The 1,054,462-nt window shown below is 40.0% G+C and overlaps 5 protein-coding genes, 1 long non-coding RNA gene and 2 pseudogenes across 10 annotated transcripts; 5 read left to right on the top strand and 3 right to left on the bottom strand.

Moving 5' to 3' along the window:
• Positions 1–81,313: 81,313 nt before the first annotated feature.
• Positions 81,314–87,328, top strand: Yae1 (YAE1 maturation factor of ABCE1). Its single transcript, XM_042695062.1, has 3 exons — positions 81,314–81,466; positions 84,818–84,939; positions 86,639–87,328. Exons 1-3 carry the CDS (start codon positions 81,338–81,340, stop codon positions 87,066–87,068), a joined length of 681 nt encoding a protein of 226 aa, XP_042550996.1. The 5' UTR covers positions 81,314–81,337; the 3' UTR covers positions 87,069–87,328.
• Positions 87,329–94,114: 6,786 nt separating this feature from the next.
• LOC122120808 lies at positions 94,115–101,475 on the top strand (annotated as a pseudogene).
• A 19,128-nt stretch (positions 101,476–120,603) lies between these two features.
• Positions 120,604–177,253, top strand: Rala (RAS like proto-oncogene A). Its single transcript, XM_042695102.1, has 5 exons — positions 120,604–120,864; positions 161,231–161,381; positions 163,358–163,566; positions 173,805–173,979; positions 176,650–177,253. Exons 2-5 carry the CDS (start codon positions 161,268–161,270, stop codon positions 176,770–176,772), a joined length of 621 nt encoding a protein of 206 aa, XP_042551036.1. The 5' UTR covers positions 120,604–120,864; positions 161,231–161,267; the 3' UTR covers positions 176,773–177,253.
• Positions 149,792–150,299, bottom strand: LOC122120864 (annotated as a pseudogene).
• A 41,933-nt stretch (positions 177,254–219,186) lies between the features above and the next one.
• Cdk13 (cyclin dependent kinase 13) lies at positions 219,187–327,554 on the top strand. Of its 4 annotated transcripts, none has more exons than XM_042694971.1 (15): positions 219,187–220,496; positions 239,729–240,379; positions 253,348–253,518; positions 254,531–254,670; positions 256,916–257,086; positions 273,393–273,419; positions 284,008–284,197; positions 285,667–285,723; positions 300,934–301,035; positions 301,131–301,208; positions 312,753–312,869; positions 314,023–314,154; positions 320,141–320,346; positions 323,476–323,745; positions 324,597–327,554. In XM_042694971.1, the coding sequence occupies exons 1-15, from the start codon at positions 219,274–219,276 to the stop codon at positions 325,484–325,486; spliced, it is 4,425 nt and encodes a 1,474-aa protein (XP_042550905.1). In that variant the 5' UTR covers positions 219,187–219,273; the 3' UTR covers positions 325,487–327,554. The 4 variants fall into 4 exon arrangements, with proteins under 4 accessions (XP_042550905.1, XP_042550903.1, XP_042550906.1 ...); XM_042694969.1 differs by having other exon boundaries at positions 323,296–323,745; XM_042694972.1 differs by lacking the exon at positions 273,393–273,419.
• Positions 327,555–339,231: 11,677 nt separating this feature from the next.
• Positions 339,232–341,120, bottom strand: LOC122120835 (M-phase specific PLK1 interacting protein). Its single transcript, XM_042695056.1, has 2 exons — positions 340,697–341,120; positions 339,232–339,734 (listed from the first exon to the last, which is right to left on the bottom strand). Exons 1-2 carry the CDS (start codon positions 341,033–341,035, stop codon positions 339,534–339,536), a joined length of 540 nt encoding a protein of 179 aa, XP_042550990.1. The 5' UTR covers positions 341,036–341,120; the 3' UTR covers positions 339,232–339,533.
• Positions 341,121–341,556: 436 nt separating this feature from the next.
• Positions 341,557–945,753, top strand: Sugct (succinyl-CoA:glutarate-CoA transferase). Of its 2 annotated transcripts, XM_042695070.1 has the most exons (14): positions 341,557–341,724; positions 361,480–361,531; positions 362,922–362,995; positions 365,651–365,736; positions 366,211–366,261; positions 367,760–367,880; positions 416,428–416,519; positions 441,417–441,560; positions 469,866–469,961; positions 557,688–557,759; positions 579,292–579,389; positions 626,385–626,487; positions 860,016–860,079; positions 944,108–945,753. In XM_042695070.1, the coding sequence occupies exons 1-14, from the start codon at positions 341,625–341,627 to the stop codon at positions 944,269–944,271; spliced, it is 1,317 nt and encodes a 438-aa protein (XP_042551004.1). In that variant the 5' UTR covers positions 341,557–341,624; the 3' UTR covers positions 944,272–945,753. The 2 variants fall into 2 exon arrangements, with proteins under 2 accessions (XP_042551004.1, XP_042551005.1); XM_042695071.1 differs by lacking the exon at positions 441,417–441,560.
• LOC122120846 lies at positions 538,234–557,759 on the bottom strand. The gene is made up of 3 exons (XR_006149799.1): positions 557,668–557,759; positions 543,637–543,639; positions 538,234–538,243 (listed from the first exon to the last, which is right to left on the bottom strand). It is a non-coding gene; the product is annotated as an uncharacterized LOC122120846 (long non-coding RNA).
• Positions 945,754–1,054,462: the final 108,709 nt, after the last annotated feature.

Genomic DNA, 1,054,462 nt, shown 5'->3' with positions numbered 1-1,054,462 from the left:
GCCAATTGGACCACAACTATCAATGCCAAAAATATCATTTTTTCCACCACAAAACCTGTATAAAACCAATACCCCAGGACCCCCCAAACTTTATTGATCAAACTTAATCAATGTTATTGATCAAACCCCCAAACTTTATTTGTATTCTCCTAGGACCTGCTCCAAATTCTATCAAGAAAAGCACCCCTAAGAAGAGAAATTAACAAGATAACATATGATGGATGCTAAATGATTAACTATGTACCAGCAGTGGTCACAAAAGGCCTGTTCAGCTCTGAGGTCTATATTTGGGAGGTGAAAATGTGAAATAAAAGCAGACATCCCAAGTAGAACGAAAAAATGTATTCATCCCGCAGTCATGAAACCATTCATGTGCAGTGATTTTTTTTATAGTTTTCTAATTTTGTATTGTTTTATAAATTATTTATAAAGTGTTGTAATGCTTCTTATATTAATTTTTTACAGATAAAATTTTTTGCTACAAGGCCTAAAAAGGTGCCTAAACAGATTCTTAGGAATATAAATTATACAGTATAATACATAAGTCTTTGAGCCCACACCTATTGCTGAATTTTATTATGAATTTTTCTCATTTCCTCTTGTAAACAACTTTCCTATGCCAATAACATTTATGCGTCCTTTACGTTTCCATGAACTGAAGGTTTAGGTTGCCACCAACAACAAAAATTAATAATAATAATAAAAGCCACTTTGGCCATATGTGATTGTATTTCAAGCTTTAAAATCTCATACATTATTTTCATCTTCATTTCCCTCAGTATTTGATGAGAAAAATGACAATGGATACTGTGTTTCACATTGTGGGGTTTTGTTTTTATTTTCTCTCAACCAAAAAGAAATATTTTGAACAGTTCAAGATTTCACTTGCATTTGCAAGTTTGGGTTTCTTTATGTTGTAATCACATGGTTACACACTCAGACACACACACACACACACACACACACACAATGCACCACAAAGAAAGAACAAAAAAAAAGTAAAAGGAGCTAGGGGAAAAAATACAAAAAAAAACAAAAACAAAACAAAAAAACAATACAAGTAGAGGTGTATCAAAGAACTCAAGCTATAACCAAAAAGAAATCATAAATTGCCTTTGCTCGTCTTCTTTATGCTGGACCAAAGCTCAGTATTTGTAGGTATATGCACATTGTGTAGGTATGGCTAAATGTTGCTGACAATCTTGCAATACTAAACTGTTCCTATTTTAAGAAAGAAAATTAACAGAAATACAAACTGTTCATCAATGTTTTTACCTCAACACTCTACTTGTACCCAGTTAATGACCAAGCTTAAAAAAAAATGGAGGAAAAAAAGGAAATTGATTTTCATTTCCATGTTTGACTGTAAAATCTGTTTGGATAACATTTTGTAATGAGCTTTTTGTCGTGTGACTTGCTTATCTTCAACTTGAAATTATGTGAGGCACATTTGTTCATTTGTTGTTAAGAAAGTGATCCTTTTTTAAATTTTTTGATTATTTTAATATTTTACTTGTTTGTCCTTTGAGCTGTGATCTAAATTGGTCACCAGGATCACTGAGCAGCCTGCTCCTCCATGCCCCGAGCAGGCAGTTGGAGGGGGGGAGGGGCAGGAACACAGACTGGGTTGTTCTGGAAAAATCATCATGATGAGACATTGACACGAGAGACTCGTGACCAAAAAGCCAAACTGGATATTTAAAAGCTCCTTACTTGCTCTGACATTGAAACCAAAGCTGATTTATCTGCACAGGTTGCTTAATGTTTAAAAAAAAAAAAAAAACTGTACTTAATCTAGAGCAATATCTGTATGGTCGGTAAAGCTGCACTTTGTGTATTTCTTAACAGCTTCAGATCTGTCACTTTTAATTTGTACCATAAAAAAATAAAGAATTGTTTGACATGAGCTTCTAGGCGAAATGTTGCTTGCACTGAGATGTCACTTTCATTGTAAGCGTTTGTATGAGCACTGACAACCCCAAATATGAAGAAATGGAAAGGGTTCAAGAAAAACTGATGAATCCCATGACTAATTCTGCAAATGAAATGCCATATTCATTAGGACTCCCTTGGTTACAGGTGATAGAAATCCAGCTCATACTGGCCTAAATGCCAAGATGCTGTATTGTGGGACCTACTGGGAAGGCTCTCTTGAACACTAAGCACAGCTGCAGGCACAGCTGCAGGCAGTGGCTTCAGGAATGTCACCAACCTGTCCCCCTGGGCTGCCTTCACAGACAGACTCTAACCATTGACCCAGAGCTTTGAGCCACGCACCGGTGGTCTAGACTAAGCAGAGAGAACACTCCCATCCACTCTTGCATGTCAGAGGCATTCCTGTCTGTGATCTGGACATTGGGTTTTGTGGTGACACCACCAGAATAAAAGAGAACTCTCCCAAACAGCCAGAAAACAGACGGGGCATGGAAGATGAGGGGATAGATGGAGCCCAGAAAGGCCATAACCTGCTACTCACAGAACTCTATGTGCCTGGTGTTGCCAAGAGCTCTTCCAGGAAACAATGCCATGCTCCTTCTAAGCAGTGTCTATACTTCTATGTTCTGCAGATTCTAGAGTAGGCTCCTGCTTGAAGTTTAATACAGGTATAAGCAATGTACCAGCTGTTAAGTAAGTCACTAATTAATTTGTTAATTTAAAAGGAAGGTAGGAAAGGCTGGGCGCTGGTAGCTCATGCCTGTAATCCTAGCTACTCAGGAGGCTGAGATCTGAGGACCATGGTTCAAAGCCAGCCTGGACAGAAAAGTCCATGAGACTCTTATTTCCAATAAACCACTAGAAAAACCGCAAGTAGCGCTTGGCTCAAGCGGCAGAGCACTCGCCTTGAGCTGAAGAGTGCAGGGACAGTACCCAAGCCCACAGTTCAAGCCCCACAATCAAAAAAAAAGTTATAATATTCAGAAACACAATCTCCATACTTTCAGTAATGTTCAGTCAACCATTTCTTACCCTACATGGAGTTATATGGATCAGCTTCATCTTCTGACTGACAGTAAGTGTTTTGGGGCAGGCAACAGAACAAAAAATCTGAGTGCTATGTATTAGAGATGGGCAAACAAATTAGCCAAGAAGGTGCAAAACTAATCAGACTAACTTTAAGAAAAACAAAAATATATCAATGCCTCCACACCCAGTGGTGGGGGAACAAACTAAAGAAAGCCTTTTGGGTGTGTGTGTGTGTGTGTGTGTGTGTGTGTGTGTGTGTGTGTGTGTGTGTGTGTTGATACTGGGGTTTGAACTCAGGGCTTAGGCACTATCTCTGGACAATTTTTGTTCAAGGCTAATATACTACTACTGGAGCCACAGCTTTACTTCCTGCTTTTTGTGTTTAATTGGAGACAATAGTCTCTCAGACTTTTCCTGTCCAGGCTGGCTTCAAACTGTGATCCTTAGATCTTAGCTTCCTGTGTAAGTAGGATTACAGGCATGAGCAGTGCTTGGCAAGAAATACATTTTTTAACTTTTTTTTTTGCTTGTCCTGGGGCTTGAACTCAGGACCTGGGAACTGTTTCTGAGCTTCTAAGCTTCTTTTTCCTCAAGGCTAGCACTCTACCACTTGAGCCACAGTACCACTTCCAGTTTTTTTCTGAGTAGTTTATTGAAGATGAGAGTCTCACAGACCTTCCTGCCCAGGCTGACTTCAAACCACAATCCTCAGATCTCAGTCACCTGAATAGCGAGGATTACAGGCTGAGACAACTATTTGGGACAAAAATATTACCTATGATGATTATTATTAAATACTTTTGATGTAGGAAACTTTACGCTATCTTCATGAAAAAGACAGGCATCATTAAATTCAATATTTCCATGTTTCATGAAGATCTTCCAAACAATTCTAATGGGTGAATTCAGAAATAAGAGTTTCTTCATCTCCAAGAAACTCATCCTCCTTCTGCAAAAACCAATCACATATCTCCAAAGCTTAGAACTTTTCCTGACTAATATATTTGTCCTCCAGCACTTCAGAAATAAAAATGAATTTCTAAATTAAAATGGCGAAAATCAGTTCTATTCTTCCAAAACAGGAAAGGAATGTCATGAGTCAGAACAACCCTGGCCACCTGTATCTGATTTAAATGATGCCAAAGTCTGTTTAATACTAACTTTCTACTAAACTCACCATCCTCACAATGTATTCCATGGCAAGTATAGCTGCTCAGTGATTGATGACTTTGGTGAGAAGTCTTTGGCTGGAAAGAGTAGAATTATATGTCACAACCCATAGATAAAACCAACTCTTCCCTAGCAAACACAGGCCTGGCTGCCTTCTCTTTTGCCCTAGACATTGAGCTGAGACCAGCCTACTAGTACCCCATGGCTCCTCTGCTCTATGTTGAGAAAAAGCCATGGGCAAGGGGACAAGATGACACCCAAGTGGTTCTCAGCCCATTGGATGAAAATCTCCCTACAATAGATTACAAGTGTAATTTGCTCTTTTGGTGGACTTTATTCTTCCGTTTCCTTTATCCTTATTAATGAGTAGACAACACAATTCTAGAAGCTGGGTGCTGGTGGCTCATGCCCGCAAACCTAGCTACTCAGGAGGCTGAAATCTGAGGAATGTGGTTTGATTTGTTTTTGTTTTTGTTTTTGTTTTTTGGGTCCGGTCTTGGGGCCTGAACTCTGGGCCTGGACGCTATCCTTCAGCTCTTCAGCTCAAGGCTAGCGCTCTACCACTTGAGCCACAGCACCACTTCTGGCTGGAGCTACAGCACCACTTCTGGCTTTTTTCTTTTTGCTTATGTGGTGCTGAGGAATCGAACCCAGGGCCTCAGGCATGCAAGGCAAGCGCTCTATCACTGAGCCACCTTCCCAGCCCCAGGAATGTGGCTTGAAATCAGCCCAGGGAAGAAAATCTATGAGATTGTTACCTACGATTAACCACCAAAAAGCCAGAAGTGGAGCCGTGGATCAAGTGGTAGAACACTAGACTTGAACAAAAAGAAAATGAAGGACAAAGCCCAGGCCCTCAGTTCAAGTCCCAGAATGGACACACACACACACACACAAAAAAAAAAAAAAACCCACGGAATCTTAGGATTCATATGTACACACACATCCACAGACATCCAAATACACAAAATACACATACCAAGTCAATGGAAGTCCCGGCAATTCTGCTTCATGAATCCATTTAGAATCTGTCTCAGGACTTCTGTCTCCTACTGCTAATATAGTTCACAACCACCTGCCTCTCCCCTGGGCCATCAGGACTTCCTCCTGGTCTCCCTACCCATCACCTGCTTGCCACCACAGTAGCCATTCTAAAACACTGCAGATTTCACTTCTGTTGAAATCTTTCCAATGCTGACCATAGTTTTTAGAATAAACAACAGACTGCAGCACAGAACACAATGCCTTTTGTGACCTGGTCTCGGTTTATTCTTTCACCAAATCTCTCATCAGTTCCTGGCATATACAGCCGTGTCACAGCCTTGACTAGCTTCCTAAAATCTTTCCAATGCCCACAGCACTGTTGGTGCTGTGCCTTCTCCACAGAGCATCACTCCAATTCTGTTGGCCTATCTGATGTCTACTCGTTCTTTAAGACTAGATTCTGTTTAATTCTACAAGCGGTGGATTCCTACTGTGTGTCAAACATCTTTATTCATTGTCACTTATATTATAAATCACTGCCACAGATATCTGAATGACCTGTGGACATGGATTGCCAAAAAATGTCATATTTTGGCAACAAATATATATACTTAACCCCTCACTAGTTGGACTTTTTGTTTTTCCTGAAAGGCTTTTCTACAAATCATTTCCACTCAGATTTTCGTCTCTACACAAGCTGTCCTCAATCACTATGTTAGAATGTTGCAGAAATTCCTTGCCTCCATTGAGTGTTTATGACTCTGGACCTACTTCTTTTCCTTTTTCTTTTCTTTTCTTTCTTTCTTTCTTTCTTTTTTTCCTTCTTTCCTTCTTTTTTTTTTGTCCAAGACCCTGACTCAAACTCAATACCTGATGCTTTCAATCATTGGCTGGCACTCTACCAACTGAGCCATGCCTCCAACACCAAGGTTTAGTTTTTTCTTTTTTTTTCTTCCTGAACCAACTTCTTTAGATACATCCTTAGAGATGCAGAGATGCAGAAAAGATCCAAAACCCAGTTTACCATTGAGGCTCAAACTTACATGGACGAGCCGGGCGCCAGTGGCTCACACCTGTAATCCTAGCTACTCAGGAGGCTGAGATTTGAGGATTGTGGTTCAAAGCCAGCCCAGGCAGGAAAGGCCGTGAGACTCCTATCTCCAATAAACCACTAGAAAACCAGAAGTGGCGCTGTGGCTCAAGTGGTAGAGCGCTTGCCTTGAGCTGAAGAGCTGAGGGACAGTGCTCAGGCCCAGAGTTCAAGCCCCATGACCGACAAAAAAAAAAAAACTTACATGAAAGATCTTAGGAACTCTGGTTCCCTTTGGGAAAGAGGGCAAGAGGGAAAGAGAAAGGATCTTTGGAGGATCCATCAGGAAGGATCAGCGGAGTCCCAGGCAGTACTGAGGGAGATCCTCTGTGAACCAGGAAAGGAAGAAGCAAAAGGAAACCATGGCACTATGTACAAAGGCAATATGACCAACCAGATGTTCTTAAACATTTTTTAAGCTAGAATACTTAGATTTTTATTTTATAATGGAATGCAATATTACAATGACCACAGTTCAAATTTTACATTGCTTCTTGCAAAATATTTTGATACTCAAATGTACAACACAGTCCATTTCAACCTAGTAGTTGGATATATATATATATATATATATATATATATATGTATGTATACAATATTTAGTATAGCTGAGATTGAATCGCTATTTATTATTTCTTATGGTAATTTAAAAATTAACACTAACCAAATAGTTATCTGTATTTTAAATGCAATATCAAACCTTAGTCAAGTTCTATGGTAGATTTAATTGATATATTAGTATTTAAACTTGAGGAATCTTAAATGTAATATTATCAAAAGAAAATAATTTTCAATTTTAGCCAGGTAAATGAAACACATATTGGATTTTTTTTGGGGGGGATCCGGTCGTGGGACCTGAACTCTGGGCCTGGGCACTGTCCCTCAGCTTTTCAGCTCAAGGGTAGTGCTCTACCACTTGAGCCACAGCGCCACTTCTGGCTTTTTTCTTTTTGCTTATGTGGTGCTGAGGAATCGAACCCATGGCCTCATGAGTGCAAGGCAAGCACTCTACCACTGAGCCACCTTCCCAGCCCTTGGATTTTTTTTAATGGAAGACCTAAATCAATTTATATTTAATAAATCCAACAAATCTGTGATGTTTATGTTTTCCCTTAGAATATCATTCACAGTTTATTAGTTCATAACTTATATTTTTTTTCTGTAGTCATGGGGCTTGAACTTGGGGCCTGGATGCTGTCCCTGACCACTTTCTGCTCAAGGCTATTCCTTTACCACTTTGAGCCATAGTGTCACTTCTGGTTTTCTGGTGGTTAATTGGAGATAAGAGTCTCTTGGACGGGGCTGGGAAGGTGGCTAGAGCCAGTGGTAGAGCGCTTGCCTTGCATGCATGAGGTCCTAGGTTCGATTCCTCAACACCACATAAGCAAAAAGAAAAAAAGCCAGAAGTTGCGCTGTGACTCAAGTGGTAGAGCGCTAGCTTTGAGCTGAAGAGCTGAGGGACAGCGCCCAGGCCCAGAGTTCAGGCCCCGTGACTGGACTCAAAAAAAAAAAAAGAGTCTCATGGACTTTCCTGCCCGGGCTGGCTTTGAACTGCAATCCTCAGATCTCAGCTTCCTGAGTAGATAGGATTATAAGCCACCAACACCCAGTTCTATTATACTTATAACTATAATCAACAACTTGTCCCTTTCCTTCTGTAATTCCTCCCTATTTTTACATGCATTTGTCATTTCATTCCTTCAAAATATGCAGACTCAATTTCTCAATTCTGGCTATTTTTCAAAAGGCATGATTTAGGAACAAATGAGAAGAGAGATCTAAGGGTTATGCTCTGCATATCTCCAGTGTATCAATGCCTCTTCAATCATGAGAAAGGCCAAGCTGAATGGCATCTAGCTCCCTAAACATGTACATCAGCCAACCCTCCCTACACATTGATTACTTGATTGATTTTTAAGATTTATAGAAATGTTCTCACTGCCAAGGTCTCTGGGTAACTCTATGACAGTAACATTAAGCAATAGAAGGAAGAGAATGTTCCCTGCACCAAGGCTTCCTATTGCTACTCAGGAGTTTATTGTTGGGTTTTTTAATGCACATTAATGGTAGAACTTATGTCGTGCACTGAAGGTCATCCAAGCAAGGTTTGCTCAGAGACCAAAAGGAAAATGTATTCAGTGCCATAATCTACCTTCATAAAAACTCTTCTCTCCAGTCTCCTGAAATTTAGTCATCATGACCCTGGAAAAGAACTTAAATCCATCAATAGATACTGGTGGCTCACACATGTAATCCTGGTTATTCAGGAGGCTGATGAGGATCATCGTTCAAAGCCAACCCAGGCAGAAAGGTCCATTAGACTTTTATCTCCAATTAACCACTAGAAAATGAAGTGGTGCTGTGCCTCAGTGGTAGAGCAAAAAGGTTCAAGAACAGACCCAGGCCCTGAGTTCAAGCCTCATACTGACAAAAGAAAGAAATGAAGTTAGAAAATAAACACCAGGTACCAGTGGCTCATGCCTATAATCCTAGTTACTCAGATGACTGAGATCTGAGGATAATGGTTCAAAGCTAGACCAGGAAGGAAAATCTGAGAGACTCTTATCTGCAGTTAATCACCAAAGATTCAGGAGTAGAGTTGTAACTCAAGTGGTAGAATGCTAGGCACAGCACTCAAGCTCTGGGTTCAAGCCCAGCACCAGCACCCACAAAAAGGAAAGTCAGTCTTCCCAGGGGCCAGTGTCTCCTATCTGTAATTCTAGCTACTCTAAATCTAAATCAATTTAAAGAATTAATCAGTATTCTGAAATTATTTCCTTCCTAATTTTTGGCATTAAAATGTACCTTATTTTGTAAAATGATGGTGCAAACAGTTGGTAACTATAGCTAATACTTTCACTTGACAGCAAAAGCTTAGCAAGCCACCATATTCTCTTTGAAATTGTATTGGGGGCTGGGAAGGTGGCTTAGTGGTAGAGTGCTTGCTTTGTATGCATGAGGCCCTAGGTTCGATTCCTCAGCACCACATAAGCAGAAAAAGCCGGAAGTGGCACTGTGGCTCAAGTGGTAGAGTGCTATCCTTGAAGAGTGAAGAGCTGAGGGACAGCATCCAGGCCCAGAGTTCAAACCCCACAACCGACAAAAAAAAAAAATGAAAAGCAGGCAGGCAGGCAGGAAGGAAGGAAGGAGAAAGAAAAGAAAGAAAACTGAACATCAAAGCCAGGTGACCCAGAAGGGCCCAGCCTGTGAAACATTGTGGGTGAGCCTCTAACCTCCTTCCTCCACAACTCTGTGCTGCCTGTTTTCAACTTCCAAGGTTCTGAGTAGATGGCTCAGTCCTCAGTAGTGACTATCTTTTCTTGATACTTCCATTTAAAATTCTTTCTCCTCTTCAGATTGCTGCTTAGGTTCAAAAACTCCTATTTGCTCTCCCCACCCCCCAGACAACTCAGTGGTCCCACAAGGGATCTCAATGCCTGAAAAAATATCTCAGGTACAGAGACTAGCAGAGATCTGGATGGCAGAGCTGAGAGCCAGCAACAGAGATATGAAGAAACACTGACTGCTGAGAGATCACCTAAGCCAGAACCTTCCGCAAAGAGGCCTGGGCTGCACCTTGAACTTCCCAACCCTCTGGGCTTGTTTGTTGTTTGTTTGCTTATTTATTTGTTTTGTACCAGTCTTGGGGCTTTAACTTAGAGCTTAGCCACTGTTTTTGAGCATTTTTGCTCAAGGTGAGCACTTGAGATACACTGTATCACTTGAGATACAGCTCCACTTGGCTGCCTTTTTGTGATTAACTGGAGATGAATCTCAAAACTTAACTCCCCTGACTAGCTTCACACCATGATCCTCAAACCTCAGCCTCCTGACTAGCTAAAATTACAGATATGAGACAGTGGTGCCTGGGGCCTACCTTTATTTTAAGCCTGGTTCTGCATCCATACCACTGAAACTGTGAGTTAATTGAGATTCTGCCAATAAATTCCTGTTTCAATTAGCCAGAGTAGGTTTCTGCTTTTTGCATCCAACAGCCCTAAACTCGAACTCCTCCCAAACCAGTACTAACCAGCATTTGGATATTTTGAAGGAACTAGAGTGAAGGACTCAATATTTTATTTCCCCAGTCCTTCCTGCACAACTTTGGATCAACTCTTTTTATACAATTGTCAGATTTAGAAACAAAGATTCAGAAAGCCCAGTTAAATTCCAATTTCAGATAATCAATGATTCATGGCTTGTGTAGTAGCATTAAGAAACAGTATTAGCTGGAACCAGTGATCCTGGCTACCACTAGCAGTAGCTAGTTAATTAAACAAAACACTTAACATGTGCAACAGCCACAATAATATTTTAAAGATATACCCTAAGCTGGGCACCATCCTAACTATTCAAGAGGCTGAGATATGAGAATTGCTGCTCAAAGTCAGTCTGGGTAGGAAAGTCTCTGAGACTCTTATCTCCAATTAACCACCAAAAAGACAGAAGTGGAGCTATGGCTCAAGTAGCAGAGTGCTAGCCTTGAGAGAGAGAGAAAAAAAAAGTACCGTGCCAAGGCCTTGAGTTCAAGCCCCAGGACTGGCACAAAAGAAAAGAAACAGTACTATTTTTATCTGAAATTAAAGTTAACTGGGTTTCCTGCATTGAACCTGATAACCCAGATCACTGGCCAATATGTAGTCTCAGTATATTGTGCAAGTCTGACAATACCTGGACTAATATAGACTTCTTTAAAAGAGATAAATAATAAATATTCCTCGGTTTTATTTCTAAAGATTCTGGTTTAATAGCTTCAGAGTGGGATCATAACATGTATTACTATTTCCCATACAATTTTTACATAGACTAGGATTGAGAACCACTAGGCTAATAGGTTTTACTTAAGCCCATTATAAACATGCAACAATGATCAAGACATCTTTAATCTAGCTTCAGAGGCTGGACCTTCTTAACTTCAGACATGATAGAGCAAGTATAGCCAAGGTTCCTAGGGTTGCCTATAGCTGAATGTGGCCTGAGGCAAAAAGCTCCCTCACTAGAACCATTTCAAATCACTAACTAGCAAAGTTATTGATGACTGAAGGCCAGGTATCAGTAAATGAAGTATCATAGCTAATCTAATCACCAAATTAGCAATTCCGTGGTGGAAATAGAGTCTGGGTAGCCTGCCACCACCAGAAATGGTGTGACCTTAGTATAAAATAAAAGAGAGGTCAGGCATCAGTGTCTCATCCTGTAACCCTAACTACTCAGGGGGCTGAGATCTGAGGATAACAATTCAAAGCCAGCCCAGGCAGGAAAGTCCCTGAGACTCTTATTTCTAATTAAACTACCAAAAAAATATGAAAGTAGAGCTGTGGCTCAATCAATAGAGTGCCAGCAAAAGACACTCAAGGAGGTGACATTTCCAAAAGGAAATGTATATTTGCCAGGTGCCAATGGCTCACACCTGTAATCCTAGCTATTCAGGAGAGCTCAGACCTGAGGATCACAGTTCAAAACCAGCCAGAGCATAATATCTTCAATTAACCACAAGAAAACTGGAAGTGGTGCTCTGGCTTGAAGTGGTAGAGAGCTAGCCTTGAGCAAAAAAGTTCAGGGACAGCACCCAGGCCCTGAGTTCAACTCCCACAACCAACAAAAAAAGGAAGGAAAGAAGAAATGGACACTTTACCTGACTTATGTTATTGTAACCCCTTTGTACATCATTTTTGTAACAATAATTTTAAAAAATAAAAAATAAGTATTTTTTTAAAAAGAAGCTCAAGAGGACAGTGCCAGGAATTCAAGCCCTAGGACCAGCAAGAAAAATACATACATACATACACACATTCATACATACATACATACATGCATGCATGCATACATACATACATACATATATACATACATAAATGAGTGAAATAGGAGGGAGAGTTTTGTGGTCTGTCCATTGGGAAAGTATAACACCACTGGCCGGGAAGATGACTATGATGATAAAGGCAGAAAATGACTTCCAGTGAGAGAACCAGGAGCTGGAGCAATAATATAAGATCCCTACAGGAAAAGATAGTGCCTGCTATAAAGCCTGCAAAATGTGGTGAGTAGGACAAAGCATCTGGCAGAGAGATTTCCCCAGGATCCATCAGATTACCAATGCCCACTAGAGGCCTAAGACTGCCTGGCCAATTATGGAAGCACGTAGGGACACAACAAGCCAATGAGTCTTTACCTGGTCTCTCAAGCAGGCAACTCAATAATTGCAGAGGGGCTGGGAATGTGGCTTAGTGGTACAGTGCTTGCCTAGCATGCATGAAGCCCTCGGTTCGATTCCTCAATACTACATAAACAGAAAAGGCTGGAAGTGGCACTGTGGTTCAAGTGGTAGAGTGTAAGCGTTGAGCACAGACTCAAGGACAGCGCCCAGGCCCTGAGTTCAAGCCCCAGGACTGGCAATAATAATAATAATAATAATATTAAAGCCAAGCACTGGTGGCTCACGCCTGTATTCCTAGCTACTGAGGAGGCTCAGATCTGAGGATCACGGTTCAAAGCCAGCCCAGGCAGAAAAGTCTGTGAGACTCTTATCTCCAATGAGCCACCAGAAAACCAGAAGTGGTACTGTGGCTCAAGCAGTAGAGCACTTGCCTTAAGCTGGAGAGTGCAGGGATAGCGCCCAAGCCCTATGACCCACCAATAATAATAATAATATAATGATTGCGGACAATTTTGCCACCTTCATTGGACTTTCTGAACAAGCAGTTGTGAAAGGAATATTGGAACAAGGATGGTAAATTGACTCCACCACTAAGATGGTACTGCACACTGGATGGCTTCTTTAACAGGATTCTTGTCTTATCAGAGTCTGCCCTGGTCCCACCCAGCAGCAGGCAGCCAGGCCGACTGGTTACGTGGCTTTCCTTGAAAACTGACTTCTTATTTTTTTATTGTCAATGTACCAGATAGAATAAGCACCTCTGCATTCCTGAGTATGTGATAAAACACATATACAAGTATATTATACGAAATACACATCTATTGTATGTATATTGTATATATCATAAAATACACATTTAAATATATTGTATAGATTATTATGTATAGTATATATACTTATATATAACTATATTATATATTACAAATACATATATAAGTATATACACATATTATTCTAAAATATACGTGTAAGTATTATGACATTGATTTTTGTCCTTAAACATTATGCTGAATAGTTGCTGAGGCGCTCACACTTCGTACCGCGTAGGTTTGGTGGGAGCCCAAGAGGATTACGCTGCTCGCGTACATTTCTTGTGCAATCAGCCCCTTGCTTCATTCACATGGACAGGTGGCCAGCCATCTCCCTGCCCAGTACACATCACTCCAGCCACGTCTGGTGCGTGCTCTCGGGGTTGGCAGAGGACTGGCCCCAGGGGCCGTAGCTGAGGAGTTCAGATTCACTCCCCCCCCCCAATTGGGCAATAAATAGTCCCTCTTTCCTCTCACCTCCAGAGAAACACTAATGTGGAATATAGAAATAGAGCTAAGAAAGCAACAGACTTCCTGAGTAAGCCAGCCTGTGAACATTCAATTTTTTTCCCAACATTGCTGACAGTGGAGGGCTTTCTCTAAAGATGGCATGTAAGAGGCTCTTGGAAAATCTTGAGTTCTAATGCATTTTTCAGAAGAAGGGCAAGTTAAGTGTGGGGGGGGTGAAGCTGTGAAGATGGGGTCTGTACCATTCCACTCCCCTGCAGCCCACTGGCTGCTTGTGTGTGTCTCGGTATAAGTTCTACCTTTCGAAGAAACATAGAACAAACCTTTCATTCTTTGTGTGGCAATCTTCTGAATAGTTGAAGTTTGTTTATTGTATCTTAAGGTTCTTAGTACCTACGTTCAGTAATTCTGCATGTGTTCAATAATTATTTAGTTGGGGAAACAAGAGGGAGACTGGAGATAGGGAATCTAGGGAAACCATTCATTTCATTCATAGAAATCATTACTGTCTTCTTACTATAATCCACACAGTATTCAATTTGCAATGAATATAGCACTGCATAAGAAAAATCAGTTCCTGGGGGCTGGGAAGGTGGCTCAGTGGTAGAGCGCTTGCCTTGCATGCATGAGGCCCTGGGTTCAATTCCTCAGCACCATATAAGCAAAAAGATAAAAAGCCGGAAGTGGCGCTGTGGCTCAAGCGGTAGAGCGCTAGCCTTGAGCTGAAGAGCTGAGGGACAGCGCCCAGGCCCAGAGTTCAGACCCCACGACTGGACCCCCCCCCCAAAAAAAAGAAAAGTAAAAAGAAAAATTAGTTTCTTGGGTTGGAGGTGTGTCTCAGGTAGTAGAGTACCAGCCAATGAGCAAAAGCAAGTGTCAGATAGTGGGTTCTAATCCTGATCTCAAATAATTTTTTTAAGTGGTCTAAAGATAATCAGTAAACACGAGTCATCTCAGATATCTATATCATAATAAGATTTTGTTTACATAAGTTAAGTATTGGCCCACAGACCAAATCTAATCTGATCTCAGCGGTACAAAAAAATGCCTAGTAAGTTTTGAAGACACTTGTTTAGCCCCAGACACTACATCAAAGTAGACATAAACTATGAAACAACTCTGTTCCATTAGAACACAGCTCTGCTCCTTGGAGTCCTGTCCTAAGCCTTCTCTTCTTGTTCTATATTCTCTCCCTAGTGAGCAGAGCACAAATACTGTTGACTTTAACAAATAGAACCCATGTGAGCTAGACTGAGTGAACGAAGGAGGAATTACTTACAAGTAGACAGAAAAATGCCCCCCAGACAACCACAAATATAAAAGGAGTCAGGCTGGGTGCTGGTGGCTCATGCCTGTACTCCTAACTACTCAGGAGGCTGAGATTTGAGAATTGTAGTTGGAAGCCAGCAGGAAAGTCCATGAGAATTTTATCTTGAATTAATCACAGAAAAAGCCAGAATTGGACTGGGAAGATGGCTCAGTGGTAGAGCACTTGCCTTGCATGCATGAGGCGCTGGGTTTGATTCCTCAGCACCACATAAGCAGAAAAAGCTGGAGGTGGCACTGTGGCTCAAGTGGTAGGGCTCTAGCCTTGAGCTGAAGAGCTGATGGACAGCACCCAGGCCCAGAGTTCAGGCACCAGAACCAACACAAAAGGCAATTCTTTTCATTTAAAATATTATTTTAAAAAGAAAGAAAAAGCCAGAATTGGTGCTATAACTCAAGTGGTAGAGTGCTAGCTTTGAGCAAAAGGAGTCTAAGAACAGCACCCAGGCCCAGAGTTTAAGGCTCAGGACTGGCAATAATAATAAATTATAAACGGAGTGAAGCTCTTGGTGACCATTGTTCTCTCTCTTCTTCCTCCCACCCCTCTCTTCTCTGCACATTCTGATTTAGTTCAACCCTATATTAACCCACTTGATCCTTACATCTTATTTGCTATGCCTGGTACACCACAGCCACAACACAAACTTGCATTTTGCCATTCATGGAAAGCAGTTTAGTAGCAGTCAGAGGCTGGCCTGGATAGGTAAATTTGAAAGTCCTTTAGGAGACCCTCTGGTCCTTCCTGACATGGCCTCCACCTTCCCAGCCCTCCTTGCCTTCCCTGATCTTCCACAGTCTTCTGTGGAAGTCTGTGGAAGTCTCTCTTCTCTCTCAGCTGTCACAAACGGTCTGGAAACACATTTTGTGTTCCCTAACTACTTCTTGTCTTTCATGTTGGTAAAATTTCCTCTAACCCAATCTTCCAAGGCAAAGTTAGATGCTTATTTATCCCTTCTCCTCCTCCAGCCCCCTGGATTCTCCATCATAGAAGTAAGTTACCCTGAAGTGTTATGGATTCGACTACCTCTAAAACTAGCATCTAAGTTTCTCAAAGACAGTTTCCCCAGCTAGTGTGCATGCTTGGCAATTGTCAGAGATCAATAAACACTTGCTATACAAATGACTCTCTCAACTTCTCAGACTCCCCTTCTTCCTTCTCTGCTCCACCCAGCTGAGCTTCCAGATCGATCCTCTCAACAACGGTTTTACAAACTTTCTCAATCCTTTCACATTCTCTATTACTATGCCCCACCAGCCCTGCTCTCCTCAACCCTGATTCAATTCAAATCTCCCTTTTCTTCCTGGGCTGCCCAGACCTGCTGGACAAATTGCATATGGATGCTGGACAGTACCATCTCGATCGAAGGTCTTCAGTCTCTGTGGAGCAATGAGTGGAGTTCAGCAATTTTGTTAAGTTCCTCTAGTCTGGTCCATTTTCTCTATTCCCTGGGTAGTTGTAAAGACTTTCTTGGCATGGAATTTAATTTATTTAGTTTGCTGCTCTCGTGTTCTGGTGTGTCTGGATATGTCAAGGGAAATATTAAGGAAGGGTCCTCTGAAGTCTGCTTGTAAGGGGTATAGGGTGTGTCTTTAGCTAAGGTTTAGACTATGTAGAGGGGAAAGGATGGAATCTACAGAGCCTTTCAAAGCAGAATTCTCGTAGGGCTCAGTGATGAGCTAGTTACAGAGCCTCAGTCATTGGAGCATTATAGGGATTTTGAGAACAAGATGGCTACTATTCAAGTGTATGTGCCTGCCTGTATATAGAGGGAAAGAAGGCTGGGAGTAAAAACTGGTGGAGCTGTTTTACTATCTATTGAAGCTCATCAGAGCCAGGGTAACACCCCTTTGGAGCATGCCAACAAAAAGCTCTTGAAAGAGCTAGTACCAGGAAATCTCCAGGTCCAAAGGGGCAGTGGGCAGATTAGAGCCCAGAGGAACTGCATAGGGTCAAAGAAAAACAAGATCTTTGTACTGGGTCATCCCAGTGGCAGTTGTACACTGGTAATGGGAGGAACCCTGTGATCTGGGAACATTGTGGAAACCTGGGAGGGGGGGGACACAGGGTTGGGTGTCCCCCTGAGAATGTACTCCAGAAAGACAAATGGAGGAGCTCCTGAGAGGAAGTAGGAAGGCTGAGCTGGAGAGACCTGGGCTCCACTTTTCTACTTTTCCTCTTCTTGAAAGAGTCTGTCTATGTAGCCAAGGCCCTCCAACTCACAATCCTCGTGCCTCTGGCTCCCAAGTGCTGGGATTACAGGATGCTCCACCACACCCAGCATTATGCTGCCCCCAAAACTGACTTAAGCAAGAATGACCAGAAGGCTATCACAAATGGGACTAGCTTACAAAACAAGGCAACGCAGTGTTTGCCCTGTTTTGCTCTTTCACCTTTCACTATATAAAGATGTTGAACAAGGCACCATCTCAGAAGCAAAGGGCAACCTCCCATTAGACCTCAAGTCTACTAGAGCCTTGAATTTAGATTCCAACTCTCTAAAATTATGAGAAATAAATGTCCGCCCTTTATAAATTGCCCAACCTCAGGTATTTTGTTACAGAAGCCCAAATAACCTGCCATAACAGCTAAAATAATAATAACCTAGAAACTTCATTTAGATCCAAGATCACAAGAGATGCAGCCTGTCTTCAGCACAGACCCTTGGATTCTGGGGGGAAAGGAGCAATTCACACAATCCTGGACTGTGTCTACCTCCATGTCTCGCGATAATTTTTAATCACAGGACCCACTGAGGAAAGCCTTACCTGTTCCAGTTCTCCAACATGAGGGTCACGGACTGAGAGAGAGAGGCCTGCCAATAGGAAGAGGGGCTGGAGAGGCCTGCCAATAGGAAGAGGGGCTGGAGAGGCCTGCCAATAGGAAGCGGGCAGACAGATGCCTGCCAATAGGAAGCAGAGCTGGGCTTTGAAAGACTATTACAAAACCGGAGAAGTCAAGAGAAGCAAGGGAGCTCCACAAACACAAAATCAAGCCCCGATGGAAGCTTCGGTTAGAAGAAAAGCTGACAGATCACCTGAGCTGAGGTCTAACTGAGGAAGAGAGAGGGACGTGCCCTGGGGGTCTTACCTGAGTCCTTTACAAAGAGAACTGTCAGACCAAAATGCCTCTCCAGAGAAAGTCATTCCTGGGCTTGTAGGTGAAATAAACTGGAGTTCCACTTAGGTTAAAAAGCACCGATAAATATGGAAAGACAATCAACTTAAAAGCAGTAAGTACATTCTTTTCAATCCCCCCTCTCAAGATTGACATTTGTCAATAAATATCCATTTTTACCTGGCTTAGACATGTAATACTTAGTCATATGTGTGCAGCAAAAAAGTTCACTGACCAAAAAGATAATAAAATAAAATAATCATTTAAATTAAATATTTTCTTTTATTAGATTTCATTTTCCAGCTGTTTTAACTTAATAGAATTTTTTTCCTTAATTTCAAACTATATAATGCTTTCTGGCTGAACAATGATTATCTTTCCAGCTCAAAGGCCTTTTTTCTGTCAATGACAATTAAATCCACAAAGATGATTTCTAACATTTGAGATTCTTGTTTTTCTTCCCCACTCACTGCACACAGACCTTTTGCTCAAGTCAAACAAAATTGTGTTCAGGTTTTTTATTTGATAAGAAGGATCCAAAGACACCCACCACCAATTAAAATGCAGACATCTTAGAGATATACCAAGTATGAATGCTTTATTGTATCATTACTATGGAGCTTTGTATATGTTGATTGATAAGCTGAAAACCATATTTGTTTCTTTCTCATTTCTGTTTTTGTTTGCTTTAAGCCTATTTTGTAGATTCCTATCTCTCCTTGTTCTGATACAAACCTCTGCAGAAAAAAAGGGGGAGGGGTATGTTACTTACTACTGTATAGCTGAATACTTTCATATAGGATTGAAAACCTCATTATTTTATTTTTTTATTGTGAAAATACTGTACAGAGGGGTTACAATTACATGGGCAAGGTAATGAGTACATTTCTTATCAAGCATTGTTGCCTCCTCCTTTGTTTCCCCTTCCCATCCCTTACCATCTCCCCATCCCCCCCCAAAAAAAAACCTCATTATTTTAAATGACCATTGTCAACTCCTTAGGAGCACAGAGAACAATGGACCAAACAAACCTTGAACCTAGAAAACAAAAACCCAACATTTTAACTGGTAACTTTCAAACATAAATAAATAAATAAACAGCCTAATCAGAATAAAACATAAAGATTTAGTTCTGCCTTTTCTCCCTTCCCCTGAATTGTGAAAATCAAGTTCTATGTGTTCATGTGCTTTATGGGCCTTTTCCAGCATTATACCTCAAACTAGAGCCCTCAACACACAATCTGACTGGTCCTAAGCTTCCATCCATAATGTCATCTGGTCTACCTGTGTTGTTGTTTTTTTTTTTTTAATTCAGCAATCTAAATACAATTAGATTCTACCAATAGACCAATAAAAAGTATTTGATGTAGATGTTCAGAAAGAAAAGATACTGCAAGTTCTCTATTCTGGAGTCAGGTCTCTGTTCTAAGCACCCAGCTAGAAATGAATGATGAGCCAGCCCACACTCTACGAGACCCACAGAAGGGATGAAGAGGCCCAGACAAAAGGGATGAAGTGTTACTTGTCTCCATTTTGCTTTCACTGAAGACTAAATCACAATCATTTTTTTGTTTGGATTTTTGTATTTTATCTGAGTAGTCATCCAGGTGCCACTTTCTCCCTTAGATAAGGAGTTATGTAGTATTTCCATATGACCCATGTGCTTCTTCCTGTGTGCTTTAAATTGTCTCCAGGCCACTTCTAATGCAATGGGAATGCTATGCAAACAGTTGTAGTACTGTACCATCAGGAGATAGAGACAAGAAAAAAATCTGTATATATTCAATACAAACACTACTCTTTTTTCCAAATCCTTTTGAACCACATAGTTGATTGGATTCACAAATATGCAGTCTGTGGAGATGGAATGTCAGCTGTGTGATGCTCCTGTCTCCAGTCACCTAGAAGTTTGGGCAAAGCTAGTTAGCTGTAGTAAGAATAATAACATGGATGACATTGTCCAAAAAGAAATGTAGTCATTACCTTATGTAACTTATGTAACTGCAACCTCTTTGTACAACACCTTTATAGTAACAAATTTTTAAAATTTGTTTTAAGAGCATTTAATAATGCTTTTATTTCCTAAATGCTTCCTTCCAGGACCTGAATAACAGACTTCACAAAAATTGTGTGTAGGGCTGGGAAGTTGGCTCAGTGGTAGAGCACTTGCCTTGCATGCATGAGGCCCTGGGTTCAATCCCTCAGCACCACATAAGCAAAAAGAAAAAAGCTGGAAGTGCCGCTATGGCTCAAGTGGTAGAGCGCTAGCCTTGAGCTGAAGAGCTGAGGGACAGCGCCCAGGCCCAGAGTTCAGGCCCCATGACCGGACCCAAAAAAAAAATTGTGTGCATATGTATGTACAAGTAAATTTGTATGTATCTGATTCGCATGAAGCTCCATGAAGGTCTCATTGTCTCCGCCACAAAGATGAAAATAGCCAAAGCTTAGAAAGCTTAAGTAATTGTTACAGTTCAGATCTTTTTTTTTTTTTTTGGGTCCGGTCGTGGGGCCTGAGCTCTGGGCCTGAGCGCTGTCCCTCAGCTCTTCAGCTCAAGGCTAGCACTCTACCACTTGAGCCACAGTGCCACTTCTGGCTTTTTATCTTTTTGCTTATGTGGTGCTGAGGAATCGAACCCAGGGCCTCATGCATGCAAGGCAAGCGCTCTACCACTGAGCCACCTTCCCAGCCCCATACAGTTCAGATCTTACAAAGACCATGTGTTGAAGTATCAGTTCCCAGCTGACCATGGACAGTGGAGGACACAACAAAGAGAGGAGATGATTGAGAAGTCAGTCTCTAGTGAGATACCCTTGAGGGATCATTTGAAACGGCTCCTCCCCCACGCTTCTCCCTGTCCACCATGAGGTGAGCAGCTTTCCTCCACCACAAGCTGCGCACCATGATGTGCTGCCTATTCATGGGCCCAAGTGACCACAGACCAAAGTCTCTTAAATCATGAGTAGAAATAAACCTCTCTTCCCTTAGGTGGATTTCTCAAGTATTTTATCATACTGAGAGAAAGCTAATGAATACAACAACATTGCCAGGCGAATATCAAAGATAGAAATTAAACCCAAGCCCATTTGACTAAAATCCCATGTTCTACCTAGGCACAATAGTACTTGCTTATAATCCCAGCTTCTCAGGAAACTGGAGCAGGAGCAATGTGTAAGGCTAAGAGTTTGAGTCTAGCCTAGGCAACACAGCAAAACCCTGTTACAGCCCAGGCTCTGGACTAAAGGTCCATATTTCATTTATTGTACATCATTTTACTTGTTTCTCACCCAACAACCCAGGACTTGAATCATCAGTGTCCTCCTACTTAAAACTCAAGGCAAAATTTGCCCATGTTTTGAGTTTTCAGAAGCCTCTAGAATTTCCCAAAGTACAGAGTCGGCGTAAACACTGGACATGTCAAATGTTGTCTCTGATGATCATTCTTACCTGCAAGTCAGAGAAAAAGAAATAAAATGATAGTTACCAGTGGTTAGCTTTTTGCCCACTTCTCCCACTTTACACATAGAAATAAAAATAATTGGCTCTTCTAGCTGTTTTGAGGACTGGCTCCAAAAATGCAAGAAAGGATCCAGGCACCAGTGGCTCACGCCTGTAGTCCTAGCTGCCAAGGAGGCTGAGATCTGAGGATCACAATCCAAAGCCAGCCCCAGCAGGAAAGTCCATGAGACCCTTTGCTCCAATTAACCAACAGAAATCCAGAAGCGGAGCTGTGGTTTAAATAGTAGAGTGCCAGTCTTTAGCCAAAAAGGCCAAAGGATTGTGCCTGGACCTTGAGTTCAAACGCTAGTACTACTACCAAAAATTAAAAAGCAGGAAAATGGTAGTCTTTTGAGATTCGGAAAGTGATTTCTCAAGCCTAAATATATGTCGGTACAGTAGAATCACTGATATGATTTTTTAAAGGAGAAAGTTTGAAATTGATTTTTTTAAAGTGCTACCTATGTACATCCATTGCACTTACATATAACAGCACTTTGTCACCATGCTAAGGCCATTCACTGGTTTCACCATGTGCTGACATATTTTGATGAAAAGGAAAAGGAAGAAAGAGGATGGCACTATTGCAACTGAGGTTTTTCTTTCATTTATAGGAAAAAGAAAAGGTTTCTTCTAAGACAGCATCTGTATAAAGCTTGTTGAAATGTGCTATTCCAATCACAACTTCAAAGGAATTTATACCACCACTGGTTAGAGCTTAGACTTTAACCTCTTCAAATCTTATTTACATTGTTTACTTGTTCAAATGACATTTGATCTATTTTTCTAATGGAACATGTTACCATTAAACTGAATTTTTTAAGAAAACAAACAAAGAAAATTAAGCATCATCGCAACTTTTCTCCAAAATGAAAAGGCTGGACAGCCTCTCAGTCTGAAGGCACACAAAGATAAGACAGTGGAGAAATCTGAGAAGGTTCAAATTAGTAATAGACGTATCTTTCCTATCTGTGAACATTTTAAATTAAAAAAAAAATTGTTAGCCAGGAACTGGTAGTTCATGCCTGTAATCTTAGCTACTCAGGAGGCTAAGATCTAAGGGTCAAGGTTTGAAGCAGCCCAGTCAGAAAAGTCCCTATGAGACTCTTACCTCTAATTAACTACTCAAAAACCAGAATTGGCATTGTAGCACAAAATGGTAGAGAGCTAGCCTTACGCAAAAGAGCTCAGGGACAGTGCCCAGGCCCTGAGTTCAAGTCAAGTGTTTTCTCTCACCAACAACAACAACAAAAAAAGTTGTTACACCTAAATTGGTATATTTATTGTGGAAAATAAGTATATTTGTGGAACACATGAAAAGGGGCCCTTTGCTCTGATGATAAAAATGTCAAAAATAGAGAGTAAATTCTTCAAAGTCATAAAAATTAGCAGTGACCTTGTCCACAACTGTTTGGAACTTTTAGATTTCCAGTAGGACAAATAAACCACCTAAATAGTTTAAACTACAGTCAGTTTTCATCCTTTATTGTCAACCAAAAGCACTTTCTTTATGAATATAAGTGTACTCTGATTAAAAAACAAAAACAAGCCAGGAACCAGTGGCTCACACCTGTAATTTTAGCTGACATTTGAGGATCACGGTTCAAAGCCAGCCCAGTAGGAGAGCTCATCGAGACTCTTATTTCCAATTAAGTACTTTTCAAAAAGCCAAAAGTGGGTCTGTGGCTCAATCAATACAGCACCAAAAGCTGGGAATGTAGCTTAGAAGCAGAGTGCTTGCAGAGCATACATGAAGCCCTGGGTCCAGTTCCTCAGTACTATATATACTGAAAAAGCCGGAAGGGGCATTGTGGCTGAAGGGGTAGAGTGCTAGCCTTAACCAAAAGTTCAGGGACAGTGCTCAAGCCCTGAGTTCAGCCCCAGGACTGGCAAAAAAATAAATAAATAAAGCACCAATTTTGAGCACAAAAGCTGAAGGACAACACCCAGGTCCTGAATGCAAGCCCCAGGACCAACCATAATAAGTAAGTAGACAGACAGACAGACAGACAGACAGACAGACAGACAGACAGAATAGATGATAGATAGACAGACAATATGTTGGTAATAATGTTAGCAATGATTAAGAATCTACCAAAGGCCAACACTATACTAATTACTACATGCAAATTATGTCATTTAATTTATTCCTTACTTTACATATGAAGATATCAGTGCTCACAAGGATTGCAGCACAGGCATTCTACACTTTTGGTTTGGTTAAGATGTGCGATAGGCCTGACGCAATCATTTTGTGACTATCATAGGTAGTAACAAATGCACAACCAATGGGATGGCCACTCTTCAAAATGATAGCCAATTGTCTGCCACGTTTCATGAGATCTTCAAGTCAGCAAAAAACAACTAGTATTGGGAAGCTATTAGGAGAGTTTCCACTCTTCTCCCACTAAGATCCAGTACTTCCTTTTGGGTTAGGACATACGGACTGCTGTCCATGAGTTCTGTCCATCAACAAGTCTGGCCATTAACTCAGCAAGACCAGAAGTCTAACGTCCTCTAAAACTCTCACTTCTTCCTGGACTCAACTCTCAGATTTCAGAAGCCTTCTCTGACCTGCTGTTGTGATGCCAGCCATTCCTCCCTTGCCTTCTTTCCTCCCTCCATCCAGTGCTTAAAATCTCTTCTCTCCAAGGGGAGTTAAATTCAGAGAATTAAATTCCACATCAGTTAAATTAATTCACTGAAGATCATTTTATTCTGATCTAGGTTGAAGATACTGAACACAGAGGATATAATTTCCAAACCACGCTAATCTATCAGGGTACCAACGACTCGAGGAATCGCATAAAGCTGCTTGATGCATTATTCAGCCAGCTTATTGATCCTCTTCACCATCAGTAATAAATGCATGTGTCCTCCTCCCAAACAATATCTCTGTGAGTATAAGATCATTCCATTTCACTTAAACCCCACCTCTGGTTTCTATGAACTACTTAAATACTTATTTTTATGAGTCCAGTGTTCTTGGGCTCAACAAAATTCTTGTCTGTGAATGAGCCTTTTTTTTTTTTATCACTCTGGATTTGAGTGTCATTTCTGATTAATCCTATTTATCTGTAGTGGCTTTTCTAATCTGTGCTGTGATATCAAATAAGGCCAGAATTTTTTTTTTGGAGACTAATTTTTTTTTTTGGAGACTAATTTTTATGTAACGTTAAAAGGGTTTATTTTGCTCAAAGTCTACGTTGGGCTTCCTTCATTCAGTTGCTATGGCATCAGAAGAGAGTGGATGGAAGAGAAAAAAAAAAAAACAAAACAAAACTAGCTGGGCTCCAGTAGCTCACTCCTGTAATCCTAGCTATCCAGGAGGCTGAGATCTGAGGATTATGGTTCAAAGCCAGCCCAGGCAGGGCTAGCCTTGAGCAAAAGAGCTCAGGGACAGCACCCAGGCCCAACACCCACTGACAAAAAAAAAAAACAAAAAACCTACAAGTGACTCCTGATCTCACAATCCATTGGCCAGAACTGGTCCCTTGGTCCAGTCCCACTTGCAATGGATGCTGGAAAGTGTGAGCCATCAGCACCTACGAATGATTGCTGATAATGCACTTTTTTGTCAGTCATGGGGCTCAAACTCTGGGCCTGGGCACTGTCCCTGAGCTCTTGAGTTCAAGGCTAGTGCTCTACCACTTGAGCTATAGCATCACTTCCAGTTTTCTGGTGTTTAATTTGAGATAAGAGTCTTATAGCCATTCCTGCCCAGGCTGGCTTTGAACCGTGATCCTTAGATATCAGTCTCCTGAGTAGCTAGGATTACAGGATGAGCCACCAGCACCCAGCTTGATACAGTACCCTTTGAGATCCAACATCTCCTCAATATTTTGTCCAATCTTTCCCCAGCAAATGTGGTCACAAGTTCATTCCACATTCTTGACTCTTCATTGGAATTGACTTGTCATTTTTACAGACACAAAATAATTAACTTGCCATTTTTACTGACACAAAATAATTGTGCATGTAGGGTACCATGTGACAGATTTTATCCATGTGTATAATATGTAATGAATATACCGCTTCCCTCTCCTTGCACACATTAGTTCTTTGTGTTGAGCACTTCAAACTCTTCCCTTCTCTTCTTTGTAGGATATAGAATACATCATTGTGAAACACAAGTGAATCAATTGACTGACTTACTATAGTGAGGAACATCAGAATCCACACCCGCTGTGGACCTGCATTGTGGTTCTTGTTCTCTGCCCTCCCTCTACCCTTCCTAACATCTAGGGACCTCTGTTCTCCCCCTGGTTTCTACATATGAGTGTATGGCATTCTTCTCTCCACACTTCCATCCATAATGCCACACATGACAGATTTCATTCTTTTTATGGCTGAATAACATCCAACTGGTTCTAGAGACCTGATTCCTTTATCTAGAACATACTTGTTTTGGTAAGGTTTTCTAATCCCAAGCTCTTTGAAGTAGGGAGACTATGTCTTGTTCAGTCCTTCAAGCCCTCCTGATAGCCCAGTCCAGCTCAAGAACATTGGTTGCATTCACAGGATTCTGACCGAGAACTAGGAAGGTAGGAATCCCAAAGAGCAGCCAATGCAATGGGAAAATAAAGAAAAGCAAAGGTGTCCTGCAATTCCGAGGTAAATACTTCTTTTTGGAAAATGCTACCAGTTTTCTCATGTTTGACAGGCAGAGCAAGGTAGCATCACTGGAAAACACTACCCATGGCGGAATGATATATTACAACTCTGTGGCATTGTCAGCCAAGCAGAGCTTTGCCTCCCAGAACTCCTTTAAAAGTTAGAAGACAGCTCTCCTTCCCAATTTCAAAGCACCAGAAGTAAAGCACCAAGAACTAAGTGCCCCCCAGTGACCCAGTGGGCTAGCAGGAGTGGATTTTATTCCTTCTACTTTGCAGAAAGAAAAGACAGTAAAAGTTCCTTCAGCGAGCTGCCAGGTGCTCCCAGGCCCCTGTGCAGACTCATTGTCAGGTTAAATTAGGGAGTACAGACTCCATGAGTGTAAAAAAATCAATACTTGATGGAAGATTGCTCCCCGGAAAATCTGTTTTGATTCCAGGATTAATTCGCGACCAAAGGCTTCAGCAAAATGACATGCCATTAGTCAGAAAATGAACACATTCTATCCTTGAAATTGGATGGAAATATGTCAGCTGATTGACCCATTCATTCTCTTCACTCTCTGGGCAGAAAGAGTGGGTGTGGTAGCTATGTGAATTAGTGCCCCAAACCTGGTCCATTTTCAAGTCAGGATAAAAAATGTTGGGTTTTTTTTTTTTTGAAAGTCCAATGTGAATTGGGAGTCGTCTCCAGGCCATTGTTGGAGAGCTATTGCAAATGTGTTTCAAGGCGAATGCATTTGTCTGGAAGGCCAACTCTCCTGAGTTTTCTAAGCCTTAGAATAAACCCTACTAAAAAATCTTAAAATAAAACAAGGATTCACCTCCTCCTCAAAGCAGTGACCTGCAATATTAATGACAATGTAACTTCTTTGTCATAGCTAAAGTAACATTCTTCACACTCTTTTCTAGGCTTCAACTCAAAACTTCGCCAAGTAAGTCCAGCTCTTCACTAGTATGGACATCAAGGGTGTTGGGCCTCTCCTGGCCTGTGTGGTTAGATCAGGAGTGAATCTGATTCCTTGTGTGTGTGTGTGTGTGTGTGTCTGTGTCTGTGTCTGTGTCTGTGTGTGTCTGTGTGTGTGTCTGTGTCTGTGTCTGTGTGTCTGTGTCTGTGTGTGTCTCTGTGCCTCCATCCTGAAGCTTGAACTCAGGGCCTGGGCTCTGTCCCTAGGCTTCTTTTTCTCAAGCCTAGCACTCCATCTCTTGAGCCACAGCTCCACTTCCAGCTTTTTTAGTAGGTTATGGAACATAAGAATCTTGTGGAGCCAGACACTAGTGGCTCACACCTGTAATCCTAGCTATTCAGGAGGTTGAGATCTGAGATTCATAATTCAAAGCCTGCCCAGACAGAACCATTTCTATGAGACTCTTATCTCCAATCAACCACTCAAAAACCAGAAGTGGAGCTATGGCTCAAAGTGGTAGAGTCCTAGCCTTGAGTATAAAAGAGCTCAGGGACAGCATCCAGGTCATGAATTCAAGCCCCACAATTGACAAAAGTAGAGCAAAGCATTTAAAAATAGAATTTCATCCAGGTACCAGTGGCTCATGCCTGTAATCCTAACTACTCAGGAGGATGGGATCTGAGGATCATGGTTAAAGGTAACCCAGGCAGGAAAGTTCATGAAACTCCAATTAACCACCAAATATTCTTAAGTGGAGCTGTACCTCAAGTGGTAGAATGCTAGCCTTGATACAAAAAGCTCAGGGACAGCATCCAGGCCCTGAGTTCAAGCCCCAGAACTGGCACAAAAAACAAACAAAGAAATATTTCGGTGTAATGAGAAACACAGTGGGGGGGGGGGAGAGGGGAAGAGAGAGACGGAGGGGGGGAGAGGGGGAGAGAGAGAGGGAAAAAGAGAGAGAGAGAGAGAGAGAGTACTCAGGCTTGAGCTCAGGGCCTTGAACTCCAGTTTAGCATCTCCACTCAAAGTTGGTGCTCTACTACTTGAGCTATATCTTCATTTGTGGCTTTTTGCTGGTTAATTGGAGATAAAGACTTTCTCAATTTGTCTACCAAAAAGAAAAAGGAAAGCACCTACACAGCAATCTTGAAGCTTTGCTTTTTCTTTTTTTCTTTCTTTCTTTCCTCCCCTTCTTTTCTTTGTTTCTTTTTTCTTCCTCTCTCTCCTTCTCTTTCTTCTTTCTCCTTCCTTCTTCCCTTGCATCATTTCTTTTCTTCTTGTCTTTCTCCTTTCTTTCTCTCTCTTTCCCTCTTTCTTTTTTCTCCTTTCTTCCTTCTTTTCTTCTATACTTTCTTTTCTTCCCTTCTTTCCCTTCTCTATTTTTTCTTCCTTCCTTCCTTTCTTTCTTTTGTGCCAAAGCTTTGGTTTGGACTCAGGGCCTAGGTGCTATCCCTGAGCTTTATGGCTCAAGGCTAATGCTCTACCACTTGAACCACACCTCTACTTCCAGCTTTTTTTGGTAGTTAATGGGAGAGAAGAATCTCACAGGTTTTCCTGGCTGGGTTGGCTTTAAATCTCAATCCTCACAGATATCAGCCCCCTGAGTAGCTAAGATTACAAGCATGAGCCACCAGTAGCCAGCCACCAAAATATTTAGGTGTTCATAATAATACCTTAAACACTAGGGCTTGATGGCTTAAAAATCACTTTTATTTCTTCTTATACAACATTGCCCTTCCATATTTAGCCTCACCACAACAAAATATAGGAAGAAGAACTCAGGATAAGGAATCCAGAAACTTTAACCAAGTTTTCCAGTAGGTCCAGAATTCTACAGTGCTCTGACAAAGTACTCTTCCAAAGCATAGATTATTAGGAAGGCCATGTTCTCCAGTCTCCTTATGTTTTCTTTCGCAGACATGTCAAAGGGGAGGTACTTCCATGCACATACGCCTGCTGATGGCATGCTGTTCACACACTCATGAAAAGTGCTTGTGGTAAGGCCTGTGGCCCCTCCAAATACGATTGTAGCTCTTTAAGAGTAACTGACTCCCCAAAACAATGATTAGGTCTGCTCTGATTTTTTTTTCATCAGTCATGGGGCTTGAACTCAGAGCCTGGGTACTGTCCCAGAGTATTTTTGCTCAAGGCTATGCTCTACCACTTTGAGCCACAGAGCCACTTCCAGTTCTCTAGTGGTTAATTGGAGATGAGTCTCATGGACTTTCCTGCCTAAGCTATGAAGCCATGATCCTCAGCTCTCAGCCTCCTATGTAGCTAGGATTACAGGTATGAACCAACAGCACTTGTTTACTCTGATTTTTTTAAGCTCAAACTCAACTTGGTGGTAGACTTTTCAATTGACTAATAAAGTATTTCCTGACCAAGTTTAAATAGCAGTACTTGTGCTCACCTTTAGTTTAGATTCACAACCTGAACCAAACCAGCCAGGAAGCCACGTTGGAAGGGAAAGAAGATAGTCATCTTTGGCCAACTCAAAATGAGTCTCCTTAAAAAGGAAAGAATTCTAGCCAGGCCCCAGTGGCTTATGCCTGTAATACTAGCTACTCAAGCAGCTGAGATCTGAATATTGTAGTTAAAAACCAGCCCCAGCAGAAAAGTCTGTGAGACTCTTATCTCCAATTAACCACCCCCAAAAAAGGCTGAATGTAGAGCTGTGGCTCAACTGGTAGAGCACTAGCCTTGAGCAAAGAAAACAGAAAAAAAGTTCAGGGACAGCAGCCAGGCCTTGAGTTCAAGCCCCAAAACCAGCACCAAACAGACACACACACACACACACACACACACACACACACACACACACACACACACACACGAATTCTATATTGTTCTTCCCAAATGGAAGTTTAAGTTTAACAGATGGAAAGATAGTTTCTAATAAAGACCTGGTTGTCCACTTGAGTCCTCTTGAAGTAAGGAGGTCAGTCTGGCCAGCACCATATTGGCTACATGGTGGATGGTAGGCCCTGCACCTTGTCTTCATACTAGGGGGAAGGAAACACCCCCCCACCCATCACCTGCCTCCCAGGTGATGGGCATTCCCTGATCTCTGAAGGCAGGGGTGGGCACTTGGCTGATAGGTTATTGAATCTGTCAGTCCAGTGCCTAGGGCTGGGAATTTCCTGTGGATCTGCCCCCTGCTCTGACTCTATTTAGGTCTGGACCAGCCCAGCTGCCAGGTCGCCATGCCACGTGTGTCTCCATGATTCTGTCCCGTGTTCTGTCTCCTGACTCATCTCCAGTCACCGTGGAGTCCCAATTCAGCTCTCCATTTAGAGCTGAATTGGATTGTTGGTATTGTTTTTGTTCTTTCTTTCCTCTTTCGCCTGTTTCCTAGCTCTGTAATGTGTATTTGGGGGCTGCAGGCCTTTGTAACAACAGGCAGCCTGCAGCCTGCTAACTGTATAATAAAGACTCCAATGTTCTATATTTCAAAATGTGGCTTCTGGGATGATTCACCGGACAACACTCTGAAAATCACTGAATCACATGATTCGAGTCACTTGTATGCCATCCTTTGAATGAACTTCTGCCTGAGTACCTGCTTAGCATCATAGCCATCACCACGGGGCAGATCTAGAACGTTCCATCTTTGGCATTGTTTTGTCGGGGTTGCAGAAGCGTTTGCCCAGAGAGTGAGCACTGGTAGAACAGTTGACAGCCTATAACTATAAGAAGAGCACTCTTCTACCTCTCAGCTTTTCTTGGTCATGGTTTCTTGACCACACTTATAGTCTGTGGTCTGGAGACCACTATAAAACTGTACAGGGGAATGTCACAGAGCTCACTGTGTATGCGTGTGTGTGCGCGTGTGCACACACACACACACACACACACACACACACACACACACACACATGCCTTAACCTTATAAACTGTTTCCCCAGCCATGTCCAGTACAGTCATGAGAACTAGATTCCAGGCTGCCCCTCCCCTACCTGGACTCCCCTACCTACTCCTGGACTCACACAGCTCTACCTTTGCCCATGGACTCCATTCTGTGTCCTTTCCTTTCTTCTTTCTCAGCCTCACACTCCAGACACACAGACACCTTTGTCTCCTGGACAATCATTTCCAGAGGTCTTCGCGCCTAAGTCAAAGAAGAAAGCCCTGAAGAGTGACTTTAGATTTGGGTCAAACTGAACTGAAATCAAGATCTGACCGGGAAATTTGCAGGGACATTATTTAAACATCCATAGTTTATCTTGCAGACCTATTCTCTCAGATAGCTATCTAAAAGAAGATGAACTTGACTACTGACTTGTGGAATCAGCATTCTACCTCCATCGTCAGGTGCCTACTCCTTGTTTTTCCAACCACAAGGCGAGCTCTATGAATGGGAGAATTGTTCCTCCTACAAGACACTTCTAAGGCAACTGATGTGGTAGAAAATTATTTCTAAATCCTTTTTTTTTTTCTTTAGGTCTGAGACTGGGACTCAAACTTGGTTCCTGCTATTTTCACTTATTGGCTAGCTCTCAACCACTGAGCCACACCTCCAACCCTATTTGTTAATCCTAACCACCTCTGTCCAGCAACTCCTCCCTTCCTATGAAAGCATGGACAGGTTATCTGGTCTCTAAGTGCCAACGGCCTCATCAATTAGAGTTGAAGTAACAATTGTCCCACAGGGCTGATATGACAACCAATGGCATAAGTACATAGCACCAAACCTTAGCATTTAGATGGTATTCCATAAGACAATTGTCTCTTTCCTAACAAAAGACCTCTCATCCCACTGTACCATAGTGAATTGTGAATCTGGATCACCCAGTACCAAATCAGTGCTGTGATTTTAAAAAAAAATTCTTCCAAATATTGTTATTTTGTTTTGTCAGTCCTGAGGCTTGAAATCAGGGCCCTGGGCTGTTTTGCTCAAGGTTAGCTCTCTACCACTTGAGCCACATCTCCACTTCTGGCTTTTTGGTGGTTCCTTGGAGATAAGAGTCTCACAGGCTGGGAAGGTGGCTCAGTGGTAGAGCACTTGCCCTGCGTGCCTGAGGCCCTGAGTTCAATTCCTCAGCACCTGTGGCTCTAGTGGTAGAGCGCTGACCTTGAGCTGAAGAGCTGAGGGACAGCGCCCAGGCCCAGAGTTCAGGCCCCACGACTGAACCCCCCCCCCAAAAAAGAGAGTCTCACAGACTTTCCTACCCAGTCTGACGTTTAACTCAGCCTGTTGAGTAGCTAGGATTACAGGTGTGAGCCACAAGTGCCTGGCTTATTGTTGTCTTCTTATTTGTTGATTACTGCACTTCCCTAATCCAAAAGATTAGGGAAGACTGGGGAGTCATACAACAACACAAACCAAATTATTAAAGAAATTTATGGAGTCAAAAGACATTTTCAGGGTTTATCTTTAATCCTAATTTCAATCTCTCTCTCTTCTCCCCAAAGTCTTCCCCATTAAAAAAGGCAGAAAGTCAAGCAGAAAAGGTCAGTTAAGTTGATGTTAGGGAAATGAACCCTAAGATATGTATTCAAATGTTTTTTTTTTCTTTCATGCCATTGTTTCTAACACATTTATAAGATGATTTCTTTGTTGTTTTGTATGTCCCTCCCCCAAGGTATAACCCCTGCTTTCACTGTATTTGATGTTGTTATAATTTGTGGAGGGGAAGGGAAAAAACAAATCATTTAAATAGGGATACAGGTGGACCCATTGCAACAATGAGATGTACAAGTCGTTATGTCAAAAACTAACTTTACAGCTTTGGTGGGAGGGAGGGAGAGTTGGGGGGGAGGATGGGATAGGAAGGGGAAACAAAGGAGGAGGCTACAATGCTTGATAAGAAATGTACTCATTATCTTGCCCATGTAATTGTAACCCCTCTGTACAGTATTTTCACAATAATAAAAAAAAAGGCAGAAACATTTCCCCATTTGTTAGGAAATGGAAAGGCTTGGAAAAAATTATATTAAGTGAAGTAAGCCAGGCCCAAAGAAACATAGGTCCCATGGTTTCCCTTATTTGCAATATCTAGTATAGGTATGAGTCAAGCAGAAAAAGTCAGATAATGTGATGTTAGGAAAACGAACCCTCAAATATGTATTTTAATGTTTTTGTTTCTTTCATGCATGTGTTTCTAACGCATTTATAAGATTATTTCTTTGTTGCTTTGTATGTCCCTCCCCCACAGTGTAACCCACGCTTTCACTATATTTGATGTCAGTATAACATGTGGAGGAGATGGGGAAAAACAAGTCGTTTAAGGATTCAGGTGGACCTGTTGCAACAATGAGAAGTACAAAATGTCATGTCAAAACCAGCTTTACAATGTCGGTGTGTGTGGGGGGGGAGAGGGGGTATGATTGGGTGGGGGGGAGGGGGGAGGCTGGGAAGGAAGGTGAAGGGTAAACAAAGGAGGAGGCTGCAATGCTTGGTACGAAATGTATGCATTATCCTGCCCATGTAATTGTAACCCCTCTGTACAGTATGTTCTCAAATAAAATAAAATTAAATTAAAAAAAAAAAAAAAAGCTCTGCAATATAAGCACACTAAAAAAAAAAAAAAGGCAGAAAGTCAACTTTAAAAAGCAAAATCATTCATTCAATGTTTTAGGTGTTTAAAGGAATATGGAGATGAACTTATATAATATCAAAAATACTAGCTTGATGATGAAATCACATAAAAGAAAACATGTATGAGATCTTACCCCCAAAACTAAATTTCACTGCAGAAGGTAGACAATGAGACTGCACAATAACCAGATTTCAGTTTTGAAGTTCATTTAGGTATTTCTTCAGAGAAGAAATATGTATTTTCCCACTTTGTTTTATGAAGGACAATGGACTTCATGTGTGTCTTTCCATCAGAGCTTGCAGATGTAGTTCACAGGAATTAATGACTTTTTTCTCTTCCATTTCACCTTGCAAGACAAATCTGAACTAGCCCAGAGTTTTCCTATAGCAGGGTGACTGGTCAATATCTTACAACTCACTTTGTCAATGCCATCAAAATATTGCTTAATAATTTAAGAGCAACCATGTAATTTTCTTCCCAAGCAAGAGCAAATTAGGCACTTACTAAATAATTGACCTAAAAAAACTTAATTCCAGGGATGTCTTGAGAATGTACTTTAAGTCAAGAGGAAATTAAAATAAAATTTTCCTTCAACTGTTCAGTAGACTGCTTTTATTTTTATATTGTGTTTATGCCTTGTCATGTTTTAAATATGATACCAGAGTTTGTCCCCCAAACTGTTATTTTCCTAACTCAAGAGTGGCCTACATGTGTCTATACAAGATGAATGTATTGTCAAGGTCTTAGTCAAGGTCACCAGAGGTAGCTGGGCACCAGTGGCTCACACCTGTAATTCCACTCAGGAGGCTAAGATCTGAGGATCATTGTTCAAAGGGAGCCCAGGAAGAAAAGTCCCTGTGAGACTTTTTTCTCCAATTAACCACCAGAAAAAAAAAAAAACAGAAGTAGTGCTTTGGCTCAGAGTAGAGTTCCAGCCTTGAGCAAAAGGAGTTCATGGACAGCACACAAGCCCAGAGTTCTAGCCCCAGGACTGGCAAAAAAAAAAAAAAAAGAGGTGATTCAGAGGAACCAGAAGTGAAAGTTTTGTGTGTGTGTGTGTATGTATGTATGTATGTGTGTATATATATATATATGTGTGTGTGTGTGTGTGTGTGTGTGTGTGTGTGTGTGCATGTATATATATATATATATATGTATGTATATATGTATCTAGGCATATGTATATAGGTATATACATCTATATGCCTAGATACATATATATGTGTGTATATATACCTATATACCTATATACACCTATATATGAGTATAGGTGTATATGTACATATGTGTGTATATAGTTATATGTATTTACCTATATATGTGTGTATAGGCATATATAGGTATATGTATATGCCTATATACATAAGTATATACACCTATATATGGAAATATATACTATTTATATATATATATATATTAAGTATATACTATTTATATATATTAAGTATATACCTATTTATATATGTGCATATGTATATGTATATAGGTGTATACATATACCTACCTACACACACACACACACACACACACACACACACACACACACACCTACCTGCAATCCCAGGACTTGGAAAGATCATAAATTCAAGATCAGCCCTATCGCAAGATCTCAAATGTAAAACAAAACAAAACCAAAAAGTAACTTAGAAAGAGAGGGCTAAGGCTTCAATGGCATCTGCTCTTCTTTATGCCTGTCTGCACCAGAAACATAAGTGGAGACACCAGGAAGTTCTGTTCCTCAGGATTTTGATTCAGATAGTGAGATGCTGCCATCAAGGACACTCAGCCTTTGAGTCCTCTGTCCTGGCCCTCTTCCAAGACAGACTCTCACTCATCATCAGCCTCTCAATCTCAGCTCTATTGGCTCTGTAACATGGCTCTTAAATTGCCTGTTTATCACCAGGACGGCATTTTACTTAACATTTAACTACTGGAATGTCTCAGGTGGATAGACAATTCAAAGGCTGGCACCAAAACCTGTGACTTCACAAGTTACAAAGATGGGAAAAGAGGAGTACATGCCTTTAGTCCCTATTCTGAAATGACTTTCTAGGGGCTGGGAAGGTGGCTCAGTGGTAGAGTGCTTGACGTGCATGCCTGAGGCCCCGAGTTTGATTCCTCAGCACCACATAAGCAGAAAAAGCCGGAAGTGGTGCTGACACTCAAGTGGTAGAGTGCTAGCCCTGAGCTGAAGAGCTGAGGGACAGTGCCCAGGCCCAGAGTTCAGGCCCCATGACCGATCAAAATAAAAAAAAAAAATGAAATGACTTTCTTCTCAGTGTCCTCTCTTAAAAGAGCAAGTCCAAGAATAATAGTTTAAATTATTGGAATACGAACCCCCCTAGGTTCTCTCCCCAGCCCTTCCCATTGATCTGCTAGGAAGGAGGTGAAGGAGAATTTTAGGCCACCTGTCCACCGCCATCTCCACACTCTCCCTGCCTAGAGCCCCTCCCCCAGGACTCTGCATTTCCTCGGCACCCAGCTTGTGCTAAATATCATTCTGGTGTCATTGGAAGCAGAGTAAAAGATTGTTCCAGAATCCTCAAACCCTGACCTATCGACAGAGACCCAAAAGTCACTGTGGGTTAGTCTGAAGAGAGATACTATGCATAGTACTACACAACGTGCTAAGGTGGCTTACAGTACAGACTGTGAACACCTGACTGTTTACATGAGTGTTTTGCTCAAGTACACATGCAATTGCAAGGATTGCTTCTCTAAATTGCTGCTTTTCCTTCTTAATTGTCACCCCCCCCACCCCCAACCTCCTTCTCTATTTCTGTGTCCCAGGTGTCCCTTGTCTATGCAGTCTTAAGTTTCTATTCCTTTCCCTTTTCTCTCCATCAGTCTATTCTTCACTATTGTAAAGCCTATAAGTTGGTGGAGGGCGGGGGAGTAATAACTATGAAGCTCACATTCTGGAGAAAGATCACAGGTAAAACTTCAATAAGGAATAAACCAAAATGATCACATAGAACATGTTTTCTTGGGGCTGGGAAGGTGGCTCAGTGATAGAGTGCTTGCCTTGCATGCCTGAGGCCCTGAGTTTGATTCCTCAGCACCACATAAGCAAAAAGAAAAAAGCCAGAAGTGGCGCTGTGGCTCAAGTGGTAGAGCACTAGCCTTGAGCTGAAGAGCTGAGGGACAGCGCCCAGGCCCAGAGTTCAGTTCCCACGACCGGATCTCCCCCCCCCAAAAAAAAAGAACATGTTTTCTTATAAACGTAAGTGTCATCAAGAAAGTATGAGAGCCAGGCATCCATGCCTCATGCCTGGACTCCTAGCTACTCAGGAAGTAAAAAATCTCAGGATCATGGTTTGAAGCTAGCCAGAGCAGGAAAGTCCATGTTATTCTTATCTCCAATTAACCACCAAAACGCTGGAAGTGGAGCTGTGGCTCAAGCGGTAGAGAGCCAGGCTTGAATAAAATGAACAAAATGAAGCTCAGGGACAGTGCCCAGGCCAAGTTCAAGTCCCAGGACCAGCACAAACAAAACAAACTAAAATCCAAAATTTTCTGACTAGCAGCAGTGGATGGCTTGTGGTTGTGATTCTAGAAACTCAGGAGGCTAAGATCTGGGGATCATAGTTCAAAGCCAGCCCAGGCAGAAAAGTCCATGAAACTCTTATTTCCAATTAACCACCAAAAAAGCTGGAAATGTCACTGTGGCTCAAAATGGTAGAATATTAGCCTTTAGCATAAAAAGTTTAAGAAAAGTGACCAGGCCCTGAGTTCAAGCCCTTGAGTTCAAGCCCCAGGCCTGACCCAGAGAGAGAGAGACAGAGACAGAGACAGAGACAGAGAGGAAGGGAGGAAGGGAGGGGGAAGGGAGGGAAGGAGGGAGGGGAGAGAAAGAGAAAGAAAGAAAGAAAGAAAGAAAGAAAGAAAGAAAGAAAGAAAGAAAAGCAGAGAGTCCACGTGTGTGGAGCAGGGTCACAGGAGATTTCTTTTACCTTCTCCTCTCAAAGACCAAAAGCCTGAACACAGCTGATGTGGGGCGCCCACAGGAGGGGCTGTAGGAGAACTTATTATTCTTTTTTTCTTTATTTATTTTTCTTTTTTTCTTTTTCTTTTTTTTTTTTTTTGTTGTTGTTGTTGTTGGTCATGGGGCTTGAACTCTGGACCTGAGTGCTGTCCCTCAGCTCTTCAGCTCAAGGCAAGAGCTCTATCACTTGAGCCATAACACCACTTCCAGTTTTCTGGTGATTAATTTGAGTCTCAAGGACTTTCCTGCCCAGGCTGGCTTTGAACCAGGAACCTCAGATCTCAGCCTCCTGAGTAGATGGGATTAGAAGCGTGAGCCACTAATGCCCAACTTGAACTTTTTCTTTGTTTTCTTTTGGTCTGTCATGGGGGCTGAACTGTGGGCCTGGGCGCTGTCCCTCAGCTCTTCAGCTCAGGGCTAGTGCTCTACCACTTGAGCCACAGTGCCACTTACGGCTTTTTCTGCTTATGTGGTGCTGAGGAATGGAACCCAGGGCCTCATGAATGCAAGGCAAGCTCTCTACCACTAAGCCACCTTCCCAGCCTTGAACTTATTATTCTTTACCATTGTACTTTGTCCCACCCTGCAGGGGACTAACGGACCCACCCATTGACCTCAGGTGCAGATATGTGACTTGTGTGGTCATGGATATACATTCCACTCCACTTTCAGGCAAATTGCCTTTCACTATGTCCTCTCTCATTCTCCTCTTGCCAGGTCACCAACAGTGCTCTAGAAAGCCCATTCTACCAGATCAGATCTCAAAATGAGAAGGCAAAGGTGCAGAACAAAGCCATCAGCCAACTCACCAAGACAGTAATATGAGCAAAGAAGAAACTTATATTGCTTTAATGACTGTCTTGGGGTTATTTGTTATTGTGGCATAATTTTACGACTCCTATCTGATCCAAAGTCCATGTGTAGTGCCTAAAATGCCCCCAGGGCTAAATAAAATATTTGTCTCAGAGTTCCCAAGAATATTACATAGGGCTCAGCTAAGAGTCCTACCATGAGTGAGTTCTCCCCTCCTCAACCTCTCTCAGACTCTCTCTCCTGCTCAGATAGCCCCGCTCTGTTTGAAGACTGACCGCTGACCACTGCATCTTCTAGAGGACACTCCCTCCCCAACCCCCCTCCCCCTCCACCCCCCCTCATCCTCCACCAGGCCCTGTGTATCAGCTGCTGCTCAGGGTTCTGAGACATAAATGGGAAGAATAGCTTTCTTACTCTTTTTGTGTTGAAATAAAACTAGTGCTGCTGTCTTTTTTAAATGTTAAATGAGAGCTGGGAAGGATGCTTGCCTTGCATGCATGAGGCCCTGGGTTCAATTCCTCAGCACCACATAAGCAGAAAAAGCTGGAAGTGGAGCTGTGGCTCAAGTGGTAGAGCGCTAGCCTTGAGCTGAAGAGCTGAGGGACAGCACCCAGGCCCAGAGTTCAGGCCCCACGGCTGACACACACACACACACACACACACACACACACACACACACACAAAAACTATTGGATGAACTGACTCTAGTTGATATTGCTTATGGCTCTCTGCTCTTCCTGGTCCCCTCCCTGGGTCTGCGCCAAGCACTGGGGAGGAGGCCTTACTCAGAACTACTCCCCATGACAAGTGTGTTTATGTGCGGCTCTCTGCCCTCTCCTCCTTTAGGACAAGTTCTCCTTCAAGAGGCTCTTCAGACACTCACACAAACCATATTCCAGCAAGCCTGTGAGCAGAGAACTCTCATGGATGAAAAAGGTTTAAGCAAAAATTGAGAGAGAGTGTATAGATTGAATATAGGAAGTAGACCTCAGCTGCTGTAGCCCATAATCCATCATAGCCTTTGCCAAAGTTATGCTTCTCATGGGCCTGCCCCAGTCAACAGCTCAGGACAGCAAGAATATTATGACAGACTCATTCCTGGAATAGAAATACCAGGTAGGCCTAGTCCTGGGAAACACAGGGCTCTGCTAACAAATGGCTTCAATCCAAATAGCTGTACTGATCTTCCCACAGGCTGCATGACAATCTCGGACACTTCCACATAACCTTCCTTCCTTCTCTTCACACAGGATCAGACATGCTTGTAGTCTGATGGATCATCTAGAATTATCTAGCACTTTCCCTGTTTTCTCTCACACTGCTGGTTGCCCCTGATACATATACATTTAGTCTTGTCTTAGCATCTGCTTCCCAAAAGGCCTTGGGCTAACACCATTAAATATTTAGTGACAAAAATAAGATATGTGTGAGTCAGGGGAAATAACACTACACTATGAATTTGAAAATTCTCAAATAGAGAAGATACTCCAAATAAGACTCACTGTGTCTAAAAGCAGACTATCAATAATAAGAAGTACAGATTAAAGCAATCATAAAATACCCTGAGCCAGGTGCTGGTGGCTCACGCCTCTAATCCTAGCTACTCAGGAGGCTGAGATCAGAGGATCACAGTTCAAAGCCAGCCTGGGCAGGAAAGTCCACGAGACTCTTATCTCCAATAAACCACTCAAAAACCCAGAAGTGGCGCTGTGGCTCAAGTGGTAGAGCACTAGCCTTGAGCTGAAGAGCTGAGGGATAGTGCCCAGGCCCAGAGTTCAAGCCCCATACACACAAAAAGATACCCTGTATTACTGTTTGGAAAGTGTCCCCCTGAAAGGCATCTGTGTTGGTCACTTGGACCCAAGACAGTAGTGCTATTTTGGGAGGTCAGTGCAACCCCAGGACATGGGGCTTCAATGAAAGAAGTCACTAGGACTGGGTCCTTGAGAGTATCTTGTCATGCTGGTCCCTTCCTGCTTTTCACTCTGCTTCCGGTCCACCATGATGTCAACAACTCCACCACACAATCTCACCACCATGACACTTTTCCTCTTCAAGGACCTAGACGCAATGGAACTGGTCATGAGAGACTGAATCCTCTGAAGCCAGAAGTCAAAATAAATCTTTCCTCCCATAAGTTGTTTGCATCAGGCATTTAGTCCAAGCCTGGAAAAAATAACTCAGAAAGTTGGTCCCTCTGCTGCAGCCTGGTCTCTGTGCCTGACCCTACCAAGGCCTAGCATGCCAAGGGGATGGAGAAGAGTCAGCACTGAGCCACAGACTCATGCTCTTCTGTCTTCCAGACCCACCTCACCTGAACAAATGAGTGGTGGCTTGACTCCAAGCAAAAACAGGACACATGCATCCAACTTTCCCTTGTCCCTGACAAATAATGATTGATATCAGGTAGCCATCTGATGCTGGGGTTGCAGTCATGCTGAATGAAATAAGATGTTAGTGGTCTTGCCCAGTCTCTCCCTGACACCTTATCCACCAGGAGCTGAAATCGCGATCTAGTTTCATGAAGTTACATCTCCTTTCCCACTGCAGAGACTTTTTCCTAGCTACCAATCTTTCTTTTTGCCTTTAGTTCCTAGGTGATTAACTCGGCCTTGATCACCACCACAACCTTGGACTTCCTGAACAGGCTTGGTCCTCTCTGTATCTTCCAATCACTCAATCCAAAGAAGTCCAGACATATTCTAGACAGTGCTTTTCTCTGGGCTGAACCATGGCCAAGCCCACAGCAGAAAAGCTCATAAAACTATTGTCCGATAAATGTCAGATCATTTAATACCAGCTGAAGGCTAAAACCAGAGACAAAATGAACCATTCACAAGACTAATGAACAATTACACTCTAGACCTCAGATCTGTTCTCCAAAGTCAACTCACAACTCAGATTTCCTATCAACCTTCTTCACCAGCACGTTATTTATTTGCAACAGTAACTTCCCAGCAAGTAAGGCTGACAAGAGACATTTTCAGAGAAGCTATTCCTACAGAGACTATGTCTCCATCTATAAGACAAGTTGGGCCAGTTCAAACCCCAAATCCCTACTAACCTTACCTGTGAGACTCCTTTTGCCTTCAAATCACCATGTTTAAACATGTAAATTTGTTAGAATACAATAATCTTCAATTATAGCATAGACTTTCTAGACAAAAAGAAGCCATTGGGGCAGCTAAAACCTGAAGATCAAGGTTCAAAGCCATCCCAGCTCATCATCTGTGAGACTTAACTAACAAAATCCAGAAATGAGCTTTAGTTCAACTGGTAGCTCTAAGTGAAAAGGCTAAGGTACTAAGTCCAGGACTTGAGTTCAAACTCTGGTACTAGCATAAAAGAATAAAAAAGAAAGCAGAAGCAGAGGAGGAGGAAGGAAGAGGAGGAGGGGAAAGAGGAAGAAGAGAAGGAGAAGGGGAAAGAGGAAAAGAGAAGAAGAAGGAGGGGGGAGAAGGGGAGGAAGGGAGGGAGAAGAGGAGGGGGAGGAAGTAGGAGGAAGGGGAGGGGGAGGAGGAAAGAGAAAGAGGGAAGGGGGAGGAGAAGGAAGAAGAAAGGAAGGAGGAGGGGGGAGGGGAAAGGGGAGGAAGAGGGAAAGAAAAAGCTGCCAGATACAAAGGTTCATACCTGTTATCATAGCTGCTTTGGAGTCTAAGATCAAAAGAATAACAGCTCCAAGCTGGTCCAAGCAAAAACTGTAAGACTCTATCTCAAGGGGGAAAAAAAGTGAAGCATGGTTATGCAACTCATCCCAGCTATGCAGGAAGCATAAATTGAAGGATTATGGTCCAGACTATCCTGGGCAAAATCTAAAACCTATCTAAAAAGTAACTAAAGCTAAAAAGGCTAGGAGTGTGACTCAAATAACAGAACATTTGTGTATAAAGCACAAAGCACAAAGCTCAAATCCCAATACTGCCCTTTTCCCAAAAAATTCAATAATTGCTCCAGATTAGAAATAGACTTGACTTTCTTTGTTTGTTTTGCAGTACTGGAGATTGAAGTCAGGCTCTGCACATGTTAGACAAGTGTTCTACAACTGAACTATATCCCCTGCCTTTAGAATTCAGATTTCTTTTTTCTTTTTTTTTTTTGTGCCAGTCCTGGGGCTTGAAACCAGGGCCTGGGAGCTGCCAACATCAGCACTCTACCACTTGAGCTACAGCTCCACTTTGGATTCTTGGTAGTTAATTGGAAATAAGATCTCAGCCTCCTGAGTAGGTAGGATTACATGCATAAGCCACCCACACCTAGCAAAAATCTCATTTCTTTCTTTTTTAAAATGTTTTATTGTTATTATAAAAGTGATATGCAGAGAGGTTACAGTTACATAAGTTAAATAAAGAGTACATTTCTTTAAGAATGGCCAACAGGCACATGAACATCTCTGGCCATAAAAGAAATACATTTTGTTATTCCCCTTCCCCTCCCCAAATTAGATAAGTGTATATACAATGCAGGGTACCAAAATCAAGTATAATGACTACAGGGGATATGCCATAGGGGGAAAAACATACAACAGAAACAAAAAAATCACATAGTACTTTAAAACCAACAACAACAAAGAAAGAAAGATCTCTTATGTCCATATCTTGGGGTTCATTTCATTTAGCATTATCTTATATGGTCATATGTACATAGCTTTTGAGCTCATCTGATCAAATTATCCTATATATATACTAATTATTGCAAATGCTGAAACAAGGACATAGTATGACCCACTGCAACAATGATACTCACAAGACACTATGTTAGAAATAAACTTTACAACTTCATGTGGGGGGGAGGAGGAATGAAGGAGACGGGGGAGGGAAGGGATAATAGGAGAAAAACAAAGGAGAGGGTAACAATGCTCAACAAGAAATGTACTCATTACCTTACTCATGTAATTGTAGCCCCTCTGTACAGCATTTTTACAATAAAATAAAATTTAAAAAAAGAAAAAGAAATGCAAATCAAAACAATGTTGAGATTCTACCTTACCCCAGTTAGAATGGCCATTATCAAGAAACTTAATTACAAAAGATGCTGGCTGGGTTGTGGCCAAAGGGAACACTACTTCACTGTTGGTGGGAGTGTAAACTTGTTCATCTATTCTGGAAAACAGTATAGAGTTCCCCTATGACCCAGAAATCCCACTCCTAGACATTTACCCAAATGATCACAAACAAGGCCATACTAAAGCTACCAGCACAACCATGTTCATTGCAGCATTATTTAACCATAACTAAGATATAGAACCAACCCAGATGCCCCTCAGCAGATGAATGGATCAAGATATGGTATATATACACAATGGAATTCTATGCCTCCATCAGAAAGAATGACATTGCCCCATTTGTAAGGAAATGGAAAGACCTGGGAAAGATATTAAGAGAAGTAAGCCAGGCCCAAAGAAAAGTAGGTTGCATGGCTTCCCCCATTTGTAATAACTAGCATATGTCTATGATATTCTTAGCAGGGGATCACAATAGCTCAATTGTTTTGTTTTGTTTTCTTTTCTTTTTGGGTCCGGTCGTGGGGCCTGAACTCTGGGCCTGGGCGCTGTCCCTCAGCTCTTCAGCTCAAGGCTAGCGCTCTACCACTTGAGCCACAGCGCCACTTCCGGCTTTTTTCTTTTTGCTTATGTGGTGCTGAGGAATCGAACCCAGCGCTCTACCACTGAGCCACCTTCCCAGCCCCAATAGCTCAATTGTTAAGTACACAAGACCATATATAATGAAGCATATCAAAATGAACTCCAAGAATTGGAAACAAGAGGCTCTTATTATGTCCGGTATGCAGTTGTTTCTATTTTTTTTCTGTTTTAGTTTTCTGTGCCCTTTGTTTTGTATATAAGTTGATCGGTGGAAAGGAAAGGGAATCACAGAAACAGCAGGACAAAGGCTGAACTAATGTAACAATGATACTCACTAGACACTACGTTGGAAGTGAACTTGGCAGCAAGTGATTAGGTAGGGGTGAACAGGAGAAAATGAGGTGGGAATAACAGTGTTTGAAAAGAAATGCATTTATTACCTTACTTATGTAACTGTAACACCTCTGTTCATCACCTTTACTATATATATATGTATAATATATACTTATATACATTATATATAATACATTTCTTTGGGGACAATGTCACTCTTTCGCTCACGCTCAGTTTTTCCCTCCCATCACCACCCACAAGTTTATAGTTCATTTTCCACATAGTGTCTAGTGAGTACCGCTGCTGCATTTGTTCACCCTTTGTCCCACCTTTCCTGTACCCTCCAGTGTTCTCCCAGAGACAAATAAGCTAACAAACAAAACAAAAGGAAAAGACAACAAAAACAGCAACAACAACAATAATTTCTTGTATCCATTTCTTGGAATTCATCTCATGAAATATTATTTTGCATACAAAAACCTCATTTCTTAATAAGACAGAATGGAACAGAAGGGGCCAAGATCCACAGACTTACCTTCTGGCTGATGGCTGAGCTGCAGAAGAATCATCATCTCTCAAAAACAACAGAGAAACATGGAGTTACCATTACAAGCAGGCGGGATACATATCTACCCAAATTAGCCTGCCTCTGTCTCTGAATGAAAGGATGTAATAGATATCCTAGAAATACAAGTAACTCCATGGTGCTGCTCAGGCCTTCTCTCAACACAGAGATTGCTATTTCCTCTGCCCCCAACTCTTCACCCACAAACTCTCACTCACTTCTACTTTCTGTTCCAATAGACTTGAGTTGGGGCTGTCATTAGACCAAGTAACATTCAAACTCCACTTTAATGTGTTTGACTCAACATGGCTATCAGAAATATATAGATGAAGAAGTGACTAGAGAGCCTGAGACTGACATATTTAGGAGACTGGCACAGTTTTAAATTGAAAACAACAAAAACAACAGAAGCCTATGTTAAACCCGGAGAGACTGAGGCTCGTAAAAGTAACGTGGGTCTGGATTAAGCAAGTTGGTTTTGCTGGATGGAAAAGTTCCTGGGGCTGAAATTCTTAACTTCAAAATGACTCAACAAAAATAAGTGAGGAGCATTGATCAAGATATATTGTAGGGGCTGGGAAGGTGGCTCAGTGGTAGAGCGCTTGCCTTGCATGCCTGAGGCCCTGGGTTCGATTCCTCAGCACCACATAAGCAGAAAAAGCCGGAAGTGGCGCTATGGCTCAAGTGGTAGAGCACTAGCCTTGAGCTGAAGAGCTGAGGGACAGCGCCCAGGCCCAGAGTTCAGGTCCCTACAACTGGCAAAAAAAAAAAAAAGATATATTGTAGGGGCTGGGAAGGTGGCTCAGTGGTAGAGCACTTGCCTTGCATGCCTGAGGCCCTGGGTTCGATTCCTCAGCACCACATAAGCAGAAAAAGCCGGAAGTGGCGCTGTGGCTCAAGTGGTAGAGCGCTAGCCTTGAGCTGAAGAGCTGAGGTCCAGAGTGCAGGCACCATGACTGAACACACACACAAAAAAAAGGTATATTGTATTCATGAACTGCTTTGTTAAATGGCAACGCCTTTGTATAACTACTTAAAGATAACTTAAAAATAAAAATAAATGAGAAGGTGAGTTCCAATGGCTCATGCCTATTTATCCTAGCTACGCAGAAGGCTGAGGTTTCAGGATCACAGAAAAGTCTATGAGACTCTTATCTCCAATTAATTGCCAAAAAAAAAAAAAAAAAAAAGCCAGAAGTGGAGCTATGGTTCAAGTAGAACACTAGACTTGATTGAGCAAAAGAAGCTCAGGGACAGTGCCCCAGCCTTGAGTTCAAGCCCCAGGACAGGCGCACACACACACACACACACACACACACACACACACACACACACAATGAACTAAGACAGGGACATTGAATCAGAGTCAGCAATGCCACACAAGTCCCCTCCATGCCTATCAGTGTACATGAAGAGATTTAATGAGATGGGAGCGTCTCAGAATTCTGTCAAGTGAACATTTACTTAGAGCGCCTAAAGTAAACTTCACATACACGTACACACACACACATACACACACAGCCAAAAAAAAAACTCTTTTACCTTGAATTTCACTGGCCCCTTCTGCTCTACGTGAAAAAACAGATTTTTATACACTGACAGTTGAAAGACCAGATCAATCAAGGGGTTAATTATACAGATCATTTTTCTGGCTCCCACGGGCGGGCAGAAAGGTTATAAACCACCACATATTTATGCAGCTGTTGTTAAAAATTCAACCGCAGCATTTATTTCAATGAACTCCTTTGACTGCGTGTTCAACAGATGCGCTGAGGGACTACATAAAACATTATCTCTATTAGTTCGAATTTTCTGACTCCTTAAAAGCTTCCAGTGACGGAAGGAAGAATGCATCTGTAATACGTCCCCTGCCATTACTGATACGCTCATTAAAATACAAGCAGCTTGACAGTAAGAGAGCATTATGTGTGTACATGCACACTCACACACACACAGCTTGAAGGGAGAAATTTTTACATAGCACCTTGTGTTGATTTAACACACCTGGAGAACACTCACACTTTCAAAGCATCACGTTTGAACAGTGCTTTAAGGCAGATGGGTCCCTTTGATATCTTAGACGTGGTCTAAGCACCTTTTAATTCCACAGGTGCAGCAGCACAGGGCACCAAAATAGGACTCCAAGTACTCAGAGGGAGGCGCAGGGCCCTGGAGTCTTTGGTTGGCTTTGCTCCATTTCCAGTCCCAGCTCTGCTTGTAGATGGATGGGGTTCTGTGGTGTGATATTAATTCACTCAGCTGTGTCACATCCTTAGTGGAATCCACTCAGGGAGAAGCCCCCAAAATGATGGAGACCTTTACAGGAAGCTGAGGGACCCGAAAGGAAGTTACCTTTGAAATGAAACTAAAGGAGCTGGTAGCTCACTCGTGTAATCCCAGCCACCTGGGAGGCTGAGATCTGAGGATCTGAGTTTGAACCAAAGCCAGCCCAAATAGACAGATCTGAGACACTCCTATCTCCAATTAAACGGGGGGAGGGGGGGGGGAGCTGGAAGTGGAGCTGTGACTCAAATGGTAGAGCACAAGCCTTGAACAAAAAAGCCAAAGGAGACCATGAAGCCCTGGGTTCAAGCTCCAGTACTACCACAAAATAAAGGAAAGGAGGCCATTCCTTTCAGTGCTGTTTGTGGTTGCTTGTGGGTGTGCGTGCACATGCGCGTGCACACGTGCACACACACACACCTCGGTCTGCACCATGCCTGTGTGGCCTATATCCACAGCCCTGGAGGAAATCTCTTTCATGATGATTTAGAAACACAGAGTTAGAGAAGCTGATCACAACTACCTCATCACCAACTACAGCAGGCTTTTCCTGCCCTGCCACCTCTCTCTAATGCCAAATATTGTCTCAATGAAAAACAATGCACAAACAGGGAAGGGTGGAATGCCAGGACTAACAGCCTGAGACAGAAAGCCCACCTGGAAGGCGGCAACTTCAGCTCTCCCAGAGCATGAGGGAAAGATGGCGATGGAGGAGGAACACTTGAGAATTCCCGAGAGGAGACCTGCGAGCTCCTGTCTGCAGGGCTGGAGCATCCCTGGCAACTCTGTGTGTGTGTGTGTGTGTGTGTGGTGTGTGTGTGGTGTGTGTGTGTGTGTGTGAGTGTGTGTGTGTGTGTGTATGCCAGCCCTGGGGCTTGAACTCAGTGCAGGGGCACTGTCTCTAAGATTTTTTTGTCAAAGCTAGTGCCCTATCACTTGAGCCACAGCTCCACTTTGGCTTTTGGGGTAGTTTATTGGAGATGAGTCTCACAGACAGACTTTCCTGCCTGGCTTGGCTTCAAACTGCATTCCCCAGATTTCAGTCTCCTGAGTAGCCAGGATCACAGGAGTGAGCCACCAGGCCTGGCACTTCTTGTTGGAGGAAGGTGGAGTGTTTGATGGGGGAGAGAAGGTCAGACAAAGCCATCTCCTGTTGAAGTAAGTCATTCCAATGGCCGTGAAAAGCCTCCCCTATTGCCTTAGAAGGGTTGGATTTGAGGCTGTTCAGAGAAGTAAGAGTAGAGCCCGAAGGGAGGAGATCCCTGTCTCCAGCCCTTGACCCCGGTCACTGAACTCCACTTGTTTTGCTAATGAGAAATGGACATCAGGAATGTGTGCCTGCTGCAAAGCAAGGTATACAGTGCTTAGCGCTGCAAATACTGTGTCTGTCCCCATGTGATTTTTCTCATCTTAAATATACTACATACTTCAGTTTCTATGAGCACTTTACAGAAACCGCAGAGGCCTTTAATGAAAGACAACCTCACAACATAGCCATATATGCTTTCCAGTACAATCACTGACTATCCAAGGAGAGAGATAATCATCTTAACCATATTTCTAACCTGAGATTCAAAAATATGTATGTATGAGTGTGTGTGCATGAAAGAGAGAGAGAGAGAGAAAGAGAGAGAGAAAGATGCAGGGCATTGAACTCAGGACCTGGCACATGCTAATCAAGTGCTTTACCAATGAGCTACAGTCCCCACTATTCTTACTTAATTTTTCTTTTGAGGCAAAGTCTTGCTGAGTTTCCCGGCTGGCCTCAAACTTGCAATCCTCCTGCATCAGCCTCCTAAGCACTGGATTGTAGATGTGAACTACTCAACTTTAGCTCCACTCTGAAAAAAGCCAATACTAGTCCTTCTTTGGTCCTACTGAAGTATAGGGCAAATGAGCTAATTGGCGACCAAATGCCCTAAACAGTGGTTTCCACACAGACTGTTGAAACGAATGGGGCAGAGAGTAAAGGCAGAAAAGTTACTCTCGTTGCCCAAGGAACCACCCATCCTCAGGTTATGTCAGCAAAATGACTAGCACTCAACCAAAGATAATGGCACAGTTGACCCTACCTACAACTTCTCCTCCTATGGCTCATATAGGATCTTAAAAGAAGGGAAAGAATTGGGTGGGGACAGAGGAATAGGGCATTTCATTCCAAGCTGGCAACCTGGTCACCCCATTCAGATGGTTCCTGAGAGTTCTATTAACAGGGATTTGCAGTGACTGCATGCAGATGGCTGAGTCCAACCAGGTTAATTGCTAGTATAAAATGAATTATTGAGCTCATAAGGTGTATCAAGGTGCCTATGGCTCGTGCCTGTAATTCTAGCTACTTGGGAAGCTTAGATCTCAAGGATCACGGTGCAAAGCTAGCTCAGACAAAAAAGGTTGCAAGACTCCATTTCCAATTAACCAGCAAAACAAAGCCAGGCCAGAGGCATGGCTCAAGTGGGAGAGCATCAGTTGTAGGCAAGCAAGCCAATCAATGTGAGATCCTAAATTCAAGCCCCAGGTTCAAAAGGGAAAAAAAAAAAGTCTTATTGAGGCTAAATATGAGAGCATACTCTATAATCTCAGTTACTTGGTGGGTATAGATTGTCCAGGACTAGCCCAGACAAAAGTCCACGAGACTCCTTCTCAACCAATAAGCAGAGCATGATGGTGTATTGCTGCCAGCTCCACTATGGTGGACACTAAAGGTAGGATTGCAGTCAATCCTGCCAAGCAAAAATGTGCAATCCTATCTGAAAATAGACTAAAGCAAAAAGGGCTGGGGCTATTCATCCAGTAGTAGAACACCTATCTAGCACAGATAAGGCCCTGGGTTCAAACTCCAGTACTGAAAAAAATAACATAATAATAATAATACATTTCCTTGAAAATGGCCCTCCATTACATTACGGGTTTGGTCATATCCATTTTGTAAGAGATCCATGTAAATCAAGTAATCAGATGCTATATCCTTCCTTCCCAGGACCCTGGGAGTCACTGGCTTCTGACAGATCCTCCTTCTCAGTGTTCCTCCTACACAGTGGAGCTGCCTCCTGTATACCCAGCCCCTTCCAGGAGTGTTTGCTAGTCTTTCATTTCATTGCCTCTTTTTCCAACTTCTGGGTTTACAACAGCTAATAGCAGAGATTTTTTTTTTTTACTTCTCCTCCTGCTCCTTCTCCTCTGTCGCTTTAGAAGGCCAATGAAAGCATTTCACTTTCATCATTAACTCTAGGGTATCCTTTTTGAGAGTTTATTCTGCTGGTAATGGTCCTAAAGACAATCTCTTCTGAGCATATAGCATATCTAGGAAAGGGAAGATGCACTAGTAAAATCCAGGCTGGGGGAAGGGTGGAGGCAGGGAGGAGGAGCAGTCATGTGGCTTGAACTCAGGGCATGGTCCCTGTTTCTGATCTTTTATGCTGAAGCCTAGCACTCTACCAGCAATACTTTCAGTTTTCTAGTGGTTTGTTGGAAATGTGTCTCAACAACTTCCCTGCCCAGGCTGGTTTCAAGCCACAATCCCCAGGTCTCAGTCTCCTGAGCAGCTAGGATTATAGGTGTGATTCACCAGGGTTGTTGCACCCTCTATCCCAGGGTGGAGGTGTTTCAAGATGTTTTCTTCTTGGGCTTCCTTTATCTGGTATGCATTTCTGCATCCCTGCCACAGTGAGAGCAAGACTGGATGCCTTCCCAAAAGCAATTTCAGATGTGATTTGCTTGCATTTTTCCTTTAGGTTAGAAGCACAAAAATCTGAAGAGAAAAGACTCCAGTAAGAGAGCCATAGCAGAGTTGGGGCCTTGCTCACCCTTCATTCCTTTAAGGCAGCCCTTAAAGCATAGGGCATAGCTAACCAGAGTATAGCTGGTCCAGCTCCAAGGTCAGTCCTCTAGCGCCACCTGGTGCTCACTCTTCTAATCACACTGTTAGTCCAATGGAGGCAGTAGATACTTCCTTTTTGGTTTGTTTTTGTTTTTCCAACTTCTAACGACACAGAAGTATAAAAAACATAGTGTTATGTTCAAGATTGAAGCACAATCGGGCGTGTGGTTCATTCAGTGAGTGAGAAGATCTTGGAACATGGCAAACGCTAGAAAACCAAGTGTTGTTATTGCCAGTTTCTGTTACTGAAAGAATTTAAGAGACGTAAATTTAGGAAAACTGATATCTAAGATCTAGTAGACTTTTTTTTTTTTTTTTTATTGTGAAAATACTGTACAGAGAGGTTACAATTACATGGGCAAGATAATGCGTACATTTCTTATCAAGCATTGCTGCCTCCTTTGTTTACCCTTCCCATCCCTTCCCATCCTTCCCCCTCCCCTTCCTCTAGTAGACTTTTGAACATATCAAAGAACTAGATTTTGCTAGGCATAAATAGTAGTTACTTGAAAATCTTATATGCTTTATTACTAAAGAGATGTGATCTCCAATAATTAAAAAGCCTAAGCCAGTGTCCAGTGGCCATGCCTGTAATCCTAGCTACTCAGGAAGCTGAGATCTGAGGACTGCAGTTGGAAACCAATCTGGCCAAGGAATTCAGTGAGACTCATATTTCCAATTAACTACTTTAAAAGGTGGCAGTGGAGCTGTGGCTCAAGTGGTGGAGCATTAGCTTGAGTGGAAAACCTCAGGGACATTGCTCAGGCCCCAGAACATACACACACACACACACACACACACACACACACACAGAGGTAAACCAGATAATGGATATGTGTCCAGCAAAAGCGAGTCTCAACTCTCCTCATTATCAGCAGTTGCTCTTATATCAATACTCCAGCCTTCATTTTCTCTTTCCCATGTTTCCTTTGTGTTACTCAGCTTTCTGTTGCTGTGACAGAATGCATGCTGTCACCAGTCTGTATGAAGGAAAGATTTGTTTGGGCCCTGTTACAGAAGTCTTAGTCCAGCCTTGGCACACAGCACATCAGGCAGGAGTGCACGGTGGAGGATGTGCGCCCGCTGCATGGTGAGGTGGGAGACAGGAAACGGTGGGAGGTCCTAATATCCCCATCGAGGCCACACCCCCAATGGCCGCACTTCCTCCCACAAGGCCCCACCTTCCAAAGGTTCCATTACCTCCCAGTTCCACCATAGGCTAAGGACCAAATCTTCCCCTTGTGGGTCTTTGGAGACTGTTAACAATGCAAATCTGCCTGGGGTAGAGATCAGAAGGATTGTGATTCAAGGCCAGCTTAAGCAAAAAGTTATCAAAACTCCATATACTAGCTATGAAGGCAACCTTAGTGAATGAAGAACTGCCCTTGAAGCAAAACATGAGCTCCTATCTAAGAAAATAACCTAAAGCAAAAAGGGCTAGAGGTGTGACTCCTCTGGTAGAATAACAAAAAACAAAAAAGCCATGACACTTCTCTTAGAACACAAACAACTGAGGAGGGGGTGCTGGGAAGGTGGTTCAGTGGTAGAGCACTTGCCTTGCATGCATGAGGCCCTGGGTTCGATTCCTCAGCACCACATAAGCAAAAAGAAAAAGGCCAGAAGTGGCACTGTGGCTCAAGTGGTAGAGCGCTAGCCTTGCGCTGAAGAGCTGAGGGACAACACTCAGACCCAGGGTTCAGGCCCCACTACCGAACCCCCCCTCCCAAAAACAAAAAAAAGCAACTGAGGCTTTTGGTGGTAATGTGGATTCATTCTGGACCTAGTAGAATGTTCTGGAAACTCAAGTTTTATTGACAGAAGCCTTTTTCAAGTCATCCCTTCCCCTATTTCTGCCAGGGATAAAACATTGTCACTTTTGTTTGGTGATACTAGGCATTGAACTCAAGACCATTACAATTGCTAGGCAAGCACCACCACAAGCAATATCCCCCAGCTCTTTTTTGCTTTTAGCTTATTTTGCAGGTAGGGTCTCACTTTTGTCTAGAGCTGACCTTGGACTTACCTAAGCTTTCCTCATAGCTGGGATTCTGCAATCATACACCACCACACCTGGTCTGTTGCTCAAGATATGGTCTTGCGCACTTTTTGCCCAGGCTGACCTTGAACAAAAATCCTCCCAAGGAGCTGAGATTACAGGCATGAGCCACTTCATCTCACCAAAGGCACTGTCTTTGGGCCTTTTTTTTTTTTTGGTATGCCCATCCTGGGGCTTGAACTCAAGGCCCGGGGAACTGTCCCTAAGCTCCTTTTTGCTCAAGGATAGCATTCTATCACTTGAGTCACAGCTCTACTTCTACCTTTTGGATGGTTAATTGGAGATAAGAGTCTGGCAGACAGCTGCCGGGGTTCGCTTCAAATCTTGATCCTCAGATCTCAGCTTTCTGACTAGTTGGGATTACAAGCTTTCTCAAAGCTGCTACCTACAACCCTGCAATAAACACTGTGCGGCATCCTCCATTGCCCTGTCTGTGGCGTTCCAGAAAGCCATTGTTTGAGGGTGAGAATGGAAAGTCCAGCTCCATGAAGCCAGTACTCATGATACTCTGCCATCTATAACAAAGAAGTCACCAAAGTTAAACAAAGCCTCCCTCAGGTTCTTAGTGTCTGCTCCATAGAGAATCTGAATCCTTGAGATGGCAAATGAGAGACAGCAGATTTACTTTATCTTTAGCAATTGAGTATATAGTAGCATGGATGCCCAAATATGTAACTCTTTTTAAACATGATTTTTTTTAATTTTTATTATTATCTTAAAGGAGTGTGTTTGTTTTTGTTTTGTCAGTTGTGGAGTTTGAACTCAGGGCCTGGGTGCTGTCCCTGAGCCCTTTTGTGCTGAAGGCTAGCACCACTTCTGGTTTTTGAGTGGTTCATTGGAGATAAGAGGCTCAGGGGGACTTTTCTTCCTGGGCTGGCTTCGAACCTCAATCCTCAGATCTCAGCCTCCTGAGTAGCTAGGATCAGAGGTGTGAGTCAGGGGTGTGTTGGTATTTACCTGAAGGAGTTTATATACAATGCATTTTGATCAATGTCACCCTTTTCAACATTCTCACCCCTCTTCCCCTGCCCACCCCTTCCCTCATTCATCTCAAACTTGTAGGATATACACTGGATTCTGGTCTAGCTTTCCCCCTCTTCTTCGTATATCCACCCCCTTAACTCCACCCCTTTGAAGATTTAGAAGGAATACACCCCTCAGATTTAAAGCAAACACTGGGGAAAGCAATGACATTTCTTTCTTTCTTTCTTTCTTTCTTTCTTTTTTTTGTCGGTCGTGGGGCCTGGGCCTGGGCACTGTCCCTCAGCTCTTTAGCTCAAGGCAAGTGCTCTACCACTTGAGCCACAGCGCCACTTCAGGCTTTTTCTGGTTATGTGGTGCTAAGGAATGGAACCCAGGGCCTTATGTCATGCACGGCAAGCACTCTACCACGGAGCCACCTTCCCAGCCCCAGCAATGACATTTCTATGCGCATGTGACCAGGGAGACTTTTGGACCTATGCAAACATTTCTTACAATCTGTCTCTGTAAACTATCGGAGTCCCCAAACTTCATATATGAGCCCCATCTGGGAGCACAGTTATGCAAGAAAACTACTGGCCAGCTGGCAGAGCTCCACTCCTCGAACTGGGGTCCAGGCTGCCGCCCCAAAAGGATATGTTGGGGACAAGACTCACAGCTCTTGAGGCACCTCGGGGGCCCGCATGTGGAGGATGGGATAGGCCCCAATAGCCCCAGCAAGGGGCACTGGTGCCTCTGAAGAGCTGAGCCCCTTCGGGCGTGGGGCCAAGCTAGGGGACTCTGGGTGTCAAGGTCTCAGGTCCGGAGTTCCTGGATACCAAAGCCTGAGACAGGCTCAGAAAAGTTCCCACTGCTTTCCTCCCACAGAGTGTGGACAAAGCCGACTTCTCCTAATAGGCAGGTCTTTTTCTGCTGTTGTGACCAATATCCTAGGAAGTCAGTTCCATGATCATAAACCATTACCATCACCTATCCGGGATCTGGTAGATTGCACAAAATCCATTAGGTGGCAATGTAGCGGGGAAGCAAGCCAGCTCAATACCAGGAGGCACATTTGCAAACTCAAGGCTTTCACTTGAAAAACTTAGAAACCTGGACTCCCACACCAGCCAACCCCTAATATCCAGGGGCAGTGATGCAGGGATCCACATCTTTTCTCTCTTGCCTTTCCTGGCTCTTCCCATATCACAAAAGATCTTTCCCAATCCAGCTCACCCAACAGAGCTCTGCCTATACCTCCCCCATGCCTGCCAAGCCCTAGTCATGAGCACACAGCAGGGGCCCTATCAGCCTCCAGACCGAATGATCGAATGACCAGAGGGAAGACTCAAGCAGACCAAGGAGGCTGAGAAGGGAGCTCCCAGCTCCCTGACTCCTGAAGCATGATGTAGATGGAGATGAGCAAACCGCTAGATCTCCTGAACTCCACATCCTGCAGGCCAGGTTCAGCAGGTGAAGATTGGGGGGGGGGGGCAGGGAGCATCTCCCTTTGCCTGGATCTAAGGGTGATAACCTTCAATACATAATTTCACTTTTCGCTTCTACTTCCTTAATCTCTCTCAGTCCACTTCCCAACTGCTCTTTTTTTTTTCTATGAATAAGAACTCTTGTTTGGTTTTTATTTTTTTTAACTGTATTTTTTTTTTTTGTCTTTTCTTTTTTGGTACTGGGAATCGAACCCAGGACGTTGCACTTGCTAGGCAAGCGCTTTGCCACTGAGCTACATCCCAGCCCTGAATAAGAACTCTTAATCCAGGTACCAGTGGCCACACCTATAATCCTAGCTACTCAGGAGGCTGAAATCTGAGAATCCAGATTTGAAGCCAACCCAAGCCCAAATAAACTACCCAAAAAACATCTCAGAATTGGGGACTGGGGGTTTAGCCCAGCGGAAGGGCGCCCGCCCGGCGTGCGCAAGGCCCTGGGTTTGGTCCTCAGCCCTGGAAAAAAACAAAAATCAGAATTGGAGATGTGACTTAAGTAGTAAAGTGCTAGCCTTGAGGACAAAAGCTCAGGGACAGCACTCAGGCCCTGAGTTCAAGCCCCACGACTGGTAATAAGCAGAAAAGAAAAAAAACAAAAACTCGTGGTTGCTATTTTTTGAGTCTGACCTTGAAGCTAGTATTATCCAAGAAATAAGATATTATATATCTTTAATAAAAAAAAAGTCTACGGAAACTGAATATTTATGGTGTGCCACATCAAGATGTCCTGGTAAAGAAATGTAATTCTTGTCACCTATGGCTACTGAAAAATGGCTTTCTGGACACAGTGGTGGCACTTTTTATCATTCATAGGCTGACAGATAATGGGATTGCAACTTAAAAACTCTAATCTCCCCATTTTATGAGGGCTTCTGGAAACAAAAATAAAAATGGAGTTAAGCTCTATAGAGGACTGGACAGGCAGGCAAATAAAATAGAACTCTACAGCAAGAAGCACTCTGACCTGTATGAGATCTGACATTCTTTATTCTCTTTCCTGGAGAATTGATGCTCCATTCATGGATTGCAAAACCCAGTGAAGAGGCAGAAAACTGGCTATGAGATTTGCCCCAGATGTCAAATCCAAAGCAGAAAGTGTCTAAATTCTTTAAAATTACATGATATTACAATGAGGTCTTCCAGAAAGGATGAGGTCTTTCTTTTCTTCTCAAAGCCATTTCCTTGTGGTGATTGTGTTCTTTTTTTTTTATTGTTATTGTAAAGGTGATGTATAGAGGGGTTACAGTTACATAAGTCAGGGTGAGAGTACATTTATTTTAGAACAATGTCACCCTTTCCCTCACTCACTCCTAGTTTTCCCCCCATCCCCACAGCTTGTATTTTCAGCATGGTGTCTAGTGAGCACCACTGCTGCGTTTGTTCACCCTTTGTCCCCCCATTTCTGTGCCTCCTAGTTATGTTATCTTAAGAAATAATAAATATTTGATCTCTTTCTGCATTGCTACTTCTCAGCTTTTTTCCATCTCAAGATTGAGTATTGTCTTACAGGTGTCAATGGTAGATCTGGTAGCTTCGAGAATGGAGCTGGTAATAGCTAGCCCTCATCCTAAATGTCCACCTTATTTCTAACTTGCTCTTTACTGTCTTCTCATTTCTCTGGATCTTTTTTGCTGCAGCCTAATCTTTGACATTGTCCCCAGGAATCAAAACACATCTGGAGCACCTCAACCTCTGGTGAGATTTTGGTACCATGATTTGGACCTACTAAAGGAGTGCATCCTCTTGTCATGCCCTCTGTTTGCTTGGAAATTGACTAGGAGTTTGGTACCTCAGCCCACATCCAACCTGGAGATTTAAGTTGATCACCAAAATTTTTACAGTAGTAAATGCACTGTATTAAGTATGTAAGGGCTTATCTACGTGGATTTGATTACAGAAACTAATATTCTTTAAATAATGAAAAAAAGTTGATAACCAAAGGACAATAATCATCCAGAGCTCCATAGTGGACCATCACACACAACCACATGTGTGTGCACATGCACACACACACACCATTAAATAATGAGGTTCAGGGAGTCTCCAGATAAATAAAGACATCCATGTGCAAAGAAAGGAGCATACACTAGCTACACCAGAAGGTAACTGCTGAACGCACACTTGGTATCAACCAAATCAAAGAACTGGTTGGCAGAATTCGAAAACGTCTAGAATAGGCATCTTGCGTTGCCTGTGTAATGATTTCTGGTTTAGTATGTTCTTGCCTATTAATTTTATATATACTGTACTAACAAGAAGTAAGTCATAGATATCCTATTTCTTAAAACTGACTCATAGGTGTCTTATATTTCTTATGACACTGAACACAGGGTCTAGCTCATAATAAAAGTAGAATCAATAGGTGCTGGTGGTTCACGCCTGTAATCCTAGCTACTCAAGAGGCTAAAATCTGAGGATCACAATTAGAAGTCAGTCCAAGTAGGAAAGTCTGTGAGACTCTTATCTTGACTTAACCAGCAAAACCAAGAAGTGGAGCTGTGGCTCAAGTGGTAGAGTGCTAGCCTTGAGCAAAAAAAGCTTAGGGACAGCACCCAGGCCCTGAGTTCAAGCTCTACAACTGACTACTCCACCACCACCACCACCATCAAAAGAAAGATGAATTAATAATATTGAAGAGATTCCAATTTTCCCTGTTCTGATGGCCCTTGGGCTTTGTTCTAGTTGTATATATACAGGAAGGCTCAGCAGGGCTATGCTTGCAGTCAGAGTGCATTTAAGGACCATGGAATGAGGTGTGGTGTCACATAGCTTTAATCCTGGCACTTGGGAGGCTGAGGCAGAAAGACTGACAGTTCAAGGATAGCCAGGATTCCATAGCAAGACCCTCCCTGCACAAAGGCTCTCCACCAAGCCATCTCACTCAGACCAGGGAAGGAAGAATGGAAAGGGAGAGGCTGGAAACAGGTGTCTGACAGGCCTAGGGTCAGACACCTAGGCACAACTCCCTTGAGACTGTGGCAGTTCAAATTCAGGCCTCCTCAAAATAATGCCCTTGATCTTGTAGAATGGAATTCCACTTCACATCTACGCCACCGATGGCTAAAATCTGCCCACAGCGGGGAGTTGCTACCCACCCTGATTACTGAGAAAGTATGGAATTAACTGGAATTAACTGAACCACTAGGGAGAAACTTCATCGGAACTGACTTTTCAGTCCTCTAGACTTGGCCCAGCCCTGGCCCCAGACCCCATTCTGTGGTTATTTTGGCAACTGGTCCTGGCTCCAGCTTCAGAGATTTCACCCACAATAAATTGTAGATCAATTTCAATTAGTAAGAAGACAAAGACTGTGCACCGGTGGCTCATGCCTATAATCCTAGCTGCTTAGGAGGCTGAGAACTGAGGATTGCGGTTTGAAGCTAGCCTGGGTAGGGAAGTCCATGACACTCTTATCTCCAATGAACCACCAGAAAACGAGAAGTGGCACTGTGGCTCAAAGTGGTAGAGTGCTAGCTTCAAGCAAAAAAAATCTCAGAGACAGCAGCCAGGCCCTGAGTTCAAGCCCAACAACCAACACAATAATAATGATGATGATGATGATAAAGAAGAAGAAAGAACGGCCCTCCTTCAATGTGTTTGCTCAAATTCCTAGAGCTGCTGAAAGTTTGGTATGTTTGGGAGAATTAAAATCATCCTCCCCCAAGTGAAGGGTGGCAAAGCCTGCCATGAAAAGGCTCAGGGACAGTGCCCAGGCCCTGAGCTCAGGCCCCAGGACTGGCATCAAAAACTAAACTAATTAGGGCTGGGAAAATGGCTTAGTGGTAGAGTACTTGTCTAGCACGCATAAAGCCCTGGGTTCCATTCCTCAGTACCACATACATAGAAAAGCTGGAAGTGATGCTGTGGCTAAGTGTTAGAGTGCTAGCATTGAGCAAAAGCAGCTCAGGGACAGTCCCTAGTCCCTGAGTTCAAGCCCCAGGACTGGCAAGATAATAATAATAATAATAAATTAAAATATATGTGTGTATCTCTTACTTAGAGGGAATTTTAGTTTAAACTATAGACTTTGGACAGTAACAGTGTGTCAATGTAGGTTCATTACTTATAAAAAATGTTCTACTCCAGTGTGAGATAGTTGCCGTAGAGGTGTGTGTGTGTGTGAGAGAGAGAGAGACAGACAGACAGACAGAGACAGAGACCAAGAGGCAGAAAATATAATGCAACCCCTCTGTACTTCTAATTTAACATTACTGTAAACCTAAAACTGCTCTTGAAAATCATCTCTTTGAAAAATAAAATAAGGGCTGGGAAGGTGGCTCAGTAGTAGAGTGCTTGTCTTGAAAAATAAAATAAATTAAAAGCTGCTTTCCACTGACATCAAATCATTACAATACTGTAACCCAGAGGCAGCCCAGGCCCCTGGTATGCCTCTGGAACCCCAGTGCAGGAGCAACATGAAACTCCTCATAGCTACTCTAGCCATGAAGGCCTTGCATGCTTGGGAAACTATCCACAAGCCATAGCATTTCCCAGGCCTTATGCTGACACTGGTGGGTTTAAATTCACATTCCTTGAATGCAAACCACAGTGGAGTAAGCAGCACACAGCAGGTGCTCCAACAGGCACAAGAGAGTGATATAGTTCATTCAGGAGATGGGAGGGAAGACAAGAGAGGAAAGTAGGAGGGAAGGAAGAGAGGAAGGAGGGAGGGAAGGAGGGAGGGAAGGAAGGAAGGAAGGAAGGAAGGAAGGAAGGAAGGAAGGAAAGGAAGGAAGGAAGGAAGGAAGGAAGGAAGGAAGGAAGGAAGGAAGGAAGGAAGGAAGGAAGTTTCATTCAGGGGATAGGATGGAAGATAAGAGAGGAAGGAAGGAAGGGAGAGAGGGGAGGAGAGAGGGAGGTAAAGCCAGAAACCACACCACACCAATGACATTCAGGCCCCCTCCCAGGCTTGTCCTCAAGCATGCTGACCTTGTGTTCACCTTGGGGAAATTTCTGATCATTGTAACAGAGAAGTCAATAAAGCGAGAGCCAACTAAACGCCCAGAATTAGGACCGTGAAAGACCATTTTGAAGTTGCTGTGGCTATTTTTGTTCATATCCCGGACCACAGGAACCTGACTTCCTGCAGGAACCTGACTTCCTGCAGGATAAGCTTCCGTCTGTCACCCCACCTCTGCTCAAGTAGTGGGCTTTTTCCCAGCTTCCCCTGGGAGGTTATTCTTGACATTGAACAGCCGGGGTATTGTTTTTTTTCCCTGATATTGAACATCTATCTTCTGTTTTCTTAGCTGCTTCCCTGTTATCTTGAAGAATACGCTCCTGCCTCCTGCAGGGTCTTTTTCCTCTTAGTGCTGACCAAGGCATTTCTGGGGTGTGCTCAGCTTCAGCCTCCACGCCCTTGGAGCCTTGGAGATCAAACAACAAGGAAGAAATACAGTGACAAGTAAAGGCTCTGCCGTCTGGCAGGCATAAACCTAGACGAGAGAGGAGCCCAAAATCTCAATAAAGAAAGGATCATCATCAATCCAGCCTCCTCACAGAGCTCTCGGACAACTGCACAATTGCTCGGCAATGAGTGATGCCCTGCCAGCAAGCCCCTGTTCTTGCTGTGATTCATTTTTTACAATCTAATGAGTTCTCCCTCCCCCCAAAATGATTTTATGAAACGCCAGATTTATTTTATCATAGGCACCTTTAATTTCGTCTCCCTCTACTTGGACTCTGTCTCTTCTGCTACAGTGCAGAAAACAGGTGCCTGGGGTATAAATTCTCATTCCACAAACTTTTGAGAGGGAAGAGCTTGCTGGTACTTGACTCTTGGATAGAGAGGTCAGACAGGGCTCTCAGAAAGGGCGCTGCCCTAGAGACCATTTGCGTTGTTTTTACACTGATGGATGGGAGAAATGGGGGAACACTTAGCTGTTTCTTTTAACATTTAGAACCTTTTTATCCAATGACCCAGAAAAATCTCCAACAATTCAATGTTGTTACTAAACCAACAAGCAAGTCTCACTTTACCTGCTGTCCACACCCCAGCTTTGCCACCCACACACCTGCCCTTCCCTCTCCCTTGTAATCTCTTACTATAACACTCATCAAAAATTGCCTCTCTTCTGCCCACTGAATTCATACCAGATATTTTCTTAATGGATATTTCTCACGAGAGAGAACTAGAGACCTAGAAGAAGAAAGAGAAAGTTGCATCTGGTTCTCAGTTCAGTATACATTTCTTGTTTGCATTCCTCCAAAAAATAGAGTCAATTAGGGTCCATGTCATTTGTTTGTATGGATGAGCATGGGACAATGAAACTTGTTGAGGTTGGTTTTTGTGTGCCAGTACTAGGGCTTGAACTCAGATCCTGGCTTCTTAGCTTTGTTCACTCAAGGCTGGCACTCTACCACTTGAACCACAACTACACCTCCATTGAGGTTGTTTTAAGGAGATGAAGTGGGATGAGGGAGAGAGAGGAAGGGGGTGAGTTCAATTAGGATACATTGTAGCATGTGTGCACATGTCACACTCCTTTGTACAACTAATATACACTGATTTTTAAAAAGTTAAGGTGGGGAGGGAGGTGGAGGGGGAGCTGGGAGGGGATGGGAAGGGGAAACAAAGGAGGAGGTGACAAAGCTTGATAAGAAATGTACTCATGGGCTGGGAAGGTAGCTCAGTAGTAGATCGCTTGCCTTGCAAGCATGAGGCCCTGGGTTCGATTCCTCAGCACCACATAAGCAAAAAGAAAAAAGCCAGAAGTGGCGCTGTGGCTCAAGTGGTAGAGCGCTAGCCTGGAGCTGAAGAGCTGAGGGACAGTGGCCAGGCCCAGAGTTAAGGCCCCACGACCGCACCCCCCCCCCCCAAAAAAAAGGAATGTACTCATTACCTTGCCCATGTAATTGTAACCCCTCTGTACAGTATTTTCACAATTAAAAAAAAAGTTAGATAAAGCCTGGTACTGGTGGTTCACACCTATAAATCTACCTACTCAGGAAGCTGAGATCTGAGGATCATGGTTCAAAGCCAGCCAGGGCAGGAAAGTCCATGAGACTTATCTCCAATAAACCACCAGAAAACTAGAAATGACACTGTAGCTCAGGTCAAGTGGTAGAGTGCTAGCCTTGAGCTGAAGAGCTGAGGGACAGCGCCCAGGCCCAGAGTTCAAGCCCCATAACTGAGTACCTAGGACTACAGGCATGAGCCACTGGTGCCCAGCACCCCTCATTCTTATACCTTGCCTTCTCTTGCATTTGGCTGTTTTTCAGTTGTAACTTCTGTAATAAACTCTCACTGTAAATAAAGCACTATTCCTGAATTTTGTGAGTCATCCTAGAAAATTCTTGTATCACCTTGGGCCAAACCAAGGAAATAGGGATCATAGGAATCCACAAATGTACACGTCTCTGGGCAGATGTGTTAGTCAGCTGGAGATGTCACTGGTGGCTGGTGGCTGAATAGGGGAGTCTCGTGGGACTGGGTTTAGGTAGATAGCAGCAGAATTCAATTGAATTTCCAGTTAGAGTCAGGGAATTGGTGTGGAGAAAATGACACCTATAGTGTCAGAAAACACCACACATCCCCGAACTCTCTACCCCTGCCTCATGCCAGCTATCTTCGTTGTGCTCCTTGGATCCCAGGGGTGGCGTACAAATCTTACAAATGCTCATTTCAAACAGGCCCTAGACTGCAAGATCACACCTTTCTCCTTCCTTTGCCTCCAGCCACTCCCAACTGGAAGAGGAGAAAGAAGGTGTGACATTTTCCAAGAAGAAATGAACTGACTCATTACCTGACTTACAAAACGATAAGCCCTTTGTACACCACCTTCATAATAACAATTTTAAGTGAACCTTAAAAAATAAGAAATAAATATGCACATTCCCTTGTCTGCTTTGACATGTCTCTTTAACCACTGGGAATGTATTTGCCTTCTTTTCCTCTAAGCTCAGTGCCTTTTCAAAATCTGTTTTTTGTTTGGTTTTGGATGCCTGTCCTGGGGCTTGAACTCAGGAGCTGGGTACTGTCCCTCAGCATTTTTATGCAAGGTTAGTACTCTACCACTTGAGCCACAGCTCCACTTCTGGCTTTTTTTTTTGGCAGTTAGTTGAAGGTAAGGGTCTCATGGACATCCCTGCCTGGATTGCCTTTAAACCATGCTCCTCAACTCTCATCCTCCTGAGTGGCTAGGATTACAGGCATGAGCCACTGGTGCCTGGCTCTCAAAGTTCCCTTTTGCTTGTCTCCACTAAATGCCATCTTTTCCAACATGGGACAAGTCAACTTCACCCCTCTTCATCTGAATACTCTCATGATACTTCACTTTCTGTCCACATTGTGATTTTCTGATGCTCATGATGTGTTCTTCTTACTAGTCTATAAATAAGTTCATCATTTGTAAGGAGCTCACACTTGGGGTAGAGGAATATATTTGAATTAGTTTAGTATTCAATATTCAATATTGAATGAATCAACCAATTTTGCCACAGCATGGGATGAAACCTACCAGCCTTAAGAGCAAAATTAATGAGTACTGAAAAAAATCTAAATGGTTAGAATGGCTCTGTCTTTCCACTAGATGACACAGAGAAAGCCAAACATACTGATGTAAGTCATTTAGCAAGACAAGTGAGTTAGGAGAAATGAGTCATTAGGCCATTTTGATACTGCATGAGAATCATAGAGCGTGTATATACACAAACCTAGAGTGCTACACACCTACACTGCAGAGTATAGCCTACTGCTCTTGAACTACAAATCTAAATAGCATGTCACTGTACTGAATTCTGTGATCCAATGGTATTTATGTATTTAAACAAAGAATGAGCGTGGTGTGGTTTTCAACTTTATTAAAGATCTTATCAGACCACAACCATCTATATGAAACAATCAAACCATCATCATGTGACATGTGACACTATTTGAATGTGCCTCCCACTGAATTTATTTTCCCTCCTATCATCCTGGTTTACAGAATCAGGAAACTTGGAATTTAAACCAATCCTGAAAGAATAAAAGCAATATTTGGCCTGATGCCAGTGGCTCACACCTATAATCCTAGCAACTCAGGAAGCTGAAATCTGAAGATGGCAGTTCAAAGCCAGCCTGGGAAGAAAAGTCCATGTGACTTTTTTTTGTTTTGTTTTGTTTTTGTTTGTTTGTTTTGGTCCGGTCGTGGGGCCTGAACTCTGGACCTGGGCGCTGTCCCTCAGCTCTTCAGCTCAAGGCTAGCGCTCTACCACTTGAGCCACAGCACCACTTCCGGCTTTTTTCTTTTTGCTTATGTGGTGCTGAGGAATCGAACCCAGGGCCTCATGCATGCAAGGCAAGCGCTCTACCACTGAGCCACATTCCCAGCCCCCCATGTAACTTTTATCTTCAATTAGCACCAAAAAGTTAGAAGTGGAGCTGTGACTCAAATGGTAGAACACCAGCCTTGAGAGAAAAAAGAAAAGAAAAAGTACAGAGACAGCAGCACCCCAGGCCTTAAGTTCAAGCCCCAGAACCAGCACAAAAAAAAAAAAAAAGCAATATACAGATTTTTGTCCCTAGGACAATAACTATTGTTCAATATTTCTTTCCTGTCATTTGTTCTCAAACCTCAAAATCAGTCATGGAGAGTTGTGAGAGCACTTAGGAAGAGCTTTTTCTTTGAGCCTGAAGACCACAAAACAACTTGTGTAGGCTTGACAAAACTGCCTTATCTGTTAGCTGATGATTTGGGAAGAAGTTAAAAATAAAAAATAAAAAAACTTTGCCTTGCCAATATTTGTGATTTATATTGTTCCAAAAGAAGTTGAAATGAGAAAACAAAAATGCAGTGGCTTTCAAACAATAAAATTCTTGGCCAGATTCCTTCACACCCATCATCCCTGAAGATTGAACACAGCCCTACCTCTCTCCACCTCTCTCAGAGCCCCGGGGAAGCGCTTTCCCCTAAACTCAACGCTCATGAGCAGCCCTGGCGAAGAAAAACAAGAAGGGAACCAAAAGGAACTGAGCCCTGATTGCCATTAAGCTGACTCAACTAAATAAATGGTGAGGCTCCACTGCTACTCTTCACAATGCCAGGGGACGCTTCCATTTTATTGCTATAGTAAATTCAGACCAGCGAGTGACAGATTATTGGCGTTTCAATCAAGGAGCTTCAGATAAGCATCTGGACACACACACACACAAGCACACACACACACATATTCAGGCAAGCCCATGCTCACATATACATCCTCTGGCAGGCCTCACTCAGTGCTCTATCTTGAAAGCTTTATGAAAGAAAGCTGAGGCGATGTCCAGAAATTACTGACAAGATTCCAAGGGAGGGAATTGGACAAATTCTTATTAAAAGAATTTCCTTGCCTATGGAAATGTGAAATATGTCCCTCTGCTCCTCTGGCTGTACAGAAGGGAAAAGTAATTCCCAAATAACTTGCTGAGAAGAGATGTGAGCATGAAGCTGAATGCTAACTGTCCTCTCTTCTCGTCTTTAGCTGTTCATGTATATCTACTTTTAATTTTTTAAACAATTTTTCTTGTTATTGTAAAGATGATGTACAGAGGAGTTACAATTACATAAGTCAGATAAAGAGTACATTTCTTTTTTGGACAGTGTCACCCTTCCCTTGCTCTCTCCCAAATTTTCCCTCCCAGCCCACCGACAACTTGTACAGTTCATTTTCAACATAGTGTCTAGTGAGTACTTTTGCTACATTTGTTCATCCATTTCCTTCCATTCTGTGCCTCCTCTTACTCTCTCGAACACAAGCAGAACAAACGAACAAAAAGAAATAAAAAACAGCAAAAGAAAAAGAAAAACACCTCTTGCTTCTATTTCCTGGAGTTAGTTTTGATAGATATTATTTTATATGATCAGATGCACACAGGCATTGCACCTTTGTGTTCCTGTCCTTTGAGAATCTCCTCCTTTAGTCTCACTATGTGTGAATGCCTAGAGGCCTCTATTCTTTAAGAAGGAAGGATCAGTTGCACAACTAGGGTTAACAACCATGCTACCTGGCACCTTCAATCATTAGACAAATTAGAAACCAGGGCTGTGTCACTGCAGTGACTGAAATAGACCAACACTGTGAAATAACAATGTGCCATGTATGCAAATAAGAAATGGGACAACATTTCAACTTGGGGAGTGAGGGCCACATGGCTGGCAAGTCACTCTGTGATACTTCCTCCAATACAGACACCACACAAGGGCAAACAGCTTCGTGCACCTCTGTAAAGGATTTCTATTTCATCAGCCTTGTTGCAAGTAGGAAAATTGTGAGGGTTCTTGGTACATAGGGTAGACAAGGTTGTGTGATGGAAGGCACAGTTTGTTTCTAAGCAAATTGTTAAATCACCAGCTCTTTCACGAACTGGGATTGTCTACACTGATCTTCTACAGAAGAGAAACTCTTTTTGTAGAAAATGATGGTCCGAGAATAGGAAGATTCATTGAACAACCTACTTCAGAAGATGGTAGAAGAAGAAGGAAACCCATATTTATTGAGCAAGGCAACAGATACTGAGCAGGCACTTACTGAGCAATTTCACTTAATCCTAATATCCACCCCACAAGAAGAGAACAATTACACAGAAACGGAGGGTCATGGGGTGAACATGCAGCTGTGAAACAATGAGTTACATATACAACTTGTGGTTGGGACAGGAGAGAAAAACTGGGAGAGAGCAAGGAAAGGGGTGACCTGAAAAAGAAATGTACCCCTTACCTGATTTACATAACTGTATCCCGGGCTGGGAAGGTGGCTCAGTGGTAGAGCGCTTGCCTTGCATTAATGAGGCCCTGGGTTCAATTCCTCAGCACCACATAAGCAAAAAGAAAAAAGCTGGAAGTGGCACTGTGGTTCAAGTGGTAGAGTGCTAGCCTTGAGCTGAAGAGCTGAGGGACAGCGCCCAGGCCCAGAGTTCAGGCCCCATGACCGGATCAAAAAAAAAAAACAACAACAGAAAGACTGTGAGGCATGCTACTGTAAAATCAAGCTGATGGAATAGAACTTTTTCTTTTTCTGCCGGTCCTAGGGCTTGAACTCAGGGACTAAGCACTGTCCCTGAGCTTCTTTTGCTCAAGGCTAGCACTCTACCACTTGAGCTACAGCACCACTTCCGGCTTTTTTTGTTTATGTGGTACTGAGGAATCAAACCCAGGGCTTCATGCATACTAGGCAAGCCACATTCCCAGCCCAAGGGAATAGAACCTTTTGATTCCATAAATATTAACTAGTACTTACTAATAGTATACATCAGGCTCTCTACAGTGGGCATTTTATGTATTTTCTTATTCTATCCTTTGAACAATGCCTGTAAGTATTGTGATCAGGCATACTTTTAAGCTTGCCTGGGATAGTCCTGATTATTCCACTTGTTCTTGTAATTTCTATGAAAGTTAGAGATAAAAATCTCACTATCTTTCCTGCCTGGATTGGCTTTGAATCATGATCCTCAGATCTCAGCCATCTGAGTAGGCCATTGAGTGCTTGGCAAAGATTTTTTTTTGTTTTGTTTTGTCTGCTGTGGGGCTTGAACTCAGTGCCTTGGTACTGTACCTGAGCTTTCCTGCTCAAGGCTAGCACTTTGTCACTTTGAGCTACAGCATCACTTCCGGTTTTCTGCTGGTTGATTGGAAGTAAGAGTCTTACAAGCAGGACACTAGCAGCTCATGCCTACAATCTTAGCTACTTAGGAGGGTGAGATCTGAGGATCTCAGTTCCAAGCCAGCCTGGTCAGGAAAGTCTGTTAGACTCTTATCTCCAATAGAATTACTCAGAAAAAGCCCAAAGTGGTGCTGTGGCTCAAGTGGTAGAGTGCTAGCCTTGAGAAAAAGAATCTCAGGTACAGTATACAAGCCCTAGTTCAAGTCCCAGAACATGTACACATGTACACACATGTACATATGCATATACATACATACACATACACACACACAAACACACACAAAGAATCTTTCACAGACTTTCCTGCCCGGGCTGGCTTCGAATCACAATCCTCAAATCTCAGCCTCTGAGTAGCTAGGATTATAGACATGAGCCATCGGCACCTGGCTAGTTTGACACCTTTGTACATTACCTTTGTAATAACAATTTTTAAAAGGAAAAAAAAAAAGAATAATTGGCTGGGAATGTGGCTTAGCAGTAGAGTGCTTGCCTTGTATGAATGAAGCCCTAGGTTACATTCCTCAGTACCACATACACAGAAAAAGCCAGGCGCCAGTGGCTCATGCCTGTAATCTTAGCCACTCAGGAGGCTGAGATCTGAGGATCATGGTTCAAAGCCAGCCAGTGCAGGAAAGTCCATAAGATTCTTTTTTTTTGGGGGGGGGGGGGGAAGGAGGGGTCCAGTCGTGAGTCTGAACTCTGGTCCTGGGCGCTGTTCCTCAGCTTTTCAGCTCAAGTCTAGCGCTCTACCACTTAAGCCACAGTGTCACTTCTGGCTTTTTTTTTTTTTCTGCTTATGTGGTACTGAGGAATTGAACCCAGGCCCTCATGCATGCAAGGCAAGTGCTCTACCACTGAACCACTTTCCCAGCCCTCCATGAGACTCTTATCTCCAATTAACCACCAGAAAACTGGAAGTGGTGCTGTAGCTCAAGTGGTAGAATGCTTGTCTTGAGCTGAAGAGCTGAGGGACAGAGCCCAGGCCCAGAGTTCCAAGACCCACGACCAACCAAAAAAAAAAAGGAAGGAAGGAAGACAGAAAAAAAAGAAAGAAAAGAAAGGAAGGAAGGAAGAAAGAAAGAAAGAAAGAACCAGAAGTGGCACTGTGGCTCTAGTGGTAGAGTGCAAGCCTTGAGCAAAAGCAGCTCAGGGATAGTGCCTAGGCCCTGAGTTCAAGCCCCAGAAGGAGGAGGAGGGGTGAGGAGAAGGGAGGGGGAGGGGAGAGGGAGAGGGATAAGGACAGGGAGAAAAAAGAAGGAGAAAGAGAAAAAGAAGAAGAGAATAATTTCTTTTAGATCATGAGAGCATTGGAAGAGGCTGGACCCCTTACTTAGCATCACTAAGAAGTGGCAGAAATTAGAAAGGCGTTAGCCCTGCTGGGACCAAGATTAATAGGCTTGGGGTTTCCATGAGCTCAGGGCCTCTTGGGTAAAATTTGATGCATCCCTCATTGACAAAAGCTAGAGCATACAGAAGACAGGGAGAGAAGGGAGAAACTTGGAAAATACCAAGAGAAAAACCAAGATGGGAGGAAGGAAAGCTAAACATTGTCCCAGAGCCTAGCTTGTGATTTAAACATTGTATCGAACGTATAATGAAGGGAAGAGAAACTGCTATTGACAATCAAAACTGGCTAGAGGCCAAGAACCTATAACTCATTATAAACCACCCAGGAGGCTAAGATCTGAAGAGTTCAGAAGTTCAAGGCCAGCCCGGAGTATTGGGGGGGGGGGGGGGGGGGGGGAGTCCATAACACTCTATCGCTAGAATAATCAGCAAAAAGCCAAAACCCAAGCATGGCTCAAGTGGTAAATAGTCAACCAAACAGACAAGCTAATCAAGCTTGAGACCCTCAGTTCAGGAAAGAAGGAAGGATGGAAGGAAGGAAGGAAGGGAGGGATGGAGGGAGGGAAGGAGGGAAAGAACAGGCTAGAATCCCTTCCAGTCTTTCCCTGAGGAATTTGTTTTATGTTGTATCAAAAAGTGTCAAGGGGAGCCGGGCGCTGGTGGCTCACGCCTGTAATCCTGCGCTGGTGGCTCACGCCTGTAATCCTAGCTACTCAGGAGGCTGAGATCTGAGGATCTCGGTTCAAAGCCAGCCCGGGGGGCTGGGAAGGTGGCTCAGTGGTAGAGCGCTTGCCTCTCATGCATGAGGCCCTGGGTTCGATTCCTCAGCACCATAGAAGCAGGAAAAAAAAAAGCCGGAAGTGGTGCTATGGCTCAAGTGGTAGCGTGCTAGCCTTGAGATGAAGAGCTGAGGGACAGCGCCCAGGCCCAGAGTTCAGGCCCCACGCCTGTAATCCTAGCTACTCAGGAGGCTGCGGTCTGAGGATCGCAGTTCAAAGCCAGCCAGGACAGAATCATCTGTGAGACTCTTACCTCCAATTAACCACCAGAAAACCGGACGTGGCACTGTGGTTCAAATAATAGAGCTCTAGCCTTGAGCTGAAGAGCTGAAGGACAGTGCCCAGGCCCAGAGTTCAAGACCCATGACTGACAAAAAAAAAAAAGTGTCAAGGGGGCTGAGAATGTGGCTCAATGGTAGAATGCTTGCCTAGCATGCATGAAGCCCTGGGTTAGATTCCTCAGTACCACAACACAGCAAAAGCTGGAAGTGGTGCTGTGACTCAAGTAGTAGAGTGCTAGACTTGAGCAAAAAGAAGCTCAGAGATAGAGTGCAGGCCCTGAGTTCAAGCATCAGGACCGGCAAAAAAAAAAAAAAAAGTGTCAAAGGGCCAGACTCTGGTGGCCTATACTTGTAATCCTAACTACTCAGGAGGCTGAGATCTGTGAATCACCTTCAAAGAAGTCAGCCCAGGCAGGAAAGTCCATGAGACTCTTGTCTCCAATTAACCACTAGAAAACCAAAGGTGGAGCTGTGGTACAAAGCGTTAGACCTCTGGCCTTGAGCAAATAAACTCAGGGTCACTGCCCAGGCCCTCAAGCTCCATGACCTACATCCCCCCCAAAAAAAAACAAGGAATATGTATTAGTCTCCACAGGAGTCAGATAGGAGTCCATTGAAACCAGAGGCCCTCAGCCACTACTGCCACCATCCTGCTGTCTTCTTAAAAGCAGAAGCTGTGAGTCCAGTGCTAGTAGCTCATACCCATAATCCTAGCTACTCAGGAGACCACAAGCTAAGGATCCTGGTACAAAGCCAGCCCAGGCAGAAAAGTTCCCATGAAACTCTTATCTCCAATTAACCACTCAAAAACAATAAGTGGTAATGTAGAGCACAAACAGGCTCAGGGACAGTGCCCAGGCCCTGAATTCAAACCCCATAACCAACAACAACAACAACAACAAAAAGTTCAGGGGCTGGGAAGGTGGTTCAGTGGTAAAAGTGCTTACCTCGCATGCATGAGTCCCTGGGTTCGATCCCTCAGCACCACATAAACAGAAAAAGCTGGAAGTGGCGCTGTGGCTCAAGAGGTAGAATGCTAGCCTTGAGCTGAAGAGCTGAAGGACAGTGCCCAGGCCCAGAGTTCAAGCCCCAGGACCGACAAAACAAAACAAAATCAGAAGCTTATGGAGGTTTAGAAGCATGTTTCAAATGGTAGAGCATTGGCCTAGCAAGCATGAGGCTCTGAATTCAAATCCCAGTAGTGACTAAATAAATGCTGAGGTCAGAGGCTGTTGGACAAGTTTGATCCTGTTGTGTGGAGGGACCTGCTCCCTGACTCCCTCAGCTCTTCTCCATATAGCTTCCTCCTTCTAATCTAACTCAGCCAAATTTTAACAAGTGTTTCTGGGTTAAATATCCCCATTAAAACAGTCTGAGGCGGGCTGGAAGGTGGCTCAGTGGTAGAGCGCTTGCCTTGCATGCTCGAGGCCCTGGGTTCGATTCCTCAGCACCACATAAACAAAAAGAAAAAAGCTGGAAGTGGCGCTGTGGCTCAAGTGGTAGAGCGCTAGCCTTGAGCTGAAGAGCTGAGGGACAGCACCCAGACCCAGAGTTCAGGCCCCACGACCGGACCCCAAAAAAAAAACAACATCCAACATATACAAGGAGCTCAAGAAACTAACCCCTCCCAAACATAATAAACTAATCATTAAGTGGGCAAAGAAACTAAGAAGAGATTTCTCAGAAGAAGAGGTAAGAATGGCATAGAAACACATGAGGAAATGTTCATCAATCCTGGCCATAAAGGACATGCAAATCAAAACAACTCTTGAGATTCCATCTCACCCCAACAACAAATGCTGGTGGGGATGTGGGGAGAAGGGAACCCTTCTGCACTGCTGGTGGGAATGTAAACTAGTACAACCAATATGGAAAGCAGCTTGGAAGTTCTTCAAAAATCTAAATATAGACCTTCCCCGTGACCGAGCCATACCAGTCCTAGGCATCTACCCTGAACATCATGAACCAGGATGTAATAAGGACATCTGCACATCCATGTTCATTGCTGCACTATTCACAATAGCCAAGATATAGAAACAGCTCAGATGCTCCACAATAGATGAGTGGGTCCAAAAAGATGTGGTACCTATCTACAATGGAATTTTACTTCTTTTTTTTTTTTTGAGGGGGGGGTCCAGTTGTGGGGCCTGAACTCTGGGCCTGGGCACTGTCCCTCAGCTCTTGAACTCAAGGCTAACGCTCTACCACTTGAGCCACAGTGCCACTTCCGGCTTTTTTTCTTTTTGCTTATGTGGTGCTGAGGGCCTCAGGCATGCAAGGCAAGCGCTCTACCACTGAGCCACCTTCCCAGCCCCTCACCAGAAAACTGGAAGTGGCGCTGTGGCTCAAGTGGTAGAGTGCTTGCCTTGAGCTGAAGAGCTGAAGGACAGCAGCACCCAGGCCCAGAGTTCAAGCCCCATGACTGACAAAAAAACATGTATTTCTAATGCTCAGCCATCTATTTGACCACTATTATCAATTTTCCTCTTCTAATACATATTACATGGCCTCAGAGAAAACCTGATGAAAGCAATTAAAAGACAAGACCAAAGTAATCCATTGCTGCTTGTACTAAGAACCGAACATGTGCAAGTTTCCAAGTGACAAGCAGGAAAACTGCTCACTTGGCATATGGAAATCACTTCTGCTGTCTGGCTACCAAAGACTAAATGATTGAAGCCAATGTGCTAAAAGAGGATTCTAGAAAAGGTCTGTGCCCTCTTTAAGGGTTTATTGTGTCAACTACAAAAGAGCAGGCTTGCAAAAGGCACACATAAAGTGTGTTAGACTGAGATAAAGAATGCAACTTAGCAGGAATTGGAAAATAGTAGGACATAAAAAAGAATTGTTGAAGCTTTGGGGGGGGCGGGGGAAGACAAGGATGAATGATAAGCAGATGAAGGAGGAGAAAATAATAGGGAATCCTAAAGGCTGACCCCATTATAAAGTATTGATATGAGAGACACTGAGCTGCAAGATAAGTTTACTAAAGGCTCTCGAGTTAAGTTCACATTGTGACACCAAAATTTATGCAGGGGGTGTCATCATTATTTACAGTTCACTTTTCTAAGAGGAGGGAATACTATTTTAGAAACAACAAGATCACCCACTTGAAAGGACCTTGAAAGATCATCTGGCTCCTGGAGTTTAGTTAGCAGTAAGCCTCTCTGAGTGTCCACAGAGTCAGCCATTGTTACCCTCTTCCAGAATATTTCCCAACCAATAATTAGTCCTGGCATGTGCATTGAAACCTGGCCATGTGTTCCAAAGGCAGGACTCCTATTCTCACACGTTGGCCAAGATGTAGCCACTTGAGGATCTCTCTGCCCAATCCCACAGCCTCTCCCTCACTATGACAGAAATCCAATTGGCATAGTTTTCAGAAACCTTGTCCTCATGCTGGGAAGGTGGCTCAGTGGTAGAGTGCTTGCCTTGCATGCATGAGGCCCTGGGTTTGATTCCTCAGCACCACATAAACAGAAAAAGCCAGAAGTGGCACTGTGGCTCAAGTGATAGAGTGCTAACCTTGAGTTCAAGCCCCACAACCAACAAAAAAAGAAAAAAGAAAGGTTGTCCTGCCAAATCCTGCTTCTTTCTCTTTGTGGACATCAGTAGCCTTGTGCTCCTCACTCCCTAATAATCTCACACATTCTTACCTGACCCTCCTGAAGGGTAATGCTATTTTCTTTTTTTTTTTTTTTTTTGAGGGGGAGGTTGGTCATGAGGTTTGAACTCTGGGCCTGGGCACTGTCCTTCAGCTCTTCAGTTCAAGGGGAGCACTCTACCACTTGAGCCACAGTGCCACTTCCAGTTTTCTGGTGGTTTTATTGGAGATAAGAATCTCATGGATGCGCCTGCCCAGGGTTGGCTTTGAACCACAATCCTTAGATCTCAGCCTCCTGAGTAGCTAGGATGACAAGCATGAGCCACTGGCACTCAGCCTCAAACAACCTTTTCAATCCATGTATCTGATGTAAATTTTACGTCTAGAAATTATATAGACTCTTTCAAATATACTAAGAAGACAATTCAACTTTTAATGGGCAGAGATTTCGTTTTAAATGATAAAGGAGCCAAGCAGTAGTGGCTCATACTTGTAATCTTTGCTACTCAAGAGGCTGACATCTGAGGATCAAGGTTAAAAGTCAGCTGGTGCAGGAAAATCCATGAGATCTCCAGTTAGCCACCAAAAAGACAGAAGTGGAGCTGTGATTCAAATGGTAGAGTACTAGTCTTGAACAAAATTAAAAGATCAGGGACAGCGCCCTGGTCCTGAGTTCAAACCCCAGGACAGGCACAAAAATAAATAGATAGATAGATAGATAGATAGATAAATAAAATAAATAACAAGCCGGGCGCCGGTGGCTCACGCCTGTAATTCTAGCTACTCGGGAGGCTGAGATCTGAGAATCGTGGTTCAAAGCCAGCCTGGGCAGGAAAGTCTGTGAGACTCTTATCTCCAATAAACCACTAGAAAACCGGAAGTGGCACTGTGGCTCAAGCGGTAGAGCGCTCGCCTTGAGCTGAAGAGCACAGGGACAGTACCCAAGCCCAGAGTTCAAGCCCCACGACCGACCAAAAAAAAAAAAAAAAGGGGGAATAACAAATAAGCACGTGAACATGTATTCAATGTTGGTGTTGTGGGGAAGACCACCAGGAGAGACCACAGACACAGAGTACAGCCAATAGAAAGTCTTTATTACTGGGCAGTCAGTACCCAAAAGTACAGTCCCAAGCCTGGTCTCATGGCCTCTTTTAAAGCAGAAAACTCACCTCTTTGTTTGCTCAGAGGTGGAAAGTGCCTAATGGTTCTTTCCTGCTGCAGGTGCAAGCCCAGGGGAAGCTACAGAAACATAATAGACAATGCTGTAAGCGGGCATTGAGCAAAGGCAGCATGACCTGTTTCTATGATTGTTACCGAGGAACATAAAACAGTGACTACAAATATCTTTGAATGTCTAACTATAAGGAACTAGTCTCACAGGTGGAGTGCAGTCCTTTCTTTAAGAGTCACAAAAGCAAAATGGAGTTACAGAGGCTGAGTAAACTCTAAGACAATGAGGCTTGATAAGCCCTATTGCATCATAAGTCATCTGGAAAATGAAAATTAAAACCATCCACCCATCAAAATAACAACATCTTAAAAAAATGTGGCAGGGCTGGGAATGTAGCTTAGTAGTAGAGTGCTTGCCTAGCATGCATGAAGCCCTGGGTTCAATTCTTCAGTACCATATAAACAAAAAAGGTTGGAAGTGGCACTGTGGCTCACATGGTAGTATGCTAGCCTTGAGCAAAAGAAGCTCAGGGACAGTCCCCAGATTCTGAGTTCAAACCTCAGGACTGGCAAAAAAAAAAAAGTGATAATTCCAAGTGAAAGAGAATAAGCGATATATAACTCAATTACACATTGCTGGTGGGAGTGTAAAGGGATAAAATCACTTTGGATAATACCACATCAGACTCTTAGGTCAAATTTGTATTTATCCTATGACCCAGAAATTCTACTTCTAGATATATACACCTGAAAAATGAGAATATGTGTATATAAAATAATATCTATACCAAATGCTGGTAGCTCTCACCTGTAATCCTAGCTACTCAGGAAGCTGAGATCTGAGGACTGTGGTTTGAAGCCAGCCCAAGCAGACAAACTCAATAAATTTTTTATTTTGTCTGTTGTGGGGCTTGAGCTCAGGGTCTAGTTGTTGTCTCTGAGCCTCTTTGTGTCCAAGGCTAGCACTCTACCAATTGAGCCACAGCACCACTTGTGATTTTTGAGTGGTTAATTGGAGATAAGAGTCTCATGGGGGCAAAGGACATAACTAGCAAGATCAATAGAAAGCCCACAGATTGGGAGAAGATCTTCACTAGCCATACAACAGACAAGGGTCTCATATCTAAAATATAACTGGAACTCAAAAAATTAAATCCCCCTACAACAAATCTTCAAAGAAACAACTGCCCAATAAATAAGTGGGCTAAAGACTTAAAGAGAAACTTCTCTGAAGAGGAAAGAAGGATGGCCAAATGCTCAACCTCTCTAGCCATAAAAGAAATGCAAATCAAAACAACATTGAGATACCACCTCACCCCAGTTAGAATGGCTATAATCAAGAACTCTAATAACAACAGATGCTGGAGGGGATGTGGACAGAAGGGAACCTTACTGCATTGTTGGTGGGAGTGTAAACTTGTTCAACCACTTTGGAAAGTAGTATGGAGGTTCCTCAAACGACTCCACATAGAGCTCCCCTATGACTCAGCAATCCCACTTTTGGGCATTTACCCAAATGTTTACAAACAAGACCATACTAAAGCTACCAGCACGACTATGTTTATTGCAGCCTTATTTACCATAGCTAAGATATGGAACCATCCCAGATGCCCCTCAGTAGAGGAATGGATCAAGAAAATGTGGTATATATACACAATGTAATTCTATGCCTCCATCAGAAAGAATGACATTGCCCCATTTGTTAGGAAATGGAAAGACTTGGAAAACATTATATTAAGTAAAATAAGCCAGGCCCAAAGAAACACAGGTCCCATGGTTTCCCTTATTTGCAATAACTAGTATATGTCTGAGTCAAGCAGAAAAGGTCAGTTAAGTTGATGTTAGGGAAATGAACCCTAAGATATGCATTAAATGTTTTTTTCTTTCATGCAATTGTTTCTAACACATTTATAAGATGATTTCTTTGTTGCTTTGTATGTCCCTCCCCCACGGTATAACCCCTGCTTTCACTGTATTTGATATTGTTATAATTTGTGGAGGGGAAGGGAAAAAACAAATCGTTTAAATAGGGTTACAGGTGGACCCACTGCAACAATGAGATGTACAAGTCGTTATGTCGGAAACGAACTTTACAACTTTGGTGGCGGGGGGAGAAGGCTGGGTGAGGGGGTGGGGGGAGGATGGGATGGGAAGGGGAAATAAAGGAGGAGGCTACAATGCTTGATAAGAAATTTACTCGTTATCTTGCCCATGTAATTGTAACTCCTCTGTACAGTATTTTCATACACAGAAAAAGAAATGTACTCATTATCTTACCCATGTAATTGTAACTCCTCTGTACAGTATTTTCACAATAAAAAATGTAAAAAGAAAGAGTCTCATGGGGACTTTTCTGCCTGTGCTGGCCTTGAACCAGGATCCTTGGATCACACCCTCCTAAGTAGCTAGGATTATAGGCATGTGCCACGGCACCCAGCCCCAAGAGATTCTTACCTCTGTTTAACAAAAAAAATTCCAGAAGTAAGCCAGACACTCGGCTCAAGCCTGTAAGCCTAGCTACTTTGAAGGCTGAGATCTGAGGACAGCGGTTCAAAGCCAGCCCAGGAAGTTAAATCCGTGAGACTCTTTTCTCCAATTAACCATGAGAAAACTAGAAGTGGCGCTGTGGCTCAAATGATACAGCACTTGCCTTGAGCTGAAGAGCTGAGGGAAGCACCCAGGCCCAGAGTTCAAGACCAATGACTGAAAAAATAAAAAAATTCCAGAAGTGGAAGTATAGCTCAAGTAACCAAGGACCAACCTTTAGTGAAAAAGCCAACTGAAGCTTAAGACTCTAAATTGAAGCCCCAGTAGAGGGGGGAAAAAAATGACATGTTCAAGAATGTCCAAGCCAGGTACCAATGACTCATGTCTGTAATCCTGGCTACTCCGGAGGCTGAGATCTGAGGATCACAGTTCAAAGCCAGCCCAGGGAAGAAAGTCCATGAGACTCTTATCTACAATAAACCACAGAAAACCAGACATGGCACTGTAGCTCAAGTGGTAGAGCACTAGCCTTGAGCTGAAGAGCTTAGGAACAGCACCCAGCCAAGTTCAAGCCCCAGGACTGACAAAAAAAAAAAAAAAAGAATGTCCATAACTGCTTAAGTTTGAAAACTTCCAATCTGGAAATAACCCAAACATGTAACATTGGGTGAATGAACAAATTATGACATATCTGTACAATGAAAGTAGTACCCTACTACTTACAACACTCCTTCAGCCCAGCTTTTTTCCTAAAGTTTTTGCCCAAGCTAACTTTGAACCATGATTGCTCTAGATCATTCTTTGAAGATTAAAAAGGACTTAAAGCTGGGCGCCAGTGGCTCACGCCTGTAATCCTAGCTACTCAGGAGGCTGAGATCTGAGGATAACAGTTCAAAGCCAGCTCAGGCAGGAAAGTCCGTGAGACTCTTATCTCCAACAAAGCACTAGAAAACCGGAAATGGCGCTGTGGCTCAAGCAGTAGAGTGCTCACCTTGAGCTGAAGAGCGCAGGGACAGCACCCAAGCCCCAGAGTTCAAGCCTCACAACCGAAGAAAAGAAAAAGAAAACAAAAAAAAAAGGATTTAAAGATTTAATTGTGTAATGATCAAGTTTTTATAGTTTTTGTTTGGTTGGATTTTAGTAGTTATGGGGCTCGCCCTTGGGGGCCTTGTGTTTGCTAAATAGGGGTCTCTACCTCTTGAACCATGCCCCTAGGCCTTTTGCCTTCATTATTTTTCTGAATAGGGTCTCCTGTGTCTGCCCAGGGCCAACAGACCACCACATGCCTATTTAGGCTTCTGTTCAGATAGAATTAACAAATATAGGCCATCATGCCCAGACACGAGTTGAGAAGGAGTCTTAAGAACTTTTCTTCCCGAATGGCCTCAAACTGTGATCCTCTCCATCTCTGCCTGCCAAGTAACATAAAATGTAAACTACCAGTGCCTGGCATCACGTTATTTTTTTAATGGTAGATATTAATCGTCTTTTTGTTTTTTGTTTTTGTTTTTTGGTGTCAGTCCTGGGGCCTGAATTCTAGCCCTGGGTGCTGTCCCTGTGCTCTTCAGCTCAAGGTGAGCGCTCTACCACTTGAGCCACAGCGCCACCTCCGGTTTTCTGGTGGTTAATTGGAGATGAGTCTCACGGACTTTTCCTGCTCAGGCTGGCTTTGAATCTTGATCCTCAGATCTCAGCCTCCTGTATAGCTAGGATTACAGATGTGCATCACCAGCGCTCAATTGATGGAAGCCGGTTTTCCCATGGAAGCACCTGCAGGTTGGGACATCTAGGACTAACCTGACTGGAAGCTGCCCCTAAGAGGTCTCCAAGTAATAAGAGTTTAAATCTTCAGCCTCTCCCTCGTTGGTAGGCTGCCTAGTGTCAAATGTGCATTATAAAAGGGGAAACTCAGGTCCTGGAGTGAAAAGCCACAGGGAAATCCCTAATCCCATTATGCTTTACTAAAAACTCAACCCAAGGAGCTGTGTGAGTACAACTGAATAGTTAACCCCACAGGCTCCACCTGCAATATCAGAGAACCACTACCAGAGAAATGACATTAGATGCAAAGATGAGAGAATTTCCCCGTTTTCCACATGTAATAACTTTCCGAACTGATGTTTATTGCTAAACATAGGAGTAGTTGAGATGGACAAATTATAAGTAAGCATTCTGTCAGAGGCCAAAGGAAAACAAAAGTTTTTGTCATAGCATACCAAATTGTTATTGCCAATAATCATTGACAAACGTACAATGGAAACTTTGCAATACAAATCCTCAAGCCAAAACACACACACACACAAATAATAATCAACAATACCTTAATTTTCTTCTGCATTAGTGGTTACCTCCCTTTTTTTTTTTTTTATTGTAAAGATACTATACAGAGGGTTACAGTTACATGAGTGAGGTAATGAGTACACTTCCTCTTGAACATTGTTACCCCCTCCATTGTTTTCCCCCTACCATCCCCTCCCTCCCTCGGTTACCTCCCTTCTAATTCCTATCCTATATAATTTTATTCCCTCTTATTTTTTTTACATCAAAGCCTTGCAGAATTATCCATCGGATTGGTGTTTCCAAATAACCAGCTTTAGTTATTCATGAAAGGTTTGGGGTTTTCTGATTTATTTATATCAATTACTGTATCTATGTCTTCCCTTACTACTATTTTGTTTCTGGTTAAAATGTTATCTCTGTATAGGGGATGCAAAATTCCCTCTGAAGACTGAGAATTCGAACCTAGGGGTTGGGGAGTGTACCTAAGTGGCAGAAGCCCGAGCAACATTCTGGGTTTCACGCCCTGGATTCAGTCTCTCGCGCTGAAATATAAACTAGCACAAAACTGTTGCCTGATTCCCCACACCCCATCACTACTCGGTGTATTTTTTCCACACCGCTGTTCGGGGGGTGAGGATGTTCCCTGAGGACCTGGGCGCTGTCCCTGAGTTGCTTCCAGGGCTCTACTTCTGGCTCTTTGCTGGCTGCTCGGAGGTCAGAGCTCCTGAGCTCCTCGGCCCGGGCTGGCTGGCGATCCGCAGGTCTCAGCCTGCTGAGTGGCTAGCACGCAGGCGTGCGCGTCAGCGCCGGGCCGGGCCCGCCCGCTCCATCCCTCCCCGTCACCCCCACCCCACTGCGAAGGCTTCGGGGTCCGCATCAGGCTTATCCGGCGGCTCCCTGCCTCCAACGCAGGGCGCAGGCGGGCTGACCGCGCCTCAGTTTCCCCTGCTTTCACGCAAAGCCACGGGGACACCGCAGCAGGAGTTTGCAATCTACAGCCGAATGAGAGGGAGGCTGAGTCACCGCAGCAGGCGGCGACTCCAAGACGGCGGGGCCCGAGAGCAGCGTGGACCCCGGCGGCCCCGGCGCGCGTGCGCACGCCAGCGGCCTGCCGAGGCCCCGCCCCGAACCGGAAGTGCACGCCGGCGGCGCTTCCGGCGGTCCCGGGGTGATGTCGTGGGTTCGAGTGCAGCCGGTGGCCTGCGGCCCCGGGGAGCCGGGGGACGTGTTCGACGAGGAAGCGGACGAGTCGGTGCTGCTGCAGCGGGAATGGAGGAACCACATGCAAAGACGAGTTCAAGTAAAGCCCGGTGCCGGCCCTGGGGAATGCGGGGTGCGGGAAGAGGGGGTGGGAGGGAGGGATTCAGGGAGCGGGAGAGGGGACAGGGTTACGAGGCGAGGGGGTCGGGTGCGGGGAGAGGCGATCGGGGGTGGGGAGAGGGCCAGGGAGAGAGGATCGGGGTGCAGGGAGAGGGGGCCGGGCTGCGGGGAGAGGGGATCGGGGGTGGGCAGAGGGAGCCGGGGTGTGAGGTGGAGCCTGCCGCCTGGCGGCCTCCGTGATCTCGCGAACCGGGGTACGCGGTGGAGGCCGCCTGGTCGGCCTGTGCACTGCGTTAGGAAAAAGGTGAGAACTGAAGAGCTGCAGGGCCACGCCAGGATCGAGGATCGAGGATCGCGGCGGGGGGGGGGGGGGGGGGGGAGCGGCGGGAGGTAGGTGAGACGCCAAGGACCCCGTCATGGCGATCTGGGGACCCATCTCCGGTGACATTAGTCGCGCTAAAATTGTAGGCGTGGAGACGGGGGGGGGGGGGGGGGGAATAACCTATTCAGCTTGGGTAGGGAAAGCTAGTATGAAACCCTGGGGACTCAGTAAGGACCTGTATGTTTCTGGGACTCGCTCATTACTCCTCACTATTCGTCCAGGCTAAGGTTAATGACCAGATGGAGCACTCAGAATTTAGTCCTGGGCGAAACTAAGTTGTGTGATCTGTGTCCAACCATTAAATTGCTCTTAAAGCTTCAGTTGCCGCTGAGGCCTTAGTAGAGTGCCTGCCTAATCAAGCACGAGGGCCTGTGTGCAAACCCCAATAAGACACACACACACATACATTCTACCATCGACACACACACACACACTATGCCATTACTCAGGCCTGTAATCCTAGCTCCTCTGGCGTCTGACACACACACACTATGCCATTACTCAGGCCTGTAATCCTAGCTCCTCTGGCGTCTGAGATCTGAGGATTGCAATTCCAAGCTAGCCTAGGGAGAAAAGTCCGCGAGACAGTCTCCAATTAACCAGCAAAAAGCTGGAGATAGAGCTGTGGCTCAAATGATAGAGCTTCTGCCTTAGTGAAAAAAAACTACAAAAGAGCTTGAGAGCCGGGGCCCCGGTGGCTCATGCCTGTAATCCTAGCTACTCAGGAGGCTGAGATCTGAGGGTCACGGTTCAAAGCCAGTCCAGGCGAGGAAAGTCCGTGAGACTCTGATCTCCAATAAAACCACTAGAAAACCAGAAGTGTTGCTGTGGCTCAAGCGGTAGAGCGCTTGCCTTGAGCTGAAGAGCTGAGGGATAAGTGCCCAGGCCCAGAGTTCAAGCCTTACAACCGACCAAAAAAAAAAGGAGAGAGAACTTGAGGACCTCAGTACAAGACCCAGTACTGGTGTACACACACACACACACACACCAGCTGCTCTTATTTAACATTTCAATAAAATAATATTTACTTACTCTAGTAACCATGTTGTCTCTTACAAAATGCTATATGGGAAACAGGTTAGACAAGTAAGTACTAAGCATCCTTTGGCTTTTTAAATTTATTTTGTCCCAAACCTGGAGCTTGAACTAGGTGCTAGCATACTGTTCCTGAGCTTTTTGATTCAAGGATAGGTCTTTGCCACTTGAGACACACCTTCACTTCCAACTTTTTGGTGGTTAATTGGAGATTAGAGTCTCATGGACTTGCCTGCACAGGCTGGCTTTGAACTGTGATCCTTAGAACTTTGAGGTTTTTGTTTGTTTTACTAATCATCTTTGAGTGCTTAAACACCATTGGGAGATGCAGACTTACCATCCTTCTTTTCCATCAGAATTTTCCTCTCTCCCTGCTTTGCCAGCCTCCTTACCAACCTACACCATCCTAATAAGCTCCCAAGGGACCAGACGTGTTTTTCTACCGCTCCTTTCTTTCTTTATTTTTTTTTTTCCGGTCATAGGGCTTGAACTCTGGGCTTGAGTGCTGTCCCTATGCTCTTCAGCTCAAGGCGAGCACTCTGTCACTTGAGCTAGAGCGCCACTTCCCGTTTTCTAATGGTTTATTGGAGATAAGTCTCACAGACTTTCCTGCCCAGGCTGGCTTTGAACCGTGATCCTCAGTTCTCAGCCTCCTGTGTAGCTAGGATTACAGGTGTGAGCCACCAGCGCCCAGCTTTTTTTTTTTTTTGTCCGTCGTGAGGCCTGAACTCTGGGCCTGGGCACAGTCCCTCAGCTCTTTAGCTCAAGGCGAACGCTCTACCACTTGAGCCATAGCTCTGCTTTATGTGGTGCTGAGGAATCAACCCAGGGCCTCATGCATGCAAGGCAAGCGCTCTACCACTGAGCCACCTTCCCAGCCCTTCTACCACTCCTTTCTGTGATGATATTTCTGACACAATTTTGTTGTTGGGGAAGGTTTTTTCTTTTTTGTTTGTTCAAGTTCCATCTTGCAACTTGAACTTAGGTCCTGCACACTGTCCCTGAGCTTTTTTTTTTTTTTTTTTTGCCAATCCTGGGGCTTAAACTCTGAGCCTCAGCACTGTCCTTGAGCTTCTTTTGCTCAAGGCTAACACTCTATTACTTGAGCCACAGTGCCACTTCCTGCCTTTGCTGTTTATGTAGTACTGAGGAATCAAACCCAGGGCTTCATGCATGCTAGCAAGCACTCTACCACTAAGCCACATTCTCAGTCCCTCCCTGAGCTTTTTGATTCAAGACTAGCACTTTACCACTTGAGACACAGCTTCATTTCTGGTTTTTTGGTAGTTAATTGGTGATAAGAATCTCACCTGCCCAGGCTGGCTTCGAACCACAATCCTTAGGTCTTAGCCTCCTGAGTAGCTAGGATTCCAGACATGAGCCACTGGTCCCCCACCCATTGTGTTATGAATGATGCTAATTAAAAAAATATTTTAAACCCCTCTGTATAGCACCTTAATAATAGTAATAAAATTCTTTTTTTTGTGGGGGGGGGGGGGGGTCTGGTCCTGGTGCCTGAACTCTGGACCTGGGCCGGGGCGCTGTCTCTCAGCTCTTCAGCTCAAAGCTAGCGCTCTACCACTTGAGCCACAGAGCCACTTCCGGCTTTTTGCTTATGTGGTACTGAGAAATTGAACCCAGGGCCTCATGCATGCAAGGCAAGCGCTCTACCACTGAGCCACCTTCCTAGCCCCAACAATAAAATTCTTTAAAGAAAAATAAAGCCTGTAAAGTAAGAGAAGGAAAGGTGAGTCAGCAATAAACTTTTAGGAGAAACATAATCAACCTTGGTTTTGTGTCTATGCATGTAAGTTTGCTAACACACTAAAAGGTTTCATCAGTCTCTGAATTGGCTCAGTGCCTTTCTAGTTCACATGGTGATCATTTCAGCTCTGGTTCTTCATTTTCTTCCAGGAAGGTTACAGAGATGGCGTAGATGCTGGCAAAGCAGTGGCTCTTCAGCAAGGTTTCAACCAAGGTTACAAGGAAGGTGCAGAAGTCATTGTAAACTATGGACAAATTAGAGGAACGCTGAGGTAACTAGAAAAACTGACTTGCTGAATCATCTTCATCTCAGTGTTACTGCTAAATGTTTATGAAAGTAATATGGAACAACAAAAGGGTTTTGGGGTTTTGCCAGTTCTGGGGCTTGAACTCAGGGCCTGAGCTTCTTTTGCTCAAGGCTAGCACACTACCACTTGAGCCACAGTGCCACTTGTGTGTACGTGGTACTGAGGTATTGAACCTAGGGCTTCATGCATACTAGGCAAGCACTCTACCCCTAAGGCTGAGATTGGAAGGTGGAAATTTAAAGCTAGCTTGAGCATAAAGTTCACAAGACTCCAACTCAGCCAAGAGGTGAGATGTGGTGGCAAGCACCTATCATCCCAGCTTGCCAGGAAGATCTCATTCCAAGCCAGCCCCAGCAGGAGAAAAACGTTAAAGAAAAGAAGAATTGTATTCATTACCTGACTTATAGTATTGTAACCTCTTTGTACAACACTTCAATATAACAATAAAATTACATTAATTTTTTTAAAAACCAAGAAACTCCAGCTGAACAGAAAATGCCAAATATGCTGGTACAATGCCTGTTACCCTAGCTACTGTTGAAGCTTAAAGAAGGAATCATGGTCCACTGTGGCCCCAGCAAAAAGCTCAACCCTATCTCAAAAGCAACTAGATCAAAAGAACTGGAAGAGTGGTTCAAGCACTAGAGCACCTGCCTACCAAGTGTGAAGCCCTGAGTTCAAACCCCAGAATTGCCAAAATAACAATGATAACAATAATGTTTTCCTAGTACTGAATTCTGTGTTTGAAAGCATAAGATAATACTGTCTTCAAAAAGTAAAAAGTCATGATCAGTTCACTCCCTTTAATATATAAGCCAGATATTTTCCTTTGCAAAGAAAGGTAAGACATTGTCCAAAAAAAAAAAATGTGCTCTTAGCTAGAATCCTAATAGCTAATAATAGCTAATCCTAATGATCCTATAGCTCATACCTATAATCTTAGCTGCTAAGGTAGGCTGAGATGTGAGGATTACAGTTCAAAGCCAACCAAAGAGTCAGAGACTCTTGTCCCCAATTAACCACCAGAAAACTGGAAGTGATACTGTGGATCAGAGTGGTAGTAGAGTGCAACCTTGAGCAAAAGAGCTCAGGGACAGTGCCCAGGCCCTGAATTCAAGCTCCACAACCAACTCAAAAAGAAGTATTCTTTTTTTTTTTGGTGTCCAGTTGTAGGGCCTGAACTCTGGGCCTGGGCGCTGTCCCTCAGCTCTTCAACTCAAGGCTAGCACTCTACCACTTGAGCCACAGCACCACTTCTGGCTTTTTTTCTTTTTGCTTATGTGATACTGAGGAATCGAACCCAGGGCCTCATGCATGCAAGGCAAGCACTCTACCACTGAGCCACCTTCCCAGCCCAAAAAGAAGTATTTTTTATCTGACTTATATAACTTTAACTTTCGTTACATCACCTTTATAATAACAATAAAAAAATTTTTTTAGAAGGTAGGAAAGTGAAAAACTGAACTACCAACTTCCTCTTATTTAAAGGTCTTTGGGTTTTGAATAAAATCTTGTAGGACCTGCACATGAGGCAGAGCCTAGTAAGTCAGCCCTTTAGACTAGAAGCACATTGTGCAGAAAGAAGTTCCTTAGCGCTCAGCATCAACCATTCTAAAACCCACAATTGTTTGCCTCCTTAATTCTCGCTTCTGCTTCCACTCAGTGCTTTGCTCTCCTGGTGCCACCTGCACACTCACAGTGTGATTTGGATCAATAAAATACATGCTCTTCTTGATGCACTTGGCCAGTGTGAAGAGTGTGTGCTGCAGCGTCTGAAAGCCATAGCCTCGGGGCCCCAGGTGGGAGACTTACTAGACTCCATTGAGGGAATGGATCTTGGTCACAACGTTCAAGCCAAGGAAAAGATTGCCGAAGTTACAGATGCAAGACTGTGTGAAAATGGTGCTGAGTGGAACCAAAATGGTGACAAGACTGTTGATGGGGTAGAGGGCTCACATTTGGAATGTCACAGGACACAAGAGCACCCACATCTGGAACCCCCAAGCCTCACATGGGTTTTGGAACAGACAGCCACTTTAGTGACACAGCTGGGAGTGCCAGTAGATATATTACAGCACCTCAAACAGCTGTAAACACCATCTTCCCTTTTCTAGTCAGAGAGTTTCCCAATGAGACAGCCATGAGCATTGAGCATTTCACCTGTAGTGACCCTACTGCAGGTTTAAAATGTCCTCCACAGGAACACGATGAAATTAACATAACCTTTTTTGTCACTGGTAATTTTTCATAGTGTACGATGTGCTCAGGACATTCTAGTTACTATCATTTTCAAATTTCTGATCAAGCACTAGCAATTTTAGATCATTAGCAAAAGAGAATTAAATATTTTATCTAGCCTAACACTACCTCTTGTTTGTGTCAACATCAAGTGGTCCAAAACCTCATTACCAGCTACTCAGACCAAAGTCACCAAAAACAACACAAATAGATATGAGCCAGACACTGTTGGCTATCACCTATAATCCTAGATAATCAGGATCTGAGGATAAAGATCAAAAACAGCTTAGGCAAGAAGTTCAGTAAGATTCTTATCTCCAATAAAATTACTCTGAAAGGGCCTGGAAAGGTGGCTCAGTGGTAAAGTGCTTGCCTCAGATGCATGAGGCACTGGGTTCAATTCCTCAGCACCACATAAACAGAAAAAGCCAGAAGTGGCACTGTGGCTCAAGTGGTAGAGCGCTAGCCTTGAGCTGCAGAGCTGAGGGACAGTGCCCAGGCCCAGAGTTCAAGCCCCAGTACCAAAAAGAAAAATCCATTCCCTTGTGAGTATAGACTTGAATTTCAGTTCTTGACCCCTGAAGCACTGACAGTCCTGTTTGCCATCATGCCTCCCTTGGCCCCATCATGTGTTCCATATCTCTTTGCAGGCAATAATGAATAAATAATACTACAGTGTAATGTTAAGACCTTAAAGACAAATGTTTCAGTACTGTTTGAAGTTAAAGTTTATAAAGAAACTACACAAAGGGAAAAATGGAGCTAGGCACTGGTGGCTCATGCCTGTTGTAAACCTAACTATTCAGGAGGCTGAGACCTGAGGATCATGATTCAGTCACAGCAGAAAAGTGAGAGTCTTAATCTCCAATTAACCACCAGAAAACCAGTAGTGCTGTGGCTCAAAGAGGTAGGAGTGCTAGTCTTGAGCAAAACAGCCTCAGGGACAATACCCAGGCCCTAAGTACAAGCCCCACAACCAACAAGAAAGAACGAAAACATGGAAACAGTTGAATAAGCAAATTACTAGTTCCTAGCAGGCTTTCTGGTGTGTGATCTTGATAACAATAAGAAAGCTGGTCACTGGAGGCTTGTGCCTCTACAGTAATCCTAGCTACACAGGAGTTTTAGATCTGAAGATCACAGTTCAAACCTAGCTCAAGCAGGAAAGTGTATGAGACTTTTATCTTCAACTAACCACCAACAAGGCAGAAGTGGAGCTGGTATGTAGAAGAGTGCTAGCCTTAAATAGAGAAGGGGGGAAAAAAAGGATAGAATTTAAGCCCTAGGACTAGCATACACAAAAAGAGACTGACCTAAATTCTTCTCAAACTCTTGAGACTTTCTGCCCTTCTCTTAGGAGGTTATTGTGCTGCTCTTTTTGTAGTGATGTGTATTGGTCCTTCACATATTACTATTCAACTCAAAAACTATTAGCTTTCCACTTAGTGCTTCAGATTTGTCAAAAAAAAAAACAAACAAAAAACACTGGAGTCGTCAGTATAGGAAATATCCTATTGTCTTGTCCTATCGATCATCTGATCCTTCTAGAAAGAGGGCCAGAAAAGTGAAAATCAGAACTACCTGCAGATTCCCTTTACACAAGTTGTATTGTGGTACATTCATCTGTTTATGAGGCACTCACCATTGGAGAGCCAGGCCTTACCCTGTTTGTGAGAAACAGTTGAGTTAGTTCAAATCCACTAGGTGGTGCTAGTGGACTCAATATGTCAGAACTGCATGAGCCTCATTCCTAGCTAGCTTCAGTGCCCTTTAGAATTCACTTGTCACAGTACAAGAAGCTACTAATGTCTAAAGGGATGCTACATTGAGTCGTATTATTAAGTTGGTGAGAGTTTTCTAGGTTTGTCAACAAACAAGAAATTAGAAGCCAACTGGGTGCCAGTGGCTCATGTCTATAACTCTAGGTACTCAAGAATTGAGATGTGAGGATCCCAGTTTAAGCCAGCCTGGGCAGAAAAATCTGTGAGACTCTTATTTCCAACTAGCCACAAAAGGGTAGAAGTGGAGTTGTGGTCTAAGTGGCAAAGTGTTAGCCTTCAGCAAAAAAAAGCTCAGAGACAGCACTGAGGCCCAGAATTCAAGCCCCAGGACCTGCCAAAAAAAAAAAAAGACCTAGATAATCCTGGCTGGAGGGTGGGTCACTCCTTTCAGCCGTACCTCTACCTTGCATGGTGGGGGCAGCAGTTAGGTTAAAAAAAAAACAACAACCTTCATTTCCTGCCTGAAAAAAAAGCAAGAAAAAAAGAAAAAAAAAAGCACTCTTATTCTTCAAAGCTCTGAAGCCTAAGTGGATTGAGGTTCAAAGATACCAGTGCAGAAAAGTCCCAGATTCTTTTTTTTTTTTTTTTGGGTCCGGTCATGGGGCCTGAACTCTGGGCCTGGGCGCTGTCCCTCAGCTCTTCAGCTCAAGGCTAGAGCTCTACCACTTGAGCCACAGTGCCACTTCCGGCTTTTTTCTTTTTGCTTATATGGTGCTGAGGAATCGAACCCAGGGCCTCAGGCATGCAAGGCAAGGGCTCTAACACTGAGCCACCTTCCCAGCCCAAGTCCCAGATTCTTATCTCCAATTAACTGGCAAAATGCTGGAAGTGGATCTGTGACTCAAGTTGTAGAGCCACTGGGAAATAAAGTTTAGGGACAACAGCAGGTTCTTAAAACTAATTATAGACTTTCCTTATGACCCCAGAAAACTATTGGGCATATATCCGAAGAAGAGTAAATCAATAAACAAGAAAGACACTTGCATACCTATGTTTAGCCAAAGTGCCCAACAACAGATGAATGGATAATTGAAACATATACAGACCATTTTATCCATCTATATTTGTGTGTATATATATATATATCTATATATATATATATATATGTGTGTATATATGCACAAACACATACATATATGGTAGAGAACATTAACATTCATTATTACACAGCCATAAAGAAAAATGGAGCCAGGCGCTGGTGGCTCACGCCTGTAATCCTAGCTACTCAGGAGGCTGATATCTGAGGATCGAGGTTCAAAGCCAGCCCGGGGAAGGAAAGTCCCTGAGACTCTTATCTCCTATAAACCACTAGAAAACTGCAAGTGGCACTGTGTCTCTAGCGGTAGAGTGCTCGCCTTGAGCTGAAGAGCGCAGGGACAGCTCCCATAGAGTTTAAACCCCACGACTGACCAAAAAAAAAGAAAAATGGAGTCATATTGTTTGCAGACAAATGGATAGAACTGGAAAAAACCATACTGAGACAAGCCAAGCTCAAAAAAACAAATTATGTTTTGGATCACAAATGAAAGCTAGACCTAAAAGATGCATATTCATGGGCATAGACATATATATATATATACCTGTATACATAGTTTTATATATATATATATGTTCTATATATATTATATATATATATATATATATGGAGAAACAGAACATGAGCTTAACTAAGGTACTACTTGGGAGAGGGGAAGATGAAAAGAAGGTGAATATTTTTGAGATACACTGAGACTATATATGAAATTAGCATAAAGAGCCTCAGTGAAAGCTTTTGATCAAGGAGTTGAAAAGAGAAATAGGCTCTGTTGTGGGGTGGGTACTAGCAGGAAAAAAATTGAGCTATGAAGGAGAGCTCAAGATTGTCCAAGTAGATTGCTTGCCTGTATGGAAATAGAGCAATAAAACTGTTTGGAATTGTTTTAGGAGTTGGGTCAGGGAGTAAGGGAGAGTGGGGGTTGGGGGTGGTACCAGGAATGTAGGATTCACTAGCAGGCTATCCCAGCAGATACCCGCCCATGCATAACTAATGAATGTTTTAAAAAAAAATAAAAGCAACCAATCAACCCAGGCTGGGAAGGTGGCTCAGTGGTAGTGTGCTTGCCTCGCATGCATGAGGACCTGGGTTCAATTCCTCAGCACCACATAAGCAGAAAAAGCCAGAAGTGGCGCTGTGGCTCAAGTGGTAGAGTGGTAGCCTTGAACTGAAGAGATGAGGGACAGCGCCTAGGCCCAGAGTTCAGGCCCCACAACCAAAAAAAAAAGTATGTTTCCCTAATTTCTTAAATGATTTTGCAAACCCACCATAATAATAGAGTAGTCTCACAGTAGTTCTTACAATCCTTACCAATGAGGCAAACCCCTGACAGAAGGGTATAATATGATAGTCTGAGCCGGGCGCTGGTGGCTCACGCCTGTAATCCTAGCTACTCAGGAGGCTGAGATCTGAGGATCACGGTTCAAAGCCAGCCCGGGCAGGAGAGACCGTGAGACTCTTATCTCCAATAAACCACCAGAAAACCGGAAGTGGCACTGTAGCTCAAGTGGTAGAGCGCTGGCCTTGAGCTGAAGAGCTGAGGGACAGCGCCCAGGCCCAGAGTTCAAGCCCCACGACCGACAAAAAAAAAAAATATAATAGTCTGAAAAGGAAACATCTCCCTTTTTCTTAACTGTATTTTTTTTGTCTTTTCTTTTTTGGTACTGGGGATCGAACCCAGGACGTTGCACTTGTTAGGCAAACGCTTTGCCACTGAGCTACATCCCAGCCCTACATCTCCCTTTTTCTTATTTGGAAACTGCTGAAACACTTTTCTCACGTAATCAGATCCTAAGGTAATCAAGGATTCTCTAATTTACAAGTTCTATTGTGAAACATCAAAAGCACTTGCTTATTACAAAACTAACCATAATCAGGTGGTGGTGGCTCATGCCCATAATCCTAGCTGCTCAAGAAGCTGAGATCTGAGGGTAACAGTTGGGCAGAAGCGTCCATGGAACTTTATTTTTACTTTTTATTTTTATTGTGAAAATACCATACAGAGGAGTTACAATTACATGGACAAGGTAATGAGTACATTTCTTATCAAGTATTGTTGCCTCCTCCTTTGTTTCCTCTTCCCACACCCTTCCCATCTCCCTCCCCTTAGCCCCCTCCCCCCCCCCCCCAGCCAAAGTTGTAAAGTTCGTTTTTGGACATACATCTTGTACATCTCATAGTTGCAATGGGTCCACCTGTATCCCTATTTAAACAATTAGTTTTTCCCCTTCCCCTCCACAAATTATATCAACATCAAATACAATGAAAACAGGAGTTATACTGTCGGGGAGGGACATACAAAGCAACAAAGAAATCATGTAATATGTTAGAAACAATCACAAGAAAGAAAAAACATTTGAATCCTTATCTTGGGGTTCATTTCACCTAACATCAACTTATCTGACTGTTTCTGCTTGTCTCAGACATATACTAGTAATTGCAAATAAGGGAAACCATGGAACCTATGTTTCTTTGGGCCTGGCTTACTTCACTTAATATAATGTTTTCCAAGTCTTTCCATTTCCTAACAAATGGGGCAATGTCATTCTTTCTGATGGAGGCATAGAATTACATTGTGTATACATACCACATTTTCTTGATCCATTCACCTACTGAGGGGCATCTGGGTTGGTTCCATATCTTAGCTATGGCAAATAATGCTGCAATAAACATAGTTATGCTGGTGGTTTTAGTATGGTCTTTATTTATTTATTTATTGTCGGCCGTGGGGCCTGAACTCTGGGCCTGGGCGCTGTCCCTCAGCTCTTCAGCTCAAGGCAAGCGCTCTACCACTTGAGCTACAGTGCCACTTCCGGTTTTCTGGTGGTTTATTGGAGATAGGAGTCTCAAGGTCTCTCCTGCCCGGGCTGGCTTTGAACCGTGATCCTCAGATCTCAGCCTCCTGAGTAGCTAGGATTACAGGCGTGAGCCACCAGCGCCCGGCTTTATTTATTTTTTGTCAGTCGTAGGCTTCGGTCCCTGAGCTCTTCTGCTCTTTTAGCACTACCACTTTGAGCCATAGCACCACTTCATTTTCTGGTGGTTAATTGGAGGTAAGAGTCTCCTGGACTTTCCTGCCTGAGCTGGCTTTGAACTACTATCCTCAGATCTCAACCTCCTGAGTAGCTAGCATGACAGGCATGAGCCAGCAGCACCCAGCCTCCAAGAGACTCTTCTCTCCAATAAACTACCACCACCACCACCCAAAAAAAAAAAGCCAGAAGTGGAGCTTTAGCTCAGATAGTAGAACACTAACCTTAAGCAAAAAACCTCAGGGACAGCTCCCAGACCCTAAGTTCAAGCCCCAGGACCAACATACAAATAAATAAAACTAAGCACAGAGTTTTAAGGAATCAGCTATACTAGACTTAACTGCTAAGGAATTGATGGTGAAAAGAAATTTTATTTAATGCTTTTAACCAATTTCAACCCCAAATGATACCAATTAAACATATTTTCACTTGAAACCACGTTGCTCTTCCATTCAGGATGCCAAATGATGTATTATTAACCTGTGATTTTAATCTTCCTGTAAGCAGCTATCAGGTTGACAGGATGTCTAGAATATGGCACAGTGCTCATCAGCGCCTGCTTCACTTGTCAGCCTAGAGAACAAAGGGGAAAAGTGGCAGTGGCTCTGAGGTCAGGCATGGGATCTATTTTCACTGGGCTGCTCCAAGGCCTGTGCCCCTTGTATGTGAACATAATACCTCTGACCTCATCTCAGACCACCCTTGTCCCCAAGGAAGGAACAAGGAACAAGGGGATAATTGGCTGATGGCAGATGGTGCTCAGTTGATGGAAGTAATGATTGGAGAAGCAGAAGAAAAAAAAATCAGGGTAGCTGCTTTGTCGTGGCAGGCTGTATACCAAATCAAAATGTTCATAATGCATACAGCTAGAAAGTTTTATGCTAGGAATTTGATAAAAAGAAATAGGCAATTTACATACTTTTTAAATTGTTAGATTGAAGCCAGGCATGGCGGATCACACCTGTAATCTGAGGTATTTGGAAGAGGAATATTGGAAGGATTGCAGTTCCTGACTAGCCAGAGACCCTACCCTATATTATCAGAAAAAGCTGGAGATGGTGGTGCAAGCCTGTTATCCCAATTACGGTGAGATATAAACAGGAAGATTACGATCCAGTCTGCCTGAGAAGAAAGAAAGATCCTCAAGCTGGGTGCTGGTGGCTCACACCTGTAAACCTAGCTACTCAGGAGGCTGAATTCTGAGGATCATGGTTGAAAGCCAGCCTGGGCGGGAAAGTCCGTGAGACTCTTATCTCTAAATAAACCACTAGAAAACTGGAAGAGGTACTGCGGTTGAGCTGAAGAGTGCAAGGACAGTGCCCAAGCCCAGAGTTCAAGCCCCAAGACCAACCAAAAAAAAGGAGGAGGAGGAGGAGCAAGAGGAGGGGGAGGAGGAGGAGGAGGAGAAGAAGACTCATAGAAATAAGGAAAATGATTATAGAAAGCATTTAAATAAAAGTCACTACTGTAAATTCCACTCTGGGAAGGCAGAGCAGACTCAACCCTCTTCTTGATTAAGTACCTATATCACCTAGATAACCGACACACTGGAAGGCAGTCACCTCCCTCCCTCCCTGAGGTCACATCCACATCCGGTGTGGCCACATCTACTTCCGCCCCTGGCCTTGAAAAGGCTGGTCTGTCCTTTTTTATTCTTGCTTCTTGGGCTTCCAACTTGACCTGAGGCAGCCTGCAAATAAATCTTTCCCTTGCCTGAATACCTTGTGCTGCTCTCTTTCCTTGGCTGCCAATTTAATTTACCTAACAACTACAACCTGGGCACGGTAGCTCACCCCTGTAATCCTAGGGACTCAGAAGTTTGAGGTCTGAAGATCACAGTTCAAAGCCAGCCCAAGCAGGAAAGTCCATGAGACTCTTCTCCAATTAGCCACCAGAAAACTGGAAGTGGAGCCGTGGCTCAAAGTGGCAGAGTACTAGTCTAGAGTACAAAAGCTCAAGGACAGTGCCCAGAACTCAGTGTCTTGACTTCAAGCCCCACAACTGACCAAAACCAAACAAAAACAAGGCACAGCCAGGCACTAGTGGCTCATGCCTGTAATCCTAACCACTCAGGAGGCTGAGATATAAGGATCATGGTTCAAAGATAGCCTGAAAGGGGGCTGGGAAGGTGGCTCAGTGGTAGAGCGCTTGCCTTGCATGCCTGAGGCCCTGGGTTCGATTCCTCAGCACCACATAAGCAAAAAAGAAAAAAAAAGCTGGAAGTGGTGCTGTGGCTCAAGTGGTAGAGCGCTAGCCTTGAGCTGAAGAGCTGAGGGACAGCGCCCAGGCCCAGAGTTCAGGCCCCACGACCAGACCCAAAAAAAAAAAAAAAAAGATAGCCTGAAAGGAAAGTGCATGAGACTCATCTCCAGTTAACACAAAAAAAGGCCAGAAGTGGTGCTGTAGTTTAAGTGGTAGAGTGTTAGCCTTAAGCAAGAAGGAGTTTAGTGCCCAGGCCCAGAGTTTAAGCCCTGTGACTGACAGGAAAGAAAAAAGTCACAGTGTAACTTTCCTATTGCACACCTAATGTATGCTAACAATAAAAATGAAAACAAAATTGTGTATAAAGATTTCCCTAGGTACTTTGTAGTTCACACCTGTAATCCTAGCTACTCAGGAGGCTGAGATCAGAGGATTGCAGTTTGAAGCCAGCCCAAGCAGGAAAGTACAGTATAGGAGATTCGTATCTCCAATTAACCATCAGAAAACAGGTAGTGAGGGCTGGGAAGGTGGCTCAGTGGCAGAGCATTTGCCTTGCATGCCTGAGGCCCTGGGTTCGATTCCCCAGCACCACATAAGCAAAAAAGAAGAAAAAAAGCCGGAAGTGATGCTTGTGGCTCAAGTGGTAGAGCTCTAGCCTTGAGGTGAAGAGCTGAGGGACAGCGCCCAGGCCCAGAGTTCAGGCACCACAACCGGACCCAAAAAAAAAAAAAAAGAAAACAGGTAGTGAAGCTGTGGCTCATAGTGGTGGAGTACCTATCTTGAGCAAAAGGAGTCAGGGACAGCACCCAAGCCCTGAGTTCAAGCCCCACGACCAACAAAAAAGGATTTCCCTTGATTCCCTTGTGGTTCACACTGTTAATCCTAGCTACTCAGGATGCTGAGATCTGAGAATCAAGGTTCAAAGCCAGCCTGGGCAGGAAAGTATATGGGACTCTTATCTCTAATTAACCACCCAAAATCTGGAAGTGGTGCTGTGACTCAAGTGGTAGAGCACTAGCCTTAAGAACAAAAGCTCAGGGACAGTACCCAAGCTGAGTTCAAGCCCCAGGATAAGCCAAAAAACATTTTAACTAAATTGAGTCTTTCACTCTATATATTCTAAGAATTGTTTCTTTTTTTCCTGTTAAGGTTGGACTTCTGTATTTAAATTTGTATTCCTAACTACTGCCAATAAAAGGGTAATCCATTTTGATCACTTATTGCCAAGTAAGCCTTTATGTTTTCCATAATTAAAGGTAATTTACTTAAGTACCTGATATCTCCATTACAAAATAGGTTCCTGTTTCCCAGGAGGCCCATCAGAGTAATTCCCAGGAATGGCAGTGGAGTCTTAGAGCAGCTGCCAGAGCCAGCATTTAGGGAACTGAGGTCTCATTTCAGAAAGCTCTGCTTTCCAGACAAGTCACTCACCACCCTCAAGACCAGGGCTATGACTCACCAGAAGTCCCTCTCTAAACCTCAGGACGGAGGAAAAAAATACCTGACATGTCACTAATAAAATGTGAGTGTGCTGGCTTTTATAGCCTATGGTTGGAGGAACAGAGGAATTCAGAGCACAGAGAAACATACAAGCCAGGAGTCAATGGCTCCTGCCTGTAATCCTAGCCACTCAGGAAACAGATCTGAGAATCCAGTTTGGAAGCCACCCAAGCAGGAAAATCTGAGACTCTTTTTTTTTTTCTTCTTTTTTTGCTGGTTGTGGGGCTTGAACTCTAGGCCTGGGTGCTGTTCCTCAGCTCTTCAGCTCAAGGCTAGCACTCTACCACAGAGCCACTTCCGGCTTTTTCTGCTTATGTGGTGCTGAGGAATCGAACCCAGGGCCTCATACATGCAAGGCACTGAGCTACCTTCCCAGCCCCCTGTGAGACTCTTATCCCCAATCAATCACCAAAAAGCCAAAGTGGAGCACTAGCTTTGGGCAGAAAAAGCTCAGGGACAGTGACCATGCCCTGAGTTTAAGCTCCAAGACTGACATGCATGACCCTCCCTGCCCCCCTCCCACACACAAAGTTATACAAAGGAATTTCAACATGTATAAGTACAATGTATTATTATTAGTGTTGTCCCTTCCATTAGTCTATATATACACAATGTTGGTTTTTCCCTTAAATTAAGAAAAATATGCCCAGATACACCTCATTAATAAGGACACATAGGTAATCTCATTAATAAGGACACATAGGTAGACTGAGAGCGCCTCCTCTAGGTGTCAATACTGTCTCAAAAACAACCAAAAACAAAGCAAAACAAAAGAAAAACTTGGGGCTGGGAATGTGGCTCAGTGGTAGAGTGCTAGCCTTGAGCAAAAAACTCAGGGACAGTGCCCAGGCCCTGAGTTCAAGCCCCAGAACTGGCAAAAAAAAAAAAAAAAAAGTAAAACTTCTCTAAATATTTTTATTTATTATTGTCTATACCCCCTGTAATGATTCCCATCAAAACAAGACTTTTTTCCTTTTAGAAACAAAATCTTTATTTACTTAGTGTATATAGGTACTGGGGTTTAAACTTAGGGCTCCCAAAGCTGGAACTCTGCCACTTAACCACACCTCAACTCCCAGCTTTTGGCTAGGTGATTGGAGATAAAAGTCTCACGGATATATCTGCTCCATCTGTCTTCTAAATATGATCTTCAGATCTCAGTCTCCTGAGTAGCTGGGATTACAGGCCTGAGCCCGACGAAGTTTTGCAGAGAGGATCCCATCACCCCCAGGTTGTTGGTGCTCCCACCCTTTCTTCACAATATCTATGCTAATAGGACTTTTTACTTTTCCTGACTTACCCTTCAATTCTAGTCCTGTGGATGACTGAGTGGAAATCTTTTTTTTGGGGGGGGGGAGGGGAAGGGGGTCCGATCATGGGGCCTGAACTCTGGGCCTGGGCACTGTCCCTCAGCTCTTCAGCTCAAGGCTAGCGCTCTACCACTTGAGCCACAGCGCCACTTCCAGCTTTTTCCTTTTTGCTTATGTGGTGCTGAGGAATCAAACCCAAGGTCTCATGCATGCAAGGCAAGCGCTCTACCACTGAGCCACCTTCCCAGCCCCTGAGTGGAAATCTTATAGACCAGATTGTTTTTGTTTTGTTTTTCTCAAGGCTGAGGACATTTCTGGGAATATTTCCCAGCATTCCAATTCAATCTGTGTGTGTGTGTGTGTGTGTGTGTGTGTGTGTCTGTGTGTGTGTGTGTGTGTGTGTGTGTGTGTGTTCATCCTGGGGCTTGAATTTAGGGCGTGGGCATGGTCCCTGAGCTCTTCTGGCTTTGGGGGTAGTTAATTGAGGAGTCTCACAGACTGTCCTGCCCAGGCTGGCTTCAACCCATGATCCTCAGATCTCAGTCTCCCTCAGTAGTGAGTGTTAGCCTAACCTCTTCCACCTTAGGAGCCATTCTGGTATCTGGCCCTGCCACAAAGCATGGCCTTTCCCCAAAGGACACAAGCCCTTCTGTGAAATTAACTGATTATCTTATTGGGTGACTCAGGCCTTTATAACCATAAATCTTAGCTCTGCCAAAACAAAATCTTCATAAACCTCATAAACACCACATCCCACACAAACCAGACTTCAGAGTATCCCCCAACCCTAGTAAAATTCTCCACCCTCAGCCCCCTTGGCATATAAACCCCCTTGCTCAAGGACAAGTGCTGCCCAAGAGGGTCAGCCTGTCAGCTGTACTTGACTTGATGTCCACGTATTCTTCTGGGCTGAGGCTTTCTAGTAAGGATTACAGGGGTGAGCCATGGACACACTGCTCAATAATTGATGGTGATTTTATAGTTTTGATGGTTTTCCCAAAAAGTCTCAGCATAAAGGGGATTTGAGTTCATATCCCATGGCATAACTAAAAGGAAAAAGGGTTATCCCCTGGGACATGTCCCAGGGAAATGGGGAAACAGTACAGAAGATCCCAACAAGGCCACACAGTCGATTTAACTCAAGAAACCTTTATGCAGCCAAGTACTGGTCTAGGAGAACAGACTTTGGAGTACACTATAAACGGCTTTTTAAAAGTGGCTTATGAAGCTATATACAGGTTGACTGTCCCTTTTCTGAAAATCTAAAATACCCCAAAAGTAAAAAAAAAAAAAAATTTTTTTTGGGTTCGGTTGTGGGACCTGAACTCTGGGCCTGGGCGCTGTCCCTCAGCTCTTCAGCTCAAGGTTAGCGCTCTACCACTTGAGCCACAGCGCCACTTCCGGCTTTTTTCTTTTTGCTTATATGGTGCTGAGGAATCAAACCCAGGGCCTCAGGCTTGCAAGGCTAGCGCTCTACCACTTGAGCCACAGCGCCACTTCTGGCTTTTTTCTTTTTTCTTATGTGGTGCTGAGGAATCGAACTCAGGGCCTCAGGCATGCAAGGCAAGCGCTCTACCACTGAGCCACCTTCCCAGCCCCCAAAAGTCAAAACTTTTTTAACATCACATATATAAGTGTCTATACCTGACCCTCACACAAGTTGCAGTTACAATTAAAGCACACATTGGGTGTTAGGGGCTCACACCATAATGCTAGCTACTCAGGAAGCTGAGATCTAAGGATGCTTTTTAAGTCAGCAAGGGCAGAAAAGACTTAAATTCTTATCTCCAATTAACCACCAAAAAGCAAGAAATAGAGATATGGCTCAAGTGGTAGAGTTCCAGATGTTAAAAAAAAAAAAAAAAAAAAAAAAGCTAAAGTCCTGAGTACCAGTACACAAAAAAGTTTGTAAATAAAGACCAAAGGTTTCATTCCTCAATTTCACTCAAGTCAGTGTTGTATAACTATCTTTAATGCTTTTTTTTTTTTTTTTTTGGCAGAGGGAGGGGGAGGAGGGGTGTCAATCATAGGCTTGAACTCAGAGTATGGGCACTGACCCTGAGCTTCTTTTGCTCAAGGCTATCACTCTACCACTTGAGCTACGACACACCACTTCCGGAATTTTCTGTTTATATGGTACTGAGGAATGGAACCCAGGGCTTCATGCATTCTTTACCACTGAGGCACATTCCCAGCCCACCTCAGCCATTCTTCCACTGGCCGGGATTACAGTGCACAGGTGGACACTGCAAAGGTTTCTTGAGACCAGATTGATTCCCTTCCCAGCCTGCATGCACCTCCTGAACAAAGTCTGCCCAAGAATCACCACCTGTGGCACGGGGGCTGAGGCTGTGTGGCCTCTTCTCAAAGGAGCTCAGCCTCACCCTGGAAGCAGGCTTTGCAGTTCTGGAAGCAAGTTTGTCAAAGGAAAGATAGATCCAGGCAAGTTTGATAAAGGTGACTCTTGCAAGAGCTGCCATAGCTATGGAAAGCAAGGCAAGAGGGCAAACTATGTACCTTTCCATTGCCTGAAGGTTTTCCTAACCAACCCACCAAGCCAAGGAGATCATCAACATCACTGGTGCCCATGTCCTCACTGTGACCCTGAGCTGCCGAAGCAGAAGTTGTAGTCATACAAGATTTCTTTTTTTTTTTTTTTTTTGGGGGGGGGGTTCCGGTCGTGGGGCCTAAACTCTGGGCCTGGGCGCTGTCCCTCAGCTCTTCAGCTCAAGGCTAGCACACTACCACTTGAGCCACAGCGCCACTTCCGGCTTTTTTTCCTTTTTGCTTATGTGATGCTGAGGAATCGAACCCAGGGCCTCGAGCATGCAAGGCAAGCACTCTACCACTGAGCCACCTTCCCAGCCCAATACAAGATTCCTCACACAGGTATAAGCGAGATTTTGGACTTAGTGAAGGGATCATATTACTATGTGGCCTGTCAGAAGTACTTCAAGATAATACATACTGTGGACAATGTGACTTTTCTTTTTTCTTTTTTTTGGGGGTCCGGTCGTGGGGCCTGAACTCTGGGCCTGTGCGCTGTCCCTCAGCTCTACAGCTCAAGGCTAGTGCTCTACCACTTGAGCCACAGCACCACTTCCGGCTTTTTTCTTTTTGCTTATGTGGTGCTGAGGAATTGAACTCAGGGCCTCAGGCATGCAAGGCAAGCGCTCTACCACTGAGCCACCTTCCCAGCCCCAATGTGGCTTTTCTTTGAATCATCCCAATCAGTTCTTTGAGAGTCAGCCAATGCTCACTGATGGTAAAGACCCTAAGAGGGAATCCAACCTGCTAAAAATCCTGCAGCCCAAGATGAGTGTCCAGAAAGCCATGGATGTGTCCTCTGCCCTAGCGTGTTGAACTCCTCCCTGGAGATGGATCTGGAGGGGCTAGAAGGTTAGTTCAGCCCGTGATTTGAGGCCACACTCCCCCACCTGCTCCTGTATCCTATTTTGTTTTGTTTTATTTTTCCTTTTTAACTTGTTTCTTGAACGTTTTCCTCCATCTCATTCCAATCCATGTGCAAACATTTATTCAGAAAACAGGCTTTCAGGTAAAAATAAAGACTTCCACTATATTTTGCTTTGCTAGAAGGAAAAAGGAACAGTTCCTACTAAAACTATTCAGTTGAATATTTTATTTGAGTCCCTGTTTTAGGAAATGACAACAGTAGCCTCTGGACTACTTAAAGTCCCCAAGAAACAATGCAACTAAAAACAGCTTTTACTTTAACTCTTAATACTTTGTCATTTGACCCAGTTCTTTCTGGACTGTATTTTTGCTAATTAATATCAAATGTATGCTAGGAGTCACTTAGGGGTGCTGCTTCCTGGTGGGGTGGACTTTGCCTCAGTATGTAAGATTAGAGCACCCAACATCATTTGCAATCACTAAGAGAAGGTTCTGTGGTACCCTGCTATGGCTATTGTAAATCAGCTAGGGTACAGGTGCTCCCTTATCCTATCAAACTCTATTGATCAAATTGTGACTTCAAAGTTTAAAAGAAACAGTCTGCATAGCTCTTTACAATCAGGAATGAACAGTAACCCTCATTATCTGCTATTAGCTTCCATTCACTTTGGGTTCTGTTCATAAAGAGGAGTTAAGCACTAAAGCAAGAAAGTTTAAGTGAAAGCGTTTCTTCCACCATCTACTTTCATACCTATTTTCATTAGCCTTATTGATAAATATTCTGATATTAGTATCCCCGCTCTCATGCAAGCAGGATGTCACAAACATGGATAGTGACCTGCACACAGGATTGGCTATGCTCTCCATGCCAGCTGTGGCAAGGTGAGGAAGGCAGGGCTGGGGACCTGTGACACTTCCTCTGTCTCAAAGCCCTGTTCTTCCCTAGGGTCTCTACTCACCCAGAGGTTCTGCGGGCTCTAAGGAGACTTAGTTTGCGATGTGACTCTCCACGTGTTACTTCGGGTTGTATGAACAATGTTAGTCTGTTTTCATCCACTTTTTTTTTTTTTTTTTATTGTAAAGCTACTATACAGAGGGTTACAGTTACATGAGTGAGGTTATGAGTACACTTCCTCTTGAACATTGTTACCCCCTCCATTGTTTTCCCCCTACCATCCCCTCCCTCCCTCCCTTCCCCGAGGTTCTTTTTTTTTTTTTGATTGTGATTAAATGATTACATAATTTCAAAGTCACAAGTTCATTCTAACTTCCCTGGAGCAAATTGTCTACCACAGTCTGTAATATATAACAGTGTTCACATGTTATATACCATATTTGTGATCAGCAGCATGAGGATATTTAGTAGTGGTTCAACCAGATGAGCGGGAGTTCTTTGTTTCTTAAGTCCTGTTAGTTTTGTCGTATCACCTAACCTTTTGGATTTAGCATCCACTTATGAGGGAGACCATGTACCGTTTGTCTCTTCGTTCTTGGCTTACCTCGCTCAACATGATTCCTTCTAGCTCCATCCATTTCCCTGCAAATGCCATTATTTTGTCATTTCTAATGGCTGCATAATATTCCATTGTGTATAGATACCACAATTTTTGGATCCATTCATCTGTGGTAGGACATCTGGGTTGTTTCCATATCCTAGCTATTGCGAACAGTGCTGCAATAAACATGGAGGTGCACGTGTCCTTGTATATTGGTTCCTGTTGTTCAGGGTAGATGCCTAGAAGTGGTATGACTGGGTCATAAGGGAGGTCAATCTTTAGCTTTCTAAGGACCCTCCAGACTGCTTTCCAAAGTGGTTGTATAAGCGTACATTCCCACCAGCAGTGTAATAGGGTTCCTCTTTCTCCACATCCCCTCCAGCATTTGTCGTTGGCTGATTTGTGGATGTGGGACATTCTGACTGGGGTAAGGTGGTATCTCAGGGTTGTCTTTATTTGCATTTCCTTCACCACCAGGGATGATGAACATTTCCTCATGTGTTTCTTTGCCATTTTTATTTCTTCATTTGAGAAGTCCCTCTTTAGTTCCCTTGCCCATTTAGTAATTGGTTTGTTAGGTTTGGGAGGGATTAGTTTCTTGAGTTCCCTGTATATACAGGATGTTAACCCCTTGTCTGATATATTGCTGGTAAATATTTTTTCCCAATTAGTTGGTTGTCTTTCTAGCTTAGTTGCGATAGATTTAGCTGTGCAGAAGCTTTTCATTTTAAGGTAGTCCCATTTGTCGAGTCTCTCTCCAACTTGTTGTGACCCTGGGACTCTGTTCAGGAAGTTCCTTCCTGTGCCTATTAGTTCAAGTGTCTCTCCTACTCTGTCCTGCAGTAGTTTCAGAGATTCAGGTTTAATGTTAAGGTCTTTAATCCATTTTGAGTTGATGTTTTCATCCACTCTTAATGAAAAGGAAGACTTTTCCTTTCTCCTACTAGTGAAATTGAAATGAAGTCACTGGATGGAGAACATCAAGCTGTCAGGAACACCACATTTTCCACCTTGTGATCACATCAATAAGAAAGTGATTCAAACAGGATCAAATCAGCAGAACCAAAAAGGTCAGTAGATAGGGTTTTTATTTCAGACTCCTGAATCAAAGATTTTTTGGAATTTTTTTTTTGCCAGTCCTGGGACTTGAACTTAGGACCTAAGCACCATCCCTGAGCTTCTTTTTGCTTAAGGCTACTTACTACTCTACCACTTGAGCTACAGTGCCACATCCAGTCATTTCTGTTTATGTGGTGCTGAGGAATCAAACCAAGGGCTTTGTGCACGCTTTGCAAGCACTCTACCACTAAGCCACCTTCCCAGCCCCACTTGGAATATTTTATAGCATAATTAACAATTCTTTTGTTGTTGCTGCTGCTGTTGTTGTCAGTCATGGGGCTTGAACTTAGGGCCTGGGCACTGTCCCAGAGCTCTTTTGCTCAAAACTAACACTCTACCACTTTGAGCTATAGCTCCACTTCCAGTTTTCTGATAGTTAATTGGGGAATAGTTAATTCTAACTTCCTTGAACTAAGGATCTCACAGGGACTTTTCAGCTGGAGCTGGCTTTGAACCACATTCCTCAGATCTCAGCCTTCTGAGATTTCAGGTGTGAACCACTGGCACCCAGATAACAAGTTTTTTTATGTACCATATGGGATATACTTGAAATTTTCATCCTATTCAGGAGCAAACTAGAGGGACTCAAAGAGACAATCAGTGAGAAAGGATACTAGAGACCTATAAGAGCATCTGGCTAGAGACACATTATTACTAAGTTGAAGCTATGGAGTATATCCTTGAAAGAATACTAATCTGCTGATGCAGAAAGATGGTATATGACAACCTATTCAATCAACAGACTGCAGTAGCAAAATCAGTAACACAGTTTGGCTTCTTTGATACGTCATTGATTTGCAATGTTAATTAGACCAAATACTTCTGAAGGTCTTCAAATTTCTTACCATGAATAGAAACGTGATGAAATGAGAGCTTTCTTGGTCGTAGAAACTGCATTAAAAAAAAACTGCAACAAGCCGGGCGCTGGTGGCTCACGCCTGTAATCCTAGCTACTCAGGAGGCTGAGATCTGAGGATCGCGGTTCAAAGCCAGCCCGGGCAGGAGAGACCGTGAGACTCCTATCTCCAATAAACCACCAGAAAACCGGAAGTGGCGCTGTAGCTCAAGTGGTAGAGCGCTTGCCTTGAGCTGAAGAGCTGAGGGACAGCGCCCAGGCCCAGAGTTCAAGCCCCACGCCCGACAAAAAAAAAAAAAAAAAAAACTGCAACAATTGTTTATACTAGTATTCTTGCATATCACAGGTTATATAAAACCTAAAATGATTATAGCTGCTTTTGTGTGTGTGTGCACGCACACACATTCGTGCATCTGTACTGGAACTTGAACTCAGGTCTCATACTCTTGATTAGCTTTTTCAATCAAGCTTGATGTCCTGCCATTGAGCCATACTTCCAATTCTGGCTTTTGACTGGTTCATTGAAGATAAGAGTCTGCTCTAGGCTGGCTTTGAACCTGGACCCTCAGATTTCAGTTTCCTGAGTCGCTAGGAATAAGGGTATGAGCCATTATACCTGCCTATAACTACTTCTTTAAGACAGAGTGACAAAATTCCTATTAGGAAAATATTCATTTTCCATACCTTCAAGTTTCACATTTGTAGATTCAGTCAACTTTGGTTTAAAAATATTTTGAAAAAAATGCATCGATATTGAACATGTACACCATTAAATAACATAACAATTTACAAGCAACATAACATTGTATTAATACAATCTAGAGATTGTATCTAGAGATACTAATATCAATCTATAGATTATTTAAAGTTCATAGGAGGATGTACATAGGTTATATGCCAGTACTATAACCATTCTACAAATAATGTGAGCATCAATAGATTTGGACATCTTGGAGCCAATCCCTTTCTTTCTTTCCTTTCTTCCTCTCTCCCTCCCTTCCTCTCTTTGTCTGAGACCAGGACTCTAACTTGGTACCTGGCACTTTTGCTCATGGGCTAGCACTCTACTGAATCACACCTCACCTATACCCCCTGGAACTAATCCCTTGTGGATATCAAAGAATGACTTTTCCCTGTGTCTCTTCCATTTACAAAGGCTTATAGAAGAGATTAAAACACAATGGTTCAACAATGGAATATTATGCAGCCATTAGAAATGACAAAATAATGGCATTTGCAAGAAACAAAGAACTAGCCAGGGGCTAGTGGCTCACGCCTGTAATCCTAGCTACTCAGGAGGCTGAGATCTGAGGATCGCGGTTCAAAGCCAGCCCGGGCAGGAGAGACTGTGAGACTCCTATCTCCAATAAACCACCAGAAAACCGGAAGTGGCACTGTAGCTCAAGTGGTAGAGTGCTTGCCTTGAGCTGAAGAGCTGAGGGACAGCGCCCAGACCCAGAGTTCAAGCCCCACGACCGACCAAAAAAAAAAAGAAACAAAGAACTCCCACTCATCTGGTCGAACCACTACTACTAAATATCCCCATGCTGCTGATCACATGTATGGTGTATATGTGTACACTGTTATATGTTATAGACTGTGATAGACAATTTACTCCAGGAAAGTTAGAATGAACTTGTGACTTTATTTTTTTTTTTATTGTAAGGATACTATACAGAGGGTTACAGTTACATGAGCAAGGTAATGAGTACACTTCCTATTGAGCATTGTTACCCCCTCCATTGTTTTCCCTCTACCATCCCTTCCCTCCCTACCTTCCCCGAGGTTCTTTTTTTTTTTTTTTGATTGTGATTAAGTGATTACATAAGTTCCCAAATTTCACAGTATTGTGGAATAATGATGCTCATTTAAAGTCACAAGTTCATTCTAACTTTCCTGGAGCAAATTGTCTATCACAGTCTATAACGGTGTATACATGTTAAACACCATAAATGTGATCAGCAGCATGGGGATATTTAGTAGTGGTTTGACCAGATGAGTGGAAGTTCTTTGTTTCTTAAGTCCTGTTAGTTTTATCGTATCACCTAACATTTTGGATTTAGCATCCACTTATCAAGGAGACCATGTACTGTTTGTCTCTTTGCTCTTGGCTTACATCACTCAACATGATTCCTTCTAGCTCCATCCATTTCCCTGCAAATGCCATTATTTTGTCATTTCTAATGGCTGCATATTCCATTGTGTATAGATACCACAATTTTTGGATCCATTCATCTGTGGTAGGACATCTGGGTTGTTTCCATATCCTAGCTATTGTAAACAGTGCTGCAATAAACATGGAGGTGCACATGTCCTTGTATATTGGTTCCTGTTGTTCAGGGTAGATGCCTAGAAGTGGTATGACTGGGTCATAAGGGAGGTCAATCTTTAGCTTTCTAAGGACCCTCCAGACTGCTTTCCAAGTGGTTGTATAAGTGTACATTCCCACCAGCAGTGTAATAGGGTACCTCTTTCTCCACATCCCCTCCAGCATTTGTCGTTGGCTGATTTGTGGATGTGGGACATTCTGACTGGGGTAAGGTGGTATCTCAGGGTTGTCTTTATTTGCATTTCCTTCACTACCAGGGATGATGAACATTTCCTCATGTGTTTCTTTGCCATTTTTATTTCTTCATTTGAGAAGTCCCTCTTTAGTTCCCTTGCCCATTTAGTAATTGGTTTGTTAGGTTTGGGAGGGATTAGTTTCTTGAGTTCCCTCTATATACAGGATGTTAACCCCTTGTCTGATATATTGCTGGTAAATATTTTTTCCCAATTAGTTGGTTGTCTTTCTAGCTTAGTTGCGATAGATTTAGCTGTGCAGAAGCTTTTTATTTTAAGGTAGTCCCATTTGTCGAGTCTCTCTCCAATTTGTTGTGACCCTGGGACTCTGTTCAGGAAGTTCCTTCCTGTGCCTATTAGTTCAAGTGTCTCTCCTACTCTGTCCTGCAGTAGTTTCAGAGATTCAGGTTTAATGTTAAGGTTTTTAATCCATTTTGAGTTGATGTTGGTGCATGGTGATAGGCTGGGGTCCACTTTTAGTTTTCTGCATGTGGCCGCCCAGTTTTCCCAGCACCAGTGGTTGAAGAGGCTGTGTTTCTTACATTGTATGTATTTGGCTCCTTTGTCTAATATCAGCTGGCTGTAGGCCTGTGGATTTATTTCTGGATCTTCTATTCTGTTCCATTGGTCTTCGGGTCTGTTTTTGTGCCAGTACCATGCTGTCTTTGTTATTATAGCTCTGTAGTAGAGTTTGAAGTTCGGCATGGATAGCCCTCCCATATTGTCTTTATCCCCTAGAATTGTTTTGGCTATTCTAGGTCTTTTGTTGCTCCATATGAATTTTTGGACTGTTTTCTGTATTTCGGTGATGTACGTCATTGGGATTTTAATAGGAATTGCATTGAATTTGTATATTAATTTTGGAAGTATTACCATCTTTACTATATTAAGTCAGCCTATCCAAGAGCATGGGAGGTCTTTCCATTTCCTAGTGTCTTCTGCAATTTCTTTCTTTAACTTTTTATAGTTTTCATTAAATAGTTCTTTTACATCTTTGGTTAGGTTAATTCCTAAATATTTTATTTTTTGGGAGGTTGTTGTGAATGGGGTTGCTCCTTTTATTTCCCTCTCTTCTGAACTTGTGACTTTAAATGAGCATCATTATTCCACAATACTGTGAAATTTGGGAAATTATGTAATCACTTAATCACAATTAAAAAAAAAAAAGAACCTCGGGGAAGGTAGGGAGGGAAGGGATGGTAGGGGGAAAACAAGGGAGGGGGTAACTGCTCAATAGGAAGTGTACTCATTACCTTGCTCATGTAACTGTAACCCTCTGTATAGTATCTTTACAATAAAAAATTAAAAATAAAACCACAATGGTTTTAAATTGTCTGTTTTTCCAAGACAAAAATTCAAGCAGATAATCTTCAATTTACCAGAGCATGAGATAATTGTTTTATATGTGCGGTGATACTCAGGCTTGAACTCAGGGCCTGGATGCTGTCCCTTAGCTTTTTTGCTCAAGACTAGTGCCCCATCACTTGAGACATGTCTCCACTTTCCATCTATTGGTGGTTAATTGAAGGTAAGAATCTCACAGACTTTACTGCCTTGGTTGGTTTCAAACTTTGAACCTCAGATCTCAGGCTCCTGAGTAATTAGGATTTTTTTTTCTTCTGGTCCTAAGGCTTGAACTCTGGGCCTGGGCATTGTCCCTGAGCTTGAGCCACCCCACCACTTCTGACTTTTTCTGAGCAGTTTATTAGATTTTTCCTGGTTGCCTTTGAACCATGATCCTTACATCTCAGCCTCCTGAGTAGCTAGGATTACAGGTGTGAGTGACTGGAACCCAACTAAGATGATAATTTTTGATTTGTAAAAGGAAAACAGAGTCCCTCTGTTAGTTTTTCACTGCTATGACAGAGCTCCTAACATAAAGCACTTAAAAAAGGAAGGATTCATTCTAGCTTATGATTTTAGAAGTTTCAGTTCCATTCATTCTGAGCAGGTCATAAAACAGAACATCATGGTGGCAGGAGAAAATGGCATATGTTGTTCACCACATGGCAGACAGAAAGTTGAGAGAGAATAAGGGACTAGGGGCCCTTCAAAAGTACTTCCCCATGAACTATTTCCAAAAAAATCCCAGACATGGAGCTGTGGTTCAGGTGGCAGAGCATTATCCTTGAGCAAAAAAGCCAAGCAAAAGCATGAGGTCCTAAGTTCAAGTCCCAGTACTGGCAAACATGCGCACACACATATACACACACAAGTATGTTTATGTTGAAATTTAAAAAGTAAAACATACTAAGACATGGATTATAAGAAAGTTGCCGGGGCTGAGAAGTTGGCTCCGTGGTAGAGCACTTGCCTTGCGTGCCTGAGTCCCTGGGTTCAATTCCTCAGCACCACATAAGCAAAAAGAAGAAAGCTGGAAATGGCACTGTGACTCAAGTGGTAGAGCGCTAGCCTTGAGCTGAAGAGCTGAGGGACAGCGCCCAGGCCCAGAGTTCAGGCCCCACAACTGGACCCCCCCCCCCCAAAAAAAAAGAAAGTTGCCATCTGCTGAGAAGACAAGAGTAGGCTGTATACAAATGTCTGTGTTTCCCTTTCCACATGCAAATAACATGTGATTTGCATTGTCAATGAATTATGAGTGGAAGTTTATCACCTCAAATTTCAGTGGTGCCAGGGTCTTAATTCTATAGAGGATCATAAGTTCTAAGCTAATCTGAACTACATAGTGAGAGCCTATATAAAAAACGAGGGCTGGGAATGTGGCTTAGTGGTAGAGTGCTTGCCTACTATGCATGAAGCCCTGGATTTGATTTCCACAGTATCACATAAACAGAAAAGGCTGGGGCGGGGAAGGTGGCTCAGTGATAGAGTGCTTGCCTTGCATGCATGAGGCCCTAGGTTTGATTCCTTAACACCACATAAGCAGAAAAAGCTGGAAGTGGTGCTGTAGCTCAAGTGGTAGGGCGCTGGCCTTGAGCTGAAGAGCTGAGGGACAGCGCCCAGGCCCAGAGTTCAGGTCCCAGGACCAGCAAAACCAAACAAAACAAACAAATAAACAAAAAAACACAAAAAGCTGGAAGTGGCGCTGTGGCTCAAGTGCTAACCTTGAGCAAAAGAAGCTCAGTGACCGTGCCCGGCCAGGCCCTGAGTACCAGCCCCAGGACTGGCAAAAAGGAAAAAAAAAAAAAGAGGTTAGTAATGAACTAACATAAAGGTAATAACAGTTCGCAAAAACAAACACCATTAGTTCTTTCTTTCTGGATAAGCAACTCCAGATTATCTTTAGATTAGTAGTAGGATGTAGAAGATCCTATTTGTATCCCAGATCCTGAAGGTTGCCCTACTAAAATGGGATTTTGAGGAGAAAAAGACTGAAGCCACTGGGTCTATTCTGTGTTAATAGTTATGAGGTAATAACAGCCAAGATAAAGGCACAGAAATGCAGTGGAATGGATGATTCTGAGATACAATGATGTTTCAGCAGAGTTTGGTAACTGAGTGGACACTGAAGTACAGGGAAAATGCAAGGATTTAGATTTTCTGGCTTTGGGCATGCAGATGTCATCAGTTCAGTTTAAATATGCCAAGTTTGAGCTGAGTGCCTTTAAAATACCCAAAAGATATTTATTAAGTAGGGAATTGAGTATATGAAATTCAAATTTAGGAGTTACTGACACATGGCTAGAGTTAGCTACATGTAGAAAGTTATAGGCTTTTTTACTTTTTACTTTCTTAGATGGGATCATCTAAAAATGTGTAGACTAAACTACAGTGATGAGACTTACAATCTCTTAGAACTTCAATATTTAAGTAAAAACAAATATTCATGTTAGTGGTTCACATCTGTAATCCTAGCTACTCAAGAGCCTGAGATATGAGGATCACAGTTCAAAGCCAGCCCAGGCAGGAAAGTCCATGAGCTTCTCATCTCCAATTAACCACCAAAAAAGCCAGTAGAACCATGGCTCAAGTAGTAGAGTGCTAGCCTTGTACAAGAAGATTGGAGACAACACCTAGCCCCTGAGTTCAAGCCCCAGGGAAGACACAAAAACAAAGAGCAAAAAAACACCAGGGCGGCTGGGAAGGTGGCTCAGTGGTAGAGCGCTTGCCTTGCATACTTGAGGCCCTGGGTTCCTTTCCTTAGCACCACATAAGAAAAAAGAAAAAAGCCGGAAGTGGCGCTGTGGCTCAAGTGGTAGAGTGCTAGCCTTGAGCTGAAGAGCTGAGGGACAGCGCCCAGGCCCAGAGTTCAGCCCCCACGACCGGACCAAAAACAAAACAAAACAAAAAAAACAGGATGGTCTGGGAAGGTGGCTCAGTGGTAGAGCGCTTGCTTTGCATGCCTGAGGCCCTGGGTTTGATTCCTCAGCACCACATAAGCAAAAAGAAAAAAAGCCAGAAGTGGCGCTGTGGCTCAAGTGGTAGAGCGCTAGCCTTGAGCTGAAGAGCTGAGGGACAGCGCCCAGGCCCAGAGTTCAGGGCCCATGACCAGACCTAAAAAAAAAAATTAAAAAAACAAATAAAACACCAGGAACATACAAAGAACAGGAAAATGAAATAAACAGTAAAGGAGCCTATCATAGACATCAAGCAGAGAGATTGACTCACAAAGAAGTAAACAGCTACTTCAAATGTTCAAACTTTGAGAAGGGAGGGGATGATGGTGGTGCTTTTACTTTATTATTATTATTTTTTTAATTTTTATTTCTTGGGTCCGGCCGTGGGGCCTGAACTCTAGGCCTGGGCGCCGTCCCTCAGCTCTTCAGCTCAAGGCTAGCGCTCCACCACTTGAGCCACAGCGCCACTTCCGGCTTTTTTCATTTTTCTTATATGGTGCTGAGGAATCGAACCCAGGGCCTCAAGTATGCAAGGCAAGCGCTCTACCACTGAGCCACCTTCTCAGCCCCTGGTGATGCTTTTACTAAGAGCAGTTTCACCATAGTGCTGAGGAGGAAAGGCTAGTTACACATAGTTGAAAAGTGGCTTAGAAACATTGATGATTCAAAGTTTTTCTCTGGTGACAAGAATGGATTTGAGCAAAAGCTACAGGGAAGATGGACAAGAAGATACTTTAACAAATGAGAGGGCGGGGAAGGTGGCTCAGTGGTAGAGCACTTGCCTTGCATGCATGAGGCCTTGGGTTCGATTCCTCAGCACCACATAAGCAAAAAGCTGGGGGGCTGGGAAGGTGGCTCATGGTAGAGCGCTTGCCTTGCATGCCTGAGGCCCTGGGTTCGATTCCTCAGCACCACGTAAGCAAAAAGAAAAAAGCTGGAAGTGGGGCTGTGGCTCAAGTGGTAGAGCGCTAGCCTTGAGCTGAAGAGCTGAGGGACAGTGCCCAGGCCCAGAGTTCAGGCCCCACGACCGGACCCAAAAAAAAAAAAAAAAGAAAAAAGCTGGAAGTGGCGCTGTGGCTTAAGTGGTAGAGCGCTAGCCTTGAGCTGAAGAGCAGAGGGACAGTGCCCAGGCCCAGAGTTCAGGCTCCACGACTGGACCCCCCCCAAAAAAACAAAAAAACAAATTAGAATGCTAGTGGTAATAAAGAGAGGTTGATGATGTAAAGAGAGTAATTGACAGCCAGGTTCTGAAGCAGACAGAAGTTGAAATTCAAAAGTACAGACTCAATAACAATGCTACTGTAAAGAATGAAAGAAGTTAAGATTGATTGTAAGTAATAACTAACATGCATCCTCATTTTTCATTGAATTCTCACAATAAACTATGTAGTAAATTATGGGCTGGGAAGGTGGCTCAGTGGTAGAGTGCTTGCTTTACATTTATGAGGCCCTGGGTTCAATTCCTCAACACCACATAGGCAGAAAAATCAGGAAGTGGTGCTGTGGTTCAAGTGGCAGAGCGCTAGCCTTGAGCTGAAGAGTGGAGGGACAGTGCTTAGGCCCAGAGTTCAGGCCCCATGACTGACAAAAAATATAAACAAGGGCTGGGAAGGTGGCTCAGTGGTAGAGTGCTTGCCTTGCATGCCTGAAGCCCTGGGTTCGATTCCTCAGCACCACATAAGCAGAAGAAAAAAAAAGCCAGAAGTGGCACTGTGGCTCAAGTGGTAGAGCGCTAGCCTTGAGCTGAAGAGCTGAGGGACAGTGCCCAGGCCCAGAATTCAGGCCCACGACCAAACCCCCCCAAAAAAACAGAAACAAAAAAACAACTATGTAGTAAATGCAGAGGAACACCCTAGCATTACTTACTAATACTTTTTCTCGTCTCTCAAGGCATAGACGATCTAGATTTTTTTTTTTTGTTGGCCATGGGGCTTGAACTCTGGACCTGGGCGCTGTCCCTCAGCTCTGCAGCTCAAGGCTAGCCTTCTACCACTTGAGCCACAGCACCACTTCCAGTTTTCTGGTGGTTTATTGGAGATAAGAGTTTCACGGGCTTTCCTGCCTAGGCTAGCTTCTTGAACCTCGATCCTCAGATCTCAGCCTCCTGAGTAGCTAGGATTACAGGCGTGAGCCACTGGCACCCGGCTACTATCTAGATTTTTTGAGACCTAGACAGATATTCCTTCTTTTGTAAGGTGCTTAATACAGTGTCTGAATCACAGTAAATATTCAGTAAGTGGTAACTTAATTCTCTCTCCTTTACTGTGGTCTTAGCTGCTTGATCACTTGGGGCATTTGATTTTCCTTCTCTCATCTATACTTGCTGGTCTAATTCAGACCATCTGCCAGATGTTCTGTTCTGCTCTACCCTACTTCTATAGTTTCCCAGGAAAAATCAATCCACTTACAATTGAATAATATATTTGAATAAAATTAAATGACTAAATTAGTATTCTGCATGAAGGTATGATGCTGTTTTCTGTAAACATGCCCTTGAATACAGGAGCCACTAGAAACTGATGCTAGGAGGGTGGTAATCCTTTTGAAAAATAATTAAATTTATAAAATTAAAAAAAAAAAGCTAAAATGTGGGCTGGGAAGGTGGCTCAGTGGTAGAGCGCTTGCCTTGCATACATGAGGCCCTGGGTTCGATTCCTTAGCACCACATAAGCAAAAAGAAAAAAGCCAGAAGTGGCGCTGTGGCTCAAGTGGTAGAACGCTAGCCTTGAGCTGAAGTGCTGAGGTACAGCGCCCAGGCCCAGAGTTCAGGCCCCAGGACCAGAACCCCCCAAAAATAATGAATAAAAAATAAATTAAAAAAACTAAAATGTGTGTCAATTTCTATGGTGACAAATGCTAACCAAAAGCAATTTATCACACTTTCTCCAAGTGTATCAAAGAATATTTAAAAATAGTACATTGGGCTCCTCAAATACATAATTTTATTTGTAATTAGTACTATTATTTATAAAAAGTAAGTATAAAACTTGTTCCAGATTTGAAGACTGAAGAAGCTTGTGGAGTAGGGAATAAAATCAAGCATATTTATTACTTCATGTAAGGAAAATAATTGACCTGAATGACCAATCCAAGTACACAATGATTTCTATATAATGAATGCTTAATTACATAACAATGAGTAAATCCCTGAGGAACTTGTTCTATGATATAATGCAAAATACCTTTGCTCATGTATTTTTACTATGTCTTAAATAAATTAAAATTATCCATCCAAAATTTAATTTTTCTCCCCATCACTCTAAATGTCTTCATAATACGTCCAGTAAAAAGAAAGCAAGTCCAATAAAATATAATACATATATATATATATATTTTTGTTGTTGTTGTTGTTGTTGTTGTTGTTGTTGGTCGTGGGGCTTGAACTCTGGGCTTGGGCACTGTCCCTCAGCTCTTCAGCTAAAGGCTAGTGCCCTATCACTTGAACCACAGTGTCACTTCTGGCTTTTCTCTGCTTATGCAGTGCTGAGGAATTGAACCCAAGGCCTCATGCATGTGAGGAAGCACTCTACCACTGAGCCAACTTCCCAGCCCTTTCCTTTTCAATTCTTGTCTTGTGTTTGAATGTCCTTGGAAAGATGTAGGGGCACAGAAACAGAGCAACAAAGGGTAAACAAATGAAGCAGTGGTACTCACCAGACACTGTTGAAAATGAACTATACAATTTATGGGTAAGGACAGGAGGGGAAAATCAGGGAGAGAGCAAGGGAAGGGGCGATAATGTCCATAAAGAAATGTACTCTTGCCAGGTCTAGTGGCTCACGCCTGTAATCCCACTCAGGAGGCTGAGATCTGCGAATCACAGTTCAAAGCCAGCCTAAGCAGGAAAGTCCACCAGACTTATTTCCAATTAACCACCAGGAAACCGGAAGTGGCACTGTAGCTTGAGTAGTAGAGTGCTAGCCTTGAGCTGAAGAGCTTAGGGACAGCACCCAGGCCCAGAGTTCAAGCCACATGATGGACAAAAAAACCCAAAAAACAAAAGTACTTTTTACGTGACTTATGTAAGAGTAACCTTTCTGCACATCACCTTTATAATAACAATTTTAGAAAAGAAAAAAGGCTTATTTTTGTTGTCTTTCTCTAGCTAATAGCTAGAATTATAGGCATGAGCAATTGCTAAAAGCTGCAAGCCTATTTTGAAATAGGATCTTTCATGTTACCCAGGCAGCAATTTCAGAAATTGCTTGAGTCCTACTAGATAGTCATGAGTTATACTATGTATTAGTGCTAATTATTAATGTACACTTATGATGCCCTTTCATCTAAATTCTTCAAAGAGCTCTTATAGCATTAGTTTATTTCTTATAATTACATCTGAGAAGCAAACTGGTAGAAAGTTATCTTTATTTTATAGTCAGAGAAACTAGGTCATAGAAAGGTTAACTGACTTTGCTAGGGTCACATGGCAACTAAGTAATAAAAAAGGAATTTAGGCTCATTGTTCTTAATTTCAGTTTAGTATATATTATACATTATATGGTTGTTTAATTTACTAAATGCATTTCTATTCTAGGGAGATTGAGGATTAATGTATTGAGAACTAAAGGTAAGTGAATAGGTTTCTCACTTTGTGTTCAAAAAGTTTTACAGGAATATAATAACAATCAGTATTTGGTTTGCTGCTGCAGTGGTTTTTTTTTTCCCCAAACCCGGGGCTTGAACTCTGCGCTGTCCCTGGGCCTCTTTGTGCTCAAGGTTAGTGCTCTACCACATGAGCCACAGTGTCACTTCCAGCTTTTTCTGAGTTTACTGGCGATAAAAGTCTCATGACTTTTCTGCTTGGACTGGCTTTCAACCACAATCATTAGATGTCAGCCTCCTGAGTAGCTAGGATTACAGGTGTGAGCCACTGGCAGTTGGCTTGCTGCTGTAGGTTTTGTGGGGGTTTTTGTTTTGTTTTTTGGTCCTGGGGCTTGAACGCAGGGCCTAGGCTCTATCCTGAGTCTCTCTGTGCTCAAGGCTAGTGCTCTACTACTTGAGCCACAGTACAACTTCAGCATTTTCTGTATATGTGGTACTGAGGAATTGAACCCTGGGCTTCAAGCATGCTAGGCAAGCACTCTACCACCATGAAGCCACATTTTCCCAGCCTTGCTGCTGCAGTTTTTATAGGATTTATTATCTGTACCTTTCTGAAGCTTTTGCTTAAAATGAACTGTTCTATTTTGATTACATTAGGTCAGGTTAGCATAATTGTGAACCACCAAGGAGCAGCTGAGATGGGGCAATAGATCTGAGCTGGTCCTTCTTGCTCCTATTGCTCACTCAACTCACCCTCCTAGCTTTACATTCAGCCATATCCATAGAGTCCATCATCCTCAACCAGTCTGTGGCTACTGCCAATGCTTAAAGTTTAAATGTTTAAATACATAGTGGATGGTCATGCATCACCAGCTGGTGAAGTTTGCTTTTTTTCTTTTTGCAATCATGGGACTTGAACTCTGGGCCTGGGCATGGTCCCTCAGCTCTTCTGCTCAAGGCTAGTGTGCACTACCACTTGAGCCACACCCCACTTCCGATTTTCTGGTGATTTATTAGAGATAAGAGTCTCACCGAAAGCCAGGTGATGGCTCATGCCTGTACCTCTAGCTACTCAGGAGGCAGAGATCTGAGGATCATGGGGTTCAAAGCCAGGGCAGGAACATCCATGAGACTCTTATCTCCAGTTAAGTACCAGAAAACTGGAAGTGGCGCTGTGGCTCAAAGAGGTAGAGCACTTGCGTTGAGCTGAAGAGCTCAGGGACAGTGCTCAGGCCCAGAGTTCCAGCTCCACAACCAATGGGGGAAAAAACAAATCTCATGGACTTTCCTGCCCAGGCTGGCTTTGACCAGTGATCCTCAGAGCTCAGCCTCCTCAGAAGCTACGATTACAGGTATGAGCCACTGGAACATGGCCTAGGTTTTTTTTTGTTTTTGGGTCCGGTCGTGGGGCCTGAACTCTGGGCCTAGGTGCTGCGCCTCAGCTCTTCAGCTCAAGGCTAGTGCTCTACCACTTGAGCTACAGCGCCACTTCCTGCTTTTTTCTTATGTGGTGCTGAGGAATTGAACCCAGGGCCTCAGGCATGCAAGGCAAGCGCTCTACCACTGAGCCAACTTCCCAGTCCCCCCCCCTTTTTTTTTTTTGGTCCGGTTGTGGGGCCTGAACTCTGGGCCTGGGCGCTGTCCCTCAGCTCTTCAGCTCAAGGCTAGCACTCTACCACTTGAGCCACAGCACCACTTCCGGCCTTTTCTGCTTATGTGGTGCTGAGGAATCGAACCCAGGGCCTCATGCATGCAAGGCAAGCTCTCTACCAGAGCCACCTTCCCAGCCCCCCTGGTTTGCTTTTTAAATGTAGTTATTTCAGAAATTTTCCCAAATAAAGGAGAAAGGAAAAATTTTTCCTTTCCCAGGAGAAAGGAAAAATAGTTCGGAAACTGCTTTGTGACTATAGTGAGTGAAATGCTTGGCTGTGGTAACAGGAGTGACCCTAGGGTATCTCTAACTTCAGTCCAACTCCTCGGAGCTCCGAATTCAAATAGCAACTACCATTAGACATCACTTTCACTTCATACTCAGTAAGTTTCCCTTCTACAACCCATCCATCCTAACTCTGGTAAAATACACCTTTATTCTGCCCCATTACCAAAGCAAACCAGCACATCATTGCCACTTCTTTTCTCTCACCCACCAGTAGCCCTCAACAATCAATTCTCAGTTGATCTGGTCTCAGTATTTAAGGAATCCATTGGATGCCGACTGCCACTCAAGGGTCTTTATCTTTTAGTGTTTGTGTGTGAGTGAGTGTGTGTGTGTAAGTCCTGAGGCTTTAACTCAGGGCCTAGGTGCTGTCCCTGAGCTTTTCTGCTTATGGCTTGTGCTCCACTGATGAGCCACAGACCCATACCTGGCTTTTTTTTTTGGGTTCGGTCATGGGGCCTGAACTCTGGGCGCTGTCCCTCAGCTCTTCAGCTCAAGGCTAGCGCTCTACCACTTGAGCCACAGCGCCACTTCTGGCTTTTTTTTCTTATTGCTTATGTGGTGCTGAGGAATCGAACCCAGGGCCTCAGGCATGCAAGGCAAGCGCTCTACCACTGAGCCACCTTCCCAGGTCACATACCTGGCTTTTTGATGATTAATTTGTTGTAAGCGTCTCATGGATTTTCCTGGTATAGGCTCCAACCTCTATCTCAGATTTCAGCCTCCTGAGTAGCTAGGATTACAGGTGTGCACCACCGGTACCGCTATTCTTCCCAGATTTCTCAGGGCTCCTTGTCTGCATGTCCTGGTCCCTCCTTCAAGAGAATCAGTCCTCTACCAAAAAAGAATACTGGGGCTGGGAAGGTGGCTCAGTGGTAGAGCGCTTGCCTGGCATGCATGAGGCCCTGGGTTCAATTCCTCAGCACCACATAAGCATTAAAAAAAAGCCGGAGCCCGGCGCTGGTGGCTCACGCCTGTAATCCTAGCTACTCAGGAGGCTGAGATCTGAGGATCGAGGTTCAAAGCCAGCCCGGGCAGGAGAGACCGTGAGACTCCTATCTCCAATAAACCACCAGAAAACCGGAAGTGGCACTGTAGCTCAAGTGGTAGAGCGCTGGCCTTGAGCTGAAGAGCTGAGGGACAGCGCCCAGGCCCAGAGTTCAGGCCCCATGACCGGCAAAAAAAAAAAAAAAAATAGTCCAAGGTTTGCCATTGCTTCTACTTCTGCGATAGAAAAACAAAAAGCCTAAAGTTGGAACTGGCTGGGAAGGTGGCTCAGTGGTACAGTGCTTGCCTAACATGCATGAAGCCCTGGGCTCGATTCCTCAGTACCACATAAACAGAAAAAGCTGGATGTGGCACTATGGCTCAAGTGGTAGAGTGCTAGCCTTGAGCCAAAGTGCCCAGGCCCTGAGTTCAAGCCCCAGGATTGGCAATAAAGTTTGAACCTAGCAGTCATCTGTTCTTTCCTCTGTACACCTTGACTTACCATACTTCCAAACACAATTACTTGCTTTTCTGTCTGCCTGTCCATTTGACTGGGGCAATTCTCCGAATGGGGGTAATGCCAAGCCAAGTAGATGGTGGTAAGTTTGGGGGCAGGGGCGGGGGTTGAGGACGAGTAAGTCACGGGAGCAGAATCCGACGCTGGGCAAACCATGCATTTCCAATCTGTGGGGAGAATTACATAAACCAATGCCATGAAACTCAAACCCCAAACCTGAGCCTTGGGGCCGCGGGTTGACCCCGGCACCTCTCCCAGCCCCCGCAGAGGGGCCCGAGAGCCCACGGACCCGGACTGCGGAGACTCGACGGAGGAGGGCAGGAGGAGGCCGGGGAGCCCCGGAGGCCGTCCAGCCGGAGTGGACAGGCAGTGACGCGCCTCCCCGAGGTCCGAGGCCACCGACCCCGCGCAGCCCCCGCGGCCCGGGCCGCGCCCCGACCCCTGCCGCGGAGGAAGGCGCGGCCCCGGGGCAAGATGGCGGCCCCGCGGCCTTCTCCCCTCCGAGCCCCTCCGGGGCTCCTCCACACAGACAAGAACGACGCCGAGATCCGGGAACCTCCGCGAGGCCCGCGGCCGCTCCCGGACTCCGGGGAGGGGACTCCGGCCACCGGGGCGCCGAGAGCCAGGGCGGGGTCGCTCCGAGGGCAGCAGGCCTGGGAGGAGCCCGCCGGCTAGCGCCCCTCGGTCTTTGTTCGCCCGGCGTTAGCCGGTCAGTGCCGTCGCGCCGCCGCAGGCCGGAAGCCGCTCCCTCCAGGTCCCGCCCCTCTCCCCAGCGACCCGGAAGTGACCCGGCGGCTGCTGCAGCGCGGCCCGGAGGAGGGTGGGTCTCCCCGGAGCGGAGCGCCGGAGTCCTCCTCCTCCTCCTCCTCCTCCTCTTCCTCCTCCGCGTCCTCCTCCTCCTCGTCCTCCTCCAGCCGCTCGGGCTCCCGCCACCCGCCGGACTCCTCCCCCTGCCGCGCCTCGCGCGCTCGGAGCCTCCCCGACGACCGTGCCGGGTGCCCCGCGGCCGGAGTCAGCACTGCGAGGGACCGGGAGCCCGCGGGGCGGCGGAGCGCTCGCGGTGCAGGTGAGCTCGGGCGGCCCGGGCGGGGCCCGCGGGCGGCGGCGGCGGCGGCGGGGGTGTGTCCCGGCCAGGCGGGCCGCCGAGATTGCACGGCCCGCGTCGTGCTCGCGGACGAGCCGCGGGACCAGCGCCGGCTGGATCCCAGCGCGGGAGGCGGCGGCCGGGGCCCCCCGCGCGCGGCCGCCCCTCGGAGCTGGGCTCCTCGGAAGGTCACCCCGCATCCCCGCATCCCCGCGGCCCCGAGCAGCCCCGCCCGGGCGGCGCCCGCGACCCGGGCCTGGCCGTCGCAGGCCCCGCCGGCGCCTGCCTGCCCCCTCCCTCTGCCTCCCTCCCCTTGCACCCCTTCCCGCCTACCTCCGCTTCTCCCTGCACTCTTCCTTTCTGCCGGTCTCCCCCCCGCACCCCTCGCTCCCCCCGCTCCCCCCCCACCCCGTCCCCTTTCCTCCTCCCCTTGCACCCGACACCCCTTTCCCTCCGTCCCCTCGCCCTTTCACTCCGCTCCCTGCCCGCACCCGAACTATGTCTTTGAAGGCATCTCTGCCGGGTTTTTGTGACACTTAGAGGAATGGCTTTTTCGTACTGAAATCTGCACCCGGTCCTCACTGGTTCACCCCTCTATCCGCAGCGAGGAAGAGAACGCGAAGTAGGTATTTTGAATGAAGAGTGTTCTCTTCCGAACGATTCGCAGAAGTGGAGGAGGAGGAGGTTGGTGCGAGGTGACATCCAGAATCGCCCAGGCACGGCCTGTGTGTGTGCAGGTGGGCGGGGGTCAGCACGCTGGGGTGGCCAGTGCTGTTCTAGGTTTAGGGGAAACGGGGGAGTTAACCGGGACCTTTGCTTGAAAACCTGAATGTCCAGATTCGTGCGAGCAAAACCCAGTGTCATTGAGGTAGTGTGAGATACTCCAGCGCCACACCCTACCTGTCAAAGCTGAAAAAAAAAAAAACAAAAAAAAACACCTAATTTATAAGTAGTCTGCCGTGAGTGTGTGTGGGAAGTGGAGGAGCTTTTAAAAACCAGTATTCGAATTTAATTCTTATGGAAATGAATTATAACTTCAATCATGTTCCAGAAATTGGATGACAGATTTTATTAGGATATTGAACAGTAGAAGGTGTTCTTAGCTTGTGTTAATTAATGAATTTGGATGTATCTTATTACCTTTAGTTTCTCTGGCTCTATTAATGCTGTGTTATTATAACAGGACTCTTGTGACTGTTAAGGCATTGTTATTAGACCCTGAATTTTTTCAGAGCAGGAATCATGCCTTGTTCATCACAGGGTGTCTGTACATTGTGCCTTAAACATAGAAGTGTTCACACATACTACCTCCCAGTAGTTATTTTTTAAAATTGAATTGTCAAGGTGATGTACAGGGGGGTTACAGTTGCATACATAGGTAATGAGTACATTTCTTGTGGAGGGCTCATTTTTCTTCCACTTTTCCTCCCCCACAGTAATTTGTTTTGTCTTGGGATGTAGCTCAGTGGTAGAATGCTTACCTAACAGGCTCAACACCCTGGGTTCAATCCCCAGCACCACACACACCAAAAAAAATAATTTTGTTGGACAAGAGATTTTTCAGTTTTGAACATCAATTAATTGTACCAAGGGGTTTCATTCTTTTTTTTTTTGTCAGTGCCTGGGAACTACCCTCAGTTCTTCAGCTCAAGGCTAGCGCTGTACCATTTGAGCCACAGTGCCATTTCCATCTTTTTCTGCTAATGTGGTGCTGAGGAATTGAACCCAGGGCCTCATGCATACAGGGCAAGCACTCTACCACTGAGCCACCTTCCCAGCCCTCAGTGGGTTTCATTCTATGTATATAATACTTCTAGATCAAAATCACCCCTCCACCATTCTTCCACCTCTCCCTTCCCCTTTCCCCTTTCCCAAACCAGTCTCATCAGGTTGCCTTATTTGGTTTTCACGCATATATATATCAAGTATTTTGTCTCACACCTATACTGTGCTTTAGTCATATATTTGTGTGTGGTATGTCATTAGTACATACATAGGATCATACACTTATGATACAGTGTGTGCGTGCATATATAATTGTATTTGTTGTTTTTGTTTTAAGTTCTTGGTACATTTTATCCTGTTCTTCAGCAGGGTCAAAGAATTCTTCTCCAAACTCTATCCTTCCTGTAAAGCTAAAATATTTAGGAGATTATGCCTGGGCAATATGATCATTTGTATTCCACGGTTAAGTGTTTACTATTTGAACTTATCCAGGGCTAGTAGGAAGAGATTTTTCTGGCTAAAGGTGGTATGTTTATTATTATTATTTTTTGTCTGTCTGGGGTTTGAACTCTGAGCCTGTGGGTTGTCCTTGAGCCTCTTTGTGTTCAAGGTTAGTGCTCTACCACTTGAGCCACAGCACCATTTCTGGCTTTTCCTGAGTAGTTTATTGGAGATAAGAGTCTCACAGACTTTCCTGCCAGGGCTAGCTTTGAACCTACAACCTCAGATCTCACTCTCCTGAGTACCTAGGATTACAGGGAGAGCCACCAGTGCCTGGCATGTTTATTATTTGAGTTAATAACTATACCCAATCTTTATTTAAAAAAGGAAACTGTGTTATTAATGTTTGGAAAATGTGGTACATCACAGAAGTACTTGAAGTGGTTCATTTTTTCCATGGATACATGAAAATCCTCTAACATCGGATGTGACCTTGACATGATTTACCGACAGGCATTTTTCACATTATTGTTCCAAGATCCAGATGCTCTCTAGTGTGTCTGCTTAGTGTGCAGTCATCGGGATCCTCTATTTTGAAGCAGTACTTCATTATTATACTTTTTCCAGGATTTTTTAAGGTGGTAGGGAGGCTAATTATAGGAATCTTGTCTTCTCTATGATGATTTGTGAAGGGAATATTTTTGTTGTAGATAATTGAATTGTTTTCACTTAGGGAGGTGGGAGGTCCTATTTAGAGCAAAAAGTGCTGATGTGGTCTTTCCCCTCCTTGGTGCCTAGTGGAGGGTCTGCACCGATTTTCCCAGCTCATTCTATAGGACATGTCTAAACATACCAGTATCACTTCTTGTACTTGGGTTTATCAATATAATATGTATTTATTTTTTGGTAGTTCAGTGGCAAGGACATTCACTTAAAATACTGTAAAAAGAAGCTTTAAATGTTAATGAGGAGAAGAAAGAACGCTTTGTTTTGTGTTTGTGCGCCAGTCCAGGGGTTGAACTGAGGGCCTGAGCGATGTCCCTGAGCTTCTTTTGCTCAATGCTAGTGCTCTCCCACTTGAGCCACTGTGCCACACCCAGCTTTTTTTGAGTAGTTTGTTGAAGATAAGAGTCTCATAGCCTTTCCTGCCTGGTCTGGCTTTGAATGGGGATCCATAGATCTGAGTAGTCTCCTGAGTAGTTAGGATTCTGGGCTTGAGCCGCCGGTGCCTGGCTGACAATAATGCTTTTGAATTGTTAGGAGAGAATTAATGATTTTCATTGTTTCATAAAATGCTTTAATTTTTAGACTAAGAACAAGCCTGTAATTTGTTATCTCAGCAACACCGCTACTATATGGAGACCAGATTTCCCTTCTTAAATTCAACAGTCCTCTGGGTAAAAACAGTTCTCATATATTGATTGCCTGCCAAATACTGTGATAAGAGCTTCACTTATTTTTAATCTCCACATTATCTGAGCAAGCTGGGTAGTTTTCCCCTTACTTTGCTAAGGCTATATGCAATTATTTGCCAGACTTAGCCCCTAGGTGGTGTGTATAGAGCCTGAGTAATGCAGTTAATCCTAAAGGCTGAGAAGGTGATTGAGATTGTGCTGAGCTTCAGCAAAATGCAGACACTGAGCTTAGCACTCATGGTCATCACGTTTGGCCTGGGGTCACTGGTGAGGCTGGCCAAGGAGCCTCAAGCAGCAGCTGCTCTCCTTTATCTGCTTCCAGTGTGCTTACAATACAGTGTTACTGTTATCAATAGTCTGTGTGTGCCATGGTGGAAGAAATACAGTTGGACAATGGTTGTTGTTTTTTTGCCAGTCCTGGGGCTTGAACCTTGGGCCAGCGCTATACCATTTGAGCCGCCACAGCTCTGTATCTTGCCTTTTTTCCTCTCTCTCTTTCTCATTTTGGTGGGGCATAGCAACCTAAGTGCTATCCCTGATCTTTTTTACTCAAGGCTAGTGCACTACCAATTTGAGCCATAGCGCCATTCCAGTTTTCTGGTGGTAAATTGGAGAAAAGAATCTCATGGATTTTCCTGTCCAGGCTGGCTTTGAACTGTGATCCTCAGATCTCAGCCTCCTAAGTCTCATATACTTTCCTGCTCCTGTTGGATTCTCAGATCTCAGCCCTCTGAGGAGCTAGGATTACAGGTATGAGTTATCAGCACCTGGCTTCTTTACCACTTACCACCTCATTGCATTCAGAAGTATTGATTACCATATAGGAATAATGAAATTAAAGCTCTGAGTATTTTTTGCCAATTGTGGGGCCTGAACTCTGGGCCTGGGCGCTGTCCCTCAGCTCTTCAGCTCAAGGCAAGTGCTCTACCACTTGAGCCACAGCGCCACTTCCGACTTTTTCTGCTTATGTGGTACTGAGGAATTGAACCCAGGGCCTCATGCATGCAAGGCAAGCACTCTACCACTGAGCCAGCTTCCTAGCCCCAAAGCTCTGAGTTTTTAAGAGCTAAGCAAATTTTAGGAGAGGATTTGCATCATTGATTTAATTTTACATGAAGGTGTAGATTTATTTCCTAGAAGTCAAAGAGAATATCTTGTATAAACTGAAAAAGATAAAAAGAAAAAAGCAAGCTTCCATAACACGTGATACATTGCTCAAAGACTTTCAGAGCTAGCATCCTGTAATGGAAAAAAAAATAATGGAAACACATAATTGCTGTGAAGTATCTGCACAGTTTAATTGTTGAACTCACTTTTAAGTGTCTGGGTTTGACAGTGTCATTTTCTTTTTTTGTTGTTGGTTGTGGGGCTTGAACTCTGGGCCTGAGCCCTGTCCCGGAGCTCTTCAGCTCAAGGCTAGCACTCGACCACTTGAACCACAGCGCTACTCCCAGTTATAAGAATCTCACAGACCTTCCTGCCTGTGATCCTTAGATCTCAGTTTCCTAAGTAGCTAGGGTTACAGGCATGAGCCACCGGCTCCCTGTTTGACAGTGTCATTTTGGACATTAAGATAGAACAAGATTATGAAATAATTTTGACTCCCAGATGCTTTGTGAAGGTGAAACAAAGGTCATGTTTCTACAAAAGGTCATCTAAGCCACAGGACCTCTGGTTTTGGGTTATTGCATGATCGATACCTAGTAGCTAGCATAGAAACCCCTTGAACATGGAGGTTACCATACTGGATTGCAAGTGCTTAAGTACAACCACTCTGTCTAGATTTTTTTCCCTAGATCTGCCACAATCTAGCCCATGGTTCATCTTCCTGTAATCTTTTTTCTCACCCTTTCCTGAAACAACCATGATTAGTCCTGTGGTTGAAATCCAGGTTCTTTACTGACCCTTAATCCAAACTCCTTCAACCAGGCATAGTAGTTTATGTTTATAATCCTAGCTACTCAACAAACTGAAAATAGGGGAATCATAGTTGGAGGCTAGGCTGGGTAAAAAATTCTCAGGACTACATCTCAAACAATAAAAAGCTTAGCCAAGCACTAGTTGACTCACGCAAATATCATAGCTACTCAGGAGACTGATATATGAGGATCAGGGTTTTAAGCCAGTCCAGGCAGGAAGTCCATGAGACTCTGATCGCCAGTTAACCATCAAAAAGCCAGAAGTAAAACTGTGATTCAAGTGGTAGAACACTAAACGAGCAAAGAAACTCAAGGACAGTGCCCAGGCCCTGAGTTCAAGCCCAAGGACTAGCTCATCACAGTGTCATCCCAGCTGTGCTGGGAGTATAAGTAGGAGGATTGTGGTCCAGACTGGGCACGAAATTAGACCCTGTTAAAAAAATGAGTCTAGCACCATGTGCATACACGCACACACACACACACACAAACACACATACACACACACACAAATGAATGCAAAAAAGGACTGGAGACATGCCTTAAAAGTGTTTAACCCAGTACCATAAAAAATTTCAGATTTTCTTTATTGTTATATATAAAAACTTTCCAATGTACTCTAAAAAATTTACTGTTATTATTAAGGTGATGTATGGAGAGGTTGCCATTTCATATGTCAGGTACGTTTTTTTGTTCGTTTGTTTGTTTTTTGGTCAGTCATGGGGTTGAACTCTGGGCCTGGGCACTGTCCCTGAGCACTTCAGCTCAATGTTAGTGCTCCACCACTTGAGCCATAACGCCCCTTCTGGTTTTTTGGTGGTTAATTGGAGATAAGAATCTCACAGACTTTTCTGTCCTGAGCTGGCTTTGAACCATGGTTCTGAGATCTCAGCCTCCTAAATAAGTAGGATTACAGGTGTGAGCCACTGGCACCAGGCTGCAGGTACACTTCTTTTTGGGTGATGTCAACCCTTCCCTCGTTCTCCCCCAGTTTCCAGTGTACTCTTTATATAATGCACTACCTCTCTCTTCAAGATAATTCAGTCCAGCAGTACTGTTTCGGAGTGCTAGTGTTTGCTCACTCTCCCATTTTCTCTTGCTGAATTCTAGTCACTCCTCCTCACTCTAATCTTGTATATTCCTGCTGCTCCTTCAGGCTGTGCCTTTCCAAAAATTATATATAGATTAGGTCCTTTCCCTGGAATCTATGTACAACAAACTTCTAGATTGGGCTGGATAGCCTGGTATTATTCCAGCACTCAGGAAGCTTGAGACCGAGGAGGAGGAGTTCAAGTCCAGCTTGGGCTATCTACACAAAGGAAAAAATAAACTGGACTAGTTGCTTCTCTTTTGTGCTGCCATAATATCTTTCCCAATACTTCCCACAATATGAATAATGCCTTCATTAGCTTATTGCCAATTTTGTTGACCTCTATACATTTTGTAACCTCACAACTACCCAAACTCACATATATACACACATCTGCCTCTTATCTCTCCTCTCCTAAAGACACTCACAGGCTTTTGTCAAAAGTTGATAAACTTTCTTGGTTTATAGTACTCTGAATTTATTAGTTCTTGATTGATTCCAGTCCTGGCACTTGAACTCCAGGCCTGAGTGCTGTCCCTGAGCTTTTGTCCAAAGCTAGCACTCTACCACTAGTGCCCCAGCGCCACTTCGGCTTTTTCTGAGTAGTTTATTGGAGATAACAACATGACACACTTTCCTGCCCAAGCTGACTTTGAACTGAGATCCTCAGATCTCAGCCTCCTGAGTAGCTAAGATTACAGGTACAAGCCACCAGCACCCAGCTTATCAGTAATTTTTTTAAAAAACAAAACTCCTAGGTTAAAAGGAAAATCTTAACAGTTGTATTAAGTAACTAGGTCCAAACAACTTAGTGTTTATCTCTAACGAATCTCAGTCACTTGAAAAACCAATACATATAAACTGAAGGAATTCATGTATTCTGTTGTATGTGGCATGATTTTTCAACCACTGTCTTACTTCGACATTTAATTTATAGTATTTTGCAGTAACAATGACATAGTAGAGAAGCTTTGCACAGATGTATTTTCGCATTTTTGAAAATATATCTTCAGGATATTGCATGTGTAGATTTGTCAGATATTGCCAAATTCCTCTCCTTATGGGCTTGTGCTCATCTCTTTCTACTAGCCTGGTGAATGCTGTTCCCTCTAGCCTCCTGAGAAGTGTATTGAAGTTTCCCAGTCCAAGGGGTAAAAAGGGAATCCTAGTGTCATTTCTTGGGCGTTTTATTGGTGTTACTGGTTTGGTCTTTTGTCTTCTCTTCCTCCTCAACTTCTTCCTCCCTTCCCTTCTGGCCTTGAACTTCTGCCTTAGCCATTAGAGATGTGCACAACCATACCTGGCTCTCCAGGTAGCTCATTTTGTTCATACCACTTTGATCGACAGTGCCACTCTCTTAGTAGCTAGGATTACAGGCGTAAGCAACCAGCGCCCAGCTTATTTTTCTTGTTATAAGTATCTAGTATTTTTAATGTGCTTAGGGTCCATTTTAATGTTTCTTTGTATTCATATTATTTCCCTACTTTTTTTTTTTTTTGGGTCCGGTCGTGGGGCCTGAACTCTGGGTCTGGGCGCTGTCCCTCAGCTCTTCAGCTCAAGGCTAGCACTCTACCACTTGAGCCACACCGCCACTTCTGGCTTTTTTTCCCTTTTTTTTTGCTTATGTGGTGCTGAGGAATCAAACTCAGGGCCTCATGCATGCAAGGCAAGTGCTCTACTACTGAGCCACCTTCCCAGTCCCTATTTCCCTACTTTCTATATAACTTTTTTTTTGTCTTTTTGTTCGTATTAGGACTTGAACTCTGGGCCTGGGTGCTGTTCCTTGAGCTTCTTCTGCTCAAGACTAGGGCTCTACCACTTGAGTCACAGACCACTTCCAGCTTTTTCCAAATACTTTGTTGAACTCATGGACTTTCTTGCCTGGGCTGCCTTTGAACCGCAATCCACTGGTGCCTGGCTCAGTATTCTTTGTATTTAAGAACATTTAAGACACACACACACACACACACACACACACACACACACACACACACACACACACACACACACACACACACACACACACACACACACACACACACACACACACACACACACACACACACACACACACACTGGAATTCTATGCTTCCATCAGAAAGAATGACATCGCCCCATTTGTTAGGACATGGAAAAACTTGGAAAAAATTATATTAAGTGAAGTAAGCGAGGTCCAAAGAAACATTAGGTTCCATGGTTTCCCTTAATTGCAATAACTAATATATGTCTGGGACAAGCAGGAAAGGTCAAAAGCTATGTACATATGACCAGATAAGATGATGTTAAGCAAAATGAACCCCAAGATAGGGACATAAATGGTTTTTTCTTTCTTACTATTGTTTCTAACGTATTTATAAGATACCACGTGATTTTTTTGTTGCTTTGTATGTTCCTCCCCCATGGTATCACCCCTATTTTCACTGTATTTGATGTCACTGCCCTGTGTCTTGTATATACACTTCTCTAATTTGAGGAGGGAAAGGGAAAAAACAAAATGCTTAAATAGGGATACAGGTTGACCCATTGTAACAATGAGATGTACAAGACAGTATGTTGAAAAATGAACTTTACAATTTAGGCCGGGTGGGAGATGGGAGGTGGGGGAGTGTAGTTGTGGAGGTGGGAGGGAAGGGATGGTAGGGGAAAAACAAAGGAGGAGTTAACAATGCTTGATAGGAAATGTACTCATGACCTTGTTCATATAACTGTAACCCCTCCATACAGTATTTTTACAAGAAAAAAGTTTTGTTTTTTTTTTTTAAAGAACATTAGTCATTTGCCAGGCACTGGTGGCTCATACCCACAATTCTAGCTACTCAGGAGGCTGAGTGATGATCATGGTTCAAAGCCAGTCCAGGCAGGAGAGTCTAAAAGGTTCTTATCTCCAATTAAAAACCAAAAAGTCTGAAGTGGAGCTGTGGCTTAAGTTGGTAGAGTGCTAGACTTGAGTGAAAAAAGCTCAGAGACTGTGCCCAGGGCATCAGGATCAACACACACACACACACACACACACACACACACACACACACACACACTAGTGATTTAAGTTGCATGGACTTTGATATTGCTTATGAAAGTTTGTTTTGCATGGTCCTATATATTATCCTTAAATTCAGTTTATCTGGAGTTTGTTTCATAAAGTCTTTCCCTGTGCTCAGATTGTATACATTCATTCTGGCAATGCTCACATAATTTCTATGTGAAGTATATTTCTGTGTATATTATATCATTTTCCAAGCCCAGTTATTCAAATGCTGTTTATATAAAAAAAAATCTTTGCTCCATTTGTGTCATCCTCTCTGTTCAGCTGGGTGTATTTCATTCTGCTGAGTTGTCTGACCCTTCATTACCAGTACTACCCTGTGTTAATTGTAGTGGCTCTGTAATTATTTTAACCACACAGAGGCGAGTGTCATGTTGTATTTATATGGTAGTGTGGTCCTTGTGATAGCATCTCCTCCTCAGTGTTGTCCTTCTTCATGAATAGTTTATTGGTCTATATGAAATTTAGCACCAATTGGTATAACCTACTGCCATTTTTATTGAGATTGCATTAATCTTATTTCACTTTGAGAGAATGGATAGTCTTGAGATGATAGTGTTGAGATAACTTTACCTAGAACAATCAGTGTCTTTATTTGTTTACTCTGTATCTTTGAAGAGTGGTTTATTGTTACCTTCATAGAAGATTTGGACATTTCTTGTTAGGTTTATGCCTATTTTGAGTTACTATATTAAAGCTATTAATATTGTATATGTATATGATGTGTATATGATTTCTGCCTATTTCCCTGTTACTTTGCCAAATTCTTGTTTTAATTTAATTTTTTATTGTTAGTAAGTTTACGTAAGTAATCTTTACATAAGTCTGATAAAGAGTACATTTCTTTTTGGACAGTATTACCCATTCCCTGGCTCTCTACCTACATTTCTCTTCCATTCCACCCACAAGTTGTATAGTTGGTTTTCAGCATAGTGTCTAGTGAGTATCACTGCTGCATTTGTTCACCCTTTGTCCTTCCATTTCTATGGCCCCCCCCTTACCTTCCCAAAGACAGATGAGTACACAAACAAGACAAAAAGAAAAACAACAACAAAGAAAAATCTTGTTTTGTTTTTGTGCATGTCTTGAGGCTTAAACTCTGAGCCTGGTCACAGTCCTTGATCTTTTTTGCTCAAAGCTAGTGCTCTGCCATCTGAGACACTGCTACACTTCTGGCTTTTTTTACTGATTAATTGGAGATAAGAGTCTCACCAACTTTCCCACAGGGTAGGGCTCTGAACTGTGATCCTCAGATCTCAGCTTCCTGAATAGCTAGGATTACAGTAGTTGCTAGAGTTCCAAATTCTTGTTGTTACTTTTAACAGTGTTTCTCAAAGACTTTCCAGATATACTATCATCCTATCTTCTGTAAATGGTGGCTTTCCTCTACTTTTTCTGTGTGTATGCTTCTGTTTAATCTTATCTAACTTCCCAGACTGATATCTCTGGAATGTTGTTAAGTGGTGTGGTGGTGTAGGTACTAAGTTCATAATCTTCTCTGGATAAGCAAATGGTTTGTTGGTGCTGCCTTTTGAAGGCTGCAATTTTGTACTGTCTGTAAGAAAGCTTTCAAAGAGATGCATGAGACGAAGCTGGCAAGGCTGACCTCCCTCGTGGGCCGTAACAGATACAGTGAGTGCAAAGTGAGGTAAGGATGGCTCTGAAGTTATCCTGTCCGAGGGCAGCCCTGAGTTTTCTCCACACTTATCTGGATTTTACTCTTCCCGCCAGTCATGGATGTCAAAGGTGACTTTCTTCACCTTTCTGGCTAATGCTGCTGGAGGTATACAGAAATTGAGGGGTTCTCTCCTAGACTGTCATAGAAAGTCTGTCTTATTTAAGTGTTTCCTGTGCTTTGCAGATTAGTTCAGCTTAGTTTGTATGGACATGCTTCTTTAAGAACTTGGTTGACTAGTTTATTTGGCAAGGCAAGTTTGTAATTAGATGAGGTAATCCTGGTGTTGGAGGACCCTTGAGTCTGCAGTGGTGGGTAGTTCTAGACAGCATGATCCAACAGTCTGGATAAGATGGCTTTGAGGCTGTTCGTTCTTCAGAATTGTTTATTCAGACCCAGTCATCTGCTAAAATGATGTGCTAGTAAGAAATGAGGTTTGAGGCTAGCCATGGTACCTCACATCTGTAATCCCAGCTACTTAGGAGACAGAGATGAGGAGAAATATTGTGGTTTGAGACAAGCCTGTGTACAAAGCTAGGGAGCCCTCATCTCAGCAGTCAAGCTAGGCATGGTGGCATGTGTCCATCATCCCAGCTATGAAAATGGTACAAATAGAACAGTGATCCAGGCTAGTCTAGGCAAAAATGTGAGACTTATTTGAGAAGTAACCAAAGCAAAAAGGGCTGGAGGCGTAGCTTAAGTGGTAGAGTACTTGTTTAGCAAGTGCAAGGCCCTGAGTTCAAATCCCAATTCTGATAAAAAGAAATCAAGTATTGGCCATTTATCCTGTGTGTTCTGTCCAAGAACACAGGAGCATTCAGTCTTCTATGTTCTGGAGTGTTTTTATTTCACTGTCACCTAACTCATTGAGAAAATTCAAGTAATATGTTCTAGAGCCATGAAACTTCAAGGTTAGATCCACATCCATGTCTGTTATCATTCCAGAGTGCCCCTCCCATGGGAGCTGGCTGGAAGGACTCTGCATTTATTTGCCCTTATGCCATGGAGCTTCCTATATTGTACAGACTATGGTCTGTTGTCTGTGTTGGCTGCTGGCAGGTGGAGTATTTAATGCCCTGAGGCAGTGAGTTCTTAGTCACCGGGTGACTTAGCTTGTCATCCCCATTTGGCCTATGATCCATACAGCCTTTTTCTCTGAGTCTTGCTGCCTCAGTGGCATGAAAGCTTACTTGAGGGAAACACTGGGGACTTGAGTACTTCTTGGAGATCCTCCAATCTTACCCTCTGTACAAGTTGTCACTAGATACACGGATTGGAGAGTGATCTTTTGTTTCCTCTTTTTGTCTTCCACTCCTCTGCCTTTTAGTCTGAAGGAAATCTGTCTCCCCTTTTATCTTTCTTCTTCCCTTCTTTCCTTTCTTTAAGCCCCTCCCTTCTCTCTCTTCTCTCTTTCTCTCATTCCCTTTTTTGTGCCAGTAATGAGGCTTGAACTCAGGAACTGGGCACTGTCTCTGAGCTTTTTTGCTCAAGGCTGATGCTCTACTACTTGTCACAGTTCTACTTTCAGCTTTTTGGTGGTTAATTGCAGATAAAAGTCTCACAGACATTCGTGCCCAAGCTGGCTTCAAACCTGGATCTTCAGATCTCAGCTTCCTGAGAGCTAGGATTATAGGTGTGAGCCACAGGTGCCTGGCCCTCCTTTCTCTTGTTATGAGAAAGGTCTTGCTATGTTGCCCACATTGGTCTCTAACTCCTGAGCTCAAGTAGCCCTCCCACCTTATTAGCCTGTCTACAGGTATAGGCCAACACAACTAACCCTTTCTAATTCTCTAGTCCTCTTCTCCACGCTCCACACTTTTATTCTACAGCGATTCCTTCTTTCATAGGGTCTCACTTTATGCTCCAGGCTGCCTTGGAACCCACTAAGAAGCATGCTCTGGCTTCAAAGTCATGTTCCGGCCTGGTAATGTGGCTTAGTGGTAGAGTGCTTGCCTAGCATGCATGAAGCCCTGGGTTCGATTCTTCTGTACCACATAAACAGAAAAGGCCAGAGGTACTGCTGTGGCTCAAGTGGTAGAGTGCTAGCCTTAAGCAAAAGAAGCTTAGGGACAGTGCCCAGGCCCTGAGTTCGAGCCCTAGGACTGGGGGGGAGGGGTCATGTTCCTCCTTTCTCATCATCCCAAGTGCTGAGATGACAGGTATGCACCAAACATCTGCTCCTGTTACCTTTTTTTTTTTTTTTTTCACTTAAATGCTGGTCCTGGGGCTTGATCTCAGGGCCTGGGTACTGTTCTTGAGCATTTTATGCTCAAAGCTAATGCTCTACCACTGGAGCAACAGCTCTACTTTTGGCCTTTTGGAGATAAGAGTTTTACGGGCTTCCCCCCTTCTCCCCCCCCCCCCCCCCCCCCCCCCCCCACGCCGCTCAGGACTGCTGCCATACCTCCACTTGGGCTTCTTGATGGTTAATTGGAGAGCTTGATGGTTAATTAGAGCTGGGCACTGGTAGCTCATGCCTGTAATCCTAGATGCTCAGGAGGCTGAGATCTGAGGATCACAGTTCAAAGCCAGCCCAGGCAAGGAAGTCTGTGACACTCTAATCTCCAATCAACCACCAGAAAAACAGAATTGATGCTGTGGCTCAAAGTGATAGAGTGCTAGCCTTGAGCAAAAATGCTCAGGGACAGTGTCCAGGCCCTGAATTCAAGCCCCATGACTGACAAAAAAGAAGTCTCATACACTTTTCGGCCTGGGCTGGCTTTGAATCATCATCCTCAAATCTCAGCCTTCTGAATAGCTAGGATTATAGATGTGAGCAACCAGCAACCCACTTAGGATGTGCTAGTTTTTGTACATCCATTAGTTGATGACATTTGGGGGCTATCAATGGACAGGTTTGTGTAGACATATATTTTCATTTCTTTCAGGTGTATACCTAGGTATCCAATTACAAGGTCATATGCTATTTCCCTCTTTTGTTTGTTTGGTGTTGCTGTTGTTGCTGTTTTCTTGTCTGTAGAGCCAGCATAGGACTTCCTGCATGCCAAGCACGTGCTCTAACACTGAGCTGCCTTCCCAATCCTATGTTGGACATGTTTGAGAATTGCTAAACTGTTTTCTCTTTTTTCTTCTTTTTTTTTTTGTCGTGTGGCTTGAACTCTGGGCCTGGGTGCTGTACCTCAGCTCTTCAACTCAAGGCTAGCAATCCACCAATTTGAGCCACAGTGCCACTTCCAGTTTTCTGGTGGCTTACTGGAGATAAGAGTCTCACAGACTTTTCTGCCCAGGCTGGCTTTGGACCATGATCCTCAGATCTCAGCCTCCTTAGTAGCTAAGATGCCAGGCGTGAGCCACCAGTACCCTGATTGCCAAACTTTTTGTTTTTTAATATATTTTTATTGTAAAGATACTGTACAAAGGGGTTACAGTTACATGAGTAAGGTAATGAGTACACTTCCTATCGAGCATTGTTACTCCCTCCTTTGTTTTTCCCCTACCATCCCTTCCCTCCCCACCTCCCCAACCCCCCCAAAAGCTGTAAAGTTTGTTTTAAACATAGTGTCTTGTACATCTCATTGTTACAATAGGTCAACTTGTACCCTTATTTCAGCATTTTGTTATTTCTCTTCCCCTCCCCAAATTAGAAAAATATATATACAAGATGCAGGGCACTGGAATCAAATACAGTGAAAATGGTTTATACCATGGGGGAAGAACATACAAAAGAAACAAAAAAAATCACACAGTACATTATAAGTACATTAAAAACAACAGCAACAAAGATGTGTGTCCCTGTCTTGGGGTTCGTTTTTCGCTTAGCATCATCTTATATGGTCATATGTACATAGCTTTTGACCTTTTCTGCTTGTCCTAGACTAGTTATTGCAAATAAGGGAAACCATAGGACCCTATGTTTCTTTGGGCCTGGTTTACTTCACTTACTATGATTTTTTCCAACTCTTTCCATTTCCTAACAAATGGGGCAGTGTTATTCTTTCTGATGGAGGCATAGAATTCCACTGTGTGTGTGTGTGTGTGTGTGTGTGTGTGTGTGTGTGTGTGTGTGTGTGTGTGTGTGTGTGTGTGTGTGTGTGTGTGTGTGTGTGTGTGTGTGTGTGTGTGTGTGTGTGTGTGTGTGTGTGGTGAATAATGCTGTGATAGTTGTTCTGGTAATTTAGTATGGCTTTGTGGCAAACTGTTTTCTAAGCCTGTCCTGTGTATGCCATAATCTATCCCTTAGCATATCATGTTGTCTTCTTTCATATCTTAGTGTGAGGTCCAGTGCTGGATTCTTTGTTCCAAAAACTGTAAGTGTGGTTCTGTTTGAAGATCTAGGTGAACTGTCCATTTTGCTTACTAACACATTCTCGTTAGTGAACTGTTAGCATAGTATTGAGTACAAAATTGAGGCACCTTGATTACAAGCAGAGTAACCAAAAAATACTAAATGTGTTCTGTAGGCCAAGATACACAGGAAAGCAAGCCTAGGCTACATAAGTAGCGTTGTGGCACAAGTGGTAGAGCTCTAGCCTTGAGCTGAAAAGCTAAGGAACAGCGCCCAGGCCCAGAGTACAAGACCCATGACTGACCAAAAAAAAAAATGAAGTTTTCAACATCAATTTATAACTATGTTGTTTTGACTTAGATAGTATTCCAAAAAGTGTGTAAATGAGAACATTTCAGAAAGCTTTTACTTGTTCAGTCTCTACACACTTGGTACCTTGAGGTCTCATTTGCTCCTGTTCTGTTAACAGTCATAGACCTGTGCTGACTGCATTTGGACATCACCTGTGTGCCCTTTATCACCTGCACAAACAACTGCATAGTTGCTCTCTTCCATGTTTACTGACAGTGTCACAAGGCAGAGCTGTCCTTGCTCTGAAGTCCACTCTGTGTTCCCACTCTCAGTCCTCCTATCTCAGCCTCCTCTGGCAGTGATTAACAGGCATGAACCCTGGTGTTTTTAATAGCTATTGTCTCCTCCTCTGTAGTCCATGATCTCCATTGTGTCTTCAGTTTCTTTTGTCTTTTAACATTTTTTATATTAGACAGTTGTACAAAGGGGGTTTCATTGTGACATTTCTGTATGCATACAATATACCCCATCAGTCAGTCTCCCTTATTCCCTCTCCCCTTTTAAAATTAATCACTACTTATTGTTCTGTTTTCATATATGCATATAAAGTATTACAACCATATTGGGAGGGTCATATTTGCCCTTTCCACTACCACTGATGCATGTCCTCCACTTTACTTTCCTATCATTCATCTCCCCAAACAGTTTTATACTTGTCTCTTTTTCCTTTTAATTAATTTTTGGTTTTAATTATTTTGAAGTTAGGGATTGAACCATCTACAAAATGGGATCTGGGCAATCTACCGCTGAGCTGTATCCCATTTCATGATAAGCACTGAGTCCTGTTGACAGTCACCAAAACCTGATTTTAAAACATTTTAACCCATGGGTTTCACACCTTGATAGTATTTCCTTGGTACAGACCTATTTCTACTTACCCTTCCACCATTAGAAAGCCATAAGTTCAAATTCTGCCTCAGGAGATTTGCCATTTCTGTACGTGCCTCTGACCCATGGCTAATTTTTGGGTTTTGGTGGGGTTTTTTTTTGGTCGATTGTGGGACTTGAACTCGGGGTCTGGGCACTGTCCTTGAGTTCTTCAGCTCAAGGCTAGCACTCTACCACTTGAGCCACAACAGCATTTCCAGTTTTCTGATGGTTTATTGGAGATGAGAGTCTCTTGGACTTTCCTGCCGGGGCTGTCTTTGAACTGTGATCCTCAGATCTCAGCCTCCTGAGTAGTTAGGATTACAAGCCTGAGCCACCTGCACTCGGCCCATGGATGTTGTATGTCATTTTTTTTCTCTGATTTTTTTTTTTTTTTTTGATGTTGTTGTTGTTCACAGTACCAGGAATTGAATCCAGGACCTTCTACTCTACCTCTTGAGCCACACCCCAGGCCATTTTATTTTGTTTTGAGCTAGGATCTCCTTAACTTTGTTTGAGTTGGCCTGGAACTCAGGGTCCTGCTACTCTCGCCTCCTGAATACCCGCCATTGTGTAGCTGGGGGAGAGGGAATAGAGTTCTTTCATTCCTGCAGATTGCCAAAATTGTGTGATTGAGAGAGAGACTGTATAGGGTACATGGTTAATTGGAGATAAAAGTCTCATGGACTTTCCTTCCCCAGGCTGGCTTTGAACCTCAAATCTCAGCCTCCTGAGTAGCTAGGATTACAGATGTGAGCCATTAGTACCTGGCTCTGAAATTTATTTTTTAGTAACTAGTTTGCTTCCCCTCCCTGCCACTTGCTTTTGGATTCTTAAGCTATTTTGTGTCCATATGTTGCATGACTCATCTTGTGAAGTGATCTGTTTTAAAAGTACGATACCTCCCAGTTTCTTTTCCTTTGGGTGTGTGGAGTGTATAGTGACGTGCTGATACTGTAAAATGAGTTGTGATTTTCCTTCTCAAGAAAGGAAATAATGTTTTCACCTGAAGTGCTTCTGTAACCCCTCAGTAGGTCTGTAGAACTAGTGTGTGTTCATATGGCTGAACAGATAGCATCGGACATTATATAGTGCCCTTCAGGATTTGTTTTCACCCTGAAAATTAAATGTAAAAATGAACATTTCTGGTTTCGGATTGTCTGTGCAAAGTGTATATTGTCTGTCAGTTGAAAATGACCTTAAAAGGTCATCTAGTGTATTTTTTCACCTGTGGGAGAGACTAAAGGTCACTTCTCCCCATCTTTGTTTTTAATTGGGATAGGTGCTCTAAGAAAACATAGATTAACGAATTTATCAGAGTCAGCAGCATACTTGCAGGAGAAACCCCAATGAAAGGTGAGTAAGAGCAGTGCTTGGAGCTCTGGCTTAGGTGGCATCTTCAATGTAGTACAGCTTATTTGTGGGGAAGTCACAGACAGGCTTTTAGGGCCTGGGACTGGAGAGAATGGGGTAAGATTTGACCACAAACTGTGGAAGTGGCCACCTCCATCTCCAGTCAGGGCAACAAAGGGGAGACTAGAGAAAGCTCTTCCGTGGTTTGCTATCACTCGAAATTTTATGCCAGTCTTATTTTGATGTGATATATTCTAGATTTTTCACATTCTTTCAAAAAGTCCCCTCATGTGAAAGCTGATGCGTTTTTGGTTTAAGGATCTCTCCTCATTTTGAACAGAAGCATATTATTGCTAATTTTTTTTGTGTTCCTTGCTTTGTTATCTGGAGTAGCACTAGATATACAAACATTTTGGAGCACTTAAACAGTACTTTTGATGACAGAATTGAGTAGTCACTTTCCATATACACCTTTATTCAAATAATGGGAGCTGGCAGCCATAAATTCTCCAACTAGTTTCACAAGTGGTCTGCCAGTCAGGCCTTGCTGATATCGTTACTGTACTTACTTTCTAACTTACATCCTGATCAGCAAGCTTCTAAAAATAGTAGAGGCTGGCAGTGTTGCTCAAGTGGTAGAGCAGTTGCCTACCAAGCACGGGGCCCTGAATTCACACCTCAATGCTGCCAGAAAAGAAAAGTAAAAAGTAATATAGTCACGCTCACTTATGTGAAGCTCAATCTCTATGGCTTAAATAAGAAACATTTGAGGAAGGAGGAAGTTAAGAAATCTGTAGATCTCTGTGGTGGGTCTTAACCTAGGCAACTTAAGATTTGTTGTCTCCTTTTAGTCATCTAACCACAACCCTGTGAACTAGATGGTAAGGAAACAGGACAATGTCATTAAGAATTTAGGAGTGGGTCTAGGGAGGTGGCTCAATGGTAGAGTGCTTGCCTCACATGCATGAGGCCCTGGGTTCGATTCCTCAGTACTGTATAAGCAGAAAAACCTGGAAGTGGCACTGTGGCTCAAGTGATAGAGCAGTAGCCTTAAGCTGAAGAGCTGAGGGACAGTGCCCAAGCCCAAAGTTCAAGCCCAGTGACACACACACACACACACACACACACACACACACACGAATTGAGTAAAGTAAGAAAAAGAAGGAGGGAGGGAAGAAAGGAGGAAAGGAAAGGGAAGGGGGTCCCTTCTGGGCATCCTAAGTAGATAGCCCAGATGCTTGTGCCACAGACTACTGACTTCCAGCCTAGGAGTGATATTCCCAGTGATTTTTAGGGGAGAAAGCACACAGGCAGTGCCTATGAGAAAGGTAAAGGCAGAAAGAATTCAGTTCTACATTCTAGAACTGTCAAACCCAAGAAAAACTACCTTGAGTTTATAATAGCCTGTAAAAATAGGATTAACTGATCATAATTACTTTTGATTACCTGGATTTATTTATTTGTTTGTTTGTTTTTATTGCCAGTCCTGGGGTTTGAAATCAGAGCCTGGGCACTGTCCCTAAGCTGCTTTTGCTCAAGGCTAGCACTCTACCACTTGAGCCACAGCACTAATTCTGGTTTTTCTGTGTATGTGGGTACTGAGGAATCGAACCCAGGGCTTTATGCATGCTAGGCAAGCACTCTAACACTAAGCCACACTCTCAGCTCTATTTATTAATTTTAATTTAATTTATTTTGCAGGTCATGGGGCTTGAACTCAGGGCCTGGGCACTGTTCCTGAGCCTCTGTGCTCAAGACTAGCTTCCAGCTTTTTCTGGATAGTTTATTGGAGATAAGAGTCCCACCGAGTCAGGTACCACTGTTGGTTCACGCCTGTGATCCTAGCTACTCAGGAGGCTGAGATCTGAGGTTCACAGTTCAAAGCTAGTCCAGACAGAAACACTAGCCTTTAGCTGAAGAGCTGAGGGACAGCACCCAGGTCCAGAGTTTAAGTTCCATGACTAACCAAAAAAAAAAAAAGGTCTCACTGACTTTTCTGTGAACCGTGATTCTCAGATCTCAGCCTCGCCTCCTGAGTAGCTAGAATTACAGGTATGAGCCACTGGTGCCCTGGTACTTTTTTCTTTTTTCTTTTTGGGTCCGGTCGTGAGGCTTGAACTCTGGGCCTGGGCGCTGTCCCTCAGCTCTTCAGCTCAAGGCTAGTGCTCTACCACTTGAGCCACAGCGCCACTTCCGGCTTTTTTCTTTTTGCTTATGTGGTGCTGAGGAATCGAACCCAGGGCCTCATGCATGCAAGGCAAGCGCTCTACCACTGAGCCACCTTCCCAGCCCCTGCCCTGGTACTTTTTAAAGAATTAATTAAGTTAAATTGAGGACTTGGTGAGGCAGATGAAATTCTGAACTTAAAATCTGTGCCTTAGCACAGGCTGGGAAGGTGGCTTCACAACCAGACACCCCCCCCAAAAAAAAAAATCTGTGCTAAGGAAGTAGAATTGTGGCTCAAATGGTTGAGCACAGAAGCTCAGAAACTGGTTTTAAAAAAAAAAAGCCCAATGACATCCTTTTGTACAATTAATATGCATTAATCAAAAGAAAATAATCAAACCAGAATAATGCTGCTGGTGGCTAAATTGTTTCTCATTGATTATAGTCTTACTGGAAAATTATCATGCTTATTGGCATTTTAGGATGTGTTTGTTAAGATAATTGGTAAACAATTCATTACTTATCAGTGATCATTTCTTAGAAGCATGGCTGAATTATTCAGGTTTTCCCATCTTCCCTGTATGAAGGCTCCTCTAGGTTGATGTCCCCTGTGTCACAGCACAGGCTGATCCTTCTTCCTGCTACTAGTTGTTTTAAGATGGTGCTTTTGATCAGTTGTAACGATTAGAACTAGAATTCTAACATTGACAAAAAATAACATAGCCAGTAAACTTCTGAAAGTCACGGTTGTCTTTACATGTCCCTTAATATTTTCTTCATGTTGTAACTCTAGAGTGTTAATAATGGTTAAAAATAATATATAGGCTGGGCAATAGTGGCTCACGCCTGTAATCCTAGCTTCTCAGGAGGCTGACATTTGAGGATTGCGGCTGAAAGCAAGTTTGGGCAGGAAAGTCCGTGAGACTCTCATCACCAGTAAACCACCAGAAAACTGGAAGTGGTGCTGTGGCTCGAGTGGTAGAGCACTAGCCTTGAGCTGAAGATCTGAGAGACAGTGCCCAGGCCTGGAGTTTGAGCCTCAAAATCACCACCACTAATAACAACAAATAATAATATATTGTCCAGGTGCTGGTGGCTCACACCTTTTAGCTAGCTAGGAAGCTGAGATCTGGGGATTGCAGTTTGAAGTCAGCCCAGGTATGAGTCCATGAGACAAGTCTTATCTCCAATTAACCAACAGAAAGGTCTGCAAGTAAAGCTGTGGCTCAAGTAGTAGAGTACTAGCCTTGGGCAAAAAAAAACAAAAAACATCCACAGGTACAGCACCTGAATCCTTAATTCAACCTCAGGACTGGCACGCAGACAACTAGACAGAAAAGACATCTGAACATAGTGTTGGAGAAATACCATTGTCATTGGAAATTCACTTCAAGACACTTCTGTCTATCTATGCTAGTCCTCACAGGGCCTGCCAGCCTTCCTAGGCACCATTGTTTAGCTGCCTACAAACCCACTGTGCTGGTTGTCATTTACCCAGAGTGTCCCCAAATTGTCCCCAAATATTTCATTACTAGATAGATATCGAAAAATGTGTCAGAATCAAAGTGAGAAGGGAAATGAGCAGTTAGATACACAGCATGTAATATAATTTTCAGAAATTGTGATTTTTTTTTTTTTGCCAGTCTTGGGGCTTGAACTTGGGCCTGGGCACTGTCCCTAAGCTTCTTTTGCTCAAGGCTAGCACTCTACCACTTGAGCCACAGTGCCACTTCTGGCTTTTCTGTGTATGTGAGTGCTGAGGAATCGAACCCAGGGCTTCATGCATGCTAGGCAAGGCACTCCACTACTAAGCCACATTCCCAGCACAGGAATTAGGATTTTTTTTGGGGGGGTGGGTCCGGTCATGGGGCTTGAACTCTGGGCCTGGGCGCTGTTTCTCAGCTCTTCAGCTCAAGGCTAGCGCTCTACCACATGAGCCACAGCGCCACTTCCGGCTTTTTTCTTTTTTGCTTATGTGGTGAGTAATCGAATCCAGAGCCTCAGGCGTGCAAGGCAAGCACTCTACCACTGAGCCACCTTCCCAGCCCCAGGAATTGGGATTTTTAACCTGTAATATTAGCTAGTCCTGGAATGTTAAATAAGCTATGTCAAACTAGTTTCACTTTTTCCTATGGTAGAGTATGCTTACATGGGAATGCAGGCAGTTCCACCAAGGACTTTGTCATCCCATTAGCTTTTCAGTTCTTTTTTACCATGTCAAAGTAAAGCCCTAGCCTGCTGCCATCCACTTGTTTACCCCAGGCACTGTTCATTATCATCACATCCAGTTGACTGAAATGGAACTAACAATTCAGTGTTCAGATTACCTCAGTTTTCCCATTTCTAAATGTTCTTTGGGCTTATGAAAATGACAACTATATATAGGCTTAAGAAATTATTCTACTGGAATTAAATAAATATAGGCCTCATCTGTTCAACGCTTGCAGTTTCTCAATTTGAAATCTTGTAAAATAGCATGTAAGAGCCTTAATCTTTTATTTTTCTTCCTTTCAAACCTTTAGAGTTGAGGCTCACTGATTTGGGATTCGTTATGTGAAAAAGGAGCCACTTTTTTGGGAGCTAGAATGTTTTGTTGATAAAGATCATCTACTGAAAAGAGTCTCTGTCTTCAGACAGCGTCTGTCACTATGCAGCCAGTACCATGTTTTGAGGTGTTGTTTTTTTTTTTTTTTTTGCCGGTCCTGAGGCCTGAATTCAGTGCCTGGGCACTGTCCCTGAACTTCTTTTGCTCAAGGCTATCACTTGAGCCACAGTGCCCCTTCCAGCTTTTTCTGTTTATGTGGTACTGAAGAATTGAACCCAGGGCTTCATGCAGGATACCACTAAGCCGCTTCAAGCACTCTATCACTAAGCCACATTTCCAGCCCCAGTACTATGTTTTTGAACATCTGGCATAACATGAAATTTACAGGTCACATGTGCCCAGTCCTGTGGAAAGCTAAACATAGGCAGGACTAGTTAAACTCAGCCCTCTAGTATGACAGGTTAGTGAACTGGAAATGACTGGTGTGAGTCTACTTACTAAGGAAAATAAATACATTCAGCCTATCCCCTGCATCTCCTAGACCATACCATAACAACTCTGTAGAAGTTTTTCCAAGTGACTTAACTCTTCTGTACCTCTTAGGAAGGACTTAGATTATTTTGCGTTTCCTTCTGTGGCTCTTCAGTTTCATTATATTTACTTTTTAAAACTTTTACCTACAGTAAAACTTGTAGGTAAAAATGAAAACAATTTAGCCTCATACGTGGTATACACCCAGCACTTAGGAGGCAGAGGCAAGAAGGATCAAGAGTTGGAAGTCAGCCTGGACTCTATAGTGGGACCCTGTTGCAATTGGTTCATGCTTCAAAGCCAGCTTAGGAGGAAAATCCATGAGACTCTTATCTCCAATTAACTATCAGTGAGCGGAAATGGAGCTCTGGCTCAAAAGGTAGAGCACTAAAGCTTGAGCACAAAAGCTCAGGGACAGCACCCTAGCCCTGAGTTCAAGACCCAGGACCAGCACCAAAAATAAAATAAATAAAAATTTAAAAAATGCATCTGTATTGAACAAGTACAGACTTCTTGTCATTAATCCCTAAACAATAAAAAAATAGCAACTATTTACACCGCATTTACATTGTGTTAATGTATTATAAGTAGTCTAGAAATAATCTAAAGCATGCCAAGAGGATGTACTTAAATTATATAAGGGACCTGAACATCCTTAGATTTTGATAGCCAATTTTTGCAGATACTAGGACACAACTGTAATACTACATGTTAGATTTCTTTATTCCCTGGCTACTTTTTTTCTAGATGGACTGTATGAAATTGCTATTTTTGTATGTAAAAACAAAACCCTTCCCATTGATGATTTCATATAGTTGAACTTTATTTATATACAGTGATGATATTTTGTATTTTATTCTGGTGCTAGGGGTACCCCAGGATCTTGTACCAAACTAAGCACATGCTTATTGAGTTCCACCCTTAGCCCTCAGGGATGGTTCTGAACTAAAGATGTGACTTGACATAATTAAGGCAGCTTTTTACAAGAGAACATGCCATCCTATCCCAGACTGAACTCAGCCAGTGAATGCAGATCTTCATAGTGAGTGCATTTGGACAACGGCTCCTCAGATGATAAAAAGAACTGTGAGAGAAGCTTTCCTTGAAGCTATTTCTTTTTTTGTGGGGGGGAGGGGTTCGGTCGTGGGGCCTGAACTCAGGGCCTGGGCGCTGTCCCTCAGCTCTTCAGCTCAAGGCTAGCACTCTACCACTTGAGCCACAGCGCAACTTCTGGCTTTTTTTTCTTTTTGCTTATGTGGTGCTGAGGAATCGAACCCAGGGCCTCATGCATGCAAGGCAAGTGCTCTACCACTGAGCCACCTTTCTAGCCCTGAAGTTATTTCTTTTAATTCTTGCTTCTTTCTCTTTCTTTCTTTCTTTTTTTCTTTTCTTTTGTGCCAGTCCTAAGGCTTGAACTGAAGGCCTAGATCCTGTCCTGTCCCTGAGCTCAAGGTTAGTGTTCTACCACTTGAACCAAAGCTCCATTTCCAGCTCTTTTTGGGTAGTTTATTGGAGAATAGATTCTCTTGGAGGCCAGGTACTATGGACTCACACCTATAATCCTACCTCTCAGGAGGCTGAGATCTGAAGGTCCAGGTTTGAAGCCAGCCTGGGCAGGAAAGTTTGTGAGACTCTTACCTCATTAACTACCAGAAAACTGAAGCTGTGGCTCAAAGTGGTAGAGCACTTCAGGGACAGTGCCCATGCCCCTGAGTTCAAGCTCCACAGCTTACTAAAAATAAATAAATAAGAGTTTCACCAGCTTTCCTGCCTTGATTGGCTTCAAACCCAGATCCTCACATCTCTGCCTATGGAGCAGCTAGTGTTACAGGCTTAAGCCACTGGTGCCTGGCACATTCTTTCTTTCTTTTTTTTTTTGTCGGTCGTGGGGCTTGAACTCTGGGCCTGGGCGCTGTCCCTCAGCTCTTCAGCTCAATGCGAGCGCTCTACCACTTGAGCTACAGCGCCACTTCCGGTTTTCTGGTGGTTTATTGGAGATAGGAGTCTCACGGTCTCTCCTGCCCGGGCTGGCTTTGAACCGCGATCCTCAGATCTCAGCCTCCTGAGTAGCTAGGATTACAGGCGTGAGCCACCAGCGCCTGGCGGCACATTATTTCTTTTCGCAGACAAGTGTTTTTTTGTATAGGCAGCTGTCCACTGGCAAACTGAAAAATTTTAAGCTGCTATCCTTTTAATCTTTAACATGATCAGATCACTAGTTTGTTTATTACTATTCTGTCTTACCAAGAAAGCTCTTGGTTCTATAAGATGTTTTCACGGAAATTCTGAGTCTCTTTGTTTGCCTGGTTTGTTACCTCACATTATTCTTTTGTACTACTTAAGTTTAGAATTTTGCACATTCCCAATATACTTTACCTTTTAAAAAAAAAAGGAATTAACAGTTTTAGCAATCTGCAGTTTGTGAAACTTAGTGACTCACCTTGGAGCTTACTATACATAGGAGAAAATGGAGGAAGTTTCTCTGAACAGCAGTTCTCTCTGTTCATTCACGGTCATTTGTGAAATATGTTCTTATTAGCCAGTGTTTTAGAATCTAGAAGAATGGGCTATAAAGAAGCCTAAATTACTAGCAGATTTTCTTTTTGTTCATTGACCACTTCAGAAAAGAGTGTTAAACATCCTCCTGCCCTTCTTCCCCACCAAAAAAGAGCTTTGGGAACTTGGTTCTACCTCACTATCATGTTTTGTGTAGTTTGTATTTCTTAAAATTGAGATGTGTTTACCTAGCTGACAAGTAGCTTTTTTAAATATCAAGTTTAATGTAGCTCCTGCTCAAATAGGCTCTCTCAGATTTGTGAAGCATTTCATTAGAAATGCATACATTCCTCTACTTACAAAATGTAGCCAGTAACTTTTAACTTGTAAAGGAGCATTAAATTTTGTCTAATGGCTTTTCTTTTTTCTTACATTGATTATATGGATTTTCATATTGGGCTTATTTGTATGTTGGTTTTTTTTTTTTTTTTTTTGGTCTGGTCGTGGGGCCTGAACTCTGGGCTTGGGCGCTGTCCCTCAGCTCTTCAGCTCAAGGCTAGTGTTTTACCACTTGAGCCACAGCGCCACTTCTGTTTTTTTTCTTTTTTGCTTATGTGGTGCTGAGGAATCGAACCCACAGCCTCATGCATGCAAGGCAAGCACTCTACCACTGAGCCACCCACCTTCCCAGCCCTGTATGTTGGTATTTTTATACTATTCTTAATACTAAGCATTTCTGGAATAAAATAGATAAAATTCAAGTGTTGTGTGTTTTATAAAATTTCTGTATTCACAAATGAGATAATCTTTTTTTTTGTATGATGGTTGCTATTTTTGTACCACTGATTTTATAAAATGACTAAGATAACTTTTTTGTGCTACCCATGAGAATTAGTGTGTGCATATGTGTGTGTGCACAAGTGTGCACTTGCACCAGTCCTAGAGTTTGAATTGGGGGACTGGGTGCTGTCCCTGAACTTTGCTCTACCTCTTGAGCCATAACTTCACTTCTGGCTTTTTTTGGTGTTTATTGGAGAAAAGATTCACAGACTTTCCTTTCTAGGCTGGCTTCAAACTTGGATCCTCAGATCTAAGCCTCCTGAGTAGCTAGGATTACAGGTATGAGCCAGAGGTGCTGGGTTGAGAATTATCTTCTTATGTTTAAAAGAAATTGCTTCACATGACCATTTAAATAACAATTTTTTTTTTTTTGTCGGCCGTGGGGCTTGAACTCTGGGCCTGGGCACTGTCCCTCAGCTCTTCAGCTCAAGGCGAGCGCTCTACCACTTGAGCCACAGCGCCACTTCCGGTTTTCTGGTGGTTTATTGGAGATAGGAGTCTCACGGTCTCTCCTGCCCGGGCTGGCTTTGAACAGTGATCCTCAGATCTCAGCCTCCTGAGTAGCTAGGATTACAGGCGTGAGCCACCAGCGCCTGGCTTAATTTTTTTTTTTTTTTTTTTTGATCAGTTGTAGAGCTTGAACTCTGGGTCTGGGTGCTGTGTGTCCCTGAGCTCTTCAGCTCAAGGTGAGCACTTTACCACGTGAGCCACAGCGCCACTTCAGGTTTTCTAGTGGTTAATTGGAGATAAGAGTCTCATAGACTTTTCCTGCCCTTGGCTGGCTTTGAACCATGATCCTTAGATCTCAGCCTTCTGAGTAGCTAGGATTACATGTATGAGCCATCGGTGCCCGGCGACAATAAAAAATTTTTTTAAAGAAATTGCTTCTAGGGGCTGGGAATGTGGCTCAGTGGTAGAGCGCTTGCCTTACATGCATGAAGCCCTGGGTTCGATTCCTCAGCACCACATAAGCAAAAAGAAAAAAGCCAGAAGTGGCGCTATGGCTCAAGTGGTAGAGCGCTAGCCTTGAGCTGAAGAGCTGAGGGATAGCGCCCAGGCCCAGAGTTCAGGCCCCACGACCGGACCCAAAAAAAAAAAAAAAAAGAAATTGCTTCTAAAACCTTTGGAGCCCCAAACTTATGGAAAATCAAGTTTAAATGGTAAACACTTAGAATCTGGGTTTTAATCCTAATCCTGGCTTCACATGAGTAATGTGACCTTGGATACATTACAAAAATTTATTGTTAGTATAAAGGTATTGTACAGAGGGATTACCATTTCATAAGTCAAGTAATGAGTACATTTCTTTTTGGGCTATGTCAGTCCCCCCACCCCTTTTTTTTGGGGGGGGGTCAGTCGTGGGGCTTGCACTCTGGGCCTGGGCGCTGTCCCTCAGCTCTTCAGCTCAAGGCCAACACTCTACCACTTGAGCCACAGCACCACTTCCAGCTTTTCTGCTTATGTGGTGCTGAGGAATCGAACCCAGAGCCTCATGGATATGAGGCAAGCGCTCTACCACTGAGCCACCTTCCCAGTCCCTATATTTAGATTTTTATTTTATTTTTTTTTTGGGTCCGGTCGTGGGGCCTGAACTCTGGGCCTGGGTGCTGTCCCTCAGCTCTTCAGCTCAAGGCTAGCGCTCTACCACTTGAGCTACAGTGCCACTTTTGGCTTTTTTCTTTTTGCTTATGTGGTGCTGAGGAATTGAACCCAGGGCCTCATGCATGCAAGGCAAGCGCTCTTCCACTGAACCACCTTCCCAGCCCCATATGTTTAGATTTTTGAAGAACTTCCATTCTGCTGTCCAGAGTGGTTGTTACTAGTTTACATTCCCACCAACAGTGCAATAGGGTTCCTTTTTCCCCACATCCCTGCCAACATTTGTTGTTCAAATTCATGATGTTGGCCAATCTAATTGGGATAAGATGGAATCTCAGAGTTGTTTTGATTTTAATTTCCTTTGTGGCTAGGGAAGTTGAGCATTTCCTCATGTGTTTCTTACCATTCTTACCTCTTCTGAGAAATCTCTCCTTAGCTTCTTTGCCCATTTGGTGATTGGTTTATTAGTTTGGGGTGGGGTTAATTTCTTGAGGTCCTTGAATATTTCGGATATTAGGCCTTTGTCAGATGTATTGCTGGTAAAGATCTTCCACTCTGTTGGCTGTCTTTCTACTTTAGTAACAGTGTTCTTTACTGTGCTGACTTTGTTTAACAGTTCTCCTGATCTAAAAAAAAAAAATTGTATCAAAAGAAAACATACATATAGGTACCACCCCCACAAACTCAGATAATCTACAGAAAAAGAAATGGCTGAGTTCCCTTTAACTGAGAAAATTATCTTCGTTTCTGGAAGATGTTTCCATGTCCCATTCCACGTCCTCTTCCTCTTGCAGCCACTTGGGCCTTCAGGATAGCAGCTTTTCCATGGCCAGCCCCTGAGCCTTGGTTTTTTTTTTTTTTTCATGCTCTTTAACATTGGTGCATTTTTTTTAGCATATCAGGCAAAATCATAAAGTGGATCTTGCTACCACGGATGTACACCTGCTCCAGCTCTGCCCCTTGGCCATCTCTGTATGTGACTGTGATGTTGGACATCTGGCAGTTCATGTTGTCTTCTGCTTCAGTGAGCTTTTCTCGATATACCTCACTGGTGTTTGTCTCACATGTAATGAGCCCTCAGCTTCATGCAGGACTTTAATTGGCACACCAACAGACATCTTGGCAGAGAGTTCAGCTGAGGCCTCCATTCCTTCTCTTCAATTCTGGGGCAAATGTTTTGATGGCGAAAGCATGAAGCAAGTGAATGGCGGGCCCCATGCTCCCAGGATCTGTGCTGAATTTTTTTAGTTTGATGTAATCCCATTTGTCAACTCTCTTTCCTATCTGCTGTGCCCCTGAGACTCTAAGTTCTACTATTTCTCCTACTCTCTTTTGTAGTAATCTCAAGGTTTCAGGTTTGATGTTGAGGTCTTGGATCCACTTTGAGTTTATAATACTACATGTTGACACACAGGGGTTGCCTTTTAGTTTTCTGCGTATGAATGCTGGGATGCAGTTTTTAAAGCACTGTCTAGCATTTGTTTACCCTTATCTATGAAATGTGATGAAATTGTTTTGAATGCTTTGTGAGATGATCACAAATAATACACACTTGATACGTGGAAAATATTTCCTTGGAGGATATTATCCTGTCCAAGTATTGTGATTTTTGTTGTTGTTGTTGTTGGTTGTGGGGCCTGAGCTCTGGGCCTGGGCGCTGTCGCTCAGCTCTTCAGCTTAAGGCTAGCATTCTACCACTTGAACCACAGTGCCACTTCTGATTTTTTCTGCTTATGTGGTGCTGAGGAATTGAACCTAGGGCCTCATGCATGCAAGCAAGCACTCTACCACTGAGCCACCTTCCCAGCCCTGATTTTTTTGACTTCTTTTTTTTTTTCTATTTCTATAGTTTTCTTACCAGCCTCCTGAAGCAATGATTGTCTGGATATACAAGATTATCCTAGAAGAGGTTAAAAAATTTTAAATATTATACTGGATAGTGAGGCCTCAGAGATAACATTTCCCTATTCTTTTTTAGTCTCCATGTTCTATATGATCAGCACATATTGTGAAAAATAGACATGTGCTCACTCGCCTATAATCCTAGTTATTCAGAAGACTGAGATCTGAAAGATTTGGCTTAATACCAGACCATGCAGAACAGCTCAAGAGACTACATTTACAAAACAACAAGAAGTAGAGCTGGAGGTAGAGGTGTAACTGAAGTGGTAGAGTTCCAGCTTAGCATGTCTGGAGACCTGAGTTTGAACCCCTCAAAAAACAAAACAGGTTGAGCATTGGTGGCTCATGCCTGTAATCCTAGCTACTCAGGAAGCTGAGTTCTGAGGATCATGGTTCAAAGCCAGTTCAGGTAGAAAAGTCTGTGAGACTCTTATCTGCAATAAAGTCAACCCCCAAAAGAGCTAACAGTGGGACTTTGGCTTAAATTGTTGGGCACTAACATTGAGCAAAAAGCTCTGGGACAATGCCCAGGCCCAGAATTCAAGCCCCTGCACGTGCGCGTGCGCATGCACTCATGCATGCATGCATGCAGAATTGGCTACTTTACCATAATCCAAGAGTGGCCATTCAGCAAGTGATATTTAAAAGGACTTTAGTAAAGGTTAATCTTCACAAAGGGAATTTTGTGATTGTAGAGTTTAATTTCATGGTAAGTTTCAGGTCTGTAGAAATAATTTGGTTGTTCCTTTCCCTTTCCTAGTTCAAATAAATGTATATACAATACCCAGGGTACTAAAATCCAGTGCAGGGCTGGGAAGGTGGCTCAGTGGTAGAGCGCTTGCCTTGCATGCCTAAAGCCCTGGGTTCGATTCCTCAGCACCACATAAGCAGAAAAAAAAAGCCGGAAGTGGCGATGTGGCTCAAGTGGTAGAGCGCTAGCCTTAAGCTGAAGAGCTGAGGGACAGCGTGCAGGCCCAGAGTTCAGGCCCCACAACCGGAAAAAAAATAAAATCCAGTGCAGTGACAACAGAGGATAAACCATAGGGGGAAAAAACACAAAAGAAAAAAGAAATCACATAGTACATTGAGAACTACAACAAAGAAAAACCTCTTGTGTCCATGTCTTGGAGTTCATTTCGCTTAAGATCATCTTATGTGGTCATATGTACATAGCTGTTGAGCTATTCTGCTATTATCCTAGATGAACCTATACAACAGCATTAAGACACAATATGTTGGAAATGATCTGTACAACTTGGGAGGGGGGATTGGAGCAGGAGGAAAAAAGGGAGAAAAATGAGGGAAGATGTAACAAGAAAGACAAATGTACTCACTACCTTATGTAACTGTAACCCCTCTGTACATCACCTTGACAATAAATTTTTTTTTTTAACTTGGAAGGTAAATTTCTTTTTTTCTTTTTGATGGTCCTGGGGTTTGAACTCAGAGTCTGGGCACTGTCCCTAAGCCTCCTTGTGCTCAAGGATAACACTCTACCACTTGAGCCACAGTACCATTTCCAGATTTTCTTGGGTAGTTTATTGGAGATAAGAGTCTCACAGACTTTCCTGTCCTCGCTGGCTTTGAATCATGATCCTTAGATCTCAGCCTCCTGAGTAGCTAGGATTACAGGTGAGCCCACTGGCGCCCAGCTTTAGAAGGTAGTTTTTGAGGCCTTGATTGATTGCTAAATCTTGAGTAATTGTATCAATACTATGAAGAAAACAATTATTGGGGGGAAAATCATTTGACACTTCTTTGTTGTTGCTGGTAGTATTGGGACTTGAACTCAAGGCCTTATGCTTGATTAGCCAATTACCATTTGTTCCAACCCAGCCCTTTTTGCTTTAGTCATTTTTTTTGGGGGGGGGAGTCCGGTCGTGGGGCCTAAACTCTGGGACTGGGCGCTGTCCCTCAGCTCTTCAGCTCAAGGCTAGTGCTCTACCACTTGAGCCACAGCGCCACTTCCGGCTTTTTTCTTTTTGCTTATGTGGCGCTGAGGAATCGAACCCAGGGCCTCTGGCATGCAAGGCAAGCGCTCTACCACTGAGCCACCTTACCAGCCCTGCTTTAGTCATTTTTCAGATAGGGTCTTATGTGTTTTGCTTGGAAGCAGCCATGTTTCTACCTATACCTCCCTTATAGCTGGGATAACAGGTTTGTACCACCATGCCCCGCCTTACTGTCATTCCCCCCCTCCTTTGTCCTTTATTCTCTTTTTCTGCCAGATAATACTTTTAAACTTTTGTTGTTCATCGTGGGGCTTGCACTCAGATCCTGGGCACTGTCCCTGAGCTCTTTTGCCCAAGGCTAGCACTCTACCACTTGAGCCACAGCGCTACTTCCAGCTTTTTGTGGTTAATTAAACATGAGTGCTAACGGACTTTTTAGCCCAGGCTGGCTTTGAACCCCAATCTTCAGATCTCAGCCTCCTGAGTAGCTAGGATTACAGGCCACCAGTGCCTGACCACTCTTAAAATTTGTTTTTATGTATGACCCTTGGTCATTCAAATCAGGAAACAGATATCCTCTTTTTTTTTTCCTCCTGCTGTTGCTATTTGATACCACTAGGGCTTGAACTCAGCCTCACACTTGCTAGGCTTGTGCTCTACCACTTGAAACTTCCATCCCTATTTTTTCCAAGGGTTTTTGTTGTTTTTTGGGTTTTTGATGCTGGTCCTGGAGCTTGAACCCTTAGCCTGGAAACTGTCCCTGAGTTTGTTTGGGGCTCAAGGCTAGTGCTCTACCAACTTGAGCCACAGCTCCATGTCTGGAGTTTTGGTAGTTAATTGGAGATAAGGGTCTCATGGGCTTTCCACCCAGACTGGTTTTGAATTGTGATCCTTAGATCTCAGCCTCCTGAGTAGCTAGGATTACAGATGGTGCCATAGGCTCCTAGCTTATGAGCTACTTTTAAGATAGGTTGTCAAGAGCTTTTTTTTGGATCCTTCCACTCTTAGCCTCCTAAGTAGCCATGGCACCAGACTTAATTTATTCTTAAATTTGAGGTCTTTGGGTGTTCCAAATCCAGTCAGGTTTTAATTCAGGTTTGCCATGAGAGCCAATAGACTTGAGAAATACAGGCATCTGTCTCTCACCCCAACTCCCTATGAAATCACAGAATTTACAGGCAGAAATTTGTAAATTTCTAACAGCACGTAGGGTGGGAACAGATGGAATGACCATCAGCAGAGCAGCCTTTGCAGGTTCTAGAAGACAGAACGCAGATGGCTTGGCTGAGGAGACCCGGTAGGGAAAGCCCAGTCAGCAGAGCATGAGTGAAGGCTGCAGGAAGGAAGGCTGCTTCCTTCCTCCTGGAGTCCCAGGAGACTGACAGACTGAGTCTGTAGGTGCTGGAGCTGGAAAGGTGTTAGGATGTGATGTTCATTAGAGTGAGAGGTCGATGTGCCCACCTACAACCCACACAGATTGTAGAGTTGGTCCCTGGGCTGATTTTGGAACTATACTTCCAAAAAGAGTGTTCTTCTTTTTTTGGTCAGTCATGGGGCCTACCTAAACTCTGGGCCTGGGTGCTGTCCCTCAGCTCTTTAGCTCAAGGCTGGTGCTCTACCCACTTGACCTACAGTGCCACTTCCGGTTTTCTGGTGGTTTATTGGAGATAAGAGTCTCACAGACTTTCCTGCCAAGGCTGGCTTTGTACCGTGATCTTCAGATCTCAGCCTCCTGAGTAACTAGGATTACAGGCGTGAGCTACTAGTGCCCAGCTAAGAGTGTTCATTTTGAATTTTCTGTGTGGGAAGACTTAGAGTTTTAGTGAAAGAATTAGCAAACCCAAATTAACCCTCCCGTTTTTGCTATCTGGAGAAAGATCCTGCTTTTCGAGTCTCTTCATTGCTCATGGCCTAAAGTGAAGTGTGTCAAATACCACACTGATGTGTAGTCTTTTCTTTGTCCATTGTGGGAAGCAGAGCTACACAACAGGAAATCAGCTACAGTGAACTAGGAAAGCAAGAGGGAAAAAAAAGACTAGCTAATTGTGATGAGAAATTATATGAAATGTGATGCCCACGATACTGTTGCCAGGTGACTCCCCAGTTGTCCCCACACCATTTTCTGGGTTTTTCTCCATCTTCCCCTTGCTCATGTGAGAGCCTCCTAGTTATACACTGTGCTAATGTATCTATTTCAGTTTACTTAGTCCCCCTGCTCTGTTTAGACAAGCTTGTTCTGAATTCTCACTTTCCCACTAACTTATCTGTGTGAATATATTTCATAGGAAGAAATACAATGCAGTTAACTAAAGAAATTGCCAGTCTATCTACAGCTTTCTATAGCCTGGTTCTTTACTTGTCTTTGTCTCCCATGACCAAGGAGGAGCTTTATCCCAGCATCTTTTGTGCCATGTGTCCTAACTCCTTTGGTCTAGTAATAGATACCACTCCTAGAATTACCCTTTTGTGCGTGTGCATGCCAGTCCTGGGCTTGAACTCAGGGCCTGGGTGCTGTCTCTGAGATTTTTTTTGCTTAATACTAGCACTCTGCTACTTGAGCCACAGCTCCAGAAAAGGCTTTTTGGTGGTTCATTGGAAATAAGTCTCATGGACTTTCCTGTCCACACTAGCTTCAAACTTTGATCCTCAGATCTCAGCTCCTTGAGTAACTTGGATTACAAGTATGAGCCACTGGTGTCAGGCTGGAATTACCCTTTCTTCTGCATCATTAATTTTGTCCCTTTCTGGATGGTTACCACATGGATACCCTTAAAAATACTAAAATCAACCAAAGAATAAATCCTGTTTTGTCTAACACCCAGCTGTTACTTCATTTCTTGGTTTTCCAAGTGAAGGTTGATTTCTGTGCCTACCCCCCAGCCTCCCCTCCCCATTGGTGGAATGATGCTTCCCAAGGTCACAGCAGCATTCATGTTGCTAAGCCCAGTGGTCACTTCTGTGTTGAGGATTTGAGTTTACTGGCTTTGGGACTGCAGGCACTTTGTTTCCTCCTGAAGCAGCCTGTCTTGGTATGTCAGCACTCTTTCTCTGTTGCTTCTCAACTCTGCTTCCATCTTACCCGAGAAAGCCTGTATACTGTAAACTGACTTTCAGTGTTGGTCTTACCAGGTGCTGGTGGCTCGTGCCTATAATCCTTATAACTCAGGAGGCTGAGATCTGAGGATCACAGTTCAAAGCCAGCCCAAGCAGGAAAGTCTGTGCAACTCTTATCTCCAGTTAACTACCAGAAAACTGGAAGTGGTGCTGTGGCTGAAAGTGGTAGATCACTAGCCTTGAGAAAAAAAGAAAAAAAAAGCTCAGGGACAGTGCCTAGGCCCTGAGTTCAAGCCCCCCACTATCATCATCAACAACAACAACAAATGGTGGTCTCCATCTCTGTTGTCATTCCTGACCTCCAGACTAGCCATCTGCTTTCTTACTGAAGGAAAGTTTAATTAGGGTCTGCCCTAGGTAGCAGTATCAGCTCATGTCCAGATACTTAGGCCAAAAACACTGAAGTTGTTTACTCTTTCCCTTCCTCCAATTCCTCCAGTCAAGTAGCATCCTGTCCCTTGTTTCTCCAAAATATCCTAGACAGCTCTGTGGTTAGGGGACAAGCTACCTCATTGCGGTTCTGTCCTGCCTGAGGCAACTCATGTCTGTCCCAGATTCCTCATCTGTTAAGTGAAGTTAAGACAGTGGCTAACCTACGAATGTACTCATCTGGGTGAGCATACCTACAGAGCATACACAGCGCCTGGCGCCTGGAACTAATATACCATTTCTGTCGCTGCCTGCTGCTGAAGCCCAGACCCCTGTCCTGCCTGCACTCCTGTGGGAGCCTCCCGCGAAAGCCCTCACACTCTGTCATCTACTCACATGCCAGCCTAGGCAATCTTTCAGCAACACAAATAAAATTGAGGCACTCTCCTGCTTAGATAGAAACACGCAGTGGTGTTCCAATGCAATTGTAAAAAAATCCAGGCACCTCCCGTGGCCTTCAAGGTCTTTTGTGATTTAGCCTTTGCCCTGCCTTTTAGTCTAACTTTGTGTTACTTGCCCATCACTCACCAGGCATCATCCTCTCCAGCCTGCTTCTAGATCCTTCATGAGATGCAGGTCTCAGCTTCTCATCTTCAGATGGGGCATCCTTGACCATCTGGTTAAAGTAACCCACTTCCCTATTCATTATCCCATTAGCACCCCATTAGCACCTTGAACCTAGCATAAATCGGTTTAGCTAGGTAGATGGGGGTGGGGGGGTGTTGGTCAACTAGGGCACTGAAAGAACATCTAGGCCAGTTGTTAACTATTTGGATTTTTGGGCTTAGTTTGGTTTCTGCTTCATTGGTTTTGTTTTGTTTTTTTTTCTAGTCATGGGCCTAGAACTCTGGGCTTGGGTGTTGTTCCTGAGCTCTTCAGCTCAAGGCTAGCACTCTACCATTTGAGCCACAGCACCACATCTGGCTTTTTCTGTTTATGTGGTACTGAGGAATTGAACCCAGGGCTTCATGCGTGCTAGACAAGCACTCTACAACTAAGATACATTCCCAGCCCGCTTTGTTGGTTTTGTTGTTGTTTAATTTTTCTGGTCTTGGGGTTTGAATCCTGGGCCTGGACTCTGTCTCTGAGTTTTTGTGCTCAAGGCTAGCACTCTATAACTTGAGCCAAACTCTTCTTCCAGTGTTTTAGTGGTTAATTGGAGATAAGAGTCTCATGGACTTCTTTGCCTAGGCTGGTTCAAACAGAGATCTTTAAATCTCAACTTCCAGAGTTGCTAGGATTACAAGTATGAGCCACCAGCACCCAGCTGGTTTCATTTTGGAGTCAGGGTCTTACTGCTAGGCCCAGTCTCACTGATGGGGCTCAAGGTCATGGTCCTGCCTTTGCCTGCCAAGATTTGTCACCACACCTCCCTTTTCTCAGATATTTTGTCACAGTGATAGCAAGTTAATTCCCCAGGGATAAGAAGCTAAGCTGCAAAAGGGCCAAGTTTCTTTAATGGGAGGTGAATAGTATTTCCTTGGTGGGTGCTTCTTTTCCTGAATAGCCTCTTGGGAGTCTGCAGTGTGCCACTCAGAGATATGGGGGAATGTCTGTACTTGGAAAAAATGTCCTCGAGCTCACCTTTTTCTATTTCTTTTTGTGTACAGTAACTCCCCTGTACATCACCTATATAATAACAATTTTTTAATTTCCCAAAATATTCATAATTTAATCATTATGAGGCTCTCTTTTTAATCAGTCATGGGGCTGGAACTTGGGGCCTGGGTGCTGCCCCTGAGCTTTTTCACTCAAGGCTAGTGCTCTACCACTTTAAGACATAGCTCCACTTCTAGTTTTCTGGTGGTTAATTGGAGATAGAGTCTCATGGACTTTCCTACCTGGACCAGCTTTGAACTGTGATCCTCAGATTCAGCTTCCTGAGTAGCTAGGATTACAGGTGTAAGCCACTGCCACCCAGCTTTTTTTCTATTTCTGAGTCAGATTAAATAAAGAAGTGGTACTGTGGCTCAAGTGGTTGAGTGCTCACCTAGAGCTAAAGCTCTCAGGGACAGTGCCAGGCCAAGAGTTTAAGCCCCACAACTGGCAACAAAATAAGTAAATGTAAAAAAAAAAATTTTTTTTAAGGGAGCTGAGAAGGTGGCTCAGTGGTAGAGCGCTTGCCTTGCATGCATGAGGCCCTGGGTTCAATTCCTCAGCACCACATAATCAGAAAAAGCGAGAAATGGCTCTGTGGCTCAAATGGTAAAGTACTAATCTTGAGCTGAAGAGCTGAGGGACAGCACCTAGGCCCAGAGTTCAGGCCCCATGACCGACAAAAAAAAAAAAAAAATTAGTTCAGGAGGAAAGGTATTTTAACCATTTGGTGTCATTGCTTTAAACACATACAGATTTAAGAGTATTAGTTGGCAGTGGGTGCTGGTGTCTCATGCCTATAAATACTAGCTATGCAGAAGCCTGAGAGCTAGGGCAGAAAAGACTGAGACCCTATTTCCAGTTAACCAGGAAAAAGCCCAAAGTACAGGTATGGCTCAAGAGGCAAAGCATCAGCCTTAAGTGAAAAAGCCAAGCAAGAATGTAAGGCACTGAGTTTGAGCTCCACTGCGTGCACCCACACGTTGGCGCGCACCCACACACACACACACACACACACTCACAAAGTATTAATTGATATGGTAATAACACTCAACCTCATGTGGTCCTTACTGTTTTAAAAATAAAACAGTAGTTACGTAGCCGTGAAATAACTGTAGCTACCTGCAAGGAAATCTAACAGTGAGAAGTCATTTCTTGATTCATTAGGAATCCAGACTTCCAGTCAGTCATCTGAAATATCCTATAATTTATCACTTTCTGAGTGGTAATGAGCACTCAGAATCTCGTGCTTATGTTCTCAATATTCAGGTAAAGAGGGCATTGGCTCCCTTGAATTAAACTCAGCGTACTAGTTTGTGTTTGCATTTATTCATTCATTGGCAGTGCTAGATTGAGGGCCACATCTTTTTTTTTTTTTTCTTTCCAGGGCTGAGGACTGAACCCAGAGTCTTGCGCGCGCCAGGCGGGCGCTCTTCCGCTGGGCTAAACCCTCAGCCCCAGGGCCACATCTTGTAGACAGGCATTATACCACCTGCGCTGTACCTCCAGCCCTTGCCATATGTACCCTTTATACTTCAAGCTGCTTCTGCTAAAATGTTGACAATAATAAGATGAGAACAGAACAAACAATGCATGTTTACACTCTCACTTGGGCTAACTACAGAGTAAAAACCATCTGCCTAAAAATGTTCAGCCTGTTCATATTAGTTGATTTGTTTATTTGAATACTCTGTAGACGTGGGCATGATTTCTGGGTGAGGCCTGGGGCAACCAGGATGCAAGGGGTAGCACAGGACCCCCACTTGGGATAGAATCTCAAGTAGCAGTAACTCTTTGTGCCCAAGCTTAAATCTGACTGTAAGCCTTTGTTTACTGGGCAGTGCAGCCCATGTGTACTCTGGGGCTCATTTCACCAGCCATGTTGGTTACATAGAGCAGACTTGGCCCCTGCACTCAGATTTCTAGACTAGAGAAGGCCTACACTGAATATCCACACACTGGAGCAATTTCAAATTGTGGTAAGAGTTACAAAGAGAATGTGTCAGGTGCAATTTGAGGATATAGGGCAAGGAAAATCCAACTTTATATTGAGAGTTTGAAGTAAGGCTAAAACCCAAAACTCTAGCTTCCAACAGGAATCTGTCAAACAAACTGCATAGCAAATATTGAGAGACAGAGGATTTGAAGAACAGGAAACCAGTTATGGTTTGTTGTACTTAAGCTGGGAGAAGGGGGCACAGACCGAGAACTGAGCAGGATATGGTGCTACAACTTAGGAAAACTGTGACCGAAACAACCAGAGAGATGCAGAGGAAGAAAGTGCAGCTCCACTCTTCCCCCAGGCTCCTGGGCTGGAGCATCCACACACACTTAGTGTTTGTGGTGACCCCAGAGCCCTTTATTCCTAAGGCCTGATACCATGGCCAAAGGTGCCTGGGTGCTGGTGGTGGTTGTCACCACTCAGCTTTTGCAGGAACCTGGTCTCTACTGAATTCCTGGATGTATTAACAAATACACGGGGAAAGTGAGATGTGCTTCATCCAAATATTCAAGTCCGCCCCAGGTAACACAGATGTTCTCATAAGATGGTGGTTGGCTATCATGTTGGATTCTTTGTCTTTCTATTACCAAATAGTTGGAATATGGTTGCTTCTTTTAGAATATGAAAAGCCCTTCAGTGAAGTCCTTACCATTAGGCATGGCAGGCTTTTTGGTGACCATTTGTTTCTTACTGAAATTAGAGGGAGCATCAGTGGGTACTCATAGGAAAGCCAAATGGTCCTCACCTGTTTTCATAATCTATGTGAATATTCCAGCTCCTCCAGTAGCCCATCACTATCAGGCTGCCCTGGGAAATTTTCACATTGGTCCGAACTCATTATAGAAACTAACAGTAACAAGAAAGGTGCCCTGAGGCACAATGCCATGGCATTCGCTGCTAGCGCTTCTCCTCCAAATGAGCATTCTGTTTTTGCCAGCTGTCTACAATCACTTCAGAATGAAAACCAGTATCTTGAACCTTAAGGACACTGGATCTCTTGCCTACACTGGAATTCTGAAGAATGTACTTAGTGTTACTGTTCCTTCGTTCTTAGATTCTTCATAATCCTCTGAAGAAAACTACAACACAAGATGGCTGCAAATAAGCCCAAGGGTCAGAATTCTTTGGCCTTACACAAAGTGATCATGGTGGGCAGTGGTGGTGTAGGCAAGTCTGCGCTGACTCTGCAGTTCATGTATGATGAGGTGAGTGCCGGCTTCATAGTAAGCTTCCAAGTTAGGCTTTAAAGAAAGTCTCTAGCTTAGTTTTATGCTGTTTTGGATGAATTCCTTGAATCTTTGAAAGCTGCTAATATTTGTTTCCAATTTAAAATTTAGAGCCAATATCTATCTATATATACCTTTATAAGGTGGGGTCACAGAAATGGAAGGACAAAGGGTACTCACTAGACACTATGTTGAAAACGAACTATACAACTTGTGGGTTGAGGATGTGAGGGAAAAATTGAGGGAGGAAAGAGGTAATATTCTCTAAAAAGAAGTGTATTCTTGGGCTGGGAATGCAGCTTAGTGGTAGAGTGCTCACCTAGCATGCATGAAGCCCTGGGTTTGATTCCTCAGTGCCATATAAACAGAGAACACTGGACGTAGTGCTGTGACTCAAGTGGTAGAGTGCTAGCCTTGAGTAAAAGAAGCTCAGGGACGATGCCCAGACCCTGAGTTCAAGCCCCAGGACTGCAAAACAAAAGGAAAGAAATGTACTTTTCACCTCATTTATGTAACTAACCCCTGTACATCACCTTTATAATAACAATAAAGAAAAATTTTAAATTTTCCCAAAATATTCTTCATGCATTAATCATCATGAGGCTCTGGGTTTTGTTGTTGTTTTGTTTTGTTTTGTTTTACTTTTTTGTCAGTTGTGGGGCTTGAACTCGGGACCTAAGCTTTTTCTCTCAAGGCTGGTGTTTTACAACTTTGCACCACAGCACCACTTCCAGATTTGGGTGGTTAATTGGAGATGAGTCTCATGGATTTCCTGCTCAGGCTGGCTTTGAACTGTGATCCTCAGATCTCAGCCTTCTGAGTAGCTAGGATTACAGGCGTGAGCCACCAGCACCTGGAATCATCATAAAGTTCTTACTGTCCCAACTTGTGCTTACTTCTTTGCTGTTATTAATTCTCTGTGTTCCCTAAGAAAATATAAATTTTCCAAAATAGTTACTGGGAAAGCTTCAAAAAGATAACTTTACAAGTAATACAACTTTCCATTTTTTATTTTTAGTATTGTAATGCACATTCTACCTTAAAGTAATAGAGCTGGTAGATACTAAATCTAATTGAGACTTAAGATTGACATATATAAATCATTAATAACCGTAGTCAGCAAGTTAGGTTTTATTGTGTAGTTGACATGGCATTACATTCACCACCAAACAGGTAAAGATAGTATCACTAAATTGGTAAAAATATATTTATATCAGATTTTATGTCCTTGAGTTGAAAGTCTCAGCATACGTTCATACTACAGTATATTCTTTCCTTAGAGGACTGTCAAATGTTAATGACTTAAAAGTTGCTAGTATCAGCTGGGTCTCAGTGGCTCATACCTATAATCCTAGCTACTCAGGAGTGCTGGATTTGAGAATCACATTTGAAGTCAGCCCAGGCAGGAAAGTTCAGAACATTCTTATCTCTAGTCACCAAAAAGCCAGAAATGGAGCTATGGCTCAGGTGATTCTTGAGCACAAAAGCTCAGGAACCATACCCAGACCAGAGTTCAAGCCCTAGGACCAGGGGAGAAAACCATCAAAAAAAGACTTTTTCAGTGGCTGCTTCAGTATTTACTTAAAAGTTATTTCCACAATTCTGGGACACACACATTAAGTATATTTAGAGTTATTTAGAAAGGCGATCTTGTAAAGTTGATACAAAATATGTGTGCGATGGTTTTTGCATGTATAGTGTCTTAAGAAAGAAAAGTCTGCTGTTGAAGCTGTGAACACCCAAGAAGTACTGTCAGCCCTCTTTCTTGCATATAAGGAGTCCAGCTAATGAATATGGAAATTAATAAAAATAGAAATGTATGTAGTTTTTACCACTGGGGGAAACTGGACCTCTGTACTATTTGAGCAACTTCATGCAAATCTGCAATGATTTCAGAATAAGTTTTGAAAAGTAAAAGAATTTTCAAGTGCATATATGTTCTTCACCCCTTCTAGTTTGTGGAGGACTATGAGCCTACCAAAGCTGACAGCTACAGGAAGAAGGTGGTGTTGGATGGGGAGGAAGTGCAGATCGATATTTTAGACACTGCGGGCCAGGAGGATTATGCCGCCATTAGAGACAACTACTTCCGAAGTGGGGAGGGCTTCCTCTGCGTCTTCTCTATTACAGAGATGGAATCCTTTGCAGCCACAGCTGACTTCAGGTATGTTTGTTTGAGGGTACCATTACTCACAGCCTACTGTGTACTCCTGGCTTTCTGTATACAGTTCTTCCCAACTGGAGCTTCTCACTTACTAACCTCTACTGCCTCTAAGCCTGTGACTGTTCAAGGGCTGCGCGTGTTCATAAATATTTTATATTTTACCTAATTTTACAGCTACTTTTTTTTTTTTTTTTTTTTTTGCCAGTCCTAGGGCTTCAACTCAGGGCCTGGATATTGTTTTGCTTCTTTTGCTCAAGGCTAGCACTCTATCACTTGAGCCACAGCGCCACTTCTAGCTTGTTCTGTTTATGTGGTACTGAAGAATTGAATCCAGGACTTCATGCATGCTAGGCAAGCACTGTATCACTAAGCCAGTTGCCCAGCCCTCTTACAGCTATCTTATGCCAGATGTATCAGACCTTGAGTTTGTGGCAGCTTGAGAGTACCCAGAGTCCCTTTATATTATATTACCAAAAGGTTTCTCTTTAGAATAAAGGATTACTACTGCCATTTGTATTTGGGTCACCTACAGAGCTCCCCTAGATGTTAAGTCTTTGTTAGTCATTGCTACCTCAGCACCTGTGTAATGCTTAGTAGGCAGTTTGCCTTGCTTCTCACGATGTGGGTACCCTGAGTTCCTAAAATAGAAGTTTCCATTCAGAAATGGACAGAATCTGTAACACACATGTAATCTCACTGTAGACCAGCACGCTAGGCTGGGTTTACAATATATTTCATTTACTCACATCTATTTGAACAATTTTGGTGAGTGGGCTATCGGTTTCTCTCTGCATATCTAAGAGAAATTTGGCACAATGAGGTTCTTGAGTTTTCTGACAAATATGCAATTAAGGAGGTTATTTCTGTGATTTTTATTTCTTTATTACTGATCTTCTTTGGTTGAGCGACACATGGAGAGTGTGTAATGCATCCTCTAATGAAGATTATACAACCTCATTGAATGTGCAAGACATGTAAGCAGGAGCAAGTTCGGGGCAGAAGAGGAGACATGGGCAGTGATCGTTATAGAGGAAAGGGGTGAAAAGCCTTCACGAACTAGGTGAGCTCAGAGAAGAAGACTCAGATGAGAGGTGTTTTCAGGTTGTAAGGAATAGATGAGCTTGGAGAAGAGGACTTTCAGGTGAGAGAAGGCAGCATTTCAAGTTGTTGAGCAAAAGAAAACACTGAACGAGGGCTGGCATTCTTTTTCTTCGTATACTTGAAACTCTCAAGAACTTAAAGGAGGGCTGGAAAAGTGGCTCAGTGGTAGAGTGCTTGCCTTGCATGCATGAGGTCCTAGGTTCAATTCCTCAGCACCACATAAGCAGAAAAAGCCGGAAGTGGTGCTCTGGCTCCAGTGGTGGATGCTAGCCTTGAGCTGAAGAGCTCAGGGACAGCATCCAGGCCCAGAGTTCAGGCCCCACGACTGACAAAAAAAAAAAAAGAACTTAAAGGATTCTAAATCTTTGCAAAAAAGACATGTTATTGAGACACCTCTTATTAATTTATTTGCAAAATGAAATTTGTTGACTTCAGAAAGAAAGGCATTTCATATACTGTATGTTAAAAGTACAAAGGACAGAAGTTCTTGAGAACTTGAAAGCCTTGGAAATGTGGAGGTTATATAAGTATTGGTAGTTATTCATTCGTTCAATGAATACATGAGTTTATTATGTATCAGGCCCTGTTCTAGGTGATGGAATAAATTTGTCTCCATAGTTACTAAGGCTAAGGTGGCCTCTCAAGGGAATAAGGTATTTTTATGCCATGAACGAGAATCTTGGACGATGACTATTAGAGAAAATAAGGCTGATTCATTATTCTTCTGTTGTGCCTGCAGTGCATTGCACTTCCCATATATAACACCAGCTGGTGACTCACCAGCAGTGGGGAAGGCATCTGAGGAGGTCTGAATGGTTACAGAGGCATTCCCTGTGCCCTAACCAAGTGCAGCACAACGCTTCTCCTCTCCTTAGCTTTCCTTTCCTGTCATCTGCAACACCACTGCTTTTAGCTATATGTGATCACTTGCCACATTTCCATATCATACTATACTCTTTTCATTCTTTTTTTTTTTTTTTTCCTGGTCCTGGGGCTTGAACTCTGGCATTCTCTTGGTATTGTCTCTGAGCTTTTGTGCTCAAGGCCAGCACTCTACCACTTGAGCCACACTTCTGCTTCTGGCTTTTTGTGGTTAATTGGAGATATGAGTGGCACAGACTTTTCTGTCGGGTTGGCTTTGAACCTGGATCCTCAGATCCCAGCCTCCCGAGTAGCTAGAATTACAGGTGTGGGACACCAGTGCCCGGCTACTCTTACATTCTTAAAACTAAAATGGTAGAAACTTCCTGCCTGCCTGTCTGCCTACCTGCTTACCTGCCTTTCTCTTTTTCTCTTTTTCTCTCCTTCCCTCCCTCCCTGCCTGCCTGCCTGGGGCTTGTCCCTGAGATTTTTTCAGCAAGACTCTTGGGGGAAGAAAGGGGTATAGTGGGAGAACAACAAAGGAGGGGGTAACAATGCTCAGCAAGAAATGTACTCATTACCTTACTCATGTAACTGTAACCCTCTGTACAGCATGTAAAATAAATACAATTAAATTTTAAAAAATAAAAATTTAATTTAACAAAAAAGACTAGCACTCTACCACTGAGCCAAACTCCACCTCTGGCTTTTTTGGGGAGGAGGGGGGTGGTTTATTAGAGATAAAAATGTCTCAGGGACTATTGTGCCTAGGCTAGCCTCAAACTGTGATCCTTAGATATCAGACTCCTGAGTAGCTAGGATTATAGCAACTAACACCTAGTTGGGTTTTTTTTTTTTTGTTTTTTGGTGCTAATTCTGTGGCTTGAACTCAGGGTCTGGGTGCTAGTCCTGGGCATTTTTTGCTCAAGACTAGAACTCTACACTTGAGTCACAGCTCCACTTCCTGCATTATGGGGGCAGTTAATTGGAGATAAATCTCACAGACTTTCCTGCCCGAGTTGGCTTCAAATCGTGATTCTCAGATCTGCCGGTCTTGGGAACCCTTCTTTAGGCATTTGCCTGCCCCTGATACAGTTACAGTCCCACAATGATATAGCACATTTTAATAAACATTTTATTTCACTTGAAAACTCTTCTTTTTTGGTGTTCATTTCCCCTATATCAGAAATGAAGAAGTTGAACCAGAGGGTTTTTTGGTTTTGTTTTCTTTTTTCTTTTAGTTGTGGGGCTTGAACTCTGAGCCTGGGCACTGTGCCTCAGCTCTTCAGCTCAAGACTAATGCTCTACCACTTGAGCCACAGCACCGCTTCCCGTTTTTTCGTGGTTAATTGGAGATAAGAGTCTCACAGACTTTCCTGCCCAGGCTGGCTTTGAACCTTGATCCTCAGATCTCAGCTTCCTGAGTAGCTAGGATTTCAGGTGTGAGCCACTGGCGCCTAGCAAAAGTGATTTTTTTTTTTTTTTTGCTAGTCCTGGGGTTTGAACTCAAGGCTTGAACACTGTCCTTGTTCTTGTTTGGCTCAAGACTAGTGCTCTACCACTTGAGTCACAGCGCCACTTCCGGCTTTTTCTGCTTATATGGTACTGCGGAACTCAGGGCTTCATGCATGGTAGGCAACCACTCTGCCACTAAGCCACATTCCCAGCCCTTTGAACCAGATTTTAAGAGGACTTTTTTATTCTAAAATCTGTGATAACTTCCAAACTGTATTTAAAGGAAACATAATTAAGCAAAATGTATATGAAGGTTATACCATAGCACTGCTTTCTCTGACATCCAGGGAAGAAGTAAGTTCCTAATACAACCAACCCATAATAATTCTACAGAGTATTATCCCCTCACCTCTGACCCAGCTATCCAGGATCAGCCCCATGTCATTTCGGTATTGCCTTCCTGCCAGTGCGCTAGTAGGTGTTTATTAACAAATAGATTCCTGAGTCTATACACTTACCACCACAAGTGGTACCCCACATGAATGCCTGCATCAGGTAGTGACAGTGCTGTCAGCAGGAATTGAAAATCACAGCAAATTTGTTGCTGCCAACTCTGAGAAAATACTGTGATTAGTAAAAATCCTTTTCACAAGTAATCATAAGTTTAATGGCAATACTGGCTAATACTGACATTTTTTGCAGGGCAACAAGATAAGTGGTAGGAAGCATCATAGCATCCTGGAACTATGCATGACATATGCAAATACCCAGAGAGCACACTTTGTGACTCTGGAGGGGGTTTTGAACTTGGGAGCTTTTTCTTTTTTTTGTTGGCTGTAGGGGCTGAACTCTGCATTTGGGCACTGTCCCTCAGCTCTTCAGCTCAAGGCTAGTTGCCCTACCACTTGAGCCACAGCACCACTTCCAGCTTTTTTCTGCTTATGTGGTGCTGAGGAATGGAACCCAGCGCCTCAGGCATGCAAGGCAAGCACTCTACCACTGAGCCACCTTCCCAGCCCTCAGGAGCATTTTTTAAAAGTCAGCACAAATCATGACAGATGACTTCTTGTGTGGTCCCTGGTCTTTACCTGGTAGAACAGACAGTCTAGGTCCAGGGAACTTGCTGCACATGGCCTGGTAGAAAGTGTACTCGTATTGCTAATCAGATAATGAAGTTACAGCCATGATAACACCTGGCCACCAGACTCCTAAGCAGTAATGTGACCCCACACAACCACCCATGAGGTAGATGCCACCACAATACATGCACTAAGATGTACATTTCCCAAATACACAGCTGTCCTGGAATCTTATACACTTGAAAGGTTTGGGTCATACAGAAGATAATGCCTACAGTTGATTTTTAGTTTAATTTGGTTTAGTTGTTTATTTGTAGCTTTTGTTATTTTGTGCCAGTTCTGGGGCTTGAACTCAGGACTTCATGCTCTCACTTGGATTTTTGCTCAAGACTTGTGCTCCACCATTTGAGCCACACATCCAGTTCTAGCTTTTTGCTGGCTAATTGAAGATAGTGTCTCAGAGTTTTCTGTTCGTCCTGGCTTCGAACTTCATCAGATTTCACCTTCTGTGTAGTTAATACTGGTATGAGCCACCAGTGCTCAGCAACTATGTTATGCTATGCTATGCAACAATGAGTAAATCCTTTTTTTTTTTTTTTTTTTTAATTTTTCAGTTGTGGGGTTTGAACTCTGGGCCTAGGCCTAGGCCTCGGCCTCAGCTCTTCACCTCAAGGCTAGCGCTGTACTACTTGAGCCACAGCCCACTTCCAGTTTTCTGGTGGTTAATTGAAAATAAGAGTCTCACGAAATTTCCTGCCCAGACTGGCTTTGAACCGTGATTCTCATATCTCAGATTCCTGAATAGCTAGGATTACAGGCATGAGCCACCAGAGCCCAGCTTAAATATTATTTTTTGAAAATATTTCTCAATTTTTAATGAAGAAACTGAAACATAGGGAGGTTAAGTGACTTGTTCAGGTCAACAGCACTGGCATACAGTGAAATCTGAGGACTTTCATATTTCTGAATTTAACAATGTTACAATACTGGCTCTCCTTTAAACCATTGACCATTCTATTAGGATAGTACAACACCACTATATAATCTCTGTGCAGGGAGGGACAGGAGGAGGAAACTGGGGTAAAGCAAAGGAAAGGTGACATAATTCAAAAAGAAAGGTATTCATTACTTGATTTATGAATGGCATCACCTTAATAATAATAAAAAGTAACAAAAATAAGCTACAAACGAGGCTGCACATGTGGTATGCACCTGGAAATCTCAGCCACCTGGTGGTAGAGGTAGGAAGATTGTCAGCTAGCACAAAAGGGCAAGATTCAAAAACAAACAAAAGCACAAAGAGCCGGGCATATGGCTCAAGTGATAGATCACCTGTCTAATATGTGCCACAGAAAACCTTGTGACATTGCACTAAGGTGTCACTCTTATTTTGTTAGTATTAATTCTAACCTTTAAACAGTTTAAAACATTTTGCTTGAGGACAGTGCCCAGGCCCAGTGTTCAAGCCCCACAACCGACAAAATAAATAAAAATAAATAATTAAAGCAACAGGAAACCGGAATGGTGCTGTGGCTCAAGTGGTCGAGCACTAGCCTTGTGCTGACGAGCTGAGGGACAGCACCCAGACCCAGAGTTCAAGCCCCATGACAGGTAAAAAAATGAATTACTTTGCTTATTTGGGGTTTGCTATGCCTCCATATGAATTTTTAGATTGATTTCTCTATTCCTGTGAAGAATGACATTGGGACTTTGATAAGGATTGTACTGAATCTGTAGATTGTGTTTTATCAGTATTGCCACTTTCATGATATTAATTCTGCCAATCCATGAGCATGGGAGATGTTGTATATTCTGATGCCTTCAATTTCTTTCTTCAAGGTTTAGTTTTCATTGTAGAGAGCTTTTACCTCTTACCACATCTTATTTTTGTTGTTTTGTATTTGTAAGGCAGATGCTGTACTACTTGAGCCATGCCTTGAGCAGCTTTTACTTCTTAGTTAAATTAATACATAGGTCTTTTGTTATTGGGTAGTGGGGAGCTATTGTAGAAGGTATTGTTTTCCTGATTTCTTTGTCATGCTGAGGGAACTAAGCCTTCTTTGATCAGGGTTTGTTCCCTTTGATATCTCATTAGGGGAACTCCAGTATTTCTAATTTAAAACTTGAGTGTATTCTCTGAAGATCAATTTTTCAGGTCCAAGTAACAAAGTAACATAGTTTCTGTGCGCCTCTGTTTCTTTCTCTGTAGGATAAGAAGAGTAATAATGCTAACTTAATAGGTTCGAGGTAGAGTATTTGCGATGGCATATACAAAACTCATAAAACAGTAGTGAGTATGGCCTCACATAGTAGAGCACCTGCCTAGCAAGCACGAGGCCTTGAGGTTAAACCACAATACCACAAAAAATAAATGAATTAATTTAAAAAACAAGGTTTAGCCCATGTTAAGTACTTAGTAAAACGTTATTGGTGGTGGATGGAGGTGGTGGTGGTGCCCAGGAAGGAAGCATTGCCTAAGAATAAAGCAAGCCAGTCAAAGATAAGCCACAATGATTTCCATTCTGTCTCTCTACTCTCCATCATTCCTCTCTATAAGATCTTGATAAGGGCTAGGAAGGTGGCTCAGTGGTAGAGCGCTTGCCTTGCATGCATGAGGCCCTGGGTTCGATTCCTCAGCACCACATAAGCAGAAAGAAAAAAGCCGGAAGTGGTGCTGTGGCGCAAGTGGTAGAGCGCTAGCCTTGAGCTGAAGAGCTGAGGGACAGTGCCCAGGCCCAGAGTTCAGGCCCCACGACCGGACCCCCAAAAAAAAGAAAAAGAAAAAAGAAAAGTCACATTGTCCACAGTATGTATTATCTTGAAGTACTTCTGACAGGCCACATAGTAATATGATCCCTTCACTAAGTCCAAAATCTCGCTTATACCTGTGTGAGAAATCTTGTATTGGGCTGGGAAGGTGGCTCAGTAGTAGAGCGCTTGCCTTGCCTGCCTGAGGCCCTGGGTTCAATTCCTTAGCACCACATAAGCAAAAAGAAAAAGCCGGAAGTGGCACTGTGGCTCAAGTGGTAGAGCGCTAGCCTTGAGCTGAAGAGCTGAGGGACAGTGCCCCAGAGTTCAGGCCCCATGACCGGACCAAAAAAAAAGATCTTGGTAAATTCAAGTTTTTTTTCCTTACCTGCCATTCACATTATCCATTGTTGTGGTTTTTTTTATAATTTTTTTAATGTTTTCTTTGTTATTATAAAGGTGATGTTCAGAGGGGTTACAGTTACATGTCAGATAAAGATTACATTTCTTTTTGGACAGTGTCAGCCTTCCCTCTCTCCCAGTTTTTCCCTCCTGTCCCCACCTATAAGTTGTATAGTTCATTTTCCACATAGTGTCCAGTGAGTACCACTGCTGCATTTGTTCCCCGTTGTCCCTCCATTTCTTTGCCCCTTATACACCTCCCAGAGACAAATATACAAGACAAAAAAGAGAAGAAAACAAAAGTAGCAACAAAAAGCACCTCTTTTTCATTCATTTTTTAAAAAAAAATATATGTTCCCATAGCTGGGCGTTGGTGGTTCAGGTTCGTAATTCTAGCTACTCAGGAAACTGAGGTCTAAGGATTCCGTTCAAAGCCAGCTCAGGTAGGAAAGATTGTGAGTCTCTTTATTTCCAATGAATCGCCAGAGTAGGTGGGAATAGAGTATGGCTCAAGTGATATAGCACTACCCTTGAGCAAAAAAGCTCAGGGACAGTGCTCAGGCCCTGAGTTCAAGCCCCAGGATCAGCACAAATAAAATATGTCCCTATAATTTCAGTGTGTGTGTGTGTGTGTGTGTGTACACACGTGTATGTACACGTATGTCTGTACTGGGGCTTGAACTCAGGGCCTTCTATTCTTACTTGTTATTTTCACTCAGTGCTGCTAGCGCTGTACTAGTTGAGCCATGCCTCCAGTTCTAGTTTTTTGCTGGCTAATTGGAGATGAGTCTTGAGTTTGTCTGCCTGGCCTGACTTCGAACCTCAATCCTTAGATCTCAGACTCCTGAGTGAGAGTAGTTCAGCATCTCTTAATAGTTCTAAAGGAAAAGCATATGTGAAATAACAAGATAGTAAATCTAACTTACATATTTTCTTTTGTTTGTTGATGTTAAAAGTAAATAAAGTCAGGCACAAAAGTATGCATATATAATTCCAGCTGCTGGGAAGGCTGAACATGCTAAGTTCAAGGCTGACCTAGCCAACTTCGTGAGACTTGGTCTCTAAAAAAGTATAGCGGAATGAAGGTATAGCTCGGTGGTAGAGCACTTGCTAGCATGTACTAGGCTCTGGGCTCAATCTTCAGTACTGCAATAAAAAGCAAAATAAGGGCTGGGAATGTGGTTTAGTAGTACTGTGCTTGCATAGCATGCATGAGGCCCTGGGTTCAATTCCTCAGTACCACATAAACAGAAAAAGCCGGAAGTGGCGCTGTGGCTCCAGTGGTAGAGTGTTAACCTTGAACAAAAAGGAACTCAGGGACAGTGCCCAGGCCCTGAGTTCAAGCTCCAGGACTGGCAAAGAAAATTTTTAAAAGGCAAAATAAGCATCTTCCTCTAGAAGGTAATCATAAGAACAGCTGACATTTGCTGAATATGTGCCATTTGGTTATAAGCAGTTACATGTAATACTTATAACAGTCATATAAAGAAAACATTGTTGGTCTGTTTTATAGAGGAGGCCTAGAAGTAGTTTGCTTATAGTCACATGACTAGGAAAAGCAGTTCCAGTGCTTTAACATTTTTGGCAGCTCACTGTATATAACTTACATCTAAGTGCAGAATAGGGGCTGGGAAGGTAGCTCAGTGGTAGAGCACTTGCCTTGCATGCATGAGGCCCTGGGTTTGATTCCTCAGCACCACATAAGCAAAAAAGAAAAAAGCCAGAAGTGGCGCTGTGGCTCAAGTGGTAGAGCGCTAGCCTTGAGCTGAAGAGCTGAAGGACAGCGCCCAGGCCCAGAGTTCAGGCCCTACGACCGGACCCAAAAAAAAAAAATTCTAAGTGCAGAATATGTGCTCAGACTATTCCTCGTCATTTTTGGCTGGTTTAAAAATATTTCAAGGGGCCCTTGATATGATTTGATGAGACACTTGATGTACAAGAGTAATACTCCCAGCCTCTGTGGACTTCCCCAGCCACCCAGAACTCCAGTTTGGTCCTGAGAAAGACATTACACAGATTCCCAATGGAGAGACATTCTATTCTGCAAACAACATAACAAGTACTTCACAACTGTCAGTTATTGAAGACTGGAAAAGTGTGGGTGGAGTCTTAGGAAACTAAGTCCTGTAGGGCTCTGGATCAGCTCCTGGAACACAAAAAGGATATTTTGTATAAACTAAGAATCTTGGGTGGGGACACATGGCCCAGTGGTAGAGTAATTGCCTAGCATGCATGGGCCCTGGGCTCCATCCCCCACTACTAACAAAATAATCATTATTGATATATCCAGTGTGCCACATTCTTATCACAGTGTGGGAGACTGGACTGTACTTGAACTGGAGAGACCATCTAGACAACTTTGCTGCCACCGCCACCACCCTATATCTATAAAAGAATACAATATTAAAAGTGAATGTGAAATAATTAATGATACAATAATGAAGAACTGTTTATTTTTTGCCACTTCATAGATGAGCTTGTTGCTGCATAGGCATATATAATTATCAATAAATTATGATTGCAGGTGGCTGAGCACTATTTTATTGTAACATGTCACAGTTTATGTTAATTTTTCTCATTTTCTGCTACTAGGGAGCAGATTTTAAGAGTAAAAGAAGATGAGAATGTTCCATTTCTACTGGTTGGCAACAAGTCGGATCTAGAAGATAAAAGGCAGGTTTCTGTAGAAGAGGCAAAAAACAGAGCGGACCAGTGGAATGTAAACTATGTGGAAACATCTGCTAAAACCCGAGCTAATGTTGACAAGGTACCACAGCTCCTCACCCCCTGCCTGTGTTCTGTTGTCTGTGAGATCCCAGTAGAGACTTACTAATATGTGTTGATTTTTACCGTTCTTGAGTGCTCAGATATGACAGGTTAGGATTTTCCAACTTCACGTGTTCTTAGCTTTCCGGTTTTTATGGTGGTTAATTGGAGACAAGAATCTCACTGACTTTCCTGCCCAGACTGGTTTTGAGCTGTGATCCTCATATCTTAGCCTCCTGTGTAGCTAGGATTACAGGCGTGAGTTACCAGTGCCTGGCAAAAACATGACTTCTGGGCTGGGAAGGTGGCTCAGTGGTAGAGCGCTTGCCTTGCATGCCTGAGGCCCTGGGTTCAATTCCTCAGCACCACATAAGCAAAAAGAAAAAAGCCGGAAGTGGCACTGTGGCTCAAGTGGTAGAGCTCTAGCCTTGAGCTGAAGAGCTGAGGGACAGCGCCCAGGCCCAGAGTTTAGGCCCTATGACAAGACCAAAAAAAAACATGACTTCTGTAGTACCAAATGCCAGCACTGAAGTGTTCTCCCCTAGAGCCTACCTGGCCCATTTTTGAAGTTCTCAAAAGAGACGGGCACTTCCCAGGATGGAGGAGCCCCAGATACATTACTATTGTTTTTCTTTTTTTTCTTTTTTTTGGGGGGGGGGTCCGGTCATGGGGCCTGAACTCTGGGCCTGGGCGCTGTCCCTCAGCTCTTCAGCTCAAGGCTAGCACTCTACCACTTGAGCCACAGCGCCACTTCCGGCTTTTTTCTTTTTGCTTATGTGATGCTGAGGAATCAAACCCAGGCCTTAGGCATGCAAGGCAAGCGCTCTACCACTGAGCCACCTTTTCAGCCCCACATTACTATTGTTTTACACACCAACTCCAGCCTGTTTCCCTCTGTGCAAAGGGGAATAATCTCTCTCTCTCTCTCCCCTCCCTCCCTGTGCAGAAGAGGCCTTTACTGGGACCAAGTGGAGCCCCAGCCCAGTTCCTAGCAGCCTCCCCAAATATTTAATCTACTGCTGGAAGCCCCTCAGGATTGAGGGAGCCAGCCTTTTGGCTGAGGCGGTCCAAAGCTTGGGGGACTTCCTCCCCAAAAGGGACACTTTGCAGAGGCGACTTTTAAGCTTTGTGTGCAGCTTAACAAGCACACATTGTTGGAATAAGACTCTCTCAAATTTGTCTGCCCAGTCTGGCTTTGAACCGGGGTACTAAGGTCTCAGCCTCCTGAATAGCTAGGATTACAGGCATGAGCCATTGGCATCTGGCCAGGACTATCCTTTTTTAGCTTGTCTCGTTGGACAGAAGTGAAAAGAGCCAGGTGCTGGTGATTCACACCTGTAATTCCAGTTACTCAGGAGACTGAGACCTTAGGATTGGGGTTCGAAGCCAGCCTGGGCAGAAAAGTCCATGAGACTCTTCCCCTCTCCCTCCCCTCCCCCTCCCCCCAGTCCTGGGGCTTGACCTTAGGGTCTGGGCACTGTCCCTGAGCTTCTTTTGCTCAAGGCTAACACTCTGCCACTTGAGCTACAGCACCACTTCCGGGCTTTTCTGTTTATGTGGTACTGAGGAATCAAACCTAGGGCTTCATGAATGCTAGGCAAGCACTCTACCACTAAGCTATATTCCTAATCCCTCCATGAGACTCTTATCTCCAATAAACCACTCAGAAAAAGCTAGAAGTAGCTGGGAATGTGGCTTAGAGGTAAGAGTGTTTGCCTAGAATGCATGAAGCCCTGGGTTTGATTCCTCACGACCACATACACAGAAAAAGCTGGAAGTGGAGCTGTGGCTCAAGTGGTAGAATGCTAGCCTTGAGCAAAAAAAGAAGCTTAGGAACAGCACCTAGGCCCTGAGCTCAAGCCCCAGAACTGGCAAAAAAAAAAAAGTGAGGGGGATAGTCCTCATACACTCTTGGCAAGAGTGTAGAAAAGCAGGAAGTGCTCACATGTTAGCAGAAAGGCAACACAGGGATCATCTGTCAACTTCTGATTCCACAATTCAATTTGGAAATTACTTTACAAAAAAAACCAACAAAACACATCCTTACAAATGTGTATTCAGTGGTAGTCACTGAACCAAATGGGGATCAAATGTCACCCCTTCGAGGGCTTTTCCATCACCAGCTGTGTGTAGTCACACCCACCAGTCATGCTGCCCCCAAACTGCCCCCGAGACTGGAGATTCCCATTGCTGCTCCTTGGGGTCTGGGAGGGACCCCCGCTGAACAATTTACCACCAAAAAGCTGGAAGTGGAACTGTGGCTCAAGTGTTAGAGTACCAGCCTTGAGCGGACGAAGCTAAGGACAGTGCCCAGGCCGTGAGATCAAGCCCCAAGACACACAGTACCTGTTTCCTTGGCTCTTTTTTCTAAAAGTTTTTTAATGAGTCTGGGGAAAACAAATGGCCAAACGCAATAGCTATTTAGTTCTCACAGCTGTTATTAAATAGGACTTAATGAAGTATACACTAGGAGCTCAGAGCTTACTTTCCTGCTTTCTGTTCCCTACTGCCCAACTAGAAGTCTTTGGGTGAGGCAGCGCGATGTTGCTCAATGCGCATTCCTGCCTGGTGTGTGAGGGCCTGAACCACTGAGCCCCCACAGTTTACTGCTGTGGTTTTCACTTCATTCTGTCTGCCTGCTGCATTTACCCAACTTTTAACTTCTTTCTAGGTATTTTTTGATTTAATGAGGGAAATTCGAGCCAGAAAGATGGAAGACAGCAAAGAAAAGAACGGAAAAAAGAAGAGGAAAAGTTTAGCCAAGAGAATCAGAGAAAGATGCTGCATTTTATAATCAAAGCCCAAACTTCTTTCTTATCTTGACCATACTAATAAATATAATTTATAAGCATTGCCATTGAAGGCTCAATTGACTGAAATTACTTTAACATTTTGGAAATTGTTATGTATCACTAAAAGCATGAATTGGAACTGCACTGAAAGTCAAATTCACTTAAAAAAGAAATTAATGTGGCTTCACCAAGAAGCAGAGTTCAACTCCTTTCATAATTGCCTCCATTTCTCACAGTCCTGAATGTAGCGTGAGCTTGTTTCTTGGCAGTCCTTCCGTCTTGAACTGTTAAATAAAGAGGTGAGATGGGGTGGGGGCCGGGAGGAAAGGCCAGTTGCTTGAGTGTTTATGATAAAGCCTAAATTTTATATCATTTAAAAATGTCTTGGTCTTCTGCTGCCTTGATAAATGACAATTGTGAATATGATAGTTGAACTGTCACTTTTTAAAACCATTGTTATGCAAAATATAGAGGAAAAAGTTACTGGCATGGTTATTGCATATTGTTAAACTGAGAGTTAATTCATCTGTGAGTCTGCATTAATTACCTGGTGATTAACTGAGAAAAAATGGTATGAACTTGTAAGCAAAGGTTTTTGAATATGCCTTAATTTAGAAACTGAAAACGACCCATTGCATCTGTGTGGGGGGGGGGGGGTGCCACTGCTTGCCTGGCTGCCCTGGTAAACAGAGTTTATCTTCTTGCCTAGATGGATTGCAGCTTCTATATGGTAGATTCTGGAGAAATTATTGTCAGCCAGGAGTCTGTCCAAACTGAAAAAGTGTGCCATACTCTGGATCTTGAAGACCCAAGTTTCAGAGCACCTGATTGCTTTTAGTAAGCTAGAAGGTAGTTTAAAATAAAGGGCCAGCAGGTGCTTGTAAGATAAACTTTGGCTACAAAAGTTTAGCCCTGTTCTGTTTGGTGAACTCGATTTTTCCTGGAAGTCACTTGTGCAGTGTTCAGGGTTACATCGCCAGCAGCTGGGCCCTGGAGGAAAGTCCTGCAGTGCTGATGCAGTGTGCACTAGGACCCTGGGGGTGCCTCCTGCTTGCCCTTGCTCCCATGGTTTGGTTCCTGAGACTTAGCAGGAGTGCGTAAATTCTGTTCATGTTCACAGTGAAGAACGCTGTAGCTAGTTTCCTAAGGTCAGCATAAGCAGTCAAACACAGGAATTAGTGTAGAAGGCATGTTCGGCTCACACAGACCGGACCTTAAGCCGTCACCATGGTGTATCCTTTCCCACTGGAAGAATTCCAGCACTTTATTTGGGAATATAATTTCACTGGGAGACAAACTACTATCCATTTTTTTAATTTCCTTTGGAATGGAGCTGAAATAGTCCATTCAACAGCCATTTTCTTTGTTGTTCAATCCTAATTCAACAGGTCAGAGGTGTGTCCAGGCATTCTGGGTAACAGATGTGTATGTAAAGTTGATCAAAAATAGGCTATTTAGGCTCTCAGCTGTAGGTACCCCATACAGCTTGTCATGTGAGATACTTGTTCTTAAAGGGTTTGAGCTGTGCATCTTTCGTGTCACCGTTCCATAGGCTGAGCCGTGTGCAGGAGCAGCTTTGCCAGTGTGCACAGCAGGCCTGCAGGCCCTGCAGCCTCCATTGTATGCATTGCAAACTGGAACCAGGGGTCCTAACCACTACCGTGTGTCTTTGCTTTGAGACCTTTCCTCTCCTGGGTACTGAGGTGCTATGAAGCCAACTGACAAAGATGCATCCTATGTCTTAGGCTGATGCCACTACCCAATTTCCTTCCTTTGCAACTTGAGCCATTTAAAGACCAATAAACAATGTCCTTTTTAAAAAAAGAATGTGTGTGTGTTGTTAATTGGCATTGACATTATGCAATTTTTTCCACCAGAGCATCTTTATGGGAGATTTAAGGACAACTCGTCTTCTAGAGACATTATTTGGGGAACGCTGGATTTACTTAATGATGGGTGCTGTTTAAATCAAGACTCAGAAATGGGAGGTTCCTTTGGGAGGCCCAGTGGTGTGGAGACCATGCTTTAGGCTGTCAGAAAATTCACAAGGGGCTGGGAAGGTGGCTCAGTGGTAGAGTGCTTGCCTTGCATGCATGAGGCCCTGGGTTCGATTCCTCAGCACCACATAAGCAGAAAAAGTCGGAAGTGGTGCTGTGGCTCAAGTGGTAGAGCGCTAGCCTTGAGCTGAAGAGCTGAGGGACAGCGTCCAGGCCCAGAGTTCAGGCCCCATGACCAGCAAGAAAAAAAAAAAATTCACGAACATGTGAATGTTGATCAAGGCTAGGAAGGATATGTGGCAGGTTTTATGTTCATCTTCTAATCAGTACTACAGCCAGATACAATTTAATTTTAGGTTGAGACCATGTTACCTTTTCACTGAGTCTTTCTCTTTCACAAGGAATGTCTGATAGGAAGTAATTAACTTGAATAAATAGCCTTGAGTTAGAAACAATCTGATGAAATATCAAGGCCAGTATTTTGAAGTTTAGTTCATATTACTACCTTAACCTGTAAGCAATACTAGAATTAGTACAGTTATAACTGGCATAATTCAGATGAGCTGAAGGAAGTAAGTACACATTGATGAAGGACAGGAATGGAGTTGACAGATCAGTGCAACTCTCAGGGCACACCCCTGTAATCTTGACCTACTAAGGAGGATGAGATCTGAGAATCATGATTGGAAAACAGCCCAGCAGGAAAAGTCCATGAGATTTATCCTCAGTTAACCAGCAAAAAGCCAGAAGTGGAGGTCTGACTAAAGTGGTTAAGCCCCAGTCTTGAGTGGAAAGTGAGAGCACCAAGGCCCAGAGTTCAAGCCATGTCCAGCACAAAAGATCAGAATCTCTAGTTTCCGCCCTAATAGTGGTAAACACATTTTACAGTTAACAATGTGTTTGTACATACTCAGTACTTAAGCCAGTAAGACAGGTGCCTGCATTAGTGCCTGCCAGTGTGCACATGATTAGCCTGAGCCCAGGCTTCAAAGTTGTCATAACTAACTGGGATGGGAGCTGGGAGCTAGGCAGCACCCCCCCCCCTCCCCACGCCTAACCCCTGTACTGTGAAGAGATGCTGAGTGGGGTTCAGACTAGTTAATCATTTAGCCTGCTCTGAGGTGGGAGATGGCCAAGACTTCCCACCCATTCAAGGAACCTCTTGTGAATGATTGTAAGTGTTGCTGCACAAACAGAAGGGCTGGGAGTGAGGGAAGCTCTGTGCAGAGCCAGCTGTGGAGTGAGGCCCTACTATGCCTTTGTCTGTAATGTCAGCAGAGAGGCAAGGCTGCTATTGGCAGCCCACAGCTCTCATGTCATGTTTATTTAACTGCAAAATAATTTCCAGTCTGGCTCCAGCTCTGCATGCAACTGTTGTTGAAGATGCAGGCAGAGGGCGGAACAGTTGTCTGCATTCTCTGTAACCCTCCACCAGTTCTAGAGCTGGAAATGGGGTGGGGAGCTTTTGATGTCTGCTTAAGATATTAAAGAGGCTATCCACCTGATAATTTGCGTGGTTAATCTGATAGAAGGGTGTGATTTCTTTTTTTTTTTTTAAATCAGAAGTAGTTAAGGGACTGGGAAGGTGGCTCAGTGGTAGAGTGCTTGCCTTGCATGCATGAGGCCCTGGGTTCGATTCCTCAGTACCACATAAGCAAAAAAGAAAAAAAGAAGTGGTGCTGTGGCTCAAGTGGTAGAGCGCTAGCCTTGAACTGAAGAGCTGAGGGACAGTGCACAGGCCCAGAGTTAAGGCCCCATGACCAGAAAAAAAAAGGGGGGGGGTGGGAGAATTAGTTAAGTACCTGCAAGCTCTTAGTAATTAGAAAATATTTTTTTTCTTCCCCCCTCCCGGCCATGGGGCTTGAACTCTGGGTCTGGGCGCTGTCCCTCAACTCCAGCTCAAGGCTAGTACTCTACCACTTGAGCCACAGCACCACTTCTGGTTTTTCTGGTAGTTAATTGGAGATAGTCTCACGGACTTTCCTGCCCAGGCTGGCTTTGAACTACAATCCTCAGATCTCAGTCTCCTGAGTAGGATTACAGGTGTGAGCCACCCAGCTACAAAAAACATTTTTAAAGAGCAATTGGAGGTTCCACCTGCTAGAGCTTGTAAGGATTAATCAGTGCAAGAGTTTGGATGTTAAATATTCCCACAAAGTTCATGTGGTAAAGGTTTGGTCCATTCACGGTGTTACAGGGAGGTGATGGAGCCCTTAGATGTGGCCTAGTAGGAGGAAGTTAGGTTATTGGAGGGGTGTCTTCCAGGGGGAACTTGGGACCCCAGCCCTTCCTCTTCCTCCTCTACTTCCTGGCTATGTAGTGAGTGAGCAGTTTTTCCAGGAATGGAAGCTCTTCTTTGTTCCTCTTTAGCAAACACCATTGGTTTCCTACCCAAATTTATTTCTTCCATCACCCGATCTTTTAGTCTGAGCCCAGCCTGTTTCAGGATTTCACTTTTTTCTCAATGAAGACAGGCCCAAGGCCAAATCCAGTTGGGGGAGTACATGCTATGGCTCATTGCTCTTGCCACTAATTGGATTCGATTTTGTGTATTTCAGCCACGGGATTGGAGGGGATGCCTGATTCATGACTTCAGCAAAGGTTTTCTAGAGAAAACTTTTTTTGTGTGTGGTTCTAAGAAAACTATGACCTTGATTATGTGAAGTAAGTGCTATATCACAGACCTACAAATCTTCAATCATGAGTTATTTTCCCCTTCCCTTCATTCCTTATTCCTTCCCTCCCTCCCTTCCTGCTTGCCTTCTTTCCTCCCTCCCTCCCTCCCTTCCCTCTTTCCTTCCTTCTGCCCTTTCTTCTTTCCTTCCTTCCCTCCTTCCTCTTTCTTGGCATATATTTAAATCTTTATATTGCCACTAAATTATATCGTATCAGTATACATTCTGGCTAGAAATAGAGACAGGGTTTTTTGTTGTTGTTGTGCTGGTCCTGAGGCTTGAACTCAGGGCCTAGATGCTGTCCCTGAAATTTTTTGCTCAATGGTAGTACTCTATCACTTGAGCCACAGCCTCTGGATTTTTTTTTTCTTGGTAGTTAATTGGAGATAAAGAGTCTCATAAAGCCAGTCTTAAGCTGGCTTTGAACTGTAGTTCTTAGATCTCAGTCTCTTGAGTAGCTAGGATTACAGGTATCAGCTACTGACACCCAACCACAAATAGTTTTTGAACACTAGATATGGGATTTTAGCCATTTAGAGCCTACCTGCTTGAGACCCCAGCCTTGTTACTAAGGAACATCACCCAGCTGATTCCTTTCCCTCTTTCTCCCCTTTGGGGAAGTCTCCCTCTGATTAAACCCGGTCCCAAATGCTGCCCAAGGGGCTGGGAAGGTGGCTCAGTGGTAGAGTGCTTGCCTTGCATGCCTGAGGCCCTGGGTTCGATTCCTCAGCACCACATAAGCAAAAAGAAAAAAGCCAGAAGTGGTGCTGTGGCTCAAGTGGTAGAGCGCTAGCCTTGAGCTGAAGAGCTGAGGGACAGTGCCCAGGCCCAGAGTTCAGGCCCCACGATTCGACCCCCCCCAAAAAAAAATGCTGCCCAAAAAGTGTGTGTGTGTGTGTATGTATGTGTGTGTGTGTGTGTGTGTGTGCAGGCCCCACGATTGGACCCAAAAAAAAAAAAAAAACAACAAATGCTGCCGAAAAAGAGTGTGTGTGTGTGTGTGTGTGTGTGTGTGTGTGTAGGGATACAAGCTCTCATCACCCTTACCTCTCTCTCATTCCTGCCCGAACCCCACTCTCTGCAAAATCAAATCCTTTCTGAGCAAAATCCTAACTCTGAGAGGGGATTACTTAGTGAAGCCCTCTCTGATGATGCGGGCTCACCAAGGACCATAGGCCTAGAATAACAGAAATGAGGTGCCAGGGTCCAAAGTGATTTCAGGAGGAGGGGCAGGTGAGGGGTGCATTTGGAGGCTCACTCTGGAGTCTGGATTTTCTCTTTTACCCTGCCCTGTTCTTCCCAACCCCTGGCCAAAGGCTCCAGATGTCTGGCTAAACTCTTAAGCCAACTCCTCAAAATTTGCCACACTACTGGTGACGTCACCGGAATCCTTCTCATTCATTGGTGACTATTTCCTACCGGCTCCGGGGAGGCAGGACAAAGGAAGAAAGGAGGGGAAGAGGTAGGGGGGGCGAGAGAGGCGAGAGCTGTGATCCCCGGAGACCGGAAGGGAAGTTTCCGTAACGATGGCGAGCAGACACTTGCTCCTCCCCCAAGGGCCTCCCCGGGCCCTGCTGCCCTAGAGCCCCCGAAAACCGGAAATTTGCATCCTGGATGCCGGCCCTCTCCACAGCACTGGAGAGCGCAGACCAGGCCAGGCCCCACCTGATCTCCATAGCAACGCCTAGGAGGCATGGCCAGGATCTTCGGATCTCCATGGCAACGCGAGGGTGGCGGCCTTGGAGCAGCCTCAGGCTGCTCTGGCCATCAGTTTTCCCGACGCAGAACCTGGGAACGATATCTGACCATGATCTCTGCAAACAACTCTAGCTTTAAATTTGGACCCTAGATTCCAGACTCACCCTTGCTAGGGTGCCAGTGTCCTTACCTGTCAAAATGGAAACGAAGTAGAGGGACCTCGGAGCCCCTGGAGGCCTATGGCTCTGGATCTGGCGTCTTTCAAAGACCAGATCTTTCAAAGATCAGGAGTTGGATGTGAGGTAACATGCCTCATTTCCCAGTTAGCAAGTGGCCATGTCAGAAATATCGGTCGTTTCCAGAGCTGCTGAGAAACAGCAAGACAGTGAGAGATGGCTCCCAGCCATCTATCTCCCCGCTCTTCATCAGTGAGTTGTTCTCAGAATTAGAGGAAACCACCGCAGACGGTGCCAAACACATAAATGTACTCAATAAATACATTTAATAAACATAAAATCACTTAATAAATCGTCATTGTGAGATCTTCAAGTGACTTTTTACAGAATAAGAACATCTTATTGAATTTATGTTATGTGTCAGGTCTCTGTGCTTATCTCTGTTTACTTTCTCCCTTGGTCTTTCTCTGCCCACACGCCCTGCCCCTCTTCTGTAATGCCTCAGGCCTCAGCTTGCTTCTCTTGCTGGTTACTTCGTCGTCTACAGGGAGATCTGCACCCCAGCTTTCTGTGCAATGAATTTTATCTCTTAGGCTCTCCCCCGTCCTCACTAGCCCCAAAGACACACAACTTTGCTAGAATTAAGGGATCTGAAGTTTCTCCTATGGAAACATGCGAGAGTACATGAGAAATAATGAACCGGAGGCAATCAGGGAGCTTAAGGAAATAACACCAAGATGCCATGTTTACTGTTCAGCTGGGCCCTGAAATGTCGGCAACCCTCTGGGCCTGGCCTAAGCTGGCTTCTCATCTGCAGATAGCTCCCGGATCCCTGCTACCAGCACGGACCCTTGTGCTTAGCAGTGTTCTGTGCATATCTTTCGTCTGTTGAAGAACATTGAGCTCTGCACTGCTCTGAGTAAAATCTCTGCAGGAATAAACCACATTGAGACAAGCTCCTACTACTGATCTAACAAGTACCAAGACCCAGCAGGAAGCAGCAGAATTCTACCAGCAAGGATGGGGGATGCTGTGCCAGAGAACGAAGCCCAGAGTAAAGCACACATTTCACTTGGTCTCAAACCTGCTAGAATGGGTGTTTTGTGTCTCTGAGAAGAACTGAAAGTACCCCCCCCACCCCATAGAAACCCCACAAAACAGGCAAAGGTTTGGTTCTAAGAGGGATCCTAGTCAGCCATTTTGTATTCATCTGCTTGTTATTAATAACATAGTCCTTGGATAGGGTAAACTGTAATAAGATGAGGTCATTTTGGCTCACTGTTCTGTCCAAGGCTGAATGCATCTCGTGATGCACTAGCAGAGTCCTGAGGAGGGGCAGGACACTACATGTGCAAAGACAGTGTGTGTGTGTGTGTGTGTGTGTGTGTGTGTGTGTGTGTGTGTTGGGGGAGGGGTTCTTACTATATAGTCCCAGGCTTGAACTCATGACACTCCTGCTTCAGGTTCCTGAGTTCTGGGATGGAGGTATGTGCTACCAGGCTCTGGTGGCTGTCCTAAAGTAAATGACATTACTTGCCTGTCTTTTTTTTTTTTTTTTTTTTGCCAGTTCTGCAGCTTGAACTCAAGGCCTGAGCACTGCCTCTGAACTTCTTTTGCTTAAGGCTAGCACTCTATCACTTGAGTCACAGAGCCACTTCTGGCTTTTTCTTTTTTCTTTTTTTTTTTTTCAGTCAGTCGTGGGGCTTGAACTCTGGGCTTGGGCGCTGTCCCTGTGCTCTTCAGCTCAAGGTGAGCGCTCTGCCGCTTGAGCCACAGCGCCACTTCTGGTTTTCTAATGGTTTATTGGAGATAAGAGTCTCATGGACTTTCCTGCCTGGGCTGGCTTTGAACCGCGATCCTCAGATTACAGCCTCCTGATTACAGGCATGAGCCACCGGCGCCGGGCACTTTCAGCTTTTTCTGTTTATGTGGTACTGAGGAATTGAACCGAGGGCTTCATGTGTGCTAGGCAAGCACTCTACCACTAAGCCACATTCCCAGCCTGGTATATGTGTTTAAAGCTGAAAAATAAAAACAATAAAATCATATATATATATTCATATATTAATACATATAAAACAAAAACTGAATCACAAAAATAGCATGATGGTGGTGATGGGTAGTGGTGAGCTCTGAGAAGCAAGAAAATGGAAAAATGTTAAGTCAAAGGGTGCAGATTGTGGGTACATAAGATAAAGCCGCAGGTCAAATTTATAGCACAAAGACAACGTAGTTAATGATATTAGATACCAGTAATATACCTAGACAATAGATTTGAGGTTTTTCTCCCATACCCCTACCCCATGCACACATACAAGGAAAGTGGGAAAGAGAAGGGAGGGAAAGAGAAGGAAGGAAAGAAGGTGACTATTATATAATGGCATGTTAATTTGCTTTTCTGTCCTTATTATCTCACATGGGGGGCAGGTCTGTCTGTCTGTCTGTATCAAGATAAATGTAGCCAAACATTGTGTTGGTCAGGTGCTGGTGGCTCACACCCTGTAATCCTAGCTATTCAGGAGGCTGAGATCTGAGGATGGTGGTTTGAAGGCAGGAAGGCTGTTAGACTTTTACTAATTAACTACAAAAAGGCTGGAAGTGGAGCTGTGTCTCAAAGTGGTAGACAGCTAGCCTTGAGCAAAAAAGCTCAGGGACAGTGCCCAGGCCCTGAGTTCAAGCCCTATAACTGACAAAATGAAAATAAAAAACAAAAAATAAATAAAATCAAAATGTTAATTCCATGTTATCAGGTATATAGTATAGTATATATTTATATTTATAGCATAGATTATATAGATGGTTTGATCAAACATCATCCCAAAAATGTACCTGTGAAAATACCACCCAGAATAAGAAGTAGAAAAAGTACACCATCCTCCTGCTTCCTCCCTACTTACGGCTCTACTTTTCTGGTTTTAATCACTCTTCTCACTTAACACAGCAGGGTAATTTTACTGTTTTTTAGCTTTAAAGAAATTTCATAATACAGTGCGTACTTGTTTTTGCCTGCCTGCCTGCCTGCCTGCCTGACTTCCTTCCTTCCTTCTTTCCTTCCTTCCTTCCTTCCTTCCTTCCTTCCTTCCTTCCTTCCTTCCTTCCTTCCTTCCTTCCTTCCTTCCTTCCTTCCTATCTCTGTGTGTGTCTGTCTCATTCTCTGTTTCTCTCTCTCTTTCTTTCTCTCTCTCCCTCTCTCTCTCTTTCTCTCTGTTTCTTTTTGGTGCCAGTCCTTGGGCTTGAACTCAGGGACCGGGTACTGTCCCTGAATTCTTTTGTTTAAGGCTGGCCCTCTACCCACTTGAGCCACAGCTCCACTTCCGGCTTTTTGTTGGTTAATTGGAGATAAAGAGTCTCATAGATTTTCCTGCTTGAGCTATACTTGAACCACCATCCTCAGATCTCAGCCTCCTGAGTAGCTAGGATTACAGGCATGGGCCACCAGCACCCAAAATGTCTGATTTCTTGCAATTAGTATCCTTTAACTTTAGGGTCTTATGTTGGCTAGACAAGAACCTGCCACTTGAGCCACAGCTCCACTTCTAACTTTTTGGTAGTTAATTGAGATAAAAGTTTCAGACTTTTCTGCCGGGGTTGGCTTTGAACCATGATCCTCAGATCTCAGCCTCCTGAGTAGCTAGGATTACAGGTGTGAGCCACCAGCATAGAGCTTGGTTATTTTTTGAAAGATGGTTTTGCTTTATACCTCAGCTGTGTGGTCTGGATCACCACCCTCCGTACTTATGCTTCCTTGCATTGCTGGTAACAAGCATTGCTCCCAGTCACTGGTTGAGATGGTCTCTTAAATGTTTTGCCCAGGCTGTCTTCCAACCTTGGGACTGCTCCTCTGGATCTCTGCTTCCCAAGTAGCCGGATTACAGGCTTGAGTACCCATGTGCACTCAGTATCATCTTATTTACTGTTCACATTGTTGAACATGTCATTAGATTACTCGTTTTCATGGCTGTATTTTTTTCCTAACGTTTGGATCATTTTTCAGTTGTTATTTACATGTAACCCTTCTCGAAGCCTCTTTTGTGACCCTATCAGTCACATTTTCCCCCTTAATAACCTCCTCTCTCATTTCTGTCACCCAAGATTTGTTTTGCCTGCTATATAGAAATGAATCACTCCAGAGGGATGTTTGCATGACTCATTATGTCTGATTCACCCAGGATTAAGGTTTGACAGGAATTCATTCTTTATTGTTGTATGACTATGCAACAAGTTATTCTGCATTTGGATTTGCTCTAAATTCTAGTAATGTTAAGTTCTAGTAATCAGTAATGCTACTATAAACATTTTTGTGATGTCTTAATGTTTACAGAAGAAAAACTCCATTATTTTCTTTGACAGAATGTTTGGGCTATCTTTATATGTAATTCCCCTCTACAAATATAGTCTAGATGGTAAAAAAGTTAACATTTTGACTTGCATTGCAGAAAACACAAATTACTTTTTACTTATTTTTATATTTTTGCTAGTCCTGGGGCTTGAACTCTGGGCCTAGGTGCTGTCCCTGAGCTTTTGTGCACAAGGCTAGTGCTCTACCACTTGAGCCAAAGCTCTACTTCTGTTTGTGTTTAAATGGAGACAGGAGTCTCATGGCTTTCCCTGCCTGAGCTGGCTTTGAATCATGATCCTCAAATCTCAGCCTCCTGAGTAGCTAGGATTACAGGCATGAGCCACCTGTGACTGGCTTTATTCAATATTTTTAATTCTGGGGGTTCTTGCTCTATTTAGTAAAATCTCTGTCTTGTGGGAAGATTTTTGAAGCTTCACGCCATTTATAAGTAGCTTATTTGTGTCTTTTGTTTGCTTTTATGAATAGAATCTTTTTCCAAGGAAGTAGTTATATGATACTTGCGGGGAGGGGAGGTATGTGTGTGTGTAGAGGGGGGGTATGCACACACCTACTAGCTCTGGAAGAACTGAGGGCCTGGGTGCGTGCTGTTCCTGAGCTTGTTTCTGAAGCTTTCTTTTTATGGTCTCAGAGAAAACTCAAACTCAAACTTGTTACCTTATGTTTCAAGTATTGATTAGCACTCTACCCACTGAGCCATGCCTCCAAGTCCCCATGTTTTTTTGTTTTTTTTTTTTGCCAGTCGTGGAGCCTGAACTCTGGCTCTGGGCGCTGTCCCTCAGCTCTTCAGCTCAAGGCTAGCGCTCTACCACTGGAGCCACAGCGCCACTTCCGGCTTTTTCTGTTTATGTGGTGCTGAGGAATCGAACCCAGAGCCTCATGCTTGCAAGGCAAGCGCTCTACCGCTGAGCTACCTTCCCAGCCCCAAGTCCCCATGTTTTTTGTGCCATACCACTTTGAGCCACAGCTCCACTTCCAGCGTTTTAGAAGTTAACTGGAGATAAGAGTTTCATGGATTTTCTGGCCCTGGCTGGCTTTGAACTGAGAGCCTCAGATCTCAGCCTCCTGAGTAGCTAGATAAGTAGTATATACCAATTTATGTAGTAGCTACAATATTATGTATTAATTCATGTAGTAGCTACAATAAGTGTGAAATCGTACTTACTATCAATTTTATTTGTAAACAACTATCAATAATGATTGATTGGCTTGTTTGTTTGATATGAGGTCTCACTGTGAGTTCAAACTCATGATCTGGGATTGGAGGCCTTGCTCAGGTGGTAGAGAGCTAGCCACTGAGGTCTCAGACAAAATAAACAAACACAATCTTTCTGCCTCCATGCTGGGATTAAAGGCGTGCACTACCGTGCCAGCTTCCCTTTTGGCTTTTAGTTTCAAGGTGAAATAAAGATAACATAGGGTTTTGGAGATATCCTACAATAGTATTAGAAAGCTCAGTTCAGGAGTCACTGTGGAGAATTTCTCCATGTAATGCTGGATCACTCTGCAAATAGTCATGTAGGAAATTCTACAAGATGTTAAAAAGAGTAAACCAGACAGCTCATCCCCCCAAAGCATACAGATAACTTGCAGCCAAGATTCAACAAGACATTGTGAACAAGAACTACATACGGAAGATCCAGAGATGGGCAAAGGATGTGGGGAGTTAGAGGACCTGTCTTTCTTGAACTTCCTAAGTTTGTAGCAAGGACAGACCTCCATGACAGACTAAGAAGAGAAAAGCCAGCTAATGTATTAAGCCATTGCACGCCTGCCCTTCTGGAGACTCCTCAGTTCAAAGGAAGTTCCCTGCAGTCCTGGTCGTATTACTGGTACTGACCTTTTCTCTTTCTGAAGAAGTACTCTTTTTAGGGTGTTTAGAGTCCTTATTGGGAGCCCTTTTCTTCTATTTTTCTCAACAGCAAATTAGGCAGTCTCCATTTGGAGAACAAGTGTCAAGGGACACTGCACTGGTTTCTAAAAGGTAAAAGGAGTGGAGAGTGCAGGGCTGGGCCTTGAGTATTCACCCACTAAGCCAAAGAGCCTAAATGACTCCTCAGCCTCTCCAGGTGACCTAAATCCAGACACAGAAAGTGTGGAACACAGAGCTCAGCCTGGGTTTGGGAGGAAATCAACACTGATTCTATGTAAGGAATAATTATCGATGCCCTACTTAGAGCCAGGAACAGATAGAGACCCACCCAGGGAATACTAGAAGAGTAAAATATAGAATTATAAAAACAGTGAGAGCCAGGCACCGGTGGCTCATGCCTGTAATCCTAGCTACTGAGGAGGCTGAGATCTGAGGTTCACGGTTCAAAGCCAGCCCAGGCAGGAAAGTCCGAGAAACTCTTATCTCCAATAAACCACTAGAAAACCGGAAGTTGAGCTGTGGCTCAACTGGTAGAGCGTCAAGCTCGCCTTGAGCTGAAGAGCGCAGGGACAGCACCCAAGCCCAGAGTTCAAGTACCACGATCTACCAAAATAATAATAATAATAAATAAATAAAAATAAAAAAAGCGAGGACTGGGAATGTTGCTTAGTGGTAGAGTGCTTATCTAGCATGCATGAAGTCCTGGGTTCAATTCCCCAGTGCCATATAAACAAAAAAGGGGGGCTGGGAAGGTGGCTCAGTGGTAGAGCGCTTGCCTTGCATGCCTGAGGCCCTGGGTTCGATTTCTTAGCACCACATAAGCAAAGAGAAAATACTCGGAAGTGGCGCTGTGGATCAAGTGGTAGAGCGCTAGCCTTGAGCTGAAGAGCTGAGGGACAGTGCCCAGGCCCAGAGTTCAGGCCTCATGACTGACAAAAAAAAGAAAAAAATAAACAAAAAAGGCTGGAATCGGTGCTGTGGCTTAAGTAGTAGAGTGCTAGCCTTGAGCAAAAAGAAGCTCTGGGACAGTGTCTAGGCCTTGAGTTCAAGTCCCAGGACTGGCAAAAACAAAACAACAACAGCAACAAAACAACAGCAAGGCAGCCGGTGCCGGTGGCTCCCACCTGTAATCCTAGCTTACTCAGGTGTCTGAGAGCTGAGGGTCACAGTTCAAAGCCAGCCCAAGCAGAAAAGTCAGTAAACCTCTGATCTCCAATTAACTACCAAAAAGCCTGAAATGGAGATGTAGCTCAAAGTGCTAGAGCACTCTCCTGGAGCATAAAAGCACAGGGACAGTGCCCCAGCAAGTCTAATTGGTCAATGAGCCTGGAGGAAGAGCTGGGTCACTTTTTCTGGAAAAGAGATGCAGAGAATTAGCAGAAAGTAGTTGAACCTGGCTCTGCAGACAAGAGGAACCTGTCAGGTAGGTCTCTCTGTGCTGAGGCAGGTAGCTTCAGCTCTGAGAACCAAACAGCTCCTGTAATCTTATCCAACCAGGAGGCTGAGATCTGGGGATGTGAGTTTGAAGCAAGGCCAAGCAGTCAAATCTAAGAGACTTTTATGCCGCAAAAAGAGCTGGAAGTAGACCTGTGGCTCAAGTAGAGAGATCCAGTGTTGAGCAAAAAGCTAAGTGGCAGGACCTAGTTCAAGCCCCAGTATCAACAAACAAAACAAAGAAAACCCAACAACAAAACACCAAACAGTCATGATTATTAGCAGGATGTGTTAGCTAGCAAGCAGTGAGGCCTAGGAAGAAGAGACTAGGGATCAAGCCTGTTCTTTTTTTTTTTTTTTTTTTTGTCGGTCGTGGGGCTTAAACTCTGGGCCTGGGCGCTGTCCCTCAGCTCTTCAGCTCAAGGCAAGCACTCCACCACTTGAGCTACAGCGCCACTTCTGGTTTTCTGGTGGTTTATTGGAGATAGGAGTCTCACGGTCTTTCCTGCCAGGGCTAGCTTTGAACCACAATCCTCAGATCTCAGCCTCCTGAGTAGCTAGGATTACAAGCGTGAGCCACTGGAGCCCGGCTTCAGGCCTGTTCTTTTAGGGCAGCTAGTACCAGGACCTAGGTTGGGCTGGGTGGAGGAACAACAGGATCCAGATGGTCAGCAGGAGGGAAAAGGAGGGACTGAGCCAGGGACAAGTTTATCTGATACCAGATAGACTTCCTGTGGAGAAGGGTGGAAATAGGGACAGGATGTGGCCAGAAGGAGGCTGGACAAATCCCTCAGGTCTGTGGGGACTGGTTTATGACTTAAGCATAGGAAAGGTTTAGACACTTCCTGAGCCCATCTCTCTACTTCTGCCTGCTAATTTCTTCTTTTGCTGGGGAATCTGGACTATCAAAACGGCCTAGGTTCCAGGGACTAGCTGGGAAAACCCTGTGCTTCCCAAGCTTCCTTCCATACTAGGCAGATTTGCTAAAATGCATGGATGAATGAACCCACACCCTAGTCTCTGAGTTTGTAGAGCTAAGGGGACCCTCCCTGCCCCAATTATGCCCGTGTGTGTGTGTGAGTGTGTGTGTGTGTGCGTGCGCGCGTGTGCACGTGTGTGTGTGTGTGTATGTGTGTGTGTGTGTGTGTGTGTGTGTGTACTGAGGCTTGAACTCAGAGCTGGCATTTTTCCACTTGAGCCACACTTCCACTTCTTGGTTTTTGGTGATCAACTGGACATTAGAGTTTCATAGTTTCTCTGCCTGGACTGGTCTTGAACCAAACCACAATCTTCAGATCTCAGCCTCTTGAGTAGCAAGGATTCCATGTGAGCCAGTGGTGCGAAACTCCAAATTATGCTTTAAAAAGTTCCCAGGTGATAATGGTCCAGGAACCATGTTCAAAAGGTCTGAAAAGTTTTGTCTGGTCTCCCTTTGACCTGAGAACCAGGGAAGACAGATTTGCCTGAGGGAAGGATACAGGATCTAGAAGCCAAAGGCACCTTCGTAGTGGGTTGGCTCTACTGATCAGTTCCCAGCTGTTCACAAAAGATAATTCTGCACCTCTGGAGCTTAGAGCTTTCCTTTTGCAAAATGGGAGGTGAGTCAGTATCAGTTATGATTGCATTTAAACCTTGAGTTAAAGAAATGTGGATTTCTAGCCAGGGGCTGGTGGCTCACGCCTGTAATTCTAGCTACTCAAGATCTGAGGATTGCACTTGAAGCCAGCCCTGGCACGAAAGCCTGTGAGACTCTTTTTTTTTTTTTTTTTTGGTCAGTCGTGGGGCTTGAACTCTGGGTCTGGGCACTGTCCCTGCGCTCTTCAGCTCAAGGCAAGCGCTCTACTGCTTGAGCCACAGTGCCACTTCTGGTTTTCAAGTGGTTTATTGGAGATAAGAGTCTCACGGACTTTCCTGCCTGGGCTGGCTTTAAACCGAGATCCTCAGATCTCAGCCTCCTGAGTAGCTAGGATTACAGGCGTGAGCCACTGGCGCCCGGTTTGTCTGTGAGACTCTTATCTCCAATTAACCACAAGAAACCCAGAAGTGGCACTGTAGCTAAAGTGGTAGAGTGCTAGCAAGAGCTGAGGGACAAAGCCCAAGCCCAGCGTTCAAGCCTCATGACCGAAAAATTAAATGTGGATTTCTCTGAAACCATGGTAATCTCATCATATGGACAGGAGAATGTGTGCCAAGACTCCCCGGTGAGCACCTGTCCCTAGGGGTGATCCCACACCCTAAATACACTGTGTTTTCCTTATACATATATTCACAAATCCAATGCCTTTTGCAAAGGTTTTCTTTTTCCCATCTTAATCACTTATCACATTCTGTGGTCCTAACTTTTGCAGTCTGAGGTGTGACTAAGAAACATGCACACTCTCTTTTTCCTTGTTTCGCAATTTCACAGTAGATGATTATTTCTTGTGCTTGACTTTGAAACCTGGGTGATTTAATTTCCTTCCTTGTTAAAAACTGATACTATCCAATTTTACTTAAAACATTTTATAGCTTCTTGTTGACATATCTGACCTGCCAGCTACCCTGTTCTTGCCCATTTTGGTGTCATTACTAAATAAACATAATCACTGTGACTTAGTTAAGTCTAGTAATCCAGAGAGCTACTAATGGGCAGGTAGCAGGTGCACCATGGATACACTAGAAAAGGGTTTATTACTTTCCAGCTGGACAGCAGCACCATGTGAGACATTATCACAAAACTGGGGGCAGTACACAGGTTAAAACAGGTTATGAGATGTGGGGCTGGGAAGGTGGTTCAGTGGTAGAGCGCTTGCCTTGCATGCATGAGGCCCTGGGTTCGATTCCTCAGCACCACATAAGCAAAAAGAAAAAAGCCGGAAGTGGCGCTGTGGCTCAAGTGGTAGAGCGCTAGCCTTTTTGAGCTGAAGAGCTGAGGGACAGTGCCCAGGCCCAGATTTCAAGCCCCATGACCAGACCCCCCCCCCCCAAAAAAAAAAAAAGAAAAAAAAACTTATGAGATGTTAGCCAGGCACCAGAGGCTCACGCCTGTAATCCTAGCTACTCAGGAGGCTGAGATCTGAGGATCACAATTCAAAGGCAGCTGGGGCAGGAAAGTCCAGGAGACTCTTATCTCCAATTAACCATCAGAAAACCAGAAGTGGTGCTGTGGCTCAAGTGGTAGAATGCTAGTCTTGAGCTCAAGTGCTGAGGGACAGCGCCCAGGCCCAGAGTTCAAGCCCCACAACTGACAAAAACAAACCAACAAACAAAAGCCCAATTTATGAGATGTTTATGTTCTGGAATTTTCAATTTACTACTTTCAGGTTTGGATAACTAAAACAGGGGAGAGCAAAAACAGAGATGAGGAGGGCTACAAATAACAGCCACATCATGATGCTTCTCGTTATAATGCAGAATTTTCTGACTGAAACTTCATTTTGCACCTATTGATACTGAAAAACTGAAACCCCTGTATCGAATCCTTTGTCTCTTTGGTGTCAAAGAATGAATCCATGGGCACAGAAGGAGAAGTAAAACGGCAAAGATTTACTGGAGAGAAAGAGAAGCAGAGCTACCCCTAGACTGGAGGGTCTTAAGGGCAGGCACTGCTGGGGTGCATTGGGCAGGGGGTAAATAAGGTGTCTAGAAGAGATCTATGTGACTCTGGAGATCATTGGACAGACTATGGGCCATAGCAGTCCCTAGATCCAATCAAGAGTCTACGCAGTCGTGTATCCTTAGACCCTCTGACCAGGTGCCTGTCCAGCTCAAGGTCCTGGTGGGGGATGCAGAAACTCTAGGGGAGCAGGCCTTTCCCTGATGGCTACTAAAATCTCCATCCCATCCCTGAAGTCCTGAAGGTCCCTTGGGAACATACCTTCTCTGAAGGCAAAATCTCAGCAGCTCCATTTTCCTAGGTTTATTCCTGGCAGGCTCATGTGTCTGGCGCCACCCCCTGGCGCTATGGTTTTACTTACTTTCTTCCTTTTTCTCTCCTGTTGCTTTAATCAAGTCCTCCCTCGGAAACTATTCACAAAAAGAATCTTGCTAATGTCAGAAGGAAATGTGATTCTCTAGCATCTGGAAGGTGTTAATACCTCTGTAAATGTCTCCTCTTGTGATTTTACAGGTCCAAGGCTTTGGAAAGAACTGTTCTTTGTAAAAGTGAAATGCAGGTTGGACAGTTTGTTTCCTAAGGAATAGGATGGCTTCTGTTCAACTGTCCCATCTCATATGGGAGTGTGGATCACAGCCCAGCACTAACCCTAGCTCTGGAAGGTACTGAAGGGGGGAGCCTGTGTGCAGCTGGACTCCTTTTGTGACTCAGTTCAGCATGCCAGCAAACCATGGGATTTGCAGTCACTCAGTCCAGTCAGGCATAAGCAAATACAAAACTTGAAGTCTCTTCATATATTTCCTTAATATGGCAACTACTTTTGAACAAACTCAAGTTGTTTTAACACAAAAGTGACGGAGTTGCTGTAAGACTCGAATACCACCATTAAGACTGTGCAGAGGCTGGGCACCCGTGGCTCATGCCTGTAATCCTAGCTACTCAGGAGGCTGAGATCTGAGGATCGCAGTTCTCGGGCAGGAAAATCCGTGAAACTCTTATCTCCCATAAACCACTAGAAAACCGGAAGTGGCGCTGTAGCTCAAGCAGTAGAGCACTTGCCTTGAGCTGAAGAGCGCAGGGACAGCACCCAAGCCGAGAGTTCAAGCCCCACGACCGGCCAAAAAAAAAAAAAAAATGTGCAGAGGGGCTGGGAAGGTGGCTCAGTGGTAGAGTGCTCACCTTGCAAGCATGAGGCCCTGGGTTCGATTCCTCAGCACCACATAAACAGAAAAAACAGGACATGGCACTGTGGCTTAAGTGGTAGGTAGAGTGCTAGCCTTGAGCAAAAGAAGCTCACGGACACTGCCCAGGCCCTGTGTTCAAGCCCCAGGACTGGCAAAAAAGCAAACAAACAAGCAAGAATATGCAGAGAGCAGGGCACCAGTGGCTCACACCTGTAATTCTATCCACCCAGGAGACTGATATCTGTGGATAGAGGTTAGAAGCCAGCCAGAGCAGGAAAGTCAATCAGACTCTTATTGCCAATTAACCATCAAAAAGCTGGAGGTGGAGCTGTGGTTCAAGTGGTAGAGAGCCAGTCTTGAACAAAATGAAGTTCAGGGACAGCTCCCAGACCTTGAGTTCAAGTCCCAGGACTTGCACTAAAAAACAAACAAACAAACAACAAAAACAAAACACCCAAAAATGTTGTGACTAGCAGGGGCTGGTAGCTTGTGCTCATAGTCCCAGGAGGCTGAGATCTGAGGACCACAGTTCAAAGCCAGCCTATGCAGCAAAGTCCATGAGAGTCTTATCTCTAATTAACCACCAAAAAGCCAGAAGGGGAGCTGTGGCTCAAGTAGTAAGTGTTATCCTTGAGTGAAAAAGCATTGTGCACTGGTGGCTTACAGCTGTAAACATAACTACTCAGGACGCTGAGATCTAAGGATTGAGGTCAAAGCAAGCCAGGGCAGGAAAGTCATGAGACTCTTATCTCCAATTAACCACCAGAAAACTGAACATGGCACTGGGGCTCAAAGTGGTAGAGTGCTAGCCTTGACCAAAGGAAGCTCAGGGACAGCACCTGGGCCCTTAGTTTAAGTCCCCAGTTCCAAAAAAATTCCCACAAAACAGTTTGTGCACTATTATAACAGGATACATTAGGTAACTCCAAATTGTAACATAAATGTCGTAAATATGTCATTGAAATTTTAAGCCTCAGTTCTTTTTCAGATGCCACCTGTCCACTTCCTCAGTTCCTTCTGCACTTAGGGTTATTTTGATGGAGTCTGTCAATTCTTTCCTTCCTTCCTTCCTTCCTTCCTTCCTTCCTTCCTTCCTTCCTTCCTTCCTTCCTTCCTTCTTCCCTCCCTCCCTCCCTCCCTCCCTCCCTTTCTTCTTTCCTTCCTTCCTCCCTCCCTCCCTCCCTCCTTTCCTTCCCACTACTCCTGAGCTTTTTTGCTCAAGGTTAGTGTTTTACCACTTGAACAGCTCCACTTCCAGCTTTTTGGGGGTAGGTTTTATAATTGAAGAGTTTCAGAGACTTTACTGCTAGGCTGGATTTGAACCATGATACTCAGATCTCAGCCTCCTGAGTAGCTAGTATTACAGGCATGGCTGTAGCACCAACTTGGGAGCAAGTTTTAATTGAAGCCTGATGTCACCCCCTCCCCCCCTTTGCCCCCAAATCTTCTGGAGGATGCTCTTGTGCCCTCTGGTGGCAAATTGAGAGTAAGGCACCACTCGCTCAATGTCAAGCATCCATTTCTGAACACTAAGTAATCCAGTTGTTTGGTCATGTCACCCCTCTTCCCTTTGTTTAACTCTGGTACTGGGGCTTTAACTCAGGGCTTGGGTGCTGTTCATGAGTTTTTTCCCTCAAGGTTGGTGTTATACCACTTGAAGTACATCTCCATTTTCAGCCTTTTGGTGGTTAATTGGAGATTAACCACTTTCCTGTCTGGGTTGGCTTGGAACTATGACCTGAATAGCTAAGATTACAAGTGTGAGCCACCAGTGCCTGGTAAGGATACTCATCTTTATAGGTAAATCTTTATGCACATGTGAGAAGAATGCCTTTGATAAATTCTTGCTCTTATAATTATGGGATTAAAGAGCACATTTCTTGTGTCACTGTTCTGCATTACACCAAAAACAGTGGATTTTTTTTTTTTTTTTATCATTTTAGAACTTCATCATTGTTATAAAATGATCTTTTTAGCCAAGTACTGGTAGTTCACACCTATAATTCTAGTTACTCAGGAGACTGAGATCTGAGGATCCTGCCAACCTTGGGCATGAAAATCTCTTCAATTAACCACCAAAAAGTTAGTGAGCTGGGTGCTAGTGCCTCTTGCCTGTAATCCTAGCTACTCAGGAGGCTGAGATCTGAGGATCATGGTTCAAAGCCAACCTGGGCAGGAAAGTCCATGAGGCTCTTTATCTCCAATTAATCACCAGAAAACCAGACGTGGTATTTTGGCTCAAGTGGTAGAGCATTCACCTTAAGCTGAAGAGCTCAGGGACAGTGCCTAGGCCTAGAGTTCAAGCCCCATAACAGACAAAAACAAAAACAAAAAAGCCACAAGTGGAGGTGTGGTTCAAATGGTAGAGTGCAGCCTTAAGCGAAAAGCTAATGGACTACACCCAGGCCCTGTGTTCAAGCTCCAGTGTGGGCACAAAAAATAATAAAACAATAGTTTTGTTATAATGATTTGAGGAAATTTAAAATGGTAAATTTGTTGTTTTCCTTTTGCATTAATGGTAGATATTTCAATGCTCTTTTTAGTTTGATTTTTGGTCATGGGGCCTGAACTCTGGGCCTGGGTGCTGTTCCTCAGCTCTTCAGCTCAAGGCTAGCACTCTACTACTTGAGCCACAGCACCACTTCTGGTTTTCTGGTGGTTAACTGGAGATAAGAGTGTCATAGAATAGCTGGGCGCTGGTGGCTCACGCCTGTAATCCTAGCTACTCAGGAGGCTGAGATCTGAGGATCGCGGTTCAAAGCCAGCCCGGGCAGGAGAGACCGTGAGACTCCTATCTCCAATAAACCACCAGAAAACCGGAAGTGGCGCTGTAGCTCAAGTGGTAGAGCGCTCGCATTGAGCTGAAGAGCTGAGGGACAGCGCCCAGGCCCAGAGTTCAAGCCCCACGACCGACAAAAAAAAAAGAGTGTCATAGACTTTCCTGCCCTGGCTAGCTTTGAACCGCAATCCTCAGATCTCAGCCTCCTGAGTAGCTAGGATTACAGATGTGAGCCACTGGCACTTTGCTCAGTGTTCTTAGTTTATAACTCAATAATCTTATTTCAAGCTCCATTTCTGATGACTAAGTAAGAAATTGAACTATATAGAATTTAATAAGACAGGATTCAGTTGCAGTTTCTTTTCTTTTTTTGGGGGGGGGGTCCGGTTGTGGGGCCTGAACTCAGGGTCTGGACGCTGCCCCTCAGCTCTTCAGCTCAAGGCTAGCACTCTACCACTTGAGCCACAGTGCCACTTCCAGCTTTTTTCTTTTTGCTTATGTGGTGCTGAGGAATTGAACCCAGGGCCTCCTGCATACAAGGCAAGCGCTCTACCACTGAGCCAAGTTCCCAGCCCCTCAGTTGCAGTTTCTAGGTACATGTGTCTCTTAGAGGTATCTTACATTTTCTGTACACAAATTTTCCTATGCTTTTTGTTGGTTGTAGGGCTTGAACTCAGGGGCTGGGCTCTGTCTCTGAGCATTTTTGCTCAAGGCTAGCTAGCACTCTATCACTGTGAGCCACAGCTCTACTCCTGGTTTTCTGATTGTTAATTGGAGATGAGTGTCATAGACTTTACTGCCTGTCTTGACTTTGAACTACGATTCTCAGATCTCAGCCTCCTGAGTAGCTAGAATTACAGGCATGATCCACAGGCACCTGGTTTATTACTCATTCTTGTTAACCATGTCTTTAAAAAAAATTAATGGGTTTTATTATTCTATTTTCATATTTATTCTATTTTATGAATTGAGTCAGGGTCTTACTATACAAATCTGAGCTGTAATACTCTTGTAACTCAGGCTAGCCTTGAACTTTGACTTCTGCTGAAGCCTTTCATCCTGGGATTATAGTCATGATCCAGCAAGTGATTATAGTCAAACTCCTTCATGCCTGGCTTTCTATCTTCCTTCCCTTTTTTTTTTTTAATTTCACATATTGGTTGCTTATATATTAGGTAGCTGTACAAGGGAGTTTCAATTCAACATGTTGATTTATGAGTACAGTGTATCTTGATCAATGTCATTCTGTTGTGATAAAGACATTTTAAAACTTCTCTTTTAGCTACTTTTTTTTGTTGTTGTTGGTCGTGGGCCACAGCACCACTTCTGATTTTCTAGTGGTTTACTGGAGGTAAGAGTCTCATGTAGGGCTAAGAAGTTGGCTCAGTGGTAGAGCGCTTGCCTTGCATGCCTGAGGCCCTGGGTTCGATTCCTCAGCACCACATAAGCAAAAAGCAAAAAAAGCTGGAAGTGGCGCAAGTGGTAGAGTGCTAGCCTTGAGCTGAAGAGCTGAGGGACAGCGCTCAGACCCAGAGTTCAGGCCCCACGACCAGACCCCCCCCCCCCCAAAAAAAAAAAGAGTCTCATGTACTTTCCTACACGGGCTGGCTTTGAACCGTGATCCTCAGATCTCAGCCACCTGGGAAAATAAATTCTTGTGATCATCACAAAGATGATAGGTAGCATTTGTTAAGAAGAGAAGAAAAAACAAGTCAATTCAGAATTTTTTTTTTTAGTGTGCTAGTCCTGGGGCTTAAATTCAGGACCTGTCCTTTAGTTTTTAGTTTTTTTTTTGGATCCCGTCGTGGGGCCTGAACTCTGGGCCTGGGCACTGTCCCTCAGCTCTTCAGCTCAAGGCCAGCGCTCTACCACTTGAGCCACAGCACCACTTCCGGCTTTTTTCTTTTTGCTTATGTGGTGCTAAGGAATCGAACCCAGGGCCTCAGGCATGCAAGGCAAGCGCTCTACTACTGAGCCACCTTCCCAGCCCTGTCCTTTAGTTTTGTGCTGTACCACTCTACCACTTGAGCCACAGCTCTACTTCGTAGACTTTCCTGCCTGAGCTGGCTTTGCATAATCCTCAGATCTCAGCCTTTTTTTTTTTTTTTTGTCAGTGGCGGGGCTTGAACTCTTGGCCTGGGTACTGTCCCTCAGCATTTCAGCTCAAGGCTAGCGCTCTACCACAAGAGCCACAGTGCGCTTCTGGTTTTCTGAGTGGCTTACTGGAGATAAGAGTCTCATAAATTTTTCTTACCCGGGCTGGCTTTGAACTGTGATCCTCAGAGCTCAGCATCTTGAGTAACTAGGATTACAGAGATCTGCCTGGCGCCAGTGGGTCACGCCTGTAATCCTAGCTACTTAGGATGCTGAGATCTGAGGATCAATGTTCAAAGCCAGCCCCAGTAAGAAAAATTTGTGAGACTCTTATCTCCAATAAACCACCAGAAAACCGGAAGTGGCACTGTACCTCAAGTGGTAGAGCGCTAGCCTTGAGCTGAAGAGTCGAGGGACAGCTCTCAGGCACAGAGTTCAAGCCCCACAACTGACAAAAAAAAAGAAAAAAGGAAAAAAAAAAGTACATGTCACCCAATATGGAAGAAATAGTTGTAATGTCAAAGGTTGTAGAATTCACAAACTTTATAGACCAAGATAATGACAATTGCCTTGTGAAGGTTAAAATGTGTTTGTGACTTTAACAAAGTATCACTGTCTTATAAATACTGTGAAATTTGTGAAATTTTATGTAATCATTTAATCTCAAGAAAAAATTATTTTTAAAAAAGTAGCTAAAGCTGGGGGTGGTGGCTCATGCCTGTAATCCTAGCTACTCAGGAGGCTGAGATCTGAGGATCACAGTTCAAAGCCAGCCTGGGCAGGAAAGTCTGTGATACTCTTACCTCCAATAAACCACTAGAAAACAGGAAGTAGTACTGTGACCCTTATCTTCATTTAATTAGCAAAAGGCAGGAAGTAGAGGTGTGGTTCAAATAGTACCCAGGCTCTAATTTCATGCTCCAGCACTGCACTACCACCAACAAAAATCCCACAATAAGAAACAAACAAACAAAAAAGAAATGGTAAGACTGAGGGATATAGGGTATAGGTTGAATGTTACTATTCCCAATGCTGTGTGGTTTCTTTGCTAGCCCACACCAGTACCTTTCTGAGGAGTTCCTATGGTCAGTGAATAGAGGAGAAAGCAAGGGCAGCCATGTTTGTTGATTGATCTGCCTGTTAGGCCATCACTAGATGGAAGCAGGTAGTTGCCACCCCATCACTCCACTGTGGTCAAAGCCCCAGGTGAAGGCTAGCCTTATGTACACAATTGTGCATGCTACATCTAGTATCCACTTCATGTGTAAGAAGAGGTGGTCTATGGTACAGAATTATGACAACATTTGGATGGTGACTCAATTAGTCCAAGAGTTGAAGGATTAAATTACTCTGGGCCTGGGTACTGTCCCTCAGCTCTTCAGCTCAAGGCTAGCACTCTACCACTTGAGCCACGGTGCCACTTCCAGCTTTTTCTGCTTATGTGGTGCTGAGGAATTGAACCCAAGGCAAGCACCCTACCACTGAGCCACCTTCCAAGTCCCTAAAGCAATGTATTGAGCCCATAGTCTGAGTCTAAAAGTCCAAGACTGAGTGATCTCATCAATACAGCCTAATGGTATGTAACATCATCACAGAGAGGGTACATGGGAGAGAAAGGGATACATAGGAAACCAAACAGACAGAGGAGCCAGACCTACTACTTCCATTAACAATTCTCTGGCAAGAAGGAACTGAGGGAAGCCTTGTGAAGTACGGAATTCCTCCCGTGCACCCTGGATGACCTCAGAACCTCCCACTTGGCCTCACTTCTGGACACCACCAAGCTTCCAACATTGGAAACTTTGAAGGACAAATCTCACCCAAACCATAGCAGCCACAAGGTATGGGAGTAACCTTAGCTGGTGGCTCATGCCTGTAATCTTACCTACTCAGGAGGCAGAGATTTGAGGATTGTGGTTTGAAGCCAGACCAGGCAGAAAAACTCATGTAACTCTTATCTCCAATTAACCAGCAAAAAGCTGTAAGCAGAGAAGAAAATGTGTGCATGTGTATATGTATGAATGTGCATATGTTTGAACGTATATATGCTATGCATATGTGTATGTGTGCACGTATTCATGTGTGCATGTGTTAGTAGGTAGGCCTGTGTATACTGTCTTTTACTTTGAGATAGGTCTTGCTGTGTAGACCAAACTGGCTTCAAATTTATTATCTCATGGCCTCTCCTGCCTGGGCTGGCTTGGAACTATGATCCTGAGACTTCTATCTCCTGAGTAGCTAGGATTACAGGCATGAATCACCGGTGCCCTGTGGAAATGAAATTTAATAACAAATTTCAAAATAAACCATAAAGTAAAGAAAGCCAGGCACCAGTAGCTCAGGCCTGTAATCTTAGGAGCCTGAGATTTTAGGATTGAGATTTGAAGCTAGCCTGGGGAAAGACAATCCACAAGACTCTTATCTCCAATTATTCAGCAAAAAGTCAGAAGTGGAGGTTTGGTTCAAGTGGTAGAGTGCCAGCCTTGAGCGAAATGCTAAGGGATAGCACTCAGGCCTTGATTTTAAGCCCCAGCACCAATACAAAAACAAAAACAACAAAAAGCAAAAAAGAAAGGAGGAGAAGCAAATTCAATGCTACACTGAGCATTAGGGGAGCCAAGCTGCCAGGCCTGACCCTTGCACTGGAGAGTCATAAGCTGAGCCATTAGAGACTCGCTGAGCACAAGGAGCAAGACGCCAAGGTCCTGGGGCTAGGGGCAGGTGTAGCTGAGTGAGCCTGGTGGGAGCAATACTCTGGCACACAGACTGTCAGTGACATTGTGCAAGGCACCTAAGCACTACAAGCGTTGGGTCCCTCTTGTTGGAGTGGGAATGGCAGTCATGTGCTGTATGACTATGCATGTATTTTATTCCACTTGTTACAAGCACTTTTGTCCTAGCTAGCCTTCTTCATTGCACAGAAACAGGCTAACTGCAAATAAAATACAAATGGCAAAGCCAGAGATCAGCTGACTCAGTTTCTCACTCCTTCTACCACCAGAGATTTTATCAAAGGACTCAACTTCCAGACTAAAGAGAAAGACTGGGCGCTGATGGCTCACACCTATCATCCTTGCTACTCAGGAGGCTGAGCTGAGATATGAGGATCATGGTTTGAAGCCAGCTCAGGCAGGAAAGTTTGTAAGACTCCTCATTTCCAATTAACCACCAGAAGACTTGAAATGGAGCTGTGTCTCAAAGTGGTATAGCACTAGTCTTCAACAAAAGGAGCTTGGAGACAGCACCCAGGACCTGAGTTCAAGCCCCATGACTGACAAAACAAAAACAAAAACAAAAAACAAGAAGCTAAGTGCTGCTGGCTCCAGGCTGAACTGTGAGAATCTCAGTTCCAACTCAGCCCAGGCAGGAAAGCCTGTGAGATTCGTATCTTCAACTAACCACCAAAAAACTGGATGTGGAAGTGTGGCTCAACTGGTAGAGTGCTGGCCTTCAGTGCAAAAGCTAAGGGAAAACACTGAGACCCTGAATTCATATTTTAGTACTGACATTAAGGACAAAACAAAAACAAAAAAACCTTAAAGATCTGTTGGGAGCCAAAAGTTAAGTCTCTCAAACATAATAGGCTTAACTATCTCACTGGAACAACCTGAGGCTGAGTTTACAGAATCCCACCTTTTCACCACGCCCTAAGTAAACACCCTGTAGCTACTAAAGACCACCTTTTCACCACGCCCTAAGTCCAAGCATATAAATACCCTTGTGTGAAAAAATAAAAATTGGCAGCTTGATCAGAATCCTTGTCTTGCTGTCCTTCTTCGTGTCTCTTGTCCCTTCATTCCTTCTCACTTAGGTTCATCACCCTCGTTGAAGTCCTGCGGGTAGGGACAAGATCAAGCGGAGGTCTGGAAACCTGGCTTAGTGGTAGAGTGCTTGCCTAGCATGCATGAAGCCCTGGGTTCCATTCCTCAGTACCACATAAACAGAAAGAGCCAGAAGTGGCACTGCACTGTGGCTCAAGTGGTAGAGTGCTAGCCTTAAGCAATAAAAGCTCAGGGACAGTTCCCCAGGTCCTGAGTTCAAGCCCCAGGATTGGAGAAAAAAAAAATCAAGCATAGTTAGGCACAAGTAGCAATGAAGTAGTCTTAGTCTGTGGCTAAGATTATGCTTGTAATACTAGCAGGAGCTGACATCTGAGGATCCTGGTTCAGAACCAGCCAGGGTAGAAAAGTCCCAGAGACTCTTTTCTCTAAGCAACCAGCAAAAGATACTGGCCTCAAGGCATGGCTCAAGTGGTAATGTACCAGCCAGGAGTAAGAAAGCCAAGTGAGACTGAGGGAGGCCCTGAGTTTATTTCCCAGTAACACACACACACACACACACACACACACACACACACACACACACACACACACACACACACACACACAAAACCAGCATAAAAGTGAATTAAAAGGATGTAGATATAAAGAGTAAAATGTGCTCAACAAGACTGAACCCTAAATTTCTTGATTTTTTAATATGCTCAAGAAGACTGAATCCTGAATATTTTTTGATTTCATAAAGTTGAAATGTACTTTGAAAGCAGTTGACTGGTTTTTAGAAGTACTGATAAGCATGTTTGTTTTGAATTCATGTATATTTGTTGAATCACAGCAAACTTTTTTTTTTTTTTTTTTGTCGGTCATGAGGCTTGTACTTGGGCCTGGGCTCTGTCCCTCAGCTCTTCAGCTCAAGGCAAGTGCTGTACCGCTTGAGCCAAAATGCCACTTCTGGTTTTCTAGTGGTTTTATTGGAGATAAGAGTGTCATGGACTTTTCTGCCCAGGCTGGCTTTGAACCTCGATCCTCAGATCTCAGCCTCCTGAGTAGTTAGGATTACAGGCGTGAGCCACCGGCACCCAGCACAGCAAACTTTTGAAGCTGAAAATCTAAGATCCAATCTCCTGAACTGTCTCAATGAAACTGATCTCAGTTTTTGGTGAACACAGTGGGAGATCTTGTAGTCTTGTAACCATCTATTCTAACTTTTCAAGAACCACCTGTGTGCTTTCCTCCTGCGAGGTCTCAGGCTCAGCTCTGGTAACCTTTAATCCCTTGCATCCTCTCAGACTGTTAGAACCTAATGGCATCCTGCCTAGGGACAGTCCACCTCTCTAGGATCTTCAGTCAAGGAAATCAGAGATGAAGAGTCACTCAGGAAAGGCTGAGAACGGGGCTGGGAAGGTAGCTCAGCGGTAGAGTGCATGCTTTGCAAGCATGAGGCCCTGGGTTCGATTCCTCAGCACCACATAAGAAAAAAGCCGGAAGTGGCGCTGTGGCTCAAGTGGTAGAGCGCTAGCCTTGAGCTGAAGAGCTGAGGTACAGCGCCCAGGCCCAGAGTTCAGGCCTCATGGCCGGCAAAAAAAAAAAGGAAAGGCTGAGACTGCCCTGAGTAGAAAGAATTCAGAAACTATTAATAGAATAATGAGCTATTAGGGACTGGGAAGGTGGCTCAGTGGTAGAGTGCTTGCCTTGCATGCATGAGGTCCTGGGTTTGATTCCTCAGCACCATGTAAGCAGGAAAAAAAAAAGCCAGAAGTGGCACTGTGGCTCAAGTGGTAGAGTGCTAGCATTGAGCTGAAGAGCTGAGGGACAGCGCCCAAGTCCAGATTTCAGGCCCAGGACCGGCCCCCCCAAAATAATTAAATACAGAATAATGAGCTATGAATTGTTAATTTTTACACTGAATGTTAAATACAGGGATAAATATTGTGTGTGTATGTATGTTTGTGTGTATGCATGTGTGCAATGATATTGCAGCTAGAACTCAGGGTCTCACCTTGATACTTGGATTCTAGCACTTGAGCCACAATTCCACTTCTGGCTCTTTGCTAGTTAACTGGAGATAAGAGTTTCATGGATATTTCTGCCATGGTTGGCTTTGAACCAAGATCCTTAGAGTTCAGCCTCCTGAGAAGATAGGATTACATGTATGAACTACCAGTAAGTACCTGGCTGGCTGGCTCATTTTAAGTTTTTGGTAGGCAAGGGCTCATTATATAGTCCAGGCTGGACTCAAACACACAGTCCTCTAGGTTTAGCCTCCCTAGTGCTGGGATTACAGTTATATACTACCACACTGGCCTGTCTCATGCCATCTTGAAGACAGTGGAGAACCACTGAAGGAATTTTTTGTTGTTGGTCCTAGGGCTTGAACTCAGGGCCTGGGTGCTCTACCACTTTGAGTCACAGCACCACTTTTTTTTTTTTTTTTCCTGGTGATTAATTGGAGATAAGTCTCACAGACTTTCCTGCTTGGGCTGGCTTTGAACAGTGATCCTCAGATCTCAGCCTTCTGAGTAGCGAGTAGGTAGGATTACAGGCATGAGCTACCAGTGCCCAGCTTTTTTATTTTTGTAGGTCATGGAGCTTGAACTCAGGTCTTGGACATTGTCCTTTAGCTTTTTTGAACAAGACTAGCATTCTATAATTTTGAGCCACAGGCTCCACTTCTGGTTTTTGAGTGGTTAATTAAAAATGAGTCTCATGGGGACTTTCTGCCTGAGCTGGCTTTAAACTTCCATTCTCAGCTATAAGCCTCCTGAGTAAATAGGATTACAGGCATGAGTCACCAGGCCAGTTCATTGAAAGATTTCAGTTAGGAGAAGGTTTTGAACTCATTTACCTAGTATAAAGAAAAGTATAAGGAAGATAGTTTGGGCACTGGTCCATAGTCTGTCCAGTTGTCCAGTTTTTCTATCTTAGAAGAAACATATGTTTCTCAAGTTTAATCAAATTTGTTTTCTCTTTTTTTTGTGGTGGTGGCATAGTATTTGAACTCAGGGTCTCAAGCTTGCTAAGCAAACACTCTTTTACTACTTAAACCACTCCCTTTCCTGTTCTTACTTTGTATTTTTCAGGTCTGGTCTTTTTTTTTTTTTTTTTGGTCCGGTCATGGAGCCTGAACTCTGGGCCTGGGCGCTGTCCCTCAGCTCTTCAGCTCAAGGCTAGCACTCTACCACTTGAGCCACAACACCACTTCCGGCTTTTTTCTTTTTGTTTATGTGGTGCTGAGGAATCGAACCCAGGGCCTCATGCATGCAAGGCAAGCAGCGTTCTACCACTGAGCCACCTTCCCTGCCCCCCCCTTTTTTTTTTTTTAATAATTTGAACCTTGCCTCCAGTCCTGCTTTTATTCAGGTCTGGTCTTGAATATGTGCCTTGGCCTAGATTGTGATTCTCCTACTTATTGCTTCCTGCATAGCTGGGAATATTAGCTTAAACCACCATATCTCACTAATATCTGGAGTAGCTTTGAATCATTGCCTTCTGAGTATGAGCTACTGCACTGGGCTCAATTTCTTAATTTCTCTCTGAAATCTCTTAGAGAGCTCTTGTGTTATCACCTATCTATATCAGTTCTACTAGCATACTTTATGTAAATCTGCTAATGTGTTGGTAGTTTTTTTTTTTTTTTCAGGCAGAAAATAGTTTATTGGGGGAAGAGCAAAACGCTGGCCAGCACAGGATGGAGGGGTGCAGAAAGAGAAGAGAAGAGAAAAAGAGGGAGAGGAAGAGAAGAGGGGGAGGAGAGGGGAGCGAAGAAGAAGGAAAGAGATGTGAGGTCCACAAGCACAGAGAAGAGATGAGAGACGTGTTGGTAGTTTTTATACAAACAAAAATTTCAAGATCATTCTGGGTCCTAGAGATGATTCTCATTTGTAATCTCTGGTTTCATGGCTTCAGATTTATCTTTTGAAATCAATCATGCCATACATCATCAACATCTGAATAGAGTATAGATACTGCCTTTTGACAAGTACAAGTAAGATTCATGAGACATAGATGACACTTCCAAGGTTTTTCACAGGTTATCTAAAGGTGAAATTGACAGAACATGCTATTTTGTTATTTTGGGTGGCATTATATTAGGATTTGAACTAATCTTTTTTATTTATTTTTATTGTGAACATACTGTACAGAGGGGTTACAATTACATGGGCAAGATAATGAGTTGAACTAATTTTTTATGCTTGTAAGACTGGTGCTCTATCTTTTATCATGTATCCAGACCTTTATGCTGATTTGTTTTTTCTGTGACAGTGTTTTTTTTTGGTCGGTCATGGGTCTTGAACTCTAGGCCTAGGCGCTGTCCCTCAGCTCAAGGCTAGCATTCTACCAATTCAGCCACAGTGCCACTTCTGGTTTTCTGATGGTTAATTGGAGATAGGAGTCTCATGGACTTTCCTGCCCGGGATGGCTTTGAACCTCATTCCTCAGATCTCAGCCTCTTGAATAGCTAGGATTACAGATGTGAACCACCAGCACCCTGCCAGTATTTTTTTGGTATGTGTGTGTGCCTATCCTGGGGTTTGAATTTAGGGCCTAGGCACTGTCCTTTAGTTTTTGTACTCAAAGCTAGCATCTACCACTTGAGCTTCAGCTCCACTTCTGGCTTTTTTGGTGCTTAATCGCAGGTAAGAATCATATGACAGAGGGGCTCCAATGGCTAGCTACTTAGGAGGCTGAGATCTGAGGATCGCAATTTCAAGCCAGCTGGGCAGGAAAGTCCTTGCGAATAAACTACTCAGAAAAAGCTGGAAGTGGCATTGTGGCTCAAGTGGTACAGTGCTAGCTAACCTTGAGCACAAAGAAGCTTAGGGATAACACAGAGGCCCTGAGTTCAAGCCCCAGGACTGGCAAAAAAAAAAAAAAAATCACACACACTTTCTTACCCTGGCTGTCTAACTGATTCTCAGGTCTCAGCTTCCTGAGTAGCTAGCTAAGTTTATAGGAATGAGCCACCAGCACCCTGTTCAGTTTCACTTTTTGTCTGAAGCAATGTTTTTTTTTTCTTTTTTTTTAAATTTAATTTAATTTTATTTGTGAACATATTGTACAGAGGGGTTACAATTACATGGGCAGGATAATGCGTACATTTCTTACCAAGCATTGCAGCCTCCTCCTTTGTTTACCCTTCACATCCCTTCCCAGCCCCCCCCTCCCCCCCCATCCCAATCCTTCTCCTCCCCCCCCCAACGTTGTAAAGCTCGTTTTGGACATGACAACTTGTACTTCTCATTGTTGCAACAGGTCCACCTGTATCCTTAAACGACTTGTTTTTCCCCATCTCCTCCACAAGTTATACTGACATCAAATATAGTGAAAGCAGGGGTTATACTGTGGGGGAGGGACATACAAAGCAACAAAGAAATCATCTTATAAATGCATTAGAAACACATGCATGAAAGAAAAAAACATTAAAATACATATCTAAGGGTTCATTTTCCTAACATCACATTATCTGACCTTTTCCGCTTGACTCATACATATACTAGATATTGCAAATAAGGGAAACCATGGGACCTATGTTTCTTTGGGCCTGGCTTACTTCACTTAATATAATTTTTTCCAAGTCTTTCCATTTCCTAACAAATGGGGCAATGTCATTCTTTCTGATGGAGGCATAGAATTCCATTGTATATATATACCACATTTTCTTGATCCATTCATCTACTGAGGGGCATCTGGGTTGGTTCCATATCTTAGCTATGGTAAATAATGCTGCAACAAACATAGTTGTGCTGGTAGGTTTAGTGTGGTCTTGTTTGTAACCATTTGGGTAAATGCCCAAAAGTGGGATTGCTGGGTCATAGGGGAGTTCTATGTGAAGTCTTTTGAGGTACCTCCATACTGCTTTCCAAAGTGGTTGAACAGGTTTACACTCCCACCAACAATGGAGTAAGGTTCCCTTCTGTCCACATCCCCTCCAGCATCTGTTGTTAGAGTTCTTGATTTTTGCCATTCTAACTGGAGTGAGGTGGTATCTCAATGTTGTTTTGATTTGCATTTCTTTCTTTTTTTTTTTTTTGGTCCAGTCGTGGGCCTGAACTCTGGGCCTGGGCGCTGTCCCTCAGCTCTTCAGCTCAAGGCTAGCGCTCTACCACTTGAGCCACAGCGCCACTTCCGGCTTTTTTCTTTTTGCTTATGTGGTGCTAAGAAATCGAACTTAGGGCCTCAGGCATGCAAGGCAAGCGCTCTACCACTGAGCCACCTTCCCAGCCCCTGATTTGCATTTCTTTTATGGCTAGGGATGTTGAGCATTTCTTCACGTGTCTATTGGCCATCCTTCTTTCTTCTTCAGAGAAGTTTCTCTTTAAGTCTTTCGCCTACTTATTTATTGGGCAGTTGTTTCTTTGAGGATTTGTTGTTGGGGGATTTAATATTTTGAGTTCCAAGTATATTTTAGATATGAGACCCTTGTCGGTTGTATGGCTAGTAAAGATCTTCTCCCAATCCGTGGGCTTTCTATTGATCTTGCTAGCTATGTCCTTTGCCATGCAGAAGCTCTGCAACTTTATGCAATCCCATTTGTCCAACCTTTCTTTGATTTGTTGTTATTTCCGGGTCTCTATTGTCTGAAGCAATTTGAACCATGCTCCAATTTATTCATCTTACCATAGTTGAGATGACAGGCACAGAGCACCACACCCAGCCTCTCTATTGAGATGGATCTCTCAAAAATTTTCTAATGGACTGGCGTGGAACCTATATCCTTCTGTTCCTGTTCTTGGTCTTTTTTTTTTTTTTTTGGTTGGTCGTGGGGGCTGAACTCTGGCCTGGGCGCTGTCCCTCAGCTCAAGGCTAGCATTCTACCACTTGAGCCACAGTGCCACTTCCTGCTTTTTTCTGCTTTTGTGGTGCTGAAGAATTGAACCCAGGGCGTCATGCATGCAAGGGAAGCACTGTACCACTGAGCCAGTTTCCTAGCTCTCTGTTCGTGGTCTTCCACATAGCTAGAATGACAAGTGTGTGTCAAGATTGGTTAAGATGAGTCAAACTTTTGCCCTCAAAGTGCCTACTTCCCAATCTTCCCTTCCCAAGTAGCTAGAATTACAGGCCTGTGCCACTTACACCCAGCCTGTAGAATATATTCCTAAAGTTTTAGCTTCTCGGTATTTAAACTTAAAAATTATTCAGTGATTTCATCTCCATAATTTAAAGCATAGATGGAATTAAAGACTCTAATTCACTTTATATATTCTGGAGCTCAGTGGTAGAGCACATGCCTAGAACATGCCTAGCACATGCAAGGGCCTGAATTTGATCCCCAGCATTAGTAACAAAATAAAGCCTGGCAGTAGTAGTAGCTCAGGCCTGTAACCCTAGCTACTCAGGAGGCTGAGATCTAAGGATCTTGGCTGGAAGCCAGCCCTGGCAGAAAGGTCTATGAAACTCTTATCTTCAATCAACCATCAAAAAGCTGGAAGTAGAGCTATAACTCAAATGGTAGAATGTCAGTCTTGAAGGAAAAAGCTAAGGGAAGGTGTCCAGTTCAAGCTCCCCCCTCCCCACCCCAGTACCAGCACAATAAAAATAAATAAATAAATGAGCACTGTTGGCTCACCCCTGAAATCCTAGCTACTCAAGAGGCTGAGATCTGAAGATCTCAGTTTGAAGCCAGTTGAGGGAAGGAAAGTCCATGAGACTCTTACCTCCAGACTATGGCTCAAAGTGGTAGAGCTCTAATCTTGAGCAAAAAAAGCTCAGGGACAGCACCCAGGTGCTGTCCATGTCCAACAAAACAAACAAAAAATTAAATAAAAATTAAAAAGAAAAAACAGAAGAGAAATTACAGAGCTGGGTACCAGTGGCTCATACCTGTAATCCTAGCTACTGAGGAGGCTGGGATCTGAGGATCATGGTTCAAAGCCACCCCAGTCAGGAAAGTCTGAGACTCATCTCCAATAAACTACTCAGAAAAAAACAACTCAAGTGGTAGAGTGCTAGCCTTGAACACGAAGAGGGTCAGGGACAGTACCCAGGCCCTGAGTTCAAGACCCAAGACTGGCAAAAAATAAAATAACTTACAGAGAAAAGAGCTAGTTACCTACATCTTCCCCATGACTTTTTCAGAAAGAGCTCTCTGAGTCATTTTATTTTTTTCTTTTTTTGCCAGTCCTGGGACTTGACCTCAGAGCCTGGGCTCTACTAATCCTGAGCTTCTTTTTGGTCAAGGCTAAAACTCTACCATTTGAGCCACAGTGGCACTTCTTGCTTTTTCAGTTTATGTGGTACTGAGGAATGAACCCAGTGCATTCTAGGTAAGCACTCTACCACTAAGCCACATTCCCAGACTTATTGCTATTTTTAAAACTATATATATATATATATATATATTTTTTTTTTTTTTTTGTCGGTCGTAGGCCTGAACTCTGGGCCTAGGCTCTGTCCCTCAGCTCTTCAGCTCAAGGCTAATGCTCTACCACTTGAGCCATAGTGCCACTTCTGGCTTTTTTCTGCTTATGTGGTGCTGAGGAATTGAACCCAGGGCCTCATGCATGCAAGGCAAGCGCTCTACCACTGAGCCACCTTCCCAGCCCCAGAAGGGCATATTTGAAATCCTAGCTCACATTGGGTAGTTCATTGGAATTAATAAGTTTCACAGACTTTCCTGCCTCGTCTAGCTTTGAATTGTGATCCTCAGATGGCAGCCTTCTTAGTAGCTAGGATTTATAGGCGTGAGCTACTGGCACCTGGCTCTCTTAGTTTTGCATACTGCTGGTGCTCTACAACTTGGCTTTTTGCTGGTTAGAGATGAGTCTCCTGGACTTGAACAATGATTCTTATATCTCAGCCTCCTGAATAACTAGGAATATATGTATGATCCTGACTTGAACCTCTCTTGTGCTAATAAAAGATAATATAACAGCTGGGTGCTGGTGGCTCATGCTTGCAATCCTAGCTACTCAAGAGGCTGAGATCTGAGGAGCATGGTTTAAGCTAGACCGGGCACCAAAGTCTGAGACTCTGATTTCCAATTAACCACCAGAAAACTGGAAGTGAGGCTGTGGCTCAAGTGGTAGAGCACTCGCCTTAGCTGAAGAGCTAAGGGACAGTGCCCAGGCTAGAGTTCAAGCCCCACGGCCAACCAAAAAAAAAAAAAAAAAAAAAAAAAAAAAAAAAAAAAATATATATATATATATATATATATGTATGCTAATAAATATAGTTAAGAAAATAATTGAGGAAGCAGGAGAGTAAAGAGAAAAAAAAGAAATGAGAGGAAAACATGAGTCTAGGCTTCTCTTTCAAGGTTGCCTGAGGACCTTAGACAGGACAGTAAGTTTTGTAACTTTCAATTTCTATCAGTAAAGTAAGTGTGGGACAATTGGGCTAAGTTTAAAGATTTCAGTAAGATTTAAAATTTTAAATTCTTTTTTTGTTGTTGCTTGTGGGGTCTGAACTCTGGGACTGGGCACTCTCCCTCAGCTCTTCAGCTTAAGGCTAGCACTCTACCACTTGAGCCATAGCTCTACTTCTGGCTTTTTCTGCTTATGTGGTACTGAGGAATTGAACCCAGGGCCACCTGCATGCAATGCAAGCGCTCTACCACTGAGCCACCTTCCCAGCCTAAAATTTTAAATTCTTGATATACAATTTCCAAAACTATGTTCAACAACTTTCACTTAGAATTTTTTTATTTTTGGTCGGTTGTGGGTCCTGAACTCTGGGCCTGGGCATTGCCCCTCAGCTCTTCAGCTCAAGGCTAATGCTCTACCACTTGAGTCACAGCGCCACTTCCGGCTTTTTCTGCTTACCTGGTGCTGAGGAATCGAACCAAGGGCCTCATGCATGCAAGGCAAGCACTCTACCACTGAGCCACCTTCCCAGCCACTCTCTTACAATTTACTGGCAGGAGCCAATGGCTACATTCCTCCACCTGCAAGGAATGCTGGGTTTTTAGCCAATCATTCACATTCTCAACCACCTTGGGAAAGTCAACTAGAAGTTTTCTGTATCATTCTTGCTCTATAGATAGGGTTTTTTCTTTAACTTTTTAATTATTTTAATATTTTAGTGGTATTGGGGTTAGAACTCAGGGTTTTGCTCTTACTAGGCAAGTACTCTTCCACTTGAGCCACACTCTCAGCCCTTTGTTTTATGCAGATGCTGGGCTTGAACTCAGGGCCTGATCTGTTTCGCTCAAGGCTGGGACTCTACCACTTAAAACACACCTCCATTTGGGTAAGGGCCTTCTTGTAGCATCATAACTTTGCAGCAAGCATCACATAACAGCAAGTGTGCCAGCTCCTGGTTCTCAGTTCTTATAAAGCCACTAATACCAACATGGGGTACTTACCCTAATTTTTTTTTTTTTTTGCTGGTTGTGGGTGGGCCTGGACACTGTCCCTCAGCTCTTTAGCTCAAGGCTAGTGCTTTACCACTTGAGCCACAATGCTACTTCCGGCTTTTTCTGCTTATGTGGTGCTTAGGAATCGAACCCAGGGCCTCATGTATGCAAGGCAAGCACTCTACCACTAAGCCAAATTCCCAGCCTAGAAGTATATTTCTTTTTGGAAAATGTCACCCTTTTCCTTGCTATCTCCCAGTTTTTCCCTCCCACTCTCACCCACAAGTTTTGTAGTATCTTAGTGACTACCAGTGCTGTGTTTGTTTACCCTTTGCACATCTGGCTGTTTTGGTAGTTAATTGGGCTCAAGCTGGCTTCGAACCTTGATCCTCAGATCTAAGCCTCCTGAGAAGTTAGCATTACAGGTATGAGCCACCAGCACCTGGAAGAAACAAGAATTTTAATTGTTTTCAAGATTGGGTAAAACTTTAAATCAATCAAAAGCTCAGGCATATCCAGGTCCTGGGTTCAAGCCCCAGGGTTAGCACATACACATACATAAACACACAAACACATATACACACATACACAGTATTGGGGCTGGGTGTAGTGGTTTGAATGCCTGTAACTTCAGCTCTCAAGAGACTGAGATAAGATTTCAAGTCCATCTTTGCCCAAGATAATCAAAACAAGCACCAGGCAGCCTGTCCTGCATTAAACAGAGACTTTGTCTCAACAAATATATGTTCATTTTTAAAAATAGCTGCATTATATATTATTACAACACTCTTAACTGAAAGTATACTTACAAAAGAAGTTGAGAGGTTTTATCTTTCTGCACTTTTTTTTTTTGTCAGTACTGGGGCTTGAACCCAGGGCTTAGGCGCTGTCTCTAAGCTTTTTTGCCAAAGGCTAGCACTCTACTACTTTAAGCCACAGCTCTACTTCTGGTTTTTGGGTGTAGCCATTCCAGATGTTTATACAATTCAGAAACATACTAATGTTCACAAGCATATACTCCACTCATTAGCCATCAGAATGATGTTAGGGTATGTCATGTTGCCTCTAGAAAAGTCCACTGTGACAGATGTGTAAAAAAGGTAAACTATTTCTCATTATTATAACAGGTTTTGACTGTGCAGATACACTGATTTTTTTTTTTTTTGTCAGTCATGGGGCTTGAACTCTGTCCCTGTGCTCTTCAGCTCAAGGCAAGTGCTCTACCACTTGATTCACAGAGCACTTCTGGTTTTCTAGTGGTTTATTGGAGAAAAGAGACTCATGGACTTTCCTGCCTGGGCTGGCTTTGAACCATGCTCCTCAGATCTCAGCCTCCTGAGTAGCTAGGATTACAGGCGTGAGCCACCCAGCACCCGGCTCACTGAAAGAATCTTAGTATTAGAGTACATTTTCAAAAATAGCTGATATGGTATGAAAATGATCAGACAGGCAACAAAAAACTTACCTTTATTTTTAAAACCAGTAGGCAAGCCAGGTGCTGGCTCATGCTTGTAACCTTAGCTACTCAAGAGAGGCTGAGATTGCAGTTCAAAGCCAACCTGGCCAGGAAAGTCCATGAAACTCTTATCTCCAATTAACCACCAGAAAACCTGAAGTGGCACTGTGGCTCAAGTGGTAGAGCGCTTGCCTTGAGCTGAAGAGCTGAGGGACAGAGCCCAGGCCCAGAGTTCAAGCCCCACAACAAACAAAAAACCTCCCAAAATAAAAACACCCCCCACCCAAAAAAAACCCCAGGAGGTAATAAGCACTCAACTACCCCACCACTGCACACAACAAACAGCGTAATTGAAAAGTGTACTTTAAAAGGCAATTTCAAATCTTCCTATACAGGTAATCATATATACTTACACAAAGTTTCCAATCTAAAAGTCATTTCTGTATTTTGTATCCTACTATTCAAAGCATGTGGAATATTCAAATATTTCAAAGCTTCCAAGGATATCCCACTCCTCATCACCCCAACAGAGAATGTTTGAAGAAATGTGGGTGGCTGAACCCCACTAAGGATATTTTAGTGTTTTCTGCTTGTGCCTTGGACTGAGGACCATCCATTTACTATATACATCAAGTTTGCTTGTTAGCATACGGTAGAGGATGACATTCTCAAGTGCAACTGGTTACAGATCAAAGGAACTCCTAGACAAACCTCATTTTGCTCTTTGTTCTGCTGTTCCAGTCTTTGAGAGATGGGGCAGGCTAATGCTGTTTTTCAGAAAACCTTCCCAGAAATACTTCTTTAGAAAACCTCAGAAACACTAAGAAGGAGCAGTGTGCTTAGGCACCCTACTTTTCAATCCAGCTCTCAAATGTCTTTAATACTTTTTTTCTGTCTGCACAGTAGATCCAACTGTGTGGCCTACCCAGCCCAGTGGTCCTGGGTAACACGGTGACTTATCTATTCTGTTAGTGAAATCTGACATGGTGACAAACTGATTAAAATTATTTACACTGAAGTATGATTAATGGATAGTAGTACCAAGTGATTAAGAACTAAGGGTGATGATTAAACTGATGGCTTGAACTCAGGGCTCTGTGCTCAAGGCTAGCGCTCTACCACTTGAGCCACCAGGCCACTTCCGGCTTTTTCTGAGCAGTTTATTGAAGAGTCTCAAGGACTTTCCTGCCCGAGCAGGTTTCGAACCGCGACACTCAGATTTCAGACTCCTGAGTAGTTAGGATTACAAGTGAGAGCCACCTGCGCCCGGCTAGCTGATGATCTTAATAAACTTGTGAAAGGGCGAAAGGACGGCTTAGCTTTTCTTTCCAAACACACTAAAGAGCGATAAGCCATTTAACTTTTAATCAAATTATACTGATCAGCCTATTAGTGAAGGGCAATCCCGCTAGGACAAAAATGCCGTGTGAAGTCTTGAAGTTACGTGTGGCGGCGCCACAGGTTTGGTGTCTGGTTCTCGGCAGTGCCGTGGCCATTCCATTCGTTCCCAGATTGAGGCGAGGCTTTCCCCCACTCCTAAGTCAACTTCAGAGTTAGCAAAACTCCAGGCTGTGTTTACCAAGTGCACTTGTGCGCTACGGTGGGTTCTCGCGAGCTCTCTTCTCCCGCGGTTCGGCCCCCGGGCCTGGCTGAGGGGGACGCGGCGGCGGCCCGGTCCAGTTCCCCGCAACCTTGCGGTCCCCAGACTCCCGTACCCGCTGTGGCCCTTCACTCAGCAGGGACACAGGGCGGCGGCCGCGGAGATTCAAGGCCTTAGCTAGCTACGCGTGCCACAGGCCCGAGGGACGACGGCCACGGGCCGCCACCCTCGAGAGCGTCCCAGGACACGGCGTGCGACAGCTGCCGGCGGCGTACGAGTCCTCCCCTTTCTTTAACCCTCCTTCGCACGCAGCCTCACCCTCCCCGGAAGTCCCTCTGACGCCACTTCCGGTGCGGACGGCCAGTCTCCCAGCGGGAGCGAGCACGCCAGTGCGCGGCAACTGTGTTCCCGCCTCTCCCCCCCCCTCCGCCACCACTCCCCTTCAGGTTTCTCGGAGCGTGACGTGCGCGCGCGCTCCCGACCTCGCGTCAGGGTTGAGGGGCGGGGCAGGGAGGGGGTGAGGCCAAGGGAGAGAAGCTGGGAGGGGTAGTGGAGATTCAGGGCCCAACCAGCGAGCGTTGTCGCCCGCCCGCCCGCCCTTCCTCCCAGGAGCGGAGAGGGAAGGGGAGGGGCGAGTTGGGGCCGGCCGCGCAAGCCCGGAGCCTCCTCGTGGAGGGAGGAGGGCCGCTCTGCCACCTCTGTTGGTGGCGGCTGAGGAAGAAAGTCCAGGCCTCAGCCGGCCGCCCCCGACTCCGAAACGCCCCCGCCCCCATCTCCTCGGAAACAGCCCCCCGCCCAGCCCCGCACACCCGCCGCCCGGGCCGGGAGCCGCGGCCCGGCCGCCCCCGCCTCGCCCCGCCCCGCCGCCTGTCCCCGTGGGCCGCAGAGTGCGCCAGGCCCTAGGCCGGGAGTTGTTGTCAGGCCCAGGCCGCTTCCTTCCGAGGCACCCGCGGGGTGTCGCCGCCGCCACCCCCGGAGGACGACGTCGACGCCGAGCAGCGGGCGGCGGAGGCGTGTTGTTGTCTCGCCCTCTCCCCTCCCTCCCTCGCTCGCCCCCGACGTCAGGGCGCCATGGAGTGAAGCGGCGGCCGCGGCGGCACTTCCGCGTTGCGCGGCCCGAGCCCCCGCGCGGCCGAGCCGCTCCCCCACCCCGGGGGCACTTGGAGGACTCCGGCCTTCCCGCGGGCCGGCGCCCGGCGCATCTGGTGGTTGTTTTTTTTTCTTTTTTTTTCCTCTCTTTTTGCTGCCGACAGTGGGACAACGAGTGCGATCGCCGCCGGCTCCTCGGCTCGGATTCCTGCTTCCCTCGGGCCCGGAGGCCGCTGCGTACCCTACCGCGACCTGGAACCCGGGGACCCGAGTCCCGACCCGGATTATCGTGGCGCGCCTCTCCGCCGCGGCTCCGTGTCCCTCCGCCGTCCCCACCGCTCCCGTTTCCGGCGGGGGACGATGGCCGGGATCTGACCCCGAGGAGGCCGCACCCGCGCCGCGCTGTGCGGCGGGCTCCTGGCGATGCCGAGCAGCTCGGACACGGCGCTGGGGGGAGGCGGGGGCCTGAGCTGGGCGGAGAAGAAGTTGGAGGAACGCCGCAAGCGGAGGCGATTCCTGTCCCCTCAGCAGCCGCCGCTGCTGTTGCCGCTCCTGCAGCCGCAGCTCCTGCAACCGCCGCCGCCCCCGCCGCCTCTGCTCTTCCTGGCTGCCCCCGGCACGGCCGCCGCCGCAGCCGCCGCCGCCGCGGCCTCCTCCTCCTGCTTCAGCCCCGGCCCCCCTCTGGAGGTCAAGCGGCTGGCGAGAGGCAAGAGGCGCGCAGGAGGGCGGCAGAAGCGGCGCCGCGGGCCCCGCGCCGGGCAGGAGGCGGAGAAGCGCCGGGTCTTCTCGCTGCCCCAGCCGCAGCAGGACGGCGGTGGCGGCGCCGGCGCCGGGAGCGGCGGGGGTGTGACCCCGCCGGCGGAGTACGAGGATGTGAGCTCCCAGTCCGAGCAGGGGCTGCTGCTGGGGGCGGCCAGCGCGGCAACGGCGGCGACGGCTGCCGGGGGAACGGGCGGCAGCGGCGGGAGTCCGGCCTCCTCCTCCGGCACCCAGCGGCGCGGGGAGGGCTCGGAGCGCAGGCCCCGCCGGGACCGCCGCGGCAGCAGCGGCCGCAGCAAGGAGCGCCACCGCGAGCACCGGCGGCGGGACGGCCAGCGCGGCGGCAGCGACGTCTCCAAGTCCCGCGGCCGCCACGGCCACGGCGGCGAGGAGCGGGCCGAGGCCGCCAAGAGCGGCAGCAGTAGCAGCGGCGGCGGCCGGCGCAAGAGCGCGTCGGCGACGTCCAGCAGCGGCAGCGGCAGCCGCAAGGACCGGGACCCCAAGGGTCACCGCAGCCGGACCAAGTCGGCCAAGGAGCCGCCCTCGGCCTATAAGGAGCCGCCCAAGGCCTACCGCGAGGACAAGGCCGAGCCCAAGGCCTACCGGCGGCGGCAGCGCTCCCTGAGCCCGCTGGGAGGCCGGGACGACAGCCCAGTGTCTCACCGAGCGTCGCAGAGCCTGAGGAGCCGTAAGTCCCCGAGCCCGGCCGGAGGGGGCGGCAGTCCCTACTCGCGGCGGCCACCGCGCTCGCCGAGTCCCTACAGCCGCCGCCGCTCGCCCAGCTACAGCCGCCACAGCTCGTACGAGCGGGGCGGCGACGTGTCCCCCAGCCCCTACAGCAGCAGCAGCTGGCGCCGCTCGCGCAGCCCCTACAGCCCGGTGCTCAGGTGAGTCCCCCGCCCGGCCCGGTCCCCGGCCGCCTCCCCGGGGGCAGGGAAGGTGGGGCCGGGCTCCTCAGGGCCCCGGAGAGGGAGGCCCGCGCAACTGCTGGGAGCGGGAGGCCGGCCGCGCGCCGGGAGCCGTTTAGGGGCGTCGGGGGGGGGCGGGGGTGGATCCTCGAGCGGGCGGACCTCGGGAGTTCCGAATTTCAGACTTGTTGCGCCAACAGCCCTTACAGCCCCTCGGCATTGCCTTTGCTTTGCCCGCACCGGCCGTGGGGCTCAGCCCCCGGGGCGGGGCCTTACTCCCGCCTGGGAGCTCTGTGGGAGGAGAGGTGTTCTTAGGCCCAGGGTTTTGGGGGGACCTAGGTAGAGGGGGCCAGTCAGAATCTGGTGCTTGCACGGGAATTAGACTTGGTTAGTACGGGGACGGTGAAAGGAGCCTCTGAAAAGTTTCCCACGTGGAACTTGGTAGTAATAAAATTTGAACACCAAGAGGATTATTTTGCGATATTCTTGTGTGGAAGAGCCTTTTGGCTGAGTTCTCAGAAGTATAATTAAAAAAAAAGTAGAAAACAAGTGACAAGATTGTAATGTCTCTGATGGTTTGTGATCCTACTCAACGGAACCAGTAGCATGGGTGGCGTGTCCCAGGGTAACAAGTGACTTTCGTGCCATGAAAGCCGGAAACTTCTGTGGGGTTAGCTAGACCTTTAAATATTAGGATCTTCCGTTCAGACATTTTAACCAAGTGACATTGTAGTAAATTCTTTGTGGCTGTGTCCAGTTATACAGTAGTTTACTACAAAAGTGCATACATTGGTACATCCTTTTCCATGACACGGAGTGAATCAAAGTTTTTGAATATTTTGTTATCTTGTAGGTTCTTATATTTTTGAAGATGAATGGAACCTAATAGGCCGTACGGTAGGGTATTGCTCTTTTTTTTTTTTTTGCCAGTCCTAGGGCTTGAACTCTAGGCCTGGATGCTGTCCCTGAGCTGCTTTTGCTCAAGGTTAGCTAGCACTCTACCACTTGACCCACAGCGCCACTTCGGGCTTTTTCTGTGATTCCCTGGAGGTAAGAGTCTATGGACTTTTCTTCCCAGGCTGCCTTTGAGCAAGCCGCTATCCTCAGATCTCAGCCTCCTAAGTAGTGGGAATTACAGGTGTTAACTACCGGTGCCTGGCTGTATTGCTCTATTTTACTGGTTCTAGTTTTTAGTAGCTAAGTGGATGTTGAGTATATGACCCCTAAGTTTGGGTTATGTCATACCTCAGAACCGGAAATGCATTTGTAAAATTGGCTGATCTCTTTCAGGTGCAACTGTGGAGACGTGAATAGAAACAAGTTGGGTCTTTAAACCAAAACATCTGTATAGATTTCTTCATCTATACTTACTGCCTATTACAACTCTTTTGCCAAATATAGCTAATAGACCTATTTCCTCTTAGTTACATTTTATTGTTTGTTTGTTTATTTTTGGGTCTAGTTGTGGGGCCTGAGCCCAGGGCCTGGGCGCTGTCCCTCAGCTCTTCAGCTCAAGGCTAGCGCTCTATCACTTGAGCCACACCGCCACTCCCGGTTTTTTACTTTTTGCTTATGTGGTGCTGAGGAATCGAACCCAGGGCCTCATGCATGCAAGGCAAGCGCTCTACCACTGAGCCACCTTCCCAGCCCCAAGTTACATTTTAGATTTGCTGAATGATTTACACTTTTTGAAATTGAATTTATATTGTAAACTTTATTAGGTTTCAGGACTATACCAATTTTAAGTGTGTGATGAAACTTAAGACTGGGTTTATGCCATTAGGCTTTAGTTTCTACACATTAGTAAGGTCCTTTATTATACAGTAACAGTATGTTTTATATAAAATATGGTAGGGTCTGTATGATTAGGAGTATCTGTGTAAAATACTCACTGAGCATTTATTATTACATGCTCCTTAGTAAAGCTGTTTTAGTGACTGGAATTTAGTAGGAAAGAAAGGTAAGTCCTTGTCCTCAGGAACTTTGCATTCTAGAGGATCATCAATAATTCAGCCTTTTCCTGGTGTATGGACCACTAGGATTTCTTTCTTTCTTTTTTTTTGTTGGTCCTGGGGCTTGAACTCTGGGCCCAGGGCGCTGTCCTTGTGCTCTTCAGCTCAAGGCAAGTGCCACAGCGCCACTTCTGGTTTTCTGGTGGTTTATTGGAGATAAGAGGCTCATGGACTTTTCTGCCCTGGCTGGCTTTGAACCTTGATCCTCAGATCTCATCCTCCTGAGTAGCTAGGATTACAGGCGTGAGCCACCAACGCCCGGCAACCACCAGTATTTCTAAAGGAATTTCTTTAGAAGTTTTTTGAATGTCTTAGCCAACATTCCTCACAGGTAGCCTTTTGGTATGTGCTGAATATGTGCAGTAATAGGAAGCATATTATTTTGAGGTATCCAGCTCCATTAGATTTTGGACTTGAGTTCTGATATTGGTTTACCTAGTTTGCTTTCTTCTTCTCCCTTTGCCTCTGCCTCTTCTTGCTTCCTCCCATCCCTTACGCCCCTTTTCCTTTCCATTTTCCCTTCGCTCTTCCCTTTTCCCTTTCCCTTTTCCAAGGTTGAACCTGAGACTAGCCCAGGTATCTATCTATCTATCTATCTATCTATCTATCTATCTATCTATCTATCTATCTATCTATCTATCTATCTATCTATCTATCTATCTATCTATCTATCTATCTATCTATCTATCTATCTATCTATCTATCTATCTATCTATCTATCTATCTATCTATCTATCTATCTATCTATCTATCTATCTATCTATCTATCTATCTATCTATCTATCTATCTATCTATCTATCTATCTATCTATCTATCTATCTATCTATCTATCTATCTATCTATCTATCTATCTATCTATCTATCTATCTATCTATCTATCTATCTATCTAGTGAAAATACCTTACAGAGGGGTTACAATTACATGGGCAAGGTAATGAGTGCATTTCTTATCAAGCATTGTTGCCTCCTCCTTTGTTATCCCTTCCCATCTCCTACCCCCCCACATCCTCCCCACCCCCCCACCCCCCTAGCCCAGTTTTTTAGCAAGACTATTGAAATAGACTTTTCCTAAACTATAAGTAAGTGAAAAATTTGACTTTTGTAATGTATTCATCTTTACAGATATCTAAAATGCCTGAATTGTTGAATAGTTTGACTATTCAACTATTAACTGCTATATTTAACTCTTTGGAATGGTACTAAGCAACCTTGTATGGTAGGTTAATGGTGAGGACAGTTTGTCATGTCTTTGAGGTCTTTTTGTTTAGACCAAAGTCTCTTTTACCTAAGGAATGGTTTACAGATTTTTCTTTTTGGCATCATGTTAATTATTGTTTATCATATGTTCTGCTTAAACATGGGGACTAGAACTAACAGCTAAAATAGCTGACAGAAAAACTTTAAGTTTTATGGATTGGGAGAGTGGCTTAAGGGTAGAGTGCTTGCCTAGCATTCATGAAGCACTGGGTTCCATTCCTCAGTGCCACAAAAACAGAAAAAGCTGGAAGTGGCTCAAGTGGTAGAGTGCTAGCCTTAAGCAAAAAGAAGTTCAGGAACAGTTTCCAAGCCCTGAGTTCAAGCCCTACGACTGGCCAAAAAATAAAGAAAAACTTAAGTTTTGGGTTGGAGGTATGGCTTAAGTGGTAAAAGTCTTGCTTAACTTTACCCAAGTGTTGTCAAAAAACAAAAACAATCTAAAAGCATAAAGCAAAATTTCGGAGTTTAAAGATAAATATGTCATTACTGTTTTGGACAGTTAATTGAATTCACTTGTAGTATTATGTAAAAAATTGAATTCTCTTTAGCTTTATATAAAAAGCTCTATTTAAGCCAGGTTCTGGTGACTTATTCTTGTAATCCTAGCTACCCAGGAGGCTTGAGACCTGAGTTCAAGCACCACAACAACCCTCTACCCCCCAAATAAAATCTTCTTTATTTGGAGTTTTGTAATTGTGGTAGGTGACTCAAGTTCTTTAATGAACAGATGATTGGAAATGTAAGCTTCATGAAGGCAACTGGCTTATCTTTCAGCATTCTACTCAGTACCTTGCACACTTAATAATTGTTGAATAGGTAAGTTTTACTGAACAAACTGTTCATGCTGTAGATACTTTAAGTATGTATTGTAGAGCATGTGTTATGCTGTAAGAAATAGCAATGTGATCTTTTCCTAGCTCATGGTTTACCCATTAATGAACTATCAGTGTAGATATTTTTAAGAAAGTGCATATGCATTCAAAATAGCATGTTGTCATATCCTAGAGTAAATCCCTCTATTCAAGTGATTTCTGCTCCACAACCTACTTTTGTCTTCATTTGAATCTCTAGTCTTCAGCTCATGCATTTCTTGTAATTATTTTCATATCTTTTAAACTTGTTTAGCTTTATCAGGTTTTCTTTCTTTTTTTTTAAATCTGTCATGGGGCTTGAACTCCAGGCCCAGGTGCTATCCCTGAGCTCTTTTTCTCAACTAGCGCTCTACCACTTTGAGCCACAGTGCCACTTCTTGATTTCTGGTGGTTAATTGGAGATGAGTCTCATGGACTTTCCAGCTCTGCTGGCTTTTGAACCATGATCCATCCCAACCTCCTGAGAAGCTAGAATTACTGTACAGGCCAGGTGTGGAGCCACCAGCACCCAGCTACTATTTGACTTTTGAGATGTTCAGAGCCACATAATCCTCCTGATTGGCCCTGTAATAAATGTGAATTGTAATGAGAAGGAAAAGAAGAGAGTGGTATTGATTGTAGTGTTCTGTAGAGTGTCACGGCATTGATAAATGCCTAATGGGACATTGACTCCCAAACCTTTGTGATAGAAACTTTCAACCATTGATGGATTGGGAAACTCAAGCTCCAAAAATTTAAGTTATTTGCTCCAAGGTCAGCTTGGATTCACACTTGGGGGTTGAAAGTACATGCTTAAATAGTGTGTTGAACTAAACTGTATTTGATATTCAGGGGTGCTGACCATCTTACGTACTGACCTATTTGGTAAAATTCGAGATTAGCCTGAGTTACATATATAGCCAGGTTTTGTCTTCAAAACTAAACAAAACAAAATCACAAAAAAATTTTCAAATTTTTATTCTGTTCTTCTTTTTTTTTTTTTTGGTTGGTTGGTTGTGGGCCTTGAACTCTGGACCTGGGTGCTGTCCCTGAGCTCTTCAGCTAAGGCTAGTTAGTACTTTACCACTTGAGCCACAGTGCTACTTCTGGTTTTCTGGTGGTTTATTGGAGATGAAAGTCTCACAGACTTTCCTGCTCAGGCTGGCTTTGAACCGTGATCCTCAGATGTCAGCCTCCTGAGTAGCTAGGATTACAGGCTTGAGCCACTGGTTTCTGGCTTCAGCTCATTTGTTTTTGAAGGTTATTTATTTATTTTGGTGCAAAGAGTCTCTCCCCTACTAGACAAGATATCCATTGCTATATTCACCACTGAGCTATATCTCTACCCCTAATCTAGTGTTTATGGACAATGAGGATGCTTAAATTTTCTAGATTTTTTTTCTATTTTGTTCGAAAATTTTCCGAAGGTACTTAAAAAAGATTTCATTACATTTTGAAAAATTATGATTGCTTTCCTGTAGGATGTGTTGATGTAAAGTTACTGAAGTCAGTTTGGTTACAATCAGTACAATAAATTATTATGTATAATTGGTCTTCCCCTACATCAGTGACATTCCACTGTACCAGGAAACAGCAGAAAACTTGATTATATACATCCTGAGAATATGAAAGAGATGGTGGGCTCCAGAGATAAATAAATGAGATCATTGGTAGGCTGTCATATTGAATACTTCTGTCAGGAGTGTTTTATCCTGAAAATTCAAAAAATACTCAAATCCAAGTGAATATTTCAGAATTTTCAGAGTGCCTGTTAGTTACTCATAGATTTAATATATACTTGATGGAAAGAAATAGAGAATACAAGAATAAGTGCAGGTTGGGAAGGTAGCTTAGTGGTAGATTGCTTGCCTAGCATGCATGAAGCCCTGGGTTCGATTTCTTAGTACTACATAAACAGAAAACAGAAGTGGTGCTGTGGCTCGGTGATAAAGTATTAGCCTTGAGCAAAAGAAGCTCATCATGGATAGTGCCCAGGCTCTGGGTTCCAGCCCCAGGACTGAGGAGGGGGGAAAAAAGTGCAGTTGTGATCATTCTGCCAATTTTTCCACTTTCTCTGATACTAACATCTGTTCAGTTCTCAGCTGCATTTCTTTCCTAAACACTAAAGCATTCCCTCCTTTCCATTTCTAGCTTTAGTTCATTCATTCATTCAGTCATTGTATTGAGGCTTGAACTCAGGGTTTTACTATTTATAAGCTCTCCAGCTACCCTTTAGCCACACTCTCAGCCTTTGTTTATACTTCCTGTTAACATTACATCCCTTGTTTTTTGGAAGGACTTTCATAAAATCTGGTGAAATCATGTCCTTCCCATTTTGTAGAATTTAAACTTTGTTGGAAGGGTGACTAGCTCCAATAATTCTAGCTACTGGAGAGGCAGAAACTAGGAGATTAGCTAGCCTGGGCAGATGTTCATCTGCTATCTTAGCTGCCTTTTTTTTTTTTTTTGCCCTCCCGGGGCTTGAACTCAAGGCCTGGGCACTGTCCCTGAGCTTCTTTTGCTCAAGGCTAGCACTCTACTACTCGAGCCACAGGGCTACTACCTCCAGCTTTTTCTTTTTGTGTAGTACTAAGGAATTGAACTCAGGGCTTCATGTATGCTAGACAAGCACTCTACTACTAAGCCACATTCCCAGCCCCTATTTTAGCTTCTGAGGAAGGCGTAAATACAAAGAATCGAAGTTCAGGGTATCCTGGGCATGAGCACAAGACCCCATTCAGAAAAATTACTAAAGCAAAAAGGCCTGGGGACACACCTGAAAGGGGGCAGATTGCATTTGCCTAGCAAGCAGAAGACCCTGTGTTAGATAGAACCCCAATGTTGCAAAACATCAACAACAACCATAACTGTATATAGCCTGGATGTGGTGGAACCTGCCTGTAATCTGAGCTACTCCCGGAAGCTTAGAGGATAACCTGGGTAAAGTCTGGAGAACAAAATAAAAGCAAAAGACTAGGGATGTGGCTCCAATTGTAGATAGCTTGCCTAGCAATTGTGAGGTCATGAGTTTAAGCCCCAGAACCTGAAAAGAAAAAATAAGGCTAAGTTTTCTAATACATTTTCAGTTAATGCCTTCAGTGATCTCATTCCCTTCTATCAAAACTTTTATCTTCAGAGGTATTTTTATTTCTCTGTGTGTTTACTTACTGTTAGGCTGGGAATGGAGACATGCCAAACCCTTTTCCTGTCTTCTCCACATCCTACTTTGAAATTTTATGTTTACTCATTTAGAAAAAGGTAATTTCTCTTCCTGTGTTACCATAGCACTTAGCATTATCTTTGTTACAGAGCTTTAGAAATCACATTTACTATTTCATTTAGTTGGCTGGCTACAGTGATGTTTCCCCCAACTAGATTGTAGGCTCCTTGAAGACACTTTCCAGTGCATTGTTTTACTACACAAATACCAGTTGCATCTCTAAACTTGGTTTACAGAATTGGGGAAGTAATTGCTTTAACTAAAAAGGAAGTAATTTAAGATTATCCCTCTTTTTGCTTCTGCTTTAATGGAATGAGTTACAAGTGCTGGTCATGTTAGCATGAGTAGAATTAAATCAGACCTATTTTTTATATTTATAGTTTTACTGATCAAAGTAATCTGTTTTTCTTGTGAATTTGAATTTATCTTTAAGGTAGAAATTTTCTGAACAGCTAGGCTTTAAATCCTAGCTACTCTGGAGGCTGGGATCTGAGGAGTGTGGTTCAGAGCTAGCTCGGTAAGAAAGTCCAAAAAAGACTGATCTCTAATTAATAAAGAGCAGAAAGTGGGGCTGTGGCTCAAACAGTAGAGTCCTAGCCTTGAGAAAGAAAAACCAAAAAACAACTGCTCACAGAGCACGAAGGTTCTGAGTTCAAGCCCCAGGGAAGGCACAAAAAAAAAAAAAAAAAGGAAAAAATTTCTGACTATACTATATCAGACTTTATTTTAAACTGTAGACATTGCTGAAAAATGTTAGTTGAAAATGAAGGTTGCTTATACTCACATGAATAATTCTGATCTTTTCCCTTCTGTACTTTTTCTTTTCTATTTTTTTGGGTACGGTCGTGGGGACTGAACTCTGGGCCTGGGTGCTGTCCCTCAGCTCTTCAGCTCAAGGCTAGCGCTCTACCACTTGAGCCACGGGTCACTTCTGGCTTTTTACTTTTTGCTTATGTGGTGCTGAGGAATCGAACCCAGGGCCTCAGGCATGCAAGGCAAGCGCTCTACCACTGAGCTAACTTCCCAGCTCCCCTACTGTACTTTTTCTATGGATCTCACTTTATTTTTTTGTGCTGGTTTTGGCTTTTGCTATTTTTGTTTTGGGTTGGCTTTGTTTCATACATAGAGATTTATAATCTTTTTTTTTTGGGTGGGGGAGATCCAGTTGTGGGGCCTGAACTCTGGGCCTGGGTGCTGTCCCTCAGCTCTTCAGCTCAAGGCTAGCGCTCTACTACTTGAGCCACAGTGCCACTTCCGGCTTTTTATCTTTTTGCTTATGTGGTGCTGAGGAATTGAACCCAGGGCCTCAGGCATGCAAGGCAAGCACTCTACCACTGAGCCACCTTCCCAGCCTGAAATTTATAATCTTTGAAGTAGGAATTGGTAGCAGAAAAATCTAAAAATAAAAAGCAAGTTAGACTCAGAAGTATAGGTGCCATCAGTGCTTTTTGTTCCTTTGTTTCTGTATGTAAATTGGCAAAGGGTTATTTTGTAACACATTTGGAAGGCAAAATGGATATTAGAGCACCAAATGTAGATGAAGATTGGAATATGCATAAAACAAAAATGAGAAGGGGAGCTAGAGGAACTGAAAGTGGTAGATAGGTTTATCAGTTTCCCTGATTTTCTGCATTTTAAGTTACATATGGGCCCTTTCACTAGGATATTTTTACACTAAATACATTTTGTCTAAGATTGTGTTAATAATTTTACCACTTGAATATATTTTTTTATATTCTTTATTATTTTTCATCTGTTAACAGATTTTCAGTTGGTATAGAGAAGTATGAGAGATTAAAAGTGACCTGGATCCAGTTACCTTGACATTTTGATGATGGTCTTTTAGATTGCTTACTTTTTTGGGGGGGGGCCGGGGGGGATCCGGTCATGGGGCCTGGGCGCTGTCCCTCAGCTCTTCAGCTCAAGGCTAGCACTCTACCACTTGAGCCACATCGCCACTTCCGGCTTTTTTTTTTCTGCTTATGTGGTGCTGAGGAATCGAACCCAGGGCCTCAAACTTGCAAGGCAAGAGCTCTACCACTGAGCCCCTACTTTTTAAAGTTAGCATATACTAATTATATAGATGGGTTTTACAGTGATATTTCTATATGTTTTCTAGATTTCTTTATGTACATGTGGGCAGGGAGAAGGTTGTGTCTACATGGAATCATGTACAGTGCTGTTTTGTACCTTCCACTATGTTCTCTTTGTTGGCTTTTAGTATTCTGTTGTATCAATAAATAGCATAGTTTGTTTGGCCAAATTCACTTGGATGAACTTTTGTTTTTCCTCTCTCCTGTGGTGCCAGTCCTGGGGGTTGAACTTTGGGCCTAGGCTCTGTACCTGAGCTTTTTTGCTCAGCTTTAGAAGGTTTTTACCACTTTGTATTACCTAATAGTGTGGAAGCACCTATTCTTTCCATTTTACCAACACTTGGAGTTTTCAGATATCTTTATTGTTTTTATTTACATTTCTATGATATCTAGTAAGGCTGAATACATTGTCATATGTTTGATTCTCTAATTTTTTGATTTTTTTTAATTTAGAGGAACTGTTTAGAGATACTTTGTGTTGTGTTAGGTATTTTCTTGAGTCTGTTTTGTGTCTTTTAACTCTTTGTAATGTCTTATTTTAGAAGGTTTTAGATTTGTGTGTGGGCATATGTGAATGTGTTTTGAGTGACAGTATTTCACAGTCATCCATTGTCAAAACTAAATATCTTCCCTCCCCAGTTCTCTCTCTCTGTATGTATGTATATGTATATGTATATATATATGTACGTATATGTATATGCCAGTGCTGAGCTTTGAACTCAGGGTCAGGGATCTGTCCCTTGTTTTTTTTTGGTCAGGCTGGTGCACTACCACTTCAGCCACAGCTCCACTTCAGGCTTTTTTGGTGGTTAAAGCCCTGCCTGGCATTTAAACTGTGATCCTCAGATCTCAGCCTCCTGAGTAGCTAGAATTATAGCTACCAGCCACCAGCACCCCTGCTTAGGTCTCCTTTCTTTTTCTTTTTTTACCGTTAAGGCTGAATCCTCTTTTAAAAAATTAGCTGATATTAGTTATTGGGGGGTGGATTTCATTGTTACACTTCCAGAAGTTCCAATTAATTCTACCCCCTCCACAACACCCTCCTGGCTTTTCCTGCTCCCCCAATGGAACATCCCCAACAGGTTTCTTTGTTTCATTTTCATAGTTACAAATAATCTATTTGGACTATATTCAATCTCCTTTATCCTCCCCACTAGCACTATCCCCCCCGTCAGGCCTCATACACCTACATGGTCTGTTTCTGTCCCCTCACCTCTTTTCTTGATTATAAACCTTTTTTTTTTTGACAGACTCTCACTAGCAGTCCAGGCTAGCCTGAAACTCACTATATATCCCAGCCTGTCCTCAAACTCAAGGGCTTTCTGCCTCAGCCTCCTGAGTACTTAGATTACAGTATTCTCCATCATGCCCAATCCCCAGTTTTTTGTTGTCTTTTTTTTTTTTAAGAGACAAGGTCTGTCTATGTAGACCAGACTGGCTTGAAACTCATCTTTCTCCCTCATCTTCCTGAGTGCCACCAAGCCAGGCCAAAATCTAGTCTTGAACCCATGGTCTGGGCAATGTCCCTTAGCTTTTTTTGCTCAAGGGTACCATGCTACCACTTGAGCTACACCTCCATTTCTATTGTTGTTGTTTTTGGTGGTTAACTGGTAATGAGTCTCATGGACTTCCCCAACCTGGCTGGCTTCAAACCTTGATCCTCAGCTCTCAGCCTCTAGACGTGAGCCACAGGTACCTGCTAAATCTAGTCTTTTTTAACAACTGTGTGTGTCTAACAGTGTGTCTGTCCTGGGGCTTGAACTCAGGCCCCTTATCAGATAATTTCTGTTAAATAGTAGTTCTTTATTGTTTATTTTGCTGTGCAGAAGGATTTTAGTTTGACTTATCCCTCCTCTCCCCCTTCTCATCTTCCCTCTCCCTCGTGTCCTCCCCCATACCTTTGGACTTCTTTTTCCTACTACATTTAAAGTTTCAGGCTCTTGTTTTAGTCTTTAATTCAGATTTTAGCTAGAGCTACTTAACGTCTAGGTATCATTCTTTTGTTTTTGTTTCTCTAGAGTGGATTAGTGGGATTGCTAAATTGTAAGTTGGATGTTGGACTTAGTAAAACGTAATATTCTTTTCCAAAATAGCTGTCCCATTTTAAATTTCAGTCAGCAGTCTACAAGCTATGTCCCATCTACATTAAAGTTTGCTTTTTGGTTATTCTTACTTGAGCCGTTACAGTGGAGATATAGTGGTATCTTGCAGTTTTATTTGAAGTTTCCAAATAATAATGAACTTCTTTCTATATACTTAACTTGTCCTTCATATCCCTTTCTTTGCCCTTCATATCTTTTAAGTGTTTCACTGTATTTTGTCCGTATTTTTAAAGGACAAGGTTGTCTCAAGAGTTCTGTATATATTGTGGATACAGATTTTTTTTTTTTTGTTGGTCATGGGGCTTGAACTCTGGGCTTGAACTTGAGCCACAGTGCCACTTCCGGTTTTCTGGTGGTTTATTGGAGATAAGAGTTTCACAGACTTTCTCCTGCCTGGGCTGGCTTTGAACTGTGATCCTCAGATCTCAGCCTCCTCAGTAGCTAGGATTACAGGCGTGAGCCACCAGCTCAGATAATATGTTTTACAAAATGCTTTCTTCCAGTCTGTTGCTGGCTTTCCTCAACAGTAATTCCTTTTTTTTTTTTTTTGGGTCCGGTAGTGGGGCCTGAACTCTGGGCCTGAGCGCTGTCCCTCAGCTCTTCAGCTCAAGGCTAGCGCTCTACCACTTGAGCCACAGCGCCACTTCCGGCTTTTTTCTTTTTGTTTATGTGGTGCTGAGGAATCGAACCCAGGGCCTCGAGCATGCAAGGCAAGTGCTCTACCACTGAGCCACCTTCCCAGCCCCTCAACAGTAATTTCTGAGAAGAAAAGTTTGAAATTTTTATAAATTACAACTTAGCCTGTTTTGTCTTTCTTCCTCCCTCCCTCCCTCCCTCCCTCCCTCCCTTCCTTCCTTCCTCTGGTCTTAGGGTTTGGACATTGCCGTTGAGCCTGTTTGTGCTCAAAACTAGCGTTCTACCACTTGAGCCACAGCAGCCACTCCCTGCCTTTTTAAAATAGTTTATGTAAATAAGAGCATCATAGGGACTTTTCTGCCTAGGCTGGCTTCATATTGTGATCCTTAGGTCTCTGCCTCTTAAGTAGCTAGAATTATAGGCATGAGACACTGGCTCTGGCAGCCATGCTTCTTTTTTTTTTTTCCTTTTTCTTTTTTTTTATTGTAAAGGTACTATACAGAGGGTTACAGTTACATGAGTGAGGTAATGAGTATACTTCCTCTTGAACATTGGCAGCCATGCTTCTTTAAAGTATGATTTATACTTTTGGTCCTGGGGTTTGAACTTGGAGCTTTAAGGTTGCTAGGCAAGCATTCATACCAATGAGCTATGTCTCCAACTCTGCTTTGGTGTAGTCAGATTATTCAGTGTCTTAATTTTTTTTTATTAGAAACACAGTAGTGGTATTAGGGACATTTCATTGTGATATTTCTACACATGCATACCAATGTATCCCAGTTTTATTCTCTCCAACTCTCTCCACTGCTTTTCCCTTGCCCTCTTCCTCACACAACCTCATCCAACTCTACTGTTCCATTTTTATACACTCAGACAGTTTGTTTACCCTTTTTGTTGTGTATTGATATATGTCCCTAACAGTGGTATGGCAGGTCATATAGGAGGTCTATTTTTAGTGTTTTGAGGATTCTTCATACTGATTTTCATAGTTGTTACCCTAGTTTATACTTCCTCCAATAGTGGATGAGTGCCCTTCACCCTTCCCCCCACCAAGTTTTTTTTTTTTTTTTTTTTTTCTGGTTGCTGGAGCTTAAACTCAGGGTCAGGGTGCTGTCCTTGTGCATTTTTGTTCAAGGCTAGTGTTCTGCTTTAGCCATAGCTCCACTTTAGCCATTACAGTGGAGATGTAGTGGTATCTTGCAGTTTTATTTGGTGGTTAGATATAAGAGTCTCACAGACTTCCTGCCTAGGCCTACTTTTCAAACCTCAGTCCTCAGATTTCAGCCTCCTGAGTAGTATTAGTCTTTTTCAGTACTTTGACATGTCCTACTTCTGAGTTCACACAGTTGGGTGAGAATTTACCTACCATTTTGTTTGCTTCAACCTTTTGATTTAGTCTCATGAGATTTCTTTTTTAAATCTTAGTGTATCGTAAATACGCAGCACAACACCTGATAGGTCATTTTTCTTGCTTTAAAAACAGATCTCAGGGCATAGTTCAATGAGGCATGCTTTTTTCTCAGTGGACTAGAACTTGTTTAAGCAAATCTATACAATATCAACCATGTGTTCTTTTTTTTTTCTTGTAATGTGGCATAGGAATATAAAGGAAGGGTACAGTTTTTAAAGACATACTTTCAGTTTTTTGAGTCCGGTTGTGGGGCCTGAACTCTGGGTCTGGGCGCTGTCCCTCAGCTCTTCAGCTCAAGGCTAGTGCTCTACCACTTGAGCCACAGTGCCACTTCCGGCTTTTTCCTTTTTGCTTATGTGGTACTGAGGAGTCGAACCCAGGGCCTTAGGCATGCAAGGCAAGCGCTCTACCACTGAGCTACCTTCCCAGCTCATACTTTCAGTTTTGTAATTTTTTTCTAGTGTATAAAATAATACCATTGAAATGCTAACAGTTAGTTTCTTTATTTTTTATTTTCATTGTAATTTTGTGGTGGTTGTTTTAGACAGGGTCTTACTAGATTGCACAGTCTGACTTCAAACACCTGGTGCCGGTATTCCATCTGCTTCAGTCTCCCAAGTAGGTGGGACTACATGCATGTACTACTGTGCCTGGCTACTAATTTACCTTTTTTTCTTTCTTCTTCTTAAAAAAAATTTTTTTTTTAAATTCTTGGTTGTGGGCCCTGAACTCTGGGCCTGGGCACTGTCCCTCAGCTCTTCAGCTCAAGGCTAGTGCTCTACCACTTCGAGCTAGAGCATCACTTTCGGTTTTCTGGTGGTTAATTGGAGATAAGAGTCTCATGGACTTTCCTGCCCGGGCATGCTTTTTGAACCTCGATCCTTGGATCTCAGCCTCCTGTGTAGCTAGAAGTACAGGTGTGAGCCACTGGCTCCCGGCTACTTTTTTTTTTTTGAGACAAGGTTTTACTGTGTAACTCAGTATGGCCTCAAATTTATAACCTTCCTGCCTTAGCTTTAAGCAGTGCTGAGATCCCATGCTCTCCTCTGGTTGTGTTCCTATTATTTAATCTTAAGAGTTTATACAATTAGATAAATAAGTTGCAAATAGTTTTTCATTATCTCAATTGTTAACACAAATGGAAAAAAATACAGCAGCGGGGCTGTCGGCTGCACTAGACATTGATGAAAATGAACTCAGCAACTCAAGGGCAGCAATAAGAGGGAGAGAATGAGGAAGAGGGAACAACTTACACTTAGCAAAAGGAAAGAAATGTACATGTCACCCGATTTGGAAGAAATAGCTGTAGTGTCAAATTTTGTACAGTCCATAAGCTTTATAGACCATGATAATGACAATGTGCCTCATGAATGTTAAAATGTGTGACTTTAACTGTCACTATCCCACAATACTGTGAAATGTGTGAAATTTATGTAATCACTTAATCTCAATAAAAAAATTTATTAAAAAAAGTTTGTATATGCCGGGTGCTGATGGCTCATGCCTATAATCCTAGCTACTCAGGAGGGTGAGATCTTTGGATCACAGTTCAAAGCCAGCCCGGGCAGGAAAGTTCATGAGACTCTTATCTCCAATTAACCACCAGAAAACTGGAAGTGGTGCTGTGGCTCAAATGGTAGAGCGCTCTCCTTGAGCTGAAAAGCTGAGGGACAGCGCCCAGGCCCAGAAAAAAAAATAGTGAGGGGGGGGGAGCATGCATGAGAGTGTGTGTGTGAGAGTTGTGGGGTTTGAACTATCCCTGAGCTATTTTGCTCAAGGCTAGCACTCTACTACTTTGAACCACATCTTCATTTTGGTTTTTAGTTGGTTAATTGGAGATAAGAGTCTTACGGACTTTCCTGCTGGGCTGCCTTTTGAACTGCAATCCTTACTTCTCAGCCTCTGGAGTAGCTGGAATTACAGATGTGAGGCATCAGCGTCTGGCTTATAGTTTTATTATTTTCTATTATTGTAGTGTTGGTATTCTTAGGAGGCTTTGCTGAATCCATGATTATAAAGACTCCTGTATTTTCTTCCAAAGGTTTTTATAGATTTAGCCCTACCTTATATTAGTGTTTGTGTATGGTGAGTAAAAAGGGCTGTGATTTTTTTTTTTCATATGTATATTCAGTTATCCTGTTCCTATTTATTGAAAAGACTCTTCCTTTTTTATTTTTTAGTTACTGAGTTCTAGGCATTTTTTTTATTTGTAATTGACTTAAGTCAGATTATGAATACAATCATTTTTTTGTGTGTGCCTATGTTAGGGCTAGAATTCAGGTCCTGTGCACTGTCCTTGAGCTTATTTTGCTCAAGGCTAGTGCTCTACCATTTCTGGCTTTATTTATTTATTTATTTTTGAGTAGTTTATTGTTGATAAGAATCTCAGCATTTTCCCTCCCAGGACTGGCTTTGAACTATGATCCTAAGATCTCAGCCCCCTGAGTAGCTAGGATTACAGGTGCCACTGATGCCCAGCTTCCTTAATTTTTCAATCCTAGTGCTCTACTACTTGAACCACAGCTCCACTTCTGGCTATTTGCTGGTTAATTGGAGATAAGACTCTTATGGACTTACCTGCTCATGCTAGTTTTGAACACGATTCTCAGATCTCAGCTAGGATTACAGGTGTGAGTTACTAGTGCCCAGCTAATGCATATTTTTGTTCATGATTATTATTGCTATTGTTAATATTATTCTTATATTTGGGGAGGGGTGCCAATCTTGGGGCTTGAACTCAGGGCCTGGGCTCTGTCACTGAGCTTTTGAGCTCAGGGCTAGCGCTTTAAAGTCACTTTGATCCACAGCTCCTTTGGCCTTTTGGAAACTAATTGGAGATCAGAGTTTCGTGGATATTAGGTAGTTGTACAAAGAGGTTTTAATGTAGAAAGTCAGGTTGTGAGTACAATGTATCTCCATTACTGTTATCCCTTCCATGTAATGACTGTATTGCTCACTCTTCTTTTTTCCATTTGTGTTCCCTCTTGCTGTTTCCCTTTCTCCGCCCAAAGACCCATGTTTTAGCTTCTTAGTAAATGCACTGTTCTTTATCCATGCTCAGGTGCCTGTAAGTATGCAGGTTTATTTATGGACTCTGTTTTGTTTAATTGATTTATGTCCATCCTTATGCCAAGACCTCACAGAGCTTCTGCCTGCCACTCCTACTTCTGCCAGAAATCATGTTTACTAGTCAGGCACATTTTTCAGGAGACATGGCCTCTTGCAGAGACTATGATGTATTTGAACGAATGGTATATCATGCTTCGTCTTCACAGGATTCTAACTAGCCTACTTAACAATGAGTGCTAGTCAATTGAGTTTGCAATTCTAGTTTTATTTTGACTTGTGTAAAAACTTCTTGAAGAAGTCTCTTAGAAACATAGAAAGGAGCCTGGCATGGGTGGCTCACGCCTGTAGTCCTAGCTACTCATTAGCCTGAGATCTGAGGATTGAGGTTTAAAGCCAGCCTGGGCAAGAAAGTCCATGAGACTCTTATCTCCAGTAAACCACTAGAAAACTGGAAGTGGCACTTTGGCTCACATGGTAGAGCGCTCTCCTTGAGCTAAGTAGTTTTCCTTCCTTTCTTCCCTCCCTCCTTCCTGCTCCCTCCCTCCTTTCTTTACTTTCTTTTTTCTTCTTTCTTTTTGTCTCTTATTTGCTGGTACTGGGGCTTGAACTCAGGTTCTTACTTAGTTTTTTAACTTGCAGCTGGCAATCTGCCACTTTAGCCACACCTTCATTTTCCAATATTTCATTTTTTTATGGTTTTTTAAAAATTTTATTTATTTATTTTTTTGGTCCGGTCGTGGGGCCTGAACTCTGGGCCTGGGCACTGTCCCTCAGCTCTTCAGCTCAAGGCTAGTGCTCTACCACTTGAGCCACAGCGCCACTTCTGGCTTTTTTCTTTTTGCTTATGTGGTGCTGAGGAATCGAACCCGGGGCCTTGAGCATGCAAGGCAAGCGCTCTACCACTGAGCCACCTTCCCAGCCCTTTTTTATGGTTTTTAAAAGCCAAGCGCCTAAACCCCAAGTTGTAGTTCAGACTATATAGTACTTGTGGCATATCTCTTTTGTGAGAATTATATTTACCTCTGTGCTTTTCCCTTCTGAGAAATTAGATAATAGTACTTAGTAAATTTTTATTCTGTTACAGTCAAATGAAGTAATATCAAGAACTTTCTTTCTTTCTTTCTTTTTTTTTTTTTTTTTTTTTGGTGCTAGTCTTGGGGCTTGAACTCAAAGCCTGTGCTGTCCTTGAGATTTTTTTTGCTCTAGGATAGCACCCTACTACTTGTGCCACGGCTCCATTTAAATTAACACTCCATTTAACAAGCAGGTACTTTCCTGTCTGGGCTGGCTTTGAACTGGGTAGCTAGGATTATAGGCATGAGCCATCAGTGCCAGCAAGAATTTTTTTAAGACTTAAATTTTTTGCTGTTTACTTTATTACTGCAAGTTAAGAATGGTCTTTTTTTTTTTTTTTTTAGTTTTAGTATATTTTCTGTTCGAAACTGTACATCCTGAGAATGTCTGATGTTTATGTGGGTACAGATATTATTATTCATGTGTTGACTGTGAATTTCTGTGTTTCTGAAATGAGATGGTTTCCTCAGAGATGGTTATTGTCTCATGGTAAGATGTTTCTCTCTCACTTTTTGTAAACAGCATTGCTTACTTGCTTCGTTTTGATTACAAGAGTTTTGAGGTGTAGAAACAGTAAATATGTAGGTCCGATTGCTACTGTTGTCAGTTGTATTTCCATATTGGATTTTTTTTTCTGAGCTGATCAAATGCCTTGTCAATGATTTTCCTCCCAGTTTTTTTTTTTTTTTTTTTATTTATTCTTACTGAAGCATATTTTCATTTAGCCCTGTCTTTGAGTGTTGGTTGGCCAGAGAAACAATAGTGGCAAAAACAAGGAGTTCAATAGAGAGGAAAAAAGAGTACACTATTAAGGAAAACTGTGCACGCTACATGGCTTAAGAGAAAGCCAGTCTATATATATTTGGATCCCGTCGTGGGGCCTGAACTCTGGGCCTGGGCACTGTCCCTCAGCTCTTCAGCTCAAGGCTAACGCTCTACCACTTGAGCCACAGCGCCACTTCTGGCTTTTTTCTTTTTGCTTATGTGGTGCTGAAAAATCGAACCCAGGGCCTCATGCATGCAAGGCAAGCGCTCTACCACTGAGCCACCTTCCCAGCCCTAGCCAGTCTATTTTTAAGAAAACTATTGCCACCAGATACTTTATAACATTTGTTTCTTTAAAGTAAAAAAAGGGCTATGTTATGATTTTGTTTGTTTTTTTGTTTTTTTTGGGTCCAGTCATGGGGCCTGAACTCTGGGCCTGGGCGCTGTCCCTCAGCTCTTCAGCTCAAGGCTAGCGCTCTACCACTTGAGCCACAGCGCCACTTCCGGCTTTTTTCTTTTTGCTTATATGGTGCTGAGGAATCGAATCCAGGGCCTCTGGCATGCAAGGCATGTGCTCTGTCATTGAGCCCAGCCCCCTTATGTTATGATTTTGAAATTAGATAAATTTCTATTTCATTTCAGAGACTCAAGTTGGTATTTTTTTTGTAAATTTCAGTCTGAACTTTTCTGATGACTAAACCTTAATTATTTTTTTACCAGACGGTCGGCCAAATCCCGAAGCAGAAGCCCATATTCATCTAGGCATTCAAGATCTCGTAGCAGGCACAGATTATCTAGATCCAGAAGTCGTCATTCTAGCATTTCTCCCAGTACATTGACTCTGAAGAGTAGCCTGGCAGCAGAATTGAACAAGAATAAAAAAGCAAGAGCTGCAGAGGCAGCAAGAGCTGCAGAGGCAGCAAAAGCTGCAGAAGCAGCGAAGGCTGCCGAGGCAGCTGCCAAGGCTGCCAAAGCTTCTACACCTACCAAGGGGAACGCAGAAACTGGTGCCAGCACATCACAAACCAACCATGTGAAGGATGTGAAGAAAGTTAAAGTTGAGCATGCACCTTCTCCCTCAAGTGGTGGAACTTTAAAAAATGACAAGGCAAAAACAAAACCACCTCTTCAGGTAACAAAGGTAGATAATAATTTGATTGTAGATAAAGCTACCAAGAAAACAGTTGTAGTTGGGAAGGAGAGTAAATCTGCTGCTACAAAGGAGGAACCAGTATCTCTTAAAGAGAAAACCAAACCACTTACACCAAGCATAGGAGCCAAGGAGAAGGAGCAACACGTGGCTTTAGTGACTTCTACATTACCACCATTACCTTTGCCTCCTATGCTGCCTGAAGATAAAGAAGCTGATAGGTAAGTGAAGACAAAATTGTTTCATTAACTACTTGAAGGGAAAATATCTGTTTGAAGTAAGAAATGATTTGATTTTTCCCTGCTTTGTTTTCCAAAAATTAGTAAAAAAATGCTTTAATTGAATGAATTTTCTTTGTTATACATATCTGAAGTAATTGTTTCTAACTGAGAAAATTACAGTTTATGCTGAGAAATGTAAGAAAAGTTTACTGTCATTGCCTTTGGATATGTATTTCATGATGAGTTGGTTGTAGAAATGCCAATATTCTCTTGCCATAGGTTTCCTTGGTGATACTTCAGCCAAGACATTTTATGAGAGTTTGCCCTAAGTGATAAAATTATTGCAAGCATATATTTATTTATGAGTTTTTTATATAATTTTATTGCTTTTAGTGGTTTTATTACCTAGTTACTTTTAGTCTTAACTCTTAACTTACTTTAGCTTATAACTAGGGAATACTTACATTATACAAGCCAATAAAAAGTATTTTTTTGATATGTTTAAATTTTTCTATTATGGGGCTGGGAAGGTGGCTCAGTGGTAGAGCGCTTGCCTTGCATGCCTGAGGCCCTGGGTTCGATTCCTCAGCACCACATAAGCAAAAAGAAAAAAACCGGGAGTGGTGCTGTGGCTCAAGTGGTAGAGCGCTAGCCTTGAGCTGAAGAGCTGAGGGATAGCGCCCAGGCCCAGAGTTCAGGCCCCACGACTGGACCCCCAAAAAAAAAATAAAAAATTTTTTTCTATTATGAATACTGGGGATGTAACTTTATTTTTTTAAAAAAGTTTTATGGTTAAGACGTTGTATGGAGGGGTTACAGTTACATGAGTAAGGCAATGAGTACATTACTTGTCGATCGTTGTTACCCTTTCCCTTCCTTGTTATTGTCCCACTATCCCTTCCCTCCCTCAGCTCCCACACTCCTATCCTTCCTTACCCCCCTTGCTGCCCGAAGTTCGATGTTCCTTTCCAATATACTGTCTAGTAGGTATCTTAGTTGCAATTGGTCATCCTGTGTCTTTGTTTCAGCGTTTTGTTATTTCTCTTCCTTGGGGATGTAACTTTATTTTGAAACATTTTTTTTTTCTTTATTTTTGTCCTCATGGGGCCTGAACTCTGGGCCTGAGCACTGTCCCTCGCTTTTCAGTTCAAGCCATAGTGCCACTTCTGGCTTTTTCTGCTTATGTGGTGCTGAGGAATTGAACCCAGGGCCTCATGCATGCAAGGCAAACACTCTACCACTGAGCCACCTTCCCAGCCTGAAACATTTTATTCTTAAAGGGACAAAGGTTATACTGTAAATTTACTGTAAAATGTATGCACCTAAATATTGACATGAACATAGGATTGACTATGGTATTGCATTATACCATTTAACCATTTTTATGAAAAAATTGGAGCTTTTTTCCTCCCTATTGTGGGCAATTTTCTAGGTTTTTTTTGGGAGGGGGGTCTTTGCCAATCTTGGGGGCTTGAACTCCTCAGAGCCCAGGAGCTCTCTTTCTGAGCTTTTTGTTCAAGGTTTGCTCTACCACTTGAGTCACACCTCCACTTCTGACTTTTTGGTGGCTGTTTGGAGGTTAGAGTCTCATGGATTTTCCTGACCAGGCTAGCTTATAACCATGATCCTCAGATTTCAGCCTCCTGAGTAGCTAGTAGGTATATTTAAAACATATATATGCTTAATTGACTTGTTTCATATCCACTGAGGTATTTTCTACAGTCAAAATGTTGGAAGAATCTGTCTAAAGTGATTGGGTGTTCCTAATTGAAATACTCCATGATGTTATCAGGATAAACTGTTCTCTAGGAGCATGAAGGTTCATAACAAAGTGAGTTGTAATTTTTGAGTAGTTCAGGAATAGGCTTTTTAGCAAGTAGAGGGCTTGCACTTAGTGAGCAGTAACGAGTTACTGGAAATCCAGATTCTGTGAGACAGGTGGTGGTTCTGAACTTTATTCTTTATATGTCCTTTAGGAATATGTTTTTCCTAGGAATGTTTTGGAGAATTAAGTGCATATCTTTGTGAATGCCTAAGGAGGACATTCTTTTTATATCTGTCGTTGTGTGTGTGTGTGTGCTGATTCTGGGCCTTGCACTCTTGCTTGGCTTTTTTTCTGCTCAAAGCTGGTGCTCTACCACTTGAGCCCACACCTCTACTTCTTGCTTCTGTCTTTATTTTTGTTTTAGGTGGTCTTGGGGCTTGAACCCAGAGCCTAGGGAGTGTTGCTGAGTGTTTTTTACTCAAGGCTAGCACTCTACCACTTAAGCCACAGCTCCAGTTCTGGCCTTTTGGTGGTTAATTGGATTAGTCTCATGGACTTTTCCTACCATCTGGCTTCCAACTGCTACCCTTAGATCTCAGCTTCCTGAATAGCTAGTATTACAGGTGTGAGCTATTGGCACCTAGTTAATTGGGGTGTTTTGTGTGACTTCTTGATTTTTGCAAATCTGTACTTCACTAGTTATTACTTGTTTATTTTATGATGTTAACCCCTTGTTTGATATATTTGTAAATGTTCAGTCATTTAGAAGAGTGGAAAGAATAAGAAAATCAATTCTGAACTCCATCTAGATTCAGCCAGTGTTTCTTTGTGTGAAAATGTTTGTGTACACTTTTGCTGAATACCATTTAGCCCTTGCAACATTAAATTTTTTTTTTCTTGCAGTTGTGGGGCTTGAACTCAGAGTCTAGGAGCTGTCTCTGAGGTCTTGTGCCCAATGCAGTACGTTTTATTCCACAGTGCCACTGTGGTTTTTAAATGTTTACTTGGAGATAATAGTCTCACGAAGACTTTTCTGCCCAGGCTGGCTTCGAACCACTATCTTCAGATCTCAGGGGCTGGGAAGGTGGCTCAGTGGTAGAGCGCTTGCCTTGCATGCATGAGGCCCTGGGTTCGATTCCTCAGCACCAAATAAGCAAAAAGAAAAAAGCCGGAAGTGGTGCTGTGGCTCAAGTGGTAGAGCGCTAGCCTTGAGCTGAAGAGCTGAGGGACAGCGCCCAGGCACAGAGTTCAGGCCCCAAGACCGGACCCAAAAAAAAAAAAAAAAAAAAATTTTTAAAAAAAATTGCAAAGCTTCAGATCTCAGCCTCCTGAGTACCTAGGACTACAAGGCTTGTGTCACCAGTGCCCGGAGACCCTTAACTTTTTTTTTTTGTCAGTTGTGGGACTTGAACTCTGGGCCTGGGCTATGTCCCTCAGCTCTTCAGCTCAAGGCTAGTGGTCTTATCACTAGAATCACAGTGCCACTTTCAGTTTTCAGATGGTTTATTGGAGATAAGAGTCTCATGGACTTTACTGCTTGGGTTATCTTTGAACTGAGATCTTCAGATATCAGCCTCTTGAGTAGCTAAGATTATAGGCGGGAGCGCTGAAATACTTAAATCATGTCAAAATAATAAGGTTAATTTTCCTTTTAATCCCAGTACTGTTAATGTATCTTAAGAAAATTAAGAAGAATTTACTAATATTTCTATTTGCAATTTTGTCCAGTCATTCCATGACTTTTTGAAGAATCCAGGTAAGTAGTCTTAGAGAATGCCTCACCTCTGAATTTGTCTGATTGTTTCTTCTTGGCGTTATTTAACTTGTTCTTTCTGACTTTTCCATTTTTCTCTGCAGCCTTAATCTATGGGGCTTTGGGTGGATTTAGAATTAAGTTGTTTTTTTTTTTTTTTGGTTGGTCGTGGGGCTTGAACTCTGGACCTGAGTGCTGTCCCTCAGCTCTTCAGCTCAAGGCTAGCGCTCTACCACTTGAGCTACAGTGCCACTTTTGGTTTTCTGGTGGTTTATTGGAGATGAGAGTCTCAAGGACTTTCCTGCCTGGGCTGGCTTTGAACAGTGATCCTCAGATCTCAGCCCCCTGAGTAGCTAGGATTATAGGCATGGGCCGCTGGCGCCCGGCTGGTTTTTGATAATATTTAGGAGTGATTTTTATTTGCCTTACACTGTCACTGCAAGAGGAAAAATAATGCCAGATCAATTAGTAGTTATGAAGTCATACCAGCCTTAAGATCTTTCCATATATAAAAGGTACTTTCTCATCAGGTTTTGGTTGCTCATGCCTATAATCTTAGTTACTGAGGAGGCTTGAGATCTGAGGATCATGGTTTGAAGCCAGTCTGGCAGGGGAAATTCATGAGATGCTTATCTCCAGTTAACCACCAAAAAGCCAGAAGTGGACTAAGGGCTATTCTTTTTTTTTTTTTTTTTTTTTGGGTCTGGTCGTGGGGCCTGAACTCTGGGTCTGGGCACTGTCCCTCAGCTCTTCAGCTCAAGGCTAGCACTCTACCACTTGAGCCACAGTGCCACTTCCAGCTTTTTTCTTTTTGCTTATGTGGTGCTGAGGAATCAAACCCAGGGCCTCATGCATGCAAGGCAAGCACTCTACCTCTGAGCCACCTTCCCAGCCCCTAAGGGCTATTCTTGGAAAAAAAAAAAAAAAAGAACAACAAAAAAACAAAACTCTGTGACTGTGCCCAGGCTCTAAGACTGGCACCAAAAAATAAAAATAAAAAAGGATACATTTTCTCCTTTGCAAGTAGAATAAGATGTGAGATAGTGTAGATTTGGAAGCTTTGAATTTTACCCCCAACAACATATCACCTAATGGTTTAGTACCCCTTAATGAGGCTTGTTTTAAGTTGGGGCAGCAAATGATGATTTTCTAATTTTGTGATTTTTCCAAACATTGGTAGTTAATAAAAGTAATGTAAATAAGATACTTTTCCCTGTTTAGTCATTCTAGTCTTTTGGATTTGTTTTTCTTTGTTACTATCAAATTATCAGAAATATTCAGTGAAGCTGATTAATTTGTCCTTTTCAGATGACCTCATTTGATTGTTAATGTTTCTTTGCTTCTCAACCAAATACCATATCTTAGGCTCACTTTGATTTCTCAGTTTATTTCTCCCCAAATTGTAATATATACTACGATCACACAATATATTTGTTGTCTTTTTAAGGGTCCTAATTGCATGCATAATGTTCCTTAATTTTTTTTTTCAATTAGTATGTTGTGCATCTTTATATCATGCTATTGACAGGCTCAAAATTCTTATCTATAGAAATGGATACATCATCCTTTCTACTATTAATAAATCCACAAATTTATAATTGTTTGTTGTAAACTATAATTTTTTTGTAGATGTAATTTTGAAGGTAGAGTACCTATAAAAGTGGGTGCATGTAAAATTTGATACAAAGTGCCAAATTGTATTGTAAGGCTATATTTAAGTTTATGTATATGAAATTATTTTTAATGGTCCTGGATTTTATTAATTTTGAGTTTTTGGCAACATCTAAAATATATAGTTGTTGAATTTGTATTTTTCTGATCATGCAGTACATTTGCTGATTGCTTTTTTCCAGTGATTTGCTTGTTGATTTTCTTGGCTGTTTTTTTTTCTTCTTGAGGTTGTTTCTCTTTATATTAATGTTTAATTCCTGTTATGTTAGAGACCTTAAGTTTTTTTTTTTTTCTTTTTTTTTTTTTTGGGTCCGGTCATGGGGCCTGAACTCTGGGCCTGGGCGCTGTCCCTCAGCTCTTCAGCTCAAGGCTAGCGCTCTACCACTTGAGCCACAATGCCACTTCCAGCTTTTTTCTTTTTGCTTATGTGGTGCTGAGGAATCGAACCCAGGGCCTCATGCATGCAAGGCAAGCACTCTACCACTGAGCCACCTTCCCAGCCCCAGAGACCTTAAGTTTTGTGTCTTAGAGTCCGTTGCTTTCTTCAACATTGCTTTATTTTTGCTGTATGCTTGGTTTCTTTTCTTTATATCTTTTTGGTTCTGGTACCAGGGCTTGAATTTAGGCCCTGGTGATGTCTCTTAATTTTTTTTGCTCAAGCCTGGTGCTATACCACTTGAACTACAACTCCACTTACACCTTTTTGCTGATTATGGACTTTACTTCCTGACCTGGCTTTGAACCTTGATCCTTAGATCTCACCTTCCTGAGTAGCTAGCATTTACAAGTATGAGTCACCAGAGCCCAGCCAGGATTTTTTTTTTCTTTTGTAGTCAAACCTATCATTCTTTTTCCTATAAAATCTCTAGGTTTATTTTATTTTTTTGTCAGTCATGTGGCTTGAACTCTGGGCCTGGGCACTGTCCCTCAGCATTTCAGCTCAAGGTTAGTGCTCTAACACTTTGAGCCACAGCACCACCTCTGGTTTTCTGATGGCTAATTGAAGATAAAAGTCCGGTGCACTTTCAAAAGTCTCATGCACTTTCCTACTTGGGCTGGCTTTGAAGTGGGATCCTCAGATCTCAGCCTTTTAAACAGCTAGGATTACAGGCATGAGCCACTTGGTGCCTGGCTCTCTAGGTTTTTATTTATTTATTTTTGTTTTTTGTTTTTTTTTTTTTGGGTCCGGTTGTGGGGCCTGAACTCTGGGCCTGGGTGCTGTCCCTCAGCTCCTCAGCTCAAGGCTAGCACTCTACCACTTGAGCCACAGCACCACTTCCGTTTTTTTTTTCTTTTTGCTTATGTGGTGCTGAGGAATCGAACCCAGGGCCTCAGGCATGCAAGGCAAGCGCTCTACCACTGAGCCACCTTCCCAGCCCCTCTCTAGGTTTTTAGAGCCTAAACACTTAAGATTTTTTTTTTCATAATTGTTTGTGCTTATGTGATACAAAGAGGAAGAGTGATCTACTGTGATCCCTCTCATACATTACTGTTTTTTTTTTTTTTTTGGGTCCGGTTGTGGGGCCTGAACTCTGGGCCTGGGCGCTGTCCCTCAGCCCTTCAGCTCAAGGCTAGCACTCTACCACTTGAGCCACAGTGCCACTTCCGGCTTTTTTCTTTTTGCTTATGCGGTGCTGAGGAATCGAACCCAGGGCCTCAGGCATGCAAGGCAAGTGCTCTACCACTGGGCCACCTTCCCAGCCCCTCTCTAGGTTTTTAGAGCCTAAACACTTAAGATTTTTTTTTTCACAATTGTTTGTGCTTATGTGATACAAAGAGGAAGAGTGATCTACTGTGATCCCCCTCTCATACATTACTGCTGTTTATTGAATTTCATTAATTTGAAATGCTATGTACATATGTGTAAATTCTCATATATACATCTGTGTGTCTGTATTTTCTCCTATAATGACATATTTTATTTCTTTACCAGTACTTTACTGTTTCAGTGCTGTTTTTTTTTTTTTTTTGGGTCAGTTGTAGGTATTGAACTCAGTGCCTGGGCACTGTCCCTGAGTTTTTTTTGCTCAAGGCTAGTGTGCTACCACTTTGAGCCATAGCTCTACTCCTGTGTTTTTGATGGTTCATTGGAGATAAGAGTCTCACAGACTTTTCTGCTGGGCTGGCTTTGAACCATGATCCTCAGATCTCCATGCCTAATGTTTTCTTAGATGTATGATATATTGAGTTTTGAATTCAAGTTTTTAAGAAAAGGGACAGGCAGATAATGTAGAAATGAAGAACTAGGAGTAAATTAATGATTGCTGGACAGCCCTGGTGTTGAGCTCAACTTTAATACTGCTATAGAAGAATTTAGAAGGCCTAGTTTTATGCAGCTTTTGCTCTTTTAAAAAAGAAGTCTTGGATTTGAATATTTATGCAAACGTCTAATTTAAAAATAATGACAATTGGGGCTGGGAGGGTGGCTCAGTGGTAGAGCGCTTGCCTTGCATGCATGAGGCCCTGGGTTGGATTCCTCAGCACCACATAAGCAAAAAGAAAAGAGCCGAAGTGGCGCTGTGGCTCAAGCGCTATCCTTGAGCTGAAGAGCTGAGGGACAGCACCCAGGCCCAGAGTTCAGGCCCCACAACCAGACCCCCTTCTCCTCCCCCCAAAAAAATGACAATTGTAGTGATTTTTACAAATCATTGGGTAGACTGAATAATAATGTATTCTTTCATTCTAACTCTGTGTGTGTGTGTGTGTGTGTGTGTGTGTGTGTGTGTGTGTGTGTGTGTGTGTGTGTGTGTGTGTACTGATACTTTAAAATATATTGAGCGTTTTACTTGACAAAGTAAATCATACTTTATTTCGAGGTTTCTTTGGTAAGTTGAAGTTAGGCTGTCATTGGGGCTTAAACTTGGCCTGTGTTTTCTAGGCAGATGATCTATCACCATGTATACTGGAGGCACACCTCCAGCAAAAATGTGTAGGTGTGTGTGTATGTGTATGTCTCCATGCCTCCATATCCTCTCCCTCCCTCTCCCCCTCCCCTTTCTCCCTTTCTCTCTTTCTCTCTTCCTCCCTCCCTCTCTCCCTTCCTCTCTTCCTCCTTTCCTCCTTTCCTTCTGTCTAGTCCTGGGGGTTTGAACTCAGTGTCTTGTATTTGGTAATCAGGAACTTTACCATTTGAATTACGTTCCTAGCCCTTCTTGGTAACTCTTTGCCATTATTTGTAGACAGATTTTATAATCAATCAGCTTTATCTATACTAAAAGAAATTTGAGTAGGTTTTGTTTGAGACTATTTTAAATGTAATAGAGTGGTTTGGAAACACAGTATTTTTAGTATTACAGTTTATCTCACAAAATTATGGTATTTTCCATTTGTTCAGATCTCAGTTGATGATTGTCAAATGTATTTGTTTTGTTGAGGCATTTTGTTATTTCTATAATGTATGGATACATTGAAGAACAGTGTTTTCTATTTGATTATTGCAGGTGTTCAATAAAAATGTAAATGTTTTTAGTTACATAATATTCTTGAAAAGTAATAGCTACAAATTCAAATGATACAGTTGAATAGAAGTAACCTTTTAAATTTCTACTCAGGAAGGCTAGTCTAAGGCAGAAAGTATCAAGATCTTGTCTCAAAAGCAAAATAGAAAACAACAGAGGGTGGGAGTAGAGTGTAACACACACACACACACACACACACACGACTTTAACACCAACAACCTCTTTCCTATTTAGTGCCAGTACTGGGGCTTGACCTCAGCGCCTTCTCATACTCATGTTTGGTGTTTTGCTCAATCAAGGCTGGCACACACACACACACACACGCACGCACGCACGCACGCACGCACGCACGCATGCTCACATGACTTTAAGACTAACAACCTCTTTCCTATTTAGTGCCAGTACTGGGGCTTGACCTCAGCGCCTCCTCATACTCATGTTTGGTGTTTTGCTCAATCAAGGCTGGCATGTTTTTTACCTGCCCTCCTTTCCCGATTTAGATTGAATCTTTAGACAAGACATTCGCACTAAAAACTTTTTTTTGTCAGTTGTGGGGCTTGAACTCTGGGCTTGGGTGCTGTCCCTGTGCTCTTCAGCTCAAGGCAAGCGCTCTACCTCTTGAGCCACAGCGCCACTTCTGGTTTTCGAGTGCTTTATTGGAGTTTAGAGTCTCATGGACTTTTCTGCCCGGGCTGGCTTTGAACCGAGATCCTCAGATCTCAGCCTCCTGAGTAGCTAGGATTACAGGCGTAAGCCACCGGGGGCTGTACTAAAAACTTTACACAAACTAGATACTACAAATTTCTCAGTAAGTTATTTAAACAGACACGTTTCCAAACAGTGTTCAAGTGGTAACAGTTCTAAAAATAAGGTTTTTATCCTTTTTCAAAGATAATTAAGCTAACTTTTATCTATCATGTTACTCTAAGAATCCATTTATATACTACTTTACCCTAATGCTTCTCTTAACTGACTTTGAAAACTGTAAACTACTCTCTGAAAGGAACTGTAGTATGTTTTTTGTTGTTAAATCTCTAGTATTTTATACAGTATCTAGCAAATAGAAGATCACAATATTCATTGAATAGGATAGTAAAACAGAAGTTTGATGCACTACCTTAAAAACAAAATTACAAGCCAGGCACTGGTGGCTCACGCCTGTAATCCCAGTTACTCAGGAGGCTGAGATCTGAGGATCTCGGTTCAAAGCCTGCCTGGGCAAGAAAGTCCTTGAGACTCTTATCTCCAATGAATGAGAAAACCAGAAGTGGTGCTGTGGCTCAAGCGGTAGAGTGCTCACTTTGAGCTGAAGAGCTCAGGGACAGCACCCAGGTCCAGAGTTCAAGCCCCATGACCAGCAAAAAACAAAAACAAAAACAAAAAAAAAACAACCGAACGAACAACCCAACAACAGGGCTGGGAATGTGGTTTAGTGCTATAGGTTGCTTGCTTAGCATGCAAGAAACCCTGGGTTCAATTTCTCAGTACCACATAAACAGAAAAAGCTGGAAACGGTGCTGAGGCTCAAGTGGTAGAGTGCTAGCCTTGAGTCCAGTGCCCAGGCCTTAGTTCATGCCCCAGGACTAGCAAACAAACAAACAACACCCCCCTCCGGTCCCTTTCCCCCCACAAAATTACACAGCTGGGTATCAGCTGCTTATGTCTGTAATCCTAGCTACTCAGGAGCCTGAGAACTGAGGATCATGTTTCCAAGCCAGCAGGGAAGTAAGAGAGACTTATCTTTATTTAACCACTCAAAAACCAGAACTGGAGTTGTGGCTCAAGTTGTAGGGCCCTAGCCTTGAGCAAAAGAGCTCTGGGACAGCACCCTATGCCCCACAAAAAGAAAAAAGAAAAGATTACAGTGCTTGGCATGATGGTTAATCCTGTAATCCTAGCTACTTGGAGGCAGAAATCAGTAGGATGGAGGTTTGACGCCAGTCTGGACACAAAGTTAGCAAGACCACGTCTTGCCAAATAAGCCAATGTGGTAGAGCACACCTGTAATCCTAATTTCTCTGGACACATAGGTAGGAGGATTATATTCCTAGGCTGGCTAGGGCATAAAAGCATCATACCATATTTGAAAACTACTGAAAGTACAAAACGCTAGGGCCATGAATCAAGTAGTAGAATTCCTGCCTAGAAAGTATATGGTGCTAAGTTCAAACACCAGTACTGTAAAACACCCCAGAACCAAAACAAAAATAACAGCAATAATAATACATTGAGAATTACAAATTAATTTTTCAAGTATGTTTTCCCTTTAACACACTTTCTAGTGAGTAACAAGTGTTATGAAGGAAATGCAGTTTTACTTTGACTGTTGGTAAGCAGTTTTTAATCATGTCATGTTATTAATAAAGGATCACTGTTTTACAGAATCATTCAGCAGGAACAGAGAAGTGGCAACTAAAATTTAATTGTTCATGTTGATAAATGCTTATTAATTACGTACCACAGTAGTGCATCTCTGTAAAATATCCATTATCAGACTTAGAACTACTGCAGATGGCTCAAAAGTCCACTCAGTAGATTTTATAGTACTGAGAAATTTTAAATAATCAATTATTTAGTTAAAATATAAGTTAAAAGTCAGAGATTTAGCTCAGTGGAAGAGTGCTTGCCTAGCAATTGCAAGACCCTGAGTTCAATCTTTAGCAACACACACACACACACACACACACACACACACACACACACACACACACACGTTAAACATCACTTTTTTTTTTTTTCTTGTTGGTTGTGGGCTTGAACTCAGGCCCTGAGCAGCTGTCCCTGAGCTTTATCCCTCAAGACTAGCACTCTGCCACTTTTTTTCTTTTATTTTTGGTTGGTTGTGGGGCCTGAACTCTGGGCCTGAGGGCTGTCCCTCAGCAATTCAGCTCAAGGCTAGCGCTCTACCACTTGAGCCTCAGTGCCACTTCTGGCTTTTTCTGCTTACGTGGTACTGAGGAATTGAACCCAGGACCTCATGCATGCAAGGCAAACACTTTACCACTGAGCCATTTTCCTAGCCCTCTAATTTTTTTTTAACATTCCAGCTGCTAGAATTACAGGTGAAGGTTTAGTTTGGTTAATTCCTTATTTTTCTGCATGTATAAAAAGATCAGAGAGAAAAACTGGGAGAGAGCGAGGTAATACTACCCAAAACAGTGTACTCTTTACTGACTTATATAAAACCTCTGTAGATCCCCTTTATAATCACAATTTTTAAGAAATTTAAAAATTAAAAATCCCACCAGAACATGATTGACAAAAAAGAACAATATAAGAAAAAAAAAAATCAGCAAGGCACTGGTGGCTCCTATCTATAATCCTAGATACTGGAGATTTGAAACCAGCCTGAGCAGGAACATCCCTGAGACTCATTTCCAATTAACTACTAAAAAACTTGAAGTGGAGCTGTGGCTTAAGTGGTAGAGGGCCAGCCTTCAGTGAAAAAGCTTAAGGAGAGTGCCCTGGCCAAAAGTTTAAATCCCAGGATTAGTATAATCACTGAATAATTTAGAAAAATTAACCCTGAAAAGAAGTTTGATGTTGAATTGTTTGATTATTTAAATGGGAAAGGTAAATAATATTTATAGCTCTGACTTGATTTTTACAGGAAAACATCTTTGGTCTCTCCACTAGAATCAGCATAAATGATATTATGAAAGTAATGAGTTTCCCTGCAAAGCATAGTTAGTTTTCAGTTTTAAAAGTTTTGAAGTTAAGGCTATTTATATATAATTTAAGCTAAACTAATTTTTAGATTTACAGGAAGGTTACAAAGATACTGTTGAGTGATTTACATTGTACCCACTTTCCTCATTATTGGTGTCTTTAGTATGTTACCTTTGTCAAAATTAACGAATCAATATTAGTATATTATTATTGATTAAACCTCATACTTTGCACAGATTTCCTTTATTTTTACCTAACTTGGTGTCATTTTCACCCTAAGCTTTGTATTTTGCAGTTGAACATTGTGTTTTAGCAAAAAATGTTAACTCAGATGTTTTGCAGTGTGAAATTCATGGCTGTTGACTGCCATGGCCACATTTTTATTTTTATTTTTTTCCTAAATTTTACTGTAAAGGTGCTGTACAGAGGGGTTACAGTTATATGAGTCAGGTAATGAGTACATTTCCTTTTGAACAGGGTTACTCCCTCCCTCGTTCTCTCCCAGTTTTTCCCCTCCCAACTTTCCTCCCCCCAAAGTTGTAGAGTTCATTTCCAAAATAGTGTCTAGTGGGTTTCACTGCTCACATTTTTATTTCTTAACCACATTTTTGTGTTTTATTTGTGTGACTTTTTGTTTTGTTTTCTTACTTAGCTTAAGAGGAAATATTTCAGTTAAAGCTGTTAAAAAAGAGGTAGAGAAGAAACTCCGATGTCTGCTTGCTGACTTACCACTGCCCCCTGAGCTACCAGGAGGAGATGATCTTTCCAAGAGTCCAGAGGAAAAGAAAACAGCAGCACAGTTGCACAGTAAAAGGAGGCCAAAGTATGTGCTTGCTTTCTACCTGCTCTTAAATTGGCCAGAAATGATTCCAGTCCATTTAAATTTATAAAATAAGACAATTAAGATGAAAAGTATTTCATATTTATCAATAAACTTAGAGTTTTGAAAAAAATCTTCATAATTGTGTACTTACAATGTCTAATAAAACCAGATTAAATTTTTTTTCAAGGTTTGCAATTATTAATTTCATGGGTACTTACATGTTAAATATAATTTCTTTAAGATAGCTAACACAGAAACACTGAAATTGAACAAGATGGGAGGTCAGAATTAGTGAGTGTGAATGAACTCAAAAATGGGCAAACTGCTTTGTCTTCCTTTACTTGTAGCTCCATTTTCCTCCTTAAGTTCATTCCCATTTTCCCACAGTCAGAATGGAGCAAGACTTGAAACTTGTAACTTAAATTAGTTTCAGATTAAGTGTCTAGAGAGAACTCTTTCCCTCATTAGTTAGTTTCCCTGTTCATTAGTTAAGGCAGTAAATTACTGATTCCCCCATCCTTTGTTTTGATGTTAGTACTGGGGCTCCAACTCAAGGATTTGTGCTTTTGCTTGGCTTTTTCTACCACTTGAGGCACAACTCCACTTCTGGCTCTTTCCTGGTTAATAGGAGGTAAGAGTCTCACAGATTTGTCTGCTCAGACTGGCTTTGAACTGTGATCCTCAGATCTTAGCCTCCTTAGTAGCCAGGATCACAGATGTGAGCCACTAGCATCTGGCTGTATTTTATTTCTAAAAGCCCTTCATAGAAGTCTTCCTGCTTCTCTCTGTTGATTCAATTTCTAGTCCACAGAAGAGTCAATATGTAGAAACTATAATTTGTTTTTCATGGTATCTTGTAGTATCAAGTTGCAGTGTAATTTGTCTTAGATCACAAATATGCAGGGTAAGTGAAATATAGAATAAAAATTGGGCAGAGGGTGGATATTGATTTTTAAACAGGTTGTACAACTTTCTTGATTGTATATAAGAACTTCAGAACTATATTTAATAGAATATGTGGGCCTCGCTATGGTGAAATCAAAGAAAAAGATATTGACTGGGGAAAACGCTGCGTGGATAAATTTGATATCATTGGAATTATTGGAGAAGGTACTTATGGACAAGTTTACAAGGCCAGGGATAAAGACACTGGTAAGTACTCCAAGTTTGAGGAATATTTGGGCTATGGAATGAACTTTATTTCTGTTTTTTTATCTAATGTATGACTGTGGGAAATTCCAAAGAAGTAAAATTCAGTTTTGTTCTGTTTTTTAAATCTTGTCTTAATCTTATTATGTGTATATATTTATGTAAATATGAGTCCCGTAGGTCAGTTATATATGCAAATACTATTTTAAATGTTTGGCATTTGTGATGTACGGTGTGTTAGGACTTGGGAATTTTTCCCCCTATTTTATGGTAATTGTTCAACTATTAGTAATGAAGGAGAAAATGACTTGAATTTGTCCTAAGTTGTAAAATATTTTTGTTTGTTTGCCAATCCTGGGTTTGAACTCAGTGCCTGGCACTGTCCCTGAGCTTCTTTTGCTCAAGGATAGTTCTCTACCACTTGAGCCACAGTGCTACTTCCGGCCTTTTCTGTTTATGTGGTACTGAGGAATGGAACCCAGGGCTTCGTGCATGCTAGGCAAGCACTCTACTACTTAGCCACCTTCCCAGCCCATGTAAAAATTTTTTTTCTGAAACGATACACTTCTGGACAATTCTTTTTCTCTTCATGGAAATTTATGAGACTAGAGTTAGCAGCATAATTTTTGAAACATAGCTTGGGTAAAGTTTTGAAAATTTAGGAAGAAGTAGCTGTGTTACAGTCTGTATACAGAAGCTGTGCATTTCCCTAAACAACACATAGAACTAGTATTTAATATTTAGTTATGATTCTTTTTTGCAATAACCAGTAGATTAAAATTACCAGGTATATTAGGTCATGCAATATAGTGGAAGAGACCTTATGATTAGAAAAGACTAAAGGCAGTATTAAAAAAAGAGATTAGCAGCTGGGTGCCGGTGGCTCATGCCTGTAATCCTAGCTACTCAGGAGGCTGAGATCTGAGGATCATGGTTCAAAGCCAGCCCAGGCAGGAAAGTCCATGAGACTCTTATCTCTAGTAAACAACCAGAAAACTGGAAGTGACACTGTTGTTCAATTGGTAGAGCCTTGAACTGAAGAGCTGAGAGACAGCACCCAGGCCCAGAGTTCAAGCCCCAAGATTGACACCTCCCCCCCACCAAAAAAAAAAGAGATGAGGTCATAATTACTAAAAACTGTTTAGTAAAGTATGGGAACATACTATATTATAGTGAGACTTCATAAAATGGGACAAGTTTTAAAGGTTGAAAAGATAAAATACCTTGAAAAGACAATTTGTCAACAATTTTTTCTCCACAATGAAAGTGGAATCAGCATACCTTATTGTAGTGAATTTTTTCTTACACTAATTGATGCTCAGCCCTCAAATCTAGAAACATCCAAAATTTGAAACACGTTCTCATCCAAAGCATTTTAGATAGGTACACTCAACGTGTAATAAGCTATGTGTACATTTTGTGTATTACTTAGATCTTGTCTGATATACTCAGTCATATCTAATTTTGTGGCATTTTAATGTAGGCAGGAAAAGCACAATCAGACTGTTGGATCAGTGGCTAGGATTGGAGTCGTAATATGAGTATGTTTTCTCTGTTGAGAGAGATTTGTGCATTTGTGATTTTAATGACTGTCTTTACCCTTCCATCCTTCACTAAAAAAATTTCCTTCTAGCTATTATCAATGGAAAACATAAAACAATGCATACTTAGTTATCCTTTCTAGCCAGTTGTACAGTATTATTGGTGGTATAAGTATTTCATAATTTGGTTGGGAGACTTAATTTCCTTTTTAGTTTTGGCAGTAGTGGAGTTTATTTCAGGGCCTCGTGCTTACAGGCATGCTACTTTTAGATAGGATTGTGGGATTTTTAAAAAATTTTTTTTATTTTTTTGCTAAGGGGCAGGCAGCCTTAGTCCACAGTCCTACCTAAGCCTCTTGCACAGCTGGGATTTCAGGTGGGTCTCACCATACCCAGCTTACTGAACTTGTTGGTTGAGATGGAATCTTGCCAACTTTCCCCCTGGGGTTGGTCTTTAACCTCATTCTTCCTAATCTCTACTTCCATGGTAGCTGAGTTTACAGGCAAGCAACCAGGCCTGCCCCAAGAAGACTTAGTTTCTTGAAATTCAAGTGTTATTTGATATGTTGACATCTAAAGTATTTAATTTGTGGGTTGTAATTTCAGGAGGTAGGAACAGAAATTATGAATTAAACTAATCTTAAACTTAAGAAAAGTGTTGTTTTCTTTTGTCAGCATGTAATCTTATTTTATTGATTTTCTAATAGGAGAAATGGTAGCTTTAAAAAAAGTACGTCTGGATAATGAAAAGGAAGGCTTTCCAATTACAGCAATTCGAGAAATTAAGATTCTCCGGCAGCTTACCCACCAGAGTATAATCAATATGAAGGAAATAGTGACTGATAAAGAAGATGCTTTGGATTTTAAGAAGGACAAAGGTATGCATGAAGATTTAAATAACCAGTTACTTGTGTTCTGATAGTTTAGATTTTGTCACTAATGCTGACTACATTACTGGGCTTTTAGTCAGTTAAGTAGGTCATATTTGCCAGTATGAACACTATGTGTTGTCATGTAGTCTTTATTTTTTAACGATTGAGAAAGCTATTTATAGTGGTGGTTAAGCATATTTATCCTATGTTTTTACATTAGGAAGTCCTTAACACTCAAGGAAACATTTTGTTAGACATATTTGTTATTAAAGTATGCAAGCAAAGGTCTTGCATTTAATGAACTATGTTTGTTGAAGCTGTCATGGAGTTAGCCTGTTTATGAATGTAGTTACTCACCATAGGGTGTATTAACACTGAAAGAAATGGTCTATTTCCGGTCAGTTTATTTTAGAGTTTTAAAACAAGATATTGAAACCAAAATTGACTTAGGTCATAATTTATTTCAAATAGCAATTGTCCTTTTTCCAAACTAATATAAAACAGATTTATGGATATGTTTAAGTTCATCATGGTCTGTTAACACACATAAAGTCTTAACTCTTCTAGAAAAGTTAGTTTAAAAATGATATACATACTATATGGTAATTACTTTACATCATTTAATTTCTGTTTGTAAATATTACACAATGTGGAGATTAGAATCATCTTAATTAATGTTTTATCTTTTGTTTTTTGTCCTGAGAGAGCCCTTATTTTTTAGCTTGATATATAACCTGATTTGTCCTTTTAATCTTATTTTTCATTGCTTCTTACTGTATGATAGAAAGTAATGTACTAGTTTGACTTTAGTTAAAAAGTCTGTGATTTAGTCAGGCTTTGGTGGCTCATGGCTATAATACTAAATACTCAGGAGGCTGAGATCTGAGGATCATGGTTCAGGGCTAGCCTGGGTGGGAATGTCTGTAACATTCTTATCTCCAATTAACTGCCAAAAAAAGCTCTTAAGTGGAGCTATGGTTCATGTGGTAGAACGCTACGCTTGAACAAAAAAAGCTCAGGGACAGGGCTGGGAAGGTGGCTCATTGGTAGAGTGCTTGCCTTGCATGCATGAGGCCCTGGGTTCTATTCCTCAGCCCCATATAAACAGAAAAAGCTGGAAGTGGAACTATGGCTCAAGTGGTAGAGTGCTAGCCTTTAGCTGAAGAGCTGAGGGACAGCGCTCAGGCCCAGAGTTCAGGCCCCATGACTGGCAAAAAACAAAACAAAAGAAAACAAAAGAACTTAGAGACAGTGGTTAGGCCCTGAATTCAAGATGCAGGACTGGCAAAATAAGAAGAAAAAAAAGTATTTTTTCTTTTTTGAGCCTCCTATTCCTTCATTCATAAAAAGGAAACATTATTTCTTACAATGCAATGAAACTTAATTTAAAACACTAAACACATGAAGGTGGTGTACAGGTGTTTGTTCTGCATTAACCTCTTGCTAAATTTAGTATATTTGCTTTTTCTCCAATGTACACTGTACCTTCTACTTTGATCTATACAATCATCTTCCTATCTGCTCTTTTTATTCCAATTTGCTCACTAAGCTTCATTCACATTAGTATTTAGGGTCCAGTAAATTTCTATGCTTAACGCTGTCTCATCTGAACATATATGCTATTGAAAAGCTGATTTTTCAACCCTGAGGTCTGGGCATTACTTCACCAGTATTTTTACTTTGTACCATATGTAGACATATAGTTTAAAATAACTTTCCAAGCTGAGCACTGGTGGCTCAAGTTTATAATCCTAGCTATTTAGGCTGAGATCTGAAGATTGTGGTTCAAAGCCAGCTGGGCAGGACAATTCATGAGACTTTTTAATCTCCTATAAACTCCCCCTGAAAAAAGCTGGAAGTGGATCTCTGGTGCAAGTAGTAGAGTGCTAGGCTTGAGCTCAGGGACCGGACTTAGGCCCTGAGTTTAAGTCCAACGACTGGCATAAAGCAACATAAAATAAAACAAAAAATTAAAATAACTTTTCCAAGTTAGTGAGGATATTACGTTGATTTTACTTGTTGCTTTCCTTACTAAGATGGAAACCATACTTGTGCTGAGGGGGGAAAACAACACTAACTGATATAATTGCAGGAACATAAGGGATTTTTAGTGACTAACAAATAAAGTAAGCTGTACTTAAATGATCTGTCTAAACTGTAAAACTAGCATACAGTAGTTTTACAGGGGAGTTTGTGACATTTTCACCCGTGTATGTAATGTATCCCAAATAATTTCACTCCCTCAATCACTCTCTTATCCATCTCCCTACTTCTTAAAATAATTTCTGTAGGTTTCAGTATTCTGTTTTTTAACCTGGTACTACACTGACCATTTCACTCTTATTTACCCTCTTCATTAGTCCATCCTACTCTTGTCAATGTGCCCTATTTCCCTTTTCCCTCTTTGTCCTTTTTCTTTTCCTTTTCTTGTAAGTATTATTTGCAATAAGGGGTTTTGTTATGGTATTCCTGACCTGTGTATAATGTTTTATTCAGAATAGCCCTCTTGCTTTACTTGTTGGTATTTTTGCTGGTCATGGGGCTTGAGCTCTGGGCTTGGGTGCTGTCCCTTAGCTCTTCAGCTCAAGGTTAGCACTCTACCACTTGAGCCACAGTACCACTTCTGGCTTTTTTTCCTTTTTGCTTATGTGGTGCTGAGGAATCGAACCCAGGGCCTCATGCATACGAGACAAGCACTCTACCACTGAGCCACCTTCCCAGCCCCATGGTACTGTGTTTTAAAATTTTTCACTTTTTTTTTTTTTGGTCATAGGGCTTGAACTCAGGACCTGGGCACTGTCCTTGACCTTTTTTTGCTTAAGGCTAGTGCTCTACCACTTTGAGCCACAGCACCACTTCTGGTTTTCTGGTGATTAATCGGAGAGAAGAGTCTCACAGACTTTAGCCTGGGCTGGCTTCAATCTGCTATCCTCAGATCTCAGCCTTCACTAAGTAGCTAGGATTATAGGCATGTGCCACCGGTGCCCAGCTACTTTTCATATTTCTTTTCCCTTTCCCACATCCTCCTACATAGTCCCATAGTTAAAATCATGTTATCTGTGTATATAAGTGCATGTGCACATACTTACATACCTTCTTGAATATAGGTATCTTTTAGGGCTAACCTCTACATATAAATGAAAATGTTAGATATTTGGCCTTTTGATGTTCTCTAGTTCCACTTATTTTTCTGCAAATACATGATTTCATTTTACTTGAGTACTACATAAGATTTCATGGTATGTGTTTTTATATATAGAGAAATACATTTTCTTAGTACAATAATTAATATTAAGCCAGATGCCAATGGCTCACTGTGATCCCAGATACTTAGGAGGCTGAGATCTGAGGATCATGGTACAAAGCCAGACTGCTCTGAAAAGTCCATGAGACTTCCATCTCCACTTAGTGACCAAAAAGCCAGAAATGAGGTATGGCTTAACTGGTGGAACAATAACCTTGAGCAAAAAACTGAGCGACAGTGTCCAGGCCCTGAATTTTATGCCAGGACTGGCATAAAAGTATTAAAATTTAGCATAATTTACAAATATCTAGATAAAAAAGTCTTTATGCAGTATGAAATAAAAACATTACTTACTAATCTTTGGCTCAAGATAAGTATCTCACTATTCAGATTAAAAAAGCAAATTACCAAAACAATATCACTGCCACTAGATCAAAAAACCAATATTATAATTGTGCACACATTCATTTAGCTCTGATGCTTTCATCAGTATCAATGTGTTTATACTAAGGAAGCTTGTGTACTTTGTAATTTGGTATTTTCCTGAAAATAGAAACAGAAGTGTTCCATCCTAAGTGCTGTGGCAATGTGTCACTATTTGGCCCATGTAATATGTCCTCATGTTATCTCCATTGTACTCTTTCGTTCCTACATGGAGGTATTAGTGCTCCACAGTAATTGCTTGGCAGATTACATAGGATTCTGGGAGTGGAGTCATAGCTTAGTGGTAGCTCAGCATGCTCAAGGCCACGATTATCAATCTCCATCATGAAGCAAAACCTTCTAAAAACTTATTTGGTAATGGTATTTGCTCTTGCTCTGGATCTCCCCTCCCTCCCTCCCTCCCTCCCTCCCTCCCTCCCTCCCTCCCTCCCTCCTTCTCTCTCCCCCTCTCTCCTTTCCCTCCCTCATTTTTCTCCCTCCCCTCCCCTCCCCTCCCCTCCCCTCCCCTCCCCTCCCTTGCTCTTCTCCTGCCCTCCCCTCCCTTCCCTTCCTTCCCTCCCCTCCCCTAACCTCCCCTTCCCTTTCTCTCTTTCCTTTCTTTCTTTCTTTCTTTCTTTTTTTCTTTCTTTCTTTCTTTCTTTTCTTTCTTTCTCTCTTTCTTTCTCTCTTTCTTTCTCTCTTTCTCTCTTTCTTTCTTTCTTCTTTCTTTTTCTTTCTTTCTTTCTTTCTTTCTTTCTTTCTTTCTTTCTTTCTTTCTTTCTTTCTTTCTTTCTTTCTTTCTTTCTTTCTTTTCTTTCTTTCTTTCTCTTTTTCTCTTTCTTTTCTTTCTCCCCCTTTTTCCCTTTCTCTTTCTCCCTTCCTTCCTTCCTTCCTTCCTTTCTTTCCTTCTTTCTTTCTTTTTCTCTTTCTCTTTCTCTTTATCTCCCTTCCCTTCCTCCCTTCCTCCCTCCCTCCCTCCCTCCCCCCTCCCTTCTTTCTCCCCCTTTCTTTTCCTCTCCCCTCCCTTCCCCTCTCCCATCCCCTCCCCCCCTTCTCTCTTTTCTTTTCTCTTCTCTTTTCTTCTCTTTCCTTTTCTTTTTTCTGCTGGTCTTGTGGCTTGTATTCAGGTTCTGGGCACTGGGCTTTACTACCTAGATCTTAGCCTCATAGGTAGCTAGGATTTTAGGTTTGAGCCATCTGCACTGTAACTTTTAACTTTCTAACTTTCTGCAAAGTAGTGAAAGATAGCATGTGTTCCCAAAAGACCTATCATGCTTTAGGACTTTCTGTCTTATCTCATTTTCTTAAAATTATCTTAACTCATAATGCCCTATAATACTAAGTTTGGGGAAAGGAGTATATTTTTGATGTGTTTATTCTTTGATTTTATAGTCATTCATTTGCCGGCTTCTAGTCCTGAGCTGGTTAGTACAGTAGCTATGTCACATGAATCTATTGAAAACAATTAAAATTAAATAAAAGTACAGTTCCTTAACTTAATGGCTTAAGTTCCATTAGCCATGTTTCTCATGCTTTGAAGGTACATGTGGTATCTGCCTGCATTTGTGTAGTGGAATTAGATAATAGTTTTTCTTTTTCAGATACTGGGATAGTGAAAAAAAAATTTGATCCATGATTCAACCTAGATTCTGGAAACCAAAAGTACCAGCACTACAGGTTCTAAATTATACTACTACATGAATGATAAAGCTATTCTTTTTTTTTTTTTATTGGTTCCGGTCATGGGGCCTGAACTCTGGGCCTGGGCGCTGTCCCTCAGCTCTTCAGCTCAAGGCTAGCGCTCTACCACTTGAGCCACAGCGCCACTTCCGGCTTTTTTTCCTTTTTGCTTATGTGATGCTGAGGAATCGAACCCAGGGCCTCATGCATGCAAGGCAAGCACTCTATCACTGAGCCACCTTTCCCAGCCCCATGATAAAGCTATTCTTGTGTAGAACTTTTTCTTTCTTATTCAGTTAATCTTCAGTTGTTAGAATTGTAGTAAATACAGGTGTTGAGTTTCAAAGGAAGGGGAAGAAGTTAAGCAATAAAGACTTGTGGAACCTACCAGATAAATAAGATCTTTGCTAATGGGTCTGTTGTAGATACTGTAAAGCATCTTGGTGTTTTTTTGTTTTTTATTTTTTTGTGCTAGTGCTAAGGATTGAATTCACAATCTCTTGCTCTTGCTCAGCTTTTTTTACTCGCAGCTGTACTCTACTATTTGCACCATACCTCTACTTAATTGGAGTTAGACTCCTGAGTAGGTAAGATTATTAGAATGGGGCTCTGAATTTGTCTTCCTGGTCTGGCTTTGAACTGAGATCTTAGAGCTGTTTTTTGAATGGCTAGGATTATAGGTGTAAGCCACCAGTGGCCAGCAGTGAATGAACTTACCTGTGATACTTCAACATAGATGTATCTTCTGGACATTATACTAAGGGAAACAGGGTAGGCTAATTTTATATGTATAGTCCTGCTAAAATACTTAGATGCAAAGAGTCAAAGTAGTATGATGATTACCAGGGGCTTAAAAGAGGGAAGGAGTTACTGGGTAATAAATAGATTCAGTGCTACAAGATGAACAACATTCTAGAGATAAATGGTGGTGATGTGATGTAAATCTTAGTGTAAATGAATTTAATGAGCGAAAAAGCTCAGGGACAGTGCCTAAGCCCTGAGTTTAAGCTCCACAAACAACTCCCCTACCCCTACCCCCCAAAAAATGAAGCCGGAACATGTAGTGCCAATACATTTTATTCAACAGTTTGATAAGCAAAAATAGGCTAAGATCCTCAGATCTTAGCCTCCTGAGTGCTAGTATTACAGGTGTGAGCCACCAGCATCCGGCTGCTACAATATTTTTTAAAGTTGTTTTTTGTTTTTGTTTGTTTCTTTGTTTTTCGGTGCTAGTCCTGGGGCTTAATCTCAGGGTCTGGACTCTGTCCCTGGACTTATTTTTTCTTAAAGCTGGCACTGCCACTTGAGCCATAGCTCTACTTTGGGCTCTTTGAGTAGTTAATTGGAGGTAAGAATCTCACATACTTTCTTGATTGGGCTGGCTTCAAACCATGACTCTCAGATTTTATGTCCCAAGAAGCAAGGACTGGAAGCATGAACCACTGGTACTTGTTTTTTCTTAATTTACTTTATTATTATACAGATGATGTACAGAAGGTTCCATTTACTTGAGTCAGGTAATGAATACATTTCTTTTCGTACAGTGCCATCTGTTTCTTCATTCTCTCCCAGTCCCTCTCTGTCTCCATCCATGAGTTGTGTAGTTCACTTACATCAATGTCCAGTGAGCTCTGCTGCTGAACTTTTTCACCCTTTTCCCCTGAGTTCTGTGCCTTCTCTACCCCACTCTCCTGAAGATATAGATGTGAACACTACATGAGGTAAAGAAGAAAGACTCATCAAAAACTAAAAGAAAAAAAAAGGCTTTTGTTTCCATATCTTAGAGTTTGTTTCAATATGTATATTATTTTATATAAATATGAAGAGATGCTTAGGCATTGTACCTTTGTGATTCTCTCCTGAGTATCCTCTTTTTGTATGTGAGTATCTAGAATCCTGTATAATTTGTCATTTCACTGGCATTTGTTTTGATTTGCTATGCATCTTAAACATTTTCTTGTACTTACAAGCCATTTATGTTTTTATATATTACCTGGTTATATATTTGATCCTTTTTATTAGAGTAATAGGAATTTAAAAAATTAGTTTCAAAAACATTTTTTATTTAGTATGAATGTTCATCATTTGAGTGTTACATCCCAAACTATCCCAGCTTCTAGTTTCCTTGTTCTACTTGTGTCTTTTTTTTGTTGTTGTTAGTGATAACAGTTTGTTGAATTGGATTGAGGAGAAATATTTAGAAAACAAATGATAGATTATCTTAGGATAGCCTAACATGATCAAGAATTCTGCATAGACAGTAGAAGATACAAGGAGTTTTAGTTATTTTATAAGATACACATCAAATAAAAGCAGTAAAGGGAAATAATTAAAACCTTAATTTGGAATGCCTTCCTTTGATTATAAGAAAATGTAACGTTGGCATCATTTTTAAAAAACATAAAGAGATAAGCATATGTAGGTGTCCATCAGGGGATGATTCATTGCAGAAGGTCTGTCAGGAATTTAAGAGAAAAATAATTCATAAAAAATAGGAAAGAGGGGCTAGGAAGGTGGCTCAGTGGTAGAGTGCTTGCCTTGCATGCATTGAGGCCCTAGGTTCGATTCCTCAGCACCACATAAGCAGAAAAAGCAGGAAGTAGAGCTGTGGCTCAAGTGGTAGAGTGCTAGGGTGCTGAGGGACGGACAGTACCCAGGCCCGGAGTTCAGGCTCCATGACCAGCCCAAAACAAACAAACAAAAAGTAGTAAAGAGTGGCCTGGTTTGGAAATACCATGATCCTCAGACCTAAGCCTACTAGTATCTAGGACTATGGTGCAAGCCACTGGTGCCCAGTTAGACCAAAACACTTCTGATCCCCAGTATTTTGTTTTATTTTTATTTTTTTTTTTGGGTCTGGTCGTGTACCAGAACTCTGGACCAGGGTGCTGTTCCTCAGCTCTTCAGCTTAAGGCTAGCACTCTACCACTTGAGCCACAGCACCACTTCTGGCTTTTTTTTTCTGCTTATGTGGTGCTGAGGAATTGAACCCAGGGCCTCATGCTTGCAAGGCAAGCGCTCTACCACTAAGCCACCTTCCCAGACCTGATCCCCAGTGTTTTGGATGAGATACTTAACCTGTGTATGCTTTTGGGACAGGTGTTAAAAAGTAGTGGTAATATATATACTACTTAAAAGCATAAATTTAAATCTTTGTTTCCCTATGCATTCCTTTTCTCATTGGAAAAAAGGAGTAATACTTAACTCACAAGTTTGTTGTTTTTTATTGTAATACATATGAAGCAAATTGCCTAGCATGTGACATGCGTATGGATAGATGCTTTGTTGATTGAGGGCAGAACTAGGTCACTAAAGAATAATCACTTTTTAAAAATTGAAATGGAGGTTTGGAAAAATGAAATTTTCAGTTTTAGTTCTGTAATATAATTTTCTAAAATAATTTTATTATATGGAGACTAGACATCTGGTATGGTTGTGTGTGTTGGTCCTAGGGTTTTAATTCAACTCAGGGTCTGGGTGCTATCCCTGAGGATGGTGCTGGTGGTGCTGGTGGTGGTTGGTGGTGGTGGTGGTGGTGGTGGTGGTGGTGTGGGTGTGTATTTCCCCAAGTCATAGGGCTTGTACTCAGGGCCTGGACACTATCCTGAGCTTTTCTGTTTAAGGCTAGAGTGCTACCACTTTGAAGCACATCTCTAACTTCTGGAATTTTGGTGGTTAATTGGGGATAAGAGTCTCACGGACTTTCTTGCCCGGGCTGGCTTTGATCTCAGCTTCCTGAGTAGCTAGGTATGAGCCACCGGCACCCTGCTCTGAGTGTTTCTTGCTTAAGGACAGCTCTGTACCACTTGAGCCAAAGCTCCACTTCTGACTTTTTGGTGGTTAATTGGAGATCTAAGTCTCATGGTCTTTCTTGCCTGGGCTGGTGTTGAACTGAGACCTTCAGATCTCAGCCTCCTAAGTAGCTAGGATTATAGCTGTGAGCCACCACCACCCAGCTTAGAATGATTCTTGATACAGAAGTTAGACTTTTTTTCTTTTTTGGATGTATTGTAAAAGTTTAAAAGCAACTCTTTTGAAAGTTGTCAAAAAATGCAAAGTTTCAGTTACTTCTTATAGACTGATTGATCTACTAGAAAGACAAAAGTGAGCCACTGGTTGCAACAGTTTCAGGCATGGATAAGAAAATCAAAATGCAGTAAGAAAGAGATGTCATCATGTGGATTAGAAACAGAGGAGAAATGAGAAGATCCGTGGACATTGAGAATACTATAAATTAAGACAGAATTGGTAGGTAAATTCTACATTGGGACAAATGTAGTGTCGTGAGGGATGGAAGCCACAGAACATTTCAGAATATGCAAACCAAAACATAACTATTCTGTTGCTCTGTAGTGTTTAAGTCCTTTTTAGGAAGCTAATCTCATCATGGTAAAAGTAGAGAAGTAGAGCAGTCAGGCTAGAGATTGTTTTTGTTTTTTGTTTGCCACTTAGGTGGTCTGTAATTTCTCTGAGCCTTGTGTGTTACAAAAAGGTAATTAAAATTTTATTTTTTTTTGAATAAGTACATGAAGTATTCCATTCTTTTTTTTGGGGGGGGGGAGGGGATCCGGTTGTGGAGCCTGAACTCTGGGCCTGGGCGCTGTCCCTCAGCTCTTTAGCTCAAGGATAGCGCTCTACCACTTGAGCCACAGCGCCACTTCCGGCTTTTTTCTTTTTGCTTATACGGTGCTGAGGAATCGAACCCAGAGCCTCAGGCTTGCAAGGCAAGCGCTCTACCACTGAGCCACCTTCCCAGCCCCAAGTATTCCATTCTTTGTGCTTAACACTAGAGTTAGCTTATACATGTGGATATCATTCTTAATATGACATGCTACAGGAGAGATTTTAATAGTTATTACATTATGCAGTCATATAAGACATTCAAGTTTCTTGTTGTTTTTTTTTTAGTTTGTGTTTAGAATCTTGTTGAAAGTCAGATGTTAGAGTTTGGGAGATTTTGTGCCAGCTGTCGTATCTTTACAAGATTAAAGAGAAACATGAACTGTAGCATAACTGTTCTTTTTAACAGACAGGTATAGTTCTCCTTTATAGGGTTAATAAGAGAGGTTATAAACAAGCAGTAAGAAAAATATATACTAGCGAAAGTTACCTCGCTGTAATAAATGAAACTAAATGGCATGTATTTTTTCCTTATTAAAAATTGACTGTGGTGCTGGGCATTGTGGAGTATGTCTGTAATACCGGCAACTCTGGTGCCAGAGATCAGGATATGGTGTGTCATAGGCTTAGAAAAACCTAATCTTTTAACTTTTTTCTATTTGTATTACAATGTTAAAATACATTTTCTTATTTAACCCTTTCTTCCCTCTGTCTCTTCCTCCTCTCTGAACTCAAGGCTTCACTCAGACATGCACATAATCATAATACCTAAACAATGATGTGTCATGTATACCTAAAACAGAGCCAGAGGTAATTTTATACAGTATTTTTTTTACAGCACCTGTGTTTTCACTATGGCAGGTCAGGTGAATTTTCCCTATGTGGTATAATGCTGGCACTAAAAAAATTTCAGAGTCAGGATTTCAGATTTTGGGGTTAGAAGTGCTCAACCTGTGTTTTTTTGTTGGTCATGGGGCTTGAACTCTGGGCCTAGGTGCTGTCCCAGAGCTCTTCAGCTCAAGGCTAGTATTGTACCACTTGAGCCACAGCGCCATTTCCAGCTTTTTCCATTTATGTGGTGCTGAAGAATTGAACCCAGGGTCTCATGTGTGTGAGGTAAGCACTCTTACCACTGAGTGACCTTCCCAGCCCCTTAAGAAATACTTTATTGAGAACATTGACCTGGTTTTGCTCAAACAAGCAGGCCCAATATTTTATACAATTAACCATCACAGCATAAGAGGTTGATTTTAGCAGAGTTACAGGAAATCCAGCAGCAGTGGATTATTTGCAGATAATTTTGCTGATGTCACTTTTAGTAGACTAATACTGTCCTTTAAATTATCTTACATAATTCTGATACAGAAACAGAGTTTTCATATAACTCAAATTTTAGTTTTGTCTACACATTTCATAATGTAAAAATACTTGGAATTATAATGAATGACTTTTAAGCCTCTTGCCAGGAAGCTCACACCTCTTGATGTCACACCTGACTCAACATTCAATCTTGGATTGGTCACTTTTCTTCTTTTTCTCTGTTTTTTTGTACCAGACCTGAGGCTTGAACTCAGGACCTGGGCACTGTCCTTGAACTTTTGTACTCAAGATTAGTGCTCTACCACTTAGAGCCACAGTGCCATTTTTGACTTTTTGGTAGTTAATTGCAGATGAGTCTTACAGATTCTCTTGCCTGGGTTGTCTTTGAACTGGGATCCTCATATCTCAGTCTCTTCAGTAGCTAGGATTACAGGCATGAGCCACCAGTGCCCGGCTTCTTTTGTTTTTTGTACTGTACCACCCTCCCAAGGTCTCTTCATCATGCTGGACTCTCCGCTATTCCACCAAACAAACACATTGTCTCTTACTAACATTCTCCTATTACATTAGTCCTCATGCTCCCATCTGCCTTCCCATTCTGCTAGACTGCTGTTCCTGTTTCCCCATCCCACTGTTTCTCCTTAGACTGACACTTCTTCCCTTTGTCCTCAACACTCCCTTTTCATTGACCCACTTTTCCTTGGAGCCACAACAGTGCCCAGCCCCTAGAAATCCTCACCCCTGTGTCCTCTTTTACATCTCTCCTTCAGTCACCACCTCATCACTGTGTAACACCCACCACCACTGCTTTCACCTTCATTCATCCCAACACATTGTCCATGTACTCAGACACTCAGGTCCAGGCCTTTCAGGACTCACTGCTTTTTAAAATGCTAAAGCTGCTGTTATAAAACAGCTATGTAGGTTATTCTCAGATTTTTGGTCCATAAAGCTGGGACTTCAGGGCTACCAGATCATCCTTTTTAAAAAATCAGCTCTGTCTTGCATTCTACCTAGGCAAAGATTGCTATTCAACTTCTTTTCTCTCTTTCTGCTTCATTTTCTGCAGAGAAAGTTACATATAACCAGGTGAGAATTTGACTCTGTCAACTTCTAATTTTCCTCCATTACTCCCTCCCCCCCTTTTTTTTTTCCTTGTCTGTCATGGGGCTTGAACTCTGGACCTGGATGCTGTCCCTCAGCTCTTCAGCTCAAGGCTAGTAATCCTCAGGTGTGAGCCACCAGCACCCGGCCCCATTTTTTCCTTTCTACTACTCTCTCTCCTAGCTTTTTCCTTCAGCACTGAATCTGCTTAGATCTCACCTATTATAAGACATCCTAGGGAGTCAGGAGGCTATCTGAGGATCAAGGTTTGAAGCCAGCCAGGACAGGAAAGGCCTTCATATTCTTATCTACAATTAATTAAGGGGTGGCCAGGAGAAACTGGAACTGAAGGTGTAGCTGAAGTGATAAAGCACTAGCCTTGAGCAGAAAAAGCCAAGCAAAAGGCCTTGAGTTCAAACAGGAATACCAGCATACAACACACAAGCAAGCTGGGTTGTTCAAGTTGAGTCTGCTTCTTCATTTCCATTTTTGTTAGTGAAGGAGTAGAGCCGTGCTTGCTGTCTGTACTTTCTATCAGGCACTGGTCTCAATTTTCTCACTACTTTATAAAGATAAGGACATGAATAATCTCTTGCCAAAATCAATGAAAAATTTTCAGGCTTTTTTTTTGGGGGGGGGGGCATTCCTGGGGCTTGAACTCAGGGCCTAGGTGGTGTCCCTGCTCAAGACTAGTGCTCTACCACTTGACCTCCAGAGCCACTTCTACCTTTTTCTGAGTAGTTTATTGGGGAGATAAGAATCTCATACTTTTCTGCTCAGGCTGGCTTCAAACTTCAATCCTCAGATATCAGCTTCCTGAGTAGTTAGGATTACAGGCATGAGTCACCAGTGCCCTACCTCAGGCTTTTTCTTTTTTTTTTTTGGGTCTGGTCGTGGGGCCTGAACTCTGGGCCTGGGCGCTGTCCCTCAGCTCTTCAGCTCAAGGCTAGCGCTCTACCACTTGAGCCACAGCACCACTTCCAGCTTTTTTCTTATGTGGTGCTGAGGAATCTAACCCAGAGCCTCATGCATGCAAGGCAAGCGCTCTACCACTGAGCCACCTTCCTAGCCTCAGGCTTTTTCTTATTTGACATAGCACTTAATATATTGATTGACTTTTCTTTTGTTTCTTTTTTTTTTTTTTTTTTGGGTCCGGTTGTGGGGCCTGAACTCTGGGCCTGGGCGCTGTCCCTCAGCTCTTCAGCTCAAGGCTAGCACTCTACCACTTGAGCCACCGCGCCACTTGTGGCTTTTTTCTTTTTGCTTATGTGGTACTGAGGAATCGAACCCAGGACCTCATGCATGCAAGGCAAGCGCTCTACCACTGAGTCACCTTCCCAGCCCGTGACTTTTCTTTCCTTTTTTTTTTTTTTTGGGTCCGGTCGTGGGGGCCTGAACTCTGGGCCTGAGCGCTGTTCCTCAACTCTTCAGCTCAAGGCTAGTGCTCTACCATTTGAGCTACAGCGCCACTTGCGGCTTTTTTCTTTTTGCTTATGTGGTGCTGAGGAATTGAACCAAGGGTCTCAGGCAGACAAGGCAAGCGCTCTACTACTGAGCCACCTTCCCCGCCCCCTTGATTGGCTTTTCTAAAAGAACTCTGCTTAGATTTGCTTTTTCTCTTTGGCTGTTGTTTCATAGCTTTTTTTTTTTTAAACAGTTTTTTTTCCTCATCTGTAAGTGCTGATGTTTCTGAGAGACATGAGTTTGGTGTTCTTCCTTTCTCCCATGTCCCTCAGTGGTGTTTATCATAATTGTCTCTATGCCACATGCCATTGCATGAAAGTTTTCCAGATTTGAGCTCCAGATAGCTCCAGCTATTCACTAGGTACCTCCAAGTTTACATTTAGGCACCTCAGACAGAGAATGTCCCCATCCCCACCAACCTGCTTAGTTTTGCTTTAGTCTCAGCTTACAGATCTTTTCCTATTTTCCTGATACTCCAGTCAATTTTTTGTCTTTGGAGATACCACTCCACTTTCAAACCAATTTGATTAAAGCATTTAATGTAGTTACTTCATTTATGCATGTCTGTATTGCTACATTATGAAGCTCCTCTTCATGCTTGTACTTGGGCTTGAACTCAGGACCTTGAATTTTCCTTTTTTTGCTTAAGGTTGGTGTTCTACCACTAGACTTCCAGTTATTGCTGGTTAATTGGAGCTAACAGTCTAATGGACTTTTCTCCATGGGCTGACTGTGAATCGTGATCTTGAGTACCTAGGACTACAGAAGTAAGCTACTGGCTGAGCTCAGGTGGTTCACGCCTGTAATCCTAGCTTCTTAGAAGGCTAAGATCAGAAGATTGGGATTTGAAGCCAGCCTGGCAGAAAATCTGTGATAAATAATAGATAAAATAATAGAATGTAAAGAGTTCAAAGTGAATACTTCAAAAATTAGATTTGCAAATACAAACTTTGAGCTTTCCATTTCTGTTCTTTTTTTTTTTTTTTTTTAATATCAGCCCTGTATCTTGAATCTACTTTCAGCTTTTGCAAATTTGCTAGTCTTGAACAAGCTGTACATATCTAGGCTAATATACTAGAGTGGCTAGTTAAGAGTTGATTGGTCTTTTTCTTTCTTTTCTTTTCTTTTTTTTGGGTTGGTCATGGGGCCTGAACTCTGGCCCTGGGCGCTGTACCTCAGCTCTTCAGCTCAAGGCTAGCACTCTACTGTTTTTTTTTTTTTTTTTTTTGTTAGCACTCTACTGTTTGAGCCACAGAGCCACTTCCGACCTTTTCTGCTTATGTGGTGCTGAGGAATTGAACCCAGGGCCTCATGCATGCCTGGCAAGCGCTCTACCACTGAGCCACCTTCCTAAGCCCCTGGTGTCTGTCTCCCTCTGTCTCTCCCTCCCTCCCTTCCTCCCTCCCTCCCTCCCTTCCTTCCTTCCTTTTTTTGTTGTCCTGGGCCTCAAACTGTGGTCCTGGATGCTGTCTCTAACCTCCTTATGCTCAAGGCTACAACTCTACCATTTGAGCTACAGCACCACTTCCAGCTTTATCTGTGATTAATTGGAGATTAGAATCTCACGGACTTTTCTGCCCAGTCTGGGTTGGAACCCTAATCCTCAGATTTCAGCCTCCTGAGTAGCTATGATTCAAGGCATGAGCCACTGGCACCCAGCATAATCTTTTTCTTGAAACAGGTGTTCTCCTATGGGAGAAAGTTCTTTCTGATAAATTTTAGGGCATATTTTTGTATATTATGCTAGCTATAATTTTATTTTCCTTTCATGTTTTTGTCATGTGTGCAATATTATTGTGAATCAATAATAAAAGAAATTTAATGGTTTTATCTTAAATCTCTGCTGTTGAATTTATTATTTTTTTAAAAAGAATATTGTTTTATTATCAAGGTGTTATATTGAAGGGTTACCATTTCTTAAGCCAGGTGACAAATATTATTTTTTTATGTAGCTTCCTCCTTCCCTTATATAAATACTTTTGAGAGTATAATCAATAGAACCAAAGGCTTTATTTTCAAAATTAGTTTTGTTAGCAGGTACTTTTCTATGTGAGACAGTATTTTCATTACTAGAATAAGCCAAGATTTAGATTCTTTTATCTGTAGTAGTGAAGAGGCCAGTCAGGGTTCACTTGGTGCTGTCATGCATTGTCCTCCCTCTCTTTTGTTCTATTTTTCTTAGTTGTAGTTAGCAGTCATAGAAGTGCTGGCTATCATCTCTTAAATACTAATAACCACATAGGGCAAGTTTTGCGGTCTTTCCTGGAGAACCAAAAGTACCCCTAACCAAAATTGAAAGTGAAAAGAAACTGTATGTAAAAATACTGTTTTAAAATAATTTTTTTTCATCCTTCCCTCCTAAACTCTTCAAGGACCTCATAAATGACCACAAACTTTCTACAGTTTGTCTACAAGGACACGTTGCTTAATTTCTTTTTTCTTTTTTGTGTGAAACAGCCAAACATGCTGTTGGAAGGGCAAAAGGTAGGTAAACTATATTAGAGAGAGAGAATGAGTGAGTGTGTGTGTGTTTTACTGGAGATTGAACATGGGGCCTCACACATGACAGCTCTTTACCACTTGAGCCATGTGCTTAACACCCCCCCCCCCCCTTTTTTTTTCCCCTGAGGTAGTGTCTCCATAACTGCCTTCATAGACTTCTCACTATCCTCTGCTTGCCCTCCTGAGTAGCTGGCATTTCAGGCATGCACCATATGTTTGGTGAGATTTCTTAGCCTTTTTGCTTTATTTCAGAGCTTGTCAAATCACTTTCCCCAGACAATAATAAAATTGAAATGATAAGCCATTCCAGTTCCAGTATAATAAAAATACTAAATGAAAATTGAGAAATAAATTGAGAAATAAAATACTATAGTACCTAAAGTGTAGGTGCTTCAAAATATTTTATTAAGTTAAAAAGCTGTATTTTAAGTTATATATGAACTAATCTGGCTTTGTTCCCATTGTTGACTATTTATGTGGTTCCATGTGTTTCTGACTCAAGAACAGTGTTGTTTAATAAATAAAAGATGTTGGCCATTGTCAACATTTAGTGCGTTGGGGTCCCTGGGTAAGGGTCACGAAATCACCAGGACACGGGATGCAGAGTGAAAACAGCAATTGCCACTGCATGCTGTGCTTTATTGTTAGTGGATATTTAAAGACAAGCAAGCATGATCTTTGCCAAGATTTGGTCAGGAGACATTTACACAAAAAATTTCAACAGATACAGTTTTACTTGACCTATGAGACAATGTCTTGGTATATTATTATCTAAACTATTTTAGAGCAAGCTCAAACCACTTCTCCAATCTCAGGAAAATGCTTGACCAGTTGTTCATCTATGTTTAAGCAAGCAGAAGAGCTACTTCCTCAGCTCCCAGGTGTCTGTGACATGTGTTTTGAGATAGGGAGAGAGAACATTTTCCCTCTCTAGCCCGGCATGCCAAGAGCTTTCCTAATACTCAAACACAGTCCTCAGATAATCCTGAGGCCGGAGCCTGCATCATTCTGCTCCTTCAACATAGACCCTGAGTCTTCACAGGCCATGTATGTCAATTCAGACATTTCTGGAAATACCATTAAAAAGTAAAAAACCCCAACAAAAGTAGTTTTAGTACAGTAATATATCTTATTTAATCCAAAATACAAAAGAATTATTGTAATTCTTGTACTAGTTGAAAACCTGTGTGTTATATATTTAACTAGATATAGCCACAGTTAAAATGCTCAGCTATATGTGTTATGACAAATGCCTTCTGAATACATGACATAACCTTAGATATTGGTCTACTTTAGGGTATGTATTTTATTAGATATGTTTGGGATCATCCCCTGTCCTTTTCCTTTACTTCCTGTTTATTGTACTTTCTATAACAGCCTTGGATTTTTGTTCTTGATATCCACTTTTAAATTTAAAAAAAAAATCTGTTGTTCATGTAGTTGCAGGCTTCCTCTACTCCTACATGTCTAGAGAGTAGAAATATCACAATAAACTCAGGTTGGCCGTTTCAGAGCTGTAAGGTTTTGCTCTCTGGGAGGCTGATCCCATGTGCATTGTGCCTTCTTTTAATCTATGAGTTGTGATCCTGAGAGCTATTCCTGCAACCATGTTGAGATAGTGCAGACGAATAATCATTGAAGAACAGAGAAAGAGATATAGACTTGAGGCATAGAATTTTAGACTTTTTAAAAATTGGGTAACTGAGTAGTAAATTACATTTTTTAAAATTATTTTTTAAAACTAATTTTATTTTTTGCTGATGTGGTACTGAGAAATTGATCCCAGTGTCTCATGCATGGTAGGCAAGCACTCTGCCATTAAGTCACATTTCTTGCCTTAAATTACATTTTTGTAAGTGGTAGTTGAAATCTGTGTTTGGATATTCAAATCAGTGCTTTGTTCTTTTTTTTTTTGGTCTGGTCGTGGGGCCTGAACTCTGGGCCTGGGTGCTGTCCCTCAGCTCTTCAGCTCAAGGCTAGCACTCTACCACTTGAGCCACAGTGCCACTTCCGGCTTTTTTTCTTTCTGCTTATGTGGTGCTGAGGAATCGAACCCAGGGCCTTGAGCATGCAAGGCAAGCGTTCTACCACTGAGCCACCTTCCCAACCCTTCAAATCAGTGCTTTGTTCTGCCATTTGGAATAGAAACAGTTTCAAGAGTACAAGAGATTTGGATTAGGGGAAGTTTATCTTGGAAAAAATAGCTTTATGATCTTAGAGTAGTGCCCCCCCAATCACAGAGGGTTGTTCTGAGATTGATGAGAGGATTTCATTAGTTAAAATTGAGGTCCACTGAAATACCTATGCCCTGAGATGCTTGAGTTTGACATACTAGGTTTTACTGCTTGTATACTCAGGGCTTGAGCACTGTCCTTGAGCTTTTTGGTTCCTGAACCATAGCTCTACTTTCAGTTTTTGTTGGGTGGTAAATTGGAGCTAAGAGTCTTAGGGACTTTCCTGCCAAGGCTAGCTTTGAACCTTGATTCTCACATCTCAGCCTCCTGAGGTTTTTTGCTTTTTTTTTTTCTGGTCCTAGGTTTGAACCCAGGACTGGGGCAATCTTGCTGAGCTTTTTGTGCTCAAATCTAGAACTCTACCATCTGAGCCACAGCTTTTCTTCTAGCCTTTTGTAGCTAACTGGAGATAAGAGTCTCATGGACTTTCCTGCCTGGGCTGGCTTTGAACTGCGACTCTCAGATTCCAGCAGGCAGGAGCCACTGATGCCTAGCAGTTTTTTTAAAGCATTTATTAGGGTGGGTTTGGGTGTTTATTGTGATATTTCACTTTCTAGACATACACAGATTCAGTCTAACTACAAGGAGTGATTATGACTAGTTGATCTTATTGAAGAGAATCAGTAATACAGTAAATTTTCCCTCTGGTAGTAGTCTTATTGCCTCTGCTTTGGCTGTGAATTTAGTTTATTGTGACACAGCTTTGACTGCATTTAAAATCTTTTGTATTTTAGGCACTTTAAACTATAAACTAGTGTTTTAAATTTATTAATTTTTTTAAAAGTAAAGTTTCTCAGAAATTTGAAAGTAGACTAGTAGATTGATTTTATTGTGACCATGAAGATAATGCACAAATGTCTAAAGAAAATATATTTCACTCTTTCTCAGGTCATTTTCTGCCCAATCCAGAATGAACAGCCTATTATATGAATTGAAAGCATTTTTGTATTTAAAAAATTAGAAATAATAGAAAAATACTTTAAGCTCATACATGTGGACTGAGAATGTCTGTCAGAGAGACAGTCTGTAGTCAATCAAGTAGAAACAGTTTGACAGAATCAAATGCATACAGAATTCTTTCCTGGCCTTAACTTTCCAAGTTCAATTCATTCATCCCACCTTTGCAACCTGTGGCAGTCAGTAATGTTTTGTTTTTGTTTTCTTATCTTAAATGTTATTTAGTTGTAATCATATTGTATATGACTTTTTCAGACTGACTTCTTTCTCTACTGGATAGAAGAGTTCTCCCACTTTAAATTCTAAATAATACTCTGTTACCTGAAAATACCATAGTTTGTTTACCCAGTCACCTATTGAAGAACATTGTAATTACTTCAGAACTTTGGTGATTGTCACAGAGCTATAAAAAAAATACTCCTGTGCAAGTTTTTGTATGGCTACAAATTTTCAACCCTTGGGTAATACTAAGGAGCATGATTGTTGGATCATGTGGTCAGATTATACTGAGGTATAAGTTGGCCTCAGCATGTACTTCTCTATAGCTAGCTGTACTGTTCAGCATCTCGTGGGTGACAAGTGAGAGTTTTTCTTGCTTCAAATTTTTCATTAGCATAACGTTAAATTTTTGGATTTTGTAATCCTAATAGATATGTAGTAGAATTTTAGTTTGCTATTCTCTCTTGAAATATCATGTCGAGTATCTTTTCATATGTCTTTGGTGAGTTTTCTGTTCAGACCTTTTGCTCATTTTTGAATTGGTCTTTTTTGTTTTTGTTTACTGGGAGTAATTCAGAGCCTCCCACGTGCTTGGTAAAATGCTTGGTAAAATGCCATCTTCCTGCCTTTTTACAATCTTATTTTGAGGCAAGGTCTTGCTCAGCTGTCATGCTGAGCTCCACCTTGCAGTTCTCCTTCCTCAGCATCCTGATTAGCTGAGTTTAAAGCAGCTTAACATACCCAGCTTTGTTGTAGAATTTTAAGAGTTCTTGGGTATATTGGATATGAATATTGCAAAGATTTCCTCTTAGCTTGTGATTTATTGTTTCATTCTCTAAGGATGTGCCCTTCAGAGAGAAATTTTAAATGTCTATCAATTTTATCAATTTCTTCACTTACATATTATGATTTTTAGCTTTGTAGCTCATAAAGTGTCTACATTTTCTTCTGAGCTATCTTCCAGTAGTTTAGTTTTGCATTTTATACTTGGTCTGTGATCCATTTTGAGTTAGTTTTTTAAACCAGCATAAGGTCTGTGTTGTTAATCATTTTTGTATGCATGTTGATGACTATTTGTTCTAACAGCATTTTCTGGAAAGACTTTATTCTCCATTGAGATGCCTGTATTCCTTTGTTGAAAATTACTGGGACTATTTTCGTGTGTGTCTGCAGGTCTCCTTCTAGGATATTTTTCTCTTGGGCTATCAGTCTGCTTGCCTGTCACCTCTTCCCTACTAATACACTGTATCAATTATTGTAGTTTTATGGTAAGTCTTTGGTGTTAGGTCTACAACCTTGTTCTCCTTCAATATTGTATTTACTGTGAGTATTCCTATCCATATAAACTTCACAATTAGTAGATATGCACAAAATACCGTGCTAGGATTATTATTATTTATTTATTATTTATTTATTTATTTTTTTTTTGTGTGTCGGTCGTGGGGCTTGAACTCTGGGCCTGGGTGCTGTCCCTCAGCTCTTCAGCTCAAGGCGAGCGCTCTACCACTTGAGCTACAGTGCCACTTCCGGTTTTCTGGTGGTTTTATTGGAGATAGGAGTCTCACGGTCTCTCCTGCCCCGGCTGGCTTTGAACCGCTATTCTCAGATCTCAGCTGCCTGAGTAGCTAGGATTACAGGCGTGAGCCACCAGCGCCCGGCTTATTTTTTTGATTATAAATACGTATATCAAGCTGGAAAGAGTTGTTTGGTAATTTTCCAGTGTGTTAAGAGTTATGTCTTACAGTTTCTGTAGAAAAGAATATGGGAGCATTTTGGATAGATAGTTTTTGGTTGGGATCTCTTACATGATTGCTGAGGTTATTGCAGTCATTGAAAGACTTGAATGGTTTGAATAGTCTCTTTATGGGAGAGGGCAGGAAAGTGCTGGTTATTGAATTCAGGGCCTTGTGCTTGCTAGACAGGTGCTCTACCACTTGAGCCATATCTTCACCCACATGGAGAGTCCACTTTCAAGGTGGTCCTTCCTCCCACTTAATGACTTGAAAGTTGTGGTTCCACTGTTGTGGAAAGTTATGATTCTACTTTCTTCTTATGTATTTTTCCACAAGATTCTTTTCCACAAGTTTGGTGGCTGCCTTTTGTTAGGGCAAATGAGCCAAGAAAGGTGGAAGCTTCTGTGTCTTTAACATAGACTAGATTGTTAAATGATCACTTCTGTTAATATTTTCTTGGTCAGTCAGACACACCATCCTTGAATCACTATAGAAGGGCATGGATACTTGGAAAGATCATTGGAGATCAGTTTGTGGGTGGAGGCTGGCTACCTTGATTACATATTAATTTCAGTTGAGTTCAGTTTTTATTTTTGGTGCTGGTCCTGGGGCTTGGACTTAGGGCCTGGGTGCTGTCCCTGGGATTTTGTGTACAAGGTTATCGGTCTTCTGCTTGAGCAACAACTCCACAACTCTACTTGGAGCCTTTTTTGGTCGTGAATTGAGAGTCTCATGGACTTGCCTACCTGGGCTGGTTTTGAACTGTGATCCTCAGCTCTTGGCTTCCAGAATAGCTAGGATTACAGGTTTGAGCCACCAGCGCCTAATTTAATTCAAATTTTAAGATGCAGGATTTGTACTTCTTTGATCTAATAGTTGTATTTATTTAGTTTTGTTTTTAAAGAACAACCTAAAAGTCCTAGTTCTAGCCAGTTATGCACAGGTGCTGATGGGTTACATCTATAATCCTGGTTACTCAGGAAGCTGAGGTCTGAGGATTGAAGCTTGCTGGAAGCTAGTGCAGGCAGACACATCTGCCAGACTCTATCCTCCCCAGGGGGAAAACAAACAACCTTGGTCCCTAGAGTTTAGAGTACATGCTTGTGTCATACTTTTGGATATTTGTCAGTTTTTGTGATGAGCAGGGTTAAGCAACTTTTTATTTGTTGGAAGGTGATATACTCTACTGTCTTTTTGGCACGGTATTTGTCTTTTTTTTTTCTCTCACAACTGGCACTCTACCACTTGAGCTATGGCTCCACTTTAGGTCCTCCCCCCCTCCCTTTCTTCTTCTTCTTTTTTTCTTTAAAGTAGCTCATTGGAGATAAGATTCTCACAGACTTTTTTACCTGGGCTGGCTTCAAACCATGATCATCATATCTCAGCCCTGAGTAGCTAGGATTACAGATATGAGTCACTGGTTGCTGGCTTAGAGTGTATTTTTAAAAGATTATTGTGGCTTTTGCACATGTTTACTATTTTGTTTAATTAATTAGCTGAAGCCAATGTTAATTACTAGTATATGTCATGCTGTATTGTTGTAAATTCTGTTATTGTGTTTAATAATTTTTCCAGAGACTAAATATCTTTAGATAAAGATTATTTTAATCTGTCCTATTCTGATTCTTTTACCTCTAATTTAGTGATATTTAATAGAAATAGAAAGTTAGCCATTTTAATTCAAAATAATTTGATAGCTTCTCTTAGAAAACATGAAATTAATTTATATATGTATGTATACATGAATATGAGTATACATACATATATATGTACATATATTGTGTGTATACTACACACACACACAGAGGGATTTTTTTTTTTTGGTGCAGGTCCTGGGGCTTCAACTCAGGGCCTGAGCTCTGTCCCTGAGCTTTTCTGCTCAAGGCTGGCACTTCTATCACTTGAGCCACAGCTCCACTTCTGGCCTTTTGGTGATTAATTGAAAATCAAAGTCTCAAGGATTTTCCTGGCTGGGTGGCTGAGATCTTGAGAGGCTCAGGTTTTATCAATACATTTTACTTAGCCCATATGCCTAATGGGTTACTTCACTTTGTAGTCAGTATAGCTTGTTAATTATTGTTGTTATTATTGTTATCTAGATTTGAGACAAGTTCTCAGTATAGTACCTCAGAGTTGTGTAATCCCGTTTGGTTTTGAACTCAGGATCCCTGTGTCTCAGTCTCCAAATGCTGGGACTATAAGCATTTGCTACCACATCTGGCTCAGTATACTTAGAAACAAGATGTTTTCTATTTGGAATTTATTTTTCAATGTATATTATGTTTCTTTGTTTCATCTGTTTCTAAGTGTGACAGGTTATGTTCATTTCTTGTGGGTAGGTGTTAATTTGCAACAATGTCTTAGATGAAGTTTATTTTTTCTATTGTGGGGTCATTAACCTCCCTCCCTCCCTCCCTCCCTCCCTCCCTCCCTCCCTCCCTTCCTCTTTGGCAGTACTAGTGTTGGAACTCAGGGCCTTGTGCTTGTGAGGCAGGTTGTTCTATCACTTGAGCCATACCCCCAGCCCTAAAAGTTATTTTTAATAAGTTGTTGCTGCAGTATGGTTTTGTGCCTATTGATTTTCTTTTCTTTTTTTTTTTTTGAGTCCAGGCATGGGACCTGAACTCTGGGCCTGGGCGCTGTCCCTCAGCTCTTCAGCTCAAGGCTAGTGCTCTGCCACTTGAGCCACAGCACCACTTCCGGCTTTTTTCTTTTTGCTTACATGGTGCTGAGGAATCGAGCCCAGGGCCTCAGGCATGCAAGGCAAGCGCTCTACCACTGAGCCACCTTCCCAGCCCTTGTTTTTCTTTTCTAACATAGTTTCTATACCTTCTGTATACCTTTGGATTTTCTGAGAATATAGTTATCTACCTATTTTATTTTTCTATATTTATATCTTGATTTTTGCTTACTAACTTCTGAATGGAGTAGTAAGATATTTTATTGTCTTGTACAATCCTTGGCATTTTCTTAATAAATATGACATTGGTTTTGGTTTTAGAGAAGTACTATCATAAACTTGAAAGAATGTTTCACCTAGGCACAGGGTCTCATGCCTATAAACCCAGCTACTTGGAAGGTAGAGATTGCTGTGTGGGAGATATATGTAAGAATAAATATCACAGTCTGAGGCCAGCCCAGGGCAAAGTGTGTATGTGAGACTCTGTCTGAAAAATAATGTAAAAATGGTCAGGGACCTGGCTAAAGTGATAGATTTCCTGCTTAGCAAGCATGAGACTCTGAATTTAAACTGCAGTACTGAAGAAGGGAACAAAAAAGAAATGGCTTGAATCTGCATTGGGAGCTCATGCCTATAATCCTAGTACTTAGGAGGCTGAGATCTGAGGATCACAGTTTAAAGCCAGCTCTGGAGGAAAGTCTGTGAGATTTTTGTCTCCAATAAACTACCAAAAAAAAAAAAAGCTGGAAATGGAGCTATGGCTAGAGACAGTGCCAGGTGCACTGATGGCTTGTGCCTGCAATGCCAGCTGGGCAGAAGATCCAAGAGACTCCATGTCCAAAATATAACCAGCAAAAATCAATAGAGGCATAAGTGTAATAAGATACTTGCTGAGCAAGTAAACAAGCAAGCTGAGTAAGGCAAAGCCCTAAATTCAAAACCTAGTACTGGCTCCCTTGAACCCTTTCAAATAACCACCTTTGTTTTACAAATTTAGTAAGAGTTCTTTGCTCATTTAATTAAAGACTGTTTATAAACTATGTCCAGATGCCTTGTTTGTCATGATAGTTTTTCCCTTTTCTAATATGGTGTAATAAGTTCTAAGTTCTACTAGCTTTTCCATTCTTGAATTGCAAGTAAGACTTTATTTGATTGTAATACTTTATTTTTTTTTTTTTTAAATTCAAGGCCTTGTGCTTGCTAGACAAGCGCTATATTACTTGAACCAAACTCCCAGCTCTTTTTGCTCTAGTTTTTTCAAATAGGATGTCAGGCTTTTTGCTCAAGCTTGTTCAGATCACAGTTCTTCTACCTCTACCTCTGCAAACTAGGATTGTAGGTATGTGGCACCAACTTGGCTTGTTTTTTGTTTTGGGATCTGGCTAACTTTTGTTTGCTTAAGCTAGCCTTGAACTATGTCTTACCTTCCTGAGTAGCTGGGATTACAGACATGTATCATTATTACCTACCCTGATGGTTAGGTCTCTTCTTAGAGCTTTGGGTTCAATTTGTACAAATTTTAGTTAAGATTTTTTTTAAAGTCTCATAAATACAGTTGCATAGTTATGTATACTGTATGCTTTTTTAAGTTAGCAGGCCTATAGTAGTTGTGAAAATAAAGTTATAATTTTATTCATTCAAGATTATCTGTAGTTATATATATGTAATTTCATATATACATATTTATGAAAATGAACAAACTGTTTAGAAGTGTGGAAATTTTAATACAAGTGTTTGTAGGTATATACTCTTTCATTAAAAGCAATAAAGCAGGAAGTGGTGTTGTGGCTCAAGCAGTAGAGCACTCGCCTTGAGCTGAAGAGCGTAGGGAAAGCGCCCAGGCCCAGAGTTCAAGCCCCATGACTGACAAAAAAAACCCCAAAACACACACACACACACACACACACACACACACACACACACACACACACACACACACACACACACACACACACACACACACACACACACAAAACAAATAAAGCAATTCTTTTTCTCTTTCTCTTGTTTTTGGTACTAGGGGTTGATATCAGAGCCTTATGCTTGGTTGGCTGGTGCTCTGTCATTTGAGCCATGCCTTCAGCATGACTTTTTGCTGGTTAATTGGAGATGGAATCTCCTAATATTAAATTTTCAGAAAAAGATGAATGTTTTTAAGGTGATAAAGTAGCAATTCTTTTCAAGGATCAGTACCACTACAGGTGTTTTTAAAAATAAAACCTAGATATTCAGTATACACTATTTGGAAAATAAGCCATGTAACTTGTGGGCAGGGATAGGAGGGGAAAATGGGGAAAACAAAGGAAGGGGTGATGTTGTCCAAAAGGGAAATGTACATATTACTTGAATTATGAAATTGTAACCCCTTTGTATATACCTTAATAATAACAATAACATTATATATTAAAAATAACAAACCTAGCTGGGTGTTGGTGGCTCATGCCTGTAATCCTAGCTGCTCAGGAGGCTGAGATCTGAGGATTGTGGTTCAAAGCCAGCCCGGGCAGGAAAGTCCATGAGACTCTTATCTCCTTTTAACCACCAGAAAACTGGAAGTGGTTCTGTGACTCCAAGTAGTAGAGTGCTCGCCTTGAGCTGAAGAGCTCTGGGACAGCACCCAGCCCCTGAGTTCAAGCCCCACAACTGACAAAAAGAAAAACAAAATAAGAAACAACCCCCAAAACAAACCCTAAACACACCCTAAATTTGTGAAAGTTTTTTAATGTGTTGATTATTCTTGCTTTTAGGTGCATTTTATCTGGTGTTTGAGTATATGGACCATGATCTAATGGGACTACTGGAATCAGGCTTGGTTCATTTTAATGAAAGTCACATCAAATCATTTATGAGACAGCTCATGGAAGGTTTGGATTATTGTCATAAGAAGAACTTTTTGCATAGAGATATTAAATGTTCAAATATCCTTCTAAATAATAGGTATGGATGTGAGCTTGATTTGTATGTTGAAACTGAGTACTATATAATGTGTACCTTGATTTGTTAAAATTTTGTTTATTGTTCCAGACTTAATCAACAGCCCTGAAACTTGGTTTCCCCATTGTGTTATAATTGTCTTTTAAATTAATTTCCAGTGACAGTTTTGTACTGTCATGTAATTGAAACAAATCAGTTGATTTTTTTTAACATAGCTAAACATAATTTCTGTAAAAACATTGAACTTTAAATATGATTGGAATAAACTTAAGGCATATAAAATAATACGTAATTGGGTTGGTTTGGTGGTTGTTTTTGGTTTACTATCATATCTAATAAGGTGGATGATTTTCTGTTTGTAATGTTATTTCAGCTAAGGTTATAAATGGGTTTTAAACTTTAAAAAATCAGTTTGACATGGTTTTTTTCCCTAAAGTGTGCATGATGCTTACGTTGAATATAAGTAACAACCCGAATCTGGTGAATTTTGTAATTGGTAGAGTTTTTTTGTTTTTGTTTTTGATTTTGTTTAAACGAAGCCTGCTTGCAGTCCTGGTTTGTTTGTTTGTTTATCATTGGTCATTGGGCTTAAACGTGGCACCTGGATGCTATCCCTGAGCTTTTTTGCTCATGGCTAGCATTTTACCTCTTTGAGCCACATAACCATTTCTGGTTTTTGGTGGTTAACTGGAGATTAAAGTCTCGTGGACTTTCCTGCCAGGGATGGCTTCGAAGTGCAATCCTCAGATCTCAACCTTCTGAGTAGGTAGGATTACAGGTGTGAGCGACCGGTGCTAGGCACAGCCCTGGTTTTAAACAGTAGGAAATAGTTGATGCACCTAACATCTCTAAAAGTTTTAAATTAAATAACATTTTTAAATGATTTGACTTCATTCTTGAGTACTGTTGACTTCAGTAATTAATGTTTCAAATTGGAAATGAATAATACTTGAAATAATACTATTTGAGTATTTTCTTTGAATCATTGGGGTTTGGTTCCAAGATTCCTCACCCCTTTTCCAGAATCTATAGATTCCAAGTTCCTTATATATAATGGATTAGTCACGTATTACTGTGTTACTGTACCCCATATTACAGATAATATGATGTAAATGATGTGTAAATAGTTGTTATATTGTGTAGGGAATACTAATATGGATAAAGAAGTCTGTATATGTTCAGTACAGACACATTTTGTTTTACAAATATTTTTTATCTATAACTGTGTGAAGATTCATTACCTGGAGGAACCAAATGGGCTAATATAATATTAATGGCAACTGAAACTGCAGAGCAGAGTAGTTGTTACCCTGTGAATTTATCTCCTACTTGACTTTCCCCGTAGGACCTTCGTCATATTGCGGTGTAATCAAAGTTAAAATTTATATGTAGGCTTCTGATGAGTATGAGGTGTACATTATCAATTCAGAGTAGACTAATACCTTTGGTTCATTTTGTCTTATTTCTACCAGAGGGCAGATTAAACTTGCAGATTTTGGACTTGCTCGATTGTATAGCTCAGAAGAAAGGTAAGAGTACTTTCAAATGACTACTATAGATATTATAGTCTAGTTTTAGTAGTTGTATTTAGGATACCTTATTGATAATTTAGTTTTTTGTTTTTTTTTTACTTTTTATGGCTAAATATACAAAATAAGAATTTTATACCATATTGGGTGGGTTATTTTAATTTTGTTATGTATTCATTTTAAATTAATTGATTTTTAACAGTGAATATAATTTCTGTAAAAATGTTTAGCTTTTACTATGAAAGGAATTGACTAAAAAATTCATTTGTAGATTTCTAATGCCATATAGCTGTTAAGATGCTCTGAATTTTGTGTTTTGTAAAAAACTTTAGTATGTTCTTTTAAAATTAAACACTTAAACTTATAAACTTCGTTTTCATTATTATTTTAGACCGTATTCTTTGTTTTGGTTTTACTTACACAGTTTTGTCTGTGTATGTGTTTCCCTTGCTCTCTCTTCCTTCCTCTTTTCCTGGAACGATTTAAACAACCTAGAGTGAGGAAGTTCAATGTATATAAGATAGAAAAGATAGACCTTTCCTGGCTAAAGCTGGGATGTGTTTCTAACATGGCTTCATTTGTGACTCGTTGTAAGACTTATTAGAACTAATAATTTCTAAATAGAGTATTTCAAAATACAGTATTTTGTGAATAAACCTTAGGATTAAATCTAATCAGTCTAGGCCATTTCTTTCTGATTATTTTCAGATTTATTTATTTATTTATTTTTAAATACGTTTTTTATTGTAAAAATACTGTATAGAGGGGTTACAGTTACATGAGCAAGGTTATGAGTACATTTCCTATCAAGCATTGTTACCTCCTCCTTTGTTTTTCCCTTATCAACCCTTCCACATCTACAGTCACCCCCCCACCCCAAGTTGTAAAGTTTGTTTTTCAGCACAGTGTCTTGTACATCTCATTGTTGCAGTGGGTCAGCCTGTATCTATCTTTAAGCATTTTGTTTTTTCCCTTCCCCTCCCCAAATTAGAGAAGTGTCTATACAAGATGCAGGGCACCGACATCAAATTATTTTCAGATTTATTTATAATATTTTTAATTTTAAAAATTGTGACTTTTCAATTATTTTTCAATATCATCTAATTTAACAAATTGAAACATTATTTCACTGAAAATTTTTTTTAGTGGATTCATGTATTGAATAAATTCAGTGAACAGATAGGCAATGATACAATAGGCAGATAAAACATTTTAAGTATTTTAGTATTTTTAAAAAGTAAATTCTTTTTCAATAAGAATGAAATACTGGCTGGGTATTGGTGGCTCATGCTTGTAATCCTTGTTACTCTGGAGGCTGAAATCTGAGGACAGTCTGTGAGACTCTTAAGGCCAATTAACCACAGAATGTTAGAAGTGGTGCTGTGGCTCAAAGTGCTTTGAGCAAACAACTAGTTCAGGGACAAAAATAGTTTTCCAAATTATAGAGCTGTATAAACAATAAAATAAGGCCCAATGCTTATTAAAGCAAAATTTACATAGAAGATCAGGTAATACAAGATTAGATAATATTTTGGTGGATTGGAGGGGATAGGAAGTATTCAAGGTAAAGAATTTGCCATTAAGGGCTGGGAAGGTGGCTCAGTGGTAGAGTGCTTGCCTTGCATGCTCGAGGCCCTGGGTTCGATTCCTCAGCACCACATAAGCAAAAAGAAAAAAGCTGGAAGTGGCGCTGTGGCTCAAGTGGTAGTGCGCTAGCCTTGAGCTGAAGAGCTGAGGGACAGCGCCCAGGCCCAGAGTTCAGGTCCTATGCCTGGACTCAAAAGAATTTGCCATTATAAGGTAATATTTAAATTTGATACAATAAACTATACCTTATCAAGAAAATACAACTTTATTCTTGAATTGTATTACTGAATTACTTCACTGGAATGTTTTGAGTGATTTCACTGATTCTCTGTTTTTGATTAATTGAAGAAATAGTGTTCAAAATTTTAAGAGTGGAAAACTTGCTTATTATTTTGTAGTGTTTATTCTGAAAATTGTTTTTTATTTATTGTTCTAGAGTTGAGATTTTTACCTCTCATGTGTTTAGGATCTTGGAGAGTTGCATTAAATACACATATGAATTGTGGCGTGGATAGAATTGTGATAGATAGGGCTCTATCCTGTACCACCATCTGAACTACTGCTTTTTAAAAAAATCACACATGTGCTTAATATATTAAGATAGGGTTATGTATATTTGTGTGTGTGTGTGTGTGTGTGTGTGTGTGTGTGTGTGTGTGTGTAAGAAATGTAAAATAGTCCAAGGGAATAAATTTGTATTCAAAAACATTAAGACCAGAGAAGATAGGGTAACTTTTTCTCTTTTTAAAATTAAATTTTTAGTTGGAATATAAAAGTTGTATATATTTGTTGTTCATATATGTTGGCTTAAAGTATATGTACATTGTGAAATGGTTAAGTGGAACTTATTATGCAACCTCACATTTTTTGTGGCAAGGATACTTAAAATCTACTTTGAGCAATTTCTAAGAGTATAGTGTGTTATCATTAACTTACTTACCCATGCTATATAATCAAATGTTGGATTTCTAGTAATTGAAATTTATCCCCATCTCCATTTTCTTAGGTAGTACCAGACCTTTGAAGTGACAAATGTTTGTTTTGAACTTATGTGCTCTTCCACTTAAGTCACGTTCTTAGCTAGTCCTTTTGGTTTTAGGTTATTTTTCAGATAGGGTCTGGTTATTTTGCTTGGGGAAACCTCAAACTTTGCTCCTTCTATTTCCATTTCCCACATAAATGGGATGATAGGCATGCAACATCATGCCTGACCTGAAATTTTATGCCCTTTGGCCAGCCCCCAAGTCCCACCCACAGAACCACCATTCTATCCTATACATTTTTTTAGATTGAGCATATGTTAATATTATGATCTTTTGAGTTCATCTATGTTGTAACAAATGTTAGGGCAGCATAGTATTCTTTTGTGTATACATACATATGTATTACATTCTTTTTACACTTTCGTCTGTAGATGGATACTTAATTGATTCCATGTCTTTAGGGTTGTGAAGTATTAAATAACTTTAAAAATAAATGGCTTTATATTGTAATGTACACCAACAAACCTCTATTTGGGTAGTGGCTGAGGCAGATGGTTGTAAATTTGAGGCAAAACTTGGCTATGTAAGGAGACCTATGTTTTCAAAAAAACATAAAAATTTGCCAGGTGCTGGTGGCTCATACCTGTAATCGTAGCTACTCAGGAAGCTGAATCTAAGGATCACGGTTCAAAGCCAGCCTGGGCAGGAAAGTCCGTGAGACTCATCTCCAGTAAACCACCAGAAAACTGGAAATGGCCCTGTGGCTCAAGTGGTAGAGTGCTCGCCTTGAGCTGAAGAGCTGAGGGACAGCGCCCAGGCCAAGTTCAAGCCCCATGACCGACCAACCAAAAAATAACCAAACCCATAAAAATTAAACCACAAATATGTTAAGTGTTGTTAGAGACAAGGATGTGTAGTTCAAGAGTTCAACTCTAGATTTAAAAAAGTTTTTACATCATATACACTAGTGCCTCTTGGTAACTTAGCTTGAGTGACTTACTATTAAATTACTGAATTTCTCTCGCTGTTCATTTTTGGGGAAATTCTGGTTAAGCAGACTATTTGTTAAATAGGAGGTTTCACTATCTGCTTTATCTGTAATATGAGTGTATCTGTCATATTTGAATATGAGTCCCTTATTTTCTTGTTAGGTTTCTGTGAAGATGTAAACACATAGTTTTCATTCCCATGTAATAAGTCTTATTATGGAGATATCCTGAATGAATTTGATTCCAGTAAAATTTATAGTATAGCAACATTCTATATTTCAGCATTCTTTCCCCACTGGTTTTCCATTTGAAATGTAATATCGGGTTCCAGTGGAAGGTGGGAGCTGGGGCACTTCACTTGCTCATGGTCTTGTTTGCTCATGTAGGGGTTTTTCAGTTTAGAGAAACAGGAAATTTAAAATTACATAATTGAGTGTTCAGGTAATATCTAGTACAATTTTCTGCTTCATCAATTTTGTAAGAGAAAAACTCCATATATCTTTAAGGGGATTTTATACTTTTTCTTTCTGTCGTTTTTAATATTAGAGTAGTTCTGTCTTTAAAGATCCATTTGTGAAATAGGTTTTGTATCATACAAAGCCTTTATATGTATGTGTGTGTGTGTATGTGTGTGTGTGTGTGTGTGTGTATGCTTTATCCTAGTGAATTTAAATATTTAAAATCTACCTTTAGCTGATTGATTGTATTTTCCTAAGTTTTCTGGAAATGCAGAGCTATTTCTTGCTTCTGTGTTGTTAGTACAATTAGAGAACAAGTGAAAGCTTTACCATAATACAGCAGTACAGATAATAAATTGTCTTCAAGTATTTCCTAACTAGTTAACTACTACAGTTAGAATAACTGGTGTTCAAGAATTTAGTTTTTTTTTTTTTGAGCGTTTGTTCCCCAAACAGCTTTTAGCTTATATCTCATTTGATTTTGTGCGCTTCATTTTTTTGATTGTGAGAAAAGCTGGGTAGAATTATACATAGTAGTTGGGCTGTCTTTATATGTGTGATTTCCATATGAAAATGTTTTCCACATAAATTGAAATTAACTTCATGTTTCTTAGCAAATGCAGTGTGTTTTAAATGCAAAGAACATAAAAATCTCTGGTCCTAACTCAGGAAACTGTATGTAGTTGTAATCTTTTTTCTAGTCCTATTTTAATCAGTTGTGGTGTCTTGGTCAGGTGGCTTAACAACCTATTTGAGCCTTACTATTTTCAGTGAGTGTATCATGAAAAAATTTAAAAATCCTCTAGAATCCTGGGATTTGAGATTAGTATGCATGAGGCCTTGGGTTTGATCTTAGCTGTACAAACAATCATCACCAACACAAAACAAAGTAAGAAGCAAAAATAAGACAAAATTTTGTTTCCAAAATTACTAAAAATATATGGTTTATGATTCTAAAAATTGATGGAATCAAAATAGAATAGTTTCTTAATGGATTATGAAAGTCTTTGTGTTTCTAGGTGATGATTCTATAAGGAGGAGTATTAGAGTAGTAATACTGGTTTTTTAACACCTCATGTATATACTATTTTGAAGGTGCTATCTCCACCCAGTGGCCTATCATAAGATTACAGTTAAAAACAAAATCAAATGAACAGTAGCACTATTTGTCTAGACTAGATAAATTAAAAAAAAAATAAATTGTTACTATAAAGTTGATGAACAGAGGTGTTACAGTTACGTAAGTCAGGTAAAGAGTACTTTTGTTTGGACAAGATGAAATTATTCATCATGAAAATTGCTTCATCCTCATCCTGTTCATCCTCTCATACTCTTGTCACTCTTTCAAATGCAGTCATTTAAAAGATGAGGGTCATGTTTTACACTGTTGTTTTATATGCTATAAAGGTCAGGTGTGTTCACAGTGTGAAACTTGATTTTTGTGCTAACACAGAGGATCTGTTTTTAAACGTTTTGTGCAAGTCCTGGCTCTTGAACTCAGGGCAAGATGAGAGTCATGTTTTACACAGTTGTTTTATATGCTGTAAAATGTCAAATGGATTCACAGTGTGAGACTTCAGTTTTGTGCTAATACAGAGGATCTGTTTTTAAGCTTTTTTGTGCGAGTCCTGGGCCTTGAACTCAGGGCTTAGATGCTGTCCCTGAGCTGAGCTTTCCTTTCCTATCCCATTCCCCTCTTCTCTCGCTCCCTCCCTCCCTTTTCATTTTTACTATAGTCTCACTTATTTTTAAGTAGTTGTAAAAAGCCAGATTATGAATACAATACTTGTGTGTGTGTGTGTGTGTGTGTGTGTGTGTGCGTGTGTGCCCGCGTGCACATGCATGCGTGTGTATTGGTGATCATGAACTCAGGGTTTGGGCACTGTCCCTGAGCTTCTTTTGCTTAAGGCTCTACCACTTGAGTCACTGCTGGCATTTTTGATAGTTTGTTGAAGAGTCTCAGAGACTTCACTATCTGGGCTGGCTTTGAACCACAATCCTCAGATCTCAGCATCCTGCGTAGCTAAGATTACAGGGGTGAGCCACCAGTACCTGCCTCAGAGGATTTTCTTGTAGGCCCAGGACAGGATTGGAGCCACACTATTAAAAAGATTACCACATGATAAATAATATGACTAGGCACACTTTACCAGTAGAAATCTACTTTGATCACTTACTTAAATGTATAATCAAAACTAAATTGTAGTTGCTTTAGTCTTGTAAGCAGTCTACCTTCTTTCATCTTAAAAAATGGGAAAGGAAGTATACTTTAAGAGGATAGCATTCTCTCTTGTTGGGGAAGTTTTAACTAATATCTGTGATGCTGAACACTTAATAATCTGAATTCAGTATTGCTCTTTCTTCTGACCTTCAAATTTGTGTGTTTACTAAACACCTCTACCTAGGTGACTAAGATGCCTTAAGTTAAACTTTGTTTAAAACCCTATCTGTCTCCTTCCTGGAAAAATTTAGGCTTCCTTTTCTTTCTTTTTCTTTTTTTTTAAAATTTGTTGTGGGGCTTGAACTCAAGGCCTGACCACGCTCTTCTGCTGAAGGCTAGCGCTCTACCACTTTGAGTCACAGTTCCATTTCTAGTTTTTGAGCAGTTAATTGGAGATAAGAGTCTCCTGGGGACTATTTTGCCTGGATTAGCTTAGATCCTCAGATCTCAGCCTCCTGAGTAGCTAGGTTTACAGGTGTCAGCCACCAATGCCTGGCTTTATTTTTCTTCTATTCCCTATTTTAGTTGAGGCTGTCCAGTTACTTTCACAGATGTATCTCATACAAATTCTTGTAAATAGAATTTTATTATTTTTTTTCTTCTGACACGTGTTCTCTCTTTGTTCTTCTCATGTTCCTTGTGCTCCTCCTCTTCCTTATCCTCCTTGTCCACCTCTTTGTCCTTGTTCTCTTCATCCTCATCCTTGTCCTTCATCCTTGTTTGTCATGAGGCTTGAACTCAGGACCAAGACGCTGTTCCTAAGCTTTTTTGCTCAAGGCTAGTCTTCTACCACTTGACTTGAGCCATAGCTCCACTTCTGTTTTTTTTTTTTTTTGCTTTTTGTTTTGTAGTTCTAGTGGAGATAAGAGTCTCACAGCTGGGTCGGCCCGATCCTCAGATCTCAGCCTCCTGAGTAGCTAGGATTAAGATGTGCGCCATTAGTACTCAGCTACTTACTTCCATTCTTATCCACTTTCATTCTCATTCCCTAGATAATAGCATGAATCATTCGAAGTTCCCTAAATATCTTCTGCTCTGAAATGCTTTTGGTATTCCACTTTTCTTTTGTCTGGAAAAGTTGGTATTTTTCCTCAAGTGTGTAATTCAGGTGTTTACCTCATTTGAAATCTGCCATGAATTCCACAGGCATCATTTTTTTTCATCTTATTTTATTTTCAGAGTATATTATTCTGTGTAGTAGTTTAGTACATTATTATAATTTATAACTATATTACTGCCAGACTTCGAAGGCTCCAAACAACTGCAACCCTGGTTTATTGATTAATAAGACATTAACATAAATGTTTAGCACAAGGCCTCGCTCTGTGTGTGTGTGTGTGTGTGTGTGTGTGTGTGTGTGTGTGTGTGTGTAGTTTTTAAAGAAAGGAGATGGAATAAACTAACAACACTTAAATATGGAAGTTTATTATATATAGCCCCCTTTCACGGGAATTACTGCAAAAAGTTTCCTGAGATGGTTGGTGTTGGTATCATTATTCTTATGCACATTATAGATAAACTTAAGTTTGGGAAATGTACTTACAAGGTCACAGTAACAGAACTTGGTGGAGCCAAGAATTAAACTGAGGTCTTTTTACAAAAGACAGTTTTCATTATGCGTAGTGATTCCTTGGTTGAGACCTTGGAGCCAACTTTGATCACATTCCAGATGTGGATTGCCAAAGAAACCTCATAGTCTGCTTCAGAAGGTATCATTTGCCTTGTGAACAATCTTTTTTTTTTATTTGGGGCTGGGGTGGTCTGGACTCTGGGCCTAGGCGCTGTCCCTCAGCTCTTCAGCTCAAGGCTAGCGCTCTACCACTTGAGCCACAGCGCCACTTCTGGCCTTTTCTATTTATGTGGTGCTGAGGAATCGAACTCAGGGCCTCATGCATGCAAGGCAAGCGCTCTGCCACTGAGCCACCTTCCCAGCCCCGTGAACAATGTTAAGAGTTCTTTTGTAGCAAAGGGTCTGCTGAATTTTACTTTGTCTTTTGCTAGAAATACACATTAGTTTTAGTCTTAACAGATAAGCTAATTGTGTGATGTTTGCATTTGAGTTTCTCTTAGATTGAATTTTGTTTTTTAAACATCTTTAAAGCTCCTTAAATATCTAATGATAAAATTGAAAAATGTTTTGCTAGCACAAAATATTTAAAATGACTTGACATTTCATAAGATTTTATTATTTAAAAGTCTGATGAATTACATTTTTATCTTAATGATATTGATGTAAAAAGTTTATTTAGTAGAAATTAAATATAGAATATTTAACTTCCAGATCATCGTCGTCATCATCATGATCATTATTATTTTTGTTGTTGGTCGTGGGGCTTGAACTTTGGGCCTGGGCACCGTCCCTCAGCTCTTCAGCTCAAGGCTAGTGCTCTGCCACTTGAGCCACAGTCCCACTTCTGGTTTTCTGATGGTTTATTGGAGATAAGAGTCTCTAAGACTTTCCTGCCACAGCTGGCTTTGAACCATGATCCTCAGATCTCAGCCTCTTGAGTAGCTAGGATTACAGGCGTGAGCCACCGATGCCTGGCTTAGATCATTATTTTTGAGACTACACAAGTTTTAAGTTTTTGCCTACAAATGGCACTTTTCTTGAACTTACTCTTTTGATTTTCTAATTAATTCAAATTTTCTAATCAAATGTATAAATCCTAAGGACCTGACTAAATGATTTTCAATGCTGTGTCTTCAGTAGGGTGTGTACAGACTTGGTTAGTGCCTCTTAAAAGAATATGTATTTTTGGGGGGGGAGGGGCTGGGAAGGTGGCTCAGTGGTAGAATGCTTGTCTTGCATGCATGAGGCCCTGGGTCCAATTCTTCAGTACTACATAAACAGATAAAAGCCAGAAGTGGTGCTGTGGTTCAAGTGGTAGAGCAGTCACCTTGAGCTGAAGAGCTGAGGGAGAGTGTTCAGACCCCATGACCCAACAAAAAAATTCTTAAAATGAAAAAAGTACCATTTATGTTAAATCAGTTTGCTTTTTAAACATTTTAATGTTTATTTTTTCTTTAGTTAATTTTATGTTTTGTTTATGTGGTTTTGAGGAATTGAACCTAGGGCATTATGCTGTGGTAGGGAAGCACTCTACGTCTAAGTGGTATTCCCTGAGCTGCTTATTCTTTTTTTTTCCCCTCCTGAGGCTTGAACTCAGGGCCTAAGCACTGTCCCTGAGCCTGAGCCTGTCTGTGCTCAAGGCTAGTGTTCTACAACTTGAGCCACAGTACCACTTCCAGCCTTTTCTGGGTATGTGGTACTGAGGAATGGAACCCAGAGCTTGATGCATGCTAGACAAGCACTCTGTCACTAAGCCACATTCTCAGCCCCCCTGCTTATTCTTTTGTTTGATAAATGAAATAATCTGTAGGATGCTGACAGTGGGCACCCAAACTTAGAAGACCAAATTTGAAATATTCATTTCTGAGGATTTAAGGACTTTCATTTATTCCCTGGCCTTTTACAATAATGCTTTTAATTTTCCTGGGATTTTAAATTTTCTGACTTCAAAACATAATCTCAGTTTGTTACTTTGGCTTTACTTTAAATCTGTTACTTTCAGCTTTGCATAAATATAATATCCTAATAAGACTATAGTATCAACTATTATTGAGTGATGTTAATCATGAAATTAGTCTTAAATTCTCTTCTAACCCTACTTACCTTGAAATTTACCTTTGTGATTAAACTCTTATTTACATACTTTCACAATGCTTGCCTTTTTGCCAATTAAGTGGTAGGTTCAAAATGAATTACTGTGCTGATTTTACAGGAAAAGTTTTTACTGCTATATTTTGTAGCAGAATCTTGCTCTGCCGAGGCTAACCTTAAACGCCTCGTGCTCTAGCCTCAGCTTCCCAAGTGCTGGGATAACAGGCGGCTTGTTTTGCAAAATGTTTGCATAAACCATCATGAGTTTAAAAACCAGCTTATTAAAAGCATTTAGCACATGAGTAAAGCACTATTAAGTTCTATGAAGTTGGTTTTTGTGTTTCCCCCCCCATTTCCATTCTCTACCCTTGCTTTTATCTCCTTGCTCTAGAAAATGTATTTTTTCAGCCCTGTCAGAGAACTAGAGATTCATTGTAGTTGGAATAAGAAACAAATTACATAATATAGTTTGCAGGCTTTGTGTGGTTAGTAACTTCAAAAAAGCTTTGTGTACTAAAGGTGTAACACATTGTCATTACAGTTTATACAATCATTTTGACTACTTTGAGAAGTGGATTGGCCTTTTAAGACTAAAGACCAAGGGCAGTCAGAAAGCTGTTGTAGTAAATTTAGAAAGAATGATTTTGGCTAGAACTGTACAACAGGCACAGCAGTTGAAAAGATAGGCAAATTATATCATAAGGATATAGTGGAGAATTGTTAGTGTTTGGTGATTGAATATACGTTGTGAACTATATCCTGATGCCTGCTCCTAGAACATTGCTGAATAAAGTGTTAGCAAAGGCTAAAACACTGGGACAAAGAAAAAGGGGGCTATGAAATTTAGTAATGGTTAAAAGAATGAGAGATTTCTGTATATTTCACTTGACTATTGAATGGTTGTTGCTTACCTTAGCGCACCATTAATATTTAACCATATCATCAGGTCAAGTGGTGACTGTTTCATACAGTCATCCAGGAATCCAGGTTGGAAGATCTGCCAAGTCTGTTGCCAGAAGTGAGCAAAGAGGGAGGAATGTTATGACACCAGGCCTAGTGATGACACTTAACCACATATACTCCTGTTCTGCTGGAGAGCATTGGTAATGTGGCCACACCTCACTGCAGTGAGGCTGGGAATGTAGGATAGCTGGGCAGCTGCCATAGAAGAAAGGAAGAACAGAGTTTAGAAAACAGCTATCAGTCTCTGCCACAAATGGTGATGCTGTTTGCTGAGACAGGCAACAGGAAGAGAGAAGCAGTTTGCAGCAAAAGGTAATTACTTTTGAATGTGTTATTTTTTAGGTGCTCATAAGATTTGTAAATTTGCATGTGTTATAAGAATAGACAGGTAAGATGATGACAGTATCAATTGGGAAATACTTTTTTTTTTGGTAGCAATGTCATGTTTCAGGAATTTAAAAGTCATTTCCTTAGATGATCAAAAAAGAGTAAAGAAAAAAAAAGTGAAAATGGGAAAAAGGGAATAGTTAACAACCTAAATCGAAAGTATTGATAAATGCTTACTCTGCCAGATCAGGCTGACCTAAGAAATACCTTATAGGTAGGTATTAGAGGTGGAGCTGTTACACACATTAGGTGGTAATGAGGAGAGTTAAAAGAAAGAATTTAAAATACTGTGTGGTACTACGGAGAGTTAGAGGAAAGAATTTAAAATACTAAGTACTACAAAGCAAGTAAGACAAATGGTTGCAAGGAAGCATATGGGTGGTGGTTACACTGGGGTAATTTTCACTAGAGCAATTAGATATCTTTCAGTACTTAAGTTGGAGCAAAGACCTCAGTGATGAGCAAGAAAATTTAATGACAATCTGGCCAAAGAACATCCTAAATAGAAAGTAAAAGGAAGTCAGCTGGTGGACAGCCTGGGAACTAACTTGGAAGAATAAAAGGTCAAGAAGTTTTCCTGGGCCACGTGACAGTGGCTCATACTTAAAGTCCAGGCTACTCTGGAGGCTCAGATTTAGATTTAGTTTGGAGCCACCTTAGGCAGAAATTCCATCTCCAAAATAACCAGCAAAAAGATGGGCTGGAGGCTTAGCTCAAGTGGTAGAGCACCAGCCAAGCAAGTGTGAGGTTGTGAGTTCAAACATTGGTACTTGCTGGAGAGGGGGAAAGGGGTTGTTGAGGGAGAAGGCTGTCAACACAGGGAGACAAATGAGATCCAACCTTTCAGGTTTATCAGCTGAGATGAGTTTAAATTTTGAGTTGCAGAGCAACTCATTGGACCATGTGAAAAGGAGGGTGATATGATATGGTTTAATACTCTAAAAATCACAATGAAGTTTAAAAAACGAAGTGAAAGGTAGGGAGAACCAGGGATTGAGGCATCAAAACCCTGAATACATTGTTTGAGTAGCATAAGTGAAAGTAGTGTCTCAGACTTGAGTTGTAGCTCTTAAAATCATAAAATGTGTGAGCTTTAGGATCTACTTTGTTGATAAGAATGTGGAGAGAAAAAAAAAGAATGTGGAGAGAGAGAAGAATCAAGAATTTCTGGCTAGGTGTGGTGGTACAATCATTACCTGTACATTCAGGCTAAGACACTTATGATCATGAATACAAGGTCAGCCTGGGCTATATAGAGAGACTGTGTCTCAGAAAAAAGAGGGAAAAGGGAGAGAGTAGATAAAAGAAACAAGGCTCTTGAATCCCCTCCCTCGATTGTAGAAGGTAGTAGGTATTAAAAGGAGGCCTGGGATATCTCTTGGGGTTATTACCTGAAGACTCCTTATTTGTCTGAAAAATATTATTTGTGTTATTAGAAAACTAAGCTTCTTAGAGCGTGTTAGGATGTTTTTTTTTGTTTGTTTTTTTGTTTTTTTGTTTTGTAATACTGACTTTGAACTCAGGGGTAAGCAGGTGCTCTACCACTGAGCCACACGTCTAGCAGGTTCTATATCGTTCTATTTTTATTTCTCAGAATGATTTTGTGTGAAGCCTTGTAGGGAAGACCACAACTTTTCTCATTTCCCCTGATCACTCTTCCTAATGACTGGAATAGAAGTAAAGTATTGGAATCTGTCATCAAACAAATACAAAGTCTATGACAAAAATTAATCTTTTGGAAATAATTGGGAAAAACCAGTAATTGGTATGCATTTTTTTGTGTGTGTGTGTGCTGGTCTTGGAGCTTGAACTCAGGGCCTATGTTCTGTTCCTGGGCTTCTTTCTCTTTCTTTCCTTCTTTTCATTTCTTTTCTTGAAGGCTAGTGTTCTACCACTTGAGCTACAATTTAACTTTTGGTGTTTCTGGAGATGAGAGTCTCTTGAGTTTTTCTGCCCTGGCTGGTTTGAACTGTGATCCTCACATCTAAGCCTCGTGAATATATTAAGATTGCAGGCATGAACCACCAGCATGGCTTATATATTTTTCTTTGGTACAATTAGAACTACATTTCATCAAGTTTTGTATTTTCATTTTTAGAATTTGATAAGGCAGTTAATCAGTAAAGCTAGTTTTAACTGCTCAGGATGACATATATTGCCTACAATTTGATTTATAAAATAATTTTATTAAAATATCCCTTTTAAATAAATTCATCTTGAATTTTTAGTTTGTCCATGTTATTTGTCACTTTTATTTTTTAAGTAAAATTATTTGCAGATTTATATTAAATATTTCTTTGAGTTGTTAGCTAGTTAGCTTTATTATGAGTATAAGGTTTGAATGCTGATAGACTCTTGAAATGTCTTGAAAACTCATAAATACATATGGATTTTGTTCTCCAACTAATTTGTATATATCACCTGATGCTTTAGTGCCATGTACAGATGCTGCCTGTGTGCTGTGTAGGGGTTCATATTGGTGGGAGTGGGGAAGCTGACATTCAGTGAAATACAAAATAGGAAATAATGTGAAAATAAACTTTTGAGACTAGAAATTAGTCTTTACCGAGATGGATCTTTCCTGTTTGTGGAAGGGTTACAGTATTTCAGTGAGGAAAAGTCAGGGAGGAATTTAAAAGGAGTTAAGGCACAAAAGATACCAACATTTTAAAAGAATGACTAAATCTACCTTAACTAAATTTGAGCTTAAACATTTTTCATTGTGTGAAGATAAGTGATACCAGTAAACAAAAATCATTAAGGCTACAGATAATGTAAATTTGCTATTAAAATAAACATCTTTTAATCTATCCTCTTTATTTTCTGTTTGTGCTAAAGAGAACATTTTTCTGTCTATGGAACATGTAATAATGCCCTGTTTGTGGTAATATTGTTCTGCTCAGGTTGATTGTTTGTGACTCTAATGCTTAAATTATTGGGAGATATTTGGACAGAGCAGATCAGACAGCTTCCCCTGTCTGGAACTTCAGATCTATAGTTGGTAAGAGGGAATTGTTGGTAAGAGGAAATCCTTTTCCTTTGTCCCCAAACTGATGTGGATCCAAGCTGATATCAAATAAATGGGTGGCAACACTGCTTTTCTGAAAGATTTCCTATGATATTTCTTTTGAGTTCTTGTGATTTAGAAGGCATTTAGAAAAAATGAGATTTAGAATTAGTTTGAAGATACCTGGTTACACTGAATTGAATTGTATACTTTTACCACAGGTCAGTTGCAGGACCTCCTCAGATTTCCTAGGACTCACTTAATTGGTATAAACCAGGTAGAATGTGGCCATTCTCTGAGATTTAAAAATATTTAGCTGGCAATTTTGTATTGTAATGGTTAAACTTGATTATATGACTTGGCTAGTATTTCTTCTATAGCAAATAAAGCAGTATGGACTCTTTTTAAAGGGACAAACAAGTTATCTGATAAAGTACTATGCCTATTCTAGTGGTTCTTTGGATAATAGACTTCGATAGACTGCATTTCTTTGCTTTCTATTTGTAAACCAGAATGCATCAAAATTAATGAAATGCTGCTAAATGATATGTTCTGTTAGAATTTTTGTTTCAAAGACATTTATTTATTTATTTATTTATTGTGCCAGTAGTAGAGCTTGAACTCAAGGCTTTGGCACTGTCCTTTAGCTTTTTCTCTCAAGGCTGGCACTCTGCTTCTTGCGGAATATCACTAGTTGTAGCTTTGTGTGGTGATTAATTGGAATTAAGACTCTCGCAGATTTACATTTTTTTTTATTGTTGTTATAAAGGTGATGTACAGAGGGGTTACAATTACATAAGTCAGGTAAAGAGTACATTTCTGTTTGGACAATGTCATCCCTTCCCTTGTATTCTCCCCCACAGACTTTTCTAAGACAGTTTCATATTTTCCAAGAGAATATCATTTTGCAACAAATGCTAACTCTCTAAAGAGAATGCTGTTTGTGTTTTTTAGCCGGCCATATACTAACAAAGTCATTACTCTATGGTACCGTCCACCTGAACTGCTCTTGGGAGAAGAACGATATACACCAGCTATTGATGTATGGAGCTGTGGGTAAGATAGGGTTACTGATGGTTTATTTCACTTAAAACTTTTGGTGGGGAGTTAAAATCAGGATATTGGTAATGATATATGTATTTTTTCATTAGATGTATCCTTGGTGAGCTCTTCACTAAAAAACCCATATTTCAAGCAAATCAGGAACTTGCACAACTAGAATTAATAAGGTAAGTTAATAATGATTGTGTTTGTAGGGCTGGGGTTTTCATAATCCATAGGAAGGTAAAAAATTTTCAAGCTTGTCTTTTCAGAAGAGCTGTTTCTCGGGGCTGGGAAGGTGGCTTAGTGGTAGAGCGCTTGCCTTGCATGCATGAGGCCCTGGGTTCGATTCCCCAGCACCACATAAGCAAAACAAAAAAAAAAAGCTGGAAGTGGCGCTGTGGCTCAAGTGGTAGAGCACTAGCCTTGAGCTGAAGAGCTGAGGGACAGCGCCCAGGCCCAGAGTTCAGGCCCATGACTGGACCCCCCCCCCCAAAAAAAAAAAAAAAAGAGCTATTTCTCTTGAAGTGTAATGATTTCTAAATGGAGGATGAATGAAAATTCAAACCCTTCCATACTTCTAGTAAAATTAAGTCTCTAGAATCCCACCCCCAGGAGATTAAATCGAAGTACTTAAGTCCCTAAATATAGGTATGAAAGAAAAGAGTAAATATGAAGCAGAAAATATGAATCGTTCTTTAAAGACATGACATAAAAGAAAAATTAGTCTTATGTGCATAAAACATGAATGCAATGTTAAATACACCACAGAGAATTAGTAACTCTCAACAATTATCATCTCCGTCTACTCATTTCTCAAAGTCAAAAGATTCAGGCAGCACAATCTGTGATGGTAGATTACCCTAGATGTCTCTGAAAGCTGATCTTGACAAGGACAGCCATTCAAAAATATGCTCAGTGTGCATTGTTGCAGAGTCCCTACTGTTAAAATACAGTGAGGCAGGAAAAGAGCTGGTGTAAGGACGTTGCAGAAGACACAAGCCAGTGATCTTTGGGATGTTAATGTGGCACTAGCACTGTTCATGTATGGCGGGTGTCATAGAACCTAGCAGTTACTCATATGTATTATTTGCTTATATGTTTCCAGTTTTTAAATAATAAAAAATTTTAAGGGGGTTTGGTATTAAAGACAACAGTGTAAATTTTCAGCTTATAAGATGAAAGTTTCAAAATAACAGTAAAGTTATTTAGGAAAGATGTTGGATAGGAAATACTTTCTTTTCTTTTTCTTTTTTTTTTTTTTTTGGTATTCAGGTAGGGGGTAGGTAGGTATTCAGTAGACCTGCTGGGACCAGGCAAGGTTGGCACTCCACGTGGCTGGGAAAGGCCTAGGAAAGAGAGAGAGCTGGGAAAGAGAGGAAAGAGCTAGAAAAGAGCAGAGAGAGCAGAGAGATAGAGAGCTAGAAAAGAGCAGCGAGAGAAAGCCTCTGGGCCTGGGCTAGGCCTTTACTTTCCTTTCTTTAATTGAACAAAATGAATGTAAAGCAACAAATAGTAAGAGAAGGATCCCCAATTTTTCATCTGATTAAATTTGAAAACTATAACTCAGAAACAGAAAACTTCAGTCAAAAAGAAGATCTCAGCCGGGCGCTGGTGGCTCACGCCTGTAATCCTAGCTACTCAGGAGGCTGAGATCTGAGGATCGCGGTTCAAAGCCAGCCCGGGAAGGAAAGACCGTGAAACTCTTATCTCCAATAAACCACTAGAAAACGGAAGTGGTGCTGAGGCTCAAGTGGTAGGGCGCTTGCCTTGAGCTGAAGAGCACAAGGACAGCGCTCAAGCCCAGAGTTCAAGCCCCACGACCGACCCAAAAAAAAAAAAAAAAAAGATCCCAATAAGAGAGAGATTGGTAGAAAATCTTCCTGCACCCCATTTTTATGTTTTGGGTAAGATTTGTTTTACTATAGGGTACAGCAGAGAAAGATAAGTTAGAGATTATTTCTTCTCTAGATATATCGTGGCTAGCCTGGTAATATTCAAGCTAGAAACTAGCATGATTTCTTGAACTGTGGTACCAGAGCATGGGCTCCCACTTACCTGGGGCTTCTTTTACACCAGTGCAGCTAGTTGCCTTACCTACAATTGAAGCATATGTCCCAGACATGGCTGAGGGGAGTTGAAACACAATATTTTAATAAAATGGCCAAGAGAGAAGTATCTCAGTTGCTTTAAAAAAAAAAAAATTTTTTTTTGTGGTACTATTTAGGATCTCTAGCTTGCTGGTCTGGTGCTCTACCTTTTGAGTAAAAACTGCAGACCTGCTTTTTGCTGGTTATTTTGGAGGTGGAGTCTAGCAAACTTTTCTGTTTAGGGTGGTCTTGAACTGTAATCCTCTATATCTCAGCCTTCTAAGTAGTAAGATTATAGGTGTGATCCATTGGTGCCTGGCCCAGTACTATTTTTTGGATGTTACTATCTGGATACCTCAGACTGGACAATCTGTAAAGAAGATAATATTCAGCTCATGGTTCTCTGAAGGCCAAAAGTTGCATCTGGTGGAGGCTTTTATTGATCAGGAGACTCGGAAGTCCTAATGTGCCACAGGAAGAGGAAGCCTAAGTTAGCCAAAGAGAACTGGCTCTTATAATAAAGCCCTCTCTTGATAATTCATCTGTCTATGAAGCCCTCGTGATCCTCCCACCTCCTAGAAGTCCCACCTCTCAAATATCATTAATATTTGACTCAGGATTAAAAATTTAGAGGATGCTTTCAAGCTAAGGTGCAGAGGAGGAGAGCTAACTGTAAATACTCGCAACTGTTATCTTTTGTTATTATGTGGCAGAGAAGTAATGAAGAATCAAGATGAACTGGGCAATCTAAGATAATAAGTGTACTTTTGAAAGTTAAATTGAACATTTACAAAAGGAAAATGAGAATAAACTCCAAAACAATGGAATAGTACAGCCTACGTCCTCTAAATAAAATAAAACTAGAATATAAAAATGGAAACTAGACTGAGAGGCAAGTGGCTCATGTCCATAATCCTAGCTGCTTAGTAGGCTGAGATGTAAGTATTGCAGTTCGACACCAGCCTGAGCAAGAAAGTGTGTGAGATGCATCTCCAGCTAACCACCAAAAAATCAGAAGTGGAGCTGTGGCTAAAAAAGTGGCAATGCCTTGTGCAAAAAAAGCTCAGGGACAGCTCCCAGGCATTGAGTTCAAGGTCTATGATCAGCACAAAACAAGGAACAGTCTCTTAAATATCAAAAAATTTAAAATGCATTAAAAAAGAGTAATAGCCAGGCACTGATGGCTCATGCCTGTAAATCATAGCTACTCAACAGGCTGAGATTTGAGCATCTTGTTCAGAGTCAGCCTGGGCAAGAAAGCCCGTGAGACTCTTATCTCCAATTAACCACCAGAAAGCCAGAAGTGGAGCTGTTGCCTAAGTGGTAGAGAGCTAGCCTTGAGCAAAAACCTCAGATAGTGTGCAGGTCCTGAGTTTAAGCCACAGGACTGGCACCAAAAAAGAGAAAAAAGAAAGGAGTAATAGATAAGTTCTGTTAGTTCATGGGTTAAACCTGTGCTTAGTTTTAAATATAGTAATGACATTTCAGTCATCTGTGCTCCACATTTTTGATGATGGATCATAAGATTATATTGGAGCTAAAGCATTTCTGTCATCTCGTGATGACATCATAGGTATGCTATAGTGCAAAGAGTATTCATGTTTGTAGTGTTCCCAAATGAGCCTACTGTGATGCCAGACACATATACATACAATTAGGTAAGTACATAATACTTGAGAATAATAGCTACTTGGCTGGTTTAAATACTTTTTATTATTTTACTGTGTATTACTTGTACTTACTAGAACAAAGTTAACTGTAAGGCAGTATACTGTGTTTCATGGGAAACTTTATTATATCTGTGTACTACCTCTTGGTTACATAGAGTCCACATTAGCTGATAACATCTAGGCTGTGCCATCTAGCTTTGTATAAATGAATTCTATGATAATTATACCAACAGAGTCAACTAATGGTGTAGGTCTCAGAACATATCCAAGTTTTAGTCTTTGGTTTACTTACATGAACAGTATAAATATAAATATAGTAGTTTAATGTGAAAGGACTATAAAGAAACAAAATAATACTGGAAGGGTGACTGATCAAGAAGCATTGGACAGATAAATAAAATTGTGACCTACCATCATTTGAAAATTAAAAAAAAAATGAAAATTAGATAGAAATAAACCTCAGCTATAAAGAAAGTAAAATTTGTGAGATCACGATTCCCCTAAATTGACCCTAGAACAGTTGGAAAACCCAAGCATATAGTGCTAAACCATCATTCAAAGAATAGGGTGTCAACATTTTCAGATAAATTCTTACAAATTGTGCAGAAATCAATAACTGTAACATTCTTTCAACTATTTCATAACAATGCAGTTAGAATGAAGCTTATCCAAATTTGAGTTGAATAGACTTTAATTAATGTTCTCCAGTTCCTCTGTAAGTAAAGGCTAGCTGATAAGACATATCTATTCTATTAGATTAAGAGTTTGATGACCTTTAAAAGAGGTAGATACTTTCCAGTTTTTTCCCAACTTGATTTAGATGCAGTTCTTTGCAAAAATCTTAAAATGTTGCTGTATAATTAAGGGTGAGTAAATAATGTATAAGAAGAAAGGAAAACAAAAACCTAGAGGAATTTAGTATACTGATTGCATAGAAAATGTTTTTAATTTCTGACTTTATTGAAAGAACTGAAACCAAAAGACTTTGATACTGTCTTATGGGTATGGCTTATGCAAAACCACTAATGCAGAATTCCACTCAGTGACTCTTCTGTTCAAGACAAAGCCACATGTCAGAAGATTAGAGAATGTACATTTATAAAATTTCCCTTAAAATAAAGTACTTAAATTATGTGTGTGTATTTATTTTTTTCTATTCTGTGTGGTCCATTTTTCTCTTAAGCTGTAATTGGCCCTTATACTGTTGCATATTAGAGCCTCTCTATCAGACATGGAGCTTATATACAAAGCAAGCTTTGTTCTAAGAGTTTCACCTTAAACTCCTAGGTTAAACTTCATAACAACCTAATGTCTTCTCTTTATACTTAAGAAAAACCAAATCTTACAGAGGTGAAGAATTTATGCAGGGTCATCCAACTAGCCAGTGGCAAAGTGGAGATGTGAGTCAAGTATTACTTTGTACTATTTAGGGAATAAAACTTCTTACAGTGAGTATGACAAAGACAGTGTAAAAATTTTGTATATTATGACATAATTTCTAAGGGAAATAGTACAATATTTAGCTTGGGATAAGAGTCCAAGAATACAAGGAGGTTTTAGGAAATCAGTTATTATATATAATCATTTCAGTAGAAGTGCTGAACAGGCATTTGCTAGGAATGTAAACTTTCTTTCTTTCTTTTTTTTTTATTGTGGAGCTTGAACTCAGGCCTTGGGTGCTGTCCCTGAGCTTTTTCACAGAGCCACTTGCGGTTTTTTGCTGGTTATTTGGAGATAAGAGTCTCATTGACTTTCCTGCCCTACTGTCTTCAAATCATGATCCTCAGATCTTAGCCTCTTGAGTAGCTAGGATTTACAGGAGTGAGCCTTTGTCTCCCAGTGGAATGTAAACTCTTAATGTTGAAAGTATAAAGTGAACCTCTTCAGTGTGATAAAAGTTTGCATTACAAGTAGGCAGCCAGAATAGTATTTAATTGTGAAATGTTAGAATATAAAGAGAACCAAGGAAAGGTTGTTTTCTAGTATTGTGCCTAAGGTTGTAAGTATTGACTGTTTACTTGGTAGAGTCAGGAAGGTGAATCAATAAAAGGTACTTAGAGTAGGAAGGCGAAGACAGGACTAGCATATTTCAATGTAGTAACATTGAATATATATGTACATAGAACATGCCAGAGAATGACTTAAAACACTCCAAAATAAAAGGTTTGGTGAAATAACAGGAGATATGTTAGAATACATCTATACTAAGAGCAACAACTTTTTTGGTACAGTCCTGGGGCTTGAACTTAGGGTCTGATTGCTATCCCTGAGCTTCATTGCTCAAGGATAGCATTCTACCACTGGAGCCATAGCTCCACTTACAGCTTTTTTGGTGCTTAATTGGAGATCAGAGTCTCCTGGAGTTTCCTGCCCAGGCTGACTTTGAACTGAGATACTCAGAGCTCAGTAGTCTCCTGAGTAGTTAGGATTATAGGTGAGAGCCACTAATGCAGTGGAGAGAAAGGTGCCTTTAATAAAGCCACTGCTGATTTTATTCCAGAAATATAAAAACTGTAATAGCACAGTTAAAATTTTAGAGTGATTTGAAAAAGAGTTGAAAGCCAGATGTTTTTGGCTAGGAGGCCACTGATTTTTTTTTTTTTTTTTGGTCTTTGTCAGTAGTAGGACTTGAACTTGGGGCCTGGGAAGTTGACCCTGACTTCTTTTGTTCAAGGCTACTGTTCTACCTCTTTGAGACACAGGACCACTTCCAATTGTCTGGTGGTTAATTGGAGATAAGAGTCTCATAGACTTTCCTGCCCAGGCTAGCTTTTCACCATGATCTTTAGATCTCAGCCTCCTCAGTAGCTAGGATTCTCACAAGTGTGAGCCATTAGCACCTGGCTAATTTTTTTTTAAGCTAGTGGTTTATCCCATACTAGCACACTCTCACAATTTCCAAAGATGTATTTGAAACTGGGGAATTGATTTTATGTTTGTTTGGGACATTCAGCATGAAAATATCTGGGGAAGGGAATGGGTGTTAAGAGCAGAAGAAAAATTTGTCTTGAGCCAGTCTCTCATGCCAATAATCCTAGCTACTCAGGAGGCTGAGCTCTGAGGATCTCTGTTTGAAGCCAGCCTGAGCAGGAAAAGTCCATGAAACTCTTATTTACCTCCAGTTAACCACCAGAAAACTAGAAATGGCACTGTGGCTCAAAGTGATAGAGTGTTAGTAGCTTTGATCGAAAAAGCTCAGGGACAGTGCCCAGGCCCTGAGTTCATACCCCAAAACTGGAGGAAAAAAAATAGTCCTGATTATAGTAACTAAATCCACTTTGGCACAGTATGTAGATGAATCAATAGAATTTCAAGAGAAAACTAGGAATAAATAAGTTATGACTCATAAGAGTATAACATTGAACATTGGTAAATCAAGTGGAAGGATGCACAGTATTGATCATTGATTTTGTACTACTTTCTAGGCACTGAGGATAACAGTGGAGATCAAGGCAGAGTGATCAAAAAATCCATTTTTTTTTTTGGGGGGGCCCAGTCGTAGGGCCTGAACTCTGGGCCTGGGTGCTGTCCCTCAGCTCTTCAGCTAGTGCTCTACCACTTGAGCCACAGTGCCACTTCCGGCTTTTTTCTTTTTGCTTATGTGGTGCTGAGGAATTGAACCCAGGGCCTCAGGCATGCAAGGCAAGCGTTCTACCACTGAGCCATCTTCCCAGCCCCCAAAAATCCATTATTTTTATTTCTGATTTCTGTTTGGGAAAGGGTACAGACAAAACACATAATGAATTATCAGGTTTTGAGAGTTGAGGAGTAGTATGTGTAAGGTCAGGGAAGGTGTCCCCCAAAACACTTGAGTAGATATGAATGAAGTTAAAAACAGCATAGTAAAGACCCTGTATTCTGTGGATATGTTTAAGTCCATCCACTTAGTAGTATACTGTATAGTTTACAGAAAGAACATGATGGGTTGGGAGATTCTGAATTGGTCAAGCTGTATTAATTTAGCTCTAATCCATTTAAGTTAAAAAAAAAAAAAGAGGAATGGGTTGTAGATTCCTACAGAGTTCAAATGCCAGCTCAACTACTTTAAACTCTGGTGACTTAGGATAAGTTCTATAATACTTCAAATTCATTTCTTCACAATTAAAACAGGACTAAATATGATACTCCTTGCCTTGTATGTACTCAGAAAGGACGATGGAGATTTGAGAATAGACTAGGCAAAATTAGTAAGATCTCATTACATTTTGTAAGCCAGTATGGTGGTACATGTGTAAATTTTACTACTCAAGAGGCATAGGGATGCAGATCAAAGCCAGTCTGGAAGAAAAACGTTTGAGTCCTGTCTGAAAACTTAAAAAGGCAAAAACATAGGGTGGGATGGGGGTGGTACATGGCTCAACTGGTAGAGCACTTGCCTAGCAAGTGCGATCCCCTGAGTTCAAAACACAGTAGTGCCAAAACAAAACATGGCTAGGGTTGTAAAATTTAAATAATATGTGAAGTAAAAGTTTCCTAGACAATACTTCTTGTGTATTGATCTTATTTTTAGTAATGATAAATTTGTTCCACTCATCTAAAGGATCAGCATTATATGAATATATGTAAAACTGACAATGTAAGTACTAATCAGAATCTTAGAGAATTTCACACAGCAGTGATTGTGCTATTTTATTTGTAATTTGCTTTTATCACAGGCAGATTATCAAAAGCTTTGTTATAGAAATAGTATGGGTTAAAAATGATGGGAAGAGTATAGAAAACAGGGACAAAATGGGATGAATGAGAGCACAAATGTTTTCTGTGAGCCATGGAATATACGTTACACAGAAGTCACACTTTTAATTCAGTCTTGTAGCAGCTAAAGAGCCTTTATATCCTACAGAATACATGCTTATGAAGTAACAAAGCTTAATTATGGACGAAAATAAAAGTAGATTAGAATTGAAAGTTATCTCTGACACCCCTCTCTCCTTCCCCACACACATACAAAGCCTCAGGCCTAGTAAAGGTCTTTAACTCTTAAAGGATTGACTTTAGTTGGTGGAGAATATAGGAAAAGAAACTTCTTATATTAAAAAAGATTCCTGTATTCTCAAGCTAGTAGATTAAAGTGTTAAAGCATTCTGTAGACTAGTATACTCAATCTTTGTAATGTAAGTTTTCTGTAGACTAGTGTGCTTAATCTTTTTAATTTTAGCATTCCTTACATAGTTGAAAATTATTGAAGAGCTCAAGTTTGTTCCCCCTTGCACATTGTGCGGGTCTTGAGGCTTTGAATTAAGGGCCTGGGTGCTATCCCTGAGCTTTATTGCTATGGCTTGTACTCTACTCCTTGATCCCACAGTGCCACTTCTGTTTTTTTAGTGCATAATTAGAGATAAGAGTCTCACAGACTTTCCTACCTGGTCAGGCTTCAGAGATCCTCAGATCTCAATCTCCTGAATGGCTACATTTACAGGTGTGAGGCACTGGCTCCCATCTTCAGGTGCTTTTTAGGTTGACTGTCATTTGATAATCACCCTATAAGAAATTAAAAATACCTGAATTTACATAAACACATGATAACATAATATTTTAATTTAAAAACAATATCCCCCCCCACCCCCCTCCACCAAATTGATGATTTGAATGCATGCATGTTTACAAATCTGATGTCTGGTTTAATAGAAGTTGCACTTGGATCCTATCTGTGAGGTGTTTCTCAGTATTTTTAGATAATTTTATGTATTTTGAAACTACACAAAAAGCAGGTAAGCAATAGTCTTTTACAGGTTATAATATGTAATCCAAACTTACCTGAAGAAATGTTTTCTACTACACCATATTGAAGCCCATTGGTTTCTCTTGTACTACATGAACACATGAACATGTGTGTGTGTGAGCGCGCGCGCCTGGGCACTGTCTCTGAGCATTTTTTACTCAAGGCTAGAGCTCTGCCACTTGAGCTGTAGCTCCACTTGGTCTTTTCAGTAGTAGAGATAAGAGTCTCTCTCTTTTTTTTTTTTTTTGGGTGTGGTCGTGGGATCTGAACTCTGGGCCTGGGCACTGTCCCTCGGCTCTTCAGCTTAAGGCTAGCGCTCTACCACTTGAGCCACAGCGCCACTTCTGGCTTTTTTCTTTTTTGCTTATGTGGTGCTGAGGAATCGAACCCAGGGGCTCAGCCATGCAAGGCAAGCGTTCTACCACTGAGCCACCTTCCCAGCCCCGAGATAAGAGTCTTATGCACTTTTATGCCCGGGTTGAATTTGAACTGAGGTCTTCGGGTCTCAGCCTCCTGAGTTGATAGGATTACAGGTTTAAGCCATCCTGGAAGGCTGAATCTTCTAATTGTGATGACTTTGTAACATGCATTTTTTTTTTTTTTTTTGGTGGAGGGAATATTTAAATAGCCACTGAATTGAGCAGATCTTCCAAATACAACATTGTATATTTGTTATCATCTCTAAACTTGTGAGAAGTATTATCATCATATCAAGCTCATTATGTTTTTCAGCATTATAATTTTCCTTTGGAAGTAGAATTTTCTAATTTATAATACTGTCAGGTTCCTTGAAATGAAAAGCTGTCTTGGTTCATATATGAGAAAGGACTTGATAGATAAGTAAAACTGTAACAATCAGTAGTTTGTTTCATTAGGTAAAAGTGGTGGTTCATATAAAAGGTAACCACTTCAGTCTGCAGTTCAAATAACTACACCAGATCTTCTCCTCCTGGTAGTAAATGCTTTTTTCTTTTTTTATACTTCCTTTTTACTTCCTTTTTTCTCCCACCTTTTTTTGGGGGGGGGGGTAGTACTGGGGTTGATCTTAAGAGCTTCATTCCTGCTCAGTTTGAGTGGCTTGCTTGTTCACAGCTAACACTCTATACCACTGGAGCTCTACCATAAGCCTGAATTTTTTGGGGCTGTTAACTAGATACGGAGTCTCACAGGCTACCTTCAAACTGAGATCTGTTTGGTCTTACCTTCCTAAATAGCTATCAGCATCTGGCTCTGAATTTGAGATTGCTTCATAAAGATTATTAGAATAATACATTTTCAGCAGGTACTTTTTTTTTTTTCTTCTTAAATGCCAGATTTGGGGCTTGAACCTAAGTAAGGGTCTGAATGTTATCCCTGAGTTTTTTTTTTACACCATGTTCATGCTTTACCTCTTGAGCCACAGATCCCTTTTGCCTATTTTTTTGGGGGGGGGGGGTGGGAATGGTGGTTAATCAGAGATAAGAAGTCTCACAAACTCTGCTGTGTAGGCTGGTTTTGAACCTTGATCCTCAGATCTCAGACTTCTGAGTAGCTAGGATTACAGATGTTAACCACCAGTACCAGGTGTCTGCTATTTAGTTATTTATTGCTATTATTGTTTTAATCTTGTTTTTGTTTTTTGGTGGCACTAGGGTTTGAACTCATGTCCTAGAATTTGGTAGGCAAGTGCTCTCCTTTTTTTTAGCCATGCCTCCAGCCCTCTTTCTATTCATGGGAAAAGTGAGGGTAAAAAAATTTAATTTCTTGGCATGATGTTTTTTGTGTGTGTGTTGGTTTTAAGATATAAGCCAGATGCTTCAAATGTCACAATATTTTAAGATTTTTACTTAGGAAAACTTTTAAAAACTGGAATGCTTGAATTGTTAGACATATGCTCTAAATGGATGGCCAAAATATTTTAGACCTCTTAGACTTATATCAAGGCTTCAACATTTGTATATTTAAAAATACGTTTAAAGGTCTGGGAAGTTGGCTCAGTGTTAGAGTGCTTGCCTTGCATGCATGAGGTCCTGGGTTCGATTCCTCCAGCACCACATAAGCAGAAAAAGCTGGAGGTGGGTCTGTGGTGCTCAAGTGCTAGCCTTGAGCTGAAGAGCCTGAGGGACAGTGCCCAGGTCCAGAGTTTAGGCCCTCACGATTGACAAAATAAATAAATAAAATTTTAAAATGAGTTGCTGTTTTGTATAATAGTCATATGTATTATTTCTATGTAGTGTTTAGTGATACTGTTCTTTTTTGTGTATTATTTAGCCGTATATGTGGGAGTCCATGTCCTGCAGTGTGGCCTGATGTGATCAAACTACCGTATTTCAACACCATGAAACCAAAGAAGCAGTATCGTCGAAAGTTAAGAGAAGAATTTGTTTTGTAAGAAGGGGATGATGCTTAAACATCTATATTGCATTGATTTTTTTAAAAAAAGTTATTATGAATTCATGGAATCAGGGATTGTGTGTTTACCTTGAAGAACTTTTTTCTATTTTTTTGCTGATCCATGGGGCTTGAACTCTAGGCCTGGGCACTGTCCCTGAGCTGCTTTTGCTCAAAGCAGGCACTCTACCACTTAAGCCACAATGCTACTTCCAGCTTTTTTTGAGTAATTTGTCCCTGAGTCTTTTTGCTCAAGACTAGTGCTCTGCCATTTTGAGCCACAGTGTTACTTCTGATTTCCTGGTGGTTATTTGGAAGTAAGAGTCTCATAGCTATTTCTGCCCGGGCTGGCCTCGAACTGTGATCCTCAGATCTCAGCCTCCTGAATAGCTAAGATAAAGGTATGAGCTACCAGTGCCCAACTTGAAGAAGAACTTTTAAATATTACTGTTTTTAAATTTATTGAGACAGCTTTCAAAGTATATGTTTAGGGCTTAATTTTGTTTAGGACATTATACTTTTCAGTTTTTAATTGATAACCAATTGTCTATACAGTAAATATGTGCTGTCATGCCAAATAGCTAAAAACTATGTAAACATAATGAAATATTTCATCAAAGGAAAATTTGATATTTGAGTAAACACAGAAAACATATAAAATGTTAGTATTTAAAATTTAATTTTTTTGCTGGGTGCTAATGCCTCATGCAGGTAATCTTATCTACTTAGGAGACTGAGATCTGGGGATCCCAATTTAAAACCAGCTCAGGCAGGAAAGTGTGTGAGATTCTTATCTTTAATACACCATCAAAAAACCAGAAGTGGAGATTTGGCTCAAGTGGATAGAGTGCCAGCCTTGAGCAGAAAGACCAGTTGAGAGCTCAAGACCTTGAGTTCAAGTCTCCCCTCCCCACCAAAAAAAAAGTAATAAAAAAAATTAATTAAAAGTAAGAGGCATGGTGGCACATGACTCTTTAAGTCTAGCACTTGGGAAGCAGAGGCAGGAGAATTGTAGATTAGAATACAGCTTGAGCTGTATAGTATAACCCTGTCTCAAATAGCAAAGAAATTTACTTTAAAATCAAGTCCAAAGAATCATCCAACTTGTGTTTGAAGAATACATGTGACTTTTATAATCCTCTCATGCTAGTATTCCTGCAGCTGCACTAGACTTATTTGATTACATGCTCGCCTTGGATCCTAGTAAGCGTTGCACCGCTGAGCAGGCTCTTCAGTGTGAGTTCCTACGAGATGTGGAACCTTCAAAAATGCCTCCGCCCGAGTAAGTGATCTTTCATTTGATTTGATTCTACAGAGGTAGAATCTGGAGAGTTAATAAAATCTATGTATGGTTATCTGAAAATATTCTATGCCTTGTTTAATTAAATGAACCCAAAAGGTATAGGTAAAATAGAAATCCACAGATATGTTACACTCAGAATGCAGATGTGTGCTTAATGTTCAGCTAACACAGGACTAGCTAAGGGAGGATTAATTGGCCTCAAGATTTTAATCTATTTCAATCCTTAAGAATCTACTGCTGATTTTTCTATCAGTCACTGTTTTACTGAAATTTTGAGTGCTAAGCTAAACATTTTTTTATGAAAAAGAATTCCTCCAAGGTAGGTATTACTATCATCGCCATTTCACAGAGGAAGAAGCAGGCTCAAGGAGGTTAAAAAACTTGCCCAAGAATACAAATATAGTAAAGAGTAGACCAGCCCTCAAACTAGTCAGTTTAATGTAAAAATGAAATTTTGGAAATATTTTCTGACATTTCACATAAAATAAAATCCATATCAAAAATAACTTTAGTGTCAGACGTGTATGTGGAATTATTCCATTAGTTCGATAATTTCTGCAGACTTATTTTGAAATTTGAGAAATTCAGTTTACATATTGTCTTTAGTTGTCATTTCTCTTCTGTCTTTAACCACTTTTTAGGGACTGCTTTTATAATGTTGACTCTTCTCTTTCCTTTTTCTTTCTTGTTGTTGGGGATGGAGCTGAGGTGAAGGTCATGCACAAGCTAAGCAAGTCCTCCACTACTAAGTTAAATCCCAGCCCTGGCATTTACATTTTAAGATTTTAAGATAACTATTTTGTAGATAGGTGAAAACTATGATCAGAATTAGGTTAGCAGTTTTCAGTGCAACAGTGTTGCCTGCATAATGACATTTGCTCCTCATTCCATCACAGAATACACTATCATGTCCCATGTGGTAAAACAATGAGCATATTTAGTTGTCTAAACTTTTCAAACTAGGGTTTAAGTAGTTGGAAAGTAGATTTTCGGTGAACTTTAAATGGTGATATTTTAAAGTAGAGCAGTTCTATAAGTCAAGTTGAACATACATTATACCTTTTCAGTGTCCAACTGAAGTCATTTAGAAAATGTAAAACAGGGGCTGGGAAGTTGGCTTAGTGGTAGAGCACTTGCCTCGCATGCTTGAGGCCCTGGGTTTGATTCCTCAGCACCACGTTCGCAGAAAAAAGCTGTAAGTGGTGCTAAGTGGTAGGGCCTTAGCCTTGAGCTGAAGAGCTGAGGAACAGTGCCTAGGCCCAGAGTTCAAACCCTATAACCAGAAAAAAAAAGAAAAAAGAAAAAAAATGTAAACACTTAATTTTTCTTCCCCTTGAACTTACATTATTCCTACAGGTTTTCTAATTCTAATGTAGAATATAGTTACGTTAAAGTAAATGTATTTATTTTTAATTTTTTGTTTGTCAGTTGTGGGACTTGAACTCAGGGCCTGGATACTTTCCTTGAACTATTTTGCTAGTGCTCTAAGGCTAGTACTCTACCACAATGCCACTTGTGGTTTCCTGGTGGTTAATTGGAGATAAGAGTCTCATAGACTTTCTTGCCCTGGCCAACTTTGAAATGGGGATTCTTACATCTCAGGTTCCTGAGTAGCTAGGATTATAGGTGTGAGCCTCCAACCCCTGACTCAAATAAATGTACTTATATGAATGGAAATATGACTTAAATACCTTTTTTTTCTGCTGATAATGTACCATATTTTTACTATATTAGTAGTGAATATTTGTTTTTAAAAATTAGTAAATTCATTTGGAAATGTAATTTAAGGAAGGTGATAGGCCCAAGGTATTTTTCCCCTAGTAGTTTGCATAGTAATGTGTACCCTTTTTTTGGTCGGTCGTGGGGCCTGAACACTGGGCCTGGGCACTGTCCCTCAACTCTTCAGCTCAAGGTGAGCTCTCTACCACTTGAGCCACAGCGCCACTTCCATTTTTGGTGGTTTATTGGAGATAAGAGTCTCATGGACTTTTCCTGCCTGGGCTGGCTTTGAACTGCAATCCTCAGATCTCAGTCTCCTAAGTAGGATTATAGGCATGAGCCATCAGCTGCCAGCTAGAATGTGTACCCTTTTAAGTTAGCATTTGAAAATGATAGAATTGCATCAGTTCACTGTGTTTGAACTGAAGTTTGTACTGAAAGCCTTGGTGTTTTTTTATTTATTTTTGATTTTTGATTAGTTGCCCGTTGTACACACCTATACATGCCTGTAGCTACTCAGGAGGCTGAGATCATGTAGGATCAAGTTTTGAAGCCAGTCCAGACAGAAAAGTCTTCTTTCAAAATTAACCAGCAAAAAGCAGTGCTGGATATGTGGCTCAAGTGGTAGAGTTCCACCCTAGCAAGAACAAAGCTCCAGTGTTTCCTATGTTCCTCAAGTCTTTTGTTTTCCTTTTAGTGGTACTGGGATTTGACTCATGGCTTTGTGTTTGCTAGGCAGGCACTCTACTGTATGATCCCTCAAGTCTTTTATCAAAACTTATTTTAATGTCAGTTTTTAGTTTACACATGCCTGTAATGACAGTGTTCAGGAGACTGGAGGTCTTGGGAGAATTCAAGGCCAGTGTTGGCTGCATGAGACATGGTCTCAAAGGAACAAATCTTAAAATTCTCTATTAATACTCATGATACTCTTAAAAGTGAAAACCATGAAGCCTCCCCCTATACCCACCAGTGGTGTTAGCAGTACAGTACTTGTTTTTTTTTGTCTGTTATGGGGCTTGAATGCAGGGCCTGGGCACTGTCCCTGAGCTATTTTGCTCAAGGCTAGCATTCTGCCACTTTGAGCCACAACTCTATTTCCAGTTTTTGAGGGGTTAATTGAAGATAAAAGTCTCATGGGGACTTTTCTGCCTGGGCTGGCTTTGAACCTCAGATCTCACCCTTCTTCAGCAGCTAGGACTATAGGTGTTAACCACTGGCACCTGGCTTTAACAGTACTTGCTAAATAACTTCTGAAACTTATAATTTTTTAGAAGCTTTATTGCCCAATAAATCATCTAAATAAGTTAATTTTTATCATTAACATATATAGTTACATCTTTCTATTTAAAATAAATGTGCTGCTAGCCTGGGTAGCACACACTTGTAATCATAACTACTTGCGACGCAGACAATCAGGAGGATCAAAGTTCTAGGCCAGCCTGAGAAATAAGTTAGACCCATTTCCCCCATCTGAAAAGGCAAGCTGAGTATATGAGTATAGTCTCTAATCCCAACTATACAATAAGTGGAGTTTAGAGAGATTATAGTCTTAAGAGTGCCCCAAGTAAGACCTTACCTGAAAAATAAAGCAAAAAAAAAAAAAAAGTGAGCTGAGATCATGAGGACATGAATTTAAGCCGCATAACCATAAATACTTATGTATATACATAATAAACATTTCAGGAACATTCTGTAAGTAATCTATTATGGGATTATAACATTGATTCAATACTTAAAAGTTGCATAAACATATAACATCTTACATTTTGTAATGTAAGAGTAGCTTAAAATATAAATTAAAGGTAAGAATTTTGAAGAAAGGTGTGATATTCTTTTGGAAATCAGGTATATCAAACTCAGTCAATGTTTTTAGCAATAATCAAATGGGAGTAAAATAGTAAATAAATTAGAAATAACTCTGTTGATCCTTTTCAATTCCCTGTCAAAATTTGCTGATGTATTTCAGGGAAAAAATACAACTAATTAAACTGGCAGCTACCCTACAGTATTGACTGACAGCAACATAAAAAGCCATAAGTAGTTTATATGGTGAAATATGACTTTCATAATACAAATTGATGAAAGTAGCTTGAAGTCATCTGAATGATAATGCATGATCTCAAACATGAGTATGTCCAGGTATGTAAGAGGCACTGTCCATGCTTACAGATGTTAAATCTGTTCGCTCAACCCCCACGAGGTATAAACTATTGTTAGTCTCACTTTTGAGCATAAAGACACTGAGGTGTAGAGGTCATGACTTACCTAACGAGACAGCAGATAATGGCTGAGCCAGCACTTGAGCCTTCAAGGAAGCTCAAGAGTTGGGTCACTTTGAGGAAACCTGGAGTGTCTTCTGAGCATCAGCATCACTCATCTACACTGTTCTATATACCTGGAGGGTTATGTTTACCTTTTGTAAAGATAAGTACTAAGGTATTTCATAATGAGTCACTTACCTTTAAATTGTGGGAGGAAATAGCCCTTTTTATTGATTTCTTTGCTCTTTTCTCATGAGGCCAAAATCACTTCATTTACGTCATTTGGCAGTGCTACAGTCTTAATTTAATTCAGAGTATCCTGAGACAAAGGCCTACACTATTTAATACACATACCCAGAAAGGAAAGTCTTTGGAGGGTTTGTGATACCTTAAAATTTCCCAGTATCAATATTTCAAATTGTCCCTTTGTTTGTTACTCCAGGAGGTTTTTACACGCTGAGGCAATGCACCATAGTAAGATGGCTGAGAGGTATGCCTTTGTTTTGTTTTCAGACCTCAGGTGCATAGACTTGGTTTAATCATAATCCTTGTGTCACTCATCTTTGGTCCATGCATGGCTCTTTTTTTTAATTTATTTTAGTTACTTTAAATAATGTTATTAAGCAGCCATGAACCTACCAAACAGAAGCTAGCACCTTGAAAATAACCTACTTTAATCATACCATAACCTCTTCCACCCATGTATACCCTTGCCTTCTTCTGAGGTAACCATCATTCCTGTTTTTTCCCTTGTATATACCTTTTTGTTGTTGTCTGTATGTACTCATAAAAAGATAAAATTTTTCCATTGCTTTTAATTTTATAGAAGGGTATCATGCTGTTTTTAATCTTTTGGAAATGACCGTTTTTACTAATACTTTTACTATATTGCTAAGATTCAATCATACTGCCGCATATGCTTTCATAACATGAGATGAAGTAGTTGTGCAAGAGGAGGTATGAAAGAAGAACTTTCTTGAATGTGCAGGCCCTTTTCAGAGCTCAACCTTAGAAAAGAGGAGATGTTGATAAGGCAGTTCCCTTAAAACAACCTCAGGGATTCCCTTGGAAAGTCTTCTCGTACCCCTTGAGGTAAAGAGGCACGTTGAGGACTGAAGGCACACATGAGTAGATAGAGTTGCTTAAAGAAATCTGTACATATTCTGGGCAAGTTTATTAACCTTTCCAAGCCTCAGTTTTCTCATCTATAAAATAGATACAATTAACAGTAAGTTTCCTCAGAATTTTTTTTTAGTATGGTAAAAAAACATTTATAATCAAATATTTATAGAAGTGTTTTTCTTTAAGCAAAGGTTCTATGAAATTGCATGAAGGTACACTTGTTTTGGAATTGTGGAAACTTTGGTAGTCCCAGCTGTTGAGACCCTCATAATGAGTAATGGAGTTTTCTATGCCTGGAATGCATTTATAGAATTACTGTACTAATTTGGTTATAGAAGCAAGAAAGGGGTTACTACAAAAAGTATACAGCTTCCATCGGAAAGTTTTTCACAAATGTTTATGTTCTTGCCTTAGTTCTTTTTTTTTTTTTTTTTTTTTTAATCCTGTATCTGGTTTCTGTATCTGGCAAATGGCATGTTCTGCCTCTTCCTTTCTGTCCTGTTCATTGTATTATGTACTGTGATAAAAATTGCCTTGAAAAGGTTGCGCCATGTATAATGGTAGCCAATTTTCTGAATATATGTTCTCAATTCATAATTTTGATATGTGACTTTTTATTGATTTCTCAGAAGCCAAAAGAAGTAGTCCATCTATAAAGTGTAAAGGTAAAACCATGAAGGAGATGGAGCATCTGGGATAATTTTAATTGGTGTTTAACAAATCTCTGTAGGAAGTCTAGATTTTGGGAGAATGGCTTTGGTGTGACATAATAGCTTTTTTGTTAAGAACTGCTTTGTTATATATCTAATAGTAAATAACAATGTACATCCCACAATTTTATGTCCTTGTATTTTTTTCAGTCTTCCTTTATGGCAAGATTGTCATGAGTTATGGAGTAAAAAGCGAAGAAGGCAGAAGCAGATGGGCATGACTGATGATGTTTCCACAATTAAAGCCCCTAGGAAGGAATTATCTCTGGGCTTGGATGACAGCAGAACTAACACACCCCAGGGTGTGCTGCCACCTACACAATTGAAATCTCAGGGCAACTCAAGTGTAGCACCTGGTCAGTAATGTGTCCATGGCTTGGTTCTCTTCGCTCCCTACTTAATGTTGATGGTGTTACTCTGCTTATGGCTGGAAGATAAAAGGGAAAAGGGAAGGTCTAGTGACTGAATTTGAGGTCGTCCAGAAGCTTCACTGCTCCTGGCATAGCAGTGTGAAGCACTCTCAGGGAAGATCATTTCTAAGGCAGAACGAAACTAATTATGATTGGTGATTGGTCAGATTTCTTTTTTTCCTTTGTCTCTAGTGCAGAAGTCAATGTATCTGGTTTTTTGGCACTGTCCCTGAGTCTTTTTGCTCAAGACTAGTGCTGTACCACTTTGAGCCACAGTGTCACTTCTGATTTCCTGGTGGTTATTTGGAAATAAGAGTCTCATGGACTTTTTCCAAACCATGATTCTCAGATCTCAGTCTCTTCAGTAGCTAGGACTGCAGGCATGAACCATTTAGCACCTGGCAAGTCAGTGTATCTTTAACTACCTCTCAACGCACACACTCATGTCTGTAAATGCTTGAGTAGGAAGAAGAATATATGAAAGACAGCCAAGAATCATCTTGGTGCTATTTAATAACATTTATAATGCCCATGGGTTGCTTAGTTATAGGTATTTCTCCTGATATATCATGGGTCTTCAAACATTTGTATCAGATACTATGCTAAAAAGAAAACATGATAATAAAGTATACTTTTATGAAGTTATCTGAAATCAAGAAAACTTAGGTTTCTTTCTGTGACTCAAACTTCATGAGAAGTACTCTTAAAATCATCTCAGTTAACTAGCACTTTTAAAAAATCCATTTTGCCAAATAATTGAGGAACATCCATCTTCAAATTGAGTCTTGTATCATGACAGATAACGATAAAAATGAGTTGTAAGTATCTTTCTGTGTGAAGGTAGTAGTTTATTACATATGGAAAAATAGATTAGCACTTACTGAGAGTTATGTCTTGATTCATTAGTTTTGACTCAAACAGATGTATGAATCAGATTGAGCATTTGATGGATTGAGCATAAACACAGAGTGATTAGCTGAGACAAGATGAAGAAGATTATCATTAATACTTGTTCCTGTAATCTACAAGCTTATCCTTGACCTTGGTTAGACTATGTACTAAAGTTCCTCAGATTTTAAAACTCAAAAGCAGTGGTTATTTTGGTTGTTCAGAGAGTGAATTTTCCTTTTACATGAAAATACTTTAGAGAACACATTTGTTTTTACAGTGAAGGCTGATCTGTATCATGTTTAATATTATTACCTCACCACATTAAAATTTTGAGAAAGGCAAAAGAGAATAGTAAATTTTCTTCATACCATCTGCTGTTAAAGGAGGATGGGGCAAACCTAGTGGAATATAAAGTGGTAGTTACTCTATTTTAGCTGATAAAAACAAATTGCTGCCAAGTACTGGGCAGCTCATCCCTGTAATCCTGGCTACTCAGGAGGTGGAGATTTGAGGACTGCAGTTCCAAGTCATGCCAGGCTGACAGATCTGAGATACTCTTATCTCCAGTTAACTATCAAAAAGCCAGAATGGGAGATGAATTCAAGCTTCAGCACTGGCACCAAACAACAATTCCAGAAACCGTACTGGCATTCTGTCATTGTTTAGCTCCTATTTCACAACTCCAATAAATGATGGAGATTTTCCCTACCCCCCCAAAACAGCTGTTACTATTAAGAAGTGAGGATTTGTCTTTTGAAATATGGTACTTGCTTCTCTACTCCATTTCCCGTGCGTCCCTCCACCCCCATCATCACAGTGTATCTTGAATAAGAAAACTGCCCATTCTTAAAAGTCATTTTAGTTCAGAATGTTTCCCTCGGCTCACATGGAAACTTTCAGCTAATATAGAAATAATGAGTAAAATGACTTCTTGAGTGTGGCAAGCAGACATTATTCTTTATAAATCCTTGTGAATTATAAGAGGAACTTGGAAAAATATGTTTGCATTAATCTAAAGGTAATATTAAGCAATAATAGAAAAAGTCTGAAAGAATGTGAAAAGATACAACATGAAAAAAATGGTATTACTCATTACTCTTTTCCATTAGTCTTTCATTGGTGGTTATGGGAATTGCTGTTGATACTGTCTTAACACTTGACAATATATAGTGGTATATGCATTTGAGCCTAGCTGTTAGGTGTGAATCTGTGTTAACCATGCCAAAGCTAAAACTGAATATTGGAAAAGAAAAGCAGTTGAATTTGGTTTTTGGGTAAGTGAATTAATGCTGTCATGTATCCGAATAATAAGCATATTTCTGTTAGCAGCCTGATATTTATAAAAAGTAATTTGAATTGAAACATGTTTTATTTTAGTCTGTAAAACCTAATTTCCATTTAATGCAAAGTGAAGATTAGGTTCTCACATAATAAATTTTATTAAGCATAATAAATGGTATAGTGGCTAAATGCACAGTTTCTGCAATCAGTTCTCATGAAATCCCTGCTACTGTGACTTTGGGTGAGTTACTCAGTTCCTTTTATTCCTTACCTTATAAGGTCAGGCCTATAATCCTAGCTACTCAGGAAACTAAGATCTGAGGATTATGGTTCAAAGCCAGCCCTGGCAGGAAAGTCTGTGAGACTTGTCTCCAATTAACCACCAGAAAACTGGAGTGGCACTGTGGCTCAAGTGGTAGAGTGCTGGCCTTGAGTTGAAGAGCTGAAGCACCCAGCACCAGGCCCAGAGTTCAAGCCCCATGGCTGACCAAAAAAACAAAACAAAACAAAAAACCCAGCGAACTGCAATTCTCTTTTTATCTTGACTTATGTTGCAAGTACATTCTGAATGCCATGTTAGTGAAGTAGACTGAGGTGCCCTTCACAGTTTTTCTGAAACGTTCTCCCCCAAATGTACATTTTAATATGGTGCATGGGACCATTTTGGGGATGGGATGAGCTATGAGTTATGGCAGTTCTAATTAATACAAATTTTGTCTTTAGTAATAACAGGCCCTGGACAGCCGTTAAACCACAGTGAATTGGCAATTCTACTTAACCTACTACAGTCTAAAACAAGTATTAATATGGCTGATTTTGTCCAAGTGTTGAACATTAAGGTAAACTCTGAGACTCAGCAGCAGCTAAATAAAATAAACCTTCCTGCTGGAATTTTGGCAACAGGTGATAAACAGACAGATCCATCAACACCACAGCAGGAGTCTTCGAAACCTTTGGGAGGAATTCAGCCTTCTCAGACCGTCCAACCTAAAGTGGAGGCAGATGCTGCCCAGGCGGCTGTGCAGAGTGCATTTGCAGTTCTGTTGACTCAATTAATAAAGGCTCAACAGTCGAAACAGAAAGATGTGCTATTAGAAGAGAGGGAAAATGGAGCGGGACATGAAGTGTCATTACAACTCAGGCCACCTCCAGAACCTAGTACGCCAGCATCAGGTGAGTGTGGGCTCACTAGACTACAAACATGTTGCACTTATGCTGACAATTGTCAGATCAATGGTGATGTTTACTCTAAGGGATGGATTCTATAACAAATTGTCCATAAGTGATACAGTTCCTTCTGAATACTGTAGATTTTTCTAACAAACCTATAGTAAATCTTTTTTTTTTGGGGGGGGGGGGGATGGTGGTGGGTCTGGTGCTTGAACTCAGCACCTGAACAACTTTTTTTTTTGGTTGTGGGTCCTTAACTCTGGCCCTGGGCACTGGCTGTCCTTCAGCTCTTTAGCTCAAGTCACTCTACTACTGAGCTACCTTCTCAGCCCATCCTTGAGTTTTTTAGATCAAGACTAGCACTCTACCACTTGAGCCACAGCTCCATTTCTGGCTTTTTGTTGATTAATTGGAGATAAAGAGTGCCTCAGACTTTCACGATGGGTCTAGCTTTGAACTGTGATCCTCAGATCTCAGCCTCCTGAGTCGCTGGAATTACAGGCCTGAGCCATACTGGTCCTGGTAGTAAATAACTTTTAATTGTAACTACTAAAGGATGCTTGACTAGAGAATAAACTTTATGTATATAGTAACTTTTGTTCCTCAAGCAATAAATAGGAATATATAAAGTACTTTTGAAAAGCTGATTACAGTTCATGTTAATACTTACCCTATACATAGTGACAGGCAACATTAGCACTTCGGAACTTTCTTCCTTTTCATCTAATGGTTTGCCAGAGATGGCATATATTTTGCTTAATCATCTTTAAGACCACACATTGGAAACAGGAACTATTTTGAATGTTTAGTTTCCTGTTGTGCCTTTGACTCCCATTTTGCTTCGTTTCACTTAGGGCAAGATGATCTTATCCAACACCAAGACAGGAGGATATTGGAGTTAACACCAGAACCAGACCGGCCCCGGATTCTGCCTCCTGATCAACGACCTCCTGAGCCACCTGAACCACCACCAGTAACTGAGGAGGATCTGGATTATCGGACAGAAAACCAGCATGTACCTACAACTAGTTCTTCATTAACTGACCCTCATGCCGGAGTGAAAGCAGCCCTTCTACAGCTGCTGACCCAGCACCAACCCCAGGATGACCCCAAGAGAGAAGGCAGTATGGATTACCCTGCAGGGGACACTTACGTGCCTACTTCAGACTATAAAGACAACTTTGGATCATCATCTTTTTCTTCTGCTCCTTATGTGAGCAGTGATGGTCTCGGAAGTAGTTCTGCTCCCCCGCTAGAACGACGCAGCTTCATTGGAAACTCAGATATTCAGACCTTGGATAACTACAGTACTGCTTCATCTCATTCTGGTGGTCCTCCTCCCCCACCTCCTCCTCCTCCCCCACCACCTCCTCCTCCTCAACCTTCTGCCTTTTCTGAGTCATTTCCCAGCTCAGTAGCTGGATATGGAGACATTTACCTCAATGCTGGCCCCATGTTGTTTAGTGGAGACAAAGACCATAGATTTGAATATAACCACGGTCCTATTGCAGTCCTGGCAAACAGCAGTGACCCCTCCACAGGGCCTGAGAGTACTCATCCTCTGCCAGCAAAGATGCACAACTACAACTATGGTGGTAATTTACAGGAAAATCCAGGTGGCCCCAGCCTCATGCATGGACAGACCTGGACTTCTCCTGCCCAAGGACCTGGCTATTCACAAGGATACAGGGGGCATATTAGCACATCAGCTGGCAGAGGTCGAGGCAGAGGGCTACCATACTGAGTATGTTTTTCCTCAGGCACATCATTTTTATCTGGAAAGACTTTTCTAGCTGCAGTTTAAGGCAGCAATCCAAGAGACTTGAATAATATTAATTCAACAACAGCTTTATTTTTATGTGGAAAGGGTCTTGCATACAATAGTGAAAAAAACAAAAAAACCTTGCTTAAATTCATGCTGTTCTTAAAATTAGATCTATTGATTGTACATCTTCACAAATTCTAGTTAAATTTTATTTTGTATTCTTGCAGTTTTAAGTGGATGCTAATCTTAGGGACATAAGCTTTTTATGGCCCTCTTGCAGATCTTCTGAACTATGCACATTTGTGCTTTTTTTTGTAAGTTTGGACCAACTTTTATGTAAAAACAATCCCTCCTCGCTCCCCTCCAGTTTTACAACAATCAGAAAGGGCACTGATTTATTTGGTATTTTTCTTTTTACAAAGCTACCTTTAGTCAAAGGTCACTGTCAAGTCTTTGCACCTGCTTTCAGTGTTATTGTGAAAGGTGTACTTTGTGCTCATTTCAGAAAATAAAACACAACCTTTCTCTTGATGCAAGTTTTATATAAAAAAATGGTCAATGTTATTTTTGTTTTGTTTTGCAGATAACCATAGCCTAGCAAAATGCATTCAGATGAAATAGTGGGTTTTCTATGAAAAATAAGGGTGGGATGGGGAGGGTTAAGTAAGTGCCTTAACAGGTAAGCTTAAGGTCTGAAAAAGTAGTTAACTTTTACACCCATTTGTCTTTTAAAGGGAATCAATGCATTGTATTGAAGAGGCAGGAAATTCTTCAGTTCCTAGGATCTGCCTGATTGTTTGATTAAGCCATTCCCTCTGCCTACCACACTTTGCCCCTTTTGCCCATCCTTTGGTTGTGTTAACTTTGACTACCACCTTCTCTCCATAGGGGAGTGAGAGCCAAGAAGGGAGTAGATAGAAGTCAGTACCTTTTTGTTACTTCTGAGAAGTCCCACAACTTTTGTCATTTCAGTGGTTGAAAGTAAATAGCTGAATGAGTAGTTGACAGTACTGTTTTCTTCCTGGCTCCCATATTGATTGACCTCTTTTTCACTTGGAGGGCAGAAGTTTAGAAGCAAGAATTAGTAACAATTTGCATAAATGTATTAAAGTTAGTGGGAAGAGGGGTGGCAAACAGATTTTAAGTTAAGCAATTACCATTTTAAGAAAAAAATTGTTAACTAGAAACATTGTTGACATTGAATTTATTGAAACAAAGTTGTGAGAGAAAACCTTATCTTCCTTCTCATGTCTATGAAATTCATGACTTCTGCCAGATATAGAACATTAGGTCATTTTAAACATGTTTTTATTCTACTAAAAGTAACAAAGAATATGGAATTACCCTTACTTAAACTGTAATGTTGTCAAGTCTTACAGATGTTTTGTATACACATGTGCACATGTGCATACTCATTCACACAGAGTAATAATTCTGGAAAGGAACCAAAGGAAAATAACCAGAATTTCCATCATCACTAAATGGAAACATAGACTCTGGGAAATTAAAAGTTGTGCCAATTAGCCATTTATTTTAACTGTGCTGGTGACTTTTTGGTTGGAATCTCAAATGGGAATAGCTTATGAGATTGAAAGGTCCAGTTCTAAAGCCAGTTAACTCTGTGCTATGTATCTGACTTGTGAACCACGAGAATATTTTAATGAGGATAATTTACCATTTTACTACTATAAAATGAGTTGATGTCAACTAAGCATTTTATTTTTTGATGGAATTTTTTTGTTGGGAGAGAAAAAATATTTTGCTTTTATTTGAATATTGAGTACTAACAACTTATAATAAAACTACATTACAGGAAGTGAGGAAATATTTGGAAATTAGCAAAATAGCTACAGTATTCAAGTCTCTGAATCCTAATATGGTGAGTCTTAGACCTTTAGACTTTCCTATAAGTGACAGTATCTAAATTATTCTTAATAGTCACACTTGGATAATTCTGCTGACCATAGCAGCTAACCTAGAATTGAAGATATTTATGTGACATGAATAGCCTGTGTTTTAAAAATTAAATATTTTATATAAAATTGAACTGTGTTTGGATAGTTTTTCTAATTAAAAATTGAGTTACATATGTATTGGGAGAATGGCTGGGAAGACAGGGAAATTGTTTGCTTGAAATGGAAAACTTGACTCTGGCTTCTAAGACAACATTGCTTGTGAGACCTAGCAACATCTTACATACCACTTTGAAGAAAAAAATATTACCAGTGAAACCACAATACAATGATAAGATACCATGTAAGATAGTACTAGATTTGAAGGTGATGTTACATGAAAATGTCCTGTAGTCAATGAAATATAGTAGTAAAAAAAATCTTAAATGTTGTCCACCATAACATTTTGACACCTTCATGAATTGGATTAATAATTACTAATTAATACCAATTAAGAATAAGTCAGAGCCGGGCGCTGGTGGCTCACACCTGTAATCCTAGCAACTCAGGAGGCTGAGATCTGAGGATGTGGTTCAAAGCCAGCCCGGGCAGGAGAGACCGTGAGACTCCTATCTCCAATAAACCACCAGAAAACCGGAAGTGGCGCTGTAGCTCAAGTGGTAGAGTGCTCGCCTTGAGCTGAAGAGCTGAGGGACAGCGCCCAGGCCCAGAGTTCAAGCCCCATGAATGACCAAAAAAAAAAAAAAGAAAAGAATAAGTCAGGAGTCAAGTGTAATCTTAGAGAAAAATATTGCCTAAGTTCTTTTGGAAGAAGCAGGTAGGTAGTAGGCTGCAATAAGGTGAAAATAGAAAAGACTGATTTCTGCAAAGTGAATACATGTTGTTTCTCCCACATGAAGTTCCCTTCTATACTTCCTGACTCAGCAAGTGTCATGCATGCAATGCAGGGTGTGTCCCAAGTCTTTTATCTTGGAGAACTGAAATGGTAAAAGTATCCACTTTACTGATTAGTTTGTGAAAAGTGAATTGTGGAATAGATTAGCTGGGAGTCAGCACTTCATTTCGTCAGCAAGTACATATTCAATGCCTACCATGTTCCAGATAATTTTTCTAGTTCTTGAGATATGTTAATAAACATGGAATGTTCTAAGTTATACTTCTAGTAGGCTGACCACAATGTTTAAAAATGTCTGGAGAAGCTAGTGATATTTGCTACTCTGAGCTATACGTATAGATAAGTTATGGAAATGGATGGAAGTTTGAGTAGACAAGGTTCTAGAAGGAAGCAAAACAACTGAAATTCACTAGTGAAAACATTTTGAATCTGTCTTATCTACAGATTTCCTGTGACCCTCATTTGGATATTTTAAGTCTGAACAGGATGTCCAAATAACCAAAACTTACATGCCCAGTCTCTGTGCCAAGAAACATGAGGCTTAGAATGAGACCTTGCCTTCTCTTTGTATTCCTGGGGTCAGAGCCCAGGGCCTGACTAGTCATAGCAGGCTAGTTCTATCCTTAGCTATGTCCCCAGTCCCAGTCCTTACAGTCCTCTTAAAACCTGGCTGGCTGCCAGTGCTTACTCCTCTAGAGCCACATGTAAATTGGGCAAGCTTGCTTATTAATAGCCAGAAGAGTGTTACATACAGTAAAATGATTAAATTTAGAATATGGTACTATTAGTTTAACTTACTTTTTTCAGGGGGAGAAGGTGGGGATGCTAGTCCTGGTGCTTGAATTCATGGTCTGGGTGTTGTCTATGAGCTTTTGTGCTCAAGGCTAGTGCACAACTACTTGAGCCACAGGTCCATTTGTGGCTTTTTTGGTGGTTAATTTGGTAAGTCTCATAGACTTTGTTGCTTGGGCTGTGATCCTCAAATCTCAGCCTCCTGAGCCACTGGCACCTGGCCATAAATGGGTTTTTAAAAGTCTACATAAGAAAAAAAAAATTCTAATTCAGAACAAAATAGAAAAATATTTTTTTTTTTTGGTAGGGAACTAGCAACTTGTATGGACTGTTTCACACATGGGTAGTTGTATAGAGGTTCCTGTATTAAAAATACTGTAGTTCTATATGTAACAATTAGAGAAGACTGCATTATCCACTAAAATGCAAGTTCTGTATATAAAGGAGGATTGTTCTCAGCAAACTTAGAATTTGCTTTACAGTATTTTGGTGCTGGTCTGGGGGCTTGAACTATTGGCTGGGTGCTGTCCCTTAGTTTTGTGCTCAAGCCTAGTGCTTTACCATTTGAGCCACAGCTCCACTGGCCTTTTGGTAGCTTATTGGAGATGAGTTTCATAGATTTTCCTGCCTGGGCTGGCTTTGAACCAAGATCCTCAGATGTCATCCTCCTGAGTAGCTAGGATTACAAATGTGAGACGTGAGCATCTTGCTGATACCTTTTTATGATCCAAAATGGAAAGAATATCCATTGTTAAATACTGTTTCGTGCTAGCTTGTAGCAAGTCTGTTACACAGTTGAAGCAGTGCTGGGAGGTAGAGGGAAGGAGGAGGTTTAGAAAGGAAGTGCTCCATGTTAACTATGATTGTCTGCATTAAAAATAGTGTACAATTTTAACAAGTTCCTATAATCATTTTTATAGGCGAACAAGAGACTAGGGTAGTTTTGAACAAGAATTTAGACTTTCCCTACCAGATTTTAAGACCCCCTAGGACAGTGTTTTCCACAAAGGGGGAAAGAAAACCAAAATTTTGAAATACTCAATTTCCATAGATCTGAGTGGTAGTATTTTAAATATTGAGTAACCCAAAATACAGGTGAAGCCTAGTGCTGGTGCCTCATGCCTGTAATCCTAGCTACTCAAGAGGCTGAGATCTGAGGATTGCTGTTTGAATCCAGCCTGGGTAGGAAAGTCTATGAGAATCTTACCTCCAATTAACCATCAAAAAACTGGAAGTGGTGCTTTGGCTTAAAATAGTAGAGTGGGCTGTGCACTGGTGACTCACACCTGTAATCCTAGCTACTCAAGAGGCTGAGATCTGAGGATCATGGTTCAAAGCCAGCCTGGGCAGAAAGTCTGTGAGACTCTTACCTCCAATAAACCACTCAGAACTGTAGTGGTGCTGTGGCTCAAGTGATAGAGTGCTAACCTTGAGCTGAAGAGCTAAGGGACAGCGCCCAGGCCCAGAGTTCAAGCCCCACTACCTACCAAAAAACAAAAAACAAACCCAAAATAGTAGAGTGGTAGCCTTTAGGCCAGAGTTCAAGCCCCACAACCTACAAAAACAAAACAACAACAAAAAAACCCACCAAACCCAAAATAGTAGAGTGGTAGTCTTTAGCAAAAAAGCATAGGGACAGTGCCCAAGGCTGAGTTCAAGCCCCATGACTAATAAATACAGTTAACCTAGTAATTTTACTTCAAGAAATTAGCTACAGAGAAATAATGTGTATGGATGCATGTGCCATTACTTGTAAATGGAAAAGTGTAAGTAGCTCTAATACTAATCTGTAATAATCTACAATAATAGACATGCCATTGAAGAATAGTATGACTCCATATGATTAAAGAAATGCCTACCGACAGAGCATTGTGTTTGGAAATGCTAAATAGCTTTGCCAGTTATTGATTTGTGTAGCCTCAGACAAATTACTGGTACTCTGGATGGTTGGTGCTTCATAAATGTTTAGCTGCTGATGAGGAAGGGGTTGGGGGGAGTGGTAAAGGAATTTTGCTGATTTTATATCTTAATTAAGACTTGTAATTTTAAATTAGAGCTGGGTGCTGGTGGCTCACACTTGTAATCTACTCAGACAGCTGAGATCTGAGGATCCAGGTTTGAAGTCAACCCAAGCAGGACAGTCCATGAGACCCTTATCTCTAACCATCAAAAGGCCAAAAGTGGAGCTGTGGCTCAAGTGGTAGAGTGCTAGCTTTGAGGAAAAAAAAAAAAGTCAGGGCAAGCCCCACTGTGAGCACCAACATAAATAAGAAATAAATTAGAATATTGGTTTTAGCTAGCAAATCACAATGCTTATCCTTGAGGTTTTTTTAAAAAATAGAATATACAAATCAAAACTTTTCTTTCCTGTTTATCAAAGGGGACATTCCTGAAGATTCTCTAGAATCCATATGTCGCCATGGAAACATATATACTTTATTAAGAATTTTCCATTTCAGTTTATTTTCTTGTTTTCCATTGGGCAGACAAGAATTCTGCTTTCTAGAAGGAAATTGTATAAACATTCTAGTATTAGAACTATTCAGTTTGATCATTTAGGCTTTCAAGGGCTGCAGATTGCCTTAAGCAGTAAAGCACTTGCCTAGCAAGTGTGAGACCCTGAGTTCAAACCCCAGAATTGCATGCATGTGCACATGTGTATATGCACAGAAAATTTCGTTCTCAATTAGTACTCTGCCTGTCTGGGTCAGTTCCACTTGAACTTAAAATTTCAGAATCATACCTTGACTTTAATACAGCTTTAAAACTCTAACATGTTTTAAGGTTGCTTAAGTTCTCTTAGCAAGTCTTGATGTTCATACCCATGCAGCTTTCAGTTGGGCTCACAACTTTGTCAGGTCCTGGAAGGAACCATTGTTTGGACATTTGCTTGGTTTTGACTGTTCTGAAGTTCATGCTGGCAGACCCAGGTAGCATATACTTTTTTTTTTGTCTAGTCCTGGGGCTTGAACTCAGGGCCTGCCCACTGTCCCTGAGCTTTATTTGCTCAAGCCTAGAACTCTACCACTTGAGCCGCAGTGCCATTTCTGGCTTTTTCCATTTATGTTGTACTGAGGAATTGAACCCAGGGCTTCATGCATGCTAGGCAAGCACTCTATTCCTCGGCTACATTCTTAGCCCCAGCATATACTCTCATACAACTTTGTTCCAATAAAGTTGGCTAGTTACATAAAATAGACACAGCTGAGAACAGTACATTTCAGAAAACTCACAAAGTTTCCATCCAATTGCTTTGCTCATGAATTTGTCATTTTCTACATTCTTCCAAATTAGAAAACATGTCCCAACCTCTTTTTCATGTAGTATGACCAAAGTTTGATACATGACAGCAATGGTATAAGCCAGTATCTCACAAGAACATCCTCAATAAAATATTAAAAATCCAAAGAACTTTTTAAAAAAGAAATGAAACTGAGCTGATTGTTGTAAGGACAGAAATTGGAACTCCCTTTGCTTTTTTTCTGTAATTTCTCATTAAACTGTGATAGAATATGCATTATTGTAACTCATTCATCCCTCAGACCTATTTAATAATATCTAGTTTTGAGGCAATTTGAAGCAGTATCTTTGGAAGAAAGAAATAATTCGTAATCTTGTAGTTCTGAAAGGTATCTCGGGTCCTGTCTCCCTTGTCTTGGGGAGATAATTCAGCATTTTAAAAACCTCAAGGTTTCACGTTGGACTTGCTGACAAAGCAGACAGGACTTCTGCTTTCAGATAAGGCTACCTGGAGCTAGATGCACCTCTCTTGTATGTTGTAAGAAATAACTGTCATATTCCAACATCCTGAATCTTTCTACCACTTCCCTTAATGCTAGGTATGTAGTCATTATCTCCATAGATAAGGTAAGAATTTGGCCAAATGAAGAAGTCAGTTGACTGGAATAATGGGAGTCACACCCAATTCACCTCTCTCAGCTTGTCAATTCCATAGTTCTTGGTTTGGTACCTGAAGATCCCATTTCCTTTACTCATATTCTGTATCAGGTTAGCTTGTTTGGGCTACAGATATCCAAAGAATCTATCTGGAAGTGACATAAGCCAGAGGGAAGGTTAGGATTCATACATCAGGACTAAAGGTGTGCAGTTTGGTACTATCCTGACTGATGGCTTCATCCTCAGCCTCATAGCACAATTATGGTAGCAATTTCAGTGCCAGTTTTGGTCCAGAACATAAAATACCTGCCTCTTGAGAAGCACATCTCATTAGCCAGAAAACAAGCTATATATACATTGCAAGACCAGTGAAAAGAGAGCATAATAATTATAAAGGAATAATAAGGGAATTTTGGAAAGTCCCTATAGTCACTACTATGGCATTCATTGAATTAAAAAAAAAAAAGGCTGACAAGGAAGAGTCAGGCTGAGCACAGTGGCTCATATACTCTTAGCTATTCAGGATGCTGAGATCAGGATCATAGTTCAGAGCCTGCAGGGCAGCCAAAAAGCCCACAAGACACTTTTTCTCCAACTAACCAGTGCCAGTGGAAGTGAAGGTTTGTCTCAAGTGCTAGAGTGGCAGTCATTGCCACGGCTGGCACTAGGCACAAATGAGACTCAATCTGTAAAATTACAGATCTACAATGCCTACGAGATATTTGGTAACAAAAGGGAAAGTCTGCCGACTGCCACTTCCTTCTGAGTAACACCCAAACTAGAAAGGCAACAAGTACCAGCTTCATAAAACCCAACTAAATCTAAGTATAATGTCCTTAGTGAGCAAGCTGTCCTACTCTACCCCACTGGCATTAGATTTTGTTGCTAGGTCTTAGGATTTTCTGGTGACCAGTGACTTAGAAAACCATTTGGCATTCATTGAAAACAGTCTGATGTATGGGGAGGAGTCGGCCTGGATTTAACAGGTTCAGATTTGCAGGATGTACTTGTTTTGCATTCCCCACTACAAACACAGGCCTGCTAAGTGTAAGAAATGTGTACTATGCTAGTGAACAGGAGTGACTCGATGATAGGCGGGCATTTTTTCTTCATGGGGCGTGAACATGGGTGTTTGAGCTTTTTTGCTCAAGGCTAGCGCTCTACCATTCTGAACCACAGCTCCACTTGATTTTCTGGTGGTTAACTGGAGACAGCCCAGACTGGCTTCAAATCCAGACTTTCAGATCTCAGCCTTCTGAGTAGCTAGGATTACAGAGTCACTGGCACCGGAGTGATTGGCTAGCTTTATTAGAGAAAACCTGAGAGGGTCTTTGACATTCTGGCTGTGGTTCAGAGATCCTGGAATTTTAGGGGGGTGAAGAGAGGGAGGGGTGGTAGAGTGCTTGCCTTGCATGCTTGAGGCCCTGGGTTCGATTCCTCAGCACCACATAAGCAGAAAAAAAAAAGGCCAGAAGTGGTGCTGTGGCTCAAGTGGTAGAGCACTCGTCTTGAGCTGAAGAGCTGTGGGACAGTGCCTAGGCCCAGAGTTCAGGCCCCACGACCGGACCCCCCCTCCCCAAAAACAGTTAATAAAAGGTTGAGGGAGCAGGATCTAGCTTTCATCTCCACCACGGAGATGACCACCACCAAATACAGTGTGCAAGAGGTCAGATACGTTATTGCATTCTTTTGGAGGCAATCTTTTTTGCGCCAGCTGGAGGCTGGCGTCTCAATAGACCAGGTGGTAGTCCTTGGAGGAGAGGAATGGTTGTGCAGTTCTGGCCCCGGATAAATAGACATTGGGAGGGGACTGGGGTCACTAGTGGGGGCAGGGAAAGTGAGTGGGTGGGGCCCCCACTGAGCCTCAGCCTCCAAGGGGAGGGACACTCTGGTCTTCAGCCGAAAATGAAGGCAGAGGGTGGCCAGGCAGCTTGGGCTAGAGACAGGGGCCTGGCCGGGGGACCCCCTCCTTTTCCCTCTTCTCTCTCTCCGCCCCTCCCCCATCCCCACCCTCCCCTGCCCGGTCCCCTACAGCCCCCAGACTTAGCGTCAGGGCTAGGTCGGAAGGCCGGCTGGAGAAGGAACGCAGCAGTCTTCTGAGAGGTGATCTGGATGTGGCAAACCTGGGAAAAAACACGGCTCCAGCTCGCTCAGGTGCCGGTCCTCAGGCCGGCACCCCTGTCCAGGCTGTGCCGAGTTGGTCCCCGAGGCTTCTAGCGCGTCTTGCCAGGAAAGCGGCACCGGCTGCTGGGCAGGGCTCAGCCCAGGCCGGGGTGTGCACACTGGGCCGGTGCGGCAGCTCATCACAGGTCCGGGCCGTCGGACCCCTGGGTGGGGAGCCACCAAAGGACACCAAGCCCACCCGATGATGGGAAATGGGCCTGGCTTGCAAACGAGTGTGACTGTACTTGCGGTTGGCCTGAGTCAATGGCTTTACAGCCTCGATGCTGGGGGACTTGATCGGGTATCCCGGCCTTGGGGATGAAGATGCAGGAGCAGTCCTCCATGCCCCATCTACTCCGTTCACTTCGTCATCGCCCTCCACCCTGGGGCCAGTGGTCTCCGAGGAGCTGGGACTCAGGAGCAGGGGAGAAGCGTCCTGGATGGCACCCATCGCAGAAGATGCACCTCTAACGCCCAGCAGTGCGAAGCCCAACGCCAGGGCACGGCAGCAGGCACGCGCCTGGTATTTGCGTCTATTTATTGTAACTTATGAGCCACTATTGATGGATTACTATTTCAGAGCCGGCAGTAGGGCTTCTATGCTATACAGCCTATAGATTCCCGAAGGTTTATACAATTACAGCATCCATCTTACAGATTCCTTACAGAATCACACGGCACAATCCCTGCCCCCAAATCCTATGTTTTATCTCCTCCTCCCTCTTCTCATGCCATTTCCCCCCCCTAGTCCTAGGGCTTGAACTCTGGGCCTGGGATCTGTCCCTGAGCCTCTTTGTGCCCAGGTTAGTGCTCTACCACTTGAGCCCCAGAGCCACTTCCAGCTTTTTGAGTAGTTTATTGGAGGTAAGAGTTTCATGGACTGTCCTGTTGTGGCTGGCTTTGAAGTGTGATCCTGAGATCTCAGCCTTCTGAGAAGCTTGGATTACAAGTGTGAGCCACTGGTGCCCAGCTTTACACCACCCTTAATACCCAGGCACTGATAATCTTTGCCTTGTCCAGTATGTCATACAGTTGAGCCATATGGCTTTTCTCAGGAAAAGATGGTTTCTCCAGGGCATTCCCATTGCTCAAGCTGTACCAGTTTGCCACCAAGTCCATTCTTCTATTGAAGGACATGCATATTGTCTACAAGTTCTGTCAATTGTGAGTGGGTAGAGACTTTAAAGTCATTGCGTGCAGGACATAAACTTTCAATTCATCGGTTAAAAACACCCAGGACCTAGGTGCTTGGTGGCTCATGCCTATAATCCTAGCTATTCAGGAGACTCAAAGTTCAAAGCCATCCTGGGTAGTAAAGCCCATGAAGACTCCCACTCCAATTAATGAGCAAAAAAGCCAGAAGTGGAGCTGTAGCTCAAATGGTAGAGTGCCATTCTCGAGTGAAAAAGTGAGTGATAGTGCCTAGGCTAAGTTCAAGTCCCAGTACCAGCACACATATACCCCTAAAAAATAAAAACAGAAAAAACCCCCACTGATAATTGAATGTACTACTAAATGGTATATGCACCTTTCATGAAGACAAATATTTTAAAGTCCAAAAAAGACTCCTGGAAGTAGATTTTGGTGATGTCTAAGAATTTTTTCACTTTCAATATTTCACTTAAAGTACAACAGAGAAAATGCACATAAACTACAGTTACACTTCAGTGTCTCTCAAAAATCATATAAATATACTGACAAACTTTTTCCTAATTTCCTGTTCTTTTTTGAGATAGGTTGCTAGGTTGCCCAGGCTGTCCTTGAACTCAAAAATCCTCTTGCCTCAGCCACCCAAATAGCTGGATTATAGGCATGTTCCCTTATGACTGTCTTAACTTCCTTTTCCATCTTTGCAAAATAACCCAATAACCTCTAAAAGACTTTTCTGGGCCCTGTCCCTCAGCTCTTCACTTCAAGGCTAGCGCTGTACCTCTTGAGCCACAGCGCCACTTCCGGCTTTTTTTCTTTTTCTTTTTGCTTATGCGGTGCTGAGGAATCGAACCCAGGGCCTCAGGCATGCAAGGCAAGCGCTCTACCACTGAGCCACCTTCCCAGCCCTCCTCTAAGAGACTTTTATAATTCTCACACTTCATCATGTATCATGACCTCAACATATATGGCAAGATGTTGGTGAATAAAACTTATTTAAAATACTGGACAAAATTGCTGAATGCCCCATATCCAAGAGGGTAGGTAGAGCAATAGAATACCTGTAATCATAATTACTACGTTGAGGACTTGAGTTCAAGCCCTAGGACTGGAAAAACAATTTCCATATTTATGAAATATTTTTGCCTAATATTTTGCAAGCACTATTCTAAAAAGAGATAAGAGCAAGCACTTAAGTGCTTACTTACTATGTGCGAGGCCCTGGCCTGAGTTTCACACATATAAACCAACTTATTCTTCAAACACAATACGTCTATAACACAGACACAATGGGGTGGGGGGGGGGTTGTTTGTTGACACAGATACTATTAATTTTCTCATCTTATATGTGAGAAAAAGGGAATAGGGAAATAGGGAGTAAGGAAGCAAACTCATCCGGATTGTAATTAGTAGAGAGTATGCTCTAAATTCTGGCTCTTATGGAGTTTTTAATCTAAAATGCTTCCATTGTTATTCTTTGCCTCCATGACAAAGGGTTTGTGAACAAATAAAACAGGATTGAGTATGGCTCAAACAAGAGGGTTTTTAACAAATGTTTAACTAAGGTCTATCTTCATATTCATATTTTGTGAAGATACTCAAAATATGTAAGAGTTGTTATGCAAGACTTAATTCTGTTTTAATAACTGGGTAAAATTCCTTCACTTTTTCATTCTCTATTTATATATCGGTAGATAGTTAGTATCCTGTATTTGGAAAACCACTCGCCTATTCCAGGTAGGCAAAGTGGGGCTAAAGATCACAGAACTTTCTCTCAGCTTAGGGGCAGGTCTATTACCAAAGCAGTTGGATCTTACTCCCTTGGTCACACACAGCAGCTTAAGAATACAAAAATAAGATCCACGGTCATCTAGTCTTCTTTCAGACTGATGGAACTTTTTTCTTGTTAATGAAATTAGAAATTCTGCTAACAGCCACCTGTTTCAGGCAGGGTATGAACTGTTCACCCTAAAGGCTTGGGTGCAAAACAGTTCCCAGCTATTTGGTCCAATCACTGAGAGGTGTTTCAATTATGAGGCTTTTACGTAAACAATGGAGGAATCCTTACATGGGTTCCTAATATGATAGTATTACTGGGAAGAGGTGGAAAGTAGGAGGTGAGGCTTAGCTGGAAAAAGTAGGTCACCAGGATGTGTCCCTACCTTACCCCTTCTTCCTGTCTTTTTGCTTCCTGGCCCCCAGGAGGGGAGCCTCTGCCACATTCTCTTCCCACAGTGACACTGCCTGCTGCCTGAGGTCTAAAGTATGGATCCAGTTGATTCTGGACTGACACTACTGAAACTATGAGCCAAAATGAATCATTCCTCCCTTAAGTTGCTTTCCTCGGCTCTGACTTTTGTCAGAGTGAAGAAACTGACCAGTATATTTTTTGTCCTTAAGAGAAAATAAAATAACTACAATGTTGAGAGATGGAGAAATTCAGAGTGAACACAATCTAGCTATGCATGGGTTCTGGTATAAATGAGTATACACTTATGCTAAGTGAGTTTCCATGACTTTAGATAAATTTCAACTTTTTTTTTTGGCAGTACTGAGGTTTGGCTCATTTTACAGTCCTGCTTTTCAGATAGGTCTTGTGTTTTTTTACCTGTATTGGAAAACTGTGATGCTCTTGGTTTCCACCTCTTGAGCAGCCAAGTGGCAAGAGCCACTATGTCCAACTTTCAAGGTATATTTACATAAGCATTAGATGAATTTGAATGTAAAACAATGGTTATGTCAAATATGAATATAACTCTGCTAGTCTTCTTCCTTTATGAACAAAGAATTGTTTTTTGTTCAAGAGATGGTTTAACTAGTTTTTCAAAACTGTCATCTCCAAATTCATAGTGACTACAGAGCATTATTTTAGTATTTCTACTTTAAAAAGTCGTATCACACAACCACACTATAACTATAAACACCAAATGTTTTATTTTAAAGGATTGGAAAAGCATTAGAAGACAAATGTCTGTTATAGCCAGGAATGTTAAATATATGAAAACTGTAAAACTTCTAAATGTGGTAGGCACTTTCAGAGCTACATATTTAAATTGTCCTACTTTCTCCTCTAATGACAACAGCAATGATACGATGAGAAATGCCAAGAAGGTCCAACTAATGATTATTCATTTTGGGATTCAACTTAATTGCACAAGTTAAAGTTCTGTCCAAGATGTTCCTGACACATGAAGCTTCCAGTTGAATTTCAGAAATGTTAACAAAAATATCTTCCTTTTTTGCCTGTGACTGTTTGAGTATTGTTGTATTGTTGACTTATATCCACTACAGATACTGGTTCTAGGCCAGCCCAAGGGTCTTCAAGCATTGAAGGCTTGAAATAACTTTCCAACTCATTAGACATCCTTTTTTCTCTACCACGCCCTGATCCAAATGGTGTAGATGTCCTTGGAGAACCCTTCAGGAAAAAAATCATCAGTTAAAAAAAAATTACTAGAGATAATTGGTATGTATCCTTCAGTTAAAGGGTAGTAGGAAATCACATTGCTTTTTAACAGTTTCTATGTGAAATCAATTATGTTGCACTACAAAGTTTATGCATCCTTTAATGTTTTTAGTTGTTTTTGTTAAAAGTGCTTAAACTAGTTTTGTATACTTAATAATTCTTGCCCATTGTCCACCTCAAATAATTTTTAGCTTTAAATGTACTAACCCTGCACATACTCAATAGCAAGTGATAATGGACTCAAGTCCAATCAGTGACACAATTTTCCCCAGAAACACACCCTCATTAAGAAATTAAGGCTTATTTTTAAAGTTTTTTTTTTTTTTAAGGTTGCTAGAACGTGAAAATTTCCTATATTCAGGCTTTAGGGGGTGCAGCAGGTTTAGCAAAGATCCTGAAAAACACCTCGTGATTCCAAATTGTTGGCCCAAGAAATCTTCGCCACACCAGAGATACAGCCTATTTTTCATTGGTTCTCACTGAAGAACAAGAAATATCTGCTACCACCAACTTTGCCCTCGAGAGAACTTGGAGCAGAAGAAGCAAGGTAGCTCGAAGAAAGGATAAATTAAAAAAAAAAAAAAAAAAAGCAAGGAGGGGGGAGGTAACAGTTACAGTAAAATGAGACCAGCGTATAACCACAGACGCTATATATCGGGGAGTCATTCGCGTTTCTCTCCTGAGAGCCCGGGGGGGTTGCGAGACGGAGAGGAAATGCAGGCCTAAGGAAATCTGTGCGTAAGGGCTCTGCCACTTACGGTACTTAGACACAGATGCTCGAAGCCTCTGAGTTCACTCGTCTATGAAACAGGGCTACCATTCGTTATTCTACACCAAAGAATCACGTCAAGGAATCATAACAGCCTGCCTGCCACGGCGGGAAGAGTTCGGCAAACGCCGCCTGGTAGGTTTACCTGGGGGTAGGCCGGCGGTTGCCCCGGGGAATAGCCGAATTGCTGCTGGGACCCCGCGGGGGACCTGGAGTAGGAGCCGGGGTAGCCGCCCGGGGACGGGGACCCGAACCGGCCCCCCGAGAAGCCGCCGCCGTGTCGTGGAGAGTGGTTGCTCCCGTAGGGCCGAGCCCGGGGCCCGAACGGTGGCGTGCGGTGCGGGCTCCCGAACCCGTCCCGAGGGGAGGGCGGCCGCGGCCCTCCTCCGCCTGGGGCACCCCGGAAGCTGCTCCCGTTACCCCAACTTCCTACACCCGGGCTGGGGTAAGGAGGGGTCGGGGGTCGGAAATTCGGTCGCTGCATGTCTGGTACGAGAGGCGAGAGCCTCACAGCCGCGCTGTCCCGCCGGAACTGCACCGAACGAAGCGCCTCGAGACAGCCGGAAGTCCGGGCCTAAAACGGTCCTACGTCCGCTCGTCCGGACGGCACTTGAAGCCCCACCAGCCAAAGGTTCCGCCGAGCGTGATTGGACTTAGTGAAAGAGGAAGGAAAAGGGAAAACCGAGGCCAGATCGTTCCTAGCATGGATTTCCCAAATCCGGCACTGTTTGGTAGGATCCGCATATTTAAAGGCGCCAATTAGCGGAAGGCGCGAAGTGATTCCCGCCCCACCGGACGGAGGCGTGTCCTGAGCGGGGCGGGGCCCGCAGCGGGGGCGTGTCCCTACAATAAGGCGTGTCCACGGAGGGCGGGGCCTTGTCCGGAGGCGGGGCCCCGTTAGGGGCGGGGCCATCTCTGGGAGTGGCCCAGTTGGGGCGGGGCCATCGCGGGGGCGGGGCCATCGCGGGGGCGGGGCCCGGTTGTCTGTGGTCTCCCCTGCTGGCGGTGAGCGGCGCCGTCGCGCGGGTTTCCTTTTCCCTCAACCCTGCGGCCGCCGAGGTGTGAGGCGCGCGATGCTGGCGACGCTGGCGAGGGCAGCGGCCCTGTGGAGAACTAGCTTCCTCTCCGGCTGGGGCGGCGGGAGGGGGCTGTGGACAGGCCGCCCGCAGTCAGGTACCCGCAGACCCCCGGCTAGGGGCGGGCGGTGGGGATCCCGCCGGCGGTGCTCCGCTTCCCCCGGTGTCCGGTCCTCCCGTCCCGCTCTCTCCCCTCTGAGCCGCCAGGCCGGGGTCCCGGCAGGCCCGCGCTTTGCTTCATTACCGCAACTCCGCACCCCGAACTTTAGACGACTTTCCAGACTTGGCCCCCACACACCCGGGTGGTACTAGTCAGGCCTTTCCCAGCCGTAGCCCGCTGCCTGGGTAACTGGGGGTAGGCCGTCCCAACAGAGGCCGCACTTTGCCCCTCCGCTTCAATGGAAGCAGGCCAGGAAGCCGACTGACAGGTTTTCAGAAAGGGCAAAATGTGGCTTTTAAAATCCTGGTTGTAGCCGGGCGCCGGGGGCTCACGCCTGTCATCCTGGCTACTCAGGAGGCTGAGATCTGAGGATCGCGGTTCAAAGCCAGCCCGGACAGGAAAGTCCGTGAGACTCCTATCTCCAATAAACCACTAGAAAACTGGAAGTGGCGCTGTGGCTCAAGTGGTAGAGCGCTCACCCTGAGCTGAAGAGCTGAGGGACAGCGCCCAGGCCCAGTGTTCAAGCCCCACGACCGACAAAAAATCCTGGTTGTTTCCCTACCGTGTAGTGATAAAGGAAAGTGTATTAAAATGCAAGATTGCCACCGCATCCACAACAAAACACATCCTGATATAGAATACTTGTCCTTGAATTTCAGGTAGAGGATGAAATTTAAGTTTACTACATCCTTATAGAACTTTTTTTTGGTTTTGTTTTGTTTTTGGACGGTCATGGGGATTGAACTCTGGGCCTGGGCATTGTCCCTCAGCTCTTCAGCTCAGGGCTAGTGCTCCATCACTCGAGCTACAGCACCACTTCTGGTTTTCTAGTGGTTAATTGGAGTTAAGAGTCTCAGAACTTTCCTGCCTGGACTGGCTTTGAACCTCGATCCTCAGATCTCAGCCTTCTGAGTAGCTAGAATTACAGGCGTGAGCCACCGATGCCCAGCTAGAATTTGTTTTTTGAAAAATGTTATTAAGTAATGTTACAATTCCATGTCAGCTTATGAGGACAATGTATCTTGGTCAATGCCACGCCTTATGTCATTCTCTATTTCTCTCTCCCATCTCTACCTTCATAGTCCATATTTTACATAATGTATGTTGCATATAACAACTACATTTGCTTACCTTTCTTCCTTCCTCCGTTCCTTTTCCTCCTCCCACTGCTCCAACCCTCCCCCCCTCCCAACATGTTGCCACTTTCTGGTAGTCATTTTGTTAAAAAGTAGGTTTTTGTTGTTGTTGTTTTGTCGGTTGTGGGGCTTAAGCTCTGGGCTTGGGATCTGTCCCTCAGCTCTTCAGCTCAAGGCTAGTGCTCTACCACTCGAGTCAAAGCACCACTTCAAGTTTTCTGGTGGTTTACTGCCGATGAGAGCCTCACGGACTTTGTACGGTGATCCTTAGATCTCAGTCTCCTGTGTAGCTAGTATTACAGATGTGAGCCACTGGCGCCTGGCTAGTAAAACTTTTTACTCCTTAAAAATTTGGAAATGGGAATATACTAATGAATCCGGAAATCAACTTGGGGGATACAGAATCATAAAGAACTTCATTAAATCAGCCCAATGGGCAGCTTGGATCTGTGTTTTTCAGTCAGCCAGTGCATCTCTTGGCACCTCTTCTGTGTATTCCGCCTTTCTGACATGTTGTGGGACTTGCCTACACGAAGAGTGTGCAGTCTCCTCAGCTTGATTTCTGCATCCCCCTTGATGTTGCTAGTTTATTCTGCAGAAACTTGGTTCACCTCATTTGTTTTATTTTGTTTTTGAGACAAAGCCACTTTATGTAGCCCAGGTTAGAAGACATGTCTTTTCTTCAGAAGACCTAATTCGTAGAGTTCAATCAAGACAAGGTAATGCACTGCCATGGATACTTAATGATATGTTTAAGACCTACAAGACTCCTGATTTCTCATTTTCTTTTTCTTTTCTTTTTTTTTTTTCTTTTTTTTTTGGGTCCGGTAGTGGGGCCTGAACTCTGGGCCTGGGCACTGTCCCTCAGCTCTTCAGCTCAAGGCTAACGCTCTACCACTTGAGCCACAGCGCCACTTTCTGGCTTTTTTCTTTTTGCTTATGTGGTGCTGAGGAATCGAACCCAGGGCCTCAGGCATGCAAGGCAAGCGCTCTACCACTGAGCCACCTTCTCAGCCCCTGATTTCTCATTTTCTTACACAGTGCTCTCCTAGAATTTACTTTTCTGAACACATTGTGCTTTGTTTCATCCCTAACAGTTGGATGGTCATAAAATTATTGAATGGATAAGTCACATAAAATCACTTTTTATGTCATCAGTCTACTTACAGAGGAGTCAGAGATGTGCAGGTGGTGGGAACTGAAATTACTTTCTTTTATTTGTATGTATGTGTGCAGATCCTGGGGCTTGAGCTCAGTTCCTAGATGCTATCCTTAAGCTTATTTTGCTCAAGGCTAGCACTCTTACTACTTGAGCCATAGCTCTACTTTTGACTTTTTTGATGGTTAATTGGAGATTAACTATCATGGACTTTCCTGCCTGGGCTGGTTTTGAACCAAGATCCTCAGATCTCAACCTCCTGTGAGTAGCTAGGGTTACATATGTGAACCACTGGTGCCAAGTCTACATTTATTTTAATAACGGCTGAAGATATGCAGCATAAGTTATCAGGCTCATGCTTCTGGAGTATTTTTATCTCACACAAAGGAGTTTGCATTAGAAAGCTGGAAGGGGGTATACAGCAGAAAAAGTTTGAAGGTAGACTAGACATGCCAGCACATATAAGTATAACACTGAAGACCGACAGATAGTGAATCATTAATAGCTACATGAAATTCAGATCTGGTTCAATGACTTCTGAGACTTTCCTCTATATAGGTAAGAAACTGACTTGCTTAAGTTAAATGACTTGCTTAAGTTCCTATAGCAAGCAGAGCTGGAATCAGAACACAGGCATTCTGAATTCTAGAATAATTTTTTTTTGCCTAAGAAATATAAAGTCCATTCTTTGAAAAATATGACGAATATGGGGCTGGGAAGGTGGCTCAGTGGTAGACTGCTTGACTTGCATGCATGAGGCCCTGAGTTCGATTCCTCAGCACCACATGAAGCAGAAAAAGCTGGAAGTGGTGCTGTGGCTCTAGTGGTAGAGCGCTAGCCTTGAGCTGAAAGAGCTGGGGGACAGTGCCAGGCCCAGAGTTCAGGCTCCACAACTGGCAAAAAATAAAAATAAAAAATAAAAAATATGACAAATACGTAAAGTTTTGGAAGTGGTACTAAGTTGTTTCTTTTAGGTGTAATCTCTACATCTAAAAGCTACAACCTTAACTATTGATTTTTTTGTAAGTATGACTAGGGTTTTCCCAGGCTCTAGTCTGGTGTCTGATGGGGTGCCCTTGTCATCCTCATACATCTGTTTGCATGGAATTTTGGTGTGTGGTGTTAGCTTCAGAGGAAGAGGGAAGAGGGAGGAGGTTTCGTGTTGGGTCTCCTGGAGGTAGAAAAGTGAAGAACTGGGATGATGGATGTCAAGGACAGGATGTGAGTTTATGGTGACTGCCCAGTGGAGGAAAAAGGGCAATTCACATTCTTTGTTATCAAATAGCCATCATTAGTGCATACAGAATTGCTTCACTGTATTGGGAGGCCCAGCATGATCATGGATGGGACCATGAAAGCTTCGATCTGTGGTTAGGCCCTGTCTTCAAGTAGCATTCTACACAGAGGCATCAGCAGACAGAAGAAAATCAAGGAGCTGGGCTGGTAGCTCACACCTGTAATGCCAGTTACTCAGGTTGCTGAGAGTGGAAGGGTCATGGTTGGAGGCTAGCCTAGGCAGAAAATTTCACAAGACCAGCCAATAACCAGCAAAACCCAGGTCTGGGCATAGAATTTATTTTGGTAGGGTGACCCTGGATGTGTAGGCTTATGAGAATGTGTGCTGCTGAACAAAAGAACAGGCTCAGGAGTTACTTCAGCACCACCTTAAAATAAGCTCAACCCCAAATATCAAGAGAAATCAAGAAAGAAAGCTGTTAAGAAAAAAAAAGAAGAACAGATACTGGACCTGATGTAGCTTGAATAAATGTGTGGTGTGGCCTGCTAGAGATAACTGGGTTAAAACAATTATGTAATTAAAAACAAGTCTGGAGATGTGGCTTAAGTGGTATAGCACCAGCCTAACATGCACTAAACTTAGTTCAAATACCAGAAAAAAGTGAAGGAGGAGGAGATAAGCAAGAAAATTTGTATTAATGAATTGCATGAAGAGCTCCAGAAATAACTGATTACATTTGTGGTAGGATGTATTTCAGAAATTTAGAATTTAAGGCAAATTATGGGTACCATCACAGGGAAATTTAAGTATGAAGATAAATGAGACCTGTCTGTTTCTATAAGACTGTGTGGATCTTTATTTAGATTAAGATTTTTTCCCCTTTTTTGGAGAGAGTGTTTCTTTTTGAACTAGATTTCAGTTTTTTTTTAAATTTTTCATTGAGCTTTACTTTAAAAATTCTATACTTGGGAGTCTAGTGTATAAAAGTAGAAGAACAGGGATTAAAGCAGGGATTGTGGAGCTGTGGCTCAATTGACAGAGCACCAGCCTTGAGCAAAAGAGCTAAAGAGCAGTGCCCAGGCCCTCAGTTTAAACTCCAGTACCAGTACAAAAAATAAAAACAAAGCAGGGATTGGAGCCCCTGAGCACACTGTGGACTCTTACTTCACTCTCCCTAGTCAGTGATCACCTAAGAGACTCTGGGATCGCTCTGAGGAATTCCAGTGTTGAACCACACTATTTTAGGTAGGTGGTAGATTTAAGCAATGCTGTGAATACCAATACTTCAGTTGCTTTTAGTTTTATTGTGATACAACAAGAAATAAATATTTTCCTGTTTCTGCATTGTTAGGACTTTCTACATGGAGAAATCTGGAATCTGGGCTAAAGGCCAAGTCCTGGAAATTATAAGATGACAAAATAAGTAGTTTGAGAATTTCCAGGTGATGTGTGTTTTAAAGAGATATAAACCCAGAGCCTTGAAGAAATTTTCAAAATTATAAACCCAGTGAAGCCTATCTATGCCCTGGTGATGTTTGCCTGCACTCTACATGAGTTAAAGAAGCCAGAGATATCTTCTTTTCTTCAAAAGCCTCTGTGCTTACCTTTGGTAGATAAGCCTTCTCTCCCTTTCTTAGGGGAAGGTGGTAGTTAGGTAGTTTGTTTCTCACAAAAGCACAGCTTCATAATTCTGAAAATTTTCTTCTATGATTCAAGCAACCTATTATGCAGTCCTAACTAGCTAATTCTCACTGAATCATCCGTGAAGTTTTAGGTGTGAAAAATTGTGTATTTCTTTTTGTTTTGTTTTGAGACAGGGTCTTGCTGTGTAACTCAGGCTGTCCTCAAACTCTTCCTACTTCATCATTTCTCCTCCTCCTCCCCCCTCTTCCTCTTCTTTATTTTCTTCTTCCACCACCTCCTCCTCTTCCTCTTCCTCCTCTTCCTTCTTCCTGGCAGTACTGAGGTTTGAACTGAGGGCACTCCTTCTGCTAGGCAGGCAGCCTACCACTTGGATCATCCCCTTAGCCCTGCCTCAGCCTTTACTGATATAACTAGTAATAACTCTAACCTCTGCTTCAGAAACTTGTTTCCTTCCAGGCTACAGACAAATAGAGATTGAAAGTTCAGGGAAGGCGCTGGTAGCTCATACCTGTAATCCTCTCTACTCAGGAGGCTGAGATCTGAGGATCATGGTTCAAAGCCAGCCAGTCAGGAAAGTCCATGAGACTCTTATCTATAATAAACTACAAAAAAACTCCAACAAAAACAAAACAAATGGAACTGTAGCTCAAGTGGTAGAATGCTAGCCTTGAACATAAAACCTCAGGGATGGCACCCAGGCCCAAAGTTTAAGCCTGGTGGGGGCAGGGGATGGGGGAGGCTGGGGGGGATTAAAAGTTTACTGTGTAATGCTTTTTAGAGTAGATACATCTTTCTTTATCGGAGTATATGTATGTCTACTGAGAGCATTATCACTTTTTTGCAGCAAAATCTTTAACTTAATATTTCCTGCGATTTCATTTTAGGTTATCAGTTTTATTATAGGGCTGTATCATATTAAGGACTGCTAACAGTATGACAGAAAGTACAGTGGTATGATTAGCTCTCTCTGTAGCATAGGCCTGCTCTGAACACAATAGATTTTACTGTCATTTAAATATCCTTAGATCTTCTTGGGTATAAAGAAGGAATTAGAACCAGCTTATTTTTATGAGTCTCACAAATTCCACTGCATTATTAAATATTGAAGCCTTTGTAGTAATCAACCACAAGTCCACAATGTATGTTCTATTTGTATTTCTTCTTTCCAGACTAATGTTCTTCACTTAGACATAACACTGATATTAATAATAACAGACATTAATATTAATAAAGCTTTCTTTGACAATCATAAAATTACTGATGTGATGCCTCTACATGAAGAAAATCTAAGTTTATGCATATTATTTCCCAGATGCAAACAGTAGAAGTTTGTTTTAAAGTGATAAAATTAAAAATTTAATGTTGTTAGATATTGATGATATCATTAGGTACTAATGATAATAAACTTGACAGAGTAGAATGTCCCCTCCAAAATCTTGTTGAAGTTGAAATGCAGCTGTCAGTATGTTGGTAGGTGGGTCCTTAAGAGATGTTTAGATCATGAGGATTTAGCCCTCACAATGAATTAGGGCAGTTGCCACAGGAGCAGGTTAGTTATTGCAAAAGTGGGTTATGGCAGGGCCAGTTCTATTTTCTTGGCAATCTCTTCTCCTCTTGCTTTGTGTCCTGAGGAATGTGGCACAAAGGTCACATGCAGGTACCATGCTCTCTTGGATTTGTAATCTTTAGAACCACAAGAAACAAATCTTTTTTTTTTTAAATAAAGAACAGATTACACACTTTTAGTTTTCTATGGTAGCCGCAGAAGATAGACTGCTTTTTGTAAAATGTAAAAAAATTTTTTTTAAAGGAAAATAGGAAAAATATTTACCTTTTATGCAGGAAGCAACTACTTCATGTTGATATAGGAAAAATAAACTTCAGATAGTTTAAATCCTGAAATAGGTAAATAAAAGCTCTGTAAGTGGGATAAGTCAGTAATTATATGGTGTGAGGTTGGATGAACATAATCTTGTACAGAATAGACGTGACACAGAAGACCTTGAGCTGCTGTTTCCAGAAGGATAATTTTATGTTTGGCTCTTGGTTGGTGTCTAGGAACTTGGCTCTTGAATTGTTGGGAGGCTAAGGCAGTAAGATTACAAGTTTGAGGCCAGCATGGTCTATACAATAATTACCAGACCAGCCACAGACCCTGTCTCAAATAAACAAACATACAAAGCAAATTATGATATTGTTTAGCAGGTTTAGCTTTTGTGATTGATAGAGCTATCTATCCATCCACCCATCTATTTTTCTATTTTTGAAGGGATTTACACCAAAAATGGCAATTTTTAACTTCTCTTGATACAAAAATGTCAGTAATTTTGTTAGATTTGTGTGCGTGTGTGTGTATGTGTGTGTGTGTGTGCATGTGTGTGCTGGCCCTGAGGCTTAAACTTGAGGACTGTCCCTTAGTTTTTTTTTTTTTTTTGCTAAAAATTGAACCACTTGAACCATAACACCACTTCTGGCTTTTTAGTGGTTAATTGGAGATAAGAATCTCATGCACATTCCTGCCTGGGCTGAATTCAAACCATGATCCTCAGATTTCAGCTTCTTGAGTAGCTAGGCTTATAGGTCTGAGCTACCAGCACCTAACTAATTTTGTTGGCTTTTTTTTCCCCTGTGGAAAAATATCTTCCTTTTTTTTAAATTGTGAAAATATTGTACAGAGGGGTTACAATTACATGGGCAAGGTATATTTTGTTAGTTTTTTTTTTTTTTTGGTCCGGTCATGGGGCCTGAACTCTGGGCCTGGGCGCTGTCCCTTAGTTCTTCAGCTCAAGGCTAGCGCTCTACCATTTGAGCCACAGCGCCACTTCTGGCTTTTTTTCTTTTTGCTTATGTGGTGCTGAGGAATCGAACCCAGGGCCTCAGGCATGCAAGGCAAGTGCTCTACCACTGAGCCACCTTCCCAGCCCCATTTTGTTAGTTTTTTAAATCTGTACTTTCTCCCTCCCTCCCTCCCTCCCTCTCTCCCTTCTTTCCTTCCTTTCTTTCTTCCTTCCTTCTTTCCTTCCTTTTTTGGTGTCCAATTGTTATCCAAAAAGAAATTAATTGCAAAATTGGAGTCTCTTCTGTATTTATTGTGTTTTTTATTGTGTCTTTTTGCTTTTGCTTAAAACAACATAAATTTATTGTGAGACACCTTGTGGTTCAAAAGTCTGACACATGACTCATTGGACCTAATAAAAATGTCTAGTTTCTTTGAGAGGTTCTGTGTAGGAATCGGTTTCCTTATTTTTGCAAGCTTTCTAAGTTCCTTGGCTCTTCTCCCTTACTCCATCTTTGAAGCCAATAGCATCTCTTTTCTTACCTTTTCTCTGCCCCACATATCTCTTACCTGATATATTTTCTTAATAATCTAATGTGGGCATCAAAAATATTCTTCAATTGAATTTGAAGATGGGCTCTTAAAATTTCTTTTTTGGTCGGGGAGGTCTTACTGTGCTGGCAGGGAAGGTCTTCCTGTGCTGGCGGGACACATCAAGAACTTGTGGGCTCACTGACCTTTCAGCTTCGCTGGGTAGCTGGTAGTACACCATTATCTCTGGCTCCTCTTTTATTTTTTTTATTATTCATTAACTTATAAAACATTTGATGCTAACACTCATGTTTTCTTTCTCCTGAGGTTCACATAAACACAGGTGGATTTCAGTTAAGAATAAGATTGAAAAGGCTGGGTGCCTATGATTCTTGGAATTTAGGAGGCTGAGATCTGAGAATCACTGTTAGAAGCTAGCCTGGGCAGACAAATCTGAGATACTCTTATCTCCAATAAAACTACCAAAAAGCTTGGCTGGAGATGTGGCTCAGGTGATAGAGCACCAGCTATAAGCAGAAAAATGGAGTGAGGGCGTGAGGCACTGAGTTTAAATCCCAGTAACAACACACACAGACACACAGACACAGACACAGACACAGACACACACACACACACACACACACACACACACACACATGAAGATTGAAATGATCTTGAGTCTGTGAGGATTTCTCATTTTATTTTGCCACAAGTCTTGTTTCTTTATGTTCTGCAAGCCTAGAAATTGAAAACTATTTCCTAGGGACCCATCTCTAGGAAATATTAATATTTATAACAATATTCATAGTGTAATGTCCCTATAATGTCTTCCAGAGGATACTACTCTTCAAGGTGAACTTCCTTTCTAAAATTATCTGTAAACTATGTTTTAGGGACTGAGCCTCTTCCATTACTTTTTTGTGCCAGTGCTGAGGCTTGAACTCAGGGCTTGGGTACTCTCTGAGCTTTATCTATCAAGGCTGGAATTCTACTACTTGAGCCACAGCTCTACTTCTGGCTTTCTGGTAGTTAATTGGAGATAAGAGTCTAATGGACTTTCTTGCCTGGGTTGACTTTGAATCACGTTCTTCAGATCTCAGCCTTCTGAGTAGTTATGATTACAGGCATGAACCACTAAGGCCTGGCTCCCCCATGACTTCCAACTTGTGTTAGAAAGAAAACACCTTGCCAAATGTTACTGTGTGAAGCTTAAGAAAATTAGGAAAGCACACTATCTTCTTCCTAATTGTGGTTTTCTGAGACAGAATCTTGCTGTGTAACCCAGGCTGGCATAGAGCTCACTGTGTAGCCCAGAATGGCCTCATATTCACTATCCTGGTTCAGCCTCCCACGTGCTAGGATTAAAGGTGTGTGCCCACAGTCTGTTAGATGTCTATTTTTTGTTCTCTCACTCATAAATTCTAGTGGTAACTTCTTTTGTAAAATAGCAAATAATCTTTTGTGTATGTATCACAGTTCCGGATTGATCTGAATAGTTGATCAGTTTGTTTTAGGACTTAACTTTTTGAACTTTGTATTGCCTGGTACAAGTGGAGAGAGATGCCACAATTACAGAGCCACTTGTGTGGGCATCTGTCAGTTATCCCCACTTTGGTGTTGTTCAAGTTTGAGTTGTGGAAGCCCTAGGGCCAGGTACCAGAGGCATTCTATCAAGCAGCTCTGGCAAGCAAAGAACTGATAGCAGCTTCATTATAATTATACTTCTTTGCATGGTTGCCCAGCTGTAGCATCATAATAGCTTTCCATACTAGAGGCCAAATCAGACAGAGAGTTGTACAAGCTGTCAGTTATATTTCAACAAATTACATCACCATTGATGCCTTCTCCAACTGTTTTCTCCTGTGGAATTACCCCCCTCCTCTTGCCCAGCCTATCAGTTCTTTTTCAGAGACACACTTTTTTTGGTCTTTTGCCATCTAGTGCAAACACCACTTTTCTATTTTTATTTGGAATTTGTTTTTTAATATATGTTTTTATTGTAAAGATACTGCACAGAGAGATTACAGTTACATGAGTAGTAAGGTAATGAGTACATTTCCTATTGAGTATTGTTACCCTGCCTTTGTTTTTCCCCTACCATCCCTTCTCTCCCCCTTCCCCAACTCTTCCCTCCCTCCCTCCCAAGCTGTAAAGTTCATTTTCAACATAGTGTCTTGTACATCTCATTGTTACAATGGGTCAACCTGTATCTTTATTTCAGCATTTTGTTATTTCCCTTCCCCTCCCCTAATTAGAAAAATGTATATACAAGATGCAGGGCACCAGAATCAAATATAGTGAAAACAAGGTTTATACCATGGAGGAAGAACATACAAAAAATTGTTTAAAAAACATGTGGCTGCAGATGGCTGGGGTCTGGGCTGGGTCTGGTGTTTTTTAAACAATTTTTTTTATAGGGGGTTAATACTAGGGTTTGAACTGAGGGCCTTGCAGTTTATAGGCAGATATTCTACCACCAGAGACACAAGACCTTTTTACTTTGGATAATTTCTTTTTTTATTATGTACATTAGTTGTGCAAGGAGTTTCATAGCAACATTTCTATGCATATACAATGTGTACGTATGTGTCCTATATATGTATATACAATATACATATAGAATTGTATATATACAATATGCGTATAATGTACATACAGTATGTGGACAATATCCTCTACTACACTCTCTTTATCCTCATCCCCTGATCTGATTATTTTTGAGATTAGGTCTCATTTTTTGTCTGACCTGACTGCCTCTTATTTACACTTACTAATATAGCTGGGATGACAAGCTCAACCTCTCAGGCCCAAGGATGCTTTTTCTGTTCAGATGAGATCTCTTGTACTTTTTGCCTAGAGTGGCCTCAAATAATAATGTGCCTGATTTCAACCTCCTGACTAGCTAGCATTACAGGCATGAGCCATCTCACTTGGCTTGAGCCTGGATCTTCTAACTGACTCTACTCCCATGTTTGGGGCCCCAGCTGTGCAGTAACTGAGATGGGCCAAGCCTCTTTCTGTGTGTTGTGTCATCTTGTGATTAGCTACAAGCTAGATGTCCAAGTGCAGAGTGAACATGGGACAAGAATATGCAAGGTTGTGTGTCTGTAGATGTGGTAATCCTGGGTGCTGTAGCTGCATTGGTCCATGTCACTAAACATTGCTTTGGTTGCTTTCCTTCATTCTGAGCCTCTGCTGTTCAGTTTACCCTCTGATTATATTTGGTTTCCCACAACAGTGTGCTTCAAACTACTGCCCATTGTTATGACAGTACTTATTTATCATAAATTTTGAATTTTAATTTTTTGACTGTACTTGAATTTGAAATCACAAGTGGACCATGAAGTAGTTAAAGAGTAAACTATGGCACACATAGACAATGAAATATTGCTCAGCACTTAAGGCAAGTGAGCTATGAAACACAAAATAAATCGAGGAAACAAGTGCCTGTTACTAAGAATCCAATCTAAAAAAAAATCTACATGCTCTCCAATTTCTCTATACCTCTAGACGGGACTAAACCATTAGATTAGGGTTGCCAGGCACTGATGGGGAGGGAGGGATGAATGAATGGAGCACAGAGGGTTTTTGGTAGTAGAACTTTTCTGTATAATACAGTGTAGCTACTCAGGATTGTGTATTTGTTAAAACTCATAAAATATGTAACATCAAGAATGACTCCAAGCTGGGTACAGGTGGCTCGTGCCAGTAATCCTAGCTACTCAGGAGGCTGAGATCTGAAGATTATGGTTCAAAGCTAGCCCAGGCAGGAAAGGCCGTGAGATTCTTATCTCCAACTAACCACCTGAGTTCAAGACCCACAACTGACCAAAAGTAGTCAATGGTTCAAATGTTAGGGTACCTGTTCAGATGTTAGGGTACCTGCCTAGCCAGAGTAGTTCAAATCTTTCTTTTTCTTTCCCTTTCTTACTTAAATTTCCTGGAGGAAAATAAGAAGTAAATTACAGTTTTTTTCTCCCTTTCGGTTGTGGGGCCTGAACTCTGGGCCTGGGTGCTGTCCCTCAGCTCTTGAGCTAGCATTCTACCACTTGAGCCAGCACTACTTCTGGGTGGTGCTGAGGAATCAAACCCAGGGCCTCATGCATACAAGGCAAGCAATCTACCACTGAGCTACCTTCACAGCCCTTTATTTTACCCCCAGTCATGGGGCTTGAACGTGGCCTGGGCGCTGTCCCTCAGCTCTTCAGCTCAAGGCAAGTGCTCTACCACTTGAGTCACAGCACCACTTCTGGTTTTCTAGTGGTTTATTGGAGATAAGAGTCTCACTGATTTTCCTGCCCTAGCTGGCTTTGAACCATGATCCTCAGATTTCAGCCTCCTGTGTAGCTAGGATTACAAGCGTGAGCCACCAGTTCCTGGCTAAAATATGGTATGACTTTAGTACCTGATGACTTAGGTTAAAGTCAAGGAAATTAGATGGATGGGATTTTTTAAATTTATATCAAACACAGTTTTGAATTTAAGATGATGGCAGGACACTTGAGAATTTCTATGTCTCTTAAATAAAATCAAACTAATTTGCTTTTTTAAATAAATTAATCATTAGGAAAACATTTAACGTGATCTTGGATCGTTGTTAGGTTCTGATAATATACTCACTAGTAGACGACCTGTCAGAAGAGAGTATGCCTAAATAGAAGACGATTCTTAAGTCTATAACAAAAATTAAACTCAAGGAAATAGAAAAAGTTCAACTTAATTTGATGCACCAGACTGCATAAAATATCCTGTCAGTGTTTCCTGGATAATGAAATAGTATTCATTTCAGGAAAAAAAAATCAAGGAACCCTTTTACAAATTGCTATGCAAGATTTCAATGAATTAATACATTATTTTTTTCAACATTCTGAAATTAGTTATGTGGAGATTTATGTGGTCTCTGAAGAATTTTTCCTCATTTGACTTACCCTCTTATAAGTTGGTAAAATACATGTTCTACATACTTTCTCTTTTTTAGCTCTAATATACTTGTTTTGAAATAAAGGCAATAGCAATAGAAAAAGTTAAGTAAAAGCTGATATTTTTAGAAGAATTAAACATTTTCATGATAGAAGAATTATGATACTCAAAACATAATACTTGACATTTTTATTTACATTTTTAAATTTAAAAACACAATTCTTGGTTTTCTTTACCTAAGTAGTGAAAGGTCTTGGAGGTATATAAAAAATGCCATTAAAACAACATGCCACATTTTTACACCAGTCTTATTTGGCCACAAAAATGCACATATTCCTGTGAAAAACAGGTTACAGAAAAAATAAGGATCAAGTAATTGATCCTTTATTTCTTTTTAAAAATGTTTATTTATGCACATTGTTATAGGTAATATTTCCAATATATCACAATAATACAGTGGCACTAACAACAAAAGCAAGAATAATATCTTTTCTTGTTAGATGCTTATTGAAACTTTCACATTTGATCTAAGTATTATTTATTTTAATCTTCACTACTACTGTGATTTAAGTACTTCATTACCCCCACTTTATTAGTGAGCAAATTAATACTTTTAGAATTTATTTTCCAAATTTACACAACTCTTTAGCATTTAGTCTAGGTTTCTGGATACAGTCTGTGGTCATATTTTTTAAAATATGTGTCTTCAGTTTACTAAATATATCCTGAAACATTCTGTGACAATGTCATTAAAGAAAACGTCATAGTTCTTGAAGATACTCTTTACAGACTTTCATCTCAGAAAACATACTAATGCAGCAAATCATTTAAGCTCAGCTTTTCAAAAGTATATACTTCTTGCAATTTTTCCTTTTAATGGATTGCTCTTCTCAGTTTACATTTGTGTTAGCAATTCTGAGCTAATTTATTAACATTACAGTTTCAAATTTTTTTTTTTTTTTTTGGGTCCGGTAGAGGGCCTGAACTCTGGGTCTGGGCACTGTCCCTCAGCTCTTCAGCTCAAGGCTAATGCTCTACCACTTGAGCCACAGCGCCACTTCCGGCTTTTTTTTTTTTTCGGCTTATGTGGTGCTGAGGAATCGAACCCAGGGCCTCATGCATGCAAGGCAAGCACTCTACCACTGAGCCACAAATTTTATATCCCTACAGATCTCTGAAGCTATTAATGCATGGTTGTGAAAAGATAGTAAGGAATAACACAAAGATAATAACAAAAATGCAAAACATCAACAACCTGAAGGTATACTTGCTGTGATAAATTGTCCCCAGATAGTAAATATGTATCTGCCAAGACACAAAGGCCACGGACCACTAACTGACTGGTCCCCAGTTTGAGGCATAGGTGTACTTTGAAGAATGTACATTAACAGAGTAAAAGGATTTCTGTAAGGATCATGGTAACTTATTTCAATTTCATAATACATTTCAAATTTGTGACATATTTGTCCCTTCTCAAACCACTGAAGTTTCCTATAAGGGGCTTTGGGGGAAACATAATTCCTTTACTTTGTATTTTGAGATAATTTTAGTTTTATAGAATAATTACAAAAATAGTTCAAAAAGCTACTTGTCTTTTATCAGCATCTTCTAAGCCTGAAAACCCACAGAACCTTAGTATAATTACCAAGAGACTAAACTGCTTTAGTTCATTGGCTTTATTGATACTCACCAGCATTTTTTCCTAATATTCTATTTCCATCACAAAATCTAATCTAGCCTGCTCAGTTATCCTGTCTTCATAGTTTACCTAATCTGCAACAATTCCTCTGTCTTTCCCTGTCTTTCATTAAATGGCCTTGAGGTTTTCAAATATTAACTATTCAAGTGAAAGGCTGGAACAAAGTCTTCCAAGAAAATGACCCTCATAAACAGGCTGGGGTAGTAATACTAATATGAAATAAAATACAATCAGTCAGAAAAAAAAAACAAAGAAGGATATTTCATATTAATAAAGCGAAGTCTCCACTAGGTTTCTGTCTGATGTGGTTCCCTGGTCTTGATTATGTTCTTTCAGTTATATTCCTCCTTTTAGTATCTTTTTTTATACTGCTGGCTTCTCTTTAATGAATTCCTTTTAATTTTCGTTTTTCTTTTTTTGTTGGTCGTGGACCTCTGGAGAGTGAGACAATCCATCGAGGCACAGTGAAAGGTAGACAAAAGAAGTTTATTATACTATTTACACCAGAAAGGGGTCCTGCTACTACCTTGTCCTGGGCTAGATACCCAGAACCAAGAGCAGCCTCAACCACCAAACCTCCTACCTTTATTAGTTTGTCTGTAAACCACCAGTTAGTTGGTCTGCAAACTTCCAAACCTCAGACCTCCAAAATTCCAAACCTCCAATGGGGAAGGCTTTTCCTTTTCTTTCCTTCCTCCTCTCTGCAGGCCTCTCCACTGTCTACAAGCCTGTCCTGCTCTGCTCCGGGGGGCGCCTCTCCACAGGCCTCTCCAGAGGAACGTCCCAGATGGCCTCCAGAGGAGGCCCCAAATCACCTCCGGAGAAGGTCCTAAATGGCCCTTGGAGGAGGCCCCAAATGACATGCGGGGGAGGCCCCGAGTGGCCCCTCAAGGAGGCCCGAATGGCCTGCAGAGGGGGCCTCAAATGACCTCTCAAGGAGGCCCCAAATGGCTTCCTCGAGAAGCCCCACATGGCCTCTGGAGGCCTGCCCTGCCCTGCTCCGGTAGGCTTTCCCCTCCTGCCGTCTCTCCCTCTACTCCTACTACTCTGCTGTAGCCATTCAGGTTCCTCCTAGAAGCTGCCCACTGTCCAATCACTTTTTGACAGCTCACCCTGTGGAGCCCGACTTCCACAGCAAGCCCGTGCCTTCGGCGGCATGCCCCGCCCATTTCGGCGACATGCCCCGCCCGTTTCGGCGACATGCCCCGCCCCCTTCGGCGGCACGGCACGCCCCTTTCGATGGCATGCCCCCCTTTCGATGGCATGCCCCGCCCCTTCAGCGGCATGCCCCGCCCCTTCAGCGGAATGGCACGCCCTGTGGCAGTGACCTCAGCCTCTCAATGCCTTGCTCCGTCTGGTGGTGGGGTCTGTGGAGCGCTGAAGCCCTCCTATGCTCCGCTTCCTCCCGCAGGCTGGGCCACAGGGCCCCGCTGATTATCGGCGGGGGCCCCACTGGTTGTTACAGTGGGGCTTGAACTCTGGGCCTGGCGCTGTCCCTGAGCTCTTTAACTCAAGGGAGCGGCTCTACACAGCACCACTTCCGGTTTTCTGGTGGTTAATTGGAGGTAGAGTCTCACTGCCCCAGCTGACTTCGAATGGCGATCCTCCCATCTCAGCCTCCTGAGGATTACAGGTGTGAGCCACCGGTGCCTGGCTTTAATTTTTCTTTAGCATTAAAATTTTTTGTTTCTCCGTCGAATGTGAATGCTAGTTTTGCTGGATATACCAGTCTGGGTTGCAGTTATTGGTTTTCAGGGCTTGGATGGTACTTTTCCAGGCTGTCCTTGCACTGAGGGTTTACATGGCGAGTTCCACAATGATTCTAATTCCCTTTCCATTATAGTATAGCTCCTTCTTTGATTTTATAGCATTTAAAATTGGCTCTTTGCAATTCAGGTCTAGTGTCTTTACTACAATGTGTCTGGAAGTATTTCTTCTAGGATCTTGTCTTCTAGCTGTGTTGTATGCTTCTGTTATGAGGGTGAGGTTTTCTCTTTTGAGATTGGGGAAATTTTCTGTAATAATCTTATGAATAAGCGTTACATCCCGCTATTCTGGTATTCCTTTCCTTCATCTATCCCAAGGATACGAAGATTAGATTTCTTGGCATTGTCTGACAGTTCTTGGACTTACCTTTGGTAATTTTGGAGTGTTTTTTCCATATATATGACTTTCTTCTCCAGCTCCTCTGTTTCGTCTTCAACTCCTGATATTCTATTTTTCATTTCATTGTTACCTGTGGCTTTCGTTGTGGTTGCAGAAATCGATCCATTTATGGTTTCTCTATCAGTTCTCAAAGTGTTAATTTCATCTTTTAATAAGGTATGTATTGTGTCTATTTTTGACTGCATCTCTTTTTTTAAGTCTTAGAATGCCTTTGATATTTCTTTTTGTGTACTCTTGAAATTGCTGTTGTAACTCTCACTACTTTAGCCAATTCTGCCATCTTTTCCTTATTTAATCTTTTGTCCTCCATTTCTTCTTCACTCTCACTGGAGTTCTTTCTTGGGTTGCTGCTTGCTTTGGGGTTTGGCGTGTTGTCTTGATTATTCAGGAATCTTGTCATCTTTCCTTGTGATTTAGATTCAGGATTTGTGAGATCTGTGGCCCAAGCGCTACCTGTTCGTGTTCCACAGGCGGGAGCCCTTGTTTGGCTTCGGCTGGTTCCCAGTGGGTCCCTAACCTTAGGGCCACTGTATGTACTTTCTTGGTGGCTCCTGATGTTAGTGGGTGCTCCTCCAGCAGCAGAAGCACAGTCATGTTTCGCAGTACCGGTAGGTCAGGGTCCAGTGGCCTAGGCGGCTTAGGATCCCGGTTGGGGTACACAGCGGCTTGAGGGAATTCCTCCAGCAGCTATAGCTTAAGCACTATTCCCAGCTCCACTTAGCCAGGCTCTGGCGGTGGAGGCTGCTACATCTCCCAACCTGGGCACAGAGGTTGGGGCCTCTGGAGCCCTTGCACAGGTACAGGTGGGACTCGCTTCACAGGCTGCTCTTCCTATGGTGGAGGGGGCATCCCCCGTGGGGTACTCGCTGATTCTGGAACTGGTTATTAGAGGCTGTTCACGGTGCTGTGGCGGATCGCTGTATCTATGTGCTGTAGTTCGCTGGTTGCCAATCGCCACCACACTCGGTTGCTGTGCTTGTGGGCTGAGCAGTGTGGCAGTGGGAGATCCGGGTCTGGGTTTGTACCTTGCCTCTGGTCTCTGTCTCTGTCTACATTGTCCGGGTCCCGCACGGTGGGTGTTTTCTGCGTTTGGGTTCTATGGTCCGCTTTTGGTTCTGAGGTCCCAGGCAGCCAGGGGTCGGGCTGCTTTCAAATCGTAATATCTCCTAAAGGGGGACAAAAAAGAATGAATTCAGATATAAATTATGGATTCTGGATGATAAAAATGTATTGATATGCAGGTTCATTGATTATCACAGGTGTGCGCCCCTCCTCCCCTCCCCAGCTCAGGGTATTGAAAGTGTGGAGGCAGGAAGGGTTTGTGGGAAATCTCTATATCTTCCACTTACATTTGCTGTGAACTTAAAACTGCTGTAAAACAAATCTGTTTAAAAAAACATGAAAATGAGAGTTTATCATTTTCCCTTATAGAATTGGCTTTGTGTTTGTGTGTGTACGTGTGTGTGAAAGATATGAATGGGGGTAGAAACAGAGTCTTGCTAGGTTGCCCAGACGCCTCAAACTTTCAAAATTTTTTTGGTGCTGGTCCTGGGGCTTGAACTCAGGGTATGGGTGCTGTCCCTGAGCTATTGTGTTCAAGTCTAGTCCTCTTCCACTTCAGCCAGTTTCACTTCCAGCCTTTTGGTGGCTAATTGGAGATAAGAGTGTCATAGACTTCCCTGCCCAGGCTGGTTTTGAATTGAGATTTTCTGATCTCAGCTTTCTGGGTAGCTAGGATCATAGCCACCAGCACCCAACTGGCCTCAAAGTTTTAATTTTCCTGCCTGGCCTTTCCAAATGCTAGGATTACAGGCCTGTCCCACATCTGGGCTCATTAGCACTTAAACATAAACTCAGCTTGGTCCTAGTCATTATGATCTAAAATATGGAGACCATTCGGCTAAAATTTGACTGTGATTCAATGTTGATATTAAATGTGTTCAATGAATTGCCAATATGATTAAAGCTGTAAATAGCTACATTGCTGTGTTTGTAGCTGATAGGTAAGTAGAGAAAGGGAAATACACAAATGATAGTAAATCATTTAATACACTTTTATGATTCATAGTTTCCTTCCTGTCTAGAAAGACCAAATACATACAGCTCTGTATTGTTTCTTTTGGCATCCTAAATGTGAAATGTCCCTGTAGGTTTACTTTTAATTTTTCCCCTGACAAAATGTATTCAGTGTAGTTATGGACTTTGTTAATTAGGACTAGTCTGTTATTAGAAGCTTTCATTTTTAGTGATTTATTTTCAATGGGGTCAGGCTAAGGTACCTGTTACCTATAATGGAGAATTTTGAAAAAATTGTTACTTTTTTATAGCCATAGAGATTACATACAATAGGATATAGACACATGCATTTTTACTCTGAATATTAGTAATCAATAGTCTTCAAATATTTCTTCTGTGTTTTGCCAGACACTGACAATGTGAAGCCATTGGAAGGTGTAAAAATTCTGGATCTAACAAGGTTTGTTTTGGCTTATCTATATTTTGGTGATTGAGTTTTTCCTTTCTTTCAAAAAGTTTGTTTTGGGTTATAAGGAGATAATTACATAGAAATGGGGGGAAGGAAGAAAAAAAGAAAATAAAAATTCCTGGAATCTAATTATTCTAAAAGATACATTTGTGAAGTAGTCATGATTTTTTGCTACATATTCATATGTAATGTTAAAAAAATCAAAAATTAGATAGTACTTTTTTTGTGTGTGTGTGTGGCAGTCCTGGAGCTTAAACCGAGGGCCTTGGTGCTATCCCTGAGCCTTTTTTTGCTCAAGGCTGGTGCTCTGCTACTTGATCCACAACTACTCTACTTAAGGTTTTTTGGTAGTTAATTGGAGATGAGTCTTACATTCTCTTGCTAGGCTGGCTTTAGACTACCATCCTGAGATTTTGGCTTCCTGAGTAGTTAGGATAGCAGGTGTGAGCCACTGGTGCCTGGTTTAAAAATACTTAAAAATTCTCTTAAGTAATTGTACAAAGGGTTTTCAATTCAACCTGTCAACTTACGAGTATACTGCATCTCAATCAGTGTCGACCCTTCCATCAGTCTTCATCTCTCACAACCCCACTCATCCCCTCAAGTTACCTGGTTCCATTTTTCACATTTTTTCTAAGTTTTTATTTATTTATTTTTTTGGGTCCGGTCGTGGGGCCTGAACTCTGGGCCTGGCCACTGTCCCTCAGCTCTTCAGCTCAAGGCTAGAGCTCTACCACTTGAGCCACAGCGCCACTTCTGGCTTTTTTTCTTTTTGCTTATGTGGTGCTGGGGAATCGAACCCAGGGCCTCATGCATGCAAGGCAAGTGCTCTACCACTGAGCCACCTTCCCAGCCCCCTAAGTATTTATTTTTATTTGCCAGTCCTGGGGCTTGAACTCAGGGCCTGGGCATTGTCCCTGAGCTTCTTTTGCTCAAGGCCAGCACTCTACCACTTGAGCCACAGTGCCACTTCTGGCCTTTTCTGTTTATGTAGTAGTGAGGAATTGAACCCAAGGCTTCATGTGTGCTAGACAAACACTCTACCACTAAGCCGCCTTCCCAGCCCCCATTTTTCACATTTGTCTGCTCCTTTCCCCTTGATCTCACCCCAGTCCCAACAACACAGGTTTCAGTTTGTTGGTATTCATTTTGCTAACCTATGAGTTAGCTGTTTGAAGGAGATATACCATTGCAAGGCTTCCTTGATACAAATGGACAAGTTAAAGTTTTTTTAAATTTAAATTTTATGTTTTCAAATTAAAGTTTTAACGATTTTGATTCTTACAAGCATTACCTGAGCATATCTGTGCTGATGTACTATTAAGAGAACAATTAATACAGAACTTTTTCAGATGGTCATTTATCATTGTTTACATTGCAGGGTACTGGCGGGACCTTTTGCTACTATGAATTTAGGAGATCTTGGAGCAGAAGTTATAAAAGTGGAAAGACCAGGTGAAATTTTTGTGTGGGTCAAATAAAAGATACTTCTCAGGCTTCCTGTGTTACAGGTTGTTACCTTTAGCCTTGCATTATCTGTCATGTGTATTTGTGTTGCTCTTTCTGCCTCTCTAAAACTTTGTTTTATCCCAAGAATAAGGGGCGGGACTGGGGCTGGGATGGTGGCTCAATGGTAGAGCGCTTGCCTTGCATGCATGAGGCGCTGGGTTTGATTCCTCAGCACCACATAAGCAGAAAAGGCTGAAAGTGGCGCTGTGGCTCAAGTAGTAGAGCACTAGTCTTGAGCTGAAAAGCTGAGGGACAGTGCCCAGGCCTAGAGTTCAAGCCCCACGACCGACAAAAAACAAACCAGGGGCAGGACTTAAGTTTGTGTTCTTCCAGCTGCATCTGGTCTCATTCTTGTCCTTTTATTTGCTCTACAAGTTAATGTATATCATGTGGAGCATATAAAGCATCTTTTAAAGTATACTATATGTATTCAAGTGCTGTTTTAATCCAGTTTAAAGCTACATAAAATTTGAGTAAAGTGTAATATACATACATACATTTATGTGTGTATATATATTATATATGTGTATGTATTGTATACGTATATGTATATAGATGTGTATATATACATGCATATATGTATCTATATGTATGGAGAGAAAGGAGATAGTAGAAGAGAGAGGGAGAGGGAGAGGAAGAAAGGAAGAAGAGGAGAGAGAGAAAGAGAAAAAGAGAGAAAGAGAGAGAGGCATTTTGTAGGCTTCCAGTGTAGACTTCTGACATTGTTTCTACCTGAGAGAAGAATGCAAACACTGAAATGATCTAATTTTAGTTGGCTCCTGGCATCTCCTTTCCCTCCCCTTTCTCCTCCTTTTAATGGATGATGACTTAAAAAAAATAGGAGTGGCTGGATTCTCTGGTAATTTCTCTGCAAGCTCTGTCTGAAGAGCCAATTCACGCACACATTTCCGTGAAGCCACTGGCTGGCTTCTTACTGGGTAATTCCCTTTGTGGACTAGTGGTTCATTCTTTCCCCAGACCTTTTGATAATTAGCAGTTCATGCTTTGTGTCATTATTGGTTTACCTCCAGTTAGGGTAACAAGCCTTTTCTCCTGTTCTGTGCACTGTTTCTCCTGTGAATTTGTTTTTTTTTTTTTTTTTTTAAATAAATGAGTTTATTTTTGCCTCTCTTTTATATTATAAAGATAGTACCTATTTTTTCCTTGATTGATTTTGAACGAAATCTAATGGCTATTAGATTGTACTATTTAAATGCACACAGATTTATTTTAGCTGTAATTGCCTAGATAGCCAACTGTAACATTTATTTAGAACTTTGAAAAATCTTAAGTATGACATTTAATTATTGAATCATTTTCTGACTCCTATCTATATCCTTTGCCACTTGTTCTGTGCTAAAATCCACTTAAAAATTCTATTTTTACATCTGAATCAAATATCAGTATATTTAAACATTATTCCAGGTAGATCTATGGAATAAAATATCCAATTTTTTTTAACAGTTTTATTCTTTTGGCCTTTTTTTTTTTTTTTTTTTGGTTGTACTGGGTAGTTTGAACCCAGGGCCTTGTACTTCTAAGCCAGTACTCTACCACTAGAGCTACTTCCCCAACCCTTTTTGCTTTGATTATTTTGCTTGGGTCTGGCCTGAACCACAATCATTCTATGTACATTTCCTACCTTACTGAGATGACAGGCACGAGCCTCCATACCTAGCTTTGTTTGAGATGAAGTCTTCAGAATTTTTTTTTTTTTTGCCAGTCCTGGGGCTTGAACCCAGGGCGTGGGCACTGTCCTGAGCTGCTTTTGCTCAAGACTAGAGTTCTACCATTTGAGCCATAGCAACACTTCTGGCTTTTTCTGCATTTGTGGTACTGAGGAATTGAACCCAGGGCTTCGTGCATGCCAGGCAAGCACTCTACCACTAAGCCACCTTCCCAGACCAGATGTTTTTGTTTGAGCAATACTAGAACCTTGATCCTCCCAATCTGTTTCCTGAGTAATTAGGATTGCAGGAGTAAGCCACTATGCCAGTTAGACTTTTACTTTGAGGTAAGACCTAGATAACTAAGATTTTATTCCCAAGTAGTGTTTAAAATTGTTAACATTTTATATTGGGTAACCTACTTAGACTTTTCTGGTTTGTTGTTGTTACAGACTTTATAAAATTATTAATCACTGTTATATACCTAGCCTCAGATACTGCTTTACCATAAACACTCACATCATTTTTCTGATTTAAATTGTCTTTAACAAGAAACTTTTTGCAGACTCCATAGTATCTAAGAAACACTGAAAGAGCTGAACAACTTGCTTCCTAAAAATGGATAGTAATGAGAACATCTGACGTTTACCCCTTACTAAATCTGAAGACTTCCTAGAAGTAGCTGTCCTTTTGGATTTAGACTTTCAAGGATGCAACTTAGTTGAAAAGCTATATGGAAGGATGTAATGGTTAGCAAAGAAAGTAAAGAGTTGGGCAGTTCCAAGGAGCTTTCAGCTGCTGTGAGCTGAGGATCCCCAGGGCTGAGCTGATTTGCAGGTACCTGTGGATGCGAATGTGGATGTGAGGCAGCCTGATGGATAAAAGTACTCATGATGTCTCAGAGATTCATAATAGTACATGTTTTTATTCCTAGGAATTGGTGATGACACACGAACTTGGGGGCCACCTTTTGTGGACACAGAAAGTACATATTTTCTCAGTGTTAATAGAAATAAAAAAGTAAGGATGTCTTTCTTTTTGCCTTACTCATGTAATTTTATTGCATAATAACCAAACTTTTGATATCGTGGCTTATTATTGTTTTTGTATATGTAACTAGTATTTCAAATATTCATTCGCCAAGTGTCAAGGTTTCTCCCAATCTTCCTTCTCTACTAAGTAATTTAAAACATGAGAATTATCATAGAAATTATTTTGTGGAATGGAAATAATTTGATTAATTACAATTGTTACCCTTTTAAAGAATGCAAATTGCCTAACACTTGGAATTAACATTGAAAAACATTCATTGTAATCCTTATCAGGCTAATATACCCTAGCTGTAAATAAAATCAATAATGATTAAATATTTCCTCATGAGCAAGATAAGCTTGCTTTAAAGGGAGAGACTAACATATGAATGGCACTCTTACTGAGCTACCACTAGTAAAGCATTTATAATAATATTTTTAATGTGTCTATTTTTATTTTTAGAGCATAGCTGTTAATATCAAAGATCCACAAGGGGTGAAAATCATCAAAGAGGTAAGGTATTCTTTACAGAAGGCATTTGACTGCTGAGGTTGTAATTAAGGATCTGAACATTAGAATAAAAGTGTTTTAAAAAGACTTTCCTTTAAGGACAGTCTGTGGACTTTTGTTATAAATTCCATCCAACAATGTAGGCTGACCTTTTTAAGTAAATATACTGTGTTCAAAGCTCATCTGCATGGAAAAATCCTTGTCTCTATATCTTTAGTTAACCAGCAAAAAGCTGGACTGAAGCTGTGGCATAAGTGGTAGAGCACCAGTGATAAGTAAAAAAGATGAGCAAGAGATTGAGGCTCTAAGTTCAAGCTCCAGTATTTGCCATGTGTGCATCCATACACACACACATATACACACATGAAGAATATGTGACATAGAATGTATGTGGCTTAGAAAGCCTAAAATATTTATTATTTGATCTTTTTTGTTTTTTGTCCGTTATGGGGCTTGAACTCTGGGCCTAGGTGCTGTCCCTCAGCTCTTCAGCTCAAGGCTAGCACTCTACCATGTGAGCCAAGCACCATGTCTGGCTTTTTCTGCTAATGTGGTGCTGAGGAGTTGAACCCAGAGCCTCATGCATTCAAGGCAAGCACTCTACCACTGAGCTACCTTCCCATCCCACCACTATCTGATCTTTGAAAGAAAATTTTTGCCCACTTTCGGTTTGCAGTATTATTTTGTTATGTTTGTGTGTGTGTGTGTGTGTGTGTGTGTGTGAGTGTATGCGCGCATACATCTAAATCTCTTGATAATGCCAATGAAATTTTAATTAATTGGCTAACATATTTATTTATTTGCAGTGCTAGAGAGTGAACCCAGGACCTTGTGTGTGCTAGGCAAGCTCTCTACCACTGATCCATACCCCAAGCTTAAATTATTGACTAGTTTCCAAAGATGCTTTTCCTATGTTTTATGTACTTACTGTCTAATTATTCTACCCATTCTTGTGGCACTACATTTGTATGGACAATTTAGCCTGAACGTTTCTTGGACTTGGAGGGAGAACAATCTAGGAATACTATGTTTTCACAAAACAAATTAATAGCTATTATTTTAATGATAATAAAGGCTTTAGTTAACTGGGAATTTTATGTTTAACTAAATTTATTTCATCTCCTGTGACTTTTCTGGCTTCTTATAAAGTCAGAATTCATTATGTATATTGAAATTACAATTCTATCATGTATGTGAAAAGTTGTTTAAAGTTTGAAAGTCTCTTAAGAAGTCTGACACTTTATTTAGCATGGGGGCTTGTACTGAGGCTTGGACTCAGGGCCTTGTGTTCTCACTTGGCTTTTTTGGTCAAGCTGGTATTCTGCCACCTAATCCAAATCTCTATTTCTGGCTTTTGCTGGTTAGTTTGAGATGACAGTCTAGGATTTGTCTGCCCAGGCTGGCTTTGAATCCCAATCCTCAGATCTTAGCCTCCTAAGTAACTCGGATAGCAGATGTGAACCATACCTCCCAGCTAGTCTGATTCATCTTCTTCTTTCAGCTTGCAGCTGTTTGTGATGTATTTGTGGAAAACTATGTTCCTGGAAAACTGTCCGCAATGGGCCTGGGCTATGAAGATGTAGACAAGATTGCTCCTCATATTGTGTACTGTTCTATCACAGGTATTTCTTTCAAGTCCGCTACTCAGCAGTACCAAGCTTTTCCAGTGTCTGCCTTTGCTTGCTCTTTAAGAAACCTTTTGCTGGTATTGGCCTTCTTCAAGTGATTCCACTCTGCTTCTTTCCAAGCTTTTTAGATTACTAAATAATAACTATTCTAGGAAACATTAACCTATACAAACAGGAGTCATATATTTATTGGCTACTTGTGTTTTTTCTTTGAATTATCTGGAAGAGGTTTTTTTTTTTTTAACCAAGAGTTATCTCTGAAGTATCTGCCAAGAGTTATTGATATTGGACAAGTAGTTACAAAATACTATTACTAACATAGGAGAATTACAAGTGAAATATTATCTTTAAGACATTGTGGAAATTTAAAACATCTTAGTGAGTGTCAAGCCAAGCCAAGGGAGAGGAAGGAGGGATATGAGGCCTACTGATTGTTCAGCTTGGGTCAGAGGATCATTTGTGTGTATATGTATGTATGTATATGTGTATATGTGTGTATGTGAGTGTGTGTGTGTGTGTGTGTGTGTGTGAAATGTCATAGTGCTACTTAGTTTTGTATATTTTATTTAAAATAACTGTTAATTAGGGATGTAATGGAGTAATTTAAGTAACTTAAAATAGGAAATTCTAGGGCTTAGATGCATGGCTCAAGTTTTAGGGTGCTTGGCAATGAGTATAAAGTGTCAGATAGCAAGTTCAAGTCTCAGTCTTATATTAAAAAAAAGAAAAATAGGAAATTCTGTTTACGGTCAAAAGAATTAATAACGTTTTCAGGTTTTCTTTTTGGCCAGTCTTGGGGCTTGAACTCAGGGCCTGGGCACTGTCCTTAAGCTTCTTTTGTTCAAGGTTAGTGCGCTACCACTGGAGCCACAGCACTACTTCCAGCTTTCTCTCAGCAGTTTATTAGAGATAAGAGTCATATGGACTTTCTGCCCAGGCTGGCTTTGAACCACAATCCTTAGATTTCAACCTCCTGAGAAACTAGGATTACAGGTGTGAGACACTGTCACCTGGATATATTTTCAGTTTTTATCAATTCATCTACCAAACCCCCTGTGATGTGCCAGATAGTATTCTATGATTCTGGTGAGAGGAAAGAATGAAATACATCTGTGCACTCAGATTCACATTCTAGGATATATGTGGATATGTGTACACATAAAAATATATGTATATGGATGTATGTGTGTATATACACACATACACACATATACATTCATAATGTCTATACTGGGGCTTGAACTAAGGCCTTGTGCCCTGGTTTAGCTTTTTCACTCAGGGTCTGTACCCTATCACTTGAGCCACGTCTCCACTTTTGGCTTTTCATTGCTTAATTGAAGATAAGAGTTTCAGGGATTTTTTTCTGCTCAAGGTGGCTTTAAACCTAGATTTCAGTTTTCAGCCTCCTGAATAGTATTACAGGTGTGAGCCATTGGCACTAGATTCTCTCTCTCTCTCTCTCTCTCTCTCTCTCTCTCTCTTGCTCGCTCTCTCGTTCTCTCTCTCATATATATATGTCTATAGATATCTCTATTCATAGATAGATATAGATCTAGATAGATATACCTAGATCTATCTATCTAATCTATTTCTCTTTCAATATCAGGGCTTGAACTCAGAACTTCAATCTTGCTCAGATTTTTTGGTTTTGTCAGCTTATTCACAACTGGTACTATAGTATTTGAGCCAGGCTTCCAGCCCAACTTTGTACTAGTTTATGGGAGATTTTCTGTCTGGTTTGGCTTTGGCCAATGATCTTCTGGATATTACCCTCCTGAGTAACTAAGATTACAGGTATGAGCTTCCAGCCCTGAGATATGTATATGACACAGAAGAGCTGCAGAAGAAAATAAAGCAGTGTGAGGAAGGCTACTACTTCATACTAGATATTGAGAAGGTTTCATAGAGCAGGTGACACTTGAGCAGAGACTCAACAAAGTTAAGCAGTGAAGCATATAGATATTGGCAAAGGGGTTTTAGACAATAAGCAGTAAGTACAAAGGACCTGAAGCAAGAATGTGATGAGTGAGACTGGGGACCAGCACTGCTAGTGTGGCTGAAGTTGTGAGAGCAAGGAGGATAAGGAAAAACCCAGGGAGTTGAAGGTTATGAAGTCCATAAAAGGTACATGGGCTACTCATAAGGAGTTTGGCTTTACTCAAGTAAGATTGCAAACTGCAGAGGGTTTTAAGTAAATGATACAATCTGATACTTTATATTACTGCTACTACTACTACTACTACTACTACTACTACTACTACTATTACTACTATTACCACTACTACTACTGCTATTATTTGGCAGCACTGGGATTTGAACTCAGGGCTTTGTGCTTGCTGGGCATGTGCTCTACCATCTGAACCACACTCCCAGCACTGATCTGACTGATTTTTAAAGGGTCTCTCTAGCCCTGGGCTGCAAATGGATGGTAGAGGATAAAGGTGGAAGTACATGCACAATTACAGAGCTGTTGAGCTATTCCAGGCTAGAGATGATGGTGGGCTTGAGTTAGAGTAATGGTGGTGCAGGTTATTGAAGGGCGAGAATGTTCTTACTGTATTTTCCAGATAAAGAGATAGGATCTGCAGATGGATTGCAGATGAGCCTCAGAGGAAAGAGTTGAGTTAAGATGATGTTAGAAGAGATTACTATTTCCTGACATGAGAATCCTGGGGAGGGACACTTTGTGGATAAAATGTCGAGTCAGGTTTTGGATATGTCTTACTTGAGATGGCTACTAGATTTCAAGTGGAGAAGCAGTGGAAGGGTTTGGAGCTAAGAATCAAGAAAATGTGATAGCTGCAAGCAAATATGAAGCCTAAGTGAGGTCCTCTGAGAGAGACTTTGGATATAGAGTCCATGGGGCTGAGCTCAATGCAGACTAGATGTTTAGACATAGCAAGAAGGAGAATTGAAAAGCAATTGTCAATGAAGTGGGAAAACCTCCTAGAAGTTAATTTTCCTAGACAGTTTTAGCTTAAACTTGTAGATAGTTTAAACAAGACAGAGCTGCGTGCCAGTGGCTCAGGCCTGTAGTCCTAGCTACTCAGGAGGCTGAGATCTGAGGGTTGAGGTTTGAAGCCAGCCTGTGTAGGAAGGTCTGTGAGACTCTTATCTCCAATAAACTACTGAGAAAGGGCTGGAAATGGTGCTGTAGCTCAAGTGGTAGAGATCTAGCCTTGAGCCAAAGAAGCTCAGGGACAGTGTCTATTCCCTGAGTTCAAGTTCCAGGACCAGTGTGCACGCGCGGCACACGCGCGCGTGCTCGCGCACACACACACACACACACACACACACACACACACACACACAGAAACAAACAAAACCAAAATAAAACATATCAACTTTAATTACTTGAATCTTCTAAATTTAATTCACTCTCCTCTTCTTCCTTTTCCCTTCCCCTCTCCCTCTCCCTCTGCAAAGCTGCTGACATGATGTTCCCATTTCTTGGGATACTGTTCTGTCTCTCATTTACCTTTAGATGACAGCTGTATTTATTTCTGTCCAACATTTATGATACTTGAAGATTGGTTTTGGAGTCTTGTCCACATTGTCTGCTTACCTCATCTCCTGAAACTCCTACTCTATTCCCAGTTATACCCAGGGTCTATGATATAGAGTCAGTGTCAGGGGCTCAACAGCAGTGTTTTGAATCAATGAATAAGCAATCAGAACTTGACTGAAGGGTTTTAAATAAGTATTATTTTCTCTAAATTCCTCTTTTCATTGATAAGGACAAGACCATACTTACATTTTCCAGAGAAACTTCCAGAGGGTAGTTGGAAGTGCATAGTTGGCCTAATTTATTTTTTCTACAGATTATCCATGGCACCATATCTATAATGATTCTTACTTTGAGTTTGAACCGTGAAGTAAATAATCAGTTTTTCCCCCCAGAGGTAACTATACCTTAAGTCTTTATCTAATGCAGGGAGAGGAACTAGTACATTTAAAAGTAACTAAGTTTGAACTGGAAGTGTGGTTACAGTGGTAGAACATCAGCTATGAGTAACAAAGTGAGAAAGAGGGATCCTGAGTTGAAGGCCTGGTAGCAGCGCACGCGCGCACACGTGCACACACACACACACACATGCACACATGCACACACACACATACACACACACACACACACACACACACACACACGCATACCCGCAAAGGAAACAAACAAAAGTTTTCCTCCTGTGTTTCAGTAAATTTATCTTAAAATCAATAAATGGAAATCTTGTTTTACTATGAAAAGTTACAAAATGGATACTCTTTAAAAATACTATTTATAAAATAACAAAAGCATTCCAATTTGAGTGCATCAGGTTAATTGAGATTATAACACTTTCACAGTGTAATTATCTTTGTGGAAGTATTTTCATATAAAGCAATCCATAAGCGCTGTGTTAGCCTGGTTATTGTTTCAGATAGCATGGAGAGTTGTAATAGTCCCTAACTTCTGTCCTGAATTGACTTTTTTTTTGTAACTTTACATTATTATTTTTGAAATATGCTATTTTCTATGTCTGTAATCAGTTTTATTTTAGCACTTATATGCCAATATTTATGTATGACAGAGATAGGGGATTTTTTTGGTAGAATCTCAGCATCCAGTGGAAATTTGAGATCAGTAACTTATTATCTTCTAAATTATTCTATTACTAACAATGAAAAACCTTATAAAATTAGAGATTATTTTTCTTTCCTATGTCTGTGATCAGTTGAGATTAGCTGATTCAGAGAAGTTAGGTTTGGTTCCCAGTTGTGGGCTGGGAGCCTGCTCTGCTTTGCATATATCTAATTTTTCTTGAGTCAGAGCTACCAAATGCATACTCTTTTTAGAAAAGAAGAAAGGTGGGCACTGAAGGGGACAAGCACATTTCAATCCTGTGCTAAAAAATCACATCTGCTAATATTCTTTTGGTCAAAGCAAACTACATGACCCAGCCGAATACAAATGGATGGTGATATAGTCCTTATTCAATCTCAGTAGTGTTTGGACAAACAAAAATTAAAGGCCAAAATAAGATTTCACTTTATACCCACGAGGTTGACAGGCATTTAGAAGGTTCCATGTCCAAGAGTATAGATTTCCAGGAGAGTAAAATGCATTTATCATATCATCCAGACAAATAAAATATTCATCCACTTGGGAATTGTCACATTCCCTACAGGTTCACATATGAAATGAGCTGTAATACGGATCTAAGTTTTCGGGACATTCACTTACGATTAGAGAATTGTTATTTTCTTGTAGATCTCACATTCTATATTTTAATGCATCAAAGAGCATTAGAGGAGGGGGGCTGGGAAAATGGCTTAGTGGTAGAATGCTTGCCTTGCATGCATGAAGCTGTGGGTTCGATTCCTTAGCACCATATGAGCAGAAAAAGCCGGAAGTGGTACTGTGGCTCAAGTGGTAGAGCACTAGCCTTGAGCTGAAGAACTGAGGACAGCATCCAATCCCAGAGTTCAGGTCCATGACCTACAAAAAAAAAAAAAAAAAAAAAGAAAAAGAAAAAGAAAAAAAAAAAGAGCACTAGGGGAAGATTATCTGATTCAGCAGTTTTTAGCTAACTGGCCAATGATTGTATGGTTCTCAGTGGTAGGGGTGGGAGAAGGAGGAGGTGATGGATAGAATGTTTGAAATGGCATCTTTCAATAGTCCCCTCTTTCCTGACAGTCCTTAGAATCACATCTGTTACAGCTCATTATTATTATTATTATTATTATTTGTCAGTTATGGGGCTTGAACTTTGGGCCTGAGCACTATCCCTCAGCTCTTCAGTTCAAGGCTTAAGCCACAGTGCCACTTCCCATTTTCTGGTGGTTTATTGGAGGTAAGAGTTTCAGGGCTTTTTTTTGCTCACAGTAGCTTTGAGCCGTGATCCTCAGATCTCAGCCTCCTACGTAGTAGGATTTACAGGTGTGAACCACTGGTGCCCGGCTCATTATTCTTTATTTCTTGATAAGGAAACAGGTCCAGAATGGCTAAGGGGCCTGAGATCACACAGCTGTTTAAAAGCAGGTAGATTTAAATTCAGGCTTTTCAATTTAATGTTAAGTGCTCAAAGCTTTCCATTCTCAGACATATCATTGTGAAGTGCTGACGTGGATTTTGTGATTATAGGACACTGCTCTACTTGAGAATTATTTTTGTCGTCCTCTTTCATTTGCTGTTAATCACATGTGCAAAGATGGGAGTCATAAACAAATTTGCTAATCAGGAAGTCTAAATTTCAGCCGATTCTCTGAAAGCAACAGTGATTTATGAATTGTGACATTATGTGGTTATAAAGCACAGCTCATCTCTTTTGTAGAAGGTTGGCATTTTTAATTTTAATTAAAATTAAAAATTTTAATTTTACATGTTGGCCTTTTACTGATGAGAGTAATGTTAGAATGGCTGTGAGATTTACTTTAATGCATTCTGACAGTGCTGTGGTTGAAATTGTGTCAATTATGAAAGCTAGTCTGATTTCAGAGGAGGAGGGACCTGAGTTATTTGTTTTTAAAATTTGTATCCTTATCCTCTCAGAGGAGGCTGGGCACACACGCACGTTAGGGGGCAGTGTTTAGAAAGCTATCGTTCTCTAGGAGTCACTGAGGGAACAGCAATGATGCTGTGAGCCACTGGGCAGAGTTTTAAGGGACATATCTAAATCTATGTCTCTATATATTTATATCTTTTTTATTATTAATAAGTTTTTTTTATTGTGAAAATACCGTACAGAGGGATTGCAATTACTTGAACAAGCTAATGAGTACATGCCTTATCAAGCATTGTTTCCTCCTCCTTTGTTTCCTTTGTTTTTCCCTTACCATCCCTGCCCTCCCATCTCCACGACTACACTTACACTCCCCCCTACAACCTGCCAAAGTTGTAAAGTTCGTTTTTCGATATAGCATCTTGTACATTTCATTGTTGCAATGGGTCCACCTGTATCCCTATTTAAACAATTTGATTTTTCCCTTCCCCATCAAATAGTGGAAGCAGGGGGAGGGACATACAAAGCAACAAAAAATCACCTTATAAATATGTTGGAAATAATAGCAAGGGAAAACCCCACTGATTCCTTATCTTGGGGTTCGTTTTGCCTAACATTAATGTATCTGCTTGTCTCAGACATATACTAGTTATTGCAGAAAAGGGAAACCATGGGACCTATGTTTCTTTTTCTTTTTCGGGTCCGGTCGTGGGGCTTGAACTCTGGGCCTGGGCACTGTCCCTCAGCTCTTCAGCTCAAGGCCAGTGCTCTACCACTTGAGCCACAGTGCCACTTCCGGCCTTTTTTTTTCTGCTTATGTGGTGCTGAGGAATCGAACCCAGGGCCTCATGCATGCAAGGTAAGCGCTCTACCACTGAGCCACCTTCCCAGCCCGGACCTATGTTTCTTTAGGTCTGGTTTACTTCACTTAATATCATTTTATATCTTTTTAAGAAGTTTTTTTTTTTTTTTTTGTTAGTGCAGGTACTGAGGCTTGAACTCAGAAGCTCAGCTTTTTTGCTCAAGAGTGGCCTTTTACCACTTGAGCTACAACTCCATTTCTTGCTGTTTGGTAGTTAATTGGAGATTAGAGGCTCTTGATTTGTGTGCCTGGGCTGGCTTGGAATGGTGATACTTAGGTGTCAGTCTTGCAAGTAGCTTGCTAGGATTATAGGTGTGAGCAATAGGCACCCAACTAGAAGGCTTTTAAAAAATAAATAAAAGCAGCCATTCCATGCCTCTTTGTAATTTTAGAACTAGAACAGCACTTCCCCTAATGATTTAATTTTAAATGGTACTTTCTTCCTTTGTATCCTCTGAGCCATGCTTTCACTTATAACAATTTAACAATTTAGCTGTAAGAATTCTGTCCATCACACTTACAAATATATTTTTTTGTTTACTTCATTACTCTTTATAATAGTTTTTTTTTTTTTAGTTAGTTGTGGCTTGAACTCTAGGCCTGGCCACTGCCTCTGAGCTCTTCAGCTCAAGGCTAGCGCTCTACCACTTGAGCCACAGCGCCACTTCCGGCCTTTTCTGTTATGTGATGCTGAGGAATCGAACCCAGGGCCTCATGCATGGGAGGCAAGCACTCTACCGCTGAGTCACCTTCCCAGCCCCTATAATACTGTTTTATAATAGATAAACATCTACTGTATTATGAGCTAGACTAAGTTTGTGGTGGGAACATTGTGAATGTATTTTATTTTATTTTTTTTTGTCGGTCATGGCCTGAACTCTGGGCCTGGGTGCTGTCCCTTGGCTCTTCAGTTCAAGGCTAGCGCTTTACCATTTGAGCCACAACGCCACTTCCGTTTTTTTCTGCTTATGTGGTACTGAGGAATCGAACCCAGGGCTTCATGCATGCAAGGCAAGCACTCTACCACTAAGCCACCTTCCCAGCCCTGAATGTATTTTAATAAAAATTTCTGTTATTTAAAGGAGTTTGGAAAATGTCATTTTAAGTGATGTGAACTTCTTTTTTTGTGTGTCGGTCGTGGGGCTTGAACTCTGGGCCTGGGCGCTGTCCCTCAGCTTTTCAGCTGAGGCGAGCGCTCTACCACTTGAGCTACAGCGCCACTTCCGGTTTTCTGGTGGCTTATTGGAGATAGGAGTCTCATGGTCTCTCCTGCCCGGGCTGGCTTTGAACCGCGATTCTCAGATCTCAGCCTCCTGAGTAACTAGGATTTCAGGCGTGAGCCACCGGCGCCTGGCTGTGAATTTCTTTATAGTATATTTCTTATATTTGTCCTTGTATGGACAGACTTCAGGATTCCTCTTGGGTTAGAGTCTCATGAGGGATCTCATTAGGGCCTCATGAGGGACCTTTGTTAGAACAAAGGGACAAGAACAGCCAAGAGATGGGGTTGGAGGCATGGCTCAGGTGGTAGAGTGCCAGTCAATGAGTGAAAGTATCAGCTACTAAGTTTGAGTCCTGATCTTGGACCAAAAAAAAAAAAGAGCCAAGAAAAATTGTAGAAAGGAAATAATAGACTCACCCTGTTAAATACTAAGATTTACAGAATGGATTTTGTAGAAATACATGGTGAAACAACTTATCTTTATGGAGAAAGATAAAATTGAACTAATGTTCTATATGCTAAAATAATCTTCCAGATGGACATAAGCCCTAAATGTAAAAAGTGAAATTTTATGTTGGGGAAGAATTTTGTAAATAATACACAAAAAGTACAAACTGTAAACATGGCTATTGGTTATAATTAAAAATCTTTGTATATCAGAGAGTACTACAAAAAGCAAGAAAACAAACCACAGATTCTTAAGAAAACTAACAAAAGATTAGTATGCAGAAAATAAAAAATTCTTTCCAATCAAATAGGAAAAACAGTTTAAAAAATGGACAAATTCCAAAAAAGGAAACCTAAATAAGAAAGTAAATTTCTCAATCATAGTAATATTTAAATTAAATGAAGATGTTCCAACTCATATGCATAAGCTTGAAAGACATTTATAACTTCAATGGTATGGAGCATGAATGAGAAATGAAAACTCTCAAACACAGCTGGTAGGAGATTGTACATTAGCACAGAGATACAAAAACATTCCATTAGCTCTTGTGAAATGGTATATGAATGCACTATATATCTATTCTCAGTATATATCTAAAGAAAAGGACATTTCCTAAACTTCTAAAGGGTCAGAAATAAAAGTGATAAAGTCATTGCTGAAGATGATATGCAGAATAACACAATTTATAAAAGTAAAAATTTCTGGGTCCTGGTGGCTCACACCTGTAATCCTAGCTACTCAGGAGGCTGAGATCTGAGGATCGTGGTTCAAAGCCAGTCTGGGCAGGAAAGTCCAAGAGACATAAGAGTCTCCAATTTACCACCAGAAAAACCAGAAGTGGTGCTGTGGCTTAAGTGGTAGAGCATTTGCCTTGAGCTGAAGAGCTGAGAGACAGTGCCCAGACCCAGAGTTCAAGCCCCAACCAAAAAGAAAAAGTTAAAATTATGCAAATATTATATGCTTTTAGCAATACTCTCATACATAGTTAAATACAGATATAAAAGGCAATGAAAAAATAACTATGGTGGCTCACACCTGTAATCCTAGCTACTTAGGATGCAAGATCTGAGGATCATGGTTCAAAGTCAGCCTGGGCAGGGAAGTCCTTGAGACTCTTATCTCCAATAAACCACTAGAAAACCAGAAGTGGTGCTGTGGCTTAAGCGGTAGAGTGCTTGCCTTGAGCTGAAGAGCAGAGTGATAGCGCCCAAGCACAGAGTTCAAGCTACAAGACCGACAAAAAACAAAAACAAAAAACAACCCCCCCCTAATAACAAACAAACAAAAACAAAACAAAACAAAACAAAAACCCAAAAACTAAATTTCAGGAACTTGTTCCCTCGGGGAAGTAGGGAGGGCATATGGGACAAAAAAGGGCATGCATCACTCTAAATCTGCAAAATAATCTGACTGGTGGGTAGTATTTTCTATTCTGTAGTTTACAATAAAAACAACAATAATGAAAAATTTGTAAATGCTCAAATAACTCCATTCTTATCCCCTTCTTTGCATCCTTTTTCTACCTCCAAACAAGTATTTTTTTTTTTTTTTTTTGGTGCTTCTCTATGTCCCTGGGATGCTGAATGTTCAGGACAAACATTGCAGATATGGTTCCTGATTTGAAGGAGCTTGCACTCCAGTGTTAGAAACATTCTATAAACAAGTTATACATATAATGTATTAGGACTGGGTGGGTGGCTCAAGTGGTAGAACACCTGCCTAGGAAGCAAGAGCTCCTGACCTGAAGACTCACTACCACTCACCCCTCCTGCAAAGATAATATGTTGTATATTAAGAAATTGTGCTTTATACAGAAGTATAAACAGATTACTGTGGAAGAGAGCATGCATGCTTTAAATGGAATGATCAGGGAACACCTTTTTATTGGGGGGGGAGGGGCAACATTAAACAGACCTGAAGGATCAGTAGTCAGCTATGCAATGAACCAGATAAGAGGCAAATTAGCAGAAAGACTGCCATATGCTAAGGCCTCAAGGTAGAAAAGGTCCAGATACTTTTTGAAGTCTAAGAAAAATGCTTATGTGTCTACAATGCCAAATATGAAGGCATAATGTCTGAGAAGACACTGCAGAGGTAGGCAGGGCCCATGGCATGCAGGAAGAGGCTTGATCAATAGAAGGACAAAGCTCATAATCTTCACAAGAAACAGGATTCCATTCCTGCTTGACTCATCTCATTATAAACACTGATTAATAATGGGATTTGTATGGGCTGGGAAGGTGGCTCAGTGGTAGAGTGCTTGCCTTACATGCATGAAGCCCTGGGTTCGATTCCTCAGCACCACATAAGCAGAAAAAGCTGGAAGTGGTGCTGTGGCTCAAAGTGGTAGAGCGTTAGCCTCTTCAGCTGAAGAACTGAGGGACAGCTACCAGGCCCAGAGTTCAGGCCCCACGACCAGCCAAAAAAAAAAAAAAAAGAATGGGATTTATGTTTCAGAAAGTGGATGTTGAGATAAAATGTCTTTAGATTATCAAAGGTCACTCATATTTCAATCTCAGAGCATGATGAGCACAAACGCTTATGACATTTTGTCTGGCAGCAGGGAGAATTAATTAAAATAGTGGTATTCCTATGGAGTGAATTAGTTTCTTTCTCTCTCTCTGTATGTATTCACATAAATTCCTAGGTATTTGCCATATAAGCACATTTTAAATTAATTATTTTGCTAATTAAGTTGTGCTGTGAATCAAACTGAAGGCCTCACAAATGCTGGGCCAGTGCTCTACAGATGAGCTACACCCCAGCCCACATCTTCTAAACAAGATGGGACAAATAAAAGTCTACTCTTAGAACCTACAGAAATTTTGAAAAGGAAAAAGAAAGGCTAGTGATAGAAAGGGAGAAGGAAGGAAGGATAAGGACTCAAATGGTTTTTCTTTCTTGCTATTGTTTCTAACATATTTATAAGATGAGTTTTTGTTGCTTTGTATGTCCCTCCCCCATGGTATAACCCCTGTTTTCACTGTATTTGATGTTGGTATAATTGGGGAGGGGAAGGGAAAAAAAATTGTTTAAATAGGGATACAGGTAGATATACAAGATGTTATGTCGAAAAATGAACTTTACAACTTTGGTGGTGGGGGGAGATGGGAAGGGATGGGAAGGGGAAACAAAGGAGGAGGCAACAATGCTTGATAAGAGATGTACTCATTACCTTGCTCATGTAATTGTAACCCCTCTGTACCTTATTTTCACAATAAAAAAAATGAAAAGAAAAAAAGAAAGAAATGAAGGAAAAAGGGAGGGAGATCCTCAGGAAGGAAGGAAAAGTGGGAGGGAGAAAGAAAAGAAGGAAGGAAGGAGTGAAGGGAGGAAGAAAGGGAAGAAGAAAGGAAAGAATCCCAAAAATCCCCAGTCCAGATTTCACCTGAAGATGCTGACACCGTCTTAAGTATCATTTCTATATGGAATAAATAACCAATATGGATATAGTATTTCATTTCATACTTTTATCAACATCATTAGTTGTACAAGCCCATATTGTACACAATTTATCTTGATCAGACTCACCCTTTTGTCAGTCTCCCTTCTCCCCTCTCCCCACTTCTCACTTCAGCCTCAACAAGCCTCATTGCTCCATTTCACACATATGCATAAAGTGTACATATATTTTTTAAGATTTTGAATGGCTCATTTATTAGTCAAGCAAGGAGAGCTATTTACTAATAATAAATTGATTCAGCTGTTTTTTTCTTTTGAAAATAAAGTTTGATTGGAACTCATTTCACACATTTATTTACATATTGTCTGTGGCTCTGTTTTTTTTTCTATATTGCAGTTGAGTAGTTTCCTATATGACTCATGAAGTCTGTTTTTGTTTTTTTTTTAGGGAGGTATACAAGTCTTGAGCTCATTCTGCTTGCTTATGGTTGTCTTAAATCATGCCTCTAGTGAGGAATTTTGCTGGTTAACTGGAGATGGATTTTTTTTTAAAGCATTTTAAAATATTCTTTAAGAAGTTGTACAAAGGAGTTGCCATTTAACAAAGCAGTAATCCTAGTTATTCAGGAGGTTGAGATCTGAAGCCTTCAGTTCAAAGCCAGCCCAGGCAGAAAAGTCTGTATGATTCTTATTTCCAATTAACTACCAAAAAAGCTGGAAGTGGAGCTGTGGCTCAAGTGATAGAGCACTAGCCTTGAGCAAAAAAAGCTCAGAGACAATGCCCAGGCCCAGAATTCAAGCCCCAGTACAGCAAATCAAAAAACAAAAAACTCCACAAAATGAAATAAAAACAACCAAAAATCTCCACAGCAGTTAATAAATACAATGCATCTTGATCAATGTCATCCCTTCAACATTCTCATTCATCCCTCTCCTACCTACCTCTTCCCTCACTCTTCCTTGTTTTGTAGGCTATACATGGAATTCATGACTGTATTCTTCCCACTTCAACTCTTCATTTGTCTACCCCTTTTGCTTTGACCCCATCCTACCCCATCTCTTTCAATTTCGTTTCCTGGTGTTTATTTTGTTGAACTTTGACTTTCTAAGGAATTACACTATTTGAGTGCTCCCTTGACTCTACCATAATTTAGCTAACATTTCTATATACTGGCACAACTCCCAACATATTTACTTGTGAGTTTATAAACTATATGCTATATATGAGTTTATAAACTATATGAGTTTATACTCTATCTTCTACATATGAGGGAGAAGTGCAACCTTATTCTCAACCTCTGTCTCTCTGGGGCATAAAGTATCTTGACCACATTCACCCTACCTCACCCTCTTATCCATCTCTTCCTAGTAGTTCCCCTCACTCATGAGACAGGACATATTTTACATTCCTGCCATTTTTTTAGTGTATGGTAATTGTTCCCAAGGTTTTCACGGTGGTATTTCACACATGCATATATTGTATTTTAATCAGATTAACCTGGCACACATTCCTCCTCATCTGTACTATCCTAATAGTCATCAGCTTTCATCAATGAGTTTCAGAATGTTGTTGCCTTTCATCCAACTTTATAATGTGTGATTCCTAGCAAAAGTGTGTTTTGACGTATTTACATTCATTCTAAATTCATTATGAAAACAAATGATGAATACATCTCTACTGGGAAGAGAAACTTACCAAACAGTGATGAGGTTTCAAAGCAGCCCCTAACCCTAAGGACTGAGATTAGATTTTGTCTGTAGATGTGGACTTTTTCCAGCAGTGACATTATGGTTGATTTTTCCCTTAGTGCTAAATATACTTATCTTCAAGTACTTTATTTTATTCATACACACAGAGCAGATGTGTTACCAGCAGATATTCTTATCTCCTATTCCTATACTGTTGGCTCATTTTCTCTACTGGTGGATAAAGCCCAGGAAAATTCTATACATCATTTCCTGGTTATTTCATTGAAAGTATTAAAAATATTAGTCCAGTTTATGATAAAAACTTCAGGCTCTTGGTTCAATATATGCTTTTTAAATTCCAACTTTTTTTTTTTTTTTGGTTGGTTGTGGGGTTTGTACTCAGGGCCTGGGTGCTGTGCTTGAGCCTCTTGGTGCTCACAGCTAGTGTTCTACCACTTAAGCCACAGTACCATTTCTGGTTTTTGAATGGTTAATTTAAGAGTCTCATGGGACTTTTCTGCCTGGACTGTCTTTGTACGGCAATCCTCAGATCTCAGCCTCCTGACTAGGACTATAGGTGTGAGCCATTGGCTCCCAACTGGGTCTGATTTTTTTTTTAAAATTTGAAGTGGTATGTGTGTATATGTATGTGATATGAATGTGTTTATGTACATATGTGGTATGAGTGTGTATGATGTGTGTGCATGTGGTATGAGTCTGTGGTGTGAGTGTATGTTTGTGTGTATAGTGATTGGTATGAATGCATTGTATGATATTTATATTATATGGAATGAATATGTTCATTGTGTATTATGTGGTGTGTAAGTGTTGGAAGAGCATAGTAGGTTTTTCTGCTCTTTCAGGACCCATCTCTTCCTGATCATTAGCTGCTATTTGAGGTTCCTTCAGAGCTGGACCCCTCAATGTAGAAAGGACAGAGTGCAAAATTGTTCTATCACAGTGACACAGTCTACCATGGCCTGAAAGCTGCTCCGGGCTTGAAGCTGCACTCCAGCTCCCTGTGTACTGGGGAGTTTTGAGAGCTCTTCTTTAAGACCTCACCAGTTTTTTGTTTGTTTGTTTGTCTTGGGCTTTTGGTGGTCTTCTATACCTGGAGATGATAGAACCACTGTGCTATTGCAACTCTTCATTGGAAGAATTTAATTTAGAATGATCTAGTTCTGCTCTACTGCTGTACTTGGCCAACAGGGAAAATATCTTCTTCCTTTTCTTCAGGTGGGCGTTGGAAGCATGGCTCAGTTGCTAGATCATTAGCCAATAAGTGAAAGTGGTCACACATACCCAGTTTGAGTCTCGGTTGTGGATCTAGAAAAAAAAGTGCAATTTATTCCCAACTCTGTTAGTTTTGCTAACTTTAGCTGGTGGAACCATACTTTGTGGTCTTTGGTATTTCTCTTTCATTTCTTTAACTAGCATACAGTTTTACAAGAGTATAGTTTCATTGAGAAATTTCCTCTTATGTGTACAAAGTATCCTCATCAATCTTATTCCCTCCCCTCATTCACCCTGTTAGCCTAACCCCCACCCCTCTTTCTTTTTTTTTCTTTTTTGGTCGGTCTTGGGGCTTGAACTCTGGCTTGGGCACTGTCCCTGCACTCTTCAGCTCAAGGCGAGCTCTACCGCTTGAGCCACAGCACCACTTCTGGTTTTCGAGTGGTTTATTGGAGATAAGAGTCTCACAGACTTTCCTGCCCCGGGCTGGCTTTGAACCGCGATCCTCAGATCTCAGCCTCCTAAGTAGCTAGGATTACAGGCATGAGCCACCAGCTCCCGGCACCCCCACACTCTTACTCCCTCAACAGAGCTTGTTTTACTTTCCTGCCACTCTTCCTGTGTGTGTGTGTGTGTGCACGTACACACACATTACACCAAAGTAATTTCACACACATTTTCAACTATTTTTTATTTCAGAGCTGAGAATGGAATTCAGGACCTTGCACTTGCCAGGCAAGTATTCTTCCAATGAGCTAAATTCCAGCCCTCAACTATTTCTTGCTCACCACTGGTGTTCTTTCACTTGAGCCACACCTTTAGTCCTTCTTTATTTTCCTTGCAATACGTATGTTCTTTTCAGGATAATTTTTTCATGTCCTTGATTTCAGAATAAATACCCTTTCCTAATAGTAAATACTACTTCAAAGTTCATGCTGAGTTATTACCAGGTATAAGGAATATTATGATCTTTTATGAAACTGTGGCATTAAGAAAATCTAAACCAGGTGCCAGTGACTCACGCCTGTATTCCTAGCTACTCAGGAGGCTGAGATCTGAGCATCATGGGTTGAAGCCAGCTTGGTCAGGAATGTCTGTGAGACTCTTATCTCCAATTAGCTACCAAAAAGCAGGAAGTAGAGGTATGGCTCAAATGGTACAATACCAGCCTTGAGCAATAAAATCCCAGGGATGGCTCCTAGGTCCTGAATTCAAGCACCAGAACTAGCACAAAAAATAAAAAAGAAAAAGGAAAAGAAAATCTATACTGAAGTATGGATTTTGAAATAATTCTTCATTATGTTAAAAGATAAAAAATTGTACACTTAACAGGTCTCTACTGAATGCATTTATATTTATGAGTGAGTACCATCTCATGACACAATTTTTTTTTCTTCTGCTTCTAGGGCTTAAACTCTGGGACTGGGTGATGACCTGAGCTTTCTTTGCTCAAGGATAGCACTCCACCACATAAGCCACAGCTCCCCTTCTAGATTTTTGCTTTGTGCTGGTCAATTGGAGATAAGAGTCTCACAGACATTTCTGCCTGGGCTGGCTTCAAATGGTTATTCTCAGATCACAGCCTCTTGAGTAGCTAGGATTACAGATGTGAGCTATTGATGCCTGACTTTATGAAACAATTTTATACCTTACCTATACCAGTTCCCAGGCATTTAATTTTTTCCTATGGATTGATAAAACAGAAATCTAAAACTAAGTAGCAGATTGATCTGTTTTTCTACATGCTCTTACAATTCTAGAAGCAAAAGAGATATCCTAGATCTAAAAACTAGTGGATGAAGATCCATCTTAGCTCTTTATTTACTAGTATTAGTTGGATTTACATTTAGTCTCTAACTTCTGATACTTGGTTATAGTAGTTCCCAATTTAAACAATCTCTTAGGGACTAGGGACCAGCAAGAGGAAGAAAGATGACAATGTTAATGTCAAAGCAGTAGATTTTTCAAATTGATGTCAAAGCAGTAGATTTTTCAAATTGAATGCTTCATAGACTATGCCAGAAAAACATACCAAGACCAAACTACCCTCCAAAACTCTGTCATCAGAACAGAATTGTTTCCCTTTGTGGTAATAGGCCTGGGGGAAAATCCATAAATTTAAACGAGCAATGTTAGATAAGAAAAAATTTTATACTTAAAAGGATAAAGAGTGTTAAAATTTAGATAACACTTATTTCATGAATTCAAATAATTTTTTCCATTCTTTGAACAGTCTTCCAAACCAACATTGGTACAATACTCTAACTTCCAGTCTTTTATTTGAACCATGGTATATTTAGTTACAAATGTCAAAAATATGTGGAGTAAGAGTCATGAACCCTGAAGGATCAAGAATGTTAATAAGAATGCCAATTGTGAAATTGGTGGTCTTTGGTCTATAAAGAGCAAAAGACCCCACAAATTCCAGCTATCAATTTAAATGAGTTCTGGCCTGGAATTGTAATCTTCTCAATCTCTGTTTCTTAAGAAGCTAGGGTTACAGATAGGAGCCACTGGCACCTGTCTCATTTAGTTCTTGTACACAAGATCAATGGTCAGGGCTGGGAAGGTGGCTCAGTGGTAGAGTGCTTTCCTTGCATGCCTGAGGCCCTGGGTTCGATTCCTCATATAAGCAAAAAGAAAAAGGCCGGAAGTGGCGCTGTGGCTCAAGTGGTAGAGCGCTAGCCTTGAGCTGAAGAGCTGAGCGACAGCACCCAGGCCAAGAGTTCAGGCCCCACGACCGTACCCACCCCCCCCAAAAAAAGACCAATGGTCAGCAACAGAGTCTAGTCTCTCTCTTCAAGGTTTCCATCTATCTTCTATTTATTTGAATGAAATCTCCTCATTTCTGCCTCTAATCACTCTGCCATTTCTGATGAGACATGTTACTTGGACTTGAGCTATTTATCACATACTTGAGACCATGGAGGTCATGGAGCATTTGTGGTTTAGTCCATCATTGGCTACTGGATGTGTTGTATCTATGATGAACAAAACTACTTGAAGAACATCGAACTGTGGAGAGTGTAAGCAGTCACTTCTTAGACGATGACCTTGAGGAAAGGTCATCTAGGATTATGAGATACAGGATTGGGTAGCAGTGTGTTGAACTTTAATTCTCTCTCATGACTCTACTCCTGACCTACCTGCCTTTTCTGGATTTCTTACAGCTGTGTAGAACAGAGACCTAAAAAGGTCTGTGGGCCAAATGTGACCAGTGGCCTGTTTTTTAAACAAAGTTCTATTCAAACCCCACGATGCCTATCCATTTACGTGTTCTTATGATTATTTTGTGTTGTAACAGTGGAATGGAGTACTTACAGTAGGCAGCCAAAACTTCACAAAATAGAACACAAAACAGTTACGGCCTGTTGCGTTTTGGAAAAAGTCCTTAATCCTCAGATCTAGAGCATTAGTATTTATGGCTTGAAGGTGGGATTGACACTGCAGGATAGAGGAAAAAAGATCCTTTATTGGTACCCTTCCTTTTGAGCTTCCCAAGGCTAGGTTCTGTGGATTCTTACAATTGAAAATGCCAGGAATCTGATTCCTGAGACTATATTCCCAAGTATGGACATCATTCTCTGCAAGGAATATGATTATAGAACCAGTAGGAGATGTTACCAGGAAAAATTTCCATTTGGTTTGGCTTTAGAACACAGTATCTAATATTTACTCAGTTGTTCACATGTGGTAGACACTGTGCAGCATTTATTATCTTCTGTAAATGATATTCAGGCATCATAATTTACATAAAGGCCAACCACATATAAGTCAGATTGTGATGCCAATATTTATTATTTATAAATGGTATGAAATATGTAACACAAAACCTCTTAGCTTGGATGTATTGTATCTGTGATACTGGAGAAGTTGTTACACTGGTCTGGATCTCTTTGTCATCATTGCTAAAATGGTAAGGCCTGGTAGGGTAGTGCTTCATCATCTGATCCAGCTTCCATGTCCTGACTGCTTTCCTGATTACTAATGAGTTGGAGATGTAATTAATAAAATGTAAAAATTGTGTTATTCCATAGATATTATATCATTACATTTTTCAACTTGGTATCTTGTGTAACAACTGGGCATACCCAGGACTTTTTTCTATGAGACTACATAATAGAAAGCAATGGCTCAGTAATCAAATCTGGATTGCAGTCCCAGCACTATTGCTTTTGCAATTTTGTTCAAATTGTTTAATCTCTTGTAATCTCAGTTTCCTGGAGATAAAATGGGAACAGTGAAAATGGCACCTCCTTTGTACCTCCTTGATCTCCTCCTTGGCACCTTTAATTACCAGAATTAGAGAACAAATGGAATTTATAAAAGTGATATGGTATTGGGTTTGAACTCAGGGCCTTGTGTTTGCCTAAGCAGGCACTCTTCCACTTGACCATTTGAGCCATGTTTTACTTTAGGTATTTTTTAGTAAGATGCCCTGGGCCAGCCTCCAACTGAGATCCTTCTACCTATGGCCTCTTGCATAGCTTAGATAACAGAAGTGGATGCTCATCTTGGCTTATTTGTTGGGATAGGGTCTTGTTAACTTTATTCTATAGGCTGCTCTTGAGTTGTGAGCCCTGATTTTTACCTTTCAAGTAGCAAGGATTACAGATTTAAGCCACTGTTTTTTTTTTTTTTAATTTAATTTTATTTGTGAACATACTGTACAGAGGAGTTACAGTTACATGGGCAGGATAATGCGTACATTTCTTACCAAGCATTGCAGCCTCCTCCTTTGTTTACCCTTCACATCCCTTCCCAGCCTCCCCCCTCCCCCCCTAATCCCAATCCTTCTCCTTCCCCCCCCCCACCCCCCACCCCCATCAATGTTGTAAAGCTCGTTTTGGACATGACAACTTGTACTTCTCTTTGTTGCAACAGGTCCACCTGTATCCTTAAACAACTGGTTTTTCCCCATCTCCTCCACAAGTTATACTGACATCAAATATAGTGAAAGCAGGGGTTATACTGTGGGGGAGGGACATACAAAGCAACAAAGAGATAATCTTATAAATGTGTTAGAAACACATGCATGAAAGAAAAAAACATTAAAATACACATCTAAGGGTTCATTTTCCTGACATCACATTATCTGACCTTTTCCGCTTGACTCATACATATACTAGATATTACAAATAAGGGAAACCATGGGACCTACGTTTCTTTGGGCCTGGCTTACTTCACTTAATATAATTTTTTCCAAGTTTTTCCATTTCCTAACAAATGAGGCAATGTCATTCTTTCTGATGGAGGCATAGAATTCCATTGTGTATATATACCACATTTTCTTGATCCATTCATCTACTGAGGGGCATCTGGGTTGGTTCCATATCTTAGCTATGGTAAATAATGCTGCAATAAACATAGCTGTGCTGGTAGCTTTAGTGTGGTCTTGTTTGTAAACATTAGGGTAAATGCCCAAAAGTGGGATTGCTGGGTCATAGGGGAGCTCTATGTGAAGTCTTTTGAGGAACCTTCATACTGCCTTCCAAAGTGGTTGAACAAGTTTACATTCCCACCAACAATGAAGTAAGGTTCCCTTCTGTCCACATCCCCTCCAGCATCTGTTGTTGTTAGAGTTCTTGATTTTTGCCATTCTAACTGGAGTGAGGTGATATCTCAATGTTGTTTTGATTTGCATTTCTTTTATGGCTAGGGATGTTGAACATTTCTTCATGTGTCTATTAGCCATCCTTCTTTCTTCTTCAGAGAAGTTTCTCTTTAAGTCTTTCGCCCACTTATTTATTGGGCAGTTGTTTCTTTGAGGATTTGTTGTTGGGGGGTTTAACTTTTTGAGTTCCAAGTATATTTTAGATATGAGACCCTTGTCCGTTGTATGGCTAGTAAAGATCTTCTCCCAATCCGTGGGCTTTCTATTGATCTTGCTAGCTATGTCATTTGCCCTGCAGAAGCTCTGCAACTTTATGCAATCCCATTTGTCCAACCTTTCTTTGATTTGTTGTGTTTCCGGGTCTCTATTCAGAAAATTTCGGCCTGAGCCAAGGAGACCCAGGGTTTCTCCTATTCCATCCTGTAATGTTTTCAGAGTGTCTGCTTTGAGTTCAAGGTCTTTGATCCATTTGGAGTTGATTCTGGTGCAGGGTGATATATAAGGATCTAGCTTAAGTTTTCTACATGTAGTTAACCAATTTTGCCAGCACCATTTACTGAAGAGGTTGTCTTTCTTCCATTGTATTGTTTTAGCTCCCTTATCGAAGATTAGATGGCTATAGGTCTGTAGGTTCATTTCTGGGTTTTCAATTCTATTCCATTGGTCCTGAGGTCTGTTCTTATGCCAATACCAAGCTGTTTTGATTACTATTAAGCCACTGTTTTTTATCCCCCAAAGTAATACTGTGTTCTAACATGTTGGTATTAAAACATTCAGTCCTTAACAACAGTCAATTTCTGTAACTTTATTTATTTATTTACAAAGACAAGGGATTTTTCCTAATCATTGGCTGATTAGTATTTTCCTAATTCTTTTTCTATTTTCCTCAAAGTAGGAGTATGTCTTCAAGTGACTTTTTCCCCCAGGTCATTTGAAGAAAGCTTGTATTATTCTGAGTCAGAATAAGACACTTATGATTTATCATTTAAGAATGTGCTTCTTAATCCTCTGCATCAGTTATGCTCTCAGTGGAAATTCTCTACTAAATATGGTATGTGATGGTATCTTCTTCCCTTTAAGTTTTCTCCCATTAGCCAGTTTTGATCCTTACCATATTTCTGTGTAGGTGTTTTTTTTTTTTTTTTTTTTTTGTCGGTCATGGCCTGAACTCTGGGCCTGGGCGCTGTCCCTCAGCTCTTCAGCTCATGGCTAGTGTTCTACCACATGAGCCACAGAACCACTTCTGGCTTTTTCTACTTATGTGGTGCTGAGGAATCAAACCCAGGGCCTCATGCATGCAAGGCAAGCATCATATCACTGAGCCACCTTCACAGCCCCTGTGTAGGTGTTTTGATAGGGTATTGGGAGGAAGAATTCTGGGATGACTCTCTGCTGCCATGTAACCCAGGAGGTTAAAGAACCATTCTGGAAGCATTCTCTGATGTTCCTTCTGGCTGTAATATAATGTTATTCCCAGAGTGTTCCAGAAATTTATTTGCATCCAGTGCAAAGTTAGCATTAATTAAAAAGCTGGTTTTGGAACTTGACTATACCAGGAGGAAAGTTGGTGACCTGCCTGTCAGCAAGGATTCTTAGTCCATCAGACCCTCCACGTGACCATAGAGGAAGCCCCCACTCACTCTAGGTTTTGTGTGGAGACAACAAACTCTGAAAGTCTCTGATCATTCATTGAAGCCTATTTGGCTCAGGGCTCTGATGGAATGTGCTCTGTGTTCAATGGCTTAGTAATAAGATGTGAGAATTGTTCTTTGCATGATCCTACAAATAGATAGAAACATTCATTTTCTAGGATATAATATCAGCCCTAGCTTAGTTTCTTATTCTAGCATGGTAAATTGTAAATTACTTGATTTTTGAGTTAGTTTTGGGAAACATTGGACCTGAGATGACTCCCCCAACACAAAATGTTCTGATATCAGCTTCCTTCAATATCTGGACTTGTTGAAAAAACAAGTGCAAATCTAATTCTCTCTCTCTCTCTCTCTCTCTCTCTCTCTCTCTCTCTCTCGTTCTTCCTCTCTCTCTCTTTTGCTGGTCTGGGCCTTGCTGTCCCTGAGCTCTTGCTCAAGGCTAGCACTCTACCACTTTGAACCACTTCAGTTTTCTGGTGATTAACTGGAGATAAGAGTGTCATGGACTTTCCTGCCTGGGCTGACTTTGAACTACATTCCTCAGATATCAGCCTTCTGAGTAGCTAGGATTACAGGTGTGAGCCCTCAGTGCCCGACTGTAAATTTCTCTTAAGATCAACTTAGTTCAAACTGTGAGAAACCACATTATCTGTATTAAAGATACACTAACAGAACAATTTTCTATTTTAGCACCTTTACCATCTATGGAGATATCAAATATATGGGTATTGTTAGATATCTTGTTGGTATTTGTCATTCACTTAACAATAAATATATAAATAAAAAGAAAAGGCAGTTTTTATCTATAGAAATATTGAAAGTATATTTTGTAATAATAATTATTACCCAAGAACTAATTATGGAATAATATATTTACATTATTTGTTTCAATAAATAAATGCTTTTTCTCCTGATTTCATCTTATTTCTCTATCCTGGGATTTAGTTACCAGCAATGTTTGCTTATTTAGGAGGCACTACTTACCCCTAAATCTGTTGTTCTTTTATTATGTAGAAGTGATAAATGATCATTTTGAAAAACTTTGAAAATGGGAGAGTTTGATAAAAAAATAATTATGGGCTGAATGTTACCACCTTGACACAATTACATAGTATTTTAGCCAAAACCCCCACACCTTTGAACCAGTAAGTTTTGTAGCCTGAAAAGTGTTAGTTGTACAGAATTTATAATCCCAAGATAAAGGAAAAGGCCTTCAATGGGACCTCTGGGAGGATTTGTGCTTTGCTTCCTGGAGCTTGGTAGATATGTGATTCACACTTATTTAGAGAGCCAGAGAATGTCTGCATGGCTGTGGTATGGAAGCCATCCTGCTACTAAGTCCTGTGGATGTCCTGGAGAGAAAGTGAGGAAAAAAAAAGTACTGTGTACTTGTTTATGATTCTTCCCAAGAGGGCAAAAGGAAGCCAGTGGGGTCTGAAGATGCCTGGAGCTGAGGAAGGACTTACAAGTCACGCTAGAGAAGAGATAGTTTAAGGGCACTCAGAAGTTGGAAATCTTTACTGATGAGATAAGGGAAGTGTTTGCTGAACCTGTTTAAATGCTCTACAAGTAGGCTTTAAATCCCACCTGATCCAGAGAGGTACGATATAGATCACCTTGTTTTACCAGTTGTGGAATCCATTTCCTACAATGGACCTTGGTCTTAATGCATGAGAAGGACATTTAAAAGCCAAGATCTGGACACTAGATACACTTTTCTGCAACTATAAACTTTTAAATCTTCCAATCAGTTATAAGGGAGGATTATTTCTCCTGGGGCCATTACACATCTTACATGACATTAAATGCTATTTCTCCTGATTTCATCTTCTTTTTCTGCCCTGGGATTTAGTGTCACCGATAGTATTTGCTTATCTAGGAGACATTACTTACCCCAAAGTCTGTACTTTTGGGAAAGCCTTAATTGCTTACATTTTTGACTGTTCATGGATTATTTCATTTCAGTCCATATCTTTCCTACTTGGGTTACTTTTCCTCTGTTTCATTGATTTATTAAGTAAAGATGTAGACTGTACTTAATTGTGTATTTCCCTCTTGGCAGTAGAACAAGGCTAAAGGTGATTCCTGTTGTTACTCGTTTGGGTTACCCATTTGTTTGGATTTGATGGGGAATGATGTTTAGTCTTGGTTTATAAAGCTGTTGGTGCCGAACATTTTTGTGTCCCTTGCCCGCAGAGTCCTCTCTCGGGCTGACGTAGAACTGCTATTTGGAGTGTGGGAATCTAGCTATAGGGAACTGGTTTTATGTGAGAATTTGGCGCAGTATTTATTTTCTCTTCTACTTGAAAAGTTTGTTTTACATTTCTGTCATTTAAAATTTAATTTCCCCCCGAAGATGAGAAAATATGACAATTATAATCCTCCTCAGTCTTTAATAATTCTACAGTGGATTAATGTATATTTGAATTCTTAATTCAAAGACAAATTCTATTTATTTTTATTTAATCAATGTGGTGTATAATAGCTTTCACCCTCCCTCCACAAATAAGCCTTCTAGGATTTAGAATAGTCTCTGTGTGTGTGTGTGTGTGTGTGTGTGTGTTTGCATGTTCTTCTGAGTGTAAAGGCCATTCTTATCAAAATGCACTGACCTGTCATCAGAACCTTTGCAATGGAAGATTAGAAGATGATAATTTCAAAGACATTATTTTCTTTCCATGAAAAATGCAAGTAGTGCTAGAGGCATGGCTGAAAAGCAAGCATAAGGGTTGAAGTCCTAGTAGCAACAAACCAACAAAACAAAAGAAATACATGTGGGCATGTGCATGTGTATACACACACACACACACACACACACACACACAATCATACTCAGTCATACCATCTCCTGTCAATTCTGTAAAACATTTATTTTGGTTTACATGAAGAATATGCATGGATTATCATAGAATAGGAGTAAGGTGGCAAATATGAAGTTTCTGAAGTCTACCTGGCTATCGAGTTGGGTCAATGAAATGTATGTATATGAAATAATTTCTTCCTTTCCCTTCCCTTCCCTTCCCTTCCCTTCCCTTCCCTTCCCTTCCCTTCCCTTCCCTTCCCTCCCCTCCCCTCCCCTCCCCTCCCCTCCCCTCCCCTCCCCTCCCCTGCCTTCCCCTCCCCTCCCCTCCCTTCTCCTTCCTTTCCTTTTCCCCTTTCTTTTCCCTCTCCCCTTTCTCCTCTCCCCTTTCTCCTTTCCTTTCCTTTCCTTTGTTGGTCCTTGGACTTGGACTCAGAACCTAGGCACTGTCTCTAAGCTTTTTTGCTCAAGGCTCATATTCTACCATTTGAGCCACAGCTCTACTTCTGGCTCTTTGGTAGTTAACTGGAGAGAACAGCCTCATGGACTTTGCTGCCCAGGCTGACTTTGAACCAGGAGTCTTGGATCTCAGCCTCCTGAGTAGCTAGGATTACAGGTGTGAGCCTTTGATATCAAGCTATAATTTCTTTTTTCTTTTCTCTCTTTTTTTTTGGGGGGGGGTCTGGTCATGGGGCCTGAACTCTGGGCCTGGGGGCTGTCCCTCAGCTCTTCAGCTCAAGGCTAGCACTCTACCATTTGAGCCACAGCACCACTTCCAGCTTTTTTTTTTTCTTATGTGGTGCTGAGGAATTGAACCCAGGGCCTCGAGCATGCAAGGCAAGTGCTTTACCACTGAGCCACCTTCCCAGCCTCTTTTCTCTTTTTTTGTTTCTTTTTTATTGCATCTTGATCAATGTTAGTCTTGGATACAATTTTTTAAACAAAATATACTTATATATGTAGCATTACCATATTGAATATAGTTATATTGAATAATAAAACAAAAGGTTATTTCTATGATGTAGGTATCAGTGTAAACTTTTCTTTTCCACATATACTACTTAACCTACAAAATTACTTTTTCTGAGTAGGGACATATGCCCATTAATATGATATTTCACATGTTTAAGTGTTTTTCCACTGACCAACCAGTTTTTCTGCCTCACAGTGACAGATGGAGGGCTCTAATTTCCAGTTCATTGAGGTAGCAAACTGTGTAAATCATAGTTTTGGTCCTTAAACAATGTCTGGATTGTTAGTTCTTAATATCCCAGTTTTTGTCCTCAAGCATTTCATGAATTGTTGATGCCCATGGAAGTATTTTGTGAACTAATTTTCACAGTAATGAGTATCGTCACTTCAATAATTCCTTCTGGAACCATAGTGAACAGTGGAGTGACTTTGGGTAAGGAGGCACTTAGTCTTGCAAAATCTTATTTTTCTCAAATAACTTAAATAGGACAATGAAATTTACCTTCGGGAATTCTTGTGTGACTTAAATGACATGTCACAAGAAGCACAATTATAGTTCCTGAAAACAGAAAGGGCTCTGTGCATGCTATTTCTGAACGCAGGGACTTGAGCTTGCACTCTACCACTGAGTTACGCCTCCAACTCAATTTTGCATGGTTATTTTTGGGATAAGGTTTTGAAACTTTATCTGGGTGTGCATCTAGACTGAGAGTCTATTACTTTTTGCTTTGCAATGTACTAGGTTGCCAGGCACCCACACCACACCTATTGTCTTACATTGACTAGCCTCATGGACTTTTTTGTCTAGACTAGCTTGAAACATCCATCCTCTTAGTCTCAGCCTCCCATCGAGTTAGAATGACAGGGTTGTCTCACTGGGCACAGCTGTTGATTGAGACCCTGTCTTGTGATCTTTTTTTTTGTTTTTTTTTAACTATTCAGCTTGGTTTTGAACTAAGGAGACAGCATCTATTCTTCCCATAAATAATTGGCTTTGATTTCCTCTGGTTGTTTCCCTAGATAGTTTACTTTTCTATTAGTGTCCTCATTGGTTTGCTTTGCTTATGTATAACACTTTCATTAGGTTTAATTCCACATACCTTATGTGACTTTGGCCTCTATAAGCTTTGTGGTGTATTTGGGGCTTCTGGTCTTTGAGACAGGAATCCACCAGCAGTCCTCTGGCTCTCCAATAAGGACTCTTAAGTGGTGGCTTTTCTGCTTCTCATGACTGAGTTTCCTAACAACAGTTTGAACTTCAATCCTTCTGATCTCAGCCTCCCAGGATAGTTAGGATTATAGGCATGAACCACTGGTATCTAGCCATGTTAACTATTTTTGCAATTCTAATCACCTCTACTATTTGACTTAGGACTCCTTGAGTTAGCTATACTAGCTTGACTGCAAGTTTGCCTTATTGGAAACTTGCTGAGGTTAATTGGTAATACTGCTTATAGGAAGATACACATCTTTTTTTTTAATTGTAAAAATACTTTACAATTACATGGGCTTGGTAATGAGTACATTTCTTATCAAGCACTGTTGCCTCCTCCTTTGTTTCCCCTTCCCATCCCTACACATCTCCAACCCCGCCCCCATCCCTCCAACCCACCCCCTCCGGCCAAAGTTGTAAAGTTTGTTTTTTGACATAACATCTTGTACATCTCATTGTTGCAACGGGTGCACCTGCATCCCTCTTTAAATGATTTGTTTTTTCCCTTCCCCTCCACAAATTATACCAACATCAAATACAATGAAAGCAGGGGTTATACCGTGGGGGAGGGACATACAAAGCAACAAAGAAATCATCTTATAAATACGTTAGAAACAATCACAAGAAAGAAAAAAAACAGTTGAATCCTTATCTTGGGGTTCATTTCACCTACCATCAACTTATCTGACCATTTCTGCTTGCCTCAGACGTATACAAGTAATTGCAAATAAGGGAAACCATGGGACCTATGTTTCTTTGGGCCTGGCTTACTTCACTTAATATAATTTTTTCCAAGTCTTTCCATTTCCTAACAAATGGGGTGGTGTCATTCTTTCTGATGGAGGCACAGAATTCCATTGTGTATATATACCACATTTTCTTGATCCATTCATCTACTGAGGGGCATCTGGGTTGGTTCCATATCCTAGCTATGGTAAATAATGCTACGATAAACATAGTTGTGCTGGTAGCTTTAGTATGGTCTTGTTTGTGATCATTTGGGTAAATGCCCAAAAGTGGGATTGCTGAGTCATAGGAGAGCTCTATGTGGAGTCTTTTGAGGAACTTCCATACTGCTGTCCAAAGTGGTTGAACAAGTTTACACTCCCACCAATAATGCAGTAAGGTTCCCTTTTGCCCACATCCCTTCCAGCATCTGTTGTTATTAGAATTCTTGATTATAACCATTCTAACTGGGGTGAGGTGGAATCTCAATATTGTTTTGATTTTCATTTCTTTTATGGCTAGGGAGGTTGAGCATTTCTTCCTGTGTCTATTAGCCATCCTTCTTTCCTCTTCAGAGAAGTTTTTCTTTAAGTCTTTAGCTCACTTATTTATTGGGCAGTTGTTTCTTTGAGAATTTGTTGTTGGGGGATTTAATTTTTTGAGTTCCAGGTATATTTTAGATATAAGACCCTTGTCCGTTGTATGGCTAATGAAGATCTTCTCCCAATCCTTGGGCTTTCTATTAATCTTGCTAGCTATGTCCTTTGCCATGCAGAAGCTTTGCAATTTCATGCAATTCCATTTGTCCAACCTTTCTTTGATTTGTTGTGTTTCTGGGTCTCTATTAAGAAAATTTCAGCCTGTGCCAAGGAGACCTAGGGTTTCTCCTATTCCATCCTGTAATATTTCCAGATCCATTTGGAGTTGATTCTGGTACAGGGTGATATATAAGGATCTAGCTTTAGTTTTCTACAAATGATTAACCAATTTTGCCAGCACCATTTACTGAAGAGGCTGTCTTTCTTCCATTCTATTTTTTTAGCTCCCTTATTGAAGATTAGGTGGCTATAGATCTGTGGGTTCATTTCTGGGTTTTCAATTCTATTCCATTGGTCCTCATATCTATTCTTGTGCTATACTAAGCTGTTTTGATTATTATGGCTTTGTAGTAGAGTTTGAAATTTGGTATTGTTATTCCTCCAGCAGTGTTCTTTCCGTTAAGGATCTCTTTTTTTTTTTTTTTTGGGTCCGGTCGTGGGGCCTGAACTCTGGGCCTGGGCGCTGTCCCTCAGCTCTTCAGCTCAAGGCTAGTGCTCTACTACTTGAGCTACAGCGCCACTTCTGGCTTTTTTCTTTTTGCTTATGTGGTGCTGAGGAATTGAACCAGGGCCTCATGCATGCAAGGCAAGTGCTCTACCACTGAGCCATCTTCCCAGCCCTAAGGATTGTTTTTGCTATTTGGCGTCTTTTATTGTTCCATATGAATTTTTGGATTGCCTCTTTTATTCCCTTGAAGAATGTGGTTGGAATATTGATAGGTATCGCATTGAATTAGTAGATAGCCTTGGGAAGTATTGCCATTTTCACGATGTTGATCCTTCCAATCCAGGAGCATGGGAGGTTTCTCCATTTTCTAAGTTCTGTTTTGATTTCCTTTTTCAGGTTTTTAAAGTTTTCATCATAGAGGTCCTTCACTTCTTTGGTTAAGTTAATTCCTAGGTATTTTATTTTTTGTGGGGCTATTACAAATGGAGTTGCTTTCCTAATTTCAGCCACACTTTTCTCATTGTTGGCATACAGAAGAGCCATTGAATTTTGAGGGTTAATTTTATACCCTGCTGCTTTGCCAAAGTTTTGAATCACCTTGAGTAATTTGGGAGTGGAGTCCGTGGGATTCTTTAAATACAAGATCATGTCATCTGCAAAGAGGGAGAGTTTTACTTTATCTTTCCCTATTTGGATTCCTTTTATGTTTACATCTTGTCTTATTGCTGTAGCTAGGCATTCTAATACTAGATTGAAGAGAAGTGGAGAGAGTGGACATCCTTGTCTCGTCACCGAGTTAAGAAGAAATGGCTTTAGTTTTTCACCATTAAGTATAATGCTGCTGTATGTTTGTCATATACAGCCTTTATTGTTTGAGGAATGTTCCCTGGATTCCTCATTTTTCCAGAACCTTCATCATAAAGGGGTGTTGGATCTTGTCAATGCTTTTTCTGCATCTATTGAGATAACCATGTGGTTCTTATCCTTGCTTTTGTTGATGTGAATTATATTACTTGATTTGTTTATATTGAACCAGCTTTGCATCCCTGAAATGAATCCTGTTTGATCGTAGTATATGATTTTTTGGTTGAATTGTTGAAGTCGATTGGCCAATATTTTGTTGAGAATTTTTGCATCAATGTTCATCAAAGAAATGGGTCTATAGTTTTCTTTCTTTGATGAGTCCCTGCCTGGTTTAAGGATGAGGGTTATGATGGCTTCCTAGAATGAGTTTGGTAGTGAACTTTCTCTTTCAATTTCATTGAAGAGTTGGAGGAGTATTGGTGTGAACTCTGCTTTAAAGGCTTTGTAGAATTCCTCTGTAAATCCATCTGATCCTGGGCTTTTCTTAGATGGGAGGTCTCTTATTGCTGTTTCTATTTCAATGCTTGATATGGACCTGTTAAGATGGTTTAACTAATCTTGGTTTAGTTTCAGCATGTCCATATTTGCTAGGAAAGGGTTCACTTCTGCCAAGTTCTCAAACTTATTAGCATAAAGGTTTGAGAACTATTCCCTTATAATGTTCTGAATCTTGGTTGTTTCTGTGGTGATGTTTCCATTCTCATCTCTGAGTTTATTTATTTGGGTGTGTCCTCTTATTCTGAAAAGATTTGCTAAGGGTCTGTCCATTTTGTTAATTTTTTTTAAGAACCAACTCTTTATTTTGTTGATTCTTTCTATGCTTTTTTTTTTTTGGATTCTGATTTGTTTAATTCTGATTTAATTTTAATTATTTCTTTCCATCTACTGGATTGGGGTTTATCTTGCTGCTCTTTTTCAAGGAGGTTCAGATGTCTTGTTAAATTGTTGGTTTCAGATCTCTCCAATTTGTTGATGTAGGAACTTAGAGCTATAAACTTGCCTCTGAGTACTGTCTTTGCTGTGTCCCAGAGGAGCTGGTAATTTGTGTGTTCATTTTTGTTGAATATCATGAACATTTGAATTTCCTTTCTAATATCTGCCATGACCCACTGGTGATTAACAGTTGTGTTGTTCAGCCTCCATGTGGTACAGAACTTTCTTTGGTGGTTTTTGGTATTGAGTTTTAATTTTATTCCCTTGTGGTCTGAGAGAATGCAGGGCATAACTTCAGTGTTTCTGAATTTGGACAAGTTTGCTTTGTGAGCTAAAATGTGGTCTGTTTTAGAAAATGTTCCTTGTGCTGCAGAGAAAAACGTGTATTCTGATGCTGCTGGGTGAAATATTCGGTAATGTCTGTTAAATCTAGTTGATCTATGCCGTTGTCTAGATCTGTGGTTTCTCTGTTGAGTTTTTGCCAAGTTGATCTATTTAGTGGGGATAGTGGTGTGTTAAAGTCCCCAACAATTAATGTCTTTGGATCTAAGTGAGATTTGAGGGCAAGTATTGTTTGTTGGATAAATTTGGGTGCTCTGTTGTTTGGCGAATAGATATTTAGAATTGTAATATCCTCCTGAAGGAGAGATCCCTTAATTAGTATGTAGCGACCTTCTTTATCTCTTCTCACTAATTTTAATTTGAAGTTTATTTTATCTGATATTAGGATTGCAACTGCCGCCTGTTTATGGGGGCCGTTTGCTTGGTAGATTTTATTCAAGCCTTTCACTTTCAACATGTGTTTGCTCTTATGGACAAGGTCTGCCTCCTGAAGGAGGATAGAAGGATCTTGCTTTTTAATCCAACTAGACAGTCTATGTTGCTTAATTGGAGAGTTAAGTCCGTTAATGTTGAGAGATAGGACTGAGAGGTGTTTAGGAATTCCTGCCATGTTATCCACCTTCTTGGGGGTTGTGACAACTGGGTTCTTCCTATGGTTCTTTTTTTTAAATCATTTTAAAATTTGTTATTATTATTATGAAAATACCTTACAGAGGAGTTACAATTACATGAGCAAGATAATTAGTACATTTCTTATCAAGCATTGTTGCTTCCTCCTTAGTTTCCCCTTCCTATCCCTTCCCATATCCTCTCCCCCACCCCAACCACCCATATCCCCTCCCTCCCCCGTTCCTGGCCAAAGTTGTAAAGTTTGTTTTTTTGACTTAACATCTTGTACATCTCATTGTTGCAATGGATCCACCTGTATCCCTCTTTAAACAATTTGTTTTTTCCCTTCCCCTCCACAAATTATACCAACATCAAATACAGTGAAAGCCGGGGTTATATTGTGGGGGAAGGGCATACAAAGCAACAAAGAAATCATCTTATAAATATGTTAGAAACAATAGCATGAAAGAAAAAACATTTGAATCCTTATCTTGGGGTTCATTTAACCTAACATCAACTTATCTGACCTTTTCTGCTTGTCTCAGATATATACTAGTTATTGCAAATAAGGGAAACCATGGGACCTATGTTTCTTTGGGCCTGGCTTACTTCACTTAATATAATTTTTTCCAAGTCTTTCCATTTCCTAACAAATGGGATGATGTCATTCTTTCTGATGGAGGCATAGAATTCCAACCACTTTGGAAAGTAGTGTGGAAGTTCTTCAAAAGACTCCACATAGAGTGTCCCTATGACCCAGCAATCCCACTTTTGGGCATTTACCCAAATGATCATAAACAAGACCATACTAAAGCTACCAGCACAACTATGTTTATTGCAGCATTATTTACCATAGCATAGCTTCCTATGGTTCTTGGATTCTCAGTTTGGGTGCAGGTTCTTGGCCTTTATTTTGGTCTTGTTGGTTTTCTTTGTGTAGGACATCTTTAAGTATCTTTTGTACGGCTGGTTTGGTGGAGATATATTGTTTCAATTTTTCTTTGCTATGGAAGGTTTTTTTTTTGACCTTTGGTTATGAAGGAGAGTTTAGCTGGATACAGTATTTTTGGTTGATAGTTGTTTGTCTTTAGGGCATGGCATACATCATTCCAGGCTCTTCTTGCTTTAATTGTCTCTGCTGAGAAATCTGAGGTAATTCTAATTGGTTTCCCTCTATAGGTGATTGATCTTTTTTCCTTGACAGCTTTAAGGATATTTTCCTTGGTCTGAATTGATCCTGTGTGGATTATAATATGATGGTGGGATGTCCTGTTCTGGTCTGGTCTGTTTGGGGTTCTAAAAGCTTCTTGTATCAGAATAGAACTATCTTTTTGCATGTTTGGGAAGTTCTCTGCTAGGATCCTTTTAAACAAATTTCCTAGATCATTGACTTCTGTCTCTAGGTGCTCCTCTACACCCATTATCCATTATCCTCAGATTAGGCCTTCTAATGGTGTCTTCCAAATGTTGAATAGATCTATCATATTTCTTGGATTTGTCTTGGATAGTTGTATGTTCTTTCTCTATAACATCTAGGCTGTCTTCAATCCCCGAGATTTGATCTTTTGCATGGTCTAACCTACTGTCAAGACTTTCTACTTTGTTTTTTATTTCCTTTCCTTCTCATTGGTAGGCTTTGATGGCTTCAAATTCTTTGGTGGAGCTTTGTTTTAGATCTTGTATGAACTTCTTTACTTCCTTAATTTGGTGTTCAGTGTTTATTCTCAAATCACTTAGTTGATTGGTTATGGTTTCCTTGGAGTCCCATTCCTTCTGTCAGGCTCCATTCAGCATTCCATTTGTGGTCTCTCTGAATTCTTTCAGGTGTCTATTTATGGATTCCATGAATGCCTCTATTGATCTTTGTCTAGTCTCATCTCGCTCTTGCAATTCCTGTATTACTCTTTGATTAGCTTCCTCATGTTCACGCAATTCCTGTAGTTCTCTTTGACTATTCTCAGCCTGCTCATGCAATTTCTGTCTTTCTCTTTGACTGTTCTCAGCCTGCTCACAGAATTCCTATCTCTTTGACTGTTTTCAACCTGCTCACGCAATTCCTGTATCAATCTTTGAGTAGCTTCCTCATGCTCATGAGTTTTCTGTATTAATCTTTGGTTTGCTTCCTCTCTCCCAATCATGCTCACACTGAGTCTGTTGCAAGTTTCAATCTTTTCATTCACCATGTTTACCAGTAGTGTTTGTAGAGGTTTTTTGGAACTCTCCTCTGGATTTTTCATTAAGTGTTCTGTCACCAGATTATCATGAGTGGGAGTTGAGATACCCAGACTTGCCATTTTTCTTGTGTTTTTCTGGCTTGTTCTGCCCATTTGGTATGAAAGTAATTTTGTGCTAGAACACTATTGTAAGGCAAGCATCAACCAAACTCCTGTAGTTGCACAGTCAGAATGGCTGCAGATACAATCTAGTTCCACAGATTCAATCTATTAATTATCAAACAACTATGGATTAATGGGCTAAGAACAACAAAGAAGAATTTGGCAAACCAGAAATTATTAAGTTTAGGGAGAAATGTGGGAAAAAATAGGATTAGAGGGATGTAGAGAGGTAAAAGGAGAGTGAATTTAACCAAGTCCTAATCTCAGAGAGGGAAATAGATTGGACAGAATGATAGGAGAGAGATGAAAAAAACCAAAAAAATGGAAAAACAAAAATTTAAATTTAAAAAGTGAAACACAAAAATTATGTAAGTTTAAAGAAGTGATATTGAGAGAAGAAAAGGGTTGGATGATAGGAGGGGAGGGATAGAAAGGAGACTGAAAAACTAAAAAATAAAAATTCTTAAAATTAGTTACTTGAAAATTATATAGGTATAAAGATGTAATACTGCCATTAAAGAAGTTAAGCCTAAGAGGTTGTGAATTGAGTAATAAATTTCTGGATTCAGTATGTACACAATGGGGGAAAGGTTTAATGATCAATGACGGGTATATATCTGGGGAACAACAATTAAGTCATGCAAAAAAACAGAAAGAAAAAAAAAAACGAAAAGAGTAAAAGCAAAACAATACAAAAAAGACCAAAAGGTCAAAAGAGATAAAAAACCCGAAACATACACACACACACACACACACACACACACACACACACACACACACACACACACCCCTAAAATAAAAATTATGAGAGGAAAAAAGATTAATAGAAAACAATTTAAAATTTTTTTTAAAAAGGTGAAAAAAGAGTTCCTTGATTTTTTTGGGGGGGGCGGGGATGGGAAGATCCTGTATCTCCCCTGTGTCTGTATCCAGTCTCTTGGTGGAGTCTCTGGTCTGCTTGTGGTGTTTGGTTTTCCTGTTGCTTGATTGGTTTCTTAAGTCAGTTTGTTTGAGCAGGCAGAAAAATGCTCTGCATTACCCAGGATTTTGTGATCCTCCTCCCAGGCTAGTGCAGTGGGAGGGAAATGGAAGATACACATCTTACAGTCAAGAAATATTGTATTTATCCTGAAGGAAGGAGTGGGAGAGAAGGAACAACCCAAAACAATATGAGGTATGACTGTAAGAATCTAAATTGTTATGTATCTGATAGGAGGACAAATCTTATTAAATTAATGATAGGATTATGGGTAAATGTCTTTCAAAGCAATAGAAAAGCATTTCTCAATGCTAATAGAAAAAGTTAAGGAAAAACAATAAGAAGATTGTGAAAATTTAATTCATTTGGGGAACATGTCTTATTTAATTCCCTCAGTAGAAGAAATGGCCACAAGACAAAGAACAAAAACAAAGGAAACTCTCCCTGTTCCCCTGGGAGATATTTTGCATTTTAGAAAATGGGCTCCTGAATTCGTTTTTGAATAATTCTTTTTTAAAATTTATTGTCAAGCTGTTGTACAGAGGGGTTATAGTTACATATGTAAGGTTAGTGAGTACATTTCTTGTCAAACATTGTTACTCCTTCCCTTGTTTTTCTCCCACATGAATTCTTATAAGAAGAAAACAACTAAGAAGACTGTTCAGACTAGAGTATGAACTCTCCTTGTTCAGGTGAAGAAGGATGACATCGGGAAAGCTTAAAAACTTAGCCAGGCAGTGGTGGCTCATGCCTGTAATCTTAGCTACTCAGAAGGCTGAGATCTGAGGATTGAGGTTCAAAACCAGCCCAGGCAAGGAAATTTGTGAGACATTTATCTCAAATTAACCACCCAAAACTCAGAAGTAGAAGTATGGCTCAAGTGGTAGAGTGATAGCCGAGGCCCTGAATTCAAGTTCCAGGATGGTCACAAAAACCCAAAAACTGTAAGCCCACGAACTGGAGGGCTAGCTCTACTATTGTTATTGTTTGTTTTCCTTAACATCTCCAACCTCAATTTTCTTCTCTGGACAGTAGTAATTTTTGTCTGAGACGTATTCAAATCTAATATTCCATGGTGTAATTTTAGATATACAAGATGAAATTTGTATGTAATTTTAAAACTTATTATTCTAAGTATTTTATTTTGAAAAAAAAAAAAAAACCCTAAAGTTACCCAGAGAAATAATGTAATGAATCTTCAGTACCTCAGTCAATAATGAACAATTCTTGGTTGGTGTTATTTTGTTTATAATCCTATTATTCTTCTCCCCTCTGTCTATTTTTTAAAAATTGTCTGTAAGTAGTTGCACAAGGTAGATGTAATTAACAAAGCATTAGATGAATAGAGTGCATCTTTTTTTTTTTTTCAGTTGTGGGGCTTGAACTCAGGGCCTGGGTGCTGTCTCTAAGCTCTTTGTGCTCAAAGTTAGCACTCTACCACTTGAGCCACAGTGCCACTTCCAGTTTTTGAGTGGTTAATTGGAGATAAGAGTCTCATGGGGACTTTTCTACCTGGCTGGCTTTAAACCATGATCCTTAGATGTCAGCCTCCTGAGTAGCTAAGATGATAGGTATGAGTCACCAATGCCCAGCTTACAGTGAATCTTGATCTGTCACACTCTTAAATGATTTCATTCCCCTTCAACCTGCTCCTTGTCTTACATTTCTCAATTTTGTGGTATTTATAATGACTTCTTGACTGATTCTCCCTCCTCCCTTCATTGTTTATCCCCCTCCCCTTGGCTCCACGATTCTCCCTTGCAAGTATCCATTTCTTGGTGCCTATTTTGTGCTTAGTCTTCCTAAATAATTGTACTATTTGAGATCTCCATAGCATTTATTATAACTCAGACTATTTTAAAGCAAGTTTCAGACTTCACATGTTTTCTTTTCTAAATAATTCAAAATATATTTAATATAAATATTTTCTTTTATTAACATTAATATTAATAGTACAAGGGGTTTCATTGTGATAATTCCATAGATGTACAGACTGTATTTTGAGAAAATTCACCCTTTCTATTCTTTTCCCCTATTCTCCCTCCTCCTCTTTTCCAACAATGTTATAATGGGTTTCATCATGATCTCTTCTTATGTGTATCTGTATCTGTTTATACCTATCAATCAACCAATCAATCAACCATCTGTCTATATCCATACTGTATACATCTTTGATCTTCTTCACTCTCCTACTACCCTTTATGCCTCTCTCTTCTCACTGATCCTTCAGACAAAGCCTCCTTTGACACATATCCTTCCTCCTCATCTTCCTATTCTTTTTCTTCTTCTTCCCCTCTCTTCCTCATAATTTTACCTCTAGATGCTATAGGGAAAGTACTTTTCATTGAAGTATACTTAGCTATTATTATAGATAAAATAAAAATAATTATTTTATGTCATCTGAGCATTTGTTTTTTAGATTTTCCCAATTTTCCCTTGCTGTTTTTTTCTCTCTCTGTAATTTGAGTTGGTGTCCAAATGAAGGCCAATATTGATCAAAATCCTCACTTTTAACTTATAGTTGGTTATCAGTCCTTTTTTCTTTTTGAAATTTGGCTAAAATACCAGCTCATATGTCCTGTTGAGTTGCTTGTATATTGCTAAGCACATTGCCATGATGCTCAAATTCTTTCTTTTTGTCCGTTACAATATAGTTCTATTAGGCGGCACATATGAGTAGATATTGCTCTTTTTATGATGCTAATACCCACTAATGGTGATTGCCTAGATTTATTACAAATTATAAATTTATACAATAATGCTTTGCTTTCTAACTCTTCCTCCATGTATTGGTTAGAAAAATTCTATAAAACAGATCTTTTTCTTAACAACTATTTGACTACCTCCAGTTATAGTTTACTTAGTAAAGTTAGGGTAGATATAAAAAATTTTCCTTTATCAATTATTCTAAAATGAATTTGTTCCTTAGTGCATGCTAGTAGTGATCGATGTTTGAAGTTATCATGAGCCATTTGATCTGTTTCAGTCAATTGTAGTTAATATCCATGTCAATGCTTAAATTCTCATCTTTGGCCAGTGAGAGCCCAGGTTTTAGTGGTCCTAAGGTTTGAACTTAGGGCCTCCAACTTGCTAGGCAGGTGCTCTTCTACCGGAACCACAACTCCAGCTTTGGTGGAGGACTTTTCAATTTGGCATCTGTATATTTTGGATATTGCTGATAATGTTTGGTAGCTTCCTTGATTTCTGGTATAACAAGAAATCTCAGGAGAATTTCCTATATTTCTACTTTATACAAGAACTAACAATTTCTCTGAGGTTTCTTAGTTCCTTTTTTTTCTTGCTTCCTTTTGATGGGAAGTATATTTAGAGACCTGGGTCTGGGTTGTAGTAATACTTATTGATACAGTTTTTGCTTCTAAGTCTTTTTAGTGGACACAAGTACTTTAAAAGATAACACACATTATACATTTATTTATATCCTATACTTTTAATTTAAAACATTTATAAGCAAAGAAACAAGGTCTAAATATTTGTTAATTTTTCAGAATTACATTATTCATTATACAATAGTTTTTTTTTTCTTTTTTGCTTTCTGTTCTTTCAGGTAAATGGTCTACTGTTGGAGTTTTTGTAGCTGTTGAAATATTGGTATCCGCTATCTAGCTAATAACAATAGTATTAACTTTTTTTTGGTTGTGGGGCTTGAAATCAGGACTTTGGCACAGTCCTTGAGATGAGTTTTTTTTTCTCTCTCTCTCAAGACTAGCACTCTACCACTTTGAGCCACATCTCCACATCTGGTTTTCTGGTGGTTAACTGGAGATCAGAGTCTCACAGCCTTTCCTGCCTGGGCTAGCTTTGAACTTCAATCCTCAGATTTCATCCTCCTGATCAGCTAGGATTACAAGTGTGAGCTACCAGCACCTGGCTCATAGTATTAACTTTAAGAATACTCCTATTTTCTTTCTTTCTTTTTATTGTGAAAATACTGTACAGAGGGGTTACAATTACATGGGCAAGATAATGAGTACATTTCTTATCCAGCATTATAGCCTCCTCCTTTGTTTCCTCTTCCCATCCCTTCCCATCCTCCCCCTCCTGCCCCCCCCCACCAAATCCATCCCCCCCCCACCAAAGTTGTAAAGTTCGTTTTTTGACATAACGATGACATAACTACTTGTACATCTCATTGTTGCAATGGGTCCACCTGTATCCCTATTTAAACGATTTGTTTTTTTCCCTTCCCCTCCACAAATTATACCAACATCAAATACAGTGAAAGCAGGGGTTATACTGTGGGGGAGGGACATACAAAGCAACAAAGAAATCATCTTATAAATATGTTAGAAACAATTGCATGAAAGAAAAAACATTTGAATACATATCTTAGGGTTCATTTCCCTAACATCAACTTATCTGACCTTTTCTGCTTGACTCAGACATATACTAGTTATTGCAAATAAGGGAAACCATGGGTTATTTTGTTTCTTAAATCATAGCAGATATAGGACTTGGTTATGGTTTTGATAACATAGGCTTGGTCCCCAAGGCAATAGGTTTCAGAAGTAAATCCTTTAGGAGGTGATTGGACATGCTAGCTCTCTTACCTGATAGAAGGATTCATCCTTTTGTGGACTTGTAAGTTGATTGGCTTTTGAGAAGTGATGGACACTTTAGGACATGGGCTCATTGGGAGGAAGCCAGAGGGTGGTATCTAGAGTGTGAGGAGGGGCTTGTTCACCTCATATCAGGAAGCACAGTGGGAGGATGCCTGTGTTCTGTGTTCTGCTTTCCCCTGTGATCCCACTGGGCCCCCTAGCCCATGGGCTGGGTCTTCTCCTTTAGTTACTTCTCTGTGGAAATGTCTTCATAGATACACCTAGAGATGTGCTACAGATACTGCAGAGATCAGATCCTCCATCCCAGCCTCTGTGGCTTTTCACTCTAGGGTGGTCTATTTTAGTCTGGGTGGTGAGGAAGGTCTCATGGAGGATATATTTAAGGAAGAAGCCAACCATGTGGAGACTGGAAGGAAGAACATTTTAGGTAGTACAAAGGCTCCAGGGCAGTATAAGCTATGGAGGTATTCAGAGGGTACCGGGGGAGATGAAGAACATTCAAGACAGTGGGAAAATGAGGAGGCAAGGCCACAGAGCAGGAGACCACCCCAAGTACTCTAGCTCTCAGCTAGAGTAATGAGGGACCTGGATCTGCTTGGGTTCACTTAGAGAGACCCTAGAAAGCATTGGCAGGGAAAATCACAGGGAGCCCTGAGTTATTGACTAATGTCTGGGATCCTAGCTACTCAGGAGTCTCAGATATGCAGATCCAGATTTGAAGCCAGAAGAAATCTCTGAGACTCTTTTCTCTAAATAACCAGTAAGAAGCCAGGAGTGGAGATGTGACTCAAGTGGTAGAGTCAACCTTGATAAAAAAAGCCAATAAAAATTATGAAGCTCTGAGTTCAAGCCCCAGAACGGACATAATTAAGTAGAAAAATGAGTACAATCAGGATTGGGTAGATGCGATCATATGCTATGCAGAGAAAATATTAAGAGATAAATCTTTCCCTATAGCTTCTTTCTCCCACATTTTACATAAGAGATCTGAAAAGACTACTTTTGCTTTGTTTATTTTTAATATGTATTTTTATTGTACAGATACTCTACAGAGGGGTTACTGTTACATGTTACCCCCCCTCCTTTGCTTTTCCCCTACCATCCCTTCCCTCCCCCTCTCCCCAACTCCCCCTCAGCAGGCCTGAAGTTGTAAAGTTCATTTTCTATATAGTGTCTTGTACATCTCATTGTTACAATGGGTCAACCTGTATCCCTATTTAAGCATTTTGTTTTTTCCCTTCCCTTCCCCAAGCTAGAGAAGTGTATATACAAGATGCAGGGCACTGAATCAAATACAGTGAAAACAGGGTTATACCATGGGGGAAGAACATACAAAAGAAACAAAAAAGTCACATAGTACATTATAAATACGTTAAAACAATAGCAAGGGGGCTGGGAAGGTGGCTCAGTGGTAGAGCGCTTGCCTTGCATGCATGAGGCCCTGGGTTCGATTCCTCAGCATCACATAAGCAAAAAGAAAAAAGAGCCGGAAGTGGTGCTGTGGCTCAAGTGGTAAAGCGCTAGCCTTGAGCTGAAGAGCTGAGGGACAGCGCCCAGGTCCAGAGTTCAGGCCCCACGACTGGATCCCCGAAAAAAATAGCAAGAAAGAAAAAAACCACTTGTGTCCCTATCTTGGGGTTCATTTTGCTTAACATCATCTTATCTGGTCATATGTACATAGCTTTTGACCTTTTCTGCTTGTCCTAGACATATACTAGTTATTGCAAATAAGGCAAACCATGGGACCTATGTTTCTTTGGGCCTGGCTTACTTCACTTAATATAATTTTTTCCAAGTCTTTCCATTTCCTAACAAATGGGATAGTGTCATTATTTCTGATGGAGGTATAGAATTCCATTGTATATATATATACCACATTTTCTCTATCCATTCAGCTACTGAGGGGCATCTGGGTTGGTTCCATATCTTAGCTATGGTAAATAATGCTACGATAAACATAGTTGTGCTGGTAGCTTTAGTATGGTCTTGTTTGTGATCATTTGGGTAAATGCCCAAAAGTGGGATTGCTGGGTCATAGGGGAGCTCTATGTGGAGTCTTTTGAGGAACCTCCATACTACTTTCCAAAGTGGTTGAACAAGTTTACACTCCCACCAACAATGCAGTAAGGTTCCCTTCTGTCCACATCCCCTCCAGCATCTGTTGTTATTAGAGTTCTTGATTATAGCCATTCTAACTGGGGTGAGGTGGTATCTCAATGTTGTTTTGATTTGCATTTCTTTTATGGCTAGAGAGGTTGAGCATTTCTTCATTTGTCTATTGAGCATTCTTATTTCCTCTTCAGAGAAGCTTCTCTTCAAGTCTGTAGCCCACTTACTTATTGGGAAGTAGTTTCTTTGAGGATTTGTTTTTGGGGATTTAAGTTTTTGAGTTCTAAGTATATTTTAGATATGAGACCCTTATCTGTTGTTTTACTTTTGCTTTACAGTCAGTGTTCACCAAGGCCACAAGATGGCGAGGTTGCTCCTTAGAATGAAACTAAGTGGAAGAAAGGAGAGTTGGGGTATGGGGAGAAGGGAAGAGGAAAGGAGAAGGGGAGGGAGGACAGAGACAGAAACAACAGAGAGAAAGAGAGAGACACACACACACACACACAGACACATACACAAACATACACATATACACTGGAGTACTCCTCTGCTTTTCTATAACTTCCTTAATTTTCCTCACCTCTTGTTGTTTTAAATGTACTATTTTTTTAAAAATTTCCTTTGTATGTACTTTACCCTGTACTTGATTTTGGTACCCTGCATCTTGTTTATACATTTGTCTAAGCTGGGGAGTGGAAGGGGAATACCAAAAAGCTGAAATAAGGACACAGGATAACCCATTGCAACAAGGATACACAGAGGACAGTATATTGGAAATAAACTTTACAACTTCAGGCAGGGACTGGGGTTGGGGGTGGAGTGGGGTGGGGAGGAGTGAGGGAGGTAGAGGAGAGAAGGGATAGTGGGAGAAAAACAAGGGAAGGGGTAATGATCAGCAAATAATGGACTCATTACCTCACTCATGTGACTGTAACCCCTCTGTACAGCATCTTTACAATAAAATTTTAAAAAGAACTAAAAGTATCTTATCTTTAATGCAGATTTTGAACATAATTGGTTTTGAAATTGTGAGGCTAACATTAATTATTTGGATTCTGTACTTAGCTACATTTCGGCTTTCTTTTGAACTTTTCGTAATTCCATTTCACATGTAGCCAAAAGAGTAATTTTAGAAAATCACCTTCTGTTAGTTACTTACTTTAAAACTTTGTTTTTTCTTCAAAATATTTGTTCATAGTATTAGTAGTCATTATTCAAGTAATTAAAGTAAGTATAAGCTGAAAAGGAAGAATAATTTTTGATTCATATTATGGAGATATTTATTATTATTGTCATTTCTCTCTCTTTTTTTCGTGGGGCCTGACCTCTGGGCCTGGGCATTGTCCTTCAGCTCTTCAGCTCAAGGTTAACACTCTACCACTTGAGCCACAACGCCACTTCTGGCTTTTTCTGCTTATGTGGTGCCGAGGAATCGAACCCAGGGCCTCATGCATGCAAGGCAAGCGCTCTACCACTGAGCCACCTTCCCAGCCCCTCATTTCTCTCTTTATTGCGCAAATATAACTTCCCCAAACAAAACATTTCAATTGCTTTGTTTTCCAGTCAGAATCATGCTACATAGCTTAGGTTAGCCTTAAACTCTAGGTCTTCCTACCTTAGCTTATTGAATGCTAGGACTACAGGTGTGCTCCATAACACCCAACTAAATTGTTTTATTTTGTGGTACTGAGATTTTCAGGCTCACAACTTGAATTATGTCCCCAATGCTTTGTGCGTTTAGTTTATTTTTCAGATAAGATCTTGAGCTTTTTCCAGGCCAGACTTACATTGTTACCATGTTACCTCTGCCTCTCCTGGAGCTGGAATTATAGGAATGCACCAGTACACCTGACCCTAAAAATTTCAAATTGTATAACTTATTAACATAATAATAGGCTTGGACTATCTATTCTCATCATTTCAACATCTCTGGAGGGACTTTTGTTGTTATTATATTTTATGAACAATATAAAATGATATAGTATTTTATAGATAGATACATATTCATTGATTAATGCATACTCAATGCTCAGTGGTTTTGAAATGTATTTTATATATATGTACACACACATGCGCGTGCGCACACACACACACACACACACACACACACACACACACACACACATTTTGTCACAGGGCTTAAATTCAGGGCCTGGAAACTGTCCCTGAGTTTTTTTGCTCAAGGGTAATGCTCTACCACTTTGAGCCACAGCTCCAGTTTTCTGGTGGTTAATTGGAGATCAGAGTCTCATGGACTTTGCTGCCTGGGCTGGCTTCCAACCGTGATCCTCAGATCTCAGCCTTCTTAATAGCTAGTATTACAGGCATGAGCTTCCAGTGCCTCTCTGTGTGTTATGTATGTGTGTGTGTTGTGTGCACATATGTATATATATAAAATCAAACTGAATTCTTACAATAAAACCAAGATTGTGATGTGATTATTGCTGTTTGACAAATAAATACATTGAGGCTCAAGGAGATGAAATGAATATTTGAAGATTTAGTAGTTGGAAAGCCATAATTTGAATGTACAATTCAAATGTACAACTCCTTCTTTTTTTCCACTTCACTAGTGAAATAAGCAACTATTTATACATCTCTTTAATAGGAACTACTTGGAGGTGGCAATTGAAAGTAATTAGGATATTTATGCTTCCCAGTTGTTGTAAGCTAAACAAAAACAGAATTTGTATCACAAGGCATTTTGTAAGCTGTTTGTTTTTCTGAGCATATTTTCCTGCAGGCTTTTATTTAGAAGACTCCATTTGGAGCTGTGCTGATTGGGTAAAGGGGTGGGGGAGAGGAGGGCTCTTAGTTGGTACCATTTGAGGGTTTTGGGCTTCTGGTGAGATGCACCTAGTGATTTCTCTAACCTGGAGAAACTTAACACTTCTCTGGACTTCCTGTTGAGATAACAGGTGGTTCATGGAACACACAGCTTCCTGCCTTATGGTGCAGCTTTTTTGTGTTCCTGGAGGCCTGCTCTATGCTGGGAACCATTGTGTTGAAGACTGGAAGTCTGGACAAGGGCACCACTTGCAAATGCAAACTAGCTGCCCTCAGATTCATTCTCTAAGGCTCAGCATACATTTCTCTACTTCTGAACAGAGAAAATAATTATTTCCCTTATGGTCCCTTCCTATCCCATTAAACTTTTTTATTGGCATTTATCAAGTATACAGCAGGACATTTCATTGTTATACCTTCACATGTGTTGAGGGAACAGTCCAAGTGGCCCATGAAGCAAAGCCCTTGGCTCACCCTTTCTTGTTATTTCTAAAGCAGCATGTAAACTGGGCACAGGAGGCTCACACCAGTAATCTTAGCTATTCAGGAGGCTGAGATATGAGGATCACATTTCAAAGTCAGCCTGGGCAGAAAAGTCTGTGAGACTCATCTCCAATTAAAAAGCCAGAAGTGGAGTTGTGGCTCAAATGGTAGAGTGTTAGCCTTGAGTACAAAAACTCAGGGACAGCACCCAGACCCTGAGTTCAAGTCCCATGACCAGCACACATACACAGATGTACGCCAACATGCATGCACATACACACACAAAATTAATTAAAGCAGTGTGTATATACAGTGTGTATATTCCCGAAAAGCAGATGGGGCTGGGTGGCTCTTGACTAGTTTACTCTCTGTCTGGTAAATGGGATTTGGAGAGATTCATATAGCTCCTGATATACTCTTTAGTAGTAAATAGTAAGTATACAGCAAGACTAAGAGCAGGAGGAAAGGTTTCTCATTTTATCTTGGTTTATGCTGATGTCTCCTTATACCGCCAAAAGGCAGAGAGAGAAAGAGAGAGAGAGAGAGAGAGAGAGAGAGAGAGAGAGAGAGAGAGAGAGAGAGAGAGAGAGAGGAGAGAGAGAAAGAGAGGAGAGAGAAAGAGAAAGAGAGAAGAGAGAGATAGATACAGAGAGAGGAGATGAGAGAGACAGACAGACACAGAGAAACACCTTAAAAACACTTTTATCCAGGTGCTAGTGGCTCATGGTTGTAATTCTAGCTACTCAAGAGGCGCTGAGATGTGAGGATCATGGTTTGAAACCTGCCTGGGCAGGAAAGTCCCTGAGACTCTTATCTCCAATTAACCACCAAAAAGCCAGAAGTGGAGTTTTGGCTCAAGTAGCAAAAAAGCTCAGGAACAGTGTCCAGGACCTGAGTTCAAGTCCCATGATTGACACCCCCCCCACACACACATGTGCACACACGAACACACACACAAAGACATATTGTCAGGGGTTAAGATGTAGCTCAGTGGCAAAGCACTGGCTTACAAATACAACGTCCTGGGTTCCATACCCAGTACCAAAAAAGAAAAGACAAAAAATAGTTAAAAACTCCATACAGCAGTACTGTGAGAAGTAATAAAAAGTTATGTTCAAATTTTTGTCATTTATAGTTTTACACTCTTGTGAAAATATGTAAGCAGAATTTCAGAAGATACTATCTGGCTTTATTGTACAGATGGAAAGTATCATATGCTTATTGAGGGAGGGTCTGGAACGTAAGTAAAAGGGTGAAGAGGCTGAATTGTTAAGAATAAGGAGTGGTAGAGAATTCTATAATGGAACCTCCATACTGCTTTCCAAAGTGGTTGAACAAGTTTACACTCCCACCAACAATGAAGTAAGGTTCCCTTCTGTCCACATCCCCTCCAGCATCTGTTGTTGTTAGAGTTCTTGATTTTTGCCATTCTAACTGGAGTGAGGTGATATCTCAATGTTGTTTTGATTTGCATTTCTTTTATGGCTGGGGAGGTTGAGCATTTCTTCATGTGTCTATTGACCATCCTTCTTTCTTCTTCAGAGAAGTTTCTCTTCAAGTCTTTAGCCCACTTATTTGTTGGGCAGTTGTGAGCTCCCCTATGACCCAACAATCCCACTTTTAGGCATTTACCCAAATGTTTACAAACAAGACCACACTAAAGCTACCAGCACAACTATGTTTATTGCAGCATTATTTACCATAGCTAAGATATGGAACCAACCCAGATGCCCCTCAGTAGATGAATGGATCAAGAAAATGTGGTATATATACACAATGGAATTCTATGCCTCCATCAGAAAGAATGACATTGCCCTATTTGTTAGGAAATGGAAAGACTTGGAAAAATTATATTAAGTAAAGTAAGCCAAGCCCAAAGAAACATAGGTCCCATGGTTTCCCCTATTTGCAATATCTAGTATATGTATGAGTCAAGCAGAAAAGGTCAGATAATGTGATGTGAGGAAAATGAACCCTTAGATACGTATTTTAATGTTTTTTTCTTTCATGCATTTGTTTCTAACTCATTTATAAGATTATTTCTTTGTTGCTTTGTATGTCCCTCCCCCACAGTATAACCCCTGCTTTCACTATATTTGATGTCGGTATAATTTGTGGAGGAGATGGGGAAAAACAAGTCGTTTAAGGATACAGGTGGACCTGTTGCAACAATGAGAAGTACAAGTTGTCATATCGAAAACGAACTTTACAACTTTGGTGGGGGGGGGGAGGGGGGAGGATGGGGGGGGGAAATCTGGGAAGGGATGTGAAGGGTAAACAAAGGAGGAGGCAACAATGCTTGATAAGAAATGTACTCATTATCTTGCCATGTAATTGTAACCCCTCTCTACAGTATGTTCAAAAAAAATAAAAATAAAAATAAAAATTAAAAAAAAGAATTCTATAATGTAACTGAGAGTTGTTCCTCCAAGTGGATTATTGTCATAGAAGGATGTATGCATCATCTGATTTTTTTTTCTAGGAAAGCCAGAAATTTGCATTTTATGTTATTTCTTGCTTTTTTTTTTTGTCAGTCATGGGGCCTGAACTCGGCCTGGGCACTGTCTGTCAGCTCTTCAGCTCAAGTCAAGCGCTCTACCACTTGAGCCATGGTACCACTTCAGGTTTTCTCCTCAATTCTCAGCCTCCTGGGTAGCTAGGATTACAGGCGTGAGCCACGGGTGCCTGGCTTTATTTCTTAATTTTTGATCCTTAGCATCTTAGTAAAATTATTTTTCAACACTCTGTGCCTTCCTAATCGAAACCTTGCTGCCTATGGCCAGAAAGTCAGGTTTTGACTTGTTGGTTAATCCTTACTTCCTTCATCAAGGGGCCCTGGAGCTCTTAACAGGAACAGAAGCTGCAGTACGAGGGGAAGACAAATGGTTGTGCCACACTTCTGCACCCTGCCCAGTGTGGATAATTTCTATTCTTGTTTCAGGCTATGGCCAGACAGGACCCATGTCTCAGCGAGCTGGTTACGATGCTGTTGCCTCTGCTATTTCTGGTCTGATGCATATCACAGGCCCTGAGGTAGGTATCCTTCTTACTGGGTTCACAGGTTTCCTCGTCATGAACCTATGGGGATAAAAAGAAAGCAACCCAGAGGGCTGGGAAGGTGGATCAGTGGTAGAGCGCTTGCCTTGCATGCATGAGGCCCTGGGTTCGATTCCCCAGCACCACATAAGAAAAAAAGCCGGAAGTGGCGCTGTGGCTCAAGTGGTAGAGCGCTAGCCTTGAGCTGAAGAGCTGAGGGACAGCACCCAGGCCCAGAGTTCAGGCCTCACGACTGGACCCCCCCCAGCCCCCCCAAAAAAGAAAGCAACCCAGAAAAGTGAATGACTTATCCAAATAAAATAGAAGTGTGTCTAGATGTACTGAAACCCAACTCTTAATATGACCCCATGGAAAACAATAACCTGCTAGCAAAAATCAATAGACTAGGTAGTGAACACATTTTGCCTCTTTATTATATTATTCAGCCAAAATTACCTTTGCAGGATCATGGAATAATTCTGCTGTTAAATGGAATGTTCCATTAGACTCGACCATGAAGTTCTAATAGTGCTAGAGGGCTTATATTAGATATGTACACATGGCACAGGCTTTCTTCCCCCCACCCCTGGAATATATAAGTAGCTATGGTTGCAAACCTGTTGTTTGAGGTGTCCGATGTTGTCTCTGATTTGTTATATGCACTAGAGTTGGACAGTGAGAGAGTGATTTGAGACAGTAGCAATCCATCTCCATTGATGGTTCATTGGGATGTTCTTAAAAAAAAACAGATAAATAGCCATGATGTGGTTGGTTAGATTGAAACATGGACTCTTGTGGAAAACTATGTGGACAGCATTAAAGCAAAAACAAAAACAAAAACAACAGAATAGGAAAGCCTAGTAAATGAAAGATCCATTTCAAAACAAATGGACTGCTTGGTGCCAGTGGCTCACGCCTGTAATCCTAACTACTCAGGAGGCTGAGATCTGAGGATCACAGTTCAAAGCCAGCCTAGGCAGGAAAGTCCGTGAGACTCCTATCTCCAGTTAACCACCAGAAAACCAGAAGTGGCCCTGTGGCGCAAGTGGTAACATGCTCGCCATGAGCTAAAGAGCTAGGGGACAGTGCCCAAGCACAGAGTTCAGCCTCACAACCAACAAAAAATAAAACAAAATTATAAAAAAAAAACCCACAAAGGGACTGGTAGGCTTATACATTCTGTCCCAGCAGATCTTCTTTTAGTTAATTCTTCAGGAAATACTGCTGTATGTTGGGATAAACTGTGATAGAATAACCTCAACTCTTTTTTGCAGTCATTACTTGTTTTGAATTCAGAGCAGTATAGGTAGAGCTGGAGTCAGAAGGCTCTGAGTTCAAATCCCATTTACACCCCCTCCCCCAGCAACAATGACAATAACCACAAAGAAGTTGTGAAGTATTAATATCTTAATATATAAAGTCTTTAAAATACATAATTTTATTATTAGTAAGGTATTGTACAGAGGGGTTGCTATTTCACAATTCAGGTAATGAGCACATTTCTCTTTTGGACAATGTTGCCCCTTCTGTTACTTTCCCCCTGTTCCCTCATCTCATCCCTGCTCACTAGTTGCACAGTTCATTTTCCACATGGTGTATACTGAATATTGGGATTTTTTCACCCTTCTTCCATTTCTTTCTGCACACCTTTTTATTCCCTCTAAGAAGCAGGAAAAGAAAAAAAAAAGCACACATAAACACCACCACCACCACCACCACTACCAACAACAACAGCATAAATATAAGGTCTTTTTGTAATTTCTTCCTTTGTTTTGTTTTTATAAGCCATGGAATATATGTATGTAAGTCTTTCCTTAAAATAATCCAGGGATGATTTTTTTTTCCCCCATCCATTGACAGAATCAAGCATGACTTACCTCTCTTTGTCTATCCCATAGACTCTCATCTGGCTAAGATGTCATTATTGAGACTAATTTTATTTAAGGGCACTAAATTCATCTAGGAATATCTGAAATGTTTCCATCTATTACTTTCTATTAAATATATTTTTAATACATTTTTATTGTAAAAATACTGTACAGAAGGGTTACAGTTACATGAGCAAGGTCATGAGTACATTTCCTATCAAGCATTGTTACCTCCTCCTTTGTTTTTCCCCTCCCCTCCCTTCCCTCCCACCTCCACAACTACCTACCCCTAGCCTAAATTGTAAAGTTCGTTTTTCAACATGGTGTCTTGGTACATCTCATTGTTACAATGGGTCAACTGTATCCCTATTTAAGTATTTTGTTTTTTCCCTTCCCCTCCCCAAGCTAGAGAAGTGTATATACAAGATCCAGGGCACTGGAATCAAATACAGTGAAAACAGGCATTATACCATGGGGGAAGAACATACAAAAGAAACAAAAAAATCACATGGTACATTATAAACACGTTAGGAACAATAGCATTTATTGAGCATTCTAAACATTGTTTTATATACTTTATGTGCTTTAAATTAGTAAACATGACTCCCCTATACTATGTTTTATTCACCTGGTATAATTATCACTCTATCAAACCCCAGTACTGGGGCTTGAGTGTAGGGCCTCCCACTCTTCCTTGGCTTTTTGCTCCAGGCTGGCATTCTACTATCTGAGCCACACCTCCACATTCATGCTGCAGTCTATCTGACTTTGGTTGAGTGGAATGTTGAAGCCAAAGTTACGTTCAGATCTCTTTAGTTTTTTTTTTTTAAGAACTTAATTTCTATTTAAAATTTTTATTAGTATAAAGTAATTATAGAAAGAGATTTCATTGTGATATTTACAGATGATGTACATACTTGATCGAATCCATCTTGTCTATATTACATTTCCTTAACTCTTCTCCCTTCTTCCCTCATCCTTTTTTTTTTTTTAACAGTTTTTAGTGCATTTCGTTATGCTATTTTTATACATATACACAATATACTTCTATTGTGTTCCCCTCCTCCCTCACACCCCCCCCCCCCCGCACTTGTTCCTTCCACACAGAGCCCACCTTTTGCAATCATGTTTTATTATTACAATTATCATTATTGGTTAAGATTCCATTTATGAGCAAAACAATGCAAAATTTGTCTTTCTGAGCTTGGCTTATCTCACATAACATGATGATCTCCAGTTCCATACATTCTTCCTTTAGATGATTCAATTTCATTCTTTAATTACTGAACAATACTCCATTGTATACATGTACTACATTTTCTTTATCTGATCATTGGTTGCTGGGTACCTAAGATGATCCCTTATCTTACTTGTTCTAATACTACTGATGTCAATTTGGGTGTACAGGTACCCCTGTTCTGTGTTAACTTAAATTCCTTTGGATACATGCCAAAGATGGTGCAACAAGATCTTATGGCAGTTCTACTTTTAGTTTCTGGAGGAAACTCTATACTGATTTCCACAGTGACTGTGCTACTTTATATTCCAACCAAGAGTTTGAGAGAGTTCTTCCTCCTTGCCTCCTGTATCCTTGTCAGCATTTTCTCTTGTTTGTTTTCTTGATGATTGCCATTCTGAATGGGCATTGTTTTGATGTTGAACATTTCCTCATGTATTTACTAGCCATTTGTGTTTGAGAATTGTTTGTTCAGTTTGTTTGTCCATTTTTAAATTGGATTATTTGTACTTTTGGTGTTTAGTTTTTTTGAGCTCTTTATATATTCTGGGTGTTAATCTTTTGTTTGATGACTAGCTTTCAAAGATTTTTCTCCCATTTTGTGGGTTGTCTCTTCATTCTAGTAATAATTTCCTTTGATGGTCAGAATTTTTAAAAAAATTTAATGCAATCCTATTTGTTAATTCTTGCTTTTATGTGAACTCAATTCAGAGAGTAGTTTCCTATGTCTATATCTTCAACTATTTTTCCATAGTAATTTCAAAGTTTCAAATTTTCAAGATCTTTGATTCATTTTGAATTGATTTTTGTACATGGTAAAAATATAGGGCTCTTGTCTTAGTCTTCTACATATGGATATCCAGTTTTTTCGAGACCATTTGTTGAAGAGACTGTTGGTCCCCTCCCTCCATTCTTTCCTTCTTTCCCTTTCTCCTTTTTTCCTCTTTACTTTCTTCTCTTTCTTCCTCCCTCCCTCCTTTCCTTTTTCCCTCGGCAGTACTGGAGTTTGAACTTGTGACCTCCTGCTTGCTAGATAAGCACTCTACTACTTGAGTTATGCCACAGCCTTTTTTTTGCTTTTGTTATTATTACTATTATTAGTAGTTTGAACTCAGAATCTCACAGGCTGGTGCTCTATAGCTAAGCCATACCTCCGGCTATTTTTTGTACTGTTTAGTTTTGAGACAGGGCCTTACTTCCTGTCTAGACCTGTGCTTGGCCACAATACTCCTATTTTTCATTTCCTGCCATAGCTGGAATGATAGATATGCTCCATCATGTCTAGATTCTTCCACTGACATGGAGTCTCATGGGCTTTTCAGACTGGGCTCTCCCTGATCTGTGGTCTTCCTAATCTCGGTATTCATTATTGTTAGATGATAGCGTATGTGTATGTCTGAGCTGCCTTTAACTGCAATCTCCTTCATATCAGCTTCCTCAGTACTAGGATTACAGGCAAGGACAACCAGTGCCTAGCTTGCTCTATTTTTACCTACTGTCTTGCTCATGTTTTTGCCCAGGGCCAGCCTCAAAATTCAATCCTCCTCCTTACAGTTTCTGGCATAGTTGGGATTACAGATCTGTACCACCATTCGTTATTGGTTGAGATGGGAGTCTTGATAACGTTTTGCCTATGCTGGTCTGGAACCATTCTCCTGACTGTCATCTTTCAAGTAACTGGGATTATAGGTATGAGCTACTGCATCAGGCCTTAATGTATTTCTTATCTTACAACACATCAAGATAATAATTTTTCTTGATCTCAATATTATTTATTACACATATTAATATATAACAAAAGCAATCAAACATGCTGTTTTAAATAATCAGCTTTTCCTTAATTCATGTACTTTTTTAAGATGACATTGTTTAAACATAGCTGGCTATTGATTAGTTAGGATTAATGGTGGAGTAACTTAATTTCTGTTTTATTTATATTTCATTTTAATTTATCTCTACAACTAATTTTATAAGCAACACATATTTGTTCTAAAAAGTTAAGCAATACAGAAAATAATAGAAAAGAAAACAACAAATGATCCTAATCTCAGTATTTAGAAGTTCTTATTATTCAAATTTGGTGAACATCAAACCAGGCATACGCTTATGCTTACATGGGGCCATGTTCAGAGGTTATGAGGAGCAGATGTAATTTTAAGAGGATGAGATAATAATATTCTTGTTAATTTAAGGCAAATATTTATTGAATTTAATTGAATTACAGAGAAGTAACTAGTACTATGGGAGGTATTGCTCAAATTTAGCTAAATGTTTCGTTTAGCCAGAAGATCTTTTTGAGGTTGCTATAAGGAATTTTGAAAACCCTTAAGATGCTGGAGTCATTTTATGCTTCATTAACTAATATGTTCCATATTAAACAGCTTAGGTTGATTTTATGCTATGAGAAACAATTACTATTGCTGCATTTCTCCCTTTATCTTCCTTCCCCCTCTCTTGTCTTTACTTGTAAATATTTGATACTTATACTTAAATACTTTGCTTAGTAAATATTTTATTTATTTATTTATTTGGTTAAAGTAGTTGTACAAAGTGGTTTTCATTCTATACAAGTCATTATTGTCCTCTTCTTCCTTTTTTTTTTTTTTGGTGCTGGTTTTAAACTCAGGTCCTGTATTCTGTCCCTGAGCTTTTTTATGCTCCAGGCTAACACTCTACCAGTAGAGCCACAGCACCACTTCCTGCTTTTTTGGTATTTAATTGGACATAAGAGTCTGGTGAATTTTCTTACTCTGGGTTGGCTTTGAAGTGAGATCCCCAGATCCAAACCCCCTGAGTAGCTATGATTTTGAGTACGAGCCACCAGCACCCAACTTAGAGTACATACTTGTAAGTGCATTTATTTACTTGCCTCAACCCTGATTCTACCTCAAAATTCATAGTATTTCAGTGGTCTTTGGTATCAGAAAACCTGGATTTGAATGTTCATCTAATTATTCATTATAGCATTAGCAAGTTGTCTAACTTCAATTTCCTCAACTACAAAATAGGATAAACATCTCTTAAAAGTTGTAGTTGTATTTGCCAGGTGTGATACATGCCTGCAATCCAAGCATTTGGGAAGCCGAGGCAGGAAGATGGTAAATTCAAGATTAGCTTGTGTTAATAGTGAGACTTTTTCTCTTTCTCTCACATGCACACACAAATGTTGTAGTTGAAAAAATGTAAAATGATAGATATTGGTGAGCACATAAATTAGAACAGCCATTATGGAGAATAACATGGATATTCCTAGACTCTTACCATATGATTAGGCAGTAGTACCACTGGGTAGAAAGCCAAACTCTTTCCCCCATCTGACTGAAATTTGACATCCTCTGACCTTCCCACAGCCTTTGGTAATCACTTTTCTCTTCTATGAAGTTAAAGTTCCTTTGATTTCAACTATAAGGTCATGTGATGTTTATCTTTCTATCATTGTCTTATTTCACTTAACAAAGTATCCTTGAGATCCGAACATATTGTAGTTGAGAGATTTTACTTGTTTATAAGACTGAGTAGTATTCAGTCTAAAAACAGTATTCCATTGTGTGTATGAATGTGTATGTGTGTGTGTGTGTGTGTGTGATTCTTTATACATTTATCTGTTGATTGTGTTTTAAATCTATTTTGTTCTGTTACAACAGAGTATTAGAGGCTAGGTAATTTATAATGAACAAAATTTATTGGTTCCCATGATTCTGGAGGCTGGGAAGCCCAAGTTCCTGTTATCAGCTTCTGTTTATTGTGGGGCCTTTTTGTAATATCATTCCGTGATGGAAAATGAAAGAGCAGCAGGGAGTAAGAGGGTGAGTGAAAGGTGGTGGGCACACTTGCCCTTGTAGAACAAATTTACTCCCGTGCTACAATATATTCCATCTACTCTCATGGTCTCATGGGCTGTCTCCCACCATGGCTACTTTGGACTTTAGATTTCTTTTTTTTTTTAGTAAGTTTTTCTTGTGAAAATACTATACAGAGGGGTTACAGTAACATGAGCAAGGTAATGAGTACATTTCTTATCCAGCATTGTTGCCTCCTTGTTTTTTCCCCTACCATCCCTTCCCTCCCACCTCCTCAGCTATTCCCTCCCCGCGGCCCTCCCTCTTGCCCCCACCCTCGACTAAATTGTAAAGTTCATTTTCCAACATAGTGTCTTGTACATCTCATTGTTGTTATGGGTCCACCTGTATCCCTATTTAAACAGCTTGTTTTTCCCTTCCCGTCACCAAATTATACCAACATCAAATACAGTGAAAACAGGTTATACAGTGGGGGAGGGACATACAAAGCAACAAAAAAAATCACATGGTACCTTATAAATACATTAGAAAAAATAGCAAGGACTGCTTGTGTCCCTATCTTGGAGTTCATTTCGCTTAACATCATCTTACCTAAACTTTTCTGTTTGTCTCAGACATATATTGTTATTACAAATAAGGGAAACCATGGGAAAGCATGGGACTGATGTTTCTTTGGGCCTGGCTTACTTCACTTAACATAATTTTTTCCAAGTCTTTCCATTTCCTAACAAATGGGTAGTGTCATTCTTTCTGATGGAGGCATAGAATTCCATTGTGTATATATACCACATTTTCTTGATCCATTCATCTACTGAGGGGCATCTGGGTTGGTTTCATATCTTAGCTATGGTAAATAATGCTGCAATAAACATAGTCGTGCTGGTAGCTTTAGTATGGTCTTATTTGTGATCATTTGGGTAAATGACCAGAAGTGGGATTGCTGGGTCATAGGAGAGCTCTATGTGGAGTCTTTTGAGGAACCTCCATACTACTTTTCAGAGTGGTTGAACAAGTTTACACTCCCACCAATAATGCAGTAGGGTTCCCTTTGGCCACATCCCCTCTGGCATCTGTTGTTATTAGATTTCTGGATTCTAGCCATTCTAACTGGATGAGGTAGAATCTCAATGTTGTTTTGATTTGCATTTCTTTTTATGGCTAGAGAAGTTGAGCATTTCTTCATGTGTCTATTGGCCATTCTTATTTCTTCTTCAGAGAAGTTTCTCTTTAAGTCTTCAGCCCACTTATTTATTTATTTATTTTGTGAAAATACTGTATAGAGGAGTTGCAATTACATGGGCAAGATAATGAGTACATTTCTTATCAAGCATTGCAGCCTCCTCCTTTGTTTCCCCTTCCCATCCTCCCCCCACCCCCCACCCTATTCTCCCCGCACCCCCCCCCCCCCCCGCACGAAAGTTGTAAAATTTGTTTTTGACATAACGACTAGTACATCTCATTGTTGCAATGCAGCCCACTTATTTATTGGGCAGTTGTTCCTTTGAGGATTTTTTGTTGGGGATTTAATTTTTTGAGTTCCAAGTATATTTTAGATATGAGACCCTTGTCTGTTGTATGACTAATGAAGATCTCCTCCCAATCCTTGGGTTTTCTATTGATCTTGCTAGCTATGTCCATGCAGAAGCTCTGCAGCTTCATGCAATCCCATTTTGGACTTTAGATTTCTAACACATTCCTTTTGCAGGGCACATTGATTCTTACATTGATTCTGTATCTTTTTTTTTTTTTTTTTGGCCAGTCCTGGGGTTTGAACTCAGGTCCTGAGCACTGTCCCTGAACTTCTTTTGCTCAAGGCTAGCACTCTACCACTTGAGCCACAGCATCACTTCTGCTTTTTTCTGTTTATGTGGTATTGAGAAATCAAACCCTGGGCTTCATGCATGCTAGGCAAGCACTCTACCGTGAAGCCACATTTCTAGCCCCAGCTGATTCTTTTGAATAATGTTTCAATATGCATGGGGTGTGATGTGTTTCTTTGATATCAATTTCATTTTCTTTGGATATGTTGTTGGTGGATTGCTGGGTCATATAATACTTCAAATTTTAATTATTTTTTAAAGATATAAGTAGTCTTTTAAAAATAAACCAATGTATCAATTGAACAGAGGGATTTTGTCATGATATTCCACACAGACAGATGTTGTACCTTGATCTTAGACTCAGTTGCTCTCCTTTTCAGTCTGTCCCCTCTCATTCCTGTTTTCCACAGATTTCAGTGAGTTTTCTTTTCATTTTCATAACAGATACCATGTATTTGGATATTATTCATCTTCCTCCATTCTCTTTTCTTCTCCCCAATCACTCATTCTCCCACACAGTGGGGCTTTCCAGCTTACTTATTCTGCAGCTGGAAATGTGGTTCGTTGCTAAGGCCCTTTGCCTTGCCTTGTGTTGCTCTTGTGTTTTAGTTACCCCCCTTCCCCAGCAAGGGGAGTTGAGAAGGGCTTGCAGTGTTTTGCTGTTTTACTCAGTTTCATTTATTTCTTCTTGTGCTTCTGCTGTCCTGTCACCTCTTTCATGATTCCTGAAGCCCTTTCTCCCCTTCATTAGAATATAATCTGTCTGGAGTCATTTAACTTTTCTCATTCATCAGCCAAAAACAGTGGATGGTTCTATTTTCCAAGTTGCTTCTCTCCTCTTTCTCTTTCTAGTACTGATTGTCAAAATAATAAAAACCAAGTAACTATTATCCATCTTCTGGAGAAGAGGATAACTAAAGAGGGATAGGCATCTTAGTTATTAAAGGCAGGATATTGGATAAAATGAACCTTTGAGATGGTTTTACAGTTTAGAGGAGAGTTTGTTAAATGTAGGATTGATGGTTTCTTGGCACACATGAATGCTGTTTTCATGTTTCATAAACTAGAACCATTAGATTTGTTTTAGTTTTTCTGATTCGTAACACAGAAAGTTAGAGCTCAGAAAACTATAACCAGCATAGAAACTATGACTAGAAAAGGTTTTTTTTTTCTTGAAAAACAATGTGGATAGAAGCAAAATAGCTTTTCAAACTCTGTCCTACTGTGTCCCTTAAAAATATCACATTTTCCAATCTTTCATTCCATTTTTTCCCAGTCTTACCCTATTTAAACTCATGAGGATCGCCAGCTAGATGATATTTTGGGCATCTCTCTGTGGGAGCTAAGTCAAAATGATTTAAATGGTTTTTAGTTACTAGAGACATGAAAATAGTGTGATTGGTGTTTTTAAGAAATTTTGAAAATCCTTAATTTTGTGTACTTTTTAATGTAGGTTCCCAATGAACAGATTCTTTCACTTATTTTGGCTACAATTTTGCAATAGAACATGTTTCTCTGTAGATGCATTAGACAGTTTGAAACTCACTCAGGTTGTATAAAGCCATCCCATATGAAAGCTGGCCATTATCATGACTGTACTTGGAGAAATGACAAATCAGCTCACACACTTAAAATTCTTGCTTTTTAGCAGTGGTCTGAAAAGGATAAAGGTTGAATCTCATGATAAAATGATAATATGGAGGTGAAGTGATAGCAGAAGAACAGAAGCTTTTGGATGAGAATTCCTGAGTTCCAGTCTAGTTTCCATTTTGCAAAGTTAATTTGATGAGTTACTTTGTTATCTAAGTATTTCTTTCATAATCTGCAATGTAGAAATAATGTTGGTGCCATATAGCATTACCGCTGAGTGTTAAATGTGACAACTTATGTTTGCAACTTTTTAATAAATGTGAATAAACATTACATGTATATTGTGGAGATAAGGGAGACCTGGAGAGAACTTCGTACTGTTTTACTGACTACAACCAAGTTACGAATCCAAACCTAATAATGAAGCTTTGATTAAGGAAGGAAAAAGAACCTAGAAAAACGGTCAAAGCAACATATTTGGGTCATTGGATCTGGGATATCCACTTGACTTCTCTACTAAATAATTGTAACCTCTTACTGTATTTTCTTGATCTAATTGTTCCTTAGCACATCATGTGTAATAAGAATTGCTTGCATTTAATGCTTGTTTCAAACAGCAAGTTAGATAATAGTTTTGAAAGTGCCCTATAGGTATTATATTTTATAAATCCAGTTATAACTAAGTTATAACTTTAAAGTTTAGAAGAGCAGAAAGGTTCAACCTATTACTAGAAAGAAATGGACAGTGTTAGGTAATGAATTATGGACAGAGGGATTAAGAGAATGTCACCTATCAATCAGCATGTTCCATTTTAGTGGAGTCAGTCACCTATCTGATGTGGTGAATTCATCCTGGGATGATTCAGAGAGGTTTTTCTTTCTCCTGCCCCTTATGGTCTCAGTTGTTTCTTTTCTTCCATCCCCTGGGTCCCACTTTGTGATGTTTTGGCCTCTTGCCTGTGTTTTGATGAGGTTGAGCTGGAGTTCTGTGAATGCATGATGGATTGGGAGCTTCAAACCTTCAAAATGTGACTAAGTGAAATATTCTTCTGGTTCCAGTCTCTAGGTGAAACAGAAAGACCCTTCTTTTGGGACTGTCTACCACACATAGCCTAACTTTAGTGCACTGCAGTGTTGAATCTGTCACTGAGCAGCAGAGACTGTTCTTTAAGCAACAAATACAGTTTTCTGCTCCTTTGTTTTACTAATAAGGGAATTGAACTCTATAATCTTTTTGGGTTATAGAAAAATGATTTATATCAGACATCTTGGTGTCACTGAGGAACCTAGGTGGTAGGTTTTGTTATGCCTATTTACATAGGAGTGATGGTGAAAAGGGAGGAAACTTCACTTTGAGTTCCATGTTTTGGCCAATAAAAGGAAATTATTTCACTCAGAGGAAATGTTCCTTTGGGGGAAATTTTTTTTTTTGGGTCCGGTCGTGGGGCCTGAACTCTGGGCCTGGGCGCTGTCCCTCAGCTCTTCAGCTCAAGGCTAGCACTCTACCACTTGAGCCACAGCGCCACTTCCGGCTTTTTTCTTTTGCTTATGTAGTGCTGAGGAATCGAACCCAGGGCCTCAGGCATGCAAGGCAAGCACTCTACCACTGAGCCACCTTCCCAGCCCCCTCCTTTGGGGGAAATTTGTAGATGAATGCCACTGCTAGTATGTTTTTGCACCCAGGAATGGATGGAGTGGCTTATGCTTGGAATGGAAGGTGTAGAGAAGATGCTGTATAGTTATAGTGTCTGAGCCCATGAAAAGTAAAGGAAGGGACTTGATGATCTTGTGTTGTGAGCCCTAAAGTCCTCTTTTAATCTTCCTCACGTGCCCCTTTATTCTTTTATTAAGATGTTGCTCTTATTGATTAAGGCTGCAAGCCATGTAAATAGTAGTTTTTGCAATGAAAATATTACCTTCATATTAAGGAACTTCATTTCCTATTGATTGTGTCTCCAAAATTCCTGTTTTTTCCCTTTCCCTTTCCGTTTTCCTTTCCCTTTCCCTTGCCTTGCCTTTCTGCTGCTCTCCCACAACTAATCAATACAAACTTAGGAATTCAAGTTTCTAAGTGTCTCTCACATCCATCCCCTCTGCTATGACCTTGCATGAGAGTCTCATCTTGCCTCTCTCTTCTGAGAAGTTGTAATGTTATTCTGATGGGTCACCCAGATCCATACCATGTTCTTACAAAAAGTCTCATTTATCATTTCTGTTGCTTTTAACATTCACAAGGTGCTTTTTAAAATGCTGATACTGGATTAACTTGGGCTGGGATCTGTCCCTTGGCAGGCTGGTGCTCTACCACTTGAGCCACAGTTCTACTTGTGGCTTTTTGGTGGTTAACTGGAGATAAGAATCTTATGCCATGGGCTGAACTGAGATATACAGATCTCAGCCTCCTGAGTAGCTAGGATGACAGGCATGAACTACTGGTGCCTGGCTCACAAAGTACTTTTTTTAATGCACATTTTTCTTACTTAATTCACATATAAAACAATTATGTGAGTATTATTACTTAGCCAAATTTGATAATTGAGGAAAAAACCCAAAGGAAGGCTAAGAATGTTCCAAAGGTTATACAGTTAAATGGTGGAAGAATATCTGAAAACCATTCATTAAAAATTTAAAATTTGAAATTAAAAATTTATGGACCCTTGGTTTCCCTTATTTGCAATAATTAGTATACATATAGGATAATCTTATCAGATGAGCTGAAAAGCTCAAAGCCAGGTACATATGACCATATAAGATGATGCTAAGCGAAATGAACCGCAAGATATGGACACAAGAGGTTTGTCTTTATTGTTATTGTTTTAAATGTACGATGTGATTTTATTTTATTGTTTTTGTTTCCTTTGTATGTTCTTTCCCCTATGACATATCCCCTGTTGTCACTGTACTTGATTTTTGGTACCCTGCATCTTGTATGTACATATGCCTAATCTGGGGAGGGGATGGGAATAACAAAACGCTGAAACAAGGACACAGGATGACCTACTGCAACAAGGATACCCACAGGACAGTATATTGGAAATGAACTTTACAGCTTTGGGGGAGGGGAGGATGGAGGATGAGGAGGAGGGAAGGTGGAGGAGGGAAAGGATAGTGGGACAACAACAAGGAAGGGAAGGGGTAACAACGATCTGCAAGGAAGTGGCGCTGTGGCTCAAGTGGTAGAGCGCTCGCCTTGAGCTGAAGAGCTGAGGGACAGCGCCCAGGCCCAGAGTTCAGGCCCCACAACTGACAAAAAAAAACAAAAACAAAAACAAAAAAAAAAAACAATGATCTGCAAGTAATGTACGCATTACCTTACTCGTGTAACTGTAACCCCTCTGTCTTCACAATAAAATAACAAAAGAGAAAAAATATTGTCCCTAAGATAAAAACAAACATTTCTGTAGATTATGTTAATTTAATGAATGCCTCAGTAAAAAACTAAAATATGATATAGACACAGATACTTTTATTAAAAATGGAAATTAAGTCAACTACTTTAAAGGAAAAAAGTTTTAAATTTTTATGAAGTAATTATATTGAATAACATAACTTAAAAGATTCCTTGTTTTGAACATATGCCAGGATTATTTGCAACTTCTTATATCATTTTTTAAAAAACAGGAGTTTAAATAATAATTTAGAAAAACAACTTTTCTTTCTTCCTTTCTTTTTCTATTCTATTCCATTTAGCAAATTCTGAACTTCATTATTATAACAATTATAGTAGATACTAATGAAAATGTTAAATAGTCTTAAATTGTGTATGGGAAATAATATTTATTTTTCTTTAAGTTTGTGATTTAGGATATTTTGATGTAAAGGGAAAGACATAGAACAACATCTTTACAAGTAATTATATACTTTTCCCCCTTTTTTCCATAGATTATATGTGTTGCTAAAATAAAACTAATAATCCCTGCCTCATGAAAATTAAATTTTAATTTTCAAAGAAAGATTTCAGATTTTATTTATTTATTTATTTATTTAGGGTCCGGTTGTGGGGCCTGAACTCTGGGCCTGGGCGCTGTCCCTCAGCTCTTCAGCTCAAGGCTAGCACTCTACCACTTGAGCCACACCGCCACTTCCGGCTTTTTTCTTTTTTGCTTATGTGGTGCTGAGGAATCGAACCCAGGGTCTCAGGCATGCAAGGCAAGCGCTCTACCACTGAGCCATCTTCCCAGCCCCTCAGATTTTATTTTTAACATTTTTAATTACAAAAATAAAAACTTGTAAAAAATCTTATAGTTTTTTTTTTTTTTTTTGGGTCCGGTTGTGAGGCCTGTTCTCTGGGCCTGGGCGCTGTTCCTCAGCTGTTCAGCTCAAGGCTAGTGCTCTACCACTTGAGACACAGCACCACTTCCGGCTTTTTTCTTTTTGCTTATGTGGTGCTGAGGAATCGAACCCAGGGCCTCAGGCATGCAAAGCAAGCACTCTACCACTGAGCCACCTTCCCAGCCCAAAATCTTATAGTTTTTATACCTTTGACTCAGTTTCTTCTAATGTTAACATTTCACAAAATGGAGAAATACATTAACTAAGTTCATTTAGATCTCACTAGTTTTTCATTACCATTCAGATGGTTTTAGTTTTTGGTTAGTTTTTGAGAACATGAATGAGAGAATGTAGGAAAGCATCATACTGAGCGGAGACAATAAAAGGATCTATGAATGAGTATGGAAAGTGAATAATTAGAAGACTCAATATTTGTGTTTAGTGTGTCTCCTCCCATTGATATGTCTAAAGTCTTAACTAGAGTGTCTTCCCTTGCAGTCTTCGTTGAGTAGAGACATATCTCTGATGATGACAACTATCCTTCACAAAGGATTTACATGAATTGAAAGATCTAAATACATTTAAAATGCAGTCTGAATAACTATAAAAAATAAAAATAGCACTGTGAGTTCTAAGAATTCGTAAAGTAAAAATATTTCTTGATTTCTAACAGTTTATGTATCAGTTTAAATCTACTTCTTCCAATAAATTGTGGTGAGATGCTAGGGCATTTGTTGAACAAGTTTAATTTCATCCCCAGAAGTTTTTTTTTTTTCCCTCAGAGGTATTTTTTTATTAAGAATTCGGAGTGATGAATCCCTGTGCTAGTTTGTATAAGGTGACATGAACACTCCATTTATTCTAGATTTAAGGAGAAGGGAGTTCTTGTTTTATTAGCACAGCACAAGGCACCACTGGAGCTTCATATATGGACCAAAATGTCATGTTTGCATTTAAGCCATCTCTTCTCAGGTTCTGTCTTACTGCACTGAAATAGCTACTTCATAGTGACAATGTGGTTCTCTGTGGGGCTTCCTGCATAATAAATGCTAACATGTTTTTATTTCCTTTTTCCTCTGGCATTCTGACAATAATGACAGGGATTTATTTATGATGGATTTTCATAGTGTGGTATCATAGCTCTAGGAAACCATTGCTAAATCTGAGATCCTAAAGATTTATTCTTCTGTTTTCTTCTGTTTTATAATTCTAGCTTTTCTGTTTTGGTCTATTCTTCAGTGTGAACTTTATTTTTAAATTGTAAACTGGCAGTTTATAATTGTATATGTGTATGAGGTACAAAGTGATGTTACAATTTGCTTATGCAATGTGGAATAATTAAAGCCAACTAATATATTCATTGCCTGAAATATTCAACATTAATTTGTTGGAGAACATTTGAAATTTAATTTCTTGGCAGTTTTGAAATGTATAATATTTATTATCCATTATGCTGTGTTATAGAACTCAAAAACAAGTATCTTCCTTCTTACTAGCTGAATACTCTCTGGTATCCCATGGCCATAGTACCTATGGCCAACATCCCTATGCTGCTACTCCCCAACCTCTAGCCTAGGTAATCATTGGTTATTTCTGAGTTTAATTGTATGTGAACAAGTGCTATTCCACCTATTGTAATGCTCTCTAATTCTGTCCATGTTGTTGCAAAAGACCCAGTTTCCTTCTAAAGGCTGAATCTGATTTTATTATGTATATGCATCATGTTTTCTTTATCCATTAATTTACTGATGGACACTTATGTTGATTCTATAATTTGGCCATTGTGAATAGTATTGCAGTGAAGATGGGCATGCAGATAACCCTTTGCTGAATAGATGTCATCTTTGGATAGATACCCCAAATTGGGTTTGCTTGGTCATATGATAATTATATTTTTAGTTTTGTGAAGAACTTCCAGTTTTTCTTTAAAAATTATAAGCATAAAAAATTAAAATTTAAAACATAAAATATTAATTTTTCTTTAATAATTACTGTATGGACTTACATTCTCACAAACAACATGCAAGTAGAACTCAGTTTTTTTTGGGGGTGCTGGAGATTGAATTGAGTACTTACAGTGCTAGGCAAATGGTCTACCACTGAGCTATGCCCCCTAGCTTTTAAAAATATTTTAATATATTTTTTATTGTAAAAATACTGTACAGAAGGGTTACAGTTACATGAGTAAGGTAATGAGTACATTTCCTATCAAACATTGTTACCTCTTCCTTTGTTTTTTCCCCTACCACCCCTTCCCCCATCACCTCCCTGACTCTTCCCCCCACCCCCAAGTTGTAAAGTTCTTTTTCAACATAGTGTCTTGTACATCTCATTGTTACAGTGGGTCAACCTGTATCCTTAGTTCAGCATTTTGTTATTTCCCTTCCCCTCCCCAAATTAGAAAAATGTATATACAAGATGCAAGGCATGGGAATCAAATACAGTGAAGACAGGGGTTATACCATGGGGGAAGAACATATAAAAGAAACAAAAAATTCACACAGTACATTATAAATATGTTAAAAACAATAGCAAGCAAGAAAAAAACCACTTGTCTCCCTATCTTGTGGTTCATTTCACTTAACATCATCTTATATGGTCATATGTACATAGCTATTGACCTTTTCTGTTTGTCCTAGACATATACTAGTTATTGCAAATAAGGGAAACCATGGGACCTATGTTTCTTTTGGCCTGGATTACTTCACGTAATATAATTTTTTCCAAGTCTTTCCATTTCCTAACAAATGGGGTAGTGTCATTCTTTCTGATGGAGGTATAGAATTACACACACACACACACACACACACACACACACACACACGCACACACACACACACCATTTTCTCTATCCATTCAACTATTGAGGGGCATATAGGTTGGTTCCATATTTAGGTAAATGGCCACAAGTGGGATTGTTGGGTCATACGGGAACTCTATGTGGAGTCTTTTGAGGAACCTCCATACTACTTTTCAGAGTGGTTGAACAAGTTTACACTCCCACCAACAATGCAGTAGGGTTCCCTTTTGGCCACATTCCCTCCAGCATCTGTTGTTATTAGATTTCTTGATTGTAGCCATTCTAACTGGGGTGAGGTGGAATCTCAACATTATTTTGATTTGCATTTCTTTTATGGCTAGAGAGGTTGAGCATTTCTTCATGTGTCCATTGACCATTCTTATTTCCTCTTCAGAGAAGTTTCTCTTCAAGTCTGTAGCCCACTTACTTATTGGGCAGTTGTTTCTTTGAGGATTTGTTGTTGGGGGATTTAATAGCTTGATATTTATTTATTTTTTCTGGTTGGTTGTGGGGAGGAACTCTGTGCCTGGGTGCTGTCCTTCAGCTCTTCATCTCACTTGAGCCACAGTGCCACTTCTGGTTTTCTGGTGTTTAATTGGAGATAAGTCTCATGGACTTCCCTGCCTGGGCTGGCTTTGAACTGTGATCTTCCAATCTCAGCCTCCTGAGTAGTTAGGATTATAGGCGTGAGCTACCGGCGCTTGGCTGAGAGTTATTTTTTGTACTTACTGTGAGGAGATGGTTCAGTTTTATTCTGTGCATCATTAAAAATTAATTTCATTGTTATCATTAAAGTGTTATTCAAAGAGGCTGCCATTTCATAAGTCAGGCAATTAATACATTTCTTTCTTCTTTTTTTTTAAATGTCACCCCTTTCTTTACTTTCCTCCAGTTTCCCCATCCTGTTCCTGCCCACAAGTTATATAGGTTATTTCCCACAAAGTGTATACTGAATAGCATGATTACATTCATTCACCCTTCCTCCCTCCTTTTCTGTTCCTCCTCTTTATCCTCCCCTTCAATAAAACCTCCAAAGCAAAAACAAACACCACCACCACTACCATCACCACCACCACCACCAAACCTATGTTGTTTTTTTTTTGTGCCAGTCCTGGGACTTGAATTCAGGGCCTGGACATTGTCCCTGAGCCTTTTCGCTCAAGGGTAATGTTCTACCAGTTGAGCCACAGCTTGACTTCCAGATTTTTAGTAGTTAATTGGAAAATAAGAGTCTCATGGACTTTCTTGTCAAGTCTGGCTTTAAACCATGATTCTCAGATCTCAGCCTTCTGAGCAGCTAGGATTGCAGGTATGAGCCACCTGCACATGGCTCTTGTGGAAGATTTATAATCATAAATTCAATCTTTCTAGTTAATGGGTCTGGGAAGTTGGCTCAGTGGTAGAGCGCTTGCCTTGCATGCCTGAGGCCCTGGGTTTGATTCCTCAGCACCACATAAGAAAAAAGCCGGAAGTGGCGCTGTGGCTCAAGTGGTAGAGCGCTAGCCTTGAGCTGAACAGCTGAGGGTCAGCACCCAGGCCCAGAGTTCAGGCCCCACGACCGGACAAAAAAAAAAAAAGAATCTTTCTAGTTAAGGTTTGTATATTCATTTTTTCTATATAGTCCTTAGTTCCATTACTTTATGTTTTTAGGATGTGTGTGTATGTGTGTGTGTGTGCATGTATGCGTGCATATGCATGCACATATGCCCACTGGTCTTGGGGGTTGGACTCAGGGCCTGAACACTGTCTCTGAACTTTTTCCTCAAGGCTAATACTCTACCACTTGAGCCACAGCTCTACTTTTGGAGTTTCGATGGTTCATTATAAACATTTTATTGATTTTCCTACTCTGGCTGGATTTGAAACATGATCCTCAGATCTCAGCTAGCTTTTCTAAAGGAATTTATAATTTCATTTTTCCAATTTGTTTGGCATGCAGTTCTTAATAGTATTCCATATAATTTTTTAAAATAAGTACTGGCAATTGACTCAGGACCTCACTTGCTAGGCAAATACTCTACTATTTTAGTCACATCCTTGTCCTTTACCTTTTACTTTCTTTTTTCTTTTGTTTTGTTTTGTTGGTCATGGGGCTTGAACTCAGGGCCTGGGTGCTGTCCCTCAGCTCTTCAGCTCAAGGCTAGCATTCTACCACTTGAGCCACAGCACCACTTCCAGTTTTTTCTGCTTATGTGGTACTGAGGAATTGAACCCAGGACCTCATGCATGCAAGGCAAGCACTCTACCACTGAGCCACCTTCCCAGCCCTAGTTTATTTTTCTATGAAGTTTTATGCTTTTAGCCAGGCTGGCTTCAGACCAAGATCCTACTACCTCTGTCTCCAGTGAATCTGGGAAAAAAGTATTTTATTATGCCCATTTTATTATGCCCATACCCTCCTTTTTAATTCTGAAATGTCACTACAGTAGTGATATTCTTTCTTTTATTTCTGATTTCAGTTATTTAACTCTTTTTTTTTGAAAGTTAAGCTAAATTTTTTACCAAATTTGTCTTTCCAGAGAACTGACCTAAGAAAGATTTTCTGTATTGGTTTTCTATTCTTTTTACTTTTTAAAAATTTTTACTCAAATCTGTATTATTTCCTTCCTCTCTCTTGCTTCAGTTTTAGTTTACTCTTAAGATGGAATAAAGGTAGGCTATTGATCTGAGATCTTTCTTCTTTTTAAATACAGACATATAAATGTCCCACAAACAGTGCTTTAGTTGCATTCTGTAAGTTACAAACTCTTGTACTTTTATTTTCATTAATATCAAAATATTTTCTCATTTCCTGTGTTATTTCTGCTGCTACTTACTAATATTTTGGGACTGTGTTCCTGCTACATAGTTTTGAGTTTTCCAAAGGTACTTTGTCACTAATTTTATCCCATTGTGATTTGCAAATGTATCTTGTATGAATTCAATTCTTTTTTTCTTTCTTCTTCCTTGTTGTTCTCCCTTTTACCTCCATCCTCCTCATCCATCTTCTCCTCTTCCTCCTCTTCCTTCTCCTCCTTTTCCTCCTTCTTCTTTTCCTCCACCTCTTCTTTCTTCCTTCTTCCTTTTTTTTGGTGCTGGTGATCTAACTAGGAAATTATGGATGCAAGGTAAAAACTCTACAAGTGAGCTACATTCTGGATTATGAATTAACTTCTTTTAAATTTGTTTTCTTTTCTTTTCTACTGGTAATGGGGCTTGAAATGGGGTTTGAACTCTGGGCCCAGGCACTGTCTCTGAGCTTTTTTGCTCAAGGCTAGTGCTTTCCCACCCAAGACACAGCTCTTCTTTTGGCCTTTTAAGGATAAGAAAGAGTCCCACTGACTTTTCCTTCCTAGGTTGGCTTTGAACTCTGATCTTCAGATCTCAGCTTTGCAAGTAGCTAAGATTACAGATGTGAGGGACTGGTGCCCGGCAACTTTTTTCAAATTTATTTTAAAAGAGAATTCCTAGAGTATGCCTCATACGCCCTCAAGAAGATTAACTATTTTTGTTGTTACTAGTTGAGTTGTCACTGAATTATGGATACATTTGGCTTATAGTGTCATTCAAATATCTTATTATTTATCTTCTATTTACTTGTTTCATCTACTATTTATACTTTCCTACTGAAGTTTCCTATTATCATTCTTAATATTATTTTTTCTTGGGTTATTTATTTCTTCTTTCAAAGCTTTTTTTTCCTTTTCAAATTTTGTCATTTCTGTCAGGTAACATATATGCTTATAACTTTTATGTCTTTATAATACCTTGAGCCTTTTTGATTTAAAAAAAAAATCTCTTTTCTCACGGGGGGGGGGGGGGGGGGGGGGGGGCGGGGCGGTGGCTCACGCCTGTAATCCTAGCTACTCAGGAGGCTGAGATCTGAGGATCATGGTTCAAAGCCAGTCCAGGCAAAAGCCCGTGAGACTCTTATCTACAATAAACCACTAGAAAACAGGAAGCGGTGCTGTGGCTCAAGCAGTAGAGCTCTCGCCTTGAGCTGAAGAGCTCAGGGCTAGTGCCCAAGCCCAGAATTCAAGCCCTACGACTGCCAAAAAAAACCCAAACAAACAAACAAAAAACTCTTTTCTCTAGCAATTATAAAATCCAGTACTAATTGGGCCACTTTAGCTTTCTTATAGCTGCTGTTTGAATTATATATCTTTTCTATATTTTTATTTTAAACCTATTTGTATTTCTGAATCTAAAGTCTGCTATTAGGCCTCTTTCAGTTGTTTGGCACAAATAATCATTTAACCCATGGACAATGTTGTCTCTAATACATGAGTGACATGATATCAATATTTGTAATTTATTTAATTATTGTTATTAATGTTTACTTAATATCCACACATCTCATGTTAAAGTTTTGAATAATGTGATGATGCTTCAGAATGTTAGGCATATATTCATATGTACATAGCTTTTGACCTCTGCTGCTTGTCCTGGACATATATTAGTTATTGCAGATACGGGAAACCATGGGACCTATGTTTCTTTGGGCCTGGCTTACTTCACTTACTATGATTTTTCCAAGTCTTTCCATTTCCTAACAAATGAGATAGTGTCATTCTTTCTGATGGAGGCATAGAATTCCATTGTGTATATATATAAAACATTTTCTTGATCCATTCATCTACTGAAGAGCATCTGGGTTGGTTCCATATCTTAGCTATGGTGAATAATGCTGCGATAAACATAGTTGTGCTGGTAGCTTTAGTACGGCCTTGTTTATGATTGTGTAAGATGATGCTAAGCGAAATGAACACCAAGATAAGGACATGAGAGGTTTTCTCTTTCTTGCTGTTGTTTTGAATGTACTTATAATGTACTATGTGATATGGTATACCCCCTGTTTTCGCTGTATTTGATTCTGGTGTCCTTCAACTTGTATATACATTTTTCTACTTTGGGGAGGGGAAGGGAAATAACAAGATGCTGAAATAAGGATACAGGTTGACCCACTATAACAATGAGATGTACAAGATACTATGTTGAAAAAGAACTTTACAACTTTGGGCTGGGGAGGGAGGAGTTGGGGAAGTGTGGAGGGCAGGGATGGTAGGGGAAAAACAAAGGAGGGGGTAACAATGCTCGATAGGAAATGTACTCATTACCTTACTCATGTAACTGTAATTGTATCTTTTCAATAAAAATATATATTATAAAAAAAGAAAAAAGAGTGTTAGGCATAATCTTTACTTTTAGGAAATTTAAAATACAATGTAAAGAGTTTATCATCTTAGTTATTCTTATGGTATGAGAACTCTAGAGGATAAAGTATAATTATATTTATTTTGTAGTGAGAATAGAGCTATTATAAACTTAAGTTTGAAATTGTCTCTCTTAATACAGTCACCTTCAATCCCAATGAAAAACTGAAATTAGTAAAAGTTTACTAATTCAATTTCTATAAAATTTTGACAAAAATGAAGGCTGCCAGATAATCCCAGGTTTCCTGACAATATATACCTGGAAATTGCATTGTAAAGCAGGGGAAAACTTTTGGCTATTGTACAGTCCAACATATATATTTTAAAACATCATTTAGTACTCTTGTAAGAGAACTAACACGGTGTACACATAGGTTGCAGGAAAGGAAACTCATTTCTAAAAATGATTCAACAGCAGCTAGAATTACCGAATAAGGACATGAATGAATGAATGTGTCAACCAGATGAAATATGAAGTGTGAGCTTTTTAGATAGTTTGTGCAATGAAAGCCTTAACAAAATTTAAAGTAGCAAAATGTAGAAAATGTCAGATACACTGACTGCTGGTTTGTACAGAAGACTTCTTGGGTGTCAAGCCCTCTTCTAATAGCTTTACATGTAAAACAAAGATTAGATTGTCAAATCAGATTAGAGTGAATTGGAGTTGTTATCCAGTGTTAAACTTTATTTACAATTTTAAGAATATAAGCAATAATAAGGACATGTAAAACAAAGAGTGGTTCTGAATGTTGAGAAAGGTTACTGGATTTTCCCTTTTATGATAGACAACACTGTCAAACCCAGACTAGTAGATAATATCCTTTATGAAAGACTTGAGTTGTCTATTACAACACAGCATTATTGACTCCATTACTCCATTATATTATTGATTCTAATAACTCCATTTTCAACCTGGATTGTTACATGGTTCATGCCATGCATATCTCTTCCTCTACCTATAGGTTTTAGGCTTATCCTAGTAATCTGAAATAAGAATTTTCATGCCAAAAGCTTTTATAGACAGTTATGCATTCCTCTTAAAGAAAATGCCAATAGGATATTTGCCAACCATTAGCATATCTATAAGGAAATTAAACTAGATTTTGTGCTTTCTTTAAAAATTATTTTATTATCTTAAAATAGTTGTATGAAGAGGTTTAATTCATCATGTCAGTTTATGAATGTATCATGCTCAGTGTTACCCCTCCCATCATTCTTTCTCCCTCCCATCTATCCCAACCTCAATAGTTTCCTAGTTCCATTTTCACATGTGTACATTGAATATTATACCTGTATCTGCTCACCATCCCTTTCTCCATTCATCTGCCTCCGTCCCCTAAAGTCCTACCCCTGAGCCATGACATGTCTTAGCTTTCTAGTATTCATACTGTTAATAACCCTCCTTACTCCTTCATAAGCTGTCTGTTAATTGTTCAGAGGAGTGAAAATCTTCCTTTGTATATACTATACTTTAGTCAGTTTGATTGTATATATATGTAAATGGCCCATATATTTATTTGCAAATGATAAAATGTTGTTGTTCTAGATATATTCATAAAATTCCGTTGTATATCATATTATACATACATATATAGATATATCTATATAATAGTTATATCTACATATATCAGGTATATGTATGTATGTATGTTTGTTATTTTTGTGGTTTCTATTTTTTTTCAGAGAGTCAACTTATGAGAGAAAAGTACTGCTTTACTTTCTTCCCTAACAAATTGACTCAATTTGTTCAAATTTAATTTTTTTGGGTTTGAAGACAATGAAATACACTGACAAGGAATTTAGTTGTTTTGTTTTTTAAATCTTTATTTCATTTTGTTTGTTTTAACTTGGTTAGTAGGAGCTTAGGAGAGAAATTGGCAATATAAACAGAATATATATGGTGTTTATTAACAGCAGCTATCTTGCTTTCTGTACCTTTTGACTTGTTTGTAAGTGAGACAAAGGGTGAACTCACTACACAACGCTGACAATGAAATATACTAATTGTGGAGGAGGTATTGGAAGGAATAGCTGTGGGAAAGTGAGGAATGGGATGACACTGTTAAAAAAGAAATATACTTATTACTTGGCTTATGTCACTGTAACCCCTTTTTATATCTCCTTGACAGTAACAATAAAAATAAATATATTCTCATCACCAACAGATATCTCCATAATTTATTGTGTTAATTTGTGCATATACCTGCATATATAATTTTTATGTAATTTTCATTACATAATGAAATATTTGAGAAATCATATGGTGGTTTAATGTTTAATATCCTCTGCTTTTCCCAATCCAATCTTCACATCAGGATGGAGATCCAGTTCGTCCAGGAGTGGCTATGACTGATCTGGCTACTGGCCTGTATGCTTACGGAGCCATCATGGCCGGACTGATACAGAGATACAGAACTGGAAGAGGACTGTTCATCGATTGTAATCTGCTATCTTCTCAGGTACATTTGAGATGATCATGTAAAAACATTTGTTTGGGTGATACCTTCTTAGATTAAATCCTCCTCCTCTGCCTCCTCTTCCTTCAATTCTTCTTCCTCCTCCTCCATTTCTTTCTCTTCCTCCTCCTGCTCCTCCTCTTGCTCCTCCTTCTCTTGCTCTTTTTCCTCCTCCTCCTTTTTAATTTTTTTGGTATTCAAGTGAACTCAGGATCTCAAACTCTTTTATTTTTTCCATTCAAGGCTGGTGGACTACTACTTAAGGCACACCTCCACTCCCAGCTTTTTACTGGTTAATCAGAGATAAATCTTACTGCTTTGTCTTCCCAGGCTGTCTTTGAACCTTGATCCTCAGATCTCACCCTTCTGAGTAGCCTGGATTATAATTGTAAGCCACAAACGTCCAGCTCTGTAACTTCTTTTTACTTGAGTGTCTTCACCTCTGTGTGTGTGCATGTATTCATACGTGCCAGGGACTCTCTTGGTAGTCTGGTAGTGTTTACCTTGGAATGATTCTTTTAAATTTATAAAATGGAGAAATTAGGATCCCAAAGTAAGATCATTTCTGTGTTATCACATATGTATTCAATGTTTATTCACATGTTAATCACTAGATATAAAAGGGAGTCTAATACTATTATTCTGAACATAAATGATATTTTAAGAAATCTTCAATAACAAATATATGAAAAGATGTTTAATATTTGTTGGTGATCAAATCAGAGATACTGCTAAAAATAATTTGAAAGATGTTTAATATTTGTTGGTGATCAAATCAGAGATACTGCTAAAAATAATTTGAAGTTTTGTTGTCTACGTGCATAACTGAAGAAAATGCTGAATTTTAGTTAGAGATTGATGGAAATAAAGATACACACAATATATGTATATATGTGTGTGTGTGTGTGTGTGTGTGTGTGTGTGTGTGTGTGTGTCTACTCAATTAACTCTCACAATTCTATGACTCCAGATGAAGAAATCCTAGTTTAGATAGTTCTCATTTATATTGTAGTAAATACTAAGCTAGTGGATTAAAAGGGTTAAGTCACTTTCAACATGACATTTTGCCTCCTTTTTTTTTTTTTTTTAAAAAAAAAACTGGATCTGAACCAGATGCTGTACCATATGTGGAAGTTGATTCTGAATAGATAATTTTTCAAGGATAGAAAAAAGAAAATATCTAATTTGTGCAAGGAGACATTTTACTGTGGGAAAAATTACTTTCTAGACATAGAGACCTCAGTTGGGAATTTCAGACTTAAATGGCATACATGGGAAAATAGTATACTTGGAACACTGCTTTGGAGATTGTTTTTTCTCTTAGGCAAAATTAAGGAGGTGTATAGAAATTTTCAAAAAGCATCAGAATGGCTGAAGGTGATATACTATGTATGAGTTTTTTTTAACAGCCTCTTTGAGTCATATAATTTTAGTGGTATAATAGAAAGATCAAAGATCTCTCCTCAAAGGAGTGATCTTGCTCCTTCAGGGAGAATCACAGATGCTAGATATGGGAAGTTGCTGTATGTGTGTACTTTCCTTTCCTAATTTTTTAGCTGTGAAAACCCTGAGGTAGGTTGAGACACTGGATAAAAGTTACAAATCCAAGCCAGGCACCAGTGACTCATGTCTGTAATCCTAGCTATTCACGGGTCTGAGAACTGAGGACTACAGTTCAAAGTTAGCCTGGGCAGGAAAGACCATGAGACTTTTATCTCTAGTTACCAAGAAGTGAAGTTGTGGCTCAGGTAGTAGAGTGCTAGCTTCGAGCAAAAATGCTCAGGACAGCACCCAGGAGTTCAAGCCCCAGGACCACCCTCCCCATCACACCAAAATTGCATATTGCCACAATTATTTGATTATCATATAACTTCATAGTAGGGATACCATAGTTAACTTTGTCTTTCACTTTAAGATAACATCTATACATTCTAGATCCAAAATCCAATAAAAATGATGAAAATCTGCTGTATATAAACAAGAGATGCTACTTTTAGAAACTTTTCAAAGGAAACCAGTTTTTTAAAAAATATTTTATCTTAAAAAACATAAATGTTTACCTGCATTAAGTATGTTACACTTGCACTTAATTTCAGCTGCCTGGAAAAAGACTGAGATTTCATGCAGTGGTAAAAACAGGCTTTTCTATTTGTTTTGATTGGATTGTATAGGATAATGAATGATTATTACATTCAATGTCAGTTACTAAAAATGAAATTTTGTACTGTTCTTAAAAGCAATCTCGTGTACAATAGACAAATTATACTTGATTTCATAGTAGCTAATTATTAGCTGAGAGATGATTGCATTGACCACAACAAAACCATTTTAAGTTGTTCATTGTGGAGACATAAGAATTGCCGGGATGTGGTTTGTAGTGGGCACCATTTTCTTTTTGTAGTTTCAAGGCTATAAACTTTTAACCTTTGTCATAAAATTCTTTTGATTTTCTTCTAGTCTTAATATGATTTAAAGCTGTTCATCCAAGATTGTCTAATGTCAGCATCTAAACAGTGTTCTCAGATGCTATTGGTAAATAACTAGGAAGTGGGTTTGGACGTGGTTCCAATTATTCTGTTGCTCTTACTCTTCTGTTGTGGCTTACAGAAATATCTTTGGGAAGTTCCAGTATCCTTCCTGTTCTTAATTGTACCCAGGATCCCTTAATTATACGACAATAAGTTCATTTGTTAACACCATAATTATTTTCACATATAGAGACTTTTGTCATTTCTGATGGCACTGTTCTTTTGCCATACTTGCATATTGTTCTAAATGTACATGAGCCTATTAGGTAGGGTAGAACAAACTATTAACTCATATTGTTTTAGCATATTTTTGTCAAAAAAGTTCTAAATCTCAAAACAAATATAGTTATTTGAAATTCATCTTTCTGTGTCTTTAGATACACCTTTGTTTCTGCTTTTTCTTTTTATTTATATCCTTTTAGATAATAATTTTATTGATAAAGGAAACTGATGGGAGAAGGCTGGAGTGTATTATTTACATTGTTGGGAATGCCACAATGAAATTCTCCCATGAATAGCTAATTATCTTATTAAAATAAAAGTGACTTTATTGAGGAATATATTACATATAAACTTTATACTATGTAGGTGACAACTTGATTTTTAAAAAGTTTAGTGCGTTACATAACCATCACTCTAAATCAGTGTTTGAAATGACTATTCAGTCACCTCTGGTCTGGAATTTACCTATGGAAGCCCGAGTGGACATTTTTTTTTTTATTGTAAAGATACTGTACAGAGGGATTACAGTTACATGAGTAAGGTAATGAGTACATTTCCTATCAAGCATTGTTACCTCCTTCTGTGTTTTTCCTCTACCATCCCTTGCCTTCCCACCTCCCCAACTCCCTGCTTCCTTCCACAAGTTATAAAGTTCATTTTCAACATAGTGTCTTGTATGCTGAGTAGACATTTTGAATGGGGGAGAATTTAGGATTAGATTCTCTTAGACAATTTAGAAGTCATTATGATTTCTATGGGCCCTAGGCATTTTTTCATTGTGGATTCTTTTATTTATGAAATCAATAAAATTATTTTGTATGGATTTAAAGATGAGAATAATTATTATATAATTCATTATAATTAAATTCACTTTCCTTCTTACTTTAAAAGAAATTAAAATTAAAGTATTTTGTATACTGTAAAGTAATGTGAGGATTAGGTACTGTGCTTATAGTATCTACTTGATAAGACAGCTCTGGAAGAATTACAACAATAGTTTATAAGTATGCCATCTCTGTGAGGAAAGTTGTATATCCAGGGAGGCTAACAACTGAAATTATGCTTAAATATAGGCAGAAAACAGAAAGATACAGAGGCTTAATAGTCTGTGACCAAGTAAGTTAGACAGTAGAGTAAGGAAAGAGGAAAAGAGTTCAAGAAATTAGGAGCAGCTATTTTGTATTTGTTTTGTATTCTCAAAACCACAATGAGATATTAATTTACATCTGTTATTATAGATATTACCCAATAAGAAATTTTGATGAGGGAATGGACAAAAGGCCAGACTTGCACACTATTGCAAAGCCATATGGCCAATGCCATAAAGGTTTTCCAGAAGAACTAAATATAGAACTACCATGTGAACTAGCAATCCTACTCCTGGGTATGTCTCAAAATCATGTTCATTGCAGCATTATTCATAATAGTCTAGATATGAAAGCAATATAGAAACATAAAAATATTGTCTCCTCTCACATGTGTAATCTAAAAAAATCATATTAAGTGAAGTAAGCCAGACCCAAAGAAACAAAGGTCCCATGGTTTCTCTTATTTGCAATAATTAATATACATCTAGGATAATATTAGCAAATGAGCAGAATAGCTCAATAGCTAAGTACATATGACCATATGACACTAAGTGAAATGAACCCCAAGACATGGACACAAGAGATTTTTCTTTGTTATTGTTGTTTTTAATGTACTATGCGATTTTTTGTTTCTTTTGTATGTTCTTCCCCCTGTGTTATATCCCCTGTTGTCACTGAACTTGATTTTGGTATCTTGGTATTATATGTATGTTTATTTGAATAGAGAATGGAAGGGGACCAACAGAATGTGAGACAAAGGATAAGGGGAGACCAATGGAACAGCAATATATACAAGACAATTTGTTGGAAATGATCTGTGCAACTTTTGGGGGTGGGTAGTGGGGGGAGGGAAAGTAGGAGAAAAATGAGGGAAAGGGTAGCAAGTTTGACAAGAAATGTACTTATTACCTTACTTATGTAACTGTAACCTCTCTGTTACATCGCCTTGACAATAAAAAAAGGCAAACTCAGAGAAATGGAGTAGAGTGGTAATTACTAGTGACTAATGTATTGGTAACACTGAGGCAATGTTGGTCTAAGGACACAGGATTAGACAGGAGGATTAGACAGGAAGAATGTTTGAGAGCTCTATTATACAACAAGGAGACCACAATTAATAATGATTAATAATATTTTCTTAAAAATCACCAAGAATACAGATTTTTAAGTGCTGTCACTTCCCAAACTTATAAATATGTGAAGTGATGGATATATTAATAGCTTACTTTAATAATTTCACAATTTTTACATAGTTAAAACATTATTTGTGTACCATAAACACATACACATTTTATTTATCAATTAAGAATTTAATTAAATAATTGAGCACAAATTAAAGCAAAAATTTAAATGATATTTGCAAGATGTTAAGAATAAATGCTGGGGCTGGGAAGGTGGCTCAGTGGTAGAGCACTTGCCTTGCATGCATGAGGCCCTGGGTTCGATTCCTCAGCACCACATAAGCAAAAAGAAAAAAAAGCCGGAAGTGGGGCTGCAGCTCAAGTGGTAGAGCGCTAGTCTACAGCTGAAGAGCTGAGGGACAGCGCCCAGGCCTAGAGTTCAGGCTCCACGACCGACACAAAATAAATAAAAAATAAAAATAAAAGAATAAATGCTATAACTAGGACGGAAAAGACACATAAAAAAAGATAAATCTGATGACATACAAAAATATGAAAAATTTTAGATGATCTATTACTTTATATATTTATTTTATAGTATTAGATGAACTACAAGTTTACGTCAGTGCAAAAGATGGTCTTCTGTCTGCTTAAAGAAGATTCAGTATAATGCAAGTGTATTAGCAGGACACTTTGGTATTGTATAACTCAAGTTATGAGTTATATTCATAGTTTTTATATGACAAGCTATAATTGAGGATTCATCAAGGCTTTTTAATAGATAATTACTAGTGGGAAAATAGCTCAAAGGAAAAAGTAATAAGAAAGACAAAATGTATGGTGATTTAATTTAGTTACTTTGTTAAATAATTTAAACATATTTTTGTGCCTTTCAATATTTTGAAAAAGGTAGAAATGGAAGATGAAGATAAAAAAGAGATGGAAAGGGGGGCGGGAGGAGGCTGGGAAGGGATGGGAAGGGTAAACAAAGGAGGAGGCTACAATGCTTGATAAGAAATGTACTCATTATCTTGCCCATGTAATTGTAACCCCTCTGTACAGTATTTTCACAATAAAAAAAAAAAGAGATGGAAAGAGATCTACTGGTGTTTGCTTACATTTCCTGGATTTAGATTTTATCTTCGTAGGATGATGGTTAATTGTTCCTAAAGTTGGGTTTCTTGTTTTTGGACTGGTATCAATTAAAAAACTCTCTTTTTTTTTTTATTTTTGGGTCCGGTTGTGGGGCCTGAACTCTGGGCCTGGGTGCTGTCCCTCAGCTCTTCAGCTCAAGGCTAGCACTCTACCACCTGAGCCGCAGTGCCACTTCCGGCTTTTTTCTTTTTGCTTATGTGGTGCTGAGGAATCAAACCCAGGGCCTCATGCTTGCAAGGCAAGTGCTCTACCACTGAACCACCTTCCCAGCCCCTAAAAAACACTCTTACTTGCACTCTTAGTTGGCATTTTTGCTCATAGCTGATGCTTAGCTACTTGATCCATGCCGCTAGTCTGGCATTATGCTGGCTAATGAAGTCTCACAGACTTTTCTGGTTGGGCTGTCTTTATACATCAGTCCTTAGATCTCAGCTTCCTGAATAGCTAGGTGTGGGCTACCATGCCTGTACTTCGAGTTTGAGTTTTCTTGAGTTAAGTTTCCCAACTTTCTTTCTTTCTTTTTTGTTTTTTTCGTTCTTTTTTCTCTCTTTCTCTCTTTCTTTCTTTCTCTCTTTCTTTCTTTCTCTCTCTTTCTTTCTTTCTCTCTTTCTTTCTCTCTCTCTCTTTCTCCCTTTCTTTCTCTCTTTCTCTCTCTCTTTCTCTCTCCCTTCCTCTCTCTCTTTCTCTCTCTCTTTCTTTCTTTCTTTCTCGTAGTGGGGCTTGAACTCTGGGCCTGGGCGCTGTCCCTGTGCTCTTCAGCTAAAGGCAAGTGCTTTACCTCTTGAGCCACAGCGCCACTTCCAGTTTTCTAGTGGTTTATTGGAGATCAGGGTCTCATGGACTTTTCTGTCCAGGCTTTGAACAGTGATCCTCAGATCTCAGCCTCCTGAGTAGCTAGGATTACAGGCGTCAACCACCCAGCACCCAGCTCCAACGTTATTTTTATTTTTTCTTTCTTTCTCAATTACTTTTTTTTTTTTTTTTTGGTCTGGTCATGGGGCCTGAACTCTGGGCCTGGGCGCTGTCCCTCAGCTCTTCAGCTCAAGGCTAGCACTCTACCACTTGAGCCACAGTGCCACTTCTGGCTTTTTATCTTTTTGCTTATGTGGTGCTGAGGAATCGAACCCAGGGCCTCATGCGTGCAAGGCAAGCTCTCTACCACTGAGCCACCTTCCCAGCCCTCTCAATTGCTTTTTTAAAATTTATTTTTTATTTTTATAGTCAAGGTGATATACAGAGGGGTTACAGTCACATAAGTAATGTAGTGTCAAGCTTGTCAAACTTGTTACCCCCTCCCTCATTTTTCTCCCACTTTCCCTCCTCCCAACCCTCCATAAGTTGTGAAGATCATTACCAACATATTTTCTTATGTTGTTGTTGCATTGGTTCCCCTTTGTCTTCAACTTTAGAATCACTTATATTCTCTACCAGAGTTAGAGCAATTTGGTTTTGGTGCTAATTTAATCAATTCCATTTCATCTTTGATCTTACTGGGGTCAGGAAATCTTATATAGAATAAAGTGCAATCATATTCTTTTCAGTGTAGTGAGTGCCTTTGGACCCAAATGTCATGATATCAATTTGGCTGAAAGATAAATAAGCCATGAGTATCACACATTGTGCTTGAGACTTAATTTTAGGAAATTTAATTTTTGAGAATACAGAGTCCATCCATCCATCCATCCATCCATCCATCCATCCATCCATTCATTCATCCATTCATCCATTCATCCTCCCATCAAACTATACCCTGTTCCATATCTGCTACCTGCCAGCAAGTTTCCTGCCACATGAGACTTTTGCTATAGTTGGAGACACAGAAAATAAACCAAGAGTGATAAGCATAAGAGGAAAAACAGTTTGATAGGTACTTGTGTCAGATTGGTTAAAAAAGATTACTCCAAGAAGTTAAAATCTAAGAGCTTTAATTGACTTTTTACCTGTTAAGAATCTAGCCAGGTTAAGGTTGTTCCAGATTGTTTCAGAGGGAATAACAATACAAGAATCTGAAGAAGGATAAAAATGAATATATTCTAGATTTGATAGAATAGTGATGTGATTGACTGACTGGCTTCTAGTAGTTTTGTGATTGATAATTCAATATCTCCAAGTGTTATATATCTTTTCTTCCTCTATTGTTTTTTGTATGTGTGCCAAACCTGGGGTTTGAACTCAGGGCCTGGGTGCTGTCCCTCAGCTTTTTATTGCTGAAGACTAGTGCTCTAACACTTGAACCACAGCTCTAATTCTGTGTTTTGTTTTTTTTTTTGTTTTTTTTTTTAGAGATAAGATCCTCAGGGGTTTTCCTTCCTGGGCTAGCTTTGAACCATTATCCTCAGAGTATTCTTTTGAGTAGTTAGAATTACAGGCATGAACCACTAGCGCTGTATTCTTATTTTTTAATGTCAAGGGAGGTACGTGTTAATATATTTCAACCAAAATTAAATGAAAAATACTAGTGATACACTGCATATCAAAAATAGTAAGTGAAGTCTATGGATTCATTCTGCTTTGTATTCAAGTGTAGGAAGAGAAGAGGTAATCTCTGAGAATTCAGGAAATAGGCCTTGCTGGTCAGCTTCAGTGCGATCCTGAGAGGAAAGTTCTTTGGCTCACCTTAGTCTCCTTCATCAAAGAAGATCTTGAGGTAACTCAGGTCCAGGTGTTGAGTATTAAGTTGCTGAAAATCAATACATTGTGACTGAGCTTGACAAAAATTGGTATTGTCTGTATGTGCTACTGAATGCAGGTAAAATTCTTTTGTTCTTTTAGTTTTATTTTGTTTTGAGTTCTATCCACAAATACTTCTTGACTTTAGCTAGATCATTTCCTATGTAACCTCAAGCATATCCTGTGTACATGAAAGGATGTTGAAACTAGAGATGAGTAATAACAGGATTTGTATTCTACTCCTACGTAGAATTTACATAGTAATGTAAAAGGACATGTGGCAATTACTTTCTTCCCTCTTTTTAAAAAAGTTGTAAATATATGTTTAATTTTTAAATATATTGTTTTAAAACACCCATTCTTCTTTTGTTTTTTCTTTTCTCTAACAATCCCTCTCCCTTTCCTAATTCCCTCTATCTTTTCCTCCCACTTTCTACCTTCCCTCCTTCTCTTTTTCTTTCCTCTCTCCCTCCCTCTGTCTTTCCTTTCCTTCTTTCTGTTATCTTTTATATCTCTTGCATTTTTGTTACAGTAAAATTGACCAATTATAATTATGGGGACCCATGTAGAATTCTAAGTACTTATTATTACTGAGCATTTTGATAAAAAGAAAGGATTACAATTCTGAAGGAAGTCAACAACTGTAAACATGTTTTGTAGGAGGTAGTAAAGGACAACCTTTTTTTTGGAAGGTGGTACATTTTCAGCATTCAGGAAGCTGAGAGGACAATTCGCCGGGATTACATAGTGACACTGTCTTTAAAAATGTGGTACATTTGGGTAGAAATTACATATATGCTCATATTGACTTTTTTTTTTTAAATGGAAGTAATTATCACTAGGATAGTGTGTAGAAATGCAAACCCATTGATGGTTGCTATTTTAAGAACTCTCAATGTTCTTTGTTCTTTCTCTTATTTTGCCTTTTGTATTTGTTCTTGGGACCTTGGGAGTGATTTCTAGAAAATGTTTTCCTTGATGTGATTAGATGATGACATTCCTGCCTCAGGGGAAGGGGTGATAATGAAAGCATTATTGTCTTGGGAAACACAGACCCAGGTTTTAAGGCTAGATTAGCAGCAAGCCGTCATCTATGTATGAATGCACTTGATGGACCATGAAAGGGGATTTTCCTGACAAGATCATATCTGGTTTCAAGTTCAGACATTCTTATTGATAGAGTCATGTAGTCAGAGGTCTGTTTGATGAACTTTTTTTTTTGGTCCAGGTTTTCAAAGTTTCCATCAAATAGCCATATAAGGCTTTTAGTTTTGAAAAGCAATGATGACTTTCTACTTAGAAATACAAACTTCCATCTTATCATATTTTATTTAATAGTAATAGAATTAAATATTGTATTCATTAAAAAGTCCATTGTTTTGTGGATTTCTCTTTTTTTTGTTTTTTGTTCGGTCATGGGTCTTGAACTCTGGGCTTGGGTACTATCCCTCAGTTCTTCTGCTCAAGGCGAGCACTCCTGCTTAAGCCACAGCATCACTTTCAGTTTTCTAGTTTTTTATTGGAGATAAGAGTTTCTAACATATTTATAAGATGATTTCTTTGTTGCTTTGTATGTCCCTCCCCACGGTATAACTCCTGCTTTCACTGTATTTGATGTTGGTATAATTTGTGGAGGAGAAGGGAAAAAAACAAATTGTTTAAATAGGGATATAGGTGGACCCATTACAACCATGAGATGTACAAATTGTTATGTTGAAAAAGGAACTTTACAACTTTGGGGGGGGGGCGGGGAGGATGGGAAGGGATGGGAAGGGGAAACAAAGGAGAAGGCAACAATGCTTGATAAGAAATGTACTCATTATCTTGCCCATGTAATTGTAACCCCTTTGTACAGTATTTTCACAATAATAAAAAAAAAGTCTCTTGCACTTTCCTGCCTGGGCTGGCTTTGAACCATGATCCTCAGATCTCAGCCTCCTTAGTAGCTGGTATTACAGGCATGAGCCACCGGCGCTTAGCCAGATTTCTTATTTTATGACTTGAAATTTATGTTACAATATTCTTTTGTGTTTAATAACAAACCAGTTAGAACAAAGACAAACGAAATCTAAAGATGAGGTTCCATTTTGTCCAACAGGGTAATGTAAGCCTAGTCATTCTTTGCTTTTTATTTCAAGCAAGCATACAATGCCTTGAGTTTTTTTAATTAATACGTTTTTTTATTGTGAAAATACCGTACAGAGGGGTTACAATTACATGAGCAAGGTAATGAGTACATTTCTTCTTCTTTTTTTTTTTTCCCAGGGCTGAGAACCAAACCCAGGGCCTTGCGCGCACCAGAGGGGCGCCCTTCCGTGGGGCTAAACCCCCAGCCCCATGAGTACATTTCTTATCAAGCATTGTTGCCTCCTCCTTTGTTTACCCTTACAGTCCCTGCCCTCCCATCTCCCCACCCCCCCACCACCAAAGTTGTAAAGTTCATTTTTCAACATAATATCTTGTACATCTCATTGTTGCAATGGGTCCACCTGTATCCCTAGTTAAACAATTTGTTTTTTCCCTTCCCCTCCACAAATTATACCAACATCAAATACAGTGAAAACAGGGGTTATACCATGGGGGAGGGACATACAGAGCAACAAAGAAATCATCTTATAAATATGTTAAAAAACAATAGCAAGAGAAAAACCATTTGAGTCCTTATCTTGGGGTTCATTTCACCTAACATCAACTTATCTGACAGTTTCTGTTTGTCTTAGACATATAGTTATTGCAAATAAGGGAAACAATGGGACCTACATTTCTTTGGGCCTGGCTTACTTCACTTAATATAATTTTTTCCAAGTCTTTCCATTTCCTAACAGATGGAGCAATGTCATTCTTTCTGATGGAGGCATAGAATTCCATTGTGTATATATATCACATCCCTATGTTATCATCTTAGAGATTGGTCTTGGTAGAGAATGGCTGTAAACCAAGAATTGCAATGGCAAGTGCTTGAATGTATTAGGCAGCTAGTTAAAATGAGTGAATTGAGTCAGATAAAAAACAAATAGGGGGCTGGGAAGGTGGCTCAGTGGTAGAGCGCTTGCCTTGCATGCCAGAGGCCCTGGGTTCGATTCCTCAGCACCACATAAGCAAAAAGAAAAAAGCCGGAAGTGGCGCTGTGGCTCAAGAGGTAGAGTGCTAGCCTTGAGCTGAAGAGCTGAGGGACAGCACCCAGGCCCAGAGTTCAGGCCCCACGACCGGACCAAAAAAAAAACCAAAAAAAACCAAATAGGGAATAAGATGGGTATATCTTGCCCTACCTAAGGGAATTGTTATTTAATCTAACCAGTTGCTGCCATGTGAGATTATGATCCTAGTGCAGAGATGTGCTGGTAATGTTTAACAACTGATCTCTCTCTCTCTCTCTCTCTCACACACACACACACACACACACACATGCACACACACATATACAAAGAAGAGAAAGACAGACTTTTCCTTTAAAGTGGTTTGTTGTCATGGTGGCTCATGCTTATAATCATAGCTACTCAGGAGGCTGAGATCTGAGGGTTACTCACAGTTCAAAGTCAGCCTGAACAGGAAGTTTGAGAGTCTCTTAGCTCTAATAAACTACACAAACAAAGCTCAAGTGGCAAAGCACTAGCCTTCAGCACAAAAGCTCAAGGACACTGCCTAAGTTCTGAGTTCAAGCCCCTGGACTGGCACATACCAAAACATGGTACGTTGTCAGTATTCAGGAGGCTGAGAAGATTAGGCTGTCTGAGGTTGTATAGTAACATCTTTAAAAAAGTGGTTTTCATTTGGGTAGAAACTCCTGATAAGCTTACAATAACTGATTTTTGCCATGGGAGCTCTTTGTCCCCTACTTGGATTGTTTGTATCAGTGAAAGATAGAAAACACTATCCTGATTCACTGAAATTACTGTTATCTTGTAGTAAAAATCTAAGCTGTTTGTTCTATATTCTCTTGGATAATGTATTTTCTCTTCTTTTATTTAAATTAGCATCTATTAGTTACACAAGATGGGTTTTATTGTGACGTTTTCATACATGTATGCAATGTATCCTGATCGACCACATCCCCTCCTCTTTTCCCCTTCTTAAAATAATCTCACCATGTTTCAGTGTTCATGGAAATAAACTATGTTGACCATATTCATCTTCATTTATCATCTTGGTGAGCCTTTCTCCATCCACTTCAGGGCCTGCTTTACTTTCCTGTCATTCATTTTTTCTTTTTTCTTCATAGTATTGTGTGTTAATTGTTCTGAGGGATAATGTGTTTCTGCATGGTAATTTTTAATAATTCTTACATTTGAGTATTTTCAAAGAACTTCTTATTCTGGAGTCAAGGCTCTTGGGAGGTTGGTAGTATTTGGTGAATTTGACTCAGAGTACAAGACTTTAATGTCGCTGGGTGGGAAGTAGAAAGGCTGAGCTAACTCTGAGGAGGCCTTTAGGCCTCTTGATGCTGGGCCCAAGTTTCTTTCCACTGAACTATTGAGGATGTCAAAAGATTCCAAGACCATGGCCTTTTCTGATCTGTCTAACCCTCCAGTTGTGCTAAACATAGACTTTGTAGCATAAGGGGAGAACATGGCCACAAGAAGGATAGTTGTCTGATATATATGAGAACTGACACAACAAAGCAGAGTGGCTCCTTGAGGGTTTTATCATATTACAGTCTTCTAGCATATGAAAACATGTTTGTGGGTAAGGCAGAATGCAGATTGTATGCAAATGTTGAAATGTTGCTGAGTTCAGGACATATGAGAAGCTGAATTTGGGATATAGTGTGTCATCAAAGGCTAATTATTTGGTGTACCTTAGAGGTCCCTTTAGAGGTGATGCTGAAAAGGCCAAACATGTCTATAATTGCAGTTTAGATCTTAAAAGCCATCTAGCTTGTGGCATGTGGCTTGCCATTGATGAATTCTGACTGTGATGTAAGTTATTGATTTCTGAAAGCAGTTTCCTCAGTTTTAGTCTCTGGTGAGATGCATTAGTAAGAAAAGGAGAGAGACGGGCTAGATATTTATATCTGTGGTGAAGTATTTGTACTGTTCTCATTCCTGTGAAGTGTCTCCCTAATTTGTAAAGATGAACAAAAATGACATTTTGTGAGTTAGAGAGAAGGAAGTTGTGGGAATAATGTACTTGTCATAAAAACTTTGTTTTGGGGGTAAGTTCCCAGGTCCAGTTCCAATCACACTTCTGCCCTTAAACTTCTTAGAATTTTAAGTGATTTTTTGTGTGTCTTCTCACTATCCCATGGGAACAGAGAATCTATTTCCTTTCACCTCTGTAAGGACTAGTACAAAATAGTCATACAATGGGAGAAAATAAAATGAATATGCAAGATTTTAAAAAAATGTTTAAATAAAATAGGATTAGTACATGAAGATATTGTAAGTCTGCTCCTGGATGGTGAGCAGACTCCACCCTCCTTGCAGCAAAGTCTCCACCCAGTACCTGCGTTACCTAGGCAACTGGCACACCTGGAAGAGGTCACATCTGCATCTGCTGAAGTCACATCTGAATTTGATGTGACCACACCTTTCTCTGCCCATACCCTAGATAAGGCCTAGCCCAGGCCCAGGCGCTCTCTTTCCCAGCTCTTTCCCAGGCTCTTTCCCAGCAGAGTGGAGTGCTAACATGGCCTGGTGCCAGCCAGAATGATGAATAAACCTACCCTTTACCTGAATACCACGTGCATGATGTGGTTCTTACTCAGCCTCTTTTAAAACCTAAGAGATATAAAGTATATTTTGTCTCTTTCATGCTTAAGATTTCTTTTCCATCACTGAGTTTGTTTTTATTTTTATTTATTTATTTATTTTTTGTTGGTCATGGAGCTTGAACTCTGGGCCTGAGTGCTGTCCCTGTGCTCTTCAGCTCAAGGCGAGCACTCTACCGCTTGAGCCACAGAGCCACTTCTAGTTTTCTAGAGTCTCATGGACTTTCCTGCCTGGACTGGCTTTGAACCGCGATCCTCAGATCTCAGCCTCCTGAGTAGCTAGGATTACAGGCATAAGCCACCAGCGCCTGGCCGAGTTTGTTTTTTTAAATTAACCCAGTGATCGTTGGCATCATATACCTGTATTCCCTGCATGGAGTTTTTCTTAGATTAGGCTGATGTAATACAATATCTCACCTGCTGAGTCATTTGGTCGCTGACATCATGATTTCTTTTCCTAGTCCACACCTGACTTTGCACCTTCCCCCCAAATCCCATGAGATCACCTTAATAAGAGTCACTATTAAGGAACTTAGTATTCAAGCAAGTTTATGTCATTGTTCTGCAGAAGCTCAGAAGACCATCAGTGTGACTTGGCCAGATAAGGACTGTGCAAATTGTGGGATGGATTGTAAAAATCATCTTCGATAACATGTACAAGCTTGAATTTTAGTCATTCAGAATGATCACATGGAGGCAGAGTCTGCAAGTGATTTAATTCTGTTTTGCTGGGGCTTGGATTAAAATTTGTTTTATATAGGTTTGTTATTTAATGGTTCTAAGAAGATGCCTGGATTACAGACGTTTTCTTCGATGAAATTAGGAATGTACATGAAATTCTGCTAGGAGAGATTCACTTCTTTGACTGTAAAGAAGGCATTTGAATCTTTAAAGGGCAGTGTCCTGAGCGACCTTACTTGAAACCATTTTTGGTGATTTGGCTCTGTACAGCAGCCATTTGTTTTGTCTCTTTCCTCCTTTCAGTGCCAAACTTGATATGTTGTTTGTATTTGAGGTTTCTGTTTCCTACTAATTCTTAATCCTTTGCTTTATGAAATGTGTACTTTAATTCCTCCACTGTTACTACCTTTGAGGTCTAATTTCCTTTTGTGGAGTCCCAAGTTCTTATTCTTATTCTTGATTCCCAAACATTCCACACTATTCCACATACCCTTCACTTTTTCCCACCTTTACAGCTTATTCTTTTTTGACCTTTCCTCGGTTGATAAGGGGCTTGCCAGGGTGCTTTCAAAACTAGAATTACCAGCCGATGTTTTTATTTCAGTGGGGTTATTCTTCTCTCAGTTTTCTATTGCTGCATAGCAATAGAAATATAAATGTAGCTTAAAACAACAGAGTTATTTCTTGTAGTTTCTAGGGCAAGAAGCATAGAAATGACTTAACAGCATCCTGTGGTCATGTCTTAAAGGCTGCAATACAACTAACTCCCTGCCAGATTGAAGATTTCACCTGCTGCTCAGAGGTGTCTTTCATGGTCATTCAGGTTGTTGGAAGAATACAGTTCCTGTGGCTATAGGATTTTGCCCAATTGAAGTCAATACCCTCCTTCTACCTTACTTTTTATTGAGACAAAATCTTCTATAGGATAGTTTTTTGCTCTTGGGCTCAAGCAATCTTGCTGCCTTAGGCTTCCATGTGCTAACTACAAACATTCACTATTGGGCCCGATTAAGCTCCCTTTTGAGAACTTTCAGTCAACTGATTAATGACATAATCATGGGAATGACATCCTCTCACACAGGAGCTATGCTGTAAGGAGCAGAACCTGATGACTTCTGTTTGGATGGCCACTAAGTAGACATAGCTATCTCATCATTGGCTAGGACTCCCATAGCTAGATTGCCCACCATGGGCATCTCCATTTGGACATCTCAACTAGACCTTTAAATCCATCTGTCACCCTCACAAGCAAACACACAAGCCAACCAACCCACCTAGTATATTTCTTCACTCAGAAAACCATTTATACAAATAAGCTCACATATCTTTTAGATATCAGGCTAAAAGCTTCAGAGTTGTCTTTGTAGCTTCTCTTACAGTCCTTACAGTCTGTGGCCAGATCTTGCGATTCTTCCCTTTGATCATCTCTCAGGATCCTTTCTGTCTGTACTCATGTGAACTGGCCTCCCTCTTTGTGAGGAATGTGCTAGTTGAAGGAGTACCCACAGGTACTGCATTTGTGACTCTTTTTCCCAGTATTGAAGTATATAAACAATGTGGGGGAATGTTGAGGAAAACAGTATCAAAAGGCATCAGGACATGAAGGCAGAGGTGATACGAACTAGAGGAAACACTGGCAAATAGAGAATTGGAGATGGCACCTTGAAATAATACAACTAGACAAAGTATCTACAGATTCTCCCCAAATGACCACAGCTTTCTGTAGAAGAAAAAGCACTTTGATTTTCATGAAACAATGAAGAAATGTACAGAAAGCCATGGGAATCAGCCTTTGTATGACTTCTTAGCTTTTAAATGGTCTAGTTCTCTTGCATAGAACCCATTAGTCACTCCTATTATAGACTCACCCCACTCTACTTTTCTAGGCCAATTCTGACTTCGGAAAAGGGTTGCTATACCCAATCATGAGTTTTTAGCACTGTAATGAACATACTCTGGGCTCCATGATGTCTTGGATTCCCTGTTCCCTAAGCTACCTTTGCTGTTTTCCTCATTTGAACATGGCCTCAGGTCATGGCATTGCTTTCTAGGCTCTGTTTGTCCACCTAGGACAGAATGAAAAAAGGAGAGAACTTGTTTTGTATGACCTCAATGGGCAGAATGTAAAGAGAAATACCGGCAAATTTCAACATGCCCTTGTACAAAGAAGGTCCACTCTACTGTTGTATTATTCTGTAGCATTGGAGCTAACTTTTCCCTTATTCTCTGGAAACATTCTTCTTCATTAAGACTCATCTCTCACATTGGTGAAAAGCTATATCATACCTTTATTTCCTAGTTTAGTGAATCGAGTGCCTGTAGTATCTCAAGTGGGGGTGTTATTGCTGGGGAAAGAGCTGAAAAAACATTAAAATCCTCTTCCTGAAGTAAAGAGGAGGGAGAGGAAGTGACCTATCTGAGTGACTGAGAGAAGGCCTCACTGGTGAGCCAGACTTCTTCATCTTATACTCTCTCATCCCCTAACATCTTACTAAGGACTCTACACTTTGAATTATTCTAGCCTTTCTTTCTTTTTTTTTTTGGTCCTGTCATGGGGCCTGAACTCTGGGCCTGGGCGCTGTCCCTCAGCTCTTCAGCTCAAGGCTAGCGCTCTACCACTTGAGCCACAGTGCCACTTCCGGCTTTTTTCTTTTTGCTTATGTGGTGCTGAGGAATCGAACCCAGGGCCTCATGCATGCAAGGCAAGCGCTCTACCACTGAGCCATCTTCCCAGCCCCTATTCTAGCCTTTCTTGCATATGTAGATGAACTTGTTGAATACACAGATGAAGCTTCTTTGTTATTATTAAAGATAAAAACTTTATTCTTCCATCTCACTTGCTTGAACAACTACTGTCCATCTCCCTCTCCTTCTCTCTCTCCCTTCCACATCTCTTGTAAATACTCTTGACTCCCACTCTGTTTCTCAGTCATTCCTTAGCCCATTTTATTTTGTTATTATTTTACTTTTTCCTTAGCCACCTTTAATCTGGACTTTTAGCTCATTGCTTTGTTTCCACTCTCTCTCAGTGACCATCTGTACTCTCCTGTTCATCAAATCTCATGCTTTTTCTCAGCTGTTACTATCATTCATTTATTCAAAAAACTCATGATGTTTTCATTCCTGTAACCTGGCCTACAATATTTCTCTCAGTTGGAAAGTTCTTTATATGACTTATTTTTTGTGTGGAGAAATTCCCATTATCAAAGGATTAGCTCAAATGCCACTTTGTATTCTTACTAGATTAAAAATGATCTCTTGTAGCATTATTTATTTCTATTTTAATTATTAATTTAAAACCTCTTTGATCAATGAAACTATTAAGAGTGCTTAGTATAGCTAGGCACTGGTGACAGATGCCTATAATCCTACCTACTCTGAGGGTCAATGTTCAAAGCCAGCTTGAACAGAAGGTGTATAAGACTCTTATCTCCTGTTAACCATCAAAAAAGCTAGAACTGGAGCCATAGCTCAAGTGGTAGAGTGCTAGCCTTGAGCACAAAAGCTCAGGGACAGCACCTAGTTCTGGCACAAAAAAAAAGAACACTTATTAGATATCAATTAAAAGCATAAAAGTAACTTTTATTTCCTTTTTAAAAGCTTAAAAACTAATTTTGAGGCAAAAGTATTATTTTATTCTACAAACAAATAGTCTGAAGAACTGAGCTATTAAAAAAACTAATTTTGAGGCAAAAGTATTATTTTATTCTACAAACAAATAGTCTGAAGAACTGAGCTATTAAAAATATGAAACAATGTTTGAAGAAGACATTTGAAACTCAAGACATGCCATCACAGGAATAAATAGTATAGCATGTCATTAGATGATGCTTTCCCACATTTCCAGTTACTCATCACATCTTTTTAGTTGCTTATAACTACTTCTTGTGTCATATGATTGACTGGGTCAGTGGTTCATGGTAAGAAATATGTTTGATGTATTATCCTACACAAGCTTTTGAAATTCAGTCTCCTTTTGCTGTCTGATCTTACCTCCTGGCACTTGATATCCAATTTCTTCATGTGTCTGATTTTGATTCAGATGGATTGGCAAAATTATCAAGCTTAATAAAATCAATTTTTCTTTAGAATTAACATATAAAACAAACATTGATATGATTTAACTATCAGTGACAATTCAGAGGAATGGGAAATGTGTGCATTTAAAAATACTCAATTAAAAACTTCTATGAAGAGGAGAAGGATTTTGTAATATAGGTTTTCATTGCTAAGCAAATAAAAGTAGACATCTTAAAAAATGATTTATCAACTCTATTGGTTTTCAGTGTTGGAAGGTAAAATATTTATGGTTGAAGTTTATTTCTAATTACATTGGAATAGAAGCCAGGCCATATTTTCAGGGAAGCAGACAACTGCATTATGTATTATGTAAGATCAGATTTATCTGTAGAGGTTCACCTAATTGAAAAGATTGCCTAGTTATTATTTTTAAAAAATTAACTAGTGTTAAATGCTTCTAAAATCAAGACCCTTCAGGAAATGTAACAAGTCTTATTCTGCATGTAATTTATCATGGTGCTATAGTATTCTGATGCACGTTTTTATTATTTGATGACTTTTTTCTATTATATATGGATATCATAGTAGTTTGTAGCTATATCTTAAAAAATTTATTGTAAAAGTGATATACAGAGGAGTTATAGTTACATGAGTCAAGTAATGAGTACATTTCCTTTTGTGCAGTGTCACCCCCTCTCTCATTCTCTCTGTTTCCCCTCCTGACTTCCCCCCACCCCAAAGTTGTATAGTTCATTTCCAACATAGTATCTAGTGGGTTTCACTGTTGAATAGATTCACCCGCCCTCTGTCCCACCATTTCTGTGCTTCCCCTTCCTCTTCCTAAATCAGATAAACATATATAAGACAAAGGGTACAGAAATCATAAACAGTAACAGAAGGGAATCAACCGAAGAAAAAAGAAACAAGAAATGAAAAAGAAAAAAAAAGAACCATAAACAGTACAACAGAAAAACCTCTCGCTTCCTTTCTTGGAGTTCATTTTGATAAGCGTCATTTTATATAATCAACCATTGATCCTTTTCTAAGGATATCCTCCTTTGTTCTCACTGTGTGAATGTTTATACTGCTGTTTAATTAATCATGTCCTGGTGTGATTATTTGTCTTTTACTTTCCATTGGGTTTACTTGTAGATTATAGGCACATTCTAATTATTACAAATAAGGTAAACCTGGCAGCCTATGTTTCTTTGGGTCTGCCTTACTTCACTTAGTACACTTTTTTCCAAGTCTTTCTATTTCCTTAGTAATGGGGCAATGTCATTCTTTCTGATGGAAGCATAGAATTCTGATATATATATATATATATATATATATATATATATATATATATATATATATACACACACACACACACACACACCCATTGAAGGGCAGCTGAGTTGATTCCCTATATTGGTTATGGTAAAAATACTGCAATGAATGTGGTTGTGCTGGTGGCTTTAGTGTGGCCTAGTTTGTGGTCAATTGGATAGATGCCAGGAGTGGGATTGCTGGGTCATAGAAAAGCTTTGAGGTTATATCTTTGATCATATCTGTAATCATACCTGTTTTTGACTTGGAGACATGACTTCTTTTGCGTTTATAGAATCTCTGATTTTTTGCTCGGTCTATGTTTGCCTTTGGGTTATTGTCTCCAACATCTCTGTCTTGGTCTCCTCCTCCCCCTTCCCTCTCCCGTTCCTCCTCCCCCTTCCCTCTCCCCTTTCTCCTCCTCCTCCTCCTCCACCTTCTCCTCCTCCTCCTCCTCCTCCTCCTCTTTCTCTGTCCTCTTCCCCTTCTTTCTCTTCCTCCTCTCCCCTCCCCCTCCTCTCTCCTTCCTTCCTTCCTCCCTCCCTCCCTCCCTCCCTCCCTGCCTCCCTCCCTCCCTTCCTTCCTTCCTTCCTTCCTTCCTTCCTTCCTTTCTTCCTTCCCCCTCTCTCTTTCTTTCCTTCTTTCCTTCTTTCTTTCTTTTTCTTTCTTTCTTTCTTTCTTTCTTTCTTTCTTTCTTTCTTTCTTTCTTTCTTTCTTTCTTTCTTTCTTTCTTTCTTTCTTTCTTTCTCTCTTTCTCTCTTCTCTCTCTTTCTCTCTTTCTCTCTCTCTTTCTTTCTCTCTCTCTCTTTCTTTCTCTCTCTCTTTCTTTCTCTCTCTCTCTCTTTCTTCTTCTTTCTTTCTTTCTTTCTTTCTTTCTTTCTTTCTTTCTTTCTTTCTTTCTTTCTTTCTTTCTTTCTTTCTTTCTTTCTTTCTTTCTTTCTCTCTTTCTTTCTTTCTCTCTTTCTCTCTTTCTTTCTTTCTCTCTTTCTTTCTTTCTTTTGTGAAAATACCATACAAAGGGGTTACAATTACATGGGCAAGGTAATGAGTACATTTCTTATCAAGCATTGTTGCCTTCTCCTTTGTTTCCCCTTCCCATCCCTTCCCATCTCCTCTCTTCTTTCTCCTTTCTTCTCTCTTCTTCTGTGCAAATCTTAGGGCTTGAACTCAGGGTCTGGTTGCTGTCCTTGAGGTTCTTTTGCTCAGGAGTACTTTACTACTTGAGCCACAGCTCTACTTCTGGCTTTTTGGTAGTTTATTGCCCAGGCTGGCTTCAAACCATGACCCTCAGATATCAGCCTTCTAAGTATCTAGGATTACAGACATGAACTATATGCTGATGAACTTAGCCCAACTGTTCCTCTCACAGGCATCTCAGATATTTTCTTTCCTCTTCAATTCCTCTGATCTGATCTCATTATTTCTGTTAATACTATTATGAATTGATAAAATATTCTGACAGAACATGGGGGTCATGTGTGGTCTTCCCCATTTTCTTCACTGTTCTGTCATCATTTCTCCATTTAATCTTTTTTTGGGGGGGTCATCTGTGGGGCTTGAACTCAGGGCCTGGGTGCTGTCCCTGAACTTTTTTGCTCAAGACTAGAACTCTACCAGTTGGAACCACAGTACCACTTCCAGTTTTCTGGTGGTTAGAGATAAGAGTCTCATGGACTTTCCTGCCCACGCTGGCTTTGAACTGTGATCCTCAGATTTTAGACTGGAGGAGCTAAGATTACAGGTGTGAGCTACTGGTGCCTGGCTTCTTGTGTAATCTTTTATGTATTCTGTCTATATTTTCTCTTAAATACGTTTAAGCTCAAGTATTTTTCCTAGTCTCCTTCCACCAACTTAATATGAGCTATCACAATATGCCTATATCCTCACAGAATTCATTAATGTCCTCTTTCTCTCTTGGATCTTTTTTATTCTTTGAGTATGACTGCAAATGCAGTGGGAAGCCTTATCAGGTGCACATCTGGACAATGTGTAGAGAATGAGTCCTTACTGTGACCTACATGAACTGGTGTGATCTACTTTTGTCAGCCTCTCCAATTTTATTCTTTGTTTCTCTCTCTCTCTTTTTTTAAAGTTTCAATTGCATTGGTCTGCCTTCACTCCCTCCTTTCCCCCCTTTTGTTAAGCTCTGGTGCCTTAGAGATTTTCCACTTAATTCATTTTGTTTTTAAAGTTATCTTTTCACCTCCTCTCCCCATGGCAGGTACCTATAACTTTTGAGATATCTTCTTTACCACTCTTAAGCCCAAAGAGAGGCTATATTATATATTCTTCATTTCTTTATTTATACTTTGTTTCTAACATAAAGCATTCACATATCACATTCTGTATTTGTATAAGTATTAATTGCTCTTTTCACTCATTAAAGAATTTTAGGATTCAAATTTTGAGTTAGATGCTATAAGAATGGATCAAGAACATATAGCACATAATATAAAGAACACCTAATTTAAAAAAGAAGAGTGGGAGAAGATACAACTATATACTGGGGACAGCAATATAGTTTGAATGGCTAACCAACTAACTGACTTCAGGTAAATCATTCCCTTGTCTGCTCCTTTACTTCTTTACATGTAATATGAAGGACTTTGATTGGATGTTTTTGATTCTCAAATCTTATATGTAATTCTAACCATTTGATGGATCCAAGTCAGAGAAAGACTTACTTAATCCTTACTTTCCAAACCAATGTACTGAATATATTATCAGAAAGTTTTGGGCAGCTAAATGACCTCAGATCTTGCATCTGTTGAGAAGAATTCAGGAAAAACTCAAACCTAGTGATCAAAAGGTTTATTAGATAAGAAATATGTCAGAGATAGAGAGTACATGGCATAGATAACTACAGGGAAAATGGTCCATGTCTGCCATCTTGGCTGTCTTCTTCCTTATAGAGTTTGACCTTGGGTTAAATAGTGACAATTGAAGTCCCTTTGATTGGTGAGTCTCCTTTCTGTTTCTTTATGGTTATAACACCAAAGATTTACTACTTTGTCCTTATTTCTTCATTTGTTAGTTCTGCTTGCCTTTTGTAGCCTCCATCCTCATTTCATTGTCAGGCCAGTTTTTTCAGCTTATTCTACCATCTGTGAACTATTGGCTACAATACCCTGCCTGTTTTTCTGCTAACCTACATTATAACTAATGTTATACTGGTTAAATTATTTCTTCCAAGTTCTTTCCCTGGAGGATTTGATTCAGTAGTTCTACGGTGGGGGTCTAAGAATTCTGTGGGTAATTTTGATGCACATCTAGGTGTAGGAAGAATTTAGTATGTTTTCACTTTGACATCTTAGAGAATTCTAATCATAGGACAAGGCAGACTTTGAAAGAACTTCAGGCATTAGGTAAATGAAGATACTGTATTTATTCAAAGTCAAGCAAAATACTTTCTTATCTGGGTGATATCTGGGTTATTGAAGCTTAATGTAAAAGTTGATGTTAAAATGAATTTTGAAGAAAAGGTAGAGATAGGGGTAGGAGCATGGTTGCATGGCTGGTGCTTGGTCTAACTTAGTTGGAGGCCAGAATGTGTGTCTGTATATGCTTGCTACCCTCGGGGAAAGTGAAATGTTCTTATGCAATGGGCCACAATTCTTGTCTAGATTTTCCTGTTTCACCCTCAAACTCATTTTCCTTAATGAGGATTTTATTACTGCAACTTGATTGTTCGGAGGAAGCGAAACAAGCATGTGGTCAAGTGATAAGAGACACTGTGAAGCTGCTTTATAAAATAACTGAACATCTTCCTCCAGCTTATAAGGGCTGGGCCCTTTGAAATCTACTTTGACCACCCCATTGGTTCTTTGGTTAGATACAAAGACCTTATATGTTATCTAAAATAATAGTTTTGATGCAGAATGATTATTATTAAGCCAAAGTTAGCTTTTTTAAAAAAAGATGAATCTATGTAAAGGCAACATTTTGAGTAAATTATATAGCATCCACTTGATGAAATAATGAGCCTAAGTTTAGGGGATGAAAGTAATGATCTAATGCAATATTTAGAATGGATATGTAGTATGTAGTTATTAACCTAAAAGTCACATCCTGCATTCTTTTAATTTGTGGAAAATTTGTAATTAATTGCTCAAGAAACCTCTGATTTTTTATACATAATCACGTCATAGCTGTTGACTTTCTCCCCCCTCTCCTCCCTTAAAATATATCCTTATAAACAGTAGATTACTTTCAGATTTGTAATGCCTTCTTTAAACATTGAGTTGCTAAGTTTATCCCTGTTGCTCTCTTTTTAAAATAGAATTCCTTTTCCCCTCCTAACTACTTTGGAGTAGCTACCAACAAATCACACTTTGTTTTTTGATGGTAGCTGGCTTAAAATCTTATTTAACCCTTCTGCCAAGTGAGAGCCTGCTAATTCTGAAATGGTTTCTTTTCTTTTTTTTGGTTTTAATTATCGCTGTAGGGAGGAGATGGGTATGGTCTTTCATTTAGAAACAGTTTGAAAGATAAGGGCTGACCCTTTGTTCTAACTCATTCTAAGTGGGACAGTGTCAAAAACATAGGAATTGAAAATCGAAAAGAACAAATAAGATGGTAGATTGATAACTCTTGCCTCTCCCTGGCAAGTGTCTCATGTCATTCTATGATTTACAAATTAATTTGTTATTATCAGCAATTCACTACCTTATGTAGTCTTGCTGATGTTGGTCTATTAACCATTAATTAACTTCAAAGCAAAATAATAGAAATAACTAACCCCTTGTGATTAATTGGTTGCAAGGAATTATCTTTACTTATTCGGATTTGTGGCCACTGACAGAGCTTATTAGAGAGTGACTTTCAGCAGTATTACTTTGAAAGGAAAATAAAAATAAAAATAAAAATGAGTACAATGTAGCTAGATCAAGAAAGTATTTCACAGGGCCAGACATGGTAGTGCATGCCTGACATCTCAGCTACTTGGGAGGCAGAAATAGGAGGGTTATAGTTCAAGACCAGCCTGGCACAAGGTTAACAAGACCACTAGCTATACAGGAGGTACAGGTAGCATGATTTGAATCCAGGCTGGCCTGGGCCAAAAGGTAATGAACCTTATCTGAAAACTAAAGCAAAACGATTATGGCTCAAATGGTAGAGTACCTGCCTAAGCAGTACAAGGGCCTGAATTCAAACTGAAGTACTGCCCCCCGCCTCTCCCTAAATCAGGTATCTGTCTTGTGGAAATGATCTCAGACTTGAGAGAAGTCATCCTTAAATTCAGAAAGAGCATCCTGAGAAAAAGATTATTATATTCCTGCTAGACTGTTAAGAGGAATAATAGGGTCAGAAATGTAGACTTTGGAAGCAAATATAAAACTATTCCCCCTTTCACATTGTTCTCTATGTTTATATTGCCCATAGTGAAGTTACAGTTGCTTTTTTTTTTTGGTCAGTCGTGGGGCTTGAACTCTGGGCCTGAGTGCTGTCCCTGCGCTTCTCAGCTCAAGGCAAGCACTCTACTGCTTGAGCCACAGCACCACTTCTGATTTTCTAGTGGTTTTATTGGAGATAAGAGTCTCTTGGACTTTCCTGCCTGGGCTGGCTTTGAACCGTGATCCTCAGATCTCAGCCTCCTGAGAAGCTAGGATTACAGGCATGAGCCACCGGTGCCTGGTTTCACTGTTGTTTTATCAAAACCCCAGAGCTCTTATCAGCTTATGTAGTAGGGATTCTCATATTATTTCATTTGCTTCAAGAGTTCTGACTTTTCAGAATTTTTTTGAAAACTATCAGTTTAGCTCAAATGCTTAGCACCTTATAGATAATGTATTTGAAGGTCAAAGAAATTGAATTAGATACCATAAGCCTGAAATTACATGTTGACAAACTAGAAATAATGAATCTGTACTTCCCATCCCTGGCATTTTATTTAAACTATGAAATGTTATTCTGATTTTCCATTTTGAAAGATACAAAACTGGTCTGTGAAATGGTGATTAGCACAAGGCAGCCCCAGGCAGCCCTGGAGTGCTCCACGGTTCAAATGCCCAAGACCAGATGGAAGTCCAGAAGTGGATGACTCAAAGTTTATTAGTTTTGCCACCTGGGCAGTACAGCCGAACCAGCTGCCACAAGGCAGTTCCAATTTCAACAGAGCAGTAAATGAACATAAAAATGAGTGTAAATCCCCAGAATATAGGAAAGGAGAAAGGTTCCAGCAAGGAGATTCATCCAGGGTGAGTCCTGATGGTAATGCTTGTAGGAGGTGCAGCTGACATGCCAGTGAGAGGGTAAGAAAAGGTTGCACCAGTGGCACCAGACCCTGTGAGGAAAAAGTCAACCTTTGAGTTGTTTCAGGGGCCAGTATCAATTGGAAATGTGTGATTGAATTGTTCATTTGGGTTGTTCCCAGTCACATCTGATGGTCTAGAAAGGTCAAAATGAGCTAAGGCTATATCATAATTATATCATGAAACTAGAAGTAGATTCCCCCCCCCTTCTTGAAAACTATGGAAAATCTTTCAATCATCTCCTTTTCACAATTTGGGACCCTGGAATCACAGGTGTCCACTGAACATAAATACTTATGAAAGCTCATAAGGAATCAAGTGGTTTTTCTCATGGTCTTTTCATATAGAGTTGAACTTGATCTGTTCATGGAAATACTGCAAGACTCAGAAGTTTACACTAAGATTCTAGATGACCCCTTTAATGACGGAGAAAGTGCTCCAAAACCTAAATGAAAATAATGATAAGGCTATGGGGCAAAGAGCAAATGGGTAGAGGCACAGTAATTTTTTATTCAATCAGGGTGATTCACTAATGAGTTATTTAAAAAGTCAAATAAATCTTGATTTATTATGTCAAAAGTGCTTGGGCAGTAAGTAACAGAAAACATGACTAAACTAAACAAAATAGAAGCTTACTCTTATTCCCTTTTTCATGGAATGGGAAATTCAGAGGAATGTGGCTCCTGGATTTTGGTGGCTTATGCATATAATTCTAGCTACTTAGGAGGTTGAGATCTGATGATTGTTGTTCAAAACCAGTCAGCACAGGAAAGTCCGTGAGACTCTTTATTTCTAGTTAATCAACAAAAAACTGGAAGAGGAACTGTGGCTCAAGTGGTAGACCACCAATCATGAGTACAAAAGCTATGGAACAACATCTAGGCCTTGTGTTCAAGCTCTGCTACTGGGCCACAGAAGCAAGCACATACGAACACTTTGGAGAGGGAAAGGCTTGTAGCAGTAGCTGATATAGTTTTCTAGGCTGGATGCTTTGATGCTCTACGCTGGACTAAGGTGCCCTTTGCTTGGGTACCTTTTCACAAGCTGAATGTCTATACTACATTTATATAGTTCTCAATAGATAATTACTTAGTTCTCATGCAACAATGTAACAGTACTCTTTGTTTAAGAATATAGACGTGTATTTTTTGAGTGGGGGTCAAGGGGAAAGGAGTAGATTAGAATGAAAAAGAGAAGGAGAAAATGCAGACAAAAGCCATATATATACCACAAAATTATATATACCACAAAATTAAGAAGACTGAGGGAAGGGTGGTGGTGGGTAGGGTAGGGATGGGTAGGGAAGGCATGGGTGAGAATGTTGAAAGAGGTGACATTGATCAAAATATGTTAGATTTGTAAAGTGCTTTGTTAAATGGCAACTCCTTTGTATAATTCCTAAAAGATAATAATAAAAAATCTGTTTGGATAGTTTATTTTTCTTTTACAATGACATAAAGTAAAATCACTTTCATATGATAATATTTTGTTTATGAGTATAACTAAACTGTTTCTCTCTCTCTTTTTAAACTTTTGTTCTTTTCTTTCTGGTAGGTGGCATGTTTGACCCAGATAGCTGCTAATTATCTTATTGGCCAAAAGGAAGCCAAACGCTGGGGTACAGCTCACGGCAGTATTGTCCCTTACCAGGTAAGAATAAAATTTTGTCTTGAGTTGCTAGTATCTGCAGTTTTGTACCATTTGAGTTTGGGAAATGGATTTCTTCAAAAACCCTCCAGGGCATTCTGTAATGTATCTCTGTCTGGTTAAAACAAGGTTCTGTTGTTCTCTTTAAATTCTGTGTTTTGCACATTTCTTCATCAGAAGAAGATTAGAAACAGGATGCTCAAATGGATCAAAGGAACTTGCTGAAAGTGAGTGACTTTTGGACTCATGTGATTTTTTTTTTTTTTTTTTTTTTTTGCCCCAAAGAGGCAGGGACTGTAGCCACTTTAGAAAGCATGATTTGTTACCATGTCAGTTATAAAACGAATGCTACCTTCTCCATCTGACAATAATATTCTCACAGGGTTGGAGTGAAAGGAAAATTTGTGTGTGACAGATCTTTTTGGAGCAAAACAGATGGTTCAGTTGCTGCTGTTCTTTATTAAATGTTTAAACTTACCCTTCAAAATTCTGGACTTTGGCTAGTGTGAATGAATATGTGAAGAAACTATGATCTTTGCAAAATAAAAACAAGCACTCAACTACTTCCAAAGCCCTTACCTTTGCTTAGACCATTCACATCATATTATATTTATTAACTTATTGGCCTTATCTTGCACACTGTACTATATAAGCTCAAGAGCAGACTTGTCTTTTACATCGTTCGACCTCTTCCTGCTACCCTTGAGCTATCTGTGGAATGAAGGAGTAAATGTTACTTGTAATTTTAATGCTACTGCTCTTGATGGCAATCATAGATGTCAGTGTTTCCCATTTGCCAGGAAACCTCTCAGCACTATTACGCATCCTTTTAAGTTTAAAGAAGTACAAAGCTACTTTCTTTACTATTTAAAAAATCCAGCTGAAGTGATGTCTCACATCTGAAATACTAGCTACTCCAGGGAAAAGATACTGCTTCAAGACAGCCAGAAACATAGTAAAGCTTTCATTTCAACCAATAGCAGGGCATAGTGATGCATGTCTATCATTAGAGCTCTGTGGGAAGCATGAATAGGAGGATCATGGTCCAGGACAGTCTTCTCCAAAATAACTTAAAAAAACACCTTTGTGGCTGGAAAGGCAAAGCACCTGCCTAGCAAGCATGAGGACCTAAGTTTAACCCAGAGTACCATTAAAAAAAGATATCCACTCTTTCTAAGCTTGGTCCATGCCTCTAGCCTGGCATTTTTCTGGTTATTTTGGAGATGGGGGTCTCTTAGACTTCTCTGGTCAGGATGGTTTCCAACTGTGATCCTCCAGATCTCAGCTTCTTGAATAGCTAGAATTATAGATGTGAGCCCCTGGGACTTAGCTAGAGTGGTGTGTGTGTGTGTGTGTGTGTGTGTGTGTGTGTGTGTGTGTGTGTGTGTTGGGACTTAACTAGAGTGGTGTGTGTGTGTGTATGTGTGTGTGTGTGTGTGTGTGTGTGTTGGTATGCGGGCTTGAACTTAGTGCCTGGGTACTGTCCCTTAACTTTTGTTGCTTAAGGCTGGTGTTCAAAGCAACTTTTGTTGCTCAAAGTGGTGTTCTACCACTTGAGCCACAGCTCCACTTCTGGCTTCTTAGTGATTAATTGGCAATTAAGAGCATTTTGGATTTGTCTGCCTGGGGTGGTTTCATACTGCTATCAGCAGATCTTAGCCTCATGAGTAGCTAGGATTACAGGTGTGAGCTACCAGCTAGAATGTCTTTTTAAAAAGCTTCTGAAGACCTCAGCTATCTCTTGTGGGCATCCATGCCAAAATTCTGTTATCTTGTATACAATCTCATTTGTAAAAAGAAAGTAAAGAATCTTTAACTTTTATTTTGGAAGGTAAATGATACAAAAATGTCTTTCTCTTGGTTGAACTGAGTCATATTAAATAGATTCTATGCTTATTTGATCTTAGTTGATTGAAGCTTCATTATCTATAGGAAATAAAAGATCTATCAGGGTTCTTTGTCAAGAGCCCAGACTTAATTTGTTTCCTCTTGGTAGAGAACTGGTTCAGCATAATGTTTAAAAATAAATGCAAATTTAACCTGAATGAAGCTAGCATAGCAAGATGGGTCCTAGATAAGCTAGATATCCTGGTCTGTTTTCAATTTTTAAATAGATTTGGGGACTATTTTCAAGGGTGAATGCCAAGATAATTATAATTCAGTTTTGTATAATTATAACTTTGCATATAATTTCAATGTAAGTTTTGAGCTGAGCTATAATGGAAGACCCTGATCATCTCAGGAGTTAATGTACCCAGCTCACTTTCCTTACTTGTTAAAACCTGTCTTGAAGTTTGTATAACTTGGAATGTAGATTTATGAAAAGTAGTTATCTTTATTCTTAACTGCTCAGATTGTTGGTGTGGCTCTCCTCTATTATTTGACTGCCAACATTTTTCTTTCTTTCCTTTTTACCCTCCTTCCCTCTCTCTCTGCCTTTCTCCCTCCCTTCCTTCCTTCCTTCCTACCTTCCTTCCTTCCTTCCTCCCTTCCTTCCTCCCTTCCTTCTTCCCTTCCCTCTTCCTATCTTTTTCTTTTTCGTTCGTTCTCCCCTTCTCTTCCCTCCTCCCTTCTCTTCCTCCCTGCCTTCAGTCCTTTGAAATCACAAAAGCTTCTTTAAAGGGATATTTCTTTCTTTCTTTCTTTGCTGGTACTGGGGCCTGGACTCAGGGCCTAGGTGCTGCCCTTCACTTTCTCTCAAGGATGGTGCTCTACTACTTGAGCCACAGATTGACTTCCAGCTTTTCCTGGTGGCTAATTGGCGTCTCATTGAAGGGGTAGGTAACACGGATAAAGAAGAAATGTACTCATTACCTTGCTTATGTAACTGTAACCCCTCTGCACATCACCTTTACAATAAAATTTAAATTAAAAAAGTCTCACTGGCTGTTCCTCCCTGGGCTGGCTTTGAGCTGCAATCATCAGGTCTCAGCCTCCTGATTAGCTAGGATTATAGCCTTCATTCACTGGCACCTGGCTTTCCAAAGAGGTTTGACTAGGATTTGCTGGGTAGCTTATATGTGCCTTACAGGTAAAAGTTTAACAGCAGACCAAGACTCAGGAGTTTGAGAGGAGTGGGATTGTGGAGTGGTTCATTTTGTGTTCTTCCCAGCCTTTCAAAAGAGGAGCCTTCAAAGAGAAATTTTCCTTAAAACAATCTGATAACTCATATGGTGATCTCTTCAAAGCTTTCCTTCTAAAACGACTTCTAGGCCAATAGATTAAAGGAAACTACTACTTGGATGATTAAATAAAATTATATATTCTTTGCTTAATTTGTTTGTATTCAACTAAGCAGTAGGGCAGAAGACTGTGCTTTGTTATTTCTGGACATTTGGCAGAATTAACTATAAAGGTTCAGTCAGTAAATTCCAAATTTGTGGAGGTGCAATACTTGGTTATCATTCCTGTGAAAACATCAACTCATGGCAGATTAGGTAACACTGAGAACTTTTTTTCCCCTGTAAATCACTGTGAAAGGCTTCTTTTAACAGTCAAAATTTAAACAATTCACATTTATCTCTTTGAATGTGATTTACTCACATGAAAAGTCACCCTGAGCCAAGTGCCACTGGTTTATGCCTGTAATCCTAGCCACACAGGAGGCTGAAACCTGAGGACAGAGTTCTGAGGTGGGCCCAGTCAGGAAAGTCTGTGAGACTCTAATCCTCAATTAACCACCCAGAAGCCAGAAGTGGATCTGTGGCTCAAGTGGTAGAGTGCTAGCCTTGAGCAAAAAAGCTAAGGGACAGTGCCCAGGCCCTGAGTTAAAGCCTTAAGGCCGGCACACAGATACACAGACACAGATACATTACCCCTCCCCCCCCCCTCAAATCATACTGAGGTTCTTACTGAAGTGTGAAGGTGAAATTCAAACAGATATATGATTTTGTTGTGTATTGACTTTGATAGATGCATTGCTAAATGTAGTGGCAATAATCATGTATTTCCCTTTGAACATATAATACTGTGTAACTGTGGTGGATCTATACTTATCCATATATCTATGACAAATTTATATATCTCTACACACACAAACACACACACATTTTTCCTTTTAAATAGATGAAAGGGACTACAATACAATGACACTCCTCCTACGCACAAGATGATCTAGGGATGTTAAGCAACTCTCTTATGTCCTAGCTTAAATTAGAATGATGGCTTTAATCTATCTACTACATCAAAACTAGAAGTTCTTTTCACTCCTTGATACAGAGTAATGTATAATCTCCATTTCTTTAGCAGATAGAGCAATTCTTCTAATCTGTTTCCATTTCCATTATCTCTTTGGCAAATGATCTCTGTTATAATTCTAGAAGTTACAAGAATCATAAGTGACCTAGAAATGAAAGTATATTTGAAGTCTGAGCTATGGAACAGGTTCATTTTCCCTCAATTGAAGTTTTAATTCGTTGCTCTTATATGTTTCTTAATGAATCAAGTAAACAATTTCTTGATTAAACTTTTAGTTAGTAAAGCTCCATTGAGAAAGAAATGAGTCCTTGATTTTAAGTCCTTGACTTGAGGGTTTGAGTAGCTGACAGGGTATGAACTTTGGAGGAAGACAGGCTTCGAGGAGTTAAGTAAGATAGTAGTGCTAAATGTTTTAGGCTCTCCAGGCATCTGAGAGATGTCTGAAGCTGAACCTAATTTTTGTAGCTTTGTAAGTAAGAAACAGTGCCATTGAGAATGTCCATGGAAGCTCAAGGATAGAGTAACTAAGGAAACATGGCTGAAGTTCTTTCTTAAATGTAATGAAAATTTTAGTTTCACTCTTGTTCTTAAAAGAAGAAAGAGGGCAACATGTGGAGGTATTTTTGTTTTAAAAACCTTATCGATCTTTCTCTGAAATTGTAGGGTTTAGTGATTGCCCAAATGTAGCATTATTAAAAGAAATATTGTTTGGAAATCATGTAGAGTTATTAAAGGTTTACTGAACTATTTAAAATAGTTCATTGAAATTCAGCTTAAAGTCATAACTCACAAAATGAAATATAGGAAAAATGATTTTCAGGAGTAATCTCTCAGAGGCCCAAAAGGTGGGATCTAATCTCTGCAAAGCATACAGACTTTCTTTGTTGAGAGCCAAGAAATTGTGGTAAAAATCTGTTCTTTATACTTAAAACTTATTTTTTATGCTTATTCTTATTAGCAGTGAAGTGAACTTTTTATTTCCTCTTTAGTACTGGGATTTTAACTAAGGGCCTTCCATTCTTGTTGGACCTTTTCATTTAAGGCTGACACTGTATCACATGAGCCATACTTCCACTTCCATTATTATTTTTGCTGGTTACTTAGATTTGTCCACTCACCTGGCTTTGAACCTAATTCCCTTATCTAAGCCTCCTGAATATCTAGAATTATAGATGTGTACTACTCAATGTGTACCAACTAGATGAACTTTGCTAATGTTTATTTATACAAAACAATAACACCCAAAACCCTTTAGTGGGAGCTAAAGAGCCAGGTGATAGAAAATGCATTAGATTGCGCTTCAGAAGTTTCTGCAAACTTAAATAACAAACACTGACAATTTATAATATTAAAAAGTGGAATTCCTGGTAAATTTAAGCATGAATAATTTGAAAATCCCCCTACCTTTTATGTCCTAAAGGTGTTTGACAGACATCTTTTGTACATTTGCTCCAAAGCTTGTGGGTACCTGGATTCTTATAAATTTGCAATTCTGGCTAAGACAAAATGAAGTCCTTTGTGAAATAAGTCTTGGTTACTTTGAATCCAAGTAGCAAGGACTTCACAATTCTTAGAAATTAGGTCATTAGACAGTCTAAGAGGCTGATAAATTTAGGGCAGATATGCCAACTGCTCCCTTGGGGGCTTCTCTTTAGAAAAAGTTTGACATTCTTTAAAACAAAATTCCTAGTCTTGAGAAAAATTAGGAAATGTAATGGGGATTGCTTAGACAACAAATGCATGTATGCCTATTCAAAATCTTTTGATTTTTGAAAATCATTATTTGCCTGCACTTGACAGCTGCAATCTCTCATTTTCATTTCACTGAGTGGTAAAGAAGGAAAGATGATGAAAGACAATGTGTGTAAGTCTTAAGCTCAGCATCTCTGTAGGATTTTTATCTGTTTTGCTTCCATTTTCAACATACACACAAATTGATAGATAAATTAGAATGTTAATTATTAATCTTAGTAATATGCTAATTATAATCATGATAACCATCAGAGATAACACTAATGCCAGTTATTAAATACTTTATCAACTGAGCCCTGGCAACAAACCTTGAAATAGCTTTTGCTGCTACTCTCACTTTCACATGAGGAAACTGTTGAGCTAAGTTTTGCAAGGTCACCAGTAAGTGGTATAACTGAGATCCTAAAGAAAGTGGGGGATTTGAGCCTACCACAATGCATAGACAGATGATACAGTGCTGAGTGTTTAGTTTTTCTCTCTATCTTCATCCTCCTCTTGAGGAAGAACTATGTGACATTTTCCTCTATGTAAAACCCCCTTGAGAACTGCCAAGAGCAATTGAAGAGTTATAAACAATTCTGTTGTTTACACATCACAAGGATCCTTAATTATGACTTAAGAGCAAATTCCCTTCAGGAAATCAGGATGTATGACTCTTTTGATTGCATATGTTAAAAATACATTAGAATTATAATTAAGTCAAGTTACAGAGAATCAGCTCTATGTCTGTCTGTGAATTCAATGAGAACAATGCCAGTATAGGAATATGGGGGGTCCTGTTGGTTATTATGAAACCCATGGTTTATGGTCTTCAAGTGGCATTTCTGTGAGGTTTGTAGGCTAGGGGAGAAATTTGAGTGGGAAAGAGTATTTTAGATGCGAGAAACAGTACTTACAGTACATTACTTATGGAGATGCACACTACAGATGAACCAGGTAGGCACATCTACCAACTCCCTTTCAATCAGGCCCATCTCCAGATAGTCCAAACCTCTTTCAATGAGAACCTTTTCTGTTCTTGCCTTAGAACAATGACTTGTGCTAAAGAATGCTACTGGACTACAAAGTAGGTTTTGAATATGCTTGTGTATGTTTTGGAGCAGAAAGACCAATTTCTCTGCTTTCTCCACCTTTTGGACTCTAGAACCGTGGACCTAGAACCAAATCAAAGGTTCTGCTGTAGCAGAGAAAAGAGACAGGCAGGAGAATTTGTTTTGTGACCTAACAGGGCTCCACTATGGAACTCACAGCTAATAGGCTAGTATGGTGGCTTTGTGTGGAGGTCAAGGCTGGCTCAAATAAATCACAAAGGCCTAGGTTCTAATACCTCTTGTGTTTAAATGTAGTTATACATCCTATTTTGCTCTTAGGGGTATCCAACTCAAAATCATATTGACATACTGAGTAATTGTGCTTAGCACAAATTATGTATCTCGATAGTTGTTGCTCAGTTACCAATTCCCTGGAGGAGAAAAACAGTTCTGTATGAGGACAATTTACTATTATAATTCAGTTGTACTCTGGGTGTAGTTGGATGTAGCTCGGTGGTAGAGGGCTTGTCTACCATGTATAAGACCCCCAATACCTACAAAGAAGTATCATTCATGATGAGGCAAATAAAATGAAAGAGAAGGAAATGAAAGTAAACCCAAAAGATGTTAGGTGCTGAGGTGAATCTGTGTTGGAAAGTTGAACAAATTATAAAAGTATGGGTAAATATGACCGTATTCTTTTCTTTTTTACATGTGCTCCTTGCATTTAGGAAAAGAATACTCCTGCATGGGCCCTGCTCAGACTGGAGATGGGACATCTGGGATTCCTCAGATAGGAATGAATGCACAGTGGGGCTAGGAAAATAAGAACTTAAGAAAAAGAACATCACTTTGACTGTTTTTGTTGCTGTAGTTTGAATTCAGAACTTCACACTTTCTGGGAAAGTGAATCTCCTCATCTTATTTTTGCATTGATTATTTTTCAGATAGCTTGCCTTTTGCCCAGGATTATGTCTGGACCATAATATTACTATTTTACATTTCCCACCTAGCTGAGGTAACAGGCCTATGAACCACACCTGAGATGGAGTCTTGCAAACTTTTGGTCCAGGTTGGCTTCACACTGTGATCTTTCTTGTCGCAGCTTTCCAAGTAGCTAGAATTACAGACATGAGCCACTGTACCTAGTTTATCTGACCATTTTTTTTTTTTTTAACCTGGAAATTTTTAGATGTCCTTTCCCTGTTCTCTTCTGAGGGTAAGGCAGGTGTAAATGCTTTAGTTCCAGGCCCCTCTGATTGGTCCATGAACTTGGAGCAGTGGCAGTGCCTGAAATGTGATTCTGTCTTGTTTTCTGAACTGAATGTGTAGTTTAACAAGGTTCCAAGGTGATTTTTTTGTCATGTTAGACTTGCTCTAACGCATTTGAATCCCTGTTTTGTCATTCCAATGTGAATCCACTAGATGGCACTCTTGTAACCTGGTAACGGAATGTGATTTTTTTTTTTTTTTTTTTTTCTCCAGTCAGGACTTGTTAGAATCCCTGGATGTGATCACATTCTTAGATGATTTCCACCCTACCCTTAGGGCTACCAAATCCCACATTAGTTATTTAAGGTAAAATTACCTTTCTCTTCCATCCAAAGTGCTTGTAGAGGTTCCTGGAAATGATTTTCATTTTGTTGAATTAGCACTCTTGCCTATTCCCTGTCCCTCCTTCAAGCCCCTGTTGCATGAGTTAGTGTATCATTATGTAACCTCCACACAGGCGAGTCTGCTGACGCTCTGACTCCCTCAATGAGAGAACGGCACCCCAGGCTTCCCAGCACGGCATCGCAGAGGGAATGTGCAGGTTTCATCTCTGTAGAAATTATCAGAGAGCAGAAAGGAAGCAAGGTTGTATCCTGAAATTAGTATCAACCTCTAATTGCTGGAGGAAGTGCTAAGCTATTGGGCTGTCTCAGGGTAGTTTTGTAAAGAAGACAGAGTCTTCTTAGAAAAAAACCAAATTGTCTCAAATGTAATCTTGTAGGGAGTTAGTTTCAGTCGTGAAGATGAATTTAAAGACATTTACAGGTAAACTAATATCCCTAAGCAGATGATATATTTCCAGAGAAGGAAAAGGCCTCCAGGAAAGGGCCTGTTAACCACTGGGTAGGTCTGAATATTAGAAAAGAGGGGGTGAAAAGGTTAAAGACTGTGCTTTAGAAGATCTAAGTTTTTGCTGGATGCCCAGCTTGAGAAAAGTTAGGTCTTGAAAAATAAATCAGCCTTTTGCACAACTCTGTTCCCTTTGAGTCTGATGTGGTTTTTCACCTGTTTCAGTTAACTAGGGTAAAAGCAAGTCATAAAGTAGCAGGTGTGTGTGTGTGTGTGTGTGTGTGTGTGTGTGTGTGTGTGTGAGAGAGGGGGGGGGGAAGAGAGAGAGAATATGTGTGATGTGTATATGAATGTTTTTCCTCTTCTGGATGTTGGAAGGGCTATTTGAATCATAGAATATATTGCTAAATGAATTAAAAGTGTTCAGTTTGCCTGATTTCAGTCATGAAACATATTCTTATTGATGTGAAAACAATATAATTTTCGCTTACACATCATTTTCTTTTGCTCAAAATAATTATTGCAACTGGGGTATTTTCTTATAAGCTAAAGAAACCTTTTCCTAGTGTTATTTATTATGACATGATAACTAGGAACAGAATTCATTTTACAGCATTTTACTAAAATTCAGTTTTCTTTTTTAAAATATATTTTTTATTGTAAAGATACTGTATGGAGGGATTACAATTACAAGAAAAATGTAATGAGTCCATTTCCTATCTAGCATTGTTACCCTCTCTTTTGCTTTTCCCTTACCATCCCTTTCCTCCCTACCTCCCCAACTCCTCCCTCCCCCTGCCCTCCTGCAAAGTTGTAAAGTTCTTTTTTGTTTTCAACATAGTGTCTTGTACATCTCGTTGTTACAATGGGTCATCCTTTATCCTTATTTCAGCATTTTGTTATTCTCGTTCCCCTCCCCAAATTAGAAAAATGTGTATCTAAGATGCAGGACACTGGTATCAAATACAGTGACAACAAGGGTTGTACCGTGGGGAAAGAACATACAAAGGAAACAAAAAAAAATCACATTAAATACATTAAAATTAACAGCAAGAAAGATAAAATCTCTGTGTCCTTATCTTGGGGTTCATTTCCCTTAGCATCAGGTTATCTGGTCATATGTACATAGCTTTTGACCTTTTCTGCTTGTCCTAGACATATACTAGTTATTGCAAATAAGGGAAACCATGGGACCTATGTTTCTTTGGGCCTGGCTTACTTCACTTAATATAATTTTTTCCAAGTGTCATTCTTTCTGATGGAGGCATAGAATTCCATTGTGTATATATATATACCACATCTTCTTTTTTAAAATTTTATTGTAAAAATACCGTACAGAGGGGTTACAATTATATGGGCAAGGTAATGAGTACATTTCTTTTTTTATTTTCATTTTTTATTGTGAGAATACCGTACAGAGGAGTTACAATTATATGGGCAAGATAATGAGTATATTTCTTTTTTTCTTTTTCTTTGGGTCCGGTTGTGGGGTCTAAACTCTGGGCCTGGGCGCTTCCCTCAGCTCTTCAGCTCAAGGCTAGTGCTCTACCACTTGAGCCACAGTGCCACTTCCGGCTTCTTTTTGCTTATGTGGTGCTGAGGAATCGAACCCAGGGCCTCAGGCATGCAAGGCAAGTGCTGTACCACTGAGCCACCTTCCCAGCCCCACGAGTACATTTCTTATCAAGCATTGTTGCCTCCTCCTTTCTCCTTCCCATCCCTTCCCATCACATGCCCCCACCCCCAACAAAGTTGTAAAGTTAGATTTTCCACATAATGTCTTGTATATCTCATTGTTGCAATGGGTCCACCTGTATTTCTATTTAAACAATTTGTTTTTTTCCCTTCCCCTCCCCAAATTATACCAATATCAAATACAGTGAAAGCAGGGGTTATACCGTGGGGGAGGGACATACAAAGCAACAAAGAAATCATCTTATAAATATGTTGGAAATAATCGCAAGAAAGAAAAAACATTTGAATACTTATCTTGGGGTTCATTTCACCTAACATCAACTTATCTAACTGTTTTGCTTGTCTAAGACATATACTAGTTATTGCAAATAAGGGAAACCATGGGACCTATGTTTCTTTGGGCCTAGCTTACTTCACTCAATATAACTTTTTCCAAGTCTTTCCATTTCCAAACAAATGGGGTGATGTCATTCTTTCTGATGGAGGCATAGAATTCCATTGTGTATATATACTACATTTTCTTGATCCATTCATCTACTGAGGGGCATCTAGGGTGGTTTCATATCTTAGCTATGGTGAATAATGCTGTGATAAACATAGTTGTGCTGCTAGCTTTAGTGTGGCCTTGTTTATGATTGTTTGGGTAAATGCCCAAAAGTGGGATTGCTGGGTCATAGGGGAGCTCCATGTGGAGTCTTTTGAGGAGCCTCCATACTGCTTTCCAGAGTGGTTGAACAAGTTTACACTCCCACCAACAATGCAGTGAGGTTCCCTTCTGTCCACATCCCCTCCAGCATCTGTTGTTACTAGATTTCTTGATTATAGCCATTCTAATTGGGGTGAGGTAGAATCTCAATTTTTTTTCATTTGAAAAACTGTATTATTTATTTATTTTTATGTTTTTTATTATAAAAATACTGTACAGAGGGGTTACAGTTACTTGAGTAGGGTAATTAGTAAATTTCCTATCTAACATTGTTACCTCCTCCTTTGTTTTTCCTCTACCAACTCTTCCCTCCCCACCTCCCCAACTCCTCCCTCCCCTCCAAGTTGTAAAGTTCACTTTCAACATAGTGTCTTGTACATCTCATTGTTACAATGGGTAAACCTGTATCCTTATTTCAGCATTTTGTTATTTCCCTTCCCCTCCCCAAATTAGAAAAATGTATATACAAGATGCAGGGCACTGGAATCAAATACTGTGAAAACAGGGGTTATACCATGAAGGAAGAACATACAAAAGAACAAAATCCCCACATAGTACATTTTAAGTATGTTAAAAACAACAGCAAGGAAGATAAAACCACTTGTGTCCCTATCTTGGGGTTCATTTCACTTAACATCGTCTTATATGGTCATATGTACATAGCTTTTGACCTTTTCTGCTTCTCCTAGACTTATACTAGTTATTGCAAATAAGGGAAACCATGGGACCTATGTTTCTTTGGGCCTGGCTTACTTCACTTAATATAATTTTTTTCCCAAGTCTTTCCATTTCCTAACAAATGGGGTGATGCCATTCTTTCTGATGGAGGTATAGAATTCCATTATATAAATACACCACATTTTCTTGATCCATTCATCTACTGAGGGGCATCTGGGTTGGTTCCATATCTTAGCTATGGTAAATAATGCTGCCATGAACATAGTTTTGCTGGTAGCTTTAGTATGGTCTTGTTTGTGATAATTTGGGTAAATGCCCCAAAGTGGGATTGCTGGGTCATAGGGCAGCTCTATGTGGAGTCTTTTGAGGAACCTCCATACTGCTTTCCAAAGTGGTTGAACAAGTTTACTTTCCCACCAACAATGCAGTAGGGTTCCCTTTGGCGACATCCCCTCTGGCATCTGTTGTTATTAGATTTCTTGATTCTAGAGCCATTCTAACTGGGGTGAGGTGGAATCTCAATGTTGTTTTGATTTGCATTTGTTATATGGCTAGAGAAGTTGAGCATTTCTACATGTGTCTATTGGCCATTCGCATAAAATTCAGTTTCCTTTTTTTAAGGAAGTGTATAAATTATAGGGGGTGGGGAACTTTAATAAGTTATTCATTCCTGATTGAATTGTCACAGAAAAAGCAAAAACAGAGGCTAAAATACTCATCAGGGAAAATAGCTTTTCATAGAAAATAATCTCTGACAGTAAGGTTCAATTACTGTATTATTGCAGGAGGTTTTGTTTCGTCATGTTTTCTTTTGTGCAGTACTGGGGTTTGAACTCAAGGCTCCATGTTCTTGCTTGGCTGTTTTCCCCTCTCAAGGTTGTCACTGTACCACTTAAGCCACACCTCTACTTTCTGTTTCAGAATTTTTTTTTTAGATAAAATTCAGCTTTATTCAAATAGAATTCAACCACAAGAAATATGTGCCTTCCTAATCACAGCCACAGTCTATACTTCTTCTTGTGGCATAGTTTTCCATGATGCTCATTTTATTGTTGGTTTTTTTTCCTCTTTCCTTTGTAACTGTTGCTGCTCAGGCTACAGACATGGCCTGAGAAGGTATATGGATTTACTTTGGAATCAGAGGTCCTTCATTCCATTGAGATTCTTCAATAAATACTAAGGATGACACTGACTGCATCAAGAGTCATGATATCACCTCAGCAAGACAGTACATAGAACATAGGTGGTACAGAGTCTGGCACTTGGTTTAGCACACTCAGCTGTCTATAGCTGATATGGCCAATTTCTGTACCCATCCAGGAAACTCTGTGAACTCTGTTTTTCAGCTGTTGTACACAGCAGACCAGCTGTAATAAGAGCTCTCATTCTTATTCAAGTCATGAAGAGGACTTGCATGTTCTCTGCCTGGCAAATGTGTCCCAGAGGGAGAAGTGAGTCAAAGGGTACAGACAGGTAAGATCATGGAGGAGTAGGGACAACAGTGAGGAGAGATGTTCTTACAACCTACCTTGGAATTCTCAATGAAATCCCCCCCCCCCCCCATGTTATTCGTGGTGACTTAACACATAGAAATGTTAGCACTGTTATTCCTGTCAGTATAGATGTATCATAGACTGGCACTCAGGATCTTAATCACCAATTTAATCATTGTTTCTAAAGAGAAACACACTGACTTTTTTTATTTGGAGAACAGAAATTCCAGATTGCCTGGACTTTATTGTTTTTTACTGCAGTGGGATGATACTTATTATTTTTCTAGGCTTTCAATAACTATAATGCTCACACTTTGCAGTCATTTTAACAATGCTTGGTTTGCAGCTGTCCAGGCTCAGAAAGATACTGTAAAGAATTCTGAAGACAGCTATCATCCTGAAGACATCTTAGTTAGGGTCTTTGCATTTTGCCATAAGCAGAACTGTGCTTTTATTGAGTAATATCCTCTTGAAGATGAATACTAGAGATACCAATGTAATACCACCTCTGTATGGTGCTGTCTCAAATAGAAGGGAATATAAATTATTAAAAAATTATGAACAGCTGGTGCCAGTGGCTCACGCCTGTAATCCGAGCTACTCAGGAGGCTGAGATCTGAGGATTTCGGTTCAAAACCAGCCTGGGCAGGAAAGTCTGTGAGACTCATATCTCCAATAAACCACTAGAAAACCGGAAGTGGCTCTGTGGCTCAAGCGGTAGAGCTCTCGCCTTGAACTGAAGAGCGCAGGGACAGTGCCCAAGACCAGAGTTCAAGCCCACGAACAACCAAAAAAAAAATTATGAACATTATGTGTTTTAAAAAACAAACTCATGTTTCTTGTCACAGAGTATACATTGGAATTTTTAGTCTTTATGTTAATATATATTTTTTGTTAATTGCTTAAAAAACACTCATAAAACAGTTAGAGGGGTATGTGTTGTTCCTTTTTTTCTCTCTACTATGTCATTCTTGTTCCTCTTGTAGGAGTCAAATTAGTTAAGTTCAGTCCTAGTTCAAAGAAGCCAGGGGGTAGGGAACAAAACTTATAATGGTGTTACTGTGTAGATTGCTGAAGAATCTGAGGTTTGTTCAGCAAATATAATGGTGCATTGAGGTGTTGTGTTAATGTGGGGGCCAGAAAATTGAGCTCTGTGTGTATTGAATCTGTTAAGCGGCAATTGAGGATTTAACCTAAAAATTAGGAGAAAGTTGCTAAGTGCAGAGGAAGCATGAGACCTGACTTGACACAGGCCTTGCTGGGGTTATGTGGTAGTCTGTGGAAGGAGTGGAAAGAGAGGGGGTCGGTGTTGTATGAAGATAACATGTTGTGAATGTCAAAGTAATCGGTCTATATAGACAGTTGACCATTTTATAAAAAAGCAGAATCCCAGGTATTTATATGAATATTGATGGTATAAACTTTAGAATTATAAAAAAGAGCAATAAGTAAGAATTGTCATTTTATCTTCCTTTCATAGGCTTGGCAGAATGAAAACAACAAAAATATCCAACTAGAAACTAGTAAAAACTGGTCTGTGAAGGTGGCTCAGTGGTAGAGCGCTTGCCTTGCATGCCTGAGGCCCTAGGTTCGATTCCTCAGCACCCCACAAGCAAAAAGAAAAAAGCCGGAAGTGGCGCTGTGGCTCAAGTGGTAGAGCGCTAGCCTTGAGCTGAAGAGCTGAAGGACAGCGCCCAATCCCAGACTTCTGGTCCCACAACCGAACCCCCCCCCCCCCCAAAAAAAAAAAAAAAAACTAGTGAAAACTGTTTCTCCAAAGTTAGAAATCAATGGAAACGTTAAGGATGGAGGAAATGCTAGGCTTATAATATTGTATATAGAGAAATGATAAAAACAGATAAGTATATTAAAAGCAGCAAACAAGAACATACAAAATAATGCTGGGCAAAATAGATCTTCTGGGCATGAGAGATTCATACTTAGTAAGCAATAATATTTTATTCAGTGACAGGATGGACAAAGGGCTCCTAAGCTTTTTTAAAAAGTCATAATTTATTTGAGAAAGTGATGTGAACTATCGAATCTTTTCTCAGAAAAATGCTCATACTATAGTCTATGTGTATGTATGTCTGTATATATATTTGTTTATAGATAATTTTGCCTATGATTTCAGGAGCCTTTCAGCCTTCCTGGAATCTATTCATTGGCCCTTCTTTTTTTTTTTTTTTTTTTTGGGTCTGGTCATGGGGCCTGAACTCTGGGCCTGGGTGCTGTCCCTTAGCTCTTCAGCTCAAGGCTAGTGCTCTACCACTTGAGCCACAGCACCACTTCTGGCTTTTTTCTTTTTGCTTATATGGTGCTGAGGAATCGAACCCAGGGCCTTAGGCATGCAAGGCAAGCGCTCTACCACTGAGCCACCTTCCCAGTCCTCATTGGCCCTTCTTAAGATCACCTACCAAAGACCAATGGGGGAAGGATAGTCTAATTGTGTTAAGAATATAGGACATTAGTCTCAATAGTAGATCATATTCCAAGAGTAAAGGAATCTCTCTCATAAATGTCTCTTCATTAGGCAAGAAGTTTTAGAATTAAGGAATAGAATTATGAGGGCTTGAGTCTAAGACTAGGCAGAGATTGGTATAAAAAAGAACCCAAGAAAGAAAACAAATCCGATTACATTATTACTCAGTTTTAGAGAATGGAACCCTGATCAAATCAATGTGTGCATTAAATTAAAATTGGAAGTGATTTTTTTAAAGCCTGTAACTTATAGGAAGTCTGAAAAAGTGTTAAATACATTAATGGAAGGGGAGGAAAATATGTCACCTACCAAAGATTAGGAGCTCATAGAGAAAGTTTTGCATCCATTTTGAAAAGTAAAAGAAGCAAAAGTCGGGGCAAAAGTAGGTGAAAGATTGTTCAAGTGAGAGTGGGGAAGATCTCCAAGTGTGACAGGTCAGGTGTAAATAAGAAGCCAACCTAGCTGTAAAGGAATCCAAGAAACAGCACAAAAGGATTGCAATCCAGAAATAAAAGCTTTTTTATCCATGAAAGGCAGAAGGTCAACTGGAGAATCAATGGCACTGCTTGATGATCAGGGTGCTCACGGGAAGAAAGGAAATCGGGAGACTATGAATTCTTTGCTTTGGTCTTTGTTAAAACGCAGAAATCTCCACTGTCATCATGCCTTTTGAAGCAAAGAGGTGAGATATGTAGTATTAGATCAAATAGTGGCAAGGGAACAGGATGTTCTGCCTCATTGGCATTCTGGATGTAAGTAAATTGCTGAAACTTTATGACATCTATTATAGGGATCAGAAGAAACTCAGGAGAATGAACAGACTGCTAAGGGAAATCAGTTACTGTAGTCACTCTTCATTGTTAATGAGTCCTACTCCTGCTCCCTTGCTACTGAAACCTTTTAAGAATGTCCTATCATCTGTTGACTGGTGAACCCCCAAAGTTGTAGCATCATTGACGACCTAGTGTAATGAATGAAGAAAAGTCTCCTGTTTCCTAAGATATACTTGAGCTATGCAGAAAGGGGAAAATAAGCACCAGGGATAACAAGCAAACATAATTTGCTTAGACTTCCCTAGAGTCAGTTAAAAAGTTTCACAATAAAGCAATTCTGATTGTGTAACCATGGTATCAGGAGGAATGTTTTTTTGTCACACATAGGTATTAACAGAGGAAACACAAAGTAGGAGTATTGGCTTACAGCAGGGAGAGCTCCTATGGATCTGTGCAGACACCTCCACGCCCCCCCCCCCCCCCCCCCCCCCCCCCCCCCCCCGCCCTTTATGGTGCCAGTCCTGGGCTTCAACTCACAACCTGAGTTTTTTTGCTCAAGGCTAGTGCTCAGCCACTTGAGCTACAGTTCTGCCTTTTAGTGGTTAATTGGAGATAAGAGTCTCATGGACTTTCCTGCCAAGGTTGGCTTTCCAGTCTTCTGCTGGTCCTTTTTAAACACCTTTGTAGATAATTTGGAAGAGCAACTACACTCTGAGGTTTTTTTTTTTTTTTTTTTTTGCCAGTTCTGGGGCTGGAACTTTGGGCCTTGGTGCTGCCCCTCTGCTCCTTTTTGCTAAGGTTAGCACTTTACTACTTGAGCCACAGAACCACTTCTGGCTTTTTCTGAGTAGTTCATTGGAGATAAGAGTCTCATGGAACTTGCTCCTCCAGCTGGCTTTGAACCATGATCTTCAGATCTTAGCCTTCTCAGTAGCTGGGATTATAGAAACCACTCTAAACTTGAAAACTTTTGGGTTGTGAATCAGTCAGGAACTGGGTTTCATTCGGCAGTCAAGAAAGACCTTTGAGCTATCATTGATTCATCCTTCTGTGTAAACCAACACAGTATTACCAAGTTCTGAAGACAAAGGTACACTGGAAACAAAAGCACTCCTTTTGGTTCTGATGGTCATAGGCCAAAAAGAACAATGGAGTATTAGAAGGACCTGGCTTCAAATCTGAACTCAGTCCTCAAAAGCACATGAATGTCTAGCACCACAGACCAGGGCTTGCACTGAGTGTGTAACCTCAAAAGCACCAAACAGTGGCAAGGGAACAGGATGTTTAAACTCATTGGCATGCTGGAGATAAGTAAATTGCTGAAACTTCTGGAACCCCTTTTCTTCAAAAGACATGAAGTTAAAATCTCTGGAGAGAAAAAAGTCCTTCAGTCTTTTACTTGGTACAGGAACTATACAAGAACTTCAGAGAATTTTGGTGCCAGATACTCATTCAATGTCTCTCCCCTTTTTTCCGTAGTTCTGGTGTTTGAACCCTTGTAATTGGTAGGCAGGCACTCTTCTTTTTTTTCTTTTTTAATCTTTTTATTTATTGTTATTGTAGAGTTGATATACGGAGGAGTTATAGTTACATGAATCAGATAATGAGTAATGAGTACATTTGTTTTGAACCCCTTCCTTTGCTCTTCCCTGGTTTTCCCCTCCCTTCTCCCATCCATAAGATATCCAGCCCATTTTCCACAGGTGTCTACTGACTACTAATGTTGTATTTGTTCATCTTGTTCCACCTTTTATGTGCCCTCCCCTATACTCCCAAATATAAACTAACAAACCAGACAAAAGGAAAAGAAAACAAAGACAGCATTATTGGCAACTAAAGAATGTCTTTTGTTTCCTTTTTTTGGAGTTCATTTCATAGAATATTATTTTATTTTATCATCTGTGCATAGCTATTGACCTTTGTCAACCACTCCTTTGAATATCCTCCTTTGGCCTCAGTATGTGAATGTCTAGAATCCTATATAATTTATCATGTACCAGTGTGTGCATATATATTTATTTATTTATTTTAATCATTCAGTGTATTTACTTGCAGATTTACAGGTACATTCTAGTTACTACAAATGAAGGAGACCATGAGGTCTGTGTTTCTTTGGCTCTGGCTTACTTCACTTAATATAATTTTTTTCCAGGTCTCTCCATTTCTTTATGAGGGGTACAATAGTCACATTTCTAGGCCATGTTTTTGCACTGGTGATTTTTGAGATAAGGTTTTGTTTCATGCCCAGGCAGGCCTGGGCAACTATCCTCCTAATTTAGGCTTCCCTTTATGGCTGGGATGACAGGAACATACCATTACATCCATATTTCTGCCTGGAGGGGCTTTGAACCATGATCCTCTCACTTTAATCTTTCCATGTAGCTAAGATTACAGGTATGAGTTACTAGCTTAGCTTGAAAGTTATTTCTTCCTTCCTTCCTTCCTTCCTTTCTTTCTTTCTTTCGAATGTTGTAGAATTTTAATGCACATTTATCTTATTGCTTTATACACATACAATAGTCCATAAATGAATAAATCACACTAGAAAGTATGAAAATAACAAAATAAATTACAACTTGACTTAAAGTGTCAAATCAAAATATCAAAATTTTCTTTACATAGTATTACCTATGTCTGAAAGGAGTCTTTAAAGTATATATGAATGTTCTGTTTTTTTAATATATATTTTTATTGTAAAGATACTGTACAGAGAGGGGTTACAGTTATATGAGCAAGGTTATGAGTCCACTTCCTATCGAGCATTGTTACATCCTCCTTTATTAAAATATAAGAAACAAGTCTCATTTCTTCACTCACATCTGTCTATCTGTTTGTCTATGTATCTATGTATACAGATCAAAGGTTAACTCAAACTTTCAATTCAAAGCTGGTTCTTAGTATTAATATGCATATGTATATATACATACATATACACATATGTATATATACATATATGTGTGCATATACATATATATGCACAGGGCTGAAAATATATGTATATATGTATAATAAAAAGTATAAAATATGTATAATATACACATACATATGTGTATATAAATAGATAAATATAGATATATATATCTCTATAGAGATATCTCTCTCCTTCCATCTATCTATCTATCCATCTGTCTGTCTGTCTGTCTGTCTGTTGTCTGTCTGTCTGTCTGTCTATCTATCTCTATAGAGAAATATATCTCTATATTGGAAATTATTTCTAACAGGGGAATGATTTAACTGTTGAACAGCTCTAATTATCAGCTCTAATTGAAAACTAAGCTTTCTGTAGTTTGTAAATCAGCAGAATAACTGAGAAGAAAGGAGGCTTACAATATACTTAGAGCCTTTTCTTTTGTCAGGAGAACTAGGAGTATATAAGTGAAATAAAATCTCAGCAAGAGGCAAATTACCTATTTTTAAACTTGGAATTTTCATCATCAGAGTTACTCTTGTGAAGTTCCATCCATACAAATATATACTTCTTTCTTACTTCCCTAAAACTTGAGAGATTATAAATTTTTGTTATTTTTGTTGGTTGTGGGGCTTGAACTCTGGGCCTGGGCGCTGTCCCTCAGCTCTTCAGCTCAAGGCTAGTGCTCTACTACTTGAGCCACAGCACCACTTCTGGTTTTCTGGTGGTTAATTGGAGATAAGAGTCACATGGACTTATCTGCCCAGGCTGGCTTTGAACCTTGATCCTCAGATCTCAGCCTCCTGAGTAGCTACAGATGTGAGCCACTGGCGCCAGCTGAGATTATAAATTTAAATGCTAGCTAGAGACATGTTTCCCAAGAGTGCCTCATTTGTATTTGTTAGTGTTATTTTTTAACTATGTTTATTTTGTCTTGATATTTCTAAGGTCCTTAATATCCAGCCCAATCTTGACCTTCTATTGTTTGGTATTCATTAACAACTTTTACTACTGACCCTGTCTTCCGGATGATTTAATTTTTTCTAATGCAACTAGAAGTCTTTTAGAACAAGAGTTGGAAAACTATGAATGATAGATCTGTGCTGATTTTATGTGATCCCTGGCCATATATTAGTGCCTTTTAGACAAGGTTATATTTAGACTTTATATCAATCCTAATCTATGATAAGTTTTTCTTTTTTTATAATATCTTCTATTTTAAAGAAATATAATCAGCTCATGTTCCTTAGAGATGGGAAGATGTTTGATTTTACTACCACTCTCTTGAGCAGAGATTGGCAGACATTTTTTCGCAGAGCCAAATAATGAATAATATAAGCTTTGCAGGTCAAGAGGCAAAACTGAGGATATTATGCAAGTGCTCATGTGAATATAAGCAAATTTCACTAGATTAAATATAACATCATCAAGGTGATGTACAGAGGGGTTTTCAGTGACATAAGTAAGGTAATGAGTACATTTCTTGTCAACCTTGTTACCCCTTCCCTCAACTTTCTCCTACTTTCCCTTCCCCTATCCTTCCACTCCCAAGTTATACAGATAATTTCCAAGTTGTACAGATCATTGTCATGTGTATATCGCTGTTGCATTGATTCCCCCTTGTCCTCTGTCTCACCATTCTGTTGTTCCCCTTCCACTCCCTAATTCAAATAAACTAGGGTACCTAAATCAAACACAGTAACAACAGAGGATATACCATTAGGGGAAGAACATACAAAAGAAAAGAAATCACATAGTACATTAAAAAACAACAACAAAGAAAAACCTCTTGTGTCCATGTCTTGGAGTTCATTTTGCTTAGCATCATCTTATATGGTCATATGTAAATAGCTTTTGAGCTTTTCTGCTCATCTGATAAGATTATCCTAGACATATACTAATTATTGTAAATAAAGGAAATCATGGGACCTATGTTTCTTTGGGTCTGGCTTACTTAAGTTACTATGATTTTTCCAAGTCTTTTCCATTTCTTTAGAAATGGGGTGGTATCATTCTTTTTGATGGAAGCATAGAATTCCATTGCGTATATACATGCATACATACATATATATATATATATATATACATACATATATATATATATATATATATCACATTGTCTTGATGCATTCATCTACTGAGAGGCATCTGGGTTGGTTCCGTCGCAGCTATGGTGAATAATGCTGTGATAAACATAGTTGTGCTGGTAGCTTTAATGTGGCCTTGTTTGTGATCATTTGGGTAAATGCCCAGAAGTGGGATTTCTGGGTCATAGGGCTGCTTGATGTGTAGTCTTTTGAGGACCTCCATACTGCTTTCCAGAGTGGTTGAACAAGTTTGTACTCCCACCAACAGTGAAGTAGCATTCCCTTTTGACCACATCCCTTCCAGCATCTGATGTTATTAGATTTTTTTTTATATTTATTTTTTGAAGTTTATTTTTATTGTAAAGGTGATTTACAGAGGGGTTACAATTATATAAGTAAGGTAATGAGCACATTTCTTTTCAAAAGGTGTTACTCCCACCCTTGTTTTCTCCTGATTTCTCTCCCTTCCCCTATATTTACTACCCCTTCCAATATGTATTATTTTTTTTCTTTTGTTGGTTGCTGTCCCTGAGCTCTTCAGCTCAAGGCGAGCACTCTACCACTTGAGCTATTGCACCACTTCCCATTTTCTGGTGTTATTAGGTTTTTTGATTATAGTCATTCTAACTGGGATCTCAATGTTGTTTTGATTTGCATTTCTTTTTTTTTTAGATTTAAAAAAATTTATTGTTAAGATGCTATACAGAGTGGTTACAGTTACATGAGTAAGGTAATGAGTATATTACTTGTCGATCATTGTTACCCCTTCCCTTCTTTCCTTTTTGTTGTCCCACTATCCCTTCCCTCCCCCAGCTCCCACACTCCTCCCTCCCGCGCCCCCCCCCCCCACTACCCCCTGCCCCACGTTGTAAAGTTCATTTCCAACATACTGTCCTCTGTGTATCCTTGTTGCAATGTGTCCTTGTTTCAGTGTTTTGTTATTCCCCTTTCCCTCCCCAGATTAGACATATGTATATACAAGATGCAGGGCACCAAAATCAAGTACAGTGGCAACAGGGGTATACCATAGGGGAAAGAACATACAAAGGAAACAACAACAACAAATAAAATCATATGGGACATTTAAAACCTCTTGTGTCCATATCTTGGGGTTCCTTTCACTTAGCATCATCTTATATAGTAATTTGTACATGGTTTTTGAGCTTTTCAGCTCCTCTGATAAGATTATTCTATATGTATACTAATTATTGCAAATAAGGGAAGCCATGGAATCTAAATTTCTTTGGTACTGGGTAACTTCACTTAATATGATTTTTTCCCAAGTCTTTCCATTTCCTAACAAATGAGACAGTGTCATTCCTTCTGATGGCAGCATAGAATTCCATTGTGTAAAGCAAGCCAGGCCCAAAGAAACATAGGTCCCATGGTTTCTCTTATTTGCAATAACTAGTATATATCTGAGACAAGCAGAAAAGGTCAGATAAGTTGATGTTAGGTGAAATGAACCCCAAGATAAGTACTCAAATGTTTTTTCTTTCTTGCAATTGTTTCTAACATATTTATAAGATGATTTCTTTGTTGCTTTATATGTCCCTCCCCCACGGTATAACCCCTGCTTTCACTATATTTGATGTTGGTATAGTTTGTGGAGGGGGAGGGCAAAAACAAATCATTTAAATAGGGATACAGGTGGATCCATTGCAACAATGAGATGTACAAGTTGTTATGTCGAAAAACGAACTTTACAACTTTGACCAGGTGGGGGTGGGGTGGAGGTGGGGGGAGATGGGAAGGGATGGTAAGGGGAAACAAAGGAGGAGCCAACAATGCTTGATAAGAAATGTACTCATTACATTGCCCATGTAATTGTTACCCCTCTGTATGGTATTTTCACAATTAAAAAAATTCCATTTTGTATATATACCACATTTTCTTGATCCATTCATCTACTGAAGGGCATCTGGGTTGGTTCCATATCCTAGCTAGGTTCCATATCCTAGCTATGGTGAATAATGTTAATGCTGCGATAAACAGAGTTGTGCTGGTAGCCTTAGTATGGCCTTGTTTGTGATCATTTGGGTAAATGCCCAGAACTGTGATTGCTGGGTCATAGGGGAGCTCCATGTGTAGACTTTTGAGGACCTCCATACTCCTTTCCAAAGTGGTTGAACAAGTTTACACTCCCACCAACAATGCAGTGTAGTTCCCTTTTGACCACATCTCCTCCAGCATCTGTTGTTATTAGATTTCTTGATTATAGCTATTCTTTTTTTTTTGGGGGGGGTCCGGTCATGGGGCCTGAACTCTGGGCCTGGGCGCTGTCCCTCAGCTCTTCAGCTCAAGGCTAGCGCTCTACCACTTGGGCCACAAGCGCCACTTCCGGCTTTTTTCTTTTTGCTTATGTGGTGCTGAGGAATCGAACCCAGGGCCTCAGGCATGCAAGGCAAGCGCTCTACCACGGAGCCACCTTCCCAGCCCTGACTATAGCTATTCTAACTGAGGTGAGGTGGAATCTCAATGTTGTTTTGATTTGCATTTCTTTTATGGCTAGAGAAGTTGAGCATTTCTTCATTTGTCTGTTGGCCATTCTTATTTCCTTTTCAGAGAAGTCTCTGTTTAAGTCTTTAGCCCACTTATTAATCGGGCGGTTGTTTCTATGAGTATTTGTTGTTGGGGGATTTAATTTTTTTGAGTTCTAAGAATATTTTAGATATGAGGCCCTTGTCTGTCGTGTGACTAGTGAAGTTCTTCTCCCAGTCAGTGGGCTTTCTATTGATATTGCTAGCTATGTCCTTTGCCATGCAGAAGCTCTGCAGTTTAATGCAATCCCATTTGTCCAACCTTTCTTTAATTACAACTTTCTTTTGTAATACACTTGTTTTTCCGAATGAAAAGAACCCAATTCATTTTCGTGAGAATCGTTCTTCATCAGAATTAACTGCAAATGTTTGTCTGTTAATGCTGTTATGTAACAAAAATCTACATATTTCATCTTTGAAAATGTCTTTCACACAGAAAGGTGCTGCCAAAAAAAGTGCTATCAGTCCACAGACATATGATTTTAATTTGACAGATTCATTGCCTGGAAGACATTTGTAGAATTTATTAGATTTTCTCCTGATATTTTCTGTCTACATGTCATTCTTCTGCAGATAATCACTTCCAATTGAAAGTGAGGTGGAATCTTCTTGATTGTACAGCTAAATGGATTTTGATCTCTCTCTCCCCCTTCCTTCCTTCCTTCCTTCCTTCCTTCCTTCCTTCCTTCCTTCCTTCCTTCCTTCCTTCCTTCCTTCCTTCCTTCCTTCCTTCCTTCGTTCCTTTCTTTCTTTCCTTCCTACCTTCCTTCCTTTTTTCTTTTTCTCTTTCTCCCTTTCTCTCTTTCTCTCTTTCACACTACTGAAGTTTGAACTCAGGGCCTTGCACTCATTACGTAGTTATTCTATGGTGTGAGCCACGCCTTCAGCTTCAGTGAATTTTGGAATATAAATTTCTTTTGCCCTTTTTCATCAAGATCTGAAAAACACTTTAGTAGTTTGAACTCAGGAAATATATCTGCTTCAAATGCATGTGGAAATGGAAATGTCACTTTTTAAAAAAAATCTCTTGACAGCACTGGAAGTACACGAAACAACTTGACATTACTTATGATTCAAACATTGATACTCACCAAAAGATTTTACTGTCACTGGAGTTTTGCCTTATAATTTTCATCTGAATTAATCAGGAAACATTATTACCAAGTCTACATAAAAGGTTTTTTTCAAAGCTACTCAGAGTTTAGTGGCAGTGGTTGAGGGTGGTTCTTCAGATAGAGAAAATTTTCATTCTTGATCCTAATCTCAAAAATCACAATGTAATTTATCTCTGTGAAAGCACCAAACTCCTGTGTGAGTAGGTGGAATAGAATTCTAGGTTCCCATTTGTAAGGTAACTTCATTGTGAGAACTTACAGTGGTTAAGCTGGTCAGAGCCAATGGAGATCATGACTGTATTACCACTGTGATACTATCATGTGCCATTGGTTGTATATTGATTTTGGCCATACTCAGGTTCAGATGCTCTCTGAAAAGTATTTGCTGATGAATATTCAATGAAGCACTACAAGCTTTTTAACACATTTGCTTTGTTTTAGTATAATACATGCACAACACAGTCATTTATAATGTTGAATGACGGTCATTTTTATTTACATTGTTTAGAGCTGTATGTGACTGTGATCCCTATACTTTTATAAGACAGGTATTTATACCAGCATCACCAAAATATGGGAGTAATGCCCTGCTCTGTGCCACTTCCACAGATGTAATATCATTACGGGTTAATCTTATGGTTCTACCATTGTAAACATCTTACATTTTGTAAGCTGTGTAAATCGAAGTTCTGTTGTCTGTCATTTTTGGCATTAAAGTACCAAATTTATCTTAATATACCCTACTTAAATGGTATTAATGTTCAATTTGTTTGAAAATATTCTTGCTGATAGTTGTGTATACATGCAGTCTCTTCTTAGAGGTGAGCTCAGTTCCTTCAAAGTCAACACTGATTCCTGTGCAAAGAACATTTGAACATCTGCTGACTCTTCTAAAGCCATGGAAAACCATTCAAAATAATTTTCCTTACTTTTAAGTTGACTATTGAATTGATGCACTCTTTGAACAAGGAACTATTCTTACCAAGAGATTAATAGTTCATCTAGTTTATTGTTTTTTTTCTGGACACTTTGATTCTGAACCTCAATCAGACACAATTTAATTAATTCACTACTGCTAAATACATTTCTTTGCTTAGTTAAACTATAGACCACTCAGAAATTCACTTTGGTTGTGGTTTCCCTTTTATTTATTTTGTGAGTAAATTCTGCTTTGTTGAGCTGTTGTTTTAAATTTGGTCATTTTTATGACCTTCTTTCCTGGAGATTAGGAATGTATCTGTTTAGTACAGTTTTAGTGTGAGTATAAAGAATGCCAAGTCATCTGATTCAGTTGAGAAAACATTCAATCATCCAGTGTATTGCATTTTGAAGTCCATGTTTCTCTTCTTGTTTTGATGTTTTTAGTATACACTAGTAATAAAAATGTGCATGGCAATACACATGACATTGAAAATGCTATGTGGCCGTGATGTGAATCAGCAGGTGTGCAAGTGCCAAGTGTGAGGATGCCACATGGTCTCTGTCACAAGTACTCACCTCGCCAAAATTATGTAAAAGAACTCACAGATGGAAACAGATGAGCATGAATTAAACTTTGTTCATGTATACCTTGAGATGTGATTCCATATAGTTCTCAGGTATCATGGGTTAATTTCCTCCAGATAGTGATGATGATGATGATGATGATGGTGATGATGATGATGATAATGATGATGATGACAATGACGATGATGATGATGAAGAAGAAGATGATAACAATGATGACGATGACAGCTATTTTTTACCATTCTTAGCTTTTGGGTCATACAAAAATGGGCCACAGGATGGATTTAGCCAGTGGTCCACTTTTGAGCACCTCTGTTGTTGAGCATCACTGATCTATTGTCTAGGAGAATCTTAGACACATTAATGAATACAAATATTTATATCTTGTCTTTGATCTGCCATGTAAGAATAAGAAACCAGGGTTTCTTGTGTACCATGAAATCCTCAACAGATATCAGTACTCAGCAAGTATCTTAAAAAAATTTATGATTAAGTAGTTGTATGAAGAGGTATACATTTATCTAATTTGGGAAGGGAAAAGGAATAACAAAATGCTGAAATATTTTGCAATGGGATGACCCATTGCAACAGTGATACCCACAAGACAGTATATTGGAAATGAACTTTACAACTTTGGGTGGGGAGAGGGGGGAGGAGTGAGGGAGGTGTGGGAGGGAAGGGATAATGGGAGAACAACAAGGGAAGGGTAACAATGGTTGACAAGTAATGTACTCATTGCCTTACTCATGTAACTGTAACCCCTCTGTTTAGTATCTTTACAATAAAATAAAATTAAAAAAAGACATGACATTTCTGATTGGGTGGGGGGGAGGGGGGAAGCTGGGAAGGGAGGTGAAGGGTAAACAAAGGAGGAGGCTGCAATGCTTGGTAAGAAATGTATGCATTATCCTGCCCATGTAATTGTAACCCCTCTGTACAGTATGTTCTCAAATAAAATAAAATAAAATTTAAAAAAAAAATTAAAAAAAGACATTACAATCCTGTAAGTTAATTTGTGAATACACCATGTCTTGATCAGTTCACCCCTTCCATTTTTCTCCTCCATTTCCTCTTCCCATCTCTACACTCAAATTATGTAATTCAATTTTTACACAATGTATATTGAGTAGAATGACTACATTTGCTCACCTTTCCCCTCTTCATTTGTATCCTTCCTCATTTCCCTTCCCCCTCATTTCTACTTCCTGGTATTTATTTTGTTAAAAAGCTAATTAGTTGTTTAGAGGAGTTACATATTTGGATTCCTCTCTTTAAGTATAACGTCTTTCAGTCAGTTTAGTTTGTTTCTGTCTATATCAGCAAGCATCTTTTAATAATATGCCTGCAACATCCATTAGGGTCTGTGGGATGAATGAAATGAATGAATTCTTTGATATTTATTTTATACAATATGGGGACCTACATATGAAGGGATTAAGATGAATTGTTTAATCTTAGAAAGATTAAAAATAGGAAGAGGGTTATCCCTGAGAAATTATTTAGAAGTGTTTAGTAGCTGGGAATGATTTTGAATATGTTTCTAATTTAAATAACAGTAACTTGAAAGCATATTATTTTGGATAATTTAGATATGAGAAAGATGTAGCAAACAAAACTCTAGGCTACTGTGAGCTACTCACTGTTAGATTTTATAAGAAAATTCTTTTTTTTTTTTCAGTCAGTAGCGGGCCTTGAACTCTGGGCCTGGGTGCTGTCCCTCAGCTCTTCAGCTCAAAGTCAGCTCGCTACCACTTGAGCCACAGCAACACTTATGGTTTTTTGATGGATAATTGGAGATAAGAGACTCACAGACTTTCCTGCCCAGGCTGGCTTTGAACCAGCCTTCTTAGTAGCTAAGATTATAGGCATGAGCCACCAGCACCCAGCTAAAAAATTTCTTTTAACAATGAATTAAGAGAAAACAAGGGAACAAGGAAAGAAGCTAGTAGTCAATAGTATTTTGGGGGGAGAGAGGAATTAATGCTATGATATTTTAACTATTTAATAAGTCCTCCAATTAATGCATATTTTGAGGTACCATTTATCTTTAAGACAGGGGTAACTGTGGGACTTACAGTGTTAACCAAAGACATATTTTACAGTACCTTTTTAACTCATTTAAATAGAATTCAAATAAAGAACCTAGTAAGCTTTTCAGCATCATGTTTGACATATTGCTATGTTACCTGATATGCCCTGTTTTACCAACTCAGAGACTTTTCAATTCAGCAGCTGTAATTTTATGTTGTGTTATTTACTAGAGCAAGAGTGGATCAGACAAAACAAAGTCTGTACAAGATTCCTATGAATTTTTTCCTATTAGTGGTACAAAAGCAGAAATACACTCATCTACCAAGGAACAAAGTAAAGAAGGGTTAGCTATCCACTTTGCCCACAGCATGATTGGGCTGTGGCTGGCAGGGCACTTACCTTGCAAGCTGGGCTTTGTCTTCTCCTCTGCAGAATAATACTTTCTACTTGAAACCTTCAGAGTCTGCTTGTCAAGGTTAACACAAGGCTTACAGTATGGTAATGGTAGCAGTTATTTGCATTAAATGACAGATATTTTACTTTAGTATTTCCTAATTTAAGATGAGTAGGTGACTGTTGTCACTGCATAATACAGGCTCATTGTGGTCAGAGCAGTAACTGCTTACAAATGTGGGTTTTACTCTCCATTGGATAGCCCCTAGATCTGCTGTGCATGTGGGTGCAAGATTCTCTTCTAATTTTTCTATTTTTCTAGCTTTGCCTGAAGAAGGTTAATGAAAATTTTATTGAAATTTGTGAGAGGAACACGATGAATATTCATTCATTGACTTATCCATTCTTTATTTCAACAAGTACCGAGTCTATAATATGCCAAGTACTAACTGAGTTAATTCTTTATTTCAACAAATACTGAGTACCTACTGTGTGCCAAGTACTGAGTTAATGTTGAAAACAATTCATTGTCTCGGCTCCTAGGAACTTCACTTGTAACTGAGAGATACTCACTTAGTAGTTGATGCAATACAGTACGTTCATTGTGATATGGACATGCAGAATCCTGTTAAAAATTTCTCTTGCTTTTGTGCATAGAAAATAGCTTTTAAATTGAGTATTTTTTTTTTTTTTTGGTTGGTCATGGGGCCTGAACTCTGGGCCTGGGTACTGTCGTCAGCTCAAGGCTAGCACTCTACCACTTGAGCCACAGTGCCACTTCCAGCTTTTTCTGCTTATGTGGTGCTGAGGAATCGAACCTGGAGCCTCATGCATGCAAGGCAAGCACTCTACTACTGAGCCTCCTTCCCAGCCCCATAAATTGAATACTCTTTGAAATAGGCTCCTCGTTATTTTTACAACAATGTGTCTATCAGCTCTACTCTTCTCACATGTCATATAGTCAATTCTAATCCTGACTTCTAATATCCACCACTGTAGCAGCTTATTGTATAACTGTTCAATGTAGATTTGTGTTAGGTTAGTCATAAAATGTGCAGTGGGTCAAGTTGAGATAATATGGGGCCATGCCAGAGAGGGAATCTACAGCAATACTTGGCTCAAGAAGCTAGGTAGGGAGGCATGGATTTCTGTCATACAGTTATGAGGTGTAGAAGAATTGAGTTCTCGCTGGATGTTAATATTTGAGATTCCAGTTGTGATGAGCAAGGAGGGGTTGAGTGATTACATGGAGGCCAATAGGAATCAAGTTTGAATCAAGCTTCTCCAAGGAAGCTTACTCAGTTATAGCAGAACCAGGCTTCTACAGGTGAACAGCATTTATGTTAGAATGGAGTAAGAAAGGAATGGAAGAAAGAAACCTGTGATAGCTCAGTGTGTCTGGGCTATGTTAGATTAAATGAGATCCATGATTAGGCTGGAAGTCTTAGTGGGGAATATAGGGGTATGAAACTAGACACAGAATAGAAATTTAATTTTAGAGATCTAGGGGTTTATTGTTCTTGATTGGTCTCATTCTGTGCTCCATTTTCTTTCATGACATGTGCATGTGACACATGGTTAGAATGCTAAAATTGAACATTTAAAGAAGATATTTTCGACCCTTAGAAACTTTTAGTATTGCTTTCAATAGTGATAAAAAGTAGAGGTGATGTTCAGTGTTGTTTTAGAATTAAAAAGATTAATAAAAATCTTTCATTAAAAAAACTTTCATTTCACTTCCTGAGATATTGGGGGAAAATCTTGATTGTCTATTCTCTGATTTAAGAAATTGTATTTCAAAGAGTTTCTTCATAATTCCTTTAAGTATGCAAAAATGTAATTATTTTCTAGGGATACATATGTAATATGTGGAAAAAATAATATAGATTGTGGAGTAAAATGTGCTTAAAAAGATTACGATTGTGAAACACATTCTTAAAAAGAAAACCAATGTGCTGTATGTGTTTTTCCTATGAATTACCTTGTTATATTTTTGTTATCTTTAAGCAGTTTTACGAAAGGATAATCACTCAGCAAATCAGTTTATAAGTACAATGCATCTTGTTTGATATTATCCCTTTGGTCGTTCTCTCCATTTCCCCAACCCAGCCCAACCCCTGCCCTTGGTGTGTGTTTTTGACATGGGTTTACTATTTTGAGTTTTTCTGTCTTTTATTTAGTTTTAATGCATTTCAAAATTGTTATTATAAAGGTTATATAGAGGAGTTCCAGTTATACAAATCAGATAAAGAGTACATTTCTTTTTTAACAATGTTACCCTTTCCCTCACTCTCTCCCAGTTTTTCCTCCCATCCCCACTCACGAATTATATAATTCATTTTCAGCATGGTATCTAATATCGCTGCTCATTTGTTCACCCTTTGTCCCACCATTTTTGTGTCTCCCTACCCTCCCAAAGACAGATAAATGAACAAACAAGACAAAAGGAAAAGAAAACAAAAATAGCAAAAAAGAAAAAAAGTCTCCTGTTTCCATTTCATATTATTTTATATGGTCAGATGCACATAGGTATTGCACCTTTGTGTTCCTCTCCTAAAAAATATCTCACTGTTTGTGAATACCTAGAGACCTGTATAGTTTATCATGTGCCAGTGTATTCTTTTTTTAACCATTCACTGTGTTTACTTGTAGATTTATAGGAACAGTGTAGCTACTACAAATGAGGGAAGCCTATTATATCTATATCTATATCTATCTTTGGATCTGACTTACTTCACTTAAATTTTTTCCAAGTCTCTCTATTTCCTTATGTACAATATCATTCTTTATGATGGATTAGTAGAATTCCATTGAGTATATATACCACATTTTCTTGATCCATTCATCCACTGAGGGGCACCTGGGTTAATTCCAATATCTTGGTTATGGAAAACAATGCTGCAATGAACATGGTTGTGCTTGTAGCTTTAGTGTGGCTTTATTTGGGTTCTATTGGACAAATGCCCAGGAGTGGAATTGCTGGATCATAGGGAAGCTCTATGTGTGGTCTTAAAAAATTTTTTTTTATTGTGAAAATAATGTACAGAGGGGTTACCATCACATGAGCAAGCTAATGAGTACATTTCTTATCAAGTATTGTTGCCTCCTCCTCTGGTTTTTTCCCTACCATCCCTTCCCTACCATCTCTCAACTCCCCTCCCCCCCCCCCCACCTAAATTGTAACGTTCGTTTTCCGATCTATGTGTGGTCTTTTGAGGAACCTCCATACTGCTTTCCAGAGTAGTTGAACAAGTTTACATTTCCACCAAAAGTGCAGTAGCATTCCCTTTTGGCCATATTCACTTAAACATTTGTTATTGTTTTTGTCTTTTATTTATTTATTTTCTTTCCATATATTTTTTTATTGTAAAAATACTGTACAGAGGGGATACAGTTACATGAGTAGGGTAATGAGTACATTTCCTATCGAGCATTGTTACCTGCTCCTTTGTTTTTCTCCTACCATCCCTTCCCTCACCAACTTTCCCAACTCCTCTCTCCCCCCTCCCCTGAAATTGTGAAGTTTGTTTTCAACAGTGTCTTGTACATCTCATTGTTATAATGTATCCTTATTTAAGCATTTTGTTATATCCCTTCCCCTCCCCAAATCATAAAAATATAGAGACAAGATGCAGGACATTGGAACCAGATACAGTGAAAACAGGGGTTATACTGTGGGGGAAGAACATACAAAAGAAATAAGAGAATCACATAGTGCATTATAAGGAGGTTCAAAACAATAGCGAGAAATAAAAAACCACTTTTGTCCCTGTCTTAGGGTTCATTTCGTTTAACATCATCTTATATGGTCATATGTATATAGCTTTTGACCTTTTTTGCTTGTCCTAGACATGTACTAATTATTGAAAATAAGGGAAACCATGAGACCTATGTTTCTTTAGGCCTGGCTTACCTCACTTAGTATGATTTTTTCCAAGAATGACTCCTCATTTGTTAGGAAATGGAAAGACTTATCTTTTATTTTATTTATTTATTTTACATTTTTTACTGTGAAAATACTGTATGGAGGGTTTACAATTGCATGAGCAAAGTAATGAGGACATTTCTTTTTTTAATTTTTATATTTTTTATTGTGAAAATACTGTACAGAGGGGTTACAATTACATGGGCAGGATAATGAGTACATTTCTTATCAAGCATTGTAGCCTCCTCCTTTGTTTTCCCTTACTATCTCTTCCCATTCCCCCCTCCCCACCCCACCCTAAAGTTGTAAAGTTCATTTTTTGACATAACGTCTTGTCCATCTCATTGTTGCAAAGAGTCCACTTGTATCCCTATTTAAACAATTTGTTTTTCCCCTTCCCCTCCCCAAACTATACCAGCATCAAATACAGTGAAAGCAGGGGTTATACCATGAGGGAGGGACATACAAAGCAACAAAGAAATCATCTTATAAATATGTTAGAAACAATAGCAAGAAAGAAAAACCTTTGGAGTCCTTATCTTGGGATTCATTTTGCCTAACATCAACTTATCTGAAAGTTTCTGCTTGTCTTAGACATATACTAGTTATATGGGACCTATGTTTCTTTGGGCCTGGCTTACTTCACTTAATATAATTTTTTTCCAAGTTTTTTCATCTCCTAACAAATGGGCCAATGTCATTCTTTCTGATGGAGGCATAGTTGTCTTTTATTTTTTAAAGTCTTTTTTATTGTGAAGATGATGTACAGACAGGTTACAGTTACATAAGTAAGGAAGTGAATACACTTCTTGTTGAACATGGTTACCTCCTTGTTTTCTCCTGCTTTCTCTCCCTCCCAACTGTCCTCCTCACCAAGTTGTAAAGTTCATTTCCATAGGGTCTTGTGAGTATCACTGTTGCATTGGTTCACCCTTTGTCTTTCCATTTCTGTGAAGACATTTTTTTCTGATACTTTTCCTGTTTCCTTCAGGTTCAGTAATAGAACAGAAGTTGAAGAGCTGATAGTGTGACAGGGAGATGGTCTTTGTAACAACATCCATCAGGTGCTTAATTCTATCAGTCATCTGGAACTTTCAAGATTGAGACATCACAAAACATATTGTAGATGTTAGACTTCTCATCTCTAGTGTGCACAAATACTTCACAGTTGGTGAATGAAACTAGGTTGCCTGAAATACTCTGAATGGCTGACTCTGTGTGTGTGTGTGTGTGTGTGTGTGTGGTGTGATTATCTTCTCAAATGCATTATTCTGACTTTTAAAAACTTTATTAGACAAAGAACCAATGCAACAATGATGTACACAAGACAATATGTTGGAAATGATCTGTATAACTTGGGGGTGGGGAGGTTGCAGAGGAGGGAAAGCAGGAGAAAAATGAGGGAAGGGGTAAAAAGTTTGACAGGAAATGCACTTATTACCTTACTTATGTAACCCCTGTGTACATCACTTTGACAATTAAGAAAAAAGAAAAAATGAAAAAACTTTATTATGATTTCTAAGGACTTTTTCTTAAAAAAGCCCATGATTTTCTTAATAGAATATTGTAATAGAAGGTAGAAATTTTCTTAATAGAAAATGGTAATGTCTTCTTTGTAGCCCTCTTCCCCCAGAAAGCATAGATTTCTGTAGGTTATGGTTTTATTTCTCAGTAGGGAAACATTCTTTCAATATTTTTTTTTTTAGAAGAATGTATATGCATTTTATTTTGTTCAAAGCACTATAGGAACTGGGTCTTTCAATATTTTTTAAATTTTTAAGAGAATTACATTTTAATGTTAGTGAAGAAATATGTAAAATTTTCCATTGAATAAGCCATATATCTATAAGTAAACGTTGAAAAGACAAACCAGAAATTACAGAGAATTCTTTCTAAGGGGATAGAGTATTCCATAAAGAAGTCTTGTTAAATAGAAAAGTTCATGTTTGTTAAAACACAAGCACAAATATGACTGAGGAGCTGGTAAGTTCTAGTTCAAATAATTGTGAAAGATTTAATGTAAGCTATCTAGAGCTTCTGCCCACTAAGAATTTGTCTCAAATCTGTATTGACTTTTCATGAAAAGAAGTTGTAGCAGTTGTTTCAAGAGCCAACTAAAACAGTATCACTGTGTTCATAAAACACAGTGCATATCCTGTGGCATGATTGTATATTATAGAGGTAATAATTGGTATGCAGTTTCATGGCATTAATAGCTGAGAATTACTTCTGGTGAAACATTATTACAGTATAAGTTTCTGAAAAAAGGCTTAATGTTAAAAAGTAAAATTGATTCTAGAAATAATAGGCATTTAATCCGAATTTTCCCCTTTCTATAATAAAATAGTGTTTATAAAAATTTGGTTGAGTAGAAAGTACTCTAAAGTTTTACGTATTTTTATCCCTGCATTTGAGCTTAGTCTGACCAGCCCTATGTTGCTTTTTAATCTGAACTTGTTTTCCAAAGGTAGAAAATAGTTTTTCTTAGATCCCACCATTCTCTATTATTCTCAGTTGATTGCACTCATCACCTTGGGCTTTGGTGCTCTTTGTACAGTTCAGAGCTGAATGAATCATATGAGTGACAGCACCATAGGAAATACGTTGTGGTAAGCAAGAGAACAATTTCATATGACCTTTGAAGGCCACCTTCAAAAGGGGCCTACTGGGGAAAGTGTTTAGGGACCAGATTTTGGATGTTCTTTATCCATATTCATCTCCAGTTCTCCTACCTCCTTCAAAAAGTCTGGGTTGTTGGATTGGCCACAATATGAGTAAATAAGAATAAAGACAAAAAAAAAGAATAAAGACTGACATCTGTGGGGTACAGTCTTTGGGAAGTGAGGTCTCTCTGTGTACTGGTGATCAACTAGCAGGTTGATGATTGCTTGTGATCTTTGTCATGCTTGGGACCTCTCATTGTGGCCTCCATCTTCTGTGAATAAATGTCTGGGAAGGAGGTTGAATGAGCTAATGCTAAATACACAACAGCATAGCAACAATGACTTAGTGAATTGAATCCACACCAGTGTTGAGATGGCATTTTGGGACATGCTGCCCCATGACCTCTAGAAGATCATAAGGTCATACTGGGCTGTATTACTTCTTCTGTCTCTTAAAGAGGAATTTGAGTAGGTCATAAAATTATTTTTAACTTTTAAAGAAAGATGTTCTATAGATGGTACTCAATTTCTTACCTCAAATCTATTTTTATTCTAAAATTGAAAATGCTTTAATACTTCAGGTCTTTCTTTAATTCTGTTTTGTGAGACCCTTGTGGCTATTTACTGAGCTTTTCAGGTGATATATGGACATTTCTCCTGAAAGTAATCATTTGTGTTACTTTATATATATAGCATGGAAAAAATCCTTTCTTGCCAGTCTTGTAACATGGCTTGTTAGGTGGGATTGGTATAACTATAGATGCTAAAACATATTTTATTGAGTTTAGTGCAATTACCCCTGCCATTTTCACACGAAAAAGCAGGAATAAAGAAGTACTGGTTGTTCTCATGGGGACAGAAGGATGGGTTGTTTACTTCTTTGTTGCACTAGGATGCAGGAGCAATCTGGAAATCCATCTGTAGAACCATTTCAGCTCTCATTGCTGATAAGTTGCTTATGCCACACCTACTCCCACCTTGGTTCTCATTGTCACACCAAATACAGTGGCTCATTTTTGTCTCATAGCACAGGTTTTTGGAAAACCTCTCAGGAAAGTGAGATTCTTGTGTCTTCTGCTGAGGTGGGGCTAGCAGGGCTACCCTGTGATAAGGGAGTGCAGAAGGTCTGGCTGCTTACTCAGTGAGAGAAGAGAGATATAAAAGGCAAATAGGGAATACAACTCATTACATGTGGTTTTATTCTTTCCTCTACTGAACAGATGCAAAAACAAAAAGTTTAATAAATTAATATCTTAATAAATTACTCTGCTACCTAATCATATTATATTTCCTTAAAAATAGATGCTTCTGTCTCATTTCTCTTTGATTTCTCTCTCTGCTCCTCTCCCTTCACTCCTTTTGCCTTCTTCCTCCCCTCCCATCCTCTTGCTCTCCCCTCCCCCTTTTTTGGTGTGAGTCCTTTTCTGCTTAAGGCTAGCACTCTACTACTTGAGCCACACATCTGCTTCTGAGTTTTCATTGGTTATTTGGGAGATAAGAATCTTTCAGTTTTGTCTGCTTGGGCTGGCATTGAACCACGATACTCAAAATCTCAGTTTTCTGAGTGACTAGGATTGCAAGATTGGGCCACTGATTTCTTTAACATGGGAGGATGTGACTTGGGTGTTGAGGAATACATAACAGTGTGTATGGCTGGGTAAAAGGCAAGAAATGATTTGAAAGGGTCTAGGATTACAAGAAGATGGAGCAATGACTTTTTCTTCAGTCTCTTCTGGATTCTATTTTCTAGTTGCATTTCTTTGTGGCATTGTTGTTCAATGACAGGGTGAAAACAGGATGATGACAGTACCTACCACACAAGATTATTATTTTTTTTAAATTTAATTTAATTTAATTTTATTTTATTTTATTTGAAAACATACTGTACAGAGGGGTTACAATTACATGGGCAGGAAAATGCATACATTTCTTACCAAGCATTGCAGCCTCCTCCTTTGTTTACCCTTCACCTCCCTTCCCAGCCTCCCCCCTCCCCCCCACCCAATCATACCCCCCCTCCTTCCCCCCCACCGACATTGTAAAGCTGGTTTTGACATGACATTTTGTACTTCTCATTGTTGCAACAGGTCCACCTGAATCCTTAAACGACTTGTTTGTCCCCGTCTCCTCCACATGTTATACTGACATCAAATATAGTGAAAGCGGGGGTTACACTGTGGGGGAGGGACATACAAAGCAACAAAGAAATAATATTATAAATGCGTTAGAAACACATGCATGAATGAAACAAAAACATTAAAATACATATTTGAGGGTTCGTTTTCCTAACATCACATTCTCTGACTTTTTCCGCTTGACTCATACCTATACTGGATATTGCAAATAAGGGAAACCATGGGACCTATGTTTCTTTGGGCCTGGCTTACTTCACTTAATATAATTTTTTCCAAGCCTTTCCATTTCCTAACAAATGGGGCAATGTCATTCTTTCTGATGGAGGCATAGAATTCCATTGTGTATATATACCACATCTTCTTGATCCATTCATCTACTGAGGGGCATCTGGGTTGGTTCCATATCTTAGCTATGGTAAATAATGCTGCAATAAACATAGTTGTGCTGGTAGCTTTAGTGTACCACACAAGATTATTAAGGATTTAAGAGATTAATATATGCAAACTATTCAGAAAGTTTGCTGGCACTCACTGAGTACTATATACGGGGTTAATGTCATAACATCCAGAAATTATGTTGAGTGTTTCATACCTGTGTTCTTTCTCATTGGACATGCCTTAAAAAACTTCCTGAAATAAATGCTCTTAGCCTCATGTCACAGATGAGCAATATGAGTCTTATTGAATTTATTACATGCTCAAGAGAACATAGCCTGTAAGTGGATGAGTTAGAATCAGAAGGAAATGTGAGGCATCTCTCACCAGTTGTGGGACAGGAAGGAGGGTGAATCACTGTCTATAATAGCCTCAGTCAGTACCTGCTGAGTTTTGTCCCCTTAATATATGCAAACTGCTTTCCATTGCAGGTAGAAAAAATACATAGAAATCAAATCAAAAGTATCACAAAAAGCCTAGGAAAAATTAATCTATGTCTATTGTGTATAAAGCTTATACACTTAGGGGCTGGGAAGATGGCTCAGTGGTAGAGCGGTTGCCTTGCATGCCTGAGGCCCTGGGTTCAATTCCTCACCACCACATAAGCAAAACAAAAAAAGCTGGAAGTGGCGCTGTGGCTCAAGTGGTAGAGTGCTAGCCTTGAGCTGAAGAGCTGAGGGACAGCGCCTAGGCCCAGAGTTCAGGCCCCACAACTGGACCCCCAAAAAAAAATTAAAAAAAAAAAGCCTATACACTTGGGGTATTTTTGATCTCCTATATATGCTATTACATAATATGACATAGTTAGAGACATTTTAATGAAGCAGGCCAATGTGTATTGTAATGAATTGCATTTTTTTAGTTAGGATAATGATTAATCTTATAATGTGGCAATTTTGGCTTTGGAATTGAACTCAACTAAACTCAACATAATTCAGACCACTTAAACAATTTTAAAACTAGCAGATATTCTTATAGACCTTCTTATAGACCTTCTATATTTTAATATCAGCAGGCACTGAAGTAAGATAAAAGCATAACTTCCTATTATCAATTATGTGAATAATTAATAATAATTTGTTTCTCAGAATTCTTACTTTTTCCCCAGAGAAGTAATTTGTGATACATAGTATATACATTTTTTAAACCATATAACAGCTTAAAAATTAAAGAACCAGACATCATGGTACACACAATCCCAGTACTTGGGAGGCTGAGGAAAGAGGATTGAATTTGAGGTTAGTTTGTATGACAAAGTGAGATTTCAACTCAAGTCGTTATGTGTCATTTAGTTAGAAAAACGCTTCTGTCTTTCATCAACCTTACTTTTCTCTTGTTATGGTTTCAATTTGTATCATGATCATTTCTTTTTGTAAGGAAGTTATTTTAAGCAATGAAAAGATGAACTTAATCAGGTAAAATAAAAATTAATTTACAAAGATTCTTTTAAAAGCAATGCTTTTGTATGAGATTTATTGAGACATCTGTTTTGGGGTTCGTCTTTGAAATCAATAACAACCATTAGTAACATCTGTAACACTACAATTTATTGTTTTCTCATCCTATGCCTATTTATACTCTAAGTGCTTTATCTCATTAATTCTTAATGACAAAATAATGAGGTATATATTATCCCTATTTTACATAGGAAGGGAATAAAGAGCTAATAACTTTCCCAGGCAAGAGTAAGGAGCTAATAACTTTCCCAGGCAAGAGAGTTGAGAGATAGTAGAGTAGTAATTTGAATCCATAACTTTGGATGTGCCTATTTCTCTGTGGTAACTCCATTGTAGTAGTAGTAATATAGAAATCCACAGGCTATTATGGATATTCAGAAGTGAATACTTCACCAAGCCTGGGGGACAAGAATCTTAAAGTATATAAGCTGGCAGCTGGGCACTGGTGGCTCACACCTGTATTCCTAGCTATGCAGGAGGCTGAGATTTAAGGATTACAGTTTGAAGCTGGCCTGGTCAGGAAAGCCCATGACAACCTTGTCTCCAATTAACCACCAAAAATCCAGAAGTGGAGCTGTGGCTCAAGTGGTAAAGCTCTAGTCTTGAGCAAAGAAGCTCAGGGGCAACAGTCAGTCCCTGAGTTCAATCTCCATGACTGGTGCCCCCCCCAACCCCCATAAATAAGATTATATGATGGGCAGAGGGAAGAGTAGGGAAAGGATTTCCAGGTCGCAGATTCTGTAACCAGGGACCTGTTACTCTTACATATGGTTACTGAGAGTGTTGAGTATTCTAGGGGGATGATGTCAGATATGAGGTCCCAATTTTGGAAAACTTTAGCACTATTTTGTGTGATTGACACCAACAGATTTCAGACATTAACTATCATGGTAGTATTTGTGTTGAAAATCACCAATGAATGAATGAGGAGCTAGTTTTAGGAGATGAAACTTCAGATAGGGAAATAAGTTCTAGTCTTCTACATAAAAAGTGATGAAAACTTTGAATTAGGTCACCAGTAGTAGGGGAACCCATATTAGATATAGTTTGGATTAAAGTTTGTAGGACCTACTAATGTTCAGTGTAATAAACAAGTGAATAATAGGTGAATAGTAAATAATAGAGTGAGTAAATAATAGGTGTGGCTAGGTGCTGGTAGCTCACACATATAATCCCAGATGCTCAGGAGGTTGAGATCTGAGAATTCCAGTTTTAAGCCAGCCTGGACCGAAAAGTCTCTGAGACTCTTCTCTCCATTTAACCACCCTAAATCCAGAAGTGGACCTGTCACTTAAGTGGTAGAGCACCAGCCTTGAGTGCAAAAGCTAAGGGACAGTGCCCATGTCCCGAGATCAAGCCCCAGTACTGGTATACACACAGAGAATAGTGTATAACTGGTAGGTTGTAGAGCCACCATATAATGCAGACATAGAGGAAAAGGGTAGGTAAGGGATAAAAGGAGTTTGGTCTGGGGTACATTGAGTTTGATATTGTCAAATGATGACAATCAACAGAAGTCATATGAGTTTCATATACTGGGCGATAATATGTTTTGAACCAAGTTTACTTAGAAAATGTTTCAGTTTTGTTTTCATTTTTATTATCTTCAAATCCTGTGTAAAGTATTCTATTCATGTGTACAATGCATCATCAGAGTCATCCCTTTCATCTTTCAGAATGTTCGTTGCAAAGTACCAGTTGATTCTTAAGGGCCAGTGAGCTCAAGCTATTATGTGTTCATAAGCTCTAGACAAATTAACCATGATGATTGCCTAAGTCAGTCCACAGGCTGAGGTATTCTGTAGGAAAGAAACAATCTCCCTTTTGCTTCAGTTATTAAACTTCGGCTGATTTACTTCCCATTTGACCAGTAAGCAGAAGATTTATAATGGACTGCAGCAAGTCTAAAATGTGCTTTCCCCCAGGATGTGGAGGAAACCACATGCACACAAATGTGTTCAGCATTGATTTCCCACGTTGTTTATTTTGGCTAATTCCTTCAAACTCATGTATGTGTGTGGATTCAGGCACCTGTTGAAGAAAATATTAAACACTGACTTATTTTGTCCATTCATCTTTTTTTATGACCTTGTTCTACTTCTTTTGTAAAATGTAAACCATTACTTTTTTTTAAAGAAGTAATTGGACAAAGACAAAGCAGAATATGAGTGCTTATATTTTTATGCAATCTGTACATGACCATAAGGAGTGGACTCTTGACTTCTTATATTCTCTTCCAACAAGCTTTTGATCCTTATTTAAAATATGCAACTGGTAATAAAATATGCAAGCTGGGCACTGGTGGCTCATGCCTTCAATCCTAACTACTCAGGAGGCTATGATCTGAGGATCATGGTTTGAAGCTACTCTGTGCAGGAAAGTCTGTGAGGCTCTTTCCTTCAATTAAACTACCAAAAAGACAGAAGTAGTAAAGCACTAGTCTTGAGCAAAAAAGCTTAGGGAAAGCACCACAGCCCTGAGTTCAAGCCCAGGATGAGCTCATGAGCACACATACAACATAGTTACAAAGTAACATGTATTTGATAGCTCATATGACCAAAAACTTCAAGGTACTTTAAAGGGCTGAAAAAGCTCTCATAATGTATTATTACTGAAATGGTTAAAATTCAGGCATAGAGGGATCTTTTCCAGTCATAGCTCCTTTCCACTTCTGTGATGTATGTATGCATTATACTCCTGCCAAACCAGACTGTTTCTCAAAGGAGCATGCATTGTTCTGTGGTTGGAACTTCACTTATAGTATTCTCTATATTTAGAAAGTCCGCTAGCCCATCTCTTACTGACAAAATCCCATCCATCCTTCAAAACTCAGCTCACAAGCCTCCCCATTCACATATCCTTCCTGATCCTGCCAACTGGATGCGATATTTATCCCCTTCGAGCCCCCAAAGCACTTTGTATGTACCTCTCTTATGGCTCTTAGCTCATTTTGCCTTATGTTTTTGCTATTGGTGACCTTGACTTTTTCCTGTACTAGGCAGCTGGAGAGGAGGGACTATGTCTTCTTTATTCTTAAATATTTGGATGTTAATTCTCTTATTTCCTCAGTATCATTCTCAAAGGGACAAAAGATAGACTGGTTAGAAAGGGAATATTATATTGAGGCTATATTTCTTTTGGAGTTAGGATATTTATCAGAGGGAATCTATATCCGTCCATCCATCTACTATCTTTCTCTATCATCTATCATCTATTTATGCATCCACTTATTAATCTATCTATCTATCTATCTATCTATCTATCTATCTATCTATCTATCTATCTATCTATCTATCTATCTATCTATCTATCTATCTATCTATCTATCTGATCAATCTGACCAAAGTGTGCTGTATGCATGGGTGAGACACTATGATGAAACCCATTTGAACAATTAATGTGCACTTTAACAAAAAAGAATATTAGGAAGTTGAAACTTGTCTTGTCTGAGGTACAGGCATTAGTGGGAAGGGGCAGATAAATGAAGAAATGGCAGGTCAAATATAGACAAAATACTTTGTGAGGGCTGGAAAGGTGGCTCGGTGGTAGAGTGCTTGCCTCACATGCATGAGGCCCTGGGTTCAATTCCTCAGCACCACATATGCAGAAAAATCTGGAAGTGGAGCAGGAACACAAGTGGTAGGGTGCTCGCCTTGAGCTGAAGAGCTGAGGGACAGTGCCCAGGCCCAGAGTTCAAGCCCTACAACCGACCAAAAAACCCATAAAACAAAAAAAACCCTTTATATACATGTGTGAAAATGGAGTAAGGCAACTTAATGAGATTGGTTTGTGGAAAGGGAGGGAGGAAGTGGAACAATGGTAAGGAGTGATTATGATCATCAATGGACTTGTTAAAATGAAATCCTCTTTTACAACTAATTGATGTCAATAAAAGGAGGAAATGCATCATACTTAATAAGAGAATTGTGTCTAGGGATGAAGTAGAGTAATTGTATGTTAATAAGGTGAATGAAGATGTGCAAAAAGACTACAGAGAAATTCATGGGGATAATAAGGAGAAACAAGAAAGTTGCAACTCTAAGAAAGTTGCAACTCTTAGGTTCTAAATTGGAAGTTCTAAGTTAGATGCTGTGTTGGAAGCTATGTTGGACAATGTATATGATATTCTTTTTTCTCTTTCCCTCTTGTGACATTACTGAGGGCCTGACATTACTGAACTCAGGGCCTCATAATCTGGCTAGGCTTTTTTACTCTCAGCTAGTACTCTACCACTTGAACCAAACCTCTACTTCTGCCTTTCTACTTATTAATTGGAGATGAGTCCTGTGGATTTCCCTGCCCAATCTCAGACTCCTATGTATCTAGGATTACAGGGATGAGCCATCGGTGCCAGGCTGACTGATGATCTTGGTGTCTCCTTCCATACACCTCGTGTCCATGCACAAGTTCTCCTATATATGTGATAATCAGACCCTGTGCTCACTGACGACGTTCCATTGCACACAGCCTTGTCTGATAGCTGACTACTAAGGGCTTGTTTCCTATCACAGGTTCTTGTTTACCCCACCAGGGCAGATTAAAATCGTCAGATATTTCTTGCCTAATGGGCAATTATCAACCAATGAGGTATGAATTTCAGTAAATAATCAGCTTTCTTTAGACAATTTTTAGGTATGTTATAGATGATTTCTCAGAAAGTCCCCACTAAGATTAAGTCACGATTAGTCAGAGCATTTACCTTATCACTAACATTTTAATTTTTTTTCTATTTTCCTTTTATGTATCTCTAATCATATAATAAACAGGGTATTATTTTGGGTCGGTTCATTCTAAGATATTCTAACCAATTTGAAGTCTTAACAAAGACAATTTCCTTCTGTTTTAAAGCTCAATCTTAATAGTAATGATATTATAATGATAATTTCTACAGATAAAAGAATCGTAGACTAATCAAAGTAAGGAAAAGGGTTTAATTGGCATTATTTTGGAGAAGGAATATTGGAAGAGTCTTGGAGAGATTTATGCAAGAGCAAAAGATGAAATTGTTAGAGTATGATCTTGGGTATTAAAGTGATTATATTCCGTCTTTGTGCTTGAAATCTAATGTGTACCACACATGTCTTACATCTCTAAGATAACTTTGGCTATAATCAATGAAGTAAAACAGGTGTGGTATTTATCTACATTGCACAAATATGTCTATTCCTCTGTCAATGCAATGTGGATAATGACTCCAGAAGTGATGTAATGTGTCGAGCTTCCTAGTCACCTTTTATGCCAAGAAAGAGGCTTTTAAAATACTGATCTTGATTCACTTGTCAGAGATTTAAGAAGGAAATTCACCAAATTATATTTCTCATATGTGGCAGGATACATTTTGTTTTTATTTATATTCATTATTTTGTTATTCTACCTACTCAAGTTAGACTTTTGAATTAACTACTAGGAAAGGAAAGAAAAAATAGAAGCAATAGAAATGAAAAAACACAACTTTTGAAGTGACCCAAGAAACATAAACTCCATGGTTTCCCTCATTTGTAATAATTAGCATATGTCTAGGATAGTCCTAGAAGAGGATCACTATAGCTCAATAGCTATGTACATATGGCCATATAAGATGATGGTAAGAGAAACAAACTCTAAGATACAGAAACAAGAAGTTTTCTTTTTTGTTGTTTTTAATGTACTTCATGAAGTTATTTCTTTTTCTTTTCTTTTTTTCCCTTTGGTTTATCCCCTGTTGTCACTGTATTTGATTTTGGTACCCCATTTCTTGTATATATGTTTATCTGAATTGGGGAAGGGAAAGGGGACAACAAAATGGTGAGACAAAGGACAAAAAGAAATCAATGCAATAGTCACAAGGCAGTATGTTGGAAATGAACTTTCCAGCTTCGGGGGACTGGGAGGTAGGGGAAAGTGGGAAAAATGAGGGAGGGGGTAACAATGTTCAACCAGAAGTGTACTCATTACCTTATGTATGTAAGTATAACCCCTCTGTAGATCACCTTGAGAATAAAATAATTTTTTCTTTTTAAAATACTTTTATTGTAAAGATACTGTACAGAGGGGTTACAGTTACATGAGTAAGGTAATAAGTACATTTAAAAAATTTTAAATATATATTATTGTAAAGATACTGTACAGAGGGGTTACAGTTATATGAGCAAGGTAATGAGTCCATTTCCTATGGAGCATTGTTGCCCTTTCTTTTGTTTTTCCCCTACCATCCCTTCCTTCCCCACCTCCCCGACTCCTCCGTCCCTCCCCCCCACAAAGTTGTAAAGTTTGTTTTCAACATAGTGTCTTGTACATCTCGTTGTTACAGTGGATCATCCTGTATCCTTATTTCAGCATTTTGTTATTTCCCTTCCCCTCCCCAAATTAGAAAAATATAGGTACAAAATGCAGGATACCGGAATCAAATACAGTGATAACAGGGGTTATATCATGGGGGAAGAACATACAAAGAAACAAAAAAAATCACATAGTACATTATAAGTACATTAAAAAGAACAGCAAGAAAGATAAAATCTCTTGTGTCTCTATCTTAGGGTTCATTTTGCTTAGCACCATTTTATATGGTCATATGTACATAGCTTTTGACCTTTTCTGCTTGTCCTAGATATATACTTGTTCAAAATAAAATAAAAAAAAACCCACCAGAAAAAAATAAAGGACTTTGAGCTAAACTTAGAAAAAGTGATATAAAAGAAGATATAAGGCAGGAATTAGGACTTAGATTTAGTGAATAACAGCAAAATAAATTCTAAATTGGCTTAATAAAAGAATTTATTGTTTTACATAACTGAAAGGTGCCTAAGGTCTAGAACTATTTGCAAATGATTTTGATTCATGGTTTAATGTTGCCAGGATCATTTTCAAGCCCTGATCTTAATGAAGTAGTTTTATTCTCAATCTCTATAGGGTAGAAGGCCAAAACTTGACTCAATTTACCACAACAGAAGATCGCACAGCAGAAAAGAGTATTTTTACCAATTCAAGAATTATTACCAGTAGCCATCTCTCCTAGTAGCAGCATAATGAAGTGAGCATATTAGTTTTATTTTGCTTTCCCATCTTTATACCACTTATTAATTTTTCTTTCTTTATTGCATTGTCTAGCATCTCTAGTACAATGCTGACAGAAAGGGTAAGAGCAGGGATTCCTTTTTCCTTCTTTAATGGTACTGAGGTTTGAACTTAAGGTCTCATTGTTCTTTTTATTTTGTAATCCATATCAGCCTGGACAATTTTATTTTAATTTTTTCTTTCTTTTCTTTTTTTTTATTGTGAAAATACTGTACAGAGGGGTTACAATTACATGGGCAAGGTATTGAGTACATTTCTTATCAAGCATTGTTGTCTCCTCCTTTGTTTCCCTTTCCCATCCCTTTCCCATCCTGCCCCTGCCCGTCCCCCTCCTCCCCCCCTCCTCGGTCCCCCTCCCTGCACCAAAGTTGTAAAGTTAATTTATTTTATTTTTTAAATCTTTTTTTATCTTGTATTTTTTCATTGTACAGATACTATACAGAGGAGTTACAGTGACATGAGCAAGGCAATGCACACATTACTTGCAGATCATTGTTACCCCTTCTCTTCCTTGTTGTTGTCTCACCATCCCTTCCCTCCCCCACCTCCCACACTCCTCCCCATCCCATCCCATTCTTCCCCACTATGCCCGAAGTTGTAAAGTTCATTTCCAATATACTGTCCTCTGTGTATCCTTGCTGCAGTGGGTCATCCTGTGTCCTTCTTTCAGCGTTTTGTTATTTCCCTTCCCCTCCCCAGATTAGACATATGCAGATACAAGATGCAGGGTACCAAAATCAAGTACAGTGACAACAGGGGATATGCCATAGAGGAAAGAACATACAAAGGAAACAACAACAACAACAACAAATAAAATCACATGGTACATTTAAAACAATAACAATAAAGACAGACCTCTTGTGGGTTCACTTCATTTAGCATCATCTTATATGGTCATATACATGGCTTTTGAGCCTTTCAGCTCATCTGATAAGATTATCCTATATGTATCCTAATTATTGCAAATAAGGGAAACCATGGAATCTAAACTTCTTTGGGACTGGGTTACTTCAATTAATATGATTTTTTCCAAGTCTTTCCATTTCCTAACAAATGGGGTGGTGTCATTCTTTCTGATGGTAGCATAGAATTCCATTATATATATAATGCCACATTTTTTTTTTTTTGATCTACTCATCTACTGAGAGGCATCTGGGTTGATTCCATATCTTAGCTATGGTGAATAATGCTGAGATAAACATAGTTGTGCTGGTAGCTTTAGTATGGCCTTGTTTGGGTAAATGCCCAGAAGTGGGATTGATGGGCTGTAGGGGAGCTCAATGTTTAGTCTTTTGAGGAACCTCCATACTGATTTCTAGAGTGGTTGGACAAGTTTACACTCCCACCAACAGTGCAGGATTCCCTTTTAAGGCCTCATTATTCTTAGGTAAGTACAGTACCACTTGAGCCATGCCCCAAGCTAAGAGTAGGTATTCTTGCATAACTCCTGATATTAGAGCAATAAAGTTAAAGCCATTCCCCATTATGAGATAATTTGTAAGTTTTTTATTTTTATTTATTTTATTTATTTATTTATTTATTTTTTTGTTGGTCCTGGGGCCTGAACTCTGCGCCTGGGCACTGTCCCTCAGCTCTTCAGCTCAAGGCTAGCACTCTACCACTTGAGCCACAGTGCCACTTCTGGCCTTTTTTGCTTATGTGGTGCTGAGGAATCAAATCCAAGGCCTTATGCATGCAAGAAAAGCACTCTACTTCTGAGCCACAATTTGTAGGTTTTTCATAGATTTCTTCCATCTGATTGAAGCAGTCCCTTTTGTTTGCAATATATATATATATATATATATATATATATATATATATATATATTACAATGTTGGGAATTGAATCTAGGGCTTTATGTATATCAGATAAATATGCTAGCACTGAGGTTAATCCTTAGTCTTTCCCTAAATTTATTTTCTTTCATTTTCTTTTCTTCCTTTTTTGTTCAGACAAGATCTTGCTAGGTAACTCAGACTGGACTTGAACTCACAATTTTCTTCTCTTTGCCTCCCTTGTGCGAGGTTTATAAGCATGCACCATTGCACTCAGCTCTGAGGTTGTTGTTGTTTTCAGTCATGATGCAATGCCAATTTTTGTCAAGTGCTTTCAGTGTATCAATTATTTGTTATGTGTATTTCTTCTTAAGTGTAATGCATTATGTTAGTAATACATGTATTGATAATATTTTGATCTTTCTGTATGGCATACATGTTTAATTTTTTTTTAATCCCAAGGCTGCTCTCAAATTCATGATATTCCTGCAGCTGGCCACCTGCTTAATTCTTTTTTTATTTTTATTTTTTATTTATTTTATTGTGAGAATACTGTACAGAGGAGTTACAATTACATGGGCAAGATAACGAGTACATTTCTTAGCAAGCATTGTAGCCTCCTCGTTTCCCCTTCCCATCCCTTCCCATACTCCTCCCCTCCCCCAAACCTGCTTAATTCTTATGTTAATTATTCATTATGCAATATTATTTTTATCTAATTTATCTGGTTATGAAATCAGGGTAATGTTTGCCTCATAAATGAATTGGGAATGGGCTGGGAAGGTGGCTCAGTGGTAGAGCGCTTGCCTTGCATGCTTGAGGCCCTGGGTTCGATTCCTCAGCACCACATAAGCAAAAAGAAAAAAGCCAAAAGTGGCACTGTGGCTCAGGTGGGAGTGCTAGCCTTGAGCTGAAGAGCTGAGGGACAGCGCCCAGGCCCAGAGTTCAGGCCCACTACCGGACCTCCCCCCCAAAAAATTAAATGAATTGGGAAGTGTTTCCTCTTCCTCTGTTTTCTGAGTGTAGGAAGATGAAATTATTTTAGTTTATGATCTTCAGATCTTAAAGAAGAAGATCCTGTTTTACAGAAGCATATAGATTGACATGCCATTGCCATAAGAGAGAAGAGTAGAAGTTCGGTGGCTGATAAAATGAATAATTGGATCTTTATGCACACAAAGCAGAAGGCTTCTTATCTCCAGGACTTAAGAAGATTCCCTGGGGTGGGATGAGAAAAAAAAAAAAAAAACTGTTAATAAGGAGTCATGAACAGGAGGAGCATAGTCATAAACTTGGAGTCGGCCTCGTGCCTACACTCAAGGAACCTCTTGGTGTGGACTTAATTTTCCACATGAACAGTGTTTATTAATATGCTTCCAGTTTGTACAGATTCCTTGTTGACGTTTGGTGAGGACCTAACCTCCTGCTAGCATGTACTTCACTGACTTTCTTCTAGTCTGATTCATTCTGTGTATCTGTATTTTGTATCTGTATTACTGCTTATTCAACTTAACTAAGTGCCCAACCCACTGTTCAGAATTCTTTGATTCTCATCTCCCAATCTCCGGAGATGAAAGGTATGAGCTTATCCCTGGCCCATGCCCCCAGGAGTAGTGAAGATATGGGAGGGGGACAGCTTCTTGAACCTATACTTGGATGGGTTTGAACAAAGCTAGAAGGAACTCTCCAGTAGAGGTAATCATGAAAGAATAACCCAATTCATCCCTTCAAAGTTGCCAAAATACTTCTCTTTTAAATTTTTCTTTCATGTCCACGTTTATCTGCAGTTCTGATTTACCTTTTTCTTGACAATCACGAAATATTCTTCTTAACTTCCAAGATTAGGCCACAATAAGAGGTTAGATCTTTTTTCCTTTTGGACTAGTCTGTATTCCACAGTCTCTGATCTCTCTCTCTCTCTCTCCTCCTCTCTCTCTCTCTCCTCTCTCTCTCTCTCTCTCTCTCTCTCTCTCTCTCTCTCTATCATCTATATCTATACAGACACACATGCTGTGTGATATTAAAAAGGACAAATTTCCATTATTATCAGCTGGTAAAAGTTTCACTTGGGTTTTTATTACACTAAATTTAAGAAATCATTGATCCTATAGGACACAGTAATGCCTTGTACAAGTGTCAATGTTTTTAAAGGGTCTGTGACATGCTAGGTAGCAAAAGGGCTAGAATTGAGATAATTAAACTTATTTAATCATAGATTCTGTCATTCATGTGTTCTACAGCCCTGTAAAGTGGGTATGTTGAGAACTAAGGATTGGATAAGAAAATGAGGAAGTAGAACAGAATGCGAGAGCCTACTAATTTATGAATAGAGAATACTTTTAGGGTCCAGTCAGGGAATGATCAGTTAAATTTAAGGGTTCTGAAATGGTAGGTAAGGAACTCATTATTCTCTGGACTTGTCCTTCCAGATTTGCTGTCTTGTATTTGTTTGCCCCTTCAATTAATCTAGGGAATGCTTAAGCTTTAGGGAAAGTGGACTCACAATGACTAAATTCTGATTTTAGCTATAAACTAGTTTATTACCTAAAATAGGAAATAGGTCTTCTTAGAATGGAAGTTTACATAAGATCAGAAATAACAAGAGGTATAAATCAAGATGAGAAAGCAACTTGTTGAGAATGGAGAATTTGAACAGAGAGAACCGTAAGTAAAAGCATATCCCATCTGTGTAGGCACTCTTGTCTAGTTAGGGATCTTCTCTAAACCATAATTCTGTTTCTTCCTTTCAGAATTTCCCATGGTTCTCACTGTGATAGTTTTTGTTTCAACACCTTTTTTTTGCTGCAAACATGACAAATTGCTTCAGGAAAAACACATTTGCCGAGAACTCATAATAATAATAACTAATATTTATTGAGTGTTCATATGTCAGGTATTTCCTAAGTGCTTTATGTGGATTATCTCCTCTATATATCATACAAACTCAATGAAATAGATACTATTATTCCCTTTTGTGAATTGGAAAAACTAAGTCACATGGGCATTCATTATCTTGACAAAGGTCATAGTTAGGAAGGCTGGTTTTGGGATCTATGAGCTTAAACATTGATTCTGTCTTAGTGTTTTCTTTTGAGCTGTTTGAGACATTAGAGTTGATTTGGTATCATCTGATTTTATTTTTAAGATGAGTGAACTAAGGAGGTTATAAGAGCTTAGTATATAATTACCATAGGAAACCCAGTTTCTTGCTCTTCCTGTCCTTTCTGACAACCTGTGGCCTGGAAGTCAACTGCTTTAATGCAACCTGTTATGAACTTTCATGTTGGTAAAACTGACGGTAAGATAGAAAACTATTCCCCAATAGCAATGTCCTCTTAGAAAAATAGTGATTTTTTTTCTCATTTTTCTAAGAATTATTTATTTGTGCTAGCTTTCTTTCTGTTCCTTTTGAAAATATTTGTAGCTTTTTGGTTTCCATGTGTTGGGATGGGAATCCACATATGTTTTTAAATAAGGTTTACATTATGCTGATTTACAAATATCCAAGTTCTCTCTCTGACTCTGTCTCTTGTCTCTCTCTTTTTATGTTTACCTCTGTGTCTGTCTGTCTGTCTGCTCTGACTCTGTCTTCTCAATATTTACTTATTATTTATATATTTATTATATTTATATATTATTTATATATATTTATATATTATTTATATATATTATTTATTTCTCAGTTATTGCTTTACCCTGATCAGGTAGGATCCACCTTGTTTGGGGTGAGAGAAAGTTCAGTCTCCAAACAGATTAAACTTTAGACTCTCCAGAGAAAGCATTGTCAACTTTCTGATTTATCTGTGTTTTTAGGGATGAACACTATAGTCTTCCATGGGTTTCAATGAAAACAGCAGAGAACTTTGGCCTGGAAACTTCATGTTGTACTTCACTGAATTTCCAATAGGTTAGAGGCAGCCCAAGACAGGATTATGTGCCCGGGAGCATTATCTGGTCTTTATATCTGAGCTACTTATTACACTTTCAACTGCAACCTTTTCCCTCACCTCCTGCATCCTATGTTCATGCTTACATGTATTGTCCATTTTCTCTCTTTTGCTTTGTGGTTGTAGATGACTGCAAACTCTGTGATAAACTCTGTGATTGTCTTTTTGCTGTAATTTTCCACAAAAGTACATGTCATTTTGCTGCTGACCAGGTATGAATTTGAGAAAGTAGATACACCTAGTAAATTGCAATATAATCTTTCTGTCAAAAAATGAAGAGATACACAAGTTTTTCTCACTGATAAAGTAAGACTTGTCATGCTTCATGAAGCTGGCTTGTGCATTTATGTAACTCACACTTGATATTGGGTATAACTTATTTATTTTACTGATTTGAAGCAGTGGTAATATTTTCAGGAACATTGGAAGTTTTGCTAGAAGGACCATTGTTCTAAAGGGGAAGGAGAAGAACAGCATTATAATTAATACTATTAATAACCATATTAAAATAATAATAGTATTTTAAACTGTTATTTTGTTGAAAAAAAGAGAAAAAATTACAGCAGCCAGAAAATATTGAGGAGCCATTTTCAATTTCAGGAGGAGAATTTCTGTCATCCAAAGAGATCACTGTGACCTGAACAAAAGACAGAGTCCCTAAAACTGTATATTGCCATCTGAGTTTGCCATGCTTTTGTCTCTATATTTGATTTGTGCTTCATTGATTCTCAACTTGTCTCAATTCTGGTTCCTAATAGGGGAATGGAATTAATTGATACAGTTTCATGGCAAGGCTTTTTTTCATATTTTCTTTGTGTGGCATATAGATTGAGTTTCCAACGTATCCTTTTTTATATTTTAAGAATTAGTATCAGTTAGTTGTACATGGAAGTTTCATTTTGACATGTCCATATACAGTGTACTTTAATCAGACTCACATCTATCACTCTCCCTCCCCAAAACAATCTCAAAAAGCTCTATTATTTCATTTCATCAAGTATTTTGACCCTATTTACCTTCCTTCATCCTCTCTATTCATCTTTCTCCTCTTAACTAGTACCCCATCCCTGACAAGATATGTTTATACTCCTGTCCTTCTTTTGTATATGCTGATTACAGCCCATCCTTTTTAAATTCCTTAAAGATTAGTATTGGAAGCAACTTCTGCTCCAGGAGACTCTCTTAGACTGACATTTGCTTCCATCTTTCTAGAGGAATCATGCGTTACATTCTTGGCCTCTCTTTCTTTTTCCTGAGTGGGTTTTCATTTCCAGGACAAAGAGATGAGGAAGAGATCAGAAAAGGAGACTAATAGTTTCAATTAGGGCTGACATGCAGAGTGCACTGTGGAAGGTCACTTCGAAACTGGATAGGCATGTGAATAGGTGCGTGGGCCACCATCCTTCCTGGTCCTCAGAAAGTGCCACTTCGGGGTGACGTTGAGCAAAGTGTCCACTTTCTTTGGGGTTGGGTTTCCTCATCAGAAGATGAAGAAGGTGTTCTGACAAGGTTGCTTATAGAGTCAACCTTCCATCATTATAAGGAAAGTGAGGAGGTGACATTGGTCTTACTCCTGATAACGTGTACAAGAATAGGTCACCAAGCAATGACCTTGCAGTCATTTCTTATTGTCTGAGGCACTAGTTGCAGGTGTCCATCTGTCTTTGTACACAGACTAATGGATGCTTTGACAACAAAGCTACTTGGAGAGAAACATGCTTTTGAGGTGAAAAAGTTCTTTAGTAGGATCCCAGGCTCTGCCAGATCCTTACTGCATAGGAAGATGTCTCCAGCAATGCTAGGGATAGTGGCATTCTAATTCTGGCATTGCTATAGTATGGTCTGGGCATTAGCCTAAACCATAACAGGAGAAGATCGCTGGCATTCTGAACTGGTGTTTACTTCAATTTCAACTTCTATTCCTTTTGTCACCTAAAGTGCAAGTCTTAGACCTCTGCTTTTCTGCGAGCTGCGTAGGAAACCAGAGATGATAGTTTCCCACAGTGCCCTCAGAACAGGCGAGGAGTTTACCTAGCCAGGCCTCCTTCTGAGCTGATTGATAGGGCCAAGACCAGGACTACTGGAAAAGGTGAGTCTCAGTCATGTATATGTAGAGACCTTATCCCCAGGTAAACACATTAGGTGTTTCATGCTGCTTTAGCATAATGGAAGATACAGGATTCCCAGCTACTTGGGAGGTAAAGATTGAGAGGACTGTAGTTAAGGTCAGTTTGGGCAAAAAAGTTAGCTACACCTCATCTCAACAAATAAGCTGAGTATAGAAGTATATGTTGGGGGATCCCAGCTATGCAGGAAGTGTGGGTAGGAGGATCATCATATCCTGGATAGATAAAGATAGGAGACATTGAGAAATAAATAAGAGTGTTGGGGTTGTGACTCAAGAGGGAATGCAAGTACAAATCCCATTATCACAAAAAATAAATAAATAAAAGGCATAGGTTTATAGGAGATATATTTGAGACATAAGAGTCTCAAATTTTCTTTTTTTGGGATGAGTATAATGTATTATTTTTCTTTTTATTAATATGATAACACTTCCTACTTTATTTATGTTTTGTGTGAGCACTGGGGCTTGAACTCAAGGCCTTATACTCTGACTTGGCTTTTTTGGTCAGGAGTGGTGCTCTATCACCTAAGCCACACCTCCACTCTATCTTTGTGTTGGCTAGTGGGAGATAAGAATCTCTTGGACATCAAATACAGTGAAAGCAGGGGTTATACTGTGGGGGAGGGACATACATAGCAACAAAGAAATAATCTTATAAATGTGTTAGAAACAATTGCATGAAAGAAAAAAAACATTTGAATACATATCTTAGGGTTCATTTCCCTAACATCACCTTATCTGACCTTTTCTGCTTGACTCAGACATATACTAGATATTGCAAATAAGGGAAACTATGGGACCTATGTTTCTTTGGGCCTGGCTTACTTCACTTAATATTTGTGGAGGGGAAGGGGAAAAACAAATCATTTAAATAGAGATACAGGCGGACCCATTGCAACAATGAGATGTACAAGTTGTTATGTTGAAAACGAACTTTAAAACTTTGGTGGGGGGGGGCGGGGAGATTTGGGTGGGGTGGTGGAGGATGGGAAGGGATGGGAAGGGGAAACAGGAGGAGGCTACAATGCTTGATAAGAAATGTACTCATTATCTTGCCCATGTAATTGTAACCCCTCTGTACAGTATTTTCACAATAAAAAAATGAAAATATTTTTAGAATGATTTAAAAAAAAAAGGATCTCTTTGATTTGTCTGCGTGGGCTGGCTTTGAACTGCCATCCTCAGATCTCAGATTCCTTAGTAGCATTACAGGCATCAGCCACTAGTGCCTGGATTGCATTTTTCAGTTTAAAATCGACATTTGAATATGTAACACTTTAATTATTACAAAGCACATTTACTTTTCTACTTATAATATCAATATTAATATAGAAAATATTTTTCAAAAAATTAATGTTTTTAACTCTCCTTGTCAATTTATAGCTTACTATGATTAAACTATCACAGCAGATTTTATTAGCAATGCCACTTGAAATCAGAGGTTTATTAAGGTTAACTACAAAGCTAACCTGATTAGAGTTTGTTCAATCAGAGATAATTTAGACTAATCTCTTTTATTCAGAAAGTTGTAATTTAGTCATGAAAATACAGCTGAGGGATAACTATGCCAAAAATCTGTTCTAGACTTTTGAGCTGTTTTTAAAAGAGTAAATAATATTGCAAAGTGTACTGGACTTTTTTTTTAGATCTCATTCATATTCAATAACAGCTGAGAGGATTCTGAATTCTTACAGTAATCATTTGACTTGGGAATAGACACAAAGGATCCCTCAGCTATTTTTTGCTGTGTTTGAAATTATAGACATGGAGAGAAAACTGGAAATAAAATGAAAGTCTCGATTCTTTGTTTAAAGCAAATGTTGACATATCTACTATACAAAAATATAAAAACTTAATTAATTTGTTTGAAAAAGAAAAGACAATAAAGGTCTTTAGGTTCTTTCGTAGGAGTGCAACAGTAAAAATGAGAAACCAAATGCACAAATTATAGAAAATGCTTGCAAGTGACCATAGTGCCCTTAGATAAAAGTTAACTCTTTGATATTTCTTTTTGAGTCAATACATTTTTTTCTTGATATTTGTCTGTATGAATAAAATTATAATTAATATAGATATATGGTATCTGAAAAGCAGGATGAAATAGCTTAAGATTTAAGAACAATTCCAGATAATTTTGTTTTATTAAGGTAATAAAAGTCAAAAAGCACTCTGCAGAGCATTATCTGAAGTTAAGGTAAACTTTCATTTATTATATATTCTACCTTTTAGGTTCATGAAAATATAAAATGTTGTGTATACTAACATTAAAATAAAGTGTGCTAAATTTTATGGGATGCTAAAGTGTGGTATGATTTCAGTCTTAAGAAGATAGAAATAGTCTGCTTTAGGACTTAAGGTCATGGCAAAATTAAAAATTAAAAAATATTGCTGGTGTTGGGCTCAGTCTGTAGGTATTAAAGAACACACAATATTATCATTACTTTCCTTTTAATTCCCCAGATTCAGTTTTGGCAATCCCCTGAAAAGGGCTTTGGCAGATTGAGCTTCTCAAAGGCTTTTAAAGAAAGAATAAATTAGAAGAAGCATCTTTGCCCTCTACCCTCAATTTATTTCTGAATGCATACAGAACTGGCAACAGAAAGTAGAAGAACATTTTCATCTCTATTTCTCTTAGGTTAAAGCAGGACACATTCTCTGAAATAAGAGCCATCTGATTCATTTTCTAGTAGGGTTAGTTTTATATTACAGTGAACTCACTCACCTACCCCCAAGTTCCCATGTCCTCTTTTACCTATTTTTCTAGGAAGGTTATTAATGGCTTGTTGATTTTGATGCCAGTAAGCTTTTCCAAATCATTCATTCCAAATGTACTTTTCTGTAATCTTAGTAGTCATTATGTTAAAAAAGAAGACAAATTGAAGATGATTCCTTTCTATTTAAAAAACAACAGCAGGGCTGGGAAGGTGGCTCAGTGGTAGAGCACCTGCCTTGCATGCTCGAGGCCCTGGGTTCGATTCCTCAGCACCACATGAGAAAAAAGCTGGAAGTGGCGCTGTGGCTCAAGTGGTAGAGTGCTAGCCTTGAGCTGAAGAGCTGAGGGACAGCGCCCAGGCCCAGAGTTCAGGCCCCATGACTGGACCCCTCCCCCCCCCAAAAAAAAGAAAGTAAAAAACAACAGCAATATTACTAGAACTCCTCTTAAACTGGAAAGCACTGTTTATTACAATCATCTTTCTTAATTTTCAGTGTCCACGCACATGCATGGACTTGTGTGTTCATCACTTAGGTCAGGCCTGAAGTTGAAAATATATTTTTTATGGTTTTCTTTTTTGTTCCCCAAACCATGTTAGAAACTGATGCTTATGCAAATTCAGGTCTCTTTAAACGATCTCTTGCTATTCTCATTCCTCCTAGGGTACCCAGTCACTTCCCATATCTAGAAGGTTACCACTTGTAGCCTTTCACCAAGTACTGCTTATCCAAGGAGGAAATCAACTCTGAGTATCTTTTAAACACTTTTTCTCTTCCAGTTTTCCTGGTTAATTACCAAAGTGTTTTTCTCCTTAGTTGGCTGTCATTGTAGAAGGAACCTCAAATTTATGGAATTAAGTATTTTTCTGTTTTTTTTTTGGGGGGGGGGTGTCCAGTCGTGGGGCCTGAACTCTGGGCCTGGGAACTGTCCCTCAGCTCTTCAGCTCAAGGTGAGTGCTCTACCGCTTGAGGCACAGCATCATTTCCGGTTTTCTAGTGCTTTATTGGAGATAAGAGTCGGGCTGGCTTTGAACCACAATCCTCAGATCTCAGCCTCCTGAGTAGCTAGGATTACAGGCGTGAGCCACTGCCGCCCGGCTCTGTTCAGTTATTTCTTATTGCTTCAGCTCAACTCTGTTGATATTATTTTGGTTTCACAGTATCTGTAGAGATTTGTTTTTAAAAACCCATTGTCTTGCCTATTACCATATATAATTGCAGATACATATTTCTTAAATTTTATTTTATTGTAAAGATGCTATACAGAGGGTTTACAGTTATATGAGTAAGGTAATGAGTACATTTCTTTTGAGTCACAATGTCAAGTTACAAACATTCAGATTTTGAAAGACATGGAAAGTATAATTTTAAAAGGTAAAATTACCTATTATTATGAATATATAAATATAAAGGTTATGTTGGTTAGAGTTCGTCTGTTAACCATAATCAAATCTTGTCATACTTGAGTATGAGTCAACTCAGCCTTAAGTTTTGTAGATTTCTTTATATGGGTCACTTGTTTTCTTGTATATTTTCCTAGATATTTGACATGTTTTGGGTACAGTAGTGGATAAGATTTTTCACATTATATAATATACACATAATCAGAGCATGCTAATTGCTTACATTATATCTGGTTTATAAATGACCACATCACTAAATTTCTTATGAGTTCTAATTCAGATACCTTGAGCTGGACAATAACCTTCAATTTATTTTTTATTCTTAATTATTCTTTTGAATCCAAGTTAATACTGCTTCTCTTGAATCTTATAAAACTTATTTTTATCGAATTATTTTAATTGTTTGCATAATCATGGCCCCACAGAGGGTATGGATTTGCAAGAGCTGAGAGTAAGTTAAAATTAGCTTTGTTTAAGGAGCAGTAGTGTAATTTTAAGATCCTGTGCTCTGGAGCTGGTACCTGGGCTCAGTTTTCATTCTCACTTATTTACTATGTGTCCTTAAGCAAGTCACTTAGGTTCTTTGTGCCTCAATTTTACCTTCTATAAAATGAGGATGTTTTGAGGGTTTAAATGAGTTGCTAGATGCAAGAACTTGTGCTAATATGTAAGTTGAACATATTCATACTATAGGAATATTTGCAATTATTGCTTTTCTTATATTCATTCTAAATTTTTGGAATCATTTGCATTTATTTGGGTCTTTTGTGTATGTGTAAATTTTTTCTTTGAGTACTCATTAACATATTACAAATATTTTTTTTTAAATAAGCTTTTTATTGTGAAAATACTGTACAGAGGGGTTACAGTTACATGAGCAAGATAATGAGTGTATTTCTTATCAACCATTTACAAATATATTTCATTTATTTCTTTTTTATATGTTTACAAAAATTTATTTAAAATTATGTTAAAATAATTGAACAAAGAGGTTTCAGTTCAACAAGTAAGTTTGGTCCTATTTTTGACATGTGATTTGAGTTTTGCTTTGTGCTGGTTCTGGGGTTTGAACTCAGGGACTGGGCATTATCCCTGAGCTTTTGTGCTCAAGGCTAGCATTCTACCACTTAAGCCACAGACAAACCCAAGAGACTTAATGTTCTGGGTAATAAGAATCTCTTGGGTTTGTCTGCCCAGGCAGGCTTCAAATCATGATCCTCATATCTCAGCCTCCTGAATAGCTAGGATTAGAGGCATGAGCCACCAGTTCACGGCATGATTTGAATTTTAAAAAATCTTTGTGGTTGGCTTTTTCAGAAATATTATGCTATATCACTTTTCTGTTCTTCATTCTAGTAATTTGGAGGGTATTACATATGCTTATATGCTTTCGTTTTTCCTAAAGACTCATTTTTTTCTGTTAAAATTACTTGATAATATGCTTATTTTCTAATTACACACATTATGGATCCAGCCATATTGATGATCTCCTTGTGTATGAATTAAAGGGATGTGTACTCGACAAGATTTTAAAAAACATTGTGAGATCTGTTGGCATGTTTCTGATCTCAGTTGCTACTTATTTCTAACTCGTATGTATTTTCTTTATCTGGGTTTGTAATAAAGTTTATCCTCCATATGATGTGTGAGAGTTTCTGTGGTGTAGATTCTAACCTTTAGAAATTTATATGTAGTTTTAGATTGCATTGAGGAATTTTGTAACCATTTTTAGGGGAATTTGCTAATTGTCTTTAGTGTGTCTTATTCTCAGCTGTGCTTGAGAGTCCAAAATATCTTATTTAATTTCTGTGCAAGTGTAAATAAGTGCTTTCTATAATGATATGTTCTGGCATATTATGTTAAAATATGTTCTTTGCATATAGAAATAAATTCTACATGATAATCAATTGTATCATGTAGAATTTATTACCTTTTGTAGGATATAGTATCTTAAATGGTTATTATTTCACCTTTTTATATTTATTCATTCTTAAGTGAAAAAGATTTCTTCTGACCTTTTATTTGCTCTTTAAATATTCTGGATAGGTTCTTTTTTTATTGTGAAAATAACATACAGAGGAATTACAATTACATGGGCAAGATAATGAGTACATTTCTTATCAAGCATTGTTGCCTCCTCCTTTGTTTCCCCTTCCCATCCCTTCCCAACTCCCACCCACTCTCCCTCTCTACCCCATTACCCCCCCCCCCCCCCGCCAAAGTTGTAAAGTTTGTTTTTCAACATAACGACCTGTATATCTCATTGTTGCAATGGATCCACCTGTATCCCTATTTAAATGATTTGTTTTTGCCCTTGCCCTCCACAAATTATACCAACATCAAATACAGTGAGAGCAGGGGTTATACTGTGAGGGAGGGACATACAAAGCAACAAAGAAATCATCTTATAAATATGTTAGAAACAATCTCATGAAAGAAATAAAACATTTGAATACTTATCTTGGGGTTCATTTCACCTAACATCAACTTATCTGACCTTTTGGATAGGTTCTTTTTGAATCCTATTAACATTCTGTTATGGAATGTCTGAGATTTCCCCTTTATGTGTGAGGCTGAATTTTCCCTTTACATGTAGGGATAAGGTATATTCGTATTAGTGATCCAGCCCTAATATGAGTATATTGGAAGAACTTGGCAACACAGGACATCTAAGCAACACATTTCTCCCCTCCCCTGCTTTGGTATATGAACTGTACAGAGTTTCTTTTTCTTCTGCTTCCCCCCAAGACTACTGCTTAGCTGTGTCTGACCTCTTTCCTGGGCCCCAGCCTGCTTTTTCAGGCAAAGCCTATTTCAGTGAGAAAAGCTAACCACCTATCAGAGAAAACTCGACCTGGGTTAAAAATCAAGTAAAGCAATATAAATCCTCAAAGGAAATAGGCTAAAATTACTTATATACTATTTAGGTAGTATAATATATATACACTATACTAAATACTTATGTAATTATTTATATGCCATTATTTATACATTACTGTTTATGTATATACTAGATACCTGTATATTTGTATGTATGTATATGTGTGTGTGTGTGTGTGTGTGTGTGTGTGTGTGTATATGTGTAACACACATATGCACTATCTAAGTAGGAGATTTATACACCAAATCCAATACAAGGACAAGTTAAATAAAAAACTAATCTGTCTTTTAACATATTTGCTTGAGCGTGGTACTCTACCACTTGAGCCACGGCTCTATGTTTAGATTTTTGGTGGTTAATTGCCCAAGATAAAAGTCTCACAGACATTTCTGGCAGAGCTTACTTTGAGCTGTGATCCTCAGCCTCCCGGCTAACCAGGATTATAGGTGAGAGCCACCAGTGCTCAGCACTGACTCGATTTTTATATAAGGCCTAGCCTCATTTTATTTTCTAAACCTAAGGATGTCTGTCTGCTGCAGACTATGTATTGAAAGGACTACATTTTCTCCATTGCACCACTGTGTACCTTGTTCACAAATCAGCTGGACATATTTATGGGATCTGTTTATGGGTTCTGTATTCTGTTACACTGATTTATGTCTTTTCTTGGCTAATGCTATACTACCTCTATTTATTTTTTGCAATTTAACAATTATAGAAAAGCTTATTAATGTTATAATTGAATCTCTTTCAGCTGTCGTATCATATGTATTTCTTTTAAAGTTGCCATCTGCCTCCTCTAGCAGTTTTATTTCCTCAGTAGTGTCTGTTCTAGTGTTCATCTTGGTCTGTCTTTCAGATACTGATTCCTTCTTGGATGCTGCATTATTTCCCTTTGCCAACAAATGACTCTGTTCACTTTCAGGGATCAAGTCAAGTTTGTAAATCACAATATGCATAATAAGGATGATTGTATGGAGGAAGCCTACAATGTACTAATCAGCAAATGTCTGTCCTTATTTTTTTTGAGAGGATACCTATTTTTCCTCCAGCCTTTCTTAGGTTCAACATTCAGGACTGCTTTAGCCTCTCAGTGTGACTCTTGTGTATTTTCTTGGTGATCTCTCCTGTGACAGCACTTGGGAGTGATTCTTAGGTATCTTGGGCTAGCCTATATGCTGTGGGATCCCCCAGTGGCACCATAGGTCTCTCTCTGTTGGCTCATGACCAAAGTAGAATGAAGTCCTGGGCCCAATTTCTTCTTTAAAATACTAAAAAATTATTATAAAGGAGATGTACAGAGAGTTACAGTTACATAAATCAGGTAATGAGTACATTTCTTTGTGGACAACATCAACCCTTCCCTCAATCTCTCCCAGTTTTCCTCTCCCATACCATTATGACCTAATTTCTAGTAAGTACCACTGCTTCATTTGTTCCTAATTTCTTCTTTTGAGATTTTACCACCCCTTTGGTTTGAATTAATATCCTTATCTGACCAGTATAATGACCCTGGAGAAGTAACTGAGCAGGACCTGGGAGGACAAGGACATGGTTTTTCCAGTATTTGTTTAAGCCATTACTTCTAGTAGCAAGTTTTGGAATATGATTGTAAATTTCTTAAAAGATGTCAGATTTGGCTATTACCTGTAACACTAGCTACTCAGAAGACTGAGACCTGAAGATTGTGGTTTGAAGCCAAGATCTGAGGGACTCTTATCTCCAGTTAAACACCAAAAAGTCAGAAGTAGAGTTGTGGTTCAAGTGGTAAAGTGCCAGTTGAGTAAAAAAAGTCTAAGGAACAGAACCCAGGTCCTGAGTTTAAGCCACACACGCACACGCACGCAAACAGTGTCAAGATTTTCATTCACTTCAATTCAGTGAACATTTCCTGAGAGATATTATGGGTCGGGAGTTAGGGCACAGTTCAGACCTCCAAAGAGCTATCATTGATAGGAAGCTGTAGAACTGGTACAATGTTATATGTGAATGCTATAATAGAAATGTGTTAGTATGACAAGTACCTAATGAAATCCTGGCATAAAATAGAAATTAATATAGATGATTTAAACATAAAAGCAAACAGAATGTTTTTATTCAATAGAAAATATATTTTTCAATCTCTAGAGGTTTCATTACTTAAGCCTTGAAAACACTAGTAGAAATCAGAAACAAAGGTATTAACAAATTGACATATTGAATCATAAAATACTTCAGTCTGCTATGTCTTTAAAAAGAAAAAAGAAGCCAGGTGCTGGTGGCTCACACCTGTAATCCTAGCTGCTCAGGAGGCTGAGATCTGAGGATCACAGTTCGAAGCCAGTCTGGGCAGGAAAGTGTGTGAGACTCTTATCTACAATTAAATCATGGAAAAAGCTGGAAGTAGTGCTGTTGCTCAAGTGGTAGAGTGCTAGCTTTGAGCAAAAGAGGATCAGGCCTGGAGTTCAAGCCTCAGGACTGGCAAAAAAAAGGAGCTGTGTGTCTTCCCAGCTTTTGGTGAAAAAGCTCAGGGATTGTACCCTAGGTCCTGAGTTCAAGCCTCATTCTGGCATACACATACACAAAAACCCAAAACCAAATAAATAAAAGGAAGAAAGGGATAGGTAAAATTATTTCAGTCAGTTACAGTATATGGTGGTCAATCATGACTGCCAACATGATTGGATTGAGAAGTTCTTAGGAGGTCATTGTGGGGTATTCTTTTTTTTTTCTATAAGCTTCACATTCACACAGATTAGGTTCTCTTTCCCTCAATCTCATGTACTTGAGAGAGTAATGTTTGCATTGCTCGAATTGTTGTTCAGGAACACTGACTGGTTCTCCTATGTATGAGCTGCTAGTGGTCATGTGACTTTGTCTAGCTCCTTTCAACTATGGCAAGAAGGAGGTCCCATTGGTAGGCTATGGAATGAACAGGCAGAGACAGTGTCTATTCTATAATCTACTATTTACTAAAAAGGTCTTTAAATGAAGAATACTATCTTTCCAGTTCTCTGTTTTCTGAATGTTGGTCAACTTAATTCTAAACTAGTGAAAGAAATTTAAAAGTGCCTTATTAAGCATGAGGATCCTAAACTTGAATGCACTTGACATCAGAATTTAATATTTTCCAAGTCTCTTGAAGTGATGCTTTCTTTTTTCTTTTTTCCTTACTTTTTTTGGTGTTCATCCTAGGGCTTGAAGTCAGGGCTTAGACACTGTCCCTGAGGGTTTTTTTTCCCCCTCAAGGATAGTGCTCTACTAGTTGAGCTACAGCTCCATTTCTGGATTTTTGGTCGATAATTGGAGATACTAGTCTCACAGACTTTCCTGCCAGGGCTGGTTTCAAATCATGATCCTCAAATCTCAGCCTTCTGAGTAGCTATAGGATTATAGGCATGAGCCACCAGCACTCAGCAATTTTCCTTACTCCCTGCTTACAAAGGAGTACTGTAAATATAACTGGAAATTATTCTGGCATGAAATACAAACATAAAGAGCATCGCAGTAAATTGTGGTTAGGCAGTTTTTAAATTTTTGTTTTATACTGAGATATATTAGAATCTTAAATGAATATATTTAGTTAAGAAGGAGTAGGATGAGTTCCTGTTGAAGAGAATGAAAGACAAAGTTCCTGTTTGCATATTGTAAAAGGATATTGTAAATGGGTAATTCTTCATGGGCTTTATTGATTGAATTTCTTTGGCTGATGACGAAGATACTGAAAAGTAGAGATTTGATAGCATGCATTCTTTTTTTAGTGCAACCACATCCGCTTCTGTATATTACTAGACAACCATGAGCCTAGACAGAATTCCCAGTCTACTTGTGAATCACTTGATTCATTACTGAAAAGGGAAAAATAATTTTGGCTTGAATTAGAAGGAAAAAGAGGATGGATATAATTTAGTCAGTAAAATGCTACTTTCTTAAATTTTATTTTCTAGCCACAAACTATATGTTTGGTTTGTGCTTTGGGTAGCTCTCTCTACACATGTCTTTTTGTCTGGTGTCTGTGAGAGGAAATGAGAACTTGGCCTTCTTTTCATACATTTGTAGAGCAGACCCAATATTGAGGAAGTCCATTGGCAAGAGGCAGCATGTGGAAGGAAAAAAGGTTGGAAGGCTAGAGATCTTGGTGGAAAGTCTGGTTCTAGTCATTGACTTTGGTGGTTACCTCTGGCATGTAGCCCTGGCCCGCTTCATTGTTCTGTCTGCAACACCATGAGGATAGTTAATAAATAGCTGTGTTATTGGGTACATCTTGCAGTCACAGGCATACATGGGCTCGTGTCCTCATTGTATAAGTCCTGTGAGGTAGGCATTGCCTGCATTCTGCAGAGGAAGGCAAGAGAAAACAGTAGTATGTTGCTAGTTCCTACAGAAGTAGGAACCTGTGTTTTCATCCTTTGTATTCTATTTCCACTCCTTGTGATAGGTTACACTTTCATGAGGGAGAACAGAAAATGTGTATCAGCACTCAGGATGTGCTAAGTGCTGTGGCTAAATTATCAAAGGTTGCTGAGGACGTTGGTGGGCTGGAAAGGAATCAGAGGATAGCCTTAGGAGAATCACATGCTGGGGGAATTCTGAAATATACAAAAGGATTGACAAATGAAGAAAACAGAGAAGGGACACTGGTGGCTGAGGAAGGGCACTGTGTGAAGGCTTGTGACTAAGTAGCTTCTAAGGAAGTACTGCTATTACTATCTGCAGAGGGAAGAAGATCTCTTAAGAGTAGTTGGGGGGCTGGGAAGGTGGCTCAGTGGTAGAGCACTTGCCTTGCATGCTTGAGGCCTTGGGTTCGATTCCTCAGCACCACATAAGCAAAAAGAAAAAAACCGGAAGTAGCTCTGTGGCTCAAGTGGTAGAGCGCTAGCCTTGAGCTGAAGAGCTGAGGGACAGCGCCCAGGCCCAGAGTTCAGGCCCATGACTGGACCCAAAAAAAAGAGTAGTTGGGAACAGTAGTTTGGAAACAGTAGAAGTGGAGGAATTGATAGCATTATGTAAGTCCATCATCAGTTTTCAGTGCGGGGCAGGGAATTGTTTTACTGGCTCATTCTTGGTGCTGCAGAGAATTGTATCTCTATTTCTATGGACACAACCCTACTTCATTTTCACTGCCCTGGACAACTGTACAAACTGTATTTTCTCTCTTCCTTCCAATGTATTCTTTGATACTCTGTGACTTACTGTTACATGCCTTTAAGCCCATCCTAACTTAGAAATACAAATGAAAATGGATATATTTTCATATCCCACAAACCACCATAGTTCAGCAACACAGGATTTTGGTTTGTTTCCCTCACAGTTGTGTGAATGATTGAGAGGTGAGGCTCCTTCCTTACCTTTGCCAGAATCACAAGAGGATCACAACATGTGTTCCCAGCTGGAAAGGGTTCAAGTTTAAAATCTGAAGTACAGTGTTGATTGAATTCTTTCACACAATCACACAGTCTGAAGATCATCAAGTGCAACCATTGAAAGTCAGGTTATCTGTACTCTCTTGAGCCTAGAAACAAGAACTTAGATCACATCTCTCCCCTCTATTCAGACTCATGGATGGGAGTCCAGCTTCTTTAACATGGAAGCTATCAGGGCTCCAACCCACATTTCCAACTGAGCTGCCATTATTTTGCTTTACCAGCCCTATCTTTTTATCCAATTAATTTGTTCATGTTGTCACACTGTGCCTTTATTTATTTTTTTTTAATTTAATTTTATTTTATTTGTGAACATACTGTACAAATTACATTTGTTACAATTACATGGGCAGGATAATGCATACATTTCTTACCAAGCATTGCAGCCTCCTCCTTTGTTTATCCTTCACCTCCCTTCCCAGCCTCCCCCCTCCCCCCCAATCCCAATCCTTCTCCTTCCTCCCCTTCCCCCCCTCCCCCCCCCCCACCGACGTTGTAAAGCTCGTTTTGGACATGACAACTTGTACTTCTCATTGTTGCAACAGGTCCACCTGTATCCTTAAACAACTGGTTTTTCCCCATTATTGTAGATAACAAGTACATTTCTTTTTCTTTTTTTTTTTTTGGTTCGGTTGTGGGGCCTGAATTCTGGGCCTGGGCGCTGTCCCTCAGCTCTTCAGCTTAAGTCTAGCGCTCTACTACTTGAACCACAGCGTCACTTCTGGCTTTTTTCTTTTTGCTTATGTGGTGCTGAGGAATCAAACCCAGGGCCTCATGCATGCAAGCCAAGTGCTCTACTACTGAGCCACCTTCCCAGCCCCAATGAGTACATTTCTTTTTTTTTTTTTTTTTTTTTTGGGTCTGGTCGTGGTTGCCTGAACTCTGGACCTGGGCACTGTCCCTCAGCTCTTCAGCTCAAGGCTAGCACTCTACCACTTGAGTCACAGCTCCACTTCCGGCTTTTTTCTTATGTGGTGCTGAGGAATAGAACCCAGGGCCTCGAGCATGCAAGGCAAGTGCTCTACTACTGAGCCACCTTCCCAGCCCCCCAATGAGTACATTTCTTATCAACCATTGTTGCCTCCTCTTTGTTTCCCCTTCTCATCCCTTCCCATACTCCCCCTTTCCCCCTACCTGATCCTGCCCACCCCCCCACCAAAGTTGTAAAGTTAGTTTTCGACATAACAACTTGTACATCTCATTGTTGCCATGGTCCACCTGTATCCCTAGTTAAATGATTTGTTTTTTCCCTTCCCCTCCACAGATTATACCAACATCAAATACAGTGAAAGCATGGGTTATACTGTGGGGGAGGGACATACAAAGCAACAAAGAAATCATCTTATAAATATGTTAGAAACAATAGCATGAAAGGAAAAAAAACCCAAAAAACATTTGAATACTTATCTTGGGGTTCATTTCCCTAGCATCATCTTATCTGACCTTTTCTTCTTGACTCAGACATATACTAGATACTGCAAATAAGGGAAACCATGGGACCTATGTTTCTTCGGGCCTGGCTTATTTCACTTAATATAATTTTTCCAAGTCTTTCCATTTCCTAACGAATGGGGCAATGTCATTCTTTCTGATGGAGGCACAGAATTCCATTGTATATACACCACATTTTCTTGATCCATTCATCTACTGAGGGGCATCTGGGTTGGTTCCATATCTTAGCTATGGTGAATAATGTTGTGATAAACATAATTGTGCTGGTAGCTTTAGTATGGTCTTGTTTGTGATCATTTGGGTAAATGCCCAAAAGTGGGATTGCTGGGTTATAGGGGAGCTCTATGTGGAGTCTTTTGAGGAACCTCCATACTGCTTTCCAAAGTGGTTGAACAAGTTTACCCTCCCATCAACAGTGCAGTAAAGTTCTGTTGTTATTAGGGTTCTTGATTATAGTCATTCTAACTGGGGTGAGGTGGTATCTCAATGTTGTTTTGATTTGCATTTCTTTTATGGCTAGAGAGATTGAGCATTTCTTCATGTGTCTATTGGCCATCCTCTTCAGAGAAGTTTCTCTTTAAGTCTTTTATTTTTATTATTTTATTTTTTATTGTGAAAATACTGTACAGAGGGGTTACAATTACATGGGCAAGATAATGAGTACATTTCTTATTAAGCATTGTAGCCTCCTCCTTTGTTTCCCCTTCCCATCCCATCCTCCCCCCACCCCCTCACCCACCCTTCTCCCCCCCCCCCCCCACCAAAGTTGTAAAGTTGGTTTTTCTACATAACTACTTGTATATCTCACTGTTGCAATGGATCCACCTGTATCCCTATTTAAATGATTTGTTTTTTTCCCTTCCCCTCCACAAATTATACCAACCTGAAATACAGTTCTCTTTGTCTTTAGCCCACTTATTTATTGGGCAGTTGTTTCTTTGAAGATCTATTTTTGGGGGATTTAATTTTTTGAGTTCAAGGTATATTTTAGATATGAGACCCTTGTCCATTGTATGGCTAGTGAAGATCTTCTCCCAATCCTTGGGCTTTCTATTGATCTTGTGAGTTATGTCCTTTGCCATGCAGAAGCTCTGCAATTTTATGCAATCCCATTTGTCCAACCTTTCTTTGATTTGTTGTGTTTCTGGGTCTCTATTAAGAAAATTTTGGCCTGTTCCAAGGAGACCTAGGGTTTCTCCTATTCATCCTGTAATGTTTTCAGAGTGTCTGCTTTGACTCTGAGGTCTTTGATCCATTTGGAGTTGATTCTGGTTCAGGATAATTCAATGCGATACCTACCAATATTCCAACCTCATTCTTCAAGGAAATAGAAGAGGCAATCCAAAAATTCACATGGAACAATAAAAGACACCGAATAGCAAAAATGATCCTTAACAGAAAGAACAGAGATGGAGGAATATCAATACCAAATTTCAAACTGTACTACAAAGCCATGGTAATCAAAACAGCTTGATACTGGCACAAGAGCAGACCCCAGGACCAATGGAATAGAATTGAAAACTCAGAAATGAACCTACAGACCTATAGCCATCTAATCTTTGATAAGGGAGCTAAAAAAATAGAATGGAAGAAAGACAGCCTCTTCAGTAAATGGTGCTGGCAAAATTGGTTAACTACTTGTAGAAAACTAAAGCTAGATCTTTATATATCATACTGTGCCTTTATTTATCTAATTTTTTCAGGACAATTCCTATTTTTAATCTTTCTTACATCTCTACATATGAAATGCCTGTCTTAGTTATCTAGCCAGATAGCTGTAATAGATGCTTTGTAATACATTCCTCAGGCCTTTGCCCCTTCTAGAGAGCTTCACCAGCCATTCTTTTCAACTCAAGATTTTTCTAGCCACAACCTTCTATTTTCCACTTGTGTCTGCATCTGGACTGTTCTCACCATGGAAGGTAATTAAGTAGACTTAGATCTTCTAAATTTATCATATAAACTTAAGGACAATTTAGTGGGAAAGAATACATTGTATAGTGGTGAGCCAAACAGCAGGTATTTCCCTGTTCTCATTGAACAGGGAATGAAAGAGGATTTTATTCACTGAAATAAATATAAGATGGGGGCTGGGAAGGTGGCTCAGTGCTTGCCTTGCATGCATGAGGCCCTGGGTTGATTCCTCAGCACCACATAAGCAAAAAAGTAAAAAGCCAGAAGTTGTGCTGTGGCTCAAGTGGTAGAGCGCTAGCCTTGAGCTGAAGAGCTGAGGGACAGTGCCCAGGCCCAGAGTTCAAGCCCCACAACCGGATCCAAAAAATAAAAAATAAATATAAGATTACTGGAAATGAAAATACACATGGTGGTAACCACTTCCGCATCAGGAGAGGAATCCTGGCAGAGGTCAGTTTTAGACTAAACTAAGAAAGTCAGGCTATTTGTCACTCATCTTGGACTATTCACTGACATGTCACCATCCTGAAAACTATGTACTAACATCAAACAGAAAATGACAACTGCTTTGAAGAAGTTTCTAGAGAATTCTGCCCTTCTGTCTTGGATCCTTCATCTTGCTCTGTCTGTTGAGATAGACAGCTTTAGTTATTAAACTCCTAAGGATATTTTGGTGATCTAGTGATTAGCATTGGACTTTCAGTAACTATTACTCATTTCATTTGCTCCTCACCATGGAACATCATTAAAATAGATTTAGATGATTCTAAATTTATAATATAAACTAAAAGCAATATAGTGGAAGTAGGGGCTTGGTATAGAATATATTGTACAATCCTGTATATGTTGGTAGTATTTAATCTGTCATTAGAATAGGATGTAATTAATTTTTTTTATAAACCAATAATAAAGGAGTGAATCCTTTTCACATCTTAAACTTGTAGGATTTTCCAATCAATCTGTATCCATCATGAACTTTGACATCTTCTCTCTCTGTGTGCATGTGTATTTATATGTATGTTTATGTTTGAGATTCTGATGACCAAACCAAAGGTTACACACATCCTAGGCAAATGCTCTACTAACATGATACCCCAGTGCAATTTCCTTAAATAAAGTAAATGCTCATTTCATTAAATGATTGTTGAATTTAATATCAGGAATACCAGGTCACTTTGCTAATTGCTCACATTTTATTTAAGATGTTTTGTAATTGTACTGCAATTATTTTGAGATGATTCCTTATTCTTCATCTCTGTCATCTTAGAGAATTAGAGGTCAAAACAAACATCTTCCCTAAGGCCTACAGTCAGTATGAGTCAGTAATACTTTGATACATTTTCACCATTTAATAATAAATAAGGCAAGTTTCAAAAATGCCCAGGTTATTTCTTGCTGTAGGAGATAAGTCAGCTTTTTTGAACAAGTAGGCCTATGATATGGGGAATATAAATTCCACTATCAGTTTAAATACAAGATGTCCAAAGCACAGGGACCACACCAACTAGCCTCTGACAGGGCTGATACCTTAGTCCACATATCTTTGTCTCCTACCCCATATTTTCAGCCCTGAGGACAGTTATCAGAAGTATACTTTTAAATGGAGCTGTTTCAAGTCCTGAGCATAGGAGGTTTATACCTGCAATCCTAGCTACTCAGAAGGCTAAGATTGAGGATTGTGCTTTAAAGGCAGCCTGGGCAGAAAAGTCCACAAGACTCATCTCCACTTAAGCAGCAAAAAGCCAGAAGTGGAGGTGTGGTCTCAAGAAGTAGAGTGACAGCCTTTAGGAAAAGCTAAGTGTGAGAGGCCTTGAGCTCAAGTCCCAGTATTGGTGGGTATTTGTGTGTGCACATGAACACATACACACACACATATGCAACAAATGTAGTCCCTTCAAAGTTAACTTTATCATTACCTTTGATACACCACCCTTGTAGGAATACCTAGACTTCCAAGCACTGTTACTAGGGTTTGTACAACAGTACTGGTGTTCTTGATGTATGTCAAATTTGATAGGAAAGTGCATGTCGACCCATTCAAAGTCACAGATCACTTTACAGAAAAAAGGATTTGGCTAAATTTATTTGGCAGCCATCTTCTAAAATACATTTATAAATCGAGTTGCCAAAAGCTTTTGTATTACTTTCCTTTACAGTATATGTTCCTAAAAATAATTTTTAAATCTTCCAAATGGTCAATCATTGCTTTTAGTTTCTTTTCAGTTTTTTTTAAAAACGTTACTTACTAAGAACACACTTGCCAGATTTTACTTAATCACATTTTTATGGCCTAGTCATTAACCTGCTTTAAAAAAAGTAGCTGAGTGGAAAAATTGACATAAGCCTCATTACTCTGGCTCCAATGTACTGCTGTCATAAAGAATCCATCTTCTATATGTGTATATTTTCATAGGATACCATTGAAAAGGTAATGGAAAATTAATGCTGCAATGGAGAATTTGATTTCTGTGTATAAATTTTTTAAACACACCAACACAGTGTGTGTTTACAACATCAAGGGGTTTATTTGGAAGGAAGTTTTATCATCAACTTTATAATACTTAAAACATATTTTACAACTGGCCATACATTATTTCTGCTTCTTACTTTAAAATTTTCCTCATTTCTTTGATAAAATATTTGTTATGTGTTTCTTTAGGCTGGGAACAGACTAGTTATAACCATTGTTAATGAGGATAGCACTAAGGTTTAGGATCTCTAAGGGGTCAATCTATCCTGTTCTCCCTTGTTAATTACCTTTTGAGCTTTAAAGTCTAAAACATGCTAGGAGCAGTTGGTTCTGAGTCAACCATTTGTTATTACTGCCATCATGGTCATCAGCCTCATCATCATCAACATCATCACCACCACCACCACCACATCATCATCATCATCATCATCATCATCATCATCATCATCATCATCATCATCATTATTGTTGGCTTTACTAGCTCGAGCAGACATTGGCCTGTAGAATTTTCATGAAGAAGAGAAGCCAGTTGTGGCAAACTGAAGTAATTGACATGGGACAGGAGTATTGGGATGTGTGTATGTATACATATACATATATATGTATATATACACAAACATCTATGTATATACACAGATACATACAAACATATATACACATGCATATACATATACATAATATATATACATATGTATATACATGTATGTGTGGAAAGAGAAGTGGAAGAATTTCAGTGTTGCCTTATCATTTGGATTACCAATTTATAAAAACTGAACAGGATTGAACAGTTTTTCTTCTAGATTTCAAAGTTCTACCAGATTTTAGGTGGTCTACAGTGGGGGTTTGTGAGCATGGGTAATTTTTACTATGTTAACTGGACAAGTTACCTAACTTTTGCATGCTTCAGCCTTTATTCTTACACAAATTTCATTGAAACCTGCCAATAATGCTTAAAAAATTATTGTATATAGTAAGGGTTCCATAACTTTTATTACTATTATTTTTGAAATATTGAGTAGATTTATTTTATGTTATTTCAGGGCAGAATGGAAGACAAAGTTTAGCTGGTTTTGGTTCTTGTTCTGTTTGAGTTTCTTATTTATTTAGTTATATCTTTAGGAAGTTCTACAAAGGAGGTACCACTTAACAAAGCAGTACATGAAAATAATGAATCTTGATCAATATCACCCCTTTCAGCATTCTTCCCCATCCCTCTCCCTCTGCCTCCCCTCAGTCTTCTTAATTTTGTAGGATATACATTGATTTGTTTTTAAACATTCAATTCTTGACTGTATTCTTCCCCTCTTTTCCACTTCATCAGCCTGGATTTCTTATTAAATGGATATTTATCTAAGTTGATATACTCTCTGAGGGGCAATTTTTCTTACTGGTTAAGTGAGACACAGTTTGCACTATTTTGGAGAATTAGATTATATATGTAAATTACCAAGCATGCAATCAGACCCAATGGTAGGTACTCAATGAATAGAAGCTACTATAATTCTTCCTTTCTTTCTTTTTATTAAAAAAAGCTCAGCAATAAAGAGATTGTGTGCCCAGGAACCCTAGGTTTTTACAAAATAGCATTACTTTATAAAACAACATGAAGAAAAAAGCCAGTGTTCTCAGAGACTCATGTAGTTGAACATTACCTTTCAGCCAAAAGAAATATATTACAGGTTAAGTGGCTGTAAATGCTATGTTCTATTTATATATGATGGAGGTGTTGTGCACTGTGGAGCCACATTTTAAATATCATGTGTGAGGGCTTTCTTGTTTCTTACCTTGTAAAATGTCCTCATTTTAAATGTCTCTAAGTATATGTAAACATGTATAAAATAACCTGAAACTCTCATAATAAAATATGAAAGTTCATCGAGACTAGACCACTTTCTTTTCTTTTTCACAGTTTTATTACAATCCTCCTATCAAGATTTCATGTTTGATCTTAAAATCATGGAATTTTATAGTTGGGAGGGACTAGTCTAACACCCAAAATTTATACATGAGGAAATTGTGACTTGACAGGTTTAAGTGAGTTGCCAAAGGCCATATGGTAAGTTAGTGGCAGAATCTTGGTCTCTTGTCTCCAAGTCCAAAACATTTATGGACAAAGCAAAACTAGATCCAGGCAAGAGTGACACCTTCGTAGCTTAGGAAAGGTGACCTTGGGACTTACAAAGTGACTCTTAGCACAAGCTGGAATTAGAAATTAGTAGGGGCTAGTGCTGGGGATCCTTGTGAACTTATCCAGATGGGGCCAAATGATCACAGGTATCGAGATCACAGGTGTGTTTAGATAATGGTTATCCAAGGATGTCAGTCTGAATCAGAAACATGAACTGCAAATAGGTTTCAAGATTTAGGGAGATTTAGAGTCAGCAAAGCAATGGATCCAGCAAGGCTCTGTTAACAAATACTTGAGGGAAAAGTTGTTTATCTTCCGTTGTATGTTTCTTGAATATAGCAAGCTTATACATATACTATGTATGCTGATAATCCAATGAAGTAATTCATGGATGCAATGAATTAGGCTTGCCAGGCTGATGCTCAATCACTTGAGCCATACCTTCAGCTTTGTTTGTTGCTGGTGGACTTTCTTGCCTAGGTTGGCTTCAACCCATAATCCTCAGATCTTAGCATTCCGAAGAGCTAGGGTTACAAGCATGAGCCACCAGTGCTGAGCTCCTTTGTATACTGTTAATTTCTTCTTTTTGCTAAATTGGATTAACTTTCAAAGTTCTGTTTCAGAAAGCAGCTCTCCTTCAGCTGTCTCTTTGAATCTTTAAATTCTTATTCTGTTTACAGATTGTTATCTGGTTGTTTAAAAATCTTTGTGGTATTTTTATGAGTAATAATTTTTCTTGCAGGCTCAGAATTACCTTATGGTTTAAAAAGTATGATATTTATTTAGAAGGGTTATTATTTGATGTTCTAATGATTCTAATTCTACTCTGTATGTATGTATGTGTGTTTATTTATTTATTTTTGGTGCAGGTCCTGGGGCTTAAACTCAGGACCTGGGCACTGTTCCTGGGCTTTTTTGCTCAAACATTCTACCATTTGAGCCACAGCACTACTTCTTTTTTTTAAATATTCTTTTATTGTAAAAATACTGTACAGAGGGATTATAGTTTCATGAGTAATGTAATGAGTCCATTTCCTATTGAGCATTGTTACCTCCTCCTTTGTTTTCCCCTACCATCCCTTCCTTCCCCAGCTCCCCAACTCCTCCCCCCAAAAGTTATAAAGTTTGTTTTCAGCATAGTGTCTTGTATATCTCATTGTTACAATGGGTCAACCTGTATCCTTATTTCAGCATTTTGTTATTTCCTTTCCCCTCCCCAAATTAGAAAAATGTATATACAAGATGCAGGGCACCAACATCAAATACAGTGAAAACAGGGGTTATACCATGAGGGAAGAACATACAAAAGAAACAAAAAAAATCACATAGTAATTTTAAATGCATTAAAAATAGCAAGAAAGAAAAAAACCAGTCCATAGCTCTACTTCTGACCCTGGTTGGCTTCAAACTGTGACCCTCAGATCTAAGCCTTGTATCTAAGATTATAGGCACAAACTAATGGATCCCAGCTTTGTTCTGTATTTTTGTGTCTACTCATCTCTATGGTAGAAAGGGCTTGTTTTTTCCAAATAGGACTTGTTTGTACATGGTATTCCAAAGCAGTACAAAGTAGTAACTAATTTTTGGTTCATAAAAGTAGGACTCTTTGAGGAGAGGCCATGATTGGGATCATTCAAGGGACTGGTACCCACTTCCTGTGAGTGAAATTTTCTCCTTTACACACCCATTCAGAAGATAGCCCTTATGTGTTTCAGTTTTCTGAGTACATTGCTCAGGCCATTTTCTACCTCTTTGCAAGTCCTGGTTTATATTGTAGTTAGTGAGTTGGGTTTTGACTACTGAGTAGGAGGAAAGTAGTAAGAAAAGTTGTATGTGTGTGTGTGTGTGTGTGTGTGTGTGTGTGTGTGTGTGTGTGTGTGTGTGTGTGGTCAGTGTCACTTGTAGACTTTATATAGAAGTCATGGTTGAATTTCTAGGAGTCAGTCAGGTCATAGCTGAAGGTCAAAGAGCATAAAGAGAAGTTGAGTGTGAAGAAAAGCTCAGGAAGGAAAAGGAAGGAAAAACTGGACTTGGAAGAAAATGAGATTGAAAGAAAAAAGGTGAGAGTAGTGACTAGAGGAAAGGAGTCTGAGATGGGAAAGGATTTTGAGCAAACAAAAATTGTATGTGGTTAAAATGCCAGAATAGTGTTGATGAAGAGTTGGGTTAGAAATTAAATTACCAAGGGATGCTATACATCACTCATAAACTGACATGTAGAATGGTAAACCCTTTGTACAACCACTTAAAGTTAATAAAAACAAAAATCAAGCAAGAAAGAAACAAATGGTAGGGAAATACAAGTAGAGAGGAACTTCTGTTTGAGAAGCAAAACAATTTATATGTAGTCAAGTAATTAAAAATGAATTTTTCTTTATGCTGTTAAGATCAAACCCAAGGATCATGCAAACACTGTCACCAAGCTACTTTTTCCAGCCCTACAGTTTTAATTAGCAACATATGAAAAGAAGTTTCTGAAGACCATAAAATATTAGGTTCTTGAAAATGTCATACTTTTCTCATAACATCTGATTAGCAAGATTTCATGGTCATTTTTTAAAAACCACCCTATCTGAATAATTAGCTATCATATACTTAAAAACAAATGAAGCTATTTGTATGAATTAATGAAAAAGAAGTCGTAGCCTTTTTTTGGCATTTATTCAAAGCCTTTCCTTAAAGACTTGTATACAATTGCAAGCAAGTTATCCTTTTGAAGTGATATTAAATCAAATTTTGAATAAATCAGGTCAATTGTATAACTAACTCTGATGAAAAAAAATCACACAGTACATATTCCTCTGGCTGTCCTTGTTCCTGTGTAGGTCTGACAGGCTACCTAGCATTTCAGATCATTTTGTGATGTGCTCTTCTAAGAGAAATTAATTGGTATGCTTTCATAAAAGTTTTATGATGGAAATAGTTTGAGAAATATCTTTTGTTAAAATTGTAGGCTACTTTTGGAGAGTACTAAATTCACCAGCAAATCAAGTGTTTTGGAAATCATAGTTTAAAAAAAGGCTGTTCGCTTGGTATTGGCATAAGAACAGACCTCAGGACCAATGGAATAGAATTGAAAACCCAGAAATGAACCTACAGACCTATAGCCATCTAATCTTCGATAAGGGAGCTAAAACAATAGAATGGAACAAAGACAGCCTCTTCAGTAAATGATGCTGGCAAAACTGGTTAACTACTTGTAGAAAACTAAAGCTAGATCCTTATATATCACCCTGCACTAGAATCAACTCCAAATGGATCAAAGACCTCGAAGTCAAAGCAGACACTCTGAAAACATTACAGGATGGAATAGGAGAAACCCTAGGTCTCCTTGGCTCAGGCCGACAGACCCGGAAACACAACAAATCAAAGAAAGGTTGGACAAATGGGATTGCATAAAGTTGCAGAGCTTCTGCATGGCAAATGACATAGCTAGCAAGATCAATAGAAAGCCCACGGATTGGGAAAAGATCTTTACTAGCCATACAACGGACAAGGGTCTCATATCTAAAATATACTTGGAACTCAAAAAATTAAACCCCCCAACAACAAATCCTTAAACAACTGCCCAATAAACAAGTGGGCGAAAGACTTAAAGAGAAACTTCTCTGAAGAAGAAAGAAGGATGGCCAATAGACACATGAAGAAATGCTCAACATCCCTAGCCATAAAAGAAATGCAAATCAAAACAACATTGAAATACCACCTCACTCCAGTTAGAATGGCAAAAATCAAGAACTCTAACAACAACAGATGCTGGAGGGGATGTGGACAGAAGGACCTTACTTCATTGTTGGTGGGAATATAAACTTGTTCAACCACTTTGGAAAGCAGTATGGAGGTTCCTCAAAAAACTCCACATAGAACTCCCCTATGACCCAGCAATCCCACCTTTGGGCATTTTTCCAAATGATCACAAACAAGACCACACTAAAGCTACCAGCACAACTATGTTTATTGCAACATTATTCACCACAACTAAGATCTGGAATCAACCCAGATGCCCCTCAGTAGATGAATGGATCAAGAAAATGTGGTATATATACACAATGGAATTCTATGCCTCCATCAGAAAGAATGACATTGCCCCATTTGTTAGGAAATGGAAAAACTTGGAAAAAATTATATTAAGTGAAGTAAGCCAGGCCCAAAGAAACATAGGCCCCATGTTTTCCCTTATTTGCAATATCTAGTATAGGTATGAGTCAAGCGGAAAAGGTCAGATAATGTGATGTTAGGAAAATGAACCCTTAGATATGTATTTTTTTTTTTTTTTTGTCGGTTGTGGGGCTTGAACTCTGGGCATGGGCACTGTCCCTCAGCTCTTCAGCTCAAGGCAAGCGCTCTACCACTTGAGCTACAGCGCCACTTCCGGTTTTCTGGTGGTTTATTGGAGATAGGAGTCTCACGGTCTCTCCTGCCCGGGCTGGCTTTGAACCGCGATTCTCAGATCTCAGCCTCCTGAGTAGCTAGGATTACAGGCGTGAGCCACCAGCGCCCGGCTTAGATATGTATTTTAATGTTTTTTTTCTTTCATGCATGTGTTTCTAACACATTTATAAGATTATTTCTCTGTTGCCTTGTATGTCCCTCCCCCACAGTATAACCCCCGCTTTCACTATATTTGATGTCAATATAACTTGTGGAGGAGATGGGGAAAAACAAGTCGTTTAAGGATACAGGTGGACCTGTTGCAACAATGAGAAGTACAAGTTGTCATGTCCATAACGGTCTGTGCGGCTGGGGAGGGGGGGGGGGGGAAGGAGAAGGATTGGGATTGGGGGGGAGGGGGGAGGCTGGGAAGGGAGGTGAAGGATAAACAAAGGAGGAGGCTGCAATGCTTGGTAAGAAATGTACGCATTATCCTGCCCATGTAATTGTAACCCCTTTGTACAGTATGTTCACAAATAAAATAAAATAAATTAAATAAAAAATGGAAAAAAAAGGCTGTTCATGTTGCATTTCTCAAACTTATTTAAGAAACGATGTGTGCGTATCTGTGTGTGTGTGTGTGTGTGTGTGTGTGTGTTTGACTATAGAAAAGGAGAGAAGAGGAGAGGAGAGAGGGAGAAAAAGTGAGAGGAGAAAAAGAAGGTGGAGTAGAAAGGGAGAGAGGAAACAGGGAGAGAAGGAGAGAGGAAAGCAGAGAAAGAGAGAGAAAAAAGGGCCTATGCGGTCATACCTTGTTTCATCTTGTTTTTCTCGTGATTATTTCATAGACTAGAAATGGTTGAGGTACACTTTGCGACCTTAATTCCTGAGCAATTGAGCATTTTGTGTAAGTCTGCCTTTTTAAAAAAAATTTAACTGATCTTTCCTTTGGCAGATTCAGATTAAACTCAGTTATCAGATTCATAGAAATCATGTTCAACTCTGATCTTTTTTTTTTTTTTTTTGGTTGGTTGTGGGACCCGAACTTTGGGCCTGCGTGCTGTCCCTCAGCTCTTAAGCTCAGAGTGAGCTCTCTACCACTTGAGCTACAGAATCCATTAGTCATATAGTCGAAGTATTCTGGCTTGCAATATAGATCTTTCTTAACTGTACAGTAGCTGTACATTCTTTCAGTAACTAACTTCAAGTCGCAAGCATGTGAATTGGCCTGAGTTAGGTTCCCAGGTCTGTTCATCTAAGACAAAGAATGAACTCTTTAAAGAGGGTCCAGGGCTGGGAAGGTGGCTCAGTTGTAGAGTGCTTGCCTAGCATGCACAAAGCCCTGAGTACCACATAATCAGAAAAGGCTAGAAGTGGCGCTGTGGCTCAAATTGGTAGAGTATGAGCCTTGAGCCAAAGAAGCTCACAAGGACAGTGCGCAGGCCCTGAGTTCAAGCCCCAGGACTGGCAAAAAAAATAAATAAAAGAAGTTCAATAAGGATACCCTTGACTTGCTCCCAGGTCCTGAGTAAGGGCTGTAATCCTGTTAAAGAGAAATTTGAAAGAGGTGAGATCAGGCAAAAGGCTGACAAGGTGGCAGGACTGGTTAAAATGAATGACACAGGAAAACACACCCTGGGCACAAGCCAGAAAAGTTTCATTTGGAGTCCATAACCAGTCAGAAGCTAGGGCTGGATTGGCATGGTTAAAGGCTTGGTGAGAGGCCTTGATCATTTCCTGTAAATAGCAGGTAACGAAGGCAAGAAGGTAAATTCCTGTCCAGTTAGAAGGTAGATAGGTATGGACATTAGATGGGCACCAATTAATTGGATGGACATTAACTATTTTCTTTTGATCTCCCGGCTCTAATTAATTTTAAAAGGACAACTCCATTTTGCATGTGGCACTATCACCTCTTACTCCAGGACTACCTTTTGTCCTGGGAGTCTAGGTGCTCGGTGCTGGGATGGCTTTTCCTAGTTGGCATCTCTGTCAGTCACAGGGTTTGAACTCAAAGCCTGGACACTGTCCTTGAGCACTTCTGCTTAAGGCTAGTATCTCTTATACTGCCCTGCTCTGCCCAGTGCAGACCTGGACCCTGAAGACCCCAGCTTCAGAGACTCCTCAATGCCCCCATGTCAGCAGGAAGTAGCCAGAAAGACAACCACCGACCCCTTTCCCCTGTCTCCCTTTGGCCCAACTTTTTTATGTATCCAAAAGTCCCTATATGGAGGATCTGCCTCTCCCCTCTAGGCTCACTGTTTTTATGTATCTAAAGATGGTATATGATTGAGTCCTGCCTTATTCCCCAGGGTTAAGCAAAGCACCATTTGTGTGCTCACATGCTTGTCTGCAGGCAGGTCTTCCGACCTTGGCCCCCAGAAGATAAGAGCCCCCACACCTGGCTTCCACTGTGGGCCTGGCCAAGGACATCTCCCTTGGTCCTAAGGAGACCATAGCCCATTTTTTAAATCCTCTGCTTCCTTGTTAAGCCCTATATACGCCCACCCCAAAATCCAGTCCCTTGTACAACCTCCAAAGCTGTGGAAAGTTCTGTGCCCCTCGCTATTCCTCAATAAACAATCCTCACCTGTTGAAAAAAAAAAAAAGAAAAGGTCCAGACCTTAGATGGGTGGTCTTCTCAAGATCCTGCCAGATGCTTGCAGCCAGCTACTTTTTGCCTCAATTTCCTTAGTAATGTTAGTAAATCTTTCTGAATGAGCCTTCTTTAAGCTTCCTATTGCTTGTTTTGGATCTTAGTTATTCTGTAAGAACTACATTTACCTGCTCCCTTGGAAGAGTCAGTGGACCTCTCATAAGGACTCACCCTCTATGAGTGAGTGAGCAGCAAAATACTGCTCATGCTCTGCCAAGTCCTCGGGTCTTTTCACCATCTGTATGCCTTAGATTGCAGGCCCCTCCACAGGAATTCATTCTGTATTATGGATTGAAAAATGCACATTACGTACACTGCCTTTGAAATCAATGCTTGGTAACAGCCATCTGAAGTGTTTTCTAGAAAAGGTATCAGGACTCTATGATTCAAGTTTAAACTTTGAAAAAGATAAGGGAAACAAGAAGTGTATACTTAGAAAGAGTCACTGTTTCAACCACAGGGCCCCTGGAAGTTCCTCCTGTCTGTAACCGCAAAGGAAAGATTATTTATTCCTTGTCTTTGACTTACACCCTTAAGCTGGGCTGATCTTCCAGGAGGAGGTTTGTGGGAATTGGTTCTCATGCTTTGCCGTCCTCAGTGGATCCTCATCTTCAGTCACTGATACTTCCTCCTCTGCTCTATTTTATGCTTCCCAGTGTTCTGCCCAGATCTCTGTATTGCGTCTAATACTCCTTAAATTGCCCAGGTTGCATTCACATGTGGGAACTATTGATCTCATCTTATTTCCCAGATATTATTCTAGATACTGGTATACCTATAGTTGGTCCATAGCTGGGACTCAAAGTGGCCCTTCTGTTCTATCTGGATTCCTCTATTCCCAGAAATCACTATTCTTGTTTCATGTGTCTTTTCTTAAAGGATTGGGCTTCTGCAAATGCTTCTTTTCAGAGTTTTTTTTTTTTTTTTTTTTTTTTTTTTTTTTTTAAACTCCATCTTTTACCTTGCAATCTCAATTCCTTTTATGTCAATTTGGAGCCAAGTTTCTGAGCCCCACATGTCCAGGAATACAGTGGCTTCTGGATGTACATCCAGGGGGCCAACTACCCATTGTAAGACTTCCAAGAATTAGTCTATCAGTTTCTCATTCATTCCCATCCATTATCCCCAGACATTTTCTCACTAACTGCTTTCCCAAACCACACTAATTCACATTTTCAGATTTTCCATACTCTAGGCTGAAATTCTGCTGAGAGCTGTGGCTCTTCAGACTCAGTGTGCAGCTCTAATGCCAGGGCTTTTTTTTTTCCTTTTCTTACTGTGTGTACCCCATGCTTTGCTACTAATCAATCTGGAGACATGATTGATGAAATTAAAATCTGCTTGCAAAAGGTTACTGGTGACCCATTCTACAAACTATTCTAGAATATTCCTTACCTATAGTAAATGTGTTTTTCCAGTTGGACTCTTTGCTCACATGTGGTGGCAGCTTAGCAACAGTTCTTCTCTATACATGTGTGTCACTACTCTAAATGTAGGATTATTGTCAGAAATTACATTTTCAACTGTGGTGCATAGCTGGATGGACCTTTGATTGCTGTAACTTGTTTGAAATAGAGCAAAAAATATTTAAAGAACATTTGGGAATTTTTACTTTGGAGGATTTCTGAAAAATCAGTGTGGATTCTGTTCTAGTACTTTTTAGGGGCTAATTTTATTAAAGACTAGGTGCCTTGGGGAAGTGATTCCAAACAATCTGGCTTAAGGTAGATTGTGGTACAGTCAGTTGAAGATCCTCAAAGCCTGTTTCTAGCATATACTTCTCAGGAAGAAGAACTCTGTGTGCTATTTTACACTGTGTCCAAATAACTGATGATGACCTTCCTGAATAATAATATAAGAAAAATAATATTCATTAACAAATTGTAAATAATTCAAATAGTTGAAGACATGTTCTTGTTTTCCTCCTTGCCATATCTCTTCACCCAATGCCAGAAACCAAGTAGTTGAAAATCCTATTATATCTGATTTGAAGTTAATTTTAATTGGCTTGAAGAATCTCAAAAGTATCTCAGGACAGTCAAATTTCCTATAGAATTAGCAAATCTCAGCCTGCATTTTGGGCGGGAAGTCGGTATGTAATATTGCTTTCAAGGCTACTATAGAATATTGTAATACACGACCAGGATTTCCATTCAGAAATGAGTTTTTAAAAATGGGTTATCCTATGTAAAAAATATAAAGACAAAGCCATATTGGTAGTAGTGGGCCTGGAGCCTGCTGGGCTCATCTACCACTTGATGTGTTGCCTCATCCCAATTGGTAGCACTGTTGTTGACTGGCAACTCTGCCATCCTTCCTTGCCATCTGGCTCAGCCCCTTCAGCACCAGAAGGTGCAATGAACTGTTAATGGTGGGAAAGAAGTGCTCTATATTGTCATGATGTACCAGTACAAGCCCAGAAGTAAACTGCTTCACATGCCAGCAAACATTCTCAGGGCAGTGAATTCAGCTCTGTGAAATATGGTTTTTCCAGGAGGTGATGCAGTCCTTTAGCCCTACCTTTTGTAAAAGAAAATCTTGTTACAAAATAACTAGCCCCAGAAAGACTTAGCAATCATGTTATTGTTTTAGAAAAAGACTTACCCATTGTATATAGTTAATTTATGTCAGAGAAGTTACTAGATGCAATGGTATGGGAGCCTATGAATGTCTAATTATACATTTATAATTAGGAATGGCTAGTTATACATTTCTCCCTTTTACCATTTGATTATCTGATATATTAATTGGCTCTGGGGGCATCTAGAAGTCCTTTACTTCTTTTATTAGCTTAATAATTTAGACCTCATTAGCCCAGGGCAACAAGTTAGTAACTCAGGAAGCTAAGTCTCTGGAAAGTATCAAAAATGTCCAAGAACATTGTCAAATCTATATCAACTTTCCTTTTTCCTTGCCTTCACCTCTTTTCAGTGTTCTCTAGGATGCCAGGGTCTTGTATCTACCCTGGTGCTTAGGTATGGTCACATTTTCCTTTTTTTTTTTAGTCAGTCATGGGGCTTGAACACTGGGCCTGAGCACTGTCCCTGAGCTCTTCAGCTCAAGGCTAGTGCTCTACCACTTCTGGTTTTCTGGTGGTTTATTGGAGATAAGAATCTCTTGGACTTTCCTGTCTGGGCTGATTTGAACCTCAATCCTTAGATCTCAGCCTTCTGAGTAGTTAGGACTACAGGCATGAGCCACCTGCGCCTGACTTCATATTTTACTTCTGAAACTGCTTTACCCATGGTAACTAAACTCTGAATTCTCACACTCTTTTGCTTCACATAACTTCTAGTATGCTCATGAAGTTTGTGAGTCTTGTTGAAATAGCCAGTTCCTTGCTTGAATAACATTAATCAAGGAGGTCTTACAGTATGTTGGAAATGAACTTTACAACTTTAGGGGGGAAGAAGGTAGGGGAGGGAAGGGAGAACAACAAGGGAGCGGGTAACAATGCTTGACAAGAAATGTACTCATTGCCTTATGAATGTAACTGTAACCCCTCTGTACAGCATCTTTGCAATACAATAAAATAAAAGAAGGTCTTAGAAAACCTTCTTCTCCAGAAAAGTATCCTGGGAGTTTCTGTTTGGTGTTCTCACCAGTGAATCTTGTCACTGTTGAATAATGACATTTCATGGTGAGAAAGCTTTCTTTCCCCAAGTAGAATAAAATCTTGTCTGTAGGCTTTGTCTTTGATCTTACCCTTATAGTTTGATCTGCCTATTATTTCCTACAGAAGCCATAGCTTCTTCTTTCCTGAGGCTGGGATTCCTTCCAACAAGAACATCCAGCCATGAGTGTTTACAGCTCCACGACAGGCTTTTTGTTGGAGCTGTCCCTTCAAGGGAAGGTCTGTTTGTGATGGGTGTGTGTGGCATCTTGTCACTTACCTTGCCTGAGGTGGAAAATGAGGCACCATAGAGAGTGAAGAGTCTGTAGATTTGGTGAGGGCCAGGATATCAGGACATGAGAGACTATAGTACACTAGGAGTTCCTTTCATGTGGGACCAAGGATTTGATAATTTTATAGTGTTGATGCTTAGTTTCTTTCACATAGCACATCACACTGAGGTGCTCTGGTCATAGCCTGAACCTGATTTGCTTCTATGATCACTATGTGAAGCCTTTGAATTCTGACCACTACTGCATCCTGTTCTTCTGCCCTGTGTTTAGCTTCTCCCATCAAGACCTCATTGATTCCATCAGATGCCTTCCTGTGCTGTTCCTTTGCTCTGTTCATACTGTTACCTCTCTTTACCACCTTCATCTTCAGACACATAGACCCTGGCTTGTTGCTTAATGATATTCTGGCTAGGTTTCTAATTTCCCTGCACCTGTATCTTTTTTTCTTCCCAACTCATCTGACAAAAATCTAAACCCACTGAGTACAAGAGTACATTGAATCTATGGCTGGGTAGTAGAGAGGTGGTAGAGAAAATCTCTCATCTGGGCTCTTTGGCTTGTCAGCCTTCTGACTGGGTTTCTCTGGCCATTGGCCTGCCTACCATGCTCTTCAGTGATCCATCAGAACTCTTCATCCTGACAGTCTCATCTCTCCGTAGCTCTACCCCCAGTTGATGACCTTTCTTCTTATTTAAGAAGGACGTGGAAGCATTTGGTGGAACTGTGCCCCCAACCCCTGGGGACCTCCCTCTGAGACTGTGAGTGTGCTGGGCTGGAGGTCTTGGCTTTGTTCCCTGCTTTACAACTGGATTTTTCAGATGGAGGGCTGTATGGGCCTTCTCCTCTCCTTCAATGCTTTTTATAGCCCATTGTCTACTCCAAACTGGGATCTGTTGGCTTGGTGACAGCGGTGCAGCTTTTGCTGAGGTCATGGAAGACCAATGTGGAGGCTCTTTCAGTCCCCACCTAAGCTCCGGCTACTTCTCTCTTTCCTGGCCCCAGCTTTCTCACTGTATGTCCTTTCCCCCCTCACTCTATGTGTTTTTTTTCTTTGTTTTGTTTTGTAGATAATTTCACCTATGCAATACCCTCAGTACAGACTAGAAGCAAATGCTTGCAAGGTTTTACCTGTAATTCAGACTTCCATCTGGCTCATAATTATGTGAAAGAGATTTCTACTGGACTATCTTGAAAGCCTCTCAGAAAGCCACATGTCATCTGAAGCATTTTCTTCTCTCTTATCCTTCCACCCTCAATGACCATAGTCAGTGCATTACAACTCCAGTAGATCTACCACTTAACATATTTATTGAATCTATATAGCAATATAGACTTTAAGATACTAATGAGCTGATATTGAATTAATAACTTTGCTTTAGAACAAGCTTCTTATACACTGATATGAAAGTATTTTTTGTGGTCTTGTTAACATATAAATGCATATTTACTTTTGGATTTTCCTTTTTAGGCCTTTAAAACCAAGGATGGCTATCTTGTAGTTGGAGCAGGAAATAACCAACAGTTTGCCACAGTGTGCAAGGTAATATACAAACATTGGATATAAGGGTGATAAGTACAACAGTTCACTTACTATTACATGTCAGCATGTAAGAGTAGACCACTTTCGTATTTATAAATGGGGAAACAAATGGTAAAAGACTGGGACTAAATTAGCATTCTACTTTTTAAAATGTAGGACCTATTTATATTGTGAATTGATGTATCACAATCGCTTAAGTTGCCTGGCTTTGATCTGTCTACTAGTTAAATAAAGGGGGAGAGCCAGGAAATGAATTTTAAAGGATTTTTTAAATACTAAGGGTCTTCTTCTTTTCTTCTCACTTCCCTCTCTTCTTTTCTTGTTCCTCCATATGAAGTTTATTTAGGACTAAATTTAAATGAATCCTAACTTTATCTTATTTGCCACTAGAAAATCTAAAACTTAGTTATTTTCAAATTAACCTGGTTAATGAATATCTTTCTGCAAAACTTCATGTTCAAGCATTTTAGACATCATTTGAATTTTTTCTCTTCAACAAAGCCTTTATTTATTTGTTTGTTTACTTATGTTGGTACTGGGGTTTGAACTCAAGGCCTCATACTCTCACTTGTTATTCTCACCCATCCTGGTGCTCTACCACTTGAGCCACAGCTCTACTTCTGGTTCTGGTTCACAGCTCTGGATCTTTGCTGGTTAATTGGAGGTAAGAGTCTCATGGACTTTTCTGTTGTGGATGGCTTTGAACTTTAGCCATCAGTTCTTAGCCTCCTGAGTTACTAGGATTACAAGTGTGAGCCACCAGTGCCCAGTGCAATGAAGTCTTTAAAAACATTCTTGAAATAATTTTTTTTTGCCAGTGCTGGGCCTTGAACTCAGGGCCTGGGCACTGTCCCTGAGCTTCTTTGGCTTAAGGCTAGCACTCTACCACTTGAGCCACAGCACCATTTCTGGCTTTTTCTGTTTGTGTGGTACTGAGGAATCCAACTCAGGGCTTCATACATACTAGGCAAGCACTCTATCTCTAAATCACATTCCCAGCCCCTTTGAAATCATTTGAAAAATATGTTAGGGATATTCTAAAAATTTAGTATTGTCTAAAAAAATTTCTAATAAATGTTTTAATTCATGTAGACTTCCAAGTTTAAATGTTTTTATTTAAGACATTAGGTATCACCGGGCGCTGGTGGCTCATGCCTGTAATCCTAGCTACTCAGGAGGCTGAGATCTGAGGATCGCGGTTCAAAGCCAGCCCAGGCAGGAGAGACCTTGAGACTCCTATCTCCAATAAACCACCAGAAAACCGGAAGTGGTGCTGTAGCTCAAGTGGTAGAGCACTCGCCTTGAGCTGAAGAGCTGAGGGACAGCGCCCAGGCCCAGAGTTCAAGCCCCAGGACCGACAAAAAAAAAAAAAAAAAGACATTAGGTATCAGTCTATTTTTCTGGCTTTAATTCTGGAAGTATAACCTAGATTTGATTTGTGTGTGTGTGTGTGTGTGTGTGTGTGTGTGTGTGTGTGTATACACTTGCACATGCACATGTGCCAGTACTGGGGCTTGAATTTAAGGCCATGAGTTTTTGTTTAGCTTTTTTCCCTCATGGCTGGTGTTCTACCACTTGAGCCATAACTCTACTTCTGTGTTTTTGCTAGTTAACTGCTGGAGATTAGGGTTTCACATAGACTTTTCTGTCTAGGCTGGCTTGGAACTGTTGATCCTCAGATCTCACCTTCTTGGGGAGCTAGGTGTGAGCCCTCAGCACCTGGCTGAATATAAATTAGTTTGCAAAAAGGTATTTTTTTCTAATGTAATCAAAGATTTGACCTATTGAGAATATTTCCCTGATGGAAAAAGGTTTCTTTTTGTTATTATTATTGCTGCTGTTGTTGTTGTTGTGTGTATGTGTGTGTGTATGTATGTGTGTATCAGCCATAAGCTGTTCAATGCTAGTGCTATACCACTTGAGCTCACAGCTCCACTTCCAGCTTTTAAGAATCTCAAGGATTTTCCTGGTTGAGATGGCTTTGAACCATGATCCTCAGATCTCAACCTCCTGAATAGCTAAGATTATGGGTGTGAGCCACTAGTTCCTGCCTAGTATTAGTTTTTTTTTTTTTTAGCTATCCATGTTACCATGAGCTTCATATTTTCTAAAACTTCCTATGAACTGTTTAGAGGAATTGTATTCATTGTAGTTCACTTATTATGCACAAATAATGCCTATTACCAGACCTGTTTTGTAGAAGATGCTAATGAGCAGAGGTCAGAGCTTCAGCAAAGGGTTGAGAAGCATCCCAGGAAAGGTGACCTGTGGAGATGGTTCTGATGGTGAGAAGCATCCCAGGAAAGGAGACCTGCGAGATGGTTCTGATGGTGAGAAGCATCCCAGGAAAGGAAACCTGCGAGATGGTTCTGATGGTGAGAAGCATCCCAGGAAAGGAGACCTGTGGAGATGGTTCTGATGGTGAGAAGCATCCCAGGAAAGGAGACCTGCAAGATGGTTCTGATGGTGAGAAGCATCCCAGGAAAGGAGACCTGCAAGATGGTTCTGATGATGAGAAGCATCCCAGGAAAGGAGACCTGTGGAAATGGTTCTGATGGTAAGAAGCATCCCAGGAAAGGTGACCCGTGGAGATGGTTCTGATGGTGAGAAGCATCCCAGGAAAGGAGACCTGTGGAGATGGTTCTGATGGTGAGAAGCATCCCAGGAAAGGTGACCCGTGGAGATGGTTCTGATGGTGAGAAGCATCCCAGGAAAGGAGACCCGTGGAAATGGTTCTGATGGTAAGAAGCATCCCAGGAAAGGTGACCCGTGGAGATGGTTCTGATGGTGAGAAGCATCCCAGGAAAGGTGACCCATAGAGATGGTTCTGATGGTGAGAAGCATCCCAGGAAAGGAGACCCGTGGAGATGGCTCTGATGGTGAGAAGCATACCAGGAAAGGAGACCTGCGAGATGGTTCTGATGGTGAGAAGCATCCCAGGAAAGGAGACCCGTGGAGATGGCTCTGATGGTGAGAAGCATCCCAGGAAAGGAGACCTGCGAGATGGTTCTGATGGTGAGAAGCATCCCAGGAAAGGAGACCTGCGAGATGGTTCTGATGGTGAGAAGCATCCCAGGAAAGGAGACCCGTGGAGATGGTTCTGATGGTGAGAAGCATCTCAGGAAAGGAGACCTGTGGAGATGGCTCTGATGGTGAGAAGCATCCCAGGAAAGGAGACTCGTGGAGATGGCTCTGATGGTGAGAAGCATCCCAGGAAAGGTGACCCATAGAGATGGTTCTGATGGTGAGAAGCATCTCAGGAAAGGAGACCTGTGGAGATGGCTCTGATGGTGAGAAGCATCTCAGGAAAGGAGACTCGTGGAGATGGCTCTGATGGTGGCAGGGGCTGGCATACCTGAGGTGGAGAAAGGGGATTTATTTTTATTTTTTATAATGGTGACTCAGTGAGTGGAGAGAAAATTGATTCAAACATTTGATCTGGGATCAAAGAATCTTTATTATGAACGGTCAATGTTAAAAATATGAAACATACGGAAGCTGTTGCCTGTGAAGTCATTTGCGTACTCTAACTGCAGAGATGTAAAAACCGGTTCATTGCTCTAAACAAGTACAGATTTTCTTCCTGGGCCATATGTTTTGGAGTTTCCTCTCTCTAAAAGAAAAAAAAAGAAAGAAAGGCTGAGGAAAGAGGGAGAGAGATTACTGGTTGACATATTCTTAACTGTTGAAAAGAACTGTACTAAAATCTTTTTATTTTTGATTCATTACTGCTTATTGATCTGAATATTTTGGAACTTCTTTATAAATAGCCATAAGACCATTTTTGAGAAAGTTTCTTTCAGTACAAAGCAGAATATTTGTCATAAGTCTCAATACTAAAATATAATCTATTGTTATGATCAGTGTTATTATAGTTTTTTTTCCCACAAAGGATACTGTTGGAGGGTCTTGAAGAATGCCATAGTTCACCTTGATTTTCCCATATGTGAGTCAGGAATGATAATTCCTGTTATGAGCCATTAAGGTCATGTCTGTAGAAACTGAGCATCTCAGAAGGAGGGCTCTGTCTGCCTGTACAGGATTTCACTGCTATTTGTATCATTTGTCTGAGCAAATGAGTGAATGCTGCAATCTGATCAGCCTTTTAAATCTTTGTACTTACCCTTATAAGTAAACTTGTACTAAAAATCCTCTTCTTTCCTTATTCTGATGCAGTTACACTTTCCTCTTGGTCAGACATGGTGAGTACATTTCTTTTAAGTATTTTTATTCAGATTTATCTAGTGACAAGGGACTCAGCATTCAAATTGGCCTTGTAGAAGGCAAGGGCTGCAATTTGTGACAGTGAACAGTCAAATTGTTCTTTTGTAAGTGAGGTCCATGAGGAGAGAGATGGAGTGGTTCTGTCTCCTGGGGAGAAAGGCAGCACTGCTGAATGAATAGTATTCATTTACCCCTTTTCTTTCTAAAACAGGATTTAAGATCCTGTTTGATTAATGAATTTGAGGAGGGTTCCTATTAGGAAGTGCTCATTGACAGGGTTAAAATAGGAGTGAGGATATTGAGTTCAAAGCTTGAAGGTCGGAAAATTTTCTTGTGTAGAGAGTAAATCTTGGCTTGTAGCAAATTCTATTTTATATCCCCTAACATGATACAGAAGAAGAGGGAGAGTGAGCATATGTAAGCTATTTTAAGCTGATTGATGCCAACACTAATGGGCATTTCTATTTGAAGTATATTGACATCCATTTTATAGTCATTTAGACTGAAGGCCTCTTTCATTGGGGGCAACATGCATCACTTCTCAACTTTGTGCACAGAATCTTCTGGAGTTCCATTCTCAAAGACTGGATTTAGTGAGTTTGAGCTGTGGCACAGGAAGCTTCAACATGAATAAGCACTGTAGTTGATTTTGGCACAAGTGGTCTGTAGCCATGATGGAATAATTCATGAGGCCTACTATGAGTCTTGCCACTAGTCAGGTAACTTCTGTCAAGGTATTTAATCTTTTCTAAGCATCTGCTTCCTCGTATGTAAAACATAGGTTAAAACATAGAACACCCATACATATATATATATAACATATATAATATAATATATATAACATATATATCACATAACTACATTAACTTAAAGCTGGAGGGGTTTTGTAAGAGTTTATAGTAGATAACTAAAATACTTAGGATAGTCCTAGTTTACTTTGCACTCTTAATAAATGTTACTGTAAATGTTGGGTGGGGATGTTGAAGCTCTGGGGAGGACTCATCAAATAAGCTCCTCCTACCCCTCCCACACTACACAGTGATAGAACATGGACAGAACACATGGAGCTTGGAACTTTGTGAGAGGACTCTGATAGAAAACAGCGGAGGACTTGAGGGACAACATCAGAATTTGAAGGATTTCTAAACTGGCAACTCTAGTTACTATATTAACTAGATCCAGTGGAGTATGAAGCCCAGAATACCAGGATACAGAGCTGAGCTCCAGCATTCCTTCTTTTTTTTTTGTTCTTATATATTTTTTATTGTAAAGATACTGTACAGAGAGGTTACAGTTACATGAGCAAGGTAATGAGTCCATTTCCTATAGAGCATTGTTATACCCTCCTTTATTTTTCCCTTACCATCCCTTTCCTCCCCAACTCTTCTCTCCCTTCCCCCCCCCCCCGACAAATTTATAGAGTTCCTTTTCAACATACTGTCTTGTACATCTCATTGTTACAATGGGTCATCCTGTATCCTTATTTCAACATTTTGTTATTTCCCTTCCCCTCCCCAAATCAGAAAAAAAGTATATACAAGATGCAGGGCACTGGAATGAAATATAGTGACAACAGGGGTTATACCATGGGGGAAGAACATACAAAGAAACAAAAAAATCACAAAGCACATTATAAGTACATTAAAAAGAACAGCAACAAAGATAAAACCTCTTGTGTCCCTATCTTGGGGTTCATTTCACTTAACACCATCTTATCTGGTCATATGTACATAGCTTTTGACCTTTTCTGCTTGTTCTAGACATATACTAGTTATTGCAGATAAGGGAAACCATGGGACCTATGTTTCTTTGATTCTGGCTTACTTCACTTAATACAATTTTTTCCAAGTCTGTCCATTTCCTAACAAATGGAGTGGTGTCATTCTTTCTGATAGAGGCATAGAATTCATATATATATACACTGAGGTGCATGTGGGTTGGTTCCATATCTTAGCTATGGTAAATAATGCTACATAGTTGTGCTGGTAGCTTTAGTATGGTCTTGTTTGTGATCATTTGGGTAAATGCCCAAAAGTGGGATTGCTGGGTCATAGGGCAGCTCTATGTGTAGTCTTTTGAGGAACCTCCATACTGCTTTTCAGAGTGGTAGAACAAGTTTACACTCCCACCAACAATGCAGTAGGGTTCCCTTTTGGCCACATTCCCTCCATCAAGTATTCGTTCTTATTTCTGACATAAGCCACAAGTGGCAGAATGTGGAAATCCTGTTTTGTCTTCTCCACTTCCTCTATTCTCAGCCCTGAAGCCATCTTGTAGCATCAGAGGCAGAGGAGCCAGAGACAAGTCTGACAGGGAAGAACTTTCTTCTTTATGATGAGTTGAGTGATGAATCTGCTTGCTTTTGTCTCATCTCTCTTCATACTTGTCTTCTGCCCTGTGTTTTTAAGAATGGGAACCCAAAAGGATACTCCAGGGAACTGAAAAGTACTGAAACAGGGAAGAACTTTGCAAAGCAGTCCTTAACATTGTTGTTGATGCACTGCTGTGCTTACCCCTGTGCTGCACAGGCCCTGAATGGATTTTGATTAGCATACCAAACATGTTGAGAACTGAATTAGTAAATACACAATGAGCCAGGTTGGAGTGTGACCATTAAGTAGGGTACATGGAGGACAGATCCAGACAGCTCTGCCAAGGCTTTGAAATGGAAGCAACATGAGAACTCAGTGCACAGAAAGTGGCTTGGAACTTGTGCTTGGACCTTACCAGGTCAACTGTCTCCTAAAAAGAAAATCATCAAAAAGTCTATGCAATTTATACAAAACCCAGAGACTCTTAAGACAATATTCAAAATGTCCAGGATATAATCCAAAATTACTCAGCGTATGAAGAACCAGGGCTTGTATGAGAAAAGACAATCAATAAATGCCAAGGCCAAGACAACACAGATGTGGGAATTAACTCTCAAAGTCTTTAAATCAGCTATTTGAAAACACTCTAACATCGCAGACACTGTTGAAATAAATGAGACCGTAGAAATATTTAGCAAAGAAGGAAGGAAACTCAAAAGGCTAGAAGTTCTAGAACTGGGAGATAGAATAACTACAGAAAGGAACTCCAATGTGTGGATTTTGCTCAATGGTACAATAGACGATTGAGAAAATAATCAGGGAACTTGCATGTAGATCAATAAAAACTATTCAGTCTCAACAGTCCTTTTCTATTCAAAAAATAAAAAAAGAATTGCTCCTAGGGGTCCTGGGAGATATAATCCATTATTTTTGTCATCATAATTATGAGAGGGGAAAATATTACATGCTGAAAAATATTTGAAGAAAAAGTGACTGAAAACTTCCAAAGTTGGTGGAAGATAAAAGCCTTTCAACTTAATAACCTAGGAAAATCCCAAATGGGATAAGCTCAAATGTATGCTTAAATATATCAAATTTAAACTATTGAAACTAAAGACCAAAAACAACTCAAGCCCTAAAAGCATTCTGTACATGCCTAGAGTAAAATGGTGTTTTACTTGTGGGAGAATAATGAGTCTGTTGACTATAGATCTCTTGTCATAAACAAAGCTGAGAAAGAACTAACCTTGGGAAGGAAGAATTGCCAATTCAGTTGAATATCCAGCAGAAATATACTTAAAAATGAAGGTTAAACCTGGCACTGGTGGTTCATACCTAGGACTAGCTATTCAGAAGACAGAAACCTGGAGGATCAGAGTTCCAACCCAGACCAGATAGAAAAATCCTTGAGACTCTATTGTCAATTAGCCAGTAAAATGCTAGACTAAAGACATGATTCAAGTGGTAGAGCACTAGCCAAGCAAGCAAGCAAGCTGGCATAAGTCTTGAGTTCAAAACCATGGTTTCCCTTATTTGTAATAACTAGTACATGTCTGAGACAAGCAGAAACGGTCACATAAATTGATGTTAGGTGAAATGAATCCCAAAGTAAGTATTCAAATGTTTTTTCTTTCATGCGATTGATTCTAACATATTTATAAGAAGAATTCTTTGTTGCTTTGTATGTCCCTCCCCCACGATATAACCCCTTTCACTGTATTTGATGTTGTATAATTTGTGGAGGGGAAGGGAAAAAAACATATTGTTTAAATAGGGATACAGGTGGACCCATTGCAACAATGATATGTACAACTCATTATGTCAAAAAACGAATGTTACAACTTTGGTGGGGGGGGACTGCGTGGGGGGAGGTGGGGGGAGTATGAGAAGGGATGGGAAGGGGAAACAAAGGAGGAGGCAACAATGCTTGATAAGAAATGTACTCATTATCTTGCCTATGTAATTGTAACTCCTCTGTACGGTATTTTCACAATAAAAAAAGGAAAAAGAAAAAAATAAAGAAAAGTTAACTTTTTTGTATATTTTTATTGTAAAGATACTGTACAGTGTTGTTACAGTTACATGAGTAAGGTAATGAGTACATTTCCTGTTGAGCATTGTTACCTCCTCCTTTGTTTTTCCCCTACTACCTTTCCCTCCCCACCTCCCTGAGTCAGACTCCTACTCATCCCCCATCCCCCCCAAGATGTTAAGTTCGTTTTCAACATAGTGTCTTGTACATCTCACTGTTATATGAAGTTAACTTTTAAATGAAAAGTCTCCTGTAAAAGACAACTCAAAATTTGAAAATAGCTGACCTACTCTAATGGGGTTGTTAAAGGAAGTTCTTTATTGGCAGAAGGTAAATGATGTTAGAAGAAGACAAAGGTCATTAATAATGACAGAACAACAGATGAATATAAAGGACTATCCTTCTCTTTGTGAACTTTCTGGAATGTATTTGATCAGTAAAAACCAACATTAAGAAACTATCTAATGTAATTGTCAGTGTATACTGACTGATAGACAAATACAAAGGAAGGCAAATGAACCTATATTGTGGTTAAGCTTCTTATATTCTACCTGAAGTGGTAATTGTTGAATTTAAGTGCATTGTGAAAATTGTGTGTGTGTGTGTATCACTAATGCTGTCATTGAATGTGTATACAAAACAATAGCCAAAGTAAAAATTGACCAATGTAAAATTAAAAACTTGCAATAAATTCCAAAACTTGCAGGAGAGACAGAAGAATGCACAGTGAAAAGATAAATAAATATCAATAATATAATGGCATTAAATGTGAATGATCTAGCCACATCAATTACAGCATCACAATTGTCAGAAAGGATGGAAATAAAAAAGCAAAACCAGGATACAATTCTAATGAATAGCCAAATTCACTTCAAATACAGTGACATTGACAAGGCAAAGTAGGAGGATGACAAAAGACATAAAAGCATAACAAAGTTGTAAATGCTAATCAAAGCTAAAGTGAAACTGTAGTAACAAGAACTCATTGTCACCATCTCAGAAGACTTGTTTGCAAGAAGTCTTGCACAGGGTCTGGGAAGGTGGCTCAGTGGTAGAGTGCTTGCCTTGCATACAGGAGGCCCAGGGTTCGATTCTGCAGCACTACATAGGCAGAAAAAGCCAGAGGTGGCACTGTGGCTCAAGAGGCAGAGAGCTAGCCTTGAAGAGCTGAGGGACACCGCCCAGGCCCAGAGTTCAGGCCCCATGACCAACAAATAAATAAATAAAGTCCTGCACGGAGATTTTTCTAGTACTTGTACTGGCAGAGGGGAAATTAGATGGCTTGAATTTGCCAAAGAATTGAGAAAGTTCACATTTCACAAAGAATATTTCCTTTTCCTATATCTAAAAACTAAATTATAATAGTTCTTACAGTATCACTGTTACTTTGTTCTTATGCCTTCTTGAACATACGGTATCTTATCTTTTAGTAATCAACTATGACCAGCATTAAATTATAGCAGTATTATCTATTGGGTGACATTTTTTGGGGGGGTCCAGTCATGGGGCCTAAACTCTGGTCCTGGGCGCTGTCCCTCAGCTCTTCAGCTCAAGGCTAGCCCTCTACCACTTGAGCCACAGCGCCACTTCTGGCTTTTTTCTTTTTGCTTATGTGGTGCTGAGGAATCGAACCCAGGGCCTCATGCATGCAAGGCGAGCGCTTTACTACTGAGCCACCTTCCCAGCCCTATTGGGTGACATTTTATTTATTTAATTTTTTTATTGTTACTATAAAGGTGATGTACAGAGGGATTATTGTAATATAAGTCAGTAAAGAGTATATTTCTTTTTGGACAATAAGGTGACATTTAAATGGCATGAACTTAACATGTGCTATATGAATGTCACATATGAAGTAATGACATTATAGATTAACCCTATGACCTATAGGCAGTGATCACTGTCCCAAGTTCCTCCTGGCACACAATTAATTTAAGAGGCTGTAGATCATAAGAATTTTATAATTTTAGACATGGTAGAACAGGGTCTACCTATGCAGGCATGTCTGAAAGCTCATGTCCTTCAGAGTGCTTCTGTTGTCTCTTTGTGCTTGAGTTAAGTGATTGTTGAGCTGAAGTAAGGAGGTCAGGTCTGGCAGGTGCCATATTGGCCACAGGCTGGCTTGTAGGGTCTGGGATCTTTTCTTTATGTTGGGGTAAGGGACGCTGCCCCTGTGCCCACCTATTTAGGCCATGGGGGGGCCACTGGGGGCCATGCCACATGTGTCTCTGTGATTATGTCCTGTCTCCTGGCTCCAGTCATCATAGCATCCCAACTGAGCTAAATTAGCTTGTTGATATTGCTTTTGTTACTTCTTTCCTCTTTAGCATGTTTCCTAGCTGTGTTATGTATATTTGTGTGCTGCAGGCCTTTGTAACAACTGGTGACCTGCAGCCTGTTAACTGTATAATAAAGACTCCAATATTCTATATTCTAAAATGTGGCTTCTGGGATGATTTACCTTACAACAAGCATGTTACCAGAGCTTGAGACATACAAATAAGCAAAGCATTTAACATATGCTGAAGCTTCCATTCTAGACAGGCAGAGGCACAATTAAGTAATAAATATAACAAGTTAGGGCCAAGAGTTGTGGTGGAAAGAAGGGCAATATAGGGAGGGGTCAGGTTAGTGCCTATGGTTGGTACAGTAGCTGAGGAGTCCTTTTAAGAAATTAACATTTGCTAGGTACTGGTAGCTTATCCTGTAATCCTAGCTATTCAAGAGGCTGAGATCTGAGGACTGCAGTTTGAAGTCAGCTTGGGAAGGAATGTTTATGAGACTCCTTTATTTCCAAGTAACTAGCAAAAAGCCAGAAGTGGAACTATGGTTCAAGTGGTAGAGAGTTAATCTTGTGTGGAAAAGGTAAGGTATAATGAGCGATCAGGCCTTTAGTTCAAGCTCTAGTATTGCCACACCGACACACCTACACACCTACACACACACACACACACACACACACACACACACACACAAGAAATTAGTAGTTGAGCAAACTCAATGAAGGAAAGCAGGAGCTAGCCAAGTGAACTTCTGGTGGCAGTTGTTGCAGGCAAGAGAAGAGCTGGTGTAAATGTCCTAAGGTAAAATTGTAGTATGTTGGGGCTTACTCAGTCCCATGAAAGACCAGCCAGGTCCGAGGAAAGGTAAGTTCCCCAGCCTCCCTTAGCCCAGAGACAACCAGACACAGCAGGGTCTCAAGTCAAGAAGGAACTCGTTTATTAACAAGCAGCAAACACTTTTTTAAAGCAAAAGACTGCATGGGAGAGGAGGAAATAGAACCAACCAATCACTGTAAAGGTCACACCCCATCGTGCACCTAAGCTTCCAGGAGCTGTTTATGCACTGAACATAAACAAATCCGGCTCTGCCCACTCAACTTCCTCTCAGGGCCATCTTTGCTGTCTGTGTGCCAGCAAAGCTGGCATGGCTGCCCAGAAAAGCAAGAGGAGGAGATGGGAGGAAGTGACTTTCTTGAGATGTCAGGCCATGTCCTGTCCGATTTTGGTAATGATCATAAGGACCTTGTTTTTTTGCTATAAGGGGGCATTGGATGATAGGAAAATTAAAGCCTTTTCAGTTTTTGTTATCAGGTCTTATTTTCTTTCATGGGACCATTCATTTTTTTTTTAATTTAATTTTATTTTATTTGAGAACATACTGTACAGAGGGGTTACAATTACATGGGCAAGATAATGCATACATTTCTTACCAAGCATTGCAGCCTCCTCCTTTGTTTACCCTTCACCTCCCTTCCCAGCCTCCCCCCTCCCCCCCCCACCCAATCATACCCCCCCCCCCCCACCGACATTGTAAAGCTGGTTTTGACATGACATTTTGTACTTCTCATTGTTGCAACAGGTCCACCTGAATCCTTAAACGACTTGTTTGTCCCCATCTCCTCCACATGTTATACTGACATCAAATATAGTGAAAGCGGGGGTTACACTGTGGGGGAGGGACATACAAAGCAACAAAGAAGTAATCTTATAAATGCGTTAGAAACACATGCATGAAAGAAACAAAAACATTAAAATACATATTTGAGGGTTCGTTTTCCTAACATCACATTATCTGACTTTTTCCGCTTGACTCATACCTATACTAGATATTGCTGAAAGACCCCAGCCCGTGCTTGCCCACTAGGTACCCCAAGAAAGTTGCTGCCCCTTACCCTGCATACCTAAGGGGGTGGTGGGGCAGGATAAGTGCAGGCCGCTAACCAGGAAACGAAACCTCGAGCCTCTGAGTCACCGCCTGCAGACCCTAGCCTGACCCTAGTACATGCCTTAAAGCCAGACATTCCTAGAAAATAGCCGACCCACCTGTCCCTTCCTGTAAAACCTAACCCTAATGGCAGGGTAGGGCAGGATGTAATAAATCACTTGTCAAAATTAGGGAACAAACAGTTTCGGTGCATAACGACCCGCACAGACTTGTCCGGGCAAGTACCGACACGTCAGCTTTCCCCCCAACCCCACCTACCCCATCTGGCTAGCTTAACCTGACCAATCCTCACCCTGAGCGTAATTTGAAATTAACCAATCATCCCCCTGTAACCACGCATCTCGCTTCTGTAACCTCGCTTCTGCTGTCCATAAAAAGAGGGTGCTTTCAAGCACTCGGCGCGCAAGTCTCCCGATAGACTTTGTCGCCCCGGGTACCCGTGTAACCGGTTCTCAGACACTTGACTCGAACCTTGTGGATCTCGTGGTTAAGTGCACCTGGGAGCCGAGGCATGCCCGAATAAACCTCTTGCTGATTGCATCCGCACAAGTGGTCTCGTTGTTCCTTGGGGAAGGGTCTCTTCAGACTGAAGGACACCCCAAGCCTTCGGGGGTCTTTCATGTGGGGGCTCGTCCGGGATAGAGACCCCCCACCCAGGGACCACCGACCCATTTTCGGGAGGTAAGCTGGCCAGCGTCTATGTGTTGTCTATGTGTTGTCTGTGTACTGTTTAAGTCAATCTGTGTGTGCGCTTGCGAATCTGGTGAGTTCCGCCGTTCTCGTCTGTATCAGGCGGATCCGTGGAGGAGCTGACGAGCTCGTACTCCCGACCGCGGTCCCCAGGAGACGTCTTGGGGGCTTCAGGGAGCCTGAAATATTGGCTCGTCAGGGAGCCTGAAATATTGGCTCGTCAGGGTGGCCTGAAAAAGTGGCCCGTCAGGGAGCCTGAAATATTGGCTCGTCAGGGTGGCCTGAAAAAGTGGCCCATCAGGGAGCCTGAAATATTGGCTCGTCAGGGTGGCCTGAAAAAGTGGCCCGTCAGGGAATCCGGTCTAATCAGACACGTGGTTCATCAGGGGAGACGAGAGATCCGGACTCTCAATAAAGTCTCCATCAGGTTTTGCTTTCAGTTTGTTAGCAAAAACGCGCAGCGAAGCTAAATGTTCTAAGTGTTGTCAGTATTGTTTTTGTGTTTGTTAAAATCTAAGCATGGGACAGACTGTCACAACCCCCCTTAGCCTTACTTTACAGCACTGGAAGGACAGCCTGAGCCTAGATTGTCAGGTTTTAGGAACTTGCTTGTTTGTCAATTATGAAATTGCCACTGACCACCTGTGAGTGGCCCCAGTTAGATTTCAGCCTTGGGCCTTGGCTCAGGGGGTCTGAGCGTGGGGGAGAACCTGCCAGTCTGAGGGGACGGCCGCTAGGGATTTTTCTTTTCCCTTGCCCCAGATGACTGGGAATTCTCCTCCGCCTTGGAAGGCCCCTGGGTCAACGTCTGCAGGAGAAAAAAAAAAAAAAAAAAAAAAATCCTCCGGAGGTAAATAGGGGGTTTGAGTCCCCTGGTAAGTGAATGGTGGTGAGAAGTTGCCCCATTCACTGAGACTCCATTTTGTCTCTGTGGCCACTTGGTTGTATTGTTAACTTTAGTGTGTGTGTTTTATGTTTTCTGGGGTAGGGAAGTTCTGGGTGAGTGTGGCAGGCTCAATCAGCAGACTCTGGATTCAGCTTGCTGAGTGAGAACAGCACAGAGTTCCAGTAGGGATAAACTGGGGCTCATTAGTCCCCAACTCAGCCTTCAGTTCTTGTCTAGTTCTGTTTTAGAATTGGTACCAGTTTTAAATGTGGATCCTTGGTTTTTGTGTTTATCTGTGTTTTTGTTATTTATTTAAACATCTCTGGGGGAATAAAAGTTCCAGCTGGGTGGGTCACAGACCTGCTACGCCCACCCTCCCTGTGAGGCATGGACTGGGCTAGTTTGGTTCCCTTCAAGCCTCAGGCTGCATTTTTCTCCTTGTGCAGGCTGCTAGCAGGGAGGGTGTAAAAGGCTGTGTGCCTGGTTTGGACTTTTTCAACTAGTCCTGACAATGTAAAAATCTGGACAGTTTAGTTTTAGGTGACCCCCTCCCCCAGCCCTCCTCCTACAGAAGGGATTCTAAAGACTAATTAGTGAATTGCCTTGCTAGATAAGCAAGCTCTGGGAAAATAAAGCCCAACAAAGGTACCTAGTTAAAAAGAAATACTGTCTTAAATTTTTGTTTAAAAACTTTAAGTACGTACGACTGATTTTGATTTTGGCGCGCTTTAAGATCTGTGTGAGTGCTTTGTGTGTGTCTGTGAACATGTTCAAAGATAAAAATTGTCAGCATGCTGTAAAAATTGGGTGAGTTTAAATTTAAAATTCAAAAGGTTATGAGGTTTGGACATTACCAAAGATTTTAAAAAATCTTCACATTGTTTTAAATGGCTTTGTAAAGATTCTTTAACTTGCAAATTAGAAAACCTGGTATTTTAAAAGACTAATGTTTTAAAATGCATAAGACTGTTTATTCTGTAATCAAGTTATCTGGCTTAACAAAAATGCATTGGCTGTTTGGGATCTAATTCCCTTGGCTAAAATTTGGAGATAAATATTAAAAATTTAAATGTAAAGGTTAGTTTAACACTGCCAAAGATGTTACCTGTTTTGTCTGTCTAAAACTGTATTTCATTCGAGAACCAAGAGAAGAGACGGGGAAAAACTTAGAAGCCAACAGAAGACCTATCTTTAGGGGTAAGGGGTGAACAAGCAGAAGTGCAGTTCAGCTGGCCATGCATGGTGGGACAGGCCCTGGGAAGAGTCCACGCAGGGTGAAAGAGGGTAAGCTGGCACAAACGCAGTTCATCTAACCCTAAAGAGTCAGATTGGGTGTGCCCATTCCATAGAAGGGGCCGAACGGCCCATCTTTGTTCTCTCTTTTCTCTGCAGTCAGACACTGAAAACATGATGGTTAAAATAAGTGATGTGATGACCTGATTAGTATTGCTAAAACTTCCCCTTGGATGTGTTAACATTAAAATTAGAAAGGCCTTAAAAAGAGGGCCAAAAGGTTATTTGTATAATGTGGCTTACTTTCAATTATGTTCTACAATTAGGATGTTTTTAAAAGTTATAGAGGTGTTAAGTCTAGCCTCGTGGTATAATGATGGTGACTGTAATTTTTGGCATTAAGGAAAAATTGTCATTTGAGTTTAAAAATCTTAATGTGTGTCTGCTTTAAAACAAGCAACCAAGAGGCAATGAGTGACACTTGGCCTCAAGATTTCAAGGGATCTAAAACGCAAATGAAAACTAAAGTATAAAATATTAAAGGTGATTAATAAGAGGCTTTTAAAAAAAATTAATTAAAAAATGGATTTTTGGATATAAAGTTTAAATGTAAAATTGTTCTTGACATTGGCCTCAATGTGCACAAAGGAAAAATTAAGATTATCAAAAGAATTGCTATTCTAGTTTGCTCTTATAGGTTTTTTTAAGTTTCCAGCAAGCCCAGAGCAAAGCACAGAGGATTCTTACAAGTTTGTCAGATGTAACTTTGACTCTTAATAAGTTTCAGGTAAGAGCATGCTTAAAAGCTACTTCTATGTTGACCACCTTGTTGCTTTTAATTGGAGTAAAGTGGCCTTTCATAAGACGCATTGATCTGCAAACTGGTTCGAAGCCAGCCTGGGCAGACAAAGGTCCCTGTGAGACTGTCACCTCTCTTCAGCCAGCAGAGTACTAGCCCTGGACTAAAGAGTCAGGGGACAGTACTCAAGCGCCAAGCTCAAGACTCATAGTGGCAGAGTACTAGCCCTGGACTGAAGAGTTAGGGGACAGCATTCAAGCCCTGAGTCTGGGACTCAAAGTGGCAGAGTGCTAGCCTTGAGCTGTAGAGCTGAGGGACAGTGCTCAGGCCCTGAGTTCGAGTCCAGCAACCAGCTAAAGGGAAATGCCAATGAGGCATTTATCCCAATGTGGAGAAGATACTCCTGGGACAAAAGCAATGGAGAAGCATCCAGAGGCAGTAAGCCACTGCTTGGATGGCAGAAATGTCAGATCCTAGTGTCATTTGTGCGTGGCCTTTCAAAACTGGTCAGAGCCGGGAGGTCATAGGAAGATAGTTTGGAAGCATGCCTAATGTTCATGACTACCTTGTAAGAGACAGGAACTTGCCAATCCTCTATGATAGTAAAAAGCTAATGTTATAAAATGTGGGGGATAGTTTAAATCTCAACCCCTTTATGTGCCAAAAAGCTTTAATTGATTGGCTGACACTAGTTACATGAAGTTCATTTGCTCAGGAAAAAGTTTGCAAACCTGAGTGTGTTTCTATTGATATCTGTCTAAAGGCCTGCAAAGGTAACTTAGGCATCTTAGGCATTGTTGAGATCACATTCCTAAGCCATCTAGGAAGATGCTTTTGCAAACCAGAGTGCTAAACAAGCTACACTGCTGTAGCCGGAGAAAAGGTCTGTGCAGTTGTCAAATGTTAAATATTGTTCTTAATGACATCTAACCCTGATGGCTTCTTTGTAAAATAGGCTAAGGTTATAGGTTCCTGGCTAGGTAAGATCAACGCCCCTGAAGTCAGCTTGAAGAAGTTACAGAAGATGGATCTTCGCCCTTCTACCCCCATTTTAAGATCAAGGGTCCAGAGTCAGTTTTGGAAAAATGAGGCAAAATAGATAAAATAATTCTTTTAAAGGCATAAAAAATAGGGCTAACAGTTGTTGATATGCAAGGTGTGGAGACTGCATCTGTCAGAGATGGTTACAAGACTAAGCCTTCTGAGCCTTCTGTGTCTATTTACAAAAATATCTGGTTAGTAAAAATGTTGTGATTTTGGTAAATTGTCCTGGGCTATTGTTTAAAGATCTTAAAAACCAGCAGGATCAAAGCCTGCCAAGCCTATGCAATGTATCCTTAACCAGTCTGTGTAGGAATTTACAGCCCAGCATGAGGTGTGACAGTCCCTTGGAGCCACTGAGAGATCCTGCTGCTGCTGCTGCTGCATACCCTAATGGTTAAAGTTCAACGACTGCCTGACAGCCACCTGGAGAAACTCCTGCCTAAAGATTCCATCACCTCAGTCTGCTTCCTGGTTGACTGCTGCTAAATCTACGATCTTGTCGGACATTCTTTTGGGTGATATCCAAAAACCCTCTCTTCCCACAGTGAATATTGGGGACAAGGATATCATTGGCTTACTTGTCTTAGGCACTTCAGTGCATAGTGACTGGAAATCCACTCTATGGTCACAGCCTAGTTTGGCTCTGGTATGGTAATAACCTGAGTGTGTTATCAATGGAGGTAATACTCTTAGCCTTAAAATCTAGCAAGCTTCTACATCACAGTGGTGCCTTAAGGCTGTTCTAAGATAAAGGTTCCGCAAGCAAAAGGAAAATTGTGCAGTTTTAAACTACAGCTACAAAGATGCTCAGGGATTGTAAAGAAAGAGGGTGGTAAAGAAAGCCTTGGAAAAGGGATTGTAAAGAAGGTAGTAAAGAAAGCCTTGGGAAAGGAATTGGGGAAAAAATTGATATCCACTTTGGATAAGAAAGGATTTGAAAAGTAAGAATTGTCTTTAAAGAAGACAAACCTCAGAAAGTTTAAGTATGTAGCAAATGGTATGAGTATGTCTTAAAATTGGAGCTTACAAGTACAGCTGGTACAAAGGATCATGGAACAAGTCCCCATGGTTCGCTACCCTGTTATCCTCCCTAATGGGACCACTAATACTATTAATGCTAATTCTTACCTTAGGTCCCTGCATTATAAATCGCCTGATACAATTTGTAAAAGACCGACTATCGGTCGTACAGGCCCTAGTACTAACCCAACAATATCATCAGCTTAAATTAACGGAGGAAACGTCGGGTGAATGAAGGATTTCATTCAGGCAAAAGGAAATGGGGGAATGAAAGACCCCAGCCCGTGCTTGCCCACTAGGTACCCCAAGAAAGTTGCTGCCCCTTACCCTGCATACCTAAGGGGGTGGTGGGGCAGGATAAGTGCAGGCCGCTAACCAGGAAACGAAACCTCGAGCCTCTGAGTCACCGCCTGCAGACCCTAGCCTGACCCTAGTACATGCCTTAAAGCCAGACATTCCTAGAAAATAGCCGACCCACCTGTCCCTTCCTGTAAAACCTAACCCTAATGGCAGGGTAGGGCAGGATGTAATAAATCACTTGTCAAAATTAGGGAACAAACAGTTTCGGTGCATAACGACCCGCACAGACTTGTCCGGGCAAGTACCGACACGTCAGCTTTCCCCCCAACCCCACCTACCCCATCTGGCTAGCTTAACCTGACCAATCCTCACCCTGAGCGTAATTTGAAATTAACCAATCATCCCCCTGTAACCACGCATCTCGCTTCTGTAACCTCGCTTCTGCTGTCCATAAAAAGAGGGTGCTTTCAAGCACTCGGCGCGCAAGTCTCCCGATAGACTTTGTCGCCCCGGGTACCCGTGTAACCGGTTCTCAGACACTTGACTCGAACCTTGTGGATCTCGTGGTTAAGTGCACCTGGGAGCCGAGGCATGCCCGAATAAACCTCTTGCTGATTGCATCCGCACAAGTGGTCTCGTTGTTCCTTGGGGAAGGGTCTCTTCAGACTGAAGGACACCCCAAGCCTTCGGGGGTCTTTCATTGCAACTAAGGGAAACCATGGGACCTATGTTTCTTTGGGCCTGGCTTACTTCACTTAATATAATTTTTTCCAAACCTTTCCATTTCCTAACAAATGGGGAAATGTCATTCTTTCTGATGGAGGCATAGAATTCCATTGTGTATATATACCACATTTTCTTGATCCATTCATCTACTGAGGGGACCATTCATTTTTGTCTCCTTCCCTTCCTTCTTTTTCAAGCAAATGTACCCTTCATTATTTCTTTTAAAGGAAACAGTGTCTTGTTGCAGAAGTTTACATTAATGTGGTGCTCAATATATCAAGCACTTCCATGTACAGCTTCATTTCTCTCTGACAGCATTCTTTTTTCAGCACCTAATGATGGTTCTGCTCAAGAATCTGGAAGCTGTCTCTCTAGAAACAATTTGAACATTAGCTGGAAGAGCTGAAGACAGAAGGACCATTGCTTCGAAAGAAGAAAGAGAATCTAAACAGTTAAATACAGAGGCTCCATAGGCATCCCATTGAGTGCAGTAACTGTACAATTAAAAAAGTGTAGCTGTTTATGTGTTCTAAATAGAAGTGTTATAAAACAATACTTACAGTTAAAAAAAGTAAAAAATAAAAAGATGTAGCTGAGGGTGTTTTTTGAGTATGGTTGGACTTGCAAATGGAACCAGTGATTTAGGGAAAGGACTTGCTTTATCTTCAAATAATTTATTCACCACAAGGGAGGGAGGATTTCTGACTGTTGCATAAGATTTGGGGCCAATTCTGGGATCAGATTTGGTGGCAGGAAGTTTTGTTTTAGTAAGGGTATTTGGTGTTTGCAAATCCAGGAGAGTAACGCTATCTTTATCATTCCTAAAGGAAACATGTGAAAGATGAATTCTTCAATTAAGATGGCCTCTTTACTTTGGAGAATCTTCTTCACTTTTGTCTCCTTGTAAGATGATTAATGACGATTTTATTTTAAACTGTGGGAAACAATTGAAACCATTAAATGTTTATGTTGAAAGCAAATACATTAATAAAGGCAGCAAGGCTTTCTGTAGGCCACATGGCCTGCCCCCAGCCCATAAATGCTCCTTCTGACTTTCCAACACAACTGCCAAACTCTGCCTCCACACATTCTTTTCCAAACGTCTTTTTCATTCCAAATGGAACTTGGTACTTTCATTATAGTCTTGTTAAAATTGCAAGATGTCCAAAGGGATTTGCAGGAGAGAGGAACGGTGGAAGAGGAAGTAAGTATATAAAAGCATTTCTAGTCAGTATTTCTTCAGGGAGACATACAAAAGAAAAATAGGGACACTGCTATACAAAGAAGATCCTTTAATTTGATATTGCTTTAATGGTTCACATTTGGGCAAATGTATTTACTTTCTTTTTTATTTAGCACCTGGGTAGCACTACTGGGACAGATAACTTTTTTAAATATGCGGAACAAATAAGTCAATGTACCTATAAGATAAATGTTGACTGTGGTCTCCCTGCAAGTGTAGGCAGCACTTTATTTTTTATATAGGCAGTGCTTTTGATAGCGATTCTAGGTTAGTTGTAGCCAATTTTGTATGCAGATTTCTGCTAAATACAATTTTTTTTTTGGTCAGTCATGGAGCCTGAACTCTGGCCTGGGCTCTGTCCTTGAGTTCTTCAGCTCAAGGCTAGCGCTCTACCACTTTAGCCATGGCACCACTTTTGGCTTTTTCTGCTTATGTGGTGCTGAGGAATCGAACCCAGGGCTCTTGCATGCAAGGCAAGCACTCTGTTACTGAGCCCAGCCCCCTAAATATGATATTTAAAGGAAGAATTTGGTAACTCTTCTATATTCTTATACATATAGTTACAAGGCATTATGGATGTCTGATAACTCTTTCTGTGCACTCATATGTAGACACAAGAATGTAGTAAAACCTTCTCATAAATTACAAACCCATTCAGCAGCATGATCCATCTCCTCATTGAGGAGATTATAACCAAGGAGATGATGATAGACCCCAAATGCCAGGATCCACAAGGACTCAAAGTTCCATGAGAAATTTGTGAATTTTTCTAAAATGATTTTTGTTTCATTTTTAGATCTTGAATTTGCCTGAGTTGATTGATGACTCCAAATATAAAACCAACCATCTTCGGGTACAAAATAGAAAAGAACTTATAAAAATACTATCTGCACGGTAAGCTTAGATCTAGTACTTATGAATTTCAGAATATGGGCTAAGCATTTATCTGGTGTTCTGTAGGGTCTCTTTTGTGTTGTTTAGATAAGTTTATTATTTTTTCCATTTCATTGGTTAATGGAAAAGCAATTTAAAGCTGATTTTGCTTTTGTTGTCGCACAAAAAATTTGAATGTGTTTTTTTTGTGGCACTGGAGTTTGAACTCACAGCTTTGCACTTGCTAGGCAGGAACTTACTCCTTGACCTATGTTTTCAGCTTTTTGGATTCTACTTAATATTAAGATAGGGTTTTGTGTTTTGCCTGTGTTTGACTGGACTACAAATCCCTCTTTTTGCTTCCTGTATAGCTGGGATGACAGATGTATAACACCACACCCTGCTATTGGTTGAGATGGAGGTCTCTTGAACTTTTTGTCTGGGTTGGCCTCAAACTGCCTCTTAATCTCTGTCTTCAGAGTAGATGGAATTATAAGCTTGAGCCACATGCCTGGGGTCATACTTAGCCTTTTGAAAAGGCTCATGTGTTTCTACGTAATATAGTTGAAGTTGTTAGAAAAAATAAAATTCTGCAAATGTTACTTAATTTCTGTTCCCTTTATATTTTGGGATCTCGACATGAAATTCGAAGTCCATATTCATTTACCTACTTTTTCTTTGTTGAATGTCAATACATTTTTCTCCACTGTCTGTATCTTCTCCTTGTGCCAATTGCTCTTTAGTTCAATGGGAGCTCTGTGCATGGGACTGACACACACAGAATTTGGGAATGGGAATTGGATGCCCCTTTCCTGGTCATTTGTTAAATATAATGGATTCTACTGCAAAACCCCAGAGCCCTCAACGATTAACCTTTCTGTGCATGAGAATTGGCCATTTATTTCTGTTTTTGCCTTTTTCCTCTCAAGCATTTTTAATTCATTTAATTCATTGATAGGACTTTTTTTCCTTTCACACCATGGTTACCAAGTTTTAATAATAGCCACTTGTGCGAACCATTATCAAAAGCTCTTTGATAGTTTAAATAAATCATGCACATGCTGTGAGAAGAGCTGAGCCCAAGAAAAATATAAAACCCCAGCAGATACAAAGATCATCTTCTATCATTTACTTGCCAGAACTTTGATGGTTTCAAGAGCCAGGAAGTTAAGCCCTTGGTTGTGTGTGTCCTTAAACATTTTCCTTGCTAAATTTTGTTAGAGGACTCTACTTTGTAAAAATTTTAGGCAAGATCAGTAACAGGTTAATTTTAATTTTTTCCCTTTGGGGTGAATGAAATAATTTGTCACCTTTCTATTTTTAAATAGAAGTAGGATTTTCAGCCTTCTTGGACCCATAAACTTATTATATTTACATTTGGATTGTCAGGGTGGGTAAAGAAAATCCAATATTGAGGAAATAGGTTATTTGCAATTATGTAAAATTATGTTGGGTATGCTATAATTTGGGGTGGGGGAAGATTCAAGGAGTGTCATAAATGGCGTGAGATTGGTTGAATCCAATGTAAATATGTGGAGATGCATCAATTATGTATAACTAATATAATGATAAGCTAATAATTTAAAAAAGGAAGTTTGAAGTATTACATTAATAGCTAGATCTCCTTTTTTTCCACCTGGAGAGGAACTCAGAAATTTCTGGCATAACTTACTCATTTATTTTATAGATTCTATTGAAAATGTACTATGTACCAGGGACTGAGCACTAGGAATATAGCATAAAAGAAAAAACACAGGATGGCCAGCCACTGATGGCTCACACCTGTAATCCTAGCTACTGAGGGAACTGAGATCTGAGGATCAAAGTTGGAAGCCAGCTTGGGCAGGAAAGTCTGTGAGACTCCTATCTCCAATTAACCATCTAAAACCAGAAGTGGATCTATGGCTCAAAGTAGTCTATCCTTGAGCAAAAAGCTCAGGGACAGTACTCAGGCCCTGAATTCAAGCCCCGTGACTGACAAAAAACTTAAAAACTAAAAAACTAAAAACAAAAGCCACAGGGTAACTATATAGAAGGCATAAAGAAACTCAATGAAAGCAGTTGATCAATATGGGTGGGGGCAGTAGGGGAAGAGAAAGCAATAGGGAGGATTATTCTGAGCAAAATATAATATATGCACATCTGAAACATCAAAGTGACCTCTGTGGTGTCATTAGTATACACTAAAAAATGAGTAACAGTGAAGTAAAACAGGCTGTGGTGGAGGAAGGATCATTGACACTAAAGGAGAGCTAACAAAGAGGGTGAATTAAGATGAATATGGTCCAGGTAGTTTATTTGAATGTATGACGATAGAACAACAAAACCTATTGAAATTGTTTAAAGGAGGAGAGTGGGTAGGAGGAGAGCAATAGAGGGGATGAGATTGATGGAGATTTATTTACATGTGTGGAGAGGTCACAATGAGATCCTCCTTGTACAACCACTGTATGCCAATATAGAAATAAGAAGGTAGATCTTGTTAGAGTCCTTGAATTCTCCCTGAAGATGGTTAAAATATGGAGATTAATCCATTTTTTTTAAAAGGGTAAATAATGTAGGGTAACCCAGGGCCTGATAAAACAAAAGGGGCGAGGAGGCAGAGGGCAAGCCTGGCCTCCCCTCAATTCTCACTCTCTTTCCTTATTCAAGATAGACTCACTTGTTCCCTAATATATCCCATTACTGCAATCAGAACCACACAGAGCTTCAAGGTCACCAGGTGACCCTCACTGAGCCTAGCTTAGGCCCTTTGGACTTTTAGCTCTCTAAATTGCGAGTTTAATAAACTTCCTTCTTAAAAAACAAAACATAAACCTTAAGCAAACACTTGCCTTCCATGCATAAGGCCTTGAGACCAATCCTCAGGACTACCAAATATCACCATCACTACCACCATCACCAAAACCACAAAAAGGCCTGCCTTCTAGACTTCATTAGGATACTCCTTGCAGACTTTCTAGCAAGCCATGTTCTTGTTGTTTTGAACCCTTCTAAAACATCTGTTTTGCTGAACCCACGGTTAATTTTCCATACTTTTTATATAGCCTTGGAAATGATCACTTTTTAAAAAAGCATTGTACCAACAAACTGTGTCTGTTAATCATTTGTTGTCCTGAATTTTGAGCATGTTGATATACATGTTACAATTTCTTCTATTTGGTTTTACAAATTATTTCTATGGTGAAAGCTAACTTTTAGTAATAGTGGCTGCCTATATTACCATGTGAAGATCCTATGTTTTTGCCTGTTGTCTATTGTTAGACATGATATCATAAGTACATTTCTTTACTGTTCACATAAACGTTCCTTAACCTATATTTTTACATTTGAAAAACCACTAAAATATGTAAAATTGTCAAGGAATTTGTAAGGATAATCAGCCATACACATAACTTTAAAAATAAACTCTAAAGAATGATACTCATTGCATTATTAAGAAACAGAACAAAACAAAACTTTTTACTTACCCTTAATTTGACACCCAACATTGAAAATTGAAGGGTATATGGATTTTCGTTTTTAGAACTCTGGATTTCTAAATTGATAAAGGAATTTCTTCCTACGTTTCAAACGTGGCAACTCTTTTCTTGGCATTTTTAAAATACACACTGTAAACATTCAGATAATTTTGTTTACAATCAGGTGTTCCCTTTGTGTGCAAGTGCCAATCAGTGTCATTTGTTTTCTTAGTTTTGTTAAGCATGGTTAGAGACCTCACTCCAGGGCCTGGGCCTCATTCAGGATGGCCACTGTCTGTTTTGGCCATCAGCTCTGTTTCCCCCAACCAGCCCTCACAGTTCCTCTCAGGTACGGCTCTTCCCAATCATGCCTGCAAGCAAACGTACAGTATTTTTAAAATTGTTTAAAAAAATGTAATGTAGAAGACTTTCCCTCAAGCTTGCCATTTTACCCCACGTGTTACAGAAAGTGTTTACCCAGCTGCTAACACTGAAAGCAAGCTAGGTAGTGCTGAAGCATATTTAAAAAAAAACCTCAAGCTAAAACAAGGAGGAAGAGAAATAGTGGGGATGCATCCAGGGCCTGATAGAACAAAGCCTCTTTTTAAAAAAATAAGATTTTTATTGTGAAAATACCGTACAGAGGGGTTACAATCACATGAGCAAGGTAATGAGCGCATTTCTTATCAATCATTGTTACCTCCTCCTTTGTTTTTCCCCTACCATCCCTTCCCTCCCATCTCCACAACTACATCCCCCACCTCTGCCCTGCCTAAATTGTAAAGTTCATTTTTCGACATAGCGTCTTGTACATTTCATTGCAATGGGGCAACCTGAATCCCTATTTAAACAATTTTTTTCACTTCTGCTCCCCAAATTTTACCAACATCAAATACAGTGAAAACAGGGTTATACTGTGGGGGAGGGACATACAAAGCAACAAAAAAGTCACGTGGTACCCTATAAATACATTAGAAACAATAGGAAGAAAGAAAAAAAACCACTTGTGTCCTTATCTTGGGGTTCATTTCGCTTAACATCATCTTATCTGACCTTTCTGCTTGTCTCAGACATATACTAGTAATTGCAAATAAGGGGAACCATGTTTCTTTGGGCCTAACTTCACTTAATATAATTTTTTCCAAGTCTTTCCATTTCCTAACAAATGGGCCAATGTCATTCTTTCTGATGGAGGCGTAGAATTCCATTGTGTATATATACCACATTTTCTTTTTTTTTTTTGTACTGAGCTTTTATTTTATTTTACTTTATTTTTTATTGTGAAAATACTGTACAGAGGGGTTACAATTACATGGGTACCTTTCTTATCAAGCATTGTTGCCTCCTCCTTTGTTTCCCCTTCCCATCCCCCACATTTTCTTGATCCATTCATCTACTGAGGGGCATCTGGGTTGGTTCCATATCTTAGCTATGGTAAATAATGCTGCAATAAACATAATTGGGCTGGTAGCTTTAGTATTGTCTTGTTTGTGATCATTTGGGTAAATGCCCACAAGTGGGATTGCTGGGTCATAGGGGAGCTCTATGTGGAGTCTTTTGAGGAACCTCCACACTACTTTCCAAAGTGGTTGAACAAGTTTACATTCCCAACAGCAATGCAGTAGGGTTCCCTTTTGGCCACATCCCCCCAGCATCTGTTGTTATTAAAGTTCTTGATTATAGCCATTCTAACTGGGGTGAAGTAGAATCTCAATGTTGTTTTGATTTGCATTTCTCTTATGGCTAGAGAGGTTGAGCATTTCTTCATGTGTCTATTGGCCATTCTTATTTCCTCTTCAGAGAAGTTTCTCTTTAAGTCTTTAGCTCCCTTATTTATTGGGTAGTTGTTTTTTTGAGGATTTGTTGTTGGAGGATTCAATTTTTTAAGTTCTAAGTATGTTTTAGATATGAGGCCCTTGTCCGTTATATGTTTAGTGAAGATCTTCTCCCAATCCGTGGGCTTTCTATTGATCTTGCTAGCTATGTCCTTTGCCATGTAGAATCTCTGCAGCTTCATGCCATCCCATTTGTCCAACCTTTTCTTGATTTGTTGTGTTTTTGGGTCTCTATTAAGAAAATGTTGGCCTGTGCCAATGAGACCTATTGTTTCTCCTCTTCCTTCCTGTAATGTTTTCAGGGTGTCTGCTTTGACTCCGAGGGCTTTGATCCATTTGGAGTTGATTCTGGTGCAGGGTGATATATAAGTATATAGCTTTAGTTTTCTACAAGTGATTAACCAATTTTGCCAGCACAATTTACTGAAGAGAAAGCCTATTTTTTTTTTTTTTTAAATGTTAGAGAGAAGCTAAGTATGAAGCCTGTGGTACTGGCACACCACAGCAGCAGTTTTGCAGTTTAGGCTCCAGGAGACAGTTTGAGGTCCTGATATGTATGGAATCTAGGAAGAAAAGAGTGAGTGTAAGGTCCTGATATGTATGGAATCTAGGAAGAAAAGAGTAAGTGTAATGGATTAGTGGTTAGGGAGAAATCAGAGAAATGTGCAGAATGAGGATGAAGGAAAAGGGAAGTGATGGATTAATTAGAAATACAATTGATTTAATTTCCTCTGTTTTCTTTTCTCTGTTAACATTTATTGGCCCCTTACTGTTGTACACTGGGCCAGCTAATCCAAGATAAAAGAAGCAGCATGAATTCTTGAAGCCAGTTTAGGGTTTAATCAGGAAAACAAATCCATAAAGCAGTGAGTCCAGTGGTGGGTGGGAAATGCTGGGGTTAACTTACACATGGCGTACTGTGGAACTATTTTTGAGTAACTTGGGGAATACTTCCTGGAGGCAGTGCCATATGTGAGAGAAATATTGATGCAAAGAAGGAAACATTTACCTGAGGGTAATTTTATAGCAAGAAAAATAAAACGGTGCCTGGTAATGAGGCTTAGTGGTAGAGTGCTTGCCTAGCATGCATGAAGCCCCAGGTCTGATTCCTCAGTACCACATACTGAGAAAAAAGCTGGAAGTGGCACTGTGGCTCAAGTGGTAGAGGGCTAGTCTTGAACAAAAGAAGCTTAGGGACAGTGCCCAGGTCCTGAGTTCAAGACCCAAGACTGGCAATAAATAAATAAACCAAACAGCAACAACCACAAACAAATACCCCTCCCCCAATTATGAAACTTCTTCTTTTTTTGGGGGGGGGTCTGGTTGTGGGGCCTGAACTCTGGGCCTGGGCACTGTCCCTCAACTCTTCAGCTCATGGCTAGAGCTCTATCACTTGAGCCACAGCGCCACTTCTGGCTTTTTTCTTTTTGCTTATGTGGTGCTGAGGAATCGAACCCAGGGCCTCATGCATGCAAGGCAAGCGCTGTACCACTGAGCCACCTTCCCAGCCCCTTATGAAACGTCTTAAAGATAATAATTAAAAATCAAGACTTTGGGCAGGAGAAGCAGTTCGGAAAAATATTCATGATGTATTTTAAACTTTGGGCAAGTATATATCAATAGAGCCTTAGTCAAACAATTTCTAAAACCGTGTTTAGACCAAGTCCTCATAAATAAGAATAACAACATTTGATACACTTGTCTTTTAAACGAAAGTGGCAATTCCTTTAGTAAAATAAATAATACTTTTTGTTTTTGACTTATGTGATTTTTTTCCCATTAATTTAGTTTCAGATACCTAATCAAATATTATTTTCAGAGTTTACTGTAGTAAAATATTGAGACATTAAATACTCTATTTGGAGGATTTCTAAAGTTGTTAAAATATATGTTGAGTTGAAAACCAATTAAATTAATTTAAGACTCTCTTCTAAACTGAGCATTTTCAAAATTTGACATCAACTTTTCTGTTTATTTTGGCTTGATTTTTGTGGTAGTCCTGAGCTTGAACTCAGGGCCTGAGCACTGTACCTTTGCTTTTTTTTTTTTTTTTTTGCTAAAGATTGGCGTTTTACACTTAGCCACAGTTTTACTTTTAGCTTCTTGCTGGTTAAATTGAGATAAGAGTCTCATAGACTTTCCTGCCAGGCTGGTTCTGAACTATGATCCTTAGATCTTAGCCTTAGGTTTACAGGAGTGAGCTACCAGCACCCAGTTCAAATTATAGACTTGGAGAGTTAAACCCTGCAAAGTTCTTGTTGATTGATGGAAGGACTGTAATTTGAAAGCTACCTAATTTAGTGTTTATTTAAAGCAAATCCAAACTAAACTAAAAATCCTCTGACATTAGGCAAACTTGAAAATTCTACTTTCTGGGTTTGGTCTTCTTGGGCCCTTAAAGATGAAGTATAGCCTGGCTCATGCTGGTAATCCTAGCTACTCAATCCAGGCCCTTATCTCCAGTTTATCGACAAAAGGCTAGAAGTGTTAGAACTCCAGCCTTTCGCAAAAATGTCAAGTGAGAGCAAGAGGCCCTGAGTTCAAGTCCCATTACCCATACAAAATAAAGAAGATAGTTTACAGCATTTACTTTAGCACATGTAACTGTACCTCCCATCTCATTAGAACCACTTGCTCATCTTTATAATATGGCCCAATTTTTCCATCCTCCTTGCCTTCTGAAATACTCATTGGTCTACTCCAGGATGAGGAACCCTGGATGTATCCCTCCCCCCCCCCCCCATCCTTTGAAACAGGCAGTTTTAGAAGTGTCCTTGCCTTCCCTGTCTGTGGCAAGCAGTCCCTCCTACACTGCGTATCGAGACATCTTTGGCACTCAGCTCTCATTTCCTTCTCTTCCTTTTTGACAAGACAGTGAATCTCTTAAGGCAGAGACAACATCATTTTGATTTTCATTTCGAGCGCCTGTTACTGGCACTCAATAAATGTTCTTTCATTTAGGGAATGCATGAATCAGTGATGAGCAAAGCTATCTGATCATAGCAGAAGTAGACATAGTAGAAGGAAGGTCCTGAATGTCAGGACCTACAGATCCAAAAGAGGCCAGTGGGAGTCACTAATGATGAATTTGCATCCACCAGGTGTTAGGATCAAAGCATAGTGGGAAACTTAGTCATCCACTGATTCACTCTGTGGTCTTGAGCAAGTGATCCAATCTCCTGGAGCCTCAGGCTGTCAAATATTATCAGAATCTCATAACAACACTCATGTCACAGTTAGGTTTAAACAAATGGGGAGAGGCACAAAGCAGCAAAAGCATGGGGATTCCCAGACTTACTGGAGAATGTCAGTTCTTGAGATTCATAATCAGAGGCCTCCTTTTTTTTAAAAAAAACTATTTTTATTAGCATACATTAATAGTACAGGTGGATTTCATTGTGATAATTCCACAGATTCATACAGTGTACTTTGAATGAGTTCATCCCTTCTTTTTTATTCCCTAACCCTCTCTCTTCCCTGCTTCCCTATTTATTAATCACTTTCTCTCTGTCTGTCTCTTTTATTTTACCATTCAATGTCTGTATCCCTTTTAAATTTCTAAACCTTGTGCCTTTGAGAGATTTTTCTTTTTTGCCCTACTGTAACTATTGGGAAAATTAATTTGGATCATTTTTATTTGATCAGTCCTATTTAGCCATCCATCAGAAATCTTGATTGGGATCTTGATCTAACTATGTAGTATTACTATTCTGATTTTAGTTAATTCTAACTGTCTTGTGGTAGATAGATAAGTGATTTTGGGTTAACTCTTTAAAAATTCAGAAGTAGCTCACAGGGTTTAGGAATACATTTAACTTTGTACTGTTTTTCTAAAAAGGCCATGAATAGTGCCCATTTTTCCCAACCCAAAGGGTATTTTTAAATAGCCAAAATTCTATTCTCTTTCAAGAGACACTTCTTCCTAAGTGTGGGCGATGGATTTGTGATCACTTCATTAGTTTGTCCTTGAATTTGTGCTGTACTTTAAAGAATGAAACATTTGTATGTCCTTTAAATGCTGTGTTAAGAGGCTCCATGGAGAGCTTCAACTGGTCTTTGAATTCCTAAATAAAGTCCATCCATGAGTTCTTCTGTTTTTCAACTTTGCTTAGAAACAGGGTCTCACTGAGGTTGGTCTTGAACACAATCTTCCTGCCTCAGTCTCCCCAGGGAGGGAGATTATAGACATGCGCATCTGTGCTCAGCTTAAATTGTTCAAAGTTTTTCTTTTCAAATTGTTTTTATAAGGGTAATATACAGAGGGATTACAATTACATTGTTTAAAGTTTTAAAGGATATCTTTGGCCTTCCATAAAGATGTTGGTTTTACTTTTTCTGCTGAATGACATTTTTTATTTCCTTATTTTTTTTCAGTAGAAAATAGAATGACCTCATAATTAATTGGTAACAGTCCTTCTCTTACCTTCTCTTTGCTAGTTTCCTAAATTTCCATTTCATTCTGCCCTTCTGCCCCATCTTCCTGCCCCTTTTCTGCCTTTCACAATTTGGGCTTGAAAATTAAACCATTAATGGGTACGTGATATCAATATCCAATTAATAACAAATGAATTTCACTTTCCTAGTTGTTTTTCATTTCCTTGCATGAAGGCCTCTCTGAATATCTGGTTTTCTTGGAGAATAGGGTGGATTTTTGTCATTGATACATTGGTGTGATACAGTTTAGAAAGCTTAGAAAGTACCTCTACTCCTGGATAATAGTCCTTCCTTACACACAGTTCTAGGTTCTGCTTTCTGTCTGGCTGTCTATTTCTATCATCTATCTTTCTTCTTCATCATTTATCTAGTTTTTATGTGTACTTACCATCTACTTATTATATCTGCTTTTCATTAACTATGTATCTAACTATCCATTATCTAGTCTAGTGTATCTACTACCTATTTTTCCTTCCTTCCTCCCTCCCTCCCTTCCTCCCTCCCTCCCTCCCTCCCTCCTTCCTTCCTTCCTTCCTTCCTTCCTTCCTTCCTTCCTTCCTTCCTTCCTTCCTTCCTTCCTTCTCTCCTCCTCCTCCTCCTTCCTCCTCCTCTTCTTCTCCTCCTCCTCCTCCTTCTCCTCCTTCTTCTCCTTCTCCTCCTCCTTCTTCTCTACCTCCTCCTCCACCTCCACCTCCTCCTTCTCCTTCTCCTTCATCTGCTTCTATAATCTAGCTAATTCTCTCTCTCTCTAATCTACTGTCTGTCTGCCTGCCTGCCTGCCTGCCTGCCTGCCTGTCTGTCTACCTGTCTGTCTGTCTGTCTGTCTCTCTGGGTAAGAGTTTGCCTATTCTTCAGTTTCAAACAGTAGCAGGATATGAAATCTGATTCCTTAGTGTGAATAAGTTTCCCATACCTTTTCCTCAGCTGGATTTTATTTAGAGACTGGAGAGAAATAAAGATACTGGCTTCTGAGGTGAATAAAAAGGAATGGGCTGAATGCTGAGAACAATAGTAGTAAGGAGTCCTGAGTTTTCCTCCTCTTCACATTCTTGCCCAGGCTGGTAGGAAAGGGAGGCCTCTTAACGCCGATGAATTCCAACCCTCCCTAAACCTGGCGGCCATCAACTATCCTCTGTCCTTATGTTTTTAATATACATAGAGAAACTTACTGTTCTCTCCCTCTAAAACATTTTTTTGGTCTAGTATTCCAAATAATCACATTTTAAAATCTTTTCTGCCAGCCTTATATTTCTGACTTCTATTAGCATCTCATGAGGTTGCATTTCATGTGATTTATATATATATATACATATATATATATATCTATATATATATTCTTAACCTACATATTTAATTTATTGTAACCTTCTCCCAACTCCTTATGATGCTCTGACTCCTATCATTGTAGGTTTATCTGGCATCCACTTCAGTAGGGTTAATTTGGATAAATGGATAAGATGTTTGGTGAAGGTCACATTTGTTTTCTTGCTCATTTCTTGGCAGCTTTGCCATTATCAGCTAATAGATGGTCCCTCATAAAATGCCTATATTTTATGTGCTATATTTTCTAAATGTTGGTTATTTGGAGACAGATTTAAGTGGCTATGTTTTGTTACTGGAAAAATCAGCCTGGAGGGTAAAAGAAAGAAACAATGGCTCTGGAAAGCATCCCTTCAGCTTACTTCAGAATGCAAAGGGAACCAAAGGAGAGCCTCGTGACCCGGGCTCTTTCCACTCAGTTAAGAGGATTCTTTGTGGCTGAGAATCAAATGATGTCTTTAAGTGAGTCAGGGTAGAATGGAATGTCATCCTACTCTCCCCAATCCCTCCCTCCATTTTTTCCCAAAGAAGGCTATAAACCATTCTGCATTACCTTTTAGTAAAAAGAATTAGGTGATTTGAAGTGTGTGTGTGTGTGTGTGTGTGTGTGTGTGTGTGTGTGTGTGTGTGTGTGTGTGTGTGTGTGTGTGTGTGTGTAAGGAGGGGAAGGTGGTGGTGGGAGGCAGGCCAGTAAACCCCATTTCCCCAGATAAAACATTTAATACTCTCAGTTCTCCATTGGAACTTGATATATAGTTTTTAGATTTATAGAATGTTCAAGTCCTAAACACTTTAAGAGCTGAATAGAACTTTGGATATCATCAATTTAACTCTTTCCTTAGTGAAAGAACTTAAATCTAATAGTACCATAGGCCAGAGATGCCCTGAAAAGTGGTGGGAGGCTCCACAAGCCTTCTCTAAGTCTTTCATTTCAGAATTCTCTGGCTGACCTTGTTTTGCTCTTAACTTTTTTGAGTTGGATGAAGTATCTGGGGGTTGACTCCATCTCCTTTCTCTCTGATTTGTTCCTCAGCCTCTCTGACTCATTCCCTTTCTGTTTAGATTCTTGCCTACTTACGGGTAGGATTAAGAGGCGATCTGCAAGTACTCTATTCCTGCCTTGATTCCATTCTTATCTCTTCTTAGCTTTGGTTTCTAGTACTTCCTTGGTCTTTGATCTTGAATCAACTGATGTTTCTAGAAAAAATTGACTCCACTTCTCGTCCACTCCTGACAGCTGACATTCCTCCTGAGTCTTGATTTTTACCAGCTGTGCAGTGTTCTGGACCATCCTGTAGTGACCAGCTGCTCCTGGCTACTGTCACCTAGACTGTCCACAGTGGGTTTGGCAAATTCCTCACTGCTTCTGTGAGAAAGTAGATTGTGTCTACCTTAGTTCTAGTTACTTGTGTTTTCCTCAATTATCTCATAGTTCATCAGTGAGGCTCAAATTGGGATCTCTTGCTTATCACTGCCTGTGGCATAACATGCACGGAATAACTGTTTAAACCTTTTTTCTCCTCTCATGAATTTTATGTTTAGATTAATCTTTGTTTCTTTCTCCTTTTTTGTGCTTGTCCTGCAGCTTGAACTGAGGCCCTGAGCACTGTTCCTGAGCTATTTTGCTCAAGACTAGCACTCTGCCACTCAAGCCATACCTTCCCTTTAGCTTTTTGGTGGTTAACTGGAGATTAAAGTCTCATGGACTTTACTGCTTGGACTGGCTTCAAACTGTGATTCTCAGATCTCAGCCTACTAAGTAGCTAGGATTACAGATTTGAGCCCTTGGTGCCCGGCCCTGTTTACATTCATTTGACTAGAAAAAAAAGTGAACATTTTTCTTTCTCTCCTTCCCACGTTCTCTTTCCCTCTCTTTCTTTCTCTCATATACTGTCATATATACAACTTTTAATCTTCCAACTTGAAATTTACATTTTTCTTTTCTAAATGACCTTCATTCTTTCCTTCCTTCCTTCCTTTCTTTTCTTTTTCTTTTTTGGTAGGTTTTGGGGCTTGCACTCTTGTCCTAGGTGTTGTCCCTCAGCAATTCAGCTCAAGGCTAGTACTCTGCCACTGAGCTACTTCCAGTTTTCTGAGTGGTTTATTGGAGATAAGAGTCTCACGACCTTTCCTGCCTAGGCTGGCTTTGAACTGCGATCCTTAGATCTCAGCCTCCTGAGTAGCTAGGATTACAGGCATGAGCCACCAGTGCCTGGTTCCTTCCTTCCTTCCTCGTTCCTTTCTCTCTCTCTCTCTTTCTTTCTTTCCTATGTGAATTGTTTTCCTTTTCTCATTTGTTAACATTGGAAAAAGAAAAATTCAGACATTGGAATGTCTGAGTTTATTTAAGTCTTAGTACTCAGTTCAATTTAATGAACAGAAACCAAAAAAAGCCAACAACAAAAAAAAGGAAATAAAAATTCTGGCCTGTGTATTGTGGGCTCTGGGACTGGCTCTTTCTGGTGGTAATTGATGTGTATCTACCATGTTTTTGAAAATGAGAGTAATAGGTGCTTCTAAATTACTTTTAAACATGTCAGCATATAGGAATACATTCTAAATTACAGCAGTTTATAACTGTTAGAAAACCAGAGTAACATTGTCAGAGACATACTTGTGTTTAATAATTTTATCATGCCATTATCTTAATTAGAAGAGGATTGAGAAAATAAAGTTCATCTTTGAGTGTAAATCAAGTAGAGTTTGTTCCCTTACATGATTCCATTTGTTAAGACAAAGTAATATAATAGTAAGTAAATATAATAGTAAAAATAATTCTTAAAAATGTGCAACTAATAGAGTTTAACATGTGCCCAATACAAAGTCAATGTGAAGAAAACAGTCCTTTCCTATATAATCCAAAATTGCAATGAAGAGGAGATTCCATTTATGGTTAACAGCAACAGCTGCAAATTCAAAATACCTAAGGCGAATGAAAGAAAAATATGTACTTTTTGTGTGACCAAAAAAATCTCCTGCAGCTGTATGACTTTTTTGGGTAGGGAGACTAAGAGGAACTTACTGAGGTTTGAACTCAGGACTTTGCACTTCAGATGCAGGTGTTCTACCACTTAAGCCACTCCTCCAGCCTGTATGCTGTTTGAGATAGGGTCTCACATTTTGCCTGGGAGGCCCTGGCTCAAGATCATCCTATCTATGCTTCTTTTCATAGGGAAGATGAAGATGACAGGTGTGTGCCACCATGTCCAGCTTTTTCTGCTGAGTTGAGTGTCTTATGTACTCTTTTGCCTCAGTTAGCCTGGAGCTACAATATTCTAGTCTTCTCATATAGCTGTGCCAGCAGACATACATCATTATACCCACCCTTGGTTGAGATGGGGTCGTATGAAATTTTTGCTTGGGCTAGCCTTGAACAGCAGTACTGTTCTCTGCCTCCAGAGTAGCTAGGGTTCCAAGTGTGGTCCATTGTTGCCCAGACTACCTGAGGGTTCTGAGCATCCAAAGCAATATTTGCGTTAAAATAACCCTTTTTGTAATACCGGGGTTTGAACTTGAGCTTCAAGCTTGCAAGAATGGCTAGGTTGGCACTTTACCAGTTGGGAAAAGCCTCCAGCTCAGCCATTTGCTTGTTATTTTAGAGATAATGTTCCAGACTTTTCTGCTCCTGTTAGCCTCTAATACAAATCCTCCATATCTCACTCTTAAGAATAGCTAGGATTACAGGTGTGAGTCAGGAACACATGGCTGAAATAACCCTTTGAAATAAAATTATACCAACAATAGCAACAAAAGCAAGAAGAAAAGCCTAAACTGAAAAAAAAACTATCTATACTCTGGTCTAGCTATCAAGCGTAGCAACAATTATATTCTAACTCTGTGGTCAATATGAGTCAAAATAGCATGGAACACAGGTTAAAATAAAAGTAAGAAATAAATACTGTTAGGAAATGTCTTCTAATGTTCATTCATAATTTTTCATATCATGTGGTATTAATATCAAAGGTATCTGTGACTAGTTTCTTTTTTTATTGTGAAAATACTGTACAGAGGAGTTACAATTACACGGGCAAGATAATGAGTACATTTCTTATCAAGCATTGTAGACTCCTCCTTTGTTTCCCCTTCCCATCCCTTCCCATCCTCCCCTGCCCCCCCAATCCTCCCCAGCCCCTCCCCCCCACCAAAGTTGTAATGTTCATTTTCGACATAACAACGACTTGTACATCTCATTGTTGCAATGGGTCCACATGTATCCCTATTTAAACGATTTGTTTTTCCCCTTCCCCTCCACAAATTATACCGACACCAAATACAGTGAAAGCAGGAGTTATACTGTGGGGGAGGGACATACAAAGCAACAAAGAAATAATATTATAAATATGTTAGAAACAATTGCATGAAAGAAAAAAAAAACATTTGAATACATATCTTAGGGTTCATTTCCCTAACATCACCTTATCTGACCTTTTCTGCTTGACTCAGACATATACTAGATACTGCAAATAAGGGAAAGCATGGGACCTATGTTTCTTTGGGCCTGACTTACTTCACTTAATATAATTTTTTCCAAGACTTTCCATTTCCTAACAAATGGGGAAATGTCATTCTTTCTGATGGAGGCATAGAATTCCATTGTGTATATATACCACATTTTCTTGATCCATTCATCTACTGAGGGGCATTTGGGTTGGTTCCATATCTTAGCTATAGTAAATAATGCTGCAATAAACATAGTCTTGCTGGTAGCTTTAGTGTGGTCTTGTTTGTAAACATTTGGGTAAATGTCCAAAAGTGTGATTGCTGGGTAATAGGGGAGCTCTATGTGGAGTCTTTTGAGGAAGCTCCATACCGCTTTCCAAAGTGGTTGAACAAGTTTACACTCCCACCAACAATGAAGTAAGGTTCCCTTCTGTCTACATCCCCTCCAGCATCTGTTGTTATTATTAAAGTTCTTGATTATAGCCATTCTAACTGGGGTGAGGTGGTATCTCAATGTTGTTTTGATTTGCATTTCTTTTATGACTAGGGAGGTTGAGCATTTCTTCATGTGTCTGTTGACCATCCTTCTTTCTTCTTCAGAGAAGTTTCTCTTTAAGTCATTTGCCACTTATTTATTGGGCAGTTGTTTCTTTGAAGATTTGTTATTGGGGATTTAATTTTTTGAGTTCCAAGTATGTTTTAGATATGAGACCCTTGTCCGTGTATGTCTAGTGAAGATCTTCTCCCAATCCGTGGGCTTTCTATTGATCTTGCTAGCTATGTCCTTTGTCATGCAGAAGGTCTGATGCAATCCCATTTGTCCAACCTTTCTTTGATTTGTTGTGTTTCCGGGTCTCTATTAAGAAAATTTCGGCCTGTGCCTACGAGACCTAGGGTTTCTCCTATTCCATCCTGTAATGTTTTCAGAGTGTCTGCTTTGACTCCGAGGTCTATGATCCATTTGGAGTTAATTCTGGTGCAGGGTGATATATAAGGATCTAGCTTTAGTTTTCTACAAGTAGTACTAATTTTGCCAGCACCATTTACTAAAGAGGCTGTCTTTCTTCCATTCTATTTTTTTTTAGCTCTCTCTGTGACTAGTTTCTAACTTTTATGTTACTCTGAATAAATGGCTAAAATTTTATAAAAAATTCCTATGCAAGTACTTGTCATCAATTGTAGTTTTCTCCCTGAGGGATTCATTGAAAAGTTTGTTTCTTTCCCTTTCTTTGACTTTGTATGTGGCAGGGAGTATTAGCTTGTGAAGAGGCCAGAAGACAACATTGTCTCTTATTTGTCTGGGACAAAACTTTTCCTTTTCAGAGGGAGAAAGCATATGATACAACACAGTCAAACAATGACTCCTGTCATGAACTAGCAGAATCTACTAGCAATTTATGCATGCTTTTTTGTAGTTCTTTTACTCAATAAAACTTTCATACTCATTTTAACAGTAACCATATGAAGCATTGGAAAGCAACATGCATGTGGAAAAGCTGTATATTTGAGAGATGTCAATGATTTTGTGATGACTGGTTGCCTTATTTTTCCTCCAAATCTATCACTTTGTACACACAACAATAATAGTTGAATGTGACAGTTGATTGAATTAATTTTCAGTTTACTAAAGTCAAGAGGAGGGGTTCATGTAGCATACTTTTCAAGGAATCTTTATTTTCCTACCAAGGTGTTGAATTGTTCATTTTATAAAAATAGTAACCTCATAGTATTACTGGCTTACCAATAACATGTTTACAACCTCCTTAAAGTGCTTCTGGATTTTGAGGGGTGTTAACTGTGATTGATTAGTGGGGAAAAGTCAAATAATGGTATAGTTTAGTCAAGGGCAAGGGGTAGTTTTCTGGTTTGCAGCCCTGTTTCATTTATGTTTTTTTTTGTTTTTGTTTTTTGTTTTTTGTTTTTCCAGTCATGGGGCCTGAACTCTAGGCCTGGGCACTGTCCCTGAGCTCTTCAGCTCAAGGCTAGCACTTTACCACTTGAGCTACAGTGCCACTTCCAGCTTTTTCTGTTTGTGTGGTACGGAGGAATCAAACCCAGGGCCTCATGCATGCAAGGCAAGCACTCTACCACTGAGCCACCTTCCCAGCCTCATTTATGTTTTTAAGTGCCAGAATCCTTGTCTGGGAATATCCAAAAAGAAAATGAACTTAAAAACTTATTCTTCTCAGAAGTATTCTTGAGCCTAGTACTGCTTGCTCATGCGTGTAATCCTACCTTCTCAAAAGAGGTAACTAAGACCTGGAAGATTATAATACAGAGACCACTGAAGCAGAAAAGACAGTGAGACTCCACATCCAGTTAACCAGCAAAATGATGGGCTGGAGGCATGGCTCAAGTAGTAGAGTATCAACAGTGAACAAGCTAAATGAGTAAGAGCTCAAGTCCCTGAGTTTAAGCCTCAGTTCTGGTTGGAAAAAAATAAAATATTCTTAAGAATGAGCCAGTCTTGTAATTTGAGGCCAGGTATCTATGGGTGACTGGTGGTCATCCATATTTTATTTCAGTTGTCATGGTTAAATTCAAATTCCTCTCTCATATTTCTCTCATTATTTTGACCTTTCTACATCTTTGTCTTTTTCAGCTACTGGCAGGTTTGGTAGGTGGCCTGGAGGAAATTGCTATTGTCCTTGCACGTCTCAAGTCAAGATCAAGTTTAACTCAAAGCATAAAATAATCAAAGAATGCTTAAGTAATACCAGAGTTTCCTGTGGTGTGCTGAGAAAGATAGATTACTGAAATCCTTAAAATAATTAAATTAGGTAATTAGTTAATTGCTTACAGTTAGTAAAAGGTTTAAGAATGATTCAGGAAAAGTAGAAGATAGCATCTTCATTTGGCCATTCTGAGGCCTTGGATATGAGTAATTTACCAGTGGAGTCAATTCTAAGAAACAGAAAAGAGCAAGAAAATGGAAACAGAGATGCACAACTAATGAGCAGGTTGCCCTTGTGGGGTAGGCAGTCATGTTGGGAAACATCTGAAAACTGGTGAGTAGACCTTAGAGGTAGAATCCCCAAACTCCCACATTCAGAGAAGGGGCACAGGCATTTAAATGGGAAGCTGTCAGCAGGCAGGAATTGTCCCTACATGTGGTAGAACTCATCAGGGGCAGTAAGAGACACAAGATGGGTCATCTCTAACAGTGATAACTTTTGGTGTCTGAGGACAAGAAAGGCTGAATAGCACTGAGCTTGATATGATCTGTAGCTTGACTTGAACTGGTCTGATGTTGACTTACTCTGTCCTATTAAGACAGGGTAGTAGTTGAATGATGTTATTTCTGTATCTCAGGTGTTAATAGTAACAAATTCCCCGCCTCTGGAATTCTTGAGAGAATTCAGTGAGTGATTGTTGTTGAATACCTGGCATACCACTAGCACTTGATAAAGAGGACTTACTGTAAGGCCTACCAGGGTGATAGCACAGTAGCTCAGTGGTTGGTGAAACAGTTTTGTTCAGAGGTTTAAGTTTTCACTCTTGTCTGGCAGCGATGTGCTTTGTTGTCTTGCATAAGGTTTTAACTATAAAAATAACCTGTTTTTTAAATCTCCAGTCATTATTAAGTCTTGTTTCTCTTTTTTTTATCTTTGGGTTTAAATACATACTTTGTTAGTTCTGATTAAAGGAATATTAGTGCTATTAAAATCCACCTGACTGCTCTCTTCAGCTTGTTATAACTCATAAATCTGACTCACATGACAGTATCCAAATCCATTAAGGATTTAGTTACAAGACAGAAACTGAATCCTCGGGGTGCATGCTTTGACTCCTGTAGCATTCACACGATTGTGTCATTATGCAGGGTATATTTCTCTCTTATCCACAAAGATATTTTGAATGACCTTGCTATTGGGTTTGGCAAAAATCTAAGAATATTTTGCCTCTAGGATTTCCCTCTTTTATTTGTTTAGAACCCAACCAAAAAAACAAAAATAAATGAGATTAGCTTAGTAGTATTTGCCTTGGAGAAAGCCATCTTAGCTACTTTCTTTCTTTCTTTCTTTCTTTCTTTCTTTCTTTCTTTTCTTTCTTTCTTTCTTTCTTTTCTTTCCTTCCTTCCTTCCTTCCTTCCTTCCTTCCTTCCTTCCTTCCTTCCTTCCTTCCTTCCTTCCTTCCTTCCTTCCTTCCTTCCTTCCTTCCTTTCTTTCTTCCTTTCTTTCTTTCTTTTCTTTCTTTGTAAGGTAATAGTTTATTTAAGAAAGACAAAGTAAAGGCCACTCAGGAGAGAGACTGCCTGGATTTAGAATCCAGCTGTCCCCATTTTAACAAAATTAGTTATCCCTGTTCAAAAAACTAGTGTTGTAAACCAATTTTATTTATTTTGTTCCAGTACTAGGGTTTGAATTCGGGGCCCCATGCTTTTGTTTTTAGCTACTAATTCTTAATATTCCCTTTTCTATGCAGGAAAAGGGTATTTAAAATTAGTTCATACAACATATATATATTGAGCTCCCATTGCATCCAATATCATTTTATGAGTCCCTGAATGACTTTTCTAAGAATCATCAACAAATTAACAAACTCTGGTTTCTTCTTCAGAAATGGTGACTGAGGTAAACCTGCCTGGTTGTTTCTATGATTTAGTGAGATGACAGGCAAAGCATTAGCACTGTATCCAAGTGAAGGGTTGCTTGGTATATCAGCTTCCTTTCCTGAGTTCCAGAGAGTAAAGGCAAATTCTATCTGTTGGATGCTGGACTGATTGATCCATTCATTCATTGATTTATTTGGCCACCTTCTGTTGTTCCTCTCTTGGTGTGATGGGAAGAAGGGCAGTATGGGAAGACCCTGGATTCTAGAGTTCATATGACCCAGGTTCTTAATCATTTTCTTTTTTTAAAATTTTTATTTTTTATTGTGAAATACCGTACAGAGGAGTTACAATTACATGGGCAAGATAACGAGTACATTTCTTATCAAGCATTGTTGCTTTGTTTCCCCTTCCCATCCCTTCTCATACTCCCCCCACCTCCCCCCACGCAGTCCCCCCCCACCAAAGTTGTAACATTCGTTTTTCGACATAATGACTTGTACATCTCATTGTTGCAATGGGTCCACCTGTATCCCTAGTTAAATGATTTGTTTTTGCCCTTCCTCTCCACAAATTATACCCACATCAAATACAGTGAAAGCAGGGGTTATACCATGGGGGAGGGACATACAAAGCAACATAGAAATCATCTTATAAATACTTACCTTGAGGTTCATTCCCCTAACATCAACTTACCTGACCTTTTCTGCTTGACTCAGACATATACTAGTTATTGCAAATAAGGGAAACCATGGGACCTATGTTTCTTTGGGCCTGGCTTACTTCACTTAATATAATTTTTTCCAAGTCTTTCCATTTCCTAACAAATGGGGCAATGTCATTCTTTCTGATGGAGGCATAGAATTCCATTGTGTATAAATACCACATTTTCTTGATCCATTCATCTACTGAGGGGCATCTGGGTTGATTCCATATCTTAGCTATGGTAAATAATGCTGCAATAAATATAGTTGTGCTGGTAGCTTTAGTATGGTCTTGTTTGTGATCATTTGGGTAAATGCCCAAAAGTGAGATTGCTGCTTGACCTTAGCCGATCTTGTGCTTCAGGGTCCTTGTCTGTAAAATAGGGCTGATAAATATAATTTCTATCGCAAGGTTATTCTGAGGATTAAATATGTAATCTATGGATATGCTTAAAACTGGCACATGGTCTATCCCAGAAAAATGTCAGCTATCAATCGTTAGAACGCTCTCAGGGTTAGATTACAACAGGGAACCGGTGTGAATTGTGTCATGCCCTACAGTGCTTATGGTCAGTGGAGATCCCCCTCCCACATTCTACTAAGCCACAAGCCCATTTTAGTTATCTGGTACATTAAAGACCAAAGAATATTATGAATGTTTATTTCTATCTATCCAAATTGGTTTTGGAATTTTTGTTGATGTATTATGTATAATTAGATTTCTGTGCTTACAATTTTGAGTTTGTTTTCAAATTTACTTGAAGTTGTTTTGTATGCATTTGATATAAAGCATGTTCTCTATCTTAGTTATATAATTACTTTGAATTGCTGATATATTAATCAGTTATTATAGATTATACTTTATACATGTTCCAGATTATACTCACGATTTTTATTCCTTTTTGTCATTTAGAGTACTTGAATGTTTTGTAGTTTATTAAAAGCATTTGATTTGAATATCATTCTATATATGGATTCATTCAATCAAACTGAATGGATAGATTTATTCTCTTTCTCTCTCTCTCTCACACACACACATGCATAAGACTAAATGAGTATAATATGAAGTGGCCATAAGTTTTGATAATATAAATACTGAAATGGTAAAACCATTAGTGATGGAAATAAGAAGTCATTACAAAAATAGTTAAAAACTCATAATTGGTGTTGGTAGGATTAGATATTCTTAGATAACTGTGTTGGTGATGTATGATAAAGAAAATGAAAAACTATGGGATATTCTAATTTTTGTCATCACCAATTCTTTGAGAACCAGAATTATTGTTAAAAATCTGTGCCTAGTGTACATACAAATTTAAGGTACTAACACAAAACTGGTATAGAATATTAAACTATAGCTGGGCAGCTGTGGTTCACAACTGTAATCCTATCTAATCGGAAGGGTAAAATATGGAGGCTTGTGGTTTTGAGGCTAGCTTAAGCAGAAAAGTTATTTAGACTCTCATCTCCAAAATAACCAGCTATGTGTCCACGTGGAAGTTTGGCTGAAGTGGTAGAAGCCCAGCTCAGCAAGCAAGCCAAGTGAGAGTGTGGAGCTATTAGTTCCAACCCTTGTAGCAAGCAAAACAAACCAAAAAGATCTGATACATAAATAGGAAAAACCCAGTCGAAACTGGTTGAAAAGATGGAAGTAAGGACTTTATAAAATAAGATATATAAACAGCTAGAAGTGCTAGTAATCAGTGAAATGACTTTTTTTCCCCCGATCAGATCAGACTGGAAACAAATCAAATGATAAAAATCATACTTGGTTTTGATAAGAGATTCTGCTTAAACAGTGCCTTGGCATGATTCTCAAGGTCTTAGTTTACCCCCACTAAAAAGTTCCTCATGGAAAGGCTTTATTCCTCTGTTTAATTTTTCTCCATTGCATTGCTACAAATAATATAACTTTTCTCTTTTTTGTGGTACTGAGGTTTGAAGCCAAAGTCTTGTGCATGCTTGTTTGGTACTCTACCACTTGAGCCATGCATCCAGTCCTGCATTTAGATAGTTATTTTGAGATGATGCCTATTGAACTTTTCTTCCTTGGCCAACTTTCAATCATCCTCCTCCAGATCTCAGCCTCCTAAGTAGTTAAGATTACAGGCATGGTACCTGGCCACAAATAATATATCTTTCCCTAATTTATTGCTCCTTTAGATGAGTGATATGAAGACCAGGATTTTTACCCATCTTGGTGCTTAGTATTCTATGTATTAATATAAAAATGTTTTAAAATTACACACATTTAAGCAATGTCCTAAGCAATATGCATAAACCAAAATTATTTCTGTGTGATTAGATTACAGCTGACTTTATTTCTATGTCTAAGAATGAATTCTAGGTAAAGAAGAACATATGCAGAGAGTTAGCTAGAAGGATGTTTATTGAAATATTATTCAGAAACATTAAGTAAGATACAGCTAATATATCTAAAACAAGAGTTTGCTTAAAGCCATCTACGGTAGATCACTCTCTCAGCTACTCTGATCATTATAATGAAATAATAGGTAAGACTTGTTGACATGGATGCAGGGTTAGTAAATTTAAAATGGTTATAAGCATTGTGATATATTTTTAATTTTAAAAATATATTTGTTCATGTAAAAATGCTGAGAAGTATGCATAAACCAAAATAATTTCTGTGTGATAAGGTTATTGTTGACTTTATTTCTACTGGGTTCCTGTGAATGATGAAATAATTTTTTCACCGTGATTCCTTATTGCTTTACTCTTTGTAAAGAAATATCAATGAAAGAGGCTGGTATTTCTCTTTTAGCATGAGCAGTCTCTGGTATCTGATATCCCTGAACCTTGGCAATAAGGACACATTTCTCCTTAAACTTTATAGACGGAGACCATAGTTCAACTCAGGCCACACTATTATAATGAATGAAGCAGAATTCACTTAGAATCTGTACAAAGTAAGTTATTTCTGCAATATAAATGATAAGTATATGAACCAGAATTGTGAATGTGCTAATAATTAGTGTGAGTCTTCAAACAAATTGCCTAAATATCCAGGTCTCTCTCTGTCTTTGAGAGCAAGTTGTGTGGGAAGTCCCTAGGAACTTCCAGATTTGAATTCCCTGTAAATTAACATGGAGATATTGGAGGAAACTAATGAATGCTAGGGGAAGAAAGATAACTTTAGTCACATTTATTGGTAATATGTAGAAATAAATTCCTAATAGAAAATCCTGCCTGAGGAAATCAGACAGTACCTGACTACAAATAATATATCTTTCCCTAATTTATCGCTCTTTTAGATGAGTGATATGAAGGAAGATTTTTACCTATCTAGGTGCTTAGTATTTCTATGCATTAATACAAAATGCTTAAAAATTACACACATTAGGTATTAAATCTGTGATGCTGTTTATGGTGGAAATGGCACCCAACAAATTCCAGCTGTTTTTCTGTGAGTTATAGACATGCCACAGGCTTGTTTATAGTTACTGAATTGTCAACTGCAGCCTGGATCTTAGGGAGTCTCATTGATTTGGTTTGAGTTTATTCAGTTTGTCTAAAGGGCCAATGCAAGCCCCGAAACAAATTTTGTTTCCCAAACTTCTATTCTAGTCCCTTTCCCCACTTGACAACAATTTGTCTCCCACAGTTATTAGTTCAGTTTTATTTATTTAATACTCACACAGAACCTACTGTACTATGTATTGTGTGAATGCATTCATCCAGTTCCTCATAACAAACTCATAAATTATGTACTGTTCCTTAAAACAAACCCCAAAGCAGCAATCATTTTTAAAAAATTTTTATTTTTATTTTTTGTGAACATACTGTACAGAGGGGTTACAATTACATGGGCAAGATAATGAGTACATTTCTTATCAAGCATTGCAGCCTCCTCCTTTGTCTACCCTTCACATCCCTTCCCAGCCTCTCCCCCCCTGCCCCCCCACCTAATCCTCCCCCCCCCCCCCCCACCAAAGTTGTAAAGTTCATTTTCAACATGACAACTTGTATTTCTCATTGTTGCAACAGGTCCACCTGTATCCTTAAACGACTTGTTTTTCCCCATCTCCTCCACAAATTATACCGACATCAAATATAGTGAAAGCAGGGGTTATACTGTGGGGGAGGGACATACAAAGCAACAAAGAAATAATCTTATAAATGCGTTAGAAACAAATGCATGAAAGAAAAAAACATTAAAATACATATGTAAGGGTTCATTTTCCTCACATCACATTATCTGACCTTTTCTGCTTGACTCATACATATACTAGATATTGCAAATAAGGGAAACCATGGGACCTATGTTTCTTTGGGCTTGGCTTACTTCACTTAATATAATTTTTTCCAAGTCTTTCCATTTCCTAACAAATGGGGCGATGTCATTCTTTCTGATGGAGGCATAGAATTCTATTGTGTATATATACCACATTTTCTTGATCCATTCATCTACTGAGGGGCATCTGAGTTGGTTCCATATCTTAGCTATGGTAAAAAATGCCAAAACAGCAATCTTAAAGAAAAACAATCTTTTTTTTTTTTTTTTTTTTTTTTTTTTGCGTAATTAGAATGAAAAGATTCCAGTTGAGCACTTTGTTCCTAGCTATTCTAGCTATTCAGGAGACTGAGATTTGGAGGATTGTATTTCAAGGGCAGTCTGGGCATTTCTGCCCATGAACTTTTTGTTCACAAGACTTGATCTCCAAAATAAAATGCAAAAAGCTGGACTGGAGATATTGCTTAAGTGGTAAAGTGACAGCTTAGCAAGCATGAGGTCCAGAGTTTAAACACCAGTACAACCAGATAGATAGATGAAAGATTCTATATGGTTGGGCACTGGTGGCTCATACCTGTAATGCTAGCTACTCAGGTGGCTGAGAGCTAAGGATTGTAGTTTAAAGCCAGCCAGGCCAGGAAAGTCTAGGGGATTCTTACCTCCAATTAACTATCAGAAAACCAGAAGTGGCACTGTGGCTCAAAGTGGTAGAGCATTAGACTTGAGAAAAATAGCTCAGGGATAGCACCCAAACCCTGAGTTCAAGCCCCAAGACTACCTCCCACGCACAACGATTATGAAAAAGAAGAAAATTCAAAGACAAGCTATTATCTATGAGAAGAAATGTGAAAGGTATATAACTGATAGAAGATTTGTATTTAGACTGCAAAATTACCTATGAATCAATGAGGAGAGAAAGACCTTCCAACTTGAAACATATAAAGAAGGAAATACGTTGAAAATCAACTGTACAACTTGTGGGTGGAGACAGGAGGGAAAAACTGGGAGAGATGACAACAATAAATGTTAATAACAATAAAATTCTGTTAAAAAGGTGATGTACAGAGGGGTTATAGTTTCATAAGTTCGGTAAAGAGTACATCTGTTTTTGGACAGTGTCACCCTTCTCGCTCTCTCAGTTTTTCCCTCCCATCCTCACCCACAAGTTGTATAGCTCATTTTCAACAGAGTGCCAGTGAGTACCATTGCTGCATCCCAAAGACATATAAATGAACAATTAGAACAAAAAGGAAAGAAAACAAAAATTACAAAAAACTTCCTGTTTTCATTTCCTGGAGTTCATTTCAATAAATATTATTTTGGATTATCAGATGCACATAGGCATTGCACCTTTCTGTTCCTCTCCGAAGAGTATCCTGCATTGATCTTACTTTTGTAATCACTTTTATAATGGTAAAACATTTTTTAAAAAGAAAATAAATGGAACAACCAACAACAACTAATAGCCTATAAGACAAGATAAAAAGATTTCTGCAACATAATGTCTTGTACATCTCATCGTTACAATGGGTCAACCTGTATCCTTGTTTCAGCATTTTGTTGAAAACAAACTTTACAACTTGGCCGGGAGTAAGGGGGTGAGGAGTTGGGGTGGTGGGGAGGGAAGGGATGGTAGGGGAAAAACAAAGGAGAGGGTAACAATACTACATAGGAAATGCACTCATTACCTTACCCATGTAACTGTAACCTCTCTGTACAGTATCTTTACAATAAAAATATTAAAAAAAAGAAAAAATTCTCCATTTGTGAGAAATACAACTTCAAATAACCATAAGAAACCATTCACCTCTATCAGACTGATGACAGTGTACATGTGATAATGACCAAGGAAGGGTGAAGATAGGGAGGTGTAGCAGTGCTGACTAGCATCTGGTGATTTACAGAACAATTTGGAAAGAGATCATTTTCCTGTGGGGAATTTTGTAGTGTTTCTTTTCGACGGGACTACAAAAAAACCAGAGCCAACTCCTTTTTTCTGAGTTTTGGTGCTACTTGCTGAACTTCTGTCCATCCTTTCTGCCCTTGCTCATCCTGTGTCTAGTGACCAGTATTCCATCCCAGTCTTCTATGAGACAGACTTATACAAATGAGTGAGAATATGTGATATTTGTCTGTCTATATTTAGCTTACTTTTGTGAGCACAGTGCTCTCCACTTGTATCCATGTTGCTATAAATGATAGGATCATTCTTTTTCTTAGCTGAATAATACTCCCATGTATGTATATTTATATATAGTATATATATATTATATATATATATATATATTTCTACATGTATATGCATACACATTTTATTTCCTTACATTCTTTCTGGCATTTATTTTCATGGTTTCATGTTTTTAAAATTAAGGTGAGATATGTTACTTTATTGCAGTTTTAATTTGCACCTGTCTTATTCTCAGACTGAGATTTTCTCCCTACATGTTAGAGTATTTGTATGTCTTCTTTTGTGAAGTTTCTACTTATTTGGTCCTTCGTTTTTTCCTTTTTCTTTTTTAACATACTGGGATCTGAATTCAGGGCCTATGCTTGCTAGGCAGACATTCTATCTCTTAGTCAACTTTCCTGGTTATTTTTAAGATAAAGTCTTCCTTTTTTCCCCAGGCTTCTGCCTGGACCACAATTCACCTATTTTAGACTTTCTGTCATGGCTGGGATGACAGGTGCATGCCTGTACTTTCTTACTTTCAGAAGTAATCTTTCAAATGTACTTTTTACAAGCTTGTCTGAGATGACTAGCGTGTGCCATTTGTGCCAAGATATTACAATAAGGTCTTACATGCATGCCCAAACTGGACTTGAATTGTGTTCCTCCTAATCTCAGATTCCCAAGTAGGTGGGATTACAATCATAAGCCACTGGTTCCTGGCCATTTGATCTACTTTGTTTTATTTTATTGTAAAGGCGATGCATAGAGGAGGGGTTACAGTTACATAAGTAAGGTAATGAGTACATTTCTTGTCCAACAGTGTTACCCCCTGCCTCTCTCTCCTACTTTCCCTCCCCCAACTCCTTTCCTCCCCAAGTTATAAAGTTCATTTCCAACATAGTATCTTGTGAGCATTGCTGTTGCATTGGTTCATCCTTTGTCCTTTGTCTCACCATTTTGTTATTCCCTTTCCCTTCCCCAAATCAGATAAATATATATACAAGACACAGGGCACCAAATCAAAAACAGTGACAGAGGGTATAAACCAAAGAAAAAAATGAAATAAAAAAGAAATAACTTCATATAGTACATTAAAAAAAACTCCATATCTTGGAGTTCATTTTGATTACCCTCATTTTATATGGTCATGTGTACATAGCTCTTGAGCTATTGTTGATCTACTTCGTAATTGAATTATCTGGGTTAAAATAATTGATATTAAGTTTTTTGAATTATTTATATGCCCTGGATGTCTGCTTGAATGAATAGTTTAAAATATTTTCTCCCATTCTATAGATTTCTCAGAATTAATATTCTGTTGATGAATTTCTTGTTAAAGTTTTATATTCATTCATTATTGTATTATTAGCAATGTCTTTTGTAATTCCTATTTGCTTATGTAAGCCTCTAAAATACTCATGTAGCTTTCTAATTATTACACAAAACTATTTTGGAGTTTAAAGCCACACTTATCTAGACCTTGTCTTCTGTATACCAAGGAGGTAAAAAACGAAGAGATCTTTCTCTTCATTGCCCTGGCGTACCTCTTTCAAGGTCTGAAAGGGATCTACTGCTGTAGTTATATTGATATGAGTAGGAAGAAGAGAGAAAATGTGAAAGGTTCATGGGTTTTGAGTTAGGTATGTTCAACTGTCAGAACTTACTTTCAGAAAAACATCTTTGTTGTATCATCAATTCTACCATAAAAACAGTATAGTGAGATGATACGAATACTTTCCATTTACGCATAAAATGCATACAAGTTAAAATTTTGCAAAGTAATTTGCATTTCAAATTGTACAAACACTCAGTATGTGAACTGAAGAAATGCTTTTATAACACAAAGTCATATTACATATGTTAGTTATTGCATTTGGATTTTCATGTGATGTAAAACCTCTCTGAAAAGGCAGCTTGTAGAACCCAAGAATAACCTACCTTTTTGGAGCTCTGAATATACATGTGGAAAGTCATTGAAAGGACTCAAAGGTTTATATATTTGTCATAGACTCTGAAGATATAGTAGTTGATCTGGCCCAAACTAGGGAGAAATGCATGACTTGAAAAGGAATAAGATTTCTCCTTTGTTAGAACTTTGCTCTATTCTTATTTAAGCGAACTTTGACAATCATGAAGAAAAATTGTCTCTAAGCACTTCAAAAACTCTTGCAGGAGACAAGGAAAGAAGTAACATTTAATTTGCTCAACATTACTGTCATTAATTTAAAAAATTAATTAGATAATTTTTGCTGATATTACAGCTTGAACTCAGGGCCTGGGTGCTGTCCTTTAGTTTTTTACACTCAAGTCTGGCATTCTGCCATTTGAGTTACAGCCCCACTTCTGGATCTTTGATAGTTAATTGGAAGTAAGAATCTCATGGACTTTACTCCCTGGGCTGGCTTTAAACCACAGTCCCCAGACTTCAGCCTTCTGAGTGGCTAGAATTACAGGTGTGAGCCATCAATGCCCAGCTAATCAATAATTTTGAAGCTCCCCAATTTCATCCAGAACATGCAAAGTCTCTTATGAAATTGAACCTCTTCAGGATATGGAGTCAGCATGGAGTGCAGCAGGCATGAGTTCATCGCTTACAGGAATTTAGGCTTTGGATTTGGCCTTAACTATATGGATGAGAAAATAAATTATCTTCAACCTCTATGACTTGTCCACAAGAATATGATATTGAGAACTATTTAAATTGTTTCAAAATAGTCCTGGTTGTTTGCTTGGTAAAACATACCTGATTTATTACTTCCTGCCCAGCTTGAAATCTCTGCATCATCCCTTCCTGCAGAGCTGCTCCAAGCGTCATGAGGACTCCAAAGATTCCTGAGACCCATCATCACCAAACCCTAGGGGCCTCAGAACAAACACAGATGTTTTATAGAGAAAGAAACAAATGACAACAATAAACAACAACAAATACACATATAAAAATCCATTTGAGAAGTCTCAGAAACTTAAGACTTTTATAACCACAAGTTGTCAGATAGACTGCTATATAAAATGTTAAAATTTCTTGGGCTTGCAATTACAGACATGATGTTTTTATTATTGCACTGTTTGTATCGCAAGTGATGCTATGTTTAGCAAGTCACAACTAGTGTAAATTCCTGAGAATAGAGATGTGAAATAATTTACTCAGAATCACAAAACCAGGTGGGAGTTAAGCCTAAAAGTAGAAGGGAAGGGATGGTAGGGGAAAAACAAAGGAGGAGGCAACAATGCTGGATAAGAAATGTACTCATTACCTTGCTCATGTAATTGTAACCCCTCTGTACAGTATTTTTACAATAAAAAACTTAATTATAAAAAAGTCAGACCTGTCTTCTCAATAGATTTTACTGACTGATTATCGTTCATAGATGGCAGTAGTATGGTATGAGATGAACTCTGGGATTAGAATGTAGATTTGAATGTCAGTCCCAATAATGCATCAGTCTTTCATCCTCACAATGCATACAAATAATCTGTCCTTTCTCCTAGCATTCTGAAAGGGATCAGCTCAGGAACCCTTTGTTAATCTTATAAGACTTTATAGAACCATAACATCACTATTACTAGCCAGAAAGCAGCCAGAAGGCAGTGATGGTTAGATTCTGGGCAGCATACCTGACCTCTGTGTCTATTTTCCTCCCCCCTACTTATTGTCTCTTGTGGGACATAAGTAGCTTGATTGGCAGTAGCTTAAGAACGCCACCCTGTGCTAGAGTTTGAAGGGTCATTGTTAATATGTAGTGAGTCTGCCAGATTTAAAAAAAAAAAAACGTAGAGGAAAACCAGATCAGGGCTCCATTGCTGGTAGGTTTGAGTTTTCTCATCTATATATACCCTGTCTTATTGGATCTCTCTAAGCCTTAATTTCCACAGCTAAGGGGATCCTACAGCTCATGTCACAGGACATTTTTTTTTTTTTTGCTGGTCCTGGGGGTTAAACTCAGGAATGTCCCTGAGCTTCTTTTGCTCAAGGCTAGTGCCCAACCACTTGAGCTACAGCTCCACTTCTGGCTCTTATTTTGTCATTGGAGATAAACATCTTACAGACTTTCTAGCTTGTGCTGGCTTTGAACTTTGATCCTCAGACCCCAGCCTCCTGAGTAGCTAGAATTATAGAGCCACTAGCACCCAGCTGTCACAGAACTCTTTTCTTGCCAGTGCTGGGGATCCAGCTCAGGGTCTTGAGCATGCTAGCCAGGTGCTAGTCCACTGAGCTGCACATCTGGCCCTCATGGGATTATGGGGACTGAAAACAGCAAATACAAAATATTTCTCATGATAACCCTTATATAAATGGCTTACAGTGAGGGTAGACTAAAAGGCTGGACTTGAAGTGCTGCCTATTTAAGCTCCCAGGGACAGTGCCTAGCAGTCAACCACTCCCAGAGCTTCTTTGATCTGTCACCCTACACTTAGTCACCAAAAATGGAGGGCTACACAGTGTTGAGGGTGGGCTAGACAACAGGGGAGGGTAGCACATGGCTCTGGATCCAGGAAAGAGTTTCTACTTTCCTACATAATATTTATGTGACTTTAAAGGTTACTTAGGTTTTCTAAACCTCATTCTTCTCTCTTTTTTTCTTTAGTGAGTTTATTTGATTAATATTTACAGATGTAATCTAAATCAACAATTAGGTAAAATATAACCACATGCATCCATATCTGAAAATAAAAGTAAACTATTCTACCTTTTAGGATTCAGAGTTTTCTTATTTTCATAACATATGTAATCAAACTTCACTAAAGCTTATATATATATATACATATACTTTCATGTATGTCTATAAATTGTGTGTGTGCGCGCACGCACGCACACGTGCTGTTAGGGTTTGAATTCAGGGCCCTTGGACTCTTGCTTGACTTTTCTGCTCAAGGCTGACACTACCATTTGACCCACACTGCTTCTGAATAAGAAGTAAGAGTCTTATGGACTTGTCTGTCTGGGCTGGCTTCAGATCTTGATCTTCAGATCTCAGCCTCCTGAGAATCTAGGATTACAAGCATGAGCCTCCAGTGCTGTGCTGATTCAATCGGATATGAATAGTATGTATTTTGCTATTTTCACCTGTAGTTTTAACTCAATATTTTAGTCTTTACTTCTATATTAACTAATTTATGTATGATGTAAAAATTAAGGTCTGCATTCTTGTGGAGATTTCTTTATGAACAATATATACATAGATACAGACACACACCCTTGAAGGTTTTGCTTATCTTTATAATTAGCATAATGAGCCAGGCATTGGTGGCTCACATCTGTAATCCTAGCTACTTAGGAGGCTGAGATCTGAGGATCATAGTTCAAAGCCAGCCTGGGCAGGAAAGTCCATAAGGTTCTTCTTTTTTTTTTTTTCATTGCGTCTATGAGATTCTTATCTCCAATAAACCACCAGAAAACCAGAAGTGGTGCTATGGCTCAAGTAGTAGAGTGTTAGCCTTGAGCTGAAATTGCTGAGGGACAGTGCGCAGGCCCAGAGTTCAAGCCCCATGACTGACAAAAAAAAAAAAAAAAGAATTAGCATAATGTTACTACCACCCTAATAGGATTACTATGAGGATTAACTGACTTTATGAATTACCATGAGATAATAGTAAACTGCTTACCACAGAGTGTTGGACTTAGTAAATACTTTCTAAAGGGTTGCTTTGATTTAAAAAATTAATGTTATTAATTGATAAATTTTGGAGGGTCACATGGAAACCCATATCTAGTCAAATCTCATACCATTTCCTGAACTTTCTAAATAATCTCAGTAGACTGATTACTAGTGAGTCCTAAACTTACTAAGTTTGCCTGTGAACTAAAATTTACCTGTAAACAGGTGATTCCACAGGAATATATACATGCTGTGAGATGTGATGGAAAGGAAGGCGTTCCAGACCTTAACCACAGTTGAGAGACTGAGATCCCAGCATTCCCTTCAACATCTCCAATGACTTAACTTCCTCTTTAGGTCCTACCTCTTAAAGATTCTACCTCCTCCCAATAGTGTCATGGGCTGATGAATAAGCCTTCAATTCAGTTTTTTTGGGGGGACAATTATTCAAGCCATGGTAATGAGTAAGAGAAAACAGTATATTTATATATTTAGACTGGAGAGCACAATGGCATATGTGTATAATTCCACCTACTCAGGAAGTGGCAATAGGAGGTTCATAGTTGGAAATCAGCCTGGGCAAAAGTTAGTGAGACCCTCATCTTAATAACTGGCTAGTATGATTCAAACATGTGGACTCAGTTACTTTGGATACAGAAGTAGGAGGGCTGTGATTGGAGGCTGGCCTAATCAAAAGCACAAGAATTATATGAAAAACAATCCAAAAGGCAAAGGGACTATGGGTATAGCTTAAGTAGTAGAGTGCTTGACTGAAAAACATGATACCTTAAGTTCAATCACTAGGACCATAGCTAGATAAATAAATAATAGAAATTAATGGAAGCTGCAGAAATGGCCATTGAAATTATATTAAAGAAAACAAAACCAGACTATCACATGACATAAATTGTATGTTAGTGAATGCTACCAAATATTGTACAGATAGAAATGTTGAGGACTCTGGAAAGAATATTATATTTGCAAGTGGTCTTGGAAATCATTGGAAACTGGGTTTGAAAAGGCATTGATGATCAAGCCAGAGTTCAGAGGGTCAGCAGTAGTGATGGGTTAAAAATAGATACATACAGTAGTTACTAAAAGGGATAGGGAATCAAGAAAACATTTTTCAAATGAAATTTGTTTACTGTTGAGCAAAATATGGAAAAATAGAGACAGGTTTGAGATGCATCAGAAGGAGGGAACATGTTGCCTACTGTTTCTTTATCGGTGTCCAATCTGCACACTGCTCTTCATTGGTGCTAATAATGTCAGTCCTCTATTGAAGAACTTGTCTATGTTCCTAGTTGATAGCAGAAATCCAGTACTCTGAGCATAACAGACAAGATTGTCTGTACTCTGGTGACAAACTCCCTCTCTCATTTTATCTGTTACTTAAGGTACAGGAGATTTCAGTCTCCTTCCTGATTGGCTCATTGTACACATTGCTCTGCCTGCACAACCTCCCTCCCATCTTTCACCTGGAAAATTCTAGCTCATCCTTAGACACTGGCTCAAATGTCACTTCAATTTTTTTTTGTTGGTTGTGGGGCCTGAACTCTGGGCCTGGGCACTTTCCCTCAGCTCTTCAGCTTAAGGCTAGCACTCTACCACTTGAGCCACAGTGCCAGGTTTTTCTGCTTATGTGGTGCTGAGGAATCGAACCCAGGGCCTCATGCATGCAAGCCAGCACTGTACCACTGAGCCACCTTCCCAGCCCCATGTCACCTCAATTTTAAACCCTTTGTTAGACAAAGCTTACTTTCTGGCCCTTGGACTGTAAGGTATTCACTCAGATCTTCATCAGAGTATGCTGAGTTGTCATTTATCCATTTCCATATTGCATAGCTGTGTTCTCCATTATGATTGTTGAACACACAGGCTTTTTTCTTATTGCTATAATTTCCATGGCTGATATAACCCAAAATTTTCCTTAAAGCATCAGGAACAAGGGAGTATTCAAGTAAAGAAATATATATATGAGTAAACAGTTTGAAAGAGAAACAGTTTCAACTCCATTCTGCCTTGGTGAAAACCATCTCTGACCAAATATCCTCCATGTAATCCGTGGACTGCCTTCAACTTGTATTCTGTTACAGTCTTGGTGCATCAGAAGTGGCGTTGGAGTTTAACCAGCTCAGTGTCAAACCCAACTGCTGACCTTAAAAGCTGTATGAATTGGAACAAGTTTATGTTCCTGATTTTCTGTTGGTCAAATACAGAAATTACATATCTCCTAACATGATTGTGAGAATAAAATGGACAAATATAAACTAAGCAATTTAATGATCAACATTTAGTTATGGCCAATGTTAATAAGCTTTCCTCATTTCCTCCCTTGTGGCTGAGTCTCTCATTTGTTTCTTTGGTCTTGGGTTGGGCTTCTATGAAGCTTTAGTCCATTCTCTAAAGAGAAGAGTTTTATGTTTTTAAGTTTAATTGCAAGTAAGGAAATTTACATTCCAGTCTAGTTGAGAATTAAATCTATGGGTTAATTTTGTAAATTCACAATTAAGTCTGGGTTGTTTATGAGGCTTCAAATAACTTCCTAGAAGAAGTCTTTGCTTTGAGGGATGCATCCTGTCTTATCTCTGGGATTTTTATTTCCATGAGTGGTTTGCATCAGCTTTTTCTATTTTCTTTTTAGGAGAAGTTTTGTGGTTAATAAAAACATGTGCTTACAGCTTTTTTCTTTGCACAGATAAAGGGAAGTATTCCATATCAGAATTAGATCAAGAGAAGAAGTTTCAGAAGATGATGGAGATACCCTCTGGGAGAGGAGGAATGTAGTCTGTTCCATCACTGACTGACTGAGTTTAGGGCATTTAGGAATGGTTCCACACCCATATCCACCCACACCCACACAGATTCAAACAGTGGTCACAGCCACAGTTGCGGACACAGCCTCTGCCCTCAGTCTCACTTCCAAAGTGTATCTGCTGTTTTCCATAACATAAAATAAATCTTTCTCTTTTGCCCAGTGGTGAAAAGATAAATACTTAGATAAATACTAAAACTTCAACTATATTCCCATGAGTTTTCTGGGACTAGTCTGCATCTAAGAGTTCCTTTGGATATTGATATGCATTTTCTATGTCAGTCTTTCAGGCCATGCATGTGTCCAGTGGTGATAAATTTACAATCTTTATGTATAAAAACTTACATAATTGATGTACTGATTGAAAAGTCTCCAAGCTCAAGTATCTCTTTTGATTTTTCAGCATATAGCATTCTGATGATGTATATCTATGAACATCTTAAAACTCTTGGCCAGGAGATGACTTTATAGTCACTAACTATAAAGCATTATATGAAAAATCAATTAGAAGCAAGGTATTTAAACAATATCATAATGTCCACACAAATAATGTATTTGTCAGTCTTTAGAATGTAGTATTTATTCAGTATTTAGAACTTAGTATTGATTCAGTATTTAGAAGCATTTTTTTGTTCACTAGTGATAGTTAACATTACTGGCTTAACATTAAAATGTAGAGACAAAATATATGTATATATGTTTATATATTCACAAATGTATATATGTGAATAAATTTATTATCTCAAGAATATATGTACAAGCAGAATTCACACCAATATTCCTCCAACTCTTCAATGAAAGAGAAAGTTCACTACCAAACTCTTTCTATGAAGCCATCATAACCCTCATCCCAAAACCAGGTAGGGACTCATCAAAGAAAGAGAACTATAGATCCATTTCTTTGATGAACATTGATGCAAAACTTCTCAAGAAAATTTTGCCCAATAGACTTCAACAATTCATCCAAAAAATCATACATCACGATCAAACAGGATTCATTTCAGGGATAGAAAGCTGGTTCAATATACACAAATCAATTAATATAATTAATCACATCAGTAAGAGCAAGGACAAGAACCACATGATTATCTCAATAGATGCAGAAAAAGCATTTGACAAGACGTAACACCCCTTCATGATGAAGGCTCTGGAAAAACTAGGAATCCATGGAACATTCCTCAGTACAATACAATTCCTCAATACAATGACAAACCTACAGCCTGCATTATACTTAATGGTGAGGAGAAACTAAAGCCATTTCCTTTAACTCAGGAACAAGACAAGGATGTCCACGCTCTCCACTTCTCTTCAATCTAGTTTTAGAATGCCTAGCTACAGCAATAAGGCAAGATGCAAACATAAAAGGGATCCAAATAGGGAAAGAAGAAGTAAAACTCTCCCTCTTTGCAAATGACATGATCTTGTATTTAAAGAATCCCACAGACTCCACTCCCAAATTACTTGAGCTGATTTGAAACTTTGGCAAAGTAGCAGGGTATAAAATTAACCCTCAAAAATCAATGGCTCCACCACTCTCCCCACTAGATAGAGCAACTCGGTAAAAACTCAACAGAGAAACCCCAGATCTAAACAACTGCATAGGTCAACTAGATTTAACAGACATCTACCGAATATTTCACCCAACAGCATCAGAATACACATTCTTCTCAGCAGCACATGGAACATTTTCTAAAATAGACCACATTTTAGGCCACAAAGCAAACTTGTCCAAATTCAGAAACATTGAAGTTATACCTTGCATTCTCTCTGACCACAAGGGAATAAAATTAGAACTCAACACCAAAAGCCACCAAAGAAATCTGGTAACACATGGAGGCTGAACAACACACTGCTGAATCACGAGTGGGTCATGGAAGAGATTAGAAAGGAAATCCAAATGTTCATGCTATTCAACAAAAATGAGCACACAAATTACCAGCTCCTCTGGGACACAGCAAAGGCAGTATTCAGAGGCAAGTTTATAGCTCTGAGTTCCTACATCAACAAATTGGAGAGATCTGAAACCAACAATTTAATGAGACATCTGAACTTCCTTGAAAAAGAGCAGCAAGATAAATCCCTATCCAGTAGACAGAAAGAAATAATTAAAATTAAATCAGAATTAAATGAATTAGAATCCAAAAAAACTATAGAAAGAATCAACAAAACAAAGAGTTGGTTCCTCAAAAAAATTAACAAAATTCACAGACCCTTAGCAAATCTTATCAGAAAAAGAAGAGAACACACCCAAATAAATAAACTCAGAGATGAGAATGGAAACATCACCACAGAAACAACCAAGATTCAGAACATTATAAGGGAATACTTCTCAAAACTTTATGCTAATAAGTTTGAGAACTTGACAGAAATGGACCTTTTCCTAGCAAATATTGACATGTCAAAACTAAACCAAGATGAGTTAAACCATCTTAACAGGCCCATATCAAGCATTTAAATAGAAAGAGCAATAAGAGACCTCCAAGCTAAGAAAAGTCCAGGACCAGATGGTTTTACAGTGGAATTCTACAAGGCCTTCAAAGCAGAGCTCACACCAATACTCCTCCAACTCTTCAATGAAATTGAAAGAGAAAGTTCACTACCGAACACATTCTATGAAGCCATCATCACCCTCATCCCAAAACCAGGCAGGGACTCATCAAAGAAAGAGAACTATAGACCCATTTCTTTGATGAACATTGATGTAAAACTTCTCAACAAAATTTTGGCCAATTGACTTCAACAATTCATCCAAAAAATCATACACCATGATCAAACAGGATTCATTTCAGGGATGCAAAGCTGGTTCAATATATGCAAATCAATTAATATTATTCCTCACATCAACAGGAGCAAGGATAAGAACCACATGGTTATCTCAATAGATGCAGAAAAAGCATTCAACAAGATCCAACACCCCTTTATGATGAAGGTTTTGGACAAATCAGGAATCCATGGAACATTCCTCAATACAATAAAGGCTGTATATGACAAACCTACAGCCAGCATTATACTTAATGGTGAAAAACTAAAGCCATTTCCTCTTAACTCAGGAACAAGACAAGGATGTCCATTCTCTCCACTTCTCTTCAACCTAGTATTAGAATGCTTAGCTACAGCAATAAGACAAGATGCAGACATAAAGGGGATCCAAATAGGGAAAGAAGAAGTAAAACTTTCCCTCTTTGCAGATGACATGATCTTGTTTTTAAAGAATCCCATAGACTCCACTCCCAAATTACTCAAGCTGATTCAAAACTTTGGCAAAGTAGCAGGGTATAAAATTAACCCCCCAAAATCAATGGCTTTTCTGTATGCCAACAATGAGAAAAGTGGGGCTGAAATAAGGAAAGTAACTCCATTTGTAATAGCCCCACAAAAAATAAAATACCTAGGAATTAACTTAACCAAAGAAGTGAAGGACCTCTGTGATGAAAACTTGAAAAAGGAAATCAAAACAGAACTTAGAAAATGGGAAAAACTCCCATGCTCCTGGATTGGAAAGATTAACATCGTAAAAATGGCAATACTTCCCAAGGCTATCTACAAATTCAATGCGATACCTATCAAAATTCCAACCTCATTCTTCAAGGAAATCGAAGAGGCAATCCAAAAATTCATATGGAACAATAAAAGATCCCGAATAGCAAAAACGCTCCTCAATGGAAAGAACACTGCTGGTGGAATATCAATACCAAATTTCAAACTCTACTGTAAAGCCATAGTAATCAAAACAGCTTGGTACTGGCACAAGAACAGACCTCAGGACCAATGGAATAGAATTGAAAACCCAGAAATGAACCTACAGACCTATAGCCATCTAATCTTTGATAAGGGAGCTAAAAAAATAGAATGGAAGAAAGACAGATTCTTCAGTAAATGGTGCTGGCAAAATTGGTTAACTACTTGTAGAAAACTAAAGCTAGATCCTTATATATCACCCTGCACCAGAATCAACTCCAAATGGATCAAAGACCTCGAAGTCAAAGCAGACACTCTGAAAACATTACAGGATGGAATAGGAGAAACCCTAGGTCTCCTTGGCGCAGGCCGAAATTTTCTTAATAGAGACCCGGAAACACAACAAATCAAAGAAAGGTTGGACAAATGGGATTGCATGAAATTGCAGAGCTTCTGCATGGCAAAGGACATAGCTAGCAAGATCAATAGAAAGCCCACAGATTGGGAGAAGATCTTCACTAGCCATACAATGGACAAGGGTCTCATATAAAAAATATACTTGGAACTCAAAAAATTAAATCCCCTAACAACAAATCCTCAAAGAAACAACTGCCCAATAAATAAGTGGACAAATGACTTAAAGAGAAACTTATCTGAAGAAAGAAAGAAGGATGGCCAATAGACACATGAAGAAATGCTCAGCCTCCCTAGCCATAAAAGAAATGCAAATCAAAACAACATTGAGATACCATCTCACCCCAGTTAGAATGGCAAAAATCAAGAACTCTAACAACAGATGCTGGAGGGGATGTGGACAGAAGGGAACCTTACTTCATTGTTGGTGGGAGTGTAAACTTGTTCAACCACTTTGGAAAGTAGTATGGAGGTTCCTCAAAAGACTCCACATAGAGCTCCCCTATGACCCAGCAATCCCACTTTTGGGCATTTACCCAAATGCTTACAAACAAGACCACACTAAATCTACCAGCACAACTATGTTTATTGCAGCATTATTTACTATAGCTAAGATATGGAACCAACCCAGATGCCCCTCAGTAATGAATGGATCAAGAAAATGTGGTATATATACACAATGGACTTCTATGCCTCCATCAGAAAGAATGACATTGCCCCATTTGTTAGGAAATGGAAAGACTTGGAAAAAATTATATTAAGTGAAGTAAGCCAAGCCCAAAGAAACATAGGTCCCACAGTTTCCCTTATTTGCAATATCTAGTATATATATGAGTCAAGCAGAAAAGGTCAGATAAGGTGATGTTAGGAAAATGAACCCTAAGATATGTATTTAAATGTTTTTTTTATTTCATGCATTTGTTTCTAACACATTTATAAGATTATTTGTTGCTTTGTATGTCCTTCCCCCACAGTATAAGCCCTGCTTTCACTGTATTTGGTGTCGGTATAATTTATGGAGGGGAAGGGAAAAAATAAGTCATTTAAATAAGGATATAGGTGGACCCGTTGCAACAGTGAGAAGTACAAGTTGTCATGTTGAAAATGAACTTTACAACTTTGGTGGGAGGATGGGGAGGATTGTGTGGGGGAGGAGGGGAGGCTAGGAAGGGATGGGAAGCGTAAACAAAGGAGGAGGCTACAATGCTTTATAAGAAATGTACTCACTATCTTGCCCATGTAATTGTAACCCCTCTGTACAGTATTTTCACAAAAAAAAAGAAAAAAAAAACAGATAGACTTCAGAGAAGAGGAGGAAGAAAACAAAAAAAAAATCAATGGCTTTTCTGTATGCCAACAATGAGAAACGTGTGGCTGAAATCAGGAAAGCAATTTCTTTTGTAATAGCCCCACGAAAAATAAAATACCTAGGAATTAACTTAACAAAAGAATTGAAGGACCTCTACAATGAAAACTTTAAAAACCTGAAAAAGGAAATCAAAGCAGAACTTAGAAGGTGGAAAAACCTCCCATCCTCCCATGCTCCTGGATTGGAAGGATCAACATCATAGAAATGGCAATACTTCCCAAGGCTATCTACAAATTCAATGTAATACCTATCAATATTCCAACCTCATTCTTCAATGAAATAGAAGAGGCAATCCAAAAATTCATATGGAACAATAAAAGACCCTGAATAGTAAAAAACAATCCCTAACAGAAAGAATAGTGCTGGAGGAATATCAATACCAAATTTCAAACTCTACTACAAAGCCATAGTAATCAAAACAGCTTGGTATTGGCACAACAAGAGACCTCAGGACCAATGGAATAGAATTGAAAATCCAGAAATGAACCCACAGACCTATAGCCACCTAATCTTTGATAAGGGAGCTAAAAAAATAGAATGGAAGAAAGACAGCCTCTTCAGTAAATGGTGCTGGCAAAACTGGTTAATCACCTGTAGAAAACTAAAGCTAGATCCTTATATATCACCCTACACCAGAATCAGCTCCAAATGGATCAAAGATCTCGAGTCAAAGCGGATACCCTGAAAACATTACAGGAAGGAGTAGGAGAAATAAGAATAGGTCTTGTTGGTACAGGCCAAAATTTTCTTAATAGAGACCTGGAAACACAACAAATTAAAGAAAGGTTGGAAAAATGGGATTGTATGAAGCTGCAGAGCTTTTGCATGGCAAAGGACATAGCTAGCAAGATCAATATGGATTGGGAGAAGTCTCATATCTAAAATATACCTGGAACTCAAAAAATTAAATCCTCCAACAACAAAGCCTCAAAGAAACAACCTCCTGATTAATAAGTGGGCTAAAGACTTAAAGAGAGACTTCTCTGAAGAGGAAGTAAGAATGGCCAATAGACATATGAAGAAATGCACAACCTCTCTAGCCCTAAAAGAAATGCAAATCAAAACAATATTGAGATTCCACCTCACCCCAGTTAGAATGGCTATAATCAATAACTCTAATAACAACACATGCTGGAGGGGATGTGGCCAGAAGGGATTAATGGACCATGAAAATCAAAGAAGGCTTCAACATACCAGAAATTAATAGGTTTAGGGAGAATTGTGAGGAGAAAATAAGATTAGAAGAATGTGGGGAGGGAAAAGGAGAGAGGGAGTATAACCAAGACCTAAATGCAGAGAGAGGAAAATGATAGAAGGGAAGGAGAAGACAGATACTGAAAAAGGAAAAATGAAAAATAAAAAATTGAAAATGAGACACTTAAAATTATATAAGTATAAAGAAGTAATATTACAATTAAAGAAGTTAAGGCTGAGAGTTTATGAAGTGAGTAATTGATATCTGAATAAAGTATGCACACAATGAAGGATAAGGTCTAATAATCAAAGATGGGTATGTATCTGGGGATGAACAGAACAGCAATTAAGTAAAGCAAAAACTGAAAAAGGACCAAAAGGGAAAATAGTAAAAAGAGAGTTAAAAAATCTAAAATAAAAATTATGAAAAAAATAGAAAACAATTTTTAATTATGTTTTAAAATTAGGTAGAATAAAGAGTTCTTCGATTTTTGTTGTTGTTGTTGTTGGGGACCTGGTGTCTCCCCTGTGTCTGTAACCAGTCTCTTGGTGGAGTTTCTGGTTTGCTTGTGGTGTTTGGTTTTCCTATGGCTTGACTGGTTTCTTAAATCTGTTTGAGCAATCAGAAGGAAGCTCTGCCTTACCAGGGACTTTATGACCCTCCTCCCAGGCTAGTTCAATGGGAGGGCAATCTGTTTTGAGTATCACAAAAGAGGGGATGGCTGTTTCCTCTAGCTTGGAGTTGCTGTGATTGGGCTAGGTTGTGGGTAAGGTTGAGGCCTGTCAGCAATCAGGCTAGCTCCTGAGACACTCACACAGCCCAGCCTGGAGCCATTTTCAGGATTTATGTGTATGAGTTTCCAATTGTTTTTATTTTACCCTCCTGCAGTTAGGTCTGCCGCCTCTGCTGCAGTGGGGAGGGGCAGCCTCTGGCTCTGTAACCTAGTGAAGAAAGCCATTCCTCCATGGGCGGAGCTCCCTCTGCCTGGGAAGGGCAACTTCCCCCTGTGTGGAGCTGAGTCCTGCAGGTCAGGTTCCTTTGACCTGTTAAATGGCTCCTATAGTCTTCTTCCAAGGCCTTAGTTATGTGCTAACTGCTCTGGCCCTGTCTTTGTCAGTATCAAAGATGGAGTTCTTCTCTGGTGGTGGGGGAGGGACTATCTTACTACCATTGATCTGTGAGAAGGAGTGAGTATCTTTTGGGGTAGTCACACCTTTCCCTTGGCCATCCATGTCAGTGGTCAGCAAGATGAAGATTTCTGTTCCTTGTCAGTTCTTGCTGGCTATGAGTAGAATCTTCTCACATACAACCTCTGGCATCTTTGTCCTGGGCTCTCTCTGTTGATATGGCAGCCATGGAAGCTCTCGTCGTCACCGTGGACACCAGTGAGTGCTTGAATCTGTCTCCTAACCAAGCTACTTGAATTTTTCCTCTCTGGCCAAACTCTCTGTACTATGATGACACACTTGGTGTGACTCTCTAGCCTTGGAATTCTCACTGGAACAAGAAAACTGGTTTCTGCTTAGTAGCTTGTTTAGCCCACAGGTTCTCCTCTGCCATCTTCCTCTACCATAGTAGTCTTCTTCTTTTTTTGTCTGTCATGGGGCTTGAACTCTGGGCCTGGGCACTGTCCCTCAGCTCTTCAGCTCAAGGTGACTGCTATGCCACTTGAGCCACAGTGCCACTTCTGGCTTTTTCTGCTTATGTGGTGCTGAAAAATCAAACCCAGAGCTTCATGCATGCAAGGTAAGTACTCTACCACTGAGCCACCTTCCCAGACCAACACAGTAGTCTTTTAGATAAACCATTAACTTTATTTTTCTTTTTAGTTCTTTTTTCTGTATATTTTTGTCTGCTAATTGATGATCAGAGAAGTGCCTTCCAAATATTGGTGATGTTTGGCAAACTTGGGGGAAATGGTGAAAGAAATACAATTTCCTATGAAATCTGCAGATGTATGCTAGTTCTGGTTGTGTACATGAAAATTGAGTAGAATTGCATGGATATAAAATACATATACTACGTTTACAGCAGTGGTTTCATATTGGCAGATGTTAATAATCCACTTCAGCTAGTGTTTTTAAAAATCTCTTTGGGGCCAGGTGCCAGTGGCTCACACCTCTAATCCTAGCTACTCAGTAGGTTGAGATCTGAGTATCACGGTTCAAAGCCAGCCTCGGCAGGCAATTCCATGAGACTTTTATCTCCAGTTAACACCAGAAAACCAGAAATGGCACCGTGGCTCAAGCAGTAAAGCGCTCGCCTTGAACTGAAGAGCACAGGGACAGCACCCATGACCAGAGTTGAAGCCCCATGACCAACAACAAAAAAAAAATATCTCTTTGGTACCAGGAGCTAGTGGCGCACACCTGTAATCCTAGCTACTCAGGAGGCTGAGATATGAGGATTATGATTTGAAGCTAGCCTGGGCAAGATAGTCCATGAGACTATTATCTCTAATAAACTACCAAAAAAGCTGGAAATGGCACTGTTGCTCAAGTGGTAGGAAGCTATCCTGGAGCAAAAGAAGCTCAGTGACAGCACCCAGTCCCTGAGTTCAAGCCCCAGGACCAAGAAAAATGTCCTTTCGGTAATTATTAGATAATTAGTGAAGTAAAAGCAGTGCACTATTTCAGCAATGACTAGTCCTAGAAGTTCTCCATACAGAAATTATTATTGTATCAAGTTGTCTCTATGGACCCCAGATACTGCTTCTGTGTTTACTGTTTTAACAAAGAAGAAAGAAACAGTAAATCTAATTAGTAAGTTAGCTTCCCCATCTTTCTTGTTGGCCTAATAGGATATAAAGAAAATTAAATATGCTTTCCTTTGTGGGAAGTACAATTTTAAAATGTAGAAGAAAAAGAGATAAAAGTGATAAATTTGAGTTTTGTTATCTAAACAAAAATATGTCTTTGTATGTCTAGAGTTCTAATTCCTAAACCACAATACAAATAAGCAAGTAGCCAAAGAGTTCTAGGCCAATGATGGTTGTTGTCAGTTCCTGTGTATTTTACATGTAGTTTTCTTTTAAAACAGCTATATTAGTTTACTTTGTTTTGAGGAACACATTGAAGAATACTCTATTACAGTCTAGTAAAAAAAAAGTAAAAAAAAGTCATGATTTCAAAATGCAATAATATTTGTAATTATTATTTAAGACTTATAGTTATTATATGTAAATTGCTTACTACCATATTTGGTTCTTTTTTTTTTTTAAATTTTATTTTATTTTATTTGAGAACATACTGTACAGAGGGGTTACAATTACATGGGCAGGATAATGCATACATTTCTTACCAAGCATTGCAGCCTCCTCCTTTGTTTACCCTTCACCTCCCTTCCCAGCCTCCCCCCTCCCCCCCCACCCAATCATACCCCCCCTCCCCCCCCACCGACATTGTAAAGCTGGTTTTGACATGACATTTTGTACTTCTCATTGTTGCAACAGGTCCACCTGAATCCTTAAACGACTTGTTTGTCCCCGTCTCCTCCACATGTTATACTGACATCAAATATAGTGAAAGCGGGGGTTACACTGTGGGGGAGGGACATACAAAGCAACCAAGAAATAATCTTATAAATGCGTTAGAAACACATGCATGAAAGAAACAAAAACATTAAAATACATATTTGAGGGTTCGTTTTCCTAACATCACATTATCTGACTTTTTCCGCTTGACTCATACCTATACTAGATATTGCAAATAAGGGAAACCATGGGACCTATGTTTCTTTGGGCTTGGCTTACTTCACTTAATATAATTTTTTCCAAGCCTTTCCATTTCCTAACAAATGGGGAAATGTCATTCTTTCTGATGGAGGCATAGAATTCCATTGTGTATATATACCACATCTTCTTGATCCATTCATCTACTGAGGGGCATCTGGGTTGGTTCCATATCTTAGCTATGGTAAATAATGCTGCAATAAACATAGTTGTGCTGGTAGCTTCCATATTTGGTTCTTAACTGATTCCATTTGCCATAAAACCTTTCTTTACCAAGAGACTTTGTGTCAAAGAATATACAGGGATAAAAAGGAAGAATTACATCTTTTGTGGTGAATTTTTAGACCCAGGGTCTGGGTGACGACTCTTCCCACTATAGAGGTAGCTGTTCAAGTCATTTCATATAGACAACTTTCTCTCAAAACTCTAAGTAATGAAAACCTAAGAAATGTAGTTTGTTTGTTTGTTTGTTTGCTTTTACTGGGCACTGGTGTCTTATACCTGTAATGCTAGCTACTCAGGAGGCTAAGATCTGAGGATCACAGTTCAAAGCCAGCTCAGGCAGAAATGTTTATGAGACTCTTCTCTCTGATTTACCACCAGAAAACCAGAAGTGGAGCTGTGGCTCAAACTGGTAGAATACTAGCCTTGAGCAAAATAGCTCAGGGATGGTGCTCAGGCCCTAAGTTCAATTCCCATTACCAACAAAAATAAATGTGTATTTTCCTGCCACATAAGGAAAGAGGCTACTTTCTTTTATTTCTTTTTTCTTTTGTTGGTCATGGGTCTTGAACTCTGGGCCTGGGTGCTGTCCCTGAGCTTTTCAGCTCAAGGCTTGAGCTCTACCACTTAAGCCACAGCACCACTTCTGGGTTTCTGGTGCTTAACTGGAGATAAGAGTCTCAAGGATGTTCCTGCCTGGTCTGGCTTTGAACTGCGAACCTCAAATCTCAGCCTCCTGAGTAGCTAGGATTACAGGCATGAGGCACTAGTGCCTGACAGTTATTTTCTTCAGATTAGAAAAATTGTATCCTCTTTGTCTGCTTCTAGGTTTGCAGAAGAAATAACCAAAAAGTGGTTATGTCTTTTTGAAGGCAGTGGGATCCCGTATGGTCCAATCAACAGTATGAAGGAAATATTTGCAGAACCCCAGGTTTGTATTGGAAGTTTTTGGTTGCTTATCTTTTCTATCCAGATTGTTTATATAAAAGTATCAGTCTTAAGGTGAAGCCATGTACTATGAATTTTTTCACCATTAAGTTCAAACTGTGGACCCTAAACAAAAATAAAATCTTAATTTTAAACCAGCCATCTACAATCATACTTCTCCATCTGTCAGATCTAACATATTTCCTCACACAAAATTCTCAAGGTCAAAACATTTATTTTTTTCCTGAAAACAAAACTATAGATAAAGAGTTTGGGGCCAGACTCTCAGAGATCATTTTTTTTGTTGCAATATATATGAGAATTTTCACTGTTACACCCAACTTCTGATCATATTGCTATCTTAAAATGCCCTAAGCAAGTCCCATTTAGTTCTGCCAAGTAAAGGCTTTTATGTGCTTTGATTAATATGTGTTGTTTGTGAGTTATAATTACATTCCAGTAGAGATTGTGGTCCATTGTTTAACAGCTTCCTTGGGGCCTAGGTAGTAGAGGATGAACTGGAAAAAAAAGTTTGTTCTACAATATTGTTTAGAAGATTAGATTTAGATGCTTTTAAGTATTTTATTTTTATTATTTCAATTAATATAACTACAAGGACTGTACCTTGTCTCAGCTTCACATATTAACCCTCAAATATAGAGAAACTCCATTTTCCTGAAAAGCTTTGTCTATTATTAGTCACATATCGTGTCAGTTTCCAATATTTTTAAATTATAGGGTTATTTTCCCTGGTTCTTTCTATAATGATATGTTTTAATTAGAATTTAATGATTGAAAATGGAATATACCTTTTGGATATAGGAGGATAGTGTCAGAAAATTTATCTCTTTAACTTAGTTACCTTTATTTTACATGAATATATGTATAAAAGGAATTTACAGCATATTTAATTTTGTAACTTGAGGTATACTTGAGGAAAAAGGCGAATGAACTCATGAATTCTTCTTTGTGTTTTTTTTTCTGCCAAGACTGAGAATTTTGTTCATAAGGAAATATAATGGCCAATGTGAGTTGGAGAATACTGAGTAGCTCTCTAGAAGCCTCAGACATCAGTGCATTCATACCTTGTGATTTGTAGTCATGAGGAAGGCCCATAAACACCTGAGTGTACATTAGAGAGCCTGAGTTTTCTCTGCATAACTTTGAATGAGAAACAGCCCTGTTTTAGACTGTTGGACTAAAGGCTGCAGGATTTTAGGTTTATTTCCACTGGGGACACATTTCCCTGGAGATTATTTCCTTAGAGATTCAAAGGAAAGAATTTATTCTTAAATATCAATAGATGTATTCTAATATGACCTATCATTTTAAATTTTTGCATGCAAAGACCCAAAGCTTTACCTAGGTAGTATCTTAAACTTGTTCACATGGCATGATAATTCAGCATGAATATAGGCTAATTGGTATTTTCATATCTAATTTCCTCTTATAGTTCAGTTTAATCACTACAGAGAAAACAAATTACTTCAGCTATTAACTTTTCCTCTCAACTATTTTGGACCTGCTAAGAATTTTCTATTTTTGTTCTACAGTATTTTTTGGTACTCAGGCTTTTTAGTAAATGGAGAAGATTCATATTACCTGCTAACTTTTATACTTTGGTGGTAATTTGACTAACCAAAAAAAAAGAGTCAATTCGAAGTAATTCTTGTTACAATTCTAGCATCAAACATATTTCATCATCTTGTGATGATTGTTGATAATTGTACCCCAGAGGCAACTTTTTATATACAACTTTACTCTAACTTGGAATTTAATTTAATTTACCCGAATACATGTGTGAAATTCAAGTGGATTTTTTGAAACCTAGAGAGTAATGTGACACTATTATTTAAATATTTGTGTGTGTGTGCCTGTTTCTGAACTGTTTTGCTCAAGGTTCTCTACCCCTTGAGCTACAGCTCAACTTCTGGCTTTTTGGTAGTTAGTTGGAGATAAAGAGTCTCACAGCATTCCTTGCCAGGCTGGCTTTGAACCACAATTCTTAGATCTCAACCTTCTGAGTAGCTACAAGTACAGGTATGAGCAAGTGGTGCCCAGCAATTACATTTTATTGGTAAAAAACAAGTGTGGAAATTGTAAATCTTGGAATTGTGCTACATACAAGTGGCTAGAGAACCCTCTTTACGCTTGGAAATGTTGTGTTGAGTTTTTTAAAGAAATAATTACATAAAATTTCAAATTTTAAAAGTAAGGTGCAATGCAGAAAAATCAGATTTAAAATGTTGTGAGAAAATACTTTATGAAACATGATGGTCCTGTCTAAAAATGATTGTTCTTTGATTTGCTCAGTAAGTCTAATAAAGATTTACTAGGGATTTGTCTCTGTATTTTTGAAAAGGTCAGATTTAACTTACACATCAGGTATACTAAACGTTTGTGGATTTGTGAATTAACAAATGAAAAAGTTGGTGAGCTGTATGTAGCAACCACCAGGATTTCCAGATTTTTATACGACCAGACCCTGAATGTCTCTGGGGCTGACAGGCTCCTTCCCCAGGGTTAGTGGAATTGCCCTTGGTGATCTCAGGAGACCGAATGTAACATAATACTTAGGACCATTGAGTCAAAATTGGTGGACAGTTTTCCCTACATTGTTGAATTTTAGTGTTTCATGGGATATTTATCAAAGAGAAATGGCGATTGCTGGGTGATAAATGGTCAAAGTATGGTTAAAATCTCTCAGTATAACTGTGCTCTTAATGGTTATATTTTTGCCATCAATGCCTTCTTTTACTTACCTGTGTTAGTGGATAGAGGCAAATCCAATGTGGCCCTGAAAACAGGGATCCTTCATTTTAAAATCATATGCTACTCATCTGCTGTGGAAGTTTATCCTCAAGCTCAGTGCCAAGAAGGTCTCAACCTTTTCTCTTTTTTGATTACTGACAACTCTTTTATTTTTCATTCTCCATCAAAATGTTATGTAAGTATTATTTCCATTTGAGGTGTCCTCCCTTGCTTTCCCTCTGATGAGCTGAAGTTTCTTGGCTCTGGGCACAAAAAAACTGGCTATTTGTGTTTGGATGTGGGAATGCATGGCTGGCGCCATCTTCCTGCTCAGCTTGTGCATTGTGCCAGCACAGCTGCTCATTCATCTAACAATTACTTTGGGTGAGGTACAAGGCCTGGAACATGGCAGGCAGGCAGGAAGGAAAAAGGCTTTGATGAAGTGAAAGGGGGGCTGTCCAACCAGGAAAAAGGAAGGACCGGAAGCCTCAAGAAGTAGAAGAAAATTCTGTGTGCCCACTGATCAGATGGACCATCTGTGGCATGAAAATTTTGGTAAATGAAAAAAAGCATACTTGACAATAGAAACGATTTCTAACTCAGCCTCATGTTCCAAAGAAACTTGATTCTTTGATTCAACTGAAACAACAGATGATCTATTTTTTCTTGGATAGGTGGAAAGTTGTCTACCTTTTATCCTCTGATTTAATGCTATAGACCTTTGCACAGTTAAAATGATGCTTTAGGCAGGCATCTACTGTTAAGTCCATCAAGAACTCTATAGTGTCTTTTTCTTTGGCTTTGAGAAATGTTTTACTAAACTTCAAAGGATCAACTAGAACCCAATACTTATTAAAATGGGGAAACAAATAGAAAAAGGAAGGAAATTTCCATGTTTTAATTTTTGAAGTAAATGTTAGAATGAGAAGTATAACTTAATAATAACTAAAATAGGATTGTAAGACAATATGTTATAATGTTTAAAACCCCATTTTAAATAATAATTACTAAACAGAGTCAAATTTGTTATGACAAAAGTTATGATCCAGCAAATTACATTTTAGGAATAAAGGATAGTGTGTTATTTGTGTTTTTTTAATTTTATTTTTTATTATTTTTTATTTTCTTATTGTGAAAATACTGTACAGAGGGGTTACAATTACATGGGCAAGATAATGAGTACATTTCTTATCAAGCATTGTAGCCTCCTCCTTTGTTTCCCCTTCCCATCCCTTCCCATCTTCCCCGCCCCCCCACCAAAGTTGTAAAGTTCATTTTCGACATAACGACTTGTACATCTCATTGTTGCAATGGGTCCACATGTATCCCTATTTAAACGTTTTGTTTTTCCCCTTCCCCTCCACAAATTATACCAACATCAAATACAGTGAAAGCAGGGGTTATACATACAAAGCAACAAAGAAATAATCTTATAAATGTGTTAGAAACAATCGCATGGAAAAAAAAAACATTAAAAACATATCTTAGGGTTCATTTCCCTAATATCACCTTATCTGACCTTTTCTGCTTGACTGAGACATATACTAAATATTGCAAATAAGGGAAACCATGGGATCTATGTTTCTTTGGGCCTGGCTTACTTCACTTAATATAATTTTTTCCAAGTCTTTCCATTTCCTAACAAATGGGGCAACATCATTCTTTCTGATGGAGGCATAGAAGTCCATTGTGTATATATACCACATTTTCTTGATCCATTCATCTACTGAGGGGCATCTGGGTTGGTTCCATATCTTAGCTATAGTAAATAATGCTGCAATAAACATAGTTGTGCTGGTAGCTTTAGTGTGGTCTTGTTTGTGATCGTTTGGGTAAATGCCCAAAGGTGGGATTGCTGGGTCATAGGGGAGCTCTATGTGGAGTCTTTTGAGGAACCTCCATACTGCTTTCCAAAGTGGTTGAACAAGTTTACACTCCCACCAACAATGCAAATTACACTTTAGGAATAAAGGACAGTGTGTTATTTGTAAGTTCACCAGTGTAACTTATTACTTTCATCACTTGAAGAAAATATTTTATTATTTCCATATTTTTAAGACATTTCAGTCAAAATACTATCCTGACGTTTTATAAACTTGAAAATATAGGAATAATCAAAGACTTCTTGAACAGTGCTCAACCAGCATCTTAAGAATTATTGATTAAAGACATTGTTTGTAAGTCCTTAGAAACAAAGAAATGTGTACAGAGGGGTTACAGTTACATGAGCAAGGTAATGAGTACATTTCCTATCAAGCATTGTTGCCTCCTCCCTTGTTTTTGCCCTACCATCCCTTTCCTCTCATTTCCACAATTACACTCCCCCCTGAAATGTGTGCTTTTATCTCCTCTTTACCATGAGCATAAAAATACTCAATAAATGGGAATTAAATTCATAAAAATTACAAAGTTAGGAATATAACTTCTGTCTGCATTGCTGATAGTTCTGAGATGTTTTTATTTAAATGCTGTAGTTTTATTGTTTTCCTCTCTCAATGACAAATTATCTGTAAAAACCTGCACACATTATAGAGTATAATATAGATTATCTGCATATAGATTTTAATAGCTAGTTATTTTTTTCTGAGTACTTTCTTAAAATATCTTCTTTTAATAAAGCCAAGATTGTATAGTACATTAAAAGGATTCTTAAAAAGTTTCAAACACTTAGTAGATGACCTCAGTATGGTTTTATTTATCATACCCTTGAAAACATGTGCATAAAATTCATTGTGGTTTGAGGGTTTCCAACTCCAACACCCTTAAAAGAAAATGCAGTTTTTAATAGAAACTATTCAGTAGAAATATACAAATCTGGCAAAACTAGGTGTAGTTCTCACCAGTGAGAGACACTCAGATCATTGACTACCAAAAATGGACCATTCTGCTTCAGGATTTTGTCTAAGAGTGTATGTTTGGTAATTTTAGTGTATCATCACTTTTTAATATATATTTTTAAATATATATTTTATTATAAAGATACTGTACAAAAGGGTTACAGTTACATGTCTAAGGTAATGAGTACATTTCCTACTGAGCATTGTTACCCCCTCCTTTGTTTTTTTCCTACCATTCCTTCCCTCTCCACCTCCCCAATTTCTCCCTCCACCCCACCTTAAAGCTGTAAAGATTGTTTTCAACATAGTGTCTTGTACATCTCATTGCTACAAATGGGTCAACCTGTTTCCTTATTTCAGCATTTTATTATTTCCCTTCCCCTCCCCAAATTAGAAAAAATGTATATACAAGATGCAGGGCACCAGAATCAAATACAGTGAAAACAGGGGTTATACCATGGGGGAGGAACATAAAAAAGAAAAAAAAATCACACAGTACATTATAAGTGCATTAAAAACAACAAACAGAAAGATAAAAACCTCTGTGTCCCTATCTTGGGGATCATTTCACTTAACTTCATCTTATCTGGTCATATGTACATAGCTTTTGACCTTTTCAATTTGTCCTAGACATATGCTAGTTATTGCAAATAAGGGAAACCATGGGACCTATGTTTCTTTGGGCCTGGCTTACTTCACTTAATATAATTTTTTCCAAGCCTTTCCATTTCCTAACAAGTGGGGTGGTGTCATTTCTTTCTGATGGAGGCATAGAATTGCATTATATATATATATATATATATATATATATATATATACACACACACACACACATATGTATACGTATCATATTTTCTTGATCCATTCATCTACTGAGGGGCATCTGGGTTGGTTCCATATCTTAGCTATGGTAAATAATACTGCAATAAACATAGTCGTGCTGGTAGCTTTAGTATGGCCCTGTTTGTGATCATTTGGATAAATGCCCAAAAGTGGGATTGCTGGGTCATAGGGGAGCTCTATGTGGAGTCTTTTGAGGAACCTCCATACTGCTTTCCAAAGCGGTTGAACAAGTTTACACTCCCACCATATATCATCAATTTTGATTGAACTGCTTTGTAAAAAGTATGAATAATTAGAACCTGTGATTAGTATATTTTATTTTTAGTTGGGGAAGAAGAAACTAAGGGTGTCTCAAAACTAGTATTATTTGGCATCATTTCTCCATTTGCACCACACAAGTTGAATATGTCAGGTGTAAGACATCACCCTGAAACATCCCTTCTGAGAACTATTGGGAGGGAACTATCAGAATTTTTGAAATATCACAGCTGGCTCTGATTTTAACTGGTGCCAAACACCTGCAGGCCCTAAAAGGACATGAAAACAAAACCCCACCCTGTGGCAGGGAGCCATCCCTGACAACCCTTCCTTAACTTGGCCTCACGATCAAAATTAATTTAGCACTTTCTACAGAAACCTTATTCTTTCAGTCCCTAGGGACCATTACAGCCCCTTTTGCAAGTATGTCCTATGGGACCAATATGCCATAGAAACAGAGTGAAGTATTGAAATATTTGATGGCTGAGAATTATCTGTTGTTTTCATCTCATTATTTGTGGAAGTCTATGAAGTTGGAGATTTTATTAATCTGTAGGCTAGCTCATATTCTCTTAAGTGATTTTTGTTTTAGCACATTTTGGCAAAATATCTGAGCATATGGGAAGAAAAATAGTTTAATATTCATATAGTAAGTGTCACAGTACACCAAAATATAGAGTTAGTTTTTAAGACCTTTCTAACACACACATACACACACACACACACACACACTTATGCACATGTGTGCGCACTCGCATGCACACACACACATACTGCTGATATATTTTAAGGATAATGATTTAAGTGTTGTTAGTTAATATTTGTTGAAATGCAGTTGCTTTACTCTTGAGATTATACAAGTCATACACAATTATAACTTATATGTGTCTCTGAATATACATGACACATTTTAGATGATTCAAAAATTCAGATATTTTATATTTATGTTTGTTTTATGATATGACCTATTTCCAAGTTTGAAAGGACTGATGTGATCAAGATGCATTGTACTCATAAGTTGGCATATTGAATTGAAACCCCTTTGTACAACTACTTAAATAAAAAGAAATTAAATTTAAAAATGAACAAAGCATTTCAGATTTTGCTAATTAAATTAAGATTGAGGCTTAATTTGCATTAAAATATAAAGTATATAACAATAATATTCAAGTTTACTTTGTTCAGTTAACAAGAGTCATAATGCAAAGATAATGTATATTTTTATTCAAGAGGAAACTTACCAAAATATTGACTGAAGAGGAATGAGAAAATGCTTCTTTTAATAGATAATTTTAAAGGTATATTATATTTAAATGTATATATATATATATATACATTTAAAAATGTATATATTTTAAATGTATATGGCTAAGAAATTTGAATAAGCTTTGATTAGACACAATTTCTTGGAGTTATTATACTTAACATATGATAGATGTCCAATTTATAAATTAGAATGCCTTGTACTTTATCTGGTCTTTTTAAGGAAAAGTAAAATGGATAGTTCAGGGCAAAGGGAGATCATTCTCATTCAGTCATTCACTCTTTTATCAGTAAACAGTAGTGGGTGGCATGCTGTATCCATGCTCCTGTGTTAGGTATTTGGCAAGTGGAGAGGATGTTGGAAAACAGTGAGGCTAAAGGTTGGAGCTCCAGTGGTGCAGTCTGCATAGTACTTATAAGAGACTAAAGGTGCTAAACACTCAGGAGATTGCTGTCTAGTTGAAGGATAAAATGTTCTGTGTTACAGAAGACAACATATGTATAGTTCTTATACTTTAAGTAGCAAGAAACAGTATACATAAACCATTATAAGATCTTCCTATTTAGTGGTTTAGCAAAAGTTAAAAATCTAACAAGGAGCTATAAAATGTCATAGTCATGAAACTTACCAAGAACCTTGTTATCCTTTTAAAAGCCTCTTGAAACTAGTTTACCATATTATTATTAAATTTCAATGATTATGTATGAGATAATGGAGAGTTTCAACTTGAACTACTTAGTGATTTTGAGGACCTCAAAGATTTTTTTCATAGCTGGGCACCAGAGATTCATGACTGTAATAGCAGCTACTCAGAAGGCTGGGATCTGAGGATCCAGAGCCAGCCTGGGCAGGAAAAATCCTTGAGATTCCTATCTCTAGTGGCTCACCAAAAAGCCAGAAGTGGAGCTCTAGCTGAAGTTGTATAGTGCTAGCCTTGATTTAGAAAGCTCAGAGACAGCCCCCAGGCCTTACGATGGTGCCCCAACACCGATGTACGTACCCAAAAGCGTTCTTGGTGTCTTAAATTACACTTTTTCTTTGTCTGTTTCTGTCTTTTTCTCTGCTGTATCTCTCTTCTGTGTGTGCATGTGGTGTGGAACTTCAAAAGCATAAAGACATTTTCTGAACATTTCCCAACTATTTTAGAATGCAGCAGTAGAGAAATATCACTAAGTTTTTACCAAATCTTCAACTTTCAAACCAAAATCATAATTGATTTTTTTTTTTTGGTCCGGTCCTGGGGCCTGAACTCTGGGCCTGGGCGCTGTCCCTCAGCTCTTCAGCTCAAGGCTAGCGCTCTACCACTTGAGCCACAGCGCCACTAGTCTTGCATATTTTTTAGTTAATTTATATTAGTATCCAAATAAGTTAAACATTAACTTTAGGCATAAGAATTTCAGAGAATTTCAGAAGTCTCATTTAATGCAATATATTTGACTCCATTTCTTTTTTGTAGTCTATAAGGAAAATCTTTTACTTAATCAAATTGTTTCTATAGTAACAACAAAAAAATATAATAATCAACTGTTCTGGTACAAATGTTATCAGGTTTCAGAGCTTTCAGACTTGTTGTTCTTGAGGGGGTTGAAGTGCAAAGCTTATATACAAGAAGGTATAAAGCTTAATTGAAAGCCATAAAAGGCTTGAAGAAATGTGCAGATCTACTCTGTATAATTTTTAGACATCAGTTATCCTCAGATTATTTATTGCTCTACTATAATTGCAATCAAATCCCAGTGGGATGTTTATTCCAAACTTTCTATAGAAAATGGCTTTTTAAGCCTATCAGAAAAAAATACGTGGACAGAAATAACAAATATGGATGCTTAAAATACGTGTAGTAAGAGGTACTCATATGTTTTCATACATGAGAAGATGTATTTCAAAACAACAATACGTAAAAAATATAGAACTAGGACATAATAGAGAAATAAATGAATAAAAGTTAAAAACATAGAAATGTGATAAAATTAGCATGACAAGAAGAGAAATGGAGAATTTATTGAAGATAAATATTTTATTGTTGAAGTCTCTACTTACTATTACTGAATTGTTTCTCTTTTGAATCAGTTTGACTTCATCTGTTTTGGACTCTGTTGCATGCATATATGTTTGTATCTTTCATAACTTTTAGGTGGGTTGTCCCTCTGATATTATGAATCATATATGTACACATATATGGCATATGTCGTATTTGTATATATAATATATCCACATATATTAAAATATCAGCAGAGCTGATATTTTAGTTAGTTGGTATGCATTAGTGTCTCCCCAAATAAATTAAATATTAACTTTAGGCATGAGAATTTCATCTTTCAGAAGTATAGTAAACAGTATTAAATCTTTTTTTTTCTATTTAACCTTTTTTTTTTAATTGTGAAAATACCGTACAGAGGGGTTACAATTACATGAGCAAGGTAATGAGTACATTTCTTATCGAGCATTGTTGCCTCTTCCTTTGTTTCCCCTTTCCATCCCTTCCCATATCCACTCCCAAGGTCCCCACCCCCTGCCTCCCCCCACCCTACCCCACCCCTGCCCCCGCACCAAAGTTGTAAAGTTCGTTTTTTGACATAATGTCTTGTACATCTCATTGTTGCAATGGGTCCACCTGTATCCCCATTTGACCAATTTGTTTTTTCCCTTCCCCTCTCGAAATTACACCGACATCAAATACAGTGAAAACAGGGTTATACCGTGGGGGAGGGACATATAAAACAACAAAGAAATATCTTATAAGTATGTTAAAAACAATAGCAAGCAAGAAAAAAACATTTGAGTCCTTATCTTGGGGTTCATTTTACCTAACATCAACTTAGCTGACCGTTTCTGCTTGTCTCAGACATATACTAGTTATTGCAAATAAGGGAAACCATGGGACCTATGTTTCTTTGGGCCTGGCTTACTTCACTTAATATAATTTTTTCCAAGTCTTTCCATTTCCTAACAAATGGGGCAATGTCATTCTTTCTGATGGAGGCATAGAATTCCATTGTGCATATATACCACATTTTCTTGATCCATTCATCTACTGAGGGGCATCTGGGTTGGTTCCATATCTTAGCTATGGTAATAAATGCTGCAGTAAACATAGTTGTGCTGGTAGCTTTAGTATGGTCTTATTTGTGATCATTTGAGTTAATGCCCAAAAGTGGGATTGCTAGGTCATAGGGGAGCTCTATGTGAAGTCTTTTGAGGAACCTCCATACTACTTTCCAAAGTGGTTGAACAAGTTTACACTCCCACCAACAATGAAGTAAGGTTCCCTTCTGTCCACATCCCCTCCAGCATCTGTTGTTAGAGTTCTTGATTTTTGCCATTCTAACTGGGGTGAGGTGGTATCTCAATGTTGTTTTGATTTGCATTTCTTTTATGGCTAGGGAGGCTGAGCATTTCTTCATGTGTCTATTGGCCATCCTTCTTTCTTTCTTCAGATAAGTTTCTCTTTAAGTCATTTGCCCACTTATTTATTGGGCAGTTGTTTCTTTGAGGATTTGTTGTTGTGGGATTTAGTATTAAATCTTTTATAGAGGCTGATGTACAAAATGAGAGCATGTATATATTTGTCATTTGTTATATTAAATATTTTATTTATCTTTTTTTGTTCCTTGATTTCTTTCTTTCAATTTGAGTTAGTATTTGATATTTTCTCCTTACTTGGGTATAGCTTTTTCTCACAATGGTTGCCTAATTTGTTGTCAAATATACTAATTTCTCTCTGCTATTATAGGCCCACCATTATATCTCTATACACATTGTTTATTGCAGTAACTTTTTAAATTTATCAAGAGAGTAAAGGAGAGAAGAGGATGAAATTATACTGTTTTCTGTAATTTCACAAATAATTACTCTTAGTGGCACTGTGGCTCAAGTGGTAGAGTGCTTGCCTTGAGCTGAAGAGCTCAGGGACAGCGTCCAGGCCCAGAAATCAAGCCCCACAACCAACCATCCCCCGCCCCAAATTACTCTTACCGGTATTCCTTTTTTGTTGTATTTTGTGTGGACTCAAAGAGCTTTATGATATCACTTTCAGCATAAAGAATTTTTCTTTGGTGTTTATGGTAATAAGACTTAGTTTTCACTCATGAAATATTGTATTTACTTTTTGTCTTTCTTTTGGAAAATTATTTTTTCTGGATGTAAGATTCTTGTTTGAGATGACTGTTGTTCCACTGACTTCTGCCTTTCATTATCTCAGAAGAGTAGTTATGTGTTAATATTATGTAATTATCTTATGTGTGTGTGTGTGTGTGTGTGTGCATGTGTGTGTGTGTGTGTGTGTGTTTAATCTTTTCAAGATTTCCTTTTTGCCTTTTGACATTTTGAGTGCAATATATCTAGGTAAATGTGGTCCTACTAACATTTATTCTGTCATGAGTTAATTGACTTCTTGGATGTGTAAGTAATGGCTTTCAAGACATTTGGAAAAATTTTCAACCATTTATTTGATAGTTTTGGCACTTAAAATTTGCATGTACACTTTATCATGTCTCACATTTCTCTGAGACTCTGTTCATCTCTTTAAAAATTCTTTATGTTCTGTAGATTATATTATCTTGATTGATCGACCTTTGTTTCTTCTTTCTTCTGGTAATTCAGATGGGTGGCTGAACTTTGCTAGTGAATTTTTCATTTCGGTTATTGTAGTTTTCGACTTCAGAATTTCCATTTGGTTCTTTTTAATAATCTGAATCCTCTTTATCTGTTTATTGATATTATCTCTTTGATCAGGCATTGTCATCATACCATCCTGTGCTTCTTTTACCATGGCTTCCTTTTGTTCTTTGAACAGATTTATAATAGCTGCTTTGAAGATTTTTTTTTCTGCTAAATCCACCATATGTACCTCCTCAAAGGAAGTTTCTATTGCCAACTTTTTTATTTCTGTATATTTGCCACATATTACTATTTCTTTGCATGTTTTATAATCTTTCTCTGATAACTAGACATTTTAGATCTTCCCATTGTCAAAGGAGTTGTTTTGTTTGTTGCTTGCTAGATCAAACAATAGTGACTTGGATAAACCTGTGAATTCTATCTCTTCTGCAGTGCAAACATCTGATGTCCCAATTATGTATGCGATTGTTTTACCTATGGGTCAGTCCTTATTTGATGTAACCCACTTTCTGGGTCAGTGGGGTTTTTTTTAGCCTGTTAGCTTTTTATCTTTTGTAATTGCATATGTGTTTGTATTTTGTATCTTACAGTTAAGAACTTTGCATTTAAAAATTTTGTTCCACATACATTCAGAGACTAGTAGCATAACTTGGGGAATTCTCTTTAAGTTCCCTTCTTAGAGACACTCTTTACCTTAAAAATGTGTCCAGCTATGCAGACTTCAGGAATGAGCAGTTTAGAGTTTTAGCCTGGCTTCTTAGGTATACCCTAGCTGATCATAACTTGCTGTTCAGTCAATATTTGGTTAGAATTTTGCAAGCTCCTTGTAACATTGAGGCTTATATCTTATCAGTGAGCCAGGGTACATCTTGGTGAATACCCTTTATATAGCTTAGCACACATGCATATGCTTTTTGATATGTAGAGTTGACTGTGGTCATAGACAGGGTTCTTCCTAATTCTTTTATTCCTTATTGAATTGGTCTGTCTTATGCTTTGCTTATATCACTGAGTTACCAGCTTTCTCACAGTTGACTCCCCAACAAAATATTTCTCATTTCTAACCATGACCTTAGAATGTTCTCCATTGTTCTCTTTTCTATATGAGATTAATCTACTATCAGTTCTTCTTCCTTCTAGCTGGCCATTTCTCTTAGGTCAGAACTTTTTTTTTCTGTTGTACTAGACCTATCTCTCCACTAAAACCTGTGCTACAAAAGTGATCACTGGAGTTCTAGTTCATTATGTAGTGCTGGGGATTGAACGTAGGGTTCAATCGGGAATCAGGTACTTGATCACTGAACTGCATCTCAGACTTGTTTGCTCCTTCTGAGTGGGTTACTATAAGCAAGCTGCATCAGGTACAACAAAGGCCTACTTTTCTTAGCATATCATACATAGTGTAGTGCTTCTACCCTACATATAGGGATAGGATGAGGGAAGAAGCCAGATCTCATTTGTGTTTTCCTAGAGTGAAGCTTCTCTAGTATAGGCTAAGGGCGATGAGAAGCACAACAGTCTATGTTACATGGGGGTACAAATCATAATTCCAGAGTGGAATGATAGAGCAGGTGAGAGGAAAACTCCTGTAATCTTGGCCACATCTACCTGGAGTAGGGTGCCTAGGTTAAATCTTTTGTAACCTAAAGCTATAGAGTTTGATGATAATAGTGCTGGCTAATGGAATGAGCTATGACTCAAGTACCTTAAACTCTCACTTTTACTAAAATTGAGTACATTTCTTGAATGAATAGTTCTTCATTTGCTGTATGACAAAATATTTACAATACTTTCCAAAGATTTTAATTTATTTTGTGGTAGTACTAGTGTTGTTTTAAAAATTATTCTCACCAGGTAAATTCTTGTTTTGCTAGTGAAAGGGCCCCACTAAGTACTTTGCACCACGATTTCAGAAGCTGTGTTCTGCCTACCTTAACCCTGTACCTTTTTCTAACAATCTGAAATCATCTTTGCCCTTCTATTTTGTGCTTAGTGCTGCTCGTTATTGCTCTAGTTAGATCATTACAAGTTTCCGACTATGCCTTCTCAATCTACTTATCTTTAGTTTGTTGGATTTGGTCACCTATTTTGTTAGCTTGAACATTACTTCTGGAAGACAGTGTAAATGTTTAAAGTAGTGTTTTAGGTCTGATCTCCTAAAGAATACTTGGGCTAGAATCATTATGGACCTTGTTATAATCCCTATTTCTAGATCTAACAAAGCTCAGTAGTTTCTAGAGTCTTTTTATAGGGCACGGGAATTGGCGCATGAGGATTTCTTAGACTTACTCTTAAATAACATATATGCCTAGAGTTTCTAAGCATGCTTATAAATTTATAATCTCAAGTTCTTCTTTCATGATCTCTCTTGTGGTTCTAGTTGTACAGGGTATCCCTTTGGTCATTTATCCCCAAAGCAATGGGTTTTGTCACCTTGAATCTCCTGTGTACTCCTATAGCTGCATCTGCTTTCAGGAACAGGTTGCAGAAAGGTGGAAAGTAAAAAGAGCAATATTTGGCTGTAGCCTTTGAAGCAACAAGTTCCATCAAGCCTAGAGGCTCCCACGCTCTCTGATGTCATTGCTGCAGCCACCACTGTCACTGCAGGGTGGCTGGGGTTCAAGGATAGAACATAGGAAAGAAAAAGAAAATACGGGAAGTTCTTCTTTTCTCTCTCAGATGGTATATTTTCCTTTCCCCATTATTTTACCCAGAACTGAAAAGCTTCTTCTGTAGTTTTCTCTGTCCATGTCCAGTGTGTGTTGAATTCAAACCAAACTAAACATTCCTAAAAACATTATTAATCATAGAAAACAGAAACCTAGCTTCACTGTCTGTTTGGTGGTTAATTCTGTTCCTCTCCAGCCCATCTTTTGTGACTTACTGTCAAATCCTCAAATAGCTGCTGTCTAGTCTGTTTATAATTTATAGTAGTATGCAGTGAGGGATAGGATGCATTGTCTCATTTCCCCCAGAACTTGGATGTTTTAACATTAAACCACATTTTTCTTTCTAGTTTTTAAAAAGTTTCTTTAAAATGGATCATTTTGAGCCAGGTGCCAGTGGCTTGTGCCTGTTATCCTAGCTACTTTGGAGGCTGAGTTTGAGAGGATTTCAGTTTGAGGACAACCCAAGCAACAAAGTCTGTAAGACTCCGTCTCAATGGAAGCTGGATGTAGTAGCATGCTGGCTACTCAGAAGTCTAACATAGACTGATTGCTCCTGTCCTGGCAGGAAGTGAGACCCCCCACCTCATAAAATAATCAAAAAACCAGTGCTGGAGGCATAGCTCAACAAACAGTAAGAGTAGCATCTTAGAAAGCTTGAGTACCAGCATTAAGACAATTGTGTTGAAAAAAAGTCAGAATCTTGACATAATTCATAAATTGAAATATTCAAAAAGGATATATACTTTGTAATTATGTTGTATAAATCAGAATGTTCAAAAAGTATATAATCAAAGCATAAACATAAATTGAGTGAATGCCTTAATAACTAGAAATAGTATATAATATTCCAATTTCTACATTGCATAAAGGAGTACATACTATCAAATTTATATATATTTGAAAACTAATGTTTATACTAACATATTACTACTTCCAAATGTTTTATATATTGCAGTTCTGTTTTTTTTTAATTAAAATAAATGCTTCTTGCTGAAAAAGAAAGGAAGAAAATCTTCTGATTCTCAGGAATGAATAGTTAGACTTTCTAAGCTATTTTCCGTAAATGCTAAATTTCCACATCAGGCATTTGATAGTTACGTAGCACTTATTCAATTTCTTCTGGTAAATGCATTATTTGGAGTGTGAAGGAAACAGAATTTTCAGAAAGAAGTAGGATATAAAAGCCTGCAAAGGGCAAGAAGATGGAGTGAGAATAAAATCTCCTTTCTTGTTTCTGAGCAATTTTAAATCATCCATCCACTTTTCCACAGCACATATATAAGCCTGGAAAGTCCTATGATTCCAGTAAGTAAAAATGTACTCACAGAATGATTGGGATGTGCCAAAGCCAATGTCACTGTCCTTCCCAATGGCCAAGTAGAATAGTGGGAGTAACAAATAGGCATACTTCCACTAATGAATTATAGTTTATAGAATAATATGTATATCTCTGAACTATTAGTAATTTAAGCAAGCAAATAAACATAAATGAATAAATAAGTAATTTGGAAGACTAGAAAGATTTCCTCATCCTGTAGGATTTCTATTAACATAGAAGAAATGAGAAAATAGAAAATAGTTTAAGTCCATACTGAAGCCATAATAAGAACTGCTGGGTGCCAAAATTATAATCAAGGAGATTTTCTTTCTTTTTGCTTTTCTTTGCTTTTTTTTTTTTTTGTTCGGGGGTGGGGCTTGAACTCTGGGCCTGGGTGCTGTCTCTGAGCTCTTCAGCTCAAGGCAAGTGTTCTACCACTTGAGACACAGTGCCACTTCTGGTTTTCTGGTGGTTAATTGTAGGTAAGAGTCTCATAGACTTTACTGCCCCAGCTGGCTTTGCACCATAATCCTTAGATCGCAATCTCTGAGTTGCTGGGATTACAGGTGTGAGCCAGTGGCACCCGGCAAAGTAGACTTTTCTTTCCATTTTTTTTACAGTGGTTTACAGTGGTGCAATCATCTAGACTCTAGCTTAGCCAAGGGATGAGGAGCAATAATGCCTATTATATCAACACACCTTGATGTTTGACATGTTATTTTCATTTCCTGCTTCAAATAAATAACTAAGTCAAATAATGGGAAGTGATATGGCCAACTAAAGTGCTAGGAGATCCAATCAAATAGCAATGCAAGAACTGGAGAGGATCACCATGTTTGAGGCCATTCTTGGCTTTGTAGCAATATACTCTTCTTAATAAACAAAGTAAGAAATTTTTAAAAAAGCAAAAAATTACAAAAAGAAATAATGAAATTCTTCAGAAATAGCAAGGTTGCTAGAGACAAAGACAGAGGAACTATCTCAGACTAGAATAATACAGTTTGTAGATTGTTAATTATTTGGATTTGATAGTTTTGTTATGGTTAGGTAAAACTTCAGAATTAGAAGCTTGATGAGAGGTATAAGACAACTATATTTTGCAAAATTTCTTTGTCAAAATATTTCAAAATAAAAAAGATAAAAATAACAAATTTCTTGTATATATATATGTATAATGTATGTATATATACACCATGTTTTTTGTTTTCTCCTCACTTTATATTTATTGATTGTAAAAATCCCCCTTTTCTATCCCAGAGAATTAAACATTGAGCAGTACCAATCCTGAATTATTGTTAATATTTCTGTATCATGGCTGAGATTTCATTTGTAATAACTGAGGATCACTGAGATAGCTGTACACTCAATCAAATCTTCACATATTCTTCATACAACTTAGTTGATCCCTTGTCAAAAATTTAAATGAAAGATAATTTAAATTACTTTTTCTTTACAAAACAGACTTTTGCCAGTTTACAAAATGTAATTAAAATGTTACCAGAATGCATTTACTCCTGGAAGTACATTTCTACAGATTCTCAGTTTTGCAAACTAGATATATGTCATTTAACTTTTTTGAAAAGTGGTGTGTCACCAATACTGGCTTTGGATGCTGTCCAACTTCTAGTGGTATAGTGAAATGGTAATGTGACACGAAATCCTTCTGTGTCATTAGATTGTGTTTCCCAAATAGATATACATCGGACACATGGGGGAGTTTTCCAAAACATAATGATTCTGAAGATTCTTGGATTCTGTAAAGACAGGCATCAGTATTCAGAGATATTGTATCTGGATTTCTAGATGGTTCCCCAAAGATTCCACTGTGGGAGTACAGAATATTTTAGGCAGAGGAACATATTATAGATTGAACATAGTCTTTACTCACTGATTTTTAAAATATTTTGATGAGGTAGTATAATTTAATTATATATCTATATATTTACATATAGATTATCTATAATATTTATCTATTTGTGTATTATCTATCTATAATACATACATAAATTGAAGCCATGGCAATTCTTGATCAATTTCCTAAGCTGACTTAATTTCTTCACACAGAAGCAAAAAAGAAACAGAAAAGAAATAGACCATGTAAAATTGGAAAAATATGAGCATAGACTATGGGTGAAAAGATAACAATAGATAAAAACAAACTATCCCCAAGACTCATTGGAATTCATGGAATGCTTATATGCCATGTGGATGAGTTTGATCTGCATCCACATTATGGGGTAATATAGCAGGATCCCAGCTGCTGGAAGTAGAGCCGATGTCACTGTGCCAGCAGCAGCATGTTCTGATAATCCTGAGTATCACATGGTCTTTGAGTCTTGACTTTCCCGTCCATTCTCCACCCCCCTCCCCTCTCTCTTCTCCTTTTCTTTCCTTACCCAATTAGTTAGCGATAAGAGTCTTAGGAGTTTATCTCACATGGCGTTGACCCTAGGTCCTCAGCTCCCAGTCTTACGTGAAGCTAATATTTTAAGGATGAGCCACTGGCACCTGGCTCTTAGAATTTTCCTTCTTTCTTTCTTTTTTTTTTAAACTTTCATTTATTTATTTATATTTATTTTTTATTTTTGGGTCCGGTCGTGGGGCCTGAACTCTGGGCCTGGGCGCTGTCCCTCAGCTCTTCAGCTCAAGGCTAGCACTCTACCACTTGAGCCACAGCACCACTTCCAGCTTTTTTTCTTTTTGCTTATGTGGTGCTGAGGAATTGAACCCAGGGCCTCAAGCATGCAAGGCAAGCACTCTACCACTGAGCCACCTTCCCAGCCCCTCTTATAGCTTTCTATATGAAATCTTCTTATGTAACCTCAATGCATCCCTTTTTCTTTTCTTTTCCGTTTTTTGTATTACAGTACTCAGGGCTTTGTGTTTGCAAGACATGTCTCCATCATTTGAGAAATGCCTCCAGCCTTTTGTGCTGTTTTATCCTAGAGCTGGTTTCATTCTGAGGTTCTCCTATCTCTGCTGAACACATAGCTAGGATCATAGACATGAATCATAACATCCAGATGTTGATTGCGTTGGGTTCTTAGTAACTTTTTGCTTCAGTTGGCCTTGAACTGTGATTCTCCCTATCTCTACCCTAAATAGTTGTGATTACAGGTCTAAGAGCCACTGGTGCCTGGCTATTCTCTCTCTCTGTCTCTCTCTCAAAGAAACCTATGTTTCTTTAGATCTGGCTTACTTTGCCTAATATTTTTTTTTCCATTTCCTTCATAATGGGACAAAGCCATTATTTCTCATAATGTCCTAGAAACAGTGGTACCCCAGTGGTCACAAACATGTGACTCCCAGATATTTCATTCTAGATATTCTTCTCCTGTTAGCAAGTATCCGAGCTTCTTGGAGTAGTGATTGATTCCAGGACTGGTACAGAGAAAAATTCAAGATGACTCTGTTACCCAGTGATTTCAGAAAAGGAAAAAGTATCAGGTCCTATCAAAATGATATAAGGTGCTATCAGGTGCCAGTAGTTCATGCATGTAATCATAGCTGTTCAGGAGGCTGAGGTCTGGTGGATTGTGGTTGCAAGCCAATCTGTGCCAAAAAGTCTATGAGAGTCAATCTACAAAATAACCAGCAAAAAACCAGGCTAGACACATGTCTTAAATGGTAGAGTGCCAGCTGAGCAAGCAAACTGAGCAATGATGAGGTGCTGAGTTCAAAGCTTAATACCAGCAGGGTATTAAAAGTAGACACAAATACTTAAGTGATAGAATTCTCAATGGCCAAAATGACAACAAATTACACAACAAAATGGCCCTACCTTCAAAATATAGATCCACATGTGGCCTTTTGATGCCACACATTGCTTTGGAATTTGACCAGTTTGTGAAAAGGAAGAACAGGATAACTTTCTAATTTTGAAACTAAGAAGCTATCAGAGAATAAAAAATTGGTTTAAGGATTACAGATAGAATAATCAAAAGCAAGTAATATGGCATTTTTATATTGTGCTAAAAGGAAAGGTCCAAATAAGGCTTGATACCCAATTCATATTTAGGGAAGACACATAGCAAGTTTCCTACATATGTGGAATAAAAAAATTTGCTAAAAGACACATGATACCCTAATAATACTAAAATATGAATACTTTTCAACATGCAATAGTAAATGTAAGTAGAAAGACTAGAGATGTGACAGCTCAAAGAAACTATTAGATATTTTTTAAAAAGCCCCTTAAAAGGGGCTTTTTATAATTTGGGGAAAAATCATTTCAGAAAATTATATGTAATCTGGAAGAAGTCTGCCTCAGTGTACCTCAGCCTCATGGTTTGTGAAGTAATGACAATATTCATCATGGAATCAAATGGAAAAATAGGAAATTTGTTAAAATACCAGTCATTTATGAAAAACTTTGATCTTCAGAGTACTCATAAAATGCTACAAAACAAACAACAAGGAGTCTTTCCAGTTTCGCTACTATGAGAAGACCAAAAGAGCAAATTCTTGGCCCAGTCAAGGCAGAGTCAAGGGTGAGACTTTCTACTTCATCTAGGCACTTGCTTCTGTGATCCTTGTGGCTTGTGCTCAGGAGCATCCTAGGTAACACAACTTCACAAAGGCTGCATCTTTCTGACATGTTGGCAGTACATCCTCATTCTCCTGCTGTCTGAGGAAGTGTTTATTGCTTCAGTTTACATGGCAAGAGAAAGAATGGAAACATTTAAAAGAGACACCTTTTCTTGGGTTTATCCTCCAGCTTGGGAATGTCTAGGTTTTATAATCAAATTTCACCTCATAAGCAAGAAATAAGTTAACTGGGAGTGGCTAATGGATTTAAAATATCCCTCCTTGCCAGGCACTGTGGAAAATGGTTGAAAAACCTAGAGTGTGTAATGCACAATGAAATAAGATCGGTGAGGTAAGGAGCAATATTCTCTTCTCATGTGTTCTACATTTAAATGGCTTACCTATGAATTTATCATGACCCAGATTTATAGTCAAGAATCATTGCCTTCACTAATCAAACAATTTAATTTAAGGAATTTTCTTCTCTTATTTCTTCTATTCATTCTTTCCTCTTTCCTTTCTCTCTCCCCCCCCCCCCCCACCCCTTTACTAGTTAAGTACCTGGTGTTTGGAATAGGAAAGAAATGGCCATGTCTGTTATGTAATATGATCTTGAAAGAGTCACTTAACAGCTAACCCTTGTTTCCCTCATTTGTAAAATGGTTACTATTTTCAATGTGAGTTTGTTGGGATGATCAAATGTGATGCAAATGATTGTTTAGCCCAGGATCAAGTGGTACACAGTTAGGGCTCAGGAAATGCAAGCTATTCCTTCCCTTGTCATTGAGAATTATTATTAGCTGAGTGCCCTTTTACCACACATTATGCCAGGGCAGTAGCCATGTCCTTTAGTAATCCCAGAAGTTATAGAAGTAGATGCCGTTATAAACTTTCCTATATTAGGGAGCATGACGGAAGTTCACATTCGTCAGCTCCACTTATTCGGTCGTTGAAAACTTCTCTCATTTACACGCAACATTCACATCTCCTTCTTTGCCCTCCCTTCTATCCATTCCATCCATTTCTGTTTGGATCTTCAACATTCTCATCTTTCCATAACTAATGAGCTCCATCACCCCCTTGTCTTTTGGCTATGTCTAGGCAATCTAGTTGTAACTCTTGTATGGATCCATTCAAAGCTGGCTACTTCCTTCATTTTTAATGGAAACTGCTCTAAAGGTGTGTCCTACTAGTCCTTTTACTTTTTTATTTTTTGTTTCTCACTGGGTTCAGATAACTTCACAGTGATGACTTGGGTGAAGGATATCACTTTCATATCTATATCTGTCTATCTATCTATCTATCTATCTATCTATCTATCTATCTATCTATCTATCTATCTATCATCTATCGATATTTTGTTAATAGGTTTACAGTGTCCTTTCAGTTTTTAAAAAATACAATTTTATTGATATTATTAAGGTGTTGTACAGAGGGGCTACCATCCCGTAGGTCAGGTAATGAGTACATTTCTTTTTTTGGACAATGCCACCTCTTCCTTTGCTTTCCCCTACTTTCTTCCTCCCTTTCCTGCCTACAAGTTACATGGGTCATTTTCCACATAGTTTATACCAAATGGCATATGTTCACCCTTCCTCTCTCCATTTCTGTACCCTCCTTTTTGTCTGCTACTCCCCAAAAAAATCCCAGAAGAAAAAGCCCACCACTACCACCAACAACAAAAAGCTCATGACATTGTCCCATTCATAAGGAAATAGACTCCATGGTTTCCCTCATTTGTAATAATTAGTATATGTCTAGGATAATCCTAGCAGAGAATCTCAATTGCTCCATAGCTATGTATGTATGACCATATAAAATGATGCTGATCAAAATGAACTCCAAGACATGGATACAAGAAGGTTTTTGTTTCTTTGTTTTTGTTTTTTTTAATGTACTGTGTGAAGTTATTTATTTTTTCTTTCTTTTTTTCCCTTTGGTTTATCCCCTGTTGTCACTGTTTTTTATTTTGGTACTCTATATCGTATGTATGTGTTTATCTACTTTGGGGATGAGAAGGGGAACAACAAAATGGTGAGACAAAGGACAAAGGGTGAACCAATGCAACAGCGATACTCACAAGACACTATGTTGGAAATGAACTTTAATACTTGAGGGGGAGGGAAGTTGGGGGGAGAGGGAAAGTAGGAGAAAACAAGGGAGGGGTTAAACATTGTTTGACAAGAAATGTACTCATTATCTTACTTATGTAACTGTAACCCCTTTTATATCACCCTTACAATAAAATAAAATAAAAATTTAAAATAATATGGACTAGAATGAAACAGATTGGAAATAGACTCTTCTACTAGTTTCTACTTTATAGTTGAAGTAAGTTTCTGAACTCCCCTAAAACTACTAATCCGTTATTGGTTTCAGGTATCCTGTGGGTAACCCACCTTCCCCTCTATGTGGAATGGACTAAGATGATGTTTGTTTCTTATATTTATGCTTATTAAAGTCATTTAGTAATCAGACAAAAAAATCCATTAAGTTTTATGGATGTCAGCTTTTTTCCTTGGCTCTCTCAATGCCTGCTCAGTGAGTCAATATGCAAAGTGTGTCTGAGCCCAACAATACAGAACTCTTCTCCCCAAAGCTGGCCTGGCTACAGTTACTGCTGAGTATTGACTGTGCAACAGCACAGACCACTAATATCTCTCCTTCTATTTTGGGCATCATTCACCCATTCAGTGGTAGGTTGATAATATTGGGTCCCTTTCATCTTGGATGGAGCAGAATTTCCCATGTTAGATTTGCTTTTGACAGAATCATGGTCTCTGAATTCAGATAATGCCTCACCTACAACAGGTTTCCTATACAGATGGATCATAATCACAGAAACCATTTCAGTGCAAATACATTCAGGAATGGGTTCATGCTTTTGAAATGACTTACCATATCTCTAACCACCCAGTCACATCTTCTGATTTAGAATGGAGAAAGCATCCTGGAAGGAGGAGCTGCCCTCTACAGGAGGTAGCATATGCTTTGATTCCAAGTTTTGTGTCTACTTCAAGGTACTCTCTGAGTCTAGACATAAATAAACTAGGAATTACTGTAATAGTAAAGAATCCATTGTAGATATTAGCTTCCTGTCTCCATAACTTTAAACGCTGTAGTTTTGGCAGTATTATTTTTCCCCAAAGAAATATTTTTATGAGGTGATGAGGTGTTGAATCCATGGAACAGAAAGATGAGACTGACACCTGACTATTTTGGATTTCTCCTATCACTGAAGCAATTGGCGACAAAGCTGGTAAGTGTTGGTTCTGGTCAATTATTGATCCTGACTACCAAGGGAAAACTAGTTGTTGTTGCTATGTACTGGGAACAGGGAGGACGCAGGACCTTCTCTTGGGATTCTCTTAGTAGTACAATGTCCAATAGTAAAAGTGAAAGGAATATTACATCTACCAAAATAGGATCCTAACACTTCAGGAATGAGCGCTTGGGCTACGTGGCCAAATAAGAATACTGATCAGCTGAAGTCTTGTGTGAAGGTAGAAGAAATATGGAAAATATAAATAAAATAAGGGAATTACAAACACTAGTGACAAACTCAGGGCTTGTTACAAAAATGAAAGACTATAGAGGTAATGTATCTGATTTTATTTTTATTATCTTTATTTTTTTTCTCATTTTCTTTCTTATTGTATAATTTTTAGACATTCATTTTCCATCTAATACTAAGTAAGGGAAAATTCAAGTGGGACCTTGGCTGAATTTGGGGATGAATATCATGATTGTTGGTATTTTTTTCCCTGTCCTCATTTTAAAGAGTCCTCATTAGAGTTGTATTGTGTGTTGTGGTGTACAGGGCCAGATGTGGATGTGAGATGCAAGGGGTGCACTCTGCCAGGTTCTAGATGGTTTCTCCACAGCACATTCACCCCTCTGCATTTTGCTTTGTAACCTGAGAGTTGGGATTTAAAACCACATTTCTGCATTGCTCCAGGCTTTCTGTTTGAATTTTACATAGAAGAGGCACTAGAGGGAGTTGGCAAGGTGAAAGAGGAGGAAAATTTGGTCTTTCCCCCATTTGTATGCTTTCTTCTCAGGGGCTCCAATTTCTTTGTGGTTTATCCCAAAGAGGCTCTTCACCTTGGCAACAGCCATTTGCTCCTGCAGCAGCTTCTGAATCAAGGTTGAGTTTTCCTAGGGAATTCCACAGGAGTTGATTCCTCATGGAATTAACTCAAAATGTCCTGTCTCAAGAACACTGCCCTCCTCTGTAGAGATCTGAGCCCTATGGGCCCTTCTGTGTTTCTGAGGTTTAACTCCAATGTTCTGACAGGCCTCTAGCTTCCTGTAAATGCCACCTCTGCAACACCTGAGTTCTCTCTCTTTTGTTTTAATCCTTTCAATCATTTAACCACTTTATTATTTTTCTGAAATTATTATTTTTATTAAATCATCTATGAAAAGAGAAATGGTGCTATTTAGCTTACCTAACATGGCCCTTATGGATACTGGAGGTCTCATAAAAAGAATTTAATTTGGAGGAAACTTTATGTAGGAAGTATAAAATGTACCACAAAGGAGAACATTCATAAATATTTGAGATTTACCATAAAGGGAGAACTAGGCTGAATTGCCTCTTCTCTTGGTTTTGACTAACTAGTAGAATTTCTTGTAGGTGCTATTGAATGAACGCCCAGGTTACAAGATAAAAGTTATCTTCCCATTTGCATATGTGAGGAGTCATTTGTCTCCTACTGGGAGATCCTTTCTCTTGTTACTGATGGTCTATTCTAAAACCAGTAAATTCCCATATTAGTTTATTTCTTAAATCTCACTTAAGAAATTTTAATTCATACAAACTTTTTGCTCACTTTCTAGAAATTACAGGATTCAAAGTATTTACAGCTGGTAAAGATTGTTAGTATCAGTGTTTGCTGAAAAGAGAAATTCTGGGTAAACTGACACACCAGGAACCTGATTAGACCTTGCAGATGATCAGATTTGGTTGATGGCTAAATTACATTCTAAGTTTCTTGCTAGATTCTTTTTTTAAATAAATTTTTTATTATGAAAATACTGTACAGAGGGGTTACCGTTACATGAGCAAGGTAATGAGTACTTTTCTTATCAAGCATTGTTGCCTCCTCCTTTGTTTTTCCCCTACCATCCCTTCCCTCCCACCTCTACAACTACACTCCCCCACCCTCCCACACAACACCCCTCCCCTGCCTAAATTGTCAAGTTTGTTTTTCAATATAGTGTCTTGTACATCTCAGTGTTACAATGGGTCAACCTGTATCCGTATTTAAACATTTTAGTTTTTTTCCCTTCCCTTTCCCAGAGCTATGACCCAGCTATCCCACTTTTAGGCATTTACCCAAACGATCACAAACAAGGCCACACTAAAGCTACCAGCACAACTATGTTTATTGCAGCATTATTCACCATAGCTAAGATATGGAACCAACCCAGATGCCCCTCAGTAGATGAATGGATCAAGAAAATGTGGTATATTTATACAATGGAATTCTGTGCCTCCATCAGAAAGAATGACATTGCCCCATTTGTTAGGAAATGGAAAGACTTGGAGAAAATTATATTAAGTAAAGTAAGCCAGGCCCAAAGAAACATAGGTCCCATGGTTTCCCTTATTTGCAATAACTAGTATATGTCTGAGACAAGCAGAAACGGTCAGATAACGTGATGTTAGATGAAATGAACCCCAAGATAAGGTCTCAAATGGTTTTTCTTTCTTGCTATTATTTCTAACGTATTTATAAGGTACCATGTGATTTTTTTGTTACTTTATATAACCCCTGTTTTCACTGTACTTGCTAGATTCTTGTATGATTCTTGTTAGATTCTTGTGTGATGCAAAAAAACCCATAAAGTTCCAAAATTTGAAGCCTAATTGAAAGTGAGATTAGAGGAAACTGAGTAGAGTTTGGTCAAGAAGAAAAATACTATTAAGATAAATACCACATACGTATGAACTCTGTAATAGACCCTTCTGTTCACTCGTCAGTTAATATATGTCTGGATTAATTAACTTTCTAGTTATAGATTACTATATGTACATCCTATGTTAGGCTAAAATTTCTCGATTGTCTTCCTTTAAAAAATATTTTTTTTGCTTAGTTCATCAAGCTATTCAACTGAGATCTTCAAATCATGTAGCATTTTAATTTATGCATTAATTTGAGGGTGCAAATGTATATTTTTGTAATACAGATTTTTTTTTCCATTTAGGTTTAAGGTGTTTCTGTAGGACTTAAGTGTTCTTTTATGTCTGTAGTAAGGTTGGCAGTTTGAAACAATGTTCTCACAATGTTCTCTTAAGAATTTACTTTGGCTTTTTCTGTTAAGCATTTGTGTTCTTTTAATTTTGAATGAGAGCTCCAGGTGTTTCAAATTGATAACATATAATACACCTACTACTAATTTTATATGTTAGTATCTCTATCTGGCTTTGTAAGTGCATGCTAATTTGTATTTACTTATTTAACACTAGAGTATAAAAAACTACAGTCAACTTATTAGAATTAAAACAGCATAAAACCTACATGTAAATTTGTCTTTTTAGCATTCTGAAAGAAAAGCGTATATATTAATAATACATCTAGTAACTGAGTGGGATAAATTTGTTTTCTTGCCTTTGGAGAAACAAGTTTATGCTAGAAGATACTGGTAAACATCAGAAATATCCTCAATTCTATTAGAATGTGCATATTTAGGAATGGATTTAGATAGAACTTAGGTTAAAGGAATAAATGTGTAAATTATTTCCAGAGGAAGCCAAATAATTGAGAAGAAAATAGGAAGTAACAAAAAGTTAACAGGGGCAGATGGCACAAAATTAAAGTTCCCCTCTTTTAACGTTGGGTTAAAAATAAACAGACATTTCCAGTGAAATCCTGACTTCTATCCCACTTTTCCCCACCCCACCTCTAAATGCCACATTTCCAGAGGCAAAACTTTCCTTACCCAAAACTGTTTTTGCAAGATTTGAACTGTTTCTGTGTTCAAGCAGACCTAAAGAACTCATAGCCCCATTACACTGCCTTTCCTGTCTTACTCGGAGTTTATAAGTTTCCATTTGACCCACCAGTAGCCTCACTTTACCAGTCCCTTCTCAAGCTGAACAGCTTTTTACTAATACGTATGTATTTTAATACTTTTCAGATATTTCACTGGACATTAGGTTGTTAGCAAAGACGGCAATTTTGCCTCTTTGTTATCACACTGAACTTAGTAGGACCAAGATACTTCTTACAGTATTTTTTTTTTTTTTTTTGGGTCCAGTCGTGGGGCCTGAACTCTGGGCCTGGGCGCTGTCCCTCAGCTCTTCAGCTCAAGGCTAGCACTCTATGGCAAAACTGGTTAACTACATGTAGAAAACTAAAGCTAGATCCTTATATATCACCCTGCACCAGAATCTACATGTAGAAAACTAAAGCTAGATCCTTATATATCACCCTGCACCAGAATCAACTCCAAATGGATCAAAGACCTTGAACTCAAAGCAGACACTCTGAAAACATTACAGGATGGAATAGGAGAAACCCTGGGTCTCCTTGGCTCAGGCTGAAATTTTCTGAATAGAGACCCGGAAACACAACAAATCAAAGAAAGGTTGGACAAATGGGATTGTATAAGGTTGCAGAGCTTCTGCAGGGCAAATGACATAGCTAGCAAGATCAATAGAAAGCCCACGGACTGGGAGAAGATCTTTACTAGCCATACAACGGACAAGGGTCTCATATCTAAAATATACTTGGAACTCAAAAAATTAAACCACCCAACAACAAATCCTCAAAGAAACAACTGCCCAATAAGTAAGTGGGCGAAAGACTTAAAGAGAAGCTTCTCTGAAGAAGAAAGAAGGATGGCCAATAGACACATGAAGAAATGTTCAACATCCCTAGCCATAAAAGAAATGCAAATCAAAACAACATTGAGATATCACCTCACTCCAGTTAGAACAGCAAAAATCAAGAACTCTAACAACAACAGATGCTGGAGGGGATGTGGACAGAAAGGAACCTTACTTCATTGTTGGTGGGAATGTAAACTTGTTCAACCACTTTGGAAAGCAGTATGGAGGTTCCTCAAAAGACTCCACATAGAGCTCCCCTATGACCCAGCAATCCCACTTTTGGGCATTTACCCAAATGATCACAAACAAGGCCACACTAAAGCTACCAGCACAACTATGTTTATTGCAGCATTATTTACCATAGCTAAGATATGGAACCAACCCAGATGCCCCTCAGTAGATGAATGGATCAAGAAGATGTGGTATATATACACAATGGAATTCTATGCCTCCATCAGAAAGAATGACATCTCCCCATTTGTTAGGAAATGGAAAGGCTTGGAAAAAATTATATTAAGTGAAGTAAGCCAGGCCCAAAGAAACATAGGTCCTATGGTTTCCCTTATTTGCAATATCTAGTATAGGTATGAGTCAAGCGGAAAAAGTCAGAGAATGTGATGTTAGGAAAACAAACACTCAAATATGTATTTTAATGTTTTTGTTTCTTTCATGCATGTGTTTCTAACGCATTTATAAGATTATTTCTTTGTTGCTTTGTATGTCCCTCCCCCACAGTGTAACCCCTGCTTTCACTATATTTGATGTCAGTATAACATGTGGAGGAGACGGGGACAAACAAGTCGTTTAAGGATTCAGGTGGACCTGTTGCAACAATGAGAAGTACAAAATGTCATGTCAAAACCAGCTTTACAATGTCGGTGGGGGGGGAGGGGGGGTATGATTGGGTGGGGGGGAGGGGGGAGGCTGGGAAGGGAGGTGAAGGGTAAACAAAGGAGGAGGCTGCAATGCTTGGTAAGAAATGTATGCATTATCCTGCCCATGTAATTGTAACCCCTCTGTACAGTATGTTCTCAAATAAAATAAAATAAAATTAAAAAATAAAAATAAAAAAAAAAAGGCTAGCACTCTACCACTTGAGCCACAGCGCCACTTCCGGCTTTTTCTTTTTGCTTATGTGGTGCTGAGGAATCGAACCCAGGGCCTCATGCATGCAAGGCAAGCGCTCTACCACTGAGCCACCTTCCCAGCCCCTTAGAATTTTTTTAATCATCCTTTAAATCTTTATACTGTACTTAACTTTCTACTTAGTTTTTTCATTTTTTGTATCCTTTTTTAAAAAAATCAATTTAATTTTATTGTCAAGGTGATGTACAGAGGGGTTACAGTTACATAGGTAAGGTAGTGAATACATTTCTTGTCAAATTTGTTACCCCATCCCTCATTTTTCTCTCACTTCCTTTTCCCCCAATCCCATCCCCAAGTTGTAAAGTTGGTTTTTTTTCCAGCGTAGTGCCTGTGAGTATCGCTGTTGTATTGGTTCACCCTTAGTCTCTTGTCTCACCATTTTGTTGCTCCCTTTCCTTTCCCTAATTCAGATAAAAAATATATAATACACAGGATACCAAAATCAAACACAGTGACAACAGGGGATAAACCATAGGAGGGAAAATATTGGTGTTTGTTTCTGAGTACTGACATTTGTACTGACATTTGAACTTGGAGCCTCACATTTGCTAGGTAGGCACACTTGCTTAAACCAAGCACTTAGCTCATATTGATTAAAAAAAAGCAGCCAACAACAATGGAGTGGGTACCAATGTTCTATGAGAAATATTCTGGTTTCTTAGGAATTATTTCTATTAGCAGTATTTACAAATACATTTTTAAAATTTTAAATTAACTTGTACTAATTGTACACTTATGGGTTAAAGTGTAGCATTTCAAAACATATATGAATTATGTAATGATCTTAGCAGTTCACACATTTATCATTTCTTTTTGTTGTAAACATTGAAAATTGCCTCTACTAGCTATTTTAGAATATGTGATTAATTTTAAGCATCCACGGTTCTACTGTTGTTGTTGGCAACATATTTCCCCTAATATTGGTGACTCTTGGAGACTTTTTTTTTTCTGTCGGTTGTGGAGCCTGAACTCTGGGCCTGGGCTCTCTGTCCCTGAGCTCTTCAGCTCAAGGCTAGCACTCTACCACTTGAACCATGGCGCCACTTCTGGCTTTTTCTGCTTATGTAGTGCTGAGGAATCAAACCCAGGGCTCGTCATGCAAGGCAAGCACTCTACCACTGACCCCTTCCCAACCTCTCTTGGAGACTTTTTAATGTTTATATTTGAAAGATACAGTTGAGTACTTTTAGAAGTTGGAGCATTATTTCCTAGACACAAATAGAATTTCCTCTTGTTTCACAGTGAATAAAGTCTTAGGACCACTGGCTCTAGTGGTGTTATCTGCTTTACCCTAAACTATAAGCCTCTGGAGCAGGAGGCATTTTCCTTTATGAATATGTTTATCCTTGGCATGAGAGATAGCAATAGCTTGACATTTAATTCAAATGCTGCTTTGTAGGTTAAGCAAAGATCTGTGTTCATCTTTTCAACACTCATTATTTTCTCCTAACAGTTGTAATTTAATATAGCAGAATAATGAAATTAGAAGTACGGATCTATAATGAAATCCTGGAAAGCAAGGAGGCTTCAATTTATCCTGTTTTAAATGCTATTCTCACTTTGGCACTTTACATCAATTACTGTTTATCGTAAGCTGTGGAGAGGGGTGAAAAAGAGTTACTGGAGCATTCCTGGCCTATTTTTAAGACAGTAAATATAGAACTGTGATTTCAGTTTAGGATTCATATGAGGACCATGTTGGAGATAGAGGTACAGCTAAGTTGAGAAGATGTTTACATTTACACAGAAAGCATTAGGATTTGAAGATTTCTTGGATAGGAGAGTAAAGAAAGGAATAATGAAGAATAAAGGTTTCTAGCCCAGGTTATAAGGCACTCGGAAAGAAGTACTATGTCTTTTCTGGTTTATGCATTTTTTTTTTGGGTCTGGTCGTGGGGCCTGAACTCTGGGCCTGGGCGCTGTCCCTCAGCTCTTCAGCTCAAGGCTAGCGCTCTACCACTTGAGCCACAGTGCCATTTCCAGCTTTTTTCTTTTTGCTTATGTGGTGCTGAGGAGTCGAACCCAGGGCCTCATGCATGCAAGACAAGCACTCTACCACTGAGCCACCTTCCCAGCCCCTGCATTCTTTTTTTTTAAATAAGGTTTTTATTGTGAAAATACTGTACAGAGGGGTTACAGTTACACGAGCAAGGTCATTTCTTATCCAGCATTGTTGCCTCCTCCTTTGTTTTTCCCCTATCATCCTGTCCCTCCCACCTCCTCAACTAAATGGTAAAGTTGGTACATAGCGTCTTATACATCTCATTGTTGCAATGGGTTGATCTGTATCCTTATTTAAACATTTTGTTTTTCCCCTTCCCCTCCCTAAATTATACCAATATCAAATGCAGTGAAAACAGTAGTTATACCATTGGGGAGGGACATACAAAGCAACAAGAAAATCACATACTACCTTAAAAATATGTTAGAAATAATAGCAAGGAAGAAAAAAACCACTTGTGTCCCTATCTTGGGATTCATTTCACTTAACATCACCTTATCTGACCTTTTCTGCTTGTCCAAGACATATACTAGTTATTGCAAATAAGGGAAACCGTGGAACCTATGTTTCTTTGGGCCTGGCTTACTTCACTTAATATAATTTTTTCCAAGTCTTTCCATTTCCTAACAAATGGGGCGATGTCATTCTTTCTGATGGAGGCACAGAATTCCATTGTATAAATATACCACGTTTTCTGGATCCATTCATCTACTGGGTTGGTTCCATATCTTAGCTATGGTGAATAATGCTCCAATAAACATAGTTGTACTGGTAGCTTTAGTATGGTCTTGTTTGTGATTATTTGGGTAAATGCCCAAAAGTGGGATTTCTGGGTTATAGGAGAGCTCTATGTGGAGTCTTTTGAGGAACCTCCATACTACTTTCCAAAGTGGTTGAACAAGTTTACACTCCCACCAACAGTGTAGTAGGGTTCCCTTCTGTCCACATCCCCTCCAGCATCTGTTATTATTAGAGTTCTTGATTATAGCCATTCTAACTAGGGTGAGGTGGTATCTCAATGTTGTTTTGATTTGCATTTCTTTTATGGCTAGGGAGGTTGAGCATTTCTTCATGTGTCTATTGGCCATTCTTATTTCCTCTTCAGAGAATTTTCTCTTGAAGTCTTTAGCCCACTTATTTATTGGGCAGTTATTTCTTTGAGGATTTGTTGTTGGGGGATTTAATTTTTTGAGTTCCAGGTATATTTTAGACATGAGACTCTTCTCTGTTGTATGGCTAGTGAAGATCTTCTCCCAATCCGTGGACTTTCTATTGATCTTGCTAGCTATGTCCTTTGCCATACAGAAGCTCTGCAACTTCATGCAATCCCATTTGTCCAATCTTTTTACCTTTCTTTGATTTGTTGTGTTTCTGAGTCGCTATTAAGAAAATTTTGGCCTGTACCAAGGAGACCTAAGGTTTCTCCTGTTCCGTCCTGTAATGTTTTCAGGGTCTCTGCTTTGACTCCAAGGTATTTGATATATTTGGAGTTGATTCTGGTGCAGAGTGATATATAAGGATGTAGCTTTAAATATCTAGTATATGTATGAGTCAAGCAGAAAAGGTCAGATAATATGATGTTAGAAAAATGAACCCTTAGATATGTATTTAAATGTTTTTTTCTTTCATGCATTTGTTTCTAACGCATTTATAAGATTATTTCTTTGTTGCTTTGTATGTCCCTCCCCCACAGTATAACCCCTGCTTTCACTATATTTGATGTCGGTATAATTTGTAGAGGAGATGGGGAAAAACAAGTCGTTGAAGGATACAAGTGGACCCGTTGCAACGATGAGAAGTACAAGTTGTCATGTCGAAAACGAACTTTACAACTTTGGTGCGGGAGTGGGGGGGGAGGATTGGGTGGAGGGGTGGGGGGGAGGCTGGGAAGGGATGTGAAGGGTAAACAAAGGAGGAGGCTGCAATGCTAGATAAGAAATGTACTCATTATCTTGCCCATGTAATTGTAACCCCTCTGTACAGTATTTTCACAAAAAATAAAAAAAATATAAAAAGGATGTAGCTTTAGTTTTCTACGGGTGATTAACCAATTTTGTCAGCACCATTTACTGAAGAGGCTGTCTTTCTTGCATTATATTTTTTAGTTCCCTCATCAAAGATTAGGTTGCTATAGGTCTGTGGATTCATTTCTGGGTTTTCAATTTTATTCCATTGGTCCTGAGGTCTGTTCTTGTGCCAATACCAAGCTGTTTTGATTACTATAGCTTTGTAGTAGAGTTTGAAATTTGGTATTGATATTCCTCCAGTAGTATTCTTTATATTAAGGATCATTTTTGCTATTTGGTGTCTTTTATTGTTCCATATGAATTTTTGGATTGCCTCTTCTATTTCCTTGAAGAATGAGGTTGGAATATTGATAGGCATCATATTGAATTTGTAGATAACTTTGGGAAGTATTACCATTTTCATGATGTTGATCCTATCAATCCAGGAACATGGGAGGTTTTTCCACTTTCTAAGTTCTGCTTTGGTTTCCTTTTTCAGGTTTTTAATTTTACTTTTTGGTCGGTCATGGGGCTTGAACTCTGGGTTTGGGCGCTGTCCCTGTGCTCTTCAAGGCGAGCGCTCTACTGCTTGAACCACAGAGCCACTTCCAGTTTTCTAGTGGTTTATTGGAGATAAGAGTCTCAGACTTTCCTGCCCTGGCTGGCTTTGAACCGTCATCCTCGATCTCAGCCTCCTGAGTAGCTAGGATTAAGATGTGAGCCACTGGCACCCGGCTAGGTTTTTAAAGTTTTCATCATAGACGTCCTTGACTTCTTTGGTTAAGTTAATTCCTAGGTATTTTATTTTTTATGGGATTATTATGAATGGAGTTGTTTTCCTAATTTCAGCCCCGCTCTTCTCATTGTTGGCATACAGAAAAGCCATTGAATTTTCAGGGTTAATTTTATACCCTGCTACTTTGCCAAACTTTTGAATCAGTTTGAGTAATTTGGGAGTAGAGTCCATGGGATTCTTTAAATACAAGATCATGTCATCTGCAAAGAGGGAGAGTTTTACTTCAGCTTTCCCTATTTGGATCCCCTTTATGTTTGCATCTTGTCTTATTGCCATAGCTATGCATTCTAATACTAGATTGAAGAGAAGTGGAGAGAGTGGACATGCTTGTGTTGTTCCTGAGTTTAAAGGAAATGGCTTTAGTTTCTTGCCATTGAGTATAATGCTAGCTGTAGGTTTGTTATATACAGCCTTTATTATATTGAAGAATGTTCCATGGATTCCTAGTTTTTCCAGAGCCTTCATCATAAAGGGGTGTTGGATCTTGTCGAATGCTTTTTCTGCATCTATTGAGATAACCATGTGGTTCTTATCCTTGGTCTTGTTGATGTGAATTATATTAATTGATCTGCATATGCTGAACCAGCTTTGTATCCCTGAAATGAATCCTGTTTGATCGTGATGTATGATTTTTTGGATGAATTGTTGAAGTCGATTGGCCAAAATTTTGTTGAGAAGTCTTGGTCTATAGTTCTCTTTCTTTGATGAGTCCCTGCCTGGTTTTGGGATGAGGGTTATGATGGCTTCATAGAAAGAGTTCTGTAGTGACCTTTCTCTTTCAATTTTAGTGTAGTTGGAGGAGTATTGTTATGACTTCTGCTTTGAAGGCCTTGTAGAATTCCTCTGTAAATCCATCTGGTACTGGGCTTTTCTTAGATGGGAGGTCTCTTATTGCTGTTTCTATTTTGATGCTTGATATGGGTCTGTTAAGTTGGTTTAACTCATCTTGGTTTAGTTTCTGCATGTCGATATTTGCTAGGGAATCGCCCATTTCTTCCAGGTTCTCAAACTTATTAGCATAAAAGTTTGAAAAGTATTCCCTTATAGTGTTCTGGATCTTGGTGTTTTCTGTGGTGATGTTTTCATTCTCATCTTTGAGTTTATTTATTTGGGTGTGTTCCCTTCTTTTTCTGATAAGATTTGCTAAGGATCTGTCAATTTTCTTAATGTTTTCAAAGAACCAACTCTTTGTTTTGTTGGTTCTTGGTATGGTTTTTTTTTTTTTTTGGATTCTCATTCATTTAATTCTGATTTAATTTTAATTATTTCTTTCCTACTGGATTGGTGTTTAGCTTGCTGCTCTTTTTCAAGAGGTTCAGATGTTCCATTAAGTTGTTGGTTTCAGATCTCTCCAGTTCGTTGATGTAGGAACTCAGAGCTATAAACTTGCCTCTGGGTACTGCCTTTGTTGTTTCCCAGAGGAGCTGATAATTTGTGTGTTCATTTTTGTTGAATATCATGAATATTTGAATTTCCTTTCTAACCTCTTCCATGATCCACTGGTGATTCAACAGTGTGTTGTTCAGCCTCCATGTGTTATAGGACTTTCTTTGGTTGTTTTTGGTATTGAGTTCTAATTTTATTCCCTTGTGGTCTGAGAGAATGCAGGGCATAACTTCATTGTTTCTAAATTTGGACAAGTTTGCTTTGTGAGCTAAAATGTGGTCTCTTTTGGAAAATGTTCCTTGTACTGCTGAGAAAAACGTGTATTCTAATGCTGCTCAGTGAAATATTCAGTAGATGTCTGTTAAATCTAGTTAATCTATCCATTTGTTTAGATCTGCAGTTTCTGTATTGAGTTTTTGCCAAGTTGATCTATCTAGTGGGGATAGTGGTGTGTTAAAGTCCCCAACGATTAATGTCTTTGGATCTAAGTGAGATTTGAGGGAAAGTATTGTTTCTTGGATAAATTTTGGTGCTCTGTTGTTTGGCAAATACATATTTAGAATTGTAATATCCTCCTGAAGGAGAGATCCCTTAATTAGTATGTAGCGACCCACTTTATCTCTTCTAACTAACTTTAATTTGAAGTTTATTTTATCTGATATTAGGATTGCAATTCCTGCCTGTTGATGGGGACCGTTTGCTTGGTAGATTTTATTCCAGCCTTCCACTTTCAAAATGTGTTTGTTTTTATGGGCAAGGTTTGACTCTTGAAGACAGCAGGACCTTGCTTTTAATCCAACTAGACAGTCTGTGTCGCTTAATTGGAGATTTATGTCCATTAATGTTGAGAGGACTGAGAGGTGTTTGGTAGTTCCTGCCATTTTATCCACCTTCTTGGGGACTGTGACAACTGGGTTCTTCCTATGGTTCTTGGATTCTCAGTTTGGGTGTGATTTTTTTGGCCTTTATGGTGGTCTTGTTGGTTTTCTATGTGTAGGACATCTTTAAGTATCTTTTGTAGGACTGGTTTGGTGGAGATATATTGTTTCAGTTTTTCTTTGCTATGAAGCAGAGTTTAGCTGGGTACAGCATATTTGGTTGATAATTGTTTGTCTTTAGGGCATGGCATACATCATACCAGGCTCTTCTTGCTTTAATTGTCTCTGCTGAGAAATATGAGGTTATTGTAATTGGTTTCCCTTTATAGATGTTTGATCTTTTCTCCTTGACAGCTTTAAGGATCCTTTCCTGGGTCTGAATTGATCCTGTGAGGACTATAATGTGATAGTCTGATGTCCTGTTCTGGTCTGGTCTATTTGGGGTTCTAAAAGCTTCTTGTATCTGAATAGGCTTATCTTTTTGCATGTTTGGGAAGTTCTCTGCCAGGATCCTGTTAACTAAATTTCTAGACCATGAACTTCTGTGTTTTGCTGCTCCTCTATACCCATTATCCTCAGATTAGGCCTTCTGATGGTATCTTCCAAAAGTTGAATAGATCTATCATGTTTCTTGGATTTGTCTTAGATAGTTGTATGTTGTTTTTCTATATTATCTAGGTTGTCTTCAATCCCCAAGATTTGATCTTCTGCTTGGTGTAACCTCTTGTCAAGACTTTCTACTTTGTTTTTTATTTCCTTTCCTTCTAATTGGTTGGCTTTGATGGCTTCAAATTCTTTGTTTTAGATCTTGTATGAACTTCTTTACTTCCTTAATTTGGTAGTGTTTATTCTCAAATCACTTAGTTGATTGGTTATGGTTTCCTTGGACTCTCTTTTCTTCTGTCAGGCTCCATTCAGCATTCCCTTTGTGGTCTCTCTGGATTCCTTCATCTGTCAGTTTATGGATTCCAAGAATGCCTTTATTGATCTTTTTCTATTCTCATGCTGCTCATGCAATTCCTATATTACTCTTTGATTAGCTTCATCACACTCACACAATTCCTATCTTTCTCTTTAACTGTTCTCAGCTTGCTCATGAAATTCCTGTCTTTCTCTTTGACTGTTTTCAGCCGGCTCATGCAATTCCTGTATTAATCTTTGCATAGCTTCCTCATGCTCATGAGATTCCTGTATTAATCTTTGGTTTGCCTCCTCTCATTCCCTGTCATGCTCACAATGAGTTCTTTGCAGGTTTTCAATCTTTTCATTCACCATGTTTACCAATAGTGTTTGTAGAGCTTTTTGGGAACTCTCCTCTGGATTATTCATTAATTGTTCTGTCACCTGATTATGAGTGGGAGTTGAGCTATGCAGACTTACCATTTTTCTCGTGTTTCTCTGTCTTGTTCTGCCAGAGAAACACCAATTTTTTCTGCCAGAGTAACACTAATTTTGGGCTAGAACACTCTTGTAAGGCAAGCATCAACCAGAGTCCTGTCGTTGCACTGTCAAAATGGCTGCAGATATAATCTAGTTCAACAGATATAATCTATTCAACATCAAACAACTGTGGATTAATGGGCTAAGAACATCAACGAGGGCAGGAAACTATAAATTATTAGGTTTAGGGAGAATTGTGGGGGAAAAATAGGATTAGAGGGATGTGGAAAGGTGAAAGGAGAGTGAATTTAACCAAGTCCTAATCTCAGAGCAGGAAATGGATTGGACAGAATGATAGGAGAGAGATGAAAAAAAAACAACAAGAAAAAAAGGAAAAACAAAAATTTAAATTTAAAAAATGAAACACTTAAAATTATGTAAGTATAAAGAAATGATATTGAGAGAAAAAATGAAAAAATGATAGGATGAGAGGAGGGGAGAGATAAAAAGGAAACATGAAAAAATAAAAAATCTTAAAATTGGAATATTTGAAAATTATATAGGTATAAACCGGTAATACTTCTATTAAAGAAGTTACACCTAAGAGGTTGTGAATTGAGTAATAAATTTCTGGATTAAGTATGCACATGATGAAGGATAAGGACTAATAATCGACGATGGGATATATCTGGGCATTAGCAGAACAGCAATTAAGTCACATGAAAAAGAAAGAAGATGCTATGTCAAAAACCGAACTTTACAACTTTGGTGGCGGGAGGGGGGGGGCAGGGATTGTTGTGTAGTCATGATAGGAGGGAAGGGATGGTAAGGGAAAAACAAAGGAGGAGGCAACAATTCTTGATAAGAAATGTACTCATTACCTTGCTCATGTAGTTGTAACCCCTCTGTACCAGATTTTCACAATGAAAAACTTATTAATAATAAAACAAAAATAAAAACATAAAGTAGAGGAAAAAAGAAAAGAGAAAAAGAGAAATAAAAGAACCAAAAGTTCAAACGAGATTTTTTTTAAAAAAAGCACACACACATATATGCCTCAAATAAAAATTATGAGAGAAAAAAATAGAAAACAAATTTTGAAAAAAAATAAAAAAGGTAGAATAAAGAGTTCTTTGATTCTTTTTGGGGGGGGGGGTGGGGGGAGATCTTGTATCTTTATCTTCCCTGTGTCCTTAACCAGTATCTTGGTGGAGTCTCTGGGCCTTGCGGTGTTTGGTTTTCCTGTGGCTTGATTGGCTTCTTAAGTCAGTTTGTTTGAGCAGGCAGAAAAATGCTCTCCGTTGCCCAAGATTTTGTGATCTTCTTCCCAGGCTAGTTCAGTGGGAGGGAGATCTGCTTTGAGTATCACAAAAGAGGGAGATGGCTGTTTCCTCTAGCTTGGAGTTGATGTGATGAGGCTAGGTTCTGGGTAGGGTTGGGCCTATCAGCAATCAGTAGCTTTTCCCTTGGGGGGTCTCTTCTGAGACACTCACAGAGCCCAGCCTGGAGCCATTCTCAGGGTTTATATTTACTGAATTTCAATTGTTTGTCTAGGTTGCAGTGGGGAGGTGCAGCCTCTAGCTCTGTTTACCCAGTGAAGAAAGTCACTCCTCCAGGGGCAGAGCTTTCTCTGCCTGGGCTGGGTGATTTTTTTTCCTGGGTGGAGTTGAGCCTGGAAGGTCAGGTTAGGTTCCTGTGATCTGTTAAATGGCTCTTTTTGTTTTCTTCCAAGGCCTGAGTTGGAGCTAGCTGCTCAGCCGGGCCTTTGTCAGTATCAAAGGTGGAGATCTCCAGTGGTGGGGGAGGGTGGCCTTCCCACCACTGCTCGGTGAGAAGGAGTGAAAATGTCAAGGTTCTACTCATGCTAGACTCTTGGTTCCTGGGCTGTCCCTGGTCTGTGATCTGCAAGATGAAGATTTCTGCTCCGTGTCAGTTCTTGCTGGTGTTGAGTAGAATCTGCTCGCCCGCTGCATCTGGCACCTTTGTCCTGGACTCTCTCTGTTAATATGGTGGCCATGGCTGCTGCTGCTGCCACCGCTGCCACTGCCACTGCTGCTGCTGCAGCCTTGGCTACTGGCAAGTGCTCAGATCTGTCTCCTTGCCTGGATTTTCCCTTTCTGGCCAAACTCTCTGTACTATAATGGCAAAGTTGGTATGATTCTCTAGCCTGTTCACTGGAACACTAAAACTGCTTTCTATGTGAGAGCTTGTTTAGCCTCTAGACTCTCCTCCACCATCTCCCTCTGGTTTTTTCCATTTATCCATTCTTAAACACTTATCACAATCCATTTTTGATATCTTGAATTCTTCTATTCTTTCTGTTCACTGGTTTTCATGATACTCACTAATTACATAAGGGAGATGAGGTGGAGAGAATGATGTTTGATCTATGTGCTGATCAGACTTGGGGACGTCTGGTGACAGTGTCTGCTATCTTGTCACCAAGTTTATTCAGTACATCTGGCTAGTTAAATTTCACTCATCTCCCATTCTGGACCATAGTGAAGGATATTAGAAAAGAACTGACTCAGGAAGTCGATTCATGAAAAGTTTAGACCTTGACCTATCCAGTCTTTCAAGAGAATTTATGAGTACCTTTGTCAGTAAAAATTGCTTTATATGTATGCTAAAAAAATCCCTTTTATTAAGGCCTTCTTGGTTGGAAGATATAGAGGGGAATAATGAAAGAGGTGACATTGATGAAGATGCATTATATTCATAAACTGACATGATGAATGGAAAAAGAAAAAGGCCTTGTTGGGTTTTGGGTTCTGTTGCTGTTGGTTAGATGTGCATTTAAGAAGACCACTATACTCACTGGCTTTTCCATGTAACTAATTTTTACTGAGCCCTCTAGCAGATGAGTTGCATGGGCATGTTAGTAAGTAATATCATAAGAGAAATAATTCACTTGTGATAAGCCCTTGGTAGCTGTGAACTGGTACTGCTGCTAGGCTTCTCTACTGATGGACTTCTCTACTTATCACTGATCATAATTAGCTTAGGGCAGTGTATATCAAGGTGTGGTGTGCATTAAAATCACAATCACCCAAATTGCTAGGCCTCAATACCAGAATGATACAGTTGTGCTTGGGTGGGATCTGAGAATGTCTATCTTTGGTAAATTCCTGGATAATGATACTGTTGGAAATTAGGTACCAAATGTGGAGAACCAGTAGTTTGGGAAAGGTGGATGGGGTGAGACATATTTATAATGGAAGCAGTTACTCTGACGATAAAAATCCTGTTCCCTCTGGCTGTACATTCAGAACCTCTGTCTGCTGGGCTGTTTTCTGAAGCAGCAGAAACCAGTCAGCAAGTGACAAGTTTCATTACTCTACTTTCTTTGAATTTTCCCAGGGAGTGCTAAGTATACCACTGTTAGTGCTGGCACTTTTCTGTTATTTTAAGGATTTGTTGGTTTTTCCTTTGGTGCCAAAAGATGTGAATAGGAACATCATGGTATTTGGGTAAACTGTTTTGATATTTAGTATACCATCACATTGATATTTTCCACTTAATACTATTTTTTATCTCTTCTTTTCTTTCCTTCATCCTTTTCATTTCTAATTGCATTAGAGTTACAAATCGCACCACTTATAAACATACTTGTAAACACAGCAATGTGGCTTTCGGCATCTCAGTAATGAAAGTTTAAACTACTTGGAACTCTAGCTTACATTCCTTTAAGTCTTTCTGATCTAAATATTCTTTTCCATGATGCCAAAAGGGTTCTGTGTGATTATCTAAAGTATGAAATTTTATTCTTTTTTTTTCAAATCAAAGGCACTGCCAAACTCAGAAGCAACTGTGTGAAAAAAAATGTGTGGAAACACTACTCATTACAGGTTGGTTTATAAAAAGAGTTGCAGATTGATAGGCCTTTGAAAAATGTTTGGTGACACAAAACTCTTTCAATCAGTTCCAAATCTGGCAACTCTCTTGTTGCATTCGATTTTCTTTCCCTCACTTTCCTTCTCTTTCTAACAAAGACAGACACATCCCTTTTCCTGCGTCCCATTTTAGATGACTGATGGGAAAGTAAACACCAAATATGAGCATGTGGGGATGGTTTATTTCTTTTAGCATTGACTAGAAGGCAGTGTTGAAAAGGAGACACTGCTGTCATTTCACAATGTAGGAAATTTAGAAAAGGTGTTAGAGCTGTTTTAAATAATTTCTATTTTTGGATGATGCCATTCATGAGGGTATGTAGTCTTTCCTTTATAGAAGGAATTTGTTTAAAGTATATCTGAGATCTCTTGGTGACAAATAAACAATGTGTTCAAAAGAAAGCCCTGTAACTTTTTCATTAGATGATTCATGCTTAAAAATGTCAAATGATCAGAAATGAAAGGCCCAGTGATGGGGTCATTAGAAACATATGGTTATGGGGATTATTACACATGCTGACTCTAAATATGGAAGCGCAGTCCCTCCTTTTGTCCTAAAAAGATTGCAGAGCCTTTTGTGCCTCATCCTTTTCTTTTTATGTCTTAAACTCAGTGCCTTATATTTACTTTATGTGAAAGGCAGCACTACAAAATAGATAGATATAAGGACTATGTGAGTGTGCCTGGGTTCAGGCACACTGAAACCACAAACTTATTCATGGTGACTTGAGAAAGCTACTTAACCTGTTTTTACCTCTACTTGCTAATCTAGAAAGTGAAAATAATCTGCATTTACCTTGAAAGGTTGTAGTGAAGATTAAGTGAAATATTATGTTTAATTCCTTTTGATAGTTCCTGGCACATTCCCAGTGTTCAGTCAATGTTGACTTTTATATTTACTTTTGGTAAATTTCTTGCTTTATTCTTTTCACCAAGGAGGGAAGAATATTACCGCCATGACCTAAATGTCATTTAGGAGAGCACATGAGAATGGTTCAGGCTTGAAATGGCTTAAATATTATGAGTTTAAATGGTTATCTTTACAAAAATTGAAGATGTGTTGAACAAGACATATTGTATTCATAAATTTCCAGCTGAATGGTTACTCCTTTGTATAGCTACTTAAAAATAACAAAACAGAAAAGAGAAGAAGTTGAAGATGTGATATTTTGGCCGTCAATTTAAAAATAGATAAGCATATTGGAGATCATGCTTTATTATCATGATTTTCTCCTATCTTAAGAATGGAAAATTCTGTTTGGGGCCAGTAGATTTTGGACTCTTATTTAGTGAGTTCTGCAATACATATTTCTTTCTGTTCTATTTTCTCTGAAGCAATGTAAATTCTGTGCCAAAGAAGGCTATTTGGTAATCATACTGGAACTTTAAAAATGGCTCAAGTACAACATAACTTTACGGCAATAAATTCTTCCAAAATGGACTTGTAATACATGCTATGGATAATATTTTAGAGATAATAATGTGTCTAGATTCCTATTAATCACAGCTTCCTACTTGTCCCTTGATCCTCTAATTCCTTAACTCAACAGCATCCTTTATTTCTTGGGGAGGACAAACCTGGCTGAGACAAACAATAGAAACATTCAGTAGCAAGATCAGAGTTGTTGAGAGTGTAACACAGTGCCAAGAGCACTTGACTAGCATACATAAGGCCTTTTCCCCCATCATGGGAAGCAAACAGATTTTCATCTTGAAGTATTCAGTTTGTTTACAAAAGCCATGTTTTTTTGAGATAGGAAAGAGAGGGGTCATTTGTCAGGATTTTCTTATAAACCAGAACTTGGGTTTGGAATTCTGAAGCAGCACAGAACATCCCTTCCACTATCTCCATCAGTGGACCAATGGAGCCAAGAACTAAATACTAGAGGATACAGACCACAGATCTCACCACCAGGCACCATGGTAAGTTCCACAGTCACCACTAGTTGGTACCAATCTGATGCAATAAAAAATGAAGCCAGACAAAACACTCCACAGATGAGAATTCCCATAGGAACTGAACAGATTGCAGAGCAGGCAGCAGAAGCCAGGGAGATCCCAGGGGATGGAGGAGATAGATGCTGCTCTTCACCCAGACAATGCCATCCTGGGAAGAAGGAGGAAGAAGAATGTGCCTCATACTTGTGAAGTTAAAGAGGTTTATTGTTTTTTCACTAGTCAGAAAGTCTGTAAGAGAAGCAATATCACACCTAAAAGTATATGAGCTATTATAATATAAATGTTACCCTCATTACAGATAGTATTAGTTAACATATGCATTCTGTGTTCAAAAGTAGGTAAAGAAGTTTTCCAAGGACTAAAATTATAATCCCAATTGAATACCACATGCCCTGTAGTTCCAGTGCCTGGGGAGGGGGTGGGGGTGGAATGGATAGAGGAAGTAGTTTAACCTAATTTTTCACTTGAGAGAGATTGGAGAATCTATGTCTTTACATTTCTATCCTGCAATTTTCTGCTCAGCTAATTCTCTTCCCTAAATCTGTCTCTTCTCAAGAACTTCCATGAATCCCAAATCTTAATGATATGTTTATATCTATTTGGAAATTCTGAGATTTATTCTTAAGAATTTTTCGCTTCTTGTTTTATTGTTGTTCTTCATTCTCTTTGAATGCTTTTAATGATAATTTGTAGCAAGTGAGGAGTAGTTTGTTCTTTAATTTTTAGCTACAATGATTATTTAGAATGACATTCCTTTCCATTATTTTGCACTTACCTTAAACATAATATATACTTTCTGACTATGATGATACAATTATTTTAATACATACTCAAGCTGACCAATATCAGGAAGTATATATATATGTGTGTGTGTATATATTTATGTGTGTGTGTGTGTGTGTGTGTGTGTGTGTGTGTGTATACAAACATCTCCTTCAAATTCCACAATGAAGCAAATGAATTCAGTCACCACACTGAAACTTGAGCAGAGCGTGCTTGCAATTTACTTATGTGGTATATTGAAGTTTTGCAAGTCAGTTTGCCTATTTCATGGGATTTGTAAGCTGAAAGGCCTTGATGCTAAGTTAATACAAACATGATAAAATATTCTTGAAAGTGTGCTGACCATATGTGGGATTCATTTGGAGATGTTTTTCATTTTCCTTATAAAATATATCTCAGGACCACTTGCAGTTATTGCTGAGAAGTTTAAAGCACACAAATAAAATGATCTCATGGTAAGCAATAGATCCCTCATTTCAAAGGAGCTAAATTTTAGGTCCAGCTAACCTAACCTGAATTTCATTGTGTAACAGAGCTGAATGCTCTTGCATTTGCAGTGTATCCACCTAATCACTCATCACTCAGTCCATTTCTTTTGTTTTCTTTTACTCTGGGCTAGGCACCTGCTTAGCGCATGTGAGATGGGAGAAGTGGAAGACATTGCCTAGTTACTTGAGGTGTATGGAGTATGGTCAGGGAGCTGCACTAGCAAACAGGTACATACTAGGATAAAGTTGGTAAAGGTTGATTGTGGGGTCTAGATGATGGGCTACTTTACCTTGGGAGGAGTCAGGAGAAGAGCTCCTTGATGAATTAATGCCCATTACCAATGTGGACAGAGAGGCAGCATTCAAAGCAAAGAGAAAGATGAAGATGACATTGGAGAGAATCTTAAGGAGTTTGGTGTGACCAGAACAAGGGATATATTTTAAGAAAATGACATGATGTAAAAGGGGAAAATTTGGGTTGGTAGCAGATAATGCAGTATCTAGTTTGAACTTGAGCTTGACCAGGTATGTAGTTTTATGCCATTTTATACATGATGAAACATATCTGGAGAGCTCAAATAAGTTGCTAATGGACACATGGGTCTTCTGTCGTGTAATTCAGTGTTTGTTGAACTGCTAAAGTGTAGGGTTTTGTACTTTAGTAGCCCCTTTTGTTTTTATTGATCTGATCAGCTATAACAAGTGAAAAATAGTGTATTATAGTTGCTATTGATGAAGAGCAACTTTATTGGGAAAAACAACTAAAAATTTAATAAAAATAATATCTCTTGCTTTTATAGCAGACTAGAAGTTCTTACAATGATGTGCTAATAGCTGGCATTGAACTCATGTTTCAGTAGGATAGAATGAACTTAGTTCTGAATACCCATCCAGAAATTTCAGTTTTAGCAGAACTACTTATAATTTTGAAAGCAAAAGGAACATCTATAACTCTAGCCTCTTTAGAATTTTTACACTAGGCAGATGATAAAAAATAGTAAAAAATGTAAATTCAGATTTTAAAAATAGTATTGAATTAGTTGTGATTTTCAACTACCTATTTGATTGTTTAAAAATAATTTTCTACAACATTTTAATGTTTTACTAATCTTTGGAAACATTCCAGTCACATTTAATCATACACCAAGACAGAAGTCTAGCATATTTTTAGAGATGTATAGCTTTTGATACATTATTATTTGTACTTATTACACATTGTTTTTTCTTATGTGTTGAAATTTTGAAGGAATAATAATTGTGCAGAAAACATGAGAAGGGTTGACAGTACTAAGAGCAGTTTGCCATTCTTGATTTGATATTTTCTCATGAAATTTTATCACTACTAAATCCAAAAGATACATAGAATCTCCAGCTAAATTTTGGTATGTATAGTGGTATGATCTTAAACCTGGCTTAAATTTTTAGGAAAATAAGTTTGAATTGATGCAGTGAAAGGAATCCACCCAAATTTACCTGAATCAATTACTTTCCAAAGACTAATAAACTCAAGAATCTCTCTTTAAAATATTTTCTGGAGCTGGGAGTATAGCTTGGTGTTAGATCATTTACCCAACATGTGTGAGGCCCTGGATCTACTGCCAATCCCTAACACTTAAAAAAAAAACACTTATTTAAAAATAATTTGGAGATACTTTTTTACATATAGTATCAGTTATTTCTATGAATTTCACAGTATAGGAAGAATCTAGTCTTAAAATAGTACTGGTACAATGTTATCATTTAACTTTCACTCTACTATTAAGCACCATGGTTTCATGTAAAACATTATATAACACAAAGTTTTATTTTTACATGATTGTCAACTAAATAATTAGAGAGATACCAAATCAAGCTTGGCACTGGTGGCTCAGGTATGTCTTCCTAGCAACTTGAAAGTTTGAGATTCAGGGGATAGAGATACCAGGCTAATCTTCTTCTCAACCCATAGCTGGGTTCTGGGTTGAACAGTATTCCTTCCTGGCTGCGGTTGGAAGGACAGAAGGTTTAGGCCAGCCTAGGCAGGAAAGTCTGTGAGACTATCTTCATAGAAGGAAGGTGGATAGAGTAATGTGTGTCTGTGAGCCCAGAAATGATGGGAAGCAAAACGTATGCAGTTGGCATCTTAAGTGCACCACCCAGGAAGCAAGACCCTGTTCAAGAATAACCAGTGAAAACCAGAACTGGAAGTGTGGTGCAAGTGGTCAAGCCCCAGCCTAACAAGCATGAGGCTGTGAGTTTAATACCCAGTATTAGAACGAAAAAAAGACACCCCACATTGCTGACAAAACATTGAATTATTGAAAGAGAAGTTTGTAAAACTGTACAGAGAGGTTTCTGTAGGAGAGAGGCAGAACCCCAATGACATAGACGTCCCAGAGTTCATAGGAGTGAGGAAAGACACTAGTCTGATTATTCCAGGAGCTTGGCTGGGAAAGGAAAAGTCAGAGAGTATGTACAGAAAGCACAGCCACTAATAATGGGAGAGACTTGCAGAAGGCACTACAATGGAGATGATAAGATTTCACTTTTCCTGAGAAATAAGGAAGATAACTAAAGGAAGAAGATCTTGAACCTGGAGCTCAGGAAGGGCATACATTGAGGAACTAAGAGGGAATTGGAGGGAAGGAGATGGGAAGTAAGTAGAGACAGTTTGTACCTCATTCATTTTCTCAGATCAGTTAGCATGCAAAGTCATCTGAGAATGGCAAGAGAAATAAGGCAATTGGGAGTTTTAGAATGATTGTCCTTGAGAGAGTAAACATTTAGCAATGTGCAGAAACCCAGCAATTTGACTAGCATTTCCTGAACACTTGTTGCATGTTATGTCTTTGGTTAGGTTCTGCCACACATAGATAAAAGACTTTGTCCTAGTCCTTGTGAGTTTATGCACATGTGAGTTCTAGCTTCCTCTTGGGTGTAGCTGTGGTGGTTAATAGGAGAAGCCAGGGGAGAAGAGAGAAACAAATAAACTTTCCTTGAAAAACAGCTACTTAAGACCTCCATCACATGCTTGCTTAATTTTCTTGTGCATGCATTTCAAACTAGGAGCAAAAAAAAATCTGTTATGCTGTAAATGAAATTTGAAAGGAAAGTAGGAAATTAACAAACCACAAAACTAAAAAAGAATCACCAGTATATTAGCCAGACCTTTTAGTTTCTATTCACTGAGGTCCAATTCAAAGTGAATTGAATAAGAGGGAGAGGAGGAAGAGAAGAAGGAGGAGAAAGAGGAAGAAGAAGAGGAGAAGGAGGAGAAGAAGAAGAAGAAAGAGGAGGAAAAGGAGGAGGAGGTTGTTGCTGACTCGATAGCACTGCAAAATTGGGGATTTACTTCTTCAGGAATGGTTTCATCTAACTGTTTAAATACCATCAGGTATTGGTCTTTCAGTATTGTTGACAAAAGAGCCTCTTTTTTATGTATAGAGATATATTTATTCATTAAGGTAAATGACATATATTCCAGTAATATGACTATACAATTAAAATATTTTTAAATTACAAAAGTGACTAAGCAATGAGATGCCATGTCCATTCAAAAGAGCCTCTTTTTGATATAGCCACTTTCTCTTTTGATATAGTCACGTGGTAGAATCTCATCTTCCAGGTTCAGGACAGTAACAGCCACAGTCTGCCCATTGAATCTGATGGGAGCAGGAGACCCAGCATCATGGTAACAAAAGATTGCTATTATTCATATTTTTGCTAAGGTTTGGGACAGAACTACTAAATCTACAATCAAGATTACCATCCATCTGCCTCAGGGGTTGGATTAATTTATTTTATTGTCTTTCTTTATTCATCAGTTCTGAAACCTTCATCTTTATTGACAAAATAGTCATTAATTATTTGAACATAGTTCCAAATACATACCATACACAGACCTGGTATTTAGAGTGAGCAATTTAAATATGTTAGAATCTTAGATGTAGATATAGACTAAATCACATGTGCTTAGTTAAGAAAGAATTTTTGTGGTTCTATGGCTCTGAATAGATAAAGCATTATAAAGGCCTTCATTGTAGGGCCTCAACATTCAAATGTCCTGGCCTATTAACAAAGATCTTAAAGATTTTAAAGTTAATATAACCCAAATGACTATTAAACACATTATTGAATACTTTCAGGACACTATCCAATAGTAAAAATTTAATATTCCTAAAGATTTTTTTAAAAAGTCAAAACATACTAACATGCAGCTAATTTTATTCTATTTAACTATAGTATATGCAAAGGAATTGCTATTTGGATGAAGTTAATAAAATAATGCACAAAGGTCTTATTTAATTGATAATTATAAATCATTATTGTGCTGTATTAAATAGAGTTGAATTTCTGTACTTTTTTCTTTTTTTTTTTAGAGGTTATGTTAATTTTAATGAAAGGTACCTAATTCTTCCTGAAGTGCTATGGACTAAGGAAAGAAAGGCTGTTACCAAACAGAAGGTAACCGAACAGAAGGAACAAAGGACTGGATTGTACCAAGAACCTTGTGTACTCTTTTCTTTTGGTTATAATAATGACCAAGGTTATCTCTAAAAGTTATTTCTTTTATCTGGTTTGTTTTAATGTCCATATCACATTACCGGAATCCATTAGTAGGTGATCAATTTAACTTTATTATTGGTGCTGCTTTGAAAATAAGTCAAATAATACATGATATCATAAGTGTAATTTGATAGTCACATTTTATTATGATAATACCAATGATAAATATTATTATTTTGCACCTTTTAACTGATGTTTTGGCATAAAAAATGATCTCCCTAAGCAAGGTAATGAACATATCTATTTAGAATTGATAAGTGTTAATCCTTGAATTTTGAGACTGTTTAAAAGCCCTTTTTGAAGGTTGCAAACTCCAGAATTTATACTGATTACTAAGTAAATGCCCTTGTATGAAAGATGAAACAATACAGAAAGTTTAAAGCTTCTTCATGGTTAAGGGTAAGAAATGAAGGCTCATGAGTTTTATACATTCAAAATATCATTTTGCTTCCTTCTAAACATTTTACTAACTAGATAAGGTGATAGTTCTATCACTAAAACTTTTGTTAGAGCAGGGCATTCTGCCCTGTCCATTGCTCAGAGACCTGAGCTTGTAAATCAAAGCAAACATTATTGTTACATAAGCACTGTATATAGACAAGATATGCTTAGCTTTATAGGTCATATATTAAAGATTACACTACTAAAGCTACAATTCTAGGACTTTTTTTCAGAAATATTTGTAAAGAAGAGCCAAAACAAAGATTAAAATTACTGTATTACAATGCAAAGTATTATAAGTCTTGTAAAGCAGTTGCTTATAATACAAAGGAAGGATAAAAGGGGAAATTAATGGTTCATCAAAGGCATTTTCTTGCATAAAAACTGAATATGAAAGACCTTCTGACCCTATAAAGTATATATGCTGACACAGAAAGCCTGAAATGTGAGACTGTTGGCCAGGGTGACATAAAGTACTAGATGTATATTATTATTATTATTAAGTTTTTTAATTGTGAAAATACCATACAGAGGGGTTACAATTACATGAGCAAGGTAATGAGTACATTTCTTATCAAGCATTGTTGCCTCCTCCTCCTTTGTTTCCCCTTACCATCCCTGCCCTCCCATCTCCTCACCCCCATGAAAGTTGTAAAATTCATTTTTGAATAACATTTTGTACATTTCATTGTTGCAGTGGGTCCACCTGCATCCCTATTTAAATAACTTTTAACAGACAGAATTTAAGCCCCCAAACTCACTTCTCCCTAAGTGCTTATTGATATAGTGCTATTTGTTTGTTTATTTATTTTAACTTACTCAAGATGATAAGAGCACAGTAGGAAAATCTGAGCAAAAAAAATGTAGGTAGGAATTCAAAAATACGTCTGGGTTTGAAGTGAGCACACGAAGGTTGTGCTGCATGGTCCAGCACATTTAGAAGTGACCTCAAAGTTGGTTCTGGGATTTCTAGAAGCCCACAAAGAAAAAATCCAGATCACTTACAAATATCACTAGTTTCAAAGGATCAAAACAAACAAGTACTTACTCCACAGAGTAAGATTCTTCATTAGCACCAGAGACATTTCCGTCTTTTAATCTGGCACAGTTAGGGAATTGGTTCTCTTTGGCTCAAATGTTAAACAGAATCTTCTGACTTCATAGAATACTAACCAGAAGTTGGAAATCTCTCAATGACAAGGCAAAAAATATTTGATGACACTATTTCATCTTTACAAAAATGCTTTGAGCATTTTGACTCATGGTAAGAATAGGTTGTTGTACACAGATATGGCCAGAAATATTGAAACACTGGAAGAGGCTCAATATTCTTCCATTCAGAGAGATGGAATGAAGAAAACTGTTCTAACTCTGTAACAATTAACTCCTGAGGGCGATGGAAATATATTGTGCTCATCTCTGAATTTAGTGCCTCAGACAGGGTCTGACACACAATAGGTAATTAATGAGTGTCGAGCTCAATTTTGTTTTAAAAGAATAGGTTATTGTATCCAACTCTAATTAAATGCCACGAATACCTGGGATACTGTCCAGCTATGGAAGTCAATGATAACTGATAGAGTTGATGCTGCTTTTTCAGTTTGCTATTTTCTAGTTTGCTTTACACATTTTTATTATCTGATTTATTTATTAAAGAAATCTCTGTCTCTGTGGAGGAGATAGTATTTTCCCTACTCTTGGTTTGAGGTTAGATGAGTTGCTTGACATCAACACAGCCAAGGCGGTAGTATAGCTGGGCCTCAGTTCTAAAACTAAATATTTAAAATAGTATATTTTACCCACTGCAGCAATTTTGTGAAAAAGACATTTATCATAACTAGAAGCATTTCTTCCCAAAACTTATTTCATATATGATCAACAAACTTTTATTTTTATTTATTTATTCTTCTTGCTTTATTTCCTGAAGGGATTACATGCAACTGCAATTGTCAAATCCAAACAGATTTATTTCATACTTGGAAAAATTATCATTTGAGTGCCACACATCTATTTGGAGTGTTGTAGTGTGTGTTATCTGCACTATGCTGGTGACTGTGGAAGAAGGAGGGAATGAGCCTTGTGCAGTGTTTCCTAGATATTAACTCTAGAAGTGACAATCAGGAACCCGTGCTATTGATTCTTTTTTAGTTTGTTTTCATTTTTATTTTCCTTAAATAGTTGATCAGAGGGTAGTAGTAGCTCAATTCAACATTGCATTCAGTTTTGAGTACAATGCCTCCTGATCATTGTCACCTCTCTCAACTTTTCCAACCTTACCCATCCCCTCAATTTACCTAGTTCTACTTTTACATCTGTACATTGAATATTATGACTGCATTTGCACACCCTTCCTCTCTCCATTTATCTATGAATAGCCATTGCTGCGATCTAGATAATGTGGAGTAGGTTGAAGAATAATAAAATAACTACTGTTTATAGAGTGCTCTATTATTTTGTTTAATTATTATAATAGTTCTAGAAAGTAGGTATCAATATCTACATTTCATACCTGAAAAGTTTATTCCAGGATAAATAAAATCGCAATGTGCATTTATGTGGCAGATCCTAATCAGATCTGTCTTGGATCCAAAGACCTCAATCTTCACCACCACATTGGGTGGCTTGACAACTTTCATGATAGACATTTATGATGGTAGAGCTAATTGTGAGGCTATTGTTATTATCTCCTGAGTAGGAAAATTACAGAAAGTATAGCTTCCTGCATTGTCTACTGGTTAAATGACTCTGTACTTATGGACCTGGTTAAAAATGACTGTACTCACCAGAGAATACCAATGTTAAAAGACAAGTTTTTGGTTTGTTTGTTTTGTTTTGTACCTGTCTGTTTGATGTGTATTGAAGTTCAGAGCCTTGAGGCTTAGCAAGGTGAAGCAGCTAGCCTGGTTTCCAAAGGGTCCCCAAGGTGAACAGTGAAGCAAATGCCCTTGAGTATCTTCCCCAAGGAAGACTGACTATATCAAAGTAGAACCTCTACTGCACCAGATTTGGCTCATCTGCTCCTGCTTTCTTCTCTTAACCATGACTTTTGTGGTAGTCAGTAGATGCTGTCATTTTCAGCTCAACTGGCTGAGAGAAATCTTCATTTTAGCCAGGAAAAGGTGAGCCATGTCCAATCTTATTTCATTACCATGCACTCCTATTGATATGCCTTCAGTTTATTTTTATGCTCACATTTTATATTTCCTCTGATTCCTGGGTGGTGCTATAGTGAGTGCAGACATATTAAAGAATATGTATTTTTAAAGCAACTCATAATCTTGCAGGGGAAAAAGAAGAAAGGTAAGTATTTTAGTTAAAACACTCTCTGCTCCATCTAAGCGCAACGCTTAAGAAACAGCCACAAAGAGTCTGAAGGGTGGATAGAGCCAAGTGTTGGCAGAGATTTGGGGATATAGGAAGTGTGCTAGTGCTAATATAAATTCTGGGGAATCATTTGGCATTTTCTGTTCAGTAAACATTCTGTGGGTTTGCAATTCTGTTTGGCATATATCCAAACACAATTTGATTAAGGTTCATAAAGGGTCATATATGAATATATTCATCTCTGGTGGCTGGGAGTTCATTATAAAAAATGTAAGAAAATTTGAGCTGGGAGCATAAGCATTAGGCAAGAAAAGTGGCAGCAACAACATAAAAATAGCATAAAGCAATTAAGAAGTGCAATGAAGTCTATTGTTAACTTCAGTTACATAGATCAATATAAAGATGTAAGAGCAGCAGGACCTATTTTGTAAGAAAAAAATTTTGTGGCAGTATTAGGGCTTTAACTCAGAGCCTACTACTCACTCAACTTTGCTTGTTCACCTGATACTCTACTACTCTAGCCATGCCTCCAACTCTACTTTTTGCTAGTGATTTTGGAAGTGGAGTCTGGCACACTTTTCTACCTAGTCTGGCTTCAAACTATAATCTTTTTAAGCTCAGCCTCCTGAGTAGCTAGGATTTTAGGAGTAAATCACCGGTATCCAGCCAAGAATACTTATTAATGAAAAAGTTAATAAAAGGTTAGTAAAAAGGTCAATAAAAAAACAGTTTCTCATGGGAAGAGGAGAAGGGGAATAGAGATTGGGAATAAAAGGGAAGACAAATACAACAGAGAGACTGGCTGCTGACTAATAATTGCAGTGGACCATTGAATTTGGAGTATACTTCAACATTCTATATAGAAAGAGAGAAAAAAATAGAGATTAATGAAGATACGAGGCTCACTTTCTTTTGAGGAGTATTGGCACTGGAACTTGAACTCAGGTCCTCCCACTCATACTTAGTTTGTTTTTCTAATGGCTAGCACCCTAACACTTGAGCCAAAAATCCATTTCTGGCTTTTTGCTAATTAATTGGAGATAATACTGTCTTGGATTTGTCTACTGGTATGGCTTTGAATGTCAATACTCAGATATTAGCCTCCTAAGATGTGAGCTACTGACACCTGGCTGGCATGCAAATATTTCTTGAGCAGTTTTAGAAATACTTGATGGAAGAGGTAGTTTTTAAAGATATATCTTGAAGAGAGAGCCTGCTGGAGAGAAAGATCAGCTCATTCTGGAGGGTTCATTCCAACCAGTTTAAAAGAACAAAGCATCTTGATCAGTATTAGCCCTAACCACATTCATCATTCTCTCATCTCTTCTAACCCCGCCCACTCCTCAAGTTTTCTGGTTTCATAGAATATCCATTATAGGATACATTTTAAGGAGAGAGCAGTTGATTTTGATTGGAGCACAGAGTATGCATAAGGCAATGTGATGAGGCACTGTCAGGAATTATGCACCAAGTGAAATTAACCTCTCCAATATGGCCATAGACATATTTAATCATAGTCATAGTTACTGCCTTCATCCATGTTTACAGATGAGGAAATTTTGTTGCAGAGAGCTAAGTAACTTTCCAGCCACCTGTCTTGCCAAGTGCCAGAGTCTGGACGAAAAGTCACGTGTATCTGAGTCTATCATATTAGATGCCTATGACATCAGCACTTTGAAAACTATGGCCACATGATCTTTTCCTATCAGTGCAGATGTGGAAGAAGGCCCAATGGTGAAGCAGTTAAAGAAGTCCAAATGGAGCCTTGTTTCAGGCATGGCTTTAATTACCACCTCTTACTGATTAGATAGCAGAAAGGATATTTGAGAAGGAAGCTGTTCATATTAAGGCCTGACTATATTATAAGTGCCTCCTCGCTCATGTGTCTCTCATTGAAATGATGGAGGGCCCCTGCCAACATCAAGGTAAATCAGGAGAAAACATTTCTAAGCACCCTTTTTAACCCCATTAGAGCTGTGCATTCTGAAATTCCAAGTTATAAATGGGTAAAAACAAAAGGAGCAAACTAGCCTTTCAACTACAAAGAATGGGGCTAATGTGTTGGAGAACTCCATCTATCAAGCTGACTCCATACAGATCAACTCCAAGCGCTTAGGCAGTTTAAGGTGGAGGAAATGCCTACATGTAGAAGAGGAGATTCTGAATCTCTAGCATCTGAAATTTCAATGTGGACTCATTCTGGTTAATGCTGAGAGAGAATTTTGTTCATTAGAAATAAATAGCTAGATGGACATTTAGGCCAATCAAGATGACTAATGCATATTTTGGAAAGTGACATTTGCGACATGAGAAACCCACCAATGCAAAACAAAATCCAGAAAGGGCTTTTAGTGACAAACTCCTCTGAACTGAAGTCTCAGCAAGTCTGCTTTTTATTTATGCCTTCTTCCTTCTTACATCTCTACCCATTTCTCAAATTCTTCCCTTGCTATTTACACATCAAAACATCTGGGGCTGGGCTTCCACCACCTGCTGGAAGGCAGAAATTGTACTGTTGAAAATATGCTTCCAAATGGCAACGTGTAAATTAATATTCCTTATTTAGTTCAAAGGAAGTATGATGTTTGGAAAGCTGGTTCTTCTAAACAAATATATGGTTTTTAAAACAACAACAACAGCAAAACACGTTTTTGAACCTGGAGATATTGATAAAAGAATGAAACAATGAAGGATACAACCCACAGACTGAAAACACACTCTTTAGAGTTTAGATCTGGAAGATTCTGCCATACATCTGTTTAATATCTTGCAGTTTGAAGAACTTTGCCTTGAACAGCCTTCTGCAGCAATAACAGACAGAAGAAAAGGTTATGACTTTCAGATGAAAACGTGCAAAAGTTTATCTGCTGGACTGGACTGTTTAGCTTTTGCTACTTTTGATTCTGTTAGAAATACTTTTTTTCATGTGTGAATAGTAATGAACTTTTAAAGTTTATCTCAGAAAAATGCCAGAAAGTATTTATACTTTGGAGAGAATAAATGTTCTGAGGAATGAATAAAATGTTTTATTTGTGATGTCCAAATGGATCTACATCCCACCAATAGGGATTTTATAGAGTGCATTTTAAGAATGAATATATATATATAGGGTTGGGATCAGAAATGCATTTTTGAAACATAAAAGTGTTACAAAACAGCTATCACTGCCAACTTTATTGAAATTCCGTTGAGAGGTATTTCTACCAAAAAAAAGCCATTTTATTGATGTAGCAAAAAAAGAAAGCATACTTTGTAAGTCAGTGTTCTATTTTGGGATAATATAGTAGAAGAAATCTCTTTGGAGATCAGTTTGCTTCTAGAAGTGTATCTTTGCTTGCGTTTTACTTTGCTCTGGGCAGGTTAAAAAAGGAAGCAGTTTCAGCACACCCAGGTTCTCCTGTTTAGCTGTCCGATGGATGTATTTTCTTTCTTTCTTTTTAAAAAGTCTCATTAAATACAAAGAAGTTGCCATTTAACAAAGAAGTTTATGAATACAATGTGTCTTAATGTCACTCCTTTTAACATTCTGACCCATCCTTTCCAACCCACCCTTCCTTCACTTTTTTGATTTTGTAGGATATACATTGAATTTTTTACTGCTTTCTTCCCACTTTTAAGGAAATATTTCTTTTTTCCCTGAATCACCCAGGAGACTTAGCACCAGCCTGTCACCTGTGTCCCTGTATCTATCAGCTACATTCCAGAGAAGATCACTGTGCAACCATGGGTGCGTGAGGGGAGAGGGCTAGGTCTTCCTTGTGATGTATACACACCCTCTGACCCAGACAAATGAAGAACTCCTCCACAGCAGGTCTTCTGGTAGGGATTTTCCATGCGTATTTTATTATGTCCAAGCTGACTTTGGTGACAAGTTTCACATTAAACAGCTATCTGTCTTCTCTGAAACTTCACAGTCTAATCCTTTTTTCCTGGTGAAAGTGCTGTGATACTCTATTGTTTGTTGTAAACAGCATTGTTTAAAGGGTGTCATTCCCCACTGAGCATACCCTGAAACTCTGCCTTCTCTTCATTCAGGTGCCTAGTGATCACCTGCCCGTTGGGGGACTGTTATAAGCACTGGTAGTAGCCAGAAATTTTCACTGGGGAAATAAGTTTAGCATACTGTTATTAATTTGGTTGGAAAAAATAGCTCAGACAAATAAGACGTAGCTGAACACATGGTCTTTGTTATTCAATAACTAATTCCTCAGCAGAGGAAACATGGTCTATTTCCCATTTGAGAAGGAGCTTACCAAAACTAGTAAATATGGAAAGAGTGCTACACATGTATTATAATTTTATTGAATAGTTCTCCTCCTGCCTTTATACAGCCTTCCCCCGACAGCCCTTGACACACTCACATGTCTTCAGCGATGTTGTCCCAGCTGGTATTAGCATAATCATTACCATATTATAAACAAGCCTGTGGAAAAAGGGCCTGAGAGATTTAGATGGCTTGTTTTAGAAATGAAGGGAGATGTGGGTAGAGAACCAGATACTTTGGGAGCCAATTCTTTTCCCCCCCCCCCTCCCTCTTCAGAAATAATAGCTTAGATCTCATAAAGCTCAGTTGATAGCCTGGACTGAGAAAGTGAAGACGAGGAGAATCATGACATCTTCAGTATTTCTGGATAAAGATCAGGGAAAGGTTTTCCTGAAGCCTCTCTGATGGAGGACATCTTTATCTGATAGGGGAATGTTGAGTTGTTTCTTTTTTTCCTATTGGAGCACAAGTAGAATATTTTTCTTCTGGTTTAATAGAGTTCCTGTTGGTCAAGGCCTCTGGCTCTTTCTTCTTTCTCGACTGTACTTTTTCCTGCAGTTGACTAGATGAGAAATCCTTAATAGCTAATTCTGAGTTCACTGCCAAGGCCAGAAATAAAATAGGATGTAAAAGATAGCCTTACCTGAAACCTTCAGGACATTGAATGCTGTTAGATCCAGATTTACTTGTTTTTTTAAAAAAGAAAGAAACTAGGACAAAGGAAGGAAAAGGATGTTTATGAAAGTGAGCTGGTCCATATTTCCAGGTTCTAGAGATCAGACAACAGGCTGAAAAGAGCGATGGTGTGCCTTTCATTTTTCCTTCCTTCCTTGCTCTCACTTTTCCAATTTATTTTTTTACAGGAGTAAGAGTTGCAGGTAGTTTCCTTTAAACTTCCAACTCTGGAAATATGTAGAGAAGTACATAATTAGGATGGCATTGGTAAAAAAATGATTGAAAAAAATGCCCCCCACTGTGGGCTTTCCTAATCTTCTTTGGCCTAGTGATATGTTTGTGAGATTGCCCCATAGGTGGATCAAATTAGTTCAGACACATTCAGCACTAAAAAACCGGTGTCATAATTCACATGAATCAGATGATTTCAACATTCAGGAAGTACAAGTACACTACTCAAATGTCTTTCAGCTTTGACAAGTATTTGCAATAAATTTAACAAGATTTTTTTCCTCCCAAGACTAGCTCAGACTCAGATACAGGTCATCAGTAGGTGCTATAGACCTAAGGCATACATCATCACTACATTCTGTAGACGCAGGGGGAGAACTCTGTATACTATGGAGCCTTCCTTTAGTCTCTGCACAGTATCCTCAAATTGCATCAAGTGCTCAAGTTACTTAATGTTACATTATGAATAAATTATCTGACATAAAATGTGTTTTTCTCATAAATTGTCTTTTTCTATGATTAAGAAAAATAATTAGATTAAACAATCTTATTTCAAAGTAATGCATCTATTTTTCCATTGTATGTTGCAGAGTTAATAAAGTAATTGATATTGTAAAGACTTTGCCAAAAGGCAAGGCACTTCCAGGCTTCACAATTAAAGCAAGATGTCCAAGAGAGCTTGCTTAATGTATTATTTATTGAGCACTGATGGAATTTTGGTGTAGTAGATGGCAACAAAGTCAAGCCAATAGATTCATAGTTTGAATGAGAGCCTCTGAATATTGTTTCCTCATTGATAGTAGAATTTAAGGCTTAGAGACAGAAAAAGATCCTGAAGGATTTAGGGTCTAACCAATTCATATTATGGACCCAGTCAAGTGGAAACGTAAAACTAAGCATCATATTTTCCATAAAATGTTATAATGGCAAGTTTTTAAACTTTTCTATGGCATTTTATTCATTTCAGAGCATTTTGTGGACTGAATCCTCTTTTGGACAAGGAGAAAAGAGGAGGAAATTCTACCCTTATGTGCCAGGTTACTCTGAAGTAATACGATACTGTCATTACTTTTCATTATGAAAAACTAAGTATGTATGATAAAGTCCAGATAATAGAAATAAGCAAAAGGAGGAAACACTTGTTTTCTTAATTTGAGAATGAGAGATAACTTTAGAGATATTCCATACTTTATTGAACTAATCAACCTTGAATGTCAAAATTGTTTCCAGAGGTTTGTACATGAAGTTTTATGTACACATTTGATTATTGCTTTATAAAAATAATTTACTAGTAGAGATTTGATTTTCCTTATTTTTTCAAGTTATAACTGTTTTGCCTCAGTTTTTACTTATAAATGTAGCCCTAGTGACACAGAGTCTCACAATGTAGCCCAGACTAGCTTCAAATTTATGATCATCCAGTCTTAGCCTTCCAAGTGATGGGATTACAGGTATGAACCACCATGCTTGGACATATATCTTACAACTTTATATATACATATATGTACATTTGTGTGTGTGTGTGTGTGTATAGTGACCTTACTTTCATGCCATCTTTTATTTTTCACTTTGTTATGTGTGTTAGTTTTAATCCTCAAATAACTATTTGTTTTTTCTACATTTTTTCTTTTATATTTTTGGGCTCAGACTTTATATTATAGAAGAGTTTGGAGTTCACAGAAAAATTAAGTGAGAAGTTCAGAGATTTCCTATATTTTCCTTTTTACACATGTGTATTATCTCCCTGTGATCAAGAACTCCCCACCCTCCCAGAGTGGTACAACCAATGAATCTATACTCACCTATCAATAACATCTGGAGCCCATAGTTTGCATTAATGTTTATTCTTTTTTTATTGTGAGAATACCGTACAGAGGAGTTACAGTTACATGGGCAAGATAACGAGTACATTTCTTATCAAGCATTGTTGCCTCCTCTTTGTTTCCCCTTCCCATCCCTTCCCATACTCTCCCCATCCCCCAGCCAATCCTCCCCCTAACCCCCACCAAAGTTGTAAAATTCATTTTTCCACCTAACTACTTGTACATCTCTTTGTTGCAATGGATCCACCTGTATCCCTAGTTAAACGATTTGTTTTTTCCCTTCCCCTCCACAAATTATACCAACATCAAATACAGTGAAAGCATGGGTTATACCGTGGGGGAGGGACATACAAAGCAACATAGAAATCATCTTATAAATATGTTAGAAACAATTGCATGAAAGGCAAAAAAACAAAAAAAAACATTTGAATACTTATCTGGGGGTTCATTCCCCTAACATCAACTTATCTGACCTTTTCTGCTTGTTAATGTTTATGCTTGATGTTGTACATTCCATGAGTTTTGTATTCATTTACCTGTATGTTCTGAATCAAGCAATGTAGTTTTACAAAAAAATCCTCATCTTCCTACTCATTCTTCCTGCCCTTCTAACACTAATTCAAACTATATTTTGTGTGTTTAGTTATAAGCAAATATGAATAAATTGATTTGAGTTAGTAAAATTCACTGAAGATGTTGTTTATTTTCAGTTCAATAGACTAAAACCTAAAAATATTACCACATATAGTTTCACTGTGTCTAGTTTTCTTTTTATTGCTATAGAATGTTATAGACTTTTCTGCCTCGGCTGCCATTTCACCATGATCTTTTCCTTTTCAGTCTCTCATATAGCTTAGAGCTTTAGATACTTTGCCAGATTCACATACATATTACCTGTTTTCCATGGGGCCCATTTACTACCTTATTGTAACTCCCTTAATTTGCCTACAAAGTCTTATCAGAGCTGGGCTTTCCTTTCTTCCTTCTCCTTGTCTCACCTCTTTTTAGGTCCCTGTGATTGTCTGTTTCATACCTTCATTGTGTTTCCCTCCTCACTAGGACTCTGTGTGCTGATCCTTCAAATTCTTCCCTAAGTCGTTCTCAGGCCCTCTGCGTTCATAAAGGCCATATCTTTGCCGACCATCATCTCCCAGCACCTTTCCAACTGTTCTCTTGGAGCACTTGTGTTTTTGTGCATTACAACCTTCTTATTTCCTCCCCTGACCTTTGATTACATCCCAAGGGAGGATTTTGTCCTTTGGGTTGAAAAGCTAGTCTTTGCAATAAAAGAATTCAGTTTCTGCTGAAACATAATCAACTTCTATTACTCTAACTGTAAAATATCCCTAAGCTCTCTCTCACAAGATTTGCAAACAGGGAAATGGCTTAATTAAATTATATAAGGAAGTACACAATCTATAACAGACAGAAATAAATAAATGCTTATATTGTGTCCAGTCATAATAAGTGTTGATAATTCAGGCTGAAGACATCCATCCATGTACTGTGCATATGGCAGTGGGCATCCAATGTACATGGTTCTATTTTAACATTGTACAGACTCAGAGGCTGTGAACCTAGATACAGCCTTGGTCGTCTGGATTGACCAGCAGTTGTGCTTGGTCTTCTTCTCAAGAAATGACTCTGGCTGGAGAAACAGAAACACAATGACTGAATTCAAGTGCATTAGGAGAGAAATGTTGTACTGTAATAATGTTAAAAAATATATCTTGAGGACACAGATCATTCTAGAAACCCAGGAAGCTGGCTTGAGGTGGTGCTGTTCAGTTAGCCAGCCTGAATATAACTGGAAGGGTAAAATAAATGAGCTGTCTAGGTCAGCATCATATTTAATTCGTAAGCTGAGAGGGGCCATTTTCGGCTTCATCAGTCTATCAGAATCACTAAACTTGAACTACCATACTGGAGAGCTTTATAAAACTTTAAGGATGTGGACTTTCTTTTTTTTATTAATGAGTCTTTTTTTATTGTGAAAATATGGTACAGAGGGGTTACAATCACATGAGCAAGGTAATGAGTACATTTCTTATCAAGCATTGTTGCCTCCTCCTTTGTTTCCCCTTCCCATCCCTGCTGCCCTCCCATTCCCCCCCACCCCCGCCGCCAAAGTTGTAAAGTTCGTTTCTCGACATAACGTCTTGTACATCTCATTGTTCATTGTTACAAACTTTCTAGAGAACAAAAGCATCTATGAGGTGCTAGAGAATTCTTGAGATGTCACAGGTTGCTGCTCCCCATGTCACATGGTGTTTTATTTCCTTAACAGCATGATGGCAGTAAGATCTACCTCCCTGTGACTAAGCTGTAAACAGGTCACACTATGCCTTGGGAAGAATGTCATATGGATAGAATTTTACTATGGTTCTGAGATCAGGGAAAAGAGGAAGTTGCTTTGAATACTATGGCATAAGAGGCCCCTCTGCCTTCCATACTTCTTTCTAATTTGTAACCATTTTCCTGAGTGTGTTCAGGTTGCATGTTTTTTTATTTTTTATGTTACCCAGTGCTTATACCAATTGATGGGGAGGGGAGGAGTTTGCACTCTTGTGAGCCTGGAGCTGCATCTCTGCACCTGGCTCACCCTGTGAATAGATCACATAGGGCCTGCTGATGGCCTATGTGGCCAGCTGGACCAGCTCAGGCCTATTCATCTATCACGATTTCCATGTGTTGGGACTTTGCCTAGTTTGCTCTACTCACTTCCTTCGTCAGAATGACTAAGATCAAAGTGCAATGAGAATATATTAATGATAACCTAGAGCTAACTTTGCCCCAACACAGAGGCTGCCATCTGGGCAATGCCTCCCATCGTATCTTCCCTGAAGGCACGGAAGGAAAAGAGCAAATTATGTTCAAGTATAGCCTTTCTTGCATAGTCACTTCTAACCACTCCCCTCCTCCCTCTTGGTTTCCTGAGCTCATCTTAGTTATATTAATCAATTGGTTCAGAGACTTGAGATTTCCTGATCTAATCACAGGATTTTGGAAGTCTTGATTTCTGTTTATGTAAAGCTTTGGTGTTGATTACAGGCTTTATACCTGGCTGACCTCACATCTTTCATTCTGTCTTTGGGGTTTGAGATGGTTCTGGCCATTCTCCTGAAAAGTGAGAAGGAATTATTTCTGCTTGTCATCATAAGTTGAAGGTAATTTACCTCCAAGATGCATTGCATTTAAAATAATATGGACAAACATGTTCGTAAGATGACAAGTTTACAGAACTAATGTGGCAGGTAGTAATAACTTTTGGACCTGTGTTCTAGACTTAAAAAAAAAAACCACAATACCTTGTAGTGTTTCTGAGCTTGCTTTTTTATGTTGTATATGTAGTTTTCTCTCTCCACAATAAAAATTAATTCATTGAAGAGGAGAGGAATTGAGGGTATGGTTGCAAGTTGGATAGTAAGAAGATTGTTACCAAGAACAATAATTCTTTGAGAAAAACAACATTCAGATAACACAGAGGTCTTTTGTTAGAAAGATTTTGAGGGCTGGGAAGGTGGCTCAGTGATAGAGCACTTGCCTTGCATGCCTGAGGCCCTGGGTTTGATTCCTCAGTACCACATAAGAAAAAAGCCGGAAGTGACGCTGTGGCTCAAGTGGCAGGGCTCTAACCTAGAGCTGAGGGACAGTGCCCAGGCCCAGAGTTCAGGCCCCATGACCAGACCCCCCCCCCCAAAAAAAGAAAGATTTTGATTTCTGCATTTATGTAGTCTGTGATAATTTATCCTAAAGAGCAGAAGACATTGAATTATGCAGCCTTTGTTGATACTGCTGATGTTTGCTTTATCAACTAAAGTTTGGATAATAACAGATGAGAATTCTATGGATTTTTAAAAATCATGGAGCTAGTCTATGTTATTCTTTTCATTCTTATCTGGAAATATGTCTCTGTATTTAACTACATCTATAAAGACATATCTGAATATATCTCTCCCACAATCCAAAGACTGAAATGATAGTTATTTAGTAATTAATTAAGCTAAGAAGCAATGAAATTATGTGTGGGGTATGCTTTATTTAAAATGTTTTGTTTACTTTCCTATTCAATTCAACTATAGGTGTGTGTTTGGCAATATTGAAGATTTCCCTTGTCACAACAGCCAGCATTGCCCTGGGTTGTAGACAACTCAGCTGAGGTCTTTGTTACTGACATTTTGATAATGTAATTTCAGAGTTATATCTGCAAAACATCAAGAAACACATGAGAACTCTCTAATATTATTTACCTATTTTAAAACTCCAATAATGAAAATAAGATGCAATATATAGCATAGTAAATTGCAAAAAAGAAAGAGAAAAATAGTGTTAATAATCTCAAATAGTGGAGCTGGATATGGTAATGCATGCCTATAATCCCAACTACTCAGCTGGTAGAGAGAGTTTGAGGCCAGCTTTGATATAATTAGCAAGATCTTGTTTCAAAACAGCCAAGGGGGGGGGCAGGGACAAAGAAGGAAGCTGCAATGCTTGATAAGAAATGTATTCATTACCTTGCTCATGTAATTGTAACCACTCTGTACAGTATTTTCACAATAGAAAACTTATTTAAAAAACAAACAAACAAACAAACAAATTAGTTGGGATATAATGCAAATGGTAGACTGCTTTGCTAACAATTTCCAGGCTTTGGGTTTAATCCCAGTATTGCTGAAGGAAAGAAGGAAGGAGGAAGGGGGAGGAGAGAGGGAGGGAAAAAAAAGAGGGATGGAGAGGGGAAAGGAGGTGACCAGGGGAGGCAAGGAGGAAGGGGCAGAGGAAAGGAGGAGAAATGAAGGAAAGTAACTACAAAGAAGATTCAACATATTAAATTGAAACTGCTTTGTACAATTATTAAAAATAAGATGATATCTTATATGCAGTAAGCACATTAAAGGGAAAGTTATGAGCAGTTGCACAGAGTAGATTTATAAGAATGGATGGACTTTCTTGGCCATCCACCATATCTTGAAGTCTTGCCTGGCAGGTATCTTCCTGTTGGGGCATGGACCTTGTCAGAGAATATTTTTACATTTATTTTCTCCAAAGAAAACTTTCCAAGCTAATCTACTCAGACTCACACACTAATCTCTGGAACCAGGCACACAGATATTCTGCTAAATAATATATTTCTAGATATTTATTCTGCTTTACATAATACAATTGTCATGTGTACAGCCAGAACCTTAGTAATTCCTGCTTCAAAATTTCTTTCTACACCTTTTGTATTTTAGTTTTATCAAAGAGAGTTGTGGTTTGGGGGATTTTGGCCTTCATGGTATCAACCTTTGGAATTTTAGCTTGTTTGAGATTGTGGTCAGGGAAGTGGTAGGGATTTTAGACAGTAAGGCTTTTGATCATTTAAGGTTTCAACATTTGCAACTAGAGCATTTGAGGTTGTGTCTTACAGGGTTATGATCCACTATTTTTTACCCATTCAGATGGCTATTCAAACAAACAAATCCTAAAATAACAAGTTTAGGTGATGACAGGGAGAAATTAAAAGCTTAATATATGGTAAAAAATATGAAATGGTGTATATGCTATGGAACACTTTAGTGGCTCCTCAAGAAGTTTAACAGAATTACCACATACCCATAGGTATTTATCCCAGAGAATTGAAAAGAGAAATTCAAATAGACGCTGTGTATCAATGTTTATTGTACTAGCTATTTCAGTAGCCAAAAGGTGGAAACAATCGAAAAGTTCATCAACAGGTGAATTAACAAAGAAATTGTATGATTTGATGGAACATAATTCAGCCACATGAAGGAATAAGATTCAGCAACATAGAGCAACATGGATGAACTTTGAAATGATACTAAAAACAAGCTTTGATTCTACTTCCATGCGGAAAGCAGAACAGACAAGTTTTTAAGATTGAAAACCAAAGAGTGGTTATGAGACTTGGGGGAGGGGCAGAGTAGAGGAGTTATTGTGCAGTGGATATACCAAGTTCTTTTTTGGTATGATTTATTTTTTTAAAGTCTTGGAAATCGATTGTATAACATGTGCATGTTTGAATGCAATTGGATTATATCTTTACAATGGTAAATTTTATATTTTATGTAATTTACTACAATGCAAAGAATGCATCAGTTCCTTTTTTAATGAATTGGTTCTTGTCTTGCATTTTCCAAATCATATTCTACTTTTTGGATGTTGATATTTGTGCTACTAATGTTTCTCTTCTCTCCCATGAGGAGAACCCACGTGAGTTATCTGTGGGCATTTAAATAAAGTGCCTGGATAGCTGTGGGTTTCAAACATCAATTAAAAGAGAGAAAATAAACCCACTGTGCACAAACATGATTAAATAAGAGCATAATTAGATTACTTGAAAATCCTTTAGGTCTTGTCTGAATTTGCAATAACCCCACGAGTGCAATGAGTCTAGTTTAATTATTGATGCCATAAAGCAGTCTAAGCCTAGAGTTTTCTTCAGCATTGCTGTTTATGGTTTTAGAAACGCTATCCATCTGGGTCTACTTGCTTTGTGCTCATAGGCACATTGGTCTTCAGCCAGACACTCCATCTTCGTATGTATCACACGTCTCCAGAGAGCTGAAATGCTCCCCTAAGAGCAACTCTTGAAAAGCCCACAAACTCTCATTTAGATTTGGCGACCACTGTACTGGGGTGTTTGAGTGTTTTAGACTTAGCAGTAAATAACGTTTTAAAACTTCCAATGTTTTATGTTTTAGTGTTTGGACTCTCTGTGTCTCTAGGCAAAAGCCCTAGATATCACAATATTAAATTCAATAGTCACCCATCAGTTAAGAGACCCCTCCCATCTCATAGTCTCAGAATCTCTTCGTTTTATCTGTAGGTAGCGATACAAAATGGAGGAAGGAAGGAAGAGAACAAGGAGTATTTCTTTATGGGATACCAAACCTCAAGGGATTGTTGAGAAATTTCACTACTCACCGGAATGTTTCCTCTGAAACCTTTGTTTTCTGTAATTTTGCATCATGATCTTTTAGGGGTCATGACTTGAAGCTCAGAATTGTGGGTCTGTGGGACAGAAGGCTGAACCCCTCCTGTTTGTTAAGTACATCAAATCCTATCAAATGGCATGCACTGTCAAGGAAATTTCAAATGCTGGGTAATTACATTTCTCAAAACTTTAGTCTGAAACATTTCTTCCCTGTTTTGGTAGTACCGGGTTATGAACTCAGGGCCTCACACTCTTGATTGGCTTTTCATTTCAAAGCTGGTGCACTACCACTTGAGCCACACCTTCACTTCCAACTTCTTGCTAGTTAATTAGAGATAAGAGTCCCACCAATTTTTTCTACATCAGCTAACTTTAAACTGATCCTCAGATCTCAACCTCCTGAGTAGCTAAAATTGCAGGTGTGAGCCACCAGTGCCTGGCTATGGTGGTTATTTTTGAGATAGGGTCTTACTTCCTGCCTGGACATCTGCCTATTTTAAGTTTCCCACCATCATTGCTGGAATGACAGGTGCATGGCACCATATTCAACTTTTTTCCATTGAGATAGAGCTCAAAGACTTTTCTAAGCTTTCCAGGGACTGTAAATTTCCCAGTCTTAGCCTTTCATAAAGCTAGGATGAAAAGCACACCCCACTGTGACTGGTTTTACACATTTCTTTTCCTTAAAATAAAATGATTCTGAGTTTCTTCTGGAACAAGTCAAGACATAAAAATATCAAATAATAATATGACAAATGAATATAGAAGTGTTGGTTTCGGTTTTTTTCATTGTATCTATTTTTTAAATTTTATTTTATTGTAAAGCTGCTATTTGTACTGGGGTTCCAATGAGCTGTTCTGTTGCTAGTCTAGGGTTCTTAAGTGAAAGAATAGCTTGTTATGAGTTATCCTGTTTGAAAACACTTTTATGTTTGTGGTGGCTTTGCCCTTGGAAAGTGTGGATATATCACATCTCATCCTCTGTCATGGAGTTTGCTATTAAGAGTTGAGTGGTCCTGAGCATACAATGAGGTTGACCATTTGAATATTTAACCAAAATCCACCTGTTAAAAATCTGATTGTTGACCCTGAATAGCAAAAACAATCCTTAGCAGAAAGAACAGTGCAGGAGAATATTAATACCAAACTTCAAACTCTATTACAAAGCCATAATAATCAAAATAGCTTGGTACTGGCATAAGAACAGACCTGAGAACCAATCGAATAGAACTGAAGATCCAGAAATGAACCCACAGACCTATAGCCACATAATCTTCCATAAGGGAGCTAAAAAGTAGAATGGAAGAAAGACAGCCGTTCAGTAAATGGTGCTAGAAAAATTTGGTTAAACACCTGTAGACAACTAAATCTAGATCCTTATATATCACCCTGCACCAGAATCAACTCCAAATGAATCAAAAACCTTGAAGTCAAAGCAGATACCCTGAAAACATTACAGGATGGAATAGGAGAAACTATAGGGCTCCTTGTCACAGGCCGAAATTTTCTTAATAAAGACCCTGAAACACAACAAATCAGAGAGAGTTTGGACAAATGGGATTGCATGAAGTTGCAGAGCTTCTGCATGGTAAAGGACATGGCTAGCAAGATCAATAGAAAGCCCATGGATTGGGAGATCTTCACTAGTCACACAATGGACAAGGATCTCATATCTAAAATATACCTGGAACTCAAAAAATTAAATCCCTCAACAACTCCTCATAGAAACAACTGCCTGGTTGATAAGTGGGCTAAAGACTTAAAGAGAGTCTTCTCTGAAGAGGAAATAAGAATGACCAATAGACTCATGAAGAAATACTCAACCTCTCTAGCCATAAAAGAAATGTAAATCAAAACAACATTGAGATTCCACCTCACCCCAGTTAGAATGGCTATAATCAAGAACTCTAATAACAGATGCTGGAGGGGATGTGGCCAAAAGGGAACCCTACTGCATTGTTGGTGGGAGTGTAAACTTGTTTAACCACTTTGGAAAGTAGTATAGAGGGTCCTCAAAAAATTCCACATAAATCTCCCCTATGACTCAGCAATTCCACTTTTGGGCATTTACCCAAATGATCACAAACAAGACCATACTAAAGCTACCAGCACAACAATATTTATTGCAGCATTATTCACCATAGCTAAGATATGCCTGATGCTGCAGTTGCCCCTCAGTAGATTAATTGGTCAAGAAAGTGTGATATATGTCATATATATATTTATATATATGTATATATATATATATATATATATATATATATATATATATATATGGAATTCTATGGCTCAATCAGAAAGAATGATATTGCCCCATTTGTTAGGAAATGGAAAGACTTGGAAAAAATTATATTAAGTGGAGCAAGCCAGCCCCAAAGAAACATAGGTCCCATGGTTTCCCTTATTTACAATAACTAGTATATGTCTGGGACAAGTAGAAAAGGTCAAAAGCTATGTATATGACCATCTAAGCTGATGCTAAGCAAAATGAACCCCAAGATAGGGACACAAGTGGTTTTTTCTTTGTTGCTGTTTTTTTTTAATGTACTTATACTATGTGATTTTTTTTGTTTCTTTTTTTTTTTTTGTCGGTTGTGGGGCTTGAACTGTGGGCTTAGGCACTGTCCCTGCGCTCTTCAGCTCAAGGCGAGTGCTCTACCACTTGAGCCACAGCGCCACTTCCAGTTTTCTAATGTTTATTGGAGATAAGAGTCTCACGGACTTTCCTGCCCAGGCTGGCTTTGAACCGCGATCCTCAGATCTCAGCCTCCTAAGTAGCTAGGATTACAGGTGTGAGCCACTGGTGCAGCTTTTTTGTTTCTTTTGTATGATCTTCCCACATGATATAACCCCTGTTGTCACTGTATTTGATTCCAGTGTCCTGCATCTTGTATATACATTTTTCTAATTTGGGGAGGGAAAGGGAAATAACAAAATGCTGAAATAAGGTTACAGGATGACTCATTGTAACAACGAAATGTACAAGACACCATGTTGAAACCAAACTTTACAACTTTTGGGGGAGTTGGAGGAGTTGGGGAGGTGGGGAGGAAAGGGATGGTAGGGAAAAACAAAAACAAAGGAGGGGGTAATATATATATATATATACATACATATATAATATATATAACAAAAAATTTAAAAAATCTGATGGTTTAGAAAATGATATGCATGCATACACATTCAAATATATATGTATATACACATGTATACATACATGCATATCTACTCTCACTTTCTGGATGGAGGATTTTGAAGAAAGACCCATGAATAGTGATATAGACAAATGAATGGCCACAGAATCAAGGGCAAAAATAAGATGTAACTTGTCAGGGTAGTTTATTGGGGAGTTACTTTCTCTTTCCACACAAAGCAGAGAATTATTATTGTAGAGAGTTAACAGTGTCAGAGCATGTTCTCTTAAGAAAGCACAGAATATTGGGAAAGGGTCTTAGGAGACTTACTGTGAGCAAAAGTCCTGTACTCCAAAGATTCTGAGGAGCAATTAGATTGAAAGAGCTAAATTAGTTATTTCTTTTCACTCCCCAATTCTCACTGTTCAGCCCTGTATTCAAAATCCAAAGTGTACTTTGTTTATTTACCTTCCCTGCATATCTTGCATAGTGAAAGTTTGTTGATGTTTCTGTGAATCTCTGGTGAGAAATTACTAGAACTAACATGACTAGGAATATTTGTTTTCAAATGGATTCTTCAATTGACCTTGATAGTTTTCAGTGTTTCTTAATTAGTGTTTGCAAATCTGCTGATTTTACGAAAAATCTGTTTCCTGCTGTATTAGAGGATAACATCACAACAAAATTAGCATTCCATATGTTGTTTTGTTAAACATACTTGGTGGCTTCCTTTAAAATCCCTTGGGAAATGTTCTGAAATTTGTTGAAACAAATATGCAACACTTGAAAATAAATGGCGATTATCACATTGTTCTTTCTGTAAAGCTTTGCTTAAGTTTGGACCTGACACCACACACATTCCCATCAGAAATTGCTCACACATGAGTAAACTTCTTCACCTAGTTTAGTAAAAGCAACTTGCTTCAAAATTCGAGATATACCATGATGCCCTTGAGAGCTATGTCTACTTACTAAGGCTAGATGACAAAATTACATACAAAAAGGCCTTTGTTGGAACACTCCTGTCCCTAAAGGGAAAGCAAAAATTTAGCCTTCTTTTTCAAAGATCTCCCTTTAGAGATCAGACATAGAAACAGGAATATAGTTGATCTGAGATTGGAGAACTGGGAAGCACCCAATGGAAATGGTTTCCATTGGGATGACCATACCCATTGTCTGTCACTTCCCAGCATTTGGAACTTGCCACCTTGCAACTGAGGAAAAGGAAGATTGGAGAAAAGCAAAACAGTGGCATGTCTCCAGTCCTGTGTCATTCTGAGTGGACTCATAATACAGACGGAATATGCCTTATCCAAAAATCCAACTCTCAAACCTGCTGACCTCCAAAGTTCCATTTTGTGTATAAAATTATGAGAAATAGTGTACAAAATTACATTCAGAGTATGTATATATGGGAGACATGGGATATAAATAAATGTTGTGTTCATTCATGGGTCCTATACTGAAGGCATGTCATATGTATGTAAATATTTCAAAATCTGAAAAAAAAACATTTGTGAGCTCAAGTATTTTAGATCAGGGATGCTCAGTGCATAGAACAGCTAACAATCTAACCAAGTCAAGAGTGGGCAGAAAGGGGTTACAGGAATGGAGGGAGATAGGGTGAGCAAATGAAGTCATTATATTCAATATGTGCTATGTTAGAAAGTGAAGTATTTAACTTATGTGTGGGGTGAAAATGGGGAAAAGTGAAGGAAGGTGTGAAAATGCCCAAGAGGTATTGTGTTCATAATCTGACTTATGAAATTATAACTCTTTTGTACAACTCCTTAAAAATAACAATAAAAAAATCTAACCAAGTCAAGATAAAAAGTGGGCGGGGGGCTGACACTTTTTTCTGCTGCATGTTCCATTGGTGTTGGTGGGCCTGGTCCCTGCATGTTTTCTGATAATAAGTAGTTTATTTTTTAAGATTTAATTTTATTGTCAAGGTGATGTACAGAGGGGTTACAGTTACATATGTAGGATAGTGAGTACATTTCTTGTCAAACTTGTTACCCCCTCATTTTTCTCCCACTTGCCCTCCTCTCCACTCCCCCCTCAAGTTTACATTTCATTTCCGACATACTGTCTTGTGAGTGTCGCTGTTGCACAGGTTTCCCCTTTGTTCTTTGTCTCACCATTTTGTTGTTCCCCTTCCCTTCCCTTGTGCAGATAAACATATATAAAATACTTAGGGAACCAGAATCAAGTACAGTAACAACAGAGGATAAACTATAGGGGAAAAAAAGAAAAGAAAAGGCACATGGTACATAAAAACAACAACAATAAGGAAAAACCTCTTGTTTCCATGTCTTTGGAGTTCATTTTGCTTAACATCATCTTAAATGGTCATATGTATATAGCTATTGAACAATTCTGTTCATCTGCTAAGACTATCCTAGACGTATAATAATTATTACAAATGAGGGAAACTATGGAGCCTATGTTTCTTTGGGTCTTAATATGATTTTTCCAAAGTCTTTTCAGTTCCTTATGGTAGCAGGGTATAAAATTAATCCTGAAAAATCAATGGGTTTTCTGTATACTAATGAGAAGAGCAAGGCTGAAATCAGAAAAATCAGAAGCAACTCCTTTTGTAATAGTACCCACAAAATAAAATACCTAGGAATTAACTTACCCAAAGAAGTGAAGGACCCCTATGATGAAAATTTTAATAAGTAGTTTAGACATATCACTCTGTATACCTTTGTGGTAGCCACACCACTGAAACTTAGTTCTGCTGCTGTCACCTGAAAGTAGCCAAAATAGTATAATAACACACAGGTACAGATGGCTATATTCCAATAGAACTTAATTTACAAAAATAGGGGGCAGGCTCTGTAGAGTGGCTAATGCCTGTGATCCTAGCTACTTGGGAAGCAGGGATAAGTATATCAGTATTGGAGGTCCCTCTGGGACATTCCCAGAAAGTAGTGAGATCCTGTTTCAAAGAACTAGGCATAGTGGTTAAAACCTGTACTCCCAGCTGTGCTTCAGGTGGAGGAAGGAAAATCTGAGTCCGAGGCCAGCACTGAATAAAACTTGTGAGACTGTATATGAAAAATAACTGGAACAAAAGAGAGCCAGAGTTATGGCTCAAGTGAAGCAACTGTCTTCCTAGTCAGCATGAGGTCCTGAGTTCAAACTCCAGTATAGTCAAACATATATAAATAAAATAAGTGACAGAAGAAAAAGCCTGGTATGTTTCCATTTTGGTCATATGGCAGTCTGCATTGCAGAATTTTGCAAATCCACCCATGAATCTCGGCCTAATCTAATGTAACTAACTGGAATATTTCCCTCTGAGACCTTGATCCTCCATTCTTACCATAAATGATACTTAAAAGTGATAAAAATGTGCCCTCTACACTCCCCCCAAGTTCCTTGTGAAACAAGACAGAAATTGAATACATAAATGGGAAGACTGGTTGTGAATATAACAGAGAAAAAATAACTAGAAGCACCATACTAAAATGCTAATAATATTTTTACATCTGTATTTTGGACTACTGAGATTCTTTTTTGTTGTTAAAATATGCAGGGCCAAACAATAATCCTATATAACTTTTATGATCAACAAAGTCATTTTGGCATAAAAATACACATGTATGTAAGATGGATGAAATAAATGTACTTGAAAGTTTTCTAAGAATTGATTTCAGTGGATTCTTTCTTTTCCTTTGTCATGAATCGGAGTGTCAATTTCTTTTCCTATGGAGCTATGACCATTCTTTTTTTTTTATTGTGAAAGTACCATACAGAGGGGTTACAATTACACAGGCAAGGTAATGAGTACATTTCTTATCAAGCATTGTTGCCTCCTCCTTTGTTTCCCCTTCCCATCCCTTCCCCTCATCCCCCTATCCCCTCCCCCACCATTCTTTAGATAACCATTTAGTACCTTGAGACAGATGATAATGATGTGACTGAGGATGGGCTTACTATACTAAACCCTGGGTCAATAGTTCTTGCTAATAGGTGCTTTTTATAGAAGAGACTGTGCCTAGCCACTTGTCCCCAATATTTGAAGGAAAACACTCCCTAATGGTTCTTTTCTCTCTCTGGTAGCAAACTGAGCATATAGTCCTAATTCAGAACAGGCTTTTGAATACCAAGAAGAAGGCTAACTTTCTATAAGGTCTGACATGCTCTTCTGTAGATACAAAGCGCTTGCTAACTGTGCTCTTGAATCAACAGTATTTGATCCAATTTTCTGCACTGTAGGAAGAATGGTGACCAAGGAATGGTGTTCAAATCCTTCAGCTAACATGGAGCTATGTTGTGATGGTGGACAGGTGTCACCATCAGGGCTGTCTTTCAGACAGTTACAGAACAAGCAGAATGCACCATTGTTTCCATTCCTTTTAGTAGCTTTCTCCAAGTTTTTCTTCTCACTACCCACACTTATTAAGAGCCAAATACACATTTTGCCTTCTAGATTTTTTAAAACTTCAAGTTCACAAAGCAGATTGATAACTTATATTAGCCAAGTTGTTAAACTGTGCAAGTATATTCTGCTACATAAAAGGGAATCTGGTTTTTGTTAGAGGAATCAAGAACCACTGACGGACGAGTTTTTGTTGAGGTCTAGGCTATCATCAGATCTGATATTTATCCTTCGTTTCTTTTCAGTCAGCAAATCATTATTGAGCATCTATTGTTTGCTGTATATTGCTTGAAGTTTTGTGCTGAGGATTTCTTGGCTTTGGTTTCAGTGGGATTCCTGGTCATTTGATTGGGCGTTCTTAGACCTCAGCATCACCACATCATTCCACAGCTTCATTCTTCTCAGAACTTCTCATTGTAAGCAGTAAGAATTGTAAGACTGGGCTCATCTGGTCCTGTTTCTTTCCTCTTACCTATTTCCTACCATTTTCCAACTTTGTGCTCTGTTTCTGTCTCTCAGACCCCTTCAATGTTACCCTACTACACTAAGCAAGCTCTGCTTTAGCTTTCCTATATTTTCATTCTGTGTAGAATATTCTTTCTACTGACATCCATGTGGCATACTCTCTTTACTCATGAGTAAACTCATGGCTCTAATCTCTACGGAGATACTTAGATGACAACCTTATTGCACATCACTCCTAATCGATTCCCTGTTCTCTTGACTCTCTTCTTTTTTATTCATAGTGCTCAACATCTCACATGTTGTGTGTATGTGTGTATTTGTGTGTGCATAGCTGCATTATACACACACATGTAGATAAATAAATCTAAATAAGTCTCAACGCTGGGTAAATGTTTCTGCCCAACACATCAGCTAAACAAAGAAGAAATAACATTACTACACTAAAAACTTTATGAAAGGGATTCAGTGAAAGGTCTCAGTTACTTCCCAAAGCTATGATTAATATTAGATTTGCAAGTTCCTTTCCTTGACACTTGCTTTCAGGACATTTGGCCATGGCTCTGCTGTTATTTTTTACATGGTGTGAATGTGTTCCTGACATATTTCAGAGACCAGGCTTGTCATTTACTTTGAGGGGGTCCCACGAATTTCTCTCTTACATTTTTGAAATAAAATTTCAGAATTGAATCATATTTATTGTTTCAATCAAAATAGATTTGAATTACAGATGTCAGATCCCTTAAAAACAGCTCTAAAAAAAGAACGCTTCCATCGGCTTCAGCTCTAGTTTCCCTGTTTCCTCCAAAACAAGAGTCAAGAGACTTTCTGTAAGATTTGCAAAAACCTCTATTGTGTTAAAAAAAAATCAGTCCATGTTCAGAAAAATGCATTCAATTTTCTTATATATTAAGGCTTGCTTCATTGGGAGAGTGTTATAATCTGTTAAGAAGTTGTGTATGCTTTTTCAGAATGTAGTTATTGCACATAAAATTGTTTTAATGAAAAATTTATGTCATGGCTGCCTATAGCAATTTTAGATGTGCTTGCTTATATTTATATGTCTATAGTCTATTTTTTCAGATTTCCTGCACAGCACTTATTTTGAAACTACTAAAGGTATTGTCTATCTTTTTGGTTTATTCCTCTGGGTAATTAAAAAAAATCTGTCATGTTCAACTGCTGTCACCATTACAGACAATGAAAAGCTTAAGAAAAATTTTCCCCTCCCCCACAAAAGCCACATCTAAAAAGGTCACAAAAGGAAACACACAATTCAAGTAATCTCCATGCTATATCTGAGATTAAGTTGGACACAGATGTTTTAACTTAGCTTGATCTGGCATAATATATACATTTAGCGAAATCCTGTTTTGTATTGCTTCTATAAACACTGAAGTCTGATAAAAAGTGTATTGATTTTTCTGCTATTTAAGAGCTTTTGAACCAGGCCTTAAAGCACCAGTGCTCCAAGGCCTAAATTAACTCTCTCAGCATTTGACTGTAGGTTCTGTGGAGGAGTTTGTGTGTGCCTACAAGAATGTATTTGTTTATGCTTGAAATGGATTAGGATGGCAAAACCATTTTGTGGTCTGCCATATTTTAGTTGCTGGGGATAATCATTAGACTTTGTTCTTGATTTTTTTCTTTCTTAGAAGATGAAATGATCCAATGCTGCTCATTACTGTTCATTTCCTAACCACACTGGAATCATTATAGGCCCAGATAATATCTGAAGTTACTGAAAATATGAATGCAACAGGAATAAGGATTTCCTTCTTGTACTCTGAACATCTAAATATGGACATGCTACTTCCTCCTGGCAATCCTTTGCTCCAGCTGACCTTGAATGTAGGCAGAAAGAGAGTTCTCCAGGAAGTGACTCAGGCATCATCAATGTGTCTCTGTCTCTCTTGTTGGCAGACCAGTCTTCTCACACATCACAGGGTCTGCTTCCTACCTTGTGTGGGAGCTCAGCACCCACAACTGTGAGGGGATTCTCTAAATAATTTGTTCCCTCTGGTAAGAATTGCAGCCTAGGTATCTGCTACTCAAAAAATTTGCAAATTCAATTCTAATTCACCATCCCATTTGAAGTAGCACCATAACCGTTGGAAGCTCTAGAAGATTGATGTTAAGTGCAATCTCTTGTGATTGTATGATGGCAGGCACTAAATGGCAGGTGTCACTGCCTAATCTGTGAGAGCTTATTAAGTTCTGTGGTTTCTGAGAGGTCTTCATATAAATGACTAGTTCCATATAACTTTCTGAGGTAGTTTTCCGTATCTTCATTTTGTAAAGTGAGGACACAGTCTATGAGCGGGGATGAGTGGTATGAGCAGGGCTTAAAAATTTGGCAGAAAGATCACAACTTTCTTTATATAATGGACAAACAAGTCAGTGAAAAGTGAGTCAGATGGCTGTTTTGTGATATTACATTATTTTCTTAATTTTAAATCATGTGGGTGTACAGAGTATAGAATCTACACCCTTGACAAGAATGTATACTTACTTATCTCACACACACACACACACACACACACACACACACACACACACACACACACACATACACACACCTTTCAAAGACAAGTGACAAAAGTAATACAGAATCCCAAAGTAGAAATCTGTAAGGTGCTTTATTTTTGTTTGAACTCAGAGCTTCTTGCTCGCCATGTAGTTGTTTTACTGCTTGAGCCACTCTTTGGGTCCGTTTTGGTCTAGTTATTTTTGACACAAGGTCTTGCTATTTTTGTCTTACTGGCCTAATTTGTGACCCCCAATGTCTAGCTGTAGCTCAGATGACATGTGTGGATCACCATGCCCAACTTTCTCTGCTAAGATGTTTTGGGTTTGTTTTTTTTTGTGGCCTGAGAGGGTTTGGAAAACTCCTTCTTCCCAATCTCAGTCTCCTGCAAAGCTATTGGTGCCTCACTATTGATTGTGAAGGGTCTCATAAGCTTTTATACATAGTCTGGACACAAACTCAAATTACGATTCTCTGTCCACACCTGTCGAATAGTTACGAACACCAATGTGAGCCTGGTGCCTGCCATGGCTTTTTAAAAAAATTAATACTGATTATCTTCTTGCTTAAGATTTTTCTTACAAAACGAAAACGAATGGAAAATGAAAAATTTTAAGGAGAATTTGTTCTTCACCTACCAGAGGGTGCCTGATTCACCAAAGCAGCAAATTCACCTAAATCCAAGGAGGAGTTATTGCCAACTATGGCCTGGCCTGGTATTCAGAGGATTGAGACAGATGTGGCTCCTTTGACATCTGTCTGAGAAATGACATTGTAGAGATGATGTGGCTCTTTGGAAGCTCAGAACACACCCTCAGGTAAAGACTATATAAATGTTTTTAGAAACATTTGTAGAGATTTTATGTAATTTATATAGTATGCAAAGGAAAATACCTTCCTTTAGCAGAAAGTGCTGCATAGATTCCTCCGTGAGAATGGGGAAAGGGAAGAGAATTCCTACCAGCCACCATGGAAGTCAAGAGAGCAGACAAATCTTGGCTCTGCTCTTCCCTGGCTGTGTAACTTTGGGTAAGTTGACTTTTTCCACTGAGCACTGGTTTCTCATCTTCAAGGTACATGAGACGGTTGTTTCAGTGATTGTAGGTCACTTTCAAAGATCAGGCAATTTATATGAAATTTGGATCACTAAAAGCTTCATTGTAGGACAGCTATACTACAGAGGACCTGTAAGCCCACTGCCTGAAATACTAAATAAGGGAGGAGAGCACAAGGAGGAGATCATTTTGGACTATAAAGAGACGCAGTGCAAATGTAACATGTCAGATGACCCTTCCATCTCCTGCTCTGGTTGCACAAATTTCATAAGGCACTGCTCACCTGATAGCAGATTAGCAACCTGGGAAATGGCATCTTTTTGCTCATAATCTCTCTCCCCTATGTCTTTGTGTTCCATGTACTCCTCTTCCCCACCCCAGTGGCTTTTATTAACTTTAGCCATAGAAAGCCAGCACATCTCTGCAGGAAGGAGCTGGATCTGATTCTACTTCTCACATCCCTGACAAAGCTGTCAGCTTCATTTCCATCATGCTTTCAAACATGGTTGCTCCTAAAAGTGTTAGAACTCAGTGCTTCCCACTCCCTGTTGAGTTGGCACAGCTGGGCACCATCTTTAGATTTGCCAAGTGAGCAAAGTGGACTGAGAAATCACTGAGAAGATACAAATGTGGGTTTGAATTTCTGCTGTACATGTGGAAGGATCATTAAAAAGAAGAACTTTGGATTAGTTCATTGGTAAGCATTTATAAGAAAATCAGACACTCTGGACTCTTAGACCTGCTGTGTCATTTTGGTTATAATTGTATGAAAAAAAAGCTTTTAATCTTATTCAAATATCAATCCTGACTTCAATGATAAGGAGCCCTGGTTGTCTTAAATTAATTGAAAAACTGGTAGACGAAAAAGGAGGAGATGAGAGCAACAGAAACACATCCTATCCCCCAATGTGTGAACACAAGCCTTCATGCTTTTGTTTCCTTGTGAGCTATGACCTCTCAAATATGCTTGCTCAGCCTTCCTTAATTCCAGAGCAACTTGAAATCAAATCCCATCTTTGACCCAAACTACATATAGCAGCTCCTCTGGGTCCCTGGCTTTGACAGGATTCATTCTGAAATGGTCCAGTGTCATTCAACGAATGCAGCAAATTTGTTACTTTTATAACAGGAGAATCAGACAGGATTTCCCAGAGTCCAGCTGTGGGTCTTTAGATTGTCGTCATGTTACTCAGACAGAACAACTGTTTGAATCAAAGCCAAAGATGTACTCGGATCATTTGGTATCAGGGCACTAATGAGCTCTGCAGACATCTCAAAGCCTTCTCTAACCCTAGCCCCCATCCACCTTAACCAGGTGTGGCTTAATCCAGTCTGTTTTCCCTGAAGTAATAAACTGTAACACACACACACACACACAAATTTATATGTGAATAATGTTTTTGTATTGTGAAGTGAGTTTTGTATTTTTTTATTGTGAAAATACTGTACAGAGGGGTTACAATTACATGGGCAAGATAATGAGTACATTTCTCATCAAGCATTGTTGCCTCCTCCTTTGTTTCCCCTTCCCATCCCTTGAGTTTTGTATTGTGAAGTGATCTTTTATGTATGTATGAATGTATGTATGTATTTTTTGTGTTACTACTGGGGCTTGAACTCAGGGACTCTTGCTCTTGCCTAAGTTTCCCTCTCAAGGCTGTCATTCTACTACCACACATCCACTCATGGCTTTTTGCTGGTTAATTGGAACATTTCAAAGACTCCTTCCTCCCACCCTCTGACAGGAGTCAGGGAGCTGGCTTCAATTATGTTTCTCAGATCTCAGCCTCCTGAGTAGCTAGGGATTACAGGCATGAGCCACCAGTGCCTGGCCAAAACTGATCTTTTAAAGTAAATACTAAAGATGAGTTTAGCAAAATGAGTGTCAGGAAGCTGAAACATGTTTTGCCAGGGGAGGGAGACAAGGCAATTGGAGACAGATGAATAGAGAGAAGAAAGGTGGGCAAAGCCAGTCTTTATATACAATGTACATATGTGGAAATAGAAGTAGTATCACTTGAGGATATAGGTGGAGTTTGGAGTGATAGGAGGGGATACATTGATCAAAATGAATTACACATATAAACTGGTATGACAACTAACACCCTCTTTGTGTGTGTGTGTGTGTGTGTGTGTGTGTGTGTGTGTACTGATCTATTTGATAAAGTGGAGCTTTAATTTCCATAGCCTCCTAGAGTTTTAGAAATGATAGATAGCTTACTGGTTTCATAAGCTGATTTGCAATTGTGGAGGTAAGAAGGCAAAAGTTCAGAGTTGCAGAGATTTACCCGAAATCCCCCAGGTAGCTTCTGTTTTCTCAACCCTTGAACCAGGCCAAGGAACTCCTGGTGTTCTTTTCTTGGCCCGTATGAGTTAAGACCTTATTTATGATTTTTTACTTCCTCTACTTTCTTCCACTTAAAATGGACAATTTTATTCACTTCCATTTTTTTCATGGTGAATTTATGAAATTTTGTTATTCTGAAATCATGCGATATGAACGTGTATAATTTCTGCCTGGTAAGTCATTGCTCCCTGCTCACCATGTCTGTCATGAACTCTTACTTAGATTCAAGGCCCAGGCCTTTGTGTATCTCTGCAAAACAGAACCTCTCTGGATCCTCTTTTCCCTTCCACGTGCCAACTACTCCTTTCTACAATCCCAGGTACCCCATATACATGTGGCTATGTGAATTTTGACATTGTGTTAGTGTGTGTGTGTGTGTGTGTGTGTGTGTGTGTGTGTGTGTGTGTGCCTGTCTTGTGTGTGTGTGTGTTTGTGTGTGCCTGTCTTGAGGCTTGAACTCAAGACACTGTTCCTGAGCTTTCTGTGCTCAAGGCTAGTGCTCTACCACTTGCACCATGGCTCCACTTCTACCTTTTTGGTGGTTAATTGGAGATAAGAGTCTGGTGGAAAGTGACTGGTATTGTTTTCAATGCAGTATAAAGCTATTGATTTTTTATATTTTCATTATGTAATAAAAAATTTAAGTGCTAGCCAGAAAGATTTAAGCATGATGAAAATGTAATATTTACCATGACTTAGTATCTATACTTATTATATAAATGGTGGCATAAAATTATTATTAGTAATGTTTAAATTTATGTGATTCTTTGTGTATTTATTTTGAATGAATAATAAAATGTTTTAAAAGAAAACATTATATAAAAAAGAGTTTCATGGACTTCCCTGTCCTGGCTGGTTTCAAACTGTGATTCTCAGATCTTATTCTCCTGAGTAACTAGGATTACAGGTATGAGTCACTGGTGCCTAGCTGTGTTACTGTTCTTTTTTAATTTTTTTCATTTACTCATCTCTTTTCATCTGCAGCTATAAAGTGGTAGAAAATACCATTTTTTTTTTTACAGAATAAACCTCTGAATAATTATAAAACATTTTACCCTTTATTTTTAGTTTGCTTTCTGAATATGGATGCATGAAGAGGGCCAGTAGATTGACCAACTTAAAAAATTGTCTTCTTGAGGGCTGGGAAATTGGCTCAGTGGTAGAGTGCTTGCCTTGTATGCTTAAGGCCCTGGGTTCAATACTTCAGACCACATAAGCAGAAAAAAGCTGCAAGTGGCACTGTGGCTCAAGTGGTATGGCACTAGCCTTCAGCTGAACAGCTGAGGGACAGAGCCCAGGCCCAGAGTTCAGCCCCCACTACTGACCAAAAAAATGTATTCTTGGGAGAAGATAGAGAAATTGATGTTTTCTTAAAATATGGTAACCATATAGGAAGTCAGGACTACTTTTTGTTTCAAGATTGTGATTTTATCACATATATTTAAGACCTTATCTCCCAAATGATGTGTGTAGGTATAATCCTTTTGGTGATATAGACAAGAACAAAAGATTGTGTTCACACAGGAAATAAGAAATAGAAACACCACAGGCTAGAATATCTGAATGATTTCTGCAAGATGTACTAGGAATAGGACTCAAATTAGAGATTCTGCTCAGCCTGCCATTTATGGCAGGAAAAGAAACCACAAATGCAAACAAGATATGTTTTTACATATACAGCATACATATGTATGTAGTATTATGTGTATATATAGTATATATATTATGCATATCTATTTATCTATTGATCAATCTCTCTGATCTGCTGGGGAATTTCTAAGAGGACTTAGAAAGTAAACACAGGGAATCTCAAGGCAGATCTCTTCTGTAGTTGTAGAAATTGGTCTATAAAACTAAAAAAAAACAAGAGACCACTGGGCACATAACTAAATATGCCTCCTTCTTTGGGAGTCTGGGAAAATCAAACAAGAGGAAACTTTGGTCCTGAATGTGTTGAACAATGCTATGTTCAGTCTTCCTAGAACCTGTAGTAAATTCCAGTTCCTCTGTAAGGGCGGGAAAAGTCACTAGTCATTAGTTGCTTCCAGAAATGACAAGTAAGTACCTAAACATCCCATATTTTTCACATGGAAAAGTTGAGCCTCACCAACTACAAACTTATATGTGGAAGAAAATCTTAAAAAGGCAAACCCTTCAAAATGCTGTCACTTGCAGCCACCTGGAATGTGCACTTCATTGTATAATTGACATCATGTCTTTATTTCCTAATTGAAGATGTATAATGTCCTAGTATTACTTTCTCTGGACAATGATGTTTTTGAATTCCATTAATCCATTTCACATGCAGAATAAGAGCTAGTCAATATTTTGCCACCAATTACAAAGAGCAGGATCTTGTGGTTTTTGTTAATAACAATACTGTAATCATGATTTATAAAGTGGTTATTTGATAGCTCTCTTTTTGTAGACTTTAGCTTTATCTGTCCTGATGGCAAGCTTGTAACCCAATTTGAAATTTTGGAGATGACACCCCTTTATACCACAGTATTAGAGTCATGGCCTATTCTTCCTCTATGATAACTGTTGAAAGTATCATCACTGTCTTCATCTTTTAGGATGAGCATGTGCTCTGAAGTGCAATGTTTCCTACCTTCGTCTCTGCCTCCATTACTTCATCACTATATCTGGGTAATTAATAGCAACTTGCTGGTTGGGTAGACCCTTAGCTACATGGCTGTCACAGAGCAATGGCTCATATATATTAGTTCTATACATGCAAAGTTTAGAACAATGAACTAGTAATGTCAACTCATGGCATTTTCAGTAATAATAATGCTGATATGAATATTGTCTTATATTGCCATTTTCTTGGATTGGCTTTATTCCTTAAAAATGAAACCAACACAATAACAAAATAATTGACTCACTTAAAATGTACAAAACTCGCAGCTCAGTAACTTACCATGACATAATACTCTGCATATATAAACTAGCTGTTTATCTGAAGTATGTGAAACCAATGAATCCTTTGAATGAGGCCATATATGAATAGAGGAAAACATACTTTAAAAGATTTAAAACTAAGTAAAGTAGCCATTGAATTCCTGACATAGACAATATAAGTTAGAACCTTGAATGCTATTTTTCTCAAATAAAGAAAATAGTTTTTCTTTTCTTTTTTTAAATTTTATTTTATTATTAGGTGATATCAGAGGAGCTACAGTTGCGTAAGTAAGGTAATGAGTACATTTTTTTTTAATCAAATATTGTTAACCCTCCTTTGCTTTCTTCCATTTTCCCTTTCCCCAACTCTCCTTTATCCCAGGTTGTAAAGTTCATTTCTTAACTCTAGAAATTCCTCTATCCATTTCAACATTAGTCATTTATCTTAACTAAATATCAAATATTCTTGCCATTAATAAGTCATCTCTCTCTTGAAATTAATTGTCTGATTATAATTGGGTCAATGATTTTTCCCTTCACAACCAGACAATTAAGTTTAAAATCAGCTCTTAAGTCTACAACATCAAAAAGAAAGTTTCCTAATTAAGGCAGTGGCTCTTTTTGTATATGCAGCATGTTTTAATATTTACCACTTATTCATGAATTGGCAAAAGTTCCTTATGCATTATAGTGATCATGGCTTGAAGCAAATGTATTAAATTGTAGAGTAAGTCCTTAGCGCATCTATCCCGAATCTTGGATAAAGACAAAAACTTTATCCCACTATGCACCTGGTCAGTTGTGCAATGCTGACCAATGAACAGCTGCTAACAATAAGGGTATTGTGCTTATGCAATACCACTCAGGATCTGACTGTTAGTCTCTTGGTAAATGTAGAAACACTAGGGAATTTTCTCTTGCCAGGTTGTTGGCTTCATAGAAAGTACTGTGTCTATTTTGAACCATACTCTGAAATCTCTCTATAGGAGTTGGTAGACTTGCATTCTTTAAGATCACATTAGCCTTTCAAGTTGGTTTGAGGATGTTAAAGATCTTAACTCCAAGGAATGGGCCCTACAGCGCAGCCACAAATGCAATTTTAGGAACCATTCTCAGAAGACTTGTTTCACCAAGTTAACAAAAGTCTGTATTATGTTTCTCCTTGTCGAAGTGGGTGTGTCTTGGTGTGTGTATTCAGGAGAGGCTTCCATTTGTGTCGAGTGATCTTCATGCAAACATCTTGGAGTGCTTTACAAAAGAATTTTAAAAATTAAACCAAAACAGGATATGAAACTGTGCTGCCAAACAAGTAAGTCTTTAGGCATGATTTAAATTTAGTTAATGACATAAAGAGTGAAATCTGTGAAAGGAAGCAAGTTCCTTGGATCAAAAAAAAAAAAAAGTAGAAAACAGATACTCATATTTTGTCTATGTCTTCATTTGAGTAGCTCCAAAAATGTTCTTTTTTAGAAGTGCATTTGGAAAACTCTGGGCTAAGTGGACTCTAAGGACAAGTGTTCTAGGGAAAAGACAAGATAATAGTTCCCATGTGCCCAGTGATCTACAGGGTAGAAAGCATTTTCCCAGCCATTATTTCATTGGGTTGTCATAACATCCTCATCAAAGGAGTTAAAGAATGGGCTATCCCATTATACAGGTGAAAAGACTGATGACAGGATGAATTAAAGATGGATTAAACTAAGGTCATTGAGCCACATAATAAAGAAGAGGGTTGAAATATGGACCTTGAGCTACATCCTGTTTTTTCTTTATAGTATCATGAGCTTTTACAGGGACAATCCATGTACACTAGATACTTCTTTTCTGCTATTATTGCTCTGTATCTGCACTAGTAGTAATGATTCTGCCTTCCCAGGATACCTTGGCATTCTGCTCCCTTTCAGGAGAAAGAACTTGTGATATTGTTGTATGAGTGGAAAATTAGAAAACAATACATTTTATTAGTATACATAAGTTGTATAATGGAAGGGAGTTTCATTGTGATATTTTAAATACATACACCAATTTACTCCACTAAAATGCATCCCCTCCTTCAGTCTCCTTTATCATCCTCTGGAACAGTTTCAACAGGTTTCACTCTTCTGTTTTCATGTATGGATGCAAGGTATTTCAAGCATATTCACCCTCATTCACCCCTTCATTAGCCCTTTCTTTCCCTCTGATAGCTTCCTATTGTAGTTTGTTTCACTCTCCTGTTTTTTGTTTCTTTTTAATATATATTAAATGTACTAAGAAGTTTCACCCTGGTAATTCACATGTGTAAATATCATAATTTAATCAGATAAACCTCATCTATTGCTTTCTTTTTCCTGCTCTCCCCTATCCCTTATTGATGAATAGTTTTCAATGAATTTCCTTTTGCTGTCTTCATACATAGATAGCATGTATTTCAGTGTTGGTCTCCCTTCTCTTTCCTGTCCCCCCCCCCAAATAGTCTCACAGTTATACACACATTCTCTTGTCTGTCTCTGTCTATCCATATATATGTGTGTATATATATGTGTGTGTATATACATATATATATATATATATATATAAATATGTGTATATATGTTTAGATCCTGCAAAGGAGTGAAAATATGAGGAAATATGAGGTATCTGGCTTTCAGAGCTTGGCATAGCTTGCTGAAGATGAAGACCCCAAGCACTATCAGTTTTTCTTCAGATGGCATTATTTTATTTTTCCTTATGGCTGAGTAGTATTCCATGTCATATATGTACCATATTTTCTTTATGCATTCAACATGTGTTGGGCAGCTTGACTAAGTCTATTGTTTGGCTGTTGTGACCAGCACTGCAATAAATGTATGTTTTCAGGTATCTTTGTATCTTCACTGTACATTGATGAAGATGCCTTTAGCTATATACCTGAGTACTATGATTAGGGCATAAGGAAGATTTATTTTTGGTTGTTTCAGGAACCTCAATATTGATTTCCATAGTGGTTATACTAATTTGCATTCCTACCAATAGTGTATAAAGATTCCTTTACCCTTGATGGGTAGAAGCATTAGTTGTTGTTTGTTTTCTTGGTGATTTTCATGTTGACTAGGGTGAGATGGAATCTTATGTGTAATTGTGATTTGTATTTATTTTATGGCTAAAGAAGTTAAACATTTTTTTCATGTATCATCCATTTATATTTCTTCTCCTAAGAGCTGAATATCCAAGTCATTTGATCATTTTTTTCCAATTGGCTATTTGTTTGGAAGATTTTTCTCCCATTCTATGGGTTATCTATTGGTTCTGGTAATTGATTTTTTGTGTGCACTAGCGATTTGATATAATGTTATTAATCAATTCTTTCCTTTTTTTTCCTGGGCAATTAGATTCCTATTCAGAAAATATTGACCTGTGCCTATATGGGATTTCTGAGTTTCCCTGTGTTTTCCTGTAGTAGTTTCAGGTCTTACATTTAGATCTTTGATCCATTTGGAGTAGACTTTTGTACAGGATGAGAGATAGGAGTCTAGAGACTTTTAATGCTGGTGCATTGTCAATGATAGCTTAATGATTTGATCTTTTTTTAAACACATTTAAAGTGACTTTGATGGTTTGCCTTTAAAGTCACCTTCCAGTGTTTTCTAAAATCTCCCTCTGAGCAGATGTAAGTGGAGTGATCAGAGACCCAGTTTCTGGACTTGTAGGTGGTAAGGAACTGTAGTGGGGGAAAAAAATGGAGCATTCATAATGAGTTTCCTTTCTATTGTCTAGGGTCTTAGATTTCACTCACTGTGTAAAATACACCTGAGACAATTATCCCCAAAGAGGAAAAATGTATTTTGGCTCACAGTTTTAGAGGTTTCAGCTCGAAGTTGGTTGACCTATTGCTTCTGACCTGTCATGAGGCTGTGTAGACGGAGGACCTCTGGTAGCCTGAAGCTGCTTACATCACGGTGTCTGGGAAACAAAAAGAGAGGGGAAAGACTGAGATCCCAATGTTCTCCTTCAAGGACATTATCCCAATGTCCTTCTTTCCCACAAGGCCCACCTTTTAAAGACCCCACCACTTTCCAGTAGTGGGGGAAAAAACCCCCAAGCCTTTGTCATAGGAATCTTAGGGTGACATTCCAGTTCCAAACTTTGGCACTGACTTGGAACAAGTGTAGTTATCCTTGAACATGTGGGGTTCTGTGAATGCTGTGGTCTCATCTACTGAGTCATGTCCTTGTTCCAGAGCAGAAGGTGATTAGTATGTGCTTTGGTTTATGAGACATACAGTATTGTCTCTTTAAGGTGCATTCAGAAGTGGGGTCAAATTTTGTTATCATTTTTTTTTTTTGCTGTTTCTTGTAAAACCACATTTCATTTTTTTGAATCCAAGATTTGGACTTAAAAAATGCTTACTTTTCTTTTGATACTCCTATGAGCTTCAGACAAATTTGGGAACAAAGCTGTTTGGTGACTGCAAATCTTTTGGAAAAGCACCTGGGTGGAACCCAAGAACAAACAATTGAAACCATGTCTCTGTAAACCAGTTTCTTGAGTGGATCATTTAAGCTGTAAAGAAGCCCAAGCAGGACAATGGGAACACGGAGAGAGCAACGTGAGGGCAGCGGATGCCTGGTAGCAAGTCAGTGAGCATAGATGTTATCTTTTACCCTGCACTGTAATATATATTCTTGAAGACTTTTACCTTTGTGCTTGATTTTCAAGTATTAATACGTTAGCTATCTTGCGTTAGCCAATAAACACTGCTTATCCAAAAGATTTATATGACTTCCATATGTCATTTGATCTTTGATCATTGGAGGCAGGAAGAAAAAAAAATCATCTCATGTGGAAGTATCAAGGATGAAAGACAATTGGAATGGTGTTCCCAAGCTGGCTGCGTTCCTCAGTCTGGCCTCCTATGTGGGCACACATGCTCTTGTCCCTCAATCTGTCTGGTGATGAGTTATTCCTGGCTCATTGTCCCAACCTCTGGATACTGCCTTCCTCCTTGAGCCTTTGTTTATCTCAGTATCACTTTGATTGTCTGGTCCCTATTTGTTTATTTAGTTGTTTAAGCTTGACGTGCTTTTGTTTCTTAACCCTTGACCCCTGGATTTGTTCTGCGTGAACCCAGTGCCAAGTTTCACTTAGTTTGTTCTGCATTTCATATCTGCTGTTTGAATCTTGATTGCATGGCTGTTTGACATGTGTCACCCCCTGTCATAGGACTCTTGATTCTGTTCCTGGTAGGTTCCTCTGTGCTTGAAGCTCTGCTAGAAGGGGTGTAAAAGTAGACAAAGAAGGCTCTGAACACCTTTCTACTTACCTAGAATACTTGTTTTCATGAGTCCTAATCTTTTAATAATATTCTTTTATTTTATCCAGCCAAATCTTAGTAATGGTATAAAGTCATTAATTTCTCATGTTGCTCAGGATTCCCTTGAAGATGCCATGTCATGACCAGCTACCTCTGACAGAATAGGAGCTCAGTCAAGGTCTGCTAATTATTTATGTTGTGTGGACTATTGACACAGAAAAACAGAATCAGACTATATTATGCAATCAAGTTCTAAATGGAGCTATACGTGTTATAAACAGTTGTCCAGTAGAAATTTCTGTCTATATCCTCATTGCCCAAGATGATAGCCGCTAACTATATTATGCTTTGCGCATGAGAAATGTACCTATGGTAATTAAGGAAGTCCATTTAACATTTATTTCCAATGGATTCAAATTTAAAATTTTCCACATAGGTAGTGGCTACAAGATTGTATAGCACATGCTGTAGATATGTGGGGAACAGAAATGTAGATATGGACCATGAGTTAAAGAAGAGGAACTTTGGGGGTTGAAGGGAGATCCAGAGCAGGGATACCTTAAGAAGGAATATCATAGAGGAGACTGACAATGTCGTGTGTGGGATTATATTGAAGACTGAAGGTAGAGCAGCTCAAGCGTAAGAGCTAGGAGGGCTAACAATACCAAACATTTATTCATCTTATAAGCACACACTAACCCCACAACAATGTAATGACTCAGAGAAAACAAGTGATTTGTCCAAAGGTATGCTCTTTACGCTTTGCTATATTAAGAGAGACAAATAAGAAATTGCCCAAATACCTTTCAACTGGTAGGTGGGGTGAACAAGTAATAGAATACATTCAATCAGGGGAGCATATCTAGCAACATCAAAAGGAGCTTGAGGTGTGTGTTTCAAGTGGTAGAACATCAGCCCTGAGCAAGAGTGTGTGGCTCTGAGTTCAAGCCCTAGTCTCTGGCACAAAAGAAGACAAAGAGGAGGAAGAAAGAGGGAGAGAGGGAGGTAGAAAAGGTGGAAAAGAAGGAGGAGGAGGAAGAACCACAAATACATATAACAACATGCAAATCCCAAATGTGCTATGCTAAGATGTTGAATATAAAAACCTAATGCTGTGTAATTGTATTTTATGACATTCTAGAAAGCGAATAAAACAGATTGGTATTTGCCATGAGCCAAGGGTAATAGGCAAGGACTAAGTACAAAGAGATATAAGAGATCTTTTGGGAAATGATGAAGATTGTCAATAACTTGATGGTAGTGTTAGTTACGTAACTGCATTTGTCAAAACTCAAAGAACTGTGAACTAGGATGGGTGGATTTTGCTAATGTGAATTGTATTTCAAGAAACTTGATTGAAAAAGGAATAATCAAAGTGTATCCAAATTTAAATTCACAAATACAAGTGGGAACATGATTAGTTTTTATAACTCGGGCTATTTTGGAAAATCAGGCATGAGTCACAAATCCTGGCTTGGATTGCATTTATTGATGTGGAGTTGGAGGTAATAGATGTGCCAATGATTTGAAGACAATAAAGCACTGAACAAAAAAGTTAAATCATACAATAAGCTAGCCACTCGTCAATTACCAACTCATACAATATCATTCAATATAACAACTCATACGATTCTCTAGTAAGACCATTGTCTTTCATGTTATAGTTGATGAAAATAGGTTCTATAAGAAAGGTGATGCTATTTCTTCTTGGTAACCATTCTATGATGTTATACATTTGTAAAATGCTAACGGCCACATTCTTCCCATACTCCCCCTCCTCTTCTATCTGTGGACTTTGAGGAAATGGACTGTGCTTCTGTAACTTTTGCTGTGGTATATTGTTAAGAGCCATTATTACCAAGAGTGGGGAAGTGGGGTGGAGTAGAGCCAGAGAACCTGGCAAGACATGCACTGACAACTGAAGTTGATAACAGCTGTCCACACTCTGAAGACTGAGCACAAGTCCTCATTTTGCTTTGTGGATGGGGCATGCAAAAGAGAAACTCTGACTAACTTCCATGTTGGAGTATATCCTAGTTGGAGTATATCCTAATGGGCTACTAGATACTTCTCTTTGTGCCATCAAAAGAATGCAGTGTATTTGTGGTATAAATTTAGGAATGAGTCAGAGCTATACCCCTCCCTTCTTTCACATTCACTTAACTATCACAAGACCTTGAAGGTCCAATATGAAGACTACAATAAGGAGATGATATGTTTGCTAGCAAAGGTAAAAGTATGACAGACTATTTACACCTGGCAAGATTTACATTTCATATCAATTTCTGATCACCTGTAATCTTGAGTTTAGTATTTTAAGTAGTTTATATTCATGAAGCACAATCACAGTACCTTTTTTTCCTACAGCTGATGGAAATAAAAATATCATTTAGTTGGAAGCAAAAGCATCTTAAAATAGCTCTGAATCTCAGATATGTTGAAGAACAAACAGTGACATTCCCATGTAGTGCGAAATCCTCTTTTTATTCGGAACATGTTTATAAGCTAAGTTTTCTTTTCAAAGGAGAGAATCCTGCAGATGTCTCATCTGGGAGGACTTATGAGGCGAGCGACGTACTTTATTGTTATTGTTAATAATAAAACAAACTGTTCAATTTAGAAATAATTTCTTATCCTTTTTTATTACTCTTTGCACATTTCCTTTGTAGCTTTGAAAGAGTCCTTTGTATTTTTGTAGTTTATTCACTGGTTCCAATAAAAATAGCTAAAAAAGCAAAACAACAATAGGGATGGGGAGTACACGGTGTCCTTGGATGCCATGTTGGCTCTTCTGATGTTAAAAGGACTGGAGAGACACCAGCAACATTCAACAAGGACTTTTCTGAAGGTGTAGAGAGTGTTGGTAATTGTATGTATTAATGCTGCAATGTAAATTTTCATATGCTGTTTAGGAAATTGGATTCTTCAAATAAACTCAGATGATTCCAAGGTTGAAAACCTAGGAAGTCAACAGTGACCCATATAAGGACGTAAGCCCATTGAATATTTGGAGCCCCATACCTGGACATGAATAGAAATCATCTGTCATCTAAGGCATGAGATGTTAGTGTTGGTTTCACTCAAACATCCTTTGTCTTCCTTATTAAAATTCTATTTGGGACTCATATCCCAGTATATTTAAGGGATTAGTGAAAGTCTTGATAATTTCATATCATGACTATCCTTACTTGCTTAGCATACGCTATTATTTAAGTGATTTCCATCACTAGAGGCAAAAAGATGATGAGGTATATGACTCAAGGGTCATGTATTTTCCTCCCTTAATTTCCATATTACCAGCATCATTGAGTGTTGGCACCAGTAGATGCTAAGTGACTATTGAATAGTTGAATGAAATAATGGCCATTTCTGGGTAGAAATACAGGACTCTGCAAAGTTAGACAGCAGATAAGTAGAAAATGAAGAACCAGATCTCATAATTTTTTGTGTTTTCATTATTTTTTGTTTTCTATCAAAATTTTGCTTCCTTCAAAAGAAAATACTTATAAAGTCATATTTTCCCCGGTATATTTATCAAGCAAGAAAATTTCTTTGCTTTGGCTTTATGAGCAAAAGCTCTTGGAGATGTTATGGTGCAGATTCAGAGAAGTGTTTTGCTAGAATTCTTTAGACCAATAAAGACTCTTCCATCATCTATGAATAATAGGCATTTGATTTATTTAAATCACATCAATAGGAAAACCTGTTTAAGTAAACCATCACTCAATTTATAAAATTGTGATTTATTTTGTAAGTCTGGGGTACAAATATAGTCATGTGGTAGTACTATTTGTCAAGTGTTTCCAGTTTCTGTTAACCCTGTAGGATTATGCCTCCTGCCTTTCTGATAGTGAGATATTATGGGATTAGGTGACTAGATCTAGCCACTGTGCTGGGAACAGCAGGTGTATTTCATTTCTAGTCCACAACATTTAACATTTGGTCAAAGGGTGTACAGCCCCTTAACTTGTGTAGCCAACTAGTAAACACCTGTGGTGCTGGCTGCTTCATCAGCCTGCATTCTTTTTTTTTTTTTTTGGTCATGGAGCTTGAACTCTGGGCCTGGGCGCTGTCCCTTAGCTCTTCAGCTCAAGGCTAGCGCTCTACCACTTGAGCCATAGCGCCACTTCTGGTTTTCCGGTGGTTTATTGGAGATGAGTCTCATGGACTTCCCTGCTCGGGCTGGCTTTGAACCTCCTCAGCCTCCTCAGTAGCTAGGATTACAGGTGTGAGCCACCGACACCCGTCTCAGCCTGGATTCTTGAGTGGATAAAGAGAGAAGTCACCTATTGGCATTCCTATGGGACAGAGATAAACCATTGCTGTTTTTAAGCCTCTGAAATTTGGAATTATTGTTACTATAGCATAATTTAGCTTGTCCTGGCTCATATAACTAACATTTATTTATTAATCTGATTGTTGGGACCCTCAGATATTATCTTACTTTTCTATTAATTTATCAAAAATGCATGACATTATTGTACCTAGAAATTGTAGAAAATAAGATTTTTTTAAACAGTCCAGTTCTGTCTTTTTGTGTTGTTCTGGCATGTAGTTTCTGGCATGGTTTCTCCCAGATGAATAGTTTCTTTCTCATTGGTTCACTGGTGGGATGGTGCTCTAATAGATTCAGATCTCTAAAGTAGTGTCACAGGCCAAGGTCTGAGCTACTGAAATTCACACCGGCATCCTTATCTGTAACCCAAAGTATAGCAATGGGGAGGGGTGGCTAGACCATGGCACTTGCTCTACTGGCACAATATCTATTTGCCAAGTATTGGGACATGATAGTTGCCTATCTGGTAATTTTTACTCTGTTGTATCAGGAAACTTCCATCAAAGTCACAATTCATCAGAGAAATTCTCATACTTTTTTGGCTATTAAAAAGGGCCATTGGCTTATCCCAGACCCAGGGAGACAGACTGATTCATACACAGTTCATTTAAATATGTTAGTTAACTCGGACATATCGTGATTCTAGAGACAGAAGCTCCTTTGAAAGGTGAATGGGGAGACCATTCATAGAGGTGATAAATGATTTGTCCTCCAAGAATATGGTTTTTCTCCTGAGTAGAAAACTAGAGAAAGGCTGTATTGTAAGAAGGACCTCTCATGTGGACATGAAATTGTGCAGGTTACAGTGGGTGCAGAGTGTGTGGAGGAGGTAAAGGTCAATGGCATGTGCATTTGTGGCATTCATGGGGAGTAAAAAATGACTGTAAGACATGATTTCAGAAAAGTAACTTGATAGAGAAGGTGACTTGAAATACCCTTGACCACCAATGACAGCCACCACCATCCCAAATGCACCATCTCCAAAACCAGCATGTGCTTTCTACCCTTGCACATGAGGTATGGATTTTAGGGGTTATACTCAGCTGGAGAGACAGAGCAGCTTGGCCTTTCAAGATTCAGACAAGGGAGTATTTCTGAGTGTCAGCGGCCACATCATCTCCTTTTCCAGCCACAATTCTTCACTTGATGTGGCTGCAGGGCTGGAACCTCAGTTTGGTTCACCTTTCTTTGCACTTCTGAAAGAAATTCTGGCTCTTATTCCTGCCACCCATGTCAGATGCCACAGGAAATGGCTCTGCTTTGTGGTTAGATCAGAGAGAGAGAGAGACAGAGAGACAGAGAGAGAGAGACAGACAGAGACAGAGAGAGACAGAGAGAGAGAGAGAGGAGAGAGAGAGAAGGAGTTTGAAACCCACACATTAGGGAAAGTCCCAGAGGCTGATGCTGGAGATTTGCTGCTACCCATTTTTATCCACGCCACAGGATACCACAGGATTGGGGGCGTTCCTGAACAGTTTGTGGGTAGCTTGTATATTCTCATTAATTAGGAAATTAGATTAGGAATGTCTTTATTTAAAGTTGAGGAAATGAAGCATGGGAGAGTAGATGATAGCTAGGCCTTTTACAGCAAATTGCAGTGGTTCCGTTGCCGTTCCTTTGGGATCATATTAACTTCAGCTCCCAAGCTTGGTCAGTTCTAAAGATGGATTAAATGACAAGATTTCCAGTGTGATTCCTGACTCATTTTGAACAATGTAAGTACCGTTATTTATTATAAGTCTTCTTTTTCCCCAAAAAAAATTTCCTTTGAGATTTTCATATTTAAAACTCAAATTTAGGGGCTGGGAAGTTGGCTCAGTGGTAGAGTGCTTGCTTTGCATGCCTGAGGCCCTGGGTTCGATTCCTCAGCACCACATAAGAAAAAAGCCGGAAATGGCGCTGTGGCTCAAGTGGTAGAGCGCTAGCCTTGAGCTGAAGAGCTGAGGGACAGCGCTCAGGCCCAGGGTTCAGGCCCCACAACCAGACCCAAAAAAAAAACAAAAAAAACCAAAAACAAAAAAACCCTCAAATTTAAGCAGCTCACAACTATCATCCTAGCTACTCAGGAGGCTGAGATCTAAGGATCATGGTTTGAAGCCAGCTTGAGCAGGAAAGTTTGTGAGACAATTATCTCCAAAAATCTACCAAAAATCTGGGAATGGATCTGTGGCTCAAGTGGTAGTGTGCTAATCTTGAGCAAACAAGCTCAGGGACATGCCCAGGCCCTGAGTTCAAGCCTCAAGACATATGGACAGACAGACAGACAGACAGACAGACACACACACACACACACACACACACACACACACACACCAAACTTAAAAACTGAATTGTGTTTGATTTCAGAACTGAGTCTCCTTGTACTTACAAGCAGCTTATGGGTAATGCATAAGAAATAATAATCATTCCTGTGCTCACTTGTGTAATTCTAGGCCTACAGTCCTACTTTGTAAGCAGTTCTTTCTTGTTTTTCCCTCCTCTAGCTCCCCTTGCTAGAGTCTAAGCCTAGGAGATCAGTTCTGGGCAGCCCTGCTATATGAATAGTCACATTAGAGTCTAAAGTGTTGGCACTGAATCCACTTGAAGTCTTCAAGGCCCCAAAGGGGCTGGGATCCCAGTGTTTCTCATAATGGGGCAGCCACATTGGCTTCTACTCCAGGATGGAGAATGTGTCTGTCCCTCTGCAGATAGGCTTCCTCTACAGATACCCAGAGCAATGTTCATTGTGCCCACAGTCTTTACCTGAACTTCTTTCTCTGGGACTGGTATTGGGACCAACATCTAAAGTAGGGAACAGTATTCCGCAAGTTCTGATTTCTTCTTGGCTATGTGCCCCCAAATTTTTATTATTCTTTTTGGGTAACTTGGGGCCCCCATACAAACAAAAGCAAAAAATTCCCCCCACTCAACAAAGCTCAGTAGGAAATGTACTCATTACCTTGCTCCTGTAACTGTAACTGCTCTGTACAGAATTTTTACAATAAAAATGTACGAAGAGTAAAAATAAATTCCCCCCACCAAAGAGTAAAAGCCAGAGAGCTTATCCACCCAGGCATGGGTGAGGGCTCAGGTTAGACTCATGCCAGGTTCATGCACTTCTAAGAAAAGCTATTTTCAGCAAGTCTTATTTTGATCAGATGGAGAGGAATGTGTGAAGGTCCCCGGACCAGAAATCCCACCTGACATAGTTACTTGAGGAATGGATTATTAGGGTGGACTCTCACATATGTGCTGAATGAGGGTTACAGTTACTTGAGTAAGGTAATGAGTACATTTCCTATTGAGCATTGTTAACTCCTCCTTTGTTTTTCCCCTACCATCCCTTCTATCCCCACCTCCCCAACTCCTCCCTCCCCTACAAAGTTGTAAAGTTCATTTTCAACATAGTGTCTTGTACATCTCATTGTTACAATGAATCAACCTGTATCCTTATTTCAGCATTTTGTTATTTCCCTTCCCTTCCCCAAATTAGAAAAATGTATAAACAAGATGCAGGGTACTGGAATCAAACACAGTGAAAACAGGGGTTATACTAGGGGGGAAGAACATAGAAAGAAACAAAAAAAAAAACCACATAGTACATTATAAATACATTAAAAACAACAGCAAGAAAGATAAAACCTCTTGTGTCCCTATCTTGGGGTTCATTTGGCTTAGCATCCTCTTATATGGTCATATGTACATAGCTTTTGACCTTTTCTGCTTGTCCTAGACATGTACTAGTTATTGCAAATGCATCTTTTCCTCCATATTAGTAATTTTGAAGCACCCTTTTCTCCTTTTAAAAAATTTATTGTAAGCTGGGTGCAGGTGGCTCACGAAACACCATCTTCAGATCTCAGCTTCTTGAGTAGCTAGGTTTACAAGCATGAGAAACTGACACCCAGGTCATCATTGCCATTTTAGTATAGCAGCATAAATGTAATTCTATGAACTCAGTGCCAATTCTAGAAAGAAGAAAAGTGGCTATGTTTTTAATGTCCCATATTTATATGAAATTCTGGCCTGTTGTGATAGCTAGAAACTAATACATCCAACTTATTCAGATTATCCAAACATAGATGAACAAAAGATGCACCATTAGTAAGTCTTCCTGGGTAGACATTATATAAGGTGACAATCTGTTATCTTTGCATCTGGATGTATACTGTACTAAGTGCACTTGGTGAAAGGATCCTTTATTATTCTAGTTTGTCTTATATCTTGTATCCTCACCTGAAGCTCCCAGCCCACTCAATCATCTAGAAGAGAGATCTTAGGTCTGCAGACTCCAGCTTCCCTTCAGAAGATAATCACCCAGCACATGTGCCCTTGCCACAAATCCATGTGGTGCTGTGTACTGGATTTCTGAGTGATAAAATACTGATGCTTAGAAGCATTCTCGGAAGGTTTTGCGTCTGTTACGGAAATAATTACATGAACCACAAAATACTCTGGCTTTGTGTTGTGGTTCATGAGCTCAAAATTCCATGATGCGGCATATCACATCAAACCTGCTCTCCCCGCTTCTCATGTCTGATGACAACGGGTCTGCTGTAGAAGGGCCAGGCCTCCCAAATGTGACTCAGAACTAGATTTTAGCTTCAAAGGATTGAATTCAATGTGTATCTAAACCATGGAGTTTGATCCTCCTATCTATCCCTCCCATGTAGCTGAGATTATAAGCTTGTACCACCTGGCCCAGTTGTTGGCTGAGATCAGGTTTTACTAATTTTTACCTCATGCTGGCCTCAAACTACAAACTTGCTGATCTGTACCTGCTTTTTCTTGTTATTAAGTTAGGATTTGATTGATTTTTCCCAGAGTACCATCGAACTCATGAGCCGCCTGACTCCACTTCCCAGCTAGGTATGTACCACCATACTAGTCTTTTCTTTACACATTTTTTTTTGTTTCCATATGGGGGCTGGAACTCAGATACTCACACTCTCCCTTGGCTTTTAAAATCAAGGCTAATGTTTTACCACTTGAGTTACACCATCACTTCTAGCTTTTTGTTGGTTAATTGGAGATAAGAATCTAACTGACTTTCCTACCTGGTCTGGTTTTAACACTCAATCCTCAAATCTCAGCCTCCTGAGTAGTAGGATTACAGGCTGAAGCTACCAGCACCCTGATTCCTTTTGCATTTTCGAATGTTATAATGTGACCTAGCCAAGTTGAAATTTAACCCAAAGTATAGTTTGTCTAGCTATTTAATGACCTGATTGACAGAAAGATCCCCACCAATGTTTGTTTGCTGAAATGAGAATCTGTAGTAAAATTAACTAACTTGAAAAAAAAGTATATCTGAAAAATCTAGGATTGCCCTTTTCCTGAACGTTTTCCCTTAAAACATCCAATCCTTTTCAGTTAGAAACCATTTCTTTGGCCTTTTATGGGCATAATGGTTCAATTTTGTATGGACCCTACACTGGTCATTTCTCTTCTTATTTTTGAGCTCTTTCCACATAACAGTACTTGGAAGTTGAAACATGGTCTCTCAATTTAAATAACTTTGCTAAGTGACATTGTTCCTTCAGCCTCATCCCCAATCCTGCCTGCTGTCTGTAGGATATGAAGGTAGAGCTACCCTTAAACTATGACCATAGACTTCTTCCAGCCATGGGGAATAACAACACCTCCCCACTCTCCCCCCCCCCCCCCCCCCCACTGCCTGCTAATCCTGTGAAACAGGAAGAAGTTGTAGCATTTTCATAAGAGCCCATTAGAACCATTAGAACTGTGCTGTGGTGTGGGTATTGTTTAGGTTCTTATGTGGTTGCATTCAGTGTGACCACCTTGAAGACTTGAGTCTTGAAGTAGTCAGTCATTGAGGGTCTTGGCCTTGGAAAAAGCTGTCCCCCAGGGGAACCCAGTTAGAGAGATCATGGTTAAAAAAGGGACAACTTGACCTTGACAACTTGACCTTGACCCCTTGGTTCTGGCTTCTTACCTTTCTGTGTTCTCTCTCCTGCTAACATATGCACCTGTGTGTACCATCTGCCACAGTCACTCTCCAGATCATTGAGCAAAAACCTTTTTTTCTTAGAAGTTACCCAGTTTCAAGTATTTTATGATGGCACTAGGAAGCGAATCCAAATTTTCTCCTTCCTTTTTGGAATCCTCTGTGTTTTCTTTTTCTTCTGTCATTCACTCTGATTTTTTTCTGTACATACAGTCTCTCCTTTCTATGGAATCAACAATGCCATATCCCATCCTCAGCATTATGTACAATAACCAAAGCATCTTCCTTCCTTCTTTTCTAGAGGTATTATGACTTGAACTCAGGGCCATCTGCTTTCTAGGCAAGCACTCTACCACTTGAGCCATACTCCAGTCCTTTCATTTTAGTTACTTTTCAGATAGAGTCTCATGCTTTTTCCTCAGTCAGGCCTGTGAGCACAATCTTCCTACCTACTACATCTCTCACACAACTGGGATTATAATGATTAATTCCCGCTCTTAGTTTGTTTATTGAGATGGGTCCTCCCTTTTATTTGCCCAGGCTTGGCTTAAACTGCTTTCCTCCTGATCTCTCTACCTCCAAAGTCACCTGGCCCTTGCTTTACCATCTTTCAACAGGATAATGCTCCTAGCATTTTTCTTGCTTCTAGAAATGGTGAGAATCCTTCAAACACTCCTGAGTAGAGGCTTTCTCAGTCTTCACTAGGATGGGGTTTAGAGCGATGGGCCCCTACTTAAACATAAGTAGGTAAGTCTGGAAAGTTAAAAATTCTCATCTGAGGGCTGGGAAGATGGCTCAGTGGTAGAGCGCTTGTCTTGCATGCCTGAGACCCTGGGTTCCATTCCTCAGCACCACATAAGCAAAAGGAAAAAAGCCGGAAGTGGCGCTGTGGCTCAACAGCTAGAGTGCTAGCCTTGAGCTGAAGAGCTGAGGGACAGTGCCCCACAACCGGACCCCCCCCTCAAAAAAAAAATTCTCATCTGAGGTGCAGAAAACTTTATTTCTTAGGTGAAAAAGAAAACTTTTCCTTCATACTTATTCTCAACTTTGATGTTGATTGTTTAGAAGAATACCCGGTCTCTATTTGTAGGAGAAATATAACCTAAGGACATAGGAAGAGTGTCTTAAATTTGATTTCTTATATTCTAACTGTATGTTTATGCTGAGAGAATTGGGTATTAGAGAGCAAAATGGCTTAGATACATAGGAATATATACTACAAATACAGAACAATAACAAAAAGTGCTTCCATTGGTATTTTTATTGGCCCAAAATACCTCATAAAATAAAAACAAATATTTTTTTCTCCACTTGTTTGAAGTAGTATGTGACTTTTTAAAGAAGACAATAGAGATAGCATTTTTGATCACAGAGTTCTTGGCAGAGTTGAGTACCATAGATTCATTGTAGTGATTTTTCTGTTCAGTGTGTGAAATTAAGTCCCCGTACAATTCACAAGAAATAGCAAGATTAGGTAGCAAGTCAGTTCAGTTTAGATTTTATTTACTCTGGGTTTGATGGGACTAGGCCTTGCATCTGCATGAATGTTGGGCTTTGAGTTTCTCTAGCCCTAGGCCTTGATAAACTTATCTTCCAATAAATGTTTAGAGCAATAGAGATGGAAGGAATTCACCTTTCCTAGTTGGAGTGCCCTATTTATCAAAAACAAATGGAGGAATTACCTTGGTATGAAGTTCATTTGGGAATTCATATTTTATCTGTATAAGCTTGTCTCTAGTATCTTCTGTTTCTAGAATGGTCTAACATGCAATTGGCGCCTGTTGAAAAGTCCTCAGTGGTTTTGGGTGATGGGTTATATTCTGGTACTAATTACAATGAGTTACCCTAAACTTCACCTTTCACCTCCTCCAAGCCCTCTGCTTATTCTGCAGCTACCCCATGGTGTCGGTGTCCACGGCCATCCACTAATCATGATCTTTCTTCTAGACCTTTGGACAGGAGGGGAAGGAGAGACCTCAGCCTGGGATTTAATGCAGACTTCTCATTTCTTTGCCTGAGATATTTTGGGAAAGAAGACAATATTTCATACCATCTTGCTGAATGTCAACCGGAGAACCTTGCTAAATCCTTCTCGGCAGGTTTGGGGGTTAATAGAGAAAGCAGACAATCTTCCCATTCAGGCTGTGTTTGTTGCTCCTTTGTGTTCCTCAAAGAAAAGCAGAGAAGGAACTAGTTACACTGCTGGAGTGTTGCATCAATCGGTTTAGTTTACTTTTGTTATGCATTTGCCTTTCTTTTTTATTTTAGTATTTTTTATTGTAAAGATAGGGACACAGAGGTTTTATCTTCCTTGCTGTTGTTTTAAATGTACTTATAATATACTATGTGATTCTTGCTTCTCTTGTGTGTTCTTCCCCCATGGTATAACCCCTGTTTTCACTGTATTTGCTTCCGGTGTCTTGCATCTTGCATTTGCCTTTCTAGCTCAATGGCCTTCACTTTAAGACCTTCAAGTTGGGTCACTGGAGCACCTTGCCTTTAGATGGTGAGAAGATGTCCACTTTTCTCTCTGGCTAGCAGTCCCTGAAGTGTAAATAATGGAGCTAGTGAAGGAGTATACTAATATCTAACCTAAATCACAAACGATGGAAAGTCATTTTCATTCAAGTCAGGGAGAAAAGTTTCTATTGAAAATTTGGCCTCTGTTCATTCAGAGGAATGTGTGATGCAATCAGTTCAGGACTCTTTTCCCTAGTGAAGTACCAACTAGGAGTGAGTTAAATTTCCTTTTCCAAGAGATTCTCACACTCCTCAGTGTACTGCTTCACCTTTTCCCGCTCTTCTTTTGCTGCAAAGCTGGTGTGCCTGAAGTCTGGAAGTTCACAAACATTTTACAGGGAGGGGGAGAAACAGAACAGAGCTCCCAGGAGCAGGCGTGGACAGGTCAGTACTCTGACCTGGATTCAGGGTCTCTCTCTGTCTCTGTCTCTGTCTGTCTGTCTGTCTGTCTGTCTGTCTATCTGTTTGTCTGTCTGTCTGTCTCTCTCTCTCTCTCTCTTCTTTCTTTCTTTTTTTCTTTTTTGACAACTTCACCTAGCCCTACCAGGCTGCTGGACCCTTCTAGTGAGGTTTTGGGGCTCTGCGCCCTCTGCTGGGCAGAGCAAAAGATGCGGCCACTCTGTAGCACCTGGGTAAGGAACTTTAAGCATTTACTTACTAGTGCAAGGACAGATTTTTTTTTTTTTAAAGAGGTGATGCTGCTTTGCCAGGGTAATATGATGATCATGAAAATACAGCTTTCTTTCTGAGGGAGAACTCAATGTTACGTTCTACTGAGTCATTCTCATACCCACAAATCTCCTTCCAGCATGTACTGTGCCTTTAAACTTAAGCTTGTCATGATGCTCAGTTTGATGGTACAACACAACAGTATGAATGTGCTGGTGCTCAGAGTAAATGAAAGTGCAGTAGGTCACCAGCTAGGCACTGGCTTTTGTGTCCAATCCTAGCTACTCTGGAGGTTAAGATCTGGAGCATCATTGTTTGAGGCCAAGACTGGATAGAAATGTTTGCTAGACTCTATCCCCAAAATAACCAACAAAAAAGCAGGGCTGGAGGTTTGGCTCAAATAACAGCCTAGGAAGTGGAAGGCTCTATGTTCAAACACTAATATTGACAAACCAAACCAAACCAAACCACAACAAAGGAATTAACAATCAACTAAACATGCCCCTTGAACACATTCTGTACTTTGAGGGAGATAAATCTGACATATTTGTGTGCTTTTACTTATGCTTAACATAGATCTATTTAAAGCAAATACTCTTCTTTCAGAGATAAAATTTGATTTGGGATTAATTAGTTAATTAATTATATAGTTTTGGTGATTGAATCCATGGTTTCACATATTCTAGGCCTAGGTTAGCACGTTCTCTACCACTTGAGCTGCATTTCTCTTCATCAGACATTCATGCTACCTGCTACTTACCAGAATTATGTATTGCATAGGAGATAGGGGACAAAAGAAAAGAAAAACTAGGATATTGAGAAATTCAGTCCAGGGCTCCTGCAACATAAAAGATACTAACAAAGCTAGGCACCAGTGGATCATGCCTGTTATCCTAGCTACTCAGGAGACTGAGATCTGAGGATTGAGATTCAAAGCCAGCCTGTGCAAAAATTCTGTGAGACTCCATTTTCAGTCAGCAAAATGCTTGACTGAAGGCCTAACTCAAGTGATAGACTTTCAGTCATGAGGGAAAGAAACAGCAAAAGTGAAAGGTCTTAAGATGAAGACTTGGTAGTAGCACATTGAAAAAATGCATAATAAAGTAAGAGAGAGGACACAAAAAGCTGGGCTTAGCAACACCAAAGAGGAGGGCAGAAGTGAGGATTTCCTCTGTAAGGCGGCAAGGGGTAAGTATTGAGGGATAGTTCTCTGTTTGCCAGTTAGGCAAGGTGAAGTATGGCTGATAGTAGGTGGTAGAGAAAAGAAGTGCTACGTGCGTGTCTCACATGAAGCCTGGAATCCAAGAAGTGGAGAGTAGGGAGAGGGGCAGCAAGTGTGGATATTAGAATCCAAGTGTCAATGGCTTTGTCTAGTGTGCTGAGCAGATCTCAGCTGTCTAATGGAGACAAAAAGGCATCATGGACTGTCATGGGAGAGCATGCTGACTGCTTTTCATCTTAGAAATCTCTCAGGAAGACACAGGGTAGGTAAAGAATGGGAGAATGTAGAAATAGTAACAAGCAGCAATTTAGCTTGTGCTGGAACAGAAAAGACAGAAGAAGTATAGCAGGTGTAGGGGTGTATTCTGAAGTCCCAGCTACTCTGAAGGTGATCAAGAAGATTATGGTTTAAGGCCATCTGGGGCCCAAAGTGAGCAGGACTCTGTCTCAACCAACCATCCTAGTGAGATGGTGTGTACCTGTTATCCTAGTGATATAGGAGGCTTTGGCAGTATGATTGCCCTTCCAGACTAGCCTGTGGATGGAAACCTACCTAAAAACTAACTAAAGCAAAATGGAATGGGCTATGGAACAAGTGGTAGAGATCCTGCCTAGCCTGGGAATGAGAAATTGGAAAAAAGTTAATCTCTTGATTCAAAGAGGAATTAAACATCTGCTTTTCTTTGTACTCATGAGCATTAATGCAACCTTTTAACAAGAAGATTTTAAAGATTATTGTAGAATCTTATGTGTTGCAGATGAGGAACCTGTCCTGAGTTTGAGAAACACTGAAGAGTTTATTTAATGCCTTTTCTGAAGATATAATCCAAATGGTTACTTACATGCTCTGAGAAGTTCTATAGGAAAGAAAAAAAATGATGTTTGTTTAATCTAACATTTCTTACTTGATGGCCAGTTTAGTATTTCTCAGAGTTTGGATAATGTTCCTTTAAACGTTTCTTTTGTAATAAAATTAATTACAAAATTAATATAAGAGTTCAAGCCGTTAGCCTCCAAGCTCAGTTCAGTTAGTAAATATTTATTGGGCTGTTGATATTCTAAGCACCATGTTAGATCTTCAGGGCACAAATATTATTCATAACATGATATAATTAGGAGTAATATTAGTAGCTAAACTCATGGAGTGCTCATGGGTGCTAAGAAATTAGCTAATTACATGTGCCCCCTCACTGAATGCTTACAATCTCTAAGGGGAGTATTATTCACAGTTTTAGAGGCGATGAAATTAAGGTCCGGAGAGGCTGATTCTCCTAAGGTCACAGACTTTGTGAATCACAGAACTCAGACTCAAGTTTGGTTGAATCTTGTCGCACTGCTCACGTTATTAACCATGCTTTCCTTAGAAAACTTAGGGCCTACATCATGTCTACCAGCATGGCTGGGCACTGGTAGCTCATGACTGTAATCCTAGAGCTATTCAAGGAGGTTGAAATCTGAGACTTTCCTTGGAGGCCAGCCTGGGGAGAAAGTCCATTAAACGCTAATCTCCAATTAAACAGCAAAAAGCTAGAAGTGTAGGTATGGCTCAAGTTGTAGAATGCCAGTGTTGAGTGAAAAAGGTAAGGAGAACAAGAAGCCCTGAGTTTGAGGCCCTGAATTCAAGTCCCATTACTGGCACAAACAGTGAACAAAGGGACAACTGTTAATCAAGAATACAGGGTCTGCAACCTGTGATTTCTGTGAGAAATCCTGAGGTTCTGTGGCCCTCTGGAAAGTATTCCTGACGTAAAGAGCTAGGCAGCACCCTTTCTCTCAGAATCTGAAGCTATGCTATCAAACAGCCTTTTGTTGGGATATAGGATCTTGTTTCTTCCACATTACATAATGTAACATACATGAAGTAGATCGGGATATAGCTAATTTACAACTTTCCCGCATGGTTCCTGAATGTTCCTTTTTAAAATGGGGAAAAAAGAGCACTGTATTTTCAATCTCCTTTATGCACCCTAGGCAATACCTAAATATTTAACTCTTAGCAATTTGTGTTTTTAATGGAATCGGGTTTTCCTTTTGAGTTATTTTCATAGAGTAACTTTGGTTGTCCAAACATACTCTTGAAATACGTTGGGGATTATGGTTTCAACACATGTAAGCCTAAGGCCAAAGTATGAGTAACACATGATATTCTGTTACATTTCATGAACAAACCACTGTTTTGTGGTCTAATACAAAACATAGCTAAGTAGTTTAGATCACTATCGGGCATTACGAGGTTAGGTTTTCAATTTATGTGATTACTCAAAGCTCATTAGAAGTATATTCTCTAGCTTGAGGGAACGCGGCTTAGAAAATTGTGGGTCTTTTCCCTTGTGGAAATGGTATATTTTTAGTTCATTTATTATGTTTTGAGTTGATCTCAATTATATCCTTTTGTACTTTTAGTACAATAGTCAAATTCACAAATAAACTTACAAACTCTTATTTTACCAATGAGCCAGATAGAATTAGGGGGAAAGAGGATAACGGAAAAGAAGAAAAACACATTGTTGTTATTTTATTAATTTAAGCTCTGTCTTCAGAACCTCACAGACACTCTGTCAATGAAGCCAGTATGGCAACTTGTGTTCTTTGGAGTGAAGTAACTGTTAGGTGGCAGAAAAACTCTGGCATCAGTGTATACAAGAACACCAGCTTGGCCTTCTTCTTCTGGTTTCCGAGTTCTGAGAACCTGGGCCCACTGTGTCTGCTTTTTGGAGCTATGTTAGGGATGACATGAGCTATGCAATGACATGCATGTTGGGTCATGCTTGTGCAAACTCTGATCTTGAGCACAGCATTTAACATCCTTTGAACCCAACTATCCCCATCTGTGAAACAATAGAAACAACAATGGGAGTGTCTACGGAATGGGGCCACTGTGCAGGGTGAAGTGGGAGTTGAAAGGAAGGACCAGGCTCAGGCAGGAGTGCAAGGTCGCTTCTCACTGCAGGCTGCTCCCTCATCCCTTCTTTATAAGTCAAACATGTTGAATAAAGGATAGTATGGTCAAGGAAGGATTCCAATGGTATAACTCATCACCTAAACAAAGAAAGAACTTTACCAAAATGAATTCCAGGAAGCTGAAACATGTTTTGTCAGGAGAAGGAAACTTGGGGGGAAAAGGCTGTGTGGAAGGCAGAAACATAAAGGGCAAATATGGTCAAGGTAGCCAATGCACATGTATGAAAAATGGAAGCATGCAACTTGAGGTATGAGTGGGATTGGGAGATATGGGGGAGGATGATGGAAGAGGCGGCATTAATCAGAATGTATTGTACTCATAATCTGAGTTATTGAATTGAAACCCCTTTGCACAACTACTTAAAATGAAAACAAACAGCATCTCCACGTTGCTCTTTCACATTTTGTTACTTAACTTTTATATATGAGTGAATATTTCCAAAAAACGCACTTAAAACCTTTAATAAGCAACATGAAAATGAATGTAGCATGTGACTAGAAAACTCATAACCGAAGGATTGCAAGCAGGCACCGAGATTTTACTGTTCACAGTGTATTTGTCTCAAAATTGAGTTCTTTGTCTTGTCTGTCTGAATTGTCGATGAGTCCACATTTCATAACACTTCCTCTTAAAAAATTATCTTACATTGGCTGTAAGGGGAAGATTTCATTGTTACATTTCCATACAGCTTTACAATATATTCCAATTTTAACCTCCTCTTCCAATCTCCATTTTCTCTCTTTTTTTTTTTTGTCAGTCCTGGGCCTTGAACCTCTGGGCCTGAGCACTGTCACTCAGCTCTTCAGCTCAAGGCTAGCGGTCTACCATTTGAGCTACAGAGCTACTTCTGGTTTTCTGGTGGTTTATTGGAGATAAGAGTTTCACAGAGTTTCCTGCCCGGGCTGGCTTTGAACCATGATCCTCAGTTCTCAGCCACCTGAGTAGCTAGGATAATAGGCATGAGCCACCATGATCCTCAGTTCTCAGCCACCTGAGTAGCTAGGATAATAGGCGTGAGCCACCAGCGCCTGGCTGCATTCTCTTTCTCTTTTTTCTCTTCCTCAAATGATTTCAGAGGGGTTTCCTGTTTTATTTTCATCGATAAAAACAATCTACCTTTACCATATTCATCCTTTTTCATCTTCCCACTGGAATCTATCCACCAACTGACAGAGCCTGGTTCTGTTTTCCAGCCCTCTGCCTCCCGATTGGTTAGTTGCTTTCTCTGAAGCTCTTTATGCTATTTTCATATATACTTGCAATGTATTTCAAAATTATTCATCCTCTATCTTTGTCAAAACACTTTTTAAAGCAACATAAAAATGCATTATTGGCAATAACAAGGACCATTTTTGGCAATAGTGCATTTCTTTGAGTTAAAATGGAAATGCTGACTGTATTTTTTTTTAAAGCAGAGGTACTATTAGCAGAGACTTTCCTTCTGAAGACTTTAGGGGACTTAGGGGAGGGGGTAGCTGGACACTGCACTGGATGAGAACCTTGTGAAAGAAATATTTGTGAAGGTCAATCTGTACCTTAAGTAGACATACACTCATTGGAATATGTTCACGTGTAACTTTAAAAACCATTTAAATCTGGCTGTATCTCTACCATCTCTTTAATTTAATTCCTAGAACCCTTTTTTTGCATCTTACTTTGGTCACCAGGAAGCTTAAAATTGGGTCTGTGGCCCAATTATATTAACCTTGTGATACTCGAGCTTGGGTTTATTTTTCTTGGCCTAACTTTTGTAATTTGTCTTTTATTTTATTGTCTATTAGTGATCTCATAAACTGTGTTGAGTAGTAGGGAGTTGTAATATAATAAATGAATGAATAAAGAGGGGAAAACTCTAGGAGAAGCTTTTGTTAGACTAGACTCATTCTAAAATGAGCTGGATATTTGACTTGTAATAAGTAAGGAAAACACGGGTCAGCTTACACCTCATCTGCTCCCCCTTGGAAGCTGCATTTGTTTTGGCAAAGCCTAAACTGAGTGTTTGAAAAGGGGAGATTCTGAGAAGAGACCAACAAATCCTAGTGATTTTCTATTGCCCTTGGGATTACAGTGCGGGTTGAACCATAATCCGGATTTTTAACAGTTTATTATGCATGGCTTCACTGTGGACCAAAGGGATTGTGTCGTACTTAGGATTTCAAATTCTACCATGAGCCTTGGTGTTGGTATATTTCGTAGCCCATTTATTATGGACCAAGTCAGTGTAAGATTAATTATAGCAATTCTCCAAGCAGGGGCTGGGAAGGTGGCTCAGTGGTAGAGTGCTTGCCTTGCATGCCTGAGGCCCTGGGTTTGATTCCTCAGCACCACAAAAGCAGAAGAAAAAAAAAGAAAATAGCAATTCTCCAAGCAGCTGAGTGCACATCAGAGTTTGTGTCTAGATGTCTGTTGCAGCTCTGATCCAGAACCCAAGGCTAGGAGCTCTGGGAAGCCCTGGGAAGCAGCATCCAGGGAACATGTGTTTTAGACCTTGCCCCTAGAACATGCTTGATTTGGGTGCCAGGTTGGGTTTGCCTGCTGTTGGCATACAAGTGACCACCTTTAGGTACATTGGTATACCCTCAGCTTTTCAGCTCAACGCTAGCACTCTACCACTTGAGCCACAGCGCCACTTCCGGCTTTTTTTAAAATGCTTATGTGGTGCTGAGGAATCAAACCCAGGGCCTCATGCATGCAAGGCAAGCGCTGTACCACTGAGCCAACTTCCCAGCCCTCTCTCCCACATTTTTTATGGTCAGTGTATTTCAGACTTAGTAGTAAAATTCTAGATGACCATATGCTTTGATTCCCAAGGCTGAACATGAAAATGTTATTAGGCTGTATGAATCTGTAAACTATCAGTCTTTCCCTTGCTCAAAGTCAAGCAAATGAACATTGTTTATTAGAAAATGCACTTTAAAGTGCTGTTTATATTCCCGTGCTGTGTCACAATGGTCAACAATGTCTTATTAAAAATAACACCCTAAGAAGTTTTCCATTTAGGTCACTGATGGTAGGAAAGCAAAACATACTGGGTGTCATTCCACAAACCTATTTGGAAAATAAAGTTACTGAATTTTGATGTGGCATAGGTTTTAATTAACTTATTAATTGATTTCTTCAATGCTGAGGATGAAACAGGCTCCATTCTATACTGGGTTACACCCCTCCTCTCTCTCCCACCTCCAGTGCTTGGTTTTATTTTAGATCAAGTGTTATTCCTGGACCGTGCATGTCCATTGCTTCTCTTGAGACAAAAAGTCTTCGAGGAGAAACTCCCAAGACAGATTGAATGCAAACTAGTAAATAAAATGAGAGTGAAAATGCTACTAGTAGGTAATTTTCTAAGTAGCTGCTAAACTTTTTGTTAAGTACATTCAATAATTTAACTCACTAAGCCTTGTTATCCCTTAAAGCAAAGATTGTTATTATTCCATTTTGTGGCTCCCATCAAAGCAGGCATTGATTTTTTTTAAATCATCATTTTATAGCTGAAGAAACTGAGCCACACACCAGTGAAGAAATTCGTTCAAGGTCAGAGAGCCAGGAAGTAGTTTTCTATTTATTCTGATCTGCCCTGCCTATGTGCAGAGCCAGTTTCAACCCCTGCCACAGAGCTGCCTCCTACACATTTCTACTATTAACATTTCATTTATTTATGTTGCCTCAAAGTGCTATAAGACACAGTATTCCCTCGTTTTTGCCAATATATCACTAATAAGCTATAGAAACATTATCATGTGTATATGTCATGTGTTCAGTGGCTCATTTATTGATATGATATGTTTGTATATAATATGTTCAATGATTAATGCTTATTGATATGGTGTCAGGCATTGTATAAAGCTATTTGTACACATTGGAACACTTCACTCTACTATTATTTGGGTCACATTAAAAGTCATAACAGCAGAAAAAATAATAACAGGGCCTACTTCACAGATTGCTTTGAGAAGTAAGAAGGTTAATATGAAAGATATTTGGAAAATGGGATATATAACAAGTGCACCATAAATGGTTATCCTTATTGACCTTTTGTCATGGCAGGGAGGTTGAGACATTATAGTGGGGCTGAGCACTGGCTCTCAGGCCTTCTGCTTAAAAAGTATTACTCTACTTTCTTAAAAGCAGAGTATGATCCTAGAAAATGATGTGTATCAAAATGAACTCCAAGAAATGGAAAGAAGCTTTATGTGATTTTGTTCTTGCCTTTTCTTTTCTCCTTTGCTGCTGTTTTTGGTTTATGTACGTTTTGTCTTGTAGGTAAGTTGCCCTGTTTGGGGGAGGGTAAGGGCAATCACAGAAATGGTGGGACAAAGGTTGAACAAACGCAGCAGTGATAGTCACTAGACACTAAGTTAAATATGAACTAAACAAACTGTGAGCGAGGGGGTCAGGAGGGAAGCACTTGGAGAAAATGAGGTAAGGGGTGACACTGCTCAAAAAGAAATGTTCTCATATAATACCCAGAGCACCAAAATCAAGGGCAGTGACGACAAGGGATAAACCACAGTGGGGAAAACATAAAAGAAAAAAGAAATCACGTAGTACATTGAGAACTACAACAACAAAGGAAAAATGCCATCTCTTAGAGTTCATTTCACTGAACGAGGGAAGGGAGGGAAGGGGAGCAACAAAATGCTGAGACAAAGGACCAAGGGGGAACCTATGCAACAGCGACACTCACAAGACACTGTGCAGGAAATGATCTGCACAACGTGTGTGTGTGTGTGTGTGTGTGTGTGTGTGTGTGTAGACCGAGGGGGGAGGGAAAGAGGTAGAAAAATGAGGGAAGGGGTCACAAGTTAGACAAGAAATGTAACCACTACCTTACTTACGTAACCGTAACCCTTTTGTACATCACCTTGACAATAGAATTTTTTTCTCAAAAAGGGAAGAAAAAAATTAAAAAGCACTCATTTCTGACCTATGCAACTGCATCCCCTCTGTATATCACTTTCCCATAACAATAATTAAAAAATAGTAGAGTAGAGCTTTGAGCTGATTTACAGCACACACACACACAGCTGCTATACAGTAAGAGAAATCTTAGTGCCTATCTTCCTTCCTTGTTTCCTTCTTCCCTCTTTCTCTCCCTCCCTTTCTTCTTTCCTCCCTTTCTTTTCTCCCTCCCTCTTTCCTCCTCTCTTTTCCTTTCTCTTTTTTAAATTAATTTTATTGTCAAGGTGATGTATAGAGGGGTTACAGTAAGGTAGTGAGTACATTTCTTGTCAAACTTGTTACCCCTCCCTCATTTTTCTCCCACTTGTCCTCCCCTAACCAGCCCCCCCCCCAGTTGTACAGTTCATTTCCAATATATTGTCTTGTGCGTATCATGTTGTATTGGTTCCCCCTTTGTCTCACTATTTTGTTGTTCCCCTTCCCTTCCCTAATTCAGAGTAACATACCCAGGGTACCAAAATCAAACCCAGTGACACCTGGGGATAAACCATAGGGAAAAAAAACCACAAAAAATCATATAGTACATTAAAAATCATATAGTACGTTAAAAACAACAACAAAGAAAAACCTCTTGTTTTCATGTCTTGGAGTTCATTTTACTTAGCATCATCTTATATGGTCATATGTACGTAGCTATTGAACTATTCTGCTCATCTGCTAGGACTATCCTAAGACATATACTAATGATTACAAATGAGGCAAACCATGCGACCTGTGTTTCTTTGGGTCTGGATTACTTCACTTAATATGATTCTCCTTCCTTCTTTTTCCTTCCCTCCCTTCTTTCCTGCCTCTCTTCCTTCCTTCCTTCCTTCTTTCCCTTCTTCCTTCCTTCCTTCCCTCCTTTCTTCCCTCCTTCCTTCCCTCCTTCCCTCCTTCCTACTTTCTTGACAGTGAAAGTCTTGTTCTGAAAACAGTATAGCATCAGGTTCAAGGTAACCGGCTCTGCATTTGTCCTGCCTTTATTGGATGATCATTTCTATCCCCTGATAGTTGTGCAACCAGAGGAAATTTACCTGAACTCTCTGTGTCTCTCATCTGTGCAGCAGTGATAATCAGTATTGCAGTGTGAATTAAATGAAGAAACTAAACTCTTGGTAGAGTGCCTGGCATCTGTTAGCATTCAAATAAGATAATTAATATTATTATGGCTATTAGGAACAAAATCACATTTGTGTTTTAAGAAATACATTTTGAATCTTAAAGTCACAGATTAGATCCTGGGAGCCAAATTCAGAGAATAGCATCATACACAATAGGAATTTCTCTGAGTCTGTAAAGTCTTTGAACCTGAAAGCCAGCAAGGTCCTAGGGGATCCCAAGGAGGCTGCTTACATGGCTTGTGTTGCTTGTCAGGCACTCGTGAAAATGCTGGAACAATCCAGAAGGCTGCACTTATCTGGGGCACTTTATTCTGGGATATAGGGAACCAGAATTTCCTTCACTATGTCATGACTTTGTTTTCTAGAAGAGAGAGCAGGAGACAGTGAGCCTATGCAATGACTCCTGGTATTTTGCCTTCCTGACCTCTGACTTTGTTTTTCAAGTCCTGGGGCTTGAACTCAGGGCCTGGGCATTATCCCTGAGCTTCTTTTGCTCAAGGCTAGCATTCTACCACATGAGCCACAGCACCACTTCTGGTTTTTTCTGTTTATGTGGTACTGAGGAATCGAACCCAGGGCTTCATGCATGCTAGGCAAGCACTCTACCACTAAGCCACATTCCCAGCCCTCTGATTCTATTAAACTTGAAACATAGACTCAAAATGTATTGCCTCCTTCCAACAGCAAAGAACACATTTGCTATTCCCTCTTGAGTCTTACCAGGCATCCAACATTTCTAAAGACAAGAATGAGAATCTATGGGCTATCCTTTGGATTTTATTATCAAGTTATTTATATTGACTCTATCTGTACCAGTTCATGTAAGGGTTCTACAGTCCCTGTTGTCTGAAAGCCTAGAGTTTTATTCAGGAAATCACCCTAGAATGGCAAGAAAGATAAACAAGCAATCATAAATAGCTCTAAGGTTATGTTTGTTTCAAAACCCACTCAATTATCCAGTTGATGTTTTAAATTATATTTTTATTTAAGTGGTTGTACAGAGTGGTTAGCGCTCAGCATGTCAGTTTATAAGTACAATGCATCTTGATTGATGTCACCCCTTCCGTCATTTTCCAGTAGATTTTGAGGGTTGCTGTTTTTCTCTTCTTGCTTTCCTTTAATTTTGGTAAGTGCTGAATTCATGAAGGTAACAGACTTTCCTGGTTCATTTTGTATAAGACAGGTCAGAGTTCAATACATGCTCCGCTAAAGCTGATTTCCATTGGGAAATAGTGGCACATGCAGTGCAACTGAGAATTTTTTTGTTTGCTGGACTTCATAAATCCTTTACTAATGAATGCACACACCTGCCTATAATATGCTCTATTGAGTTGGTTGTGGTTTATTTTGACATCTCAGAGTTAGTGTCTGAGATATGCTAGTTTATAAAGTGGCCCATTGTTACAATTGGAATTAGAGACAGATACCTCAGCATAATTACTATTCCTATTATTATTATTATTATTTTATTTAGTTTTTGGTGGTACTGGGATTTTAACTCAGGGTGTTGTGCTTGCTCAGAAGGTGCTCTACCAATTAAGTCATACCACCAAGCTCTTTTAATTCTGGTTGTTTTGGGCATTAGGTCATGTTTTTCCCCTCCAGCTGTCATGGATCACCATCCTCCTATTTACATTTCCCATAATAGCTAGGATGACAGGCAGATCACACCATGCCTAGCTAATGGTTGATATGGGATCATGTGAACTTTTTTTTTTTTTTGCCTAGGCTGACAGCAAACTACAATCTTCTCAATTTCTGCCTGTTGAGTCACTATGAACACAGGTGTGTGTTACTGATGTCCTGTCTTTTTTCAAAGGTCTGCTAAGGTGGTGTCACAGTTCATTTAAAACAAACATAAAAGTCTTCAATTAAGAACTTACTACACTGTTTGTTACCAGCAAAAGGCATAACTGGAGGCATGGCTCAGCCTAGCAAGCACAAGGTCCTGAGTTCAAATCCTTGATACTGCCAAGTATGGATATACATCTCTACTAAATCCTGGATCACCTATAAATTTAATCTAATCAAATTTAATCGGCTGTGTATTATTGTCTGTTGAAAGATGGCACAGGATACTACCAGGTCTTCAATCATCAAAGACATTCTTTTTTTTTAAAAGAAATGTGACAGTATAATCCATTGATAAATTACTAAATGCTATCTTATAATAGTTATTAAAACAAAAATGTTTGCTAGGCACTGGTGGCTCATGCCTGTAACCTTAGCTACTGAAGAGACTGAGATCTAGAGGATCTTGGTTTGAAGCCAGTCCATGGTGGGTATGAGATTCCATCTTCAGTTAACCAGCAAATGGCCAGTGGAAGATAGAGGACCAGGTCTAAGCAAGAAAGTTGAGTAAGAGCATTATTAGGCACTGAGTTCAAACTCTAGTATACACATACACACACACACACACACACACACACACACACACACACACACACACACACACACACTTGTAAATCCTTTCTGTGGAACCTCACAACCCCAGAAAAATAATGGGATGATGTGTCAATTTATGCTTTTTCTTAGGTTAAAAAAAAAAATAGTAATTTTGGCTACAAAAATATAGGAAAATTAGAAGAAATTGGGTGGAAAATCAGAAGGCCTTGGTGATACTGAGAGATTTATAGCCTAGTAGGTCACATTTCTGGGACAAAACAGGCATCCAACATGTGTGTAGGGACTTGCACTTTGCCAGGAAGTGTTTTGATTTCTCATCCACAGCTCAGCACATGGATTGGTGGAGTACAAAGTCTCAGAGTTTCTTCAGAGCATGGGAATACTGAATTCTATGCTATGCTAGGTTGTTTAGGGAGCTCATCAGAAGAGATAGGATTTTCTTGTGGTTGCATAGCATAAGACCTCATTATTTAATAAAATTTCTATCTTCCTCCCTTGGGACTTCATCCTCTTGGTTATAGGTGATATATTTTGATATGCAAGGGATGTGTGCCAACACTGCATGGAAAGTAAAGCAACTAAGCCAGACACTGGTGGCTCCTGCCTGTAATACTAGTTCCTCAGGAGGCTGAAATCTGAGGATTGTGTTGTGAATCCAGCCCAAGCAGGAAAGTTTGTGAAACTCCTATCTCTGTTTAACCAGCAAAAAGTCAGAAGAGGATGTGTGGCTCAAGTGTTAAAGGGCTAATCTTGAGTGAAAAAGGTAAGGGAGAGTCCGAGGTCCTTAGTTCAGTCTCTTTAAGAGAACAAAGACAAAAATCCAAAACAAAACAAAAATGAAGGTACTATGTTGTTTTGTATGTCCCTCCCCCACAGTATAACCACTGCTTCCACAGTAATGGATGTTGGTATAATTTGTGGAGGGGAAGGAGAAAAAAAACAAATCATTTAACTAGGGATACAGGTGGACCCACTGCAACAATGAGATGTACAAGTTTTTATGTCGAAAAACGAACTTTACAACTTTGGCGGGGGGGGGGGGTGGGGGGGACAAAGAGGAGGCTACAATGCGTCATAAGAAATGTACTCGTTACCTTGCCCATGTAATTGTAACTCCTCTGTACAGTATTCTCACAATAAAATTTTTTTTTTTAAAAAAGAAAAGAAGTAAAGCAACTGTTACTGCTGGTAATGAAGAAGTTGATGTCGTTGAAATTTGAAAGTCACCCACAGAATTTATGTGTGTAATAGCAGAAACACTTAATTACTGAACTTAAATGAACTCTCAGAAACATGACCAGCTTCTTTTGTTTGAAGAGTCTCAATGATTTTGATTCAATGTCACTGCTTAAAATGTCAAAATTGTTTCAATATATGACTAAATAATGACTGCATGTCTATTATGAGCTAGATACCATACAATATTTATTTATTTGTTTGTTTGCCTATTTTATGTTGGTACTGGGACTCAAACTCAGGGCTTTTATCTAGCTTACTTATTTAATGCTGGCATATTACCACTTGAGCCACATCTCTACTTCCAGTATTTTGCTGATTAATTGCAGATAAGAGTCTCTGGAGTTTGTCTACCAGGGCTGGTTTCAAACCCCCAGACATTAGCTTCCTGAGTGTAGTATGCTAGGCATCAGCCGCCAGTTCCTGGCATGACAAATTAGTTCTGTACATGAAAAAATAAAGAATAAGTAAAGTTCAAGTAATTTTGTGAAGTTCCAAAAGCTAGGAAGTGATAGGATAGGAGTATAAACTTTATTTCAGGGAATAAATCATCCACTCGAAGGGTATGCTGGACTTTGTTACTATGGGAAAGGACAGAGGAGATTCTGAGGTGGCTGTTTGTTTGGGCCTTGTGGTCTTGTGTCCAGAAAGAAGAGCTGTCAGGAAAGGGTCTTCAGTTGCCCTCATTTTATCTGGGTTCTCTGAAGGTCTCAAGTGGTACTCCATTCTGAATAGCGGGAGTTTTGGAATAACGTATTTAACAGGATATGTTTTATTTGATTCATAGTGGCTATCTTGGCAAAGCCAAGATTTTTTTTCCATTTGCATTTAAATGAACTCATGTAGTCAATAAATGTTTTCACTTCAGCCATGAAAAGGATATCTTTTGTGGAATAAAAGTCAGATTTTAAAAAATCAGGTAAAGTTCTGACTCCTTTTTTTCCTACCATACTACAAAGCAAGTGAATATAATGCCTTGTTTTATTTACTATCTTTCTCTAATGTTTTTTGGGGAAAAGCCCAAAACCATTTGCCTCTATTCCTCACTATTTTGAAGAAATTGCTCTTACAGACTGGATATGTCTTTAAAAGGTGGATGAACCACATTTTAATGTCTAGCAGGATACCTTTGTCATTTGGGGGCTCATTGAATACCCTTAGATGATCAAGGTTAAAATGAACTTGTGGAGAGCTCACCCCATCCTGCCTTTGAATAAGGTCATCTCCAAAGTTTCCATCAGGTTTGAAGCTTTATGCTTTTATGCCATCTGAAATATCCATGAGATACTTGCTTTTGACTTTTTTTTAAAGAAGAAATTTGACTCTCATAGTACAAGAGCTCAGATGTCCAGCAAAATTCCAACTGGTTAGCTTATGTTTTTTTTTCTTATTCACTGATTTATTCCTTTAGGAAAAAAAGAGAAGAAAAGAAAATTAGTTGATGTCCTAACTAACTGCATATATAAAAATGTGCTAGTGGTATTAAAGAGTTACATTTGAACATTGCAGAAGGCTTAAAGCATCTCAGAAATTTCACCATTTTTAGACTTTGCTATAAAGGTAATTTTAAACATTGAAAGTCAATGATTCCATCCATATTTTTCAGTGTAGAGCAATGACTGTATTCTGGGCATTTTTATCTATGACATTTTAAAATCTAAATAGCCAAGGGCAGGTGGCTAATACCTATAATACTAGCTACTCAGGAGACTAAGATCTGAGGATTGTGATTTGAAGCAAGCCCAGACAGGAAAGTCCATGAGACTTCTATCTCCAATTAACTACCAAAAAAGTTGCAAATAGGGCTGTGTCTCAAAGCAGTAGAGCCATAGCTCAGTGCTTGGACCATAAGTTCAAGCTACAAGATTGGCACACACACACACACAAAAAAAAGATTGGCACACATACATAAAGATCGAAGTATACTCTTTAAAATTTCTTTATTGTTATTGTAAAGGTGATGTACAGAGGGGTTACATTTACAAAAGTCAGATAAAGAGTCTATTTCTTTTTGAACAACGTCACCCCTTCCCTTGCTCTCTCCCAATTTTTCCCTCATGTCCCCACCCACAAGTTGTATAGTTCATCTTCCACATAATGGCTAATGAGTACCACTGCTGGCATTTGTTCACCCTTTGTCCTACTGTTTCTGTGCCCCACACTTCTAAATATATGTTTCTGCCTTCCATTGTTCAAAATTTTACCGTACTGTGTGTTTTTAACATTTATTCCATCATATCTCACATGATATTTTTATTGCCTTTTTTCTATATAACTGTGAGAAAAATATCTTTCCCTCAAAATAACCCAGCTCCTCGATGTTTATAATGAAATCCCATTCCATTCTTTTTCTCAAAGACATTCTTCTTTGAGCCTACTGATTTCCTGTTTTAATTTTGACAGATTTTTTTAGGTCTGTTACAAAGCTAACATGCTGAGAATTACTATCAAGGGACTCTTGAATTGGTTTCAACATTATATATCACTGATGTCTTTCCCTTTTGATCTCCCCATTTTTATTTTTCTTGTACTCTGTGACATGTCTCCTTGGATGGCTTGTAAACATCTCAAATTTAAATTGATCTTCCTACTTCTAGTCTTGCCCTAGCCACAGTCTTCTTCATCTTTATTAATGGCCACTCTATCTTTCCAGTTGCTCAGGTCATGAATCTTGAAACCATACTTGACATTTATACTCCACATCTATTACAACAAGAAATGTGGTAGTTTCACTGCCAAAATATTCCTGAATCTCACCATCATGCGCAGAAGAGAAGAGGTGTATGTACTAATGTATCAAAATTGTAAGTCAATCAAACAACTTTGTCATCATTGTCAAAACGACTTACTTAAGAGGGGCCTCCTAGCATGTCTTGAGTTATATTTCAAACATGAGATTCCCAACCCAGCCCCAAAGACCTTTGCTTGCAAATATCTAGAGAACTAAAACCAGGCTGTTAAAGTTAGGATTGGGTCTTTTAGATTTTTCTTTATTGGATTAAAACATAGTTTTGGAAATTTAGTAGTAAGCTACTAGGCTTCAGGTCAAAAGAGTGCCAAAGTTTTCCACTAATAGTCTTAATATTCTTACAGTGATGTTCCCTTGCTGGTATTTCCAAATTAGCTTTCCAAGATGACTACAGACTTTTCACTTTGATTCTGACTTCACCTATGAAGAACACAATAATTTGGTGGTGTCCCTCTATATTTTTAGAAAAGCAGCTAATCTCTACAATATTTTGGTATCTTCAGGATGGAAATATGGTCATGCCCAATTACCATGTTCCTATAATTGTGAGGACACTGTGTGGATGAACCTTCAGCTTTTAGAATGAATTTGGCCTCTCCTTGAGCCATGGTCTGCTGGGACTCATGTCCTACCTGACATGACCAGTTGTGTGCATCTCTTCCCAGCTCTGTGATTAATACATGCCACCTTGGTAGCTTAAAAAATCCCTTGATTTATACACAAACCAGAGCTCTCTTCTCACTGCAAAGAGCTCATTGTTAAACCTTTAACAGCAAACCATCAGTTCAAGCACATCTGAGTTTAGGAAAATATGCTCAAGTTATTTAACTTCTATTCTTTCTTTGTCAAATATGGAAAGCTAGCATCTGTTTCACAAAAATTTTGGAAAATAATGAAACAACACAACAAATACCTTTTAACATAGTAACATTTAACTTCCTGGTTATATTAATAATGAAATAATAGTGTTAACTGAGATTTCTTTTAGTTTTTTAACTGTGAAAGTACCGTATAGAGAGGGGTTACAATTACGTGGGCAAGATAATAAGTACATTTCTTATCAAGCATTGTTGCCTCCTCTTTGTTTCCCCTTCCCATCCCTTCCCATCTCCCTCCCCCCCCCCCCCCCCCCCCCCCCCCCCCCCCCCCCCCCCCCCGCTCCCGGTCAAAGTTGTAAAATTCATTTTTTCGACATAACGACTTGTACATCTCATTGTTGCAATGGGTCCACCTCTATCCTTATTTAAACAATTTGTTTTTTCCCTTCCCCTACACAAATTATACCAACATCAAATACAGTGAAAGCAGAGACTTCTTTACTTACCTTTAGTCAGCTGGCAAAGACTAGGAAAAGACTCTTTGTTTTATGTGGATTAAGTCTTGGGGTTACCATTTGTCTTTTTTTTTTTTTTTTCCAGGGCTGAGGACCGAACCCAGGCCTTGCGCGTGCCTGGCGGGCGCCCTTCTGCTGGGCTAAACCCCCAGCCCTGGGGTTAGCATTTATATATTTTCTTTCTTTCTTTCTTTTTTGGTCAGTCCTGGGGCTTGAACTCAGGGCCTGGGTACTGTCCCTGAGGTTCTTTTGCTCAAGGCTGGCCCTCTTTCGTTTGAGCCACAGTGCCACTTCTGGCATTTTCTGTTTATGTGGCATTGATGAAGTGAACTCAAGGGCTTCATGCATGTTAGGCTAGTACTCTACCACTAAGTCACATTCCCAGCCCTTTAAAACAACAGCAACAAAAACCAGTCCTGGGGCTTGAACTCAGGGCTTGGGTGCTGTCCCTAAGCTTTTGTGGCCAAGGCTAGTGCTCTACCACTTTAAGCCACAGCTCCATTTCTGGCTCTTTTTTTTTTTTTTTTTGGAGGGGGCACTGGTAGTTAATTAGAGATAAGAGCTTTACAGACTTTCTTGCCTGGACTGGCTTTGAACCCAGATCCCAGCCTCCTGAGAAGCTAGGATTGCAGGAGTGAGCCCCTGGGCCTGACTATACTTTTCAATCTTTAATGTTGTTTTCTAATCCAGCATCTATTTTTCTGTATGTATAATACATTCAACCAGTATGATAATCAGAGTAAGACATATGTTTTATATAGTTCAGTCTATTTTCTTTTGTGACTTCTTGAACCAAGGGTAAAACAGTTCTTGAAGCAAACACCAACAGTTCTTGAAGCAAACACAACTTCCTGATGGTATTAATATGAAAATGTTATCCTCTAATACATTTATATTTATATAGACATGTGTGACATTACCATATTGTCTTTCTGAAGCAGATTGAGGAATAAATGAGACATGAGGAATTGGAGAGGTTTAAGAAGTCCACCATTAACAGCCCAGCAAACATGACCGAGGGCATCCTGCGATTGGACTGCTCAAAGCCTACTCTTGTTTATTATGTTAGTGTCCCCTGCTTTTCTTTCTTTTTTTTTGTGATCAGTGATAAAAATAAGCCAGTGTAGATTCTCTTAGATCCAGAACTCCATTTCACTCTCTAGCCACCAAAAGACAAGAAGCAGGTTAACTCTTTGAGGCCATTGGTTATATAGCAAAGACCACAGGAGGCTGGGTTCAGCCTGCAAATTACCTTTGAGGCTGATCAGAAGCAGGAGCTGGAGTGAGGTTTCCTGATGTGGATCCACTGGAGAAGTCTGGTGAGAAAAAGGAAGGTGGGCCCTCAACAGCTAGAGGAGAAAGTAACAGGCCAGAGCCAATCAGGGCTGCAGGATAAAAAATCGCATGATGGACCATTCTGGCTTAATGTAGACCATCTGGCTAACTTATCTTTAAACCGGTGATTTCCCAGGCTTCCCCCCCCCCCCCCCAATACCATCTTATATCTACAATGACCATATGTCCTAGATTTCCTTGCTTAGGCAAGATTTCAAATATCTGTTTTGGTTAAGCTACTGATCCCAAATTAGGATTGGAGAATATGATCACTTAGGACTGCTCCCCTGCCCCCTATCATGTGCATTTGAAGAAAGAAGTCTTCACGAGACTATCAAACAGCTATTCAAAACAGTGGTTCCCAGATCTACCTGTGTATCAGAACCACACAGGACACTGGTTAAAGTATCAACTCCTCAGGTACCTGTCCTCCCATGCTTCTGGCCCCAGAAACTCAGAATCATTTGGATGTCAGGGATTTTCCTATATTTGTATTTCTAGTAAGCTTCTCGTGTGATCATGAGGCAGCTAATGCATGCATGGGATTTGGGGGAAGTGGTGGGTCAATCAGTGGCATTCACACCTCCAGCCTCTTACAATACTGCTCATTCTGTTGTTGTTGTTGTAAGCCAAAAATCCTCCTGGATCTTTAGAATTAAGTTTGCCAGTGAGAGGTCTTCAAGCATTTCCCCACGAAAGGACCTTAGCTTCATCAAGCTTTCAGCCAGGCGCTGGTGGCTCACGCCTGTAATCCTAGCTACTCAGGAGGCTGAGATCTGAGGATCGCGGTTCAAAGCCAGCCCGGGCAGGAGAGACCTTGAGACTCCTATCTCCAATAAACCACCAGAAAACCGGAAGTGGTGCTGTAGCTCAAGTCGTAGAGTGCTCGCCTTGAGCTGAAGAGCTGAGGGACAGCGCCCAGGCCCAGAGTTCAAGCCCCACGACCGACAAAAAAAAAAAAAAAAAAGCTTTCAATGGAGGTAATAGCAAGAAAGATTACAAACCCAAGGCATGCAGGCCAAGGATACAAGATGCCTAAAACTGGAAGGTGATACTTACCTTTTTGCACTTTTTATTGTTACTATAAAGATGATATACAGAGGGTTTAGGTAAAGAATATTTTTCTTTTTGGACAGTGTCACTCCTTCTCTCACTGTCCCTCCCAATCCCACCTACAAGTTCATCTTCAACAGTGTCTAGTGAGTACCAGTGTTGCATTTATGTGCACTCCTCCATTTATGTGCCTCCTTACTCTCCCAAAGACAGATATACAAACAAATCAGACAAAAATAAAAGAAAGCAAAAAAAAAACCAAAGTAAAAACCTATTGTTTCTATTTCTTAGAGTCCATGTCAATAAATATCATTTTAGATGATCAGGGGCACATGGCATTGCACATTTGTGGTCTTCCCCTAAGAGTATCCTCCTTTGATCTACTGTGTGTATGTCTAGAGTCCTATATAATTTATTATGTCCCCGCATATTTTAGATCTAGCTTCCACTTATGAGAGAAAAAAATGTGCCATTTACCTCTCTGAGCTTGCCTTATCTCACTTAATATGATTTATTCTAGGTTCATCCATTTCCCTGTAAATGATATATTATTCTTTCTAATGGCTGTTGTAAAATTCCATTGTGTATAGGTCCCATATTTTTCGGATCCATTCATCTATTTGGATCCATTCATCTGGGCTGTTTCCATGACTTGGCTATTGTGAACAGTGCAACTAGGAACATGGATGTGTATCTTTATGGTTTCTTGGTTTGTGATGTTCTGGGTAGATTCCCAGGAGTGGCACGGCTGGGCCATAGGGAAGCTCCATGTTTAGTTTTTTTTTCTTTTTTTTCCATGTTTATTTTTTTGAGGAAACTTCAGAGTGCTCTTAAGAGTGGTTGTAAGCCGGGCGCTGGTGGCTCACGCCTGTAATCCTAGCTACCCAGGAGGCTGAGATCTGAGGATCATGGTTCAAAGCCAGCCCGGGCAGGAGAGACCGTGAGACTCCTATCTCCAATAAACCACCAGAAAACCGGAAGTGGCACTGTAGCTCAAGTGGTAGAGTGCTCGCCTTGAGCTGAAGAGCTGAGGGACAGCGCCCAGGCCCAGAGTTCAAGCCCCACGACTGACAAAAAAAAAAAAAAAAAAAGAGTGGTTGTACTAGTTTACATTTCCACCAACCATGCATGAGGGTACCTGCCCCCCCGCCCCCACATCTACACAACATTTGTTATTTGAATTCATGATGTTGGCCAATCTAATTGGCATGAGATATATCTCAGAGTTGTTTTGATTTGCATTTCCTTTATGAGCATTTCTTCATTTTTTTTTTTTTTTTTTTGCCATTTTAACCTCTTCTTCTGAGAAGTCTCTCCTCAGCTTCTTTGCCCATTTAGTGATTGGTTTATTAACTTTGGGAGGGTTAGTTTCTTGAGCTCCTTATATATTTTGGGTATTAGGCCTTTGTAAGACGTATTGCTGGTACAGATCTTCTCCCAGACTATTGGCTGTCTTTCCAGTTTAGTAACTATGTCCATAATTGTGCAGAGACGTTTTATTTTGTTAAATCCCATTTGTCAAGTCTCTCTTCTATCTGCTGTGCCCCTGGGACTCTTCAAAGAGTTTTTGCCTATGACTATGAGTTCTAGTGTTTGGAAGGAAATGATTATAAAATGACTGTGCTCATGATTCTTTTCCTCCCTGTCTTCCCTTTCTTACTCCCTCTCCTTCTTCCCTCTCTCCCTTCCTTCCTTCCTTCCTTCCTTCCTTCCTTCCTTCCTTCCTTCCTTCCTTCCTTCCTTCCTTCCTTCCTTTTCTTCTTTACCTCAGAACTAATTACTTATCTAATAGTAATATTATCTCTATGTTTAAAAAATGCCCCCCACACACAACCATGCACTTCTAATAAGTGTTATTGGCTGACAAAATTGAAAATACTTGCCTGAAAAAAATTATTTAAGAATAAGTCATTAGTGGCTCTGTGTGTGTGTGTGTGTGTGTGTGTGTGTGTGTGTGTGTGTGCTGTGTGTGCTGTGTTTCAAATACTGAGGTTTGTCCTTATGAAAGCTCTGACCCTCCCATGAGGGCCTCCCGTGTCTTCCCTGCTCTCCTGTTTCCCCGCTGTGCTCTCCCAAACAGGTTCTGGATGTGTGATGGGGAAACCCCAGCTGCCTTACCTTGGAGTTAATATTCTCCAGCTGGTTTACCTCAGCTTGAGGGCACCTTTTTCCTGACAAGCACTTGTGGTTTAGGAAGCTAAGCAATTGATTAGAAACTTCAGGGCTGTGAGTTCTAACTCTGGGTCTGCCCTGACACAGCACGTGACCTTGGGCAATTCATTTGATCTCTATCCAAACTCTCTGATGCTTGATAACAGGATTTTCTAAAACTCTGCCTGCCAATAAAGGCATATGGAACCACTCCTTGGTGCTACAGGAGGAGGCTACATTTCATTATCCCTCCATCTTTTAACTCTCTGTGCTTGTCCATCTCCCCACAGCGGGATCTCCATAGTCTAACTCTGGCTCCTTTTCCAAAGAAATAACTTGTTTTTTAATCCAAAAATGCACCAGGAGTCCTACTCTAGTTCCGACCTCCCTATAATTCCAGACTTTGTCCCTTAATGTTTTCCCCACAATACTGAATTACCCAGGCTGCTTTGGGGCAATGCTGAATCTCCCAGGGCCACTGTAAATACAAGAGAGAAATTTCCCTCTCATTTTTTCCCGCTGCATTCTATAAAGTAAAACTTATTGTTTTATGAGCCCCCACAAATCATTTTTATACTCTTTACTTTTTAACATCTCCTTTTATAGAACATGATTAAGTTAATACATTTTATTAAAAGCAATACAATTACAAGATCTCTCTTTTTTCTTAGAAAATAGGTACTTTTTCTGGTTTTGTTTTTTGACAAAAGATCTTATACCTTGATAATACTTGCCTTATAAGTTTTGTGAATGTTGATGGGTAGCACAGAAGAAAACTATTTCTCAAGAATCTTCAAAGTTACTAATATCTTTTGCTCCATTTAAAACAAAGCTGAAGAAGTCGAGTTGAGGATATTTCTCATTAACATCTTAGAGAGGATGCTTACTGTTTCAGACCTGCTTGTGAGATGAAAAGTTAAGGTTCTAAGGTGCCTAGCCTGGAATCCCACAGTGATGGTTGGGTGCTTGTTTACTCACAAGCTACTAAGGAGGCTGAGATCTAAGGATCATGGTTCTAAGGAAGAAAAATCCATATTAGATTCTAATCTCCAATGAACCACCAAAAAACCAGACGTGGAAGTGTTGCTCAAGTAGTGTAGAGCACTAGTTTTGAGTAAAAAAAAAAAAGCTAATTAAGGACATGAGGCCCTGCAGTTAAGCTCCAGTATTAGCACACACACATTTGCACACATACAAATAGAACATCACAGTGTATAATGGCTGTTTGAGACTCTGTGTATTTAACTAACCATTAAGCTATTTCCTGTGAAAAATAGGTACAGGTACATATGTGGTTCTAAAACTGTGATAGGTTCTTATCACAGTTCAGCGTAAGAAGACGGGAATGGAAGAAACAAGCAGCCAGCATTCTGCCTCCCACTTCCTGACTCATCCTTGGTTGCACACACACAAGCAAAGATTTTCAAGTCTGTTTTCTTATTGGACTTCCAAGTAATGTTCCATTTGAAGTATATATAAGATCACGCTTTGAATTTATTGCCTCTTACCACCTCACTTATCAGAGTGCATTCTTGTCTTTTTCCCCTCTCCTGATCTGGAAATGCTAATGGAACTCAGAGGTGAGCTGAGGTCACCCTTGTGAGGTTACCCTCACTCTGAGGTTATCCTGTCCTTTGAGATGTAAATGAAATTGTCTAACCTACCATTTCCTATCTCCTAGAAAGCACCCTGTGGATCTTGTTCCCATGGGAGTTTCTTCCGGATGCACCCCTGACCTCCTGCCTCTTCTCTCCCAGCCTGCCTGTCTCCAGCTCCATGTGACCTACATATGGAACTCTGTGCAACTCCTCCATCCCTGCTTCACTCCCATAAGAAACTGTTCCCTAGTGAATGAACTCTGGCCAGGCAATGGGAGAGGGTTCACATCTGAGGGAAGTTTTGCAGTCAGATATTAGGCATCATTGTTGTTGAAAATCTTTAAGACCCTGTCCCTGATTGCACTCCTCTGTCACACCAATTCTAGGCCCTCTCTTTCTTCCTCTCTTCCTTCTCTTCCTCCTCTTCCTCTTCTTCTTCCTTCTCTTCCTTTTCCTCCTCCCCTCCTCTTCCCTTCTTCCACTCTCTTTTCCTCCCCTCTTCTTCTTCCTTCTCCTACTCTTCCCCTCTTCCTCCTCTTCCTCCTCTTCTTATTCCTTATTTGCACCATCCCTCAATTCAAAATTCCTCTCCATTTCTTCATCCAGGCTTTATTTGCTGCCTCCTTCTTATGTGTAACCCCTACTACTCCCAGAGCCTTACCTTTGCTGTACCAGTCAATGTATTGGGGTATTTTTGCAAATAAAAATAATTTGTTTATAACACTGTAGTATAAGTGGTAGCAAATGCTGTTAAGGATGAGGGAGAAAGGAACCCTTATACACTGTTGATGGGAATGAAAATTAGTGCATTTACTATGAAAATCAGAATGGAAGTTTCTTAAAAGCTAACCTCAAACGTTCCTTATGAACCTATCGTACCACTATTGGGCATATATTAAAGAATATAAGTCAGGATACAATGGAGACACCAAAATAGTCACATTTATTGCAGTACCGTTCACAACAGCCAAACTATGGAATCAGCCTAGATGCCTTTCAATGGATAAAGAAAATGTGGTACATAGTCACAATGGACTATTATTTAGCCAGAAAGAAGAGTGAGTGCAATTGTGACATTTGCAGGAAAATGAATAGAGCTGGACGTCATAATGTTAAAGTGAAATAGCCCAGAATATCCAATGTGGAATCTAGACTTTGTGTGCGTGTGTGTGTGTGTGTGTGTGTGTGTGTGTGTGTGTGTGTGTGTGTATGTATATATTCATATAGAGAGAGAGATAGTATATAGACCTTACGTATATGTACATCATACAGCAAATGTATGTATGCACATATAGGGGGAAGAGAGAAGCAAAGAGAATGATGGAAAGTGAATAGTATCCAAATGTTTATGGTTGATGATGGCACTAGTAAACCCACTGAAAGCTGTTGAAAATGAGGGAGCGGAGGGACAGGGCAAAGACAGCAATAGAGAGAATGAACCCAATCAATGAACAAGGTATGCATTTGTGAAATACCTCTGAACAAACTCTTTGTAAAATTCATATACAATCAGAAACCAAATGAGCTTTTGAACTTCATTAGCAAAGTATAGGCCTGCTGGAGAGATATAGGCAATCTAATCAGTGAGCCCAACCTGAGGCTACCCCAAACTCATGCTGAGACAGTATGTTATCTAAGAGTATTAATGGTGATAGTAACGTTTATTAAGAAGTTGCTCAGCATCAGGCATCGTGCTAAGCAGACAAAATTTCTTATGTAAGTGAAGTTTTCACACTCTGTAAAACACACTTGTATGAAGTAGATTAAGACTTACCTCAGATCTCTTCAGTAGGAAGCACAGCTTGTGATGAGCCTGACATTAACCTTCCTTCCCTTAACTTCTTACTGTGGACAAAACCATGTTCTTCTCCCTAAATATTCCTGTCCAACTCTTGTCCCCTTGGTCCCCTGGGAAGTTCTGTCCACTCTCTGTCATCTCTCTGCCTCCTTCAAGAGACTTCCATCGAGTCTAAGGGGGTGCTGCCCATTCAAATTCTCTTCTGAAAATATATGCCCCCCTTCCCCCCCAGCATACAGGCAAGAATGAAATGTCTGGAGTAAACATTCTTTCTCCTTTTTCTCATCAATGATAATGAGAGAAGTCCTGAGAAGGTGCTGCTAGGTTCATGCACACATGGGCCTAAGCCCTAGCTCTAGATCTTAGTGTGTTTCCTAGGGAAAATTGCTTCTCTTCTAGGAATCTCCCCTGCTGGATAAAACGCACAGTAATACCTCCTTCCCTAGCATCGTGCTTGGTGCACAGAAAACACACAATGGATCGTTGGTTTCTTGTTAGATTTCTAGCACCAGCATATTGACTTAATATTTATTCAAAATATTCAACAGTTTCGACATTCAAATGTGAAGGAAGGCAATATGAAAAAACGTTCTGTTTTTCTACTCTTCTTTATTTTTATATGCATTTTCTTACAAAAATAAAAAAAGAATACTCATTACCTTGCTCATGTAACTGTAACCCCTCTGTACAGTATTTTCACAATAAAAAACTTATTTAAAAAATTTAAAAAGACACATTTCAAAGTACTTTCAGAAGAGATCTATTCTCTTATTCTTACATGATCTCTCCTTTTGGTGAAGAAAGGCAAACAGATATGTAAGACCCATGACCTGGAGCAACCCTGCCAGGGCCACTGCACAGTTCAGCAATGTGTGCATGTCTGGAAGGAATTGAGAGTGTCATCTCCTCTCTCACATTGGAACTTGCGCTCTTGCTCATAGCAGCAGTTCGCTGAACACTAGACCTCGGCTGGCTATTGAGGAAAGTTGTATCTAAATGGATTATAAATACAAGAGCAATGGTGGATGCTTAGACCATTTATCAACAATCCAGCACTTTCATCCATGTCTCCTCTGGATAAACATAAACACAAAATAGCTCTATGTGCTTATCTAAAACCACTGGCTGAGCAGACAGGGTTCAATCAGCAGACTTTCATTTGATTCCTCCTTTATCCAAAGGCTCCCGTAGGTAAGTCATGTACAGCAGACCCTCTGGCCAGGTGAAGGTTTCCAGTCATCTTTAATAGAGATGTTCCCCCAACAGCAAATTGACTTCTTTCTTCTTAACATCAGTAACTACAAGACAAAAGGAAACATGTATGTGAAACCCAGTCATCTTTCTATTTTCATACTTTAAATTCTTTCTGAAAGTGAAAAATAGTTAAAGCTTTGAAAGTTCCCTTGGGTTCAAGCATCCTCCTTGGATTCCCAAACCTTTATGGCCATCACCACTACTAAATTCCTAGATCACACCCACCTGTAAGGTTTGACTGGGTCATCTTGGGATGGCAGGCAAGCATCTTGCCATTTCAAAGAGTTTCCTTTAGGATATCAGGAAAGATAGTGCTCAATCTTTCAAGTACTATAACTACATTGTAACAGCCCAGTACATATGAATAGCTGCATCACCTCCTTCTCTACCATTGGGATATCTTGAGCCTTCTAACCCCTTTTCCCTTCTGCATCCTATGCAAATGCAGATTCATGCAATTTTTTTCTGGAAAATTACAAAAATTATTGGGTCTTAAGTGCAAGGGGCAGGTGGAACAATGGTAATTGGCAAAGATAGGCAAATAGCAGGCTTTGATTTGTCTGAGCAATCATTGGACCCTTGTCTTGCGCCACATTTACCCTACTTTCCCTATTGGTAAGAATCTAGTATAGTGATATTATAGTAGAGAAATCATTAATACAGGGAATTAAGAACCTCAACATTGATGGAGGAGCTGGAACAGAAAGCTCACCTCCCAGAGGCAACTGAGAGACCCAGAAATGTTCTGCTTTTTCTATGCTCAGGGAAGCTGCCAAGACCTGAGCAGGATAAAGATGCTCAAGAAGATAGAGCTACTTGCTGTAACTGCAGTTCTCTCTCTTTGCTACCCTCAGGAAAGTTAAGTCTGGAAGACCTATCTCAGGAACCATCCAATCTCTGATAGGAAGTGTGATATTCCCCTCTCCTTCTCTCTCCACATGACTCTCCATGACGAATAGACATTTCATGTAAATTCATGTGAATGGTGAAACCTAACTCTTTCCTGAAACTCTAGTTACAATGGTGTTTGGGAATTTTTCCCTTATTCTAAAAAAACTTCATAGTCTCTTTCTCACCAAGAGACTAGAGAAGATGGTGAGCCAATGTATTCTTCATATCTGCTAATTTCTTTGCAGTTTGCATGTTTGAATAAGCAATCTTTTGTGTAGACATACACATAACATATGTGCTTTGCTAATACAAATGATTGTGAAGCAGTATATGTACGGAAATGATTTGAGGGTGTCATAGAGATTAGTTGAAAGTTTTACCAAGTTCCAAAGTGCCATGCTAGTTTCCTGAACTCCCACATTGTACTTGAAATCATACTAAGATTTTTGTGTTTTAACTTCATATTGTATTTTCAGAACTGTTATGACTTACAGGTCCTTTTGGGCTCTACAATTCATATGTAATACTTATAATTTATGAGATAGATATAATTAATATCATATACAGGAACTTGCCCAAGATTCATAGTCAGGAACTGAATCTAGGATTCAAAAATCATCCCCCCAAATTATTAGTCTAACTTCAGAGCCAAGAATTTATTTTTATTTAATACTAGATGGTATAATTTTTTATCTTTCATCTCTTTCTGCCTTTTAGCTATATGTGTGTGTGTGAGAGAGAGATAGGGAGAAACAGAATGAGTTAGAGACAGAGACCAAGGTAAGAAGAAAGATGCTGTGTTCCCGTGGGTAGCTAGAACTGACATGAATGACCTTTGAGGATGAATGACCTTGAAAATTCAATGTGAAGTTTCTAGGCAGATGAGAGACAGGGGAACTCTCAAGTTCCTGCTATGAAAATGAAGTTTGAAGACCCTGCTGGACTATGGAGTAAGCATATGATAGAGGAGGGAACTAATGCCAAAGACTCTGTGGAAGGAGAATGTATTACCCAAGTGTGTTATATCTTAGTCATGAATCAAGTTATGTTATTGGATAAAGAGCCAGAAGAATGTCATTGCTTAGAATTTGTGATCAGAGTTAAATCTTGCCTCATCTGTCAGATTGTGTATCATGAAATAGCCATTTTGCAAATCTGGATTATATATTGTATATATGGGCAGTGGTATTATATATGAAACTTCATTGGAGCACAATGTCCTTGACTGTTTTCAGGGTTTTAGTTCATAAGATCAACTGCATTTTGTGACCTGTGGCATGAGAATGGGAAGCTATGGAGCTTGAGAAGAAATATCTTTACATTTTGAGGCCAATTTCGGTGTGGAAAATTAAAAAGCAACCACAGTCTGGGAGAAATAGGTTTCATAAAGGAGCCTGTCTGTGTTCCCCTCTGCCCTCTGACTTCTCACTTCCTAATTCTGAATCTTAGGTGGGTCTTTCTCAAGCCAGGTCAGAGATGGCTAATGCTTCTTTATTCTTCTTCCTTCCTCCTGTGACCAGCTTCCTTACTCCAACCACAGTTGTCCGTCAGTGGATCTTCCTTCAGTCCACACCTGGTGTTCTCTAATATCGGCCCCTGACCTTCACATCCGGAAGACAGAAGCCTCTTGTCATGCTCCATATTGGAAATGGCGAAGTAGATCCTTGCTTTTTTTCTCTGCTGCTTCTTCGGTTACCATTATGAAATACCTACTCTATCTAGGAATAGAGGAATGAACCACTTGCACTCTGCTCTAGATTCACAGCCAGCATTCTACAACTTTCCAAAGTTATCCATGTCCCATAGTCCAGACAAGTTTCTTTGTATGAATCGGCACCTGTCATCTTGCAGTGTCATGTTCTTAAGCATCTCATTGTCTCCAACTATGATATTTTCTTTTCTGCATCATCTTTTCTGCATAAAGTAATCTGGTCTTCTTTGTAGTAAGTCAAAGATAAGGGATAAGAGGATCTATCTACACATTGCTTTCCTTAGGAAAACAGCTATGTATTGTCTTACTTTAAATTGAAGTATTAATAAGTAAGCAATTTATTAGGGGAAATATATGAGCTCAAGTATGCATTGAACACATGAGAAGACACAAAAACATATGAGAAGATTACATGAAAACATCAGGTCCAGGTCTGTATATATCTGTATAATCACATGAACACAACATTGTAAATGCTTCCTGATTCAGGTGTGAAGCATTGGAGATACACATTTTGTAAGCAGCTTTCTGTTGCTAAAATAATGTTCTGAAAAGTGGCTGATACTAGATAATGCTGGGAAAACTCTAAGCAAAATAAAATGCAGTAATTCCTAAATAAATTTTATTTCTGGAAAGTAAAAAAAAAAAAAAACCTACTATCTACCCAGAGCTGCCCAACAGTATCTATGAACTGATGTATGATTTCAGAGGGAAGAGTAGCCATAAAACAAAGGGAAGTAGAAACTATAGCTAGCAGAGATTCTCTTTATAATACCAGTTTTAGTAAAAAAAAAAAAATATTTAACATGGGGTCAACTGGAATACTGGATTCTAGGTGTTGTCTCTTTCTCGTGTTTTCCTGTCCTCTCTTCACAATTGGATAGCTGTTAGAACAGCAGCACAGGAAACATCAGAGAAACAAAGGCACAAAATAACTCCTTCAAAAAATCTACATGGTGCCACGAACTTTCTCAGTCCTCATGATAGAAATATAAGCTATGCTCTGTCCCCAAGCAGCTTTTACTCTAATAGAAAAGACAATATTACAACAAATACTCTAATACAAGTATTTGATAGCGTTGCTCTTGTTTGTGCTGTTACTACTTGGATTTTTCAAGAAGTGCCTTGGGGATAATTAGTTACACACTTTTGATGAATTTTATCAGAACTACTCATGCCTTTAAATAATTTTCCACAATGAAGCTATGATGCTTTGAACTTTGGGGGCGTGTGATGGAGATAAAATGGCCATGACTGGGTAAAGGAGAGGGAGTGATGGATTGTTTCAGATATGCTGCAGGTAGGGCATGTTCTGAGTACAGAGCAAAAGAAAAACTTAATCGAAGGAAAGAAAAGTCTCTTTGGGCCTTTCTATTACCTCTCAGTCTACTGGCCTGACTGCAACCACCATCAACCAAACTCCGCTCCCCCAAAAATTAGAAAGAGTACAATATCAAAATTGAATTGGTAAACTATGGTTACTTGGAGTTTCACCTGTTACTACTACCTTATATGTCTTCTTGGCTAATTTGAAATGTGAAGGAAGAACTACATCTCCCCATTTAACAATTATCTTCTTAGTATGCTCAGCAGAGACTCTGTATTAACTGCATGTTGGCAAAGAAATATAACAGGAAGTTATATTAGCCATGCATGTATCTACATGAAGCCTAGTATATTTATTGGTGAACTCAATATGTGTGGCTCAAGTTGTAGAGTGCTAGCCAGCCTTGAGCATAAAAACTCTCAGGTACAGTGCTGAGGACCTAAGTTCAAGCCCCAGCACCAGTACCGAAAAGAAATAAATAAATAGAAAAAGAATATAACACAGAGGAAAGACCTCAGTGTCTCCAACCAGATAAACCCAGCATTAGACTCTTGTTCTACTTACAGACAAGCATTTACTTATCAGACACCTAATCTGAGCCAGCCATATTGATTACTTGGATTTTGTTTCTTTGTTTATAACATGAAAATAATCATATATGCTTTCTAGAAATGTTTTAATAAGTGCAGATTGAGCATAAAGGACTTCCAGATGGCTTCTGGCTCTTAGTAGGTACTTTACATGCTTTTGAAATAATAGTATGGCTTTTGTTTGAGTGGTTACAGGGGATCGATGAGATATGAGATGAGAAAGTTCTGAAGAATCCTCATCACTGTACTTGAATACTCATGCGTGAATGTGCAAACTGTCATTAAGATACTTACTAGGAACTTCTCACTGCAGAAACAGAGCATGATGCTTCTGCCTTCTTAATGAACTCTTCCTTCTGATGTCTGGTGGCTGCCTTTTCCCATTAAGCCCAGCAAGTCAGAAAAATCAATGAATCCACAAAAGCTGAAATTAACCATCGGAAGTGAAATAAACATTTACATATGGCTTCTATAAGCCTGATATATGTTTAGACCTTTAGTACAGTTTGATTTGTGGATCCTATCACCTTCAGACGTAGACTTTTTAGCAGCTGGGAACCTTATCCATCCTGTGTTTTGGATTGTGTTCTATTATGTCTAATGACTGTCAGAGTTCACCAATAAATACACTAGGCCCTATATAGATTCATTCATGGCTAATTCAGCAAGTATTCTAATAGAAATTATATATATATATATATATATATATATATATATATATATATATATTCTTTTACTTGGCTGCTGTATTACTAGACTCAAAGAGTCAGCTACAGATGTCTGTGAGGCTATCTATAAAAAGTGCAGGTGTTCAGCATTAGCAAATAGTTCTTATTATATGGATCAACTTTTGGCAGCTAGTAACGATGTTTCCTGAGATTGAAAAATGATTTTCTACCTTAAACAGTGGTTTCATATTACTGGAATGCTGAAATTGTAAAAAAAAAAAAAAAGAAAAGAAAGAAAAAAGAGAAAAAAACCACCCCACAAAATTCCTCTCATCAAGTAGTACTGAAACTGTTTTTGTTAGTTGTATACATTTCATGATTTGTATATTTTATACTAGAATGTAAGTCTTTCTTTTCACTGTTGTGGTTAAGCTTAGGTCCTTTGCCAGAGGAAGCAGACTATGAAGAATTAGGAAGTGTAATGCATCCTTGGTTCTGTTGCTGGTAAAGGAGCGTTGGGCCTGGCTGGGAGCCAAGGAAGGACCTGGGGCTAGAGATGCTTTCAAGGCTTTACAAATATTGGGGCATTTTTGTGTTCAGCTATTGGAGACTTGGTTTATCTCATCAGATATATTGGCAAGTTTCTTTTATGCCCATTTGCAAGGAGTTCAAATGCCCTTTGTAACAGAACTCTTGCCCTTCTTCTTCTGAGCCTCTCAAGTGTGCAGAATTTGAGGATCTTGTTTAAAATGATTTATGGGAAGCAGAGAATTCCTTCTGTCTGCATATCCTGCATTTCCTATAGACTGACCCATTGCTGAAGTGAGCTGATGAGATATTTGGTTTGTTAAATTTTAGGTTGAAAACACAAGACTGAAAACTGAAAGTTAGTTTCCTGCTTTGGAACACTATAGAAAAAAAACAACAAACCCATGATGTTTATTTGCAGTAAGTTAAAGAAATTTGCATTTAATGTTGGGCTCTTCGCTGCTTGCTTGGGAGTTTGCTGAGCCAATAAGATGAACTAGTTCAGCGAAATACAGAAATGACAGGAGGATTTGCTGGGTAAAATGGGGCTGGGGAACTATAATTGAATCCACCCTCAGCAGGCTGGTTATGTTAACTAATTTTCCATACTTGAGCACTCCATCACTGACTCTCTGGAATCTCTACAAAGCAGGTAAGCCTTGCTATCAAGGCAAAGCAAACAAACCAATGTCAGATCTGAGCTAAGCTGTCCTTTGGCAGACTTGAGTTACGGCCTGTGGCAGGAAAACGCAGCACTGTCCCATGTGTAAAGGTTTACGCCTTCATCATTTTCCCTTCCCTCTACTTCAGGTCTTCTCAGCAGAGTGCATTTCAGGGTTTTGTTCAACATATGAAAGGCTCAGTTTCAAAGGCTCAGGGTTTTCACATCCATGTCAGTATCACAGATTGAAATGTGAAGCGGGTATGGGGCTGCATACTTCCTTTAAACCTGAGCCAGTCATGCTGCAAAATGTTAGGGGAAGCCCTCTTTCATCTCGCCCTTTAATGTGAGGTTTGTTGATGTAACCCAATTTCCAGTCTGCAGAGGCCATCCTGTAATGCAGTGCCTCGATGATAAGCCCATCAGTCCTGTTTGATGTTTGAGTTTTCCCCTTCCCTGGTTTTCCCCTCCACTTTGGTATGGAGAGTAACTTTGATGATACTGATGCTCTGGCTTACCAGTGTGGGATGACTAGAATTCCATTGACACTCATCAGGTAGCTTAGGTTGAAACAATGCACTTTTGCAGTTATTATACTGTGGATATAATTACGAGTGGGATTATAGAAATAAATATGCTTTTATAGGCTCTGTGTGTGTGTGTGTGTGTGTGTGTGTGTGTGTGTGTGTGTGCATATGAGTGTGGGCGCACACTGCTACTGGCGCTTCAACTCAGGTCCTTGAGCTCTCATTTGCTTTTTTGCTCAAAGTTGGTCCTCTACCATTTGAGCCACACCCCCACTTCCAGCCTTGAGGTAGTTAACTAGAGAAAGGAATCGTATGGACTTTTTTTTGCCTGAAATGGCATTGAACTATGTAGCCAGGATAATAGGTGTGAGCCTCTGGTGCCTGGTCCCTCTATTTTGAATAAGTATGTTTACTAAGAAGGTACTAAAAGCTGGTTCTGGACCCTTCTGTGACCTCTGGAAGTAGAGAAAGCTGTTCTGCATTTCCCAGGTAGTAGTCTCTGTGCATGGAGAGTATGCCATGGTGTGCGTGGGCATAAATTGAGGGTAAAATGGGGGAAGGGAGGGGAAGGAACCAGTGTTAGCAGGAGAAAGGATGTGAGATAAAATACATGGCATGCTATCTGGTCCTTGGTAGAAGACCATAAGAAACTAAGAGGCCATGTTGTATTTTTATTAGTCGCTATTCTATAAGGCAGAATCAAGTATGAATAAGGCCCACAGTCTGTTGTTTGGAATACTGCAATTGTCCAAGTCATTTGGGAATCAGGCCAGTGAAATACATGTTGAAATGCATAACAGTGCCAATATTTGGCCATGTGTGATTTATGAAAACATATGATTTAATGTTTTCATTTCATCTAATTTCATATGACTCAATTCCATATAGCCAAATTGCTCTTATTTTTTCTGTTTAGAAACATCCTTCACGGTCTCCCTTTTCATAGAAGCCCAGGACTGTAGTAAGGGCAAGAGGGCAATAGATTCTCATGAGTATCTGTCTGTTGGTCTTTGAATTGGTTCTTTCTGGAAAAGAGAAGCAATGATTAAAAAAAAAAGGATGTAGAATTCAAATTATGATGCTGAAGGTGACCTTGGAACCTTCATTTGTCCATCCATTTCTTCCTATTGAACCATGCATGCCATTCATAAAATTGCTTACCCTCAGCAATGATCAGTAGCAATGAAGAATATTTGCACAGCCTGGCGTGGTTGCCAGCCTGTAATCTCAGTATTCATCCAGGCTAAGGCAGGAGAACCATGAGTTGGAGGTCAGCCTAGATAGGGAGAGGGCTATATAGTGAGAGGTCAGCTTGGGTTACAATGAGGCCCTGCTTTAAGACAACAACAACAAAAAGGATATGATTGTCCCTTCCTGAGGTACTCTTCTGTGTGAGTGCCCTGGGCTCTACAGTCCTACAGCAGTGTACTCACTCAGTGTTCCATGGGGAATAGGACAGTTGAAAAAGAAACAAGGCCTTTTTAAATATAAGTTCCCTGCCCCCCTTTTTTATTACTTTAAAGGGAAGAACTAGTAAGAATTGGTAAGATTTAAAGTTAAGTAGCTGAAATTTCTCTGGTAATTGTTTTCCCTAATATATCAATTTTAAAACATTCAAAACAACATGTTTGCTATGGGTACGAGTGGAATTATATCACCGAATAGATGTTATATAGGTTATATATATTCCCAAGCAGGCATCTTGTCTTGCTTCTGTAAGAATATGAGTCCCTTTTAAGTATGTTGAAATTCCATTGATTTCAAACCGCTGTCGGAGCGAGGTGTCATGATGGCTCCTTGAGGCCCTATCTCCCTCATTAGCTTAGTTGCGCAATGTGAACATCCTGACAACTTCCTGGTGAACATATTGCAATCCACCGGGGCCATTTCAGAGCATTGCCATGTCCACGTGAAGCCCTCGGACTCCTCAGAGTTGCCTTTGGGCATGTGCCAGAGAGTCGGAAATCCTTCCTGTGCTTTCTGCATCCCTTACCTTCCCCTCTTCTAACCAGAGTAACTCTGTCGTTCGTGTTTTGTATTTGAAGAAAGAGCCAAACTAAAAAGGAAACCTTTTGTAAACGACGGGATCAAAAGATGTGTAGGATGTCTCCTAACTCATTGAGGAATTAGAAATTTTCCTCTATAAATATCAAAATGTACAATCTGACAGTATATGCCAGTACAATTCAAGGAGGATAATTTTCTTCCTTTCCAGGCATCCCTACTGAGGCCCATAAAATAGAAACATCTGTCTCTCTGGAAGTACTGGGAAGAGGGGAAACTTTCACCCTTCCTGCCAGCCTCCTCCCACAGGAAAGGGGACTTATCTGATCGCTGATTGGGGACAGTAACTGGAGGGGGTGAAGCCCCTCCAGAGCTGCTTTCTGTCAGCCCAGCTTGCCTACAGGTGGGACATATTCTTCACGCAGAGCTATGGTGAGGGCAGAGCCTGATTATGACCTCAGGTACTAGATAACGTTGCTTGATCCTACTTTCCTAGCAATAATGATCTATGGATCCCTATCCGATTCTCATATCAACTTCCCAGCAACTTCCCAAGTTGTAGGAGGGGAGGTCGAAGAAAGGAAATTTCTTAAAGAAAACTCTACAAGCTGAGTGCTGATTCTTTGGCAATTGCTTCTCAATTTCCTCACTGTAGAGAACACCCCATCTCCTCCACCATTCCTGACCTGTCTGACAGTACTTCCCATATTCAGCCTATGTTCTTCTCTCCTGACTCCTTCCTGTGTTCTGGGCGTGCCCCAGCCAGCACACAATGGACTAGCTGCATTGCCAAATCAGTTATGCTTATTCCACTCATGATGCCAGTTCTGTCTCCTGGCCCCTGGCACACCTGGAATACCTCATGGTATGGACTTAATTCACAGCCCAGTGAGTTCTTATAGAGGTGTCTGTGTCACATGCACACACATCTATAGATGGACTCCAAGACAGGGAAACAAGAGGTTTTTCCTTGTTGTTCTTAATATACTACATGATTTCTTTTTTCTTTTGTATTTTTTCCTATGGTTTACCCCCTATTTGATTTTGGTGCCCTGGGTATTGCATATACATTTACCTGAATTAGGGAAGGGAAGGCAAGACAAAGGACAAAGGGCAAACCCATACAACAGCGATACTCATAAGACAATATGTTGGAAATAAACTGTACAACTTGGGGGTGAGGGGGAGGGAAAGTGGGAGAATAATCAAAGGGGGAACAAGTTCTACAAGAAATGTACTCACTACCTTACATATGTAACTGCAATCCCTCTGTACATCATCTTGACAATACAATATTTTATAAAAGAAATTGGGCACTCACACCTGCAGCAGTCAGTACAGATGACCCAGCCTTCTGAGAGAGAACCTAGAACACACTGGTGAGGGGGTCCAGTGATAGGCTGGATACACCTGAGAGGGAACAGACTTTTATAACTGACAACTTCTTTTTTTTTTTCTTTGTTGGTAGTGGGGCTTGAACTCTGGGCTTAGGCACTGTCCCTGCGCTCTTCAGCTCAAGGCAAGTGCTCTACTGCTTGAGCCACAACACCCTCCTGATTTTCTAGTGGTTTATTGGAGATAAGAGTCTCACGGACTTTCCTGCCTGGGCTGGCTTTGAACCTGGATCCTCAGATCTCAACCTCCTGAGTAGCTAGGATTATAGGCTTGAGCCACTGGTGCCCAGCTAGCTGACAATTTCTGTAGTAAGAAGAGGTCAGATTAGAATGGACACTGTCAGGACAAGTGGCTGAAAATCTATGACATGAAACCATTATGAGGTCAAAGCATTAGAAGGGCATCAAATAATATTGTGACATGTTTGAAACTTTCCTGTGTGAATTGGAGGGGAGAGACAAGTATGACTACCCAAACCCAGGCAGGCCATACTAGGACCTGTATACCTTATATGTCATGAAGGCACCTGCTATACTTCAGCAGAATGCATGCTTTCAGACTGTGCATAAGGAACATTCAGAAGGAGCGTCTCCATTACCACCACCATTGCTAACATCAGACATTACAAATCAAATGTTGAAAAGGTGACTTACTGATATACTTGAACTTGTGAGAAAAACTCTTACTCAGGGAATGTTCTGAAGCAGGCCCTGGTGTATTTCCTGAGTACCTGTGAAGACATAGAGACACATAGAGTTAGACCACTTGCCCACATTCAGTAGAAACAGAACCATAGATATATAAGTTAATGCGTAAAGATGTAGGCTCTGTCATATTCCTAGCACTGATTAAATCACTTCAAAAAGCACATATCCATAACCACAAAACTAATATTGAAAATATATTTTGACATGCAATTGTGACACACAATGCAAGGGCTGTGATCAAGAAGATTATAGTTTGACCTCACCTAAATCAATAGCCATGTTCATACCATCATCTCAACAATATGGAAGATGAGGTCCGGAGGACTATGATTCCAGGTCATTGGACAAAAGTAATTAGTGAGACACAAAAAAGAAGTTAGTAGTTCACTTTGCCTAACATCATCTTCTCTGACCTTTTCTGCTTGTCTCAGACATATACTAGTTATTGCAAATAAGGGAAACCATGGGACCTATGTTTCTTTGGGCCTGGCTTACTTCACTTAATATATTTTTTTCCAAGTCTTTCCATTTCCTAACAAATTGGCCAATGTCATTCTTTCTGATGGAGGCATAGAATTCCATTGTGTATATATACCACATTTTCTTGATCCATTAATCTACTGAGGGGCATCTGGGTTGGTTCCATATCTTAGCTATGCTAAATAATGCTGTAATAAACATAGTTGTGCTGGTAGCTTTAGTATAGCCTTGTTTGTGATCGTTTGGGTAAATGCCCAAAAGTGGGATTGCTGGGTCATAGGGGAGCTCTATGTGGAGTCTTTTGAGGAGCCTCCATACTACTTTCCAAAGTGGTTGAACAAGTTTACACTCCCAACAGTGCAGTAAGGTTCCCTTCTGTCCACATCCCCTCCAGCATCTGTTGTTATTAGAGTTCTTGATTATAGCCATTCTAACTGCGATGAGGTAGAATCTCAATGTTGTTTTGATTTGCATTTCTCTTATGGCTAGAGAGGTTGAGCATTTCTTCATATGTCTATTGGCCATTCTTCTTTCCTATTCAGAGAAGTTTCTCTTTAAGTCTTTAGCCCACTTATTTATTGGGCAGTTGTTTCTTTGAAGATTTGTTGGAGGATTTAATTTTTTGAGTTCCAGTTATATTTTAGATATGAGACCCTTGTCCATTGTATGGCTAGTGAAGATCTTTTCCCAATCCGTGGGCTTTCTATTGATCTTGCTAGCTATGTCCTTTGCTATGCAGAAGCTCTGCAACTTCATGCAATCCCATTTGTCCAACCTTTCAAGGACACAAGTGGTTTTGTCTTTCTTGCTATTATTTCTAACGTATTTATAAGGTGATTTTTTTGTTGCTTTGTATGTCCCTCCCCCTCGGTTTAACACCCTGTTCTCACTGTATTTGATGTTAGTATAATTTGGGGAGTGGAAGAGAAAAAACAAATTGTTTAAGTAGGGATACAGACTGACCCATTGCAACAATGAGATGTACAAGACGCTATGTCGAAACACGAACTTTACAACTTTGGCTGGGGCAGGCAGGGGGGTGAGGGGGAGTATGTAGTCATGGAGAGGGGAGGGCAGGGATGGTAGGGGAAAACAAAGGAGGAGGCAACAATGTTTGCTAAGAAATGTACTCATTACCTTGTTTTTGTAATTGTAACCCCTCTGCATGGTATTTTCCCAATAAAAGCTTACTAAAAAAAAGAAGTTAGTGGCCACCTGCCTTGCAAATGTGAAGTTCTTAGTACCACAAAAACAAAGATTATACTTAATTATCATAAAACAGAGACAATAAAATTCTAAAAATATGATTCTTACTATAATAGAATAGCAAAATTGCAGAAATTTGTGAAAATGAAAATCAAATTCACTCTAGTCCTATCATTGGTAACCACTAATAATACTTCAGTACACTTCCACTAACATTTGTAATGAGTGTGAGAAGCTATTGTCTTTTTACATATTTATTTATATTTTGTTGTATTTGTCTTGTCATATCACTATTTTTTCATATATTTTTCATTATTCCACAATCTGTTTTGGTAGGTTTTAGATATTTGATTGTATAGAAGCATACTATTTGCTTTCCTTATTTTTTAAAGTTTAAAGAGTTTCTGGTCTTTTTTAAACAGTACCTATTTATTGTGAGTTGAATTATGTCCCTGAAAAGATATGTAGATGTTCTAACTCCTGGTATCTGTGAAGGAGATCTTGTCTGGAAGTAGAGTCTCTGAAAATGTAGCTGAAGTAAGAGGAGGTTATACTAGGTGTGATAGTCCCTACAAAGTGTATCTTTGCTTTTGATGCACACATTGAAATAGTGCCTAAATTTACTAAATAACATTGGCAGAGATACCAAAATGATCCTTACCACTAAACAGTTCTATAATAAAATCTATATAACTAAGTTATGATATTCTACAGTAATTGTATCTTATAGGGGTTTTTTGATATTTTACTTTGGTATTAAGTATAGATGGATTGATTGATAGTTTTTTTCTGTTAGTCTATTGTCAGAGTACTTGGTAAGATAATTGATAAAATATATTTCTGATACCCCTTAATTAAGGCTAATTTTCAGTCATTAAAAAACAACCATGTGGTAATAATTTCAGAATACCAAATTACCAAGAAATTAGTAGGAATCCCTTAATCTACTTATTCTTCATTCAGAATTAATGTGTTAGTATTAGTCATTTGCTACTGCTGAAGAAATGATTCCAAAAGATGTAGCATAACATGACAAGGATTTACTGTCTCCGTTTTGTTCCAGGAGGCTAAGTATGGCTGAGTTGAGAACCTCTGGTTCAAGGCCGGCCTGCCTGGCTGGGCTGCAGCCTCACTTGACGGTTCTATGGGGAAGTGTCAGCAGTGCTCAGTGCTGCACAAGGTGTTAAACTGAGAACCTCAGGTCCAAACAGGCCCTGGGATGGAGGCTTCTCTCAGTGTCTTGAAGTATAGACTTTTCTGTGAGGCCAAAACAGGTGAGGTGAGCTGTCAGGGTGAGGAGAAATAGTGTACAAGATGGAAGGCAGTCTTTTCCACTTCTGGGGCATGATGTTCTGCTGTATTCTACTCACTGGAAAGAAATTTAATCCATACTCCAGAAAGTGTGGATTCCAGGGAGAGGAGCCAATGGCAGGCTATCCTAGAAGTTGTCTACCACATGTTAGATGTAGCTCTCTGCTTATGGATGACATTTTAAAATCATACTTCAGCAGTTGTGAGTCACCTGAGGCCAGGTCAGGGAAGCAAATCCTGAGGGTTTGGACTGTCACTGATTATAAGCTTCTAGGGAGGATTGTTTAACCTCCTTACAGAATTTCAGGCAGAAATGATTGGCAGTGAGCACTCATTTTTGCAATAAGTCAGATCTTCCTCCATTGTCATTGGTGTTTGACAATAAAAATATATTTCTAGAAAGGATCAAAATTTGCCATTTTGCATTCCTGAATGGTTTTCTTTCACTTACTGTTAGATCTTAAAAATGTTGTCAGGCTGTTCCTAAATATGCATTTTTTTCACTGTACTGTTTTGAACCATTGGCTCTGCTTATATCAGTCTTTGTTTATTTTAAAGAAAGTTTTCCCTCTGGTATCTGTAATTATTTCTACTTTTTTCCATTTCATTCTTTTCTTTAGAAACATTGTTTAGCCTCAGGTTGGTTTTCTGTGTTTTGCCATCTGTCATTTCCTTCATTCTCCTTAGCTACTTTTATTTGTATGTGAAGAAAGTATTTATAAGTATCATTGATTTGAGTTTTTGCATCATTCTTCCCTACTTGCAATGCATGTTTGTAGGATTTTAATTCTAATAATGTGATTCTTTATTCATTTTATTATTGTCCTTTTAACTTTAATAACTTTAAAGTATTCCTTTCATTAAAGAGTGTTTGTTCGAGCATGGTGTACGTGGTTTATACCTATTATCTTAGCTACTCAGGATGGCTGAGATCTGAAGGATCTTGAATTGGCATTCAAGCAGAAAAATCCAACTGACCATCTTCAGCTAATCAGTATAAAGCAGATTTGGAGGTATGGCTCATGTGATAGAGTGTTATTTGAGCCAGCAAGTAATCACAAGACTTTGAGTTCTAACTTCAGTCCCAGCAAAAAAAAAAATTTTTTTAAAGATTGTTGATTTTATCTAAATATGCCTCATCTTCTTGTCCTCCATTGAGGAATCTAGATGCTTCTTTGAAATTTCCTGCAATAATGTTGTATTTTGTTCTTTCACCTCATCTGTATATTTTTTCTTCTTGCTTTTTCTGCAAATTATTTTCTTCATCTTTGAATAAGAGTTTGGGAGTAAATATTTCCCAATAATAAAGAAACTAGAGATAGGGAATGGTAGCTCATGTCTGTAATCTTGATTACATAGGAAGCAGAAATCTGGAGGATCAAAATTCAAGGCTAGCCTGGGCAAAAAAAGAGCTTCCCATCTCAACCAAGTTCTTGAGAACCCGTCTTAAGCAATAAAAGGCTGGGTTCATTTGGTACATGCATGTCATTCCAGCTACTGAGGACTTGTAAATAGGAGGATTGCAGTCCAGGCTGACAGGGGCATAAATGTGAGACTCTGTCTGAAAAATACATGAAACAAAAAATGACTATCGGTATGGCCCAAGTAGTAGAGCACCTGCTTGAAGTGCTGAGCTTAAACTGAAAGAAAGAGAGAGGGGGGAAAGAAGGAAGGAAGAGAGAGAGAGGGGGGGGAGGGAGAGGGAGAGCGAGAGGGAGAGGGAGGGAGAGAAACAGAGAGAGAAACAGAGAGAGAGAAAAAGAAAGAAAGAAAGAAAGAAGAAAGAAAGAAAGAAAAGACAAAGAAGGAAGCTGAGTAAGGGGTTGGGAAGGTGGCTCAGTGCCTCACATGCATGATGCCCTGGTTTTGATTCCTCAGCACCTCATAAACAAAAATCCAGAACTGGCACTGTGGCTCAAGTGGTAGAATGCTGGCCTTGAGCTAAAGACCTGAGGCTGATGGCACCCAGGCCCAGAGTTAAATCCCTACGACCGACACACACACACACACACACACACACACACACACACACACACACACACACACACACACACACAAACACACACAGAAGCTGGGTGCTGGTGAGTCACACCTGTAATCCTAAGCTACTCAAGAGGTTGCGATCTGAGGATCACGTCCATGAGACTCTAATCTCTAATTAACCACCAGAAAATTGGAACTGGTGTTGCAGCTCAAATAGTAGAGCACTAGCTTTGAGCAAAAATGCTCAGGAACAGCACCCAGGCCCTGAGTTCAAGCCCCATGACTGACAAAAATGAAAAAAAAAAGGAAGAATCCTTTGCTATATCTTTTTACATTGTTGACTTACTTTTATTAGTTGGCACCTAGAGTGCACAATGACATACTTAACTCTTGTTTCCTTGCAGGCTTAAGTTACAGGGAGCTCCCTTCAATTGTCCTACCTTAACTTCTTATTTCTCTAGCTTTGATGAATCAATTAAATATACACTTTGTGATACCAGGGCTCTGTGTACACTTATTTCCAAAATGTACTATTTGATTTCTAGGGTCGTATTAAATACATTTAAAACCAACCCCAGATTCAAACAAAACCTTGATATGTAGGTACATTTCCTCTTGTTCCTAGTAAAATAAAAATAAAACCCATGAATCTAAAATTAGTTCTTCTCTTGAGGATATCTCTTGAGGATTTACAACCTGAATACTGAGATAATTACTTTTTTCCTCCAAAATAAAAACCTTATCTTATAAAATTATAAACCTGATCAAGACTTTCTCGTCTGTTTCTCTGTTCTACAGAGCTCTTCAGAGGAGAGAGAACTGGACACAATTTGGATGTATTTCACTTTCTTTGAGGAGCAATGGTTTAGGGTGGCAGCTGTCTCTTGCATGGATATTTTTTGGGTTTATTGAATAAATTGAGTACAGTGGCCCTTTCTCCTGTCCCTTTGTTGGGCATTATTCACAGTTGCTTGAGAGTTGTCTGGTCAGATCCATTGAGCCCTTAGCCTAGTCCATGAAAACAATTGACTCCTTCGGATATCTCTCCCTTAATCCCTTGAAGAACAAGCTAACCTGATTCATTGGGATGTTTCAAATGAAATCCATCTATTAAGTCAGAGAAAAGTAGTGTTTTCCTCTTCCTGAATGCTAAAATTAGTTTTTGTGGAAATGATTTAGTTGTGTTCACAGTATTGCGGGCCTCTATGTGACACAGTAGCAAGTACATATCAGCTGTTAAGAAACAAAGAGCTTGCTTTCCTACCAAAGACATATGGTAAAAACCACCACCACCACAACAACTTCAGAAAATAAATAAATAAAAGGATACTAGAAAGAAAGTTTGCACACACAGGAAGAAGTCAAGAGAATTAGTTTAAGGAATACATCACTCATTTTCCCATGAGGTATCCAATCTCACAAGCACTGAATATTGATCCCGTTTTTTAAAAAATTGGATGTTCAATTAAGATGCTAGTTACTTTAGCAACAGGGAGATGGATAGCTCACATTAGTGAGTGAGAAATAGTCTTTTGCTGTTGTCATTTATGAGAATGAAAAGTATAAGAATTCAAGTTAAAAAAATTCCTTTTCTAATTGCAGTTCAGCCCACAAGCTTGCACATCCTATAACAAGAAATCTTGTTAGCTGCCAAAATCTGCCATCCAATCTGTCTGGTAGCTGATTCCGTTATTACATTTTGATGTGCCCTTGACAAGCTTTAGCACACAAAAGCTCAACATCTCCTTCTCAGCCCCTCAGTACCAGGCAGATCATGGAGAGATGACAAAGGCCTGTACTTGACTCTGTATTTGCATAGCTGGCATGTTTATAAACAGATCGGAGTGTAAGGAGAGCAAATGCTCATCCCCATCAGCCACCCTTCTTGTCTTGCTTGTCATTTAAACTAAATTTTCAGTGACTTTGTCCTGCCTTGGGCGCTTCATGCACAGGAAGACCCAAACCGTAGGCTCATGCCTATAGTCCTCAGAAGGCTGAGATCAAGGATCACAGTTCCAAGCCAGCCCAGAGAAGGAAATTCTGTGAGACTCTTATCTCCAATTAATCAGCAAAAAGCCGGAAGTAGAACTATGGATCAAGTGGTTAGAGCGCTAGCCTTTTGCCAAAGAAAAATACAGTATGCAGGCTTTGACTTCAAGCCCCAGGATCAACACATACACAAAAGACCCAAATAGAATTTATTATTATTATTATTGTTATTTGAATAAAAAGCCCACTCAAATTGTGAAAAAAAAACATTGCTACCGTACTTTTGCAAATATACCCCTCTCTCCTTTTCTCCTCTTTCTTCTCTCTCCCTTTCTCCTCTCTCTCCTTTCTCCTTCCTTCCCTTTTCCCCCTCTCCCATTCCCTGGTGTTAATGTGATATAAATGCTTTGGCTAGATTTCCTTTGAAAGGCCATAACCCGCTCCTTGGGAATAAAAGACTTTCAACATCATCCTTAGCCACACTAAATTTTATTGCAAAGAAGAATTTGCTCTTCTACCCTGGGTAAAGAATTAGTCTGCAGACTTGTCCACTGCTAACCTCAAATGTTAGAACAGCATTGGCTACCAAGGTGATGACACCTTGTAGCCTAGGACATCTTCCAAGCCCAGAGTCCATGATTGGTTGATTATGGAGGATCATATGATCAAAACAGGAAACTACTCACTAGTTTTGTGAGGCTGGGGGGAAGAATGGGGACAGTGTTGAAACCATAAAGGTTCCATTTGCTACATTCATAAAAATATATGTCAAGAGATGTATTTCATGAATTGCATTTAATGACTACTATAAACTTTCTTTAAAAAATATTCAGTGGAGAATACTTTCAAATCCATGTGTGTGCTTAATTTCTGATTCTCTCCTGTACCATAATAGTGAGGTTTTCAGTTGAAGGCTACATACAGCTTCCTGTCTGATTAGATTTGCCAAAAATATATTGCTCTCAGAAAGATAAGTTGTTAATGAATCATAGAGAGGACGTAAAATGGGAGGGTGAAACAGGAGACTTGCCATTAGTTGAATACTTTTTACAGCTGGGTAGCTCATCACTGCTGAGTGTTTTACACATGCTATGCAATTTAACATCATAATCAGAATATAGATCTCTTCAAAATAAGAATTATCCCCATTTTGCAGATAACAAAGAGATAAAGAAAGATGAAGTAACAGTCCCAAAGCTGCACAGCTAGCAAATTAAAATCTAGGGGTTGGAAAGGAGGATAAAGGAAGTTGAATGCTGTTGAAATAGATTGCTTCCAACTATGAAAAAAAAAGTCTAGGTCAGTCATATGCCGAAATCATGTGTAGTCTCACTGTATCTTTTTGTTTCAGAGACAAGATGTCTGAACACCTAGATTTGACTCTAACATACAAAATCCTTACAGGCATAGAGTGTACCTCAAAGGGACAGACATAGTTCACTTTAGTTGGTCAATATCAGATGGAAAGTATTTATGAATAGTAGTAATGGTTCTGATAGAAATAAGAAGCAGATATACTCACCGGTTAGAGGTGGCCAGTAAAGAATTGAGATTAGCATGCCTAGATTAATCTTTCTTATTTTTTAAAATACACTTAAACCAACTGTCCTAAGAAAACTCTTCCTTCTCTTTCTCATGTAACCAAATCCAGATGTGAAACTACTTTGCTGTAATAATTGCTTCGTGTTTGACTCTGACTCGCTTGACCTTTCTTAAACCTTGTTCCTCTCTCAACCTATTTCGATGCTAGTTTCCAGACTGAAATCAAATTTGGGCCCTAAAATGAGGAGTGTCTGCAACCTGAAAATTCCAATTTAATTTACACTGTTCTGGAAACATTTCAAGTTGAAGGGTAAGGGAGAATGATGATCTCGCTAGGACCCAAGATCCAAGCCCAGTCTATGGTGTGTTCCTGTAGCTTAGCCCCTCTTCCAGGCAGGGCCCTCAACTGGGGCCTTCTTGGCTTGGAGTCAATTCACTGCAGTTAACATTCAGTTCACACATCATTGGGTGAAGCCCGAGTTACGGAGAAACACTGTTCCTGTCATGGCAGAGGTATGTTGCGTGCACCTGCAGTTTGAAGTTTTTGTTGGGGGAATAGACTGAAATGAATGAAAAGATTGAATCTGGATTTTTTGTACTCCACCTGCTGTAGTATATTTTTGTTGGACAGAATAATGAGAGGTGTGTTTATAGCTTCGGGGTAAGAATACATTTGGGGTTACATGGTTTTAAGGCTTTTTTTTCTTTAAAGCAATAAATCAAATATCCAGGAGAACAGCTATATATATAATTGTTATAGAGTTTGGGGATATATATATATGTACATCTTAGGCTTTTTTCTTTCCCTTTGTTAAGCAGTCTTTCCCTTCCGTTTGCCCCTGCTAGTGGTATGTGAACAGCCCATCTGTGCTGAGTTTTAATAGTGACACTATAACCAGGATACGAATAAAAAACTTGCCTGTCATGCTTATAAACTCACAGTTACCAGATTCTGCTTTAAGTATAGGAGGGTGATTTGGCCCCAAATATTCTGTTGGCCTTGCTAACATATAATTAAGAAAATCTCATAAAGTAGATTTCATAATCATTACATCCTTGCTAGAGGTCCTAAAGTCAAACAAGAGAAATCATTGGCTCAGACACTGTGGCTCTTCTTTTTTTGGGGGGGGGGGGCGTCCGGTCGTGGGCCTGAACTCTGGGCCTGGGCGCTGTCCCTCGGCTCTTCAGCTCAAGGCTAGTGCTCTACCACTTGAGCCACAGCGCCACTTCCGGCTTTTTTCTTTTTGCTTATGTGGTGCTGAGGGATCGAACTCAGGGCTTCCCAGCCCCACTGTGGCTCTTCTGTTGCAGGGCTGGGAAGAGAACCTTGGTCATCTGACCCTGAACCCTGTGATCCACAGTCTTTATCTGCATCAGCACTCTGAATAAAACTCTACGCCTCAACGGTAGTAAAACCCTTTGTTCTTTTTGCATCACACATGAAGCCTTCAATGAAACCACACATTTCTATCCATGACTGCTAGCTATTTCATGCATGTGGCATTTCTGCAACTAACTTCTAAACATTTGTGAGTCAGCATGAATATTGGAAACATATCCTCCATTTGAAGGAGCTAGAAACATGAGATGGTCTTATTTCACTTTTAATGACTACTTTCAAAGCCATCAGGTTGAACCCTTTCTCCTTTTCCTTACTCTTCATATCCATATTGGATGACTTCATAAATTTCCAACTATTTCAGTATTAGAACTAATATTGTTCTAGCCCCATTTCTAGAACTTAAAGACCTCTCCTCCCATCAAAAGGTAGACTTGTTCTTTACAGTGAGAGAGGAGATAACCTGGCTGATTGATTTGTTTTTTGCGAGTCCTGGGGCTTGAACTCTGGGCCTAGGCTCTGTCCTTGAACTCCTTTTGCTCAAGGCTAGCACTCCACCGATTGAGCCACAGTGTTATCCAGCTTTTTCTGTGATTAATTGAAGGTAAGAGTCTCAGGTACTTTCCTGCCTAGGCTGGCTTAGAACCATGATTCTCAGATCTCAGCCTCCTGAGTAGCTATGATTACAGGTGTGGACCACTGGTGTCTGGCTTAAAATGACATTTTTAATGTACTAAAGAAACAGAATTGTCCACCTAGAATTCCATAACCTGTGAAATCATCTTAAAAATAACATGGAATAAAGTCATTGTGGTAGATGAGAATTTTTTTACTTAATGTCTCTTATCTGGATTTGGAATGGATAAGTCCAAAATAACAGGCAAAAGAGAACTATTTATCTTTTCTACAAATGATTCCTTCCTCCCAGAAGCAAGATTTTATCCTTTCCCAAATACTCAAGGGAAAATCTTAGGAATGTCCTGGAGTTCTTTCTTTATAAGTGCCTCATGTTTATCCCATTAATGTGGTCTATTGGTTCAACCTCCAAACATAATCCTGATTCAACTCTTTCTCACCATTTCCACTGATAAAACATAGCAGGTACCAGTCTGGTTTACTTCAAGATCCTCCTAAATAGTCTCCCTGTATTTCTTATTCTCCTCTAACCTGTCTTCCACATGTAGAAGATTGAAAAGTAAAGATTTGGTCATGTCATTTTTTACTTAAAAACACTTGAAATCTATTATTATCACAGTCTTCAAGGAGTTTACTTAACTCTTAAGTCTCTATACTCTTCTAAGTGTAATTTATACTTTGGACTTTCCAAGCTCACTCCAGTCACGGCAAATTTCACTAGCTATTTCTTCAGCACAAGATGCTCTCCCCCTCCAAAGAGTTGTGTGCTTTTTGTGTTGTTTAGGTATGACTTGAAATATTGCCTGACCTTCTATGACCATAGAAGATGAAGAATTTTCACCACAATACTCTATTTTATCTCCTTTATAATTGTAAGTGTGACCTAACATGCTTTGTATCTATACACTAATGCTTAAGCTCCTGAAGACAACTCTTCTTTTTTTGTTATTGTAGTATTTTCAGTGTTGCTAACAGACCATCCTAATATCTGGTGACTGACAAGTAACAATTTTTGGTTTCTCAATTATGACTTGAAATTCAAATTGATAAAGATTATTATAGCAGTAATATTCTTTTCTATGGGCAGACGTCAGAAAAACTATAAATGATAGTTCAGCTTTATCATTGTGTCCTACTAATGGTAGCACACAAGTAACTAATGTATCTCTGTATTTCAGTCAAGAATTACTAGCCCTTCCTGAACAGAAGTAAAAAGTTGAGCAATGTTATTTCTTATGTTTAATTTTTAAAATAAGTATAATTCTTTTAAAGCTATTTTCCCTGCTTATTTATGCAGGATATACATCTTTGAAAAGCACATGGAAAATTTGAGGGGGAAAGTGAGTCACATAAATGTATTAAATATATCAATATATTATTTACTTGAAAGTCATCTGGGCAAAATTATTTCTGACTTTGTATTGTTATTCTTTCCATTTCTGTGGCCAGTCCATGTATTTGTGTCACTACTATTTCTTTATCTTCTTTTCTCATTATATACATCAAAATGTGTGTGTGTGTGTGTGTGTGTGTGTGTGTGTGTGTTTGTGATTACTTAAGGCTCATTCTTCCACTCCATCTTTTTTGGAGGTCTTCTGTGAGCATGAAGGTCTCTTGTTCTGTGTGTTACTAAATTAAGCCATACCATAGCCATGACGGGTAACCTATGTGATTGACCCACAGGAAGTCTCAAAAAATGTCCATCTTAAAAGACTGAAGGGATGGGGCTGGGAAGGTAGCTCAGTGGTAGAGCGCTTGCCTTGCATGCCCGAGACCCTGGGTTCAATTCCTCAGCACCACATAAGCAAAAAGAAAAAAGCCGGAAGTGGTGCTGTGGCTGAAGTGGTAGAGCGCTAGCCTTGGGCTGAAGAGGTGAGGGGCAGCACCCAGGCCTAGAGTTCAGGCCCCATGACCGGACCCCCCCTAAAAAAAACAAAACAGACTGAGGGTATAGTTCCACTTCCATTTATAGGAGATGTATCTGGTAGAGAACCTTGCCTTTTAAAATGTGATCTGTGACCCAAGAGTATTGACACTGTGATTGTATTACAAAGGCATGTTCTTGGTCCTTACATGTTGTGGGTTGAATTGTGTTCCATCAAAATCCATATTTTGGATTCTTGATGTATGACTTTAATTGGATATAGAATCCCTCTGAGATAATCAAGTCTAAATGAGTTAATCAGTGGAGAGTTTACATAGCATAACGTCCATCTTTTTAAAAGGAGAAAATGAGCTAGGTACTAGTGGGTCACACTGGTAATCCATTTTTTTTTGTGGGTTGTGGGCCTGAACTCTGGGCCTGGGCGCTGTCCCCCAGCTCTTCAGCTCAAGGCTAGTGCTCTACCATTTGAGCCACAGCACAATTTCTGGCTTTTTTGCTTATGTGGTGCTGAGGAATCAAACCCAGGGCCTCATGCATGCAAGGCAAGCACTCTACCACTGAGCCACCTTCCCAGCCCACACTGGTAATCCTAATTACTCAGAAGCCTGAAATCTGAGGGAATCATGGCTCAAAACTAGCGCAGGTAGAAAAGCCCATGAGACTTATCTCCAAGTAATTACAAAAAAAAAAAAAAAAAGCCCTCAAGTGGGAGGATGCTAAATTTGAGTGTGAGGGACAGTACCTGAGGCCTGTGTTCAAGCCCTAGGGCATGCAAAAGAGGTGGTGGGGCAGGCAGCGTGCTATCTCCAAACCCAAAAGGGAGCTGAAAGGGCTCAGTTCTGCCAATACCTTAATGCTGAATTACTGGTCTCCAAGACAATCAGTATAAATCTCTGTGGTTTAAGCAATCCAGTTGTGGCACTTTATTATTGCAGCCCTGAAAATCTTATATACAACTGTAGAACTCCAAATCAGAACTTTTCTTTTTAAAATAAGCTCCAAGTGGTTTTTAAGCATGTCAAAGGTTGAAGAAAGGGAGTTAGAATGCTTTATTTTGTCTTAATATATATTTTTTATCATAAAAGTACTATACAGAGGGGTTACAGTTACATGAGCAAGGTAATGATTGCATTTCCTATGGAGCATTGTTACACCCTCCTTTATTTTTCCCTAACATGCCTTTCCTCCCCAACTCCTCAACTCCTCCCTCCCCTCCCCCAACCTCACCCATTTTCAACATACTGTCTTATATATCTCATTGTTTCAATGGGTCATCCTGTATCCTTATTTCAGCATTTTGTTATTTCCCTTCCCCTCCCCAAATTAGAAAAATGTATATACAAGATGCAGGAGACTGGAATCAAATACAGTGACAACAGGGGTTGTACCATGGGGGAAGAACATACAAAGAAACAACAAAAAAATCACATTGTACATTGTAAGTACATTAAAAAACAACAGCTGCAAAGTAGCTATCCCTATCTTGGGGTTCGTTTTGTTCAGTTTATATGGTCATATGTGCATAGCTTTTGACCTCTTCTGTTTGTCCTAGACATATACTAGTTATTGCAGATAAGGGAAACCATGATGGGACCTATGTTTCTTTGAGTCTGGCTTACTTTACTTAATATAATTTGTTCCAGTTTTTCCATTTCCTAACAAATGGGGTGATGTCATTCTTTCTGATGGAGGCATAGAATCTATATCTATATCTATCTATCTGTCTGTCTGTCTGTCTGTCTGTATCACATTTTCTTGATCCATTCATCTTTTGAAAGGCATCTGGGTTGGTTTCATACCTTAGCTATGGTGAATAATGCTGTGATAAACATGGTTGTGCTGGTAGCTTTAATATGGCCTTTATTGTGATCATTTGGGTAAATGCCTAAAAGTGGGATTGCTGGGTATAGGGGAGCTCTATGTGGAGTCTTTTGAGGAACCTCCATCTACTTTCCAAAGTGGTTGAACAAGTTTACACTCCCACCAACAGTGCAGTAGGGTTCCCTTCTGTCGACATCCCCTCCAGCATCTGTTGTTATTAGATTTCTTGATTATAGCCAACTTCCAACATAGTGTCTTGTACATCTCATTGTTACAATGAATCAACCTGTATCCTTATTTAAGCATTTTGTATTTCCCTTCCCCTTCCCAAATTAGAAAAATGTATATACAAGATGCAGAGCACTGAAATCAAATACAGTGAAAACAGGGAGTACACCATCCTACACCACTTTAAGAAGTTTCTGGAGATGAATTGTTGGTATCAGCAGGCTTCCCAGAAGAATTCGGTGAGCAGACAAGGGTGAAAATTACTGATTTATTGAATTATATAACTGAAAAGTTCTGTGTCATGTGGGCTCTGGGTGTGGTGAGTGAGGGTTTTGACTTGGATTATCTGCTCTCCATGTGTTAGTGTTCATCCTCAGATGGTTTCCTTCAAGGTCACAAAAGTTCTGGCAACAATAGGAGTTGCATGCTCCATCAGTCACCTTTGGAAGAGAAGGATGATACTTTGTTCCAGTTTGCCTGAGTCTACTTATGACATTGCTTAGCTCTGTACTGGGTACCATAAAGGGTTGAGCCTGAATTGCATACTTTATTTGCACATCTATCAAGAAGAGCAAATGGGTACAGCTTTAATTGGTGAAAGTCAATAGAAGTTCCCAACAGAGTTCTTATCTCTTAAGCTACAGGCTGGCTCACTCCCTTTCACATTGTTGAGCTTTTTTTTTTTTTTTTTTTTTTTGTAGACAGGATGAGGCACTTTCTGTCTTGCTAGGATGCAGACCAGAGCTTCTTGGGCTTTTACAGAATGGGAGGCAGATATCTGGGCGCTTTGGGTTTTTAACTGAATTTATTTTCATACTCTGTATTTATATGCTGATAAATACGTAAATGTGAGAAATAAGAAAGCAAAAAGAGAGCATCCGTGTTTCTCTTTTCTTGGGGAAGTGGGAAGCAAGGATGTTTTCATAGAATGAGCGGCACAGGAGGATTAGCAGTGTTGTGAATTAGCTACTGGGTGTAGTGCTCAGAGTCCAAATGTTTGGGCAGGTATAAAAGAAGGAAAGGGCTAGATAAAATAGAGCAGTGTTGAAGGAGAAGTTTAAGTGATGGATCATAACTGGAAAGAGAAATTGTGATGAGGACGTTGAAAATGACTAAAAGTGCCTAGTACCGTTATTAAGAATGCATTCTCCCCATCCTTTCTCTGTCTAATCATCTGCCTACCCCTTGGCCTGCTCCCCTCCGAATAACATGCTGTAGCTTCCTGGTCCTCATTTTGTTACACTAAGTTAGTTGTTCAAAGGAATTGCGCCATTGCAAACCTCCTCTGCATTTACCATACTTTAAAAATTATGTTTATGTATATATGCATATGACTATGTATACTCGAAATTGATGTGTTGCATTAAAATCTCTTTGTACAACTACTTAAATTTTTTAAAAAAGAAAAATAAAAGGGTCTGAAGGTTTTAATGGAAAGGAAGATAGTTATGGGAAGAATATTATGTTTGGACTATCAATGACTTACTATCTGTAATATTACAGTACTAGATAACCTTAAAGTAATTGTTTAGTTTCTGTTTCAATGCTTCTTGCTGATCTCAAAACCAAGACTTACTGGTTCTTAGGTTGATTTTTGAAAAACTTTTCTAGGATATGAATGATATGCCTTTCGTGTTGCTGTAAGAGAATACCTAGGCCTGAGTAATTTACAAAGAGAAGACAATTATTATTTGTGCTTCTGGAGGTTAGGCATCCAAGGGCAAGGGGCTTTCACTGGGGAAGGTCTTCTTGCTATGTCATCACATGATGAAGGATGAAGTACAAAAAGCTGGAAGAGAAGGAACATGTGACCAAGAGGCATCCAAGTTCGCATTTATAGCAAGCATGGCTTTGTGATAATTAACCCACTCCCAGGATGGCCCTAAGCCCCTGTTGGGCTCCACACCTCACTGGCCTGTTAATCCAGTTGCATTGAGGATCATTTCCAACACAGGAACTGTAGGGAGTACATGCATTGTCCTGTATGTCATCATGTATGTACTGTCTCTCATGTATATCTGCTATTCCACGTAGAATATTGTCTTTATGAGCCGCAGTTTGGCTGAATTCAGGATTATTGAAAACATTTCCATTTTCTCACAATTGTGGAATCTTAGGATTTTGGGGGACTCATTGTTTCTTTCTCCCTGATTTTTTATTCCTTTGTAGATAACGTCTTGTTTATTTTTGACATGTTTATAGATGTATTATTTGTAATTATAATATCTGTCCAAATGGTTTTACCATAGGAATTATTCTATTAATTTATTTTTTGGAAAAGAAAATGGGCTTTTAATGAAACAAGTTAATGTGGGAGATCTTTTTGCTTTCAGGAAAAGAGAATAAATACATTTTCTATTCTGTTTGCTAATCATAACTAAGAACTCTAGATATTATGTATGAAGCAAATGTAAGGAGATTGGTCTCAAAGTCCAAAAGAGTCACACAAGGATGAGTTCCTTGGGTTTTGTTTTCATTTATATGCACTAGGGTGGCAATCTGGAAACAACTACAGACACTAAAGAGAGGTTAGCTCTGGCTGGCCAAAGAACCCAGAAAGGCAAAACCTAGTAAGGCAAAATCTCTTAGAGAAACTTCGATACTCTAGTCAAAAAAATCTGAAAAAAAAATATCTAACCTCACTAACAGTCGCTCAAAGGCTAATCTGGTAGTCTAGACTTGTATTTGTACCAAGCTCTCCTGAGACGCTCCACTCCTGCCTTCTCCTCTATAGAGTAATGGCAGATTCTTTCTTCCAGTTTCTCTCTCCTTCTCCCTCTCCCTTTCTTCCTCTTTCCCTCTCTCCTTCCCTCTGTCCCTCTCTCTCTCCCTCCCTCCCTCTCTCCCCATCTCTCTTCTCATCTCTCTCCCTCTCTTCTGACATGGAATACTGAGACATTAAGGTCTTTACGAGATACTAGCAGATGTTGGCACTATGCCTTTGGACGTTATAGCCTTCAGAGTTATAAGAAACCACTCTTTTCCTCTATAAATTTCTCAGTCTGTGGGGCTGGGAAGGTGGCTCATTGGTAGAGCGCTTGCCTTACATGCCTGAGGCCTTGGGTTCGATTCCTCAGCACCACATAAGCAAAAAGAAAAAAAAGCCAGAAGTGGCGCTGTGGCTCAAGTGGTAGAGGGCTAGTCTTGAGCTGAAGAGCTGAGGGACAGTGTCCAGGCCCAGAGTTCAGGCCCCGCGACCGGACACCCCCCCCCCCCAAAAAAAATTTCTCAGTCTGTGGTGTTCTGTTATAGCAACATAAGAAGGACTAGGCCATCTGCTTTTGTCCAGGAGTGCCAAGCCTATCATTTATCCTGTCAGTAGAGGGTCACACAAGGAACAATGAAAGTGGCCTATTAGAGTGGTTTGGAGAGTGGGGAGTGGGGATGAGGGAGAGTCGTGGAGGATGAAGTTGATCAGGATACATAATTTGCATGTGGGGAAATGTCTCAAATGATTCCTCATTTGTACAGTTATTATATACTAATAAAAACAAATAATCTGTCCCTTATATTCAGGGACATCTTAATGGAGATCTGTGAGGAGTCAGGACTCTCTCATGCCAAGGCAATTAAGGGGTGTCTATTTCCTGCATCACAAAATATCTTTCTATCTACACCTGTCAAAAGAGGGTAACTCTACTGAAGCAGTTAGATGAAATTACCTATGAAAAGATGGTTTCAATAAAGTCATAGAATGAAATACTCAGCTTGTGGAAGTTCTAACAAGTCATAATCCTACAAAGAAGTAGGAATATCTATAGATACTAGCAGAGATCATAAGGACACCAGAATTATCTGATACCTTTTTTTTTTTGTCAATTGTGGGGCTTGAACTCAGGGCCTGGGACCTGTCTCTGAGCTCTTTTTCACTCAAGGCTAGCACTCTACCACTTTGAGCCACTGTTCCACTCCCAGCTTTTGAGTGGTTGATTGGAGATAACAGTCTCATGGGGAATTTTATTGCCGGGGCTGGCTTCTAACTGTGGTTCTCAGAGCTCAGCTTCCTGAGTAGCTAGGATTATGGATGTGAGCTACCAGCACTGGTCCTGATAAATACTTTTAAAGCAGCCACAATTAAAATACTTCAACTGACAATTTTAATATTTTTTAAAGATATGCAAGCATATAAAAACTCAGTAAGAAAAAAAGAAGGTGGAGGGGTGGGTGGAAAGAACCAAATGACAAGAGCTTGGTATAGCTGCACTTGCTGTCAATAGCAATACTATGGAAGCAGCAGCAGGAAAGTTACAAGTCTGAGACTAGCCTGGCCTTGGTGAAGAGTTCCAGGTTAACCTTGGCCCTGTTGTAAGACCTCATGTAAAAATAAAACAAAATGAAATTTGACAAGCAAAAAACAGAAATAAAATTCCTTTAATAAATCAATTGAATATTTTAAGAGCTGAAAAATACAATAATGAAAACCAAATAAAAAGAAAGCAAATAACAACAACAAAAGAACTGTCCATGAATAGAGTCATTGAATTCCGGAGACAGACCAAAGTCAGTGAACTTAAATAAATTATTCCAATGGACAACAGAAAGAATAAGCAAAAAGGACCTAAGCTTCATAATGCTTTTGTTATTTGGATCCAGGAAGAATGGAAATCTCTATTCTGATCAGCAACAATCTTCAGAAACAAACCACTGGTTTGATTCTGCTTGTTCTTTTTACTTTGGACAGATCTATTTTTTTTTAAGTTTGGACTCTGCCCTTCATATCTGTTTCTTCTTTTTCAGATCATTTTTATTCCTTTGCCTGTTCCCTCCATGAACTTCTCATTTGCCTCCTAAAGCACAGATTTGCTTTTCTATAGATTAATGCATCAGTGCTGTCAGAGATTCAGATACTGCTCTGAAGCCATCTTACAGACTACATGTGGGTTTGTTCTAAGCCTCACTGCCCGGGTTCTTTCCCAACTTAGATTGGATACCATTCCATCTCTCTGAACCATGGAGTCATTTCCCCTGCTTAAATCTTGCCTCAAAGCTCTCTCTTCCTTTGTATTTTTTTTTCAATTTATGAATGAAACACTCTGTGAGGAGTTTTGTGGTTCAATTTAAGGGTACCATGTAAAGCTGAAGAGAATTATATAACCACCCATAAAATGTCTGGGGCTGAAGTACAGCACATATAGAGGATCTACAACTCATAAACTGCTTTAACAGTCACCTACCAAGTAATAACAATGAGAGGATTAGCTACATTATATTTCTTTTTCAAATGAAAGGCTGATTTTTGGAGTCAAAATTGCCTGTGCTTTGGAACTGATATATGTTTCCTAGCTTCATTGTTTCCTTGTTTGCATTGTGAATTTATCCTGCTGAAGAGAAATAATTCCTCTCCCATTTTTTTTTTTTTACCAAATATACTATGGATATCTAGAAAACTCTTCTATGACCCAAACTCATTTCCTGTCAAAGTCACTTAAAGCAATAACAAACAAATATCACAATAATAGCAGTGAAACTCAGTCACCAATTTTGAACATTCAAAAGTTCTACTTGGGTGAAGAAGGGGAAGAAAACAGACTAAGATTCACACGTTATTGAGAAAAGTAAATTTAAAGGCTTTAAAATCTAATACCGGCCATGGATTTTTGGAATTTTATCATTCTAAAAGTACTAAATATCATTTCTGCTTAGAAAGAATAAATTTTTTTCAAGGAGTGTCTGAATACAATAGACATTTGCCCTATGCAGAGTCTGTGGAAACTTTTATTGCCTTGTAATACAAGCACCCTACTGTAGACTATTGTCTAATCTGAAACTTCCTTTTTAAGAAATATAAATGGTTACTGCCTCCCATGGAAGAATGAAGAGTTTCTTAAGAATAGACAGGGCCTTTGGGGTCAAAAATAGCATCATGCATTTATGATATGCTCTTTCCTACTTCTCTGTGGAAATGTTTATGAAGACATAGAAAAACATAAAACCATTTTGAAAACTGGACAATGGTGAACTGTTTGGCAGCCACGGAAATTCCCACTCTGGCAAAAGAAAAGGACCTGAAAAGAGGTCCCAAATTGTGGACTCTTAATGCATACTTCAACTTCTAAAGAAATATAGTCTCATCCAATGGGAAATGAAGTAAAATAAAGAAAAACATATATTGGAAAAATGTAAAAATGTCTCTTGTTGAAGTGTGCATCAGGAAAACCCAGACTGGTTGACTATTTTTTAAAAGAGAAAGGTATTTGATTTAGGGATAGTATTAAAATGAAATGTATGTACAAAGCATATGAGAATATATATTGGTCATAATAAAGAATGATGGAAAATGAAACATGTTACGTAGGAGACGAGGAAGACAAATTCTTCCATCCGGGGAATAAATATGGGTGTGGGGGGGAAACTACTAGAAAAGGAACTTTGGTCAGTGTGTATTGGGGCTTGAACTCAGGGTCTGGGCACTCTCCTTTAGCTTTTTCTGTACAAGGCTGGCGCTCTACAACTTGAGTCACACCTCCACTTTCAGCTTTTGCTGGTTAATTGGAGATAAGAATCATATGGATTTTTCTGCCTGGCCTGGCTTCAAACTTTGATCCTTAGATGACAGCCTCCCGAGTAGCTAGGATTACAAGTGGAGCTACCAGTGCCCAGCTAGGAAAGCGACTTTTGACTAAAGCTCATTTATTTCAAAGATGAAGGAAAGTGCTTAAGGACTTGATTATGCCATTATGATTATAAGGCTGAAAAGGCCTTGTATGAAAATTGTATTTAACTCCATATGTATGTACGCAATCCTCTAAAGCATAATTATATTTATGCATATACTATATATAGTATGTATAGATCTACATATGCATTAAGTATAGCTTGCCTTGCCTGGAAAATCTCAGCCTGTAGATACATATGAGACCTCAAGCAATAGCAGGGCAAAGTTGCACATGTCTGTCATACTAGCCACATGGGAGGCTCAGGTCAGGAGGATTGTGGTACCTGGCTATCCTGGGGAAGAAAAGTCCATCTCAACAGAAAGAAGCTAAATGTGGTGGTATATACCTGTCATCTCAGCCAAGGCAGGAAGTAAAAGTTGGAGGACTGAGATTGAAGTGGATGCTCACACAGAAGGTGAGGCCCTTTCTCAAAAGTAACCAGTGCAAAAAATGGCTACATGTATGGCTCAATGGTAGAACACCTGCCCAACAAGTGTAAGTGCTGGGAAATGTATGACAGAAAAGCCCAGATGCTAGGGGAGAGTCCCATGAATTACAATTTAGTTTGTTCTTATTGAAGTCTCTCTTTTTCCAATCCTATTTGCTCTCCTATGATTGATCCTCTAGTTCATTTCACTATAATATTGTCCTGTGATGAGAATTTCATAGCTAGTCTAGATAATGCCTTAGTTAAAAGTCACTTGAGATTCAATGATATTTTGTGTTATTTAAGAAAGATGGGCCATTTTGTTTTTAAGTCAATATTGCTAATATAGCTGCCTCTATTCTAAATTAAAGAGTTAAAGAAAATATAACATCACATTTTGGATTGATCAGCTCCTTAAAGAACAAGTCCACATGAGATCATGTGTTAATCTTCTCAGAAAGTATATTTTTGCAGAGAAATGCAATCCTTTTCCTAGGACAGAGTAGAGAGGAAGAATTTACTGTCAGAATCCCCTAAATAAATAAAGCTTAAATTTTAAGCCTAATAATAGATGGGTTGGGTCTTTAAAAACCCTTAAAGTCAGCTGTTTAACACCTGCAAATGATTCAAGATGAACTGTGTTTAATAAGTGTTAACTTTTTAAAAGGGGGAAAAAAATCAGCAAACAGGAAAAAAAAAGCCCACCATACAGTAAATGCTAGCATCTGAGAATCTCTCTTGGCTGCTCTTGAGTGTTACTTAAAAGTCTGTCTGAGGCTCATTAGGCCATTTAAAATCACAGGTCTGTCCATATGTAGACCAAATGTTTAAGAAAAGATCACACACCCACCAAAGAAGTACAAGACAAAAAAATCTAACAGCTTTGCCTTGAAAGTTCCATTCTACTATCGAAAGGTAATTCTACTCCATCCTTGTCCCCTCCCCCACCCCAGGATATAACTAGCTTTTGTTTAGTGAGATGTTATAGGAAAACAAAATCCCATGTTACACATTAGTATAATCACTGTGTAGAGAGAATCCTAGTATGGTTTGTAACTGGGAACACATAGCTACCAGTTGTCATCTTTCCCTGTCCTCTTTGATTATGGTGACCATAGTTCCCAGATCCAAATCTAAGATGTGTGGCCATCACAGACACTCTGATTTGGGGCTGGTGATATCTAGAGTATTAGTCGAGTGAATGAAGCTCTGGGATCAATAATGAGGAATGAGATGAAGCAGCCTGTCCACTTTATTACTATGACTCATTCAACATCTGATATCACCCATACTTACACTTAGAAAGTTCATGCACTTTCTTTAAACTTGAGAAAAGAATTTTAACTGTAAGCATATTTCCACTAGCAAAGGATAAATTCCTGTGGCAGTTTTCAAAGCATCCTAATCTTCCTCTTAAGACACCTCAGGTACTGGGGACCTAGAACATCTTTGTCCCAGGAGGACTGGCTACAAGATTCCCCCAGGGATATGAATACCTGTGGATGCTCATGTGCTTTACACAAAACAAAGCCGTATTTTCATATAACCCATGTACATTTTGTTGCATACTCGAAGTCTCTCTAGATTACTTATAATACTTAATGCAAAAAATGTTATGTTAGTGTTAGACTCGAACTCAAGACCCCTGAGCGACCCCCAGAGACCACGACCAATGCAAACAGCAAAAGAGTTGTTTATTTGCAAGCTCGAGCATGGACTCACAATCGTCACTGATGTAGTGGGTCAGAGTTGTGAGCCCTGACCCCTTGTCCAGCAGGGTTTTTATTGAGTATGTAGCAGGGGGAAGGATGTTTCAAGCTCATAGGTTAGGAGTATGGTCATTTTAGGATAGGTTAAATCAGACATCATTGGTTGGGTAAGTGGGGCTAACCATAGGAATGCTGAATTATGTCTTGTCCTAAATGTTTTCTCGACAGAGTTCGGGGGAGAGACTGCCCAAATTTCTGGACTGGTCAGACTGGTCAGACTGATCCCTTAATAATTCTTACTGGTATCTTGCCTTGGTGCAGGATCTAACACTTACTTTCCAATAACAGATGACAAATGTTTTAGTTTTGTCTGAAATTACTGCTAAACTTAGTTTTGGTCTCTCAGTAAGTACTGTTGTACAACATCGTTTAGGGGAAAATAGCACAAGAAAAAAGCCTGAAATGTTTAATATAGATGCAATTTTTGATCTAAATATTTTTGATCAGTGGTCTGTTGAATGCTGGATGCTGAACCTGTCATTTCAGAGTGTATCAAATAGCAACAAAGTTGTAAACTAAGTCAACTTTGTTGGAACTAATTCATTAAGTATTATAACTGAAGTCCCTTGACAGTCTAGGCTGTTAGCAATGCAGATTCTTTTATTCTAATCTTAGTTACATAGCTCACACACTGCACTTCACAATAATATAGAAGTTGCAGGGTTGCTCAGAAAGCGTATAAGAGATGGTCAAAGGTTCAAAAGAGCCTTGCTTAAGGCCAAAGCAAAGAGTGGATGTAGATGCCCAAAGTCACTGCAGTGGTTAGATTAAGTGCTAGTTACAACCCAGTCACAGGGGGTTGAAACACAGTGGACTCAAGGCACAGAGTTGCTCCTAGGTGCAAGGTTGATTCAAGGTGCAGAGCTGATCTCAGCCGCAGAGTAGCTTCCAGGTGTGGAGTTGATGGACCGTGATTTGAGTAGATCAGCCACAAGCAAGGAATTGAGCCCATGCCCTGGGAACAGAGCTGGGAGTTTGTCTCCTGTCTCCCCTGGCACATGCACTGGTTGGCTTGATGACTGATCCATGTGTGCCCTCTATCCCAGTGCTAGTTGTTTCCCCTTTTTGTGTAATTTAGGTGAAAGAGTTGCATGTTCCTGGGCCTGGTGATCATGGGCTGGTACACCCATTAATCCATATGTTCTTGATTTAATTTGATAAGTTTATAGGTAGTAATATTTTATTAGTACAATTATTTATCAGTCTATACAGATGGTGATTGTTTACTTGTATAAACAGAATGCAAAGCCATTATGTTTTGACACTTAAACACAAAGGTAACTTAGGTCAAAGCTATTAGTTACCAAAATAGGGTAAGCCACGGCTAGACGCAACCTTAATACTGTTGTACTGTACTACCTAGGAAAACACAGAGCAGGCCCAGCCTGTTCTCTTCAGTGTACAATCTGAAAGTTGAAAAAAGCCCATTTCATTTCTATTATTTTTCTTTCAATAATTTTGGACCTTGTACTGTTAGTAGTCAAAGTAGTATTCCTTTGTATTTTGTAATTTGTCAATATACTCTTCTTGCTTTAAATTTGTAATTTACCCTTTTACAATTTAGACAACTTTTCTACTTGAAAGAAAAGCTTCTTCTGTGAATCAAAGTTTTAATATAATTTCCCAAGTGCTCTGTGTAAATTCCATTAAAAAATATTCTTGTTAAGAAAGCAATCGGAAGCCGGGCGCTGGTGGCTCACGCCTGTAATCCTAGCTACTCAGGAGGCTGAGATCTGAGGATCGCGGTTCAAAGCCAGCCCGGGCAGGAGAGACCGTGAGACTCCTATCTCCAATAAACCACCAGAAAACCGGAAGTGGCGCTGTAGCTCAAGTGGTAGAACGCTCGCCTTGAGCTGAAGAGCTAAGGGACAGCGCCCAGGCCCAGAGTTCAAGCCCCACGACCGACAAAAAAAGAAAGCAATTGGGACTGTTATCCACATTTGCTGGTTGCCAGCTCCAGTATGGAGTAGTTTGCCTCTTCTGCAAAAACATCTTTAGTCCTGAAATTTCTGCTCATGTTGCTCTAGAGACAGCTATTAGAGAAGGTGAGATTTTCCATACTCAAGACCACCTCTTTATTTTTCTTCAAGTCTGGTCTGTGACTTTGCTTTTTATCAATATGCTTATGCATACATATTCAAATTCTGTCATAAATATCCCCTTGGCTTTGATGCACTTGATGAATGGCCTAGTAGAGAATGTGGAAGGAATTTGGCTTTCTGAATTTCCCCTTCCCACAATGAGAGCCTTCAGAGATTTTTACTATACTCAAAAGAACAGGTGATCAGCAGGTGAGCAAGTGGGCTGGTATCCCATTGCTTGACTCTTGATTCTATTAAGAATTTTACATTCATGTATTTATTGAGTCTATCAAGTGTCTAAATTTGCTCTTGGACCTTGTCCAAGAGTATTATAATAGTAATTATTCTGTTGTTTCCTGGTGCAGTTGCTTAAAACAACAGAAATGTGTTATCTATCAGTCATATTGTTGCTGGTAGGTGGTCTCAGAGGTGAAGATCCCAGATTCTGGCTTCTTAAATGAGGAATTGAAGTTATACAAAGAGAAATTAAGTGGCAAGGAGAGAGAGAGAGAGAGAGAGAGAGACAGAGAGACAGAGACAGACAGAGACAGAGACAGAGAGAGACAGAGACAGAGAGAGACAGACAGAGAGACAGAGAGAGGAGAGAGGGAACACACACTGTTTAGGGTACTTTCATGGTAAGCATAAGATAGATGGCTTGAGAGCAAGCACATGGTGAAAACAATTTCATATTTTTAGGGTTCAGTGGCTATGGAAGGGGTTCTTAGTAATGATGGTGGGCTGATTTTAGGAAAATGAGGGATCATAACTTGGCTGATTTTTGGAAGGGACTCTGCCATTTTCAAGGTTGCTATCTTGTATTTTAAATGTATGTATGAGTTACAGCGGATACACTTGAAGGGTGAGGCGCTGGTTGCAAAATGGTTAAGGACACATACATTTCCCCTGGGCAGTTTGGTTAGAACAGACCCTGAGACTAAGGAGATGTGCGAAGTGCAAATGAACCATTAATTGCCCTCAAGGAGGAGGAGTTATGGGGGCACTGGGGAGGAGCTAGGCCCCATGGGTATTTCCCAGGGTGACTAGGAGGGGGGGTTGGGTTCAGCTTTCTCTCCAGGTAGCTAACCTGACTCAATATAGGTGAGAAGACTGACATGATCTTTTCTATTGGTGCCAGTGGACTGCCTTTCTCTGCAGAGGTTGTAAAGAGCCATCTATTCCCTTGTTTGTTTGGGTTGTTGGCAGTTCAGTCCTATGTGCTCATGGAATCACAGTCCCTTTTAATTTGTCAGTTGTCCATTGATGGCTGTTCTCCACATCGAAAGCCCATTGCTCTCCTTAGCTTACAGCTTCCTTCCTTTATCTTAAACCAATGAGAGAGTTAGGTCCTTCTCAGGTTGCCTCTGTCTTGGTAAGGCCAGGAGAGGATAATCCACAACAGTTTCCCGATACCAATGTTTGGAACCTTACCTTCAGTTAAAACAGCATCACAGTTTCCAAGAGTTAGGACACGGCATCTCTGGGGAGCTGTTATTCTGTCTACCACATAGTCCGTGTGTGGCTAGGGGAAAAGGTTGCAAAGAAATGTTAACGTTTGACTTGGAGTCCAACCTGGGAGACTGACTTACCATTTAAAGTCCTTTCTTGTAATTTAAAGAGGTCATTTAATCGAAGTAGTATTCACTCTGGCTTGAAGAACGAAATAGTATGCGTAGATTTATAATGAGAAGTAGCACCAACATGTCCACGTCTCCCCTCCAGATTCCTAAAAAGTCTGTATTTGAGTATAGTAAGGCTCTGTGTGTGTGTGTGTGTGTGTGTGTGTGTGTGTGTGCCTCGGCTTGGGCTTGGGCATTGTCCCTGAGCTATTTTGCTCAAGGCTACTGCTCTACCACTTGAGCGACAGCCCCACTTTTAGCTTTTTAGTGGTTAACTGGCAATAAGAGTCTCATGGACTTTCCTGCCTGGGCTGGCTTTGAACTATGATCCTCACATCTCAGCCTCCTGAGTAGCTAGGATTATAGGTGTGAGTCACTGACACGAGCAGTTTTAAAATATTATTTTCAAATTTTAGACCTTGCACATTTATTCTTTTCTATAGATAATGAGGATTTAGCTTCTGTTTCATTTCCCACACACCTCAGCTCTTGTTTTCTCCCTCCTTTTCTCTTTCAGTTGATTATATCACTGTGCTGTTAAATCAGTAGAAAATACATACATTATAGTGAAATGCTTCTCACAATAGAGATACATAATGTCTTATGCATATATTTTGTTGTTTTTTTAAATAAGTTTAACCATTGTTTTTGTTTATATGTGAACTCACTTTCCAGGTTTGTTGTCATAGTTTACTAAATTCTCCACTGGAATCACAAGAATTTATGCTGTAATAAAAGACAAATGTTGGACAGTGTGTCAGTTAGCATTACCTAAAGACATTCTCTAGTATGGGACCATTCTCTGTTGTCCTGAGGTTGAATGTCTTCCACAAGCACCCCTTTGTCATCACCTTAGGGCTAATTGCTAGAATCTTGTTTTACTCACATCATTTTGAGACTTTGCTTGGTGGAAAAGCCTTTTATCTCCTGTATTCATCAGGTTTGTCCTGAAGTAAGTCACCTTCTTCCTGCAGAGTTGCTCTTGGATATCTCATGCTATTTTAGTTCTTAATTTCCTCTCTAGAAAATTTTAGAACGATACATTTTGCTCTCATGGCTGATCTCTTCCCCGCGGTGTATCTTAATGTAGATCTTCCTCCTTCATTGTGCTAGTTGGATATTCATAGGCCCATTTAATCTGGATGTTTTCTTATGTTATTTCTTTAGTTATTTCATAGCATGGCTTTATCTCTTCCTGCCTGCCAGTGAGGTTGTTCTAGTTGTGCTGTTTTAGTCTCGTTAAATTTTAATTCTGTAATTCTACTTTATATATCATCTATAACAGTCTTCATGTCTATATTCTTTTGCTCTCTGAATGTAAGATAACCCCGTGGACTTTTCAAACAAATAATTTAATTCATTTTTTAAAAATGAATCAGTGTCTTACCTGGTGCTATTGGAGTCTAGAGTGTCCTTCAGAGGCTCATGTGTAGAAGACTTGGTTTCTAGCTGGTGGCACTATTAGAAAGTAGTGGAAACTTTAGGTGGGGCCCGGTAGAAGGTTGTTAGATCATTGGGAGGGTTATCTGTAAAAGGGCCACTATTTAGGAAGCTATTAAAAATGCAAAATTTCTTAGTACATTTAGATCTAATTATATGGAAAGCCATATGAAAAATGAAAGGTCTATAGTCAAATATACTCAAGTTTAATACTAATTATATTTCAGGATGAGATGATCGCTAACTTTCCGCCTTTGAAATTTTTCTTTATTTTCAAGATATGGATAGTGCAATTTTGTTTTCTTTGAATAAGAAAATTATAATTTAAACAGACATATATGAAAGACATTAGTAAATTAAAATCAGTATATTTAAAAAACAGACTTGAGTATTCACATTCTGTATTTACATTTTCAAAGGTATTTTGGAGATAACAAAATGTTTGAAAGTCTTCCCATTGAATGCTGGAATGGAATTGAGTTATGTAAAAGGCCAGTCAGAAGGGTGATGGAGAGGAATAAGAAGTTTATACACTGATAGTCCTAGGATAATTTATCAACTAAACACAGAAAAAAGTCTTTCCATGAGATTTTAGACAGGCTATGGTAAGAAAGACATGCTCAGAAAACTCCACACCAACAGATATTCCCACTGCTTCGCACTTTTTTCCCTCTGTCTCTACACATGTGCAACCTGTCAAAGAAATAGAATTACAGAGCTGGCTAGAACAGAATTCTCACTGTTCTACACAAGGTTTAAATATCCAGTTGATGGTAGAAGATAAGTGTCCACGTTGTGGAGAAATAAAAATAATTAGGCTGGTTTTTATCTTAGATTTCCAAGCAAAGAGAGAGGAATGTAGTTTGTTTAGAATGCTACTGTAAAGGAAAAGAAGATCAGATTATCACAATTTCCTGGTGAGCATTCCAGTCAACCTGAGTGGAAGAGCAACCTTCTCAGATTTTAGTTTAGTTTTTTGCTTTTGCTGGTACTGGAGTTTGAACTCAGGGCTTTATGCTTGCTAAGCTAGTGCTGTACCACTGAGCCATGCCTCTAGCCCATTCTCTCAGATTTTAGGCGGAGCCATTTTTAAAAACAAAATTCTCCACTTCCTTCCACCATGGAGTAAACACAGACACTCCTTTATTAGAGTCCTACTATGAATCATATAAAGCCATGACAAAAGGCTCATTTCTCACAAAAGACCAAGATCATCTGCAGCAACTCCAAATCTCTGATAGCAGCCAAACTACTGGGCATTTCTCGTATAATTGAGTGACGGGATGAGATGGATGGGTTTTCAAGGTATGGAGTCAGGAAAAAACGGATAGAGCAAGTTGTGAGGATTCATTGTGCAGATTATTTTACTTAGCATGCTCTTTTCCTTAAGTCCCATGATTTACTTTTGTGAATTTTCCACATTTAAGCAATAAGGAGCCACTGTAAATTACCACTTAATAGGATCAGTTCCTCATGTCAAAAATATAAAGTGCGCCAAGAGAAAGGGAAATTAATATTGTTTCTTTTCCTTTTTAAGGATGGGTGCATATGGCCACCATACTAGAAAGAATTTCAAACTTAAGATGAAATGAATGGGTTTGTTCTCTTATGCATTTGGAATAGCAACAAGAATGAATCTTGTTATCTGAGCCCTTACTGTTGAATCAGAAAGGATGCCCCAAACATATGGAGCTTGGGACTTGGGCCAAGATGGGAAACATAATGGTTATAATTAGGTTGTCTTCGACAGTTGACTTCAAGCTCTTCTTAAAACTAGCATTTAGCAAATCTTTGCCTGTACGGACAAGAATACTTTTCGTGATGAGTTGAAGAATGTTCAAAAGACATTCCCAAGCCAGAAGTTGACTTTGTATCTACCTATTGCCAGATCTGCTTTATAAATCAAATACTATCTTCTTCCCCATACATGAAGATGTTAATTATTGCCATATCTGCTAGGTATATTAATGTAGAAGTTATGCCTAATACATTAATTATTAAAAATTATTTTTCTACTGTTCTTATGCTGCAAATTATGCTAATGGATGAGAGGCAGGCAAGAGAGAAATTCATATAGATATACAAATGGAATCTTGAAAGAAAGGATCTGTGATTGAGACTGAAAATTGCTGACAGGCCCTGCCTGATCTGTTTCACCTCTAGTGTAAAAGCCAGCGCCTCTGGGGACCATTCCTCCAGAACAGAAGAAGAGTACAGTACTTAGGGAAATGGATGCTGATGCTCCCTGAGGCTCTTAAAGAATAAAGCTGGATTCCATAGGATGTCCTGGAAGTATTGTACCCTCTGCACAGGAAGACAGACGAGAAATGGTTTTGCTTTCAAGGTCAATCCACATTGTTCCCCACTAAGCTCAAATGGATATGGGACTGTGGTAAAACCCAGAAAACGGACTAATTTACAACAGAGACTTTTGTTGTGGCTTTGGTTTTACTCTCTAAGACCTGCGATTTTGGTCTTTGGAACTGGATTTTTGATAAGCAGAAGCCAGGCTGCTTGCTGAGCTTGAGACATCATAGCCACTGGGATCTGCCAGCAATCAAAATTAGCACAATTGGTCATTTTCCGCAGAAGGCTGGTCAAGCTTTCTGGTGAAGGTGGAATCAGAATTGCTGTGTTAGATGCTGACAAAGTCTAAGAGATATAAAGGATCCAGAGTAAGATAGCCTGCCTTGTCCACTTTGATGACAATGACTTTGTTAGCTAAGCTAGACATTATTGCAGTCTTGGCTTCATAGTACTACATTTGTGATCTGTACTGGGCCATTCTTGACATTAGGTTTATAGTGTTAAAGGCAAATAGGATCTATTTGAATAGACTTTCCTAAAACTTGCTATTATAATTCCTCCTTGCCATTAACAACTACCATCCTTTGCTCTAGGAAAAGAAAATGGCATGGGATGTAGAAGGAGGAAGAATATAAACGTGAAAAAATGCCGGGCGCTGGTGGCTCACGCCTGTAATCCTAGCTACTCAGGAGGCTGAGATCTGAGGATCACGGTTCAAAGCCAGCCCGGGCAGGAGAGACCGTGAGACTCCTATCTCCAATAAACCACCAGAAAACCGGAAGTGGTACTGTGGCTCAAGTGGTAGAGCGCTCGCCTTGAGCTGAAGAGCTGAGGGACAGCACCCAGGCCCAGAGTTCAAGCCCCACGACCGACAAAAAAAAAAAAAAAACGTGAAAAAATGTTCAAAATTCAAGAGAGATACAAAAATTTGTTAGTAATTTACTGTGGAGAAAAGAAAATATTTATAACCTAAAGCCATATGATTTCACAGATGAAAAAACAAGTTTTAAAGGTTTTTCTATAGAGGATAGTAGTTCCAGTGTTGGGACCTAAATCTCCCTGACATTAAAGTGGATGCTCTTTCTCAATATACTATTTCTCACGTACCTGTCCTTCAGTATTGTGTCACAACAGTCCCTGTGGAGACAACAGTGTCTCAGGACTGAGCTAAGAATGCAGCAGAGAAAGGACATGTTACCCGGTGCTTAAATGGTGATGCTTAACAAAGGATTATGAGAAACTGAGGAATGCTCAGAAGGTAACAATTCTGCTTTACAGAGAGCATAGATACTTTCATGGCCTAGGAAAACCAGGGCAGAGGCAATGTTACATTTTCCCTTTGGAGAGAAGATGTGAGTTGGCCAGTTTAAGAGGTCAAAAGATGAGGGGCTAACATAAGGAAAAGAGAAAGGTATTTGTGGTCTAGGGAATGAGAATAGAAAAGTCAAAACATGCAAAAGCTTGAAAGCCCCGATGTCTTGGACATTGGTGGTACCGACAGCAAATGCAATGTGTGTTTTATGGTAAATAAGAGAATGAGAGTCTCCTGGAAGGGAAGCTCGGCTGGATGTAGCTGGGAATGTGCCATGGGGTGAATATGCTCCTACACTTGCATGAACCCCAAAACAGTGGTACAACTGGCTTTGTCAGGGGACAGGAAAAGTGGGTGTTCGGGGGGACAAAGGTAACAGTAGAGAGAATGTTCGAGAAAAGAAATACACGTGGAAAGGACTCAGTAGCAGCTGGTGGCTCATATCTCCAATCCGATCTACTCGGGAGGCTGAGGGACAGAGGATCCCAGTTCAAACATGGACAGAAAAGTCCAAGAAAGTAGCTACAAAATAGCCCAAAAAAGGCCAGGCTGGAATTGGGGCAAAAGTAGTAAAGCAAGTATGGAGCAAGCAAGCCCAGCAAGCAGAAGGCCTTCTGTTCAAACCTCCATTTTTTTTTTTGCAAGAACTCATAAAGCCTCTTCCTTCACCCAGGAGCCAGCTAAAAGGACTCATAGTCAGTACAAGTCAACTAGTAAGGCAGCTGTGAGGAAAGCGCGTTCTGGAAGCAGTTCACTCAGGATGCTGGTGAGGGAAAGAAGGTGGCTCCTGGATAGACATACTTTGTTCTAAGTGTCAGGTCAGGAAAGCAATTTGATTAAATTGAGGTAAGTTTTGTTTTCTGCTGGTCCTAGGGCTTGAACCAGGACCTGGGCACTGTCTCTGAGCTTCTGTTTTTTTTTTCTTTTCCTGAATTTTAAATTGTCATTATAAAGATAATGTACAGAGGGATTCCGCTTATATAAGTCAGGCAATGAATACATTTCTTTTTGAACAATGTCATGCTTTCTTTTGCTCTCTCCAAGTTTTTTCCTCTCATCCTTGCCTACAAGTTGTATAGTTTATTTTCCATATAGTGTCTGGTGAGTACCACTGCTGCATTTTTTGCTCTAGGTTAGTCCTCTACCACTAAGCCGTATCGCCACTTCCAGATTTTTTTAAAGTAGTTTATTAGAGATAAGAGTCTCACACAGACTTTCCTGCTCAGGCTGGTCTTGAACTGCAATCCTCAGATATCTTAGCTTCCTGAGTAGCTAGGATTACAAGCATGAGCCTGATTAGGTAATAGACTAGTCGTGAGTTCACAGCACTTTTCTCCTTCTGTAGTCTTTAAGGAGAGGAAAGGATTTGTGGATGTCCCTAGAGGGTCATCCAGTGCTACCTCTTGGACTAGGAATGTTCCTAGTCTGGGCTGCCATATTTTCACTAGTTAGACAAATCGTTCCTTCAATGATTTCCCCCAATACACCACATAGTACATGGTGATAGCCTGGGCTTTGTTCTGTAATGAGTTATTTCAAAGGTGTTCTATCACCTAGGAGCTAATCAATGTGGTCAAGTTCATTTTCTCAGCAAAGTGTCAATGGAGGAGATGAGAATGATGGCTAGCATTTATCTCAGAGGGTCTGCATGGAGATGAAAGTGAGTCATAGCTAGACTGGATGGAAATCAAGTTTTATTCTAACTGCTTTACATGCATTCACTTATTTAAGTTTTCAAACAATAGCTTGTGTGGTAGGTTTTAACAGATGATGAGAACTTGTTTTAACAGATGAGAAGGCCGAGGGCCAGAGAGGTAAGCAAGTTTCCTGAAGTCACACAACTAATAGCAAAGCTAGAATTTGAACCCAGATTTTTGGGCTTCACTGTTTGTCTACCTTGTGTTACTGTCTCTTGAAGAGACGACCTACTTGAGTGTATTGACTGACAGATAAAATAATAAAGATTAGCTGGTAAAGAAATCCTGGCTTGTATCTAAGGCTGATGTTTATTATATTCCCAGGGATTAGAATTTTCAAACCTGATCCTACTTTGATGACACTTTAATTGATTTCATTTATTCTCCAAGCCAGTTACAAGATTAGAGTGGAGACATTTACTCATTTACTATAGCTATGACCTGGATAAGTTCTAGAATGATCTTCCTTTAAATCACTGATTTAAAACAATTTTTCTCTAGCCTCCCAAAGCACTAGCCTGCCCTCCCAGACACTTTGTTCTGCCCTGTTCTCACTATACTTTTTGAAAACATTTCCACAGCCCAAACAAATTGAAGATGTCATCATCTACTGTGTAAACCAATATACATCTGGATATTTCCTGGAGTTCCTTCTCACAGAAGTCTAAGTCTTTCCTGGCTTTATCAGTCCATTGTCCTTAAAATGGAATCTCCAGATGTTATCAAACTATCTTGATTTTTGACTGACTTTCTATTTTGAAAGTTTCTGTCAAAAGCCCCAAGTGTGATTGAAAATGATCGCCCCTAGTCCAAAACCTATTGACTTTTTTCCATCATGCACAAAGCTAACAGCAAGCAAGCTCAGCAAGGATGTCAAACCTGCCTTCCTATATCTGTGACGGTCTACTATGTGTGTGTGGCAAAGCTGCAGGAAGGAAGTTCTCCAGCCCTCTCTGTCTTTCTCTGTCTCTCTCTGTCTCTCTCTGTCTTTCTCTCTGTGTCTCTCTGTTTCTCTCAAGCTTAGAACTTAGTAACTCAGTCCTTAGGTTGTTTACAGCTCAGTGTCAGCCTAGAATAAGCTTCATTCTCAATGTAAGGGCTCTTTAGTTCTGTCTCTAGTATTTCCTTTGCCAGAGAAATTTTTATGAACATTCATAAATAAAGTTTGCCACATACTGTCATCTACCTGTCTTCCACCTAACTTATCACAGATTTTCTGGGGGTTGTCTGAAAAGTGATTCACAGGGTTAGTTAACAATTTCTACAATGTTCTGGCTGGTTTCTATATAGAACTGGCCCTTGGTTCAGTCAGTGAGAACGATCTGAATGCCTCTTCTCTGGTTCTTATGAAACCGAGTCAAAGATGATGCCATAAAGCATAAAGTGGGCAGGTCCTTCTTTTTAGAAAATATCATTGCATACAAAATGGCTCTGCACTTTCTGACATCAAGTTATCACCTTGCCTCAACAGATAGGAGCAGAAATCTGGACCAAATGCCGTAGAGGTATCGGAGGTGATTTGATGACCCAACACCGTTTTATCAGTTCCAGTGGCTTTGCAGCTTAAAGAACAGACACAGTTGTGAGGCCTGTCCTCTTTGTTTTATGACAAAAATCTTGTTTGGGAAAAGAACTTACTGGGCGTTACAGAAGGAGGTTGAAATTTTCATCTTCACCCAATGGTGCAAATATTCTAAAATGTCTTAGGGAGCTTAGATTTTTCACAGCTTTGATTATTTCATTGGTGTTTTCTTCCCTTAATCATGTCTCTGTGTTTTTTGGCAAAGTTAGCTTACAGTAAAGATACATGGAGATTTTGATGTTCGGGCATTTGAGTGGTTGTTCTTGAGGGAGGGGGGTGTGCAGAGCTTTAGGGCCAATGGGAAGATAGTAAGATGCCCAGATGGACCATAGAACTTTGTGTGTGTGTGTGTGTGTGTGTGTGTGTGTGTGTTGAACTTTGTGTGTGTGTGTGTGTGTGTGTGTGTGTGTGTGTGTGTGTGTTGGTACTGGAGCTTGTACTCAAGGTCTGAGCACTGTCCCTTAGCTTTTTCACTCAAAGGGAGTGGCCTACCATCTGAGCCACTTTGGTTTTTTGGTGGTTAATTGGAGATAAGATGTTCACTGGCTCTTTTTTTTTTTTTTTGGCCAGGATTAACTTTGAACCATAATCCTCAGTCTCAGTTTTCTAAGTAGTTAGGATTATAGGTATGAGCCATTGGCACTTGGAAGAGTATTTGTTAAGTGATCAGGAAGGAAAGAAAAAAGGCTTTAGCTTTACTGCAATATGCTAACTCATCTTTTGGTAGTTTGTAAGCAATTCTTTTCATTGCTAATAAAGTTTCCATCTTTTTTGGTACAAGGATCTTGAAATTGACTGGAGCTGAGTATTGTATTAGCTTCATAAATTGGGAATACTAATGATTACCCATTGTGTTGTTGGATATGGTGGGTGACATAATTATTTCACATACAGTCCTTGGTACCTAATAGGCTCTTAACATGTTAATTTCCTTCCCATCATTAATTGGGCAGAAAGTTCCAATAACTTTTCAGAAAGTGAGGATGTATTTGCATAATAGTGATGACTATAGCAAACACTGATATACTTTCAGTGTATTGACTTCTTTAATCCTTCCTAAGAGCTTTGTCAGTCAGGTATAGTGAATACCGTTCTATTAATACAGGATTGTCCAGCCTTGGCATAATGACTTCAGGGCTATGAATAATGCTTCATTAAAGGCCTGTCTTATGCACGATGGGGTGTTTATTAGTGCCTGTGTCTACCTATTAGAAGCCAGTGGGAATATCCTCCTTCTATTTGTGAAAATGAAATATCTCTTCAAACTTGTCAAATGTCCTACAGGCTTGTGGGTGGAACTTCACCCTAGGTAATGGCTATAGTAAGGAGATGTAAAACTGAGGCCCAGAAAAGTTTAGAGTTTCAAAGGCCCTAAGAGGCACCGGACTGAGAACTTTTCTGGGTCTAAAGTGCCTTTCTGCTCAGTAGTCTCTACCATCACCCATCTAACCATCCTTGCATTTTTCTTTCCCTTTTCTGCCCAGTAGTATTTGCCTAGTGGATAGTTGCTGTATACAAGGGATATGCACACCTGAGTGCACTCTTGTCCCACAAATTTCTGGTCAAATTTCAAATCCTTTGAAAGTAACTTGGCATTAATTCTCAAGACACCCAGCAAAGAGGAATTATGGGAAAGAAAATGAAAAGCTGTGTCATTACAGCAGCAATCTGAACTCGATAATTCATTTGAGTGCAGATCTGAGCTGAAAGGATAAATATGATTTCAGACATGGGGTCTCCACTATGAGCAAACATATTTCCTAATGGTGCTACATCTTGAGTCATCACTGCCTGGGCTTCGTCTTATGTTTGGGGTGAGTAAATCATCCCAGTCACCAAGTGATAAATAATGCGCTTCTTACCCATGTGCTATTGTGAAATAGAAATAACACCCCGAGCCACCACGAGCCAGATGTGTCTTTGTTTTCCTGGCCATCATGTAGTCATTACCAAAATCTCCAAGCTCCTACTTCAGCCTTTTCCTTCTGAAGTGACTGAGCTATGAGGAAGGTGTGAGAATGTTAACAGATTCTAACACTGCTTCTCTACTGATGGTTGCCATCAACTCTCTCATGCTCAGCAACATTTTCCTCATTACTTCATAAATACATGAATATTTATTACCACGAGGGAAAACATACTACTGTTCATAATGACTGCAACTGAAAAAATGATAATAAACATGAGAGATGAATAGGACTCAGGAGAATTACAAGAGGGAGAGCAAACTAGGTTCTGTGGAATGCTAAACCAGCTGTCACCGAAGAGCAATTAGAACATTAAGGACATGCATAAGGAGATTGTGTTGGCAGAAACTAACCAATGAGTATTTTGGATTATAGTATGAATTGATGTGTGATTAATATTTTCGTAAATATTTGCACCACAGTATTTTATGCATAGTAGCACATACTCCAAATCTCTGTCTCTCTGTCTCTGTCTCTGTCTCTGTCTCTCTGTCTCTCTCTCTCATATACACACACACTAAAGGGCTAAAATAAATGTGTTTACTCAGACATTTAAGAGCTGACTCAAAATTCAACTGGTGCATGTATGAAAATAGAACATGTTGAAAGTATTTTTAAAAGGGTGAATGGGATGGGAATGGGAATGGGATGCTTTAAGGGAGCAGATGAGGTTGACTAGGTACATTGTGTGCATGTATGGAAATGTCATATTGAAACTCCCTGTTGTACAACTAATGTATGCAAAAAAAAATGCCCCTCAGGCTGGGAATGTGACTTAGTGGTAGAGTACTTGCCTAGCATGCATGAAGCCCTGGGTTCCATTCTTCAGTACCACATGAACAGAAAAAGCCAGAAGTGGTGCTGTGGCTCAAGTAACAAAGTGCTAGTCTTGAGGAAAAGAAGCTCAGGGACAGCACCCAGGCCCTAAGTTCAAACTCCAGGACTGGCAAACAAACAAACAAACATATCCCTCACCTTAAAATGTTTAAACACAACTGGTTTACTTTTCTCCCACCTTCCATACAAAGAGTAGTGGACCTGATGCTGGATAATGGATGAGATCCTAGAGAAGCTGGAATCCTGGAGATCCACTCACAAAAAAACATTACAAGGAGAGTTTCACAAGATGGAAGCTTTAACAGGGATTTTTTTTTTTACCATTATATGATAAAGTAGGGAAGAATAGAGAAAAAGAAAAATATTTCCTGCTCCCTATACATGAAATGGAAGTTAAAGACTCAAGATGACCACACTGATCTGTAGCCTGTGGGCAGGGCCATGGCTAGGGTTCTGGTGACAGTGCTTTAAAGGCTACTGGCAAGATGGCAGCAGTGTCAATGCCGTCTGCATCACACAGGTGATGCCTGAATTCAAGCTACCAGGGAGGAGGTTGGCAAAGCAGGATTTCAAAGTATAAACGAAAGTGGCAGAAGATGGTGTGGACAAAGGGCTCACCCTTGAGTTACAGAAATCTTCAAAAGTAGAACACAGATGCCTTTGTGTGTGTGTTTGTAAATGGGGAGCCAGCTAGGGGCTGAAAGGATGTTAAAGGTGCTGATCCACTTGGGACAGGCCTCTGTGTTGTCAGCATCCAAGAGCTTGGAGTCAACCATGGTCTGTTATTTGATGTGGAGAGTACAGGATGTTCCAGGATGTCTTTGCCCTTGAACTTTTTAGTTTGATACAAAGTTGGTTACTAAGATCAGGGGCTTAGTATTCAGTTGAAATTGGAGCTTTACATTTGACGATCTGAGTAATTAGCCTGTTAAAATATTTCTAACCGTGGGTTCCTCACGCTTAGCAGCTCATAGGTGAGAAGCAGCAAGGTGGGCGTCTGTGATTTGCGGGTAGGTTCAAGTGCCTCTGAATTCCAGATATGTCCTTTGGCTCCCTGGAAAAACTCAAACATTCATGCCATTCTACACTTTCAGGTTATGCCTAGAATCAGAGCCACATTCATTTACATTCAAATTTGTGATCTATCTGCATGATGAGCAACATGTTAAATTGCTATCAACCACATAGGTTTGTTCTATGTTTGATAGGTAGGAGTTGGGTTGAGAACATGAGGTTGCCAGGTGGGTGAGGCACAGGATCCTGTCAGATGAATTCAGTTTGGTTCAAATCTGCCAAATATTTACAGCATAAGCTGCCTTCTAGGTATGGTGCCACATCCTCAAATAAACAAAGGTGGTTTTCTCTCGCTTTTAGTTCTTGCTTAGGTTTCTGACTGTTAGAAATGCTACCATAACTATGCGAATAACCAGGATGCTAGCTCACTGTGTACAAAGACAAACAGCTGAAGGGAAGAGGGTGGGTGAGAGGCCTGTGTAGGACTTAGTGGGGACCTGGGGAGAAAGGTGAACTCAGGCTACATGTCAGTAGACACGGAGTAGAAGGCAGAGGGCTGCATGTGACAACTGCTCTTGCTGGTGTATAAACGTGAACTTCCCCAAGGTATCCAGAACTTGGAGTTAACACGTATGCTGTGAAGGTCAAATACTTACTAAAGAACTTGGTATTTAAAGGTTGCCAGTTGTTTAACTATTGACATGATTGGAATCAGAACCCAAGACTATTTGGATTAACCCCTTGAAACTTAAGCTTTGACAATGTTTCTGAGACCCTTTGCTCCCTGAGGACTAGCCTTTGCTTTATTAAATAAATCTTTGTGGTTTACTGTAGCAGCTACCTGAATCTTGATTTACAGAGGAGGGTGGAAAATGGATGAGGAGAAGAAGATGACATTGATAAATGTGGGTGGAGAATTCTGAATTTCACGAGTCAATCGCAATGTTTGAGGTAATAAGTGGGTGGACACTGCCTTAGCCCTGTGTTTTATATTACACGCTGTCACATATATTAGGGAAGTGGGCTGGTGTGAGGTGTCCAGCTCCATATTAGGATTCAGAAGAACTGTCTTTTGCTTTTCAGGAACTTGGTCTTGCTTGAGTAGAAGTGTGCATTGTAGGATATAAATGATTATGAAACAAGAGATGTAAACTTTGACTCAATCCCGAGAATCTGTAATGGGAAACCTCCCTGTTGACTTCTGATCAAGTGACTTGGAATGCTCAGCTGGGGGTGGGGGGAATTTCCAATGATGCTGTCAGAGTATTTTGAACAATTTTCTCTCTCTTTTTCTACCTTCTACTGTTTATGGCAAAATGGACAAGTGTCAGAGAGATTGCTCCGTGACTTGTGCCTCTCCTGAAAATCCAATGAAATAAACACGTTTCTAGACTACATCAATGATTTTACATACATAGAAGTGTTGACTTCAGACAGATTTTGGAGAGCAAGGATACTTTCTGGACAGGTAGTGTTATTTATTTCAGGCCACTAGGTGGTTTGTGGTATAAAAAGAAATCACTGCTTCCTGTTGGACCTCTTAAATGTATTCTTTGTAATCATAGGAGAGAACATGGCAGGCCCCCCCCCAATGGTTCATTGAACAGGAAAGAAGCCCCCAGAAAATAAAGCCAAACCTTCCATCTCCTCTAAGTGACTTCCTGTAGTTAACCCAGTCTGCAAATTACAAGCAAGTGCTAGGGTTGAGTGTGTTGGTTGGTAGTGGTCCTGCTGAAACCTTAGCTCCTTTTATCACCCTTTCCTTTTATAGCTTCTGCAGGAAAGGCCTGGGGGCTCCTGAGGCCACTTCCACTCCCACCCGAGAAGATGAATGTGAGGCAGGAAATGCCGGTGCAGCGTTGTCATTTCGTGACACCGATGCCCACTCCCCCTCCCACGCACCCTCATTTGGTGTCTCCTGGAAAGTTCTGCCCACATTAAACAACTGTCTTTTGATGTGGCTTTGTGGCTGAACTTGTCCTTAGGAAGGGAATGAAGCAGGCACCTCACCATCAGCCATCGCGGCCACTTCAGAGAGCTCGGTTCATCCGCTATAGCACATGAGTGTTCAGAGGCAACACCCTCTGTGTTCACCACCACCTGGCCTCGGGACCTGAGGCTGCCTCCTCACAGTGGCCTGGAAGCCTGTCCTCTTCAGAGGAGGCTGCAACCTGCCTTTGAAGCAGGTGTCCCTGACAGACTGATTATACACAGGGCATATACCGAGATTTTTCCCAGATGAACACTTGGAAGGCAATTACCAATGATATACATATACATCTCTCTCTCTCTCTCTCTCTCTCGATATATATATACATATATATATATATATATATATAAGTGATCTCCCTAATCATAGTATATATATATATATATATGTATATATATATGTATATATACTATATATGTTATATATACATACTATATGTATTATATATACTATATATATATATATATATATATATACACTATATATATATAGGTGCTGTTTCAGATGAAGGAAACAACAGGTCACATTTTTATGTGACCTTTACAGCAAAAGCATAAAAATCAAGAAAACAAAATTATACAAATATTGATCACCTCCAAGAGCCTTAAATGACCATTGTGGCTTCTTGAACCACTGGAATCTGTCTGCCTGATCCTCCCTTGTGTGCTGTGCAGTGACACATATGGTAATGATATGTTAGATTTCGGTGCATTTTAAAGGCACTGAATCCATCTCATTTAAAACCTGTCTGCTTTAGGGGTCTATCTACTATAAAAATACTTCCTCTCTCTCTCTCTCTCTCTCTCTCTCTCTCTTTCTTTTTTGTTGGTCGTGGGGCCTGAACTCTGGGCCTGGGCGCTGTTCCTCAGCTCTTCAGCTCAAGGCAAGCGCTCTACCACTTGAGCCACAGGTCACTTCTGGCTTTTCCTGCTTATGTAGTCAGCTCCATGTTTTTTGGGGGTTGAGAGAACCATGTAACTCTTAACAGTGACTTTGGTTAGTGAACTTATAACAGTAAAAAAAAAAATCTTACGTTTTAAGCAAGGAGTATGGATTTAGAATCCCAAAATGAGTCAAGAAAACATTACACAAACAATTAACAAAGAAGGCCAGTTTGTGAACACAGCTTCACTTGTCTGTCTTTGCATATCTCGATTTTGTTTTGGAAGGTGTTTTGTGTGTGGTGTGTGTGTGTGTGTGTGTGTGTGTGCATTTGCTTCTACATTGTTGCCATAGGTCTGAGAATGATGCTGTGATGATCATTTCCTAAAGAAGCACTCCTACAGGAAATTGGACTGCAAGAGGGGAAACGTATGTGTTTCCATGAAGGAAGTGCTTGGAGAAAGCTCAGTCTGGGAAAGAAATCATGGCATGTGTGTATAAATAGATTTCTGGCCTTTTGCATTTATGTGGTGAGATAGTACTTTGGTCCCAAGGAAAGCAATTGCTTTTGGATATAATCCTTAAGGCATGTGAAAGATTCAGGTTTAATTTTAAAACCAGCACCTTCATTCTTCCCATAACCCACTTTCCTTAAACCTCCTGACCACAGACACATATACCACATCACCAACATCAGGAAACTTACAAATGGGAAAATTGAATTTCACTTAGAAAAAGAGAATTAGGAATCTCCATGGATTTAAGCCTCAAATATTGTTTCTCAGTAAGCTCTGGTGGGTTTCGTTTCTTACCAAAGAATTGACTTCCTATGTTAAAACATGCTTGTGTTATAAATCACAACCCAAACCTGTTTTCTGTGCACTTAGAAACATACTGACAATGAAACTTTAGCAACAAATAGGAGATTGTATTGGGAGCAAAAATGAAGCACATATTTTTAGGTTGGGGCATATTTATCCACTTTGAATAAAATTGAAATGGAAATTATTTCTCACCATTTGGCTTCAGAAAACAGAAGAGTGCTTTAAAGATGTCCTAAAACTACCTCACTCAGAGACTCAGCACCTTTGCAAATCCTTCCTTCCCACAGGAGCCTATCGGACCATGTGTACATCCATGGGGTCATTCAATGGTTCTCATGAATTAAAGTACACTAGATGCCTAGGAATGGCCACAAGTTCCCATCCTACAAAACAGTATATGAATGCAAAGTGTCTGATAACATTGCCACCCATCGCTCCTAACCCATTCCTCTCACTTTTCTTCTTTTTTTAAAAATTGGTATTAGGTGATTACATAAATTTCACATATTTCACAGTATCATGGAATACTGATACTTAGTTAAAGTTACAAACACATTTTAACCTTCCCAAGGCAAATTGTCATTATCATGGTCTATAAAATTTGTGAGTTCTATGAGCTTTGACAAAACAGTTATTTCTTCCACAGCAGGTGATATTTGCATTTCTTTCCTTTGGCTTAGTGTAAGCTGTTCCTTCTTTCCCTCTCATTCATGATATGGTCTTAATGAAGTCTATTCTTGGCCTAAGCCATAGGCCAAAGCCTTCCTGCCTTTAAAGGTACCCATGCTATGCACTCTATCAGTCAGTCACTGGCTGGCCTAGGAGTGCTAATGGCTTTTCAGGCCTCTATCATTTGTTCTGCCAGTCATGACAGAGATACAGAATAAACCCTCAGCTCTGTTACTCAAAGCATCCAGGGCCAGGTATACTGCCTATCACTGGGATTTAGCTACATGGAAATCATCTGTAGTTCCTACTACAGATGAATTCTCAGTAGTAGTTGCTCATTTGCTCATGCTGGGTTATGGCAATAGTTTTCCAGCTTCAGCATGCATCAGAATCACCTAGATGGTGACTTAAAACACGCTTTTTCCTAGGTCTTACCCATTTTCTTAGATCTACTCAAAGTTTTCAGGTGCTATTGATTCTGCTCGGGATTGTGAACCAATTTTGAGACTCCTTAGGTTGCAGCTGGCCATATAGCTCGGTGGTAAAGTATTTATTTACTAGGGAGAAGTCTCTGGATTCATTCACAAGCACCACAATGATTAATCAAGCAATCATCAATCAACAGATCAACCCACCCATCCCTAGACTATTGAATAAATACTACCTTGAAGATATTCTCAATTAATAGAGACATAAACTCTACTCTAAAAGACATTGGAAGTCATACAAATTTTACTGCACTTTTTCTTAAAGATGGGGTGTATGAGTACTCTAATAGCAAACTTCCTAAGAATAATTTCTTCAAAGTTTATCTCTTCCTGAAGTAAGCATAGTTCTCTCAGAGTTATGAAATAGTCTCTGCATGTTCTAAGTTGTTTTCTTGCATTCTAAGTGTTGTAGATTGCAAGATAAAGATGAATTGTTATAACATGACCTTAAATTTGCTTTCATTTACAGAGGAAGGGCAAATTGTAATTTTTCTACAAATATTAGGAACAGATGATTTGTGAGCTATCTCACAGTTTATAGAAATGGCAGAGATAGATCTGGATCTTGTTTTATAGGGAATGACTAAGGAATACAAATGGAGGTAAGAGACTTTATCTAGAATGCCAGAATTTTCTTCTACCTCTTCTTCTACTTTCATTTCTTAAAATCTTGATAAACTGTGTGGTTTGGGGTTTAGGGTTTAGGAGAGGGCATGGATTTATTTATTTATTTATTTATTATTTATTTATTTTTATTGTGAAAATACTGTATAGAGGGGTTACAATTACACGGGCAAGATAATGAGTGCATTTCTTTTCTTTTTCTTTTTTTTGGGTCCGGTTGTGGGGCCTGAACTCTGGGCCTGGGTGCTGTCCCTCAGCTCTTCAGCTCAAGGCTAGTGCTCTACCACGTGAGCCACAGCGCCACTTCCGGCTTTTTTCTTTTTGCTTATGTGGTGCTGAGGAATCGAACCCAGGGCCTCAGGCATGCAAGGCAAGCACTCTACCACTGAGCCACCTTCCCAGCACCAATGAGTGCATTTCTTATCAAGCATTGTTGCCTCCTCCTTTGTTTCCCCTTCCTATCCCTTCCCATCTCCCACCCCCACTCCCCTGCCAAAGTTGTAAAGTTTGTTTTGCCATAAGGACTTGTACATCTCATTGTTGCAATGGGCCCACCTGTATCCCTATTTAAACAATTTGTTTTTGCCCTTCCCCTCCCCAAATTATACCATCAAATACAGTGAAAGCAGGGGTTATACCGTGGGGGAGGGACATACAAAGCAACAAAGAAATCATTTTGAAAATCATCCTTAAAAAGAGCTGAGCAATCTTTCTAGTCACATGTTGAACCAGTTCAGAAGAAAAAAAGGAAACAAGATGTGGAAACAAGATGATTTCATGTGAGTGGGAGCAGCCTAGAAAACAGTGGTCAACTTATTGAAAGTTTAGGTTTAATAGCCCAACAGAACTTTGCTATTTAATTTTTATCCCCAGTCTGGGAGCAGAACTTAAGAAAATTTCCCTTCAGGGCTTTTTATTCGAAAAGAAGCCATCTAAAATCACCTCAAGTTTTGTCTGTGGTTAGAATGTGGAGCGCAGCCATCACAGCATTATGAGTTGCCATGGGACCGGAGGGATGTGGCAAAGGAACAGGAAGGAAGTCTTCATGGTGGCTCTAGCGGGGTGATGTTCACTTGGGTCCCCATCACTGTTTAACAAGGAGATGCAACTTCTAAATCAGAGATTAGCAATCCCCAAATCCTAGTAGGGGCAGGCAGGGGTCACCACTAATCCAAGCCCAAGGAGGCATTAGAAAACGGTGGAGAGATTTCAATCTTTGAATAGTTCGGATTACAGACATGTATTAAGTTTATTAGAGGCCTTGATAAATGTAGAAACTGTAAATAAGTATTTGGATTATTTCATTTGTTGAAATTATAGACTCTAGGAGGGCAATCAAGAAATTGCAAACTGTCAAAGGGTGTAATGTCTCAAGGCTAGTTTATAAAACCACAAAAGAAATCATTAAAAATATAGAACCCAGCTAGAATGGCTAGAATCAAGAACTCTGATAACAACAGATGCTGGAGGGGATGTGGACAGAAGGGAACCTTACTGCCCTGTTGATGGGAGTGTAAACTTGTTCAACCACTTTGGAAAGGAGGATGGAGGTTCCTCAAAGGACTACACATAGAGCTCTCCTATGACCCAGTAATACCACTTTTGGGCATTTACCTGAATGATCACAAACAAGACCATACTAAAGCTACCAGCACGACTATGTTTATTGCAGCATTATTTACCATAGCTAAGACATGGAACCAACCCAGATGCCCCTCAGTAGATGGATGGATCAAGAAAAAATGGTATATATACACAATGGAATTCTATGCCTCCATCAGAAAGAATGACACTGCCCCATTTGTTAGGAAATGGAAAGAATTGGAAAAAATTATATTAAGTGAAGTAAGCCAAGCCCAAAGAAACATAGGTCCCATGGTTTCCCTTATTTGCAATAGCTAGTATATGTTTGAGACAAACAGAAACTGTCAGACAAGTTGATGTTAGGCGAAATAAACCCCAAGATAAGGACTCCAATGGTTTTTCTTTCTTGCTATGATTTCTAACATATTTATAAGGTATCACGTGATTTTTTGGTTGCTTTGTATGTCCCTCCCCCACGGTATAACTCCTGTTTGCACTGTATTTGATATTGGTTTAATTTGGGGAGGGGAAGGGAAAAAACAAATTGTTAAAATAGGTGGACCCATTGCAACAATGAGATGTCCAAGACATTATGTCGAAAAACAAACTTTACAACTTTGGTACGGGGAGGGGAGAGGGCAGTAGGGGTGTGGGAGATGGGAAGGGATGGGAAGGGAAAACAAAGGAGGAGGCAACAACGCTTGATAAGAAATGTACTCATTATCTTGCTCATGTAATTGTAACCCCTCTGTATGGTATTTTCACGATAAAAAAAAGCGAGATCAAAAAAATATATAGAACCCATTTTTTTTCAACAAAAGATAACCGAAATGTAGCTATAGCTTTACAATATAAACTGTAACGGCTAGCTACTGAGGAAGGACTGAAAAATGATTTTTGGAAGGTATTTTAGATAAATATCAAAGATGAATATCCTGGGGGGAAAAAGGAGATGGTGGAGAGGGTAGAGAGCCCTAGAGGTGCCTAGAGTGTCGCCTTCCGCTCTCAGAGCCATTGACAAAGCTCTGGGGTTGAAAGACAAGCTGGGCATCAGGATGTGGTTCTGGGTTTTGCCAATAAGACACTGGTTTGCCGCCTCAACATTGAACACTGCATACTCTTTCCTCTGCCTCCTGGTCTCTTCTACCACTCTCTGGCCAAACTCTGATCCCCTACTGGTTACTGCTGTTTCTGTTGCTGTAATTCCATGCTTCCTAGGGAATCTTTCTATAGATTCTTGGAACCACTTGTTTTCTAGTAGTTGTGCCAGGTCTATATGTATTTGAACTTTGAAACCATTGTTAAAATGTTTCTGTGTACCCCCCAGTTAAGATAGTAGGTTTGTGGACTTCACACAATGTCCATCACATATGTCTTTGGGCTCCATTGAGTGACTCTTCCAGGTGTGCCCGGATTAGGGGATCTGCATTGAAGTAGTACTTACCCAGAGGCAGAGATTTCCAAAAATTCCCTCTTCACCATCAAGTTATTACAGCCCTGCAGATGAGGCCCACATTCAGCAAGAGTAAACCAATGAGGCCCAGCAACCTGCTGATTAGCATGCCAAACATAAGGAGAGGTACTGACCCTGGAAACTGTGCTTGACCTTGTGGAGATCCATAGTGCATAAACTTCAGCTTCATTGTTTAGTAAGTAGGGAATGTGTGTATGTGTGTTTGTATGTGTGCACACGCACATGCACACGCGTGCACATACCTATCCTGGGGCTTGAATTCAGGGCCTAAGCACTGTTTCTGAGCTTTTGCTCAAGGCTAGCATTTTACCACGTGGGCCACAACTCTGCTTGAGGCTTTTGCAGGTTAATTGGAGATACAAGTCTCATAGAATTTTCTGTCTGAGCTGGCTTTGAATGGTGATCCTCAGCTAGCCACCTCCAGAGTAGCTAAGATTTCAGACATGAGCCTCTGGCATGTAGCTAGAAAGTAGGAATTTGAATCAGGGATTGAGTGTTTTAACTAGTTTACACAGATGGTTAGATATTTGTCTTGTGACTTTCAGGACATGCTATTTGTTATAGTAACAATACTAACAGAGAAGCTGGTAGATGAGGTCTATACAAAAATACAACCTGCCTCCTTGTAGCCACAAGGAATTTTGTAAGTATACACCAACTGTATTTTCTCGCCAACTAAAACCTATTGTGTTTCAGCATTTGGCAGAGCTAGAAAGCAGCACACATCTCACATTATATATAGTGTTTGCAATGTGAATCCCTCCCTTCATAATTCCTGTTGCCCAAGGCTTCCCTCTCCAAATGTACCAAGGAAGGCAGAGATTTGGTGGAGGCCTGGCTGGGCGAGGAGGTGGTTGCACTGGCTAAGAGTCACCTCCCACATTGTGCCTTCCTGAATCACTGCGTGTCTTGCTCCAGAATCTGCACAGCAGGTCTCTTGCTCAGACCTGGAACTGCCCTGCTGGAATTTCCTCAGCTTTCTGAGGCCTGTGGGTATGACAAGCTTCCCATCTTTTTTATATTGTTTGTCTTGTTCAAGCCTCTCTTATGAAACTCGTGGTCGGTTAGAAGTGTCTCTTCCCTACTTCTGTGGCCAGAAGGTTCTACTAATAAATACTGCCATACTCTTAAGAACTCTCTGCCAATGAGATAGGTGTATAAACCCAGATTCCACCACAGCCTTGCACATGACAAAAACAGTTTAGGACAGGCACCGGTGGCTCACGCCTGTAATCCTAGCCACTCAGGAGGCTGAGATCTGAGAATCGCGGTTCAAAACCAGCCTGGGCAGGAAAGTCCATGAGACTCTTATCTCCAATAAACCACCGGAAAACTGGAAGCGACACTATGGCTCAAGTGGTAGAGTGCTAGCTCTGAGCTCACCTGTTATTTGTGGTTTGCCTCTGGCCTTAACCAAAACAGAGGCAGGAAAAATTCTATTTTAATTTTCTGAAGCATGAGTGAATCCTCCTAGTTGATTTCAATATATGGAAGCAACAGTTGTATTTAGAATTTTTTGAATTATTCCTCTTATATCTCACCAGGTGTCCACCCTCTCCAATACCATGACTGCACTGGGCTTGACACTTTTCTTCATATTCCATTCCTCCCCCTTCCCCTCCTCCTCCTCCTCCTTTATTTTTCTTCTATCATTGGTGTTGGTCCTGGGGCTTGAACTTAAAGGCATTATCACTGAGCCACAGCTCTACTTCTGGCTTGTTGGTGAGTAATTAGTTGGAAATAAGAGTCTTAAGGTATTCCCTTCCCTGGCTGGCTTTAAACTGTGATCCTCAGATCTCAGCCTCCTGAGTAGCTAGGATTACAGGTCTGAGCCACTGGTGCTTGGCTCACCATTTCCCTTTTGAAATGAGGAGGAATTCTGGCTATATTAAGAGAGATCATGTGGCCTCTACTTTGCAATTTCCATGTAGAAAATAATGAGATTTGCTTTTTTCAGAAGCATCTAGAACTTTATGTTTCTTTCCATGGTTACATTATTTAGGTAACAATGATTATTGGGCACAAAACAAAAACTAAAGGAATCTAACTATTCACCTTCCCCTATTTAACTATTCTCTCCAAATTCAGAAGATCCTTTGAGTTCTGTCTTACACTGCATTGCATGCCACTGAAAGCAGAGAGCTATGGTTTGATGCTGTTGTTTCTGTTTAATCTCCTGGTTTTCCCTGAAGTCTTGAAGCTGACCTCAGAGAAAGTCTCCCCCCAGCCCCTACTCTCCAAATGAAAGCCATGTGCTTGTGTGGGCTTCCTTTGCAAAGTTTTTCTCCAGTATTTAACTATTTAGTAATACGTAGATCTTAAATAATAGAATTTGCATTGGCTGTTACCAATTAAGCCACATTCACACCACACCGGTTCTCAGGAGTAAATTTAACCCTAGGCATGTTGCTCCAGTTGTAGCACCCTTGAGAAGCTAAAAAAATAACTATTTACAAGTCCAAGTGTGCAACATGATACACGAACATACCATGGACATGAAATTCTTCAACCCCTCACAGTTCCTCCTCATCCTTTCCGCATGCTCCATACAGACCTGCAGTTGGGAATCCCACTGTACTGCTTCTGACCCGGGCTTGACTGCAGAGAAGTCTCATTCACACGGAAGTCCTGTCAGATTTCAAAATGCCAGTTGCAAATCACAGGTCTGCACACCAAGAGACTCCAGGATATCTGTGCCTCCACTTGCCAGGAGTTGGGATCGTGTAGTAAAGAGGAATTGCAAGGGTGTCACTTGGGTTCCAAAATTTATGCCTTTAATTCTACTGCAGTATTTTTTTCCTACTGCAATATTTTTAAAAATAAAATCACTAGGGCTGGGAAGTTGGCTCAGTGGTAGAGCGCTTGCCTTGCATGCTCAAGGCCCTGGGTTCGATTCCTCAGCACCACATAAGCAAAAAGAAAAAAGCCGGAAGTGGCGCTGTGGCTCAAGTGGTAGAGCGCTAGCCTTGAGCTGAAGAGCTGAGGGACAGCGCCCAGACCCAGAGTTCAGGCCCCACGACCGGACCCAAAAAATAAAAAATAAATAAAAAAATAAAATCACTAAAGAAAAAAAAAACTTCTTGTTTCCATTTCCTGGGGTTCGTTTCCATAAATATTGTTTTATATGATCAGATGCACATAGTTTTGTTTTTGTTTTTTTTTTTTTTTTTTGGTCGTGAGCCTGAACTCGGCCTGGGTGCTGTCCCTCAGCTCCTTGGCTTAAGACAAGCACTCTACCACTTGATCCACAGCACCACTTCCGGCTTTTTCTGCTTTTGTGGTGCTGAAGAATCGTACCCAGGGTCTCATGCATGCAAGGCAAGCACTCTACCACTGAGCCACCTTCCCAGCCCAGGTATTGTATTTTTGTGTTCCTCACCTAAAAATATCCTCCTTTGGTCTCACTGTGTGTGAGTGCCTCCAGACCTGTATAATTTATCATGTCTCAATATATTTGTTTAAATCATCCAGTGTGTTTACTTGTAGATTTGTAGGCATATTCTAGATACCATAAATGAAGGAACCTATTTCCTTTTGTCTTGTTTGTTCACTTATCTGTCTTTGGTCCAGAAATGGTAGGGAAAAGGGTGAACAAATGCAGCAGGGGTACACACTGGACACTATGTTCCATGAACATAGTGGGTGGGGATGGGAGGAAAAAACTGGGAGAGAGGGAAGGAAGGGGTGACACTATTCAGAAAGAAATGTGCTTTTTACCTGACTTATAAAACTCTAACCCCTCTCTACATCACCTTTATAATAACAATAAAAATGCATGAAGAAAAAAAATAAAATCACTCCCTTTAAAATAAATTGAGGGGCTGGGAAGGTGGCTCAGTGGTAGAGCGATTTCCTTGCATGCCTGAGGCCCTCAGCACCACATAAGCAAAAAAGAAAAAAGCCGGAAGTGGCGCTGTGGCTCAAGTGGTAGAGCGCTAGCCTTGAGCTCAAGAGCTGAGGGACAGCGCCCAGGCCCAGAGTTCAGGCCCCATGACCGGACCCAAAAATAAATAAAATAAATAAATAAATAAAATAAATTGACCAGGTTTGTACAAATGGGTCTTCTTGAGAGTCATTAGAATTCTCTAGCAAAGGATGTGTTTGTCCTGGGAAGTTCAGCAAATGCTGCACAAGTACTGATGCACGGGCAGGAAAGGACTTTCTGCTGCCATGACTTAGTAAGTTTGTGAACATCTAGACTGCCTTGCCTGCCTTCCCCCACTTCCTGTGTCCTCTGCCCCTCCAGCCCTCCAGTATTCCAGTATCTTTGATACAAGATGAAAGGAATGCCCCCCAATACTTCACTCCACCAATGAATTGTCCTTATTTTTGACAAAAAAAAAAAAAACCAAAACATGCTCAACTCTCCTTCCCCAGCAAGGATGTTCTTAGTGGAAAAGCACATGAGCTAATACGCTGTACAGTTGGCGATAATTTATTTTCCCTGAGTTCTACATTTGTATAATTTTGAAGTGCAAGCTGGGCATGTGGCCACCAGGATATTTCTACCTACCACAGCTGAAACTCAATGTGTATAAAATGGAGTGTATCTTTGCCTCTCCTCCTGGGTTCTGTTCTCTCAATAGATGGGCAGAGCATTCTATGAAGTCTACAGTTTACCAGAGATATTCAGCCCAGATTCCTCCTCGTCCTTTCCTCCATATTCAATTGAGTCTCAGCCCACATTATTACTGTATACCCTATCTGGTTCCTTTTTAGTTCTTCAAGATATATCCTTGTGTGCTTTTCACTGTCATCTGACATATATACGTGTTCTGGGCTGGTCCCGGTGTTCATTGTGTCCACTCTGAATCAGCCCTGTTTTGCCCACCCACCTCTTCCATGTGGTTTTCTCTTTGATCCTTGTTTTCTTGTCTTCCTCTCGCAACCTCAGTACACATCAGTAACATAAAGATTGGATTTAATGGTACTTGTTATTAAAATATCCACCATCCTTGCTAGGTTTTCCTTTGTGCTGGCTGTACTTGAACATTATACAATATAAACTTGGGAAGTCAATTGATGAGTTCAGTGGAGGTCGCAGGCCTTAGACCATTGTTTGCCCCTGTTTGATTCTCTATATACTCCTGTGGAATTTTCTTAAAGACTGCAACAGATAGCTTTTAGCCCTGCACAGGTGTCTCTCCTCCCTGATTTCAGACAGCCAGAAGAATGGCCATTCATCAGTGTGTAAATTTTAGCTTGCTAAGTCCTGTTATATAAATGTTGACTGACCAGGGATAACTCAGGGAACACAAATGATGGACTGACATTTAGGGGCTGAGTCTCCAGTCTCTTTGTAACTTTCATACCTTAATTCCTTCAAAGCCTACTTTTGTTGCTACAGATTGAATCAGATGAAGATATATTAAGTTCTTGTTGTGTTTAAGACAGTGAAATAGAACTTACTAATCAAATAATAGGACTTGCACACGTATAAACAGAATAAGGTTTAGATATGACATGGGCACACCATGAATTAGGCCATAAACATTAAGATTTTTTGGCTAATCATTTCTGAAAGAAAAATTATTTTGGAATATTACTTTATATTACACACACACCAGTTCTGGGGCTTGAACTCAGGGCCTGGGCTTTGTCCCTTAGCTTTTTTGCTCAATGCTAGCACCCTACCATTTGAGCCAAAGGTTTACTTGTGTGTTTTTTTGGTGGTTCATTGGAGATGAGTTCATGGACTTTCCTGCCTAGCTTGGCTTTGAATGGTGATCTTCAGATCTCAGCCTCCTGAGTAGCTAGGATTACATGTGTGAGCTACTGGCATCCAACTTGAAATGCACTATATTATCATGAAAGAGAAAAATACATATTTATTATATAAAGTTAGAGAAATCACAAGCATGGCAGCCAGTGAAAGAGACCATTTGGTAATACAAAAAAACTCTATATGTTTATTCAACAAAACCAAAATAAATAAAGACAAATACTGTATTTTTTAGAATTTAAGATGTTGATTGCATGACACGGTACAATTAGTGTCACTAGGGAAAAACAAAAAATACTACCAGTTAAGCTGTGATATATCATCAGTGATAAAATATGACTTGATTTTTAAAAATGTTAAAATATGGAAGAAATCTTTGCTTCTTGGAATCAACGAAAATTTTAGTAGCTAACTAGAAAAATAATATGACAGAAAAAAATGTCATCTACTCACCTCTAGTGGGAATGTAATTTGGAATAATCTTTCTGGATGCAATTTAGCAGTTACATGCCCAAATCTTTCAAACATGCATCCTTTTGACCCAGAAATTTCACTTCTTGGAATGCATGATGAGGAAATAATCAAGAATGTGTAGAAAGATTAAGCTACATATTTGTCCATTGCCATAATATTTATAAAAGCAAAACATTGGAAGCAATTTACATGCACAGAAATCAGTGATTAGTTGAATAAATTATAGCATATCCATATCAAAGCATCATGTTCAGTATTTAAATACGAGGCTGCAGATGGAGAAAATTGGCATGGGAAGATCTCCATTGCATATTTTGATTCCAAATTTTTCCTCAAGAAAATATCAATAGATGTAATTATATAGACATGAGTGTACAGAGAAGATACATCTGGAATTAAATTTATATGAAATGTTGTTTGTCAAAATGACGTTGTCAGAGTGATGAAGAGAATTGTTTCTTTTTCTTTATGAACATATTTTAGTTTTTAAATTTTATTTTATTTTATTTTATTTTAGTGCTAGTCCTGGGGCTTGAACTCAGGGCCTGGTCTCTGTCCCTGAATTTTTTAAAAATCAGGACTAGTCCTCTACCACTTGAGCCAAAGCTCCATTTCCAGCTTTTTTTTTTTTTCTTTTTTTGTAGTTTAATGTGGCAGAGTCTCATGGACTTCCTTGGCTGACTTTGAATTGTGATCCTCAGATCTCAGCCTCCTTAGTAGTATCTAGGATTACAGATATGAGCCACTGGCACCTACCATACTATAGATTTAAAACTCTCTCTCTCTCTCTCTCTCTCTCTCACACACACACACACACACAACACAACACAACACAACACAACACACACACACAAAAACAAAGCTAGCCAGGCACTGGTGGCTCATACCTGTAAACCGAGCTACTCAGGAGGCTGAGATCTCAAAATTGTGGTTTGAAGCCACATTTAAGACTCTTATCTCAAATTAACCACAAAAAACCAGATGTACAGCTGTGGCTAAATTGGTAGAGCACTAAACTTGAGCAAAAGAAGCTCAGGGACAACACCCAAGCCCCAAGTTCCAGCCCCTAGACAGAAAACATATTAGTAATAGCACAATGATGAAAATTAACTTCTACTTAAAGCAAAATAGATATGAATTGAATTGAAATGTTACCTAACTCAACAAGGAGAGACTACAATTCAAAATGCTTGAAAGAGCAACAGAAGCTACACGTTTGGTTTGGGTTATTTGTATAAAATCGTATTTCATGCAAAGTAATGAGCATCATAATATTAAAACCTAGTTTCTCCTGGCTTATTCCTACTTTAGTAGCATAGCAGGATTCCATTGGTATTTCACAAATTCTAATCCCTGCAGCCAGACCCAACAAAACCTTGGGAAACTTTTTAAGTTACATCTTTTGAGATGTAACTAGGCACCTGAAAATGAATAGGTTAGTATGCAGTGTAAGCTGACATTGAGTGCCACATTTTAACATCTGTTTTTCATGCTGTGATATGGTATTATTGAGTAATGAGGAAAATTTCTTATAGTAACGCTAGGTAACAGTGGCAGAAACTGGAGGCTAATCAACTGGCATGCTTTGTCTATATAATGTAGCTCAAATATAGTTTTCATCTGGCAAGCATTTATACATATTTCTTTCTCTTATATGTGAACTGCTAGGCTTTCTGGCTGGTTAATAATAGAGAAAAATAGCTTTCAACTGTCCTTTAAAATTGCCATTAGCATTTCGGAGATTTATGTATATAAGTAACTATTCTTAAATGATTCTGCAGTGACACTGTTTTTGTTCAATGAAAGAATTTGGATATTTTAAAGAATACTGATTTAAATGGATTCTGCCTATTTGTGTTTGAGCCAGTATTCTCAATGTTTGCCAAACACTCTGGAAACAAGTCCTTATAGTCTCAGAAGCTCTAGAAATATTTATAGGCTGGGAATGTGGCTTAGTGGTAGAGTGCTTGCCTAGCATTCATGCATTAATTCCTGGGTTTGATTCCTCAGTACCACATAAACAGAAAAAGCTAGAGGTGGCGCTGTGGCTTAAGTGGTAGAGTGCTAGCCTTGAGCAAAAGAAGCTCAGGGACAGTGTGCAGGGCCTGAGTTCAAAGCCCCAGGACTGGAAAAAAAAAAACAAAAAAGAAGAAGAATTATAGTCCTTCTTCTCAAATGAAAACAAACAGGTATAAAACTAGACCACATAGAAAAAGTCACTATATACAGTTCTTTAGCTTAAGAAGATAGGTCAGAGGTTTCCTATGCAGCAGTCCTGACATTTCATTGTATCATTATATCTTTAAACATTTTTAGATATTTTTATTTATATAATTTTATATATGATATATTAAATTTATATATAATATACATAAAAATATTATTTTATATATTATAATATGTTGCATGCTACTTATTCATTATTGTGTTATGTTATGTTCGCCCTAAGAAATTTTAACATGTTTGAGCTTTTTAGTGTGTCCTCATTGAACTTATGCTAAAACTCCATGTCCTAAACCAAACTTACAAAGCCTTATGTGATCTGGCACTACCGGCCCTATTGTAGGCTCATCTTTTCCTGTCAGCTCTTTCCATCCTTCAGCGTGTGAATGGTACCCCTTCCCTGGCATGAGAGCCTTTGCATCTGTGGTCCTTGCTGAAACAACTGGGGTTCCATCCTTTCTTTCTCCTTTATTCTTCTGTTGTTGATCTATTCCCAGTCTGTTCCCTTTCTGCTCCAGGCTCTCTGCTTTATCTCGTCTTCCCTTATCTTAGCCTTTACTCTCTGTCATTTCAGATACCCATCTTTCGTCACAGTCTAAAAATATTAAATGAAATATTCTAGAAATGAAAAGGTCATACATTTTTATATGTTCTTATTGTGAAAATACTGTACAGAGGGGTTACAATTACATGAGTAAAGAAATGAGTACAGGGGCTGGGAAGGTGGCTCAGTGGTAGAGTGCTTGCCTTGCATGCCTGAGGCCCTGGGTTCGATTCCTCAGCATCACATGAGCAAAAAGAAAAGAGCTGGAAGTGGCGCTGTGGCTCAAGGGGTAGAGCGCTAGCCTTGAGCTGAAGAGCTGAGGGACTGCGCCCAGGCCCAGAGTTCAGGCCCCACAACAGGACCCAAACAACAACAACAAAAAGAAATGAGTAAATTTCCTATCCAGCATTGTTATCTCCTCCTTTGTTTTTCCCCTGCCATCCTTTCCCTCCCCACCTCCCCAACTCCTCCCTCCCTCCCCAAGTAGTAAAGTTTGTTTTCAACATACTGCCTTGTACATCTTATTGTTACCATGACACCAACATCAAATACAGTGAAAACAGGAGTTGTATGTGGGGGAAGAACATACAAAGAAACAAAAAAAATCACATTGTACATTTAAATACGTTAAAAACAATAGTAAGAAAGAAAAAAACCACTTGTGTCCCTATCTTGGGGTTCATTTCACTTAACATCATCTTATATGGTCATATGTACATAGCTTTTCACCTTTTCTGCTTGTCCCAGACATATACTAGTTAGTGCAAATAAGGGAAACCATGGGACCTATGTTTCTTTAGGCTTGATTTACTTCACTTAATATAATTTTGTCCAAGTCTTTCCATTTCCTAACAAATGGGGCAATGTCATTCTTTCTGATGGAGGTATAGAATTCCATTGTGTATATATACCACATTTTCTTGGTCCATTCATCTACTGAAGGACATCTGGGTTGGTTTCATATCTTAACTATGGTAACTAATGCTGCAATAAACATAGTTGTGCTGGTAGCTTTAGTATGATCTTGTTTGTGATCATTTGGGTAAATGCCCAAAAGTGGGATTGCTGGGTCATAGGGGAACTCTATATAAAGCCTTTTGAGGAAACTCCACACTGCTTTCCAAAGTGGTTGAACAAGTTTACATTCCCATCAACAATGCAGTAAGGTTCCCTTTTGGCCACATCCCCTCCAGCATCTGTTGTTATTAGATTTCTTGATTCTAGCCATTCTAACTGGGGTGAGGTGGAATCAAAATGTTGTTTTGATTTGCAAAGAAAAGTTCATCCTTTTTAAAAATTGTGGGGAAATTTTTTGAGCAAAATGATGAAAACCTTGTGTTTTCGGGCTCCATCCCTGCTATTTTGGAGAAGGATTATCCCTTGGTCTAGTATAGCCATCCATGGTCAACACCCTGCCTTAAGAGAGGATAAAGCCAGTTCAATTCTATATGCCTTCAGAAATCCACTGGGGTCTTATATATATATACATATACATACATATATATATGTATGTATATGTATATATACATATGTATGTATATATATATATGTATATGTATATATATAGGTAAAGATTCTGTAGAGAGGGGTTACAGTTAAATGAGTAAGGTACCAAGCATTGTTACCCCCTCCTTTGTTCTTCCCCTACCATCCCTTCTCTCCCCACCTCCCCAATTTCTCTCTCCCCCCAAAGTTGTTAAGTTCATTTTCAACATAGTGTCTTACACATTTCATTGTTACAATGGGTCAACCTGTATCCTTATTTCAGCTTTTTGTTATTTCCCTTTCCCTCTCCAAATTAGAAAAATGTATATACAAGATGCAGGGCACTGGAATCAAACACGGTGAAAACGGGTTAATTCCCCTGTAGATAAGGTGGCAATATATAGTGTATCTCTTTTCTGATTCTCCTACTGCTTTACCTCTCTGACATCTGTGTCAACTTAGCTTCTCCACCTCATGTCTGTGATTGCCTTCAGGAACTTCCAGTTCAATTTTCCCTTCCATGTTGGATCCTTTGATGATTCACCCAGTCCCTGCCATGATTGGTGTTAGAAAACCACATGCCACAGAGCTATTCTTGGGGTGTGGAACTTCATCATGCAACCAAGTATCGAAAAGCAGAGCTAAAACTGTGTCAGAACAAAAGATGGTCAAATCCTACAGCAAAAACTCAAAAGCAGAATGAAGTTAACAAATATGTGGATGCAGAGGGTTAAGATGGTCATAGAGGACTTGGGGAGCAAGAAGAGAAGAGGGGCAAGAGAGTTGGATGAAACAGAGTGATAGGTAGGTCCAGAGCAAACACATCAAGTTCAGAGGAGATGTCCCAGACAGGACACTTAATGAAAAGCCTTATTGTGCTGAGACCATTATCAATTTAGCTTTGAATTTCCAGGGTGCTATGTGTAATCTTGGGGAAATCACTTAACCTTGTGATATTTTACAGCCAAGTGATCTTGGTGAAGTCACAAATCTCTAGACCTAAGTATTATTATCCAACAGCTGAAGAATTAAAGTTTGTTTGTTTTTTTTTTGGTCTTGCCAAAATAGGCATACAAATATCCAGAGGCACAAGAGGATAGAACAGGATTTTCCAGAACTCTGGGATAAAAAATGTTGCATTTTCTTGGATACTCATTAATTGGATATAGGAGAGCAATTTTGGCATCACAGTTTTTTAACCCATAGAAAAATGCATGGATCATGCTGAATTTAATGCAGGATGAGAACAGGAAAATACAAAGAAATTGCATCTAGGGTAGGCCTCTGTAGGATTTCCTCTCAAATACCTGAAGAATCTCTCCTTAATTCTATTTGGGGTTTTCCACTGTGTTTGTCTGAGAAGCAATGACAACAGTATTGCTGAAGTCCCTTCCAGCTTTGGTAATAAAATGAATGTAGTGTGCTAAGTATGAATTTTACTAATAAACATAATATGTATGAAATAGGTAAAATATAACTAAGAAGACCAATGTCAATCTGTGTCATGTGATCGCTCTTTAAATGTAAGTCTTTTGTAATAAAAGATAATTTCTACATCTCATGCCTATTATAGGATATAAAAGCTTCATGGTGTTTGGCAACATGAAGAAAGTTTTGCAGAATGTTGTAAGATTTTGAAACATCGAGACTATTTTCTCTATATCTTCCTAGGTTCTGCCTAGATTTGTAGCATTAGGATTTCTTTTCTTGATCTTTATGAACACAGTCAAGCTTAATTTTATTTTGCATATGTGTGTGAGGCTTGAACTCAAGGCCTGGGTGTTGCCGCTGAGCTTCTATTTGCTCAAGGTTAATGCCCTACCACTTGAGCCACAGTTCCACCTTCAGCCTTTTTTTTGATAGTTTAATTGAGATAAGTATCAGACTTCCTGCCAGAGCGTCATTGACTGGTGATCTTTAGTCTCCCTAGTAGCTAGGATTACAGGTGTGAGCTACTGGCACGGAGCGTAATTAAAAATTTTTAATATTTATTGTAAAAATACTGTACATAGGGGTTACAGTTACATGAGCAAGGTCATGAATACATTTCTTATCAAGCATTGTTGCCTCCTCCTTTGTTTTTCCCCTACCATCCCTTCCCTCACACTTGCATACCTACACTCCCCCTACCTTCCCCAGCCCCCTGCATAAATTGTAAAGTTCATTTTCAACATAATGTCTTGTACATCTCATTGTTACAATGGGTCAACCTGTATCCCTATTTAAGCACTTTGTTTTTTCCCTTCCCCTTCCCAACTTAGAGAAGTGTATATACAAGTTGCAGGGCACCGACATCAAATACAGTGAAAACAGGGGTTATACCATGGAGGAGGAACATACAAAGAAACAAAAAAAATATCACATGGTACCTTATAAATATGTTAGAAATAATAGCAAGAAAGAAAAACAAAACACTTGTGTTCCTATCTTGGGGTTCATTTCACTTAACATCATCTTATCTGGTCATACGTACATAGCTGTTGACCTTTTCTGCTTGTCCCAGACATATACTAGGTAGTGCAAATAAGGGAAACCATGGGACCTATATTTCTTTGGGCCTGGCTTACTTCATTTAATATAATTTTGTCCAAGTCTTTCCATTTCCTAACAAATGGGGCAGTGTCATTCTTTCTGATAGAGGCATAGAATTCCATTGTGTGTATATACCACATTTTCTCTATCCATTCATCTACTGAGGGGCATCTGGGTTGGTTCCATATCTTAGCTATGGTAAATAATGCTGTAAGAAACATAGTTGTGCTGGTAGTTTTAGTGTGGTCTTGTTTGTGATCATTTGGGTAAATGCCCAAAAGTGGATTGCTGGGTCAGAGGGGAGTTCTATGTGGAGTCTTTTGAGGAACCTCCATTCTACTTTCCAAAGTGGTTGAACAAGTTTACATTCCCATCAACAGTGCAGTAATGTTCCCTTCTGTCCACATCCCCTCCAGCATCTGTTGTTATTAGAGTTCTTGATTATAGCCATTCTAACTGAGGTGAAGTAGAATCTCAATGTTGTTTTGATTTGCATTATTTTTATGGCTAGAGAGGTTGAGCATTTCTTCATATGTCTATTGGCCAGTCTTCTTTCCTCTTCAGAGAAATTTCTCTTTAAGTCTTTAGCCCACTTATTTATTGGGCAGTTGTTTCTTTGAAGATTTGTTGTTGGGGGATTTAAGTTTTTGAGTTCCAAGTATATTTTAGATATGAGACCCTTGTCCATTGTATGGCTAGTGAAGATCTTCTCCTAATCCGTGGGTTTTCTATTGATCTTGCTAGCTATGTCCTTTGCCATGCAGAAGCTCTGCAGCTTCATGCAATCCCATTTGTTCAACCTTTCTTTGATTTGTTGTGTTTCTGGGCCTCTATTAAGAAAATTTTAGCCTGTTCCAAGGAGACCTAGGGTTTCTCCTATTCCATCCTGTAATATTTTCAGGGTGTCTGCTTTGACTCAAAGAAGCTGTCTTCCATTCTGTTTTTTTAAATAAGGTTTTTATTGTAAAAATACTGTACAGAGGAGTTACAGTTACACGAGCAAGGTCATGAGTACATTTCTTATCAAGCATTGTTGCCTTCTCTTTTGTTTTTCCCCTACCATCCCTTCCCTGCCACCTCCACCACTATACTCCCCCCCATCTAAATTGTAAAGTTCATTTTTCAACATAGTGTCTTGTACATCTCATTGTTGCAATGGGTCAACCTTTATCCCTATTTAAAATTTTTGTTTTTTTCCCTTCCCCTCCCCAATTTTTTTTATTGTGAAAATATCATACAGAGGGGTTTACAATTACATGAGTAAGGCAATGAGTACATTTCTTATCAAGCATTGTTGCCTCCTCCTTTGTTTCCTCTTCCCATCCCCGCCACCTCCCCACCCCACCCAGGCCAAAGTTGTAAAGTTCGTTTTTCGACATAACGTCTTGTACATCTCATTGTTACAATGGGTTCACCTGCATTCCTTTTTTTTAGCTCCCTTATTGAAGATTTGGAGGCTATCGCTCTGTGGGTTCATTTCTGGGTTTTCAGTTCTATTCCATTGGTCCTCAGGTCTGTTCTTGTACCAGTACCAAGCTGTTTTGATTACTATGGCTTTGTAGCAGAGTTTGAAATTTGGTGTTGATATTCCTCCAGCAGTATTCTTTCTATTAAGGATCCTTTTTGCTATTTGGGGTCTTTTATTGCTCCATATGAGGTTGGAATATTGATAGATATCACATTGAATTTGTAGATAGCCTTGGGAAGTATTGCATTTTCAAGAGCTTGCTGCTCTTTTTCAAGGAGGATCAGATGTCCCATTAAGTTGTTGGTTTCAGATCTCTGCAATTTGTTGATGTAGGAACTCAGAGCTATAAACTTGCCTCTGAGTACTGCCTTTGCTATGTCCCAGAGGAGCTGGTAATTTGTGTGTTCATTTTTGTTGAATATGATGCACATGTCAATTTCCTTTCTAATCTCTTCCATGACCCACTGGTGATTCAACAGTGTGTTGTTCATCCTCCATGTGTTACAGGACTTTCTTTGGTGGCTTTTGGTGTTGAGTTATAATTTTATTCTCTTGTGGTCTGAGAGAATGCAGGGCATAACTTTAATGTTTCTGAATATTGACCAGTTTCCTTTGTGACCTAAAATGTAGTCTATTTTGGAAAATGTTCCATGTACTGCTGAGTGAAATATTCAGTAGATGTCTATTAAATCTAGTTGATCTATGCAGTTGTTTAGATCTGCAGTATCTCTGTTGAGTTTTTGCTGGTTGATATATCTAAGGGAATAGTGGTGTGTTAAAGTCCCCAACAATTAATGTCTTTGGATCTATGTGAGATTTGAGGGAAAGTAGTGTTTCTTGGATAAATTTGGGTGCTATGTTGTTCGGTGAATAGATATTTAGAATTGTAATGTCCTCCTGAAGGACAGATCCCTTAATTACTATGTAGCAACCTTCTTTATCTCTTCTCACTAATTTTAATTTGAAGTCTATTTTATCTGATATTAGGATTGCAACTCCCGCCTGTTTATGGGGGCTGTTTGCTTGGTAGATTTTATTCCAGCCTTTCACTTTCAAAATATGTTTGTTTTTATGGGCGAGGTGTGACTTTTGAAGGCAAAAAATAGAAGGATCTTGCTCTTTAATCCAACTATTTCGCTTAATTGGGGAGTTAAGTCCATTAAGGTTGAGAGTTAGGACTGAGAGGTGTTTGGTAGTTCCTGTCACGTTATCCACCTTCTTGGGGGCTGCAGCTACTGAGTTCTTCCTATGGTTCTTGGATTCTCAGTTTGGGTACGGTTTCTTGGCCTTTATTGTGGTCTTTTTGGTTTTCTATGTGTAGGACATTTTTCAGAATCTTTTGTAAGGCTGGTTTGGTGGAGATATATTGTTTCAATTTTTCTTTGCTATGGAAGGTTTTTATTTGGCCTTCAGTTATGAAGGAGAGTTTAGCTGGGTACAGTATTCTTGGTTGATAGTTGTTTGTCTTTAGGGCGTGGCATACATCATTCCAGGCTCTTCTTGCTTTAGTTGTCTCTGCTGAGAAATCTGAAGTGATTCTAATTGGTTTCCCTTTATAGGTGATTGATCTTTTCTCCTTGACAGCTTTATGGATCCTTTCCTTGGTCTGAATTGATCCTAAAATATCTTTTTACAATGAAGAAACAGAGTCTGGTGACATCTGATTTTTCAGCCCAGAGACTTCTTCAAGAGTTTTACCAGTTGGGTTCTGGAGCCAGCCTGTATTGACTCTCTCCTTTGGGAAGCAATGATGATGCATTAGAGCTAAACCCTGGCACTACGTATCCACTGCTGTCTAAGAGAACTCCTTGATTTAAAAAGTAGGGGACATCTCAGTACTAAGGTTAGCAAGAATCACAGATCCTATTTAATACAAGGCCTCAATGAAAGGATATTCATTCAAATGGCATTTTGTTTTCATCTTCTTAGAGATATATGGACTGCCTTTCCCCAGTGTTCCATTTAAGCCCTTAGAAGAGTTTACTATCTGCAACAGGAATGGCAGATAGAAACTGCTATCAGAGCATCTTACTGTGAGACAAATGGTACAAATGGTGAAAGACTACAATGCATGGAATTTTATTTGGGACTGCAGTTTAGTAAATGATGGACTATCTCTAGGTCAAATCTAGTCCAGATCAGTCACTACCATCTGTCACCAAGTTACAGCCAACTGGCCGCTGGTTGGTGGCTATTATGAAAACCATTGGTAATTTCAGTTGGCTTCTTAATTAATGGACATACTTTATGCACAGAACATTCCAGAATTGACCATTTTCTTAATGTCCTGTAACCTGGACATCCTTTGCCTCCGAGGGGCATGTTTTCTAGTTTGCAGTTGCTACACTGGGGATAAAATTTCTTTTATCCATGTTTATTGTTCCATACAGTCTGTGAAGGCATGATGGGTTTTGAAATTTTGTTTTATATAGCCTGACATTGCAAAAGAGCATTCTCAATGAGACTGCTAGAGTTGGAAGTGTTTCAAGAATGTCCTTTCATGAGGGATGTTCATATTGCATATGTTCATTCTAGTCCTGGATGAAAGAAGGTCTTGTAGAAAATTTTGGCCAAGAGAAAGAAACCTATCTATTTAAATATGTGGAAACCTGGTCTGTATTTGGAACCATTTTTAGTGTCAGGTTTTTTTTTTTATTGTTTATAGATTTGAACAGTTCTACCTATGAAATAGAGCTGAGACCTCCTCTTTTGGGGTAGCACATTTTGTTGCTAGTAAATTCTCTCAAATAATGAGCAAGGTGAATAAAAGCCAACTGGGGAGAAAATTAGATATATAAAAAACTACAGACAGCTGTGAAAACAAAACAAACAACTCTTCATTGTAAATAAATCCCAGCTTAGGTTACTACTATGATGTAGAAGAGTCTTAGAAGAGTCATAGTGTTGGTCTATTTTTGCATAATATACATCTAACCAAGTAAAAATAGACCTCGATGCAATACTCATTGTCCTCACGCTGGATATATAGCTCATTTAAACTCTCCTTGGGAATGTTGGCTCCTTCAATGTGAAAACAGTTTTAGACCAGATAGAGGCAGTTCCAAAACGGCAGTCAAACCATTTGCATGAATGTGAACTCTGTAGTTTTTATACTGGTTGTTTTGGAATCAGAGTGGTAAGAGGCAAGAAAAAAAAATTAAAGTACATTCTAAAACCATATGGCTCATCCACTGTACATCCTATAGCCCTTGAGGATCTCTAATCAGTCTGCCTCATTTTAACCTTGTCCGTCTCCAAACAGGATCTTAGGCGGGATCAGAACAGGTGCTCTCTGGACTGATACTTTAGGAAGATGCAGCACCACCTGGGCTGGATGAGTGAGTTTTGTGGTTCCCGGTGGTCCATTCAGAGATCTTACTTTTGTATAGCTGATGAATTTGGAAGCCAGACAACGTGGAATCCCCCTGCCGATGCACATTTCTCTCTGCAAGGGATTCACTTCAAGATGAATTGTGGTTAGATTCAGAGCTTTACCGTTTGTCCTGGTTTAAGTAAATCTTGTTGATGGTTCAGATCTACCAGATAGCGACAGCAGCATTCACTGTGCTCAGGATGTGCTCTCTGCCACTATTCACAGAGAGCTGCCTCTTTCCCGAGTGGCAGTTAATGAATGTGGCGCAAGACTTAATCATTTACTGGTTGTTCCCCTCATCAAATAAGTTAGATGTACAAAATTCAAGGAAAAAATTCTTAATCAAGACTTCAAACCCTTGTCAACTTAGGAAAACCTCTGAGTACAAGAACACAACACCAGGATATAAGTGCAAATCAAGCATTTGAGTTTGCTGGGCTGTGGATAAATACTTGGACAGCCCCCCCTCTATTCCGGGTTGGGCTGGTGGGGGGGAGGCATGGGGGAGGACACTCTGGTTTTAGCCTTGCTTAAATCAGCAATAGTTAGATTAGAACTCAAAATTCAAAATGAAACAAAGCTACTCTATATCATCTTAACATTGCTAACGATTCCTTGAGATGACCTCAAGACAGATTATAGATTCCTGTCAGATCTCATTTTAAATTTATCACATGGGAAATGTGTCAGAAGAGATAAGCTTAGTCCCTCCTCCTCCTCCTCCTGCTCCTCCTCCTCCTCCTCCTCCTCCTCCTCCTCCTCCTTCTTCTTCTTCTTCGTCGATCATGGGCCTGAACTCTGAACTCTGGGCCTGGCCACTGTCCCTCAGCTCAAGGCTAGCGCACTACCACTTGAGCCACAGCGCCACTTTTGGCTTTTTCTGCTGAGGAATCGAACCCAGGGCTTCATGCATTCGACCTCTGAGCCACCTTTCCAGCCCATCCTCTTCTATTTTTGAAAGTCAATATTTTTGGATTAGCTTGAACAGCAAATAAATTATGAAAGTCATGATGTGAATTTTCTTTGTCCATATACATTATAAAAATTGTTGCTCATTGTGACCAACTGTGACACAGAAGTATAGAAAATTTAAATTGCCAGGAGTTGCTTAGCTTCTACTTGCAAAAAGCTCACAAGGGGAACTCTACCTTTGACAGCATTCCTTTAGACAAATAGTTGGTTACTAGTCTCTTACATGCTTTGGATAATATGTATTTTAACAAACTTCTACTCTTCTGAGTCTCCTATAATTTAATGTAACCTTAAACAAAGAAAATTATAAAGAGTTAGAAGAAAAATTCTCACAAAATTTAAGTATACTGTAAATCTTGTAAAAGATAAGTTTTGAAGTGGGAAATGGCTAAATATTCCTTACACAAGATTTATTCATAAGGGCTTAGACTTTTAGGAGACAGGGTATAAATAAATCAATCAATTAGGGTATAAATGGCTTACTTGCTAGGAAATCAGTGTTGGTAAAGGTATTCCAGGGGCCATGTCTAAAAGAGATAGCCAATTGCTACATTATTAAATATCCTGAATGGGGAAAAGGAATTTTCTACTGTTTTTGAAACCTGGTGTTTAGACCTCATTCCCAAAGTCCAGAAGTACCAAGCTGGGTCCAGCCACTTAACCACCACCCCCATATGTGCAAATAAAGAGACATGGTGAAGGGCAGAGAAAGGAGATTTGTAAAATGGCAGCCATGGGAAGACAACACTTCAGTACATCTTCAACTACCTACACAGGTATAGACATTGACTTCAGGTTAGATAGACAGAATTGGGGGTCAGAGGGTGACAAGGGTATGCAGGGTTAACACAGTCCCAGGTACCCAGTTCACAGGTACAACCTGGTTGACCCTGCAGAAATTCCAGAGAAGTTATCACTTTATGACTGGAACAGAACAGGAACAAAATGCTCGGCTGAAGTTTTGGCTGTAAGATCATAAGAGGATAGCACTACTTGTTTGAGGGGCAGTTTGCCTTTCACACAAGATGGTTATTGGTAAGTCTGGTCATTGTTGGTGATTGTGGTATCATTTGCAGCAGAGAACAGTTCAGATCCAAGGGCACAGATCCAAAGTTAGAGACTTAGTTAATTCATAGGGCCCAGCAAGAGCTCTTTTAAGTTGCCTCTTCCATGTTGAACAGAAACAATCAAAAAACAAAACAAAACAAAACAACAACAACAACATAACCCTCTTGAGTAAATGAAGGAACAGGTGGTTTTATAGTGTGATTTTATAACATGTTCAATACTTACATATTTCTTTCCTAAGTTGAATTACCATGTTTCCTACCACTGTCTTGACAAATTTCCACTTTGTGATAGAGAATCCTCCATACCATCATTTTGGTTGGGATCCTTTCTTTCATTTTTTTTTGGTCAATAAAATGTCCATGTGACACACTGAGTCTTATCCTTTGATGTGATAAAGTTATTTATAAACCTTGTACAAATCACAAACAACATCTGTGCATACTCTCAGGTACTGCTTGCCATCTGAAATGAATCTACTAATAACGCCTGTGGTCCACATCCAAAAAATTAACTGGCAGAGATATCTATGAACCTATTATAGGACTTTTGTAACTTCCAGCTAACTGAAATAAGGAAGTGCTTCTAAGGCACTTTGTGTAAATGGGAGGGGGGGTGTCAGCCACTTCACAATCATAGTGCACACATGGTACATGTGTACCTGTGGTCGCACACGCTAGGTGTTTGTTCATCTGGTACTGGCTCTCCAATTTTTGCAGCAGGAGGTAAATGGGTTGAAATCTTGGCCCTGTCATTTCACAGCGACCTTTGAAAATGACTGAAACCCTCAGATTTTTTTTTATTGTGAAAATACCGTACAGAGGATTTACAATTACATGGGCAAGATAATGAGTACATTTCTTATCAAGCATTGTTGCCTCCTCCTTTGTTTCCCCTTCCCTTCCCTTCCCATCTCCCACCCCCACACACACACACCTGGGGAAGGGAAAAAGCCCTCAGATTTCTGCACTAGAAGCAGGTCACAAGGATGGCCATGGCTGTACCAGAGGCTGGCCCAATGGCCTTCCTCAGCCATGCTCACCCATCTCCCAGCACCTTTCCAGCAGGTATAAAGACTGCTACATTTGCTTTTCTTTTTGCTTCTGTTTCTAGCAGAAAGGTACAATATACACAGATTTTCCTTATCTAAACCTTGAGCAGGTGACCATTCACCCTCAATGGTGTTTTGATTTCTTGAAGTTCCAGGTCACTGAAAGAGAATGAGGGTAATTTTGATTGGAAAGCCACAGGGGTTTGGGTATGAATTTCTTGTAATGGCTCCTACTTCTGATGGGTTTTAATTAAACCATAAAACTCACAGGAAATGTCTCATTTGGTCTTCAAGATTAACTTTTTGGTGAAAAATATAAACTATGACTTTAAATGAGACACTGGATTTACTTGTCTTACATATTGTGTCCTGTGAGTTCATTGATGACACTGATCCCTAACCACAGTACATCATGATTATCATTTATTGTTTATATCTTTATGATATGGGATCTGGCTAACCTCTGTCCTCAGAGTCTACCACTTAATAGGCACTTTGAAATATTGATTGAACCAAAATATATTTATGTATTTCCTGTCTGTTTTCCAAAATGATTCTGAGTAGTTGAAATTAAATGCATGTGAAACAGAACAATGAAATTAAGTGAAAAGGAGACCAGCTACTATAGGAAGAAAATTAAAAGATAGCTATAAGTCACTGTTAGGGCCTAGCATGAGTTCCCTGGAAAGCTAGACTTAAGTGTGAAGAAAAAACATAGGGACAAGATTGCCCATATTGTTTCCTTAATCTGAGAAAATAAAAACAAAGGGAGTTTTTGTTTTTCACCTGCTACCTAGGAGGACATTGCCAATGTCCAGTGCCACATCTGACTCCCTCTGTGTTTATCTACTCATTCTTCTTCCCTATTAAGATCTGGGACTAAATGTAGGGCCCAGGGTCTAAGATCCAAGTACATCATTTGGTTCACTGATCTCCCTATTGAAAACATATTATATATGCTATATACAACATACGGTGTAAATATATACATATAAAATGTATATGTAGATTATATATAGCATAATTAACATGTAAATTTTAATGTATAGTTACCTGGTGACAGTTCAACTTCTTTTTTTTTTTTTTTGACAGTTCAACTTCTATTGGAGCCTACCTTACATATTTTAAACAAACAGACAAACCAGAAACTGTTACAAACATTAACAAACACATTTCTCATTTAGCTCTGAGAAAACAAATAGAGAAATACTTTAAACTTCTACTCTGCTACTATGGTAGGGATGTCTGGCTGTACTTGTCAGAAACCCATTTTTATAGCTATGTAAGAAAATTCTACAAGTATCCCTACAGGTATCCAAAATAGTTGGAAATGTTGAACAGCCTCCCTTGGAGTTCCTGTTCTCCCTTTCTCATTGCAGCCAGGCCTGGCTTTATTTCTTCCCAGGACTTATATAACTGCTTGTTTTTTCATGCAATTAACATTACATAGATCCCTGGCACTCATGTGGTAATCATTACCTAATCTGAAGGCAGCAACTTCTCTACACAATTACTTCCTGACGCAGGAGACTTCTTACTTTGCTTTCTACACTATAGTTTTCCATGTTGTACACAATGGTATCAGGATTTCATAGTAGGAAATGTTACTATTGTTCCTTCAGTTATTCCTGAGTTGAGAGATATAAATTCATTTTTTGCATTTTGTTTCTATTATTTTTGGTATTTTGTATGTAATTCAGAAGTTAGAAGGTAAGGACTGATGGTTCAATAAGAGAATAAAGATTTTCTTTTAACACTGACAGAAGGGAACAAAATAATTTTTCACAAGTTTTACATTATATATATGTGTGTGTGTATATGTGTATGTATGTATATTGTATAGTATATGGCTATATGTTTATTGTTTTGTTGGTACTGGGTCTTGAAGTCAGAGTTTTGAGATCTAGGCCAGGTTTTGTCAAGATAGGTGCTCTACTACTTGAGCCATGTCTCCGTATCCTCATATCATATATTGAATTGCTGTATATGTTGCCATATATGTATGTAAGTTCACATATATAGTATGTTTATGTATATATATATATATATGTATATATATATATATATATATATATATCTCAAGTACAACGTTTTTATCTCCAGAAATTAAGAGTTCATATTACATTGTATAGTCTTCTTTTACATCAATTGTTTTTCCAGTCAGTGGTATTAATTCCACAGTCTTGGGTAATACAAAATGGTAGCATTTTGGAAACTGTTGGTCAAACATCTTTCTTCATCTTCAGTGATAGAATCTAGCCTATAAAACCATTTTCTTCTTACAAGCAATTTTCATATAGATGAGTGCCAAGTCCTTTGTTGGCATTTTACATGATATAGATTTACTTAATAGCAAGTGGTGTTTGGTCTTGCTATAGGATAATGTTGTGTTTCAGAACCTGACTTTGGAAGTTCAGGCTATTCAGGAAAATATATTTTAACCTATCTATGCTCTTAACAAGGCTATGAGGTAGATTGTATTCATACTGCACAAGTTGATATCTAGAGACACTTTTTAAAAAAACTTGTTCCTGCCAGGTGCTGGTGGTTCACACTTGTAATCCTAGCTACTCAGGAGGCAGAGACCTGAGGATCATGGTTTGAAGCCAGCCTGGGCAGGAAAGTCCATGAGACTTTCTCCAATAAACTACTCAAAAAAGCAGGAAATAGAGTTGTGGCTTAAGTGGTAGAGCATTAGCCTTGAGCAAAAGAAGCTCAGGGACAGTGCCCAAGCCCAGAGTTCAAGCCGCAGGACCAAAAAAAAAAAGGTTGTTCTTGTTCTCTTGTGTGATTAATAGCAAAACCTAAATGGAGAATTCTTCCTTTCACTAATCAGTGATGCCTACAGATAAAGCCTGGGTCTGTCAAATGTTCTTTTTCTCCTGGGTTCAGTTTCTGAGTGTTTTTACGTTCTAGGAGAAAAGCGGAACATTTGCAAATCATGCTTTCATATTTGGAAGGGAAAAGAACCGCGAGAAAATAAGTATTTAGTCATTGGAAAACCACTGGGTTTTCAAATGAACCCCAAGAGTGAGGACAGTGTGCTTCTACATTGATGTGGCTCACATCCCCCAGAAAGCTCAGACTTGAGTTTGATAATTTGCATAAATGAATCACTAAAGCAGAAGAAAGATTTGACATGAAAACTGTGTTTGGTTTTAAGTTTCTACTAGGTTATTGAGAGTGGCAGAGCTAGTTCCAAAAGACTGCAAATAACAGGAGGAAAACAATAATATTCCTTCATAAAAACAATTACAGTGAAATACCATCTGGTAGTTGACTTAAGCATGATTATTTGTTGCTCAAAATGTTCCCTGTCTCCATTATGTAGCAACTCTAAGTCTCATTTAGGTTCTGCAATTTTTTTTTAAAGTACATTCTTGCAGGATATGTGCCTGCAGAGAAGGTAATAACAGAGATGCATGTGTACCTGTTTGTGTCTATGGTGAGGGATGAAAGAGTTTTTTTGTTTAGGGGAGCTGATTTGTTTACTTGCTTATATTTATTTTTGTACCAATGCTGGGACTTGAACTAAGTAAATGCCTGGGTGCTATCCTTTAGCCTATTTGTTCAAGGCTGGTGCTCTACTACTTGAGCCATAACTCCATGTCCAGCTTTTTGGTGGTTAATTGTGATAAGAGTCTAATGTACTTTCCTCTCCAGGTGGCTTTGAATCCTGATTCACAGATCTCAGCCTCCTGAGTAGTTGCTGCTGAGCCACCAGTAGCCAGTCTTTTTGTTTATATAGAGAGATATAAACTAAGTTCTAGTCCTGATCTCTCTAGGTGTAGCTCAGGAGTTAGAGCACAGGTTTTCTTATGGCCTCCCTGGCTAATGACTGCAAAGTGGTTATAAACAGTCCTGGGCTATTTAACTTCTTCACAGATTTAGAGGTTTGGTGTTCCAACCAAGCTGTTGGCATGAGTATGGGTTCTTGGGAGAACCTTTGCTTTGACCCTTGGGTGGTTGCTTATGTGGTTTGACTTATGGTTGCATCTCTGACTTCTCTCCCTTGCCAGTCTCTTCTATACACTTTTTTTTTTTGGTCAATCATGGAGCTGTTCCTGAGCTCTTCAGCTCAAGGCAAGCGCTCTCTACCACTGAGCCACAGTGCCATTTCTGGTTTTCTGGTGGTTTATTGGCGATAAGAATCTCATGGACATTTCTGCCCAGGCTCGTTTTGAACCGTGATCCTCAGATCTCAGCCTCCTGAGTAGCTAAGATTGCAGGTGTGAGCCACCTGTGCTGCTTTCTTCTATATAGTTTTTAAAGATAGGATTTAAAGCCTATTCCCATACTCCATGGTCAGTTCCCTATCTTAAAATCTATCTTAACATGATCACTTCTGCAAATTCTCTTGGTCCAAACAAAGTCACCAGTACAAATTCCAAAGCTTAGAGCTTGATATGTGGAAGTGGTCATTCTTCAGTTTACTATGGGCAGTGGACAGTTCAACTCCAGGATGAGACTAAACAAGATGTGTCTTAGCTCACAGACTCATCTCTGAGGAAAATCTTCATTGTGAGCAATCAGAGCAATCTCCAAGCCTGAGCAGTGGTGTCAGAGATAAAATGTGGTTGTAAATAGGGAGTCACAAACCATGGCTAGCTTATGACTTATAAGTCAGAAGCTTATGACTTATGACTTATAAGTCAGAAGGCAAATGTGTGCGATGAAGCAGGGCAGAGGCAGCAGCCACTGTTGTGGCCACATCCCTGAAACAGGACAGTGCCATGAAGATCTAGGTTGAAAGATGTGTCTGTAAGGTAGGTCCGTGACATAGAACTCAAGTCTGAGAGAGGCTCTGGCTTAGCCCTGGCTGAGTTCAATTCCCGCATTTTCAGCATCTTTGTCTATTATTTCTACCCTCGATCCCACAACTCAATTAATTATAGCCACAATTTTATGTGCATGACTCAGCTTTGGCTTGCTGATAGTATCCCTGCTCAGATCCATGGGGTCACTTGCCCACAAAGTTATCAGTGAACCAGTCACACGTTTGTATTATCACCCCTACACTGAGTCACGTGGGGTATTCTTCCTAAAATAGTTCCTCTTATCGCTTTGCCTACAGCAACAAGATCAGCAGCAGTGAACCGAGTATTTCCTTCACTAATAGCCATCATTCCCATGAAAACCAAACCAAAAAGTAAAATAAAAACACTGAATTGATTTTTCAATTTCAGACCTACTACCTTCATGCTGTTTTTTTTGTTGTTGTTGTTTTGGTCAGGGGGCTTGAACTTTGGACCTGGGCGCTGTCCTGACTGCTTCTTAGCTCAGGGTGAGCACTCTACCACTTGAGCCACAGCACCACTTCTGGTTTTCTGGTCGTTTATTGGAGATAAGAGTCTCACAGACTTTCCCGCCTGGGCTGGCTTTGAACTGTGATCCTCACATCTCAGCCTCCTGAGTAGTTATGATTACAGGTATGAACCACTGGTGCCCAGCTACCTTCATGCTTTTTTTTTTTGGTACTTTTTTATTGTAAAAATACTGTACAGAGGGGTTACAGTTACATGAGCAAGGTAATGAGTACATTTCCTATTGAACATTGTTGCCTCTTCCTTTGTTTTCCCCCTACCATCCCATCCCTCCCACCTCCACAACTAACCTCCCTCCTTATTTAGGCATTTTGTTTTTTCCCTTCCCCTCCCTGAATTAGAGAAGTGTGTATACAAGATGCAGGGTGGCTTCATGCTTTTAAGCCTTGAACACATATGAAGTATGGTGATAGTTCCGTCCATCTGTAAGGTGGAGGAATTCTTTTGAATAATGATTCAAGAGGCAAAGGAGGCTGAGTGTTAGTGCCCTTGATACTCCCATAGCCATTGCTCAGCTGTCTGAATGCTCTTGGATGGTTTGGGTTCTTGAGAATGGATTCTCTAAAGTAAGTGTGACTTTGCTTCCTGGAGGTACAGGTTCATGTTTATCAGTGCTGTTCTGCTTTGAGGCTGTGCAGATAGCTTGTGTGCAGGCCCCGTGTTTCCTCTGTGGTTTTCCTGATGCTAAAAAATCTTTCTCTCCGTTAAACTTAGACTGTATCAAGAGTGATAAGGAATCTTAAACATATTTGACATGCATGACTTTACTAGAGAAGAAATCGTCAAAGGAGCAGATGCTAAGTGCTTTGTTGTATCCTGCTGGCTTACATTTTTCATGGTCCTAGCAAGGGAAGTCTTACTGTACCAAACAAGGAGATGCCATATTGTAATTAGATCCTAAAGGAGATTTAATTTCCACAGAGTTTACAGCACCCTGACATCAAGGAAACAAGAGCACAAGATGCCCATAAGTATTACTTGTATCTTACCGTACCCGATCATCTCAGGTAGTACTTGTGTCAGCAAGAGTGGAAAGCTGCTAATGTAAGTCATTTGGAATATTGGAAGCCTTTAGTGGTTCCTTCTCCTTATTCCTGGGTTGAAACCAGGTCCAGATTGCAAGAATCTTGTTATATTAGGAAGTGGTCTTGAGCTGAATATGGTAGAGAAATCATAGTTTCTGCCATCACCTAGACTTTATTGTTTTTCTTTGCAGCAGTACTGGGACTTAAAGGTGAACTCAGCCTCCTGAGTAGCAAGGATTACAGGCATGAGCTCCTGGTCCCCATCATCACATAGATTTATGATACTGTACAAGTCCCTGTAATTGTCCACATCTGTGTCTTCAGCTTTAAAACAAGGATGAGAGCACCTGTAGAGTCATGATAAATTTTAATAATCAAGTAGGGCATGCATGCAAAATGACCCTCAATGGTAGGCAGCTGCCCCATGCTGTCATCTAATACCCTGGCATCTCTTTACTGGTCAGACTGTCTAGCTCTGAACCTCTACTTTGGTCCCAGAGTGGTTGGCCATCATTTAAACTTAAACAATGATTTCTTAATCAACCAAATAAGAATAGAAATAACTTCCATGGCTTCTGCAAAGGACCCAGGGATATTTTGTTAAATAAAATTGATGGCTTTTCACTCTCAGACTGTTCTCTCAGATCCTTGCCTAGAATCTTCAGAGTCTCTGGGGAGAGGAGGACTAAATCCAGTCAGAAAGATGATACATTTACAACCTTCTGACCTGCTCTTAGAGCTAATCAAAATTCTCAGTTTCCCCCCACTGGGCAATCAGAGACTTCCTAAGAGGGAAGGAGCTCTATGGTTCTTGCTAAGTGAAGACAGCACACATATCACACTGCTGGCCACCTCTTGGAAAAGTTCCTCTCTCAGGGTTTTGCGGGCCCCTGTGCTGGAAGGGAGAGCATGCTTTCTCAACTTTCACCAAAGTTTGCAGCAACTGGTTCTGGGATAATTTAATTAAAGGCCCCATTGCCAAGGAGGGTTGAATTAAAGAAGTGAGTCTGGACTTCTAATATCCTGATGCTGAAGTTCATAAATCACCTTTATATTTCGCTGGGTTCTATTGTGTTTCCTATTGTATTTAATAGTTGTTATTCTTCTTACTTCCTGGACTAATTAATCTTGGGAAAGCTTGGAGCATCAAGTTAAACCTTAAATATGAAGTCTAAAGAAGACAAAACGATATCTGGAAAATCTCTATGCCTGACAATACAGAGGACAACAAGCCTAAAGAAATCTACTGGTACAGAAGGGATCAGAAACCATGCTTAGACTGTTAGCATTGGCTGTACCAACTATCTTTTAAATGGAATTTTATGGGCCTTAAGGAATGGGGACAAAGGTGCTGACTACAGCTGAAGTGGTAGATTGGTTGCCTATTGCCTAGGATGCACAAAACCCTGAATACATTAAGCAATAATACACGCACACACACACACACACACACACACACACACACACACACACACACACACACACACACACACACACACACACACACACAGTCCCACAGACCAAAAATCCCAACCTCACACTAAAAGGAAGACCCCGTAGAGAATTCTGACTATGATTTTGGCCAATGCAAGAATCACCATTCTCAGTGAATGAACCAAAATAAGCAAAACAAAACAGAACAAAAGGAAAACAGATTTAAAGGCTGCACTGAAAATTGAAGAAGGAAACAATAGAGATTCTATCCCCAATTAATGAGCAAAAAGTTGCACTGTAGGCATGGCTCAAGTGGTAGAACACCAGCGATGATTGAAGAAGCCAAGCAAGAGTGAGAGTCCCTGCATTCAAGCCTCAGTTTCAGGATAGAGGAAAATAAGAGAGGAAAGACAGAGAAACAAATTAATGAACACAACAGCACCTAACTAGCTCAGCTCACAATAGCTCAGCTCACAATAGCTCATCCAGTGATCTTCTACAGGTTGCTTTTGTTTTCCAGAGAAACACAGCAACTTCTGTGGCCATAACACAGAATGCTAGCTCACAATTTCCACAATTTCCACTCACGCTATTTACTTTTCAATCACTGCTTTTCTTTTCTCCCTCCCTTCCTCCTCCCCTTTCCCTTGTTGTCTTTTTCCTTTCCTTTTCTTTCTTTTGTTGTTGTTGTTGTTTTACTTGTGGTAGTGGTAGTGGTGGTGGTTGCTCTGTGGCTAAATCCTAGGGCTTCAGACATAGGAAAATGCTTCATTGGGAAGCCATGCTCCCAGTTCCAAAATGACATGCCTATCAAACTGTATCAAATTTGATTTTTACTTAGAAATTGTTAGGAGAAAAAGCAAGTACCAAGAGAAAATCAGTACAAACTTGGAATGAAAGCACCAATTTTATAATGAGATTTAAGAAGTCGGGTAATACCTAAAGTGGACATCTTCTATTAGAAGGCAATTGTGGTTATTTGGGAAGGAAATAACATATTTTTCTTTTAATTTATGTTTATTACTTTTTTACAAATGTCTCATATTAAGGCATAAATACATATTAAGTTGTTTTAACATAATTAGCTAATAAAACAAAATAGTACAAGAAACAAAACAAAAAATTTCCTTTCTGCCTGCAGGCACTGTGAAAAAAATCAATATTTTAAGAAAACTGGCAACCAAGAAATCTTGGAAATATCTGGCATATAAGTTAGTAAGCAGATAACTGGATGAGCATAACCAATTTTTCATTTTGATAAATATACAAGTTAAAATTTCTGGAGGAAAAGAACAGTAATAGGAAGCAATTTGTGTTTTCCAAACTTGTCAGTGTGGAAAAATGGTCTCTGGCAATCTCAAATAAGACAAGACTGGATTTTTTTTCCATTGGGATTTAAAAAACCAGTCACTCAGATACTAACATGAATTAAAACATATCAGTCTTAATTTTTACAAATGTAGTAACTTCTTGAGACAAATACACATATACAATAGGATGCATCCCTAAAATTATAAATTTTTATTTGCAAGAAACATATCCAAAACTTAAAACTTAGAAAGGTTGTATGTATAGGCACAAAAGGATATTCAAAGACAATGCAAAACAAAATTGAGCTGGTGTCACTTTAATAATGTTAGATGCTACAGACTATTGCAATATAAACTTTATTGCTATACAAAATTTATTACTTTATAAACTTTCTAGCAAAATAATTTTTGCCAATATTACAGTTTAAACTAAAAGCTTTTGTGCTTGCTCGGTTGGTACTTTACCATTTGAGTCATACCTACAGCCTGCTTTTTGCTAGTTATTTTGAAGATGGAATGTTTAGGACTTTTTTCCTCAGGCTGGCTTCCAACCATAATCTTCCAGATCTCATTCTCCTGAGGATTATAAACATGAACCACAAGTACCTGACATGAAGCAAAATTTTAATTGATCAAAAGAATAACATTATCCTAAAGTCAATACATAATGAATAGGTCAATAAGCTTGACAATTTAGTAGAATGATAAGGTTCCTATAAAATTAGGTTACTGAAACTTACTCAAGATGAAAGGGAAAATTTGAATTGTCCCAGCTATGAAAAGAATAATTAATAACTAAAAATCTCTTCATTAATTAAGCAATGGTTCTAGATAGTTTCAAAATGATTTTTACAACTACTACACTGTTAGTGAGAATGTAAACTTGTTCAACCACTATGGAAAGCAGTATTTAGGTTCCTCAAAAGACTAAATATAGAGCTTCTCTTCCCTACAATTCAGCAATTCCACTCCTGGGCATTTATCCAATTGACCACAACCCAGACCACACTAAAGTTACCAGCACAACCATGTTCATTGTTTACCATATGACCTATGGTAAACATTGTTACCAGCATTTTTTACCATAGCCAAGATATGGAATCAACCAAGATGCCCCTCAGTGGATGAATAGATCAAGAAAATGTGATATATATATAATATATATATGTATATATTATATATATATATATGTGCAATGGAATTCTTTGCTTCCATCAGAAAGAATGATATTGTCCCATTCATAAGGAAATGGAAAGACTTGGAAAAAATATAATAAGTGAAGTAAGGTAGACTCAAAGAAACATAAGTTGCATGGTTTCACTCATTTGTGTACTTACAATGTATGTGTCTATAAGTCTACAAGTAAACACAATGAATGGTAAAAAAACAAAAAAATTACACTTGGGTATGCTAAACTAAATAGTATTCTAAACATCCACACAGTGAGACACATATGATCATATGAAATGATATTTATCGAAATGAACTCAAAGAAATGGAAACAAGAGGCTTTTTGACAAGAGGTTTTGTATTATCTTTTGTTCCTCCTTTGTCACTGTCTTGAATTCTTTAATTTTTGTCTTATATGTATGTTTATCTGTTTTGGGGGAAGACAAGAGGGAGCACAGAAATGGAGGGACAAAGGACGAACAAATACGACAGTGATACTCACTTGACACTATGTTAAAAATGAACCATACAACTTGGGGGGAGTTGGGAGAGAAAAACTGGAAGAAAATGAGGGAAGAGGTGACACCACTGCAAAAGAGATGTACTCATTACCTGACCTACGTGACTGTAACCCTCTGTATCTTACCTTTACAATACAATAAAATAAAATGACTTTCTATTGAAATCCCAATTTTTCAAAAAGACTTTCAGAAAATAGAAAAAAATGATTACTCAAACTTACTTTATGAAACAAATTCCTGCTGTAAGGGAAACAAAATCAGGACAATGTAAGAAGGGAAAATTATAACCCAATGTCACTCAGAAAAACATGCAGGAAAATTTCAACACAGCATTAGGAAACCAAACTCAACATTAGTTTACTCTTAAAATGTAGTAATTCTCTTAAAATGTAATAAATTCTCTAAACAGAGAATTTATTAATTCCTTAGGGAAACAGATTAATGGCAAAAATTGTATGATACTTTCAGTAGATGGATAAAATATTAGAAAAGGATTCCTTCCCTTGAAATATGCAATGATGAAACACTACATACATTTTCTTTAAAATTAGGGAGATAAAATATTTTGTACCAGTACTCTATTCATCAGTATATTGATGAGAAAAGTTGTAATGATTAGAAGAGAAAGCAAAAATTTAATTTTTTAATGATGGTGCAATTAATTTAATATGGACTCTGCAGATGCATTATTAGTAAGAATGTTTGCCAGAAATCAAATCAAATTTTAAAAGTTAATTTTATCCCTAGACGCTAGCAATGCAAAAAAAGTTTTATTTAAGGAAAAATAAAAGGATTCATTTTACCTAAGCAGCTATCCAGTACTTTGCTAGGGATAAATGTGATGAAAAATACATATGAAAAATGCTCGCCCCTTATAAAAATATTCAAAATGACTTAAACAAATAGAAATTACTAATGTAAATGTTTAATAGGCAGTAAGATAATATTGTTAAGTGTATGACTTTTGCCCAGTAGAGTTATGCTGAAACTTGACAGGTTAAGTGTAAAATTTATGGAGCAGAGCTAAGGGCCAAGGATTTCTGAAGACAAAAACGAGGGCTGATCTTGCCAAATGAAACACTGATACTTACTTTAAATCTACCATGATAGGCAGTGTGGCTTTGGCAACAGGATAGACAAACAGACCCATAGAAGAAAACAAGGAGACACATCAAACATGCATAACAGTGATGTATGGCAGAGGAGGTACTGTGGATTCAGGAAGAAGTACGGCTCAAAAATCACTCTACTTGAAGAAAGGAAATAAACTCTCCTGCTACATCATGCACAAAATTTAATTCAAGGCTTCTGGAAGTAAACATGGAAGACTAAAATCTTCCTAAAAATCTGAATAACCCTTTTTATTTTCAGGTAAATGTAGCTCCATAGGCAGATATTAAGAAATGATAGAAGGAATGCCAAGCCACTCTGTACCCAGTTCTCCATTGGGTAAAACCATGGTACAGTAAACTGCAGTATCATATCTCAGGCACAATGTTCACTGATGCTGTCAGGAGAAATGGCATCCCATCAGCACAATAAGTTTTCCCGTTCCCCTTTATGGACACCAAAAATTTCCTCCCTCCACCTCTTTCTTCTGATTTCATACCTAGGATTTCATCACTCAAATCAACTATGGAAACAGAATACATGCAAGGTACAATTTATATATATGTTTTTTTATTTATATATTTATATATGTTTTTATATATGTTTCCAGTCTGTGGTTTTGTCATCCCCACACTTGCATGGGTGTGTGCATGCTTGTGTGTGTGTGTGTGTGTGTGTGTGTGTGTGTGTGTGTGTGTGTGTTCTGGGGTTTGAACTCAGGACCTTGTGTTCTTGCTTGGCTTTCTCTAAGGCTGGCTCTACTATTCAAGTCACCCCTCTACTTCTAACTTTTTGCTCTTTAATTGGAGGTAAGAATCCCATGGACTTGCCTGCATGGACTGATCTTGTACCATGATCCTTAGATCTCAGCCTCCTGAGAAACTAAGATTGTAGGCATGAGCCATAATCAGTTCATCAGCTCATTTGCATATTTTTGCAAAATAATCTTAAAGATTTTTTTAACTAAAATGTTATACTTTCTTATTTTTTACGTGTAAGTCCATACTCCATTGGCATTAATTCAGTTAATTTTTGTATAAAGTGTGAGATGTTTATTTATTTATTTTTTGGTTGACATGTGGTTCTTTTTACTCCAATGGCTCCAGTTCTACTGTGGTAAATGCTCTTCAATATGTTTGTTTCTTTGCCAAAAATCACTTGAGCATAGTTGTGTGAATTTATTTTTGAGTTTTCTATTCTGTTCCACTGATTTATGTGTTTGCTCCATTGCTAATACCATATTCTCTTGGTAGCTACTTCATGTAAAACAGCTCCCTGTACGATAATATACCTTAGTATTTGGTAGAGTGATCCTTAAGATGGTTTGAGCTCCTTGAGCTATGTGAGTACAGTAGCTAAATTCAATATGAATTTTAGAAGAAACCTGTTTTTTGGTATGACTACAACAAATTACTAGGTTTGGGTAAGATAAATACATTAAGACTATAAATTTTGGGTTAATTGGCATCTTTAGTATGTTGAGTTTCAGTCTGTGAACCTTGTCTCTTCCCCAATGGCTTATCTCCTTTGGTTATTTTATAATTTCCAGCCTACAGAGCCAGTGCATGCTTCTTTTTTTGTTGTTGATGTTGGTTGTGGGGCTTGAACTCTGGGCCTGAGCGCTGTCCCTCAGCTCTTCAGCTCGAGGCGAGTGCTCTACCACTTGAGCTACAGCACCACTTCCGGTTTTCTGGTGGTTTATTAAAGATAAGAGTTTCACGGACTTTCTTGCCCGGGTTGGCTTTGAACCGCAGTTCTCAGATCTGAGCCTCCTAAGTAGCTAGGATTCCAGGTGTGAGCCACTGGCGCCCGACAGTGCATGCTTCTCTCTAATCTTCTACTCTTTTTTTAGAGCTATTAGCAGTGTTGCATTAAATTTTGGCTTTGAAAAGTTTATTGTTGTCATACAGAAATATGATTGACTATGTTGGTTTTTCATCCTGTTGCCTTGTAGAACTCATTTATGTTAGTTCTAAGAGTATTTTTGTAAACTTCATGAGATTTTCTATGTGATCAACACATGCCATGCACGATTTCTTCTTTTTCAATGTGAGTTTTGCTATGTCCAATATATATGTTGTCTGTATTTTATTAATCTTGGTTATATTTCTTCTTTTTCAGTTTGAATGTCTTTCCTGTTTTCTAATAATTTTCTTTTCTTTTCTTTCTTTCTTTTTTTTTTGGTTGGTCGTGGGGCTTGAACTCTGGGACCTGGGCACTGTCCCTCAGCTCTTCAGCTCAAGGCTAGCACTCTACCACTTGAGCCACAGCACCACTTCTGGTTTTCTGGACTTTTATTGGAGATAAGAGTTTCATGGACTTTCCTTCCCCGGCTGACTTTGAACCATAATCCTTAGATCTCATCCTACTGAGTAGCTAGGATTACAAGTGTGAGCCACTGGCACCTGCTTCTAGTACTTTACTTACTGCAATGGCTAAACATTTATTAATATGTTAAATGAAAGTGGTGAGGTATGCTCTGTTTTGTTCTGTTTTGCTGTTATTACATTTGTCATTTCTATTGTTAACCTTAATGAGTCATTTCAGTATTATCTTTGTTCTAGATTACTGATGGCCTTGACTTAGGTCCTTCTGCTTCCTCTCCTGATAGGTAGATTTAAATAGTTGCTTTCATTACAGAGCTTAAATTACATCATGAAAATCGGCTCAAGTTTCTTATTTCCTGCCCTCTCTTCTTTTTGTTTTTAAGTATTTTTTTTTATTGTAAAGACATTGTACAGGGGCTCGGAAGGTGGTTCAGTGGTAGAGTGCTTGCGTGGCATCATGAAACCCTGGGTTTGATTCCTCACTACCACATAAGCAGAAAAAGCCAGAAGTGGCACTGTGACTCAAGTGGTAGAGGGCTAGCCTTGAGCTGAAATGATGAGGTACAGTGCCCAGGCCCAGAGTTCAATCCCTATGACTGACAAAAAGAAAAAAAAAGAAAAAAAAAGATACCATACAGAGGGATTACAGTTACATGAGTAAGGTAATAACATTTTTTATTGAGCATTGTTACCTCCTCCTTTATTGTTCCCCTACCATCCCTTCCTCCCTTCCCTCCCCACCTCCTCAATCACCCCCCACAAAGTTGTAAAGATCGTTTTTAACACGGTGTCTTGTCCATCTCATTTACAATGGGTCAACCTGTGTCCTTATTTTAGCATTTTGTTATTTCCCTTTCCCTCCCCAAATTAGAAAAATGTATATACAAGATGCCGGGCACCAGAATCAAATGCAGTGAAAACAGGTTGTACCATGGGGGAAGAACATACAAAAGAAACAAAAAAATCACATAGTTCATTGTAAGTACATTAGAAACAACAGCAAGAAAGATCAAACCTATTGTGTCCCTGTCCCTATCTTGGGGTTCATTTTGCTTGGAATCATCTTATATGGTCATATGTATATAGCTTTTGATCTTTTCTGCTTGTCCTAGCCATATACTAGTTATTGTAACTAAGGGAAACCATAGGACCTATGTTTCTTTGGGCCTGGCTTACTTCACTTAACATAATTTTTTCCAAGTCTTTCTATTTCCTAATAAATGAGGAGGTGTCATTCTTTCTGATGGAGGAATAGAATTCCGTGTGTGTGTGTGTGTGTGTGTGTGTGTGTGTGTGTGTGTATAATATATATATATCACATTTTCTTGATTCATTCATCTACTGAGGGGCATCTGGGTTGGCTCCATATTTTAGCTATGGTAAATAATGTTTTTGGACATTTACCCAAATAATCATATACATGCCCTCTCTTCTAAATAAAAGCTTTTTAAAAAAATTGTAAAGATGATGTACAGAGGGGTTACAGTTACATAGGTCAGTTAATGAGTACATTTCTTTTTGAACAGTTAAATTCAGGCATTTTTAATGTGAGTTCATTCATCTTTTTACTACTTCTTATTCCTTGTGCCCCATATACGAGTGTTCTATGGATTTTTCTGAACTGAATGAATAGATGCAATTATGGTTCACAGTGAACAGACAGGACTGGTCTATTCTCTTTCATACATCCTCACAAATGTCCTCCATTGATTACCTTGGTTTTGGTGTGAGGAAAGAAAATACAGTCTTGACTTAGACCTCTTGTTTTCTATAGAGATATTTCATGATCTCTAGAGAGAGTATGACTTAAAAAGTCTTTTTTTTGCATTTTATTTCTGGTCTTGCTGGTGTTATATTACAAACATTTTTTCTGCTTTATTAAAAAAAAGATTTCTTTACTTCCATTTAAGCTTTTATTTCCCACATCACTCTACGGTATACATTTTACTCTTCCTTCCATGATGAATACATTACCATTTGACTCTGTCATTAGGCTGTCAATCTGTAAAACCCCTGGGATAGAGAGAGAGTCCTTGTATTTAAATAGGTCTGATACTTTGCTAAAGAGGTTAGTGCACTAGCTACAGTTCTATTCTTGTCAAGAATAGGCTTTTGAAAGAAGAAGGAAAAGAAATGGAATTTAGAAGAGCTTCCACACCATGAAAACTCTAGGAAGAATAGCATAAGTGAAACAAAAGGAGAAGAAAAACTCAGTAGATTCCAAATGGATGAAAATTCGAGTTCAACAGAAGGTTTTGAGCCTTTTTATGTTAATAACTCCATATGCAATTAGGAATGTCCTGTGTGGTCAGACTAAGGGTAAAACATGAAGTTCACCGGAAGAAAAGATAGTCATTGGAGGTTCTTGAAGATCAGATTCCAGACCCTTGTTAGTGGTTAGAAATGGAACATTTTAAATTTGAATTTTCAGGAAAGGGTGATAGAGATTGGAGTGTTAACTACATTGAGAAAAGGATAGGGACACAGCCAGGTGCCTGTAGCTCATGCCTGTAATCCTAGCTACTCAGGAGGATCTGAGGATTGCAGTTCAAAGCCAGCCTGGGCAGAAAAGTCCCTGTGAAACTCTTAGCTCCAGTTAACCACTCAAAAGCTGGAAGTGGTACTGTGGATCAAGTGGTAGAGTGCCAGCCTTGAGCACAGAGATACTCAGGGACAGAACCCAGGCTCTGAGCTCAAGCCCCACAATCACCAACAACAAAAAGATAAGGACCCATGTAGGAACATTTTCCAAAGAATTGCTTTGAAGGATTTTAGTAGCAGACAGTCCCTTCATTTACAGGGAAGTTTGGATGAAACAGTCTATACAAAGCAAAGCTGGAGAGATTTATGTTAAAATTTAGACAGACTCCTTGGATTCTAAGATGCTCTAAAATATTATTACGCAAAGTAGGATCTGCCTCACAAACAAGGCTGGAGGGTTTCCCAAGACTGCAGTCCATCAGGCGCTGTCTCCAGGGACGGCTTTGCCCAGCCCCAGTTATCCTCAAGATGCTCCAAGCCGATTCATCAGGGCAAACTACGAAGTCTTAGGGACTTCAGACTTTATAGTAACAAGGTGGATGGTGACCAAGCCTGGGGGATAGGTCAGTTCTTTCTGTGCATGGGAACGGAGACCTGCTTTTGGCTTCATGAATGTACAAAGGGCACCCCAAATAAGAAACGGCAGTTAAGTCTTTTTACCAAACATAAGACAGATTTAGACTTTGTCTCAAAACGGAGTGGTTTTCCATGCAAAGGCTTTGCTCGGGTTGAGGTATCCCACTGGAAATACTGCCTAGTATATACGGGCTAGTGGTGAAAGCGGTCCCTTCCGAGACCTGCCTCTGTGAAGCTATTCAATCAACTGCTGCTAGCATTTGCTTCACACAATTTCTGACATAGGTCCCTTGACCTTTACCAACTACCCTTCCATGCTTGACACTTCACATTTGCTTCCCGATTAAAATTCAGCGTTAATTAATTTCCACACTATCAGTTCAGTTATATTTAGCTAAGAACGCTCACTTTTGTCTTTTGTGAGTCGTACTGACTGTAGTGTTATTAGGAAAAGGTAGTCAGAAGGGCAACAGAGATAGAAGAGAAGACTGATTCAGTGTGCAGATAATTGTTTCAAGTGAAATTTTAGCCTGGTATTTTTGTTCCTGTGCTCAGGAGAACTGAGATTTAGCACCTCCCGCTGGCATTTACCCCCACCGACACGCAGAAGGAGGCTGTGCTGGGTGGATGCTGAGAACGAGCCACACCAGAATGAAATTATAGCTCAGTTCTAACACCGGCAAGAATTGTCCCTGGCCAGCTCCTGGTTACAAAGCTGATGATCCGAAAAGAGAAGCAAAAACAGTGCTGGCAAGGGCCCCCGTGGGTGTGGGGTACCTCCGATGAGGGATGTTGCCATGACTATTTAAAGAAGGTGATTCCAAAGGGGCGACCATTCCCCCAGAAAGCGTTGGATGCCAGAAGGCTTAGCCAGATGCGAGCTGCAGTCCCCAGCTGGCAAAGCCACCAAGAAGTTGCCTTCTTGATGACTTGTGCCATAGAGTGAACAAAAAGCTCATGAAAATGGGTGACCCTCCAGAAATTGGACCTCTTACCTTGAGCTTTGCAAGTGAGAAGACATTTTTTAAAGATTTTTTTATTAGCATACGTTAGTATGTAGAGTGGGCTAAAGAGGGCTCATTGTGACATTTCCATATATGTGTGCAATATACACCGATCAGTCTCACCCCAAGATCATCCTCTGCTTCCTGCCAGATCCTGCTAAAACAATCTCAACAGATTTTATTGTTCTATTTGCATATATGCAAATATGCTACTTGCACCCTATTTGCCCTTATTCAACCTCTTCTTTCACCTCTCCACTCGTGATAGTACGTGTGCCCAACAGAGCCTGTTTGATTTTCCTGACATTAATTTTGCTTAGTGTGCATTAATTATACCAAGAAGTTTTGCCATTTTTAGTGCGCATTAATTGTACCAAGGAGTTTCACCACAATATTTCAGATGTGTATGTATTATATTTTAATCAGCATAACTCTATATAGTTTTCTCTTTACCATCCTCACTATCAACCTGTTGATCAACAGTTTTCATTAAGATTCCTTATGTCATCTTTACACACAATCATAATGTATTTGAAAATTATGCATCCTTCATTTTTTTCTTCTTCCCCTTCTTTCTCAACTCCTAAATAATCTTATACTTAAATCATGTTGTATTTATTCATTTATCTATCTATCCATCTACTATCTTATCTGTTTATATATATATATATATATATATATATATCCACAGCAATATCTACTATCTATCTATTAGGTATATATCTACAGCAATATATGTATATATACATACATATAGACATATATATGTATATATGCCTACATAGTCTCCATGGCTTCCCTCATGTCTTCCTTCCCTCATGTCAGCTGATCTGAAAAAGTCATCAAATAAAAAAGCAGATGTGGCTCAGAGTGAAGGTTTGATGCCACTTACTAATTTAGGGGACTCTACCCAGGCCCAGACTAGAGAAATAGGAGTGGCTTCAGAGTCACCTGACTGACCACTGACACTGGGAAATGGAGTTTGGGATTCTTTTCCAAGCAGAAGACAGGGAATTAGAGAAAAACGGGCTCCAGATATTGGCAGAGATTGAGATGAAGATGCGGGACTGACTCTGGAATGCAAAGATTGAATGAGTTGCTGGAAGGAAGTGTTATGTGATCAGCAAATGACAATGCTACAGTGAGTTGTTGTATTGACATACTTGGGGAACACTTGGGGCATACTGCCTCAAAAAAAAGAAGTGAAGGACCTCTATGATGAAAACTTTAAAAACCTGAAAAAGGAAATTAAAGCAGAACTAAGGAAGTAGAAAAACTTCCCATGCTCCTGGATAGAGAGGATTAACATCATGAAAATGGCAATACTGCCAAAGGCTATCTACAAATTCAATGCAATACCCATCAATATCCCAACCTCATTCTTCAACGAAATAGAAGAAGCAATCTAAAAATTCATATGGAACAATAAAAGACCCAGAATGGGGGGGGGCTGGGAAGGTGGCTCAGTGGTAGAGCGCTTGCCTTGCATGCATGAGGCCCTGGGTTCGATTCCTCAGCACCACATAAGCAAAAAGAAAAAAGCCAGAAGTGGTGCTGTGGCTCAAGTGGTAGAGCACTAGCCTTTAGCTGAAGAGCTGAGGGACAGCACCCAGGCTCAGAGTTCAGGCCCCACGACCGGACCCCCCCCCCAAAAAAAAAAAAGAATGGAAGAAAGACAGTCTCTTCAGTAAATGATGCTGGAAAAATTGGTTAAACACTTGGAGAAAACTAAAGTTAGATCCTCATATATCACCCTGCACCAGAATCAACTTCAAGTGGATCAAAGACCTCAAAGTAAAAGTAGATACTCTGGAAACATTACAGGAAGGAATAGGAAAAACTCTAGGGCTCCTTGGCACAGGCCCTAATTTTCTTAAAGATCCAGAAACACAACAAATCAAAGAAAGGTTGGACAAATGGGATTTCATGAAACTGCAGAGCTTTTGCATGTCAAAGGATAGAGCTAGTAAGATCAATAGAAAGCTCACAGACTGGGAGAAGATCTTCACTAGATAGACAACAAAGGCCTCATATCTAAAATATACTTCCAACTCAAATAATTAAATCATCCTAAAACAAATCCTCAAAGAAATAACTGCCCCATCAATAAGTGGGCTAAAAAATTTAAGTGAGACTTCTCTGAATAGGAAATAAGAATGGCCAGTAGACACATAAAGAAATGCTCAACTTCTCTGGCCATAAAAGAAACGCAAATCAAAACAACATTGAGATTCTACTTCACCTCAGTTAGAATGGCTATTATCAAAAAAATCTAATAATGACAGAAGCTGGATGGGATGTGGCCAAAAGGGAACCCTACTGCATTGTTGGTGGGAGTGCAAACTTGTTCAACCACACTGAAAAGCAGTATGGAGGTTTCTCAAAAGACTCCACATAGAGCTCCCCTATGACCTAGAAATCCCACTTCTGGGTATTTACCCAAATGATCACAAACAAGGCCATATTAAAGGTATCAGCACAACTATGTTTATCACAGCATTATTCACCATAGCTAAGATATGGAACCAACATAGATGCCCCTCAGTAGATAAGAGGGTCAAGAAAATGTGAGGTATATATCTCTATCTCTATCTCTATCTATATAATGGAATTCTATGCTTCCATCAGAAAGAACGACATTTGTTAGGAAATGGAAAGACTCGGAAAAAATCACATTAATATAATAATCCAGTCCCCCCAAATTTGGGTCCCATGGTTTTCCTTATTTACAATAATTAGTATACATATAGGATAATCTTATCAGGTGAGCTGAAAAACTCAAAAGCCATGTACATATGACCCTATAAGATGATGCTAAATGAAATGAATCCCGAGATATGGACACAAGAGGTCTGTTTTTTTTATTGTTATTGTTTTAAATGTACCATGTGATTTTATTCTATTTTTTTGTTGTTTCCTTTGTATATTTTCCCCCTATGGCATATCCCCTGTTGTCACTGTACTTGATTTTGGTTCCCTGCATCTTGTATATATATTTGTCTAATCTGGGAGGGGAAGGGGAATGACAAAATGCTGAAACGCTGACACAGGATGACCTATTGCAACAAGGATACTCACAGCACAGAAAATCGGAAATGAACTGTACAACTTCGGGTGGGAGGGGGGGGGTAGGGGAGGAGGAGTGGGGGGGGTGGAGGAGGGAAGGGTTAGTAGGACATCAACAAGGGAAGGGGTAACATTGATTGACAAGTAATGTGCTCATTGCCTTACTCATGTAACTCTAGCCCCTCTGTACAACATCTTCAATACAATACAATACAATAAATTCTAACATCTATTGTCCTTGAGCCCTAGCAAGACTTATGTGGGCACTGATATGTAAGTTGTGCTTCATCCCTACTATCAATCAAGTCAAGAGCATCTCCCTTTCTATCCTATCTGTAACAGAGGCAGATAATAGACTACAAGTTCATGCCCACATCCCAAATAGTGATGCTGTGACAGTTCTCTGGGCATTTGATCTTCAGATAATAGTAAGATTCACCAGCTCATACTCTTAACATAATCCTTTTATGAGCAAGGATGTGAAATAGAAAAGCTAATAAAAATGATTTCTCATCTAATGTGTTCTGTCATGGAATACTATGTAACCATAAAGAAAACTGAAATCATGTCATTTATTTATTTTTTTTAAAAAGAATGGAACTGGAGATCCATCATGTTGCGAGAGATAAGACAATCTGAAAAGGTCAAATTTTGCATATTTCCCTCATGTGTGGAAACAGGACCAGAAGAATATGCATTGTCTATGGTCATACCACAGGGGAACCTAGTACTTACTCTAAGATGGGGTTTCTTCTAGGATGGGGGCTCTCGCTTTTTCTTATTTTTTTTTAATTTAATTTAATTTTATTTGTGAACATACTGTACAGAGGGGTTACAATTACATGGGCAGGATAATGCGTACATTTCTTACCAAGCATTGCAGCCTCCTCCTTTGGCTTTTTCTTAGTTTTTTTAATACTTTTTTATTGTGAAAATACTGTACAGAGGGGTTACAATTACATGAGCAAGGTAATGAGTACATATATAGCTTATCAGGCATTGTTGCCTCCTCCTTTGTTTTCCCCCTACTATCCCTTCCCTCCCATCTCCACAACTACACTCCCCCCACCCACCTAAATTGTAAAGTTCATCTTGCCCATTGCAACAATGAGATGTACAAGATGCTATGTTGATAAACGAAATTTCTTAGTTATTTTTGAGGCCCCATTCCAGGTTAGGAGAGGCGTATTTCTGGAATCCAGTGTCATGATTAAAGGAAAACATCCCATGTGTAACCTCCTTGCTCAGCCTCTGACCTGGAGCCTCCTCTGGGCTTTCAACCAACTGATTCTGTTCAGATACTGCCACAGTGTTCCAGTGCCCTCCCACTGGACAGAGAGAGCCACACACCCCCTTCCCTACCTCTCTGGAACAGAATACCACAAGGGCATGGGCCTCACGCCCAGAAGCTGCTGGTCTAGGTCTTCGTTCCCTCTGCTCTGATCTGCTACAGTTAACGTGGCCATGTCCTGGTGGCTCACACTTACAATCCTAGCTACGCAGGAGGCTGAAATATGAGGATCATGTTTCATGTTTCAAAGCCAACCTGGACAGAAGTCCCTATTAGACTCTTATCTCTAATTCACAACTCAAAAACCAGAAGTGGAGCTGTGGCTCAAAGTGGTAGAGCAAAAATGCTCAGGGACAGTGCCCAGGCCCTGAGTTCTAACCCCACAACCAACAAAAGAAACAACAACAAAAAAAAAGGGTGGGAACATTTTATTCAAATGTATTTTTTTCTAATCTTTGAGTCTTTTAATCTTTTCAGGAGAAAACATATATTACTTCAAATAGTTATTTGGAAGTGAATATTTTCAAGGTCTCTGTGTTATGTAATATTTTCATCAGTGTTGGCCACCCATACCTTGAGATTGAAGACAGTTTTATTCTGTAAGCTCTTTCTCTCTCTCTTTTTTTTTTTTTTTCTATTTTAAGGTGTTACACAACGGCCTCATTATGGAAATGGAGCATCCAACTGTGGGGAAGATTTCAGTCCCAGGTTTGAAAATCATTTTTATTTTCATTGACACTTTCTATCATTAATTGTCCCATGTGTTGTCTACTATAAATAGCTGATGAGTCCCTGGATAACTCATTAACACATTACCCAAATATAATTTTGGCTAAAAGGGGAATCCTCATGAATGTATACCAAAGGCCAGTGCCAGTGGCTCATACCTGTAATCCTGGCTACTCAGGAGACTGATATCTGAGGATTGCAGTTCAAAGCCATCCTGAGAATAAAAGTCAGAGAGAGTCCATCTCCAATTAATCAGCAAAAAAGCCAGACTGGAGGTGTGGCTCAAGTGGTAGAGAACCCACCATTAGCTATAAAGAATGCATGCTGGGACTGCAGGATATGTCTTACTTCTAAAGAATGTTTCATTACCTCAGTGACAATAACGTTTGTGGTCTTCACTGCATTTAATGCTAGACAGGTTCTCTATCCTTTGAGCTATGACTCCAGTCCTTTGAGCTCTAGTCATTTTTTTCTTTTTGAGATATGGTCTCACTTTATCCCCAGCAGAGCCTGAACCAAACCCCTCTACTTAAGATTCTCTCATAGCTGGAGTGACAGGAATTTACCACCACGCCCAAGTTTTTTGTTGAGAGATTCAGTCTTGCTAACTTTATTTATTTACTTATTCATTGCCTCGGCTGGCCTCAAATTGCAATCCTCCTTCTCGCCGCTTCCCAAGTAACTCCTATTGCAGGCATGGGAGCTTTGCAGAGCAGCGGAAATTCTTAGGCCTTGTGTAGAGCGCACCCTTTAGAAATGTTTAAATCCACAGAGCATTCCTTCAGATCAAAACTCCTGTATCAGAGTTACTTATTAACACCTTCCTGATTAAGGTAGCTTGAAGAGGCTGGAAAATGATTTGCCTTTCCAAAATCCTTTGGCCACTCAAATAATTATTTTAACGACTTACCCCATGATGTGACTATTTCTGACCATCATCAATATTAAAATACAGACAGCAGTATGATCTAAATGACCTTTTGTATTACTTATGATAGACAACTCCCCTTTCTTGTCACTTCCTGCCTCCTTTATCCATAAAGGATTTTTTAAAGTGTCATTTGTGGGTCTGTAGATGCCATACATAGATAAAGTACACAATCTGGTGAAGAGTCACCAGTTATCTCTAAACATGAGTTAACAGTTAACGCAAATATTCTTCTTAAGCTCGTATATTGTTCATCAAACTACTCTTTAATTCAAGCTTCCACAGCTACCAGGCAGTTGCAGGTATCAATGGGAATGTAAATGAGAACCCATGTGGTACCTCTATGCAAAGCTAGGGATTCTGATGTTTTTAGTAGAGACCCTAGTGAGGGAAGAGCTCACTGTTAGTTTAGTGTTACGTTCATCTACCTCTGGTGGCATAATGTAATAATTGCTCATAATTAACTAATACAATTGGGTTGAATGTTTAAACCTCATATATTTACCTTCTACCCTCAACTAAACCAACCAGCCAATAATCTGTATACTACATAAGGATGGATGAGCTCAGTCCTCCACAGCTTTGCAGCACAGATAAACGGGACCCATGAAAGGCGTGTGTGTGTGTGTGTGTGTGTGTGTGTGTGTGTGTGTGTGTGTGTGTGTGTGTGTGTGTGCGCACGCACCTGTTTTCATAGAGAACCATGGGCTACCATGGGCTATGACAGAATGCTCTGGAAACACTGGAATGGAGAAAGTAGGAGGGATGGGACCACAGTAACACTGGAGGACAGGCCAGATGGACACAATCTGAAATTGAGCCAAAAACCAAGTAAGAAAAAAAATCAGTGGTTAGATGCTGGTAGCTTACGTATGTAATCCTAGCTTACTCAGGAGGCTGGGATCTGAGGATCACTGTTCAAAGCCATCCTAGGTAAGAAAGCTTTTGAGACTCTTTTTTTTTGTTGTTGTTGTTGATTGTGGGGCTTGAGCTCAGGGCCTGGGTGCTGGCCTTGAGCTTTTTCACTCAAGCGGAGCACTCTACCACTTTGAGCCACAGCTCTACTTTCAATTTCCTGGGTGTTAATAGGAGATAAGAGTCTGATGGACTTTCCTGCTGGGGCTGGCACAAAAACTCCTGAGTTTCAGCTAAACTCAATAAAGGATAGTTAAAGGACATTCCTAAACTTCTAAAGGACAAAAGTGTGATCAAGTAATACCAGCACCTTCTGAGCCGACTTAAGATGATGACTAATATAAAAAAGTATGAGAAGCCAGGCGCCAGTGGCTCACGCCTGTAATCCTAGCTACTCAGGAGGCTGAGATCTGAGGATCACGGTTCAAAGCCAGCCCGGGCAGGAAAGTCTGTGAGACTCTTATCTCCAATAAAATACTAGAAAATTGGAAGTGGCGCTATGCTCAAGTGGTAGGGCGCTCGCCTTGCATACATGAGGTCCTGGGTTCAATTCCTCACCATCACATAAGCAGAAAAAGCCAGAAGTGGCCCTGTGGCCAAACAATTCCTAGGCCCTGAATTCAGTGGTTTGTGACAATGTATCCACTTTTATGAACAGATCCATGGAAATTACCAGAAAATGATTTATTTTACTTGTTTCCTTTGTTTACAGTTTAAGCCTATACAAGAAATGGTGTGGGGGCTGGGGGTTGGCACCTGGTTTCTGGCATCATGACAAATCTTCATACTTTTTTAACTTGCCCTGTTCCTTTTTTTTTTTCTTCCCTTGAGTTAGAGAAATTAGATGTTTCTGAAATCACATACTCTCCAAGTACAGTTAAATTTCTATAATGGACAGCAGCCATGGAGAAAGCTGTCACAGATCTCACTGGGGGAAGGAGGGAAGAAAAATTTAGAATGACCAAAGTTTCAGCTGGGATCTGAAAGTTCAAGTTTGCTAGAATGCGAAGTAAAACCAACTGGAAACTAAAAGGTGAAGGAAGTGATTTCTGCCTTCGAGAAAGACCTTACAGAGGGCAACAGGAAAAGCGTGTAAAGTTTTCACGTTGTGGGTGCGACGCCATCGATCTTCTAGAAAGAGCATAGCCCTGCTGGGATCAGTTAAAGCTGCGGAAAAGAAGAAGGAGATGAAAGGAAGGGACCGGAGTCTGTCAACAGAGTGAGAGATGCTGGCAGGGAGGTGAACTTTCAAACACACTAGTTGGGGTGCTTTCCTGAATCTTTCATCATCATGATTATTGTTCATTAATTAATTAATTTTTACCAGGATGAACCCTAAGCAATAGCAAGATAAGCAATGAATGTGAAAGGAATCGGCACGTGCGATCTCTGGTGATGGACAGTAAGGGCTGTAGCCTTCCCTGGCCGGTCCAGGACCCTTCCACCACTGTTCCCATTCAGTGGGGGAAGACTTGCACTGCCACACAGAGCGGTGTGCGTTCCGCCTCTGGGAATATCTTCCGTCCACACCAGTGCAGCCAAGTTACTGTCACTGTCTTGGCTTAGGGATTTCCCTCAGCTGTGCTTATCTGGGGCTTGAGGAAGGGAATATTTTGTGAGACCTGGGCTTTCACGCTCAGGGAATTCATGTGCTGTTAGTTGGGGCCAGGAAAGCTGCCAAGATGTCAGATGTTCCTCTGCAACGTGTCACCCAGCAGATCTTAATGGGTTCCTGATCATTAGTGAATTTGTCTAACAGACAAGGTACCTTCATGCGGACCAGCCCTGAGTTATCGACCGGATTCCTGGGGTGTGGACTAAGTGTCCAGTGAGAACAATTGATGCATATACTACCCAGTTGTCCTGGATAAACCTTGAACTAGAGGAGTTCACAGTATTTTCACCTATCAGTGTAAGGACTGAGCCCTGAGCAGGTTTGCAAGCAGTTTGAAGTAATCTAACTGGATCATTGAATGCCAAACCACATATACAAATCAAAACAAAAGCAAATAAAAAGAACCAGGAAAAGTGGATGCCTCTGTGATAGCAAAATATTTCTTTTTTGTTTGTTTTCGTTATCTGGATAGGTGGAGAGGGAATTTCCTGGGGTTTGTGTTTAAATCCTTGTTATGTAAACGGCAGCCATTTTTCACTGGTTACCCAGAGAAATCTTACTATTATTTTTTTTTCCTTCCTCAGAGTTATGCACTGAATTTCTGGGAATAAAGTAATTAAATGTAATTAGACATGTAAACTAATTTCAGGAGTCAAAACAGACATCATGTAATTGTTAAATACAAAAGTCTTAAATATTATATCCCACTCTGGACTTTCATCTTAAGGAGTTCAGTTGGATAATAAAGAAGTTATGTCATCTTTTTGTCCAAGTGGCTTTGGCCAGAGGGGAGTGGCTTGACTTCATGCTTGAGTTTATTTAGGGTCGGGTGAGCAAGCCATTTTTAATCCTCACTGAAGGAAGTATTTTCTTCCCGTGTTAAAAAGAAGGAACTGCATTGCATGAAGAGACGACAATTGGAGATGGGATATGGTGGCTCACGCCACTAATCCTAGGTCAGGACTTCCATGGTTTTAGGATAGCCTGTGTAAAAAGTTAGTGAAACTCCATGTCACCAATAAGCTAGATTGGTAGCACACGCCAGAGATTCCAGCTATGCAGGGGGCTATAGGCTGGATTGTGTTCTAAGGTAGGTCCTAGGCAAAAATGTAAGCTCTTCCCTAAATAACTCAATACAAGCCAAGGAAGGCTTGAGTGGGGTTTGTCTGCTCAGCTTGGGCTATGTTGCCTCCTGTGCATTCATTCTGGACAAATCATAATGAAGTCCTGTGTGCTGTCATCATTTTTTTTTATCTAGCTATGGAATTACACACCATGAGTTTCTAGCTTCATCCTTTGAGTACTATTAAGACACTACATAGCTGGGGAGGCCTGCAGGAGCCCCCAGATGCTTCCTCTGCTCCCTTTGTCTAGGCCTGATGTAAGTCACAGAGGGCTGTGTGGATTTCACACCGGGCAGTCCATCAGTCGTACTCCTCAGAGCCCTGTATATTTTCGAAGTGTTGTTAGAAACTCTGTATCTGCTGGTTATTTCCACAAACTATACAAAAACTGTGTGTGTGTATATGAGAGAGAGAGAGAGACAGACAGACAGACAGAGACAGAGACAGAGAGAGACGTCAGTGTTAGGGGCTTAAACTCAGTGCCTAGGAATTGTCCCTTAGATTTTTTGCTCAAGACTACCCATCTACCACTTTAGCTACAGCTCCACTTTGGACTTTTAGATGGTTAACTGGAGATAAGAGTCTCAGATTTTTTTTTTTGTCCAAGCTTAAAACTGAGAATCTTCAGATCTCAACCTCCTAAATAGCTAGGATTGCAAGCTTGAGCCACCAACACCGGCTAAAACCTACACTTTTGTAGCTAAAACCTACATTGTGTAAATCAGTTTTAATGGCATCATTGTGTGGAATATTCAAATATGAAAGAGCAGAATGTGAGCAGCCATCTGTTGAGTATTTCTCTCTATTTGAGCATTTTGCGTATACAGTTTGTTTTATCTCCTGGATAATTCAGTAAGCCTTAAGTGATTAGCTCCATTTTAGAGATGAGGAGGAAATTGAGACTTGTTGAAGGTCACTATAACTGTCAAACCCTTGAGTAGAGATTTGACCCCACGTTCCTGCGTCTCTGAAGTCTAACCTCTTTCTAGCCAGAAAAGAAAAGTTGAACCCATTACTGAGTTTTTTATTTGGTCTATAACTTAAAGCAGCTGAATGTATTTTAAGTGTTTTCAACGTCAATGAAAACATTTTATCTTAGACAAGTATTGAAATAATGTTTAAATTTCAAGAACATTAGTTGAGATTGAGTCTACCTTCTTTTACAATTAAGTTTGTGTTTCACAAAATCTTTAATTGTGTTGCTATTTTTTGAAAAAATCAGAAGATGTATTGTTAGGCCATTCTCCTATTCTCAAGAGCATGTAAGTGTAAATGCACCAAAGCATGTGGATTACATTTCGCACAAGTTGTAGCGTTTTCACACATTAACAGAAATGCGGTTTGGAAGGGGAAAACAAGAGAAATGTTTGGGATCTCTATGCAGATTTCAATCATCAAAAAACCCAGCATGTTAAAGCTACTAGCCAGTTTTACCCTAGCTCTTTGTCTTTTTAGTGATTTGCCTGTGGCCTGAAGGCTGTCTAAGCTAGTTTCTACTTGTTTGCTTGGAGTTGCTTTTATTTTCAAGTTAGATTTCTCTTCAGCAATTGCTCCCAATGCTTTCTTGGTAAAGGGAAAGTAAAGATGGTTTCCTTCAGGCCCTCATCCTAAGCATATGTTTGACAGTATGGAGTTTTAAAATAAAATAGTGATAAATAATTGGATGCTTCCATTTTATATACTGTACCTAGAGTGGTCAATGACACAGGAAGGAACTGTATCCTTAAAACAACTAAAGCAATGCATATTATGTTGGGCACATTTGTTTTACAAATGATTAGTGAAAAATTTAATTTGCTAATGTCCACCTTTATATGCACATGTTATCTCATACATAAATGGTGTTCATACAAGACTGGGTGGAATGGAGTGAGTATGGGCTCAGTTAGAAAGAGAACTGAAATTGAAACTGGCTTTGCAATCTCTACAGGTGAAAATAATAGACATTTCACCTAATCACCTAATCTGTCTTCATGGCATCTTTCTTATTTTGTCTTCATCTTTATTGAAGATCCAGTACTTACCTCATTGCAACTTGTAATAATTAAATAGCAACAGATAGATGACCACTGCTTAGCACATAGAGGAATAAGAGGAAGCATGTGATAGATAATCAATAAACTTTTCATAGCACCTACTGTAGCCAGAAGTCTTAAGTAATTAAAAAAAAAAAACAACTAGCTCCATTATTCATTGTCAACCAATAAACATGAAAATAAGCAGGCCTGTTTTTCCAAGAAATACATGGCCTCCAAAGTAGAAATCATTTGTTTATTTAATGAATATGTATGTAGTATTTACAATGGTTAAGTGCTGCTGATAAGCAGCTCAGCCTAATGAGACGTGTGATTATGATCATATGATCACATGATCAAATGAAATGGAATCAGGGCAGAGAGATCCTGCGGCTGTCACAGTGCTCTCTCTCTGTCTTTCTGTGTCTCCATCTGTGTTGCCTTCCTGTCTCTCTGTCTCTCTGTTTTTCTCTCTGTTTGTATGTGTGTGCATGTGTGTATGTGTGTGTGTGAGAGAGAGAGAAAGTGTGTGTGCGTGCACGTACGCGTGCAAGTGAACTGACCCCTTTATCTGTTTCTAAATCTTGGATAAATAGTTTGTGCATAGTCAGTGGAGACATAGCAGTATGGAAATCTTCTTTTCCCAAAAGTTTATTCTCTGACTGATCATGCTGGTGAGAATTGTTAATTCCTAGGTCATACATGAGACTATTAACATTGTGTTTTAGAGCTTTTAGAGGATGATATAGTCCAGCTTGCCAAAAGCTGTTTTCCCTGACCCTCCTAGCCCTCTCTTTTCTTTTCTCTTCTTATACTTTTCCTTTATTTTTGTGCAGGTCCTGGGGCTTAAACTCAGGGTCTAGGTGCTGTCCCTGAGCTTTTTTTGCACAAGGCTAGCATGCACCACAGCTCTACTTCCAGCTCTTTGATCTCTAATTAAGAGGAGTGGCTTGGAACTGTGATCTTCAGATCTCAGCCTCTTAAGTAGCCCACAGTGTCTTGAAACATCAAAAGTTTTCTCCCACAGAAATGACTGAGATATTCACTAACTTCAGGAAAACTGCACTGAACAAAGGCCAGTAACTGCCCTTTGTCTCGGCCTGCCTCAGAACCTTTGGTATTCTAGCATGTGTGTTAGTCTCTAGGAGATGCTAGGTTTTGACAGCAGAGCTCTCCCACTTGGCGCTCACAGGAAGACCCCGAGAATCAGAGACTGTGCCTCACCCCACTGGCAACATGGGCCTCTTGGAGCCACATAAGACAAGTGGTAATGGTCATTTACTGGAGCAATTGGCTAGTTTATGCTAACAATGAGAGAGAAAAAGCCTAATAAAACAGACTGTCCTTCAAGGGCCAGAATCTTCCCTTGCTTTTGAAGCTCAAGGGACCAAGGACCTAAAGGAAGATTCAAAGGAGGTTCTTACTTTCAAAAGGGCTAAACATTAGTGAATTCTTGGCAGGGGAGAGGGTCAGCCTCGGGGAGCCCCTATGCCTGAGGCATGGGGAATATGGGGTGGTCACTAATGCTTTCCTTCCAGCTCAGCCCCCTTCAGTGAGAGAGACTGGTTTACTATGAAAAGCATTAATGACAGAAATAGACTGAGGGCAAAGCTGAAGTGCAGATCAGGAATAGCTCACATGGTGATGCTCTTGCCATAAAAAAAAAAAAGAAAAGAAAAGAAAAGAAAACCTGCCCTGGGATCTAAAGAAATCACTCAAGAAGAAAGTAAAGGCGTTCTCTTCATTGAGCTTTAGTAAAACGACACTAGGAGAATTCTGCACAATTATTTCTACTCCCATTTCAGAAATGGAGCTGATTAAGTGGAAGGTGGAAGGCAACTTTCAAAATGTGACGCGGAAGACGGGGTGATGAAGGGGTAGCGTTTAAGTGGCACGATGTAGAGAAATTAAGATATACGACTGAATTGCAATGAAGTTGGATATTCGTGAGCTGCCTATAAATATCCAATTAATTGCTTAATGGGGCAAATGAGAAAAAATGGGCCTTTACCACCAGAAAGGAAACTTACAAGTTTATTAGGGAAAAGGTGTTTAACGGGGAGGGTGATTTCACTGTCTAATGGGAGAATTGGTTCCATTATCTTCCTTGTGCTATCTTAGTGTTAACCCAGAATTATTTTTTAAGTCATGCAAACATTTTTTGTGTGTTTATTCACTGTAGAATTTGTTGAATAGGGAAGCATGTTTAATTTTCCATAAGATATTGAGGAGTGGGTGATATAATATACAAAATACCTTCTCTCCCCCTGCCTGTTGATAGCCATATCGTGGACAAATCGAATCAGGAAATAGATGCGTTGTGTTACAGTGAGGAGTAATGTAAAGCACAGTCAGGGCCTTACCTTATACCAGGTAATCAAAGAAGTTAACACTTAACTCTGACTGTGCCTGAGAGCTTTACAAATCCAATACCTAATCATCATATCAACCCATATTGAGAGGCATTATTGTTTCCATTTTACAGATGAGCACACTGAGCCTCTGAGAAATCAAAGTCAGATGACTAGGAGTGAAGGGGAGAGCTAGAGTCTGCATCCAAGTTTGAGTTACCAAAAAAAAAAAAAAAAAAAAGATTTCTACCCTCTGACTGTGGTGCTCTGCTGCCTCCTGAAGGCCTTTCTGATGACCATTTCTATAAACCATAGGCCAAAAGCTGTGGTCTAGAAGTCACCCTGGAGAGTGACATGGCTCGCTTGTGTATGAGCAGAGGGCTGAGTTCTACCCATGCTGTCCACACTAAACCAGACATCTATGGACTCCTGGCTGGCCTGGGTTGTGTTAGAATTAAAGAGACACAAGATTGGAAGGCAGGGTCTTCAGCTCCACTGCCCCCAGCTCTCAGAACCGGACTGTGGAGAAGCATGGGCCCATTTCAGACATACCATCCAGATTAGATTTGGGATTTTCTCTTTGTGATTTTTTTCCCCCATGCCTTTGAGTCTTTATGGATTTCAGCTCTGGTTTCATACAAACAGAAGGGATTCCTCCTTTCCCAAGCCTTCGTCACTGGTGGCATTGTGGAAACATCTCAGGAAAAAGAGGGAGCTAACTTTAAAGACCTTCCATTCTAGCTGCATGCATTTGTGAAAGTGTCAGCTTACCCAGTCCCCACCAAGTGGACCTGAGCAAAGCAGCCTCCACTGCCTGGCAGTGAGTGCCTCTGGCAGCAGAGGGACACCACGCCAGCAAGGCCTGCTTATAAGAGGAAAAGAAAATAGGACATTCCTCCCAAAGTGTCCCTCTGCATTCGTGAGTTGTGCAAGGAAGTTATATACACATATATATATACATATATATACACATATATATAATGTATATATAATTTAAATCAAAAGCTTCCAAATTATAAGCATAGAAATGACTGACTGATAGCTCAAATTCCAACTAGTCTGTATTACACGCCTTCTCCCAGCTTACCACCAAGGCATATTTTCCCCAAAGGGAGGGACAGAATGTAGACAGAAAAAAAAATGTACACTTTTGTGGCCCTTTTGTGTTCATGGGACATTCAGATAAACGGCCCCTCAGTGTAACTCTTAGCTCATGTTCCTTTTTTTAAGTCGTCAGAGGTGAACGGGTCTTACACAGTCATGGAGGGGACTTCCCATCAGAGGAATTCAATTCCATTGCAGAACCTTAGCAGGAGTGGTGATGCTATCTTTCTCTTGCTTGACTATCTTCACAATGATTTCTGTTCTAGGGATTGAACTCAGGGCCTCATGGTCTTGCTTGGCTTTTGTGCTCAAGGCTGACACTATACCATCTGAATCACACTTCCATTTCCAGCTTTTTCCTGGTGAATTGGATATAAGGTTGTCATATTCCCTTACCTGGGCTGGCTTTGAACCAGGATTCTTAGATCCCAACCTCTTGGAGTTGCTAGAATTACAAGCATGACCCTCTGGCCCTTCGCTTCTCATTTCTTAATAGTACAACATGGCAGCTAGAGTTTGGCTAGAGGACTAGAGGAAAACTCAAAGATGAAAACAGGAACAAACACCCCTTTTGGAAATGCTCTTGAAAATTGTTGAATTATACCCTTACTCATACATATTAACAAATAACTAGACACTTGGAAGGAGGCTCACAAGTATGCTTTAATCTTGGAGATGCGGCAGCAGATGCTCTGTTTCTGTAGAAGAAGAGAAGGGAAATGGGTAGACAGCTCACCATGTCTGTCACCACCTCATGTAAAACTCATTTGACACTTATTCTTGTTCTGAGAAGAATTTCCCAATTCTCAAGTACATTGGGTTGTTCTTTGTTCTGAAATGATTTGTGAACCAGAAACTGCACTGTGTCAAACGTCTATGGAGAGTGTCATGTTCCTGTTTTGTTTTTATTTTTGATAGCGTTTCATGTTTGGGTTTATGAGTATGTCTTTATATTACTGTGGGATCATCCTACATCCATTGTGACAGAACTTATTCTTGGATGGGCTGATCCTTTATAAATGTTTTTCTTTACTCAATGGAACACTAGATAAAATGACTTACTATAATATTCCCTAGCTTCTTAATTGACATGGATTTGTCAAAATCAAAGTTTTTCTGGCTGTATCACCATTAAGAATGTTCCTAATTTTTATTATTTTTATGAGAGGCAAGTGAGCCGATTTATCTTTTTGCATAAGTTTTAAAGTAGCATCTTAAAATATCACGTTTTTCATTGAATTATCTTGTTCAGTCCCTCTGTTTCACATAGGATGTGTTGCTTCCAACCTGTTGGCATAGCAATTCAAATGGTTAATGAAAGCAAATTGCACTTGCTATGAGTGATAAGTAGCTCTCAGACAGAGGAAATCCTTGGGTTTTTATGACATCACCTTGCCTGTGGAGATGTACTTTTTTTTTTCCTGTGTGTTTTTTGTCTGTGTTTCCTGCAGTTGAGTGTGTAGAATGGTTGACCTCTGGATAAGTACAGTGTTTTCTGTCATTCCATGAAAATTAGCGTAGAAAATTAAGGTGTGCACCCCCATGGAGGAAGGTGAGGTCAAGTAATTCATTTCTAAAGCTGTGGAGTCATAAAGAGTCACATCAGGGCGCAGGACTAGTATTAACCCATGAAACTGCTCCCCGAGGGGCGCTCACTTCCTAGGTCAACTTAATACTCCACAGAGCTGGTGTAGCCTTCCAAATACTTGCTTGCTGAATGAAACAGGAAATCAGCGAAAATGGATGCTATAAATCTGTTTTGCACAGAAATGTGTTGAACAACTTTTAGGGAGAGCAAATATATGACACTGGATTTTAGCTTTCTACAGTATTGCCTAATTCATCTGGGAACCAAAGCTTTCTTCTCTTGTACTCTTTTCTTTCCCTAATTTAAGGCTCATCAAGGCTGGGTAATCATGTGATTATTTCAGAGTTTGGAAAGTCAATTCCTCTCTTCCTTCCTCTCGTCCTCTCTCTCTTCTTCCTTCCTTCCTTCCTTCCTCCCTTCCTCCCTTCCTTCCTTCCTTCCTCCCTTCCTTCCTTTCTTCCTTCCTTCCTTCCTTCCTTCCTTTCCTTCTTTCCTTCCTTCCTTTTCTTTTTTCTTTCTTTCCTTCTTTCTTTTTTTGAAGTAATGGTGTTTGCACTCTTGACTTTGTGTTTACTAGACAGGTCCTTTACCATTTAAACTATACCTCCAGCTCTGTTGCTGCTGTGGTTAATTTTTAGGTAGGTATTTCTTCCTCCTTAACCATGCAGAACTGTGGTCTTCCTTTCAAAGCTTCATGCCATAGCTGAGATGACCTCTGCATACCACCACACTCAGCATTAGGCTGAGATGGAATCTCATTAACTTTTTGCCCAGGCTGGCTTGAAACCTCAATCCTGCTCTTAAGCTAGGGATACTGGTATGAGCCACTGGCACCTGGCTCTTTCCTTCCTTCCTTCCTTCCTTCCTTCCTTCCTTCCTTCCTTCCTTCCTTCCTTTCTTTTGTCAGTTGTGGGGGCTGAACTCTGTTCAGTTCAAGGGTAGCCCTCTACCACTAGAGCCACAGTGCCACTTCTGGCTTGTTCTGTTTATGTGGTGCTGAGGAATCAAACCCAGGGCCTCATGCATGCGAGGCAAGCACTCTACCACTGAGCCACCTTCCCAGCCCCTTTTCTTTTTTTTAATAAAGGGATAAATCACAATCTTTCTAAGAGTCCCATAGGAGATCATCAATAACCCGAGGGCTTTCACTAGATAATTACAATGATTTATAGTCTCTTACTTTTCCAAGTAGCAAGAGACAATAAAACTAAACTATTTTATCTCATTTATGTAAAAAAGAAGTTAGTAGGCACCCTGTATCTGTTACTTTCAGACATAGATGTTCTAAATTAGCTCCGAAAAGTTCCGACATCCCTGGATCCCAAGAACGAATTTGCCATGTTCTCATTGTGCATGGTAAAGATTGGGGACTTTGATGACTGTGTAAAAGTTTTGTTGCATTTTGATTTCCAAATTCCCCAGTGGCTCCAGTGGACCAGGGCTATATCTTATTAAAATGCAATTACCTTTGCTAAAAGCATTATTTCTGGCACTGATATTTGTATACACATTTTATAAAGCCCTCAAAAGACTTATGAGTTTTGATAACATATTGTCTTATGCCACAAGTTTGATTTTGTATGTATGTATGTATTTTTGAGGTAGTCCTGGGGCTTGAACCCAGGGACTGAGTGCTGTCCTGAACTTTTGTACTAAGGCCAGTGATCTACCACTTAAACCATACCTTCCAGTTCTTTTTGTGATTAATTAGAAATAAAAGTTTTTGTTTAATGGACTTTGCTGCCAGGCTGGCTTTGATCCACCGATCTGAGCTTCCTGACAAGAATTACAGGTGGCTGGGAGACACTGACACCCAGCAAGTCTCATATTTTAATTAATAAAAAAATGACTGCAACTGGGAATTGGGAAGGTGGCTCAGTGATAGAGAGCTTGCCTTGCATGCATGAGGCCCTAGGTTCGATTCTTCAGCACCACATAAGCAGAAAAAGTCAGAAGTGGGACTGTGGCTCAAGTGGTAGAGCACTAGTCTTGAGCTGAAGAGCTGCGGGACAGCACCCAGGCCCAGAGTTCAGGCCCTACGACTGACAAAAATAAAAATAAAAAATAAAAAAAGACATTGTAGCCAAAAATCTCCGGGAATTTGTTCGGAATACCAAGAAATAATGGATCTTGAGTTTCTATGGCCACTAGTGTTATCCCATGAACAACATTTGGCTGATAATAAAAAGGCATTGGGGGGAAGTTAAATGAAATGATCCACATCTTTTTTTAACAACAACAACAACAATAACAGTAATAATATGACAACAAATTCTAAATGGGACAGAATACTTATTGTTGCATACGACATATTCACATGCATGCATGCATGTGTGTGTGTGTGTGTGTGTGTGTGTGTGTGTGTGTGTGTGTGTGTGTGTGTGGTACTGACATTGAACTAACCTCACACTTGCCAAGTTGCCCCTGCCTTGAACCAGTGATTCTTAAGCTTCAGTCCCTGGAGTAGCTGGGATTATAGGATGTGCCACTACCCCAGGGCTCATGATTTCCTTGGGAGACCACTGACCAAACTTTTCAACTGTAGTATTATTTGGGATTGTTTCTTCATAGAAGATTTACTAAACAAGAACCAAAGTAACAACTCTATTTGAGAACCCTAAGAGTTGCCTGAATATCTCTGAAGATTTTGAAAATGAAATCTATTTAACTAGTAAGGTAGATGTGCTAAAAGAAAGAGTATTGAGGCCAGCATATTTGAATGAGAGTGAGTTGTGCTCAGAATGAGTGGCGTCTCTTGACCCAATCATATCTCATGATTTACGAGTCAATGTATTTTATTTCTCAACTCAGCATTGACTTGCACAAGGAGCTCCTTGTCAGGATGTGGATCCCCAGTTTTTCGATTGGAAATGCATATATGGACATTTCCAGTTCAAATGCTAAGAGGTCTATCTGCAATGAGTAATTAACTTGCACTTTGTCAGACACTTTGTCAGTGCCTGACATAGACTTTAAAGCTATCTTTCCATCTGCCAGGTAGGCATTTTTTCCTCTGGATTTCACAGGTAGTGAAATCAAGGTTTAGAATTACTTGTTTGAAGAATTGAGGTCCCACAGCTGAAAAGAGGCAGAGCCAGGGTTCCAGCTGATGTGTGTCTCATTGGAAAATCCTTGCACTGGCCCAGGCTCTGGCTTCGCCTCTTCATGACAGAGAACCGGGTCTGCCTTTAAGTGGCCCTGCTTTACTCCTTTTAAAAGTCCAGTCCAGGATAGTAAACTGTCTCTGGCTGAAGTGTAAAGTGAGAGGATTATTTCTGCACTTCATCTCCTTCCACGGACGTATAAATAAGTCAGTACAGGTGCAGCCTCCCAAGTTCATTTAAAGAAGCAGCAATGTAAAATCAGGTCAGCACACAAAGTCAGAAGGAGGCGCTCCACACATGGGTTGAACACAGACACCTCCAGAATGGTCCAGCTGTTGGAATTATTTGCATTTCACTTCCTGTGCCCATGGTTTCTGTTTTGTTCAGTGGAGACATAGTGTCTTCCCATGGCTTCCCATCTGAGCGTGTTCCCATGTTGCCTGCCATCCCTTGTGTCCTTCCCTAACTCCAGCTGAGCAACCTTGAAGTTAGGTCTCTGTTCTTCCACTGGGAAGGTCTCCAGGGGTCCAAGTGCTAGAGGATTGAATCAAGTCAGCTCCAGATCAACTGTTCCATTTGTGTTATTTTATTTTCAATTGATGTATAATCATTATATGTCTTGAAAGAAGTACAGTGTAATATTTGAATACCTGTATGTGATGTATAATGGACAGATTAGGGTAATGAAACCATCCAGTAACTCTTCTACTTGACAGTCCCAAAGCTGCTGTTTGTTCATGATGGAAACTTTGAATCAGTGATGTCTTTTTCCGCTGCCTCATTTTCCCAACTGTCAAAATGAGGAAAGAGAAGACAAGAAGCACACTTGTCCAGAAGGAGATTCCAGCTTTCTTGAAACTTGAAATAACTTTTGAGGGTTTTATTTTTGGCAGTTGTGGGGCTTGAACTCGGGGCCTGGGCACTGTCTCTGAGCTTTTTCACTCAAGTCTAGTTCTCTACCACTTTGAGCCACAGGACTACTAATGGTTTAATTGATTGGTAGTTAATTGATGCCATTCTCACCGACTTTCCTGCCTGGGCTGGCTTCAAACCTGGATCTTCCAATCTCAGTCTCCTGAGTAGCTAGGGTTAAAGGTATAAGCCAGTGGTACCTGAGGGCTAAAATTCCTCTTTGAGTCAAACCCAGGTTGATTTGATCATTGGTTTTATCTATCTTAATCGTTTTTCTTTTTGATTGGCATATGGTCCTTTCACATCATGATAAACTCCCTGCTTCCTATTCTTTTGGAAGTGATCAATTAACAAATACTCTTTTTAGAATCATAAGCATTATTAGGTAATTTTCAGTGTAATTTTATCCACAATTTTAGTTCTACATGTCAACACCTGTACTTGAAAAGGGATATTGGAATTCATTTTGTGTTCATCTCAAGCATGTGGCAATGTAAATCAAACGCATCCTTATATAAGGTATACACCAGAGCTGGACAGTACCTGGTTTTTTGACTTCTCTATGACCTGCCCATGTCAGACATTGCTAATCAGTCTCAGGCTCTTTGCCTTGATTGTGACAGACATTGCTAATCATACCCAGGCTCTTTCCCACCAAGCCTGGATGCCACTTGATTTTAGAGAGCCCTTCTTGGCAAAGAGCCCTAACAATTGTTTGGAGTTGGTATACAGGATGGAGTCAATTTGCCATCCATGGAACAATGCCCATGTAATAAACACCAAGGAAAATATTGACTTTTTTTCTCCTGAGGGAATACTTTGAAACCTTAATGAAAAGACACTTTACAATTAACAGTGAAGCATAGAGAAGGCTCTGACACTATTAGAAACTCTATAACGGTGTAATAGAATCCCATCTACAAAGAATACTTGGTGAAGAAATTAAGTTTTTGAAGTTAAAAATATCACCCTCAGTGTGGGTGCCAGTTGATTGCCTAAGCAGCTGAGACTGGAAGGAGGAGGTTCAAGATCAGCCTGGCCAGGAAAGTTCTCAATACCCTTTCTTAATGAAAAACTGAATGCAGCGACACACGCTTATTATCCTAGCCACCATAGGAATCCTGACAAAGACAATTTTGCTCAAGAAGCATGACCCTATCTTAAAAATAACCAGCAAAAATCAGGGCTCAGTGGTAAGAGTGTCTACCTAGCCAGTTTAAGGACCTGAGTTCAAACCCCAGTCCGATCATGATCAAGATCAAGAAGAGATTATATATGATTTTCTGCCTCTTCTCCAGATGACTTCTTATACTTTCCAGAGTGACGGCTGAGATTCAGGCCCACCTAACACTGACAAAATGCAATTCATAGTCTTCAGCCTGGCCTGATATGCATCTCTAAGACTTTCCCATTTCTCTCTTTCACTTAAGCTAAGAGGTAACTTATGGAAGTAGAGTACTTTCCCATCAGGTAACACATCCTATTGGGCTAGACTGAAAACAATAATTTCTGTTTATACTTACATAATGGGAATTTTAACAAATTTTTTTTTGTTATCATTGAATCCATGTCTGAGTGATATTATACTTCAGAATTACTTCCTATTGATTTTGAAGAAAAGAATGACTCAATTGTTAGAAGCACTGTAATGCACAAGGAGATACACTAGGGGGCACTCTTTTCTGGAAGGCCTAACATTACTGTGGGTTTGGAGAAAACTGTGTCTGCCTGGGGCTGGAAAACACAAGGGTTGGACTACCCCAGTAGGTCTTTAATCATTTCCTTGGGGGCCTTTGTTCTTCTGGAGGCTCTCTTGGTTACAAGAAACAGACATGCACTTAAGTTGCCTCACGTGAAGGAGGATTTATTGAAAGTTATACATGGAAGAAGCTGAATGACCAGCTTCAGTAAGAGCAAGGGCTGAACAGGCCCCACCCTCACATCGCTGTCTCTGAATCCTGCACTCCGATCTCATTCTTCCTTTATTTCCCAGCTGGCTTCCTCTATGCATTCAAAGCCACTGGCCCCTCATAAATCCAGCATGCACAGAGCCCATAATGGCCACCCACCTCTGCCTAGCACCACCTTTACGCCTCAGCTAGCCAGCTCAGGGTCTTGGTTCCCACTTGTCGATGCTGCAGAGATGACCTGCATACAATTCATCATTCCAAGACAACCCACTGATCATAATGACACATAGACCCAAAGCGAGGTGATGGATGCACTGTAGGCAGGATCCTATTAGTTTTATCAGCTGCCATTTCTTCATCATACTTAAGAGATACTGAAGCAGTAAGGTAGCCATTTCCAAAGCTAACTGCGGAAGGCTGACAACAGGTTTAAAACAATGTTTAGGAATTTAACCATGACATCTAGCCCATTCAAAATGTACAACTTATCCTCATATGTACACACACACACACACACACACACACACACACACACACACACACACACACACACACATTTCTGGAAGTAGTAGAATAATCCAGAAGAATAATCCATTTTTCTTTCATTATTGTAATTGTCTTATTTCTCTGTCACCTGAAAGTAAGAGAAGGTTACAAAGAAAACTCCTTTACTTTTTGACCTGCGTTCTGGAGACAGGGATAAAATAATCAGAATAGACCATAGGTTTGGAGATTGAATAAGCTGCATTTCTGTTACAGGCCTGTTTGATATAAACTAGTATCTTTCTTCTGTTGACCTTTCCACTCAATGAAACATGGTGTTAGTAGCAACCTGGGATCAGATCTGAGAGCCTTAAGTCTAAATTTTATACAGAAAAATGTTTTATGGTAGATAAAGTGAAGCAGAATCTTTTGGACAAGGAGGAGATTTTCCACTCTATTATTTTCTGCATGGCTTTGACAAGGTAAAAATGAAGTCAATATTACAGTCCATTTATCCAGTCCTTTCTGCTTCCTTCCAGCATCTAAGCATGCTAGCGTGGAAACTGAGCAAACAACACAACCCTGAGCAGAAATGTTGGGGAAACAAATGAGGCAGGATTGCATGATAAGACTTTGGTCTAAGTAGAGCTTATTCTGGCTCTACTGATGTCTTTGTCCTTGGACAATTTACTGAGTTTCTTCCTAGGACTCAGTTTCCATATATGCAAAGTAGGAATCATTTCCCCTCCATAACCTTTAAGGACTAAAAGGTAGTCTGCTTATTAATGATGTTAGGAATGCTTGGAACTTATAAATATTTCCTAAGAAGAGCTGGTATCTTTCCTTTTGCTATAAGATGGAAGGAAATATGCAACATCTCTTCTGTTCATCTGTAATTTAGTCAGTTTGTGTACATACTGCATTGCATTAAACGCTGAACTTTGATCCTTGTGTTTAAACAGATGAAATACAAAATATGAATAGTATAAATTGTATGAAACACTTTTGTCTCCTACTTGGAGGCTGAACAATTCAGGGTCACCACAAACATACAGACACTGCTAGAAATAAGTGGCTGTCTCAGACAGTGGCTGGAAAACGATCTTCAAGCAAAAGTAGCTGAAGGCCATCTCCAGGGGTTTATAAGTAAGCATAGGGATATTGACAGTGGGCAAGGAGTAAAGGGATTTGTTTATTTTACTTGCACATTAATGTTTTTTGTACTTTTTTATTGTAAAGATACTGTACAGAGGGTTATAGTTACATGAGTAAGGTAGTGAGTACATTTCCTATTGAGCATTGTTGCCTCCTCCTTTGTTTTTCCCCTACCATCCCTTCTCTCCCACCTCCACAACCCCACCCCTCCACCTTCCACCAAAGTTGTAAAGATCATTTTCAACATAGTGTCTTGTACATCTCATTGGTACAATGGGTCAACCTGTATCCCTAATTTAAGCATTTTGTTTTTTCCCTTCCCTTCCCCGAATTAGAGAAGTGTATATACAAGATGCAGGGCACCGGAATCAAATACATCACACATTAACTTTTCTAATTCTATTCCTCTAAAAACCTCAAAAGGCACCACAGATAGCAGACTCTAACCTTGTCTTTCTCACAAGAGCTTTGCTTGGTTGAATTTGGTGTCATGGAGTGACATTCCTTCACTCTCACTTTAGGATAATATAGTTTCCAGTCAAGGTGGTTTTCCATGAAGGAGTTGGGCATAGAAGACACCATCACAGGTCCTTTATTTCTGAGATCTTGGTCAAGGGTTTATAGTGTAAAAACTCCAAGAGTTTCATCTGAAGTATAAGTGCCAGGCATTCAGTGTACCAGGAGAATAGTAGAAGCCATTTTCCAGCATTCAAGTACAACCCCAGGGCTTTTCCCTAACTCCAGATTCTTACCTAAAGATTTGGCTCTCTTCCAGAACTGGGCATTGTTGCCTTTTTTTTTGTTTATTTGTTTGTATTTGACTTGGTGGCTTGCAGGCTCACTGTTTCCACCATTGAGTTCCTCTGGTCACAGGAGATAGGAATCAGGAACTGGAAAGGCACTTGTAAGTCCTACAAGATGTTTGAAAACTCTTTAAATGTTATCTCACCCTGATTGCTGTTTTGTGCTGACCTGTGTATTCCGCCACCTGCCCCCCACCACCACCCAGAAGAAAAGGAACTGTAGATATGGATAGAAAGTGTTGGCAAGGAAAATTTGAAAATGACCATGTTTTGCTTCAGTTTTAAAAACCTCAAGAGGGAAAACTACAGCAGTTACACGTCACTATGTATCCTCTGTCCCCTGGGGAGGAGAAACTCATAGCATCCATGGGCCCGGGCTGCATAGCCCAGTTTGTGCTTACAAGGCACTAAGTGCTCCTTGATGCCAAGTAAATTTTGGAAATGACTCTCTTTTGTTGACAGTACCCTCATTACTGATTGTGTAGAGCAATTTATCAGGCATTTCTTAAAATAAACCGTTCATTTATACTAATAGGACTTGGCAGGGAGAAAAAATTGGCAGGACTTGGAGTTCCTAGTGTGGGTTTTTCCCCCCTTTCCTTTTTAAAAAAATTGTTGCCTTAAAAAAAAATTAAAACACCAACCATGACAAGTTTTAAACATTTTAGAGAACCACGTTGGAGTTCATTAAGGCATAAAGAATGGCACTATAAATCTTCAAAATGGGATAAAGGAAATATTTTAAAGGGCAAAGTTCACTAAAAGATAAAATAAGTACAATACCATGGATTGTATCTTTTTGCATTCTGCAGGCATTGGTTTCCTCTTGTTGATAATTCTGTTACCTATTTTTGGTATGGCCTGGACTGCTGCTTCTCCTGGTAGCTTAGGTTCTCTTTTTCCTTGAAATCTATCAGCTAGCTCTCTCCCTGTAGTTATTCAGTAATGTATCAGTATTGTTTATATATATCCAAGATAATATTTGCAAGGCTCTGCTATTATCTCTATATTCTTAGGCTTGGGTCTCTGGTGATAATATCCATGGTACATGCCCTTCTCCCAAATAAAATGATGACTATGGAAATCATAATTTAAAAAAAAAAACAAGTAGCAACTGCATATTTTGCCTCTGAACAAAATGTGTCAGCTCTCCACCAGCACCCTTGTATGGGTTCACACTTGTGTACAAATGCATGTATTCTGATATGTATGCATATATTTATACACCCCCCCACACACAGAGACATAGGCTTTTTTTGTTTTTTCTTAATAGTGAAACTATGAGTCCCACTGTATGCTGATACTCAGACATGTGAGTAGGTTGTATGACTTCAGATGGAAGCAGAATCAATGCTACTTTCTGAGAATGAATGAAAGTGCTTCAAAGTTCAGGGGTCTGGTGATGGTTGAGTCACACTTAAAAGGGTAAAAGGCATATAATAGAGGGTAAAAGGAAAGTTGTTTGTCTAAGGTTTATTCAGATGAGTGACCCTTTTTCTCAGATAGCTTCATTCACTTCTTAACCTCAAATGGTGGTTACCTTTGTTTCTATCTTCTTTTCTATCAGGACCTTAGAGCTTGGGTAAACCTCACCTTTTAGATTACTTTGTTACTATTCCAAATTTTGTATAATAGTTTATAATGTTGAGAGTCACAATTCTTTCTGGGTGAATGGAGAGTATGAGTAATTTTTTTCCTTCTTTATTTTTAAAAAGTATTTTTCTACAACATAATATTATCTTATATTTAAATACTATTTCCAAGACAAAAAAAGGAAAGTTGCATCATTGTTAGAAGCACAGTGTTAATAAGTAGAATATTGCTTTTCTGGAGTTTACAGTATGCTCATTGTTTTCCTCCTCTCTTTGAATTGGAAATCAAGGCTTTTCACAGTCACATTAAAGTGTATACATTCCTATTTTCATTCTATATGCATTAATTTTAAATGTTCTGGTTAATTCAATGGTAACTTCTAATTCTCTACTGTATTAGTAATGTTATTGCTGATGCAAGTTCTGTTGTCCCATCTTCTCCATCTCTCTCTGTCTCTTATATTTTCCTCTTTTCCTTTTCACCCAGATTGCCAGTTGCCTCTCACTCAGGTAGGCAGGCACAAAGATATAAGGAACATACATTGTTTTGCAGTATTTTTCTCTGGAGTTTGCACTGTTTGTTCCTTTCCTTTTACCTTTAGGCTGTGGTGCAAAAGTTTGAGATATCATCATCAGTTTGGTGTGATTGTTATCTGTAGCCATGATAAGGAAGTCCGTAGGAAATGCATGTAGATTTCCTCTTCTTCCTCACCCAGAGTTTCCAACAAAACCTTTGGCAGAACTTTTCTGGTAGTTAGATTCTGTAGTTAGATTATTGGTTTTAACTCCAAGTTGAATGACTGTCTAGAAAAATTTGAAGGAAGTATTTATTTGGATTGGCACATAGGAAAAGAAGGCAATCCAGTGGAGGGAGAAGAAATATTCTCATCAAGGAAATAAAGTAGTTCTGTGGATCTTCAGAGTGAATCTATTTCATAAAAATGTCATGTTCTTGTTTAGTGAATGCAGTGGGAGAATGAGGAACACAGTTATTTCATGACAAAATTCTTTAAAAAAAAATCACAGTGTAACATCGACTTAAAAGCTGCTTTTGCTGAAAAGCACTGATTCTTTAACACAGGCTCATGAATTAACTAAAAGCAGGAGTAAACCTAGACATTCCCACCTCCATTTTGCACCTGTCTTTGTGTAAACCATTCACCTCCTAGTCACCTCGGAAACTAGGAAGAACTGGACATAGCCATGCCATGTTTATAGGAAGGCTTGGAGAAGACTGTCTCACAGGAAGAGAACAGAGACTCCCCAGTACAAAGGCTGAGGGCATCCTCCTCCTTACCTGGATCCTTTCCCAAAACAAAGACAGCAGTAATGGTCAACCAGGCCTCTGTGACCAGGGCCCTTTACTTATGTGTACCTTTTGGCATTCCCCTAATTGTTTGGATTCCCTGGCTAAATTAATTCATACCTTTAGTCAACTCACACAAAGCTAACTTGTGTGAAAAAGTCAGTTGGTTTGTCAGCTAATAGAGGTCAAAGAGAGCTTTATCCTTTAAAAAATATTCCTCAGTGATAAGCCTGGGTGTATGACTCATTGAATGCTTGTTGAATGAATATACATTATATTATAGGCAAAACCTTTTACAGGATCCTAGTGTTTGTAGACATTCCTGTTGCTGTGCCTTTTTCAAAGGCTAAATGTGGCAAGTCACATGTACTCACAAGACCACAGGAGCCTGGCTCCAGAGAAAACAGAAGCAGGTAGTTTTGGAGGATCTGTGTGTGTGTGTGTGTGTGTGTGTGTGTGTGTGTGTGTGTGTGTGTGTGTGTTGGGGAAAGGTGGTGGTAGTTCCAGAACTCTGTCAGAAATCAGTTCTGCTCTACTCATCAGCATGCCTTTTCAGTCATCTGAGACTTCATCTCTTCTGACCATCCCCCTAGGACAGGGTGAACAGCGTTCTTTTCATTCTAGTGTTCAGTGCTTCAAATGGACCACTCAGAACTACTGAGGTCACCCTCTCCTCATAGTTATCCAACTCTTTAATATATTAAAATCCAACATGACTAGACATTACATTCAGAAGACTAGCATCACTTGCTTCTGAGAGGAACTCTTAGAGACGAATCCCTTGTTAATGCACTCTGAATTCCTCATCTTGTGGGCTAGCAAGGGCCCCTTGTTTGACCTCTGTTTTTTTTTTCTTTTTCTGTAGGAAGCACCAGGGGAAAAAAGCCAAAATAAAACAATTCTGAGAACAATACTAAAATGACTGTAAAATTCCCGAGAGTAGATTGGCCTACCTCGTGATAGGCTATCATTAGAGTATATGCAGGTAGTACTGACTATGACATGAAGAGATGAGTGTTGAATGAGACATTAGAAACTTGCCTTTTACCTGAAAGTTTTGTTACCTGTACTCAATCACTTCATCCCACTGAGCCTCTATTTCTTTAAAATAAATAAGACGTTACTGCCAGAGATAAATTTTATTGACATAGATGTCTATAGAAACTTGCCAATGCAAAATAATATGGATATAATACATTCCTGCAGAAATCAATGACGGGGGTTAACACACTCTAGGCATGGCCAATAGCTAGGCAGTTTTACCCAATCAAAATAATGGCAGTTGCTGGAACACTGTTTTCCCCTGGATGAGCCTGCCGAGACTGGAAGGTTTTTCATTTCCTTCAAATGTTTTAGCGACTGAAAACTGCCTCTCAAAGTAAAGTAGAACAAATACACAATGAACATTATCCCTCTCTCCCTCTCTGTCTCTGTCTCTGTCTGTCTCTCTGTCTCTGTCTCTGTCTCTCTATCTCTGTCTCTGTCGCTCTCTCTCTCTCTCTCTCTCTCTTTTGAGAGGTCGAATCTGGAATCTTTATTGGAAAGCTGGCAACTTCAGGTGGACTCCTGTCACAAAGACCTTCAGCCCCTCAAACATACTTAACACTGTTAGAAAAGTGAGCCATGACAGTAGAGTAGTAGATCAAAGAAAGAGAAGAAAAGCAATACCAACAAACCAAGTCAATCCCAGTGGAAAGCTGAAGTGGGACATCATAGTGCCCAGAGGAGAGCCATGAGTCCGGAGACACAGGAGACATGAGGCATGGTGTAAAAGCTGTCCACCTCTTCTTTATGAAGCATACACCAGACGGCCCACTCCTGGGAAAGATGGCTGGCCCCATATGGACTTGGGATAGCTATCATTTTTGGGGTAGGGATGATAGAAGCCATACTTCAATTAGCTCAATGAAGTGAGTTCTGACCATTGGAAGGTCTTCCTGTATTCCATACACAATCTTCTATAGAACTACAATCATAAGTCAATCTCCTGCATCATATAAAGAGAACCATCACTGCAGTTAGAGTATAAGTTTGATATTGAGATTTCTTTAGAGCAAGTAGTGACCAGGAATTTACGGTAGGCCTAGAGTAGTCTTCAAAGCTGATCCCAATAACAGGGAAATCTTCACACACCTATAAGCACTTTACTTTTTATTTGGAGCACATTGTACTGTTTCTAAAGTAACATATAGCTAAATAAAAATTAAGGTGCTAAAATACATTCAACATTCCTTTAACTATCTCTGAATTTCTAAGTAAAAATTACATCTTTAAAATGAAAAGTTATAGGTTTGTTACATTTTAGCAGAATCAGTAACAAGGCATCTATTTGTTATTTCAAAGGAAAAGAATTTTTGCTTGATTTTTATTATAGAAGATCAATAAGTGAAATATTGATTAAGGCATATGAAAATTTAGCACATTATCTCAGAGAAGCATAATGGACAATAATATGTTGACATTATAGTTCAAGAAAATGGTTCAGGGAATAGCAGAAAAATAAAAAACAATTGCTACTAATAGATTTGCTAGTGATTACTTTCTGTAAGATATGTTACAAAATGTGCTTAAGTTTTATGTATTGAACATAACACCTGTGATTTGCAAAGAGAAAATTAGTATCTCAGCTATGAGATATGGCCTTATCATAAGTTATTCAGCTTAATCTGGCAATCAGACTTGATTTTAATTATGTTATGAAAGGTAAAGGTATTTTCAGAGAAGACATTAACATTGGGTATATCAGTAGAAACCATTCTGAATATTTTGCTAATTATATTGTTGCATATTACACAAACAAATGGCAGAGTGATACTAAGCAATTCTCTGTGGAAATAAGTAAATAAACAAACACCATTAATATATACATGAAAAATTAAGCTAGGGTATGTATCCCCAGTTGTCCACAGGAATAGTACTGAAAAATACTTAAAAATGGCTAACCATGGGTTAGCACCAAAAATTTCAGGATGCTAGCAATGCTGTTGAGTTCCAGAAACTGCATCTTGAATTATGTGTTAGCCTTTTTTTGTCTTTGCCTTCTTAGTTTTATTCATAACCCATGTATTCTTTTTTTTAATTATTATTATCTTTAAGTGGTTGTATAAAGAAGTTCGCAGTCTACAAAACAGTCTATGAATACAAAGTGTCGGAAGTGTTAGCTTGATGTTAGTCTGATTCTGTGTTAACCTTTTCTAGTTCATATTATTATGAATTTCAGCAGGGTCCCAGTGTTGCTGGGCTCGAGTTGAGGGACACTTAAGGAAGCCAGAACACCAGTGACTGAAATCTCAGAGCGAAGTGATATTAGTAAATGCACGAAGCCCCTGAAAGATGGAGAGGGCACAGAGCAGCCGGATCCTGGGGTACAAGGATGCACATGCCAGTGAGTTCCCTAGGGTTCTTTCCTTCCTTGTATAGCTTAAGCTGAGTATTGGAAACCAGCAGCCAAGGAATTCCAGGAGCCAAATGTGTGTGTGTGTGTGTGTGTATGTGTGTGTGTGTGTGTGTGTGTGTGTGCGTGCATGCGAGCTCACATGCACATGTATATGGGCATATATGTGGATGGGTAGATGATAGATAGAGCCGAAAGACTCAGGTAGGCTGTAAAACATGGACAATAATCATGCTGTTTCTCCCTCGGCGAAATACCATAGGGATGCATGGTGGCCTTATCTCAACATCTGTCGGCAAAGGTAGAGTTGGGGAGTCTAGACTACTTTTGCCCTTGACCAACTGAGAGAAAATCCAGTCTGAAGCACATGTCTACTTTGGGGTGGTATCAGAGAGACAGATGGGGGTCATGGATTTCGTCTTTGCCTGACAGTAACAAAGTCTTTTCCCACATCCAAAGTGGAAGCTTCTGGGAAGAATGGTAACAATTTCCCCTGAACCAGCCCTGCTGGGGTGATGATGTCAGAGGAAGCCAGGGAGTCTGGACTTCCTTCACCTCCGAGCAGTAACAAAGAACTGTCACCCCAACCCGGACAGCAGAGGTCCCTCCCCTTTGCAAGCCAAAGTGGGTTTGGCCAAGGCCCCATGGGAAGTCTAAACTCCTCCCTTTGAAAAGCAGAGTACTCACAGACACTGAATGTGGATCATGTTTGCCTTTCATCTTGCAGTAATAAGACAGTGCTTCCTTCCCCTCCCATCACAGATTTGAGTTCTAGGACAGAGAATTTCAGTCCACTTAAAGCTGCATAGTACCTCCAATGTGTAGGGTATCACTGGAAAAACATTCTTTGTACCAAAGTGTCAGGAAAACACCACCTTGAATGGTAATGACAGTTCACAGATGCTAGCATAATCGGATAAAGGTGTTAAAGTGGTCTCTATTTAAAAAAAAAAAAAAAAAAGACAAAGGGGGCTGGGAAGGTGGCTCAGTGGTAGAGCGCTTGCCTTGCATGCCTGAGGCCCTGGGTTCGATTCCTCAGCACCACATAAGCAAAAAGAAAAAAGCCAGAAGTGGCGCTGTGGCTCAAGTGGTAGAGCGCTAGCCTTGAGCTGAACTGCTGAGGGACAGCGCCTAGGCCCAGAATTCAGGCCCCACAACCGACCAAAAAAAAAAAAAAACCCAAAACAAAAACAAAAACACAACCCAAAAAAATCACCACCAACAACAAAAACACAAAAAAAAGAAAAAATAAACAAGAAAAAATAAAAACAAGCCTTCCACAGGCAACTAACTACAAAAACAGACATTGGAAGATGTAGAAAGTCTTCTCAATAAATAGAACATTTCTTCAATGAAACGGATGTGAAGAACCAAATGGAGACTAGAGCCTATTCAGTTTCCGTTTGCTTTAGATCCTCTGCATGCTCTGTCTGTGCCAGCTTCTGCTTTCCACTTGCCCTCTTATGTCTCCTTCTCATGGGGGTGAGGGGGGGGCGGGTCTAGCTAGGGCGGCTGCAAACGTCCTTGGCCATCGCGGAAACAAGAGGTTATTCCATTCTTCTGGCCAGAGAGTTCAGTTGAGCTCGGTTTATTTTAATAATCTGACAAATGACTGGTTTACTTTTTCTGGAAAGACAGCATTGTTTTAGCTTGATTCCCTCAAGTTTGGGATGCAAGCACTGGCTCTTGATTGTCCTATTTGTTGTAGGGTGTTGGGAATGTAATGAGGCGAGACCACAGGAAGGAGAGAAGGTTTGTTAGGACTTGGGATGCTGGTGACACAATTCATTACCTGGATCTATCCATATCTATCTATATCTGCATCTATTATCTATATTCCTTTTTGTAATATTGGTTCCTTTTTAAGTTCAGTTTTGTTCATTATTCATTATTTGGGGATCTTAATTGCTATATAATATACATACATGATGCATAATTGATACATAATATACTTATGGGGTGCTGTGTGGTTTCAATATATGAATATAGTGTCTGTTGGAATATATATTATTTCTTTCAGTTGGGACATTTAAAATCTTTTTCACTAGTTATTTTGAAAAGAACAATGAGATGGTATCAACTATAGTTATTTTACTGTGCTATAAAATGAAAGTTATTTCTCCCATCCAGAAGCACCTTTCACTTTTTAAATATATATTTTTTATTTAAAGATGCTGTACAGAGGGGTTAGTTACATGAGTAAGATACTGAGTACATTTCCTTTCGAGCATTGTTACACCCCTCCTTTGTTTTTCCCCTGCCATCCCTTCCCTCCCCACCTCCCCAACTCCTCCTCTCCTACCAAGTTGTAAAGTTTGTTTTCAGCATAGAGTCTTGTATATCTCATTTTTACAATGGGTCAACCTTAATCCTTGTTTCAGCATTTTGTTATTTCCCTTCCCCTCTCCAAATTAGAAAAAAAATGTATATACAAGATGCAGGGCACTGGAATCAAATACAGTGACAACAGGGGTTAGACCATGGGAGAAGAACGTACAAAAGAAGCAAAAAAATCACATAGTGCATTAAAAACAACAGCAACAAAGAGAAAGACCTCTTGTGTCCCTACTTTTTATTTTTTTAATTTTATTTTTAGTTTTTGGTCAGTTGTGGGTGCTGTCCTTGAGCTTTTCTGCTCCCTTTCTGATTTTCTGGTGCTTATTTGGAGATAAGAGTCTTATGGACTTTCCTGCCTTTGAACCACAATCCTCAGATCTCAGCCTCCTGAGTAGCTAGGATTGCAGGTGTGAGCCACGTGCACCCAGCTCAGATGCACCTTTCGTGTAAGGCACAGCATCATATAAAAAAAAATCCTAGCCAGGCACTTGTGGCTCATGCCTCTAATCTTAGCTACTCAGGTCTAAGGATTGTGGTTTGATGCCAGCCTGTGCAGAAAAAGCTCATGAGACTCTTAAATTAACCACCAAAAATGTTGGAAGTGGAACACTAGCCTTGAGCACAAAAGCTCAGAGACAGCACGTAGGCCTTCGTGTTCAAGCTCCTGTATTGGAGTGCATTCTCTCTCTCTCTCTCTCTCTCTCTCTCTCTCTCTCTCTCTCTCTCTCCCCTAAGGATTATTGAATTGATTTTATTGTGTTAAAAACATTGAGATTCCCCTTAACAAGATTTTATGGAAGCAACACACAGTGCTGTTGACGGGAAGAATGACATCCTATACCAGATTGTTAGAATTTTTTACTTTGCATAAGTGATTAGCAAATTTCCATTTTTCTCCTCACAGTCCAGGCACCACCCTTCTAATCCCTGATGTTGTGGATTTGACCGTTTCAAGTGGTTCCCATAGGTGCATCATGCAGCACGCCTATTTTGTTTGGCTTCTTTTGCTCCAAATCGGTGTCTTCAAGGTTCACCAGAATGGCATGGAGTTGCAAGTCCATTCAAACTGCAAATGGCAGGATTTCCTACAATAGTATTCTATTGTGTGAGTGTCACAATCTTTTAACTGCTGATGGACATTTAGTTTCCATCTCTTAGCTAATTGAATATGTCAATGAGGATTAGGCCTCTCAAGTCCAAAAGATCTTGATTTCAGATTTGAAATCTTTATTTCAATTCTTTTGTTTTTGTGTTGGTCCTGGGGTTTGAATTCTGGGCATAGGCTCTGTCCTTGGGCTTTTTTGCTCAAGGCTAGCACAGCTTCACTTTGGGCCTTTTTGGTAATTAATTGGATATATAAGTCTCATGAAAGAAGGAGTCTCACTGTCTTTCCTGCCCAGGCTGGAGTAGCTAGCATTACAGGCATGAGCCACCCATGCCTTGTTGATTTCAGTTATTTTGGCTAAATACTCAGAAGGGAGATTTCTGTGTCATGTGCAAGCTTAGGTTTTTTATGAAAAAACCCTAAGAAATGAAGAGCAAAAGCCTACTTTTCATCGACAGGAACTGACTTTGCGTGGGGATCTGCTGTTTCTCAGCACAATCCTGGATTTGTCCTCACCAACTCCTCTTCCTCCTGAACAGTTTGACAATGGGGTAAAGGAGAAAGCTCAGAGAACTGGGGACATATTTGCTCATGTTTCCCTTGACTGAATAAATGGCTGGGGACAAATTCAAGGTCAAAGTGGCCGCTCCTCAAAGCTGCTTTCCAAAATGAGATTTCTCTGACATATGTGAGAAGATAAAATGTGTCCCACATTCTCATTCTTCCGTCATTAAGTTTTCAGTGCAATACCAGTTTGGGTAGATACGAAGTGGAAAAGCCAAATACTCAGCAATAAACCAGCTTACAAAGATGTTTATTTTTAATGCCTTTTCTCTGATGACTTAACTCCAAATAAACAACCACAACAAAAAACAAAACCACCTAAACACCCAGATAACAATGGGGTGAGCTACAGAAATTATTTGTAGGTAAAATAAATTTTAGTGAGATAATCTCAGAGTTTTATGCCATCCTGTGTTTACTTATGAGTGCATAATAATTTAACTTCTGATCACTTTTGCCTCATGAGAACAGGCATTTGGGATATTAGCAGTTGTGTGGGTTATATTTTTGTGGGGGCGGGGCGGGGATAGAGGACACTTTAATTTACAGTTTTGACTAAATTTTGAGCACAGCTGTTTTGGATACAGTATTGTCTTCTGTCTTAGTCAATGACTACCTGGAATTATTACTTCTTTCCTAAGTGAGTTAAATTACTTTTTTGAAGCAATCTTTTTATTGACCAGTCAAAAAATAATACAAATGATGGAGAAGATTTAATCAATTGAGGTGGCTAAGATTTGCTCTGATTTCCTAGCAGCTGAAAACATAATAAACTCCCAGAGTATGCACAAGATGGAGGAGGTATGAAAGAAGCACACAAAATGATACTGCAAAAAGATCATAGAGAAGCAAACAAAACTCTTTCCTTAAACAAAACTCATAAACTCTATTAGACATTGATCATATTTGACAGATAGGGCACTTGCTGTTTATATAAAATAGATCTTTTTTCCCTTTCAGTTAAAAGCAATAAAAGTTGTTATGGTAAAGGTAAAAGTGCTGGATTAAAAGTAATGGTAACACAAATTTGTCTTCATCAAGTAACTGAAATCTATCGTATCTATTATCAGTGCAGTGTAAGCAAACAATGTTGCTTAAAGAGAGAAGCAAAATAATTAAAAATCAAAGAATGTTTTTACCGACTTGTTTTTAGCAGCTTTCTAACTGGTTTGAGTTTCTAAGACCTGGGGGTTAAGGCTGGAGATTTTATTTAATCAATTCAGCAGTTGTTGTTGTCTGTTTTAGTTATAAATCTATAAGGCTCACAAAGTAGGTTAAAAGCAGTTGGATATTAGCATTTTAAGAGAAAGACAGTAGTTTCAGAAATAAATTGCTTAATGCTGTTTCCATAGGTCCCAGGTAAACAAACAAAAATGTTGGCAAGTTTTTACAATCAAGACTAGTGTTTAATAAAGACAGGAAGGAATAAAAAATGAAAATATTATTTCTGGATTTACATTTTGTCTAACCTTAGTCCAAATTCTTATTGCTAAAACAATCCAAAAATATACTTACGGTCTCACCTGGGCTGCCACTCTGCTATTATAAACATGTTACTGAAATGAATCGCTTTCCTTCTGACAGAAGCTCACTTTAGAATTAATCAAGAATACTATGACTATAGCAACTATTTGGCCTTCACACAGTTATTTTATTTTCCTCTCTTGTTGGCTTGGCCCTTCTTTTGTTTTTTCTTTTTTTTTTGTTGGTCGTGGGGCCTGAACTCTGGGTCTGGGCACTGTCCCTCAGCTCTTCAGCTGTGGACTAGCACTCTACCACTTGAGCCACAGAACCACCCCAAGCTTTTTCTGCTTATGTGGTGCTGAGGAATGGAACCCAGGGCCTCATGCATGCAAGGCAAGTGCTCTACCACTGAGCTACATTCCCAGCTCCCCCAGCCCTTCTTTTCCCAGGGGTAACTCTTCTTATGTACAGACATCTCGAGCAAAGATTCGATGCCCGCACTTAACACTTCACATGATGGTCAAGGGTAGACCTAAGATGGAGAAATATAGACATGACCACAGACCATTTACAAAATTATAATTGAAATTATAATTATAAATTATAATTTTTTTTAACTATCAGAGGTGCACTGATTTTTTTTAAAGCCACATCAAATCTCTGCATCTCTCTTAACAAAATTCTTGACATTAAAGTAGCATTAGAGTAAGCCTATAGCTTAGGACAGAAAAGAGCAGAATATATTCAAAGTATTCAAATATATTTTAAAGACCAGAATATTCAAACAAATATATACTGTATCCCGAAGCAGGGTATAGTAGTTAATTAAGGAGTTCTGGAAGCAATATCGTATACATACAAACCAATTTCTTTTGAATACATAGAGCTCTGTTAACAGACTAAAGTGGACTCTTTTGTTCAGAGATATGTAGTTGTCCACAAGATTTCCATATTCTCTTCTTGTATTGAAAGCCATCCTTTGATGAAAGGGGTGTTTTAGAGGAACTTTAATCTATCTTACCTCCCTTGTTCTGATTTCACATTCTCTAGCAACATACTAATTGATGCCCAGAAAACATGCTGTTGGCTCATCTAGAATTCATATAGTTGTTTGGTCCATGTAACATGGGCTTCTGTTACCCATTAATAGGTTTCCATATACCATTCATCTTCTCCTCTGCTGTCTTTTTATAGTTATATTTTCCTTTAGTGGGTTTCTATAAGTCTAGATGTGTATTTATAACATTTGCATTATATTTATGCATTCGTGTCTAGAAAGAATTTCTGTTTGGGTATCCATAATGCACATCTCTGGGATTTTAGAGAGGCGTGGCAGTGAGCATGGTTAATGGTGCCGTGCTCAATATGGATCCAACCTGACTGGATACTTCAGAAATGATCAGTTATGCCCAACTTGTAACCATCCATTCTGTAGCTGTTCATTTTATTTATAAGTCTCTACTTTTTCACTTTGTTCTCAGAATGACAGAAAAGTTTAAAAGGTCATTTGCATTAACTGGTTGCCTTTATGCATCTGACTTCCTTCTTGGTGTTGAGAAGTCACCTCTCTAGGATTCGTTTGTAGGTCATCTTTCTTATTTCTCTTTGCATATTAAATTGAACACTTTTCCTGGGCTTTTGGTTTTCACTCTTGACCACCTGCTGTTTTTATGTTTCTCAGCTGTTGATTTAATACTATTAGTAGTATTGTCTTACTTATAGTATGTTTGTCTTCCTGCATCTGATAAGTCATATTTTCCATCAATTCTAGAAAATTCATCAAATGCTGCTTCTCTATTTTCTCCTTTTGAAATCCAGCTAGATGTGTATGAAGATCAGTTGAAGACTAATTTCCTTCCTTTCGTGTTTTTTATCTCAACTTCCATATATTTTAGTCATTATATCTTCTGTTGTGGGCTGGTACTGTCTTCATTTTTACAGTTCACTAGATATCATTTCAATTGTGTCTAATCTGATACTTAACTATTTTATAGAGTTTTTAATTCAGTTTTAGAAGTTATGATTTATGTTTTCAAATATTTATACTTCTAGTAAACTTGAGTAACTGATTCTCTCTCCTTTCTCTCTCTTTCTCTCTCCTCTGTCTTTCTCTGTCCCTCTTAACAATTTTATGTACTGGCCCTGATTATCTAATAGCTGACATACTAGAGGATCTGATGTGTGTGTGTGTTTGTGTGTGTGTGTGTGTGTGTGTGTGTGTGTGTGTGTGTGTGTGTGTGTGAGATAGTCATTGGGGCCCAGATTGAAAGCACATTCCTCTATGCTTATTTCTGATAGACCTTTGATATTTGAGCAGAACCATTCCTGAAACTGCATTTCCTTCTAGAGTTTTTTGATAGCCATCAAAATGTTATGAACTCATATACCCAATCTGTATGAGGATTCACTTGTGCACCTCAAGGATATTATTTTCTTTCTCTAGTCAGACTCAGAGGGAGACAAAACATTTTTCATGTCTTTGTGTTCTGTGAGATGGATTTTTACCTTCAGATTATCATTCTCCTGAGGTTATAACCTTCTGGGGAGCTAATTTAATAGAAGGATCTCAACCATAACTCCTCACCTTGTGCAATCTTTGTTACACTTTCCAGTCTCTACATAGTCATTAGTACCATTGTCATAAGTCAATAAATATTGGTGAGGTGCTTTGGGAAAGTTCCAGAATTCATTTGGCTAATATTTTATGATTTTCTATGACTCTTGGGTCCTCTCCCTGACTAACTACCTCAACTAACCTGAACTAACATTTTGTCAGTTCAGCCCTACATTAAAAACAATGTCTTTGATCAAGAAGGTTGTTTGAGATAGTTAATCTACCATATTTCCAAGAACAGAAGCTCCATGCTCTTTTAAAATTTTAAATTAAATCTCTTATTCTTATTTTATGGCAAGATACTTTGAACAAGCAGTTAAGAATAAGAATCTTAATGTACATTATTTCTGGCACCCTCACATTTTATGCTCTACATATGCATGTATATACTTAGAGTAGCTATAGCTTTACTCATCAGGTACGTGAGTAAATGTTCCATAGAACATGGATTTGCAATCATAGCATGACATAAAGGTGGGAGAGGCTGGGTTAAACAAAGTAACCCTTGTTTGTGATCCTTTGGGTAAATGCCCACAAGTGGGATTGCTGGGTCATAGGAGAGCTCTATATAGAGTCTTTTGAGGAACCTCCTTTCCTCAAATACTGCTTTCCAAAGTGGTTGAACAAGTTTACATTCCCACCAACAAAGCAGTAGGGTTCTCTTTTGGCCACATCCCCTCCAGCATCTGTTGTTATTAGAGTTCTTGATTCTAGCCATTCTGACTGGGGTGAGGTGGAATCTCAATGTTGTTTTGATTTGCATTTCTTTTATGGTTAGAGAAGTTGAGCATTTCTTCATGTGTCTATTGGCCATTCTTATTTCCTCTTCAGTGAAGTTTCTCGTTAAGTCTTTAGCCCACTTATTTATCAGGCAGTTGTTTCTTTGAGGATTTGTTGTTGGGGGATTTAATTTTTCAGTAGATGCATGGATCAAGAAAATGTGATATATATATATATATATATATATATATATATATATATATATATGAATTCTGTGCCTCTATCAGAAAGAATGATATCACCCCATTTGTTAGGAAATGGAAAGACTTGGAAAAAGTCAAGTAAGCCAGGCCCAAAGAAACATAGGTCTCATGGTTTCCCTTATTTGCAATAACTAGTATATGACTGGGACAAGCAGAAAAGGTCAAAAGCTATGTACATATGACCATATGAGATGATGCTAGGTGAAATGAGCACCAAGGCAGAGACACAAGTGTTTTTTTCTTTCTTGCTATTGTTTTTAACGTACTATAATATACTATGTAATTTTTTTGTTTCTTTGGTATGTTCCTCCCCCATAGTATAACCCCCGTTTTCACTGTATTTGATTCTGGTGCCCTGCATCTTGTATATTCACTTTTCTAATTTGGGGAGGATAAGGGAAAAAACAAAATGCCTAAACGGGGATACAGGTTGACCCATTGTAACACCGAGATGTACAAGACACTATGTTCAAAACGAACTTTACAGCTTTGGTGGGAGGTGAGTGGAGCGGGGAGGAGTTGGGTAGGTGGGAAGGAAGGGATGGTAGGGGTAAAACAAAGGAGGAGGCAACAATGCTTCATAGGAAATGTATTCATTTCCTTACTCATGTAACTGTAACTCCTCTGTACAGTATTTTTATACTAAAAGAACCATAAAAAACACAAAGTAACCAATTTCTTCATTGTAGAGATTGCGTGGTGTGTGGCATGCTAGGGTGATGGAGCTCGTTTTAGAGAGGGGTCACTCCTGGAACTGGTTTTCCCAATGTACACTTGAGGAAAGCTGGCACAGAGATTAAAATGGCATCTCCAGCGCCATCCAGAAAGTGCAGAGCATAGCTGAGCCCAGTTCTTCTAACTTCCTTCCTTTTATAAACAGTCACTTGAGAAACAATTTCCAGTAGTACCCCATCCCCAAAGGAAATGTGTTCAGAGCCATCTTCTTTGGCTAAATGAGAGCCAAGCTGGCTTCTCTCCTGAGAATGCTAAACAGGCTTGCACTGGAAGTTTTTGAAGAAAATAAAGTCTGAACTCAAAAATCGGTAGTTTCAGATCTTGCCCCAAAGTACAAAATCCATGCTTTCATGGGGTTTCAACACAAATCAACACCGAGATAGAATAATCCTGACCCAGGGTTTGTGCTCTACTGAAATCATAGTTTTTAGTTGGAAGGGAACAAACTTCCAAGAACAAGTTGTGACAGAAAACTTTTTGTAAAAATCCACTTTTGGATTTCAACCAACAAAATGGTTAGTGTATTCTCCCTGCAATTACGGAAAATGGAGTGTGGGAACTTGGGAAGGTAAAGTGCAAGGTTATTTACATTTTTGTGCCAAAACATTATGAAGTGAAATAATCAAACATGCTTAGTGAGTGCAGCATATGAAAATTAATAGGAACATTTTGAATATGTGATTATTTACTTGAAACAATATAAATGAGAAAAGCTCTGTTGAGGTACCTTCTTGACCTCTCTTAAGTGTTTCTTCTCCTTTCTTCTTCTTTTTAAATTTTTGGTTACCACTCTTTAGTTGTTTATAAAAAAAAATCCCTTTGGATTCTAAAATTTCCTCCTTTTAGAACATCCTTATTCTTTTTGTCTGTGTATGATGAATACCTTTCATGGGAAATTTCATGGGGAATTTTTTAAAAGCATAATGCTTTAAGCCCATGAAATATTAAGATGCGCTTATTGGCTTTGAAGTAGAATAACCTAGGTGGACATTGGGTTTGGAAACCTAGGATTGGTGTTTTGTTTAGCCTTTGGTCTATGAAGGTAATTGGGTGAATGCACAGCTATTCAAAGTGTTGTGAACAGAGCTATAGCAAGGGGATAAACGTACAATGGAAGGGTGAGAAGTGACAGAGCATTTCTGGAAGGTGCTTTGTAAGATGAAGAAACATACCATGGAAATTACTAATACGAGAAAAAGAAAAGGGAGGAGGGGAGAGGAGGAGGAGGCAGGATAGGGGAAGGATGAGCAGGAGAGGGATGAGAAGGAGAGGGAGGAGGAGGCAGGAAGAGGAGGAGGAGGAGGAAGAAGAAAAAGAAGCAGCAGCAGAAGAAATCTGAAATTTTTACTTGCTGTTAAGCAGCAGGTTGTGCACTGGACACATATTAGCATGCTGTGATATTTGTATCACAGCTTCTGTCATCATCTCTTTTATAATTGAGGCTTTAGAGAGTTAAATGGTCTTTAGAGAGTTAAAAAGAAACAAGTGATCAAGATCTTACATCGTGAATGAACAAGATCAGAGACTTGAACTCGAGTTGTTCTGACACTATGCTCCTGGTTTTAATTCCTGACTCATCATGTTGTCTCCTAGAATAGAGGTGGCTATCATCCTCTTCTTTTAAAATATCTTTGACACTTTGGAGAATATTTTTCTTTTTGCTCTGAATCATGACCAGTGGAAATCTGGAATCTGGAAGCCACAGCCACCATGGTATGGGACAGGTGCTCATGGGAGGGTGTGGTGTGAGTGGAGGCCAGAGGCAGCTGAGACCAGGCAAGTCTCCTTGGATGAGACAGGGCCCACAGGGAGGACACTCAGGGAGTGGAGTTCCCAAAGAGCCGGGCTGAGGAGGGCCAGGATTGGCTGAGATATGGACAGAGTGTTAGGGAGTCAGAGGATTTTTTCCAGTAATTAAGACTGGATTTCCTTAATTGGTAGCCTGCGGAGCATACAGAAGACACTCCCTGAAGTCTTGCAATGAGTTTTCATATGTCTGGTAGGCTGGCCAACAGACTAGGTGAGGCATAATTTAGTTCCATGCGGGTTAGTGTGTTTGAAATAACACAGAATAAACTGATTTCTTTAAATTGTAAGATTGACCTTTAAATACACAAGAGCATTTCACAGTTACTGTCAGGAGTCCCAGGTTTCAAACCCAAACTCTATACTTGTAAGGAATACACAGTTTGAGCATTTCATCTTCCTAATACAAGAGCTCTCCCACTTATCCCTGCCTTCCCAATGACCTGTTTCCTGAAATCTTTTCTTCCCTTGATACTACTCCCTCCTCTCTGGATTCCTGGCTCCCTCAGTTACTAGAGTTGACAGTCATCCTGGGCAGCTTCTTCTGCTTCAACACCATAATCCAACTGGTCAGTACAACTCTTGCTACCCTGTAAATATATCTCTCAAAATTACCCATTTCTCTCTACATCTGCATGCTACATCCCTCTACCTCACAGGCCAATGGACTTCTGTTTTGTGCAAACTGTAGATCAGGCACTGATTCTCATCCTACTTTACTGTGGCCAGAATTATATGATCAATATAGTCAAAAGAATGGATCCCAAGGGCTAGATTTTAGCCTTTGCTTATAGGTTAAATATATTTTGTAGCCTGAAAAGCATAGGCTTCAAACAAAGACCTGGTCCACCTTCCCTGTCTGCTTTTCCTATATCTAAATTCCTATTGTATACACTCTTCACGCGGACCTAGTTGAGGGTAGATCCAACTTCATGGTTACTGGCTATTTGTTCTGTTGAATGTGGGAAATGACATAACATGCACCAGAGCCTCTAAATTCCATCCTTCAGAATCTGAACACCAGCAACAATGGAATCCTCAGTCAGGCACATATTCTCCAAGCTACCCTATTCCAGCGAATAGCTTACTCTTTCCACTGTTTATGAAAATGGATTGCGCTGGTAAATGTGCTCATATGATTTGCTCCTTTTTAATATCTCCCACCCTCAGCCTTTTGCATAAAGCCTGGATCAAGAAATACCCATGACAAATAGGTGATTGTCCTAAGAATAAGTGATTATGACAAGAGAGACTTCTTTCCCCTTTGATATTAACTATATTGCTGGCTGGGCACTGGTGGCGCACGTCTGTAATCCTAGCTACTCAGGAGGCTGAGATCTGAGGATCGAGGTTCAAAGCCAGTCTGGGCAGGAAAGTCTATGAGACTCTTATCTCCATTAAACCACTACAAAACTGGAAGTGGTGCTGTGGCTCAAGCAGTAGAGTGCTCACCTTGAGCTGAAGAGCACAGGGAGAGCACAGGGACAGCGCCCAAGCCCTGAATTCAAGCCCCATGACTGACCAAAAAACAAAACAACAACAACAAAAACTATATTGCTTCTGTGGTGCATGGTTTGTGTGTGTGTGTGTGTGTGTGTGTGTGTGTGTGTGTGTGTGTGTTTGTGTGTGTGTGTGTGTGAATTTCTTTGAAAATGGCACTGATGACTAAATATCTTCAAAAAAAAAAAAAAGGATGTGTTTTGAGTTGCCAAGGTAGAACACTGAGATATTGAGAAGATATGGAGATTATTTGTTAGTAGTGGTAAAAGATAAAAGTTATAACATATTGCATGTTGACATAGCTTTCATCAAAATAAGTAAACCTTAACTTAAATTTTAGCAAATGACATGTACATCTTAGTTTCAGTGGGTAATATTTCAAGTATATTGGTTTCTTGGATTTTAAATAAAAGTTATCATGTTTCAGTTCATGCTGTACTTAATGGTGGTATTAGAATCATTTCCTTGCAACGTGGAAAAGGATATTTCTCTCAAAGAATTGTCGTGAAGATTCAGGGGGGTAAAGCTGCTAAGCTACTGAAATAGTGGCTGACATCTCACTTAATAATATTTCTTTCTTACTCTTTTTTTTTTTTTTTTTAGAAAAAGTCATTTTGTTAGGTGGATTGTATCCCCAAGTGTTAGGTTTGTGAATATATAATAGCTTGTCACTCTTAATTACCAGCTCAACTCCTCTAGGGAAACAGAAATTCCTAGAGAACTTTGCTCTGGGAAGTGCAAATGAATGACGTTGAATGGCTCTGCTCTGCAGGCCCTAAAGACCCAGGAAGACTGCAGCCACATCAAGGAAAGAAATGCTTTTGGGGCAGAGGGAATTGTGAGCTCAAACTCATTGGAGAAGACTCTAGAACTAGAATGATCTAAAAGGCTACCAGAGATGCTGCTCTCATGAAAACGGGGTCTGGCGCTGATTCTACCAATTTGTTCTGTGAGGCCCTTCAATTCCCTATAATTGGTACTTGTATTTACCTAAATCCTCCAATCAGGTCTTTTGTTTAAATTAAAAGGAAAAGAAAAAACCCTAACATCAAGGCCATTGGAAACTTTTGATAGCTTTCATATAATATATTTTGCTTTGGAATAGAACACTCCTTTTGAAAGCTTCTAAAGAAAACATATTAAAAATTTCCTGTGCGTTTTGTGTAAAACATTGACAGAAGTATGTTTTCTTAAAGAAAATTACCAAAACAACCAGAAGAAAAGTAAGACAGAGTCAAGGGAGAGAGGCAAGGGTTGGTTGACGGCTGGCATGTGAAACTCTTTACCATTCATAATGTATTTAGGTTACTTGAGCTAAGGAGGAAATTGCTAAGGATTAGGTTTATAGCACTTGTCTACATCTCAGAAGTGCTACTCTGTAAAACTTGTCAAAGGGAGAGAGTAGAAAAAGAAAAGAAAGCAGTCCCATTAGAAAACCTGGGCTTTGCATCCTGTCGTTTATTAAATTTGTCAGTTGAGGCAGTTAGGATTATGGCAGTAGATTTATTAATTCTTCAGAAAACCTGGCATGGAGAAAAACTAATGCTTGGCACTAACTTGGAAAATGCAGAGAAGGAAGTTTGTGAAACAAGCAAATGCTGAGTACCTGCCGTGCAAAAGTCATTACTTTAGCAAACCTGCCTGAAAGGGAGCCAGGTAGCAGATTTTGGAAGGGATAGTTTTCCTGAAGTTTTGTTCTGTACATAGGAAAATTCTTTCTTAGTCCATGTTAGGACCTGGAAAATGACATGGTGCTATTTTCATGTCTACTATTGAAAAGTTATTGTCATGAGTGTCCAAACATAAATCCTTTCCTATGCAGTCAAAAGACAAGCACAAACAATGGTAAGGGCTTCCTCATTTCTCTTCCTATCATTGCAGCTGTTTGCATAACTCTGCTCTTGCTCAAATTGTCTGACCTGGACTGTGTATAGGCGTGGCCTTGCCTGAGGGGGGCAGTTGGCTGAGGAGCTCATTGCTATCCATTCCATATATTTAGAAACCAGGATTTTTGTTATTTTTTTGGTCATAGCTCACTAGTCATTCAGGTTCCAAGAAGAAACTCAAGGTATACAGAAGGTTATGTTATCTTCAGAACTGATGTTGTGGAAGTAGCACTGTGGCTCAAGTGGTAGAGCACTAGCCTTGAGCTGAATTGCTGAGGGACAGCGCCCAGGCCCAGAGTTCAAGCACCACGACCGACCAAAAAAAAAAAATGGCAGAACTGATGTTGTTATATCCTAAATTTAATAGTAACAATTTTAAAGTGCTCACTAATGTTTCTGGCATTAAGTACTTTACACATACTAGTTAATGTAACCATATGATCATCTTTTCCCTAGCCTGTGAGGTAATTGAAATTATTAGCACATTTCAGAGATAAGAAAACTGAGATGGAGACAGGTAAGCATCTTGGCTCAGGTCACCAAGCCAGGCATTTGCAGCTGGGATTTATGTTATTAACCATCCCCTGACATTCATCTCAAACAGACACTCAGTGGTGGGAGACAGTGCATTTAAAGCAAACCAGATCAAATGTTCACTCAGAGCCAGGGGCTGGTTATGCACACAAATAGAAAAGAGAAGACAAGTCTGGAAGTGCATATACTGTTAAGTCGGTGAACACTTTGTTGTATAGAGCTAATGGGACTGACACTGTTATACTTCTACTTTAGCATGCACACAAATCTCCCAGGACATTTATTAGTTTCAGAAAACATTGGTGGGGTATAGAATCTGCGTTGTTATAAGCATTCTCAATCAATTCAAAACATCTTGGAGGTATCCAAGTAATATTTCAGTGGAGATTTGTGTATGATATCCGCAATCGTGTAGGAGAATAGAATACACTATTTTTATCCTAAATATTTATTCTTTTCTCAGATCTTGTGGATGTGTCACTCAAACACACCTGCATGGCTTGGATATTTCTTGGGCAATGGAGAATGGGTTTGTAGAAGCTTCCAATATTGAGCCAGTCTATGGTCTTAACCATGGAAGTCTAAGGCCTAACCATACATCTGACTTATTTCTCACAGACCCATCCTTCCTCCTAGAAATAAGTCAGTTTCAGGGAAGTAAGCAGGTGGTAACGCAGAGATTTTTAAGTGAGTTTGGAAATGAAGACTGTGGAATATTATAAATGGGACTGAACTTTGACTTCTCACTGTGTATCTTGGATACAGGAATGGGGAAATCTCCAGCACCCTGAGGATACTTTGTAATGTATGTCTCATCACATGTGCTTAGGTCCTTATGGGCCAGAATCTATAGAATTAAAAATGCCCTTGCCATTATAAAAGATGAGAGCTGGGCATGTGGCTCAGTGGTAGAGTGCTTGTCTAGCATGCATGAAGCCCTGGATTCAATTCCTCAGTACCACATAAACAGTAAAAACCAAAAGTGTCTCTGTGGTTCAAGGAGTAGAGTGCTAGCCTTGAGCAAAAAAAAATCTCAGGGACAGTGCCCAGGCCCTGAGTTCAAGCCCCAGGACTGGGAAAAAAAGATAATAATTTGATCCCATAACCAACCTCTACATCTTTATAGAATTATACATTTCTTTCAGCAAATGCTAGGTGTAATTACAGAGCAGACCAACATGAAAAGTAAGAAGTCAACAATGGGGCAACAACAACAACAAAAAAACCCCAAAACTTCCCTATGCCACGAATTTGAAAAATCAGCCTTACTTATTTATTAAGAAACAGTGAATTGAAGCAGAGTAAAATTAAGCCAAATAAGAGGAAACAGTGAAATTTTGTAGACTGTGGAATAGTCTCTCTGGGAACATTTTAGAAGCCCCATCACTTGAATCATTTCAAATGAGACCAGACAAATGACTTGAAGATGTGATGTAAGAAGCAGAGCTGTAGAGAATGGATGAGTCGACTTTTTTCTCTATTCCCCTATGAACTGTTCCTCAGTATGTCAGTACATACATACACACAGAGCCACTTCTGAATTGTCCTCTCTCTGGCTTTTCAATTTGATCACCACCAAAGCATTTGAAAGCTACTCAAGTGTCTCACAAGTGGTATGTCTACATTTGTTGTCTCCTCTAATCCCACTTGGCCTTCAAGGTGGACAAGGTTTTCTGTGCAGACTATAAAATATTTACAGTTTTCACTCCATCATCTTTAAAGCCTTGTAAACACCTTCCCCCATGAGTCCTGGCGACTACAGGTAATAAGCAGTTGAGCTTCCTTTCTAGAAGCTTCCTTTCTAGAAGCTGTGGAGGAGGAAGAAGACAATCTAATCTCAATCAAAGATCCATGTAGAGGAGCCAGACACCCATTTAACAGACCTGGAAGCCATTGAACATTCCTCTGTCCCTTGAATAATGCTTGCTTTCATAGCAGGAGGAAGAACTCATATCAAAGAGCCAGCCTATCATTGGAGCTCAAAGTGAGGATTTAAATATCACCCTTGCTACTTCCTTTTCTCTAGCCTTTTTTGGCACCAGAAGATACATAACCAGCCAGATTTTCTTTACTTTTTTTTTGTCCTGTTTTCTATTATTAAGTATAGGATGACTTTTCAATGAAATGTAAAGGTTATGGAGTGGCTATCCATTTAAAATACATTGGCTTTGGTTCCTTGGATATAGGAAATTAAGAAGCCGCTAACATATTATTTAAGAAAACATTTATCTATCCATAGTACTTGATAATAATAGAATTGAAGAAGAGTTCACATATGTATTTTGAAGTACGGAGGAAACTTTTGTGTTATGCTTCATTCTTTTTCTGCTCTTTGATGTTTCGGGTCAAGATCAAAGACTCATCTTCACCTTGTCTCATGCTATCCAACAAAACATACTCCACTAAAACAAAACCCCCCAAAAAAACAAATCCCCAAAACAATGGAAGTACACACCTGTAGTCCTAGCAATTCAAGAGGCTGAGATTTTAAAGTCAGCTAAAGCAAATCAATCTGAGAGACTCTTCTCTCCAGCTAACCAACAAAAAGCCAGAAGTGGAAGTAGGGCTCACATCATAGAGCACCAGCCTGGAGGAGGAAAAACGAAGCAAGAACTCTAAGTTCTAGCCTAATACTGGCACAAAACAAATAAACAACTGAAACCCAGCCTCTATTTCTGTAGACCTCATATTCCTAATAGAACTCTTACCAAGGCCGTCACAGTCAGTGCCTTACTTTGTGACTACAAAGGTGTGGTGAGCAAACTGTTCTCACTCGTAGGTAAATTGATCTAAAGGGGTTCAACCATGCCTAAAAGCACAAGTATATAACAAAACCAAAATACTCGAATACTGAAACCTGTGCCTTTAGTACCTGCTATAGATCTTATACTCATTTAACCTTGTGGACATCGCTTCGTCTTCTGTGTTCCTCCTTTCCCTCTTATTAAGAAACACAAATTCACTTTCCAAACTACCATTTTTGAGACATTTCAATCAGTGAAGGAAATAATAGAATCATGTAACTCTGGACACATTTTTGGGGTACTCTCAAGAAATAAAGCAATGGTTCTAGGGAAAATTATATAGTAAAATGGAAGCCATGTTCAGCACAAAGGTATACAGCATTATTCTTTCCTCAAATGCTGGCTTAATCAGGAGTACAGTGCCTATTATCACAATCCATCACAAGAAGAGTAAGGTATGGAACAAAGTGACTGTTAGAAGAGCAGTAAAGAAATGGCTTCTGTTACTTTGCTACCCGATCACCTGGAAACCTAAGTGTATTCATTCATCACATGAAGACCAGGATGCTAAGCCTGACACTGTAATACTATCTTCTGTGTTATATCCTGTAAAACTGTCTACTCAGGAGGCTGAGATCTCAGGATCTTGGTTTGCAGCCAGTTGAGGCAAAAAAAATCATTGGGATCCTTATCTTCAATTAACCAGCAAAGAGCTAGAAGTAGAGATGTGGCTTAAGTGGCAGAGCACCTGTCTTGAGCAGGCAAGGCAAACAGACAGTGCCCAGGTCCCGAGTTCAAGCCCCAGTATTGGTACACAAAAACAAATAAATAAAAATAAAAGGAACAACCACAACAAACAGGATGCTAAGTGTGTGATGTTTTGAGACATTTTAATAATAGCATTTTCATCATTGATTCAAAAGTACAAATCATAATCATGCATGAATTGATGACTACCTGGAAGGAAAAGTTATATAGATATTTCTCTTCTATAAGCTCAAATTGTGATCCTTTTGTAAATCTTGGGCATTAAATAGCATTGAACATAAGCCAAGAGAAGAAATGCTTACAAAAATCTTAAGCTAGAATTTAGCTGATCAAAACCTATGATCTTCCCTCTCCAAGAAGAATGCAAAGTGTGTGAGAATAGACACTTGGTGCTTTTTAATGAATTGCTCTTTCTGCAGCATCTAGTAACATACGTGGTGCATAACAGATTACTTAGTATCTTTTTCTTAGCTAATGTGAACTTTTTATTTTTTGAGAGCTGTGTTAGGACTTGAACTCAAGGCCTGGGTACTGTTCCTGAGCTTTTAACTCAAGGCTAATGCTCTTCCCCTTGAGTCACAGCTCATTTCCAGCTTTCATTGGTGGTTATTAGGAAGGTCTTAGGGACCTTCTTGCCCAGGCTAGCTTTGAATGTGGGTCCTTAGATTTCAGCCTCCTGAGTAGCTAGGATTATAGGTGTGAGCCACCATTGACTGGCACTAATATGAATTTAAATGGATGCCACATCTCTCTCTCTGGATATTTTTCTACTTGTATTAGTTGAAATTGTCAGATTGTTCACCTTCCTGTTAAGAATATCACAGCCCAGGTTCCCTTCTCAGACAAAACAACAAAACAACACTCTGTGTGTAATTGATGTTGTACATGACTCAAAAACTGTATATCTTAAATGAAAGCATCTGTATGGAAACATGATAAGATACTCAAGTTCAAAGCCCTTGTCATTTATATGTTCTGCAGGATGCCTTGCTTCCCCTGGGTAAACACTTAAGTCCTAAATTACCATAATAAGAGAGGAGTGGCATTGTGTTTCTCCCAGCTGGAGTGCAGAAAACAAATGTTGGCACCAGGGGACCAATTCCACACCCATGTGGGATAATTTAATTCCATTAATAATGCCAGAAATGTTAAGAAAACATTTGGGGGTGGGGAGAGCAGAATGTGGGCATGAAAACCCAGGGACTCCAGAATCCATTTGTTTTCCATTGTTTGCAGTACTTATTCTGGATCTGTTTTCACTTTTATTTGTGGTCAGCTTCGATCTGTCTACACGAAAGCACATTTCAGAAGTCAAAAGAACGCTGTCTTTTTACAGTATGACTTCAGACTGTTGGACAGATTTCGTATTCACTTGCTCCTGGATCAGTTTTTTTTTCTTGCCTGCTTGAGGCATGCTTGTTAAAATACTGCTAAGAAGAAAGACATTGTGATTGGAGGCACATGACTAACCTGTTGAGCTCAGGGCTGGGCCTAGAGTATGCCCTAAGAGGCTCCTCTTCTTTTCCCCAAACAGAAATTCTGTCCCCCAGAAAATTCTCACTGACTACATTGGGACTTTTGGGTGTACCCAACTGGTTGTAGCTAACATACCACTGGGGCATGAAGCCACAGAAAGATTGTTTACTATTTATAAAAGTCTTCACCAATTTCTGGACACTGAAAGAGATGAACTCATTGCTTCTGAATAACTTATTCATCACAACAAACACTGGAAATGTTGTTTCTTGGGTTTGGTTAGAAAGCAAATCATTTGCTGGTTAACTGTCTGGAAGCCAATATGTGTGTGGATTTCTACCCTCCTAGCCAAGGTGATGTGTCTTCTCCCCCTCTTTCCCCCCCACATCCCCACTCCACCCCAGCAGACAACACCTTACAGCAAGATGACTTGTTTTGATGCAGGGAGCATGTGTGCCAACAACTGCGGCCACCCAACCATTGATTGGCTCAAACCTTCATAAAGGTTTCTTCTGAACCATTTGGAGGGACACATCATTGAATGTTCCCACCTCACATCTTCCAGACCCGGGTCCAGCCTGGGGAACAGTAAATGCTTCCCCTGTTAGGAATCAATATTTCTTCTGTGTAGTTCACTTAATGGCAGCTGTCATTTGTTTTATGTCCTTGTGAAAAGAGCACATTATTCCTTTGGGGGTACTTTTTAATATAAAAATTCTAGTGCTCTGCTTTTGAACATATTAAATGGTTCCATGTGTACTATCAAGCTATTGTAGTAGCATAAATATGGTATTGCTCTCACTTGGTCTAAAAATCTCTTTTTTGTAATCTGTGTGAAATGTTATCTAGGGAGCCTCAGTAATGTATAGCAGTGAGCAGACAGAAGAAGAGGTTTCTTGAAATAGTGCATGTATCTTAGAAAGGCAAGCCAAGAAGCAATGGTTAGATACATTCCCAAAGCCTCAAATATCAAGCACTTGGAGAAAACCATTAAGTTTAATGTGATCTTCTTTGTGTTTTCAAATTTACAAGTACCTAGGGCTAGATTTTGTTGTTGTTGTTGTTCTGAATTCCTTCTTCTAAGCTAGGGAATATCTAAGCCTTGTGGTATTGATGGAGATTGGCTCTCAGAGGTGTCCAGGTGGTCTGGAATAGTCCATTTCAGGTTCTTTTTTTTTTTTTTTTTTAAATATCAACCTCATGACTAAGAGTTATGGATGTCCAACTTTTTCCATCCATACTGCTTTAAATCTCCCTCAACACTTCTCTGGACGTTGAAAGTAATTTCCTCCTTAGGCATTCTTCGGACAAGGAGATTCTGTTCTAGGCAATTTTAGCCTTCCCTTCTCAGCCCCCATTACTGTGCCCGCTCATGGGCAATTTGACTTGCCTCTTAGCCCGTCTATTTCCTTTTCCATTACATTTTGATAAAATTAGAGGCACAGTGGTGGTTCCAAATCATCTTGCTCTCTTATATCATCCTTGAGAGATTTTTGTCCTGGCTTTGTACTCTTTCCCCTTTTGTTTGCTTTGTTGGGGGGGGAAGGGGGAAGCCCCTCTCATGAAGCTATCATTATGAATGTTTATTCTGAGAGCAAAGTTCTCAGTTCCACATATTTGAATTCAGAACTACTCTACCAATTAAGTGAGTTGTGTTAACTGGTGATTTACCACATTTAAATTATTATAGAATAACCTTCAAATGTTAATAGTTGTACAAACTCTGAGATAAGAACCTTGGAGTAAAAAATGTGGGACAGCTTGATGCAGAAACAAGGAGGTCTTACCCAGGCTCTGCCTAGCTGCCCTGGGGAGGATGGGGGATCCGGCTCACAGCGGGCTCCTACCTGTGCTCCATGCAGTGCCCCTCTCCTCCCCTCACTTCCTCCCCTTCCTCCTCCTCCTCTCGTTTCTCCTCCTCCCCTCCTCTCCTCCCTCCCTTCCTCCCTCCCCCTCCCTCTCTCCCTACCTCCCTCCCTCCCTTCCTTCCTTCCTTCCTCCCTTCCTTCCTTCCTTCCTTCCTTCCTTCCTTCCTTCCTTCCTTCCTTCCTTCCTTCCTTCTCTCCTTCCTTCCTTCCCTCCTTCCTTCTTTCCTCCTTTCTTTCCCTCCCCTTTCTCTTCCTCTTATTCCTCTTCCTCTTTCTCCTCCTCCTTCTCCCTCCTTTCCTTCCTTCTTTCCTTACCTCCTTCCCCCTTCCTCCTCCTCTTCCTCTTCCTCTTCCTCTTCCTTTTCTTCTTCTTCCTCTTCCTTCTACCCCATCTTCTTTCTCTTCCCTCTCTCTCCCTCTTCATTTCCTTCTCTTTCTCTCCTCCCCTATTTTCTCCGCACTTGCCTAGGGTTTGAACTAGTGCTTCACTCTTGCCAGGAAGGCACTGTACAGTTTGAATCATGCCCCATGCTTCTGACTATGCATTCAATTTGTTATGTATCGTTTTCTTGATCAATGAAGGGTAAATGTGAAAGATATACATTCCCTACTTCTTAAGGTGGTAAAGTTTAAGTAAGTTCATATGTGTGAAACATTAAACACAATACCCATCACTGGAATCATATTAAGTTACTAAGTAGCAGTGGTGGTGATAGCAGCTTTACTTGTTGGCAATTTTCTCAAATGGGAAAGAATCATTGGCAAGTCTAATCCTATTTGCTTTTTTTTTTTGTCGGTCATGGGGCCTAAACTCTGGGCCTGGGTGCTCTCCCTCAGCTCTCCAGCTCAAGGCTAGCTCTCTACCACTTACGCCACAGTGCCACTTCTGGCTTTTTCTGCTTATGTGGTGCTGCGGAATTGAACCAAGGGCCTCATGCATACGAGGCAAGCACTCTACCACTAAGCCACCTTCTCAGGCCCGCTATTTGCATTTTTCAAAGAACAGTTCTCTTGTTGAATACTTTGTGATTGTAATAAGAAATCTTGATGTGCAAGAACATGGAGAATGCAGTCAAGAATTCAATGTATATCATATCCTACAAAATTAAGAAAAAGTAAAGGAAAGGGTGGGGTGGGAGAGGTGGGTGAGAATGTTGGAAGAGGTGACACTGATCAAGATCCACTATTCATAAGCTGCTTTGTTAGATGGCAACTCCTTTGCACAGCTACTTAATAATAATTCAAAAAGGCCTTCCATGATGGATCTTTAGCAAACAAGACAGGTGAGGAGGGAGATCAGTAGAGACAGGGTGCCAAGGCAAGTAGAATCTGCAGAAAGTGACTCCATTTCTCCACAGAAACAAACCTTTTCTCCATGAGTTAGGCCATAGAGAGAATTCAAACCTACTCTATAAGTTGGGGTGTAGAAGGGAGTGGGTTTTGGTAGAGGGTCTGCAGGTAAGAGCTGCATAACCAGCGGATTCACCATGAAGTAACTTAAGAGCAGTTTGAGTTCTGATGAAAGGGTCACCTGGCTACACCAGACATTCCACGGACTCCCCCTCACATTTCCCAGCTGAGAAAGCACACGGGGAAGTGAGAGCTTGCGAGGGCGTCAAGGTGAAGCACAGCCCTAGGAGAGCTGCTGAGTTCCAAGGCCAACCTGAAGGATTTGGCTGGTAAAGCTGACCCCTGACCCCTAGCCTCCCCTGAAGGTAGAGTCTAGTGGACATCCAGCAGCAGAAAACTAGGCAGACTGAAAAAGCAGAAACAGCCTTCTGGAAATGTAAGAAGCCTTAGATTCGTAATAACTAGACTTTGCCAAGTCTGAATTATCTGCAAAGAGCTGTCCATATGCTTGGGCACTGTCGCCTCCCTTACTGCCCAACTGGTCTATGTCCAGCCACACTCCCTGGGGACATTGCTTCCATTCCCCATGTCTTACGCTTCTGCAGCATCACAAAGACAGTTGGTTTAAATTCTTCGTCCTTCCGTTGTCCAAACCTAATAAGGAAGTCAGTCGGCTGTGGGTAGGGATAAGGAACTGGTGGTGAGGGGGAACATTCCTTCAAGGGCCTTTTGATCTTTAAGAGGCTGTAAGTGGCTCCATTCCCTGCTTTTATGCAAAAATATCTCTTGTGTGTGTCATTCAAGCAGATTGTTTTTCCTCCTCATGAATAGAACTGTCTCTTGGAGATTTTATAAGAAACAGAGTGCAGGCCATTCCAAAGTAAGTAGGAGAAGGCAACCACGTGACTATTTTGCTCATCTCCCAAACTTCTTCGTCTCACTTCTAGATATTTGTCTCCGGCTGTCTTATGTCTCAGTGCCAAGGTTAAGTGCTTCTAGCCAATTCATGCCTTTTCTTGACTGCTCCAAACCAACTGGGACCTAGGTCTACCCATGCCAGACCCTGGGGCATCTACTTTCATATCTGGAAACTTCACAAGATAGGTTTGGCAGGCAATGTGGTATGGATGTTGAAAACTTGGATTTCAAACTCTGGTGCTGACCTTTTCCCCAGGTGACTCAGCTTCAACAACATTTCCATTTTCTTACCTATGAACAAGGTGGTTGTAAGCATTGTATAAGTTAATGCTCTAAGATGCTTAACCAAAGCCTATGTTAAATGCAAATTTTAGTTCATATTATTTTTCCTACTAACAATCTTCCTTCTAAGACTGGTGCATTTGTATTCACACCCTTGCATTCTCTCTCCCTCCCTCTTTCTCTCCTTTCCGTTCCCTCTCCTCTCTTCTCCTACAAAAATGTTGACTGGATTTCTACCATCCACAGGATTCAGGGTTAACTCAGTTACCCCATTAAGATTCACTTCCTCAATCTCTCCTTTATTTTATTTTGTTGTAAAGATGATGAACAGAATGTTACAGTTACATAAGTAAGGTAATGAATACATTTCTTTTTGAACAGTTACCCCATCCCTCATTTTCTCCCCTTTCTCCCCCCCACCCTTCCCCCTCAAGTTGTAAAGTTAATTTCCAACATAGTGTCTAGTGAGTATCATTGTTGCATTGGTTCACCCTTTGTCCCACCATTTCTGTGGTTCCCTTTTGCTTTCCCAAATCAGATAAACTTATATACAAGACAAAGGGTATGGGAATCAAAAACAGTGACAACAGGGAACAAACCAAAGGAAAAAAGAAAAAAGAAAGAAAGAAAAAGAAATAGCTGTGAACAGTGCACCCACAAAACCCCATTTCTTGGAGTTCATTTTGATATGCATCATTTTATATGGTCATATGCACATAGCTATTGAGCTATTGTGATCCTCTGTTAAGACTATCAAAGACATATTCTAGTTATTTCAGATACAGGAGACCAAGCAGCCTGTTTCTTTGGGTCTGGCTTACTTTGCTTAATATAACATTTTCCAAGCCTTTGCATTTCCTTATGAATGGGCAATGTCATTCTTTCTGATGGAAGCATGGAATTCTATTGTGTATATATGCCATATTTTCTTGATCCATTCATCTACTGAGGGGCATCTGGGTTGATTCCATCCATATCTTAGCTTTGGTAAATACTGCAATGAACATGATTGTGCTGGTGGCTTTAGTATGGCTTTGTTTGTGTTCATTTGGGTAAATGCCCAGGAGTGGGATTGTTCTATGTTTAGTCTTTTGAGGAACTTTCATACTGCTTTCCAGAGTGGCTGAACAAGTTTACATTCCCACCAACAGTGTAGTAATGTTCCCTTTTGGCCACATCCCTGCCAGTATCTGTTATTATGAGTTTTCATGATAATGGCCTTTCTAACTGGTATGAGGTAGAATCTCAATGTTCTTTTGATTTGCATTTCTTTTATAGTCAAAGATATTCAATATTTCTTCATGTGTCTATTGGCCATTCTTATTTCTTCTCTGGAGAAATCTCTCTTTAAGTCTTTAGCCCACTTATTAATGGGGTTATTATTTCTTTGAGGATTTGTTTTATGAGGGTTGATTTTTTGAGCTCTAATTATATTTTGGATATGAGGCCCTTGTCTGATATATAGCTAGTAAAGAACTTCTCCCCATCTGTAGGCTTTCTATTTATTCTGTTACCTATGTCCTTTGCCATGCAGACACTCTGTAGTTTGCTGCAATCCCATCTATCCAGCCTTTCTTTGATTTGTTGTGTTTCTGGATCTTTACTTAGGAAGTTTCAGCCTGTGCCAAAGAAACCTAGTGTTTCCCTTAGCTCTTCCAGTAATATTTTCAAGGTATCTGGTTTAACATTGGAGTCTTTGACCCATTTTGAATTGATTCTGGTGCAGGGTGATATATAAGGATCTAATCTGAGTTTTCTACATGTGTTTAGCCAATTCTGCCAGCACCACTTATAAATCTTGCTAATTTGTGTCTGTGTTATTATGTTAGGTTATAAAAGTATAAATGAGCCAGTTTTCCTGGTTCACACCTATAATCTTTGTGACTAAGGAGGGTTAGATCTGAGGGTTCTGGTTCAAAGCCTGCCTGGGCAGCAAATTGGAGAGACTCTTATCTCCAATTAAATAGCAAAAAGCCTGGAGGCAAACCTTCCTCACTTACTGAAGTGAAAGCTATAATGAAGAGAAGTCATGTCATAGAAGAGGTGAGAATAAAGAGATTGGATTTAGACTATGATTGCTGGACAGGTGGTTAGGATATCTATATTCTCATCTGTTGAGATGAGGAATTTAATTTGTTTTATGCACAATAATAACTTTTATTTCAACTATATGGAATTTGAGAATCTGGTAGGATATCCAAAAGGTGATAAACAGCATTCAGATTTAAGAGGAGATTGTGATCAGTAGTATGTATATACTTTTTCAGAGAGAATATATATTTTAAAAAGGTAGATCTGCCAGATGTCATATAATAACACAGCAAGAAAGACCTCACTAAATGGCAATTCCTTAGTTACAATGAACCTCCTAGATGTCAGAACTATGCATCAATGGAATTTCTGTTCATTATAAATTACCCACTCTGAAATGCATGCCAGTGGCTCATGCCTATAATCATAGCTACTCAGGAGTCTGAGACCTGAGGCTCGCCATTCAAAGCCAGCCTGGACAGGAAAGTTATCTCCAATTAACCACCAAAAAGCTGGAAGTAGAGTTATGGTTCAGGTGGTAGAGATCTAGCCTTGAGTAAAAAATAGCTCAGGGACAGTTTTTAGATACTCATTCCTGGACAACCCAGTTAGATGTTCCTTCTCTGAGCTCCCACAATATCTGCTGTACACATCTTATTAATTTCCCAACCTATCTCCTTCAAAACTATAAATTCCTTATGGCAGAAAACCAGTCCTAATCACATTTGTATATATATTCACACATATATTTACACATATGTGTATATATATATATATATATCACTTGAATTAAACCTCTGCTTATGGCTTTTTGCTGATTAATTGGAGATCATGAACGAGAACACTTAGATATAAGCCTCCTGAGACACTGCCTCATCTGTACTTTGACCACCGAGCATGATAACACTGACACAATTTAGCAGGATTTATAGGTGAATAAATAAATAAATTAGGAAACACAGGTAAAACTAGACTAGCATACACGATACACAAAGATAGAGATGCTCTAACCACTGAGCATGAGAATGGAATATTGGACCACAGAGGTGTTCATGTATCATCTGTCTCAAATGACACTAATTCAAGTGACTAGCCTTGAGCCAAAAAAGCTGGAAGTGGAGTTATGGTTCTAGTAGTAGAGTTCTAGCCTTGAGCAAACAACAGCTTAGGGACAGGATCTCCCCCCCCCCCCCACACACACAATTTTATTTTTTAAAATTATTTCATAGGATGCCTGATGTGCAATCATTTTTAAAGAGTAAGATGAGGAAATAGAAATATTGAGGAAAAAGAGAAGAAATATCCACATAAGTAAGAAAGTATTGAATCTTGTAAGCCAAGAAAGAGAAAACTGCAGAAGTTAGTGATCAACAGAGTTGAAGATCACAGATATATGATAATGGTTGCTACATGTCTCTATTGCTTAGAAGTATCTTTTGCTAGCAAAGAATGTGTTCCTTCAAGTTTTCTGGAGCAAGAAATCAGGAGTTTGGAATTTAAGTGTGTACTCAGAAAATGATGTTGATTGCAACTTTATAACCCTAAAATTGTGCAAGTGGGTTTAAGAGAATAAGAATCACAGAAAATCCAGGCCTCATAATGAATGGAAAACTGTTCAGAAACTAGAAGTTGATTTAGGTTACAGCACATGATTTTCCATCCAATATTGTATCACTTCCTCAAAAAGTGACACACCTCAATCTTTCTGCAGGTAGTTGCCAACTGCCTAGTACTCTAATGGGGTCTGCATGCCTAAATTCCACTGCTATTTAACTATATTTAGATAAAGTATTCAAGGGTAAAAAATCCATTTGATCTAGTTTATCTTCATATTTCAAATTAGGCAGAGATCTCAGAGTATATAGATTGGTAGTTCTTAGATCACTTGTGTTGCTTTTTCCCCTGGGGTCAGCTAGCTATAGCTATGAAGATATGGTAGTACGGCAACTAAACATCACTACCTCATCGTTAAAAAACCAGGGTACGTTGCTTTCTCAAAAAAGAAGTAACCAAGTTCCTGGGAAATACATCCTGCTTTAAAACCTCTTCTTTAGTATTGTGGACATTTGTAATCTCAAACTACTCTGCCTCAGACAGTAGTTTCCGTGGGAAAGATGAATACAAGTATTGGGGTTTCAGTGGGTTGAAAAGCAGGTCAGAAGTGAGTCAGTGGAGACTGGACATATGGATGCATTGGTAGTTAGGAAGGAGATAAGGTGTCACAGCAAGTTAAGTCCTGTGCTTCCAATAAAGAGGGAATGGAAGGGAGCCTACAAAGTAGAAAGGGCAATTAGACTGAGGTCTCTAAGCTTGAAGGATGCTATCATTTACTGTATCCATATTTGCCATCATCATGGATTGATTTATTTGAGGAAATCTGGTATTGTTAGGTATGAGGAAATTCTGAGAACTGTAGGGAGGAGGATTAAAAATGAAAGGGAGAATGCGTAAAGAAGGAAGGATACTATGGAACTGGCCAGCCAGAAAGATGAATGGAAATGAGGAAAAAGAAATGTGGGAAAGTGAGAGAAATGTGATACTGGTAGGCATGAGGTTGACCAGATGTCCCTCAGGACAAATTATGAGTATGCTTGGATATTTTAATGAAGGCCCCAAAACAGGCCTTGGCTGGGATAGCTCTCATATCTCACTCCCATGGCAAAGCAAGATTTTTCTAGATTTTTCTTTTGCATCAACAAATATTTATCACTATTGTATCATCTTAGTAATGATTTTTACCATACATCCTGTTGGAATTTCTTGGAATGGTTCACTTAAAAAATTTAATACCAGAAATAATCCCAGTGGATAAGTCAATTAGGTCTTAAAAATAGAGCCTTTGTTAAAAAAGCCATTCCAATTTCTCTTCTGGCATTGGATTCTGTCACTGATAAATTGCCCCCAGGCTTCTCTCTTAACATCTTAGGCTAAGACTGTCTCTAGGATGTACATATACCAGAAGCAGAAAGATTTTTTTTTTATTTAAAAATAGATCCAAAAGCAAACATATTTCAAGTGGATTTCCTACTATGGGGATTTCAAAAACTAACACTGGAGAATGAAGGTGGAAACTATAATTTCATATTTATACTTAGTGAATGCAGTTGCTTCTCTTCTCATTTTCCATTTCTTTCAACTAACTGTACTACAACTGCTCACTATAAATATAGACTTTGTAAGCATTTGAAATCTGCATTTTCATCACTGAGAGAAAAATAAACCTCTTATCAGTTTTCCTTCCCTTTCCTCCTCCTTCGTATTTTCATCTTTCTTTTATTTCATCTGCTACTTTTCCTCCTTTCGGAGAAGGAAAAAGAGATTATCTAAAGAACTGTTAAAAAAGGATATTTTATATTTAAATTTTCATTTCCTTTAAGCTTCAGATCATAATTTCAAATAACTGTGGCCAAAGCATATGTCCTAGTGCTATATAATTGACTAATAATGCCTTTGGCTCAGTCAAAACTTTTTGTTTCCTGATTTAAAAATAATATACAACTGGGAACTGGTGGCTCACACCTGCAATCCTAGCTACTCAGGAGGCTGATATCTGAGGATCATAGTTTGAAACCACCAGAAAACTAGAAGTGGCATTGTGGCTCAGTGGTAGAGCACTAGCTTTGAGCAGAAAAGCTCAGGGATAGTACCTAGGCCCTTAGTTCAAGCCCCACAACTGACCAACCCCCCCTAGCCCCCCAGTAAAGATATACCCAAATAAAAGACATTTGCAGATTATTAGCCTCTTTGTAAAAGAACTCACACTACAGTGGTGATCATTAGATAACAGTTAGATGAATGCAATGACTTATGGGAAATGGAAGTTTGAAAGAGAAGCCAAAATGGTGAGCAATAGATAAAAACTTATTTCTTTTACTTGTTCAGACTTATGACAAGGAGGTTCCCTAAGGTAAGAAATTTGTTGACACCAGTAAAGCAGACTGATGTTCTTCTAATCCAAAGACTCTTTACTGACAGGCCTACTTGACATTTCAAAGATGACAAAGGGATGTGTAAAGGTAAAAGTGTGTGTGTGTTTGTGTGAAGGATAAAGGAAATGAGGAATGGAGAAACATCAAGTATAAAGAAAGAGCACTTGTGTAGATAAAGTACCTTTAAAAATTACCTTAAAACCACATCAGTGTTTTAGTGGTTAAGTAGAGATAAGAGTCTCACAGACTTTCCTGACCAGGCTGGGTCTGATCCACAATCGTCAGATCTCAACCTCCTGAGTTGCTAGGATTACAAGCCCAGATTGTGTAATTTATAGTGAAGAGAAACTCATTGGTTCATAGTTCTGCCAGCTTGGAAATGTCAGCATCATTAAAGTGCTGACGTTTTGTGAGGTCTTTCTTGCTGCATTATAGGTCCAAGAGAAAGCTAGAATAAGAGCTAGAACAAAAGCACCAATAATAGCTAGAGTAAAAGTGCACTTGCACTTCAAAAATGTTTCCCTTCCCAATTCTGTCCAAACAGAAGTCCAATTTCAATGTGAATTTTGGAATGAGCACATATTTAAACCATTGCTACCTGTCATGGTTCAATATAATCAGGTCATAGAGTATTTCAGGCCCATAGGCTCTCCCGTCCAGTAATGCCACCCATCCTCCGTATACCATGGTGCCAAGTCTAGCTGGAAAGAGAGAGATGTTAAACACTGTTGTGTGACCCAGGAGACACTTGTAGGGCTGAGCCCTACAAGTGGCAAACACAGCTCTTGCTTGCATTTTGTTGGAGAGAGTTCAGATAGTTGGTCCAAAAGTAATCACAGACGAAACTGTGAAGTGGGTTGTTACTGTAGGCTTACAAGGACAATGCTGTTTTTCGTGGACATCATTGTCTCTGACTCATGGTAGTTCTTTCAAACTGAAACAGACAGCTGTAAGCCCAATGAACAAGTGAGGTCTTGACTTGTTAGAACTTAGCTGCCTCCTTTCTCAAAGATCCTAGAGGAGTTTGTGTTGTGAATTTATTATTTGTATGTGTCTGTGCTTGGAATGAGATGCTTTTTAGAATCCCAAACTTTCTGTGAATGCTTAATTGGAATTACATGACAGAGTTTAGAAAGGTTTTCCTTTTTTTTTTTTTTTTATTGTTTTTGCAAGTATTCACTGTATTAATTCCATGAAATAAAAAAGAAGAAAACACTTGACTTTTTAAAAATCCAAACACTCCTGAGTAAAGAAAGTGAGAATGGAATGTCATGTGTGCTCGCGTGGAAAAAGACACTTCCTTAGCCCTCACTGCCAGAGTGGGCTTAGCTCCCTATGTGGGCGAGTCAGGTGACCCCAGGCTCCCAGGGCTGTCTGATAGTTTAGACAGCCTTCCCAGGGAGTGTAATCCTCTGAATGTACATGGATATTTGCATCCATATACAATATTGAAATTATACATATATATAAATTTCCTCTTATTAGTCTTTTTATTAAGTGTCTACAAAATCATTATGAGACTTAAACTCAAAACGGGAAACCATGATAAACAATGAAGCGCTGTATTTTTAGGTCGCCCAACTAGTTGTTGCTGAGTTTTAAAGAGTAGTGACTTAAAACCCACCATCCTTTTAACAAAAATAACAGATGGCTTTGACATTAATTTGAAAATAAATATAATCTATAACAGGTATACATATACAAGAAGTGAAGTAATTCCTGGCATCCCTCAACTGATACATTATCTTCAAGTTCAGGGCAAAGCATTTAGTATTCAGGAAAATTACACATAAGATTGTGTTTTATGATTTTTTTCCTGGGAGCATAGGAACAAGCATTATCAGCACGCTATCCACCTGTAAGGCCTAGCATTGTGGCTGGTAACTAGGGAATATCCACAACACTGGGAAGAAATCTGCACAATAAATCAGGCCCAGAACAGCTGGTGGAGAAATCAGATGGAGAATGAGAGTAATCTGTGAAAGGTATTTCACTTCACTTGAAACATTTTGCAACCACTGGGTGAAGAAGTAAGACCTCTGGGCCTCACAACCAAAGCCTAGGTTTTCTGCAGCCTAGAGAAATGGTTTTCAGAAAGTACACAGCTCAAAACAAAGAATTATCATTTAATCAGTGGATGAGGAATGCTACCCAAGCTCTGGGCCGTTTCTGAATCCCCCCACAAGGCGTCAGTCTTGATAAGAACCGGTCTCAGGTTTCTGGATCCTTTGGCCTCTTGGGTCCTCTATATTACCACTGCCGGCCACAAGTGCATCATGAGAGAAAGAGGGGGCTTTGCTTCTGAGAATTAAGCCTTCTGCAAGAAAGAACCTCCACTCATCCCTTAGGACACAAACTTAATGCCCTGTGGTGAGTAACTAAGAATTTGTCCAAGAAAATAAATTTATTTCAGGTTTGTGGAACGGGATGTAAGTGTGCTTTTTTTTTTCCTTCTGAAATTCACTTCCTTTTCCCATTTTAGTTTTCTTTTGGCACTGCATGCTTCAAATCTTTGTGTCATGCATAGATTTATTTTATTTTGTTTTTAAAAAGATGAATGAAAAGGAATTACCTTTCAGGACAAACAAAGGAAGAAGCTCAGTGAGCACTGGCCAGGGAAAGAAATTTTCATGAGTGTGGGTCAGATGAAAATCCACAAAGTACGAATGGCAAAGGGTCAGAGGTGACAGGGCATGTGAGTGGAAGGGGGGCCCAGGGTCAGATATTCCAGGCTGGAGAAATTCCAGGGGAAACAGGCACCTGCTGCTTTAGGACCAGAGCCTCGGAAAAAGGAAGAGAGGTTTTTTCCTGGTAGAGTGCAGGAAGGGAGCTGTGTTCAGAGCAGGGCACGAACCAGCTCCCACACAGATGGGTCTGGATGTCATTTCTCCTCTCACCAGCTTCCATTTGATTCTGATTCCATGCTTCCAGCCTGTTCTGTTCCATTGGAAGGTTAGGCAGTGGAAGCTTGGATCTGGTATTAATCATGAGTTGGGCTTCTTCAGGATTTGTCTAAGCCCAAGCTTTGGGTCTGGTCCTCTCCTAGTCCGGTGCCAGGAGACTTGATACGCAACATCTTTGTTCATTCATGGGAGTCTTTATCACCCAACCTTCCTTTCATTCTAATTAAGGTTGGCAAAGGGGAAGAGCCACAGGCAGGTCAATGTCAAAAGATCCGGTTCAGCAAAACAAAACACTAGGAAGCCAGTACTCACTCAAAAGGAGTGGGTGGGGCCAAGGGGCAAGGGGTAGATGAAAAGGAGGAGAGGGAAGAATGCAGACATGAATCCAATGTATATCCTACAAAATTAAGCAGCGTGAGGAAAGGGGTGAGTAAGGGAGGACTGGGTGAGGGATATTGAAAGGGGTGACATTGATCAAGTTACATTTTATTCGTAACCTGCTTTGTTACATGGCTGCTCCTTTGTATAACTACTTAAAGATAATAAAAAATATAAAAAGAAAATTAGCAACCCCCCCTCCCATACACTCACCACGGAAACTTCACTGTCATTGACCTTAGCAGTACAGAAGTATCTCACTTTGTCACAAATCGGGGTGTTAAAGTCCAATCCTGCCACAGTGACATCCGCCAATTTGTCACTTCAAAATAGTTACCTGGAATATTACTTTGTATATTTTTATTGTAAAAATGCTCTACAGAGGGGTTACATGAGCAAGGTAATGAGTACATTTCCTATTGAGCATTGTTGCCTTTGTTGCCTCCTCCTTTGTTTTTCCCCTACCATCCCTTCCCTCCCACCTCCACAACTACACTCCGCCGCCGCCCCCCCCCCCCCCCCCCCCCCCCCCGCCCCCGCCAAAGTTGTAAAGTTCATTTTCAACATAGTGTCTTGTACATCTCATTGTTACAATGGGTCAACCTGTATCCCTATTTAAGAATTTTGTTTTTTCCCATCCCCCTCCCCAAATTAGAGAAGTGTATATACAAGATGCAGGGCACCAACATCAAACAGAGTGAAAACAGGGGTTATACCATGGGAAAAGAACATACAAAAAAAACACATGCTACATTATAAATATAGAAACATTATAAAAATAGGAACAATAGCAAGAAAGAAAAAAAGATATTTGTGTCCCTATCTTGGGGCTCATTTCACTTAACATCATCTTATATAGTCATATGTACGTAGCTTTTGGCCTTTTCTGCCTGTCCTACACATGTACTAGTTATTGCAAATAAGGAAAACCATGGGACCTATGTTTCTTTGGGCCTAGCTTACTTCACTTAATATAATTTTTTCCAAGTCTTTCCATTTCCTAACAACTGGGGCAATGTCATTCTTTCTGATGGAGGCATAGAATTCCATTGTATAGAATATATACCTGGCATCCGGGCGCCGGTGGCTCAAGCCTATAAGCCTAGCTACTTAGGAGGCTGAGATCTGAGGATCGAGGTTCAAAGCCAGCCTGAGCAGGAAAGTCTGTGAAACTCTTATCTCCAGTAAACCACCAGAAAACCAGAAGTGGCGCTATAGCTCAAGCGGTAGAGCACTAGCTTTGAGCTGAAGAGCTGAGGGACAGCACTCAGGCCCAGCGTTCAAGCCCCATGACTGAGAAAACAAAATGTATACCTGGCCTGTCATATGAAATTATTATTCCTTGAATATAATAAATCTTAATGTCTAATAAAATATTGCCATGGATTCTTAGTTGGAATGTATTCCCTTGTCCATCCTATTTCTATGGAACTTAGATCCAAGCATTGCCTATTCTGTAAGGATTCTGAAATAAAAATAAGACAGATAATGGGACAAGGAGAGCAGAAAAATAACACTGACTGACAGGTACAGCTCCTATGCTCATGTTGACTTGGCCTGCAGAAGAAAACATATTGATCCCTTCATGATTAAAGCAAGGTCTCTAGCTTTCTGGCTTCTTATCAGTGGAGCACCATCAAACAGAGGAGTTAAGTGGCCTGCAGAGCAGGTGGCCCTGAGAGAGTTCCTTCTTGGCCAGAGTATTGTCACCACAGTGAATGCTCTTCTTTTTCTTCAATAGATGGATAATTAAGAAGGGAGGTAGGGCTGGGAATGTAGCTTAATGGTAGAGTACTTGCTTAGCATGTATGAAGCCCTGGGTTCGATTCCTTAGTACCACATAAACAGAGAAGGCCAGGCTCTAAGTGGAAGAGTTCTAGCCTTGAGCAAAGAAGCTCATGGACAGTGCCCAGGCCCTGAGTTCAAGCTCCAGGATTGGCAAAAGAAAAAAAAAAATAGGGAGGCAAAAGACAGAAGGGATGGATAAAAAAAAAGTGTGTTCAGAACTGATATGTCGGGACTTTTGAGATATCCTTTCATCTTTCTGTGTGTGAAGATTTTGCTTTCTTCTATTATTTTTCATTTCTTAAACTTTCTGACATTTTATATGAAGAAAACCCAATATCTTACGAACATAAGTGTTCCTTAAAAAAGTACAAAAAAATAGTACAAAATGTTTACTATTTCTAAAACCATAAACCCATACTGACTACTTTCCTTTGTGAAATAGAGAGAGACAGATCTCTCCTATTCTGGAGATGAGTTTATGTAGCAGAAGCTAGAAAAATGTACAGAAAGGACCTATAGCAACATCGTTTTGGTAGCAGCTGTCCCCTCTAGCACCAGTACCAGCATGCTGGTACCTAACCTCCATGGAGACTTACCACATGCCAGCCAGGTGTTCTTCTTGATGCCTGTTGGACAGCAGAGGAGGTGAAGCTGTCTTCGCAATGAATATAGCAAAATGGAAAAAAAAATAATTTCCCTAGCTCAAAATTTGGGTGTGATTATTATTTGATTTTCAGTCTCAGTATGCCTGAAATAGTTCATAATTGTTTTCATTGAAAAAAAAATAAGAAATTTTTACTAAGAAGACTTTTCTGCCAAGGGGCACACTGTTTTGCTTTTCCAGTTTCTGTTGACAGTCCCTCCACTTTCTCCAAATGGCTTCCTGCCTACCAGCTTCCCTGCCCTTGGACCTAAGCAGGAAGTCCTTTCACTGGGCTCAAGAGGCCCATCCAGAGATCACAGCATCCTGGAGCCCCACACTTCCACGAAGCCTTCTGGGGAGAGAAAGAGACCCCCCCCCAACAACTAGCTTTACCTCCACTCTTTCCTCTGCACCTAGATATTTCTGTGGCTCTCTTCCTCCTCCTCTTCTCTACTTAGGTATCAGCTTAAATGTCATGTTCTCTGAGCAATCCATCAACTTAAACAACCCCATCACTTTCTTTCCTTTTGTCTGTGTCCATTTTTTCTAGGAGAACAATTGGCCTATGCTGGCGTACATTTGTTAAAATGCCAAACTAGCACTACTCCTTGACCAACTTCACTCACGCATTTGCACATGCATTACTTCGCTGACTGCCAACAAAAGCCCTCTTAGGACTCACAGAAGACAGAAGCCCAGAGATGACACAGACTCCTATTTAGGCTGAATTCTAAGACTAGAATTTAAATCCATCTATTTTCGTGTGTGTGTGTGTGTGTGTGTGTGTGTGTGTGTGTGCGCGCGTGCACGTGCAAGCTGTAACTGGGGCTTGAGCTCATGGCTGGCATTCTACTTGGAGCCACAGCTTCACTTTCAGCTTTTTCCTGGTAAACTGGAGATAAGAATCTCATGGACTTTCCTTCCCAACCTGGTTTTGAACCATAATCCTCAAATCTCAGCTTCCTGTGTGCCTAGGATCACAGGCATAAGCTACCAGTGCCTGGTAATTTTCAATCATTTTTCTCATATACTATGCTACATCTCTCCAAGGAGGAAATTGAGAAGAAACAACATTCCTATCCACTTTAAGTTACCAGGGATCCTGTCAGTCATATAGTCACATGGTCACTTTTAACAACTTCACAAGCACTCAGGGAAGTCAAAATTGTCTTAATTTTAGAGTAAAGAGAACCTTCCAAGAGATGAAATAGTGTCAAACCCTCCTGTCTAATACGTGATGGAGTATAGGAGGCTTGCCTCATGTGATGCTGCCTGGGGGTTTTCTCAAAGACATCCACCTTTTGCCTAAACATTGCATAGTAGTTTCTTGTAAAAGGCTTAAAACAGTCAACAGCAAGAGCTTACCCAATCTTTGCTGCTGGTAAATGATTCCGGCTCTCTCTTCTCTCCTCTCCACATTCCATCCTCCTGCTTCTAGGACCTTCCCCTAGAACTTTCACCTTCTCCTCATTGCTTGTCTTGCTGTCATCTCAGAGGAACAATAGTTCTGTGGACCACCCAGAAGTTGGACCTAGGAAAACAGGTTAGGGCAGAGCGCACAAGCTGGAGAGCAGCCAGTGCAGGAAGACAGACGGTGCCCAACTTGCAAATGGGTTTATTTGTGAGAGTTTCTTTGGAGGACTGTCATATGAAGTGCAAAACAAATTTCCCCATAGAAGCAATATTATCAATGATGAATAGGATCTTGGAGTCAACCATGAAGCTCTGTGCAATGTAGATGTCCAACCAAGATACCGTGCAAATGCTCTTAGAGTTCCTCAGCCCCATTGCCAGGTCAGTATCAGCCACAAGGATTTTGTGGGGAAAATATCATTTTGGGGTTCCAAGTGAGGACAGCCTCTCCTGGGACATGTGTTTTCCCTCCAACTCCTGTGTCTGTGTGAACTTTTTCTTACATTTACTTCTTAACTGCAGAAGAAGTCATCAGGGAGCTTGTAGGCTCCTAGGGTAAAGAAAAGTCTAGGTGCTTTAGGGATCAAATATGTCTGTCACCCTAGCAGAAAAGGAAAGAGCTTCAGAGACCCACAAGGAGAGGTCCCTGGGTAGGGTCACAGCCTCTGTTCTAAGTAGAAACTCTGGCTTCAGGCAACAATATATGCTGAGTGGTCTTACGTGCAATGAGCAGGCAGAGGCATGGAGGAAGCTGAACTGGGGAAGCCACGCGCCAATTAGAAGAGGCTACGTGTGTGTGCAGAGGAGTAGTTGCCCCTACGTGGGTCCTGAGGCATTCGGGGATACTGATGAATTAAGTGTCGATGCAGAGTCATGGAAAGTAGCCAGGACAGGAATCTGGCAGCCATCATTCTTGCTTTCCTTCCTTGTTTGGGTGGGATTCAGGCAACATGTAGCTTCTCTGAGCCTTCTTTTCCTTTAAAGTTAAGTAAAAGTAATTACCCTCCATTCGCCAGGGTCATTGTGATCATCTAACATGAGATGATGGTAGAAACACTCTGTCTCCCATTGAAGGTGGACTGAGCATGATACTTGGAATGACAAAATGGGCCACATGTTCCTTCAAAGTTAATATTTTTCAGCCTTCTGACACCAAACAGCCCAGGGAAGGACAGCTATGAAATTCTCTCTCTTCACTGTTTTTGTTTAGTAAGTACTCCTTGTAATCAAGAACTATCTAGAGGGGAAGGTTCTTGCTTCAACCCACACACCCTCCCTGTCTCTGTCCTTCCCCTCTGGCCCTTCCATGTCTGGCTCTCTACTGAGGCTGTCAGCCCCAGACCCTGAAAAAGACACCTTTTCAGGAACCCATGTTTCTCCGTTGTCTCATTGGAGAGAAAGCTAACAACCTTTTCCAAAGTCTTCTAATAATAATCAAACATATTCAACTTTAATTGCAGATTAGTGCAAGGAAAAAAAAATCATTATCCAGACTCCAAGCATAGAAATGTTGCTTTTTAAGACCCTGAGGGGCAGAAACATGAACATTCCCAGAGATACTTCCTTATTCTTAAAAGCATTTTTATTTGTATTTTTTAACTACCTGCTGGATTACTTCTCCCGTTTGTGATATAAAGTTCCAAGTACAGAAAGTAAGCATTGACTTAAGTGTGGGGAGAAACTGCTCAGCGCTTTGCCATTTCTCACTTATCAGTGAATTTGCCAGATTCCCTGCTTGAAAAACCCCCAATTGGACTGTATTTTGTTTTTTTAATGGTAGTCTTGTCTACAAGCCATTTTAAAGTTGGGAGATATATTTAAAAATAATAATCTTAATACTATTTCTATAGACCTTTCCCTCTCGGTGGTCTTCATTGAAAGACAGCCACCTACTCTGAGATCAGGTGCTATGAAATTGCCTGTTTATCTTTAGACTGACTGAGTCCGCGAATGAGCTGGTTATATAGCATAACAGCTGGACAGTCATGAAGGCAGGGGGATGGGGGGGTGGGAATTAATGAGCTTTCTTTCAGAGCCACTTCAAAAAGTTTTGTACAGGACGTCCATTAGGGCATCGCATGCCATTCTCATTAGAATTCAGTTAATTGGACTCTCAACTCAGTAAATAGGAAGTTTGTAAACAGGACTCTACCCTTTATTATTGTTTGAAAATCAACAGAACTATTAGATATTTGCTCAGCATTGTTTCTATATGACATAGTGGGCTGTCCCAAGTCCTTTTGTCTCCAGGGCTGGTGAGTTTTCTTTTGGGCTTTAAAGGCTTCCCTAATCATTTTAAACAAAGAAAATCCTGCATCTGCTTTTAACTTTCTGGGAAAGATGAAATATCATGTAAAACTTTCAACAGACTCAAGATTTCTAATTATATCTTTGGCTATAATAGAGAAACATGGATTGTGCCTTAGTGTAATTGAATATTAGGCTCAAATTATGGTGGGTTGTTGGGATGTGAGTGGTGGTAAGATTTTTTTCAGTGACATACTTTTGCTCTTCATTGTTAACTTTGTGTGTGTGTGTGTGTGTGTGTGTGTGTGTGTGTGTGTGTGTGTGTGTGTGTGTGTAGGTGCAAGTCCTGGGGCTTGAACTCAGGGCCTGAGTGCTGCCCCTGAGCTTTTGTGTTCTAAGCTACTGGCTTTACCATTTGTGCCACACACAGCTCCACTTCTGGTTTTTTTGGTGGTTAATTGGAGATAAGAGTCTCACAAAACTTTCATGCCTAGGCTGGCTCTGAACTATGATCTTAGATTTCAGCCTCTTGAGTAGCTAGGATTACAGGCATGAGCCACTAGTGCCTGGTCATTGTTAACATTTATCACCTATGAGAAGGCTTATTTGCATATGATACACAAATCAGCAGATCTAATGAATTTGCCATTCCAGAGGGTTGAAAAGTAAGCCGGTGGTATACTTTATAATAACATTATTAGAACTATTATACAAAATGTTTTAGTTAGGTAGAGCAATGGGCTAAAGTAACCAGATTGAAGGATTTTGTTTTACTGAAAATTCATTGAAAATAAAGTGATTTGTAGGGTTATTAAAATGCCTTGTGGTTTTATTATAGAAGGGGGATGAATTTGATTGGGGTGCATTGTGTATTTATATGAGATGTTACAAATCTTCTTGCGCATCTAGTATATACTAATACAAATCCTTTTAAAAATAGAGATATGCTATCTAGAGTGACAAATCATCTATGTTCTGAGCAAAGGCCATCTGGCACTTAATCTCAGTACAAGAGCTCTTGTTTAAATCTCGTAATTATTTCTTGGTTCAGACATTATTTTCAAATACTTTCCTTGAGTTCTTCTCTCCTTGTTTTGTTGCTCCAATAATAGAAATGTTCATGCTTTTGTTTTTGTCCTATGAATGTCTTTTAATTTTTTTCAGCCATTCTTTCTTGTTAGAATGTAAAATGTAAATTTGGTTGATTTGTCTTCAGATTTTTTTAGAGGTTTATTTTTTATTATTTTATTTATTTATTTATTTATTTATTTATTTATTTATTTATTTATTTTTATTGTGAGAATACCATACAGAGGAGTTACAATTACATGGGCAAGATAACGAGTATTTGTTGGTTGTATCAATCCTTTTCTTCTTTGTTTTTAAATGTTGATTGTATTTTTCATTTATTTCTTTAAACATTTTGGCATAAAGCTTTTTATTTAAGAGAATTTATAACAAATTATGAAGCATTTGTATGATAACTATTGTAGAATCTTTGCCAGATAATTCTAATTTACCCATTGATGGTCTTGTCTCATTCCAGTTTTGACTTCCCTGGTTATTTTTATGATGTATGAATAGTGTTAATGATTCTACATATTTTGTTATGAGATTCTAGGTCTTATTCAATCTTCTTTATTTAAAGTAGGCATTCCCCCACCCAAATATAACAAAAGTAGGGTCTGACTCACCCAGCCTCTTTGCAGATAGACGAAGATGGAGCTTTCCTCTTGACCCTGACAACACCTTCCTCTGGGAAGTGGTGCACTGATTTGCACTATCTCCTTGTTCCAAGTAGGAACATGACTTTAATTTTCTCTTTGCCTCCACTGATCAGGGTAGGACCAGAAGTCTGAGTCATCTCATTTTGTTGCTGCAGACAGGGAGAGGGATGGAGCTCTACTTCTGGGTGGAGCCTGTTGGCAGGACAGGGGTGAGGATGAAGAAGAGATCAGGGGTGATTCATAATGACAGGCGACCTATCATATACTACCTGGCTCCATTTCATAGCAGCCAGGTAGTGGGGTGGGGGAGGGAGCGGGGTCTAGCTCAAGGCTAGATTTCCATGGCACAGGGGAAATCAGAGTAGTGTCAGCTCTTCTTAGCTGAGGAATGAGAAGTCTGCTTCCCATTGGCCTTGCTGACTTGCTGTGTTGGCTGGAAAAGCAGAATACTGAAATCTGCTTCAGGGTTGGGGTAGCTCTTGGCTTCACCCCAGTGGGAACACTGGCAGTGGAGATGGAGGGTGTCCCATTAGTGTTTGGACAGAGTAGGACAAGTACTGCTGATGGATCAGTGTGACCACCCTTTTCTAATCCTCTGCATAAGAGTGAAGCAGGATAACTTATGGAAACTGAGGCCTGGTGAAGGTAACTCAGAAATACAGCATTTAGAACCGTAGAAATGTCATCTTTGCTTCAAAGAGAGACAACAGGTTGCATTCATTCCTGATTGATGCATTTATGCATGCCTTCCTGAGAAAAATGCTTCCCCAAACTTAAGCCACCTGCCCTACAACACAGATAGCAGGGCACTTCCTTGTCTCAAGGATAAGGATCTGCTTTATAGCCTGATGCATTCTTACCTGAAAACTCAGAGAATAACACCAGGTATGCTTAGAGCAAAGACAAAGCACCTATGTTTGCATAACTTTGAAGCCAGACCCCCTGCCTTTACCCTATAAATACCCCAACAGCTCAAGAAGCTGTATGTCTCTCTGGGTGTCTCCTTGTGTGTGCGCGTGCCTCTGTCTCTGTGCATGTGTGTCTCTCTGTGTGGTTCTCTTCATGTTTGTCTCGCTGTGTTTCTCCCTCTGAGAGCGCCCACATTCTGTTAGAGTGTGCCCCTGCCCTTCTGTGTGTGTATGCTTACCTGATGGTTTACTTACACAATACAGCTCTGCCAAGCTTTCTTATCATTGCGACTTGTCCAGAAATTCTTATTCTGTGATTGAAGTCAAGGGTCCTAAGTGAAGAGTTCTTAAATTTAAAGGGAAGCTTTCTCAAGTCCTAATGCTATTTGACAATGCACCTTCCTCTTTCCACCTCTAGGAATTTTCCAGATGCATTTTGTTGCTTTCTGTTCACTACTTTTTTGATTGGGAAGTTAGGGCTATTATGGCATTTTCTCCAGAGCAGTTCAACATATTGCTTTATGAAATATTCTGTTTATATTTTTTTCCCATTGCGAATGGTGAAATAGACAATCACACATTAGAAAGTAGATTTCAAAGTAGATTCAGAGCATGAGTATGAGTCACCGTATGCCATCCTGCAATGGCTAGCATCTTCCCCTCAGGTCCCACGGGATCATTGCAATAAGAACAAGAAGGACCAGCAAGGGCCTGGCCCCGTGTTAAGTACTTAGCACCCACAAGCATTACTATTTTTGCCCTTCTGCTACAGATGAGGACTCTTGGATGTGCAAGTGATTAAATGATCTTCTCAGTTCCACATCAGTAAGTAAATAGCATTTAATAATAAACCATTTCCTGATATCCTCATTCAACTTCAGATAACAAAACCTGTCCCCCAATTTTGATTTGATAGGTATAAAGCCAGCTTAGCAACAGATATTTTTGACTTGGCAAGCTGGAAATTTGAGGTTAGAAAACCTTTGTTCACATTTTAACAAAGACCACAGTCACTGAGGCATGTCACTTCTCTGTGGTAAGTTGATTTTCACCAAGGAAGGATAGAGAAAACAAGAAAACCTTTCTTTTTGAAAAGGGGGGTTAGAGGATGCTCTCTTCATCTGAGTTTTACTTAAGAGGAGGACTTTCTATTCCAACCTCTTTGGGACTGAATGCTTGTTTACTGTTGCATGACTGAGCCACACAGTCACTCATTGAAGAGGGGCCTCCTGGATGTATTGAATATTTTGTGTCATAGAAAACAAAATCGTGGTTATACTTAAAATATATGTCATGTATTTGGCATTTTTTAAATGTTGTAATAGCTCTTTTTATAGAAAGCCAACTACCAAATATTTTTTATGGCATGTAAAAATAGTCGCTTTCCTCACATAAACTTTATGGAAGTGTACATAATTATAAGGTGTAAAAACATTCAGAGAAAATATAACCCAAAGATGAGTATTAACTTTTTAACTCATTGTAGTTATAGCACTTAGACTTTTTATTTTATGATATTCAGATTGTCACATAGGAATCACGTTAGAAGTATTTTAAAAATTAGTAGTATTTAGCTACTAATTTTTGTTAATAAAATAAAATTTGGTTGACACTGACCATATTTGCTGACAAAGATGGCAGACTATTCTTGGTCCATTGCTCATCAGGGACTCTCTATTTTTATCTAATGTTAAATCTTCTGGCTCTATGGAACTTTGGGCTCAAAGATTTATGAACAGTAACATTTTCAATTTGGTTCTCATTAAGTTGAACTATATGATCACATAGATAGGTTCAGGTAAGTTGAGGTTTATCTCAGTGCTATCTTATTAAAGAAATCTTGAACAAATTATTGGTTTAATTTTGATTACACAGGAAATGTTTCAATTACTCCTAAAATAAGCAAAGTCCAACCCTGAACAAGTATCCTTTGTAGGGGAAGAATTGATTTGCTAATTATGATCTGCTTGTGTATGTTGTGAAAGTACATGCTCTTGAGGACCTGTATGACATCTCTGGACTATATCCATTTACTTGTAAGAAGTGATATGCTTCATATTTTTCATTGACTCAAGCTGCATTATTTCTCAGGCAAAACTAATGAAGTTCCAATGTGGAAAGAATGCATTCCTACTCATGTGTGGATTAAGAATATCCTAACATATTTCATAGACAATGACCAAATCTACCCTGTGTGGAAGAAGAACACAGAGATTGTGTTCTCGGAAACCATGCAAAGAGCTCTGTGAAGAGAAAGAATATTACTCACACATTTAATTAGTATATTAAAAATTGAACACAGTTCAAATTTACAATGAAACTATGAGAATGAAAACTACATTTCATGTTTTCAATAGTAATTAATTCTTTTCACCTTATGTGCTAAATGGTATTAAGTAATTCAAAAGATACTGGGAAAGAAAAACCACAGAATTAGTGCACAAAAAGAATTGGCAAGGCATTTTGAGAACTTCAACTCAATAGCTAATGAAGGCACCATGGAAAAAAGGAAGGAACAATAAATGAGAAAATGTTTGTACACCACAACAGACAGGGATTATTATCACTATTGTGTAAATTCACAACAGCTACTAGCAAAGAGAAACACGGGAAACAAAGTCAAGTTAATGTGCAATTGTAAAAATTATAGACTCCCATAAATAAAAACCAAGAGTTGCATTTTTTGAATAAAAAAGTCGTTAAAAATCTGAAAGAATTTATATCCTCCCAAGAAGAAATAATGAGCGCTCAAAAAAAGGTCTGACAATGTTTTCCTGGACAATTCTACATGATTAATAGAGCCTTAAGTATTATTGTTGTAAGTTGTCATGTCAAAAACAAACTTTACAACTTGGGGGGGGGGAGGTCTGGGTGGGGGGGAGGGAGGCTGGGAAGGGATGGGAAGGGTAAACAAAGGAGGAGGCTACAATGCTTGATAAGAAATGTACTCACTATCTTGCCCATGTAATTGTAACCCCTCTGTACAGTATTTTCACACACAAAAAAGTATTATTGTTGTAACAAAGCATTAACCTCCAAGAATTAAATTAATGCAAATTCCACATCATACCAATATCCAGGTGATAAAACTCACTTTGTGTAATTAAATTATCTTTTATTGCCTTATTTTATACAAATACAGAAGTTTATTCCTTTCATTTGTTCATTTAACAAATATTTTTCAGTATCCTAATTGGCTAGCTCTTAGATAAATAGTGCAGAAAATAGGATTCTTCCTCTTATAGAACTTAGCAATTCTCCTAAAACCCAGCTTTTATCCATCCTACGCAGTCTCTACACTCAGCAATGCCATACGACTGTTGGGATATGTTGGGATGTGTGACCTTTTGAACATTGCAACTGTCTTTCTCATGTGTAGCCTAAATGCAAATTGCTTAATTTGATTATTCAAATACAATGAGAACAAACACATAGTATGTATTATTTTTGATTACAAGTGCCTATTCTGGTTCATCTTGCTTTTGAGATGGTTCATCTTGCTTTTGAGTTCATTTGGTACAATTTATTTTGCTAGAATCTTGAAGCCTAAGATTGACAACAAGCATATTGTGTTTTATTTTCTCAGAAATATGAGAAAGAGTTCCAAGCATAGGTAAACTACATCATTTATTCACCCATTCATTCTCTTTTAGCATATGTTTGTTAAATAAAACAAAGATCCTTGTTAGGATGACATGTGCATTCTTGCCAAGGGAAGTAGATAAAGAATGGTAAAACTTTGAAAGAAAGAGAACAGAACAGTTTAAGTACAGATGGGAATCGACAAGGGGTTGAGTAACAGGTTGAACTTGTGGTTGAGGTAGACGTCACTGAGTAGAGACTTGAAGTATTGGAAGGCATGCTCTAAATATCAAGAACAGTTGGAGCTGGGTGCCAGTGGCTCACACAATTGCACTCCTAGCTACTCAGGAGGCTGAAATCTGAGGATTGTGGTTCAAAACCAGCCCAGGCAAGAAAATCCATTAGACTATTTCCAATTAACCAGCAACAAGCTGGAAGTGGAACTATAGGTCACTGCCTGAGTTCAAGCTCCAGTACTGGCATGCACGTGCGTGTGCACACATACATGCACGCTCACACACAAACACAGACATGTACGCACATGCACACCTACAAGGCTGGAGCAGAAACATCAAGGAGAAACATGAGTTTGAGCAGCCATGACAGCACTGTAGCTGAACAGTGAGAACGAGGACACAGCAGAGAGAAGGTGACCAGGTGCCCAGTAAACAGAAGAGTAGATTAGGTAGAAGAACACATGGACTGTGGCCAAGTGTGAAACAGAAAAACCTTCACAGAACTTTGAGCAGAGAAATATAATCTGATTTATATTTTAAAAGGCTGAGTCCTCCTGTCTTGTTGAGAATAAAAACAGTGAAGCATGCTGGCAGGAAATCTTGGCAGGAAGCAATCACAGAGCTCCAAGGGGGTAATGATGGTTATGACTAGGCTTGTGGAGAAGGGTGGTGAAGTTCTCTCTTATTTTGAATGTACAGTTGATAGAATTTACTGATGGGTTGAAGATGGCATGTAAAAGCAAGAGAAGAATCAAGGTGTCCACATTTAGAAGCCAGTGTAAAATATACCACTCAAAGTTTGACTGCCCTTTAATTCTCTATTTCTCTTATTTCTTGGTCCTCTTCTTGGAATCGTGTGTGTGTGTGTGTGTGTGTGTGTGTGTGTGTGTGTGTGTGTGTGTGTGCGCGCGCGCGCGCGTGCGCACACGTGGTTTGGTTTTGGTTTAGTAGTAACCTTTTGGGAACATACTGGGTGTTAGATGTTTTGGGAGTTCAGAGTAGGATAATTACTTTGTCAATTGTGGTCTTGGGGGGATAATGTAATTGAAAAGCTGGATGACAGGTGAAATGGATCAGGGATTCTGCAAAGAAGGGACGTTTTCATCTGGCCTGAAGGTTCCACATGAAGCCAGTGTGACATGCTCTTTGAGCATAATGTAGGCCTTGCCAAATTGAGATGGCATTTTAGGCTATTACTTGAACCTGCACAGAAGAGTTAGTGTAGGTTAGCAGAGCGAATGACTGTGGGGAGAGGTTGCATAAAACGTCCTCATATTTCAGAGTGCCTGGAACAAAGGAAGTAAAAGAGGACTGAAGTGTCAGCACGGGTGCGACATTTAATAGGACTGTCAGACTAGCTAGGTGGCAAAGGTACTACACTGCCATTAACAAGGGGCCAGTTGTGCCAAGACTGAAATAGGAAAATCCAGAGTAAGGATCATCTCCGAAAGTCCTTACATTCAGATTACACAGGAACATGTGGAGGGGAATGCAGAGATCATTTCTTTTGGCAAAGAATTCATATGTCCCCATTTACTTAGCATTGGGATGAAGGGCTAACGTATGACCTTCAGTTTTCTTGCAATATGATTATGACTTGTGTGATCTTAGAGGCTGTTTGGAAGGCAAGGAAGATGGTAGAGAGAAAGCTCATTCCTTTAATAAAAAAGTAAAAAGTCCAGCAATATTTTATTAAGTTACAAAAGGTCTTCAAAGATTTACAGAAATTTTCAAAACTCATTTGAGGCCAGAGTCACAAATAACCACCTGCTCCAGTCCTGCTCAGTTCCTCTTCTCAAGACTGAATCTACTTGCAGTCTGGCTTCTCTGACTGGAAACTTCTTCCGATATTTTCCTTAATGGAGCACAGAGGCACAGGAGGTGAGGAGAAGGTCACTACTTTGAAGGTCTATGAAGCTTAAAATGTTCTGGCTACAGCTTTCAGCTGAACCAATTTTGTTTTCCATGGTCAAGTCTAACCCAACAAAATCTTGGGAGTATGCCCAAGGAGTTTGTATTGAATATCTGAATTTTCATAGGCAAAAAAGCAAAAGAATTGATTATTTTGGCAGAGCACACATTGTCAGCAAGGTGTTTCTTCACTCTTCCTGGAGTTTCCTGAGGTGTGAGCAATAATGAGAAACAAACACAAGCATTGGGAAGAAGTTTCCAGAAAAGAGCTCCTTCCAGAAGGACATTTTTCAGTGTCCTTGGTGGAAGGGCTGGGTAGAGTACTTTGAGGGGAGACAGCATGTTTACTAATGAATATGAATAGCATTTCCTTATGGGCCATATATTTTTTTCCAGTAGGAAATGGATAATCTACTATGACATTTCAGTGGGCTGGAACAAGATAGATAAATCAAATACAAGTGGCCCTGTTTCTTTTTCAAGTGAAAGATAAATGCCTTAATGGGTTAGCAATCATGAAATATATATAAGTATTTGTAATACGGTACTACGTCCTAATACCATCTGTCAAAAGATGCTATTTATTCAGCCACTGAAATGAGAACAGATTTTTCTTGCACATTACGAGGAGGAAGTGCATTCTCATGTTAGCGAGTCTGCACGTCCTGGGCCAGCGAGTCCTAATGAGATGCCAATGTTGACAAGCCATGGGATCTTGATACGATGGCTTAATTGTGCTTTTCCCATTGATAAAATGGTATCACAATAATCTTGTCTCTTAATGGCATCTAGTTCATCAAAGATGGTAATATATGGAAAATGCTCTGCCAAGTGCCTAACACATATAAGCGCTCAATAAATAATAGTATCCTTATTCCATGGCCAAAATTGGCTGCGCACAAAATGAGCAGTTTTAAAGTACTTGGAATGTCTGGAGTGAATGTTTTTAGAAGAATTCCTCAGGAACTAACTTAATGACTAAAATTCAGACACAGGATTGGTCTCAATAGACTGGGTTATACTGAAATAAAAAATATTTCCCAAATAATAGAAATATTTAGAAATAGAAAAAAAAATAGAAATATTTCCCAAACAATACATTATCTCTTCCCTCCCTTTCGCTCTTCTCCCTTCTCCTTCCCTCTCCTTTCCTCTCCTTCTCTTTCCTCTTCTTTTCTTTCCTTTCCTTTTTGCCAGTTCCAGGGTTTGAATTCAAGGCCTTATGCTTGTTCAGCTGGTGCTCTATCACTTGAGCCATACCTCAGTCCAGTCTTTGGCTGACTTTGGAGGGACTTTTCCTGAGCTAGATTCAAACTACCATCTTCTGGATCTCAGCCTCTCAGGTAGCTAGGATTGTAGGCATGAGCTCTCAGTGCCCAGGAAACACATTGTATTTTTTGGTTATTCTCCACATCTATTAAAGATCCACAGAGCTCCAGGCTGCTTCACCACTGCTGCTGCTGCTGCTGCTGTTTATGCATAAGAGAGAAGGAAAGTTCTAGAAGGCCTTGAATCAGCAAATGAGAATTCTTCCCTGAAAGTGGTGTATACTTTCCTTCCATTCACTATTCATCAGGCTCATGTGGCTTCATCTGTGCATGAGGCCGTTGTACTTCTGGAAGGTAGAAGCTGGGAATGATCACCATAGGGCCATAGGTGTGGTTGAAAACCAACTCATATCCAAAAGTTCCATGTGAGGTATTTTTTTTCTTATATGTTCCTCACTTTCTTTTTACTATCTTTAAGTAGTTGTATAAGGGAGTTTCCGTTTCACAACGCAATTTATAAATATAATATATCTTGATGTCACCCCTTTCAGTATTCTCAGCCATCCCTTTCCTACCCAGCCCTGCCCTCACTCTTTTGAGTTTTGTAGGACATTCATCTGATTCTTGTCTACATTTTCCCCTCTTCAAAGTTCAGCAAAAGAAACCACCAGGAAGTGGTACTTGGAAGGGATGGGTGGGGTCACGGGGAGAGGGGTAGATGAAATGTGAGGTATACTGTATTGCGTGAAAACTAACACTAGTAGTGATAGATGCACTTGTGAACTGATTGAGACAAGGATATCCCATTGGAGCTGATGGCCCACACCATGTGACATTGAGTTTTGGTGGATACCTGACCCTAAAAGCAGTACTATAGATTGAGTTCTGTTGTTAGAGATATCTAAAATCATATTTATTCTTGATGGCCTTCTTCCACCATCCAGGCTATTTTAAATGGCTTTATCTGTTTTAATCTCACATCTAGTGGGTTTAATGTGTTCTAACTGTATGGCTCCATTTGGCACGTCCTACGCTGTGGCTCAGAGGCACCATATAAAAATATTGTTATTGTTATAATGATGAGTTCAAGCACTGAAGGGGAAATTGTGGAATAACTTGACAGTGGAGCTATCATTTTTAGCAAAATGAAGTTTGGCTTATTACACTAGTGAGTCTTGGAAATCAAATGGTATCTTAGCAATGTATCTTAGCAATGGGCCAAAGAAGTCAAATAAAAACATTCAATACAACATTTTATATATTATAAAACAGATGTTTGCTTTTATTCTTGATATTTTGAAAAGTTATCCCTGTATCAGAAATTTAAAAGGAAGAAAGAGACAACAAATGAAAAAAAATGTCCCTGGTATATTTACCTTTAATTCTAGTTATGCTCACTTCCAGTGAGATGAGAATAGGCTGCTATATCCACTCATTGAATTCATCATGCTGTTGGGTTGTCAGTTAGCTCTGAGGCTGAGTGCTGCCATGGTTTTGGGAACGCATGGTGGAAGCTGGAGGCGCATGGGTCTCTGGAAAAAGGGACTATTTAGGTTCCCTGCCTCCTGATGATGTGATATTATGTTCCCATTACTTGAATATTCATTATGATTTCCCAACGCTTTTTGGCCACCTCTGTTTCCTGCAACTGTTTGCATTATTAAGTTGATCTGGCTTATAGCTATGTAGCTTGAAGTCTGGAGAGAGAGAAAGTGGCTTTGGGATGTTCATGTCGACTGGGTAGATTCCCTTTCAGTCGAAGAAATCAGGGCTGGTTTCTAAAAGGAGGCGAGACCAAAACAGTTGGAGTGTTGTTACCAAAGAGCCTCAAACCACAGATGGAAAACACTACTGGACTAGTCTGAAGAATTCTCTGGAGTGCCAGGCACCCGTTCTACTTGTGTCCTGAACCAAACAGCTTCCCACAGAGGACACAGCGAAGGCTTTATTTCTTCAGGGGAGGGTAGAGAGGAAGGCATTGCCTGACAGAAACCAGAAAAATAGGCATGTATTGCTGATCCTGACTCTGTCACTTCCAAAAGGAGAAAAGAAGAGTTAGCCATGGGTACATATGACAACACAAATCTGGAAGAACTCTGATGCAGAAAGAGGATAAAATGATGAGATGGTAAGGCAGGAAGCTGTTGTCAGCACCTTCTGCTTTAGGACTCCATGTCAAACAGCAGTGTTTTCTCCTTTCTTTGCTCTTTCCCTTCACAAGGGGCATGGCCCTCGACAAAGTGCTGGGCTTTTTAAAGCAAGACTACCTGGGTTTCATAGCTCTGCTCCTCCCTAGCTTTTTGACTTTGAACAAGAAACTTCCCTTCTTTCTTCAATGTCCTTTATTTGTTAAAGAAAATGTTATTCCAAGGACCTAAAAAAATCGAATGTGTAAGTCCACATACTCGTATCTGGCAGGTAGTCTATGTTTCTCAAAGGAGGTAAAAGAAATCTTGCATTTCCAAGGTTTCTTTAGCCACAACCAGTTAAAATGCAGGAGACTATACTCTCTAGTATATGTTCTGATATGGTTGGAGACGCTAACTGATCATCTCCTTTGTGTACTTGTAAGCCGTGTGTCCTGGACAACTGTCAGTCTTTCTCAAGTCTTTCTTTTAGCTGGCAAATGGGAAAGGGGTTATAATAAGGAATAAATAACATCAATATTTGAGAAGCACTTGTTATGAAATGTTGCATAAGAAATGGTTCCTCCCTATCTTTTCCCTCCACTTCGAGTAACTATGTCTCTGACAAAGATTTTAAGAATTTAAAATTTTTACTTTGAACTTGCCTTCATTAATCTAAAATGCAACCATCTTGTCAATGTTCTGGAACACTCATGTGTGAACTCCTGAGTTGACTGGACTCTGCTTGTGGTATCTGGGTTGCTAAGGTAAGCACAATTACAGAGAAGCACGTAGTGTGTGCCTGCTACTTTCTAAGGGATTCATGAGAAACAATTTCTATTAACCCTTAGATCTTTGCAACATAGGCACCACAATCACAATCACATTAAGATACCAAGAGACAGATCCATTGGATGAACTACCCAAGAGGTAGACTTGATATATGGCCAAGACACAATCTCAGCCACCTTGACATACTATTTCTCAGGAACAATATCCAGAGATTCAGCAGAGCTAGGTTTGCATTGGCTGTGTGTTTTTGCTCCACGAACCTCTTTTCTGGTGTGGAATAAAATGAATTAGTAAATACAAACATATCTGAGGTTCTTGTGAGGACAAGTAATAGAAAACAACTTCCCTTGGATCAGGCATGCAGGGTGCACTCACTATTAAGTAGTTTCAGCTACTGTTACCTATGACTTAGAAATGGTGGCGGGGCCCCTCCATATCTGTCTGTGCATTTGTGTGGACTGAAGTCTCTACCTCTCAGTTCCACAAAGTCTATCATTGCAGCTTCCCAGGGATGGACATAGGCAAAAACGGAACAACCAGGCATCATTTCCTCACATCATTTACAATCATTTTAGAGAAGGCCACAGATAAATTGCATATAATCCTCCCCTTGAAGCTGTGTGGAGCCCACAGCCATGCCAGCTAACCGCCCTTCCTGTGAGAGATGCACAAGACTATGTCCGATCGTTTAGGGAGACACTTTCCAAAGTAGAACTTCTGGCATCAGGTTAGATAGGAGTTGATTTGTTGAGATCTTGTGGGATGCCCATTTGTTTCCATGACTTTCTATCGGATAGTTTTGTTTTTTTTTTAAATTAAGATAGAGAGACAATGCTATGGCCCAATCAGCATAAGGAAACTGAGTTGCTTTTATAACTCTTTCCTTAAGGAACAGAGTTCTAAGGTTTTTCAAAAGGAAAACTGCCCTAATTTCTACCCTCGAGTCAGTGGAGGTTTATCTGTTGAAGCTAAGAATAGAGGCCTTTATTTGAAAATATTTCTAGTGCAACAGGTATTGGCTGCAAGCTTAGAGAGTAGAGTCAAGGCTGTATCAAATGACTTAATTTTAGAACTTCAGCATCAAGGATTTCAGAATGAATACAATTGCTTTGGAATTATAAAGTTTTTCAGCAAGGATCTTTTACTACTGATAAATAACTTCTAAATCCATATACACTTGCCAAATATATACCCTGGTTTTGAGACTTGCACTGCTAAGAACACATTCTCATCCCTCCTTGGATACTCCAACCTAGGATGTCCCAAAGAATCCTGGCTTCCCTTCCCTTCCCTTCCCTTCCCTTTTACATGATCCTGTCAGTTTTTCTCACCTTGTTGGTGGCAATCCTAATATTGATTTTTAATTTCAACCCATGGGATTCATTTTTGATTCTTCTTTCTCTCCCTACCCGAGGTTATGTGTTCACCAGCAAGCACTTTCATTCTGTCACCATCAGACATTTTGACACATCTCTTCTTCTTATGATCGACTAGAATTATCCAAGGCCAGGCCACTATCACCTTTCCTCTTTTACACAGAACATACATCAAACAGGTTGCGTTTTAGCTTACCAACAAGATGAATGGAAATCTTGTCGCTGTTTTGTGCAAAGCTCCAATGTCTTCCCACTGAAACCATGCCAAGATCCAACCTCAACACATTAACCTACTACCTCTGTGCACTGATCTCTCCTCCTTGCCTCTCTCTCAGACGCCATCTAGTATATCTCTTCCTATTATATAATTTCTATGGTTAGAATGCAAATTCTAGCCACAGTGGGTCTGTTCTTCAGCTTCCTAAATATCAATCCTCTAGACTAGACTCTACAGCCCAGACACTTCACAAATGAATAGTGCCACCAAAGATTCAACTTACCAATGACCTGGTCACAGTAAACACCTTTGACATATCCTGCTGATTACAGCCCTTTACTTCTGCAGCCCTTTCTATCACTGCTCCCTTGCCACGTTGATTTATAATAATTTTATAATTTTAATCAAATCTTAGCAACTTTTAAATTTACTTATTCATTGTCTGTCTCTCAACTCCTTAAGTAAATTCCATGAGAATAAGGGCCAAATATGGTTTTATTTTTTGGCTGATATATATCAATTATCTATCTATCTATCTATCTATTTATCTATTTATATCTCAGCTATCCCAAATTATTAGTCAGTGAGGGCAGAGGTAGCATTATGTAAGCTCTAAAGAGATACAGTATCTAAAGAGATACAGGTAACTAAATAGATAATTTAATATGTTGTGCTAAGTGTTGTTAAATAGAATACATAAGGTAAAATGTGCTTCAAAGGGATGTTCTTGGCATCACAGTAAAATTAATGTTCTTGCCCTGTATCCAACAATGAGTTAAAAATCTTGCCTCAATTTTGGATTTACTTCATATTTGGATCTTAATTTACCTGATGTGATTTTTTTTCTCTAGAATTTCTATTTTTTCTTGCACAATGTCATTTTTCTCCATTTTTCTAAAATTTTTATTACACCATTTAAACCGTTAGGCTTTTGATTTCCTTAGATTTGCCTTTCGATGGCCTCGGCTCTCCTCCTTGATGGCTATGTTGTTGGCACTCCTGCTCAGACTGGCAACCTGGCACCTTCCTTCCCCTAATTCTTAGGTAGATTTTACTAAATTAACAAAATTCCTCCTCCTCCTCCTCCTCCTCCTCCTCCTCCTCCCCCCTTCCTTTCCTCTTCCTCCTCCCCCTCCTTCTTGTACATTTAAAAGAAAATGTGAGAAGCCAGGCGCCAATGGTTCCTGCTTGTAATCCTACTACTCAGGAAGGTGAGATCTGAGCATCTTAGTTCAAAGCCAGCCCAGGCAGAGTCTTTTATCCTTGAGTCTTTTATCCACAATTAACCAGCAAAAACTGGAAGTAGAGATATGGTTCAAGCAATAAAGTGCTAGCCTTAAGCAAGCAAGCAAGCAAGAAAACAAACAAAACCCCTAAAGAACAGTGCCCAGCCTGGGGACAAGCCCTAGTATAGGAACTCACAAAAAGAAAATGTGAGAAGAATAAATGAAGTTCACTGAGCTTCAGAACAGAGAAAATACTCTTGTCATTGGTCTGTGGTACATGGCATGTGTTAGAAAGAGATTCAGTTTGCAGATGTTAGATTTGTATATAGTATCTCCTTCCGAAGTAGCATGTGCAGAAGTATTCTCATTCACAGAAACTTCTAGAGAGCTCAGAGCACATTTGCTGGCTTACACATGGATTTTATTTACACTTCCTCTGTGTCCTTAAGGCCACATTTTAAGGAGAGTGTATGGAATGAGCCCCTTCCCTGTGTATCAGTTAGCAGCTGATGTCGAGGATGATGTGTGTGTCTGGTTGGCAGGGTGTCTTCTTCTTCACCCACCACTCCATGAACATCCTCCCAGCACTGCATGCTGCCAGGAAAGAGCATGACCTTCCCCAACACAGCAGACGAGGACCCGGCCTCCAGCCAGGCCGAATGAGGATCTACGCCTCCCCACTAGAACTACCCAACTAGCTCTCAAGAGATAGAAATGTACTATTTCTGTAAAGTCTTCTTGGGACTACTACCAAATTTGTTCTCCTAAAGCCTGGGTCAAATGTGATATAAAAGACAGCCAGTAGAACGCCATGTGCTGAATAAGGTAATGAAGGTGGCACTTGTTGAAGCATGTTTTCTGATGTCCAGTTTATCTGTGGCAGGAGTGGAGAAGCCATGGGGTGTTATGGAGAGCGCTCGACTTCATTGTGAGAAAGTCTCAATAGATAATAATTTTCATCTTGACACAGTGGTTAGTCATGTGGCCTTCATGAAATCCATAGATTTCCAGGCTTTAGTATCCATGTGTGAAGAAGAGGAACAGAATTTACTCCAACTAATTGCCGGAAGTATTACTTGTACCAATTGTCAGAAATATTACCTGGTGTTCATAGTGACTTACCATTCAGCAAATAGCTGGCAGGAAGTGTCCTCTCTACCCCACCTCCTGCAAGCTCCACAGGGGATGTTGTGATGACTTTGGTAACCATGGTAGCCAGTAAGTTTTATGCCTTATTATGGGTTAGGAATGCTGGCTAGGTTCTTTCTGTCCATTTTCTCAATTAAATACCTTACCTCAAGTCTGTGTGGTAAAACATTATTATACCCAGTTAACAGCTGTGGAACAAGTTCAGAGCAGGTAAGTAATTTGTGTAAGATGACTCTGTTAGGAATTGTGAGTGCCAGAGTTGGGGATGTGGCTCAGTGGTAGCGCACTTGTCTAGCATGCAGGAAGCTCTGGGTTTAAACCACCAAAAAATAAAAGAAAGGAAGAAAGAAGGGAAGGATGGAAGGATGGGAGGAAGGAAGAAAAGTAAGCAAGCAAGAAAGAAAAAAATAAGTACCGAGATCTCAAATCAAGCTTCCTTGTCAATAAATCTGTTGCCAAAGACTCAAACTAGGCAGGGTCTGACTGGAGGCTGATCAATCTGAAATTTCTTGAGCTGTATCTTGAAACTGTTCAGTAGACATTTACTGGGACACTCTAGGTTGTCTTCACCCTGGGCCAGATGTCTAGCTTTAGAGAGACATCCTATATCTGTGGTCATGGTTCTCATCTTACCTCTGTGGGGCTTTGTGATAGGAAGCACATCTTCTGAAGAGGCCTAGAACCCACCAGTCACAACTATGTTGACAGCTGGCTGGTGCTGGGCAGGTCAGAAGACCTTTGCATGGTTGGATGGATCTGTGTCAGGAAAAGTCACATGTGAAAATGCTTTTCTTTTCAAAGGATGGTGTATGTACAAAGGTCTGGGTCTTCTAGACAATCACTGGAAACACCCTATGCTGCTTAGGTAATAAACTTCCAAACGCTAGTCACTAATGAGTTTCCTGATTTCACCCTCCTTAACAGGCCCGGCTGTGAGATACAGTAAGTTCCTGATGTCAGAGGCAGTGGCCCCCCCACTGCTCGGGCAGCACACAACTCACATCCTGAAGGAAATCCTCCAATATGATGACAAGGCCATCAGGGATCTGCTCAGTGCTGGAGTGGTGGCCCAACATGAAGCCGTGTGACCAAGGAAACCAGGATCCGAATGTCCTTTGCTGACAAAGACAATACTCTATCTAGATCCTTTTCCCCAAGTCTAATGCCACTGAGAATCAGATAGAATCCCTCTTGATATCATGCCTGCCATCTCTCTGGGAGGATCCTGGAATGAGTGAATATAGAGCCCTTCAAGTGTATGTCATTTTTTCATTCACAACCATTTTGTTTTCGGAATACAGGTTTAATTGTAGGTTGGTGAAATTTTTGATAAAGATTTAATTCTTTTGTTCTCAACCCCCAAAGAATCAGTAAGCATAAATAATGGATATATTAATTAGCTTAATTTGGTCCTCCTATAGTGTATACATGTGTGGAAACCTCACATCACATCCCACAGAATGTACAGATGGGAAAGATTGATGGAAGAAGGGATTTTGACCAGGAAACATGGACACATAAACGGACACGTCAAATCGAACCCCCCTTGTACAGCCATGTGAAGTTCAGAAAATTAAAATAATAATAAATTTTCTCTAAAAGGTTTTTTTTTTTTGTTTTTCTGGAAAAATACACTCCTCATCCTAATTACCTTACTGGCCTAAATATTTGCCTGTTCCACCCACACATCACTGAAAAAGAGCAGATCTCTTAATGTGTTCTACTTGTACAAAAAGAACTCATTTAAATCTCTGTTAGGAAGTCAAAGCAATAAGCAGAATGACAATCTGTGATGGATTTTAAATGGAATACCATAATTTTGAGCTTATGAACCCTCCCTTAAGCTGTAATGTAAGCCACGGACTTGTTGATGTTCTTTAAAAAGCTGAGCTCCAGTCTCTCCCTCTTGGGAGTATTTGCTTTGTTATATGTTTCTGGTGATTTCCTCATATGTGGCAGAAAATTAATGTCTCCCAGTGTTTTTAGGTGTAAGTATCTGCATAAATAGACAAGAAGTGTTCATCAGCAGATACCTTATTTTGAGCCACATCCACATGAAGCAGATTTTTTGAATGAAGATTAGAGAAGTCTTTGGGTATTAAATAATATGTAAACAATGCCAAGCAGAAGAAAGGTCGGAAAACATTTCTTGGCCACGTGAGCATCCACTGTAGACCACCCTGTCATGCCTCTCTATTTTAATTTGTCATAAGCTTCAAAGACTACAAAAAATAGCTTTTATCTGGAAGGTGAAAGTTGATGAGTTTAAATTTTTACTCAAACTGTGCAGCCTAGGTATAGACCAAGGAATGAGAGGCCCCTCCCTGAGAGTCCTTATGTCACCTAACAGGACCTGTTAGGAATACCTTAAAGCTGTATCATTGCATACAGAGGGTGATTGAAATTGAAATTACAGATGTCTGCCTCTCAAACTGTGACTTACAGCTAGTTTTCGTCCTGTGTTCTTTCCAACTACAATGGTTTGAGTCATTTATCCATGCTGTATGGACCCAAGTGTTTCCAGAATCTAGGATTCCAAATAAATTAAAAGAAAAAAGCTTGTCTTCTGACAGGGTCTCCAGAGGCTTTTTCTTTTTTCTTTTAGAAGAAAGCATATGAATTTTTTGAAACAATTATTGTCTTCCCTTCCCTGCTGTTTGTGGACATCTTATTCTGAAGAAGAACTGCTGTTACTAGTAACTGTCTCTAGTTAGGATTTCATCATACCCCAAAGTAATTTGAGGCTCCAGAGGCCTTTTTTCTCCCTACTTAATCTACAGACGATACACATTTACGCTGGTGGGAGAACAGGAATTGAGACAAAACATCTTTAGGTCAGTTCAGAAATCAATGCAAAGCTGGATGACAGAGAATTGGAAAAACCACATTATCTCGAGAAGACTTACCAGGTCCCTCCTGTTGATTCAAGTAGATACTACAACCTGAAAACTACTCAGTTATGGAAGAATAACTCTTATGTATCTGGCTAACTTTGTGCTGGCAGCAGCAGGGGTCAGGGGGTGGTGGTGGGAAGGAAGTCCTCATGATGCACATGATCAGAAAATGCCTCCAACTCTCACGTCAGCCCAAACTACAGTCTACAGATATGGCAGTGTCACCAGTGAAGCCAAGCCAAGGCCGTCAGTGTAGTCATGTATCTAATTACCCAGGCTTCACTTTCCCAGCTCAGAATGATTCAGGAGAACTCTTGATATGCTGGCTAACCATCCAACAGAAAGCACTTCTCCTACTGATACAGTGAAAGAAACAATTTCTATTTCAAGTTCAGATGGATAATTAGGCCTGAAAGAAACATTGTGCTTGCTGAAATTTCTAGCAATATGGCCCAGACCAAGTTAGGCTTCTAAACCCATGTGCTGTTTTAATGATTAAAACCTATTATACATTCCTGAAACTGAACACACTTTTACACCATTCTGTAGCCTGCTGGCTGGTTTGTGTCTTAGGTTGGCCTAAAAAACTGGGTTAATCATTATGGATTTGCGATGTGTCCACAAGCAAATGGGCTTTCTTCTTTTTTATTCTTTTTTCATGCTATGATTTTCTGTTTATTCAAGCATGATGTTCTCTAGCAAGCAGTCTGATACACTGATGGTATCCCTAGCAGAAGAGAAATGACCGTCACGGTGTAAGTACTCTAGTTACGTGGTAGAATCAGGTCTGTCTGTGATGCATCTACTAAGGTTAGATCTACAATAACAACTCAAGCAATGGAAGTCTTGAATTGGAAATGTCATTTGAGAGCCTTAAGTAGTATATGGACAGCCCCACCGGGGTGGAGGGGCTTTACCTGAAAAGTTTACAACCCCTGGATTTTAAGCCTTCTTTGGGAAATTTATGCCTACTTGTATCTCAGTGAATTTGCCATCTCATCATGCGAGAGAGTTATTTGTTCTATCTTTGGTATGTTGTGCATTTTAAAAGTTTTAAATGTTGTGTGTCTTGCTGATAGCTGTCCTACAAGACTCAGTGCTGCCTTCTACAAGATTCCTGCTACAGATAATTACCCTAAAGCCTTTCATAATGAATGACAGCAGAGCTGGCCAGCTCTTCAGATCTTAATCCTCTTAGTAATGTTCAAATTTGAGTGTCAATTGCAAAGAAGGTGTGTGTGTGTGTGTGTGTGTGTGTGTGTGTGTGTGTGTGTGTGCGCGTGTGTGTGTGTGTGTGTGTGTGTGCGTGTGTGTGTGTGTGTGTGTGCGTGTGTGTGTGTGTGTGTGTGTGTGTGTGTGTGTAGAGAGAGAGAGAGAGGCAGGGTGGGAGACTTTTGTACCCCATATCTTTATTGTTAGCTGTTTTCATATTTATCTTCCAAGGTAATAGTCTCCTTTCACTGACTTATATTTATGGGAAACTTCCTGCTGTAGAGAGCATTTATAGTTGGCAGAATTCTTGGAGCACCGATGATTCTGAAAAAGGAGCTTCTCATCCTGATTGTAATATCAATGATCTTTGGAGGGGGGGTCAAATGGCAAATTTACTTCTTTTATCTTCATGTTTGTGACACCAGTGCAGCTATAGTCATTGTCATGCAGGGAGGGTAAAGAGGTTCACACACGCACACACAGAGGCTTAGCAGTTAGGAAAGCCCAAAACATATCATAGAGACATCCAGCTTGAGATCTAAATTTTCTCAGGCATTGAGTATTGCATTTCTAGCAATATTCATTCATACAGGAGTGCCTAGGTAAATTTTTTTTATAAATTACTACTGAGGTAAGATGTTTAAGTAGGTTCTCTATGCAGACATAACATGCTATCTTCTGAGCATGTTGGCCCTAAACTTTTAAACAAGATTAGCAGTGTGCCTGATGGGCTTATGGGGTAGCCTTAGCACAGATGAAGCAACTTCAACAGACACACATCCAACACCCCTTCCAGAATAAATCTTCCACTCTGTACGTCACCTTTGTAATGCCTATAAAAAAAAAGAATAAATTTTCTGGTATTACTTGAGGAAGTTCATATATCCTAGACATAATTTATGAAACGATATTATTAATACATTTATTCTGCATGCTAGGGAAAATAAGTACAATAAAGGAGAGCTTTGAAGGACTGATAATTAAGTATGTAGGTGTGAGTCACAGGAGAAGAGAAAGGAACACACCTGGGAGAGACGAATCTAAGGGCACACATCCTGTGAAGGCGCTGGACAGCATGGTCGTGGAGAAGCGGTTTGGTGGAAGTACCAAGAGGGAAGGACAGACATCGAAGGGAGCTCCAACACCCCCTAGGAAACAGAGTCCATTCACCATTCTTCAGAATTGTTTCCTCATTCATTAAGGTCTTAGGGTGAAAAGGACATCGAGGGGAAATTGAATTTTGCAGGATGGTTATCTCCTTGCCTTTCTGTTTTTGCTTCTATGTGTCTCTGTCTCTGTCTCTCTCAACTTGTTACATCCTTTCATACCTTACTTACGGTCCCCATTCTTTGAACCTCCTTCTTTCCATCTCTTTCTCTGTAATAATCCTTTGCGTTCCTGTCCTTTCTCTTCCTTTCCCTGATCCTCTTCCAGCTTGCTCCCTTTTCTCCTCTTCTTCTCTTATGTATGAACATGTTCACACAGTGGTACAGACTCATATTACACAAACACCAACACCAAAAAAAAAAAAAAAACAACCCTGCGTTTGACCTTCAGGAAACATGGGACTTGCTCAGTAATTTGGGAGATAACTAGTGGTAATTCTGGCATGACGTCACCACCACAAACAATCTCCAATTACTCTCTGGGTGGGGCTTTTCCTTAATAACTAGCTGCCACATCTCCCTTGAAATGAGAGGAAGTAATGAAGGCAAGTACTCTAAACTCCACTTGGGCTGGTGCAGACCCTCGCATTTTGGTCAAATACCCCAATTCCAACAGGAAAACAATATCCAAAATGCTAAAACAGAACCTAGAGCAGAGTACAGACTTTATATGTCTTGACCACAGATGCTGGAGTCTTGCTGCCCTGTTTTAGAGGAGGTTCCGTTCTATCTGGGGTATGTTGGTAGGCTTTTCTGTTCCAGCAACTGAACTTGGCCTCAGACTTGGTTTCTTGCTCTGTCTTAATGAAAGTCATTTCACTGGATCTTCAAGCGTTGACTCATCACATGACCTTGGCTGTTTTAGCCAAATGGATTCCGGGAGGATGGAGCCTTGGTTTCGCCCTCTGTCGAGAGGCCCATGTGGTTCTCATGGCTCCCTCTACTTCTTCCAACAGGATGAAAAACATTTGCACACATTCCTCCCTTTTCCTCCTTCCTTCTTTTCCTGTGCAGACCAGGCACATGGGCTGTTGTTGGTTTCTTTGGCTCCGGACTGTGCAGATTGGAAGAACAGGTTTCCTGTGCCTCCTGCAATCACTCCACCCTATCTTCTCACCCAGAGACTCTGCTCAGGGCTTACGCTGCAGCAGGACATTTGTGCTTAGAACACACAGCCATGATGTTAGAGGAAAGAAATTAATGTGAAACGGATGCAGGAGAATTTCATGGTTTCGGCTCCCTTTACCTCTTTGTGAACCCTAAAGAAAAATTTGGATTTCCATAGCACCTCCTGGTATGAGACGTGGCAACATGTGTAACACACATTCCCCTTGGAAGTCTTGGATTTATGTTGTTAAATTTTTACAAAGAACTTCCTGGCTGCTCAGGACAGAAGCTTTGAAATGTACTGTGGACGGACCTGATTGTGTTTGTTCCTTGGAGAAGGTCAAGAAAATGGTAGCTTCCATTTTAGGGATGACCATTAAAGAGCTGTTCTTTGTGAAAGTGGGAAATGAGCTCTAGTAGAATTCCAAGTGGAAGTGCCTTACATACGGATGGACAAACTTGCCTGTAGCCCCCCCAGGCACCGAGCAAAGGGCAGGTCAGAAATGCTATCCCTCATAACCTGCTCTGGAGCTGTGTCTGCTATCCTGAGGATCTTCTGCTTTGCTGAACTGCGTAGTAGGAAAGACTGAGCCAACAGCAAGCTAGCATGTTCCATTGTGAATATCACAACTGGACGTATCCAGTCCCTCCAGTTTCTACCTCTGAGCTCCTGCATTCCATCTGCAGGTGCCTGCCATTCCATCTGCTTCTCTGGCTGGATATTCAGGAATCTTGGAGAACCCCAGCCCTCAGGTGCTTGACTTTCTAGCTGAATCTCTTAGCTGAACTTCTGGACAAACCATAGGAGATGAGAGTGATCCAACTTCAGTGTTTCCTGCAGCGATGCTCCTACTCCTCAGGTGATGGAAGGTGAAGTGAGTAGCAGGGTGAGGCTCTGTGTAGGCGCACTTCTGGGGGAAGATGTATTAACTCAGCAAAATAACTCTCAGATCTAGAATAGGCCCTGTGAGAGGAGGAAGAGGATTCTGACACTGCCTTTCATTTCCTGCACAGAATAAAAGTAGCTTCACAAGCCTCATCCATGTAAACTAAGAACTTTGTATTGTTTACATACACTTATGCATATCCACCTATCTACATCTATTTGTCATCTATCTAACTCTATTATCTACCCATAACCTATCAATATTTCATACTACACAATGGATAAAGCTCAGCAATTGCAGATAGCTTATCTAGTGAGTTCTATATATATTTTTTATTTGTGTTTATTTACATTCCACAAGATATCGATGGCCAGAAGGACTACATCTATTAAGCTCTTACATGGAAAGCACTGTTCTATGTGATTGGTATGTATTAACTTGCTTAATAAACATGCCTGTTAATGCCTCAAGGCCATACTGCCTGAAGGAGGCATCCTGGCAGCATGGATACACTCGTGTTTTCTCTGCCGTTTTCGGTGTGACTGAGCACTCCCCTGTCATTATGCACACCAGCTCTCCTCTCAGGTTGTGTGCCTAAACTCAGACGCTTGAGGGTCTTTGAGATCTTTAAAGAAGCAAAACATCACAGGTGATGAAAGATCTAATCTAATCATTTTGACCTTTGCAAATACTGTAGGAAATAACAGGACTTCTAAGAGAAGCAGCATGGCATGAACGCTATAGGCAGAACCGTAGCCGAATCTCGTTAGACTAACCTCTCAGGGCTGCCTTACTGTTAAAAGTCCAAAGAATGTGTGTTTTCATCGATAGCAACTTACAGAGTCTTTCCCATCACAGCAGATTTTATTTTTTTCTGTTTGGTTGTTTCTGAATGTTAAAGGAAGTCATAAAGTTTCCAATGAAATTGTTCAGAACAACTGCTCCAAAGACTGCTGCTGAAATGAAAACCAGAAATCCTACTGCACTCTAGTTCCACTGTGGAGAGGGGTATGGCCTAGTGTGCTAGGGAACACTTGACCCGCTGTTGAGAACTAAAGGACATCGAGACAGGGCAAACAAACTATAGCCCATCCAAAAGACCGAGAAAGGGCAGAAAATGAGTCATCCTCATTTCCAACCCAGCTTTAGATTCTTGGATAATTAAAAAATATAAGACATATACAGAATGACACACACACACACACAGTGATACATACACACATATAAAACGTAAGTGTGAGTTAAAAATTGTATTAATGTAAAAGACGTAGCGGGGCTCTGGTGGTTCACACCTATAACCCTGGCCTATTCAGAAGGCTGAGATCTCGGGATAACAGGTAAAAGCTAGCCTGGGCAGGAAAGTCCATGAGACATTATTTCCAATTAGCCACCCAAAAGCCAGAAGTGGAAGTGTGGCTCAAGAGGTAGAGTGCCAGCTTTGAGTGAAGCAACTCATGGACAGCACCCTAACCCTGAATTCTAGCCTACCACTGGCACAAAGAAACAAAACAAAAGCCATGTCTTTGCATAAAAACCTAGTCTTATTAGTGAAGTGACTGCAAAACAAATGTAGCCTCACAAAATGAGAATTTAAATCTGTGAGTCATACAGGTAACTTCCTTTGGTTTGGAATATTTTCCAATTATTAGCAGAGCACCTTCATCATTGTCTATGAATCTAGGAAAGAAACTGTCCCTGAGTTGCATAGTTGGAAGAGGGAGGTCTCTGTATGTGGTTCACTGTTTCAGTCTCCTCTACCTATCTGCTCAGAACAGTTCTCACATATTGAGCTGTCACTACCTGTTGACAGGGGACACCAGTTAGCAGTCTTCCCACTCATAGTACCTGTTCTCCTGAAGATACCAAAAAAACACATGTGGAATAGTCATCCTCTTGCCTACTAGCCTGCCAGGTCTAAGAGAAGGACAGAGCATCATCATTTGTATTACCCAGAGTATCAATCATACTTTTCAGAGACTATTACCATTGATTCTTTCTTCCACCGAAATACACATATCCCACGGAGGGATGCACTGATTTATCTTCCTCTTGAACATGAGCTGAACTTCAGACTGCTTTGTTTTGAACCTTTATGATCTAAATAATTTTAGATTGATGAGCAATTACAAAAGTAGTGCTATCCACCCGGTTTCTACTCAGGTTGGCATTTTGTTTAACTAGATATAATTAGGTGAGCCAGAACATTAACATAGACACAATAGTACTCATCCATCTAACGGCATCACACAAATTTTACCAGATCTTTCATTTGGGGAGGCAAAAAAGTTAAGATCAACTCCAGGATTCCCAGTTCCTGACATTCCTCCCAGCTCCCCGCCTCTCCCCATCATATACTAAGTCATTAGTTTAAGTGCTGCTGTGGGAGGATTTGTGGAGAAGATTAAGATCAACAATCAGTTGACCTTAAACTAGGGAGACTGAGTGGGCTGACTCTCATGGCGTGGTACAATTGTGGTGCTGGAGGTTAAAGACCTTAGGCCAGAGGTTTGAAGCACAAGGGGGTTTGACATGGAGAGAGCCTGCTGTTTGAGGAAATCACAGGGCAAGGAATTGGGGTGGCCTCTGGGAGTAGAAGCCTCTGACAGATAGGAAGGAAGCAGGGACCCCAATACCACCCCTATGAGGAGCTCAGTTCTTCCAATCACATGAGTGAGTTTGGAAATGGATTCATTCCCAGAGACTCCACACAAGAGCTCAAGCAAAACAAAACCTCGATTTTCATTTATGGTACCCTAAGTAAACTTCTGACCTTCGGAACTATGAGCTAATAAACTCGTGTCATTTTAAGCTTCTAAGCTTACCATAATCTGTGAGGCAGCAATACAAAAACTGAATATACCCATTATCATCCTTCTTCTGGTCAAGAATGCATTCCAGGATTCCATGTCACATTTAATTATATTTTTCTTATTCTTTTCTACCCTGGGTCAGTGCTTTCTGTTCATTTACTTTGAAAATTTCTGAAGGACATTGTTTTGTCATTTTGTAAAATGTCTCTCAGTTTAGTTTTTTGAGAAGTACTCTCCTTATTAAATCAAGGTTATGCATGCATGTGTGTGCTTGTGTGTGTGTGTGTGTGTGTGTGCACTCATGCACACATGTGCTTGCTAGTCTTGGAGTTTGAAGCTAGGGTCTGGGTGCCATCCCTGAGCTCTTTTGCTCAAGACTAACACTCTTATCACTTGAGCCACAGCTCCACTTCTGGCCTTTTGTTATTAACTGAGATATGAATCTCACAAACTTTCTTGCCTCTGGCTTAGAATCACAATCCTCAGATCTCAACCGCCTGAGTAGCTAAGATTACAAGCATGAAGCATTGGCTCCCAATTAACGTTTTGCACTTTTGGTAGGAAATTTCAGAGATAATTTTTGGATACTCTCAATATATCCAAATTAGTGTAAGATGTTTTTGTGTATTGTATTAGTAAACATTTTTTTCATTGATCATTTAGTCAGGATAGTGTCTTCCAAGATTCAAGTCTTTGAACTGCTAGGTCTTTTTTTCTTGTCTTTGTAATTAATAACCATATTATAAGAAGATATTTTAAGACTGCATTAGTCTATTTGGACCAAATTTTCAAACTATCATAAACTTGGTGGCTTCAAACAGAGAACCTCATACTCTGACAGTTCGGGAGACAGAGGTACCTAACCAATATATCACCATGATGAAATAATGTGCCAGCAGGCTGTGCTGCCTTCAGAAGATCTGAGACCAAATTCCCTTACATGTTCAGCATCTTGAGCTACATTCTTTTTATTCTTTGGCTCATAGCCATTTCTCTATCTTCAAAGCCAGTTGTGTAACATCTTCTTTCTGTAACTCTGACTTCCTGCTCTTTAATTACATGATCTTTTGTGTGCCATCAAATCTCTCTTGGCCTCAATTTCATAAAGAAACGTGCAGTTCTATTTCAAGCCCACCCACACAATCTAGAATAATCTTTCCATCTCAAGATCCCAAACTTAATCACATCTACAAAGTCCTTACCATATAAAATAACATTTATAGGTTCCAGGTATTATGCTGTATTATCTTTGGATGGGTTGATTTTTCTGGCAAACATAGAAATCATGCAAATTATGATCTCTTCATTATGCTCCTGCTTAAAATTATTCTTCCTTGAAATACTACTTATGCTGTTCCGTTTCTACCTTTCCTGCTCCTAGACGTACTGAGTATATTTCTTTTGTGAATAATCATTGTCTATCCTCTATTTGTTTATTTATTTAATTGGTTACTTGTGTCAGTGAGGACCCATGCAAATTTATTTTACTTTACTTATTTGTTCATATTTATTTTATTTATTTTTCTTTCATGGGCAACGATTCATTGTAGTCATTATCTTGTTGCTAAGTTGTCAAAAACGTGACCATTAAAAGCATCTTCAAGAGCCGCCCCCCGCATTCCCTTTCACCAATCTCCTACCTTTGTAAAAGTTCTTTCTTATTTTCTATCAACAGAAAATCTCCAGGACTGTGTTGTACTTGGCCTGACATCTCCTTGGAATTAGTTATTTTTCTAAAAGGTACTCATTCCATTTACTAGAGAAGGATACATAGAAGCCAAGATCTAAGATCATTGCTACTGGAATGTCATTATATCTGGACTTCCTCAGCTGATCAAGGAGGGAAGGTATATATATATATATATATATATATATATATATATATATATATATATATATATATACATATCTGTACCTATTCATACATCTTTCAGTTATTTGACTTATACTTTAAGCCATGTGTCAATTCTAAGACACACCTTTCACAGGCTAGCTGTCTTTCCTTTTTCTTAGAAATCAACCACTATGTGAGAATCTGTCATCTTGAGAAAGCCTATGTTAGCCATGGAGAGAGAGGGAGAGAAGGAGGGAGAGAGAGAGGGAGAGAGATGTGAAGAGAGATGGAGAGAGAGAGAGAGAGAGTGTGTGGGGGGGGGGTCAAGGAGGGAGGGAGTAAGAGGGAGGGGTTATGGAGGGAGGGGAGAGAACTATTCTCAGGAGCTCCCATGTACTAGATGTGTAAATGAGGCTTTCTTGAATCTTGATTCCTTCTGAGCAGCCAGGCAAATACAGAAGAACGTGTGTCCTCAGCTAATACCACACAGCACAGAAGAACTACCTAGCTGAGCTTCGTGCAGATTTCTGACCCACAAAAGTTGATGTTTGAACTCACTAAATTTTGATATATAGCAGGACATGATTGTATCTAATTCAGAGAAAGACTTCCATAAATAATTGATAAATGTGTTTTGTTGAAAATTTCATTGGATCTTAGATGACATAAATAAGAGGTAATGGTTTATCAACTGCTTTCTACATTGCATTAATGTGATCAAAAACTTGTTGTAGTTAAAAATTGTGCTAAGATGGGTTGATCCAATATGGTTAGTAAATGAGTGAAGTATGTCCAGTAATTGTGAGGATGTCTTGTCTCAGGACCAATATTGTGACCAGATGTAAATTTTTCCCATCTTTAGAGGAAGCCTGATGAGACTTAGGAAATCCCTGTCTAGGAAAGAGTTTGACTTAGAAGGAGAATGAAATGTGTAGAGGTTTCCGTGTTGGATGGACCCCTAAGGTGGCACCCAAGATAGATCAACTCCTGCACTCATCTCCACTCTTTCAAGCCTGGGGCAGAGTCATTAATGAGACCAAAGAGAAACATGCCTACTGTACATTGACATTTGGGGGATCTCAGCACAGAATTACATTAGGAATGGTGAAGTAAGTGGGAGAACTATAGAGAACAAAATTACAAATTGTAATGAGAAATATTGGTGAGCCCTCAGGACTAGCCTGTGACATAGAGTTTATTCTTCGATATTAGTTCCATGATGTGTGGGGAACAAACATTTCCCTACATTAAATATTTGACAGGATCAGGAGACTCATTTGTGTATCTCTCTGTGTGTGTGTGTGTGTGTGTGTGTGTGTGTGCTGTTACTGGGGCATGAACTCATGGCCTGGGTACTATCCCTTAGCTTTTTTGCTCTACCACTTGAACCATACCTTCACTTTCAGCTCTGCAGTGGATAATTGACTTCAAACTGTGATTCTCAGGTCTCAGCATCCCAAGTAACTAGGATCACAGGTTTGAGCCACTGGCACCAAGCAAAGAAACCATCATGATTGTCATACTGAGTGCCACATGTCAGAAAAGGGTAGAGGAGAAAGAGGTTTGCTGTTGGTATCCAGTGCACAGAGGTTGGAGAAGCAGAATTTCATAGTGCATCTTGAAATCCCAATATCAAGAAATAATCCAACCTAAAGGGTAAATGTTGCTGCTAATAAAAATACTATTCTACAGTAATTTAATCTAGCTAGATTAATGCTAATTAGTTATTTTAAGGGATTACCTAGTTAATTAAGCAATTAACTGGTTAGTTACCTTTCTCTGTCTCTCTGTCTCTGTCTGTCTGTCTGTCTCCCTCACACACATTATATAAGTTCAGGGGAGGGGACAGGTAAATTAAACTTACCACTGGAAACTTATTGATGGAAACTCTTGTGTGGATTTCTTATGACATTCTTGTTTTAACTTCTTACAATAAGTATATTTCGACAGTGGGAATTAAAAAAGAGTCCTTATTCATTGTTCTTCACATTTTTCGTTACATTAAGGATGTAAGTCAGTTTACAAGAGTGATCTTCATCCTTAAGATAACCAGAGATCTATAACCCATCCTAGTGATGCTGGCCAGCTCACAGCCCCTGTTGGCCTTAGATTGCTCTGTATTCTAGGGGATCTTATGAGACAGTTTCTAAGCTCTGTTACTGTGATTCCTTCCTTCCTATGGCTCTCTCATTTAGAATCACAGTGTAGATGCGTAGACAATGGCCTAGAGATGTGACAAAAGTGATAGAGTGTCCGAATCTATAATGTTTAAGTGATAAAGATGCCTTAAAGGAAGAGTTGTCAGCACTTCTGGTATCCAGCAATCCAGAAACAGTAGGCAAGCAGACTGTTTACAGAGTTAAAGGTACCGTGGGATAATTTACGCATCTAATGCTATATTTCTCTGTCTGCTTATTTGATTTACTCTACCAATATTAGAGTCATTGAGGTGATTGAGGCTGACATGTTGAGCATGAGAGGGGTCTTGGGGCAAGGCTAGCAGCTCCTGGCATGACTTGCTTCTGTCATCAGAGGAACTCAGTGAGCTCTTTATCAGTAAGTCCTCAATCATATCCCCTACCTCCTCCCCACATCCCTGAAAACCTGCAGATTAGCAAGTCATAGGGTCTTCTCTATAATGGGGAGCTAGTGAAGAACCCGAGGCCATGGAAGGGGATATATCCGTGTGCAGAGACCTGACATTTAAAATTCTGTCTTAATTGTGCTGATAAGATTTAAGCAAGGACCAAAAAGCTTACCAATATTGAAGACAATTACCTCACCACAGGAAATGATATTTCAAAAAACTGAATGGAAAAAGAATATCTAAAGGTCATGAGATAGAGTTTAAGCCTAGATGATGACTTGTTCTTGGCCCTAATAGTCAACTCTATAAACTTAAGCAAGTTACACCTAGAAGATACGTGAAGGGAAGGGCATCTGGGAAACCAGACTCCTGCATGGTTTGTTGATTTTCTTCCATTATCAGGACCTGGACAGGGTCCCAGGTCCACCCATCCAGTCTACATTCTGTTCCATGTCCACAACCACCATTCAACCCGTGTCCTTCTCAATTCCTCTCCTCCTTTCCCTCTTGTCATTCCTGTCCTTTCTTACAAATCCAGTTCTAAAACTCACCTATCATACAGACTTTTAGAGATTCATTCCAATCCATCCATTCTCAACAGTGCTGTTGAACTTCCTGTTTGTTTCTCTGTTAGGCTTTGGATGAGACAGGATTGAGCAAAGGAGCTTCAAATTGAGCTTCAAGGACAAGAGAAACTTGTTTGCAAGCACACTTGCTACCTAATAATTCACACACTGATGCATGAGAAACTCTAGTACACTTGAAGTTCATCTATGGGATAACTCTGTATTCCAGTGTATTTAGGAAAGTAATTATTTTGGATGAGCCTTTCCTTTCAAAGAAAAGTGGGATTTACATAAGTAGAGATAGGAAGAGTATTAAATGCAGAGATAAACAAACTGTGGAACCTGGAAAACACTTTGGAAATAGAAGTTTTAAATAAACCGTTACTTGGAGAATAATGAAAGAGGATCATCAATGACAGGAGATGTACTGAGAAAGGCAAGTCCCGTGTGTGATTGTTCTGTAGGTATTATGATGGCCCTACCGAAATTCCAACAAGTAAGTACCATGCCCCTGTGCTACATTTTTGTGAAACTGGCCATGATGGTTACATATAGAGTATAGTGAGGAAAAGCTGAGCTAGAAAACAAGTCAATGATCTCACTGTGAGATGGTAAGGCCTAGACCACAGAAAATAGCTTGTATGTCACGCTTACATGTTCTTCTATATATCCATGTTGTGTTAGCCTACCTGGCTTATAAATGTCAGAAGAGAACCTTCTAGTTTCATGGCATGCCCCTTCTTGCCCATACACAGCTTAGGAGTAAGTAATTGTTGGTGATAATTGTTATTATCACTTGACAAATTTTCACCATGCTTAGTTTGCTGTTTTGGAGAAATTTTGAACCTACATCATGATATAAGTATGTAAGAATGTATGATTTACAGTACATTCTCTGTGAGTTGCATTCTCTAGGGCTAAGAATACATAACCACTTGTATTAGACGAGTCAAATTGTGGATCCTGAGTTAAGCTGGAAGTTAAAAGCAGGATCTTAAGACGTTGCTACTCCATTTTCAGAGTTCTAGACACTTACCACCTCATCAAGCTTCAGATTCACCCTTCTCTGGAGGAATATGTCTTTAAACAAGGTCATGGTAGTGGTTTCAGTTAGCACATGGGAGACATTGACGTGGAGTCTGAGAAACTCTGAAGCCATCTGTCTGCCTGCTTCATGGAAAGTATCATGGAAAGTCTCTATTACAGATTTAGGCTGAGCCCATATGTCAATCTGCAAAACAGCACTGCAGCTAATTATGGGATTCTCCCTGGTCAGTTTAGTCATGGCCAATTAAAATGGCTCTAGTAATTTCCCTCAGCACTGGATCCTAGATTGTCTTGCTCTTCCCCTTAACACTTTACTGTTCACTTGTCTTCTTTTTAGAGACAGAAATTTCACAAGGCCATGGTTTGTATCTCATATTTCTTTTGTACTTGCTTAGCTTCTAGGAAATGGATCTGTGCTTGGTAATAATTGGTGAATTGGGGCCATTGATTACAAAACTCTTTTCAGGCTGGGAGCTGGGGCTCATACTTGTAATCTTAGCTACTCAGGAGGCTGAGATCTGAGGATCGTAGTTCAAAGTCAGCCCAAGCAGAGAAGTCTGTGAAATTTTTATCTCCAAGAAACCACCAGAAAACAGGAAGTGGCACTGTGACTCAAAGTGGTAGAGTGCTACCCTTGAGCTGAAGAACTGAGGACAGCACTCAGGCCCAGAGTTCAAGTCCCATAACTGGAAAAAAAAACCCCAAAACAAAAACAAAACAAAACAAAAAAACTTCCTCTCAGAATTCTGGACCCACTTATTTTTTTCAACCTTATCAGTCAGTGAGTGGTGAAGGTGAAATTCCAGTTTTATTTTGAAAGTCTTCAAGACTTTGCCTGAAGTGTATAAAATAGCAACAAAGGATCTGTACACCATTGCCCAGTCATTCCCACAGCTTTGATGAAGCCATATCTATCATACCGAACCAAATCTTTTAGCCTATAATTCTTACCTTCCTTTTCTCAGTGGTAACGGGAGCCTTAAATCCTTAAGCTCCACTTTAGACATCCACTAGAAGGAAATCTGAAGTGACACCAAGAAAGAAAATTCACTTGTTATTCCCAGACCCTTGAGGTATAACTGATTGCAACTTTGATAAAGGCAATATGGAAATCTTAGTGTACAATAACAGGAATAAAAGCATTGCTGGGTGTCCAAATAGTGTTCAATATTCAGTCCTCCTTCAATGATGACTCTAAGCCAGTAATGGTGATCTTGTTCTCCTACAGTGTATGATAGATTTAGAATGGGCATGGGAGTCAACTTTGACCTAAGGGAGGAAAGAAGATTCTTGGAATTCGTCAGGGAAATTTTGTCTTCCCTTTCTAACGGTTGGCCATTAGTGGTCATAACGCAGCTAAGAGAAGAAGCCGTGTGGGAATGAAATTAATGCTGAGAACAACATACAAGGGAGGGGAAGAAGGACCAGTTTCTCACCACCCATTGCATTGCCAATCATTCTGTGTTGCAATCTTGTTGTCTATGCCAATTTATATAAAGCACACCTCTACCTTTGAATTTTTGTTCTGCTTTTGCTTTTACTGGAATCTCTGGGCAAGCAATCTTTTAACTTTGCAAAGGTTATCTCAGTTTTTGTCATAATTCTTTAGGGCCGACACCATCTTTGTCTTCAGGTCTCACATGGGCAGACAGGATTAGACTGTTCAAATATCTTCCCTAAGATGACAGATCACGTGAGTCCTTGGAAGCCTGACTCCAGAAACTACACTCTTAAACACTGGTCTTATAACCCACCTTCTTGCTAGGCAATGGTGGCTCATGCCTGTAATTCTAGCTACTCAGGAGACTGAGATCTGAGTGTCCCAGTTCAAAGCCAGCCCGGGCAGGAAAGGCTGTGAAACTCTTATCTCCAATAAACCACCAGAAAACCGGAAGTAGCACTGTGGCTCAAGTGGTAGAGCACTCTCCTTGAGCTGAAGAGCTAAGGGACAGCACTCAGGCCTCAAGTTCAAGCCCCATGATGGACCAAAACCAAACCAAACCAAAACAAAAAATCCTTTTCTCTCAAAGCTGCCCATCAACTGATTCCACGGAAAGATCAGAAGACTCAATCCTAGAATGGGGAATGTCAAGTTTTTAACATTAAATGAAAGGGGATTGTGTATCTATACCTAGTTGAAGGTTTAACTGAGGGGCTGACTACCAACGGAACCTTGAGCAGCTAGGCATAGAAACTGTTAAAATCTGCCTTCTTTCCTTCAAGCAAGCTGACATGGTGTTTTAGAAGGAAGGAAACCTTCAGTGCTATTATAGTTTCCTCTCCACATTCTACATGGGTTATTTTCTGGTAGTGGGGATACAGAAGCCCTTTGGTGGTAGCCTAGCAAATCACCATGCTGAATGAATGAGTCTGAGCTTCCTTGCTTGACAAGTGCCACTCAGCGCCAGGGTCCTTTCTGTTTCCTGTGCACTGGGAGCCATTCCAGTGTTGTTTCTCATCATCATGTTTCCCCAGGATCAGCCAATTCTTTCAGTTGATGATACCATCCCCCAGAATTGACGAAAGCTTCTATTTCCTTCAGTATTCACATGTTCTTTTCCCTTAGAGCCTGGATAAAGTTCAAAGGCATGTAAAGTAGAGGCCTACTTAGAATTCTTTGAAAGACTTTTGTCTATTATCACTTCAGCCTCCTTAAAATTTCCTGCAGCCAAAGGATCAGCTCAGATGAACAGTCTCCCTTGAAAATATGGCTTGTAATCAAAACATTGAATGATCTTTAGATTCAATGTAATAAACAATTTGGAAAGAGCTTCCTAAAAATATCTTTCATGTTATACCCAAATGTCTGTGTTTGTGTGTGTTTACTGAAAATTACATGTGATTTCAAGGTTCATCATTGCATACTTTACCCCTAAATCACTACCAAATGCGTTATAAGCACTTTGATAAGCATCTTTTTATACTTAGAGGACGTGAAAGTAAATTTGACATATTTTTTGGATTTTCAGTAATATACTGCAGGGCTTTAATGTGTAATGAACGAGTAGGAAGTGTGTTAGTAAAAATTTTCTCAACATATAAACTTTTCCTTTTAACAAAATTTTAATCATGGCTCCCTTTCAAAAACCACAGACAGTCCAAACTTTCAAAATACAAATGACAGGAACTTCTCTAGGGAATTTAATTTACTATAAAAGACATTAAATTTCCGTCCTTTCTGCCTTCCTCCTTCCTTCCTTCCTTCCTTCCTTTCTTCCTTCCTTCCTTCCCTTCTTTCTTCACTTTTTCTCACCTTCTTTCCTCCTTTTTTTCCTTCTTCCTTTATTTCTGTTTTCCATATTTTGGTGGTATTACACTCAAGACCTAGTGCTTGCTAGACAAGCATCTTAACTTTTGAATCATGACTCCAGTTCTATTTCTTTTAGCTTGTTAATAGACAGGGTCTCTTGCTTTTGTCCAGATGCTAGATTTGAACTGTGATCCTCTTACCTCTGCTTCTCAAGAAATGTGGATTACAGGCATGTGCCACCATGCCTACCCCTTCTTTTATGTTTGAATTTTAACTTGTAAAACACCAGGAGATGACAAATCATATGGAGATTAGACTTCAATATTTGTTGCTTCTAGAAATATAAAAGCTTATCTGAGTTACTAGATATCTGAGAACTTACTTTTTATGTGATAGAATCTCCTTTGAGTTTACATTTCTGCATTAGATTCATCATTTCAGATTGTATCTGCATCTATGTGTACGAACATGCCTTTCATTTTGCAAACATATGGTGACAGATCACAGAAGGTAATAATTCTGTCATTCTAAACAAAGCTCTGGTATTCTGTTGTGACCTCAGATAAATGACTCTTCCTTTCTCCCTACGTCCACCTTATTTCATCTCCTCTTCTATGTCTCCAAATTTTCCTTTGCTTTCGAGGGATGGGAAGCATTTTATTTCCTTTCCCCTCTTCCTCTGTCTTCCTTTCTCTCCATCTTCTACTCCTCTTCTTCCTCTTCTTCTCTCTTCTTTCATCTTTCTCCTCCTCTTCTCCACCTCTTTATATTTCTTCTTATCCTCTTTATTCTCTCGCCTCTTTATCTTTTTCTTCTTTTTTTCCTTTTCATCTTCCTCTCTTTTTCCTCTCTGCTTCTTCTCTTCCATCTTCTTTTTTATTCATCTTCCTCTCCATTGTTTTCTTCTCTTCTTCCTCTTCCTCTTTTTCTTCTCTTCCACTTCCCATCATTTTACCTCCCCTCTTCCTCCTTTGTAATTTTAATTCAGTATCCTTCTTTTTCCTCTCTTCTTCCTTTACCTCCTCATCTTCGTTTTCTCTAAATGAGGCAGGAAGGGACTGAAGTCCATTTTCAACAATCCTGTATTTACCTCTGTTTTTTCCCTCTGTTATAGAATCCTATTCTTGTTTAATTTATATCATCTTTTTCAAAATGTTATTTTCTTTTAAATTATGCTACCCTCTGTTCCATAATGATTCTTGCCTTCTGTGGAATCGTGTTCCCTGTGCTTGGCTCCAGCCTGCTTCACGTATTCCCCCATACATGGTGGCCATTGTATTCCCCTCACACAAGAACACACCATGGGGACCTGTCCAGGGCCTCCTTACCGGTAGCGCTGATGGTCTGGTAGATTTCACTTTAGGGTGCGCATGGAAAGGATCCATTTCCATGACAAAAGACTCTAACTGCTATGGTACCCATATTTTTCCTGGACAGGTTTTGTTTTGCTTACTTAAAAGGAAAAGCAGCTTATCATCTGCTTCTAGTGGAAGGTAGGCCCTTCCCCTAGCCCCCGGTGTACAGGTGTGTAGATGGAGGATGTACCAGCCAATGGTACCACAAGACACCAAATTTGACTGCCCCCTCAGTGCTAGTTCCATGCTCTCATTTTCAGCATCACTCACACCTTTTGTGAAGGCATATCCTCAAATACTCCAGAACAATGCTTCCTCAATCTTTTTTTTTAATATATAAATTACCACGTACCCAACAACTTTACTTCTTCCAGAAATTTCAGGATGTTCTGCTGGTATCTGCTGATGAGGCAGAGGACACGGCTGACAAAGCTTCATGGTTATAGGACAAGGCTACTCCTTGTGCTTTTCATTGGTCAGAACAAACGATGAGGCCCAGACACTATCAATGGGGTGGAAATGTACGCTGTTTCTTGACTAGAAAGCCAGGCCAGGGGCAATAGGCATGGGTATAAATCTTAGGGAGAAAGAAAGTAAATCATTGAGCAAGAATGCAAGAGTAGAACGCACACATTTGAGCAATTAGAGACATCAGGACATTTGTTCTGTAGACAATTTCACATTCCAAATTGGGCTGACTATTTTCTCAGAATATTATTTGATTTATTCTTTAATGTCCCCTATTTCCTAGACACTGATATTTAGACCTAAATTTGGCTTCATTTGTTTTCCTTGCCAAACTACTTCATGAGTCAAGCTATGTATTCCCTGTTAAATGCCCAGTGATGGTAGAAAATGGCTGATCAATCTACTATATTAATGTGAAGGCTCATTAATATGCTCACTTGATAAGGTCCTGTTCATCTCTCCATTTAAAAGTCCACCCCACCTTCTTCTCTTATGATTTTATGACCCAATGATGACTAATGCCTAGATCTACTGTTTTATTAGGGACTGTACAATAATATTTTCCCTTGAATCTTATCTTCATTTATTAGGTAAGAGTAATAAAAAGTTATGAACAAACTCTCAAGTTCAACCATAGCTACTGTACTTATTTTATACTCTTGGATGGGAGTAAGATTTCATTTCAAATCATTTTATTCTGGAGAATCTCTTGGGAACCTTCCAGTTCTAATGGTTTATGATTCAGTGTCTTGTGCTGAACCAATGTTTCACAACAGAACAAAGTAGCACAGCTGATGGAAGGAGATTCTATTATGAATGCACCCATATAGTCACTCAGAGTTTTCCTTTTCTAAAAGAGAATGGACTATTATAAAATCATGGCAGACCCCTGAGCCTTTGCTTCTTTTGTAATGCAAGAAAGAGTGAGCCTTAGGCTTGGTCCTTGTAGATTGTTATGAGTTGTACAAAGGAGCACTTCACCTTATTGAAGAATACAAAAAGGGGAATGAAAAGCATAACAAAACATAACCTGTCTCCTTCCTCCTTATCTACTTCAACCTAGACTGTAAGACTGTCAGTACACAGACTCTGCAACTTTCCCCACATTCTCCTAAAACAGAAACATGATTTTTTTAATGTACTCAGAAATATGAAGAAACCATCTTTCACTTTCACTCATGACCCATCACGCAAGTGTCAGCTCCTTTGCAAACATCACCTACCACGGCTATAGAGCACAGCTCTGCTCTTTGCTCTACCATGTGCTACAGCTTCTCTTGGCCCCTTTGATGTGGCAAGAATTCCTCTCCTTCATATTTGTGTTTCATTTCATTACATGAATGGAAATGTAGTCCTTTTGGGTACTCAATGATTTACAGAGCTTTTAGAGAAACATCCCTTTCAAGTTGAACGTATCTCTCTTCTCTTAAGGTCTAAGCACACATATGTGGTTTAGAAGAATGGATGCGGAGAATGGCAGCCACTTCATTGCCTCTCAACTGCTTCTTTTGCTGCTTTACATGGGAAGTGCAGATGGCCCATGCCATTCCCTGACGGGAAAGAGGACATAGTGAAGTCTTTTTCTTCACATGACAGTTGTAGGCCAAGTGAAACAGCAAGCTGGGAGATAATTCCAGATCTCATTTCCAGGCCTTTGCACAGTGGCATCCTTTTGTCACGGGGGAGTTGACCCTGGTCCCTACCATGGTGTGTGATTCTGCAGAGTTGAGATGAAGCCCTGTTTCTAGAAGGATCGTGTTTATTCTTACATTGTCACTTCCACTTCAGGGAAAGCAGGCTAGAGAAGGAACGGCAAGGAAGACTAATCAGTCAGCTCTGGTAGAAGGCAAGGCAGCAGTCAGGACAATCGTGGGGAAAATGCATGTATAAAAGTCATCACAAAGAAAGAAGGATATTTGGCTTATTATGTAACTCAACATTGCCTCTAATGGTTACCTAAGTTTCTTGCCAAGGCCCTTCTGAGATCTTTGTTTCTATCCTGGTTTCCATTTTAGAGATGGTTGTAGATATTTTGAACTGTTCTTATTATAGATGAGAGTATTGCATTAAGGTCTTCAACTTCAAGATCTTCCATTACACACCAGATGACACATTCGCTAAAATGATAGAGAAAAAATTCACTGACTCTGGAGATTTTGAAACAACAGCTAAAGTCGAAGTTCCTATACAAAATGTTACCCAAGGCTTTGCTTATTCTTCCTCAAAAGCCATCAGAAGGGCCACCTTTGAGCTGAGATTTTGGTGGCTCACACCTGTTATCTTAGTTTCTTGGGAGGTGAAGATCAAGACGATTGTGGTTCGAGAACATCCCAGGCAAAAATATCGTTGAGATTCTACCTCAACTGAGAAACATAGGTGTGGTGACATACACCCTTCACCTTAGCCATGCAGGAAGAATGAATAAGAGAAGAATAGTTCTGCCTTGCCTAAGCAAAACCTAAGACTGTCTCAAAAGAGCAGAAAGGGCAATAGGCATGTTCCATATGGTACAGCACCTTATCAATAAGTATAAAACCCTGAGTTCAAACTCCAGTATTATAAAAAAGAATAGCTAATTGTGTCCTGGAGCACAGGGTTCTTGTGTGTGTGTGCCTCCAAGCAACCAGATTCTTTTACGGCCAGCTCATAGAGAAGACATTTAACTCCTCCAACAAAATTTCATCCTCTTTGGCAATACTCATTAATGCCTTTAGAATGTGTCCTGTTTGTAGCACACAGTAAAGGTCTGCGTGAGTGTGTGTACAAGTGTGTGCACATGCAGCCTCAAGATCTCCACTGTCATTAATTGAAGATGTGTGCAGCACATGAATGAGTTCACTGTTAGAATGCACCACAGTTAGAGCCAGGTACCTGTGAAGCCTCCTAGCCACTGAATTCTAGTTAAAGTAACCAAGATGCTGCAGTCCAACACTGGTCTTTACAACACAGTTTAAATTTATTTGATCAAACAAAACAATAACTAAGTCATTGACTTCTTAGTTCAATTTTAATGTGGTGCTGAGGGTCGGTATTATTTCAGATAAAACCAGATTCATATTACTTCAATCTCTCCCAGAATTCACAATAAGTCCTTGGTTATTTCTTGGAACGATTAGCGCCATGTGGTTTGGGAGTTCAGAATGCATATCTGTCTCTCCATCTAGTATTGAAACTTTCCCTGTGACTCTATCCCACTCCATCGCCTTGCAGCCCAAGTCTTGGCTCTGACAACAGAAAGTTCAGGGTTTGCTAGAGAGAACTGTCTTCAGAATTCTCTTTCTGACTTTCAGTTGTCTTGCCTAACTGAAATTAAGACAGTACACCAAGGCAATCAGAACTCGATGTTCCTGATATAAGTTTTACATTTCTTTTTAATGATGTAGGCTTGTTAATTAGGCATCCATCCAGTTCATGAGCTGCATGAGGTGAAGAAGCTCCTCATTGATATTTGGAATAAGAAGCAACATGTGTTTTGTGGGCCTGGGGCGGTCACTGACCCCAGCTCTCAGAGGCTGTTTGTTACAGTCAACCTTCCTGGGTGATGTTGAGGATAGCTTCAGAATTGGAGTATAGAGAGCAACAATCCACTGGGTCCCTGAGTTCCTTTTACTTGATTCACACATAAGCAATACCTGGAGACTAACAGCTTGGATCCTAGGGTCCAGCAGCCTCAGGTCAGACCTCTTTTAGGACACATAGGTTAGAGTTGAAATTAGAAATGTTTCAGGTTCTTCGGTGACATTGTTTATGAACCAAGATTGCTACAAGGACTAGCATGACCGTGCACGTGCAATGTTCAGTATAGAGCAAGGACTTGTTAGAAGTTGGCTTCTGTGATTGTGGTAAGGAGGGGAAGGGAACCTTTCAGAAGTCAAGGGTGGAAATGTCCAGGTTGCACCATCCTTGTCTTCCTGCTTCAGAACACACACGTAATGGGAAGTATGGTGGAACCTCTGGTGTCTTTTCTGATGAGGACTAGTGGTCGATCTAGCTCCACTTCAGTCTTGAATGAACAGATACATGTTGTCTATCACCTTCTGGGAGTGTCCCACAGAGCTGGCTCCCTAAGGGACAAGCAGATACACAGATACCGTCTCTGGTAAATTCAATTGCTGGAAGCTTAAATAACAGAAATGTTCTGCAATGGAAAGTTTGTTTCAGAAAGAGGAATACTATAATCATAGCTCATAAAATCAGGCTGGACTTTCACATTTCTTGTAGCCCAAGTGAAAAAAAAAAGGTTGTCAAGGAATCCCCACCCTAGGCTAGATTTATATTTCCTGACATTTGGTGCTTTGGCTGGGATCAGACTCAGTCCAAGGTGTTTATACTCAAAGAGTCCACTGGAAATTTTTCCAAGCCAGCAGCAAGAGATTGTTACCTGGCTGATTCTCTCAGATGCTGGCATGGGCAGAGAGAAAGCTTCAGGAACCTTCTACAACTGTCTTTCTATCCAGATCTGCATCGATATTAACTTGTTGTACTTGATGATTGGAAATCACATTCTAGGCTTCCAGATCCATCTGTGTCTCCTTATCCCACAAACTCTGGCAATGGAACAAATGCTTTTGGATCCCTAAAGGACTGTGGCCTCCTTTTTATAACTGTACTCCCTGAACTCTCTTCCATGCGGTGAGCTCTCAGGGTTGGATCATGATGACAATGGCAGATCCCCCTTGGGTTTGGCTCAATTCTCACATGTGAAGTTTTGACCCATTTCCCCTGAAGAAATGGGTGTTTGGGGGGCTTTGGAAAAAGGAAGGAGAGGAAGTGTTGTCTGTGCTTGCGTTTTTCCAGCATGGGTCACAGTGACCTCCCTTTGAGAATGTAAACATAGCAATTTGGAACAGAGGGAACATGGGAACCAATTCTTGCTTGGCTGAAGCAGGCAAGAGAGTGACAGTCACTGCAGGGAGAAGATGGGTAAGTAGTTTTTCTAGAGTGTTCTAGAGTTACCAAAAGCACAAGTGAGCATAAAGAAAAGAAACACAGGAAGGAGGGAGATATGAGATAGGACTGCGTTTTGCATGTGTGTGGTCTATTGTTCGTTAAAGTGAGAAGTCATCTTTCCTACCTCAGAAGGAACTCTCTCTGTGGCACCCACTTGAGAGCATGGCCTCAATATCAGCCGGCTTTTACCACATCTGTGCCTTGGCCAGGGTGCCTGACCTCTAGTTTCCTCATTGGTAAACATGGTTGTCTCCATTCCATGAATGAAAAGTGAGCATCAGAATTCTAAAATGCTAGGATTACAGGCATGATCTAGCTACTCAGGAGGCTGAGATCGGAGGATCATGCTTCAAAGCCCGCCTGGAGGAAAGTCTGTGAGACTCGTATCTCTAATGAACTACCAGAAAACCAGAAGTGGCACTATAGCTCTAATGGTAGAGCGCCAGCTTAGAGTTGAAGAGCTGAGGGACAGTGCCCAGGCCCAGAGTTCAAGACCCACGACTGAACAAAAAAAAAAAATTCTAAAATGCTACCTTCCAAATAATTGGATGGCATCAGAAGATGGCCAATGGCGGTGATGGTGATGATGAGGATGGTGTGTCGGTGATGGTGGTATTAAGGGCCGTAGTATAAGTGGAGAGACAGGCTCTAATTTCACCAAATGGGTTGATATTTACCCCCATGAGCTCTAGCAGACACTTTCCATAGGAGAACCCAAAGCGTGCCGCCCTCACATCACTACTGACTCCCGCAAAGTCCGTTTTCTTACCACTTGGGGCTGCTTTTCAAGGAATCGAGCTAACAAATGAAAATAAATAAATAAATGAAGCAGGCCTAAGCTCTTGGAGGAGTTGGCAAGGGAGACTTTCTAAAGGGCTTGATGGAGACAACACGATGTTTCTGCTTCTTTGGAGACTCCTGTTTTCCCTTTTCTGGGATCCACAGCTGGAGAGAGTAGGTGATTTTCCATGTCATCAGCCTGAGGTTAGATCCCACCTCAGTCCTCAAAGGAAAAGGTGCCATTTCCTCTCATCAGCCCCCCCACCCCCCAGAGCCAGCCTTCGTGCTGGGATTGGCCCCCTCCCAGAGTGACTCATCAAGCCAGAGTTTGTCCTTGTGCTGACCCCTGACGTCTTCCTGGGATGGGGTGAGACCTGCTGGGAGGAAAGGCAATCATGATTTCATCCCCAAGCCCAGGCCACATAAACACTTCCCTTCCTTTCGTTAATGAATGGGCTCCACAGGGCAGGCTGACTTGTCTTGGTGTGGCCCTCCGGGGTCAAGGGCGGGGATGAGAATTTAAACTTCTGTTGGTGTTGGGAATGCTTAGATATCAATTTCCCAACCTTTTCTTCTGAAACAGAACGTTAGTGAAGTTGTGGAAGGACCATTACCTTTTTCTTTTGTTTCTTCCTTTTAAAAGACTTTACAAAAGTAGAAAAGGAAACCAATCTATTTCATATAACCCCCAAAGTACCAGAATTTCATGTGCTGTGGGATATAATGAGACAAGTCTGAAGAAGAGCTCGGTGTGCCTTTACGTGAGTCAACGAATAATAAAGCAAATAGATGTGAGCTCGAGTCATGACTCGACATGCCACTTTACTCCCGTGGACTCAGTTTTCTCTGAAATACAATGGTGATATCAACTGTATGCAGGTGTATTATAGGTGCTTACAAAGCACCCAGTCCCATACTTGGTATAGATCTGATGTTTAATCTCAGACTTTATTAGGGAAAACTCAAGGTAGGTCAGCGCCATGTTCTGGAATCTTGAGGAGAGGATACTCAGCTACTGTTAGAACGAACAACTAGACTTGAAGTGTGGTTTTGTGAGCTAGAATTCAGCCTGGACCCTGAAGAAAAATGTGTTTCTTTCCAGTGGGTGGAGAAACATCCTGTGTAGAGAAAGGTAAATTCATCAAGAAATGAGTCACTTAGTAGAGCAAAAGGCATGTGTGTGGACAGAGCAGTAAATGAAAAAAATGATCTGAGCTAAAATTTGGATGGGCTTGACTTCTCATAAGAAAATTTTCTAGCATGGGGCACCTTCATAACAGACCATTATTCCCAACTACTAGCTAGCCAGTACCCAGAATTCTTAACCCCAAGTAACAAGTCTGGATGCCCCTCTGTTGGTATGTAGAGGGCTTCCTAACCTACCCACACTGGCTTCCATTGGTTGATTGCAGACCAATGGACAGTTGAAGGTCAAGGCCACAAAAATGTATTTACTTAAAAAATCAAGGTGTCACTAGAGAAAGTGTCCATTCCTAGAACTTGACTTGGACAGCCGGGGAGAAGTGATTCTGAATCCTTTTTCTTCAGCCTCCTTTGGACCTGAAGCTGAGTTTTCTATGTTCTATGACTTTGGGTACAAGACATGTAAGTAGGAAATGACAGCTAGTTCTAATCCAAAGGGATAGCACCTGCCAGGATCTCAAGGCTTGGAGAAGGACAGAGTTAAGTGGAGAATATAACCAATAACTTGGTGTGTGGTGTGCACACCAAGGAGCTTGGCAAAGGCCAGGTGATTGAGAACATTCTAAATCCCAAAGGAAAAGTTTGAGTTCATTTCAAGTAAGCTGGGCAGCTAGAATGGGAAATGCAAGCATCCGTATGACATGATCTGTTGCATGCCTTACAACATACACACACATACACACACATATGCACATGCACACACACATACATACTTTTTATTTTCCTTTTGGAGAAGATGTTGAGTAGGAACAAGCTGGAAGCTGGAACCAGTTAGGGAATTACTGTAGTCATCAGAGAAAGAGGTGATGATGACTTGAATTGCTACAGCATTAGCAGCAGGGTTGTGGTGACTAGCAGAGATTCAAAGTATTTTTTGGAACTACCACCAACGAGTTCAGTAACTGATTGCAAAGTGTGAAGACAGCAATGGTAGAATCTAGAAAGTCTGTGCCATTTTGGGCTTTAGCAAGATTCTTTGCCGGCAAGAATTCTGATTTTGAGAAGTTCAGTTAGGATCTCAAGGAAGCATTTGTTTTTCATAGATAGTCCTCAAGCATTCTAGATTAGAGAAATCAAAGTGGAAGACCAAATTTCCCAAAGGGGAAGAAGCAAAGGACTGGGACATAGGAGTGAATGCCAAAAGATTCAAAACACTGTGTGGGGGCCGGGAGAGGGGAGGTGGACAGGGTGGAGGCAGCAGCAGAGATGGGCAATGAAGATGAGAGGAATGTGGGCCTGGAATAAGGAGTAGAAAGTTCTCTGAAACAAGTGAGATCGTGGTGGAATCTGAGCTCCCGGTCATAGCGTCAGCTATCGGCAGCCTCTGTGTGGCCTTTCATTTGCTCTCTGACATGGCAATGCTTGGGTTGGAAACAGAGCACCTATGACACCAATGCTGATGTCTATTCTTGCCACGTTGTGTTCCTTCTGCATCTCTGCCCTAAGCTTGACAAAGAATCGATTGCCAGAGGGTATACGATGCCAGAGGAGAAGATGTCTAGAAGGACAAAGAGGAAGTGGCATTAGATAGTAATCTGCACCAACTCCTAAATCTACTTTTTTTCAGTCATAACAGACATGCCTCAACATCACCTTGAAACACTGAGAATATAGCCAAATAGTTCTTGTGATTCTCTAACAACAAAAATGTATAGGCACAACCCATGTCATATTCCTAGAAATGTTGACATTCTTAACCTTATGTCTGAAGGCATGCTCTCAAGTGTTTTTCGCAGCCTTATTACAGAATAATGTGAGCTTGACACCGAGATGATACTAGGTGTACATTGGATAGGGTGAGCAAGAATATCTAAGCCAAGACTCCTGGCATGGGTTGGTTGCATAAACCTCAGGCCTACATGGGGCAGATTTATATGTCATAAACAGGAAATATTCACTGCCTCAGTTGAAGAAATGAGTGCAGGTGGAAAGCCATGAAGGCGCAAGTCATCCTGCTCTGCCTGCACTCCTGAGAGCCCTCCGATTCTGCTGGGTGTCTTGTGTTTCTGGAGCTCAGACCATACTGCTTCTCAGCTGGGCTGGCTCGGATGCTCTCCTCCTTGCACTGTCAGAGTCAGTCAGGAGGAGACACGCGGTCTGTGGCCCGATGCTGCATGACTGTGTTTGATTTGACTGGTTTTATTTTTGGCACAAAGGCAGCAAGAAAATGCAGACATGCTGCGTCTTCACTGTGATGGATGAAGTTGGCGATGCAGGTTGAGGGGCAGGGTAGACTTGGTGCCTTACAGCTGGGGGGAGCATGGGCTTTCGTGGGTAGACTGGCCAACAGGCTACTCAATGCCAAGAGAACATCTGGAAAAGAACAAGCTATCTGGGTGTGGCTTTAGCTAGATTTTATGGTCTCAGAGCATGTGGTCTGCAGGACTCCCGAAGATGGTTAGTTGGGAATGTTGAAATCATGTGCTCAGTGGAGCTACTTCTGTAGGAGAAGAGGGTTTCTCAGACCACTGCTGACTTGGTGTAGGCCTACAGCCAGGTCCAGGAAGGCTCATGCTTTATGTCTGAGTACCTGAATCCTGGCAAGAGTAGTTCTCAAGCATCATTTCCCTATATGACCATAGACTTCAGCAGGCTGCAGAGTGAGAAACAGAGCATGCCTTCTTGGGTTGTTAGGTTCCGGGCTCTTCCCTGAGGGTCTGAATGGGTTCTTGTCATCCCAAAGTATGACCCTTTCCTATGGACTCCTACAGAGACACTACCAGGGACAAGTGACACTTCTACATTCCTACACACACCACCACTACCGGCACCATCTTTCCTCACCCAAAACAAACAACCCTCCTCAGAACCATAGTAATCCCTGACGGTGACAGATGTATTCTACTGGGTCTTCTGGTCAAAACTCTAGGGAAAAACAAAAACAAAAAAAACAAAAAACTAGCTCCTTTCTTTCTTTTCTACTCACCTGTGAGCTCAGGCTTCTATTGTCTGAAATCATCAGAGGGCAGGAAGGAGGAATACTGTTCAGTGGAGGATTTCCCCCCTCCCCCTGCCCTGCCCTGGCTTTCTTGAAAAGCACTAACTAGATTTACTGTTGTGAAAAAGAATACTACTGTGGTGAATACGCACATGCTTCTTCTCTCCCAAACACTCAAAAAATCCACTCCGCACACAGCATCTATGGAAGTTAGAGTTTGGCACATGAGCTACTTGGGAGGCAGAGGGAGAGGGTGGATTACTGTTTGAAGACAGTGTGGGCAAAAAGGTTTGGTTGACATGGTTACAACCAATAAAAATTAAGTGTGATGGTACACTTGTGTCAGCCCTGCTATTCAGGTAGCATAAATGGGGGGGGCGGGAATCTCAAGTCCAGTCTGTTCCAGGCATAAACACAAGACCCTATTCAAAATATAAATAACACAAAAAAGGATGGAGGCATGGTTCAAATGGTAGAACACCTTGTTAGTAAGTGTAGCACCCTGGAGTTCAAATCCTATTGCTAGTAATAATAATGATAATAAGTAACAACAAAAACAACAACAACAGTAATAATGAAAATAAGACTATACTCTCCATTTGCTTCCAACCTTTCAAAATCATCCCATCATAATTACTGCTCTGGCTCGGACTTGTCCTATTTCCTTGATCTCTTCTGTTCCTTCTGGGATGCTAGTTTCTCAGATTGTGCTGTGGATGCTTACCTCTTCAATCTCTGCTCAGATACAATCTGCCCAAATAGTCTTAACCTCACAAACTACACAAAAGAGTCCCATAATTCAAGGTTTATCCTTGGTTTTATTGCCCCTGTTCCTCTCTACAACACAAGCTGTATGGAGACAGTCTCCTTGCATTTTGTACTCCACATTTACAACAATCCTGGCACATTGCAGTTGGTCCATATTTATTTACTTCAAGAGTGAATAAAGGATCTGAAAGGTTTCATTTGTGGCAGGATGTGGACTCAGGTGAGCACCTAAAAAAGGAAGACAAAGACTGTGGTGCTGTGTTAACTTATTTGCTCCTTTTGTCCTGTGGACCCAGACTTCAGGTGTGCTCAGGCCAACATGCCAACCCCCTGAGCCCAGGCAATCATCATGTCCTCCTGGGCTTTGTCACCAGGCTGCAAGGGGATCAGCTCCCATGGACTCAAGCTCTGTGTTTATCTACTTGCCTGACTACTCTGGACCAGAACGGCCTCCAGCTAAAAGCCTGTCTGTAAGTTCTGCCTGTTGCTCTTACAGTATCTCTGCATAGGCTGATGGCTAAGGGGATTTCCCCAAAGAAAAATGCACATAGATTTAAGGAGCTATGTAAGTGAATGAACATCAATGCAAGACTACAGAAGTATAAATATTCATAACAACATGATATCACCAAATAATCAAAATGAAGGCTTAATAACCTAAATAATGGAGATCTGTGAACTGCCTGAAAAAGAATTCAAAATAATAATCTTAAAAGTCAGTGAGATCTGAATCAATAGGATAGGAAGCTAAATTCTATCAGGAAAACTATTCAGAAATAAAATAAGCAAGAAGGGAGAGGTCATTAAAAAGAACCAAAGACTCTAGAGTTGATGAGTATATTGACTAAACAGAAAATGTTCAGAAAGAGCTTGAGCAGGAGACCAACACAACCAGAAGTCCCAGTAAGCTTGAAGAAAGGGTGTTTGAAATTACTCAAGCAGAAGAATGCAAAAGAAAGGTAAAGGGAAAAGAGAGAATAAAACCCATGGGACATACAGAGCATCTTTGGAGGAGGCAATACAGGTATTGTAGGAGATCTGATGGAACAGAGAAAGAGAAAAAGAAACCTTACAGAAATAATGACAAAATGTCTCATATAGGGAGAGGTAAATAGATACTCGGGCCTATTCAACCCAAATAACCCCAAATAGATGAAACATAGAGGTCTTCATTGAGAGCCATTAATTCTTAAAAGGCAAAGACAGAGAGGAAGTATTGAAAGCAGCCAGAAAAAAAGTGACTTATACAATGACAAGTCAATTGTTAGCAGACTTCTCAGCAGAAACCTTGCAGGTCAGAAGATGTTGTGTGATACTCAGAAGTGCTGGAAAAAAAAAAAAAAACAACAAAAATAATCAAGAAACACAAAAAAGCAAAACACTGTCAAGCAAAATTACCATATCCTAATGAATGACCTTCAGAAATGAAGCAGAGCTGGTGCTGGTGGCTTATTCCTATAATCCTAGCTACTCAGAAGCTTGAGATCTGAGGATTGTGGTTCAAAGAAAATGTAGAGAGATATATACAAGAGACTCATCTCCAATTAACCAGCATAAAGCTCAAGTGCAGAGTGCCAACCTTGAATTATAAAGGCAAGCGAGTGTGGAAGTTCAAGTTCAAGTTCAAACCCAAGTACTAGCACATGTGCCATGTGCATATGTGTGCACACGTGCGCACACACATACACACAAGCAAAAATGTTTCTCAGTCCAACAAAATATGAGATTGTTATCACCTTATCACCATTAGGCCTGTCTTACAAGAAATGCTAGAGTTCTTGAACTTGACACAAAAGGATGTTAACAAATTGGAAAGTTGTGAAAGCGTTCAAGTAAAAAATGTCTGCGTGAGTATAAAAATCATTACAAAATAAAAAGGACACAATCAAAATTGAGAATACCCTACTTCTGTAAGGAGGCAAATAAGTCACTTTATATCTAGTATTAAAGTTAAATGTTTTAATAATTACTGTAGTTACAATAATCTGATAGATACAAAATTATCTAAAGATGTAAACTGGGATAATAGTAAAAAATGTGCAAGAAGTCAAAAAGTAGACATTTTATATGATGTCAAAATTAATTATCAGATTAATAACTTGTAGGAGATGCCATAATATAATAAACATCTGCAGTAGACAAACAGAACAGAAAAGAATTCAGAATCAAAATTAAGCACTACAAAAAAATCAAATCACAAAAGACAGTAGTAGAGGAAGAATACACAAACACACACACTCATACATGGGTCTGTATGAAACATAGTTAATCCATTAATATTTTGGTAAACACAGGTTAATTCCTCATCTTAACTAAGATAAAGCATGCTGAAATGAATGTGGGCTTGTAGATTTTTCTTTGACATATTGTTTTTATTTCTTTTGGATTCCTCCCCACCCAAAAATGGAATTTCTGGATCATATGTTTTATACACACACACACACACACACACACACACACACACACACACACACACACACGTATGTATATATATACATACATATATATGTGTATATTTTTTTCATACTGCTTCTGGGGTTGAACTTAGGGCTAGTGCTCTACCACTTGAGCCACAGCTCTACTTCCAGCTTTTTGCTGGTTAATTGGAGATAGTCTCCTAGATTTGTCTGAGGATCACTGTTCAAAAGCAATTTTAGTCTCCTGAGTAGCTGGGATTACAGATAAGAGTCATGCCTCCATACTGTTATCCATAATGACCCTTTCCCAGGGAATATCACCAACAATGTACGAGGATCCCCACTTCTCCATGTTATCACCAACATTGTTACCCATTGGTTTTTGATAACCATTCTAATTGATGTGGAGTGATATTCCATTGTTCTTTTGATTGGCACCATACTGATGCTTACTAATATTCTGAAAATATTTTATATTTTATACTTTCCATTGGTATATCTTGTTATGAAAAATGTATGCTCAAACACTTTGGCCATATTAATTGGATTATATATCATATTTGTGTATATATACATGCATACGCATACATGTGTATATATACATGTGTGTATGCATGTATATATACATATGTGTATGTATATTTTCACACACATCTACATATATATATATACATACATAATGGAATATTACTTGTCCTTATAAAAGGAAGTCTTGTTTCATTTGAGACAATGTAGATAATCCTAGAGGATGTAATGCTAAGTGAAATAATCCAGACACAGAAAGACAAATACAGAATGATTTCACATATATAAAATTTAAGAGTCTGTCTCATGGAAATAAAGAGCAGAAAGATGGTTTCCAGGGCCTTCAGGTGACAGTGAAGGAGAAATGGGGTTGGTTAGAGGGTACAATGTTTAAACAATGGATACATTCTAGCTACCTAATGTGTATATGTTGACCAGAGTTGATGACACTGTGTTTAGTAATGATACTTGACATGTCCTGAGAGTAGATCTTCAATGTTCTACAACACACAGAGTCACGAACACACCCCAGTGCAACTCCAGGGACACTGTAACTCCAGGGCTGAGAGCTGTGTTAATTAGCTTGATGGTAGTCTTTATACAATGTACATACTTATCAAAACATTATATTACGCATGTTAAATATATAAAATTTTAATGGTTAATCAGGCATCAGCAAAGCTGGAAATTGTGTGTGTGTGTGTGTGTGTGTGTGTGTGCCTGTGTGTACATGTGCATGTGCATATGAGTGTGTTTGGAACTTATTCTCAGCAGAGATAGTATAAGATACAAAATATGAAGGTGCACTAAGCTGCCCAGGGATGAGGTAAGTGCTGTGTTGTAGAGTGACCACTGTGGTGGCTGGGGAGAGGAGTGGTGCACAGCCAGAAGCAGAGAGGTCCCAGAGGGTCACTAAGAGCCTAAAATGTGTGGCAGGGACTGAGGATGAGTCTAAGGATTACCAAAGAAGCAAAAGGAAGGAAGAGGGGGGAGAGAGAGAGGGAGGAAGGGAGGAAAGGAGGGAGGGAAAGAAGAAAGGAGGAAGGAAGGAGGGAAGGAAGGAAGGAGGGAGGCACATTATTTAACAAGGCCTCAGGACCATGAGTAGAAGATGGTTCCTATTTGATAGGAATGGTTTGCTCTCAGGACAGTCAAACTTTTCGCTAAATGAAGGAATTATTATTTAAATAAAGCCCCATTTAGAACTTGAACATATACCACAGATACAGTGAGAGCCAACTCTGTCCTCATGCCTGAAGGCCTCCCTCCTCTTGGTCCCCAATCATGGCCCACATCCTGTTCCTACAGCTCCCCAGGACCCTGAGGGCCACAGCCTGACAACTCCTGATATGGGTGGAATGGGGATTCAAGTGTGGTGTGGGCTTCTCCAGTCTTTTTCCCTTTTGTACACGAGCAGTATGTAGCCAGGAATTTTCTTTCCAAGCAATGATGGAGGGCATCCCTGGCCATGATTTTTAGCAGCCCATAGCCTCAGTCAGGGAGTCTCTGTGTGGCAGAGCATGAGACCATTCTTGGGAGCCAGGCGGAGCTGATTCTCTCCTTCCTGCTCCCCTCCGCACCCTAGTGCTATAAATGCATCCTGTGATTGTAATTACGGCCATGGAACAGAAGTGGCTCCAGAGACTCCTTGCTTGGGGCTATTGTGTCAGCAGTATACCTCTGAGAAGCATATAAAAAGACAAGCGACTCTGGAGGTAAGAAGCAAGAATAAAGGGAAAAGTATAACAACAAACAAAACTCATAAGACAGCATTATGAGTATTCCCGGGAGAATAGAAAGGCTCCGAAAAGCTAACTCAACGACTCTTGCACACGTGACATAGTTTTTATAAGCTTCCAGCTTCCTTTTACTAATTCTTTCTTTTTCTTTTCTTTTCTTTCTTTCTTTCTTTTCTTTTTTTTTTTTTTAGCATTTCGCCCATACAACACACATTTTCTTAAGGAAATTAAGCACAAAACATTCACTGTATATTTAATTTAAAGGGAGAGAAAGAGAAAAACAAATCTGTCCATGCTGAAATGCCATTAAGGAAGGTGACACAAAGCTGGAAAGGGCCAGGAAATTGAGTCATTTTTAACCTGCCACGGCTTCCTTAGCCCATGGCATACGTACACCTTCACACATCAGCCTGCTCTGAAGTATAAATTAAGCTTGTTTACAAAGACAAAGAGTGGCTGGAGCTTTAATATCAGCAGAAGCCTGGGGCAGAGAAAGAGGCCACTCCGGGCCCTGCCGAGGGGTGGGTAGGCTCACTCTGGTTCAGTGGTGCCCGCCCCCCCAAACTCTCATCTCCTTTATGTTAAGTACTGCTCCAAGATTTCCTCAACAAAGCACTGGCGAGACTGTGGGAAGACATCTTGAGCCCTCCATCTTTGGGAAGCTGGCTCATGTTTTTATTTTTATTTGTTTAGCTTTACTTTCATTATCTTCAAGCAGTTGCACGAAGGTGATCCAATTCAACATTTCAGTTTCTGAGGACAATGTCAACCCCTTCCACCATCCTCCCCCATCTCTCCCAACCCCACCAATCCTCTTCACTTACCTGCTTCCATTTTCACATATGGACACTGAATATTATGACTGTATTCATCCATCCTTCCTCTCTATTGGTCTGCTACCCTTACCCTCACCCTCTTTACTCCAGATAACACATACTCCATCATGCCTGGTGTTTAGTTTGTTAAACTGTTAGTTGTTCAAAGGAGTTACACCATTGTAGTCCTCCCTTGCTTAGACAACACTGTGGCTGATACATTTGTGTATATACTATACAACTCTGTATATGTATAATGAGAAACATACGAATTCATATGATTCATATAATATTGTGAGCTCAAACCACATAGACAAGGTCGAATGCACATATCCACAAACGCATTGCCTATGCTACTTTTATTAAGTATCCTTCCCCATCTATAATTGTCTTACATTGTCCAGCTCATGGAGGTGCCAGATAGCAGTAGGCTCCCACAGAAGCCACCTCTAACCCTCCCATTCAGTTTGCGCTTTCTCTTTCACAATGGGGAATGGCAAAGTCCCTTGTCTGAACAATTGACAATGATCGACCACTCTGGAAAGATCTCTGAACCTCTCTAAGATAGTCTAATGTTGAAGGCTGAGGGCTGTGGTGAGCAAAGAAGTTGTAGGACAAAATTGGCTTTCACACCAGTTGAGCTCTGAAGTCACTTCCACCTCCCTGCCCAGCTAGGACACAGATCATTTGTGACCCAAAACATAGTCAAGGGTGGTTCATGCCCATAATCTTAGCTACTCAAGAGGCTGAGATCTGAAGATCAAAATTTAAACAAAGCCAGTCCCAGCAAGAAAGTCTGTGAGACTCTTATCTCCAATTAACCACCAAAAAGCTGGAAATGGCGCTGTGGCTCAAGTGATAGAGTGCTAGCCTTGAGCAAAATGTTCAGGTACAGTGCCCAGGCCCTGAGTTCAAATCCCAACACACACACACACACACACACACACACACACACACACACACACACACACACACACACACACACTTAGATACCACAGAGTATAGTCAGTAGGAGCTGGGTTGGTGGCTACCAGTGTACCTTGAAAAGACTGGTGAAGAAATGTGAAGATGTCCAGTATCTGTGCTCAAAAAAAATCTTGTTTCCACAAGTAGCTGAGGAGGATAATAGAGTCCACAAAGTCACTGGAGTGTGGATGCCAGGCTGGAGGTTGTGAAGAAGCCTCACAAGACAAATGGCATCTCATTTAGTTTTCAATTATGAAGTGATTGAACTACCTGTGATTTCCTCCCAAAGGATTTTAACTGGTCTTCAAAAGCACATGTAATTAAAAATACAAGGTAATTGAAAGCAAATAGATCAGATAGTAAGTCTGCTGGTGATGTTTGGTCCATTGAACTTATAAGGAGTATCTAATTTTGTTTGAGTATTGCTGGATCTCGAGGAGCTAGGTGTAGGGCAATGACTTCCAACTCTCAGGTTGTGGTTTGAGAGTTTTCATCTTGTGATTCATACTATGGTTGGTTGTAAGAAGCTCCATCACAGAGAAGCCGTGACTCACAGCGCTTGCATGAAATCTAAGCAGAACTTGTTGGCAAAGGATTAGAACAACAGAGGATTTAAGGACCATTGCCAGGGCTGAGGAGGTTAATTAGTGGGACAAAGAAGGACAATAATGACTGTCCTGACTGGTCTGAAATCTCCCTGTTCCTCATCAAGACCCTCTGGTCATTTCTTGTTGGTCTATGCTGCTTAGTTCTGTTTTTGGTGATTGTCCAGAAGGCTAGCTTGTATCTTTTCTTCTCAAGAGGATAATCTTTTAAACAGTAGTTACCAATCATGGTCCTAAAGTAATAGAGCAGTTGCGTATATCCATGTAGGCTTTCCCCAAGGCATGGTGGAAGGTCAGTTCTTGCTGACTGAGATGCCAAACTGGCCTTGATTTACAGCTATCTTCAGGCAGAGCATCACAAAGCACTCCATGTCCACATTAAACTTGTGGTTTTCTTGGCACACAGCTATCAAAGCAAAGGATGCTAAGGAATAATAAATCAGACACAGAATTGAGAAAGAGCACAAACAGAATCAAGAAAAATCCAGACTAGATCTGGTTTCTGATTGGGATAAGTTGGATTTCAGTCTTTAGAATTCCTTGAACTAGTTCACAAATGCTAAATGTGGACAGAGGTATTGGATATTTAAGACAATTCTAGAATCTCAAAACCGTTATCATGATATGGAAGGCATCTGCTGGCCATTTTGCACTATAATGTCAGAAAAAAGGAGTATGAAAACAAACACCAACACAGATCCCAAATGATGGGTGAAGATTGCCTAGTTAAAATCCAGTATCATTATTCTGACTCACCAGACTTGCTGCAGACTCCTATGGCCCAGGAACATTTTTGCAAACAAATAAGTACCTGTTTGTCCTTCTGAGAAAATAGTACCCAGTATGTGAGTGATCAGACTAGTGTTCCCATGAATTCAACATCAGAGAGAAACTTGCAATCATGTAAAACAACACAGTCTGTGGCCAAAATGTTTATAAACCAGATATTTTTCCTCTTTTCTCAAAAGAAAAAAAAAATGCATGGAGCTACAGAGAAGTATTCAGTAAGCACGCTGCTAGCCTGTTGGCCTGTTGTTTCATTAGGACAATTTAGTACTAATAATAGTACTAATTAAAAAGAAAACAATACTATCTAGCAATACAATTATTATTAATACCAATTAATAATAAAATCTCATGTAAATGATATTTTTCAAGTTGGCTTCCATGATCTGGGTATCTCTATTGATTTTTGGAAGTCTAAGCCAGGCTAAAAGAAATGAATTCTTAGGCCAGGTGCCGGTGGCTCACGCCTATAATCCTGGCTATGCAGGAGGCTGAGATCTGAGGATCAAGGTTCAAAGCCAGCCCAGGCAGGAAAGTCTGTGAGACTCTTATCTCCAATAAACCACTAGGAAATGGAAGTGGCGCTGTAGCTCAAGCAGTAGAGTGCTCATCTTGAGCTGAAGAGTGCAGGGACAGTTCCTAAGCCCAGAGTTCAAGCCCCATGACTGACCAAAAAACAAAACAAAAGAAAAATAAAATGAAATGGATTCTTGGGTCTGGTTCTTTCTTTCTTTCTTTTTTTGCCTTTGAAAACTGAAAGGCTTAATTTATTTTTTAAGATTTTTTATTGTGAAAATACTCTACAGAGGGGTTACAGTTACATGAGCAAGGTAATGAGTACATTTCTTATCCAGCATTGTTGCTTCCTCCTTTGTTTTTCCCCTATCATCCCTTCCCTCCCATCTCCACAACTACACTCCCCCCTCCCCAACCCCCTCCTGCCTAAATTGTAAAGTTCATTTTTCAACATAGTGTCTTGTACATCTCATTGTTGCAGTGAGTCAACCTGTATCCCTATTTAAACATTTTGTTTTTTCTCTTCCCCTCCCCAAATTATATCAACATCCAATACAGTGAAAAGAGGGGTTACACCGTGGAGGAGGGACATACAAAGCAACAAAAAAAATCACTTGGTACCTTATAAATACGTTAGAAACAATAGCAAGAAAGGAAAAAAAAAACACTTGTATCCTTATCTTGGGGTTCATTTCGCTTAAAATCATCTTATCTGAGCTTTTCTGCTTGTCCCAGACATATATTAGTTATTGCAAATAAGGGAAACCACGGGACCCGTGTTTCTTTGGGCTTGGCTTACTTCATTTAATATGATTTTTTCCAAGTCTGGTTCTTTCTCTGTCTAGTTAGGGATCTAGGGACTCTTTTAGCTCAAAGAAGCTAAAACAAACTCAAGCTGGAAAAAACTAGCCAATGGGCTTAAACCTCTCACGTGCAAAAAGAAGACCTGAGCCCTGAAAGGCAAAATGATCTCCCCACATCCAGATCTTCTGACTGCAAAGCAAAGAACCTTCCATCCTGTCTGAGGCCTTGGCCAAGCTACTCTGGGAAGACCATTTACTTGACCAAAATGTCCTCCTGAAGGGCTAGAGAGCTGTGTCTTGAGTTCCAGGAAACCTACAGATGCTTTAGTGAAAATACTGTACTCAGAGAACAATTCCTCCACTTCCTTCCCTGCATAGGGAATGCTGGAAAGTGACCTCAGACAAGGGGACAAGGAGACCAGGGGAAGAAGGGGACAATGGGCTTGGAGAAGGCATGGCTTTGGCTCACATTCCTGTCTGGTTTGCCTTGGCCACCTTTAGAAGCCTGTTCAGAGGCCTGTTGATGGCCGGGTTACCCTCGGCCCCGAGACACCTTTCATGATAGTCTCCTTGTACCTCAGGATGAAAGTGAAATCAGAAGGCCTGTTTCCACTGGCCAGATCTGCTCCCTAGCAATCCCTGTAGATAGGAAAGGAACAGCGGTCTCTTGCCATACACAAGACAAGGGCTGGCTCCATGCTCTTTCAGTAGGAATTGCTGTTAGTATGAAACAGTCTTGATTCCAAGTGTTGTCCCCAATCGTTCTGAAAAAAATGAGGAGGTAAGATCACTACTGCTCAAGAGACTTGAGCATCTTGAAGCTGTGTCTTCTATCTCTAGTAACTAGGCAAGATTGGCATCATGTCCTTTGTGGAACTATCGTGACTCTATTCATGCTGGGTGTGTGTGGACACTGACACTAGCAAGAAAGATGAGCCTCTGGAAGGCAAACCCAGAGGGTCCCAACCCAGCCCAGCCCAGCCCAGGTTTTGCTTGGCATAGGTCATGCATGCCATCTCCCACAGCCAGCCAGTCATCCTTGGCCGCTCTGGCAATGTTTGTGCTAACAATCATTATGACTTTATTACAGCCCCTTTCAGCGACTCATGAGTTTTTACTGCCATATTACAAGTCTGTTTACAGTTAAATGGCAGTGAGTACTTTTAAAGCAAGTACTGCAGATGTTTTTACGACTGACTTTGCACCATCAGAAATGTGTGGCGTATATGTATATAGGCAGAGCCCAAAACGCCAGGGAGATGGTTTAGGAATCATCTAAAGAGGAGAATAAAGGGGCTTTGTGTTTGCCAGGCAGGCAGGCTCCCATCAGACCAGAGCTTGGATTGGAAGTGCTACCAAGCCATGAGTTCTTTGTATATATGCTGATGCTGTTGGATCCCGTCATTTAAATAATAGCATTTTACTTGGTTAAAACTTAGGCACGTGAAATAAAATTAAAAAAAAAAAAAAAACTTAGGCACGTGAAAGTAGGTGGGGGAAATTCAAGGGGAGGAAAATAGAGGAGTTAAGAGAGGAAGGGGTGGGTTTGCAGGGGGAAATGCAGCCAGAATGTTCAATGCATATCTTATGAAAGAGAAAATTGAGGAGGGTGGTGGAGTTGGGAGAGGTGGTGGAAACGATGAAAGGGGTGACATATCGTGATGCATTGTGCTTATAAACTTATTAGTTAAATGGACAACTTAAATATAATAGAAATATGATTAAAGTACTCTTAGGATACTTGTGTTGCAATGAAAAAAATCTGTCAAATAATAGGATAGTTCATTCATAGCATTAGAAAGTAAAAATGGTTGACAGAAACAGAAAAGATAGAGGAATGGGAAGTTATTTTTTAATGGCATAGAATTTGATCTGATCCATTTGGAGTTGATCCTGGTGGAGGGTGATAGATAAGGATCTAGCTTTAGTTTTCTACAAGTAGTTAACCAATTTTGCCAGCACCATTTACTGAAGAGTCTGTCTTTCTTCCATTCTATTTTTTTTAGCTCCCTTATCGAAGATTAGATGGCTGTAGGTCTGTAGGTTCATTTCTGGGTTTTCAATTCTATTCCATTGGTCCTGAGGTCTGTTCTGGTGCCAGTACCAAGCTGTTTTGATTACTATGGCTTTATAGTAGAGTTTGAAATTTGGTATTGATATTCCTCCAGCACTGTTCTTTCCGTTGAGGAGCATTTTTGCTATTCAGGGTCTTTTATTGTTCCATATGAATTTTTGGATTGCCTCTTCTATTTCCTTGAAGAATGAGGTTGGAATTTTGATAGGTATCGCATTAAATTTGTAGATAGCCTTGGGAAGTATTGCCATTTTCATGATGTTAATCTTTCCAATCCAGGAACATGGGAGTTTTTCCCATTTTCTAAGTTCTGTTTTGATTTCCTTTTACAAGTTTTTAAAGTTTTCATCATAGAGGTCCTTCACTTCTTTGGTTAATTCCTAGGTATTTTATTTTTTGTGGGGCTGAACCTTACTTCATTGTTGGTGGGAGTGTAAACTTGTTCAACCACTTTGGAAAGTAGTATGGAGGTTCCTCAAAAGACTCCACATAGAACTCCCCTATGACCCAGCAGTCCCACTTTTGGGCATTTACCCAAATATTTACAAACAAGACCACACTAAAGCTATCAGCACAACTATGTTTATTGCAGCATTATTTACCATAGCTAAGATCTGGAACCAACCCAGATGCCCCTCAGTAGATGAATGGATCAAGAAAATGTGGTATATATACACAATGGAATTCTATGCCTCCATCAGAAAGAATGACATTACCCCATTTGTTAGGAAATGGAAAGACTTGGGAAAAATTATATTAAGTGAAGTAAGCCAAGCCCAAAGAAACATAGGTCCCATGATTTCCCTTATTTGCAATATCTAGTATATGTATGAGTCAAGCAGAAAAGGTCAGATAATGTGATGTTAGGAAAATGAGCCCTAAGATATGTATTTTAAATGTTTGTTTTCTTTCATGCATTTGTTTCTAATGCAATTATAAGATTATTTCTTTGTTGCTTTGTATGTCCCTCCCCCACAGTATAACCCCTGCTTTCACTGTATTTGATGTCGGTATAATTTGTGGAGGGGAAGGGGAAAAACACGTCGTTTAAATAAGGATACAGGTGGACCTGTTGCAACAATGAGAAGTACAAGTTGTCATGTCAAAAACAAACTTTACAACTTGGGGGGGGGGGGAGGATTGGGTAGAGGGGGAGGGAGGATGGGAAGGGATGGGAAGGGTAAACAAAGGAGGAGGCTACAATACTTGATAAGAAATGTACTCACTATCTTGCCCATGTAATTGTAACCCCTCTGCACAGTATTTTCACAATAAAAAAAAGGAAAAAAAAAGAATTTGATCTGGAAGGATTAAAGAACATTATAGCTGGGTGCTAGAAGCTTATGGCTGTAATTCTAGCTATTCAGGAGGCTGGTATCAGGGGATCACAATCACAGCTCAAAGCCAACCCTGGACAGAAAAGTCCAAGAGATTCCAGGTCAAAAGTAACTAGCAAAAATCAAGGCTAGAGACAAGTTGTAGAGTACCAGCTAAGCAAGTATACTGAGTTCAAGTTCCTGAGTTCAAACCCTGGTACCAGCAAAAAATAAGTTATGAAAATAGATTGTAAGATAGCAGTCTGCATGTACTCAAAGGCACTGAATTGCACCCTTAAAATGACTAAATTGTGAATTTCATGTATATATTCCTACAATAAAAGTCTTTTGGCAGTTGAAGCCTAATGATATTAACATCATGTAGAAGATGGGGGATTTGGATTATGGGAGGAAATACCTATATATTGATATTAGAAAACAATTCCTTCCTTGGAATCATAGGGATGTCTAATTCTATTCTTCCATAATACCAGTATCTGGGTTTAGCATAAGACAATACAGTCTAGTTTTACTAACACATAGGTTTTTTTTCTTTTTAGTGCACTTTTTATTGTTATTGTAAAGGCGATGTAGATAGGGGTTACAGTTACATAGGTCAGGTAAAGAGTACATTTCTTTTAGGACAATGTCACCCCTTCCCTTGCTCTCCCCCAATTTCTCCCTTCCATCCTCATCCACAAGTTGTATAGTTCATTTTCAATAGTGTCTAGTGAGTAATACTGCTGCATTTGTTCACCCTTTTCCCTACCATTTCTGTGACCAAAGACAGATAAATGAACAAATAAGACAAAAGAAAAGACAAACAACAGCAAAGGAAAAAAAAAAAAACCTTCGTTTCCATTTCCTGGAGTTCATTTCAATACATTTTATTTTATATGATCAGATGCACATAGGTATTGCACTTTTGTCTTCCTCTCCTAAGAATATCTTCTTTTGGCATCACTGTGTGTGAATGCCTAGAGACCTGTATAATTTATCATGCCCCCGTGTATATTTTTTATTATTATTTTTCATTATTGTAGAACTATAGGCACCTTCTGGTTACCACAGATGAGGGAAATCATGCAACCTATGTATCTTTGGTTCTGGCTTACTTCACTTAATATAATTTTTTCAAGTCTTTCCATTTCCTTATAAAAGGTACAGTATAATTCTTTCTGATGGATGAATAGAAATTCATCTGTGTATATGCTACATTCTTTTTGATCTATTCATCCATTGAGGGACATCTGGGCTGATTCCATGTGTTGACTATGGTAAACAATGTTGCAATGAACATGGTTGCACTGGTAGCGTTAGTGGGGCTTTGCCTGAACCTCCTCAGATGACTGAATGTTGATGAAACAAATGTTTAATACCACAGTAGACTACTAGCAATGGATACAAGTGGATATAACAGAGAAAATAGATACAATAATAATAAAAAACAAGTCCATCTATCTTAAAATGATCATAATTCAAATCAAAGGAGGTTCCTCAAGACCTTCCTCAAGAGCTTCCCTATGACCCAGCAATCCAGCTTCTGGGCATTTATTCAGTAGAACACAAACATGTAAATTTAATACAAAATGCTTCAGACATTCTAACTCTATCTTATTAGATCTTTTGGCCTGTGTAACCCTGGATAAGGATATTTTTAGTGTCTTTGCTTCACTTTTGACTGAACTGATGATAAAAATGGTAAATTCATAGTGTGAGAAATTGAGTTATAAAGAAACATCTTATTGGAGAAGTTTTCGATGATAGATTCAATCACAAATACTTGAAAGTTCTAATGAGCCTAGGTGTCAATAAAACTCCCAATGAACAAATTCCATCGGATAAAACTTTTTACTTTAGTCATTTATATCACAAAGATGACAATTTTCATTTTTAAGCAGAAAGGAGCCCTCTGTTATCAAAAGCCAACTCCCAGTACAGTATACAAGAAGAAACAATTCCTTATTGATTTACAATGTTCTGACCTTTTGGTTATAGTTTGGAAATTGAATTTTGTCACCACACATCAGAAGGGCAAGTAAAGATTGATGAAAAGATGCCAAGTGAAAATAAAGCAAGTTTCATGAATACTGACTACCTTATTTACATTTGAGGGTGGTAAGCAACAGAAATGTTCTCTTTCCCCTTTCAAGTTTTCCTTCATTGTATCTATTCTTAGTATAACCCCCTTGATGTTTGGCCCTTCCTTCTAGAATACACGTTCTGTAATGGCCAAGAAACTGTGGCCCTTTGCCGGGCGCCGGTGGCTCACGCCTGTAATCCTAGCTACTCAGGAGGCTGAGATCTGAGGATCGTGGTTCAAAGCCAGCCTGGGCAGGAAAGACTGTGAGACTCCTATCTCCAATAAACCACCAGAAAACCGGAAATGGCACTGTAGCTCAAGTGGTAGAGCGCTCGCCTTGAGCTGAAGAGCTGAGGGACAGCGCCCAGGCCCAGAGTTCAATCCCCACGACCTACAAAAAAAAAAAAAAAAAGAAACTGTGGCCCTTGCTCAGACTATGCACCTAATTCAAGCACAACCTTGGCATCGAAACTATGGCACCAAATGTTACCACTTAACTTCACTTAAAGGGTGTATTTCAGTGGCCTTCACATTAATGTGCAGCAATAACTTACTGTTTGTCTCCAGGGTTTATCATTATTGTTTTTGTGTGTGTGCTGGTTCTGGGGCTTAAACTCAGGATCTGAGCTACTTTTGCTCAAGGGTAACACTCTATCACTTGAGCCACAGTACCACTTGTAGCTTTTTTTCTGAGTAATTTATTGGAGATAAGAGTCTCACAGACTTTTCTGTCCAGGCTGGCTTTGAACTACAGTCATCAGATCTCAACTTCCTGAGTAGCTAAGATTATAGGTGTGAGCGACCAGCACTTTGCTCCAGTGCTTATTTTGCACCAGACTTCTCAAGAGTGCAGCAAGGAAATAGTGGAAAGTATTTTCTTATCGGTTTTCTTTTTTGTCAATACTGTGGAATTAAACCCAGAACTTTCTGCTGGCTAGCGTGTGCTCTACCACTGAAGCCACACCTTCAACTTTCAAGAAATTTAAGAATGTGACCTAAGGATTATATAGAGCAATAAAACACAACACATTTGAACAACCCAGTGCCACACAGTCTTTACTCTGAGCTCATCGCCAAGATAATCTAAAGAGAAAAATCTTCATTCTCAATCAGAAAGCACTGAGGAAATCTTGGTCGGAGGATTGATAATATGTCTACGGGTGGCTTGGTGGTAGATTACTTGTCTAGTATGCATAAGACCATGGCTTCATCCTCAGCAGTACAAAAACCTAAGACTAACGGCAGACATTGACTATAAAAAATTGTAAATCTCAGACTGAAATAAATGTGGAGTGTGAGAAGGTACAACAACAACAAGAACAATATCTATGGTTCTGAGTCACTGAGAAATAAGTAAATACTGTAGGAAAAAGAAGAGCTATAGAGTAAACACATTGATGGCTGTATAAAAATATATATGCACATATCTACACACATGTACATATGTATATATATATATATATATATATATATATATATATATACAAACATACATTATCTATCTGTCTGTCTATCCATCTATCTATCTATGGAGAGAGAGGGAGTATTGTGGATAAAACTTAGAGCCTTGCATATCATCAATAAGTTCTTCCCCATGAGTTATACCTCCAGCATCATGCTACAGAATTTGGAGTTGAGAAAGGAAATAGCAATATATTCAGCTCCAAGCTGTGCAAGCCATGTAGGACTCAGCACTTGGAGACTCCTCTCGATGCTTCATTTTCTATGCAATGGGATGGGGGCTTGAGTTCATGGTGGGATGTTGAAATATGTGACTTGGAGAAATATTGGTCCTATATGTGAGTTTGAATCTATAGAACTGTGAGAGTGAGGTCTTGGGTTTTGGATTTAGAGACATCTATAGAACTGGATTCTTAGGCCTTTGATGAACAGGCCAATGACTCTTCATGCTCTCAGCTTAGAAATGTATCAACATCCTGACTTAAGGTACCGATTGTTTTATTTCCAGACAAAAGTCAACATCACGGAAACAAACATCTATAAGTAATGGTGCCTAATGTAACTCTTACCTCCCTGGGATCTGGATTCCTGATTGTAATTATTAGATAGATAGAGCCCATGAATAACAGGAGGTTAACATAGACAATACTAGTGAGCTCTCCCTATATTGGGTGCTATGCTTGTAAAGTGCTGCATAAATGTAGTTAGCATTTAACTACTGCCAGTTTTATATGCATGGCTTCATCTAAAGCTCACAAAATACATGATGAAGCAGGTATTGTTGCTCTTCCATTGCACAGCTGACAAAACTAGCTGAGGTTCAGCATATTGCCTATGTCACATGGCTTGTAGGTCATCAAGAGCCTGATTCCACATTCACTCAACAACACAGTTCCTTCAGGAATCCATTTTGCAGGTTTGGATGGGATCTTTAACTCAGAGCTGTGGGCAGATACAGAGACGGTGTGGACAATGCCTAAGACATGCTGTGTTTTGCAGCTGTCATCCAGCATGCCTAATCGAACATCATCTTCAGTAGACCTGAGGTATAGGAGCGAGAAGACTGTGATAACTTATTAATCTTAAAATAGACTCCATACTCACCTTTGAGCTCAGTACTAGTAAGTAGAAGTCTAGTTTTATTACCTCATAGTTTCAACACATTTAAAAGTAAGTGTTGAATTTAATTTTGTATAACATATATGTTATACCAATCAGTAAGCTAAAGACTCACATCCAACCCAAGCCTAAAAATGCATCACCAGGAAAAGCCATTTAAACATTTGGAGCATAAGTATTAGAAAAAGCTTCCAGTAACTGCAATAATACAAATTAATACATTAACAACACATCACTTTATTCTTTCAAATAGGCATATTTGAAATGAATTGTGTATAATGTTAGACAATGTATAAGAAAAGAAAGGCATTTTCAAAAAAAATCAGGGAGCAATTTGGTCAATTATATCAAAAGCCTTAAAATAGGAATACCTTCCGAATAAAACATTTTTCTCCATCAAAGTATTTGTATCTAATTTGTGAAATAAAGAAGTAGTTAGTAAAATATATTGCTATAAGAATTTTTCTCAGCAATACATAATAAAGGGATTGACTAGGTTTTGAAAGATTTGAAGTTTTAATTTCATTACATCAATGTTCTAATATAGTCATAATCAACTTTGGAAGATCCAAGTTTAGTGTCACAGTCTAGTACTGTGAGACAAGAAAGTTAAAAGGAGATACTCGTGGCTATAAAATCTACTCTGGGTTGGTAAAGAACAAACTGTCAGCCATTCTGGAGATTGAGGCAGGAAGATCTCTCGAGTTCATGAGTTAAACATCAGCCTGGGCAGTAGAGCAGCACTTTGTCTCAAGGGGAAAGTAAAAAAGAAAGAAAAAGATGCTTAAAGTACTATTATTTTACTGGTGTATACAATTACATATGCATTTACTTTTTTGTATGTATGTTATATTTTATTTTTCTAATAACTCTAGATTGTGTGATTTCAGGTCATTTTTTTTTTTAAATGGAAGTTCTGGAGTTTGAATCCAGGGTCTCAAGTTTGCTAGGCTGGCACTTTACCACTGAGTCACACACCACCAGCCCTTTTTGGGTGCTGATTATTTTTGAGATTAGATCTCACTTCCTGCCTAGGTATGTGCTGGAAACAAGATCTACCTATTTTAATTTTAGGCCTCTATTGTGGCAGCCATGCCGATGTGCCAGCACAGATTGACATGGAACCTTAGGGACTTTTCTGCCCAGGTTGGAGTGGAACCTTGATTCTCTTGATCTCAGGCTGCTGGTGTTTATCTGGGATGACAAGCATGAAACACCAGGGCCCAGCTTCATGAGTCTACCGCTGAGCTATCACATATCAGGGAACATCTTCAGAATCGAATATCTACGATGCCCTCAAGCTGGTGTCTGGGTTGTTATTTATGGTATTCCCCCCCCCCCCCACTTTATTCTCCTGTATTTTTCTTCAAGGAATGTAAGCTGCAAGCGTAATAATAACATTGTAGTGAGTCAAAGAGAGGAGACATGATCGGTTGTGGCAGAACTATAGCCCTACCCATTTCCAAAATCGACAGCTCCTTCTCAGGTCACCTGGATCAAAGCTCTGCCGAGAACAGGCTGAGGTCTGGAAGGCCAGGCAGGACTCGATGACCCTGTCAGGACTGGAGGACCACACCGCTGGGCGCCCCGTATTGGGTCTGAGCATGCCTTGTCCAGACAGCGTGTGGCTCAGCCTGTCTCTGACTTAGGAGGCCGCCCAGGCCTCGCTCAGCAAATGCCCTGGGCAGTGGGCCAGTGCGCACCGACTGCAGACGCTTCACTCGGGGAAGCTGGAGTCGATGGCTAGATGCGATCGCCAAGTGGAAGACACCCCGAAGATGACCGATGGAGCGGGGCAGCCTCCCCTTACCCTCTGGAAGCGCCTCGTTTCCCGATGGTGGCCTTTGCTTAGCTGTCCTCTCTGTGTAACTCCAGCTGTGATTCTGTTTGCTCATTAGTACCTGTTTCCAGAGACTCCGTGAAGTATTTCAACTGGATGACCTGTCTGGTTGTTCTGGCACCTTCCTAGCAAATTGGCGCCAAGGATACGAGATAGTTTGGACTTACCTCCTGACAGGATGGTGTTCAGAAGAAGTGAAATCTGTACAAAATTCCTACAGAGTGGCGGCCTTTACAGTCTAAAGACAGCAAATCTGTTAGACAGGGCCCCACCCAAGGGGGCCTTCCAGGGACATGCTTACATTGCTGGCTGAATCCTTGGTTTGAGGTTCAACAGGCTAATTCGCTTTTCATTTTCCTCGTTGGAACCTGGGGAAGACAGAGATTGCATCCAGAGTTGGAAAACTGTGATTCAATCCAGCTTTTTACTATATTAACCTGGATACCTGGATGTAGGCTCTCTCTCTCTCTCTCAGAAGTGGAACGTATACTACAAAGGCCTGTTAGCCCACAGAGGAGGATTTGGTAGCGTCCACTGAATATACATGAAAAACTGGAGACAGGAAGCAACCAGACTCTTAACAAGAAATGCATATCAAGTTGGAGATGGAAGATTAGGACCCAGGATGACAGACTTGTTAAAATAAAAGAAGGAAGGCAAGATACCTGGTCTGGGAAGATTCACTCTTAGAGCACAGCAAGAATTACGAATATAGGGGCTGGGAAGGTGGCTCAGTGGTAGAGCGCTTGCCTTGCATGCCTGAGGCCCTGGGTTGGATTCCTCAGCACCACGTAAGCAAAAGGAAAAAAGCCGGAAGTGGTGCTGTGGCTCAAGTGGTAGAGCGCTAGCCTTGAGCTGAAGAGCTAAGGGACAGCGCCCAGGCCCAGAGTTCAGGCCCCACAACCAGACCCCCCCCCCCCCCCCCCCCCCCCCCCCCCCCCCCCCCCCCCGCAAAAAGAATTATGAATATAGGTTGGTAATTGCTGTCTACATAAAAGAATTAACTTATCATCACAGGTTGAGTGTGAGAGATGCTGAGATGCCTAACTGTATAAATTTGGACCATTTTCATAATGAGGTAGAAACTTGAAAGTCAATCTATATCTATAAAATGTGTCAGGATGCAGAGAGAAAGAAAAAGAGAGAGGAGTATAATGACATTTAGAAAGAAAATGATAGAAGTAAAATATTTATAATTAATAGTAATTAAAACTACAGCGGCAAAGAATGAAATACCAACTCAGAGTTACAATGGTAAGTGCTAAAATTAGTTTAAGTTTTATTAATATGCCTATATTTTTTCCTCTCTCTATCTCCTTCCCCTTCACTAGGGCAGGAAACATACTTTCCCTCTTATTAAATATGTCAGAGGGCATGATTTTGTCTGATCTAGGATGTTTCTTTTTTTAATATACCTTGGTATTACTCCTCCTTCATGATTCCTTTACCATCTCCTAATTTCCTTTTTTCCCCAAAGAGTCAGAGTTCAAATAAAGTTTGTATACACTTACAGTGATTGCTGAAAGTAATTTAAGATGTTTAATTACTAGAAATATAATGAGTTAAAAACAATAAACAATTAATGATAACTAGTAAACAATACATATTAACTGAGCTTGTACCTGCTGATTTCCAGGAGACTACAAAATGGATTCACCAAAATTTAGCATGCTTTGCCCTAGACCAAAGCTATTCCTTCTTCCTCCTTTTCTCAGATTTGTTCTGTTTTTCTTAGGCTTTGTGCCTCCTTTTAACCATTTATTCATTTATTTAACACGCATTTCTTATACCATCATTTAATGTGCCAAATGCCAGTCTAAAATTATAATGGTGACCAGTTTCCTCAAGTTACCTACTTTCTTTAGAGTGTGGCAGGGCTGTTAAGTGGTACTGCCTGTTGGACAATAAAATAGATGACCAAGAATTATCTAAGAAAGATGTAGGGACAAATCTACATCTTTTTCTATAATACAACTATTTTTTAGAATGAGTCCCTTACATGTAGTACTGTTACTTTTGGGACTGGATAAGTATTTTTTGTAGAGACTGCACAGGAGGGCGTTGTAGGATGTATATCAACACTCCTGACCTCTGCTTTGTAGCACTCCCCTTCCACATGCAATAATGCCAATCTCACCAGATGTTGTGCAAGGTCATGTTTTGTCAACAAAAGAGGAATTAGGGGAGTTTTCTTGCTGCAACTTCTCATCCTCATGGTTTGATGATGACATGGTTAGAAGGGAGGGGTATGGGATGTGCATGCACATGGTGTATGTGTGTGTGTGTGTGTGTGTGCGCGTGCGCCCACGTGCATGTGCATGCACGTGCGCAAATGACTGCATGTTTCTAATCACATTCCTACATTCATAAATGTAGACAGAGGAGAAACTTGAGAGTTTAAATTAAATATATGTTGGTGTTTTGTCCTAAGCAATTTATCTCAATGTCTTACATTTCAATATTTGACAAATTTATAGCAGTGGAATTTACTGAGGAATAAAAAATGCATTGGTTAAACTTCCTATGACAGTTTGCTTTTCTTTTTGTGAAGAACTAGAGCTTTATGCAGTATGTTACAAAAGTCTTAATTCAGTGTTTCCAAGAGAGAACTTTCTCTTAGGTTTTATATTGGCCAAATTTATGATACATTTAGATCTTACTTTATGTGTTATTTGTAAAATCGTGTCCATTTTATGGGACTGTGATCATAATTTTAATAGTTCAGATGATTTTTGGAGGTTTATTGTGGTTGTATCTTGCTTGTATGACATATTGTTGGTTACATCTATGATTTACTTGCTTCCGAGTCCTTGGTCAGGAACACAACTCCCAATTATCCAACCAATTATAATATCATTTCGTGGGAAAACTTCAGCAGCTGAAGCTGCTGACTAACTATTATAAAAAACAGCAGCTTGATAGCAGATAAACTAGAACTCAAATTTTGCTTCGGTTGACAATCTCCAGTGTTTAGTTCCAAGTAACTCCATCTATCACTGATTTATTGTGCTCAGTTTCCCAGGCTAGATTGGGGCCATCTTATAGCTCTTTTTATGGTTATGATGACCAATTGGTAAGAATTGTTATGAACAATTTCCAAGTTAAAAATAATCGCTTTATTACCATATGATACAGTTATCTGTAGTCTGAAGGAATTCACATTCCGGCAATTAAGTGTATCCCAAAGAGCTGATTCTAATGTAATGCAATATGGAACTCACTAGTTTCATAACAGACTAGGGCTTTGTCTTAAGTTAATTTATACTTCATCAATACTTGGTATAGCACTGCTGAGGTAATTGATTTACTTGTGACAAAGCACAGCCCAGATTCACTCACTCCAGTTCTGTTGACCTCTCCAGTCCTTCCCCACTTCAGAGCTGCTGGAATTTGGGAGATGACAGATTCTTCTTATGATGGATGCCCTTGAGGGTGTGGCTGAGGTAGAGAAACACTGCCACATACCCCAGGCTTTCCCTTGGCCTTTTCCACTCATGGCTGATGCTCTATGACTTGAGCATCACCTACGGTTCTTGCCTTTGTCAATTAATTGGAGATAAGGGTCTCTCAGATTTGTCTTCTTCTTTTTTTTAATTGTGAAAATACCATACAGAGGAGTTACAATTACATGGGCAAGATAACGAGTTCATTTCTTATCAAGCATTGTTGCCTCCTCTTTGTTTCCCCTTCCCATCCCTTCCCATACTTCCCCTACCTCCCCCCCACTCCATCCTCCCCCCACCCCCACCAATGTTGTAAAGTTCGACATAACGACTTGTACATCTCATTGTTGCAATGGGTCCACCTGTATCCCTAGTTAAATGATTTGTTTTTGTCTTCTTTCACTATTCCTAGAGTTTTTGTCTCAGTAGTTACTTGGAGATTACAACGAATGTCTCAATTTATAATTGTTTGGTTTGGAGTCTCACCAAATTAATAATAATTATTATTAGTTAATAAATATTCCAACACTGTAACAAATGAACTTTAAAAACAAAACTTTTGTTCCATCCTGGAGCTTGAACTCAAGGCCTGAGCAATGTCCTCAGCTTTTTCATTCACTTGAGCCACAACTCCACTTCTGGCTTTTTGGTGACTAATTGGAGTTCAGAGTCTCATGGAATTTTCTGCCTTGACTGGCTTTGAATTGCAATCCTCAGATCTCTGCCTGTAATCTGAGCTCCAGGTGTGAGCCACCTGGAACAAATGAATTAATACAAAGGTTTAGGGGCTCACAGTGTGTATGAGGCTGTTAATACATTCTTGGTGGGCTCTGTTGCTTTCAGGCTGTTGAAGGGCACCGGGTCAAAGTGAGAAGTATGTGTCAGGGTACAGTCCCTAACCTCATAGCCACAAAGTAAGAGACAAAAAGTGGAAGGCCTGGGTCCCTTTTATTCCCTTCAAGTATGGTCGCCAGTGACTTAAGAAGCTCTCGGAAGTTCCAGCCTTAAAACTTTCACCACCTCCCATATTTACCACAGGCATTGAGCATGGCTCCAATGAGTGGAACACTGCGGGACACTGAACATCTGAACTACAGCACCCAGTTGATTTTAATAGTATGTGCAAACATTATTCCTATATAATTTTGTCCTCCCTCTCCATAGTGCTATTAGTCTCATAAAATTAAAACTTTACCTCAGATATGTATATCAATACATATCTACTATCTTAGGCATTTTTCTTTCACAGCCGTTAGGAGGGGGAAAAAGGCATAAGAAATATACTGGCATCAGGATACCGTAAAAGCATTGTGCATCCTTGTTCACTGCTACACTACTTACAATAGCCAAGGTATGTAAGTAGCCCAGATGCCCTACAATTTGATGAGTGGTTCCAAAAAATGTGGTATGTATAGACAATGGTATTTTACACAACCATTAGAATAATATTATGTCATTTTTTCAGGGAAATGGATGAGCCTAGTACAAATCATGTTAAGTAAAGTGTGTCAAACTCAGAGAGACAAATGGCACATGTTTTCTCTTATATGCAGAAGCTAGATCTAAAAAACACTGGGATATGATCAATTATACAGGACTCTAGATACTCACACATAGTGAGACCACAGGAGGATACGCTTAGGAGAGAAGCACAAAGGTACAATGCCTCTGTGCCTCTGAATATATAATTGAATGGAAACAAGAAATGGAAACAAGAAGAGTTTTTTTTGTGTGTTTTGTTTTTTTTTGGGGGTCCAGTAGTGGGGCCTGAACTCTGGGCCTGGGCACTGTCCCTCAGCTCTTCAGCTCAAGGCTAGCACTCTACCACTTGAGCCACAGAGCCATTTCCGGCTTAAAAATTTTTTTTTGCTTATGTGGTGCTGAGGAATCGAACCCAGGGCCTCGAGCATGCAAGGCAAGCGCTCTACCACTGAGCCACCTTCCCAGCCCGGTGTCAGGTATTTCTTCCAGTGACAGAAAGGTGACACACAGAGTTTTCCTTCTTTGTCTTATCTGGTCAGTGAAATCTACCCAACTAACATCACGATCTATGAATCATTGGCTAAGGATTGCCTTCAACACCGATTCTCCAACAGTTTTTGGGCATCTCCCTGTGTGGGTAAGAAAGGGGGGTCATCCATGCACAGTGTGGGACTCAAAATGGAAGCCTCAGTTTCTTGATAAGATTATAAAGAATAGACATGGGAGTGTCTGGGCTTTCATCCTATCCAGTGTACAGCATAGAAACTGCAGAAGACCCCCAGTACAAAATGCAAGGTCAGTTTGATTATGGAAAATAATTAGCTAATTTGATTATGGAAAATAATTAGCTAATGTTTGTTTGAGATGGAAATAAACAAGACCTACCCTTTAACTGGCTTGCCTCTTTAAGGAAACCCCCGGGAAGTCTTGGTGTGTCTCCTCATATCCTGTGATGTTGCGCAAGTAACTGAACACCAAATAGAAACTATTTTTATAGCCTACTTCTCTCTGTTCTAATCATCCCATTCCTTCACTGCAAGACCATATCAGTATGACTCTATCTTTAAATAAATTGCCACCTATGATTGGGTTCCAACGTACTTGCAAGATAGATCACAAAGGCGACATTTAATGGGTGACTTTCTCCCTCGTTGCTTGATTCATGCAGCTTGGACTGGAATGTAACCCACATAGAAGTTTAATGTCCACTCTGGCAGCATCTCTGCTCCCCCAGAAACCTTTGATGCTTCATTGCCCAATTGCTAGTAATGGCCATTAGTTTCTAAACCCTTTGCAAAGTGGAAAATCAATGATCCACAAAAGGTTCTAACACCTCATTTGTACTCCTTGCTGTCAAAGTGGTTTTTTTCCCCCAAGAGTCTCTGCAATTTCTATGGAAGTTGGGAGTGACAATCATATAGCCCTTATGTTTGGGCAGTCTTTTATTCATATGTCAGTTCTCACCTTACTCAGGGCGTCTAGGATATCAGTATTTGTAGGAGAACCCCGTATTACTGCCCTTAGAAAAATTCTCTATTTTGCTTCCTATTCCAACCAAACAATGTTTAAAACCATACATGATTCTGCATAATAAAAATGCATCTCAGATAAGGTAAATATTTTCAAGTGCCCCATACAGTTATTTTTTGGAAATTCGGAAGCATTTTTCCAGCATCAAAAATATTTTTAAAGAGAAATATTACAAATAGATGAGCATCAACTTGGAGAAATTTGTACTAACATCTTGCATTTGTTATCATTCATTCTTCCTCATGTGTCTATTTTCACCATTTAAATGCAATTTTCAGCACTACATATAATTTACATTGTTTGTGTGTGTATACTGATCCTGTGGCTTAAATTCAGAGCTAGGCACTGTCCCTGAACTTGTTTTGCTCAAGGCCAGTACTTTACAACTTGATCCCCACCTCCATTTACAGCTTTTCCGTGGTTAATTGGAGATCAGAGTCATGGATTTTTCTTCCTGGGCTGGCTTCAAACCACAATCGTCAGATCGCAGCTTCCTGGGTTACTAGGATTACAGCCACTAGTGCCCAGATACATTTAAAAAAAATATACATATCATCTCATTGTTGCAATGGGTCCACCTGTATCCCTATTTAAACAATTTTTTTTCCCTTCCCCTCCACAAATTATACCAACATCAAATACAGTGAAAACAGGGATTATACCTTGGGGGAGGGACATACAAAGCAACAAAAAAATCCTCTTATAAATATGTTAGAAACAATCACAAGAAAGAAAAAAAAAATTTGAGTCCTTATTTGAGTTCATTTCGCCTAACATCAACTTATCTGACCTTTCTGCTTGACTCAGACATATACTAGTAATTGCAAATAAGGAAAACCATGGGACCTATATTTCTTTGCGCCTGGCTTACTTCACTTAATATAATTTTTCCAAGTCTTCCCATTTCTTTTTTTAATTTAAAAAAAATTATTGTGAAAATACTGTACAGAGGGGTTATAATTACATGGGCAAGGTAATGAGTACATTTCGTATCAAGCATTGTTGCCTCCTCCTTTGTTTCCCCTTCCCATCCCTTCCCATCTCCCTCCCCCCCAGCCAAAGTTGTAAAGTTCGTTTTTTGACGTAAGAACTTGTACATCTCATTGTTGCAATGGGTCTACCTGTATCCCTATTTAAACGGTTTGTTTTTGCCCTTTCCCTCCACAAATTATACCAACATCAAATACAATGAAAGCAGGGGCTGGGGGCTGGGAAGGTGGCTCAGTGGTAGAGCACTTGCCTTGCATGCATGAGGCCCTGGGTTCGATTCCTCAGCACCACATAAGCAAAAAGAAAAAAGCTGGAAGTGGCGCTGTGGCTCAAGTGGTGGAGCGCTTGCCTTGAGCTAAAGAGCTGAGGGACAGCACCCAGGCCCAGAGTTCAGGCCTCATGACAGGAACCAAAACAAAACAAACAAACAAACAAAGCAAAAAAAAAAAAAGTGGGGGAAGTGAAGTAAGCCAGGCCCAAAGAAACATAGGTCCCATGGTTTCCCTTATTTGCAATAACTAGTATATGTCTGAGACAAGCAGAAAAGGTCAGATAAGTTGATGTTAGGTGAAATGAACCACAAGATAAGTATTCAAATTTTTTTTCTTGCGATTGTTTCTAACATATTTATAAGATGATTTCAAGTGTTTCCATTTCCTAACAAATAGGGCAATGTCATTCTTTCTGATGGAGGCATAGAATTCCATTGTGTATATATACCACATTTTCTCGATCCATTCATCTACTGAGGGGCATCTGGGTTGGTTCCATATCTTAGCTATGGTAAATAATGCTGTAATAAACATAATTGTGTTGGTAGCTTTAGTGTGTTCTTGTTTGTGAGCATTTGGGTAAATGCCCAAAAGTGGGATTGCTGGGTCATAAGGGAGCTCTATGTGGAGTCTTTTGAAGAACCTCCATACTGCTTTCCAAAGTGGTTGAACAAGTTTACACTCCCACCAACAATGTAGTAAGGTTCCCTTCTGTCCACATCCCCTCCAGCATCTGTTGTTGTTAGAGTTCTTGATTATAGCTATTCTAATGGGAGTGAGGTGGTATCTCAATGTTGTCTTGATTTGCATTTCTTTTATGGCTAAGGAGGTTGAGCATTTCTTCATGTGTCTATTGGCCATCCTTCTTTCCTCTTCAGAGAAGTTTCTCTTTAAGTCTTTAGCCCACTTATTTATTGGGCTGTTGTTTCTTTGAGGATTTATTGTTGGGGGATCTAATTTTTTGAGTTCCACGTATATTTTAGATATGAGACCCTTGTCCGTTGTATGGCTACTGAAGATCTTCTCCCAATCTATGGGCTTTCTATTAGATGTTAGGTCGAAAAACAAACTTTATAACTTTGGCCAGGGATGGGGGTGTGGGGGTGGGGTGGGGTGGGTGTGTGGGTGTAGGTGCGAGGGGGAGGAGCAGGGGGGGAGATGGGAAGGGATGGGAAGGGGAAACAAAGGAGGAGGCAACAATGCTTGATAAGAAATGTACTCATTACCTTGCCCATGTAATTATAACCCCTCTGTATGGCATTTTCACAATTTAAAAAAAAACCCATATCTTAGCATACAATCATGTTGATTTTCTCCCAGTTCACAAACATGTATGTTTCAATTTGACCCAGCTTTACACCACTGACAGCCTGAAAACTCATCTAGCAGGCAGATCTAAGAAGAATCAACCTACCACAAGTATTCTACAGGTAAATGTTTATTCTGGGAATACTGGAAAATTTTTAAGAAGGGAAAAATGTGTTGTGCATGAGTGTGCACGTACATGTGTGCATGTACATGCACACTCACGATATTAGGCAATCATACAAGCATGGTTTACTGTAAGAGGAGGTGAAGCCTCCCATCCTTGCCCCTCACATCTCCTTGATTTCAGGTCACCTTAAAATACCTAGTAGATTCTAAATATTTAGAAATAGCTGAAGATGCTTGAGTGGTTTCAAACTGGGGTAAAGTTCACCAAATCTAATGTAAGTGTCCTTTACTGCTTGTCTGCACTTGGGCACTCTCCAAGGAAGGGCTGTGGAAGTGGCAGATAGCACAGCACACTGCCTTCTGGGCTGGGACCTCTCCTGGAATGGGTATCAGTTCACGTGCTGTAGAGGGATGGGAAGATGCAGGGAAGCCAGCTCTCTGCATTTGCTTCCAGTTCACCCGAAGCCTGGGATGGAGTGAGGTAGAGTGCTTGGAGTCAACTTTGCTTATATGGACTGTAGATCCTTTAGATTGAGTGATCTTATTCAACAGGCCTAGCACACCACGAATCCCCAACCCTTACTCTATGGATTCCCTTTAAAAAATTACAATGAGTCCTCCCCTTCTACCGACACATGACAACAAACAGAAAAAATAATGAGCTCTGTTTGAGTCGATCACAGGCTTGCTAATGCTCTCTGGGAAGCTCTAGGTTGAAAAATCAATGCCATGAGAAAAATCAATGCCATTCAATGGGAAAGGGTGAGTGATTTGCCTTCCCCCTGGGCTGATCACACAGTAGCTCTAAGTTGACTTTTGATAAGGGACTCAGCTACTTTCAGTGTTCTTATTAGATAGAAGTTGCGTGGGTCAGCTCCTGGAAACTGTACTAATCTTCCCAGATTGTTTATTCTCAAATCCACATGTCAGTCTTTCAGGCAAAGTTCCAAAAGGATTATCTGCAGATGAGTTTATTTCTAGTTCCCTCCCTTGTGATAAAGGCCAAGAAGTTGACCAAACCTAAAAAGATTGTATTTTAAGCATCAATTGTTCACTTCTGAGAATAACACATAAACAAACATTATTATGCTACTCTAGTCAGTTCTGTGCTTTCATAGAAACACTTTCAAGTAATATCACTTCAAAATTCACCTATTTATTGTTTTGGCTGGTTTCATATATATGTATCATGCCTATTTTATTTTCAAGTATTCTGTGCCTTGTGCCAAGAATCAAGAGATTGATACAAAAATCTGACTGATATAAAATATTTTTGGCTGCCTAAATTAAGACATCACAGGTTTCTTGGCCCACTGAGGAAAAATGTGTCCTACCCCAATTCAGCCTCCTAGCAAATTATTCTCCATTATTTTTACTCTTTTCAATTTTTCTTTTTGCAATGCAACTTACAGTTATCTACTCTGATATTAAAAATTCCGTTGATCTTCAAACATCCCCTTATTCTCTGTCTTTAGGAATGAAAATCATTTTGTCTGTCTTGATCATCAGGGTATGCATTCATTCTGTACCAGGAGCCAATTTGTACTGAGAAGAACATTTTCATGTTTTTCTTTAGGAAGCTGTGTTAAATTAAATAGGATACCCCTTTCCAATTTTATTTGCATACAAAATTTAATAATATGAAATGGAATTTTGTGGGATAAATTTTACTTACATATATGCACATCCTACAGACTCAATCTGGTTATATTCACTTATGGTATGATTGTTCTGCTCATTTTCTCTGGTAGGATAAGTGCGACTAGATGATCTATGAATGATTGTGAATCATCAGGACCAAAGTTATAAAGAGAACAATCAGGAAATGGTGGCTCATGTCTGTGTTCTTAGCTATTCTGGAGGCTGAGATCTGAGGATCACAGTTTGAAGCCAGCCTGGACAGTAAAGTCCCCATGAGACTCTAATCTCTAGCCAACCACTTAAAAACTGGGAGTGGAGCTGTGGCTCAAGTGGTAAAGCATTAGTCTTCAGCAAAGAAGCTAAGAGACAGTGCCAGGCCCTGAATTCAAGCCTTAGTACCAACACACACACACACACACACACACACACACACACACACACACACACTCACCTCTATTTGTAGAGAACATCATGGTTATGCAATCAAACGTGAGCACTATTTGAGGGAAATGTGTTGTTTATCACAGACATTTTAGTTTTGAAGAACCTAAAACTATTGAGAATGAACAAGACTATAGATTTGACAGAATTTTGACAGGTGGTGAAACAAAGTAGGATAGCTGGTTGAGAGGCAGACTCCAGGATGAAGGAGCCAGGATGAAGACTACAAGGGAAGGAGTAGTAAGAGGGCTCAGGAGAATGATTCTGCACTGAAAACAAGCTAGTAATTCAAGCTGTTTTGCATCATTCTTGGGCATACATCGGTGCTCATATGATAGCAATATTTCCTTTCTGGTAATGAATTGTCCTCTTTTGCTCCTTCAAATGTTAAGGACTTTATTAAGGGGGTGATTAAAATCTTGACTCAAGCACAGAGGAATAGGCTACCACTCTGGAAAAGATTCATGGTCTGGTTGAAAGAGCTTCAGGAAGGAACAGCAAAGAGGAAACATGTGGGGCAGGTCTGGGGTTTGTTCAATGAGGGTGGAGATCGTTTACTTTAGCTTGTCCATTATCCAGAAAGATGAACTTATGGATCCATCAAAATGCCCCCTGCTATCTTTTGGAAAATTTGATGCTTAGCATGATAAGATCTTAGACTGTGTGTGTGTGTGTGTGTGTGTGTGTGTGTGTGTGTGTGTGTGTGTGTGTGTGTGCTGGTCCTGTGGCTTAAATTCAGAATCTCAGGGTGTTTTCTTCCCACGCTACCTTTGAACTGCAATCCTCCGATCTCAGCCTCCTTAGTAGCTAGGATTAGAGATGTGATCCATCTGTACCAAACAATCTTGGACATTTTCTAAGAACCTCCTCCTCTAAGCTCAATGTCTATAAAACACAACTTAGTTGTGACTCCTATGATCTGCTTTGTTATCCAAATAGGGGCGTTTCCCTGTGGGCTCCTGTTCTCTCTCTCTGTCTCTATTTGTCTGTCGCTGTCACTCTCCTGTTACTGAAGTCCTCTGCTATCTAGTAGCTGACTTTCCTATACAGGCTAGGCTAGGGCTCAAGCTCACCAGCATGGAAAGGTGCTGCCAGGATCCCTAAGGTGGAATGTTATCTTTGTCATAGCTGGAAAAGGGCAAGTTGGGATTGGATCATGAAGTGTTATTGCAAGTCACAAAGTTCAATGTGTAAGCAAGGAGAGAAATTACAGAATTCTCATTTAGTGACTAAGAAGGCAAGTCTATTTCATAGGAAACCGATAACTCTATCCCCCCACACCCAAGCAATCAAATAAAATAACCTCCTCTCTGCTCCCCAATCTTGCACATTTCCACCCTCAGTCAGACTGGGTTGAGGAAGTTCTTGCATAAGTTCTGGCTCTGTAAGTTTGGGATGCCCTTTGCCAAATTATGGAAACTCATGGAAATGAAGAGAATCATTCTGTAGAAATACATTCAGTCCTCACAAAACCCTTCTCCAGTATGTTTTCCTCCAATATAAAATGAAAGACAGAAATCAATGATTATAGAGAAACTGGATGTGGTTCAATAGTGAATGGCCTTTGGAGCATAAATTCAGTAAATGATGATATTTAACACATTCATACATATCCATTTCTCTTGGCTTTGGTAAAACGAAGCCAATTTCCACATGAAATACATACTCATGCTGGAGTTGATAAAGTTTGGAAAATATTCATCAACTTTTGTTTTTTGTGTCTCCTTCCTTTTTTAAAAATATAATAATATTATTATTTTTCTGTTTATGTGATACTGAGCCCTCAAATCCAGGGCTTCATGCATACTAGGCAAGTGCTCTATCACCAAGCCACATTCCCAGCCCCTCATTCCTTCTTTCTACACTATCTCCACAGGGAATTGTTTCTAATAGTTGGCTTTATTACAGATGTCAACATTTAAGGGTACTCAATCCCTTGTATAAAATGACAAAGTATTTGTAGGTAACTCAGGCACAACCCCCTGGATACTGGCACAGATCTCCAAATGGCTTGTATTATTTAATGCAATGCAGTGGCTCACACCTGTAATCCAACTACTTGGGAGGCTGAGACCTGAGGCTCATGATTCAAAACCAACTGGGGCAGAAAAGTCTGTAAGATGCTTATCTCCAACTAGCCACCAGAAAACCTAAAGTGGAGCTGTGGCTCAAGTTGTAGAGCATTAGACTTAAGCACAAAACCTCAAGGACAGCTCCCAGTCCCTGAGTTCAAGCCCCCAGACCAGCACAAACCAACCAACCAACAAGAAAAATGTAGAAGGAGACAACTGGACATATCTGAATATTTATGAAATAAACAGGTAATCTGTAGCACTGAGGACTGTGCTGCAGGTGGAACTGTTCTCTTCCACAGAGTGTCACGAACTGTGTTTGCATAGCCAGCTCCGAGGAGAGCAGCTGGGAGCTCAGCTTCAATTCATGTCAGGGCTATACTTCATTTTGGTAAATCATGATCAGCTGAGCACCTAGTGTGTGATTTGAGCTCAGAGTGTCCATACACGATTAAGGCACAATGTCTTATACAGTCCCCTCAGAAGAGGAGGGCATCTCTTGAGGTCAGAAGAAACACTGAAACACAGAACAAAGTTCCCCAGGGTCTACAGGATCACACGAGGAAATAATTAGCTGGTAGGATAGAGGAACTGGGCAGGACTCGTTACTTAGCAAGCCAAGCTACAGTCAGCAAAGCAGAGGCTGCAGAAGAGTCTTCACCTGTGGGGCTACACAAGAGCTACAGTGTGATACCGGCCAGCCCCAGCCCTCCACACTACCAGGACCTGGTGGGTCTCAGAGATTTCCTGCATATGGTCTCCTGTGCAACAAGAGTGCAGATCCTGAGATACCACCAGAGCCCAGTATTACGTCCTGAAGCCCCTCAGTTATTTGCTCATTCTGGCTTCTGTGCTGTGTGGCAATGGAAGGCCAGCTGAGGATGCTATGTATGTCAGGAAGAAAAAACCTCCATCAACAACAAAGATATTCCACAACCCCCCCCCCCCAATCCAAATTTGATACCTCAGAAGGTTGTACTGTGACTGATTGTTCCTGATCTTCTTCTTTTTGGTCAAACATACTCTTAGAAATGGTTTATCAAGTTCTACCATGTCACATGGTCTTTTCTGACTTTTTCCAAATGTCCAGGACCCCCTAGATCACTTGCTGCCTGAGATAATGGATCACACTACAGAATCTTTCAAACATACGCTTGCACCCATACTTTAGAGTTCTATCCCAGTTGATACATTTTAGTTCTGGGATTTGAACTCAAGACTTTGTAGTTGCTAGGCCAACTCTCTACCACTTGAGCTCCACCTCCCAGGGCCATGAGGTATGTTTTAAATACAAATTAGAACCCGAAGTCCAGTGTCCACCACTACCTATTTTGTCCAGACTTAATATCCAAACAAGGATTTTCTTCACCTAATTTTGTTCTCCTAAGTTAACATTTATTTGTTTCCTTGAATGAATTATAGAAAAAGTCTCTTATTCAGTTCCACAGGATAACCTTGCAAGGCTATAAGGCCATAAGGTATTGCTGTTTCTTCCTGTTGAATTTTGTGTCAGTGCTAGCACCATTCACATGCCGATAGTCAGAAAGGAATCCTCCAATATTTTTTGTGTCATTGGTTGAGACATAAATCAGAGCCTGCTACTTTTTAATGTTAAAATATTTCAGTTCTTGAGCTTTACAACGTTGGTGCGGGGCGGGGGGGAGGATTGGGTGGGGTGGGGGGGGAAGGCTGGGAAGGGATGTGAAGGGTAAACAAAGGAGGAGGCTGCAATGCTTGATAAGAAATGTATGCATTATCCTGCCCATGTAATTGTAACCCCTCTGTACAGTATATTCACAAAAAACAAAAAAAAATAAAATAAAATGAAAAAAAGTATTTTAGTTCTTCCCAAATACTAACAACATGGACTAACATGTCAGGCCAGCCTATTGACCTGGCTGTTTGTTTCCAGTTGCCTTCCTTGCTCTCCTCTACAGACTTACTTCTTTTCATTTCTTACCTCTTCCTTTAGAAAGCCTGCCCTCCACCCTCTCAGAAAGTGCTCCCTTCAAACTTCCCTTTGTGGAGGAAGTGGTTCATGAAGGCTTCCCTTAAAGTGTCTCTTGTTCAGCGTCAAGTGTCTTATAAGCTTAAAGTATCTCTTATTCAGTTCCACAGGATAGTCTTTCAAGGCTATAAGGCTTTAAAGCATTGCTGTTTCTCCTGTTGATTTTTGTGTCAGTGCTAGCACCATTCCCATGCAGACAGTCACACAGGAATCCCCCAATATTTTTTTTTGTGGGTAGGAAGACATAGATGCACTGTGCTGAGACTCTCTTGTGAACTTGGAACTCATCAGGATCAAATTTTGTTGTGCTTGAACTCCGACTCTGATCTAAACTTGTATTTTCATTATAATCCCCATGTAGATTCTCCCTTTTGTTGAGCTATAGGATTAGTGGATTTGATAACTAAGGAGTGGCTTCTGTTCTTAAGGAATTTACTGTCTAGCAGGAGGGGAATTTATGAAACAAACAGGAACAAAGAGAGGCCGGTGCTCTGATGAACTTGCCTAGGGTTGCTGGAGACTCTGAGGAGGGAAAGGAGGCCTTCATATGAACCACCTCCTCCACAAAGGGAAGTTTGAAGGGAGCACTTTCTGAGAGGATGGAGGGCACGGCCTTCTAAAAGAAGAGGTAAGAAATGAAAAGAAGTAAGTCTGTAGAGGAGAGCAAGGAAGACAACTGGAAACAAACAGCCAGGTCAATAGGCCTAACATGTTAGTCCATGTTGTTGGTATTTGGGAAGAACTGAAATATTTTAAGACAAAAAGTAGCATGCTCCGATTTATGTCTCAACAAATGACACAGAGGCCAATGACCCAAGGAGTGTGAAGTGGAGAAAAACACCAACTCAGAGAATATTACAACACTCACAAAAGTGATCATGGGAACCTAGTTTACAGGCACAGTAGTGAAATGAATGCAAGAAATGAGTGTCAGAGATTTAGAAGGGGTTGGTATGGCAAATGAGTCAGGGAGACTGAGGACTGAGTTTCAGAGGCCTTGGGAAAAATAATTGTGTAGTAAGTCACCCAGGTGGGAGATTGATATTGTAATGAATCACACACTGTGTGTATTGCTTCACATTTTATATTTCATATTGTTCTAAAGGACTGTGTGGACTGTGGACATTCCATTGTTTCTCCTTGTTCAGGCTTAATGACTCACTGGCCTTCCAAGCAAAAACCCCATTTCTAGTTGTGGTTCTGGTGTCTTGCCGGGGAGTTGTGTGTGTACGCAGGTTGCTTTCAACTTCAGGGATATGGCACCTCTTTTTCTTCTGGCCCTCTGTTTTTCAGTCACTGTCATTCTTTTGTTAATCAAATAGAACAAGTTAACAATGGAAAAGAGGAGAAGATAAATGAGAAAATTAATAAATAACTAAGACACATCCAGCAAGTATAAAACCTAGAGAGAAAGCTTTAGTTAGCCATCTTTTCATTTAGAGGACTATCTAGAAATTGTGTGCATCTATTGGCAAATACCTATATGGTTATATAAAGCTAGTATTTCTACATCTTCATTACCTGCTTTTTACACACACACACACACACACACACACACACACACACACACACACACACAGATATTGAAATATCCAAAGAGGGAAAGTAGAAGAAAACAAGGAGGGGGTAACAATGTTTGACAAGAATTATACTCATCTATTTATTAATGTTTCTGTAACACCTCTGTCTATCACATTTACAATGAAAAAGAAAAAAATGGAGAATTACAACAACAATAAATAGATAATTTATAGAATCCACTGTTTGCAAGTATCTTGAAATTATTCTAAATATCTGTATTAGTAATATGTATTCATGTTCCATAGTTAAATTCTCTCCACCGAGGACATTAACTTCATCTTTTTTTAAAAATAAAGCAAATCTGGGATTTGATGTTACTTTCTTTGCTAGGTATCAGTAAAGATAATTTTTTATGTAGCAGAAAACACAGATACCCAGGCCAGAGACAATAGATTTGTTGTAACACTATGAATATAAGCAAGCCCATCGGCTCCCTTGATGCCAGTCCCTGCAGGAATGATTCCATGGGCCCATCCCGTTTTGTACCTATAGTAGGATGCATAGTAACAGAGGAATACTGAGGGAAATCCGCCTCTACTGTGTAGGCAGTACGAAAGCTCTAGAAAATGACCCCAACTCAGCCGGGTGTCGGTGGCTCATGCCTGTAATCCTAGCTATTTAGGAGGCTGAGATCTGAAGATCACGGTTCAAAGCCAGCCCAGGCAGGAAAGTCCGTGAGACTCTTATCTCCAATAAACCACTAGAGAACCGGAAGTGGTGCTGTGGCTCAAGCGGTAGAGCGCTCGCCCTGAGCTGAAGAGCACAGGGTCAGCTCCCAGGCCCAGAGTTCAAGCCCCACGACCGACCAAAAAAAAAAAAATATATAAAGAAAATGACCCAACTCAGCAGCATGTCTAGTACTACAGGAGACCCGTGGAGGACTATGCTCCAACAGTAATCATCCTCACCTATACTTTGAAAAAGGGTCTCAAGGATCATTTCAAAGGTGTGAATTTATTGAACTAGAAGAGTTGGTATTGCGGCAGTCATTCTGTGCAACCTTCTAGAAGCTTGCCCTTGTCGTTTGCCTTCTCAGAAACTGTTCTGAAAAATGACACTGTTGATCCTAATTCAGGGCAGGCTCATCTTATCTGAGTATTGAGACTCCCGCTGCTGCTCTTTGCTTTTCTGGGATTCTACCTCATTTTTATTGAGGAAGGTTAGTGTAGTAGAGCTATTTCCTGATTCGTGTCAAACTGAAAAATAGATTGCTTGCCCCATGTTGGTATAAACAGGAGTGCTAAGATAAATGACAATACCACCTCTCCCACTGTGGCAGGCCAAGTCTCCATCTCACCAGGCCTAGGACTCTGTTTCTTCCTTTGATCTAACACTCAGGACAAGGATTAAGTTATAGGCATGTGCTCATAGGTGAATTTTAATGGCATTTCAAGGCATTCTAAAAAAAAAAAAAAACAAAAAAAGGTAATTCCTTGAGTTGCTTTTGTCAAATAACAAAATTATTTGACCTAAGTCTCATTGAAAACATATGTGGAAATATGCAGTTTGTTTCTTTTTTTTTAAACTATCTTTCCCTAGGGGCTTTTGGCTCATGCCAGTCTGAGTTCTGAAGTTGAAAGTATCAATGACTTTCTTTTCCAGGTGTGTTGTCTTTAAATATTTAAAAAAAATGTGAGAACTTTGAGCAGTAACTCTGTGAAAAACAAGACTGGAGCATCAGACTGCTAATTAAGTAGGAAAGGCCACCAGTAGGGCCAAAGGCTGCCCTGTGAGATAGGACCCAGATAACATGGCCTAGACAATGGTTGGAGCCAGTAGGTTTCCACATGGCAGACTTAGTTTTTGCCATGTTTCCTTTGATTAGTTTTCTTATGTGAAATGAGAGAGAAAATTCTATTAGACTCAGCTCTGCTAGTCACTTTTTATTTATAGCTGTGAGGCTCAAGTATACATTCTTAGACAATACATTATATTCTTTTTAGATTTTTTTTTCTCTACCTCATTCACGGACCTTCTCTCCCTTCCCTTCCCATGCCCTGTTCCAGGGAGAGATTATTCTCTATTTTCTAATCTATTGAATAGACAAAATTCTCTCGAATGGGAATAAACTTAGAAGGAGAAAATGGCTACCACATCCTAAAGATAGTTTAAACTGGTCTCCAAAACAATGAAGTTCTTGTCTCCAAACCAATGATATTGGAGGAAAAGTCCCTAATGCCTAAAGAGCTATCTTTGAAAGCAAGTGGCTTGCTTTTCTTGATTTTATGATACTGTTCAGAAAGAGTTCTCTCTGAGAGATATCCATTCTACTACCAGAGCATGAAGAATCAGCTATTTTTATGGACTAAAATATTTGTGTTTTTTTTCCCAGGTTCATGTGTAGAAGCCATAACCCCAGTGTAACCGCATCTGGAAATGGAGCAGATTAGGAAGTAATGAAGGTTATGTGAGGTCTAAAGATAGGGTAATTTGATAGGGTTGAAGGACAACAGATATTAGAGAATCTCTCTCTCTCTTTCTCCCTCTTTCTCCATCATGTGAGGATACAGAAAGAAAACAATAATCTGCCAGCCAGGAACAGAGCCATGATCAAAACCCAACCCTTCCAGACTTTGATCTAAGACTGCCAGCATCCAGAATTTGGAAATAAGTCCCTGTCACTGAAACCACAGATTTGTTATATTTTGTTAGACAGCCTGAGCTGACCTGTCATGGTCATACTTGAGAAGCAACCATCTAGACTAATCTCTGAGATGAGTTGCCTAAAGTACCTAAAAGTGGAATTTTGCCCTATTGATCCCAAACTGATCCTCTCAAATCTCTTCTCAGGAAACCAAAAAAAAAAAAAATGCTAGAGGAACATATGTTATATGAGCTCAATTATTTGTTGTTAACCATGCTTATCAATTCTTCATTTTTCTTTTTTTTATTGTGAAAATACTGTACAGAGGGGTTACAATTACATGGGCAAGATAATGAGTACATTTCTTATCAAGCATTGTAGCCTCCTCCTTTGTTTCCCCTTCCCATCCCTTCCATCCTCCCTCTGTCCCCCCACCCAATCCTCCCTGCCCCCCTCCACCCCCACACGAAAGTTGTAAAGTTCGTTTTCAACATAACGACTTGTACATCCCATTGTTGCAATGGGTCCACCTGTATCCCTATTTAAATGATTTGCTTTTTTCCCTTCCCCTCCACAAATTATACCAACCACAAATACAGTGAAAGCAGGGATTATACCATGGGGGAGGGACATACAAAGCAACATCCCATGGTTTCCCTTATTTGCAATAACTAGTATATGTCTGAGTCAAGCAGAAAGGTCAGATAAGTTGATGTTAGGGAAATGAACCCTAAGATATGTATTCAAATGTTTTTTTTCTTTCATGCAATTGTTTCTAACACATTTATAAGATTATTTCTTTGTTGCTTTGTATGTTCCTCAATTCTCCATTTTTCTAAGACTTGAATGCAGTCCTCAACTATCTAGGTACTCCTCAAACATCGTGGGAAAGGACTTGCTGAATCGTTTGCCTTAGGACCTATTTTAAAGCTCTTTGAAATCAGAAACATCTTATTTATCATAGTATCTGTGTACCTGCCATAAGGGTTGGACAATAGACATTTGCTTCATGATGAATGAATGAATGAGAAATGCACTCTTGAAGGGATTGTAACATTTGAGGAATTTTATGAACCATACCACGTTTCTTCGATATTCTAGCAATTTTACTTAGCATTTTCTATCACTTCCCTTAAAAGAACTGAAAGAAGCCTAATTTGGATACCTTCACTCAATTCTAGACTATAATGAAGAGAAGCTGTGGGAGGGAACATTTCCAGTACCCTTGAGGTACAGTGTATTCTAGATCTGTATGTGTAAATGGCTTCCTTGGGTTCTGAGTCACACAAAGATGTTGAAATCATTTAAGTCAATTTCATAAAGGAGTGAATGATTCTATTTACTGTAAACCTAGGAATCTATACCATCTAAGCAAATATTTTACACCTATCACTGTATATTCTTTCTTTTCTCTATATGTTATGAAGTCAGGACAGAGGCCATACAAGGCTGGTATCTTTGTATGAGGTCCATCTGCTCTATAGCCTTTTTGCAGAAATGTTCTATAGATGCTACGTTCTCTTCATGCAGAGCATCTGTTTCTAGATAGGCAGAAATTGGAAGGGTATGTCTTTGCCTCTCTCTTTTTTTGAAATCCATAACAGATCCAAAGCGTTCTGCCTGGATTTCCTGGATAGAACCACACTGTATAGTTACCCTTTGAGGCAAGGGAGAGAAGAAGGTAAGGAAGAACTTGGTTGAGAGTGTGGGTTGAATGTACTAATGTCCACTGTGTTCTACATTATAGTAGATGCAAAGTGGAAAATTTTGGAGAATCCCAACTAAGACTTGGAAATCAGGGTAGCATGCAAAAATACATCAATAATAAGATGCAGACATTATGTTCACAGCCCTGACTTAACTCCATGGAAACCCATTATCCATGAATATCTAGTTCCAATCTGAATGAACAGAACCCAGAGCAAGCATCCCTCCCATCCTTTGTGGGTCAGGCCTGGCTTGGAGGGAGGAGTGAATAGCAGCATGGGACACACAGAAGATGAAGGTATACAATGCACTACTTGCAATTTTCATGGGAGAACTAGGGAGCCTTGAGTTAGATCTGCTGGCTCTTTTAGGGTGGTGAGTGAGGCAAGCAAAGGCTCCCATTATCCCCTCCTGATGCTTCCAGATGTGGCTTTAGAGACCACAGAGAATAGAGGTTAGACTCTACATCCCAAGACAAGTTTGAGTCGTGACTTTGGGTGATGACCTGACATGATTCCTTAGACCTCTAGAACCTCATCTACTCAATAAAATTAGAATATGTGGACTAAATGGGATTGGCACACTCTTCCAGGTTTCAATCCTGAGAGATAGTGTTGGTGTGGCTTTTATTTGGGGACAGTGCCTTCCTATGACCCCCTTCTCCTAGTCATGGCTAAGCTCTATGCCACTGAATTTGATCTTTATCAATATAGCCCATCAATAGTTACAAGAAGAAACTTCGTTGCCTAAAACCCTTTCTTTGATTATTTTTCCCCTCCCCAGACCCATTTTCCTTCTTCTAGCCATGATCCATTTTATGAGTGGGAAGGATACGTCTGCTGGAATCACAAACTATGTCTCATGATTCCATTTGAGAGGGATCTGAATGGAGATACTCGAATCTCCTTCTTTCTAGAGGTGGCATAGGACCCACAGGGTTAAAGCCATAGCCTACAGGCTGTCCAGTGAGAGAGGTCCTTGACCACACAACTCTCAGTGAGATAATAGTCCCACAGGTACTCGCTCCTCCTGGAAAGAAAGTGCATAAAAATATAAATAAATGATCAGGTTACACTGTGAACTCTGAATGACCAATTCTGGTTCAAGTAAAGGCCTTTCACAACCTTGCAGTTCCCTGATGATAAATCTTACAGCAGCAGGCCTATCCCTCTCAGAACAACAGACTGTCTAGTGATGTTTTCAACCTCTGCACTTGTCAGGATGGAGTGAGTGTGAGGCCTGCACACACACGTGTAACCGCAGACAATTGGCCTTGAACGGGTTTCTTCAGTCAAGGCCATTTGGCTGCGATTCTAGCTGCTGCTGGGAGGGAGAGAAGAGAGAACAGGTTGCAATGTCAATAATAATAGAGCATACAATAGACCATCTGCAAAAGGAAGCTGTTGAGGTGACTCCCAGAGTCTGTTGGCTACAAGGTTAAAGGGACAGGACTGAGCTCCAACTCCTAAAATGAATAGCAATGTCATTTTCAATTTCTTCCTGCTCCTGGTTTTCTCTTCAGAGCACATTATTTAAAGTCTGTCAAGAGTCTCTGTGAATTCATAAAGCAACTTGCATGAAACAACCTTATTTTATCCAGACCTGACTATATTCCATGGGAGAAAAACAGTAAAAGAATGAGGGTTCAGTACATATTTCTCAATCTTCAAGTTGCGTGAGGTTTATAGCAGAAGGGACTGACCCAAGCTCACAATGCAGCTGCTCTGACCAGAAATTCAAACCACTTCCTCCTGTGGGGAAGCTATTTTGATAAACACCTTTCTGAGGGAGTCAGAGACTATGGACATAGCACAAGGTTATTCTCCTTTGTCCTGTTTCTTTGGCATTCCTGGTCTTTGCTTTCCTCTCCATATCAATTAAGGTGAAATGCATTGATCAGTACATTTCTATTTGGGAGAATTTCTGCAATGTCGTCACTTCCTGCTCTTTCCTGGAAGCCCTCTTGTTGGATCTGGCTGATGTCCTCTTGGGTCTGAAGAACATGCCACTTGACCTTTAAGCCTGAGCTGTCTTGGAACTGAGACTTGATTCTGGACAGTGTTGACTCTGTTCTACAACTCCTTTGAGTCACTGACAGGATCCTGGATTGCCCCTTCTCTCTCTCTGTGTGAATTGCCAAAAAGCTTCTTGCTCTTGTTGAATCTACTAGAAAAGCATCCCTCTGTAGACCATGGCAACTTGGACCGGGGTACATGGCTGACTGTGGAGCTCTGGCAGATCTTTGGCTCTTGCCTTTACCTATCGATCAGCACACAGACAGGGTTGAAATTTAATCTTCAGCTGAAACTATTAAAAAGTAAAACCCAGAGGGGGCATTTGAGAGGCAATCATTATCTCATCCTATTGGATGGATTGATCCATTCATGTGATTCATGGATCAGTGGGTTGATGGATTGTCTGGAGATTGACTCTTCCATTAAAAAAAAAAGCCAGTTTGGTTTGGTCCTTGCAGCTCTACCAGCAAAAGCATATTGCCATATGTGGCCAGAGTCAGGAGCCAAGATAAACCCTTTTTTTGTTATAACTTACTTAGTCTGTGGCTTTTGTGTTATTAGCAACAGAAAAATAGACTAAGACATCCTAATGGATGACAAAACCTTCCTTTCTTCTTCTGGCCAAAGTGTCACAGAGAAGTCAGCTCTCAGAAGAAATCAGGCAGGGGTAGTTCTCTAGATAACTTGGATACCTGTATCAGCTCTCTGAGGTATTCAATCACAGGCAGCTTAAATCCTGCCATTCATTCATTCATTCACTCATTCATTCATTCAAATACCTTTTGAACCCAAGTGTCAGGTACATACTGTAGGTGGCTGGGTCCTTTGAAGGGATACCATAAAAAGAAGAACTGTGCTCTTGTTCATGGTCCTTACAGCCTGAGGGGTAGATATGTCTATATCTGTCAGCAGATACAGTAAATTCATACTAATGAGTGCTATGGAAGTCACGAGTGAGATGCTGGGAAAGAAAATAACCATAAAGCAGGGAGTAAAACTTGGAACAGGTCTTCTGTGGTGAGACTGAACTGGTCCGGGTTAACCACAGTGGAAACATGAGTGGTCCAGTCTGAAAAATGGAAACAGTGGGATACCAGGATGGCTGGATAGTACAGGAATGGGCAGAACACCAGGACTGAGAGGGCAATTGACGTGGAAGGCACGATGCTTGCAAAGGAGAGGCAAAAGACCAGGTTATCCCAATGCACAAGACAGATGGCGGGAAGACATGTGGAGGCCTTACAGCTGTCTCCTTTGTGCAGTAGTAGGCACTGAAAGACTTTGGATGAGCATGCTAGGTAATGTCTTTGTCTGATCTCCTCATGGACTTCCTGGCTGGCAGTAGGCTGGACAAAGGTGGCGCACCCACACATTTGCTGTTGATTGCTCCCCACTGTGGTCTTTTTTTTCCAGGATGGAGCTAAGCCTTGCTTCCACTCCTGTGGACTTGCTTTCCCCCTTTTCATTTTGGACATCCATCCCGAAACAAATCATCCTGGGACTCTTTTCCCACTTGTACGAGCAAAGTATGCTGCTTGCCATTACTCTATTCTTTTCCAGGACTCAAATCCGGCTCAGCTTGTTAACCTGAAATGTTGTCTGTATTAATCTACAGACCAGAAATGCTATTGTGTGTGCGTGTGTGCGCACATTTTAACCTCCATGTAGGTACTAAACGTATTCACATTTTTCTCCCAGGGTTCCAGCTCTTACCAGACCCAGAAGGCCAACAAGCCGGTGGTCTGATGAGCTGACTACAATGTGCGTCACAGTGGGTCTTGCAGGACACACTGCTGGAGAGCTAGCCCTGCAGGGCTGTGGCTCCATCTGGTGAAACTTCATTTCAACCCAGGTGTTGGTGACAGGGTTGAGTCATGAAGAAATGAGAGCTTTGGCTGTTTCTTTCCTTTGCGGTTGGCCTACACCTTTTAGGAGAGAAGATGGGGGAAATTCCTATCCCAGGTCTCAGACATGGTAATGAGGAAGAATAAATCCAAGCACCTGGACCCTTCCATTGACTCACATTTTTTTCTTATCCACTGCTATACGGAAATTAGGAGACTCAGGCGGAGCTGAAGGAGGAAAACAAAGCTATCTTTCCAGTAATTCCAGGAGCATGTAGTGTAGTCAAGTGAAAAATACTTGTTAGGCTCCTAGGCTCCTATTCTTACCTTACCCCTTCTTAGGCATGTGGTTTACACTTCCCTGCTTGCCACAACAAAGTCTCATGGAATGAGCTCCTTCAGTAATAGACATCTATGTTCTGCATGGTCCATGGTGAAGATACCAGCTAATTCTATTTCCCAGTGAGGGCTTTCTTCTTGGCTTTCTGTCAGCCCCACAATCTCTTTGGCTGTGTCCTCATAAATCAGAGTGGGAGAGAGAAGCTCTTCTCACAAGAGCACCAATCCCTTCCCCTCGAGGTTTACAAACATCCTTACTGACAGACAAGTGGCCTTGTGGCTTTACCTGAAAATATCAGTAGGAGAGAGAGCATTGGCCCATGACTATGAAAATTCATTTCATATCTTTGGCCTGTTCTCCACGAATTCATGTCCTTAGGATTTGCAAATATGCTCTTTCCATGTTAATTCCTCCCACATAGTTAACCCAGTAATGTCTCTAAAGTCTAAAGTTGTTTCTCCTAAATATAATATAAATTATATGTATATACATATGTGTATATGTATATAGACATAAATAGATAAAGGTATAGATGACTCAAGGTACAATTTGTCCTGAACAAGAATTCTTTACCTGTGAACCTCTGAGATACGACGAGTTTTGTACTTCTAAAATACAATGAGAGGACAGGCAAAGGGTTGTGTTTTCATTTCAAGAGGAAGATATTAGGAGAAAGAAAGGGATGACTGGTCCAAACAAGTGTGCAATCTAACAAGAGAAATCCAAGTAAAATGTAAAACTCAAGAATAATCCCTCCTGGTGCGTGGGAAGGAAAGCAACTCATCTCTCTGTGGCACGTTTGCTCCCCATGGGAGCTGTTTTCACTCAGAATCAGGATGGAGGCAACCTTGCTCTTATTCTGTGTGCTCTGGACCCGTGTTGAGCTAGAAGCTGTGGGAATGTCTGAATTACCTCTCCAGCCCTTCTCTTTTTCTTTGCTTTCTTTCCTTCGTCTTTCTATTCTCCTCTTTCTTATTCCACTGTCTGTCTGTCTTTCTCATTTTTTCAGTGCTACGAACAGACCCAGTGCCTCATGCATGTGAGATGTTTTACAGGGTGAGTTACACCCTTGTTGCCTTCTTTCCTTTTCTTGAAAGATAGTATACACTCTAGCCACTTAGTTTTAAGGGCTCATCTTGTCCCATTTAGAATACGACAGACTTAGCCCATTCTGCCTTGCTCTATGTGGCCCCTTAAGTTCAAGATTTAACAATCTCCTTTTGAGATGATCAAGTCTTCAATCATACCCTTGGTGTTCTCTTCAGAGCAAGACTAACTGGCTTTTTTAAAATGAATGATGTCAAAATGTCAAAATATTTAAATTCCAGTTCCTTTGTACTTAAATGTCTCCCTCAATTCCATATCTTCTCTCCTTTCATTGAATGATACACATAGAAATAACCAAGAGTTACCTTAGAAATCTCTTCACTATTACAATTACATTGCTCATAGGTTCTAGCTTCTACAAAACACTAGAACATGATCATAATTCAGCAAATTTATCTGTCACTTTATAAGAGATATTACCTTTCTGCTAGCTTCTATCCTGCATCCTGCATTTCCATTGGAGGCTCTCAAAAACTTCTGACTATCCATCACAAAATGCCAAAACCATTTCCCTCTGCTTTGGACCTGTTACATCAGCACTCCACTTAATACCAAAATATCTATTCATTTGCTTGTACTACCTTAACAAAATGCCATCGATTGAGCATCTTAAGCCACAAGGATTTCTTTTTTCTTTCATTGTCCTGGTAGCTGGAATTTGTGTGCTTTCTATGATCAAAAAGCTGAAGACTTCCATGAGCTTATGACATGAAGTCTTGTTGCATGATCTATACTCTAAAGACCTACCAAACAGGAGAGCCTTGAAAGTTCAAGTTCAAAGGCAATAGTAGACTGGATGCTCTTACTCTAGTAGGAACTTGAATTTGACACTCTGTCAGTCTTTCTTTGATCCGATGAAATTCACTTGCAGTACGAAAGACCATTTTCTGTACTCAGCCTACCAAGTCAAACATTAATCCACAAGATTATAGACAAAGCTCAGCATACTGCTTAGCTGACTGTCTGGATACCTCACAGCTCAGTCAAGTGGACATGGAAGTGTAATTGTTATCTTAAGTGATGCTAATACTCTCTGTCCATTTGTTTCTTTCCCTGTAAAAACTAAGCTCATAGAACTGCTTTAAGAAGAAACTTGTAGTGCATATAAAGAACTTAGTTTGGTCTTGTTCCCAGTGAGGTCTCAATGTATGATGGCCATCATCACAGAACAAATCCACCTTGAAAGTTAGAATTTTCAAAAACAAGTTTTACTTACTCTGATTACTCAGAGTATTTTAATGTTAATACTGTAATTCAATCTTTGAATTGAATATCTTACCCTGGGACAATATGACCTGCCATTATACTTATTGAGACTAAGGAAACCTCACTAGACTCTTGTACCATGCAGAGAATAAAGCTCTCTGCTTTACAGGTACCATCTAAGTTGTCAAAAGTAGACTCTGCTGATTGTCAGTGGCTCATACCTGTAATTGTAGTTACACAGCAGTCTGAGATCTGAGGAGCATGGTTTGAAGCCAGCCTGGGAAGAAATTTCCATAACACTCTTACCTTCAATTAATCAGCAAAAAGTCAAAAGTAGTTATGGGGCTCAAGTGGTTGAGTACCAACCTTAAGCGAAAGAGAAAAAAAATAAGGGCAAGCAAGAGCATGAGACCTTGATTTCAAGCCCCAGGTACCTACACAAAAACAAAATTGACTCCAGTACTGAAGCAACTCTCGGCAAAGAAGCCCCGAAATCGGCATGTCTAACAAGAACCTCATGGAATTCTGAAGTACAATAAATGTTGAAAACAACTGTCTTGAACTTGAGACAGGCTACCACCAACCCAGGCTTTCCTTCCCTTTCGTTTATGAAGTACGTAGAGAATACTATGTTTTAATACTGTGGCCTTACTTGAATTTCAGTCAGTATTTTATCCTTCCCTGTTCCTCCAGTTGCGGGTTGTATTTCTGTAGGCTGGGGCTCAGAGAACATTTCTACACTGGTTGATGCTGTGGTCCAAGACTCCCTCACCTCTGCTATTTATTGCTACTGAACACATCACCCCTTTGCTGCTCACAACCATAACAGACAGTCCCGCTGCCTCCCCCTTGATTTATCCAGTATTGTATTACTCCCCGCCCCCTCCTTCTTGGTGATTTAAGGAGCTGTTTTTATTGTTTCTAGAGCCAACACATCTGTCATGTATTTCCCTCCAACTTAAAAACATTGGAAAATCACTGGCTACTGAGCGGAGAGTCGTGCCTGCACCAGACAAGCAATTGGCTCTCACAGAGTGAGACTGGACTTTCTAGGCTTCTGCTCTTCCAGCAGCCAAAGGTAGGCCTGAAAATCTCAGAGGAGATGCATATGCCTCCCCACCTAGATTTGTGTATACCATTGCTTCAGCCGGTGAATTAAAATCAAGTCTGCGGCTTACGTCCAGTTTTCTGTTTTTGGAGATCCATATACTCTGTCCATGAACAGGGGAAGTTGTGCCACAGTTATAATGGCATATAGCAAAGTATGTTAACAATGAAGAGACAGTGAGCAGATTGTAAAGAGGTAGGTCTATTTCCGCTGGAATCATTATCCATAGTGAGGATCTTACCAGGCAGAAATAAACAAAGCTAAGTTTGTTTATTCTAAGATAGAAAAAAATAAAGAAAGAATTTGCTGGAGGATATCAGAAAGCTCCTAGAAACATCCAGTTCAGATCACATGTACAATGCATAAGGGCCTATGCCATGGAATCTCATGGCAGAATGAGGCAGGAAGGGAGCCCTGCCCTGGAGCATCCACATCTGGAACCCCAGGGGGAGTCTTTGATTGGCCCAGCTTCACAGGTGACCACTTTCCAATTTGTGCTCTGTTGTAGTAGAAGATAGGCTTTCCCCTTTAAAGTCTTTCCCCAAACACTAAATAGATTGCAATGTTGTGTAGCTCCAATAGATAAAAACCCACCCCAAACACGATTGCAATATTAACACCCATCAATTATTAAAGACACAATTTTTTTCAAGTGTTGTTGCACCTGCTCAAGGTGTAGAATCTCTAAACCTCACTGTGCCCTCAAGGGATAGTTGGCCCTCCAAATCAATGGCTTCAAACAACCACAGATCAAAGATCTACTCTGACCTACAGTGCTTACATTTGCACTGAATGAACACAGACATCTTCCCTTGTCCCTAAATAATGTGGTATTATAAATGTTTGTATCACATTTACTTTATTTTGTATTATAAGTAATCAAGAGTTGGCATAGAATGATGTTCAAAGAGTATATGCAAATGCTACACCATTACATCTAAGGGACTTAAGCATCTGTGGATTGTAGCATCTTTAGATGTTCTGGAACAAATTCCCAGTGGAGACTGAAGGATGACTATAGATACAATTTTACAGATGAGGAAACTGGACCTCGTTACCAGTAATTGCCCAGTAAGAAGTAATGAATCCAGGCTTACAGGTCTAGAATGGATACATGCAGCCACCTGTATGGTTTCTAATCACTTCCATTTTTCTCTGGTATTTGTGATAGATTAGGTGTTTAGGACTTGAGTCCTTCCTGTTATATACTTATGTAAATAAGGGCTATTGTGCCTAAGCTTCCTTTCATCTGTGGTGTTGTATGTTTCCCAGTATTTCCCACTTTAGAATGTGGGAATATATATAGAGATCTATGTATGTATGTATGTATGTATGTATGTATGCATGCATGTATGCATGCATGCATGTATCTATCAATCAATCAATCTATCTATCTATCAATCAATCAATCTATCTATCTATCTATCTATCTATCTATCTATCTATCTATCTATCTATCTATCTATCTATCTATCTATCTAATTATAGTGCAAATTTGGACAATGCTGGTGGAAACAATCTTACTATCAAGTGTGATGCTATTTTCTTTGGTTATATCCCTTCCTGTAACTTATCCTTTCAGGCCAGGTCCCTGAATTCTATAAGGAAACTAAACCCAGGCCTGTAGCTTTATGGCTCTGGCTGTCCTGCGCACAATTCCTGCCGCCATCTTGGTGTCACACAGTGGTCAGCCTTTGGTCTTCTTGGTGACTTCGTCTCCCCAAATATCAAAGAAGAAAGTTTGTGTGTTCACCATGTTCTTGTGTCAAGGAGTGTCCATGGCTTTAAATAATAAGTAAAAGTTGCTATGTTACTTCTGCAGAACCATATTTCTGGCTTCAGTCTACAGCTCCTGTCTGAATCTGTCATTTGGTTTAAGTTCTGCATGTGTGCCTTTTTGGGGGAGAAGCATGTTGTGATTCATTGTAAAGGGATGGTCATGGAACCTGTTTGGAGTTAGGAATTGCATCCATGGCAAATGCTCAGTGACAAAAAGATACCATCGGCAGCTCAGTACGAGAGGGAGACATCAGAAAGAGATGGTTTGAAATGTGAATATGCCTGGTGTTGAAAAAGGACATGATTTTCAGGCTGGAGAATGTGCTAGAGAATAAGAAAGAAGAGAACCACTGCAAGTTAGGGGTTACACTGGAAAATTAAAAATCTCAGAAGGTATATTTCTGTTCATTTTTGACTATAATAATTTTAGTTAGAAGATGAGAGGAAGCATTTTCCAAAGAGAAAGAGGGGTGGGGAGACAAAATCCTCTTGTTTTGCCCTACAGGAAATTCAGGAGGGTAATTAATGACACTAGGCAGCAAGGAGAGAATTTTTAAAGGAGCTAAAATAGGCACAATATATATGCACATATGTATCCTATGCATTACTTTTCATGGGAGAGAGATGGTCAGATATTTTTTTTTTAGATTACTCTGCTGACAGTCAGCAAGATGAATTAGACCAAGAAGGAAAAAAAAGAGCCCATGTGGCTAATCAAATTACAAGTATAATTTTTCTATTTTAGTAAGAAGTTAGTTAAAAAATGAGAAGACCATTTCTTTAAAACTATGGCAACCCCAAAGATTAGATATGAAAAGGTACAGAAATTCCATTAGGAAATTAGTGGGTTTTTTTTTTTTTTACTAGTCAGAAATCCATTACTATTATTATCTATTATTATTATTATTTTATCTTTAAGTAGTTGTACAAAGGGGTTTCAATTCAACAAAGGGGTTGATAAGAACAGTGTATCCTGACCAATATCACCCCTTTCAGCATTCTCCCCATCTTTTCCAACCAAACAAATACCCTCAAGTCTGAAATATTCAAAAAAGAGAGTAGGCTAGTATCATGATGTCTTGACTTTTCCTTTTGTCTTTGTTGTACTTGCATTTAGGGCCTGGGCACTGTTCCTGAGCTTTTTTTCTCAAGGCTGGTGCTCTACTACTTGAGCCACAGCTCCACTTCTAGCTTTTTGGCAGTTTATTGCAGCCAAGAGTCTCACAGATTTTCTTGCCCGTCTGGCTTTGAACTGTGATCCTTGGAGGTCAGCCTCCTGAGGAGCTAGAATTACAGGCATGAGCCACCACTGGCACCCAGGTTTGTTGTGACTTTTTAATGATTTAAATTTCCTATAACACTAACCACATTTTGTCCTCTGGTCAACAAAATGCTTGCTGGCTCCATCTCACATTGTGGAGAGTTTATAATTTATTAAAGAATAATATCCTCAACTGAATAATTTTCAAGCTGCTCTCTTTAGCCACTGAGAATACTTACTTAATGTTCAATGCTGTATTCAGCAACTACTCTGCTCAAAACATTCATCATGTATCATGGAGCTAGATCAGAAACGACATAAATGCAGACTTTTTAAAGAGATGTCGAAATGAGTAAGTGTTTTAGTAAGCTGCCCTTTTCCCCATGCAAGCCAGTGAAGAAACAATGAGCAAGTCACCAGTGCTAAGATGGGAAAATACGAAAACCACCCCAGCTTATTCTACTCATCGCCATGGTTACCTCATCTATTACACAGTAAAACAAACATAGCCACTGACTAGAACCCTTAATGAGCATATGTGACTCTGATAATATTTATCAGGTTTATTTGTTTGAGGTCACTGAAATGAAAAGAAAATAGTGCTGCATTGGGTCATTAGTCTCTTCTGACGTGTTCTGTAATTCTAAGGAAAACATTAACTGTCTATTTTTAGCAAGTGCCTCCCTTCACGGAAGTGATCATGGCCCGGAGAAGTTAGCCTGGGACGGAAAACAGAAATTCCCAGAATTAAACTTCCTTGCTCATCTCTTCTACAGCCATAGGAAATCTATTAGCCCCGTCATTTCTCATCCACATGGAGAAATGTTTTACATCAGTATGTTATGCAATTCTCCCTAGCAAGCCTGCCTTCCCCACTATCTCTGTTAAGTTAAGGTTCTCTCAGCCAAGAAAAATGGAAAAGGTCTGCTCCCTCAGAAAACACTCTGTCTATCCATCCCATTATCCAAAACCCTTATCACTTGTACCTTATGTTATTTGTACTTGCCTAATCTGTTTTTAATTCCTTTATTAAAAATGGTTAAAATACATTTTATGCATTTTTATACATTTTCTGAGACGTTGGTCCAAGATAATACATGACACTGTCCTATGTCTAGACAGCACTGCCATAGTGTCTACAGAAAGTAGCAGATTAATGAAATTATGGCTGTTTCCTCATCAAAGTGATCAACCCAGAAGGAAAAAGAGATACGTTGAGAGAGAGATCTAGATTATAAACATACATGAAAACCTATACAGGGTCATAGGCAGATACATATATACAAATAAATTGATTAGGGAATGGTATATGCAGAGAAGGATTCCAATGGTGTAACTCCTTTGAACAACTTATTTACAATTTAACAAAATGCATATCACGAAGCTGGACCTTGTAATTTTGGGGGGGCAAGAAAAGAAGTGTTAGATGAATGGAGAGAGAAAGGATGGGCAAACACAGTCATAATATTCAATGTACATATGTGAAAATGGAACTTGAGTGGATGGGTGGGTTTGGGAGAGATGGGGGAGAATTATGGAAGAGGTGACCTAGATGCATTGTACTCACGAGCTGACATGTTGCGTTGATATCCCTTTTACAAACACTTGAAGATAACAAAAAGGAAGAAGAAGAAAGCAGTCTTCAATGTTTCTCTCTGGCATCTGAGAAGGAAGCAGTTCTCCGTTGCCAATCCTGATATCTCACTATTGATGGACAAGAGTGTGTGCAATGGTTCTGGGTACTGGGGTAGGAGGAAAGGACCATATGGAATTAGTTGGAAAATGAAGCACAAGGCATTTATAGCTTAAAGTTGGATCATTGAAAGAAAAGAAGACATATTTTTTTTCAGAAGAGAATTTTTTAAAATAACCATAAATTCTATGGGCCATGATCTGTCTTTTTTGAGTTTTATTATTTTTTCTTTTTATTTTCTTTAAGTAGTTGTGTAAAGAAGTTGCCATTTAACAAAGCGGTTTATGAATACAATGTATCTGGAACAATGCCACCCATCTCAACCTTCTCAGCATCTCTTCCCTACCCACCCCTTCTCTTCACTTCTCACGAATTTTGTAGGCTACATATTAGATTCTTGTTTTTTGTTTTGTTTTGTTTTGTTTTTGGGGTCCGGTCGTGGGGCCTGAACTCTGGGCCTGGGCGCTGTCCCTCAGCTCTTCAGCTCAAGGCTAGTGCTCTACCACTTGAACCACAGTGCCACTTCTGGCTTTTTTCTTTTTGCTTATGTGGTGCTGGGGAATCGAACCCAGGGCCTCAGGCATGCAAGGCAAGAGCTCTACCACTGAGCCACCTTCCCAGCCCCACATTAGATTCTTGTCTGTATCTTCCCCATGTCTCCCTTTCCCCTTTATTCCACCAATAACTTTTCCAAGTACCTGCTTCCTGGTGTTTAATTTTGCTGAACTATGATTTTGCCTTTCTAAGGGAATTATACTATTTGAGATCTCCCTTGACTCTACCCTATGTAGCTCAGTGGCAAAACACTTGTCTTGCAAGTGCAATGTTTTGGGTGCTCTATGAAATTTGTCCAAGTGTGTCTCTGTGGCTGTCTGAATGTTTTGGCAAGGGAGGCTGGGAGAAAGCAGCAGTAGACATAGGAAGAAGATTGACAACTTCCCTTTCTAGATGGCTGGATTGGTGTCCACTCCCATCTATACTCCCAGAGAGCCTGCCATGCAGATGGGTGCTACAGACTTGTGATAGCTCTAGATTATTCATCTTGTGAAGTTCTTGTTATTGGGAAACACTTCTAGGTTAAGCCAACAGGCATCCAGACGAAGATGTTTAGTTTAAATGTGTGCCGAAGTGTGAAAGGTCAAGAGTGACTGACCCTCATTTATGAGTGGAAAGAAGACTTCACATTTGGGGCTACTCCCAGGGAAAAGAAGCCAGGCTCATCGCTCCCACTCCTTCCAAGAGAAGGGTCTGCTTCTAGCGTGATCAAGCTTTGGATCTCATTTTCCTTGAGGACTTTCATTCAAAGGACCTCTTATAGAGTGGTAGAATCTACTGGAATAACATTCAACAAAACTTATTTTATTCAGTAGTATACAGTGCTGTACAACTCAAAATATGGTTAATGGTGTTAGGGTTACAGCAATCTTAAATGTGTTCCACAGCAATATATATATATATATATATATTTATAAATATATATATAAATATATATATATATATAAATATATATATATATATATTTATGATCGAGGAAAACACAACTATTCAGAAAAGAAACCATCAAGAGTAACATAAAGAACTCCTATAAACCTATGGTTTTAACATTCTTTTAAATTCTCTATTTTGTAAATAGATGTTTAGGAAGAAACCTCTTGCAATACTGACTTGATTTAGTTTTATAAGTGTATTTTGTTATCTTTAAGTAGTTGTACAGAGCAGTTACCATTCACCAAATCAGCTGATGACTGCAATGCATCTTGGCAATGTCACCCCTTTTGGTTTATTCTTTATAATATACAATTTGTCAATATCAATTTCTACTTCATACATATTTTTTTCAATTTAAATTTTTTCTGTTTACCTTTGTCATTCATTTGCTGTATGTTTGTTTGTGTAGTGTAGGATTAGATTGGGGAAATTCATTCTGTCAGCTTCAGTCATGAGATTGGATATTCCACTTGCATCTCCCAAAATGTCCTACATTGACTTAAGTTTCTTGGAAGCAACAATGCTCAATAGGAAATGTACTCATTGCCTTGCTCATGTAACAATAACCCTTCTGTATAGCATTTTTACAATAAAAAATATACAAAAATTATTGTTATTATAAAGGTGATGTACCGAGGGGTTACAGTTATCTAAGTCAGGTAGGGAGTACGTTTCCTTTTGGACAATATTACCCTTCCCTCATACTCTCCCTGTTTTTTCTTCCCATCTCACCTACAAATTGTATAGTTCATTTTCAACATAGTGTCTAGTGAATACTACTGCTATGTTTGTTCACCTTTTGTACCATTTCTGTGCTTCCCTTACACTCCCAAAGACAGATAAATGAACAAACAAGGAAAAAGGAAAACAAAAAGTTCAAAAAAAATCTCAACTTAAATTTCTTTATATATATATATATATATATGTTTTTATTGTAAAAATACTGTACAGACAGGTTACAGGTAATGAGTACATTTCCTATCAAGCATTGTTACCTCTTCCTTTGTTTTCCCTACCATCCCTTCCCTCCCCACATCCCCAACCCCCCTCTCCCCATCCCGAAGTTGTAAAGTTTGTTTTCACCATAGTGTCTTGTACATCTCATTGTTACAATGGGTCAACCTGTATCCTTGTTTTGGCATTTTGTTATTTCCCTTTCCCTCCCCAAATTAGAAAAAAAAAAAAAAATATATATATATATATATATATATATATATATATATATATATATATATATATATATATATATATATATATATATACAAGATGCAGGGCACCAGAATCCAAAATAGTAAAAACAGGGTTATATAGTGGGGGAAGAACATACAAAAGAAACAAAAAATCACATAGCACATTATAAATACATCAAAAACAATACCAAGAAAGAAAAAAAAACTACTTGTGTCCCTATCTTGAGGTTTATTTCAGTTAACATTATCTTATATGATCATATGTGCATAGTGTTTGACCTTCTTTGCTTGTCGTAGACATATACTAGTTATTGCAAATAAGGGAAAACATGGGAACCTATGTTTCTTTGGTCCTAACTTCACTTAATATAATTTTTCAAGTCTTTCCATTTCCAAACATTGTCATTCTTTCTGATGGAGGCATAGAGTTCCATTATATATCTATACATATCTATATCTATCTATATTTACATACATACACACACACCAATTTTCTTGACCCATTCATCTTCTGAGGGCATCTGGGTTGGTTCCATATCTTAGCTATGGTAAATAATGCTGTAATAAACATAGTTGTGCTGGTAGCTTTAGTATGGCCTTGTTTGTGACCATTTGGGTAAATGCCCAAAAGTGGGATTGCTGGGTCATTAGGGGAGCTCTAAGTGGAGTCTTTTGAGAAACCTCCATACTGCTTTCCAAAGTGGTTGAACAAGTTTACACTCCCACCAACAATGAAGTAGGATTCCCTTTTGACCACATCCCCTCCAGCATCTGTTGTTATTAGAGTTCTTGATTATAGCCATTCTAACTGGGGTGAAGTGGAATCTCAAGGTTGTTTTGATGTGCATTTCTTTTATGGCTAGAGAAGTTGAGCATTTCTTCAGGTGTCTATTGGCCATTCTTATTTCCTCTTCAGTGAAGTTTCTTGCTAAGTCTTTAGCCTACTTATTTATTGGGCAGTTGACTTAAATTTCTTGGTGTCTCTATCTTCAGTTCCCATGACTGAGATGACAATGTGTATAGAACAGTTTGGGTCAGTGAAGAATAACAGGATCCAGGGCAAGCAGAGCTCAGCAGAGCCCTTCTCCCTCTTAGATGGTATCTGAAGATGTGAATCTGGAGGTTCCTTTAGCTATTTAACTTACAGATAAAAGATCAGGTCAGGATAGGGGTGCTCAGAGGTGTTGGGGGGCCTTTGAGCTGCCAGAGGCAGACTCCTTCTCCACAGGATGTGTGGGAACAGCACAGCTTTACCTGTTCTGAAAAATCTTTCTCTGGAAAGAGGGGTCTGGAGGAGCTGAATCTGGAGCAATTCGGGCTGTTTGGTGGGAAGGTAGAGGTTGGGAGATTTGGCCTTGGAATGAACCAAGCCCGACATCCAATCCCAGGCATGCTCACACACCACAGGTGCCTCTTGCTCGCTGAGTGTGTCTCACACCTGTGAAGCAGAAGCAGGAAGCAATCTCTACAAATGGCTGTGAGAATTCAACGAGTGTATTTAAGGGCAAGAACGTGACAAGATTGGCAGGTTAGGAGAGGCAGACAGACAGAGCTATTGAGGGAGTTGGTGGTGGGTAAGCGGATGAGGAAGTTCCCACGGCTGAGCACACCCGTGGTGTCGGGGGAAGCTGGTTCTCAAGCACAGCTTCTCCAAGTTGGGTGCGTGCAGGAGACACCCATGAGTCAACTGGAAGCACAGATTCTGACTTGCGATATTTTGTGAGACCTGGGCCTCTGTCTCTAACTCACCTTCTCCCCCAAGGACGACCATCTCTGATTATGGCCCCAGCACAGCTAAACTCCCTGAAGCATCACTCCTAAGCATGGGCCTCACCCCCCTGACATTTATGTCCTCCAAGCCCTGCCTACTTTCTCTCCCAGGTGACCCTCCGAGCCAGGGCATCCCGGTGCCTTGAGGCCCTGGGTGTTTGCTCAGTCTGTGGAGCCAGGGAGCTTCCTCTTGGGAGGTTCAAGAGAGATCCTAGTGGTCCTGTGGGGTGGCCATCACCTCGCAAGGAAGGCGGGAGACAAAGGGCACTGAAGTCACCGATGGTTTCTCGTGTTGGGTGTTCACATCGGACAGCACAGGAAGCAGCTGCACCTTCAGTTTCCACTGTGGAATTCCTCAGCAGGAAATGGGTGAGGAGGTGACTTGTTTCCTATTGCCCACCCTGACTCGTATGGCCGGGCTTTGCACCTTCTAGGTGCAACTGAGAAGCAACAAGAAACAAGATGCCACCGGGGGGGCTCGAAAATGACCCAGGTCAGGTCCTAGGACAAAACTTCTAACGTCCATTTAAAGTTTGTCTAAGATGTAGATGATCAAGTAGCGCAAACTTTTTAAACAACTCTTAGACTGAAGACAGTCTCTTAAAATGAAAGATTTAAAAAAAAATACTCAAATGTATTGTGCAGTTGGAAAGGATTATAGACATAAGAATGACATTGGGTGGGGGGCAGGGGGAGGCTGGGAAGGGATGGGAAGGGGAAACAAAGGAGGAGGCTACAATGCTTGATAAGAAATGTACTCATTATCTTGCCCATGTAATTGTAACCCCTCTGTACAGTATTTTCACAATGAAAAATAAATAAAAAATTAAAAAAAGAATGATTTTCCCCAGATGCTATTTTTTAATTATTATTATCTTTTATTAGTTGTTCAGTGGGGTTTCAGTTCAACATGTGGAGCTGTGAGTACAGTGACTCTCTTCCTCCTGGGGTAGCTTTGCTCCTCAGTTTCCCAACTGTGAAGACTCTAGAACTGGATCAGAAGGATGGATCTTAGCTAAACCCAAGGAAGGGGAATGGAGAGAGAAGAGTGGGCAGCTGCTGGGGAAATCCATCAAGCCTTTCCCCACACTGCTGAGTTATGTGGTGGCCACTTCCTGGCAGGAAAGGATTAACGGGTATATAATCCCCACCCCTTGGCAGATTGGAGGCCCCAGGGAGATGTGCAGTGCACCTGCACCCTGGAGTAGTGAGAGGGCTTCTTGCTTTCCTAAAGCACATGTGGAAAAAAAGGACTGAGTCCAATGCGTGTGTGTGTGTGTGTGTGTGTGTGTGTGTGTGTGTGTGTGTGTGTGTGTGTATGTGTGTGACAGTCTTGGGGATTGAACTCAGGGCCTGGGTATTGTCCCTGAGCTTTGTGGTTGTGGTTCAAAGCATAGTTCCACTTCCTGCTTTTTTGGCAGTTAATTGGAGATAAGAGTCTCACAGGCTTTCTTGCCTGAGATGACTTCTAATGGTGATCCTCAGATCTCAGCCTCCTGAGTAGCTAAGGTTGTAGACATGAGCTACGGACATCCAGATTCCAGTGCTTTCTGTGTCAATAATTCTAGAACGAAAATATTCCAGAAATCCAATTTAGGAATGAAAGATAACTAAAACAGAAAAACTACATTCTTCTTTCTCAACGACTTACCCCTAACTTGGGAGCTGTCCAGGTTTCTAATATATTTTAGCTTAGAACTCTTTGATCTGGATGAATAAATATCATACTCTAATTCTAAAGAAATTAGAGCACATTGCTAAGAACAGGTTTCTTGAAATGTTGGAAGAAACAGAAATAACTCCGAATTCACCCAGAGGAAAAGACCTGAGATGTGATGGACAGAAGATACAGAAAATAGGCACTGGAGAGAAACTCATGTCTGCATGTTTGTCTCTATGGTCCAATAACCAACCGTTTCCTTGAGCCTTACACGTAGTATATTTCTGAGAGGAAATGAAGAGTTTAGCCTACTGGGAGAAGCAATGAGGAAACTGAGTCAACTGTCAAAGACCTTGTCCAAAAGAGCTCTCAGATTCTTCATAAATGTTTATTATTTGCTTCCTTCAATTTCTCTGACAACCATGAAGCTACTTACACTCCCTCCCCAAAACACAAGCACACATTACGCCCCTCCCCCTTAGCCTTCTCCCAGCATTCCTAGGACTTGGTATCCTATCTATTTAAGTTTTAGTCTTCTTTCTCTTCCATTACACTAAAGAAAGTTCTATGGACACATTAATTTCTGTGTGTACTATTATATCCTCAGCCCCTCTCATGTACTAGAAGTAATGAGTGTTCAATAAATACTTTTGAAGGAGGGTTGTGTGGATTATGATCGATTATTCAGTGTTCTTGAGTACTTTCTTCTCCCACCTTAGAGTTTTAAACTCCTCCATCTATTATTTCCTTATCCTTAGCATCCTCCTCCTCCTCCTCCTCCTCACCATCATTGCAGTCATCATAGAGAAACATCTGCACTCCTACACATGGAGAATTGGAAAAGGCATGGCTCTGGAGGGCATTGGCTTCCTAGCAGTTACATCTTCAAGCACAGGAGGGGCCAGGAATATATATCCCCCAGGTTGTCTATTTTTACCAATTCTTTCAGCAAAGTTACCTTTTTGTGTGAGATTCACTTCTCAGAGTAGTTTTCTGTCCAAGGTATTTATGAAAAGGGACGAGGTTAGTTGAACGAAAGGTAAGTCACAAAATCCTTTTACTGGTGATTTCATATATCAAAGCCAAATGTCCCTGTATGGTGTTCTTAACCCCTCCAATTGCCTGGTGACTTGTAAGTGGCAGGAAACAGCTTCCTCCAGCATGAGCAATTGGGTCCCAGATGGAGAAATATCTTTGGAAAATGTCTGATATATAATAGGCACTCAACAGGTTTGGTAGGAATGCATGGACAAAAATCCCCCTGGCTGCTTCCAGCTCCCCTCCTAGGTTGGTGGCTTGCATTTAGAGGATTTGTGCTAGAATTAAGTACATGTCCATACTTTTTTTTCTCCCTGAGAAGCCCAGCTGTCTCTGCATAGCCTCTGTCTTCCTGTACATAAAACATTCCTTACACATCTGGAGACTTGCAGAAAGCACTGCACCAGCCTGCACATGAAATTTGCGGCACTTAGCGTCTACACCTGTGGGCTGAGTGATCTGGAATATATTTATGTGTCCCGGTCACAGTTTGAAGTAGTGAGATTTGACCTTTCGAGCAGTGGTTTGTTGAGAGACTGTTCTTAGTTCTTAAAAAAAAATAATAGTGTACACACTGCAAGTCAGACACCTCTGCCTAGTTGAAGGCTGGAAGAATGAGCTTGAAGCCAAGGAGACACACACACTAGTTTTGGGGATCAGGAGGGAGAGAGAAGAAGCCCATGGGATCTCTGCCAGCTTTCTGTCTTGCTATTTTACCATCTTTGTGTTAACAGGAAAGACAGTCTTGGTGTGCTAAGAGTGACCTTACCAAATGGGTTGGAGTTTCCACTGCAGTACCACCCTCCTGAATTCAGTTGCTCACTGCAACCGAAGGAAACTGTGTTTCCTTCCCAAAGACAGCCAGCTCCAAGATTCCCAAGCCATTGGTTTTTACTGAGGTTAGAAGCAAGGGGAGGCCAGGCTCTTCTCTGTCATGTCCTCGTGTAGAGACACCTGTAATCAATCACTAGATGAATGGGATTTACAAAAAGAAAACAATTGAATTAGGAAAGTAGGAACCCAAACTGTCAGGGCGATGAGGAAAAGAGAGAATGAGAATGAAGCAGACAGGCGAGATCCTCCCACTGCCTGCTCTAGAGACACCCCATGCCGCCTAGCAAGTCAGGACAGAGCCAGCTCTGAGCTACACAGCTGGCACACCCCATTAAAAACTGGCACCCCAAACCCTCATGTGGTCCACGGTCTTTGTTTGAAAATGCTTGTCCCCACGCATTTCAAATTATACATCATGAGGAAAACATTCTCCCAGCAATGTCTGCAACTTTCTTGTTTCTCTGTCTCATTCTCCATCCTCCTCTTTGCTTTCTCCTCTGTCTCTCTCTCTCTCATCTCCCTCTGTCTACCTCAGCCTCTCTCTCTCCTTTCTCACTGTTGTTTCTGTCTCCTTTCTCTCTTCTCCTCTCTTCATTTTCGCGTTTCCTCTCCCCTCTCTGCTTCTTTTTCCTTTCTCTATGATCTCTGCCTCTCTTCTCTCTCTTCTTTCTGTCTCCTGTCTCTCTTCTCCTCTCCTCTCTATTCTTCTTTCTCCTCTCTGCCTCTCTTTTCTCCTCTCCTCTCTCCACTCTCCCTTCTCTGCTCTCTCTCTTTCCTCTCCTTTCTCTTCTCCCCTCTTCCTTCCCCTCTCTATCATGTGTCTCTCCGTGTCTCTCTTCTCTCTCTTCCCTATCCTTTATCCTCTCCCTTCCTCCATCGCTCCCTCTCCCCCCATGTCTCTGTCTCTGCCTCTCCTTCTCTCCCTTTCTCTACACCTCAATCATCTATGAAGCCCAGGGATTTCTCCTGCTCCATTCCCATGTACTTACACTGCTGCTCTCGCGCAGGGCACAATCCCATCACCATGACCTCTGCCCTCTCCCATCCCAGCCTCATCTTAACTCCATTCACCACTTTCAGCCAACCGCCATGGGTCTGCCAAATGTCTCTAACTTGACTCTTTACTCCGACCTGACCCTTTGCCGCCTAACATTCTAATCTTCTATTGTACTTGATAATTTAGATCTACCCATGATCACCCTCTACTCATACACGTGCTAATTTATGACCATTCTTGCACATTCCCTTCTTGCTTTGTTTGAATACCATTCACACCTTGAGATGGGCAGAATTGCATTTTCTGGAAACCTTATCTAATTGCATTGCTATTAAGTGAATACCTGTTAACACTCTGCTCATATCTTCCCAGGTAATTTCCAGTTACTGGATGAGCTCATCTCCCTCAACTTGCAGAGCCTGGACAGTGCAGTTGTACCTACTTTGCCAGGCCATTGCACTACTGAGACAGAAAGGATCGGCCTTACTTCTCCCTTTCAAGCCAGCAGTGCTGGGGCCAATCCTGGAACTGCTTCACTTCCTGTCTTGCGGGAATGAAGGCCGGCTCCGGGTGAGACTGTTCTGAATTGCGCTGCCCTTGTTCCAGGTGTGCAACCTCAGTGCTGGCTTTGAGTCCTGGGGAATTCCTTGGTGTCTGGGAGTCCAGTCCCAGGATGGAAGCCACCGGTTCTCCCCATAACCTCTCTATAGTTGGAAGATTTTTTCAATGAATATTTAATTCCAGTGGATTCTGACTGGGTTGAACATACAATGGCTTGTAAATTTGAAAGGCACTCCAGAATCAAGACAGAGAAACACGGGGTCACCAGTAGTAGTTTCCAATCCAGTGGTATTTCATACCTATAAAGAGTGGTCTTATTTGGAAACTTTAATGCCCTAGTGTCTACTTGTTATGTATGAAGTATTCCAAGTTTTAGCTAAATAGTATCATCATCTGGGAAACAATTAGGAGAGCACATTCTAGTAAGACTCAAGGATTCTGATTCAAATAGTCCAAGTAGGACCTTGTATGGAGGTCTTTTTCTATTTGTAAATGTCCTGGGGCTTGAACTCAGAGCTCTGTGCTCTGGATCAGCTTCTCACTCATGGCTGGCACTCTACCACTTGAATTGCACTTCCAGTTCTGGCTTTTTGCTGATTAATTGGAGATAGAGTATGTCAGATTTGTCTGCCCAGGCTGGATCTGAAACTTGATCCTCAGGTCTCAGCCTCATGAGTAGTTTAGGATTATAGGCTGAGCCATGGGTGCTTTCCACAGCCCCCATCCCTGGGGTGTTTTGAGCATCCAGGATTGAGAAGGATTTCTCCATAAGAAGCCTGTCTCCATTAGAATTCTTCAAATCCTTGCTTAGCAACCACTCTGTGTGTGTGTGTGTGTGTGTGTGTGTGTGTGTGTGTGTGTGTGTGAGAGAGAGAGAGAGAGAGAGAGAGAGAGAGAGAGAGAAACAGAGACAGAGACAGAGACAGAGACAGAGAGGCAGACATACAGACAGAGACAAGGAGAGTGAGTTTTATGGGTCTGTAGTAGTTCAGCCAGATGTTGTAATCACACTTTATATTTATTCAAGAGACTGCATGCTGAATACTGTACACTTTACATAATTTGGTATTTGAAAGAAATAAGTAGACATAAGTAGAATATTACCTTATACTCAGCGAACCCTAAATAAGTGCCAGATACAAATACAATAAATACAGTAGAGCATTGCAATTTTCATGTCACTGTCTTTTATTAATGCATAACAGTCTCATCCCCACAAGACAAACTGGGAAGTCAGAAATCTTAAAGCACTGTGCAGATTTTTTTCTGTAAGAGGTGAACCCTTCAGCAGCAAGCCACATTATGACTGTCATAGACCTTCTTTTATTTTTTTTTCCTGGTTCCATGGCTTGAACTCAAGGCCTGGGCAAAAATGTCTCTGAGTTTTTGTCCTTAAGACTAGCACTTTACCACTTAAGCCACAGCTCCACTTCTGGAGTGATAAGAGTCTCATGGACTTTCCTGCCCTGGTTGGCTTTGAATCGTAATCCTCAGATTTCAGCCTCCTGAGCAGCTAGGATTACAGGTGTGAGCCATTGGTGCCTTCCTTCTAATGGGCCTTTTAATAGCATTTTTCTTTCTTTCTGTGGTTTCTTCCTCCACTAAGAACAATAAAATTTGCATTTTTGTGGCTGCTTCAGTATAAAGATGAATCTAATACAACTGGATTCATGGCTACAATGTTAATTATTATTTTATTACTTTTTACATCTGATCTTAAATACAGCTTTATGTTTTTTGTGGGTCTCTAGATGAATTCATGTTTCCGGGTAAGTCAGGCCTGTCTTCTTGTCCCACTGTCCCCTTGGAATAGCTTATACTTGGCTAGAAATTTTTCTTAGCAGCAAGATATGTTTTGGCGGGGAGGAAGGTTTGCTTGCTTTGTGCTGGTACATGGGTTTGAACTCAGGCCCTTGAGCTTTTGCTTAGTTTCTTGTGCAAAGCTGGTCCCTTACAACTTGAGCCACAGCTGAAGATTAATTGGAACTAAGACTTTCATGGACTTTTCTGCTTAGGATGGCTTCAAGCTGCTATCCTCAAATCTCAGCCTCCTGAGTAACTAGGATTACAGGTGTGAGCCACTGGTGCCTGTCTTTTTTTTCTTTGTTTTTGAGATATTGTTGATATGGAGATCCTTGAGGACCTGGCAGTATGGTGGGGGTGGAAAGCTTACTGCACTGAGTGAAAGATGATGGTGGTGATGATGATGATGATGATGATGATGATGATGATGATGATGACGACGACTAGGAGGAGGATAGCAATAGAATAGAACATGACCATAACCAGAAACTTTGTAGAAAGAAGAAATGGGAAAGGAGGATTACTCAGAGGTAAAAGAGGATTAAAAGACATTACACATATGTACATAATGACAACACAGTGGGATCCACCAAGCGCTGTTTGAAGAAAAGGTAGGGAGGATGAAGGAGAAGGATGGGAGTAAGGTGGAGAGGGTGAATTTGCTCAAAGTACACCATGTACATATATGGAGATATCACAATGAACCCATCTGTACTACAAATGTCTATATATTAAAAGATAAAATACTAGTAATAATGAAGATGACTCTACCTAGAGAATTAGCTCTAGATGAGAGCCATAACAGAGTGGTGTAGAGAAAAGAGAAAGCTATCTCTCATGACCTTGGAAAACAAGGTCAAAGGGAAGAGGGCCACCTGGCTGAGGACCCTGGGCTGACTTCTGTTGCCAGTCCTGGTGGGGAGAGAACTCGCATGATCTCTGGGGTTCCTTGTGCAAAAGCACCAATCCTATTCACAAAGGATCGACCATCATAACTTGAATTCTTCCCGGAAGCTCACCTCTCCTAATACCATCATGCTCATGGCTGCTATGTTGTCATGTGTATGCTAGTGCGTGGCACAAATTTTCAGTCCCTGACAGGGCAGGAATAGTTGATAGTTGCATGCTTATTTATTACAAAAACAAAGCCCAATCCTTTTCAAAAACAAGAGGATATGAGATCTAGGAGCATACGGACACAGTCATTTATTTTTTTTTCTTCTGGCAGCACTCATGTTTGAACTCAGAGCACTGTGCTAGCCAAAGAAGAACTCTACCACTGAGTAATATCTTCAGCCATCCTCCCTTTGTTTTTGCTTTCTTTTGTTTTTCAAATAAGATCTAACATTTTTGCTGGCTGACTTAAACTGAAATCCTCCTGTTCATGCTTTTGGCATGGCTGAGATGACAGGTACAAGCCACTGTGTGTAGCTGTGAGTTGAGATGGTATCTCATAAACTTTTTTTTTTAACCTGAGTTGACTTCAAATTGTGATATCTCAATCCCTACTTCTTGCTTAGCTAGCAGTCATCTTCTAATGAAAATGTGAATTTCATCTCTTGTTAATAATGGGCAGAAAACGGACCAGTAGATATGCTAAGTGAAAGATGGCAAATGGCTAATTGCTTTCTTATACCAGTAATGGGCAAGAGTGCCTATGTAGGTTGAAGATGGCTGTGGTGAGGGTGAGGAACCATTGTTTAGGGAACCTAAAACCTGTCATGAGCTGAGTGATAGTGCTTGAAATCCTAGCTACACAGGAGACTGATACCTGAAAATCATGGCAGCTTGGACAGTTTCCTGTCCATGAGATTCGTATCTGTAATTAACAATGCATGTGTCATCACGTGCTCATGTGTGCACACACGCGTGTGCATAGACACACACAGACACAGCAGAAGTGGAGCTGTGGCTCCAGGAATAGAGTGCTACCCTTAAGCACAAAGCTCAAGGACATTATCTAGTCCCTGAGTTTAAGCCTCAGGACCAGAACAAAACCCCAAACTCAAAGAAACCCCAGCTTCCCCCCCCAAAATGACAACCAGGTCATGAAAAGAAAATAATGAGCCAAGTGCTGGTGGCTCATGCCTATAATCCTAGCTACTCAGGAGGCTGAGATCTGATGATCACGGTTCAACGCCAGCCAGGGCAGGAAAATCCATGAGACTCTCATCTCCAACAAATGACTAGAAAACCAGAAGTGGTGCTGTGGCTCAAGTGGTAGAGTGCTTGCCTTGAGCTGAAGAGCTCAGGGACAGCGCCCAAGCCCAGAGTTTAAGCCCTACAACTGACAAAAAAAAAGGATGATTAACCTACAAAATCAAGTGTTCATCTGAGATTTATTGACATGAGACTTATAAGACTTGTCAGTATACTTTGTGTGTGTGTGTGTGTGTGTGTGTGTGTGTGTGTGTCCAGTGTAGCTTAGCTATACTGGGGTACAAGTTTTAGCTGTTTTTAATAATTAATAATAGTAGCAGGCATTGTTATGCTCGTTGTGTTTTATGTTCTTTTAAAACACTTTATGCCTGTTAGTATTTATTTTATACAAGCACAGTACTTTATGATAGATGTGTTTTTATGGGTGGGGAAACAGAGGCAGAGAAAAGTTAAATAATGTAAAGTCACATGGAACGAAAGTCCTGGGGCCTGTTACAGAACCTTGAGACTAATCCTAAAGGGACCAATTTTTCAGGACTCCATATCCTTTCTAGGATAAATGAGTAAGTGATATATTAAAACAACAGCAACAAACAAACAAAAAACCATCTTAGCCCAGTGTTCTGCTCACAGAAGATATTCACTGAAGCAGCCTTAAGGGAATGATATGACCACATAGAGGGTTTTTTTTTCTGGAAAGTAATTAAAGAGCTGGCATGTGTGGAATTCTGTGCCTTGTACCTGAAACTTTCTCAATGTTGCTGTAGTTTTCTTCTCTCCTCCATCAACCCAGAGTATTCTGACATCTCTATTTGTCGTCACTGCTGAGAACTCTGTTACCGCTGGAGGCCACTAGGTGGCGCCACCAAAGAGCAAGTCTGTTCCACTTACCTTCCAATTTAACTCAGATACAGGTGGGCCAGCAGAAGCTGGACCTTGACAACCCAAAGAAGAGTTGTCATAAATAAATAAACAGATGGCTGGAGAGAAGGATCGGGTTGCATTTAAAGCATATATTTGGGTAAGCAACTAAAACAAAGAACATGTATATCCATAGAGGCTCTGCTGGTTTGATAGGCAGGCAACAGGGGCCAATGCAAATTTCTTGCGCTTGGAGAAAGCTAAATAAAACAGAAATCTTGCCTACTTTCTCAAAACTAAGCTACACTGCAAAACTGTTAAATCTGTGGATTAGATAAAAATGTGAAGTGCGTGCATGTGTGTGTGCATGTGTGCGGGTATGGTGTGTGTGTGTGTGTGTGTGTGTGTGTGTGTGTGTGTGTGTGTGTGTGCGCGCGTGCGTGGGTAGCCTTTATTTGCCTCCAGCACAGGTAATAGATATGCAAAGCTGTAACTCAGTAAGGCCGCATCCCTCCCCCACTTCCAGCTCAGCCCACCTTATAATCTGATACCTATCTCTCTAGCTGCCAACCTCATCTAAGCTGAACAGGTGAGAACACCTACTGTTCCTAGCAGGATGACCTCATAAGGAGACCATCCCAGGTATCCTTCTTTTGTAACAACAACGCCTCCATTCCCAATGGATGAAGCAGAGTAGCAGCACGCCCTCCTTATCTTCCTTGCTCTCAGGGCAGTGATGTCATGCAATCGAAATCTCTGCCTGTGTTGGGGTGCCATCACCTATAGCTCTATGACTCGTAATGGTATTCTGGGGAAGGCATAGATGCCACCAGGAGGAAAAACCACATCCCACCACCTTCTCATGGGTTTGAGGTTATGTTTTCCAAGTTTTATCCTCCCTTATTCCTGGGCCTCTTTCTCTCTTTCTATTGCTTCCTGGATCACCCCACAAAAGCCATATGTATCTGCTTGTAGCCAGTGCAACTGAGCTCCCCAAACACAGATTCCCATGAAAACGGAACAAAAGAGGAGGGAGAGGCAGAGCATGTTAAATGTCTCATTAGGCATTCTGTCTGATTCTCATTAGATTTGCTGACTGCTTCTCATTAGGCCCATTGCCTCAACTTCTTTCAGGCCTGGAGTATGTAGGCCAGTGCTTATTGTCATGCTTGGTCCAGGAGATCCATTTCATTTATTCATAAATTGAATGTGGCTTCTGAAAAGTCCCAGGCAATTTCTTTTGGCAAAGTTAAGGCCAGGCTTATTGTTGTTATTTGCTATTTTTTTTTTTTTTTTAGCAATCCTAAGCAGGGCGGGCAGAAGAAATCATTGAAAAGACCCAGCACGAAAACTTCAAACACTGTTGCAGAATTGGGGCACTGGGAGATAATTGTTACAGCCAAAGGGCTGGCCTCTTGTTCAGACAGCAGACATCTGCCACAGGACTTGGTGGGAAAAGTCACACATACCACTGGGTTCAGAAAGCAACTGCTGTGGATAAAACATGATGTCCAGTGTATGGAGAAGGATGGTTGTCAGGCACGTGAGTAAGCTGTACCTCTTACCCTCTGTGTCATGTGGGGCCAAGTACATCGTGTGTTAAGGGCCAAATAATATTAAAAGGCACTCTACAGTTGAATATTCTACAAGTTTTATGTGTAGAATGCACAACAAGGATGAGAAAATGGGACTTACATCTCAGTATTCTTCGCACCAAAACAAAGTAATGGAGAAGCTAGATCCCCAAACAGGACATGCAGTGGAGGGGACGTGGAGACAATTGGTTGATTATGACTTCAGTGGACACAATGCCAGCCCGAGTAGCACAGAAAACACATGGATCCCGGGGAGAACACACATAGGAGAGAGCATTTGCCCGGCACGCATACTTTCTCGCTTGGGTCTATGTTTCCATCTTGGTTTAGTTTCTCACTTGAGGGAATGTGATATGGATCTGACAGTTTTGAGACTCATCAGATTCCCCAAATCAGAGAGGTCATTCTCCCCGCCCCCCAAATTACTTTGTTTGTTTTTCTTCTGAACAGGAAAGTTGAAAGGAAGAGATTTAGTAACTTTTAGAAAACTTTTCCTACAGCTGAATGTGTGATCTGTGACAAAGACCCGTCCGGGAATATCAGATGGCCCAAGAAAAGTCTTCGTGAGATTGGATTTCCACCGAAGATTTGACCTTTTGCTTCATCCCTCTTTCTCTTCTACCAAAGGAAAGAGACAAGATCTCTCCATATATGGCCTTCTCCTCCATCAGAAAGCAAGGCGGGTACTCCCCAAGGAAGGAGGAGAGCTGTGACTCACTGAGGAAACAGAGGGTGGGGTCCTTCTCAGACACAGCCCAGCTGCTCCATGAGCTGCAAAGACGTGGAAACTTCTCCTTTGTGGGCTTTGTTCAAGGGTGAAATGTCCCACCTTGGACCAGGGCCTCATGGCTTCATCCTGGGCTATACAATTTCTAACTACAGAACCAGATCAATAAGTGAAATATGTTTACAAGCATTGCTTCTGTAGAAGGCTCAGTGGTCAGTCTTTAAGTGATCTAAATGAGCAGAGGATGCAATCTGTGGATGGTAAAGGAATTGGACGTCACCAGGAGTCTTCTAGGAAGGTTGCTCCCATTCCCAATGCTGACCTCTTTTATTTTCCTTTATTCTCCTTTTCTTTCTTTTTTTTTTTTTGTCGGTCATGGGGCCTGAACTCTGGGCCTGGGCGCTGTCCCTCAGCTCTTCAGCTCAACGCTAGCGCTCTACCACTTGAGCTATGGTGTCACTTCCGGCTTTTTCTGCTTATGTGGTGCTGAGGAATTGAACCCAGGGCCTCATGCATGCAAGGAAAGCACTCTACCACTGAGCTACCTTCCCAGCCCCCTCTTTTTCTTCTGTGCTGATACTGGGGCTTGAACTCAGGAGCTATACATCAGCTCCTAGTTTTTTCCACTCAAGGCTAGTGCTCTACCACTTGAGACATGACTTCATTTCAGGTTTTATACTGGTTAATTGAAGATAAGAGTCTCATGGACTTAGCTGCCTGAGCTGGTTTCAAATCACAATCCTCAGATCTCAAGTCTCCTGAGTAGCTGGGATTACAGGTGTGAGCCAGTGGTGCCTGGCAACCAATTCTAACTTCTGACAAGTTTCAGCAGCTTTGGTAGGCCGCCTTCCACTGGTCATTCTTTTACTTTGGAGGAACTTCACTTTCGAACCTCACAAGAATTATGTATGGCAGACAGTGATGTTAATTCACAGCATTCCCAAACAAAACACGCTTGTCTTCCAATTGGCTCCTGGAGTGCTCTGCTTTAGGAAGCCATTCTAAGATGGCAGATAGCTACGCATACTGTTTGAAAGACACAAGCTTATCGGTACCTGTGGGCCATGTCTGCCGGGATGGCATACACATCTTGGCTCCAAAGCCCTTTAGCAAAATGCCCAGTTCAGAGACAGGCTAGAACAAAGGGCTGAAAATGATCTTGGCCTTTCAACTGTGTTAGCCTATCCAAAGTTTCAGTGTGAGAACCTGATCTCCTAGAAAGTATTTCTTTTATTGCCAACCATAGAGAATCACTGACAAAACTAATTAAAGAATTTGAACCTCATTCCCTCTTTTGGTTAGCTGACCCTCAACCAGGAGCTGGACTGCAAACAAAGGCTCTCTGAGCCAACAAGATATAGAATGCAAGACTCTCACTGGGGTATGGAAGGCTGCATGCTCTCATTCTCCTTTTTGAAAGAGCTACTTGAGTCCAAAATACCTTTTTTTCTTTCTTTTTTTTTTTCTTTTACAACGGAAAAAGATGTGGGTTGCCATCAGAAATAATGAAGTTTGAAGTTCCTGAAAGTTATTCGTTTATTGGATTCGACTTCCCGCCCTTCCCTTGAATTCCAGGAGCCAGGTCAGGACAGTGAATTCTCCTGGAAAATTAAGTACTTTTGCAAAGGTCCTTAAAGAAATATGCTTGTTTCAGGTTTCAGACTCTCGTGGGGACAGCGGTCATTGATTTCCAGGCTTAAGACAACGATAAAGACTTCCAGATATGAATGGACTTACATGGAATTCAGCCAGTCTACCTGAAAGACTTGTTGCTGTAAAATACTTGATCTTGCCTGTCTCCTGTATCCAATCCCCTCCCATTTGAAGATTACATCACTTGGAAGTCATTGAAATGATCGCATAAACTGGCATCTAGTGATCAAATATGTTAGCTGACTTAAAGTTTGCAAAATTATTTCTGAAAGTTACATGATCATCCATAGAAAGACTATAATGGGTATCTTGGTTAGTCAGTTATGCTGCAGATGTAAATTTAAAGAAAAATTACCACAGGAAGGCACCTGTTTTCTTTTACATTTTATTAATATGGAAAAATATTAGACTTGGAGATGTATAACTTATTTTTAATATTAACCACAGAAACATAGGGCAATTTCATTTGAAAATGCATCTTCTTTCAGTTTTAAGCTTTGTTAGTGGGAGCATAAAGATCTTGCCAAGATGGCTATGTCAGGGAATCAAGAGAGGGCAAGTGTCTCGTTCCTTGAATTGTACACTAATTTGACTCCCTGCGCACTGATTACCTGCATGTTTGTGTTTGGTTCGTTGAGATTGTCTCTGTTGGACAGGCTTTCCAGAAAGCATCTTTGAATCAAGTCAAGAGCTACCAAATCCAGAATCAATGTACTTTATATACAAGAGTGGGAACATCTCAACAAGAGTGTATACAACTGTGTTTTCAGAACAAGGGTGTCTGAACAGGAGTGTCTGAGCCCCACTGTGGATTGACCATGTGCATGCTTTAGAGTCTCACCCAACAAACCAGAGGCAAATCTTCTGCTCTTCATTTAATTCCTTCCCTCTGGAGGGAACATAATCATTGATGCTAGATACATTCTCTTGCTAATGACCAAATTCTTGACTTTGAACTTTTGGTGCCAGATTTAATGTGCGGTGATCAATGAGTAAAATGACATTATGCAATCCTAGAAATATGTTAAAAGTAAGGCAGCAAGGCAGAAAAGGGGAAAATTAGCATTCTTGAAGTATTTGGCCATGAGAACCTGGAATTCACTTTAAGTGAAGGCTTCTACGACAATGGAATCTAGAAAGAATTGCAAGTAAAAAGTCTGATGAAAAATGAAAATGATTTTATGTACTTTTTTTAAGAAATCACTGCGTTCAATTGTGCTATGTAGAATCCGCTGTTTTTGCTTCCCTTAACAAAATCTTGGGTGTATTCCATAACTTCCTGGTCACATTTGGTAATTAAAACTTAGTGTGGCTTAATTTAAACCCTTAATTGCATATCCAATTTAAAGCTAGAGCTGTGACTCTGGCTGCTTAGGAAAGAGGTGGGGGCAAGATGTGTCTCTGGAGCCGTGCTGTCCCCCTCCTGCTTGAAGCTTAGCTCCTCCACAGAGTCCAAAGGAGGCCATGGATTCAGAGAAATCCTCCCTTACATGGCCACTCGCTGTGGCAAAGAGGTGCTTCCGACATTTGCTCTGATTGTTCCTGGTCCCAGACACCCAGGGTGCTTTCCACACAGGGAAACGTGTGTGGGAGCTGGTCTGCCCTCTCCTTAGCAGCCTTGTCTGCCATTAGCCCCAGATGGGCAGCTGAGGTCTTATTTGATAGCAGCGAGAGGAAGGCCACACAACAACACTCCCAGGAAAGTCAGTGCAACGTCAAGCGGAGTGAAGGAAAGGCAAGGATCTTCTCTGATATCCCTGGAGCACAGATAAAAAAATGAAGTAGGTCTGGCGGTGAGCTTGCCCTACCAGATCTGCCACAGTTCCTTCAAGTTCTTATCTTCACAACTTCAGAGTTTCTAGGCTAAACGTTGGCCACACCTAGTGTATTCTTACAGGCCTAAGCTTCACCTGGTGCACTATGCATCACCACCCCCAGGAACTCCACCACAGAGCCTTCTCTGCATTCATCTTTGCTCTACCACCTTTGAAAATTCCGGAGGTTCCCCCCACACTGGCCCAGTCACTGAGAATGATGATCATGGAGTTCCTGCATTTTGCTTCCAGAGAGGAAATAGACTCCCTTCTTACCCTTTGGGACGAAAACAAACTACGCAATCCTTGCTCAGCCTCCTTGCTAGGCCTCACTCAGACTGGAGAAGGCCTGTGTGTGCTGCCGGTTCCAGCAAGGCTGCCCTCCTGTGTTTCAGTCACCCTAGGAGGACTCTTTTCTCCTAAAGTCTGAGGGCTTCTTGGTGGGTCTTGTTGAATACAAAGGGATCTTTGTACTGAGTGATTGAGTAAGATCACTTTCACCAGGCTATAATCTTAGTTACTTAGGAAGCTAAGATCTGAGGACTGTTTTGATGTCATCCTGTGCAGAAAAGTCTGTGAGACTCATCTCCAATTAGCCAGCAAAAAGCCAGAACTGGAAGCATAGCTCAAGTAGTAGAGCACCAGCCATGAGCAAAATAGCTGAACAAAACCATGAGGCCCTATGTTCAAGGCTTGGTACCAACACACAACACACACACACACACACACACACACACACACAGAGATTATATTTCACACAGCCTATGTTAATTATTCCTTCCCCTAAGGATTTTTCTAGTTAGGACTCAAGAAAACAACAACACTCTGTGTGTGTGTGTGTGTGTGTGTGTGTGTGTGTGTCTGTGTGTGTGTGAGATAGAGAGAGATCCAAGGAAAGGAGCTGAACTTAGCTTATGTGTCAAATTGCAGGCAGAGTGCCACAGGTCAGATAAAGTTGGATTTGGAGATGTGTGTTAACTTGTCTAAAGTCCTCTTATGAAGTCAGCTGCTAATTCACAGCCCCTGTATTCCTGGGCCCATCTATGTATACACCTGCCACCCATTCTTCCCTCTGTCCATCCTTCCTCCTGTCCATCCATCTGTTCTCCATCTGTCCACCCACCTCAGTGTGCTGATTGTTGTCAACCAAAGGTTTCAATGTAGTGCTTTTATTATGTAAGCCAATCAATTTCCTGGAGGTTATCCGGGATGAGTCCAAATGAAGCACTAGAAACTTCAGACTACCCTTAACACTGAAGAGAAAGGCCTTGTCATCAACCAATCAGTGGTTCATCTCCTCAGTGATGCTTTCCCAGACATGCCTGGCCTCACAAAGAACCTTCCTTTGAGACTTGTGTAACATGTAACAGGTTTTATTCACATGCAAACTTCTGACATGGAATTTTAATTTAAGCAGGTATTTGTTTGTGATGTGAACAATTTCTTAAAGTGCATTAAAAATAAAAGGTTCAGATGAAAAGAATGAACTCATCCTCTGCCTCTAGCCTCATACCACCAATAATACTTATTTTTAACCACCTGAAATGATCATTTGTTTACTGCTCATTATCCACCTTCCCAAACCTGAATGTAAACTTTAAGACCTGAACAACTTTGTCTGCCTGTTTATGATTGGTCCCTAGAATCTGAATTAGCAATGCATGCTTCACTAACTGAAACATTTGGCTAGTGTCTGTTAATGACTCAAACATTGACATGAGTGAAACGTATACTTTGCTGAGAAATAAATGGGAAGACATTGAGGTGAATTTTCTGGGCTCAGGAATTCAGCACACATTCCTCAGTGGACCGATGAATGGTTGGGGTTAGTTTTAGATTGTGAGCTGAAGCCTGCAAACACGTCCAACATTAAACTGAATTATCTAAGCTCCTCTTGAGATCAGCTCAGGCAGTGGCCTCCAGAAGACATTGGTAAATGCCTTCTACAGATAAGAAGGTGACCTGGATGATGGGGAGCGACCCCAGGGAGGAGAAGTACCGTGTTAGCATGGGGCTGGAAGGAGGGCACTTTGGAAGCACTGGTCAGAGTTTATATTTGGTCCAGATGGTAAAGGCAAGCCACTGGAGGGCCATGTTTACACATTTTCAAAATCCAATTAGGATACCACATGTTTTTATGGTCTAATCACCCATTCTGGACCCATTAAATAAATTAGTTGAAAGAGAAAAACAAAGGGAGAAAAAAAAAATGATGTGTCATTCGATAGCATTAGGAAATCATGGGATAAATGTGTTAAATCGGAATGTCTGACCTGGAACCAAATGACTCCAAATATGGTCTTGATGACTGATTCTCGAACTGAGCGAGGCCCACAGATGACATTTGATGACATGCAGCTCAGACAAACATACACAAGGGTGGTTTGGGTCAGGAACATAGGCGTCTCTCTCCCAGTGAGTGGTTTGGCCACTCTCGTTCTGAGGGCTCTGCCGAGGCCTGCTGACTTATTCAAGCCCTAGATCACTGCCTTTCTATAAGACACCAGCTCGTGTGCGGGAGGAAGCAGCTGTGTCTGTGGAATCCCCTCTGGAGAGGAAGGAAGTCCAGCCATCCAGATGGGAGCAGGCAAAGGGAGGAGGCCAGGAGGGAAAGCAGGAGCTGGGGAGAGAGGGCAGCTGACAAGCCTGGGATTTCATGCTACATTTTCTAGCCCTGAGTGCCCTTTTGTTAGCCTAAGCCACATGTAGAATGGATAGAAAAGAGAGCCATGTGAGAAAGCAGGAGAGTGAAGGTGAGGAAAATGACACCTTCTTGGAAGAAAGTCGCAATCTTCCTGTTCTTGTGCTAAGATAATTTCATTTCTCAGAAACTCACAATTGAAGGTATAGGGACCAAGGGTGCTGCTGAGCTGCAGAGCACTTGTCTAGCCGGTGGGGGGGGGGGGGCTTCGTTTATCCCATCCCCAGCTCTGCAAAAGAAACAAATGATCTTAACGTATGTGCGGCCCACAATCAGACACACCCGTGGGATGTCAAAGCTGGACTTTTTAGAACTGCCAGACCCCTAGCTCAGACTTACTAATTAAGAGCCTATCTTCATGAATATTTTCTGTGATTCTTAAGTACATTTAAGTTTGAGAAGCTCTTTGATGTGAATAAAAACAAAACAAGATAAAACCACCCCCTCAAAAAAAAGCCCCAATTTCCTAAAACAAACAAGCAAAAACCCACCTGAGATAAATCAACTTAAGAAAGCAAAGGTCTGTTTTGTTTTGTGGTTTCAGAGGTCTCAATCCATAGTTTCATGGCTCTGTTGCTTTGGGAAGTGGTAGCACAATTCCTTGTGGTAGGGACAGGAGGCCTATCATTTCATTGTAACTGAGAAGTAGAAAGAGGGAAGTAATGGAGTCTCAGTATATCCTCTTCGAGAGTACTTGCTCACCCAATGACCTAACTTCCTCTCCTTAGACACCACTTCTTCTACTGGGGCTACTATCTCCCAATAGCCCCATGCACTAACAAGCCTTTAACTGACATGAGCCTTTGGGGGAGGATTTCAGATCCAAATCTTAACCACCAGCCTTCAAAGGCTGAGGCAAATTGGACAGACGTGAACAAAGTTAGAGAAGGATTCCCACAGAATGGGACACAATATTAACAGTCCTGCTTCTCCCCTAACAGCACCCAGATAACTGACAAGAATGACTATGGACCTACTGTGCATTTGGCCATTGCCCAGGTGTACATGGAAGATAGAAGCAGGCTTCTCTGAGGATACGTTGGTGGGGGAAGTGACACTTTGTGTTGCTTTTCTGTTTCACGTCACACTCTGCCCTTGTATCTTTCTTGAGCGCAGCCCCAGCTCAACCGACAACTGAGGAAGCCAAGTAGAGACAGAGCTGGAATCATTTGCCATTCAGCTGGGAACATAATGATTCCCCAGCTTCTCTCCCGTGGAAGTCTTCCCAGAACCTGCCTCATTGCAGGGCCTAGGGACCCTCCCTCATTAGTTCCAGCAAACGTTCCTTCCTCTTAAGCATTTATTATACTCCTCCCGAGGCTTCAGCCTTGATTAGCTCACACTCTATGCATAATCCTCTTCCTTCTCCAACTTGCTGCTTCCTTTGTGCTCCTGTCAAAGGTAGTTCAGGACAATATCTGAAGATGGCAGTCAGCATCACACAGGCCTGTGTTTGAGCCCAGCTTTATGACTCTGTGGTCCTGGTCTCCAGGAGCTAAGGTTGCTTTACATGAAACGCAAGACCAATTATACCAACTGCATAGAAATGTGTTCTTCTGGAAAAGACAAGGCCACTGAAAATGATCAGAACAATATAGAAAGTGCTCAAAAATGACACATAGCTTCAATCTGAGGCCTTTGATGGTAAATTCATTAGAGAGGAAAATTGTTATGTGATTTCTTCAATTCTGTCTATACAGGACTGCCCCGAGAGCATGGTTATTTTATGTGTGAAGACGGTTACTCACATATTTAGAGACGCCAATCTTTTTTCCAAAGAAACACAAAGAACAACTACAGTAAAGGAAAAGAATGCAAAAGAATGTATGAGAAGGAAGCTGAGTGAACTGTAGGACTCTGAAGATCTGTGGAAAAAAAAAGATGGAAAGGAAAACAAAAGAACTTGCGCTCGATTTAATATGTCTGGATTAGGAGCTTGTGTAAATTTCCACAAAAGTGAATCACATGGTCCCAGCACAATAATAACACCATCTACTAGTTTATGTCGTGAATCCAAGTACAGAAATGGAATACAAATTTCATGTGTATATGTGGACACACCCTCATGCAGATGCTTTTTAACTAAGAAATCCATGTGTGTGTTGGCAGAAAGTTCCCCCCGCCCCCATGAAATCTACTGTTTTGTTAGAACAACCGTAAATACGAATGGTGTATTACTTTAAATTTGGAAATAATGTATGATTTCTGTTCCTTTGGCTGACTGGTCATATATCACAGGTCATTTACATGAACCTGCATAGCTTGGTAAAGTACTCACCAAGCTCTTTCATGTTGCAATGTGTTTCTTCTCAGTATATCACATGAGATGAGTTTGATGATTTCCGTTTCTTCCCCTGGGATCCATAGCCTGATTCACAGATAAACCAAAAGCAGTTTTGCTGAAGCCAGTAACCTAGGTCCAAATACATGGTTGCTTGTGCTTTGATAGTGGGTAGCCAGCAAGTCAGTTCTGACTTCAGAAGCAGCCTTGGGAAATAAATACAGTAAAAAAAAAAGTGCATGTGCCTAAGGTGTATGTATGTATGTGTATCCATATCTATGTTGTGGAAGCATTCATATGAATTATGTATGTGGGTGTGTGTGGGTATGTGTGTGCAGTCAATAGGCTGATATAGTACACCAAATATTCTTGTGAAGCATTTGGTAGATATTGCATGAAAGTCTTCTCTTGGCATATATTAGTTACTTTAAAAGGAAATAAAATGGAAATATCTCTTTCTCTTACATATATAGCATAGATGCTCTTAATCTTGTGAATTGCATAGTTTTACTCTAAATATCTTTGTAATGTTTGTGAAAGATGAACTTCTGTAGCTTACAATCTATGTATGTATGTGTGTGTTCATGCATAGAAGATTATGGTTAGGAAATATTGATATAAAACATTGACAATGAGGTAACTTTTACTTCCCAATAGTCCCATGTTCATCAAAGGACTCAGAGGTGGAGATCAAATAAGAACTTTTATCTCAGAAGATCAGTTAATTAATAAGGATGAATTAGTTTGGTAAGCTGAGATTTACTTTTTACTTCATATTGGTTGATGATGATGATGATGATTATGATGGTGTGTATGTGTGAGTGTGTATGTGTGTATTGTGTGTCACATGTTAAATTCAGGAAGTGATTGATTCAAATAGATTTGTATTGCCCTAAGTGGGTATGAACAAATATATTCAGACATTGTTGTCCCCCTATAGAGAGACCTTAAAATTGTACGTTTCCAGGCCCAACCTCACAGATTGTCTAGTAGAATGTGGGAAAGAGAGTCTTGTACATTTTTGTGTGTTTCCCAGGTGATCCTTAGAAGAGCTCACATTGATAGAATAAGGTGTGAATGAATGGATGTGTAATTTTTCATCTTCAAATGGCAACTAGCATCATTCAGTCCATCTGCATCCAGTTGCATCGAGGTAGCAAAACCCTGGAAGGCTGTTTGTGGAGCCTTTCAGACAAAGCCCTGTGAGGGACATGGCAGATTCAGTTCACAATCTCTCTATTATGTGGTAAAACCCATCCAGATTGATTCTACTTCTACATTTGTCTGTTTTAAACCAATACTCCATTTAAAAATCTTTTCTATTTGTTCTTTGAATGTCACCTTTATACCACACAAAAATGTCCTCAGACTGCATACTCTGTGTGTGTGTGTGTGTGTGTGTGTGTGTGTGGGTGTGTGTAGCAGTAACAGAAGAGTGTTTCAGTTCAGAAAGCAACTCTGCCTGGCACAGGAACTGTCCCACTCTATGACAGCATTAATGACATTACAATGGAGTGTCATAAGTGATTTCAAAGAGCTGGTGATCTAGGGAGGTCCATTAGACTGAGAGGACTTAATGAAAGTTATAGATTCTAGGAAAAATTAATTATTCCCATTCTGACTGGAGCTGTCCCCACCCCAGGACTATTTTCAAAAAAAAAAAAATAAGCCTTACCACTATTGTTTTCTTCCTGAAAACCATAACTACCATCTACTTGTGA

Source organism: Dipodomys spectabilis, unplaced genomic scaffold, assembly GCF_019054845.1.
Source record: "Dipodomys spectabilis isolate Male_0828 unplaced genomic scaffold, ASM1905484v1 ptg000178l, whole genome shotgun sequence".
In the NCBI taxonomy this organism is placed as follows: domain Eukaryota; kingdom Metazoa; phylum Chordata; class Mammalia; order Rodentia; family Heteromyidae; genus Dipodomys; species Dipodomys spectabilis.
Note: the sequence above shows the minus strand (reverse complement) of the source record. Positions and strands in the feature narration are given on the sequence as shown.

Excerpts from the sequence above, each read along its gene's own strand:
- Yae1 (XM_042695062.1), top strand. The coding sequence starts at position 81,338 with ATGTCGTGGGTTCGAGTGCAGCCGGTGGCCTGCGGCCCCGGGGAGCCG. Across the intron at positions 81,467-84,817 it reads ACATGCAAAGACGAGTTCAA|GAAGGTTACAGAGATGGCGT; the intron begins GTAAAGCCCGGT and ends ATTTTCTTCCAG. Across the intron at positions 84,940-86,638 it reads CAAATTAGAGGAACGCTGAG|TGCTTTGCTCTCCTGGTGCC; the intron begins GTAACTAGAAAA and ends GCTTCCACTCAG.
- Cdk13 (XM_042694969.1), top strand. The coding sequence starts at position 219,274 with ATGCCGAGCAGCTCGGACACGGCGCTGGGGGGAGGCGGGGGCCTGAGC. Across the intron at positions 312,870-314,022 it reads TTAAGAGAAGAATTTGTTTT|TATTCCTGCAGCTGCACTAG; the intron begins GTAAGAAGGGGA and ends CTCTCATGCTAG. Across the intron at positions 314,155-320,140 it reads TCAAAAATGCCTCCGCCCGA|TCTTCCTTTATGGCAAGATT; the intron begins GTAAGTGATCTT and ends TATTTTTTTCAG.
- Rala (XM_042695102.1), top strand. The coding sequence starts at position 161,268 with ATGGCTGCAAATAAGCCCAAGGGTCAGAATTCTTTGGCCTTACACAAA. Across the intron at positions 163,567-173,804 it reads GCAGCCACAGCTGACTTCAG|GGAGCAGATTTTAAGAGTAA; the intron begins GTATGTTTGTTT and ends TTCTGCTACTAG. Across the intron at positions 173,980-176,649 it reads CCCGAGCTAATGTTGACAAG|GTATTTTTTGATTTAATGAG; the intron begins GTACCACAGCTC and ends ACTTCTTTCTAG.
- LOC122120835 (XM_042695056.1), bottom strand. The coding sequence starts at position 341,035 with ATGCAGCGACCGAATTTCCGACCCCCGACCCCTCCTTACCCCAGCCCG. Across the intron at positions 339,735-340,696 it reads AACCGCCGGCCTACCCCCAG|GGTTCTCCAAGGACATCTAC; the intron begins GTAAACCTACCA and ends TTTTTCCTGAAG.
- Sugct (XM_042695070.1), top strand. The coding sequence starts at position 341,625 with ATGCTGGCGACGCTGGCGAGGGCAGCGGCCCTGTGGAGAACTAGCTTC. Across the intron at positions 361,532-362,921 it reads AAAATTCTGGATCTAACAAG|GGTACTGGCGGGACCTTTTG; the intron begins GTTTGTTTTGGC and ends TTTACATTGCAG. Across the intron at positions 367,881-416,427 it reads TGTGTACTGTTCTATCACAG|GCTATGGCCAGACAGGACCC; the intron begins GTATTTCTTTCA and ends TTCTTGTTTCAG.